This window comes from Thermobia domestica, chromosome 1, assembly GCF_964235325.1.
Source record: "Thermobia domestica chromosome 1, izTheDome1.hap1.1, whole genome shotgun sequence".
Classification (NCBI taxonomy): domain Eukaryota; kingdom Metazoa; phylum Arthropoda; class Insecta; order Zygentoma; family Lepismatidae; genus Thermobia; species Thermobia domestica.
The window spans coordinates 80,598,270-81,751,702 of NC_137454.1; the positions used below are offsets into that span (position 1 = coordinate 80,598,270).

Genomic DNA, 1,153,433 nt, shown 5'->3' on the forward strand with positions numbered 1-1,153,433 from the left:
AAGGTGGAGCATTCTCTGTACACATCGAACAATCTAGTCAGCTCATGTAGAAAGGATATTTTAAAAAAGAGTGCCCAAAGCTTAAAAGCTGTGTCACTTTGTGTGTGTGTGTGTGTGTGTGTGTGTGTGTGTGTGTGTGTGTGTGTGTGTGTGTGTGTGTGTGTGTGTGTGTGTGTGGTGGGTGCGTGGGTATGTGCGTACATTTAGTTCTATCAGCGTAGAAAAGGCAATGCACAATCAGCTACGTTAATGGAGCAAAACATTACTACCTTTTAATTTTACATGCGATCCCTAATATGTTCAATATATTTTGGGCAGTCTTTCAATTTACACTAACTTTAATTTATTTCAGGACATGTGAATACAATAGCTTTTCACGTTCGACTTTCTCCGTAACAAAATCTTGGCATTTTGTTCTTGAATGACGTACAATCGTCTTCTACTACTAATTAAAAAAAAATCTTCTAGTTTAACGTCCCACGTTTATCCTTTAGGCTAAAGGAGACGGATAATTAAGACAAATGAATGATGATAGAAGAATCGATGAGGAAATGAAAGCACTCCCGAGAAAACCCACAGGCATGATGTTGTCCACCACAAAAGTACTTGACCGGGGTTTGAACCAGGGAAACCACGTACCAGAGATATGCGCTCTATCACTGAGCTACCGTGCCCTATCAAATGAAAAATATCAGTCCCTTATTTAATGGCAGTTTATGCATGTAGCCGACAGAGCATTACGCATGCAAGATTATAGAAAATACTGAAAACTATCTTACTCCTATGTATACAACCATATATCGAGTGTTCTAAAAATGGCGCCTACGCACAACAGAGCACTACTCTACAGGTCAAAATAAACCAAAAATGCTATATGATGGTTTGCCCTCGGGGACCTCCTTCACCCGCTATAGGGAATCAAAATTTCACAATGTGGCAACGTTGCATATTAACTTGGAGCCATTAGCATTACTCTACAAATATTTCAAGCACTTAATTCGATTACCACATTAATAAGTGATGCCAGTATCAATCTATATCGACTTTTTTTGGGGGGGAAGGGGTTGGAGAAATTGCAGCATCGAAGTGCCAAGTGTGTTGACCTTCGAGGGGACTATGTTGAATAGCCTCACATTTTCATGCCTTCAGCTCAAGTCCTTCTGGGTCGGGCCGAGGACTTATCAGCCCACCCTCGTATATGCAAATCTGTCCATTAAATAGAGTTCCATGCTACATGAACAAACTTTTGTATACAAGATTGAACATGTTACCCGTTTCTATCATTCAGAAAATACATTGTTAACATTCAGCCTTAATCCTTACGCTACCAACACCGCTATCAGCATTCATACTTTGCTCACCTGATTACTTTCAAACAGATATACGTACGCACACAACAGATGACGAAAATCTCTCTAACAGGCAATGCAGATTCATAAATATTCATTATTTGTTGTCCCCTATAATGTACGGAAATTACGAGAGTATCATTTGTGAACCAGGCTCCTATTAAATACACATGTTTATAATGCCAAAGGGCATGACATGTTATCGCTGTTCATTTTCCAAATGGACAAGCGAAAAGCATGAGAAGGAATGTCATTTTTCGTCATTCAATGGCATTTTCATAATTGTAGAGTTCATAGGAAACGCATGTAATTTGTAAGAGGAACAGGATGTCGTTGAAATTTTTAACATCAACTACATACAGTATCCACATAGAGATTGGCAAAACCATCGTATGAACGCTACATATAATTAGGAGGATGCGAACTATTGGGAACTATGGGGGATTTCCCCCTGTCAATGAAATGTTGATGCCCTAAAGAAATCATTGATGCATCCCCACGGGGATATTTCCCCCTCCCAACCATGTTTAGTGATAAAAAGTTTGAGCAAATTGTCAAATTCCACTGCATTTTGCCCTTGTACGTAATTTTAATCCATTCACTATAGGCCTCTTCTAATTTGAGTTGGAAACTCTAGTGTCAGGCTCGGGCCGCGGTGGCTCAGTGGTGGAGCGTTTACCTCTGGTGCATGGGGTCCTGGGTTCGATCCGAGCTCGCGCCAAGTGAACTTTGTGATGGACAAACACCTTGTGCGTGGGTTTTCTCGGGGTTCTCCCACTTTCTTCATTCCACCATTTTATTCGTTTCTCATCACTAGCATCTCCTTCGCCCTATACAGCATAACCGTGGGACGTATAACTTAAAGATTTCATTTCTGGTGTCAGGCTGGAAACGTTTGGAGATACTCTCGTAATTCATACCCTATGACTAGAGCAGCCAAACAGCACTAAAAAAGACATGTGTTTTATGCAGTAGTCAGGCTCTCTTAGTATGACGTTAATCACACGTCAGAACGACTCTGAATACGGCCTATGGTTTTTACCTTAAGAGTCTTCTTTCCGGCGATATTAAAATACCGCTAATTTTACAGTAATTATGTGATCTCTTCAAATAGATAAAAGATAATTGAAATATGGAACAAGAGCGCCCTAGACAATATTATTTTGCGTGCGGTATCATCACCTAGTGGCTTTATGTTTTCAGCTGTTTAGAAACGCGAAAATAAATGCCGATTTTCAAAATGGCTCGAAATCGAAAGCAGATAAGTGAGTCTTGATAACGGTATCCCATGTAAAATGATATCGTCTAAGGCGCTCTTGTTCCACATTTCGATTATCTTTTATCTATTTGAAGATATCACATAATTAATGTAAAATTAGCGGTATTTTAATTTCGCCGGGATGAAGACTCTTAAGCACGATTTTAGTTGTCTAGAGGCTTTCTATTTTAAGTGTGTCCTCGGAAAATATGTGAAATATACTTCAGTCCCAGTCCCGCCATCCCCTTACGGAGGAAATAACTTTGCTTTGGGGGAGAAAAGTGAATGACCTCGGCTGTGTTGCCAATTTGTCATTTAGTCGTTTGGTCTTGGCGAGTGAAGATCGTAGGCTACTTACAATGGCTAAACAAGACTGTGCACAGCGAAGCCCGGGAAATAATTCGGAATGGCAACCCTGTCCGCATTTAACTATTGAAGGAAATCGGCCATAGTAACTTGTCCCTCCTCTTTTGAAGGAGGTACGAGAAAATACACAACGATAGCAGCGCCAACAAGGGCACACTTGAAATTAAAAAGGCTCTTACAGTCTTGATAAACTCTAATTTTAAAAACATAATATGGAAAATAAAGTATACCTTTTTGATTTTACTTTTTTGAAAATTAATTGTCTATTTAATTTGTAACCTAATTATTGTAACCTAGAATTAAAGTCAAATTTTATTTTAAGCAATAATGAAAACCTAGGCATTTCTTCAATGGATTTGTTTTAAAGAATTAAAAACCGTTTTGTTCCAAATCTATAACAAAATTTCAAAATTAGCAATTAACAAGTAGTATTGTCGCGTATACATCGCGTGAAGGAGTTTGGTTTGTATGACGGTTTGTATTTTCTCAGTATTCAAACCGGAAGTAGTAGTAAGATTCCGACCACTTCCGGTTTTAGTAAAAAGATTAAATAAGATTAGAGTGGAGATGGAATATATTCTTGAGATGCTTAATTGACTGCAGAAAATCTCTTCTCGTAATCCATTACTCTATAGCGATTAACATTAAAACTGGAAATGGTTGATTTCTACTACTTCCGGTCGATGGATTACCTCTTATCAAAGAGGTTGGTTAATAACTTTTGATCCTGTATATCCTGGGCCAAAATTGTTGGTGATTCACCAAGTAGAGATTGTTTTTCCCGGGTGAGGAGTAAATATACAGGGTGTTTCAAAATAACACTGACAATGTTTGGGAGGTGATTCCTGATACCAAGATAAGACAGAAACTATAGACCAACCTGGGTGCACAAACGCTTACTTTCGGAGTTACAGGCTGTCGAAAACAGGAAAAAATTAACTTTATAGAATACCATGGAACCTACCGTAGTCGGATCAGGACTTCACTTAGGAACTAATATGTGCGCTATCCAAAACTATTTATTTCTGAATCGTAAGGTACTCACGCAACAACTTTTATACAGGGAGTTTTGCTAATTGTAAACTGTCGCGGAAATACCTCAGGATTCTGAATCTTGGATGTTTGGATAGGGCACATATTAGTTCCTAAGTGAAGTCTTGACCCGACTACGGTAGGTCCCATAGTATTGGAGATATGGACCTTTAAAGTTCATTTTTTCATGTTTTGGGCACCCTATAACTCCCAAAGGAAGCATTTGTACATCCAGGTTGATCTATAATTTTTTGTATTATTTTGGTGTCAGGAGTCACCACCCAAAAGTTGTCGGTGTTGTTTTGACACGCCCTGTATAAAGGAGATTTGGTAAACCAAACCCCGTTAATAATAATAATGATAATAACCGTAATTCTCCGATAAACAGCACAACAATTAAAATCCCATTACGGCATGTAAAGTTTTGTTCTGGTTCATGGTCAATGCCCATCTTTTAACCAGAGCAATTTGTCACCTGTTTTGATTTAGAGAAGCTTCTTTCCTACGCTTAATTGGATTTTTGAATCATAAAAGGTCACGTCTGACAAGAAAATCTTGAGGTTCACCAAAATCTTGCAATTAATCATCTCCTGCAGATGAACAGACTGAAACTACTAGGTTATCCTCTTAGGCATTGCTTTGTTACTATTGCAGTTACCACAAAAAGTTACTCGATCGATTTTGATTTCAGTTGATTGGTATGAAAACAAACTATGATGTATAAAATATTAATAAAGGGAGAGAAAATAAGGTATTGAGAATATTATTTGTCTTCCATTACTTGTTAAACACAATTTTAAAACACACAAACAAAAGCAATGGTTAACAATAAGTTTTTTTTTTTTTTGTAAAACGACACAAGTTTGAGAAGAACAAAAAAACTATACTACACAGTATAGTTTCTCCAAAAACGTCTATTTATTTTTTAATATACCAAGTGTAGGCAAGAGCTTGGCAGGTGTAGATACCTCACAAAATGTATATCTACGCGTAGCAAACACAATATTGTCGTTAATTTCGTGTCTGACAAAATTTGACATGTGTCGTTTTACAAAAACACGATTCAATGATGGTACCATTTATTGAACATACTGGCATAAGTAACATATTCCTATGACCAACATTCGCGTATTGAATTAAAAAAAAAAAAAAGCTACTTTAAGATTATGGCTAGAATAATTCTATGACCTTGTAATCAGTAGCAGCTTTCACATTTTCGGGGCTGTGTAAAGTTAAATATCAGGGTTGTAACATAATTTTCATCTTTACCTATTATTGCTGTAGTGTGAATGGTAGGGATGGTCACAAAGTTTCGATTCCGGCGGAACCGGTTTCGTGAGAAACCGATTTTTGGAGTTCCGGTTTTCAGAACCGGTTCCAAACCTGGATCCGAAAACCCAGTTCCGGAACCAAATCTTAGGAACTGGGTTCCAGACCTGGATTCGAAAATCCGGTTCTGGAACCGGATCCGTTCAGGGCCAAAAACCGGTTCCACACCGGCCAGCCCTAGTGAATGAATACCTGTCACGTTTTTGTGAGGCCGAACTCTGGAGGAACGATGACACATGATACGTGTCCCGGCGCTGTCTAAAATCCATATAAAGTATTAAAAGGTGGACTTTTTCTTTACAAAATCGTATTTTTAAACAATCATATATTTCGAAAAGTAGTATATCCCATACTTGTCTATATTCAGCCGCAGATGGACTAAGGGGAAGTCTGGAGAAATTCTCCTACCACTGGAATCAAATCCACTCTGGCAAATGGTCATTTTAGATTATCTCCAGGGATACATACATTTGCTTCTTCTACATTATTACTATTATTAAAATATGAGGAGACTACGAACCGAAGTTAAAACATTGTCCTTTCAGTACTCATTACTTGGATACTAGTGTGTTTTTTTTTTTTTTTTTTTTTTTTTTAAATTTTTAAGCTATTGTGAGATTTATTTCGAAACATGACATTCTCAGCACCAGGAGACATTCGTAGAACTCACCTGCTGGCATTTCCTTAACAATAAATAAAGTACGAAAATTCGAACAGTGACCTTTAATTGAAGACTGACTAACACCTTACAGTTATATCCTGAACGGGAATATAGGTTTCTTCAGACAAAGATATGTAACGAGGACTTTATGTTTTGAAATAGACTTCAATTTCGCTCTTCAAAATATAGCTACATAATGAAATAAAGTACCATAAAAGCATGTATTTATACTTTTCTTTATTTTTATTTACAGTGAGAAACAGGCCAGTCCAGAAGCCTCCTCCTAGGTAACACGTACGACTTCCGCGCGGGTGGCCCAGGTTCGGAACTCATGTGAAGGAATCTAATCTCCAAGGCGGGAAAAGGGAGGAAAAGGAGAGAACAGTTTCGTAACTCTGCAGGCCTGTACGAAATACTGCTGGAAGCAGTGGAAGATCTAGAAGGTAAAAACTGAGGGGGCCAGCCAGAACCCAGTGTATGGTATGTACAGGGTCCATTATAAAAGTAATGCGCATTTTCTGGGAAAATAGATTTATTGATCGGACGTGTACAATGATTACGATTCTTCAAAATACTCTCCCCCTGCATCAATACATTTGCGGAGACATGTCTTCCACGCCTGGAAGGCACCTGAAAGTCCTCGACGGAAATGTCTCTCAGGAACGTTGTAACATGCTTTTGATTACTTTCCACGGTCTTCCAATGCTTTCCTTTCATCTCTCTCTTCAGGCGAAGAAACAAACAAACAAACAAACAAAAAAGGTCGCACAGGGACAAGTCGGGACTGTAAGGATGATGGGGTACCACCGAGGTGTTGCTCCGGGCCAGGAAGATGGTAACGATGAAAGACGTGTGGCTGGGGGCATTATCATGGTGGAGCTTGACCGTGTCTTTGATGTCAGCCCTCACGCGCGCGACCCGGCGTTTCAATCTCTTCAGCACCTCCAGGTAAAAGGCTTTACGCAAAACTTGATGGCGTATCGCTGTGCAAGCGAACGCTCCATCCCGCCGTGTTACAAAGTCGAAAAAACAAAAAAAAACACACTTCACGCAGAGGCATGTCTTTTCGCTCACACTGCTCGGAGCAAACTGGCGACCGACTGCGTTGGAAGGGCAGGCCTCCCACCACCACATTGCCCGACCGGTTTTACCGCGCTGCCATGGATAGTCGCGTCATAATAAAATCATACGCATTACTTTCATAATGGACCGTGTATATTATAAGTTTACTATAAACTTCCAAAAATATTTAAATAATAATTTAAATCATGTTTGTCAGTAAAAAAACTGGGGGTTAGCGCCCCCGGCTCCGAGTTAGATCCGCCACTGGCTGGAACTAAGCCTAGAAGAAACACTATACACGAGGATTACACGAGGAGCTGTAGCAGGGGCGTCATTTAAGGGGGCAGGGAGGGGCATTTGCCCTCCCCTGAGTTTGAGATGTATGTAGATTATATCAATAGAATAGTAGTAAATCAGTGAAAAACGCGAAATTTTACTTATATCAAGGGGTCTTGCTCCCCCCAAGCAAAATCTGAAATGACGCTCCTGAGCTGTAGGTCCACGTCTTGCATAACATCCGTGCTGAAAGGGGCGTTAAGCTCTAAACAAAACCAAATTTTAAATATATATAGTCTAGATCCGCTTTATTACTAAAGATGAACGGCCCTGTATATATGTAAATTTTCATTCTACATGGAAACTCAAAATAAATGCCCACTTTACCTATTGTAATTCTCTTTACAGTCATTAAATGAACATTATAAAGAAGAAAGAGGATCGACAACAATGCGATAACAGATCAAAATTATATATGATAATGCGGATGTTATAAAAGAACTGATACGAAAGAACGAAGTAAAAAAAAAAAAAAGTCGTATAGAGGGCACAACTAAATGTTCGCTGTTGCTGCATAGGATTAGTCAATTAGGGCCCGTTATTCTGCTGCCCATTCGATGGTCCTGTCGCTTTTTATCAGTTTGGTCTGTTAGCCAATCAAACATGCACAATATACAAAAGGAGCGAAGTAATAAAAAAAAAAGAAAGAAAGAAAAAGCTTGGTGACAGAAGGGGAGAAAGGGGGGACAGTTTGATTTTAGCTTCCTGTCTATCACACACAATTGTTGGACGTCAGAGAACGGAGAGAAACAAAGCAACAAAAAGAGCAACAATTTAAACACAGAGCGCGTTGCGCACAACCTGCGACAGATAACACATCCAAGCATTATTTTCTTCACTTTAAAATTTACCAGTGGCAGAAGGGACATACAGTAGTAGAAAAATATAATACTTAAAAAAAAAAAAAAGCGAACGTACTTTCGCCACCAATAAACATACACACCGTTTGTTTACCGATATTTACAATCAGCTTAACAAAAGTAATATCCCACAATTGGATAGATTAAGTACTACGTACCAAAGTAATCTGATTATTGGTCCTCCAATCAAAACACTAATCTGATAATTGTTGCTGATTTCTATCTCTCTCTCTCTCTCATTGCCTCCCAGCCCACTTTAGTAACTAGACACAACGCCATGTCACAACGAAATTGGACGCAATAACTAAAGAGTTTGTGTATATTCGTAGTTTCTGTGCAAATAATGCCAAATACATGTCGAAAGAGCTGAACGAAATAACCAAAGAGTTTATGTATATTCATAGTTTATATGCAAACAACGCCAAATACATGTCGAAAGCATGTGGACGCAATAACTAAAGAGTTTGTGTATATTCTTAGTTTCTGTGCAAGCAACGCCAAATACGTTACGACAAAGTTGGGCGCAATAACTAAAAAAGTGTGTATCCGTAGTTTTTGTCTAAACAACGCCAAATACACGTCGAAAGAGTTGGACTCAATAACTAAAAAGTTTGTATATATTCGTAGTTTCTGTGCAAACAACGCCAAATACATATTGAAAGACCTAGACGCAATAACTTAAGAATTTATGTAACAACGCCAAATACACATCGAAAACGTTGGACGCAACAACTAAACATTTTGTGTATATTCGTAGTTTCTGTGCAAATACCACCACCACATACATTTTATGACCGAGCTGGGCGCAATAGCTAATGAGTTTGTGTAAATTCGTAGTTTCTGTGCAAACAACGCCAAATACATGTCAAAAGAGTTGGATGCAATAACTTAAGAATTGTGTATATTCTTAGTTTCTATATAAACAACGCCAAATACATGTCGAAAGAGTTGGACGCAATAACTAAAGAGTTTGTTTATATTCGTAGTTTCTGTGCAAACAACACCACATACATGTCGAAGGAGCTAGACGCAATAACTAAATACGAGTTCATGCATATTCTTAGTTTCTGTGCAAACGATCCTAAATACATGTTACCGGTATTGCAGAGTTGGACGTCACAACTAAACAGTAGGTGCATATTCGTAGTTTCTGTGCAAACAACGCCAAACACATGTTACGAATTCGAAGCTAATTAAAGATTTTGTTCATATTCTTAATTTCTATGCAAACCAGGTGGCAGCTCACATACACCGTAAACAACAACGGATTTTCTGAAGAATTCATTCCTTCAACTAACGTAAACCAACAAATTCGGTAGTTCAAATATCCAGTCGATTCTAATGGGGCGTTTACACTTAGTCGATTTAGTCGCACGACTAAATCGACTCGCTGCATTTGCCACTAAATCGAAGTAACTAGGCCGAATCAGATTGATGGATGTGTTCAATTATTTCAACCACAGAAATTAGAACGTCTTTTGATTCAGTTGCCAGTCGATTAGTCGCCTTCGATCAACAAGCGATTAAGTTGAAGTCCCATTTACACGGTCGATTAAGTTGAAAGTGACGTCAATTCAACTGAATCGAACGCAAATCGACTAAGTGTAAACGCCCCATAACTTCATTATAATGGGTAACTTATAAATGAAGTGTGCGTTTAAAACTAATTTACTGTCGTTAATCTTTTCCCTGTCAACTCATCCAGTTATTTAAAAATAGGAATACAGGACTGTATTAAATTATAGTAATAGTACATAGCAATAATTGAAAAAAAAATACAAAATTTGATACATAATCAACGCTTGCTGTCAATCGACTCGGTGTTAACTCTGTTCTGGATGACCTTGCTGCTATTCTGTAAGTATTTAGAATGTAGTTGTGTAAGTGGAGGACGAGTGGCACAGTCGTGATAAGGTAAACACTACGTGCTTCAGTTCAAGTTTGCCGTGACACAGTCAGACTCAGATTCTACCAACACCAAGATATGGAAGTAAAGTTTACATATCAGAGACGGAAATTGCCATATATGTATATATATTTAATGACAGAGAGAATATTTACCAAAAATTGTTCAACTGCGAATATGAAATATTTGAAAGCAAAGACAAGAATGGTGAAATAAGCATTTAGAAGAAAGAAAAGGATATTTTCTCGATATATGGACAAAAATTTACGGACAAAAAAACTATACAATGCGCTGTTACCAAACCTTCAGTGATGAATCTAATCACTCATAATTGTCCACGAAATACGAACAAAATCAATTATGAATGATTAGATTAATCCCTGAAGGTTTAATAACAGCGAGCCTATTGGCTGATGCCATACGCAAATTCGGGTGACACAGAGTATAATAACATGTTTTGTGTAGTGTCTCTAAGGGTCAGAAACATGTTTTGTGTAGTGAATTTTACTCTGAAGAGGAAGAAACATGGACAATACGGAAAAGCGACAAAAAGATTGTTTGCTTTCGAAATGTGGATGTGGAAAAGAACTGAAAATATTAGCTGCGTCGGACGTAAAATAAATGATGAAGTGTTAGGAATATTGGGGGACAAAACTCCAATATTAGATATAATTGAGAAGAGAGTGAGAAAATGGTTGCGATATTAGCTGAGAAGAAACTTGATCATGAGAAACATGATAAAATGCACGAAGGAATGGAAAAGTGGAAAGAGCGAAGAAAGGACTAGAATTGATTGACAGTGTTAAAATAGCAAAGAGCAAACATGGCAATACGAAAAGATCAGCTTAAGACGATGGAACGCTGAAGCTTCACAGTTCAGGGCATGTTACTTGCCATTAATAACCGAATACCTGTAATGGTTGATGATCGTTGAAGTAGTTGATTAATTGTATATAAAAATCTGATTGCGTAAAAATGATTATATTTGTATCTTTGCCCCAAGCGTATTCAGAAATATTTTATAGAGTGCTTTCCTTTTTTTTTCAAAATAAATAGGTAAATACATGAACAAAATTGTTAGGATCACGCAACTGCGGTTTACAGGATTGTAATGTTAGTTCATACGATAACTCTTCAACGAAAGCGATATTTTAATTTAATTTTTTATTTATTTATTTATTTTGGCAATAGACAACTACAGCTAGTTTGTTAATGGAATCAATCTGCTAACATCTTAACGGATAATGGCGTGTTTAACGGTACCTGTCCATATCGAAATTTGTACTATTAAAACAAAGGTAGTAGAAGTTACACCGCGCCGTTAGGTCCTGCACCAAACATTCTCCAGTGGTTAACATTAACCGGACGAAACTGATTTTTTAAATCGTATGATTCTTTTTTACTGTCTGCTATATTTTATTTAATTTTTGTTCTTTACGTCTCACAGTCATGCTCCGCTAAGGAAAATTCGTAATACCGAAGTCCTTCTTAGAGTCATGCTCCGCTAAGGAAAATTCATAATACCGAAGTTCTTCTTAGAGTCATGTTCCGCTAAGGAAAATTCATAATACCGAAGTCCTTCTTAGAGTCATGCTCCGCTAAGGAAAATTCGCAACACCGATGTCCTTCTCATAGTCATGCTCCACTAAGGACAATTCATAACACCGAAGCCCTTCTCATAGTATGCTTCGCTAAGGACAATTCGATACCCTTCTTATAGTCATGCTCCGCTAAGGAAAATTCGTAACAGCGAAGCCCTTCTCATAGTCATACTCCGCTAAGGAAAATTCGTAACACCGAAGCCCTTCTCACAGTCATGATCTGCTAAGGAAAATTCGTTAACACCGAAGCCCTTCTCATAGTCATGCTCCGCTAAGGATAATTCGTAACACCGAAGCCCTTACGAGAATTCGAATTCACGACATTCATTTATTTTCTTTGTTAATAAAACACAAAGATTACAGAAGCGTTCATAAAGTTCATTTGTCATGTAAGTGCAATGACATCTTCCATTGTTCTTACATATGTTTCCGACCTGAATCGCGTGATGGCGTTGTTGAAGCCTCAACAAACTAAATATCTTTTATGTTGAGTAATTTGCAAGCTTGTACCACAATTTGGTTTCTTTGCATTTGCACGGCAAATCGGCGAAATAAATTTACGGTAAATTCCTTATTGTTTATAAAGATAATACAACATCAATTTTATTACATTTTTGGAGTCCTCAAACTACCTAAAATCATTCCCTACTATAAAATTTGCGTTTCAATGATGTGGTATTCAGTGTCCGGTTATGTTGAATTTTACGTGATCTCATACGTATATCCCAGCCAAGAGAATCTAATGGATCTATTTTGACATAATATGAGATATTTACCTAGGTAAATTGTACGGCTTATACAATAGGACTTTTAATTTTGGCATTTTCATCAAGATAATATGAAAAAAAAAAAAAAGAACTCATTCACCATAGTGCGCGTGTTCCTACATAATCTAGTTAATATGCTTATTGGATTCTTTTATGAAAGGTTTTAAAGAAAACTCTTACCTACTTTATAAGAAATGAGCGAAGGACTTCTCAACATTTTAGACGGAGAACGGAAAGCCGTGATATAACTCAAGTAAGCTGAAGAAGTCTTATCAAAGGTATGATGAAAAGCTGTGCGACGCAATGATTTGTTTGATATATACATATAAGAAGAAAGCAAAGGAAAAAATACCGTAGTACTCGGCACAACTTGACTTATCCTCTCTCTCAAATAAATCTACTAGACAGCTTTTCTCAAACATGCCCTTGCGGCTTTCGCATTGGAAAAAGTTAAAAAAAAAAAAAAAAATCAACATCAGCCTCCGGTGCAGCATGGCACACACATGCTGCAATATCACCGTCATCATCATCAGAATCTTCAAAAGCGGATCATCAACCACCGTACCCGCTCTCCCAAACACGAAAATCAAGCGAAACGTCAGAGTTCATCAATCGCATGATCTTGGGTTATTGGTAGTTCAAACTCACTCCGGATGTATGGATCCTTCTTTACTTACCCCTATATGCACACACCTTCATCCTACTTCTTCGTCTCTTCGTCCCTTCCTCTCTAATATACGATAGAGGGATAAGTAAAGAAAAAAAAGGTTCAAAAATAACGATAGAAGAGAAATATTTTCAACAGTCGAGGGAATTTCAATGAGATTTTCCCACTCATTCTATCAAAGAGAAGAAGAAGGGACGGGGGAGTGGATTTCCCTTTCTGCTTTTCTTCTCACGAATCAGAGTAAAATCTCATCATTCAGTTAAAGCGACTTCTCTCTCGACTTCGCTATACACTCTTCAATCCACACTTTTTTTTTTTTTTTTTTTTTGTATATACACAACTTCACCGAATATAATACACACAGATATCACTGTCAAAGAAAAAGATGAAATTTTGAACCATCTTTTCCATTACTGGTATTATTATTAGTTCGCAAAAAACCAATAACTGAAGAAGAACTTTAAAAGAGAGGAATTTTTTATCGCTTGATTCCTTTATAAAATCCATTCCCATTTATAGATATAAATAACAGAAGCAAGTGGTTGTAAATTAGAACATGTTTCTGCAATACACTACAGTATATTTGTGTTAAGGCAACCAGGTATAAGTTACCAATACAAAACAAATAACTATTTCAGGTTTCCTTTTCCCCCTGGGAGGAGGGAAGAGACGGTCGGAAATATAATTTAAAGTGCCAGAATATGCTTATGCAGCTCTGTACAAATCGTTGATAAGATGAATGGGTGTAAAGAAACACCAACAGCCAATAAACAATAACATGTTTACCTTCCCTCCTTGTTTTACGAAATGGCAATATAATTTAGTTAATTTAATGTATAGTGTTGAACATACGTTCAAAGACAAAGAAAAGAATATTGATAAAACTCTAGAAACTAACTTCTCATTATATGCATATATATGATACACAGGGTGTTAGTGAACTTAAGAGGTGATTCCTCACATCAAAATAAGAAAAAAAAAAGTTCATATCGACCTGTGGAGAAAAGTGCATATTTTCAAAACTAGGACTGTCCAAAATCGCGAAAAAGCCAAACTTCAAGAGACCCTATTTCGAATTCGAGAGACTGTGGATGGTGGGTTTTATCAGAATAAAGGAAATCACGCATATGCAATCCAAAAATGCATATTTCATTAATGTTCAATGGGTGTACAGATTATTCCCTGCAGGGAGAAATTCCCGGACATGATATCAACCGACTTTGAGATATGTTCTGATGTTATGATCGGTCTAAAGTAGGAAAACGATAATCCTTGATAAAAGTTAACACGGAATTCTTTGGCGCAATGTCAGACGTGTGAAGGATCGTCAGGAGCACGGTCTCTCGTACTCGGAAAAACGCATGCTGCGATGTTTTCTTTCACGCTTATAAGTGAAGAAAACGTGAAATATACTGTAACGAAATGCATCGCATCACAACACAAGTAAACATAGAGCTGCCGGTTACTAACACTTCCTACTTCCCTCCGAAGCATTGGATGTCCATTGTTGTCAAAGCTTAGCTCCTGGCTACTTTGAACCCTCCTTGAAATAAGGATATATCTGAAAACTCCATTAAGAGCATATCTGAGAGTTACACATTGTAGGTAATACCCTGTACACTTATTGAAAATTGATGAAATATGACTATATTTGGCTTCCTTTACGCTGATAAGGACCATCATCCACAGTTTCTGGAATTCAAAATATGGCTTGCTGAAATTTGGCTTTCTCGCGATTTTGGACAGCCCTAGCTCTGAAATCATGTGCTTTTCGCCATAGGCCCATATGAACTCCTTCTCTTATTTTGATGTGAGGAATCACCTCTTACAGTTTGTCGGTATGGTTTATTAACACTCTGTATATAAATATTCCCCCTCTCTCTGTGTGTGTGTTTGTGTAGCTCCACAAATGTGTCATCTCAGAGTTGTAACCCAACGAAAAATTGTCGAAGCAATACAAGAAAGAAGCATAACTTGAGACAGAAATGGCAAATTTCAAATCAACCAACCTAATAACAACCTTAATATTAAATTCTGACAAACAGTATTTTAAATGTTAGAGATTTTTTTTTATATAACAAATACACTATTATCATCGTACCTTTAACAATTATGGTGGTTGCAAGAAGATTAAACTTAATCTTTCATTTATAATGTACTCGTAGGTACTTTCATGTAAAAAAAAACTACAAAAAAAACATGATTTTTTAAAAAAGAGCAATTAAAATGGAGTAGCAAATTACATTATTCTAGTACGCTTTTTCTTCATTTTCAGCTAAAATTCCGATTTTTCTATAAAACCACTTTTCCCCATAATCAAATGAGTGCACTCCCATTGGAAATGAAAAAAAAGTGATAAATTTTATACAATGTAATATGGGAGGATATTACGCTACCTCTCTTTGCTTCTTTTAGGTACAATATTTTCAGCAGAATTTTTCTAAATTCTTTTTTTTGTTTGTTTGTATATGAAAAATTCTTACAGACTTAGATTTTCAGTTCTTTTTATGCATTTATATTTTAGTTACTTTTTATTAAAAAAAAATAAAAGTTTTCGTTTTTCCTTTTTTTTTTAACTCTTCCAGTTTGCACCGGAATTGCATAATATGCTTATGCGTTTTGTGTATATCCTTTTCTTCTTTATTTCAGAACTTCTGCTGGGGGAAGGGTTGGAAGTTTACTTCTTTATACGTATGTATTATATGTATATGACTTTCGTAAGGTCTCATGGGTAGCTGTGTGCTAAGGGGGAAAGTGAACGCAGAGTACTGATAAAAAGCGACGCAAAAACCTTAACGTTCCTGCAAGGGACAAAAAGAAGCTTTGAAAAAAGGAACGCATTGCTGGAAAACGTTTAGTGAGGAGGAATTTGGATGCTAACGACTCTTCTGTTCCAGTGATAACTACGCGTCTTCGTTCACTAACGCTCTGCAACAGATCCAACCAACCAAACTTATTTTTTTGTATATGTGTAAAACACACACACACACAGAGACATTGCTTTTTTTTCTATGTGGTGGATTTACTTTTTTCTTTTTTCTTTTGTTTTCTGCAATGGACAACGACACACGAGAAGCTTAGCAACTTTTCCCCATATCATCTTCAATTCTGGCAGCGTTTGTTGAAACTTCTGTCCTTTTTCGACCGCCTACTGAGTATTTTTTTTTTTTGTCTTTTTCCTTTAGTGGGATAAGATGTCACAGTTTCTGTGCAATTTTTTATAGTCTTGACAGTTTTTCCGCTATATATATATATACATATAATGTTTGCTTTTGTCGACCTGTTGGTACATCAACATTTTATGCTTTCTACTAAAACTGTTGTGTTGATTTCCTAATTACCCTATTTTTTAAAACCTTTTGTTTTTTTTTTTTTTAAAAAAAAGAAACACAGTGTTCCTGTTTTATCTTTTCTACGAATGCTAGTTTGTATTTAAAAAAACACACAAAATGATGTGTGTGTGTGTGTGTGTGTGTGTGATTTTAACTTTATACGTCAATTATGGCAGAGAACAATATTAGCGGGTTTTCTTTTTTAATCTAAAGAGAAAAAAATGTCCTCTCTGTCTTTTGTTCATTGTTCGCTTTGCTCTTAAAAAATGTTTCACATTTTAATCAAATTTAATCAAAAGGTATGACATACGTTACAATTATAAACTGTGTGTAACACGCAATACTAGGTTTTACACTTGCCAATCTGTTGGTGAAATTAGTCCACTAAGTTCTAACTAAATATTTGATAAAATCGTTAGTGGCTGAGACTAAGTAAACTGCACTAGTTTATTAAATTTTATATATATATATATGATAGATAGATAGATAGATACAGGGTGGCTCAAAAGTAGGTATACAGTCCCGTACTGATCAACCCATTGCTTTTTATATCATTTCATATTGTTATCCATTAGTTAGACTTAGTTTCTTTATTTGTTCTTAGTGTATTTTTACTTACATCTTAAGCTCGGAACAGCCGAGGCAAATAAACCTATAAACTAGAATGTTATACTTGATCAATGTAAGGGTGTATACCTACTTTTGGTCCACCCTGAATATATATTTTAATGTATGTGTTTATATATATTTATTAATTTATGATTGTTGTGCAGTTTACAAACATAAAATTTCATGCTACTTTTCCTCCAATGCTGTTATGCGAATAATGTAGATTAGGTACGCAAAACAGTATTTTATTCTTACGTATATATATATATATATATATATATATATATATATATATATATACAGGCGGGATCCAGGATTTTCTGAGGGGAGTGCACCAAATAACTGCCAGTACATTTGAATTAAATTGAGCTTTTTAAATGCCTTTAGGCATCTGTGGTGTGAATGAGGAATTGCCCTGGAAATGCTAAGTGTCTGCTGTCGATAAATCCTTTTCCTTCAACCTTCAAAAAATTCACTGAAACTACTGATTTTTGGAAAACACTGCCACCTTCTCACTTTAGGTAGTGTATATTTACAACGAAGAGGGTGCACGTGCACCTTTGCACCCCCTAAATCCGGCCATATATATATATATATATATATATATATATATATATATATATATATATATATATATTGCGGAATTAAATACTAATTGTGAGCAGTTATTTGATTTACAGTCGAATAATTGTTTCGAAGATTATTGTTCGCTGATGATCTCAAAAATTCGCCATGATAAAACCTCAAAAATTTATAATACGACTTAGTGAGTATTGCAAACTGGTATTCAGTCAATAAACTTGGAGTAAGCAATAAGTGTTACGTATTATCGCTCAGCTGAAACAAAAATTCCCTTAAATATGATTATAAACTTAGTAATACTTCTATAAGCAGACTTAACACAGTTAAAGAGCTAGGTGTTACATTTGACTCGAAAGTAATGTTCATTAAACACATCGGAAATGTTACTTATGCTATTTTTAAATTATTAGGATTCATAATTAGAAGTGGTAAGGACTTCAGTAATAATGAAACACTCTTGAAATGTATTGCTTATATGTACGCTCCAAGTTGTAATATGCTGTTGTGATTTGGAACTCCTCTCAACAAAAGTATCGCCAACAATTTGGAAAAGATTAATCAAAATTTCTTAGGTATTTGATATATAAAGTAACTGGAATTTATCCCTCACTTGAAAACCATTGTACACTGGTATACAATTTTAATATTTACTCCTTAGAACAAAGGCGTAATATTACCAAACTCATGTTCCTTCAGAAAATAGTTCAAAATGAATTCGATTTTTCAAGCTTTATATCATTATTAAACTTCAATGTTCCTTTAGTTATAATAATACAGGTATCTTCTATTGCCAAAAGTTTAGGACCAACATAATGCTGAAATTATCAGTCTGGAGAATATCCGCAGTCTACAATAAATTATGTCAAAAACATTACGCATAATGTCCTGTACGGCACTAAAAGCAACTGTTGTAAAAATATATGGCATTATTTCAACACTCTAATTGGGCACCAGTCTGTTGTGTTGAGCACCTGTCGGTGTTTATTGTGCCTGTATATAGATAAATAAATAAAGTTTAGCGTTACTTTTGATATGATCCCACAACATGCCAACTTAACATACCAGAAAGTCTATCTTATCATCTTGCGATCATTTATCCACATATTATTACAGTTTGTGCGTTCTCTGTTTATATTACTTCAGTTATCGTATTGTTAATGTGAATTCATAATGTGGAAATGTACTATCCGCGATGATTTTGGCCCCTGTATGTTATTCAGTCTTTTAACCCAAAATCATGGAAGAAAGCACTGTTTACAAGCAAAAGGAAAAGTAATTAATGTTTTTTTTTAACATTAGCACTTCCTTCTAACTTCTTGAACTAACTATGCAAGAAGAATCTTGACAGATGTCGTAACTTTAATTGACCTAAAACCTTTTGTGAGGGGAAACTGGTTAAGGAAGATAAAACCATATTAAGAAAAGCAAACGCGTAACGTGGAACTGCTTCCCAACTGTTGTTTTCATTACTGTGATGTAAATTAAGAGCGAAGGCGCAAGAGTTTTTCCCGAGAAGAGGGTGTGTGCTTGAGGAGTTTTCCTTCAGAAAAGAAATGAGTGTTTGCAGCTGACATCTTTATATACCACTTATTTTGTTTGTTAGGACGTTTCTTACCCCTTTTTATGATTTTCCTCAGATTCATGCCTTCCGTTAGTAAGTACATTACTTGTCCAGTTCCAAAAGAGTCAACAGCTTTTGAGCAAAGAAGAAAATTACTGTAAACATTTGGTAGTTCTAGAAACAACTCTCTCTCTCTTTCATTTTCTCTCTCTCTCTCTCTCTCTCTCTGGCACACGCAAACACAGAGAAATATATAAGTTTGCAGTCATCAAAGCTGTAAGCGTCAAGAGATAACAGCCTTCCATTAAAATGCAGTAAAACTGCTGTAAACGCAGAGAAAATCGCCACACAGTGTGAATGTATAAAAAGAAACCTCTAAAAATAAGGGAATGTACTTCATCATTTCTGTTATAACGACTTTTTAGCCTTTGTACGAACGTATCTCGAAAAATAACAAGAATACAAGGTCAGGAATGGACGTGTTTGTATTTGAATCTCGTCCATACGTAGTTTTTAATAGATCTTTCTTCCCTTCTTTATTGTAATGAAACGATAAAAAAACATAAGTTGATCATAAAAGAAAACACTGAAGAGCTAGCTCACTAACATAGCGCCGGGGTCATTTCTTCTCTGAGAAAAGATAACTAAGTGTCATGACCAGAATCTGCTAGTAAATGGAATAAATAACCAGAGCAGATGGCGCTGAAAGGTTAATCTCGATAAATACTACCACTAGAGGTCACCAAAGAGACACTACTACTACCATATCTTGGCTCGAAAAACGTTTTCATGCTCTTAAACCGCTGGCGGATTAGAATTTTCAGTTTTTAATTATACACTGAATATCAGCAAGTTTCATACTTTAGAAAACATAAAAAAAAAAGAAAATCCTTTACTTCAAGTACTTACCATGAAATACGAGGGCTATCCAGAAAGTAGATTACGTTTTGGAATAAGAAATCAACAAAGTATAGGAAACAAATTTTATTATATACAGATGAAAGCCACACACAAATACTACTTTTCGACATAGTCACCATTCAAATTAAGGCATTTATCGTAGCGATGTACGAGCTTGGAAATTCCTTCGTCGAAAAATTCGGCCGCCTGCGACTTCAACCACTTCGTTACCTCTTCTTGCAGCTGTTCGTCGTCATCAAAACGCTGCATAGCCAGCCACTTCTTCATTGCTGGGAATAGGTGGAAGTCGCTCGGTGCCAGGTCGGGACTGTACGGCGGATGAGGAAACAACTCCCCCTGAAAAGATTCAAGAACTTCACGCGTGACATTTGCCGTGTGGGGCCGGGCGTTGTCGTGAATCAACAAGATCTTAGAGCTCAACATTCCTCTGCGCTTGTTTTGAATTGCTCTTCTGAGGTTTTGCAGAGTTTGGCAATACCTTTGAGCGTTTATTGTAGTGCCTCTTTCCAGGAAGTCCACCAAAATCACACCTTTTCTGTCCCAAAAAACAGTCGCCATCATCTTCCTTGCCGACATTGTTTGCATGCATTTCTTGGGTTTTTGGGGAGAACCTGTGTGCCCCCACTGCATTGATTGCAATTTCGTTTCACAGTTCACGTGTTTCACCCATGTTTCGTCACCAGTAACGATGCGATCGAGTAAAGAGTCACCATCCTTATTGTAGGCGTCCAAAAAGTGCAACGCTGCAGTCATTCGCTGATTTTTGTGGTCCTCTGTCAAGATTTTTGAAATCCATCTTGCACAAAACTTGTGGTAACCAAGCTTTTCGCTGATGATTTCGTGCAACAAACTTCGCGAAATTTGTGGAAAACTCAAAGAAAGTTCCGTTATTGTGAACTTTCGATTTTCACGGACTTTAACATCGACTTTTTCGACAAGTTCGGCAGTCACTTTGCTGGGTCTCCCACTTCGATCTTCGTCGTGAACATTGGTTCGGCCATTTTTAAATCTTATGACCCACTGTCGCACTCCACCTTCAGTGATAATGTTGTCCCCATACACTTCACACAGCTGCCGATAGATTTCTATCGGTTTACAGTTTTTTGCTGTCAGAAACCTTATTACTGCACGCACCTCGCAGCTCGCGGGATTTTCAATTAACGCAGACATTTCAAACCGTCACAGTATCTTAACGGAGCACAGCACGAACCTCTCACTAGCACGGCTAGATGCCGACTGAGCTGCGCAACGCTCTGACCCCAAGATGGCCGCGCTAGCCCCGCCCCTAGCGGACACAGACGAAAACGTAATCTACTTTCTGGATAGCCCTCGTATGATGGAATTTGAGTGTGGTTGCGTTCTGAAGTTACGTATTTAAATGAAAGCTTTATAACGGTAATATGCTGTTAACTTCTTACATCAACACATTTATTTCCCAATTTGGTATTCAGAGAAAAAACTCATTACTCAAATTATACAAGGTATCATCTTTTAGTACATTGTCTTGTAGTATAATATACAGAACATTTCAAAATGATTAATAATATTTCAAACGACCTTATTATTACGATATTTATCAAACTAGTAGCGAATGTTTTCACGTGTTTCTGTGGGCAATATTTTGCGTTCTTCTTTTTTTGCTTATTTTATATAGAATTTGACTGAACTCGATGTTCCGCAAGAAATTCGAACACTGCACATAACATTCTTGGTAAACCGCCCTCAACCCTTTTGTTCAGTTCTAGTTCAGGTATCAAAACACGTATTTTTAATTGCTTTTAAATGAAACGTCTAAAAACCAAATTTCATGTCTCTAACCTTAAAAGAATTCCGAGAAATGGACATGTTATAATAATTGCAAAACTCCATTTCATCTCTTCCACATTGAATTTCCGGTCTGCTTTTGTTCTCTTTCTTGTCAAATATGAAAAAAGAGAAGAAAAACCGTTGGAACATTTTTTATTTTAAATAAATAGTCCAAATACCAAAGGAGTTCCGAGATGTGGACGTCTTATTTCAATAATTGGTACTTTCTACTTCACCCCCTTCTGCGTACCATTTCCGAAAAAAAAAAATCCTTAGTGATACCGTACCTTACATCACAAATCCTATGTATTCTTCAAGTTTCAACTTTCTAGTTTAAGCAGTTTGGCCTAAATGCTTGAACAATCAGTTAGTCAGTGCTTCTTTTATACATGGATAATTCAGAAAGTGATACCTCCAAGCCCACTACTTCGTCAATATTACTGTATATACTATGAACTATTTATCATGAATGTGCTTATATTTAAGCTATAGAATGTCACTTGTTTCATCTTCCTATCTCTTCTCGTTCCAAAGTAATGGAGCAATCCATGGCATCCGGTGGTGACATCTGGTTGAAACAGCGGGCTGTCACTGAATTTTTGACGGCGGAAGGTTCTGCGCCCAGGAACATTCATAGCCAGTGACGAGTTGTAGATACACAATTACGTCCCGGAAACGAAGCGTCAGTTGATGGAGTACCGCCACACGTCTTTTCCCTTAAAAAAAAATCGAAGTTGTCCCATCGGCTGGCAAAGTCTTGTTGACATTCTGCCTCATCCTGCCTACAGCCCGGATCTTGTGCCCTGGGACTTTTGGCTCTTCTCCAAACTTAAGGATTTCCTTAAGGGTCTATGTTACAGTTGTGACGCGGAGGTGGAAGCAACAGTTCGGCAATGTTGTCGCCAGCAGCCACCACAATTCTTCGCCGATGACATAAAAACCTTGTTTCGCGTTGGCACAAGTGTGTTGCCCGTAATTGGGACTATGTTTAAAAATGATGCCACCATTTGTAGGTGACATTGCAAGCTTTTCACTGATATCTATATCGGTGCTATCTGTCAAACACAAATAAAGGTATCACCTTGGATACATTACTTTCTGAAACAACCTCGTATATTGACATTACACATAAAATGGATACCAGCAACTTCAATAGTTCAGAAGATAATCTTTTTTAAAAAAGAAAAAAAAGAAGAAGTATCTTTACCTCCTCAAATATTTCATACGAAATACTATATGATGAAATTTGGATATGGCTGCTTACTGCGTTCTGAAGTTTGGCATTTATAATTTGTAACGTTGTAAACTTCCAACACCAAGACATTTGTCTTACAAATTTAGTGTTTTATGAGAAGAAGAATTATTAAAGTTATGAAAAGAATGACATTTGTTACATTGTTTTGTAATAATACACAGATATTTCAACGCCATTGCTCAGATATCAAAAGAGTTCATTGCTGCATTTATTAAATCCCGTATTGTATTAACATACACAATCGTACACAGTGCGGCAATTAGAAAATTTGAGGCAGATTCTCGCGCTTCAAAGTTAGCTTCAATTTCTTTAAATCCTCCGATATTATTTCATAAATAGTCTCCTTATACAACGGCGCCGACTTTCCAAAATGTATGTGGGTGCATATCAATGGCGGGATATTATGTTTTGTTGTCAGCGGAATCTCGACATTTTTTGATTGATTTCCTTTTAGTTAAAAAATCTTCTATGAACACTGTCATAAAGAACTGTGCTGTGATAAAGTAAAATATACCGGTACTATAAGAATAAGCTGGGACTGCCCTAGCTGACGGCTGACTTAAATGCAAGAGAAACGGATTCAAACCCGGGTCCACGGTTAAGATAAGTTACTGTAATAAATATTCTCAATATGTGTAATCGTAACATTAAGTGTATACTTTAAACAACTTGCATGATGCGCAATAATCGCAAGAGGCAATGATATTATCAACACGTTACTAAATGAAAATATTATACTCACACAAATTAAAATGAAAAATCTTCATAAAAGCAAATAATTTTAATGGTATTACAGAAAGAACTGTGCAAGGATCTTGTTGTGAACATAAAGTACAACGTGACTAGCTTAAGTATGTTGCTTGGTTGCCTTTGTACAAACAATTGTTTTAGAGGTCAGAAATTTTGACTTCCATCTTAATGTTTTTAATTGTTTATTATTTTTTGATAATGGCAAGTGAGAAATATTTATTTTATTTTGTTTCTATTAAAATAAAAATATTGTAGGTGCGGCGCACCCACAAGATTATTTGTGTGGGTGCTGGAGTCAAGGAGCACCCACGTAGTCGGCGCGCATGTCCTTATATTCATCCCCACGAGGCTTCATATTACCCTGGGACTTGCATTTCAGTCACTCAAAATGATATTCCGAACGTTGTTAATTATTTCATTTGTTTTGATAGACTTACTTCGACTTGCCCGCTTGCCACCTTTCACAGACTCCCCGTTAGCACTGAATCTGTTATGCCATTCAAAAACACGACAGCAAGAAAGGTAATTGTTTACATAAAACCTTTTTCAACATCTCAAAATGCTTCTGTTCGAGTTTTCCCTAAGCAGGCACAGAACTTGATATTCACGATTTCTCGCATTGTTGAAGGTGACGAGGTATTAAACTTAAACTCGGTCACGCGCCACACTGGCTACTTGAAGTTTCTGCACGTGTTTCCAATGTTGCGAGCTAAGTAAGTCAGTCTAGTTTCCTAACTGCTACTGTGTATAACAACAGGAGTAATTTCCCGCAACTAATTCTCGTCTGTAAAGCAGATAGTAAATAGTATCTACGAAAAACAAAAAGATAAAATTGGAGAAATTAAAACATTTATATATATATGGACGGGCATCAGGATCACTACGTTAAGCATAAAGATTTGTATTAGTAATATTTTCTTCCCAAAACGCCTTTGAATAGTTAATCCAATTTCGAAAGCAGAGAGCTACCCATTTGGTTGCCAAAAGGTAAAGACGCTCTAGAAATCAACCAAGCAGCCCTGTACTAATGGAGATTTTAACACGGATTTTCCATCAACGTCTACTCTTGTCTTTGAAGACAGGTGATTCATAAGGAGACAAAGAAAAGAATAAGGCAAAAGGAGCACACGAAAAGATGGCAAAGTAAACGAGCTGACAAAGACAGAGAAAGATTCAATATTAAGAAGAAGAAGAAAACGGTTATCTTACTGAACGTAGAAGAATAAGAAAGATGCGAAGTCTATAACGGTATTTCTGATGTTAATACAATCACTTAAGTCTCTTCTCTAGGTTTTCCAGTATTCGAAGTAATATATATATATAAAATTGAATAACTCAAGAGAGTAAACCATACTAAAGTTAGGCGGGAAGCAGGATACCGTCTACAAACTGCCAGTTGATGACGTCATAAATTTCGGGCATTCAAATCTCTTTACTGTGTAAAGGTCTTGACAATGTGATTCATTTAGTGTATATATATATATATATATATATATATATATATATATATATATATATATATATATATATATTAAATGTAAGTGAGATGAATTTGAAAAGATCAATTCAAAGCAAATATTTCACCCTATTTTTCATTCACCAAGGAATAATATTGTTTTATTTTGGTTACACGCTCCCGGTGAAATTATAACTAGAAAGCCTGATTATGCATCGGTATATCACGTGCAAGTGAATTTGGAGGTTCTGTAGCCATAATTACTTTTTTTTATTATTGTAGTAGTGGTATCATGCTCAAGTGAATATCTAGGTAATGTAGCCAGACTGAGTTCCCAACTGAAGAAGTGTTATCATGTAGAAGTGAATTTCTAGGCAATGAAGAAATATTATACCTTCCTATTGTATACGTGATAAGAATTTCAAGTGAATATCTAGATAATGAAATGTGCAAATAAATACCTAAATATTGTACCTAAGTAACAGTAATTGATATTCTATGTATATGGTATTATGTGCAAGTGAATATTTAGGTAATGTAGCAATAGCTACTTCCCTATCGTATATAGGTAAACTAGTGGTTCCACCGGAAACTTATGCCTCCTGTACACAATAGATTAAAATCGTGCTTAAATTTTTAATTTCTTTTTTTAAAATTTCTCTACCATCCACCCAATATAATTATACAATTGTTCAAAGACTTTGTTTGTAAGGCAAGCGGTAGAGCAGATGGGAAGATATGTTACCGTAACTGTTTATTAGTAGGATTAGCGTGATGTACAGAGTGAGATTTTAACGTTTATTATTGGACTGGTATAATGTATAAGTGAATATCTAGGAAATGTAGTCGTAAGAATTTTCCCCTCTAATCTAAATGGTATCATGCGCAAGTGAATATCTAGGAAATGTAGTCATAACTACTTCCACCTCTAATGTAAGTGGCATCATGCGCAAGTGAATATCTAGGAAATGTAGTCATAACTACTTTCACCTCTAATGTAAGTGGCATCATGCGCAAGTGAATATCTAGGAAATATAGTCATAACTACTTCCACCTCTAATGTAAATGGCATCATGCGCAAGTGAATATCTAGGAAATGTAGTCATAACTACTTTCACCTCTAATGTAAGTGGCATCATGCGCAAGTGAATATCTAGGAAATATAGTCATAACTACTTCCACCTCTAATGTAAATGGCATCATGCACAAGTGAATATCTAGGAAATGTAGTCATAACTACTTCCACCTGTAATGTAAGTGGCATCATGCACAAGTGAATATCTAAGTAATGTGGGTAAAATTATTTCGTTCTTTTGTTCCTTCATCAACTTCCTCACCAGATTCACGATTAAAAGCCTCATTTTCTTTTCTACATATATTTTTAAATCTTTATTTTAACAAATAGCTTTTACGTAGTATCATAGCTTCGGCCCTGCAAAGTACATATAATATATAAAACATAAAAACAGTTTATGAAACTTCTTGCTTAGCTCTGTGTGAAAACTATTTCTTTAACAAAAATACGAATGTAAAACGTAAGCAAGAAAAATAATTACTTTTACCTAGAACACACGTAATTCTTTAAATTATTTTTCTCAACTAACAAAGAAAGAAACAAGAGTATTTTAGAAACCAAGTTAAATGAAAATTCAATATCGAAACTTAGAAAGATGTTCCATTCGAAGAGGAAATAGAGTATGAAAAAAATAAATAAGGAGAAAGATATAGTGGATTTTAAAAGAAAATGTGAAACCATATGTAAAACGCTTTTTCCTACTCACATGCATTTTCTATTGTTTTCTGAAACCATACCCAGCATATATTTTCTAGTATTGTACCTGACGGGAAGACAAAGCTTTTATAATCCAATTATTTTGTCTCATCAAACTTTTGCTTCAGATTTCAGATTTATTTTTCGTTTTTTTTTTTTTTTTTTTTTTTTAAATAAAAACGATAGGGGAGATAAAAAGCACGAACGAAGAGTTGTCAAAACAAACTACTTTTATGCATCCAGGACAGGATAAAATGAGAGAACGTTTTTTTTATTTTAATTTTCTATCTGTTTATCTTAATGAAATTTAGTCACAAAAATTGAAAAACTAAATCACATCAAAGTTAATCATTAGGTTTATTCTTTCATCAGCTCCGCTGTCTGTTCAAGTATATTACATTGATTTACTGCAGCATTGTAATGGATTGTGTCGCGCCGCGCTTGCTTATTGTAGTGTTATACTGATAGAAAAGAAATCTCGAAAAAAAATATATAATTATTTCACTTTTTTTCTTTTCTGTTTAGCAGATTATATCACACAAAGTTAATGGTCTGTGCTGGACAAGAACTGGTGTGAGACGTTATTACGTTCTGGGGACTTGGATTCGATTCCAGTTGAGAATAAATGTGATTTGAATCTCTTATAAACTAAGAGTCAAGTATTATACCATCGCTGCTGTAAAGATCAATGAAGCCGAAAAGAAAGGAACTTAGCAACAAACATTACGATTTCTTTCTAAAGAATAAGAAAATTCGTATGTATCAGACATTATATGCCAACTTAAAAAAAAAAAAACTGATATTTTTGATATTTTACAGAAAGGCGATTTTTACAGGTTAGAAAAAGAAAAAAACTTAAACTTCTTTCGACTCCTGTAGTTAAAACAGAATTACGTAACTCTTGTGAATTCCAATGTTCCCTCTACAGCAGTGCTTTCCAATCTGAGTAACGCGTACTCTGTTGATAAGATCTGGAACATTCTGAGCTTATATTTACCCAAGAAACCTTTTATTATAAAATAAATCGATTCTTATTCAGAACGCAACAATGCTCAGTTCTAATCTGCCCTAACCTCTGTGTGTCGTGAAGTCATGAGTATTCAGTAAAACGAAAGCTTGAGAAGTACTGCTCCAAAGAAATATTTCCTTTTTAGACGAACTACTTCACACTTTCAAGTCGTGGGCTAATGATTGAGTAATCTTAATTTGAGGAATGGCGCTCTATCCGGCTGCATCAAATTTGACGAATAATTTACTGTTCAGAAACAATGTTCTAGATTATTGTGTCAGATTTGACGAACAATTTGCTGTTCAGAAACAATGTTCTAGATTATTGTGTCAGATTTGACGAATAATTTGCTGTTCAGAAACAATGTTCTAGATTATTGTGTCAGATTTGACGAATAATTTGCTGTTCAGAAACAATGCTCTAGACTATTGTGTCAGATTTGACGAATAATTTGCCGTTCAGGAACAATGCTCTAGACTATTGTCAGATTTGGTGAATAATTTGCGTTCAGAAACAATGTTCTAGACTATTCTTTCAGATTTGGTGAATAATTTGCCGTTCAGAAACAATGTTCTAGATTATTGTGTCAGATTTGACGAATAATTTGTCGTTCAGAAACAATGCTCTAGACTATTGTGTTAGATTTGACGAATAATCTCCCATTGAAAACGATGCTTTAGACCATTGGTTTCTAACTTTTTTCGACTGACGAAGCACTACTGAATGCTCATAACATCGCAATACACTTATTTTATTTTTATTATTAAATATAAATTGTAGTTCCCATGAAGCAATGACTAGTGCTGTTAATTCCTTATTCGAATATTCGGATAATGAATTCGTCGAATATTTATTATTTGAATATTGTTGCGTTGACTGGTAAAGTCTGTCCCAAAATTGATTACATGCTTCATGATTTTTAAATTCTGAATTTCGCAACATACCCTCACCACTGTGTCTCCACCACTGGAAACCACTGCTCTAGACCATTACGTTACATTTGTCAAATAATTTACCGTTGTGAATATGTGGATAGAGGCTGCACGCATATATAGAAAATTAATACCTTAAAATCAAACGCCAGAACGAAGTATTCACGGCATATATATATATATATATATATATATATATATATATATATATATATATATATATATATATATATATATATATATATATATATATACTGTACAGTAGAGGAAGACAGCTAAGCAAATCCAATGAAGAATTTTTCAAGATTTTTTCTTTCTTTCCTCGAATACCATGAACATAGAACCAAGTATCCAATCTCACAAGACAAGTTGTACTATCATCCTCATACCAATACGAAGGAACAGAATATCTTTCCTTCTCTCTCATTCTGCGTATAGCCTATGTGTATCTTCTAGAGGAATCTCGGAGTCAGATCTGTTTCGCTCGCTAACAAATCCCATTCAATCACAGTTTTTCCCGGTTCTCCCTTCTACTTGCACCGGTAGCATCTGTTTCAAAATGATCTGCGTAGGAGAGAGAGAGAGAGAGAGAGAGAAAGGATAACATATACCGACTTCACATCGCAGGGCATAACACTGAAGGAGGGAGAACGGAGTAAAAACTGAATCTACGCACACACACACACACACATACACTAACATATCGTATACAGAACACAGAGTGGGGACTCTATATATATCAGTAGGAAAGAGGTCTCAGGTTTCCTCAAATATGAAGGCAAGCTTCCTGTCAAAAATATATTGCATCGGTCGAAGACTTATTAAAGACACTTCTTCTTGCTGAAAAACATATTTTATTCATTTTTCCTTCTTTTTTCCTTTTCTTTCTATAAAGTCTGTTTATGTGAAATTTGATACCCCGCAAATAGACAGAGATAATGGGAAAATAAGTGCAAAGATAATAAAGATGAAAGCAAGAAAAGAAGGAAGCAATATAAAGGAATGAAATGCTTTAAAAAAAATCAAGTTAAATTTATAGATAATCCGATGACAAAAAGCATGGGATAATCTTATAAAAATGAATCACTAGTTTACGCTCGGGTTCTTTTCTCGATTCAAGATTATGTGGTTTCGGATCTCACGTTAAGCTTTAAGAACACGTCTCATATTACAAGTTTACTACTGAAAGATACATTTAATTATAACCAATCAACGTACAGAATAGAAAAGCGCAGTAAATTAATATTTTATTAGGAAAACGCGTCTCTTTTAGACATTCGAATAGGATGTAGGATATGGTTAGGCACCCTTTTTCCTAAATTTCGCCTAGTATGAACTGGCAGCCCTGAATTTTTAGGCCTGCGACAGACCACTCAAGAACCTAGACGTCCATTTTTCTTTCTAAACGGTTTTGTACCCCCAACTAGAGTCTCATGTTTTATTAATAAGATTTGTAACCCAACGTAGAAAGACGAAAAGGAAATAAACCACTGATTAATACAAATTCTATTAAAGGAAATACAGGGATTTTCAAAGTGGTATGAGTGGCCAGTTATGTGCCTGGTTATAGAATAGATATAAACAAGACTGTACAAACTTTCCTCTCTTTCCACAAAATTCTCTTTTTTCGTTAGACTAGTTTTCGCTATCTAAGTAATGCTACTGAACTCGGACACCTGATGATAAACTATTTAGGGTTCAGTAAATTTATATAGGAATTCCCCTGCGCTTTTGGCTACAGTTCCTGCTACAGTCATTCAAGGATATTCCCAGACGATTATCAAAACTAGTATACAAATATTGGTGCCTATGTGAACTCTCAACATTGCACTAATGATGCACCATTCCACTATGTAATGTAAAACGCGTTCCATTGAAATCAAATAGTCATATTAACTAAATATTTCTAACAGAGAGAGTTATTTTTCACCCACCCAGTGCACGTACAACACAAGTAAAACAAGATTTCTTAGATGGAGTCTTCAAATAGTAGTCCTTTCAAAATATAAGATTTCTCATAACGTCTTTTTATCAAAAAGTCTTATTCAAAGTATATTGTTAAATAGCTCTCTTTGACAGTGTATAGACAACATATGTAATTCAACTGACACACAATTAAAACAAACACCAACAAAGTGCAAACCTTCCAACAAAGAATTCTCAGTTTAAAAAAAAAAGTTAAAGAAATAATTCCATAGTTGCATTTCAGTAATGGAACACTAAATCCAGTTAATTCTTTACTTTATTTTTCAAATACAAAGAAGAGAAATGTGTCATTGCAACCATATTTGATTCATTTAAAGAAAAAATATGAATATTTGACGTAGTGAATCTACGTACAGTAACTCAACAACCTGCCAATGGACCCATTCAAGAGTAACAGGATTGGATATATGACCACATCAACACCAACGTGGTAAAAACAAGTAATACTACTGCTGTGATTGGTAGTGGGTAATGCTCTTGTAGTGAGTGAGTGATGCTTATGCTGTCAGAAAAATACCACCATCTAATATAGAACCACAAATTACGCATCGAAACAAATCCAAACATGCCTTGTGCTTATTTTAATACATGTACACGTTGCATAAAACAAAATGTGGTTCCTCTACTACAAAATTACACGACAGAATATGCACCTGCTTTGTGGGATATGATCAAGAAACAATCTAATGACCTTTGGGATTGTCTAGCAGTATGTTACACAGTGTCAATGATCTATCTCTGTGAATGGTCATATAATATTACACATTGGCTAAAAGCTAACGTTTTTGTAGGAGAGTTGTCGCCTGAGAAAATGTCTCTGTACCTCTCCCATGCATATCACATAACGGAAGACAATGTACTTAGATTCTACGAGTGGCTGACTGAGGACTTCGTACAGTGACAGGAACAACATTGAAAAAGGAGTACAGAAGTCATTCGTTACTATGCGGTAACACAATTCTTCTCCAAATGATGTTTGCAGGCGATTTCCTTCCATAATTGAAATTACTCCGATCTCGAGGATAGTGCTGACATGCTTTAAGCTTGAAAATATAATGTAACACCGTTAACGTTTGAATAATCTAATATAATGTAAATTGAGTAAAGAAAAAAAAGTTATTATTCCAGTAGTCTCGTTTCGTATAGAGTAGATATACCCTGCTAGTGGCATCGGATATGGAGCACGGTGAGCATTCTCTTGTACTCACTATTTTGTAACAGACATGGTTACAAGAGAAACTTATGCACATAAACGTGAGGGTGAATGCCGCCTACTTCCAGGAATCTTCAATGGCACCAATCTATTGGAAACAGTTCTTTCACTTGTCCGAACCCAACAACAACCAGATGTGGACAATCAAGGACAAAGCGGCTACTTCGGTTGTATCACTGACACGACAGGAAACGGGAATTCTTAATTATACTTCTCATGATATTCCTCCCCAAAATCTCCAATGTCAGACGAATGGATAGATAGATAGGGCACTGAGCCAATAGAGTAGGAGCAGGTGTAACTATCTAAATCCATTTCCTTATTCAAGACAGGTTATGTCAAACTGAAAATTAACCCCTTTCTGCATGTTTTTTTTTCTTTTAAAGAAAAAAATAATCAGTATTGAAAATCCTCATATGGGAACTTGAAAAATGAATTAAAACTTGAATATTAGATTTTTCACTTAATTCCGACGAGAAATAAGTAAGTGCCATATATGATACACTTACAACTCACAAAGAACATGTCAGATTACACCAACATCTCTTTTTCATACACGTCAATATCTCACACAGCAGACAAAACAGTTATTTGGTGCCTTTGATAAATCACACAAAAGCTAAAGTGAAAACAGGGTATGTGCCATATATGGCACGGCATGCGGTAAGGGGTTAAAAGATACAGTAGAAGAACAGCTTGAGAATCAGGATTAGGATACAAGCAGTGGTAAAAGTGATGGGGAACTCGGAGGAACTTCGTACACCCACTTCCAAAAAATATCTACGTCGTCCAACCGCTTCCTAAGAAAAATTACAATGGGTATAGATAGACACGGGGGGGGGGGGGCGACGTGACGTCATGAGTCCCTCTACCTTTTCGGACCCACTTTTACCCCTGAATACAAGAACGGTGTAATTATGAATTAGGTACACGGTATTATAAAGCATTTCTCCATTATAAAGCACTCTAACTTATTATAGTGCCAAAGAGATAGAACTTTTACAGAGGAAGGATCCACCAACTGCTACAGGTAAGAACCTAATAATCATTATTAAGACTATTTTTTAAAATTATTAATTTTATATACACTGAAAAAAGAAACCAATATTTGTCCAATTTTAGAAGTGACTTTTGGTCATTGATTAATATATCCTGAAGTTTTTACCAGCGAACAAAAATGTCTACAATACATCTTACAGTGTAATAATAATAATAATAATAATAATAATAATAATAATAATAATAATAATAATAATAATAATAATAATAATAATAAAACACCATCTATAATTCAATTGATGCAACTTGTCCCTTGTGAGAGTTGCTTTCCTCTGTTTTTTTTTCCTCCTGCACGTTGTCATAACAATCAGCCAAGAAGGATTGTTTCTATGGCAACAGAACGTTCAGCCAATTATAGTAGCTCATTTCTCTCGCGTTGCAATGCTAAATATTCCACACTTTCCGCACGTTGCTAATTTGAATATAAACAAATGCACATTCTTTTAGTCGAATGTCGACTTGAGTTGTTTACCTTCTGGTTATCGAGAGCATTCTTTTTAGTTCTCTTTTGTGTCTTTTAATTTTATAAAATTGAGATTTACTTGCAGTGAATAATTTCGTGTTTCGTGTAGTTTTAATACCCGACGCAAAAGCTGGCAACGCAGCATTGAGCACCAACGTGCGCGCAGCGAGCTGTCACAAGGGACAAGTAGTATCAATTCCAGTGTAAACACTTTTGATACAGATGTTGAGGGAGAAAATTGATGAAATAGTGTTTATAAAGTGTGATTCATGATTCCAAAATCATCAATTCTCAAAAAAAAAAAAAAAAAGTATCAAGTACGACATAATTAAAATACTTCTTCTCGGCAAACAGTTCGAAAACAAAGTGACGACATACATTTTATACATTTTGTACATACAGTACATCTGGGACATACTTGGACAACACAGTATCTACAAGGGATGAAATGTGTCATCTGAAGGTGTTCAAAGAGTTTCGGTAATGTGTACAATGTCCTACTGTGTCTAAAAGTAGTTTCTGTAAAAAAAAAAAAAAAAAAAAAAAAAATCACGTGAAAAACTGGTGAATTATTTTATTGGTAGAACTCTTCATGACATGCTTAGACATGTTAAACAATGAAAGCAAGTAATGTCTGTTAAAAAATATATATATATATATCCAAATGCAACCTAATGCGATATGGCACAAAACTTTCCAATTTTAAACTCTAAGTCTACTTTCTATTACAACGAAAGGGAAAAATGCACCGAACTAAAATTAGACAATTGACTTGTTTTCATGAAACGAAAAGAAGTCCTTTTCTAAAAATAAAAAATAAAATGCAAGAAATGATAAATGAAATTTCCTCCTTTTATTTGCTCATTTTCTACTCCATTCTTGAGTATAAACTCAAAAACGAACAATACTTTATTTTTTCTCCCTTTCCCTGAGAAATAACACAAGAGTACAACCTTCTTTCCATTGCCTTATTTTTCTCTTACAAAGCTCGGTTCCCAAGGCAACCCAATTCCTCTTTTCTCTCTCTCTCTCTCTTTCTCTTTCTCTCATTCGTTCCAATTTCTTTTCCCTTTCTATTTTATTCCTCTCTCTCTCTCTCTCTCTTTCTCCATTCCACTTCCTTTGTGATCTTAAAGACTCTCGTTATTCGGGGACATAAATCAATTTGTATCTATGGCTTATACAGTGCGTGCTAGAACTTCAATATTTGTGTCTTCCAGATCTTGCTTTTCTACTAGTTTCTCAACCCGTATCCAAACACACACACACATATATCAGAGGGGATGATTTTATTGTACTTCATCTCTCTCTCTCTCTCTCTTCACTATTAGTTAAAATAGTGACTAGTTTGCTCGATTATTAGAAGATATAAATCTCAGCTTAAAAAGGATATTTAGATGCTGCACAGGATTAGTGATGGAGCACAGTTGACTTTCGGCGCAATATCTCAGACGGCACACTTGTGACTATATATACTCGTATAAAGAAAACAATGCACAAACAAGTGATAATCATATTTGATTTATTCAAAATAATTATTTGAATATTTACCGTGTTCGGTCGGGAACTAAGCGTTGGATGAAAACGCGAATAATGATTCTACTTTAAGCGTCCGATACCCTTGTACATCATTCATTCACCAACCAATAAGAAAGTGTTTTAGAAACTGACTTTTTTATGTGAACTCGTTCATTCTTAAAGTTCAGGAACTATGATGTATAAATGTGAGAACTCTTATACGTGGTGTGTTTTTTAAGTAAGTACCGTTTTAAAATTCGGCCGCTGTAGCGCTGCGGTCGACATCCTGCGCATGTGCGCTGTGTACGTACATCTCTTGGCAAGCCTTAGACGCCACTATGGAAACAGTCCACCGTGTTTACGTTTGTGAATAATTAAGATGCCTTCGCTGATTGAAAATTTCGCCGCCAACTGTGAAATACGGGCTGTAATTCGTTTTCTTAGTGCTAAAGGAGTGAAAGCGGCTACAATTCATCGCTAGATTAATGAAGTATATGGAGAAAATATTATGAGCGATGAAGGAGATTGATCATAAATTCTTTCTTTCTCTACCACGTTCAATATGCCGCAATTTAATAAGTAAAAATACTATATTCTCGTTTGCATAAGCCATACGTTTTAGAACAAATATAAAATTAAAGGTACTCTTATACACGTAAAATACTTATGGTAAGAAATATGTACACTCATATCCAAAATTATTATCACATGTCTATAAATATGTTGTTGTAGGAATATAATTTGATAGGGAATTCGTCCGGTATTTCTTACAACGTTAGTATGTGTATAATCGGCAAAGACATGTATGTGGCAAATTTCATGTCAAAAGAGCAGTAAATAAGAACAATACAACGAAAATAAAAATTTCTTGTCCATTCAGCATCATTTTGATTTACTCATTCTAATTTTTGTATTTATAATTCTTTTCCTATGAACTTTACCACAAATATACATTTCCCGATTATACACATAGTATCAGTATTAAAAGTACCCTGCAAAATCATTATCATATTATATTTTTTACAAGAAGACAGTTATAGATATGCGACAATCATTCTGGACATGAGTGTACATCCGGCAACACAGGAACACTTAACATGTGTTGGGTTATTGTGGTTGTGGTTGGGTGGGGTTGAATTAAGTGGGAGTAATGTTGTCCTTCGAGACGAAATCAGACGAGAAATAAATTTTTTTCGTCTCATCGGGATTCTCCAGAATTTTGCTTTTGTCTTATCTTGTTCTGTAAATTTATGTCCTGACTTCTTTGGAGAATTTATCTAAAAGTTATCAGAATCCTTTTGCATCATTAAGTGGTCAACTAAGGGTGCAATATACGTGCTTTATTGGAGTGTATTGTGTAATGACTTGCCTATCTTTTAACATTGACAAATGCTCTTCATTGTGTTAGCACAACAAATTATATACTTATAGTTTTTTTAAAAATATCAATCATCTATATGTTAAAATGGTAGGTTTATATGTTTTGTGTCCAAAGAAAATTTTATGTTTGTCTTCAATCCTTTCGACAATGAGTTTTCACTTGACGATTCCAAATTTTATGTAGATTGTCCAGTTCTAATTGAATATTTAAAAAAAACGTGGCCGTTCTTTCTTTATTACATTTTTAGTGGTATACTGGATGTGTTGAAATTTTAAAAAAGTAAAGTATCATAACTATGTATTATACATTCCAACACAACACAATTGTATAAAGGAATTGCATATATCTCAGGCGTTTGTTTCATGGCCGATGGTAGTGAAAAAACGAAGAACTATTTCTCCAGTCTAGGATGAATCTTTATTGTTTGGAGTGCTTTCCCCCAATGAACACCATATATCACTGACATTATAATTAATTGTGTATGTCATTATTTGCTTATCACATACTGCATGCAAGAAGAAAGAAAATACTGATCATACATGAATTAGAAACTCCAACCGGAAGTAGGCTCGATCTTGCAAACGGTGCGAGATATTGAAAAAAAATAATCGAAAAATCTCCCCTTTATGGTACCCCTTCTCGATTTCTATCAAGACGTTTTTCACTTGTGTCTGTAAAGGGACATGTACAGATGTTGTGAGGAATGACAAGGAGATTCATGGTCATATATGAATGATGCGCTGTGTAGAGAGGGCAGGTTCAGCTAGTGTGACATTAAAACAGTTTTTTGAGGTCCAAGATTTGGATAAACTAGTGTTGTAAATGAGACTCATGAAATTTCTCGTCTCGTCTCGAACATCACGCGAAAACGAGACGAGATTTTCTTTTTTTTTTTAGTATCATGGGGAACACTAAGTTGGAGTAAATGGTACATTACTATTGGTTCTTTTAAGAATAATCTAATACCGCTAAAATAGATATCTGTGCCAATGTAGATGCAGTTATTTCATTTTCAATTGTCATCACGGTGTTAAGACTTAAAGTTACTTTTTAAGGCTAATTGCAGTCTATAAAAGCTAAAATCAGTAACAAATCGAGAGTTATTTTTAATGATGGACTATCGCAAGTCAGAAAGATTATTCAAACATAACACACGTGAAAGAAAAAAAATTATAATTGTACATAGAATATATTTTTCAATAATAGAACGAAAAAAAGGGTAGCAGTATCCTAAATACAAGTCTTTTTTTTTTTTAATCATTACGGGTAATATTTCCAACACACGAAACAATCGAGAAAAGGAAAAGAAGAAAAAAAACTTATACCAAAACCAAATACAAAAAAAGGAGCAAAAATCCTATTAAATCTACCGAAATCTACAAGTCGGGCAGAATTAAACACATTTATTACAGCAGTTAAATCGTTTTTGTTACTTGCATCGGGAACGCCCTATGGAAATGGCATCAGGAAAAGAGAGAGAGAGATGCTTTCGTAATGTTACTGGTACAACCAAAAATGAAAAAAATAATAATAAAATAATGAAAAAAAGGTAGAAAGAACATTCTGGAGATAACATAAAAGTCTCTCAAGTTTTGCAATCATTAGTTTTGTACAAACGAGAAGAGGAAAAAAAAGTTTTATTCGATTAGTGTTGAATAGAGAGGTTTTAATAGTTCTAAAAAGAGAGAGAGAGAGAGGGAGAGAAAAGAAAGAAATATCAAAAGCAAAACAAAATCAATATCAGTTGTACTTTTTTTTTTCAATTTCAATTCAGAGAATATCTCCTGCCCTCTCCTCCTTTATCCCTCAAAAAAAAAAAAAAAAAATGGATAAATTTTCCTAGAAGTTTAATGCTGTATAAAGTTAAGTCGTTTTATTGCGTATGAAATGTTTTGGTTTCTGATAAGCTTACGCTTAAAAATTGCCTGTGGTATTAAAAACTGCTTTGACCTGCCATCCCTCATGTTCGGAATGTCATATACCTCTTTTTTAACGTCCCGGGAACCACTGCACAGTTGAGAAAAGTTTTTAACAAGTTAACCACCACCAGTCACACGCACTTTCTCCCTCAAATACATACACAAAGAGACATATCGAAAAAAATCACCAAACAAACAAATAGTTGTGATTTGTTGCGTGAATGACCAATTGCAAAATTGTGTGTGTGAATATGTACGTGTATAATATGATGAAATTCAAATTCTTTATTTTTTTTACCCCACGTAATTTATTGAAGTTTAACTGTCAGAAGATATATATATATATATATATATATATATATATATATATATATATATATATATATATATATATATATACATTCTTATTATTAAATAGACATTTTGAGGTTCCAATCTATTTTCCACCTCCTTTTTTTCTAAAATACACATCAATGTCATTGACATTTTTCAATTTAACTTAGCATTATATAACACCACCACTAGGCAGAAATATAAATAGGCGGTAATTCCGATTCAGATTTACATTTATATACTTTTACGATACGCTGGAATTTAAATCAATCACTGAACTAGTTATTGTCATGATATTACATTCAAACTCGATTGATAACTAAAACGAAAATTGGGATACTATAAAGTAAAGAATTAAATAAAGGATTATGTTCGAGAATGGCGCCACACTTACTTTACTCGGTTGGCTATGGAATATTCAACATTTTTTTAACAGCATATCAAAGCTGGTAGGGCATAGTGTATCTGAATGTCTAAAGTAGCGTTTCTCAACCTCTGTGTCGCAAAGACATGTTAGAGGTGTCGTGAGATTTTTAATGTCTTCTAAAATCTTCCTTAAAGAAATTATCTCTAGAAGGAAATAAAAATTTATCACCAGACACAAAAATCGCCAGGGACAAATATTTCACTAGTTTTAAGCTTGATGTTTTCTTAAATTTCTGGTGGTACTATTTTTCTCATGTTTCTGCTTAAGAATTGTAAGTTTATTTTATGTTAATACAGTACAATTCAAGAGTCTTACGTAATTTGCTTGTGATATTTGTATCTCACAATCGTTCCATAACAGGAAAGAAAAGTATGTATTTTTATGTGTTTGCTTTTTGCATATAGATAAAAAAAAATCACATGCACGGGTATCACGAAAGTTTGAAACGTACTTTAGTATCCCGCAAAGGAAATATGTTTGAGAAACGCTGCTCTAAAGAACTTGTATTTTCACTTTTGAAAAATTAATACAAACCATGAAAATAAAATAAATAAATATTACGAAAATGTTTATGAGTTCTTAGCAACAGTCTATTGTAATTTAATATTGCAATTTATGGAACCCACTGTTAGCCGTACCTACCAACTAAGCTGCCTAGGTTCGTTCGATATGGTATTAGGATTTTTTTTTTTCGGATATACAATTTGTTTCCAAATGATTCAGGGGTACACCCAGACTTGGTAAAATAGATAGATGCCTGTGTGGGTAAAGCGTGGTAAATTGCCGTAGGTAAGAAAAATGTGAAGTCTAACTACCAAAAATCCTGTGTCCCAGCGACAGTAGAATTAGCAACTACACCGTTAACTATCTGGGTATATGATAACAGCAGCATAACAGTAAAGGAAGTGTATCTATAAATAAAGCAAAATATTTTCAATATTAGCACAAGAACTAACTATAAGCAGCACGTGTAACATTAAAAAAAAAAAAAAAAAAAAAAAAACTTAAAATAGCGACTATATACATGCTAACTCCGGTTGAACCACAAAAGTATTATGATTAGCATCAGAGAATATGTGTGGGACGTTATATTAAAAATAAAAAAGCTCTTTTCTTAACTTTTTAATGAACTACTTAATTGCAAACCGCAAAAACCAGATGATGACGCAGAGTGTACTGGAGAATTTGAACAATTTTCGTTGTAGACTTCTCTCCTTCATATATGAACAGCTCATGCTCTGCAACATATCACTACACAGAACAAGTTTAACAATGAAACAATCGGTGGTCAGAATAAAATAAATAGGAAACACAAAAGTAGAAGCAAAAACATAAGGTTATTGTGTGCGATCAGTAAACAAGCGGTTAAATTCTTGTAATACGATGAGAAAAAAAAACCCTTCATTACTTATTGCTGAGATGAAACTTTCAAACATAAATTAAAAAAAGCAATGTTATTGAAATGCGGTTTATATATTTGTACGAAATAATACTTGTTTAACAACGCATAATAATAGTAATAATAAACGAAGGGAATTTTTGCAATTTCAAGGAGTTCATTTCTTTTCAAATAAGAACTGTAACCTTGATTCTCAGTGGCTGATACTTTGAGCGTGGTAAAATACAGTAATATTTCATTATTTACATAAAAAGGCTTATGATCTGCATTATGTAACTTTAAAATTATTTAAAATTACAAAGTACACATAATTTACATATATCTTTTTTTTTTTTTTTTTTTTTTAATTTCATTAGCAGATTACACACTTCTCAGCAAGACAACAATTCAACAGATTTGCCGAGCATAACACGTAATTAGATGATTTTGAGTTTAACGTCCCGTTCAACAGCGAGGCTATATGAGACGTGGACTACTGATTAACGTGGAATCCGAACCACATGAGCTCCCGCCAGGAATCGAAAACACGTAATTAGAAACCTGTAACTCGAAATCTAGAATAAGCAATGACATCGAAACTGTTTTAAAATAAAATTTAGAACTCTCTTCATATTATGTATACGGTATCTTTAATAGACAAAAGGTTCTTCGTATATTCTAGTTTCCGTGTTGTTAGGATATGTTATATACAGTGACGTATTTAGGGGGGCTTCCGGGCTTAAGCCCTCCCCGAAATCTTACTATAGTAAAGTATATGAAATATCTTGCAGAATTTTCACATTTTCAGGCAAAGCTCCCCCCCCCCGAAAATTAGCAAGCCCTCCCGAAACAAAATCGTAAATACGCCACTGGTTACAGATAAAGTAACTGTCTTTAATTGCTATTAACCCTGCTATAGTCGCACTCAATTATTTTTCCTAAGTATTCACTGCGGACTGACATTCCGTATGCAACTAAATATTGTGTGTTCTAAAACATAAAAATAAACTGCATTGTAAAAATCAATATTTCCAACAATAATGCACGTTTCGAAGTGCAACTCTACTCTGATAAGTAGAAGCCGATTGTTGTAAGCAGGAGCGGATCCAGGACAGACTTCTGGGGGGGGCGGTAGGTTGTAATACTGCTACTTAGAGCTATTTTTAAGAGCTCAAAACTCTGAAATGGGTTTTATTTATACCCAAAATAAAAAAAGTTTCCTCTTCTGGGGGGAGAGGGGCGTTCGACTCGATCGCCCCCCTTGGATCCGCCACTGGAAGTTATGAGAAACGGAAATTATGAAGAGTGATTTGCGTGGTAGTAAATTACATTCATTGTTCACTGCAGATTGAGAGTCTGCGGTCGACCACTGGAGGATTAATAGGGTCTATTACTTTTATTGTTCACGTAAATATTAATGCATAACATTTAAAAATGTTTCAACAAATGTACAGGGTGTCCGAGAAGTCCTTCCCTGATTACAGAAATTGATAACTCAGGCTAGAAATAAGATAGAAATATGAAACTGGTGTTGAATTGTTTACAAAATTATAAAAGTTTTTGTCTGTGTTAGGTTTGTTCTGTTTTACCAAGTCTCAATTTTTTTATTTTTTTATTTTTTTTATTTTATTTTTTTTTTTAGGTTTGTAGTACGTAAGTAAGAAGCCCAAGAAGCCATGCCAACCAACCAGGAGAAGGCACAGTGTGTCCTGTGGTACCATGAGACACGATCACCAACCACGGTGCAGAGACAGTTCCAGACAACATTTGGGAGGACTCCACCTGATGTCAAGAGCATTAATGCCTGGTATGAGAAGTTCAAGAACACAGGGTCGGTTGCTGACCTTCCGAGGTCTGGTCGACCAAGAGCCTCAGCAGACACGGTGGAGGCTGTGCGTCAGTCTTTTCTGAGAAGTCATAAGAAATCGGTGCGCAGGGCCTCACGTGAATTACAGATGCCAAAAAGCTCTATCCATGACATTTTACACAAACGTTTATTGTTTCGTGCTTACAAAGTGCAACTCGTTCAGGCCTTGTTGCCCGACGACGGTACACGTCGATATGACTTTGCGGTCGAAATGCTATCACGTATTGAGGACGATAATGGTTATCTCAGACGAATTGCCTTTTCCGACGAAGCGACATTCTTTGTCAGTGGAGTAGTGAATCGCCATAATGTACGCATTTGGGGTTCAGAACCCCCCAGGGAGGTCAGGGAGTTCACCAGAGGCAGTCCAAAAGTGAATGTTTGGTGTGCGTTGTTGCACGATCGAATTATCGGGCCATTCTTCTTCGCTGAGGATACCATCACATCTGCAGTGTACCTTGATATGTTGCAGCTGTATGCTGTTCCTCAGCTGCTTCAGTATCGCCCGATGTCGTTTTTCAGCAAGACGGTGCACCACCTCATTGGGGTTTGGACGTCCGTGCCTATCTCGATAGGACATTTCCTGGGCGATGGGTTGGTCGTGATGGACCAACAGCTTGGCCTCCACGCTCTCCTGACATAACCCCATTAGACTTCTTTTTATGGGGTTATGTCAAGGATGAGGTCTACCGAACACGTGTACCAGATCTTGAAACCCTGCAGCAACGAATAACCACAGTCGTTGCATCGATCCCTCCAGTGATGTTGGCTAATGTGTGGATGGAAATTGAATATCGCCTAGATGTGCTACGTGCTACCAAGGGTGCTCATGTGGAAGTGTACTGATGTGACCAAAACTTTTATAGTTTGTAAACAATTCAACACCAGTTTCATATTTCTATCTTATTTCTAGCCTGAGTTATCAATTTCTGTAATCAGGGAAGGACTTCTCGGACACCCTGTACGATATATTGGAAGATCAAACATTCAAGTGCTACTTTAGATGAAAAATCAAAGAGAAAATGAGCTCAATTTCTGTCAAAAAGGAACTCCAAACCTTTGTTAAACACGCAAGAGAATCCCTTAGGGTGTTAAACTTTGCTCGTATTATGTTGAGCAAATTGAAGGAAAATATTGAAAAAAACAGTCATACTTACTTATGCTCGTGCATGCGCAGTTGGAAGTAGATGACTAACTTGTCAATCTTTAGGTTTTACAATACTTATTTGATTGTCCCAACAATATTAATTATGGAGTATTGCAAAAATAACAATATTGTGGGCTTCTTTCTACAATACTTGTATGACTATCCCAGCCATACTAAATCCTGAAGTATTCCAACCCAAACACAGAAGTGTTATTTCAAAATTTTGCTTGGGGCAAGACCCCCCGATGTAACTAGATTTTCTCTTTTTTTTATTAATGTATTTTGTTTCGTATTGGTTAAAAACGTAATATATAAATCTCAAATTCAGGGGAGACCACTGTCCCTTTTGGAGTCCCAAATGACGCCCCTGCTCAAAAATAACAAAACTGTGACCTACTTTCTACAATACCCATATGACTGTTCCAGTCATACTAAATCCTGAAGTAATACTGCATTCCAAAAATAAAAAAAAAAAAAAAAAAACTGTGAACTACTTTCTACATTATTATTGATTGTTCCTACAATATTAAGTTCTGGGGTATTGTAAAAATAACAAATCTGTGAATTACTTCTTACAATGCCCACATGATTGTCCTAATCAAAATCAATCCTGGAATACTGCAAAAGTAACAGAACTATAAGCTAGTTTCTGAAATACCCATATGATATCCACAATAATATTAAATCCAGAAGTATTACAAAAATAGCAAAACTATGAGCTGGTTTCTAGAATACTCATATATGACTGTCCCAGCCGTACAACATCCTGTCCTATGTTTATTCTTTCTGCAATGACGAATACAACAGGATTTAGTACGACAGGAACAAATAGATGGCCTATATTGTCATTAAAATAACAATATTATTTTCTTTTAGTATAAAACAAAGGATATCACTCTTTATTCAACTATAGTCTGTACTAATTTACTTATTTATACATGGTTACGTAAGTAGACAAGTATAAACTCGACAAAATGTAGGTTAAAAATAATAATAAATTGTATACAAATGTTAGTTCGAAAAGTACAGCATGATTGCAGAAATGTATCCATTAAATTACGCAAAAACAGACGAGCATAAATGAGTGTATAGGGATTCACCCACATTTCCATTCCACTAATACTTTTATTTTTTCATTTTTATTCACGTTCATGATTCATCCGTTTTCTTTAGCCTAAAGGGAGGATATATTAAAGATTTCTTCTTATTTTTTTTAAAACTAATTACAACAATGCTACGTTCACCCACGAGATTAAATCTGGTAGACACAAAATCATGAAATCAGCACTCAAAAACATAATTTTTCTTAACAAAGAAAAAAACAACGATAAAACAAGAAATACTCGTTTTCCTTATTCTCTACGTATACGCCCAACTCCCGTGTCTCTCTCTTCTCTTAATCCAGATCCTAATAATGGGTTCAGAAGGCAGTAGCTAAGAAACAGTCGTGATGCTGGAAGATCTATAGATTTAAGAGCACCACATGACGCAAAGAGAGAGAGAGAGAGTGAAAGTTATTTTCGTCTCTCTTTTCCACTCTCTTTCTTTCCCCTGTACTTAATTACGGAAAAGGCAGTTTGAAAACTAGTCTTTTGAATTAAATGTGAAAAATAAGAAAAACGACTACCGCCATTTTTGATCGTTAATTCAGACGAAACTACTTACGGCAAAGCCAACATCTATCAATCTTTTTTCTCTCTTGATATATATATTTGTGTGTGTGTGTGTGTGTGTGTGTTACTGTTTTTCATTAGATTGGATTCTTGAGTCGAAAGAAATGTAATAAAAAGTATATGGGAAGAGTCATACTGTCGGATGATTCAATTAACTCATCTGTCTCAGGAAGTTTGACAGACAAACCTTCATCTAAACACCGAAGTTAACAGAGAGAGAGAGACGAACAAAAGAGATAGTTATGCAATGTTATTCACTCACTTGATTTTCTTCCTTGTTTTCCTTTCTTCTTAAATTATTGTTTAAAAAAAATTAAAAATACAGATTAGCTAAACTAGGTAACATTTCCATCAGTTGCTTTTTTCTGCATTTATTTAAAAATAAATATTTATTATTATCTTTTTTTTAAAAAAAAAAGTCACGTTAAAGGATATGGTACACGACTGTGCAATAAAATTTTGCGTTAACTATTAAGTTTCTATGATTTTGGTTTATTTCAGGCTCATTTGATTATGAGCTCGGGGCTAAAGGCTAAAACATGTTTCGGACTCGGGTCGGGCCTCACATTATAAATTCATGATCTGGAATGGGACTGGGCTAAAAATTCCGGCCCATGCATATCTCTACTGTGCAGTACGATTAAATGATTCACAAAAAATGAAGAAGAAGAAGACACGTTTGCAAATCATTTATGATAGTTGGCGTTAAGGTTCGATGTTCAACCGGTCAATACCAAGAATATACTTAATTAGATCATTAACTGGTTTATACTAGCTTCGCTAACTGAAATAACTTAAATTAGAAACACAAATTACTGAATAAAGCAACTTTTTTTTTAAAAAAAATAATAATGATAAATGTGTAACAGTTTTGCCAACTAACTGAACATACTGGTTTCAGGTTACAGTGTCTGTCGAAGCCAAAATGTTCAGTTAGTTGGCGCAACTACACCCTGTTTCAAAAAGAATGTACGTATTTCGAATGCATATATTTAATAAACTTTAAGACATACGAATATGAAATTTTACACACATATTTACGAGCCTCTCAAGTTCAAATTACAATGTTCAATATGTCCTCCATCAGCGACACGAACAATTATCACATCGATACTCAAATTCCTCCCATACTCGGGCAAGCATGTCCTGCGTCACTGATGCTATGGCAGTACGGATCCAATTCTTCAACTCTTCCAGGTTCTGTGGGAGTGGTGGTACATAAACGTTGTCTTTAACGAAACCTCATGGGAAGAAGTCACAGGGGGCAAATCCGGTGACCATGGAAGTCAGCTGAGACATGCTAAGTCACCAGCTCCTTGACGACCAATCCAACGGTTCAGTAGAGTTTCATTCACATATTCACGCACTTGGCGATTCCAGTGAGGGGTGTCTTGTTGAAAAATGAAGTTGTCTTCGTGCAGCCTCGGAAACAACCAGTTTTGTAACATAGCGAGATACTGCTGACTGTTAACCGTGTTTCGATTAAAGAAGAATGGGCCGTAAACAGATGATCGGGATATCGCACAAAACATATTGACTTTGGGCGAATCCCGTACATGTTTAATGACTGTAGGCCCCAAATTCGAACATTTTGTTTGTTTACCTGACCACTAACACGGAAAGTCGCTCCATCACTGAACTCGAGAACACAAAATGATTTCTGCTGCGGAGTAGCCATTTTAAACATATCACGGTTACCAAGCAAAACAGAAGACAACTAACATCTAGCGGATATTAATATAAACTAAGAATATGTATTCGTTTCTCCAATAGCCGAGCCGAAGCGCAGAGATCGATAGTTCGGACAAAATAATTCTTCGTAATACGTATATTCTTTTTGAAACAGGGTGTATATTAGACATTTATTATTTTTTAAAAAAATAAACGTTGCTTTATTCAGTAATTTGTATTTCTAATTTAAGTTTATTTCAGATAGCAAAGCTAGTATAAACCAGTTAATGATCTTAATTAAGTATATCCTTGGTATTGACCGGGTGAACATCAAACTATCATAAATGATTTGCAAACGTGTGACGACGACACTTCAATAAATAGTATTTCTTTCAATATATCCACAAAAATGACTAAGCAATTTTAATACAAGTTGTTTACTTTTTTATTTAAAATGATATTTCCAAAAAAAAAAAAAAAATGAAAAAGTTGGAAACAAGATTAGGAATAGTGAGCACTGTTTGAACTTTTACTCTTGAAAATTGTACAAATCCAGCAAGAATATATGTTAACCAGTGCATGTAGACGGTACATCACATTTTAATTAAGTGTGGAAATTATTCCAAGCGTGAAACTGTTCTACTCGGCCGATTACCTTCATTTTCTCATCTTGCGCCGCATTTTCACAAATGCATAAGCACACACACACACACACACACACACACACACACACACACACACACACACACACACACACACACACACACACACACACACACACACACACAGCCACTATCACCCCTCCTCAAACACATATTCTCTACCTTCTTGACACATGAAAACACCGCGTGACTAAAATAGTCTATTAAGCTAATAAATAAAACACTGATCTAACTGTGTTAGTGTAAACAAAAGAGTAAATTGTTAGAAAAATATACATGAATATAGAGGAAGGTAACTCATTATATATATATATATATATATATATATTATTATTATTATTATTACTCCACAATATACGAAGAAATCACAATGAATATATCAGGAGAGAAAAACGTAATTGAAAGAGCTAGCAAAAACAGGACACGCTATTTTCTTCTACTTCAAAGAATTAATTAAATGGTTACATAAACATATTATATAAAACTTGTCGATATTTCCTAGAAATCGTACTTGTGAAGTGAAAATATGGAAGTTATTTCCCGCACATTATCCTCGTAATATTCCTCTTTGTGTTATATGTTGCACCTGAAGTGCTTCCTATACAAACTATTAATATTAAGAAACACAAGTAAATTTGTGACTGTATTGTTACATTGTACCGAGCAAAAAGAAAAATATTCCAGAAATCCGATGTAAAATAACAAAAGCAAAGCAAAATTTGGGTATGAAAAGAATCGAGAGAAATACCTGAATCCATATTGAGTGAATTATTATATTGTATCAAGCATCAGAGAAATATCATCGCTGCGCCTCGAAGCACTGCTGTTTGAAAAAAAAAACTTTTCAGGAGAAGCAAAAAACACTCCGTTCTTAAAATTTTGCAAACATACACGGAAACATTGAAAAATATAATAAAATTGGTTCTGCGTATATAAGGCACTGGATATTGTACAGCTCACAGATGACGAGAAGAACTCTAAAACAGGGGAAGCGGGGAAAGGTCAACGACACGGTCAAGTCCATTATCGGTTTTTGAGGTGTGGTCTATACTTAGATGTCGTCTGCTACTCCGGGTAGTTATCTGTGTGCTCTTCCGTGGTGTCATTTGAAACCTCCGTGCGAAAAGTGGGCGAGCCCATACCTACGTCACACTACTTCTGCTAGGGTTCTTCTCGTCATCTGTGAACTTTGTAGTAGCTTGCTTCAACAATATTATATTACCTAAGTACTATTTTTTTGTGTGTTTATGTAGCACTTTTTTGCGCCTTTATTAGCACATAGAGGATTTGTATACATTAATCAATGCGTACGTGATGAGAACGTGAAGACTTTAATTTCATCTATAATTTTTTCATTGTTTTATTGGCGAAACAATTGAATATTAGCTTATCACATTATAAGGAACGCTGCCTGACAGCTTTCTAGTTAATTTACACGACATAACTCATTTTTGACAAAACTGTCACTTAGCGATTCTTCGAGGCGCACCGACGATATCCGGGTTTTGATGTTGGAACCAAACGAGTTTTAATTTTCTGAGCATTTCTTCACATCCACCAGCTGAATGCTGCAATGATAGGTTGACAGACCAGAGAGTCCATCTAGTTGATGTATGATGTAAGAGCAGGCTTTCACGATCGCACGGGGGGCTTAGATAACAGAAGAAGCAACAGAAGGGAAATGACGATGTAGAATGAAATAACATAAGTAATGACAGTGACAGTATACGAATAGTAAACGATCTACGAACAGCGTATCGACTACCCTGTCCATATTCTTGTCTACCTGTTACCACTGTCATGTTCGATCTTATGTTCGCTAACTTGTTCTCTCTGTGTATTTTACTAAGAATGAAAGCAATGAGCGATAACGTCACAGAACATCATGTTGGAAATGATTGTTGTACCTTTCTAATCAATTTCCTTTGAAAGTGTTTTTATTTCCAAAGCAGAATTAATAAATTAGGATTTAGGATTAGAATTAGATTTCTGGCCTTACGGCATCTATGGCCATGTTAGCCCGTCACGAATAAGAGATAATGTCCCTCGGTGATCACACTATCCGAGGAAAGAAAAGGAAGAAAGGATTGGGGAAGGAAGAAAGCGGCCTGGGAACTGTATGCTAGGTACAGTCACGAACATTAATAAATGGAGGCTGAAGCCATTATTTCTTATGGCTCCAACCTTCATTTATTAACGTTCATGACTGTACCATCGCGGCATTTACCTGGTGTGAATGAGAAAAAAAACTCATTCAGGGTGGCTGGCCTTAAAAAAAAGCGTTTTACTCTTTTTCGACCGAGTGCCCCCACCGGGAATCAAACCCGGGACCGCTCGCACCAAAGGCAAGAGCGTTAGCGGTTACGCTACGCGGGGCCAGTAATTAATAAATTAATTTAAGTCCTAGCAGCACTAGAAAATAGTTCTACATTAAATGGAAATTTGTCAATGTTAGAAAGATTAGGCTAAATAAAATAATTCCATAAACTAAAAACGACGGCTCTTGTCATTTTGTTATAAGCAATATTCCTCTAAATATTAACGTCTTTTAAAATAGTTTTAATAAAATCAGAGTAAGTTTGCCTTGCTATAGCAACGTATTATTCTAGTGCGTGGAGACCCTGGAATGATCCCAGCTGCCGCCAAGTGAGCTTTCTGGTAGACAAACGCCGTGTGTGTGTGTGTGTGTGTATTTTCTTCCGTTTCCTTCCACTTTCCTCATTCCACCATTATAATCCATTTCATTATCATCATCTTCCTTAACATCGGTGCATAATCGCGGGACGTTAAACTTAAAAACAAGTAATATAATAATATTGTCGAACACAAAGATTTTACAGTGAAATTACAATGTGTAATTGATAAATATAAGATTTTATCTTTGTTAAACTATGTCTGTTAGTAATTCATTGTAATTTAGTGAAAAATGATACACTATGTTGTTCTCTATTTTTTTATGCTATTAGAATATGCATTTACTTTTATTTGAACTCAAACATGTAGGCTAACTCAATTATGTTTTTTATTGACATGCAACAAAATTTTATTAACAAATTTATTTACATAGCATGTTTCTGAAACCATTGCGCCACATACTAAAAACAAAGAAGAAGAAGAAAAAAAATTGAACTCGCATCATACCAAATTAAATCTTTTAAGCTCTTGTGAGCGGGCTCTCAACAAACACAAAACTCCAAGTGACCTCCAGTCTACTTAAAAGCCAACAGAAGGTAAGTGACACTTCCGGGAACTGTTAACACGAGCAAAATCCCTGTCGTAACAACGTTGCTGCTGAAGAGGCGTCCAGCTAGTCGAGCACCCGACAGCACCTCTGCTTTTCCAATAGAAATGGAGACCGAGCGAGCGAGCGAGAGAGAAAAATATATCTTTCCCTGGAGACTGTAGAAGCTGATTTTTCGAAAATTCTCACAGTAGGAGTATTCGAGTCTTGGGTTCTTGGAGAACTTCTATTATTCGACAATCTTCTGAAACGATACCCACAGGTGCGACTTTGTATCAATGTTTGTGTTTAAATATACGTGTGTGTGTCTGTGTGTGTGTGTGTGTGTGAGAGAGAGAGAGAGAGAGAGAGGTGATGGTAGTGGTATGAGAATTGTAGCGCATTCAAAGAGGATTTTTTCAGAGGAAAAGCGGGAATCAAGAGACGTGAACGGGATTAGGGGAGCACAGCATCAGCTATTTTACCTCCATTCTCTTGAGCCCTGCTTACCAAGAGTAAGAGAGCTACATAAAAAGTAAAGAAACTACAATTCGGTGAAAACAGAAATCTATGAACATTACTTGAACTTAAGCAAACTATGAACATTGGTTTTTGTTATTAATAACAAAAAAAATAATAATAATAAATAAAAAAATGCTGATACCAAGGATATACAACAAAACACCTCTAATGTTTTTAACTGGATCTACATAACAACAGTTATCAACCATCAGCTCTCAAAATATTTGTATGGATTCGACTTAATGAATTTTACATAGGGAAGACTACAACGGGGCTATGATGCCAGATAAGTCATTTAAATTGTAGGAGGGGTCGAGAAAATATTTTTGTAATATTTTGAACCATGTTTGTATGTATATATGCATGCATGTACTATGTATGTATGTTTCTTATATAGGGTCTACAAGATGATGATAATTAAAGCCCCACTTTCGAAATGCTGTAAAAAAAAAAAAAAAAAACACTGGTCACAATGACTTCAAATTTGACCTGAATATACTAGAAGAATGGGAAAACGGCATGGCATAAGAAAAAAGTTCCAAAGTGTATCAGTAGATCGTGCTGTAAGCGGCATAACGAAAGTGGGTTTGGCTACAAGTGACATTTTGAATTGAAATACGAAGGCTTTGGTATGAGTTACTCATTAAACCAACCGTATTGTTCAATATGCATGTTTGTTTCGGTTTAGTGACGGGAAAAAATGGCAAAACGGAACGCCCTTGTCGTAGTGGATGTGATTTCCACTAACAGTGCCACAGCTGTTGAATAATGTGCAAAATGCTGTAGAGATTATATGTACACTCATGTCCAAAATTATTGTCGCATGTCTATAAATATGTTGTTGTAGGAATATAATTTGATAAGGAATTCGCCCGGTATTTCTTACAGCGTTAGTACATGTATAATCGGCAAAGACATGTACATGTATATATGGCAAATTTCATGTCAAAAGAGCAGTAAATAAGAACAATAAAACGAAAATAAAACTTTCTTGTCCATTTGGCAACATTTTGTTTTACTCATTCTAATTTTCATATTTATAATTCTTTTCCTATGAAATTTATCATAAATATACATTTCCCGATTATACACATAGTATCAGTATTAAAAGTACTCTGCAAAATCATTATCAAATTATATTCTTACAAGAAGACAGTTATAGATATGCAACAAGCATTGTGGACATGAGTGTACATACCGAAAGCGCATATAAGGAAATATAAGTACAAATATGCAAGTAGTTAGCCCTAATCTGACATAAGCAAACCTAACATAATTGACAGAAATAAGCGAAACTTTATCATTTTTTTTTTTCGAAAATAAAGCCGCACCCTTTTAACTAAACATAGTCCATAAAATAACATCCAATGGCATGTTACAAAAAATACTCCGCATCATGTAAAGGGGCTGATTTAACTATTACCATTTTAATATGTCACTCCAAGTTGCGAAGGAGCTGAAGTAACAACAGGCTTGCATCAAAATTTAACGCAATTCGAGTAACACAAAATTGTGTTGAATTAACACTCATTTTTTACTGTGTACTCATTGGTAAATCCACTGTCTCCTTTAGCCTAGCCGGCATAATCGTGGGACATAAAACTCAAAAAGATTGGTAAATCTACATCATTCCCATTGTTAGTGCTAGATATTTTGGGTCATTCCTGATCAGATCTGGATTTAGGTTTGGTGGAGCCTTAAGCTACTGAAGATAATAGGGTCTTTTATGTGTCCAGATGAACATAGGACCCTATATACAGAATTGAAGAAATTAGTGATTTTTAGGAAGCAGGCCAGCAGACGGGGCCCATTACTTACATCATAGGGGCTTACACAAACGAAGCGCTGTTGATATATCCATATTTTACTTTTCGTTTTCCTTATATTTTGGAAATGTGCATTCATTTTTTCGATTAATTATTGGGCCCCCCAAGACCGTGGGGCCCTAAGCTATAGCTTGTTTAGCTTATACGTAAATCCGACACTATTCCTGATTGTTAAATATTTTGTTAGAGTCCCAAATTACACAATAAATACAGAAAAAAAATACGAACTTTAAAAATAAATAACTAAATAAAATAATCAGCTTTTAATTCAATTCCAGTGCAATGCAATGTACGAGCACTAATAGATCATTAACATAGGACTGCAAACCCGAAATAGCATTCCATAACATTCACTCAAGTTCACGTTACTATGCCATTCAAAGCATTCTACCATTCGAAAACTTTTTCAGCAAATGGAACGCTTTAATCAAGAGCTTGAAAGCTGTTTCACTATCCACACATCAAGTGTGGTGTGTGTGTGTGTGTGTGTGTCTTCGCCTGTGCCACCAACAACTGAAAACAAAACTACAAGTAATTTACATTAACATGTGAATTAATTGCAACAACAATTAAATGACTACAAAATAGACGAAAATGATCGTCGTTGTGTGTGTTTTTCTTCTTTCTTTTCTAAACTCCATGACAATAACCGTGAGGATATAGGATAATAATTACTTCTACTGATTAGATTAAAACTACTCTGTGCATTTGTAGTGTTTATAATCATACTCGTTCATTACACAAGAAACATTTAAAAGCAACACAAAAGGAAAGAGTCCGTTAAAACGTGCATACAACAGAAAGTACTAAATTCAATTACTGCCTAATGACTCAACACAGTAAATTACACTTCACGAGTTCTCGCTCTCTTTTTCATCACATGCCTTAGTATAGTATGTAATTTAGATCAGTGGTGCCAACCACGAAAGAAGTTTTCGTCTAGATTGCGTCCCAAGCAAATCGCCAAATTACATTATTAAAATTCTTTAAACTTTATAAAAAATGGAATTTCAGTCGTAAGGCCTACTTCGAAAACTAGTTCTCCCAGGGCAGCTTTCGTCGTTCTGTAATCCAACTCATTTGCGGCGGGGAACGGCCTTTTCTGTGTAAGTTGATTTTACATTTTGGTCCGTGCACTCGTAATCTGCACCACACTCAAGTTTCTGTCGTGATTCGGAGCCCACGTTAATAGTAAGACCTGTTCTTCATTTCTTCGAATGTAGAGTTACCATTCGTCCCGGAAAATCCGGGATTATCACGGAATCGAGATCTGTGTCCCGGCGTCCCGAAAATATTTCTCAGGACGCTTAAATGTCCCGGATTTCACAAAGAAGAAAGGAACGGAATATTGTAGGTTTTTTTCCCACAGGATTAGGTATATAATTATCATCTTCAACGTCTGAGTATAGCAATTCGAAAGTTGAAAAAATACTTGAATACATAAAACATGGATTTATTTAATTTCACGATTTAACTACTGACATTGAACGAAGTATTCGTTTCATTGGACTATGGACAAAAGGTTTTACTGCCCAATCTTACTGTTATCTTTAGCACTCCCGTTTCAATCTGTATTCTGCTTCTGAAAATAACAGAAATAAAGTAAAAATTCAACAAAAGAAGTTCTTTGCAGATAACAAACACCGCCAGAACATGTTGCCAATGTATTAACCGTCTTTTTATTTTCTTTTTCTTTTTCTTTTTTTTAAAGGATACAACACGAGCAGACAAACCGTGTGAAATAAAACATCAATCCTTGAATGAGATAAAACAGACTCTGAAAGCCACGAAACAACAGATTCTGATAAACTAAAAGAAAATGCTTCCCAGGGAGCAGGGGGTAAATCATCTGCTTACGTTTGCTTAAATAGGCAGGAGAAGCTCTAGCAAAATGACTAAAAATGTAATTACGTAATACTTGAACAACTCTATCTAATGGAAGAAAGTAAATTAGTATATAACACTTCTTTTCAATTTAAGCATTTCAATGATTCTCGTAATTTAGTAGCGTCCCGGATTTTCATTTTTGAAATATGGCTACCCTATTCGGGTGTTGAATAAGGACGTATACAATTGAAGGAGTGGATTTCAAAAGAGCCTAAGTCAATTTTTGTCAATTTTGAAATATTGGTTCTATTAAGTTTCAAATATCTAGGATCAATAGTAACAGACGAAAACCATATTCACGAAGAAATTAAATGTCGACTAAAAGCAGGGAATTCGTGTTACTATTCAGTTCAAAATCTCTTGTCGTCGCGAATTCTGTCGAAGAATTTGAAGCTTAAAATATATAAAACGATAATCATGCCTGTTGTTCTGTATGGTTGCGAAACATGGTCGCTTACTCTGAGGGAAGAACATAGACTGAAAGTATTTGAGAACAGGATCCTGAGAAGAATATTCGGATCCAAGAGGAACGAGAATGGGGAATGGCGGAAACTTCATAACGAGGAACTACATAGTTTATACGGTTTACCCAACATTGTTAGGGTCGTCAAGTCTAGGAGGCTTAGGTGGGCAGGTCATGTAGCTAGAATGGAAGAAAGTAGAAACGCTTTCAAAGTCTTGACTGGAAGACCCATAGGAAAACGACCATTAGGAAGACCTAGGCGCAGATGGGAGGATAATATTAAGATGGATCTCGCAGAGATAGGAATACAAAGTAGAAACTGGATGCAATTAGCTAAGGATAGAAGTCAGTGGAGAGCTTTTGTGAACGCGGCACTAAACCTGCGGGTTCCATAGGCCATAGAGTTAGTTAGTTAAGTTCTATTTCAGCATCTCCGTATATTGAACAGGGTTTCATGCCAAAACTCCTTAAGTCAAATTAATTGTAGGCAAAAGAATACAACGTTGTTTTCCAAAATGTCCTTAGTCAGCAGTATTCTCTGAAGTTATATTCTGATTCATGCCTAAAAACACTTATAAAACTCTTGCTATAGATGATTATTTCACAGTTATTTTACGAAAAGTAGGCAATTACAAGTTTGTTTTACGTAGATTACTTTTTTTCTTACAGAAATAGAATGATGGAAAAACACACAAAATATTCGTCTCCTGAAAAACTTACTTTTTTTTTGACTTAGACTCTTTTGGAATTGAGCTCTTCAATTTTATTTAAATAAACTCAAAAACGAGTTCTGAAATTCATCTAAGATTCATAAGAAAGCAAATACGAGTACGGGCGTAAAAGATGACAGCATTTGGGTTAAGAAAGCATTGCCCTATTATAAATATACTGAAATAAAGTCTTTAGTTTAACATCCCATGCTTATACTCTTTAGACTAAATGAGATAGATGATGAATGGAAGTGAATGATTATTGACAGAATTGGTGGAATGATAAGGTGGGAGGAAACGGAAGAATTTCGAAAAACTCATCGGTACGATATTATCCATCACAAACTCACATAACCTGTGATCGAACCATAGATACCTCACACTAAGAAGTGAGCGAGCTACCACTGAACCACTCTTAGAAAAAGTGAGACTACAACCTCAACGATTTTGGGTATTAAAAAATGAATTTTTATTAACAAAAGAGATACCAAGATATTTAGCTCATTCAAAATTGAATTTCTCCAAATGTGCTCACTTTGGAAACATTTCCCAAAATTTAGAGAAAAAAGCACGAGGTTGGCAAAACTGCACTAAGCTCATACTCAACACGGGAATGAAGGAAGGAAAAAGTAAAACAAGGCAACACACTTATCACCAGACAGTTCCATAGCTCATCCGTCTGGAGAGGATACAGAATATTTTGCATATCGTTACGTTCGAGGACGTTATTTCATTCTATTTTATCCAAGAATACTGAAATACAACTGTGCATAACAAAATTTGCCAGTCATAAACAAAGCTGTTGTTTCTTAATTTTATGTATAAAGACATCACAAAACAACACAAAGAGTTGCCAGTAATAAAAATAAACGTTAAAAAACGGATTCCTAAATTTCCGTAAATAGTTCTTATTCTCACCTACAACTAAATTGTAGGAACCATTATTCTTTTCTTTTTTTCTTTTTTTTTTTTTTTTAATTTTCTCTAACCGAAATACTGAAATATGCCAGTGTATTATCATAAGACTAAATCTTACAAAAAATGAGTGTTACAAAATAATAATAACATAATTCTCTCCTCCCACATAAGTTACATAAAATAAATATGGAAAGTAATTATTATATAGTAAACTCTCTAATCTATATTTTAGAACAATTAACCAGAATTATTTATCCCTTCCAAGATCCATTATGAAGATCTCGATACTTTCTTGAAATAGTCCCTTCAAGATAATAATTAATAGTAAGACTATTCATTTATTCTTTTGTTAAAATAATTAATACATTTACTTTTAAACTTTCTCAAAGGTTCTGCCCCCTAGTACCTGTACCTCCCTTTACTGAATGACCACATTAAAAAGAAAATGTCAGCTTAAGTTGAATGAGCGTGATATGGAAATATATTATACCAGGTTTAGTGTACGTAATGGACTGACTTTGAATGAGATTGTCAAGGTACATATAATAATAATAATAATAATAATAATAATAATAATAATAATAATAATAATAATAATAATAATAATAATAATAATAATAATAATAATAATAATAACCACTGGCGTGACGGCCTTTTCCCATTAGTTGCTCCAATGCTATTTGTCAACAACCGACGGAACTATATTCATCGTAACAATAACCATATGGTCAGCGCATTGCATCATTCTGCCTATAACATTCTGGACGTAGTGGCCGCCACGTCTTTATTCACATGACTCCCTAGTTTACCTCAGGACAACGCTCAGTGAATGCTGAAAATTAGAATCGAATCTGGGACCACGCGGATGTTTTAATCATTAAACTACGGAGCCCCACCAATATATATATATATATATATATATATATATATATATATATATATATATATATATATATATATATATATATATATATATGTGTGTGTGTGTGTGTGTGTGTTATACAAACAAAAAGAAATGTACGTTAGCAAGAGATAAATATACCCACAATAATAGTGCAGAGACCAGAAGAAATGAATGACCTTTCGAATGATTTAGCTTTCTTAATGGGAAAAAATAATGCCACGTGCCGCCTTTGTTATTTAATTACATGTATAGGCCCTATAAGTAGATATTAACTTTATATACACGTAATTAGAAAATAAAGCTTCACGTTAATCCGCCATCTAAAACAAGATTGATGATTGTATTCAATAAGGGCCTTCTCGTATTAATTATGACCTTTGTGTAGTTGAAACAACGACAAAGAGAACTGTCAAGCACGCACCGCCCTTGTTTAATCAATTGTATACGTATGAATGATCTTATCTGACAGGAAACAGGAAATCGATATGAGGAAATTTAGATAAAAAAATAAAAGAAAATACCCGAGCATTGTTATTATAACAAATGCCTTGTTTTCCCTTTCTGCTTCGTGTTATTTCTTATTTTCTACGAAAATTTGATTGAAGGGTAATCCTTGAATTCCCAAGGAATGTGTAAAGAAAATGTCCATCGTCAATAGCACTGCTAGTAAATTTTCTGAGAGACAAATCTCTCACAAATGACACAAAAATTCTTCTTTGTCAGTTAAATTTTCCTTAGTTCGTGAATGGTGAAATTTTCCTTCGTCATAAGCAGGGCCGGATCTAGGATTTCTTGAAGGGGGTGCACCAATAACTACCACTACATTTGATTTATTTTTTTTAAAGTTTTTAAATGCCTTTAGGCATCTGTATTGTGAATGAGGAATTTTACTTTGTTCAGTGAATCCTTTTCCATCAACCTTCAGAAAATCGACTTAAACTATTGCTTTTGCAAAACTAAGCTTTCTTTTAAGCCTCAAACGGACACATGACAGCAGAAAATTTCGGAGAATCTTGCTTTTTCATTGCTAGGTTCTCATTTTAGATAGTGTATATTTACAGTGAAGGGAGGTGCATGTGTTCCGGTGCTACCCCTCTAAATCCGGCCCTGGTTATAACAATAGTCTACTTCAGTGCTTCTTGAATACAAGAGAGGGGTTGAATCTGAAGAACGGAATTCCCTCCTTGAATACGAGGTACTATCATCCTTCTCCGGAAAGGCAACCGAAGAATGGAGACGTAGAGCTGGGTCATTTGACAAGACCTCAAAACAGGGAGACTCAAGAGAAATCTTTCAGTTTAACGTCCCATTGTTTCCTTTAGACTGCGGAGACGGATTATTAAGCAAGTGAATGATGATGGAAGAAGCAGTGGGATGAGAATGTGGAAGGAAACGAGAGTACCACAAGAAAACCCACGAACACGATGTTGTCCACCACAAACTTACTTGGCCAGGGGTCGAACCAGGAACCCGATGCACTAGCAGTAAGCGCTTTACCACCGTGCCCCTCCCCTTGAGACTCAAAATAAATTAGGTTTATTGACTGTTCTCAATAGAAGGTAAAGGAAGGAAAAGAGGGGCATATTCAACCCATTTCCATTGATTACAGCACTTTAACGTAAAGAAATCCATTTTTTCCTATCTTCAAAATTTTCTTATAAATGTTCCCTAGATTAAGGAGATTTCCCTCAATATACGAACACTAGCCGATAGATATCAAAATGTGTCCCTTGTCTTTCGAACATTTTTTTCCCTTTCCCCCGCCTCCAGAGCGAAAATAATTACGTTGGACGCCGGATTTATTAGACGGACTGAAATAGCACACGATCGGATCTCCTGTACTTACAAATTCTTTACACCGTAAATAAACAAATATATAAGGTAAGCAGTCTTATTTGCTATTACTTATAATTTTCCACCTAAGCATGAACGGTCCCACTCTCACCCTAGCTTGGGAAGCACAGCTCTATTGTAATAATATATGAGCTAGATTTTCGTTATTTTCTTTCTTTTTTTTTAAAAAAAAAAAAAAAATAAGACTACTTAAATGTGAAGTTACGTTTCTTCATCACTGTTATACTGGTTACTCAGATGGAGCATTTTCCAGATACTGGAAAATTTCACCGTTTTCCACAAATCAGTTATTTTTGGACTAAGAAATACATTTTACAATTATCTATGTACTCAATTATTTACCATACGTCCTGTTTTAACTGGACATATCCTCTTTTATAGAAGTAAAATAAATGTTCGGGCGGATTTTCTCCCCACAATGAAACTTTCTGGGTTTTCTACAAATTGAGTAAAAATTGAAAGTTGATTTTTTTTTCCTACAAATATTTGTTTCCCTCGGCCACAAAGGAAGAAGCGTATAACAGTCTAAGGCAGCTCGAAAAGCGGTAAATTTATACACCATCGACAGTGTGAAAACTTAATGCACCGGTAGACTTAAAGATGGTTTAAAAGAACACGTTTAAGGATATATGAAGAAGAAAATGAAAACCCATTTAAAAAATAAAAGGACATTCATACTTGTTCACATTTTGCAAATATATGATTTCCTTATATGCATTTTTTTTTTTTTTTTTTTTACTTCATAAAGTATTCAATGTATTTTCTTCTTTCTCTTAATTAACATTTCGTATTGGGAGATAAACACACAAAAAATAAAGAGTATTCATTCCCAAAAGATTCCAGAAACAATTTACTTTATATAAGAAAAAAAAATTAAAAAATAAAAATAAAAAACTTACTCAAGGTTGCGTACCTCGGTATCCTCTTCAACTGTGCAGAAAAGACATTAAGCTAGTAACACCGAAAGTGCACCAAAAATGTTTCTTACCTGAAAATGAGAAAAAAAGGAACAGAAAATCAGTCCACGTACCAAAACAACAAAGCTTTCGCACAAAAAGAAACAATTTTACATATCTTCCTCTATCCATGCAACTACGTAATAATACTAAAATACAGTAGAGCGTCGATTATCCGAAGTAATTGGGGGACATGGGTGTTCGGAAAACTGGTTTGTTCGGATAATCGAACTGCACATGTTTATTTGCCAAAAAGAAGTACTGTACAGTAAATTTATTCATAAAAAGAAGTGTGCTGATTGTTGAAACACAGCGACTGGCGGCTTGGCCTTATGAAGGCCCCATTAGAAGCAATGTTCCGCCAGCGGTGGCTCAGTGCGGCGACTACTGTGCGAAACTTGGTTTGGGAGTGAGGGGGATGATGGACGGTAGGGTGGGAGAGTAACAGATGCGAGCGAGTACACAGTTCGGTTAAGCGGTCGTTCGGTTGACCGACGTTCGGATAATTGACGCTCTACTGTACTTCCAAATCCCTACGCATACAACAAACACATCGAAAATATTGTATTTATTTGACCTATATTGTATCTTACGTATATTTATTCAAGCATAAGGTCAGTTTGATATTAGCATCGGTATGAAACAACCGATTAGGAATGTACACGCTTTATAATCCAGCAATGTTCAGAATGTCGGTTCTTGGGTGCCACAATACCTTGGACGAAAACTACAAAAATCAACGCTCTACAATTGCCACCGGTTTGATTGCTCAACACCACTCAACAACCCATAGTTACAAACAATGTTTTCTTTACCGCATTGTGCCTGACGATGAAGAGTGGTAGCTTTACGTCAATATAAAGCAGCGAACAAAATGGCCCGACAAACGAGCTATTCTGCAAGCAAAGCAAGACCTCTATCTTTGAAAGACCATGTTGTGTGTATGATGGGAACAACACCACAATGTCCGTTCTCACATCAGCAATATGACTAAAGCTGGAATTCAAGAGCTCGAGTAGAACGTACTGCGTCATCTTCCATACTCTCCAGACTTGGCGTTGTCAGATTTTAATTTCCTTCGAACGTTTAATGAAGTGTATCGTTCAATAATTATATGCAATTGAGGGCTTCGTTGGACAAATTCTTTGAATCAAGACTGGGAGATTTCTATTATTGAGACCGAAAAATTTATTGAATAATGAAAGGATATCGTAAACAACAGCAAAGAGTGTATTCATGATTAATTTGTTCCAGTTTTTTTAACTATAAAATATATTATGAATTATTCCTCAACCTAATATCCATTAGTATTTAAGATCATGGGAGTGAGCTTTAAAGTGGACAAACAACTTGCATGTGAAGTTTTTTGGGGTTCTCCTGTCTCCTCCCATTTTCTTGATTCCACTAATTCATGCATTATCATCATTACAGACTCCTTTAGCCTCGCTGCATAATCGTGAGACGTTAAACTAGATATCTAGTATTTAAATGTTAAGCGAATTCCTAGCAGTGATTATATTCAGATTATATTTCCCGGGAGGAGCTCCTCCGTGGCTAAGCGGTTAGCGTACGCGCCTTTGGCGCGGGAGACCCGGGTTCGATTCCCGGAGGGAGCTCATGTGGTCCGGATTCCACGTTAATCAGTAGGTCCACGTCTCATATAGCCGAGAAGCTCAACGGGACGTTAAACTCAAAATCAACTCAACTCAACTTATTTCCCGGGAGTAATTTCAATACTTAGGGGGTTAAGTAGTACTGAAAAAAAAACTGGTAAATCTTACTGAGAATGATCGGAGATTTACCCCGAAGGGAACTTCGCAGTTCGAGAGACGACAATTACCCCCAGGCCACCCCCTAAAATCATCACTGGTTTCTTCTATTAACGTTTAATTCTAACTTAACAACGGTGGAATGAGTCAACGTGTGCAAAGAGGTTCATTTTCATTTTACAAGAAAGTTCTGACAGTATGAAATTTTCGTTTTTTTTGTTTTTCACCTGAATCATTCAGTGAAAAATTTTCCAGCTGAAAAGGGTGATAGGGAAATAATTTTCTAGATTTAAACGGTAAAGAGAATATTCTCTATCCATTTTCTCTTTCTCATTGGAAGAAAAAAAATATGAAAATCGAAGAGTATTAGATTTGAAGAGAAAGAGCATGAATAGCAAATACTATCGAAGTCATAAAATCTTATTAAAGAAAAAGATGAATTCCAATTTTAATGAGAACCTAATTGAGAAAGGCGCATAAGAAGCGCACACCCGCACACAAACAGAGAGAAAAAAGAGAGAGAGAGTGAATGCGCGGTGCTGAATCAGAAATAAGTCACTCGTTTTTTCTTTTCTTTTGCAAACTAAATAATAAAAAAGAACTGCCTTTTCTCTCACTAGCAGTAAAAATGACTGCCTGAAGCTTTTTTTAAACACGCCATTTGCTGCCTGCTACGTTACTAATACGCAAATTTACTTAGCTCCTAAGTTTTCTCCTTTCTTTTTTTATTTCTTTTCTAAGGAACAGAAGAATAAAAAAAATATTTCTTCAAACAGCCAGCAAAAGAAGAGAAAAAAAATATAGCAAACGTGAATGTTTATACATTGTGTATCCGTAATCGTTATTTTTTCTTTGGTGTTGAAGAAATTGTTTTTAAGAACATAATTCCACGATCTTCTGATTTCTAATTCCTTCTTACCTCATTCCACCAAACTTTATCACTTATTCTATCTCTTTTCTCTCTCTCTCTCTTTTTCTCTCTCTATCCGTTTCTTCTCATCTCACTTCTGTGTAAAGCTCTCTGTAAGAGAGCTGAAGGGTTTTTCCGAAAACAGAATAAATCAAGAAAACAAAAAACAAAAGACGTACGGTGCAAGAGCAACACACACACTTTTAAGCACTGCAAGGCAGATAAAACAGAGTTAAGTCACTTGAAATGCCTTCAAGTATTTGAAGACGCGTTTTTCTTCCCTAAAGCTTCCTTTCACTCTTCGTATAATCTTTTTTGACTCGAGTAGTACTATTATTATTATGTATTAGATTTCCAGTGTTTAATCTCGTGTGTGGCAACATAGCAGCATCATAGCTTATATCTGTTTTCTGAACATATCGTATACCGTGCACGAAGTACGATAACCTTTTCTGCATCCATCATTCACATACCAAGAAACTTGCTTTTAATTTCATGTTTTTAAACTCACGCTTTAATGGAAGGGGAAGAACACATACATATAAATATATGAGGAGACGCCGAAAAAAGCAAGGCAATGGGAGATACAACACATCGGTTTAATTCGAGAGCTATCCATACATCATTTGCTGACGTACGACCAAGATACTGTAGATGGCGCAATCGCAGCGCTAGCAACAGTTCGGATGAGAAGACATTCTGTGTCCGACAGGTACAGATTTGCAACAATTAATGGTCAGCAATACTGTCAAACACTGACAAGACCGAAGAGACCTATTCCAGGAACTGGTCAGGCTTCCTGACATCTGGCGTTCTCTGTCCGGGCGGCAATGCGACTCCACACACAGCGGCGGTAACGCAAAACTATCTTGCTATTCTCGGTTGAGAGTGCTTTGTCCATCCGCCATACAGTTCACACTTCGCGCCCAGTGACTTCTTCTCTTTCTGACATTGAAGATGGTACTTTGAAACCATGACGCAGTTAAGAGAGATCTGGAGAAGTTTTCCAGGATGCAGGAACACACTCATTTTTTCTAAGATAGTTTTCAAGACCTACTAAAGTGGTATGATAAATACATCAACATCCTGTGTTCTTAAGTGGAAAAATAAGGTAAACTTTTCGTAGTATATTAGGAGGCGCTATCAAAAAGTTTCGAGCTTGTTCTGTTGACAAAAAACTACTCAGCAATACATGCTTCAGAATCCTGCGGTACTCACGCAACAATTTTTATAGAGGGAGTTTGGCTACGGGTATATAATTTGATGTACTCACCAACTACCTCTATAAAAATTGTTGCAGAAGTACCGCAGGATTCTGAAACTTGGATATGGATAGGGCACTTATTACTTCCTAAGCGAAGTCTTAATCTGACTACGATATGTACCATAGTTTTGAAGCTATGGACCTTTAAAGTTCATTTCTTTCATGTTTTCTGCAGCCTATAACTCCGAAAGGAAACATTTGTGCACCTAGGTTAGTCTATACTTTTCGTCTTATCTTCGTATCAGGAATCACCTCCCAAACGTTGTCAGTGTTGTTTTGAATCACCCTGTATACACATACAGAGAGAGAGAGAGAGAGAAAGGATTATTAACAACTAACATTAACGATATGAAGATATTACTTCAATCTCACGCCTTAATCAGTTTAACAAACTATGAAATTAATTTCATTATGTTTATTACCCACGAATTATTTGTAGATTTCCAACCTAAGATATGCATACCGTAAGAATGGAATATTTCGTGGAACGATTCAACTTATCCGTTGACAGATATCAGATGAGGGCTCCGGGACTTAAATCCCAAAATCATCTAAGCACGTTAATATAAATATCACAGTTTTTTATTTTTAAAAAATTAATGGGCAGCTACCTTAGAAATGATTTAAAATAAATACGTCATTTAGGTTCAAGGAGGCGGATGTTAAAAGAAAAAAGTAAATGATAATGAGACAATTGATGTAATCAGAGTCGACGACGAAACTCACGGACAAGATTGTTGTCCAGAACAAAATTTAATATGGTCTGGGTCCGAACCAGGTACCAGGGCTGAGCATTCTATCAATGAACCGCCATGCCCTCCTATCATATTCGTTATCTCAAACAATTCGGAGGATTTAGAATAAAAGAGAAGAATAGTTAATGAAACTACATGATTTATTTATTTATTTTTAATGGAGGAATGAGAAAAAATAAATCTTCGAGAAAACCCACAAACACGATATTGTACACCGCAAACTTCCATGACTTGGGATCAAAGTATTATCTTTGCACCAGAATGGGAAAAAAGTTCAGATCAAAGCAAATATCATACTATAGCGTTATTTTATAGCACAAAGAGTACGTACTTGGAGAGATCGACAGTTTCAAATATCTGGGAAGTATTTTGAGGAGAGACGCCTACCACACCAAAGAGATCAGGTCAAGAATTACCATAGCCAAAGAAGCATTCAATAAGAAAAGGCCACTCTTAAAAAATTACATTAATATTGGACTAAGGAAGAAATTGGTCAAGTGTTGGACTTTATAGTTCAGAGACTTGTACATCACGGAAGTTAGAGAAGAAATATTTAGAGTTTCGAAATGTGATGTTGGAGGAAAATGGGGAAGATAAAATGGACAGAAAGAGTAACAAACGAAGATATTCTAAAACGGATAAGAAAGAAAAGGACGCTTCTATTCAGCATCCTTCGTAGAAAGGCCAACTGGATTGGACACATCTTGCGAAGAAATTGCCTTCTTCATACCGCCATACAAGGGAAGATGGAAGGAAAGCGAGGAATAGGAAGAAGAAGAACACAAGTGATCGATGATTTGAAAACTAGAAAAAATGATGGGAGTTAAAAGAGGAAGCTGAAAATCGAGAAACATGGAGGAAACATTTCCAGGCCCAAATTGAAAATTAAGAAGAAAAGAAAAAAAAATACCCTTATTAGTCCCAGAACCTGCTAAAAGGCAGGATACTTAATAATGATAGCGTATTTTATATAAGCTCATTCTGGTAAATTTAACTTCTTACATATTTTCATCGCCATATTTGTACCATGACGAGCTTAGTTTTGAACAAGAGTAATACCCATTTCTACAGGTGAACCATATTTTGACTCCTTTTCCTATAGAACTTCAAAACTGACTCCTTGACGAATTACTTACTACGTAGCAATAATTACTAATTAAAACCAGCATACGTTGTTAGAAGACCACGATAACTGCATTTCTCAGATAAATTCTCTGAATGACTCATCTACTGTCGAAAATCGATGTGGAGTGGACTATTGGTTTGGTCCATTTGCTTTTTGCTAAATGGACGACACGTTAGCTCAAACAGCAGAAAGCTTCAAGCCTTGAGATATTTTAGAGTATGTACGATCATCTCCCTTTCCCTTCGCCTCGATGTCAATCAAATGACCGCCAAGGCAAACCGCTTGACGAGCAACCAAGGGTGCTCCACCTGACTGCGACACAGCCAGTGGTTCACCAACGCCCCACGTCCATCTACATCACTCACGAGTTACGGTCACATCCCATAACCCTCTAATGGACACTTGCCTTTCTTGCTCCTCTATACACGTATATGTATACCAACGCCAACTATACTATATGCCAGCACAGCATTCTTTAAAAAAGAATTAATATCAGCATGAATTACGTAGAAGTTCATTAATCCTCAGCTCGCTTTGTATTCTTTCTTTACTTTTTATATACTCGATTCGGTGAAGCTAAACCAAAACAAAAAATGAGCGTTTTTCATGTATAGGCATCTACGCGTAAGCTTAATGAATGAGGTGTCTTTTTATAGAGTCGTCATTGAAGGGAGATGAAACAGTGCGAGCGGGGAAAAAAAGACTTAAAAATTAGTAATGTCAAAATAAAGAACAGAAAGAAATGAAATAAAAAATAATACAAGGCAAAAATAAATAAATACCAACCATACCCAGTATACTTTGGTCGAAAATCTAAATACAGGGTGGCCCAAAAGTAGGTATACAGTTCCGTACTAATCGGTCATGATATTTTATAACATTTACTTATTATTGTCCATAAAGGTATTGATTTAGTTCCTTCTTTATGTAGTCTTAATTTATTTTCACTTATACCTTATGCTTGGAACAAACCAAAGCAAATAAATTCATTATATTAATAAATTAAAATGTCACACTTGATTCTTGCTGGTCGATATACCTACTTTTGGGCCACTCTGTGTAATTCAGTAATTGCGAATAATTGAAAAATGTATGAAACATAAATTAATACTCCGGTTTGTCTAGTTACTAGCATGTGCAACTTTGGTGCACGACGTTTTGAGTTCGACTCCCTGAGGGAGGACCTTGAAACGTCTCCGTTTTATGTCCCATAGTTATGCACTCTAGCTTCAAGGAGATGGGTGATGATCATGAATGGTCATGAAAAAAATGTTGCAATGAGAATGAGGAAGGAGAAGGGGAAAACTCTAAGAAACCACATGGACAATGCGGTCTAGGATCGAATTCCTCGAAGTGCTGTCCAATTGAACCAACGTGCTTCTCGTAAATACCGGTATGTAATTAGGTATTAATGACACATTCGGACCTTCCTCGGGGCTAAATGCTTAGCGTATATGCCTTTGGTGTATCAAATCCGGGTTCGACTCCTGGCGTGAGCTCATGTAGTTCGCATCCCACTTTAAGCTGTAAGTCCACCTCCCATATAGCCTCACTGCTGAAAGAGACGCTAAGCTCAAAATCACAAAATAACACTTTCGTTTACGGTGGTTCATCCTACAGACGAATATTCTTTTCATTCTTTCTGTAGGAATGCAGAACATTTATTTCAAACTAGTCATTATAGTAACGAACCAAGAAACATGCTTTGAGAAAAGCTGAAAGAGGAACCCATTGTTCATAAGGTTCACTAACTGTTAAGGAGGAATTGACAAACTGTCGGATGTCATTAGATATAACAAGATGGTTATCTTTTTACCACAGGAACTGTCCTGAGAATAAAGAAAATCTCCACATTAAAAGTAAAATTCCGATAGCCGATTTTGGTTCATATACACTACCATAGAAAGAGCTTTAGAAAATGATAATAATAAAAAAAAAAAACTTCTATCCTTGCTATTGGCTTTTCGTTCCTCCATCCTTTGATGTAGGTTGCATTTTACCCACTGAACCTCTCAGAACTATAAATAGTATAACACAGAGAGCTGTCAACTGCCAGTTGCCTCGGAGCGAAACCCTCAAGGCTTGGGTTAACAGCATTACCTTTTTAATTTACGTCACACAAGGTTGCTCAGTCGAAAGTTAGCCATAACCATATAAATATGCCGTAATTTTGTTCCATTTTCTGTTGAAGGACACGTTTCCACAGTCTTAAAGGTATGTCAATATGTGGAGAAGAAAAGATAGAAAATCATTTCTCGTTAGCTGTGTGTTTGCTTTGAGGTGGTTTATTATTCTTCATTCTCTCATTTTTTAAATATTCATTTCACCTCGTTCTGAACAAAAACATTTGAGCCTAGTGTTCCCACGAGACAGACTACGAATTTCTTTATGAGACGGAAAGAGGTCTTCCAATAGAAAAGGGCACACTTTTCGAGACTAGAAATTATTTTGACGGCACGTTTTCTGGACGAGACTGACCCAAATTGCATTTCGTGAGCAACACAAATCACGCCTGCTGAAATGTTCGTTCTTTTCACGGGGAAAGTAGTTGATGGAAAATATTTGATTATATATGGATTAAATTAACGCTGCAAGTAATATTATTGTATTGAAGTCATGGAGTTCAGGGAGACCTATGCTTATCTCTACAATACCTTCAAAAATGAAGCAATGTTCTGCAAGTAAATTATTGTATTTAATTCGTGGAGGTTAGGAAGACTAATGCTTATCTTCGCAATGCCCTCAAAAATGAAACATGCCCTCTGCAAGTAAAATTACTGTATTTAATTCATGGAGTTCAGGGAGACCTATGTCTATCTCTGCAATGCCCTCAGAAATGAAGGAATGCTGTGAAAATAAAATTATTGTATTTAATTCATGGACTTTTTAGGAAGACCTAGCATATGTCTGCAATGCCCTCAAAACTGAAGCAATCACATTTGATGCATCTATTGGAATTAATTTAAAACGCAATTCTCTGAATACAAACGCAGAGAAACATTTTCGATATGGGTTCCCATATTCTTTGAATATGTCGCGTGACAATCACCACTCGATTCAATTCAATGATAAAAAAATTGCTACTCATAATATTAACAAATAATAACGCAATTATTTTCCCCTTTCCCACGAGGATAAATCAAATACTATAGACAATTTTGCGTTTTTGCACACTAGGTGTGTTTGATATTACCACACGTATATCTGGAGTGACATGGGAGTTGGACCATGCATCACTGTTGCACTCAGTCGAGTTTCCAGGTCGTACGTATGGACCCAGATCTTCACGAATGTACCATCGAGGAATAGCGCACCGTAGACCCACATAGAAAAACTGTAAATAGTGCAAGTCATTCTGCAGTCCTGTAACACAAACTGAAACCTGCACTTTATCAAAATCGACGAAGGCTGTTGTCTAAGGAGGTGCTTATACTTCATGATAATGTCAGGCTTCGTACTGTATAGGCAACAGCAGACACTGTGCACCGGTTTGGATTTTGAGTTGCATCCCCATTCTCCGTACAGCCCTAACCTGTACCATTAAATAATCACATTTTTTGTCATTTCAAGGAGGTTCTGCTGGTCGTCGGTTCAGGTTGACCATATCAAAGTCTAGCAGGCGGTGCTGACGTGGCTTCATGAGAAACACACACACACACACACACATATATATATATATATATATATATATATTCGCGAACGGGATACAGAAGCAGACTACAAAATACTAAAAGTGCAGTGCCGTGCAGGGGGCATATGTAGTTCTTCCTCTGTAGAAATGATGTTATCTGAAAAATCGCCTTCACTTTTTGATTTACCAGCGAACATTCTAATTTATTTGTTGTAACATTAATTCAATATTTCCTTGCCATTTTTTTTTTCAACCAAGAAGGAAGAAATTATTATAACGAAGGAAAAGAAAGAAGAAAAAAGGTTACTTTTCTCTCAGATGTTTCGTCAGCCAATAGAAAAGGAACTTTGAACAAATAAGAGACAATAACTATATTTAGAATTTCATAAAAAGAAACTGGTTAATTTTATTTCTTTGAAATTGGAGTACTTTCCTACAAAAAGGGCAGGGAAGTGAAGAGTGCTGACAGGGTGCATGTTGTTTTCCTTTCATCTGAGTTTTACGTCTGAGATCAAGTTGCTCCACTTTCACAAAAGGAGCTTGTTATATATAATTTATTTTATATAGAAGCTAATGAAAGGGAATGTAATTCGTATTTTCTCTATTGAGAACTAATTTACAGATTTTCTTCACTTCGTTAGAAAAAAAAGTTTATTACTTAGAACAATAAAATATTGTCTCAATTGCAATGTCTAAGGTTAAAATTACCTTCTTTCCTTTTACGTTTTGAAGTACTACTATTTTTGGTCTATCTTTAGTTAAAGGGCTCCAGTCTTATTTTTTTTTTTATTTTTTGAAAAAATGATAAAATTTCGCTTATTTCTGTTAATATTACGTTAGTTTAGGACTAGGTTACGTTAAACTACTTGCATATTTGTATTCATATTCCCTTATGTGCGCTTCCAGTAAGTACATACGATATTCATATTCCCTCATGTGGGCTTCCGGTAAGTACATATTGTCTCTACAGCATTTTGCGTTTCTCATTTCTACAACATGTAGTATGATTCCATTCTTATATGACACAGAAATCTATTACAACTCCGTTACTCCAACTCATTTCTCCTGTAAATCTTCTATTTCTTTTTACATACGTCTGGACCCCTTCAACTAAAAATATCCCATATTTTTATTCTTCCTTTCTAATAAATAAATAAATAAATAAATAAATAAACAAAATTAGCTGTCTTTGCATCCTTAGTAGGAAGAAGCCTATCGATCGTTAGTAGGTCCTTTATATCGAGCGGTTGAAGGTGGTCGAAAGTATTTGCTTCGCAGACATACAGTCTCATCTTCGATACCGCTCACTGGTCCACTGACTAAGCGTACTTCTTTGGTAGAGGGGTCCCGAGTTCGATTCCCGTGGGAGAGCATTGAACACATTATGGGGGTTCGGATTCCACCTGTACGTTCACGTGTTATATAACCCGGATGATGAAAAGGGACAATGAAATTTAAAACGAAAGAAAATAACAATCATTTTCTCTGCCTCATCTATGAAATATTGGGATGTCCTAGGGAATTAGCGTTAGTTATAAATAAATGAATAAAACATAAATAAATCAATATCCCAACTTCGAGACTATTCTTCCCGTAATCCAACTGGATTTAGAGAAATTAGTATAGACATACAAAGCACAACGATGAAATTATCCACTTTTACTGTTGGTATAACCAGCAATTCTTTAAATTAAAGTTTACACCACGAAATGAAATCTTTGAGTTTTACGTCTCATGGTTATGCCGGCTAGCTAAAGGAAACGGTGATGGATGAGAAATGAATGCAATGGTGGAATAAATAATGTGGGAGGAAACTGGAGAACCACGAGAAAACCCACGCACACGGTGTTTGTCCAGCACAAAGTCCATTTGACGTGAGAGGGAATCGTACGAGGGACCTCACCCACCAGAGGTGAACGCTTCTACCACAGCGGTCCGCTTATGGAACGTGATGAGCATTATGGAACTAGTAACGGACAAAAATTCATGTACAAAACACAAAAATATACTTTATCTGCAAATAGTATAGATACAAATCCCTTTGAAATGGAAAAGAACTAGAAAACAATATTATTTTAAAGAGAAATATCTGGTCTGCAATATCTTCTTACTGTTTACAAAAAGAAAAAAGACCAATACTCCAAGCTAAATAATAATAAGAGTCACAGTAAGAACCTCTGCCTCCCAATTTAGCTTTCTCTTCTGTTTTAATTTTCATCCTCTGACATTAGCTTCTGTTGATAAAGCTTATACCGGTATTCCTCGTATTCTTTTCCTGCAATCTGAATTCAAACCTAACGTCTTTGACCATATAAACGCTGCTTGGCCAAAAATTAACCTACCATTTGTATGCATTGTCTGTAAGTTTGTATTTACCTCCGCGAAAGACAATACCGCACAGATAGAGAGCGCTTCGCTCGACGTGACTTTGTGTGTCGGTAGATTAAACATATGCAGAGAGCAAGGCGTAACGCTGGCTCCCGAAAACTATAAGCGTTCAAAATTAGTTTATATTTCACTCTTTCCTTTTTGTTTTTGGGTTTCCGCTTTCCATTCCTTCTTTTTTTTCAACAGTCAGTTTTTTTAAACAAGGTTGCTTTATAGATTTATCGATTTTATCCGAACCGAAGTAAAATTTTTATTAAAAGTTCAACTTTCTGTCAAAGCGTCTCTTCTTCCTTCCCGTGAAAAATACTTACGTTCAACATTGGGTTTTCGTATAACATCATTCGTAAAACAGAATTCAATTCATAATATCGGTCACTGCCAGCCCATAGGGATTTCTACGTTATATTTAAGAATTATTTAGACTCTGAGATCGATTCCTAACGGGAGTACATACGCATACAAACATTCGTAGGACGATAAATTAGATATTGCGTCTTTGTAGGTTAGGGTAGCTCAATGGAATAGTGCTCATCTCTGGTACGGAGAGACCCTGGTTCGAATCCAGGTTATATGAGTTCGTGCATGAATAAAAAATTCTTAGACGAGTGTGAAAATTGATAGCGTTATTCACTGCTAATAGTGGTTAATAGGGGTTAGGAAGAATTTAATTCATAGTCACCCTTGGACACAAAAAATGATAGTTGTTTAGCAAGCATATCAACTTCTTTCAAGTAGAGAGTTAAGATAAAGATGGAGATCAGATTATAGAAAAAAGAACTTATGTGCACTGATTAAAATCAATTATCTGGACAGTGGTTTATTTAAGAAACATGACATCTAACAATCTGCCATATGTTACATACGTACGTCAGTTATATTACGTACGTCCAATAGTATGTGGCATTCTGACCACCTTCTACACTATCTAGTTCATTTCGTCATGTGTAACGTCATCTGTAAATGGCAACAATTGTAAGCTAATTCAACTGAACCACATAGTTTAAGTTTTTCGGGCACCCTACTACTAAAAAACGGCGTGACAAACATCTTGGCATTTGAAGGCGGCGCTCCAAGTTCCCTTTAAATGCTGCTAGCAAATGAGAGACCAGCGGTATTGCCATGTTTATTTTGCACACATCCACGTCTATCCCCTGTCACCTGATCGCACTGTAGTTTGTCTGCTTACCCATAAACCCCTTTACCACTTGGCAACGTCACTTGGCAGAGCTTGCGTTTTGTTCGTTTAGCTGAAATGCCCAGATGTTTGTCACAGGCCTTAGTATTGCAGGCACCTGTGTCATATTTTTCAATTGCAGATAGTTAATTGATATCGCTTCACCTGTTATCGTGTTACAATTCACATTATGTCAAATATATGGCGTAAAGTTCCGCTCATTGCAAAATAAATAAATAACAATAATAAAAGCTAATACAAATTTTCACTGTCAGTTGCTTGATATTTAAGCAATACTTCGAAGGAGATGCCATAGTGTGAAAATAACACACTGACGGAATAGTCAAAGTGTGTTAAAATACATTTTAATATCACACTAGTTTGATGTATCCATACGAACAGTCTGTATGTTGCATACAGACAAGTTGTATACGACACAGAAAATCCGTAAAATGCAGATGTCCAGTATGCATGCTGTATCTTATCATACGTAAGAGATACCGGTATACGTAATGATCCTATCTGATGGATGAACGTAATGAACATACGTACAAGACGTATGGTACATACTTCTTGCAATTATTTTGCGCACTGATAGTCAGTACGTGTCCTCCGACTAGATGATACTTATGTACGTGATATTCGTGAAAATGGCCTCACATGAACGACGTCATTACATTTATACGGAAATTACGTATAAAACATACGTTGTCACTTATGCACGTTCGATGCAGGATGTTACATATGGATGTCCGTTATGCACAGAAACTACAGGATTTACACATGTAACATACGCTTTTCCATTTACCACGTAGGTTTATTTCTCTCAGTATATAAAGGAACAAACTGGTAATGATTGTTACTTTTTAAACTGATATTTCTCTTCGGTCAATCTTATCACACTAATGGCAGTCGAAAAATATGTGCACGCTAAGAATACAATTTTAGCGATTTATGCGCTAGAAATGCATGCGACAGGAACACGAATTGTTGTTCTGAAAATAGGGTGCTTCAGAAATTCAGGACCCTAGGATTCCTTAGTTCTCAGACTCAAAGAAATAATTACCACACTAAAACTCACTCATGAAAAGTAGAAAGAATCCCTATATCATGCTCCCAAAATATGGTATAATCTTACTATGTACCTAGTAGTGTGTAGGGGAAACTCATTTGTTAATTGGTTACAGTCCAGCACCAAGGTTGTATGAGACACAAACCTACACTTTAAGGCGCAATCCGAACAACCCATAATGTGTTTAATTTTGAAGGCTCTCTCACCATGAATTGAACACTGGAGCTCTTGCAACAAAATGCGCACTAGACCAGTGGGGAGGACTACAATAAAAAGTGATAACGTTTAGCGAAAAATCATATTTGTAACATATTAAAATGATAAAAAAAATATAGTACAACGTCAAAAAAAAAAAAAAAAAAAAAAAAAAAACAGAAAATGATCTTTGTAGCAATGACCAAGTTCCAGGATTATGTATGTATCTCACTTTCCTAGACAGCATTCATTAAATCAACAACATACGAGTATACGATTGGCAGAGAAAACTCATTCATTCGCCATTTCGTTCTTTCAATCTTTTCTTATGAAAGTCGTTGTCCCATGTTCCAAGTCTTCTCCAACAGTTCTTCATCTTCTTCTTTGCTTGGGTAAACGCATAAGAAACGAAACTACGAAAGACAAAAGAAAAGAAATAAGAAACAACAACCGATGATAGTAAGAGTAGCACACTTAAAACACTACCATAGGGGGACAGAGGTTACCAGAGAGAAAAGATATAAACAAAGAAGACAGAGAAAATAAATTGTTCCTCTCCCCCTTTTTCCTTTCCGTCAAACCTGTATTCACTATGCTTTTCTCCTTAGAATGAGGAACTGTTTCTCAGATAAGTGTTAACAATAGAAACAACACAGCGCAACGGAAAGCAGCAGCACACTCTCTACGAATTGAAATGAAAAGAGGAAGGAAGGAAAAATAAAGATAAAAAAGAAACACAAAATATACTACACTAAGAAAAGAGAAAAACAATTGACTAAAAGAAAACTCTGAATGAATACAATGAAAAAAATAAAACTTCCCTTTTCTTTAGTGGAAAGGAAAGAGAAAACAGAAAAAATAAAAAAAACAAGAATAAGTACATTCTATTGGCGAATTTCTTGTCTTCTTGACCCACCACCACCCACGAGCAAATCACCCACTCACAAGACTCAGGAAAGGGGGAGGGAGAGAAGAGAAGTGAAATACTTCAACGAAACAAAGAGATAGAAGAAAGATATCAGGAAGACAAGAGAACGGAAAACGGAGGTTACGAGTGAAGTACAAAAAGGAACTGACTTGAATTTTGTTTTCCACTTAAAGTACAGAGACAAGAAAACATACTTATGTACAACTATTTCCTTTTCTTTTTACCGATTTCGAAAAAAAGAAACAGGTTTTCTATTCAACATCATACATTTTGTCGACAATTCAAATCATTATCATATAATATATATGTGTGTCTGTGTTGTGGGTACGTTCACACATAACATCGACGAAGGTGCACCAATTTTTGTATTATTCCTTCTTTTTGTTTGAAACAACACACTTTCCCTCTGGTTTCATAACAAAAATATCAGGATGTAATTAGAGTCTTCACAGCTACTCCACGAAACACATCAATGAATATAGTGTGAATCAATTTCACATATAACTTCGACATAGGTGCACCTACTTTGGTGGTACTTTATTATTATTCACGAATAATATCGACAAAGGCACAGATGGCGTGGGTCAATGAAAACTTGACCCACGACCCACTGATCCACCACCCATCGTGACCCGACACCACTGTGACCCACTCTGACCCTCTACCCACAATGACCCACTCTGACCCACCACCCACCATGAACCACTCTTACCCACTGTGACTCACTCTGACGCATTAAAACCCATCGTCATCAACTCTGACACATAATCCACGGCCTCTTCTCTACCAAGTAAAGAGTTTACACTTGTAATAAAACCAGGCTGTGAAATTCTAACTAATCGGAATTTGAATTTCTACGATCAATAACTCAGGACCACTGTTACAATAACGATGGATCTGACCTTTACGACATAAAATGGTAAAGTGTTTGTCATGGTCCAAATTACGATAAATTTTAATTAAATTATTATGGTATAATTATTTCCTTGTTGTATCGATACTTTTCAGTGGAAAAAAGGAATTAAATTTGAAAGTCCCAAATCAAGATAAGTAGACCAACATAAAGATTAAAAAAAAGTGTAAAATTTTCCATATAATTATGCGTACAATCCAAACTTAAAATTTCCGTGTAATTAAGCTTACTGTACAAATTTTATGTTTATTTTTCTCACAACTTTATGGGTTAATTGCCCTGTGCTCTAAGCATTCCATATAATAAACATAAGCTTCAGCAATTATTTTAGTAGAAAGCAATGAATATATGAAGCGAGGCACTGCATTTTTTGTTTCTCAATTAATGGTTGTTTCTCAACTAATATCGATCGTTTTCGATTATTTTTACAAACCAACCCACTATCATTTTTCCATATATAGAAAGTGCCCCTATAAAGGGAATTTAAAAAAATGCTAGGACACGTTCTGTTTATTTTCAATAAAGAGTCAATATACTGAATTTCAGCTCCATAAGTTTAACGGCTTGCAAAATATTCGATTTTTTTTCCGCAAAAATTAAGATCCGCATTACCCTCTTAGGATATGTATTATAATGAAAGCGATATGATAACATCCCAGTTTGGCTTAAGAGTCTTCATCCCGGCGAAATTAAAATACCACTAATTTTACAGTAATTATGTGATATCTTCAAATAGATAAAAGATAATCGAAATGTGGAACAAGAGCGCCCTAGACAATGTTATTTTACATGAGAAACCGTTATCACGACTCGCTTATCTGCTTTCGATTTCGAGCCATTTTGAAAATCGGCATTTATTTTCGCGTTTCTAAACAGCTGAAAAGGGAAAGTCACTAGGTGACTTGTGATAACGGTACCTCACGCAAAATAATATTGTCTAGGGCGCTCTTGTTCCATATTTCAATTATCTTTTATCTATTTGAAGATATCACATAATTACTGTAAAATTAGCGGTATTTTAATTTCGCCGGGATGAAGACTCTTAAGGCCTAACTGTATACCAAAAATCATTTCATTTGACTTTGCAAATTGGCAGTGATAATCAGGCACACATAGTTACATTCAATTTTTTATATAATAATTTATATATTACAGTGATACAAAAATGTATTTTTTTCAGTAGTTAGCTCCTCTAAAAACTCTCAGGCTGTGCGTCTCGAAAGCCAAGTAGTAGTATAAGTCCTATTGCTATTGTTACAATTACAAGTATCAATATCCAAAAGTGTCTGAAGTTCTTTTTTCACTTAGATATACTCATCTCAGATAAGTAAACAGAAACAAATAAAAAAGAAAGGGAAATGGAAGCCTTGAAAGTAAAACGTAGACAAATTCACCAGTGTTCAGAAGATGCTGTTTACATTGCAGTGAGCAGAGTGAGTCGGTGGGTCGCAGTGGGTCACGGTGGGTGGTGGGTCGCAGTGGGTCACGGTGGGTCGTGGGTCGCAGCAGGTCACATGTTGTTGACCCACGACCCACTGACCCACTCAGAAAACTTGACCCACTGACCCACTCCATCTCTGGACAAAGGTGCACCGATTTTGATTATTCTTTTCTTTTGTTTGAAAGCACCTGCATAAAAAAAAAACATCAAAATGTAATGAGAGTCTTCAGAGCTTCTCCATGTAACACGTCAACAAGTGCAGTGTGAAACCAGCAATTAACCAACTTCACATAACTTCAACACAGGGGCACCTATTTTGATAGTGTTATTATTATTATTATTATTATTATTATTATTATTATTATTATTATTATTATTATTATTATTATTATTATTATTATTATTATTATTATTATTATTATTATACCTGCAATGAAGGTTTTTTGCCTTCGGACGGAAGAAATACTCATTTATACTCTCTTTAACAGCCTCAAATATTTTGTCAGTGCTTCGCAGATCAGAATTGGAACAGGCGAACACACGGACAGACATCCACAAATAACCTTTTTTAAACTGATTTAAGACCCCCAGATCGGAATGACCCACTTACGTATTGTGTTATTGCTAAAGCTTATATATTTGCTCTCCGGGTCGTTTTCGACCCAGTATCATAATTAGTCAATGGAGATCAGCAAAAAGAAACGACACTAAATTCACCAAGAATAGGTCGAACATTGTCTATTTTACAAAATAAATCAAAATTTAAAAAAAAAAAAACATAAGGGCGTATAAAGGTTTTAAAAAAGCATGTACGGAGTATGATATGCGTAAGTCCATTGAATTCTCGAATTCAATTATTTTCACGATTAATATATTTTCTTCTTTGATATAATCGCTAGAAAACGAAAACGGAATAAAGTTCAGTATAATAACAGGAAAAATGTGAATGTTCAGTTAATAATAGTTACTAATAGAAAGAAAGAAATTGACCAATTTATACAACAGATAGTAATCAATATAAACATATCAATTTTGCTGTTTATTTTATTAATTATAGTCTTTATTAAAACATTTTGAGTTGATACGCTGAAAAGCGAACTTTTCATTCAAATTCTCTTTGCGTTACACACACACGTATAGTACATTAAGGGGGGTAATAAAATAACTAAAGTTATCCCTAATTAAGCCATAATAACGGACCAATCAGAGAATCATTTGAATAAATTTTGATACTACTCATTCGTGTTCACCTCAGTCATTGATCATATGCAGATATTTCATTTTCTTTTTTTTCATCTCTTCTTTCTTCCCTTTATGAATGCTTTGGCAATTATGAATATGTATGCATTTATAATACCATACTGCAATGCGAAAATTAATCTGAGCTAAGCTTTAAACCACACATATATATTCAAATTGAAAAAATATATATATTCAATCAAAATTCTGCACAAAACTTGTGATATTTATCAATAAATTATTTATTTTTCCAATTTTGAATGGAAAATAAAACAAGCCATTTTATTTTCTTTTTAAAAAAACGAAACTCTGCCACTAGAAATTAGTCTGTATCAAATGAATTAATTTTAAAGCAATTTCTATTACGATACGTTTATTTGAAATACGAGCTACACTTAATTTATAAAACATGGTTTAGCAAACATTCTGTTTTATTAATTAGAAGTGCATTCACGAACTCCATAGCAAAAAACTTCCAGTAATTTCGATTCAAATCGTATAAAATATACAATGGAAAATTTTTAAATTACAATCTACAATCGCCAAGTTTGCTGCCAATTAAAGCTTTAAAATCACAGTTGCATAACACGATATTTGTATTTCTCTAAATTCGGGGATAAATTCACTATTTAGTTTTCAATCTAAGAAAATACGTTTGCATCTGGGCCTATGAGCACAGGGACGACACCTACTAAGTCAGTTGTTGCAAACGGGCACAACATCAATACCGCGGCTTCAACATATACTGTGAGATTTTATAATCCATCTAGAACGAATTATTGAGCCAATATAATACAATGTCACGAATTTTAAAGAAACACGCAAACTTCAAATTTGATTGCTAAATTTACATATAGAATTTAAAATTACTTTAAAATTCCGAAGCTATATAATTAAAGTTAAGAAATGGAATTAGAAATAAGGCATATTTGAACTTCTTCGACCTCCGAACGGTTAGATTACCTTTGTTTCGCTAACACAATTTAAGACATCAAGTCCAACATAGTTTTTGTGTTAACTCTTGATAAATCGAGCAAATGACATCCAATGAACGTACTATGTCAAATCTCCCCCCCCCCCTTACCGAAGAAATAAAAAGCCACTTTGTGATATTCTGTCTTCCAGCACAACAACCCGTGTTCCCACATCAACAGAGTAAGTCAGCGTGTTTTACACGATATACTTGTTCTACCTTGGAATGCTAGATCTCCAAATCTAAGACCTACCGAACACGTGTGAGATATGGAGAAACAATATCTGACGGCCAGCCAAGCTAAGGAACCACCAACGTTGAGTTACTCCAGCAAGGGTGCAATATTACACCCCAAACAGATATTTACGGGCTAATCTGTCCGAATATCTGTTAGTGTAACCTCTTGAGGTAGTTAAAATGCTATATTAAAAGAGTACTGTATTTTTGAACATTTTGTATGACATGTTCGGAGAGTCCAACTGAGTCTGTGCAATATTGGGATTCATGTATCAAAAAACTATATCGACAAAATATCGAAATATGATTGATATATTGAATTAGTTTCTTTCATGATTACCTGCTTCTTTTTTTCTCCTATCGTTGCTAGACAGTAAAAAAGATCCAAAAGCTAGCAAAAGTACTATTTAGTTTTACGTAGCATGACTCAGAAATTTCATTATTCGGTCTGTATAGGACAATCTAAAACACAAATATAAATTTGTATTCTATAAAATGGAAAATATAAAAATATTGCAAAATATGAAACGGTCGCAGTTTCGAAAAATGTCGATATAAGGTAAAATATCGATCGATATATCGAAACATCGCACAGTTCTATAAAATATCAATACATATATATCAGTAACATTTTCCGATATTGATATATCGATATTTCAAAAATATCGATCGACATATCGAATATCACACAGCTTTACAAATATATTTTTCGATATCGATATTTGAAAAATATCGATCGATATACCGAAATATCGGATAACTCTATGTCCAACAGGAGCCACGTTGGGATCAACTTGTGTACGTACCAACTTTGAGTCATATCCACGAATTACCACTGATTGTTATTAAATACACCTCTAACAAGATACCAGAAACTTTCATCAGAGTGTATCCTCCATGTATTAAAAGGAAACTAATCATATTACCATATAACCAATCGAAAGAGTAAACAATTCTTAATTTTAAGAGAAAGTTAAACAGGTCAAACTATTTAATAACTTATAATAAGGTTACCTTCCTTCAGAACATAATTTGGGAGATGTGGGGCGAGAACAAGCTCAAATTAAAAGGTAATTCCAAGTAAAGAGAACTCAAGTTAATTAGTTTTAAATTAACTACTTTTCAAATAATATAACTATATTTTATGTATATAGGAAACATAAATGAGACTTTCGCAAAAAAAAAAAAAAAAAAAAAAAAGACAATCTGAGGAAAAGATTTTACTCTACGAAAATAAAACAAAATCCCACAATTTCGTCTGGTTCATCAAAGTACAAATTGCATTTTTGCCTTCCTTGCGCTCACCTGATCCCAAAAGTAAACCACGCTATGTATTGGTTCTTTTACAAATACAAGTATACTTCATTTTACTGCTGGAAACTATTTGTATAACACTTCATACGAATATTGATTGCTAGAGTCACTTAGGACTTAAGTCGATAAGGCAAAAAGAGGATAAAGCTCCTGGTGGTTTTTGAAGTTTTAGAAAACTACGTGTTTTAGATTCATCACGAAAAAATAAAACTTGCCTAGTGAGTGACTGTGAATATTAATGTTATGAGATGAAGTAAAGGTCAACACTTTCTTTTAGACTTCCAAAATGTCCTATGTTTAAGTCTGAGAAGTCTTATAGGCTACGTCCGTCTGTCTGTCAATTAGCTATAAGGACAGGAACAGTAACAGGTAGTGAGAAAAAGTTTTCTTATATGGATTCACTGTTCCAAGAACATACGAACTATTTCATCTCTTATTCCTTATTCAAACAGGAAAAGGGAGAAATTAATTATTCCCAGTCTTCACGTTGATTACGTTAGAACAAAAACGGTAGTGGATAACTAGAATGTCTTTCTTGCAATGGATTCAGCGTCCTTACTATAGTGCTACCGAAATGTCTTGATCCGTGGCAAATTTGTGAACTAAAGCTCACCCCCTCGCGTTGAGCCAATAAGAGTTCAGCTGTTGCTAAGCGAGAGAGCCTTGCAGTCGTCTACGCCAAACGGAGAGGAATTCTTTCAGCCGATAGCAACGCTTGAAATGGAAGACTAGGTGTCAAGTCAATGTGGTATATCTTTAATAAGTTTCATTTTCATTCATATCCCTGTGGTAGAAATTAAAGAAAACCAATTTCAATTCTGATTGCCATGAAGAATAACGGTAATAGATAGCGAGAAAAGGCTTTTAAAATACGGATTCAGTATCATAAGAACTTGTTCTATTTCTGCCCTTATCGTTCTAATAAATGCGGAAGCTGTATAAATGTTTACAATGTCTGGTCTCAATTCTGATTCCCTTAAAGCTAAAAAGGTAACAGATACAGATTGTTGTTTTAAATATATGAATTCAGTTTCTGAACGGTAAGTTCCATCTCCAACCTTAACTCTCTGTCGTAACCGGAAGTTGTGTATTTACCAGATCCGGTTCAATATTAAATCTCATAGTTTGAGAGTAAACAATGTGGAACGCAATATATTTGTCTTTCTACATGTTTATATTAATGCCGTTCATGGCTGATATAGTATTTCCTTTGTGTCCTTTGTGTCTTGATTAGTGATCCGTGTGAACCACAGTTTCTATTCAAGCACACGAAGTACTGACCAACTGTCAACTGTCGATAGGGTAAGACAGCACGAAACGATAAGTTATATAAGCACACTGTCACAAGAAATATTCCATTATCACATTCATCTCTGTATGAAACCGGAAGTGGAGAAATCTACCGGTTTTCAAATAGATTTAGAGTCTCAAAAACAGGTTTTATCTCTGATCTTATCACTCTGTTTAAAACGAAAGTGGTAGAAATCTACCGGTTTTTTTAAATGGATTCAGTCTCAAGAACAGACACTATCTTCAATCTTATCGCTCTGTTGAAACCGGAAATGGTAGAAATCTACCGGTTTTTCAAATTGATTCAGAGTCTCAAGAACAGGCACTATCTCCGATCTTATCACTCTGTTGAAACCAGAAGTGGTAGAAATCTACCGGTTTTTCAAATGGATTCAGCGTTTCAAGAATAGGTTCTCGTTTCAAGAACAGGTTCTATCTCCGTTCTTATCACTCTGTAGGAACCGGAAGTAGATACATCACTTCTGGTTTCACACTGTGAAACGAAACTCACCTATTTGTGTACAAAGAAATGCAAGATCAAGCATGTCTACAGGATGGAAACGCTAAAGTATATTATCACGGGTAATTGCTTGTGAAGTTACCTTTGCAGATATCTCGAGCGAAAGCTATACATAAGGTTGATTATCACAATATAGACAGTAGATTTTATGAGCCCACTAGAAACTGCTTTAACCATTCCGTTTATTGACTTCAGTTAAGTTTCCAAGATAAAATTAATGCAAGAGGCTATCGATTATCCAGCCTAGTTATAAACATCTAAGGATGACCAATATTTTACTTTCCGAATTTCGGAAAGTAAAATCGAAAAAAATTCGGAATTGGGAATTCGAAAAAATTACAGAATTCGGTAAAATTCCAACTTCGGAAAATTTCCGGAATATTCTAAATTCCAGATTTTTCCGAATTTCGGAATATTTCCGAATTCCGGATTTTTTTCCGAAATCCGGTTCCGATTCCGGAAAATAAATTTTCTGGAATCCGGATTCCGTAAACTTTTTGCAATCCCTAGAAAAAACTAACTGACTCTATGGTCTATGGAACTAGGAGGTTCATAAAAAGCTTTCCATTGACTTCTGTCAGCTAACTGGATCCAGTTTCTACTTTGTATTTCTATTTCTGTGAGATTTATCTTAATATTGTCCTTCCACCTGCGCCTAGGTTTTTCTAGTGGTCTATTCCGATTATATTTCCAGTCAAAACTTCAGAAGTATTTCTACTTTCTTCCTTTCTGGCTACATGAACTGCCCACCTGAACCTCCCTGGACTTGATGACCCTAACAATGTTTGGTAAACGGAATCTTGTTAAAAAGCAACAAATAATTAAAATTATAAGATTATGATTTCTTTAAAAACAATCTATTCGACTTCAACGCCTTCACAACAACTTCGACTTTGCCGCGAAAAACCAGTAATCTATCAACAACTTAAAATATGTTTCGACACTTTTTATCTCAAGCCTACTTTTTTATACTTTTGCAATCATTTACGAATGAACAATAAATTAAGTTTAAAGCATTTTCTTTAAATAATTTAGTCCACGTCTTCGGATTAAGTGATGTATCGTCGGACCAATTTTTTGGAAATTTACCGGGAGGATTGGAGTATTTAGTTTGGTTTGCGAGGAAAAGTGAGTGAAAGTCAGGTGAGACCAAAGGTTGAAGTTAAGAAATTGCATGTTGTAGGCTTCTTTTGTTGTTGTAAGTGGCACTGAGGTGGAAGGGGCTATTTGGCAGAGAGGTGCACTTGTTATGATTTTGTGACGGAAAAAACAGTGTGGAAATGGCGCGTATATGTTAAAATTATTATGTATCGTGTTTGAGTTTTATAGAATTATACAAAAATAACGAGCGTCAAAGGTTGAAATTGTGTAAATACTGTGTACTCTTTATAAGTGAAGCATTACTAGTATAAAGCCAGCCAAAACCCACCTGTTTCGGTACCCTCGCTCAAGCGCATACTTATCGTCGCTGACGCGCCTGCACCGTTTGGACGCACCCCCGCGCAATCCACCATTTCGCCCTGCTCAGATTTGGTTAGATAGCATTCGTGTTTTTTATTTGCCACCTAACACAGATTAGTTTGTCTTTTTTGCACTTACGTCATACATCCGGACGCCGTACATATCGCAAATAGTAATTTTCTATTGCAAATTGTAAAAGTTTACACGCCTCTGTTTTGAAGGTAACTGAACCTAACCTAGCCTAATGTAACGTAACATAATGTAATCTAACCAAATGTAAGCAAATAGCATTTAGCCTAGTATATTTTGGTACTTTCGTATGGTCCGGCGATACATCACAAATGCCACGTTTTACGTTAATATGTTTTTCATTTCAAAATTGTATATATTCCTGCTATACAGTGTACTTTATTTTACGTTCTCTGAAATTAAGTTAGCCATTATAAAATTTATCCTAAAGTATGTGCAACGTTATTTATTATTCATGGACTCCGATATTCTGAAATATTTTTTTTAAACGTACATTACAGAACTTAACAAACATTTACTGTGTAATGAACTAGCCTGTATATCAGAAGGTTCAGGCATAAATTTGTTTACAAAACATTTCACTGCTTTTAGTGGAGAAAATAAGAGAAAATAAATTACATAATTATGTAAATCCAATTTAGTTTGAAGCAGAAAATCAATCTGGGAAGAACGGAGTTAATAACAGCTTTCTAACAGCCTCGGGAATAATTGCATTAAGAAACAAATCTGTCGAACTTGTTATTATTATTAAAGAGCGCAGGATCTGCCATCTGTACGTCGTCGTTTGAAACATAAATAGCCTACATAAAATTATTATACCAATGATGGCAAACTGTTAAAGTTGAAACAAGTAAAAGCACAAATTTAAAAATATAACCCAACAGATTTTTTTTGTTCTGAAAAGATATCACCTTCAAAATGAAATCATAAAATATTTATTGTTTATATTTCAGTTCTAGTTTGCTTCACATATAAACCCGGTATACCAGACATTTTGACATACTACATGTAAAGAATTTATACATGAAGAAAAAAAAACTCCTACTGGGTCATTTACATTTTGATGAACCACCTTCTTCTTCTTCAGGAAATTAAATTTTGTAATTGTCACTTGTTTCGTGGAATGAAAAACAGATACTACTCGTAAATATTGGCATTTTATTGACTTCTGTTAAGTATTTTACGACAATACAGAGAAACATATAATTTTAATACGAGAAAAAGATGTATAATGATTGGCAGAATAAACTCGAAGTTGATTTGAAGAATTTATGTACGTATATCAACAATAGAAATAATGTATCACTCACTTTGAACGATAGATGTTCTTTAAAGACACATAAAACGCGTTTACGAAGCGTTGTTTTCGCGCACTTTTTAATATTTTCCAATGCGAAAAAAACATATGTGGCATACGTATAAACGTAGGATACATGCGTAAATCCTGGAGTTTTTGGACTTAACGTATGATCTATGTAACACCCTGCAGAAACGTACAACTGAAAATGTACGTTTATATTTTACACAATGCATTTATTCCATAAGTTAGTTTTCCTCCACTTTTTTTCAGTCATGTTTCATGGAGGACGCGGTGGCTCAGGGGTGCCCTCCACGCTGGTCTAGTGGCTAGCACGTGCGCCTTTGGTGTACGAGGTCTCGGGTTCGATTCCCGGTGGGAGAGCCTTTGTGATTTTAACTGTCCTCGATGTTTCTGTGTTCGTGTCCCTGTCGTTCTAGATGATTGAAGAAGCAAGTTAAACGAGTAAAGCAAGTAAAATTAGTAATAAGTAGTTCAAGATGGTTACTGAGACACGCTCTGTGAGTCAGTTAGTTTTAAAAATAAAAGGGGGTAGAGCGTTCACTTCTGGTGTGTGGGTTCCTTGGTTCAATCCCAGCTCGCGCCAAGCGGACTTTGTGGTATACAAACACCGTGTGCGTGGGTTATCTCCGGGTTCTCGTTTCCTCCCACTTTATTCATTCCACCATTTCATTTATTTTCTCATCACCGTCTCTCTTACACTCGGTGCATAATCACGGGACGTTAAACTAAATATTTAATTTTATTTTTTCCCTCATGTTCCATAACGGAATAAATTCGAGAATATCTTTCTCCATTACGACCCTGCATGCTACATGATATTATAAGGGGATCATCAACACTTAGAGACAAATTCCATGCAGTAAACATTGATTTTTTTTTAAAAAAAAAAGTGACAGTCGAAACGTGAAAACATTTTTGTTTGAAGTGATGCGCAATAGATATACAAGATAACCCCCAAAAAACTTTGTATAACAATCACACACACAAATCATAAGTATCACCCATTCATATTTCACCTTGTCTCATCACTCTTAAGCATTTAGAAACAAGTGACAGACACGCAGATATGAATACGCACCCGTATGATTCGATCAGTTCAGTATGCGAGGATATATCTAATCAATAACGTATCAAGTGACATGTAGAGCAATTTATAGAGACGTTTAATTGCATTGCAGCATAAAATGATGTTATCTCTTCTTCTTCTTCTGTAGCCCTCTCTAAAACCTTTCAACGCATGGATGCTTTTTATGTGTGTTTAACTTACGTCTATTTTGAATACATGTGTGTGTGTGTGTGTGTAGTCCTATGTATATATACTGAGTACACGTGTGACGGCAAAGTATTCACCATTAACTTGATATAGTAAACATAGACAAGATAGAATGTAAATAAAAAACGGATTTGCAGTCTCTTGACTGACAATGTTCCAGTGTATATATAGCGTTACAGACGACATTGTAATAAGAGATGGTTGCCGTCTGTATATGAACAATAGAGATCAAAGGGACCATAAATTTTAAATTTTCTAATTGAATCTATGTACGCACACACAAACACAATTCTCCGCAGTACATACTAGGATCATAGGGATAGGGTTTAATGTGAAACTGATTCCCTATTCTAGCTTTTAACAAAAAAGGGAAAACATGAAGCATCTTATGAATAGAATCTTTGTATACGCAGCGACACTTCAAACCATGTTTCTATAATGCAGCGGCATTTTGGGGGGATTAAGAATACATTTAAGAATATATAAGATGGCATTTACAGTTCACAGTGCGATCTAAACCACTGTGTGTTTGATACTCTCTCATCAGGAATAGAACTCGGCATTTCGTACAACAATGGCATGTGAAATATTAGACTCTAGCGACTAATTAAATTACGGGCAGGAGAGTTTGAAATTGATTCTTGTACTTCTTGCTAAGTTCTACAACTAAGTTGTACCTAACTAACTCTATGGCCTATGGAACCCGGAGGTTCAATGCCGCGTTCACAAAAGCTCTCCACTAACTTCTACCCTTTGCCAGCTGGACCCAATTTCTACTTTGTATTCCTATTTCTGCGAGATCCATCTTAATATTGCCCTCCCATCTGCGTCTAGGCCTTCCTAATGGTCGTTTTCCGATTGGTCTTCCAGTTAAGACTTTGAAAGCATGCTTACCTTCTTCCATCCTAGCTACATGACCTGCCCACCTGAGCTTCCTATATTTCATGACCCTAACAATGTTTGGTAATCGTATAAATTATGTAGTTCCTCGTTATGAAGTTGTACCTAATGTTGTCAATTGTGCAATATCACCAAGAATACTAAATTTAAATTGCTTTCATTTCCTTTTATATAAATCTGCGTTAGTTAAAGCGCTACATTTTTAAAGTGTTTCCTGAAATGTTTCATTACACAGTGTACAATGAGGTTTGTAAACCTGGGGTCGCCAGAGGAATTCATGGGTTCATGAACGGAAATTAAAAAAAAAAAAAAAACGTAAATGTTAACTAGACTCTATTAGCTGAAAAAAATATGTTTAAACGTTATTTTTAATTTCTTATTTTAAGAGTCATATTCCTATATGTATACTTACTGTAAGACATAAGAAACAAAATTTTAAGCTATTAAAGAAATATTCGAAAAGCAATTGGAATAAAAAGGAAATAAAAGTGGCGAAAACCTATATGTTGAAATACACGAGAAATACAAACACAACAATAATTATAAAACGTTTTTTCAAAAATATTTTGAACGACTTCACACACACACACAACCTATTTAAAAAACTGTTACTGTATACTGTATTATGAAGATGTTCCGAAACTTTGAAGTACAATCCCTGTGTTGTTATGCCACCATAATTACGTTAAAGAACGTATGGCTGCCTACAAGCACGTTACTTTGACGTAATTGACCCAGCACCTATCGAGGTACTTCATGGTCTAGCTCCAAAAACTACCATCAGATTTTAAAGAAATTTATTTAGGACCAACGTTAAAGTATACTGTCTCAAACAAGAAAGGAATACTCAAACTCAGTCCACCTATGTTGAAGTAATACGTGAACATGCCAGAGATGAGGTGGATCAATGGGTTGTGATTCAAGATTTGTGAGTCGGTCGTGGGTCGACAGGACGTGACCCACTGCAACCAGCACCCACTGTGGCCTACTCTGACCCACCGACCCGCTCTGCTAATTTCATTGTAAACAGTATCTTCTAAACAGTGGTGACTCTGTCTACGTTTTTTACTTTCGAGGTCTCTATTTTTCTTTCTTTGCTTTTTATTTACTTATCTGACATGAGTATATCTAAGTGAAAAAAGAACTTGAGGTACTTTTGGATATTGATATTTGTAATTGTAATAAGAGCAATAGGATTTACTTAGCTGTCCAGACATAGCCTGTGCGTTTTTAAAGGAGCTGAAAAATTTTTTTAATCGCCCTTAATGTATGATTATATAAAAAAAATGAATGTAAGTATGTGTGCGTGATCATCACGGCCAAATGACAAAGTCAAATGAAATGATTTTTGGTATACAGTTAGGCCCCAATCCCAACTGGAATGTTATCATTTCGTTTTCATTATAATATATATCCTAATTATAATGAAAAATCCGGCTGAAAGGGGGTCCGAATTTTTGAAAAAAAAAAAAAAAATGAGTATCTCCGAGTCGTTCAACATAAGGAACTGGAATTCCGTATTTTTATTACAAGTGTAAACTCTTTAGGCACTGGAGAGTAGAGCATGGATCATGAATGAGGGTTGATAACGATGGATTTTGATGGGTCAGAGTGGATCACGGTGAGTAGTGGGTCATGGTTCAGAGTGGTCGCGGTGGGTAGTGTGACCGTGTGACATGATTCAAGTTTTTTTCATTGACCCACGCCATCTCTGGAACATACTCAGAATTTATATATAAACGGAAGAGCTCGTACGATTTTGGGTACTTTGAGGTTTGTTTGGGTGACTGAGAAATTATAATCTGAGCCGGGTGACCAGAACAAAAATAGTAGCGCAGTTGATCCGGTGACTCATGCATCACATTTTCGTTTATCAACCTTCTCCTTTATTTGGAAAAGGGCAAGAAGGTATGCTAAACTAATGAATTAATTTAATTTCAAATAAAATATCTAAAAATTAACATACATTTTTCTTTCTTTCTTTCTACCTTTCTTTTTTCTTTGTTAGAGAAAGAAAGACAAAATGTTCTCCACTGTTCTCATTAGTCATTCTAGTAGGGAAAATACCCAGTAATTTTATCATGGTCGTTTTTCTCTTTGTTCTTATCTCTCATCGTGTACAGGAAAAGAAAGGACGACCCTATCTTTAAAAATAAATATAGTATGCATATAAGTGCCGACGTAATGTTACATAATGAGATTAATTGTGCAAAACGAATCCAATCCATTATTATAATTAGAACTTGACTTCTCTGTCTTCCTTTATATATATATATATATATATATATATATATATATATATATATATATATATATATATATATATATATATATATAAGAAATCATAATTAAATTAGTTTCGCAATTTCCCTGTGTGTAACTAGGGACTAGAGATCACACAAGGGATATTACAATTACGCTTAATACAGTACAACGAGGTAGGAGAAATTCACGTAGCGATATTTCTTTTCGTACTAACACGTATAAAAAGATGCGAATGTATAAATATACATAAAAAGATTTAACACATAGAGAAAAGGCTAAAATATATGGTGTACCAAAAAGGACTGTACAACTTTGTAAACTCATATTGATTTATTAATTTAACTTATACAGACATGGTTTTAGTGTCATTTTGTAACAAAATACCTCAAGTTTTGACTCACGTAGTAGACTAGTTTAGAAACAAGCCACTGCAAGCGCTACCTGTTTCACGTCCGGGATTTTCTAAATGTCCACTTTCCAGGTAAACGGATCGGCCGAGGTGGGCCAATTGCATGGCCCCCCACGTTTACCGGACTTGACATCTCTTGATTTCTTTTGGGCGTTCATCATGGATACCGTGTTTGCTCTCCAACCTTACCGGCTTTTCTACCAGAGCTCAGAGCTAGAATCTACCTCGCAATTGAACAAGTCACACCTGACATGGTGCAGCAAGAAATCGACTTCAGATGGGATGTGTGCATCACCAATGGAAGACACATTAAACCTCTTTAGGTACAGTCACGAACATTAATAAATGGAGGTTGGAGCCATAAGAAATAATGGCTTCAGCCTCCATTTATTAATGTTCGTGACTGTACAAGGTAAAAAAAAAAAGTTGATGTATTTTGCTACAAAATGACACCAAAACCATATCCGTAAGCTAAATTACTAAATTAATATGAGTTTTCAAAATTGTAATACTTTTTGAAACACCCTGTATTTTTGATATATATACTTTGTGATTGCCATTGCTATTTCAAAGAACGAGAATGAGAAATGCAAGTTCTACAGACATGAGCCACTACTAGTAATAAGTAATCCATATCCTATACAGAAATGCAGGCTCTACAGAAATGAGGCCCAATCAGGTAATGACTAACTTAGAGGTGTAGCCAAGTCAAAATGATGTACTGTAATATGAGAAATGCCATTGTTATTAGTGACTTTTATCTTAATATCATTCGTTTAATTTTTAATCTGAACATATTTCGTTGAGTTAAAATCATTATAATTTGAAAACATTTCTATAGCAGTAAATTATCAGTGATGAGTTGTAACTTTACAGAAAGAATATTGAGGTGGAAATAAAATAAGGGGTAAAATGAAGTTTATGTCCTAAAAGTAACGTTTACTAAGTTTGCGTCCTAAAAGTAACGTTACGTAATAAGGAGTAAAATGAAGTTTACGTTACATTTAGAGAAGTTGATCATTCCTTGTCCTGAAATTCCATTTATAAAAAAGGTTTTATTTAAATGTGAACTCCTCTGAACAAAGCAGTTGGTAAAAACCTCCGTCTATTATTATTTTTTTTTAAAAAAAAAGGAAGGTAAAAAAATAACGAAACACAGAATTTAATGTAACTTTCAGTATTGAAAGTTTTACTACTGAATCACAATGGTTCACTAACGGACTAGATACAAGAGAACTGCTTTTTTAGTTTTAAAAAATGAAGTTTTTTAATGAAGGGCTCATTGACGATTTAATGGTTTACTAGTAGATACATGTTATATTAGAGAAAAAAGAGTTTTTAAAAATAATAAAACATTTTTTAATGAGGCACATAAAAGTTCTGAAACAATTTTCCATTTTCAAATATTCGTAGACAGAGGAACAAATAATAGTTTATGAGACAAGCTTGCGACTGCATAAACACATTATTAGTTTTTTTTAAAAAAAAGCTACAAAGAAAATATTTTTATTACACGTTAAAAAGAAACAGTCGTATGACTCTCACTAATCATGATCTGCAAAGCAAGTAGACTGAACCTTGTAGTATCTTTTTTTTAAATTAAAAAAGTTTCAAAAATGCACTTCTACTGGCTAACTAAAATCCACCTTTTCTGTTCTACGGTAATGAAATAAAACGGTATATTTACCACTACCATCATTACTGCAGCCACTGAGGAAAATCCAAAACGTATCTAACTCTCTACACACTGCTGTTTGTACTGCACATTATCATCCCGTTAATCTTATGGGGAAAAACCATCAATGGGATCCATAAATTAAACATTCCATTATCATAAAAGATTATTAACGCCTGTTAATCGTCTTTGTGTTCATGTCAATAGTATTAAACTTGCCACATACTACAACTGACACATAAACACACATACACACTCAGAGAGAAAGAGAGAGAGAGATGAGGATAAAACACATAACAGAAACACCAAACGAGAAACATATATTTTTTTGTTCGAGTTTTTAAAAGATTTTTATTTTGGAAGGAAGAAAAGCGAACTAGAGTACATCATTTAGATAATATACCAGTTAGTTGGTAATGCTGATTATGAATCCAGACACCAAACACAGACAACAAAAGTGCAATGCTAACTAATGAGGCATTTCGATACGCACCACAAATCATGGGTATGCCCTTTTCCTCTTTCTCTCTTTTTTTTTTACGCGGAAATAACAACATAGATTTAATGTACTGTGCACGTACCTGAGGGAGAGAGAGAGAGAGAGAAGGAACGAATAACGTAACAAAGAAAACCACTGTTGCAAACACGTTAAAACAAATAGTGTAATCTCCTCTCCCGCTTCTCCCTGCACTGCATCCCGAAAACAAAAACAGAGCAGGAAGTTTCTAGAAAAATGAATAGACAAAAAAGAACGTATTATGAATATAATTTCAAGGGAGGTTACGAAAGGAAGGACAAAGTATCTGTAGTATAAAACGTAAATAATAATACTAATAAAAGGTACGTTGTAAACATTTACAAGGTGTTAACGCAATTCACGTATGAATATTCACACGAAAACGCATTAACATAAGCTTTATAATATGTTCCACACTATGGTGCAAAACATTTTAACAGTAATATTTAGGTGTGGAATCCAATGCTGCATGCACAGAACAAAGTAAAAAAAAAAAAAAAAAAGTTTGTAATCTCATTTTCATATAAAGTGTTTCAGTTATTTTTTAAAAAGAATTTCAAAACTTTTATCCAAAAGTTACGTAGCGTAGAATACCTTGAGATTGTTAGTATTAGTCGTCTTAAAATTCAAACAAGCCACATTATTCTCCTAAGCTGAGAGTTTTGTAGGTATTAAAAAAGTTTGCCAATAAATCAAATATTAATTTAATAGTATGAATTACGTAGAGTTTTTAATCTTTTACATATTTACTACCAAATTAACAAAAATAGGATATTTTTCTATAGCACGATTATATTTTACTACTTAATAATTAGTTACCTGTAGAAACTCTATTTCAAATTCAAAAGTGTCATTTGTCAAGCATTTTATATTTATACACGAAATATCTATCTATTAAAATGCTACAATAGTAATTAAAAGCGCCTGAGCTCCAACCTATAACTTTGGCTTTCAAATCTTTCATTTACGGTTATGTGTGATTTCACGTTTAACAGAGACAAACATTTTGAGTATTTGTACTTTAAATAGTCTAAATTAGTTAACTATATCTTTTTCATAAAGTTTGTGATATAAAATTATTGTTCAAAGCCTTTGTATTTTAATAAGTCTTCTCTAAAATCAATGCATGTGAGTTGAGCTTCCATTTTCCGAGTTCTTTTAAACTATAAGTTGAGGATATTTATATGTTTGTGGTCAATCCTCTCGACAATGAGGTCTCGGAAACTACAGGCTCTAGAAAGATGACGTTTTCACTGATTGATTGGAAATTTTGCGTAGATTGTCCAGTTCTAATTGAATATTTAAAAAAAACATGGCCATTATTTCTTTATTACATTTTTTAGGGTACAGTGGAAGCGTTGAAATTAAAAAAAAAAAAAATACTAAAGCATCATATCCAATGAGTTATACATTCCAACGCCACAATGTTGTATATTGGGGTTGTATATGTCTCAGGCGTTTGCTCCATGGCCAAATAATAGTGAAACAGGAAGGATAACCATTTCTCGAGTCTAAGATAAATCTTTATTTTTTGAGTGTTTTGCCCAATGAACACCATATATAATTGACATTATAATTCATTGTATATGTAATGTATTTGCTTATTACATACTGCATGCAAGAAGAAAGAAAACACTGATCATACATGAATTAGAAACTCCAACCGGAAGTAGGCTCAAATCTTGAAAACGGTGCGAGATATTGAGAAAAAATAATCGAAAAATCTCCCCTTTATGATACCCCTTGCCGATTTTTTTAAAATCAAGACGTCTTTCACTTGTGTCTGTAAAGAGACATGTACATATGTTGTGAGGAATGAGAAGGAGATTTATGCTCATATGCGAATGATGCGCTGTGTAGAGAGCGCAGGTTCAGCTAGTCTACATATTAGAATCTTACGTTTACATGTTTGTCTCCAATCCTTTCGACAATGGGATCTCGAAAACCACAAGTGCTATAAACGTGCCGTTTTTGCTTGTCGATTTCAAATTTTGTATAGATTGTTCAGTTCTAATTCAATATTTAAAAAACGGCACATTTTAGTACATTTAGTATCCTTTAGTACATTTTTTAGGGGTACACTGGAAGTATGGAAATTGTTTTAAAAAAAGTAAAGTATCATATTCTAGAGATATACGTTCCAACACAACTTAGTTGTATACAGGGGTTTATATCTCTCAGGCGTTCGTTTCAAGGCCATATAATAATGAAAAACGAAGGACAATCATTTCTCCAGGCTAAGATGAATCTTTATTGTTTGCAGTATTTTGCCCAATGAATACCATATATCACTGACATTATAATTAATCGTGTGCGAAATGTATTTGTTTATTACATATTGCACGCAAGAAGAAAGAAAACATTGATCATACATGAATTAGAAACTCCAACCGAAAGTAGACTCAAATCTCTCAAATGGTGCGAAATATTGAAAAAATATCGAAAAATCTCCCCTTTATGGTATCCCTTGCCGATTTTATCAAGATATCTTTCACTTGTGCCTGTAAAGGGACATGTACAGATGTGAGGAATGACAAGAAGATTCATGCTTATATGTGAATGATGTGCTGTGTAGAGAGCGCAGGTTTAGCTAAGAATGCTTATTAAAAATTTTAATTTTAAATTAATGAATATTCAGTTATTTGTTAAATATTTCAAGGTTATTAAACAAAAATAAATATTAACACGGGATATTGTGCACTAAATTTACGTTCTGTGCCGGAATTATTGGCGTCCTTTGAGGCACCAAGAAGGAGTTTAAGATTTACATACATTTTAATCAATAGGATAATACCATATAATTGAAAAATATAAAAATCCATCTACATTGGGGCTGGGGCTTCGCGTTTCGCCTATTCATGATTTGCCTAATACCTACTAGCTATGCAAACGTTCGGAAACCGGTCACCTCCATCGAAGCTAATTTGAGAGGAATGACAAACAAAACTAAATTAGTCAATATGTATCTAACATATAGAGTTATTTCCATTTTTGGAAAGTAGAAAAATGCCAGTTTTACGGTCCAAAAATGAAACAACTCTATATGCCAGATGCATATTGATTAATTTAGTTTTGTTTGTCACTCCTCTCAAATTAGTTTCGATGGAGATGACCGGTTCTCAAACTCAACGATTCAATTAATGCACATGTCTGATTAAAACAATCTCGAACATGAACAGTTGGACTAAGTGTATGAGACTTTTACATCTGCATTACGCCAGCTTCAGAAAAGAGCTTGGTGCTGGTCCGATTCCCAATCAGTTGCTGGAATGTCTTGCTCCAACCAAATTTGCTCTTGATACATCTTCAATACGTGTCGTCTGCTCGCACTTGATCTTATGGGTAAAATTGAGAAATGAATGACTGGTGTGAAATAAGTCTTCTGTACGACAAATGTGGACAGAAAGCCAGTGTGTCACCATCATGTGACGAATAAAAGTGTAATTGGAAATGTTATCACAGTTCTACTACAGTAGTCCTTCAGAATTTGTAGTAGATTTGTTGCATATACTCACAACAGGTTGCAATTAACTCTCTATCTCTCGATTAGTTTCTAACAAGTTTTCTTCCCTATCTCTAACAGAAACAAAGTCGTGTCACTTCCTGAAAATTCATATCAAAACAGTATCACCTCATCTATTTTTCCTCCTGTATTTTCGTAAACATTTTGGCTGGTTGATTAAATCTGCCTTCTTTATGAAAGAGTTTTAAAAAAAAATCAGAAAAGAAACGGATACAGCATTTAATGACATAAGCTTACTCTATCAATGAACACAAACCTACGATAACAATGGAGACAGAATGACTAATCGATCGGAACCATGGGACTCCGAAATAAACAAGAAAGCAGGGAATCCACACTTGAATATCACAGCTCGATATCAAGCGTATACTCTATCCATTATTCATATATCGAAACTGTGCTTATACTGGTCCTTGGTGCTTTGTTTAATTTTATGATTTATGCAAACTCTCGTAGAATGTATGTTACATCATTTTACATGTTCCGTAATGCATTGCGTAACTTCATGTAACATTTTCATATCTCAATGTCAAACAAAAATAATAATATGTCGTGAAAGGCAAATCTTGAATTCAAAATTCGCCTACACTTTCTTTTGAGTTAACACTGCAAACTCCATTGCCTGAGGTTATTAGGCGAATCTTGAATAGGTGAATGTTGAAGTCACCATCGGGGAGAGGGGCTTTCTCTTTTAAGTAAAACTTCAAATAATGCTGCTGTTTTAGGCCCGTATCCACGAGGGTCTACGGGGACCGGGCCATCCTAAAATTTTCATGGTAGGCTTGCAAATGAACTATAATATGGTTGAATCGGGCCCCTCTAACTTCTACCGCCCCCCCTACATTTTTGGGCTGGCTACCGGCTTGTGCTGGGTGGAACACAATAAAAATGGCATATTTTTTTTATTTTTTCTTTAAGACTTGGCTCAAAGAGATGCTAGCAAAATGGGAAAAGGAACACTGAGCTTAAACGCAATAAAAATTCAAAATATTTTTATTTTAAGTTTTGACTCAGTGAAACGTACACTGAAGATGGAAGCAAGACAGTATATTATAGTACACCAAGTGTAAGGTTTGTGCCGAAACATAACAAAAATTGTGTTTTTATTTTAGGCGTGGGACATTGTGCACCAGAGGTGGTTCTAGAAGGTAAAAACTGGGGAAGGGGGGGGGGAAGCAACCACAACCCAGGCTATAATAGGCATATCGTAAGTTTACTATAAACTTTCAAAAATATATAGAAAATAACTTCAATTATTTTTGTCACTCAAAAAACTGGGGCACTACCCTCCGGCCCCGGGCAAGATCTGCCTCTGTTGTACACCTTTTTTCAGATTGATTTAGCATCAGTTTCAAGGTTACTACTAGAATAGGTATATTTAGGTAGTCAGCAGTAAGCTAGGACTTCGATGTACAGAGCAAGTCATTAACATTGACTTAAAGACGACACTACTTCAAACACTTCACAGAAATAAACCATTGTCTATTGCTGCATAGAAAATGCATGCTGTCACTGCATAGAAAATAAGCTAAACAAGAAATATACACATAATCCTCAATCACAGAGAGTGGCACGTGAGAGACAAAGCCATCACAACGTAACACTATTTCACGCGTTCGAGAAAATGGCGAACCCCAGTTTATCATTCACTAATGAAGTACGACTCCGACATAACAAATTCTCCAGACGGGTCGTACTTTGGAATGCTGTCATTTACGTGGAATAAGCAATTACTCAACGTCAACTATAGCTACAAGTGATAAACGGGAGCTGCGCTTTTGAACACGGATTAACAGAGGTTATACGAGTTTACAGTACAATATACACTGTGATCTGTGTTAAAGAAAGAGCACACTTGTCTCTTTCTCATTACCCGATATTGGTTTTCTATATTTTTTTTTTAACACGAGCATACCTAAATAGTTAAAGCAAAATTTAATAATGCTAATAAAGCAATTGATATAGTGATTAAATAATAAAGAAACAGTTTTATGTACAGTTTTGCTTTAAAAATGGCCACCCACTTTTCTTCAAAAGGTATTATTTCGACAATCGTACGTACTGAATTCAAAATGCTTGTTTTAAAATAAAAATTTAATTGGCTTAAGAAAATCAATATTTGTATGATTTAGTTTCAGATGTGTGTTAGATCACAGGGGTTTTCAAAGAAAGGTGGGTAGCCAGACTTTTTTTAAAAAACAAGACTGTACATTAAAAGTTAAAAAAAAAAAAGTTACAATAAATTAAAATTGAGCCTTAGTATAATGAGTAGCAGTATCATAGTATCATCACCACTCGAAAGTGTTTAGTTGAAACACTTGCACCCCTTGACATTATACTAACCCGCTAATATCAACAGCACTGCGGGGTAGTCTGTCTTTCAAGGATGAGATCCACAAGAACTCGATTCCTAACTTCTGACCTTTTATGTCTTGACCAAAAGTGGTTCTTGAGATTTTCTGTCTCCTTGGCGGACATACCGACAGAAGAAAGTAAGGGAAAATCAACCACTTATATAGCCTACAATATCTTCAATAGCTATTTGTTTTCTACATTGTAGTTTGTTATCCGTTAATTACTGTCGCACACGAGACAAGAATTAAGGCTTTTTCATCTCCTCTGTTAATGTCTCATCTCGTCTCGATTCTAGAATTCTTTCTCGATTCCATTTTCGATTCTTTTTCTCCTCGTGTCGAAAATTTCTCGTCTTGTTTTGTAAATTTATGGACAAAATTAATTGACCGATTTTTTGTTGTTTTTTTTTTTTTAATTTTATCTAGAAACTACGAGAACCATTTTGCTTTAGAACTCCATAAAGAGTGTGATATAACTTCACTTAAATCATATTTATTATTAGACTATATTGTGTAATGACTTGTATATCTTTATAAACGTTGAAAAATATTTTTCATTGTGTTCGTACAACCATTTTTATCGATTTATAAATTCCATACTCTGAGTTATGTAACACTAAAACATTGTTTTGAGATCTAAACTTCGGCGAACTAAACTCTTTCCAGCCTTAGAACAAAGTAAATGTAAACACAGCGAAATGTATTGCTCCGCGGCTCACACGTGCTTCGGCAGCGAGAGACGTGAACAACAAGATCTTCTGCTAGCTTATTGTCGTCGCATAATTTCCAAAGTGTAAGACTCTGTTGGTTGGTATATAATTAACGCAATGACACTGACTACTGTTATGTTGGAAATACATATTTTCTTAAATCGTTATATAAACGAGATTGCCTCTGTTCCTGTTGTTCTCTTTTGTGTTTTATAACACGAGAGGAAGGTGGATTATTTTAACACTTTTTCGCCATGGAACACTCTGCATTCTACAATTTCAAATCAGTGGGGTCATCGCGCGAACGCATGCGCATGCGCAGTAAATACTATATGTCCAAGAACGAGTGAGGTTGAAATAAAGCTACATCTGTTGTTAAATATTATATATATTGCGTTTATTATCATAAAATACAAGATAAATTCGGTTACTTTCATTTCAAATTATTATTTTAATAAGGATTATATTGCGGTAGGATATTAATGCAGTGAGACCAACAACCAATCACTGGTCATCGATCCACTGGTAGTCAGGTGGGTTTATTTACATCCACTTTTTTCTAAGGCTGGAAAGAGATTAGTGTCGCCCGCGAGACTCGAGAAATCTCTCGTCTCGAAAACGAGACAAGAACTGTCATGTTTTACGTCTGGTCGCGAATTAAAAATATCTATTCTCGTCTCGTGATACAGGGTGATAATAAACTAGACAGACAAACTGAAAGAGGCAATGCGTCTCATCAAAATAAGAAAAAAGGAAGGAAGTTAATATGAGCATGTGGGGACAAATGCATATTTTCGGAGTTAGGGCCATCTAAAAGTGTGGGGGAAAAAGTACATCGCAGTATGCGTTACTTCGAACACGAGAAATCGTGGAACTGGCACTCCGTAACACTTCCGACTACCCGTTGACATATTCCGTATTTTACTGCTGTCAATTCTTAATTCACTGCCTACTTTGGACCCCACCTTGAAGCTGGAACATATTTGGGAATTCCTTATGCCCTCTGAGAAATCCTCTGCTGAAATATGTATTTTTGGATGGCGTGTGTGTGATTTCCTTTACGATGATATGGCTAATTTATTTCACTTACCTTGAAATAGTGCAGATTAGAACAGGCAACAGCTCAATCGAAAAGGTACTAAAGCATATCTCTTACCTAAAAAGAGAAGAAAAGAAAAAGATTAGTTAAGTCACACCTTCTGCAATATACATCTTAATTTACAAATAATTTATATAAAACATAAAAAAAGGGGTTCACTATCTTAATTCTACTAACGATGTCATAATAATTCCCTTGTAGTTGCCACCCGCCTCCTTTATCTTATAAAATATAATCGTGGAGCTTCAAGCTAAATATATATTTTACTTTAAATCCGTAGGCTATAAGAAGTAAGAATGAGTTTCCTTAAGGCTAAATACATTGGGTTTATTACTCTCCCTTTTGTGGGAAGTTCTATTTTAGACCCCGATGAAAATATTATTAACATTAAATATAAAATAGTATCAATACGATGTTCACTGCCTCTAGTTCATGGGGTATCTCGTTCGATCCCCGCTTATACCAAGTGACTTTGTAGTGGACAAGCACCATGTGTGTGTATTTTCTCGGGTTTCTCCCGCTTCCTTCCACTTTGTTCATTTCATTCATTTCTGATCATCACCGACTCCTTTAGCCCACACGCCATAGATGTGGGACGTAACACTGAAAAGTACGTATATTCATGTTTCATGAAATCTCAGTGTTGTAAACAAATCCACACAGCACAGCATGCTCAGAGAACATCACACAAGTTCTATGCTTGTTCCGAGACTTTCAGGCTCGCAGTAGAAACTTAAGGACAATAAAAATATCGATGGGATTTCTCTTGAATTTTAATGGGACGGATGTACCTGTCACGCATATTTGGTTGTTCAAAAGTCATGCTGTGATTATACCAGAACAAGCCCAGAAATGTCTCATAAGAAATCCAGTTTCGGGACATTATGGGACAGACATTATTTGGATGTCCGAGGGACGGCTCTGTGCCATGTGCAAACGCACTCTGTAATTAAACCAGCAGAAATAACATGACCACTAATCTTCACTGTATTACACTGTACATAAAAGGAGTAAAGTCGACGAACTCATGAATGCCCAGGCCAAACTACTTTAAAGCCAAAAACGAGAAATTTGCACAGAAAACTCCTCTTGTCACAGAACCAAGAGATAAGAAAGAATTTTGTAAAATACGAATCCTAATGCGGTTAAATGGGTACAATATATACATTTTTTGATATAATACTCTACTTCTCAAGTTTATATTAGTGGTGGGGACAAAAACCGTTTATCGGTTTTCTCCAAAACCGGCTCGGTTTTTCGCCGGGTCCGGTGTCGGTTTTCTTCAAAACCGGTTCCGTTTTTTCCCCCAAAATTTGTTCTATTTCTGACCAGAATAGTGTTTCGTTGTTCTCAGAAAACCGATTCCGTTTCCACAGAAATAGTTGTGTGTGTTTTCCAAAAGTTTTCACCGAAACCAGTCGGTCGGTTTTTCGGGTTTCGTTTTTTCTAGAAACCGGTTTCCAGTTTTGCCCATCCCTAGTTTATATTCAAAAAATAAGGAATGTTAGAATTTACAGTAAAAGTTGAGTATGAAATTCGGTGCTCAAACTCTCAATTAAATTTAATGGAGTTACATGCTTCAGCGTCTTCGAAAATTCTACTCGTGAAGTGGGTAGGGGCTTTCTATAACATTCAAATTTCACTTTCTATATTCAGGAAGCCCAAATCTTAGGATCCGCTTAAGTTGGAGGTGTGAAATTCGAGTATATAGATCCTTAATTAAATATAAGGAAATACGAGTGTATCTGGGCGTTTTAGAAAATTTCGCTTCACACAGGGAAAATGGGAGCAATTTCTACAGTATTAAACGTACAGTTTTATATTGACTAAACATTACTATTGACGTGCGAATAACGGTCACTTTTCTCTTTAGTGCGGACAATATTATTATAAACAAATAAGACCAGAAAACTCGATCTTTGGATTAGGATTAGGAATTAGATTTCTGAGCTTTCAGCATGTATGACCATCATGTATGATGAAGGATGACGTCACTCGGTGATTACACCATTCGAGGAAAGGGAAGGAAGGAAGCAGCCTGGAACCTATATGTTAGGTACCATTCCGTCATTTGCCTGGTATGGATGAGAAAAAAACCAGGAAAACATCACTTAAGATGGCTAGCCTGAAAATCTTCTTACACTTTTTCAACTAAGTGCCCCCACCGAGAATCGAACCAGGGACCGCTAGCACCAAAGATGAGAGCGTTAGCAACCACGAACCGCGGGGCCTCTATTCGATCTTTGAACTAAAACGTTGTATTTATTTATTTTTCTCAATAATGCAACTAACATGTGTTCAGACAGAACAATTTTGAAATGAAAAAGGAGAAATTCATCACGAAGGTTGTCAGAACACTTACATTTATCTTAGACAGCACCAGAGATGCTCTACGAGAGACAGAGAGATAGATATATATTTTTTCACTTCTTACATCATTCCTCTCTTACTGTTATGATATTTTCACATACAAGCAGAAAGACAACCGTAAGAGAGTACAAAAAAAAAAATATTATATCTCCAGTTGTGGTAGAACCCAGAACATACGGAATGAATCAAAAAGAAAGAAAACCCAGTGAAATGCCACATGCCAACACAGAAAAGCGGCGAACGATGCATCATTGTTAATTAGTGGGGACGTCATGTCCATCTGCTTTAGCAATAGAAAGGGCAAGCATCCAGATGAGAGTGAAATGTAACCCCCCCCTCTCGATTCGACCCCAAAAACACATCACCTCCTCGTACGGGGATCGATATGGAGATATGCCAGACAGAAAACAGATACTGTCCAGATTATATAGTTCATGCTGTCCAACTCTATCTCAATCCGCTATCTCTGTCGCTTTTCCACTTCTAAAGGTATTATTGGATGTGGGTATGCGTCCACCTTCAGAAACATTAATTACAACGGTTTTCTGTTTTCAGTTTGCCTGACGTTTCATAATTCCTAGCATTCGATTAATTCTCATCACAGGACACACTGAAAATACCCTTTTACTATTTCATCTCTCGCTTTATCATTTAATGTAATAGGGTACATAAGTTTCTTACACAAAATATTCGTTTTTTTTTTTCATCTATGAAAAGCATGAAGATAGAAACAAAATGCAATTAACGTGTATACTATGTGAAAGAGTTTGGTTCGCATATCGGAAATGGTAGCAGATTTGTACAACTCCTGGTTTAAGCAGAGAGATTAGAATAGAGATAGAATATATTCTTGGGATGCATAAGTGATTGCAGAAAAAAAAAATTCTCGCTAACAATTACTGTTTTTACACTATATTGATCAATGATAAAACCGGAAGTAGTTGATTTCTGCCAATTTTAATGGAAGGTACCTATTCTTAGAACTCTAAATCGAATTGAAAAAGCAGCTTCTAGCCATTTCTTAGATTTGCTCTATCTAGATTAATATCCAAATCAGAAGTAGTGAAATTCCATCAATTTTGCTTTTAGTAGAGAATTAAGGATGTAGATGATGGTGTATTTGCAGGAAACCTCTTCTCGCTATCTATTACCGTCTTATTGTATAGTAGTCAATATTTGATTTCTACAGAGAGAAAAAAGTATATGGCGTACGTAAAAACTTAACTTACATGCGTCAATCCTGTAGTTTTTGGACTAAACATACAAATTTATGGAACATCTTGTAGTAAATGTATAACTGAAAACGTATGTTTTATACGTATTTCCCGTATAAGTGTTCCGAGCAAACGTACTTTCCGTACGAAAGAAAAAAAAAACTGTATAAAGGTGGTCAAGGGTCTCACATACAGATGGACATACATATAACATATAGCTGACGCATGTAACACACGTATATACCTATTTAATATACGGAAGACTGTTATTAGATATCATAATTACATTCTACAGTGGCATAATGTAATATCTAAGCAGGAAAATCGGAGTATGTATGTAGCATATCGATAACGTAGTAAACACAAGAATTCCGTATATTTGTATACAATATGCCGCTGTCTGGATAATGGATTTTTTTTTCAGTGTACAACTTACGGTATAAATATCATTTCCATCAATGAACTTCGACTCCTAATTTTTGGCCTATATCCTGGCCAAAATTGATGGTAATCCATCAAGTTGTCCTTGAGAGTTTCTTATCTCCCGTACGAACGAAAAGACAGGTTTCGTAAACCAAACTCCCTAATATTAATGTATTTTGTAAACGACAAGCAGTCACCAATATATACGGTAATACAGAAGAGTAATAGCATCCGAAGCATACAAGGAAAGGCCTTACTTCATATCACCTAAGCGCGCTAATGTGTCGCCTTCAACTACAGTAGAAACAAAAGTTTTACAACTGTGCCGCATGGTGTCGCAATTATCCAGGTTTAAACTTAGAAATTAAATAAAAATCTTATTCGTTTTACGTCTCACGTTTATGCTCTGTAGGCTAAAGAAGTCGGATGATTAATTAATGTGAATACAAGAATTGGTGGAATGAGAATATCGAAGGAAATGGGAGAAATAAAAGAAATACAGACACACACGGTGCTGATCATCACAAATTTACATTATCTGCGATTATACTTGTCGAACCAGACGTAAGCGCCAAACCAAGATTCCGCCTCCTGATTTACAGTTTCTGCCTACTTCCAATACAGATGCTGTTATATATCCTAAGCAGAATGGATAGTTAAGAGACCTCATCCCGGCGAAATTAAAATACCGCTAATTTTACAGTAATTATCTGATATCTTCAAATAGATAAAAGATAATCGAACTGTGGAACAAGAGCGCCTTAGACAATATCATTTTGCATGGGACACCGTTATCACGACTCACTTATCTGCTTTCGATTTCGAGCCATTTTGAAATCGGCATTTATTTTTGCGTTTCTAAACCGCTGAAAACGGAAAGCCACTAGGTGACTTGTGATAACGGTACGTATAGCAAAATAATATTGTCTAGGGCGCTCTTGTTCCGTATTTCAATTATTTTTTTTTTATCTATTTGAAGATATCACATAATTACTGTAAAATTAGCAGTATTTTAATTTCGCCGGGATGAGGCCTCTTAATATAGTGTATATTCTACAAAAAAATTAAATACACTTAAGTGTGAAGTTCTGTAAGATTAGATTACAACAAGGAAAGAGGACCAATAACCAGTAGATCAATTATTTATCCCGTATGGAACGGTTCTGAGACGAAATTATTCCAAAGCCATCCTGCAGGACGTGTATTTATTCTCTACAGGGGAGTTCTACAAAATGTAAGTATTTGAATAAATCCACTTACATGACAAATATTTGTCTGCATATTTAGGATTTGTAGTTCCTGCATTCGATGAAAATTTGTTCCTCTAGAGAACCGAGAGGGTTCCTGGTATATAATACAACCACGTACAACTCCCTGGCGTTTCAAATTCTTAGAGAGTTCTATGGCCAGCCAGGCTACTCAACTGCTGTGTGGCATGTGAGAAACATATCGGCTCCCATATAGTCCGTGTTTCGGACTGTTTACACTGAAGTTTTCTAACCCCTAATTAACTTAAGTAGCTCCCTGATTGCCTAATGCTGTGGGGTCAACACTGCACTGGGAAAAAAATTGTAGTTTAATTGCCAAATATCAATGTAAAATCCTATACCCTTCATTTTGTAAGTTCATATACATTTCCATAGATTAAATTACACAATTTGCTGTTTTTTGTTTTACAAATTTACAGTAAAATTTATAAGAATGTAATTTTACACCATTTCATATTATACACTATTTTTTACAGTAATTTTATATATATTATTTTATATATAATTTTATATAATTTTATATAATTTAATATTATACAGTAATTTTATATAATTTTATATATATATATATCTGTCGTAAGCTCGTTACGAAAAATACAGTTCGTCCTAAGAAAATAGTTACTCGTTTTAAAAGACAGAAACAACTACAGCTTCGAAAAAAGGAACAAGACTTCAAATCATAATGATGATGCTGATATTATGAAGAAGGCAACAAGAAAGCTTAAAAAAAAAGATAAGACAAAGTAGTTACTCTGAACAGTTTCCTGCTGTGCTTTCGTCATCTTTGCTTCGTTGGTTATTATAATAATGAAGAACCACCACCCACCCTTCTTAGTAAAGTTGAAGAGATTAAAAGGAACGGAGAAGAAAGAAAGATGGAGTCTTGCGTAAAACATCTGAGACGAATAAACATAAGTCGTTTCCCTTTGGGATGGTGGGGGATAATCCTAGCAGATTTTCCTGCGTTTCTTTTTAACCTTAAACAACACTAAAAGAGAATATACATAAGAGACAAATAAATAAGGAATGAATTAAAAAGAAAGCATAAAAGAGATCTTTATATATATATATATATATATATATATATATATATATATATATATATATATATATATATATATATATATAATATCCTTTCTTTGCTGTCTTTTACCTAAAGTAGTTCCTCGATGAGGAACGTTTTTTTCTGCCTTGAGCATGAGGGAGGGTCAAGATTGACGTGAGCATACTGAATCAAAACTTGACCTGTTTTCAAAGTTAAAAAAGAAAGTATGATGACATTGACTTTCTGGATACAATTATACTAATATAATGCGTATTTGATCCAAATTATTACAAGCAAACAAGAGATCGGGGAAAATATTGCAACGTTCTGCTTATGCAGGTATAGGTAGAGCTAAATTATACACGGGAACGTTTCTTCCACTACTGAATTTTATTATAAAAATCTCCTTTATATAAATGGTGTAATACAAAGTCACTCTAATATAAATAGTTCACTAATAATGGGCAAAGAGAGATACCTCAAAGCCCGAGCACACTAGGGAAGGAGCTCCACAGAGCTCCAAGCAAGCTAGGTGAAGTGGATTTAGGATCCCCAGTGCTCCAACCAAGCAAAGGGTGATTTGAAAGCCACAAAGCTCCACACAAGCTGGGTGGCAGGTTAGGAGTCCCACAGAGTTCCGAGCAAGTTAAAGACTTTGGGTTAGGTAGCTCATAGAGCTCTAAGCAAGCTAAAGGAGCAGAGATGAACAGCCAAAGACTAATCGTAGTTGCTGTGGTCCTCATGGTTTTGTAGGTGCTCCAGTGTGGTGGTGGCGCTGGTGGTCTTTTGCCGTCACATGACCAATGGTGTCGATTGTGTCCCTGTTGCCTGGCACTGTAGTAATTTGTAGAAAGATACACATGGTTGATGTTTTTAAATATGAGCACGTGTTGGTTGTTAGTAAACAGAGCCATCTGTGGGGATATTACAATATTACACGCTGCATACTAAAGGAGACGGATGATTAATGGAATTGAATGATTATAAAAAGAACTTGTGGATTGAGAACATAAGAAGAAACGAGAAAATTCACAGACATGATATTGTCCAGCACAAATTCATGAGATCTGGAATCGAACATGAGACCTCTCTCACCAGAGGTGAAAGTTCTAACTATTAAAGCACCATACTCCTCAAACAACATGGAGTATCAGTTATACAAACACCACTTTCTGCAGTACAATCACAACGTATCAATTGCAGAGAGAGAGTATCCGTAAAACTAACTGCTTTATGAGCACAAACTCACTGGATCTACGATTGGAGACAAGAGTCTTGTACGACTCTTACGCAATGACACCCAAGCTGCCCAATTAAATAAAAGTAAAATGCAAAGATTTCATTCCCCCTTGGTTTGTAGCACTTGTATTCTTTATTATTATTATTATTAGTAGTAGTAGTAGTAGTAATAGTAGTAGTAGTAGTAGTAGTAGTAATAGTAGTAGTAGTAATAGTAATAGTAGTAGTAGTAGTAGTTGTTGTTGTTGTTGTTGTTGTAGAAGTAGTAATAGCAGTAGCAGTAATAACGAAGATCAAATTACAGGTAACTTCACTAAAGATAATTCGAAAATGCTAGGAAGGTTTTTCTCCCAGATTTTAGTAAAAATGTTAGACGTTTCAAAATTACATACCATCTGAATTCGCATAAATCACCATCAGCAGCATCAAATTTCTTTTTCAAGGAAGAAACAGTGGCGGTGAGAGGAATCGAATTTTTTAGAATGGCAACACAGGAAGAAATGAAATATTTTTTTTCTGGAAAAAGTATGCGTATTCAAACTGTCCTGTTCTTAAAATCGAATATGCCCATTATATATTACTTGCTGAAATTCAACAGATATAGAAGAACAAGATTTCATTATTCTCTTTCTCCTTGTTGGAAAATACTAGGAGTAACTTTGTCTTTAGATGTAATTGAGATAAACAGTATTCACTGTTGCTAATAGTGTAAAAAGTAAGATATAAGATATAATCGTAATTTTCTCAGTGACTTATAACTGAGATAAGAAATATTCCTTCTCGTATTGGGAATTACTCGTACTATGAACTCTAGCTGCGAGTTACAACCGGTACAATCAACACCTTCCCTCATAAAAGAAATATTGGGAACTCAATAGTCATGAGTCACAAAAGAGATAAGGCAAAATCAAGAAATATAAGAAGTTAAATTATAATATTCTAAAACTAACTAACTAAGATATGCAACTAGTATTAAAAGTACAGGAGATGTGAGCCAAAATTAAGACAATAAATGGGTGGTCCCATGCCAAAACGGACTAATTACATTTGTGACATATTCTGAATTGAGAGTTTTATCATGCCAGGAGGAAGCAAGTTTGTAGCTTCTTTAGTCTGCCAAGGGATGGAGTAAGTTGTAACTTTTCAGCTCTCAATACAATTGTCACCAAGGATCTTATAAAATAGAGGATCTGCCCTTACAACAAAATCTTGAAGCCATACGTCACAGTTTTGCCACCCATATTCTGCCCACTCCGCCCAATAGGATCGCAATGTTTTGAGCCAACAATCATGGCGGAAACGAAAGCAGCCAATGAGACGATAACAGAAACGAGAGTAGCCAATCAGACGTGCCGATGCTCGGTTGTTTTCTGGCTTCATTAATTAGATACATATAGGCAGATCCTCTATTTTATAACATCCTTGACTGTCACTCTATTTCAATTTCATCAAAAATGTAGTTTGTCCGTTTTGGCATGGGACCGCCCAAATATACTGCTTTCTCAACTGGAAAATACAAGATCTAGAGAAGCAGTGAATTATAAGTTAAGATAATCAATACACTGCAGTCAATTAGATCCAAGATAATCGTTCGTTGCTGCGATACAACCCAATTTATTTCATATTGGAAAGTGATGTTACAAGTAGGGCCGTTTTCAGTCTAATACAAAAAGAAGAGAAAATTTTATCATTGATTATATGTACATATATATATATATATATATATATATATATATATATATATATATATATATATATATATATATATATATATATGACCGGACAGTGTATGAGACATACTCTCATTCATACAGGAGACGGCTAGCAGATAATTCACTTCTTTATATATATATTGCATTTACACGGAATACATGTAAGTATCGCTGGATGTTTCTCTAAGAAAACGCTCCAAAACCAATACGCCTTATTTCGATGCCTGGGCAGAAGGTCCTTCCATTCCAATTCCTTTCTTTTTCTATTTTTTAAAAGCCCTTTCGCAAGAGGAAAAGGGCGCAAAAGGGCTAGGGATAGAGAGAGGATTTGTTTCCTAAGAGCAAAGTAACAGTACGAGCAGAAGAGGGCTTTATAAAGAAAGAAAGAGAAGGAAAAAAAACTTAGAAATTGAAGCAGTTGCAAAATCTCTTCAGTTGAGGTCTTATCCTACTGTATTCTACCTAAATAACCGAGTCAAGTTACGCACACGAAATAAGTAGAAAGAAAAAAGATGAGACAGGAGTCTCATGCACCAGAATAATTCAAAAGGGATTTTCTTAACAAAACAAGGGAAAAGAAGAAATAAAAATATGTTTGGACGAAAGTATCTTCGATTCCGTTTCTTCTGACAATCATATTATATTGCGAATAAGAAATACATTTTTTTCTCCTAATGCTCATGAGCGTCTGCCTATGAGAACACAGAATAACAAAACCCTTTTTTTAAAAAAAATAACGTGAGTTCTCAACGTTGAAAAGTATGGAAAAGGTTATTTCTTATACTTGCACAGAAAGCGTAAGCATCAATTGTTATTTCACTTCGCTTTATTCACTTCTACAAACAGCACACTTCATTTTAATGATTCAATGACCCTCACACTCATTACCATTCACATCTCTGTACCAACCATGTGAAGTCAACCACAGACTATCAAATTATTATTATTATTATTATTATATTCAATGGCGGACCTAGCCCGGGGCCGGGGGACCTAGGTCCCCCAGTTTTTTGAGTGACAAAATGAAGCAATTTATTATTTATATGTTTTTAAAAAGTTTATAGAAAACTCATGATATGTCCATTATAGTCTGAGTTCTGGCTGCCCCCCTCCAGTTTTTACCTTCTAAATCCGTCATTGATTACATTATGCTGTTTTTATTATATTATTATTCATCTTCCTTTGTCTCAAGAGTCAATACATAGAGATTACAGGACAAAGCTCAATGAAGAAAACCAATCTCTGTTTTATCTTAAAAATGACGGCCAACGACAGAGAATCGGGAGTGGGCAAACGTTGCAAAACATACAAACGGACTGTCAACAAAAACCGGTTATTAAATAAACCTTTCTGCCCCCATGCAATTCTCAACTATATAAATTATAATTCAATGCTGACATTGTTTTGAAGGAAAACACACACACACACACACACACACACACACACACACAAGCTGTTTTACAACTAACTCGATCTATGCATTATGTCTTGTGGGTGCCGTGCATTTTCGCACGGTGCAATTTCACATAGTGCCCATTCGCACGGTTTTGTTTATCGGAGTAATCATTCTACAGGTGTAGTGTATTTTCACACGGTTCACTTGTCAATCACGTGATTCATTCTGAAACCGAATTATAGGACGGGTAGAACACAGAACAGATGTGAACTAAGTAAGAACAGAAAAAGAACAAACACAAGCTAAAATAAATACGAACTAGTATTAATACTAGGGAAGGAGAACTTACAAAATGTTCCATATATATATATATATATATATATATATATATATATATATATATATAAAGGAATCTGAAAATCTGGAAGCCCTATCATTTGGGTTGTGAGTTTGACAAGCTTGGTATCTGAGATTAAATACCGTGTGTGTGAGTTTTCTCGGGGTTTTCCCGTTTCCTCCCACTTTCTTCATTCCACCATTTCATTCATTTCTCATAATCACCGTCTCCTTTAGCCTAACCGGCATAACCGTGGGACGTACAACTCAAAGATTTCATTTCATTTTTCTGAGATTAAATATGAAAGTTTAAACAAAGCGTACTTCAAAATGTAAGCCGTTCCCCACTTTCGATACCTGCCTAACGAAACCATTGAATACACTAGATAAAGAGATAGTTAACTCCGAGATAATCTAACATGCTATCTAAGATTAGCAAGCAATCTCTCTCCCTTATGATATGTTACTGGAAAGCAAATTAATTACCAAAGCCCACTATATATCCACCACATCACTGCATAACCTAAAAAACGAAAAGTAAAGAAAAAATGAACAAAACTAGCGAGACCTAGCTGCTGTTGTTCTATAACAGACACAGACTCTCCAAATTGATATCTCTGACGCAGGAATTAATGAAATTAGAAAGCCATTTCATGAATAATCTATGACTATCGACTTCTCTACAAATTGCTGTTGAAACTGCAGTTTAGCAGACAGCTCTATGGCTCTATAAAGCCAAATTAATGTAAATGAGATTTGACTACATTTTCGTACATTAAAAGCAGGAATACCTGCCTCGTACGTTTTCATTTTTCCTCGTTCTGTGTGTGTGTATGTGTTTATTGTCACTGTTGCAATATTCAGAAAGCGTCCACGAATATTTATTGTGTTTCCAGCAGCAATAATTCGCTTTGTCAGAATCTCATATCCAGCAGAGATGTGAATTATTATAAAACTAACCACACAATATCATGACACAAAAAACACGTAATAAACGCGTTGAAAGGCATACTGTAAAACATAAGATATTACGAGGAAGTACCCTTTTCAATAGTTTTATAACTTACTAGATCTTATGATGACATTTGTTTTTATGTACTGTCTTGTTCTTCTTATACGAAAAGAACGTTAGGCATTTGTGTGTACCGCAAGTACAGTAATAGTAAAACTACCTAATTGTAATGCTTATGTAAGTATAAGCATAGCTATAAATATGCATGGCCTATTCAAGAATTACCTCTCATTAGTTCTTTTTCCTTCACAAAAAAAAGAAAGAAAGAAAGAAAAAAAGTGAAGTATGGGAGGTGTCAATTGGTAGAGTGGTGTAGGCCATTTCATTCGCATGTCTGATTGGCCCCCACTGCAGACAGAGATCATCAGTCTGTTAGTAAGAAAGTATAAGGAACGTCCAAAGTAATTTTCAATTGCCGCTCAACTAAATGACGATTTAAGTAGTGACACTGCATGAATTTTGCGAGAAGTTTTAATGATAGCCTTCTGAAAATTCGGCAGGCTTTTCAGACGACGATGATATCTCAAGGCCAAAACGAAGCTAGTCCTGTACATAAAAGTCAGTGTCAAGTTGATATTTCACTTTTACCCCCACGCTGTAATACATAATGACTAGGCCTACGTATCGTAAGGTCGAAACTATTATCAAAGAGATCTCTGTTGCCCTCATGTTTCTATATGGTTCAAACGACTGGGATTGTGCACAGTGAAAATTTGTCAGCTTCATCATGACGTATCGTAAGGTCGAAACTATTATCAAAGCGATCTCTGTTGCCCTCATGTTTCTATATGGTTCAAACGACTGGGATTGTGCACAGTGAAAATTTGTCAGCTTCATCATGACGTATCGTAAGGTCGAAACTATTATCAAAGCGATCTCTGTTGCCCTCATGTTTCTATATGGTTCAAACGACTGGGATTGTGCACAGTGAAAATTTGTCAGCTTCATCATGACGTATCGTAAGGTCGAAACTATTATCAAAGCGATCTCTGTTGCCCTCATGTTTCTATATGGTTCAAACGACTGGGATTGTGCACAGTGAAAATTTGTCAGCTTCATCATGACGTATCGTAAGGTCGAAACTATTATCAAAGAGATCTCTGTTGCCCTCATGTCTCTATATGGTTCAAACGACTGGGATTGTGCACAGTGAAAATTTGTCAGCTTCATCATGACAATCCACCCATCTATTCTGGACACCTGATTCAGGTTTACTTACGAAACACAACATTCCTCTACTGGGCTCCGTTCGATTTTTGGTTACTCATCATGCTGAAGATACCGCTGAAAGGATCCCCATTTAAGTCATGAGACAACAGTATGTAAACCAAAATTTTACACACTCTTCGACCCTATGATAGCAAATCAAATTTTACCAATCAAATGATTGATTAGAAATCGAGATTATTTGTTTGTTATTTTGTATTTTCTAAATGATGATTATTCCTTTCGTATTTTTTTGAAAACAAAACTTTGAGTTCAAATAATAAAATATTATTAGAATGAGCATTCTGAATAATAAAAGTGGTTTCCACTTGAAAAAAAAAAGTATAAGAAGCAGAGCTGTAATATACATTATGATATATCAAAATAAAACATACAGAACACGTGTGCGACTATGATAAAACCTGTAATGGCCGATAAGAAGAAGCCAAGGGTTTTCTGTCTACCATTTTCAAGGATTATATTCGTTAGGAAAAGATGAACAATCTTCCGTCCTTTCTTAGAAGAAAAAAAAAACTCCCTTCATATTCATGAACTGAACAGGACAGAGAGAGAGAGAGAGAAGAAAAGAATCAAAACAGAAGGTAGAAGATTATTTCTGTAAATCTAGAAGGGGAAGGGGTAGGAGAGGAAAAGAATGAGAACGTTAGCGGACAAAGAAATACGTCAAAATAAGAATTTTATTTTCTATAAATCGTCGGAAACACGTCAAAAAGGTATATATATATATATATATATATATATATATATATATATATATATATATATATATATATATATATATATATATATATATATATATATATATATATATATATATATATATAAAGGAAAAATGACGAATGACCTCCGTTAAATCCTTATATTGTCATAACGATAGGAGATCAAACAGTCAACAGCTGAGAGAAATGGTGCAGAAGTGTTAAAAAGTGAGAGAGAAAGAAAGAAAGAAATAGTAAAGTAATATTGGATTTCTAGGGCAAGCCCTTTCCCTCCCTGACTCTCTCTCGACAGCCCTTTGTTAACCTGTGCGAATTTCCACGAATCCTCTCAATTGACGTGGACGGGCTTCGGTCCCTGGAGGAGAAGAGAAGTCAGTCTTCAGTTTATTTCCTTCGTCGTTCCTTTTCCTCTTCTTCTTGCTGGGTAAAACTTCTTCGTTTTCCTCTTCGCCCCACTTTCACCACCCGCCAAACCTCCTATTTCTATTTGTTGGGTACTGGACGCGATGTTACAATGACTGCCACACACACACAGTGTTGCCAACACTTGTGATAACATCATACTACCACAAATTTTCCACTTTTCAAACTGTTTTGATCATGTCTTTCCCAATGTTCTGTCAGACAAGTTTCAAATATATTTACTTTAGATATAGTTTGTAGAATGTATCTTGACTCATTTTTGTTAGTCTGCTACACAGTTTATGCTGTAACACACGTGAATGCGCAAATTCAATATATTTCTGAGTTTGGTGTCAGTAGATGAATTGGTTGACTGTTAACCAATCAGATGAGTGTAAGTGCTCTTTGATTAAGTGTTTACTATGCTGTAGTTCGTTACAAACAATCTTAAACCTCGCCATCTAAATCAAGTAACGAGGTAACAGTATGTAACTGAAAGCTCGGTAATTTTGAGCACCAAATACATCTATTTATGTCTCGTGTACTGTAAATTAGAAGTCAGTATTACAAAAAAAGTATTAGTAGGCAGCCAAATAGGATCGATGGTGTGATTGCTCGCTTGGAGGCGAGATAATGTGGTGGAGAAGGTCTATACTGTTGATCAAACATGATGGTGTGCACGCCATCGGCCAGTTGCACCAGATTCGGGTGTGGTTCGGAGCCTGGCCATGGTCCTGTTCTTCATCAGGAAGAAAAACACAAAATCTCGAACTCAAACTAGGTGGTTAGTTTTAATACCATCTAGTTCAAAATGGTACACAAAAGAGTAAAAACTGAGAAGTTGGAGTAAACGGATATATATAGAATTAGGATTTGGAATATTATCCATATATTAAAATGTTATTGTGGTCAAGAAAAGTTTATATGTTTGTAGCCAATTTTGACAACATCTCGGAAAACACAAGCTCTAGAAAGATGCCGTTTTCACTGATCGATTGCAAATTTTGTGTAGAATATTCAGTTCTAACTGGATAGTTTTTCTAAAATGGCCGTTATTTCTTAATTGCATTTTTAGGGGTACACTGGAAGTTAGAAATTTTAAAGATCGTGTTATCCTACGAATTATACACTCCAACACCACACAAATGTATACAGAATTGGTATATCTCTCCGGCGTTTGTTTCATGCCCAAATTCTAATGAAAAACGAAGGATAACCACTTCTTCAGTCTGACATAAATCTTTGGGGTGCTTTACCCAATGAACACCATAAATCACTGACATTAAATTAATTGAGTGTGTAATGTATTTGCTTATTACATACTGAATACAAGAAGAAAGAAAACGCTGATCATACTGAATTAGTAACTCCAGCCAGAAGTAGGCTCACATCTTGCAAATGGTGCAAGATATTGAAAAATATACGAAAAAAAAATTCCCCAAGAAACCAGATACTTCACACAGAAGTGAGATAATGCTGCTAAGGATTAAACGCTACGACAATTTTTATTTTCCATCTCATTCTTGGTTGGTTTGCTTAAGTCATTCGTGAATTAAAACAAATACGTGTAAAATACTGTACTAATAAGGTATTCTGACCTCGTCTCAAAATTTTTGTAGAAGCTTCTTCTCGTCTCGTTTTGTTGTAAATGTATGTACAAAAATTTGTTATTTTCATCTAGAAGTTATTAGGATCTTTCCGTGTCACGAGAAGTCCACAAAGGGATGATATATTAACATTTAAAGTACATTTTGCATTGCAGTATATTTGTGTAATTGACTCTGTGCATTTTTAAACGCTCTTCATTGTGTTGATCAATCATTTTATCAATGTGTAGTCATTTATGCCATGGATCATGTAACACTAAACTAATGTTTGTGATCTAAAACTTGGGTAAACTAGTGTCGCACACAACACCCGTAAAATTTATTTTAAAAGGCACTTTTAGTTACGTGGCTAAAATAAATAAAGAAAAAAAAAACAGAAGAATTTCAGTCATATTGGAAAACTACTTTTTTTTCTTTCTTGTCTTATCAACTTTGATTTTCCAATTGTATCGGCATGATTCATTTTACATTTTTTTAAAATAAATTAGTAGAGAAAGTTATTTAATTTAAGGGAGAAAGACAAGAAGCATTTTAATATAAGCCCCGTTTACATGCTGATTTGCTGAGAAGACCAGATCATAGGGGTAAGGGCAAAAGGCACACAAGTAGATCCTTTTTCATGTCAGAAGCACACGTCATTGCCAACTTTTCGTTGCTATTTCCCTTCATTTCTTTGATTGGTTTCAATTGATTGATCTTTCTTGCATTTACGTTCTTCAACAGCAGCGAGGCTACATACGATGAAAACGGGTTCTGAAAGTTGAACCTGAACCATTAAGTTGCGGTCGATGTTCTCTCACTGGGAATCGAACCCACAACGTCGTGTATGAGAGACATACGCACTAGACACTAGTCCAGCGAGAAGGGAAGGCTTTGGCGGATTTCACGTGTAAATACGCTAATCAATATAGTAAAATTCATTATTTCAATGTTTTGAGAGATTAATTGTCATCTCAGTTCAACTCAAGCAGAACAAAGGGAAAAAATACATTATGTAACCATAAAATCTGTTTTATTAAATAGTACTAAAAAAAGGGGGGTTTTCATTATCTGGAAACTATCTCAACACGTCAGTTCATATTATTCTGCATAAAATTTAGAAGTACAATGATTTCGTTTGACATATATGAGTCACGTATGCACACACGTTTTCAAACATTCATTCTTAAACTCTCACACTACGCATATAATATGAGATTGTTACTTGTCATAAAAACTTTTTACATAAACTGTCTTTAATTTTGCTTTTATGGTTATGCCTAAATTAACTTGTATGTACCAAATGAAATCCATGCACTGTCCAAATAACAAGAAATACAGTACCTATAAATTTGCCAAATAAGCTGTAAGTTTTAAAAAAAATACCACACACACATACTCACAGCAGAAAAGTAAAATTACAGTGTTAAGCACAAGCAAATTCAAGGAAGGAAAAGTTAAATAAAATCTAAAAAAGGTCGGTTTCAAAGAATAGAGAAGGTTGAGTTTTTCAGAAGCATTTTCACATTCACTGGAGAGCATCATATACTTTTATATAACTACACTTTTTATCAGTCTAATAATTTGATCAAAATTGTATGTCAAAAGCTAAAAGTGCTCGGTATGAATTCACAAAAGATAAGTTTTTGCCGTTTTCATTTTTCTTTCTCAGTTCTTTTTTTTTTTTTTTTTTTTTTTACATAATTTGCATATAGCTTTTGCAATTGCTATTTTGCCCTATTTTCTCATTTCCCTATTTTCCTTTCACAATTCCGAGTCAAAACCGATTCAAAATAACTATATTACGATACATCTAAATTCTTTGTATAAAATTATTTGGAAAACAGTATTTCCTAGTAGTATTTCAAAGAAAGATCAATGCACAACCATCTTTCCTCATGTCATGGGTAATTTTGGGAAAATGAAATGAAATCTTTTGAGTTTAAAGTCCCATGATTATGCCCTTTAGGCTAAGGAATACGAATGATTAAGGCAACTAAATGATGATAAAAGAATTGGTGGAATGACAATGTGGGAAGAAACGGGAATAGCCGTGAAAACCCACGGATGCGATGTTGTCCACCATAAACTTACTTGGCCAGGGTCTTAGAAAAGGAAAGTGCGTCTCTACTCCAATGGAAAATGGGACTCTTTTTCCAAGGATATTTACAGTGGGGAAAAATTAGAATTTATCCTCAAGAATCTAATTTTGTTCAGCTCGAAGGAGCTATGGATTGCTATATATGTCTAGTCTATGAAAGTGACTAGATTTGTGATTTAATAAGTCTTGAACCACACGATCGATCTCGATCAAATTTTCAACATAAATGAATTTCGGGCCTGAAATGGATTTTATCATTTCACTTTCCTGACCTGTAACTTATGGTGTGCAGGAGATATTTTAAAATGAACGAAAATGACCGATGTTAATGTCCAATCCATAGTTTTCGAGGTCGCTTAGACGAAGAGTGACATTTTCGATACCATTTAAATCCAAATTCAGCCCTTTATACCCAAAATGAAACGTGTTCTCCATGTGCGAAGACGGAGTATTCTGTTAGTACATTTTAAATGAGAAGTTCAGAGAGAGTTAACGGTCTCTAACCTTAAGAATCTGTCAGTCAGTCAGGACTTTTTTTATACAGAGATTAAAAAAAAAAAAACTATAGACTTCAAGACTTAATCATAATTATGGGTTATATCAAATTAGCCATACCTTGTACTGGCGTCTTGTTAGCATCATAATGAAAGTCAATCGGTGTATACTTCAGTACTGGTTTCATCTTAGCTGGTGGAATTGTTACTGAACAGAATCAATTTTTATGTTTACAATAAATAAATAAATAAATAAATAAATAAATAAATAAATAAATAAATAAATAAATAAATAAAAGAACTGTTTATCTCGTTTTCCCGGAAACTATATGCACACTTGACTCTGTGTATGTCTATGAACTTCCAAATTTACTTAAAATTTTCAATGAGATGGAATCCAGTTTTGACTTGACTAAACAATGTTTTCTTCTATCATATAAGATGGCAGTGCTGTTACCAAAAGGTAGGAGACTCGACTGCGGAAAGATTCTTTTCCTTGTACCGTAGAGTCACACCAACACATACTGAGGCCTCAGGCTCGAGTATATATATATATATATATATATATATATATATATATATATATATATATATAAGATGGACAGAAAAGTAAAATCACGAAAAAAACAAAATTGGACCCGAAAACCACTCTCCACAAACCTCAACTATTTCCCCCACCGCACCCAGGAAGCCACTCTTTCTTGGCTACCAACAAGTCAGATGGACGTTCAGAGGAATTGTTTCGGGAATAGAATCCAGAGACAAAAATACGAGACAAGAAAAGAAATGAACGGAGGAATAGGTTAAAGTGAGCAATTGTGTGTGTATGTGGAGGAAGAGGGATCTTGCAATACCGCATTCGTGTCTCTATCTACTTATCTATCTACATCCCAAGACTTCTGCATCCCTTCTATCACATTCTGTTTTCAAGACAAAGACTTTTTTTTTTTTTTTTTTTTGTCTTTACTGTCATGAATTACCAAACAATGTGTACAATATTCACCAAGGACATGTGCACTGTTGGAACCATAGGAAGGCAAGAAGAGCAATCCAAATTGAAGTTTCGATAAGTCAATATCGTAGGTTAACATGAATGCTACATATATAATAAATAATTCAATCCTACGCTTCCAAAATATATAGTACAAAGGTCATTCTCCTATGGTTCTATTTGACCTTACAGAGAATAGGCAACCGCAGTGAGAATCACTGAGCAGGAAATGATAAGAATATTTTTTCTTATATTCTCACGTTCTGGCAAATAATATTGTCGCTCCTGATGGCCGGCCATACATGCTTCTGCGGACACAATATGACAAACAATAAATGAATGTGCAGCTATGTACTCAACAGATTGGTACAAATAAAGTAAAAAAATAAATATACTTATCATGCTCCTCCTTGCAATACGCCTTATAATTTTGCTCGGACGTTTATTAAATATGTATTAACCAGGGGCAAAATCCTGCAATCTTGCACGACTGGACTCAATAATTATGTACATAAAAGGGCGAGCTGTTAATGCCTGGCAGTGTCATCACCCTCGGAGGTTTGCATGTTAACTACTGAATCCAATCTTTCATGGAATATAAACCTACAAATTCTGCAGTTCAAATATACACTTATTTCTCACGTAATTAGCAGAATTACATGAAAAATTCTGAATGAAACTTTTGAACAAAACTAGTTTAACTTTATAATTCTTATTTTTTTCTTTCAACTTCCCAGTTATTAAAATACAAACACAAAATTGGAACAACGGTACCAATTACAAAATCTGATAAATAATCTTACGTTTGCTATCAATCAACAATAACTACACCACGCGTTTCGCTCTGAACGACCTTGCTGCTGCTTCGCAACTAGCTATAAAAATGTGTAGATGGCGGGAATGGCGTCGTTGCGGCAAGGTCAGAACTACGTAAATAATAATCTAATCTGTGCTTACTTGCTCCTATATTAGATAAATAATGAGTACTGAAATTTATGTGATTTTAACATTTTTTTCTTTTTCCTCACACATATGATCTGGACGCTTAGAGATGGGTGAGTTGGGTTTGATGGGTTTGAAGCTATAGCCGGCTTTTATGGTTTTTAGTTAAGCGACATCTGATAAGAACTGGGTTTCCATCGCTGATCCAATCATGAACTTTCAAGATTATACTTCATTCAAGAAGCCCCCAATGGATGAGTCACGTATGACGTACCTCCGACTGGCTTCAAGAGAAATGTGTTATAGATGAATCTTAGAATTGTTATGCTTTGTGTTGACTTATAAACATTCAACGAAAGTCAGAATTGTATTATTATTATTATTATTATTATTATTATTATTATTATTATTATTATTATTATTATTATTATTATTATTATTATTATAATCTTAAGAAAACTGACAAGTTCTTTTAACATATTATCGGGATAATTGTATTTATTGAACAGACGTATAGATTTTAATAGGTATGTATATTTTTTATAGTATATTTGTACGAGGGTTGCTATATATATTTCTGGCCTAGGCAACACTAAGTGTTGCCAGGTGCAATCTGACATTTCCATTGGAAAGTTTGACATTTTGTAGCATAAATGTACTCAGAACTTTTTGACTTACGACAATTTTTTTTCTTTTACAGGTACTTGAAGAAATCAACTTGGCAAAAAAATGGAATTAACTCGTGAACATTTTCGTGCGATCATTTTTCACAACTTTCGACGTGGATTATCACGACAAGAGTGCATCGATGAACTTAAATCTTTGTATGGCGACGAAGCACCATCCTATAGCACTGTGAAAAACTGGTACAACGAATTCAATCGTGGCCGACGCTCGCTCAAAGACGAATTCCGTGAAGGTCGTCCAAAAACAGCCGTTGTGCCAGAAAACATCGATGCCGTACGTGAACTGATAATGCAAGACCGTCATGTGACTTACCGTGAGATAGAGGCATGCCTAGGCATTTCTTCCACCAGCATACATTCGATATTGCATGAACACCTGGCCGTAAAAAAGGTTTGTTCTCGTTGGATCCCGCACAATTTGACAATCGCTCAAAAGAAAGCTCGTGTGGATTGGTGTAAAGAAATGCTGAAAAAATACGATCGCGGTGCTTCAAAAGACGTTTATAAGATCGTCACAGGTGACGAATCATGGATCTATGCGTATGAGCCCGAAACAAAACAGCAATCGACCGTGTGGGTCTTCCAAGACGAGCCAAATCCAACGAAAGTTGTTCGTGGAAGAAGCACTTCGAAGCAAATGGTCGCCTGTTTCTTCGGCATAACTGGTCATGTGGCGACTGTTCCGCTTGAGCAACGTAGGACGGTCAATTCTGAGTGGTACACCACCATTTGTTTGCCTGAAGTCTTCGGAGAAATTCGAAAAATGAACAAGAGAAGACGAATCATTGTGCACCATGACAATGCGAGCTCTCACACATCGGCTCAAACCAGCGCATTTTTGACCGGCCAAAACGTCGAAGTGATGGGTCATCCGCCGTACAGCCCTGACTTGGCACCCAATGACTTCTTTTTATTCCCACACATCAAGAAAAAAATGCGTGGTCAACGATTTTCGTCGCCAGAAAATGCTGTTGAAGCATTCAAAAACCATGTTTTGGAGGTGTCTCAATCGGAGTGGAAAAAGTGCTTCGAAAATTGGTTTGAGCGCATGCAAAAGTGTATAAATCTTGATGGAGAATATTTTGAAAAACAATAAAACCATTTTCGTTGATAAATATTCGTATTTTCATTATTAGGCCAGAAATATATATAGCAGCCCTCGTATGTTTGACGGTATCCTTGTTTTAAGGACAATTTTAAGATAACTGACTAACTATTTTAATGAAGAATGAAATAATTATGTTTGTCCAGACAGATAAAAATTCTATAATTTTAAGAAAAGTGAGAAGTTCTTTTAATATATTATCGGGATAATTGTATTTATTGAACAGACGTATAGATTTTAATAGGTATGCATATTTTTTATAGTATATTTGTATATTTGACGGTATCCTTGTTTTAAGGACAATTTTAAGATAATTGACTAGCTATTTTAATGAAGAATGAAGTAATTATGTTTGTTCAGACAAGACACAAGTCATAAAATTATGTGTACATTATAGGATAAACAATGACCTCCTATCGTCGAAACAAATGTATTATTAATATTAAAAGGAATATAAGATGTGTGTTATAACCCTTAGTTCTATGACGTGCTGTATTTTTGCTATCTGGCTGTTCATGGCACTAAAAATAAATATATTATTATTATTATTATTATTATTATTATTATTATTATTATTATTATTATTATTTTACTAAATCCGAAACGAAAAATTCGAAAAGAATAAATTGCTCACAGACAAGGACTCTAAGGAAATTATAAACAAGGTTTTTTTTTTTTTAAATCTAGGAGCCATACTATTCGGAACCGCAAAATTTTGGAACCGTGAACTTTCTTTGCCACCAGTGGATTGACGAAATTACATCATTTATCCATTACTTCATGATTTTGAGTCAATATTCAAAATCTTACCCGCTACCGCGCATTGAACCCACGGTTACGGACACTAACAATTTGGGTCACGAATACCTTATATATATATATATATAACTCATTAGCTGTACTATTTAATCATCTGAAAGGCGCCATGTATTCAAACATCTGAAAATCTGAGTCTATCGTTAGCATAATTACTTGTCACCACTACGTAAAGCAACATCTTTGGTAAATGTTGATTTAACAAGAAGTAGAGCATATATTTACAAGAAACAGGAAATAAATTTAAGCAGATGCATTGCAGCAAGAAATTAAAGCCTCTCGGCAATTAGTTCCTTTTTAACACCGGCAAAAGTTGTTACAGTGTATAAAGCATCCTTAAGGCTCACTTTGAACTTTTAGTATACTGTTAACATGCAGTACTTATTTGTCCTTTCGAACAATTCCTTTTCCTTCCCCATAGGACTTTGTTTGCAGTGTTTTCTGAGTGTGTTGGATGCATCAGACTTGTGAATTCATCGTGCCTGCAAGAGTTCTGTTACAGAATCCTCACAGTCTCAAAAGCTTTGAAGGCAACTTCGCAGACAGTCTCTCTCTTAGTTAAGTGTCAAAGGGAATACATTATCAGCTGACAAAAATTCATACAAGACTCCCAAGAACGGATGAAAATATACACTTTATACGCTTTATAGACGAATGAACTGTCTTTTAACATTTTCGTACTGAACCATGCATTTTAGATATCTGTCCGTCCGTCCGTCCGAGACAAAAACTTCTCAAAAAATACTTGATGGATCATCATCAATTTTGGCCAGAGTACAAAGGTTCTAAGGTTCGAAAGTGTTCGTTGATGGCAATGGCGTATTTAGGGAGGGGCTTCCGGGCTTAAGCCCCCCCCCGAAATCTTACTTACTATAGTAAAGTATATGAAATATCTTGCAGAATTTTCATATTTTCAGGCAAAGCCCCCCCCCCCCCGAAAGTTAGCAAAGCCCCTCCCGAAACATAATCGTAAATACGCCTTTGGTTGATGGAGATTGTATTCAAACTGAAGTACTAAAAACCAACTATTTCTGGTTTTAAACAGGGATAAAAGTGAGGGAGAACACGGGGGGGAGGCCGTCCTCTTATCTCCAAAAAATATGTACGGCGTGTCCCCTCAGTTCTTAATAAATTACAATGGGCAAAGATATGCAGGGGGGGCAGCGTGACGTCATGCCGCTACCTACCTTTTTAGATCCACTTTTACCCCTGGTTTTAACATTCTTTACTACAGAGTCAAAATAGTAACAGATAGCGAGAAGGGATTTTCTGCAAAAGATTGCGAGTCCGAAGAACATATTTAATCTCCATTCTTAACGGTCTGATAAAACCGGAAGTGATAAAAATCCATTACATTTCCGGTTTCAATATTGGTCCACATAGAACAAAAACGATAAGTGACAGCGACAAACGGTTTCCTGCAATCAATTAAGCATCGCAAGAATATATTCCATATGGGAGTAGGGTGGCTCAGTGGTAGGGCGCTCTCCGGCCAAGTAAGTTTGTGGTGGACAACATCGTGTTTGTGGATTTTCTCGAGGTACTCCCGTTTCCTCCCACTTACTGACTCCACCAATTCTTTCATCATTGTAAATTTAAGGGTTTTCATCCCGGCGAAATTAAAATACCGCTAATTTTACAGTAATTATGCGATATCTTCAAATAGATAAAAGATAATCGAAATATGGAACAAGAGCGCCCTAGACAATATTATTTTACATGAGAAACCGTTATCACGACTCACTTATCTCTTTCGATTTCGAGCCATTTTGAAAATCGGCATTTATTTTCGCGTTTCTAAACAGATGAAAACGGAAAGCCACTTGGTGACTTGTGATAACGGTACCTCACGCAAAATAATATTGTCTAGGGCGCTCTTGTTCCATATTTCAATTATCTTTTATCTATTGGAAGATATCAGATAATTACTGTAAAATTAGCGGTATTTTAATTTCGCCGGGATCATTTCCTTTAGAATAAAGTGCTTAATCGTAGGACGTTAAACTGAAAGATTTTATTTCATTTTTCATATCCACTACAATTTCTCTATTAAAACTGAAAGTGGTAGAAATTTCCTACCAGTTCCGGATTTAATATTAATAAGTCTTTCTTTTTTTATCTCACAAATTATTGAGGTAAGCAAGAGATGATTCATTTAACCAACACTGCTTGTTTAGCAGCTACCACGTATGCTTCTGGTACAGTAGGTTCCTGGTTTGATTTCCTGTGTGAGGGCATTGAACCAACTTGTCCAAATTCTTCAGCCTGGCTCACGAGCTAAATTTGCTCGAGCTCAACAACTGAGTGGCGAGAACAATGAGGTAAGAGCGACCACAACCCAATAGAAGCTTCATTGAGGATACCGAGCCCAAAGTCGAGTGTAAGTCTAAGCTAGAGTGACGTTCATTGAGAATAAGTAAGCCTCAACCCGAAGGAGCCCCGTTTTGCAACAGTGGTTCAGATTAACTTTTAAACTGTAGATTGTCCTATCATATATAGGGTGTTTCAGGAGGAAGAAGCAATATTTTGGGAAATGGTAGTATGGGTGATTCTAAGCAAAAAGGTTCATATAAACATTGACCCTACTCTCAGAAGTATTTTTGACTTTATGTTGGTATTGTTCACCCTGTAATTATTGTATAGAGGTGGTACATAGCAGATTGGATTTGAAAGGTGATGGAATGGCCTTTCCAACGGTATGCAACATGTGGCAGTGATGTCTTTGAAAACGGGTTATTGAAGGAAAAGTTAAGATTATGTAAGGGAATTGGATGGCAACACTGATTCCCAAATTTCCTTCAATAACTTCCCTTAATTGTTGCTGTCAAACAACGTGCATACAATTCAACCAGAAACATGATAATCCATATTATATACTGAATGAGGAACACTGTAACAAGCAGCAGTGTAATTGCAAGAAGGACTTTAGTATGGCGTGATATGTCCTTAGTTATTATTGAAACCGGAAGTGGTAATAGATGCCTACCACTTCCGGTTTTGGCAGAGCGATTACAGTAGAAATGGAATATATATAGTGTGCTAAAAATGACGTCCACGAACAACAGAGTACTATTATTGAGGTCAAAATGCTATATAATGGTATACTCTCCAGGGCCTCCTTCAGCCGGTGACGGGAATCAAAATTTCACTATGTGGCAATGTCGCAGGTTAACTTGGAACCATTAGCATTGTTCCTCCAATCCATCAAGCAGTTATTCTACGCTAATAAGTGATTCTACGTTAACGTGTATTGACTTTAACTGCCATCTAGAAAGAATCGATGTAACTATTTGATGGATTGGTAGATCTTCTCTGAAATTCTTTTTTATATGATGTGCAATTTTTGTCTCCAGTAGAGACCTGCACGGGCCGGGCTCAGTCCGAGGTCCAAAGCCCAGCCCGGCCCGTGGGCCGGGCTTGGGCGGGCGGACCCTGTTATTTCTTAGTGCCGGGCCGAGCTTGGGCGGGCCGGCACTGATTTCTCTTTAGGTCGGGCCGGACTGGGACCGATTAATTGCAATTCTTTAATAATTAATGACTTTGATTAAACGATAATTAGAATAAAGGCAAATGTTGAAGAAGTGTGCCCGTGGAAAATGTTACAAAATGAAACTTTTAAAATGTATCGGGCCCGGGTCGGGCTTGGGCCAAGAATTTAAAAAAAAACTTATCGGGCCGGGCCGGGCTCGGGCCGAAAATCTCCAGAACTTTTCGGGCCCGGGCTGGGCCGGGCCTAGGTACATTCGGGCTGGATTGTTCCCGTGCAGGTCTCTAGTCTCCAGACAAGGACCCGAAAGGTATATCGCCTTATTTTGACTTGTAGAATAATGCTCTGTAGTCCGTGGGCGCCATTTTTAGAACACCTGGTATTCTTGAAATGCTACGTTGATTGCTGAAAACCATTTTCCGCTATCAATTACCGTTTCTGGTCTATAGTAATCAACGTTATAGAATCGGAAATAATTGATTTCTAGCACTTTCGGTTTGGATATTATTTGCATCAACGAAAATCAATTTCTAACTTTTGACCCGCTGAATCCCGGCCAAAATTTATAGTAATCCATTAAGTGGTTCTTGAGATTATATATATATATACAGTGACGGAGCCAACGGGGGGGTCTATAGCCCTCCCTTGACGCTGAGGTTTACACTGGATAAATTGAGCTCCGATCCTGCTTTACAGTGGATAAAACGGCAAAAAGATAAAACGTCCAGTGCTTATAAATCCGAAATAGCTGAGAATAAAAAGATGAAACAAAAACTGAGATAGGAAAATGTCATAGGGCACATCACATGGTGTTGTTGTGGAGACCCCCAGGGCCCTCCTTTAAGGGGGCCCAGGGGTCAACTTCAAATTTTCAAATGGGAACACGTATTGAATCATATCTCATTCAATAGTACTTGAAAAACGAAACAACTTTTGTAGGAAACAATTTTCGATCTGGGCTACCGTTTTTAAATGGTCGCAAAAAGGAGGTCCTATATCAGATAAAACGTCCAGTGCTTATAAATCCGAAATGGCTGAGAATAAAAAGATGAAACAAAAACTGATATAGGAAAATGTCATAGGCCGCATCACATGGTGTTGTTGTGGTGACCCACAGGGCCCTTCTTCAAGTTTTTGTCAAGATTTTCCTATCTCAGTTTTTGTTTCATCTTTTTATTCTCAACCGTTTCGGATTTATAAGCACTGGACGTTTTATCTGAAACACCCTGTATATATATATATATATATATATATATATATATATATATATATATATATATATATATATATATATATATATATATATATATATATATATATATATATATATATCCCAGACGAATGGGCAAACAGGATAAGCACGTATATAAAGACTTCTTAAACATCGGTAATTGAGATATAGGCACTAGCAATCTTTTACCTTCTTATCGCAAACTGAGTAAAAACGAGCACGTTGTAGTGATTCATCAGGTGCTGAATAAAGTAATGGTTGGTAGGGTTGAAGTTTAACGTCCCTTTCAGGACAAAGGCAATATGAGACATGGACCGAGAGTTTAAGTACAAATTCGAATCACTGATCAAATTTTACATTGATCTTCCACTGAGAATCGAAGCCGTACATCAGACTTGTGCTATAGCAACTAGGCCAACGGGAACGGCTTAATACATTAATGGTAAACATAAGAATTTTAATGTTTAAATGTCTCATTACGCACATGCACATACACACAAACACGTAAAGAACATATTACATTCCATACGATCAAACTTTAAGTTTAATGGAAAGTTTGAAGTATTTTTTTTTCTACTTTTCGTAACCAAACTTCTTAATTTCATTAATTCGATTATTTGTTCCTTCTGTGCTCCAAATACGAAACAAAAGGCGTCAAATTACAAAGTACAAAATTAAATTGGCCATAGTTTAAAAAGAAATTCTTCCTTGTCTTATAATTTATAAACAAGACACAAAATTGGATAAATAATGATTATAGTAGTGTAGGTTCATTTATCTATAGACATGAACACTAACAAACTTCCCAAAACTAGTATTGAATTTTACATTTTAACCTAGATTATCTATAACGAGAAGTCACAGGTGATTTTTCATGACCTCACACAACTGAAACAAAAAAGAAAAAAAGAAAAAAAGAGAAACTATAACAAGAGTTTTGAAAGCAATTTTACAGTCTGAATACTTTTTTGGACAAGGGAGGAAAAACTTTTCACTTCGATTTTTTTTTTTTTTTTTTTTTTTTTGCTAGTTTCTTTTAGGAAAGTCTGAGATTGTGTGAGGAAGAAAGAGGGAGAGAAGAGGATTTATAACAAAGGAGAATCCTCAGAAGATTCGCCACCAAACCAAAAAACTTTCAAAATAAAATAAAAGAAAAATCACTTTAAAACAGACAACGTAATATATGAGATCAACATGACTGCTTGCGATTTTTTTTTTTTTTTTTTTTTTTTTTTTTTTGTCCCCGACAAAATGTTTTGTAACCAGAAGGAAAGCTGATCACACAGTTTTAGTTTCCAAGAAACAAAGAAAAAAATCTTGACGGATATCACCAAAATAGTACATGAAAATGTACTTTACAATATAGAAAAGTAGAATCGTACCGGTACATATATATATATATATATATATATATATATGCAATACTTGCAATACTATAGAGGTTGTAACTGGATGTCTGAAGAGCTTTCTTCTTGCAAGACTGCTCTGTGTGATAAATCTTCCAGCATCTGTTGGTACTAGTATCTAGTATCAACTTTTAGTATCTAATATAAATCTAGTATCTGTTGGTACTTATCAGAAAAGCTATTGTCTACCATAAAGTTACTTAGCCATGAAGGACAATGATCCTGGAATTAGGTGACCCCGTGCAATTCCCTCCCAATGCTTGACCACCCTAGGATCTGGATATTTTCGCATGAATATTTAACAACGATTTACACAGACATAAACTCCTCTTCACCATAAAATAATGGTTTTACAGGAATCCGCTCCGCTAACTAGAAGAATAACATTAGTTTTTTTCTTATGTTTGTGAAGAAGAGATTTGCAAAGGCTATATTACAAAAAATACAATAAATAAAAAAATAAAATGGGAAAGTTGATCACTAACTACAATAATACGTAAAAACCAAGAACATTATTAACTATTTTAATAAAGCACTTATTTAACCATAGTCCTTAAAGAAGCATGAATGTCGTGGCAACGTAACTGGCACTGTCACCTCCCCTGCAGAACTAAAAAAAACAAGCCCTATGCGAATAGTTTCATACTTGATGGGGGGAGGTCTAAAGTTAGAGAGCACCCCGCACCGCAGGATTTGGGAAGCCATTACCACCGCCACTGAATTGTACATATAATACAAACTGCAGTATTTGGCAATGCTTTAGGTAAATTACAACACAGACAAAAAATGCTGGAAAAACACACAAGTAACACACAAGAAGTACCTATATATGTGTTTGGATTTGCCAAGGCAGTGTGTCTTTCCAATTAGTAAATAAAACAAGATTTTTAGGAATGATCCCCCCTCCCCCCCAAAAAAAGGATCAAAAGATTGCGATCTTGGTCAATAATTAGTTTTTGGATAAGGGGTCACAAAACTTTTTAACGGACCCTAAATCAAGTTTTCGTATTTTCTATGGAATAAGCACATCATACGGAGTTAACTGATAGTTTGGGTTCCCCAGATATAAAGCCTACCCTACACGAAAATTTTTGATTGAAATATATTGAATCTTTTGATCCACTAATTGCTTTCTTCATCGTTTAGCCAACTTTAGATAAACTGTCTTCGAAATACTACATATAGACTGATTCGGCCTACGTTATTTTTACTATTGTTTCCTATCCTGCATCCTTATAAAGAAGACAAAAGAACAAACAAAATGATAGTTAAAAAAAAAAAACTTTCGTTATACCAATTATCTGCATCTCGCAGAAAACCCTTCTGTTTTAATACCCAAGTCGTAGTCTACTAGTATTATTACTATTAGATAGAATTGTAGATTTTCCTCCTGCCCGCCTGCAGCTGGAACCAAAAAACAACAAACGACGAAATGAACGGCTTTTTGAGAAGTTACCAGATAATGAATCTTCGTAAAGCTACCCCTCTCTCGTTCTCCTCTTGCGCGAAAATCTCCGAAGTCTATATTCGGTGGAAAAGCAATTAAGTCAAATTTAGCCTACTCTCCTAGTCGGAAGTTGGGAGCTTTCACCTATTTTCTCTACACCACATACAAAACTTCAAATCCACGAGGATTTTCGGTTCCAAAACCACAGTCTCTTCCGCATAAGAGCAAACTTGGGACGGTAGAAAATCAATTTGTCCACTCAAACAGAAGAGAACAGCACCAGAACACCAAGAGCGACTTCCGTTGTACACACAAAACGAAACTAACCATCTCGGGAGGAAAGGCTTGAAGGGGGGTTGGGAGGATGAAGTGAGTTAGGGGCATAAGACCGGATGGGGCAGTAGTCAAGCTGTACAATATAGATCTTTCATTCGCAAGGCCATTTGTTATGAGAGGTAGTGTGTGTATGTTTGTGTGTTATGGGCGAGAAAAAGATATTAAAAATGGGTGAGAAATCCAATTGGCAAAATACACTAACCTCCTCTCATTAGGGAAACAACATTAGAAACAGCTCATAAATTCATATATTCAAAGTTCTCAAATTCTGCACTATTCTTCCAAACAGCAAATCGTTGAATAAAGCCAGATAATTACATTTCGTTCGCAAGCCTTTTTTTTCTTTATATAGCAAGCACAAAAAAAAAACCGACATCAACAAACCCATGATTAAGTTTAGTTTAAAAAATGAATTACGAACAAAGAAAAAATAGAATTTACTAAAGATAAATGACTCAATTATGAACAGTATAGATACTAGAACTAGACTATGACCTAAGGTTTCTAAGTCAGGACGTTGAGAAGTCAGATTTGAAAAAATTGGGATATTTAATATAGTACTATATTAACAGTTAAAATCATGAAGATAAGATCGACTATTCAGACTACGATTATTGAAGAATGCATTTGCGATGCGTTAACCCGCACAGCGAACGCGACCTAGGTGGCTACTCGGTAAATTTACTTTCGCCAGAGTTAAAAAATCATACTGTTAGCCAGTTAGGTTTCCGGGCCTTACTGTCACACCCTTATTCTCATTCATGCGAATCACGAGAAATAAGCCTATTGTGTTACATAGATTTTTCTGAAATTAACTAATTTTTCGGAATTTCCTTGTATTTTTGTGAATTTTCTTTCGTTATACACGCACATACTTTATAATAGCAGAGTTTCAATACACTGCACAAAGCATCTTCCAAACAGCTGTTTCTTGCTAAAATCCCCTTGCCTGGCAACACGCCTTTCCTTTTTTTTCCCTTCCTTTAGACCTCTTTTACTGATTCCGAAACAGTAGGCGGTCTATTGTTCCGAAACGCACCAAATATACTCGATCCACCGTATTCTGAGCGTTGTTTTGCTTTCGCATTAGCAGTGCATTATGATTAACCATATACATTTAAATACATTGTCAGCGAATTCCAAGCGTACGCATGCGTCATAAAAACGCGTTGCGAACGCATCGAGTAGCCATACACTAAAGGATACAATACTCAGGTTTAGATTTCCTTTCTATGATCAGCATACTCCGCCATACTTTAGAACGAAATACTTTGGATAGATTATTAATTACCTGTACCTTGGGCAGAAAGTGCTCATACATGTGCACTATACTTAATAGAATGTTAATTTAATATTAACAAAAGAAGAATGTTTTTTTTAATATCTGTAAGAGATATAGATAGTGTTATGTAATTAGTTGCTATGTAATTGTTTATGGATACCTAATCATCATGTCTGTGTGCATGACAGTTTGAATGAAAATATATTAAAAAAGTGTATCAACTAATAAACCATTTAGTACCGTTCATCGACTTTATAATTTTGATAGAAAAGGTGAGAATAATAATATGTATAATTATTAAAGATATTTTTACATACAAACTATTACTACCACTCGAGATTCATATATCATCGATCGAACCAGGTTGACGACTACCCTTGGTGAGTCGTTATAAAAATTTTGGTGCCTTCACACCGGGATTAGTTAAAAATTTTGGTGCCGAAACCCGGGAACTTGCTGTAAATTCATATCCCGAAGCAAAGTAAGGGTGAATTTACTTTTGTAATAAAGTTAATGAATACAAATTTCACAAGACTGAGAAGTGGTAGAATAATTATAAGAAAAATGAACGGTGAGGCAATAGAAAATGAATCCAATGATGGTGATAACGGTGAACATAGTGTAGCACCAGGAATGACATTCGAAGAACGAATCTTGCTAACCTTACAGCGGCAAGAACAATGTCGAAAGGACGATTTTGAAGCCATGAAACAAAATTTGGTCGAATTGAAGCAGACGATAGAACAGAAGATAGAACAGAAGTCCGAAGAATCTAACAAGCAATACGAGGAGTTAAAGCAGACGATAGAACAGAAGATAGAACAGAAGTCCGAAGAATCTAACAAGCAATACGAGGAGTTAAAGCAGACGATAGAGCATAAGTCCGAAGAATCTAACAAGCAATATGAGGAATTAAGTAGACGAATGGAACAGAAGTCAGATGAAACGAAACAGTCAATTGTCCAGGCGATGAATGACATCACCTCGCAGTTCGAGGAAAAATTAAAAAGAATATCCGAGGGTTGTCAGGATAAGCACAACCACCAAATCCAAGAAATCAGTGATGTAAAAAAGGATTTAGAAGTAATAGAATCTACTGTTCAACAGCAAAAGATTCAGGTCATCAATAATTCTAACAACATACGTGCAAATACGCAATTGATAGCTACTCTACAGGAAGAAATTAGAACGCTACAGGTTAAGGACAACACATACCACAATAATATGGGTAGTGATCGCTTGGAGTTTCCCCACTCACCAGAGATGACTTCGCCTTCACCTGTGTCTGATGAGGATATTATTTTGGAAGAAATTCATCCGAAGAGGACAGATGGGCGGAAAAGGGATGGTGCAACGACACATCACGTCATGGATAGGAATTGTCACCCAATAAGTACATGGAACGATAAAAGGAAGGTAAAGTTAAGTGTTAAGATGAGTGAAATACGGGCTATGAGTAAATTCAGTGGTAAATGTAATGAAAACGCTACTTCTTTCCTGGAAAAATTTCAGGACGAATGCAATATAATGTGTATAGATAGATCACAATATATGAAATTAATCCCTCATGTATTACTCCCACCATGTTCTTTATGGTTTAAAGCAGTACGTGATCACATCAATACATATGAGGAATTTAAGGCGGCACTGATCGCCAATTATGAAAATGACTTTTTGCTTGCAAATCGAGATGCCACCATTAGAAATCAACATTTCAATCCTCGTTTGCACAAATCTGTTGTTGAATTTGTTGTAAATACATACAACGAATTAAAAGTCGTTAATCCACTGCAATCGGAATCTAGAATAATAGCATCGATTCGAAATTTGCTCCCATTTAAGTTACAACAGATCTTGTTTTCTACACAATGTATGAGTTTCAATCATTTATTAATGCTTGTCCAATGCTATGAAACTCAATACCATGCTTTGAATCAACAAGTAGGAGTGGGTAAAAATAAGAATAATTCAGATCATTTTGTACCTGTTCGGAATCTAAATATCAGAAGTGTGAACGATACGGAACACAACCTAAGCCGAGTAAATTCTAGCAATCAAAACGAACGAAATAGGCAAAGTTATGTAGGGAATCCGCCTAACCTAATTAATCGTAGCAATCCTTGTTAGACCATATAATCAAAATAGGTTTAAAAATAGACGGAATGTATGGCAAAATTCCAGGAATACAACAAACTACGTGGATAGACGTAATTGGAGAACAAGAGATGGCACTTCGCATCAAGGTCCAGGTATTGAAGTAATTCCTGTACAGAACAGTAATACGGGACATAATCATGATTGTGCAGTACAATGTACTTTATTAGAATCATATGCAAGTACGAATGTAAGCTGATTACCGTTAATGAAATTAGGTTAAACCCATATCAGTTATAGATTCTTGTGAACTTTTATTTTCAATTTTATGAGTTAATGTTGATAATGAAAACGACTCTTATGAATACTTGAAGTGCTTAAATATAGTTTTAGATAGACTGGAAAGTTAATTTTCAAATGATTTTTATTTTTTTTCTTGTTAATGTGAGGAATTATAATTCGATTCATAATTGATTAAAAGCAAAGATTATTTATATTAGATTGACTTGTGTTGAAAACTTAACTGCCAAAGATTATGTTAAGTATAAAATTCATTCTATTAAGTTAATTATTCAACGACTGTCTTAAATGAGATTCTTCTATATTTTGATGCCTTATTGATCCAATGTTTATTTTAAAATATCACCTAATATAATTATTATATAATGCGCCCTAAATAATGGTAACTCATGTTTGTTTCTTACGGTTTTGACTTCGCACCCTTCAAAGATTAAATAAATGGGCGACGACATTTTAATAATAAAATATAATAATAATGTAATGAATGATAATGAAATAAATATAATTAATGTAATAAAAGATAAGTATTAATGAAGTGAAAGATTTGTTATAAATGTATCTATATCTATGATATGTAATGAAGATACATACGAGGGGCGATCAAAATGTGATGAACATATGTAATGTAAGACCATTATTGTAAACGGACCAGTGGTTCTTGAAGATAAAAGCCAAGTTCGCTTATGACTTTTATATTCAGTCCAATTGTCGGGCGACATTTTATAGAACGAAATACTTTGGATAGATTATTAATTACCTGTACCTTGGGCAGAAAGTGCTCATACATGTGCACTATACTTAATAGAATGTTAATTTAATATTAACAAAAGAAGAATGTTTTTTTAATATCTGTAAGAGATATAGATAGTGTTATGTAATTAGTTGCTATGTAATTGTTTATGGATACCTAATCATCATGTCTGTGTGCATGACAGTTTGAATGAAAATATATTAAAAAAGTGTATCAACTAATAAACCATTTAGTACCGTTCATCGACTTTATAATTTTGATAGAAAAGGTGAGAATAATAATATGTATAATTATTAAAGATATTTTTACATACAAACTATTACTACCACTCGAGATTCATATATCATCGATCGAACCAGGTTGACGACTACCCTTGGTGAGTCGTTATAACTTTTTACGATATATTTTTACGCAAGTATCTTTCTTTACCTGATTATTTTATATCCACGTTTATTCTTTAAAATTTAAATTTGAAAATTTAAATGCAACTTACAAAATCCCTTTTCCCTGTAAATTTATAGCTCCATACAAAAGACGATTACTGCTACAATTTGCAAAATACGATAAAATAAACTAGCTACTTTGTAGTTATCTACGAAATATTCAAAAAGCTCTGAAATAATCGTTAAGAGGAATTAAAGACAGATTTTTCTTTTTCTTAACGACATAACCCCCCAAAAAAAATCCATCTTATATACTTTGTCAAGATTAAGAGTACATGAGGCAAGAACCAGTCGTGCAGGAGCTAAAATCATTCCACACAAAAGCTGAAGACATTTGATAAATGTGAAAGGCTGTCAGGAATTCAATGAAGTTTCCAATTCTCACAAAGCAAAAGAAAGTAGTAATGTTAAAAAAAAAAATGTCCGCCGCTGCGGTCCGAGCAAGTCGAGCTAAGCGCTAAACCACCACCCAGCCCAGTTCAGCCAGTCGCCATTTGGGATTCGCACCAAAAAAAAAATCTACTGGGAAAAGAATGAAAAAAGAAGATAAAGCGGAAAGAATAAAAGCTTTGAAAGAAATACTATCTTTATATATATATATATATATATATATATATATATATATATATATATATATATATATATATATATATATATATATATATATATATATATATATATATATATATCCTGCAATACCTTCTTTTTCTCTCTTTTTTTTTTATCTGCAAAAGAAAAATCCATTCGTTGGGTCCTTACGTAGACGGACATTTCCAGCGCTCACGAACCAATGACAGTTCAATAAAATCTGATGGACGACCGCTGATCTTCAACTTTCAGTATTGGAAAGTGAGAAAGAATGGAAGAAGATCCTGCTGATGAAATTTCCGGTACAAACTTGTTCTTTTCCTTTTTGTTATTGTATAAATTTTGACGCGTGAAAGATGGTTTTTATATGGTAGTCTCGTACTGTTTAATACTAAAGCCTCTAGTATTAAACATTTCCATATTTCTATCCCTCTATAAAAGTTCTGGTTCCTCGATACTACGGGAAATCAGAGGAGCACTCTGTACTGGAGGAATATTGAATAACAAGTACACGTGATTGATCGCCTATGTTACGAAGCCATAACTACACAGATCTGCATACGTGGTATATCTAATCGTAGTATTATCAAACTACCTGCCTATTCCAGACCTTAAATTTCCAGTTCACCTAACCTTTCTTGAACCACAGAAGAAAAGAATTGGCTATCCTGCCCGTATTTTGCTGGCTTAGCGGCCACGGTTACCTACGTTAGAGTTAACGTTACCTACGTTACCTGCATTTGCGAAGAGCACACATCCATCCATCCATCCATATAATATCTATTATTAGAAAACCGTTATCTCGGCTACTAAACGGCGTGACAAACATCTTGGTATTTGAAGGCGGCGCTCCAAGTTCCCTTTAAATGCTGCTAGCAAATGAGAGGCCAGCGGTATTGCCACGTTTATTTTGTACACATCCACGTCTATTTTCTGCCACCTGATCGCGCTATTGTTCATCTGCTTAGCCATAGCCACACCCCTTAGCACTCGGCAACGTCGCGTCAGAGCTTGCGTTTTATTCGTTTAGCTGAAATGCCAAGATGTTTGTCACAGGCTTTAATATTTTTTTTTCAAGCATCTTACACCCACTATCTTGAATTTTAGTGAATTACTTACAAACAATCATCATCATCATCATAGGTATTCTGCTATTATTGGTAGGTCACTTGTTGCAACTGAGATGCTTCCATGCTTCACTGCCTTCCGCTAACTTCTTCGTCTTCACGTACGATTTTTCTGTTTTGATATCGTCTATTAATTGTAGTCTGCTTCACCTTTTCCCTCTTTTTCCTGACATCATACCCCCTAACACGTCCCTCGTGATACTGTTCCTTCTTACCCAATGTCCCAAACACTTTCTCTTTTTCTCCTTAATAAAATCTAAAATTGTTTTTTGTCCCCCACTATTTCTAACACCCTCTCATTCGTTTCCAGCTCGACCAAGCTAATTCTCTCCATTCTTCTCCACACCCACATTTCGAAAACTTCCAGTCGTTTTTCATCATTTTTGCGTAATGTCCATATTTCTAACCCATACAGTACAATACTCTATACCAGCGTTTCCCAACCGGTGTGCCGCGGCACACTGGTGTGCCTTGAATGGACCGCTGGTGTGCCGCGAGAAAATCGAAACATAATTATTAATTCTATAGCAACCAAATTGGAAGACATAGGGGGAAAAATGTATAGTTTTGTATTTCACATTACTATGAATTTCTACCATGGAAAAAATTACTGTCTACATCTATTACTGTGTAGCAGACAGTATTTCGGCTCGTATACATTTCCACGGTTAGCTGCTATGTTACGTTTCAATTGAGAGTCATACTAACACCGAGAAATGGAAGCACTTGTACGGTACGCGTCAAGTGAATGTTCGTAGAACACTCATTCGCACATGAATGACAGAACAACACTTTGTTCAACAGCTGTGTTTTGACTTCGACGCATCGCAAGCTGTGTGATTGCAATAATGTGCACCGATTTTGGTTAAAACAGCAAAGTTAAAAGTACAAGACATTTGTTTGTTCGTTCGTTATTTAGTGATCTTCGTTCTTACTGAAAGGTTGGATACAGTTTTCGAAAAAGAAAGCGCATTTTTAAAAATCTGAGTCCTATATTTCATTCCAATTGTTTTCTATTTTAAAATTAAAATAAAAAATAAATATAATGAATCAGTATAGGGGAAAACCACGAAGAGAGAGCCGAATTCACTGGCAGGAGAAGCGAGTAACGCTGAAACGTCCTGAGCGAATTGTTCAGTTTGAAGATTTACACTAGGCGATGGTACACGAGACGCATCATAAGGCACTGTAAGATGAACATGACAATCTGCGGCGACGCGACGTCATTTACAGGTACACCGATGCGAGGAAATCTTGGCGATTGCGGCAGCAAGTGAATGGATTATGGGTGACCGTCAGGCCGGACAGGGGCTCAACCACAGACGGGCGGATTCGAATCAATCGGAAATCCCACGCGCGCTTCTAGCACGACTCCACCAACACCCTCAACTTGCTCGAAATCTGTGAGAAAGAGATCAGTAATCACAGAAAAAAATACCATGGTATTTTATATTTGCAAATAATAATAATAATAATAATAATAATAATAATAATAATAATAATAATAATAATAATAATAATAATAATAATAATAATAATAATAATATGTATGAGTGTGCCGCGAGAATTCAAGTTACACCCGTAGTGTGCCGCAAGTTGAAAAAGGTTGGGAAACGCTGCTCTATACGAAGCATTTTAAGACACTTTTCCTCAATTCTTTATTCAAGATTCTACAAAATAGACTTTTCTTCCTCTTAAAGGCCTCTTTCGCCATTCCTATCCTTGCTTTTATTTTACGTTCACACTTCATATCGTGACTAGTAATACTTCCTAGGTATCGAAAACTAGTCACCTGTTCTATTTTCTCCCCTCCTACTTCTATATTTGATACCGACCCGTCGTTCCAATCCCCATGCCTTTTGTCTTGCTTACATTTATTTTCTTCATTTACATACAATGAAGGATATAAAAAAATGTAAAAAGTAAAACAGATAGTATCTACAAAATTCTACAAAATAACCGTTAATAGTTTCCAAACCTTTTCGTATAGACCAGAAATTTGGGCACGTAGTTTTTGGCGTCAGAATAATTGTTGGGCACTCAAATCTATGCACTATACAAAAAGTCTTGAAAATAATTATTAGATCATGTAATAATGATTTTGTACATACCACCTGGGTGACTTATGTTCGTCAGTGCCGTTAATTTATTTCGCTAATTTTTTTTTTTTAAAGTATGGATAAGGTTAGCCAATAGCTTTAACTTCTTTTAGTTAAAGTTTCCTCTCACATTATATAGTAGTTAGACCTTACGTAAGAAATTTCTAAAATATCTACTAAAAAATATGTGTAGAAACAACTAAAGAATCCAACTCACGGAACCGAATCTTCTCATCAGGATTTTGAATCTTACGACTGAGATTGGCTTTTTGTTTTTAAATCCAAGTCCCTATCTCAGATTCAGGTGTCTGGTGTTCGATTTCTCTGCGGTTTTGGACATCAAGATCAACTGGAACTCAGGACTGGTCATTCCTTAACTATGACACGTAACAGTAATGAAGCTCGGTAAAAGAAAGAAGTCTACAGATAAATAGATTAGGAACATCACTAAACTTGGAGAACATTAAGTATCCAAAAACTCTTGAGACTTAGCAACTTCGGTCACAGAAAATCGAGTGTGTGCTTCGATCTGAGAAGAAATAACATTTTTACCCAGACTAATCAGTTCTTATGCAAAGTCAACTATTCATGAATTAGTTACCTTTAAACAACTCGATGGGCATCTTAAATAAGCATACACAGAATTATGTATTAACGCTTCTGTGACATCGATGTGCCTAGAAATCTATTTCACTTTGTGCTGATTGGTTCTGATAGCCGAGTGAGAATCCTTTGCTAGCGTGAAGCAACTTCGGAAGTTTTATATATATTTCATACTACGGAATGGGACTTTTTATTTCAAAAACCCTGAAAAATTACTAATATCATTTTAAATTTAACCTAGGCCCGTATTGAGAACACTAATATAGAAGCCTTAGATATTTTTCGGAAGACTTTCTATAACTTTCGTTCATCTTACATTTTTGACTGCTTACGTTTTGAACTTATACGATGTAAATAAACAACTGGAAAATTTAAACAGGACCAGGGCCGTGCCGTCGGGGAAGGGGGCCAGCGGGGCGACGGCCCCGGGCGCCGAAGTAAGGGGGGCGAAATTCGGGAGAAAAAAGGAATAAAGATAGGAAAAATTGCTTGGAATATATGTATGGGGCGCCGTCGTATATTCTCGCCCCGGGAGCTGATTTCCCACGGCACGGCCCTGGACAGGACTGAAGGCAGTCGCAAAGGAGGAGATTAGCGAAGAGTGGAACTGTGTTTGATAGGATTAAGGCTAACATCGATTCTGAAAATTAGAGATCGATCTTTTCCGATTAAGCGAAAAACTGCTTTTATTATGACAGCAATATTTGCTATTGATTTAAACAACACTTCCCAACAATATATTTTCATAACATTCAAACAGAAGAATGAAACAAACAACACAATGAGAAATTTAAAACCATATAGGATCAAATAATGTAAACGTCAAGCCCGACAACGATCTCTTGTAAGGGGGTTAGTATATCTCCCTAGAGTTTATTTTATTTTTTCAGTAAAACGGACTTACGGCGAAAATTGCGTGAAAAAATTGTATTCTTTTGTAATTGGGCTTACGTATTTGTACAAACTTTCCGAGATTTAGCTAATACAAAAGTACATGCGTTACAAGTTCCAAGATTTGACTCTTTACAAACAAACAGGAAAGTAACTAATAAAAGCATAGCAAAATAAAAAAAGAGAAAAAAAAGAGAGAGAGCAATCTCAGTTTCCTTCATATACTGAAGAAACATCACTTCAGCCTCATGAATTTGACAAATATCAATATTCTCGCTGGTAGATGTTTTGTCTTTTCTATTATACGGAACATCGAATCATAAAGCCAATAGAACATAAAGCTAGTGCAAATGTCCGTCTCTAACCAGAAGGAAACGCGGAACAGTATTCTTGTTTCAAAGTTATTCCAGCAGATACATCACCACGCCTAGAACGTAACGAACACGACCACCAGCGCCATATTATATCTTCCCAGTTGTCTCAAATAAGCTAATTTGCACCAACGGAAATGGTAAAATCCCACAAGGAAAGTGCGTCTAACATAGGTCTTCCATTATTTCGGTGGTTCGTTGCAGAGAAGCTCTGCGGATACGTTACGTACGCAAAGCGAATACTCTTCTTTATCTCCAAGCGAAAGCAGCCTTATACACGAAAAGCCTTATTCAACTTTTTTTTCTTCTTTCTTTTGCTTCCATTTTCAGTGCAACCACATCTGTTGAAAGGACTCTCTTTTGTACATCTAAACCCAAAGAAGGATTTCAGCAACCACAATTCTCTCTCTCAACACATACGTATGCTAGTTTCAATTTCAAGTTTGATAGCATAGATTTATACCTATAGTGATCGTAAAACTATAACTCTACTTACATTTTAAATTGCATTTCCTTGCTTTACATGCTACTTACCTTTTGTTTTTGTCGGCTGATTTGGACTTTTAGCGACTTTGGTCATATAGCACCAAAGCTATATGAGACTTGGACCTACAGTTTAATGTGGAATCGAAGCCGGAAACAAAAGTTATAAATTCTGAAACACGATCACTGAAGTTTGTAGTTGGGGTGGTAGCTGTGTGTATGTGTGTGCCGGAATCACTAATTTTAGAGCTTATAAGTTAACTCTATGTGTCGATTTTTTTTTTTTTTTTTTTTTTTTTGCAGAAAAAAATATCTATTACTGCGTCGTGAAATCCTGGATTTTTTTTTCTCTATGCACTTCACAAAAGGGTCTTTTCAATGAAGATTAATGAACCTCTTTTGCGTTTGTGTGCTTCTCAAATAGGTCCTATATTCTTTTCATAGCTGAAACGCTTCTTTCGACAGAGGTGCTGGTAGTAGGAATTAGTCAAAATTAAAGCACCTAGCTTAGTTCACTTCAGACAAGGCCACACTTAGACTTAATCCTGAACAAATTACATATTAGTAAAAGCCTCAAATACAAGTTTTCTGAAATTCAGATGACGAATAGATGCCCGGTTACTCGGTTTCAAGAATTTGTCGTAAACTCGACTGATCGCAAACCGCACAAAATCGCTTTTGCGTGAAGTCACATCGGTAAAAGTAAATTTTATCGCTTCAAACAACGGGAAGAAAACACACTTACTGTTCTCATGCTTGAATGCGATCATTAGTATATTAGGTAAACTTTATTTCTTTGGTTTGAAGCGATGAAGCTTAACTTTTACCGACCTGACTTCCCTCAAAAGCCGCCACTGACATAACTTTGTGAATCCATGTTCCATCAGTTACTCCCTATTTTGTTCCATATATTAAGAAATCATTTACCCACGTTTGATCCTGCGATTTAGCAATCTATATAATGCAATCCAAATTCTATTAACATTCAATTTTGCAATGCTTTAATTGTGTTGCTTTTTAGTTTGTTTTTTTTTCGCGCATTTCTATAACAAATAAATCTCTAAAAAATTTAGTATAAATATGTAAACCCTATGACAATACGATATTTTCCCATAAGTGTCGAGCGCCTACTGCTTACACAAGCAGAATTTGCCCAGAACTATGGCTGACTCTTGATAAGTAGGGCTCTAATGACATAAGTTCAGAAAGTTTGAGGAATTGTTCTAACTTTGTAAAATGGCGTTAGAAAATAAAATATGTAAGCTTCCAGATTGAATTAATGTATTATTTTCAAGTTAAGAGAATTAAGAGTAAAGAATTGATTACAGAATATTGAATACACTGAAAATAATAATAATATTAAAAATTATTATTATTATTATTATTATTATTATTATTATTATTATCTTGCGTCCAACGCTTACACACCATTATTGAAGCTTTCTCCTTTCTAGTGCACTTTATAAAAGCATTGGGCGAAAGCCCTCAATCTTTGAAAGAGCACCCAATGCTTTTAGTCAGTCTTTATTATTATTATTATTATTATTATTATTATTATTATTATTATTATTATTTATTTATTTATTTATTTATTTATTTTAGCCTACCATAAAAGTTGTCTCCATTTTAATGGATGTTATAAAAGAATTGGGCGCAACCCCAATCCCAAAAGGTTTTCTGTTTTTTTTTTTTTTATTATTATTTTATCATAAAGTTTTTTTCTTCCTAGTACATTTTATAAAAGCACTGGGCGCAAGTCCTCAATTTTAGGAAGAACACCCAATGGTTTTAGTCTTCGTTTTCTCATTTTACCCCTACCATAAAAATTTTCCCATTCTTATATATTTTATAGAAGCATTGGGAGCAAACCCTTAATCCTAAGAAGAGCACCCAATCCTTTTAGTTTTATTTTTTCATTTTACCTTCTCATAAAAGTTCTCTTCTTTCTAGCGCATTTTATAAATTACTAGGTGCGAGGCCTCAATCTTAAGAAGAATACCCAATGCTTTGTCTTAGGTTTTTTTTTATTATTATTATTTTAAAATATCATAAAAGTTTTCTCCTTTCTAGTGCAGTTTATAGAACATTATTTTGCAAAGTTTTTAAACCTTGATATTTTCGATATTAATCCAGACTAGAAAATAGATTTTTTAAAAAGCAACAAACAACGAACGAACCATTCGCATGTAATCTATTGTTTCTGTGTAATAATTCATTTCACCGTTATATGTGTCGGCAATTTACTTGTTAGTATTTAATGCATTTATCTCGTTTACATTTGAATTCTTTTCGTAACGACATTTATCAACCTAGTGATCCATGTACGTGTATAGTACATTTGTTTATCTAGAATCAAGACTGAAACTTCACGAGTTGCAAACACAAGAAGGCAAGAAAGAAAGAAAAAAAATGTTTTAAAGCAAATGAATAAAGAACACTCAAGCGAGTACTGATTTTAATTCTTAACCAAGTTAAATTTAAAAGACCTTTTGTAATAATACCTCAAGAAATGAACGAAGGAAACTCTGCTACCATGGAGAAAACGGGATGGGAACTAGATGGAAGGAAATCCTTTATTATGGCCTTAGTTTCCACTAGAAAAAAAAACGAGGGAAAGGGGCAGGGGGAGGAAAAGGACAACTTTTGCTGAAAAGAAATTTTCGCCACATTCAAAGAACTAAAAGTACAAAAAAAAAAAAAAAAAACTTTACCGCACAACCACTGTATAACTTAAACAGGACGAAAAGATCTTATATAAGTAATTTCTCTCTTAGTTTTTTTCCCTTAATAAACGGGGAAGTTTAAAGAGTACCTGAAGAAAGTACTGATGAATCTCTCGAGTAGAAGGAAAACAGACAAAATGTAAAAGATTTTGTGTGTGTGTGTATGAGAGAAGCAGGAAAGATAGAAGAAGAAAATGCAAAACAGTTAAGAAAAAATCAAAAATTGGAAAAGAAAGGAAAAATAAACTTTTTAAACTAGAAATCAAATTGTGTCACTTTCCTGCATATTTTCCACAACCACTACAACTACGTTTATAAGGAAGAAGATAAAACTTGGAGAAAATATGGGTGTGGAGAGGGAGGGTAAAATAAGAAAACGAAGTGAGAAAACTGAAACGACACAAAACGAAACGAAACCAAGAGAAGATGAAGAATCAAAGAAAGAACGAAAGAAAAAAAGTTGAAAAGTTTTCTCTCGTTATTTCTTGTCCCTGTTTTAACTCGCAAAAGTACAAAGGATCTTCATCTCTTCCTCAGGGTTGCCAGATTCGGCAAGGCAAATCACAGGATACTATTTTTCGGTTTTAAGAAGCAACAGGACTGAACATGGGCGCTGATTCTCGAAAGGAGGCATCCCAAAATTTGTTTGGGATTCCCCTAGGATCTGGATACATTTGCTTGGATTTTTACTAGGATATCTGAAAACGAAACACACATATCTGAATGCCTTTCCCGAAGATACTGAGAAATCGGCGTTGCTCAGTGTGCATGCAACTAGCATGGATTAAGAGCTTCACTTAACAAGGCTCACAGACGATTTTCCTTATAAAGAGTGTAGTGTGCGAACTTAAATAAGGGCACGTACCCACGCTTAACGTATGTCCAAACTTCAGCAGGTACGAACACGATGCATCAGAGATGCACTCCCATGTTTCCAGACACTTGGTGTTACTCGAATGATGTTGCAACCTCCAACCGTGTGTTCTTCCAGACCGTGAACATTCTTATAAACAACGATTAGACAAGAACATTGAGATTGCTCCAAACGTAAAATTCCTCCTCATTTCCCCCACGATGAGCGTCCTGCTATCTAGTAAGCATATTCTCGAATACCCTGTATTTAGAATGGTGAGTTATCATGTATAGGGTCTATATATTGATATAGGCTTTTTAGTTGCCTGTCCGAGAAATCACCTACTAGGATTTGGAAATAATGGGTGGCCCACGAAAAACTCGCTCGCACGCATGTTTGCAGTGAAATTCCTTATTGTCGTCGGCACCATGTCAGTATCCACGGGAGCTATTTTTACTGGCCCACTAAAATTTTTACGGTAGGCTTGCAATTAAACTGTAATATGGTGATAAACTATTATATGGTTGGATCGGGCCCCCTTAACTTCTACGGCCCCCCCAATATTTTTGGGCTGGCTACGGGCCTAGTAATTGTTGCTATTGATTGTATGTTGCGACAGTTAGGTAGAAAGCGGTCTCATTGTTGTTGTATACAGTGATACCAACCCGTGGGAAAAATCCGATTTTGTGGGATTTTTTACATTAATTATTCGGAATAGGATAAATGGATTTTTTGTAGAAATTGTCAACATATATGGAATTTTTCACTATATGAATATAATAAATTACAACTTTACTATACCCATGAAGCTTGCATCGGTATCAGATACACTAATGTATCTTGTCATTTATATTGAAACTCTGAGTCTTTAAAAAAAAATCATAGACCCGAGATATATAATATAAAAAGTTGAGGGTCCATTTCACATCCAAGCTCTAAATCCATTTCAACTCCATCTACTCTTGGTTCATCTTACGTTCATGTTATAGTTATCAGTGTAGAAGTTCTCGTAAAATTTGTGTCATATTCGGTAGTGCTGGCAACCTTGGTTCCATCTTGACGCCCCCTTACTTTCCAAGAAAGAAAGAGGAGGACTCTTACTCCTTCTTTCTTGTTTTCTTCCTTCCTTGAATTCATGACAGAATGATTTATTCAGCAAATGATAAAAAAAAAAAAAAAAAAACAGTCCCTCAAACTAAAGTGTGGCAAACAGTACAGTAGAGAAATACAGTATTACCAGAAGAAGCTGTAGTAGTGAAAAGGAATACAGAAACAAAATTTTCTTCATGAAACATGTTTGAAGATTTCAAGAATAACTAACCAGTATTCCCATTAACAAGATCCCTTCTCACCATCCGTGCTCCCTCCAAGCCCTGAAACAAAGTTAAAAAAAACAGGTAGCTTTGACGTTAACATTCTCCACCTACGAAGTAACTTCCCGGTAGATGGCAAATTTCATATAGATATCCTGTCTTTTATCATTCTACGATATTTCTGTCTTCCTGTGTACGAATATGGGAAATAAGTAAGACATTTTTATTACACTCTTTCATTCGTTTCTATATATATATGATTAATTTTCAAAAGTAAGGCACAACTTTTAACTAAGTAACTAAGGAACTTGAAACTTTGTAACAAGAATAATAATGGAGACTGTCACCCGTAACACTTTGCACACATAAATTTTGATTTCGCCTCAGCAGAACGGCTGTCTTGAATGATATTTTACAAATCTGTCAACTCTATATCAAAAACAAAATGAAAATAAAAGCATAATATTTCAAAAACAACAACAGAACAATACGTCCTCTTAGAAGAATTACCCAAGAAAACCTTTACAAAAAGCCAAAAATATAACACTTATGGTTCCATTAAAATTACTCAGTGAAGCTCACGATTTTATGAAGAATCACACCCTTTTCAATAAATGCTAAGCTTCAAAATCTTGCAGGATGCTCACTCAATTCTACAGGATGATAATAAAGTTTTCGGTCCATTTCTGTGAAAAACAGATTTCATAATAAAACTCATGATGAATGACTATGAAAAGAAAAACACGAAGAGCACTCCCATAAACAATCGCATGACTTACACATGAATTGAAGAAGAATTCAAAAATTGATAACACTTCCCATGTTTTTTTTTTTCCTTTTAGTCATGCGTAAATATTTTTATTTCAAAACTAATTTTCTTAAAAACACTTTTTTTTTTTACTTTTTTAGTATGACTTGTATTATTTTGTTAACTTTTTAAACAAAGAAAGCATGTTTTTATTTTTTGTACTTCTTACTTTTTAGTTAGATTTCTGTTATTTTGTTTCTTTTTTAAAAAAATCGTGTTTTTTAAATATATTTCTTTTTTTTTTCAAATGTGCTATGAAAAATTGTGAAAATCTGGATTTGACTGGATTTGAAAATCTGAAACTATTGATTGTTAAGGTGTATGTACTAAATAATTCCATTTACTCAAAGTAAATCTGCATACGGAAAGGCTGATATCGATCTTTAAAAATCAAATGAAAGATCTAACTCTAAATATATGTAACTATATAAAAGCAATAATGGAATACTAGATTGTCATTCGACTCATCAAAATTTCATTGCAAGAATTGAGGACACGGTTGAACCATTGCACGTTAAAGAAAAGGAAGTGAGTTAAATTAAGGTTGCAAGATTTTAGGGTGCGGTTGAACCATTGCACGTTAAAGAAAAGGAAATGAGTTAAATTAAGGTTGCCAGATTTTAGGGCACGGTTGAACCATTGTAAGTTAAAGAAAAGGAAATGAATTGTAGGTTGAACCATTGTAGGTTAGAAAAAGGAAATTATTTAAATTAAGACTGCAAGATTTGAGGGTATGGTTGAACCATTGTGAGTTAAGGAAAAGGAAATGAGTTAAATTAAACTTGCAAAATTTGAGGGTACGATTGAACCACTGTAAGTTAAAAAAAGGAAATTAATTAAATTAAGGTTGCAAAATTTGAGGGTACGGTTGAACCACTGTAAGTTAAAGAAAAGGAAATGAATTACATTAAGACTGCAAGATTTGAGAACAAAGTTGAAGCATTGTAAGTTAAAGAAAAAGCATGTAAAAAGACGTAATGGCTGAGTGGTATCGCGCTTATTTTTGAGTGTGGAGGACCTCTGATTCGATCTCAGGGTATGTATGCCAGTGTGGACCGCATCGTGCCCAAGAATTTCTAAAGTTTCTCACATATCATCCAGTATTTTCCTTTCATCAGCTTCCTTTGTTCTCATTAAAAGCAATACACATTTACGAGTATTAATAACCTCTAACCTTCAGATCATAACCGAAGGGCGTACATTGTCATATTTATAACCTTTCATAAAAAGAATTGCAAAATTCATTTTCAAGACGCAGAAAATAGCATTTACCGAAGATATTATAATAGCAATAATAGACTTAAAAGAGCATCCTTGTATTTTAATTTTGATAAAGTACCTTTCCTTGACGCGCTTCCACAATTCAACTGAATAGCAAAAAACAGAATAATTTCCGAAAAGGAAAAATTCCTAGAAAACTTTTCATGTTGTCAATTAAAAAAAAAAAAAAAAAAATCCGGCAACAGTTGGGAAAAGTCTTGGATACTACGACCGTCTCGAACAAAAGAGCACCAAAGTATAAACGGGAATAAAAAAAATATAAAAGAACAGAAAGAAAACCTCTTTCCAAGCTTTCGCTGCTTACTTCGGCTTTACAAAAAAGCGCGAAAAAATACAAAAGTGGTGTTGCAAAAAGGTAGAGAAAAAAGTAATAAAAAAAATGAATGGACCAAAAACTCCTGCATCTAACGTTCCTATCATCACCCCGTCCTCTTTCCTTGTATTTCCGTCTTTCTTTGCCAACCCGCGAACTTTTCAAACCTTGTCGGCAAATGGACTGAACTGACGACCAAATCAGGTGAAAATCGTGCCCCACTCTCTGGAGTCAAAAAAAAAAAAAAAAACGGGGGATAGACGGAGCGGGAGGTAGGGGCGGGGGGAGGACACAGATTGGACTTTGGACATGAGTTTAGTTTTCTAGTCTGCTCAGCTTCCTACTTTGTGCCGGCCGGCCGTCGTAGCATTTTGGCTTGGCTTCGTTGGATGGCTGATGTCACAGCTGGCGGTGTGTATCGCTACAGAGGAGGAAACATAAAAAAATAATAAAAAGGTTTCAGGAGAAAGGAGAAAAAAGGAGGCAAAGACAAGAAAACAGGCAGTCAAGTTGTTGAAGCCGTTAAAGGGGAAAGACAGGTATATATTCAGCAAGAATGAAAGCACGTCGATAACAAAATTATGACAATCTTATATGGTGATGAGAATATTAAAAATTAATTTGTACACCAATATAGCTGTTGCTTAAAGAAAAGAGGCACATCTGAAATTAAAAATTAATATAGTAAGAAACCTTAAAAAAACACTGAAGGAAAAAACAAGGGAATGAAAATAAATGCTTTAAAAAGGACTACTGAAACGAAGGAGATTTAATGAAAATGACATGAAATCTTTAACATCTCACGGTTACGCTCTACAGGCTAAATTAAACAAATGATTAATGATAGTAAATGACTTCAAAACGAGATAAGAAAAAGGGATGAAACGAGAAAACTCCGAAAAAAACGCACGATCACGACGATATTTACTACAAAATCACACGGCCTGCGATTGAACAAAGGGCTGCTCACATCAGAGGTCAACGCTCATGTCAATAGTCGACCGTGTCTCTTCAAGATGTGTCACCTACATTCGTATGATATGAGACAGAACAGTGACTATAAAGCATTACTAAAGATAGGTACGAACCATGAATGTGGATACCAATGTATAAGAAGGACCACAAGCATTTAACACAAAAAGCGTACATTATGGAACATTTAAACGAGAGATTAGCAACAATTTTAGGTAGCCTAATCCTGCTGTATCAAGTAGAAACACGTTCATTATAAGATCTAATGGTAACAAACCATTAGAAATCTTAAGGAAAATGAATGAACGAATAAAACAAGGTAGATAACTTTAAAAAAAAAAACAGTTCAGTGTTGGAAGAAGTGGGAGAGAAAGCAATATTAGATAATCTGTAATTGACGTGAGTAAAACAAACTAAATTAAATCAATGATCGAGTGGAAATTGTATCCTTGAAGATAAAAGGTGAAAGAAAGAAGAAAAAGTCAAATTATAAATCATATAAAGAAAATAATTTTTACCACACCAGCCCAGCCCACTTCTACTAATTTTTCCTACTATGGATCCTATGGATATTATGCTGCACATGCCAACTCCAGTGCATTTTTGGTTGCGTAACGGAAAAAGATATAATTGATAAGTAATTTCACAGTAAAATGATACGCTACAGTGAAAAATTGTTAAAATATCAAATTATCATATTGAATTTACGTATCTGTACTAAATGCCAGAGCTTTTGTTAATTTGAAAATGCATGAAATTTAAGTTACAAGATTTGACTCTAACAAATAGAACAATGAGAAAGCATTTTTTAAAAATCATATAATAAAGTGGAAAGAAATATCTAGTAGTTACGTGATAAGCCAAAAGACCAGATAAAAGAAAGCTTTAGATGTCTTGAATTTACATTGTTATTTTGTGTAAAAAAAATCATTCTGCCTTTATATTTTGTCTTTTTTTTAAAAAAAAAAAAGTTTATAGCTGCTCGTGTAATGCTCAAAGCCATGAATACATTTTCCTATGTGGTTACGAGTATTACATACTCTCTTCTTACAGGAAGAAATTGCTGGCATCCATACGCCATTGTTAGGTGGATAACCATACATAGTATTAGGTAGTATAAAGAACACACATACATGGCTCTAATACTATTCTTAGCTGTACTATAAAGATGATGAAAGGCTTCAGTTTATGTAACGTAAAGTTTGGCATACAAGTAAACGCCCTTACATGCAGAACTAACGCTGCCATTTTCTTCACATGTTAAGCAGGCATTTTCAGAGTATAAGTACACATTCGTATAATACGGGTCCATAAATTTCGATGAATGATTTTTGAAAGTGGGGGCAAATATAGTAGTAAGTTGGAAAAAAAGATTTCACCATTCTTCAAACAGTGGTGGTGAAACTAGCTTTTGTCTCCCCCTCATCACAATTAAAATCAGATCCTGTGCGAGTTTCATAACTTGAGGGGTCTCCAAAGTCCCCCACCTCATGGATTTGCGGGGTTGTTATCGTTGCCACTACCTTCAAAGCATATCTCTAAGAGTACGAGCTCCCTCGTGGCTAAGCGGTTCGTGTACGCGCCTTCGGCATGAGAGACCTGGGTTTAATTCCCAGCGGGAGATCATATACTTCAGATAACACGTAAAGCTGCAGGTTCATGTCTCGTATAGCCCTACCGCTGAAAGGGACGCTAAACTCAAAATCAGATCAAACATCTTAAGGATACGATGCAATTTTGACATAATTCGTTAAAAAAAAAACGCTTGAAGCCTTGGGTAGGGTTGTGTAATACAATATATTCTGGTGAAAGCACGATGCCTGCGATAATAAGATGAGCATTAATTGTGATTCGTATTTATCCATCTAGAAGAGATAGTGGAAAAAGACTCTAAAAATGAAGACAGTTTTTCGTAGGAGGTAGAATGATTATATGTATACGGTTGCAGACGATATGGTACTTGCTGCAAGAGTTGAAAAGAAAATCAACAAGATATTAGAAAAAATTTAGGAAGGGCTGTGAAGAATACAGGATGAAAATGAATGTTAGAAAGACAAATGCCATGGTGATTGGAACGAAACGATCAGTGCCAAATACACCTATAGAAGTAGCAGGGAGAAAAATACATGAAATGAGATGAAATCTTCCAGTCTAACGTCCTACGATTATGCCTTTTAGACTAAAGGAGACGAGTCATTAAAGCAAGTGAATGATGATGGAAGAATCAGTGAAGTGAAAAGGTAGGAGGATACGGAAGTACCCCGAGAAAACCCATGGAGATGATGTTGTACCCCCACAGACTTACTTGACCGAGGATCGAACCTGGGACCCGACACACCAGGGGTGAGCGCTCTACCACTGAGCCACTATTGTACCATAAGTCAAGTAAAATTAAAAGAGAAAAATAAAGCTCTAAATGAACTGTGTTATATCAATTATAAAAGGAATAACGAATTTGTACCTCAATTAAAGAGTGAAATTAAACTAATAGTTGCAATCTCTTATTGTCAAATATGACAATATTAAAATTTTCCCTGTCACTTTCAGAGACTTCCTAATATCATGTTACATGCAAAATAGACAGTTAAAGTTCTCTGTAGTCATACTTTACCTTAGTGTATATTTCGCTTGGTTTTGACCAAACAATGGTCTCTCTTGCGGTATTTGTAATTTCGTATGGATCTTTCCATTTCGATGCTGGATGCAGGATCCAAAATGCAGAATGCAGAATCATTTTTTACTTGCAAACTTGGTCATTTTATATGGTCTATTGTCCTTGTTTGCCTTAATTATTTTTCCTTTTTACTTTGCCAAAAGCCAATATAAAAATTTATAAAATATTAGGAAAGTCCTAATTACATTTTCTGACAGAATATTGTTGTTATCTAATGATGTAAAAATAAGTATTTTTGAACTTTAATTTACCTTCAGGTTTGCTTTCGTCTTTTTCGTGATTTTATCCGAATTGTTAATTATTACTGACAAGCATTTTTATTTGACTACAGGCGATTCTTGACTATTTTTCTTCAGTTTTCAACGATTTCTTGATTACAAATACTGTCCTTGTGATTTAAAAATAATGTTATGCACGTATCCAACAGTTAAGATATTACAAAAAAAAAAAAACTTCGTTCCATTTTCACCTACCAAATTGCAATTATAATTTTTATGAATAAAAATTATGATTTTTTTTACATTCTTAGTTCATGGTTTCATTACACTATGCCCCCACGGGGGAAAATAGAACAGCTGATAAACGTGAAGTACGGAAGTTTCTTAGTTGCTGCAAGTAGCTTGCCAATAATAATGATGATGATGATAATGATTGTGATCCTATTTTATTAAACACCATCTAAACTGAGAGGACGGATGTGGTTTAAAGCTCCACTTGTGTTTAATTTGTCATGTTGGTCATTTAGTACTCAATCATAGAGTTAAATATTCTTTTGGGGTGTCCATATTTTTTGAATTTATGAAGACTGGTAGTCGTTCGTAAAGGGTTAAAATGTCTTTTCGTTAACTTCGCTGCTGAAGAAGGACTTAGAACAAAGCCTGAAATCATATAATTACCGTAGAAAAAAAGCGTACAGAAGGGAGATGCGAATTTAGCTAAAAATAAACTATTTTTTTCATTAAATACAGCAAAACGAAAGTAAATTTATTTATTTTTTTGAGCACCTATATAACCCTGTCATATTTGAGCCATCAATTTTGCCGGCGTCGAGGAAAAAATTTTCGTTTCAAATAAGTATATTTAAAAGTATATATTATCTTTACTACATGAAAAACGTAAGCTTAAACAAAGAGAAATGAAATATCGGAACATGATCAATACGTGTTGATTAATTAGAGAACAATTGTTAAGGGACAAAAGAGGTTGCAAAAAAAAAAAAAAAAAAAGTTATCATGCTCGAGAATCTTTTGTGCATTCCTTGCTGACTAGTCACGTGAACGCACTTTTGCCCCCATAACAATGCATCTCTTTTGCATTTTTTCTTTTATTTAAATTTCTCTCTCTCTCTCTCTCTCTTTTTTTTTTTTTTTTTTTTTTTGTACTTTACTTTTAGCTTGGGGCTAGTCACGGACGCAACATCCGACGACACAAAATGACAATCGACAACACCAGGCGGAATGGTTGGGTACCAGTTGCCTGCATTGCAGCTGATGAGGATTTTACCTATATAACACACAAGTGGTGGGACATTCGGAGAAACATTGAATTAATAAAAAAGAAAAAAATCTCTCTCTATCTCTTGTTCTGATTGCAATTTTTTTGTGGGTGGAGGAGAAGGGAAGAATAATAGAATGTATAAATATCAACGCCAACAACAACAACAACAAAAACACACTAATTAAAATTAAATCAGCAATCGAATCTAAATGTTCCCTACATGTATGTATGGTGAAACAATATATCAGAAAATGGTTTACATGTATAAATAGTACACTAACAGTACAGTTGTATAATAATAATAATAATAATAATAATAATAATAACATAAGAAGAAGAAGAATTCCCTTTCATTTTGTTGTATTTCAAGAAATATAGTTACTTCTGATCACCATATGCTTCTTCTCTATTTAAATCAAATTTAATCAAAACTGAAATTGTTATCCTTTTAAACTTTCTTAGAGGACGACTTACACTGAGAATAATGGGAAAGAAAGGTAGTCATACAAAGGTTCTGCTTTTAAAAAAATACCATCCCGGCATTAACCTAACTGAATTGAGGAAAACTCGCTGGAAAAAATCTCAGTCTGGATAACTGAACACCGGGAATCTAAATTCTCGGTTGTAAGACAAGAAAGCAAACATTTTTTTCTTTCTTCTTTTTAAGTTCGCCCCAACTATTTCTCCAACTCTTTCCATTTAATAGTCTTATTTTAAGCTTTCTGTTCAACAGTCTCTTAATTTATCTCTTTGCATTCAATAGTCTCTTAATTTATCTCTTTCTATTTAATAGTTTCTTACTTTATCGCTTTCCATTTCATAGTCTCTTAATTGATCTCTTTCCATTCAATACTAGCTTAATTTATCTCTTTCCATTTAATAGTTTCTTAATTTATTTATTTCCATTTCATAGTATCTTAATATATCTTTCCATTCAATAGTCTCGTAATTTTCTCTTTCTATTTAATAGTTTCTTATTTATCTCTTTCCATTCAATAGTTTCTTAATTTATCTCTTTCCAATTAATAGACTCTTAATTTATCTCTTTCTATTTAATAGACACTTACTTTATCTATTTGCATTTAAAAGTTCCTTAATTTATTTCTGTATAATTGATGGTCTCTTAATTTACCTCTCTGCATTCAATAATCTCTTAAGTTATCTCTTTCCACTTGATAGTCTCTTAATTTATCTCTTTCCATTCGATACTCTTAATTTATCTCTTTCCTTTCAATAGACTTAATTTTTCTCCTTCTATTCAATAGTTTTTTTTTTTTTTAAATTTATCTCTTTCCATTCAACTGACTTAATTTATCTGTTTCCATTTTACGGTCTTAATTTATCTCGAGTCTAAATTCTATTTAATTTAATTCTACAGGGTCTCGAACATTCAGTGGGTTTTGCCCAGGCTTGTAATAAACCCGTTAAAACATTAATAATTAAATTAATTAGTTAAAAATTATTATTTTTAAATTTAACCAATTAATTTTTAGAAGCTGACTTTTAATTGATAAAATCATTTTTAAAAAATTCGTAATGAGTAAATAAATAATCGTTAGTTTCTTTCTCAGAAACCATGTGAAATGAATATTTCTGGTTTTTATGATATTTTAATTTTACTGTTTATCAATTATCAGTTTTATTTCAAAACAGTATCGTTTTACTAGTGTAAGATGCGTGTAAGGGATACCTCAAAGGAACGTAGTGAACTCCTATAACCCGGCAAGTAATCTTGCGGAGGTTTGAAGCATATAATTTTCAATCGAGCAGGTATGACTTTAAGTGTCATGTTCTAAACCGCACTCTCTACGTTGCGTTATTTTTGAATTACAACCCTCTGAAGTTCATTTTCCCACGCTTTCGGCATCTTATATCGCCGAAACTATCCCTCACTGACCAAAGTTCCAGAGGACTTTTCTGCTTGTTTCGGTGTCAGGAATCAGCTCCCGAAGTCTTACCATATATATATATATATATATATATATATATATATATATATATATATATATATATATACGACAGGTGTTCTAAAAATGACGCTCATGTACTACAGAACACTATTCTACAAGTCAAAATAAAATGAAAAATTTTTATACCTTTTGGGTCCTTGTCTGGAGACGCAAACTGCACTATGTGGCAACGTCGCAGATATAGAATCCTAGAGTAGATCTACCAATTCATCAAATAGTTATCTCGATTCTTTCTAGATGGGAGTTATAGTCAATAGCCGTTGACATTAGCAACATTTATTAGAGTAAAAATCAATATAACTGGCATGTATATTTCGAGGTTTATTTGCGCATGGATATATATATGATGGATTCATAAATATCAGAAGCCAAACTTTGTCTCCTTAAAACAGAAATTAAAAAAAAAAACGCTTGGTCACAGATCCTATTATTTTTATTACGAATTTATATATCAAGTTTCATCTTACTAAGCTGAGACAATCATGAGATACTCATTTTTTTTTTTTTTTTTTTTTTTGCATAAATTTTAACCCTCTCACGCTCCCTCCTTAGGATACACCTTTTGATCCAAGTAATATGGTAAGAACATGCGCTAGGCCCTGGTCCTATCATGTACCAAAAATAATCAGAATCACTTCAGCTGTCTGAAAGAAATCCGCGGGCATAACTAAATGTATTTATATATCGGGAATTCAAAAATGGCAGATATCCGATATTTATATATCGGAAATATGACAGAAACCTAAGCCAGGTAAGGATGCAGTCAGATACCAAAAAGCATCAAAATTGGTCTAGCGGTTCAAGAGGAGTTGGAAGACAAATATCGTTATACTCGTTACATAAACACAGACGGTAAGGTGGAAAGAATCAAATGAAGAATGAACATTAATCTTGTACAGCAACAATTAATTTTTTAAAAAAAATCCAATAGACAGGAAAAATAAAGAAACAAGCTTTAAAAGAGAAACAAATATAAAAAACAAACAAACAAACAGAAACAGTAAACAAATTTATAAAAAACAGGTCGGAAAGGAAATAAGGATAATATTAATGATGTTCCTAAAAGAGAACATTTTAAAACAACTTAAGTAAATTTATTTGGTCCGTTTCTCCTTTTTTCTCCTCTTCCTCGTCCATTTGGAGAAATTTCTAAACAAAGAGAAAGAGAAAGAGAGAAAATACAAAATAGTTGATAGCACAAAGACAGAAAAAGAGAGAGAAACGGAAAATTTACAGGTAGAAGAAGAGGAAGAGGAAATATAATTGAGAAAAAATAATATTTCCTTTTCTCCTCTCTCTCTCTCTCTCTCTCTCTTTCTCCTTTCGTTTTGTAATTATTTCATTGTTCACCGTTTTCGCTGGAAAAGGTTAATTGCACTTTTAGTTACCTGCTATACAAATGTTTTAATTGGTTACCTTATACGACTTCCTCTTTTTCTCGTATAGTTAACAAGACACAAAAGAGAACAAAATGAACATTTCACTCGGTGGATGTTAGAAGTAAATAACAAAAGGAAAAAAGTATTGCGCTCCCAATTTTCCGTCTCTTCTCATGCGTTTGAAAGAATTCTTGTTCTTTCCACTATGTGTATCTGAGTGTGTGTGTGCTCTTGTAACTTTTTTTTTTTAAAGGGTCGTAGATATTGAGCTTAAATTTAATTTAAGTGGATGGAAGGAACACTACGGTAATTCTAAAGAGGAAGTAAAAAATTTACTATCAACTTCTTTCTGTCTGTTGTTGGAGGGTCTTTAAAATCACTTGAAAAACAGTATTTCTCGTTGAATACGTAACTTTAAAACAAGATTGATGAAGAAAAACAAACGTGTGTTACTTAATACGAGATTTTTCAAATTCTTTTGTTACGTGATCTAGTGACCAGTAAAAGTCATTTTCATTGTTTTGGGAAGTAAGAAAATGGTAACAAACAACTAACTAATTCTGTTGCCCAAGAAGACTTAAAGGTTCACCTCCCCCCCCCCAAAAAAAAGAAAAAGAAAAGAAAAAAGAAAAAACGCCGTTAGACCTAATCCTGTGTCAAGTCATTCCAGTATCAAGATTAGATTAACGATTCTTTTAATAATCAACATGACACTGTGGTAATTTAGTGGTAGAGCGGTCACTTCTGATACATGGGGTCCTTGGTTCAATCGCAGATCGCGCCAAGGGGACTTTGTGATAGATGAACACTGCGTGTGTGGGTTTACTTGGGAGTTCTCCCGTTTCTTTTCCACTTTCTCCATTCCATTATTTTGTTCATTATCAACATCACCGTCTCCTTTAGCCTCGGAGCATAATGTGGGATGTTCAACTAAAGAATACATTATCATCATAGACAATGGAGGCTCTTCAGGGAGATCCCATTGGTAAAATTTTAAGTGAGGGAAACTTACCAAATGTACTAATGCTTCTATACAGTTTCGTGAAGCCGAATGAACCTTTAATCCCTTACTAAAAAGCGAAAAAATTGAGTTTTTCCAGATAAAACTTCCCTCAAAAGCTGCCACTGATTACAAGTAATCTGTAATTCCTGGCAAGTCACTTCTATACACAATGTAAAAACATAGTCTAAGTAACTTAACTACCTAGTTAATATATTCACAATGTAATCCACTAACGTTCAATGTTTATTTTTAAAAATGGCAGTCAGATATTGTATTTAAAAAGTAACTAACGAAATACTGACAAAAATAGTGTCAAAATGCCAGTTTATAGTACAATTAATTGTAACACAACGGATGTGATTAATACAAAGCATTACTAACCATTATTTTCACATCGCAACTGTAAATTCTTCATCGTGCTCTTAACTGAAACTTTACAATGACATAATGGCTGTAGATTTGCTAGTTATTCATTGTATTAGATAAAAATTTAATCTTGGGTAATTTGCTACTTAGAAATAAATAAATATCCCGTCACAAAATACAACGAAACTCCAATTACCCGGATCAACAAGTTCTGGACCAAATCCGGACATGCCAAAATCCGTACAATTGAGAAATCATTAAAAAAAAAAAAAAAAAGATTATGTTTTAAATAAGAAAAATCTAATATCACTTTGTTTAATAAAAAAAAGTGTATGTATGTTGAAAATAAGACTACGTTTTGGATCAAAAGATCAAATATATTTCAATCAAAAATTTTCTTGTACGCCTTATATCTGGAGAACTACATATAGTGTAGCCAAACCCAAAATATCAATTAATCAGTGTCATCCGATTATTCCGTAGAATATACAAAAGCTCGATTTAGGGGGCGTTAAAAAATTTTGTGGGTCCTGATCCAATTGTCCCAAAAGATCCAATATACGTATTTCAACAAAAAAATTCTTGTAGGCCTTATATATGGAGACCTACACACAGTGTAGCTAAACCCAAACTATCAGTTAACTTAGTTATTCCCTAGAATATTTGTTTATTCTATAGAATACACGAAAGCTCGATTTAGGAGCCGTTCACAAATTTTGTGGCCCCTGATCCGAAAACTAATTATTGGCCAAGATCGCAATCTTTTGATCCATTTCTAGTTTTCCTAAAATTCTTGTTACAACAAACATTAAAATATAGAAAAATTTGCAATATTATATACAAACTTTGACATTAGTTAAATAAGAATTTCAAGGAAGTAATATTTTACGAATTAATGAGTTTGGATTTCATTATTATTATTATTATTATTATTATTATTATTATTATTATTATTATTATTATTATTATTATTATTATTATTATTATTATTACTGAAAACATAATTTTTCATTTTACGATATAAATCCGGATGACTGGAGTTCGAATAAGTTTTATAGTATATTTAATTTTACGAATGCATTAACCTATAAAGTAACACATGCACAGAACTAGAAAGAATCCCATTACTATAGCTACAAGCTCATTTATCATTTCGTTGTGAAAGGAAAAGCACCAGGCCACACGCTCTCTATGCTCACACTCACTGTATTTGTATCTGTGACTTTTTTTTATTCCCAAGAGAAATTTTTCAGTCGTTGTCCCACTCTCCTGAGAGTCCGTCCCGCGAAAATTAGACCTCTGTCCTGAGTTAAAATTTATGTACAATTAAATCAACAGATATTCCTCATTACATGATTGTCTCATCCAGCTAAATCCAGCCAACTTTGTGCTACATCGCTTACGCCACATAAAATTAAAAAAAAAAAAATCCTGCACACTCTTAACCCCCTCCGTTTCCCGAAATAAGAATTTATTTAAATTCAGACAGGCCTTATCGGTCTTTTTTTCTCCCCTTCTGTTGTTCCAACACTGGGACATTTTCTAGATTTTGTCTCTATCTGTAGAACAAGCACTCTGTACACGCCCTCTCTTTTATCTACACTCACAAAATTTAAAACTGTAACTTTTACTTTTTAAAGAACAGGATTTTGTAAACTACTTTTATAACTACTAACTGTAGCATCCTGAAGCCATACGGCTGGTTAATTAATCATCAAAATCATCATCATCATCATCATAGGTATTCCAGTATTATTGGCATATCACTTGTCGCAAAAAAAAAAAAAAGTTTCCATGCACCACTGTTTTCAGCTAACCTTTTCGTCTTTACGTACGAATTTTCTGTTTTAGTATCACCCATCAACTATATCCTCTTTCCTCCCTCTCTCTATTTCTTTTGCCTCCCATCATACAATTTTTGCACAGTCTCATGATACAATTCCATCTCAGCCAATGTCTCAAAAATTTTATTTTCTTCCTTATAATTACATTAAAAAATTATTCAACCCTTTCGACTCAGTTTCATTTTTCCTCACACTCATATTTCAAAAGCCTCCATTCTCTCTCTCTCTTTTTTTTTTCTTTTTTAAATCTTTCAACTCCAAACAGCACAATATTCCAAACGGAAACGTTATTTTCAGTCTTTTTCTTACCCTGTATTCAAGATCGATAAAATATACTTTTCTTCTTCCTAAATATTTCTTCCACCATTCCTATCCCTTCATTTATTTCACGTTGGCACTTCATGCCCTCACTAATAGAACAAAACTGGAAATGTATTCCAATATTACTATACTAACTTGACTTACAAGACAAATTCGTTCCTGAAAGTTAGTCATGTGACTAATATCTGACAGAGTTTTCCTATACACATTAATGAGGCATTCGATTAATTCATTTCACCTCCCCCCCCAAAAAAAAGTTATTAACAAGGTAATTCTTGCAGAACAACAACGATAAATATAGTTCAATAGTTGATTAGAGCTTTTTCGAAAAGGTAAATTTATGACACACACACACACACAAAAAAAAAAAACAATTTAACTTTCTCCATTCACTAAAATACGAAGAAATTGTGTACACAGTATGTATTATTATGACTGGAAGTATTGGCATGTGCTAATAAAGAAAAAAAGAGGAGAAAGAAAGATACTAAGAGAAAAACTAGTCACTGTTGTGAAGGATGATAATCGACGTTTGAAATAAAACTGATCATTGTTGTTAGGAAAAGATTTTGAATAAAACTAGTCATTGTTGTGAAGAAAGGATAATACACCTTCAAAAGTAAAATCAAATATTATTGTGACGAATGATAATGTAAGTCTGAAATAAACTAGTAACTATTGAGAGGAAAGAACATGCAAGTTTAGAATACGACTAGTTAATTGTTGTGATAAGAGATAATGCATGCTGAAAAGTGAAATTTGTCACTGTTGTCGGAAAATATATTTAGCGTTTGAAAGTAAAACTAGTCATTGACGTGAGAAAAGATAATGCACGTTTGAACAAAACTAGTCACTGTTGTGAGAAAAAGATAATGCAAATTCAAAAGTAAAAACAGTTATTGTTGTGACGAAAAGATAAGCATAACAAAATTAGTTACTGTTGTGAGAAAATGCAAATTCAAAAGTAAAACCAGTTATTGTTGTGAGGGAGGATAATGCGCGTTTGAACAAAACTAGCCACTGTTGTGGGAAAAAGATAATTCAAATTTAAAAATAAAACCAGTTGTTGTTGTGAGGAAAGATAATGGACACGTTTGACATACAAACAGTCACTGTTCTGAGGAAAGATAATGCAAGTTTGAATAATAAAACTAGTTATTGTTGTGAGGAAAAGATAATGCACGTTTGAACAAAACTAGCCTCTATTGTGAGAAAAAGTTAATGCAAATTCAAAAGTAAAACCAGTTGTTGTTAGGAAAGATTTTCAAACGTTTGAAATACAGTCACTCTTCAGAGGAAAGATAATGCAAGTTTGAATAATAAAACTAGTTATTGTTGTGAAGAAAAGATAATGCACGTTTGAATAAAACTAGCCACTTTGTGGAAAAAAGGTAATGTAAATTAAAAAGTAAAACCAGTTATTGTTGTGAGAAAAGGGTAATGCAGACGTTTGAAATACAAAAAGTCACTGTTCTGAGGAAAGATAATGCAAGTTTGAATAATAAAACTAGTTATTGTTGTGAGAAAAAGATAATGTATGTTTGAATAAAACTAGTTATGCACGTTTGATGTGTCAAATGTTCCGAATCTGATTTTAATTCTCCTACAAAAAGTTTTGTAATATATATTGTTGGCTTACTTAATTTACGTGTGGGCGGAGAATGTGGTAATGCTTTTCATTCCTACATGAAATGGAACAGATGTAATCAAATTAAAACACATATACACACACAATAAATCTCATCTAATAACTTTTTAATATGATTGATGTAATAGTTTTGTATAAAAACAGCTTTTACGTCTATTCATGTTTTTAGAATTGAATAGTAACTGAACATTATACTAATTACAACAAATGTAAACTTAATAAATATGAAAAGATAGAAAATATATATTAATGCCTGCATTATCTTAATACTGAAGTAGCACTCAGAAGCAGGTAGTGTTACTTCACTCCACGTGCGCGCAAATATATCTTTGATATTGCAACCGTTCTTTCACAGACTAAAGATTGCTACTGATGTTAGTTATTATACAAAAGGAAGTATTCTTTCTTTTAGTGCGGGTGAAATTTTCACACGTAACATTATTTTTTTTTCTTTCCACGTGGCAAAAGAGAGATCAACACTACGAGGAAATCCACAAACACGTCATTTTTTTCTCTGTATTTGTTCCGTTTTAAAAAACCTTTTGTATTGTTCGAGAAAGGTTACCACATCATTACTTATCTTTCGAAATACATCACAGGGCCAAAAAAAGAAAAAGAGAAAAGGTAATGATCGTTTACAATTACTATTTGCACACATTTCATTATTAAGAACTCTTCCATCAAGAAGAACACTATATATATAATAGAGGTAGAGTTCACGCTATTTATTTTTATTAAATTGCTCTTTTCTCACTTTCTATTCACGGCTTTTAACGCTTACTCTTTGATTCTTGAATGAACATTTACCAGTAAATTATCTGCACTTTCCGGTTCAGCTACATTAGGTCGCTCTTACAGTACAGAAAAAAATATTTTTCTAGAAAGAAAAAAAAGATATTAATATTTTTTCACATGCAATTACGTATACAGTAAAAACCGTCTATTACGGAAGATGGCGTCTTTCTTTCCGTCATTGATTTTTTTTGAAGATCTCTTTTCATAAAGGTGGCCCCGCGTAAAGTAGTCGCTAACGCCCTCGCCTTTGGTGCTAGTGATCTTGGGTTCAATTCCCAGTGGGGACACTCGGTCGGAAAGGTATAACAATTTTTTTTTTTTTTAGGCCAGCCATCCTGGGTGAGTTTTTTCCTGGGCTTTTCTCATACCAGATCAATGCCGGAATGGTACCCAACATAACAGTCCCGGACTGCTTCATTCTCTCCCTATTTCTTTCTTCCTTTCCAATTTCCAGATCGCCGACGGACGTCATTCCTCATATGTGTGACGGGCTATAGACGCTGAACGCCCAGAAACCTAATTCCTAATCCTAATCTCCTTTCTAAAGGCAGTCTGTACTAATGTAATTTGACGAAAATGCAATAGGAAATTGAGGTATTCTGCCATTATTGGCACGTCATTTGCTACAATTGAGAAGCTTCCATGCTCCACGATCTTTGCTAACCTCTTTATCTTCATGTGTGATTCCTCTGTTTTGGTATCGTCTATTAATTGTAGTCTCCGCCCCTTCCCTTTCTTTCCTGCTACCATACCCTCTAGCAAGTCCCTCACGATACAGTTCCTTCCTATCCAATGTCCCAACCAGTTTGTCTTCCTTTTCTTAATAATATCTAAAATTATTATTTTCTCGCCCACCATTTCTAACACCCTCTCATTCGTTTTCCGTTCGACCCAGCTTATTATTTCCATTCTTCTCCACACCCACATTTCGAAAGCTTCCTGTCGTTTTTCATCACTTTTGCGTAATGTCCATGTTTCTGCCTCATACAATACAATACTCCACATGAAGCATTTTATAAATCTTTTTCTAAAATTTTTATTCAAGGTCCTACAAAATGAGTCTTTTCTTTCTCCTAAAGTCTTCCTTTGCCATTCCTATCCTTGCTTTTATTCCACGTTCACACTTCATATCATCACTAATAATACTACCCAGGTATCAAAAAGTAGCCACCTGTTCTATTTTATCCCATCGTACTGCTATATTTGACATCTACGGCTTCATTCCAGTTACTACGGCTTTTTGTCTTTCTAACATTTATTTTTATCCCATAGTCTTCACAGCCCTTCCTCACGTTTTCTAAATTCACAAGACCCAATAAGAGTAAGAAAATGTTTTCATATGTTGATAATATTATTCACGATATTGACAATAAAATTTTATTCATTGTGATCCGAATGATCGACAGATTAGTATTTTTAAGGAGCGGGAGAGAAGCGAAAGAAGAACAGATAGAAAAGAGATCAAAAGGGAATAACTAATTATTCGAGTTTACAAAGCATATCTACATTACTAAAAAAAAAAAAAAAAAAAAAAATGTCCACGCTCATGTTCATTACTCTGGTGAACTCTCCAATTAGGTCTTAGTTATACTGTACAGATGAACTCACGTACCAATGTCAATATTGTAAAATAAATATTTTCCTTTCATTTATCCAGCTTTTTTCACTCGAAGAATTGGCCATCAATGTGATTCATATATTCCATCTATGATTTTAATTTTAGCATTTTGAGTTGATCAAAAAATCATAGATACAATTTAAAAAAACAGCAAACATGTCTATCCTTTTAATTAAAGCAAATCAATAAAAGTTTATCTTTCGAACTCGCTAAAAAATAAAATAAAATAAAAATTTAAAATAGACACACACGCACAAACAGAGACAGAAAGAGGGGGGGGGAGAAAGAGCTAGACTTTACATATGCACACTATTGATTGATTTTGATTTGCTTAACATTACTAACATTAATTAACATAAACCATTCATATAATTATTAAATCCCTTTGATTTCAAAATACGATGTTCATAGGTAGCAAATTACTAATAAATGCTTATTCTCTTTCCACAGGTATAGACTATACAATCTTGTATATTTAACTTCAAACAATCTGGATGCTTCACTGCACCTATGATTTTTTTTCCTAATACACGTAAAAATTGAATCACATTATACTACAAAAAAAAAAAAAAAAACTTAGTGCATGAATATACAGGGCGTGTCAAAGGGACACGTTAGGCCAAAGAGGGACAGTGTCTTTATGGTGCGTGTCAGGTGAACGGCCGCCATCTTGCTGTTCGCCATTTTAAATCTCGCTCAAAAACTTTAAATCGGAAGAGTGTCATGTGAAATGTGACATAGGGCTAGAATTTTAAGAGAAACTCAGTTATGTAAGCATATTTAACATAAATGCAATAACTTTGAAGTTCTAAGGATATGAAACTCAAATTTCTTATTTCCAGGTGCTAAACCATGCCGTTAGCCAAAGCCGACCACATCGAGATTACCAAAATGTGGAATGGCAGAGATGCCTGTGCTGTAACTCGTGATTTCTATGAAGTGCATTCTCAACATGTTCGAGTTTCGCACGTTGCAGTGGCACAGTTACTGACCAAGTTCGAAGAAGCAGGCACAGTCGAGGAGAGGCCACGGTCAGGTAGGCCCAGAATTGCAATTGATGAAGTGACAGCTACGGCAACGATCGCGTACTTTGTGAAGATTCCACAGCAAAGCATACATCGATTATTACTGGAATGCCCCCACATCAGCCAAACCTTCATTTGCAGGGTGTTACAGACGCAAAAGTGGTATCCTTACAAGCTACAGCTGCAGCAACATCTTTCTGATTATGCCCCAGATCGGAGAGTACAATTTTGTGATCGGGGAGTGGAACAATTGCGGAAGGACCGCTGCAAATTTTACACACCGATGAAGCAAATTTTTATGTTACAGCGGAGGGAAACAAACAAAATCTAAGCTACTGGTCTTTAGAAAACCTCAAGTAGACAGATCCGTGTAAAATGAGATTATGGTGTGCAGAGAAGATTATGGTGTGTGCAGAGATGTGGGGGACACGTATCATTGGCCCATTTGTTACCACTGACACCTTAACTGCAGAGCGTTATGTGGACATGTTAGAACAACTCATTCTTTCTTCAGTGTCTGCCCAGATGGCAGCTTTCTCGTATTTTGCCAAGATGATGGGGCGCCATCTCATTTGGATTATACGTTCGTCAGAATCTGGATGAGAAATTTCCTGGTGGATGGATTGGTCGACGTGGACCAGTAGAATGGCCTGCCATATCTATGGCGTCATTTAATGTCAATAGAATATGGCGAGAAGATTACAGATCTGCATCATTTGGAGCAATAGATATAGATGTATGTGCACAAATCCCACACCCACACCTGCGACATTGTTCCGCGTTCATACAGAGTGGGAGACACGTCTGCAAACATGCAAAGCGCAACACGAACACCATATTGAACACATTTTGTAAGAGATAATCTGACTTTCATGTGCTTATAATTTCAAAGTTATTACAGTTATGTGAAATCTTATTACACCACTGAGTTTCTCTTAAAATTCTAGCCCTGATTCATATATATATATATATATATATATATATATATATATATATATATATATATATGATATGACTCCCCTTCCTATTTAAACTTTGTAAGTGAGATGCAACATGACAGTCATTTAACTGACACGCACTATAAGGGTTTCTCCTCAGCCCAACGTGTCCCTACAATTACCAATTCCGGCTATCTACGCCCGCTCTTATTTTATAAGAGGTAATAAGGAACATTTGACTCACCCTGTAGAACTACCTTTAGCTTGTATTTCGTAATGTAATCGAAAACGGGGCGTTCAAAGTACAAGTATAAGATTTATTTACAATATCTGGATATGAATCTTTTCTCTCTGAAAGGACTTTCCGACAAAGATCTCTTAAGGTTAAAATACGTCCAAAATGACAAAAAGTGGACTTAATTCCCTTGGCCACTGAACGCGCCAATTTATCCTATCAGTCCAGATCACTAATTTACAATTTTACATACGCATATACAATATATTTATGATCATAAATTTGTGGCTTGGAATGAAACGATAAATTGACGATTACGTTACAATTGAGGATGCGTGTCTATAAATCATGCAGGAAAGTAACTTGTAATCCCAATCAATTTTTAGGTACTATTTAATTACATTACATAAACGGGTATTATTCTATCTGCGGATACAACAACCACTAAGACCAATATCCACATCAAAGCAAACAGGAACGCGACCTATCTACCAAAGAAGAAAACACAGAGCCACATAACGCACACATCGCGAATAGTTTACGAGAACACGCAAAATTAGTAGGGGAAGATGAACTAATTGCGCAAGTCTGGTTACCTACCCAATTCGCTAGGAACAATGGGTATCAAGAGTTGAAATCGAGTGTTAAAAAAGTTTAACCCAGTTCGATTCCCGGTTTGAGCTCACGTTATTCAGATTCCACATTAAGCTGTACAGTAGGTTCTCGTTCCATACAGCAATGCTGCTGAAAGGGATGCTAAGCTCCAAACCAACCAAGTATATCCGTAAGTTCGCATTCCGCACCAAAGGTGAGCATCCTAACCACTTGGCTACATGATAATATACGTATTTTCAGATTCTATATGGATATTCTCACATGACATATTTTGAACAAATGAACTGCCCCTTTTCGACCTAACTGGACACAAGAAAATAACAGGAATTATATAATGGATAGAAAATGTAACAAAATTACGGCAATGATAAAACTTTAGTTGTCTCTGTAGAGTTTGTGTTTTCGAATATTGTGGCGTTCTAATATAAGATACATGCACCAGACTAAATACATAATGACAATTCCAAACAGTAGGTAAATAGATACTAGATTAACTCACCTCAGCCAGCTTGGGAGACTAAAATACATATCGTGGTTACAAATGAACTCACCTGAAAAGAAGAAAATAGTACAATTAGAACCAATCAATACAGAATTTTAAAAAAATCTAATTACCAACATACGCAGATACTGCACAACGAAGGAAATTTGCATTATTTTCTAATACTCAATTATAACTGACTAATCAACCGAATCTACATCTTAAATGTAAGCATAACAAAAACATAAGGTAATTTTCTGGCTGGATTTTTCGTACGATTTTCTCCAATTCTACAAGGCAAGTGTCGAAACTATATGTAAATGTATACAGAACAAGCAGTTTAAATGTAACAAAAATGAAATTGGCACTGATAGTAAATTTCCGCCGTTTCCGGTTTTAGTAGAGAGATAGAGGCGGAGATATAACATATTCTTTAGATACTGAATCTATATTTTAAACAACGCTACTCAATATCTATTACCGTTTTTCTCTATGACGATCGATCATAGATTTCGACAATTTCCGGTTTCAATACACATACAAGAGTTTGAACTTTTACTTGGGATGGAGAATCCAGAATATAGAGCCATTTTGCGTTATCTTCTATAGTTTTTTTCTCTCTATGGAGATCAATATTGACATCGGAAAAGGTATTAATCTTTTAATACTTTCGGTTTTAATATAGAAATAAGATTGGAGATAAAACTTATTTTTGGTATTCTGAATGCATTTTTTTTAAAAACAAAAAAAAAAAAAACGTTTCCCACAAGTTCTTATATTATTTTGTTCTAATACCTGTCAACAGGGAAGCTAGCGGACAAAACCGTTCTATGAGACCCCCAATACTTATACATATCACAGCTTGGGAGACTTTGAAACTAGTAATGATATTAGATAAGTGTTATACTCCAATATTGTAATTCACTAATGGAGTTGGCAACAAGCATTACGTAAAATGCCCCTAAGCACAGTTCGTAAAGCTCAACTATTCTGATTTGCTTTGTTTCAAAAGCAAAACAACTGATAGTAAAGGGTATATTCTAGTCGTCTAAAATATACATGTACATCTCTTCCCCATGCGGTATTCTCGTATTCCCTCCAAACCTTGGATCCTCAAAGAAAGAAGAAGAAGAAGAAGAAGCATCTGGTCAGAAGAGATAGGGAGACCTCACCCGCACACAAATGTACATGACTTCCACCTAAATCAGGTAGTCCAGTGCACCAAATGACCCTTAAAACCCCTTAGACTCAAGTACTAGATATAACGGAAACAGATGCACATATACCGTGCTATACAAACACGCTGCTGCATAAATTGTTTGCTTGTGGTCGTCTACGGAATTAGACCTTCGTTTACTCCTATATAGAATAAGAGATTTGCCCAGAAGGATCGAGTAATTAGCACAAGTGAAAATTAAAAACAAGTTTGTTTACATTTTTTGTTTCTAATGAACAAAAGTGGAAACCCATAAATAAAGTTCAGAATTTTATCGATTTGTAAAGCTTGAATACGTTTAGTTTGTAGCTATTTGTTCTTCCTCTATAAAAGATCAAAATGTTTTTTCACCAGCAAAAACGCGTTTACAAAAACACACACATATACACGCCTACTATACAACATATATATCGAAAATATACAGAAAAACTAATTTGTATGCCTATTTTTATGTGCCAAAATTTAACCTCACAGATGGGTCATCTGTCACCTTTGAGAGAATTTTAGTCTAAATTCACCACAGACAGAAATTTCACGGCATGATTCGGAACTATAGTGCAATTGTTAGTCATTAAATAGTCATTAGTCACAGTAGTTAGTCACAGTCATAGTAGTTAGTCATTAGTCACAGTGAATGGTGTCTTAGTTGAAACACGAAAACATATTAATGAAGAAAACAACAATCATATAGTGCAGTGATTTTCAATTACTTCAGAGTTGTGGATCCCTTTTTTTATTTTTTTTTTTTTTTACGGATCCCATACCTTTAAATTTTGGTTATCTGCATAATTATAATAGTTGAGAAGTAGGTAGGCATATTAAAAACAATTAAATGACAAACATTTATTTATGTTATTATCATATAACGTACAGTACACTCATACAGAGGGTCCATGACATTACTTGTATTTGTATCTTATGAGAAGAAAATAGTGCTACATACCTCTTAAATTTCCACCAATTGTGAAAGACTGGTGTATTGCATCAAGTAAAATACATTGAAAATAAGCTACCGTTGCACGTAGATAATTTTTCGCACATTATATAGTTGTAAATACAAGTCAATGAAAGTTAGTAGTGATAAGTTTCTTGAATATTCGTATCTTATAACATGTTAACGTGACAATAATAATGATAGATTACAATTAGATTATTCGTGCCAATGAGCGTGCTTTCTATGTGCATGAGCCTAATACTTGGTGGGGAAAATCAGTCCCGGATAGAAACCCGAATACTGGTTCGGATACTCCATGCAATATGTATCCTCAGTGCTGGAAAGAGACGTTAACCTACAATCAATGAGCTATCATAAGTTCATATGTGGGAGAACGTGCGGTTAGCACGAATGCACCTTTACACGAGGCTATAGGTTCGATTTTTTTTGTGTGTGTGTGTTTACCCAGTACTTTGAAGCGGTCAGGAATCTAAGTCTACGTAAATTAAGAAACAATAAATTAAGAATTAAGGCCACTCATTGTATCATTTTATTTTCCACAAATTTCATAGTTTATAAATATGTTACAATACTAGACTAATCTATTCATATTAGCATATAAAATAGCTTCTTTAACATCGATTAATTATACTGCTCTTCTTATTGAACCTTCTACTATAAGTTTTCTCAAATCATCTCATTTTTCCTATTTTGAAATTTATTTCCACTATTTTTCCTCTATACGGGGTATGGTGGCTCAGTGGTATAGCGCTCACCTTTGGCACTACACTGAAAAAAATCCGTTATCCGGACTGCGGTACATTTTACAAATATACGGTATCTATATGTTTACTACGGAAATCTGTACTGAGCATACGTTATCCATATGCTACATACCTACTGCCTCTTCCATGCTTAGTGGATAGCAATGTGCCCGTGTGTTTTATCGGGATTCTCCTATTTCCTCCCACATTCTCATTTTAATAATTCTTCCCTCCATAAATATTGATTTCATTAATCATTAGTCTCCATTATCTTAAGGGGTATATCCGTGGGACATTATATTAGAAACTTCAATTCAGTCCAGCCTCTATTCCTCTATTCTTCGAAAATCAAGAAAGACGTAAACAATGACTGGAAATTAATATGGGTGACCACACATATCACTCTGTTCAACACGTGTCATCTTGTTGGACATAGAACTTCTTGGGTTACACAATCACTTTTTACTGCTACCGTTGATATGTAAAACTGTAACTCAGAGTAATTTTGTTTTCATCCCACACATTTTTAAAAAAAACTGAACAAATAACGCCCTTTATTTAAGAAATAAAAGATAACAACAGTAATAATACAAAATAATAAAAGGACCAATCTTAATAAGAGAAAAAGTTCATATGAAACGAAAGAAAACATAAAGACATACGAAAAAGGAGGACTGGGTAATAAAAGTCATGTTTTTTTTAGAATGAATGAGGATGTTAATCTTAGTCCTGTCTTAATTGGGACAGTCCGCAAAACAGAAGAGAAGAAAAGGAACAAAAAACAGATTATGTTTTCGCCTATTTTTAAGATTAATGTTAAAAGATGTTCCAGACACAGGAGAATACAGAGAAAAATATATCGTCTTCAAGAACAAGGACAAGAGGCGTACATGTGTGGGAAGTCTTTTACGAAGAAATGCCGAAGAGAATAAAAGAATATTTTTACGAAAACTTGGAACGTGCAACACTTCAATAAAGCAACAACAGTAACAAGTAAGAAACTGGCAAGAAATATAACACAATAAGCCGTGCTTTGAATGAAACAGGAACCTACCATATTACATATGTTTCCGTCAACGCACGTTAAACTACACTGTTTAAAATGTAATGAAACCGTAAAGTATTTATACTAAAGATGAGTTGCTGCTGTGTATGAGATGTGCATCGTGAAGATCCAGTGTGTGTTCACACTTGGATACAGACAATGCGTCTGGCATATTGGTATGGGGGCAACAGGCCACAATACCCACCTAACCTCTGATATTCATTGAGAAAAGTATAACTAAAGCCTGTGACAAACATCTTGGTATTTCAGCTAAACGAATAAAACGCAAGCTCTGACGCGATGTTGCCGAATGCTAAGGGGTGCGGTTATGGCTAAGCAGACGAACTACAGCGCAATCAGGTGATAAAGGATAGACGTAGATGTGTACAAAATAAACATGGCAATACCACTGGCCTCTCATTTGCTAGCAGCGTTTAAAGGGAACTTGGAGCGCCGCCTTCAAATGCCAAGATGTTTGTCACGCCGTTTAGTATGTCGTTAATTCGTGACGTAATCATTGCTGCCCTCCAAACCAACTCAGACACTTTACGAGAACTCGTTTCCAACAGGATAACGTGTGTCGTCATATCTTAGGGCAATCCACTCTAGGGTACACTTTCTACCGTGCCTGTTAGGTCTACAGATCTAGGTCTTATCGCGCATATGTAGAGCGTGGTGGAAAACCGTCTGATCTCTCGGAACGATCATTGCCCAGCTTCGATAGTATTTACGGGGAATGAGGAACACCATGAGAAAAACGGAAGTCAGTGTATATATAACTGGCCGCCTGCCAGAACACCAGCTTGTGTGGCCTTGTAGGGAAGGGGTAACTCTGCTATTAAGACGAGTACCAATGTTTTGAAATGCCCTGTATAACATTTTCGAGATGTTCTAACGGCACCATCACTTTGGGACCAAAATCACATACCATCACCCTCTTCTTGTGTATCATTTTCCATTTCTGAAGATTTTCTAGAGGTTCTCTCGCTTCCTCTCAAATTTTCGTTCTAACAGTTCTTTCACAACCATCCATGTACATAAATCATCCGCCTTCTTTAGCCTATAGCGGATAAATGTAGAATGTACTTTTCCTGGATACATCAAGTTGTGGGTCAGGAATTCTCACTAGGCGATTTTTGATGCGCTTTCACTAGTGTATATCGCAACTTAACATTATAAAAAGTTCCATGATTAGTAAAAGAATGTAATACTGTACATTATAAAAAGCAGAAACAGTTCACAATTTGTTAAGGGTATTTGTACATAGTATAAAATTTGTAATATGTTATAAAAGACTGTTATAGTACATGGGAGAATGTTATAGTTCGTAAAGATCTGTTGTAGTTCGTAAGAGATTGTTTCGTTCATAAAATACTTTTTTTTTTATTAAGTACTTCTCTGGTGCGTAAAACCTTGCAGCACTTCGTAAAAGGAGTTACATACTTCATGAAAGACTATAACATTTTTACAGTACTATTACGACACTTCGATCCCTCTAACTTTGGACTTAAGTGTTACTTGATAGCGGGGGTCATTTTTAAAATGTAATGTCTTAAAAATTCTAAGACAATTTTTCGCATGCTATTCCTTATGCAAAGTTTATTTCATGATTCCTTTTGACTGTAGTTTAAATTCTATATTCGTTCATTGGTGGTTGAAAATTGTAGGCCCCTCCGATTTTCAAACAGGGCAAATTGTGAATATGCGAATAGCTGGACCAAGTATATTTAAGACTACATTGTATTAAGTGTATCAACACTAACACTATCCAAAGTGATGACGGCATACAGAGTTGTGAGTGAAACACCTCTAGAAAAGAAAAAGAGCTAACTAACACCATGGCCTCTGGAACCCAATGATTCAATGCCGTATTCACCAAAACTTTTTACTGGTTTCTGCCCGTAGCCAACTGGATTCAGATTTTCTACTTTGTATTCCCATTTTTGCGAGATTCATTAATGTCGTCCGCCCACCTGCGCCAAGATCTTCCTAATGGTATTTTTTTTCGATTAAGTTTCCAGTTAAAATTTTCAAATCTTTCCAAGTTTCTTCCGTACTATCAACATGACCTGCCCACCTTAGCCACCTACTTTATAGGCCTTATGCAGGATCGTTCTGAAGCGTGATTACAGCCATACTAAAGTATTCGATTAGCATATGTTTCCCGCAGTATTGAGACCTTTAGTATGATGCTAATCATATTTCAAACCGAATCTGCATAAGGCGGAATGACTCTAATAATGTTAGGTAAACGGTACAAAATGTACAATTCCTCATTCTGAAGTTTCCGCCATTTCCCATTCCCGTCTCTCTTGGGTTTTTAATATTCGCGTCTGGATTTTTATTTTCAAACACTTTTCAGTTTGTGCTCTCCTCTCAAAGAAGCGATCAGAGAAAAAGAACAATAGTGGATGAAAACCACATGTAGCAAGCACTGAAAGGGAGTGCCACACAGAATCAATACAGATAACGCCATATAACTGACTACAGAAATCAATCAGCATCTGGAACAGTCTGTTTCTACAATCACAATACGAAGAAAGTTACACAACCTCATCATCCGGGGTCAGGTTGCAGTTTCAAAACCTCTAATCACCACCTCCAGCAAGATAGCGCGAAAGAGACTGTGCCGAGAAATACGACATGGTCCACTAGTGTTTGGAAAAGAAATATATTTTCCAATGAATTATCTTTCTTCTTGTTCATTTTCGATAAACACTGAGTGAATGCTTTTGTCTTTCTTTGTCTCTAAGTTACGACGATCACAACTTCAGAAAATGTAAGAATACTTTAAGACGGAGTCCAAGTAATTAAGACTCCTCCATTTTTTAAATGACAAAGCAGACAAGGACATTAACGATAAAATGAAAAGTGGTCATTCGGAAGACCGCCCATCGTTTGAACACTAAGAAAATATAAAAATGATTTTTCAAATATAGTCATAACCCCAGGAAGACGACCCTGAGAAAAGAAGACCCTGTGAAAAACGATTATCCAATTAAAAAGTTAAAAGAGCTACTCCAGCAAAAACGAAGAATTACCACCAACGAAAGGATACCTACAAACATAATTAAAGAATTACGTAGATCAAGAAGGTGAAAGAAGTGATAGATATTGTAAAAATAGTAGCTTAAAGTGAAATGATATTGCACGAATAAATAATAATCGATGGAGTAAAACAATCCTTGACTGGATACCATAAGACAAAAAGAAACCTAGTTCTCATATCAGATGATGTGACGAAATAGCAATAATAATAATAATAATAATAATAATAATAATAATAATAATAATAACGAGATTGGTCAGTAATGTAAAAGATCAGTCCAAGATAGTTGGTAATAAGAAACAAGTGAAGAGTCCTTCATTAACCAATGCATTATCAACGGATTTTCTTTGTTTTAATATATATATATATATATATATATATATATATATATATATATATATATATATATATAAAGGGTCGGATCCAGGATTTTCTATGGTGCACCAATCACATGGAAACTCTTCAAAATGACATGCGACAATATTCTTTATTCCCGACAACGCTGATACATAGAACAGAGGATGGGGGAGTATTTTAAAGAGGGTCGCAAGTGATTGCAGGAAAAAATGTTTTTCTCTCCTCCTCGCTTCTGTTTTCTAACCTACTTAACAAATGTTATATTGTTTTGCTTGGTGAATCCTTTTCCTTCAATCTTCACAAAATTGACTTAAACTATTGCTTTTGTAAAGCCCTACTTTATCTTAAACCCTAAACGAAAACAAAAGCCAAAAAAATTCGGAAAGTATTGCTATTTTCACTGCTAGCTTCTCATTTTAGATAGTGTATATTTACAACGAAGGAGGTGCACGTGCACCAGTGCACCCCCTCAATTCGGCCCTGTATCTATCTATCTATCTTTATGTCTATATCTATATCTATATATATGACTATATCTATATCTATGTCTAAATCTATATCTATATCTATATCTATACCTATACCTATACCTATACCTATATCTATATCTATCTATACGAAAATAATGAACGAGTAGTGGTTCAGCGGTAGAACACTCAATCTAGTGTGAACGGTGCTGATTCGATTTAAGCATATGAGTTTCTTATGGATTTTCTCACAGTCACCCCCATTTCCTTCCATCATCTTCATTCCACCTATCATTTAACTATCCTTCCATTTCGTTAATCATCCGTCATTTCTTTGTGGCCTAAGTACATAACGACGGAATGTTACATCAAACATATCATTTCATTTCAGTTAGTTCAAAACTAGTCTTTGTTTTAAAGGGAAAAAAATATTTGAACTCAAAACAAGAAAAGTAATTTAAAATACGAATGTCTCGAATATAGAAAAAAAATAATGAAATTAATCCATATTGTTTCGTTTCAAGCATACTCATGCTTAGGGCTAAAAACACAAAAGTTTCTCTTAACAGTAGTTTCTTATTACATTTTCACGGAAAATGGAACGATATTTTTTTAAAAAAATAAATAAGTTACATTTTCAAGTACAACTTTATAAATAAGTATAAAGAGCACCAGGATATATGATGTAACAGAACAAAAGCTTTTCCATGAAAAACAGAAGCAATATACTTCCACACGGAAGAAACATCTAAAGAACAGAAGCCTTCAGATGATAATAGAATATTTGTTTAGTTGTCTGCTACAATACATGTTCAAACTTATTTGATTTTTAACGTTTCAATCTAAAATATTAAGCCCTTTCTGCTGATATAGTGACCAGTGCGTTTGCCGTTTGCACACGGAGTCCCAGGTTCGATTCCCATTGGGGGAAACTTGAAATTTGAATGCACTACGCTGATTTGGATTTCACCTTAAAATGTTGGTCTGTATCTCTACAGTGTCGGTGCTCAAAATGGACGTTAAACTCCAACTAACCAACACATCTAGAGCATTAAGGCAGCAATTCTTGGTTGTTTAATTAACCTATTAACTCTATGGCCTATGAAACCCGAAGGTTCAATGCCACATTTACAAAAGCTCTCCACAGATTTCTGTCCTTAGTCAACTGGATCTAGTTTCTACTTTACATTCTTATTTCTGTTAAATCCATCTTAACATTGTCCTTCTATCTCCGTCTAGGTCTCCCTAATGGTCATTTTTTCCAATTGGATTTCCAGTTAAAACTGAAAGAGTTCCTCCTTTCTTCCACTCTGGCTATATGACCTGTCCACTTGAGTCTTGGTCTTTTTAGCTGTAAATTGTATCTTCAAACAAGCTCATTCATGAAAAGGTACGAATTTACATGTTTCAGAGTGTCAGAAATTATATTAAGATAGCTTGCGACTTCGGGAAAACTTATTTAAGAAAGTGTTAGAATTTGACGAACCTACCATTTTTTTTTTTTTTAGGGGTGTAAAAAAGCAATTTAGATAAGTGTCGATTTTGGGAAAAGAAAAACTTATTTAGAAGGAAAAGTAAATTATATTCAAGATCTGAAACTGAAACTTCCTAACTCAACATATATTTGTAGATTTTCTCAATAAAACTATACTTGTTTAACAGGAAAATGATTGAAGTAGCGCGAAAATTTATGTACACTTCATACCCTTTCTCTTATAAAAAAAAAAAACAATCCAGTTTTATCATTTTTTCCTCTGAAAATAAAAGTGGAAGTATTTTACAATTACTTATCGCCTTTTCAGATGCAGAATAATACTAGTTCAATGCTACATAGACGTAGTACTGGACTTCCTTTCTCCAAGTTTGGACTCCTCCGAACAAAAGGATTTGGGTGACTATAGTCAAAGAGAAGTAATAATCTAAAATTTATTATTAACTCTGTATTTCTTGTAATGGTTAACCAACTTTACTTTCTTTAATTTTTTTTATCATTACTTAAATTGTTCTCATTCAGCCTGTACAAAGAAAATGGAACACGAAAATAAAATTATGAACTTACTGACTTAAACGATCTACTTTCTTGAAACGTTTAATAGCAAGCATTTGTGTTTTAACACATTAGTATTCCAGGTCAGGATCGAAATGTCAAAAGAGGGCAATGGGAGAAATGAAGATTTGTATTCCACCGTTTCAAGTAAATGTACTTTTCTATATATATCGTACATTTTTTTTCACTAAAGCAAGTCAGCCCATTATTTGTGTCTATTTCCTGAACAAGTTCCATGTTTCCGTTCTTCTCCGTTACCTTTGAGAGGTAGCACTAAATTTTATCCCGTAAGTCTGAAGATCATTGTGGGCACAGATTGCTATAAATTTATCTCAGGGTAAGATAAATGAAGCTCAAGAGAGAAAAAGAAAAGATATAAGAAAAATAAAAAAAAAACAATAGAGAAAACTAAGTTAGTACTTCGACAAACTGCTGTAAAGAGACAGATACAATAAAAGGTAAATGTTTCACGTCACCAAACTGACTTTGCAGCACAAAATGGCTGCCGGTTTAAAATGAACCTATGCTCAGGAGTAAAAATAAGGGGGAACGCAAGGTGACGCCATTCCCCCGCTTTCAGAAAATATCTGTGGTCCCCCTCCCCGCTTTCTAAAAAAAAATACAATGGGCAAAGATAGGAAACGGGGACGGCTTGACGTCAGGCGTCCCCCTACCTTTTCAGATTCACTTTTACCCCCTGCCTATACTCAAAAGATTTTCCGTATCCTTGATGGCTTTTAGAAAAAAATAAACAATCCTCCTTGATTTTTCTGAATGAAACAGTAATTAAACAATGTTAAGGTCATTACTGACACATTGTACAGAGTGGCCGATAATTGTGTATACGATGTTTCAAAGACTGCGGTAAAGAAACTAGCAACATAACTTGAAAGAAATTAGCAACATAAAATCATTACTTTCACACTTGTCCTTACAAGAATTTTAATCTGTGTTCTCCATGGCGTGGTCTACCAATGCAACACCCAAATCGACACATGCCTAGAGACGAAAAGTTACGTTGTCATAAGCAGCTTGACAAACCCATACTGGCATCCTGTGGAACTCTTCTGTTATGGTTTTACGTAGTTCGGCCACATTGTGTATGTAATGTTGATACAATTTGTCTATCTCAGGAAAAAGTCACGGGGTTCAAATCGGGAGATCGAGTTGGGCACTCCACCAGTCGGCCTATGTTCCGACACGGAGGATATTTCAAGCCGGACATCAATTATACAAGAAAAGCTTTCAGCTCAACTTAAGAGATCACGTAAGAAATTCATTTTCAATAATGAGTCAGATGGACTGAATTAAAGGGCTCAGTGGGCCGGCAGCGGCCCGAGGGCCGGCTATTGCACATGTTATAATGCATATGAAATCGTGAAAACTAATATAACAATTTCTGAATCAGTTTCTCTAGTACGGGAGCAACACTCCCAGTCCTGTACCTCCAATGACTTGTATTTCAAATTTCCTTGTTCTCGCAAGAACAATGACACTTTCTAAAATCTGAATAAGCTATGCTATAGCAGTTGAACCTAGAATTTCATTTTTAAAATAAAAGACTGAATAAATAATGATATTGCTTTTATAAACGCATAAATATTACTTCTTATAACAGTTTTGCTTTTTTTTTTTTTAGAAGAGTGGGGAGGGAGAAATCGAGAATTTACTGCACTAATGAAGGTAGGATGTTTTGCGTCAGCTGTGCATATTAATCTTAATACAGTTACGACCAGATTAATTACGGAAGTACCCTCCTCCTCTCCCTTCAAGATAGCGCCTCGCTTCTTCTAACTCCTCAAATTTCAGAGAACACGGGTACGATATTGTTTCGGTTAAAGCCACAGCATTACTCACTGTCTATACCCATAAGTCTTAATAGAATAAGGGCGTTATATATATGAAGGGTGTCTTCATTGGCGAAACTATTCCCAAAGTCTTGGAAAGAACTTTACAACGCGAGGGCAACATCTGCTTAGAAATTTCTTGTTCCGCGGAGAAATATTTTGAGCAACATGATACAGGTTACTTCTCTAACTACAATTCTGTGGTTTCTATAAGATTCTCCTTTTATGATCTATCACTCCTGGGTTTCCTTCTGCTTAGGTACTTTCTCCCGTAGCAACTATGAAGGAAGTGTTCACTTAAATAAATACTGTATCAGAGGAAGGTCTGCATTTGTGAAAGTACTTTCTTAAAACCGAATCCCTACTCGTATTCGTTATAATTTATTATTTTACGAGTGTTATAAATAACGGAATGCAAATAATTACGATTTTAAAGTAAATTAGCGCAAGTCAGAGATATGTAAAATCGTGAGCGCGACTCTCAAGCTACGAAAGGTAAGTACCGTTTTGAAAAAAAAAAAATACTAAAACAAGTTTGTTCAAGCCAATTTTATTTATACATGAATCAGCACAGCTTAAACTATTTTTCGACGTAGTTTCCAGCAATGTTCAAATACTTGTCAGAGCGTATAACCAATTTGTCCAAACCTTCCTTAAAGAAACATCACACCAGTGAACATAACCATAACTCCACAGTGTCTTTTGCATCATCGTCACTTTCAAAGCGCTTACCGCTGAGCTCGCACTATTGCCTCACCCGCTTTCGCACCATTCTCTCTCTCTCATTGCATTCTCACTGTAAGTCTCTACAATTTGACGATGAATTTCGACCAGCTTAACTTTCATTGCATTCAAGAACCAGATAAGTCAGCGGAATCAGCAATTGTTTTAAACATTGTAAACTATCATAGGACACAGTACACTCGCGACAACTCAACCGCATTGGCGTCAGTAGAGAATCAATGAATCAGTGAAACTAAACGGCGTGACAAACATCTTGGCATTTGAAGGCGGCGCTCCAAGTTCCCTTTAAATGCTGCTAGCAAATGAGAGGCCAGCGGTATTGCCACGTTTATTTTCTACACATCCACGTTTATCCCCCACATCCACGTCACCTGATCGCGCTGTAGTTTGTCTGCTTAGCCATAGTCACAGCCCTTTACCACTTGGCAATGTCGCGCCAGAGCTTGCGTTTTATTCGTTTAGCTGAAATGCCAAGATGTTTGTCACAGGCTTTAGTGCACATGCGCGGAGCGCCGATACTAGCGCTGCGGTGGCGTTCAAACGAAACTTTGCGTACTTGCCAGACACTGGCGGATGTTTCGTTGAGCAAGTTCTGGAGAAATTGGCCACCAGCTCTGACAAGTGTTTTGCACATTTGTGGAAACTATGTCCGAAAATAATTTAAGATGTGTTCTTTCTGTAAAAATACATTTTACTTGAACAAACTTCTTTTAGTATTTTTTTTAAATGGTACTTACTTTCCGAACACACTTCGTAAATAAGTGCAAAAGCTCGTGTATTATTGTATCCAAGCCTTGGTGAGGATAACGAGCCTGATCCATTAGTGAACGCTGAACAATAAGAATGAGATCGAGTTGGCGCGAGTCACATTGAGAAAAGGAGCCTGAACTCGAGCAAGTGCAAGTCTGAGCTAGATTGAGATAACTGAGTCTGAGCGTGGGCAAGCATCGTTTGAGCACAATTTACAAAACAGTCATCTCTGACACAAAGAGGAAAATGTACTGGGTAATGCATTTGCTAATGCTGAATATTGAATCGCATTCTCTGATACGTATGACAGTAATTTAACAAGAGTGCAAAAGACAATTTAATTGTCAATAACTCGCTGCAATTCTACAGATTTATTATAGTTACAAAAGATACTTTTCTTACTACGTTGGCAAATCGCTTTAAAATAAGTTTGTTAGTACATTTGAGATGTTATTGATCATTAGTATTATTACGGTTGTCTTATAGCTCCATGTACAGAGTGTTGATTTTTAGTGTGAACGCTAACACGTTCAATTCCTACTGGGGGCACAATGCTTCGGATACTACCCCGACTGTGGATCATGTTGTCGGATACATTGCAAATAGAAGTTACACTTGAGGCAATTCACAAAGTCAATTGTCACTAAATTATGACTAGAGATTATTTTAAATAAAGAAATTTAGAGCTTCCTCACGGCTATTTGGATAGCGCACTCGTCTTAGGACCACAAGATTCTGGTTCTATTCCCAGTGAGTGTTTATATGATTCGGATCTCTTGTTCAGCTGTAGGTCCATGCTTCATATAGCCTCGGCGCTCAAAGTAACGCTAAATTCCAATGCAACCAACGAAATAAATCAATTTAGAGGCAAAAAAAATTAATGAATAAAAATGAGAAAGAATTTTAAAGAAGAAGATGGCTACGCAGTATATTCGCGTTTGGATATCTAACTGGTGATACTGACGAAAACCGAAGACAAAATTTAATTTGTGGATGCTGGTTGCAGTATTCGAAGCTGAGGCACACCGCTTGTAAAACAAGAGCGTAAATCGTTACTGCCATCTACAAATATACGAAATAATAGAAAATTATTGCTAATAATATTCAAGTCATTATTTTATCATTTCTTTCTTGTCTCCTCGCTCCCCTTGTCCCTCGTCCATTTACGGAACTGGCACACTTCCACGGTCCGTTCTGTGGGTCTTTAGCTACAGCTGAGCAAACATCAAAACATTTCAGCCTCTAGAGAATTTAAAGTGTTTTGTTTGTATTATGTCAATTGACAGGGTTACCTATGTCAATATCTGCAGTGTTGATCATAGAAGCATTGCGGTTCACACACACGCAGAGAGAAAGAGGCGACAACCCCCTCTCAAGCTCAAGACAATAACAGCCAGCAGTCAAATGTCAATACAGGTTATAAACAACCATCGATTCCCACTTGAAACAAGATGTATGATATGTATAACAATAACAACCACATTTTTCTAGAAGAAATATGAGAAAAATTACACAAATATATATATGTCTGAATAATAGAAATAGTAAGTGACCTTTAAAGAAAAAAGTCCATCTGAGATTCGCCATCATTCTTACGTAATATTTTTTTTTTCACAATCACTTAGGATTCCTTTAACTCTCCACAGCATAATGATGAGCTTAAGACTGCCTTCCTGCTGATCTAATCGCTTGGGCGCAAGATTATAGTGCACGCGGTGCCGGCTTCGATTCTCAGTGAGAGAGAGCCTTGAAATTTGAACGCATTGCAGTGGTTCGGATTCGGATCCTTAAACTGTAGGATCAAGTCTCATATACCTTTGGTACTGAAAAGGAATTTTAAACTTCATCTCTCCAACCAACCAAAGCATCAATTGTAGTGTAATTTGCAAGAAAATGTTTCACATCCAAATTTTTCATATCCACCCGAGGTTTCAAGACTTTTTACCTACGGTAAAGTGTACGCTGGGTTCGATTTCAAGAGTGAATGCATTGAATAATCAATTTTCATCGTCTCTTTTAGCTTAAACAGGAAAATTTGTATTTTGCTCCTCCCCCCTTGTTTTGGCCTCTTTCAAAGGAGGCTCCCACAGGTAGAAACCATTGGCATACACGCAAAAACATATGTTGTACTTAAACAAAGATTAAGGTACGACTCAACTGCTTTTACAAATATTAGATATTAATTTTTGTATGTAAACTATCTCAAAGACAAGTAAAAGGTTAAAACTACTATTTTCTTTTCAACAAGTCACCCCCGTTAACCCACGAAATAATTCGCATAAATCTTCTATATGAACTGTTTTGCAATCTTAATTTTCTGTAAATTGCAAAGGATTTGTAAAGGTTTATAATATTTAATGTGGTTTCCTCTGAGGAGAGATCTAACATACAGAGAAGGTGTACATTACTTGTTTCCTTGTCTAGGAAAATTGGAAATCCCAATCTGCGTAACACACTTAGAAGCACTCTCCATAATGGACTCATTAGTAAGCTGATCCGGAATGAACTTCAATGCGTCTACAGTTAATATTCCTCTTCTCTTACAAGGCTGTTCACTCCTCCGTCACTCCGAATAATAGTTATTAACTCAGATGCTACAGTATCTGTTACTTCACTACAAACGCAAATTCATTAAACTAACTTTACAATCGTAAAGGTTCATCGTCGTAGAAAAATCCAAGCCAATCTCTCTTAGGGTTAATATTACTCATTTTGAAAAAAAAAAAGTCCTGTTTTACATTATCTTCCCATTTTCTGTAGGCCTTACCAAAGGCACATATCCACATAGACTTTCCATAGACTCCATCGTATGAAATTATCATGTAAATGAGGTTACAGACTTTTTTCCCGAAAAGATGTTGCATCATGATTTATTTTTAGGGAATGTCTTATTTTTTCATGCGCAACAATCTACAGATTTATTCATTTATTTCCATTACTAACTTGCTCTCAGACTGTTGCGAGAAACGCGAACAATACGTTTAATTGAGAGCTTATCGGGATAATGAATTATCAGTTTGCCATATTTAAAATGTAACCAGTAGTAACCTAAAAATAAAAAGAAATGTAACCTACGTAGTAGTCACGCATAAAAAAAATACCATAAAGTAACCCGCTTCGATCATTGCAACTACTTGGATGTTTTGGGGGTAGGTCTTATTCTTGGCGTAGGGTTTTTTTTTTTTTTTTACATTACGAGCAATCTTAAAAATTACGCTAGGGGTTTTTATTTTTATTTTTGTTAGGTCTTCTTTTCATAGGAACACGGCATACACTCAGCATCATGTATGCAACCCACCTACCTCCGTGGATAGTGGGGTTGCATAACATTCTGTAACTACAAGACCGTTTCTTGCCAAACAACTGATTTCTCATGTTCGTTAATATTGAGTGGTTCTTCACTTCGTTTACTTCCTCGATAGTTTAACACAAAAGTAACTCAACTTAACTTCAATGAAATAAATGGTTTGCCACCGGTGTTCGAGCGCAGAACCTTCAAATATTACAATGAGCAAGTTAGTTCCTTTCCATTATTCTGAAAAGAAAAAGCTTAAACTTTTCTTTTTCAGGAGGTGGGAGCTTCGTTCACTGCCATATATAACATGAATACAAAGCTTCTAAGACGAAATCCAAGCATTGTCTTAGGAGATAAATCGTCTTGTTTCCCATTGGAACTGCAGAAGAAAATCTTGTCCATTTTATCGAATCTCTGCAAAGGAGAAGGACATCCACAAGACACAAGAAAGACGGATGAATTGTCGTGTTTTGTTTGTCAGACAGGATACAGCTTGTTTGCAATGTTGCGTTCTAATACGCTTTAACACGGAGGCAAGAACCAGCAGGCAGTTTTCCAATGCGAATGCTCGAAAGAAATCGACCTCAACAACAGAACAAAAGCGCCTTGCCATCCCACAGTTTATCGCGTAGCACAAGAAAAATAGCAAGGAGAAAATAATAGCGGGATAGGGAAAGAAGGAGAAAATAATTCAAGCCAAAGCCTGCTTTCACCCTTCCACAATCCCACCACAAAACACTTGTGGTCCCAGAACGTTTTTCGGCAGTGATACCAATTCATGGAATCATTTAGTAACTAAACGAAGTATTATATTGTCTATTATCAGGTCATTTTGCTTCAAGATTGAAGTAGAAAATACTTGAACCGCTCACTATTAGACTTCCTAATTGTTTTATGTGTAAGTATAGGAAATCTTACAGAGCAGCAATGTTCGTTCGTCTACAGGTATCAAACCCAAAACGGTAACCGGACAGCAAGAAATAGTAATACGAAATGGATTCAGGTTTCAAGAATAGGTAACATCTCTGTACTTATCCATCTAACTGAACCGGAAGTGGTAGACATCTACCATTTTCCATTTCAACGTAAATCGCACATATGTGGATTCAGCTTTCCAAGAACAGTGATTCTTACCTTATCAAGAACAGTGATATAAGAGGAACATAAATATGAAACAAAACAAACCATATAAAACAACCCGCTAAAAAAAAAATAGAGTGATAAGCACCTTTAAATTTATTCGTGGAACATATATTTTTAAGATGGGGAACATTTTATTTTGATTGTTTGCCGTTTTTTACCCAACGCAACAGATACGACTTGAAAATCTTACAGAAAATACACGCCATATTTCATCAGTAGTGAAGAATTTTTCAGAAACTTGTCGTAGAAAATTTCTGTCATTACATTATATTATATGAGTAAATTTTGATGTTGAGATTGGATTTAACCTCTATTATTCTTGACCTATTTGAATGGCAAAGCATTATTCCCATTAGAGAGAAGCTTCAAAGAAAGAATTGGATCCGGTTTGCTTTCAAGTTGGAATAAATTCTAGGGATGTTATTGTGGAATAGACAGACAGACAAAAATGCATGTCGTGTTCAAAGGCAGAAGTTCGCTTCATTAACTCGTTTTCGTCGTCGGAGCTGTGACGCAGAATGAATTTAAAGCAAATAAAACACTGACGATAGACCAAAATAGGATCTCAATCATTACAAACTAACCCACTTGTTTGATAGTATCTTTTTAATGCTACAATATCGATAAAAACTTTAAAAAGAAAGAAAATAAAAGCTATAACTGAACTTCGTATCATTACAGTCCATGAGACGGTAAAAATCAAATGGACTTCTAGATGGGTAACATGTCATCGGCATATATTCTTTTCTTATTGTCAGCTGCATATTTCTAGACCGTAAATCATCATCTCTTACTTTAAGCAGTTTTCCTATTTCTTCACGATGTTGAGTCAACCCTACTGAAAATTCTAGAATTCGAACAACAAGGCAGACTTAGCAAACACACGCTCCTTAGTGATTCTGTTATACGAGGATACTAGTATTTTTCCGATACAAGTACTTTGTTTCTATTAGCTTTTTCGTTCTTTCATTAAGTGTGCAAAATAATGATGATAATAATAACCCGAGATTTTATTAACAAAAGAATTTGAGTGATCATGATAGTAGGGGGATGATGAATGAATTGGTGGGATGAAGATAGAAGAGGCACGGGAAAATCCTCCTACAAAAAAAAAAAAAAAAAACATGGACATATTCTTTACCACAAGCTCATATGAACTAGGATCTATCTAAGAACCCTTCAAACTAGAGGTAAGAACTTTACTTCTGAGCCATTGGAAATTCACGGTGACCTCCTCTAACTTTTAAACTGTTCAACGAAATTGCTAGAAAATGCCGGAACCGACCGGCTATTTTAGCAAAAATGTATAAGGTTTGACAAATATTTTTATATCTCGACTTCTAACACAATCACACGAAAGGGAAAAAAACGCACTATTCTGCTCTTTGATTATTTATGGATCACGCCTATGATCCATGAACAGATTAAAGGTTAATCTTCGTCGAACAACAACCACTAACAGCCAAAACCCTTCAACAGGAAATAATTCTAACGGAAAATATGTCCGCAAAACAGCAAGCTTTAGGACACTATTCTTAAAACCTAAACATTAGAGAGTAATACGCATCTATAGAGAAGAAACTGACCACATAGTCAATAAAAAAAAAAAAAAAAAAAAAAAAAAAACTGAATTCCAAGCAATGTACAAAGAGGATAATCATCTGGGTCATTTAATGCTTTTGTAATAAGCTATTCAAAATACCATTGATTACGTATGATTAAACAACTTTCCAACAAGGGCTTTTCTCATATCCTGAACGATTATTCTGACTAAATTCACTGACCACATTCTTTGTTATTTTATGCCTATTTCTATTGAATTCGATAATCCGATTTCATTGTTAGTGAAACCGCGATTTCAAACTTAATCGGATAATTTTGGTGTGTTCCTGTTTAGAACTTAAACATCGCTTATATGCAAAAGAATACGGTTGTCCGGCCAGAACTCTTGCTAGTATCGTACTATCATAGTATGATATGTGAATCTACTAAATTGTATGTTAAATGGTCATTGAAGAAACAGACTTTTATGGGCTTAGGTCAGGTGTACACATGTGTTCAGTAAGAGCTATAAGTGGTTGAATGTGATGAAAGAAAGTACTGTTTTCGTTATTTAGTGCAGAAAGTGTTAATTGTTCATTAAAAGAAGCTCAATATTCACAATGTTTACACTAATAAAGGAATTTAAACCTTCCCACACGCAATATCAAACCCAAAACACGACTCATCGAAAAAAAATTTAATCGTAAGTCTATATAAGACCTCACAAAATGCATTTCCATATTCAGTAACTGAACGAGTATTTCCAATTGTTGTTACAAGACGTATATATCTGAGCTCCTTCGTGGTAAAGAGATTAGCGCACGCACCTTTGGCGTGGGAGACCCGGGTTCGATTCCCGACGAAATCTCATGTGGTTCGGATTCCGCATTAGTTGTTGAGTTGATTTTGAGTTTAACGTCCCGTTCAGCAGCGAGGCTATATGATACGTGGACCTACTGATTAACGTGGAATCCGAACCACATGAGCTCCTGCCGAAAGTCCAACCAGGGTCTCCCACGCCAAAGGCGCGTACGCTAACCGCTTAGCCACGGAGGAGCTCGGATTCCACATTAATCATCAGGTCCAAGTCTCATATAGCCCCGCTGCTGAAAGGGACGCGAAACTCAAAATCAACTCAACTGAAGACGTATATTTACACGAAATGCTACTACTCTGAAATGTAAACATGAATACAACAAAACTTCAATACCATGATTTTTTACAACGCAGAAATATCCTATGGTTACCTTTTATTGTAACCGCACATTTATAACAATGTTGTCAATAAGTTTATCGGTAACAGCATTATTACGGTAACCTATTCAACTCAAAATATTTTGTTTCGCTTCTATTAACACTAAGTCCGTACTAAAGTGGAAATATGCAGGGCCACAACCATCAGAAAGTCTCAAGCTTGGATTGGGTAAAAACGTCTACCCATTCTCTTATCTTTCTACTACCATATTGACTAACTAAAGTGAAAAATATCCCGACGATTTTCTTTCTAAAGTTAGGAATATGTGGTCAGCACTCCGTGAGTTGTGTCGCAGCTGTTGTGATTTTCATCGACTGAAATATGCCATTTCTTCCTACTACATTGGAAGTTAGTAACTGTAAAAATAGTTGGAAAATACATTGGTCCCATGTAGTTTGAAGCGAGAATTGTCCAACTAACAATCAGCCAAAGTTTATCCAATAATTTTGATCCCATATTCCCAATTGCAATGTTTTCGACCATAAAATACGTACGTTGGCGCAGCATAGATGAAAGGTTGAAAATTCAAGTTACAAGAAATGTTTATTGCATCTACGTTGACAAATTAGCTGCTTGGCTAATGTTTAACAAACTGGTCCATTAGAACATAGGGCTAACGTTGGCACGTGGCTAGTCTTAAACTTTTCCTAAGGTTAGCACTATTCTCTAAATTGTTTAGAGTTAGACCAGCAGAACTACAGAGTTGGGTTTATGACTTTGATTAACACCGATGTTGGTAATAATTTTTTTTTTTAAAGTTTATATGAAAGAACTTGAGCGAACGATATACGAGGAATTAAAAGAAAATATAAAAGCACGAAAATATGGTCTTTTAAGAAATGTTCGAGGTAGGAGGCAGATATCTAAAGCAATATTAATTTTAGAAGGGGGAGGCTGCATACCGAGTATTCTCTAACACATAATCCACCTGCGAAAAACAATCGCAGAGCTCAGTACGGATATAAGAAGTCTTCTATAGCATTACTAAAGTGGAAAAAATAAAGTGAAATTTCTAATTTTTTAAGTTTAACGATTATGTCCTGTAGACTAGAGAAGACGGGTGATTAGTGAAAGTGAATAATTATGAAATGAGTAGTGGCGTGGTAATGTGAGAAGAAACGGGAAAACCACGAGAAAACACACAATGTTTTAAAAATGAAATATTTCAGTTTAACGTCGCATGATTGTGCCCTCTAGGCTAAGAGAAACGATGATTAAGACAAGTGAATGATGATGGAAGAATCGGTGGAATAAGCAAGTGGGAGGAAACAGGGGTACTCCGAGAAAAACGCACGGACACGATATTGTCCACCACAAACTTACTTGATCGGGGATCGAACCAGGGACCCCACGCATCAGAGGTAAGCGCTCTGCTACTGAGCCACCGAAACACGATGTTGTGAACCATAAAGTCACTTGGCTTGGGGTCGAACTAGTGATCTCCTCGCACCAGAGGAGATGGTCGCTCTATTACGGAGTCACCGTGCCTCTTTCCTTCCCCCCAACCACTAAAATGGAAGTCAATGAATTAATTCAACATATATTCGTTTCTCTTCCCATGGAAATTAAAAACTGCATTAAATCTTTCTTCATATTAAAAAAAAAAAGAAATTCCGTAAGCTTTTCTTCCCAGAGGTTCTTAACTTTCGTCGTGTGAGAGAAAAGCCGATAAATAAAATATCACAAATATATAAATCAAAACACAGACGGGATTAGAAAAACGACAAGCATTCAATCATTTTATGTAAGAATATTTGTACTGGATACTTATATATATATATGTGTGGGGGGGGGGTGTCTGTGTGTGTGTGTGTGTTTGAGTATGTATGTTGCTATTTAAACTTAAAATATGAACCAAAAAAGAAGAAATAAGAAAAAAGAGAAGACAACTTGGTTTGAAGTGACAATCATGAAAAACGACTATATGGAATGAGGATTGGATAAGAGAAAAAAGTACCCAAAGAAAGGAACAAGAATGAAGAAGAGGATCTGAGCTTTAACGGAAGCTAACCCATGATTTACTTTCGCCCAGTCGACAAAGCGTGAGATTTACAGCAAAGAGCCAGAAATAAGGGGAATTTTCTGTTCTTCTTTTTATATCCTTTCTGCAGAAGCTAAGGCTTTCCTTTCGGTCTTTTCTTATCTTTAGCTTTTAAACACAGAACAAAAAGAGGTAAGAAAAATCACTACTCTTGGCAAATTTCACATTGAAAACTCCTTTGGTAGATTCAGATTTAAACGACGGAGATTTCTTTCTGAAATTAAAGACGATCTATTCTTACTTTCTATTATTCCGGAAGATTTATCGTACTTTTTCTTTAACTATTTCGTATCCTTAAGTGTATAGGATATTTTCAAACCTAGTGAGCCATTTGTAATGCAGAACACTTCTACGATGAATTCTGCAAAATTATAGCTGTGTTACTGTATTCTATCGTATATTCGTACTACCATCAGGTTCAAAGTATTGAATATAGCGAATTTCAAAACCTTTTACCGAAGTAGCACAAGGTGTGCAACCCAAACATCTATATTGTCATGTGGGTTGCATAACATCCTGCTTTTATTGCCACTGATTCATACTCGTCTACTGTTATAACACCTTACTGTTCGATCTCTCTCTCACTGGTACTGTGATATTATTATGCTCGCCTACTGTATAATGCCTTACTGTTAGATGTCTCACTAATTGGAACTGTGATATCTTGCTTGCCTACTGTATAATACCTTAGATGCCTCGTTCGTTTATAAAACTTCTTCATAAATTAGTTACGACTTTAAATGGATATTTGGCGTACTCCTTACAATGAAAAACTTTTACATTATAACAATTTGTAAACAATTACAAGTTACAAATTTTCATATTGTTTTTATTTTGCTTCTTTAGTTTTTCAACCAACTTCGAGATAAGTCTACAAGATCAATTTACGCAGTAATAATAATAATAATAATAATAATAATAATAATAATAATAATACAATGAATAGCAATGTATTTAATATAGTTAATTAGGGGAGTCAGAGAGAACTTGCAAGATACCATCCGACCTTTCCCAGTGCAGCACAGGATTTTTAATGTTGATTCAGCATCGTTAGATTAATGAAATGAACATGAAATGAAGTGAAATTTTTAGTTCAACGTCCAACGATTATGACTTTTAAACCAAAGGAGACCAATGATCAGTGACAGTGAATTATTTTGAAATTACATTTTTTGTTCTCTTCCACCGGGAATCGAACCCGGGACCATGTGCACCAAAGTCACACGCAATAGCCATTAAACCAGAGGAAAGGCCGTCAGATAATCGAGGAATATCTATATGAAGAAGTAATGTCCATTAAAGCTGACCACACATCATTTGCTAAAACATAAACATAACCTTATATGTTTATTATTATTATTATTATTATTATTATTATTATTATTATTATTATTACAGTAGTACTAGTAGTAGTAACAAAGACAAATCATATTGTTGTGCGTCCTTATCTTGAAGGTAAAATTATTGATAGATTATATTAGGTTTTGGCCTCAAAGGATGAATAAATGTATTTTACTTTATAAATTGTTTAAAAATTTTTTTTAAGAAAACGATCAAAAGCTTTTAAAAGGTTAAAATATCAACGAACGTTATCTTGAGCGTTTTGCGCAAATATCTTTTTAAGATATAAAAATGATCTTCTCGAAGAGTATTCGAGAGGGAATTTTCAGCTTTATTCTTTTTTCTTCTTTCTTTCTTAAAGACCCGTCTTTTGTCTCCCTTTATGCAACAGTTTCTGGAAGACAAGACAAGCAGCTCTCCTCATATCCTTGAGCGAACTTTCCATAACATTGTCTCTTTTTTTTTTAAAAAAAAAAAGAAAGAAAAAATATCTCCAGCTTACTATGTGTCTTCTTTCACTTGCTTTTATTTCCTTTTTCTGTTTTCTTCCTTTTTCTTGTTATCAACAACCAGATCCAGTTATGTCTCAAAGATTACGAAGTTAAATTTGAACTCGATGGCTATATAAAAAGAACATTATAACAAAAGAGAAGATTTTGCTTCCAGCCAAATATAACCGTTTAATTCTCAATACGTAAGGTTTAACAGAAAAAAGCTGGGCTTATTGATGAAAGCTGGTATTTTATCTCTTTTTAACGATGAAAGTTGATATTTTATGTTTATCTATAATTATTATTGGGGCTGCGGTGGCTCAATGGTAGAGCGTTCATCTCTGGTGCGTGAGGTCCTGGTTCGACCTCAGCTCGCGTCCAGTGGACTTTGTGGTGGACAAACACCGTGTAGGTAGGTTTTCTTAGGGTTCTCCCGTTTCCTACCACTTATTTCATTCCATTGTTGCATTCATTTCTCATCATCACCGCCTCTTTTAGCGTAGCCGACATAACTGTGGGACGTAAAACTTTTCTCTCTTCACTTAACAGTATTCTTTACCTAACTGTGTTTGCTGCGTAAAAGGCGCTAAGTCCAAAAATCATAAATCGTAGTCATTTGACAATGATTGGGATTGATAATTTTCTGTTTGTGTAAAGTCTTTAAAAAAAACAAAAAAAAAAAACAAAGTTTACTAATCGCTTTACACTGCTGGTGAAGTGTTGAGTGTTTTAAATCTCTGCATAAATTGTTTCCCACAAAGTATGATAAAAATGTTTTTAAGTTCAAACGTTTTTGAACATTTTGGACTTAACACCTTTTAAGCAGCAAACACAGATATAATAATGAGAACGTCATGATGGTTCGTTTGACAAAATTATAATTATGATATATTTGTTATTTTAGCAGTTTATTAATAATGGTTTCAGATAACTGTATTCAAAGCAAAGAACTTCGTAAATGACAAATATTTGAGAGCCAATACTCTACTGTATCAAAATTGACAATGAACAACTCTCCTTATTTATATTCAGTTCCTGCTTAAGAATACTTAGACTATAGTATTTCATTTCAAAAGAGCTTACGTTTACAAATGAGCGTTAAAAAAGAAAGAAAGTGATTTATCTTTCAAGTCTACGATTTTGAGTGAAATAAGGAAGCGCTCCCACACAATAATGGTTATTACTATAACAGATGCCTAGTAGCTTAAAAAAAAAAAAAAAAAACCACATCTCACACTGTAGACTCGAGATATTCTCGTAAGACCATCGGTGTTTCTTTCAGAAAAAAATGTTCCAAGGGGCACAGTTAGTATTCGGAGGGACACATACTATTTTTACACGGTACTATTCTATTTATTATTATATTATACATGTATTCATTTGGTCTTCTCCGGGGGAGGAGGGGTAGTGCTCACAAAAATATATCTGGAAGAAACGCTGACGACTACTATCAGCTTATAAGTAATGTCAATTTTTCGATGACCGCTGCAATGATGCCATCTAACGAGCGAATATTGAAGTAGACAGTACGTGCCATAGCTGTGTTGTGTAGGGCACTTCATTGTGCAGCAGTATGTATAAGAAGAACGGTCTACTACATATAGTGGCTTGTATTTGACCATGGTAGCGTCAGAGAACCGCACATGGTGAGTAATGTTAGATGAATTTCATCATGAACATTCAGCCAGCATAGTGGCGCGAAACATCAATGCCGTCTATAGCCAGGGTGCTCTGGATGTGCGGAAATGCCAGAAGTGGTTCCAGAGGTTTCGATTTGAGGACAATAGCCTCACTGATAAGTCACGAGAAGGGAGAGATACCTGTGTAGCTGGACAATGATGTCCTGTGAGTAGCGATGGAGACAACTATAATGCAAACTTTTGAAAATCTGGTCACTGAACTCCCATCCACTCATTCGACCGTTAATCCTTACCTGCAGGACCTTGAATAAATAAAATATCATGCGTTAACACCAACAGAAGCAGCAGCGAGTGGAAATCTGCAGTTTCCTGTTCGAACGTCACAGACGTGAACCATTTCTGGACCGAATAGTGGCAGGGGATCAAAAGTGGTCCTCTACTATAACGTTATATGCAAATGTCAGTGTGTACCTAAACGAGGGACACAGGAACTGAGCAAAAACAGCATTTCCACCCCTCCAAAGTGCCATACAATCAACACAATTGTCTACGGCAGTAATTTGAACGCCTATAGACTATATTGTTGAAGAAAAATCCTACTTTGGTTCATCGCAATAGTGTGCTCATCCACGGTGATAATACGCGCCCACATACGACAAGAAGGATTTGTGCTAAAGTTGAGGAATGTGACTGAGTAAAAATACCCCATGTGGTGTTTTCACCGATATCTTGCAGTAACAGACTACTGTCTTTTTCGTAGCCTACGAAACCACCTTTTTAGGAAGGGGGAAGGGAACAATGCAAGATTAGGATGACGTGCGACAAAGTGACCCAGTTCTTTGTCTCCAAAACCGGTGACTCCTTTCAGCGAGGGAATTCAACAACTGGTTGACAGGTAGGAGAGTGCTGAGGACTCGGAGGAAGACTATTTCCTGACTAACGGTAGTGTTCCAGGTAAGTCTTTGTTCGTTTCCTCATGGTGCCAAAATACGACATTACTTATGCGATGACATGGTAGAATGCTAGTATATGTCTAGATAGTAGACGTTTCTACACGAAATTCATGGCATCCGGAAATTTATACAAGATTTTTAAACACATCTCTGATTTCGTCATTGCACTAACAATATCCTCGTTAGTCTAGTGACTAGGCACGAGATACCTCGGTCGATTCCAGGTAAGAATGGTTGGCAACAAGACAGGACGAGACAGAAGTTTCATGACGAGATGTGAGAAAAGGCAGCGCTTCCAACAGAGATAGGTAACACTTTCCGGTAGGAGACACCCTAAACTCTTGTCATACATATAACTCTGCAGGTGAGAAAGGATCGAATGCGTTACAGGGTTCAGGTTCCAGTTTAAGCTGTAGGTCTCGTCTAGTCCTATATAACCTCGGTGCTGACAAAGTATGTGATACAAGTCAATCCATCATAAATTCTGCTAGAGACAGGAAAGAGGCTGATTACATGCGGTTTGCCACAAATTGTATACACGACTCCAAAAGTGCATTACCACCTGCAATTCTCGTTTTCCTGCAATAGCAGGCAACCCAAAAAGCTCGGAAGTTCGGTTGGTTCCGAATTCGAAAGGCGCTGGACCAAACCTCAATTCTGTAATAAATATATCAGTGTGGCAAACTGCAAATAAAGGAATAAAACAAATTGTTAAAAATGACCATAATATTATCGTGACGGAGATGGATGACATCAAAAGTTACAAAATGATCTTACTTAAGCAGTTCAAACAAGATGAATGGCAAGAAACATATATAAGAGGAAAGCATTTCTCTCCTCACCTCCCAAAAAAAAATCTCATAAAAAAGAAAAAGTTACATAAAGTTACGTAAGTTTTAATATAAAAGTCCCACTCTATATTGTGAAAGTTGACACCCAAAACGCAAGAACAACTGAACCAAAGTCAATGAAATTGTGCACAGATATTGTAGACGTAAAAGGAGGGAATATGAGTTTCGTATTTTCCTGGAAAAAACGGCTGGGTGGGGCACGGACCCCTCCAAACCTTTGATCACGAAATATCATAACTGCTAGTAACAGTATGTCAGAAGTGTGTAAAAGACCTGAAGAATTGCAACGGAACTTTTTGTATTGAAAATACGCAAAAACTAAAGGAATACGGGCTTTTTAAATTTTCTGCGGAAAAACGGATTTAGGGGCAAAAGGTCCCACCCAAAATTTTGAAACTTAACGTCCGAAAGGCAACAAGAAGTGAACCGAAGTGAACGAAATTAAGGCAGATGTTGCAAACGTAACATGAGGATACGAGTTTTGTATTTTTCTCGAAAAAACGGTTGGGTGGGGCGCGGACCCCTCCCAACCTTTGATCACGGAAAATCAAATGTGCTGGTAACAGCATGTCAGATGTGTGTAAAGGACATGAATAATTTAATCAAACTGCGTCTATGGACAATACGCAAAAAATAAAAGAAAACATTTATTTAAATTTTCTGTGAAAAAAACGGTTTTAAGGAGAAAAAGCTCAAACCCAAAATTTTGAAAGTTGACGCCCGAAATGCAAAAGGAAGTGAACCGAAGTGAATGAAATTGTGCACAGATATTGTAGACAAAACGGGGAATCCGCGTTTCGTATTTTCCTGGAAAGAACGGTTGAGTGGGGCGCCGATCCCTCCAAATATTTGATCACGAAAAGTGAAAAGGCTAGTAACAGTATGTCAGTCAGACGTATGTAAAAAACATGAAATATTGAAACGAAACTTCTTGTATGGATAATACACAAAAAATAAAGGAACACAGGATTTTCTATGTTCTTCGCAAAGACGGTTTTAGGGGGCAACCTCAAAATTTTGAAATTTGACGCCCGAAAGGTAAGAAGAAGTGAACTGAAGTGAAAGAATTTTTTCTCAGGTGTTGTAGATATAAAATGTAGGAATACGGGTTTAGTATTTTCCTGGAAGAAACGATTAGGTGGGGCACTAACCCCTCCAAACCTTTGATCACGAAATATTAAAAGTGCTAGTAACCGTATCTGAGATGTGTGCAAAGGACATGAAGAATTGCAACGAAACTTTATGTATGGACAAAAAAATAAATGAATATTGTTTTTTATTTCCCGCGGAAAAACGGTTTTAGAAAGAAAAAGCTCCCACCCAAAATTTTGGAAGTTGACGCCCGAAAGGCAGAAGAAAAAAATGAAATCTTTGAGTTTTACGTCCCACGGTTATGCCGGTTAGAATAAAGGAGACGGTGATGATGAGTAATGAATGAAATGGTGGAATGAAGAAAGTGGGAGGAAACGGAGAACCCCGAGAAAACCCACGCACACGGTGTTTGTTCACCACAAGGTTCACTTGGCGGGGGCTTGGATCGAACCCGGGACCCCAAGCACCAGAGGTGAACTCTACCACTGAGCCACCACGGCCCCTGAAAGGCAGAAGTAAACCGAAGTGAATAAAAATTTTCACAGATATTGCATACGTAAAATGAGGATACGAGTTTCGTATTTCCTTGGAAAAAACGGCCGCGTGGGGCACGGACCCCTCCAAACATTTGACCACGAAAAAAAATTCTAGCAACAATATGTCAAATGTGTGTAAAGGACATGAAGAATTGCAACGAAACTTTGTGTATGAACAATACGCAAAAAATAACAGAATACGTTTTTTAATGTTCTGCAGGAAAACGGTTTTAGGGGACAAAAGAACCCACCCCAAAAGTTTGAAATTTGACGCCGGGAAAGCAAGAAGAAATGAACCGAAGTGAATGAAATTTTGCACACATATTGTGAAAATAAAATGTGGGAATACTAGTTCCGTATTTCCTGAAAAAAAACTGTTAGGTGGGGCACGGACCCCTCCAAACATTTGCTCAGGAAATATCAAAAGTGCTAGTAACAGTATATCAGATTTGTGTAAAGGACATGAAGAATTCCAATGAAACTTTATGTACGGGCAATACGCAAAAAATGTAGAAGGGTTTTTTCTGCGGCAAAACGGTTTTAGGGGCAAAAGCTCTGACACAAAATTATGAAAGTTGGCGCCGGAAAGGCAAAAAGAAGTGAACCGAAGTGAATCAAATTGTGCACGGACGTTGTAGACATAAAATGAGGGAATATGAGTTTGCTATTTTCCTGGAGAAAAGGGGTGGGTGGGGCCAGGGCCGGCCATTTTGGCACCCCTAGGCCCAATAATTTTTTCCGCCCCCTAGTCTGGTTAAAGTTACTTTCTTAAAAACCTTCATTTAAAAATATATCAGGCCTATATGTTAATTGCTTAAACACCACTCCACGATGCAATTTTATCTTTAACTTTACCAACAATTATTTGTTCCAATGAACTTCAAATTCAGAATGCTTTATTAGCCTGATTTTTTTTAATCAATTCAAAAAATATGTTAAGTTATGGCTATTTATTTTTATTTCTAGATATTTTTTTAATTTTTTTCTCTCGGCCGTGCGCCCCCTGGGAGCTTGCGCCCATAGGCCCGGGCATACCGGGCCTATTGGGAAATCCGGCCCTGGGTGGGGCACGGACCCTCCCTAACGTTTGATCACAAAATATCAAAAGTGCTAGTATGTCAGATGTGTGTCAAAGACATGAAGAATTTCAACATAAGTTTGTGTATGGACAATACGCAAAAAGTAAACGAATACAGGTTTTTCTAAGTTCTGCGGGAAAACGGTTTTAGGGGCAAAAGCTCCCACCCTAAAGTTTGAAAGTTGAGCTCGAAAGGCAAAAAGAAGTGAACCGAAGTGAGTGCAAATGTGCACATATATTGTAGACATAAAATGAGGATACGAGTTTTATATTTTCCTGGAGAAAATGGACGTGTGGGGCACGGACCCTTCCTAACCTTTGATAACAAAAAATTAAAATGCTAATAACAGTATGTAGAAAATGTATAAAGGACATGAAGAATTGCAATGAAATTTATGTATGGATAATACGCCAGAAATAAAGCAAAACGGGTTCTTTTATGTTCTGCTGAAAAATGGTATTAGAGGGCAAATGCTCCCACACAAAATTTTGAAAATTGACGTCCGAAAAGCAAAAAGAAATGAACCGAAGTGAATGAATTTCTACGTAAAATGAGGAAATACGGTTTCCTATTTTCCTGGAAAAAAGGGTTGGATGCTGCATGGACAACTCAAAACCTGTGATCACGAAATATTAAAAGTGCTACCAACAGTGTGTCAGATGTGTGCAAACAACATGAAGAATTCTAACATAACTTTGTGTATTAACAATACACAAAAAAAGAATACTTTTTTTTTGTTCTGCGGAAAAACGGCTTCAGGGGCAAAAGCCACCACCCGAAATTTTGAAAGTTGACGTCCGAAAGGCAAGAAGAAGTGAGCCGAAGTGAATGAAATTGTGTACAGATATTGCAGACGTGAAATGAGAATACGAGTTTTGTACTTTCCTGGGGGAAAAAGTAGGATGGTGCACAGACCCCTCCAGACCTTTTATCACGAAAAATCAAAAGTAATAGTAACAGTATGTCAGATGTATGTAAAGGAAATGAAGAATTGCAACCTAACTTTGTGTATGGATAATACGCAGAAAGTAAATGAATACGGTTTTTTTAATGTTCTGCGGGAAAACGGTTTTTGGGGGGCAAAACCTCCCAAACAAAATTTTGAATGTTGACTCCCGAAAGGCAAAAAGAAGCGAACCGAAGGGAGTGAAATTGTGCACAGATATTGTAGACATAAAGTGAGTGAATACGGGTTTCGTATTTTCCTGGAGAAATCGGTTAGCTGGGGCACCTACCCCTCCAAACCTTTGATCACAAAAAATGAAAAATGCTAGTAACAATATGTCAGATGTGTGTAAAAGACATGAAGAATTGCAACAAAACTTTTTGTATGTACAAAAAATAAAGGAATATGTTTTTTCTTTTTTGCGGAAAGACGGTTTTAGGGGCAAAAGAACCCAAAACCAAAATTTTGAAAGTTGACGCGCGAAAGGTAATAAGAAGTGAACTGAAGTGAATGAAATTTATACAGATATTGTAGACACAAAATTAGGGAATATGGTTTTCGTATTTTCCTGGAAAAAACGGTTAGGTGGGGCACGGACCCCTCCAAACCCTTCATCACTGAATATCAAAATATCTAGTAATAGTATATTAGATCTGTGTAACGGACAGAGGAATTGCATCAAACTGCGTGTGTGGACAATACGCAAAAAATAAACGAATACATTTTGAAATTTTGGTTAAAAACGGTTTTGGTTGGCAAAAGCCCCCGTCTACAATTTTGGAATTTGACCCCAAAAGACAAGAAGGAGTGGACCGAAGTGAATGAAATGTGCATTAATATTGTAGAGGTAAGGTGAGGGAATACGTGTTTCGTATTTTCCTGAAAGAAAAAAAAATGTGAGTGAACCGAGGCGTTGATTTGCGGGAGAAGCGAAAGCAATTGTATGTAGATATTGGATATGTAAAATATGGCCTTCCGTGTTTCACAAGTGTCGTGTCTCCATCCGATTTTTTCAAATTTGGCAGATCAAGTAACAGCAAACACAAACAGTAAAGCGTCTTTTATAGTATTTCAGGAGGCACCTTTAATCCTTGCAATGTTTTTTCAGCATAAAGAAAAACACGTGTCGATTTATTTTCAGTTCGCTATTGATATGCCAAATTTGAAGCAAAACGGATAGGAACACTTGAGAAACACGAGAGCCCTTATTTTACATATAATATCTACACACAATTTGATTTGCTTGGGTCCACTCCTTTCTGAGCTATTACGGTAATATTTTCTTTTCTTTCGGATGGGACCTAGGCCCCAACACTGTTTTTCCGCAAAAATTAATACATGTATCATATACTGTTTTGCAAATAGTCCCTTTACGAAGTTTCGTTGCAATTCTCCATATTCTTTAGGAACTTTTGCGTATGCTTATTTGCACTTTTGATATTCCGTAATCAACGGTTAGAAGGACCGTGCTCACTCAACCGCTTTTCCCAAGAAAATACGAAACCCAATTATCTCATTTTTCGTCTACAATATCTGCGCACAATTTCATTTAATTCGGTGCACTCCTTCTTGCATTTTGGGCCTCAAATTTCAAAATTTGGGGTGGGGGCTTTTGCCCCCTAAAACCGTTTTTTCCGCAGAAAATAAAAGGAAAACCGTATTCGTTTATTTTTCGCGTATTGTACACAATGTGTCGTTCCAATTCGTCATGTCCTTCAAACACTTCTGTTATTAGCAGTTTTGATTTTTCACGATCAAAGTTCTGGAGGTGTGTGTGTCCCACCTAAATGGTTTTCTTTTTTTCTGGAAAATAAGAAAAACGTATTCCCTCATTTTATGTCTACAATATCTGTGCACAATTCCATTCACTTCTGTTCACTTCCTCTGGCCTTCGGGCCTTAACTTTCAAAATTTTGGGTGATAGCTTTTGCCCCCTGAAACCGTTTTCGAGCACAAAATAAAAAACCCGTGTTCCTTTATTTTTTGGTGTTCTTCATACACAAAGTTTCGTTGCATTTCTTTGTGTCCTTTACACACGTTTGTCATATTGTTATTATCACTTTCAATATTTCGTGATGAAAGTTTTGGAGGTGTCCAATCCCCACCTAACCGTTTTTTCCAGGAAAATACGAAACACGTGTTCCCTCATTTTATGTCTGCAATATGTGCGTAAAATTTCGTTTACTTCGGTTTCCTTGGTTTTTGCCTTTGGGGCGTCAACTTTCAAAATTGTGGGTGGGGTCTTTTGCGACTTAAAACCGTTTTTCCGCAGAAAATAAGAAACACGTATTCGTTTATTTCATGTGTAGTATCTACCTTCCAAATTTTATCAAAATCGGAGTGTTACATTTCAGAAGTGTTGCTTGTTAATAATAATATTTCTTTAAAATTGTATGAACAAATAGAGGGAATTAAAGCGAAAAATTGGGATCAATTGAAACTTTCGGCTCTTACCAACATTGAAAGAAATGACAGCACAAGTATTTGGATGCAAGGTAGACATGAAAATTAAAACAGAGATTTAACTATATTTCTGTCATGATTTTAATGCACACTGCGAAGTTTTTAAATGCTAATTTACTAAGGATTTCACATCCAAATTAAGTTGGAACATAATAATTTTTGTTAGAAAACCCGAGTCGGCAATGCGAATTTAAGATTAGCCAATACTTCAGATAGCATGGGAAAAAGGTGAAGACTTTAACGAACCTAAGTGTGCGGCCAAGTGGGTTGCGAGGCGATTTAATAAATTGGATGTCTTCTACTCGGCAGAGTCCACCTCAACCGTTTCATTTTGTTTTAAAACGAAACATTTTTGTCATGAGTTACATTTAGGGATGTGCACGAGACGAATCGAGACAGGATTTTCCTGACAAAATTCGAGTCGAGACACGGCACTTCCAATAGAGAAATATACATTTTTCGAGTCGAGACATCACTTTTACAGCACATTTTCGAGACGAGACAGCCACAAATCTTGTCTCGTGCGCATCCCTAGTTACATTAGCACACACTACATGAGTGACAATTTATGTTATGATAGAATATACTATGAGCTTTAATAGAAAAAGTGTAGACACTCGATAATTATTTTACATAGTAAGATTTCAATAGATTCAGTGCTTGATTGTGCCGTGTATGAAGTTATGAAATATGAATTGGTTTCAACAGGCGCGGATCCAAGAGGAATTTTATAAGGTCTACAGCCCCCCCCCCATGACGCTCAGGTATACACTGGATAGAGTGGGTTTCAATCCTACTTTATTTACACTGGGTAAAGTTGGAAACTATGGTTTAGTCCATCCCTTGATCATATCCTGGTTCTGCGGTGTTAATATCTGGTCAGAACTTGCTGTTCTAGAAGCCTCAAGTTCATACGCGATAAAATAGTATTTCTGCATTATGCACCTTCTTAAACTATTTTCAATATTTGTATGTATCTTCAGACAAACCCTCCTCGAAAAGTTTGATTTATTGGATACTGTATTTCTGACAATGCTTCCATTATCAAATAATGTATGTAGTTTTATTTAACATAGAATTGCATACGCCAAAACAGTAGAAAACATTCTCATTGTTATAACTTTTCTTGAGTTGATTTTAAGCTTAACGTCCCTTTCAGCAGCGAAGCTATATGAAACGTGGACCTACTAATTAACGTCGAATCCGAATCACATGAACTCCCACCGGGAATCGAACCTAGGTCTTCCATGTGTTAACTTTATTGAATTTGGACTCGAGCGCTCTCAAGCGGATTTGAAAAAAATGGAAAAATGAAATGAAATCTTTGAGTTTTACGTCCCACGGTTATGCCGGTTAGGCTAAAGGAGACGGTAATGATGAGTAATGAATGAAATGGTGGAATGAAGAAAGTTTTTTTTTTTCAATCGCTCAGCCGCGTTACTGTCAGCCGGTGCCTTGAGCATTCAAAACCGGCGAAGTATCATCATTGCGAATGATTTCTCTTTTGGGTTTATTTATTTCATAATTTTGAAGAAGAAAAGGGAAGGGGAAAAGGACGTGAAACCAAAACAAGGGATTGGACAAAAAGACAAAGATAAAACGAACAAAAAAAATAACTAAACTTAATATTTGCTTAACTCTACTCCTGGAGAAAAGACCCCTGGAATGAAGAAAGTGGGAGGAAACGGGAGAACCCCGAGAAAACCGACGCACACGGTGTTTGCCCACCACAAAGTTCACTTGGCGGGGGCTGAGATCGAACCCGGGACCCCGAGCACCAGAGGTGAACGCTCTACCACTGAGCCGCCGCGGCCCCTCAAGCGGATTTGAGACGGTGGACTTGCCACCTCTGAGTTTTTCAATGAATGTATTTCTTAGTAATTATTTTAATTTTACTTTTGAAAAGGTGTAAGCATTTTGCTTTTTTTTTTAAAAAAAAATCCTTGAATTATACGTAGTCAGTGTTGAATACAGGTTTCATTTTTGTACGTGGCAATAGTAACTTCCATGGTCCCCTCTCTTCTACCTCTAGACACAGAAATATTGTTTTTAATAACCTCCAAATTACGATTTTTATCAATAAAGAGTAGCTGTCCTACTAACTCTTGTATCGATTTCCTGCTAAGCAAAGATAAAATGAATCTGAAAAGGTAGGGGAACGGTAGGTAGCGGCATGACGTCACGCCGTCCCCCATGCCTATCTTTGCCCATTGTAATTTCTTAGGAACTAGGGGGACGCCGTACACATTTTTTGGAGGTGGGGGACAGCGTCCCCTGCATTCCCAAGCACTTTTACCTCTGCTGCTAAGTATTAATTGCTGTAAGGACTAACGAAAAATATTATGTGGTAATACTACTACTACTACTACTACTACTACTACTACTACTACTACTACTACTAATAATAATAATAATAATAATAATAATAATAATAATAATAATAATAAAGGATCTGAATGATAAATATATTTTTTTAACTTTCTAATACAATCCCTGTGGGCTTTCGCGAATCTGGATGTATTGTTTTTATGAGGAATAAACAGGCTTCAAACAACAACGATTTGTATAAAAGTCTTATTAGGTGTTTTAGAAAGAAGTAAGGTACTCACAACTGACCTTCTGTCTGTTTTTTTTTTTTTAGCACAATGTTACAAGGCACAGAAGCCTGCGGGCATTTTGCTTTTTTTTGCCTGAGTGTACTAAAATCAAGACTTTTGTTCTGTCGTTGGCACGTGTCGAATCAGCTTGTTTGCTGTACGATGTTTTGCCTTCAGGCGATCGACTAGAGGAGTCAGGAAAGAAATAAACAAACAAAGCGATATGCTTGTTTCATGGAGATATGCTTGCTTCTTGGCATTAAGTGTTTGAAAACCAAAACTGTTCTGACTATCCATTTTGTTATTTCCATAATAAGTATAAAGGGAAATGTTAATTCTCATATATAGTAGGGGCAGGCACGTAGCCAGGATTTCGTAACGGGGGGGAGGGGTCCGTGACATGAAATACTGTGGTCATCACAAAAGGGGCTCGATCACTCTAAACTATTTTACTGGAACATATATTGGTTCGTTTAGCCAGGATTTCGTAACGGGGGGGAGGGGGAGTGGCATGAAATTCTGAAGGCCCAGGAGCTCGATCAATCTAAACTACTTTACTATCAACATATATTGTTTTGTTAGGACAATAAAATGAGGATATGTTGGCAAGTATTTTAATAACAAACTATGAAGAAATTTCGAGCAAAATAATAATAATAAAAAAAAGGATTGAAAAAGATTTTGCAATATTTACGACCTTCTCCTGTTTATTCAAATTTAACAATTTTCCTTTCGTTATGACCTCAATTAGTATAAAAAGTACACACTGAATACTGTCTTGTAAACTATCTTCTAATATAAATAAAATAAAGAGTTTGTTTGTGTGTTTGTCTGTCTGTCTGTCTGTGTTCGACCTGGGGACCAGGCGAGTGGACCGAGAGTTACCAAATTTTGGTCAGGGGTACCTTGGCCCAGGCCCCAGATCAAGACGAAGCGTTTTTTTTTAATTTCGAAACAGTGGGGTATCAGGGGGAGCGTTTACCGGAACCGGCTTGGGAACCAGACAAATTGTCCGAGAGTTACCAAATTTTAGTCACGAATACCTTGGTCCAGGCTCCAGACCAGAGTTAAACGTTTTTGTCCAAATTCAAACCAGGGGGTCTCAGGGGGACGTTTACCGGGACATGTAAAAGTAGTAGAAAATGACCGATATTTATCTATTTATTTATTTATTTAACAATCACCAGATACAGCTCAGAGGCCATTTTACATTGAATATCCAACAACAATCACAATGGAAAGGATTTGGGAAGGTATCGACCAGGGCCTGTTAAGTAGGTGCCATCCCGGCATTTGCCTGGTAGGACTGAGGGAAACTCTGGAAAACCTGTCAGGATGGTAGGCAGAGGGATTCGAAGCCACGACCTCCCGAATGCGAAGCCAACGCTCTACCACTTGAGCTATTAGTGTCGAATTCATATTTTCGCGGTCGCTGAAATCAATGGTGAAACTCCAGTCGCATTAACTTCTAAATTGCGTGAATATGCGGCTCCGGGCGGGGGTCACCGGAGGGGGGTGAGATACCAAGACATGTAAAAGTAATCCAAAATGACCGATATTAGTGTCAAATCTATAGTTTTCGCGGTCGCTGAAATCAATGATGACACTTCCATTAGCAATGACTTGCAAGTATGCGGGCCGGGAGTCAGCGGGGGGTGGATACCGACACATGTAAAGAAATAGCCCAAAATGACCGATATTAGTATCAAATACATAGTTTTCGCGGTCGCTGAGATCAGTGGTGATACTCCCACAGGCGTTGACTTCCAAATACAGCCCCTGTGCGAAGCATGTGTATATTCAACTAGTTTTTCAATATATGCGTTCCTTTCTCTGTTTAATCAAATGCTAACAAAACTTTCTTTCAACATATTTTTTGTTTTTATTATTCCGTCAACTACTGTCGGTTCCAAATGACAGGTTAAAGGATCAACAGAAAATTGTCCTTGAAATAACATGTTTGATACTGCAAGGATGCGATGACGAAAAGTTATGATTTAAAATGTCCACGCTGTTACACAACGGCACTTATGCTTTCGAAAGCTTGAATTCTCCCTGACTAGTAGCAGGAATTCTGAGAATTCTATAACTTTTCTTGAAATTTCAAATTCCCTGACTCCTCCAGAATACCTCGCTTACCTCGCCACCATATTGCAAGTAATACAAAGGTCCTCATAAGAAAGAGTAAGCAAAACATTCCTGTAGTTTTCTTTTTAATTTTTAACGCTGATCCTTCTTTTTGTCATTTCATTTTGTTTTATCCTTCCTTAATTTTTTCATTTCTGGTCTCGAAGGGGGGAAAGTCCGGACCCCCCGGACGCCCCCCCCTTGGCTACGTGCCTGGTAGGGGTAAAACTGAGGGGGAACGCGAGGGGAACATTATATATATAATAACATAGCATATTTCTTTCCAAAATTTTATATAAACTACGTAAACATCTCCGCGAATAATTACCTGTACAAGAATATTGCAGCTAACAAGGTACGACAGTTTCAGAAAATCTGTCTATGTTGTTTTCAAGTGAGAGAAGTATATTCATCTTATAAAATGAGTTTCGAACTGTAGAGCGTAGAGCAAACTCGCTTATTTGTTGCATCAACTGACAAAAGTTTACATACAGATCAAAGAGAAGTCTTAGGAAAAACGGACGACATACTAAATGCTGGTACTTACTGTCTGTTAGGTATATTTATATCAAAATTGTCTAATAAATCTAGAAATGAGTAAAAATAAAGAACGGTCCGTACGGTTCTTTTACTATATATATTTTATTTACATATCTGCGTTTTGAATGACATCGAGAACCCAATTCTTTTCCTTTTTTAAAAATCAAACTTGAGACTACAGGGGCCTACGTCTCAAAACTACTAGTCTTGTAATGCTAGTGAAACTTCTCAAAATCAAATATTTTACACTTGTATATACTATAAAAAAGCGGCAAATTAAAATTGTCAGCAATAGTACTTAGAAATGAATTTTACTATTATTCTAGTATTTCTGTGTCATGATATTTGATGGATTCTCAAAAAAACATTACAAGACGAGTAGTTTTGAGAAATAGACCGCTGCTGTGTTAGACACACACACAACTGGGGAGTAAATTTAAATGCATTAATTAATATTTATTTTAGAAAACGAAATGTCAAATGGAGCCGAAAGGCCATTTTATGCCGAAACATTAATAACGAAGGCAAAGAAATATGGAAATCAGGCAGAGCATATGTGCGGAGTACATCATCCTGGGGGCCGCGGTGGCTCAGTGGTCTACCCTCCCTGCTGGTCTAGTGGCTAGCACGTGCGCCTTTGGTGTACGGGGTCCCGGGTTCGATTCCCGGTGGGAGAGCCTTTGTGATTTTAACTGTCCTCGATATTTGTGTGTTCGTGTCCCTGTCGCTTTGGTAAATGGAAAAAGCAAGTTAAAAATGAGTAACGCAAGTAAAAATAGATATAAGTAGTTAAGTAAGTTACTGGAACACGTTCGGTGAGTCAGTTGACTTTAAAAAAAAAAGTGGTAGAGCGTTCACCTCTGGTGCTTGGGGTCCCGGGTTCGATCCCAGCCCCCGCCAAGTGAACTTTGTGGTGGACAAACACCGTGTGCGTGGGTTTTCTCGGGGTTTTCCCGTTTCCTCCCACTTTCTTCATTTCACCATTTCATTCATTACTCATCATCACCGTCTCCTTTAGCCTAATCGGCATATCCGTGGGACGTAAAACTCAAAGATTTCATTTACATCATCCTGGTGATATTCGCCTGGTGGGACAGAAGAAAATTGTGGGTGAACTTTAATAATAATAAAAAAAATTGCTTCTTGATATCACTTATTGATTTTGCTTTATGGATCTATGGATCTATGGATCTATGGATTTGATTTTAGTTTGATTTCAGCTTCGAGTACCGTTCAGCAGGGAGGCTATATAAAACATGGACCTCCAGCGAGGGAATACGAACCCACCGGAAATCGAACCCGGGTTTCCCGCGCCAAAGACGCGTATGCTACCCACATAGACCTGAGGGAGCTCAATGGAGCTATAGGGATCAATATTGAAACTGGAAGAGTAAAATTGTTTTACGATTTCCGGTTTCAGTAGAGAGTAATAGGTGAAGATGGTATTTTTCTTGAGATGCTCAATCGATTTTCGAAAACTGTCGCTATCTACTACCAATTTATTTTTATGGCGATCAATGTTAAGAACGAAAACGGTTTATTCCTACCACTTCTGATTTCAATGCAGGATTAACGGAAGAAAGAAAGCTTATTCTTGAGACGTTGTTTGAATTCCCGAACACTTCTCGGCCTCTCTGACAGTTTTTACTCTATGAAACTGAATATTGAGACCGGAAATAGTAGTAAATTCCTACCACTTCCGGTTTTAATAATGAGATACGGTATAGATGGTAAATTTTCTTGACGTTTGATCGATTTCCGAAATTCTCTCGTCCCTAGTTATTTCCGTCTTTGATTTATGGCCATTAAAGTTGAAACCGGTTGTGTTCGATTTTTACCACTTACGGTTTAAATATAAGGTTGTTGGAGGAGACGGTCACGGAACCTATTCTTGGGGTGCTGAATGGATTCCAGAAAACTGCTTCTCGATATATCTTATCGTCTTTGCTCTATGAAAATCAATATTGAAACTGGAAGTAGTAGTAAATTTCTACCAGTTCCGGTTTTGATAGAAAGATAGGGGTAGAAATGGCACATTTTTGAAGGACATTGAATCAATTCCCTAAACTTGCTTGTCGCTAGCTACTATGACCCGCAAGTAGTCGATCTCTATAACTTCCGATTTATATAGAAAATTGACGGAGGAGATAGAACCTATTCTTATGACGCTAAATCTATTCCGGAAAATCCTTCTCAATATTTTTTTACCGCTTTTGGTCTGATACCTGTCAACAGGCAGAGCCGTTCTATTAGACTTCCAATACTTATGCATAACATCGTTTGGAAACATAATAAACACAGAAAGAAGAAATATTATTCATTAAATCTATTTTCGTGCAGATTAAGGATATGGGAACTTCAAGAATTCTTTTTGCATCAGTTATTATGCCCTGAATAATAACGGGGACCATAGTGGCTCAGTGGTAGAGTGCTCACCTCTGGTGTATGAGGCTCCAGGTTCGATTTCAGCTCGCGCCAAGTAAGATTTGTGGTGGACAAACGCCATGTGTGTGGGTTTCCTTGGGGTCCTCACGTTTCTCTCACTTTCTTCATTACAGCATTTCGTGTTCATTCTCATCATCAGAGTCTCCTTTAGTGTATCCGGTATAAGAGTGGGATGTAAAACTAAAAGACTTCATTTCATTTCTAAATAATAACCTAATGCATTCTACAGCGTTCTATTCTTGGCTAATAACCAATAATAGCGTACAGATTGATTATATGCTTGGAAATTGATATGCCATAAAATCGACTATTCATGCAAAAAAATGCACCAACATCTCTCAGCTAGTCACTACAAGCGAGAATGATATCTGCTTCGTTCAGATAATGTTCCTCATGAGACGAGACGAGAAGTAAGGTTTTCTCGTCTCGTCTCCTATGTTTAATAGGCCTAGACTAGTCTCGATCATTGAAGACTTTTTTCGCTCTTGTCTCGAAATTTTATTGCTGAGTTTTGTTAATTTATGTTTAAAAAATTTATGTCTTATTTTTTCTTAATTTCAATTAGGAGTTTTCACAACCGTTCCGCGTCACGATTGTTCCACGAATAGTGTGATATAAGAACATTTAAACCACATTTATTATTGGAGTAAATTGTGTAATGACTAGGATATTTTAAACGTAGGTAAATGCTCTTCATATTGCTTTTATATCATCATTTGTGTTGTACGTATGATGCGAAAACGTAATAATGAAATTATTTCTGTGGGTATTAGCCCAATAGCCCCTAAATACGCCACTGATCAAAAGATTTTTTCATAATTTTTAGTCCATAAATACAAGTTACACTTCATAATTTTACTAAATACGTATGTTCATTGCATTGTTCATATAGAACAATATCATGGTGATGGAACAAACTTTCTAGTGCTGTATCTCAGTTACATGAGTTACAAGTTATCCGCCTACATAAATAAGTTCTTCGTTTTTGAGTTGACGGGTTTTATCCGTAAATTTTCCAAAACAAGTGGCCACCGAATTCTTGTTTTGTCTCTCTATTTAATTAAATTATTTGGTGAGCGTGAAATGTAAAGATCTATTTTTGACGCAAGTGTTAATAAACCGGGAAGTAACTACTTATCTATCTTTCTTTTCCTCTTTTAAAAATTAATAAAATCACTTATGTTCTGTCTTGTAGTTTATTTATAATAATTATTATTATTTTCAAAGTGTACAGTGAATATTTTAAATATATATTTTAAACATTCTATACAGAAGAAATCACTACTGCAAGTTTTGGTCCCGCGAGAGTTTAGATGGCTAAGTTTTATCCCTCGAGGATCTAGCTAGGCTAGATTTCGTCTGGCAAGATTTTCTTTATGTGAGATTTTCGCCAGGCGAGATTCTGGGCCGTGAGATTTTGGTTGCGATCTTTCATTCGCAAATCATCAACAAATTTGGGTGGATATACGGACCAATATAGCTTTCTGTGGATATATTTTTATTGATTTCATGCAATTTGTGATCATTCCTCTGCGACAAGGCCATTACTTTTCACGTGTCGGCCAAATGTGATTGAGAGTTTGATAAGATTCCTCATCGGAAAATAATAATTCCAGTTCGCGACCAACCGATAATTGGTTCTTTTTGTAAATCAGCAGAGTAGAAGTGATACACATTACAGGTATTTTTCTCTAAAATTATGAAGTGTTATGAACTACATAGGGAAAACAAGAATAAACGTCTCTTTGTTCAAAAGTGACGCAATTGTAGATTCCTAAGAAGTAACGTAACGTTTATCAGAAAACTGAGTCAAAATACTATAACACACACACACACACACACACACACACACACACACACACACATATATATATATATATATATATATATATATATACAGGCCATACTGTTCCATAATTCGTGTAATTTTCTACAGCACTGGGAGAGGATGAAGTTTTCACACCATTAATATAAAATTTGGCACTCTTATTCAGAAATATCTGAATTTTTCGAATTTTTAAAGGGAATAGGAGAAAATTGCTGTTTAGCCCTCCTTTTGGGGGTGTAAACACAAAAGTTCATTTTTCCTTATGGGAGATGCAATGTTAAATTTTGGAAGCAGTTTTCTCCAATAATTATTCGTAAAGATTTTGGGGCAAATGAGTTGTATTTGTTACGAAATGCAAAAACACTCATTCACAAAGCTAGTGAAGCCGTCTCAAACATTATTTCGGAAGCCCCCCTTTCGGAGGGCAAGGGGCGTAAAAAGATGGTGGGTGATGTGTTACCAAAATCCCAAAATTTATTTTCGGTGTGCCAGTAAACGTCAGATTAATCACGAATGTCACAGAATCAATGCTCCAATGCTCCTTACATGTAAGAGTGACTGATAATGGGGCTACAGCCCCCTTTCAAAAGTAAGAAAATCAACATAAAAATCCTTAGTAGAGACATAAGGGAAGAAGTTATTTTTTGTTAATTAATGTGAAATTTGGCGTCATTGTAGCAAAAGAGTATGCATTTTTGAAATCTGGAATGCTATTTTGGTAACGCACCGCCTTAGGGGGCTCAGGGGACGAAGCATTAGACGATGTATCTTTATAAAAATTCAAAATTTTGTTCCGGAAATGCCAGTGAGCGTCAGATTTTTCACAAATGTCACAGAATTAATATTCTAATGCTCCTTGCATGTGCCAGTAACTTATGTGGGGCTATAACCCCCTTTCAAAAATAAAAAAAATCACCATTTATATCCCTAGTAGAGACATATGAGAAGAATGATTTTTCTCAATTAATGTGAAACTCGGCGTCGGGTTAACAAAGAGTTATGTATTTATCAAATCTGTAATATTTGTTTTGGTAATGTACCGCCTTAGGTGGCACAGGAGGTGAAACATAAGTTATTGGATCTTTTTAAAGTTTCAAATTTTATTTTGGAAAATCCAATGTGTGTCAGATTGATCACAAATAATACAAAATTAATATTCCGATGCTCGTTGCATGTGCCAGTGACTGATATTGGGCTACAGCCACCCTTCCAAAAATCACATAATTTACGGTAAATATCCTTAGTAGGAACGTACGGGAAGGAGGTAAATATGCTTTACAATTAATGTGCAATTTGTCATTATTGTAGAAAAATGTTTTAATTTCTTTTTAAATTTCGAATCTAGTGTTAATGAATATCGTCTGTCAGTAACAATAACAGATTGCATCTCCCAGATTGTAACAGATTGAGGATATAGCTTCGTTTTTTTGGCATCACTGGAATATAATCAAAGAATTTTGCATTTTTAAAAACTAAATTGGTCTCTTCTTATAGCATAAAATCATACATAAAGTTACCAGCACATTTTTTGCACACTTAAGCAAACCAGCTCGAAATAGAACACAAAATGACAATGGAAAATGCCGCAGGTACCACGAACGAAAAGAGAAGTAATATTTTAAAAATTAAAATATTGTTTTCTTTATTCATAGAAAAAGCGTATCTTTTCCCTACTTCTACAATAACTTTATGATCCCACTTTCCACGTACTAGCCTACTCGTATACTTCACATGTAAGCACGTCAGGAAATCGTATACTATGGGCACATGGTTATAGTAAAAACAAATGTCTCGCGATTGATAAGGATTAGGTTGAGTCAGGCTATACCATAAATCCAAGAAAACATATTGTCCCTTTCTAAAAACAACACTTTTCTTTGGCTCCGTTGTCATTAACTAAATTGCTTAAATATTTCATTAATCTAAGTGTAAGACAGATAAAATGAACTTACTTTATTCGGCATGCTCTCTTAAACGAGCAAGACATGAATGAATTAATGCGATTTACTAGAGCCACTGTGAACACCTTCTCCAACATATCTGGATGACTACGCTCTGGACAATTCTTTGTTTTATGTTGCCCAATAAGGAGGAATGGACGTAATAAAATTCCAGACACAAGCACCATCATAGATACAAGCGAAAGAGTGGTATTGTATTTTCTAACTAAAAATGCAAATTTACCCATGTCACACTCCCATTAGGCAAAAGAAATTCTGAGTCCACGCCCCTAAAAGAAATCCACATATGGGTATTATCTTATTGTTACAAACGTTTATTTTCTAAAAATAATGCCAAATTTCACAGTGCAAAAAAAAAATGCTTCTGCCAGTAGGTCTTTGCGTAAGAATAATCATATTGAATTTATGATGCTTTTCAAAGATAGCTGTAGTAACATATTAGTCACTGGCACATAAAAGCACTACGGAGTATTAATTCTGCGCATCTTGCAACTAATTTGACACTCATGAGCACTCCCAAAATAAAATTTGGAATTTCTATCAGCCCCCTTCCTATGATCCCCAAAAGTACCAAATTACCCTCCGTGCCCTGTGCCTCCTATTCCCAAAATAATATTCCAGATTTTTACTAGCACAACGCCTAATTTCACATTAATTGACAAAATATAGCTTCATCCGTATGTTCCTGCTAAGGATATTTATTATAAATTTTTAATGTAATTGTTGAAAGGGGGCTGTAGCTCAATATCAGTCACTGGCACATGCAAAGAGCATCGGAATATTAATTTTGCATTATTTACGATCAATCTGACACACATTGGATTTTCCAAAATAAAATTTGAAACTTTAAAAAGATCCAATAGCTTATGCTTTACCCCCTGTGCCCCCTAAGCCGGTACATTACCAAAATAATATTCCAGATTTGGTAAACGCATAACTTTTTGCTAATTCGACGCCGAGTTGCACATTAATTGAGAAAAAATCATTCTTCCCGTATGTCAATACTAAGGACATTTATGATTGTTTTTTTTATTTTTGAAAGGGGCTATAGCTCCATAAAAGTCACTGGCACATGCAAGAAGCATTAGAATATTAATTCTGTGATATTTGTGAAAAATCTGACGCTCACTGGCATTTCCGGAACAAAATTTTGAATTTTTATAAAGATTAATCATCAGATGCTTCGTCCCCTGTGCCCCCTAAGGCGGTGCGTTACCAAAATAGCATTCCAGATTTCAAAAATGCATACCCTTTTGCTACAATAACGCCAAATTTCACATTAATTAACAAAAAATAACTTCTCGTATGTCCCTACTAAGGATATTTATGGTGATTTTCTTACTTTTGAAAGGGGGCTGTAGCCCCATTATCAGTCACTCTTACATGTAAGGAGCATTGGAGCATTGATTCTGTGACATTCGTGATTAATCTGACGTTTACTGGCACTCCGAAAATAAATTTTGGGATTTTGGTAACACATCACCCACCATCTTTTTACGCCCCTTGCCCCCCGAAAGGGAGGCTTCCCAAAATATGTTTGAGACGGCTTTACTAGCTTTGTGAATGAGTGTTTTTGCATTTCGTAACAAATACAAGTCATTTGCCCCAAAATCTTTACGAATAATTATTGGAGAAAACTGCTTCCAAAATTTAACATTGAATCTCCCATAAGGAAAATGAACTTCTGTGTTTACACTCCCAAAAGGGGGGCTAAACAGCAATTTTCTCTTATTTCCTTTAAAAATTCGAAAAATTCAGATATTTCTGAATAAGAGTGCCAAATTTTATATTAATGGTGTGAAAACTTCATCTTCTCCCAGTGCTGTAGAAAATTACACGAATTATGGAACAGTCTATATATATATATATATATATATATATATATATATAATTCAAAATCACGTTTTCAGTCAAAAGTAAAAAAAACATTTTATTTGTTTACCTTTGGAATACCAATATATAATCTAAATGATCTAGATCCTCAAAAGTATTGTAATATTTATTTATTTATTTTGTATATTACTGTTACGCACACGCCTAAAATGCCATGATTTGTTTTTTTCATTTTAGAAGACATTTCTTTTAAAGTTATGTCTTTTTAAGAAACATTTCGTATTTTGGAATGCAAAATATTGATGATAATGCTTTTACAATAATGTTGTTTTCCTTCTGTCGTATCTTCCTTTTTCACCACGCAAAAGTCGATGTATGGTCAAAAATGGTTGGAAAATGAAAATAGGGATATTTCACCCTGTTTGAAACGTGTTGTTATAAAATACTGAACTTAGAAGGTAAATTCTGTACCACCAGACATGTCAACTCTGACGCGAAATCGTAGCAGTTATAGTAGTATTAACTGTGGTCGTAGTAGTAATAATAGAAGTAGTAGTAATAGAAGTAGTAATATTAGTAGTATTAAAGTACTTTGCAGTCTTGAATAAAGAGTCAGTTTCCCAAACACACTACGATTAACATAGACTGACAGTAAGACCGTACGAACACGGCAAAGGCAGGGGTAGTGGAGGACATTTAAGGAAAAAAATGACAACATTAGTTTCCAACCCGTCTTTGTATGCCCGGGCCGGCGTGGCTCGGCCCGGAAATACATGCACCCGGTTCGGCCCTATAGCATTTGTGTCCGGGCCGAACAGGACACGCCCAGCCCGTGCAGGTCTCTGATTCATATCCACTGCAAACGCTGTTTTTGTTCCATTTTGACTTTTATTTTAGTACTCAGGCGAGAATTGTGTTCTATGTCTTAATTTTCTGCATTCTTTCACATATGGAAATATTCGTTTACGTATCTAAATGTTTCATTACGTATGGAGAGCTAAATGACAAACAAGCATGTGCTGATATTAATACAAAGTTTCGAAATATTGTATTATTAAGTATTTCAATCAATGTTGCTTTTTTATACAATTAATAACAAGTCTTATTATATTTAAAAGAAGAAAAACACATCTGCAAAATTTCTCCCGATTACAAAGATTGACTTCGAGGTTCGAACCTGGTTTACTTTTCTCCGAAGCTACCCGAAGCTGGACTTTGAAAATTTTTGCCTCAAAATAGCAATAAAGAATGCCCTCGACCTTTGAGACAACATGTACCTTTCGGGAGTCAACTTCCAAAAATTTGGGGTGGGTTCTTTTGCCCCATAAAACCGTCTTTCCGCAGAAAAGAAGAAAAAGTATTCCTTTATTTTTTGTGTATTTGTCCATACAAAAAGTTTCGTTGGAATTCGTCGTGGCCTTTACACACATATGACATACTGTTACCAGCATTTTTTATGTTTCGTGATCAAAGATTTGGAGGGGTCCGTGCCCCCTAACCGTTTTTCTCAGGAAAATACGAAAACCGTATGCCCTCAATTTAAACCTACAATATCTGTGCAATATTTGATTCACTTCGGTTCACTTCTTCTTACCTTTCGGGCGTCAACTTTCAAAACTTTGGTGTGGGTTCTTTTGCCCCCTAAAACTGGTTTTCTGCAGAAAATAAAAAAGTATTCCTTTATTTTTTTTTGCGTATTTGTCCATACAAAAAGTTTCATTGGAATTCTTCGTGGTCTTTATACACATATGACATACTGTTACCAGCATTTTTTATATTTCGTGATCAAAGGTTTGGAGGGGTCCCTGCCCCTAACCGTTTTTCTCAGGAAAATACGAAACCCGTATGCCCTCAATTTAAACCTACAATATCTGTGCAATATTTGATTCAATTTGGTTCACTTCTTGCCGTCTTTCGGGCGTCAACTTTTAAAATTTTGGGTGGGTCTCTTGCCGCCTAAAACCGTTTTCCCGCAGACCATAAAAAACCCGTATTCCTTTATTTTTTGCGTATTGTCCATACAAAAAGTTGTGTTGCAATTCTTCATGTCCTTTACACACATCTGACATACTAGCACTTTTCATATTTCGTGATCAAAGGTTTGGAGGGGTCGGCGCCCCACGCTTCCGTTTTCCCCAGGAAAATACGAAACTCGTATTCCCTCATTTTATGTCTACAATATCTGTGCACAATTTAATTCACTTCGGCAAACTTCTTCTTGCCTTTCGGGCATCAACTTTCAAAACTTTAGGTGGGCTCTTTTGCCCCCTACAACTGTTTCTCCGCAGAAAATAAAAAAAACGTATTCCTTTATTTTTGCGTATTGTCCATACAGAAAGTTTCTTTGGAATTCTTGTTGGTCTTCACACACACCTGACAATCTGTTAATAGCACTCTTGATATTTCGTGATCAAAGGTTCAGAAGAGTCCGGGCCCCAACTAACCGGTTTTTTAAAGGTAAATACGAAACTCGTATTGCCTCGTTTTATGTCTACAATATTTGTGCAAAATTTCATTCACTTCCGTTTACTTTTTCTTACTTTTTGGCGTCAAATTTCAAAATTTTGGGATGGGGTCTTTTGCCCCATAAAACCGTTTTTCCGCAAAAATAAAAAACCCGTATTCCTTTGTTTTCAGTGCATTGTCCATACAAAAGTTTCGGTGCAGTTCTTCATGTCCTATACACACATCTGACATACTGTTAGTAGCACTTTTGATTTTTCGTTATCAAACGTTTGGAGGGGTCGGCACCTCACCCGACTGTTTTCTCTAGGAAAATACGAAACGCGTATCCTCATTTTACGTCTGCAATATCTGTGCAAATTTAATTCACTTCGGCTCATTTCTTCTTTTCTTTTTCGGGTGTCAACTTCAAAATTTTGGGTGGGAGATTTTGACCCCTAAAACAGTTTTCCGCAGAAAATAAGAAACCAGTATTCATTTATTTTTTGGTTATTTTCCATACACAATGTTTCGTTGCAATTCTTCATGTTCTTTACACACATCTGACATACTGTTACTAGCGCTTTTGATATTTCGTGATCAAAGGTTTGGAGGGGTCGGCGCCTCACCCGACCTTTTTCTTCAGAAAAATACGAAACTCATATCCTCATTTTACGTCTGTAATATCTGTGCAGAATTTCATTCACTTCGGCTAATGTCTTTTTACCTTTCGGGCGTCAGCTTTCAAAATTTTGGATAGGGTCTTTTGTCCCCTAAAACCGTTTTTTCGCATAACATTAGAAACTCATATTCCTTTATTTTTTGCGTATTGTCCATACAAAAAGTTATGTTGCAATTCTACGTGTCCTTTACATACATCTCAAATACTGTTACTAGTACTTTTGATATTTCGTGATCAAAATGTTTGAAGGAGTCCGTGCCTCACCCAAGCCATTTTTCCAGGAAAATACGTAACCCGTATTCCCTCGTTTTAAGCCTTCAATATCTGTGCAATATTTCACTCACTTCGGTTCACTTGTTCTGACCTTTCCAGCTTCAAATTTAAAATTTTGGGGTGGGTTCTTTTGCCCCATAAAACAGTCTTTCCGCAGAAAACAAAAAAACCCGTATTCCTTTATTTTTTGCGTATTGTCCATACAAAAAGATATGTTGCAATTCTTCATGTCCTTTACACACATCTCAGATACTGTTACTTGCACTTTTGATATTTGGTGATCAAAGGTTTGGAGGGGTCGGCGCCTCACGCTTCCGTTTTCTCAAGGAAAATACGAAACCCGTACTCCCTCATTTTATGTCTACAGTATATGTGCACAATTTCGTTCACTTCGGCTCAATTCTTCTTACCTTTCGGGCGCCAACTTTCCAAATTTTGGGGTGGGTTCTTTTGCCCGCAAAATAATTTTTCCGCATAAAATGAGAAACAAGTATTCATTTTCTTTTTGCGTATTCTCCATACACTATGTTTCATTGCAATTCTTCATGTCCTTTACAGACATCTGACATAATGTTACTAGCGCTTATGAAATTTCGTGATCAAAGATTCGGAGGAGTCCGTGCCACACTTAACCGTTTTTTTAGGTAAATGCGAAACCCATATACCCTCATTTTATGTCTACAATATTTGCGCAAAATTTTATTCACTTCGGTTCACTTTTTCTTCTCTTTTGGCGCCAAATTTCAAAATTTTGGGATGGGGTCTTTTGCCCTATAAAACCGTTTTTCCGTAAAAGTGAAAAACCCGTATTTTTTGTTTTCAGCGCAATTTCCATTAAAAATTTCGTTGAAAGTCTTCATTTCCTTTACACAATCTCACATACTATTAATAGTATTTTTGATTTTTCGTTATCAAACGTTTGGGAGGGTCGGCGCCCTACCCAACTGTTTTCTCTAGGAAAATACGAATTCCTTATCCTCATTTTACGTCTGCAGTACTTATGCAAATTTCATTCACTTCGGCTCATTTCTTCTTGTGTTTCGGGTGTCAACTTTCAAAATTTTGGGTGGGAGCTTTTGACCCCTAAAACAGTTTTTCCGCAGGAAATAAGAAACTCGTATTGATTTATTTTATGGTTATTTTCCATACAAAACGTTTCGTTGCAATTCTTCATTCCCTTTACACACACACCTCACATACTGTTATTAGTACTTTTGATATTTCGTGATCAAAACTTTAGAGGGGTCCGTGCCCTTTCCAACAGTTTTTTTTTTCAGGAAAATACGAAAGCCGTATTCACTCATTTTACGCCTACAATATGTGTGCACAAGTTCATTCATTTCGATTCACTTGACTTTGCTTTTCGTTCGTCAACTTTCAAAATTTTGGGTGGGTGCTATTCCCCGTAAAACCATTTTTACGCAGAAAATAAAAAAACAGTATTCGTATGTCTTTTGCATATTATCCATACACTAAGTTTTGTTGCAATTCTTCATGTTCTTTACACACATCTCACATACTGTTACTAGCATTTTGATATTTCGTGATCAAATGTTTGGAGGGGTCCGTGCCCTACCCAGCCGTTTTTAAAGGAAAATAAGAAACCCGTATTCCCTCATTTTTTGTTTATAATATCTGTGCAGAATTTCATTCAGTTCGGTTCACTTCTTCTTACCTTTAGGGCGTTAAAGTTCAAAATTTTTCGTGGGGGCTTTTGCCCCCTAAAACTGTTTTCCGCAGAACATTAAAAACTCGTATTCCTTTATTTTTTGCGAGTTGTCCAAGAAAAAGTTTCGTTACAATTCTTCATGTTCTTTACACACATCTCACATACTGTTACTAGCATTTTTTATATCTCGTGATCAAGGGTTTGGAGGAGTCCGTGCCCCACCCTACCGTTTTTTTAAAGGAAAATATGAAGCCTGTATTCCCACATTTTACGTCTGCAATATCTGTGCACAATTTTATTCACTTCGGTTCAGTTATTCTTGCCTTTCGAGTGTCAATTTTCAAAATTTTGGGTGAGGCTTTTATATTAAACCTTTACTTTATGTAACTTTTTCTTTTTTAAAATTCTTTTTTTGGGGGAGAAGGAGAGAAATGTTTTTTCTGATATGTGTCTTTTGCCATTCATCTTTTTTGAGGTGCTTAAGTAAGATCATTTTGTAACTTTTTATGTCATCCAACTCCGTCACGATAATAAAATTGTCATTCTTAACAATTTATTTTATTTCTTTATTTTTCAGTTTGCCACACTGATATATTTTTAACAGAATTGAGGTTTGGTCCAACGCCTTTCGAATTCGGAACCAACCCAACCGCCGAGCTTTTTGGGTTGCCTGCTATTGCAGGAAAACGAGAATTGCAGGTGGTAATGCACTTTTGGAGTTGTGTATACATGCGATTACATGCGATTTTGGAATTGTTTGCAACGGGTATTGGTATTGTTGCCTTATATTATTTCGTAATCGTGAAGATTAACACAAAATCGACAAATAAGCTAAGGATTGCCAGATTACTATATTATAACAATTACATTCATTGTATTTATAGACTATTTTCTAACACTCAAGTTCATTGTATTTATAAACGGAATTCACACAAACGGCGCCAAGCATGTTATCGGGTTACTGCACTATCGACTGTTAACGCCACAGTTAAGTTTGTTCAATTGAGTTTAAACACTCCAGGTATTCATTTGTGTGCGTAGAAGCCCAACAAATACATTTCCAAATTAATATGACATACGGTTTGTGTGTGTTTGAATATGAAGACACGCTGCAAATAGGCATATCATCAGGGCCACCCATAAGGGCGGACAAATGCCGGGAACCCAAACCTTCGAGAAGGAGGCACGACCAAAATTGTTTTCTTTTAATTTTTCATAACTTTTCTAGAGATTAAATGAAACAAGATTAGGTTTAAATATATGGATTTGAAACACACCCTGATCAAAAATAATAAAATTTAGTTTATTGATGATACAAGAATTTAATGACTTTATGACTTTACCTAGGTAATGACTAAGTTTTGCAGTCAACACTGAGTGTAATTATAGTGAATTTCAGATCAGCGTGGCGATATACTAATTATACATAATACAAATCGACCTAAAGACAAGAATGGCAAACTGGTTTTAAAAAAAGTGTTCTTTGCTCCAGGACGGTTTTCTCGATACAACTTGCAATGTGCCTTACAGAGACCATTGTTGGTCAGTGTATGTATACTTGACTTGCTTTTTCATGTTAAATGTTTCTCCGAGTAATTTTCTTTCCGCACACAAAATGGCAGTCTGTATTCTCTGGAGGCAATCACCGTTTACTCCACCACCGAAATGTGCTAACCCTTCCTTTTCTTTTCTGTTGCTTCTCTATCTCTCTCGTACATCTAGTTTCTGTTAACATCTCTGACAACAAACACTTCCCATTTACCTACCCGTGCTTCTTTCAAGCCGTTTAAGAGATCCAGCCACTTTAGAGAAAAAGTTTCTTCTTTCTTTCCTTTTTGTAATGTCAACAGCAGGCGAAAAAAAATTAGGGAGGGCGTAAAAGTTTTTTACACGTATTTTTAAGAATCCTTCTCATCCTTTGTATTTTCCATCAAGGAAAAGTGGACGGAAGCACTTGAACTGAAATCTACGCTGATTAATTTTCAGAAAAGTGAAACCTAAAGCCACTTGTTTAAGCATTTTAAAGGCCTAGTTTAGGACATTACAAAGTGTGGCCTACTACAGGCCGATAGACACCGAAAAAAATGTTATTATAATTAATATAAACGTATTCTTATTGTATTAAGATCAGCGGTAGGTAGCCTGGGTTCGTTACCCGATGGAGACTGGATGTTTCTCGTGCCAATGCCTATCTGAGGTACACCCACCCTCTTTAAATGCCTACTAGGAGCAACCAAGGAAAGTACAGGAGTCGAAGCGAAATGTTGACTACTTCACTTCCATGAGTGCTGAAGTCAAGAAAGTGTGAAGCCTTTACTTTCTTATGCCACCCTTGAGCCTTAATGAGCTGTCCCTAAAGAGAGTGCCTTTATTTACATTAAATTATAGTGAGTTGACAACGTTATTGCTTTAAAACGACAGAGTCTGAATTCGAATCTGTTAATCAGCGATCCAAAGTTTTCTAGATTGTTTTCTCAGTCCCACACAGCAAAAAATAAAACAAAGTTTGAACACATTTTAGACGTTTTTCAGAAGCAACATTTGAACAGTGTTTATCGTGTTAAAAAGTGTGCTGAAGTGTTCTATTAATGACCAAAAAGTCTCCAATATGTTTTAACAGTGTTTAACAGAAAGTGCTATAAAAAGTGTTTAAAATGTATCCAAACAGTATACGTTTAGAACGACTTTTAGACACAGTTAGGACACTTTACACATTACCGACACTTATTGTACACCCTGGATTACACATATCACCCCTTTTAGATACTGTTTTTTTTTTTTTTTTTAATATGTCCCAACTGTGCCATAACTTTGTTTCCAAAGCATTTGCTGAGAAGTTTGTCACACGAGACACTTTTTTTTAGTTAACGCTTTATGGACATACGAAGCCCACTTTTTAAACATTGTTTGAGCAAACTGCTCCTCAAAATCTGTTCTAAAAGTGTTTAAATAGTATTTTATTTGTACAGTTCAGTAGGGCAACTATTGAAATTGTGTTTCTAAATTTCACAAATTACTCCTTATATTCTACTTTATTAATACTTCCGATGGAAAATTATCTACTGGCTGTTTTTTTTACATAAATATAATTTTTTACTGTTTGACAAGGTTATTGAAAGACAATACTGTAGAAGATAGGCGAATCTATTTATAATCAACTCTTTTTTTAATTAAAGCGGGAATCTACTTCCCTCTTGGGTGAGGTAAAATAAAAGAGGCATTGATGCTAAACCGTATTTTGGAGTTAGGAGTGTTTACCATAAGCATCAATTCCATAAATTCTTCTTCCGAACTCCAGTCCTCTTGAATTATTAAACTAGATTCCTTTATATAATCAGCCAAACAACATGCGTTCAAATAAATGGTACGTCGTCGTCACCGAATGGGCTCAACACCACTATTATATCTTTCTACACCAGGAAACGATACATCTTCATTCAAATTGATCCCCAACTACCTCAGCGTCAAATTTGTGTCTTCTAAGCAGGCTCTTCTACGGGATTGGAGGTACCGTGACTACATTTAGCACCCTAAAATTTTCATTTGTTCGTTGGTCTGAATGTATGAATGTAACATGGACTCCAATCAACTCCCTCAAAAAAATCTCGGACCCCGTATCGTAGTGTTCTGGTCATAGGCCTACGCCAAAAGGATGAGAATCATGGACCTCCTGCACCAAGGACACTCAAGTTAATCACTCGGACGCATGGAAACAATTACACGGTGCCATTACACTTCTTAACTCAGTGTCAATTTAAGAGGAGTGTTAAGTGTTTTGTAGACCCTGGATCAACCCCAGAATGTATAAGGGATCAATCTGAATCGGAAATTAAATTGTTTATTCTAACACAATGTTACAATGCTACAGCTCAGGAAGGCTCTATCTGGTTGTTAACTGCCGAATAATTGAGTACGTGCGGTGAGTACATTCGTTTCATTGACAATATTGCTATCTCTTAACACAAATATGGATTAAATTATTTTCAGAAACAACGAAAATTTTTACAAGCACGATATAATCGTATGTGCTGGCAATTCGATTAAGCGCAAGTACATTTAAATATTATTATTATTTATTTTTGTTTCTGTTCAAGTCACGGTGGCGCTTAAAAAAAATGAATGAAATGAAATGAAATCTTTGAGTTTTACGTCCCACGGTTATGCCGGTTAGGCTAAAGGAGACGGTGATGATGAGTAATGAATGAAATGGTGGAATGAAGAAAGTGGGAGGAAACGGGAGAACCCCGAGAAAACCCACGCACACGGTGTTTGTCCACCACAAAGTTCACTTGGCGGGGGCTGGGATCGAACCCGGGACCCCAAGCACCAGAGGTGAACGCTCTACCACTGAGCCACCGCGGCCCTACAGGCGCTTAAAAAGAAGCATATCCATATTATATATATATATATATATATATATATATATATATATATATATATATATATATATATATATATATATATATATATATATATATATATATATATATATATTCATTCTTCAACTTTATGTTGATTTAGATATTACTATTCTTGTAGGATATAGAGAAACCAGCCTCACACACGAGGAACACAGATATTCCTTCGTACGTGGGCATGTCTTTGTTATGACCCAGTTATCCCTATAGTCCATGGACATCCCTCTCCAATTTTGCTTCTAAGGAAGTTTGAATTATTCTCCACAACACACATACATTGGTGAGAACTCTTTTCGAATCTATGAATAAAATTATGGTAAGCAAAGAGACGACAAACCAATTTCTCTAAGTTCGTCCAAGTTTAATTGTTTATGCATTTAATAATGACATTTTGATCGTAAATAGGTTTTCCTGACACCATTTCTAATACCGGTTACTAGTTATCAAGAAGTTCCTGAAAGACTATGCTAATAATATGTAGATTTTAAGATGGTGATATACTGTATTTCTCAGAACAAAAAAAAAAGAAAAAAAAACTGTAGTGCTGAACTGCATGAAATTCACGCAAACTTGTACGCATGCATCCAACAATGGTCAGTAGATATGCTATAATGTTCTAGTGTAGCACAATAGTGCTCGCCCATATGACGCACAAAGCATGGTGCAGGATTTCCATGAGTTGCAGTATGGAACCTGAACTCATCCAACGTATTCTTCGATATTTCCTTCACTGATTATCACTTCTGGTATTTTAATTACTTCTTGGAAGGGAAGATCTTTTCTGATGAACGGACGGTGCAACGTGCGGTCGGGGACTTCGGACTGCAGACTTGGATCGCGACGGTATCCAAACGTTGACCGAACAGAGGCGACAGTGTGTGGTTACAGATGGTAACTATTTTTGATTAACCAGGAATTGAAGTTTCACTTTCTTTTCTTTATGCCTCTAGAAATAACGCATCTGAGGCGAACATTTCCTTTGAATCAACCTAATAGACAGACTATGCAAATCTCTTGTTTAGTTGATATGACACTTGTAGGTGTTTGCACAAATTGAAAGTTATAACCTTACAATCTGCTAGTATTAGTAGTCAATTTATCGAACTGCAGACTTTCATTTCAAGTGAACCTTGAAACGAGGTTCTTTCTATCAGCTTACTATTTATTAATACAATACTTACATGAGTTATTATTATTATTATTATTATTATTATTATTATTATTATTATTATTATTATTATTATTATTATTATTATTATTATTATTTCTCTACATATACATGATGTAGACGGACGGACTCATTACGGTAATTTTGCACTACCGTTTGAATATGACACAAGAAGATAACCATTAAGACAGTATAAAATATATATGCATCATATGCTTTTTACACTGATATCAGTACGTGACGTGAGTTATACTAAAGAAACTGAGACCATACAACTGAAAAGTGCAGCAACTAATTAATCTGCACGTCTTTTTTTCGCTTTCACTTACTTTCATTAATATTCCCTGCTTTCTTCTTCTGTATCTCTTGAAACAGCTAAACTTCGTAGGATGAAGAAGGTATTTCTTTAAAAAAAAAAAAAAATAACTGAAAGTGTTTCTGAAAGTTACGAATAATTTGTGCCTCTTTTCTTCTTTCGTTTTAATGATGCTCCAGCAAAAGGTATATGTATAGAGAAAAGCATGCACAGGCGACGTCTGTCGTTGAAGACATATTTGCATTTCTGACTAAGATGTGCGGTACTATATAAAGTTCCTTTTCTCCCCCTTTCAATCTTTTGCATATTAAACATTCTCACTTGAAAAACCATGGCAGTGAGATGGAAGAGAAAAGGGCTAACAGTGGCCAAGCATCTGAGATGAAAGAAACACACACACACACACACACACACACATTTACAGTTACAAAATGATTTATTAAAGAAACTTTAGAATATTTAAGCAAAGAATAATAGATGCAAGTCTCGGAACAAGGACAGATATACCCTATTGGAAATATACAACAAAAACTTTCACTCTCGGTAGAACTACATGAAAATAGGTTTCCTTGTATCTTTTTTTCAGTTTCACGTATCTTCAACGAATTTTAAAAGTTCGTTACTGAGTTCTCTATGTATGTGTGTGTGTGTGTGTGTGTGAATGTCTGTCTGTCTGTTATTTGCGATTTTTTTGTCGGATCCTTCATTTGATAAAACATCAAAACCTATCTGAGAAAGTGATGGAATTTTTCGCATCACCCTTACCGTTCCCGAGATATTGGCCAAAAAGTGGTCGATTTCAGGAGATTTAAGGAGCCATATCGGAAACCATAAGTTATAGAGAGATTATATTGGTGTTGACCAATACCTAAGAGGATGGTGAATATTTTGGTACCAAATAGTAATCGGTGAACACTGTTCAACTGGTCACTGGTTTGGCCACCGACCACCAGTTAATATTGGTACCAAAATGTTTACCATCCTCTTAGGTATTGATTAACACCAATATCATCTCTCTATGACTTGCCCTTTCCGAGACATTGGCGAAAAAATTGTTCCGATTTTGGGAGATTTAAGGAGCCATATCCCGAGAACCGTAGAGATAATATTGGTGTTGAAAATGGTGAACATTTTAGTATCAAATAGTAACGGGAGACCACTGGCCAACTGGCCAACGTTCCCCTAATATTGGCCAAAAAAGTTCAAATTTCGGGGGAGTTAAAGAGCCATATCTCGGGGGAGTTAAAGAGCCGTAAGTCATAGAGAGATGATACTCAGCGAACTTTCGCCAGAAACAGAAGAAAGTGCGGATAAAAAGATTTACTTTTACATGTAGGAACAATCACAGTTATCCTTCCCACTCCATCTCTCCATTATTTTTAAGTTCGCACTGGCAATACTCTTGGATCATTCTCAATTGGTTGCTTTTTGATTTAGAAAAGTAAAAACAAAATGTACGCCAGAAGACCATTTCATGTTGAATTATGTAACAAGTGCGATAGGGGGGGGGGCGTGTAATATTCATGTAGTCGAACCATTAGAAAGATTGAATTTTGGTAAACGTGATCAAATCTCGAGTCCCACAAAGACATAATTTTCGATATTGGCCGAGCATCGTGAGACAACTGCATAGATATACTTCATTTTAAAACCCAAAAATACTTTTGTTTTTTGAGTTATTTTTTAGGGCAGAGAAGATTTATGTCCATATGCAACATTGAAGAGAAGCGCATCTACTTTTAATATGAGCTCCGAATTATGTATGGAGATTGAATCTGGTACAGATGGCGGGCGGACAGAGCAGAATGCTAGATCAATTCTGCATGGGCCGTTTCCCACCTCTCTATCTCACCGCCAAGAGAACTGTTCTATAGAATCAAGGTATCGATTCCGACAGCCTTGTATGTAGGGGAGACCAAGGTGGCGATGCGAAGGTAAAACTCTTTCATTTTCTTGATTTCGTCACGTACAGAGAGAAGACCATGGTACGAGACCAATTTTACAGAGGATGGCAAATCCCTGAACCATTTGGGAGCGATGATAAAACGGAAAATTAAAACACGCCATCACCGGGAATCAACCGCATTCTGTCCAGTCAGTAGGTTGATGCACTACCAACTACATACCAGAGAATCGTTAGAACTTGATTTATACGAAGATTTAAATGCAAAGGCTTAAGGCAGTGGCTCTGGGAAGTTACTGTGCAGAGTCTATACACAATCAAACTAACGAGGATCTGGATGGCTAGATTGCTTTGAGTTATAGTTCGTAAACATACATAAGAGACATATACGATAGCTATCAACAAAGAAAAGAATATTAACTGCAGAAGAAGAAATGAGAAAAGATCGATTATTCAGGTATAAAAAATAGCTATAAACAAAGAAAAGAATATTAGTTGCAGAAGAAGAAAAATGAGAGAAGATAGATTATCCAGATACAAACAATAGTTATAAACAAAGAAAAGAATATTAGTTGCAGAAGAAAAATGAGAGAAGATAGATTATCCAGATACAAACAATAGTTATAAACAAAGAAAAGAATATTAGTTGCAGAAGAAGAGGAATGAGAAAAGATAAACGGTACAGATATAAACAATAGCTATAAACAAAGAAAAGAATATTAGTTGCAAAAAAACAAAAAACAAATAAGAGAAGATGGATTATCCAGATATAAACAAAGCTATGAACAAAAAATATTAGTTGCAGAAGAAGAAAAATGAGAGAAGATAGATTATCCAGATACAAACAATAGTTATAAACAAAGAAAAGAATATTAGTTGCAGAAGAAAAATGAGAGAAAATAGATTATCCAGATACAAACAATAGTTATAAACAAAGAAAAGAATATTAGTTGCAGAAGAAGAGGAATGAGAAAAGATAAACGGTCCAGATATAAACAATAGCTATAAACAAAGAAAAGAATATTAGTTGCAAAAAAACAAAAAATAAATAAATAAGAGAAGATGGATTATCCAGATATAAACAAAGCTATGAACAAAAAATATTAGTTGCAGAAGAAGAAAAATGAGAGAAGATAGATTATCCAGATATAAACAATAGTTATAAACAAAGAAAAGAATACTAGTTGCAGAAGAAAGATGAGAGAAGATAGATTATCCACATATAAACAATAGTTATAAATAAGGAAAAGAATATTAGTTGCAGAAAAACAAAAAATAAATAAGAGAAGATGGATTATCCAGATATAAACAAAGCTATAAACAAAGAAAAAATATTAGTTCAAGAAGAAGAAAAATAGGAGAAGGTAGATTATCCAGATATAAACAAACAAGAACAACAAGGGGGAGTCAGCATACTGCTTTAAGATACTCCAGAAACTAAGATTATAAATGTAAATGCAAAATCAGAAATATGAAGGGAAGAATAACCATCCAGGTGTGCGAGAGGTAAATGAAGGTTTATGCAGATTCAAGTGAATATTTATTGTGTCAAAAGCTTTAGATATATTGAAGCGAATTACATCAAGTTTCATAATCGTGCGAAATTGATTGAATGTTGCAAGTATATAATGTTGGTTAGTTTTAACTTTAGCGTCTTTTTAACAACAAGGCTATTCAAGACGTAAACCTACAGCTTAACAGGGAATCCGAACCAAATGAGCTCCAGAAATCGTACCCGAGTCTCTCGTGTCAAAAGTGTGTATAAGTATATACTGAATATTCCTTACTGCACATTAACATCGCATGATCAATACATATAATACTCGTACTTGTTACTCCCTGATATTCAATGGATAGACTTATGGGAAAATGATTGCCCTTGACAACTTCGCCTTCCTGTCTCTTGATATATGAAGGAGTATCTACTTCATAACCAAATCTCCAAATCACTATAAAACCTATTCTTAAATAACATTTTGAAAATTCAAATTCACTATCAACTTTCTGCCGTACAGTAAGGTTTACGTTTTCTGGCACTTTCAGCTTAAAGTGGAGAAACATCAACCAACAGCTAAAATCGCTACAACTTGGAAAATTTCTCTGGAGAAACATCCACCAACAGTTAAAATTGCTATAACTTAGAAAATCCCTAAAGTTATCATTGCCATTATTTAAAAATCAATTAGAAAAATGTCTTGGAATCAGTCGTAGATAGAAGGTGGAGGGGAAAATAAGTAAAAGAATTTGCTATTTGCTGTTGAAAAGAACGTTCCGCTGGATGCAAAGTATTTTTTTTAAAAAGTAAAAAAAAAAAAATCACTCAGAATCTATTACCAAAGAAATTTTCAGACCATTAACACTTTCTACCTCCCTTGGCTCTTTTTCTCTTATTGCTTTGTCCATATTCCTTCTTTCTTTCTCTTTACGTCTGAAAGGATTTCTTCTTATATTTTTCTTTCGTTCTTCTAGAAACGTCGCCTGCACCAAGAAAATAAGAAAGAGAAACCAGTCTGGCTATAAGTGCTTCAAGATGAAAGTGCAAAAGAGATTCAAATTATATAGTGTCGTACTAAAAAAAAAAAAAAAAAAAATCCTCATTCTAAATCACTTCATAGAAAAAAACTATATTTTGATGCCTTCAATCTTCATGTTTTCTTTCCAGACTAGGTGTAGAAAAGGTCTAACAAGGAACCCTAGGTATCTATCAGAGCCCGATTTTCATGAAACTTTGTATATAGAGAAACTTTGTATATAGAAAGTCGCACAGCCAAAATTGTAGCTGCAGAGTCCAAGACGTTGGGACACTAGGGCCCGAGAAAGATCAAAAGTGGAACGTCAGTACATTAAGGACATGATGAGAAAATGCACGTTTTTCTTTAAAACTAATCATTGTAGCGACACGAAATGAGCATACATGGATATGAGATGGTCGATATGGTCAGCTAAAAGTTATGAAAAGAGTATCCGTCATCTTGAAAGAGGCCATGTTGAAACTGGTGCGATTGGTGTAAATGAGAATAGGGTCATTCGATGCATTAATTTGAACGTAAATAGCAACAAAAAGCTGTTGGTGAAGTCTGTTGTGGGATTACATTATTCATGTGCTTGTGTTAGATGGTTTAGGTACAAGATGAGTAAAGTGTATCTCATGACACTCGAGCAGATACAGAGTATGGATCGCTATAGGTGGATCAATATGACGTTCTGATTTCTGTTCGAATTAATTTAAGTCTAATAAAAAGTTAAAAGTTAATGTCAACCATGACATTATTATGAAGATTGAACCCATTATATCAGCATACCCACAACAATTACATGTTGACTGTGACACAAATGTTGTAGTGCTAAAATTATATTTCGCTCGGTTTTCTAGTTCCACTGATCCCACTCATAGCGCTCCATAATCTGCATCTGCTCGAGTGTCATGAGATACACTTTGCTCATCTTGTATAGTTTTCTTGCTTTTATGTGTGTGTTTTTATGACAAATAGTGTGAGGGTAAGTCAGGGGAGGGGGTATGTAAGGGAGCATATTCGTGTGTAGGGATATTTATGTGTGTATGTACTATGTACATATGCATTAATGTAGCAATTGTAATTTTTATTTATTTGACGTCAATGGTAGTACGTATATCTTGTATACATTTGAGTTGGTTGAGTGTAAGAAAAGGCAAACATAGCCTTAACTCTGCCGTTAAATAAATAAATAAATAAATAAACCACTCTACCAGAAGCACAGGAATAATGTAATTCCACAACAGACTTCACCAACAGCTTTTTGTGGCTATTTAGTTCAAATTAATGCATCGCATGAACCTCTTCTCATTTACACCAATCGCACCAGTTTCAACATGGCCTCTTTCAAGATGGCGGATATTCTTTTCGTAACTTTCAACTGACCATATCAACCTGTCGTATTTATGTATGATCATTTCGTGTCGCTACAATGATTAGTTTTAAAGAAAAACGTGCATTTTCTCACCATGTCCTTAATGTACTGTCGTTCCACTTTTGATCTTTCTCGGGCCCTAGTGTCCCAACGTCTTGGACTCTGCAGCTACAATTTTGGCTGTGCTAATTTCCCGAGGTACTCTCTCTATATACAAAGTTTCGTGAAAATCGGGCTCTGATAGATACCTAGGGTTCCTTGTAAGTTAAATTTACGAGGCGACCACTGTATTATGCCTCACGTGGGTTTTTCTTGCTTTTTCAGAGTAAACAAACATGACGGCATTACTCAATAATAATAATAATAATAATAATAATAATAATAATAATAATAATAATAATAATAATAATAATAATAATAATAATAATAATAATAATAGTAACTGAGTATATGTATGTATACATTTTAGTATGTTAGTATAATTTTTCTCATTAGAAAGATAACGGGATCCAATCCCGCGACCGACTACCGTGACTGAAGCTTTTTCCAGTACCATGCGGAGAATATTTGAATTATATTTTCCGTACACAAGCCCTACGGGCAACATTTTTCTCTTGCTTCATTATTAATTGCTGTTATCAGTGAAAAATTGATTCGCTTCGCTAATAAATAAATAAACATTATTATTACTATATTACTATCTGCTTTGCGTTTGTTCAAAAACGCCAATCAAATATCGATTCGATTTCTTTCTCGCAAATTATTTCAGGAGTAACGGGAAGTGACTTCTTAATTCCGAACAAAATGGATAGGTTTTGGGGGGTTAAAATTTGTAATTTAAATATTTTTTGCAATTTTAATGCAAAACATTTACATATTTATAACTGTTCCATCATCTGTAAAATTTGTTGGAATAGTCCATTGAAATAGGGCTTGACGAAAATAAAATTTCCTAATTTACTTAATCTTTGAATTTTAGACTTTACGTCCGCAGGTTTCCATTAGGTTTCAGTCAAAGTAGTAGCCTTGTCATGGACACCGATCTTGAGGAGTTTCAGGAAGCCTCGAAGTTTCTTGAGCTCGCAGGATGTGCAGGCCCGCAACCAGAGGGGGGCTAGGGGGCCTGTCCCCCCAAAACTTTTCGTGGCCCCTGCAGATCTCAATACAAAATGCTATTATTAATACAAAAAACAATTTGTAGAAGTTTTAATGACTTGGACCCCTTAATATATTCATGCCCCCCCAAACCTCTGAGGCTGGTTGCGGGCCTCAGAATGTGAATATTTTTGCTTATATATCAGACAACGATAAATACACACTTGAAGACCCTTACCAAAGTATGCAAAAACCGGCACTGCTGGCTTTAAATTCAACACCATAAAATTAATACACACGTTATACGCACATCGTCTGATGATCATAAAGTGAATTACGTTCCAAAATGGGTTCACTTCATTCACTTAAGACGATTATATGTTTCCCAGATAATGTATCTAGCCTGAAAGTCTGACTTTAAAGTACACAGATGAAATGGATTCGGATTCCCTCAGCATAATGGTAGGGGTATCGGTTGTCTGCTGTCTAGGTGAGAAGGAAGTTCAATCTTCAGTACTGAATCGGCTCTTCATCTTGGAGATTACACACATATATAGAGAAAAAGCGTATGTGGCGTAGTAAAAACGTACGTTATATGCGGACATCTTGTAGTTTTTGGACGTAATGTAGGACTATATCTAACATCCTGCAGCAAACGTATAACTAAAAACGTATATTTTACAATACTTTCCGTATAAGTGTTCCATCTATACATACTTCCCATATGAAACATAGAAATGTATATAGGCGTTCACGATCTCACATACAAATGGACGTATGTAACATATAGATGACATATAACATACGTATATGTATATAATACACGGAAAACTGTTAGATGTCAGATATTCAGCAGTGTCATGATGTAATATCTAAGCGGGAAAAAGACAATGCGTATCTAGCACATGGATAACGTATGTTCCGTACAGATTTCCATAGTAAACTAATGGATTCTGTATATTTGTACAATATATCGCTGTCCGGATAACATATTTTTCTCAGTGTACTCTACTCTGAAGTTGAAACAATGGATATTATGTGTTGAAGTTATCGGTGTTACAAGCTTCCAAAACACAATTAACGTAATTTCTATTAACACTAAGATTTCATTCTCGAGTTCTTATGTAGTTGGAATTAGAATAATGGCGAATAATGAGCTGACGACACCCAAAGCAATAAGACGTTAGTCTTATAAGGTGTTCATGGAATACGTTAGCGTAATGGATAATGCGGTAAATTCTGCCCTTCAGAATACAAGGGATCAGTTAATTAACACATTTTATAACCGTGGGACGTTAAACTTAAAGATTTCATTTCATTTTTAACACATTTTGGTTTATATTTTATTTTTGAATACAATAAGAAATGAGTAACAAAAAATATATACATGCTTGTCTGATCGTGTTGTCTTACGTCTAATGAATATTTCTCTCCTTCTCTTAGTCTGCTCATGTCTGACTTATTTTATTGAGGAAATGCTTATTTCTACATTACTATTGTTATTAGTCACAGCCAAAAACTGCTAATTAGTTAGAAAATAAATTTTATCATTAATTCTTCGTCTTGAACCTTTTCTGCGTAATTTCTTTACTGTCTAAGAATCTCAGAAACATTTTCTGATTTAATTATGAATAGAACTTGAATATTATGCATATGAAAAATACAAAACAACACGGAAAATATTAAGCAGTGCTTTAAAAGGAAGAAACAAAAACAAAGAAGAACCTAGCGACAGACAGCGACTGGAGGCTACACAACAACAAAATTATTTACAGAAACGTACCTCAGATATCCCGTAATTTTCCTCAAGGCAATACTAAATAGAGAAGCATCATAGATAGAAAGGGAGACACAGAGAGAGAGAGAGAGGAGAAGAGAACTAGCGAATGAGCCGAAAGAAGAAGACCCTTAATGGTTTCTTATTTGTTGCTGCACCACACAGATAGTTTCTTCAGGGAAAAAAACGAAAGAGGGGGAAAGATAAATTAAAATTGAAAAATATTCCATCTTCTTTGAGCATTTTCTCGTACTAACATCTATCTCTATGCATCCAGCTCTGACTTTGTTATTTCCCTTCCTCTCAGCCAAAAAAGGAACTTACACTTTTCTCTTTCTCCCACATTTGAAACGTAGGAAAACGCAAATTGATAACTAATGAGGACTGAAAACTTTCTCTTTTTCGGGTAATTTAAATTTTCATAAAAGAAAAAAGATATTTATAAAAGAAAGAGTGAAAAAAAAGCATGGATACAGCAAGTCTTTAAGACTCTTCAACTTGTTCAAAAGAAATTTCCTTCCCAGAAAAGAGGGGTTTATTTCTAAATAAGCATACTCAAAGCAATATATATATATATATATATATATATATATATATATATATAAAGAGAGAGGAGGTAGAGGTCTACTTAATGATGGAAAAGAGGAAGATTGATTAATAGTGATTTTGGTTATTAATCAATTACCCATTAGTAGTATAGACAAATACCGAGTACTTGCTCGTAAATAACTTGTTTTGTTGGACGGGTACTTAGTTTGGGGTATTAATGTCTTTTCTCAGCACTGAAGCTATATGAGACATGGATCTACAACTTAAACGTGGAATTCTGAGCCTATGACTTTGCACCGGTATTCAACTCAGCTTTCTTCTCAGCACAGACGTGAATGCTAACTGTATAATAACAGGAAGCTTAGTTCGATCGTTTGGACTAAGATATTCATGATGATGAAGACATTCATTTACGCTTATTTAAATTAGTATAGTTAAATTCAATACCAGAATATGATTGTATACACTGACGGTGCTACAGTACAATAACGATATACAAAACCACACAGAAACTGTCAAGGGCGCCCATCAGGGGGGGCAAGGTGGGTTGCTCGCCCCCCTAAGAGGAAATCGTACTTGGGAATATCGAAAGTCCAATAGAATTTTTACATTAGTTATAGCAAAATTTGAAACTATATTTGAAACCTCGCTTATATTTGCCCCCCCCCCCCTTGGAAACCACAACATGGGCGCTCTTGGAAACTGTCGCATATGATTGAATACATTGGCGATAGTACAGTACAACAATGATACACAAAATCTCAAAGACATTGTCATATATCATTGTGAATACATTGGCGGTAATACAGTACAATAACGACATAGAAAATCTCGTATTACGCTATGATGATAAGCAGGCCCGCAACCAGCCACAGAGATTTCGGGGGAGGCATGAATATGATAGGGGGGGCCAAGTCATCAAAAATTATTTTACAAATATCTAAATTGTGTTTTTTCAATTAATGATAGAATTTTGTATTGAGGTCTGGAGGTCCCACGAAAAGTTTAGGGGGCCAGCCCCCCTTTGGTTGCAGGCCTGATGATAAGTGCTTTAATGATATGCTCAAAAGCAGAATAAGGTGTATCATTTCTTAATCATAAAGCATTTGTTACTTGAGTTGCACACCAATTGTTCCTTTTTATATGGATGGCCCTCGTATTAGCTTCAAAAGAAAAGAAAAAAGTTCTCCCGGCTCCCACATCCCTTACCGCCCACAGTATGTTTTTTATCGTTTATTTTTAAATAACTAGCGCGTAAAGTCAAAACCAGAAACTTTAAGTAAGTAACAAAGTTTAGTTTATACACTTTCAATCTGCAACAGGAAAAGGCTAAGCTACATAGGCTACTGATTCCGAGAAAGATACTCCACTAACGAGCTCCATTACTCTTAGAAACCAATACCAACACCGGCATCTGCTGTAGAAGCCTCTCAAAAAGAAAACAAGTTACCTGACTTTGTTAACTACAGTAATAAAGTCAATTATATGGGTAGCAACCTTACTAATACACTTTTGCGACCACACGATAGATGAAGTAAGTAATATTTTCCACTTCTATGTCCCCAGAGTACAATAACCACATACAAGTCACCGAAAACAACAGCCAGAATTTAAAAGAGAAGGAAAAAACAGTTTTCCAACCTAAAGCTAGAGTGCAAATGGCTACCAAAACCATTTCTACAAAGAAGGACCATGCGCTAGGAGGTTAATGTTCAGCGTGACCTCATCTGCTGGTACACATAGACAGTGGTTAAGTTAAGCGATGTTCATTATGAAAACGACCACGCACATGGTAATCTTTGTGCAGCCAATTAACGCTAAATACGTGACACAAAGAAAGAAGAAAGCTAATTTTGTACGAAAGCCAGATTTTCCCTTTTGCTCGTTTCTCACAAATAAAAATGGTGGTTAAAACCAATTTCAGAGTGTTGACAAATAACAATAACAATAATAGTAATATGCACACGTATTTACATGTGTTGCAGTACAGAATGTATTTGCCTTAAAAAAAAACACACACACAGACACAGTAAAACAGAGAGAAAGACTAAAGCTGATGGATAAAATGTACTCGAAGCAACGTTTGCTTTGTGGTAGACAAAAGTTATGAAAGACAGGTTTGTTCTTATCTATTAATTAATTAAAGTTAATAATTGATTTAATAGTAATTTTTTTTTACTTGGGGCCGCGGTGGCTCATTGGTAGAGCGATCACCTCTGGTGCATGGGATTCCGGGTTCAAACCCTGTTCCCGCGAAGTGAACTTTGTGGTGGACAAACACCGTGTGCGTGGGTTTCCTAAGGGTTTTCCCGTTTCGTTCCACTTTCTTCATTTCATTCATTTCTCATCTTCACCGTCTCCTTTAGCCTTGCCGGCATAACCGTGGGACGTAAACTCAAAAATTTCATTTTTTATATATAATTGATCGTAATTACGGAAACTATATCTATAGAAACGTTTCTACATAATATGATATAGTTTCTACAATTATGATCAATTATAAAATCGGCTATTAACTTTAATTAATTAATAAGTAAGAAGAGACCTGCCTTTCATAACTTTTGTCTAACACAAAGCAAACACCGCTACGAGTACATAAACAAGCAAAATAACGTTCAATGTTACAAAATTGTGTGAAATTATTCGCGAATTTAGCAAACCGAACACAATTAAAATGAAATCTTAGGGCCTTATGCAGAGTTGTTCTGACGCGTGATTAGAGCCATACTAAAGAGTTTGACTAACATGTTTCCTTCAGTAGTGAGGCCTTTAATATCACGCTAATCATACGTCAAAATGACTCTGCATAAGGCCCTTAGAGTTTTATGTTCCGCAATTATGCCGCGTAGACTAAAGGAGATGGTGGTAATGAGAATGAATGAAATGGTAAAATAAGTGAGAGAGAAGGGAAGAAAACTCATGTACATGATGTTTGTCCACTACAAAGCCCCAGCACCAGAGATAAACGCTCTACCACTGAGGCATGGTACCCCTATTTCACAATCTAAATTTCGTCGTTTTCTTTTTCTTTCTTTTATCTAGCTCATTCTTTTAGCGAAATTTACTTCTCGAAAGTGACTTGAGTTTAGAGCCTCAAGACGAGACAGAGGTTTGAGGCTCTAAACATTATTTACAATATAATACAATGAAACTACCCCTGTAAAAATGACATGAATGGATGATTCAAATATTTTTTTTTTTTTTTAAATCTAAATACAAGGTTCCAAAAGTCATATTTTCGGTTCCAAACAATACGTTTGCCAGGAAAGCACGGGTATAGTTTACTTTATTTTCGTATAAATATACTGCATTTTTTATCTTTGATCCCTTGCTCTAACACGTTTAGCGCCGCGATGAATTTTGTGTTCTCTCTCGTGGAGCTGCTATAATGATTTTGTGATGAAAAAAAATAAAAATGCAATATTACTGGACCGTTACCACAAAACCATTCGAAAGGGACCATGTCAATCTCTTATCCAAATTCAGATCACGGCCTCCTAAGAAAGAAACGAAACAGAGAGTAGACAGACATGTAGGCTCCATGGGGCATACGCAGTCCGTTAATAAAGGTAAAGGACAAATAGGGCTTGCGCAAAGCTAAACGTGCTTCTTTCTTTCGGAAATTTGAACGAAAATTGCAAATCTCTCTTACATTATAATAAATAATGCTAAACATAACCACTGTACGTTTCATATGTAGCTCATGTCTTTAGTGCCCAACGGAAACCAATCGACCGCTTGTATGCCAAGAGGTATAACTCCAAAATTGAAAATTTTCAGGCGAAAACTTTGAAATTCCATATCTCATGTCGTTTATGATTACAACCAAAAACATAATTATGAAGTTTATTTTCTAATGCTGATAGTGAATAACATTCTCTTCATGCAATTTACATGAGATTTTGAAGTTTCTTTTGTAATGCAGATAATAAATAACATTCTCTTCATGCAATTTACATGAGATTTTGAAGTTTCTTTTCTAATGTTGAAGTTTATCCCCTTAGAAAACTTCAATTTTGGAGTTACTCTATCTGACATCCAAACTATCCAAATTTGATGTCAAAAGTGGTGGCGAATACACGCTATGCTTGATCCATCCATTGTTTCACTTGAATTTAAAAACCTCTCCACTACAATAAAATACAAATTATTACATATTACCCGTTCGATCTCTATCAATATATCTATATCTATCTAACTATAGCTTAACAAAGAAACCACATGTATTCCCACTGAGAATCGAACCCGGGACTCCACACTAAAGATAAGAACACTATTTAACAAACTCTAGTAATAAAGTCATAACAAAACATTAAAGTTTCATTATCTTGTGTGCATGGATAACTTATGTTTTATAAATATGAGTATAAAGTCAAACAGAAATTAATCTCATTCTAAACTAAAATAGGGAACGAAAATCATAATTAAACTCAAATTATAAGTGACACTGACATTATACATGAAAGCTAAAATTAGAGTTGAGTTGTTGAGTTGATTTTAGTTTAGCGTCCCATTCAGCAGCGAGGCTATATGAGACGTGGACCTACTGATTAACGTGGAATCCGAACCACATGAGCTCCCGCCGGGAATCGAACCCGGGTCTCCCAGCTAAAATTAGAGATACAAGTACAGTATATACAGTAGTGCCCGAATGTTCTGCATAAATCATTGTTATAAACTTTGCTCTTAAGTAGTGAATAATAGAATACAGAACCAAACACACACACACACAATATATATATATATATATATATATATATATATATATATATATATATATATATATATATATATATATATATATATATATATATATATATATATTACACATACATGTATAATTACGATCTTCCTTAGTATACACAAGTTATGAGATGTAGTATACAGTAAATGTACGGAATAACATTGTGCGTAAACAACATGATGCACATTTCCGTTACTGGGGAATGTTTCACGGTTAAGAAAACAGAAAGCGCTACTTACAGTCAAAACGAGAAAATCATGTAAACGAAAGTGCTCTAAAAGTTTAGAGAAAGTTAGGTTAGGTTCAAAAAGAAAAAAGAAACTTCTATTTTTAACCTTTTCGTTAATGAAAACTGACACGAAAGAACTGAAAGAAAAATAAACGTCTAAAAAATTATTTTTACTGAAGACCAACCAAATAGCAAAACGTACCTTTTTCTTTGCCGCATTCATTCAGCAAGAAAGCATACCTGGACGTGTTTTGCTAGCAGAAGCAACATAAAAACGCATAGTGTTCGTAACAGAAACAAGGCAAGCATTGTGGTTTCTAACCATCTTCTTTACGTGAAGCCATTTTAATTTTCTCCTCTCTCTCTCGTACGTATTAACAAAATAAAAACACTTTACCCTACTACCTCTAGCTCATTTACGAGCTAACCATAGAGTTTTGGATATGACTCCCTTTTACCTGTAAAAGCTTAAAAGGAAACTCAACCTTTAAGCTCTTGCTGTAATGACTCATTGTTGCCAAATCATACAAGTAGAAAGTTACTGCGTATGTATGATCATGTGACGATAAAAACTAATCCGAAAACAGTGTGTAAATGTGAATGAAAATGGTAATATGAAAAAAAACGACGACTCGTGCCAATGGTAATTAAAAGTCCCACGCTTGGATGAATTTCTAATTGCGCATTTTATGCTAAGTTTAGGGCGCTGAATCCAATAGAAGTATTTTTCAGATATATCCGTCCATGGGGTCACGAGAAAAATGACCACATGGATGGACATGTTTACAAATCGTTCTATTAGATTCAGTACTGACGTTAGTATTTTTTTTTTTAAAAAAAAAAAGGATTAGTATAAATTTATCCAAGCGTAGTCACTTTTATCTTTGGTACGAGAGGTAATTCAAATAACCCAGATTCTTGGGGTTATTTTTATCTCGTAGTTATATCGAGGGATACGTTTTTTTTTTTTTTTTTAATAGTACCATTGCATTCAACTTGTTTTTAAAAAGTGCAGTTTCATTCCCATCCAAAGATGGGGGCCGCGGGAAGTAATGCCTTCTCGGCACCATGAACATCAATTTACTTGTAGGTCTATTTGGAGATGGATATCAGGATTTTATTTATTTATTGCATTTTTATTTACGCATACACAAAAAGGTTTTTAGCATGATATGTAATGTACATGATGACGTGAAGTGCAGGTAACAAAACACAAGGACGTAGGATGTTAGTTACGAAAAGGGTGTTAATCTTCTGCTCTGGGGCTACTCAGAGCGGTTTTAGACACTTGGAAGTCCTGTTAGCTAACGACAAATGGGTGCATTGACGAAGTTACATGCAATGGATGAAGGGATGGCGACAATAAATGCGACGATAAGGGGGGGGGGGGTTATAAAGAACAGCAATCTGATCACGTTTGTGGATACAAAGAAAATGATCTATTGGTGATTAAGCATAACATGGTAAAGCTGGTGTCTGGTCTAAGATTTTATGAAGAATCGGATGAGAATCTGATATGCGATTTGAACGTAGCGAGAGCGGAGGCTGTATAGATGTGTTGCCCGAAGATAGATCTCGGAGTGCGTGGCGGCAATGAATAAGCAAGGCGTAAGGCAATAGATTCAACGTCTTTCTCAAGAACCTACTGCTTATGCTACTGGAAATAAAAAGTGGCAACGTTTGGATAAATTTCTAATTTGCTTTTATACTCATTTGTGGATTCCCGGGTTCGATCCCAGCCCCCGCCAAGTGAACTTTGTGGTGGACAAACATCGTGCTCGTGGGTTTTCTCGGGGTTCTCCCGTTTCCTCCCACTTTCTTCATTCCACCATTTCACTCATCTCTCATCATCATCGTCTCCTTTAGCCTAACCGGCATAACCGTGGGACGTAAAACTTAAAGATTTCATTTCATTTCATTTTCATTTGTGGATTCAACGTTCTCAAATTAGTATAAAAGCAAATTAGAAATTTATCCAAGCGTGGGTACTTTTTTTTATTATTACCAATGGCATAAGTGGTAGGTTCTTGAGTATAACGTCTCACTGTTGTACGATTTAGCGTAAAGAAGAGGGATGATAAATCTATTAAAATTGATTTGTTGATTGATTGATTGGAATACAATATTCCTATCCTGCATAACGAGACTTATATTGAATGAAATATGATTTGAACCACTATTTGGTTTTTTATTCACATTGGGGACTAACAACTCCAGATGAGGTCCAACCTGAGAGTGCACAAAAATAAAACTATCACAACTGGGGCATCAATGGCGATAGAGGAATTTAGGGTTTATGATTTAGGAATTAGGTTTCTGGGTTTTCGGCATCTATTAGCTGGTCACATATGAGGGATGACGTCCCTCGGCGATCATATTTTCCGAGGAAAGGAAAAGAAGAAAGGGTTGGGGAAAGAAGGAAGCGGTTTGGGATATATACGTTAGGTACCATCCCGGTATTTGTCTGGTGTGAATGAGAAAAACCTCACTCACTCAGAATGGCTGGAATGAAAAAGCTTTTACACTTGTTTTCGACCGAGTATCCCCAGATAGAGTAAACTGTAGAATGAGAAAGTTAAGAGTCAGACACAAATTCACTTAGGCAAACTCAGAAAAATAGAACTTCTTGCTACAAAAATAGCATTCAATACAAGGTGTCATTTGCGAAGGCCATGGGAAATATTGCCCATCTGAGTTTAAGTAATACATAATGGTATATCAATACACTAATAAAAAAAGTTTAAGTCTTATGTCAGAGGAGAACCTTCTCTCTCCCATTCCCAAGCAAATTCTGCAATAATGCTGCTTACTCAATACATACCAACCCTACCCACTATGTACTATACGGATAATTACACTCTTCAACATTTTCTTTGTAGAGAGCCGCTCACTTCACACCATTATTCATAAAACTTAATACAACCTTCTGTCAAATAGTCTTTAACGTAAAACAACAATTAGACAGCTGCAGAACTTTGAACTAACTGTAAGACAAGTTGATTTCTACAATTTGTAAAGGCTCCTGAAGCCCTAACTCCCAATTGGATTCTACAAAATCGATGCCACTACGTACAACTTTACCAGGATAATAAAGAAAAGGCATCCAAACCAGAATTGGAAACTAACTGAGGAACAAAATTCTTCATTTATATCACGAAAGAGTGGCAGAAAATTTTTGAATATTCAAAATGATTGTTCTTGTTGTCCTGGCATAGAAAAAAGGTTAACATCAACTTAACTGTAGTTGACAGTTTCACACTGAAAAGGCACTCGACAACTGGCAAAAGAGACCAGAGACGTCATTAACAATAAGTTGGTTGGGGTACAGAAGAGGCTCTTTCCGCCGTACTGCATTGGCCTCTTGTGGCTTTGAGGTACCAAAAAGGCTCCCTTAGGCCCGTCCAAGTTTTGACGAAAAGTAACCAAACCTCCAGCTGTTAGCACAACTTTGTACAGCAGCACTACACACACAGCAAGTATGCTTTACAATTTAAGCGTTCTTGTTTCCTCCTGCCTTTTGCTCGCAATTTTGTCTGCTCTTTGGACATGAATACATGAGAGAGAGTGTGTGTGTGTGAATGTGTGTACACACTTAGAGAATGCTAATGAAGTTTGTTCATTGACGCGCGGGCGCGGCCTTTCCATTTGTTAAGATGGTTTCTATCTTTTTTTTGGGAAGGGGGTGATATTTTCTTTTTGTTTTCCCTTTGTTCTTGCAGAAATGCTGGTGTTTTTCCAGCTATGTGGTCATGATGGAAGAACTTCTCTCTTCTCTAGCGGTTCGCCAAGAGATCTGGGTATGAATCCCAAACAGGATATAAAAAGTTTTGCTTTTCTTCTTCTTCTTCGTCTTCTTCTTTTCCCTTCTGCTTAATGAGCTGCTTTCATTGTTTTGTTGGTCTACCTTTGAAACATAGACCCAAAATATTTATAATTAAAAGTGGGTCAACCAAATAGATATTTCATACTTTTCTCTCCCTTTCCCCTTCTTTCACCTGGGCACTGAGAAAAAAAAAACAGTATGTCGCGTACGAAAAAACGTAGGTTCCATGCATAAATCCTGTAGATTTCGACTTAGCGTAGCAAACGTATAACTGAAAACGTATGTTTTATATGTACCTTTCGTATAAGCGTTCTGAATAAACGTACTTTCCATACAAAACAAAGAAATGTATATAGGTGGTCAGAATCTCACATACAGGTAAACGTATACAACTGTTAGATGTCAGACATCGTGCAATTGCATAATGTAACGTTTATGTGTGGGAAAAAAACAGTACGTATGTAGCATATGGATAACGCATGCTCTGTATAGATTTCCATAGTAAACATAAGGATTCCGTACAATATATCGCTATCGGATAACCCATTTTTCTCAGTGTGTTAGTAGCAGTCTGTATTCCACAGTACCGTAGGTAAGGAATTGGCAGGGAAGCTGACCAGCCTCGTAACTTGGAAAGTTTAATGGGGGCGAAATGGGAAAGCAGTATTATTTGAGCCTCCTAGAAAAATATGAAATCTCTTCTCCTGAAATTTAAAACCTGTTTTCTTACGTCTAGAGAGCCCCAATTATTCTTCTACTGAAGCAGACTCTAGATTACATTTATGCTTTATATTGGGGAGACATGTTTTGCTCAGATATTAGAGTTAGCAGCAGCGCCTAAAAATTATTTTTAGTTCTTTTGTAAATGGAACATTGATTGATTCATCAATTCATCAATTGAACGTGAGCTTTTTGGGGGGGATAATACTATTATACATAGATTTCTTCATTTCAGACGCAATGTGGATATCGATCTTGTCACAAGTCTTCTACCGGGATGTCAACGAATGGTCTTTTGCGGTTTAATAATGTTGTAAACTGTTCTCAAGACTCTCTCAATTGTTAAAAATTGTACTTTGTATATACTTTCAACAGGGGATATACAAGTATATACAAAGTATATACAAAACCCTTCTTGTTTTACAGCATTTTCTTTTTATAATTTCAAACACTTTGAGATGAACTTCACTTTTTCTATGCTCATATTTTTTCAAGAAAAAATTCGGGTGTTGACTCTTTTTATTTGTCTCATCAGGAGTCACGATTTTTTTCTGTCCTTGTTTTAGTTAATCTGAGGTTTTTGTCACTGTGTACCCCTAAATCCTTACATTACCAATACACAGAGCAGCCGAAGGACTTTTTTCTGTACTACCACCCACCCATTATTCTTTCTAAAACTGTCACACTGATCTTGCGTTCAGTAATCTGAAAAGATTTGATATGAGTTTAGCGTCCCGTTCAGTACAGCGAGGTATTAAAAAAATCAGTTTATACATATTGTAGGTTTCTTCATGGAATATTTACTTATGAAATATTAATAAAATTAACTGAAAAAATTTTGAGAAAATCATCCCGCAAAAACTCACCCCTAAGACTACAATAGCCTTCTTGATTTTTCCCAGAGAAACGACTTATACAATAATATTGTAAAATTCTGCTAAAGAAGGTAGAAGGTAGAGTAAAAGGGGAATTGTTTTCTCCCACAACCAGTTTTATTTTTTTAAAAATCCTGATATAAAACCGTATAATACAGTTCCAGTATTTAAGTACAAGTTCATTAATAATTAGGGTAAATAGGTGTCCCAAGGCCCAAGCAGCTAAGGGAAGGACTCCTCACAAAGCTGCAAGCTGCAAGTGAGGTGGGATAGGATTCTCAATGCTCCACTGCAATCAAAGTGATGTTAGAGTCCCGCAGAGCTCCACAACAAATTAGGTAGGAAAGGAGAACCCGAAGCTCCGCAGCAAACTGGCTGGTTTATGGCAAGGAATTTCTCAATGGTTCACTGCAAGCTAAGGGGCTTAGTTTAGGTTAAGGTTCTCTCAGAGCTCCACTGCAAGCTAAGAGACTTAAGTTAGGTTAAGGTTCTCTCAGAGCTCCACTGCAAGCTAAGAGACTTAGGTTAGGTTAAGGTTGTCTCAGAGATCCACTGCAAACTAAGAGGCTTAGGTTAGATTAAGGTTCTCTCAGAGATCCACTGCAAGCTAAGAGGCTTAGGTTAGATTAAGGTTCTCTTAGAGCTCCACTGCAAGCTAAGAGACATAGGTTAGATTAAGATTCTCTCAGAGATCCACTGCAAGCTAAGAGACATAGGTTAGGTTAAGGTTCTCTCAGAGCTCCACTGCAAGCTAAGAGGCTTAGGTTAGGTTAAGGTTGTCTCAGAGATCCACTGCAAACTAAGAGGCTTAGGTTAGATTAAGGTTCTCTCAGAGATCCACTGCAAGCTAAGAGGCTTAGGTTAGATTAAGGTTCTCTCAGAGCTCCACTGCAAGCTAAGAGGCTTAGGTTAGATTAAGGTTTTCTCAGAGATCCACTGCAAGCTAAGAGACATAGGTTAGGTTAAGGTTCTCTCAGAGATCCACTGCAAGCTAAAAGACTTAGGTTAGGTTAAGGTTCTCTCAGATATCCACTGCAAGCTAAGAGGCTTAGGTTAGATGAAGGTTCTCTCAGAGATCCACTGCAAGCTAAGAGGCTTAGGTTAGATTAAGGTTCTCTCAGAGATCCACTGCAAGCTAAGAGACTTAGGTTAGGTTAAGGTTCTCTCAGAGATCCACTGCAAACTAAGAGGCTTAGGTTAGATTAAGGTTCTCTCAGAGATCCACTGCAAGCTAAGAGACATAGGTTAGGTTAAGGTTCTCTCAGATATCCACTGCAAGCTAAGAGGCTTAGGTTAGATGAAGGTTCTCTAAGAGATCCACTGCAAGCTAAGAGGCTTAGGTTAGGTTAAGGTTCTCTCAGAGCTCCACTGCAAGCTAAGAGGCTTAGGTTAGGTTAAGGTTGTCTCAGAGATCCACTGCAAACTAAGAGGCTTAGGTTAGATTAAGGTTCTCTCAGAGATCCACTGCAAGCTAAGAGGCTTAGGTTAGATTAAGGTTCTCTCAGAGCTCCACTGCAAGCTAAGAGGCTTAGGTTAGATTAAGGTTTTCTCAGAGATCCACTGCAAGCTAAGAGACATAGGTTAGGTTAAGGTTCTCTCAGAGATCCACTGCAAGCTAAGAGACATAGGTTAGGTTAAGGTTCTCTCAGATATCCACTGCAAGCTAAGAGGCTTAGGTTAGATGAAGGTTCTCTCAGAGATCCACTGCAAGCTAAGAGGCTTAGGTTAGATTAAGGTTCTCTCAGAGATCCACTGCAAGCTAAGAGACTTAGGTTAGGTTAAGGTTCTCTCAGAGATCCACTGCAAACTAAGAGGCTTAGGTTAGATTAAGGTTCTCTCAGAGATCCACTGCAAGCTAAGAGACATAGGTTAGGTTAAGGTTCTCTCAGATATCCACTGCAAGCTAAGAGGCTTAGGTTAGATGAAGGTTCTCTCAGAGATCCACTGCAAGCTAAGAGGCTTAGGTTAGGTTAAGGTTCTCTCAGAGCTCCACTGCAAGCTAAGAGGCTTAGATTAGGTTAAGGTTCTCTCAGAGATCCACTGCAAGCTAAGAGACTTAGGTTAGGTTAAGGTTCTCTCAGAGATCCACTGCAAGCTAAGAGGCTTAGGTTAGATTAAGGTTCTCTCAGAGATCCACTGCAAGCTAAGAGACTTAGGTTAGATTAAGGTTCTCTCAGAGCTCCACTGCAAGCTAAGAGACTTAGGTTAGGTTAAGGTTGTCTCAGAGATCTACTGCAAACTAAGAGGCTTAGGTTAGATTAAGGTTCTCTCAGAGATCCACTGCAAGCTAAGAGACATAGGTTAGGTTAAGGTTCTCTCAGAGATCCACTGCAAGCTAAAAGACTTAGGTTAGATTAAGGTTCTCTCAGATATCCACTGCAAGCTAAGAGGCTTAGGTTAGATGAAGGTTCTCTCAGAGATCCACTGCAAGCTAAGAGGCTTAGGTTAGATTAAGGTTCTCTCAGAGATCCACTGCAAGCTAAGAGACTTAGGTTAGATTAAGGTTCTCTCAGAGATCCACTGCAAGCTAAGAGACTTAGGTTAGGTTAAGGTTCTCTCAGAGCTCCACTGCAAGCTAAGAGGCTTAGATTAGGTTAAGGTTCTCTCAGAGATCCACTGCAAGCTAAGAGACTTAGGTTAGATTAAGGTTCTCTCAGAGATCCACTGCAAGCTAAGAGGCTTAGGTTAGATTAAGGTTCTCTTAGAGATCCACTGCAAGCTAAGAGACTTAGGTTAGATTAAGGTTCTCTCAGAGCTCCACTGCAAGCTAAGAGACTTAGGTTAGGTTAAGGTTGTCTCAGAGATCCACTGCAAACTAAGAGGCTTAGGTTAGATTAAGGTTCTCTCAGAGATCCACTGCAAGCTAAGAGACATAGGTTAGATTAAGGTTCTCTCAGAGATCCACTGCAAGCTAAGAGGCTTAGGTTAGATTAAGGTTCTCTCAGAGATCCAATGCAAGCTAAGAGGCTTAGGTTAGGTTAAGGTTGTCTCAGAGATCCACTGCAAACTAAGAGGCTTAGGTTAGGTTAAGGTTCTCTCAGAGCTCCACTGCAAACTAAGAGGCTTATGTTAGGTTAAGGTTCTCTCAGAGCTCCAATGCAAGATAAGAGAGAGAGAGGTGTTGACCAGCTGAAACCGATACCAGTTAAGGTGATGCTCGAACTTTTATAGCTGCGCCTGTGTAGCGTTGGCGCTGCTGTTCCTTTTCCATTACATGATGAATGGTGGTGCTGGTTCATGTTGTCTTCTCATAGTAATTTGTAGTTGTTATGCAGTCGCGTTGATTTATAAATAGAAGTACTAGAACCATGTACGGGATCTTACAGTATAGAGTTATTAATTAAATATTGATTTTCGGAATATGAACAAAATCGTTAAGAACCGATTTCGAGAAAATCACATTCTCTTATTTTTTCCCTTCAGTAAACTATCGTTATTTTTGGAAGTAGGAAGAGAATTCGACCCTTCCTCAGGAGAAACGTATAACAACTTTTAAGTTGGCCTCGATATATTGGACGGTATGGCCTCTAGATGAATGTACAAAGCATGAACGGACGAACAGACATCGAAAAATAAGTTCTTCTGTATGTAAAGACTATGAAATGTGTAAATCCGCTGAAATCTCGAATTCGGCTTGTTTTTCACGATCACTATATTTTCTTACTAGTTCCTATTTAGAACAAGAATGAGGTGGATCTTCATGGAACAAACCTATTGAACATTAAGCAAATACATCCTAATGTCTAACTATAATAAATATAGTAGAAACACGAAATAGTGCTGTTCCTAATATCACGGATCTGGATGTAACACTGGGAAAAGTATGTACCTCAATTAAAAAATACTGCCGTTTCCTTAAATATTTATTTCTATTTTTGAAAACTGACAAGTAAACCTTACGTTTGGGTGAATCGAGTTGCTGACGGAGACACATATGAGAAAGTAGTACTAAATGTGGTCAGTATTTCAGTGAAGTTATAGGTGCGAAGCTCCAGGGGTTTAGGAGATATAGCTACCAGAACATTACATGGAAGTACAGAATAGTCTTCATACAGTTGGAGGTAAAAGCTCTATAAGACCTCTTGTAACGACAAAAGATGAATAACAAATATATAGGTACATATTAGGACTAGAGAGAAGTCATATAGTAAGGGTATACCTGACGGCGGCCATCTTGAAATCCGCCATTTTGAATTAAGGTTAAGTTTTTAAAATAGGAATAGGGTCATGTGATACATGATTTAAGACTCGAATTTAATCAGAAGAACAATGGTGACGTTAATTTTGATTTACGCGCAATTGGTAAAAAGTTACAAGAAAATTAAATATTGTTGCAGCATATGTATTAGTCCTTTACCCCACCTTGTAAATTTTGTGTTAATGATAATAATTAAATAAAAAGCAGGTGGATAAATATTAGGTCTATGGTAAGAGTTGCCTTGATGGCGGCCATGTTCAAATCCGCCATTTTGAATCAGACAAAAGTTTTAAACAAAACGCATAACAGTGACACCTTATTAATAGCAAATTTGCCATAAATCCAACGGTATAACCATTTTTGCTTTATCATTATCCAGCACAAAATTAAATGGGAATAGAGTAATGGAATAGATGACTTCGGGCTAGAAGTTAATCAAAAATAGAATGGTGGCGTTACAATGTTAGTTCTTTGATGCTGTACTTGCACGCCATTTCGTTGTTTTCTTTGTATCCTGTTCACATCTATTTCTCGTTCGCTATTTAAAACTTTGTCTGATTCAAAATGGCGGATTTGAACATGGCCGCCATCAAGGCAACTCTACCATAGACCTAATATTTATCCACCTGCTTTTTATTTAATTATTATCATTAACACAAAATTTACAAGTGGGGTAAAGGACTAATACATATGCTGCAACAATATTTACTTTTCCTATAACTTTTTACCAATTGCCCGTAAATCAAAATTAACGTCACCATTGTTCTTCTGATTAAATTTGCGCCTTAAATCATGTATCACATGACCCTATTCTTATTTTAAAAACTTAACCTTACTTCAAAATGGTGGATTTCAAGATGGCCGCCGTCAGATATACCCTTACTATATGACTTTCCCCTAGTCCTAATATGTATCCATATATTTACTATTCACCTTTTGTCGCTACAAGAGGTCTTATAGAGCTTTTACCTCCAACTGTATGAAGACTATTCTGTACTTCCATGTGATGTTCTGGTAGCTGTATCTTCTAAACCCCTGGAGCTTCGCACCTATAACTTCACTGAAATACTGACCACATTTAGTACTACTTTCTCATATGTGTCTCCGTCAGCAACTCGATTCACCCAAACGTAAGGTTTACTTGTGAGTTAAAACTCTAAAACAATTCTGTAAAGAATGGCTCTGCAGTACGATTTTACCGTCATTACACCCGCTAGTTGACATTTGCCACTGCATTCCAAAGGATTTCGCAGAGGCAACGGGACATGGAAACCATTTAAAAACAGCGCAAAAGAGGTTAGAGTGTAATGTTAATTGAAATCAGTTTATAGAACTGTAATTATGCGATATTAACGAACAATATTGTTGCACGAATGTTTTTTTCTCCACCTCCGGAGGGTCTTTTTTTCTTTTTTTTTTTTTTTTGGTCACTTCTATGGTCACATTTCAACATACCGCGTAAAGGTTATAGCGCGGGGAGTAAAGAATGTTCACTCAGCAACTGCGTTATAACATGTTTTATTGTATTTGCTAAAGTCAATGAAGGATAAAAATCCTTTTTATTTTTTCGCAATCAGGAAATTTATCACTAGTTGGATATCTAAACTCGAGTTTGCTACTACTAGTTATTACACAGCTTTTCGTATTCTACCATATTACCTTCGTGGTTCAGTGTGCGGTAGTGCTTCCAATTACGAATCAAATAGTTGCGAGTTTGATTTCTAGGGACGAAGAATGCTCAGATTTATCTAGTGTTTTCATCATCCCTTGGGCAGATCTCAAAATTAATTTCATCTTGAGCTAAAATCAATATTTAGAGGGAAACCTTATAATAGCATATTAAGATCATTTTCAAAGGTTATTTTAAAAACAATCAATTTCTCATAACCGCTCTCCATATTAAAGATTTTAAGATAGATGTCAAAAACATTGTATATACAAATATTCGAAGCTGTATTATACCTGAAAAATCAGACAACACTTAAGGCAATTATACACTATATACTTTTTCACTTTAAACTGCATATAATATAGACATCCATAGATACTACTCAATACAAATAATTCGCACAACCAGATGGATCAAGATAGTACATGCACTGAGTTGCGTTAATGTCCTTAAGCAATACCGCGGTTATGATAGACAGGAACTACTATTAGTGGGAGGCTATGAACCAAGAATGGATCTTCAATCTAGTGAGTTGGAAGAGTCAAGGACTACACTGATAAAAATCCGTTATCCGGACAGCGGCATATTATACAAATATACGGAATGTATAAGTTTACTATGAAAATCTGTACGGACCATAAGTTATCCGTATGCTACATACGTACTGCAGTTTTCCCGATTAGATGTTACATCATGCCGCTGCAGGATGTCGGACATCTAACAGTCTTCCGTATATTACATACGTCAGTTACATGTTATATACGTCCATCTGTATGTAAGATCCTGATTTCTTGTATACATTTCTTTGTTTCAGAAGGAAAGTATGTATTGATGGAACAATTATACGGAAAGTATTATAAAACATATGTTTTCAGTTGTACGTTTTCTGCAGGATACCTATAGTCGTACGTTAAGTCCAAAAACTACAGGTCTTACGCATGTAACTCACGTTTTTACGTACGCTATATACGTTTAGTTTTCTCTGTGTATCATGCAAAAACAATCTTCACAATATCGGTAGTTCCTCACCACACTATTTTACCTCCAAAGCAGTTCGATCACAGGACCACGCTACTGATTCCAGCTTGGAACAGCAAAGGATAATATTGGGACAGATCACATAGTGTATAACGGTTTGGGTTCTGTTTTCAACATGTACATTAATTTTTGACTTAACGTGTTTAACACATTTTGGGCCTTATTTAGAGTCCTTTTTAGTGTTGTATTAAGAGCTTGACTAAGACGTGATTACTAACTTTCGTATTTAGTAACACGTAAGTGAAGTTAGCAACGATTTATATCAAACAAGGTCAACTACAACTTTTCTGCAAGGTTGTCCAAATATTGTAGGAGAAATCAATACAAGAGAGAATAGGAATCACTTAACTCAATTTCTCCTAAAGTATTTGGACAACCCCGTGGAAAAGTCGAGGTTGATCTTTTTCGGTATAAATGGTTGTTAACTTTTCACTTACGTGTTACTAAACACGGAAGTTAGCATCACGAGTTAATCAAGCTCTTAATACAGTAAGATGTCGATAATCTGAACGTCAAAAATCCAAACGCGGTCCCTAGAAGCGTTTTACATTTTGTCTTAATATAACGCTAACGATAAACAAACAATAGGATTGTATCTGAGCATTGTGTGAAGTCAGTGCTTTTACAATAGCTCATTCATATGTAATTGGTTGTCATACATATTTTTTATTTTTATTTTCCCTTAGGCCTATAAAAGTTAAGTTTTAAGTATGAGTTACAAGAACATTGTAATTTAGTGTATGAGCAGGTTCTTCCGAAACATTAAATGTAAGTAGCCTTGTACAGTATTGTAATTACTGTATGTACTGTATAACCACTGTATCGATAAAAGAGCATACCGTACAGTATATTTAAGCCTAAATGGCATTTTATTGGTCATTTTCGAAAATCCAAACTATCTGTGGATTCGGAATTTTCGGATTTTTAGTTCGGATTTTTGACTTCCTACTGTATAACGCTAAAAACGACTCTACATAAGGCTCTTTATTTCTTCTCTCTCTCTCTCTCTCTCTCTCTCTCTTTTTACCTCATATACAGTTAAATGCTACCGATTACGATTTCATTTGTTCCGAATTAATCCGGATATGCGAAGATCCTGATTTTAATTGGATAAATAATAATTAAAAAGGTTATGTTGTAGTATTAAAAAATCTCTAAAATCACTTTTACTGTAGTTAATAAAAAAATAGGGCTAAAGCAGACCCGTATCCAAGGAGGGTCTAGGGGGCCGGGCCCCCCTAAATTTTTGCAGGCCCCCTAAAATGTTCACGATAGGCTTGCAAACGAACTCTAATACGGTGATGAACTATAATATAGTTGGATCGCCTCCCCCTAACTTCTACCTGGACCCCCCTACATTTTTGGGCTGGATACCGGCCTGGGCTAAAGTAAATCGGAAATTAGATTACTTTCTTCAGAAACAATCAAAAAGTACAGAAAATTCAAATTAAATATAAAATTTTAACTTTGGTTTAAATAGGATTTTTTTTTTTAAAAAAAAAAATCATATTTTACAAACAAATACATACAGTTGGAATTTCAATAAGGTTTTTCTTTCTTTAATTTCTGGATAGTTGGAATTACACTGTATAAAATTTAGGATACATAATAGATCTGAAATATCTTTGGCAATACTCATCTATGTTTACTTTCATTATTTATCACGATTATCGCTGATTCAATTGTTGCAGTATTTTTTCGTCACAACAATAACCACAGTATTCCTAGTAATTAACGTATTCCTGTTCTTGTAACCAAATTCAGCCCTTTTTGTCATTCATCGTCCCGTTGGTACCACGCTAGCATTTTCAGCCCCTTTTGTGAAAAAGTTGGTACAATTCTATCCAATTCAGCACCATTTATTAATAATGTGTTGTGATATTTTTTAGGATATCGGTTTTACATTTTTTACGAATATCAGTTTGCTTACCTTATAATCTTCTTACAGTTTATTATCCTCCGTCGGTCGTGAAATAAGCGAGAATAAGGTGCAATAATTTATATTTTTACATTTTATTATAACGTACTGTTTACACACGAACTCGGAGATGATTGATTTGTTCCTCGTCGTGTATATATTTTGTCATATATGGCCATAATACTGTTTTGGTTTATTGGTCACTTTGAAATAGAGGCGCGTTTGGTTTCCTTACAATATATACCGAAGATATTTTTTTTTTAAATTTAATTTTGTGGCCTATGTTATACTTCCTACATGCGAGAAAAGTTTCATCTACTTCCACGGTTGTTCAGAGTTCTCCTATTTGGATGTTTTAAAAAGAGCACTTTCTTGATTTGGACTCTTGGAAGAGGGGGGGTGTTCTAGAACTTTACCTCTTTCAGTTTCGTGTTATAGAGCTGGTATATGTATTACACTGGTATAAAATAATGAATTCAGCCCTTTTTGTTTCAATTTGGTACTATTTTTCAGCCCACTCCAGAGCTGGAATTGTGGCAACATTGCTTGTAACTAAAATTTCTTTATTTGGTGCGAGGCAACATGGCGTCGGTATAACTTCGCCAAGGTCGGACATTTCTAATCCTACTAATATTCATGTCTCCAATAATTTTAGTTGTATATGTAACAAATAGTTAAACATGGGCGATTTCGGGCAATATGCCTGCGCCATTTTGGTTTACAACTTCGGTTGTGATCATGACAATTATAGTTTGTATCAATTCTGTTTAATACAATTTCATACTTTTTATCAATATATAGTGCAACGGTCGACATGGCTAATAGCTGCGGCACTTAATTTATATATATTTGTGATTCTAGAACAAGAACCAAAATGTTTGGAAAATTCTAAGTACGCAATTCTTAAATTTCTATCCAATCTTTAGAAACTTGATTTACATAATTTATTTAGAAACCTTGTCACATTCAAAAAATTAAGATCACTGCACTCAAAATGAAGAGCTACTACTTACTAAATGTTATTAGGTTGTGCTTCTCCTCTTACGTAACCCTATCAAGACATATTGTTTCGTAATTTTTTTCCTAACTACAGCGAACTTAGGAGTTATATAATGTTGCTATTGCGTACAAGAAGAAAAAATAAATTCAATTAATGAATTTGTGTTATACAATCAGGTGGGAAAATGAACCTAATTTTTGACCATTTTGTTTCACGTTTCGTATCTACGCGTTTGTAGTGGTTTGATGGTGAGAGAAAAAAAGACAGAAGAAAAAAAGTTGTAATAAGAAAAGGGTGTCTGACGAAGAGGAGAGAGGTAAAGGCAGAAACACAAGGCTTTCTGGAAACTTCTCAAACTTTCAGAACACGTCGCCAGTGGATTGGAATGAGGCCACCACGTTGGGTCGTAATTAGTGCTGCTTGGTCGAGTTCTTCACATTCTCCTTACTTGGAACCCGGCTTTTCCTCTCACCAACCAGCAAGCCTTAGGGTAACCTTCTCGTGCCCCCGTTTTCTCTTCTTCAACATCCTTTCTTTAGTTCATTTCCAGCGTCCATCTCACACGGTTCCAAAATCCAAAAGGCCAGCAAAATTCATCCAATCCCAACACGCTCCAAAAGATTTCGCATCCTTGGCTCCGGTCTTTTAGAAAACTTTAGATGTATACCAGAAAGAAAGAAAATAAGTCCCCATTGTAGCAGCCAAAACTTCTTTCTCTTTTATATATATATTCTTTTTTTTACTTCCCTTTATTGCTCTTTAAGTTTCTTCCTTTTCTTTCTTTACATATGCGCACCACTACATATATATGACTTACCCTACGGCCGTCCAATGTCTTGGTTTCTTTTGTATTGCGTATCGTATGTGACTTTTGTGTAGCCCTCCAGAAAATGGAAAGTTCATAACAGAAAGTAAAAGTTTGTTTTCCGAACTACACACCACTCTTTCTCTCTCTCTCTCTCTAGTAGTAGCAGTAAAGATTGTTGTTATACCAAAAGTACAAGAACTTCAACCATCTCAAAATGAAAACTGGAACTAACGAAAGGTTTCTATAAAAGAAGAAAACTTAAAGAACATCTAAAGAAACGTAATATCGATATGTAGCTATATTTCTCAATCAGATATCGTCAATGGAAACCAGGTGAATGTTCGTAACATGTTATTCACAAATAGTGGGATTAATGTGTGAATTGAACTTCGGATTTAACCCCCCCCTCTTGGCAGAAGTTTATCCCTCCCTGGAGAAGAAAATTTTCATCCCTGGCAGGGATAACTCTTACCCCTCCCACCATTTTTTTGAATGGTCATGAAAATAGAAAATAGGGAAATGCCAAACTAAAAAAGGCACATTTGTTTAGACAGTTTCGAAGAAGTTTTAGAAAAAGTTTCATTAAGAAAAAATGTTTATACATTTTTTGAGGTAAAGTTTACATACAAACAAGCAAGAATTGCTCGTATATTAGAGTATTAGTGGGTTTGTGATTAGGTACTTATATGGATGAAATTCATTTCCCGCCTGGGAAAAGTTATTCCATTCGCATACATTGTGTGTGTTACTGTTAAAGGGAATCAAACAGCTACAAACTACAGAAACAAGCTGATACTTAACAGCATATTTTTTTTCAAATACAATACAAAAATAACTTTATAACATAAATATTCGTTTCCCTCGATTTTCTCGTAAACTACGCATCAGAATTTATCCTCAAACATGAGATCTAGCGATTTATGTATGTTTTGTCTTTAGACTCTTTTCTTTTTAACGCTAATAACATTGTGATCACTCTTATTCTGAGGTATGCATAGGCGAGTGTCCTGCCCAAAGCCAGATTGTAACCCAATTACTTTACATAGCTAGACGGGGTGACCATCAGGCCGGTAACCAGCCCAAAAATGTAGGGGGGGTAGAATTTACGGGGACCCCGATCATTATAGTTCATCACCATATTATAGTTCACTTGCAAGCCTACCGTGAAAATATTAAGGTGGGCCAGCAAAAATTTAGGAGGGGGCCCGGCCCCCTAGACTCCGGTGAATACGAGCCTGATGACCACGGTACGCAAAAACTGAGTAAGTGTATCTGTGCGCCTATTAAAAAAAAAACTGCTGTTTTAACAAAGCTATATAGATTTTTTTTTTTAAAAAATAGCTGTTGTTATATGGAAATTAACGTCACATTTCTTTTACTCCAAATTTTGACGATCACGCACAGCTGTTTAATTTACGACTAGGATTTTTTTAATCAACACACACACACACAACTAGAAGATATAGAGCTTCCATCTGGATACCTTGTTGGTGAAGAAATGAGTTTTCTATATATTTAATCTACCTTTCATCAAATTATTCGTCCAGATAAGTGTGTCACCTAAAAGGACAAAGTAACGGAGGTATCCCGTCTTGTCTCGACTGTTTAATTTTGGAATTAGAAATATTTGCAACATTTGCAGGAAACGTTCTTACCTATGCAGACCTTTGGTTTTCCAGTGATTGGGACATCAAAATTAGGATTTAGACTTAGACCATTTTGCACAAAATATTTCATTAATCAGACGCGCACCTAGAAATTTTTGTCAAGAGGAGTCCAAGTTATTTTGGGGGGCGGAGGGGAATAAATACAAGCCACTACGCTTATGTAGTATTGAACGGGTATTATTCTGCACCCGAAAAGGTGATAAGTAATTGTAAAATACTTCCACCTATATTTTCAGGAAAAAATAATGATAGAACTAGATTGTTTTTATAAGATAAAGAGTACAGACGAAGTGAAAGAACAAATTTTCATGCTTCCATCAGTCATCCCCCTGTTAAACAAATATAGTTTTACTAAGAAAGTGGACAAATATAGGCCTATGTCGAGTTCCGAAGTTTTTTTTTTTTTTTTTTTTGAGGAGATCCGGATCCGGTGTACCCCGCCGCGGATGCGCCCTTGTCATTAATTGCTAATTAGAACAAGAATAAAGGATAAATGCACGAAAGAAACCTGTTAAACGTTTTGAAAAAAGCAGTATGTAATTATTATTATTATTATTATTATTATTATTATTATTATTATTATTATTATTATTATTATTATTATTATTATTATTATTATTATTATTATTATTATTATTATGCTTTTGAAGAAAATATTTGTACTTCAAATCTTAGGACTTCTATTTGAAACAGAATATGGTTAGATACTTTACGTAAATATATCGGAAACTAATTTTTTTTCTATGGTTATACCAAAAGAAATCATTCGTGTTTACCTTAACCTTATATAATCAGTTTTGCTTTTTTGAATTCCTGTGGTTTCAAACACTGTTTGGAACTTCCTTGACGATCGAATGTTAAAAATTCATCTTTTGGAAGTTGTTTAGTTTAATTTATGTCTTATGACCATTTCGTTGACATGAATATCCCTACCTTCAGGGATAACGTTATCATAAAAACAATAAATAAATGATTTGGTAGATCAATGTTATGCAGAAATAACATTGTTAATTCTAAAATGATACAAAGTTATCCTGAGCTGTCAGAATGTTCTATACACGCGAGGGAAGTTTTGTAATGCCTGAAACAATTTTGGGGGATTTTACTCGAAGAGTGTGCTCTTAGGAGACACAAAACCAAGTCCATAAGAAAAATAGAGAATCAATGGTTAACAAAATTGAAGCAATCAGAGGCTTGAAACTTGTTTTACTTAACAAAGGAATGTGAGAAACATTTCGTAGTGGTGAACATGAACCGTAAAACATATGTCTAAAAGCGACAGAAATCACAGTTGAACACTGGGAGAGCACCACAGATTCTCTCTCATTGATTTCAACCGCAAATGATCGGTCAGGCTAAAACCACCGCAACCGAGTGAGTGAGATTCATGGATTTGTCCTGATGGTTGTTGTAATGGGACATGCTGAAAGGTTTTTGCCTATACTCCATTCCTGTCTGTATAACTAATGTTACCATTATTATGGATTTGCCGTGTCTCTCTTTAGTGTATAATGTGATGAAGTTATATCACAATTGGCGGTTACAGGTCCAGCCCACTTCTAGTACGATACAGTGCTCGCGGGCTGTGTATAGCATGAGTTTATTACCTTATATGTTCGTCAGAATGATTTGACATGACACATCTATTATTCTCGCACAAAAGGACTGTATTACCTATACGAGTTAACTATGAGTTACTACAGAGTTACGTAATGCGTTACAGATAATAATGTACTATAGTTTGTAGCTCTGCTGTCAGTAATTGTCATCATTTTTTTTAAAAAAAGAATGATTACTTCTGAAAATATATGTTATTATTCTCAGAGGATGGTTTTGACAACGCCAAATAAAGTCTATGTAACAGCCTGGCCGGAATTTTTGTTTAGGACGAGTTAGCCATAAGATAAGTGATATGAACTCTGAAAGTATGAACTGTTTTGTAGCTAGCGAAGTAATATTGGTAATAATGAAGGTCCAATATATTGCGGAACGGGAAATAAAAGCGCAAGGATAGTACAGTAATGGTTAGGGCTCAGATTTCTATGACGTATCATATTTTTTTTTATCCTGGTATGTTTTGACGTATCTACTAAAACATAAACACATTTTTGAATTTTTGTGAATACGGTTATTATTGGTCATAGAAATGCACATTTAAACCATATTTTAGCTCGTATCTGGGCGCGAAGTGATATAAAAGTATGCCATATTTTAGGCGAGTTTCACTTATTGCTCCAGAATATATTTGCCAGTATTGGCATGGAGGGAGTTACCTTTCTTAGCAATATTTGGCTCAGTGTAACGAGATTTGAAGGAATATTGTACAATATGTGAGGGGGGTAACTCTTCTTGATCTTGTATAGCATCAACCACTTAAAAAAAAAAAGAAAAGAAATCACCATCTCAAACTTTTTCTCTGTCTCCTCCACTGCAGTAACACCTGAAGTCCAGTTTCTTTGCTACATATAAGTGGGAAATCAAACGAAAGTGTGGTTCATTCTGAAGACAATGACGAACGAAAAATTAATCTAAGGTAATTGCTTGGTTAGTTTATTTGGAACTTAACATCCCGTTCAGCAGCGAGGATATATAGCTGAGTGTTGGATCCGAACCACATAAGCATCCACTGACAATAGAACGTGGTCTCCCTGCGTCAAAGGCGCGCACGCTAACCATATAGCCATGAGGGAGTTTCTAGGGTAATTAAGAATAGAAGAAAAAGATTTTTTTTAAAAAAAATAGAAAGAAAGTATACAATTCTTTTTTTCGCTTTTCTTTCGAACTTGATTTTAAAAGAGTTAAAGAAGAAATGAGCTATTGTCATCACTTTGTTGATTTACCAGCAGCCATATGTTTGTGGATGAAATATTTGATCTGTGTGGCTAAACCTATAATAAAAGAAATTTTCTTTCCAGAGTTTAAAGGAAAAACAAGAAAGTAACGTATCATCTTCTGGAGTTGGAAGAATAGCTCCCTGGAGGTCTTCCTGCTTTCCTTGTTACGGGTAAACGGAGTGAAGAATATGCCCTCCTTTGTCCTGCTTTAGATTAATCTTTCTCGTTTTGATAAATGGTTCGTATCTGTTTTTAAGACCCTGTAGGGGGTTGAGGGTGGGGAAATATGGCCAGTAACCGTGCTGGAATCTTGGCTTATGACCCCCTACGTTATCTTGAGCTTAACTCTCCCTGCCTCGCCGTGGGAAGTGAGGTAAAAGTGCGTGCCTTCAGGAGGAAACCGAGGGCTTTACCAGAGATTCCACCGAGTTCTGTGATGGATGCTCATGGAGTCAAGTTATTGCTCAGTAGGAAGTTTAGTTCAGAGGTCACTAGGCAATAGAAAAGATGGATGCTGTCGGGAAGCAGCTTACCCAAAGTATGTATACTGTGTTTGTTCTCTCCTTGGTATATTATAAGTCTATTGATTTCAAGTGATAGTAATAAAAAGTGTTGCTTCTAATTCAATCTATCATTACCGTCATTTGCAAAATCTATTTGAGTTTGTATATTCAACCCTTAAATTGAATTATAGTGTACGCGTATTTGTAATAAAAATTTCCTAAAATAAATGAAGGACTTTTTTTTCCTCAATCGAAAATGAAACGAAATGAAATCTGTAAGTTTTACGTCCCATGTTTATGCCGGCAAGGCTAAAGGAGATGGTGATGATGAGAAATGAATGAAATGATGGAATGAAGAAAGTGGGAGGATAACGGGAGAACCCCGAGAAAACCCATGCATACGGTGTTTGTCCACCACAAAGTTCACTTGGCGCAAGCTGGGAATTTTCCTCAATCGAGAAACTAAATACAATATTTCAAAAAATGATACAGAACTACACAAGATAGTGATAGTGTTTAGGTACAGACTCTTTGAAAACCCATACACATATACTTGCTACTACACGACCTTATGTTAAAAGCACCCCAGATAGCACGAATACTTGCGGCAAATTTTTGCTTGGTTTAGTGGAGCAAACAATCTGAAAGTTTGCGAAGGCAAAATTTCTTAATATTTATTAAAAACTTTCATTATGATCTGCAAATTTTCGCTGATTTATAAAAATAAATTCACCACTGCAATTAATTTGCATCTTTTTTGAAAATATAGCGTCGAAAGTTTGCCGTCGCAAACAGTTTGCAACTCTGTAAAAAACTTGTTTCGAAAAACGTGCTGAAAGCAAATATGTGATGATATTACCGAGTGCGCGCGCATGGTACTCAGAATTCACTGCGCTACATCAACTGTGACAAAACAAGCGGGAAGTGAAAATCGAGAAAAACCAATACATCAGAGGACTCCAGAATAAATTCACTGGTCTCTTATCAAATGTTTTTATTGACCCAGGCAGCCTGACGTTATTTTGTGAATGTGTGTGAGAGTAAGTACAGGGATATGATCGTTGAGTAAGTAGATAAATTGCGATATCCTTTGTCTGTGCGTTTATCGTTCGCAAGTTTCTTATCTTTGGCAAGTAGCTAAAGATGTTTAATGCTTGCCACTAAGAAAAGACGGATCCACATTATAAAAATGTTGATGTTTCATAAAGTTAGGTTTCACTTTATAAATTTGCAGCAAACATTACCAGATACATTTGCAGCAAACATGATCTTGTGATCGTGAAAACACTTTCTGTAATGTTGCTGCAAACCTTTTAATATTTTCACCAAATTCATCAGCTCATTTTCGGAAATTTTGTCAAAGAAAATTTGCACAAGATATTTGCAGCACAGTCCTGGTAAACTTTCTTGCTGTGCAGTCGCAAACATTTCGTTTGTATTGGCAGATGTTTTCATTTTCTGAGGCAACTCTGCTGCAAACTCAGCCAGCGTCAACTTCGTTATTTGCATTGAACTTTCGGCAAATTTTCTCATTTGAAAAGGCAAGTTTTTTGCAAACATTTTAGTTTGCCTTTGCAAATTTTTAAACATTTTGAAAAAGTTTTCTGTGCTATCTGGGACTGCTTCTCAGTTTCCGTAAAATATCTTTTGAAGTACAAGAGCAAACGGAATCTTCTTTAAATACATTCTTCATATGCTCCCTTACATTACGAACGCTTTATTTGCCGTAAGTAGTATTTTTTTTAATGGTGTCCCTCAAGGATTAGCATTTAGGCCACAAACAATATAAATGAAGAATATATTCACAAAAACGAACAGAAAGCAAGTGAAGTATAGTTTTATACGCGGTCTTTTATGAAAGGCCATTTTAATTTAACTTCATTTATTTGTTTTTAATAATTCTTGTACAATTTATGAAGAACATTCGTTCACGTTACTGTACATCACCAATACAAGCTACAAGCTCGTATTACATTACCTTCATGCCGCCTACCTGGCAGTCGTTAAGGGAGGGACTGAAGTTCTTAACAACCTCCCACTTGAAAAAAAAACCTCTTATCGCTGCCGTTAAGTTGCACATTTCCTTGTTTTATCACTCACAATTTGTAGCCCGTACTCACCAACTAACAACCGTTGCTCTGCTGTACACTTAACAAAAATATGCGTATCTCGCCATATTCCGACAACAAAAGCTCATGTCTCCAGATGATATCTGCCATTGTACTGGCCAGATTACACATTTAGAGCTTCATATTTCACGTCGTTGCTAGCAATGCTTTTTCTTTTTCATTTCGCTCACTGTTTCGTATCACGTCATAGAAATTCCAACAGAAACAAGAATAATACAACCAAAAACGGAAAAACACAGATAAACAATGAATGTCAACTTTCTTAGATACAAATACAGAATACACATACAGATTGTCAATAAAATTTGTGGGAAAGAGGAAAGACATTTTCAACAAAACAGTTCAAACAAGGAAAAGAAACGAAGATCGAAGTCATTTCCGATACTTAAATATTATTTTATGAAGACGTTTTTTTTTTTTCCTAAATCTCAAGCATAGCAAGAGCAGAACTTCCATTTCAGAGCATCCTACAAGATTTCTTTTAAGATGGTTTGTACAACTTCTTTCCTCTCCCTCTTTGATACCCCCCCTTCCTCAGCAGCCTGTAAGACTTAAATTACTTTTTTCATGTTACATTAAACTGATCTTAATCACAGGTCGTTACACATTTAGTTTGCTATGCGAAAAAAAAAATAAGTGATATGAATTTTAGTTGTTACCCACTTTTTTCTTTGTACAAGAAAAAAAAAAGACAGTTATCTTTAATAGGGATAATTTATGTTTAACCAGTATAACTTTAGGATAATGTTCTATATTAATGTAAACTCCATACGATATTCTTCGCATAAAAATAAATAAATTTTCAAAATAAAGTAAAATTATACACGACTTCCAACCTCAGTAGCACTCAACCCGTACTTTGTCTCTACGTTAATGTGCTTCGTGATATCCGACTTTGAACATCGAAACATATCACAATATCGAAAATGTTTTTATATCGATGTTCCAATATTTGCAAATATCGATCAGTCTTAGTCGTAATATTGAAAATGCCAATTTAAAATAAGGGTTCATATTCCACCACTTGTTGCTAGCTCTTCTCATTCTCGAAATATCGGTTATTTTGATATGTATTTCGAAATAATATTACATTGAAATATTCAGACATGGTGATGAACAGAGAATGACAGCCTAAAAGAGGCGCATCTTTCCTTATGGAGGCACAAGAAAAAAAACTGTAGTAAAATCCTACTTGATTCAGAAACATCTACAAGTGCAATAAAGTCTAAGAAAGGAAGACTACTAAGTTTTAATAAACTCTTTCCAAACCTGATTGACTCCTTCATTCTAAAATTTTGGCCTCGATACGAGTCAGCTACTATTACTCTCCAGAAACTGTAAGTTTCCAATACTTTGACTAACAAAAGCTTTTATCTTATACTGCTAATTCGATTCTGGGATCTCGCCTCTTCAGGCTCTAATCACGATTTTTATATCCCTGTGGATTTCCTCCCGCGGTTGCAAGGGGTACATCACTGATGCACAACTGCTTTTCATAGGAATTTGTTGCATGATTAGGAAATTACTTTTAATTTATTAATTTTACTTTTAGCCGTCATTTTTTTCCTATTCGTGTTGAAGATATAGATTTTGAAAATGTAGATTTATTTTGTGTTTAACTGTATATATATATATATATATATATATATATATATATATATATATATATATATATATATATATATATATATATATATATATATATATATATCCTGAATGAAATCCCTTTTAATGTATTCTGGTTTGCTTATTTGCTTACATTCGGCTAAGCTAAAGTTGGAACGAAATACACAACTTTAACAGAGATTGACTGCAACACACACATACATACATACACAGACGGAGAGAGAGAGAGAGAGAGAGAGAGAGAGAGAGAGAGGAAACAACATGATAACTCGATTATTGGAAAACCTTTGACCGATCTTTACAAGAACACTTTAGTTTCATTTATTGTTGCCGACATTTTTATTAATACCCTATATAAGCAATAATTTCAATCTCTTCTTTCTTTTTATACATCAGATTTAAAAAAGCCAGAAAGAGAGAGAGAGAGAGAGAGAGAGACCAAAGTGTATACATAATTGACCAAGGTATCACACACCTATCTCAGTGATCTGAGGTTTTCGAACGTCATCGTGTCGCTATCAAAGCTCTGAAAAGAACGATAGGAAGAGAAAAGAAAGAGGATTATATGATTAAGAGAAGAGACCGTTAAACCGTCTGTTTGTCATCTTTACTCATTCGCATCAACTAGCCTCTTTCCCTTTCTTTTTTCTTTGAAATATTTTATTAGTGCATTACAAATTAACACACCGTGGCTTAAAAGCCCTGAAGATTCATTGCCGCAGAAACACTATCCACCACTTCAACATGTCATGACAATATACTGTAATCTGATAAGAATTGCTATTAGTTACACGTTATCATTTTCTTTTCTCTGTCCCACTGTAGATCCGCGAGGGTCATCTGAAAATAAAAACTACGCACCACCTACATGTTTCCCATACAAGTGACATGTCTTCCCCATCTTACACCTCAAGTTTTAAGTATCGACAATATCTTTGGTGATATTTACCTACTTGTTGCACAGTTCTATGTTACGAAACGATCTCTATTCAACTGTTGTAACTCATCTCTTACTACTCTTGATATCTTTCCCTTTTTTCCCGTCAAAACTGTATCCGTATTTTCACAAAAGCAACACAAATTTCCCCGTAGTTGGTGTATTTAATTCCGCCTAACATCTTTTATTTATTTATTTATTTTTTACCACTATGCCTTAGTATTTAAATATTTTTCTTTCCTCTAACTAGCTAACTTTATAGTAAGGGTTGCCCACAGACGAAACAGAGCTTTTCCATAGAAACAGATACATTTTTTGAGACGAGATATCACTTACACGATATCTTTTCGAAACGAGAAAGCACAGTATCTATGGTTTAAATTCGAATGTTTGTCGCATCAGAAAAAAAAAAACTATTTTCCTGTGTCAACTCAATCCATTCTAGATTAATACCCACCTCCTCTTTATATTATCCTGGCTGTCTTTCCAAGAATCTCTTTCGCCAAGGCTTCCTCATCAGGTTCAATGCATTGGTACTTGCTATCCATGTTAAGGATGTTTATCCCAACCATCTTAAACGTCTAGACTTTATTATATGTGTATTACCAGTGGTGTATTTACGATTTTATTTTTGGGGGGCTTTGCTAACTTTCGGGGGGGCTTCGCCTGAAAATGTGAAAATTCTGCAAGATATTTCATATACTTTACTATAGTAAGTACTTAAGTACTAAGTACTTAAGCCCGGAAACCCCCTCCTAAATACGCCACTGTGTAATACTGAGTATACTTCATGCAAAACAATTACTCACGCATATTGCATACGTTTATCAACTAAAGTAAATATCTATTAAATATAAATTAAACATATATTAAATAATGTAGTGCAGTGATTGGTAATTTTTTTTAGGAAGAGGCCAAAGAAAAAGACTTTAGACGGGCCAATATAATTTTTAAAAAGCAATAATGATACATATTTGATAATTCTTTTAACTATGCCCTATTAATGATGGAAGTTGGGGTGCACTGATGATCAGTGCATTAAATGATCATCTGTCAGTTCATTTTCTAATACCTCTCTTTCGAAGCAACATTCTTTTTTTTTTTTTTTTTTTTTTTCATTCGTCAGATTAGGGCTGATGTCGCGGGCCAGATAGAACCTTTCAACAGGCCACATTTGGCCCACGGATCTTAGTTTGTCCATTAATTACTAATGTAGTGTGTAAGTAATTAAATCCGCTTTAACATGTATTTTGAAGAACTTCGCAAACCCAGGTTGAGGGAGAGGGACAATATTACTCTGCGGGGCGACTATGAATTCTGGCATTATTTTGTGGAGTAAGCTGTCCTAATATTTCATCAATCAAATTTAGGGATGGCCAATACAGGAATTTTTACTTCACGGAATCCGGAAAGTAAAAACGGAAAATTCCGGAATTCGGAAAATTTCCGTAATTTAGAAAATTCCCGATTTCAGAATATATCCGGATTTTTCTGAATTCCGGAACTTTTCCAAGTTCCGGATTGTTTCAAATTCTGGATTTTTTTTTTTTTTTTGCGAAATCCGGAAAGTGAAATATCCGATCCCTCAAAATAAATTTCCCTTATTCCGAAAAATTTGAGCCATTTCTGGTCAAGTTGGTAAATTCTAAAAAGATGTTCTGTGATAAATATTATTTGGCTAAATAACCTTGAAACCTATAATTTATACATACGTACAGTATATGAAGTTGACGAAAGTACTTTCAATTCGTTTAAAAGATATTACATACCACTAATAAGAAATGTAATATGAAATACGAATTTTATGTACTTATCTCTTAAAAAAGGAAAAAAAAAAGTTCTTATAAAGAGAAGAACACGAAACCAGGCAAATATATATTATAATTTTCCTCTGTACTTACTTTTAAAAAAAATTGTCTCTCTTTTTTTTTTACAGTAAAAAAAAAACGTAAGGAAAAGTACATTTTAAAGAGATTTATTTTCCTTGTTTCCACTTGGTATAAATTTGTACGTAGTTAGCATGCCTCTATTTCCCCGTTTCGTTAACAAGAGGAAATTAGAAATCCCCCCTATTTATATCTAAAAACAAGGAAGTTCCTACATTCACACACACACACACCACAGAGTCTTTCGGAAATAAAAGAGCTCATTTTTCTCCTTTGTGCTTTGTTCTGGTTCGAAGGTGCTTCAGGGATAAACACTCTTGTGTTACATTTTCATTATTATGGAGCAACATGGAGGAAATCTTTTCTGTTGTGAAACTCTGTTTCGGCAGCTTATAATCCTGTCGAGGTTTCCGTTATTCTTGCTGAACAAAAAAAAAAAAAAAAAAAAAAAAAACCCTTTCTTTTCTTCTCTTCTATCCACCTCCCACCTACCCCCACAATCTATGATCGTTCACATAATATATCGCTTGAGGAAAGAAGAAAAAAAAAGAATTACAAAGTAGGCAATTACAATGTTTTATAACAATTAAATTGAAGCTATTAAGATAATTTGTTACCAGTATGACAGCGTGGTGACGTTTGGTGGTCTTTTTGCTTATTTTTCCAAACAGAAGTACTTAAGGAAACTTGAGCTTTAACGAAATTCTACTCTATTTATTTTATTAACCTGCTGCAGCTATGCTTAAAGAAGACGAATGGTGCTTATGATGTGTATGTAAGTATGTCTTTCTTTTTGTAAATTTCTTTCCTATTACGGAGAAATCTAAACGACTTACCTTTATCTCGCGAGAATAAACCAGATTTTTAAAAAAAAATCACAAAAAAATTAAGGATGTGGCATACATATGGGTATGATAAATACGAGGTGTGTTTAAAAAGTATCGAACCTCTGGTTGGCAAAAAATACCGTTATTGATTTGAAAATCCGAAACAAATCCCCTTCAAAATAGTCTCCTTGGTAATGCAAACACTTCTCAAAGCCCTCCTGCAATTATTGGAAAGACTTCTGGAATGGTGAGCAACCGTGCTCTCGAATACCGTATGATTTCTCTTGACTCAAATCGAGTTCCTTTTAATGGCATTTTCAGCTTGTGAAATAATCAAAAGTCACACGGAGCCATGTTGGGTGAGTAGGAAGCCTGAAGACACAGAAGAATGTTATGTTTGGCGATAAAAGCCTCAATCAAGTTTCGCGGTCACTCTCCTCATGCCCATGTCTCGTTCAAAATTGATGTACCGATCCGATTGAATGGTTTTCCCTTGAGTATCTCCAAGCTTTTAGCAAAATTTCATGCAATATCGCTGCTCAAGTTTTTCTGTCATTTTACAAAAAAAAAAAAAAAAAAAAAAAAAAAAAACTGAAATCCGACGACCGCTCACTACACATCTTCATGCTTTGGCCGACTGCCAGCGACTGACTCCTTCTATGGGCGGAAAAAATTCACGCCTGTGCACGAATTTCTCCTCTACATTTACATTGTTGAAAGTCTCCTGCGCTTCATTGGTTTACGCGGGAAAAAAATATGGTTTGATACTTTTGGAACCCACTTCGTATATATTTGGTCTAGGAATTAATTCGTGCGGGTGGACAAGAGATGGCGCAACGAACGGAGCGCCCCACAGTTCCGTGTATCCACACATGTGTTGCAAACCCCTGTCATCGCGTATCGTTCGTAGTATAGGGCAGTGGATTAAAGCGTCAACAACACCAGTTTGTAGTTAAGTGAATATGGCGCAATTTGTGCCTGATAAAGTGTTTTTGCGGGGTGTCCTGCTGCATTAACATGCAGAAAAGTGCGACTGAAAGTCATCGTATTTTGGTGGAAGTGTATGGTGACCATGCTCTAGCTGAGTGAACGTGTCAGAAGTGGTTTGCACGGTTTAGAAGTGGTGATTTCGGCTTGGCAGACCAAGAGCGAGCTGGACAGCCAAAAAAATTTCAAGACGAAGAATTGACAGCATTGCTCGAGCAGGATTCGTGTCAAACGCAGGAACAACTTGCAGCAGCATTAGGCGTTGATCAAACAACAGTCTCCAAACGCTTGAAAGCCATGGGAATGATTCAAAAGATGTCACATTGGGTTCCACATGAATTGGAAGACAGAGACGTTGAAAGACGAAAAACCATTTGCGAATTGCTGCTTCAACGACAGAGCAGAAAGGGGTTTCTGCATCGAATTATTACGGGTGATGAGAAGTGGATCCATTACGAGAACCCTAAACGAAAAAAGGCCTGGGTGAAACCAGGTGAACCAGGTCCATCACAACCAAAACGAGATATTCACTGTGCAAAGGTTATGCTGTTCATATGGTGGGATATGAAAGGTGTGGTGTACTATGAGCTGCTGCAACCGGGTGAAACTATGAATGGAGAACGTTATCGACGACAATTAATGCGTTTGAAGCAAGCTCTGGCCAGAACACGACCAGAATGGGAGAACAGACATGATAAACTTATTGTTCAACATGATAACGCTCGCCCACATGTCGCAAAACCAGTCAAAACCTATTTAGAAAATGTCGGATGGGAAGTTTTACCCCACCCGCCGTATTCACCAGACGTTGCTCCTTCGGACTACTACTTGTTCGATTGCATGAACAACGATTTGATTGGACAGCGGTTTACTTCTTCAGAAGATATCGAAACATGGGTCTCTGACTGGATCGCTTCCAAGGATGAGGACTTCTTTCGCCACGGAATCCGTACATTGCCTGACAGATGGGCGAAAGTGGTGGCTAGCGATGGACAATATTTTTCTTAAGGTATTTATGTATTTTGTGTTTGTACTACAGCTTCAATGTGTGCGTACCAACCGCACGAATTAATTCCTAGACCAAATATATATAGAACATACAGTAGTAAAGTGGTTCCCAACCTTTTTTTGACTGATGTCACACTTTACTGTGTACGCCTACGACATCGGACACACTTGTTTGATTTTTTGTTAAAATAATATAAATTCTAATAGTAGTGGCGTACGCAGACTTTAACCATGGAAGTTCAAATACTCAACATCATATAATTTCCGGACACAAAATTTGTGTATATCACTTAAGAGTTAAAATCAGGAAACTCACCTTGTATTCGCCACTGATAATAGTGTAAGAATATAACTTTCTATAAAGTTATGACTCTATATAGTATTGGGCATTGCTGCCAAGGGCGCCCATCAAGGGGCAAGGTGGGGCGCTCGCCCCCCCCTAGAGGAAATTGTACACCGGAATATCGAAAACCCAATAGAATTTTTAGAATAGTTACAGCAAAGTTTGAAACTATATTTGAAATGTCGCTTTTCTTGCCCCCCCCCTTGGAAACCACAACATGGGCGCCCTTGATTGCTGCTACCGTTGGAGACGTTGACTGGTATAGTCTGTCTGTAAATTGATTCTAATTGGCTAAAATGTCGCAATACATCGGACAACGGGGGAAAATATTTTGGTTCACGACTAGCATTACGAAACAAGTTAAGTTCGTGACCCGAGGGATCTCTGTACTTCACACAACACAGCAGCACTTATTCCGTAAATATGAATCATCGTGTGTACTTGAAGTATGAATCATCGTAGCTGAATGAACATTGCTTGTCATTCAATCAGAGTGAGTATAGTTAGTACGACTGTTGATATTTTTAAGGAGAACTATTGATTAATAAAAATGGTTAATTAAATATCTAGAGTTAGGTTTGGCAGATGATTTCAGAAACCGTATCCCACGCTGTCTCATTAGAGCATGAGGGGCAGGTTCTAATCTCTTCTTAATAGAAGTAAAGTAAAAGAACCCTAATTTACCTCAAGATGCTTAGTTACAATTTTATTTACGCCATGTACATAATGCGATTATTTGCACAAGCACAATATCTAAGTTACAAGTTACTAATATGATTTTCGCTAGGAAACCAACTACCATGGCTCAGATTGTCTTTTTCAGCTTTTTTTTTTTTTTTTTTTTTTTAACTAGAGGAGGTAGTTAAACTTACAGGTAAATGTGGAAACCTCTCACTCAAAGTCCGTGGTTTCTTCCTTTCCACATGGCTAACTCAAAATCACTCTTGACGTCTCGGCTACCTCCGTGATTTTTTCCTTTCTCCCCCTCTGTCAGCCTGAATCCCATTATATTGCCCAATTTTATCAGTCTTTTAACTTCACATTAAAGACTTGATGATTTTTTTTTTTTTTTTTTTTTTTTTTTTTTTTTTTTTTTGCAATTAAAAAGTCTTCATTACCTTCTATAGCCATTGTCCCTTAGGACAAGTCGTTTAGTTTCTACACAGCTATTTAATACTCATAAGTATATATATAAAATTAATAAATGTGAATATTTGATAACTTGTGAATTACGCAGTATAGGCGAAAATGGTATACATCTCACAGGTGTAACCAGGGGTAAAAGTACGGGGAACGTGGGAGCGGCGTCCCCCAGTTTTTAAAAAATTTCAATGAGCAAAGATAGGCAGGAGGGACGGCTTGACGTCATACCGCTACCTACCGTCCCCCTACCTTTTCAGATCCACTTTTACCCCTGGGTGAAACGAATATAGGAGTTGAGCAGAAATAGTACAAACGCCAATTTGTATACTTCACACAATCACGTACAACAAGGAAAATACGTAATTTACATGTCTCGTATGCTTCAGTATCCGTATATGTATAAATGGCCCCGCGTAGCGTAGTCGGTGCGAGCGGTCCCAGGTTTGATCCACGGTGGCGATACTCGGTCGAAAAATGTAACAGTTTTTTCAGGCTAACCATGCTGAGTGAGGTTTTCCTCATTCACACCAAGCAATTGCCAGGTCGTTTCTTAACATATAGATTCCAGGTCGCTTCTTTCCTTCTCTTTCTTCGGATAATGTGATCGCCGAGAGACGTCATCACTCATACGTGACGGACTAAAATGGCCATAGATGCCGAAAGCCCAGAAATCTAATTCCGAATCTTAATCCTGTACATATATAATATCAGTAAATTGACTTTCACAAATATCTTGAATCTCGTTCCTTATAGATGGAAAACGAAATGAAATTACGAAAAGACGAAAAAGCGAGAAAGACCGTTAGTTTGAAAATAGATTAGTTAAATGCTAGGATGTGGAACAAAATGCACTTCTAAAACTTATTTCTGTGCCCTCAAAACTTTCTTTTTTCATCGATTTGCTTCAGTGAGCACGCACAAAGAAAAATCACTTTCCCAAAAGTTTCTAAGAAGAAAAAGATCCAGTTATTGTAAAGAAAACTTTGTGTATTTGTATATGTGTGTGTGTGTGTGTGTGTGTGTGTACTAATTAGCCCAAAGTGAAGTTAAGTTTCTTTTGGTGAACGAGAGAATGATTTCCACCACCACCATCACCACAGTCAACGCATAAAGTCTTGGTTTTAGTCTGATAATCGCTTTGAGAAGGCAGAAGTATGATTTATTATGAGAGAGGTACAGCGTACAAGCAGTGGTTGCTGTATGTAAAAGGACAAAATTCTTGTACGTTGTAAATTCTTGCATTGTCTTGCAAATTAGAATAACACAAATAATTAATTTTGACGGCACACTGAGTGAGTTAATTAGCTGGAGTTCCCCCATCTCCTTCTACTACTCCTTTCATTCTTATCGTTGAAATTTCATGTCATGAATTTAAACAAAAATTAAAAGTCTAAAGATTTTGTTCCTCTTTCTCAAGGGCTTCTTTCACAGCTACTGTCTGTATACAGTAAAAATAATCCAGTATACCGTACTACGACAATAAGTATAATATTTTTGGCTAAACTGGTCTCTTAATGCATTAAAAGACTTGTTCTGTCAGTAGTCTTTGCATTTTGCTAGTTATGTTTGTACGATATTTATTTCGTAACCCACTGCCCTAACAGCACAAGATGTGCTAGGCATGTGCCATTTAGGAGTCCGAGCTACTTTTTAGGTATCCGACACTTGGCACATATGATATTCATGTGCTTAGTATGTACTTCAGCTACCTACAGTTTTAGGTACTTGTTACACCTAATTCATATTTGCAACTATGTACTAGCATTTATATACCTGGCTCAATTTCGCACTCTAACAGTCATTTGTTTTTTATGTCGTCACTTGGGACATATATCTGTCATGTTCTAGGTACGTCCTATAGGTACATACTGTTTCAGATACCCTAACAGCACAAGATGTACTAGGCATGCGCCAATTAGGTGTTCTAAATTCATATCTCACATTTGATGCATTTGTTGTTTCTGTTTCTAAGCGATTTTGTACTAGAAGCAATAAACGCATCAACTTTATTAGATGGCAACTGTCGCCGATAATTTGAAAGTGAATATGGAAGAACCATGAAATAAAGTAAAAAGACACTCGTCAATTTGTTATAAAATTACATGGCGAGCAGATTTTATCTGATCCCAAATGGTTGTAGTCGAATATATGCGATTTAATATATTTTGGGGGAGTAATTTTATGGTTCATTGACGCTTACGGTATGGGGAACATACTAGGCACGTTCCCCAAGCATGTGGTTAGGGGCGGACATAGAGAGAACATGATAGGCTATGTAATTGTGCTGTTAAGGTGGGACAACTAAAGCTCCGAGAAAGTGAAAGAAGGAAAAAAATACGAGTTGAGGCGCTGATGGCTTTCAAAGGGTGCTATTTAAATTCACTGAGTCTTACGTAAGTGGAAACAGCGTATGCAGTGCTTTTATTATTTTATTAGATGATTGTATGGCAGTTACGTTATTTTTGTAAGCATAAGTTATTATTTGCTAACTTGAACCAACCGCCGCAGAAAAGATAAAGGTGTCTGGTCTAATATGAACTGTACTCATGTCATTATTGTTATTATGAAGTGAGTTACTAACGATTGATGTTCTGACCAATCTCAGCAGTACGCCGTTTATTTGTTAATCTTTGGAACCATTAACGTATGCATCGGCACATTAGTCAGCAAATGATCTAATTTGAAATTACAGCAACTTAGCATTGGGACTTCCCACCAAACGACAATGGTCTAATTTGAATGCACAGGAACTAAACATTGAAACTTCTCCACCAAATACACAGCAACTAGACATTGAAATTTTAAGCAAAAATAATAATGTCCTAATTTCACTGCACAGAAACTAAGTATTGAAACTTCCACTATCCCTGGTTCGATTCCGGCTCGTGTCTATCACGTTTGTGATAGATAGACAAACACAGTATGCGTGGCTTTTTTCGGGGTTCTAATGTGTCCTCCCACTTTTTATTCTGTCATTTCCTTTATTATCATTTCCTTATTTTTTTTATTATTATTATTGGGATTCAGCGCCCCTTAACACCTCGGAACATAAACGTTAAGCTTAAAAAAAAAAAAACTCCAAATGATAATGGCCCAGTTTCATGCCGCAAGCAAGTAAGTGTTGGTCTTCGCACGAAACTTTAATGATATAAATTGACCGCACGAGCACTAAGCACTGAAACTTTTCATCAAATGACAATGGTCTAATTTGAATACGTCAATCGACCATTGGAACTTCAGCATTTAACAATTAAAAAAGCATGTCAACTAAGGACTGGATTTCCTGCTAAACAACAAGGGGCTAATTTGAAAGCAAGGTAAATAATACTGAAACTTTCTACCAAATGACAACGGCCTAGTCTCAACATATAGCCATTAAACACTGTACCAATGTCCTAATCTGAACGCACCCAACCAAGTATTTGAACTTCCCTTCAAACGACAATAGTATAATTTTAGTACGCGCCAATTAAGCATTGAAACTCCCTACCAAATAACGATGCTTGATTGTATTTTTTGCTGTTAACTTAATACGAATAATGCTTTCTGATATGTAAATCCAATGAACATCCTCAATGAAATTACGGCACTTCAACCAGATACTTACTCAATGTCCTGGCCTATAGTTAAGAAAATGAAATATTCCTTATTAATATTCTTCTTGAAAAAATTACTTTCTCGTTATAAAAGGCACACTTCATTCTAATTGCTCTCGCTTTTTTGTCTATATAAAAGAACGTGTATGCGTATGTGTCATCAAAAAGTATAGAATATCTCACCCCTCAAGTTACACAACCTTACTACTCTACGATGTTGCAGGCTGTATACGTTCCGCCCTTGCGAAGAGATGCACTTCTGCTATAATAGTTTATCAATATTTTTTATGGCTCTAATACAAATTCTTTAATTATTATTTTTTAAATTAAAAATTCTATAATTCTGCATATTTAAATATTAAAAGTTATCGTTCTGAACACGCTATACAATTGTATTCATATAGCTAAAATAGTACTGTCAAATTTTATAGACATTATTATATTTATCTGTCAAAACTTATTCAAACTTGATTTTATAGTTGTTGAAACTTGATGGAGTTCTTATTGTCAATTTAATATAAATTAAAATTTCTTTTTAAGTGCAATTTCATTCCCCTCCGAAGATAGGCGGGCCGCAGAAGATAATGCCATGGAGTCATGGAGCTTGAATTCTCTGGAGCCATGAGCATTCATTAATTGGTAGTTTCATTGGGGGATGGGTATCAGGATTTATTTATTTATTTATATATATATTTATCTGATTAGGCATATGGGAGAAGGTGACCTGAGCATGGTGTCAGGGCCGTAACTTGTAGGGGGCAGGGGGCAACTACCCCCCAGGGAAGCTCCCCCGCCGTTCGAGGGGGCTCATTTTAAGATAAAATTTTCTTACACCGTATACGATACGAACATGATATTAAAAATGAAGCATCAAACAGGTTCACTACACTACATAAACAAAACTGCAAACAAAAGGTAAATAAAACAAAAATGAGTCGTAGGCCCATTTCAGTAAAAAATGTCTACTATTTTTATTGATCCTGACCCTAGAAATAATATTTATTCGTATGGCTTTGAGATTTGTCAATATTGTCCCCTTAATTAATTTGTCATGCATGGAACGGGTCCAGGAGCGTAACTAATGGCTCCGCAGACATGCCGCGCGGTAGGGCCCACAGGGTCCGGGGGGCTCATAAAGAATAAGAAAAAGATGGAAAGAGGGGGACCAAGAATTAGAAAAACAACTTTTGGGGGAGAAAATACACGTGTTCTGTCCCCCAGAAAAAATCTAAGTTACGGCGCTGCATAGTATGTACTATACAGTATATGATGAAATGAAGTGCAGGTAAAACACAAGGATGTATGATGTTAGTTGCGACGATGGCGTTTATCTTCTCCTCTGGGGCTACTCAGAGCGGGTTTAAACACTTGGAGGCCTTGCAAAAAAAAAAAAAGTGTATTCATGAAATTATGTGCAATAGATGAAAGACTGCGACAATATATACAACGACAGGAGTTACAGTGAGTGGTAGCCTAATCATGTTCATGGATAGCAAGAAGGTTATCTAACGGTGAATATGTGCAATGTTTCTTTCAGAAACAATGTTCCGGGGGGGCACACTTAGTATTCCGGGGGACACTGCTTGTACTATTCAATTTAGTATTATATTATAGGCGTATTGTTTTGGTCTTCTCCGGAGGGCACTCTCAGAGCTCCGGGGGAGCAGTGCCTCCCAAAAAAAACATGTCTGGAAGAAACACTGAATATGCGTAACGTGGTAGAGTTGGAGTCAGGTCTAAGAGTTCATGCAGAATCGGGTGAGTGTCCGCTACACGGTATCATATTGAATGTAACGAGAGCGAAGACTGTACTAGAGAGTTGGTATAGATGTGCAACGGTAAACTTATTGTGTTGGCGTTCATGGTGGTAAGGAATAAGTAATGCGTAAGACACGGCGTTCCAGGACTTATAGTTTATCATAAAACTTCTGTGAAGCCGATAACCAAGCATGTCCATGCGTAAGAGTAGAAAGAACAAAAACTGTATATGTTATAAAGAATTAAATTTGGTGTTAAGACCCCAGTTAGTGCCTTTCAAACTGCGTAACAAGTTGATCCGACGTCGAATATTAGCTTGTAAATTGGAGAAGTGGGATGTGGAGCAGCCTAAAAATAAATTCAAATATTTTTACATGCATCGTTAGAAGAAAAAAGTTAAGTTCTGATTTGTCAAAGAATGTCAAAATAAAATAGAAGGAATTGTGCAGTTTTATATTGTACAGTTTTCATCTTTAAGTTTTACAAATACAATTCTTCAATAAAAAGAGAATTCAGATATTCAACAGTCGTAAGCAAACGTTACTACACAACAATACCCAGTGAGAAATCTATTGGATGTCTATATAAACGCCTGTTTTAACTCAACTTATAATATTACCGAATCGATTTGGCAAGAATTGAATCTCGCCAATTCTAGTAAATGCTAATTTTGTGAAAAGGAATATATAGGCCTATACGCGTATATATATATATATAATTATATTCTAAAGCCATATACATATACAGTTTCAAAGACATATACAGTATAAAATGATATTTTTGTTTATTATTGTGTGACTGGGATTATGGCAAAATCTAAGTATAGAGGACTGAAACACTTATTAATCATCATGTGTTATCCTTCGTTTCTACAATTGTCGGTTTATATAGTACCAAAATTATGTTTAATTTTTACTGTTTGCTGTTTTAAATATGTTAATTTTGATGTTTCTCTAAATGTATTAGTACTTTTGTATATACTATTTTTTTACATGTATTAACAATGTAATTATATGATATTGTTACATATTAAAAATTCTAAAGTCTACAAGACAATGATTTATATATACTGTTCATCTAATTTTAATACACCTAATAGCTCTTTTAATTCCTTTGTCTCTTTCTAGAAAGACAAATAGATTCTTCATATAGCTTTTAAATTGAAGTAAACTTAATTTACTCGTAGACTTTGAAAGAAAGAAAAAAAATATCAATTTTTCAGAAAGACAATATTGAAAGAGAAATACTATCGTAAATTAAACAAAATTCTTTTTTTAAAAGAATCTAATGCGAACAGGCAATACTTCAAAATTACTTTCTCTTTATAAAAGACACACAATCCATTTCTTTAAAATAAAAAAAGAGACTTTATTTCAATTGTTTTCGTTTTCTTTCTTATTGTTCCACTCAACTAGACAAAATGAAAGAAAGAACCTTGATGAAAAGTAAAGAAGAAATTTGCAAAAGAACGAAGAAAGGAAGATAAAACGAAGAGACAATTCTGAAAAATGTAATCTCGATAATTGTACAAAACGCATAAAAGGAAAAAGATTAAGAGAATATTATATATATATATATATATACAAAGAAAGTAGGTCTGTTTTTAATTTCTTTCTATTTGTTCTAAAAAAAAGGTAATGTAAAGAGAAAAATATTAATGATCGTTTGAAAATATGAATATACAAACATATAATTTAACTAAATCTTGGCTTAAAGAAACCGGAGATCCAACATCGAGGAAGCATACTTCGCTAGTGGATGCTATTGTCTATCCTTTGCCCTAGCTCTCAGGACTGCCCTATAGTAATACACTACGGCACAGAAATAGCTTATTTTATAGACTTACATTAATAGATAAATAATTATTTGAGTATGGAATTATCACATCGAAAAACTGCGATCTGCTGTATAGAAAACAAAACTATTGCAACAATTTTGAAAATATGCTCCAAGCTGGAATATGCTGTTGTAATTTGGAACCCTTCGCAACAAAACTATCGTCAACAAAATTGAAAATAGTTCAATAAAATTTCTTAGGTATTTGATATACAACGTAACTGGAATTTATTCCTAATTTGAAAGCACTGGTAGACAATTTTAATATTTACTCATTAGAACAATGCCCGGTCTGGTATTCCTCAAAAAAAAAAAAAAAAAAAAAAAGTTCAAAATGAATTCGATTGCTCAAACTTTATATCTTCATTATACTTCCGTGTTCCTTCAGTTAGAAATAGAACCAATAATACAGGTCTCTTCTATTGCAAAAAGGCTAGGACCAACATAATGCTCACCAATCTAGAGAATATATATTGTCTATAAAAAATTGTCAAAACATGATAAAATTGATCTATGGTACAGCGGGGGACACTTCTAAATGGTACACCTTAGCCGTAAATCTCCATATGGCTGTACCATTTAGAAGTGTCCCCCGCTGTACAATGTTCTGTAAGGCACTACAAAAAACTTGTGAAAAATTTATCATAATATTTCAACACTCTAACTGGGCAGCTGTCTATTGTGTTGAGTAATAAATAAATAAGTAAATACATAAAAATAACTTAACCGACTTCACATGCAGTCACTTGTTTAAAATATTACAAACAGAGACAGTATAGTGTATAATGGAAGTATTTTGAAATTTTGCAGTGAAACTCATGTGCTGGTATGCAACCACAATCACGTTAACGAATGAATGGTTGCCTATAATCATGTTACTTTGCCGTAATTAACCCAGCATGCATTGAGGCACTTCATATTCTAGCTCCAAAAGATTACCATTAGATTCTAAAGAAATTTTGTATGGAACCATCCGTAAAGTATACTCTTTCAAACAAGAAAGGAATAATCAAAATCGGTGCACCTATGATGAAATTATGTGTAAACATATCCAAAACATATATATAAACGCGTTTGAATTGAGAAGTCGGTTCTTCCTTCTCCTTTCTTCTTTTGAAGTTGTTAAAAAAAAAAGTACTATTTGTTTTATGACATACAAATATACAAGGACTCATGACATACGTACAAATAAAATAAATAATATAAGGACGTGCTGTATACGTCAAAAATATAAGACAATCCATGTTTGAGTCACAGATTTCATTGTATAGCATTCGACATGAGATTTACGACAAAACTTATGATTTCGTTGAGAAAGACATGTAACTCAATTCTCGTTGGAGAATAAAACATGATTGATTTTGATTTTTAAAAAATTTTAAAAAATCTTCTTTAATAATAAGTGTGATCCTTCAGCATGCCAATTTTGTTTCTCGCAGTAATATTACACATGGTCTTTCCGACAAAATAATTAGTTTTGCGGCAAAACTCATGATAATTGAAGTACAGCGAAATATTTGATTCAAACATGAGTGGTCTTACATTTTTGGCCACTACGGTATGATATACGAGTAAACTTTCCCCGTGTTGTTTTTCGTATCGTAGGATACAGATAATGCAAACTAAAGCAGGTTTTATATATAAACAGAGTAATAAAGTTAATACATAGTTATTTTACTTATGTATATTTTATTAAATATTTTTTAAAGTAAAAAGTTCTAGAGTCGACGAAAACTCCTCTCACAGTATTTATATCATTGATATTAAAGCTATAATTGTGTTATTGCTGTGTTTTATTTTTGTACCATTATGATAACATATTTTTAAAAAAATCTTACATAAATTAAGTAGTCGAAACCTATGTTGCTCATATTTTTCTGTAAATTCAAAAATTTTATTTTACAAGCTGTAGGAACTGAATGCAATAAATTTTAAAGACTTGCTGTGTGAACCTTCTTTCGACAAAGCTATACGTCAACATATTTCGAGCAACAAACTTTTACTCATCTTCATGACAAGAAAGCCCCCCCCCCCAAAAAAAAAAAAATACACAGAAGCACATAAAAATTAAGTCCTGAGCCTGTCATTTCACAACATGCCACACCATCACTTGGGTAATGTATCTTCAATGTTCTTTCCCGGTAAATCTATTCTTTTTAATTTCCTTGGTGTTTTTGTTTCCCTTGTACCTACTTTTATTTTCCATGAACAAGACTCCAGAGGAGAGCCTGGATAAAGCTTGGAAACGCAAGAAATTTTCAAGAACCGAAATTTGCAACGAGATTACAAGGTTTGGTTGTGTTGTCTTGGAAAGGTTAAAATCGAAGCCTCCAATTTAAATGTATTTTATATGAATTCCAATTTCAATGTATTCAACTGTACTTCAACAATGTTATTTACACTGACAGTGATGATTTTCAAAGATTTTCTCCTGGGGGCGACTTCCATATCTGGTGGTAAAAAACAGTATTGCAAAACTACTGCGGGACTCCATTTGAGCACGGGGGCCGCGGTGGCTTAATTGTTCGCCTCTGGTGCGTGAAGTCCTTGATTCGATCCCCCGCTTACGCCCTGTAAATAAGCTTTGTGGCGGACAAACACTGCATGCTGGGTTTTCTTGGAGTTCTCCCGTTTCCTTCCACCATTTCATTCATTTTTTATCATCACTGTCCCCTTAAGTCTACATGGCATAAGCGTAGGACGTAAAACTGAAATATTTCATTTCCTTTTTTTTTTCATTTGAGCACGATAGTATATATGGTTTCGGGGGGGGGGGAAGAATATCGTGAATTCAAAGAGAGAAAATCCCCCGACCCACTTCCTAAAATAATCATTGTGTAGGGGTGTGGTGATTTTCTGTAATTCCTTAGGTTATACGGTTATTTTCTCATAGAAGAAGGAAAATTTTCCCCTTTCAGTCAGATATTTTATATCAATACGAGTATATCGTCCCTCTCCTGTACTCTTTTAAAAACACGTAACTCAATAATTAAATTGATTAATTAAATATATAAAATAAATAAATAAATAAATAAATAAATAAGATGCGTAATTTATATGGATCCTATAAACTCTAAATGTTCTTATTCCACAGTCAGAAAATAACAATTAGGAATGTGTATTATCATAGTACTTTTGAAACATAATCTATCTTCTGAGCTAATTAGTGTACAAATACACACGAACAAGGAATGAAAATCAATTTAATAAATCAAATCAAAGAGAGAGAGAGACGAATAGAAAGAGGGTGAAAATTCAAGGAAATAATAATAATAATAAAAAAATATCCTGTAATGAGCAATCTAAGCAGAGAGAATGTCTCGCTTGTCTGGTAATAGAATTTATTATATTAACATAGAACGAGTATGGCTTCTTTTACATGGTAGATTGAAATTTGATAATTGGCGAACACAGTGGAAAAAAAATAGCATAGTTATCTCAAAATTCTGGAAATCTAATTTTTAGTACCAACTGCTAATCTCAACTATCAATGTGCATATTCTTCTTTTTTAAAGATATATCTGCATTTTTCTGTATCTGAGGAGCGTATACAGGACTTTCCTTTTGTATCGAAAGTGATATTTTGAAGGGGAAAATAATAGATACCCCCGTCCAAAAAAGGAAACTTTTTCAGCAGCGACTTAATATTAGTAAGTAACAGCAGTAAGTGAAACTTAAGGATTTATTATTATTATTAATAATAATAATAATAATAATAATAATAATAATAATAATAATAATAATAATAATAATAATAATAATAATAATAATAATAATAATAAGTATTCTGCCTTTGGCAGGTCCTGGGACTAATGAGGTATTTTTTTTTCTTTTTTTTTTCTTCCTTAATTTTCAGTTTGGGCCTAGAAATGTATCTTCTATGTTTCTCGATTTTCAGTTTTCTCTTTTAACTCCCAATGTTTTCTTCTATTTTTCAAATAATCGATCACTTGTATTCTTCTTCTTGTTCCTCTCTTTCCTTCCATCTTTCCTTCTATGACGATATGAAGAAGACAATTTCTTCGCAAAATGTGTCCAATCCAATCGGCCTTTCTACGAAGGATGCTGGCTAGAAACCTCCTCTTCTCTCCTATCCTTTTAAACATCTTCATTTGTTACTCTTTCTGTCCATTTTATCTTCTCCATCTTCCTCCAATATCATATTTCGAACCTCTCTAAATATTTCTTCTCTAACTTCCGTAATGTCCAAGTCCCTGAACCATAATGTCCAATATAGCACTGGACCAATTTCTTCCTTAGTCCAATATTAAGGCTGCTAGTTAAGAGTGACCTTTTCTTGTTGAACGCTTCTTTGGCTATGGCAATTCTCGACCTGATCTCTTTGGTACAATACGCGTCTTTCGTCAAAATATTTCCCAGATATTTGAAACGATCGACCTCTTCAAGTACTCTGACCCGTAAGGGCGCATTACCACAGGATATTTTCATGACTTTCGATTTTTCGATCTTGATTTCCATTCCATATGGTTTCCCAGTGTCAACTATTTTGTCAATTGGGGGGCGCGGTGGCTCAGTGGTAAAGCGTTCACCTCCGGTGTATGGGGCCCCTGGTTTGATCCCAGCTCGCGCCGTGTGGACTTTGTGGTTTACAAACACCGTGCTCGTAGGTTTTCTCGGGGTTCTCCCATTTTCTCCCACTTTCTCATTCATTTCTCATCATCACCGCCTACCCGGCATAAACGTGGGACGTAAAACTCAAAGATTTAATTTCATTTCAAATATTATTTACTTCGTTATCTCAAATTTTATACATTGGTATTTATTGATGCTGAAAGAGGAACTTCTTTTATGGCCAAGGAACTGCAAAAATTTTAAATAAAGCCCTGGTGCCATCACAAATTATGCCTTCCCCTTGTAATCAATAATATGAATACTATTATATATATGGCAAATTTTAGTCTTATATCCACGATCACATTTGACAGCAACTGGAAACACAACAAGAAATTGCCTAAATAAATGATGTGATTTAGAACTAAATCTTGAGGTAATCCAATCAATTATTCTCAATGATATCCACAGAAAATGTACCAATTTCATTTTCTGACACTTGACCAGCCGATACTTACGTACGTAGTGGCTATTAAGTGTATAAATTCCACGATGAATCACTTTAATTTCGCTTTGATATCCAAGACATTTCTCACAACCCTTCTGCCAATGCGCCTCAAATATAGATGTAAAAGGACTACAGAGAGAGAGAGAGAGAGAAAAGAGGGAGAGAAAGAAAGAGAGAGAAAGAGAAAAGAAATAGAAATCGTTAACTTGGTGCTGGAAGCAGATTGAACGGAGGGAGAGAGAAGACAAAAAAAAAGGAAATATTCGAAAAGAGTGAAGCACAGAGAAGAAACTAGGAAAAAACGTGAGGAATAATGCAGACCCTGTACTAATGACCATTCGGGCCTGGATTCTGTTTCTAGAAGCCGGGATTTGATACACTGCCTTCGTCCACTAAAACCGACAGAGAAAAACGGTCGCGTTACTTCAACACGACAGCGCATCGGAAAGTGGTAGCTGGAAGAAAAGAAGAAAGAAAAAGAAAGGAAAAGAAAGAGGCTTGATGCGAGGGACGGAAAAATTGAGTGCGAGGTTTGATTTGATGTCCTTATTTGCAGCATATGGTCGAATGCCTTCTTTAAAAAAAAACTTCCTTCGACTCTTTGACCCCAAGTCGTACGTTTTTTTTGTTCTTTTCGTTCAAATTCTCATTGCACACGTCACAAACATACACACACACAGAGAGTGAGAGAGACAAACAAATAAGAAAACGAAATTATGGTGTTCCCTACTGCTGCTGGTGCTACGAAAAAAAAAGAATCACGATTGTCAGAAGCTATTTGATTTGTGCTTTGTCTATTTTTGACTGCTTTCGTTTTTAGAGGTGGACATTTTTTTTTTTTTTTTTTTACATCTATCATGCAGTATAGAAATGGTGAGCAAAAGATAGGAAGAAAATTTAAATATATATATGTCAAATTTGTAATAAAATATACATAAAACATAATGGCGTAACTGACTAACAAAAAATGAGATTCGATCAAAGCAAATACTTAAAAAATCTCTGTTACAAACCATGTTTAAGTTGCTAGCTCGAAGTATACAATTAGAGTGCACACTAGATAGTGAACAAATTCGTCAAATTAACTTTAGATCCGCAGTTCTTTCTAGCACCGCATGGTGGTAGAACATGAAACACTGGTAACAATTAAAGAGAGGAGAATTTCGCGTGCTGAATAATAATAATAATAATAACCATGCTGATTTTTCCTTCAGATGAATTTTCCGGTTATATTAAAGATAAAAATATCGTACGGTACAGATTGATAATATGGGGTAACCATAAAATTATATGAAGTTGTGTTCGGCCGCCGTACCTGTAATTATATATCATTCCAGATCTCTCACGCGCAAATTAACAACAACGGAGCGTAAAGGTAATGAATATAAATATATGTTGTTATGCACACATAAACTTGTAATAGCATTTTTAAAAAACTTTTGGCGATGTTCTATTTTATTAGGCATACTTGAATAAAAGAATATTTCTCAATTCAGTGTAAGCGAAGGCAGGCAACTAGCAAGAGCACTATTTACTGAACGAAGGTATTCACTGGAATGCTATTTACAGTAAATGTGACACAAAACTTGCACTTTGGGAAATGCATAATGTGTCAGGTCTTAAAGAGTTTATATTGTGTACAACTGTTGCCTGTAAGGTGGATTACACAACAGTGACACCGTAATTTTGCTATTTCTACCGTATTTGTTTAGACGTAGGCATACTGATTGAGCTATTTCTACCATATTGCGCTTTGTGAATCTATAAATTTTATCCGTAAATTTCGAAATAGTATCTCCATATTTTTAATCTGCACCAAACAAAGGTGAAAAGGAAAAGAAGAGGTGCAGTTGATTAATAAGAGATCAAGTTACTATATCACAATGAAATACTAATGTATAAGGATCAGATAAATGTAGGCTGAATCACCTTAATTAAAGTAATATGGTAAAAATAACAAAATAATGTAACATTACTATCCTACAAACTTCCTTAAATGTAATCTTGTATATTGTATACACCAGGGCGCAAAATTTCAAAGTAAGACGCACTCGCCAATCCAAAAATGATGTTCGCCAGTGTATCTCACGTACAAATTATGAGATGCCTCCCCCCCCCCCCAACGCTGTGGGTTTGACAAAGAAAGATATTACATCAGGGCATAAAATTTCAAAACCAGATAATTAGATTCAAGATAATCAATTTTGAATTGGACAGTTCATATACATGTTAAAAAATATCTTACCTTAAGACTTCATGTATGTGTAACGCTCTCTCTCTCTGCATTGAAGTATCAGTTGTCGATTGTAGTTTTCGGATCAAAGTTCTTAAGTGAAGGGCCATTGATGGAAATTGTCACAAAATCATTCAGTGTGTCAGTCTTCAGTGAATTCCTATAGGCACTCTTAACTCTGTTGAGGCTGCTGAAGCTTCTCTCACATAAAGCAGTGCTCACAGGTAAAACTGCACAAAATGTGACAATTGGAAGCAAATTTGGGAATCTCGTATTGAAGGAGGGCTAATTACAACTCTGTGAAGACTTCACTTTCCACGTTCGTTGTAAAAACTTCATACTCCCTGTTTTTCTCTCATTCAGTGACAATTACTTTCGTGCTAAACAGAAAATGCGCAGCCCTGTGAGTTTAGGCAGAAACGATTCCACTGAACACTGGTCGCCAGCTCTAAATTTATAGTCGCCAATGGCGACCTGGCGACCGGAAATTTTGCGCCCTGGTATACACACTCTAATACTTCATCTTTCTTTTTTTTTCTTAAACACTATTATCAGTAATTAAAAGGGGGTAGGGTACCGAAGGAGGGATATTTCAGTCAACAGATAAGTTACCTTCTTCATCAGGAGAAAATTTTTCAATATGGATTACTACATACAATGACCTTATCGTAAAAAATTGAAGACTATAAATATGTAATTGCTCCTTGTAATGCACTTCCCTACAATATTCTGAGCCCCAACAAGTGAAACTACGCTTTCGGCGTCCTACACCTGTCTTCTCTACCCCATGCTCCCCACTCTGAAAAAGGTTACCCAGTTACGAAACAAATCCGCTCGTCCAAGTATAATCATAACCAGAAATTTCTAATATAATAAGAATTTTACGAAAATTAAGAAACGATTTTATGAAAAAAGAAAATGCTGTATGTATGTTATATAACGGCTGTTATTATTCAACTACACAAAAGGAGTTACTTGTTCATAGTCGGTGCTATAATATGATTATATTAATTAGGAATTTGTGATAGATTTGATAAATATATAGAAAAAAATGCTTGATCTGTATTGCACTCTTGATTAGCCGACAAAAATGCAAAATGTACGGTAATTGGCATATTACGGTCCCTTACACAGACCAAGCGCAAGGAAATATGGTAGCCTTTAACCCATTAATGCCGAAACAATAAAAGTTGATGTTTTGTAAAAATTTACTATAAACCCTATTCCTTTGATTTTATGCTACCTGATTATATTAAAAGCAATTTTGACATTATAGCGTGTCTAAAATACACTGAACACGTGCTCAGGTGTTTATGATGAAGTAGCATACTTAAAATCGTGGTTTTTAAGATTTGTTCTTTCCGGAGAAGGGAAAATAATGCCACTGCACGGGGCGTAAAATTGCCTAGGGCCGACCCTGACTGCAAGAAAACAACATTTATTTGGACTTCCGGGACCAGAAGCTAAAATATTTTCTGTCCTGTTACCATTAACAACCCTGGGTAACACCCATGGGCGCCCCTCTCCTCAAGGGCTTGGGCGTAACCTTCGCAAATATACCATTCTTCCACCCAAAATTTCACTTTCTGCCCCCAAAAGTATCTTTCTCGAACCTCTACCAAATTTACCATTGTATAGTTTGCTTGTGCCATTTTTAATCAAAAATTATCCACTAATAATTTGATAGGCGCAACTTGTGCCCTAAAACCCGCCTGTGGACACCCCAGATAACACCGACGGAGGAAATACTATGACTAATACGTATTCGTATAGAAAGTAAAGCTACAATATCTGGTAACAGAAAGTACACGAGAATAACGTACACGAGGCAAATTTACAATATCAGGAAACAGAAAGAGGACAAAAGAGGAAAGAGCCACTGGAATGTTAAATTAAAGTATGCTATCGTAAATTATACATTTTTGGTAGAGAATCGGAGATATATGAAAATATCAAGGCGGTGTAGTTTCACATTAGGATAACAAGACGAAAAGAACTTGGTGGGCACATATAGTAGATTAAAGTATACGTTTGTAACAAAAGGTGGCCAAAGAAACAAAAAGAGCTAAGGGAAATTATGTGCAGTTTTAAATAAAGCACAGACTAGTCCCTGCCTTTTTTTTTTTTTTTTTATCATATTCAGAAAGCTTTCTCTCAGATGTACAGAGAACACACACACACACACAGACAAACAGCTGCAATGAACCCACCTCTTCTACCCCAGCAATTCAAACGTTAACTTCCTCTTTTCCAAAAGGCGCCAAAGTTGCTGACAGAGGCCACAATTTATGAAGCCCAAAAGTGTTCATGCAGAAATTTCTTTCGCCCGCAAATATTACAAGAGGGAGAGAGAAGCCTCCGCCCCAGAACACAGGAACTGAGACGAAGAGGTTTTGCAGGCAAAACCCAGCGACATGAACATCATCAACCAACACAACTTAACCTAACTAATACTACACAAAAGATGAAGTAGGGGTGAAGGGTTAACGTAAAGAGTGGATGGATTCATTTCCCCGTTTTATATATATATCTATATACTTTTTCTTTCTTCTCATTCTTTCACCACAATTTCCACTTTTGTCACTTGGCGCAACAGTGTTGCCAGATAAAAAGTTCATTTAAATAATTAAATAAATCTCTGTTCTTTTTTCTAGTAAAAATAGTTTTTAAAGAATTAATATTCATTACTGTAAGTACTATACGTGTGGTTCTAACGACTCTAAATTATTTATAATGTATAATAAAATTTATCACATGTCTCCCGCTAATGTCAGCAAAGCAATGTCCGTCTGTAAGTTTGGATAATGACGAAGAGTAGAAGAAACATGTTTTTGTAAAATTTACAGGTGAAATGTGTAATCTTATTGTAAAAGAGTAGCAACATACTTATAAGTAGGTTGATAAAAGCTGCACCGATGAAAAGAATTTAAATCTTATCGCTAAGCTGTATACAAAATTTAGCTAAGCTGTATACAAAATTTAGTAGCATACATTAGGTATGCTTTCTTCCCTTAGCCAAGAAAAGAAATTGTATACAAAATTTAGTACATTAAGTATGATTTCTTCCCTTAGCTAAGGGAAGAAAGTTGTATACAAAATATATAGTACATTAGGTATGTTTTCTTCTTTTAGCTAAGTGAAGAAAGTTGCATACAAAATTTAGTACATTAGATATGTTTTCTTCCCTTAGCTAAGGGAAGAAAGTTGTATACAAATATAGTACATTAGATATGTTTTCTTCCCTTAGCTAAGGGAAGAAAGTTGTATACAAATATAGTACATTAGGTATGTTTTCTTCCCTTAGCTAAGGAAAGAAAGATGTATACAAAATTTAGTACATTAGATATGTTTTCTTCCCTTAGCTAAGGGAAGAGAGCATTAGATATGATATCTTTGCTTAGCTAAGGAAAGAAAGATGTATACAAAATTTAATACAAGAGATACATTTTCTTCCATTAGCTCAGGGAAGGAAGTTGTATACAAAATTTAGAGCATTAGATATGATTTCTTTGCTTAGCTAAGGGAAGAAAGTTGTATACAAAATTTAGTACATTAGGTGTGTTTTCTACCGTTAGCGTGTAGTGATAAAAAAAAATCTTATCGATCTCACGTCCTTCAAAAGTTACCATTGCCTATGAGGTAAATAATACTGAAGAAATAACACTACAAAATAAAATCGAGTAGAATGGGATTCTCCATAAGGATACCATTGTGCAGTGTAAGGGATGAAGATGTTTTACTTCTTTTTGTTCGGAAATACTGTTTGTCTTCAGGTTTACAAAGTGTAAATCAATACTAAAACCCTGAAAGAACACGTGCGTTTCACTGTAAATACATGTGTACAGTTGTGATCAGAAATTACAAAATGTAGTAGACAACACAACCTTCAAACCCTGTAAAAATTGCAGAATTGATTTTTTCATTCTTTTCTTTTCTTTCTTGCAACACGAAGTAACAGGAAGAAGAGTTTAGGATCTTCCGCTACGACACCTTACGTAGCATAAAACGCAGGCATGCGGAAATCTTAAAAAGAAGCAGAATTTTTATGCGCGAGTGAACAATTCCTGCGCGAGACAGCTACACTGTAAAGTATTTTTGCTATAATCCCTGGCTGACGTTGATGATAACGCCTCGAAACGAAGAAAGAAAGAAAGAACGAAAGAAAGAAAGTAAGAAAGTAAGGATGCCATAACTGGCACAACAAATACTTCGGATTTCTTCTCTCTCTCTCTCTCTCTCTCTCTCTCTTTTCCCTCTATTCTTCTTCCTTCTGAGACACTAAGACAAAAAAAAAAGTACAATTATGTTTAATTTTAATTACACTTTAACAATGGGTCCGCCTGAATGTCAGATTAAAGTCACAACTGAAGTATCGAATGAATTAGGGAAACAAAATAACAGCCAGCAAAATACACTATTGTTCCATCTTCAGAGAGTAACAGGAATTTCGTTCTTAAAATAAGAAAGAGAGTTTACGGGAACGAATCAAAATATTATTCTTTTATATAATTATCATAAATACAGATAATGACCTAAAATGTATCCACTTCTCAACGAACTTACAAGGATCGTTACTGAATTCACTATGTCTATGTGTCTGTTGTGAGTATGTGTGCCTGTTATTTGCGATTTTTTTAATTTTGAGCTCTCCATTCAACAGAGCATCTAAACTTAACTTAGGAAGTGATGGAATTTTTCGTGTCACTCTTAACGTTCCCGAGATATTGGTCAAAAAAAAAAAAAAAAAAAAAAAAAAAAAGTTCCGATTTCGGGAGATCTAAGGAGCCATATCTCGGGAACCGTAAGTCATCAATTAGTCAATCACATTGGTGTTGATCAATACATAAGAGGATGGTGAACATTTTGGTACCAAATAGGAACCGGTGGCCATTGGCCAACTGGCCACCGTTCCCCAGATATTGGCCAAAAATTTCAAATTTCAGGAGATATACGGAGTCATATCTCGTTAATCGTGTCATAAAGAGACGATATTTTGCGAATTTTTCAATTTTGAGTCCTCCATTTTGAGCATGTGTCTTGATAAAACATCATAAGGTAGAACATTTTAAGAAACCTTTAAACAAAACACGTGGAAAAAAAAGTAGTACTCAAGGCCTAAAAGACCTGTATAAATGGACAGATACAGTATATTGCAAGAATTGCTCAATGAATATAGTAATAAAGTACGTAGAATAATTAGTTATAAAGCCTGTAGAAGTTAATAAGTAAAATTAACTCTTTTTAAGTTTATTATTATTATTATTATTATTATTATTATTATTATTATTATTATTATTATTATTATTATTATTATTATTATTATTATATAAAAGCTGCCTACCAGCTAGGGTTGCCAGTTTTTCCTGAGAGCAAAAGGGGAAGATTTTACAATTTTTAGGGAAAAAACAGTGAATATGTAATATTGAGAATTTACATACAACGAACATACAAGTATATAATTTCCCAAGTAACGCAGAATAATTTTGATTGGAAATTAGGAGTTTCACTTAAAACAATTGCAACACAAAAAGTATATTACAATTCTCGGTGGGCGATCATGCGACTCGATTTCCACGTTAAGCTGTTAAGTCCTCGTCTCATACAACCACGGTGCTGAAAGATACGCCACATTCAAATGCAACATACCAAACATATTTCTCAAATCTTTATTGTGTTTCAACTGTATTTAATGACAATTGCATCTCTTGATAGTCCCACATTCTTTGTTATACGTTCAAAAATACTTGCAGGACACATTGAAATTCACAAGCACTTGGGATTTCTGTTTTTATTAGCTCACAGAAGTTTCTGTTCCTGATATCAGTATACTACGATTTATCGAGACGATATTGACCGACGAGGACTAAGATGCTAAAAAAGCAAGATTGATCGAGACGATGTTGACTGACAAGGGCTAAGATATCAAAAGCAAGACTGATCGAGACGATGCTGACCGACGAAGGCTAAGATGCTAAAAGCAAGAGTGATCGAAACGATGTTGACTGACGAGGGCTAAGATGTCAAAAGCAAGACTGATCGAGACGATGCTGACCGACGAAGGCTAAGATGCTAAAAGCAAGATTGATCGTAACGATGTTGACTGACAAGGGCTAAGATGTCATAAGCATGACTGATCGAGACGATGCTGACCGACGAAGGCTAAGATGCTTAAAAAGAAAATATATATTTTTAATCATAAGGTTGGGATACCAGCTAGATAGGAGGAAAAAACACAATCTGTTGCATTTTCTCTCTGAATACTAAGTTTCGGCGTTGGGCTACGTTGTTAACAGTGTGTGAAAAATCAGTTTCTCTAATTTAAAAAAATCGCACTAACAAAATCGTATAAATAATTTTAAGATGTCCAGGACTATGATTTCTTTTATTTATTAAAAAACGGAATAAATCGTTTTACGAAAGAAAACGTACAACGTAAAACGTGCCAGAAAACCAGAAAACTTGAGGGAAAACTTGAGATTTGATAACTCTACATTAGCCGCATACTTGTTACACCCTGTATAGGTTAATGGTTGGTTTGGATGGGGATTGGTAATTGAAGAACTTAACAAAAAACAGTCACCTGTACACCACGTGAAAGAGTTTGGCGTAACATTTTCTCAATTGATATTGAAACCACGAGTGAAAATAGATTTCTACCATTTCCGCTTTCAGTAGAGGGATTATAGTGGACATGGATATTTTCTTGAGGTGCTTCATTGATTGCAGAGTACCAAATCTCAATATTTATTGCCGTTTTTACTTTATAGCGATGAACGATAAAACCGGGAGCTGCCGATTTCTTGCCGCTTCTAGTTTGAATAGAGAGTTAAGACAGATATTCTTAGAACGCAAAATTGATTTCGAAAAAAACTGCATCTCGCCTATCTGTTATTGTTATTGCTCTATGTAGACCGGAAGTTGTAATAGACTTTTACCACTTCCGGTTTTAGCAGAGAGAGTGGAGATCGAATATAATATTGGGACATCTTAAATTTATTGCAAGAAACCACTTCTCGCTATCTATTACAGGGTGTCTACTAAAATTCCAAAATGAAATTTCGTGACTTTTTTTTACCCAATCATAAAATTTCCTAAAATTTTCAAGAGCGAATTTGGGTGGGAAATTTCGTAGGAAAATTAAACAAAAAGGGAAAAGGGGAATTTTTCGATAAAACGTGAAAAATCCAAAAAAAATTCTAGCTCTGATTGCTTGACCAACACAAATGCTTAAAATTTTCTTTGTTCTTCAGAAATAAACAACACAATAGGAATAGTCTGTGTGCGTGTTTTCAAAGTAGCATAATTTGGCTAGCAGGTTGTATTTGTATGTATTTTTAAAAAAGTGAATGAAAAAGTAGAAGCAAAAAGCAAATGAAGGAAAATATGGTTGGCACTTCCTTTATAGCTAAATTAATCTTATCACATAACTTCTGTCACAGGAATTGGGTACTCAAGAAACTAGGGAAAATTTGATAAGAAAAGGGAAAATTTTGTGACAGTCGAGGGAAATTATCTTACGGAAATCTACGAACACTGCTTACTCGTTGAAATATTGCACTTGATTATCGTTCATTTCCTTTTACATCTGTAATCCTGAAATCACAAGAAGATATTTTTTTAAAGTAAACTTTCATTTCGTTCTTTATCCATCACGTTAGGATTCCTTTTTAATAAAGATTAAAAAAAAGTGAGAACGAAAAATGCAAAGAAAAGACGTGACAGATCAAAATCAAATGCAGACAGGTCACACAGAAGATCCGATAAACTTGTCAAATTTCTCCCTCTTTCATTTTCTCTCTCTCTCTCTCTCTCACTCTCTTGCAGTCACAGAGGAAGAAAACGTGCACATACAGAACGGGGAAATATAGAGATTAAAAAAAAAAAAACGAAGAGACGAGAGAAAGTATATTCCACAGTGAACGTTGGGCAGAAGAGCGGAAAGGAAAGCATGGAAGTGCAAACTTTCACTGGTAGCTCCCGTGTTTACGTCAGCATCAGACATGCAACGATGCGATGTAAATTTACTCGGTGGTAGGTACCCAAAAGTAATAAGCGATAGAATAGTAGCAACAGCAGCAGTAACCTAGTCAACCCTTTTGAAACAGTAATCAACTTAATTTCAGAGGAGTTAATGAATTTCTACCTCACAGAATGAAAAAAAAAAAAATACAAGAGATAAAAAGGGGCATTAAGAGGTTTAATCACTGCGAAATTAAAATACCGCTAATTTTATAGTAATTATGTGATATATTCAAATATATAAAAGCAAATCGATATGGGGAACAAGAGCGGGCTAGACTTTGCATGAGATAACGTTATCACGAGTCACCTAGTAGCTTTCCATTTGCAGGTATTTAAAAACGCGAAAATAAATGCCGATTTTCTAAACTGCTAGAAATAGAAAGCAGATAAGTGAGTCGCGATAACGGTATTTCATGTAAAATAACATTGTCTAGTGAACTTTTGTTTCAATTTTCGATTATATTTTATCTATTTGAAGATATCACATAATTACTGTAAAATTAGCGGTATTTTAATTTCGCTGTGATGGGGCCTCTTAAGATGTTAATTTCAGTTTAGCGTCCCTTTCAGCAGCGAGGCTATATGAGACGTGGACCTACTGATTAATGTGGAATCCGAACCACATGAACTCCCGCAGGGAATCAAACCCGGGTCTCCCGCGCCAAAGGCACGTATGCTAACCGCTTAGCCAGGGAGGAACTCCCTCTTAAGATGTAATGATTCCTTACATTAAACGATTTCTTTTTAAAATTCAGTATCTACGAATGAGCCATGCACTCCATATTTTCAATATATTGTTAAAAATGGCAGTTACGCCTGTATTTTCTTTACATTCCCGTATAACAAAGAAAAGATATTCAAAGATAAGACATACACAGCCAAAAATAACAATCGATAGACCTCACTAAGCCGAACAAAATAATATAGGGTAAGAGTAAATATTTTGCGTAGTTTTCGAAAAAAAAACTATTTTTTGTAAACCTAAAAATTGATCCAAAAAAGTAGTAAATAAGGCGTCTGCCATTATCATACGCTTGCAGTTTTTTTTTTTTTTTTAATTTACTGTTTCTATTGTTCTTTAATTTTAAGGGTTGAACATAAAATATATCAACAAAAGAGAAAGAATATACAGTGTCAAGTGAAAAATAGAAAAGGAAAACTCTCTACCTATCGTTAAGTTTATGTTTAACACAAGAGTAAAGGTAGTGAGGAAGGTTCGAAACAATATTATCGTGTACTGGAAGAATGTTATAGGAGACGACACAGCAAGAATATTGTTCTGTCGTTTGAAAGAAGGCAATTTAGTTTATTTTAATGATTATCCATTTAGTAATTTATGATATATATATATATATATATAATGCGATACGTGCGTATTGTTTTAAAACACTCATATAACATCTATTACTGCTGGATTTTTTAAAATCTTCAGTCATACATACATTGTGAAACAGGTCATATGTGTTTTGAGAAGGAGCTCGTCAAGTTGGTGGGAGTCACGAGGTCATCTGTTTGATGTTCAAGAGCACAACGCAAAAGGCTTACTTTGTTCTTTCGCTAATACTGTCTAAAAGGTATTATGGAATCCAAGAACACATATATATGTCATCGACATGACCATCAGACAAAGTACACGTCATATGGTTTCTTTTCTCCTTCTTCTCTCTCCCCCCTCCACAATTTTCTTATCGTTGTTTACTTCGTGAGAGTCAGTCCAGATGGGCCTAAACTTTTCAAAAAGGGATTTTTCAGAAAAAAAAAATCACTATTTTTCTCGAATCCCCCTTTTCAATTATACGGTATTGACATTCGAATAGTACCATTCGAAAGGTTGCTTTATTATGAAGAGAATAAGGCACGAACCAAAATCCTAGGATAAATAGTGACATGTTAGGAAATTTTTACATTGCATTTTAGTTTTTGGAGACTACTGGGTTATTTTTTTGGGGATATTCATCTCATATTGATAAATATTTTTGTCCTCCTTAGTTTTCAATATATCAGATTTTCAATATATATCGTACATCGTACATCATTTACTATATTTCAAATGGTTTTGAAATCTGTATGTTAACACATAGCCGGTCCAGAGGGCCGGTCATAAACTTTTAAAAAGGGGAATTGGGACTTTTTTTCAGAAAATATTCCCCGAATTCCGCTTTTCGACACCAGTGAACAACGCCGTGACCACAGATTTTCTCGGGATTGTCTTGTTTTCTCTCACTTTCTCATTTTACCGATTATTTCATAACAATTCACTTTCATTAATCACCTGTGTACTTTAGCATAAATATTTGTGGAACGTAAAGCTGAAAGTTTTATTTATTTATTTATTTATTTATTTTTTTTTTTTTTAAAGTTTCATTTACGTTAACACTAGAGTAATATAAAGACGAGCAGAGGAGATAAACAAATTCGTAATGTAATAAAATTCACAAATTACAAAATGTAATATTTGATCTTTCTGAATTGGCAGGACTGTTTTCCTTATTATTATACAAAAGATAGTTCATAAATCAACCATATTTACTGCAACGACATGTTTCATGTTCGTCCTGGAAAGGAAGTGCTAGAACCAGTCAAAACGTTCAAAACATTTCGTAATAACTCTTAGCGAGAAAAACAACCCTTATCAAGAAAGAAAGAAGGAAAAAAAAACACGTGAAGCGAAAGAGAAACCTTGTTATAGGCCAATTTCGAAACAGAGAAATTGGAAACCAAGGAGTATTTCCGCTTTTTCTTTCCTTCTTTATTTATTTATTTTTTTATTTTCTTTCTTTTTATTCCGGTTTTCGAATATAGTATAGACACATATATGCAGCCACATACACTGTTATATAAAAAAAAAAAAGTAAAGAAAAAGGCTGAAGAAAAAAAGAACATCGACCATACCAGGAAAATAGATCCTCCCCCAGATGATCTAAGAACTCGCGTCAGTATCTGGGTTGAGTTTTATTTTTGAAACAAAGCACAAAAAAGCCGCTCAATAACGTAATAAAAAAAAAGGAATATGTACGGCTCTCGATAGACCAATATTCTACCTTTCTACAGATAGAAGACCGCTAAAGCATTTTTTTTTTCTATTTCCAAACTATACAACACGAAGAACAAAAATCCATAAGGGTTATTTTAACCATCTTCTTTAGTTACATTTACTATATAAGGTCGTATATATATATATATATATATATATATATATATATATATATATATATATATAAGATGGTTTACAGTATGCTTTTTTGCTCAAAAATTCACGGAAATAACTCCAATTCCTGAAATTCCTTATAAAAATTATGGATCAAGAAGATTTTTCACCATTATTTTGTGATAAAAATTCATAATATATATATATATATATATATTGTGGTATTTACAACGAGATACTTTGCATCGGTTAATAATTACCTGTATCTTGGGCAGAAAGTGCTTCTACACAAGCACTATACCTGATATAATGTTACTTAAAAAAATAACAAAAGAAGAATGTTTTTAAGATATAAGAAATATACATTATTGTATAGTTGGTTGCTATGTAGTTGTTTATAGATACATAATTAACGTGTATGATTGCAAGACAGTTTGTGTGAATATACGTTAAAAGATAATCAACGAATAAATTATCTAATACTTATCATGGACTTGTAATTTCAGTAGAAAAGGTGATAATACTAGTGGATATAATTACGGAAGATATTTTAAGGTGTAAACGATTACTGTCACTAAAAGATATACTTATATTATTAGCCGAACCAGGGTTGACGACTACCTTTGGTGAGTCGTTGTAAAATTTTTGGTTTACCTCACCCGGGATTCTTGTAAATTCATATCCCGAAGTCTAAAGTAAGGGTGAATTTACCTCTGTAAGAAGGTTCATGAATACGAACTCAACTATTCTCAGAAGTGGCAGAGTAATCACAAGAAAAATTATGATCGGTGAGATAGTAGAGAATGAAACTGTTGACAGTGTTAACAACGAGCAAAATATAGCTCCCATTACACCCGAAATGTTGACATTAGAAGACAAAATTTTAATGGCATTACAGCGACAGGAACAAAGCCGAAAAGACGATTTAGAAGCCATGAAGCAAAATTTGGCTCAGATGTCCAACGAATTAAAACAGACGGTACAGCAGAAATCCGAGGAATCAAGTAGACAATATGAAGAATTAAGTAGACGATTGGAGCAAATAGATCAAAAATCAGAAGAGACGAAACAATCTGTTATCCAGGCTGTGAGAGACATCACGTTACAGTTTGATGAAAAGCTAAAAAGATTATCTGAAGATTGCCAGGATAATTACAACCATGTAATCCAAGAAGTCAATTGTGTAAAAAAGGATTTGGAAGTAATAGAATCTTCTGTTCGTCAGCAAAAGATTCAGGTCACAGATAATTCTAACCAAATACGTGCAAATACTCAATTGATATCTACCTTACAAGAGGAAATTAGGACGTTACAGATTAAGGACAATGCATACCACAACAACATGGTTAATGATCGTTTGGAGTTCCCTTGTTCACAAGAGATGACCTCGCATTCACCCGCAGCAGATCAACGTGGACCTTACGTTATCTCTTCTTCAAGTAATCCATCCGATGAGGACATTATTTTGGAAAGAATTCATCCAAGGAATACAGATGGGCGGAAAAGAGATGGTGGAACCACGCATAACGCAGTAGGTAGAAATTGTCACTCAACGCGAACACGAAATGGTGAAAGGAATGTAAAGTTAAGTGTAAAGATGAGCGAAATACGTGCTATGAGTAAGTTTAGTGGTAAATGTAATGAAAATGCTACTTCTTTCCTAGAAAAATTTCAGGATGAATGTAGTATAATGTGTATAGATAAATCTCAATATATGAAACTAATCCCTCATTTATTACTCCCACCATGTTCTTTATGGTTTAAAGCAGTACGGGATCATGTCAATACATATGAGGAATTCAAAGCCGCGCTGATTGCAAATTACGAAAACGACTTTTTACTTGCAAACAGAGATGCCACGATTAGAAACCAACCTTTTAATCCTCGCTTGCACAAATCTGTTGTTGATTTTGTTGTAAATACGTATAACGAATTAAAAGTCGTAAATCCACTGCAATCGGAATCTAGAGTGATTGCATCTATTCGAAATCTACTACCGTTTAAATTACAACAAATCCTGTTTTCTACGCAATGCATGAGTTTTAATCACCTATTAATGCTTGTCCAATGTTATGAAACTCAATACCAGGCACTGAATCATCAAGCGGGAATAGGTAAAATTAAAAACAATTCAGATCACCTTGTACCTGTTCGGAATCTAAATATCCGTAATGTGAACAATACGGAACATAACCTAAATCGAGCAAATTTAAAGAATCAGAACGATCAAAATAGGCAAAGATATGATGGGAATCCACCTAACCTAACCAATCGTGACAATAATTATGTCAGATCACTTAATCGAAGTAGACTCAAAAACAGTCGAAATACATGGCGAAATTCCAGAAATACAGTAAACTACATGGATAGACGTAATCGTAATTCAAGAGATAGCACTTCGTATCAAAATCAAAACAATGACGCAATTCATGTACAAAATAATGCGGAACATAATCACGATTGTGCAGTACAATGTACTTTATTAGAATCATATGCAAGTACTAATTTAAACTGACTGCAGTTGATGTAGTGAGGGTTAAACCCATATCAGTTATAGATTCTTATGAACATTTATCTTCAAATTTATGTGTTAATGTCAATAATGAAAACAACCCTTATGACTTTGAAGTACAACACATTAAAGGAGTAGGTAATGGACCCGTAGATACTTTATTACTTCTGTTTCAATAAATGATAATTTTCAAATGATTTTAATTCTTTCTTGTTAATGTGAAGAATTATAGTTCGATTCATAATTGATTAAAAGCAAAGGTTATTTATATTATATTGATTTGTGTTGAAACTTAATTGTCAAAGATTATGTTAAGTATAAGGTTCATTCTATTAAGCTAATTATCAGACGACTGTCTACATGCGCCACCTTATATGTTACTCGAATAAGATTCTTCTATATTCTGACGCCTCATTGATACGATGTATACATTAAAAATATCATCTAACGTAGTTGTTATATAATGCGCCCTGGAAAGATCAAACAATTTTTTTTAACATCACCGTTTTTAATAATGATTGAAACTGTTGATCATTGTAATGTGTTTTAAAATGTAATTATCTCTTACATTTTTTTGATTTCGCACCCTTCGTTGATTATATTAGTAAGCGACGACGTTTTTATAATAAAAGATAAATATTAATGAAATAAAAGACTTATTATAAATGTATTTATATGAAGGAAACTTAATGAAGTTATACACGAGGGACGATCAAAATGTAAAGGACACAATTAATAGAATACCATTATTATAAACGGACCAGTGGTTCTTAAATATAAAAGCCAAGCTCGCTTGTAACTTTTATATCTAGTCCCATCATCGGGCGACATTTTATACAACGAGATACTTTGCATCGGTTAATAATTACCTGTATCTTGGGCAGAAAGTGCTTCTACACAAGCACTATACCTGATATAATGTTACTTAAAAAAATAACAAAAGAAGAATGTTTTTAAGATATAAGAAATATACATTATTGTATAGTTGGTTGCTATGTAGTTGTTTATAGATACATAATTAACATGTATGATTGCAAGACAGTTTGTGTGAATATACGTTAAAAGATAATCAACGAATAAATTATCTAATACTTATCATGGACTTGTAATTTCAGTAGAAAAGGTGATAATACTAGTGGATATAATTACGGAAGATATTTTAAGGTGTAAACGATTACTGTCACTAAAAGATATACTTATATTATTAGCCGAACCAGGGTTGACGACTACCTTTGGTGAGTCGTTGTATATTCCATTATTATAGGTGGCACATAACCAGTTTCTATAAAGCTTCCCATCGTGTCTTGTTTTGATATGCATTTTATTCTGACAAATATTTAGACCCTGCATATTATTTTACTCTAATTTCATTCGTCTTTCTATCCAACTTATACTCTTATCATTATCTATACTCAGGGCTGGATTAACACATCTGGAGGTCCGGGTCAAAAAAAAAAAAAAAGTGGCCCTTGGTATCTTCACCTAATACATTTCTGTCAAAGTACAGTAGGATAGTTAAGGTAATAAGTTTCATACAGACGTGTTCAAATTATTAGAGACACGCTCGAAAAATTCAAAATTGATGTAGGAGTCCTAATTTCAGAGTTCTAGAACATTTAATTTAATGGTTAATCCATCAATACAGGTTCCTACATTTGTTTACTGTACAGAGTTGCAGTGGTGATATCACTGTTGAACAGCAGGCTGTATTAGTGAGAGGGGGAGGGGGTAATAAGTGATGTTTCAGTTGTATAGCAATTGTGGTTACTATCAACAAGTTAAAGTCTGAAGTGTTATGGTTGCTGTCGTAAGAAGTTAACGACTGCGTTCAACACTTCGAATGGGCCAGTTTAAAATGATCGTGACGTGTTTCGTGTATCAATCTTTCATTCTGTGTAGTCCTGTAATTGCAGCATAATGAGAGAAGCAAAAGATCTTTCTCCGCGTAAAATGAAACTTAACAAAATACTTCTGGTGGAAATAAGATATATATATATACACGGCAATACATTGCTAGGAGAGTTGAGATAGAACAAAAGTCTGTGAGTAGAATCTCTGTTGAAATGCACAAGAGCCAAAATACGGTTGGGAAGTGTGGGCGAAAACCAAAACTATCGCTAAGAGGTATCAAAAAACTAAAAAGATTGGATCCCGTGGCCAGGCACTAGTCCTGATATGAACCCGATTGAAATTTTTTGGAGCTTCATGAAAGAAAAGCTAGAGAAGAAGCACATTAGAACCAAACTTCAATTGATAAAGGAGATCAACAATTTGTGGTTTCAGGATGCTGAATTGAAGGCAAAATGTGCTAAACTCGTACATAGGATACCACAAAGGATAAAAGACATAATAAAGAATAAGGAATTTCATAAGAAATATTATTCTTTGTGTGAGAGATAATTTTCTTGTAATTATTCCATTCCATTTTTATTTCCAATTTGGATATACACACTTTATAGTAATTATATTTGAATGTTACGTATGCATTTGTTTTATTGATATTGAAAAGCATACGCCACACCCACTAGAAATTAGGACAGAGTTACAAAGCAGCAATTTGGACTAAGTTCGAACGTATTTTCTCATGCAATATTGTAAGAACAGTAAAATATTCAGAAACTGAATGTTGAGTCTAATAAGTTGAACACGTCTGTATTTTTGGTCATATTTTACTTTATGATGATTGTATCTTCATGATTCTTTTTTGATACCCAGTTGAGATCTTGATCAGAGTGGAAGCCCTTGTCCACCTGCAGGCCCGGGGTTATAGCTGCCCTAAGCCCCCTTATTCCGGCCCTGTCTATACCCTGATACACTTGTTTCATCCTCGTCTTCAGCTATATCTGTTTTTATGCTAATGTTTATATTTCTATCTTACTTTAATGTTCATTAACCTTCATCCTCAAATTCTCACACTGCTTTAGGATCTTATCTCCCGCCTAAATCCACACAGATACTGGTATTTTTCTCATATTTCAATACACGTTGTTAGTAATATTACACGTGTATCTGGCATGCATTCACCTATTTTATTTATTTTATTTTTCTTCCTCTCATCGTTACTTATCGTGACTCACACAGTTTTAGGCCTTATTCTTGTTGTTACGAATCCCTTCACTCCCAAATTTTTACCATTACTAACCTCACAACCAGATTTCTTTGGAATTTCATTATTTCATACGTCTTCACCTTCAGATTCTGATTTTGCCTTCACTTTATATTCACCCTTAGATTTCAGTTTTGCTCTCTACCTCAGATATTACACTTACACGTTTCTTTTTCTCCCCTTTTTTTAAGACACTACAATCACAAGCAATCATTACTTTGATGGCATATTTTTTTTATCATTCCCAATATTTTTGCCACTTCTTTACCTTCAGATTCTTTGTCACCCTCACAATCAAACTTCTTTTGACTTTATTCTGTAAGACGCCTTTGCCTTTAGATTATTATTTCGCTTTCTTCATTCTCAGAATCTTGTTCTTTATTTACCTAGATGTTAGCATTATTCTCATTCTCAGATATTATTCTTACAAATTTTCTTTTCTCTCTTTTTTTTTTTTAGACCATTTTTGTTTCTGTTATTTACAGATAGAAACGTCAATTGATCTCTCGAGATAGATATACGGGATTCAGTTCGCTACTTTCTTTTCGTGTCAGGGATGCGGTGGCTCAGTGCTAGAGTGTTCGCCTCTGATATGTGGGGTCCCTGGTTCGAACCCCGCTCGCGCCAAGTGAGCTTTGTGGTGGAATAACACCGTATGCGTGGGTTTTCTCGGGGTTCTCCCGTTGCCTCTCACCTTCTTCATTCCATCATTTTTATTCATTTCGCATCATTACCGTCTCCTAGCCGCCATAACCGTGGGAGTAAAACTCGAAGATTTCAATTCATTTTTTTTCCCCCTTTCGTGTATTCAAAGTGACAAGAACTTGATTTAAGTTGAATTTATTTCTGTTTAACTGATACCGAAGTCTCGATATGCCTAAGGATGATTATCCTATTTCGTATAAGATGTAATATATTAAAAGTATTCGAAGCCAGAAAGGAATCTACATTTTACTAATAGCAACATACTACAGAATTATGTTAATACTTATACTCACGAGTCGAGTTCAGGGCAGCAAATTTCCAGGGGCCACATATTGTAAGACACTGAGATTGAATTATGCTATGCGGAAAAATGAGGTCGTCCACTAGAGAGAAATTTAAGTCATCTAGACTAAGAACTATGTTGCTACTATGTAGCGTGTTTTATCGTTATGACGTTACTGGTTCTAAAAGTCTATTGCTTAGTCCGTGCAAGAGGAGAAGAGATAGGCTCAAAATTATTTTAAACCCAGGAGCGCAAAATGCCTAAATACTGACCTGCTTATGTTCCTTCTTTCGATTATAGTGATACTTTTTCATTATTTCTTCCTGATAGAACATGTTAACGATTGCTTGTAATTGAAGAGGACAAACACCCGAGTAACAGTGTCGACTTTGTGAGATATTGACTCAAATATTTCTGCGTTCGATAAATATTTGATTTTTTGTCTACGCTTATCTCAAAGACGAAAATTAAACGGAGATTTTCACTCTGAAATTTCTACACCTTCTTTGTGTTTCTTTGTGCGATGTTTTCAGAGTCAACAAAAGAAAGTAAATAAAAGTTTTTTTTCTTCTTCTTTTACCTGTTGCTGAAGACTGTTATTGTCTTTCAGGTCCGAATCACAAAGCAATTTTCCTAGTCTTGATTTAAGTTCATCAATGTTGCCAGCTCCAATGTATGATATATACAGAAAATTAACCAAATCAATCATTTTACATTCTACACTTTAAAATATGATATTTGAACATACAGAAGGCTCAAAAATGCATGTACATTTAAAATGAAACGCACACAAAAAAGAAAAAACGTAGCTGAATGAATAACAGCGTCAACTTACTATTTTTTTCAATCTTTTGAATGATTGAAGAGGCCCATTGCTAGGGGCTGGCCACAGTTGGCTCAGTTGTTTAGGAACGTTCAGCTGTTTGATGAAACGTATGAATAAATGTAATATGAAGTTACCCTCCCCAAAATGATTTCAGACCCTGTTTCAGTGTTCTGACTACGGGCTTGTAACAGAGGCAAGAATAAACGATGATGCCATTATTGTATTTGAACAAATGCAAGACAATTCTGAAACAATTAATGTAGAAAAAGATACGAAGACAGCAGCGACTTAATAATAATAATAAAGTGTGTGTGCATTCATGCTACCTTGAATTACTCGAACGACAAACATAAATTCGTTTTTGAAATGAAAATGAAATGAAATCTTTGAGTTTTACGTCCCACGGTTATGCCGGTTAGGCTAAAGGAGACGGTGATGATGAGTAATGAATGAAATGGTGGAATGAAGAAAGTGGGAGGAAACGGGAGTACCCCGAGAAAAACCCACGCACACGGTGTTTGTCCACCACAAAGTTCACTTGGCGGGGGCTGGGATCGAACCCGGGACCCCTAGGAAATTCGTTTTTGTCTGACTGTTTTGAAAATCTGCTGGTTCTGGCATTCGTATAATTAGCACCATTTTTTGAGATATTTAAATTGTGTATTACTTCCATAACGTGTCTATACATATTTTGATCCTTCTGCATATAAAATAACCAGTGTTTCTTTCAGAAACAATATACGAGGTGCGGGGCACTGCTGATACTATTCTATTTATTGTTATATTATTTTGGTCTGCTCCGAGGGGGGCACTCTCAGAGCTCCGAGGATGCAGTGCCCCCCCCCCCCGAAAAAATAGGTCTGGAAGAAACACTGAAAAATAAAACATTAGTACTTACCTGAATTGGGTTTCCCATCACCATTGGGCCGCGCTGATGGAGCACCATCTCGAGCTTCGACTTCCAAAGCGTATGCACCTTGCTTCTCTCGATCGAAAACCACTTTCGTGAATACTTCACCCGTTTGTTGATTTATCTCGAAATAGTCCTTCCCCTCATTTCTAGGTGAATCCACAATGTAATAATACACCTATAATAAAGAAAAAATGAAGGTAAGTTACATTTGTTACATATACATGAATAAATTATTAAAAACATTCTTTACATCATGTGTAATAAATTAGTGAAATTTTAAATATATTCCTAATTTTGAAACCGAAGTGACTACAGCGGCATCTCCTATCCGAGTTTCCAGTTATCCGATGTAGCATCGGTCTACATCATACAGCGGGCTACTTCACGGTTAAATGGTTAGCTATCTCGCCTTTGGCTCTGCATGACCTAGATTCCATGTTTAGTTGCAGGCTAATTTCTTATATTGGCCCGATTTGACTTCACATGATTGAACAAATAACGTAAATAGTTGACAGAAACAACCAAACATTCTGATAAATGTGTGCATAGCTAAAGAACATGTTCCCTCAATCTTGGAATAGGGGGATTGTCCCCCAGTAATCCGATTTGAAATGTATTTTTGGGGGAGAAATGTGATGGTTTGTTTCCGACTGCCACAAAGGAAGTGACATGAAATTGATGCCCCCCCCACCCCCGAGAATAAGCCACAAATCTGCCCACCTCTCAATGTTGAAGACAACTCTGCTCCCCTGATCCTTCACAGTATTGATTTTCAACTTAATAAATATTTTGAACAGCGCTTAAAAAAAATGGCCGGAACCGTCTTACCCGTCCCCCCAATATTGAAGACAGATTTGCGCCTATGACAGTGATTCAACTTTGAGGAAAAAAAAAAAAAAAAGATTCTAACCTGACGATCGTTATCTTAAAAGCAATGTTATTTTTGTAACAACATATAAGGAGATATAGATTAACGAACACCACTTTGTTTTCTGCAGATATAACATTGACAGTGGCGTCAATAACGCCTATACAACGTGGGAAACCTCGAGTTTGTATCCTCCTCAAGTGATTGGTTTCATACTATGCTTATTAGCTTATTAACATCCCGAAAGTCAGGGAAAATCCTGCAACGGGGGTGGGAGAAGAGCCAATTTCATCGCCAATGAACACTACGATCCGGTTTTCTGTGCCTCACCTATTTATTTAGCCACGAGCCGCCTCTGTAATTACCATGTGTATAAATTACGTGCTCTTCAAACCAAAATGTATTGCTTTAAAAGTAAATTTAGTAATAAATTTTTGTATCAGTTACTTCAGAAAGATTAACGTTTTACCACAAATATACGAGTGATTATTAAGTATATATTGTGTATAATAGTGGTCTACGAAATTAACACACGAACTTGTTTACCATTTAAACATTAAAATTTTGTCAGTATAGGAAATTTTGTTCCACCTTTTTTTCGGGGAGAAGGGAGGAAGGGGTGTAAATTACGTAGAGTACTAACTAACACAATCTTTTCAAATACAATTAAAAGGCTCGAGGACACAGAAGGGTAAAAAAGCACTAACGCCAAAGGCTGTACAAACTTCCAGTACTATTTTCTTTTTTCTAAAACAGCAGGGACAATAGTGCATAGCTATGTGTGTGTGTGTGTGTGTGTGTGGAGACTCGAGAGAGAGAGCTGAATATACCCAAAAGCATCAAACGAATGGTACACGACCATCAACATACCACAGACCTCCGAGCTAACAGTTCATTCATTTTAAACCGCGAACGAAAACCACTCGTTCCAACATCACTATTATATTCCCTTCTGAAACATATTTCGTAATATTACATTAACATTATGAAGAAGTGCCATAAATAAATAAATAAATAAATTATGTCTGAAATATTTGCACAATATTTTTAGCATATTACTTAATGTCCATAGATGAGACATACACCAATCAATACATTTTACTGAACTGAACAAAATTTATATGAGTGAGTGTAAATCCTCAAGCACAGTTTTCGAGAAAATCGAGAACAAAATTCGTTGTGAACCTAAAAGTTGACTATACAATAAAAACGCCACCTATTAAGATACTAAAGTATATTCTGATACTTTAAAGTACACCCTGTTTAAACTTTCCATTATGACGCTAGCGAAACGACAGACAGTACTCAGTATGATTAATGATATATAGCAGCACAAAGTTGTGATTAACTTATATAAAACTAGCAGACTACCCGTCCTTCACACGGGAGAATACATTTTATTTGGGACATAAAGGACTGAATTTGGACGTTAAATGGCATCGGAAGTGTCACTGTTCATCACAGAAACCCCGAAAACTATGGATTCAACACTAATATAGGTCATTTTTGATCATTTTATATATCTTCAACTCCCCCTCCCTCAAGTTACGGGCCTGAATTTGGATTTAAGCGGCATCAGAAGTGTCACTGTTCATCACAGCGACCCCGAAAACTATGGATTCAACTAATATCGGTCATTTTTGATCATTTTTTACATCTTCCCCTCCCTTTCCCTCAAGATACGGGACTGAATTTGGATTTAAACGGCATCGGAAGTGACACTGTTCACCACAGCGACACCAGAAACTACGGATTCGACACTAATATCGGTCATTTTTGATCATATTTATATATACAGGCTGTTTTAAAACGACGCCGACAACGTTTGAGAGGTGATTCTTGACCCAAGATAAGACAAAAAGTATAGACCAACCTGGGTGCACAAATGCTTCCTTTCGGAGTTATAGGCTGTCGAAAACATGAAAAAAAAATGAATTTTGAAGGTCCACAGCTCCGAAACAACGGGACCTACCATAGTCGGGTCGAATAGGAACTAGTATGTGCCCTATCCAAATATTCATGTTTCAGAATCCTGTGGTACTTCCACAACAATTTTTATAGAGGTAGTTGGAAAGTACTTCAAATTATATGCCCGTAGCCAAACCTCCTCTATAAGAACGTTGCATGAAACATCCTATATATATCCTCACCTCTAAGTTGTGGGGCTGGATTTGGATTATTTAAACGGCATCGGAAGTGTCATTGTTGATCTCAGCAACCCCGAAAACTATAGATTCGATCGGTCATTTTCGAAACATCCCCACCCCTAAGCTGCACCGTCAAAGTGAAATGATAAAAACCATCCCAGTTCCAATTCGAAAATCAAATCGAGTCAACTACATAAACTTACAAAACGAGACGAGACGAGAATGAATTCTTCGAGAAGCGAGACGAGACGAGATGAGAAATCTTGTCTCGTTTCGTGGGTAATACTAACGTATTCACGCCAAAGAAAGGCAAAGAAGTTAAACTAACACAGAACTTCATATCTCTTTTAGCATGAAAAATGTTACTTCAACATTCTTTACATATAGCGTTAGTAAACATTGCATAGATATAATTTTCGGAGAGAAATGTCATAAACGCCAGACTGTATGCTTAACGTAAAATAAATAATTTACATTTCATCACTGCATCGTTAAAGACAGTCAATTTTAACCTAATGACTATTACATTGAAATTAGCTATTAAATAAGGATGTGATAAAAGCACTTTTTCATTTGCTCGAATCACCGAGATTTTGAATTGTTATTCGCGATATACCAACAAAAAATTTTGGCTAACAGAAAAAGAGCAAATTTCTAGATAATACTTTAAGGAAGAGGGAATGAAGGCAATAAATCTATTTTATTTATTCCGGATGTAGAAACACATAAAATTAATGGCGTGTACAGCGAACGGCTCAAAAAACACGCCAAAAGTGCGCATGCGAATAACAATGATTTACAATTTCGCTTCTTTCTTGTTTTTTTTTCACCCTATCAAAGTTTCTAGTAATTTTTTGTACGAAAAAAAAAAACTAGAATGATATAGCATAAGTTCCACCATTTTCGTAAAGGATTCTTGCCAAAAGTACGAATAGAACATTAGGAATGGCAGAGGAGAACAGAACATTTTTTTTTTTTTTTTTTTGGTGGTGGTAATTGTAATTTTAACCCATCAAATAACATTGTAAAAAAAGAGCCAATATTTTATAAATAAAAGAGAATTTGCATTAGGAAAAGTAAGGAGAAAAAACTTGCCGAAGCATTTTAACTTCGTCAGCGAAAATACTGTTGGGTATCGAAGAAAGAGACATAGATCCATTACTGAATCAAATTAAGGTTTTGTGGTATAATCGCCAGCAGAAGTAAATGCCCGTCTATTGTTGGATATTCAAGAAAAGGAAACTGATCCACTACTAAATTAAATTAAGGTTTGACAGTATAGTTGCCAGCAAAAGTAAACGCCTATCTATTGTTAGGTACTCAAGAAAACGAGGCAGAATATTACTAAATTAAATTGATACTTGACAGTATATTTTGCCAGCAAAAGTGAACGCCTGTCTATTGTTAGGTACTCAAGAAAATGAGGTAGATTACTAAATCAAATTGAGGCTTTATAGTAAAATAGCCAGTAAAAGTAAATGCCTGTGTATTATTAGGTATTCCAGAAAAAGAGGTAGATCCACTACTAAATCAAAATGAGGCTTTGTAGTGTAATTGCAACCAAAGGAAATGCTTACCTATTGTTAGGTATTAAAGAAAAGGAAACAGATTCAATACTAAATCAAATTGAGGCTTAAGAGGTGGTCACCAGCAGAAGTAAACGCCTGCCTATTGTCAAGTATTCAAGAAAAGCAGATAGATCCACTACTAAATGAAATTGAGGTTTTGTAGCGCTTGCCAGCAACAGTAAATGCCTGCCTACTATTAGCCATTCAAGGAAAGGAGACAGATCCAGTACTAATCAAACCATGGCTTTGTAGTATAATTCCCAGCAAAAGTAAACGCCTGTCATTTGTTGGGTATTCAAGGAAGGGAGATAGATCCATTACTACAGTAAATCAAATAGAGGTTCTTTGTAACATAATTGTCAGCAAAGCGAATGTCGGCTATTGCTGAGTGTTCAAGAAAGAAAGATAGATTCACTACTAAATCAAACTGAAATTCTATAGTACAGTCATCAGCAAAAGTAAATATCTTCATATTGTTAGGTATTCAAGCAAAGGAGATAGATACACTACTAAATCAAACTGTGACTTCGTACCATAGTCGCCAGATTAAGTAAATGACTGTCTATTGTTGGGTATTCCAAAATGGAAGGTAGCTAACTCCACTACTAAATCAAAGGCCACTGAATCTATCATAGCTACTAGTGAAATAGTACCTTTTTCAAGATTACTAATAAAACTTCAACTGACCAAAGCAGTATATATATATTTTAAAATTATATATTTGTGTTACAGTTTTGCCTATGTAACATAGCCTTCCTCAGACACATTATCTTGAAAAAGGTAATGTGTCTGAGGAAGGCACATTCCTCAGACACATAATATGTCTAAGGAAGGCTATGTTGCATAGACGAAACTGTAACACAAATATATAATTTTAAAATATATATACTGCTTTGGTCAGTTGGAATTTTATTAGTAATCTTGAATTTTCCAAAGCTACAATGAATAATTTACAAGTACCTTTTTCAATATCACAGCTTGAGTAAAACTGTCAAGTAATTAGACCAAAATCATTAAGTCTAACAAAAGGACCGAAGTAAATACAACTCCCTTCATGGTAGACCACAAATAATCAACTACACATCAATTCTTATATAGTTACAACATATAACTGATCACAGAAGATCAGTACCTCCAACTACAAATTAATATAACATACATTCACAAACTTCAATAATTATTTTTTCACGATATAAGACAATAATTAATCATATCAACTGGAGTATTATTATTGGGTTTTCCCATGTCATATTTATAATAGCATCCCAACGCCTATTTAAATGGTAAACCATTATTTGTTGTTGAAATACTTACATAAACATTTTGTTCTTTATTTAAGCAGTAAACAATTATTTGTTGTTCAAATAATTATTGAAAAACTTATTTTCAACGAACTTAAAAAGTTCGTTACTGAATTCTCTATGTCTGTGTATCTGCCTGTCCGTCTGTCTGTTATTTGTGATTTTTCTCATTTTTGAGCTCTGCATTCAATAGTGCATCAAAAACTATCAGATAAAGTCATTAAATTTTTCGCGTCACTCTTACTGTTCCCGAGATATTGGTCAAAAAATGACCGACTTCCAAAGATTTAAGGAGCTATATCTCGGGAACCGTAAGTCATAGAGAGGTCATATTATTGTTGATCAATATTTAAAAGGATGGTAAATATTTTTGTATCAAATAGTAACCGGTGGCCACTGGCCACTGTTTTGGCCAATGGCCAGTGGTCACCAATTAATATCGGTACCAAAATGTTTACCATCCTCTTAGGTATTGATTAACTCCAATATCTCTCTACGACTTACCGTTCCCGTGATATTGGCCAAAAAATGGCCAATTTCTAGATATTTAAGAAGGCATAGCTAGGAAACTACAAGTTGTAGGGAGATGATATTGATGTTGATCAATACCTAAGAGGGTGGTAAATATTTTGGTACCAAATAGTAAACGGTGGCCCTGATTAACTGTCTACTGGCCAACTGGCCACCGTTCCCCAGATATTGACCAAAAAAGTTCGAATTTCTAGATATTTAAGCAGCCATATCTCGAGAACTGTAAGTCATAGAGAGATGATATTTTGCTAATTTTTGCGAGAAAGAGAAGAAGGTGCGGATAAAAAGATTTACTTTTACATCTAGGAACAATGACAATTATTCTTCCTGCTTCATCTCTTCATTCTTTTTGAGTTCGTTTTGGCAATGCTCTTGGAGCATTTTCAACTGGTTTTATTTAAATAGTAAGCAATTATTTGTACCGGTAAAGTTACTCAACACTGATTCTTTGTTAGGATAATAATTCTTACAACCATTCGTTATTTCAAAGGCAAACAGTTATTGTTGTTAGATCAATTAAAGAGATATAGGATACACCAGTTTCATGAAAACTAAAGTACTCATAGAGTATATATACAGAGCTAAAATTGGGAAACTTAAAAAAGAATCGAATGGGCCAAGCCCACGGTAGGATATAAACACTGATCTAAGGGAAATGAGTGACAATTCCTATTGGATTAAATTTACATTTTTATACCTTTTTTCTTTAACTTCTGCATTGAATATTCCAGTTTCTTCAGTTAGGTATTGTTAATGATGCGTGTTACTCTAAGACCTGAAGATTACAGTGAAGGGAGAATCCTCAGATAGAAAACAAAGGTTACAAAACTGCTGTTAAAAAAAAAAATCCATTTCGAAATCGGGAAGTCAGTATATTCGAAGACATCATCTTGAAATAATCAGAAAAATTAAATAACATGTAGCCTTAAAGAAAGAAAAAAAAATGTGCATTGACAATGAAAGAAACGAATTTTTAAGTACTGCTATTGAGTTTTACTGTCCTTTCTCCAGCTATGTGTTTTTCAATCTTTTTTCATTTTTTGGCACACTATGGAATTTAACATCGTATAACATATCTTTATAAATGTAGCTAATACCAGGTTACGTTATGTTTTTGATTATTAAAAAAAAACATTACAGTGTGTATGTACAAAAGAAATGCAATTCAAAACAGAAAATGTTATTTAAAAAAAAAAATGAATGAATGATTACTCCTTAATGGGGATCTGTATCATTAATTAGTATCAATATCCTAACTTTCTCCTAGCACATCAGTAGTTCCATCGCGGCCCACTAGTGTGTTGGGACACACTGTTTGAAAATAGTTGCTTTAGCTTATCATATTCACAAATATGTCAGTCTTATCCTGTAGTTAAAGATCACCATTCATTCACCATCCATTCATCACGATTCATTTTCCTGTATTCACTGGCAACCTTGATTCCAGTAGAACATGCCGCACATATATTCTCTTTCTTACACACACACACACACACACACACACATATATATATATATATATATATATATATATATATATATATATATAACCATAGAGAAAGGAGGCCAATCTCTATCTTCTCTCCTCTTCCTGGGTGAATTTCGTTAAGAGCTTTTACTAGCGGAATAAAGTGTGTCTTGGGGAGAAAAGGGATTAAAACACATGACTAAAAAGAGCGGCGCCAATCATCACTATAATTATGTCTCCTTTCCCATGAGATGAAGATAAAGAGAGAGAAGGCGTCGAGAAACGTTTTGTGCTTAGCTAATGAACCATGTGATTCTATTATGCCTGTTTTATCTACTCAACTGAACTTTCAAGTGACACTCCGTATTCTGATATCGGCACACAATGAGCTACAGTATTAAAGCAAGAAGGGAGATTGGGATTTTAGACACATAAAGTTCTCAACGTAGTTATGTGTATGTGTGTGTAGTTCTGAAGATATGGCATGATTATTCACTTTACCCAGTTTAGCTCCTTTGTTCATCTCGTTCTTTTATCATTTAAACACATCTTCTAAAGTCAATACATTTCCTTTGTTACTACCAAGATCTAACAAAATTTGAACTTTACTGAACAATTTAAGGGTTTCACTTTCCCATTTTGCACTGCAAGATATGCAAATAAAATGGCGGCTTTTGTCTTCATTAAATAGAATGGGCAGCTGAAATCGGATTTGGAGCCAAGAAAATTTCTTTCTTGTGTGAAACTATTCTGAAGTGTATTTCACTCAGTAGAAGTGAACTTAAATCCTGAAGATATGACAATTTATGTTTAAAATCTCATCTTTCTGGAGCTCATAACTATTACAGTGAGCGAAAACTAATCCAATGTTGAACTTCGGCAAATCCTAGGACTCTTCCTAGAGTTGATAACCCGATCTGAGAAAATGAGAGTCAATATGCTTTTCACAGATTCTTCCAGTTCAACTCGTATTACTACATTAAAGATTTAAAGTTCAAAAGATAATTCGATGGATGATGCTCAAACATCATACAATTTTGGTGAGTACTTCATATAACAATATATTATCTATCAATATCATATAGAACAACCATGGTCCCGGCCCACTGAACCCTTTCATTCGGTCCGCCTGACCTCTAATTGAAAATATACTTCTTACATAATCATAAACCGAACTGAAAACATTTCCTGGATAACTGATGTCCACCTTGGAAAATATCATCCACGTTAGAACATCCACGGAATATTGAGAGCCTAGTTCAAAACGTGAAGAATCAAATTTCCCACTAAAATGATAAATAAATATTTTTTCTGCCTTTCTTTAGTAAATAAATATTTTGGTACATTTATAACAGTTTGTTATGTTAGTGTACTTTGAATAAGTTTCTCCATTATATATGGCCATTCGATTCTTATGAAAATGTTATACATTGTCTCGTACGGCCCTCAACGCCAGTAAATCCTCTGTGATTGGCCCACCCCCTGTTCCAACTTGCACATACCTGTTATAAAATATTAGATGGAAGTAGTTCAGGTATTATATAATCTCGTATCTTGTATGTGTTTGAAATAATAATAGCGTATATACGTATATTTACATAATGCAAATTACTGGATGGATAGAGTTCAGGTATAACCAACACAATATCATCAACTTAATACTCAAGATTCCATACACACACGACGCATGGCGGCAGATTTGTACTTTCTTCACAAAATTATGAATAGAAAAATTGACTCCGAAGTTTGGGTTTCAGCTCTCTTCTCACCTTACACGTACTCATTCGTTAATAACATATGCTTCGCCTAAGCTTTCAATTGTACATTCTTTGTATTTAAAGTTGTGCAATAATTTACCGTCGAATATTGTTATTTCTGATTTTGAGAAACATCTGTTGCGTGGTTTCAGTATAAAATGGACTAAGATTTGTGTTTGAAATATTTGTAAACAAATATAATCTTGTATCTTGTATGTATTTTATATAACTCATGTTGTAACTATTAACATCATACGAACCATTGAATTGATGACTTTTAGATATTCAATTATTAAATGGAGCACCACTCAAATTTTCAAAAATCCTCTGTCCTGTTCTAATTTTCAAATCAAAAAATTAACACTTTTGCTTGAGGCACCAAAGGTTCATCGTCACAGAAATAAAACTTGTCCATTAGATTCTACTGGTAAGCCTATCCACTACGAATTGTGATTAGCCACACTCTTAAGATCTTCTTTATCCCGAAGATTACTCTCTCACCTACTCAGTTTGTCCACAGATCTCCTTCTCTTATGCTACCCTATTAGAAATCTACGCATCCCGCAAGTATTACCCATACAGGCGATGGGTCCTACCCATTTTAGACATCTGGACCTCATTATCCACACGATATTCGGTGATCTGTAGCTAATGTGAAGTTCAACGTCGTGTAGTATTCTAAATTACCCCGTTTGTTAAAAAAATCCCTGACTGTTCTTCTCTGCATCTCAGCGACCAATTTTTACATTCATATAGTACGACGAGCAGAATTACGGTTATATATAATAAATTATCTCAAGCAAAAATATATAAAAACACACACTCACGGAGAGCTTATCTAGATTTAAAAACCCTGAATAATAGTAATAATAATAATAATAATAATAATAATAATAATAATAATAATAATAATAATAATAATAATAATAATAATAATAATACAAAATATTTCAAAGCGGAAGGCTAATCTCTGTGAAACATACACGAACTTCTAGAGCAACCACAACCAACTAAGTACCTAAACTAAGCAATGAACATGGCACTTAAAACTGGCTCTCGTAAGATACTACAGCGATCGATCAATAGAAATTCAAGCACTGCTTAATATCGGATTAGCAAAGTAACATATTATAAGTTACTACGTAACTCCGTACATATCTGCAATTCATTTGAAGCAACCATAAACAATACGAAATCTCTAACGTTACAGTTAAACAGGTCTGTGTAAACAGAACCAATTTATCTTGCATTCAAGGCAATTTGCTCTTAATGCACCACCTACACAGATTATTTACATAATAATGCGTTCTATTCTCTTGGACAACATTTTAAAAAAAATAATGCATTTTCTCTGTTATTATTGGTACTGTTCAGAATAGACGACTTCATATATACATATGTGGTTTGGGATTGCCAGCATAGGATGGAAATGAAGTCAGTTTCAAACGCTCGAATCGTGCACAAGCAAGCAAACTCGTCCCCCCCTCACCCTGACCCGAAAAGGCAGAGCAACCCGGAAGGTCGAAATTGAGAGGATGATGGGAAAAGGGTGTGAAGAGAATTTTGGGTAGGGGATCGGTTGCGACCGAAAAGCTGGTGTAAAAAATGGAAGGATGGTATGGGAGATGTTCCGGAGTCAAGTGTTCCAAAAGAGAGGGAAGGAAGGAAATGACCCAGTCCTTTTTACCATCAGGGCTCCCAGTATTATCCAATATCTAAGTTTCCCCCTCCCACCTACGCGAGAGTCAACGCTGTACTATAGAAATAGCAGGAAAACTGTGTCACATATATATCGTTCCTCTAAAGTAGCTAATGGTACTGCTCTCTGGAGAGAAAATATGGAAACAGTATTCAAGGAGAATTTCAGAAATACTACAATTTCCTCCATCCACCGTATCTACCTTCTTCTTCTTATCTTTTTTTAACTTCCTTTTTAACGCATATTTCGTTTCAGATGCGATATACGAAAAAATACTCATAAAAAAGATTAACAACGTAACACAGTCCCAACGATTTTTTTTTTTTTTTTTTTTTTTAAGTTTCTGAACCTAATTTCTTTGCAGTTAGGCTTTTCAAGTTACAACAAAACGAGAGAAAATATTTTTGGTGAAAAAATAAGTTATATTATATACATAGTACAGAAATATGCAACAAGATATTACATGTCCCAAGAGATAAGTAAAAATGTGTTTCTTAGCTCCTTATATTTGAATTCAATAATAAGCACCCCAGACAAAAATAAGTCACCCCCCTTGTTACTTACGTTAATACCGTGTAGCGCCGCCCCTGGCCTGGAAAACTACCTGGATGTGGTCGGGAAGGGAGTCCACAAGTGTCTGCAAGTCCGCCACATCCAGTTGAACCTACTCACGGAGGATAAGATCACGTAATTCCACCAAACGTCGGGGATGCTGATGTCGACGATTCACCCGCTGTTTCAACTGGTCCCACAGATGATCAATTGGGTTTAGATCCGGCGATTCTGTGGGCCATTCGAGGTGTGGTAGGGTACCTGAGTGTTCCTCAAACCAGTCCTATATGGGTCCAGCTCTGTAAACCCTGCTGTTGTCGTCTTGAAAAATGGGCATGTCTATAGCAAAGTCATCGCGAAGAAAGTGACTGAAGGACAACACCTACTCGTCCAGGAGGTTCATATTCGTGGACACCTAAATGAGTGAGCCCACCCCATAGTAGGAAAAACACCCCCTGAACATGACAGACCCACCCCCGGCCTGCACCTGACCTTCCATACACTGCGAGTGAAATGCTTCATGTGGCCGTCGGTGGACACGACGCCGGGTGTCATTCGAATACAGGCAAAATCGTGATTCGTCAGACCATATGACACGGCGCCAGTCTGCTACTGTCCATGTTTGATGATTATTGGGCCACAGCAGACGAGCAACTTTATGTGCATGTGTGAGGAGTGGCCTTTTGCGAGGTACCCGACTCCATATGTTCATTGCATTCAGTTCCCGTAGACATGTTGTACAGTCCGCCGCGACACACCAACAAATCCGGCAACTTCCATCACTGTGTAGCCATGGGCATGGCCAAATACGATTGCCCCTTTTTGCCACTCCGTCACGTCCGCGCTCTTCCCCATCTTGCCGCACACATACCGCTTCGATCGGTTCTGTGTCACTCCACAGTAATGTCCTCTAATCGCCTCGAGGCAGTGTATGCACGTTTGGACATGTGATTCGACCAATATGCCATCTGTACCTGTTTGCCGACGCATCCTTGCTCTCGCCCGGGGGTGACTAATTTTTTGTCCGGGGTGCTTATCATATGAATTATTTTCTTCTTTTTTCTCTTTTTAACAAACTATTTCCTCACCATTATTTTCTTTCTAAATTTTTGTTTTACATTTCCTTCAATCTCTTGCTTTATTTAAGTCGTTTAGCCTTCTCATGGGTTAAACGGTTCATGCTGACGTAGGAAATTTTCGCCCCATCTCCAACGGAAGTAATATGTTTCGGATTTCATGATTAAACTAAGTACGTCCATGTTTGGTATAATTTTGGTGCTAAAAATGACCGTTTTAAACTATACATAATTAAACAAACATACGTCGTTTTCTTATCACTCCGCATCTGGAATCTCCGTTTAGTCGAAGATTGTTAGCACATGTGACTTTCGTGGTAGGGTAAATATCTGGTATAGACAAACGTTCTGATACAACTTTACTCTTCCGTTGTTGGTATGTGTTGCTATCATGATAACTACAAGTAATGTGGTTGTATTACGCGTGATGACATGTTAATACCACAATGTGCACAGTATCACTTAAACATGGTGCTGCAAGGTGCGGCATGGGAACATGTTCTTGTATTTACTGCACAGGATAAATGAAGGACTGGTGACTGAATACACGGGCGTCATTTAGGGGGGAAGGAGGGGGCAATTGCCCCCGCCCCCAAAAGTTTGAGGAATACATATACTTTAATCGATTGTCTACTAATATACTAGTACAAAACGTGAAAGTCCTATGTCGGTGGTGCTCTTGCCCCCTCAAGTAAAGTCTGAAATGACGCCCCTGACCGAATACTGTTCATTCTAGCTTTGGAACTGTGTATAACTTGAATAAAATCAAAATATCACCAAAGCAAACACTTACTATTACTAATTTCTGTTACAGTTTCGGCATCATATCATTGCCTTCGTCAGACACAAGATAATATTGCCGAAACTGTAATACGGATCAGTTTCGGCATTATTATCTTGCTGAGACTAATCTGTGTTTGCTTTGGCCACATTTTATTTGTATTTATGGTAGTCCCAAACCCAATCTCCTGGATTACACTGTGGTCCAAATTGAAGGTCGAAGTCTATTGTAAGTATACATGCTTCTGTGGAACATCTTTTGGAGTACCAAGCGACAGAGCTTTTGCTTGATGATGTGTGCATTCCATTAACAAGTGACCACAGCACTTGCAGACCTGTGTGATTTTACAAACGTTTATTTATTTGCTTCTTGTGTAATATACCAAGTTTAATAAATGTTAACTCTTTTTCTTGTTTCTGATACCTACCAAAAATCATTAGTTTCAAAATTTTTTTTATGCCATGTAATTTTGACCGCTGAGTTAGCAATGTGACGTATTCGGGCTGCTCCTACAATTTTGTGGTAGAAGACATCAGTCTAGAAAGCTAGATAATAGTGCTGTGAATATACTATGTATCCAGTCAGTCTCTTCGTGAGCTGGAACGCTAGGAATTTTCGCTACAAATTATTATCAATAACAATGCATTATAACAAAAATGCAGAAACACAGATGGACACGATTTTGCAAATCTCGCGATTTTTCAGTTCTTCTCAATCTCTCATACTGGTTTTGAGGATAGAACGTTAAGAGCCAATATCATGAAAGAGCTCAACTCTGCGCATAGAACAGCTTATATGCAGGAGCATGAATAAAACATTTGAACCAAACGTGATTATTAAAAAAACGGCGTAGATAAACGGTGAGCGCTCTTACCTTATTAATACAGGAACACGATGTGTTAATTTCTCAACCCAACTCTGAACTCAAACATAGCTCCGAAAACATATTTCAGAGTCTATTGCATACAGACGCATGCCCGGCTGGGCTGGAAGCAACAATCTCAATCGCCTAGATTATGATTCATGTTCTAAGCTGGAACAATACTATAACATTGCCGACTGAAACAAGTCCTGAACCAGAAGTTACAGAGTTTTATTATTATTATTATTATTATTATTATTATTATTATTATTATTATTATTATTATTATTATTATTATTATTATTATTATTATTATTATTATTATGGCGCCGACTGAGGACACGTGTGGATTGTGTCTCAAGCCATTTTTTGGTAAGCAGCTAATATTAGAATGCTGTTTATGTAAAAATAGATTTCACGTAAAGAATTGTTTAAAATTTGGACGCACTGAATATGAAATGTACTTGGTGAATGGTACATCAACGTATAAGTGCCAAAATTGCATAAGGCACCGTGATGACAACATAGCCATTACTCCCACAGTGACGAAGCATATTCGATCTCGGAAAAGAGACCAAACTGTGAATTCTGATGCTGAGTTAAGTGAAAATGAAGACTTAGACAAATCAGGTTCTTTCTCAAGCAATAATGGACAGAATTGCTCTACATGCTGTGAGGAAGTGAAAAATAAACTTTGTCAGGTGTTAATTATGTTGAGTGATATCAGTGAAAAATATGATGCACTGAAGGCAGAAGTGATATCTGTTAAACAAGAAAATGTTAAATTGAATGAACTACTATCAACTAACAACAAACCGAAAACATTTGCTGAAGTGATCAACAGCTCAACACCCGATGTTCAAAACAAGGTACAAGGCGATTCTGAAAACATGAATGTCAAGGTCAGAGAAGTGCCTTCTTTCACATTACAGCAGGAAACAAGTGGTAGTGAGTGGAAGTTAGTAACCAAACGCCCAAGGCGAAATAACGCTGAAGTACAGACAGGAGTGAAACAAACGAATGAATCAGGCTTCGTTTCCAGAAACCGTAATACTCTTATGCAAGGGAAGAACATCACGGACAAACTAAAGGTAAACAAAAAAGCCCCTCGTACAGCAGCACTGTTTGTAACGAGACTTGACCCTTGTGTTTCTTGTGAGGATCTTATTGCATTTGTGAAGGACAGTGTTAATATTAGTGTTAAAAAATGTGTTCAATTAAGAGCTAAACATAGCAGTTACTCTTCGTTTTATGTTAGTGTAGAAGAAAGTGAGTTTAATGCTATTTGTAACCCAAATGTATGGCCTGATGGAGTGCTATTTACTAGATTTATTGGACGATTGAAAGACGAAATTGTATGTCATGAGGCTGAAACTGACCCGGCTGGAAAGAATAATTCAGGTAAATAAACTAGAATAAATTAGTACACAACAAAAATGGCGTACTTACAGCTATTCTATCAAAATGTGAACGGTTTAAATACAAAAGAAAAGTTATTTATAGATGAAATAAACTGCTCTAACTATGATTTTTATTGCATAACTGAAACGTGGTTAAAAGAAACAAACCAACATTTTGTACAGCTCTCAAAAAATTATAATGTCGTACGAAAAGATAGAAACTTGACATTAGCAAATAAAACAAAGGGTGGAGGCTGTATGATCATAATAAGAAACGAATACTCGTATGAAGTAATAAATCCTCCAGATGAAATACTTGATGTTATTATAATTAAAGTTTTAATCCCTGGAAATAAACCATTATTGTTGTGCTTGCACTACTTCCCACCAGATTTACCGTTGACGAATTTTACTAATTATTGTGACTGGCTGTGTACGTTTTTACTCACAAAAAACTATAATTTTATAATTTTAGGTGATTTTAACGTAGGTGGTATAGATAGGGTTACCGGAAATATAAATATAAGTAATTATTATATTAAGAAAAAAAGCTGAAAAAATACTTGAACTATGTAATGTTCTCCAGTTAAATCAATTGAATAGATCATATGACCCATTTAAGAAGGATAAAGTATTAGACCTACTGTTAACCAATATAGAAAATAATTCAATAATATTTGAAATTCCACCGTTAACAAAAATTGATCATTTCCATCCACCTTTTCTATTTGAATGGAAAATAACAAAAAATGATAGTAATGTCTTTGGGAACACCTCAAATCAAGCCAGAATTTATGATTTTAAAAATGCTGATTTTCTAGGTGTATATAATGGAATTAAGGAAATGGACCGGATAGATACAAAGAGTAGTAATATTAATGAATTGACCAATATATTGTATAACAATATATATGATGTGCTAGATAATTGTGTACCTAAGAAAACAATTAGCAGTAGGCCTAAATACAAAGACCCTTGGATGAACAAAGAGCTGAAATCATTAATTAATAAGAAAACCAAATATTTTGTTAAAGCAAGACAAACAAATAGTAATACATGGTATCAAAGATACTCAGATTTACGGAAAATTGTCAAAAAGAAATACTTAGAGGCGAGAAAATCATATTACATGAGTTTGGAAAATAGTGTTGTCAATAACAATATGTTTTTCTGGAAAATATTTAAAAGTTCTGATGGCAAGCATATACCAACTGAAATGAAACATAATGACAAATCAGTTACAGAATTAAATGATGTTGTGGAATTATTTAAAGATGTTTTTAGTGAAAATTTTAATTTAGAATTAGGACATTACCCAGATAGGTAGGTTATGAATTCTCCTTCGCTCATTAGCAACTATGACGTCATAGATATACCTAATATCACTGAGTCTGATGTAATTCATGCAGTCAAAGTTATTAAGGCGAGCACAGCGCCTGGTCCTGACAATATCCCCTATTATATAATTAAAGCCTGTAGTACCGAATTGTCAACTGTTTTAACAAATATATTTAATGCATCCCTGAGAAATGGTGAATTTCCTTCAATGTGGAAACAAGTATACATTGTACCAGTACACAAAGCAGGTAATCGTAGAATTATAAAAAAATTATAGACCAATAACACTAGTCAATGCATTTTGCAAGATTTTTGAAATTATAATACACAAACATTTATATTTTAATGTAAAAAACAAATTAAGTGAATTTCAGCATAGATTTTATAAAGGGAAATCGATTGTAACAAATCTTGTGCATTTTACTGATTTTACACATTTAGGACTTAAGAATAGATTACAAGTAGACACTATATATATAGATATGTCAAAAGCTTTTGATTCCATAGAGCATGAACTTCTTATTGATAAATTAAGAAACATAGGTCTATCTCCATTGTACATTCGATGGTTTGTAAGCTATCTAGCAAACAGAACGTTTAAAGTAAAAATTGGTCAAATAACCTCTAGTTACGGTTATATAAAGAATGGCATACCTCAGGGATCTCCTCTGAGACCCCTTCTTATTTCAATATTTATTAATGATTTGCCTGAGAAAATTAAATATTCAAATATTTTGTTGTATGCCGATGATTTAAAATTATTTAGAATAGAAAATAGTGAGTATGATAACTACTTACTACAGGAAGATCTAGATACTGTTAGTACATGGTGTAAAAGTAACTTATTGAAAATAAATTGTGACAAAACTAAATACATATCATATACTAACAAAACCCAATACTACGTGAGCAAATATGTAATTAATGGAGTAACATTGCATAAAGCCGAACAGATTAAAGATTTGGGTATAGTGTTTGACAGAAACATGAAATTTACCTATCATATAAATGATACAATCCAAGGGACTAGAAGAATAATAGGGTTTATTTTCAAACAATGGCCTGAGTTTAGAAATGCCAGCTCATATGTATATTTATACAAGATGCTAGCAAGATCAAAATTAGAGTTCGGTGTAGTTATTTGGAATAGTATAGGTATAACGTTGGCAAACAAAATTGAATCAGTACAAAAATGTTTTATTAGGTTACTCTGCTATAAAATGAATAGAGATTACTACTCACGTAGTTATGAATACTGGTGTCAATTTTGGGGATTGCAGGCATTGAGCGACAGGAGAAAAGTTATTGAAAGAGATTTTATTAAGAAATTACTAGACAATAGCTATCATAGTGAATATTGCTCGCATAATATAGGTATAGGGGTACCAATGTATAATACAAGAAATATATCAACATTAGTTCCGTTGAATCCGAAATCTGTAATTTTAAGAAGACTGACCAATTCTTTTAATTTAGTTTAATTTATTTTTATCAGTATAAAAGCATGAATTTTAGAACTTGACAAATATTATTTTTACTATTTATGACGACTATTTTGATACTAAAAAAAATGGTGTTAATTTGACAAGGAATTATTAATCCGATATTATTTTACTTTATTTTATCATTATGTTTTATTGTTTCAGTATACAGCTTACATTGTATGTATAATGTGTTTATATTGTCTGATAAAGTGCTGTATTTTTGCCGTTAGGCTATTCATGGCACAGAAATAAACATTATTATTATTATTATTATTATTATTATTATTATTATTATTATTATTATTATTATTATTATATTAGCGTTGCCCGCGAGGCAGGAGTTAAAGATCTATCGTCTCGAAAAGGTGTCGTTGAAAGTTATGTCTCGTAAGCGACCCTACTTGTGATATGCGTGTTGTCATTGATATAAAAGGCCCATATGGCTCCACAAGACTGACATTTTAAATAAATACTGAGACTAGTATAGAATATTGAATACACTAGTCTAGACTGAGCATTCTCTTTCCTTATCTTACTTCTGAGAACCACCAATTAACTACGGGTGTCTACAACACAGGTCATTATAAAAGTATGTTGCTAAAATGTTAGGGGATCGAGAAGTAATTGCTTGAGACAACTGAGCTAGTCTCAACCAATTAAAATATTTGGTAAAATAGTGTAAAATTTGTACAAGATTATATAATTTATGCTAAATCAAAATTGAAAACAAGGAGAGAGGTCAGAACAATTAAACAACTTTGAAAGTTGTATTGCTTTTCTTGGAACTGCGTCAGAAAAAAAAAATTATGAGAAGAAGAGATACCTCTGATAATTATTTGTATCAGAATTTTTGTTTGTACTAGGAACATAACAAATAAATATGTAAAGTACTACCCAAAATTTTTGAGAATTGTAGTATTACGCCCAAAACCAGTAGCAGTACAAACTCCTACGTTACTTCTTAGTGTGTTTATTCAACTGGCAGTCTACCGAGTGGCATTGTTATAAGTGCACTCATTTCTTAGAATTTGCTGGTTTTGTTACTCCATGTTCTTTTGCATATGGATTTCCAAGTGGCTGGCCACAAGAAACAACGGATCTGCATTAAGTTTCTCTCAAAACCGCACTGAAATTCACCGAAGATTGAAGGATTTTTTCGGTGAGGAAGGTTTAAGGCAAGTAAAAACATTTCAATACTTTAAGCGTTTCAAATATATTCAGCAGTCAATGGAAGATGACAAACATTGAGTCCGGAAACGATCGTGAAAGTGAATGAAGTGACCCTTGAGGACAGACAATCCATGATGTTAGTAATAGAGTTGGACTTAAAACATGTCAACTGAATTAACTGAAAGTGAGACGAGTTGAAGCGAAATGTTTTTCCCTTGACATTTGATTCGATTTGATTTTGAGTTTAACGTCCCTTTCAGCAGCGAGGTTATACGAAACGTGGACCTACTGATTAACGTTTTTAGATTGAGAATCAACAAGATCATCAGTTTCAGGTTTAAAAAAAAAATGTTCCTCACCCATCCTACTCGCCCAACATAACCTCTTCCAATTTTCTCCTCTACCCTAAAATTCGTGTTAAAAGAACGGAGTTTTAATGCCATCGAAGATATCCAAGCAGAATTGAAACAGTTCGTGAACACGTCACAGCCAGCGGATCTTCAACAACAGAAAAATCGCTGGAATCATTGCATATTAGCCCGAGGTATAGTGTTGCCAGATGTTCTGTATATACAAAATTGTCTTATATTTGACAAACTATTTTCCTATCCTATATGGAGATCGTAGAGGACACATATTTTTTTCTTATTTACTTACTAGTACCGACAGTTAAAATTTTTTAGGGTATTTAGTAACTCAAGTATTGCATGTAAGCTTAGAAATTTGCTTCCAGGTTTTTTTTTTTTTTTTTTTTTTTTTTTTTTTTTTTTTTTAAGTTTAACATATCACGAATACGTACCGAGGAAAAAGGGAATTGTGATAATGAGATGAATCACAATGGTAGAATGAAGTAAGTGGAAGGAAACGAATAATCCTTAGAAAACCCACGCTAGAAATCAGTGTTTGTCCACCACAAAGCTTACTTGATGGAAGCTCGAACCACGGATACCATGCATCAGAGATTATGTTACCGCTGACCCATCGCGACCTAATTTCCCTTTTATATTCTTTATGTCCTGCACTATGGTGAAGAAACATAGCAACTCTCTTTTGAGATGGCCACTTTCAACATGAGAGTGAAAATTAGGATTTAAGGGAAGTTTTCTGATTTTTAAGGGATATACTTGGAAAGTTTGGATAGTATATTCATGTATAATATTGATATTGAAAAACGCATCCGTCACGCACAAATAATTTCAAAAAGATTCTCCTGATAAGTACTATCATTCAATTTATATTTCGCACGACTTCTAATTTGTTCCTTATCTACTCCGATCACTAGACAGTGGCTTTTCGTTTACACTAAATACAACATGAAAATTCTGTACCACAAACTCGTGTTCAATGGTGGATTATTCAGTGGTCTAATTAAAGAAAATGAGAAGCGGTTTTCCCACTGGAAAACATCCAATTAACGCTTATCTCATTTCCAACAGCAAAGTGCCTAAACCAATATCCCACCCAGACTTCGGGGAAAATCAGATTTATACATAGTTTGTCCCTCCCCCTCTTATAACCCCTACTTCGATACGAAACCAAATCAACAGAACAAATCACTCGCTTTTTTTAAGCTTCCACCATTCATTTAGTATCCATATGTGCAAATGTAGCATGTCAACAAAAACAGTTAAATCTGTAAGCCTTGTTGTTTCCGCAACAACTATCATTATCTAGTTGTTGACACACAAACACAAACAACACAGTTGAATCTTAACACTTTTCTCTCTTTAAGTCCTCATCCCACCCACATATAAACTTTATTTATTTATTTTCAAATGTTCAGTTGTTTTTGGTTTGCTACATATGATATTAACAACTGAAATGTAAAGTTCGAGTTTACTGTTAACTTTTTGTTTGTTTGTTTGTTTTGTTTTGTTTATATACATATTTGGTCACTACGTATAAATGAAGTTAAAAATAAACTAAATTGGCCTTCCCCAATATTTATTATTTGTTCATTAGCTTGTAAATGTAAGCACCTACCTGACTCTGCATTTTTGATTAAGTATTGACTATACATATAAACATGTAATTTGCTGCGTCAGTAGTACAATTCAATATTAAATGAGGTATAACATACACGCAACGCAAGCGCGTATCTTTATAGGTAGTGGACAACTGAGACATTTTCTTTGAGTTTTGATATACAGGGTATTCAAAAAGAAAGAATGATAACTTTCGTAAATGCATAACACAATTATATGCACAAAGAAATGAAAGAGGGATATCTAATAAGCAAATTACTACCTATAATTTCCTTCACATTTGCAATCGTACTTATTTATGGACGTACAAATATAGTAACTATTAAAAATAACTATTGCAAGCGACTTATAAAGTCGTATTCGAGTAGCAATATGCCATTCTTTAGCTTAGCACAGCCGCAAATTAAGCAGTGGTGCCCCCCCCCCCTTATGTCCATGACGCACTTTTCCCCCAATTGTCTATCCGTAGGTGTTCTTCCATGAAAAAAAAAATCTTTTCGATTAATTTTTACACCCCCTCAAACAAATTTATATAGATTTTTAACCCCCCGAAATATTTCGATGACGCAGTTTGCGTCATAGCCCCCCTTTGTGGGCACCCCTGAATTAAGTGTAAGCATGGGAAAGAAAAATCACTATAAAAGTACCATTATTCGACAAGTATTAACAGCTAGGTTAACCAGTCACACTTAACTTGAGAGAGATGCTTATCTAAACTATACTTATCAAATACAGACTAGCCTAACCGAACCGAAGTTCCTGAAACTAAGCTGACCTAAGCCGATCTTAACTCGACATATTCAGGAAGCAGATTTAGTAACGTTGTGGTTAGCGCACCGACACTGTAAGTCGCAGACTCAGAATCTATTCTCAGTCCAGTAGCGGAATTTTTTACTCTTTGAATATCCTTGAATTCGCATCTACAGAGGAAGTAATGTAATAGAAAATCGGTTATTTCCACTATTTATTATATACAATCAATAGAAAATCGGTTATTTCCTCCATTTATCGTATATATATATCATAAGAAATCGGTCATTTCCTTTATTTATCGTATATATCATTAGTAGAAGATCGATTATTTTTTCACATTTATATATAATTAACAACCTAAGTGAAAATTAACTAACCAAAGTTAACCTGAACTAAACTATACTGAGATAAAATTAGTTGAAATTTTTAAACCATTGAGAGGAAGTTAGAAATATTGAGTAAGCTTAAAAATAAATATTGTTTTTCTTTGAGAGAAGAGAGCTCGTCAGAAAAAAAACAAGAGAGAGAGAGAGAGGATGAGTTTCTCGACATATTCAATAAGGAACATTAAATTACACATTCTTCCATCTACTATTAAAACTTCGGTTCTGATTGTCCAAAATAAAGAACAAACTGAATCAAGCTATATAATTCAATAAAATTGTGACTTGAAAACTTTATAGATTAATTAACACACGACGCGACGGTCATTATATAAGCTATACCTTTCACTTCTACAAAATGGCAATTAAATTTTGAACACGAGAGGTTGTATTGAATGTTCATGTGTTCTATGTAGAAAAGGGTTATTGCAGAAACGCAGCGGGGGAACATTATTCACTTAAAAAAAAAAAAAAAAAAAAAAAAGTACAATACAACATAGCTTGATTTCCGCAACGAGAAACGAGAAAACGAGTAGAGGTTTTAAATAGGTAATTCATCAAAACAAGAGACAGTGTCTCCGCCTTCTTTATTTTTCAACAAATTGAATCGGTACGAAATTCAGTTCCCGATAATAGTTTAGTGGTGTTATAATGAAACACAAAGAGAATAGTTTAATTATAAACAACGTAGTTTGCAGTCACACATGCCATCTGTATAGGAGTGAAACGAACTACACACTTAATTACAATGAAGCACGTTATTGATCACGGTAAGGTTCAATAGACATACAAAGCAAATGTGTTAGAATTCGCTTCACTGCCACTTGAATTTTGCCTTTTCTGCTCTACAAGATTTAACAGCTATGAAGCGTTATTTGGTCCCCTCTTTCTTGCTTGCTCTCTCTTACTCTCTCTCTCTCTCTCTCTCTCTCTCTCTATTCAAAACTAGGTAAAAAAAATGAAGAAGAAAGTTCTAAATAGAGTAAGTGTACACAGAATTTGTAATCCGATACCAACTTACACACCGGTACCAATCTCTATCCAGAAAGTTCAGTGAATGTGTCTACATTTTGAATGGATTATTGTCTCACCTGAAACAGTAGTTACTGTCCTTCGAAGTAATCCCCGTTGATGGTAATGCACTTCTGGGAACGGCTATACACTTTAGGGATGACCTGGGTGTTCGAAATATCCGGAAACGTCTGGCCTTTCAGAGCTGATTTCAATTTGAGGAGCAGGAAAAAGTCTGGAGAAGACAAGTCTGGGGACTAGGGTGGGTGATTGAGTGACATTACTGCTGCACCAGGAAGGCAGTGTGGCCGGGCATTGTCGTGGAGCAAGGTCCAGTCGCCTTGCTTGGCGTATTGGGGGACAAACCCGCTTGATCTGTTGAAGCAGACGTTTGGGCATTTCCATGTACATAGCAGCTTTTATCGTGGTATCCTCAGGAAGGAATTCTTTAAGAAGAGACCCTGAACATACGTGCATTGTCTTGATGCGGGATCTCTCACTTCACACCTTCTTGCTTTTCAGCGACCCTGGTCCCCGACACTCCATACTTTGACGCTTAGCTTCGGGGTTGTACCTTAGGCATTAAGTCTCGTTGCCCGTTGTAAGGATATTTGGGTCTCGATCCGCCAAGTCAATGAGGTGTCCATAGGCGTAAAGTCGAATTTGCATTTGTTCCGACGTCAAAGTGTGGGCCACGAGTCAGGAGTAAAGCTTGCGTGTATCCAAATCCTGGGTCATGATCAATCTCCTCTTCCTCCGCTATTATTCGCACTGCCACACGACAATTCTGAGCCAAAAAGTTCCTTCACTTTCTGTATGTTGTCCGAATGCGCGCAGTTCCAGGCCGATCAGTTCGGGGGGCGTCTTCCACGATGTCCCGCCCTTCTCGGAAACGTTTAAATCGCTGACAAACACACTTTAAGGTCAGCAGTTCATGTGTCTCTTTTGCTGATTTTCCAAGTTTGAAAGAGAATAGTATATTCGTTCTTTGCTTCATTTTGGTATCCATTTTTGGTTTCGACTGCATGCACTCACTTTCACTCTACAATGTGCTGTTTACATTCGATAAACACACTCGCAGCGCCGCCGCTCGGGAACTTGTTCAGACGTGTCCGGTACGACCGTGAGCAGTGTGACGTCATTCACCGAATTTTCTGGACAGACAATGTAACATAAAACAGGAGCATACGTCTAGTATTTCAAGAGATTGATCTATGTACCCTTTCACATTGTTACTTTTCATAAAAATTATGTATACCCCGTATACAGGATTTGAAACTGATCCCATACAGCCACACACAACGCCAGCATGTGAGATTGACACTTCATATATTTAAGATGACTTCTTTGAATTAAGAGGTACCGATTTCCGATCTGAAAAGCCAGATTTAGCGTTGATAGTGGCCGATCTTCTAATTGAACGTCACTCAACTAAATGTCATCTGGCCGACTATAGTCATTTATAAGCTCTAATACAAGAGAGATTTTTAAAAATCCCTACATCAAGTGAGACACATCTTTAGTAGCAGGCGGAAAGCGCAGTTGCTCAATGATAAAATGTTCCCCTCTTCAGCGAGAGGTTCCTCGTTCTATCCCAGTGTATGTGAGCTAGTAGTAAACAATATCTTGTTTATGGATTTTTTCACGGTTTCATGTTTCCTTTCACATTCTGATTTTATTAATTCTTCTAAAAATAATTAATCTTGTTAGTGGTATTTATGATTTATTTATTTTGTATTTATTGGGTTTGGAGCCTATCTTAAATGTCTCTGATAGTATTTTCCTCATTAATCAGAGTTTGTACAATTAAAATTAAAATATTGTAATTCAATACACTTTTAGTATTACATTACATTTTATATATAATGTAATGTAGGCAGTGGCATATACAGAATTTAATTAAAGATTCAGTAACTAACTTGTTAATATCAGCTTTGCTATCCTAAATAACTTAAACTAGATATACAAATCAACTAGAACAAATCAACGTTTATTTTAAAATAAATAAATAACTATGGAACAGTTTCGCCAACTAATTGATCATATTAGCTTCATCAGATACTGCAAAAACAACAGGGAGATTACTCTAAATATAACAGGATCCTAGAAAATGGTTCTGAACGTTGATTGGGGAACTCGGCCAATCATAATTAAATTTGATGAAAGTGAAGTAAAACAACATAAAGCATCCCTTTTTCTCCCTGGTCCGGTAGAAAACTAAGCTATAAATTAAAGTCTTTCCAAGTATTTTAAGTCCTGTATTCCCATTCATAACACAGTTTTTCTCCTTTTCAATGAATCTGCCCTCCTTCCACTTTCTTATTAACGTCCTTTCTCCCAGTCATAACACTTCAACGTCACACCAATTAATATTAAATCCTGTGCAGGGGCGTCATTTCAGACTTCGCTGGAGGGGGGGCAAGAGCACCACCGACATAAAACTTTCACGTTTTGTACTTGTATATTAGTAGACAATCTATTAAAGTATATTTATTTCTCAAACTCTTGAGGGGGGGGCAATTACCGCCTCCTGACCCCCCTAAATGACGCCCCTGGACCTGTGTCTCTCATGTGCTTAAAAATGGTATTTCTTTCTCATTCTAATCTTACGTCATCTTTGTGTTATTTTAACCGTTCTTTTAGTTCTTCCCCCGTTTCACCAATACACCATCTGCTACATTCACTACATCTTATCTTGTAAACTACTCCTCTTCTTCCCATCAGCTCCTCTCGTCTTTCCTCCTTCTCCTCTTTCTTCTTCTTCCTACTGCGTAAAATATCCATTAGTCTCTTCCTCCCTTTCCTGTACGTTGAAACGCTCCCTACATTATTTAGTGCTCTCATAACTCCGTAATTCTCCGTATTTATACTGTATACACTATAAAATAGGGATAGACGTCAGAGTATCTTATTAGTGATTACAGTTTTACAGATTCGAATCCTGAAGTAAACTACTGACGTTATTCTTAGTTTTGCCAGTAAAGTTATTTGATAGAACTTCGAATACTGAAGAACGCGTTTTGTCTCATAACGCACTGTCTTCAGACTATTTTTAAATCGCTAATATTTTCAAAACTGATGCCTTATAGTAAGTAGAGAAAATTATAAATAAAAAATTGAGTCCATATGTATATTTGTATATATGGGACGAAAATAAATGTGAAAAAGACAAAAGTCATGGTGATTGAAACGAAGCGGTCAAATATAGAAGTAGGAGAGGAGAAAATAGAACAGGTGACAAGTTTTCGATAACTGAGCAGTATTATTAGTGATGATATTAAGTGTGTATTGAAATAAAAGCAACAGTAGGAATGGCGAGAGAAGCCTTTGGGAGAAAGAAAATATTATTTTGTGGGACCTCGAATAAAGAGTTGAGAAAATACTCACAAAATGCTTCGTGTGGAGTATTGTTCTGTATGGGTCAGAAACATGGACATGACGCAAAAACAATGAAAAACGACAGGAAGCTTTCGAAATGTGAGTGTGGAGAAGAATTGAAAGAATTAACTGGGTCGAACAGAAAACGAATCAGAGGGTCTTAGAAATGGACGAGCAGAAAAGAACAATTTTACATATAATTAAGAATAGGAAGAGAAACTGGTTGGGACATTGGCTAAAAAGGAAATGTATCATGAGGGACGTGCTAGAGAGTATGGTGGCAGGAAAGAGAGGGAGTGGGCGAAGTAGACTACAATTAATGGGTAATATCAAAACAGAAAAATCATACGTGAATATGAAAATGTTAGCGGAAGACAGTGGAGCATGGAAGCTTCTCAGCTATGGCAAGTAACCTGCCAGTAATGGCAGAATAGGGTGATGTTTTCAATCCAGAACTGTAAGTATCATAATCGGAGCAGATAATGTTTACGCTTGTAAAAACCATTATCAAATGAAGAAGAGAGTAAGTTGCAAAAAATATACATCTTTTATCAGGTAGCAATGATTACACAGACCAGAGTGGAAGAAAAAAAAAGTTTTAAGGTGAAAGAAAAATAAAAGATTTTTTTTTTGTTTGTTTGTTTTCTAATATTGCGTTTTTGGACCCTTGTTCATAAATTTAAGGGGAACCATATTTATTTAATACGTAATGCTTCTGCAGTATATAGTAATGCCAAAACCACTTCTATTTCGACCTAACCACTTCCAACACACCAGAAGAAGCAAAAATATAAGATATGATACGAAGAAGAAGCAAGCTAGCTCAAAGAGCACGCTGCCTTAAGCTATTAAGATACAATTTATGCTTCTGTGTGTATTAGGAGGGGGAAGGTACAAAGTGCCTTTCTTCGTCTGTAATTCTTCTTCATTTTTTTTTCCTTTTTGCGCTTTTATTGCTGTTTTTGTAGAGATGCTATTTTGTCACCAAGTTTTATTTAAACATCGCTTTTTTTCTTTTTTTTCTTACCCTTTTAAAAAAGGAAGACACTGTAGTATGTTTTCCACACAAAAAGTTTTTTTTTTTTTTTTTCTTTCAGAAACGACCACATTTCACGTTAAATTCCCTTAGTTACCTCTTTTAAGAGAGTGTACCTCTCAGAAGTATGTGAAAAGCAGTGGCCTTTTCTCCTTATTCTTCTTTATATAATATTTTTGTGGTATATTGCTTTCTTTTTATCTTCTTTCACATATATAGTTTATTATACTTTTCGTTTCTCTTTCTATCTTTCTTCATCCGTAAATCCACGTGGGATCATTACAGTTCTTTCTTTCCCTTAGTTTTATTCTTTCTTTCACAGTTTTTTCCCTTATTTTCCTCAAAGATAGCAATTTTCCGTGTATTTATTTCTGGGAAGTAATATATACATATATTGAGTTCCATTTGTGCTTGTCCTCTTTCTTTACAACGTACCAATAAAACAGTTGAAATTCGTTTAGGAGTTCAAGAAGGAGCGTTTTTTTTTTTTTTTTTACATCTTTTTCTCATTCTTAAAACTAAATAGATATGTGAAAAGAAAAATAGAAACAACAACAAAGGATACCATTCTTTTTTTTTAAGGGAGGGAGGAAGGTAATGTTTCTTTCCCTACTTATCGTTTCTTCTTCCGAAAACTAGGCAGTCTAATGGTTTACAATTTAATTTGTCTTAAGATTTGTTTCAGGAGAGAATTGCTTCTACTTATCTTTGTAGCCAGAGTTTTTGCTTCTATTTTTTTTACGTGTCTTTCTAAAGAGAACACAAAAAGAAAATAAAGTGTATTAAAGAAGCTTGAATTAGAATTGTTTGACCTTTGTTTGTTTTTGCTCCTTCAGAAGAACTTTCGTATATAATATAGACAAATTTGAACATTTGACTCAGTAAATTTATCGTTTTCTTTCTTTCTCTTCGTTTGTGGAACAATTTTTCGTCAGTAATTTTGGTTTTCACGTAATGATTTCTTTTTTGTTAGTATAATTCTTCAAGTTGGTCATTTAGCTCGTAACACATTACTAGACTAAATTTACTTCCATTAAAAACGTTTTTACTGTTGAGAAAAGTCATTTTGAATCGTGCTTAATGCTGACAATAGTGCGACCGTTTCGAGAGTGAAGTAATCAGACTACAGAACTCGAATGTGAGGGTCTTTGAAGTCGAAAAAAATCTATCTTTCAAGACAAATTATTGCTTATAGTAGTTTATAGAGAAGTATTGGGTGTGTTCAGACCACGCTTATTTTTTTCTTTCTTTCTTCGCGTTCGTAATCTAAAAGTGACTTTGCTATGAATGATATAGGCGCTATCTCCATAAAAATAGAGAACAGATTAAAAAGAATAGAATTACGTGACTCTCATTTTAGCATTGCAGACGAAATCAACAGATTATTTATTAAGATATAAGTTGAACTGTAAAATCGGTAAATATTCAAGTACTATTATTATATGAAAAGTAAGTATTGTGTAGAATTAATTAATCTGAACACTTAATCAATCAAAAACTGTGATTAAAAACTTTTATAGCATAGTTGGTAAAATTTAATTGTAGATAAAACCATGGTCATTTGGAACTTCAGGGGAAAATTGCCCTCCGCTTGAGTTTAGGATATACATACAGATTTCGTCAATATTACGTATAATAATATTGAAATAAGTAAAATAATTCCACCTATCTCGGAGAATCTTTCTCTCCTCCTCCCTCCTGAGTTTTTGATACACATAATAAACTTTAATTAATATTATAATAATATTGTAATGGGGAGAGTACTTCCCCCCCCTCTACTCCCAGAGTATGGTATGCATATGACGTAGAATAAAATGGCACTATTCTCCGGACGAAATGTATTCTTTATACTGACAGAAATACTGTACTTTTGATATTAGTAAAATTTTTAACATAACAAAGTAGCTAGATATTAAACTGGTACTTTGTCAATTGGAAAATCTTTTCTCTCTCTCTCTCTCTCTCTCTCTTTGATGAATGTAATAGTTAAGCTCCCATTTTATCATTATGTCGGATTCATTGATGTGGTTGTCATGAAAATGAAACGAAATTTCTAAAAATGGAATCTTTCAGTTAAATCCCCGATTATGCCCTTTTTAGGCTAAGGGAGAGGAATGATTAAGGCAAGTGAATGATTATGAAAGAATTGGAACAATAACGTGGAGGAAAACGGAAAAAAAAACCGAGAAAATCAATGGGCACATTGTTAATTGTTGCCTGGTATGTTAAAAGTAACCAAACGTGAATGTTAATGGCCTTCACAATGCTTGTCACTTTTTTTAAAAAAATCTAGTGATCAGCCTAAAAAACTATAGAGAATATTTTTTTTTAGAAAAAAAGAGTAAAAGAGTGTATTTACAAAATGCTTACTGAAAGATGATTTCAGATCTTCTCTTATAATCAGGAAATCGTGCATAGTTTGTTAGGTCACAATTATGGAATACTATATGAATTTCCCGCGCCATATGAAGAGTTTTTGAAAAACAGTTATCAGTTCGTTTAGTAACATTTCACACGAGTTAAATGGCCTAATTCACAAAATTGTCACATTAATTGCTCTTAATAATTTAATAATAATAATAATAATAATAATAATAGAGCGTACTGATGAGCCTCAACTTCATTAACTATTCAGAACAAACTACAGAACTGTGTAGTTCTACACTCATGATATAATTTATTACATAATTAAAGGACTTAATGAAAATCAGAAAATGAATTACGAAATTTATCGTAAAACGGATATGTTGGATTGGACAAGCTAGGCGTAGCAGGTAACGCCAAACGATTAGGTTGTACCGAAGAAGAAAAATTGCTGTTTGTATTACAGGGGACTCTCAATTCAGCCTTTCCGCTTTAATTTTTCCCAGGATACTTTGCGGTCTGTGACGTCACGTGAAGGTATCGCCAAGAATGATGTAAAATAGAGGATCTTCCCATACTACAACATCTTGAAGCTACACGTCACAGCCATACGTGTCCTGTGATTTGTGATTTTCTTACCTGTGAAAGGTTATACCAGATAATTTCTTCTCAACCCTATTTGTACACCTATACGTGCAACATGTAACCATTGTATAATATAAATCTCAAGAAACGACTTAAATAAAAATAAACGACAGACACACTACATGTCTACATATGAAGATTGTAATGTTTTGAGCCAACACATATGACGGTCATTCAGTTACCCAATAGGATTAAGATACTTATGAACAGATCTTCTATTTTATCATATCCTTGGGTATCGCGAGGTATCGTTCAAGAGAACAAATGAAATACTGCATACGAAATTACGCTAATTGGTATACTGTCTCAAGATGGGCAAAAATCCCTCCAAATAATGTCACGGACAGGGAGCCAATCAGAACGCTAAATGCGAATTGGGGCTACCTGTTATTTTATATACCTTGTTTGTATTATGTTGAACATAGAAAATGTTCTAGAAAATCCCGTACAGGTAATCAGAGGAATCATTTATGAATAATACCTTGTACAGTTAAAAGACGTCGAGAGGACAAAATAATAATTCGTTGAAATCATATAAAAAATGATTCAGTGATATGTATTGAGGAATAAGCAGTTGTAAGTAGATGAATAAACACGTGATATGCGGAAGGCGTAACTAAGTGGTCTAAGTTAGTATACCCGGCTATTTGAGGCGATCGCAAAGCGTATTTATTGCTCACGCGTACTCTTGGAATACGCTGACCAGGTATTTAAATGTAGATGGCTAATCATAAACGCGAAAGCAATAAAATCGCTGAGAAAACGTCAGCTCGAGCGTATTTGGTGCGGGTCGGAACAATAGACCGCCTGCTCTTTAAAACATTTCAAAAGGAAGGAAAAGAAGGAAAGACGTGTTGCCAGGCAAAGGGATTGTAGCAAGAAACAGCTGTTTGGAAGATGGTTTGTGCAGAGTATTGGAACTCTGCTATTACACACCTGGACCTGGCGAAAAGACCTGGAAACCCTGACTGGCTCACAATATGATTTACACATCTAGTGAAAGTAAAATTACTGAATAGCCACTCTGGCCGCATTCGCTACAGGGGGTAACGCTTTCTCAAATAGCCTAAGACTTAGTCTTAACGTTAAATAATATCACAGAAATAATAATGAAGTCCGACAGGGCCTATTTTATTCAAAGAGACCCAACAAGTATTCAACGGACGGAACTGTCTTTAAAAAATCAGAATTACCAGTCTCAGGATTTGAAACTGGTATGTTTGTCACGAAATTGAAAGGCTACTTATATTAAGAGGCAAGAATTCAAGCCTAGAAAACCAAGAAACTTCAACGATGGAAGCCGATGTGCTGCATACTCACATATTCAACTAAAAACTTAATAACATTGGTTATAAAAGTCGTTATACTGATATATTTCTCAGCTAAAAGTAATCTAGCAAGCCAGCATCCTTCTTGTGCAGTAAACACAAGCGGGTAATGCTTTTCTTTTTCTTCTTCTTTTTTATACTGTTGAAATATGGCTAAATACATAAAGTTGGTAACACTGCAAAACACGGAAAAACAGGAGATGACTTTCTGGAGCAAAGTTAAGAGGAGTACAGTTTTGAAACGGAAGGAAACCAAGCAGAAATTTGTGTTGGAATAGACAAAAGAAGATATACACTGTTTTATTTTCATCAAACATATGAACACAGATGTGAGAAGCGTTTATATATATATGCACTGTAGTGCATATACGTATGTATGTACGTGGTATGAAGATATGCCAAGCTTAGCCAACAAATGGTATGTCTGTTATTTATAACGTCATGGCTGGGGAGGAAGTAATATCCTACTTCTACACACATACACACACACATACAGTTCTCCACTCTCTCTTTCTCTCCGTTAGACGCCCCCTGGCACCAACCAATACTTTAACTTCTCGCGTCAGCATGGCTGGCGCTGAATTCAAGCTACTTAGCTTTTCCCCACCTCGCAATAAGTTGTGGCTCGAGTTAAACGGTGTATAAGTAGAAATTGAATAACGAGCTTTCTCTTCCAAGAAGATCCATAGAACAAAAAAAGGAATTTCATTTTATACTCTACACAAAAACCTCAAGTGGCCTCTATATCAGAAAGAAATTAAAAGGTTGAAAGGGAACGTTATATTTTAACCGTACAAGTATTTGAAAACGTATTGATTTAATTCTAAGCTTACTGGACCTTAGGTACCAGTAACGTGGCCAAAATTTTGTTCTAATCAAACTAATTGTTGCATCCAAGCCTGCTGCCCCTATAGGTTAAATCGTCCTTAATTATAGGTTCTAATTTTTTACTTGTCCTAATAATATACAGAAAAGCACATTTGTATTCAGTATCATCATTATCCATTTTTAAATAATCAAATTGAAACAATAAAGTTACAATTAAATAGTCAAAATATGTAGAAATACACAAATATTAATGCTCAAATTTAAATACGATAACAGTTCTTGTCTTTAAACACTAAAGCACGTTTATATTTATCATCATCATCATCGCTTTCAATTAGAATTACACAATGATTGTTTATTTGGAAAGGAAGAATAGTGTTTCCTAGAAGGTTGAGAGCGTTCTATATGGCAAAATTGCACAAGGATCATCTGGGAGAGTATGCTACTGTGAAATTAGCGAATAACGAAGTATGGTGGCCTGACATGATTAATGAATTACGTGGTTATTTAAAGAGTTGTGAAGTTTGTTCAGCTACAGCTAATAATTCACCTTAAAATTATTATTGTCCTTGGCCTAATTCAGAAAAACCTTTTGGTAGGACATACATAGACCATTGTCAGTTGTTTGGTTTCCTTTCTATGCTCATGGTGGATACATATTCCCATTGGATTAAAGTGTGGAAAGTGGATTCGACGAACACTTCTGCAACTTTGACTTGTTTAGAAGAGTTATTTGAATTGGTGGGGTTGTTACAGATAATGGTCCTCCTTTTAGAAGTAAGGAGTTTCAAGAGTATTACAGGAAGAGAAGTATCAAATTGGTTTCTACACCACCGTATTCCCCTGAAAGTAATGGTACCGCTGAGAGGGCGGTACAGACTTTTAAAAAATAATGAAGAAAAGATATGTTCAGAATGGGTATCGAATTAACCGTCAGTGTGTAGTTAATTGGTTAAAGGAGATTAATTATGCGCTTTTACATACTCCATTGAAAGTTATCCATACTGCTCCAGCTTCATTGGTGTTTGTGTTCAAACCATGTACATGGTTTAATATTACTCCAGTGTCGTTCAATAATCAAACTAAAGCACCCGAGTGTCCAAAACGCAGAGAGGTAAATTGGAAAGAAGGAACGACTATATGGGTACGGAATTATAGGGAAGACTTACCTAAGTTTATTAAAGGGCGTTTTGTTCGATACCGGTACTTAGGTAATAATCTTTTAGAAGTGTTGGTTAATGGTATTGTCCGTAAGTGTCACAGACATGAAGTCAGAATAAATTATCTGAATTCTTGTGAAAATAAGAAAGTAATAAACTCAGAGGATAAGAGGATGTTTAGACTAAGAAGTCCAGAGTATAAAGTTACTGGACAGATAGGAGTAGACCGGCGTTTGGACGATAGTTATTTGAATGAGACCAATCAAGTAAACGTATCAAAGGGCTGTACACAGCAAACAGGGTCTAATAGTACAGATTGTCGGAGATCACAAAGAAGTCGTAGACCACCTGATAGATGGGGGTACGAACTATAGTTAAAGGGGAGGAGGATGTTGAAGGCTGAAACTGCTATGGTTCAATACACATGCCTTCGAGAAAAAGTAGAAAGAGAAGTCATGTTGTTTCGGGATGTTTTTGGACATATATCTTGCTTTGGGTAGATTATAATTGAAAAGGTTTTTTGTTAGTAAGTTGTAAATAAGCAAGGAAAAAGTTAAATACATAGATATTATTCTACGGTAAGCTGACTTTATATTTTAATAACAAAAATGTGGTAAATAGAAAGATAAACATTAACAATCATCATCGCTATTCATTTCCAAATCATTAAATTGAAACAATAAAGTTTAAGTTACAATTAAATCGTTAAAATAGGTAGAAATGCACAATGGTCAAATCTAAATATGGTAACAGCCTTTGGCCTAGTTTGAAATAATTAAAATGAAACAATCCAGTTTTTTTAAGTTGCAATTAATTCGTTAAATAGTTTTAAATCTGTAATTTGCATGCACGCTAGCGGCATCTACTGGCAGACAAATAGCGAGATCTATTAGCTTCACTGTGTACTATTAGGAATTTGCATCACTCGCAGACGGACATGTTTTTGTATTATAAATATGATTAATTGATGCAGATATAAGGGAATTTCCTCAAATATATCATGCATCATTCCGTGTTACTAAGTCACATTCTGTGCTATGAATTTAATTCAAGTTCTCCATTTCTGATTACGAAACAATCCTTGGTCCTCTTGAGCCCTTTCCGTTAATCTAGTGCCTAGTGCGTGAACCTTTGGAGAAAAGTAGTGCTAGAGTTCGATTCCAGGTGAGAGCAATGAACGCATTGCGGTGGTTCCGAAATGAAATGAAATATTTTAGTTTTACGTCCCACGATTATGCCGGCTAGGCTAAAACAGACGGTACGGTGGTTCAGATTCTATCTTAGACTGTAGGTCCACATCCTTTATAGCTACGATGTTGAAAAGGTCGCTAAACTTTATCAAACCAAGAATTTATCATTTCCTCCTCTTCTGGTTCTTAAGGCCATTGTCGATATTTTTTTTAAATGTATATACATAATAATTGAAATACAGATTATTATATTTAAAAAATATATAGTATTTAAAATTTAAAATGAATATGATAATATACGCGTATTTGCTGTTGAGAAAGGGATAATTCCTCTTGGTCCACCTACGTGGATAACGCAGTGAGCTGGTAATATTATTTCCGCCATTCTCTCCTTGTTTGTACTTGCATATGTGAGATCAATGATATTTAATTGGATTCTTTCAGTGGCAAAAAAAAAAAAAAAAAAAAAAGTAAGATTTTATCATGCTAGCAACAATGGCATAAATATGTAGTTTAAACTTGTAAACAATTTCCTAGAATTAAAAAAAAAAAAGTGGTAGAGAGGTCATCTGTGCGAGAGACAGGCCCGCAACAGCCACAAAGGTTTGGAGTGGCCATGAATATGTTAGGGCGTAGGGGCAAGTCATTAAAAATTCTCTTACAAATAGCTAAATTCTGTTTTTTTGTATTAGTAATAGCATTTTGTTTTAAGGTCTGGAGGGGTCACGAAAAGTTTAGGGGGCCTGTCCCCCCTATTTCCCCTCTGCTTGCGGGCCTGGCGAGAGATCCTTGGTCATGTGAGATTGTGGTGGACATCATGCCCATGGATATTCTCGAAGTTCTTCTCTTTCCTCCCACACTCTCATATTATCGATTCTTTTATAATTATTCACTTTTAAGAATCACCCGCCTCTTTTAGTATGTAGGGCATAACTTTATTTTCATTTTTACATTCTTCTCTATAACCATTTTTTTTTTTTTTTTTTTTTAAGGGAGAAGGTAGGATCTTCATAATGTCCACTTTTCTGTTCCGTAGGATGCTATGCTTCACATTACACAGATCATTTGATATTATACTTAACAATACGCTTAATATTTGATAAATGTTAATACGGTACTAAAAAATTTAATAATGTTTTCCAGTTTGACAAAACTTCATCGCGTGGCGAAACAAAAACTTGCGCTTACAAAATAATTAAATCATAAAAGAAAATTACTGTATATGAAGTTAGTTGAGACGTTATACAGAGACATTTTTACTTTAAAATTATTACCCCCTAAAATATACATTTACTGTATATTATAATAAAATGTATGCTTTAGATGCTGTCTCACTCGACGTATTTTCTCTCACTTTTTTCGTTCTTCTAGTACATATGTGACGCTCAGTGTTAAAAAATGTAAAAATGCAACATGACCACACACACACTACACGGAATACTCGTACAGCCAAACCGGCTGTTCCAGATATAGCAACACTGGGATGTTATATGCATCAATAAAGAACTGGGGTGTCCCTGTTTCTGTCACCCGCTGGATTAAAAGCAGTGTAACATGCACCAACCCTTGTAGAGGCAACATCATTTGTATGCAGCACAAAACCCTTCGCGAAAATCCAATATCATTGCGTTGACCAGCCTGACGAAAAATGAGAGAAGTTACGATTATGTTCTGAAAACTGACTGTAAATTACCAAAACTGTGGAAACATTCCATTTCTGAAACGACATTCTACATCAGTACCATACTCAACTGAGTCCATATAAAAATTATGCCAGTACATATGGGGATACACTGATGTTTTTTTTCATTACAAAAACATTTCATGTAGAGCGCGTGTTTTTCATTATAGACGCAAAACACACGTTCGACTACATGTTTATTTTTTTTTCTTTCTTCCTTTCATGGAAACAAGAAAATATGACGAAACATATTCTCTGCTTCAACAGTTTCACACACCACAGTATATGAAATTTTGAATTCCAAATACTGAACTTATTTCCCTATTCAGTCTACTAATGACAAACGCAGAATTTTTTTTTTTTTAGTGTTTATGACAGTCATTAAAAATGGGGGGAGGGGGGATGAATTATTGAATATCCGTGTTTTGACTCATTAAGGAAGACCATTTCTCAAATTAGAGACAAGCTGCTTTTTTTTTCTTTCTTTACCGAAATCCATAGGATGAACTTCAGTTTTCAGCTATGAAATACATTATATGCAATGCAATTCATTGTGTATATACGTATATTTTCCCTTCTGTAGAATGTAATGAAAAAAAAAAAACTCACTGTTTTCCATTTAATCAAGTTTGCAATACTCAATCCGTGCACGCGAATGGGATTATTCACTAAAAGTTTGTCTATAAGCACTCGGTGACATAGAAACACCATATATATATATATATATATATATATATATATATATATATATATATATATATATATATATATATATATATATATATATATATATATATATTATATATATATATATGTTAGTTGTAGTATTTTTTAAAATGCATTATTAAACGCACGAGGGACGTCGAATAAGTTATCTACCCAGATAGGAAGGAATGCAGATAGGCTTACCTGGTTACCACTGTTTTTCGATGTAATCTCTACGGAGGTCTATGCACCGTTGCTACTTTGTGGGCAAAGAAGAAATCCCACAGAAAAAATAAAGTCTTTGTCATGGCCTGCAAACCACTAGGAAACAGCCTATTAAACCTCGTTGTATGCGGAACTTTTTTCGGGAGCGAGGAATCGTGGTATTTCCATTGAATGGACTCCTGCTTGCTCTCAGGATTCCAATGGTGAATCCAGGTTTCGTCCCCTGTCACCAACTGCAAATCCATTGTTTGCGGCTTCACACAAATATTCGCAACGCGCCGTATCACAAACATTCTACTCACAGCTACTGCGTTGCTCCAACTGACCTCAAGTTGCGCAGCGGTTTCCCCTTAATAGCCTTGGCGTGCGTGTCAGATGTCATTATGCTCCACCCCGCCCTTCCTGTCTAGGTAGATAACTTATTGGTCGTCCCTCGTATAAGACCTGTATTACAGTTGCTTAGAGATGAAGTGAATATGTAAATAGTTATTCAAGTAAAAAGGGAATACATATTCAACAGATCACCAAGATTTTTTTAAAAATAACCTATGTTTATGTCCTTTAGGCTAAAGAATGATTAACGATGGTGAATGATTGTTAAATTAAATTTTTGTACTCTCCCACTGGGAATCGAACCCGGGACTAAGTACACCAAAGTCAAATCCGTTAGCTACAAGATCAGCGGGGAGGGCTACTATGTTTATTCAGTAATACTTTTTTGTACATACGGTTCATACTCGTTTTATAATGGTGCCGAAAATCGTAAAAAGTACAAGAAAAGGGAACTTTAAATTTTTGGCAAAGGAAAACAGCACCCTCAAATTATATATCAGAAATTAACCTCAGAACCGAACTCTCGAACTTAAGTTATTCCGCTTTTAACCCTTAACGGTTCACTAACTTTTCTGCCTGCACCCAGCACTGCTTGCAAAACAACGTATGCACATGCTACTTTTAGCGTAAAATTCACCAGAACTGTCTCCAGAGGGCAATAGCTGCTTTGTCATCGCGGAAAGTATGTACACAAATAACCACAACGAACAATACCTGAAAATAATACTCTTCAAACGCAATAGGCAAGATCAAAAAATGTGTAGCCAAATGGTAACGAAAACTCGTTACTCTGAGACTTCCTACTAAATTACAAGAGCCGAAGGAAGAATAGTGGCTACTAGTAATGCTTTAATGCTACTAGTGCTGCTAGTAATACTTTTTTTTTTTTTTTTTTTTTTTAGTAATGCTTTTATAACGAACATAATCAATATTTCAGCAAGATAGCAGGTTTTCCACAGAAATTATTTATACGACTTTATCTGTATAATGAATATGATCTACACAAGAAGCTTAATTAATTAAAACTTTCGTATGGACGAATACGACGTTCAAGTCGAGTTTTAAATTAAAATTCAGCCGAATTTATTTAAAATTTATCCTAAATTAAGATTAAATATGTATAGATATTCATATTGAATTTTATCATATACCATGTTTAAAAAGAATCGTGATCATTTTCATGTTAAAATTTCGAACACTTTCTACGTCGCACGGATATTATAACTTGTATTCTATACTACAGATGTGTTGTCAGATACAGTTCTCAAACAGAATTCATTATGAACTGACCATAGAATCTTGAAAGCAAGCATAAAAATAATTATCGGAAAACTGAAAATATTGTTCCATGTTCACATAAACAAGGAAGTAGTAGTCAGAAGGCCTTCATCCCAGGTAAGATGGAGGATAGGATGGAAATGGATAACGATAATCGTGTATACTCCAAAATACATTTTTTCTACTGAAAGTCATTTGAGTTATTCCAAATAGTAAAACTTCGAAATTTTCACATTAAAAAACGAACTCTCTAAAATTCATTGTAAAAGTAACATTGCTCATTTGAAAGTAAAATATGACAGAGATAAGGCCATTTATATAAATAAATAATAAAAACTAAATAAGTAATGAGGTCCTTAAACATAACACATTCTCTCCTTTCCTACTATTTATTTTACGCCATCTTACTAACCGCTTTGAAATATGTCATCATTGTTCTTTTGCAGAATACAAGTAATTTTAAGAGTTCTCTTGGGGCCACGGTTGCTCAATGATAGAGCGTTCACCTCTGGTGCATAGGGTCCTTGGTTCGATCCCAGTTCGCACCAAGTGAGCCTTGTGGTGGACAAACACCATGTGCGTGAATTTTCTCGGGGTTCTCCCGTTTCCTCCCATTTTCTTCATTCCACCATTTCATTCATTTCTCATCATCATCGTTTCCGTTAGCCTAGCCGGCATATCGTGAGACGTAAAACTTAAATATTTCATTTCATTTTTTGGGTTCTCTTCTGGCTATGCGGATGGTGTACGTGCCTTTGGTGCCCTAGACCCGAGTTCGAGTTCCAGTTCAGGTAGTTCAGATCCTTCATGTGGTGTTAAACTGCAGGTTCACGTCTCATATAGCCTCAGTGCACAACAAAAAATGAGGTGCTGAAATAACACAAAATGACTACCACTTTAGGGTGTTACTTATGTGTCAATTCAACACCAGCCACATCGCCTTCAGAGCATATCCGAAATACCTCGTTACTGGCTATAAGTATTTGCATTGTTTTTTATTGTTTGGTATGAGCAAAGATTTGCGAAACATATTTCGCATTTATGGTAAACTATTAACATTCTATGTTTTCTGTAATCGGTCACAATAATATTGTTGTAAACCTGTGAATCATCTGACAACAATTACACAGATAGCAGTACTTCCATCTATTTTCTTTATCTGTTATTCTTGTGTCTTAGCATATATGAACATAAGATGGCAGAACTGTTGTCAGACGATTCATGGGTTTACAACAATATTATTGTGACCGATTACAGAAAACAGAACATTATTCGTTACTTGGCACAAGTGCCAAAGATATTTCGCAAAGCTTTGCTCGTATTAAACGATAAATACCAATGCAAGTTATCTCAGGTAGTACCTAGTTATTTCTGATATGCTCGGAAGGCGATGTCTTGGTGCTGAATTAACACACAAGTAACACGCTAAAGTGGTAGTCATTTTGTGTTGTTTCAGCACCTCATTTTTTACAGTGTGAGAAAGTGACATTTTACTCCAAACAAGCCAACTATGCAGTCGAAATAATTTTAACAAAGCAACCAAGCGCGCCCTTGTGGATAAGAAATTTACTACTACCACGTTTAGCAGTAGTAGTTCTGGTTCAAGGTTCGATTCACGGCCGGTGCTTCCCGCAATTTTCGGCGTCTACCCAGCGTTGTGAGGCAAACTGGGGAGTCATGTGAATGAAAGATCTAAAGAAAACCGGTTAGTGACTGGGCGTCATAGTGCGCTAACCACGTGCTCGCCGCTAGATTAGACGAAGTTAAGCCAATCGCTAACAGATGGCGTTCGAGCGGTTCAGGCCCTCAAATGGCGTGTTACACCAAGTGGGTGGGTTTGGTTTTAGCTCTGGTTGGTGTTGGACTATAAATGAATGTTCCATGCAGTTTTAAATTTGGAGAAGGAGCATTCAATTCGGAACAATCAAAAGAGCGTACCTCAGAGCGTAAAGTTTTCAGAAATTATCTCAGTTAATTCGTGCAGTGGGTAATGTAGGTGTGAATAATCGAAAGTATACTGTACATAGAAAATTCTATTGCGATTAAGTACAATCGGTCAATAAAACCACTTAAAACTGCACGAAAAATCAACTTCTCCATGTTTAAAATAAATAACTGAGTTACCACATGATAGGATTTGTGCTGAATTAACAAGTTCTTTTCTCCAATATAAATCAACGGCTTTAAATTTATTGAAAAATAACACGACAGATTCTCCACCACCTTTCCCAATAGCTTCTCTTTATTTAAAAAAAAATCGTATTAAAATAACAACAAACAGTAAATTGTTGGCTAAAGACATTTAGACACAATTTATTAGCACCAACCCTCGACTACAGAACTGTACGGGTGTAAACTAGCGATTTATATACACTTGGGTCAGTGCCAAGGATTTAAAAAAATACATTTTTTTTATTTTTTACCCACAAGTGCTATACATAAAGATGTTCTCTTTAAAAGAAAATATTATCTTTGCCAAGAGAACTTTTTTATTTGTGTAGAATGTTACTACTACTACTACTATTATGTATTCTTCCATTGAATACCACTACAAACAATACACAACAACAACAATAATAACGAAGGTTTGTTGCTACGAAATAAATCTACAAAAACATACGTACAACAACACTCTTTGTAGCTGCCTAACGTCTGTGTTTGCTTGGCAGAAACACGCTATAAATATTTTCGTAACAGTCATAATTCAAAATCATGTAAATTAAGTTAACTTTCTTCAAATATTTAACGTTCGAAGTTAACGTAATAAATTCGATTACCTAAAGATCTACATAAATGATTCTTTAAATATCAATAATGTAACATTTAAGGTAGATTTAAATTTGCTACTGAAGAAGCTAAAATAAACAAATAAATAAAACTGTTGATAGTTTCTATACAGTGAAGTACTTTCTCATATTATGTTTTTATGTTATTTTCTTACGGGTCGCTGATTATATTTATTAATTAACTACATACATTATATTATTATGTTCTTACAAGTTGCTGGATGTTTATTGTTATTAACTTACATTATCGTCTTCTTGTTTACTGTCTTGTGTACTGTTTACAGTCTTATTTGATTGATTACAGTGCTGCCAGATCAGATAAGCAAATTCCTTATATTGTTTTCTAATAGGAATTATTTGAAAATAAAATGAACTGAAACTTATTAGTTGAATGGAAAGAAATTACGTACTCAGTATTAAAACGTCTCTCTATCTATTTCTCTTTCTCTCTCTCTCTCTCTCTCTCTCTCTCTCTCTCTCTCTCTCTCTCTCTCTCTCTCTCTCTCTATATATATATATATATATATATATATATATATATATATATATATATATATATATATATATATATATATATATATAAACTAAATACCGGTACTCAGTCAAAAATTTCCAACTATTAATAGAAACTGCTTCGTTTTCTTTCCTTGGAACTATTGGCAGCAATAGATTGACTGATTTGTATTTACATCCTTTTGTGTCCTCGCAACTATTTGTACCAATAGACTGTTAATTTGTATTGATCATCCTTTGTCAATAGAGAGGATACCAACAACAAAACGTACAGCGGGATCTCTTAAAATGAATCTGAACCATTGTAGTGCACTCGATGTTCTTTCATCGGGAATCGAAACCAGAATTTCGTGTACCAAAGGCACGCGCGCTAGCCACTAAATCAGCACGGGAAGCTTGTCAACAGAATTATCTTATTGCTTTATTGTACTATCGGTTCTTCCTGCGAACAGAGTTCAGCAAATGACTATCGGTACCTGTATGTATGGTAGACGTAGAATATCATAATTTCAATGAATTTAGGAACTTTCAAACTATATACAGTAAATTTTCGTGTTTCCTATTATTATTATTATTATTATTATTATTATTATTATTATTATTATTATTATTATTATTATTATTATTACTCTTTCATTCATTACCTGAACTTCCTTGTGGATGTATAGTTAGCGTACGCGTCTTCGGCGCTAGAAACTATGGTTCGATTCTCGACAGAAGCGCATGTGGTTCGGATCCCACATTCGCAGGGCTGGATTAACCCATCTGGAGGCCCGGGACTAGAAAAAAATATGTGGGCCCTGCTCACTTGCCTAATACATTCTGTGAAAATACAATAGGAAACTTAAGGAAATATGTTTCATATTTTTTGTCATATTTTAACTTATGATGATGATTGTATCTTGTATGATTCTTTTTAGACAGCCAGTTGAGATTTGGATCAAAGTGGAGGCTCGGGGCTACAGCCCCCTCCCTTAATCCGGCCCTGCACATACGGCTGTAGATCCATGTCTCATATAACATTGGTGCTCAATACTCAATTAAACAGAACGCTATCCAATCCAAATCCTTCCTTCATTGAAGCAAACAAATTCTACTATTCCACTTACAAAAAGCACAAACAAATAAAATCGCACATCACTCGAAACCAGAAGGAGAACTCGGCGAATGAATGAAAATCTTCCTAACAATCCTGATTTGTGAAAGGTTCCAATAGATCAGGTGATTATCGTTTATTGGCAACAGCTTACAACAGAAAATATTGTACTAAGAAAAATCAAGAGTTAAGGTATCAAGCTTAGATTTTCAAGTAGGCAAGAATTCATAGTTCTACAAGAACGTAAAATTACTACTATTATTATTATATTACATGGCTTGTTAACAAACTACGAAAAAAAGACAATACAAATCATAGACTATATCTTTAAATATTTTAATAATATAGCATTAGTATAACCAATGAAGTAAGAAACATCAATGGTTTTTACGAAATTGTAAGAAAGTAAACTTTTTTTTTTTAAATATGTATCCTTCATGTTCTTGAAGTTGTATTCATTTATCAATCTCAAACAGTGCTACATTTGGCTTATCGCTGTTCCTAGCAGTATAAATATACTATTATTATTATTATTATTATTATTATGTTCGACTTAGTCCCTCCTTGCACATACTCGTAGAAACAAACTACAATATGAATGAGTGCTTTAGTCACCAAATAGAAAGACTTCCTCTTTAGTCCTCAGACACTTACAAAGGCAAATATACTCGGCATATTTTGAAAGTGATCACTCAGTCGTAACTATCGTAATGTGACTGTAGTACATAATATGAATGTAAATCTGTTGTCGCGGCCACGAACGGTCTCAAGGGGAAGCTTAGACCTTCGTGGTGGACTGGTAGGATTCTCAGTGTTAGAAAGTTGTAGAACACCGATTCTATCATTTGCATTTAAAGAACAACGAATAGTTTGTTCACGCTCCCAAGTAAGCTCAGGTAGAATTCAAAATATAGGTTTTATATACACGAGCGCTTAACTAATTTATGGGCGTACTGACAGGGTGTGAAGACACCGATATAGAGAACGATAGCCAAGAACAACAAGTATTTATATACCGCCAGAGGATAATTATATCACAACAAGATTAATTCATTTCAGGGCCACTATTTATGTGGGCCAGGGTTCGAGTCTCAATGTAGCCACCAACTTAAGTCAGCGGGTACATATCCCAACGATTCGGTTATCAAATTATGTGCGTGACGCGAGGTATCGCATGTCACAGGCCGACAACAATTATGTTGCGCGTCACATTCCACCAATCTGTCACCAAAGTATGTCTTGGTGGAGGAGGTTGTTATTAGTACAATAATAATGAACAATAGCAAGAGGTAGCCTTGAAAAAGGCTGTTTATATTGATAGCAAGAGGTAGTCTTGAAAAAGGCTGTTTATATTGATAGCAAGAGGTAGCCTTGAAAAAGGCTGTTTATATTGGGACTTCAAATTAGTCCGTGTCAAAGAGGAGCTATGCAGCTCGGATGATAGATGGTTAAATGACATACAATTTCAATAACAACCGAGTGAGGGCGCAAAGGCGAAGATGTCCATCTCAAGCAAATAGGCTATCGAATGACCACTCGTCAAGGGGGACAGCTTTAGGGTCCCGTAACAATACAAATAACAAAAGCAAGGCGGTTTTAGTCACAATGAGGACGAGGGTGGTCGGTACACAAGAGAACGAATGATTACGAGTATTAAGATATCAGCGAGAAGGCGTCAGCGAGTTGGAATACCACTGCTATCAGCCAGTTCAGAATACTTGGCAAAGTAGCATATCAAAGACATATTATATCATTATAATTAGACACGAGATTGCTGCTCGAATTAATAGAGATCTAGGAAATCAAAAGTAATTAGCAATTCACACAAACGATATTTAAGCAACAAAAGGTTTCAAAGTAATTTTGAAACTACTTGGGAGGTGATCCCCTTTACAGTTAAGCGACTTTATGAAAAGAGAATGCAAATGACAGTTACATGAAAACATTAAATAAACAGCGATAACCCACCTGAGGTCCGTGGTCCTACCTCCAGGCACTCTAAGTCGAGATGGGAAGACTCCGGGGCTATCTTCGACGCTGCTGTAGCCGTTTCGTACGCACCAGGTAGCACAATCACTTAAAAGCACTAAGAACACTATTACGAGAAACTTACTTGTACTTCGAGCGGCTGAAATACAAGAACAGGATAGACGGACGATGATCAGGACTTCATGTAAGACGATGTCGTCACTGAGCTTCGTACGGGATTAGAAGTCTTCGGAATATTTGGGACTTCGCACAGGCTGGTCTTCTCCTGGATGGATGATGGAATAGAGGTGAGACGAATGGTGAATGCAGTTCCCAGTTTCGAACTACGTCCAACAGGATTTCATTCCACAGGTCATCTGCCTTCTCCAGTAGACTACAACATGGGCACGTCGATACGAGGCGTTAATATAGATATTGAGAAAGAATTATGAAACGTTCACCAAAAGGGAAGTATTGAGAATGTTTTTGGAATGACGTAAACAATGCAAGTTCGAGTTAGGAAGAATTTTATTAGCTGGCTCGAATAAGTCCGTAGACTGAATACATTACAGGGAGACTTTCCTACATGAGGTCTTCTACGTAACTCAGCGTTAGCACAGGTTAACGAATATTGTTTTAGGAAGCATTTAGGTACACAAAAGTTGAATTAATGAGAGATCTTAAAGAGATCCTTGTAGAGCTAAAGTTCAGATTAGGTAAGCAGAATTTGAGTAGTAATAACTAAGTTTGTAGGTTGACTGTATACTCACAGTGAGAACAGAGGTACTGTCCAGTTGAGCACTTAAGGTGGAATTAGTGATAACACACACTGCTCGTCTCCAATGATGGATCTTTATGAAATATCCGTGGTGGAAGGAATACCGTCCTTACGCCGTATGATGGAAGTTAACAGTCACTGCTGACACAATAGCACAAGTCGGTGAGGGATGTAACAAAGTTTCTCCCGACCGAAGAACGGGCTATATCAAGAGTGTCAACGTTCCGGCGTAGTTCCAAGTTAGACTGTGGACGATAAGTCCATGTCTTGGAGTTTGATGGAACTTTACCCGAAGGAAGCAACAAGCTGGAGCTTGTGCCACTCCTAAAGGTGATCGGAATTCCCCCGAAGGGGGCAACGGGCGGAGGCCCGCGCCTCTTCGAAAAACTATGGAATAATCCCCGAATTGACGAATTGAATCCTCAAGAGAGATGTTCTCACTTTTTGTTTGACCTTATCATTTTCACACGGCACTAGGTTAGGGACGTGTGAAGGCAGGGGTAAGTCAGGGTTTTACCTGATTGGATTTCTAATTATTTATGAAACGAATTTAAGTTTCTGCGACTGCGTAAGCAGGCGGAGGGCGTATCCTAAAAGCTTCCTTTACATGGGAAAATTTCTTGATACAAAAACCCTGATAACCTGAGAAGGTTAACATTTGACCTCATGTGTACAAAGAGTCAATTTTGGTTACAGATAGTACAATTTACTAAGACAATTTTAAGTACACCGTGACTCTCCAGACACATTATATTTTCAATAAAATTTCAAGAGTTCAAAAGTTCAAACTTTGCAAGTGTGCTTTAAAAATTAACGACTTAGGTCTGTGACAATTTATATTACTAAAACGTCCAAAAACATAGTGAATAATCAAATTTATAATCGAACACTTGTGGTCGTATTACGGGAAGATGAGACTCTGTGTCATAGTTATTGAATATATGGTTGACTAACAAAATAACCTTTTTAACCTTTAAGTTAACTAAACGAATTTCAGATTAATTCTGTCGTTTCTATTTATTTAAGATTTTGATAACCAAAAAGTAGGAATCTATTACTTTCCTGTAGGAGAAAATATTATCTTCTCTAGACGAGAAAGGTTATAGTTTAACTGATTCTTGAGCAGACAGTCAGCTGGCTGGGAGGGATGAAGCAGACATAATATTTCATCCAACAAAAAAAAAATAAAGACAGCTGGAAGGAACTTGAATGCGCGAAGAGAATGACTAACATTTCCCTGTTCTCTCGTTCTTCCTTGTTTTAAGATTTAAGAAAAAAATAAACTTGTCTACGCAATTAGAAAAATAATTGTCGTTAATTGTTTGAGTAATTGTGGAGTGTGGCAAAAATTTTGGCGCCAATTGAGATGGCGCGTGTGGCACACTACAGTCGACGCCCCTTAAGAAAAAAAAATTTTAGTTTGCTCCGACAAATCTAAACATTTTTTTTTTAACTTAGGGCTAATGGCAAATTAAATTTCAGAGTTGGCAACACTTTCATGTTAAATGAGTTTTACTTTGGGTTGGCAACATTGACTTAACCTATGGTAGGTTGCAACACTGTTGTATGTTCGAGCAATACTACATACTAAGGTTAATTAAAATTGAAATAGAACAAACCCTAACTCAATATAAGAGAACTCATATAGTATATAGTGACAATTTCATAATAAGTACATAAAACTAAGAAATGACACGATTAGTGAACTTTAAACTACATGATTGAATCATAAACTCAAGGATACTAATCAATACGCTATACCTATAGACATTTACAAAGTATGTATATGAGCTTATACTAAATGCATTAATTCTTTAAAACTTTATAGCATTTCTACATATGTGCCTTAAAATTTTACATGTAAATTTAAATGATTTTATTTTTAATAATAATTTCCAAAATTATTAAGATTTTCTGACAAATGTGCTTATAGAATCAAAATAATATAAGACCAAATAATTCGTATGCGATAGCAATATCGAATTGTATTTGCAAGGATACAAAAACAAAAGGAAACAGGATTACCAAATTCTTGTTTATCTACGGAAACATAATAAGGAAGTAGACACATAGTTGACCTTACTGAACCCAAACAAACCATTAAGGGATAAGAGATGAACTTGACCTACTTTCAGACTTAACGGTACGTTTTTTTTTTTAACTTTTTCTTTTTCTTTTAAAAAGAAACTACCCTAAACCATTAACACATTCAGCTTGGCCTCGAGCTGAAATAGGATATTTTCTACAGAGGGGTAAAACCACAGAAGATGAAAGAATTCAAGAATCTGTATATAGACGTATATAGATATTCTTCAGCTACACAACTAACCTTTGAGATTTTTTTTTTTTAACTGTTTCTTGTCCCTACGTTGACGGAACCATTCTATGGAAACAGATGTTTCGAGATTGTCCTTTCTACACATATGACTAATATATTGTAAGCGTAAATTACAGCTACCTTTTAGATGTACGTTTAACAAATTAATGATGCAAATTATAATTTCCTTGGATTAGACAGAATACTATTGTCACACTTTTATTCTTATACAATTAATATAACGTACGAGGTATTATAGACCTCCTAATTTAAAACGCTATCGTTTTCAATACGATTATTATTAGCAACGATGTTATGACGGCTATTTCTTATGCATATTGTTACTTTAATTATTTCGAATTTATAGCTACAAGCATTAGTTTTATCAGTTTGTATCAATTGTTATAAAATATTATAATGAACCCTTCGTAGTTGATTTACAAAATGGCAAAGCTTACGAAATAACATGAAAATTAATTCTCTCACAAAAAGAGTCTTAGAGTACAGGTAAAAGACCTTTTGTACATTTATATGGGAAATATAAAATCATTATGCCACCATGATATTATGATACAGAGCAAGAAATTACTGATATGAAAAATATAAGCTATTTATGCGTTATGATCTTATGAATCCGTTAACTAATGCATAAATAAGTTAAGTTAATTGTTACTTTAATGATATTAACTTACGAGTAATTGAAGGAGATTTCTGAACAACAAACAATAGATAGCTCTAAAATTAATTAACATACTGACTTCTAGTATGGTTGAAATAATTATATTCTTTGCGCGTGGGACGCAAGTTGCACAATTTTTGTTTAAATAGAGTATTCTAGAAAGGGATGATGATGCCTTTCGTACTAATGACTCAACATAAATAAATCCACGAAAGTTTCATGATTAGGCAATTCATAGACACTTCTCGCTTGAAATAGTAATATTCGAGTTATAATTGAACATTTACAATTAGCGATAAAATACTAATGTTTTTAATTCACGAATAGCTAATTAATGAGAGCTCGTCCACGCTACTGGACTAGATGAGCGGTTAGAAGACATTTAAACTATCATAATATTTCTATATGTATTGCCTATAATTAAGTATACATATTACTTTAAAAGCTTTTTCAACACATTATAACTACATGGTAAACAAGCATAGACGATTATTTGAATCAATATGAGGTTTTCAATTAATCGGCATCAGATATGGGTACTTAATCATACTAAATTCATACATTTTTCATCCTTGTTTAAGGGCACAAATTATACACAATTATCGCTACACTTGAATTTCTTACTAAATTCGCATTACAATTAACCTCTAGATTAAATGATTTTCATTTACATATGGCGAGAGCTCGAGAATCCTTAAGTCACTGCTGTAGATCAAACAATTGATCTTCAAATAACAAATTAACGATAATTAAACTTCGGATGAGAGAGTTTTACATTAAGATTTTCCTTTTTGAGAGGGGCGGCTTGGCTTTTTGAATGAGATTGGATGACTGGTTACGATTAGTAATGATTGCATGAATTTTATTAGCAATTTTGAGGCGTCTGATTTCAACGCAGAAAAAGATAATAATGGCTTAATTTAGTAGAACATTTAGACAAATACACAATTAACTCGGCCGTGGGCAACTTTACTAGGCTTTCTGGTGCGGACAACCTTTTACTTAAGGAAGAATGAATGGAACTGGTCATTGGTGCTCCTAAGATAACTAATACGTAATGAAATAACACATAAAACTAACTTCAATATGTCTGAAAGATTTTCTCGCTTGACACTAACCTTGGAGCGGATGGCGCTCGGAAACACTTTCATACAACAGAAAACTTACTCAGTATAGCAGGCCTGTTCAGAAGGGCCGCTAATTCGCACTTTTACCACATTTACATATTTCTGCAAAGGAAACAAGACACTTGGCCTCCTTTTCCTTGCTTCTATTCGCCCTTTTAATCGCATTTTTGCCTTCTGGGAGAAGACAGAGGGGCTGCAAGAAAATGCGCCCAGGTCGGTAAATTTACGGACCTATTGAATCAACATAAGCATGGCTGGACCTAGACTGACGCAAAAAGGTGTGGTCACTCCGAAAAGATGACGACAGCTGTTTTACGCGTGTAGGCAGCAATTCGCAATCGCTATTTCGAGGACAGTTTGAAGGCACTGTCGATAGCAATTTAGCACAACAGGGAGATATGTATTCTACATATCAAATGCAATCTATAAGAATTTCAACAAGATGCGAGGGGAGTACTACTTAACCCAAAACACTACAATTGAAAATGAGCGAGATTAAAAATTGAGCGGAAGCACCTGAGTTTGATGATTACGTCACATGGGCTGACGACATTTTTACGTCCGACATAGTTGCAATTAGATTTTCAAATTGATACTTTCCACATTACTTTGATATTATACGGCCATTGCAATACAAAGATATTTAACTAGAGCAGTATACAACATTTTCATTAATTAATAGGTTTCAATATTCCTGAACAAACATACATGAATGCACGCAATTTCTCATTTCATGTCTAATAATACTCATAAATGGATACATTTTCCTTGAAAAGTTCTACGTTTGCCGTGAGGTTTAGATAACTTCTGTTTTTGGAAACGATTAAAAACGCTAAATCGTTGTACAACTTCAAAGATTTCAAAGGGTCATCCGTTTTGACACATTTAACTAAACGCAAATCAATAAGAGTTGATTCTAGGTGTTTGACAACAAGATTTTTGTCGACTAGCGGTAATAAAGCAACAATTTGTATTCTCGGATTCGGACCAGAGAATGCGAAAAGAACTGAAGGTCGTAACTCTTCATGATACTCAATTAAATTGGAGAGATAATGTAAAGACATGGTTTTGATGCCGTGAAATATAATTTTTGAACTATTCGCTAGGCTAGTCTGGAAATGTAATTCATACCATTTTCGGAATCTTAAGCCGCTTAGATTTTGAACAATTTCCTCTTGTTCTGTTAATCCGTAAGTGGGATTAAACAATTCAAATTTAGGCAAAACTGAACGTTGCGCAAGTAGGTACTTAAATGAAGAATCTTGCATGAGGACTTCGTCTTCTTTATAGACAGGGTAATACAATTTATGATGTCCAAACATTTTGACAACTAATTTTCCTTCCTCTCTCTCTACTAAACTACTGAAATACGAACGAGTGACGAATAAATGAACGAACGAGTGGATATCGTCACATACATAAAACAAATGGACTTTCTCTCTATGATCAATGACTTAAGTAATTAAGTTTTACATGAATCAAATAACTGCAATTAACTTGATGAGTTAAGAATTCTCACGCCTCCGTTTTTCTTTACTACTACTATTATACCTTCTTATTAATGTTACTAGGAAGAAGAAAGAAACTTCACCAGTTGAAAGAAAACAGATCGTTCTTCGAAAGGTTGCGGAGGGAAACAAGTATTTCGTTCCGCTATTTTCGCTTCTTTTTTTTTTTACAGCCGTGGGTTGACGGCGAGCGCAAAAGGAGAGGCTTTCTGTCCAAAAGATTGAAAACTTCCTGTCGCGGTCAATTTTCTATCCTATTTTCTTTCTAGGTGTGAACCTTCTTTGATCTTGTTTTTTTTTTTTTCTTTATTTACAACTACCACGGGGGGGGGGGGTTGGAGAATAAACGAACAAGATGTTTCTGTGAGTGTTATCTTAGCTTAAAAAGATTGGAACAATAAGTTCTGCAATGAAACTATACCTAACTCTCTTTTTAAATTTGTAAAAGAATGTAAGATTACGTTTACGTCAACAAAGCAAAATGAGAGATTTGTTGTGTCTCTACCATACAACTATCTTGTGATTTCCAAATGAACAAAATCTTTTGAATGAGGTGTGCAAACTATTCAAAAACACACAACTTAACTTGATTTACTTTGAAACACACTTTCCTTAAATTTTAACTAAAATTACAAGATTAAATCAACACAGTATAACAAGTATCAAGATAGATTAAATTTTTCGCTATCACAAGCTGTTACCAAAATTTACCAAAATTAACAGAATTTACTCTTGTGAAGCAGGTTCGCATGTCACGCGCTGCCACCATTTCTGTCGCAGCGGTGACATATCCCACCGCTGCCACCATTTCTGTCGCGGCCACGAACGGTCTCAAGGGGAAGCTTAGACCTTCGTGGTGGACTGGTAGGATTCTCAGTGTTAGAAAGTTGTAGAACACCGATTCTATCATTTGCATTTAAAGAACAACGAATAGTTTGTTCACGCTCCCAAGTAAGCTCAGGTAGAATTCAAAATATAGGTTTTATATACACGAGCGCTTAACTAATTTATGGGCGTACTGACAGGGTGTGAAGACACCGATATAGAGAACGATAGCCAAGAACAACAAGTATTTATATACCGCCAGAGGATAATTATATCACAACAAGATTAATTCATTTCAGGGCCACTATTTATGTGGGCCAGGGTTCGAGTCTCAATGTAGCCACCAACTTAAGTCAGCGGGTACATATCCCAACGATTCGGTTATCAAATTATGTGCGTGACGCGAGGTATCGCATGTCACAGGCCGACAACAATTATGTTGCGCGTCACATTCCACCAATCTGTCACCAAAGTATGTCTTGGTGGAGGAGGTTGTTATTAGTACAATAATAATGAACAATAGCAAGAGGTAGCCTTGAAAAAGGCTGTTTATATTGATAGCAAGAGGTAGTCTTGAAAAAGGCTGTTTATATTGATAGCAAGAGGTAGCCTTGAAAAAGGCTGTTTATATTGGGACTTCAAATTAGTCCGTGTCAAAGAGGAGCTATGCAGCTCGGATGATAGATGGTTAAATGACATACAATTTCAATAACAACCGAGTGAGGGCGCAAAGGCGAAGATGTCCATCTCAAGCAAATAGGCTATCGAATGACCACTCGTCAAGGGGGACAGCTTTAGGGTCCCGTAACAATACAAATAACAAAAGCAAGGCGGTTTTAGTCACAATGAGGACGAGGGTGGTCGGTACACAAGAGAACGAATGATTACGAGTATTAAGATATCAGCGAGAAGGCGTCAGCGAGTTGGAATACCACTGCTATCAGCCAGTTCAGAATACTTGGCAAAGTAGCATATCAAAGACATATTATATCATTATAATTAGACACGAGATTGCTGCTCGAATTAATAGAGATCTAGGAAATCAAAAGTAATTAGCAATTCACACAAACGATATTTAAGCAACAAAAGGTTTCAAAGTAATTTTGAAACTACTTGGGAGGTGATCCCCTTTACAGTTAAGCGACTTTATGAAAAGAGAATGCAAATGACAGTTACATGAAAACATTAAATAAACAGTGATAACCCACCTGAGGTCCGTGGTCCTACCTCCAGGCACTCTAAGTCGAGATGGGAAGACTCCGGGGCTATCTTCGACGCTGCTGTAGCCGTTTCGTACGCACCAGGTAGCACAATCACTTAAAAGCACTAAGAACACTATTACGAGAAACTTACTTGTACTTCGAGCGGCTGAAATACAAGAACAGGATAGACGGACGATGATCAGGACTTCATGTAAGACGATGTCGTCACTGAGCTTCGTACGGGATTAGAAGTCTTCGGAATATTTGGGACTTCGCACAGGCTGGTCTTCTCCTGGATGGATGATGGAATAGAGGTGAGACGAATGGTGAATGCAGTTCCCAGTTTCGAACTACGTCCAACAGGATTTCATTCCACAGGTCATCTGCCTTCTCCAGTAGACTACAACATGGGCACGTCGATACGAGGCGTTAATATAGATATTGAGAAAGAATTATGAAACGTTCACCAAAAGGGAAGTATTGAGAATGTTTTTGGAATGACGTAAACAATGCAAGTTCGAGTTAGGAAGAATTTTATTAGCTGGCTCGAATAAGTCCGTAGACTGAATACATTACAGGGAGACTTTCCTACATGAGGTCTTCTACGTAACTCAGCGTTAGCACAGGTTAACGAATATTGTTTTAGGAAGCATTTAGGTACACAAAAGTTGAATTAATGAGAGATCTTAAAGAGATCCTTGTAGAGCTAAAGTTCAGATTAGGTAAGCAGAATTTGAGTAGTAATAACTAAGTTTGTAGGTTGACTGTATACTCACAGTGAGAACAGAGGTACTGTCCAGTTGAGCACTTAAGGTGGAATTAGTGATAACACACACTGCTCGTCTCCAATGATGGATCTTTATGAAATATCCGTGGTGGAAGGAATACCGTCCTTACGCCGTATGATGGAAGTTAACAGTCACTGCTGACACAATAGCACAAGTCGGTGAGGGATGTAACAAAGTTTCTCCCGACCGAAGAACGGGCTATATCAAGAGTGTCAACGTTCCGGCGTAGTTCCAAGTTAGACTGTGGACGATAAGTCCATGTCTTGGAGTTTGATGGAACTTTACCCGAAGGAAGCAACAAGCTGGAGCTTGTGCCACTCCTAAAGGTGATCGGAATTCCCCCGAAGGGGGCAACGGGCGGAGGCCCGCGCCTCTTCGAAAAACTATGGAATAATCCCCGAATTGACGAATTGAATCCTCAAGAGAGATGTTCTCACTTTTTGTTTGACCTTATCATTTTCACACGGCACTAGGTTAGGGACGTGTGAAGGCAGGGGTAAGTCAGGGTTTTACCTGATTGGATTTCTAATTATTTATGAAACGAATTTAAGTTTCTGCGACTGCGTAAGCAGGCGGAGGGCGTATCCTAAAAGCTTCCTTTACATGGGAAAATTTCTTGATACAAAAACCCTGATAACCTGAGAAGGTTAACATTTGACCTCATGTGTACAAAGAGTCAATTTTGGTTACAGATAGTACAATTTACTAAGACAATTTTAAGTACACCGTGACTCTCCAGACACATTATATTTTCAATAAAATTTCAAGAGTTCAAAAGTTCAAACTTTGCAAGTGTGCTTTAAAAATTAACGACTTAGGTCTGTGACAATTTATATTACTAAAACGTCCAAAAACATAGTGAATAATCAAATTTATAATCGAACACTTGTGGTCGTATTACGGGAAGATGAGACTCTGTGTCATAGTTATTGAATATATGGTTGACTAACAAAATAACCTTTTTAACCTTTAAGTTAACTAAACGAATTTCAGATTAATTCTGTCGTTTCTATTTATTTAAGATTTTGATAACCAAAAAGTAGGAATCTATTACTTTCCTGTAGGAGAAAATATTATCTTCTCTAGACGAGAAAGGTTATAGTTTAACTGATTCTTGAGCAGACAGTCAGCTGGCTGGGAGGGATGAAGCAGACATAATATTTCATCCAACAAAAAAAAAATAAAGACAGCTGGAAGGAACTTGAATGCGCGAAGAGAATGACTAACATTTCCCTGTTCTCTCGTTCTTCCTTGTTTTAAGATTTAAGAAAAAAATAAACTTGTCTACGCAATTAGAAAAATAATTGTCGTTAATTGTTTGAGTAATTGTGGAGTGTGGCAAAAATTTTGGCGCCAATTGAGATGGCGCGTGTGGCACACTACACTGTACTTACCAATGCGCGATGTTTCTTTTTATTATAATGGAAATTATTACATACTATCTTGTATCTTCATCAATCCTGAGTGTGCTAATTCTTAACACTTTTCGAACAAGCTACGGGCAATGCCCGTCATGGAACTACGATAAACGAGAGGCATAAGCCCGCCCTTTGCTATATATTCTTATTGTGAATGAACTACAGGCTATATTCGCAGTCTTGTTTCCTGTGCAAACTTATTGGCACCACTTTGTTCAAATTTGAGCTGCTACATAACATGGATACATTCTTTTTCTCACAGGAGAAACTTAGCTAAACACGTGTCGTGTTCACGTTTATATTGTTGAGAATAGAATCAAACAATTTGGATACCGATTAGATTTTGGAACTTCTTCACGAGGATTCCAGTTCTGATAACTTTCTAATAAACAGTGGAAGATACATTCATTTTTTAAAGATATTTTCCATAAATTATTTCTATATTATTTATTGTCTAGTATAATGTTATTATTTTTCTTTCCCAAAAAGTATTAACGAGAAAAGAAAATTAGAACAATTATTGTAAATATAACACGTTTATACATCTTTTGAAAGAGAAAAATTTAGTTACTGCCTAAATCTGACTGAGCGGTATCTTATTTGCTTCTTATTTGGCAGGTTCCGGAATCGAGCCTGAAAGCCAGCCACTCTTCCTAACAATTCTCATTTTGATTTAATGTCAGTAAAACTAAACGAACAGCGGATTGGAGTGCCGAATTAACTCTAGTACTACTTTTTTAAACGTTGAATGAAGACAGATGGTGTATCCATTCGCCTAAATAAGAAGTTAGTTTGAAAATGTTTAACATAACATTTATAAATATCAATTTTAGATAAACCACGATAGGTACATACGCGAAATAAAATACCAAAATCAGTATAAAAATGCAAAAGAGAATACTTGAGGTTTGGATGAGATTTAAATATCTATTCAGTCTCTACGACAAAGATGTTGTTCCCAGTAATACCTGAAGCACAGCTATTAGGAATTCCTATTCCAATAGTTTCCAGAGTTTTTCATCAGCAAAGAGAAATGTCACATGCACGTTACCCAAACACTCGGCTTCCAATCAAGCGTAGGAGGAATGGAAAATGAAAGAAAGAAAGGAAATCTTTGAAGAATAAAAGTACGTACTTTGTCCCAGATTGGGAACGAATTTAGTACAATAGATTCAAACTGTTCAAGATTGTCAAGTTGTCAGTATCAGCTCTTTGCTCTTTAACCTTACCTTATCTTTCTAGTCTGCGAGAAAAAAGACAACCATTTTAAAAATATTTGTACAAAAGAGCAAAAGATGTTCACTTCAAGTCGTGGCTGGAGGATATTCAACAAAGATAAAATTTCCAGCAGAAGAATCACAGCAACGGACAGCAAACACAAATAATATATATATATATATATATATTACACTGAAACGTTTTAACATTTTGATAACATAACAATTGAATAACAATTGGAGCTCAAGATGATACAGCACAACAGAAACATTACAAAAATAGCTTATTTATAGAGGATCTCAAAGTATACTCATTTGAAAAAAACGTCTACAGTTTCTGGTAACTGATTAAAAGTACTGACAATTCAGTTTAGAAGAGACCTATGGACAATATCTACCCTTGCCTCTCGAGTGTAAAAGAGATCACTAGACCGTGTTGTTCTAGCAGGTATGCGAAAATTGATCTGATAACTGTTCACATGACATATGGCCATTTACAATTTTATGCAGAAATATTAGGTCAGGAATTTTGTTTCTCAACAGGGGAGGTTTGATATTGAGGGAATTTAGAACGCCATTTTGTGGAATTGTTCGCAGGTGAGGTACTCGGTAGAGTTTTATATAGGCCTATATATATATATATATATATATATATATATATATATATATATATATATATATATATATATATATATAAACAGTGCCGGATCTATAAACCACAAGACCCGCGGTGCGGGGGGCCCGGACCCTAAGGAGCCCAAGGGCTTTCGAAAGTTCCCCTGCACCTTGCCTGCAGTAGCTTAATCAATTACATAGTATCACAAATAAAGGATGATGAAAAAGGCTGAACAAAAATAAAATGCGACGATGATAGCAAGTTTCGGTTAAAGTCTTCAGATGCCGAAACTGAAGAACCGGATCTAAGCATTAAAAAAGAAGTAGTATAATTACTTGAACCAATTAATGAGCTATCAGAACTGACAACCAAGCAAGAGATGTCTCTTATTTACAGTAATCAGTCTACCTAAAGGCCAGATTAATCATCTCAGCCATGATGTTCAAAATCAAATCATCCATTGCCTGCCTTCAAACTTAAGCTAATTTGTTGAATGAAATTTAAAAAAAAAAAAAAAAAAAAAAAGTGCCATTTTTCTCATTAATCATTGATAAAACTCAAGATTTATCAAAGGAAGATCAAACGAGTTTTATTAATAGCTATACAAATTTTACAGAAGTAAACGAAGCTTAGAAAACGAAGTTTCTAGACAGGTCGAGATTAAAGAAGTGTTTTTAGGATTTTTACATGTAGGAAATCCAACTGCATCCAGACTTGCAACTCTAGTGTTAAGTCATTTGGAGAAATTGGGATTGTCTGTAAAACAAGGCAAGGATATGATGGCGCTGCTGTGATGAGTTGTGCTTACTCAGGTGTTCAGAAGAGACTTTAAGAAATTGAGGAACGAGCTATGTATATTCACTGCGCAGTACATAACCTAAGCTTTGTCATTAATGATGCCGTCAAAGGTGTAAAAGAAGTTGCCAGTTACTTCACAACACTCCAGGAATTGTATATATTTTTTGCTCAAAGTATAAATATGTGAGATATTCTGTCATGATTAACAGGAGAATCAGATGTCACTTTAAAAAAGTTCTATCCAATCAGATGTACCTCACGGTATCAGTCCATTGTATAGGCTGAAGTACGCTGATATAATGAACTCTCCGAAAACTTCCACTCACAAGTAAGAAGGTTAACGAGGTATTAGAAGCAGAGAGATTTGCGAAAGTCAAGGGGTTCCTTCGATTTTATTTTCCTTACTGTGGTATTGTCAAAAATATTTTCCAACTGAACATCGAATCGCAACTTTTCCAAACTAAACAAATTTACGCACTCTTGAAGAAAGCAGAGAGGAATTCAAGAAAATGAGAGAAGAATACCATCAACTAGAACAAGAGGCCACAGCTGTTGCTGCGAAGTGAAAAGTCAACCCTGTGTTCTTAGAAAAAAAGGGAACCCAAAGTGAATAAACTCTTCGATGAACTGGAAGATCATCGGTTTTCGGACACAGAGGCTTACTTAAGGGTTAATGTTTACAATAAACTTCTAGATATCGCGTACAATGAAATAGAGAATCGTTTCTATCATATTCCCTATGGTACGTACTTGAAAACCTCTCAGACTATGAAATTTTAGTTAAGGCTCAAAAACTACAAAAGAAGTACCAGCAAAACATTGGCCCGTTGCTACCATTGGAACTAATTTCCCTTCGCACTAGACTTAAAAACCATATTTCCAAGATCACACTGTTCTTGAATTAGCGGTATTACTATAAGTCGATTTAATACTATTGCCCCAAGTTATCCTGAAGTTGCTTTATTCCTGACTTTACTCGTGACTAGCTTCCGCTGAAAGGTCATTCTCAATCTTAAAGAGGATCAAGAGCTATTTAAGGTGTTCAGTAACACAGGAGAGAATGAGTGACTTAGGAATGTTGGCAACCAACCATAGAGGCTTCGACCATCGAAATGAGAGGTCTTATGCGGGAGTTTGCAGAGATGAAGTCGAGGGGGAAGGATTTCTTGTAAAACATAAGTATTTGAATTTCTGTTCCTTAGCAAATAAAACACTAGGAATAATTCATGGAAATGTGCTATTAAAAAATGTATTGAATATAGAGGGGGTATTTTCAAATATTCTTGCGGGGGGGACGAAGTTTCTAGATCCGGTACTGAACGTAAACAATAATATTTTCCAGTAACTATATGTTTTATTTCAAAGTACTATTTTCCAGACTTTGCCACATAAAAACATATAGTACATATAAATATTATTGGGATTAAGTCTAGGAGATTCACTGTCAGAAGCAGATCTTGTAGCCAGCTGTACGGGCGTTTTCAATATTTTAACTGGTAACATAATTGGAAAAAGACAATTAGAAAGACCTAAGCGTAGACGGGAGGACAATATGGTATTAAGATGGATCTCGCAGAAATAGGAATACAAAGTAGAAACTGGATCCAGTTGTCTAAGGACAGAAGTCATGGAGAGCTTTTGTGAATGTGGGATTGAATCTTCGTGTTCCATAGGCCATAAACTATAGTGCAAATTACTGAGATCTCGTGCTAAGCACTTTCTCAAGGCTTTCAAATGAAGCGTAATTAATTTCAAATATACTTTTATATTCAAAATGATGAAAATACACCATTTTTATTTCAGTGATTATTTTATGTATATCAGGGGGGCGCGGTGGCTCAGTGGTAGAGCGTTCACCTCCGGTGCTTGGGGTCCCTGGTTCGATCCCAGCTCGCGCCGTGTGGACTTTGTGGTGGACAAACAGCGTGCTCGTGGGTTTTCTCGGGGTTCTCCCGTTTCCTCCCACTTTCTTCATTCCACCATTTCACTCATTTCTCATTATCACCGTCTCCTTTAGCCTAACCGGCATAACCGTGGGACGTTAAACTTAACGATTTCATTTCATATTTATTTTATGTATATTAATTCTACGCAATTAAATCTATGCCATAGGAAATCTGGACATTTATCGCTGCAGAATCAAAAATCTCCCTACGGGTATTAAACTGTATCAATCCAATCAAGATTGGCATTATCTACATGCTTTAGCATTATAAGTATTTTGCCATTTCTCTTGGGTCCTTGCCGTAAATGAAAAAGCTGCGATGCACTACGATTTTCAGCTAATCTTTTCGTCTTGACGTAGGAGTCTCTCAGCTCCTGTTTAAGACTATCCTCCTATTTTCTTCTCGATTTACCAAAAGGTATTTTCCCTCGAAACTATCCAATCAACATTATATGAATCTCACGCAAACTTTTCATTTGACTGGTGTACATGATCCGTCTCAGGCATCATGATTTAAGCGATTATTCGCACTATATTTAGTAAAGAGTTCACATTATAGAGTTCAGCGTTCATACTGTAAATACTTTCTCAAATACAGGATGACCTCGGTTGGTAGGATTGGAGCTTAGCGCCCTTTTCAGTACTACGACTATTCGAGACATAAGCTTAAAGTGAAATCTTTATCATTGTAATTTGTACAAAATTTTCAGGTTTTCCCACCAATAATTGAACCCAGATCCCCTGCACCAAAGGCACGAGTGTTAGCTACTAGACCATGTAACTGCTCCGAATTTTTGCTTGATATATTTTTCGCTTAAACGCAAATTCTGCGTTAGTGCATTTTGTGACGTTCATCTGAATTCCTACATTTTGTGTGGTGTATGCTTTCCGTTGATTGTGCTGCCGCCTGGTGGTGCTAAAAGAAAGAGAGTAGAAGAAAAGGAAAAGGAAAGTAAAGAGAACTTCAGACGCATAAAGCTGGATTTTGGTGTGTAAGTGTGTGTGTACTAAGAATGACTCGACAAAAATTCTAAAACGAAGTTGAGTCTTAACTCCAGACGTACTTTTAAAAATATATAAATTGTGCTATACTGTGGAAAAGTTATCAATATACCCAAAAGTTTATAAATGATCAGTAAAAATAGTACTGCTAATATGAGTGTTTTAGTAGATATTTCGTAAGCTTTTACTAAACTAAAGCTGTCCCACGAAATGTTTTATAACAAGAAAGGATTGTGAACGAGACTGTAAGTCAAACAAAGGACTTGGCAAGAGGTACCTGAAGGTAATGGACATCTAATTACCGACTGACACGAAAGATTTTTGATTAAGCCATTTTCTTCGACTGAAATTGCGTTATAATGTAGTCATCACGTTCGCCAGCTTAGTAAATCCTGTAAATTGATAGAATGGACAATTATTGCAAGAAGATTCGTCAGATTCATGATGTGAGGACTTCGGAAATGTGATCACAAACGATAGCGCGCCATCATGGACTAAGACTGTATTTGTGAGTAATTTTAAAGCATATCTACGAACTAACCACGTAATTGGGGCAAAGTAAAATGTAAAATATTTACTATGTTACAGGTACGTCCAACTATTTATAATAAACGGCACTGAAAATATTTAGTTTTGTTTGTTCTCATTTTTCAGATTGCATGACAAGGTGAGAACGTGGTTGTTAAATTACTTGTGATCAATCTATGAAAGTAGGTGATGCTCTCATCTATTTTCTTTAACACGCCTTAGGTCTCCTCTCAGGTGATTCCGTCCGAATCTGAACCATTGAACCTTAGACGATTGTCGAAGGGACGAGCTTGCTGAACCCACAAGTAATATAGTGCAAGGCTATATTACTTGGGGGCAAAGAGTAGTGAGTTCTCTACGGTAACCGTCTAATGATGGTGCGTACCGGGCCGCGCGAGGCTGTACCGTAATAACCAGAGGGAGAATAGGGGGAACCTCGGGTCATAACAATCTTGTCCTATGACGTTTCAAATTTACAACGCTCATTTCCATAAGATTTTTAAAAATTGAGACATGAGTGCTTTGACTCACGCTGTTAGTATCGTACTTAACGGACTAGGTGGGAAAACTAGTTTGATTGCGGTTGCAGGATTATGGCAGTATCGGGTTCAATTCTCGTTGGTTCCCGTTCGGGAGAAGCCGTTTATAACAGTAGTTTGGTCCCTGTGAAGGGCTTAGCCATATTTATGACAGTATCAGGGTTCGAGTCTTAAACGTCTCTGGTCGAAAAGCCATATTATGACAGTAACGGGTTCGAACCTTATTGGTTCCTATTCGGGAAAGCCATATCTGACGGTATCAGGGTTCGTTTCCTGGTACGTTCCCGTGAGAAAACCATGTAGTGCAGTCCTGGGTTCGATTCTCGTCTATCCCTGTCTGTTTTTCATATGTAACAGTACTGGGTTCGATCCAGGTACGTCTCACTCCCTATCGGGATAAACCCTTTTGTTACTGTACGTGGTTCGTGTCCTACGGTCCCAAAGTGGGCTTACGCTTTTACTACGGTCTGGGGTTCGACTCTCACCGCTCGAATGTCTTCTTTAGCATTATCTAGTGGGTTTAATCGACCATTGCAACTGACCATATAGCCGTCGGACAACAGGTTCAGAGTTCGGTCAGAACGTTACGGGAAACCGGCACAAAGTCAACTCTAATTGTATTCTATAGCGCTAATGCAACTTATTAATGTATGTATTATTAAGTTGCATAGGCGCTAATCACTCGTGCTGTAAGGAAAGAATTAATTAGATTGTTCCTTAAAATTAACGCATGTAAATTTAGATTATTGTTATTAATTTCAAAGGATACTCAATTCTTGGATTTTTACTTTTAATTCACAACACTAAAGCTTTACGAACATATAATACATAAACGATGGCACTTCACTTTTAACAACCAATAATATAAGCCCATTTAATACGAAAGACGCGGATGTCGCGGTAGACACGAATTATTGTTAAGTTTCGTCACATTGCTAATTATTTCACTTTCACAGACACTGTTCACTTACTTCGGCACTAGAAGGGGACTGTATTGGATATCCGGGGTGATGTCCTGTAGGTTGCGGGTTGCTCTCCTGTCCTCTTCCTTGCGGCGAATGGAATGGCATGCCGTTCTCCAGCTCCTTGCCGGAAGAACTTTGGTTTTCACTTCTAAACAAACGTTTCAAAACATTTCAAATCTTCATGACAACAACGTTAGTTTGATATTATTACATTTTGAACTTATTACGTTTCATACTTGACAAAATTCAACGTCGTTTAAGTTATTTCTTCATTTTGTTGCGCGCACCGTGCTCAACGTGGTTGCTTCCCCGTAAGTGTAAGTCAGACTACTGCACCTTTTCTTTTCATCTCGACCTGTTGCTAGGCAAAAGAATCGGTTTGCTACGCAGTTTGGTGATGTCAAGAGCTAAAAATAGCCATGACAGCCCATAGACAGGAATGTTTTGAGACGACTATTGTTCTTTGTGCTGAATTTTAGTTCCTTATATGGGAAGGAGAGAGGAAGTCTGCGATCTCCGTTGGAGTCGAGACGTACATACATATATGCACATTCGTTTGTTGGCTGGGAGAAAAATTCTTGGAAACACTTTTATGCGAGGTTCATTTAAAAATTTCTTCTTAAAAATTGACTGAGCCAAACCGTATAGTTACATTGGCGCTCGGCAGGACATTTGTTTTGAGGGAGAGAGAAAAACAAATAGAACCCTGCAACACTGATCACTTCACTAGTGTCATCAAATTTCATCCATTGGTCTTCAAAGGGTTAACATCACTTAACTCTTCTCGTGACGATATAACGAAAAATTTTCAAAGTCCTTTCGGAAGTACGGTAACGAACACGTGGGCCATACGAAACGAATTTCGGATTACGGTTGGGCTATAATTTCAATAAAGTTTATCAATGTCTTTCATTTTATTATTATTTGTTATTTCAAAATATTTAAGTGCCACAATTTCCAACACAATAAAATATGAACAAAATTATTGTTATTTTCTTTCGAAATATCACATTTAATAATTGAACAACTAATTACTGGCATTGTTTACCATTAAACATAAAGACATTACAAGTATATTAAGTAATAATTGTAACCTAAAATGTTTACTAATGTAGTGCCTTGTACTTTTAATTGTAACATGAATTAATTTTCTTACTGTTATCGAAAACATTCATTTTCAATATTTACTTTCATTGAAAACCACTTCTAATATTCTTAAAAACTAACACAATAACTGTATATCAGTTTTCATTTATTGTTATTATTAGTAGTAGTAGTAGTATTTCAATTATCATTACTACTATAAACCAAATATATAGCACACAAATTAAATTCAAGTACGAGCACACATAAATATTTTCAAAATATTGGTTACGGTATGAAGATTATAACTTAAATCTACGATAATACTAATTTATCATGATATTTTACAATTATTACATTCCGGTTAGAAATTAACCAAGAATGGACTGAGCAGTGGATGGTTTGTCAAACCATTACACTTTTCAAAGTGTCTGCCCTCCTAAATTTTGAAGATACCTACCCACATTAAAATATCATTTATTTCCATCCCCGAAGCAAAGTGAAAAGATAGAATATTTGGTTAAAATTTAAAAATAATATAGAAGGGGACTAATAAGAAAATTGCCTACTCCGGACATTACATAATATGAATAACCCATAGTTGGAGGGACCTTTGCTTCCATGTCTTCGAGTTAAGACTTAAAATGTTTTCGTATTCGACGAAAAGATTAATACAAAGTGAATGCAACAATAGTTGCTAATAATTATCACATACACAACTTACTTGTTACTCATTCATAATAAGATGTCTCATTATATATTCTTTTCAACTCAATGATGCGCCATAAAGGTGGGTGCAGGTAACTAACATAACCTACCACACCAAACTTCAAGTATCCTCAGCTGATTACTAATCCCAGAGGCATACTGATTGGTTAAAACAAATAACTTAACATAACACATCGTAAGTGTAGGTTACTATTAATTGACGCATAGTTGTTATTTAAAATTTGAGAGATTTAATTCAGTAATTTGAAATATGATCATTCAGATGTATTACCGAATGGTTTTTCACCAAAATATTTAAATTTGTGATTCGAAACATTTTTAATTTTGTAAAATTGCAACACTGTGATGAAAGATTTTATATAGATTTCCACATTTTCACAATTTAGATTTATTTCCTTTCACTATATTTGAAAATTTTCGCTGCGCAAATGCACTCTTGCACTTCGAAAAGAAACACTATATTTCTATAATTTGAAAACTAAGATTTCATCGTGAATGCATTAACGAAAAAATATGCGATTACAAGTGATTTCATATTATGTATATCTCAAATATCAAAATTTTAAAAATGGTATCTCTAATACAACTTTTTTTTTTTTTTTTTTTTTTGTTAAAATATCAAAGCCATTGCAAGTGTCGGTTTCATGCAGTACAAGCAGTCCGGCTTAACAAAGTTTCGTTTATCCTACACCTACTCGAGGCTTTTTTAACACAAAAACAATTTTCAAAGGTTTCATTTGCCAATAAACAAATAGCGTGAATGGTTTCTCAACATGTATGACTGCTGCATAGCACAAGAAATTGACTAATTTATCATTGCTTGAGTTGCAATTACTTTTCTTTTGTGATAATTTTCGATGTGCACCAATTTTACTATATTTAGGTTGAACACTAGATTGCTTTTTTCTTTTCACTAGGTTTTTCCTTTTACCTGTATGCTTAGCTTTTGTTATGACGTCACGATCAGCTGATAGCACATCGCTGACAACAATTGGCGATCGACATTTAATTTTCCTATTACGTTCACTTTCAAATCGCTTGTGCGTAAAAGATTTATTCACCCGATTACCACATTCTTCCTGAAAAGGTTCGTGATTTTTATCTGCAGGTGATGAGTGGTCAGCACCTGACCCCTTTACTACGCCATGAATCGCTAAGTTACTAATGTAATTCAATTTTAAATTTCGGTCACTTGTCTGAGCATTGGTGCGACTGTTACATTTATTTCTGGAAGAACATTTACGAACATACTTGGAAAATTTTGAAAAACAATACAGCATACGTTTAACTCTTTTTAGTTTTCGTCTGACTTTACGTACTTTCTTTTTATATTGCCGGTGCTTTTTGCCACATTGAACCTGTAAACTATATTTTCTTGCCCTTTGACAAATGACATTTCGTAATTTACTAAAATATTCTTGACAGGTTTTTAATTTCTTTTCCCACGTTACTGAGTTACATTCATTACCATTAGGCCTACCTGGCATAAAGCCGTTTGTACTATCTTCTAAATACATAACTTGAGTGCAGGTAACGATACAAAAGATGATATAATTCATTTGTTCTATCTGTATATTTGTAACTTTCAACTCGCAGCTTAAAGAATTACTCTTCACTTTACAAATCTCTACAACCCTAACATACGCAAAAAATAAACAAGTTTTGTGAAACGGAACGCATTCTAATTTACTGGTTAGCAAGGTGCCATAGAGGCAATTTTCCTCTACTAAACATAATACACTACAAGACTGCGTGGACAGGCCGCTTTTGCCTTCATTCTCAACGCAATTTATTACCACTCTAGTAAACCTTTCTGTAGTGAAGCACGCATTGCACCCATGAATGCATTTTTTTGTTCCCTTACAAAACAAACAAACAACATCTGGAACAGCTGACCGCTGATTCACACACGGAGTTACACTAGACGTGACTAACTCGATGTTTGGTGCGGGTTGCAACAAGACAGCTGGGTTGTTATTCTTTTTTCTTCCTGTTTCTTTTCTTTCTAGACTGCTATTCGAGAGAGACAAAACAAATTCTTTGGCTTGGCCTAACTCAATGTTAACGTGATTGACAACAGGAATGATTTGTTTTTCTACCTTTAATTCACTTTCAGACATTTCTTCAAGCTGTTCAAATTCATCGTCAAAAAATTCAATATTGGCTTGATTTACTACAATAGGTGGTGACTGAGACCTAACACATGGCAAAATTGTACAAGTTTCAACACACTCATTTTTCACTGTTCGTGCGTATGCTTTCTGAGCTACGGGGGCAAAGTCCCACAAAATACCTTCAAACTCACGTTCAACAAATTCTAAATTACTTTCAGCAAGTTCTATTTTTAATGGTATTGTTTTACTTTTACTATTCTCATGATCTTGAAAATTTTTTAACTCATTAATTTTCACAGAAGGATGCGCAAAAGTTGCAGTTTCGAGAGGATCAGCAAACCTAACCCGTTTTGGTGGTACAACTTGACAATTTATTTTCTGATTATCACTGGAATCCCTGTTACAACTAACATTGTATTGCTTTGAATATCTTTTATATATTCTTTCAGCTAACCTTTCTTTTGCAGTACGTACAATGTCTGAATTTTCATAGTGAACTTTCAATTTACATTTAATGTCTGACAAGGAAATAAATTCTGATTCAAGAACACATTCATCTTTGACCTTTCGATAAAAATCAGATTTGCGTATTTCATGCATTTTAGCAACAATTTTATCTTCAATTTCGGCCCTATATTCTATGTTCCTTTTCAAAAGAGATTTTGCAATTTCTTGTTTAGCTCTTTTACGAATTTCACAAACTTCCTGTTCTACTTTTAAAGCATTTTCGACTTCTAACAATGTAAAAGGTTCTTTTCTATATCTGAACTGACTTTCTACTATCAAGTACTCTGTTTCTTTCCATATTTTTCGCATTTCATGCAAGACAGGAATTATTTCTCTATTTACGGACATGATGATTAATTTACTAATGCCAGAACAACAAAATTAAATAGCACTAATAAGGCACTACAATTTACCTTAATCGAGAAAATACAATTAACGTCGCCTTTATGCGGTTTTACCGAACGTTCCTGTGCTATCGGGCGCCATATTTATGACAGTATTAGGTTCAATTCTCGTTGGTTCCCGTTCGGGAGAAGCCGTTTATAACAGTAGTTTGGTCCCTGTGAAGGGCTTAGCCATATTTATGACAGTATCAGGGTTCGAGTCTTAAACGTCTCTGGTCGAAAAGCCATATTATGACAGTAACGGGTTCGAACCTTATTGGTTCCTATTCGGGAAAGCCATATCTGACGGTATCAGGGTTCGTTTCCTGGTACGTTCCCGTGAGAAAACCATGTAGTGCAGTCCTGGGTTCGATTCTCGTCTATCCCTGTCTGTTTTTCATATGTAACAGTACTGGGTTCGATCCAGGTACGTCTCACTCCCTATCGGGATAAACCCTTTTGTTACTGTACGTGGTTCGTGTCCTACGGTCCCAAAGTGGGCTTACGCTTTTACTACGGTCTGGGGTTCGACTCTCACCGCTCGAATGTCTTCTTTAGCATTATCTAGTGGGTTTAATCGACCATTGCAACTGACCATATAGCCGTCGGACAACAGGTTCAGAGTTCGGTCAGAACGTTACGGGAAACCGGCACAAAGTCAACTCTAATTGTATTCTATAGCGCTAATGCAACTTATTAATGTATGTATTATTAAGTTGCATAGGCGCTAATCACTCGTGCTGTAAGGAAAGAATTAATTAGATTGTTCCTTAAAATTAACGCATGTAAATTTAGATTATTGTTATTAATTTCAAAGGATACTCAATTCTTGGATTTTTACTTTTAATTCACAACACTAAAGCTTTACGAACATATAATACATAAACGATGGCACTTCACTTTTAACAACCAATAATATAAGCCCATTTAATACGAAAGACGCGGATGTCGCGGTAGACACGAATTATTGTTAAGTTTCGTCACATTGCTAATTATTTCACTTTCACAGACACTGTTCACTTACTTCGGCACTAGAAGGGGACTGTATTGGATATCCGGGGTGATGTCCTGTAGGTTGCGGGTTGCTCTCCTGTCCTCTTCCTTGCGGCGAATGGAATGGCATGCCGTTCTCCAGCTCCTTGCCGGAAGAACTTTGGTTTTCACTTCTAAACAAACGTTTCAAAACATTTCAAATCTTCATGACAACAACGTTAGTTTGATATTATTACATTTTGAACTTATTACGTTTCATACTTGACAAAATTCAACGTCGTTTAAGTTATTTCTTCATTTTGTTGCGCGCACCGTGCTCAACGTGGTTGCTTCCCCGTAAGTGTAAGTCAGACTACTGCACCTTTTCTTTTCATCTCGACCTGTTGCTAGGCAAAAGAATCGGTTTGCTACGCAGTTTGGTGATGTCAAGAGCTAAAAATAGCCATGACAGCCCATAGACAGGAATGTTTTGAGACGACTATTGTTCTTTGTGCTGAATTTTAGTTCCTTATATGGGAAGGAGAGAGGAAGTCTGCGATCTCCGTTGGAGTCGAGACGTACATACATATATGCACATTCGTTTGTTGGCTGGGAGAAAAATTCTTGGAAACACTTTTATGCGAGGTTCATTTAAAAATTTCTTCTTAAAAATTGACTGAGCCAAACCGTATAGTTACAGGATGACCAGCCACTGTATGTTGGATCAGGTTTGGTCCCTTTACTGCAGATTCTGCAGCCATTTTTCAACAAGATACTGCGCGACCACAAGTAATACACTTCCTGATGGACACGATATCTCACTGCTTCTTTGGCACGGCCTTCACTTAATCTCTCACCAACTGAACACGTCTGGTCCATAACGCACTACGCCTCGCATACCAGTGATCATTGCTTGATATATCCTAGGACTTTCTACTAGGCTCTTGTAGTACTATCGCACATTGCACAAAGCAGTAATAGTATTCACTTCATACTTGTATCTTGCGGTACTGACCTCTGGCCTTTCTGTTAGGCTCTTTAAGCGCTGTCACATATTGCAGAAAGTGGTAACTGTAGTCATCTATACTTTCATGTTGCGCTACTAATCTCTAACCTTTCTGCTAGGCTCTTTAAGCGCTGTCACATATTGCAGAAAGTGGTAACTGTAGTCATCTATACTTTCATGTTGCGCTACTAATCTCTAACCTTTCTGCTAGGCTCTTTAAGTGCTGTCACATATTGCACTAAGCGGTAAAACTGTAATCATACTTGTACTTTGAGCTACTGATTTCTGGAATATCAGTTAGGCTCCTGTAACACTATCACACATTGCACAGAGCGGTAACTGTCATCCTTTCATATTTGTACTTTGAGTCATCTGCCACATTTTGGGCTACCCTTTTTCGTATTTAATTTTTAATGTCCAGGATTGTACATCAGTATTATTAATTACAATAAATTTCCATTGGTATCATGAAGACCATTTCTACTTATCAATCTGCATTTCGACTTTTCAACATTCATTTACTTCACCGATTTCTTTATAAGCAGTGTGTATTCGCATTTTCTTGCATTGACTTGGTATCATTTCTTATTAACATCCCCATACATAAACGCGAATGTGAGTCTGTGTGTGATCAAATCACGCTATAACTACGGAACCAATTAAATGATACTTGGCATGCTTGTCAGCCTTAGGCCTCCTAATGATGTTATGCGTAATATTACATTGACAGTTTTCGGCATGTAAAGTGAGAGGCTTGGATGAGAAGTGGTAACATACAAAAATAATCGCTATTAGTGACCAACCCATAGTTTTCGGGTACGCTGAGATGCCGTTTACTTCCAAGTCAACCCCCCCATCGGCTTGGGCAGTGAGAAGGGTGGGAATGGGATAGAGGTAACATTACGAATTTTCTTGTCATTACCCTTTCATTGAAATGTGCATCCTAAGAACGGGTTCTAATCCTTTCCATAAATGCGGGTTCAAATACTTTCCATAAATGCGGATTCAAATACTCTTCATAAATGTAAGTTCAAATATTTCCCATAAATTCAGGTTCAAATACTCTCCATAAATGCGGGTTCAAGTACTTTCCATAAATGCAGGTTCAAATACTCTCCATAAACGCGGGTTCAAATACTTTCCATAAATGCGGATTCAAATACTCTCCATAAATGCGGGTTCAAGTACTTTCCATAAATGCAGGTTCAAATACTCTCCATAAACGCGGGTTCAAATACTTTCCTTAAATGCGGATTCAAATACTCTTCATAAATGTGAGTTCAAATATTTCCCATAAATTCAGGTTCAAATACTCTCCATAAATGCGGGTTCAAGTACTTTCCATAAATGCAGGTTCAAATACTCTCCATAAACGCGGGTTCAAATACTTTCCATAAATGCCGGTTCAAATACTTTCTATAAATGTGGGTTCAAATACTGTCCATAAATGCAGGTTTAAATACTTTCCATAAATGCGAGTTCAAATATTTTCCATAAATGTAGGTTCAAATATTTGACATAAACCTATTCTCCTCGTACAAAGAAGAGGCATTTCAGATAGCATATACGAGAATTGATAATCCTCTGTTTGAAATCTTCTTAATCGCGTATTCTAAAGTAAAAGTACTAAATAATGCAGATTAAATTGTTCCATCTTAATTATGAAAAATTAGAAACTATGTTCGAAACATCCCTAAGTATAAAAGCTTTTCCAAGATTGAAATAAAGCGAAACTGAAAAGCTTACTAAAACTACCTCACTCTAGGATTGTAGATGGTGTATCTATCTACAAAATAAACAGCACGTGTTGTTCTTTTAGCATCCATAATATACGATGATTGTGGTATCGTAATAAACTTTTCAGACTTTGCCTTTCTCTCACAAAAAAAAAAAAACTAACATAGAGATTAGGAAGAACTTGAGTTTATATTACATTTTCAGTATTATTATTATTATTATTATTATTATTATTGTATAAACTTTCAAGCAATTTTACTACACATATAATTTATATTATTTTCTTTAGTAATATGAAGACAACCTCTACTTGACAAAAATACTCCAGAAAACAAGGGAGTACTTAAATTTCCAACCCAAGAGAAAGAAAGGGTGATTTATAAAGTGAATGGGAGGGAGTGAAAAGAGAGTATATGATAAAACAAAAATCAATAGCTTTAGTCTGCAGGCCACTACGTGTAGAAAATTTGTAACAAGAAGGCAGGGACTATAAAATAAGAAGCACACACAAAGAGAGGAAGCAGAGACACATATAAAACATAACCCAACCTCATAATTCACAAGATATTGTGAGGTAATATTTCATTCGTTTCTCAATACTTCCTTCATTGTTCCAGTTATTTTACTGCCGCTCAGAAGAGCTATCAAAAAGGAAAGAAAGGGGGGAAAAAAAGAAAGAAAGAGATGCAACATCCATAAAAATGTAAGATGTATACCAAATGCCATGAAAGAAACGTCATTTTATATATATGGAGAATGTCTGGTAAAAGCCAGCATGAGGTCAACATTCGATCAAAGGTCAGGGAAAAAAATAAAGAAAAAAAAGACTTTCTTGTTTTATAAAGAATATGAAAAAAAAAACTGTGGAGCTAGCTAGGATTTTTGAAACTGAAGAAGTCTACGCCAATCTTAAGTGCCCATATTATTCTCGTTCCATGGTTCTTGGTCCATTGCAGAGCGAAGAAACATACATCTCTTAAGTATGGTCCGTTTCTTCTTTTCAGATTCTTTCGCTCATTTCTTTAACCATTCCATTCTCCCATTTTGCTTCTGAATGGTCATTCTTCTTCCTACAGCAGTTTCCAGTTCCCTACATACGATATCTTTGCGCTTCATTCGCTGAATTTTATCTTATTCTCTTTACTGAAATTTTGGTTAGATATTTAATCTTTTATCTGTATGTTTTTCAATCCTAGCATATATCTTATAGTCCTGTATTGGGTATTTGCTGTATCTATTCAAAATCTTAAACATTCACTTGAATAAAGTTTCAGTAAATGTATTTTTCCATATTGGAGAATCTTAAACCTGACGTAATGAATGAATCAACTAATTTTGTTACTTCTGCTGGCAACAAAAGTGTAAAATTTCGAAAGTTGCATTTTCTCTTCCAAAAAGCATGGCTGGCATGAAAAGCGCTAGCCAAAATTAAACCTATGTCTTGACAAAAGTAGGATTATATCATTTATTTTAAGACCAATCTGCAAATTAGTAAACTACCCTTTGGATTATGCTAATTTATGTTCGTGTTTAATAAGCTTTACCTATCAAGAAATTTTGGTAGTTGGTAACAATGAAATAACAGGAGAGATGGCATGGAACAATTTTGAAAAGAGAGAAGTTACAAATAAAATAAAATATTTAAGCAGATTAAAGTTTACAGAAAAGTCAAGAGATTAGCAAAAATAGTAAACGAAGCTACAAGATATACGAGGAAAGGGGAAAATACAAAGTGATTCAGAAGAGTAAGAAGACTGGAATTAAATATAATCAAGCCTCCCATTGGAATAAAGAAGAGAACTACCAAGAATGGGAAACAACAGAATATCTAATTAAAGAAAAAGCATAAAATGGTCCGAAGAAGCAGTAAGCAAGTGAAGTCTAAAAGGAATATATACCAATAAAAGGTATTATATAAATAACGATATATATATATGACAGTTTACTATTCACAGCCAGGTTAGAGAGTCTTGCAACAGGTGTAAGATTTAAAATAATAATAATAATAATAATAATAATAATAATAATAATAAAGATATAAATGAGAAAGTCAATTAAATTCAAATGAAAAAGTATCAATAGATTTGATCCTAGAATGTAAGGAAACAAAGCTCAAGAAGACATGGATCTGTCAACAAAATATAGAAGAGACTAAAACTAGCATGGAGGTTAGGCTTTAAAATAAACGGGAAGGAACTTAACGCAATTGAATAGAGAAAACGAAAGACTTATTCTTCACAAGAGTTTTTGTGGAGAGCAAAACTGGAAAATAACGTCTAAATTTACACTTATTTCATAACTCCACGATAAATAACACTTCCGAAGAAAAGAAGAAAAATACCTTAATCCTTGATTCAAATTAGATGTGCATCTTCTATATTCGTTCGTAGTGGCGTACGAGTATTACTCTTCACAGAGATTTGTTTTATCAACAAAATCTTATTTTATATAAATTCAGAACTAAAACGTAGTATTCGCACTTACCTGTATACGGGAAAAAGAAGAAGAAGAAAAGAAAACTTGAATGTAGAAAATTTGACCATAAGAAATCCATTTCTCTGAAGAAGCTAATAGCAGCACATGTGAGCGACATACATATAAGGCAGATAATAAAACGACAACTTACGACAAACGAAAACCTTTATTTATTTGACAATAATTGTTACTATAATAAGCAAATAATATATTTTGGATTTCAAAGTAAAAAAAAAAAAAAAGCTTATTATCTCTATTGGAAGGCTCAAATTGTAGAAATTGATGTGTGCAAATGAATAGCTGTGAAATAAAGCAGGCTTATAGGCAGCCCAATTTCTTAGAGGAGGCAGAAATTAACACTGGCGGGGGATGGGGTATGACAGACATCCAGGAACACCAAATAACTTTATTTATTTACTTATTATTCATGGAAATCTCTAACAGAGTTGTAGATCCTTTTCACCTTGCATTCTTGACTGCTTATTCTTTTTTTTTAACATAAACAACGAAAAGTTTCAAAGGAACTGAAGGCGAACCCAAGGACCCTCTGACCACTCCCTAGGTATGGACCTATTCTTTTTATTTGTGTTCACTCAACATTGGGTACCTCGATGCAGCTATTCTATCGGAGTGCACCTGGTTCCATGCCTTTGATGTTTGTCATGGTGCAAAAGGTACTTGGGTTTGAAATTCTTAAAATGAGAAAAGATCAAAGCCAGATGTTCGATGAATCTACCTTTTTATTAGATTCCTTTTTAATACCTTATTATAAATAGGTATTAAAATACCTTATTATAAATAGGTATTATCTAATATAATATATTAGATTATATTTTTACCTTTTTAATAATCTAAAGTTATTTGGCAAGACGCATATTATCTTAAGAGACTGCTCCAGGATGATAACTGATGGAGGAATAAAGTAGCTGAAGAGGCCTTCTAAATATTCTCAACTCGAAATATTATGGTAATGATGATTATCAATTTGAATAAAATTGGAAGAATAGTTTAGACGTTGCACCAATATTTTCAAAAATTCCATTAGATGACACTCTACAAGAAATAAAGATGATATTTTCTATAAAGAATAATAGTTAATTTTCAAATTGTGTTGTAATCAACTTATTTTCTTTTATATCGGGTATAATTTGGCCTCTTAACCCGACTACGTAATCCACATAAATATAAATAATAAATTAATATAAATAATAATATTCAGGGGTCGTTTTTCAATTCTTACAAGTTCACAAGTATTTTCTACCAGTTGTAGAATATTATGGAGCAGAAACACTAGAGCAATCAATTGAAAGTACTAGTGCCATTAGCTCTAATTTGTCATAAACAGTTCCAATTTTTTATGTGATTGTTTACATTAATATTATACTTTCATCACTGAATTGTGTTACTCGATAATGGAGGATATCTGCGCCAGACTAGCTGTTCTAAAATTGATCACATATTGTGCATTCAGTGCATAAAGGAATTAAGTCTATTTTTTTGATCATCTGACATATTTCATCTTTCATATCTCTGTTTGAGGCTCCATTCAAATCTTAAAAGATTCAAGCTCAGATATTGTACATAACTCTTAGAATGCAGAAAACAGTGTTAACTTTCCATGTATTTAAGCGTACCATACAAACTTTTATCTCTTTTTCCCATAATTTTGGTAGTTGAACTTTATTATCTTGTGTTCTGAACGCTCAATATATACAATAACGTACAGTTTTTTTTTATGCCACTAACCTGTCTTTGTAAAGCCTTTTAATTACTCACAGTTGAAATTAATTCAAACAAATATGCATCTTCTTTGTCCAATTGAGATCTTTATTTACAGCTAAAATATTGGAATTTTCTACGTACTGTTTGTCAGAATGACATTTAAAGCAAAAGGGTGGCCAACATTTTTAGAACAAAACTATACATGTCAAGGTATCTAAATGGTCAGGGAAAGGGATGGCATTTAGTATCTCCCCCACATCCATCGACGACTCCGGAGTCGATACTGTGACTTATAGCGAGCTATGTAAACGACCTCGTTTATGCTCCACCGTCGCTGGCGTGCCTGCTCCCAATGGACGCATTTTCTCGATCCGGCTCGGGCCCCCTACTGCACTCCTACTCTGACTCGGTTAGATAGCAATCGTGCTTTTTAGTGGCCACCTAACACAAGTTGGTTCGTGCTTTATGCACTATAGTTTTTATGCCATATATCCACGCTGTATTTATACTCATCACAGTTACAAATAACGAACTATAATCACTCTCAAATGAGCCAGAATCACTACCAAGTGATTTGGGACAGAAACTAAATAATACCCAGGGAAAGTGTTACAGTTCATCCTGATGTTCCTCAAACCACACCTGAAACGACCTGGTTGTATATATTGGTGCTTTGTCATTCTAGGAGACTGCTTCTTTGTTAGAAACCATTTCTATTACAGGATGCACCTGGTCACCTAAAATATCCACATAATCGAACGCAGTGCTTCGCACTTACAGAGCAATAACGGGACCACGACGGAGTACCATAAACTTGTGGCCTATACCAGCACAAAAACGCCGCCATGATTAAGGTGAGTATAAAAGCTCGACTATCTCCAAAAGATGGCAGCACGCTTGCCAAATCTTTCCAGTGCATTTTCTAAGGAACGACAATAATTGAATCAGATTCAAGAAATCAGCATTCAAATTTAAACCCAAAATCAAATTTGAATCATTAATCAAAGAATAATCCGTGCACTTTTCAATTATTTTATTTTACTCATTGTAAAGTGCACTTAATATCACTTTCAGAAGCATGCTTCCAATAATGCACTTCGAAAGTCCCTCAACAAAGAAAGGAAACAAATTATCATCAAAAAAGTGCACGGATTATTGTTTCAAAATGATTCAGTTTGTTTTGGGACAAAATTTGAACATTGATTTCTTGAACTTGATTGAATTATTTTGAATTTTTTTCTCTCAATACAAAATACACAAGAAAAATAGGAAAAATGAGCTGCCATCTACTGGCCATTAGTGCTCCTTTAAATTCACTTTAATGGTAGGAAGTGGGCAGTCGGGAGCATATAGCTCTGAACGTCCGCCATATGTAAACTAATCTGTTCATGAAAACAAGGACAAAGATACTTATTACACTATATTATTCTCTTCCAATCATTGGTGGTCTGTACTTTATGTTCTGTGCACCATCTGGCGGTAACGATCGGAGGTCCCGATATTCCAATTCGATCGCAACTGTGAAAAGTTACGAAGCTTTCGTCGCACTGTGATTATAGAAACAGGTCGTTCCAGATGCTGATTGAGTTCTGCCACATTAGCTATTTAGTAGTTTGTGACAATTATCTTCAATGTTTGCCAATCCTTCTCTCCTAGCTTTGCTTCCTGCCCATTATTTATCTTGCTTGATGATTTCTTGCCCTGAGTTCTGTATGCCGTCATGCACCTGGACACTCATTGGCAGTGTTGGATATACTTGCTCCGTCTAATCATGGCTCCACAATTTACCCTTCCTTTAAAAAGTAAAGAGTTTTTTTTTTTTTTTTTTTTTAAGTTTGTACTACTAATGGATTTCTTACTGCACACCGATTGCGTATTGCGGTGACTCATGTACTACGCACACCGCTCCTATCTCCTCGTATTGTCGTCAGGTGATAGCAGCAAACCTACTTACGAATTCCTTCTTTCAGCAGAGCTTGATTTAACCATCTTCTACAATTTTGATGCAAATGGCGGAAGGCATGTATACCAACAAATTTAAACAAAGAGGAGAATAAATTAAATCTTACCTTGCACCACAAATCGGTAAGGCTTCCCTTCAAGTACAGTTTCTTGATAACGTTTTGTGAAAAAGGGAAATCTTCGTCGTTCACATCTCCCAACATAATGTACACTGTGGTGCAAGGTTAAGATTTAGTTTAAGAAAATGCATCCTACAGCATGCCTGCGAACTTGTGTTGTTCTTTATGCTGCTAAAAATGAAGAACCGAATAGCACTTCGTTATATTTCGAGCACTCGACTCCCTGTTCCCTGAAGGCAGATATTTGTAAGTAATTATCTAGTATATTTCAAACACTAATCAGTCTTCTTCTTCTGGAAACAACAAGGGTTGCGATATTTTTTTTTACATGTTCGTATCTTGCTTGCATGTTTTAACTCGTCCAAAATCCTTAGACGTGTTTTTTTTTTTTTTTTTTTTTTTTCAACGGACGCAACTTATTCATGAAAAAGGAAGAAGATCAATTAGTCTTTGAAATATACCAGATAATTATTACAAGTATCTGTCATTACGGAACATGGTGGTTAGTGTTAAAAATATAAATAAATGTTCCATACGTTCCTTAAGTAATTATAGTGCTATTTCATTACAACTGCGTGTGGAAACGTAGCAGTGCTTTTCTTTTTAATAGGGTAAATTAAAAGGAATATACATTGTAGTCAAAATATAGATCATACTTTACAGCATGTGTTACTTTTCGTTTAACTAACGTTTAACAATACAGGTGTAGATTTGTATTTTAAAAAAAAAATCTATAGTTACATTGAGAGGTAATTATTAAGTATGTTTGACAGCAAACAGTAAAAGGACATTACATCAAAGGTAGAGGAAGAAGCTACTTTCCCGGCGGTATTTTCCAAAACATTTGAGTAACACTCAGGAACAGAAATCACGACAGAAAGTTTCACGTGTCTTCGTCACTGTAACCGCTACTTGCACAGAATGCCAGTTGATACTGCATTATACGAACATCTTTCTTGTAAAAATCACACAAATCATGAAAGAATAACGGGTATAAAATGGGAGCACTTACCTGATTGTTGGGGAAGGTTCCGTCCTTGTCGATGGCGTTTACTTGTGTCACTTTGGTACCAATAGGCTCCCCTTCAAGGACTGTTTCTTGTTCACGTTCTGTGAAGAGGGGGATCTCATCGTTCACATCCTCTAACATAATGTACACTGTGGCCTCAGATGCTAGCTGTTGGGCGCCATTATTCTATTGTAAAAGATAGTACACAAGAATGTTTACTACAAGTGAAGGGTCTCTTATATTATATTTTACCGCTTAAAAAAAAAAAAAATCTCACGCATTTTGCCATAGACTATACACATAAAATACATTACAACACAGCACAAGTAAAATATACGTATGCCATTCAAATATTATGTACGAACTACTAAAGTTCTCACCGCACAATTAGTTTATTTATTTATTTAACTTATTTAATTATCACCTAGAAAAACACTGTACTTACCATTCAAGAATTTGCAGCAAGTTATGACTTTCGAATTAATTCGAAACTCATTCTCGAGCATGCAAAGAAACGAACAAAAAGTTAAAATAACAGATTCAAATATGACTTAGTTTCACGTTGTGAACACTCCTTAAGAAAACACAGATGTTGCTACACGTTGGCCGAGGTCAGCAAGCTCCACAGTTATCGGATCATCACGTATCAAAAAGGAAGTGCCTGCATGACTTTCATATTTCGAAAAAATTATCGGAATCCAATTTTTAAAGAAACGTCAACTGTCGAAATTCAAATGTGAATTCTTGGATCGAATGTAAAACAACTTTGTAATGTCCTTTCAGTAATAATTTTACTGTCTTTAATAACGCGGCATTTATAGTACTTCAAATCTTGTGAGAGTTCCAAAGTTTGATGTTCATTTTTCACACTTAATTGATATATATCGTACGTCATCAGATCTTGACAAAACTCGGCATGGAAGCAAACCTTGACTTGCTTAGTAGGCATGTTAAACAGTTTGCTATATAAACCTTTGGTTTCTGAGTTATTGGCCATCAAAATTGGGGTTAAGACTTAAGTTTTCGTAAGAAAGAAAGAAAAAAAAATTAATTTCTATTTAGATTGATTAAAACGTTAATGTGTTAAACGTTGCGTCGATTAATGAATGAGTCAATGAAGAAAGAACGAATGAACGAATCAATGAAGAAAGATTAATGAACGAATCAATGAAGAAAGAATGTTTAATGAACGAATCAATGAAGAAAGATTCCTTAATAATCGGAAAACTCATTACTAGTTTCATTCTACACCGTATATAGCTGGTACGTCCCTTGGTGATACGGAATTTCAAAAAAAAAAAAAAAAAATATATATATATATATCCCTTTGTTTCTCATTTCTTTTTCAAAGTATAACAACGAGATGGCTTTACAGAGAAAAAAATCCGAATGTTACCTACATTTTCAGGTCATATAATGTCGTGTATATATACAAAATATGACGTTAGTCTTTCGTAAAACATTTTGTTTATAAATTTATAATTTTTATGTTAAATTTATAAATATAAAATAAATAAACTCACTGATTTTCTTCTTTATCAAAGGTAACTCTAATTTTATAATATTACTAAAGGAACTGTTTATGAAAGAGAATTTAGCTTTACTTTGATAACGAAAGAGAATATCGTCCAAGTATCTGCAACATCCCCAAAACATCAACGATATAATCTTTCAAGAGCACCTATTGCCTTAAAGCGGAGATGAAAGGATTTACCTACTGCTAAAATATTCTGTTGGTAGAAAAACTCTGTCTTCAAACTTAAAGCAATTACATTTCATTGGAGGCAATTATAATACCTCGAGTACCAATACCTTGTGTGTAATTTTAGACACACTGACTAATAAATCCAAAGGTATTTAGGAGTGCATTTCTACAACACTTAGTGGAACGATTTTACAACCATTAGAACTGACCAGGAAGCAGATTTTACTTTTGACTGACAAACTTTTCTTTACTAACAACTTTATACCCCCTTCATTTTGTTAAACAATAACTCCTAAGCCACTTAGCCAAAAGGCAAATTAAATATTATTTTCCCGGAATTATTCCTTTCACAGCTTTCGTGTTTGTAACTCATAGAAAACCGGAAGACCAGTGTTCGTTTCCTTACATGCCCGAGGTTGAGTCTTATACATATTCGAAACGCAGTATAATTTGAACCGAATCTTTTGAATGATATGTACAGAATTTCCTTGCTTAGTGATTGTAACCGGTTATTTGTGTGTAGTGTTCCAAATATTGTTAAATTATATTGGATATCTCACCAAAACTGGCTTTCTAAGTGTATCTGGCATATGTAAGAACAAATACTTATAAATAAACAAAATATAATAATCACAAAAAACTTAACATCCATTTAAGTTAAAACCTGTTGACACATGACACGACATTGATTAGGAAAACACACAGTTTATAAGTCAAGAGTGTAAGATAACAGCTACACAACAGCAGATGAATGAAAAGTACCAGTACCATTACTTGAAATGCCATCCAAACATCTCTACATTATAACCCTGATTTTACGTTTCCGCTTTTAACGAAAGATTTGTTTGGTCCCCCAAAAGTAACAACATATACATAAGCCATTTAAAAACGCATTTAAGGAAATACAAAAGAAAAATTAGTAAATAGATAGTACTGATATAAAATGCTCACGTTACGCCATATGTTTACTAGGATCGACAAGTTCACTTGTATATGGGTATTTCGATAAACATCGACAAAAACCAATGACAATATTTTCATACTATTGACAGACAATAGGACCAACATTATTCTTCTGAGCTCAAAAATGTTAATGTTAACAACTCTTTTTCACCAAATTTTTGTTAATTTTTACTTTGAAATAATTTTCGCTCTCTATTTTTCAGTCTTTTGATAGCAAACATATTTCTAAAAAACAATACGTTGGATTCAATGAATTCTTTTGTTATTTAACAATTTGATCGAATATTTATCTCTCTCTCTCTCTCTCTCTCTCTCTCTCTCTCTCTATATATATATATATATATATATATATATATATATATATGTGTGTGTGTGTGTGTGTGTATGTGTGTGTGTTAATATTTAATATTTTTAAATGAATAATCTTCAAAAGCATTCAGATCTACTGGTTTAAAAGCACAAAATGTTAAAAAGTTAAAATCACACATACTAAATCTTAACAAGAAAATTTTCTATGATCTACACCTCTTTTATACCAAATGCCTATATAGTGAAAAATCTCATTTAAGGTGGAAAATCTACAACAGTACATTGTATATTTGTATTTTTGGGCCATAAGATATTCCAAATATGTACTAGGCTGTTACTATCTGAAGAAGAGAAAGAAATGTTTTTAAATAATATGATTGTCAATATATATAAAGATACTCAAATGTTCTAAAATAATAAGGTTTTGCATAGCAGGTTGTCAGGGGCAACCAGAGAAAACAAGATATAAATAAATGGAAGGGATTGCATAGAAGTTGTCGTCATTTTTAATGGCTCAAGTTAATAATTAAAAAGGAACCAGTTTATCGTTGTATATGGTGCCGTTGTATCGTTTTGAAACCGGGAAACAGTTGTATCGTTTTGAAGAAGAGTAGAAGCGAACAACATTGAGCCATGAATTCTTCAGACAACATAATGGACTTATTGAAAGAATTGTCCCGACAAATCAAGGAACAGGCTCAGGACCAAGCACGACGTACCGATGAACAGTTTGCAAAGGTAAACCAGCAACTGGAAAAGTTGGACCAAAAGCTAGATCAATTGCAGCAATGCGATGATGAAAAGCTAGAGCAACTTCAGCAGTGCAATGATGGTAAGCGGGACCAAATGCAGGAACTTTGGATAGGATTAGCTGAATGTTCGTATAAGCATACTGCTGTATTGGTTAGATCGGATTATCCCGAATTCTCTCTTCGTTCAAATATTTTTAATTGTCATACTGATGTGGTGTATAACGAAGATTCTGGTAGGTATCAGTATGCGAAAAGTTATAATCATCCTCATCTTGAGAACGTTATTGACTATCTGCGTTCCCCGTATATCCAACATGATATTAATCATGTGGTTCATGTAGCAGGAGATAACCTGATCCCAATATTTGTGAAATGCAGAAAGAAGACGTGTGTTTCCAACAGTGTTTGTATTGAGTGGCCGATTGAGTTGAATCTGTTGAACTGTGCATTTAATGATAAGACCAGAATGATGTTAGTTAACACTCCGATGATGCTTTCACATAATGTGATGAAGTGCGTTAATTTCAGTCATCCAAGTGTGATATTGCAAAGTTTTGAAAATCCATCAATGATGCAATACATTGCTAGTTTAAATCAGACTAACATTAATCGAGACCAACTTCGATGTATTCATGTGCGATTGAAGTGTGATCCCTATGTGCCGGAAGATGTTAAATTCATGTGTACCGGTGATACAACTGGACCTAATCACAGGAGAAACAAAACCCGTGGTAGGACAAAGTACCGTGAGCATTGTGGAAAGAATAGATACAGACATGTTAAGAGACACGATATCTCGACATCAGTAAAACGAAAGAGAACCAAACTTAATTTTACCGGTGATGCAAATGAACCTAATCATAGTAGTAACAGTGATAGTGATTGTGCATCCGAACCTAATTTTATCGGTAACATGATGCTGTCTAATCACAGCCGAAATAATATGATTTGTCAGAAATGCTATTCAGATGGCAGGAATTACGGAAAAAATTCTCAAACTAAGAAACTAAGAACTGTAGAAGCAAAGAAAGCGTAAAACCGTATTCCGATTTATGATTCTCAATGCGATTTGAAGGAATTTATTGGTCATGTGACTTAACCTAATGTAGGGGCGTCTGAAAAGACATATCTAATTGATTCTTAATATGGCCACATATTTCTTAATGTTATGTATATTACTTAACATTTGTGTTTCATACTATTTATGTGTTTTCCTGTGATTGCCAAAATGAAATATCAATCACATTATTCATGTTATGATGCTGATAAGACGTTAATTATTATGCTATGTTCTGATTATCATCGATATTTCAATCTTAATCTATATTTTGTTTAAATATATCTTATATTTGATCATTTTCGTGTTCAAAGAACAACTATATGAATATCACATACATCTTTCTCAAAACCTTCTTCATAATGCCCAAATAAATAATTATTATCTTATAACAAGCATTTAATGGACCCGAAAAAGGACTTAAAAGTCAAACAACTTGTAAATCAAATTTCGAATGTGCGTTATCGTCGTTGAAATGTATAAATAAATAAAAATGATGATAGAGTTTAAAATAAGTATGATGATAAATATGATAATAATATTGTTATAAAATTAAATATAAGATATATGTATATATATATGTGAATTGTAATTTTCAAGTGTACGAGGTGCATTCGAAAATTCAAATGATGAATATATAAAAGTAAACGGTCCAGAATTCTTTTTCCTTTTTATGAAGTTAATGAATAAAAAGAAAAGTCCGTCGGGCGCCATAATATACAACAATACATTGTACATTGTATATTTGTATTTTGGGGCCATAAGATATTCCAAATATGTACTAGGCTGTTACTATCTGAAGAAGAGAAAGAAATGTTTTTAAATAATATGATTGTCAATATATATAAAGATACTCAAATGTTCTAAAATAATAAGGTTTTGGATAGCAGGTTGTCAGGGGAAACCAGAGAAAACAAGATATAAATAAATGGAAGGGATTGCATAGAAGTTGTTGTCATTTTTAATGGCTCAAGTTAATAACTAAAAAGGAACCAGTTTATCGTTGTAAATCCCCAGCAATTTCTTAACTCTTGTATACTACCTTGGGGTCCTTTTGGGATCCCAGAGATATTTAATGTAGTATATCTGTTCAAATGAATATGAGTATTTCAAAACCTGTTCTTGTATTTTCTTCCCAGTGTATGCTTAATACATTGAACACAAAATTTGGTTTGCTGTTGTTTTGATGTTATGTAAAACGTGATTTTTTTTACTCCTGGAGTTGTTAAAGGACCGTAAGGTAATACTCATATAAGTAATCAATTATTTCTTTCTTTTTTTTTTCTTATCAAACGAGCGAAATAAGTAGCATTCATAATGCTCAATAGACGACAGAAATTACTAATATATTGTTCCCGAAAATTATTTCATTATTGACATAACAAAGTAAGTTGGGAACGTAGTATGAAAAAAGTTAACTTGCATTACACTAAATTGTTTATTGGCTTGTCTCTTTCTTTCTCAAGTTACAGTTTGAAACAATAGATATCTTGAAACCTGCTTATATTTTTGAACAGCTTGTGAACAAGAAAGTGGCTAATTTCAAAGGGCTAAATCCTCTTACTTCCGGCAACAATCCCGAGAATATGACATAACTTGACTATTCTGGGTTATAGTTGTGCCTGATATCTCGTGACGCGCTTGTCAAGTATTTCTTTTCTATTTTGGATGCCAATGATATCAGTGATGTCGAAGATGACAGTCTGAGTTAGAGAGCAATGCAATAAAGTATTATTTTGAAATATACCTGTACAAAATTTCTCTACGGAACACCAATAATTACTTGATTTTAATTGGGGTCTCAAAGAGACCCCAGGGTATCTCCTATGCTATATATTTCACGGTAATACACAAGGTTTAAATCGGGGTTATACTTATATTTTGGAAAAGTACATCTGTGTGCTCTTTCTAACATTAAATATGAACATCAAAATATGAATATTGCTCTGCCTAAGAAAATGCTGTTTCCATAAGATATAAAAAGGAAAAATGTATTGGTTTTGAAGCTGGATCTCATATGAACTAAAAAATCGACATATTTTTTTATAAGGCTTTGGAAAAGTTATGATAAATATGGGAGAGAAACAAATGTTTAAAATACTAAATCAATGATGAGAAATGGAAAGAAAAAACAAATCATTAGCAAAATGGTATCAATAGTAAGGTATAAAGAACGAATGAGTTCTAAAAACAGGGATATGGGTGGTAAAAGAAATCTTTCAGAAAAAAAGTGTATTTCATGACTCCATGACTACGTTGTGTGTGTTTCACAGACTCTACTCTTTTCTGTGTATTTATTTTCCACCTATCTATTCTTTTCTTAATGTCTTGAGAAAATAGGCGAAAGTTTAGTCAACTTTCGTTAAACTGTGTTGTTAATTTTCTCCTATTTTATGATGAGTTATGTTGTGTCTGTATGTATATATGTATGCATAAACAATTACAGAAGGGTCGATAAAAATCATTGCTTCCATGAGATTTTATAAATATACTTTACTACAGTATGTTAATAAAGCCTTAAGCAAAATGAAGAATGGGAAAGCTATTGGGGCAGATGGGATCCAACCTTCCTCATTGGTCTAATGGCTAGTGTCTGTCTCTAGTGCGTGTGGTCCCGAGTTCGATTCTCGGTTGAGGAGCACAAAAAGTTAATTTCACACTCATCCACTATCATTAATCATCCGTCTCCTTTAGCCATATCTGTGGGACGTTATACTAAAAACATTCATTTCAATTTCAGATGGAATCCATCGGAAGCATGGAAAGCTTTTGGTACATGGTTCTGAAGTAGTATGGAACATGAGGAAAATGTATAAAGAGGAAAAGATACAGGTAAATGAAGAAGTACAATTATGCCCAATTACAAAGGAAAACAAGATGATCCCGATTGTAAGAATTCATGCATATTCAGTAAATAATTTCGCTCACTATTAAGGTTTGGAGAGAATTATAGAAAAGGGCTCAGAAATAAGGACACGGTAACAAAAGACAGTTTGGTTTTATGACGCGTAAAATAACGACGAAACCTATCTTTAAATTGAGCCAAACATAAATAAAAATAAAATTTGTCCAAAGCACATGCTTATTATTACTAATCTGGGTTATAGTTTCGCATATATATAAATACCATTATCAGATATGTTATGAAAGTTCAGGCTGCGGCTTAAATATTTCAGAAAATGAAAGGAGGTCATTTCTAACAATAAATTGGATTTTCTCTTTCACTTTTACAGTTCTAAATTTTTAATTAGGCATAGTTCTCAACTGCCTTATTAGGCAGACAACTTATCCACGTTATCCTACCCTCATATCCCACGTTACACTGCACGCTTTGTCCCTTTGTCCTCTTTCTCCTTTATTCTATCTATCTCCTTGTTTCAGAAAATCATGTACATTTAGTCCACTAGTCAAATTTATTAATATCTTTCTTCTTATCCATTCTGGTTGTTTCCACTTCCTTATAATGTTTCTTCTTTGCCTTTGTAGTCCTTATAAGGGAGCGGAAAGAAGCACAATGGATAAGAAGAGCAGAAGTGTGTGTGCCTAATCACAAGTTGAGTTTTAGAAAGTGAAAGTTTAAACCTAATTGAAAGTTGAGATTTGTACCCAATTAAAACTTTAGAAATATAAAAAAAAAGTTGAAGGAAACATCTTATCGGTTGTTGAAAATGACCTCTCATTTTCTCAAATATATAAGCTGTACTTTCATAATGCGTCTGATGAAGATACTGATATATTGCCGAAACTACAACACGAATTATTATTAATAATAAATGTTTTCTTGGGTCAGGTTTTATTTTTAATTAATTTACGAAGCGTCTTGAAAATAAGACGAAGAGTATGTATATAGATCCAAGCCTAGAATAACCAGTATCGAGTGAAAACGTTAGACGAGATTTTCATTGAGATTCAGATGAATAGAAAAATAGAAGGAAAAGCAGAGGGAACTACTCTCATGTTCATGAACCTGGGAAAAGATGTATCCTAGAGTTCCAAGTTAACTATGAAAAAGATTCCAAGAAAAGAATGCACAGAGAAATCCATAGGGTTAATAAAAAGAAGAAAAAAATGCACATAAAGGTTAGAGTAAATGTGAGAAACAATGTCGGAAAGTCAACGATTTTGAAGTAGATTTACCGCAAGTCTCAGCTCTGAACTATTTATTATTATTATTATTATTATTATTATTATTATTATTATTATTATTATTATTATTATTATTATTATTATTATTATTATTATTGGAGCGAAACTCCTCTCTAATCGACTTTCGGTTTGCTTATTCGGATACTCCCCTGAGATGCCTGAACCGTTTTAACTAAACTGACATGATTCGAGAGCGGGCGCTGAGAGTTGTAAAATGTTGCATTTATCGATCGGACATAATACTGAGGAACAATCACCGAACAACGGCATACCCATAGACTTAACCTTGGAAAAACATTTCGGGGTGAATTTTCATTGTAAACAATGGAAAATACAATTTTCAACATTAGAAATAGGGCGAAACCCTTTTAGTTTTGTGCTGCGAACACAAGTTTTCAAAACCATTATGATTTTCGTTGATATGCAAAATTCAACTACGTATTTGCATGCCGTGTTCGTTCAAGAAACCAATTGATGAACTAAAAAATTCTATGAATAACCAATAAAGATCGATCGCTTAGCTTCAGATTTGCAATTAATGCATGCCTAGTTATTATTATTATTCACTGTGGTGATGTTCCAATAACAGTAGGAGTAGGAGACGAAGCGCTATGGTGTATGCTAGTCATTTCCAGTCGGCCGATGTATGACGTAGGAGCACGGTTTTCTGATTGAAGAAAGGACTGTGAAGAATAGGTGGAGCAAAGTAAGGGTAGAGTAAAGGTAGGGGAAAGGAATAAAAACAAGTTTTGGCAGTGTTTTAGTAATCATGAATCCATAAGTAGCATAACTGCAAAACCATCGACTACGTTATCGATGCCGTTACTGGTTGTCACTACTGCAGTTTTCAACGCCACATTTGATGCCCGTTATTTCAAGTTTGTACTTGGTATACTGAGTGTAGGGACTTCAAACTGTGACGTCACAGAGTGTCCAACTGGACATCGTCGGTGTATTGCTATGTAGATTATGCTGTTCTGTGTTCTGAGCCAAGTGTATGAGAACAGAAGAAAATTAGAACAGTTGAATAAAAGTTCAAGAGAAAATATAATTAAAACTAAGACGAAATGTACGTACTATGCTACGGGAGGAAACGATTCATCTGACCTGATTCTAGATGGAGAAAACATTAAGAAAGTAGATAGTTCGGACCAATTGCAGATGAAGGTGGAAATATTGATAGAGAAATCAGTAACGAAGTACAAATAGGATGGAAAAACTGAAGGGAAATAACAAGTTTTTTATGCAAATAACAAGTTCCCAGTTGAAGAAAACAGAAAGAAAAAGTACGTAATTAGACCAGCAAAGATGTATGACTAGAAGCACCACCTTTAAATGAAACAAACCCGAAAAGAATGGGGGCAATGAAAATGAAAATGTTATGGCAGATGTGCGGAGTAACCAGGGATAGAATTAGATATGATTTGATAAAGGGTATAGTTGTATGATTGATGGAAAAAAACACAATTGAAATGGCATGGTTATGTTAGAAGAAGTAACAAGAACTATCCTGGAAAAGAAAAGTGATGATGATAGAAATCAAGAGAAACGTTGCGGAAGACTTGATTGACGATAATAAAGGAAGAGAATCTGGCTGAGAAGAAGGTAAAAATAAGAATATTTCGGTGAAAGCTCATAAAAAGCAGTAACCTCCATATAAAAAATGAAAAAATCTGATAGGGAAGAAGAAGAAGATTCGCAAGACATGAAATGCAATATGTCAAGAAGAAGATTAGCAAATTATGAAACGTGAGTTGTCACTCATAAAGTTTGTGATACTTTAACTAGAACAAACCTACTGAAATCGAGACTGATTCTTTTTCTCAACATGTGGTGCAGCTACGAAAGTGAGCTATGATGCAAACAAAAGAAAAATGTTTCATGAATAACTGATACCAAGTGCATTCATAGAGAAGTCAGTAACGAAATACAAACAGGATGGAAAAATTGACTGACAGTTACATGTGTGGGCGTGGTGAGTGTAAACAGATGTGGCTAAGCTGCATCGTAGCTCCAACATGGAACACGAAGTCGAACAATGGAGGGCAAACATCAAGTTTTATAAGTGTCTGGGTAAGACTGCTACAGAAATTTATCAGATTCGCAACAAGTGTATGGAGTCACTTGTTTATTCCGTACACGTGCATTTGCATGGCACAGTCGTTTCAGGGACGGTCGGAGTCAATTGAAGACGACGAACATCTGGGTGCAGCAAGGACAGTGGGAACACAGGAATTGATGGAGAAAGTAAGGACACTGATCACGGAAGACCAAAATGCGACACTGTGAATCTCGTCTGAGGAATTGCACATGAATAAAGATGCTGTGCAGTTAATAATAACCCATGACCTCAACAACAAGAGGAAGGTCTGTGCCCGTTTCGTGTCTCATTCCTTAACAAATGACCAACAAAGGAATAGGGTTGATCAGTGCAGATAACTGATTACTTCTGCCATTAGGAACCCTAACTTCCTTCTGAATATCATTACTGAGGATGAGACATGAGTTTTTCAATATGACTTATCAGAGTGCAGAGTGAAAGTCTCCTAACTTTCCTAAAGTCAAAAAACTGCGCCAGTCAAAATCCAAAATCAAGTTTTTGCTCATTGTTTTTTACGGTGAAAGATATTCTTGAGGTACAAAATCCATACCAAACAAACTGCTTTTCACTATTTATTTCCATTTTATCCCTTATGCCGGAAATCGTAAATTTTCACCCTTTTCGACTTAAATAGGTAAGTAAAATAGAGACAAAGTAATTCTGGTTAGGTACAGGAAATTCTCAAAAATTTTAACAAAGAGAGGTATTTTGGTTCGAAAAAAAACTATTGCTGTCATCAAAGAATATTATTTAAAAAATAAAGAGACGTGCTACTGATTATATTAGAAATTGTACAGATTGTAAGTTTAAAAAAGCAGAAACTTCCCCTCCCACGTTTTTTTTTTTTTTTTTTTTTTTTTTTTAAATATCTTTGATGGCAAATTTTCATTAGTTCTCATCCCTAAGTTCTTTATTTTGATTGGTCATCTTGTCCTAATCCACTCTTGACTTCTTAAGACTGTTAGAAATTTTACCCCTTCCACCAAGAGGGAGCTAGCAATTGGTCAAGCCATAAGGACAAGTTGGACAACAGTTTCAGGCAGGCAGTCTTTATAGTCTTTCCCATATGGTTTCGTTGGAACAACCGTACTCTACAACCTCGTCCCGCAAGACGGATCTATGGCGTATTGGATTATTCCTCACGCTATCCTGGGGAACGTCTCATCTAACCAAGTACCTGTATGTTTCAAGGACGCAGAAAGTTGTAGCAGGGAGGTTAAGTTCCTCTGGCTACTACTAGCTACAAATCTGAAAATAAGACATTGAATGTTCCAAAACACTTATATAATTTTTTTTATATCTTTCTTTCAATATGTCAAACAACAGATAGTGAAGACATTGTGCATAAAGAATTTGTGCCTACAGGAGAGACAGTTAATGTCTCATTTTACCTTGAGGTATTGAAGCGGTTACTGCAAGGTATCACACGTGTGAGGCCCGAGTATTGGGGTGATGTTTAGTGGCATCCGCTCCATGACAATCCCCCAAGTCACAAGGCAGTGATTGTGCAAGATTTCTTACCCCAAAAGGGTATTTGTGTGTTGTTCCATCCTCTCCTGGCCCTATGATTATTTTCCATTTCCTAAACTCAAGTCCTAAAGGTTCGTAGTTTGATGACGTAACGGACATCAAGAGGACTACGACAAGGGTTTCCAACAGCATTCCACAAAAGAACTTCTAGCAATCCTTTCATGCATTGATGGCCAGGGCGCAACCATGTACGGATGCAGGAGGGTCTTACTTTGAATGGTCCAAGGTAAGAAACTCTATGTTCACTCTCTTTTACTATAGCTTCAGACTTGACTTCAAATTGCCGCACTGTGTATATGCCCTGGGAATCCTAAATGAATTGTTATATTACTAGCATGATTTCAGCAATCAATGCTAAACTGCTAACACTAAGTTTGAAGAGCTCCAGTTTTACAAATATTCTTTTTCTTTTTGTTCAACTTAGTCTTATTTTCCACATTAAACGATGACTAAGTTGAATAAAATGCTTTTAAAAAATGTGAAGTCGAAACTCTTTATTAGTGCCTAGCTGTCGTAAGCAACAAGATTGGTTGTTAAAATCATATTAGGAATTAACAGTCCTTTTAGAATTCCCAAAGTACATAATAGTTGAGTGGCAACTACTCTTAACAAAATATATCACATGGTATATGTGGTAAACTTTCCGATAGTTCACCTTATCCTAGATTTTGCACTAACAAACTAGTAATTTATAAAAGAGGGAACAATGTTTTATATTGCCCTAGTATGAGATGGTAAATTATTACTTCAAACCTTAAATTTTCAGTATTCTCCTCTTCCGAAAACAATTCTAAGGAAGTCCAGGTACCGCATCCTTGAATGTATAAACTGCTCCTATAATTTTTGCCTATATAGTATTCAAAATTACAAAGTTTTAAGTCTTAAGTATGTGAAAAGGGAGCTACGTACTCTAGAGGTTAGAGCATTGGACTCACGCCCGCATAGTCTCGGATTCGACTTTCGACCAATGGACTCCAATTTCTGTCGTCGTGATGCAAACTGGGGAGCCACATGAATAAAAAGACGTGACAGCCACTAGGTCCAGAAAATTCCTGATATGCATGTTAGAGGCAGCAAGGAGTTCAAAAGTCGATAATAGATAACGTTGGAGCGGCTCAAGCCTGCAAAGGGCTCTTACGCCAGTTGTTAATATATTATTACGTACATGAAAAGAGCTGAAAATGAAAATACTACTTGTACATTTGCCTAAAACTTTTATTTTTAGTACAAAGTAAGGCCCTCAATCGTCATTGGCATACAGATCGCAATCAACAGCAATGACATGCTGTAGTTTTGATGCCCGTTTTCTTAAACAAATCGTGTAACTTACAAGCAGTTTAAAATGGTCATTGTAGCTAATTCTTTTCCTTGACATTCTTCTTTAAAAGGATCAATGACTGTACTATTAACTCCCAATTAATTGGATGACAGACAACGTCGATCAAACAATAAGGATGACTCATACTTCAGGTACATTTATACCAAGTGCTGTTGTGTTGCTGGATCTACATATTTCTTATATTTCTTGTACATAAACTGTTCCCTTACTTTTGATAATAATTTTGAAAAATGTTACTTTTATACAGTATATCGTATGCGACAATACGGTATATACAAAGGTATATATGACGAATTACTTACCTGAATTACTTATAACATTTCTATGTGTGGTTGTGAGTACGTGTTGAAAGTATATTACCTTAAGAGTCTTCATCCCAGGATAATTAAAATACCGCTAATTTTACAGTAATTATGTGATATCTTCGAATAGATAAAAGATAATTGAAATATGGAACAAGAGCGCCCTAGACAATATTATTTTGCGTGAGCTACCGTTATCACAAGTCATCTAGTGGCTTTCCGTTTTCAGCTGTTTAGAAACGCGAAAATAAATGCCGATTTTCAAAATGGCTCGAAATCGAAAGCAGATAAGTGAGTCGTGATAACGGTTTCTCATGTAAAATAATATTGTCTAGGGCGCTCTTGTTCCACATTTCGATTATCTTTTATCTATTTGAAGATATCACATAATTTCTGTAAAATTAGCGGTATTTTAATTTCGCCGGGATGAGGACTCTTAATACATGACACTGAAGTTTATAAATTAAATCGTATTCTATATAGTGAGTATAAAACAATTGAAAAAGACAGGAAAAAAATGTGTGAGCAAAATTTAAACATCACTAGAAGTCCATACCTCAACTCGAATAGTTAAATTATATTCCTTAATCGTTTCATAATCCAGCGGATGGTTTACTTTTATATCTGCCCATGTATCCCCATTTTCTGGCCGTTGTTGTAAGTAGAACGTATTAAATTTATTTGTCTGCGCTGTAGAACCTGGCATTAGTCGATAGTACACTGTAGGATTTCCTTCAATTCCAGAGCTAAGAAGACACAAAAATAAATTTAGTACAGATTCAGAAAAAAACAACATGGAACATTTCGTCTGTTCGCACACATCGTGTCGCTGAAACGGAACAGATGGATCCGTCATATCAAGATTGGAGTAATCTTTCGTATACATCTTACTAGATTGAACAATTAACCAAGGGCTGACATCGAATTAGATAAATTAGCTGAGAGATTGTTTTCTTATAAAAATAATAGTCAATTCTAATATCTCAGTTTTATGCTCAGCAATCTTAATGAAAAATTTATTGCTTTAACGACATTACTAGAGCAAATGTGTCAAAATTTTCAAAAATACATCTGTGTGTGTATATATATTAAAACATTTACAAATCTTTACTATATGTAAATTCTCTTTCAAAAAACAATTAGATCAAAAAATTAAAGTTTTCCTTTTTTGCAAAATTATCAAATAATTTCCGTTCAGTTTACAAATATCCTCATGATCAGCAAATATGCATAATAGTCGTTAAATTCAAAATGAGGGATATATATATATATATATATACGAAAAAAAAAAAGAAAAATCTAGCACAAACTACATGCTTGCTCTCAAAACTGCCTCACAGCTTAGATACTCAAAATGTCTAAAATTCAATACAAAACACTTCTTTGGAGTATTACTGTTGTCTATACAGCACAGGCACAAATGAATACTAAACATTGCCGCTTTACATATTTCTCACACAAATTACAAATGCATCCATGCAGCGTTATTTAAAATCAAAAGAGCGATTTTCGACTTGTTTTTTAAAAAATAAAATTTTCTATGTATTTCGTTTTTTTTTAAAGATATGGATATAGATATATATATATAGTTTATCCTTCAGCATCCACAAATTTTTAACTAACAAAGTCCAACTACAAAACTACTAATAAAAACATGCTACAAAATCACAAAAATTAGGTTTGTTGTTCACAAAAATATATATGTATATTATAATTTGCTGATGCTGTAAAAAAAAAATAGTTACCTTCGATGTAATCCTCAGAGCGAAGCACTGATAGTACGATTATGAAAACAAAAGTATCATTTTCGATTGTGAGCCCACACACCAAAATACCATTCCATCCAAAGCGACTTGTTACACATACTGTGCATGCGATTTTTCTTATCTTTATATATTATCAAAAAAAGCCCATCACTCCATTAGGTTATGCATATATATATTAGGTTAATATGTCTAATGCATAATAAATAATACTTTCCTTTTAAAATATTAACGAAGAACTAAAATTTCCAAATGTTATGCTTTATGCTTTACTATTATTATTTTGGAAATAACTGATCCTGGTTATATATATATCTAGGTATTATTAAAAAAAAAAAAATCACAGTAAAATACTACAGTGAATGTTGTCGATTATAGGTTAAGTTTAATGAACAGAACCTCAAGAGCCCAGTTAGAAGAGCTAAGCAATCACTCAGAATTAATAACAAACCAGTGCTTTGTACTGAAGTAGTTGATAACTAACCAGATGAAGTTGTGATTTTTGTGCACATATTGCAAGAATATATATATATTGATAATGGTAACAACAGGAAGAGAAAAATAACATGTGTGTGGTTAATGACAACATTCAATGCAGATTAGTTTCCTTTTTATTTATGTTTTTAACATACCAAGAGAGCAAAAGCTGAATTCATACTTCAGATAAATAAATAAACTGGAAAACGGTTTGGCTGCAACAATATAATCCTAAAACAAAATAAATACCTCATTTTGTCACACACTGTTTTCTAAACGGTCTCGTTTCCTCTTTACTTGTAGTGGTTGGTACCCCTGGAGCAGGCGCCAGAGAAATATGTTATACTTCTCACACGCCACACCAAAAATTAGATTATATATATAGATATATATTACTAGCTAAGCTAGTCTATTTCCAAAAAACAGGAGGCAAACCTTTTACACATTACAGTACAGGGTAAATGACAGCCACACACCAAGAACTGGACGTGCATGAGTGTGGGTAGTTTAGCGTGCATAATACAACTCCCACAGTGCCGTGCAAGGGATTGTCAGGCGTGCTGCACGGAATTTCAACCAACACTGAATCTGATGACAGACCTGGCTTTAATTGATACAACTTTTGTCCCAACTGGCATGTTTTCTTTAATGTAGATTGGTCCATAGATCACATGGTCCCATACTGGTGGGTTATTCGCACGATCCACAACATCGATTTGAACTTCCACTGTTCGCGATAAGGAAGGAAATCCTTTGTCTTGCGCTGTCGCTTCCAGCTTGTAAGTTTCTCGCTATTAAAAATGTACAACAAAAAAAGAAAAATGTCGTTGTTAGTATTGTTAGTACTCATTCTAACTGAAAAAAGGGGGGAGTGTCAGTTATTTTCTGCGGGAAGTAGTAGTAGTAGTAGTGGTAGTGGTGGTAGTAATGGTTGTAGTCGTTCTTTTGGGCAAAAAAATTTTGTTATATATATATATATGAAAAAAACTAATCCAGGGTTTCGTGGATGGTCGATCTTCCATTCCAGCTCTTCTCCGGCGCCTTGCTTGGTTAAAAAAGACAAAAAAGTGTTACTGAACGTCTGGGTCCGAGGCGGAGGGTTATCGATGGGGTTGGTCTGGCTGCTATCCTTACGGGAACGGTGTTCATGATGTGTACTTTCTTTTTCTTTTTTTATTATTAGTTGAGTTGGGTTATTAGGTAGGAATACCTCACGGCATTGCCCAAGAACCTTAACTCTTCATTCACTTTTGAGTTCTCTATAACATTACTTATTGACTATAAGACATAATACAAACCTGGCTCTTATTGAAGTCACTACTGTACCAACTGTGACATTTTCTTTGATGTGAATGGGGCCGTAAACACTCACGTCCCACACGGGAGGCTTATTGTTCCTGTCTACAACATCGAGCTCAACATCCACATCCGCATAGGAGGGAGGGCTGCCCCTGTCCGAGGCACGGACACGCAGGCGGTACCTTTCTCGCTATAGTGGCATGAAAAGACGTGCCATCAGGTCAATAGGGATCACAAGCACAAACGATCATTATAATAATAATAAGAATAAGAAAACAAACAAATAAACAAACACAAACTCAAGTATATATATATATTTATTTTAGTATATAGTAAAATATACTTTGATTATCTATCTTTAAAAGAACAAACTAAAGATAAGCAACTAGTAAAATACGAAATGGTTTAATCTTTTATTTTTTTAAAAAGGAATTATTATAAAATATTCACTATCGTTCTCGATTCTAAAATGCAAGAATCTAAATGTGAAATTTGATTACGAAACAACTGCTAAAATTATAACGAAATCAAAGATACTTAGCAATATATATAGTTATTTGTTTCTCTTTCTTTTTGCAAACTTACTTATTTAAATGTTTATAATAAATTAGATATTATATACTCATTCCAAAAAAAAGTTAGGATAAACCAAATATTTACAAGAAAACTCTAGGAAAACCTTTTGATTATACTATTAGCATTACTACTATGTATATATATATCTTTTTGCAAAATGAATTAATACATAAAATCACTTTTTTCTTTTGTTCTCTCTCTTTTTTATGTTTTTTTTTCTTTTTTTTTTAAAGGAAATGCAATCACCTACTTACTGGAAAACATCCCTTGAAGTGGATCGTTTCCGGAGAACAGAAAAAGGTGCAATTAAACAAAAACAAGAGTTTTCTTTTATAAAAATTATAAACAACACCATGAGCAAGCAAAAAATGACATGCTGTATAAACATGATGCAATTTCAAACGTGAACAAGGAAAATAAAAAAAAATAAATAAAACAAAATAAAAAACACCAACAACACAAAAAAGTAAAAAATCAGAAAAAGAACAGAAAAACACGCTGCCCCATACACAGAATGAAAAATGTCACAAATCGCCTTCTTTCTTTTTCTAATCTTTCTTCAAACTTTTTTCCTGACAAATAGATATCAGAGACTTGAATGCAAGTACAAAAAACAAACTCTGATACCTTTCGTCAGAGCAAAATACAACCATCTGGTTATAAACACTATATATATGTTGAATGGAAAAGCAAATCTACACCTCTATAAAAAAAATATTTATATAGAGGTATATTCAAAAAAGGAAAGAAACACATTATTACAAAAAAAATTGTATTATGATCATACATCATCTGAAGTTTCTTTGTGTGTCAAAATAGGCTGTCTGGGTCCTCAAAAAATGTTTGGGTATCTCTGAAATGTAGTTATACAAAATTAGCATCAATGTTCCCGAAACAAATCCTTACAAACTACAAAAAAATGGCAACAATTAAAAGTCCAATTCATAAAGACAGTGGGATGCATCTTCAAAGACTGAAAAATCTAAAAAAATATGGTCAATTATTTTTTTTCCTATATATCTTCTGCGTCGATATGAAAATAGTTTTTTTCAAACACTAAAAAAAATTGTAGCAAATGTTTTGCACCCAGGCAAATCCTAGAACAAACAAAATAGATTTTATAAATAATCTATAAAACAGTGCTTGCTTGTCCTTTTTTTCTTTTTTTCACAAATAACTGATACATATATATATAATAAATTTGTAGTTAGAAAATGATGAGCAAAAAGTAACAAGTGATGAAAAAGGATGTAAAATGTAAATTAAAATGAAAAAGTATATATAAAGGTGAGTACTAAAAGTTTGGTGCAATAAAGAACAGAAAATTTATATATATATAATATTTTTTTCAATAATAAGAAAAATATACATAAATATACGAAGACTTTTTAAAGTGATGCAAAACAAAGAAACATGTGATGGAAGAAGATAAAATATAAACAATGGAACCAACAGAGAAGCAAATATAAGGATATGGACTTAGTGGAACAGAAGGTGATTATTTTTAAAAAATTATTTTTCTTTGTCCTTTTCCTAAAAAAAATTTGGATTGATACGATATTTTTTTCTTATTTGCACACAACAAACGCACAAATCGCACACACACGCATCAGCAGCAGCAGTATACACACACGCACACACACGTTAAAATCACGTTCTATGCCAAAAAATCACACGCACATACAAAAAAGTATATAGCAAAAACTTTTTATATATAAATTTTTATAACAAATTGTTTAAAATATCACCTTTTATACAAATGCTGTTGGCATATCGTCCATTTTTGATGATGGTTTAGAGAAAGACTTATTCCAACTTAAAGCTACGATTAAAAACTTGTTTGGAAGAAAAGGAAAAATGGAGCAAAAAGGACTAATTTGAAAAAAAAATAATAATAAACACACAAACTCCTTTAGTGCGTTTCATGTCTCACTTTACTAATTCTTTTTTTCTTATATATAATTTTTCAAGGTAAAAGAAACAATAAAAGACATTGAAAAACGGACACAAAGATTGTTGGATAAAAACAGCAGCAAATAAAATATAATATATAGCGAGAAACATCGCTACTTACATCCAAAGGTTTTCGCAGAACAATCCAACCAGACTCCGGCTGGATCTCGAAATATTCAAGATCCGTTGGGTCGTTGGAAGCGCTCAGACTGTAGACAATAGCGCCATTATTGTCGGCATCTTCGTCGGATGCTGACACCCTCAAGATATTGGTACCAATGCTAGCATCTTGTTTCACATTCTCGACGTATTTCTGCAAAGGACATTTTTTTACACATGTAAATTTCAAAATCACATACTATTTGATACATAAATGATGTACCAATAAAACGATACTTATTGCATATTTACATTGGCGTTAAGTATATCGTTAGCGTTAGGGCAGAAGTCACTAACTCCAACAACATACAAATGGAGTTAGGTGCTTCTTCCAGTGCGATAATGATACACAGGCTAGATGTAGCAGGCGAAATTGTGATGCTAAGCATGGTTATCCTTAGCATAACAATGCCATCTGCTACATCTAGCCTCATAACATCGTATATTTCATCTTGTGTATCGTTATCGTACTGGAAGAAGTACCTAACTGCATTCATTTGTTTTGGAGTTAGTGACTTCTGCCTGAAGGCCGACGGTATATTCACAATGATTCGATATTTTCACATAAAAATAATGTCAAGAAAAGATACTATGTCTCTTCAAGATTAAATTGAACACTCGAAATACCTTTATGAGCTGCAAACATCAAATCATATTGCAAGTGTAAATTATACATATAAGTTTGAATTACTTTAAATTTTACACCTCAAAAATTTAAAACCGTCTAGTTGAGAAATTCTAGCAAATCTTTCGAAAAAGAAAAAGAAAATCATGTTTGCATCTCCAGGCGAATCCATCTGAGTCTTATACGGTCAAAATAAGAATTTAAAATGGATAAACTGTCAAAGCAAAATTCTAAAATGCACACAGAAGCTAAGTGCAAATAATGAGGAGAAAGTGTAATCAAAGTTATGAAGAAAGAACAAATCAAACTTGTTTAGAAAGTACACATTGAGATCAGACAGAAATTGCACGGGAAGTTTCTAAAAAAAAGGGTAATTAGAACTCATATACACGGTATGAATCAATCTTGCTTGAGAAGCAAACAAGGTATAAGGGTAATCTATGTTTATAAACAAATGGATTGTGTAAGTATTTAACAAAATATGCACATAATGAAGTTCGGATACAAATAAAAATTAAACATTCATGGACAGCATGGAAAACTTGCACAGAAACTGCAAAGGAAACTTGCAAAGAAAGTTCAAGTTATATTTCCTAATTAAAAATAAATATTGCGATGTAAAGTATATAAAAAAAAAAATTGAAAATAAGAATGAACGTTATACAGAAAAAGTAACAGAAGTTCGCATATAAGATACCTAAAAAAATATGACTAAAGTTTACACAGAAAGGATGCGCGATATTCGCAAGTAAAATTAACTGCAGGGGGGCTCGGTTGCTCAGTGGTAGAGCGCTTACTTCTGATGTGTAGGGTCCCTGGTTCGACCCCCGGCCAAGTAAGTTTGTGGTTAACATCGTGTTCGTGGGCGTTCCTCCCACATTCTCAGTCCACTAATTCTTTCATCACCGTTCACTTGCCTTAATTATCGTCTCTCTTAGACTAAAGGACATAAACGTGGGACGTTAAACTAAAACATTTCATTTTATTTCAAAATTAATTGTAACTTACGAAGTCAATAAAATGTTTCATATGCATTATAATCAGTTAGCTAATATTTTGTTAATTTCATTATTAATATGAATGATGTGAGTACTATCTCAATGAAATACACAAACTAAGGTTTGTACAGATACTGTTAGCTTTCTTGCCACAATTTTATAAAAGTATTGTAAATGGAAGGTATTAAGTATTATAAGGTATATTTTTCCATTAGATTTTTAATACTTTGTAACAATTTTAAATTATTTCTATTTTCACTTGTTTGAACCTAGATTTCTAAGCATATACTCATTTCCAGTTTACCAAAAAGTTCTTTTAAAACTGTATTTTTCCAGTCAGCAATATATTGGAGAAAATTACTATAGGACCATGTTATAAAATACAGGATCTGCCTATACAACAAAATCGTAAAGCCATACGTCACAGTTTCGCCACCTCTACTCTGCCCGCTCTGCCTACTAAGATCGCAGTATTTTGAGCCAACATTCATGGCGGAAACGAGAGTACCCAATCAGACGTTCCGATGTTCGGTTGTTGTTTCTTGGCTTCATAGAGTTAATAAATAGGATAAAGATACATATGGGCAGATTCTCTATTTTATAACATCCTTATATAGGACAAAATCAATTTTTAAATCTTTCTTAACATTTTTTATTGACAATAGTGATGATTTTCTTAAAATCTATATTTAAATCTCAAAATTTCTGCAAAGAGTTTTGCAGCGAACAAATAAGTTATCTATTTTTACTAATAAAGTGTGTGAGTTTTATGCTAATCTTTCATAAACCTGCTCTTACATAACAAAACTCTTAAATATATATGAAGTGCGGAATTGCTAGTCTCGGTTTCATCAAATTCTTTCTAAATAGGTGAACATTAACGAAAATCTTCTGCGATATAGGGCTTCATTTTCTCTGTGCTAACGAAGGAATGTGAATTGAGACTTCTACATAAATTCACTCCTAATCGTCGAATAGCTTTCATACTTGGAATATATAACGGTCTTCTTATGATTAGTCCACTGGTGTAAGACACACCCTCTAGGGACTATAATATTTACTATCATCAACCATACAAATAGCCTATCCAAATAAGAGCTGAAATACACACAAAAATTGTTAAAGTGGTTTTAATATTTGATAACTTATATTGTTTATTCATAAAAGAGGGTTTTTTACTCAATCAACGTTTAATATCACCTTTGTTTTAAAAAAGATTGGAGATTCCTCTAAATCACAAAATTACTCTACATGAAGTCGACTGCGAAATCCGAACAAATCATAATCTTCACTCAATTAATGCCATGTCTATTGAAACCTTTGGAAAATTTCAGTACTTTTTTTTTCTCCCCAGACCATCTATATATTTAGGTTTCTGTGAATTTAGTGTGCTTAACAAACCCCAACACGAAGAAATCAAGAGGTGTTTGATGAATACAATTTGGGCGACAATATCAGTTATTTCGGCAAACACCGCTACAAAGAAAGGAGAAGCCTCCCTTGCCTCATGAAAGGAGCATCATCTAACCGAAACACGTTTAAAAAAGAAACTAACCTACAAACACACTGTAATACTGTAAGACAGTGATTTACTGTTTCGGCAAACCATCATCATCATCTTCAGTCATAAATTGAAAGAAAAAAAATCTAAATAATTTATGTTATGATATTTCTTCTAATTTACAGATGATGGAAAACTATAGTATATACAAGTAGATTGGAAGAGTCCTTGAACTCTTATATACAGGTGAAATGATTGCATTCTGGATGAACGGACCATGATGAAATTTCGATCCAAACTCAACAGAAAAGTCAGCGAAAATGCGAAGAATCAATACTTTACATGACAACAAAAATAAGCCACAAGTACAGTATATAACAATACTTTCTTATGTTAAGAAACAGATGTATTTTGGTATGAAAAATCACACTTCCATGATCAATAGTATTGATGAAATCAATGCTATATTCTTTAAATTGAAAGCCAAGTGTGGAAGTTTGAAAAAACATATTTTACATACACGATATGAAATTTTGAGAATAACTTTATAGGCATCATAATTTCTAGATCCTAGTCCTACAAGAAATCAAAATGTCTTCCTGCCTCCTCATTGGGACAGATGGTAGATTAATAAAACAATGGTTTCTTTAAAATAGTACTAGTATGCTGGTATAGGTTTAATGAGATTGCTTTCAAACCTATGCGAAGCCATAGATACAGGACCGACTCTTGGAAATGACTTGGTATGAAAATAGACCTAAGATCTGGTACAATTAACATCTTACCTATCACAAGGAGAGTAGAAGAATCGATAAATGACATGAAAGAAAGAAGCATAAATATATTTAGACTTTGAGAAACAAAAATAAAAGAGCAAAATTTAGAGGATCTATGAGGAGGTAGAAAAGTCATTCTGGGACGGAAGCAATGTTATTTGAACAACTATTAGTAGATTACAGCAAAGAGGAAACATAAAACATCTGAAATGGGACAAGAACATACCAAAGAGAGTTAAATACTCCTCTATAACAAATACTACACACCCATAATAATCTACGAAGCGTTGATTCTCCTAACTTAGCGGATATACCTATTCAAAAAGTGGCTCTGCGTAGCACAGTCGCTAACACTTTCACGTTTGATACGAGCGGTCCCGCGTTCGATTCCTGGCACTCAGACGAAAAAGTGTAAAAGCTTTTCAGGTCAGCTATCTTAAGAGAGGTTTTGCTCATTCATGTTAGATAAATGCCGGGATGATACCTCGCATGATGGTCCCAGGCCTCTTTCTTCCTTCCTGATTCTCTCATACGTGACAGACAAATATGGTTATAGATGCCAAAAACCCAGAAATCTAATTACTAAACTTAATCCTATTCCCGACAGTGTCCTGTCCACCAAAGTTATGCTCGATATGGTCGCCACGAGCCTTGACTGTCGATATACGATGTAATTTCCACTGTAGAAGTACCTGACGCAGCTGATGAATAAAATTGCAGACCACACTGATTGACAGGATTCCCAAAGGCTCACTAGGGTGGTGGGACTGTTTCGTGAGAATTCTCGTTTCAGCAAGCCAAAGACACGGAAGTTCATTTGGGGGCATCTGGGGACTTCAAAGGGATGGATGGAAAAGGAACGACAGACACACCAACTTCATTTTTCATTCATTTGTAGTACACAACTGAACTCTCAATAGTGTGACTAGTTACTTTGTTTATGTGGATCCACATCTTTATAAAGTATCAATACCATACAATTGCAAGATGTGAGTGGTATACAAGGATGCATGAATTCCGTCTGGATATACGCTGCATTTACCTTTGGACTTGGAATGGACAAGATGGATTTGCAACTGCTCGTGGGCGCAGAAACCTCTCACGACAATATAGCGCTTTGAAAAAGTTCTCGACATTTCCGGACGAACTCGAAGTAGCCAGTTACGGAGTAAAAAATGGTCCTGGAAATATTGGTGTCGTCGAGGTACACCCAAACTTTATCGAGAGTAACAACCAATTGTCATTTCATATCTGTTCGCATAGTTTTAGAACGTCCGTAAATCTCCCCTGAACATGCCTAGGTGCTAGCTTATCACTCTTCACCTTGTGAGGTTGGGCTCAAATCTTGTGTGCTAATATTACTAATTGCTCTGTGATACACTGCATGTTCTGGCAAGGTAAGGTGATTTCTAGCACAATATGCTCGTTGTCGTGTATATTTCACGCCTTCTTTTTAATATCTGGAGCCGGTGTTTTTACTGTGTGGTGACCCTTTTCTCCCTACACCTGCTAATATTGCCACAACTTGCAGCATCCATTTTTTCAATCACCGCCGCACTGTTCTTTCCATCGTAACGCAAAAAAGTTTTACTTTAACCAACCTATCTGCAGTTCACACCAACCATTTCCACATAACATTTCACATATGTCACTACGACATTCGACATTTAATTTTTTACACAGTATACTCATGAGAACTGACAAGCCTTGACCATCAAAAGTGAATTAACCCTCTGCACGTTGCTGAAACTTCGACAACGACGAAGAAGAGTAAAGAAGACCATAAACAATGAAGATAAAATTCCTAAAAAACATTCTTTGAAAAAACAAGAAAACGATCGAGTAAAAAACAAAGCCATAAAGAATACTCTCAATCAAAAGAAGTCCACGAGGAAGACCAACGAACAGATGACAGGACGAAGTGCAAAACGATGTGGAAAGAAGGTGAATAAGACAAAGAGAGAGCCAGAATGACGAATGGTAACGAGAAAAAAGTCAGGAAAACCTCGTACATACCCAGTCTGTTGGGACGCGGGCTGGAATCGGGAATCTAGAAAGATGATTATGATGATGCTGTCAAAGTAAACATCTAGATAATATAACCATAATTACTGAGTTCTTGCCGTCATTGTATTTCTGATCCTAACCCTCAATCTATTTTAATTTCACTCCACCGCCCTAATTTCCAGTTTTCCATTACCTTTTTGAATTACAGAGGAAAGAATCGGACCTTTCTACTGCATGACTGGTTTAGTCCAACCTGGATTATCTAGCTCTTCCTTTCATTATTCAAGCTTTCTCTGGTATTTTTCTGAGTCTTGACAATTTCCAGGTAGGTAAAGTCTCTTGCCTAAAATATAACCTTCTTTAGCAAAATTTCCATGCATGCTTTAATAACACAATTGAAAGGCCTATCCCACGTTTCCACAGGAATTGTTTTTTTTATGCATTACGTGAAAGCTGATGCCATCTTTTACCTATGGTTTGAACTTCTCTGCTGTGGAATATGCCAACCATTTCTAATTTGCTATCTAAAATTGTAGAATCATACATTGTTAACTGTCTTGAGAGTTATAATGGCTTTTGTCTCACAAAGTTGTAAATGTAGGATACACCCTTCTTCCATCAAGCATAGCCGGCTCGTGAGGCAAGTCACACTGGTGAAATTTATTTTTTTTTGTTAAAACTAAAAAGAAAAAAACTTTCTTAATCTACTAATTGTTATATACATCAATTAATACATTAGATAACTTTTATTCCGCTTGTTCCAAGAGATGAAACTTCAATGTTTGTACCAGTGTGACTTCCCTCACACTACCTCTGCAAGGCCCTTCAACTACACTCACAACTCTAAGATTTTCAGAGTCGTCATAATGAAGAGGGGGAGGGGATGTGGCGTGTAGTTTACGATAGCAATCTCATAGAAGAATTTCAAAACCTGGCCAACCGCAAACTTACCTGTCGGTCGAACAGTGGAGGGTTATCGTTCACATCAGTAATCTCCACTGTAAAAGAACAGACGCCTTCTAACGAAGGTTCACCTTGATCAGTGGCTTTCACTGTTACAGAAACAAACTTTCCATCGTCGCCTTCTCTATCGAACACCTAGAAAGAAAAGTGCAAATAAGTCATATTGTAAAGAACAGTGTGGAGAAAGAGGTTCTGATAAAGCTCGTAGTAAAGGAAAATAGTCTAAATATTACATTTGAAAAAACTATCACTAATTAAATACATAAAAAAAACTGTTCCTTTTTTTTAACAATAAAATCATTGAACATTTCTTATCCTCTTTAAAATAAACATATTCCTTACGAAAGGCGAAAATAATAAAAATAAACTTTTCTTGCTCAATCATTTATAGATGTATATATATATACAGTATATTTATATATTTTTATTGGTAGTAAGATAAATTGGAAAAAAATTCTGGAATAATTCTTTTGTTCTTAAGAGGCTAAGAACATCACATCATAAGCTATTACGCAAAATTTCTACCATTCATGATTTATGCAAATATCTTCTAGGTATGTTTCGTTGAATATGCTCTTCGTTTAATAAAAAAAAAAAAAAAAAAAAAAAAAAAAAAAAAAAAAAAAAAAAAAAAAAAAACTGATATCAACACTCATACTGTTTTTCTCTCTCTTTCTTGATTACCTATCTGTAAATTATCCGTTTTATTCTGGGTACGATACACCTGTTTAATGAAAATAAAGAGCACTGAAACCGACAGATACTTAAATTGCATGATATTTATTCTTTTTTTTTTTCTTTCTTAAATAAGCGAATATATAAATCGTACAATAATTTACAACAACCTACCTGACACTTAACACTACAGCTTTTAAAAAGAAAAGGATATATTTAAGTCATATTTAAAAGGTCAAAATATATAAGGAAAGGCAAACCCAGTATATTAATACTAAACATTACTATTGAGCTGAAAGCTTTCAGTCATTGTCTGTTCATGTTAAGAGTACAATTTAAAAAACATAATATTAAAGAACTACTTTGTTATCCAATATATACAAATTATTAAAATATTTGTCAGTGAAAGTAGCTACCTAAGTTAGTAGCACTACTTTTGTATCACTGACTCCATTTTTTCCAAAAAATATTGAAAAACAACTTTTCAGTTTTTTTTTCTCTGCAACTTTCTTAAAGTTCGTTCGCCTAAATGTTTTATTTTTCGATTAAAAAAATAAATAAAAAATTACGAGTAACTTGTCACATACAATAGACTACCGACTACTCAATCTAATGTGCCGGAAGGGCAGACCGGATAAATAAATAAATAAATAAATAACCAAAACTCGCTGTTACTTATATTTTTTGACCTATTAGTAGAGGCTAGCACTTTCTACACATAGATTTTATATATATATATATATATATATATATATATATATATATATATATATATATATATATATATATATATATATATATATATATATATATATATATATATATATATATATATATTGACTACTAACTTAATTGCAGGAAACAAAATGGTATACATTGTACAGTATAAAAATACGGAATTCTAAAATAAACAAAATACTTAAAACGTAAATTCGTAGGCCTAGTTATTAAAAAAATAATAAACTTATTCTACTGTTCATGTTTAAAAGATTACAGAAATGTTAAAAGGTAGGCCAAAGATAAAAGGGTCAAAACATATAGATTTTAGTTTTTCAGAAAGTCCTTGATCGATGATTGCTTCTCCTTGGCAAAGACATGTTTTTATTAAAGTTTCAAAGTCAAGTAGCCTAGTTTTTTTTTTTTTTTTTTTTTTGGTCCTACTTATTGCTAATTGTAATATTCTTAATTAGCAATTATATATATATGGAAGTTTTATATATATATATATATATATATATATATATATATATATATATATATATATATATATATATATATGGAAGTTTTTATTGTAAAATTTATGTATGCAAGTTCTGATTTGGCTATTAGTAAAGAAATGTATATTTTAACAAATAAACATACATATAAAGAATATATATATATTTGTTCCCGCAGATTAGTGTGGATATAAACTCTTCACCCTTGAATACAAAATTCACATGATGTTACACAAGCAGGTTATATAGCCATTTATTTTATACATCGGTCACACTTGTTTAATTTACTTTAAGGTGACTTTAAAGGAGCAATAATAATGAATAGATGGCAGCACGTGTTCCTATCTTTTCAATGTATTTTCTAGAGGACAACAATATTCAAAATAACGCAATCAAACTGAAGAAATGAATATTCAAACTTTATTCAAAGTCAAGTTGAATCAATGAGAATAATTCGTGCAGTTATAGATATAGATATATATATATATACATCCCTTAACGGACACCTTTCAATAACGGACAAGAGAACCCTTCCTTTCATGGGCACTCTCCGATACTTACACGGGCAGTCTTTTTACCCTCCAACGTTTTAGTACCCTCTACATAACGGACAACAATTATTCTTAACAAATATTTATTTAGTACACAAAATACTTTCCACATTCTGAAAAGAAATCTTCAATGACCCTTTCAACTGATCCAACAATTACAAGTAAAATTACGATCAGTATCTACTGTCCGCAGGATTATACGGCAGACAACTTATAACTTGGTTACTTTTGGTTTTAATACATTTAGTAAGCGAATTAAGGTACAGTATAAATGATATGAATTATACTAAGAAGATTATTAAGAAGAAAATAACCACCCAAAAATTTTGCAGCAAGTCAATACAAACTTTACAGGGGGGTTCTCCCTCATTCCGTCAGTAATTCGTGAAATGCGAACAATATTTCGATATTAGCCTATATATATTTATCAGTAATGTATTTACTCTATACTGTATACAATTACCACATGAATTTTGAGTAATCTAAATTTGTGTGAGCTCTCTGTAAAGGGCACCACTCATTTACGCATAAATAATCATGTTCCATCGATGTCCGTTATCGAGAAATTTAAATATATATATATATATATTGTTCTTTTTTTATTTCTTTGTTGAGAGAGGTTTATTATTATGAGCATGTTTCTGAAGAGTAAAATTAAGTGCTCTTAACAATGAAAGAATCAAAGTATATATATAAAACCTGCACAGAATATTCTCTGATTATTTCTTCAGTTTGCCTTTGGACAAAGTTTGAATATGCATGCCTTGAACTTGATTCAATTATATTCAATATTATTACACCCTACAAAATACATTCGAAAGATAGGGGGGGGACATGGGGTATTATCCGTTGATGATAGTCGATCTTTATATTTACCTTAAGTAAACGAATTATAAGTAAAAAGTACGCTAAATACAGCACACCATATATGAATATTTGCTATAAAAGGTAAAATGTTTCGTTAAAAAATTGTATTATAGTAACATATAGCACTCAAATGTGAATTGTATAGCAATATTACGAAAATTTACAGGAAACCATATACTGTATGAATAATTCATATAAAGGTAGAATTTTTTGCTGAAAATTTCTAGTTTTATGTGTTATATCAACAATCAACAGCGAGGAATAAAGAGATAAGGATACATTTTATATTACGAAACTTGCAGTCATATTAAAACCAAATTGCCATATTTATTCCAGTAAAGTGTTATTACGATCTTTATGTCATTGAAGAGGGAAATTTTTAAAAAATACATAAAAAACATCTAAAATAGTATTAATTTATTATCTTTTTCTAAAAATAATTGTTAAGTATTTCTATATTTGATGTTATGTAAATATTAACATAACTAGTCAATTATAATGCTGTTTTTGTTAGACCTTTGACGCTATGAAGATCTTTTTTTCCTATATCAACTTAATATAACGACTAAATGGCATGCAAAGCATTTAAATACGTACCTTATTTGTAGACACAGCACCCGTTTCATCATCTACCGTGAACTTTGTTCCTTTCTGGTTGGGTTGTTGTACGATGGAATATTTCACCTGGCCATTTACGCCTTTATCTTCATCCGTTGCATGAACCTAATGTGGAAAGCAAATAATATATCCAATATTTTCAGACATTTAATAGTATATTCCTTTAACTTGAATAAATTCATTGTTTTGTTCTTAGGACAGATAAGTAATGGAATATTTGTTTAGTCTTAATTGACTAAACTAATGAACTTGCTCCTGTGCGTTACTCACATGTAAATTCCACTGAAGGAACCATCATATCATATATATACAATATATGTTACAACTCAATAAAGTTTGTTGTTTAAAATTGTAAATCTTTCTTTCGTTTGACATATGTTTAGAACACGTTAAAATTTTAGAAAATTAAATTTTCAAAGAAACAAAATATTAGAAAGGCTTAAATAAATGAAAACAAAATAGGTTTTTCACTACAATAAAATCACAAGAACTTAAATTAAATTCAACTGTCAGAACAGAATTTATATTAAATTTGCACAGAAAAATATTGTATGTAAACATAAATAGTATAACAAAATATTTTATTCACTGTACTGTCAGCAACTGAATTGTATTCAGTTCTTACTCACTTACACGTACAAACAAAAGAACACTACTTCATTCAATACATAACATTCGCTTCTTCGCGGTTTAAGATATCTTTCAGAATCACACAATTACATAAGACGCAAACCCATTGTTTAACCTGAAAAATCCGAGCAACGCAAAACCACTCGTTCTCGTGCCGATGTTGGGAGTGTTAACATAGCATTTCTGTTGAGTTGATTTTTTGTGTTTTACGTCTTCATGGAACACCAAGGTTATAAAGGACAGAGCTTACTATCAAAGTGAGCTCCAATCCTCGACCAGAACTTCGATTCCGACGCAAAGAAAAGAAAAGAAAGAAAGAAAAGAAATAAGAAAAAAACAAAAATGGATCAAGAGATTATGATCTTAGCCAATAATTAATTTTTGAATCAAGGGCTACAAAATTCTTGAAAGGCTCATAAATCGAGTTTTCGTATTTTCTACGGAATAAGCACATCATACCGAGGTAACTGATAGTTTGGATTTGGCTACACTATATGTGGTTCCCCAAATATAAGTCTACAAGAAAATGTTTCATTGAAATATATTGGAACTTTTGATTTAAAAAAAAAAAAAAAAAAAAAACGCAGATAAGCTTTCTTTGATTTAAAATTCAAAAATAACACATTTATCGCCCATTCCATATTAAACACTACTCTTAAATTCGACATTATACTAAAGTGAAGACCAAGTAATAATGACTTGGGGAATTTTTTTTTAAAAAAGTACCAAAGATAAGCAAATAAAATTATTGGCTGCTTGAATTAATTCCCGCTGTTTCTTTATACCAATGATAAACTGTCATTCCATAAGAACAGAACAATATCTTCCACTGAAAGTACTGTCCCTCGGCAGCTACAACTTTTTCCCACTTTTCGGGTAACAAATGTATTCCATGATAGAAAAATGCGGGTTCCTGTGAGGCAATTCACCCATCGAGCTAGTTTTGGATATCTTCGACAATTCTGAAGTGTTGGTCAGAAAGATAATCGGAATGGTAATCGGAAGTGGCGACGTCTGGTGAATATGGCGGGTGAGGTAAGACATCTCATCACAACCTCCCTAAGGTCTGTTTCACTACGTTTGCAACATGTGGTCTGGCATTGTCATGAAGCCGAATCACTTTGTCGTGTCTCTGGGCGTACTCCGGTCGTTTTTCTTGAAGTGTTTGATTCAGATGCAGTAATAGAATTTGGTAATGATCAGCATTCATTATTTGACCCGCTGGATGCAACTCATAATAAACCACACCGACTTGATCCCACCAAATGCACAGCATGATTTTCTTTCCATGAATGTCCGGTTTTGGCATTGATGTTGATGGTTATCCCAGCCTCACCCATTATTTTCTGCGCTTGGGATTGTCGTAACGAATCCATTTTTCATATTCGGTTACAATGCGATGCAAAAATGACTTCCGTTTATGTCTTTGAAGCAGCACTTCACAAATGGTTAAACGTTTCGCAATATCTCTTTCCGTCAATTCATGTGGCACTCAGTTTCCCACTTTCTGGATCATTCCGATGTATTTTAAACGCTTACTGACAGTTGATTCATCAACATAAAGAGTTTAAGACAACTGTTTAAGCGTCTGAGGTAAATCTTCTTCCAGTAGTACCTCTAAGTCCTCATGTTCAAACTTTCTCGACTGACCAGGGCGCACTTTGTTGCTCAAAATCATTGTTTTTGAATCCGCGAAACCACTCTCTACACGTTGTTTCCGATAGAGGATGCTTTCCATACGCCTCCACTAGCAAACGATAGGTTTCTGCAACAGAAGAGTAGCGCTTCCCGCAAATGTTGTTTCTGAGGAACAAAGCCCGCCATTTTTAAGACACTGAAAACAAATGTTCTTTTCACTTCATTCGAAGGTCAAATAATGCTCTGATAGCCCAAGGATAGCACTTCCAAATATGTATCCTGTTACAGTCCGCTGTGCTGCAATAGCACAACTACTGCCCTCTGTTCATCAACAGCGAAAATTAATTCAAGCACCCAATACAAGAAAATAACAATATAAAACGAAATATATATAAACACTTCGCTTTAGCCCTGATTCGTTTTACGTATCTTTAAATTATCATGTTATTATAATAAACATATCAGCTACTAATTACTAACCATAAACATGAATTGCGTCCAGAAATCGTCGATTTATTCTTCTGTTTTATACGTACATTAAATATCAACAGCAACCATATCATTCGTATACGTATCCTCTAATTTCGTGTGTAAAACTCAGTAATGAGCTTTCCCATAGCAACTAATAATCTCGACAATAACAACATGTCCTATCAATAATAAACTAATAATCTTACTCATGACAACATGTCCTGTCAATAACAGCGTTCTTTCTTTTAATTATATCTAAGCTATATGCTTAATTATTGCGCCTCTGATCAATGTTGATAATATAGGTACAGATTAATTATAATAGGGATAATCGCTGTAAATGTCGCCCAGAACGGGAATTCCGTAACAGTATTACAGTGAAGGAAAGAACCCTGTGTATTTTCAAAACATTCACTTTTTGAATAGCCCTCGTACTAATTATTATTACATCAATCCTCGTATTAATTATTATTATTACATCAATATAAATATTTTTATTTTCTCTTCTTTCTCCATATATATATATATATATCAATTCATTTATACAACATTTTTCTTTTATTACTAATTACATATCATAAAACGTCGATTCACTATAAATATCATTTATGGGTCTATTCAAAATTATAACTAATTGATGACTTACGCAGAGTTACTAGTTGATTGTTCCTCTTTTACATTGAGCGATAACTTCCATATACAAACAACATTATTTATAATTAAGATCGTCATCTTATCAAAACAACAACAAGATCAGAAGGCAATAATTACGTTTAAAAGCTTCAATTTAAGTTCACTGTCATGGATTTCAAGTTAATACAATCGAATCTCTTTTTAAACACATAAGATGAAATAAAGATGAACAAAACAATAGGTATATCATAAGAGAAAGACTTAATAAGGCACATAATATTAAGACATATGCTAACATAAATTCAGCAACCGCGATCATAAACATGAACTCAACAAGATTAAATAACATAAAACAAAATATACATAATATATCGGCATAAAAATATTTTGTTTTCCCCTTCTGAACAAAATGTTATTATTCGAACAAAGTACTGATAATAGACAAAATCATAACGTTATTTAAAGTAAAATTACTTAAATACAACCTTTTCAAACTCCGTAACTCTAATCTAAGTTACATGTCCAAAAGATCTAATCAAACTAAACAAGGAGTCACAAACGAGAATATAGCCATCTTCAATTGTCTGATTCAACGTATCTATGCCAAGAATTTGAGCACATTTCTTAGCAAGAATAAATCCAATTCCTCCAGTGGCACAACACACATCTATGAAGGAAGTTTCTTCGTCAACTTCAACCACTTTCGTGATGGAAGTATAAAGCTGCTCGGCTATCAAAGCATTCACTTGAAAATAATAATCTGTAGATACTCGGAAATTCACGTCACATACAGTTTCTTTCACATATTCTTTCCCGAACAACAGCTGCAGTGGTGGAGGTTTCTCACCTTCTTCCTTTTCAGTGGAGATCAGGAAATAGAACGATGTCACATTCAAACAGTTACCTTCTCTGTTTTGGAAATAATCTTTCAAATCATGCGTAATTTTTCTTATAGGCGGATGCTTCAGAAAGTCTGCAAGTCCTTCATTCTTCTCTTTTCTTTCTTCTGTCCAATCTGCTAAATCCAAATTCCTTCTCGGCAACAAATCCATCAGTCGCGTGAGTGAAGATTTTATTTTTTCATTATTCTTCTTCAACTGTTCTCCATAAGTAACATCCCACAAAGGTATTGTTGCCTGTTTTATTCTATCTCCTACAGGTAGCCCAACTTTCGCCTTTTTAGAATCCTTATCAACAGAGTTTTCCAATTTTCGTTTACGATGGTCAGCTTCGGCAACTTCGGCTGAAAGAACTCGCTTCTTCCAACTGTATCCATTCAAGGTCTTCACTGCCATCTGTTGGTCTTCTTCAGTTTTAAAGATCAAATAAATCCAAGAACTCACTCTTTTCGGTGACCAAATAGTATGGCTTCCCAACTTCAAATCGTTTGTCAACAATTTCTTCAATTTCTCTAACCTGTATAATCTCGGTAGACCTTTCACTTCAATTTTGAATACGCCTGTAGTAGTAGTGGAGGTTTCCTTGGCCGGAGATGACGGTTCTTCTTCAATTGTAGCATCACCATTCGTCACAGGTTCAATTGTTTCATTTCCATCCTGTTCTTCAATATTTTCATTTCGTTCATCGACTTTCTTCTGATCTTCTTCCGGTTCTACTTTCTTATTCACATCAGTACCGTTCACCCTTTTAATCAATACGTGCAAATCCTCTTTCAAATTATGTTGTAGCCGATCGAAACTTTCTTGTACACCTTGTACTTTATCTGCAAGAGATTTTTGCTGCGCTAGTATCTGTTCTAGCTTTTTTTGTTGTTGGTCGAATTTCTGTTCTAGCTTTTCATTTAGCTTTTTATCTAGCTTTTCATCGTATAATTTTTGTTGTTGATCAAATTTCTGGTCTAGTAGTTGACTAAACATATCAATAAGTTTAGAATAAGAATGTTCAGACAGAGTTACGGCATTTCCAGATATGGTTTCATTTGAAATACTGGGTACTTCTTCAATCTCGGAATCCTGCATATTAGCAATTCTTTGTATTCTCTTCCCACTTCTCAAAGTAGTGAAACTCATAAAATACGTATACACATAAACTCAGCTCTTACTATTCTTCGGAACTAAATAGTATAGTATAGTCCCGGGTTTCGGCACCAGATAAAACGAAATATATATAAACACTTCGCTTTAGCCCTGATTCGTTTTACGTATCTTTAAATTATCATGTTATTATAATAAACATATCAGCTACTAATTACTAACCATAAACATGAATTGCGTCCAGAAATCGTCGATTTATTCTTCTGTTTTATACGTACATTAAATATCAACAGCAACCATATCATTCGTATACGTATCCTCTAATTTCGTGTGTAAAACTCAGTAATGAGCTTTCCCATAGCAACTAATAATCTCGACAATAACAACATGTCCTATCAATAATAAACTAATAATCTTACTCATGACAACATGTCCTGTCAATAACAGCGTTCTTTCTTTTAATTATATCTAAGCTATATGCTTAATTATTGCGCCTCTGATCAATGTTGATAATATAGGTACAGATTAATTATAATAGGGATAATCGCTGTAAATACAGTAGAACCTTTTAAGTATTAGAATTCAAAAGCTACTGTGGATGACAGAATGAGAGAAGCAATTACTAGGACACGTCAAGGAAGAAGATTTCGACAAATCGTGAAATATCTGATAAGGCAATACCTAAGAAAGCTAAAATACTACTATACAATACGTACTTCGTGCTCATAGTAACATACGATACACAAACATGGATAACGACGAAAAAAGAATAGAGCAATATCCCAGCAATGGAGATTAAACTTCTTCGAAAAGACTCAACAAAGAATGACAATCATTAGGAACACGCTCAACCTGAATCATTAGGAGCCCAGAAAGAGTACAAAGGTTTAGGTTACACTAATATGGACATGTAGAAATAATGAAAGAGGAATGGTTATCTAAGGAATTTCTACTGTTGAAAATGTCACAAAAAAAAGTCACAAAGAAGACTACGGAAAAGATGGTGAGACGAAGTACGAAAGGATGTAGAAAGAAAGGGAATAAAATTCAGGATGAAGTATATGATGGAGTGAAAGAAGTTGTTGGGGAGGTCCCCAACACAGATTCATAGAATCTGAAATTTATGATGATTGCTAAAATAAAGATGTATATATAACTACATCAAGTCTTAGTTTCTCAATCAGTTAAATAGATTGTAGGCAAGGTTGCAGATCCAGGTTAAATTTTTTGCAGGTTCCAGTTGTTACTGACTGGAACAAGAAGACAAGTGTCCTAATTCCACCAATGGATTGCTGGAAATCCTTGCTAGGGTTTAGCTGGACTAGTAATAAATGCTAGCAGAACTTGTTAGCCTGAACTGAATAAGTGCAAAGGATTTATTTATTTATGTATACGGGTCCTTCGCATGAAACCTAGGTTCACGTGCAGTGTTGTTTATCAAACAGATGGACAGAAAAAATTTTAGTCTCTTTTAACGTGATGTTAAGTTCTGGCTGTAACATTCGGAACATCAGTATGAATCGTGTTGAATGAATCTCTGCTTAGCACCTCTCTTGTGATATATAACAACCTGCACATTAGTACAGCAGATCATCAATTTACGACAAGTATCATTGACAATATTGAAATACTATCAGTCTCATCAGGCGAGCCTACGTTTCATTTTTGCCCTTACATTTTGTTTACTGTAAGAAATCTTGTAGTATATTCATAAAAGAAATGAAAACCTGTTTGGAGTAGGTAGCTTGGAAACCCTTCTCCTGTTGGTATTGCAACAACCTTGCCATACGGGTACTTAAATGTTTAAACCTGGCTCTGTACTATAACATCAAGTTCGAGTACTGAAGGGACATTGAGATTCAAAGGTAAATCTTGTATTTTTAAAGACTGAAGGAATCCATGTTCAGTGTATCGCGTAAACAAAGTGAATGATTTGTTTACAACGAAAATGATGGGAAAATATTCAAAGCATTTCTTTCAGCAGAAGGAATAAATAAAACTCTTCGTTTCGGGACAAGAGCGTGGAAGAATATTTGAAATTATCTATACAACTGGAAAATTTTAACAAAATCATATTCATAGAGTTCATTCCTAACAAGATTTTTGGGGCATGGCTATGTTCGGACACCATATATACATCTTCGGGGTAAGATCTAAGTAACGATGCTCTTGCCTGTAGAGCAGTTCTCACAATGAATACGGGTCTACTGGAAAGGTCTAAGTGTATTTGTTGCCAGTAACAACCAAACCCTGTGGAATATTGAAGAAGAAAAATAGCATTTCTAAGCACTAAAAAACAAGAGTAAAGCATCAATCTTTCCCAAGAACACCCTGAATTATCCCAATCTATAGAGAAGAAATCTCATAATCAATCCGTGTGGCCGTAGTGGGAACAGCAGAAGGGAAAATGCTCAAAGGAAAGCTGAGATTGAAATATACAGACTAAATAATACAAGATGTAGGGAAGATAAACTAGAAAAAGAATAAAAACTCCAAGTTTGAATAGAAAGTACATAAAACGATAATCATGCCTGTTGTTCTGTAAGGTTGCGAAACATGGTCGCTTACTCTGAGGGAAGAAAATAGACTGAAAGTATTTGAGAACAAGATCCTGAGACAAATATTCGGACCCAAGAGGAATGAGAATGGGGAATGGCGGAAACTTCATAACAAGGAACTACATAATTTATACGGTTTACCAAACATTGTTAGGATCATTAAGTCTAGGAGGCCCAGGCGGGCATGTCATATAGCCAGGATGGAAGAAAGTAGGAACGCTTTCAAAGTCTTAACAGAAAGACCAATCGGAAAATGAGTATTAGGGTGCATTAGGGAAACGAGGACAATATTAGGATGAATCTCGCAGAAATAGGAATACAAAGTAGAAACTGGATCCAGTTGGCTAAGGATAGTGGAGAGCTTTTGTGAACGTGACATTGAATCTTCGGGTTCCATAGGCCATAGAGTTAGTTAGTTAATTTTGAATGGAAAGTTATACCAAACCAACTGAGAGATCGCTAACCCAAGAAGAAAACTAGATGATTATTTCCAAGAAAGTGAAACGTATTGCTGCAAATCATTGTGAGGTTGTAGCTTTGTTGAATGATCAGAAAACTCGAAAAATAACTACGAATAATTTGCAGTTAATAGGTTCACATTTATGCTGTTGCCTATTAGCAATGGTAACTGCGTTTTTTTTTATTATTATTATTATTATCATTATTAATGAACATCTGGTCGTGAGTAACAAATAAACTACCAGAAAATACGATGCTGTAGGAACCTGCAACATGCTGTATTTGCCCTTAATATAAAATGAATTTCTGTAAGTAGCGACGCCGTGGGCACACGGTACAACAGGAAATAAATATATAGAGATACTTTAAAAAATAAAACTGAAAAGATCATCTTAAAAATCCTACTTTGAAGGTATGTGAGACGCAGAAATACAGTATTGAGTTGGTTTATATTAATCAACTTGCTTATTTGGTTGTGAGATATTTTATGAGATAATGATATTACTACTATATGGACATGAGCATAAAATATTAATAGGCTTAGTACAAACTGCGAAATTTATTGCTTCAAGAGAGATCACAAAAGGCAAAAATTAGGAACAGTAAACGTGAAATTTGTCAGATCATAAATCGGAAAACACGTGAAGGAGCTTCCAATTGATTTCCTCATAAATCCAACGACCAACATTAAGGATGGAACGAGCAAGATTAACGGACAGTTAATCTGCTGAAGTGTGTGGAATATACTCTCAACCTGCATTCAAGCCTACAATAATTTGCAATAATAATGGAGGGTAACAATGTTGATTCCCAGATGCATTGTCATCTCGATCACTTCCTGTTCCAGGCAAAATTCATTGATAAAAGACAGATCCATTTCTTCTTCACATTATCACAATATGTGACATTTTACTGTGATTCAAAGTGTGAGAAATAAATAAATAAATAAATAAAAGATTTGCCAGTGCGATGTCAAAAGTACGTGGTTTCGGAGGAACACTTCTTTCAATGGCCAGGTTTTCCCTTTTCAACACTGAAAGACATAATCAGTTACACTAACACAAATTCGCAATAATAGCATTCTGCCATCTATAACTCCAGTAATTATCTATCTTCTCCTCTTGATACTTTAAAAAGACATTGGGTATATTACGTAAGAGAAATATTGGTTGAAAAGAAAGAGAATATTAACCCTTTGCGCTCAAGTGTCGGCTGTGAGCCGACATTGCGATTTACAATCGTTTGCATTCGGATGTCTTATTTGGGCTGAATTGTTTTTACTCTACTTGTAGTCTTTTGACAACAACTGACAGGAGTGCCTGCAATTGGTCGCACTTGGCACATTTTATAGTCGAAATTCCCAAGAAGAAAAGTAATAATGGTTGAAATTCTTTTTGTGGCATAAAAATGGAATACAACAGATTAATGTAATGGGACTGTAATTACTCCGTAAACCTATTTATAATTTTCAGTTTGTATTTTGACTATAGGTCCTAAATTTCCAATTTTCCTAAAAATTTGTTGATTTTGAAAATTTCCAATTTTCCTAAAAATTTGTTGGATTTGAAAATCCATTTATCACGCGGAAAGATGTGCCCTTATAGAATCACTATAGAAAACCCACACGCAACTACAAAACCAAACGGCTCATTACTAGCTGCAAAACTACAGACTTGTGACAAAGTCTATGTACAATAGTTGTAAAAATAAAATACTAAATTAAAAGAAGACAGTAACAATGAAACTACCTTAAGGAAAAACAATTAAAAATCATCTATCGGTAGTTTTACCATCTGTCTCAAAGGCGATTATGCGCGCCCGTCATGAATTTTAACTGTACATTTTGAGGAAAAAGAGGGGAGCATTCATATAGGTATTTTTTGAGAACCTTAGCCATCCTATTCCTGCTGCACCATAGAGTGAGTATTAGGCTCTAGGACCTGTTAAATATTCTATGGCTCTAATGATTGACTTAGTGGCTTCACCTAGAACAGCCAAACTCTTCACGTTTAACATGAATATAGCAAAAATTTCAAGAGGTGAAGAATATTTACTCCATAAATACAAAAAGTAAGAAGAAAAACACAACTGAGTGATAATTTGGAAAATGGAAGAAAATATCGGGAGTTAACAAGAGCGAGTAACGTGAAACAAACATTTCCAGGTCCGAACCTAAGGAAAAAAAATCATTAGTCCTAGGACCTACTTAATAACAATAATAATAAATCCAAATAACACGTTAATTATGTATGGTCTACCTTGACTAACGTTGTAACTGACTTTAGTAGACTAAACAAAGCAGAATACGAACCTTAATGACAGGACTACCATTAGGAGCTCCTTCTTCTACTTTTGGATAGTAAGTGGCACAGTCCTTGAAGACGGGTTTGTTGTCATTAACATCAGTGATAAAGACAACGACGACAGCAGTGCTCGTGTGGATTTTGCTAGCTCCATTCTCACAGCATGAACCGTCATCCATAGCAGTAACATTAAGCTCGTACTTATCTCTGTCCAAGCTGATTGCTTTGTTATGCAACCGAATTACTCCAGTGATTTCTTCGATTACAAATTGTCCGGAATGTGTTTCACCTCCAACAAATCCGAATCGGACATTATCTCCGTCCTTATCTGAGGCTACGACAGTCGTTACCAGCGTATTCGGACCTGCATTTTCATCTACATTCGGCGTATATACCTGTTGAGAAAATTTGGGCTCTTCATCGTTTTTATTTCTCGTGTATATTCGAACAGTGGCAGTGCCTGTCTTGGAGGGCTCACCTGTTACAAACATAAAAACTCCATTAGAATCATTAGAAAGTATATATAATAATAATAATAAAAACTAACTCTAACATTCTATAGATAAAGAAGCAATTATGCTAACTATAAAATCGTTATATTATCCTTTACTTACAAATTTTCTATAATAGGCAAATAATCATAGTTACGGGGTAAAATTAAAATTTTGTAATAGTACCTCTGTTACACGTATTATGCAGGAAATTATATCATTAATAGCATAACTAGAGTACTGCCCCTTTTTAATACATGTTTATGGGCCAAAAGGAAAATTGTGTAAACCAGGAGAAAGTGTAAACTTTGAGAAATGAGGAGGAGCTACAAAATGTACTGTCAGTCTTACCCAGAATATGTTCTAAACTTATGCATGGGAAATTGTTGAATAGGACGACACACAATATTGCCGAAACAACATAATTTGTTTTGCACTGTAATGATTGTACCTCCTCTTCTTCATATAGTTGTTCAGCATGAATTGTTGCCATTATCATTATAATGATACTCAGCTACTCACCAGGGACAGGTTTACATAGTGTAACCATATAAAATGAAGATCTCATTTAAGTTTAGTAATTTTATTTATTTATTTATTTATTATTTTCATAAAATCAAACAGACAAAATGAGCAGCTTGGGGGAAGACATTTTCTAACTTTCGAGTACACTGGAAAAGAAAGTTCAACTTTCTTACGCAATGCAATGCGATGGCACATGCCAAACAAGCCTCCCTTGCCATCTGTAGGTACATTTACGAAATAAAACTGCCTACCTACTATTCTGTGGTTCGATCGCAACTCATTCCATCTAACAACTCAATTTTATCGGAAGTGGCATTTACCATTGTCTTCCCTTGAAGAGTTCAATGTTTTTATATCTATAAATGTAGGAATTAGGTAAAGGTATTTACTAAATTATGACAGTAATTGTTGTTTCTATTATACTTGGTTTATATAATGCCATGAGTATGCGCTTCCTCGTTTCAGAATGAAAATTGTGACATGAAGCTAAATTATATGCACTTTTAAAATACATTAATGTCTCAGTGGTACAACACAGACAGACAGAAGAGTTAGACAAATCAGTTAGAAAAAAATTTAAAAGATTGAGCAATACCTGTGTTACCATATTCCAATATGATAGGTCAATTTCCCGTTCAGACGAAAAAGTTATAATAAATTAATTTCAAACTCAAATTCGTACAACAATAAAAGCTAAATTAAAAAAAAATCTAAACCTAAAAGTGTACTTGAAAACACACTTCTCCTGAGTTTCATGTCTTTCTTGATCTCCCTTTTCACAAATTTGCAAAAGAAAGTAGCAACAGAATAACTGAGCTGGAAAGCAAGCAAGCTTTTCAAGTGCTAGTACTGAAATGCGATAGGTTGCGCACAGATCACGAGCGTCACTACACATCACCTTAGCGTTAAGCAAGAACCCATGGTTGATTACGCTGTCATGAAATGTTTTATTATATATATCTATTTGATGCCATCATGCTTTTGCCCTAGAGATCAACACGGCGTAGCATAAAACAGCGGGAGATAAATATTTCATAAACGTATAAACAAGGACTTTGTGAATAAAAGAAAACTGAAGGAACCTTTGCAAAATGTAAAATGCAGAAATGTCAAAGTGGGGCAATATTGTCGTCTAGGGCCATATTTAAAATTTTTGCCGCTTTGGGCCATCAAAAAAGAATGTTGCTCTCTCAATATGCAACATTAGATGCTTTTAGATGCTCAGGTTAGATGCTTTTAGCAGCCATGCTTCTAGATCATGGTATTTCTGGCTCACAGAAGAAATTGCATTTTGATTTTATCTTACATTCAGGATTGTCCAGAATGTCCAAGATGCATCACTGTTTCCTCTGACAAAAAATGATAGATTTGTGTGAAAGTTTTATGCAGAGACAGACAGACAGAGAAAGAGATCAGTCTATAACACTGTGTCATATATACGAGTGTGTATGATAAATTTCTGAAACTTCCAAAACTGAAGTATGAAAAAGAAAAACAACCCGAAAAAGTTTCCACCCTCCAAAACTTGCCGCCTCGGGCCGTGACCCATGTTGGCTCATGTGTAAATATTGTCACCAATAAAAATTATACTTACTCTACATAAGTATATAATTTTAACTAAGTCTAAAACTCTATACATCAAGAAGCAACTAAGCTATATAGAATCATTACATTATGCTTTACCTATAGACGAACTAAGTGATATTTATCAGGTCAAAATAAAATATTGTAAAAGTACCACTGACATATGTATTGAGTAAGAAATTATACTCTTTATAGCATAATTATTTGTACAGTCATCAGGGAAATCTATTCGCATCCTACATTTATTTTCTTATCCTTTATATCGTAAAAAATGGACAAATGTGAGTACGTTATCCGGTAAGTTACAGAAGAATTACTTTCCATTTACGTCAAAGAATTTTTTCAAAAGAAAAAAATTTATTTATTTCACACTTTATTATCGAAAGAGAAGTAAGTATGAGTATGCATTTTTCTCTCTCTCTCGCGCGCGGATGTATATATTAACTCTGATGTATTTAGCCTACTTTACAAGCTCACATGTTTAAGGACTTTCCGTATGAAGAATATTTTTCTACTACCGGTACCTATAAAGTACTTAACATTAGTTCATATAAAAATGAGATTTAGTAGAAAATTACGTACACTTATTTGTTTCTCTCTAATACTTTTATGGGAAATTTGCTTAGATTAAGATATAATACGAACGTACTAGCCTTTAGCAAGTCTACAAATTCCCACTGTAAACATTTAGCCAGTCAAAATTATTTAAGATGTCGATGGATTACTGGAGTAAACATTTTTTTTTCAGTCTCTCTATTTATACGTATTTCTTACTCTTACGGCTCTGTAACCACAAGCGTTATCCACGATATCGTGTATGTCGTCCTTATGAGAAAGTAGGATATATTTCTTCGAAGCTATAATCAGATATACTTTTCTATATTTTAAACGTGCTTTCAAGGTTTCTTTCCAAAGTGAGTTAGGAATACTTACTAATATTAAATCTCAATTTGCAAAGAATTTGATAATGTGCAATTTTATATCTATTATATTAATATTTGCAGTTAGTTGAATGTTCTGTTTCTCTTAATAGATGACTGAACAGAATTAGCAAAAGTGCAATGCTAATTCATTTCTGGGATTACTCTGATGTTCAGGTGAATTTCTCGTGGATACATGTTGGCATGGAAGGATATACAAGTTGTAGAGGAAAATGGATACATGATGTTGCTGAAATTTGAAAACACCACGTGAACCTTCCTTAGTCCTTATTACAATCTCAAAGAAATAAATAAAGTTTCAAAAGGAATCTCTTGAACTTTACACTGTTGTATTTTCAGAGTTTCTAAATATGTAGCAAACCTATAACATTTAATATATAAAATGTTAAATAGAATTATGTATTGTTCTATTCTCAAGGTTATACTAATTCAAATGGACCAGTGGTAGCTCTTGAGCGAAACCAGATTGGTAAAAAATTAAAATGTTATCGCTACAAGCTACGGAAAGAAAATTTATCTAATGTATTAATTCTTCTTTGCAGCTTTCTTCCCTTAGTTTGTAGGAATAACATTCCTTTCTTTTTTTATATATCGATATGATTTCCCTGAAGAGCCGCCACTGAAATGGACACACAAATGTCACAAAGGGTTATTTGTACACATATTATCGTTTGTCCTTATACTGGTAATTTCTGAGTTACAAGATACCCCTATATCTGTTACCTTTGTCCTTGGCAGTGACAACAAATTCGTAGTAGGCATTATTATTGTCAGCATCTAACTGTTTATTATTCGTAATGACACCATTCGAATCCACGCTGAAATGGTTGTCGGAGATCAAGTATTCGATTTCAGCATTCACTCCAGAGTCAGCATCGGTGGCCTTTACTTTCAAGATGGAGGTTCCAATGGGGATGTCTTCGTCTACGTTGTGGGCTTGGTAATCGGGAAGTTCGAATTTCGGAGCGTTATCATTTACATCAGTTACACGAATTGTAAGCTGGAATAAGAAAGAATAGTATAAATAAATATCCAGAAAAGAATCGAAATAAATAAATATTAGCTATTTAAATGTTAGGCAGATCAGACTGTTTTAGTTTAAATTTTCATAAGGTCTTGTTGTAAAATAATAGGGACCTGAACTTTACCCCATCAATTCAATTAACAATAAAAAGAACAAAACATCAAATTAATTTACCAGCATTTTTCTTATAAACACAGCTACATTTCAAGGATCTTGTATAATTAGAGTAGTAATGAAGTATGAAATAAATTTTATTTTTAACAATGAATTGATATCATAACAAATGAAAATAAATAAATAAAATTGCTTATGAAACAACCATACAGCTTTATCCAGTAGCAAAGCAAAATTTCTCATTAATTGGGAGTGTTTACAACCATTTTCCAACACGACATGGATCTACAGTTTAACATGGAACCACGTGAACTTCTATCGATCGGAGATCCTGGATCTCCCACCTAAAAAGACGCGTACGCTGAACATATAGATAAGAACAAGGAAATCAGAAAATTTTCAGTTCTGTTATGAATAACGAATACGATTTCGGCTTGAGACAGTGAAGTGATTTCAATAGTTAAGGAAACCTTAGATCAGAAATCTTAACACACAGAGAGCTGGAAATATCATGCAGAAAATACGGTTGCCAGATCTGTGGACACGGTCCGTAGTCTCTGAGTTCAAAATATGTTCTAAGGCTTTATGATCCAACGAACTAATTCTACAGGCTTAAACATTAAATTACCTATAACTAACTATTTATATTATTTATGCCTTAAAATATATGCAGAATTGAGATGTTAGTAATTTACAACAATTGGATTTTTATTGAAACAAAGCTAGATTTAATTTTTTTCATTGTTATCGCGCGGCAACAACACCGTTTTCATTTAACAATTTGACAAAGGTGTTGATGAAACTTAAAATCAGTCACCGTTTTGAATACGAAAATGAGTTCTCCGTTTTGAACTCTATAATATCAATTCTTAAAAGAAAGAATAATATGATAAAAATTGTAAGTTATGAAGTGCGTTTTTGCATGAAAGCAGATAAACTAAGTTTTTTCAAAATAATGCAGTGTACTCTCACTATACGAGTCAGTAATACCTATGTCGAACTAGTGTTTACTATAATGAAAGCTTTATGATCATATGATAAAAACAGAATGCCAACAGAACGTGTGTTGCCCAATACTTGCGTTCAGATGAACTTGGAAAAATGATCTGTCAAATAGAATTCTTCTAAAAGAGCGAGGACCTCCAAAAAAGTATTAATAATAAGGTAGGTGTCTTTAATTTCTAATGTTTTGTGTTATATTCATTTAGTTCGGTACAGTATATGCTTGGTTAATAGTAATGGTAGTGTTAGTAATAGTGGTTATGTCTTACAAGTAAAGGCGTTAATAATATACAGAAACCTTCAGTCTCAAATTTGTGTCTTCACTTTAGAACTAATAGGTCTTTTATGTTTTTCTGGCACATTTTACTGTGTAAAACTATACATGAATATCAGATATCGGTAAAAATCGTCGTTTTCTTTTTATGAAAAGTCTGCAACTTTACATCAATTACATAACATCAGTTTCGGCATTTCGGCAATGTTTTTTGTGTTTTTATTTTTTATTTTCTTCTTCTTCTTCTTCTTCTTCTTATTATTATTATTATTATTATTATTATTATTATTATTATTATTATTTTGCTTTATACCACTTTTTTGCTTAAAATAGATCGTAAAGAAAACACACATGGAATGTAACTCTTAATATTTGACTAATTCATTTGCAGTTTGCTTAATTTTAAGCAATTCAGCATTGTTAATAATGATTGTGAAGACCAAATATGGGAAATATTTATGCTGCAAATGATGAATGAATGCACTTAGACAATAAAACTGATGGATGAGTGAAATAGTAAATTTTTATAAGATACAGCAAAGAATTATTGTGCTACTTGGCAGTCCTACAAACTACTGTGTCCACTTTTCCGTTAATATATTGACATCGGATTTTTATGCAAATGCATATTTTGTTTGCTTATCTCTCTTAAATTAAGTAGGAGCTTCTAACAACAATAATACAGCTCGAATTTGAAGCTTCATAGTGCATATAAATGCATATTTTAAAGGTTAGAGCATATATTAGTGCTGACGAGCGTATGCAGCATATTCTATAAGTTTTTTATTTCAGATGTATGCTTATAGCATGGCATAAATCCGGTTTTAGTTTGTATTTTCAATACATTTACATGTCTAGGAAACAATGACTTTTTGCATCGGAGGATGGAGGAATCCTTAGTTTATGGAGAACTAGTAATGTTAGAAACCGATACGCTTACAATTGTCAAGATGTTAAGAGAAATTTGATAATGATAAAGATATTGTAATATCGTGTTGACATTAATTCAGAAACAAGAGACGGGAGAAATACTGCTCAGTGAATTCTTAGCTCTAATTGATGAAGTTCGGCACGAACTCAAATTAGTTCCTAGTAAATTCGAGCACTCTGTGGAAAAGAAAATAACGGATGTTATTGTCAGAAATTCTGACTACAAAACAGTTGAAGCCATGGGAAAATCCTTCAAGAGTTAAATTTTTATTTGCCAGAAAATATAGATACTAAACTTGGTCCTCTCTATAAATATTATCCAATAACACCTATTGATGTTAACTTGTCATTTTCTGGTTACAAATGTCACAAACTGTCATAAATAAATTAATTTTAAAAGAGTATTAAAAAAAAAGTATCTTGTGATATACTGTAATTCTAATTATAGGAACGAGTAAATCCTTAAAAACGAAAAACTTTATGTTATATTTCACGTGCAAAATTTTGTCACAACTTGGCTGCATGTTTGAAAATGCTCTCTTTTATTTCATTATTAGTGCATATTTTAACACATTCAACAGCATAGCTACACGCGTATTTCATGAATTTTAAGTACATTAAAATCCGATGTCTATTAATAATAATATAAAAGTAAAAAATTTTCACAAAATATTACACAAGCAAGTGTACACTTTCAATATGTCTATCGGATGATGATGCAATTAATCAGTTTTCTCGAAATATGAAAGAAATTTATTAAACTTACGGAATAAAAGATTTTACTCAAAATATATTTAATATATTTTTTAATCGAGTAAATAATTAAAATAAACAAGTTATTTATGTCATCATCTGGAGGCCAAACAGAATAAATGTCGCTAAAGAAATTATTTCTAAACCATTCTTTGTCTTATTGTTACCTACAAACTGCATTTTAACCCACGCTAAATGTTTTCGTTTTCCTATCGTAATAATTCTCCTCAATAATTCTTTTCAAGACATTTATGGCTTTTAAATGTTACATATACTCATTTTCGGTCTTTGAAAAAATAATTGAATTGAAGATTGAATAATTTTGTCTTGGGAAATGAGATATAAATAAGATACAACACGATTGATCCGTAAAGATACTGGATATATTAATATTATGTTTCTTTGCTCAAACAATAAAATTAAGTCATTACTGTGGCTATAGTGGTACTAAGTAATACTAACAAATAAAAGCAAAATACATGATACATTATGAACCTGAAAACTTGGTTTATGTCTTACACAAATATGTTAACTATTACTTATTTATGCTTAATAGAATCTAATTGACCCTAATATATCTATGAACGAAATTATATATACATCAAGATTTAAAGTAAATAAAAATCTACCCCAATTTATCTACTCCAGGACCCAATTTATACACTTCAGGAAAAACGAGTACTTGTTTCATTAAAGGTAATAAATATACCACCAATATTCAAATTATAATTCTGACAGCAAATTGATTCTTTTACACTATTGCAACATTTGTTTTATTAAGTATGCAACATACACATCTGATTCAAATTATCTGAATCTGCTTCAAGTTGCTAAAACAAGTACATGGCGTATGTTATTCTACCAAACAAACACGTGAAAGGAAACATGAATGACATACAAATTACACTCCAGAATTTCATGTTTAAAAATCCATCTAGATTAAATATAACATCATTTGTTCATATATTTAATTAACCTTCACTTCAACACCAAAAACTTCATAAATCTGCCAAGTTCTAACTTAACTCCACTTCTAAACGTCTACAACATCAACTAAAAATAATTAATATAATCCATTTGCATTCACTTTTTAATTGTTACAACAAATTCGAACACAATATTTTACAACCGTTATGTTTAAAATAATTAGTTGCACTAAAAGTACTTAATATTTAATAATTAAATTTATATTTGTCACTATGCTTTAGCGTTACCTCTTATAAAATTCTATAAGTAATTAATCTAAAAATTAAACAATTTAAAAACCAATAACTGAAGTTCAATTCTCAATTAAAGCTTTAATATCTTGTAATTATCTCATTTTTCCCAGCGTACCATTATAGTATTATCGAATGTTTTCTTTCCTGTAGCCTAATGATTAACGCTGCATGCTTTTAGTGTATAGGCACACAAATTTTAGTGTTGACCTTGCATCACGATGCAATTGATGAGCTACTAGAATCAACATGTGTAGAAATATGCCAAAGTAATGGGGCGTTTACACTTGGTCGATTTAGTCGCACTACTAAATCGATTTAGTCGCACGACTAAACCGACTCGCTGCATTTGCCACTAAATCGAAGTAACTAGGCCGAATCAGATCGATGGATGTGTTCAATTATTTCAACCACAGAAAATAGAACGTCTTTCAATTCAGTTGCCAGTCGATTAGTCGCTTTCGATCAACAAGCGATTAAGTTGAATTCCCGTTTACACGGTCGGTTAAGTTGAAAGTGACGTCAATTCAACTGAATCGAACGCAAATCGACTAAGTGTAAACGCCCCATAACAGAGATTTAAAAAAAATCAATGTACTGACCACTCGTCAGCCACTTAAAACTCATCAGGTCCTCCATTATTTTTTTGCAGGCTGTAACGCTACAAAGTTTGCTTTAAATATTATTAAAATACACTTTGTAATTAGTTCTTTACTATAAACTATCACGCTACTTAGATTAATAAAAATCATAATAGCTCTAGGAAAACAAATTCATACGGGATGATTCATACGGCACTAGGATAGATCATTTTACATTATTATTATTGATATCGCATGTCATGTAAAATACTAGCAGATTGTAAGAACAATTTCTTATTTTACTAAATAATAATAAGAATGCATTCTGGTCTTTTCAGACTATTAAAGGCTATGACTAGCGCACGTTCAACTGGAATTATACGTGTAAAAAGGTGTATTGAACTCAGTGTTAAATTCAGGCATGTTCAAGAGGGGGTTGAGCCCCCCCCCTAGAATATATATCCACCTCCCCTAGAATATCTGTACATATGCATTGAATTTGTGTGTGTGTGTGTGATTAATTTTTGTTTCGGAAATAAGTCTTAAAATCAATTTTTTTTTTAAAAAAAGAAAATTAGTTTCTTCTTTTGCCCAACCTAATTGTTCTAATTAACAAAAAGCGTTCTCTTATCAAGTCGAAGTTAAATAAAAACTTGGAAATTAGATACAGACGCACACAAACGTTTTACAACGTTAGTTAAGATAAAATGCTTTAAAAAAAAATAAATAAATACGAAGAGAGGAAGAAGAGCTAGGATTAGCATGAAATGTTGGTTGAAGGTTGGAGGTGGAGCATTATAGTAAGGACCTAGCAAACAAAATAAAACAGCCCCGAACAAGGTTCAAATTAGTCTTCATCCTCCTGACTCATTCTTCTTGCTTAGATTTTCGAGGCGTGCTGTTTTAGAAGCCTTCTTGCACTGTTGCGAGCAAGAGAGGAAGGCAACAAGTCGAAAAAGAGAGTCTCTCACATAAAGGTGTAGTGTGAGGGTTTTTCACACTAGTTTTTAGAGAAAAGTTTCTGTGTTTTATACTTTTATGAATTCCGGCGTTCGCCTGGTGGGACTAAGAAAATTATTTTTGGGAAAAATTGAGTTAGAATTGCCTTGTCGGACCAAATCCTGAAGTTTTTTTCTTTTCTTAATGTATCCCATAAATTTTTATTGTTCCCCCTTGTAGAAAAGTCTGAATTTAAACACTGGTTGAACTCCTGTGTCATTTTTATTTTCAGCTAATTGATCTATACAGGAAAATATATTTCTCTTCTCTTTGAAATGATCTGAAATTTTAATGGTTTGATTTATTTATTTCTATTCAAATGTATTTAAATATCCATTACTTCGGAGAAAAATAAAGTTTATTATACGTATATAATTTTAATATTTAATATATCAAATTTAATGTAATATTAAATTTATCGATAATGCAAAATTTACTTTTGAAAAAAGAAAGGTACATATATTTAACCAAACGAAGGCAGTAAAACATATTACTAAAATTCCAGTTAATTTGAAAGAAAACAGAAAAATAACCCCTACCTAAAAATAAACATGGCTTAGATAATAACACTGTTAAGTATTAATAAGAAAAATCAGTATAAAAACAGAATAATAGTAATCTATAATCTAATAGAAAACTATACATGAAAGCATGTAAAGAAAATATAAAAAGGGTTTCATATGCAATACGAATTAAGACAGCAAAAGGAATAATAAAGATTAATAAATAGCAATAAGTGAGCGGAAGTTGTCATGGGTTTATCATTGACTTGGAATCTTAGAAGAGCAAAGATGCCAGAACTCATGAGGTCGACGCTCATGAGTTCGGAACTCACGCTCAATAGAGCTCACCCTCAGGAGGTGAGCGTGAAGTTAAGTGAGCGCGAGTTTCAAATCATGAAGTGAGCGTAAGGTCGCAATGATGTTTTGAGCGTGATGTCAGGTTGACGATGTGAGCGTGATGTTGAAATGATATTGTGAGCGTAAGGTTGAGTGAATGTGTTGTCAAAATGATGTGAGCGTGAGGTCACAATAATGTTGAAAGCATGAGTTTGAGTGAGGTTAGTAAAAAATGGGCACCTTTGTAGAAGCAACCTGATGCTTTTAAGGATGTTGGACTAATCCATTTACAATAATAACAACGATTATCTACAAGTGTGATTTTGCTGAGATTTTAAAAAATTGAGTTTCAATTAACCTCGCTTGAAAAGGTGACGTTTCTTTCTTTCTCTTACAATCATGAATATATATATATATATATATATATATATATATATATATATATATATCACAAGAAAATAAATATATTACCTCTACTGATGTTGAAAATCCTCCCGAGTCTTCAGTCGCTGTTACGGTCATGGAATAAACGTGTGGTTGCCTCAGATCTTCAAAGTCCAATTCCTTCGCCAGCTTTACAATACCAGACGTTGAACCAATATTAAATGTTCCAGCGCCTTGGCCTTCAGCCTTCAGAGTGTATCGAATGCCACGGTCAGCAAAAGATTTCGCTTTTACTGAGATGATACTGTAAAAAGGAGAAAATAAAATAATAATAATAATAATATGATATACAATATCTTCTGATTAATATATTTAATTGAAGAAACCAAATTGATATTGAAGATCGAAAAGTAAAAATTGAAGTAGAAACATTTATGTCACAAAATAATACGGAAAGTTTGGTTCAAATTACTTTAAAAAGGACTACGCAACTTGAGGTAAAATCTTTATATTTATTTGTGCTCTTGAGAGAAGCCACATCGGTACAAATTGAACTTCTATTGCTTCACACTAAGGAAAGAATTTTTACCAGATGTTCTAATTCTTGTACACAATAATTAGTACTACTTAAATTTTCTTCCCCATAAAAGTTCAATTTTTAACGATGTGACTTCCCCACTGATTTCTGTATAATATAGTTGCGTAAACACATGAAATTTGTAATATATTATACGAATCAGTTATATACAAAAGTAACCTTATAAAAATACGAAAAATCTCAGGAAAAAAGGAATTGCTGTTTTTTGAAAAGAATCATGTAATTTCAGGTAAAATCTTGTACATCTTATCTACTTATACACCTTGTAAATCTTATTTGTACCTAAAAGTACTTATCAAATATATTCAATTTGATTTACTGAGTATATATATATATATATATATATATATATATATATATATATATATATATATATATATATATATATATATATATATATATATATATATACAGTGAAACCTCCCTTAACGGACACCCCTCAATAACAGACATCTCTATAATACGGACAGATTTTTTTGTCCCGGCAAAAATATATGTTCTCTTATGGAACAAAACCCTCCCTTTTACGGACAATCTCAAATACGAACGCGGACAGCCCTCCCCCCCCCAAACGTTTTAATAACCTCTTCGTAACGGACAGGAATTATTCTCGGTTCTGTGATATATTACAGTAAACAGAAAAATCTTTCCCCACAAGTATATCTATCGTGAGTTTAGACCTGGTGAACCATCACACAGAACAGTTTCTAGCTGAACTTATGAAATTCTTCTTTTTCTCTGCCCGCAATAAACTGCTTTTTGGCAGATATCCTAGAAAACCTTCAATAAGCAATAACACTCATGCAGTGTCAGTCGTATGGCCAAGAATTCTATACGAAAGATTCCTTTTCCTAACAAATTTAGTCCTTTTCCCTCTAAGCCTTGCATCTTTCCCAACAATCTCATAAATAACAAAACAAACATTGTTTGTTTTGCAATAAAATTTTTCAACGAGCACTGTTTCTTCTTTTACTTTTTTTTTTTTTTTTTTTTGAAAAGCAACATTTTTCTTTTGTACAAATTGGCGTGTCAAACAGTTGAACAATTAAAAGAGATTTGCCATTAATCTCGGTGACACAGAAGCTCTCCAATTGATCAGTTACAAGCAAATTTCGAACAGAAACTAGTGTCCGTAGGATGTACACAGTAGACAACTATTGCAGACTATTTCCCAAAAAATTCATAGTCAGTGAGTTTTGTTCTCCACATTTTCAGTATTTAATAATAATATTGTATGCTCTTATTAAGCTATTTTTACTTTTAGTATAGGCGATATGTAAATTAATGGATTTTTTTAAAGGGTAATGACATTTACTTAAGAAAATTACCATACACGCATTATCTTTTGCAGTATACAAATATATTAACTCATTTCCAGGAATTTCTCCTTCATCTCTCCCAATGAATTTATCCTTCACCCCCCCCCAGTAATTCAAATATGTACTAAATAGAGTATTTGAATATTTAATTTTACGTATTTACGCTCATACATAATGTATTTACTATATGTTACATACATGCAATTACCCTTGTGAAAAATTAAATTTGTGTAACCTCTCAGTAACAGACACAAATTCCCATTCCACTGATGTCCGTTATTCAGAGGTTTCACTATATATATATATATATATATATATATATATATATATATATATATATATATATATATATATATAGTGGCAGATCCAGGATATGATTAAGGAAGGGGCTAAATCATAGTTTGCAGTTTTATCCAGTGTAAAGTAGGATTGAAGCCCATTTTATCCAGTGTATACTTGAGCGTCAAGGGGGTGGGGTTATAGCCCCTTTAGCCCCCTAGCCCCTCTGTGTGTATATATATATATATATATTCAATACAAAGTTGTTAAAAATGCAAAATAAAATAAAAATAAAATACATAAAGTTACAATAGTACATTGAACCCTCAAATGTGCAAAATAAGAAAGGATTGTACACAATTCAAAGAGTATAAACAATTTTAAGAGAGATGAAGTTTTGATCTTGAATACCTCTCCTGAGTACAGCTCTGGAGCGGACACAAGAAATGTAAAAATCCAATAAGTTAATCACTAAATAAATCCAATCAACAGTTAACTTTTCATGATGTGCCTAGCCGTTATGACGTAAAACAATAAAATTTCCAGACTTTTTTTGTTTAACACTCAATCTGAGAATTTTGTAAAGTGAGTGGCAACATGCACGTGAAACGCAAAACCTAGCATGCTATTCGTGCAAATATTTCTATTAATAGTCACAGAGAGACAATTTCTAGCTACAATATTTATAATTTTTATTTTTCTTATATTTAAAACAAATATACTGATTCAATTTCCTTGAATATCGTGCACAAAAAAATTGAAATTTGATTCATCATGTATTATGAATTCTTTATTCTTACCGAATATAGACACTATTGTGAATTTTCTATTAATAATCAAATGGAATATTTTTGGAGCTTGCAGGATTTTGTTTTCTAGAGAATGCAACTTTATTTTAAAAAGAAAATAAGTAAATATTAATGCAAAATTATTGCATGCTATGCACGTTATACGACTACACGGATGGTTCCCATCCTTTTATTTATGCATATCTACCAATGCTTTAAGAAATCCATGAGCTGGATTGCTGCACTCTTTCCGAACATCCATGACTGTAAGGAAGACTGAGGTGTTAAAAAGAGTGAAACTATAATACACGAGAGCATTGTTTAAGAGGGACCTTGGGATCAATCCTTGCCCTTCAGACATTAGTATGTGAAAAATGAAATGAAGTATTCTTAAAAACACTGAAATTCAAATGAATGATATCCGACTATAATAGACACTTTGACTGACCCTAACTTATACGGTCAATTGCTTTGTAGGTTCCATAATTTACAGGAGGGAAGGACACGTGGAGTATATTTATGTATTTATATATTTATACAGATTTCTGACATCCGTGAGCTTAAGCCCGTCGTGTTTGAAGGATGATGTCCCTCGGCGAGTACACTATCCAGAGAAGTGGGAAAGGAACTAAAGAAGGGGAAGAAAGACAGTGGCCTGAGAACTTTATGCTTGGTACAATCCCAGCATTTTCCTGGTGTGAATGAGGAAAACCTCACTCAGATGACTAGTCTGCAAAAACTTTTACATTTTTTGGACAGAGTGTCCTCTAGGAATCGAACCAGGAACCCCTCGCACACGCGGAGAGTAGAAGATCAATGGTTCGATACTTCATATACTATATTTATTTGTTACATAAAATTTTCCGTGTCAATGGGTATTTTAGATCAGTAGGTATTTTCGCCATTTCACCAATTGTTACAAGACCATATCCAGGAATGGCGGTGGAGGAAGAGAATATTGAAGTTTACAACTACTGAGAAAATTCTAAAGCAAGTAATGATTTATTTAATTATTTACTTTTAAGAAACAACCTAGGTGAAATAATGTGGGGGCACTCCTGTTTACACCAGTACATTAAGAAAAAAGTCAAGACTTCTCTAGTCTGTTCAAGTTCTAAAGTATTTCTGCAAGCAATATAAATCAAGAAATGGCGTCTATTGCAATATGACCAACCAGTCTTTATCAGTGGCCGTATTAAAGTTTCTAAAGAGTTTTTCAGTTCTTCATTTGGTCTATCTATTATAAGGTCTTTTGGTCTAATCAAATTGAAGAGTACATAACATACACGTCCTCATAAATACTAACACATTATTGTATCATATGAGAATCTTGTTTAATTTGTCATGGAATAGGTTTTTAATTCAACTCAAGGAATTATGGACAGTTAAATTTCTCTTTCTACACTCTCCAAAATGTTAGACTATCGAGCCTTTGCTGGCCGCAGAAGATATGTTGCTGGACAGCAAATTGAACATCTCTGGTCGGCTGATTATGAAACAGTAATATTTTCAGCTACAGAGAGAATTTTCAAGGTTTTAGATCTCTAAATTTATAAAATAAAATAAAATAAAACTGGAGATTAAACCCAAGACACACTCATTAAAGTAAATGTGTTAATCACTTGTCTACTTGGGAACGTCAATTTTTATATTGTATCATCCTATACAAGTCCTACGTTACAAAAGAATAATAATAATAAAAAAAAAAGTTATGCTCCTCCGTTGACTCGTTTACCTGTAACTTCTGATGTAAAACTGGTTGCAGATAAACAAGGGGTTCTGATGAAATGGAACTGCTTATCTTACCTTTCACTCTTGCGTAAATGATTTACTGTCCTTCTCTGAAGGAAAAATATATATGGAATCGAGACCTTGCAGCTACTTTTCCAGGAATCAGCTTCGAGGAAATGGTATTGTAATTTTTATTTTATTTATATATTTATTTTTACCAGAAAATTATTTCATAAAAAATGCTGTTGGATACAACGCAACAAACTCTATCGAATAAAAGTTTCAAGTTTACGGCAAAGGGAAAAGAAGTAATAAAAACAATTGACACTGTTAAAGGTGTGCACATATATTAACATGAAAAACAGACGACAGAAAGGGATTTTGGAAAGTATATACGAGATTGGAATTATCAGCACGGTATTCTTCTATCGAAACTCAGGAAGGCTTCTACATAAAATAAAAGGGAAATGAAATTTTTCAGTTTTACGTCCCACGATTATGTCCTACAGGCTCAGGAGGATAATGATTAGATCAAGTGAATGATGATGGAAAAATTAGTGGAATGAGAAAGTAGGAGAAAACGGGACTGCCCCGAGAAAACACGCGGGCACGATACTTATTTGGCCGGGGATCGAACCAGAAGCCACATGCACCACAAATAAGCACTCTATCAATGAGCCACTCTGCCCCCCCCTAGGTTCTATACATATAACAAGAATGGCTAACCCTTGGATTTTAACGTTAGACCTTCCTATTCCTAACAGAAAGAGCGCTAAACATTTTCAAAGTATGCCAGTTCGGCAAAATAATTTGATAACGGGTTCTGGGTTGCTTCTGGAAAATATTTCTTATAAAAGATTACATTTCCTTTCGGAAATAAGTTTCAAAAGCTTACAACTAAATTACTTACTCGGAGTCCTTCTTCTGATTTTCGGGAATTTCAGCTTCATACGAGGGCATGTAAAACTGTGGAGCTCTTTTCCCACCAACAATTGACAGTCTCTCTTCTGAGGTAGACTGGAATCGTCGTTCGTCAATCCTGCCATTCTGATCTTCTGCTTTCACATACAACACGTACTCCATGTCAAGTTGGAACAGATCGTTGCCTCGAGTACGAACGACACCAGATCTTTCGTCCACTTCGAATCGTCCACCGGCTGTAAAAATGGGGAGAATATGTATAAGCTAATTTCAATACAATGAACGTGAGTAATGATGTGAAACAAGGAAAACGATCATTAACATAAAGAAAGAACATGATGGATCTATTCTATTCTTGAGATGATGATGAAGAAAGAAATACGTCCACATTGTGACAAATCCATTAGCCTAATGTTTGAAGTCTTCATTAAACACCATAATCAATCAATCAAATTGGCCTAATGTTGATAGTCTATTTGTATACCTAATGTTGTTCTGTCACTATTGATCAAAGAAATAAGCTACGGGAGTCATTCCGGGAGCAGGAAGACCGGTAGCCAAGACACTAAGAGAGGGGAGGCCTGAAAGGGTGCTACTGGAGTAAACCTTAAGAGTCTTCATCCCGGCGAAATTAAAATACCGCCAATTTTACAGTAATTATGTGATATCTTCAAATAGATAAAAGATAATCGAAATGTGGAACAAGAGCGCCCTAAACAATATTATTTTACATGAGAAACCGTTATCACGACTCACTTACCTGCTTTCGATTTCGAGCCATTTTGAAAATCGGCATTTATTTTCGCGTTTCTAAACAGCTGAAAACGGAAAGCCACTAGGTGACTTGTGATAACGGTACCTCACGCCAAATTATATTGTCTAGGGCGCTCTTGTTCCATATTTCAATTATCTTTTATCTATTTGAAGATGTCACATAATTATTGTAAAATTAGCGGTATTTTAATTTCGCCGGGATGAAGACTCTTAAGGTTCATTCTTTCAATATTAGCAATATAGACTATCAGAAGCATATATATAGAACTTTAAATCTAAGAAATTAAATATGAACTTATAACATAAAAATTATAGAGGATATCTCACATAAAGTTATAATAGACACACAAAATAACTCAAAATGGATTAGGTATCGCAAACTTGAATAATATTCAACAAAACATTTAACTATTTGTATATTATATTCTGCAAAATTGCTAAAAACCAGTTGTATTCCACATGAATGCATTTTATCGAACCAAGACTGCAGCCAGGAGGTATGAAGGAGTCAAAAGCCCTAAGCCCTAACTTTCCAAAATTACACTGGGCAAACTAGCATGTTTGGTAATTCTCAATTTTCTTTAATAGGCTCTAGTTTCTTTTATTTCTCTCTATTTAATTTTTTATTTTTTTAAAATTTCTTTTTAAAAGACTAACACTTCCTCCCTCTAAATTTTCTTTTGAATTCGGCCTTAATTCAGACACTGTCCTCAGACAGAAACCATTTGAAATACATTTGTGCCGATGGTAAGATTTATCAAAGCCCATATTTCTTTATTACCTAAGTATATACTCAATATAACTATAAATATAAAGGTAAGCAAGAAAGTTCTGTCGCTTTTTCACCCATCACCTTCGAACATCGATATGTCGTCTAACACGTGCCTGGAAGATCAAAAATAGTCCTCATCAGTATCGACAACCTTCTGCCAACGTTCTGGAAGGCCATGGATTCCATCGCGATAGAACTTAGTGGGCCGTGAAGCGAAGAAGGTATCATGTACATTTTGCACTTCTACTAGAGTTTTGAACTGGCGTCTTCTAAGGTGATTGTCCAAGGAATAGAACAGGTGAGAATCGGACGGTGCAATGTTCGGGGAGTGTGATGGATGCAATAGTGTTTCCCATCCAAGGCGCAGAATGGTGTCCCGGGTCATCCTAGGCACGTGGTTCTTAATGTTGTTCTGTAACAGGAGGACCCCTTTACGATTTAGAAGTGCTGGCTCCAGAGTTTTGAGTTTTTCTTGAGCACCGCTCAACTGCTAACAGTACACAGTTGCATTGATGCTCTGACCAGCTGAAAGCAGTTCCCGATGCACGATGCCGCGAGTAGTTCACCAAACACACAGAAGGATCTTCTGGTGCAGTGCTGGTATCGGCTGTTTGGAACCGGTTCATGGGATGCTAAACAATGATGACAGCACCGTGGAGCTTCGTACAGGACGCACTTCTTCTCACATGTCAACACCCTGTTCAAAAATGGCTCCTTCCTCAGACGAGATAGCAAAGAAACACAAGTGTCTGCCCGCGTTGCCTTCTGGTCCGAAGTCAAATTATGTGGGACCCATCGACCCAACATGTAGTGCTTCTCAAGTTGATGGAGGTACTGCCGAATGATTTCTCCACTCGCACTGAATTGTAGTCCCAGTTCCTCACATGTCTGGCCACTGTTCACCTCAATTGCTGCCTGAAGATCTTCATTTTGTACATGTGTTGGTCTTCCGGCACGTGGTGCGTCTTAGAGTGTTTCGTCACCGTCCTTAAACTTAAAATACCGCTGCGTAGTCACGACACGCTCACCAAAGGCTTGCATATCTTCGACTCGCTGCAACGGTGTTTGACCCCAGTTTGAACACGTACAGCATACACGCCCTTATGAGGCTCTGTGGAAGTTCCATGTTCACTGTGTCCTTACACAAGTTCCCAGTGTAACTGAACTGCCACAACCAGGTAGTATGTTGGATATATCCCCAGCAACAACTGACCTTCGCCTTATCTCCATTTACATTCAACTCACGGTGTGAGGGCCAATGGAATACAGACCTCCACAAAAAGCGACAGAACTTTCTCTGTTGTCTTTATAAATGCGGCAGTCTTTCACTTGGCTGTGTAAACTACTCTCAAAACTTTATTATTATTATTTTATTTTATTTATGTATTTATTTAATTTTCATAGTATCTTTCCTCGAGATCACAAATATTAGTCGCTGTGGGGTAGGAACTAATGTTAACCAAGACATAGACATAGTGCCGTAACTGCAATTTTGTTCTATTGGTTATTTATCAATAACATACTCTAAGCACACACTTAGCGCATCCATGAAAACCTGCCTTTGCTCGAGTGTACACTTCAAGCAACAACATATTACAATTAGATAGTAATACAAGTAAATAACTTTGGCTTATAACATCATCAAATTTAATAGTTATGGAGTCTTTAAAATGAAATCAAATTTATTTATGTATTTAATATTATTCTTATTACTACTAATATTGCATTATGTTATACTATCTTAGTTTTGTTAGTTATTCTATTGTAAACTGGTATTCATCTATGCCTGGAATTGCGTTTGTAAATAAAATAGATAAAATGGGTATTCATTCTTACTCCTATGTCTTGATCATATGTTTAGTTATAAAAATACACAAATGAATGAATTAATTTACAAATTACCCTTTGTTCCATATCATAATATTCCATCGGATGGATAAATTACCTCAATGGATATATATTTCTAAAATCCAAGCTTCGTAACCACATGTTGAAGTTGAAATCAGTTTAAAAAAAAAAAAAAAAAGTGTTGGTAAAAGCAACAGGTTGTTACAATTGGTACTTACTTCTATCACGAACAATGAAGTAGTGGATGTTGTGATCCGTATCGGGATCTCTGGCTTGCAGTGTATAGACTGGAGTGTTTGGTTGTGCGTTGAGCTGTACAACTGCCTGCATGGGAAGCGGTCGATTGATGAAGTACGGTGGCTCATCGTTCACGTCCTTCACGTGGATGATTACACGTTGATTGTCGGTATCTGGAGAAAGAGAAAGAGGAAATAAATTTTAAAAAATACAGATATTTTTATTCTATCAGTTACAAAATGAATGCAGTTTGGACAGTAATCAATGGAAAAATAAAATTGACTACATTAACAATATAGATTATCTCTTGCAAGATTATATGTATTTTAATTCAAATTACATTTTATATTAAATTCCTAAGACATTAATGGAAATAGTTCTTGTTGATTGAAATTTCTATGACTGACACTATACAGCTGGTATATCTCAGCAAAAGTGTAACCCAGACAACAGCACTTGGATTTTAAACTTCTATTAGAAAACATGTTCACGGCAAATTTTCAGAATACGCCTGCATTACTTGGTATGCTATTTTTCAAAGACATTAACTGAACACCCAACGGATTTTGCTACTTGGATGCCCAGTAGAATACTACTGCCTTCAAGGGAGCCGCTTTCTCTGTAATTCTTTTTTTTTTGGGGGGGGGGGGGGGGCATTCAGATGCAGAAGGCATATACATGAAGATTTTAAGACAAATTGCACTCAAATTATGCCAAATATTGTACACTCATAAATACAATAGGGGCCCCACATGAGCTTTGGGGGGACCGGGTCCCCTCGTCCCCCTCAGGATCGGCGCCCTTGACTGCCTTTCCAATTGTATTCCACTTAACGTGAAAAAATAGTCGTCATTTTTTTCATATTTTAATGCAATACTACACCCTAGCTCTGGCTTGTGTAACACTAAAACAGTGTTTGAGAAATAGACTTAGGTGAACTAGTGTAAAAGTATCCGAAACTTGTAAAAATTTCTAGTCTCGTCTCGAAAACGCGTCGAGAACTGTCATGTTCCTTGTCTCGTCTCAATTTTAAAAAGAATTCGAGACAAGAAATTTCTCGTCTAGTTTCAAACGCCGGAGCTCCAATAATATATATATATATATATATACATATATATATATATATATATATATATATATATATATATATATATATATATATATATATATATATATATATATATATATATATATATATATATGTATTAAATGAAAGTGACTATGATTGTAACTTAATAACTCTTGAACCAGTCGACCAATCTGTTTTCGTGACTTAATAACTTAGGGGAGGAGGAAACATTTAAAAATGATCAAAAATGACCGATATTAGTGTTGAATCTATAGTTTTCGGGATCGCTGAGAAGAACAGTGACACTTCCGATGCTGTTTAAATCCAAATTCAGCTCTGCAACTTGAAAAGGGGGAATTATATTAAAATGGTCGAAAATAACCTATATTAGTGCCGAATCCATAATTTTCGGGGTCGCTGAGATGGACAATGACACTTCCGATACCGTTTAAATCGAATTCAGCTTGCATTAGTACTTCTAAGGGGGGAGGGATGGTCACAGGTAAAAATAATTGAAAATGACCGACATTAGCGCCGAATTCATAGTTTCTAGGGTCAATAAAGTTCATTGGTGACAGTTTTGATGTCCTGTATGTCCAAAATGAAACACTAGTGCTATCCTAAACGTGAAAATACAGTTAAAATACACTGATTAAGCTCCATCACAGTAAACGTAATGTGAATGGTTTGGAACCTCAAAGAATTCCAACAGGTAAAATTATTAGTTGAAAACAAAAATAAATGCTCTAAAGGCAATCTGAATCACTCAACGTTTTGATAAACACAGGAAACAAAAGAGTTTTTCAAAAGCGATTGTAAATTCTATAAAATATTGGTCTTTTATAAAGAAGAAGGATTTTTGTCTTTTGCTTTTGCATCATGGAATAGCACACTAGAGTCATTCTCATTATAGGCTGCTAACAACAAAGAAAAGTTCCAGAACTTCTTAATTTCTTCTCATCATAACAAAAGAACCATTCTCACGATCGGAACAAAAAGCTTAAATATAGATGGAGCTTTTTTTTTTAACTCAAAGAAGAACGAGGAAATAAATGTCAAAAATTCCCGTTTGAATCTTCCTCCTTTTTCATGCTAAACCCCTCTTCTCAACGGCTTCACTTTTGGAATGACTTCCAGACACTTTTGTACGTACGTATGGCATCTTTTCTCTCCCCTCCCCCCTCCTCTCACATATATATAATCACACAGATTCAGCCTCTTTCATAGGAATTGGAATACGGAATAATAAGGCTGTTGAATTTTGGCTTCCATTTCGGTCTCCTGGATTCGATCCAAAGCACTATTAAAACTGACAATTTTATTTCCCTCACTGATGCTCAGACCGCTTGGTGTCCCAGTTAGATACAGAAGTTTCTGATTAAGCAATGTAACTGTAGAAATATTTTTTTGGGGGGGAGAAGAGGTCCTTGTTTAACATGACTTTTTTCTCACCCTCTACTTGCTTTGTAATAAGATTCTTAATGTCACATACAGATACAGCAGACATGACGCCACATTCAAATGGTACTAAGCAAGAAGTATGTAAAAGTTGCAAGATATGTATGACCATATATTTTGCAGAAATTGTTCTAAGTCCAAATGTGAACAATAAGTTAACCTCATTATATATAACTATTACTGTACTATACTAACTTTAGTTTTAGACGTAGATTATTTGTTTAATCAAGTTTGTGTTTAGCGTGAACATCGAGACTATATGAGAAGGATAAATGCTTAATATGGGATCCGAATCACCTTGAGTTTTACGTCCCACAATTATCCCGTGTGGGCTAAAGGAGACGGCGATGAGGAGAAATGAATTTAATGGTGGAATGAGGAAAATGGGAGGAAATGGAAGACCTCGAAAAAAATCCACGCACACAGTGTTTGTCTACCACGAAGTCCATTTGGCGCGAGCTGGGATCGAATCAGGGACCCCACACACCAGAGGTAAACGCTCTACCACTGAGCCACCGCGGCCCCTCCGAATAACCTAAGTTTTCATCAAAGTAGAATTTCTTGCTTCCAAAGAAATTACACTAACATTTTTAGCCATAAATATTTTTCTGCGTTTACTTTGAGTTTGGTTGTTTTTAGTGAAAGCAATGACAAACGGCGGCCCACGAATAGAAATGAAAAATGTATGGTTTGTTCCATATATATTAATTCCATGTGTATTAAGGAAGAATGTAACTGGCCATCATAATGTACAATATTGTTTTTTTTTTTAAAAAAAAAAACCTGGCCATCCATCTCTCTTTCAAAAGTACTGTATTCTTATACACTGATTGAATTACATTTTTAAAAAATTCGATCTTCTTTAGCCAGTTGAGGTCTTTATTTTAACCTAAATTATTAAATTTTCCTACACGCGGTTGGGATAATATAGCAGTTTTAAAAAAAGAAATAGCTGGCCAGTTTTTTTCTTCTTCTTCAATGAGACTACCTGAATCGAGACTTGACTTTTAACTGTGAAAATATTTCCTTTACACTACCCATATTACTATTTCGAAGAAAAACAAATCGATACACCCTAATGTGCACGCTCCCGTGTTACTTTTGTGTACGCTTCACGTTCCGTTCGAATAGTCACCGCCGGCTACGATCCCTTAGGCTGTTTTTAGATGGAAACATTTATCGTAGCAGATGTGCTACCAAAAATCTCGTATAATATTCTGTCATCACAAGTGTATGGTGCTTTTACATGGTAGCATTTTGTCGTAACGCAGCAAACAAATCACTGGAGAAGAGCGCAATTATGGCTCCGAAAGTAAAAACAGAGATTTTAGTCGCTATTTCTTCTAAAGCCCTTAGTCGCATATGCTTATTATGATACAAAAGACTTTCAACTTTGCACAAACAAAGATACTCCTCATATTTTTCAATCAGCATAATAATAATAGTATCTCTACTCCAACTCATTTTTCTTTACTACATTTCAATTTCCCACACAAAACAAAGAGCATGGATATTTGCCACAAAATGTTTCCCTTCCTTTTAACACACACCGCGCTGCAATCGGACCAGAAATGCCGGGGGGGGGGGGGTGATACGAAATAGGGCAGGTTCTATCGACAATAAATGCCACAGGATATGTCATGGCATGGGAAATGCTATAGCATTTGTTACTTTACACGGTAGCATATCGATGATTCGATTTTTGCTACGAGAAATGCTACGATAAATGCTTCCTTAGCTAAAACTAGAAAGGCTTCTAACACTTCAGGCCCAAAATTGAAAAAAAAAAAAAAAACAAAACAAAAACAAAAAATTCACTATGGGGGGGGATTTTTTCCCCCTCAGGTGTACGATACGGATATGCAAGTTATACTGTTCGAAAGGCCGATTCATGCTGAAGAGAACGAGGTACGATTCATGATTTTAGGATAAATAGTGATAATACTGTAGATACTTTACTAAACTAATTGACTAAAAATGTGTAAATAAAGCAAGAATTCAAACATTGGAAAATTTCCTAGCACATTTCTATTTACTCTAGGATCATGATTTGTATCTCGCTTTGTTCTAAATAAGAGTAGGTTTCCAACGGTACCACTTCTAATATGTCTATATGTCCCTGAGGGGAGAAATTTAGAAAAAAAGGGAAATTCAATCCTGAATTTTTTTTTCGATTTGGGCGGGATTTTCCCGCTTCTGGTACATAATAGGGAAATTTGAGTGCTACATTTGGAAACTCTGCTTTATAACGAAACCAACGAGGTACAAACTATGTTTCTAAGATTAATAGGGATGCGTCACGATTTTTTTTTAAAAAAAAAGGTCTAAAATTTACCCTTTTTTAAAAGCCGTCTTCGTTGTTTGTGATGTCACTGCCCCCAGGCATCGCACACGTGACTGCAATATACCCATAAAACATGTTCTTTGATGCTTCCATACTTGAGTAAATGCAAAAAAAAAAAAAAAAAAAAAACGGTATTAAAAGCTTTACTAGAGATTTATAAAGCAAATTCCGAAGGTCGAGGCCATGGCCTGTACAGGCCAAAAAATTTAAAAGGGTTAAGGATCGTAGCCGGTGATGGAACAGCCTAGCGAGATGAAAACGTCACGAGAAGCAGTCAAAAAATTCTTTGAATGTTGTAGTTTTGACATTTGAGATACAATCCCAATGAATCTGGTACAATACTGCCATTACGTTGCCTAATTATGAATTTGACTTTATAACAGACAGTGTACGAGTAGTGTAGCTGAACGTATGAGTGTGCGCAATCAGTTAGCGCAATTTCACAGATCGACCAACGCGCAAATATCAAGTTCATGTGCAAATTGGAGAAAATATGCTTCAGAGATTTTGACAATCTTAAAAACGGTTTAACACCATCGGATCTTTTACTCTTCCCAAAGCTAAAAATAGGCCTCAAATTATACCCCTTTTGCCACCATAGGAGAGATCAAACCAAACGCAACGGTTGAACTTCGGAATATACCAGAAGAGGACTTTCGTCGGTGTTTCCAACAATTGTAAAAGCGGTGGAGAAAGTTTGTGTGTGAATCCGACGGTGCCTAATTTGAAGGTGATCATGTAAACGTGTGCTTATATTAAGGTAATAAAGAGCTACAATGAAATTCCGGGGAGTTTTTGATTGCTTTTCGTATTAGGGCGCCTTACTTCGTAGAGCCCAAACGGCTGGAGCAACTGCAAAAATTCCATAATTTTAGATTGAAAACCACCTATTTCTAACAACTTTCCTTTCTTTCCATTTTTTTATCGTATCTTTATTCATAATGGAATTGGCCTATGGCCTCCTACCAGGAAACCCTGGATCAGGGGCGTATCCAAGGGGATCCACTGGGTTCGACTACTCCCAAAATTTAACTCGATACATTTGTATACTTTCTCAATAAAACAATACTTGTTTAAGACAGAAATGAATGATGTAACAAGAAAATTTCATCTTGCACTTCACCTGTATTCTTTCTCTTTAGGTTCTATCAATTTAGATAAAAACAATTTAGGTTCTATCATTCTTTTCGTGTGCAGAATAATACGGATTCAATACTACATAGCCGTAGTGGTTTATAGTATTGGGGCCCCCACCCCCACAGTTTGGACCTCTCCCAACAAAAATTTCTGGGTGCGAGTCTGCCCTGTTAACACCCGGTACTCGGTACTATAAAGCGACATTAAATTCAAAACAAAGTAGTACCGTTTTGTAGAAAAGTAGATAACGTGGGTGGTTTTAAGAAGTATTCATTTGTATTTAACGTTGGTGAAGAGATACGGAATGTTAATATTTCTCTCTCTCTCTCTCTCTCTCTCTCTCTCTCTCTCTATATATATATATATATATATATATATATATATATATATATATATATATATATATATATATATATATATATATATATATATATATAATCAATTTAATACAAACGAACTTCCCGTTAAATTACCCATTCTATACACCTATATTGCATTCGTATATGATGCATAAATATACATCAGATCTTTGTTGAACGTGTTTTTATTATGACCTGTGTGTACACTATTCTAAAGAAATGTCAAACATTTTGCTACTCTATTCCTACAAGAAGTGGAGGAAATGACCCGCAAAGGCGGGGTTTGAGAGGAGGCGAGAGGAAGGAATTTGGAAACTGCAAAAAATATGCAAGAGAACCTCGTCACACCAATGGTACAGATCAGAAACTAATATATTTGTTAAATTTATTTAGCGCTCAGATCCATTAATGAAATTTAGAGAGGAAAACGAGAAGTGTTTAGCGGAGGCGGATGCTAATTTTAAGCGTTTTTTTCTTTCTTCCTATAAAGAAATGTACCACACTTTTGCCAACAAAATTCGCGTGGTTCAATGTTTATTCATTAGTTTCAAAAAAGGAGCGTCCATTAACGTCCATTATTCGTTCAACCGGGTATTTACTATCCATTTGCGATCTCGTTACGCGGTTAATGAAAACCCACTACGCAACTAAACAGCTATATATATAAGTGTAGAAAAACATTTACAGATATCTGTTTTTCCTACGTAACCCCCCACTAAATGTTCCTCTCTGCCAAGTAACTTAAGCTTCTTTCGTTAATGTATACACTTCCTTATAAATTCCTTACAATTTGCGTCATTCCTTTAAGACAGAAAAATATTTTTTCATAGTATGATTCGTGTGATTTTTTTTTAAATTTTGGTTCTAAACACTTCAAGACACTCTCTCATCACAACCTTTTATTGCCAAGATTCACGATTTATTTGTTCTGTAAATTTTAGGGTACTTAATGCTTCCCGGATGCTGCTTCTCTTCTCTCTATTATAAATTGTTTATTAAGGTAGAGATGAGCACAAAATGATTCATATCGATGAATCGATTCGTTCATTATGATTCACAAGATCTTTTGATTGGCTCGTAGGAATTATTTTCGAGTTCTTCGCTTATCTTATAAAGACATTATTTTTTTGACCATACGAATTGACTAAAAAATAATTTGATCATAAGAATCGTTTCACCTATGGTGTTTATTTTGAATGTCTGTGTTAAAGAACCGTTTGTCACAAAGAGTGATTGAATCTCTACCAAAACTACTTTCAACGTTCTTAATTTATATATATAGGGAGAGAGAGAGAGAGACCTAATGTTTACTTTCTCTACTCCCAAGTGTTATGCAATCATATATTTAGATGTAAATTTAACATTAACTGTTTATCTTACACAAGCACGATATCATAATAGTCGATTCACTGATTCATTTACCAAAAGAATCGATTCATTTTTGGAACGTTCTACGTGTCACATCACGATATAAATAAATACAACACGAAAAACCTCTTCTTACGTCGATGCACTTTTATTATATCCACCCAGGGGCGTCAATAAAGGGGGCTCGTGATATGAAGACTCATTCAAAACCAGTAATCAAGTATAAAATTACATACAAATTGTGTAAAATTTACACAAGAACTTCAATTTTAATCAAGGTTATACCACGAGATGGGGAGGGGAAAGCGATTATTAGAAATCAGAATCATTTTGGGTTTAACGTTCCTTTTCAGCAGTGAGCTATATGAGACAGAGTCTACAGTTTAATGTGAGATCTAAAACATTACTCAGGTTATAGATATGCTACATTGACTTAACACCTAGTCTTCCGTACCTAGCGCTGCTATCGCTGCTAGCGCCTATGGCAGAAGGAATTCCACTCTCTTTCGCTAAGACTGTCACTTAGCAACAGCTGAATCGTTATCGGTTCAACGCGTGAGTGTGGGAGGGTGTGAGCTTTAGTTCGCATTTTTGCCACGGCTTAAGACATTTTGGCAGCACTATAGTATACGAGAGAAGTTAGCCCACTGGAAATTGAACGTTGGATCACGCGTGTTACTCATTCGTCCCCACGAAGAAACATCATCAAAACCACTAAAAGATTTTCAAGTAGATATTTGTTCTGTGAGGACATGTGTGTATCAGAAGAGTTTAGGAAAATGCGTCAAAAGCCTTGGTTGCATAGAAACCCTCACATTCATCTGTAACCAGGTATTTCGAAAAACTGCGAAATATCTATTGCAGCATAAGAGGAAGGAGCAGACATAAACTGATATATAAATTTTAAAATTATGTAGAAGTAAAATCATGTACTTCCATACCAGAATCGAATCCAAAAGAAGGAAAGGGGCATAGCTGTCTGCAGGTTGGGATAAGGGAGGGCAATTGCCCTCCCCTGGGATTTTTCTTTGAAATACATGTCAAAATATATTAGATTAGCTTTACTCACACACTACAGTATTTAATGTATTTACTACAGTTACCGGTAATGAAATTATGCAATGCGGAATTTTTTTCTTTCATGAAATATTATGTCCATCAAAGTGTATGTGTATTCGCGACTCCACTAGTTTGTCAATCTTTTTCTCCCCTCCCCCCTGAAAAAATCAAGAAGGAGTTTCTGGAAGGGGGAGTCACCTGGATTGTACATGGATAAGTGTTCTCCGCTCTCCATGATGACTGGAAGCAAGGGCGCCGATTTCTCTTTAACTTTGGTGGGGCCCATTCAGATGCAGAAGGCATACGTATATGAGAATTTTAAATAAATTGAATTCAAATTATGCCAAGTATTATAGTATATTCTTAATTACAATGCAGGGACCCACATTAGCTTTGGGGGGGCGGGCCTCCCAGAATCGGCACCCTTGACTGGAAGTATTTGAATCATGCATTTGCTACATGTTTTTCCTTAAAACTGAAGTGAGAATCAACGTTTATACGTATAAGCATCAATCAATATTACTAACGATACCGATATTGATATATTGTTGTTAACGATAACTTCTTTATTTTATCTAGTTTCTCGCTCTTTTGATTGAAATTTTACATTATAATTAACTATCAATCATGCTTTCAAAAGGCTAAAGTTTGAGCTAACTTTGTTTAAAAGAGATTTCCTGTATTCGCTGTGAAAGGGCTTCTTTGAATGCAGTCAATTCCTGCAAGCGCTGACTATGGATTGATATAGCCTACTAATGTTCTAAAGTTGTTCGGTATTCCGAGAAAACAGCAAACGTTGCGGAAGCTCCTGTTAAAATCTTATTCCTAAAAGTTATAAAACACTAACGAACATATATGCATAACTTGCTGCATAAGTTTTAGGCGTCGTTTTGTTCACCTTTATCAACATCACTCTCGCTAACGACTGTCATTGAATTCATAATATTTAAATTGATTTTATATGACATTACACATTTACTTTCGAGTAACAACAGGAGAGAGTAAAAAATGTATGGTGATCGTAAAAAAATCGATTTCGTGATTTCAACGGATTTACAAGTTTTAATGTTTGTGCATTCATGTCCAAAATGATTGTCGCATATCTATAACTGTCTTGTTGTAAGAATATAATTTTATAATGATTTTCTAGAGTACTTTTAATACTGATACTATATGCATAATCGGGAAATATATATTTGTGGTAAATTTCATAGGAAAAAAATATAAATACGAAAATTATAATGAGTAAAACAAAATGTTGCTAAATGAACAAGAAAGATTTACTTTCGTTTTATTGTTCTTATTTACTGCTCTTTTGACATGAAATTTGCCACATACATGTCTTTGCCGATTATGCACATACTAACATTATAAGAAATACCGGGCGAATTCGTTATCAAATTATATTCTTACAACATACTTATAGACATGCTACAATAATTTTGGACATGAGTGTACATGTTGAAAAAGCAATTTTTACATTTCTGTCCATCTGTTCTGTTTGTTCCGATGTATTTCAAGTCATCTGGAGCCCATACCATTTCACGTAACAGGAACAAATATTGAACTTAAGGCCCTATTAAGATTCTCCGAGAAGGACGGAGGGATTCGAATTTTCTTCCTGCTCCCTAAACTAATTGCGAAAACGGCTCCAAAAATCAATATTTCATTAACAAGTTTATAACATACCATAATCATTTTTTTTTTCTGGGGAGCATTCTGAAGGAGTAAATCCATTTCAGATGATTTTCCTCAAAAATAACGCACATGCATTTTTTTTTTTCATATTTCATAAGTAAATAAGATCTTAACACTTTCATCATATGTCATGCCTCACGAAGAAATTCACAAGAGATAGTTCACTCTTGGTGGCGAATTATTTCGGACGATTTTCTTCAAAACGACTTAAAAAGATTTTGTTCACATTTCTAGTTCTCACAAGCAAGAAATGTGCTTAACTACAGCTAACAGAAGTTACGCTGACTTACTTCCTGCCAAAGCACTTGACTGTTAACTTGTTTATATAGTGACCGTGACGACTCCTGAAGCCTGAGCTCCACCCAAATCATAGAATTGCTTTTCCTCACACGTGATGCATCGGAAGAATTCGGTACGATTCGTGGAGCTGCCTTCCGAACGCACACTTGAGAACAAGTGAAACAGTAGAAGTGCACCAACAACGGTGCCAAACTTAGAGGATATGGCAAACGAGTGGGGACAAAAAAAAAAAAAAAAAACATAAGTTAAAACAGTAACACGAACAATAACAATTAGTCGAATTAAACGATAACAATAATAATAGCAAAAATATAAAACAACGAGAACAACAAAACGAAACTTAGCGGCAATCCGACAATACTGCATCTTCAGGAGATGTTCTTCCTATAGCGCGAGAGACGATACTAGCAAATTTTAATGGGTGGGGGCAGACCCGTATTCCCGGGGGGTAGGGTGGGCCGCTCCCTTCCCTAAATTTTCACTGCCCTCCTAAAATTTTTACGGTAGGCTTCCAAATGAACTATAATATGGTGATGAACTATAATATGTTTGGGTCGCCCCCCGTAACTTCTACCGGGCCCCCCTACATTTTTGGGCTGGCTACGGGCCTGGATGGAAGTTGACGACCGAAACACACCCTCGCGTTCTATTTGATGGTGAAATCGGTAGATCTAGGTCAAGCTTCACGACGCCTTGCAATTACTATACTCAGCCTGTTCTATACTCCCCTTTCCTACTTGCATATTTGATGCCCCATAAATAGGTCTCACCTATACCAATGATAATAATAATAGGACCTAATAATAATAAGAAGAAAACTTATGAAAGTCATGATACATCTGTGTATATGTATTTCACGACCTTTTTTTTTTTTTTTTTTTTTTTTTTTTTTTTTTTTTTTTTTTTTGTAAATTTGCTTCATCTGCCCCCAATACCCAATAATTATAAAACTTTTATTTTCCAACAAGTCTTAATCGACTTCAAGAGAGGCATTTCATGGTTATCACTCCACAAAGATACCACCAGTTGTTAAAGAAACTTGTAGGGAACCACGGGGAAAGTACACTCTTTCACACACACACGCACACAAAAAATAAATAAAATACCCTAAATTAGTGCACATATGTCGAAGTTATGCGTGAACATACATATAAATAAATAAACGTTGAATTTCAAATCTTTTTTTTTTTCTTTTATCGGATAAAATTGGAACTCAAAATCTTATTAGACCTACCAATTGATACTTTTGGATTTTACGTTATTATGCTTGCAATACTTACACTGACAACAAATTTTAGCACTTTTTATTATCTTTTTTAAATAACAATACGTGTTCTCACGCAATCAGAAGTACCATTCACCCTTGTCAATCAGTCAATTGTTTGTTGTTAAACAATTTATTGCTGGAACAGCTTCTGTATCGGATGATCCCAACCTCAACCCTTGTCTATAACCTCAGTCCGTTTCATAATTAACCAATCATTTACCCAATAGAAATACTTGGCAACTTTCAAACGTAATTACATCACTACATTAGATTTGACGCGTGATTATATATATATATATATATATATATATATATATATATATATATATATATATATATATACATATATATATATATATATAAAATCAAAAGATTGTTTCGTTAATAGAATCATATTATGTATTTCCTGTCTACCTAAACTGAACAGTAAACGATGAAAATAGCGTTTGATTTTGACCCCCTGTATAAACCCCGCTGAAGACGATGAACCAAATCGAAGTATTCATTTTCCGCTTCACCTGTCCGTGTAACAATCTAGCGCTAGTGTGCTCAACAGTGCGTACGAGAAATTAAACTAATTTGTATTTGCAATTATTTAGACCACTTTTTTTTTATCCTTTTTTTTAATTTTCGAGGATTTCTTTTTTTAACTTCTTTTTTATTTTTTGTAATCTGCTTCAAACAACAGTTTATTCAATCAGATTTGTTAATTAAAAACAATAAAATAACAACACATTTGTATTTCAATCACAAATTGATGTAATTGATCTCTACTTGTAAATCTCTCTTTTTTAAGAAAATTAACATTATTTAAAATGATGAAGAAAACAGGAACACTGAAATATACATGTTCGTTATTTGGGGCATAATAAATAAATTACTGAGGCCGCGGTGGCTCATTGGTAGAGCGTTCATCTCTGGTGCATGGGGTCCCGGGTTTAAACCCTGCTCCTGCCAAGTGAACTTCGTGGTGGACAAACACCGTGTGCGTGGGTTTTCTCGGGGTTCTCCCGTTTCCTCCCACTTTCTTCATTCCACCATTTCATTCATTTCTCATAATCACCGTCTCCTTTAGCCTAACTGGCATAAGCGTGCGACGTAAAACTCAAAGATTTCATTTCATTTTAAATAAATTACTGACTGAAATAAAAAATAAAACTTAGTTTCTAACATTCCGTGTTATGAGAAAGCTAAAGTACAAAAATAAATAATCCGCGATGGTCTACTGGCTAGCGTGCGTGCCTTCTGTGCACGCGGTCTTCGATTCGATTCCCGGTAGGCGAATATTGAGCGCATCACAATGGTTCAGATTACACCTTAAATTGTAGGCTTACATCTCATATAGCCTCGGTGCTGGAAAGTGACGCTAACTTAAACAAACAAATAAACAACAGGAATAAAGCAGGGATTGTGGAATAAAGATAATGGGAAATAACGGGGAAACGGGAAAAAATCCGGGCAATATAACGCTTATTTTATTTATCTATTTGCAAACTTTCACATTTTACCTGCCAGAAGATTTAAGCACATTGGCCAACAACAACGCTGGGATACAAAATGGAATTCGGACAAATATAGAGCACTGTATGACTCTAAGACAAGCACGTGTATTGGTAAAGGATAGGATTAGAATTTAGATTTCTAGGCTTTCGGCATCTAAAGCCATTTAGCCCGTTACGTACGTAAGGGATGACGTCACTCGGCTAGCACACTAACCGATGAAAGGGAAAGAAGAAAGGATTTGTGAAGGAAGGAAGTGGCCTAGGACCTACATGTTAGGTACCATCCCGGATTTGCTTGGTGTGAATGAGAGAAGCCCAGGGAAACCACATTCAGGATGGCTTACCTAAAAAAGCTTTTTCGACCGACTGTCCCCACCGGGAATCGAACCTGAGACCGCTCGCAGCGAAGGCGAGAGCCATGTTTTCGTAAAATTATCCAACGCAAAATTTCATTTTCCCACGATTTCGAAGGCCTGTAGCTCATACATTACCTATACCCAAATCATGAGTTAGATATACGTATGTTAAGTCGTGTGTGAATCAAAATTTTGAATCAAAATTGTGTGAATCAAAATCTTTTTTTCTCTTTGATAATAAATTTTTGCTACAATTATTTCCTGAACATCGTTAACTATTAGTGTAAACATAAATCAGATAAATGCATTTTATACGTAAAACTTTGAAAGTGTAGTTACAAATAGTAGTCCAACACTAACGAAGTCTTTTTATTATTATTATTATTATTATTGAAATAGATTTGAATGGTTCGCCATAAAAGTTAAAACACAAACGTGCAAACTATTTTACTAGCACTGCCAGCAAGATACTAATCATTATTGAAACAGTAACCGGGAATTCCCTTCATTTAAGCAACGTCTCCATCTTTAAATCGATTGGCCTACATTCACAACTGAGGGACAAAGAAAAGAATAAAACAAAAGGCGTCCTCTACTCTTTGTCTTACACAAAGTCACAAAAGAGTTTATTAAAAAAAAAAGAAAAGGAAAATGGATTATGCTTTTGTTAACCTCCAATTCAATGCAACAATAGACATCGAAGACCGTTTCAGCTGCTACTCTAGCAACGAAAACAACGTCCGATACGGGCTAACAATACATAAGGCATCTCTTCTCTTTATCTAATAGATGGCTGGATGTCCAATCATTTCACGTTGATTCCTTGAGTAAACAATCAGCACTGTTTCCTTTGTAATATCTAAGTAACTTTCTCAATAGAAGGTGCGGATGGATAGAACGTCAACACAATCCCACGTAGTCAATTAAGGTCATTGCGTCGAATATGCGCCCCCTAAGGATAAAATGAGCTCTCAGTCACAGATGGAAAAAGGGAACCCAAAAATCAGATGTAGTTCCTAAGTTTAATAAATCCGTATGTAATAACAATAGCAAGCATTAAAAAAAAAAAAGTTTTCAGAAGGGCATCATACACCAAAATATGCCAAAGGGTGATAAGGGCGCATATTTCCCGATGCTGGGGTAATATGCGCACCGTGTGTAATTACGTTTTCAAACCAAAATGTAAAACTACTGACAAGCAATACATCAAATATCTGACACCGTAATATAGAACCACGTTACGAAATCATACGACGAAGCAATACTATAAACTTACGTTATAAAAATACCAACAAATTATGAAGAAACTTTCACGAAAGGAAACGCAAATTTATTTTTTTTCTCTTTGTAATACAAAAACAAACTTCTGTTACTACTGAATTATTTTTCCTGTATTAATAAATCATAAACCTCAAAATCTTTCTTTCAAGTATTATAACTTCTAACATACGGTGTAGGAGTGGTGCATCAGAACTCTCTACAAACTCTTATGTTGGTATAACATGAATTGGACAGTTACAAAAAGAACACTATCACAAGAAGTAACACTATCTTACTTGTGGCACTGATCACAGACGAAGAAGATCATGTCTTGGGCAGATCGCACGAAAAATGATACCACAGTGCGCATCTGACATACTGTATCCATTCTTATCCATTTTCTTCTGCGTAAAATTGTCCATTACAGACACCACAATAATTACTTTTCTTACGAATTGCTGACGATGAATGGTCCTGTCCTGCAATATTTTTGCATGTTTGTGACTTTCCTATTTTTCCTTGCAGTAGCCTTACTAGAAGTTTTTATCAGACGTAGCAAGTCATATAGTGATCAGATATAAGAACAGTAGCACTTTGACGTTTTCTTGCCGTAGTAGAGGGAGATGATGTGTCACTGTGTGGCAATGGATACAATGACGCAAATGGTGTGGTTGGCGATGGTCATTGAGATGTGGAGCTGTTGTCATCGGACATACATGAAACATTGCTGCATAACACATGGAGTTCAGTTTGATGCAACGATGCATCCTCATTATACACATTCCGTACAAGCTGGCTCTCTTGATGACATTGGCGATTGTCTTCTTCTGTTGGAGATCGTAAACCCACAGATGGACTGTAAGTATATGCAAGAACAGCATCTATGTTTAACGGAAAGCGCTGAGTGCCGTACCAACAGTTGCAGATTTAGCCCCGTAACTATACGTATAAGAAAATAAACAAATCTCTTTCGGCCAAGCCTACAGGTTGAGGTACACCCCGACATTTGTATACTAAAAAAAATATATATTATAGATTTGAGCGCCACTCACGTTATGCAACCCGTTTTGAGGTCTAGGTTCCACGAAACGAAAAGTTACGTAGAATTTTTTTTTCTTTCGGAAATCGTAACATGCTAACGACTGTAATAGGTAGTATTTCTTTCAAAATACCTAAAAAGACATTAGTGGATTTTAGAAGGTTAATTCCCCTTCCTGTACTGCTTACAAATGTAGCTGTCAAGCAGTTCCACAGAGAAATATCTTCACCTTATTGTTCTGCAGGGTGCGCGTTTTCCCCCAAAGTAGCAGCGCACATATTTCCCAATCACAATACACACATATATATGTCGCCCTTCAGCTCGATTTGCATGTTGCTCCGAAAATTGTCAACTCCCTATATAAGCCATTAATTGCTTTCACGACGGTTACCAGAGTCGCATTCCTCTTTGTTTTTATTTTCCTCCTAAAGTACAATACACAAACACCCAATATTATATCAAGCACTTTTTTGATGCCACACATACACATTCATATACTAAATTGTACTGTAGTTGTGAGTGAAATTACCTTTTTTGTGCAACAATACGTAGCAGAGGTACGAACGTCCTCCTATCTGTTGAGAACAACAACTCAACATAGCAACTTCTGCCACATATTGTCCGTTTTCTTACGGGCGCATATTCGACGCAATGACCTTTATCTTTATTTTTAGCTGCTGATTTGGCAAAAAGAAACAAAAAATGACGGTTATAGTCAAAATTCATAGACGGTGAAGGTTCGGAAGAAATGAAATAACACCTAAATGTATAAGGCAAACGTTTCTTCTACCAAACAAGAAGGAAGATTAGTACCCCCAGCCCCCCCGAAAAAAAAATTTAATTTCCTGATAAGCAGAGCGCCCCACTTTATGTTTTATTTTGATAATTATGATATATGTTCTTGCAAATAACGGTATTTTAAACAGCAGATTGCCGGCGAGAATACGTTTCATTTTGAACATAAATAGCAATAGGGGTTGAATTTGGATTTAAAAGGCATCGGAAGTGTCACTCCGAAAACTATGAATTCGACACTAATATCGGTCATTTTCGATCATTTACATCCTCTCCCCAACTTTGGGACTGAATTTAGACAGTATTGGTTGGAAGTGTCACTGTTCATTTCAGCGACTCCGAAAACTATAGACTCAATATTATTATCAGTCAATTTCGGTCATTTTTATGTATCTCCTCTCCCCTGAGTTGCACCGTCAAAGTAAATTTATAAAAAAACCATCCCAGGCCCGAACCTCATCTATGTTGAAAATTTGCTCGAGATCGGTCGGGTGGTTCAAGAGCTATGAAATCACAAATTTATTCAGTTCCATTTATATATATGTTCAACAAATCTCTCTCTCTCTCTCTCTCTATATATATATATATATATATATATATATATATATATATATATATATATATATATATATATATATATATATATATATATATATATATATATATATATATATACAGGGTGTTAATGAACTATACCGACAAACTGTAAGAGGTGATTTCTCACATCAAAATAAGAGAAAAAGTTCATATGCACCTATGGCGAAAAGTGCATAGTTTCAGAGCTAGGGCTGTCCAAAATCGCAAAAAAAAAAAAAAAAAAAATCAAGAGATCCTATTTCGAATTCCAGATACTGTGGATGGCGGTCCTTATCAGCGTGAAGGAAGTCACGCATACACAATTCAAAAACGCATATTTCATTAATGTTAAATGGGTGTACAGAGTATTCCACACAGGGTGAAATTCCCAGACATGCCATCTACCGAATTTTGAGATATGCTCTGACTTTATGATAGATCCGAAGTAGGGAAACGATAAGCCTTGATACCAGTGAATATGGAATCCTTTGGCACGATGTCGGAAGTGTTAAGGACCGTCAGCAGCATGGTTTCTCGTACTCAGGAGAACGCATTCTGCAATGTTTTCTTTCATGCTTACAAGTGAAGAAAACGTGAAATATACCATCACGAAATACATTGCATCACACGTTAGTCAGAACACAAAAAGACATGAAGCCGCCGGTTCCTAACACTTTTGACTTTCATCTGAAGCATTGGATGTCCATATATGTGAAGGCTTACCTCCTGCCTACTCTGAGCCCTCGTTGAAATCAGGGTATATCTGAAAACTCTATTGCGAGCACATGTGAGAATTAAACCTTGTAGGGAATGCCCTGTACACTTATTGAAAATTGACGAAATATGCACTTCCGGATTGTGTAGGCTATGCGTGGCTTCCTTTACGCTGCTAAGGACCACCATCCACAGTATCTGGAATTCGAAAAGGACCTCTTTAAATTTGGCTTTTTCGCGATTTTGGACTTTTCAGAGTTCATAGGTCTATATGAACTTTTTCTCTTATTTTGATGTGAAAAATATTGATCATAAAAAAGCAATGCTTAAGAATAGCAATCTATGTATCTATGTTGCTCCTGCAGGAGGAGTTGGTTAATTTCAGGTTTATTGTGAACCTGGAGATTTTCTTCTGACAGACATGATCTTTCAGAATTAAAAATCAAATTGAGCCCAGAAAAGCTCTTCTTAACTGCACCAGATGATGAAACTCTTTGATTCAAAGTGTTTACACAAACCACGAAACCGTTAAACTTTACATACTGTAATGATGTTTTAATTCTTGTCCAGTTCCTCACAAAACTGCAATTATACTTTGAAATCGACTTCAAAAAAACGAAGAGCTTCTCAATTCAATCCTTAAAATCCCTGTATATTTTCTGGGTATCTCTGCACAAGATAGGTGCCCATTTTTTAAAAAAAGATTATATTTTCCTGCTGGTCCCATATAGATTTCTTTAGGATCTGATGGTAATATTTGGAGCTAGAATATAAAACACCTTTATGGGTGCTGAATTAATTACGGCAAAGTAACGTGTACTTATAGACAACCATACATTCTTTACCGTGATTATGGTTGCATAACAATACAGGGGTTGTATTGCAAAGTTTCGAAACACTGTACCATTAAAAAAAATGGTTTCGTGTGTAAATTTGATCGATTTTTCTTCAAGTTTTATAATAATTATTAAATTTTTAAGTTTTAGATTTCAGAATATGTACGAAAAAAATACACATTTTTTACTCGTTAAAATATCCAATGTTGAAAATGAAATCTTGGTTACAATAATTAGGCTAACAATTAATCAGCTACTGTTTTTCCAAGAAAAATGCTTTATTTGACAAATTATGCTTTTATGGTTTATGTTTTTCGAATGATCGTTAGGTAACAAAAATCATGCTCAAGGTAGCTACTAGCGTTATTATGCTTTTCTTTGCTTTTGAGTTCGCTTCCCAGCATCCACTTAGTCCATATAAAAATCAAGCATTACAAAAAACTTCCCATTACCGAATTGTGCAATTGTAGACTAGAGCCTGCTTAGTGACGTTTAATTATTGTTACTACCTCACTTAGTCGGTGGAAAAAGATGCACTGTGTTGTGTCACATTTTACCTTTAAATCAATCAGGTCATTCAAGGATTTGCTCAGAGCGAAGCAAGGGTTGCAGTTCATTTATAATTTCTGAATCTAAGATGTTAGTAGTCACCTTCCTGAACATAGCCTAATTACTGATACGTCCAAAATGCCTCTTGTGCTAATTAGATATTTAGGATAAAAGGGGTGGAGATAAACCTCCCACTAAAATGTCAAAGATTGGAAGATTTATCTCCCGTTAAAGTGTCCCAGTTTAGAATAGAACAATTATGATAACAAATTAATCACAAAAACTGTGAGCCACAAAAACACAAGAGGGAACTGTTGTAAGTCATGAATGTAATGTGTGTTCATTTTGTTACGCTTTTTAATTTACAATTAATACCATTATTCAGGGCCGAACTTTCGCCGATTGTTCTCAATTGGGTCCCATTGTAGAGTGCAATCTACTCGCGACTTATCAAGATCATACAACAATATTGCAATATCCAGTAACACAACATTTCATGTTTTACAGAGAACAGCACAACACAACGCAACGCGTTCTTTTTAAGACTGTACCTCAAGCAAATAAGAATTATTATTAGTGCTAAAACTGTAGGGAAATATACATTTAAATTTACCCTATTTCGGCTGCTACTATGTTGTGCGAGTGAAATGTCCGAATTGACGTCTGGTGAGAAGAAAGCCCACACCAATACAACACTGGATGAACTAAGGTGACAAACTCTGTACAAATACAGCAAACAGATTGGAGTATTCAGACATTAAGAAGGCAGTACGTTCTTCAACTATAGAGAGCACACAATTGCAAGTTATTTTTCTTCGCGAATTCGAATTACCTTTTTGCACAAAAGTCCCAAGGAAACATTAACAGTGTATTTGGGCACAAATGGCGAATGAATGAACTATTCGGCGTTGGTATATCAAAATTCGTTCTGGTAATACAGCATTACAAAATGAACCCAATAGCCACCGAGCAACATCATGTTCAGATTATCTTCTCAGGAACACCCTGGAAGAGGACCCTCGTGAAAATGTTTGTGACATTTCGGACAACTTAGGCACACACACCATACCAGTGCCGCTCTGCAGTTTCATGCAATTAGTGAGGTGAAAAAGTAAAACTAAGCTACCTTAAAAGTTTAAATCACCGGACAATAAGAATCACTGACTGGAGGTGTGCAATTTTTTTAATGTAGGAAAGGTTCCTGCATCGATTATTACTTGAGATTAAAAAAGAGGGATTTGCTATAAGAACCGTAAATACGCAGGACAATGGTTGGATCGTGATTAACGTCCACGACGCTCTCCAAAACCTTCAATAAACGAGGCTAAGGAGATTAATGAAGGATTCATTTCATTGTTTCCATTGTCTTACAAAAAGAAAAATGTACTAACAAATAATTGCAAATAATACTTGGTATTTTTCCTATTACAAATTCTTTAGGAAGGAGGAGAGAGGCCATTTAGCAAACATGGCTTACGTATCTTATTCAACAGGCACTAGTATACTGCAATATGCTGTACGTATAGTCTTTAATACATATAAATATCTTCGTACTATAAATTACATTCCATATTTTCTCCCACACATCATGTCTACCTTCCCTTCCATTATCTAGTTTTCAGTGCGTAGGTATTCACCATACACACGTGCCACGTAACAAAGCAGCTGAGCGTATCGCGAGAAACCGAGGGAGACATATCATGTTTCACACTCGAGACTTATACATTAATTATATTTGTAATTAAAGACAACTCCAGGGCTGCCAGTCCCGTTCCCATCTTTCTCATTATATTCATACAGCTTCCCACACGTTTTATCTTTCTCTCTGTTTTTATTCCACATAAGTTCATATTCCCGTTGATTCATTTTCATTACTCACTCTACACACTTGATTTTAATATTTTGAGTTGAGATATTGTCCCATATTTATTACTAATGTCTCTCTGATTTTATTACAATTTAGGTGGATGTACTCTGCTCATCTTATAGGCCTGTAACCGGGAGGTACAGTAGAGTCCCGATTATCCGAGCTAATGTGGACCGGATCTACCTCGGATGACCAAAAACTCGTTTAACACGGATGGAAACATAAATAATTTTGCAAGTATTTATTATTTTATTGGACATACAGTACAGTACGCATAATTATACATACACACACACCTATAAGAAATTAGCTGTAATACAGTAAATAAAAAATTCACTCTGATATTGACAGGTACACAATACAAATAAGATACCGTTTAGCATGCATACACTTTTAAAAAAAAGTCTTTCATAGTCCTCTGCTCCATTACGCTAGCTCGTTTTTGGCCGCTATATTGCGTAGACGTCGCAACATCCTAATATCAGCTGGTGCCGTGTCGTCTTGCTGTTCCATATAGAACCGTGCTCTCAAACTGAAACTCAAGACGCGCAACAATTAAAGCTCGCTCGCTTAAGTGTGAACACGTCGAGTGGGGTTGTTATCTTTAGGCGAGCTTTACTTTTGCTTATTTGCTGAAACAAATGCCTGCAGACTGCTTGTCGTTGTAACTAGACTAGTGTTTAAATTTTTGTTTGTTTGTTTGGATTAAGCTCGAATAACACAGAACCTCGGTTAATCGAAACTGGGATAATCGGAACTCCACTGTACTTGCTTTTTTTCATTACGACAAAACATTGTAGACTTTTTTCTTTTAAATTAAAGCAAAACTAGATATGAAATTCTTGCAACTTTATTTATTACATTACATTCAACTTAGGGTATTTCATTCATTTCTGCGTAAATTGGTATTTACATTCCTACACGCACCAAACAACTCCCATTTGTCTTTTGTCATCCTAAAAATTTCAAACTCCAGTATCCTATTATTACACTATGGCAAGCGGTCACCTTCAGCCGTCACTCTAAAGCTTTCAGTTGTACGTTTAGATAAATATATGTAATAATAATAATAAAAAAAAAAGCAGTCGAAGGTAAAAAGCAGCTACATCTCTGTTACAAATTCCGTAAGAAATGCAGATTGTGGTGTTCATTGATGTCTGTCATTGCCTCTTAGTGTTAACTTCTGTACCGTCTAAGAAATCGGGCTAGTTATTTGATCTGCCATCCAATGACCCTATATCGCGCAAAAGTTTGGAGATCGGGAATGAAACCTCGTTGAGATGAAAATAAATAAACTCGGCTGCGGTGGAAAGTGAATACTCCTATACTATCTAGGATCCTACACAGTCATGGAATAAAACCTCCAAAAATCAACAAATACCTATCGAAGAAATTATGAGTTGAGTTGATTTTGAGTTTAACGTCCCGTTCAGCAGCGAGGCTATATAAGACGTGGACCTACTGATTAACGTGGAATCCGAACCACATGAGCTCCCATCGGGAATCGAAACGGGGTCTCTCTGGTTTACGTATCTGCATAAAATTTCAGAAGTCTAATTAGCATGGAAGTTCATAAAATTTAAGTTGCAAGATTTTACCTAAAACAAATAAACAAACACAAAAATTAATCTAATAAATGTACAGAATATCTTGTAATATTGTAGTTACTTGCCTTAAGGTAGACAATCGATCAAAATTTTATTAATATTCAATTTTTTCAAATTACAACATACTTTTATATATTTTTTTCACTGAAAATGAAAATATTGTAACGAAAAAAGTGAACATAATTAGAGATAGCGTATGAGAAATCTCTTATTGTGATTTTCTCTTGAATTCAATTCAAGCAAACTCAAGGCTTTCTTTGTGAAAGAATGAATGATTAAAGTTTAATGGCAGCAAACCCTCCACGTTGGTCTAGGGGCTGGTGTCAGGCCCGTAGCCAGTCCAAAAATGTAGGGAAGGTCGGCTGAAGGTAGGGGGACCCGATCCAACCATATTATAGTTCATCACCATATTATAGTTCATTTGCAAGCCTACCGTGAAAATTTTACGGGGGCCAGCAAAAATTTAGGGGGAGGCCTAGACCCCCCTGGATACGGGCCTGGCTAGCGTGTATACCTTTGGTAGACGTCGTCTCGTGTTCGATTCCCGAGTGAGACAGCACAAAAATCTTAATTTCACAATCATTCACTTTCCGTCTTCTTTGGCTTAAAGGAGATAAGCATGGGACCTTAAACATCTTAGCTAGGCTATTTGTGTAGCCTAGGAGTAAATTAAACGTGGCTGTGTATGCTACCATAGTTCAATATTGAGTCACTGCATATTAAACCAAATCATATAAACTAAGCTCTCTGGCATCACAACCTAGGAAGGGCTATGGGCAGCTGTTGAACGGTTTTTAGATTGAGTGATAATGTGTTTAGCATATCGACTTCCAGTTCCAATTATTCCTGGCTTTCTATATGGCATTCAAACAGCTTCCAAAATAGCCTCAGAGACAGAGTTAAGATTGAATATTCTGCACCCCCACTAAGAGTTGAACTCCAGACCAAATGTGCGTGCGTCCGCTAATAATCGTCTACAAGAGAATATGCCATATTCAATTTATGAACACGCTCTCGCCTTCGATGCGAGTGGTCCCGGGTTCGATTCGCGGTGGGGTCACTCGGTCGAAAAAGTGTACAACGCTTTTTCAGGCCAGCCACCCTGAATGAGGTTTTACTGGGTTTTCCTCATTCACACCGGGCAAATGCCGGGGTGGTACCTAACTTATAGATCCCAGGCTGCTTCCTTCCTTCCCTTTCCCCGGATTGTGTTCTCGCTGTGGAACGTCATCCCTCAAATCGCGAAGGGGTACATGGCCTTAGATACCGAAAGCCCAGAAATCTAAATCCTAAATCAATTTATGAACAATGACTTTTCAATATACAGTAGTACGTTTTGACGTTCTAGCACTTATGTCCAACAGTGGTCAATTAAAAACCACCTGTATGTCACACAAAAATCTTCAAATTCCTTTTTACAAATAGAGCAATGCTTTATCAATGTATATACAGATGTTATTGCTTAATTGATTGCTTGATAAAACCACAATATTTACGTGCAAGACTCTTACTATTGATGTGCACAGATAGGTGCAAGAAAATCCGAAAATAAGTGCATGTTGATGTGTATATATCCTATACATACAGTATATACACTGAAGGCCAAAACTTTGGAAACAAAAACAAATCCGCAGATCCTTTGTGAATTTCGTGGGAAACAGTGATTGTAGGTTCCTTTTCAGTAACAAATAAATTTATTAGGTACATCAACTTGTCATTATGACCAGAAGGATGAGGCAAGTTTAAAAAACAAAACATAATTACAGTCATTAGCACAATGATGCTGTTTCTTAGTGATTTACGTAAAATTCAGAGGAAATAGGTTACCAATACTTTCTGACATTTCTTGTAATTTCATGGTGCTCTTTGTGTTTTATATTAACTATTGTTATGACAACACTGCTGGTAAGTAAAATAGTTAAAAGAAATTATTGATAATGCACACGCAAAGAAAATAGAAAGAGTGATATCTAATTTTACTTCTTTGTTTATATATATATATATATATATATATATATATATATATATATATATATATATATATATATACAGGGTAGCCCAAAAGTAGGTATACAGTACCGTACTAATCAAGTCATTGCAATTTATATCATTTCTTATTGTTATCCATCAGGTAGACTTAGTTTCTTTATTACTTATTCTTAATGTGTTTTTACTTATATCTTACGCTCGGAAGAGCCGGAGCAAATCAGCCCATAAACTAGAATGTTACTCTTGATGCATGCAGGGGTGTATACCTACTTTTGGGTCACCCTGTATGTATACTTCCCTTCCCTTAGATTGTAACGATAAAACTTAAAATTTATGATTTCACTCAAAAGTCGCCACTGGTCGTGACTTTCAAGAGCTGCGTGTAAACATTAAATTCTGTCAATGTTTGGGGAAAATGACTTCGAAGACTATTACATTACTGAGGAGGTGACTTTACAATAGATTATAAGTGTTGGACTAGCATCGGCGTTTTACAGAAGGCTGAGAATTCATCGTCGATCAGCTGTGATCGACCTGCGAGTGCAAGAACGGAGGGAAATATTAATGGTGTGTCTCAAAGTGTTCGTGATTTGAACGAAATTTCCCTAATCTAGGGAAATTTCGTAGGTAAATTTAGCAAAAAGGGAAAAAGGGATTTTTCCATAAAACGTGAAAATACAAAGAAATTTTTGCGCTCATTGATTGACCAATATATATAATTAAAATTTCCTTTGTTCCGAAAAAAACTAATACAATATTACTTTTCATTTACCTACTGCTAGAACAAATACGCTATACATGTCACCTATTAGGAGAATGTGTTATATTTTTAACTCCTATGCTGAAAATAACCCTGAACTTGATATATTTACCATAAATGACCGTTGTCTAAGAACTATTGTGCAATCCTATTGAAGATTCATTAATTAAAATGGCCATATCTATAAATGTGTATTTGTAATTATGTATGTGAATTCATGCATGCTGTAACTATATACAAACTGACTAGGTCACTATCATTAGGTAATATACCTGTTGTGATCTATATGTAACCATAAATAAATAAATAAATAAAAAGAATGTGTGTATATTGATGTTTTTTTTTCTTTTAAAAAAGGAAGGACAAAGTAAAAATAGAAGAAAAAGCAAATGAACAAAGCGAATGTGATTGACACTTTCTTTAAAATAGCTAATTAATCTTATCACATGACTTCTGTCATAGGAATTGGACACTCAACAAACTAAGGAAAATTTTATGTCAGTCGAGGGAATTCTTAGGGAAACCTATGAGCAGTGGTGACATAGTGTGTTGGTAACGCTAACAATCGTCGTCGAACAGGTGAGAACATTGTTAAATAAAACTGCCTGCGCTCAGTTACTGGTGTCCACGTTCAGATGGACAAACAAACGAAGATCCCCAGAGATTTGATTGAAAAATCTAATGAAAACCAGATCTTTTTTCAGAGAAGATAGTGACAGGTGATGCAACTTAGTGCTACTTGTTTTAAATTCAATCCAAGCTTTCTTCTTCAATACGAAAGTCACTGTCTTCACCGAGAACGAGCAAAATCCGGCAGCATCGCAGCACAGGGAAAGTCATATCATGCTTGAGATTTTCTTTGATTCTGAAGGAATTGCCTGTATAAAATTTATTCCTGAGACAGAAAAATAAACAAGGTGCTGAAAGTGAAAATTTAACGGAAGATAAATAGACTTTCGCGCGAGTACATTCTTCGTAAGCGGCCTGAGATGTGAGAAACTGGACACTAGTACCTTCCACGACAATTCGCTTGCCCATTGGTCTTTATTCGTCGCTGTTTCTCGCTAAATATGAACCGTCTGTTTCAACACTCCGCCTATTCACCCAACTTAGCACCTTCAATGTTTAACCTCAGCCGAAAGAACATCTGAAGAAATGTCATTTTGCTTCAGAAACTGAGATGCAAGCACCATACAAGATATTCCGTTAGTTTTTTAAAAAAATAAATAGCTTTATTAACTGTGCAAGTGTATCGTCACCCAAGGAGATTAATTGTGCATTGGTATTTCGTAAGAAACTGCAAGCCGAATCTCTGAACTTTTGAATGACACCTTGGGTAAAAGAAATGTAATGCCAGGTTTAACATTTCACGATGATTTCTGAAAGCTAAAGGAAACGAATAAAAAGTTCAAGTGCCTGTTGCTGGAAGAATGTTATAAAGCTAATGGTAGAAAGGACAAAAATCGGGGGAAAAAAATGGATGATGTCCATCATAAACTAACATAGCTTGGAATCCAACAAGGAATCCCTCTAACAAGCGGTGAGTAGTTCCCTACTTATCCGCTGCATTTCGCTATAAACTCTTGTCGCTTGGGCCTTAATAGCAAATTAAAACTCAGGACCGCATATATCAAACGCACGCGTGATTATCATTAAGCTATAGGTGAAGAGTGCAGTAACAAGCCTGTTTTCGGTAACAAACTTTAAACATGGTAAGGACTGGTTAATTCCTTTTCAGCTCCGACTTTATTACGAAAACAAATTTTAACGTGAAACTTGAAGTACATAAGTAGTATAACCGGAAATCGAACCTAGTTCTCCCGCACCGAACTGGCGTATGCGAACCATATAACCACGTATGAAGCGAAAGAATCATAACATTCTGTTTATGTTATATGAACCAACTGTATCTCCCTTCACAAAACTACATTGTGGCAATATACTTAGCGTACCTATTTACCAAGGGTGCCGATCCTGGGGGGCAGGGGGCCGGACCCCCCAAAGCCAAGGTGACCAGAACTTTTACTTTCAAAAACGGGACGCATACGAGTCTGCGAGGGGAGGGGGGGCTTCCACATTGCATTTTGGGACAGCAGTGTTTTCAATTTACAAAATGCACAAGTAAGAATGATAGCACAGCGTTTTTAACTTAAGTACTAGACCTACCCAACAATACTTTTAACTACTTGAACACTCAGAATTCCCACTTGAACCACAAAACACTCCATTCTCATTTGAATATTCAGAAATTCTAGGCACGCCTGAACCTAACCATTGAGTGTTGGTACGGGAGAGTAGAATTTGCATTGACCATTTATATTTTGAATAATAATTACGGGATATCTGGGTCATTTTTGCTTAAAAACGGGACATTTAGGCGTCCCGTTTGAGAATCAGAAAAAAACGGGACAACAGTTGAAAATAAGGGACTGTCCCGGCTAAAACGGGACGTCTGGTCACCTTGTCCAAAGCTCATGTGGACCCCCTCATTCTATTTGTGAATATTTAATATTTAGCATAATTTGAATGCAATTTGTCTTAAAATCCTCATGTATATGCCGTTTGCATATGAATGGGTCCCCCCAAATTTACAGAAAAATCGGCGCCCTTTCTACTTACCTTAGACGCTAGAGACCCGAATTCGAGTGCGGGAGGGAATTCATGTGGTTTGGATTCCACGTTAAGCTATAGATTGACGTCTCATACAGCCTCGGTGCTGAACAGAACGCTAAATTACAAATAAACCAATATCCCTCCACAGTCGCTCTGAACCAAGGTTCAACATAATTTACGGGACTAAAATTTAGAAGAACGCTTTTCCCTTACCTCTATACTCCACTGACTGGGTTTGCTCTGATGCATTGAATCAAATATTATTATTAAATCAAATATTATTCAATTAAAAATAAAGAAAAAACAAATTAATATAAAAAGAGTAGAACCACATAATGGATAAGAGTAATTTGAAATTCATTCCAAACATTAAAAAATATTCAGCTATTCGTTTGTTTTAACCTTTGCTCAGTAGACAGCGCAGAAATATTGTTCAAAAACATGTTTAATACAAAAGCTTTTTTTATATGTTTCAAGCTAAAAATATATATGCCAAATATTTATAAGTTTCAATGCATAACATAAGTGACTATATATACTATACAGTATAAATACCAACTGGCATATAAATATTTTCCACAATAACAAACACTAAACTATTTACACGCACAATAATATATGCTTTTCTTCGTGTCGTGGATAAAATATTCAATAAATTAACAATTGGTGATTAAATAAAAGATGAAAAAAAGGCTTATTTACAAATCTATTTACAATTCCAACACAAATAAACGAACAAGCCACAAAAGAGGTAAGTTAAATAATAATTTAAAAGTTAGATAATAGGATCCATTTTGAAAATGTAATACATTCGTTTGACAAAGGGGTTCCTTCTTTTTATTTTTTTTTAAATGAAAATTCGGAACCTTTTTTATTTTTTTAAAAATATGAAAAAATTAAGAAAATAGTTGGTATATAAATTTGAATCAATTTTACCAAATTGCCTCCATCCGACAGCGCAGGTAGTGGCATCTATTAGCGATAACGCAGGTAGTGACTGGCTGGCAAGCAATATTATTAAGATTAGCGTAACTCACAGATTGAGACATATTTTGTCGCTTTCTTATTGGGATACCAGTGTTAAATTAAATATCGAGGGGGTTGGAAGCACCGAATTTGTATATTTGTGACTTGAGTCGGCTTAAATGTCAGTTAAATAAATAAAACATGGACGGAATTCTAAAATGTTTACGCATTTAATTACAGATATATAAGTGAAAATTGAATGGAATATAACAATAATGAATATTTTCTAAAAACAAGTATGCATATTTGATACATCCTGCTATATACCAAATGATACCGTAACTAATTCATTATTTCACATTGTTTTCTTCGAATTTTCGACGAAATTTAGTTAAAATCTAGTAAGAATTTATTCAAAAGATTTACAATATTTGAAGTAAATAATATGAATATATAGATAAATTGTGCTACCATCTAAAAGTCACATGTTAAAAACCACGTTCTAAATGTTATTAAATACGATGTAGAGTAAGAATATGTTTATTTGTCTTTTTTTTTTCATTTATACATAAAATCTGTTAACCCACAAAAGGGAAATTAATATGTAATAAATTTATCGTAGGCAGAGAACATATAAGTCATCTGTGAATACAGAAACAAGGATTTATTATTATTATTTTTTTAATGTGATTCATTATTATCCTATTTTATTGCAAAGGGCTAGTTTACAATGACCACCTACCACAGGTTAGTGAATGTTTTTCACACTTGTCTCTTTACGTTCATACTCATAGTCTTAACGCACTTGCTCCTATCAATGCAGTTCCGCGATTGCCTTCCAGCCTCACCCTGCCCTGAATCAGAGTAGATTCAAAATGAGCTTGTAGTGACTACCTATCACAGATTGGTGCATGTTTTGCACACATCGTTTTCATGGCACATATGCTTGTAGGTATAATATAAATTAGTACGCAGTCAGTATCGTGCCGTGAGGGGGGCGGGCGGGGCTATGGCACCGGGCGCCGAAGTAAGGTGGGTGCAAAATTCCGGAAGAAAATAAAGGAAAGAAGGAAAGAAAAGAGAGGGAAATTACGTACTGCTTCGCCACCGTATACTCTTACCCCGGGGGATGATTTTCCACGGCATGGCACTGTACGCAGTCGATGGACATACGCCAAGAAAATAAACATGCAGAAATTATTTAGAAGATAATTAGTGATTACCCCTCTACTTTGCCTGTGCAAAGTGAAGTATGGGGGTAAGTGCCAATAGAAAAGATAATAGGAGGCATTATGATAATATTTCTACAATGAAATCTGAGCTTAAATGTCGTTAACAATTTCACATCATATTCTTAATCTGTACGTTAAATAATTTAACTCTGCGTGAAAAATTTACCCTTTCCTATTGCAAATCTTTCCGAAGTATTATTGGTTCCTTGTATTAAAAGGAAATTAAATAATGAAATAATACTTCATAAATGAATGACATACATTTTCAAAATGGCGTTGTCCCTTATTTACATATTTAGTAGATTTTACTTCATTTTACTGAATAAACGTTCATCTCATTACAAACTAGATAGGAGTATGTTTACACTTCCTATATCACATATATTTACAACACCAACACGCAAACTCATTACAAACATTAATACTATTTGTTAACACTAAACATACTATGACAGTTACACTCACTCTACCGGTCTCTGTTAGTTTTACCTGTTCTCATGCATAGGCGCCATAAAAGGCTAGAAAATAAAATGTACAAAATAAATAAATAAATAAATAAACCAGAATTAGCTATCGAAGAAGCGCAAGCTAATGGAAGTCCATATTCAATGCTTTAACGGAATTTACTTACATCTTAATGACGCTGTGAGATTGCATGAAAGAGAAAAAAAAGAAAATATATAATTTAAATGACAATATAATAAAATTTAATTAATAATTGTAATTCTAAATTCTTAATGGCTAATCGATTATCTTATATTTAACAATTATTATTAAATAATAATTTTCTTACAAATAATACTTAAAAATATGGTGTTTTTTTTTTTTTTTTTAATTAAGAAAGATGCTGCGGTACGCTAATATTCACACTCTGATAGAGGAAGCAATTAAATACGAACTACGGTACTTTTTTTCATAACACAGAGTCCGCCAGAAAAATGTATACACTCTTTGTCAACCTGTATTACGATCCTGGCATTGACAATTGTTCTGAAATTTAAATATATTGTAGTACAGTTTTTCGTCCAACAGATGGCATTATCAATTGTTTTCAGTTAAAATTATGTTGTACGGTTTTTCGCTCAACAGATGTTAGTACTGTCAGCACGGTTAGTGAGATAAGAAAATGGCAGGTGCACGCTTGACATTCGATTGTTAGGTAGTTCGGTGGTTCCGTACCAAACTCCCCTCTCCACTGACGCTGCACTTCGATGGCATTCCCAAACCTGACAAAACACTTCAAAACGTTACTCACGCTAGTCGAACGTCAAGCGTGCATCTGCCATTTTCATATCTTACTAACCATGCTGACAGTACCGACATTTGTTGAGCGAAAAACCGTACCACAACATAATTTTAACTGAAAATAATTGATAATGCTGACACGTGTTGGCGAAAAACCACACTACAACATACTTAAATTTCACAACAATTATCAATACCAGTATCCTGACACAAGATGACAAAGAGTGTATACATTTTTCTGGCGGACTCTGTATATTAGTTTTCGATGTATTTATTACCAATATCGTCAATTTATTACTTCTTCAGAAAAGCACTTAATGTTTTTTTTTTTTTAAGAAATATTTTGTAAATTAAAGATAAGCATCAGATGGGTTATAGAGATAAGTATCTCCAAAGTTGTAAAAGAATAAAGTTATTAGATATTTGGCTACTCAGTAAGCCAATATTAACCCACATCAATGTGTATATAGAGTGGTATCTGATATCGTCAGTGGTTGGGAAGGGGATCTTGACTGTTTGAAATAACTGGTGTCCAATCATAAAGAACGTAACTTTTGAAATGTCCGCCATGTCTGTTCTAGTAAGTTGGGAGCACTGAATGTTACATGAGTTTCATCTGCTGCCTTTGTGGTTAGTAGTTACGGAGCGCTGAATAACGAATGATCGTCATCTAATTTTTGTATGGGTAGGAATGAATCGCTCACCTTATTTGTAATAAGTTTTCATTATGGAAACTGGAGTGCACTATTCCTATCCGTACCCAAAAAAAAAAAAAAAAAAAAAAAAAGACAATCATGCACTATTCGGCGCTCTATGACTACTAACTACAAAGACAACAGATGAATATAGTGTAACGTTCAGTGTTGCCAACTTATTAGAACAGAAGTGACGGGCATTTCAACAAAAGTTGTCTTCCTTATGGAATACCTTTTATTTCAGCTAACGTACACAGAATTTCAAGAGGAGGATTCAAGCTCCAAAGTCCATATTGCTTCACGATTCTTGTATACATATGTTAATATGGTAACTGCTTATTAAGATCAGACAGTGAGACATAATATTGTGTACTTACTAACTCCGTCCGTCCGCTACTCTGCACAATAATTCTTCAACAGACGCGTTTTTTTTTTTTTAATTATGTTTCTGCAGTAGAGAGCAAGAGTTATTTTCTCGGGGTGTTCGTTAATGGAGGAAGTTCGTTAGAAGATTAACGGATAACGGCGACTTTAACAGTGGCCATCTATAGCCCAAATCCCATTATTGTAATCGAATTATTATTTTTTTTCTATTTGCAACAGACACTCGTTAATTGAGTAAATCCGTTAATCTTATCGGATAACGGCGATTTTAAGAGTGCGTATCTATAGACCACGGGTCCATACATCTAAGCGATTAATTTTTCTTTTTTTCTTTTCTTTCTTTCTTTCTTTCTTTTTTTTTTTTTTTTTTTTTTTTTTGCAATTGGTAGCTAGAGCAATTACTTTGATTAAATTCGAAAATGGTGTAAATCCGTTATTATCGTAACGGGTAACTGTAATTTTAACGGTGGCTTTTTAAAGCCCATAGCCCATTGTTTAAATAGCAATTTTGATTTTCTCTGCAATAGATAGCTATAGTGCGATTATCTCAGCCGTGTTTGTTAGTGAAGTCAATCCATTAACATATTAACGAATAATGGAAACTTTAATATGAGCTACCTATAGCCTATATCCCATACTTGCAAGCAAAGTTTTGAATTATGTTCTTTGCAACTTGGACGACCTCATTAACGGAGACAATCCGTTAATGCATTAACGGATAATGGCGATTTTAACGGTGGGTATCTATTGCCCTATCCCATACATGTAAGCGAATTTTTTAAGTCAGTTTTTTTTTTCAAGATAGCTAGAGCAATTCCCTCAACCAAGTTCATTAAATAGGGTTAATCCGTAAACGTGTTAAGGGATAACTGTGACTTTTAACAGTTGGTATCCATGTCCCGTAGTAATAATATTTCACGTAATTCTCTGTACTGTCTTCACCAGACTTTTATTTTTCATAATATGTAGCTCAAGTGGGGTTAAAACCCGGAAATTTCGTTTAGATATGCTTCTTCATCTTTGTTGCCCACGATACTAATGAAATTTCTCTATTTTATTTATTTTTTCGTCTCGTCTCGAAACCAAGACTCAAGTCGAGACGAGAAATTCATTTTTTTCAAATTCGCTTTCGTTGAAAAGTGGGATAACGGACGTACTAATATTATAATTTTATAAATTCCACTTTGACTGATCCTACGAGAATAAAGTGTAGAAGATTGCTTAGAAATAATTGCTATGACACGAGAAAATTTCAACAGTTACTGTTGTACAGTGAAACCTCTGACACCAATGGGCCATGAATTTTTGTCCGTTACAGAGAGGCTACAGAAATTTAATTTCTCACAACGGTAATTGTATGCAGTAATATACAGTAAATACATTATGTATGAGCGTAAATATGTAAAATTCAATATGAAAATACTCTATTTAGTATATATTTGAAATACTCGGAGGGATGAAGGAGAAATTCATTTCTGTTAAATGATATTATTGTTGGGGGATGTTGATGGCGGAATGGATGAAAAGGCAACTTATTTATATGTTTATTGATCCAGCCCCAATCACAAAGAATATCCTCTTAGAGAAAGTGAAAATGGAAGCCGGAAAACCAGTATAATAAGTAAAAAAAAAAAAGAAAAAAAGAAAAAGAAAGAAAAGAAAGAAAGAAAGGAAAGAAAGAAACTAAGAGAGAAAACATTTCTCGCTGAAAATGTAATTGTAAAACAATTTTTGTTTTGTTATCTATGAAATTGTCGGAAAAGATGCAAGGCCCAGAGGAAAAAGGACTAAATTTGTTCGAGAAGCAAAGATCTTTCGCATAGAATTCTTGGCCATACGGCTGACCCTAAAGTCCTATCTGTCTACTGTAATGTGTCGCAACAACAAGAATAATTTTTGTCCGCTATAAAGAGGTTATTAAAACGTTTGGGGGGAAAATCACTGTCCGCGTCCGTATCTGAGAGTGTCCGTAAAAGGGAGGGTTTCGTTTCGAAAGAGAACATATACTTTTCCCGAGACAAAAAAATCTGTCCGTATTATAGAGGTTTCCGTTAAGGGAGGTTTCACTGTACTATGTAAATATCAATCTACACAGAAGGTTTAAAAAAAAAAAAAAAAAAAAGTACACTCTATCTTACATCTTTGATACTTTTTACGTATGGTTCAAATAAAGGAACCGGATAAAACGAGGAAAAAGAAAAAAGTATACGATATGACTTGTTATTCATTTGAAAAATGATGAGAACAAAATTGGCCAACAAGAAAATTTCAGATGACAGCGAGAGAGAAACATCAGTGGTTTCTAACCAGGAAGGAAATGAACAGAGTGACAAGTAAAGAAAAGCTGTAGGGTGTCCAGGGATTTCTATTCTGTTCTATCTCTCTCTACATTTCTGCCAGAGAAAAACAGCTACTTTTCGTCGCTGCTCTTCTTCGTTTCATCTTTCCTTCTTCCATTGTTTCTTCTTATATATATTTTTTCCCGCTCTCTTTCTTTCTCTGCTGTCTCTGTCATCAGGAACAGATTCTTCTAATTCTCTTCCTCTTCTTCCTTCTTCTTTTTGTTTATCTCAATCCTGTCATTGAAGAGGGAAAAAATGCAGAGACGAAGAAGAAACAGTACGAACGAAACGTCAACAAAAACAGCAAAATATGGAAGAAAAGAAGATACGCTCCAGGGAACTTGGTATGTTGCCATTAAGAGAAAAAGATTTTAACACTCTTCTATGAATCTCTTATATCTACCAACGTGCGTATACAATATAAACCAGTGTTTTTTTTTTTTCTATGGGAGCAGTACCGGCCTTCTTGTTTTCATGTTTTTAACAAGAATTTTCGGAATGATCCAAAAATATTGGATCAGAAGATTGCGATCGTGGTCAATAATTTTAGGAATGATTTTAAAAAAAATGGATCAAAAGATTGTGATCTTGGACAATAATTAATTTTTGGATCAGGGGCTATAAAATTTTTGAACGGCTCCTAAATCGAGTTTTCGTATTTTCTATGGAATAAGGACATTATACTGAGTTAAGTGATAGTTTGGTTTTGGCTACACTATATGTAGTTCTCCAGATATAAGGCCTACAAAAAAGTTTGATTGAAATATATTGGATCTTTTCATTCAAAAATGTGATTTCGCTACTCATTTTTCTACCTAGGTATTTACGAAATTATTATTATTTTTTTTTTCAATTTAAATCGATTTGAAAACTGGAACATCAGTTTTGTTACATACATACATTTGAAAGATAATGCGATCAATAGTTTGCATTACCTGATGATTTCTTCCATTTGTTTACATTTTAACGCTTGCCTTTGCAGCCGTTAAAATTTCTTAAGGTAACTGTAACCGGTAAACTATCATGGGCAAATAGCACCATGTTTCCCCTATATTTCCAATGCATTTATTTTGAGGCCCCCATCTTTCCAAATTAAAAAGTCGGGACGCTTCATATAGGTTGTCACTTCCCTAAACAAAATGTAGGAATATTTCATACAGCTACTCGGGAACGAGTGTTTCTCTTCCCGTAATGTCGGGAGGCGGGACATTTTCTCGAAATTCAGAACTGCCTCTACAAAATCGAGACAGGTAGCAACCTTAAATCAACTTCAAGAGATGAACGTTCAAACTTTGTACAAAGATAAATTGAATCAATAATTAGAAGATAATCCGTTCACTTTTTGAATATCTTGTATAATTCTCTGTACAGATTACTTAATTTTACCCTTCGAAAGTATGCTCACAACAATACAACTCCCAACAATCAAAGAAAAAAAATATTTTTTTAAAGAAAATGTGCGGGTTATTCCCTAATTATTGATTCAATTTGTTCTTATACAAAGTTTGAATATTCATCTCTTGAATTTGATTGAATAATTATGAACATTGTGCAGATTATTCTCTAACTATTGATTCAATTTGTTTTTATACAAAGTTTGAGTATTCATATCTTGAATTTGATTGAATCATTATGAGCATTGTCCGGATTATTCTCTAACTATTGATTCAATTTGTTTTTTGTACAAAGTTCCAATAATCATCTCTCAAATTTGACTGAATTATTGTGAACATTGTGCGGATTACTCTCTAATTATTGATTCAATGTGTTTTTGTAGAAAAATTTGAATATTCGTCTCTTGAATTTGATTGAATTATTGTGAATATTGTCACTTCCTACAAAGTACATTGGAAAGACAGAGGAAACGTGGTGCCATCTGTTGGTGAGCGTTCCTTTAAACTCACTTTAAATGAAAGAGAAACAGTTTGTGATTTCCACATCTTTAGGAGAATAAAGTCCCGATCATGCTATTCCTTCTAAATCACGCTTTGGCCGTAACTGCAATTATCTTCCAGTGAATATGAAAGGGCAATTCTCTTAGATAACTCATACTGTAACTTCATCTAGGTTTTCTCTGCTTCTACAGTACAAATGCTTCACTGCTGTTCATTGGGACTACTCCTCACAGAGTTTAACCCCAGCAAATACGTGCACTCATGCCTGCTTCTATGTCATCATTCTGCGGTAGATACCAAAAGCAAGAAAAGAGCTAAGAGACGAGGAGAGAATCTCACAGAATATGTTCAAAATGTAGATATTGCTATAATAACACATGCATATGAGTATTGGTATCTTTACTTCCAGGACAGTACAACAACTATCATTGAATTGTAAGAGCAAGCGTTAATTACATTTAATTGTCTTAACAAATTTCTATTCACGTTTCAAAATAATCTAGATATAAAGAGGAATTTAAAAGTAAGAACTGAAATGGTGTAAGAAGACCTTTAGGAAGATTTTTTTTTTTAAAGCATACTATGAGGCGTTGCTGAGCTGCGAAGAAAAAACCTTATCAAATGTCAATCACTTTCTTGGTTCAATTCGAGTTTAGCGTCAATTTCAGCACTGAGGCTACATAAGACTGAAAGCTACAGCTTAACACGGGATCCGAACATGAGCTCGTACCGGATAATTGAGTACTGTTTTAGGGGAAGCAAGTATGTTCACATTACAGAAGTCAACTAGGAGTCATGAGAATGAATGTGCTGAAAATTAGATAGCGGGAAAACGAAGAAATGTGATTATCTGTAAATGTGATCTTTTAGCTGTTCAAAAATATGGTTGTCTAATGATACATCACTCCTAATCTCGCATGGAGAGGAGAAAATTTAGTAATACTTGTCGTGCGGATTGTAACAGAAGAAGCATGACACACATATACAGCTGAATGGGCGCCATATTCACTGCGCACGCTTAGGTGTAATACCAAGGTTGTCTAAAAATTATTGAGGCTCTGAAGGTAAAGATTGAGAATACCTTTATTGTGTTTTGAAATAGCATTATGAAACCATATATGCAGTATTTTTTTCAATGACCTACGATTTTACCGGCAACACCACAATCCTGTTACTGTAGAACTTCTTTGATTTGTGCACAAGAACAACAACAACAATAACAAAAGTTGCATGTTATTTGCACAGACTTCTTTTGAAACTAACTTACAACCATTCAGGGAGATCTGTAGAGACAGAAACAAATGACAGTCGGACAGTTCCAGTTCCGGCCATATGATGGTTGTCCTAAAGCTCCCCAGTCAAGTTCTCGCAATTTCTGACAACCTTTAAAGATGTATGAGGTCTGGGATTGTCAACATTCCTCTTGTCCAGTTCCGGCTCTTTTTTTTTTTTAATTTTTCGATGTACTCGTGCTAATTGTCGCCAATACTGGCCCGAGTCCAACATTCTGTGCGGCGGCAGAAGCTTGTGATGCACGAAGTCCTTTCAATCCCACCAAACGCATAGTATAACCTTCCTGGGCGTCAGTATAGACTTTGCCACAAACTGTGTTGCTTCTCCTCGCTTCAACCATAATATTTTTCGCACATTGTTGTCGCAGGTAATCCACTTTCCATTACTTATGATCAACTACTCAGAAATGACTAGAATTCGTTAAGTTTCAGCAGAGGGTCACAGACAGAAATTCGATCGAGTAAGTGTTTTTGAGCCAGATCATGTGGCATCCAAACGTGCAGTTTCTTTTTGCAGCAAGCTTTCTCGAAATTGTTTAATAATGTTTAATGATGGTTTTCCACTTTTGCTGTGATTGGTTGCCCACTGCGAGAAGCATCTTGGACATTGAAATTTCCAGAATGAAAACGACTGAATCATCTTTAACCTGTTGTTTTCGATAACGTATCTTCCCCATACACAGTACAAATTTCTTCACGGGCCTCCGCAGCGTCTGCGCCATTATGGAAATAAAAGTGTAAGACGTAGTGCAGTTTTGTGGAAATTTCACTCATCTGTACGGCGCAACACCTTACTCATGTCTGGATTATAAGTATTCCAACAATTTTTGTACATCTATTAGCTTCAATTGTCAGCTGTCAAAGACGAAGACGTTATGTTTGTCCCGTTGTAACTCACATACCCTGAGCTGTGGGACACCAGGGGCGGATCCAGGACCGACTTCTGGGGGGAAGGGGCGGTGGGTTGTCATACTGCTACTTTTAAGGGTTCCAAGCTTTGGGATGGGTTTTATTTATATATATAAAATAAGAAAGTTTCCTCTTCGGGGGGGGGGGGCAATCGCCCCGATCGCCCCCCCTGGATCCGCCCCTGTGGGACACTGACGCCACCTCGCGCGCACAAGGCTCAATACTTTTTGACAACCTAATATTTTTATTATTTTTATTAAGCGTGCTCGATTGCAATATTATTAGATAATCTGTATTATATTTTTGTCATTTATAATAATCCCATAATTTTGTATAATTCTTTCAGAATAAAATAAATAAATAAAAGCTGTAAACTACGTAGCGGAGGAGACTGCGGTGGCTCAGTGTTATGGTGTACGGGGTCCCGGGTTCGATTCCCGGTGGGAGAGCCTTTGGAATTTTAACTGTCCTCAATGTTTCTATGTTCGTATCCCTGACGTTCTAGGCTACTGGTAAAGCAAGTTAAACAAGTAAAAAAAAAAGTGAGTAAAATTAAGTAGAAACCTAGTATTAAGTAGTTACGCAAGTTAATGAGGCACGTTCGGTGAATCAGTTAACTTTAAAAAAAGTGGTAGAGCGTTCACCTCTGGTGTTTGGGGTCCTTGGTTCGATCCTAGCTGGCGCCAAGTGAACTCTGTGGTGGACAAACACTGTGTGCGTGGGTTGTCCCGTTTTCCCTCACTTTCTTCATTTCATTCATTTCTCATTATCACCGTCTTCTTTAGCCTAGCCGGCATAATCGTGGGACGTAAAACTTAAAGATTTTATTTTATTCTGCGGAGAGCTACAATTGCCGCTACAAGCAATTAGCGTATATTTCAGTTTAGAGGCGAGGCGGGACAGATAATAAGTATAAAGTAAAAAAGAACAATATTGGAAAGAAATTCATTAACACCAAGCTAGTATAAACATAATTTGAGAAGAAATAGTACTATTCAATTTACTTAATTTTATTCCAAATTTATGTGTATATCCAGTTCTTACTGTGATAGCAATTGTAGTATATGAATACGTGTACGAAACGACAACCGTGAAGCCGGAATCAACAGCAGCCACAGTTTTATTTAAAAGGAACACCTAAGTACAAAGAATCTAATAATTTGTCACTTATCAGTGCTGTAGATTCAAGATGCCCGAATTTATAATCTACTCGTTACACTAGTACTAATCTGTTTCCGAATAATCTGTAACTTTCGAAATAACATGGTAAAGGACATACACTATCTCACACTAACAGACTGTGAATAACTGACCTTCGGCTCGACTTGTTGGCTGATAAAATTGGCAGCAAATACTCATGAGTGACTCAACAATTGCAAAACGGAGTCTTGTTAGAGAGGAAACGGCTCAACGCCATGATATTATAAATCTTGAAAGTGACCTCAGATCTCTTCCTGTTTGGTTTCAAATTATTATTTTTCCTGGGCCAAGAAACTAAACTCTCAAGAATTATATTGTCAGGGCACTACACTTTGGGATTCCTTTTACCTTCCGCGATATGAAGCGTGTTGTTGGATTTCACTATTCTTTTACTTGCACCGATATGACTTTGGAGCTGACATGGCCCATTCTTATTTTATAGTAGGGTTACAGTAGGGTTGCCATATGTCCGAATTTTGTACGGACTATTTGTATTTTTGGGTCCGTGTCCGTATCGTACAAAGCATGAAATAGAAAAAATGTCCGTATTTGAGAGGTTTTGGAGCTGTCTGGAAATTTCCGAGTCGGGAATCGCTAAAATCTCGGGCGGAAAAAAAAAAAGTGTTTTCATCATTAATAGAGTAGGTTATGTTTTTAAAATGTGTCTCATTTTTCCATTCCGGGGTTCTTTTGGTTAGATTTAATATACGTAATTTAATTGGATGATTTATTATATTTGTGTTAATGAAAAAATGAAACATGTTAGTTTCTAATACTGTTTTCAGTATTACAGTAAATAATTGTATGATAACATAAAAAGTGACTTTTATGTAAGAAATTTCAAAATATTTATTATGTATGTGGGCACTGTATCTTTGATGGGTAGTCATTTTTAAGGCTTGTCCGTATTTTGGATTTAAAAAAATATATACGGCAGCCCTATTTATAGGAGGCGTGAGTCGCACAAAATTTTAATGAAAGGCTCAAATATTAATGTATGCAGATTACCGCCGTGACTTCACAAGAATTTAGTTGTACACGTTTTCCACATTTTTCTCTTCCTTCTGATCTCCTTTCTTTATTAAAATTTTCATTTGGCCCCCTTTTGATTTGGCCCCTGTCTGGGCGGCGATCGCTACCTAGCCACCTGGGCCAGTTCGGGCCTGTCACGATGAGTTTAAAGTTTTTTTTTTTTTTTTTTTAACCAAATAGTCCATTCAATGCACAAATCACTCACATTCAACACAACTCAGAAAACGTTCACAATGCATTAATATTCATGTCCAAATCCTGCCGCTGAAGGGTGATATGTAACTAATTACTGCAGCATAGTCTTTCTAATCACTGTCTATGCTCTTAGGATATTCACACACTACACAACTCACTTCAATGAAACTTGTAACTGTCTTAAAATAATAAGAATGAACACATTCCCTTTATATGTATGTTGATCGTTTAGCGTATCTCTGGATTCTCTTCTCTGCTTAATCTCTTTTGCGTTTTTCAGAAACATTTACAAATTTTTGAACGCAAGCCCACCCTCGTTTCCCATTGGTTGGCAAAAAACTATTTAACATTTTAAACTGAACTGAAACAAACAGGGAACTTCGTTGACTGTCCGAGTCGACTTGAAACATTATCGGTTGGTCAGTGAATGAAGGAAAGAAAGCGAAAAACATGCCAGAAGGTTAAGAAAATGATAACAGAATTGGGATGTGGACTCTCTCTCTCTCTTTCTTCTTTTTTTTAACGTTGTGGAGGGTGACTGGACACAACTGCTGAGAAAATGGTTTGGATGGAAGAGCGTCTGAAATAAAATGGCCACGTGAAATTACAGCAATAAATAAATACTGAATAAAGATTGATAATATGTACACTGGCACAATTTCTGTATAACTTTGGGGAGGGAGGAGGCATTAGGTATTTATTTCCTTGTCACATTTCCAAGCAAAGAAACATTTGAAAATATCCAATATTTTTTTCTCGAACGGGGAGGATCGACATACAAGCGTATCTGTCAATATATGCTTACACACCTTAATACACGCGTGTACATAATACTTCCTGTAAAAATGCATATTGCATACCTTAATTAACTACAATAAACAGGGGTGGACTGGCCATAATCAAGTACCGGCCCGATGGCCGCTCCGCCCTCCTTACATCAGTGCCTTTACGCCCTCCTCGGGAGGGGCTAAGATCCGTCTTAGCCTCGGGAAGGCGCAGTTTCCTCTCTGAACACATTAAAAAAAAAAAAAAGCTATATACATAATTCGCTAGCTTTTGGCCAGCTAGGGCTCCACCCCAGACCCCGGTATTTGCTCGGCCTGCGGCCTCGCTCTTTCTGTTTTCGGCGTGGGAATGCTATTAATGATATTAGATTTACCCCTAAATATATAGATTTGACTCTAATATCGGTCATTTTCGACGATTTTTACATATCACCCTTACCGACCTCACGCTCCGCCCGAAATCCCAGTATTTGTTCGGCCTGCGGCCTCGCTCTTTCTGTTTTTGGCTTTAGGAATGTCGTTATAATGATCATAGGGACCCTGAAATTTATAGATTTGACTCTAATATCGGTCATTTTAGATTATTTTTATACATCAACCTTCCCACCCCCACTGCTCCGCCCCCAGATCCAGTCTTTACTCGGCCTACGGCCTTGCCCTCTGGCCGAGTTTGGGTGTTTATATATATATATAAAATTCTTTGGGCTTCTCCAGGAAATTCAGATATTTTTGAAAGAATCCCAGAAACGACTTGAGGCGTACTTGGAACAAAACCCAAGCGTCCGTCTTGAGGCTATTGGGATAAATTGATGGAGAAGTAAAAGCAACGCTGCTGTAAAAATATTTGGACACTTTCATTACTGAGCGCCCGACTCAAAGGATGCCAGATCAAGAAAATCAAAACCAGTATATGTGGAACTCGTAGCAGCTTTAAGTGTGATTGGCAACTCGCAAGAATTCAGTTCCAAAGTCAGACATGATGCAATGTCTCTCATTCAAAAGTTGTGCTCTTTTGAGACTATCGTTGTGGCTATGATGTTTTTTATTGATTTTTCAGCATACCACACCTTTATCAGACTACTTGCAAACAAAAAACTTAAACTATGTCCAAGCATGGCGCCTGATATCCTCAACTCAACTTGAAAGAAGCTAGGGACCAGTTTGACAAAGTCTACAAAGCAGCAGAACACTGTACAACAGAAATGTCAAATAGTATAGAAGGACTCATTACAGATGTTCCTAGTCTAGAATAAGTTATCATAGAAACAGAATTGCCTGAGGTAAGATGTAGAAAAAGAAAGAAAATGGCAAGGGAATCAGTTTTTTGATGAAGTAATTGAAGACAGTAAATACAAATTTGAAGTAACCGTTTTCAACTGTGTTCTAGATCAAATTTCTAACAGCATGCAGGAACGATCTGCTGAAAATCAAAGCTTATACTTAGATTTAGAGTGTTTTGATCCTAAGAAGTTCAAGAGTTTAAGTCTGGCTTCGTTGTCACTGTAAAGAATCACTGAATTAATTCCTGATTGTGAAGAGGGAAAACTTAAAGAAGAGCTTCTTTCGTTTTCATCGATGTGGGAAGAGTTTTCAAAATCCCCTTATGAGAACCAAGAAAAGATCAAGAAGCTGTTGATGTTCGTATGATTGAAGATTTGATTGAAGAGGACAAGTTTTCTGAAGATTTCATGGAGGATGAGGAGGAATATTTGGGGCCGACTGACGATATTGTGGATTTAATGTCTATAAAATGTGATGGAGTGAAGTACATTTCTTGCTTTAAGTGCATCTTCGATGTGATTCTGCAGTACAATATGTACTCAAGACTCTACACAGAATTATTCAAAGTTTATAAGTATCTCCTTACATTACCGGCAACACAAGTGTCCTGTGAGCGAGCATTTTCAAAGCTCAGATACATAAAAACAAGACTCCGTTCAAGACTTACAGATGAACATCTGGAATCACTGTTCTTGATGAACTCAGAAAGAGACATTCTAACCAAAATAGACAACAATCTAATTATTGACAAAATGTGTGAGAAAAGCAGGGAGATTCGAAGGCTCCTTCAAGCATAAAGCAGTGACTTTACTTTCATTTTCCAGTTTTATTTTTGAATTTCTTTTTTCGCTAGGTAGATACATAATTCTAAATTTACTTTTGTTAATTTGTAGTAAATGTTTCATGTATACTTTTTATCAACGGTTTTAAAAATAGATGAAAAATAAATTAATGTTATGATGAACACAGCTTTAAAAGGACAGAAGTATGAAAAATAGCATAAGCCCCAAACTTAGCTAAAATCTTCAGTTATAATTAGGCTGTTAACAAATATAGCCGAAGAATTTAAACAACTGGTGTGATTTTTGTAGTCTCAGTTAAAGTGTGCAGATTTATATAGGCCTAATATATTTAGCACTCAAAGTATCTTTGTTTATGAAAATATTGAATTTGTATAATTCTATCGTGATTAACTGCAATAGCTACTTAATCTTTTGTTGTTTTTTGTGTACTAATTTTCCGGGAGAAGCCCCCCGGCACTTCCTTTTAATAGGAGGGGGTATTCGATACAAGCGAAAGTCTCTGATGGATGGCGCCCTCCCAGAGTATGTGACCGCGCCCTTTTTACATAGCCAGTCCACCCCTGACAATAAATGAAGGCCAAAGCAATTGCCTCCTCTTTACCCCCTGCGCGGACGGCTATGTTAAACTAACTAACTCTATGGCCTATGGAACCCGGAGGTTCAATGTCGCATTCACAAAAACTCTCCACTAACTTCTATCCTTAACTGCATTCAGTTTCTACTTTGTATTCCAATCTCTGCGAGATCCATCTTAATATTGTCCTCCCATCTGCACCTAGGTCTTCCTAATGGTCGTTTTCCGATTGGTCTTCCAGTCAAGACTTTGAAAGCGTTTCTACTTTCTTCCATTCTAGCTACATGACCCGCCCACCTAAGCCTCCTACACTTGACGACCCTAACAATGTTGGGTAAACCGTATAAATTATGTAGTTCCTCGTTATGAAGTTTCCGCCATTCCCCATTCCCGTTCCTCTTGGGTTCGAATATTAGTCTCAGGATCTTGTTCTCAAATACTTTTAGTCTATGTTCTTCGGCTATGTTAACAGCAGCTAATTTGATATTATGCAACTCAATATTAAGCTTCAGTGAAAGTTGATGGGCATAATGTCCAACATTTTTTTCATTCTTAACCAAGTATGCCTATTAGGCCTATCCATGAATATGAATTTTCCTATATTATCCAAATATGAGATATTTCAACATTTCATAATTACAAAAATCTAACAAAAAAAGAGGAAAAAGAAAATCTTTCTTCTCTATCATGTGGGAGAACCTCTATTTAAGAAAAATATATATTCTTATCTATATTGTTTCTTATACCATCATTCACTCTAATGCAAGACATCATTTCGAGCTCTTTTCCTTGTCCTTTTTTTATAATTCTTCTTTTGTATAGTTTTTCGCATGAAGAAATGGAAAGAAAAAGGAAATAGGGGAAAAGAAACCTACAACCGCCATGTTTTGAAACTTAATCTCGCTCTGACGAACCCTAATTAAGGCTTCTTGCTCAGGATTCAAATCAGGAGAACTAGAAGGAAAGGGGGAGGACGTAAAGAATGTTCACATTGCTCCCTTTTCTCCCCGTCCTACTTTTCTTTACCTCTTCCTACTGAATATTCAAGCAATAATGGAGAGACAACGGACAAAGATAAAAAGAAAAAAAACAAGCATTTGTCGGTTTTTTGTTGAACCACCCACCCACTATACTCCTCTTCATCCCCCACGCCCCCGCAGTTTTAAGCGAAATGTGCCCGCTGTGTCTTCCTTCCTTTTTTTCATAGATATATATATTTTTTTCTCTCTTTTTTTTTTTACCAAATTTCTTCCCTCCAATTTTCCATTCTCTAGGAAAAGGAAGCAAAAACAGAGGTTAAAAAAAAAAAAACCTCTCCAGATGAGAGAGATGGAAAATCCTTCTACATCACTTGCTCGATTCAACTCAGTTCTTTGTTAACAAAAATTATTTCGATTTTTTTAAAAACAAATATATATTTTGAAATAACAGCAAGACATTACCTTTAAATTGTTTCTCAAGAAATATATATAGTTTTTTGAACGAATAATATTGAAAAAGAAATTTCATTTTAAACTTTTTTTTAACGGCAAATTTTGCTTACAATCTGTTTGGTTTGCCAAAACGTTAAAAGATAATTTTTTCATTGACAGTAATAATACTATTTTCAGAGAATTTATTCGATCCTAAACCTAATCTATTTTATTTTATTTTTTCTTTTAAAAATAATTAACTCAATTTTTAAAGAATCTCGTAACCTTTTGTGTAATGCAATACATTGCTTCAGTCTTAAGACTAAAATCTCACAACCCAAAGATACTTTGAGGAAATCATTGTTACGGTGGCTAAATGTAATGCCTAATCTATTCTATTTTTCTTTTAAAAATAATTTAACTCAATTTTAAAAGAATGTCATAATCTTTTGTATATAATACCTTGCTTCCATCTTACGTTAAAATGTCACAAGCCAACGGAAGGGTCCAGGGGGTACTAACCCCCCCTTTGAAACCAGAAATGAAAAAAATAAGAAAGAATAAAACAAAAAAAATAGAGAAAGAAGAATCAGCGTTAACAATAAAAACCTACAACAAGCTTTTGGTTACTCTTATGAGAAGATTTGTATTACTTGCAATACATAGTGGCGAATAAGCGGGATATCCTGGAAAAGTCAGGGAATTTGAAATTTCTAGAAAAGTTATGGAATTTTCAGAAGTTCTGCTACTAGCTTTCGACAACATAGTGCCGTTCTGTAACAGTGTGGATATTTTTTAATCAATATTTTCTCCCCTCATCGCTTCTCTGCAGTATCAAACATGTTATTTCAGAAACAATTTTCTACTGCTCCTTTAACCTGTCATTTGGAGCAGACAGTAGTTGACGAAATAATGAAAAAAAAAAAAAAAAACGTTAACTATCTCTATATGTCCGTCTCGGTGAAAAAACGTTTTTTTAATTTTCAAAAACGGGTTTCGGCTTTATTAAAAACCGAAAGTCGAAAAACCGGTTTTTGTGTCCACTTGAACATAATTTCAATTTAGTAGTTGTCATGGTTACCGCGCAGTAACAATATTCAGGATTAAAAAAAAAAAGTTTTTTTCGATTCACCTATATTATTTTGTTCATTTTAATGCCGTTTATTGATCAGTATATATATCTCCCATATTTCGATATATATAAAATCGAATACAGTAGACTACCGATTATCCAGTCTAATGTGGCGAAAGGGCAGGCCAGATAACAACAGAAAAAAAAGAAGCTGGAGACGTCAGAATTTTATAATTACTAACTTTACTTGTCCTACCCATACCACGTATATATCAAGGATAAAAATATGACCACGAATAAAACATTTGTGGCATACATTTTGTGGCAAATTTCATAATGTCTCATTTATTTGCAGGAAATACAAAATGATACACACTATATATACACGCAATTTTAAAATAAACAAAACGTTAACGTAACAAAATAGGCCTAATTCTTGAATATTATTTTTAACTTGATTATTTTCAGTTCATTCATAAATGATTATACAGTACAAGTGTGAATCAATAGGCCTAAAAGAGCAAACATTTATTTTTAGAAAAGTTCTCGATAGATAAATTGCTCTTTTCCTTGGCAAGTTGTAATCAACATATAGTCTATAGGCTATGTACCTTTAATACGCTAATCAGTATCAATATATAGTCTAAATGTATCTTTTATACGCTAATAAGCAGCGCACGCAAAATTTCATCAACAACGGGGGCGAATGCGTCAAACTCTTAAGTTCATATCCTTTCAAGAATTTTTATATATATGTTAATATAGTAAATGGCTGTAAAGCAAGATATATATAATATCTTGTTAAGGAGCAAAAGTGGATCTGGAAAGGCAGGAGGATGCATGACGTCACGCCGTCTCCCGCCCCAATATTTGCCCATTGTAATATTTTAGGAAGTGGAGGGACGTCATAGATATTTTTTGGAAGTGGGGAGACGATGTTCTCTCCCGTTTCTCCTCACTTTTACTCCTGTTTAAGGGGAAAATTAAAACCCGGACCTCCCGTCCCGTAAGCTACTGACGCTAATAATATCGTAGAATTTCGTACAAAGTTAAGTTCTCTTAAGGTTAGTTTCTACTAAAGTTTCTAGCAAATCAAACATGAAACACTTGAAAAATCAAATACAATTTTATATTCTTTAAGTGACTACAGTATATTTTATACGTCAATCAACAAATTATCATTACTTCAATCTAATACAGCACCATGTTGCAAAACAAATTATACCTTTTTGTTACAGAAGTCAATAAAATGAACTTCAAGTAACTTCAATTTTAAAAAACTAGGATGTAATTTTGCTCGTCAAATGTAAATTACACAACACACACACACACACACACACACGCTATATATATATGAGAGAGAGAGATTTAAAATAAAAGTATATGAATATGGAAATATGGAGAAGGGATGAGAAGGCAGTAAACCTATTTTATATTCATTAACTTTAGTAATTCACGGGAAAATTAACATTTGATGGACAAGCGTCCCTCACGTTAAAATGGTACAAGAGTGTGAGTGTCAAGAGTCTGTTTTGTGTATTGATTTTACAATTACGGTTTCCCTAATTATAGTCAATTCATACCAGGCCACACAAAACATATCTCACAATTTTTATTCTTTCTTTCTTTTTGAATGTCATATGGGTAAAATTACAGCAATGATTTGGTAAAGAATATGGAGATGCATACGCATGAACATATAGAGTGCCACGAATCCCTAAATAACTACCATATACAATGTGTGTACGTGGGACAAAATATCTAAGTGAAGCTAAACAAAATTGAATATTTAAGCTTACCAAAATGGAATAGAAATTAATATTTTCAAGAAATTCTCATCACATAATGGATTGATTACACTATTATACGCCGACCAAAATATGAATGTCGTTCTTGGCTGGGGACATCAGTGTTATGATGATCTTAGACTCTTGGCGACCGTGCCGGGACACGGAAGCAGTTGATTGTTTGCGCTGGACGTCGTCTAAACTAATACATAAAATAACTATGTCTATATGTCTGTCTCAAACAGAAAGGAGTCACTTAAACCCACCAAATCCTGTACACAAAGATCTTCACCAAATCTAATCGCGTATGAAGCTGTACTTTTTTTTATTTTTGACACAAGGGTAGATTGAGGAGGGTCAAAATTTATGCAAAAAATAAACAGGTGACCCACAGTGCCTGTGAGGCAAGCAACCCGTTTTCTTTTCTGTTTGACCGGGTTGCATATCTTTCAGGTTTTTGAATTCATTTGCATTCACCTTATTCTTTCTGGGCAAATGGCGAATGTATTGCTCATCGTTATATATTTCACACAATTATTTCCTTTCGAAGATTTTGCATAAACATTATTCTTTACCTCCGAAGAACAGACACTTCTATTCAGTTGTCATTCTTATGTAGTTGTCATTCAATATAACAATGATTTGTCGAGGAGCAAAGATTATGTATCGTTGGTAACTATGTATAGGTGAAATTAATCCATGTGTAAAACTGTATAGCACAAGAAGGCTCCTCGAGGCTAAATGGTTAGCACACGTAACTTTTTGGCGCGGGAGGTACGAATTCGACTCTAGGTTCGAGCCGTCTTAATATAGTTCTGATTTTATTGTTACGTGACAGAATTCTCAATTTCAACTGCCCGCCGATATAAATACTGTGTCGTTTTGTAATCTGCGTTTATATTAAACAGACATTTTTAAGGTACCTTCAGAGTTATCAGAGAAAGGATTTCGTGTTTCTTTTTAATTATTCAAAACTTTTATCTGATTGGACTTCGTTAGTTGTTCATAGTACCCTCTAGGACCACATCAACAAGAAACAAAGAAAGCAAAGAATGTAGTTTATGAAGAAAATATCCAAAATCGATTTCTGCATGCAATTTTTATTGAAATATTTCTCATTCTACAAGTTTTGCTTTTAACAGGCATAAATCTGACAAACTATTAGCTAAGCAAAACAATACGTTTATTATTTTAAAAAATATATATTAACATGTAACAGTTTATGATTAAGTCAAGTGGATAGTTGATGAAACTGTTACACATTAATATTTTCTTTTTTTACATTAAACGCATTGTTTTGCTCAGCGAGTAGCTTAAATCAGATTTAAACTTTTATTGAGTTTATAAGATTTTAATTTTTTGTTGTACGTTTCCAATTTGGTTCTATTTAAAACAATTTTGCGCTCTTCTTAATTTTGGCAAAAAAAAGATAAAATGTCTGATTTCAAAGTGCTTCCTAAAGCTCTGAATGGAAAAAAGGAAAATGGAAGACAATTATAATATATACATATATAATTAATTATATATAAACATTATTAACCGAGAACAAGCAAACTATCATAATTCTAGAAACAATGTGTACTACGAGATCATGTCCTACTGCCACCTAGGACCTTCTCTGAGATTCCCTCAAGGTCAGCGCGCGAATGCCAAAATCATACACTAGATGCTAAGCTTACCTCAATTCCTACGTATATATATACGCCATATATATATACGCCAATGAAAGTGATCTTGTGTGAAGGACCAGGAAACCATCAGGTTGAAGGATTGTTTGGTCCAATCAAAAGGGAACAATGACAGCAATAACATCGCTTAGTTTTATTATAATGATTCAGCTATGTAATCAGTGCAAACTTTCTATTTAACTATCTAACTAACTCTATGGCCTATGGAACTCGGAGGTTCAATGCCGCGTTCACAAAAGCTCTCCACTGACTTCTATCCTTAGCCAATTGGATCCAGTTACTACTTTGTATTCCTATTTCTGCGAGATCCATTTTAATATTGTCTTCCCATCTGAGCTTTGGTCTTTTTTCCTAATGGTCGTTTTCCGGTTGGGCTTAAAGTTAAGGCTTTGAAAGCGTTCCTACTTTCTTCCATTCTGGCTACATGGCCTGCACACCTAAGCCTCCTAGACTTGATGACCCTAACAATGTTTGGTAAACCGTATAAATATTGTAGTTCCTCGTTATGAAGTTTCCGCCATTCCCCATTCCCGTTCCTCTTGAGTCCGAATATTCGTCTCAGTATCTTGTTCTCAAATACTTTGTCTATGTTCTTCCCTCAGACTAAGCGACCATGTTTTGCATCCATACAGAACAACAGGCATGATTTTCGTTTTATATATTTTAAGCTTCAAATTCCTCGACAGAATTTGCGACGACAAAAGATTTTGAACTGAATAATAACACGAATTCCCTGCTTTTAGTCGACATTTAATTTCTTCGTGAATATGGTTTTCGTCTGTTACCATTGATCCTAGATATTTGATCAATGGTATATTATCGCATCCATAATAAGGCCTCTGATTTCTTTCTATTGTTCTCCTATCATCCCCTATTGAATTTACATTATTAGCATACACCATAACCTGGTAAACACCGTTCAGCTCTAGGCTCTGGTTACTATCTTTGATTTTCCTTATAGCGTATTCCAGGACAAAGTTCAATAATGGCAACAATGCACGCTTTCTATTTAACAACGGCACAAATATCAACTGTTCAGTGAAATAATTCGCCATTATTGTACACTTTACACATTCAATCGTTTGTTGACCTAAAACATTTCGCACAAACTGTGTTAGGACATACACACATAAATGAATCCTAGAATACTAAAAACAACTTCATATACTGAAAAAAATCGAGTGAATTGAATGCAAACTTGACATAAAAGTACAAACTTCGTTCAATGAGAACATTGCATCTCTTTACATATATATAAGCTTTACAGCATACAAATAGTAGCTACTGTAGTAGATACACCAAAAGGCGTGCAATATTGAAAATGAAACAATGGGCAGTGCACGCTGTTTCCAGGAAGTTCACTCAGTATTCATGAACCATCCAGGTTGCTTTGCGTGTGCTACAAGGTTAGAAACTGGGTCAAACTGTACCGAGAATTTTTTCTCCTCTTTTTCCCAATACTTTTCATGTGAAGAAAAGGAGAAATATATCGACCATTAGACAGAAGCAGGTCTTATAGATAAGTCTATTATAGAGACTACATTTAAAAATGACCAGGGTTATCTCGTTGAAGGTCTATGCGTTTCTCTCATTCAATTCTATTTGTCATTCTTTTGATTTATGTACGGCAATTATAGAGTAGCTGATATTCTGACTTTTAGATCGAAATCCCCGAGGAGAAATGCCACGGAATATGATTATGGTCAGCCGTTCCATTAACTAATAACAAATTTACAAACGACCTACAGGGACAGGTAAAACAAATAGTGTGGTTTTGTGATTCGAGTACGACGAAACAACTACGACAAACGAAACCAATTGAAACGCAAACAGCATTAAAGAATGTAATTTCAACATTGAATACACACACAAAATGGCGTGTAGTAACGGTATACTCTCATTGTTGGTCTATTGCTGTACGAGTGTGTGATTCTATGTTTAATTTTAGACGAGGATAAATTAATAATTATTTCTTATCTTCCAGTCAACAGCCAGATTTATTCTTACAGCCCTTTCATGCTCCCCAGAGAGCTCATTTGTAGATGGTCAAGTTTCCAAGGTTGTCCCTCATTTTAATTTGCCCTCAGCCTCCTTCTGAAAAGTGAGGTCAAGCACCACCTTGGAGTTGCAGAGTTGAACAATGGAGGGCAAGGGTCAGTTTGGAATTGGGAAGGTGAAGGTGAACGAAATACGTGGGTCGATCAGAGTTGGACAGTGAGAAAGGGCTAAGGGTGAGTGAATCTCAAAGATGAAAGACGAAGGAATTTGGAACCGGGAAGTGATAGTGAGAATGAGCACCAATTCTAAGGTGGAGAATCAGAGGTGAATGAATAGCGAAGACTAATTGAAATTGGAAGACGAGTTTAAGTAGAGGGTAAGACCCAATCAAAATTCGATGCTAAGAACAAGCAAATAGTGGGGGGACAGCTCGGAGATGAAAGATGAGTAAACGGCGAAGGCCAATCGGAGCTGAAAAGTGAGAGTGAGAACCAGTTAGAAGATGGAGAGTGAGGATGAATGGAGAGCGAGGGCCAATCGGAGTTGGAGCGTGAGGGTGAATAGAGGGCGAGGGCTAACAAGTATTGCCAGGATGAGGACAAGTAGAGTGCAAGTGTAGGAAAGGCTTGAAGAGTGAAGGAAGTCAGGCTAAAATACATATTTATGTAAAGATTGGGAAAAATTGCTAAATAAGTATTTGTAATCATTGTTGAGCAAATGGTCTGCTCAACGTACTGTATGCTCTGAAGTATATTGATTTAACCATATGCAGTACATTCTATATATACATATAAAACAGCATAATCTCCCTCTTTTCCGAGAGTATATAACGTCAGTCTCGTGTACCACAAACGACTTACTGTCAATTTTGATCTGTGCTAACTACTAAATCGAAGGGGTCTTTCCGCTTAAACAATTTGTAGGAGTGAATGATTTGGATCTATACTTGTTTTGGATAAAAAACTTGACAAGGAAGTTAAAATTAAAATCAAATCTACTACCATCTTTGCATTTTTTTTTCTTTTTTTTTTAAGGCCAGAACTACTTATTTCATTATCATGGTACTTCTCATTTGTTCCAACCAGCAACCTCAAACGGGACCACGCGTACCAAAACTTCTCACATGTTATTCATTCCAATAAATTTATTTTGTACTATTACTACTACTACTAACAATTATAAAAGTAATAATATACATGGTCTCTTTAAGTTACTATATTATTATTAGTAGGAGGAGGAGGGGGAGGAGGGGAAAGAGCGCTTCCTTGCAGCCGAATAGTTAGAACTCTTACTTTTGATGTTTGTGGTGATGGGTTTGATTCCCAGTGAGAATGCAAAGTTTTCTTGTTAACTAGTATTATGTGGCAAATCCGAATTACTTGAAAAATAAAGATATAACGAATTGCAGCCTAGAAAGCCAGCTATGGGGATCGATGTGATAACCACACTTGATTCCTTAAAAAAAAAGTGCAAAATCAGGGAGTTTTATTATTATTATTATTATTATTATTATTATTATTATTATTATTATTATTATTATTATTATTATTATTATTATTATTATTATTATTACTGAAGAATGCTTAGTTTATTCGAGACTGCAGTTAAGGACTGGCCAAACAGTTGATAGCCGCTAAGTATCCAGTAGATTCATATTGCAAAACTCCTTGCGAAAATAAAATGTACAGCAATCACCTTTTTTCTAAAATGTGCATTTCAATTGAAGAAAATTATTTCGGACGAAAGACCAAAACATATAACATTTCGATAGAAACACAATTCCTTCTTTGTTACGTCAATGGATAAATGCGTATGTTTGTTATGCAATGCTGATGTTGCTGTTTGACCAGTGATTATTTCAGACGATTTACCTCACATGGGAGTTTCAATACACAGGGGCTAAAATGCAATACTGCAATAATACTGGTAACCCCTGTTGAGCACGATAAAAGATTTGTCTTCGAAAATTTCATATCTCCGGGCGGAGGAATTTACCCCCTCCGCGCCACCCTCTGAAATTATTACTGGCTGTGACATGGAAAGTTATTTTGGAAAGACATTACTCAATTTTGCAATATACGAGTGTATATAAATGAAAGTGCAGTACCAGTAATAACTGCACATAGGTAGATCACTGAATCAAAAAGTTTGGCCACAGCTGCTGCGGTACACATGGGCACACCCACCGGATCTTGCCCCTTCCCAAAATTTCCTAACTCGACATACCTGTGTACACTTTCTCAATATAACTATACTTGTTTAACAAGAAAATGATCGATGTGGTATGAAAATTTGATCTTACACTTCATTTGTACTCTTTCTCTTATGGAAATAATCTAGTTTTATCATTTTCTTCTCCAAATGTAAAAAAAATAATTTTACAATTACTTATCGTCTTTAAGTAATAGAATAGTACCCGTTCAATACTATACAGATGTAGTGGCTTGTACTATTGGACCTCTCCCCTAAAAAAAAAAAAAAAACTTGGACCTCTCCCAACAAATAAAAAAAAAATCTGGGTACGCGCCTGGTAGTACTACATATGCATTTGCATAAGCAAAAGTGAATGCTTGACATTTTAAAAACAAATATAAAATTTATTTAAGTACAATAAAACGTCATATATAATTTCAAGAAATAATATTTCTATTTTATTATCCAGAATCTCCATTAATTTAGTTTTCCTTTCAAACAGCTTTCTATGAATCGGCTTGATGCTATTTCTGGCATATTTCCTTTTTGCACGCTATCGATTGATTTTTCATTCTGGCCAATAGCTCACTTGGATCACGCAAAAAAACTCTCTCTTCTCTATCTCAACCAGCTTTCCGCCTCTGCATGCCTTTGTGACCACCTTACTACCACCATCGCCTACATCTTTTCCGCTTAAACCCTCTTTCCCACCCTACGCAGTAGCCTCTCTATCTCAACTCCTTAACCTCATTTGGTTTCGCTCAGTAGCCGCCTTCTCCTAACCAATGTACAGTACATTGTATTGTATATTTTATGTTATAATAAGTGACATTATATATTTATGAAAAATTGATTGATTAATTTATTGACTTAGGTATTTAATGGAGACGTCAGTAACAAGGTTGTTTTGCATTCCCAGAACAAGCCTGCCGTAAGTCGAAATACGTTTCAAATTATTATCTATTTTTAAAGTATAATGATTGTATGTACTATTGAAATAATGTTAAGATTCTCAAAAAGCAACAAATAAATAAATTTCCTTTAAATGCGACCATTATTTCTATTATTTGCTTCATGTAAAATTAATATTTTAGAGTGACTATACCCTTATTCTTGGAATACGATTTGTCCCCGTATGGAAAAGACTAAAAAAAATGTTTACTGTGAAATATTGTTTGCTGAAGTCTCGCTTTGTTTGTTTGTTTGTTTGTAGTTTTATTTGTTTGCTGAAGTTTCGCTTTGTCTTGTTTGTTGAAGTTTAGCGTCCCTTTTCAGCACATACGCTCTATGAAATATGGATCTGCAGCTTAAGGTATGATAGAATCCGAATTGCTGTGATGTGTTCAATTCTCTCCCAACGGGAACTGAATCTAGGACATTGTGTATCAAAGGCACACACACTACTCACTAGGCGAATGAACAGATTAAAAATACACTGTTTCATATCCTTCAATTTCTAATAAAGTAATGCTCTGACCAATTTCCTTTCCTCATTAATAACAATTTATGATAAAATTAATATTCTGATCATATTATTTTTCTCGTTAATTTAAGCAATTGCAAATAAAGTAATGTACTGACCATTTTCTTTTCCTTGTTAATTTAAACAATCTATTTATATAAAAATGAAAGTCACTATGTTTGTGGTTTAACTCTTGAACCACCCGATCGATCTCGATCAAATTTTCAACATAGATGAGGTTTGGGCCTGGGATGGTCTTTATCATTTCATTTCACTTTATCATTTCCCGTGCAACTTACGGGACGGAGAGAGATATATGTATATTATATCAATGATCGAAAATGACCGATATTAGTGCTCCTATTTTTCGGCATAAATTTTGAATCCCCTCTTACTCCTTGTAGCCTAATGGATAATGATCGTGCTTCTAGTGTGTGTTGTTCCGGGTTTTGGTTGCTGGTAATGGTAACAATTCAATAAGTTCAGCTTTCGTGAAGTAATAAGCATCGTGAAGTAATTATAAAACAGTTCACATGATCTTTTTATAAAAAGCTAGAAGTAACACTGATGAGGATCGAAGTGTTAACCACCGAAGTGCTTAGTATGAAGAAAGCACATTTACAACGGTAATGTATATTTTTGCATATTCTTTCCAAGTATTGTTTATATTTTCGGGGAAAAGTGCTATTTTAAAGGCACAAGCACTTAAGAAGAAGAAAAATAGAAATAAATAATTTAAATATTTGTATTCTATCGAGAGATTTTCTTAATTTGGTTGCTATGACGACTTGTTTATCTGTTTAATGTTTTGTTATGGTAACCGAAAAAGATAGATGTATCGAAGAACCATCTTGTGTACACTGAATGTATAATATTTTAATGTGACAAGTGATAAATATGTTGAAAGATAATAATATATATTTGAAAGTGTATAACTGTGTTGTTTATTCTAGATAATCTTGTGAACTGTATAAACATTTAGAATCAGGGAATGTAACATAGTTGACGAAAGAATTAACGTTGCATATTTTTATGGTGCCGAAACCATGGAACCTTGAGATTAATCAGAAGTTTAGTAAACGATTTCAGCAACACGGAGTACATTTTACTACGTAATAAAAGAAAAATATATCGAAGAGATAAAAGGAATACCAGTACCGGAGTTGAAGACATTAATATTCCAACAACTGAGAATTCATCGGACGTGATTGATTTTTTACGACAGCTAGAACAGCAGATAAATTCCATGACACAAAATTTGGATTCCAGACTGGAACAAGTAACCCAACAGATGGGCTCTAGATTGGATCAAGTATAACAAAATTTGGATTCCAGACTGGAACAAGTAACACAACAGATGGATACCAAATTGGAACGAGTGACACAAAACTTTGATACCAGATTGGAATAAGTTGCTCAGCAAATAGGACAACAAATGGATTCCAAATTGGACCCCAGATTGGAACAAGTGACACAACAAATACGACACCGGTTGGATTCCAGATTGGAACAGATAAATGACAAATTGGAAATAACTGACACTAGGATGGAACAAATCATTCATAGCTTTGCATTGGTGAGAAGTACTGTTGACGTAGTCGAAACACAAGTCAATGAACATGCCAATCAAATTCGAAGACTGCAAGAAGAGATTCATACTATTAAGGAGAAAATCACTACGGCCAACTGTAATCCTGATCCTGCCCTCAACGTTGTGTATGATGAACATAGGATACCTGAGTCAAGACACTGCGAAGAAGACAACAACTCATCCGAAATCTATTCTGACAGGGAGGACACCATCTCAAATACTGAGAATGAAGAAAGATCACGTCACAGGAATCACACGCAGGTAAAACGACATCTAAGGTATTTTAGTAATAATAATACTCGCGTGAAATTAACTGAAATAAGGTGATTAACTAAATTCAGTGGCAGATCAGAAGACATCTCAGCGAGTACGTTTCTAGAGAAATTTGAGGAAGAATACGAGTTAATTGGCATAGATAAGGCCAATTTCCTTAAAATCTTACCGCATATTTTGTTACCACCTTGTTCTGTATGGTACAAAGCAATTAAAGGTAGTTTGCGTTACTAAGAACTTAAGAAGAAGCAAAATAGAAAGAAATAATTTAAATATTTGTATTCTATCGAGAGTTTCTTAATGTGGTTCCTATGACGACTTGTTTATCTGTGTAATGTCGTTGTTAGGTAACTGAAAAAGATAGATGTAACGAAGAACATTCTTGTGTACACTGAATGTATAATATTTTAATGTGACAAATGAGATTTATGTTGAAAGATAGTCATATATATTTGAAAGTGTATAACTGTGTTGTGTTATTCTAGATAATCTTGTGAACTGTATAAACATTTAGAAATGTAACGTAGTTGACGAAAGAATTAACATTACACATTAGCCAGTCAGTAAGCTCGGAAAAACCACCTACACACATGATTAATAATAAAATTATATCAATCATGTATTATTAAAAATTCGATTAAACAGAAGAAAAAAATATGCTTGAATAATAAAACTGAATCATATAGAAAGGGATGGAAGATTATCGAATAGCCAGGGTACAAAAAGTCACTAGGGATTGAAAAAGGGGAAATCAGGATCATTGCTTGGAACTACAATATTCGAATATACCTTCCCACTCACTCGAGGGAAGAAAAAAAACAGCGAGGTCTAACGGTAATAATACCACGAACTGACGAGAATCCAATTCCCCTACCTTATTTATTTAGTTTTTTTCTTCTTCCAAATCATGTAATAAAATTCAAAATGTCATTTGCCATAGACGGGAAATAATAGGAGGGTCACAGGCACAAAGAGGGAAATAATGATTTATTTTTCATACATCAAACAAAAAGGAAAAGAATTGTAGGGAGACCAGACTGGTGCAATTTTGATTGCTTGTCATATTTACCAAAGGGACGAGTGTACGACAGCCTGGTCATTCCTGTGTAGGTATATATACAGGATGTTTCAAAACAACTCCAACGTTTGGAAGGTGATTCTTGACATTAAGATAAGACAAAAAATATATACCAACTTGGGTTGCGAAAATCAGTCATTTCGGAGTTATAGGCTGCCGAAAGCATGAAAAAAAATGAACTTTAAAGATCCATAACTCAAATACTATGGGACCTACCGTAGTCGGGTCAAAATTTCACTTAGGAACTAGTATGCGCCCTATCCAAATATCCAAGTTTCAGAATCCTGTGGCACCTCCGCAACTATTTTTATAGAGATAGTCGGTAAGTACTTCAAATTGTATGCATTGTATGCTGATAGCCAAACTACCTCTATAACAACTGTTGCGTACTTCAAATTGTATGCATTGTATGCTGATAGCCAAACTACCTCTATAACAACTGTTGCGTAAGTATCGCGGGATTCTGAAACATGTATTTTTGAATAGCGCACATATTAATTCCTAAGTAAAGCCTTGATTCGACTACGGTAGGTCCCATAGTTCTGGAGCTATGGACCTTTAAAGTTCATTTTCTTCATGTTTTCGGCAGCCTATAACTCTGAAAGGAAGCATTTGTGAAACCCACGTTGGTCTACACTCTTTGTATATATATATATATATATATATATATATATATATATATATATATATATATATATATATATATATATATATATATATATATGTGTGTGTGTGTGTGTGTGTGTTTAACTATATACCTAGTGTAGAAAAACTTTTACAGTCTGAATTCTAAATCGTTGTTGTAATATAAACTTTTCTATGGAACCAAATTCTGAAATATGATTAGCATTGAAAGGAAAAGAATGTGTTCAAAAATTAGACATAAGCCAATCCTTAGACCTCATTGAGCTGAACATGATATCGTTGAATATAAATCCTCAGTCATAACTGATATAGTCATAACTCAGTCATGATTGGTTTTCATAGCAAAATTCGGATATCAAGTAGTTATTTTTTTTTAAAAAATCGATTTTCAATAAACGTGAGTAATATTAGCCTGATCTCAAATGTAGAACTTTCAACCGACATAAAATTATCTTCGAAAAATATTCAAAAGAGAAGTCCGTGGAATCAAACCTTTTAGCTCATAGTAATCATCAGCTGAATAAAGTATTACAAAACTCAAAAAATTCCTAAATTTGAGTTGTTTAACGTCCTGGCCCCTTCGAGACTATATGAGACTAGACCTACTGATTAACGTGGAATCCGAACCACAATGCTCTCGCCGAGAATCGAACCCAAGTCTCCCACACCACAGGCGCGTACGCTAACTACTTAGCCAAGAAGGAACTCAATAAAATAAATTTGAATATTTGGCAATGTTCTAACTATACAAGAGGACGAGATGGACCACCCAAACTTTGAGAGGTATAAACCCTGATCATCAGTTTCATATATGTGGCGGCCATCTTGGAATATGGCCGTCATCTTGGTTTTGGACCACTTGCCAGTATGTCGAAATAATTCCATTCCATCATCAGTGCATCTAACGTAACACATATCATTATAGAGAACAGTTCCGGTAAAATTTTGCTAATGAAATACGAGCCAGATCCCTGTCTAAGAGTGTATATTATACAACGTAATTAATGTAAATTTCTCTTTTGTTTAACTCAAATAAAGGAAACTTGACTCCACTGATAAATGGAACTCGTGTCTTGAATATTTAAATAAAGTTTTAATTAGCTAAATTTCCTTCAATTGCAATAATCTTTTAATTAAAATCTATTAAAACTTGTTTCAGGTAGACTATTTTTATCAAAAGAGGCATTAGAAAACATAAACATACATGCATCCAAGTGTGTGTGTATTTGTAATGAAAATCTCCTACAAAAGCACAAATGTACGAATCTTGTTTTATGTTAATTTTCTTGCTTTTACATTTTCATCTCTTTGATTTCTTTCTCTCTCTCTCTCTCTCTCTCAAAACAACCCAATAATATGACGTAGTGTATTAACTGTTTGTTGTGTTCTTGAAAACCTTTGAAATGTTTTCCGAATACAGACGTCCTAAATAAATGTATTTCAGTCTTCTAAAGTAAGTAGTGTTTCCAATTTACGAAAATAATCCCTTTTATGGGGAAATTTCTTCTAAAGCGGTGAAAAATACAGTTAGCAGTAGCGACATTTTGAAAATCATGCTGTACGCTGTATCTTGGCTTGTATGGTTGGGAACAGAAGGAAAATAGTGCATTGTTTTACATATATGTAGAGGTCTGTACGGATGCGGATATCCACATCAAAATGGGTATCTGCGGATACATATATATTTCTTTTCTGTACGGATAGCGGATAAAGTTGGGATATGGTTTCCTACTTTTTTTCCCTATCTAAAAAAAACCGCAATGAAAGTTGGTGATGGTGAGAAGAGCAGTAAGAAACGTTTGTTTTGAATTAAAAGTTTTAAAACCGGTTGAAAAATAACTAAAATCAAAATAAGTATGTTTGAAGCTTGTGGCAGCAAAAGGACAAGAAATGATACGAAAGCGTTGTTCTTTTATTGCTCTTTTCAATAGCAATTTAAAATGTGTTTAAAAATATTTTCAAAATCATGACTATTATATTTATAGAATATTAAGTTGTATATATTTGCTATCTCATCATCTGCGGATGCGGGTGCGGATAGAGATGTTGCGGATGCGGGTGCGATACGGATGTGGATGCAATATATCCGCGCAAACCTCTACATATATGTATACAGTTTTTATGTGAATTGATTCTTTTCATGATGTACTGTATGTACAGAACAAAACAGAAGTAGTTAAGTTATATCTTTATTTCGTTTTTGACGGAATGAGTAGTACGTGAGTCTCATAAATATATTATATTCTAATTCATTCAATCCACTCAAACTCAGATTAAAAAAAAAAATAATATTGTAGTCTACCATATGCTGATATAATCTAACTGGCAAAAATGTTTTATTCAGTCAAATAACGTATTACAGGACCATTTATGTAATGCTTCTTAGACAAATTAATAATGCCACATTGTAATGTGTCTAATGATACATATTTCCCAGATAAATCAATAATATATTGTGGAGTATGTAACGGCATATTTCCTAGACAAAACCACTAACCACAAATTATAAGGTACTTAAGAGGCACCATCATGCCGAAATTAAAATGCCGCTAATTTTACAGTAATTATGTGATAGCTTCGAATAGATAAAAGATAATTCAAAAGTGGAACAAGAGCTCCCTAGACAATATTATTTTACCTGAAATATCGTTATCGTGACTCACTTATCTGCTTTCAATTTCCAGCAATTTTAAAAAAATCGGTATTTATTTTCGCGTTTCTAAATGCCTGCAAATGGAAAGCTACTAGGTGATTCGTGATAACGGTACCTCATGTAAAATAATATTGTCTAGGGCGATCTTGTTCCACATTTTGATTATCTTTTATCTATTTGAAGATGTAACATAATTACTATAAAGTTAGCGGTATTTTAATTTGGCAGTGATATGGCCTCTTAATGGTGTGTATACTATAGGGCAAAACAAAATACTATACGATCATTAATGGTATTGTATGTTCTAGATAAACAAATAATGACATACAGTAGGGTCATGAATGGCGTATGTCCTAAATAAAAATATCATATAACGGCATAATTTATCATATATGGTGAAGTGATTAATTACGTATGTCCCAGGTAACTTCATAACTACATGTTTTGGAAAACGATGGCTCCGTGCTACAGGCACGCCCTGTGCAATCACATCATTTTTCGCCCTCCAACTCCAGAAAGACCAAATATGAAAAGCCAAGATTTTAAGTATGCTACTCCATCATGAACAACGAAGGGAAGGAAAGTGCACTCGCACTCAGAATTCCTAAAAACTACAAATAAAATCTATTGTCTGTTTTTTATCTTTAAATAATAATCTATTATGTTAGTGAAAGATAAAGCAAACACATCTGCAGAATAAAGATGGTAATCCTTTTTATAGAATCAAATATCGAATCTCAATATATCAGTTTGCAATTCCAGTGCAACTAGCTCTTTTATCTTTATTTCTTGACTTTTATTTCTTTTATCTTTATTTCTTTATTGCGATATCGCAAATTTTTGCATAGAAATTCATGTTATCAATTATGTGCAAATTCTCATTGACTATCATTAATTAACCTAAAACACACCTGTTGGAGTAATTTTACGATAACAGTGTTGCCAGGGGCCGCGTTTCTGTAAAAAAAAACACACATTTTACGGCATTAAATGGCCTTTTAATATGTCAACACTGCATCAACCTTGTCACATTTTTACACCAATGGATAAATGTTGATGCATACTGTACATATACACAGGAGTTCACCCACAGGAAATCAGTTTTTTGCAACTGAATATTGATTTTCTTCATTTTGCACATTTTTTATTTTACAATCACGGTAATTTCTTTCGTTACTACATGGAAACGTTACAAGTTCCAGCATCGGTCATGATCTCGAAAACATTTACATAGAACACGCTTACATTTGTTTCAAGTCTCAGGTCTTTATCGTTCTTAGATCAAAAGATATACACAATCAAACTTTGAGTTGCGCAACTTTACCGGCACACTGTAGTACTGTTCGAGAATTGAGTTCTTGTATTTCACAATAATCAAGCAATTCAAGCTGGGATTTGTTTAACCATTTGCTTTAGCACTGTCCATCTGACCTTACACTGACGCAAACTAAACATGATTTACGAATGTAGTATTCAAATAGAAGGTCAGCTTAGTAAATTTAACTACCATCATGATGAAGTATGTTTCCAACAAGGAATATTTATTTTTAAATAATATAGTTATGACAGATTTTTGCCACCTCGTGCAAATGCACGTGTTGCACATATGGTAGAGCCGGTCCTGGCTACAGAGCTCACTTCCGGTGTGAGGAACCCTTGGGTCGATCCCAGATCATATGAATGTGGTAAACCAGATAAGATCTTTGGGTTTTCTCGGGATTCTCTCGCTGTTTCCTCCCACATTATCATACCTCCATTTGTTTCATAACTATTTACTTTCATTAATAACTTTTTCCTTTCGCATAAAGGGCAAGAGCGTGTAACGGTAAAAGATTTTATTTAATTTCATTCACAATGATACATTGATGACTTTATGGATATATTATTTTATGAATACGAACAGGATTCACATGTTTCTGCAAGTATTGAAATTGTTAGATTTGTTAATCAAATCTTTCCCTTATTTGATAGGCTTGGGGGAAATATAATACAGTCATCCTTCTTCAGGAATAATCTTTTTAAAAATAAATAAACGATAAAATGAAAAAGTATTTTTGGTTCTGATGAACTGAACAATATCTTCTGCATATACGGACTGACGAGCATCAAATATTTGCGTTGCATAAAAAATGTTGCGATATGAATCATCGTTTAAATCTGGCAAAATATAGATTTGTTTTTTCTGTAGCTGTAAGACTTAAAAAAAAAAAAACACTTTTATGATCCATTCAAAATAAAAATTCATAACTTTTTCGAATGTCTATTCCTTCTAGAAGTACGTCTGCTGTAAAAACTATCAATAAAATATACTAAATGCTTTTTTTCTTTCCTTTTCTACTTTTAACCTTTTGCATATCTTATAAAGAAAGGTAATTTGATAATGGCAAGTGGGAATATTTTTATCTTTGTAAAGGGAATTTAAGCATACAGGTTCTGGCAACACTGAGAAAGAGAGTAGGAGATCTACAGAATGAGAAAGGCAGAGAAAGATGCATTGTTTAATCTAGAGCAAAGACAAGATGCCACGATGATGGCGGCTTCTTTTTACAAAGCCTTATAAATATATAGTTAAGGCAACAACAAACAATAAACGGGGGTGTACAACTTCAAAGAGAAACGCAAAAGATAAGGGAAGATTGAAGAAGAGACAAAAGAAAATAATGAAAAGAAGAATGACAAGTCTTTTCCTTTTATGTGAGAGCAAATAATGAAAAACGAATATTAAGATTCTAAAAATGATTTTATGTATATGACAGAGGGAGAGAAAGATAAAATATATGAAACTAACAGAAGCCACGTCATATGTCACGGCACTCTTCAAAGACACATTAATTTCTTCATGCATTTAAGTTTTGCACTGGTCTTTTAATGTAAAAAGAGACGATACGAAATGAATTATGATAATGGACTGAATGGTGAAAGGACAATATAATATAATTCTTAAGTCCTGGGCGAGATTCGAACCCATGCGAGGTAGTTCTGGGTCTTATTATGACTAGCCTAATGCCTTAGGCCACTCGAGCATACCAGGCGATAAGAAACATCAAAATTAAAATATTGTACAGCACAGTTGTCAAAAAGTATGACACAAATTTTTCGTATGCTCTGGATGTGAATATATAGTACGGGGAATGACGACCTTTGGCGGTCAAACCGTCTCGGATCGGACGAGGAGTGAACTGATACAGGTCCTGAATTATGATTTTGTGGGACATTGTACCACTCTTCCTGCAAAACAGTTTCTCCAGAGATTATGCTGGAGAAAATTGAGACCGCACACGGTTTTCTACCCAGTGGGGGTATGGAAGTTACTAGTTACCCTTCGTAAATCATGCCGTGACTATCATAACCGTATAACAGGAAGCCAAATTGTATGGATAGATATTGTCTACAGCAGAAAACACTGTTTGGGCTATGAGAAAGACGTGGACCCCTTAAAATTTCTCATAGGTTTGGACAGTCATCGTTTCACGCAAGGGTACAAAAAGTACTGAAAAAACACACACACACACAAACACAATATCTCTCCTCAAACTGTCACAGAACTACGCATATCCTTCACGGTTGTTAAGGATGCGCACGAGACGAGACGAGACAGGATTTTCCTGACAAAATTCGAGTCGAGACACGGCTCTTCCAATAGAGAAATATACATTTTTCGAGTCGAGACATCACTTTTCCAGCACATCTTCGAGACGAGACAGCCACAAATCTTGTCTCGTGCGCATTCCTAACGGCTGTCACAAGACAGTTCGTAGCGTATGCTTCAGAAAGTGTTCGTCAATTGTACACACGTCCTGTTGTGAGGAACAACTTGAATATCGAATCATCGGACCACACTGAGAAAAAAAAACACGTGTGTTGCGTAGGTAAAAACGTAGGTTACATGTATAAATCCTGTAAGTTTTGGACTTACTTTACAGCAAACATATAACTGAAAAGTGTATTTTAACGTACTTTCCATATAAGTGATTCGAATAAACATATTTTCCGTACGATGATCCGTACTGATTTCCGTAGTAAACATAAGAATTCCGTATATTTGTACTATATACCGCTGTCCGGATAACGGATTTCTCTCAGTGCACGGACCTACTTTCATTCGTCTTTAGATCTTGTAATTTGGCCCTTGCACTACCAGAATAGATTGGTCGTGGAAATCTAGTTTTCGATGGCGACTGACATTTAGTAGTAGTTTTCTTCTTATTTCTTGCCTCAATTCATTTTAATGTCTTTCTGTCAATAACTGACATTGTTGTCTTACGACCACTGTTATGTTTCAAATAACTGTCAATGCGCTCATGATATTAGAGATAGTGGCTCTCGCTATCTAGACAACAGTTCCCACTTTCGTCAGAGACGCACCCACTAACAGGGCAGCAATAATCTGCCCTCGTTGAGAATTTTAGAGCATTTCTATTTCAACTGTGCCACTCCTGGTGCTGATGTCGATTTGTGTTTTCCCGTACCTCCCTCGGAAGAGGTGGGACAGATTGCTGTGGCTGAGATTTTTCAATTGAATGCGGAAGCGTTGCCACAATGAATTTATTCCACGGATTTCGCTGTGCTCTGTCTTGATAGCCATTCTAAGTAGCCTACGATCTTCACTCGTCAAGACTAAATGACTGGATGACAAAAAGCAACACAACTGAGGTCATTCAGTTCTTTCCCTAAACAAAGGAAGGGTTTCATCCGTCAGAGGTTGGCGGGGTTGGAACCGAAGTATATTTCACAAATTTTCCGAGGGCACACCTAAAATAGACAGGCTCTAGATATGTCATTTGAATACACCACTGTAACACCAGCAACGCTCACGGATGAACTGAATGCTGGTGACATGTGAGCATGCACATGGAAAACAAAACACAATATATTGTACTTTTCTGTACATGTGATTTCTGACTGCTGTTCACATTATTCTGTCCAACCCCTGTATATGTTTATATGGAAAATTGTACAATATTATTAGTGTTTAACGAAAAAAAAAAATGTCCAAAAATCAGACGTATTTCAATCCATAGATATCAGAGAGTAGAACAATATGATATGTCAGTGTAAAAGTTCGTGTGTAGTTTTCGAGAAAAATGAATTATTTTGTAAACCTAAAAAATTGGTGTTGAACGAGAACCACTCCCTCATTTCAGGTGATACTGATACTGAAGTATACCCCCATAAGGTGTAACTGATAGTAAAATATACCAACATAAGGTGTAACTTATAGTGAAGTACACCAACATAAGGAGTTACTGATACTGAAGTATACCGACATAAGGTGTAACTGATAGTAAAATATACCAACATAAGGTGTAACTGATAGTGAAGTACACCAACATAAGGAGTTACTGATACTGAAGTATACCAACATAAGGTGTAACTGATACTGAAATATACCCACATAAGGAGTTACTGATACTGAAGTATACCAACATAAGGTGTAACTGATAGTAAAATATACCAACATAAGGTGTAACTGATACTGAAGTATACCAACATAAGGTGTAACTGATACTGAAATATACCGACATAAGGAGTAACTGATACTGAAGTATACCAACATAAGGTGTTACTGGTACTGAAATATTCTCATATAAGGAGTTACTGATACTGAAGTATACCGACATAAGGTGTAACTGATAGTAAAATATACCAACATAAGGTGTAACTGATAGTGAAGTATACCAACATAAGGTGTAACTGATAGTGAAGTACACCAACATAAGGAGTTACTGATACTGAAGTATACCAACATAAGGTGTAACTGATACTGAAATATACGCACATAAGGAGTTACTGATACTGAAGTATACCAACATAAGGTGTAACTGATAGTAAAATATACCAACATAAGGTGTAACTGATACTGAAGTATACCAACATAAGGTGTAACTGATACTGAAATATACCGACATAAGGAGTAACTGATACTGAAGTATACCAACATAAGGTGTTACTGGTACTGAAATATTCTCACATAAGGAGTTACTGATACTGAAGTATACCAACATAAGGTGTAACTGATACTGAAATATACCCACATAAGGAGTTACTGATACTGAAGTATACCAACATAAGGTGTAACTGATAGTAAAATATACCAACATAAGGTGTAACTGATACTGAAGTATACCAACATAAGGAGTAACTGATATTGAAGTATACCAACATAAGGTGTAACTGATAGTAAAATATACCAACATAAGGTGTAACTGATAGTGAAGTATACCAACATAAGGAGTAACTGATATTGAAGTATACCAACATAAGGTGTAACTGGTAGTAAAATATACCAACATAAGGAGTTACTGATATTGAAGTATACCAACATAAGGAGTTACTGATGTTAAGTATACCCATATAAATGAAACTGATGCTGAAATATACCCTTATAAAGCTCTTCATTATGACGTTAGCAAGATGACAGTCCATAATACGGTTCATGGGATAGCTATAGCTCAAAATTATAATTTTAACTATTGAACTTTAATTTCTATTTCACTAAAGTATCGTCCAAAGATAAGTAATATATAAGTTGATAGACCGCATAGAGCTTAATAAAATGACATGCTTAACGATAAATTCTGATGCGTAGTTTCCGAAAAAATACACAAAAACGAACTTTTGTGTCGCTAAAATATGCGTCTGTCGTTTATGCCCAATAATAATTGACAGTTTAACTGGAACAGATTGTTAATAGTAATATTTATGTACTGTATATATAGAGTTCAGTTGAGTTGATTTTAGTTCAGCGTCCCTTTCAGCAGCGAGGCTATGTGAGACGTGGACCTACTGATTAACGTGGAGTCCGAACCACATGAGCTCCCGCCGGGAATCGAACCCGGGTCTCCCACGCCAAAGACGCGAACGCTAACCGCTTAGCCATGAGGGAGCTCACTGTGTATATATAGAATACAACGCTGCTAACTATCAGATTGTGTCTTCTAGCAGTGATATAGACACTCCTAGCAGTGACACACAGACTTCTAACCAGACCCGTTCCCACGGGGGACTAGGGGGCCGCTTCCCTAAATTTTTACTGGCCTCCCTAAAATTTTCATAGCAGAATTGTAAATGAACTATAATATGGTGATGAACTATAATATAGTTAGATCTGCCCCCCCCCTAACTTCAGCCGGCTCCCCCTACATTTTGGGGCTGGCTACCGGCCTGATAACAACATAAATGCATAAACAGTCTATCTCGGAGAGGTAAAGTTTCAACATTTAAGGAGCAATTGTGAGGATGAAATCGTATACGCTGATACTGCAACGTTATGTTATAGAATTTTGCTTTATAGAAAGATTAAAATATTCACATTCACATTCATATTATGACACAATTCCATTACATAAAGTTGCAATATCAGCATCTACGTAATATCTCATCCACACACGTAAATGTTGAAATTTTACATGGTGTATTTCTATTATGCAAAAAAATATTAAATTGAAAATAATAAGATTTAAGCATTCCAGTACATATTCATCAATTCTAAAATTGACACACAAATAGTGGTTACAGATGTTATTCAATTAACATTTGTTTCAAATAACATGAATATTGTAGTTCATTACAATTTCTAATTACTATTTTAATTAAAACTAATTAATGCTAATTAAATTACAATTACATGTTCTTTTTTTTATGACTTTTTTTCCTATCCGAATGGTCAACCTGTCTTCTTTAGTCTACAGAATAAAATCATGAGATAATATACGAGGAGCGGTCAAAATGTTCCCGGAATATTGTAGTTCTGACATTTGTGTTGCAATTACAATGGATCTTTTACAGTACAGTCCTCAGGTTTCCTAATTATAAATATGTCAAGTGTGAACAGATCATTAACAGTCAGTTTACGAGTAGTGTAAGTAAACGGAAGAGTATGTGGTGATCAGTTGCTGCATTCTCACAGTTCAAGCAACGCGCAAACATATACTGTGTGCACAAGGAAAGGTGGGTTGTGACTAGTGATGGGCACAAAAACAGGTTTTTCGGTTTTCGGTTTTTAGAAAAATCGAAACGGTTTTTCAAAACATTCAAAAAAACCGGTTTCGGTTTTCTTCAAAAACCGGTTCAGTTTTCTCCGAAACCGGTTATCGGTTTTCTCCAAAACCGATTCCGTTTTTTTTAATTTGTTCTATTTCTGACCAGAATGGTGTTGCGTTGTTCTCCGGAAACCGAATTCATTTCCACAGAAATAGTCCTATGTGTTTTCGAAAAGTTTTCACCGAACCGGTTTTGGAGAAAACCGAAATGTTGGTTTTTCGGGTTTCGGTTTTTATAGAAACCGGTTTTCGGTTTTTATAAAAACCGGTTTTGCCCATCCCTAGTTGTGACAGTTGGGTAGAGCACGTGGAGCATTGGAGGCGCTGTTACCAGAGGCTCAACAACAGAGACAGCAGCTCTGGCGACAAACTTAAGACGTTTAACAAGTCATCTCAAATATCGGCAACAGCGCGGTCAGTGATCTTCGTTGCCTAGAAACAGCGTGGAAGAATAGTGCTGTGATTGGCGAACAATCCTCCCTCTCGTTTTGTTTACAACATGTGTACAGCTATCTATCAGAGGCCACCTTTCAGTAACTCGATAATACTTTTGGTGCAAATTGGGGAAGTCTGCTTGAGATACCTATTTTGATAGCCTTAAAGTCAGTTTACGGTGACAATGCTTTAAGGAAAACAGCACTGGTACTCTTGTTTCGGCAGTGAAAGTGATTAAGTAATTAAGTAAACGTGTACTTATATTGTGGTAATAAAGAGCTACAATAAAATTCCGGCAACTTTGTGACTGATCCTCGAATTTCAAATTTCATCTTATTAATCGTAGTGAACTAATTAAAGAATTGCATTATCTACGCACTCTTTCCTTAATATACTGATATTCTACGTACTTACAACTACCCAACTGTTTAGTGTTTAAGGCTGTAGTTTATTATATGCCCACCTGGAAAGAGAAGAAAGAAATATATATTTAGTATTAATCATATATAAACTTACATATATTTAACGTAATTACATAATTTACATTATAAATACAATCATAATATGTACATGTAATTGAATTTCAATATATTTCAATCAAGGAACATTTTGAAACGATGGTAATAAAATATAATAAGCAAGAATGAGATCTTAGTAACACAATGGGGGGGAAAAAATAAGTAAAAATGACAAACTTAGTAGTGAGTTTAAGATAAATGTAAACAAAAATTGAGACTTATGAACTGAGTTTAAAGGAAATGTAAGAAAACAAAAAGACTTGGCAATGGAACTCTCAAAATGTAAGTAAAACAAAAATTCAGGCTTGATAACGGAGATAAGGAAAATGTTAATAAAAATTTCAAATTTGGAAATGAAGATAAGGAAAATGTAAGTAAAAATTTCAGACTTGGGAATAGCGATAAGGAAAATGTAAGTAAAAATTTCAGAGTTGGGAATGAAGATAAGGAAAATGTAAGTATATATTTCAAACTTGAGAATGGAGATAAGGAAATTGTAAGTAGAAATTCCATATTTGGGAATGAAAATAAGGAAAATGTAAATAAAAATTTCAGGTTTGCTAATGAAGATCAGGAAAATGTAAGTAAAAATTTCAGACTTGGGAATAGAGATAAGGAAAATGTAAATAAAAAGTTTAGACTTAAGAATGAGAATAAGGAAAATATACGTAAAAAGTGACGCACTTGATAAAACACCAAACCTAAACATAGCTACAAAAAATGAGAAGGTAATATGGATCTGTAGAAAACGTAAGAAAAAAGAATCAATTGGTTATGAATGAGTCTTTGGAAAATGTAGCCAAAAAAAAAAAGAGAGAGAGAGAGAGAGAGAAACTTCATAATAAATCTCTAAAAAGCAAAATTAGTACGTGGGAAGAGAAACGTAAGAAAAATGTATGACTTGAAAATTATGTAGAAAATAAAGACTTGATATTGAAGCTAAAGGAAAATAAAAGCAACAAATGAAACTTAAAAGTAAAGCTAAGCACACAAAAAAAGAAAACTACAGAAGAACTGCAGGGATGAAATAAAAGTTTGTCAGTATCATAAACAGGCTCAAGCTGTATAAATGTTTAAAATCTAAAATAATGTAAACATTTTGCAATACCATGTTATCCAGGATTAAGTTAAAAAAAAAAAAAAGTTTTTAATTGCAGAGCAGATATAAACTGTCATTGAAAATCTAATGACAACAAACATATACTTGAACATCAGGAGTTTATATTAGAATATTTTAATGAGAACTTTGCATTACAATTCTTCTTTTTTTAAAAATTATTGTTATTATTATTATTATTAAAGTTTGCGCAAAAATAAGAGATGTCTAATATATGAGAATATATTGCATCATAAACGATAATGGATGATTAAGCCCAGCAGATAATTATAATTAAATTAATTTTTAAAGTTTAAGTGCCGGATTAGGATTTATGAAAATCTTTCTAATTTCGAAAGATGTGTTAGCAAAACTATAATACTACTTCCGATAACCCCACTTTTTTCACATGAATAAACAACAAATTAATACAAATACCCTATGAGTCCTAAAATAAGTATCATTGAAGAAGTCAAAACAATACTAGTTTTTTTTTACAGTATTTGAGGCTTTGTTTTTCATCAGGAATTGAGAGGCTGTAGAAAAGATTGGCGTTTAACCAAGGATGGATCTTAGTAATTTCTAGAATCATTGGATAATAGAGATATGATACACACAATATCAGGTTATTTATAAAATTGTATTACATTAAGAGTCTTCATCCCGGCGAAATTAAAATACCGCTAATTTTACAGTAATTATGTGATATCTTCAAATAAATAAAAGATAATTGAAATATGGAACAAGAGCGCCCTAGACATTACATGAGAGAGTTATTTTACATGAGAGTACGTTATCACGACTCACTTATCTGCTTTCGATTTCGAGCCATTTTGAAAATCGGCATTTATTTTTCTTTTCTAAACAGCTGGAAACGGAAAGCCACTAGGTGACTTGTGATAACGGTACCTCACGCAAAATAATATTGTCTAGGGCGCTCTTGTTCCACATTTCGATTATCATTTATCTATTTGAAGATATCACATAATTACTGTAAAATTAACGGTATTTTAATTTCGCCGGGATGAAGACTTTTAACTGGAGGGACAGTGGCTCAGTGGTAGAGCGCTTACCTCTCTGCGTAGGATCCTTGATTCGATCCTCGGTCAAGTTAGTTAGTAATGAATAACATCGTGTCCGTGGGTTTTCTCGGGATATTCCCATTACCTCCCACATTTCCATTCCACCAATTCTTCTATTATCATTCACTTGCCTTACTCATCCGTCTCCTTTAACCTAACAGCCATAATCGTGGGACGTTAAACTGAAAGATTTCATTTCATTTCCGTTACACTAGCTACTGTATTTCACTTTGTCAATAAATACATGCGTTATCTTTATTTTGTCAGCAGAAGTGCAAAGAAGAAACGAATGTGATATGATAAGGAAGGTGAATACGTACGTATATGGCAAGACAATACAATGTTTTGTTATCAGATAACAAAAGAGGTATGAACTAAAATACACTTGCTACTATTTGTTCGAAAATGGAACAAGTTATTTCTTGCTCCAGCTCTACCTACTTGTAACGGCATTCATAGGCATGGGTATAAATAAAATACAATCATAATACTTTTTTTTTTTTTTTTTTTTTTTTTTTACCAGCATCAAATCCACACAACATCCTAGGAAAGACCTGGTACAACATGTTTCCTCTTAATGCAACCTCTACAATCTCCTGGGACCATTATCATCCAATGGATGATACGATACCAAGCAAGGTTGCCAGTGTCTTTAAAATTTTACCAACATCCTATCTTAAAAATAATTTATGATACGATAACAAAATTTTCAACATCGTATACAGGCTAAATGGCTAATATGCGTGGACACAGGTTCAATGCCGAATTTTTCGTGTTCGTCCAGTAACAGGTATTGAACTTCGGTCTACGACCATATTCAAGTGTCAGTTGTAAATATAATAAGGCGTAGGTAGATTTAACGTCAAGAAAAGTGAATTTGGCACATTATTATTATTATTATTATTATTATTATTATTATTATTATTATTATTATTATTATTATTATTATTATTATTATTATTATTATTGATTCCAGTCATGGGTGCCCACAGCGGAAAGCAATTGCCCCCTCTGGGAAACAGGTTCGATTTTTCGAAATAGATTATGTCAAGACATATTAGATTTGCTTACACACTACAGTACTTACGAGTAATACACACCCAGACCCTTCAATTTTGCAAGATCTATGGCCTCACACACCTCGTATTTCAGCCTTTGTTTCCGTTATTTATCCTTCTGTTACAAATAGTGAGATGATTTTCAGTTGTCTCTCTAACTCTGTTGGCCTCACACATTACGTTCAGACTCCCAAGAGTTAACTTCTATTCCCTCCTCTCAAAGCTAGGGCTACCTCCTTTTCCGGGATTCTTAACTCCTTTTCTACGTATTACGTAGTGCTTGATTCCTTCTTAGGAAATTCCGCTGTGGCTCGGTGGCAAAGTGTTCACCTCTGATGAATGAGGTCCTTGGTTCGACCACAGCTCGCGCCAAGAGAATTTTGTGATGGACAAATACCGTGTGGGTGAGTTTTCTCGGGGTTTTCCCGTCTCCTCCCACTTTTTTCATCGAAGCATTTCATTCATTTCTCATCATCACCGTCTTCTTTAGCCTAGCCAGCGTAATCGTGGGACGTAAAACTTAAAGATTTCATTTCATTTTTTTTCTTATGGAACTCTTACGTTGCATTTTCGAGTATCCCTTTCGTATACTTGTGGCGTGATGTCTACGTTTCTATTTTATTTCCTAAAACAAAGCAATTTGTTTATAGCTTGACTCACTGTATATTGTCAAAATAAATTATGAAAGAACAACATTCGATTTATTTTGGACACTTTATACTATAGTCATTTTTTGAACACACTGTATATTTTTAAAAAAAGAGTTTGGATACAATTTATCTAAGTTAGCAACCTTTGGTGTGAAGATTGTTTCCATCGATATCTGGGTAAAAGTGCAGTCAGATCACTCTTCGACAATAAATTACCCTCTAAACGCATGCAGGGACTCTCCAAAGTTCTTCTTCCCTCCCAAAACCCTCCTCCTTATTTCTCCAACTTCTCCAACCCCCACGAAAGAACTTTGTGATTTGTTTCATGGAGAAGAGGGAAGGAGGAGGACTTAAGAAGATCAAACAAGAAGATGCAAGGAAGAGATAGGATGCAATGGCGGTAGGAAGAATAGCGATGCCAGAGAGATTATTGAACTTTTTTTTTTTTTTTTTCGTTTCCGACCTTTCGGAAGAACATTCACCCTCTCCTCTCACGTCGTACATTACCTATCATGTGCAAGGCAAAATAATCGAACTTCTAGATAGAAGAGTGCATGCATAACTTCTACTAACGCCTTTGTCTTATGGAAATATATACTTTCTTTGAACTCAAATATTGGGAGATAAGCACACGAAAAAAACGTAACAGAAAGGAAGAAAAAATACGAGCAGAAAAGAACGTACGTGAAGAGAACGCTTCACCATTGTGAAGTATCTGAATTTGTATCTACAAAGAGCGTCAACACACTTCTTGACTAGTTCAGAAAGTTAACTAACTTTGACTTGAAGGGCCGGCGGGACTCTTCTTTCATTTATGGATTATTTTTCCAGATCGGCTGTTCTAATAAACTTCTTCCCATTAATAAAAAAATATAATTATTCTAAGAAATTGTGTAACCATCTAATGGTAATAAGGCAATAACTCAATAATAATAATAATAATAATAATAATAATAATAATAATAATAATAATAATAATAATAATAATAATAATAATAATAATAATAATGAGAAGAAGAAATAAGAGAAACTTTGAGTATATTTCTGAATTATGAGGTAGCGAACTCAGAACTATAGAGCCAGAAATAGTAATGTTGGACGCCGATGATCAGGCCAAGCATTACCCAATGAATGTGCGCCATCTGAAAGCCCATAGCCCTACATAGGCTCTAACGTTATAAAATTTATTCTAAAATAACAATCACGAACAACGAATGGTTACACTCTTTAAAATGCTGCACCATTCTAATATCACCTTAATGATATAAAAAAAAAGAAAAAAGATACGGAAATATAGTAGTACCGCGAAATATCTTAAGACTGGGCAATATAAAACTGTCTATTCCACCGTATATTTATATAGCTACTTACATGTATGGCTAGGTGTGGGCCCCGATAAAGCTTCCGTACACAAGACCCCTTACATTACAGACAAGAAACTTCCCACTAAAATATCGGCCTTTAGTGACAGGAATGAACTGAGTTGAAAATCGAATTCCTAATAAGTATTTTCTCCTGTTTTCTCTTTTATGTTAATTTCTATCTGGAGCGATGGGATAGCGAAGAACAATATTCTCAGGACATTTTTTTTTTTTCTAGTTTAGGGACGAGGTATAGTGTCTACAGTAGTATGATGAAACCGTAGATCATTGAGTTAAGTTATCAATTCAGCTACAATAGGATACATATACTGTATACCAGTAAGTCAGTAATTAAAAATAAGGATAATTTGTTTATGCCTTTATAAGTAAAATGCAGACGGATTCATGCAGTATAAAGTATGAAAAAAATTTAGTTCACACGTGTAACAAAGAAATATGAGATTTTAATTGTAATTTATACATAGGATAACGAGGATTCGAATCACCTTGGTAACGAAAAGAAGTAAGGCTTAATTTACACCAGGATCAGAAGTGGCTCATGGGGAGTAGTCACACCGATAAATATTAAAGTTTTTTTCTTCGTTTCAAATGCTAAAGTTTAATTTTAATCAGTGTGATTCTTGTTACGACCCGCCTCTGCATATGGCAAAAAAGATTCGTCTTCTTTAGTTTCTTTATGTTTAAAAGAATATTCTTTATATTATTTACTTTATAAAAATATTTATATTTTTTCCATTTTGAAACCTGATTATTGTCTTAATTTTTTGTGGCGAACGTATTCAATTTAAGTGCATCGTAATAGACCTTGAACAACGTGGTTTTCGATCACGAATGCCATCTAGAGAAGGTACGGGGAGAGTTATTTCTTCCCCCTGAGTTTGAGAAACTTGTTTTATCTCGGTTAGGTAATCTTCTTCCCCCCTGGCAAATTCTAAAATGACGCTGCTGTTTTACATAGTACGGACATTTCTGGGAACTAATGTTGTCCACGAGACGAGACATTACGATTTTCTTCTCTCATCTCGATTCTCGAAAAATTCTTTTTTTGCTCGTCTCTATTCTCGAAGAATTCTTTTTCGTCTTGTCGTCTCTATTCTCGAAGAATTCTGTTTCTTCTCGTCTCGATTCTCGAAGAATTCTGTTTCTTCTCGTCTCGATTCTCGAGATTTTTTTCGTCTTGTCTCGTTTCTGGAGGAATTCTTTTTCGTTTCGTCTCAATTCTCGAAGAATTGTTTTCCGCCTCATGTCGATTCTCGAAGAATTATTTTTCGTCTCGCCTCGACACTCGAAGAAGTCTTTTTTCGTCTCGTCTCGTCTCTATTCTCGAAGAATTGTTTTCCGTCTCGTCTCAATTCTCGGGAAATTCTTTTCCGTCTCGTCTCGATTCTCGGAAATCTTTTCTTTCCGCATCTCATCTGGTTTAGTAAATTTATATACAACGTTTATGCACTGTTTTATTTAAAAAAATCATTTAGAAATTAACAAAACACTTCTGCGCCATGAGAAACGTGCACGCAAGGTGTGATATAACAATATTTAAACCACATATATTATTGGAGTATATTATGTAGGCCTATAGTCTATCGTTAAACGTTGTTCGTGTAATCATTTTTTCAAATTATAGTCTTTATACTATAAATAATGTAACATTAAAAACAATGTTTGTTATCTAGGATTTGGGTCAACTACTGTTGCCCACGACGCTCAAGAAATTTTTCGTCTCGTCTCAAAAACGAGAGAATTTACTGTCTCGATTCTTGTCTCGTCTCGAAAACGAGATAATTTACGTATCTCAATTCTCGTCTCGTCTCGATTTTGAAAATATGCTTCTCGTCTCGTAAACACTTTGAAGCCAATTATCCGCGTTTTGCAAGGTATTGCTGTAATTACAATTGTCATTTTGTTTATTTATTTTTACACACATCCAGGCTTTAGCGGTATCTATCTTATTAAGTCCCTCACGTATGGGAGTGACGTCCCTCGGCGAGCACACTTAGCGAGGAAGGGGGAACAAAGAAAGGAAGTGGCTGAGAACTATATGTTAGGTACTATCCCGGTATTTTGCCTAGTGTGAATGACGAAAGCCCAGGAAAACCTTCACGGAAGACGGCTGACAAAAAAAAAAAAAAAATACCTGTTACGCCTTTTCGGGCAACAGGAATCAAACCCGGGATCGATCGCATCAAAGGCGACTACGCTACACAGTCCTACTACAACTATCACAAATGTGTTCTGTTTGTAGATCTAGCTACTTTGAGATTAATTGTTGAACCTTTGTAAATACTGATTACGCCTCAAAGTACCATTTGCCTTAACGTACACTGTGTGTACAATGAAAATTTCGTGCTTAAAAATTAGCACATCTAAAATACTATTAAAAGGAAAAAAAAACATCAAGGTAAGTAATACACGAAAAATAAGTATACATATAAACACAAACGCACGCACCTACAAATCGCATAGAGTATATTCATACATCAAATCAGAGAGAGATAAACACGCATACAATCTTACACATGCCAAACAGCTGATGATGTAGATACACGCACAGTCTGAAATGAGAAAGGAGGCAATAAAAACAACACACACACACACACAGAACGGCTAATTCATAGATCTAGTCAATCTCCATTAGTACTGGGAAGGGTAACACTTCGCATTTATTTCAGAAACAAACAAGACTCTATACAAGAGATTGATTTTTCAATGTCACGCACATACGAACAAACTAATAAGGATAAAAAGGCCACCGGTTAGCATGTTTCAAGTGTCTCTTTGTGGACAAATATTGTTTCGTAGTGTATAGGAATTGAAGACAGGAACAAACGCTCAAATACTAGAAATCATATTACCAGAAGCAAATGACATGGTTGAATATAATCTATTTATTCGTTTTACTTAGTTTTCTTTTATGAGTGTTCAGTACTTCCGCTATGTTTGATTTGAGCTCATTGATTTATATGGGGAATATTGGTATTAAAATAATTTTCTCTTATGAATGTTCAGTACTTCCGCTATCTTTGATTTGAGCTCATTGATTTATATGGGGAATATTGGTATCCATATAATTTTCTCTTATGAATGTTCAGTACTTCCGCTATCTTTGATTTGAGCTCATTGATTTATATGGGGAATATTGGTATTCATATAATTTTCTCTTATGAATGTTTAGTACTTCCGCTATGTTTGATTTGAGCTCATTGATTTATATGGGGAATATTGGTATTCATATAATTTTCTCTTATGAATGTTCAGTACTTCCGCTATCTTTGATTTGAGCTCATTGATTTATATGGGGAATATTGGTATTCATATAATTTTCTCTTATGAATGTTTAGTACTTCCGCTATCTTTGATTTGAGCTCATTGATTTATATGGGGAATATTGGTATTAAAATAATTTTCTCTTATGAATGTTCAGTACTTCCGCTATGTTTGATTTGAGCTCATTGATTTATATGGGGAATATTGGTATCCATATAATTTTCTCTTATGAATGTTCAGTACTTCCGCTATCTTTGATTTGAGCTCATTGATTTATATGGGGAATATTGGTATTCATATAATTTTCTCTTATGAGTGTTCAGTACTTCCGTTATCTTTGATTTGAGCTCATTGATTTATATGGTATTCTTATCTTTTCTTTGAAATTAACCGGAATTTTAATGATTTGATTTTACGACTTCTTTTCTTCAGATCAATTTAGACGTCCTTTACTTTATGAAAATTACATTTTGTGATCTATAATTTTTAAAATTTATAAATCAAATTTAATGTAAGCTATATTAAATTTATATATAATACAAGTTCATTTATATAATACAAAAGCAGCAAATATTTAATTAAAGTTGAAGAAATCAGTAAAATCAAACTGTTAAAAGTTCCAGTTCATATCTAGATATGAAATACGAACGAATACTCCCCCGTATAAATCACGGGATTAATTGAAAATCAAAGGTGGTGCAAATATTCAACACTATTAAATGCGTACCAACATGCAATATTGATCCAGCAAATATTCAAAGAACTATGCACAAATTTAATGATAATTCCAAAAATAAGATATCCAAAGAGCTGGGAATGCAAGGAAATTGTTTGTGGGACTGTTGTCTTCGATGTTTCCTCCACTCCTAAACAAGCCTGCGCGCACATAGCTGGGACGTTCAGTTCAGATCAGGGGCAGATCCAGGACGGACTTCTGGGGGAGCGGTGGGTTGTAATACTGCTACTTAGAACTACTTTTAAGAGCTCTAAACTCTGGGATGGGTTTTTATTTATATATAAATAAGAAAGTTTCTTCTTCTGGGAGGGGGGGGGGGCGATTGCCCCGATCGCAACCCCTGGATCCGCCACTACTGGTTCAGACTTGACTTTGTACCCGTTTGTAATGAAGCTTCCTCTTGGTACTACTGCCAAGTGCAAAGTTCGCGCAGTTATTTAGTTTTCGAGCGCAAAAGGTGTTACATTGATTGAAATTCATCGCCAATTGACGCAAGTGTATGGCAGGTCATGCATGGATGTGAAAAACGTCCGCAAGTGTTGTAGAGAGTTTGTAGCTGGTCGAACTGAAATTCACGGCGAAGAAAGGAGCGGTAAAACTACCATAATGACTACAAAAACACATGAACCAACACGATTATTATGTCGAGAAACAGATAAATGTACAAGATTTAAAATTATGTAAACATTGTTGAAAATAAAAGTTTCTCTGTATTTCTAAAAAGTAGGAGACCTTACCTTGGGGAGCACCCTAACAAAAATATCATTTTTGCACTATCATATGTTTTTCTCTTTTTTATGACGAAAATGATGCCATCGGTGAAACAGATAGATTTTATTTCAAGATCATTTAAGTAGAGTTGGAAACGAATGCACTACAGTTTTATAGTAAATAAAAGTACGTAAAATAAAAGTAATCTTCAACAACTTCGAAAGAAAGTCAAAGATAGAAATTTATATAGAAGACGCAGAGTTAGAAGAACTGAATAATACCAACGTCTTCCTAAATGTCTAAATCGATTTCTCATGACTGTATTTTATCAAGTGTCTATTGTATCTATTGAAGCTTTCCTAGCGACGTGTTGTGAACAGGTCTTCTCAGGCTAGCAGCCAGGTAAATACTATTATACCTTGCGACGTTTTGAGGGTTGACATCGTCCTCATCTTCAGGCGAATATGATGGTGCAATGGTGTATTTTATCAGTTTTCACATAATGGGTCGGAGACATAGCAGGGGCGGATCCAGGAGGGAGGGGTGATCGGGCCAGAAGAGGAAATTTTCTTATTTCATATATAAATGAAATCCATCCCAGAGTTTGGAGTTCTTAAAAGTAGCTCTAAGTAGCAGTATTACACCCCACCCCTTCCGGAAGTCCGTCCTTAATCCGCCCCTGGGACGTAGATATTAACAAAATCAGACTAAATTCACCTCAAAGATAGCTGAAGACCACACAGATCGGAAACATAACAGAAGTAACGAATATTTTGTGAAAATAAAGGTTTTTATCGAAGTACACCTGTTTCCTCCCATATTATCATTCCACTAATTATTCCATCAACATTCACTTGTGTAAATCATCATTTCCCTTAAGGGGCCCATAGACGATCCATGGTTTGTGCAAACATCATGTTTGTGCAAACAGTCGGCCATACACGGTTCAACTGTTTGCACAAACTTTAGTTCAATTTGATTTAGGGATTTAGGATTTAGATTTCTGGGTTTTCGACATCTAAGGCCATTTAGCTCGTCATGTTTCAGGGATGACGTCCCTCGGCAAGCACACTATCCGTGGAAAGGGAAGGAAGGAAGCGGCCTGGGATCTATAAATTAGGTACCACCCTGGCATTTACCTGGTGTGAATGAGAAAAATCCAGGAAAACTTCATTCAGGATGGCGGCCTGAAAAAGCGTTGTACACTTTTTCAACCAAGTGCCCCCACCGCAGTTCAATTTTGAGTTTGATCGCATAAACATATCCATTGAAGCAGCTTGTTTAGCGCTAGTAATTGCTTGTGCTTTGGAAGGGAAAAGACCCGCGAAACCAAAAAGGAAGAAGAGGGTGTGGATGAAAGAGTGGTTCAAGAAACGGTCTAGTTTAGCCGAGTTTGAGATAAGTTCGACTGTGGACTTATTTACGAATGGATTCAACTATATTTGGTGAAATACTGGAAATGGTTACACCTCTTATTCGAAAACAGGATACAAATGTGAGATATGCGATATCTTCCGAGCAGACGTTATTTGTCACTTTGCGTTATCTTGTGTGCCGAAACACGTACGAGGACATAAATTTGAAAGAGCCATTGCACCCCAGACGCTTGGACAAATTATTATAGAAAATGTGAAGCCGCATTTTTAAGATTCCTGTTTCTATAATCTTCACTCTTTACCTTCCACAGTTCAGGTAAATTTCTATAAAGTTCAATAAATTTTCGCCAGAATTCTTTAATCCTATTCATTGACGCCACAGCGCAAGAACTAAGCGTTTGTACACTAGACCTCCTACTTGGAAATAAACCTCGTGTTTGCACAAACATACCCATACACGATCCACATGACTGCGCAAACATCTTGTTCGTGTAAACAATTTTCGAACGAGTTCAATGTGAAAAATGTTTGCACAAACGTTTGCGCAAACAGTTCATACAGCACCATACATAGTCAAACTGTTTTCACAAACAGCCTTGTTTGCACAAACCGTGGACCGTATATGGGCCATATTAGCCTAAAGGGCATAATTGTGGGACGTTAGACTGAAAATTTTCATTTCATTTTTTTATGAGTCCAGGGATTACTCTACGGAGAACAAGGAAGAGTCTAGTGAGCTGAAGTCCCAAAAAAGACCTCAGCTATACCTAGTTTATTACCAACACTTCGAGTTAAAACTTTTACAAACGTAAGATAGTATTTTATACTATTAAATTAACTCATCTAAACCTTGGTTCAACAAATTCTAAACCTCTTAGTTTGGTGCCATCAGCTATACACACACAACGAAGCAGCAGGCGCATTCTCAATCTAGGCCCTACAGTATATTGAAAAGATAGGACTTATCATGTGTAATTGTATGTCTACTATAAAGCGGTCTATTTTTGGAAAATGTAAACAAAATAGGAAGAATTTCTTTCCCTCTACGTTGTTTCCACATTGAAAGGAACAGAGAAATCGCAGTCGCCACCCTTCCTATTAGGAAGTGCGGGAAAAAACCACCCCATTTAGATTCTAATGTGCATGTTTGTTTCTCTGAGAAACATGCAGACACAAATAAATCTGCGTGTTTGACACAGAGGGCAGGGCTTGTATGTTTTGAAGTATCATGAAAGTATAGCATTGTATGCTCGGGTTTCCCCTCTAGACATAACAAAAAAAAAAAAAAAAAAAAAAAAGGTAATAGTGTATGGGGGATGAACGTAAGAGTTGAAAAGAGAGTCTAAAAAGGACCACATTAGTTGAAGATGTTGGAATTCGGAAATTGTGTTTTCTCTTCAATTTATTTAGAACTGTTTGCGGTACTATCTAGTGCTACGTGTTGAAATGCAATTTCGTTCTTCCTACTTATCCGCACTGTACTCTTAATGTGGTAATTGTGGTTTTGAGAGTGGCGTATACACGTATATTTTTAGCAGAAAATCACGCAGTTTACTTGAAAATAACACGAACATGGTGTACTTTTTATCCTCCCTTTAAAAGAATGGCTTTTACAACACCTCAAGTATTTACATGTAAAGTGTAAAAACAAATTACACAAAATATAAGTAACTACATTGGCAAAGCGTACTCTTAACAGTGACGAGAATGTTAAACTTTTTATCAGATTTGAGCTCCTTTGTGGCTAAACGATTAGAGTACGTGCCTTTGGCGTGGGAGACCCGCGTTCGATTCCCGGCGGGAGCTCGTGTTGTTCGTATTCCACGTTAATCAATAAGTCCCATCTAATATAGCCTCGCTGCTGAAAGAGGCGTTAAACTCAAAATCAACAGTTTTACCAGATTTGTAATTTTATTATTATTATTATTATTATTATTATTATTATTATTATTATTATTATTATTATTATTATTATTATTATTAATTTTAAGTTTTCTGTCAGGCCCTCGGACTAATGAGGGTTACTTTTTCTTTCTTTTCTTCTTCTAAATTTTCAGTTTGGCCCTGGAAATGTTTATTCCATGTTTTTCGATTTTTCTCTTCCTCTTTTAATTCCCAATATTTTCTTCTAGTTTTCAAATCATCGATCACATGTGTTCTTCTTCCTATTCCTCGCTTTCCTTCCATCTTTCTTTCTATGGCGGTATGAAGAAGAATATTTCTTCACAAGATGTGTCCAATCCAATTGGCTTTTGTACGAAGGATGATGGCTAGAAGCGTCCTCTTTTCTCTTATCTGTTTCAAAACATCTTCGTTTGTTACTCTTTCTGTCCATTTTATATATTGTAAAATATAATCATGTGAACTGACGCTGTATCAGTGTACATTTAGGACTCAAGAGACGTTATGCCCCCCCTCCCTGAATATGCATGTAGGGATGCGCACGAGACAAGATTTGTGGCTGTCTCGTCTCGAAAATGTGTTGTAAAAGTGATGTCTCGACTCGAAAACTGTATATTGCTCTATTGAAAGAGCCGTGTCTCGACTCGAATTTTGTCAGAAAAATCCTGTCTCGACTCGAATTTTGTCAGGAAAATCCTGTCTCGACTCGTCTCGTGCGCATCTCTATATGTATGTATGCAGGGCCTGATTTAGGGGGGTACACCGGTGCACGTGCACCTTCCCTTTGTTGTAAATATACACTACTTAAAATGAGAAGCTAGCACTGAAAATAGCAACACTTTACGAAACTTTCTGCCGTCATGTTTCCGTTTGGGGCTGAAAAGAAAGAGGGGTTTTGCAAAATCAATAGTTTAAAGTCGATTTTCTGAAGGTTGAGGCAAAAGGATTCACCAACCAAAGCAATATAACATTTGTCAAGTAAGGAAGAAAACAGAAGTCAGAAAGAGAGAACAATTTTTCCTGCATATCACTTGCGACCCTCTTTAAAATACCCCCCCCCCGTTCTATGTATGTATCAGGTGTAAAGAATATTGCCACATGTCACTTTAAAGAGTTTCAATGAAACTGGTTATTTTGGTAGTTATGGTGCACCCCCCTCAGAAAATCCTGGATCCGGCCCTCCATGTATGTATTATATATTACATATGTTACATCTTTATCCGATCCTGTTTAGCGAATAACTGTGAAAGAGTGTTTTTTTTTTTTTTTTTTTTTTTTGTCAGTTGCATGTGCTAAACTGGGAAGCTTTACAATTGTTAGCTGTCTGAAGATATTTTTAAAGATTTCCAAAACTTCCAATTTAGCTACAATATGTATTCACAGCTTTGAAATCCTTTTTATGTATTTGCAAATCTTATATAAAGAAAAAAAAATGTTGAGACAGCTAACAATCGTAAAACAACTCAGTATTGCACATACAATCGACAAAGAAAGAAAAAAAAAGGGAGGACTCTTTCACAGTTATTCGCTAAATGGGATAAAGGTGTAGTAACATAATACGTAAACAAGGACAGAGTAGTATTAGATACGTGTAAAACAGAGAATAACAAGAATCAGCCATAAACACAGAGAAGAGAAATGTACCGGTAGAGACGTGGAGTGGAGACTACAGTATCTGAAAACCCCAGACGACGGGGATTATTATATTCTCATGTTATTGCCTCTTGCAAATGTAAAATTCTCATGCTCCATCCTTTATCTTTCATCCACCAGCAGTTGAATATACTTCTTTTTTTCCTCTCCTAATATTATATTCTTTTAAAAGTAAGTAAAAAAAAAGAAAGAAATCCAGCGCTGAGTGTGTCTTGCCGATAAAAGAGGGTGAAGACGTTTAAGATGACTGAAAATGGCAGAATTGCGTTTCAAGTTTTCTTTTATTATTTTTCTCTTTGACAAATTAGTATAATTCAAAATGGTGACAGCAGAGATCCATACAAGACGACATTATTCAGAGCCGTACTGCTGACTGTGGTCATTAATAACTAATTAACAAGAAAGCCTAATTAAGAATATTTCTACTTATTATACATCATTCTGCTTTGTTGTAATTCTTGTTGAATTTTTTGCTGAGTCAAATATCCAAAGAAATGGCATCAGTAAGGTAAATCTATCTTGTGTTTATATTATTATTATTATTATTATTATTATTATTATTATTATTATTATTATTATTATTATTATTATTATTATTATTATTATTATTATTATTGCTGTCACTTTCAGATTTTCAGCGACAATATCTAAATAAGGCATTTAGCAGAGTGGAGTGTAGAAACGTCACAACAATGGGATTTCTCATATACATCATAGTGCCCCTTCTTGGCCAAGTGCTAACACTCCTAGTCCGGGATAGTATCCTGGTGAGGGTATTTGAAACAAATGGAGCCATAACTACTTAATTACTTTTATGTGTTATTTTCTCACCCTAGTTCTCTATGTATTCACCTATCGTGGCCAAATCTGGCTAATACGAGCACGTAAGTGTGCTTTCAATATTCGTTGTACCGGGTTCGACTCCCTGTGAATGATGATAACTTCACGTCACGGTTCTGAGTACGTCCAATATTATAGAGCCTCGGCACTGAAAAGATTTGGTATACAGCAATCAATCAATTTTCACTTTTCCCACCTAATTTCGAGTTCATCATACTCGTTAGAAACGCGACTGACTTTGTTCACATTCTACTGGCACTACTGACACGTATAAGTTATTAGATATTCGAACTAATCAGTACTTGGGCAGGGCCGTCTAAACACATGGTCTCGATACCGGTAAGCACTTGCCCGGGGATGCCACGAACATAGGAGCCATATGCTAACTTGTGTATATGAAGTGACATGCCATAAATAAATCTTCCTTATTAAACAGTAGTCTAGACTATACTAAGCTATAAAATAATATTTGCTGCAACGTCCTTGTGTTAGAAATGAATATTGTGATTTGTCTATGTATCCGTAGATTAGTATTGCAGTCACATTTGCCGTAGTGCCATCTTACATGCATGTCGGCCGATTTACATTTTATTCCTGTGAGTGGTTATTATAGGAGTCCCACCACACTGGTCCGTCCAGGAGCGCATAATGTTGTTAAGATAACACTGTATTATCGTTTGTATCCGAAGCAAATACTCTTATCGAGGATTGAACCCAGAACCACGAGCGTTAGCCACTTTGCCAGAAGGACATATAGCGTACACGATTTTTTTTTTTAAAGTAAAATTTACATAACATTTCTGTCAGAAGTTAATGATGCGTTATATCTACAAACAAAGCTAATGAAAACACTCAAAATGAAAATGCCAATCTTTCCTTCTTGTGCTGCATCACGGATCACTCTGCCCAGAACTGAATTATGCTCACTTGGGGAGAGGAGATTTCAAAGCCATAGTTCTTGTCTTCTTTCCAGGATCTAGACATTTGAGTATCCAGTATCCTGGATCTAAATATTTGAGTATCCTATAACCTGAATCGAGGATCTAGACATCGAAGTATCCAGTATTCAGGATCTAAACATTTCAGTATCCAGTGTGATTCGTAACTGGGATAGTTTGCAAAGGGAAGTGTACTGTACATGTTGTGAGAGTTGCAGAACCATTGAAATATCTCTAATTATTATGATAAAAAGGCCTTGTGTCCATCTTAAACACAAATTAAATACAACTTTCTTACAAGGCTGTCTATATTCTTTATTATAAATTAACGAGAAATGTTACAGTTTCGGAAGTATATCACTTCCTTCTTCAGACTACTACTCCAACTGAAATCACAAATAATATTACATCATTTGTTATCTCTACCCTTATAGTCTTAAAGATTATAGACAGCCTTGTAAGAAAGTTGTATTTAGTTTGTGATCTCTAATTAATAGTAAAAACAACATAAAATAGTTCTAGTGACTGTCTGCTCCCGTTTGTTAAGCTGTGTATCCTCTTTTACAAAAAATGTTATCAAAATTTGGACCTGATTCACGTTCCAAGCCTTCATGGCCAAGAAAATGCTATTAGCTACATCTTAGCGGCTACCGAGAGCGTGGATGCTTACTTTTAATATTTTTAAAGATATTTTTGTCTTTTTATTAAGTATTTTGACAGTATATTCTTTTTTAAAATATTCTAATGAATATTACATGTAATCATTATCTGAAATTGAGTTCACCCTCTAAAAGGGACATTTCTAGGCTTATATCTAGGCACCAGAAGCCATGTGTCATGATTTCTTTTCAGCTTCTTAAGAGCGAGAATGAAGACACGCATTTTACACAGGGCACACACACACACACACACACACACACACACTTAAACAAATAGAATGAGAAAGAGAGCAAGACTCCCATGTCTCATTTACCGTAACAGCCGGCACGTGCTGCATATGCTCACTTTGTATGCAAATGTAATTGTTGGAAGAAGCAGGGGTATAATCTCTCCATACGAAAAGGTGTCAAACGAAAAAAAAAAAAAAAACTCTATATCTAACTTACTTTTCTTTCTTCACAAAGCCAAATAACCCTTTGAACTCGAAATGTATCAAATGGAAAATGTATGAAGTATTTACAGTGATACTTCGGTATACGTCCTGTTTGGACACGAAAAATTTTGCTTGATACTACCTTTGAAATACCACTCGGGCGCAAGAACTTATAGGGATGGAAATAAATCACAACATCGCGCTCTACCTTTGTTTACCTCTCTCGAGACAAAACCACGACCATCCAAACCAAGCCCAAACAAGCCGTTATAGCGTTGCATGGAATGACAAGACAGGGGCGCGGTGGCTCAGTGGTAGAGCCTTCACCTCCGGTCTTTGGGGTCCCTGGTTCGATCCCAGCTCGCGCCGTGTGGACTTTATGGTGGGCAAACACCGTGTTCGTGGGTTTTCTCGGGGTTCTCCCGTTTCCTCCCACTTTCTTTATTCCACCATTTCATTCAATTCTCATCGTGACCGTCTCCTTTAGCCTAAATGGCGTAACCGTGGGACGTAAAACTTAAAAAGAAAGAATGACAAGACAGTATCACGTTTCCGAAGAGTACTGAGGAGAAGGCAGAAGTGAAGTTCTTTTGACGGCTTTTTAGTAAAAATCAAACCTGGTGAGCCTCAACCAGGTCCAAGTAGGGAAAAGAGAAAGATAAAAAAAATACCAGAATTTCAGATTTCTGAAGTTTTATTGGAAGCAGACTGTTCTTCCAAACAATAACACATACTCCTCCTCTTTTCACAGCATCATCCCAGTAGGCACTTGACTCTTCTCAGCAAGATGAAGTGAGGTTAAATTTTCATTTTTTTTTTTATCTAATTACTTTTGTCTTATGTATTTTAGTATTAAGTTGTGTTTAAATGTATTTTCTATAACCCATCAATTTATAATATGCCAATAACAACAGAATTTAATTTTTTTCGTGGAAACTGATCAAGCACTGAAATAGGCGTTTATCAGTACAAATTTATTTTTTAAAATTATTATTATTATTATTATTATTATTATTATTATTATTATTATTATTATTAATAATAATAATAATAATAATAATATAGGCGACTAGGTTTCCATATCTGGGTAGTATTTATTAGTCAGGACGCTCCTTCGTGGAGTATGAACGCTCCTTCGTGGCTAAGCGGTTAGCTTACGTGCCTTTGGTGTGAGAGACCCGGGTTCGATTCCCGGCGGGAGCTCATGATTTGGATTCCACGTTAATCAGTAAGTCCACGTCTCATATAGCGTCGCTGCTGAAAGAGATGTTGAACTCAAAATCAACTCAACGGAGTATGAACGTGAAATGAAAGTGAGAATAGAGATGGCGAAAGAAATATTTAGAAAAAAAAGTCTATTATTTAATGGGTGTAGAGTATTATATTCTATGAGGAGAAACGTGGACATAACGCAAAAGCGATGAAAAAAGACTGGAGGTTTACGAAATTTTAGTATGGAGAAGAATGGAGAAAATTAGCTGGGTCTAATGAAAAGCGACTCAGGAAGTGTTGGAAATAGTTGAGGAGGAAAGAAAATATGAGATTTAACTGAAAAGAGGAAGAAAAATTGGTTAGAATATTAGCTGAGAGAAAACTGCATAATGAGGGAGCGTGCTCGAAGACATAGTGGCAGGAAAAAGAGGGAGGGACGAATATAGTTTAACGACTCAAATTACGCCCCTAGGTTGTGGAGAGACGCTCATAATGAAATGGATGGTAATGATGGAATAAAGAACTTTGGAGAAAACCCATGCACACATTTGTCCAACACAAAGCCTACTTGGTGGGAGCTGAGATCGAACTAGGAATCTCATCTACCAGAGGTGAGTGTTCGATACTGAGCCACCGCAAACCCTATGAGAAAACTGAAACAGCAGGGGATCAGTAATTAACATAGAGTTCTACTACTACTACTACTACTACTACTACTACTACTACTACTACTACTACTACTACTACTTATTATTATTATTATTATTATTATTATTATTATTATTATTATTATTATTATTATTATTATTATTATTATTATTATTATTATTATTATTATTAAAACAATGACTTCTCGGTGAACCTTAACAGCATATCAAACTCGGTGAAAATTGCTCAAAGGTCTAGTAGAAGTTTTCGGTATTATAAACGCACAAATCAGTCCTACAGACCTTTGCTCGCTCAGCACAATAGAGAACAAACTAAATTTTGCTCGCATTCATAAAACAATAAAACTTTCTAAGAAATTCTTCAGAAAATCACAGGAAGAGGGCACGCACAATTCTCCTTTTCTACAAAACTCCTGCATATAAAAGTCATATGAAATATAAGGCTCACATCTCATATCTTCTCTTTACCCCTTTCACTACAATGAACATACATGGCTCTCCAACGACTTCTAAAGTTAGCCTCTATATAGTATAAAGAGAAGAAGTAAGTGCCTCCTTAGGAAGTCTTTCGAATATCTCTTGTTGTTTACGCGCATTTGCCTCCTTTATTTACGCGCACATAATTTTGACATAAAGAACTTTTTAAACTTTTCGTCGCTAGACTGAGCTGAAGCGATACACCCACAGGTTTTTTTTTTTTTTTCGTAAACGTTTTGCCTCTCTCAAAGATCAAATAAGAGTTGCCATCCATCTGTTCAATATATTCCCCAACACTTTTCTATATAACGTCTGGGTTAATTGAAATGAATGAGAAAGTATTTGGGATAATGGTAGGCGGAGAAAAGAACAATTTCTGCTGGAAACAAGAAAAAGTTAAAAAAAAAAAAAAGGTTGGGATATTGAGTGAAAGAAGCTGTATCATGAGTAAAGACCCGCAATTGTGGCAAAATACCTTAGTTCGTCATTTTTATTTTCAAGAAATCGCTGAATAAAAGCCATTAATTCATTGTGATGACCAAATTTGCCAATTTTTATTACTTATTAATGTTTTGTTCATCTTTCTACCAGAAATATAAGTCCACTCTCTGCCGATATCGTGGAAATGTAGCTTACGTGTGAGATGTGGAATTTAACGCTCCTCATAGGGGAGATATACTATAATTTTTGACAAACCAAAGGAGATGAAAAGCTGCGTTGATGTTGCTATGAATTTCAACGTTATGACATGATTCAAATATGATCCTGTCACATTGGTAGATGTTGAACAATCATTTTCAGGCCTCAAACGCATCGTAAAGGACAATCGAGATAATTTGTGTGTGGAGAATCTAAAGAAATCGTTATCATGTTTTGCAGTCAAAAGGGGATTATGTGTTATATGACATCGCTGCTTTATCAACTGCAAACCTAATATGAACTTGAGTTCTATTATTATTATTATTATTATTATTATTATTATTATTATTATTATTATTATTATTATTATTATTATTATTATTATTATTATTATTATTGTCACTATTAATTAGCGAAATTTCTCTGCAGTTTCAAGCTCAGGATACCAATATTTGAGGGCTGTGGTGGATCAGTGGTACAGCGTTTACCTCTAGTGCATGGGGTTCTTGGTTCGATCCAAGTTAAATGTGCTGTGGACAAACAATGTGTGTGTGGGTTTTCTCGGGGTTCTTCCGTTTCTTTCCAATTACTTCATTCGTTATCAATCACCGTCTCCTTTAGCCTAGTCGGCATAATAGTGGGACGCAAAACTTAGAAGATTTCATTTCATTTCATTTTAATAGGGCTTACCGATATTTCTATGACTTGTAATTTTCTTCTTTCTTCATTTTAATATGTTCTGATTAACACATTCAAAGTCATATTAATTAATGCTACTTACAATGCTTTTTGTAGATTAACGCATTTAATGTGGATTTTTGGCAATGACAAAAATACAATGAACAGATTCATTTTCGCAATATAAGATACTATCTTTTAATGCTTTTTTTTTTAAAAAAAAATGATTTTGCCTGTGATTTTGGTGTTCTATTTTGCGAAACTATCACTCTTTAATCATGCATGAAAGAATTGTTACGCCAAGACAAATAGGGTAGCTGAGAAAAATGAAGCATGGAAGCTTTTCTCAGATTGCAGCAACTGATTTGTCATTGATGACACAATACCTACTATTTAGTTAGTTAGTTATTTAACATATTTTTAAAAAATAAAACCGGAAGCGATAGAAATCTATTAGACAACTTCCGGTTTTAATACTGACCTCCCTTAGAGTACAAACTGTAAGAGGAAGCGAAAAATTATTTTTGAGACGGAATGAACGTCTCAAAATAACAGGTTCCATCTTTGACCTTTCCTCTTTATTAAAACCGGAAATGATTACTGTACAACTTCCGGTTTCTGATTGAATCCCCCTTAGCTTAAAGAATGCCAAACAAAACTCATTTGTGCAAAAAAAAAAAAAAAACTATGGGTGTAATACTACATTCTAGCACTCTTGAATGTCTATACTATGAGGATTGATCTTACATGATGGTCCCACAGACCCGTTAAACTGAACCAGATTTAAGCCCTAGCCGTGATTTGGAGCACATGTTAATAGTAAGTCCTGTCCTTCATAACCTCGGTATAGGCACAAAGAAAGTAAAACACAAAATCCCAAACATACTTTCTTTTATTTTAATATCCTTATTCCTTCTCTTATGCTGGATTATAATTTAACAAAGAAGTAACGACAAGTTAATTGACAGTGATTCATTATAATTTTACGAAAAATCCTGTACTCAGAAAATTTTAATTAAGCTTTTATGTTTAACAGTTATTTTGGAACAAAAACAAACTGGTAGGAAATGAAATTTACGCCGAATGACGTCACGAGAAACTAGAAGTTTTAAGCATTGCAGATTAACTTGAACTTCGTTTGTCTGTATATAAAGGGAATAAAAGAGCAAGGAATGGCTGTTGGGAAATAAGTAGGGAGTAACAATATAAACACATACATGCAACACAAAAAAATAAATAAAAAGCACGAGAACGGACACAGAAATTACGATCCTTCCCATCTCCCTTGAGCGATTCATGTGCCGTTTCTATTGTAAATTCTGGAGACAACAAGATGGTCCAAACGTGAGATGAATGGATGCCTATTTTTATGTGCGTATAAAAAGAAACTCTTGTACCACTTTACGAGTTGGAATGTACGTACGTGTAAGCCTGCGTCTCCGTTTGCGTGTATGCGCTATGTATCACAGCGGGATATCCCACAAAAGTCTCATTGCTAATTCTATCATATAAACTTTTACAGATCACTTAATCACATACAGCTTTGCTCGCCTGCCTGGGAATAAATGTGCTCATATAAAACAAAGATTTTTTCTTATATTTAATAAAAGACTTAGTCAAAGTTTTTTTTATTGCAGTTTTTAATCCTTTCCGTTTTGCTGAAAACATTTGGAAAGCAGGACCATTTTCCCTCAATCTGTACAGAAACTTTATAATTTTATGTAATCGTGTTCAATGAAACAGTAAATTAGTTAAAAATTTAAACCTTTTTAACATAAAATTCATTATATTTTATCCATTTATTAGGCTGGATTGCAAATATATACTCAATGCGTCGCGTCAATCGTTTGAATAGGACACATTCGTAGGTGTAACGTAGACCAATGGGGTAGTGTGGATTGGGGATAATGCCTTCCCCTTCTTATAAGAGAAAAGGAAAAATAAATTCAGCAAAATAAAAAAAATATATTCGAGAAGTCCTTCCAACGTTTCAATTCACTATAATTTTTCAACGAAGAGATATATATTTTACTTATATAAAGTTTTATCTGGCAACACTGCACCCTGAGAGGTTCACATGTCTGCGACCGATCACGAGGTTCCCAAAATGGCATCAATTGAAAAGAAGGTGCAGTGCGTTGAACTAAAATTGTGCGTTGGTGTGTCGAAAGTTCACTGGTTATCTACAACAACGTGCACTTCCAGCAAGACTGGGACCCTCCTCATTTCGCTCTTGTGGTCAAAAATTTTTCGGGACAGAAATTTAGAAGCAGGTAGAAATATTGTTGTTAAAATAATGTGACGACTGTACATAATAATCTAATTATTTTCTTTCATATTCGTATTGTTCCACGTTCACTCTTTATTTCGCGAAATACATCGTTTTTTCTTGCTGGCTGATATGATTGAACTATCTAAGGATTAGATTGGCGACTGCAAGATTGTGTGTTGCGAGTTCGAATCCCGTTCAGAGCAAGAATAATTATGTACTGACTCTTCACCATTCCTTTCCTTATCATCAATTTATTACTTATCGTCATCTTTAGCCTAAAAAGCAGAATTGTGGAAGGTGAAAATAAAATAATCGTCGGTTTTCTTCTTCCTTCTTTCTTGTGTATTCTTGAAGCGTAAGAGGAGTTCCTGAATCGATCCCAGCTTATGCACGTTTGTGGTGGTCAATATTGAAATCTTTAAGGTTTAATTACCACGGTGATGCTGGCTAGGCTAAAGGAGACGGTGGTGATGAGAAATGAATGAAATGGTGGAATGAAGAAAGTGGGAGGAAACAGGAGAACTCCGGGAAAACCCACGCGTACCGTCTTTGTCCACCACAAAGCTTACTTGACGCGATCTGGAATCGAACCAACGACCCCATGCACCAGAGATGAACGCTCTACCACTGAGCCATCGCAGTCCCGGTGGTCAATACTGTGTCTGCGGGTTTTCTTTCGTTTTTCCTTCACCAATTCTGACCGTGGGACGTAAAAATTAGACAGATTTCATTTCATTTTGAATCGAGAGAAGTACAAAATACTGAGAGCTGAAGAAGATTTGGAAGAACAGAGAACCACTGATAGAAATAGTATTTAGTGGCATTGAGATTTAGTCTGAATGTGTGCTCAGTTTTACGTTTCGTCTGAATTTAATCGTAAATGGCTGCGAAAAATGCTTGCAGCAGAAATACATTTCTTATATAAGTATAGCTCTTTGCTGTGTTAACAGGAGACGCCATGATCTGAAGAATGCTTTAGGTGCTCGGTGTCCCGGATTAATTCCCCGTGAATACAAGCACTTTCGGGTTAACAGTGCTGGGTCTACGTCATTCTTTGAGTTTTTAGCTCATTAACTTAAATGAGGAATTGTCTTACGGGATTTTACTGATTTCTTCCCCAATTCGTGTCAAATGTTCCTTCATTTTACAAAATGAATTTGCATAAGTATTACTTAGACTTAAATTGGTTATTAACTACGTATTAAATTTAAATATATGCGATAAAACTTAATTTTCACAGAAGATAACACTAAAATCAAAGATTTTTTTTTAAAAATGGTTAATTTCCACATCTCGAAGAAAGCAGAAAATTAGTTCTTAAAATCGCATGCTGAAAAACAAAGATGATGCAGGTGTCCAACATTCAGTGCCGCGCTGAATTTTGTGCTTTTTCTTTTTCATGAAGTCGCTTTAATAATTTTATAAATAAATAAAAAAATAAAATAAAATGCATCATTATTGGACCGTCAGCACAAAACCTTTCGAAGGGAGCCACATCGATCCGTTCTAAGGGGTAAGTCTCACCAAAATCGGATGAACGGCCTCCAAAGAAAAATAACGAAACAGAGTAGTCATGTAGATCCCATGGGGCTAACGCGGAGCTAAAAGTGCTAATAAAAAACAGCATGAGACAATTTGGAAGCTGATTGGATTAAGAGTTATAGAACTCAGATCTAGAAAACCAGACATATTAGAGATCAATGCGCTGGTCACGAATCACTCAGCTGAGCGTTAAACTGTAACTAGAGATGTGCACGACACCAGGGTTAAGGTTGTCCCGACTCGAAAATATGACGTGGAAGTGGTGTCTCGTCTCGAAGATATGACGTGGAAGTGATGTCTTGTCTCGAAAATGTGACGTGCAAGTGATGTCTTGTCTCGAAAATGTGACGTGCAAGTGATGTCACGTGTCGGAAAATGTATATGTTTCTATTGGAAGTGTTCCGTCTCGCCTTCACTGAGAAAAAATGTAGGTGGCGTACTTAAAAAGGTAGGTTATACGCATAATTCCTGTAGTTTTTCGACTTAACGTACAGCAGACGTATAACTGAAAACGCATGTTTTATAATACTTTCCGTATAAGTGTTCCATCTACACGTATTTTCCGTATGAAACAATACAGGCGGTCAGGATCTCGCACACAAATAGGCGTATACAACATATAACTGAGTAATGTAACATAAGTAGGCCTAAGCATATGATATTCGGAAAACAGTTAGATGTCAGACATCCTGTAACGGCATGATGTAACATCTAAGGGCAATGCCTATGTAGCATACGGATAACGTATGCTCCGTACTGATTTCTGTAGTAAGCAAGAGGGTGCCGTATAATTGTAGAATATATGCCGCTGTCCGGAGAACGGATTTTTCTCAGTGTTGTCTCCTGTGCATCCGTGATGGTACGAGTAACGTCTTTTTTTTTACTAGTTATATGGTTAATTACAGGAACCACTGGTATTCCAAGAGGAAAAATTTGTAGAAACTATTAGCACAACATCTTAAATAACTTTAACAGAAGTTTAACAAGAATAAAACATAACAGAGAACTAGTGACCTATCCTGTCTATAATATGTGGAAGATTTTCTTCCATTATAATCAAGAAGAAGTTTGTGGTTAATAGAATGAGAGTCGAGCGCGGCTGTTCCCAGAAATGGTTTTATCATGAAGGTCGAATGAAACATCGAATGGACGAAGAGCATATAGAACACAGACATATTTACTGTTTTATTTTCATCTTTTATCTCCTTCCATTAACATTATTACCATAATTTTCTATACCTGCTTCCATCTGAAAACGATTTGGTTAAAACAAGGCTTCTTACCCTCACCTCTGCTCATCACAAAAGAATTGGGAATGGGCAGAAAGAAAAGAAAAGAAAAGAAAAAGGAAAAGCCAATGAGAAGTCTTCAATAAAGGCTTCCTTAGTTCAATTCAACAGGATAATTAGCACATTTCGGAAACACGAGTCACGATTTTTGTGGAAGGGCTAGTGCTTGATTACTGACGATTCTTCCCCTTTTTCCTCCCCCTACAAAACCCTTTCGTCCTTTTATTTGTCTGCCGTTCTTATTTATTTCTTTCTTTTCCTTTTTTTAACGTAATATTTCGTTTCGTTTTGCTTCCTTATCCTCATCCTCCATGTTCTATTGCTTTTACTGCGCGCTTCTATTTATTTTCCAGTTGATTTATCCGACACATTCTATTGGCTTTTATTCTTTCAAAACTATGTACAAAACTATGTTCAGTTCTCCCCGCTGATCTACAACAGTGTAATGTAATGCAGCGGTGTGAAACGTTAGGTTGATGATCGTGAGTCAAAATTCATTGCAAGTTCGATTGGTTGTAGTTCAGCGTCCCATCCATTACCGAGGCTAAGTTACACGAGATCTACAATTTAAGGTGCAATCCGAACAACTGTAATACATTTCCAAACTCTCCCACAGGGAATCGAACAAAGGACTTCATGCACTAAAGAAGCACGCACTAGCCACTGACCAGCGGGGAGGGAAATTCGGGTTTGAGTTTCTCAGAAGAGCATGGTCGAACTGTCCTTCTATGTTTTCTGTGTTCGTGTTCCTCTTGAGTCTACTAGTTATGAAAAGTTTGTAATGTATAGGACAGCGAAATAAAGAGTTGGAAACTTTTTTTTTTTTTTTTAAGAAAAAAGTAAGTAGCGTGCGCTGCTTTGGTGCACGGGATCCCGGATTCGATTTCCGATGGACGAGCCTTGAAATTTAAACACATTATGGTACTTCGAGTTCCACCTCATACAGCTTCGATGTTGAAAGGGAGGCTAAACTCCTCTTCAACCTACCAAAAGTTAGAACTGTCTATTTTACTTGGTTTTCTTCAGTGCACACAGCAACGCTCTTAATTCACTTATGATCAATGCAATACTGTACTTTTTCTCAAGGGTTTCTGAACAGGGCACTTACTTAAAGCTGTTGGTCAAATATGGGAATTACAATTCGTTCCAGAATTGTATCATATTGTAACTCTATACCGCTTTAGCACAAATATAGTGTGTTGGTGGTGTTGGTGTAAAAAAATAAAGAAGTACATGATACCTTATTGAAATTTAGTACTCCTTTCAGCACAAACGCTGTATAAGACATCTACAATCCACGTGAAATCCAAATACTGTAATGTGTTGAATACCTCCCCAAGAATTGAACGCGGGAGCACGTGAACAAAAGGCATGTGAGCCAACCACTAAACCAGTGGATAGGACTGAAGTAATATTTTAGTAACACAAAAATAACAAAGAAAAACAAAATAAAGAGCATTTTAAGGTGGATCACCACCCGGAAGTCAGTACATATTTAAGCTCATTCCATTAACTACTGCGCAATGAAACGTTACATATTATAAATATTGTACTATAAGATAGACTTATGTTTCAGCTACAACACAAGACACTGATTCATTTTATTGGGTCTTCTGGTATCGAAAATGGTAACAAATAAAATAAAATATTTGATTCGTTTTACAAGAAGCACATACGATGGTACTTTCTATTAGATCTTACTAGAAGTGCTTAGTTTTATGAAATGTTTATTTGTATGTGTAAAGTATTTTAAAGTAACGATAGATAATTTATTTGACAGTTTTTCGAGTTATGTTTCACATTTTATTTAAAAATTTAATTTACATTTAAGGAAATAGATTTTGAGAAGAAATTTGCGCAGAATGAGTTGTTGACAAATTTGTACATTTACTGTGGTAGTCACAATAAGAAAATTTCTGGATTCTAGCGTTGCAGTTCGAGAAGCGGGACTTAGCTGTGAATTGCGATTTAGGTCGAAAACTAATTTCTCCATTAAGTATCCAAGCAGAATTCCATGAATACTTCCTTTATTCTCTGGCATCAGTAAACACTTGACAACGCTGCACTATTCACGCAGCGTTTAGCATAGCACCGAGAACACCTAGTGATCCACCTTAATGTAGGCCTTTGATTAATTATAGTTTAAATGCCCCTTTTCGAGTCCGGGGCTACACCGTATATGAGACAGAATGGCTTAAAGTAGGATGCAAACTACTACTCGAATAGTTGCCGCTGGTATTATCGAAGGTCTAAACATGAGGATAGCCATGCAAGACAAGTCTGTTGCAGGTTCAAATCACACTTAGGGCATAATAGTAACTAAAGTTGGCTACATGGATTCATTTCTGTATTGACAATTCCTGTTAACATTTTATCCTCGTGTAACAGAACTTAATTGAGAGACGGAGATGCCTGGTCTAGAAAGCCAGAAATAATATTCTAGGCATATCTTGATATACTATGATTGTGTTTACAAGTGGAAGCCTATGCGCTGACTGCACATCATTCATCTAAGAAGCCGTCCGTCCGACTAAAGCTTTCGTTTATATACAGTATATAACTTCCGTCATAATTTTAAGTTTAACGACAATCTAAAAAATACATACTGGAAGATATAGTGTATTCTTCCAATCGTGTGATCTCTCATAGGTAGTTAAGTTCCCTACATTTGTATGCTACGAGTGTATCTTTGTACAATTTCTTTTTGTTAAAATAATCATCATGCATGGTTATTGTACACCAATTTCCCCTGTAACTAAAGTTACATAATAATCTGCGTTACCGACTGAAGGTGTAATCTTTGTGTCAAGTGCAACTACATTGGTGTGTGTGGTATACCTCATCTTCACATATAACACCACCATATACCTCCCACAAACTATATTACCAAGAGAAAATAAAAAGAAAACTCTTCTGGCATCTTAAAAAAAAAGGAATAAGGTATTATTAATAATAACCGGTTTCTTTCCTTTGTCAGATCCGCAACTCATAAAAAAATATTAACAAGGTGAAGACCGTAGTATGTTATATAGTAGGTCCACCCAGATATTTTATTATCATTATTCTTTTTTTTTAACCTTTAAGCATATGTCAAGCATGACACGGATACCAAATATGTGAAAGTGGGTGTTGGTGTTGTTGTATGATGTGGTATACCAGTTCTGTACCTCTTTCCTCTTAAATTCTTCAATATTTCCTCTTGGCATTCTTTTACGGTTTGTTGTATTTATATTCTTAACCAACGCAAGACTCAATTCAACCATCTCTTTAAGGTTTAGTTACTGTATTAAAAGTCTAATTTTAAATTTAAGTGGCTTCATACACATAGATAACTTTTGGTAGTTCACGGTTAACTTAATATTCCTTCTGGGCAAGAGTGTTAGATATATTATATACACCGTAAATCATGTAAATGCACAAAATACAATGTGAATAAACCAATACACACAACACACACACACACACACACACACACACATATATATATATATATATATATATATATATATATATATATATATATATATATATATATATATATATATATATATATATATATATATATATATATATATGTGGTTTAGGGCTAGCGTACGCGCCTTTGGTGGGCGTGATCTGAGGTTCAATTTCCGGTGGAGAGCATTAAAAAAGCATGTTCATGTCTAATAAAGCCTTCGTGCTGAAAAAGAACGCCACACTTCGATAGACAAACAAAATTTTATATATGATGTAATACTTCTACTCTAGAGAAAAGTTAAATTTTTGTATAATAGAATAATAATAATGACATAAAGAATGTGAAGTATGTGCATTTCAAATAAGTAAAGGAAGCTAAAATTTTACTTGCATGAATACAATTAAAAACAAACAAAAAATGAACCAGAAAATGATAAAATTTTAAAAGGATACATTATCTACTGAAACGAAAGATAAATTTTCCTGTAAATACAAAATTTTATTATTTAATGATAAGTACGAAGAACATATACTGCATCAATTAAGATTATACTGCAAGTTTGCATCAATTAAGATTGCATTATAAGTTTCCATCAATTAATATTGCATTGCAAGTTTGCATAAATTAAGATTGCATTGGAAGTTTCCATCAATTAATATTGCATTGCAAGTTTGCATCAACAAAGATTGCATTAGAAGTTTGCATCAGTTAAGGTTGCATTTTAAGTTTACATCAACTAAGATGCATTAGAAGTTTGCCTCAATTAAGGTTGCATTGGAAGTTGCATCAATTAAGATTGTATTGGAAGTTTGCATCAATTAAGATTGTATTGGAAGTTTGCATCAATTAATATTGCATTGGAAGTTTGCATCAATTAATATTGCATTGCAAGTTTGCATCAATTAAGGTTGCATTACAAGTTTGCATCAATTAAAAGAATTATATTATTGTTGTATATACAGCGTATAAGTAAGAACAACAATGAGATAAATTGCCTGCTAATACACCTAATACATAAGAAAACAATTTTCTATGAAGTGTAGAACAAAAATAAAGGACCAAAATTGTCACTACAAGTAAGGATAATGTAAGCTCCATATGCTGTCCTATATTTTATAATTATAGTTAATGAGAAAAAGAATAAGGAAATCATACAAAACTTTTAAAAGGATATATAATAAATAAAAAGATGCTGTACTATAAATACAAAATTTGTCATTTAATGATATAAATAAGAACGAGAATTACATATATTTCGGTTGTATTAACTAAAACAAGATAATATTGCTGTAAATACAAAGAATGTGTAAGAAGATAAAGTAGATAAAATAAGATGTCAATAAATACAATTAATACACAAAAAGAAGATAATATTTTCCCACAAATATAGAATTAATAAGCAAAAGAACAAGATATAAAGCCGCCCATTACAAAAAGGAAAGTAGAAAATATAATTTAATACAATGTAAGAGTAGAGACGTTTAAGATAACAACGGTACATATATATATCTAAACAACTTAATTAGCAAGAAGTTGACAGGCACTCTGTATAAAGTACAGTGCAATTATCTTCTAAAATAATACATTATTCACTACATTATCGAGAATAATGTGCTCATGTATTTAGATATAATTCATAATACGTTGATCACATTAACATGATTCAAGTACCACACACACAGACACATACTCACACAAAGAGAGACAGAGACAAAAGACGCATCTATATTCCAACAAAGCATGCCCGGAACAAGATATATACAGGGAAAGACAACAGGGATGAAGTGGTTATAGAGGGCGCCAAATCGTGACCAGAAAGCGTTAATGCATGACTGTGATTGAAGATGAATCAAGCCGCCCTTGAATGCTAATGCGAATACAAAGATTGATTGGTTTGTGTATGTGGGTGTCACACGCATTTGCATCTCACAGCCCTGGTCATCTAAAGTAACCACTTTAAAATCTCAAACAGCAGTCGGGATGGACCGCGGAGTAGGGAGGGAGGGAAGAGGACAAAGACAAAAGAGGAACCCTCTTTTCTCAAATACCACACAAACAGATTCCTTTTTTTTTCTTTCCTTAATGTGATTCTTTTTAATGATGATGTTGAACAGCTATAAAAATGACCCATAAGGAGAGACAGACGAAAAGAAAACAACATTATTATATTTCATCTCGACTCTGAAGCATTAACCAATAACCATCTACACGTTAGGAATAATTCATGAGATCGAAATGAGATGGTCATATATCAAGAAAGGACACGGAAAATAAAGCTCTTCTATATGTCATATCAACAACTATTACCTTTATGAATGGAATTATAAGGAGGAACAACATTATTGCTTTTTTTTCTTTAATCCTCATTCACTTCTCACGTAAATTCCCTTTTTTAAAACGTTAAAAATTTTCAAATAAAAAACGACAGGTAAAGAAGAGAATAACATCATTTCATAGTGAAAATGTAAAATGTTTCTCTTATGTACACAATATTTCTACAACATTAGAAGCATTTACTAAGCTCTTACAACCCACTTGAATCTGAGATTGAAGAGATAGTGGCTCGTTAATCAGTCACGATGCACAGTCGTACTTATGCAAGCGCACGTGCTCTTGTGCTTATTGTATAGCTATTATTGCTATTAGCACACTTAATGAAAGTTATAGCAATTTTCTTTATTTTAACATTGCTAGAGTACAGAATTTTTTGTTTAGAACATGTATTATTTAAAAAATGCTTATCTGTTTTGTTTCCAATTTTTCTAAACATATTAGAGAAATCAAACAATAATAATATAATAGGCCTACTATTTGACTTTTTTTTTTTTTTTTTTTTTTTTTTTTAGTGGATAGCCAAGCCAGTCCCAACTTGATGCTCTCTGACGTCACAAACTGATGCTTTACAGTAATTCTCAGTAAATTACGCTGAAGATAAGGGGAAGCAAACAAAGAAATTGGCGCGTTGAGAGACGGTGGCGACAGACAAACAACAGTTGAATTAAGTTGATTTTGAGTTTAATGTCCTCTTCATAAGCGAGGTTATATGAGACGGGGTCTACTGATTAACGTGGAATCCGAACCATATGAGCTTCTGCCGGGAATAGAACCCGGCTCTTCCACGCCAAAGACGCGTACGCTAACCGCTTAGCCAAGAAGGAGCACTAGGCAAACAAGAACAACGAAGGCTTTAGTCAATGGTTATGACTACGCGCACACTGCGGACGTTTGTTTACTCCATTCTCCTATCTCAATCTCTTGCCCTTCTTTGCTCTATCCGTTTCTTCCTGTCATTTCTCCAACCAAAAATGTGTTCCTACGTCACACACCGACTAGTTGAAAGTGATTCGTGTTGCCCAGGAGACAAAAACAAGACACTTGGCCATTCTTACCTTTTTTTTGCGAGACGGGACGAGAAATTTCAGGAGTTTCGTGAGCAACACTACTGCACCCAGTCCTAGATCTCGCACACGCTTTTAGTGTTACATCATTCATAATACGAAAAACTATAAATTGGTAAAGTGACTATAGAAACACAATGAACAATTATCTGAGTTAAAAGATATGCAAATCATCACACAATATACTCTAATAATAAATTGGGTTTAAATATTGTTGCATCATATCCTTCCTAATCCTCTCGTGATGGAGAATAATTATGGTAAATTCTAGATGAAATTAAGAAAGAAAAAAGCAGGGAATGAACTTTGTACGTTAAGAGTCTTCATCCCGGCGAAATTAAAATACCGCTAATTTTACAGTAATTATGTGATATCTTCAAATAGATAAAAGATAATCGAAATATGGAACAAGAGCGCCCTAGACAATATTATTTTACATAAGAAACCGTTATCACGACTCACTTATCTGCTTTCGATTTCGAGCCATTTTGAAAATCGGCATTTATTTTCGCGTTTCCAAACAGCTGAAAACGGAAAGCCACTAGGTGACTTGTGATAACGGTACCTCACGCAAAATAATATTGTCTAGGACGCTCTTGTTCCATATTTGAATTATCATTTATCTATTTGAAGATATCACATAATTACTGTAAAATTAGCGGTATTTTAATTTCGCCGGGATGAAGACTCTTAATTCACAAAATGAGATGATAAAATTTCCGAGACGAGACGAGCAAACCCTGATTTACGTGCTGAAGAATATGCTCTACACAACAAGAGTGACATATAATCGCAACCTAATTTATTATAGCTCCGAGGTGCAGTTAGCCAAATTCCGGAAGGGCAACTGCCCGGAAAGCAGGCCCATATCCAAGGGGGGTCTAGGGCGGGCCGGCACCCCTAAATTTTTACTGACCCCCTAAAATTTTTACGGTAGGCTTGCAAAGGAACTATAATATAGTCAGTGGCGTATTTAGGGGACTTCCGGGCTTAAGCTCCCCCGAAATCTTACTATAGTCAAGTATATGAAATATCTTGCAGAATTTTCACATTTTCAGGCAACCCCCCCGAAAGTTAGCAAAGCCCCTCCCGAAACAAAATCGTAAATACGCCACTGAATATAGTGATGGTTAGATCGGGCCCTCTCTAACTTCTACCGGCCCCCCCTACATTTTTGGACTCATACCGGCCTGCCGGAAAGTATGTCTGGAAGGAACACTGTTATCCCCTTGTTAAAAATAAATAAAAGGTATATCCATATTAAATTATTAGCATTTAAATTAAAAGTATTTTGAACATTAGTAGGATATATTACCCGACGTCGACCTAATTTATTTATTTATTTTTGGACAAAAAAAAGGAAGACAGACAGAAAGAAGAACATTCTCTTACAGTTCTAATAACTGTGTAACTTCTGATCTTCCAAGTACGAAAAGAAAATAAAAAAAGAGGTGAAAATTAATTGTTTGATTAATTTTTCAGAGGGAGAAAACGTTCACACCGAATCAAGTTGAAAGTCATAAAATTTATGCCTGAAATTGCAATTTACAAGAAGAAAAAATATTCTTTACAAGCCTTTTTCGTTTTGGATGTTCATTTAAAAAAAAAAACTTTCTTTTCTTCTTCTTTCTAGGTAAAAATCCATGAATAACAAATGAACACTAGTTATATGATGAGGAGCAAATACATACATATATTACAAAAATAACTTCGAAGCAAACTTGGAAGAATTTAAAATTAGGCCCTCCTTTTTTTAATTTTCTTTCTTTTTTCTCCACCTTCAATGTAGTAACGTACTAAACACACACACCTTTTTGCCTCCAAAAAAAACTATCACACACTTTGGCAACATCGCCGAATTCTGAAAAGTTCAAGCGAGACAGAGAGGGATACTGTTCACGAGAAAGGGACAGAGAAAGTGAACAGATGATGATGAGGAGGACGAAAGAGAAAGATGAGGAAACCTCCAGAGGCTGTAATCAACCGGAGGAAAAAAGGGGGAGGAGAAGGAGGAGAGAAGAACGAATAAGATGGGATGAGTCAGTGGCGTTAGTCACTGGCATGAATCTACATGGAAAAGAAAATGACGAAAGTCGTCTCTGCTTGTTCGTTGGTGCTTTATTGGAACAACAAGGCATTCAACACAATGAGAGAAGTCAAGTATTGTACGTTATATTATTATTATTATTATTATTATTATTATTAAAAAAAAAAAGACTGCGTGCATTTTGTGGATGGATCCCATGACAATGATATAGGTACGAACACAGTCATGTTTCCGTCACGGAGGATTCATTGCGACTATCAGTGTTGCTAACTACAGGGATACTTTAGAAATCCACTTGGTGTATAAAAACATTTTATTTATTTAAAAAATTTGTTGAAATTTAACGTAGTAGCGAGGCCATATGACATATGGACTTACAGTTTAAGTTGAAATCTGAAACACTACAATGAGTTCAATGATTTCTCACCAAGAATCAAACCCGGAACCATTCGTATCAAAGGTACCCGCACCGCACTAGCCACTATGTCAGCTATAAGGGCTTTCAGTTAAAAATGAACGGTTAACAATCTTGTTTAATTATCGTGAGGATAGCGGTCGACTATTCTGACGTAGATTTTTTTCTCACACAGTTCCACCAATCGAATGCTGAAACCTCCTTCCGAAATGTGCTATCAGTTCACACACACGTTTCTCATTAATTCTAATATAAAATGACGGACATATTAAGTGTTCTAGAAACACTTTCCGAAGATCAAAAATCCGACATTATGCTGAAATATGGGAACGTTTTACAACCATATTTTAAGGGGAAACTCGACTCAGCTTTACAACTTCGGGACTTTATCCAGCAAGGTCGTTACGTAAATGTATTTAGTGTGACGCTTTCCATATGAGTAATGTTATAGTTTGGATGTTCATACGGAGAAAAAAAATCTTCCTTATTTTAGATCTCAAAAATATTACGTTAGGCTAGGAATGAGATAACTGGGCGTTTGGCATCTATGGCTACGTTTGTCCGTCACGTATAAGGGATGATGTCCCACGGTGGCCATGAGAGAATTGGAAGAAAGGAACGGGAGAGGAAGAAAGCGTCCGGAGACCATTATGATTAAGTATCATCCTAGCATATGTCTGGTGTAAATTAGGAAAAACTTCAATCATGATGGCTAGCCTGAAAAAGCTGATATATTTTTCCGTACCAAGTTTCTCCACCGAAATGTCAAAAATATGAGAAGATAAGTGGCAAAATATAAATGAAAAGATTCTATGCACTAAATTTATTTCAAAGAAGGTTATCATTCTCACATGCATCATTGGACACTATCTGAATTGTTGACTTAACACGAATTCAACACGTAGCTCGATTCTGTGGTCTCCAAGAGGGGTAAAGGAGGGGAAAGATCAACATACAAGTGAAGTCATGAATACACTCAGCCTTGATGCACATAATTTTTCACGTAAAGCAGTTTTAATTGACGCACATTGGATAAATTTATAAAACAGTATACATAATAAGTAAATACTACGATTTGACATTATTTCGAAAACGGAACCCCTGCGGGTGCCTATGTTCTGAAGCCTAACATCTGTGAAAGATTTAAAATGAACACTGAACTATAAGCTCGGAGCTGAATTAAAAATCTGCTTCGTGACAAATATAAATTACTACAATCACAGAATACACGAGTAGAACAACGCCAATTTTACGTGAATGTTATAATGTCCTAAAAGATGGTCCAAAGAGTGAAATACAACCCGTAAAAACATAATACAACCAACTGACAGCAATAGGTTGGTCACACTTTATCAAACCAGATAATTTTTTGCTGTGTAGTTGGCAATTCTGCCGATAAAAAATAGAGGAAATTTAACCATGGAAGATGAACCAGCCGATGGCAGAGACTTCCTCCCCGCCCCTTTTACCACCCATCGGGGGAATTATTGCTACGCCATCGATCGCTAAGCAAAGATACCATGATGCTCTCGGGGACACGAACAAAGCTATCTATACAGAGAAAGACATAAAACTAATGTCGCTTCTCGCACCAATTCCTGTCGTCATTGATTGAATATCCCCAAACAATGCATAGGTATATAATATAAGTAATGGCATCAGTAGGGTAGGATGGGGTACAGTTAGACTACAGAGAAACAGATGAACAATTGAATATCATACTTCTTTTTCATCTTTGTGTTCCTACACTTCTATCGGATGATGAAAAATAAAAAATATGGATCGCTAATCGCTTAAAGAGTTTGAATAGAATTAGGACACATCATTTTGTGCTCATTCTTTTCTTTTGCTGTGAATGTTAGTTTCCTTTATATTAGGTTCATGAATAGGCTTTCACAACAGACTGAATACGGAATAAAGCCTGGAAAAAACTGTTGTTCCCCGTTTCCTTCATACATCTACGAAAATAGTCATTAAAAGTATTTACATAAAAGCACAGCCATTAAATTTATATATATACACATTTCATCAATAGCCAGCTTTGATATTGATAAAATGTATATATACAGGGTGGCCACAAAGTGTGTGTATCCCTGGTTTTCCGTCTGAGACTATGCATAAGAATGTTGTTAACTTGCTTTTTATACAGCTATGTTAATGGACCCTCCTGCCAGGACACACTTAGTAAATGGTTGGTGCAACGATTGGAACAAGTTGGTATCCTAAACACTGGGATCTTTCAACATGACGAAGCTACGACACACTTCGCTTTGCAAGTGAGTCGTAACCTGAATCTGACGTTTCCACAACGGTGAATTGATAGAGAATCTGAGGGTCTCCTTTACCCTGGCCGCCACGAAGTTCTAATCTTGTAACACCCGATGATGTTCTCTGGGGTTTCATTACGGGGCGAGTTCGAAAGCATCGCTATGATACAATAAATTCGTTGCGAGAATATACCTTCCAGGATGTGACACCGGGTTATCTCTGGAAACCGTCTGCCACCACATGGTGCAGAGTTGAGTTGTGCTATGATCATGATGGTCTCCATACCATATGTCTTGGACAAGTGAACTATCAGGCACATGATTATTTCGCTATAAGGGTACACCCACTTTATGGCCACCCTGTATATATTTAATAATAACATAGTACTACTCTTTAAGAACCAAGCGTATTTTGAAGTGAATTGCGGATGAAAAATCTTTTCTCTATCATTTCTTCTTTCCCTTCCTCACAGTTAGGGGACGCGGTGACAGAGTGATAGAACGTTCACCTCTGGTGCATGGAGTCCCTGGTTCGACCCCAGCTCACGTCAAGTGCTCTTTGTGGTGGACAAACATCGTGTTCGTGGGTTTTCTCGGGGTTCTCCTCCCACTTTATTCATTCCACCATTGCATTCTTCTCATCATGACCGTCTCTTTTAGCCTAGCCGACATAACCATGGGACGTAAAAATGAAATAATTCATTTGATTTAATTTTTATTTCTTCTTCACAGTTATCCCGTCTCTTTCGCAGATATCTTTTTATATCCTGTATTTTACATGATATTTTTAGATGTTCTATAGAATATTATACTTGCTTTGTTTGGAAATGGCTACACTAGTGATGGGCTGTGCGTTTCTTCTTTCTGGAAAACAAGTGCCGTCACTCATCATGAATATGTTATTCTGCGGTTCTGACTGGCTGGGAAGCCAAACGTGAAAATCTAAACAAGTGGAAGAAGTTAGCAGGTGCTGCCATCTATGTATTAAATTACCTTTCAAACGCATGTAAAATACTCTTGTTCCGGCCTTAAAATCGATTTAAATTGAAAAAAAAAAAAATGTGATTTCCTAAATACAAAAATACAAGAAACTAGATACATCGTATTTTTTATTTTTAAAAAATCAGAAACTGGCATTGCTTACCCAGGCCGTAGCCAGCCCAAAAGTGTTGAGGGGCCGGTAGAAGTTAGGGGGCCGATCCAACTATATTATAGTTAATTTGCAAGTCTACCCGCACCGTGAAAATTTTGGGGGGACAGTAAAAAAATTAGGGGGTCCGGCCCCCTAGACCCCCCGTGGATATGAATCTATGTTTACCGTTGAATAGCGGCACGAAAAAGAACTGGTAATGGAAAAGATAAGGGAGAAAGTGATGGATTCTCGGGGTCCGGACCCCTCTTCCCGAAATCGCGACTTTTCTGTAAAATTCACATTGTTAATATTAGTGCTTATATTATGTGATTCATAGTATGAAAACTATAAATTGATAAAGTGACTATACGAACATAATGAAGGAACACTTATCAACGTTTAAAGATACGCAAGTCATTACACATATTCCAATAGTAAATACGGTTTCAATGTTGTTATATCACATTCTATCTGTGGTGCAGAAACGTTATGACCACTTCTAAATGAAATTAAGGAAAATTAATCAGGGTATATTTTTTTTTGCACATAAATTTACAAAACAAGATCAGAAATGTTCTGAGAATCGAGAACAGACTTTTTTCTTTGAGAATCGAGACGAGACCTCTATTAAATTGACCTGACGAAACAGGAAAACCTTGTCTCGTCTTGACAACACAAATGGTTAGTTAGGTCACGAAAAAAAAAGTAATGGAAAGAAGTTGGAAGTGGTGTGTCTGTCTTTAATGAATTCCGAAAGGTGGAAATATCACGATCAGGTGAACGGAATGGCCATGAACGTGAACTTTTTATTTCGCGGTCATCCAGCACTGTGAACAAACTCAACTGAGGAAGATCATGCACGCAGCTGTAAAACTGTGAGCAAAGTAATTCTAGGTCCGAATCAGCGCCTACGCTGAGTAGTTTGAAGCCTGGAGCGACATATTTCCCTCCATCTCCTTCGCATTACATATTTCAGATTGTTATTATTATTTTGTACTAGCAATTTTCCATGTGGGAGTTTCCGCATTACAGATTGTAATAGTCCTGTAGTCTCTTCATCCATTTCATTTTTAAACTTCTAATATTCTATAACTAAAGACTGAAGTGTAAAAGCTCTATCAAAATATAAAAAATGTCTTCATGTAATTAAATAGAAACTTACATGAATTCCTTCAACATACCTTCAAATTCGGTAAAGCACAAATATATTTGAAGTTACTTTTTGAGATGGGGAGCAAAGGGTGGTTCTAGAAGTATATACTAGGTCACTACAGCATGTTAATTCGTGTGGTTTTTAAGGAAATCCGAACTGTCAATAAAGGATGTCTAACTTGCACAATTGCTCTACGTATTGATTCAGTTAACCGCATCTTTCACGTAATATACGCCCTTTAAATATAGCCATTTGAGAATTTTAACTTGAAGAAAACCTATGACAAAGGCGTTAAGTAATTTGCCAAAGAAAATAAAAGTTCACAGAGAACAGAAAACAAGTGAAAAGGAAACAAATTTCAGTGTGCACAAATACAAGAGGAGGTAACGTACAACTTTACACTATGCAGTTTTTTTTTTTTTTTTTTTTTTTTTTTTTTTTTTAAGGAAATAATTAGATTAGTGGATTAGTGGTACTCCAAACAGCATGGCTAACAGCCATTCGTCTTGAGCGTGGTTTCCTGCCATGACAAATAGAAGATTTTAAAGCGATAACAAACAAAACCCATTCATTCAGCAATAACCTTACTGCAAAGCATATTACCTCATCTCACTAACCTACAGAAAATTTCGTTAAGGCGCCGTTTACGTCATAAAGCACGAGAATTACACCGACCATAATATAAGCTTTATTACTTTCTTTCTTCCTACATGCAAAATACATGCTAGAATGTAGTCAATCTATATTTTTGTAGAATTATTAACGCCATAACATTCTCTGAAATATTCGAGGATATGCTGGGAAATCTTAACATTTTTATTAAAAGAATAATTCTTTAGCTTTATGGGTTAAGAGGGCCGAAGGTTTATCGTCGCAGAACAAACCTTCTTATCATGTGCCACAGCAATGTACAGTATTAAATATTGTACTTATTCAGCTTTCAAAGAATCTGCTTGGTATTATTTTCTAACCTTTTTTCTTGGTCTGTCCAACACTCTGATGAATCCAGAGGATAGGTTGAGGAAACATCCATCCATCCATTGAACTTCCTATCTCCAACAGAATATTACATTGGCGTACTCAGAAGTTAATCACGGGGGAGGGATCAAGCTCCCGAATTCATATAATTTTAGGTGATTGTATTCAGTATGTCCGAAAAGTCCGTATACCCCTACACGTTACTAATTTCTTATTAGAATACTTCAGTAATGAGCTTAAGGCTGCAGACTACTAAATATTTTTGAAAAACTAATAATTTTTCTTTTGCCCGTTTTTCGTAAGTGGAAAGAGGTAATAAAATTAAACTTACCACAATAATAGATAATATTATTCTACACCCGAAAATACGAATCGGAAGAATTTTCAGTGTTGCCATCCATAGAATTACAGTGTGACCAGAATTTGAATTACTCAAAAATCTAGGTAAAGGCAGCGACTAGAAAAATGAACTCAACGGTAATTGGTGACTTATCATGCTGTCTATGTTTCTTGTTTACTACTTTTTTAAATAATGTTTCTATTTATTTTGTAATAACTTATTTATTTTATAATAATTTATGTACGGTTTATAAAATAAATAGAAATATTATTTAAAAAGTAGTAAACAAGAAACATAGACAGCAAAATAAGTCATCAATTACCGTTGAGTTCATTTTTCTAGTCGCTGCCTTTACCTAGATTTTTGAGTAATTCAAATTCTGGTCACACTGTAATTTCTATGGATGGCAACACTGAAAATTCTTCCGATTCGTATTTTCGGGTGTAGAATAATATTATCTATTATTGTGGTGAGTTACATTTTATTACCTCTTTCCACTTACGAAAAACGGGCAAAAGAAAAATTATTAATTTTTCAAAAATATTTAGTAGTCTTCCCCCTTAAGGTCAATTGTCTAAGTTATCAGAAACGGTCTAGGTCAATAAAAACCTGACCCATGACCCACCGTGACCCACTCTGACTCACCACCCACTAAAATCCATTGTCGTCAACTCTGATCCATTATCCAAGCTAATGGTTATGGAAGAATTGGTGGAATGAGATGTGGGAAGGAATGCAATGTGGGAAAAAATCCACGGACACGATGTTCACCACAAATTTACTTGCGCCGGGGACCGAATAAGGGACCCCACTCACCAGAGATAAGCACTCTTCCAATGAGTCACAGTGATCCCTTGTGAATAATCGAACTCGAGTAATGGACATCATTTATCCCTCTATAACAGGAATTCTCAACCTCTGGTACACTTACTACCGGTGGTATGTGAGCCGCATTTGGTGGTAAGTACGTGCGGCTTATAATGGGTGGTTCGTCAGTGGAAAAGGTTGAGAACCCCTGCACTGTAATATTCTGCTATTATTATTATTATTATTATTATTATTATTATTATTATTATTATTATTATTATTATTATTATTATTATTATTATTATTATTATTGAATATTCTGTCTGTCGGCAGGTCATGCGAGTAATTATTTTCTTTCTTTCTTAGGTTCAGGTCTGGAAGTGTTTCTTCCACGTTTCTCGAACTTTAGCTTCCTCTTTTTAACTCACAATATTTTCTTTAATTTATCAAATCATCGATCAGTTGAGTTCTTGTTCTTCCTACTCTTCGCTTTCCTTTCATCCTTCCCCTCTATAGCGTTATGAAGAAGACAATGTCTTCTTGAGATGTGTCCAATCTAATTGGGCGTCCTACAAGGAATGCTAGAAAAAAAAGCGTTTTTTTCTTTCCTCTTTGCAATAATGCTGTCGATCTCATATGATTTTGGCTGTTTCCAGGCGAGTCACCCGGCTTGAGAAGTGAGACTCAGACCTGCGTGACCCGGACAAAAAACCGTGACCCAATCGGCCCAGATCAGGCCGGTAGCCAGCCCAAAAATGTTCGGGGGGCCGGTAGAAGTTTAGGGGGGACCGATCCAACCATATTGTAGTTTATCACCATACTATAGTTCATTTGCAAGCCTATCGTGAAAATTTTAGGGGGGCAGCAAAAATTTAGGGCGGCCCTTCTTAGACCCCCGTGGATACGGGCCTGGCTCAGATAGTGACCTGTGCTCAGACACATGTCTCCCTCTCCACGTTCGTAAAGAACTCATCAACATTGGATTGCCCGGATCAGCGCAAGATTTGACCATAAAGACTTTACTCTATTATATCAACTTGAAATATATAGGGAATAGGTCGGAAATATATATCTCCACCACGACCAGCTGTCAAAGTTTGATTTAAAAATGACGAATCCACTCAAGACTTTTCCTAAGAAGAAAAGACTTGATCAACAACAAAACAATTACTACAGTACAATAAAACTTTTTTATTAACTTCTCTTTTTTCTTACACGAAAGCATGATTTGCATTTTATATATGTCGATCTTTCAAAGTAAAATGTAAGTATCCCGAACACTTCAAGGTAGTTCTCGGAATTTTCTCGCCTTCCTAACACAGTTTACCATGTCACGCAAGTCATATGTGAAAACCTCTCAAGGAACCTTGCAATTAGAAACACACACTTATTACTCACATCAATATTATTAATATTATTTCATAGCTGTATTTTTTATTTTTAAAAATCGCGTGATAATTCACCTTTCTATGGTTTCTATTCATATATGGTTTCTATAAACATATATGAATAACCCATATACTACTTAGAATGTTTTTCACACAGCATAAAAAGAAAACTCTTCCCTAAATTCATCATTAAAAACAGAAAGTTCTTTGGCATTCGTAAGCATTGTAAATGAAAACATAAAACTAAATATCTTTCATTCAATGTTTAATGAAAGTTACTGGTATATAACGTTATCTATGGTAAAATTATCACATGAATAAAATACCTTTCGCTCCGTATGCCATACTTCTTCTATGGGGAATAAAAGAGATTGGTTTTCACATCGTATAAAAATTCATATTTTAGACCGCTAATACTGTAGGTAAATAATTCGAATAGAAACGCAGCAGATAATATATTCCATTTGCAGCATGCAGCAGAAATATTTCTATTGATAAGAATAGAATAACGACCATTTTGCACAAATTGTTGCAAGAGAGATATCTCGTATCTATCAAGGAATGTTGTAACCACTCTGTTCTCTCTTACTTTCAAGCGACAGTAAACAAAATTATTTGCATGCTTCCGCTATTCTAAAATCTGATTGGCTAGTGATTGCTCACTCTTACGCTTACAGAGGACAGCAGAGAACAGCAGAGGCAAAATATGCACGTTGTTCTCGATAAATGTGGTACCTGTAGTAAACACGCATTAGGAAACGCAATGCCTTCCTTTCTTTTATGTAAGTTCGTGAGGAACTAAGTATTAAATTGATCAATACAAGTAGCACAAGTGCGTTCCATTAGTAGAGCCGCGATAGTGTAGTCGGTAAGACGTCTACCAACCAACCAACCAGACGGCCTGGTATCAATCCCCGGTGAGAGTAGGAAATTTTTCTCGTCCTACCCACGTTCCAATGCGGCTAAAAATGAGTAGGGCAATCTGAGTGAGCAAATGTCACCGGAGCGTGGTGCGATGTACCGAAGTTAAGAAAGTGTGGAGGAACCTCCACATCAGCTTCAGCCCTTGGGCTTTCTAGGTTTGTTCCGAAAGAGAACTGGACAACCTCTACATTACTTCTCTTTTTCATTAGTACGTAAAGGAATCCTTTATTTCATCACAGCACTCCTGCAACCAGGAGACCTCACCCATGTCCAAACTTAAAAAAAAAAAAAAAAAAAAAAAACTCCTACAAAGTTGAAATGGAGCCACAAGGAAGTCAATCACGACGCATGCTTACATGCAGGCTTTTTTCCTAGAAAATTTAGTCCGGGGATGCAAAATCAAAATATGAGAGGGTTACACTGGGCCACTATTTCCTAAGAACGTGCCCTGCACAAATGATGTAACATATATTCTAATCACAATTTATCTTAGCACCCAGAAAAGAGACAATTATCCAGCTCCGGGGAATATACATCGTCCCCTGCACGCAAGAATTTTAAACAGTAGCTGTCCTGTTCTGTAGGAAAGTCATGCTAACGCTGTTTTGGGATGTAAAAGGGTCGAACTTGGAGGAGTTCCATCCACATGGTGAAACAGAATAGTGTGGTTCTGGAAAAAAAATTGAAACATTTTCAATCCGTCATGAGCAACAAGGACTGTAGTCTAAGGAGTGCTTATACTCAACGACAGTGCCAGGCCCCATTAAGAAAGGACAACAGTAGACACTATGCACCGGCTTGGCATGAGTTCCCCATCCTCCGTACAGCCCTGATCTGGCGCCATCGAATTACCACATCTTCGGAACTTAGTTCAGATGAAGAGTTGCAGTAGGTGGAGCAGACGTGGCTTCGTGACGAAGCAAAAGTGCATTGCAGTGCAGGTGGTATATGTGAAAGTGATATGTGCAATTCATTTCGGATGTGGAAATAAAAATGTTATGTGAAAACTGCCTTTGCTTTTTATTTATCCTCGTATTAGTCTATTTTTAACGCCTCAAAACATTTGTTTAACATAATCTAGAATCGAGTTCATTTTTAAAATTCTGTTACCGTATGCAACATTTCGCACATTCGATTATACTGTTCTAGACACGTACTGAATAAAATACGAAACTGCATCAAAAAGTAGCATTATTTACTTGTTCTCAATGTTTACTTAAGCTCTCTTTAGGCTTAGTATAGAGGTAAATATTACGAACATTGTCTCATTTTGCTTGTGATTTTTTTCGAATATTGCTTTGCATACACGTGCGCAGACTTCCAAATTTATAAGAAAGTTTTTTAAAAATCCTTATTACCAAGCAATGTTCAAAATGTTGAATACGTTTACAACATAGCGCAACGTTCAATAAGATTCTCATTTGATGCAAAAATCATTAGTGGAGTCCCTTTTCCCTTTTTTACCCGTGCAATAGCGTACCCTAGTTTCTCAAGATCTCTTTTGAGAAAAAGGCTTTCGAAGGATTGTTTTCCTTAGCTAGTCAGAAAAAAAAGTATTATATAAAACTAACACCGCATTTTATTTCTGCTTTTTACAATATTTTGTATGCAACGCTGGCATGGACTAACTTAATTTGCATTTTCCAACTACACTCACTAAACCGTACTACGCCGATCATTTTTTTTTTTTTATCTTTGCATGAGATAGCACAAGATGGAATGGATTTCTTTGTCTTCCACGAAAGGGAAAGTATATGCATGTAAAATACAACGTAAAATTTTGCTCTCCGCTGCGTCATCCATACTAATTTCATACATATATGCAAGCAAAGCACACAAAAATACACTGTGTGAAAGAAAAGCACTAAAATTCATCTATTAAACAAAAGGTGATCCAAATTGAGTTTTGATTCTTTGTGTTTTTACCACGTTCTTATGCAACGCCGAGGTTATGAAGACTTACTATTAATGTGGGCTCCAAATCCGGTGCAGTTGATGGATGCACCAACGATCAGTCCTCATAGTATACGCCGTTTCCCACGAGTCTATCTATCCGCCAAGAGAGAGATGGATTACAGAACCACCCCGTCACTGGTCCCGCGGCTGAGCTTCAAATTGGTTTGATTCTCTAGATAAGACTGTATTCAGCAAATTCTCTGTGATTCAATTACAATGGATTGAATCCGTTAAGAGAAGGAGTGGCCCACATCCAAATTAACTGCAAGAAAATCTACTTTCATTAGGAGCGATATTTTTTTCTTCAAATTCTCATCCTTTAAGGATATTCCTTTTCACATTAAACAACTGATTACATCTAAGCAAATTATTTATTATTCGGTCCTTATCAACTACTTCAAGCTTTGTGGCCAAAAGCAAGTAGAGGAACAAGATTAGGGTTATCAGATGTCGTCTTTTTTTGGGGGGGGGGGCTAAAATGGTCCAGATGGTGTTTTAGGAAATTGTGAAATGTGTGTGTGGGAGGGGGAGAAAATTGCTTCAACAAGCATTCGTATTTCATATGGTTTGTCCTGAAAGTATTACGACTGATTTTTCTACAATTTATTCACAATTTTGACACATCGACTTAGTAGTTTTCAAAATAAGCCTCTTCTGCATCAACACAGCGTTTTCAGAGACTCCACCGATCACTGGAGGCTCCCTCTTGAATAATCTGGATCGAGCCGTAATGCAGACCTTTCATGACCCTTTTAGTCGGAAAAAAGAAAGAAGTCTGAGGAAGTGACATCTTGGCTGTGGGGTGACTGAGAAAGCTGTATGAAGCCATGTTTGGTAAGAAGTCCATGACAGCAAAGGCGGTGAGGCTTGGCGCATTGTCGTGGTGAAGCTTCATGATCCAGCGATTGCTGGACAGACGCGGGCGACTCGTTTTCTGAGTCTTTCAAGTGCGTTCATTTAGAATGCAGCATTTACAGTCTGACCAGGCGGTATAAACTCTCTGTGAACCATTCCTTTGGAGTCAAAAAAGATACCATCAATTTCATTTTCGACTTGCTCATGCGGGCTTTTCTTCGGGCTACCCATGGCATCACTCCCATAAGCAGTCTTGACGATGTCATGGGGCTCACTCTCAGTTTTACATAGTTTGACACAAAACTTCACCGCGTAACTCTGCTACAACAAACGATTCATTGTAGATATGACAAAGGGTTCACCTTAAACTCGATCTACACTCCGTGAATTCTTGGAGACGACTGGCGACTGGTGCGCTGGTTAAGACCCCCTTCCCCCGGACAAACCATATATAGCGTGTCCAAAATGGTAGTATGGATAATTCTAAGCAAAAAAAAAAATCATATGATCATATATATCCTTTTCTCGGGGGTTTGAGAGCTAAAGGTTGTGAATAATTTAGATCTTGTATTGCTTATTGTTTAACCTTGTAGTTATTCAATAGAGCTGATACGTAGGGCATTGAATGGAATATATAGCAGACATTTATATATGCCATTCAATGCCCTACGTATTATAATATTGCTTCTTTTTCAACTCAGTTCTGAAAAGTTTAGGTGTTTCAGCCAACTTGTAGTTTTTCACAATGTTATCTTACGGAATTTTACCTGCAGATCTAGAATATGGGTGAGACTATGTACTTCATTTCCACATTTAAAAATATGGAAATCTGAACCTATTTTATTCAAACAAATATGAAACTGCAGAAACAAACAAAATTCTAACATGCAGTGACGCTGTAGCGGGTTGCTACACAGTCATAGTAATAATAATGATAATAATATTAGCTGTAGTTTCCAGCGTAATTCTGTTCTCGTTGATATTCTTTGAGAATGTCAAATTGCTATTATTATATATGATTTGATACTTTCGACGGAGGTAAAAAAAATATATATATATAACTCTTGTCTTATCGAAGGTTCCCCGTTGGCTATATCAGCTCATTATGGGAGTGTTCGAGGAAGTGATGGCATCTCATTGCAGGCCATTTTGGAGAGAAAATGGCGTGACATAAGGTTATATCACAGAGCATGCATCCTTAACAACCCCTTCCCCCAAATGTTCATTTTTTTTCTCCTTGAACCCTTACTGCGTACCGCAGCATTTGCGTGATTTTAATCATTGCTTAACGGGGAGACAATATCATTATTTAAAAAAAAAACAAAAAAAAAAAACTATAATTTCTTTTAACAAATTTATCACCATAGGTTCTTTCCGGGAAACTTTCGGAAGATAATGAAGTTTCGTTAGATGGATTTATATACTTCCTTATTTTTTAAAAAAGCCCCTAGCTTCTCAAGCTGTTAACATACAGGGTGTCTCAAAAGTCCTTTGACATAGGGTAACTCTGGTATTATCACAGTTACAACAAACTGTAAGAGGAAAAACCGTCTTCAAATATGATGTTTTCAATCTAAACTGAGCATTTTTTTTTAAATCGAACGAACCGTTTGTGCTGTACAGACTTTATGCGCTCAATGTTAAATGAAAATGCAACGTTGTCATTTACCTGGATTCACAACATAAAGTGAATGAGGGCATTTTTGAAATGGGGCTGGCCATCGACACGTTAGCGTAGAATACAGTAACTTCAATTACTTATGTTATGGGTCCAGGTATTGCATTTTCATTTAATATTGGGTGCACAAAGAGTGTACAGTCCCAATGGCTCGTCCATTTTAGAAAATTCTTTACTTTAGATTAAAAACATCATATTTGGAGACGGTTTTTCCTCTTACATTTTGTTGTAACTCTGATAATAATAGAGTTAACCTATGTCAGGAGCTTTTGAGACACCCTGTATATATCTTTCTATGTGGAAGGTCCGTGTTCAATGACAGATAGGATACTTGTTCGTCTCTTCTTCTAAATTTTGTAAAAGTCTCATCTCGTCTCATTTAGAATATTTTCTGGTCTAGTTTTTGTAAATTTACATACAAAATTTAAGTCCTGATTTTCAACGAAATTAAAAAGTTCGTTATTGAATTCCCTATATATATGTGTGTGTGTGTTATTTGTGATTTTTTCAATTTTGAGCCCTCCATTTGATAAAGCATCAAAAAATATCTCAAAGAAGTAATGGAATTTTTCGCGTTACTCTTACCGTTCCCGAGGTGGAGCCATATCTTGGGAACCGTAAGTCATAAGGAGATGATATTTTCCGAATTTTCCAATTTTCAGCCTTCTATTTTGAAAATGTGTCTTCGTAAAAACAGCAAATTGCAGAACGTTTTAAAAGAACTCTTATAAACAAAATATATTGAAAAACATTAGTACTCAAGGAAATTATAAATGGATAGATATATTACAAGAATTGTTTAATGAGTATAATAATAAAGTGCATAGAACAATTGGTATAACGCCTGCAGAAGTTAATAAGGAAAATTAGTTCTTTTTTAAGTTCGCTTTGGCAATGTTCTCAAGTGTTTTTTCTTAGTTTAACCTGTAAGTGATCAGAATCCTTCCGCGTCGACAATCATTTTACCAATTTATAGTTTTTTATTTGTTGTGAATCACATAACACTAAATAAAAACAGAGTTTAAGATCTAAAACTTCAGTGAACTAGAGTTGCGTATTACGATACTCGTGAAATTTCTTGTCTTGCCTTAAAACGAGAGGAAAATTGTAATTTTTCTCGTCTCGTCTCGTCTCGAATAGAGAAAGCCACTTCTCGTCTCGTGAGCAACAATAGTTGGATTGTTATACAGGGTGTTTATAAAAGAACTCCGGGGTTTTAAAAAATTCATATCTTATTAACGATAAAAGAGAGCAAAATTTAGTTAATTTCTCTGAAACGACTAGCTCAAAAAGTTTTAGTCATACTAATTGGAAATGTTTTTATCAACAGGTGGCAGCACTGCGGAGCGTTGACCTTGAGACGACGTAGCGGCTGCGGTAGTCAGTGAATCAGTGCCGTGCCGTGTGGATTGTTGCGCTTCGCGCTATGGTGACGCCACAACAAAAGGCTCAATGCGTTATTTGGCTCATAGAAACTAAGTCTGTCGTGTGCCCTGACACTCACGGGGCTCATATTGAACTTTATTAAATTGTTAAAAACAAAACTTGAAAATGTATGCTTTCCAATCATGTCTAACACATGTATGTACTTTTTTTTTTTTTTTTTTTTTTTTTTTTTTTACTTATTTTGCCTCAAAACCCCGGCGGAGCTCATATTGAACTTTATTAAATTGTTAAAAACAAAACTTGAAAATGTAAGCTTTCCAATCATGTATAACACATGTATGTACGTTTTTTACTTAATTAAAATATTTTGCCTCAAAACCCCGGAGTTCTTTTATAGACACACTGTATAAAAATATATTCCTGTAGATCTTTAAACACACGGGTAGTTTATATTTAAACTACCTTAATCCTGCTACTAAAAAAAAAAAAAAAAAATGTAAATAGGTACCTGTAATTGAAGTGCCTGGTAGAAGGAGGACCTATCTCCCATTTACAATTTTGTGAGGAAAAGGGACAGTTAAAGTTTTAAAGATAGTTTTCTGCCGTAGAAAAAATGAAATGAAATCTTTGAGTTTTACGTCCCACGGTTATGCCGGTTAGGCTAAAGGAGACGGTGATGATGAGTAATGAATGAAATGGAGAAAGTGGGAGGAAACGGGAGAACCCCGAGAAAACCCACGCACACGGTGTTTGCCCACCACAAAGTTCACTTGGCGGGGGCTAGGATCGAACCCGGGACCCCTAGCACCAGAGGTGAACGCTCTACCACTGAGCCACCGCGGCCCCTCTGCTGTAGATGCATGATCCTACAAATTTTAAATGGTTAATTAGACAAGGCTGGCCATACCCAACAACAAAGAAGTTCAAACTACAGATGAAAGATGGCACCACTTTTAAATAATGCAAGAAAGCCATTTTTTGTGGAAGAGTGAGAGGTCCGTATTCCATCATACTTATCAATTGTTGATTTTGGTTTATGCTCTCACTCAACATCAAAGTCAGAAGAGCATACCTACGATTTACGTGGCTACGAGCTATATAACGGGATTTAAACCCGGTGAAATTAGCAAGTTTACAGACAATCTTAACAAGATCATCCCACATAGAACAGGTCCTTCCCCACCTCCCTTAAGGAACCTGAGTTACAGGACCACAATTTTTACACAATATCAAAACTATACAACAGCACATAACAACAATATCCAAAAACAGTAACTCAAAATACATAGCCATTGCTCAAACATACAGTTATCGATGTTACATTGTGAAACCCAAAACCAAGTCACCGGTCCCTGGTAAAAGGAATTTATTTCCAGTGTCAATATCTCTGATTCCCAAAGAATAAGCATAGTTAATGAGTTAAGGAAAATCATCATAGGTTGTAGAACAATAGGTTCTATTTCATCTATCAAACAGAAAGAAATGTGACGTGCTTACGATGTATCGAATAGGGATGGCCACAAAGTTCCGGTTCCGGCGGAACCGGTTCTTGGACATCCGGTTTTCAGAACCGGTTCCAGACCTGGATCCGAAAACCCGGTTCCAGAACCGGATCTTAGGAACCGGTTCCAGATCTGGATCCGAAAGCTCCCAAAGACCCGTAAAGGAGGCATAAAGTTCATCTTCAAAAATAATGCAAAGAGGACCATGCGCTTGTGCCTTCCTCGCCCAGACCCGCTTGTGCCCCCAGAAAAAAATTTTGGTCCACCAGTGGGTGTTTAGCCAAATGAGTTGGCCAGTTTGCCTGTTTAACCAATGAGTTTGCCAGTTACCCAGTTTATTTAGCCAAATGAGACAAGCTGCCGCCGCCTGGGCGCCTGCCTGTCGCTTCCACCATTTCATCTAGCATACTGTTCACAGCTTGCCAGCAGTTCGGGTTTAGCGTAGGGATGGTCACAAAGTTTCGGTTCTAGCGTACCGGTTCCAGACCTGGATCCGAAGAACCGGTTCTAGACCAGGATCCGAAAAACCGGTTCCAGACCTGGATCCGAAGAACCGGTTCCAGACCTGGATCCGAAAAACCGGTTCCAGACCTGGATCCGAAAAACCGGATCTTCTAGAACCGGATCCGTTCAGACCCGAAAACCGGTTCCACTAGGAACCGGTTCTGGCCATCCCTAGTATCGAACTGTTCGATAATTCTCCCTGTTTAAGGTCCAAAGATTAAACTTAGTGAAATTGCTTCAATAAAAGTGGGTTTGTTTGTTTGGAGCGCAGTATCTTTTTCCACACTGCACACAGTGTTTGAACATTTTTTAGAAACGACTATTGTTCAATATATCCAAAAGTGTCTTGAAGTGTTCCATCAGTGAACAAAAGAATAGGCCCTATCTAGAATGCCTCGCACAAGTGGTTGTGTTCAAAATTTATCTGAACTTCTGACGTGTCCAATCACGCACAGAAACGGCTTTTAAACAGTGTTAGGATACTTTACACATTCATACCTGTTGAATGAATATTATGGAATTGAAAGTCCTGTATAATGTAGACTATTGTATATGTAAGCGGCTTTGTTCGTTTGAAGTGCAGTATGTTCTTCCACACTGTGCACACAGTGTTTGAACATTTTTCTTTAAAACGGTCATTGTTCAATATGTCCAAAAGTGTCTTCCAGTGTTCTATCAGTGAACAAAAGAATGTGTAGAATGCCTTCCAAAAGTGGTTGATGGGAACTTCCCTAAGAGTGATCAAAACATACTTGAACTTCTGACGTGTCCAATAAGTATACGGGCACAGAAACGACTTTTAAAAAGTGTTAGGACACTTTGCACATAACTATTAATACCTGCTGAATGAATATTATGGAATTGAATGTTCTATGTAATAATGTAGATTGTTGTATATTCCTTCCTTTAATGAAACATTTTTACCTCTTCAAAAAATTGAAAAGATGTGTAAACTGATACTACTTTCCGTAACGTTAGCTGCATTTAAGACCTAGTTTTCCATGTCTCAAATAGGACACTTAATGGTTAGTTGCTATGTTCCACTTACAGTTTGCACTAACCAAATGTAATGTTATACTGACACTGTAAACAGATCCCAAAATTATTTTTTTTTTCTTTCGCGAACCCACTGTAATTTGAAAACTCCGAGCTTAAAAAGCTTGGCCACAGCAATCTTTTTACGTTGTATTTTTTGTTCCTTTACTCTCGCAGGAGCTTGGTCGGGAAAAAACACGCGGAGAGAGTTTGTATCATAGGGGGAAACGCTGTGAGAGCTTTAAATCAAGAGAAAGAACTCCCCCTCCGCTCTCTCACACAACATGCAAACATAAGAACACCTGATGAGAATACGAATTAACAGCCGCCCCACTGAATCCCAGATAACTAAATACATAGCTTACAGGGGAACAAGAGTCTTATAAGCGGCTGTAAGCAGACATTATGCCTAACCAATTCCTTTGTTCTTATATTAACGCTAATCTCTCGCTTGATTTATTTCATTTATTAATTTGACTTTTAGCGATGGTTCTTGTCTAATGTTCTTAAAAGTTGGAATGATTATATATTTAATTCAATATTGAAAAAAAATAGTAATTAAAAAAAGGTATTCGAATAATTATCATTAGTGTGTAATTAATGTACACTTTATCTTCAAGCATACTTTGTTACGTTATCAAAATCAATGATGACCAAATGATGGCCCGTGGGCCACATCCGGATCTTGATTATATACAGGGTGGCCCAAAAGTAGGTATACACCCCTGCATTGATCAAGTATAACATTCTAGCTTATGGTTTTATTTGCTTCGGCTGTTCCGGGCTTAAGATATAAGTAAAAAGGCTTTAAGAACAAATAATAAAGAAACTAAGTCTACTTGATGGATAACAATAAGAATTTATATAAAATACAGTGAGCTGATCAGTGCGGGACTGTATACCTACTTTTGGGGCACCTTGTTTAAAAGAGAGAATATATCGATCATCCTAATATGCCTGAATTGAGACTCAACTTTTAATTGTAAATACATTTCCACTATTTATTTATTTATTTATTTTATTTATTTATTGTTGTTAGCGAGCCCGTTCTGCAAGGTAAGGGGCCGTTTGTGTAGCGAAAAATGCAGATTTCATTTTGTCCTAGCTCAAGTCCTAATTGGTATGGACATATGAAACAAGAAGCCGCATACACCAAAAATGAAAAAAAAAAAAAAAAAGATACAGAAAATGTTTGACGACTTAAGCACATTCAGTGAACCGGCGTTTCGGAGAGGAAAGGAAGGGTGTTTGCCCCTTCCTCCCCCAAAGTTTGGTTCTTATTTTGTCTTGGACCACAGTTCATTGTTAATAGACGCATCTGAAAACTTTAGCTACCTTGTATTTCATTACAATCTCCTTATGCCTGCTTTGAAAATAAATTTTACAACCAAACTTAGAAATATTCAAATAAATCTTCCCCGTGTATAGAATAAAATTACGGGATAGTGAGTTGAAGTAGCGTGCTTTTGCGCGCAAAACAACAATATTCAACTTTTAACAAAGTATGGAGAATATGGGAGCGGCAACTTCAAGGCCTTCGTCATCAAGTACCCACTTTGCTTCTTCTTCTTTCATCCTTCATTCGCTTCATTTGTCTTCTTTCCTCAAGTGTTCATGTTGGCCGACCATCCATTCTCCCACGCACAAGTCAGATAGACATAGAGAACAGCTAAGGAGGAAAAAAAATGTTTTTTTTAAAAAAGTCCTCCTCGGAAATGCATTGCATTGGCAAAGACAGGAAAGGGAAAGGCCACGGCAAGTATTTCACCTGGCCTCCTCTTCATCACACACTCAGAAAGGAAAAAAGAAAACGAAGAAGAAGGAAAAGAAGAAGGGATGATAGTATACATTCCTCTACGAATACACACACACAAAACCATAGAAGAAAACTGCCAAAAAATTCCTTTTGCGTGACTCCAAATATCATCCCTAGGATTGAGGCTACGATATAAATCAGAAAATATTTTTAAGGTATAAAATTAAAATATGAAGTAAGGAGAGAGCATACGTAAAAATATAGTTTGACACGGAGCAGGAATCGTATATTTCACTAACTTCTTTTCATATATATATTCATGTAGATATATATTCTTCATATATCTACATGAATATTTGTATGTGTACATGCTCATGCGTGTATATGGGTGAACAGATTATAGTCCTTTTTTCATATATGGAAGTGATTACGGAATTAAGCTTACAGAAAATAAGATTGGAATATAACAGCGGGGTATAATGAAAAGCCAATGGGCAAGAAATGTTAGCAAAAATTAAAAGGTAAAGCAAGAAAAGTTAGTAAAAATTGAAAGATAAAGTATTAAAAGCGTTTTAAAGAAAGTTAAAGCAAGAGGTGCTTTCAAAAGTCAAAGATAAAGCAAGAAGTGCTAGCAAAAGTTAAAAGATAAAGCAAAAACTGTTAACAAAATTCTTTTTTACAGATAAATCAAGTGTTAAAAAGAGTTAAAAGGGTAAAACAAGAAATGTTAGCTAAAAGTTCTACAGATAAAGCAAAGATTGTTAGTAAAAATTTACAAAAATAAACTAAAAGTGTTAGCAAAAGTTAAAATTAACAAGGCAAGAAATGTTAGCAAAGGTTAAAAGATAACTAGGAACATGGTTAGGGCATTATCTGAGAAGAAAATATCTTACGAGGAATATGGTAGAATGCGCAACTGGAAGGAGGAGATGACGCAATTGTTAAATAACATAAATGGTTATATGCTAAAAACGCACAGATAACCCAGCCGTTTCTAACTCAAAGGTAGGGATGTCACAGTTTACTGCTCCACTTTTGAGTAAACCACATAGAGAGGAGAAGGAGTTGACAGGTAAGATGACGTTCATAAAAGGTAGTGGTAACAGCCAAATAAAAACCGTAGGTTGAAAAAACATAGTGGTAACAGTCTATTAAAACCCATAGATTAATAAAAGACAGTGATAACCAAATAAACAGCTGTGCTTAACACCGTAGCTGATGGTTTCGCAGACATAAAACTCGTGATTACATGATTACGGATACACTACCAACACCTCATTATTCTATCTCTCATATTTCAACACATTTCCTTTTCTCATTATGTTTCTTCTTTGTGTCAAATATAAAAGTAGGAGGGGAGAAAATAGAACAAGTGAATAGTTTTCGATACCTGGGTAGTGTTCTTAGTAATGACATGAAATGCGAACGTGAAATAAAAGCAAGGATAGGAATGGTGAAAGAAGCCTTTAAAAGAAAGAAAAGTCTGTTTTGTGGGACCTTGAACAAAGAGTTGAGGAAAAGACTCATAAAATGCTTCGTGTGGAGTGTTGTACTGTATGGGGCGGAGACATGGACATTACGTAAAGGTGACCAAATTCGACTGGAAGCCTTCGAAATGTGGGTGTGGAGAAGAATGGAAAGAATTAGTTGGGTCGAGCGGAAAACGAATGAGAGAGTGTTAGAAATGGTGGGTGAGAAAAGAACACTTTTAGATATTATTAGGAAGAGGAAGAGAAACTGGTTGGTACATTGCCTAAGAAGAGATTGGATCATGAGGGACGTCCTAGAGGGTATGGTGGCTGGAAAGAGAGGGAGGGGGCGAAGGAGACTACAATTAATGGATGATATTAAAACAGAAAGATCATACGCGAAGACGAAAAGGTTAGCGGAGGACCGTGGAGCATGGAAGCTTCTCAGCTGCGGCAAGTGACCTGCCAATAAAGGCAGAATACCTATGATGATGATGATTTTCTCAGATTGTAATATGCGTTTTTACGTCACACATGTCGGCCAGCTAGATATGACTGAGAGAAGTAGATGAGGGGCTACTTCCCAATTTACAATACGAGTTCTGCCAATGAAGACAGAATATCATGTGGTGACGATACTGAAACCGCTGCACCGCTCAATATTCCTCCTACCCCTCCCTCCTCAACATTACTAAACAACAATACTCTTTTCTTTGGGCACGATCATCAAGTTCCCCGAAACAACTTACAAGATAGTCAAACGAATGGACGGATTATTTCTGGAACATATACGAAAAGTCTACAGCTGATCCTTCCACTTTATTGCAATCCATTACAAAATGACTCTTGTGAATATATGAATCATCCTAGGTATTGGTAATATATTCTATTTATTGACGTTAGATTTTAATACGAGTATTTATCTTATAGTTCTACAAATTAATTCACTCCAGATATACATTCTACAGGGATGCTGTTTTACCCCAAATTAAAAGAAGGCAGTATGGTAGGAGTTCCCTCCCCTGGAAAACTGTGTACGGTGCCTTCCATTTCAATTCAGGCAGAGCATGTACCATCACCATCTCAGATATTGTTGAAACTTTTTTTTATAGCAACTAGACATGTTTTTAAGAGACCCATATTTTTTTTTGTCGAAAAAAATTTTCCCGCTAAGTAATGGGCCATCAAAGACGGGGAGTACAATTTGTGAATTGTAGAAGACATGGAAAATGGTCAACTTCGGAGCCTCACCATTCGGCTATGGAGACACGTAGAGTTATAATTCTTATTGTGGTATGTACATAGGGATATAAATAAACTATATTTTATTATAGTTTGGTTTGCGCATGCGTATCTTTTTGTACATAAATTAACAAATGAACGTCAATTTATCTGAAAAGTCGAAGTTTGCGAATTTTTTTTCGAGCACTTCCGGTTCGAATTTTAAAATTATGTTTTCACAGTTGGTAAGACCTGGTTACGCGCTTTCCGAAAAAATTTTTGTATCGCTTCTGTGTGCAACCGTTTTGTCGCAAAAAATTCGAGAAATTGTAAAATTTTCAAAAATCGCCATTTTTGGGCGCCATTTTCTCGAAAACACCATCTTTTAAAATTCTGAAATTTTGTCGGATGGTTCAACTTTACATGAATAATAAACACACCAAATATCATTCTCGACCAATGCTTCATGAATTAACTGCAGCCTTTTAAAGTTAGCGAAGTTTCGTGAACTTTGATGTCACAGTTAGCAACACTGGGAACAATAAAGGTGCAATGATTTGATGATGTTTGTGGTTCACATTCATTAAATGAAGAATAAAAGGTTTTCTTGACTGTTTTTTTTTTATTATTTTGATCAAGAAGGCTCTCTGAAATAGTAAAATGGGCATCCTCCTACTCCTCCGTTTTTTCTTAAACCGAAATAATCTGAGGTGGAAATTACGATTACGAAACACACAAATTTTAAGTTTACTTGCAATGGCCATACAATAAATTCTGATGATCTACAAAAAGCCTGAACTATTACCTCAATGATGATTTGGAATGCTCCAGACAAAGTCTCAATTAAGTGCGATGTCATTACAGTGATCGAAAAAGAACAAAAAGTTTTAAAAAATCGAAACGTTTTCGCACGCGTTCCAAAGAAATTTACTTACTTTTTAAACAGAACAATCCCAACATAAGAATGGGTCACTCGGAATTTTACAGTAATCGACTAAAGTGGGCCAGTCCGCAACCTGCGAGGGAAATATGTATTTGTGTATTGTGCAAATTTTAAGTTAGCTGCTACTGTGTTGCTACAAATCAAAGGTGCAGCCTGTATTGAAGCTGTCATGAGTGACCTATTTCCTTTAGTAGTATGATCCGTATAAAATGACCACTGTCTTCTTCAAGAATGTGGTGAATGTCCTGGAGTCGAAGGAATAAGCGTGGAGTCTTCAATTATTGATCCTGATGAAAATGAAAGTGTTACGTATGCCATATGGGAAAACAATAATCTCGTTAAAAAACTGTGCCGCTTTCTGTTTTCGTATCGTACATTGCTTATTTAACTCTAAGAATTGTAATTCATGACTACATCAAGAAAATCCAAAGAGAATTAATTGCTACCGAAAAGCACCGTATAAAATTTCAAGATACAAATTCTATTTTACTTCATGTGGACTTCGCTGAAAACTGGACTGTTATTCTGCGAAGTGAAATTCAGAGTTATCACCGGAATATGAAACAATTGACAGTTTTGTTGTACCGGTAATGACCGACGATAAAACACACGATTCGGCTCATGTACTCATAGCCATAGACAAAATTCTAAAAATACTCGAAGAAAAGCGAAAATATACTTTATAGAAAAAGGTTTGAATACGAGAAAATAAGTGTCTACAATTTCCCAAACAGTGTCAGTGATTTCTGATGGTGCTGCATCTCACTTTAAAAATCGCTTTCAGATGTTCGAGATGCAGACAGGTCCGATAAAGCAGTGGTTTTGCAGTGAAACCGGCCATGCAAGGGTCTCTGCGACGGTATTGAGGGAGGGGGGGGGGGTGTAAAGAATGTGGCAACGCGGCATACCCTTAGGCAGATACAGATACACAGTATTAAAACCGCAGTAGAAAAAAATGAAATGAAATCTTTAAGTTTTACGTCCCACGATTATGCCGGTTAGGCTAAAGACGACGGTGATTATGAGAAATGAATGAAATGAAGAAAGCGGGACGAAACGGGATAACCCCGAGAAAACCCACGAGCACGGTGTTTGTCCACCAAAGCTCACACGGCGCGATATGGGATCGAACCAGGAACCCCAATCACCGGAGATAAACGCTCTACCACTGAGCCACCGCGCCCCCACTAAAACCGCAGAAGAATTCGTGAGTATAGTGCAAGTACAAACTCCGGGTATTACTCTCGTTTTGTTGCCTGGAACTGAATTCGACGACTTCCGGAAGAAAAAAAGGGAAAGTATGCGACCGGTAACTGGTATTCAACGAAGTCATCTTCGGCTTTCGGAAAATGGCGAAGTTTTTATGGCAGTAACGGGTCACCATGAACTAACTTCATGTTTCCCCCAAAATCAAACTTCTGCAATTCAAAGTGTAGATTTAAGAAATATGGAAAAAAGGAGCATTTGTTACATACATATATGTATGATAACCAGTGGTGCGTAGCAGAAATATTATGAATAAATCATGAATTACGTGAAGTTGAAGTGCTCTTTATGCTTCCACATGGACCTTCAACATTTGTGACTATCGACAATATGCTACGCAGGGGCGGATCCAGGACGGACTTCTGGAGGGGGGGGGGGTAATACTGCTACTTAGAGCTACGCGCTTCAGACTCTGAAATCGGTTTTATTTATATATAAAATAAAAAAGTTTCTTCCCCCTAGATCCACTCCTGGACGACTTGTGAGTGAGCCAACACCTATTGGAGCACCTGAACGGTTATATGCTATTAGCGAAGACGACACCAATCAAGCAAGTGATTGGTCCATGTAAAAAATAAAAAAAAAATAAATAAAAGAAATCAGTGAAATTTTGTTTCCGAAGACCATTTTAAGTAAGTGAACTGGAAATTTCTGCGTTTCGTAATCGTAATTTCCACCTCAGATTATTTCGGTTTAAGAAAAAACGGAGGAGTAGGGGGAGGCCCATTTTACTATTTCAGAGAGCCTTCTTGATCAAAATAATAAAAAAAAACAGTCAAGAAAACCTTTTATTCTTCATTTAATGAATGTGAACCACAAACATCATCAAATCATTGCACCTTTATTGTTCCCAGTGTTGCTAACTGTGACATCAAAGTTCACGAAACTTCGCTAACTTTAAAAGGCTGCAGTTAATTCATGAAGCATTGGTCGAGAATGATATTTGGTGTGTTTATTATTCATGTAAAGTTGAACCATCCGACAAAATTTCAGAATTTTAAAAGATGGTGTTTTCGAGAAAATGGCGCCCAAAAATGGCGATTTTTGAAAATTTTACAATTTCTCGAATTTTTTGCGACAAAACGGTTGCACACAGAAGCGATACAAAAATTTTTTCGGAAAGCGCGTAATCAGGTCTTACCAACTGTGAAAACATAATTTTAAAATTCGAACCGGAAGTACTCGAAAAAAATTCGCAAACTTCGACTTTTCAGATAAATTGACGTTCATTTGTTAATTTATGTACAAAAAGATACGCATGCGCAAACCAAACTATAATAAAATATAGTTTATTTATATCCCTATGTACATACCACAACAAGAATCATAACTCTACGTGTCTCCATAGCCGAATGGTGAGGCTCCGAAGTTGACCATTTTCCATGTCTTCTACAATTCATAAATTGTACTCCCCGTCTTTGATGGCCCATTACTTGGCGGGAAAATTTTTTTCGACAAAACAAAAAAATATGGGTCTCTTAAAAACATGTCTAGTTGCTATAAAAAAAAGTTTCAACAATATCTGAGGTGGTGATGGTACAATTTTATATTTTTTGCCTGAGTTGAAATGGAAGGCACCGTACATGCATTGTAGTACACACTTATCTGCAACTGTACTTTTGTATCATGATGGACTACGATTAAAAAGAAAAAAAAATGAAAGTGAAATATATATTGAGACATTGACCTTCCAGCGTCACACCAGCTCCATCTCGTGCATAGAAGAAGAGCATCTGACCACCACTGCGGAACAGAATGAAGGCAAGAGCAGATTATCCAGCTGTTGTTTTATGCACGGGAGAGTTACCATGCGGAGTGGCAGGGACGGGGAAACAGGGAAATCACTTGAATCAAAAGAAGACAGAACGTTTATCAAAGGTTAGAAAGGAAGAGGGAGATGGTAGACGAGGAAAAACGTGATTTCACGCCTTCATTCCATTTGTTTACATACATTTTGCAACAAACACAGTATTGCCATCTAACGTCAACAAGATCTTCTTCAATAGATGAGTCAGTCTTCTGAAAAAACTAAACGAAAATCTACAATCAGAGTATTACTCTATGGGTGTTTCCGATCATACTAATCCTGCAAATACAGATTATATTTTGCAGGTTACACAAACTACATTCTGGAGTGCACTAGTCCTGGTTTCGATTCGTGGCAGAACATTGAAATCCAAATGCGTTACGGTAGTTGGGATTCCACCTTAAACTGTAGAGGTCTTATATACTCTCGGTACTTAAAGTGACACTGAACTCTCATCCAACCAAGTACACACTGAGGTTTGTCAGGTCCTGGGGTACTTGGATGATTTTATGGAACATTTTGAAAGTAATTAATAAAACATACATTTGGGTTTGGCAGATCCTACAGAACCTAATTATTTTACGTAACATTTTGAAAGTAATTAATCAGACACACACGTTTGGCAGATCCTGGAGTACTTTGATGATTTTACGTAACACTTTGAAAGTAATTAATACAGCACATACTTAGGGTTAGACAGATCCTAGGTACTTGGATGATTTTACGTAACATTTTGAAAGTAATTAATGAAATACGTACTGGGATTTGGCAGATCTTGGGGTACTTCGATGATTTTTACCTAACATTTTGGAAGTAACTATAAAACACACAGTGGAGTTCAGCAGATCCTATGATACTTAAATGATTTTATGAAACATTTTGAAAGTAATTAATAAAACATACTGGGATTTGGCAGATCCTGGGAAATTTGGATGATTTTTACGTAACCATTGAAAGTAATTAATAAAACATACATTCTTGTTCAAGATCCTAGAGAACTTGAATGATTTTACTTAACATTTTGAAAGTAATTAATCAAACACGCACTGGGGGTGGCTGATCTAGGAGAACTTTGATGATTTTACGTAACATTTTGAAAGTAACTAATGAACACATAGTGGAGTTCAACAGACCCTGGGGTACTTGAATGATTTCGTGGAAAATTTTGAAAATAATTAATAAATCCGTATAACTGGAATTTGTCTTAAGTAAGGAGACTAGTAGACAAATGTTTTTCTAGAACAGTCATATGAATTTCTATTGTAAACAATTGCAAAATAGGCCTATTAGTAGCACTCGATTCCAAATACACAAAACTATACTGTAGAAGACATATGTTAGCAGTCACGCAGCTGGGCAATATTACAGCATAGATTTGAAACGCTTTAGAACACAAATACAGAAATTGCGAATGTTTTCGGAAGCTGCATATTGCATAAGTTTATCTCCCACAGAAAGTAATACCGTAATACGACAATTTAAATACATCAAATACTATTCACATATAACATGTGAGTGAGTAAATCTAATGTATCTTGACATGAATTTTGAAGAGCTGAACTTCCTTCTAAAATACAGGGATGGGCACTTGCTCTCCCGTTTCTTGCACCATTCTGCAGGCGATAGGCATATAACTAAAACACTAAGACGAGGAGGGCAGATCATTTTGAGAACTGACTTTAGTTCACTTTACATTCATAGGTACACTCATGTCCAAAATTATCGTCACATGTCCATAAATATGTTGTAGGAATATAATTTGAAAACGAGTTCGCCCGGTATTTCTTACAGTGTTAGTATGTGTATAATCGGCAAAGACATGTATGTGGCAAATTTCATGTCAAAAGAACAATAAATAAGAACAATAAAACGAAAATAAAACTTTCTGGTTCATTTAGCAACATTTTGTTTTACTTATTCTAATTTTCGTATTTATAATTCTTTTCCAATTACATTTACTATAAATATACATTTCCCGATTATACACATAATATCAGTATTAAAAGTACGCTGCAAAATTCATTATCAAATTATATACTTACAAGAAGACAGTTATAGATATGCGACAATCATTTTGGACATGAGCGTACATACATACAAACAAACAAATGAAAGTTTGGGACTAAAGGTGGATACAGTGGGGTAAGGGAGTTAACCTCTTTTTCCGGCAATCCTCTAGTTACAGGCCTGAAAAAACAATTAATATTGGCCAGTGTAAACTTAGAGCGGTTAAGTGGAATTCCTAACACTTTGTGCCAATAGCACAAAGAGGTTTATTTAAAAAAAAATGTGTACTTACAGAATGATTTTTTGGTAAGTCTTGAATAGCAAAGGATTCTTACCTGCAAAGAAAGACACAAATAATTAGTTATTTCGCTACATTTATTGATAAATAAGCAAAATATTAAACAACATACTAATCAATAACCTTTTGCCATTTATTGATTGATAACAAGTGTGTGCAGATCTACGGAGTAAATGTGAGAGATGAAAATGTACGAAGTCTGTTTTCAAACCGAAAATGTACAAAGACTGTTTTGAAACAATACCTCCTTACCATGTATGGGATAAATAAGAATGATCATTTGGCAGGAACAAACCTTTGAGACTAGTAACCATTCAACTCAGTTTTATTTTTATAGAATACAAAAATGTTTCGAAACATTATTGTCTCATCCTTTACAAAAATTAAGGGGAAAACTGCTTATGTGTTAGTTAAAATAGTGTTGAAACTCTGGCATTCTCTGCCCTTTCGAAATGCTTCAAGTGCTTTCGGTTCGGAATTCTTTGATGAAATTATGTACGATCTAAACCCTTTCATGGACTACTTTTTCTACAAGTAATAGGACAATGTCTTCTTGATTTTACATTTATGAGTTGTCTAGGCTCTTGGATTTTAGGTTAGTTTACGGTAACCACAAGTTTTCCCCATGGGTTCATGGTGTGAGACGTACACTTCCCATTGGACTATTTAAGGCTATCTACAAATCTACGGTATTGAAGATAAAAGTGTATATATGCATATGTGTATATTTCATCATAACTCTGGAACGTTTGGAACAATTTCCACAAATTTCGTACACATATTACTTACAATCTGGAAACAAATACTGTGGGCGTAAGACACTCATAGGATTGGAGGGCTAGGAGAGAGGGTAGGATTTTTTTTTCGAATTCCGAAACTTTTCCGACAGGAATTTTTCCGAAATCTGGAATTTTTCCGACATCGGAATTTTTCCAAAATCCAGAAATTTTTCGATATCGGAATTTTTCGAATTCTGAATTTTTTCCGATTTTACTTTCCTGATTCTGGAAAGTAAAAATTCCGGAATTGGCCATCCTAGTTCAAACATGTTAACTGATGGGATACTTTATTCGGTGTTAGTAGCCCACGTTTAATTACAATTACTGTATGAAGGCATCGACGAAGCAGTGACATCATTAAGAACAGGGAATAGTCATTTACAACATTTGCAATTCTACTAGTGGGGATCTCGAGCAAATGATAACTGGGTTCATGCGTCAAGACAGCATCGCCACCATGTCGACTTCGGTAAAAATACAGTCTTTATCAAGTCTTTATCAGTCAACAAAATCTGCATTAGTTGAAAGATTGGATTCTTTACAAAACAGTTTGCATTAGAGATCTTGGTACGCACAGTTAGACGATTTGTCACCATTCTTTGTTCTAACGTCTCCACACTACATAGAGTTTGCTGTAGTTCCACATACATGACAGGTGAAAAGGATCGCTGGTTTTATTTCAGATTAACAATATGTTAAATAACTGCTTCTTCTAATCTCCTTTATACTGTATGACAATACCTTACAGTAGCCTGTATTCGTCTTTGTTAGTCTTTCCCGACCCTATATGATTTGTAAAATCCGAGTTCTAACATTAAACAACATTAATCACAATATATATTCCAGAAAATGACTTTAATTTGAGAATTACACTAAAAGATTTGTTCGACCTGAAATTTATACATTCAGGTTCTATACATACATATATATATCTAAACTGCTAGAATTTCCGAAGTATGGTAGTAACTTTGCACCATGGATTCAAGAAGGTGACTTTTAGTAGAAATTATGATGACAAACTAAATACCGTTTTTTCACTTTCTTTTCTTTTTATTTCTTTAGACTTTTCTCTACTATATTACTATATATACTTTCTTCTCGCGCGTTATCATTTTCTTTGTAGCTTCAGGTTCGCCTAAATCTTGAAACAGACACCATTATCACGTTTCCGGGACATTTTGTTAAGAAATAAATGAGCGCGGAGCTATATAAGTTGGATCACGGGTTTAAAAAAAGGGGATGAAAGAGAAAAGGAAAGGAAGAAAAAATACAAGACAGTAAATGGGTCGGAGGTTTTACAGAGGGAAGGGAAAGAGGGAGAAGAGAAACGAGGTTAAACTAAAGGAAAACGAAAGCTGTGGAATCCATTTCTCTTACAAACGATTTCCAATATGAGTCTACGACTGAGCCAAATAAGCAAGATAGAATTATATGGGAGAGAGTTAGAACCCAAAACTGCCCTCTTCCTGTGGTCATAACAGTGGTCTTTTGGTTCGTAGCTATTTTATAGCAAAATAGAAAATAAAAAAAATGTACGAAAGAAATATATTCAAAAATAAATTTAAAAAAAGAAACATCAGATACCAAAAAGGAAACATCTTTTTTGTTGCTTCGATTGATTTCTATATCTATCCTTCCTTCTCTCTCCAATTCGGGAAGAAGAAAAAAGAAGTTCGATTTAAGGGTGTATCTTTCCAATACTCTATCTACCAACGACTCCACTAACGAATCGATAAACGACTTGACCATACAATTAGGTTTATCTTCAGTCGCCATTTTTGGTTTAGTTCTTTCTCTTTCTCTTCTTTTCTCTCTCTCCCTCTCTCTTAGTTTCACCTTTCTTCTAAATTAAATATATAAAGAACATTGCATTAATGTTAACATATCCCAACTTCACTAAGGCTACAATTTATTGCTAAAGGGCGTATTCTCATAGCAACACAGGGGCCGTGGTAGCTCAGTGGCAAAGCGTTCACCTCTGGTGCATGGGTCCCTGGTTTGATCCCAGCTCGCACCAAGTGAGTTTTGTGGTGGACCAATCCAGTGTGTGTGGGTTTTCCTTGGGTTCTCCCGTTTCCTCCCACTTTCTTCATTCCACCATTTCATTAATTTCTCATCATCACCGTCATATTTAGCCTAGCCGGCATAACTGAGGGACGTAAAACTTAAAGATTTAATTTCTCATACCCACGCATATAACAACTTAGTGTTATCAAAACTTAAAAATTACAAACCATGATTCAAAGTCATTTATCTTATCCATACAAACACTATAATAAACACTTTCACTTAAATTCTTCCAGCTGTATCGAAGGCGAGATTGTGTGATGCGAAAGAACCTACACTATGAGGATTGATCTTGCATGATAATATGAGCACCCATTTACAAGCCCTGATGATGCCTGGGAGCCCAATTTAATAGTAACCCCGTCCTTCATAACCACGATAATGTATAATGGCACAAAACACGAAATCTCAAACTCAGACTTAAATGATTATTAGAGATCTTTAAATGATTATTGAATGGACATCTTCGGAATGATTTAGTGGTTTACTACACAATTTTCTTCAGTGACGTCACCTGCCATCTCTGTAGTAACGTTGCGTGGGTTTTCTCGGGGTTCTCCCGTTTCCTCCCACTTTCTTCATTCCACCATTTCATTCATTACTCATCTTCACCGTCTCCTTTAGCCTAACCGGCATAACCGTGGGACATAAAACTCAAAAAATTCATTTCATTTTTTCTGTAGTAACGTTTTCGGTGTGCTTTTCTTTATATTTGGATGGTCCACGTGAGGTTTATAACGCACTACAATATTGCGGTGGAATGGGTTTACACACACACACACACATATATATATATATATATATATATATATATATATATATATATATATATATATATATATATATATATATATATATATATATATATAGGCACTCATATGAGAGTTTAGTAACCAGCCAAAGAACTGAAAACTGAACATCAAAAAGTTTCTGTAGAATCGTAAATTGCAATTAGAACGGCAAAATCACAATCAGGAACAAGAACTCAACTATTTCCAATCTAAATCTTAGTTTTATAGAGTATCATTGCCCTCGGCCAACACTATACTTGAAGTAGATGAAAACTCGATATCCTGGTAAAGACCCGATCATAACCAACCAAAGTGGATTTTAAGTAGAAAATTAAAAAAAAAAAAATGAAATTTCTTGTAGTATGCCTGTTGTTCATTTGTCTCAGGGACAATACAGATTCTGTAAGCAGGGTGGATGAACTGTATGAAAAAAAGACTACGATGAATGTATGGAAAGACAACTTATCTGAAAATAAACGAGCTTCTGAACGTTCTGAACGAGAATGAACGAGCTGAACGAGAAAATGAACGAGCTGAACGAGAAAATGAACGAGCTTCACGAGAAAGTTCACTAAACATAAACAAAACAAACTTCCTACTGAATGAGGGGATTGAACCGGTACAGATACTTGGGATAGATCTCTTACGTACCACAGATAGCACATTGACATAATGTTAGCTTATTCCTGTCAGCAGGAAGTCACTACGTAGCTAAGCACTCTTTATAAGTTCGTCGCTACCTAGATTTTACTCGAACTCACCAGGGATGAGGGTAAGAATACCAAAGTGCTGTTCAAATGGGAGTCACGCAGTATGACGCAGCTAGTCACTCTTTATAGGGTTGCTCAAATCTAGACTTAACCAGTAGCTATATTCGTTCAACAAGTGACTCCAGTAGAAGTTATGGCGTAAGCAGACATTTTATAGGGTTCTTCCAACATAGATGCTACAATTTCCAAGATGACGCTCTGTGAGTACCGTATTGCCCTCTTTATAGTTTCCTCAACCTGGATTCTTTCGCTTACATGTTCGAAAATAAATTAACAATGTGCCAAAATCTGAACGGGAAGAACGAATCGAAAGTTAACTAGACAAGCAGTTTTTCGGTCGAGCCCGGGCTGAGCAGACTGCCAAGTTTCGAGGCAGGCAAACTTGAACCGTCAGTTTCCTAAGTGTATTAGCAGTTTCTGAGGTGAACCCAGGCTGAAGCCAAACTTTCAGAAACCAATAATCAAGAACGCCACAAAGATTATATTAGCACGACTTCAAGCAGAAGTCGGGCAGAGTAACTGGTAAGGAATTACCTGATACTTGGCTCATGGTTAAAGTCACAGAGTTTAGCACAAGGCCACTAGGTTCAAGAACGACTCTGACAAGGAGGGTGTCCGAAGTGTAAATTTCAGATTTCAAAAATGTTTGTGCAGATCGTTAGAGGGGCTCATAGAATAAAGATCGGCACAACAAATTTCGGCGGAACCCCATTTTTGGGTGGGGCAGTGCCCCTTTTCGATTTTCGGCTTTGGTAGTAAAAATCGGCCTTTTGATTTGAAAATTGACTTATTGTTGTCGACAATCGTTATCATTCGTCTTCATTTACGTAAATATACTACAATTCTGGGTCAGGGATCCCTATGTGTGTGTGGAGGGGGGGTCCGTCTCACAAATGCGATACATGTTGCCGCTTCATTTTGACGAGCTGAATTCAAATATGTCATTAAAAGTTCTTTATGGAACCCATATGCGGCACAGGTCTCTACCTAGTTTCTGGGATGCTGAATCAGAAGTTGAAAGAGAACTGAAGGGATTGAAATAGAAGTTTAGCAGAATCAGTGCTTACTGTATGGATTGAAGCCAAGAGAGATTTCATGCCTGTACATGACATGGATGTTCGGAAATGGGCAACTGAAAAAGTGAAAGAAATTAATCTTGAAAACTTTAAGGGTCCCACATTTGATGCACACGTTTTAAACGGAAACATAATATTGTGTAACGAGAAATAACAAAATTCGTATCGCGAACAGACGTTGACACTTCAGAACAAATAGAAACTTCGGCCATATCTTTCCAGCTAGAAGTCAAGGATAAGTTACCGGAATTCGATATGGACAATACTTACAACTCCGATCAAAGTGTTTTTGCAATGGAACTGCATTATAATCGTATGTTAGACATAGAAGGTCAGAAAAAAATAGAAGCTTCTACACAATCCAAAAATGCCTTATCTCATAGCTATACAATAATACCCCTTATGTCTGCCAATGGAAATTTTGTTGGGCCATTATAGATTGTATTCCCAGAACCGACAGGAAAATTTGGAGCACAGGTCAAGAAAACTATTCCAGCCCCCAAATTTTAAGGCTTCTGCATCAAAATCTGGAAAGATGGGTAAGCTGCATTTGGAGGAGTGGATCCGTGACGTTTTAGTTCTTAACATCGGGGACAAAAGTGTCTTGCCCGTAGATTCATGATCATCTTTTAACGAGAAAGAGACGCAGCAACACATTCCGGACGAAAAAACGTTATGTAAACAGATTCCACTGGGAGCAGCTTGGGCTGTACAACCACTGGATATTTCGGGCTTTAGAATATGGAAGAATGTTGTACGGAAAATGAAAGATTTCGTAATTTTTCATCAAATTGATATACAACTTCACAACGTAACAACATTATAAAATTGCAATCGCTAGTTTATGAACAACTATCATCGCCAAGGTACCATGATGTTTTCAAATATAGTCGGTATAAATCCGGATATGTAGATGCGAGGCCACCAGAATTTGTTAATCCTGTGAGTTTCTCATTTTTCTTAAACGACACTATCATATGTGATGAGTGCGAAGATATAACACTCCTGAAATGTAGTTGGTGCTGCAAAAGTATTTCCGCGGAACACTTTTTCGAGCAGTTCCATTTCTGTAATTTCAAGCCTTCAGTTGTCGTTCAACTTTTGATTCGGTATCCCAGAAACTAGGTAGAGTCCTGTGCCGCACATGTGCTCCTCAAAAAACTTTTAATGACATATTTGAATTCAGCTCGTCAAAATGAAGGAGCAACATATATCACACTTGTGAGGGGGGGAGGGGGGGCAAGTGGCGGATCTAGCCCGGCGCCGGGGGGTCGCCCCCAGTTTTTTAGTGACAAAAATAATTGAAGCTATTATTTATATCTTCTTGAAAGTTTATAGTAAACTCATGATATAGTATCATAGCCTGGGGTAGGCCTCCCCCAGTTTTTACCTTCTAAATCCGCCACTGGGGAATCCTCCCACACACAGGGATCCTCGACCAACAATTGAAGTATCTTTACGCAAATGAAGACGAATGATAACGATTGTCGATAACAATAAGTCAATTTTCAAATGAAAAGGCCGATTTTTACTACGAAAGCCGAAAATCGAAAAGGGGCACTGCCCCACCCAAAAATGGGGTTCCGCCGAAATTTGTTGTACCGATCTTTATTCCATGAACCTCCCTAACGATCTGCACAAACATTTTTGAAATCTGAGATTCACACTTCGGACACCCTCCTTGTGAGACTAATCTTAAAAGCAACGAAATCACTCGAAAAATGAGTTTATAAAGGGCTCGATTGGTCTCAGGCGTAAAGGGACTCACGACACAAATTTACTATACGGGTGAAAAAAAAAAAAAACAGCGCAGAGCTTCGTGTGGTACGAAAATTCAGAGGTCGAACCTGCATAGTAAGCACAGTATTCCCTTCTTGTGCAATAAAGAAGGTGTGATTATCTCTGAAAGAATGGGGATGGTTTGAGCACGGCACTAAAGTCAAGACATGCGTAAGTAGTAAAAATCCTTTCATGTGTATCAGGGAAAGCGTTACATTATTGTAGTTGTATGTCTGTGTAGCGTGTTCACTCATACTCGGAACAGTAATATACAATGTTATAGCAGTTATGGATAATAATTATACAATTATGACACAGGGACTAAAATATATGACTATTATTTAACATGTGTCACACTTAAAATAAGAATACGCTGTAAAATATACATGTTATATAGATTATATGAAAAGACCCACGAGAACCGATACTCCAGTGCGGCTAGGGTGTTAGCAACATGAATTCCTAATTCAATTTATTTCGGGCATATGACTATTTATCGGAGCAATTTCATTTTTTTTATTCAGTTCTGTAGGATATTGTAATATTCTAATTTTACATTTTAAATAATATTTTAAAAAGCTTTTTCAGGCCAGCCACCCTGAATGAGGTTTTCCTGAGTTTTTCTCATTCACACCAGGCAAATGCCGGGGTGGTGCCTAACTTATAGGTCCCAAACCGCTTTCTTCCTTCCCTTTCCCCGGATCGTGTGCTCACCGAGGGACGTCATCCCCCATACGTGACGGGCTAAATGGCCATAGATGCCGAAAGCTCAGAAATCTTAATTCCTAAACGATGTGTTAATACAAAAAATAGATCAAAATAAACGCATCTTATTTAGTGATAAACAAAACCTAATCATTACAACTTTCTGCAAAAATTAAAAAACAAAATCACTGAATAGTAGATTCGATTATTGCTGATCAAAAAGGAGACTTAGATCTACGCATTCAAGGATAGAAGATGCGCTCGTCTCCTAAGGTCTCCCTGCCCTTTTATAGTTTATCGAGCCGTAACCCAAAAAATTACAATGTCTCTCCTCAATTTCTTATTTTTTCCCCCTCACCTTAACAAAATTAAATCTTTCAGTTTGATGTCTCACGTTTATGCTTTATAGGGTAAAAGAGACCAATGACTAACGAAAATTTAGGAATATGAAGAATCTGTGGGATGAAAATGTGGAAGGAAACGGGAGAATGCGAAGAAAATCAACAGGCACAATGCAGCCCTCCACAGACTCACATGGACTGTGATCGAAGAAAGGACCACTCGCACCAGAGATGGGCGCTCTACCGTTGAGTCAGTATGCTCCCTTGTGCATAATAGTTGCTACTGAATACAGATAAGAAACATTTTTAGTAAAAAAAAAAAAAAAAAAATCTACTGTGGACGTTTATAACAATCATTCGTAATCATATGTAATTTTCACAGATTAAAAAAAAATCAATTTCGATTATTATAATCATTCTGGTCCCTTGTATTTAATTAAAAAAAAACAATATCAAGCTCAAAAAAGTTACACAGAAATAAAATATAGAAGATAAGACAATATCTTCATACAATTCTGCAAGGCCACACAATTCTAGCAAATATACTAACGAGGAAAAAAAAAAGTTTTATATAATGATATAAGAATATTTCCTCTCACTAACCCCAAAGTAAAGACATGAAAATTACAAGTCAAGCGCCACGAAGAATGAGAGAGAGAGAGAGATGAAGAGAGGGCGAAAGAAGAGAAATTTCCTCGTAGTCTGAATATTAACGTTCCAATTTCTTCCGGAAGAATGCTCCGTATAATCCTCCTTTCCTTCCCCCAAACCCAATTTCACAGCAACTTTTGCCTTATATTTCGGTTCCTTCGTTGTTCTCTTTTCTCGCATATATATAATATGAACACTACATACAGTTAACTAACCACGTATTTTGGGGCAGCAGTGCCTCGTTCGAGGAAAATTTCCCTTTTCCTTTTGCAAGGGAATTTCTAAAAGAGAAAAAAAATATTTAGTATTATGTAAAATAACGAAATTCCATGAAATTTAGTCCATATCAATTCTGTATAATAACTCCAACATGCTGATAGTGTTATATAATAGGACATTACTAACATAACTTTTTTTCCCTTATTCATTTCGTAAGTCTCGTATAGCGCTAATTACACGCTGAACTTAGGAATGGGCAACGTAATATAAAAATATCAATTTGAATCGCCACTCAAGGTCCACCTTAACGACACTACCGTAATTTCCCATTTTTCTTACGATGTTGGATTCACACTGAAAATTCTTTAGGGCCAGGGTGGCACAGTGGTAGAGCGTTCATCTCTGGTGCTTGGGGTTCTGGGTTTAAACCCTGCTCCCGCCAAGTGAACATTGTGGTGGACAAACACCGTGTGCGTGGGTTTCCTCGGGGTTCTCCCGTTTCCTCCCACTTTTTTCATTCCACCATTTCATTCATTAGTCATCATTACCGTCTCCTTTAGCCTAGCCGGCATAACCGTGGGACGTAAAACTCAAAGATTTCATGTTCATTTTTGAAAATTCTTTACTCCTTCCCGGAGTTGTCCACAAGATACCTGGAACACCCTGGCTACCCTGAAGCATTAAGTCTTACGTACTTATTTTAGGCGTCCAAACTACGCAAGTATGAAAAAGAACAGCTATCCCCGTCTGTCGACAATCAGAATAAGAACGGTAATAGATACCAAGAAGCAGTTTTGTGCAATCGATTCAACGTTCCACGAATAAGCGTCATCTCCTCCACTATCCGGAAGTGATAGAAATAAACTATTTCCGGTTTTAGTATTGATATGCATTGGTAAAAGATAGCAAGAAGTAGCTTTTTGACATGGATACACTGACCCAAGAATAAGTCCCGCGTCAGTTTTTATTATATTACTGAAACCGGAAGTAGTAAAACTTGCAATTTCAATATTGGTTGCTATCAGGGTCGGATCCAGATTTTTCTGGGGGAGGGGGGTGCACCATAATTACCAAAACAACCAGTTTCACTGAAACTCTTCAAAGTGACCTCTGACAATATTCTTTACACCTGACAACGCTGATACATAGAACAGGTAGGGAGGAATATTTTAAAGACCGTCGCAAGTAATATGCAGGAATAATTGTTCTTCTCTCTTCCTGGCTTCTTTTTTCTCTACTTGAAAGAAAAAAAAAATGTTATATTGCTTTACTTGGTGAATCCGTTTCTTCAACCTTCAGAAACTCGATCAAAACTATAGCTTTTGTAAAACAACTCTTTCTTTTGAGCTCCAAACGGAAACATGACAGCAGAAAGTTTCGGAAAGGGTTGCTATTTTCACTGCTAGTGTATATTTAAAACGAAGGGGGTGCACGTGCACCCCCTAAATCCGGCCCTGCTTCCTATAGTAATAATAATTAAAAGATAGAAAATATTTTTTTGGCCTAATCTCTCTATGCATCCGGAATTTCCACTTCTGGTATTAATTTCGGATAATTTGGAAGTCTAAGGTTTATTAAAAAAAAAAAAAAAAGCATCAAAAAGTATTACATTAACACGGTTCTTCTCGTATAAACTGATAGTTTTGCGTCAATGTTTCATCTAAATAAAAGCAAGTTCTAGCCCACGTATCTTAACATATTAGAGTGGAGTCACTAAGACAGTAGAGCAGGGATAGGACCATTCTCCTTCCTCTGTGGTACAAAAAAGGTATACAAGAAAACTGGAACAAGAGAAAGCACTAGTGGATACTATCCTGAGAAAATGGTGGACAACATCGTGTCAGTGTTTTTTTTTCGAGATACTCCTGTTTCCTTCCACATTCTCAGTCCACCGATTCTTCCATTATCGTTCACTTGCCTTAATCATTGTCTCCTTTAGCCTAAAGGACAAAATCATGGGACGTTAAACTAAAAGGTTTCTCTCTTCTTCTTTTTTTTTTTTCATTTTACCCTGAGAAAAAAATCCAAATTTACGTGGAATTTTTGGACAACATACTTTCGGGTGGAAACACCATGCCAAGACTGGTTTCGGCGTTCTCGGACGGTGAGATCAGTGGTACTATGGGTGAATCCGGAAGTTGACAATTTTTGAATGTCAACTTGTATGTAATTAGAAAATCGAATTAACATGGAAAGAAAAAGAGAAACCCATGAATAAATTGCATCAGAAATTTCACTGAAATCTTAAGCAGTATGTTCCATAGATAAGCCATCTACACTATGAGAAAGATATATATTTTTTTAAATCTCAACCTAGTTCTGATCATTGTTTAAGGTATACTCATTTCATAAACGTTTGCAATAGTAACGCCGCGCCGCTAAAAATCTTCAAAATGTTTCAGTACCTATTAAGTTTCCCTTATATTCATAAAATTCGACACACCCCAAGCCTATATATATTCATTACAACATTGGATATATTCTACATGTATAAATAAAACACACACTGACCAAATTATTGACTTAATTATTAATAATACTTGTGTCACAGTTTCGGCGTTTTTCATAAGCTTCATCAGATATATTGATTTATTAACACAATCCAAGCTGGAGAAAAATTCAAGATAATAGGGAAATTTCAAAGCAATTGTGAGGGAAATTTTTGGTGTACAAAGTACGTATCTAGTACCACTGCTCAAAACTAAATGTGAGAACACAGCAAAATGGATCTTCTTCCACCGCAACGGAATCGAGGGTAATCTTCAATCTCATTTCATTTCACTCTAAGGCTAAAATCCCACTTTCGTTTCCTCCTGCCTGACCTCCCGAACCCCGCTCTTTCCCTCTCTAAGCATGCGTCTATCTCGGTTCGTCAAATTCAAGCAAAAACCCATTATATAGCCTCAAAGTGTTCCTCAAGTTGAAAATTCTCCCTCCAACCATCTTCTCCGTTCTAATTGTACCATAAATACAGTATGACATTTAAAAATGCATTCTTGCTCTTTCACCATATTTGCTTTGGCATACTAACAACAATAATGTTAATAGAATAAGTAACATGTGTGTGTGTGTGTGTGTGTGTGTGTGTGTGTGTGCCAACAAACTTAACTAATCCGCTTGGATCTCCTAAGTCTTAAACATATACATAAAACATACGGACAGATACACTTCAAATAACACTCCCATTGAAGGAAGCTGACCATTTTTATTTTCCAAATTCAATTCGCCCAATGGCAAACCGCAACGTCATCAGCTAAAATCATCATCAGCAAATTAATTAAGTGTTTGGAAAGGGAAGAGAATAACTTCATTCACTTCAAATGAGATACTCTTGCTTTCAAAGATATTTTCGGGAGATAATTTTAAGAGAGAGAGAGAGAGAGACAGAGCAAATGAAACTGGTTGAGGTTTTCAGTGATGAAAGTTTTGTCCAATGAAAATTCCGAACAGCTAGCATGCTTACTCAGCATTGTGTACGCAAATTAAGGCAAAGTGATGATCAATTGTTTGTTAAGACTAATTAACTGCTAGTACCCTATATAAATTCTACAGTACATGACTAACATGTTTTAAAGCCAAGAATATATTTAATCGTAGGTTATATTTCACTTCATTTATGTTTTTTTCTTCTTTCCTTTATTATATTCTAAATGGACACAAGCTGATTTTGCATTAAAAAAAAAAAAAACTTTTCTTGAAAAGCAGACAATGGCAGATCTAGAAGGTTAAAACGGGGGCAACCAGAACCCAGACTATGGTAGATATATCATGAATTTACTACAAAGTTTCAAAAAATATATAAATAATAGCTTAAATTATTTTCGTCACTCAAAAATCTGTGGTCCTAGGTCCCCTGGCCTTGGACTAGATCCGTCACTGAAAGCAGATTCCAAAAAAGTTACAAAAAATTGTTTTGTACAGGCGTTGTTTGGTCAGATACGGGTAATATGTCCACGAGCTGGACGCGTACTTTAGATATCTAACCACGTACCTCAACCAAGCAACGGAATTATGAATTTTAGGTCATCTCCTTAGAATTAAGTCACCACTTCACAAAGCAGGCAATCTTCCACAAAACAGCAAATGTACTGAGATTGTTACGTCAGTAAAGATAAATCATTTATCTTCCAAACTCACCAGCAGAAACATGTTGAAACAGAACTAACAATGTTAACTCACACAATTTGTATTTAATGAGGTGATGAAAATTTTCCAATATGAACGGAAAACCGTTTATGGGCTGTAAAATCTGAGAATTCGATTTTAGATTTTCAGAATAAATCAAGTGTCTTTTGTTTTAAACTGGCTTCAAAACGATCAAGAGGATCTCAATTCAACTCGAATGAGTATTAGCTGTATATTGTGGGTATATTCACAATATACAGGCAACGTTGCAATGATTTTTTAAAAGTATGTTTTCCTGGTGATCCCATGTAAAAATCATCAAGATCTGATGACAGTCTTTTATTAAGTATGTTTGCCAGTGTCCCATGCAAAAATCATCAACATCTGATGACAGTCTTTGTTTGTCTGTTCCCCCGGTAGTCTCAAATAAAAATCATCAAGATCTGAACAGTAAAAATAATCAAGATCTGATGACAGTAAAAATCACCAAGATCTCATGACAGTCATTTTTGTTTGTTTTCCCAGTAGTCCCATGTAAAAATCATGAAGATCTGATGACAGTCTTTTTTCTTGTTTGTTTTCCCAGTAATTCCATGTAAAAATCATCAAGATCTGATTACAGTCTTTTTTTCTTAAGTATGTTTTCCCGGTGCTCCCATGTAAAAACCATCAAAATCTGATGATAGTCGTTTTTCAATTATGTTTTCCCGGTGGTCTCATGTAAAATATCAAGATCTGATGACAATAAAAATCATCAAGATCTGATGACAGTAAAAATCACTAAGATCCCATGACAGTAATTTTTTTTCAGTAGTCCCATGTACAAATCATCAAGATCTGATGACAGTATTTTTCTTCTTTGTTTTCCCAGTAGTCCCATGTACAAATCATCAAGATCTGATGACAGTCTTTTTCTTGTTTGTTTTCCCAGTAATTCCATGTAAAAATCATCAAGATCTGATTACAGTCTTTTTTTTCTTAAGTATGTTTTCCCGGTGCTCCCATGTAAAAACCATCAAAATCTGATGATAGTCGTTTTTTAATGTTTTCCCGGTGGTCTCATGTAAAATATCAAGATCTGATGACAGTAAAAATCATCAAGATCTGATGACAGTAAAAATCACCAAGATCTCATGACAGTCATTTTTTTTCCCCAGTAGTCCCATGTACAAATCATCAAGATCTGATGACAGTATTTTTCTTCTTTGTTTTCCCAGTAGTCCCATGTACAAATCATCAAGATCTGATGACAGTCTTTTTCTTGTTTGTTTTCCCAGTAATTCCATGTAAAAATCATCAAGATCTGATTACAGTCTTTTTTTCTTAAGTATGTTTTCCCGGTGCTCCCATGTAGAAACCATCAAAATCTGATGATAGTCGTTTTTTAATTAGGTTTTCCCGGTAGTCTCAAGTAAAAATCATTAAGATCTGAACAGTAAAAATAATCAAGATCTGATGACAGTAAAAATCACCAAGATCTCATGACAGTCATTTTTGTTTGTTTTACCAGTAGTCCCATGTACAAATCATCAAGATCTGATGACAGTAAAAATCACTAAGATCTCATGACAGTCATTTTTTTCCCAGTAGTCCCATGTACAAATCATCAAGATCTGATGACAGTCTTTTTCTTGTTTGTTTTCCCAGTAATTCCATGTAAAAATCATCAAGATCTGATGACAGTATTTTTTTCTTAAGTATGTTTTCCCGGTGCTTCCATGTAAAAACCATCAAAATCTGATGATAGTCGTTTTTTAATTATGTTTTTCCGGTGGTCTCATGTAAAATATCAAGATCTAATGACAGTAAAAATCATCAAGATCTGATGACAGTAAAAATCACCAAGATCTCATGACAGTCATTTTGTTCAGTAGTCCCATGTACAAATCATCAAGATCTGATGACAGTCTTTTTCTTGTTTGTTTTCCCAGTAATTCCATGTAAAAATCATCAAGATCTGATTACAGTCTTTTTTTCTTAAGTATGTTTTCCCGGTGCTCCCATGTAAAAACCATCAAAATCTGATGATAGTCGTTTTTTAATGTTTTCCCGGTGGTCTCATGTAAAATATCAAGATCTGATGACAGTAAAAATCATCAAGATCTGATGACAGTAAAAATCACCAAGATCTCATGACAGTCATTTTTTTCCCAGTAGTCCCATGTACAAATCATCAAGATCTGATGACAGTATTTTTCTTCTTTGTTTTCCCAGTAGTCCCATGTACAAATCATCAAGATCTGATGACAGTCTCTTTTTCTTAGGTATGTTTTCCCGGTGCTTCCATGGAAAAACCATCAAAATCTGATGATAGTCGTTTTTTAATTATGTTTTCCCGGTGGTCTCATGTAAAATATCAAGATCTGATGACAGCAAAAATCATCAAGATCTGATGACAGTAAAAATCACCAAGACCTCATGACAGTCATTTTTGTTTGTTTTCCCAATAGTCCCATGTACAAATCATCAAGATCTGTTGACAGTGTTTTTCTTGTTTTTTTTTTCAGTAGTCCCATGTATATACAAATCATCAAGGTCTGACGACAGTCTTCTGGGCTAACACCATGAAACTCCTCAATAGTTGACAGTGTTAATACCGTAATTGTGTATATGTTCATGCATGTTTCGTAATCCAACTCATTTTATGGGAAGTTAGCGACCTACCTTTAGTTTAGGTACATACGTAAATACTATATAATATGACAGGTATTCAAGTCAGTAAGTTCATAAAATAATTCCTTTAGAATATGTTAAATTAAATCAAACAACACTATTGGCATATAACGAAAAAACAATGTCCAAAGATGACCAATCGATAAATGTTCTTGAGCTGAGCAAATGGGTATGTTTTGAGGATAAATTCCAGTGAGCAGCTTTGGGGAAAATTGTGGAAAAACTTATTTTTGTGGCGGTAAACAATGTGTCATTAGTTGCCAATCTAATGCAGTTGATAAGTTTTATTCTGTTGGAATTTATTTATTTGTGTACTACAGGTAGCAGATAATATCTGTTGTTGTTTGATTTGTCTTAACAGTGACATACTCCTAACAGTGATACACGGAGCTTTAACAATGACACACAGAACCCTAACAATTATACTCAAAGTCCTAACAGTGCCACATGTACCCCTAAAAGTGAAGCACATAGTAATAACAGTGACACACGGAGCCCCACCAATAACACACGGAACTCTAACAACGACATACATAGTCTTAACAGTGACACACTTAGCCCTAACAATGACGCACATAGTGCTAACAGTGACACACATAACTCTAACAGTAACACACGTAGCCCTTATAATGACACACAAGGTCCTAACAATGACATAAGTAACACTAACAACGACATACATAGTCTTAACAGTAACGCACAGTCCTAATAGTGACACACGTAGCCCTAACAATGACGCACATAGTCCTAACAATTACACACGTAGCTCTAATAGTGACCTGCATAGTCCTAACAGTGACACACGTATCTCTAACAATGACTCACAGTCCTAACAGCGACACACGGAGGTCTAACAATGACACATAGTCCTAAACACTGGTATATAACCCTAAAAGTGACACTTTAGACCTAATAAGGACGCACATAGTCATAACAGTTACACACAAGCCCTATGAGTGATATGTATAGTCCTAACAGTGATGCACATTGTCTTAACAGTGACGCATGTAACTCTAACAGACACACACGTAGCCCTAACAATGACGCAGATAGTCTTAACAGTGCAACACGTAACCCTAACAGTAACGCGCATAGTCCTAACAGAGATGCACATAGTCTTACCAGTGACGTACATAGTGTTAACAGTGACATATGTAACCCTAACAGTGACATATGTAGCCCTAACAATAGCACATCGTCGCAACAGTGACATGTAGCTCTAATAATGACGTACATCGTCCTAACATTGACACGTAGAACAATGATGTGCATAGTCCTAACAGTGATGCACAGTCTTAACAGTGACGCACATAGTCAAAATGACACATGTAACTCTAACAGTGACACATATAACTCTAACAATGACGCACATTGTCCTTACAGTGACACAGGTAGCCCTAAAAGTGACACACACAGTGACGTACATAGTCCTAACGGTGACGCACATAATCATAAGAGTGATGCACATACTACCTAGGTACTTGTAACATGGTCATCATATTAGTATAGGTGATTATTTTTCTACTTCTCAGCGCATTATTATTGTTTTCTACTTTTTGGCGTTTTTTCATTATTTTCTGCTTTTTAGAGCTCTTTTTTTAATATAAAAAAAAGCTGTTTAATATTTTCTCATACCAATGACAGTTACTATAATACGCCAATGCTTGCGATGTGTTCTTCATACAAATGTAAGCTGTAGTGATGAGTAACGACAGTGAAAGAAAGAAAGAGAAAGTAAATAAGGTGTAGGTATTTGGCTGCTCTTCCAAACACAAGAGATAAGCAGAAAAAAAGAAAGAGAGAAAAGACCTCAAAACTTTATTTCACGCGAGTGTCATGGCTACCATCAACTTCACTACGGTCATTGCGCTTGAGTACCGTTCGCTATTCGTTCATCTTCTTTTTCATTATTTTATTTATTTTTTTTTATTCTTTCTTTTCTTCCAAATCTTTCTAAACTCAGCATATTGCTCTGACGGCTATCTGCCAGTTGGATTGACGCCAGACGATCTCTTGTCTTTCATGGTTTCTACAGAAGTTTCCCCCCAAACCTCCCTAAGTTTTTCCCTCTTAGTATATATATTTTCTTCTCACTAGTATACATATACGTACAGTTATTTTCCATCTACTAACTGCATGAATCCACGATCCATATTTACAATCTCAACACTGGGACAAAACATTTTTAGTTATTATACACATACGAAGAAATTATTTCCTTTTGTTTTCTCTACCCTTTCTCTGTTCCTAAAATACAACCAAAAATACTTTTTTGTTAATGCTTTTCTTATGGTTGTTTTGTACGGTACTGCTTGGTGTTATTTCTTTCGTGTGTGTGTTTTGTTGTTTTAACTTTTTAAACTTTTTATGCTACTTCATATCTTAACATTCTTTCATTTATTTATTTCTTGTCTTACTTCAATTTTTTTCAAACGAAAAAAAAAAAAGAGTAGACAGATTTCAGTCATTGAATATCCTAAGAGAATAGTTTCAGGTTTCAACGCACATTGCCTTCAGTTCGATTTCCACATTGCATGACAATGAAACCAAGTATGACTTGCCTTGTTCGAGCATCCTACCTACCTACTGTGAGGAAAAAAAAAAATCTCTTTGGCACCGTATAGTTAAATGTTTCATGTACTACAACACATTAACTATTCTGAAGGAGAAATTGACAGCTCACCTTTCATGTGATAAAGCGTGTTATCTACATATATACTGCGGGAGAAATTTGACAGCTCACCTTTCATATGGTAAAAGGTGTTCTATACTGCGGGATATATTTTTTATATATATATACTAAAAGCTTGCCTTTCATGTGATAAAGCAAGTTTTATTCTAGGAAGAAATTTCTTCGATACTGACCTTTCATTTGGTAAAAGGTGTTAACTATAATATTGAAGAAGAAATTTGACAGTCACTTTTCATGTTCTATATTGCAGGAGATTCTTTTGGTATTAGGAGCTTATCTTTCATGTGGTAAAGCGGTTAACTATACTGCAGGAGGATTTGTTTATGTATTGAAATTTTACTTTTCATTCGGTGAAATCTTAACTAGTTTCAAAACAAAGCTTCCGCTATATCACTATATGAACCGCTTGGATGCCAAATGGAAACTGTGTGTACTCCAAAATGGAAACTGTTCAGGAGAAAACTTTGAAGTTCAATATCTCATTAAAAAAAAAAGAAAGAAAAAGAAAAAGAAAGAAAGAAAGAAAGAAAGAAAATCATATTTCTTTTATGGTTACAAGCAAAAACATATTTTGCGAAGTTTATTTTCTAATGCTGATAGTGAATAGCATTCTCCTTATGAGATTTACACGAGATGTTGAAGTTTGAACATCAGCTTTCCGAAATCCAGAAAATTTTGGCCATCCCTAGTCGCTAGCGTACAGGCAATTTGCAGATGACACGAAGGCTTGGAGGAACGATTATTGTTAAAGTGATAATTCACTATTATTTACAAAATATTATTACTTACAAAATAAATGAAAATAGCTATTTATACGTTGTTTCTATTCTTCATAAGAAATCTATAGATCTCGCAGAGATGTCGGGTATAATATTTTGTTAAAAAAAAAAAAAAAAACTATTCTTAACAAACGCAACAAAATCACTCACTACTCATTTCAGCTTCAATTCACGTTAAATCTAACTCACAATTTGAGTTTTCTGTTTTTTCCTTTCAAGCTTGGCTACTGAATCGTTTACTGAGTATTTATCTGACTCACTATTCTGCCCTGTAATTTTGTATCAGAAATTACAGGGACCGTGTTAATTCTAGGTTCTTTTCTGCTTCCATTCAGATGGAAAACCTGTCTTCCCATTCTAACCAACACTTGTACGTTAGATACTTTCATTCGTTTTTCTCTCCATCAAAATGTAGATGGTTTTACATCATGTTCTTAAGAGAAAATTAAGGAACAACCAGAACTAGAGAAAATCTTTCTTCTTCTTTTTTTTTTCGTTTCCGTTATAAGCTTCACATAAATGGGGAAACAAAGCAAATTACAAATGTTTGAATGCAGCAAATATACGGGCAGTACTAGAAATTGCTGATCAGGTCTAGGGTGACTATAATAATCAAAAGCTAAAAGTTAGACACACACACACACTCATATACGTACATAATAATGCAGTACGTTACCATGCACAATGAGCAATTAATTATATTACAATAAATCTTAATGCGTTTTGTGGTGACAAAAATGTGTGTCAAAATACTGTTATTAGCTCATTAATTATTGAAAGTGACTTACTTACGTTGATTATTCCAATCATATTTGCTTGAAATTCCTATTGCATTCAGTAAGTCAGGTTAACTCTGACTATGAAAATCACTTAAACTATACTTCCTAAAATTGAAACAGGGGAGCAAAGCATACTTAATGTTGCTAGAAGCGAACTTGGTTCTCTCATTTACCAACAATGAAGACTTAAGACTAAAACTCTCTATATCGGCATTATGCTCCTGTAGAGGCGCTAGAGGTCTGCACGGACCGGAAAATTTAGCCCGGGCCGTGAATTTATAAGTGAGGCCCGATCCGAGTTCGAAATATGTTTTTAGCCTTTAGGCCCGAGCCTGGCCCAAGCCAGTGTGATAATCAAATGAGCCCGAATTACAGAAACTTAATAATAACGCAAAATTTTGTTTTTTTATTTACAGCAATCAGAGGTTTTAATTTTGCAGTTATGTTTTAAAAGTTCTCCAGAAAGAACGGTTGGATAAATATTAGATTTACAAAGTTAGACCCGAAAAGTCCCGAGAAATATGATTGTGTATTTAAAAATTTACGGCCCGAACCCAAAGTGATATATGCTTTGTAGGCCCGAGTTCAGCCCGAACCAGTGCAGACCTCTACGGAATGCTACTGTTTCGAGCTGAAATGTTCTTTTATGATCAGTCTAAACTAATCATTGTGCTGAAGTAAACTGTAAATTTTAAACTTCGTACATGCTCAATAAAAAAATCGGGACAGTATTTTCTTTTCTCAAAGCGGGATAACCCCGATTAATCCGCACGTATAGTCACCCTAGGTAGACCAAAGCCTTCAAATATGGTTTATAACTGTATAGCCGAACCACTTGCAAATTGTTGGACTAAAGAGAAGTGACAAATTCACTCAATATTCATAAGACAAAAGTCGAATCAATAATCCAGTACTGGTCATAAATGCAAGTGAGTACAAAGCTTTAAAACCGGATCAATTTTCTCTCAAAAGTTTTTTTTTCTTTTTCGTCAATTTGTTCAGAAATAAGTACTACAAAAAAAAAAAAAAAAAAAGATTCCGGCTTCGGCGAAAATCACACTGATTTCAGTAAAAACACAAATTCATTGAAGAAAATTGAAAACGATTTCGACAATTAAAAAAAAAAAAAAAAAAAACGGTTTAGGTGAAAACTGAACCAGTTTCGGAGAAAACAGAAATGTATCCCTTCTTTGAAAACCGGTTTCGTCAGTTTCGGATAAAAGCGAAATGTTTTCTGATTTATAGAAACCGGTATTTTTTTATGGAGAAAAGAAATTACAACAAAAACTTCAGAACTGTATTAAAAACTATATAGTTTACACACGAAAACCATCGTTTATTTATAAAATAATAAATGTATGACAGTTTCGCCAACTGACTGAACATATTGGCTTCATCATACACTTGTGAAAACAAATCTCTCTTGTTTCCATAAGTGTCTGATGAAGCCAATATGTTCAGTCAGTTGGCGAAACTGTCACACATTTATTATTTGTAACATAAAAGCGATTTATATTTTTAGTGTAAGTTATTCAAGAAAGCAAAGCTAGTATGAGTCAGTTAGTTACGAAAACCATGTTTTCAATCAGTACAGGAGGGAGATAATGATAGTCAAAACAGTATATTTTGAGCATGTGACAGGAAGGTACGGGTTCCTCTTAAATTTACTACAATTAATGCAGTTTAGTTAAATTTGCATAAAAATGTAACAATTGCTGAATCGAAACGGGCTATAAATAAAAGGGGTTGATCTTGTTAATGCACTGAAAAAAAAAATCCGTTATCCGGACAACGGTGTATTGTATAAATATACGGAAATCTTATGTTTATTACAGAAATCAAGGAGCACACATTATCCATATGCTACATACGTACTGTTTTCTCCCGCTTAGATGTTACACCATGCGGCTGCAGAATGTTTAACATTTAACAGTCTTCTGTATATTACATACGTCATCTATATGTTATATACGTTCATCTGTATGTGAGATCCTTACCGCCTGTATGCAGTTCTTTCATACAGGAAGTGCGTATAGATGGAATACTTATACGGAAAGTATTATAAAGCACGTTTTCAGTTATATGTTTGCTGTAGGATGTTAGATATAGTCGAACGTTAAGTCCGAAAACTACATGATTTACGTATGTATCCTACGTTTTGACGTACGCCACATACTTTTTTCTCTGTGTAGGATTCTGCTGGCTTATAACCTTTATTTAGTGGAATTTTTGTGGGACTAAATCTTTGTAATGAGATTCTAGTGGATTTTAATCTTAACCTACTGAGATCCTAGAGCTTTTAGTGATAGTCTGGCGGGTTTTTTAATCTTTATCTACTGGAATTCTGATGAATTTTCATCTTTATATGGAGGGACTTTGGAGGGCTTTAGTGTTGTGATTCCAGCGGGCTTTAATTTTTTATCTAGTGGGATATCGGCGGATTTTGACTCGTGATCCAGAGAAAAGCTTTTATGATCAGTTGGCAACATTGGTTAACTAAGTTCCAATGAAGACACAGTTCATTACGTTAACAGATGTAATTCAACATGAAAATAAATGTTAATCAGGCCTTTACGTTAAATATGTTCCTATTCAGCAGTTAGTTAGTGATTCAATTAGTTAGATGTTATCAAGAATGCAGCGAATCATAATGTCTTACTAATAAAGTTTGGTAATTTTTTGTTGTGTATAATATACATACTTAAGTTTTTCTTTCTTTTTAATTTTGTTGCCTTCAACCTCCCCCAGGGAACACCCATCCCACGCAGCTAATGATCCTACCTAGTCTTCTGATATTTATATTTCCTTGGCTATAAAATGGGCGTAACTTTTTAAAGTGTAAGGTCTATCTGTTTTTGGGAAATTGTCTCGTGTCTAATGGTATACGGCGATTCACGATTAAAGCTAGTGTGATTTAAATTCCATGTTAAACTATAGATTCACATAGGGACGTCATTTGGGGAGAGCAGACGATGCAATTGCCCTCTAAATTTTAAAAATATACGCTTTTTACCGTAAATAAAATGTATACTGTTATGCTGGTAGGACAATCTAGTACCCCCCATCCCTGGCAAAATCTACGATGACGCTACTGGATCCACATCCCATACAAAGCCGTGGTACTGAAAGATTCGATCTCATTGATCTGCTTTCGAGTTTAGCGTCTCGTTTAGCAGCGAGGCTATATGATACGTGAACCTACAATTTAATATGGGATCCGAACTACAGGAGCTCCCGCAGGGAATTGAACCCGGGTCTCTCAAAGGCCGCTTAGCCACGCTGAAAGATTCGATAAACAATATTAACAATATTTTTACAGATGGGAGGGAAGGGTGAACGTCATTCGAAAATAAAGATAAAGAATCTCTTCTTATATATTCTGAATATGATATATATTTCGTATTTTCGTATTCTTAAAATTCGTACAATTCCGAATTTTTAAAATCTGCTTCCATCTTAGCGAAAGTACACAGCTCTAAAAGCCGAGGATTCGAACTTGAGGAACAGAAAGAACATGAGTAAAGTTTATGGAAGTGGAAGCTAATTTAGTTAACGAAACGGGATAAAACTGTTTTGGAAGTTCGGAAACTTATAATTAGTGTGATAGCGTTTAGCGTAAATGAAGACAAATGCTTATTACCCAAGTGTGACTACGGTGGTGTGAAACATGCATAAAACTAAAGTAAGAAAGAAAGAAAGAGAGAGAAGGGATATCACAATAATTATAGGAAGTAAGTGTGGTGTACATTTCCTCTACATTAGAATTAGGCTTGGTCTACTACCTAGGAATCAATGGAGCAACGACGCCCATACCCTCCTCCCATTCTTTCTCAAAGAAAAGTTGTGTTTATTATATCCGGGTCAAAGTTTGCTATTTTAATAGTAATTCTTGAATTACAATTACGTGTGGTGGTCTGCACAAGAGTAACGAGAGAAGTTTTATTTATATATTTATTTTTAAGTTCGGGATTTCCCTAATTTCAGGCAACAAAAGTAATTCTCAACATTAAAAAAAAAAAAAAAAAAACAAAGTTTATCTTCGAACATGTATATAAACACTACAGTCCGTTTAATCGAATTCTTTTATGAGCTCCCTTGTGGTTAAGCGGTTAGCGTACGCGCCTTTTTCGTCGGAGACCCGGGTTCGATTCCCGGCAGAGCTCATATGATTCGAATTCCACGTTAAGATGTAAGTCTACGTATCATAGATATAGCCTTACTGTTGAAAGGAATGCTAAACTTCTTTCAACCGTAGCACCATCGGTCTCATCAAATTCGGTTATACGAAACTCTACTGTAGTTTCATCCTTTCATACTTCAACATATGTATATATGAACACTGAAAGTGACTCCTCCTTGTAACTTCTAAACTAACTGACATAGAAAGCTGGAATTTTGTAGCAAACCAATAGGCCTATCAAGAAGGAAAATGCAGTCTGGCCATAGAATTATAAAATAACCACTAGAGGCACAATTGGCACTGCAAACGCATTGCCCTTTCAACCACAACGGTGTATGACAAAAGTGTGCTTGCAGTACATTGTGTGTTATGAATAATGTTTGTTAGGAGGAAGAAAATCTTAAATTTTTGTGAACTTTATCTTTGTATAGAGAAATTTAAGAGAAAAAATATACACTGTTTAACATTTAAGCTACACATATCTTTAGATATGGAAAAATTATTTATCTGCAAAACTATTTTAATGTGTAAAATTAAGGCTATTTTTTGTGGTCCATTTACTGGTTCCTTGAATTGCTCAATTATCTTAAAAGCTAAACTTTGTATAATTTTAATCATATGTGAGGGGAGGTTTATAATTCTATAGAAAGCATTAAAGCAATTGATAACTTTTCTACTGAAAATTGGTGACAGTCAGGGACGTACGCAAAGGGTGGATCCTGGGGTCTGGACCCACCGAAATCCCGACTTTTCTATAAATTTAGTCTAATTTCAGGTGTAATTTTACAAATATTAATATAATTTATCCTTATATTGATTTTAGACTCTCCGAGAAGCTTGTAACCTCCCGAAATTAATTCCTTTATACATTCCTGATGACAGTAGCCATATTAAGCTAGCAGTAAGTGTCGGAAAGACCACAAGTTGAATGTAAGGTTTATTTAAAGGAATAAATATGTTCAATACAGCGATCTAGATAAAACCAAGAAGTAACATAAGGTTTTATAAAAGTGTTATATATAAGTTCTATCCTATCTAACGTAATATAAACTTGCGCTGGACAGCACCGGCTATGTAGATTTTAATGAGGAAATTTCGATTTATTCCTCTTTTTTTCATTCCATAGATTTCTACTATTTTCGGTTTGAATACAAGGATAACGTTGAAGATGGAACACTAAATCAATGAACAGCTCCTTCGTAAATAAGCAGTTAGCGTACATGCCTTTGTTCTGGCAGACCCGAGTTCGATTCCCGGCGCTAGCTCATGTACTTCGGATTCCACGTTAATCAGTACACCCACGTCTCATATAGCTCGCTGCTGAAAGGCACGCTAACTCAAACTTAACTAAATTAATATAACTCGCCATTTCCTACTTTTTTTTTTTTTTTGGTTCTGATACATGTCGACAGACAGACAGACGGAGGAAAATTTGTTCTGTAAAATTTACCATAGCATAGTTCAGAAGTCTAAAAATAAAATATTTTAGTTTTAAGTAGCAAATTTTGATACCCTCCTCCGCATTTCTCGTTTTGTTGGAAAACAAACTAGCGTTATGTTATAAACATTAATATCTACCAATTCTAGGGAAATAGTCCGGTTGCATGTTTAATTCCTTTCGCAACATTCGATCGATTGCAGTCAGGAAATTGCAGTGGAAGCAGGAAGCTCGAGCGAAGTTGATATTCACGGAGAGGGACAGAAGGGAGACAGGTAACAAATAACCTACATCATTATCTGATTAAGAAAAAAAGTTGTCAACCACCCACACCTGACACCCCTCTCCCTACGCACCCCATCAATTCTCTTTACGTTTATACTACTACTCCATCAAGAATGATTTATGATCAAGCAATCATGCGAAAATTGAAACATCTAAATTCTGAGAACACACAGAAAATTAATACAGAAATACTGAACAAAACATTCGCAGATACGACGAGCGATAAACTGTGAATAAGGTATCTAAAGGTAATGAGAAACGAGTGACTGCCAGGGGATAAGAGAGGGAAATGTAGTCAGGAAACGTACGGAAAAGTAATTTTAAAAAAAGAAAGGAAAAAATATAACGTTTTTTCTGAGAAAAGGGAAAAAATTGGTTTTCTACTTTTCTTTCGCTTTTGCTTTTATTATCATTCTTTATGAACACCGGAAAGGGGAGGAAGGAAAGTAGAGGAAAGAAACAGAACTCACGCTAAATCAGCCTCTAGGAAACGCAACTGAATTGCAAAGGAAAGAGAGAAAATAAACACCACTTTGTCTTACATCGCTAGAAAGCATGATTTAAAAAAAAAATGGAAAACAAAGAAAAATAATTATGTATTGAGTAACTTGCTGTCACATGTCCCGTCCTCTCATTTTGTTCCTCAGGGTATACCTCATGATGCTACATTCTATATACAAACCCACGTGTTATTTAGAAAAAAAACAGACTTCTTAAATCTTATTTTTAAGCAATAATCGCTTCATTGTTATTGCTTTTACTCATTTATTTATTCACTGTGCTTCCCATAAGCCAAATATTTAGCAACCGTGGCCTCGTATTCGATTTCTGTTGAAGTCACAAGTTTTTTATGTTGACCAGTGGCGTATTTACGATTTTCTTTCGGGGGGGCTTTGCTAACTTTCGGGGAGGGCTTTGCCTGAAAATGTGAAAATTCTGCAAGATATTTCATATACTTTACTATAGTAAGTAAGATTTCGGGGGGGGCTTAAGCCCGGAAGCCCCCCCCCTAAATACGCCACTGATGTTGACCAAGCATCATTGAGACAATTTAAGGTGCTTCTGCATAATAATGGCGGTGGACCCTGATCAGATTTGTAGCCAGAACATTACGACCAGGCAGTGACGTAACTACGAGGAGCAAACGGGGCTTGTGCCCCAGGTGCCGGATTGGGAGGTGCGAAACTGGGCAAATATTTATTTTCATTATAAGGCAAGAAAGGAATTTTAACAAACAAATCATCATAAAAAATTACCTTAACAGTTTAACACACAAATGAAAACATGAAAACACAAATTAACTCAAAAAACTTAACACAACAAAATCGACTCACCAACTTTAGTGTCATTTTCAAAGCATAAGTTAGCTTGAAAGCTATCTTTTGAGGACATTGTAAAAACCTCTGCAGCTAAAAGAGCCCTCAAAGTTAAATTTTTGTTCAAGCTTTCTGTGTTTTCATTTAACTTACATCAATTTACAAATGTCCTAGTATAATACTCGAAGCAATAGCTTGACTGTTTGTCATAAATACATATTCTATTCTAAAGCAACAGACTGTTAATTCATTCTACACACATTCACATCCCGATATCATTCCAAAAACATTGTGATTTGGAGTTATTATGATAAAGACTATAAGAATATGTCAAGATTACTTGGCAATCCAATACTAATTAGTTCGGTGTTTTATCTTGTACTAAAAATTAATATTATGTACTGCAATTTTGAAATCAAGCTTTATCATTTGAAGAAAAATGCAATAGGAGAATGTCAATATCAAGTGTAGTCGGGGAGCGTTTCGGTTTGGTTAGTCAGGGATGGGGCCACTAACCGTCTTCTTGTCCCGAGCGACAACTAGCCTCGTTGCGTCACTGCGACCAGGAAGAGCCAATATAATATTGGGAAAGCTAACTTGAGTTAATTCTTCAGTCTTGATCAAACTTGAACTTACTTGAACATTGCGAAATTAAAGAACTCGAGAAAACCCCCCCACACGGTTAGGGATGCATTCGAGTCGAGTCGAGTCGAGATTTAAGCCTGTCTCGACTCGTCTCGAGAAAATGTTGTCTCGACTCGTGTCTCGACTCGAAAATATGTTTCTGTCTCGACTCGTGTCTCGACTCGACAGTCTCTGTCTCGACTCGACTCGAATTCGAGTCGAGACGTCTCGAAATTCGAGTCGAGACAAAATATACAAGTTAAAATATACGCACACATCAGCCAGACCATCATGACTACCTACCTAATTGTCAGTATGTCGACTTTTGGCATAGATAAAAACGGAGACACGTCTTGGCATACACGCAATGATCCTTGATAGGTCGCTGGAGAGAGCTGGCACCACATGTGCTCACTCAGGTCACCTAATTCCCGTAAATTCCGGGAAGGGGGGCGATGTGTTCTGACGTCACGTTCAATCACATCCCACAAGGGACATCACTCAAATGTCCGGCTCCAATTTCAATGAAACTTTTTTTGCTGATAGAAGGCATGTATGCATCATTACTTGTGATGACAAATTTTTGCCATGGTGCATGTTTTCTATTTTTTTAAAATAACTTTTAAGAGTTGTGATGTGGTTATTAGAGATTACTACAGAAGTCCCTTGCTACCCTTTGTAAACGGAGCGTTAATGAAGAAAAGTGAAGAAAAACCATGTGGATACATATAAGTCCTGGGGGGAAGTCGTATGGTAGATATGACCTTGATGGCAGCCATCTTGAAATCCGCCATTTTGAATTAAGGTCAAGTTTTCAAAATGGGAATAGGGTAATATGATACATAATTTCGGGCTAGAATTTAATTAGAAAAATAATGGTGAGGTTAGTTTTAAGATACACCCATTTGGGGGAAAGTTACAGGCATATTAATTGTTTTTACTTACTGTGTGCGTAAGCCCCTTCTTACTTTCGTCTCAAGACCTGTAAATCGATCGCAACGGCAGAGCCCGGTTTCGCACTAGTGTTTAGAAATCTTTAAACTCACTTGAGGCAATATTTGTGGATTATTGTATTGTATTTTGCCTTTAATTAAATTTGAACCCACTTCATGATCTTATGTAAAGTATCACTAAAAGAGAATTTCTGTTTTTATGGAGAACGTAAGCATAGCAATTATAAAAGGTGAGTAAGGTGCGTATGTATTTATAAGAAAGTTTATTTTACGAGTCTTTTGTGGTTCCGCCAACCTATTCTTTAGTTTTTTTTTTTTTCAAAATAGTCATATCTCATAAATAAAAGAGCTATTATAAAATCTCTTACCACTATTCTTTAATACTTATAAAATTTTATTTATTGTAAAAGCACTGGCGAGATATTTCTTATCGCCTACTAAAATTATGGTGGAGCTCCTTCGTGGCTAACGGTTAGCATACTTGCCTTTGGCATGGGAAACCTGGGCTTGATTCCCGGTGGGAGTTCACGTGGTTCGGATTCCACGTTAATCAGTAGGTCCACGTCACACATAGCCTCGCTGCTGAACGGGACGTTAAACTCAGAATCAATTCAACTCAAAATTATGATTTTGACTTTATTATGATGTCATTAGTTTAAACGCCCAACTGCCCAGTAATTATAAACATTGACTACATTATAAAATTGTAATTTGTGGCGACTAAAATATCAGAAAATAAAAAAGATTATTCTTTGGGTTTTGGAACATTTTGAAAAACGTAAAAAACTGGTACTGCACCGATACAACACACCTTTTGGATTTGTCATTGTGTAAAGTGATACAAACTAAAGAAGAATTACAACTTTATGAAATTGTATTAGGACTTATTATTTAGAAATAAACACCAAATAAGTGTAATAGTTCATATCCGTATCAAATACCAAGTTTATGATGGATCAACTACACAAAGTAGGATCCAAAAACGCTCATTGCGATTTGTTCCATCCTTCAGTCGAACCAGGAACTGAAACATAAAGAGTGATATTTTCTTTTTAAAGATACTTTGTCCAGCTAAGTATTGTGAAGGTTTATGTCAGTAGAAGGAATTGCATTCCATTATACAAGCGCAATTTCACAACTTTATGTACACATTACTAAATATCGAACACCCTTGTCCATATGATTAGCGTACGCGTCTTTGGTGCGGGAGACCTAGGTTCGATTTCCGATGAGAACTCCTGTGGTTCTGAACCCACGTTAATTTGTAAGTTCACGTCTCATATAGCCTTGATGCTGAAAGGGACACTAAACTCTAATCTAATACTAAATACAAATATTTAAAGAAAAATGATGACGCACCAAGATGACGTGAATTTGGCTATCAAATCCATTTTGTGTTTTCAGTTATTTTCTAGTAGTATTTTTTCTAGGCATCCTTTCAAAAGACAGTGATGCAAATTTCGTAACTGCGAATTCCTGTTAGAAGCCATGAAATTATCCGATTAGATGCAAAATTTCCCGTTCACTAAAATAGATACCGTAAATTTACAATATCTAACAATAAATAATTTTGAAAGATATCGCTTTCGAGGGAAAAAATGAAGTGAAATCTTTGAGTTTTACGTCCCACGGTTATGCCGGTTAGGCTAAAGGAGAGGGGTGATGATGAGAAATTAGTGATATCGTGGGATGAAGAAAGTGAGAGGAACGGAAGAACCCCGAGGAAACCCACGCACACGGTGTTTGTCCACCACAAAGTTCACTTGGTGCGAGCTGGGATCGAACCAGGGTCCCCAAGCACCAGAGGTGAACGATCTACCACTGAGCCATCGCGGCCCCGCTTTAGAGGGGCCATGACGTATAGTTGAACTAATTCTCGTAGTATGAAAGGCATTATTTATAATTATGCATGATAGGATCACAAACAAAATTTAAAAATATTATGTGCACTTTCTTTTAACAAACATTATATTGTCTTTTATGGTGTGGAAGGGAATGTTATGTTCGAAAAAAAAAGTCCTTAACACGATTCTTGTTGCTACACACTGCATGTTCCTAGCCACAGAAAAGATGCAGCGATAGGTAGGCTATTTTTCAATTGCTTTATATTAGCTTGATGTTTCAAGTCTTTTGTGTGTTTCTGAAGTTCACTTTTACCACAAAAGAGCTCAATATTAACATGTCTTACATAACTTTGGTTCGATTCCCAACACGGACTGCAACTACCCGTTAAATTGTGCATACGAAAGGCACTCTTTGTTAAACCTCGCTTATCACCGCTCATCTTAATAATATATATATAACTTCACCGCGAAGCAAATGTTGCATTTCTCTCTTTCATCCTAACACAAAACAAAACTAACCACAGCTGTGACACGAAGGAGCTATTTCGAAAAGAAACAAGCTGTGCTTCATAGAGATGTGTACCAAATGATAGAAGTATAAAGTATTGTTTTCTTTCCTGTTTATTGATATCAGTTGGTGTTCTTAATGAGTTTACTCATTAGTTTAGAAAGAGTATATATGGAATTTGGACATATGTTGTACGTATTCTCCTGAGAAATTGATGAGACCAGAAAAATTATAAGGACAGATGGAATAGGTTTAAGCGCATCTACGTGACTTTATCAAATATTTATTCTCCATAATGGTACCACGCGGAAAACATGGTATAGGCCTACTTTTATCTTTGCCTCCCTCTGTTAGCTGTTTTGTATCATATATATCGGATGGTTTTGATATTTCTTCTGATCATTAAAACAACAATGGTACCTGTGTGCGTGCAGAAATGCAAAAGCACAAGATAACGTAACTTCCTATTTGTTTTGGAAACAACAAACCCATTTCACGTGTGCGAGAGAAATTGAGCACAGTGAGATCGGGTGTTTACTCACGGTCAGTTCGCAGCAGGAGTCCATGGTAAAAGATTTGGCTATCTCGAAAACACTCGCAAAACCTTACAAATACAAAAGACTGCGCTTCAAAGAAAGTTTAGACACAGATGTTTCATTTTTCTTTTAGCATCTTTCTTCAGCAAAAGAGTCGGTTCATTGTATTCGAAAAAGGGAAGGGAGAAAGGGTGAATTTATATTTTATGTGGGGGGTAACGTTGTAAGTAGTATAAATAATACATACCGCATCCTGACCCTCATCCCACCTCAAGTTGTAAAGTAGAAAGGGACAGAAGTATTCAACATGACTGCGCACTTGAGTTTCAGTTCACAATACTAAAACCAGTGAGCAAGTAAACAGTCTTTTGTAGGATCGTGTTTTACTTCTTGAATTTATTTTTGAACATTTCTGTGAATTCAACAACAGAACGCAGTAGAAATACGGACTAGTTTTTACTTTAACCATTACTTTCGCTCCAACCCAGGGATGCCACATTTATGATTTCCTACTAGATTTAGTGATTTTACTATTGAACTAGTGATCTAGTACGTACTTTGGGTAAATAGGCACATTCTAGTGATTTTTTTGCATTTTTTTTCTGATGCAGACAAATGAGAAGGAAATGGTTCTTCAAATAAAAGGAAGAAGTGTATTGCAGTTCAAAACAAATGTAGAAACCTTAAATTATTTTTTCTTTTCCGTCTGACTGAATGAAACCCCTGCTGTGTAATGACCTTAGGTAAACAACGGCTATCTTTGGTCCGCTACCTCCTTTTGTTAGCCGACATGAGATGGGTTACTTTTTTTTTTTTTTTTGAAGAAAGTGAAGAAATAATTATCCAGTACATTTACGTTTTGTCAGGCACACAGGCGCAGTCTGTACTTGTTTCCTAACGAATTTTAGCAACATAACATAAATGAAACATATGTACCAGAAAATAGAGGCAGTACAAACGGAAATTTTCATCTGTGACACATTTGATGAGAAATATAGTTAGATGTCACGTGCAAGCACTCTAAACATGTCCTATCCTGTAATTCTATTCGTATGTTTATGTAGGTGAGACTGAGAAATCAAGAAACAATAATAACTGGTTTTCTTCCAGGGGAAAAATCTAAATGTGAAGGGGTGTTACACTGGGACTTTAATTGCGTCCTTTGTACAAGATTAACAAGTAATAGCAATTTTTTTAAAATTTATTTTAGTTCTTGGGGAGAGGAAGATGGAAGCGAACCCTCGTAAGGACCTCTGCAAGGAAACATGAATACTATCCGCCACTGTTTGTTACATTACACAAAATAGTTTTATATATATTTATATAGTTTATATATATATATATATATATATATATATATATATATATATATATATATATATTGAGTTTTAGTCAGGGTTTTCATTCTGCAGGAGAGGGGGGATAGTAATACCTGACGAACATTTTCTATTCTCAGAGTGTTGCAATGATAGCATTTCCTCCATTATAACTTGGCCAAGCTAGTTGCATTATATGTAAGGATTAAGTTAGCCTATAAAGCTTAAATTTCTATGGCTGTTTTACTCTGTACCCATGTTTCTCATTTTCGGTCTACGGGACTCTGTGTCCGGAAATTTTCGATGGCTTCCAAGTCGGAAAATAAGTGTATCAAAGGCATATATATTATATCTATGGTTATATGAGATATGGATATACAGTTTAAAGTGGGATACCGGTAACAACTTCATGAGCTTCCATCGTAAATCAAACCAGAGTCTCCCGCGATCAAGGCGTATGTGTTAACCATACAGCCACAAGGAAATTCACATAAGCACACACACATATATATTGTTGAGTTGATTTTGACTTTACCGTCTCTTTCAGCAGCGAGGATATATGAAATGTAGACCTACTGATTAACGTGGAATCCGAACTACATAAGCTCGCGCCAGGAATTGAACCCGAGTCTTCCACGGCAAAGACGCATACACTAGCCGCGGAGTTCACACACACACACAGAATCAGAGTCCTCACACACCAAGGGTGAGAGCTGTGCCACTGAGTCACAGCGGCCACGGGGCTAGGTCGAGTCCACTTTACATACATAGTTTCTTAGTACATAAATGTTACGATTATGAAATAGATTTTCCTTAATGAGCTGCATAAAAACAAAAGCTTTCGAAATGCATTAAACAATTAGCTCGATTTGAGTGTGAACTTAAAGTTATATCAGAGTGTAAATACGGATACGCACCAAAGCTCGAAAACTTAATACACTATTTCTCCTATATAGTCAGCATGCATCAAGCAATCGTTCAGCTTTCATTTGAGTGGATGGAAATCGAAGGCCCCTGAACAACTATGTTACTAATGTGCGGAATGTATTTATCTTACAGTGAACTGCTTTGATGCCAAGTGGCCTAACTCCAAAATTGAAATTTTCCAGGAGTGAAAGTTGAAGTTCAATATCTCATGAACAATCCATATTTCTTTTATGTTGGGAACCATTACAAAAATCCTTTTAAAAAATACCTATTCATAGAAGTGAATGGTACTTATCTGTACTAGTTCTTGGCATTCAAGCAGTCCATTTATTGTAATACTAGCTTAATATACCCATTCTTCGCATGGGGGCTGTATTTGGAAGTCAACACCTGTGGAAGTATCACCATTCAGTTCAGTGACCGCGAAAACTATGGATTTGATACTGGTATCAATCAATATGGGCTATTTATACATGTCTCGCTATTCCTCACCCGCTGACACCCGGTCCACATACAGTAGTAGCTGAATTTGCAAATCATCGCTGATGGAAGTGTCACCATTGATCTCAGCGACCGTGAAAACTATGGATTTGACACTAATGTCGATCAATTTGGATTACTTTTACTACATGTCTCGCTAAACACCCCCCTGAGACCCCCTGGTTCCAATTTTGACAAAAACGCTTCGCCTTAGACTGGGACCTGGACCAAGGTATCCGTGACCAAAATTTGGTAACTCTCGGTCAACTTGTCTGGTCCCCAGGTCGGTCCCAGTAAACGTCCCCCCCGAGACCCCCCTGGTTCGAAATTTAAAAAAAAAACGCTTCGTCTTGATCTGGGGCCTGGACTAAGGTACCCGTGACCAAATTTTGGGAACTCTCGGTCCACTCATCTGGTCTCCAGGTCGCACAGACAGACAGACAAACACACAAACAAACTCTTTATTTTATTTATATTAGATAAGATATACTATGTAAAATAGTCTCGTATCATAATATGTGATGTACAACAAATGTTACATTATATATTATCCGTAGCTCGTGATATGCTGCAACACATTAAAGCCTCAGAATAGTTGGGCAAGCGAATAATCCAGAAGTTACGTAACCCTATTGCGTTCATGGGAACGAAAACACAATAATTATAACTATGCTAAATTACTATAGACTACCAACAGCTCATTCAGAGAATTTATGAAGTTCACTTTATCGCAATAGTTTTATACAAACTAGATTTAGACTACGGATAATAGTTTTATACAAACTAGATAATCAATTATTATTATTATTATCATTATATTTGCAGTACAACCAAATACAACGACATTAACTATTAGTTCTAATTAACTGAATTGAGCTGAAAATTAAATCTTGATCTTTAAAGATTTAACTATTAATTTTATGCGTTCTGTACCTTTCTGAAGGAATAAAAGCTGGAATTGGTTTCAAGGCTGTTTCTGAGTGAATACTTTCTTCAAAATAATATTAAAAATTATAGAAAAAATTTCGAGACATTCGAGTCGAGTCGAGATTTTTAAGAGCCGTCTCGACTCGACTCGTGTCTCGACTCGAAAATTCGAGTCGAGAAATACGTTTGTCTCGACTCGTCTCGAATTTTACAAAGTGTGTCTCGACTCGAATCTCGACTCGAATTCGAGTCGAGTCGAGTCGAGATTCGAGACATGTCTCGACTCGAGCGCATCCCTACACACGGTGTTTGTCCACCACAAAGCTCACTTGGCCCAAGCCGGGAAAATAAGGTAGAAAAATGGGCAGCATTACAAGTATTAAAATAAGAGTCCGTAACTTGTAATCTCTTAAGATTAGAGACACAAAAATTGTCTTTAAAAATTGTTAAGCATGTGTTTAAGCGAGTTTAGATGTTTGACCTAGAAGGGAAAAAAATACTATGAGTATTTTATTATAAAAAATATTATAATACAAGTATTATAATAAGATAACTATGAATGATAATTTCCAAATTCCTTAATGCTAGAGATATTATAGTATATTATCAATATACTATAAGAATTGGTATTTAAACTTTTAATTTAAAATAACTTAATAGGTGTTTTAACGTTTTCTGATATATGTCGTATGAGGGAAGAAAATATGTGGGAAGCAAGAAAGATGGAAGTTGCAATTATTATAATAAGATGTACACATCTCGGAATCCCTTACGATTAGACACATACAATTTGATGTTTCGACTTTTTATCTAAGACAATTAAAACCCGCGTTATCCGTTAATACTAAAACCGTTAATAATAATAATAATAATAATAATAATAATAATAATAATAATAATAATAATAATAATAATAATAATAATAATAATAATAATAATAATCAGAAATTCGCTTTCATTCAAGAGTTATCGTGTGGAGTAACGGACTGACTGATATACTAACATTACAATTTTAGACTAACTAACGTGATCTTAATAATCATAATAATAGAAGCTTGACCTAGAGTGGAAGAAAAGGGGGTGCGGGTACTTCCCTAAGATGTTCATACAAAAGACGTTGAAATTTTATGCGAGGCATGGTTCAGACGAATTTTATATCAAAGATGTGTAAGGAAGAACCAAGAATATAGCCAACAGGAACATGTGTGGGCATTAGCTAGTAACAGTAATAAAAATAAAGTTGCAATCCCATAGTAAACGCAAGAAAATTTAATAATAATAATAATAATAATAATAATAATAATAATAATAATAATAATAATAATAATAATAATAATAATAATAATAATAATAATAATAATAACTAGCATTCGTATTAGCTCATTGGTGTTCTTAATCTCTTCACTAGTATAATTAGCTCATTTTCTTTTGTTATCTCCTATTTCCTCACTAGTTGCAATTAACAAAAGAAACCAACGTTATTAACAAGAAACGCCAAGCTCTGTTAATTGCAAGCAACGACGTCAGATGGCAGCTGCACAAGTCACTCCTCGAAGGCAGCCAACAACATCTTAGAAGAAATAAAAGCAAAAAAATAAAAAGAGCCACGAGAGATCAAAAAAGAAAGACTGCCAAAATGTGGAAGCGAGCATCGTGTGTAGAGACGCTGTGTGACAGAGTAGAGTAATTTGGTTCTGCGATTCCCAAGGGTAGAGAGAGAGAATCGTTATCTGCGTTACTTAGCAACCAAAAGAACCACCCACCTTTCCTACATTTTTCTTTTGTTTTCGTATCTTGTGATAGCAATTCAGAGTGATGTACGTACACTTTTCATATATATATATAAGAGAAGACAAATACACATAATGGACAACTGACAAACACGCGTAACATACGGTATAAATGTACACATCGTTACTAGCAGAAGTAAAAGTGCCTAAGTGGATCTGAAAAAGTAGGGGGACGCACGCCTATGTTTGCCTATTCTTAATTCTTTTGGAAGTGGAGGGACACCATAGATAACTTTTGGAAGTGAGAGAACGGTGTCCTGTCGCGTTCCCCGTCACTTTTACCCCTGCTTACTAGATTATTATATATATATATATAAGGGCGGATCCAAGGAGGGCTAAGTGGCTATAGCCCCTCCTTGACGCTCAGGTTTACACTGGATAAAATGGCTTTCAATTGTGCTTTACACAGGATAAAACGGCAAATTATGGTTTAGCCCCTCCCTTGATCATATCCTGGATCCGCCACTGTATATACATACATACATATATAGGGTTATGGCACTATATATCGAACACTTAAGGACATTCCTATGAATATTTAATCATTATTTTCTACCAGTGAGGAACAGGGCACTGTTTTAGCGATAAAACTGTAAAGGTGTTATTTATGGGTTGAAACCAACCCTTTATGACAATTATAATTAACAATTTTGAAATTTGAAGAACATTTAAATAACAAAGTTGTATTACTTTATGTATTGAACGGGTTGTGTTATATATCGATCAACGAGGTTTTAATTATCGAACAAGCTGTTTTATATATTGAAGAGCGGGATTTAAATATAGAAACAGAATGTTTTATTTTTAAACAAGTTCACTTTAAGGATAATATGGATGTAATTTCATTGTAAACACATTGCAATAACTCTAAAATATAAACTAAGATAGCAGACGCATAGAGGAATACATATTAAAATATTCTAAGCTACAAAATGTTGGTTTCATATCGTCACTATTCGGTACAGAGAGGAGCATCTTACGTTAATCTTTCTGGTTGCCTTTCTTCTTATTCGGTTCTTTCCGGCATTCCTCGCAAGATATTGCATACACTTTCTTTAGCCTAAATTGTTGGGGTTTCTCCGTGGCTTCAGGAAGTTTGAGAAACCCTTTTAAAAATCGTCACTACTACTTGAGAAAGGCGAGCATAATAATTCCGAAGCAATCTCATCTTGATGCAATATTTTGACTTGTGAACTTTTACTGCAGTTTTCGAAATGATGGCATCTAGAAGATCCTTCTTGGGTGAATGTGCGTACACATTTAAGCGTTCATTATGCCATGTGTATTCACGATTATCACTTTCTTACTCTTCGTTTTCTTCTTCTGAGCTTCAATCATTTGTTCTTTAGTTTTTATCAGCTAATTTAGTTTCATGTATCACACTATACCGGGTTTTAACACTTTTCCAATAAGCATCCAAATCTGAATCACCATACTCTGTTCCTCTTCGTTACGTCTTAGTTTGTCACGGAACATATTGAGAACACGAGGAGGCATGAATTCTTCCAGATCATCAAGCACGAACTTCAATTTTTGATGAGGAGTAGGGAACTTCTGTTGAGAAGATGAAGGGGTACTCTAGTCACTCTCTTGCTGTGGTTTTCCCACTGGGATCTTCCGAATATCGTCAACACACTTGGTATAGTCCACAGCAGCAGGACTCAATGGATAAAGACCACACTTACGAAATGCGCTTTTCACAATTTCTAGTTTGACGACATCATTACAAACTTTCTTCAATTGGGGTGCAAAATTTACCTTCGTTACCAAGAGTTTTGATTTTCTAGTTCTAAAGAGTATTCATCAATGCTCGTTTCAAGGGTGAAAATACGCCTACATCTGCTGGTTACAGAAGATGAGTGGCATTGGGGAATAGACAATACACCAGTATTCGATGATCGTGACAATATCCACTGACTTGAAGTGATAGATGATTCCTGTGCCCATCAAGAAAGAGAATAACAGGAAGTGTGATTTTCTCAGTGTCTAGCCACATACTAAATCGTTGGAGGTAAGTAAAAAATGTTGTAGTCTTCATTCAGCCAGTTTCTGTTTTCTCATAGATCCATAGTTCAGGTACATTCTTCTTCATAATTTGCTTAAGTCATATGTAGCTGTAAATAATCATGGTTTGGGCACAACACCCGTCAGCACAGAAATTGCCAAGTACTGTTATGCCCTGTTGCTGTAATTTGACGCTGTGCTTCTCTCACACCAAGGTACTTTCCTGAAACCATGTGGAACAGAAAGTTTGTTTTGTCTGCGTTGAAGATACTTCTTGGGTCTTCATAATTGCACTTAATCCCTCACATTCAAGATGGCTCTAAAGTTCAGCAAACCAGCCGTGCATTCTCTCTTCCAAAACCACAGCCCTGCCCTTGCTAGTAGTTTCAACCTTCTTCTGAGATAGACAAGGATGTCTTCCCATAAAACACCTGAATCAAATTTTTCCTGGTCTTCCATGCTTGAACGATGTGCTTCTTCCTAAAGACCGTACAATTTCCTGAACAGTGTCCAGTAAATTACTTTTCTTAAACGGAAATCCTTTCTTTCCCATGTTCATTACCCATTCAAAAATTCCCTCTTCTTCTTGTGGGCTCAGGAACGGCTTCCGGCCAAGAGCAATCTCAGTCTTCTGACGCCCAGATAATTTATTGTTTGACGTTGTGGTAGGAACCTGGAAGGTTCTCGATGCCTGCCTTTGGGACATCATACCGGACCTCGCCTGCTGAACAGCTTGTCAAGGTAGGGTTTCATTTCCTGACAGATTTGGTTCTGATTTTGGGGACACCTTCCTTGTTGGGTTTCTTAATTTTGCCCATTGTCAAATCCTGAACAGTAGTTAAGGATACTCAACAAAAATGTAAACAATTATTTATGATTAACTTCAACTGTGTTTACTAGTCTACACATTGAGGAGAAGAGCCCGGGTCAAAAGTCTGAAATAATGCGATGAACACGACGTAAGACCTCGATTAGATAGACTCTCTATGACGAAACATTACTAAAAATATATTTTTGTAACGGTCTGAACCCAAGAACTATCAGATACAAGATGGATGGTTTACAATTCAGTGTAAAACTCGGTGTTCAGTGTAAAAGATATCAACAACTTAGTTAAATTAATATTTAAATCACCAATAGCCCTTCCAATCACAATAATGTTCGATACAAAAGAACACTTTTCCTTAAAGAAACCTCTTTTATCGAACGGCATTTCGATATTACGAAATGGGTCTCGAATATCGAACATTATTTTCTTTTCCCTTCAAATAAGATGATAGCTGAAAAGTAACATTATAACAAATAAATATACATATATTGATATTAACACATCATATTATTAAAAGGATACCTTATAATGACACCATCACACATAGGAAAAAAGATTATTACTGCGGTGCTGCACCCTACAAAAAAATATAGCGATTTCTCCAATCTCCCACCGAAACCACAGACTAGGAAACTTTCCCGCGTTCGCTAATATCGAAACGTATCGACCTATTGATTTTTATAAGGCCAGGTTTGGAAGGGTGTGTTCACAAATTTCAGATAGTACGCAACGTTTTTGGTTTTCTTATTTCTTAACGAAATGACCAAGGTGTTCGATATTTACTGCCATTACCCTATATATATATATATATATATATATATATATATATATATATATATATATATATATATATATATATATATATATGTTTTACTTTGAATTCAGAGTAGATTTTATTCGTTCTTCAAAATCATCATGTGTACCGGTAGTTTTCGAGAATACCGAGAAAAAAATATTTCGATAAATTAAAAAATGCTGCTGTATAATTACCCCGCCACCTACTGACAAAATTGATACTAAATTACACAATGATCAATCTTTTTCCCTTTGACACGGGACAGTCGGCCAATTTCAAAACGGTTAATGATAATCAGATATAACCCAAAATTATAGTTAACGGTATTTTTTTTTAACTTTAATGTTGTGCGAATATAGGACTTAAATGAACTGATAGATCATATGGAGCTGAACAAAGTGACATGCTTCAGAATAATTCTAATGCGTAGTTTTCGAGTCAATCGAAACAAAGCATTTTATGTAGTATGTAGTTCCTTGGTAGATTGCATATCGTCGGTGCGCCTTGAAGAACCACAAAATTTTCAGGAGAAGCAAAATATATTCCGAACTCTTAAAATTTTGCCAAATACACGGAAACACTTGAAAAATATAATAAAATTGGTTTTGCGCATATTACGCGCTGGACATAGTTGTAGTTTACTTCAACAGTGTTATATTAGGCCTACTACTTTTGTGTTTGCGTAGCACCTTTTGTGCCTTTATAAGCACATAGAGGAGTTGTATACATTAATCAATGCGTACGTGATGATAGCCAGAAGCCTTTAATTTCAATCTATAATTTTTCATTGTTGTGCCGAAACAATTGAATATTAACTTATGACATTATAAGGGACACTGCCTGACAGCTTTCTGGTTAATTTCACGACATAACTCATTTTCGACAATAATTTCACATAGCGGTTCTTCGAGGCGCAGCGACGATATATTGTTTCCCTCCTGGTAACAGTGACACACATCCTTCTAACAGCGACATTACGTTTAACTTAGCAATAAACACTAAATTTAGATCAAAATAATAACACATTAGTCCCTTTAATCGCCCTATTATAGTCCCTATTGGTCCTTTTATAGCACTAGTAAAGTTGACATGACAGAAGTTACTTCAACTTGATTAATAATAATAATAATAATAATAATAATAATAATAATAATAATAATAATAATAATAATAATAATAATAATAATAATAATAATAATAATAATAATAATAAAACTTTTGACATCTCACTACGAACTTAGCTATTGTATGATGCACGAAGTTACTCTAAGCTGAAATTCGACAGTGGATGTTTTTCTCTTCCTTTTAAGCAATCGGAAAAGTTTTAACTTCTATAGCTACTGTCTGGTACTGGATAATCTGCACTATCTATATCAGTGATGCAAATAACAACTCGCCCGGGGCGAGTGGTTTATCAGTGCGGGCGAGTAATTAATATCATATCGAAGGTTAGTAAATGATTTCTATTATGGAATGTGGGCTAGTAGCTTTCTTTCTTCGGCTAGTAAAATGTTGTTGCTTATTTGCATTCCTGAATCAGAAGTGCTAATATTATTACTACATCATTGCATTTACTATGATGAATTTATAGTTCCGTGTTAGCAGCCTACTACTACCTGGAGCTACAATCAAACCAAAATTTACACATATTTCTTCCCTCCAAAGTTGTGTATAACGTAGGATGGAAAATACTATACGGAATAATCTGAAACTATCTGCATGTAAGTAATAACCAAGTACAGTAGAGCGTCGATTATCCGAAGTAATTGAGGGACATGGGTGTTCGGAAAACTGGTTTGTTCGGATAATCGAACTGTACTGTACTGCACTGTACTGGACTGTACTTCTACAGCCAGTGCCAAACCGACAGAAGTGTGCTGATTATTGAAACACAGCCACTGGCGGCTTGGCCGGTCAGCAGCGCCTTATGAAGGCCCCATTAGAAGCAATGTTCCGCCAGCGGTGGCTCAGTGCGGCGACTACTGTGGGAAACTTGGTTTGGGAGTGAAGGGGATGATGGACGGTAGGGTGGGAGAGTAACAGGTGTGAGCGAGTACACAGTTCGGTTAAGCGGTCCTTCGGTTGACCGACGTTCGGATAATCGACGCTCTACTGTATTGTTTTCTAGGTTGAACAGGTCAGCCTTGTCACAAGAACCACGTAAAGAAGTATTAACATCAGAAGCAGATGTGCTTCTGATACAAATTTATACAGATCACTCGTAGTCGACAACTAAGATACTAACATAAGATGAAATTTTACCATGTCATGCTACAGTCGTTAATTTATTTAATCGAATCCCTTTCATTCAGCCATCTATCTGCCAACTGCTAGGTCAAACGAACGAAAACTAATTTCAGTAATAAAAAAGAAACTAATCTAATTTGATAATAGTGAAAAAATTCTTATGTGTCAACAAATGAAAGAAAGCTTCAAGTAACATCCACCTAGTAACTATTATAATAATTAAAGAAAACTTTTTATATCACAAAATGAATACATAAGTATACAATCGTTACCTCGTTTTCTTTAACAGTCGGCCTAATTCTTGTCAAATCAAAAGTTCTCACGACAGCTGACGATGATGCTCTGTTTAATTTATCCATTTCGTTGAAATGAGGTTTGAATGTTTAGGGTGGGTGAGAATGCATGGTGAAAACAAAACGTGCGTCCTTGACTCGCGTGCAACAGTGGGCCTCAAACGAACGTTATCATCTTATTTTCTTTGCTAGTTTTAATTACTTTTCTGAAAAGTGTTAACTTGGGCATTCCCCACTTGAAAGTGCTTCATGTCACTGTCTATGGAAAAGATGTTCTTTCCACGGAATTTCTCCGAAATCCAGAATTTTTTTCCGATTTTACGTTCTGGATTCCAGAAAGTGAAAATTTCGATATTGGCCATCTCTAGTTTAAATGTTGTTGTACCCAAGGGCGCCCATCAGGGAAGGCAAGGTAGGGCGCTCGCCCCCTAGAGAAAATTGTACTTCAGAATATCGAAAATCCAATAGAATTTTTACATTAGTTACAGCAAAGTTTGAAACTATTTTTGAAACGTCGCTTATACTTGCCCCCTCCCCCTGGAAACCACAACATGGGCGCCCTTGGTTGTACCATATCCTTCGTGAACTTCTCGTAACACGGAGGAATTCTGACAACTTCTAGGTAAAATTAAGAAAAAAAACAATCAGGGAATAACTTTTGTACATAAATTTACAACAGAAAAAATTTCGAGTAAAGACAAGCAAATCTTATTTCTCATCTCGTGACCAAAAGTACTTGCAGACCGATTTTGTATTACTAAATACTTTACATAAAAATAAATATACTGTATTTTAACAAATGAAGGTCCTTAAACAATTACACAAAATAAATACTATTACATTTAGCGGGAAGGAAAAAAGCACCATACGATGTGTTAAAATTATGCACGAAAATTTACATCACAAGTGTTACAATTATATAATGCAATAGTTCTACTATAATAATTTGTGGTCAAACGTGACAATATGCATTTTGCACATGCCAGCTGTTCCTACATATTCGAAATAAAAGAAAGGCACAACTCAGACTCTCTTTCTCCTGCTTTGGGGCTTCAAATTCTTCACATATGGCGTTCACATATACACACTAACATATGCACTCACATCCAGTTAAAATGACCAAGGGGAAAAGTCTAGGTGCATATGATGCATGTTTGGCAGGCAGATGGCAGTTGGGCAAACACGAGACAACCGCTTCTCATGCGTGTGCCTCCATTTTCGCCTTCTTTTAAAGCAAAAATTAGCAACATGTGACCGTCCAGTGACCGCTCCCCAGATAACTTAAATTAGGGTAACTTCATGTAAAATGAATCCACTGGTAACTACAATTCCGTTAATTTTAGTCATGTTCGACAGATGGTACTACTGTATGTCGTTTTACGAAAAATCCTCAAAAGAAAAGTATTTAAAAAAAAACTTTTAAATAGAACAAAATAAGAGTTATCTTTGGGAGTAATTTTCTTCGCTGGATTACTACTTCGAAATGCTACTAGTACCCTTAGAAAGCGGTACTGTGATCGATTCCCAGTGGGGGGGACACTGTCGAAAAATTGTAAAATCTTTTTCGGCCAGCTATCCTGAGTGAAGTTTTGCTGGATTTTCCTCAGTTTACATCAGGCAAATGCTGGGATGGTGCCTAACATATAGATTATAGGTCGCTTCCATCCTTCTCCAATCCTTTTTTTTTCTTTCCCTTCCTAAATAGTGTAATCGCCAAGGGACGTAACCCCTCATACGTAACGGACTATCATAGCCATAGATGCCGAAAGCCCAGAAATCCTACGAAATTCCTAATCCTGAACCTACGTAACTACTCCGCTAGGAATCCAAAACTGGGAAAAGCGTTCTTTATTTTGGTTACATTAAAATTGTTGGTGTAATTAAAGGAAATTTTTAATTTATTAAACGTTTAGCAGTGTTCATGTTATGTATGTTTAAGTTTCTTTAAAGACTTTTCAAAGCTACAATCAGCCAAACAACCCCCCTCCCCCCCCAAAAAAGCATCGAAAGCCATAATACAGAATCAAGGATTATCGTAGCTTCACGAGAAAAAAAAAGGGGGGGAGAAAAAATTGGGCGCCAAAGTCTCTGAAGAAAATTATTTGTTAGTTTTATTAACTATAACAACTTCCGTAGTCAAATAGAAACTTAATGACATTAAAAGACAGGTTATAACAGCAACGACCGGTGTCTTGCCTACCCTTAATTGTCAATTCTCGTTTCTGAAAGCAAGATGGCGATTGAAAGGAGGAAAGGAAAGGAGGGGGAGGAAAAGAAGCAAAGGTGTTTCAGGAGTTGAAAATACCATCTTCATCTTCTTTACTCTTTTTCTTTTCCACGCCTCGAAGGGTTTTGATCCCGTGACCTTTGCGTATAAAAATGCTGCAGCAAGCACTTTTTTTTTTTTTTTTTTTTTTTTTACTCAAAATGGCACGCAAGTCCTTTCAACTTTTCTTCGTAGGGGGAAGGAGTAATTTGTCCTTCAGTATTAACAATGATAAGGGAACAAGGCTTCGAAAGAAAAAAAAATCTTTATAAAAATTCACAACAACGGTTATCAAGGTTTATATCCATACAACTGTCAGAAAGTTACTTACCCAACAATTTTGCTAATGACCTAAGTGCCTGTTTTATCCTACCTACTCAACTCCTCCCCGACTTTTGTTGTGTGTACCAAGAAGAAACAATACAGAGTGTCACTTATTTTTATTGCTTCTCTTATATTTTAATGTACTTACGACATGACACTTTTTTTTTGACGTCTTTTATACATTTTGTATCTCTTTTATACATTTGCTGCTATATATAATTCTTTGTTTAAATTCCTAGTGCAACAGCCCTCAGGGACCAGATTGTAGCATTAGTACATTTGGGATTATATGTGGTCAGCGCATCGGCTCCCCTTGTCGGTAATATTGGCTTTCTAGATCAGAGTTTACTACTTCTTTCCTTCAGGTAGCTCCCCAATTATCCTCACGACGCTAGATGAATGCCGCAATGTCAACACTATCTGGCGAGTACGAACGATCATCCATCTTTCCTCTGACCAAACCCGCCACTGCTTGAATTCACTGATCGCACAAGAAGAGATATTCCAGTGTTGCCAGGGCGCCGTCACCAATTACGTAAAATGCTGTTTCTTAAAATAACTATTACTATTATTATTATTATTATTATTATTATTATTATTATTATTATTATTATTATTATTATTATTAATCTATCGTCACATATGATATAGATGTTTACGGTGCTACCTTATTATTTGCTTTGCATCGCCTTCAACAATAACAACAACAGAAGTTAAATATATCATCATGAAACACACTCTTTATCTTTAACCTTCTTCTTGATGACCCTAAGGAATTATCATACTGATCCAGTACCGGAATTCCCCTTTCTTTGAGTAAAAAGAAACAAAAAAAAAAAAAAAGATAAAAAGAAAAGCACTCATAAACACACACACACACACGCACCTTTTGAAATAATCAATCATCCTATTCCGCTCGTGTGCGACGACATATTTTCTTATCTCTCCCTCGTTTTCTTTCTTTGCGTTCCTCCTACGTTTCACCCCCTCTTCAAAAATGTATTTACCTTTAAGCTATATACACATAAAAACACCTATACATTTACACATTAACATACCTATATATATATATATATATATATATATATATCAAATGATTGATTTCTGCTCCTAATACGAAAGAGGGTTTTAAAAAAACTTTGAATATACTAACGTTTGCACGCGATGCAGTTGTAGGACACGCGACGCCCATAAGTATATGAGGAAGGGGGAACATGAAACTCAAAAGGGGAAGAGAGATTATGAAATGCCACCACTTACTCCTTGTAAGTGCCTGCACAGTAAACACAGCCGCAAGCACTCTTACTTATTATATCAAGTAGGAAGAAAGACGGGATTTTTTCCCAGAAGATTCCTTACACTTAAGACAACGTAAGGATTTGGATTTCTGGGCTTTCGGCATCTATGACCATGTTAGCCCGTCACGTTTGAGGGATGATGTCCCTCGGCGATCACACTATCCGGGGAAAGGGAAGGAAGGAAGCGGCCTCGGACCTATATGTTAGGTACCACCCCGGTATTTGCCTGGTGTGAGTGTGGGAAGCCTCATTCAGGATGGATGGTCTGAAAAAGCTTTTTATACTTTTTCGACCTAGTGCCCCCACCGGGAGTCGAACTCGGGACCGCTCGACAACGTAAACAGCAGATTCACATTCAAACTTAACACAAATTTCAAATTTCCAACAGCAAACGAAATCAAAATCTTCGAAATCTTAGCCTCGGAGTGCTTTAGTAATTATAAAATATATGATCTTGAAGCTTTGCTGGCGTCTACTATTAATCACAGCAACACTCACTCTGGCAGCAATCCCGAGAACATTGGATTAATTATAAAATATGTTTTGTCAATAAAGGTGGGTCTCCTACGTAAATGAAATGTTGTTAACTACTTTAAGATAAAGATGTGTGATATTTCGATATATAGATAGACTAATTAATATATTCGAAATTTATATAAAATATTCAAATATCGACATCAAAAAAGTATTATTGTTAGATATTTGGATATGGCAGTATTTCAATATTGATATTTTTGGATATTCGAAAAAAAAAGACTAGAAAATGATGATAAACCTAATTTTAGCATTTGAACCACCAATAATTGTGGACAGTATATTTACAGTAAGTGATCTGTTAGACATAGCAGAATGCTCATGATGGTGGGATCGAAAGGAAGAAAGAAATCGAACAGAAATCTGATCTGGCAAACAAGGTGGCCAGAGGAGAAAACAGATAGTTTCATCTTCAACATGAACAGAATGTCCTCGGCTGACCTTTCATTTTAGCAGCTGTGGCTCCGCCGACTTGCGCTGAATACAAATAATACTGCCAGTAACATACTTCAAAATCAGATAGATTATCTTCTTAATGATATAATTATTTCTTGCATTGCTCTTTTAGGAATGTCCTATATTATGAAAAAGGCAAAATAGCATTTAAAAAGTACTGGTATATTACTAAGTTATCAGCTTATTAAAACTTTCTGAAGGATTCACAAAATTAAGAAAACGGAAATTACGTATCAAATTATTTTATACATTGTACGTCAGCGCTAACTTAGACCGTCCACGTTTTCCAAATATATACCGTATTATTCTTTGCCCTCATGATATTCTGAAAAGTAATAAAAATAAATCAACTAAATCTAGTGTGACGTCCTCTCAAGAACAGAAACTTCAAACTACACTCGCTGATTACGATTGTGGGAGATACTTTTCACACGTTACACGTTAATTCAAACAAGTGTGTCAACAATCATGTGTCAAAATTTTCAGAGACCTTTGAGACCGGAACTCGAAATAAAATTTCATATTATTTTGTACTTACAGTACTAAAATAAGTAGACCTTGCTGTATTTCTTGTTGCGAAACAGAATCTTACCTACAAAGAGAAAAACAAAGAAACTATTAGATATTTCATTTATCCATTTCGAGTAAATGAAAAACATAGTAAATACTTTATTATCAGATAAATCCAGAAGTGCGGCTGTAATAAATTTACTGACTCCTGAAAACAAACCTGCTATACTCAAAACTCGATAATAATACTTAACACACCCCTTGAGATTCATTACAGTATAGTACTGTTGCAATTAGGCCAATTACATATACAAATGATCAGGAGGCGCCGCGGTGGCTCAGTGGTAGAATGTTCACCGCTGGTGCATGGGGTCCTTGGTTCGATTCCAGCTCGCGCCAAGAGAAACTTTGTGGTGGACAAACACCGTATGCGTAGGTTTTTTCGGGGTTCACCACTTTCCTCCCACTTCCTTCATTCCACCATTATCATTCATTTGTCATCATCGTCGTCTCCTTTAGCCTAACCTGCATAACACGTGGGACGTAAAACTTAAATATTTCATTTTCATTTCAAATAATCAGGAAAATAAACTTCTTGGAGTGTTCAAATGATTGTACATACGTACAAGTCTCTCTTTGAATATATATATATATATATATATATTGATACAAAGAGTGAACAAGTATTTGAATTATTAAAATAAATAATAATGTAACCAAAACTATTGGGATAACTAACTATTGTTGGAATAATTATTAGAATAAAGAATGAATAAAGAACAATTGGTATAATAATTATTGGAGTAACGAATAATTATTTAAATAGCTATAGGAACAACAGATAATTGTTCAAACAATTATTAGAATAAAAATGATTTGTTCGAGTAGCTATTGCAATAACGAATAACTGTTCGAATAATTATTAAAATAAAGAACAATTGTTCGAATAACTATTGGACGAAAGATAATTGTTCGAAGAGTTATTAGAACAACGAATAATTATTAGAATAAAGAATAATTGTTCGGATAACTATCGGAATAACGAATAACTGTTCAAATAATTATTAGAATAAAGATAATTATTCGTTGTAATAACGAATAATTGTTCGAATAATTATTGGAATAACAAATATTCTTTTCGAATAACTATTAGAACAACGAATAACCGTTCGAATAAATATCGGAATAATGAATAATTATTAGAATAGAGAATGATTGCTCGAGTACTAATAATTGTTCAAATAACTATCAAAGTAACGAATAATTGTTCGAATAATTATCAGACTAAAGAATAATTGTTCGAAAAATTATTGGAATAATGAATAATCACTGAAGCAAAGAACGATTCTTCGAATACCTATTGGAATAGAGAATAACTGTTCGGATAATTATTGAAATACGAAAAACTATTCAAATTATTATTGGAATAAAGAGTAATTATTCATTGGAATAACGAATAATTATTAGAATAAAGAATAATTGTTCGAATACGGTAACTATTGAAATACGAAAAACTATTCAAATAATTATTAGAATAAAGAATAATTATTCATTGGAATAACGAATAACTGTTCGATAATTATTGGAATAACGAATATTTGTCGAATAACTATTAGAATAACGAATAATTATTAAAATAAAGAATAATTGCTCAAGTACTAATAACTGTTCAAATAACTATCAAAGTAAAGAACAATTGTTCGAATAATTATTTGAATAAAGAAAAAATTATTCGATGAATTATTGGAATAATGAGTAATTACTAGAGTAAAGAATGATTTTTCGAATAGCTATTGGAATAAAGAATAATTGTTCGAAGAGCTATCGGAATAATGAACAATTGTTTCAGTGATTATTGGAATAACAATCTTTGAAGAATAATTGAAATAACGAATAACTGTTCTAATAATTATTGCAATTATTAGAATAATAACTCAATATTGCTGGAATGACTACTGAAATAAGGGATGATTATACGGATAATTATTAGAATCATGAAAAATTGTTCGAATAATTATTAAAATAACGAAAAATTGTTCGAACAACTATTGAAATAACAACGAATTGTTCGAGTAACTATTGGATTAACTTATAATTGTCCGAATAATTATTAGAATAACAATTAATTGTTTCATTAATTATTAGAATAACGAATACCTTTTAATTGTTTGAATATTTAGTGGAATACAAATAATTGTTCGAATACTTATTACAATAACGAAATTATTCGAATACCTACTGAAATAACGAAAAATTGAGGTTAATTATTTTTGTTCTAATAAATTAGTTGCTGTTGCTTCTATATTCTACATTCTTCTATGTTCATTGCCAATATAAAATATTCGAGTGCACTATTGAAGGAAGAAAAGCAAGAAAAGTTGGAAAACCCAAGAACTATTCACACACTTACATAGTAGATGTTCAAAACAAGTACAGTGTTCAAATACAATTACATTTCCCGTAATGACAAAGACTCGTATATACATACTGGGAATAACACTTCCTAGTACACTGTAAAAATTATACGGTCACATTTTCTGACCGATTACTGTCAATTCTGGCAGCCAACTGATTACTCTAAAAATTTACGGTATTGTTGTGAAATTATTGGGTTATAGACCATTAAAAAGCCGTATTTATGCCCTATTACCATAACTTTAACACTAATACCGTAAATTTTCGGGTAATCGGGCAGTTGGCAGCAAGAATTGGCGGTAATCGGTCAGTAAACGTGACCGTGATTGTTTACAGTGTGGTGCAAATAAGAGCATATATAATATTCTTTAGTGAGAAGAATCCTTCCCACCTTCCACGACAAGGGTTAATTTATCTCTATCCTAGTGTAGTTTGCAACACTTTATCCTTACCAACAAGACGAAGAAAAATTCAAGTTAAACCCGGAAAAAGAAAAAAGAAAAAAATGTATAAGGAATAAAATCGATAAGAAACGTCAGCTTTCAACAATCATAACCATTCCTCATGCTCTCTTTTTCTCGTATCTCAAGCAAAACAAGGCAGCAAGGGTTTTCGGCGGACAAGAAATTCGAAAGAAACACAGAAGGAACTAAAACCCAAAAGACAAGAATAATCCTGACTATGAGGACTGTAAGAAGATATAATAGTGTCCTTGTACGAAAGGAAAAGGAATGTAAAAAAAAAAAAAAAAAAAAGGAAAAGGAAAAAAAGTTTGTTGACAACAAAATAAATAAAGTTTTCTCTTTTAAAAAAATAACCAACTAACTTCATATATTTTTATTTTGTTTATTGTTGCTACAATATTTTGTAAAATCCCAATAGGATGTGCGAATCAAATAAAATCGGTATTTTTATAACTATTTTCAGTATGTCTTATTCACAATTATTCTCCATCTCTTTTATCCCCCCCCCCCCTGGAACATTAAATTACAAATTTCACTTCATGTTTTATCCTGAAATTCTTTCCTAAAATATGAGTTTACACTTGGCCAATACACTTAATAGTAGCGTACAGTGGCAGATCTAGAACGGGGCCGGGGGTTTCTAGCCCCACGAGTTTTTTTTTTTTTTTTTTAGTAGCAATTTAAGCTATTATTTCCATAAAATAAACTCATGATATACTTGCCATGATCTACGTTCTGGTTGGCCCCCTCCCAATTTTTACCTTCTAGATCCGTCCCCGGTAGCATACGTGAAATTTCATTCAAGAATGCTGGTACAAGCTCCCAGATGTACAGTGTATCTTCATTTTTCCACATTTCGTTTGGAAACCACCCTCCGTGTACGCCACTGCTTAACAGTAGATATGAAGATTTCAAACTCTAACAATAAACTCATCGTAACACTAACATTGTTTAATAGGTTGCGTGACTTTTGACCCGCGTGAAATTAAAGACCATATTCTAGAAATTTCTATTTCTATTTCACAAAGATGCTACTTAATTATTTTACTAACAATATTCTATGAAAATCCAAACGATCCGTATATGGCGGTCGGATATATTGTATTACATAACAAATAACAGTGTCACGTCACGTGTACACCACGTTAAAGAGATTGGTTTCTACGGTACGATATTTTCTCAATTAGTATTGAAACCAGAAGTAGTACTAGATTTCTACTACTTCCGGTTTAGTAGGGTGATCCGAATAGGAATGGTATATATTCTTGGGACACTTAATTGATTCCAGAAAACCGCTTCTTGCTATATATGATCGTTTCTACTCTATAATGATCAAAATTTTTAAAAAAAACCGGAAGTGATTGATTTCTGCCACTTCCGGTTTGAAGAGTGGGTTAAGAGAGAATATCGTACCTATTCTTAGGACAGTAAATCTATATATAAAAAAAATTCTTCTCACTATCACATCATTTTCCTCTACTTAGATCAATATTGAAACTGGAAGTTACACTGGATTCCTCGCATCATTTCTGATTTTAATAGAGAGTTAAGGATGGAGATCAAATGTATTCTTGGGGTGCCTAATTGGCTACAGAAAACCGCTTCTCGTTATATATGACCTCTTTTTGCTTTATACTGATCAACGTTAAAACTTTTTTTTTTTTTTTTTTTTGCCGTTTTCGGTGTATGGATCACCTTCATCAGTAAATTTGACTTCTGACTTTTGACATTCTACTCCCAGCCAAAATTAATGGTGATTTATCAAATAGAGCTTTTGACATTTTTCTTTTCTCTGTTGGACAGACATTTATTTGTTTCCCAGATGTTCGGACAGATGGACAGACAGAGTAAATATGTAAAAAAGCTTTGGTTAGTAACTCCACTCCTTAAAAATTCAATTTGAAAAAAAAAAAGAAAAAGAGGAAAAATAGTATTCAAGTAGACCAAGCGTTGAAGAGGACGGTGGGATAAAACAGAAATTAGAATTTATTGTGGTATTTGTACCAGTCGATTTCTCTTGACAGATAATCAATTCCAGACCGTTGAAAATGTTCAACACAGGATTGCAATAATTCTATACGTATAGTATATATATATATTTTAAAAAAAAAGCTAGAACAAAATGGAGAAAATAAGATGGAGTGGTTTGAAATATACAGTTGATAGAATACACCCTCTCTTGTCGCCTCCCTCCCTTTTTCACTTCCCTCTGTGCTTTCTCATTCTCACTTTCTCTCTTTCTCTCTCTCGTTCTGTCTCTTTTTGTTCGCTGTCTCTCTTTCTCTAACTGTTTTACCGAGCATGTACTTTTTTTCTCTCTCTGTGCATTTGACTTAACAAGCTTTGCGCATTATTTAAAATGGAATTTATGATTCAGACGGGATTTATTCCATAACACTGAACACAGAATCGTCATCGTACGCTTGGACGAATTTTCTCTCTCTCTCTCTCTCTTACTTTATTTCTTTCTTTTTCTAGTTTTTTTAAAAATATTTCTCCTATTTTTTCTGGTATTTTTTTAAATACTGATGACCATTTCCTGTGGTTGACGTTTTGAAAATTATACAGTATAAATAAGAGTGTATATATATATATATATATATATATATATATATATATATATATATATATATATATATATATATATATATATATATATATATATATATATATATATATATATATATATATATATATATATATGTACTATGATGAAGTGTTTTTCTATTGGTTACACTAATAAAAACTTGTTCACCTGACAGACATGCGCATGACAACGTAAGTTTCTGCTGTTTCACATTTTCATTTGGCCCGGTTGTATCGAAAATAAAATGATTTTTTCTTCTGACTATCATCCTGCGTTTCAGTCCTATAGATCAGCATTTCTCAAAATTTCTTTCAAGTGCGGACCATTTTTATTAGTCAGAATGATCAGACCCGTTCTTATATATTGTGCGCCCCTGTGCTCTAAATAATTTGCCGCCATCCGCACAAAATCCCCCCCCCCGCCGGAAACGACCAATATTAGAGTTGAATTCGTAGTTTTTGGGGTCGCTGAGATGAATAGTGACAGTTTTAATCCAATTCAAATTCAAGGTCTTACTCCACTCCCCTGGGAGAGGCGATATTTTAAAATTAATCGAAAATGACAGATAGTTTTGAATTCATAGTTTTCGAGGTCATTGAGTTTAATGGTATTAGTTTTCATGATGTTCAAGTTCATCCTCACCCCTCGGATGAAATTCCACCCTTAAATTTTGCCACCCTTAAATTCTGCCGCCCTGTGCTCGAGCACAGAATAGCACCTATCTAAATACGGGCCTGAGAATGGTCTACGGATTACCCAACTCTAGTCTCCTTCGGAAACTTTTATCATATATACGAGGTATATATATTTTTTAATGTATTACCATATCCCGGTATATTTATATTTTAAAAGTAGTATTATTTCTTAAAATTTTATATTGAATCTAAATGGAAAAAAAACTAAATATTAGAGTATTATTTATTTATATTTTTTTTAGAAATTGAAATTTACATTTTTTTTTTACAAATTGAATATATGTATATAAGAGATTAGAATTTGTATAATATTAATTGATTAAATGCCATAATATGTACCTTCTATATTACTATTGGAATCTGTATACCCTTTATTTTATTCCATTGTATAATCTATTATTTATAATATGTATCGAGTTGAAATTCTCTACTACAGTGTATGATACACAACTTCTTCTTACTAATTTTCAATCTAAGAGAACCACAAATCCATACTTCAAGTACTACTTACGATGCACGAACCACAGTATGAAAAACACTAGAGACAAAACGAAACGGATAATTAATATATAGACCTACATAATACTGACAAACATTCTCATGCACATGTTTATTAGCATATCTATGCGAAAAGTTGATAAGAAACATAAAAATGAATTACTCGAATATCTCGATTATCGATTTATCGCGGTTTATAATTTGATACTAAAATTCTAATTATTCTGGAGGGCCGCAGTGGCTCAATAGTAGAGCGTTTACTTCAGTGTGTGCTGTCCCTACTTCAATCCCACCTAGCGAGGACCGCAGTGGCTCAGTGGTAGAGCGTTCACTTCTGCTGCATAGAGTCCCTGGTTCGATCCCAGCTCGCGCGAAGTGAACTCTGTGATGGACAAACACAGTGTGCGTAGGTTTTTTTTTCGAGGTACTCTAGTTTCCTCCCATTTTCTTAATTTCACCTTCATTTCTCATCATCACATCTCTTTTAGCTTAACCGGCATAACCGTGGGGCGTAAAACTTGAAAATTTCATTTTTCGATCCCAGCTCGCGCAAAGACGCTTTGTGGTGAACAAACACCATGTGCGAGTGTTTTCTCGAGGTTCTCCCGTTTCCCCCACTTTTCCATTCCACCATTTTACTGATTTTCATCATCATCGTCAGCATTAGCCTCTAATGTGGGACGTAAATCTGAATTTTTTTTTATTATTGCAGACAAGTTAAATTATCACGACCGCGAGAATTAGCCTACTACATATGCAACCAGAATTACTTTTAATTCAAGTCTCCACTCTCAAGGCACTGTCCTTTATAACCTCGGTCTTGTATGTAAAGAATGTAAAAAGACAGAAACTCGAACTCAAAACTGTAAAATTATTTCTAAACCAAGTGGGATCTGTAAATTCAAAACAATTTTGAACTTGAATTTTTCAGGGTCATACTATGAAGGGCGAAAAAAATGTCTAAAGGTTTGAGTACAAAGTATGAATGGCGCAATATTAGCGTTTATTTCCAGATCTACATGTGTCCGTTATCGAAATAGTCAGGCCAGAGTAGAGGTAATAATGGTCCCTCTTTCTTGGAATTTAAATGTTATTGTTAGTACTTTTTAGTACAAATACAGCTTTGCTACCGCAGTGAAATAACCGGAGAGAAAATCGACAAATATTTTTGTTTAAAAAAAAAAAAAAAGTTCTTTCCATTTCGTTCCAGGATATGTTCCGGGAGCGCGGTACGGAGATCACTGAACTCCAGGAGGTCGCAAAACTCCGCAGCAAAAGCACCCTGCGCGCGCGAGGAACTTAAAAAAAAATCATTTTGGCAACATGCCCGGAAATCCATGTCGGCACTTGAGCCTAGTGACGAAAAATCGAAAATCGCTTCGTTTGACGCTCCTCCCCTCTCTTCTCCTGCCTCTCAATTCTTCCCCCTAAGCCCCTTGTAGTACGCGCTACAGCAGCAGAATCTCTCTATAAACCCCTTTTCTGCCCCCTCCCTTCCAGATTTCCCGTTGTTTCTTCTCTCGTTCAGCATCCACGCTTTACTTCCAACGTCATCACTGCAATTTCCCCAAGTTGCACAAAAGAACGAAAAATAAACTTTTTTTAAATTTTTGTTATTGCATGGATCTCCTTACTTTTTACTGTTTATCGAACAAGCATGTGTTTCAATTTTCATTTTTTTTTTTTTTATCTATCCTAGAATGGTCATCTGACACGTATTAGAATCAGTGGCGTCTCTTGAGGGAAGTCACGTGGGTAAAAAAATAGGAAAACTTCAACTGCTTGAAACTAAGGGAAGAAAACATCTTTAATGTTGTAATTCTTGTGTGCAAATATTAGTACATTATAAAGTTTTCTTCCCTAAGTTGGAAGCGATAAAAGTTTATTATTACAGTATTATTATTATTTACTTTATTTTTTTTTTTTTTAAAGCAATGCGACTTCCTCAAGAATCGCCACCCATTAGATTTATTATTGTTATTATCGGACCATTTTTTAAAAGTTGGTAAAAGCGATGCGCTCAGTTGTTTTGGAAAACTTGGGGTCATACTGTATCTGCAATATATATCTAGGAGTAAAGCAGTTTCTCTCAATCTAAAAGAAACGAAATTGCAATACGTAAAAAGATTTTTCAGTAATAAAACGTGGAAGAAATCACTACCGAATGTGTTGTTGTGACACCTTTATCAGTGGCGAAACATGCTGCTGGAAATTTAAGCCACAACTTCAATACCGTTAATCCGCTATTGAAATTAAAGAGTTGCACAGCGAAAGAAACCGGGACAGGGTTATCACAAGTAGAGAGAGAATCAATACTGTGCGTAATACATATTTACAATGTAAGTCAAGAAACAAGTCGAATAATTCAAATAAACTTTTCAAAAAAAAAAAAAAAATCGCCTAAACGAGATTAATTTATATAAGAACAACATTTTGTTCAAGAGGACACCCAGATGGAAGAGACATCCGTGATCAGAAGTTCTTGGTCTGTCATCTTGCTTTGGGGAGTGGAAAGGCATGTAAGTTATTTATTATTATTATTATTATTATTATTATTATTATTATTATTATTATTATTATTATTATTATTGGGTTGATTTGAATTTAGAGTTTCTTTTCAGTACTCTGCCCTGAAATTTACCATTCTTCCGTCCCAAATTTACCGATTTTCTCTTCTAAATTAACAAATCTTCCTTCCTAAATTTATCATTCTTCCCTCCTAAATTTACCATTCTTCCCTCCCAAATTTACCGTTCTTCCCTCCTAAATTTACCATTCTTCTCTCCTAAATTCGCCATTCTTCCCTCCTAAATTTATCATTCTTCCCTTCTAAATTTACCGTTCTTCCTTCCTAAATTTACCATCCTTCCCTCCCAAATTTATCGTTCTTCCCTCCTGAATTTATCATTCTTCCCTCCTAAATTTATTTCTCTCCTTCTAAATTAACCATTCTCTAGTTTGATTGTATCGTTTTCACTGAAAAATTATGTCTCCCCCAGTATTCCCATGGGTGCATTCTGTGCCTAAAATTCAGGCTATAAGCATCCCTGCTTTGAGGAGATGGGCATAACCGCATTCTACGCAACACTGATATACAGAAAAGCACTTTATTACTCTCAAAAAAATGTGTTAAAATACATAAATTAGACTAATAACCTTATCATATTAAAATTAACAATTAAGCTATAAAAGCGTGTTAAAAATAAACATAAAACATTTTAACATAGACATACTAAAACTTCAACAACAAGAATTTAAAAAATCCTCATTATGATATTTTTAAAATGAATATTGTAATATCCTATGTGATGTCGTAAACAAGCAGTTCCACGCTTCAATGTTTACAAACAACACCACATGGTTCCAGAGGGACCTGCTATCACCTGCAGACGACGTTTAGCCCCTCCTACGGAGCAGAAGACGAAATCGAAGCAGAAGCGCCACCGCCACCCAAGGGACGCTATAAATTGGGCAGAAGAATCCAGCTCAGTACCAGTTTTCTGGTGACCCTCCTACTGTCTGCTTCGGGACTTTAGGAGTAACCTATCCCAGGGCCTCTAGTCTGCTACGGGACTACGCCTATCCTTTCTCCTGGCTTTGCCTGCTTCGGGGCTCTGTCTGGGAATCCAAACCTCAGCCACTTTGCCTGCTTCGGGGCTCTGTTGGCCATCTAACCTACCCACTGCTTGCTTCGGAGCTTTGGGAACCTAATTCCACTCCACTTTGCCTGCTTCGGGGCTCTGTTGGAGATCCTGTCTGCGACCTTACGGTCAAAGACTACCTTTCACCTACCCTTTTAAAGTAGAGAACAAATTGTGTAGTATTTTTGTACAAATACTCTTATAGTGGATTTTTATAATAAAACTGGTAGTGGGAGTCGATTCCGGACACTCTTTTTATTAATTGCTCTACCTCTTCCTTATATGAGACTAAATTACACAAAGTTTTACAATATTAAGCTGATAACTTGCACGTTATATGCATTTAAATGAGGCAAAAAAAAAAAACTTCTTTTAAACATATTCTCCCCTTCCCCTACCCAGAATTCCTTGTTTATTTCTTGTCTCTATAAAGGAAAAAAAAGTTTTGATTTGATGGTAAACGCGTTGTTTCCTACACGTATACAGTCAGTCGGCAGAATAGCGATGAAGGAAGATCTTTTTCGCTACCCAATTCCAATTCAATTGCCAAAACCCAGAGAGTTCGGGAGTCAAAAATGGATCCCTCTCTGTGGTTGTGAGAAACCTTTTATAGCCTTGTTGTAAGTCAACTTTTTTTTAAAAAGTGGTTTATTACGCATAAAATTCCCATTTCAACATGAGCAATAGCCCCTCTCGTACCCACATTTGTTTCTTTTGTTGAAAAGGTTTGAGAGATGAAGAGAGCGGAATGAAGGGATCAGATATATATATATATTTTTTTAAAAAAAGCTAATAATTCTTATTGTTGTTGCTTCTTTTTAAAAAAAAATAAGAAAAAAAAAACACTTTTTTCTTTATAAATTTCATAATAATAACAAAACACCACCGGAACAAAAATAACCATCTTCATACATCATTTAATAACCCCCTTTCCTGGCCTATTTACTGCTACATTACACTAGTACAAACATTTCACGCCAAAATGAATCAACAAAAAAGAAACAAGGAAAAGAAAATGAAACCAGTGAATGAATGAATGAATAATGTGGCGTCAGTGATTCAAACGAAAGAACGGAATAGTAACATATCCTGGCGTAATTTCTTTTGTTTGTGACGAGGTTTGGATTAGGAGCAACGTTGTTTTATGTTTGTGTAGGAGATTTGTAAATTTACATCCTCCATCAACTCGTTCTATTAAATAAAAACGTATCTACAACTTCCTTATTATATAATGAAGACGCCTTAGTATATCTGTCACGCTAACTCCTGCAATGTGATGCAAACTTCAAAACGTTTAAGAGGCCTTATCCCGGCGAAATTAATATACCGCTAATTTTACAGTAATTAAGTGATATCTCCCAATAGATAAAAGATAATCGAAATGTGGAACAAGAGCGCCCTAGACAATATCATTTTACATGAGATACCGTTATCACGACTCACTTATCTGCTTTCGATTTCGAGCCATTTTGAAAATCGACATTTATTTTCGCGTTTCTAAACGGCTGAAAACAGAAAGTCACTAGGTGACTTGTGATAACGGTATCTCAGGTAAAATGATATTGTCTAGGGCGCTCTTGTTCCACATTTCGATTATCTTTTATCTATTGGGTGATATCACTTAATTATGTAAAATTAGCGATATTTTAATTTCGCCGGGATGAGGCCTCTTAAGCATTATTATAAAAACAAGACGCATCAGTCTGTCAGTCAGGCTTAAGTTGTCAGTAGCTGCGCTGCCTCCTATCTGATGCCAAGAGATGTCGCTAGCGTGCAGACAAGTTGTAGACACGCCGAAGACGTAGGGCCAGAACAACTAACATTTGTAAAGTTATAAAGAAAAGAACCTTTTCCCATTAGGGACAATCAATGAAATCACATAGAGAAGGTAACTACTATATTCCTTTCATTTTATGCCTTCAGCCAGGGATGCAAATAACAACTCGCCCGGGGCTAGTGGTTCATCGGTACGGGCGAGTACTTAATATCATACTGAAGGTGAGTAAATGATTTCTATTCTGGAATGTGGGCTAGTAGCTTTTTTCTTGGGCTAGTAAAGTTTTGTTGCTTATTTGCATCTCTTTGCCTTCAGCTAACTCAACGTCCCCACTTTTCACAGAGGCTCAGTGAAACACTGAGTCGTGCTAAAAAGAGAAATAAATCTCACTTTCACCAAATATACGATAGAACCCAATTTCTACGGTCACTAGATAGAAACCTTGCAGATTACGCCACTGTGGCACTATAACACACTTGTAGGCTTACACTATTTAAAAATATTCCCAGATATGTAAACATATAAATTTTATATTGTTTCTTCAACTGAATTTTAGTCTATATCAGATTTTCGGGATCCATTTTCCTAATATTGGACAACTGTATTAAACTCTGTGGCACAATAGCAAATACAGGGCAATATCTACCAGCCACCCTTCGGATTCTTGTCTTGCGTATAATATATAGTTAGCTCATCACCTATTTCTCACACTGGCGTCTCTGGCATGTAAAATTTGGGGGGCGGGAGACATCAAAGAAAGTTATTTTAATGATACTACCTAGTCCAACCTGTTTACTAACTTAGATTCTATTTGTTACCTTTCTGCTTACCTTCACGGACCCCCTAAGGTATATCAAGAACTCGATTACAACAGTAAGGGCCGCGGTGGCTCAGTGGTAGAGCGTTCACCTATGGTGCTTGGGGTCCCGGGTACGATACCAGCCCCCGCCAAGTGAACTTTTGGTGGACAAACACCGTGTGCGTGGGTTTTCTCTGGGTTCTCCCGCTTCCTCCCATTTTCTTCATTCCACCATTTCATTCATTACTCATCACCGTCTTCTTTAGCCTCACCGGCACAACCGTAGGACGTAAAACTCAAAGCTTTCATTTCATTTCATTTTTAGATTACAATCGTTTCACAGCCTGAATATTATATTCCAAATAAACATAATTATTATTATATATATGATATTCTGCCGTTAGTAAATAAATTAAATTAGAATAAAATATTGAATAATAATAATAATAATAATAATAATAATAATAATAATAATAATAATAATAATAATAATAATAATATAATATAAACTTTTCAATTCCATGACTAAGTTCAAAAGTATTCTTCGGTACATGTGATCCCATTTTCTATTCCGATAAGAACTTACCCTCTACAAAATAGCTGTAAAAGTCAGCAACCAATAAAATTGACAAAGAATACTTTGTCTGAATACAATGCTTAAGCATATATCTACCATGATCTCTAAATACTTCTTCAAACATTCAGTTATGTTTTTTGGTGAACTCCCTTCAACATGTGGGAATCCAGATTATTTTTTTGCATTGGTTACCCTTTCAAAAAATATCCAAATCTCAGATTTCCACAATGTATATACACATCAGATTTGAAAAATTTCATACCACAAAATGGATGGAGTGAGGTCGCAAAACTGTAGTGCCCATTCAAGATATATTATTCTTCCAATCCACTCCCTGGGAAACACGTCATTCAACCAGTCATGTGCAACTTTTGCATAATGACGTACCACAGCATTAATTTCAAATTTTACCCACACCGTGTAATAGATTATCAAGATTTTACAGTAAAATTACAATGAACAATTGACAAATATTTCAATTGACAAAACGAAGTTGCAGCACTAATCTGTATGAGGGTATTTTATGCTGAAGAAAGTAACTATAGTGTTGCCAAAATGTCTTGATCCGTGGCAAAAATGCGAACTAAAGCTCACACCCTGGACACATCCACGCGTTGAGCCAATAAAGGTTCAACTATTGCTAAGCGAGAGAACCGTAACGAAAGGGAGTGGAATTCCTTCGGCCGACAGCAGCGCTCGGAACAGAAGACTAGGTGTCAAGCCAATGTGGTATATATATAGCAACAATGGAAGGTAGTCAGTCAGTATAAAGCCCTTAGTACACATTGTCTCGGGTAAGACTTCAGAACATAAATTCAATAGTAGACTATATAATAAATAACTATGGAAATTGATTTGAATTGATTTTCAGTTTAGCGTCGCTTTCAGCATCAAGGCTATATGAGTCGTGGACCTACAGCTTAACGTGGGTTTCGAACCACGTGAGTTCCTGCCGGCTATCGAACCCAGGTCTCTCACGCTAAAGGTACGTATGCTAACCGCTTAGCCACGAAGGTGCTCAAGTATCGGAACTAAGTATATTAGAGGTTCTTTCGATATTCGATTGCTAGTATACTTGCTAGTTTATATATAAAGAAACAAACACATAAAAACTGAGTGGAACCAGGATACTAACCTGAACCTTTCTGATTACAATACAAATCTATTTCTATTGGAAGATCTCATAACGAAAATCCTGTTTCATCTGATCTCGTGGACATTTCTATTGCCTCCCGTAGTAAATTGGTCTCCAGTATGAGTTCAGACGAGAAATTCGCTCGTGTATACTAAAACTATGGGAAATGACTATATTAAAAAGCACCATCTCGACATTCGGTTGAAGAGGAGATCAACAAAAATAAAAAAAAAATGGAAAAAATGGTTCTACTCGAGGTACTGACCGGAGTCCTGATTACGATAAGAAAGCATTAAACATAGTCTAACGGCACCCACTTGTTAGTGTTTGCGATGAAAACGTTTCGCAAACGCATTCACTTAAATATGCATAACCAAATTGTTTTGAAAAATCAGTTTGAATAGTGCGAATTTATTAAATTTTATGTCATTTTAAATTAGTACATGAATTATATCGTGTTGTTACAGATCTTGTGATTTTCTTCGGTATAACTTTTCTTTACATTCTAAATGTAACTAGGACACTACTTGTATTGTCATCTGGCCGTTACTTATCTTGGGAAAGAACTATTTAACGACTTCAGCACCTGGAACTTTAACGTATCTATGTATATAGTGATCTGTATACACTATACGCGCCTTTGGCGTGGGAGGCCCGGGTTCGATTCCCGGCGGGAGCTCATGTGGTTTGGATTCCACGTTAATCAGTAGGTTCACGTCTTATATAGCCTCGCTGCTGAACGGGACGTTAAACTCAAAATCAAATCAACTCAACTCAACACTAAGTATGCAGAACTACTAAAAATTCTTTGCTTAGAACGTGCACAACAGAGAGCTTAAAGAATAAATGTGATTCTACTCCTCTTGCATCGTGCCACTGAGTTTGCGGAACATTCTTGTATAATATCTGGAATATTGAGACCTCACAAAACGTTTAGGACTGATTCATAATATTAATCAGTTTTGGAGGATATTCCCGTTTATCGTAACCGTCTTCTTCCATTTATTCGCTGGATTGGAATAGTTAACGTTCTATGAGGCTTTTAGCTTTTGCGTGTTTATTATTATTATTCCTTTTCTTGTTCTCTTATTAGTTTTTCTTGTTATATGTTTTCTGTTTTATTTAATCCTTTTTTGCATTTTGCGACCCATTTATTTTCTTTTAAATAGGCCTATATAGACTTCGTTGTGTCTATAATTTCATTGAGCTTATATTGAGTTTACGCTGCTAACAGAAGAATTTTTATTTTCGATTATTATTATTATTTATTTATTTATTTTATGAGAAGGATACGTCAAACATTTGCATTTTCCTGACGGAAAGCAAATAGCCTCGGAACTAATGTCCCCATTAATGTATCTATAAATCAATCAAATTACTGCTCGTTTGAAAATAATCAGTTAATTCGTTTTTCTATCCGCTTACATTATGTTCATTCTGATATTTTCAAGAAGTTCTGTATTATTAAAGGATCTAAACGAGTCACATGATTCTGAACCGACTCGAGTTACAACCAATTATTCAAATATGGAACGAGTGTGTATTTTAGCATGCCCTGGCACATTTTGCATTATTTAAAAGTATTCGTCGACTGACTTCACTTGTTACACCTGAGACAGGTTGAAGCTTGACAAGGCAAGTTAGCCTAGAATTAGAAATAAACATTTCTAAACTGCTTTAAGAACATAGATCGATATATATGTATATATACACACACGAGTTTCGGTAATCGATGTGTATTAGGAAAAGAAAAAGAAGAACCGACGCATTTCAAATCTACCATCAATGGACGTTAGTTATGCATGTCATACCGTAATTTTAAAATGTTCCCTTCTTCTTAACGGGTACAGTTTAGCCCTCAAAATTTATAAGACATCTGCTTGCCTTTGTGTTATATTAAAGTTTTAATGCGAATGTTTGATTAAAAGAATTAATTCCTACAAACAATAAAAAGAAAATGTTGTTACGATATGATGTTTGAAGGCTATTCGCAGATAAGACCGAGGCAAAGCAATACAAGAGGCTGCTCCAAAATTAATACGGTGTGGGTCAATAATATTAAGCGTGTTTCATTAACACAAGGCAAGTTTCTCAAACAGTGTGAAAATGACATGAAATCTTTTGCGACGATAAATTTTTCGTACTCCGTGGGCAGCACTACCCTTTAGGCTAAAGGAGACGGATCATTCAAGAAATTGAATGATATTATGAAAATGTTCGTGAAATAATAATGTGGGACAAAATGGAACAACTTCGAGAAAACCCATGGACACGATGTTCTTTACCACAAACTCATCTGGCCTGGGATTGATTCACGGACCCCTTGCACCAGAGGTGAGACCACTTTGTCCTCCTCAATCAGAATAGTAGTGTAATACTTTGTTATGCACACACTGTGATGATACATTGTTTTCAAATTAAATACACTGTTTTTATAGTCGTATTATACCGGTAGTTTCCGATCTGTGGGAAGGGGAGATGCGAAGAGAAAGAGAGAGCAAAAGCGGCGCAAGATATTGACAGAAATACATTGCGAAATTATGAATACAGCACGACTTCTAGTAACCATTTACAACTTAGCTGTAGCAATCTTCGCAGTTGCTACATGTTTGACATTTTATCTTCCCTATTCATATTCAAAATGCCTACCCTATTGGAAATTAAGTTCACCTCCGGTACTTGGGGATCCCTGGTTCGATCCCAGCTCGCGCCGTGTGGACTTTTGTGGTGGACAAACACCGTGCTCGTGGGTTTTCTCGGGGTTCTCCCGTTTCCTCCCACTTTTTTCATTCCACCATTTCATTCATTTCTCATCATCACCGTCTCCTTTAGCCTAACCGGCATAATCGTGGGACGTAAAACTTAAATATTTCATTTCGTTTTCCGATTGAAAATGAAATAATTCTTCCTCTGAAATCGCAGAAGCAGTCATACAAAAGTACGTACAGTAAACTATATCGATTATCTCCAAAATTCCTTGCCTGTTTACTTCTTTTCTGTACGATAATGTATCACTTTGTGGCAAAATATTCTTTTAAAAAACTCAATCACAGAGAAAAGGTAATTTTAACTGGAAAAAAGCAAAAAAAAAAAAAAAAAAAAAAAAAACAGTTAAAAGATTTTCGCTTTGAAAGTCGAAAAAGTACAGCAACAAACTTGTAAGTACAGAAAAACTACTTTTATGTCATAACTGTATGTGAGGACCCCTACCGTAAAAAATATATATAATCAAAAGGATTTCGTATTAATTTGTGTCTTTTTTTTTGCCATATGCGGACAATCCGTAGCTAACACGCCTCCTACTTCTGCGGATAATTGGGAATTTACTATATGACCAATTAGAGGGGAGAAGGGGGTCATGAAGTATGTAGGGTTTCAGAAGAGTGGTCACAGCTAAACAAGGTTAGCAACCTCTGTACTATGCTGTATTTGTAATTCGAATATAATATTTACTGTCTGCATAATCCGAAAAACGTAATTAAAAAACAAAAACAAACAAAAAAAAAATACTAGCATGTTCCAGGCACATGTTATACATTTGGACTGGATTTAAATGAATTAGTTGAACACATAAAAATTTCAGAGATAAAGAGAGAAAAAATAAATGTTGTGTATGGATTTTCGCTTTAAAAGGTTAGAACTACAATTTCGTACAAAGAAAGGGGAGGCGGGGAATGCAAGGTACAATCTTTGAATAATCTGAAATATAGAATAATCATTTAATCCCACAGTGTCACGTACAAAAGTATAATTCTCTCACAATACGAACCAAAATTTCAGCCTTTCTTTTCCCTGAGTCCTTTTTATTACATTTCAAAAAAAGGAAAAGAGTGAACCCGTCATAAAACCCTAAAAGCTTTAACTCAATGAACAAGACAGTAATTCGAACTTTGCTTTTTTTTTTTTTTTTGAACGATAATATAAAAGTAGGAAAAGGTTTTTTTTTTTTTGTTTCCTTTTCGCTGAATCCTACTTTATTCGTGCCATTCAGGGTTATTTTGGGAGAACGTGAGTGTGTTCTATTTTCCTCAATCAACCCTGATGCATAGAGAGAACAAGAGAGAAAGAGAGAGAAGGCGAAGCTGAAGAAGACGAACATTGATGGAAGAAGTCGAGGCAACCAGAAGTGTATTGTAGAGCCTCATTTGGATCCCATCTTGCCATTCGACCGTTGTCGTTATTTGGACGTTCCGGTAGAGTGCGCTGGGTAGTTCCACCACCTGTGACCAAAAAAAGCCTTTATCTCTCTCTCTTACTGCCCCCCCCCCCATTGACACTATCCCCGCCATCACCAATCTCCCGCCACCTAAAATCTCTCCTTCACTACTTTCGTTCCATATACCTGTACCACTACTGTTACTACTATTACTACTAGTAACAGCAGTAGCAATTCACTGATCGATCTACTTGGTCTGCTTAGAACCTTCGTTCTCCCCCAAACCCTTCTTCTCCTCCCCCCAACCCGTTTGGACTTGACTATTTCCCCAAATTACTCATTCTCGTCTACTCTACCAGGGTTGCCAGACACATTTTGCAATAACACTTTTCCAAAGGTTATCTCCAAGTTTGTATCCAATATTGAGGGTCACTGAGAATACTTAAGCCAGAAAAACATCCAAAATGCTTATTCAGCAATTCTTGTAAGCTTACGATATTACTTTGAGGATCCTGCTCAGGGAAATTCTACTACTCTATAAATGCAATTCAGGAAAAGAAAACGAAATCTTCCATTTAATACAGGGTGTTCTGTAAGTTTCAGTGGACCTAAAGAAACACCACTAGGAAATGCTCTACATACAAATTTTTTTGTTTGTTTCTTAAATGACCTCTTAGGTCGCACAAACATGTCTGCATACTCTCTGCACCTTAGTTGGTGAAAATCTTTCTTAGGATATGAAAATTGTTTTAAAGATCACACATTTCTTAGATAGAAGCATGATAGTACACAGAAACTTCACAGACATCCTGTATACTATACTTAAACAAACTAACATCAAGGAAAAGGATCATAAGTATACGTGAATGAAAGCAGAATTGATGAAATAAAGATTACAGAACGAAATGGAAGAACACAAACAACGGAGTATGATGTAATACGACACCAACTCACGGAGTCCTGCTGCAATCGAACAATTTGCTAAACAAGTCGTCTACTTTGTAGTCCAATTATAAACGACGAAATACTACCACATTCATTATTATAATTATGCTCTGTGGATTCGGGAGACTCGGAGGCAATCAGAACTGTGACACGGACAGATCGGTCTTGACCAGGAGACAGTAGCGTCAGTTCAGATTTTGCAAAGGGAGGAGGAGGCAAGATTGTCCATTAACATAGGAGTATCACGACTTATTAGTATATACGATTTATTAAAAAGCATATGTTTCCCAAACTCAGGGGTGTATTAATCCACCCTGCCCTCCCTAAATGACACAATTGTCAGGGGACGATGAAACTTCCCCGTACACAAGGAGAGTATGTATGAGTTTGCTAATATAATTCCAACAAGTATAATTCTATCCTCTCTCTTTCCTTACTACATCTATCATTTTCTTTCTTTCTTGCTTTGTGCGAGTGTGCATGTGTGTGTGTCTAAGTACTACACTGAAAGATAAGAGCAAGGTATGTATATCAGAGTATAAACAAGTTCGAATTACAAAAATGAAAAGCTACTTTAAAAAAAAAAAAAAAAGAGTTTGATTTATCAATTAAAACATCTTTTCACACATTGCTTGTCCGTGTGTCCTTCCGTCCAGGAGACAAAACCATAGTCTGTCCGTTTGTCTCTGGGAGAGAGAAAAAAAATCGAAACTACTTGATGGTTCATCATCAATTTTGCCTAAAATATAGAGGGTCAAAAACTAGGAATGAAGTTTGGTAATGGAGGTCGGAACTAGAAGTCGCAGAAATCAATAGATTTCCGGTTTTAACGTTGATCAATTCATCTCTATCATTAACTCTTTACTAAGGCCGGAAGTGATAAAATATCTACTACAATTTCCGGTTTCAATATTGATTTACTCTATAGAGCAAAAACGATAAGAGATAACGAAAAGCGGACCACATTTTTTCTTAAACCCCTATTCAAACCGGAAGTGGCAGAAATCAGCCACTTCCGGTTTGAACGTTGATCACCATAGAGTAAAACCGATAATAGACAGCAGAATACTGTTTTCTGCAATCAATTAAGTGTTCCAAGAATATATTCCATCTCCATCTCTAATCTACCACTACTTCCGATTTCAATATTAAACCAGAAAATATCACGGCATAGAAACCAAACTCTTTCACGTGATATACACATATCACTGTTACTGTTATTTTCTTTCTTATGAGGGAGTCTAATAAGCGAACCTGTAAAATTTATCGTGTAGAGTATAAGAGATATCGCTTAGCTCAAACAGTGTTATGTTAAATCTTTTTGTATAGACTGTGTTCAAAAATCTTTCAGTGTAAGGAGACATGGTATCTTGATTAAGAAGGTGGCTCAGTGGTAGAGCGTTCACCTCTAGTGCGTAGGGTCCTTTGTTCGAGCCCAGCTCGCGCCAAGTGGGCTTTGCGGTGGACAAATACCGTATTCGTGGATTGTCACGGGGTTCTCCCGTTTTCTCCCACTTTATTCGTTCCACCATTGCTTCAGTTCTCATCATCATCGTCTCCTTTAGCCTAGCCGGCATAACCGTGGGACGCAAAACTTAACATTTTTTTCTTGATTAAGAAATATTATAATGGGAATCAAGTGAATATTCGAGCGCGAATGGTGGACTTATTTAATTCATAGTATTAGACCTAGACATTGACGACTCTCTTTAAAAGTGGTACCTTTGCAATCAACGAAACAAGTGCTGAAGTATTTTTAATGAAGATTCCAGGTTTTGTTTCTCGAACTTCAAAAGTTCGTGATCTTTGGCAAAATGATTTGAGACCTCCTTGGGACAAACATTTTAAAGAGCATTTTCTTATTCGTAAACTACTTTCGTAACAAAAATGAAGTTTCTGTCCAAATTTCATATTTGTAGCTACAGTAGGTGTGGTGTATGTCTCGGCATTGATGACTAAGCCATTCTTAGATTAACCATAGTATTACTTCAATCTAATATGAATAATAATAATAAAAAAATATTTTACAATGCAGCTGGAAACCCTGCCTTTCTACCTCTACACCCACTAAGCCAGAAACACACATATATAGAGACTAGAATAGAGTAGGGAGTCTGTGGAAATGTTACTTTTGTATCCCAGGATAACGTTCGCGATGGGCAGACAGAAGTAATTTACCACTTCGCTTCCTCCACTATTCTCTTAGCCACCATGTTTCAACGCTGCAAGCCTGGCCAAAAAGAAATTGATTGATGAAGTTACGACCAGAAGAACAAAAGTTAGCGAAAAAAGGGAAAGAATGAGAGAAAGCATGGAAAACATCCCAGAAATAAATTATTCTTAGGTAAAGATAGAAAACCAGAATTACGAAATATAAAAAAGACGTTTCCTGCAGATTAATTTCTGGTTCCAATGAGTAATATTTAACCAAAGAAACAGTTGTGAAACTTGCTTTATTAGAACAAGTAAAAATATATTCCTCACAACTTTACATTTCTATTATCTTTTGGTATTATTATTATTATTATTATTATTATTATTATTATTATTATTATTATTATTATTATTATTATTATTATTATTATTATTATTCAGAATGCCCTTTCCCAATCTCTTTTGACTGGCGAAAACTACCTAAGGCCAACGATATCGCAACATAGGTTAGATAAAGTAAGAATTGAGCACTGTTGCTGCTTTTGCAAGCGTTTACTGATATACAGTCTAAATCAAAATTGATTCTTACTTTTTATTAAATGGTCATGGTAAAAAAAAAATGTGCTCTATAAAGACCTTCTGGAGTCATATTTTTTTTACCCAGTAAGCAAGCACATCTATGATAAATGTGAATTTGCCCTTAATTTCGTTTATTGAAAGACATATCCTTAAGGATTCTCTCTATGTATGGCTTTGTCAAATGTAAATTTGAAGCCATGTTTCGCGTCCAGCTAGCCTTGAAGTCAGTGGCGTATTTACGATTTTGTCTCAGGGGGCTTTGCTAACTTTCGAGGGGGGGACTTCGCCTGAAAATATGAAAATTCTGCAAGATATTTCATATATTTACTATAGTAAGTAAGATTTCGTGGGGGTTTAAGCCCGGAAGCCCCCTCTAAATACGCCACTGCCTGAAGTATAAACCAGTATATGCTCAGAACAGATGTAAGAATGAAGGCTGCGCAAAAATGCATGCGTGCTACACTTATGCTTAGAGATTCTCTGTATGTATGGATTTGCCAAGTGTAAATTTTAAGTGCTTGATAGGTGTGTCAATTTAAAGGAATTTTAAGATCAACCTTATGTTAGGTTAACCTTACGTTACATTATTATCGGCAAGTCTGACTCAAGCTTGTAATCAAGGAGCTAGCAAGTTTGCTATAGCCTTGGTTAGGTCTGCAGTCGTGTAAATGCAAGTTTGTGTAAGACTTACAGACTTAGACTTGAAGGCTTGAGTAAGGCTATTAAACGTTACGAATGCTATTAGGGTAGATTTCTAAATTCTGCGATACATAGCGCTGTAGGAAAGTCTGTCCCAGTATGTGGACATACTAAGTGAATTCTTTTAATGTAACTGTTAACCAATATTACGTAAAATTCGCTATAAGCATAATGGTACGAAAATAGTTATTCTCTTTTCAATTTCAGATTACGCACCACATACAGTCATTTTTATTTATTTATTTAGGGATGTGCACGAGTCGAGTCAAGTCGAGATTTAAGCCTGTCTCGAGAATATGTTGTCTCGACTCGGCTCGAATTCGAGACTAGACGTCTCGATATTCGAGTTGGGACAAAATATACAAGTTAAAATATACGCACACATCAGCCAAAACATTATGACTACCTCCTTGTTGTCAGTATGTCCACCTTTGGCACGGATAACAATGGCGACGCGTCTTGGCATGGACGCAGTGATCCTTGGTAGGTCGCGGGAAAGAGTTGGAACCATATGTGCACACACAGGTTGCTTAATTCCCGTAAATTCCGGGAGGGGTGCGATGGGCTCTGACGTCACATTCAATCACATCCCAGATGTGTTTGATTGGGTTCAGATCCGGCGAGTTGGGAAGCCAGCATATCACTTGGAACTCGCCCCTGTGTTCCTCGAACCACTCCATCACACTCCTGGCCTTGTGCTATGGTGCGTTATCTTGTCGAAAAATGCCACTACCGTTGGAAAACATGATCGTCATGAAGGGCTGTACGTAGTCTGCAAGTAATGTGTGATACGTCTCGACTGTCATGGTGCATTGCTCAAGCTCCACTAGACACATGGGTGCTCACGTGAATGTTCCCCAGAGCATAATTAAGCCGCCGTCAGCTTGTCTCCGTCCCGCAGTACAGGTGTCAAGGAGCTGTTCCCTTGGAACACGACTGATTCGCACCCTCCCATCGTCACGAAGAAGAAGGTATCGGGATTCATCAGAAAATCAGACAGCCCAAGGTCCAATGGCGATGGTCATGTGTTCATTTCAGTCGTGGTTGACGATGCCGTGGTGTTAACATTCGCACATCGGTGGGTCGTCGGCTTGCGAAGTCCATCGTTAGGAGTGTTCGGTGCACTGTGTGTTCAGACACACTTGTACTTCGCCCAACATTAAAGTCTGATGTTAATTCCGCCAAAGTTCGCTGTCTCTCCTGTTTTATCAGTCTGTCCAGCCTACGACGTCCGACATTTGTAATGAGGTTGGGGCGCCTAAGTCCTCGACGTTTGGATGTCGATTTCCCTTGGTTTCGGTTCCCTTGCTGCAATCGCGCTCAATTATTTTTCGTAAGTAGTCGACGCGGACTGACATTACGCATGAAAATAAGTATTATTCTACCTAGGTAAAACATTAAAGTAAGTTGCATTGTAAAAATCAATATTTCCAACGTAGAGCAACGATTTCTACTGTAATGAACATATTTTAAAAGTTTTATTATTATTATTATTATTATTATTATTATTATTATTATTATTATTATTATTATTATTGTATATTAAAACATAGTTTTTATGCTGAAATATGTTCTTCCTTGTTTGCATCTCATTTTTAGTCCTTTTCGGGTTATCCGCGATGCCTTTACCACGTAACTCCGCAAGTAATCGGTACTTTACTTTGTATCATGTCGACGTATAAGGTTTACTCTTCTTTTCTGTTTATTTTATATTGTTAATGTAACTCCCCCTCGACACCAAGGCCTTGGTTCTGCTATCATCGCCTATACTTCGTTGTATTGGTAATAAACCAAATGATTCCTTTAGAGTTCTGTGTACGATTCTATCAAAACAAATTACATTCTTACTTAAATAATAATAATAAAAATAATAATATAAAATTAACTTACCAGATGGTTGATAACTTAGTATTTTAAGAGATCAATCAAGGTGAAGCCATGAGGAGAGAACAACTTTAAAATAAAATTAAAAGGGAAAAGAAACAGACAAAGAAAGGATGGAAGATAACGAGTCTGACAAGATAAATGAACTGAAAAAAAAGAGAAGAGAGAAAGAAAAGAAAACGACGAGTGATGGGGTCTACCTGGACAAAAGATAAACGGAAGCCGGTATTTAGCTACTGTATGTCAGGTAGAAGTTGATTCAAAAGCACGTCTACCACGTAGGGGGCTCGTTGGTGATTTATTTACAACATACAATAAGTATATACATATATACACACATTCATATATGTGCATGTATAAATCTGGAAGTTGATAACATTGAATTATTCAATAGCAAGCTACAATTTATTTTTATATCGTTATGGAAGATGTATTCAGTATAGGACACAAAAACTATCATCACCCAAAAACGAAAGAAAGAAGTAGAAGAACAAGGTACTTAAAACGTTCTTGATCAAGATACGTACGGATGGACAGATATTTTATACCTAACATTTACACACAGAAGGCAACTTCTTTGAAACAACACCCGTTGGTGTTAAACGGTCAAATTGAAAAATTAATGACCTGTTTGTTTTAATTTACAGGATATCTCTACATACAACAGACGGTGATTATAAGGTGAGTTTATCATATGAATACACGCGCTATATATGGAAGAGAACTTTAAGAGACCTAATCACTACGAAATTAAAATACCGCTAATTTTACAGAAATTAAGTGATATTTTCAAATAGATAAAATATAATCAAAATGTGGAACAAGAGCGCCCTAGACATTATTATTTTGCATGAGGTACCGTTATCATGAGTCACCTAGTAGCCTTCCGTTTGCAGCCATTTAGAAAAGCGAAAATAAAACGCCGATTTTCTAAATGGCTGAAAATCGAAAGCAGATAAGTGAGTCGTGATAACGTACTCTCATGTAAAATAACATCGTCTAGGGTGCTCTTGTTCCACTTTTAGATTATCTTTTACCTATTTGAAAGTATCACATTATTACTGTAAAATTAGATGGTATTTTAATTTTGCCGTGACGGGGCCTCTTAAGACGCGACAACTCAGTAATATAGTGCTCGGCTCTGTTTGTGAAGAGTTTCTGGTTCAGTCTCAGGCTACGTAAGTGTGTAGTAGGCAAAACAGTGAGTTATGTTCCATGCTTTATCTTACACCGATATAATCACGGCCCGGGCATGAACGAGACTTACTAAGAATGGATTCCGACTTCTCACCGTAGTAGTTTGAAACCAAGGAGTTGTCCTTTCCCATGTCAATGCGACCATGCGCTCCGAAAAGGAACGTCCCAAACAGGAGGCTACAGGAAATCTACACATAGTATCATATTTCTGTGTATTTGGGGTTTTATTTTCTCATTTTACCATCTTCATTCGAGTAGAAGAGTACGAGCGGTCCAGGCTTCGATTCCCGGTAGGAACATTCGGTCGAAAAAGTGTAAAAGCTTTTTCAGATCACTCGTTTTGAGTGAGATTTTCCTCATTTACACCAGGCAAATGACGAGATGGTACCTAGCATGCAAGTCCCAGGCCATTTTCTTCCTTTCCCAGTTCTTTCTTTCCGTTCTTCGGACAGTGCGAGTGTCGAGGAGGTCATCCCTCATATGTGACGAGCTAACAGGGCATTAGATACCAAAAGCCCACAAATCTAATTCCTAATTCTAATCTTAAACAAACAAACAAAAAAAAATCCCTGTATTAAGACATTATCTGAGGACCATGGTGCATGGAGGTTTCTCATTTTGCGATAACTGATCTGCTTGTAATGATAAAATACCTTACCATTAAAATGGCCTATGTGCTGTTGCTTGTTGTTCATGAAAAAAAAAAAAAAAAATCCGGTGAATTGTGCCTTCTTGTTCACTGTGTAATTATCAGTGCTAGTAATTATCTTCGTTATTTTTCTTTTTTTTTTTCAAAATGCTGCCATATTGGAAATCGAAGATTCAATTTCTCGCAATTAGTGTAGTGTGGTCGGTTAAGCAACAGGAGGAAAAACGGACGTTTACAATATTGTGTACAAATTGATGATCGATACGTGAAGCTCCTCTGCGAAACCTTCTTTTCAATCGATGCTTTAACTGAAAAAAAAAAAAAAAAAAAAAAAGAATTCTTCCTCGGCTGAATATCTACAACGGTTCTTCCATTTTGTCTCTATGTACAGTATGTCTAAAATATATATATAAAAAAAAATTACAGTTTTGGTTTGCTTAGTTAAATATAATTCAATTTTTATAAGATTTTAACGAAAAAAATCAACGATAAGGCATATACCAATCAATAAATCTCAATGAACTGGAAAAAAAAGACAAAAAGGTGAATGTTTAGTTTTCGAGAAAGTTAACAAAACCGGACTTTTATGGCGCTTAAGAGTACGTACAGTTAGCGACAAAAGTTATTTCCGTTTCACGAAATTAATTTCGTAAATAACTTCTGAATGGAAGGACAATTTGAGTACAGTTTTCAGTAGATTAAGAAGAATGCAGTTTTCTGTATGTTCAGCCATACCATCGTTGTATATACATTCGAGAAATACGTCCATTATTCCCAAAATAATGTTTACCAAACGGAAATAATTTTTTTTTTTGTCGCTGACTGTACAAAGTTGTTCGTTGCCTATAACAGCTGATAAAGTTTATATTCAGCTGAAACAGATGGTTTGTTGGATCAAAAGATCAAATATATTTAAATCTTTTTTTTTTTTAATTCCGGCCTTATATCTGCAGAATTACATACAGTGTAGACAAACCTCGAACTATAACTTAACTCAGTATGACGTGCTTATTCCGTGCTTAGAAAATACGAAAACTCGATTCAGGGGATGTTCAAAAATTTTGTGGCTCCTGATCCAAAAATTAATTATTGGCCAAGAACACAATTTTTTGATGCAGTTTTTTCATCATTCATAAAATTTTTGTTTATATTATTTTCTTCACATAGGCTAGAACCAGGCCCACAACCAGAGGGGGGCTAGGGGGCCTGGCCCCCCTAAACTTTTCGTGGCTCCTACAGAGCTCAACACAAAAACACACAATTTAGATATTTATAAGAGAATTTTTGATGACTTGCTCCCCCCCCCCAACATATTCATGCCCCCACAAATCTCTGTGGCTGGTTTCAGGCCTGGCTAGAACAGCAGCTAGTTAAAAGTACCTTCTGCTCACTAAAGATGACATGTTATCGTTGTAATTGATAAATTGGAATTCTATATCACTTTTTCAGTTCCAATACCATATAAGACGAAGTTTTTTTTGTTTGTTTGTTTGTTTTGTTTAAGTAAGATATGAAGAAAATCCAGTAACCATAGGAATCGGACACGGATAAAGCCACACCAAAAGCGAGAATGCTGATTATATACTAACCTTTTAGCCACGAGAAGGACACTACGTGCAATGAAAATAAGCTTAATTCTATAATATTGTTAGTGTTTAACGAAAAAAAAAATATCCAAAGATTAGATACACACCAACCAATAGATCTTTTTTATGGCTGAATAAGATTATATAGCTGAATGTACGAGTAGTTTTCGAAGAAATCGCAAAAAAAAAAAAAAAATTGATTTTCTGTAAACCTAAAAATCGATGCTGTAGGATAGTCACACCACCTATTAAATGATACTGGTATAGTGCTGCCAAAATGTCTTGATCCGTGACAAAAATGCGAACTAAAGCTCACACCCTCACATACCAACGCGTTGAGCCAATAAGCGTTCAGCTGTTGCTAAGCGAGAGAAAGGGAATGGAATTCCTTCAGCCGATAGCAGCACGGAAAACAGATGTTAAGTCAATGTGGTATAGATCTATCTTTACTAAAGTATACACCAATTAAGTTTTACATTATGACACTCACAAGACGTCAGTATATAGTAGGGATGGCCAACGGATTTCAAGAAAATTCCGAAATCGGGAATTTTTCTGAATTTTCTAAATTCCGAAATTTTTCCAAATTCCGGTTTTCTCGAAATCCAGATTTTGCCGAATTCCAGAATTTCCTAAATTCCGAATTTCGAAAATTTTCCGATTTTACTATCGGATTCCAGAAAGTAAAAATTCCAGGATTGGTCATCCTTAGTAGTCTATACAGTATGCTTGATGAATTATTACCCAAAATTATATTATAAATTTCAACTTTTGCTCAACTATAATATTGTTCAAGAGAAACTCAATAGCTTTATCACATTGAGCTGGACAAAATGGATGTTTTAGGGTAAATTTTCATGCGTAGTTTTCGAAAAAAAGAATTATGACGTTAAAAAATATGTCGTTATTTATTTATTTATTTACGTACTGTACGTGTATATAAAAATATCCACTGTTAAGTATCAGGTTGTACTATTATTCTTTGGTTTCCTCTAATAGTGACATTCTTGTAAGCAGGGGTAAAAGTGAGGGGGAACGCGCGTGGACGTCGTTCCCCCACTTCTAAAAATATTTATGGCAATCCCTTACTTCCTAAAAAAATTACAATGTGCAAAGGTGGGCAAGGAAGATGACGTGACGTCATGCATCCCCCTACCTTTTCATATTCACTTTTACCCCTGCTTGTAAGTATAGTCTACAATTTGAACAGAATATTATGCTGGAAATTTTAAGGCTCATTTCGAAATTATTATTATTATTATTATTATTATTATTATTATTATTATTATTATTATTATTATTATTATTATTATTATTATTTGTTGCAATGTTCTTTAAAAGTTACTAAATTAGTATATTCTGTAAAAAAAAGTCACAGAGGAATTAGTTTTAGAATTAATGTAGTCTAAGTTAAAAGGGCAAACGTTTGAGACAAAACGAAATAAAACCAATTTTTAGGAGATGTCATTGCTTCGTTTCATAAAGACAATAAAAAGAAGAAAAAATACAAGCAAAGAAGAAAGAAACATTACGGTATATTCCATTTCGTATCGTGAAACTTGCCAACAAACTTTGTTGTTCGGTTCTCGCGTGTTTTTTTTTTTTTAATTTTGTTTCTTTATTTTCTTCTTTCTTTCTCGCTATTTTATTATTATTATTATTATTTATTTAGTTATTTCTCTCTCTTTGCTTCTCATTTTTAGAACGTAATTTCCATTAGATCAATACCTTTTTTGACGCAAACAAAGCTAGTAATAAAAAGAAAGAACTAATAAGAAAAAATATATGAATAGAAGATAATAAAAACAAAAAGCTATAGAGGCAAACTTGTTTTTTAAAAAAAGAAAATACAGAAAAGAAACAACACCTGATACACAGAACATAAAAGCGCATCTTCAAAATTGTTATTTTTTTTCTTCCATTGATTACTATTATCTTCTGGAATTTTTGATTCGAAGCAGCGTAGGGAGAGAATGGAATATAGTAATAACGCTTATTACTTGAATGCTACTCATTGTAGCTTCAGAACTGTGTACAAATTAGGTATTTAAAATAAAATAAAATCTTACCAATAGGGAACACCTATATTTTAATAACCTGAGTTACAGTTCCGGTAATGTATATATAATTTTCTTCACCACTGTCATAAAAAAAACTTTCAAACACAAAGATATAAATAATTGGTGAAGAAACTAGAGAAAGAAGCTCTTATGGAATTTACTTAGGGGACAAGAAGAGAGAAGTTCACGATGGTGAAAGAGTGTCATAAAAGATAAAAGAAGTTGAAGATAAACTATTAGTGTCTTTGAGAGATTTACTTTCCTTTTTTCGTTTATTATTATTATTATTATTATTATTATTATTATTATTATTATTATTATTATTATTATTATTAGTTTAGTGTCGCAAAATTATCCTCCGAGGCTAAGGGAGACGGTGATACAGATAATGAAAAGAGAAAGGCTGAAAATAGGAGGAAACTAGAGAACCAATGAAAACCCATGAACACGGGCTCACCAGAGGGTTGATACAGCATGAGCTGGGACCGAACCAGGGATTTCCACGCACTAGAGATGAGCGCTCTGCCAGTGAGCCACCGCGCCCACCTCCCCTGAGAAAATAAATTTTAAGAAATTTGAATGAATGGGAAAAACTGTTTGAGAAGACGAATAAACCGAGGTTAAACACAAACAGTTAAAGCTAGGATAAGAAGAAGAAAAGAAAAGAAAAATAAAGTAGTGATGATAGGAAACGTGGAGCTAAAGGGAAAGGAAGAAAAATGTCTCATTTTAGATTATAAGTTCAAGATAATGAGTCTATGAAAGTATGTGACTGTAACACATGTTATTAAAATGCAAATGTTCCATATCCACACAAATAATTTCTATTTAATTTAAACGTTTATTAATTATATACCTAGGTATATTCCCTCATTGTTTCATATCCTGCTACATATTAACAAATATTATGCAAAACAAGATGTTTTCTACTATCGAAATGTTTTAGGAGAAACACAATATTTCTCTTTTATTTGGAAAATTTAAATAATTTACAACACACGACACAAATATTACTTTCTTTTTTATTTCTTATATTTGTCTGTGCCATCTATATTTTATTTATTGATTTATATCGGGAATTATTTTTTCTTCTATTTTCTTTAAAATGAATGAGAACTGTAGGCCTGAATTGCAGAACATCTCAAGTCCACCGGAGTACTTTTGTGATTTTAGAAGAAAGACAAGAAGATTATACTTGGCATAAGGGGCCCTATCACGGCGAAATTAAAATACCGCTAATTTTACAGTAATTCTATGCTATCTTCAAATAGATAAAATATAATCAAAAAGTGGAACAAGACCCCCCTAGACAATATTATTTTACATGAGACACCGTTATCACCACTCACTTATCTATTTTCAAGTTCAAGCCATTTAGAAACCCGGCATTTATTTTCGCGTTTCTAAATGGCTGCAAACGGAAAGCTACTAGGTGACTCGTGATAACGGTACCTCATGCAAAATAATATTGTCTAGGGCGCTCTTGTTCCACATTTCGGTTATCTTTTATCTATTTGAACATATCACAGAATTACTGTAAAATTAGCGGTATTTTAATTTCGCAGTGATAAAGCCTCTTAAAGGTTTTAATTTGGATTTACGTATTATGCAAGTGAATAGCCCTTAAACACAGTGAATAGATGCTAGCATAAACAACAAAAAACGCAAAGTACGAAGAGAAAGAGTGGACTTGCGATGTTATGCAATTCAGGTCTTCAATATTTAGTTATATGTAATTTTACTGATTTCTTCTTAAGGTCTAGTTAAAATTATCTTTCGAAAATGAATTTAAATTAAATATATAGATTTAATATCACTTGAACTAACTTTGATTATTAAACATTAAAATTATATAATTATTAACAAAATTTGATTTTCTTGAAGTCAGAGATGAGAAAATACGGTTAGATTTTAAATAAAATATTTCCGTTTAACGTCCCATGATTATGTCATTTCGACTAAGGGAGACGAATGATTAAAATGAGCGAATGATCATGGAATCATTGGTAGAATAAGAATGTGGAAGGAAACGAGACTACTCTGAGAAAACCTACGAACACGATGTTATTCATCGCAAACTTATTTGGCCGGGGGTTCGAACCCGACACTAGACGTAAGTGTTCAACCACTGTGTCCCCATGCGTGGACCCTACGATTAGATTTGAAGAGAAAGACATCAGTGAAACCAAAAACCATTAAAATTTCATTTCATTTCAAAGAAAAAAAACAAACATAATTCCCAATATAAACCAATAATTTAAACAGAAAGGTTGCACAAGATCCTTAACAATACTAATAAACTGATATGACGCCTCTTGTTACGCAACAAACAAACAAACAAACGCCATCGCAAGTCCTGCCCTGAGTGAATCACTGTTCGTAATGTAAGGGAAATTTCCCTAATCTAGGGAAATTTAGTAGGTAAATTTAGCAAAAAGGGAAAAAGAGAATTTTTTGATAAAACTTGAAAATTCAGGGAAACTTGACCCTGTTGAGTTGATTTTGAGTTTAACGTCCCTTTCAGCAGCGAGGCTATACGATACGGGACCTACTGATTAACGTGGAATCCGAACCACATGAGCTCCCGCGGGGAATCGAACCAGGATCTCCCACGCCAAAGGTGTGTACGGAAACTTGCCCAAATTTAAATACTTAATTGTTTTCTTTCTTCTTCAGATATAAGCCAATACAACAGCAATAGTTTCTCTGTGTGTGCTGTTCAAAGTAGCATAATTTGCACCGTTTGCAGGCTGGGTGTATTTGCATTTTTTGTGTAAAAAAAAAAAAAATGAAGAAAAAGACAGAAAAATTAAAGCAAGAAGCAAATGAATAAGACAAATGTGGTTGTCACTTCTTTTAATATAATTAAATTAATCTTATTACATACCTTCTATCACAGAAATTTGGACTTTCAACAAATTACGGAAAATTTGGTAAGAAAGGGAAAATTTTGAGTCAGTTGAGGGAAATTTTCTTAAAGAAACCTACTAACACTGGATGAGCAAATGGGGAAAAACGGTTTGAAAAGAAAGAGAAACCCGAGGTTACAAGGCAAAGAGATAAGACAAGGACCAGAGCAATGATCCGAACACTTGTAAAACAGAATCGAACCGATGTATTTAGCTGTTACAAGTAGAATATGGTAGTAAAGGAGCAAGCGTGTCATCGTTAGGAAAAGAAAAAAACAACACTAGATAGAAATATGCTAGTTAACAGTGAATTTTGCTATGTACAGTACATAGTCTAAATAAATAATGCATATTCTTATTAATAGTATAATAAATAAATAATACGTAGTCTTATTAGTAATATAATAAATAAATAATACATAGTCTTATTAATAGTATAATAAATAAATAATACACAGTTTTATTAATAGCACAATAAATAAATAATACAGTCTTATTAATAGTATAAGGTAAATAATGCATAATGATAATAGTACATAGTCTTTCAACAAAATGAAAGCTTTTAATTATTATTGCAATGAACGTACACTTTTTAGTTCTTCTTTTGTTTATTTTCTGGCAAAGTATGTATGATAATTTACTCACAATCATCCTATTTTCTTTAGTTCCATGTGATCCATTGATAGATGTCTTTATGTTTGTACAATATTTATATTAGTTAAAAAATAAATTACGATTTAAGAGCCTGACATACTAAAAAAATACAAAATTTACCATTTTTCTTTTGCTTATTTTTCATAAGTGAAATGAAATAATGAAATGCAACTCACCACAATCATAGATAGTATTATTCTACAACAGAAAATATGAACCTGGATAATTTTCAGTATTGCCATCCATAGAAATTACAGTGTTGCCAGAATAACATTTTCCCCAAAATCTACTTTAAGGCAGCGACTAAAGAAACAAACTCAACTGTATTTGATTTCATATCATGCTGTCTTGGTATCCTGTGAAGTACTTTTTAAATAACATTCTTATTAAATATTAATAGCTGTATGTTAAAACTATTTTGTTTATTCCACACTAAATATAACTATTATTTAAAAAGTAGTTCACAGGATTCCAAGACAACATGATACGTAATTAAATGTAGTTGAGTTTGTTCCTCTAGTAGCTGCCTTAAATTAGATTTTAGTGGAATTGTTATTCTGGCAACAATGAAAATTCTTCAGGTTCAGATTTTCTGCTGTAAAATAACATTATCTGTGATTGTGGTAAGTTGCATTTCATTATCTCCTTTCACTTATGAAAAGCAAGCAAAAGAAAAATGGTAAATTTTGTATTATTTTTAATATGCCAGGCTCTTAAGAATTAGCCTAGTCATAACTTTAGGGCCAGGGATGCAAAGAACCACTTGCGCACTCGCCCGGGGCGAGTGGTTCATCGATGCGGGCGAGTATCATACCGAAGGTAAGTAAATTGTTTCTCTTGTGGGATATGGGCTAGTAAAATTTTGTTGCTGATTTGCATTCCTGCTTTAGGCTATATTCCATTAACCATACACAATGTATTTGCCACCTTGCTAGTATCATAATATGAGAGTATATTACATCATCAATCTCATCTCAATAAGTGGCATGACTCTTGTACAGCATTTTTTTTTATTTTACGTTTACAAAGAAATTCGATTTCCTCAATTTCCTCAAGACTACGCATGAGGATTTACTCCGCAAAGCATTTTGTTCAGCTTAATTGTAATTATCAATTAGTATATGTCTCATATTTTGGACAATGTTTTTTTTTTTTTAACACAATTACTATTATAATAGAATAAAACCTGTTTTGCTATTTATAAATTTTTACAGGGGCTGATGCCGTTCATTTCAAAATAATAAAGATCTTATTAATAATACTAGGGGGTCTAGTAGTATGTTCTTTAAAATGTAAATTACGTTTCTGGAGTGGCGTGACGATCAATTGTATTTTAACAAGATCATGTTAACATACAAATGTGTTATAATGGTTGTTATCAAGCTAGGCCAGTATTCAATATAAAACAGTCTGTAACAAAATTAAAAAAAAAAAAAAAAAAAAGACGTTAGACACATTGTTTTAATACTATTAATGCAAATTCATACCAACAAGTAAACATTCATTTTGTCATCCCTTCGATATTCGTACTTCCCTCCCTCTTCCTCCTCTATTACTTTTTTTTAAAAAAAGGCATTTTTCACCTGAACTTGAAAACCGGAAGTTCTGCATGGCGGATATTAGAACAATGAAACATCCGGCATCGTCACCGGCTCTGTACTGAGCTTCGAAATGTAGTCTCCTCCCCCCGCGTTCCTCATCGCAAGTGCTTCCTGGAGAAGTGCATTTCAGAGACCGGGGAAGTCAAGCGATGTTCCGTTTGGTACAGAAACCTCGTTTACTGAATAAACACAAGCGCTCCAAGAGAGAGAGAGAAAGAAAGAGTGAGGGTAGGGGACGAAAAGGAGAAGGTAAATATAAGAGGAAAAAAAGGTTAAAAATAATAGAGAAGAAACACGAGAAAATAACACAATAAAATCCATTTTCCCGCAAGACACGTGCAGTATGCAAATTGGATTGATTAACTAGTTCGATGTCCTCTTCTTTCCCGAGGCCTCATGAGCTGGTTAGTAGAAGTTTAGCGTTCCTTTTCAGAACCGAGGCTATACGACACGTGGACCTCAGTGTGAGATGGAATTCAAACTAACGTAATGCGTTCAAATTCCAAGGCTCTCCTACCGGGAATCGAACTCAGAACTCCGTGCACCAAAGAAACACAGTAGCAACTAGACCAATGCGAAGCGTGCGGCTCCACGACACATCTACATACAGATTTATGTGGAATTTAACATTGGAATCGAATTAGGTCTCCCGGAGTAATTAACCCCAATTAATGTACTGGCTTCGCAATCCGGTGGTGCTTGGTTCAGATTCCGCAGCCGACCATTCTGACAGAATTTCGAAGCTTTTTCTCTCAGCTCACTCAGACGAATGCTGGAACAGTATGTAGCCAACTTTCTTATAAAATACATTGTTTCATTTTTAGTTGAATGTTAGGATAAATTTGACATTTTTTTCAGAAGATTTTATTTCGAAGAGCTGATTAGATAATTATTGCATCCATCCACACTCTCATTTTACGAATTCTTTCATAATAATTAACCTTCATTATTTAATCCGCCTCCATTAGCTATATACAGGGTATTCCAAAACAATATCGACAACGTTTGTGAGGTGATTTCTGACACTAAGATAAGCTAAACAGTATTGACCAACCTGGGTGCAGAAATCCGTCATTTCGGAGTTATAGCCTGCTGAAAACATGAAAAAATGAACTTTAAAGGTCCATAGCTTACCGTAGTCGGATCAAGACTTCGCTTAGGAAATAGTATGTGCCCTACCCAAATATCCATGTTTCAGAATCCCGTTGTACTTCCGCAACATTTTTTTTTTAGAAGTAGTTGTTGAGTACTTCAAATTACATACCCGTAGCCAAACTCGCTCCATAAAAATTGTTGTGTGAGTACCGCAGGATTCTCAAACTTGTATTTTTGTATACCTCACATTAGTTTCTCAGTTAAGTCTTGACCCGACCACGGTAGGTCCCATGGTATTGGAGCTATGGACCTTTAAATTTTTTTTCATGTTTTCGGCAGCCTATAACTCCGAAAGGAAGCATTTGTACACCCTGGTTGGTCTATAATTTTTGTCTTATTTTGGTGTCAGGAATCACCTCCCAAACGATGTCGGTGTCGTTTTGAAACACCCTGTATATTATGGCACAATTATTCTAGAAAGCTTCCCTTGTTTATACATAGCATTGTATGGAAGTCAAATAAAACTAGAAAATACATAAATACATATATCTGTTACAACATACAAGTAATAAAGACTCGTTCGTAAGCACGTTAACGCAAAGATAAAGGGGAGAAAATATTTATTTTCTAGAGCAGGCGTTTAATTTGGCACCATAAAAAATGACTAATAATAAACCAAACAACCAATTACTCGAAGACAAAAAGACATATATGAAGAGATGGGAAGAAAAGAGAATATATTGATATTTAAAGCATTGAAGAAGTATGCTCACAGCTGTTCAATAAAAATTTGTCAAACTTCTTTATTAGTCTTTCCTCTCTCCTTTTCTTTCTCTTTCTTCTTTTTTTAAAATTCTAACGTTTCACTGTTAGCTTAGATACTCACCCTCCCAAAACCACCTCATTAAAGAGAAAGAAAAAGTTATACACGTGGTAATAATGTTCACATCCTGCTTCAAACTACCTTCGTTTATATCCTTCTAGCATCCCAAGCGTCGCTACACACACACACACACATACATACAAACACAGTATACGAAGCACATCATAGTATACGCGAGGAACAAACTCACACATAAAAACTACCTTAATCGTGAAGAAAACGTACTTATTTTTAGCTTTCTTTACTCCAAAAGAAAGAAATTTCAGAGGCTGCAACTGTTGTACTGTTTAGCCGCTGGTGCCGAAATTAAAAATAACGGCTTTCTTTTATCGGGAAAACGTGGTGTGTTCTCTTTCATAATTCATTCATTCACTGCCAAACTTCTTTCTTTCTTTCTTTCTTTCTTTCTTTCTTTCTTTCTTTCTTGTTTTTACTCTTTTTTCCTCTCTTCTTAAAGATGCCATTCATTGTCTGAACAGTTGTTACTTCCTTCTCTGATATCTTACAGCTTCTCTTTCGGTTATTCTCTAGTCAGGGATGCCCATTTCCCCATGGTTCATAATGTCTATCCTCCAAAAAATTCTTCTCATATATCCTCCCCTCCCCTCGCAAAAAAGGGGTAACGCTCCACGATATGTTTTGAAATTAAGGAGACGACATAATGAACAAAAAGTTGGTATGAAGAAAGCGAGAGGAATCGGTAGAACCCCGAGAAAACGTCATCTCTCCACACGGCGTTTGTTCACCACAAAGGCCACCTGTGGAAGGGCTAAGATCGAACCAAGGATTTACCACGTAGCCACCTGGTTCCTGAATCTCACTAAAATTTAGACGAAGCATCACAAGTAGGTCTGTGTGATATCCAAAAATCATCATCGATAAAATATCGAAACTTGACAGATGTGTCGAAATATCATAAACTATCATAATACACGCAATATCGAAAAATTTCGATAACCGTAATATCGGAGAATGTCAATATGTCGAGCAGTCGATATCGATATTTTGATATTGGGAAGTAGTTGATCAAATTGATCAATAAATCGAAATATAGCACAATGTTTATGATAATCTTCGTTGTGAGTAATCGTCATTAGAACGTTATATTAATACGCATGTATATTACCAGATTTAAAGATTACGATACGGTATTACCTTTAGACAAAATTCTTTGAAAGAGGGGTGATTGGTTTTTAGCTTAGGCTTTTCTTTGTTTTCTTTTTAGGTTCCTGTCTTGCAGATTTATGGCCAATAGGCTAATGGGAATCAATTGACAATATTGATACCCATACAATAGGAATAGTAAGAAATGGCCAGAAAAAGCTTTTTAGTGTGAATTCAGCATAGAGACCTGGCATTTCCAGTTTCAATATTGATTCCCAAACAAAAGGAATAGTAAGGGATGGCAAGAAATTGCTTTTTGGTGTGAATTCATTATAGAGATCTGCCATTTTGTTTCAATATTGGATCCCCATACGACAAAACGATAGGATGTGACAAGAAATGGCTTTTTGGTGTGAATTCAGCATAGACACCTGCCATTCTCAGTTTCAATATTGGATCCCCATAATACAAGAACGATAAGATATAGCAAGAATATTTTTTATTATTATTATTTGAATGAAACGTCCCAAAATTAGGTTCAATTTCCCCCATTATCCTTATATTGAAACCGGAAGTGGGAGACATAGAAGACTTCTGGTTTTAATATTACCCAACATGAAACAAAAACGATATGATATATCGAGAAATGTTTATATAGATCTAACTACTTCCAGTTTTAATATTGGGTCCCTATAGAGTTAGGAATTTTATTTTAATTTTACAATGAGAAACGAAATCATTTTGTTTTTGCTATGAACTCATTAAAAATTCCAAGAATACATACTGGTACAGAGAGTTCTCAGAATTCTTGAAATTACGGAAATATATATTTAAAAATGAAAAAAAAAAAAAAACTGCCATAGAGGGTTGAACATTGAAAGCCCAAAGGTCATATAAGTAACGCAGTTTTTACCCTCCTATTATTAAAAAAGAAAAAAAAAATTCCAAACGCTCTTTCCAAATTTATAGCCACGGGGGACACAGAAAAAGGGATGAACTAAAGTGCAGTGCAACAGTCCGTGATAAAGGGGGAGGATTTTTTCTCTTTTTTTTGAAAAAAAATAGTATGAGCGCACGTGTACCAATTCTCGTTCTTTCTATCCCCAACTTCCTCTTTCTTTCTTCCTCTACACAGAAATCTGGAAGTTCGAACTAACGATCCTTGACAAGTCATCCTTTGTCCACAATTCATGATTTTTACTCCACCATTTTTACTCATTTACCAGAGTTTTTCACCCTTCTGCTCGTAAAGCTATAAGAAAATCCCTGGCTTTCTCATTCTAAAATATTATTGTCTTTCAAAGATTTTTTTTTTCTTCAGAAAGTAGTATGTTCTATGTAGTATATAGTCCCCCGAGTTTGGGTTTTACGTCCTCATGCAATACAAGGTTACGACGGAGAGGAACTACTATTAACATAAAGCTTTGAATTGCCACGACCGCACGCCTTGAATCCGAAACAGTTGATGGATGCGCATAACATCATGGAAGATCAACCCTTACAGTATAGTTCCCTCACCACATTATCCCGTCTCACGGTTGGACCTCGATAATTCAAACCTTGAAAACTCGAACCTTGAAAACACGAATTCCTTGATTACTCGATTTTTTTACATTCTCTTAAACTCTCCGTAACACTCAATGTTAAAGTAACCTCTATAAGTCGAATATTTAAAAATTACGACCTCGATAAGTCGAATTTTGAGGGTTTCATAATCATATTTCAAAACCCTCGGTAACTCGAACTTTCGTTATACGCGAATCTCTACAAGTCAAAGTTTACCTCTATCATTTGAATTTTTCTTGATGTGATCACGATAAACTCCAAGCTATAGCTTTATCCTTTTACGTAATTGCCATTGTTGCTAATGTGTACTGTAATTATATTTCATGTGTGTAGACACGAAATTCCCCCTCCAGAACAATAAATGTATAGTATTTTATTTTTACTCGTCATCTTATTTAAGAGTCTTCATCCCGGCGAAATTAAAATACCGCTAATTTTACAGCAATTATGTGATATCTTCAAATAGATAAAAGATAATCGAAATGTGGAACAAGAGCGCCCTAGACAATAATAATTTACATGAGAAACCGTTATCACGACTCACTTATCTGCTTTCGATTTCGAGCCATTTTGAAAATCGGCATTTATTTTCGCGTTTCTAAACAGCTGAAAACGGAAAGCCACTAGGTGACTTGTGATAACGGTGCCTCACGCAAAATAGTATTGTCTAGGGCGCTCTTGTTCCACATTTCGATTATCTTTTACGTATTGGAAGATATCACATAATTACTGTAAAATTAGCGGTATTTTAATTTCGCCGGGATGAGGCCTCTTATAATAATTTACGGAACTTTCACAACTTCGAGTTCTCCAGATTGAACGAATAAAACTTCGAATTATTGAGGTTATATAATCATTTTTAATGAGGAACACGTAACTTCGGTATCTCGAATTTTTGCCTATTCTCTTCAATTTCAAGTTATCGAGGTCCCATGTATATAATATATTACATTTATGAAATAGCAGCGAAGCATTACTTTCTACATTAAAAGTTAAGATGATAATTTGAAAAAGCTGTGGCACTAAAACTCGTTAAGGGATCTCTTGGCTAGCCACACTGGTGTATTTAGGGGGGTGGCTATCGAGCTCAAGCCCCCTTTCGAAATAAATTTCGTATATGCACAATTTCTTTAAAATTTATCGGCATCCAAAAGGAAAAATGTATGTGCTTTTTCACGTGTTGTGCATAGCTCCCCCTCCCGAAACAAAATCCTAAATACGCCACTGGCTAGTCATATGGAATACTTCAAATGAATGATACGAGTTGAGCACATTGATACTCTTCAATATATTTATCTCCTCAGTTGACCTCACGACACTAAGTAAACACAGAAAACTTATACTACTCCTACCAGACAAAGAACATCGCAACACTAGAGTTTAAATTAACAGAAGTATTTGCAAATTAAAAGTAGCATATAAAATTTATTTGAATGATGTCCAATGGACATGTTGTGTGCTATGTGGGACCTTTAAGTAAGAAAATTTAGTGAATTACGTTAGAAATTAAAACGCTTGTCCATTAAAAATTTACTTGCTAATAATGATTGCATTCTCAAGAATTATCCACAAGGCTATTTTCATTTTATTCATTGTTCTATGGACATTTTCTTCATAACTAAAACATCACGATTTGAGGTATTAATGGCGCGTCTCTTAGACAATAAATTAACAAGAAAACTAAAAGATGACACTTTTTTTTTTTTAAAGTTACTTCTATGCTCTTATCAAAGGAAAAAGCATGAACGAAGAATCTTTCGACAATTATTTTCCCGTAAAACATCCTGGCCTATTGTTAAAGAAGACATTCAAACCTAAGTAACAAGTCATTGTAGCAACGTTATCACATTCTGCACATAGCGTAAATGTAAGAAAGTATGGCGGCTATGTAACGTAAAAGCAAATAATAAAAGAAAAAAACATATATATACAGCATTCTTCTATAAAGCGTTCATATATGGGATGCATCTTACAACAGACTTGCAAATAAATTCATAAATAACAAATGCTTCTTCTTTCTTTATAGCGCATTGACTTCTTGAATCATAAATTTTAATGCATTTTCAGAGTCGAAAATGGCGACATTGGTATGTGAATATTATGGGAAGTTGTCAAAGAAATGTTTTGAAAATAAGACACTCTAAAAGGAAGAGTGGTTGGATTTATACATTAATGTTACTTGAATCTTTCTGCATATTGTTGAAGTTTACAAAATCTACTATGCTTAGTTTCAGCAAATGATGCACACATTATATCGAGAACTGCAATTAAATCTATCAACAAAGCCAAATTTATTAATGTTTTTATTTATTCCGTCTATTACTGTATTTATTTATATTTAATTTTCAATTAGAATGTTATGAAAATCAGACAGATGCAAAATATGAAAATATACGCAGTAAAAAAAAAAAAATCAATATCGAAGAAAAAATATAACTGTTTGCGGAAGATTAAAGAAAATAACACAAACTTTTTAGGGGAAAAAATGACTTCAAAAAAGCGCTAAAAAGCAGTGCCAGATCTGGCCCTGAGTTGGCGGCCTAGCCCCTCCTCAGTTTTATGAGTGTCAAAAATAATTGAAGCTATTTATATATTTTTGACAGTTTATAGTAAACTTATGATGTACTTCTCATAATTTGGGTTCTGGATGCCCCCTCCAAGTTTTTACTTTCTAGATCCGCCACTGCTAAAAAAGTAGAAAATCTTTTTTTTAAAAGAAAGTAAAACATTATTTTACTATCATATTATTAATAGAAGTTCTTGAAGTCTTTGGCAAGCCAAAAGAATTACTACCTAATAAAAATGTCATCAAAACTATAATTTTGTATTAGACATTCGAAGATATTTATTTCGGTTGGAACAGGCTTCAAAAATTGTTGTTGATAACAGTAATATTTTTGGGACTTTCTAACAATTATTTTATGCTTGTTAGAGCTTAAAAATTGTTCTATTTAAGTACTTTCTCGTTACCCGGTAGTTTTGATAAGTACGTAAACTAAAAGTAGAACTCTAAAGTACTACGAAATGTTTAGTTTAGGTGCATCAAATCAGTGTACGAGTTACGGAATTATAAGTGAAGAAACATTTAATTACAATATTAACATTGTCACCTGTGGACATCTACCTCCGTAGATTATTATTATTAGATTCTGATATCCTGAAACCTACGTGGGACCAAAGGAGATGCATACTCTTCCCCAAAACTACTTTTTTTCTAAGTAAATAATAGAATAAAAATCGAGGTATTGTGTGAACATATCCACAATAAATAAATTCATATATGTACGAGTTGAATTGAGAACTTCTTTACTTCGTTTATTATATATATATATATAAATCAAGTTCAAGTGTATGATTACATAAAAATATTTTTTTAAAAACTGTATTATCATTCGTCATGTATTATCATTCGTATTATCAGAATAACGAACTACTTTTAAAAATTCTAAATCTACAATACTATTGAATCATTTTTTCAAAATATCATTTTATTTTAATCTATGTCGTTCCTCTCTCTCGCACCAGCAAAATTACAATCGTATTTATGGTGAACTTTTGACCTTTAAAGCTAGCTATCTCACGTAATTCCACTTCACTTGGCTTGAAACCTCTTCTGTAGCAAATTCTTCCCCCAACTCCGCGGTTCTTATTTCAATTCCAGTCCCAAGTTGTTTTATGCAAATGACAAGAAAGAAATTTTTAATTTATAAACCATTTTGCTCATATTCCGTTTCCTTCTTCTTCTTCTTTTGATGAAAACACTAACTAATCTTGAGTTAAAGCAAATTTTCTCATTTCTTCTCTTTCTCACTCCAAATATATAGCGTTCAAATTTAAGTTTCTTTTTGGTTGTATATACCATCACTTGGAATTTCTCCGTTCATTATGCAAATTCTAGTACGTCTTGCTTGTTTTTTCTTAAAAAAAAAATCCCAAACGCAATTAGAATACCATATTTTAAATGTCGGTTTACAAAGCGGATTTGTAAGCAAAGAGGGCGGACGTATGTTTTTTTTTTTTTTTTTTTTTTTTTTTTTTTTTTAATATATGCGTGTAATCGAATTAGCTGTTGATCAACATTTCTCCACCGTTGTTTTCTTTTAAAAGAAGCAAATGAAATTTATATTGACAGAAGTACCCTTAAAGAGGGGTAAGAGAATTGCGACGCAATATGTGTCATCCAAATTTTAGCGCAGAAATGAAAATGAGATCTCTGAAACAATTAGAAAGTAAAGATTTTGCATAAAATGTGTAACATTTACACAAAGAGAAACCCCTTTTAAAGTCAAGACTGAACCATGACTTATGTGAGGGTGTAATGAATTCCTTATCCAAATCAGCGTAGATGAGAGAAATTAAGAAAGTTTACATGTTGCTTTTGTGATGACAATGACACGATAATGTATGTGTTCGTGTGTGTGAGTAGGGAAGGCCACTCTCTGCTGAAGGAAACTGGGTTTACGCCAAATTCACTAAATCACTAAAAACTAACATTTCTCGGACTGACCTAAAAATGTTATTTTCATTTGATCTTTATATATACACTATCTGCGCGGATATATATTAAAAACATCACAAATATAATATACATCATACGCTATATACTATATGTATCTATCTGTATGCAGTGGCAGCAAAAAACCAGGATACATATTAGAAGTAGTTAAATAAGATACATTTCAAATCACACACCATTTTTGAAATTTCCGCCGTCGATTTTTCATTCAAATCAACAGTTATGCAAAGCAACAGAATTGATGTTTGACCTTGAACGCTGTTCTCACGTTACCCAATCCGCTTATAGTGAAAATGCCAACACTATGATGTAGGATCAGAATCGATCGATATGTTGCATGTTCTTAAGTGAGATAAACAGTGTATATAAGTCTCTATCTGCGCGGATATCGGATTTCATTATGATACATGGCATACATTATAAAATAGACCTAGTAAAATCAATATTCAATAAATTCTGCTAAAGATAGTGAAGAATGTTTGTTGCCATCTAACGGTGTGATTTGTTAATTTCTAGCATTCTACGATTACCTTCAAAATCACCTTTACCCATGAACATACCTGACCGAGATAGTTGCTCTAGCTTTCTCCTGTGATAAACATAATTTAAAAATTTGTTCTTTGTTTCAAAAGTTATCATGTGGAGTGACAGACGAACAAATGTGTTAATATTACAATCTCATAAGGCCCATTTGCATTATTCTAAAAAGTACCGTCTGCCTGCCCCATATATATATATATAAACTGGTAATTTTTTGATTTGATTTTACTGGTGCCACCTCCAAATCTATTTAAATGTTAGCTTACTTTTTTTGAATTTAAATTTTGTTACAGATAATTTTAATATTTAAGATCAAATTTACGTAGGGTAATGGATTTTGAAAAAGCCAGAGACATTTTAACATTTAAAATTTGAATTGAGGAATCAATTTGTAAAAAATCACATAATTAAAATTTAAATTCATCCAAAGAAAACGGAAAACTAATTCCCGATATATATATATATATATATATATATATATATATATATATATATATATATATATATATATATATATATATAAATGGACTAAAGGATTTGAGCGTATACAGGGTGTTACAAAAATGTGTCACGATGTTTTGGGAACAGATTCCTCACATCAAAATAAAAGAAGAAAGTTCATATGCAGGGCCGTGCCGTGAAAAATCAGCGCCCAGGACGAGAGTATACGACGGCACCCCCATACATATATTCCAAGCATTTTTTCCTATCTTTTTCCTTTTTTCTCCCGAATTTTTCGCCCCCTTCCTTCGGCGCCCGGGGCCTTCTCCCCGCTGCCCCCCCCACGGTACGGCCCTGTTCATATGGACCTGTGCTCAAAAGTGAATAGTTTCGAAGTTATAGGGTACCGAAAACGTGAAACCAGTGAACTTTAAAAGTTCATAGCTCCACTATTAAGGGACCTATCGTAGTCGGGTCCCAGGAACCGGTATGTGAACTATACAAATATCCATGTTCAAGAATACTCCAGTATTTGGACACCAATTTTTAGAAAGGTAGGTGGAGAGTGATCAAGTACTCCCAAAGAGCCTCTCTAAAAATGATTGTGCAAGTACCGGAGATGAATGTTTGGATAGTTCACATACTAATTCCTCAGTTATGTCTTGACCCGACTACGATAGGTCCCATAATAATGGGGGGAAGCTATGAACTTTTCAAGTTCACTGGTTTCACGTTTTCGGTACCCTATAACTAAGAAATTATACACTTACGACCACAGGTCCCTATGAACTTTTTTCTTATTCCCAAAATATTGACGTAACACCTTGTACACGTACTCCACAACATTACGTTAACCAGCTGACAGTCAAATGGTCGGAAATGCAAACCCACTGACTGTAAACAAGACTCATCTTCACGAACTCAGACAGGTGAGCAAGGAGAACGTACTCATCCCTAGCTGCGGAATCTGTCTCCCCAGTAGTGATGCCTGATCCCTGACTATTTCCCCAGATATATTGTATCGTAATGTAGGTAAAGTAATATATATCCTTTTCGTTATTAAAACAAAATCTCCCCTAAAAAATTCACTGCTTCTCTGCTTGCCCTCTCCCCCCTCGGTAAGAAATTTTAGCTAAAGTTGTCACTCATCTGAATCCCGTATAGCATGAAATTTTATTATTTATTTAACACTTTACACTTTATTCCATTGTCATTTTACTTTTCATTGCCTTCTTTTACCTATATAACACAATTCAGGAACGTTCATCATCATCATCATAGTATTTTCTACTATTATTGGCAGATCACTTGCCGCAGCTGAGAAGCTTCCATGCTCCAAACTCTTTTGCTAACCTCTCTGTTTTCACGTATATTTTTTTTCTGTTTTGATATCATCCATTAATTGTAGTCTCCTTCACCCCCTCCCTCTCTTTCCTGCCACCATACCTTCTAGCACATTCCTCATGATACAGTTCTTTCATAGCCAACGTCCCAACCAGTTTATCTTCTGCTTCTTAATAATATATAAAACTGTTCTTTTCTCTCCCACCATTTCTAACACCCTCTCATTCATTTTCCGCTCAACCTACCTAATTCTCTCCATTCTTCTCCACACCCACATTTCGAAAGCTTTCAGTCATTTTTCATAACTTTTGCATAATGTACATGTTTGTGACTCATACAGTAGCTACAATACTCTACACAAAGCATTTTACGACTCATTCAGGAACGTTAAAAAAACATTATTTTTCTTAAAATGCTTCAGTTATATTAGATTTTTCTCAAATATTTTATGCGTTTAGTTTAACGTATTCTTTTTTTTTAATGACTCAATTATGAAAACGGAAAACAAAAAAACATATGTTCTGTAAAGTGAACAAACTGAAAGCAAATATTAATTGCTATTTGCTGAGTTCATAACTGGAATACAATTGAAAATATAATTGACTTCAATACGTAGAACTAAAATATGTAATAATACGTACTAAAAAATGGACACGATCTCAATTGTTTTTGTGCATTAAACGATCTTTCTACAGAAACGAATTTCACAGTAAATACTGCATATCCCTCACAGGTACAGCTTTATATTCAAAAGCAAATTTGGAGAAGGGGCGGAGAACTGAACATATATACACATATATTGCAATTCTAATATAAAGTCATTTAGGTTTCGAGAGAGAGAGACACACACCGTCTGACTTCACTAACTAAACTGCCGACAGGGTTTTATCGATTAGTCAATAGCAGAACGCTGCCTTAGAGTTGAAGTGAGTATATCGATTTTTTTAATTGAGGTTTTTTCTTCGAGTTTGCCTTCCTGTGTGTGTGTGTGTGTGTATTTTCAGTTTCACAGTTAATGTTTGCTGTAGCCGACAGCAAGACGTCAGTTAGTTTTTATATTTATCGTGGACGTTACTGGGAAAGTGATTTTTTTTTTTTTTTTTTTTTTGCTCGAAACATCTAAGGAAAAATAGATTCTTTTTGTGAAAAAAGAAAGCAAAATAACGTTATTTATTTAATATAACATTGCTCATTGGTTCGAGTTAAATCTAGTTTAATATTTGTATATACTGTACTGTATTTGATTGACTACGAAAAAAAAAATGATATGAGGGGGAAACCAAAAATAAAGTGACTCACTTAGTAAAGAACTTTTTTTTTTTTTTTTTTTTTTTTTTTTTTACTGATGTGACAGCATGTTCTTTGTACACTGTTAGCATCATCATAACAGGGCCGGTATACCGAAAAGAGTATGTAAGTAGTTTAATTTCAGAAACGTACTTGAGCATGGCAGGGAAAGCTTGTTTGGTATGTGTCATTGCATTGAATTTTACGGGAATAAACATTCTTTTCCAGTATATTCGAAAAATCGATATTACGACAATTGTACATATCTTCTTGAACTTACATGAGACAACAGTATATACGTTCAAACTGTACATTGTGAGTGATTCTAAGCTGTGATTTAGAGCAGTGGTTCTGAACCTTTTTTGACTGATAGATAATAGATTTTACTGAATACCTAGTATATCGTGATACACTTATTTGATATTAGTATTATTATTATAAATAATAATGATAATATCTATTATAATACTAAAACCAATTAGTTTTAATAATAACTCTACATAGCACTGAGCATCATTGCTACCGCTGGAGTAGAAGTCTGCACGGGCCGGAATTTTTAGCCCGGGACCGGCCCAGCCCGTGGAATTATAATGTGAGGACCGCTCCGAGTCCAAAATATGTTTTAGCCTTCAGGCCTGAGCCTGGCCCGAACTCGTGTAATAATCAAATAAACCCGAAAAAAAGCCCGAATTACAGAAACTTAATAATTAAAGCAAAATTGTATTTTTATTATACAGCAATTAGAGGTTTAATTTTGCAGTTGTGCTTTAAAAGTTCTTCAGGAATAACGATTAGATAAATATCTTGTACAGTATATTTACAAAGTTAAGCCCGAAAAGGCCCGAGAAATATGGTTGTATATTTAAAAAATTTACGGCCGACCCGGGCCCGAAGTAATATATGCTTTGTAGACCCGAGTCCAACCCGTGGGTCAGGCCGGACTTAAGCTCGCGGGCTCGACCCAAGCCCATGAAGACCTTTACGCTGGAGGTATTGACTGGAAAGTCTACAGTCTATCTCGATTTTAACTAATTACTATTAAATTCTTCATGATTTTTCAATTCTAAAATTTCACAACACACCTTAGGGGACTGCATGACACACCAGTGTGTCGCGATACATCGGTTGAGAGCCACTGATTTAGAGAATATGTTTCTTTCCTTTTCTTTCTTTCTTTTTCTTTTTTTTAACGTTGATACTTCTAAATGCCCTAAATTATGATTTTGAGTAAATGCTGTATTTGACTGATAGCTACTTTTAGTATTAGAAGTACAGTATATTATGATTTTTAGGAACGCATCACAAAAGACAAGATTTTGCTTTTGGATTGTAAATTTTAATAGAATATCAAGAGAGAGAGAGAGAGAGAGAGAGAGAGAGAGAGAGAGAGAGAAAGGAAAATATATTCATCTACTTAAAAGAATTAGAAACTCTACTCTACCAAAGTATTATATATACAAGTTTACAATACGTACTATACAAGTTCTTACTTGTTTAAGGATTAACACTTTCAGAAACCAGAATCTCAAGAACTATATTGAAAATACACTTCTAGATAACTGCACCAAAAGGGAAATAAATCAAACACTGAAATTGTCGTTTTTGTAAGATAAACAATGTTTAACCTGTAAACATGTGAAATGCAATTAATTATTTAGTCGGATTTCTAAGGTTAATCTTCTTAAGAGAATAGCTTAACATAGACTTCAGAGAACAAAGAAAACTCACAAGGAGAAGACAGACTTTGGTAAGTGAACTTCGGGGCCAGTTTTTGCGAGGTGGTAGTGCACATTTAAAATTACAAATTGGGAGGACGCAATGGCCAAAAATAACCGAGTAAAACGTCTAAAAATTTTCTGCTCACCGAATATATCGTAAGACGCGCAAGCTTATTACGGGACGGCGTGGCAGAGTGAGAAGAATCTAAGACTCAAGTGCAAAGGGTCCCAGGTTCGATTCTCATTCAAGTCAAACTTTTATTTTCGTTTTTTGCTTTAACCAATAAAGTAGCCATTTGTAACTGTAAGTAAAATATTAAGTCACCACATGTTTATAATGTATTAAAAGAATATAAATTTTCAATCACTTGTAAAATCTTTCAATGTTCCATGTTAACTAGGAAACAAAATTTAATCTCTTCCGTTAATATTATTGTTACCGCAGTCGTTGTGTAAAAAATGTTCTGGAAACTTCGTGTCTACATCTGTTGACAGTGTGCAAATTACAAGGGGAATGAGGGGGGAAATCTTTGGTTATAGCAACATCCAGTATTAGCAAAAGGGATTTCTCCCTCAACTCCTTAGTAATTCGCACACTGACAACAGATGTAGACAAGAAGCGTCAAGAACATTTATTACATAACGACTGTCGTAACCATAATACAACTCATGATATCAGTATATTTACGGAATAGATTAAATTTTCATGCTAGTTCACATGGAACATTGAAAGATTTTTACAAGTGACTAGCAGCGTTCACCCCGCTTCGCTGGGGTCACCCCGGAACGCAATAAACTTTGTTACTTAGATAATTTTTACTTTTTCGCTTTCAAGTGATATGATAAAAACCATAGAAGATTGAAGTAAATGTTAACATTATATCGCCTGTCATTTATGTTAACCCGCCGAGTGACACGGTCATGTGGGTTGCATATAAATACGGTTAGATTTAGCTATGATGAGCTAACAAAGGATTTGTACGTTATGGACACTTGAATGGTCAATTATCTCAAGACACTGGTAATTGAAAATTAAAGTGATATGATAAAAACCATCTAGGGTCCAAATCTTAATAACCCCCCAAAAATGAAAGAAATTGGTTCAGCCGTATTAGCGTGATGAGCTAACAAAGGATTTGTACGTTCTCTTTTATATATATAGATTGAAAATTTCTATTGTTATAATACATTATAAACATATGGTGAATTAATATTTTACTTATAGTTACAAATGGCTACTTTATTGGTTGAAGCAGAAAACGAAAATAAAAATTTTGCTCGACCGGGAATCGAACCCGGTTGGAAATATGTAGGTTGGAAATATCAATGCTCAGCGGTATTGTCAGACACTGGCAAGATTGAAGTACGCTATTTGCAGAAAGCGGATTGGCCTTCTATTGGACGACAACGCGAGACCACATACGGCCGGGGCTACGCAAAACCGTCTTGTCACTCTTAGTCCCCGGCTATTTGTAGCGTTTGCAAAGCGATTTTATTGCTCCTGCGTATGCTTGAAATACGCTGACCATGTATTTAAATCTGAGCGGCTAAACATGAACGCGAAAGCAATAAAATCGCTGAAAAAACGCCGGCTCGAGCGTATTTGGTGCAGGTCGGAACAATAGACCGCCTGCTGTTTAAAAGATTTCAAAAGGAAGGACAAAAAGGAAAGACGTGTTGCCAGGCAAGGGGATTGTAACAAGAAACAGCTGCTTGGAAGACGCTTTGTGCAGAGATTGGAACTCTGCTGTTATAAAGTATGTATGTGTATAACAAAAGAAAATTCACAAAAATAGAAGGAAATTCCGAAAAATTAGCTAATTACAGAAAAATCTATGTAACACAATAGGGTGATTTCTCGTGATACACTTGATTGACAGTTAGCTGATGCCATGGTAATCTATAAGCAAAATATTTGGCTTTAGGCAAAAGATGAAACAACGAAATAACTTGAATTTGAGCCCCTATCTCCGAAGCTCGAACTCCACCCCCAAACAGATAACCACAAGTGTAATCACAAAGAGAAATTTTCAGTTGTGTTTGAAAACGTGTCCTGTGTACATATCCAGTCATGGTTAGTGTGTTTAACACAGAGGCGTTTATAATCGAAATACAAAATAGGCCATGCCTATATGATTTAAGAGATCCGAACTACATGAATCGCGACTTAAAAATAAAAATGTGGAGAGAAGTGACTGCGATATTTGTTCCAGACTGGAAGGGAATGGAACGGAATTCTCAGAATGAAGAAGGTAAGAATATTCTTATTTTATGATTTCATTTAATACTGTTAAGTAGAGCTACATCGAGCCAAATTGATGTTCACTATGAATAATAATAATAATAATAATAAATACTTTGTTAAAGTTGTGCCAACTTCCAATATACCTAATATATACCAAACCTTCAGGCGCAACAGTCCGAAAGGGCCAGGGTCGCCTATGCGTCATTTTATGGGGTAGATCATGGAACAATTGCCCTTAGATGGTCTAAGCCATAGATGTGTGCACAGTAGAAAGGCGGAAAATGCCACCTCTAATAGTTTGGTACTTAGGTATATCGAAAATGTTTTAAACAGCAAAGACCATAATTTTAAATTGGGATTCAATACATCTTATTCTCTTTCCAGTCTTTGAAATGACCGAAAAACTACGTTGCCAAATTATTTCGAAACTTAGTTTTGTAAAACAAACACATAATGTTTCAGTTTCCAGACATTTCTTTCCATGCAGCTTAGAAATATTCCTGAAAAAGATATGTTTATTTTATTTTATTTATTTATTTTAACTGTAACTGCTCGTGTTTTATTAACTTTGTTCTGAAACTGAAAATAAGGTGCTAAAATTGGAAGAGAGTAGGAATTTCAGAATTAGCCAAAATCATGAGAGGAAAAAAATTAAAAGATTAAACCAGAGAATTGGTTAAAAATATCATGATGTAAATTTTATACTTGGTGGTTTGGAATTTAGCGGTCCTTTCAGCACCGAAGCTATACAAGATGTGAACTTACAGTTTAAGGTGGAATCTAAACTACCTTTATGCGCTGAAACTTTTCAATGATCTTCCACAGGATTCGAATCCGGAACCCCATTCTCCAAAGGCACGTGCATAGCTAGTAAAGTATAAAGTAGTGTAAATGTTGGACGTTATTGATTGGGGTCTAATATTTGTTTTCGATACAGAGGATATCTTTAAGAAAATGCCTCTTGTTTCGTCTCTTTCGACTATATCAGCGAGGCTACATCAGACGTGAACTACAGCTCAACGTGGGACCCTAACCACATAACCTTCTGCCTAGAATCGAATCCAGGTCTACCACTTCTGGCGCGGGAAATGAAAAGAAAAGACCTGGAAACCCTGACTGGCTCATAGTATGATTTACAACTTTGGTGAAACTAAAATTACCGTGTAGCCACTTAGACCGCGTTCACTGTGGGGGGTAACGCTTTGTCGACTAGCCTAGTCCTTACAGAGTGGCTATTTGAGAAAGCGTTTTTGATGCGTTACCCCCTGTAGCGAACGCGGCCAAGGTGGCTGTTCAGTAATTTTACTTTTATCAGAGTTGTAAATCATACTTTGAGCCAGTCAGGGTTTCCGGGTCTTTTTGCCAGGTCCAGGTCTATACTAGCAGAGTTCCAATACTCTGCACAAACAATTTTCCAAGCAACTGTTTCTTGCTACAATCCCCTTGCCTGGCAACACGTCTTTCCTTTTTTGTCCTTCCTTTTGAAATCTTTTAAACAGCAGGCGGTCTATTGTTCCGAAACGCACCAAACACGCTCTAGCTGACGTTTTCTCCGCGTTTTTATTGCTTTCGCGTTTGAGATTAGCCACCTACATTTAAATACATGGTCAGCGTATTGCAAGCGTACGCATGAGCAATAAATAAGCTTTGTGATCGCCTCAAAAGGCCGGGTACTTAGTTGGTAGCGCCTTGTCCATCTGCCGTACAGTTCTGACCTCGCGCTCAAAGACTTTAACGTCCTTCGTTATGTGGTAAAATAAAATAAGCTTCGTTCTTTATTATTACAGTATATTTTTATCTTGTATAAACATCTCTATCCATAGTCGCCAGAGGAAACTTATTTTATGGCTTACTCAGTATTAGGCAGTTGTATTATTCTGCTTTTGCGTTGAAAATGTAACTTTTTGTTGAAAAAATCCTGATTTCTACCGCCTCTTTATCAGAATACTTAGACAAGAAATGTCAAGTGAAAAATAAAACTACTCTGCATAAAGAAAGTGTTACGGAATAAATACGAAAGTGTTCACGGAATAAATACATTACAAGATGTTTTTTCATGCTTATATTGTATTTATACATACATTCATATATTCTACTTATATAATGCACAATGAATAATAGGGGAAAATCTAAAATGATGACATGCATATTGGGTGACAAGATTAATGTAAAATTCCTTACAATGTGCCACATTGTTTGCCAACCACGTAATATCCGTTCACAAAAGAACTGACGAACACAAACAAACAAGAAGGCAGCCCACACAAAATCCGAAGCTCTGAAAAACAAACTAGCATTCAGCAGAACACTTTTCATTTAACATGCTTTATTTCAGAATTGGAACATTTCTTTTAAAAAAAAAAAAAGAAAAAGAAAAAGAAAAAGAAAGAAAGAAAAACGTACTATAGCTACGTTAAAGAATCAATATGATAAAGAACGTAACGTTAATTGTTAAAGTATAACGAATGGGCGAATATCATGTTCTAAAATATTCAATTTTCAACCGCCAAGTTCCCATACCATAACGTCTTAGTGTTCAATGTTGCCAACTGAACACGAAAAAAAATATATAAATACGGTTTACAATTACATTGGTACTCTTGTCTTCATAGCTATGCACAGTGGCGTATTTAGGGGGGTGGCTTCCGGGCTTAAACCCCTCCCGAAATCTTACTTACTATAGTAAAGTATATGAAATATCTTGAAGAATTTTCACATTTTCAGGCAAAGCCCCCCCCCGAAACTTAGTAAAGCCCTCCCCGAAACAAAATCGTAAATACGCCACTGGCTATGCAACTTAGTTCTGAAAAACAACTAACCTTTTGAAATACGGATACAGGAAAAAGTACAAAAATACAACAGATTAATTGGATGAAGCGAAAGGGTAATGAAAACTGATGTGAAGAATGACATTGGGCAATGAAATAGAAGAAACTAAACTATACCGGTATTGTTTGAGAAATTATATTTTGAATATATGCAGGAAGAAAAAGAGTTTTTTGAATGGTATTACAGAGGTTAATTTTCACCTGAAGTCGAATACGTTAACAAGAGACCGTAACGCACGAAGTTGTCTCAATTAAGAACTTGTTAGTGAAGGTAATGGCAACTAAAAGCTTCACATCTACGACGGTTCGGACATTTCAATACACAAGAGGGGAGGATACCCCTCTCCCCCCAAAAAAAGTGAGGCAGACTAGTCCAGAAGGGAAGAAAACACAAAAATTCGCATAATATCATCTATCTATGAGTTACGGTTCCCGAGATATGGCTCCTTAAATCTCCTGAAATTCAAACTTTTTTGACCAATATATGGGGAACGGTGGCCAGTTAGCCAGAGCTACCGGTTACTATTTGGTACCAAAATATTCACCATCCTCTTAGGTATTGATCGACACCAATATGATCTCTGTATGACTTACGGTTCCCGAGATATGGTTCATTAAATCTCCTGAAATCGGAACTATTTTTTTGGCCAATATGTTGGGAACGGTAAGTCGTAGAGAGATGATGATGGTGTTGGTCAATATCGAAGATAATGGTAAACATTTTGGTACCGATATTAACAGGTGGCCAATGGCCACCAGTTACTATTTAGTACCAAAATGTTCACCTCCTTCTTAGGTATTGATCAACATCAATATCATCTCTCTATGACTTATGGTTCCCGAGATATGGTTCCTTAAATCTCCCGAAATCGGAACTATTTTTTGGCCAACATCTCAGGAACGGTAAGGGTGACGCAAAAAATTCCATCACTTTCTCAAGTAGTTTTTGATGCTCTATCGAATGGAGGATTCAAAATAAATAATAAAAAAAAAAGATAATAATAATCGCAAATAACAGACAGATAGACAAACACACACATACACAGACATGGAGAATTCAGTAACGAACTTACAAAGTTCGTTGAAAATCCTGTATAAACAAATCATATAGCGATACACACACACACACACACACACACACACACACACAGGGGGGCGCGGTGGCTCAGTGGTAGAGCGTTCACCTCTGGTGCTTGGGGTCCCGGGTTCGATCCCAGCCCCCGCGAAGTGAACTTTGTGGTGGACAAACACCGTGCTCGTGGGTTTTCTCGGGGTACTCCCGTTTCCTCCCACTTTCTTCATTCCACCATTTCACTCATCTCTCATTATCAACGTCTCCTTTAGCCTAACCGGCATAACCATGGGACGTAAAACTCAAAGATTTCATTTCATTTTTTCACACACAGACACACGCATATATATATATATATATATATATATATATATATATATATATATATATATATATATATATATATATATACAACGGAAGGAATAGAAGTAATATGTTGTGCAGAATAATACCAAAGTTAGCAACCCTGTCCTATCTTTAAACCGCACGCACACGTATACATTCCAGTGGGCCCAACAAAGAAAAAGCAGCATTCAAGCGAGAAATGCACCAACACAAAACAATAAAGGAACGATGGAACCTGACTTTTATATAATCTTGATTCATCTTGACCCAAGCTGTGATTGATGAATACAACCAATTTACAGAGTAAAAAGGGTCAAACATTGAAAAGAAAACGTACGCACGAAGAAAGAGAGAGAAAATAGAAACAAGTTTCAATGTTTAATAAAAAGAAAGAAAGAAAAAAAGAAAAAAAAGACGACTGCACTGGAAAATAAAACAAGTCCGGTTATCCTTGCATCTCTTCTTTACTTTTATTTCAATTTCCCTTTCGTTGTATGCATATACGTAGTTCTCCCCCTCTCACTCCACGCCGTTCTTGACTCATCCTCTCATAAGGACTTCTTTTTTTAAAATTATTATTACGTCATATTCAAATGACTTCGCATTGTATTTCCTCTCGTATAAGAAAAAAAAAAAAGATTGTTTCGCTCATGCATTCTCGTTCCCTATTACTGTTGTATTAAGAGTTTTATAACACACATTCATACACATTCCCTGCTAACGATACGAAAGGGGGAAAAAAGACTCGACAAGTAGGGTGAGGTAAAGTGAGGTAGCAGCGAAATTGCGGTTCTGTACGTACAAGAGTTAACATCAAAAGTACGTTAGTCGCGTGTCCAGTTCTGAAGATGAACAACTAACGGGGCGGGGGGAGGAGGGGAGGGGAGAAAAGAAAGAAAGACGTAAAACAGGCTACTGATTACACATGAACAGGAACATATACTGTATAAGGACACGAGGAAGCATATAATACAATAATAATAATAATAACAATAATAAAAATAAGGGGAAGAAAATTGCAGAAGCAACAAGTGCAATCACTCGAGGTTCTCTTTTAAACCGAGAATCTGGAGAAGGAAAAGAGACTATAAAGACGACAACAAATAAGGTATAAGGTTTGTTTTAGTGCCGTTACATTAATATATATATATATATATATATATATATATATATATATATATATATATATATATATATATATATAGTGGCGGATCCAAGGGGAGGGCTATAGGGGCTACAGCCCCCCCCCTTGAAGCTCAGATATACACTGGATAAAATGGGCTTCAATCCTGCTTTACACTGGATAAAACGGCAAAATATGGTTTTGCCCCTCCCTTGATCATATCCTGTATCCGCCCCTGTATATATATATATATATATATATATATATATTATTCGATTCATGAATAACAGCAGTTTTTCGAATATTAGTTATTTTAATAACGAATTCTGCGAATATTGGTTATTCGAATAATGAATTCTTCGAATATTCACTATTTGAATAATGAATTCTCTGAATATTCATTATTCGAATAATGAATTCTTCGAATGTTTGTTATTCGAATAATAGGTTCTTCGAATCAGCAACGACGCCAGCTTTCATTTCTTTGGGGAGCAGCTGGTTTTTGTACACAGAAAATAACACTTTTAAGTTACTTGGTCTACATTACAACATCTCTGGGGGAACAGGTTTGGGGCTGCCCCTTCTAGTGTCATCATCACTGCTTCGAATATTCGTTATTAGAATAATCGATTATTCGAATGTTCAGTACACTGACAAAAAAATGTAGGTGACGTACTTAAAAAGGTAGGTTACATGTGTAATTCCTCTAGTTTTTGGACTTAACGTACAGCAGACGTATAACTGAAAACGCATGTTTTATAATACTTTCCGTATAAGCATTCCATTTATACGTAGTTTCCATATGAAACAATGTAGACGGTCAGGATCTCACATACAAATGGACGTATAAAACATATAGCTGACGAAGGTAGCATACATATATGTATGTAACATACGGTAAACTGTTAGATGTCAGACATCCTGCAATGGTATGATGTAACATCTAAGGGCAGAGGAGCGTATGTAGCATATGCATAACGTATGCTTCGTACTGATTTGTAGTAAGCAAGAGGATTCCGTATATTTGTACAATATACCGCTGTCGAGAACGGATTTTTCTCAGTGTACTTAAAAAAAAAAAACATTCTTCGAATATTTTTGTGGAATAATTGATTCTTCGAATATTTGTTATTAGAATAGTGAGTTTTTCGAATATCTTATATTCGAATAATGGATTCTTGGGACATTCATTACTGGAGTATTTTCGTTGTTAAAAATGGATTAATCAAATATTCGTTACTCAAATAACAAATAATCATTCGAATAAAAAATAATTACGGTATTCCAAGAATTGTTAGAATATGATTTTAACAGAATTAGTTCCTCCCACTTCGAATATTATTACTCTAACATTGACAATGAATTTAGATATTTGAATAACAGCACAAAGAATAATCGAATTTCAACAGCACTAGCTTCTGCTCTTTCCTCATTTTTCTATAGAAAATGCTACTTTTACGCCGAATGCACCACACAGAAACATATATACACTGACTATCAATTCCAACACGAAAATCTGACTGAACTTGTACATTATATATATACATTATATACATTATATATATATATATATATATATATATATATATATATATATATATATATATAGGGTGGTGAAGCTTTTAAGTTTCATTGATATCGCACAGTCTTGCTTATTGGTCTTCCCAAATATTTACATTCAACGACTATATAGGACCTATAAATATATTGTAGTTACACTTGGAACACCAACACGAATGGACTGGCTACATAAAAGGGATGTTTTTTTACCGATGTTGGGAGACCATACGAATTGGTAAGAGGAAGGATTATGTCATTTGTTCCCATAGAGATATAATAATACAAAACCATCTCAGTCTGTGAGTAACGCTAATATGTAAATTGCAAAACATTTAAGAGTGACGGGTTGCATAAACATCCATGTGGAAATATTTGCATATTATTAGTCCTTACTATAGGCATAAGACGTCTCAGTTTGTCAGTTTCGCTAATTCCTAATAGTACATAGTCATATAAATAATTGTCGGTCGCTACTCTGCCTCCTGCCCAGGGGCACCCGAAGAAAATTTTCTAGGTCAGGCATCTTTATGGTTGCTATATTGCGTCTGGTATTTAATATACCGGTACGTGGTTTGCTATATTACGTAGGCCTATACATTTTCGTGAGCCAGGGGCAGGCACCCTGCCCTCCTTCAGGCGCCCTTGCTCCTGCCTGACACCGAAAGACGTCGCGGGGAAGCCGAAGTCTAAGTGGAAAAACTAATAACTTTAACTACAAAGACATGTTCTTGATATACATTTCATACAGTACTAAAGTATTATTGTAGTTTGATTACAGAAGCCAGACACGGCGCTCCGCCAATATAAGTGTAACTTTAGGTTAGCCGACCAATTACACGCGCCTTGGGAAAAGTTATATTAAGGATAAAGATTCACAAGATATGCGAATTGTTTTGTATATTTCACGGGCATTTATCCATAATATTTTCGTTATTAAATAATATTTTTGACGGGGGAGGCGGAAGAATTATCCAAGGGAGAAGGTAATGGGCGTTTAGCCGGTTGCAATGCGGGCCAGTCCATCCCTAAACACCGATCAGTTCAGGAAATAGCTAACTTCTACTAGTATATTCAGTGACCTCTATTTTAAACTTTTTTCTTTTTTCAGGATAAAAACAAGACTGTGAGGCTCCACGCTGTCTCAGCTAGACTTCTACTGGTACCGTTTATCTTCTACCAAATGTTGTGAAGTTAGATTAAAACTTATAGCGAGTACGAAAGCTCCTTGCTTGCGTGTTAAGCTAAAAGTCCAAAAAACTTCTTTCTGCCTCTGCCAGTCGATTTCATGGAACATTTCTTCTTTCTATTAGGCTCCATTCCCATCTCACCCTTCCCCTCCCCTTTTCTTTTAACACATACACACACACACACACACACACGCACAAACATACTTCTCTTCTTATTTTGTTTTTCTCAGTGCTGCCAAATCCTACGTTAGCTTTCCATACTATCTAATATAAATAAAATAAAGAGTTTGTGTGTGTGTGTGCGGCCTGGGGACCAGACGAGTGGACCTAGAGTAACCAAATTTGGGTCACGGGTACCTTGGTCCAGACCCCAGACCAAGGCGAAGCGCTTTTTCAAATTTCGAACCAGGGGGGTCTCAGGGGGGCGTTTACCGGGACCGGCCTGGGAATCAGACAAGTTGACCGAGAGTTACTAAATTTTGGTCATGGATACCTTGGTCCAGGTCCCAGACCAAGGCGAAGCGTTTTTTTTTAATTCGAACCAGGGGGGTCTCAGGGGGGCGTTAACCTTGACATGTAAAAGTAGTAGAAAATGACCGATATTAGTGTCGAATTCATAGTTTTCGTGATCGCTGACATCAATGGTGAAACTCTGATCGCATTAACTTCCAAATAAAACCATATTCCGCTGCGGACCAGGGTCGCCGGGGGGGGGGGGGGAAATTATACCGAGACATGTAAAAATAGCCTAAAATGACCGATATTAGTGTCAAACCCATAGTTTTCGCGATCGCTGAAATGAATAGTGATATTCCCACCGGCGTTGACTTTCAAATACAGCCCCCATGCGAAGAATGGGTATATTCAGCTAGTTCTATAGAAAAATAACCTCTTATGTAGTCTATTACGAATGGAGTAAATTGTAGATTTTTTAAAAAGAGTTTGACGTTTCGTTTCTTCATTGCAGGGGCACCATTTGGGGAGGACAGGGGACAATTGGCCCCCTAAGTTCGAGAAACACAATTATTTTCTTAAACTGTATACTGATACTTAAAAAAAAAAGAAAAAAAAAGTGAAACGCTTATTTCGGTGGATAAACTTGTCCCACCTTGGTAAAATCTGAAATGATTATTGCCAATAGGTGTATCTCAGATATTGCAATTTTGAGTTAACAACACCCGTACCTTATTGATATTACGAGATTTACGGATCGCTATAAGAAACACTGACGGCAAAGACTTCATCCTGAGATACCGAATTCATGAAAAGACGGATTTCAAGGCGAACCCGTGGTGTACCGCGACAATAGTAATAACATTAACAATTAGAGGGAGATCAGTATATTAACAATTAAGTGAGCAGATGGTGCGAGCTGCAGTACATTGCCCACTTGAAGCTTTTTATTTTTTCTTCTTAAAATGCTAAACACAAAACGGAGTGAAATCAGGTATTATGCAATTAGACCTAAGTACTTGTTTTTTAACATCCACAATGAGAAGTGGTAAATTTAGTTCATATTAAAGAAATAAGAGGGCTTGAAGACTGTATACATTTTCTGAATACGCAATTTCGTATTATTCCCATTTCGTCACCACACATAGTTAAAATTCTTCACTATAGTGAGATTAAACTACCGCTAATTTTAGGGTTTTCTGTAATATCTTCAAAACAAATAAAAAATATTCGAAAAACAGAAACGTAGTGAACTAGACAATACAATTTTGCATGTGATACCTTTACCACAATTCACCTATCTACTTTTGGTATGCCGCTATTTACAGAACCCGCAAAAAATGCTAAGTTATCTACAGTTGCAAATTAAAAGCAGATAGATAAGTTGTGATAACGGTATCACATGTAAAATCGTATTGTCTAGTTCATTACGTTTCTGCTTTTCGAATATTTGTTATTTATTTTGAAGAAATTACAGAAAAGCTCTAAAATTAGCGGTAGTTTAATTTCGCTGTAATGAAGAACCTTAATGTACGCTCTTTGATCTTGTCGTGTATTGGGCTAATTGAAACGATAAAGAAAGAATAGTTATGAAATAATGGTCAGAATGATAAAATGGGAGGTACGATACAGAAAATTCATGCTGTCGCTTAGTGCGTCTTTATTGTGAACACGCGACGAACGTCCGTGCTTTCTGTGAAATGTCGTTCAAGGTTCGATCCTAGTTAATTAATTGTCAATGGATTGGATGTTTGAGTCGTGCTCTTTAGACTAAAAGAGATTAGAAATTAATGATGATATTATAGTAAAAAAGACAACACATAATATCCATGTTCTCAGTGGAACTCGAACTCGCAAAGAGACAGGGACCTTGCGATTGACAACTTAATGCTAGCCGTATAACTAATCTAAGCCTCAAATACAAATTCACGTTTCATACAGCTTCAGAAGACGCTAAACTATAATTAATGAATCAATCAAAGAACATTTAAATCTGAATTTCTTGAGTCCTTTTATACAACACTGTGGTCATGAAGAACAAGACCCACTATTAACGTGGACTTAAAATCCGGTGCACTTGGCGGATGCAAAGATTATCACATACGAGATCAACTCTCACAATACAAATCGTTCCCCACCATGACATTTGCCTCCAAAGATTACAAGACCATTCCACCGACCGGCCCCGACTAATCAAATACTACTACTACTACTACTACTACTACTACTACTACTACTACTACTACTACTACTACTACTACTACTACTACTACTACTACTACTAATAATAATAATAATAATAATAATAATAATAATAATAATAATAATATGCCTATATGATACAAAGAGACCAAGTTCAAATCAAAGATGCAAAGAACTAAAAACTAAAATACTTAGTTTGATAGGGGTTTTTGTTGTTGTAATTCAGTACCAAAATTACATGGGACGTGGACCTACAATTTGCAGGCAATTTACTATGATTCCCGTTGCCACAGCGTTCAATTATTATTAACATCAACAATTCTATAACAAAAGATATCAGTTCTTTTTAAACAAGCCACTTAATACGTACTTATAGGAAACAGTATTTGTTTTCAAGGGGTTTTCACATAGAGGAGAAATTTGAAATGAAGTGAAATCTTTGAGTTTAACGTCCCACAAATATGTCCTTTAGGCTAAGGGGGACGATGATTAAAGCAAGTGAACGATGATGGAAGAAATGGTGGAATGAAGAAGTGGGAGGAAACGGGAGTACCCTGAGAAAACTCACGGCCAGATGTTGCTCATCACAAACTTACTTAGCCTGGGATCAAACCAGAAACCCGATACACCAGCTCTACCACTGAGCCATCGTTATACTCAGAGCAGAAATTTGAGTACCCGATAATTATGATGCCAGAATCTGTAGACTACGGTATTCTTCTAGACTTCTTTTGACACTTTTCTAATCTCAGAGTCTAACCACAACTCTACCCAATACTGGTATATTTGAATTCTGTATTTTCACTATACAAACAGCCCAGGCCTGTATAGCCAGCAAAAAAATATAGGGGGAGCCGGCTGAAGTTAGGGGGGGACCCGATGGAACCATATTATAGTTCATCACCATTTTATAGTTCATTTGCCAATCAACCGTGAAAATTTTAGGGGACAAGCCAAAATTTAGCGGGGGTGGCCCCCTAGATCCCCCTGGATACGGGCCTGAAACAGCCTATTTCTCAGGGCTCTAATACCTTCCTTGTTCAAACGTACAACTTTGCATCTGTTACTACATATTTCTAAATATTATGTATAGTACTCACATGCTTCTTCCTTAGATTATTAATATAATGAAGTTTGGTATGCTCACACTCACCTGTAAAAGAAAGAGAAGTTAAAAATTTAGTAAAACAATTCATATATATATACAGTCATCACAAACAAATTGCGTATATTATGTCTTAAGTACAGAGAAAACCAAAGTAGAAATGATCAATTACGATAGAGTGTTCCTCCCTTAAGATGGCATTTAATTATTCTCTTTTGTGTGTGTGTATGTAAATGTGTGAAGGTGTATGTCGAAAGTTATGAATAGAAAGATAGTTGTATGATTTTTCCTGAATTGCATAACAGACAAAAAAAAAAAAAAAAAAAAAAAAAAAAAAAAAAAAAAAAGGAGGGGACTCCGGGACGTACGCAGTGGGTAGGTTCTGGGACCCGGACTCCCCCCCCCCCGAAATTTCGACAATTGTGTAAATTTAGCCTAATTTATGGGCAATTTTAGGAATTTTAATACAAAATATCTTCCTATTGAGTTTGGACCCTCTCGAAATAAAATCCTGCGTACGCTACTGGGGGAACTCCTCATTCGCATTTAATGGTAATTGGGGGGAAAATGGAAGATTAACATTTCCCTCTAACTGTAAGACGTTAAGCAACATAACACAAATACAGAGAACATTAGGCAACACAGCAATAATACAGTGAATGTTAGACAACAAAGCACTAATATAAAAAATGAAATGAAATATTTAAGTTTTACGTCGTACAATTACGCCAGCTAGGCTAAAGGAGACGGTGATGATGAGAAATGAAGGAAATGGTGGAATGAAAATGTGTGAGGAAACGGGAGAACCCCAAGGAAACACACACACACGATGTTTGTCTACCACAAAGTTCACTTGGCGCGAGCTGGAATCGAACCAAGGAACCTATGCACCAGAGGTGACACTCTACCACTAAGCCACCGCGGCCCAATGGCACTAATAGCGTTAACCTTAGGTTACTCAACACTAGGCAACATAACACTAATACATTGAGCGTTAGCCAACATAGTACTGATACAGTGAATTTTAGGCAAAATACCACTAACACAGGGAACGTTAAGCAACAAAGCACTAATAATAAACGATCTGAAGCAGTTCCTCGTTTATGGTGGAAATTTCAACTTCCTACGACATCACGGGTCTATATGAAATGATTAAAGTAAAATAAAGCGCTAATAATGGTATTTTTTATAGAGAGTTTATTTGCTGTGAATGTACACAAAACAAAATACGTAAAGAATGCGAGACAATACTTAACGAAAATATAGAAATCAATTAATAATAATATTGTAGAGAATAGGAGGTGACTTAAGTTAATGAATGAGAAGAAAACCTGTTAAGAAATTGAAACATAAAGTTAGTGTCAGAAATTATAGCACGGTAAGCTACTACTCCGAAGAATCCTTATCGTACCGATTAGTATCGAAGAAATTAGCGGCAATTTCACAAAACAAGCTCCAAGTTGTATGTTTTTTTTTTTTTTTAATGACATGAAATTTTCAATTTAACGCCTCGTAATTATGACCTTTAGGCTAAAGGAGACGGATGATTAATGAAAGTGAACATTATGAAATTATTTTTTTGGTGGTCTCCCACCGAGAATCAAAGCCGGAACCGCGTGCACCAAAGGCACATACACATCTGCTGGAAGGGTAAATACAAGTGTAAAACAACTTTATATATATATATATATATATATATATATATATCAGGCCTATAATACGAAGAGTGATCAGAAAGTAAGGTTACAAATTCTGCATACAGCCAACATATAGTACATGCATTAGGTTATTTTTCGACATAGTTGTCTCCATATCAGTTTACGCACTTATCGCATCGTGGGATGAGTTTGAAGATTCCCTCCTGGTAAAAATCGTCTCCGTGCCTGTTCAGCCACGTTGTCACTAAGTGTTTCACCCCCTCGTCTGCAGAATGTCGTGCACAATGTGACGAACGCTTCCGAACAATATTCTTAATTCAAACAGGCGTGCGCAACGTGGGTGCCATGGGTGCCTTGGCACCCCCATTAGACAAACTTTTTTCATGTAGAATTATTACAAACTGAGAAGAGATTACGTGTAAATTATTTCCCGTCTGCATGTGTGCAGTGCGTCGCCGACGCAGCGTCGGGTACAATGACGCTATCTTTTCTTAGGGGAAATGGGAGAGAGGACGACATTTCATATGGTGGTACTTTAGATCTGGCACCCACATTCCCAATGTCCTGCGGACGCTAGTGTTAATTCTGTCATCAGATGTCGTAACGTGATCCTCCTGTTGTCCTGAACCAGTTTATGCACGCGAGCTATATTCCAATCTGTTGATACCGTGCTAGGTCGGCCACCGTGCTTCCCCGTTCATGACATTTTCTCTACCAATCGCAAACTTCCGACACCATTCTGTGACATGTTGACGAGATATTACAAACTCTCTCTAAACCTGTACCAGCTGCCAGTAAATTTCAGCCGTGGTTACATGTTTCGCCCACACAAATCGAATAACTGAGCTTACTTCCGAACGAGTCGCCATTCGTGTTTACCTACAACTAGCTCCATAGGCGGCGGCAGGCCCGTATCCACGGGGGGCAAGAGGGGGCCCGCCCCCCCCTAAATTTTGGCTGGCCCCCATAAAATTTCACGGTAGGTTTGCAAATGAACTATAATATGGTGATGAAGTATAATATGATTGGGTCGGCCCCCCCTAACTTCTACCGGGCCCCCCTTTAATTTTTGGGCTGGCTACGGGCCTGGGTGGCTGAAACTGTGCACAGTTGCCAACTCCATGTATTACAATTACCGCACACTCCTCATTCCTCTATAACAGACGAAATTCCAGATATATCGGCCTTGTAACCTTAGTTTTTGATCCTCCTTCGTAGTGTTGCTAGACCACCATCTTCAGCGAAATAGGCCCGAAATCAACAGTGTAATGGAGCTCAATATAGTGAAGTTCATCATAACAGTGGTTGAAATTTCGAGGCGATTCTAAGCCTCTGTTGGTAGATAATACAATCCATTTCAATAACGAATCACTGTCCCTGAATACGTTTTCACAGATTGCACTACACTTGGACTTCACAGTATACTTTTCTTTTCTTTTTCCTTTTAGTTTAAAATTTAAATGGAAATCTTGTCATTTCTTGCCTTTTTATTTTCTCTTTTCGTTTTCCTAGGCAGGCAGCAGTTGAGTAAATTCAATAGAAATAGGTTGAGTTCAGAATGGAAAGACATGTTCATGAATTCTTTATACCGTCTTTTAACCTTTCGAGCTGCGTTAGCAAGGCTTACTTGCATTATGCATTTCCCCACTAGTGCTCCCATACTCTCTCATGCTCTACGTATATTAACTAAAGCTACATCAATTGTGCATTACAAATACAGCTAGCAGACGGATATTTTAGATGCACTGCATAGTTTGACATGCAGCGATATGAGAAAGGAAGTAGTGAAGACTTCGATATTCGTTTGAAATATACACTATTTTTCACTTCGATAGAACTCATTGCAATAATGCAAGTAAATGCACGTAACTGAATGTACATCTGAAGCTTATTGTACTTATATTTTTTGTAACAAGTTTTAAAAAAAAGAAATAAAATAAAAATACAGAACGTAGTTAATTTTTATGGTGGCGTTACTGGTATGGCGTCTACCTATAATCCGGAAAGCCCAAATTGGATTTGCTCGTAACATTTCTGAAAGAGGCAACACAAATTCTAATAATTTTTAATGCTAAATCTTTATTTTATAAAACCAAGGCGCCTCGCGCTCCCAACACTTCACAGTTAGCATAAGAATTATCGCTAGTTGCGCTGTCTCCTACCTGACGCCAAGAGATGTCGCTAACGTGAAGTCAATTTAACAGACGAGCCAATGTTCGTAGGCTTCCTTAAGAAAATTTCCCTCGACTGACAAAATGTTCCCTTTTTTAAATCAAATTTTCCCTAGTTTGTTGAGTGTCCTGTTCCTATGAGTGAAGTCACGTGATGGGATTAGTTATATTAAAGGAAGTGACAACTACATTTGTTTTATTCATTTCCTTCTCTTTTTTTCAAACTTTTTCCTCCATTTTTTCCAAAAATTATACCCTAATACATCTAGTCAACAATGGGTGCAAATTATGCTCAGGGGCGTCATTTAGGGGGAAGCAGGAAGGGGCAACTGCCCCCTTTGAGTTTGAGATTTCTATAGATTTTATAAATCAGTGAAAAACGCAAAATTTTACTTATATCAAGGGATCTTGCCCCACGCAAGCAAAATCTGAAATGACGCTCCTGATTATGTTATTTTGAACACAGGGAACACGCACACAAACTATTGTTTCTGAAGAACAATAAATAAATAAATAAATAAATAAATAAAATAAATAAATAAATAAAATAAAATAAATAAGCATTTACATTGACCAATCAGTCAGCGCGAGAATATCCCTGAATCTTCGAGTTTTATCGCAAATTTCCTTTAAAGTACGAACACTTAAGTTCTTGTAATTTCAGATTTCCAACACAGCCCATAACATCCTCATAATAATAACCTCAATAACTCTTCCCGGTTCACCATACTCACACGTGCAAGGTGATCATAGTTACGTACAGACGATAGTATCAGAAGATACATTTTGTTTTAAGAAGCTGAGTTCCAGTAACAAATATAGAACGCTTATTATAGCATTTTTAAGGAAAAAAATGTGTACATACAAGCGTATGTCATTACGCAAGAAATGCATTATATTACTAGTTACATTTTTAATTCTTACTAAAACGACATCTTTGTTCTTTACATGAAACTATTAACATAAAAACGATGTATCCTGCGTGTACAAACACAGTATTTCGTCAGATATAATAAGTAACAAGAAAGGAACATAAAAAGATGAGAGAAAGACGTAGAAAGAAAAGATTCGAGTGGTACATAATTCAGTAGAAGTAGTATAAGAAACGCCATGACAGATACATTCGCATCACAACTCACACATTGTCATTTCACAGTTGCATTTTAGCATAAAAGCACTATGCATGAGCACTAAAAGAATAATGTATTTGAGTCTTTCAGAGATGCAGTGTTATTATATATACTTCGAAAAGACACATAAAAAAATATTCTTTTTAAAAACAAATTCACAGAATTTACATTACAGGTGTATAAGAATAGGATTGTTTCATGGCCTGAAACTGTGGCTGTGTTGTAAGAGCTGAATCTGTGCGAGAAAAAGCCATTCAATATATTATGTAAGACACTCGGGGGGTAGAAAAAATGAATGACCTTACTGCAATTCATAAAATAAAATACTGGAAGAACCCATATAATTATATATTGTCTATTTGTTCTATTCCAATGGTCTGTTTTCTTTTAAACCTAAATACTGTGCAAATTCTTTCTGTTAGCACTACTTCTGTGCAGTTAAATGGCTGTAAATAGGGAAGGCAGTGGCGGCTCTTGCGGGAAGCCACATTAGTGAAAATTGGAATTTTATCGCTGCACACCGGTGGAGGAGGACTCGTCAAATATACAAGAATTAGGACATTTGGGTGTGTTTTCTTGCCTTAGCTTTCTGGGGGCATTGTAACTTGGAAATTTTCCTGGGAGACAATCATTGATATTTGGGCCCCCCAGTAGAAAAATATGAAGTTAGACCCCATATTAAAATATGAAATTTGTTTTCCCCCTGAGAATTTAAAACAATAAATATTTATTAGACCAAATAATAAAAAAAAAGCCATAATCAATTGTATTTTCAAATTTTGCATTTGGTACTGGGAGAGTTTAAATTCAGGGTAGCATCATAAATGGAATTAAATTTCAAGATGAACTTTAAATCTACGCTATGTGCTAGCTTTATTGCTTTTAAAAAAGAAGCCACAATCAATTGAATTTTCAATATAATAAAAACATTGTTTCCACTACATTAATTTATAATCTCAGACTAGTATTTTGGATAGGTAGAGCACTCAATTCGTTCAAAAGGAACTCCGATTTGTTACCAGGATAAATAAAGTTTGTAGTAGACAAAATCGTAATCATAGATCTCTCTACGGATTATCGCGTCTTCTCTCACATTCCTTTTCATTACACAAATTTCTATACATTTTAATTAATCATCTGCCTCCTTCAGCTTACAGAAGATATTTGTGGATCATTAAACAAAATATTTAATACATTATGTACTACAAATCCATCAAAAATAATATTTTAACATTGAGATTGATACAGGATAAATTTTCCCTAATCTGTGTCCTGGTATAGAAGATAATTATGATAAAAATGTCGTAATGTAGTATCTTTTAGCAAATAACTGAATACTTTTTTCCCCTTTCTTTTGTCATGCGTTTGTGTGATTTTTTCTGAACACCGTCTCTGGTCTATTTTATCAGCTAAGAATGATCACAAAGCCAATGTAAATGAGGATTGGGGTCGCCAGTTTTATTTATTCCCCCTTTAGGTCCAAAAATGATAGGAAAGATTGAGGATTAGGAAATTGGAGTAATATAAAGGATATATTGAAAATTTACGTTGAGGACAATACTATATACGGAAGAACAAAGTAGTTCTGGCTTAAATGCATATACCTTATGTTCATTTGTTTATTAATATTTTCCCTAATAGAAGGAAGGTTAATTAATGTTGTGAACAAGTCAGATTTTCGACAGTTTAATACTTATGTTGTGTCTGAAAAACATAGGAATGTTTCAAACCTAAACTATTTATACAATATATAATCCAAAATTAATTTTCCCGGAAATTACAATTTACAAAATAACACAGGCACGTAGCCAAACTTTCGCAGGAGGGGGGAGGGGTCCGTGGCATGATATACTGTGGTCATCACACGAGCGGTTCGATCATCCTAAACTATTTTACTAGAACATATATTGGTTCGTTTTGCCAAGATTTCGTAATGGGCAAGGGGGAGGGGGCGTGACGTGAAGTACTGAATGCCCAGGAGCTCGATCAATCTAAACTACAAATACTTCCCTTGCAACATATATTGGTTTGTTAGGACAATACAATGAGGACATGCTAGTAAGTATTTTAATAACAAACTTTTAAGAAATGTCGAGTAAAAGAAAATACTGTAATAAAAAAAAAGTATTGAAAAGGATTTTCTAATATCTACGTTCCTTCCTCTGTTCTTTCAAAGATAACAATTTTCCTTTCATTATGGCCTCAACTACTTGACTTTTCTACAAATTTCAAATTCAATGTCTTTCCCAGGATATTCCACTTATTCGCCACTATGTATTGCAAATAATACAAATCTCCTCATACAAAAGAGTAACAAAAGTTTGTTGTAGCTTTTTATTTTTAACACTGAGTTTTCTTTTTTTCGTTTTTTTCATCCTTCGTTAATTTTTTTTTCATTTCTGATTTCGAAGGGGGGAGTGTCCGGACCCCCCGGACCCTCCCTTGGCTACGTGCCTGCATAACCCTAGATCACCGTGTTGTGATTCTTGCAGTATATGAAACATTCATCCGTCTAAATATTGTTTATTTTAAGCCAGGACTGCTGGTCACACTTTTAGACACAAACTATTTACATTAAAACATATCCAAACAAATAGTCCCTGATTTGAAGTTGCTATACAATCAAAACATATTAGAATATGTCGAAGAGCACATTACCTTAAAACATTTATTTCGTGTTTATTTGCAGAATCTTGGTACCACTACAGAACAGTAAAATAAACTTCATGATGGCATTCACCCGATAGCAATGCAGATGGTGTGTGTTAGAATTAAATTCAACAAAACGAATCGTGTGTCATCGTGTTCGTGCACCATGCTTTCCAGGGCAAATTTAATGTGAACTCACCTACAAACAAGTCAACGTTGAAGTGATACAACAATTTTATTGAAAAGGGACGCTCCTAGTCTTCAATCAAAATGTTGATACGTCTGGCAAAACCTTTCTTTTCTTTCTTTCTTTCTTTCTTTCTTTTTCTTTTTTTCTTTTTTTTTTTTTTTTTTTAATCGATGTTTACCAGGTAACACTTGGGGTACAGGTTGAGTGTCTGTAATGAACTAATACCACATGAAACTTGATGAGACTGTATGTTCAAAAGTACGAGAATATTTTAATAAATTTTGATTTTAGAGTCACTTCAAATCAAGAAATGATTTTGTGAATACGCTAATATGATTTTACACAATGACAACACAAAATGCATCCAATTTCCACCAATGACTCACTCCAGTAACCTCCCCTCATCTTCCTTCACTTCCAGTTCCTCTCCTGCTAAATATTATACAATCTCACGCGTGGTTGCAGCCCCATATCGTATAATTCACACACACACACATACACACGCGTATTTTAGATGAGACCGCTATATACATATATATAATGCAAATGTTCGTAATTTACTTCGCTTCCTTTTCTATGGTTGGGGTGGAGCTGGAAATACGCTTCTGCTCTGCACCTTCACAGAAGTTAGTGTCCCGCGTCCGTTACGCTATCTGTTTGTTTCTAAGTTGAAACATGCGACGCACCAGAAGGTTTTTATTTTATTTTCCGCGGATGGGTATGCTTTCTTTCGCAGTGAATCTTTTTAATATTGTGGTTTTGCTATGTCACTAGGAAAAATGGACGTATAAACCTTTTTTTTTTTTTTTTTTTTTTTTTTTTTTTTTTTTTACAAATACAAATTATTACAGAAAGCTAGTTAATTGATTTGAAGATCTGCATCCTGCTAAGCACCGCAGCTATATAAGACATAGATCTATATCTTAACATGGGATCTGAACCGCTAGAGCTCCTACCAGAAATTGAAGCTTAAAATCCTTATTAGGCAAGAGTTGAGGCTAACTCGAAAATGTGTCGTGAAAATGGTATCTCGTCTCGAAAAATGTATCTGTTTATATTGGAAGTAACCATAATCCCCATTTAATTTATGGGGGTTAGGGATGCGCACGAGACAAGATTTGAGTCTCGTCTCGAAAATGTGCTAAAAAAAAGTAATGTCTCGTCTCGTCTCGTGCTCATCTCTAATGGGGGTGCAGGTATACTTTTGGCGCACCACATTTTGGAAGATTTACCGATAAAATTCAATGCTTTACATGAAAAGACATGTTTATAAGAAACAAATTTCTGCAGGCGACAATTAAATACAAAGTAATACAGCTTTATTTTAGGTTTACAAGTGTAGCGTTACTAATGCAAAATCATTAGAAGTGCTTTATGAAGGATAAAATAAGTAATTGCGTATGAAAGTTGATTCTATTAGATGCTGTTTTCTACCGACGACATTTCTGCACAGTGTACAGAATCTGTATTTTATAATTACAAGTGGGGCGTGACTAGCATGAAACAATGCAAAGTGCTATTGATACTCGTATCATCGCACAAACGCACTTCTTTCCACTACCCTCGCTTACGCGTATACCCATCATTGTGACGCGTCTGCTCCTTTCGGGGGCGCACCCCAGGGGTTACATGCGTAGGATCGACACTGCGTAGCATCGACACTGCGTACGATCGAAACTGCGTAGCGTCGAAACTGCGTACGATCGAAACTGCGTAGCGTCGAAACTGCGTACGATCGAAACTAAAACCGGCGTAGGATCGAAAACAGATAAGGTCATATGATCGAACAATAAAAAAGCAATTATTTTATAATCACAGAATATTAAGTAATAGTATTTTATTGAAGTTATATAGGGAAAAACCGGAGTAGGATCAAAACTGTATACGACCGAAACTGCGTAGCGTCGAAACTGCGTAGGATCGTAACTGCGTACGATCGAAACTGCGTACGGTCGAAACTGCGTACGATCGAAACTGCATAGAAACGAAACTGACAAATAAAATAGTGACAAATATAATTAAATAATCATACAGGGGTGTACCCAGGAAGTTTTTCTTGGGGGACTATGACTTATTGAGGAGGACCAAAAAAGCTAAGTCTTGTCTCAGCAGGGAGAAAGGAGAAGCCTCCCCCCAAAAGCCACTACTTCTGATCAAGTTGGCAAATTCCTTGTTCAGAAGATTGCCGTTAAGTTCAATTGACTTAGCTTAACATTTTCTTAGTTACCTAGTTGCTGTGAATTGTCACTTCTTTTATAGACTTTGCAGGTGGCACAATCGAAGGTTCATGTAATTAGTTCAAGTTTTTGCTAGTTTGGGCTTCGTCCCAAATTTACTAACTTCTAGGATTGTTCTGTTTAAAACAAAATATTTAAAACAAATGATTAAAACTTTTTTTAATTGTAATTTAATGTTAATTGTAATTGTTTGTGAAAAATTTGGGAAATTTATCCTTTCCCCCCTATTATTTCAGTGTCCTTGGCTATATTCAAACCAACGTACAACTGTCTGGAATCATTCTTGGCCTACAAAACGCACCATAGAGAAGCACGATTGGATAATTAGGGAAGCCGGTGAACCACCATGTATGCTGATTTTTGCTTCTGACGCGTAAGAAGTGCCAAAATTTCATGTGTATTATGAGAGAGTTTTTTTCTTTCTCTCTTTGTATGGCAGCCAGCGACTTCAGGTTTTTACTGTACCTTGTCAACATACCAGAAAATTCTTTTTAGGTGACTTGAACCCATGTGGCTTCGGTGTTGCCAGCTAGAAAAAATCATGAAATTCGACTAGGGATTTTAAAAAAAAATTTCACTCCTACATTTTTTCAATAGTCCCTCCCGTTAGCAACACTGCAATCTAACTTACACCAAAAAATAGCCATGTCCCTCTTCTAAAATACAAGACGAAAACGATATCAATCGGGCTAACAGTGTTTGGGCAATAAATCTTTAACTGAAAGTCTACGAAAACCCCAAAATCGATTTTGTCCCGAAAGGGTTAATGAGATATGCGCGCCAAAGATTTCGGGCTCTAATTTAACGTGAGCCCTCCCCCCCTTCAAGTTTCTGGGCTGGTCCATAGAATGAATGGCCTACATAGTACTGTCTACGGGCTGGATGGGCTACCAAATTTCAGCTTTCGTTCTCCCATAGTTAATGAGATATAGGCGCCGAAAATTTGGAGGCTAACTTCACCAGAGCCTCCCAACTTTCTGGGCTAGTCGAAATAAAGATCGACGGGCTAACAAATTTCATCTTTTGGGCCAATATAGTTAATAAGGTGTGAAAACCAAAGTTTTGGGGCGTTAACTTAACGTGAGCCCTTAACTTTTTGGGCAAGTTGAGATAATGGGTGTACCAGGTACTAAACTTCATGGGCCTTCCAACCCATTATTATTTAGCATTTGGGGCACTCAAGGAACACAGATACAGGGTCTCCAAATGTGAAAATGAAAATGCAATCTTTAAGTTTTATGTCCGACTGTCATCCTGGGTAGACTAAAGGAGACGCAGATGATGAGAATAAATGGAATGGTGAAATGAATTTATTTGGGAGGGAAGCAAAGTATAATACATATCAGTCATTACACATGCAAATAGATATTTTATGGTAATTGTTTTTTGCTGAAATATAACTTCGGTATCTTTTATACGTGTTTAGGAGCTGAGATTATTATCTAATAATTATAAGGAAGATACAAGTTTTTTTTTTTTTTTTTTTTTTTTTAAGGAAGATACAAGTTTTTCACCTTCGTACAACAATTCATGTTTAATAGGCGTATAGAAGGGGCTCATGCCCAAAACATTGGGACTCCATTTCTGGGACCCCATGGTGGGGACTCGATTCCTGACCACCACTGTGCTGAGGGGAATCGGATCTTTCCAACGTCACCATCTGTATGCAACAACTCCATGCTTAAACGAGAAATAGAGTGGACTCAAGCCCAACATTTCGGAACCACATTTTCTGGAGCTTCGAGGCCAGGGCCCAATTTCTGACATTACCGCTTTCGTTAATCGACCCCGACCTTTCAAACGCTAACACTATAGTACAACACCATGTTAAATAGGCAAATAAAAGAGACCTGAACCCAAACTTTTGGGATCTCATTTCTGGAGTCTCAGGTCCCGGAGCTTTCCAACACCACAATATGTATCCAATAACTCCATGCTTAAAAGAAAAATATAATGAAGCCAAGCTCAAAATTTCCGGACACCATTTTTGGACCTTTGAGACAAGGGCCCAATTTCTGACGTTAACACTGTGCTCAGACGACCCGAACATTTCCAACTTCACCACCCACATACAATTCCATGTTTAATAGGCGTATAGAAAGAACCCGCGCCCAAAACTTCGGGACCCCATTTTTCTGGAGCCTCATGGCTGGGGCCCGGTTTCTGATATCACCACTGTGCTCGGGAGACCCGGACTTTTCCAATGCCACCATCTGCATCCACTAACTCCATGTCTAACACGGCTTCCCCATTGTAGGAGGATTTTGATGAATTTTCTTCAGGTTCTTTACAACTATTTACAACGTTTCAAACTATTCATAAGAAATGAAATTTCAATACATTAGAAACTATGTTCTTTTAAAATGTTCAAAATGGATGACAGCATTGATTTCCAGTAATAATTGTAAACTTTCGTAATTTTATTCTCTATTTGAATAGTAGTTTAATTCCGAATCTTTTACGGTTAAAAATATTTTTGTGAAATGTAACGGAATACATTGAAATGCTCCTACTCCCACGGATACGTGTTCCAATTATAAATCGATTTGAGATTCAGTGTACAAATGAGAAACTCCCAAAGCGAAGTACAATATTGTAACGTTGTTGACATACATATGAATAACTGGTGATTAGGTCGTTAAGCTGTACATAAAATCATATAAATTTTCATTCATATTACGCAGACAAGTACACACAGAACAGCATATGAATTTTTATCTGACTTTTGTTTCTCTAACTTTCTGACAGCCTTTACGAAATAATAGAGATGCAAGGGCTCGGAAAAAAACCGGCGTTTTTGAAAAAAAAAACTCGGTTTTTTCTGCTTCGCTTTTTTCCTTGGGAAATTTTGGGCTTTTTTGAAAATTCTGCTTTAAATTGATAAACCAGATTTTGTTTCTCTTCTCTACAACAGAAAAAGTCATTTAATTAGTGCTTGATGCCGATAATAATATAAAACCTCGAAAATAAACCATGAATTTCGAAAAGATATTTCGAACAGTTTTACTTTTCAACATATTTACATTATGAATTCCAAAGGATTAACCAATGTATATAATAAGATTTTTTTTAACCTCCTACATACAAAAGTAAACAGGGTTGGTAAGAGCCATGGTTGTTTTTGAAAATGCCAAAAACCCGTTTTTTGGGGGGAGTTTAAACTAGGCTTTTTTGGTTTAAACCAGGTTTTTTGGAGTTTAGATATTTTGCTTTATGTATTTATATTACATATTGACAGAAATAAGTTTGTTTCGCCTTGGTGTTATTATGCAACAACGGGGTTATGCTGGAAGAGGTCACACAAGCTTAAAGAAGTCCGGTCAGTAAATTTCTTAAATTGAGAAACTCCCGCCCTAGCCATCGGGAAAATCCCGTCATTAATCTAAATGTAAAACAATAACGGAAAACATCCTGTTATTGCTTTGCATGTAAAATTTAAAGGTCAACGTAACATAATCAGTACGCTAAAACTGAGGTATTAAATTACAAATTTAGTGCGTACATATCATTGAAAGTAAAATCCAAGCTAATGTTGGAAGCTACGTAGGCAATCGATAAATTTTGTCAATTTATATCAGTATATTTAAGCAACCTTGGCTTCTTTATAAAACAACAGGCATTCAGGCAAGCAGAAATATACAATTTAGTTTCGTTTCGTATGTTCAGGCTTAACATCCTTATGTAATACCGAGGTTATCAAGGAGAAGACTTTCGCTTAAAGTGACATCCGAACCGCTACTTTGTTTACGCATGAAAGAAGGGTTGTGTTTCGACCGAGAATTGAACATGGGACACCTTGATTAAAAGGTGAAAAGGAAATAAAACTAATGCAGATGGTTTGATGTATGGAAACGTCACCATGAAGTTTACACAATTCGCATTTTTCGTACCTTTTATTTTTTTCGGTTTAAACCAGTTGTTTATTTTAAAAAAAGAAGAAAAACAGCTGGTGTAAACCAGCCAACCCTAAAAGTAAATACTTCTTTTAAAAAAATACTCAAATAAGTAGCAAAATTCTATGTAGTATTTTTACTTCAAAATATTCCATACCCTCTTTTTGGAACAAAATAAAATTAAAATAAAACATAAGAAAAATACTTAGATTTATATGATACACTTAAAGGCTGCACACCTAGAGCTTTTGGTTTTGTATATTCTTGAAATTCTACAGTTTTATATAAGCACCATCACGGTTTATTCAGTCTTCAAGTTTTCTGTATTTTTAACAAGAGGGATTGAACATGAAGGGTATGAGATAAGAACATGGTAACCCACAATTTTACTATTTTAAGAAATTAGAAATTTTCTGCTGCACAATCCATTTTGAAAGTCGGAAAGCTTATTTTTCACATAAGTCTATACTTGAGGGATTAAACGAAGCGGTATGCGTTGCTGCCTATCTGATGCTGCGTAACTCAGCAATTGAAAATTTGTTAGTTACCATGTTCTTGGCTCACACCCTTCATATCATTATGGAACTCTCCCCACCCCACCAACACACACAAAAAAAAGGGACTACGGAATATATTTAAGTTAAGATAAATACAACTGCATAACAAACATGATTGACTGGAGCTTTTGCGTTTCTATCGAGAAGTCCGGAATTCAACTCAGCATTCGACCATTCTGACAAAACTTTTCTTCATTCCATCTATGAAGTAGAAATAGTGCGCGTACTGTGAGTTGGCTGACTTTATTTCTTATTGTTTATAAATCGTTATTATTACTAATTACCAGCAGTGACGGTTTTGCGAGGGTTAGGGGTGGTGGTCTTTCGGACTGAAGCCTGTTCCCCAAAATTACGGAATGTCTAAAACAAACGAAATATCTATTAGTTATGCCTTTACTCATAAACTTTAAGCTGCCGTCAAATAAAAATTACGAATGTTTAGAAAAACTAAACATTAGTAAGAAAAAAACCCTTCCCAAAATACTTTTCTAAATCCGCCACTGATTCTCAGTATAAAATGATCTCCAAGGTTGTATCCGGAAGATTATCGCTAAATATATAAACGAAACGAAATACAGTATTAGTTATGCCTGTACTCATAAACTTCAAGCTCCTCCCAAATAAAATTAGGAGATTTTAGAAAATGAAACAATCAGAGAAACCCGTCCCAAAGTACGTTTCTAAATCCGCTACTGATTATTTGTGTAAATTAGTATTCAAGGTTGTATCCGGAAAATTATTGCTAAATCGTTGCACAGCTACAGTATAACAGAAATGTGGAAGTACGGTTAGACGGATATATTGAAAAACGTACGCTTTGACGGATATATAGAAAAACGTATGTTTAACTTCTGCGTTAGAAGCTAGAGTACTAAGCTCTTAGAAATGAAACAGACGACAAACTGAAATGATATCGAGAAGAAAAAATATCGATAACTCAAAAGTTAAAATAAAGTTAAATAGCCACTAAAATTGCCCTCAAATACTACATTCTTCATGTTAGCTTTAATTCGTAAAACATGTGCTCTATCCATCTTGATGGTGAATTTTAGAGCAAAATATGGCATTTAGGTCATGGAATTCTTATCTAAGTATAGAATATACTATAAGAAAGCTATTTAGATAGAAAAATCATAAAAATGAAAAAAGCCAAAATTTCCAAAATTCTCGTTTTTTTCCAAAAAAGCCGGCCTTTTATGTGAAAAAAACCATCGATTCAAAAAAGCCGGCTTTTTTGCATCTCTACGAAATAATATCTTTACAATCGAAATATTCGTTAAACATTATTATTATTCTTATCCTTCAATATTCATCATACATCATATTCTTCATTACTTTAAATTCTTCATATTACATAACTATTTTACATTATATTCCGTCGAAGCTGTTTCAAAGTTAGTATTACACTTCTGACATAGTTATCATTACAAATCATAATTGATTCTCAATCCATACGCCTGTAACTTCTCCATCCTACCTGCAGTGTGGATCCTACGCAGTTTCGATTCTACGCAGTTTCGACAGTACGCAGTTTCGATCGTACGCAGTTTCGACGCTACGCAGTTTAGGTCGTGTGGAGTCCATGAATATAATCCTAATTTATAGCTGCACAGGTTAAACAAATTAAAGAGAGAGAAAAAAATATATATTTTTTGAGCGCATGATTAAAACTTAAATTATTTCAGGGCAACTGCGTAGGATCGAAACTGCGTACGGTCGAAATTGCGTAGCGTCGAAACTGCGTAGGATCGAAACTGCGTACGATCGAAACTGCGTAGGATCGAAACAGGTTTTGAGCTGAATTTGTCGATCGTACGCAGTTTCGATGCTACGCAGTGTCGATCCTACGCCGCATTCCCCACCCCAGCGCGGGCCCACCAGCTTTGCCCTACGCTGACTCGCTTAGTATTCGAGCTTTTTAGTGGCCGTCTAGCACACATTGGTTTGCGTTTTTTGCACTGTAGTTTTTATGCTACACATTCGGAAACCGTATTTATACGCAAAATCGTAAAAGAATTGTAATTTTATTAACACGGTGATCTAGGGTTATGTTGTAGTTTTCGGGAAAACCAATTCTGAATTATATACTGCATACATAGTTTGTTTGAAAAAAATCCTATGGTTTTCAGACACAACAAAAGTATAAACTGATCGAAAATCTGACTTCTTCACAACAATAACTAAACTTCCCCCTATTAGGAAAATATTAATAAACAAGTGAACATATATGCAGTTAAGCCAGGGCTACTTAGTTCTTCCATACTCGGTATTGTCTTCAACTTACATTTTTAATATATACTTTACTCCAATTTCCTAATCCACAATCTTTCCTGGATCTAAAGGGGAAATATATATAACTGGCGATCACAATTCTCACTTACATTGGCTTTGTGATCATTCTTAGCTGGATAAAATAGACCAGAAACGGTGTTCAGAAAAATTACACAAACGTATGACAAAAGAAAGGGGAAAAAAGTATTCAGTTATTTGCTAAAAGATACTACATTACGACATTTTTATCATAATTACCGGTATTTTCTATACCAGGACACAGATTAAGGAAAATTTATACTGTATCAGTCTCAATGTTAAAATATTATTATTTTGTGATGGGCTTGTAGTACATAAAGTATTAAATATTTTGTTTAATTGTCCACAAATATCTTCTGTAAGCTGAAGGAGGCAGATGATTAATTAAAATGTATAGAAATATGTGTAATGAGAGGGAATGTAAGAGAAGACGCGATAATCCCTAGAGAAACCTATGGCTACAACTTTGTCCACTACAAACTTACTTATCCTAGTAACAAATCGGAGTTCCTTTTGAACGAATTGAGTGTTCTACCTATTCAAAATACTAATTTGAGATTATAAATTAATCTAGTGGAAACAAAGCTTTTATTATATTGATAATACAATTGATTCTGGTTGATTTTTTTTTTTTTTTTTTTTTTTTTTTGTAATTACCAAAACTACCACAAAGCATAGACGTAAAGCTCATTTTGAAATTAATTTCATCTCAGAATTTAAACCCTCCGGGTCTTCCAGTACCAAATGCGAAATTGTGAACCACAAATAGTTTACAAATACGCCATCAGCATATGATTGACGACGCCCACTGTAAATGGATAAATCTTAAGTCACGTGATTTTATGATAGTCAAGTGAGGTAACTTAATACCTATTAGTAAATTTTACAGTTTTGTTTGTATTTGTTTGTTTGTTCCTTCACATCTTCTGTAACCAAAAGCAATGCTGGTAAATTTACAGAGCTTATTGTAATTTATTTCGTAAATTTATTTTCATTACAAATTTTCTTTATTTGAATTCCTTTATAGAATACAATGTGGCGACTAGTTCTTTTATTTTTTAAGCATTGCTTCAGATAAGATATTCTTTCTTTGTTTTCTTTCTTTTAAAAAGTGTGTTTATTCACCCTTAATTTGGCTCATAAAGTTCATATTTCTATTTCGTTTAGTGCATTTACATCTTTAATAAAATTCTGTTAGAACTAAGAGGCATTATATCTTAGATTATCTTTATTAATAGTTTTCGTTTAGATTCAAGAGGCGTTTTATCGATTTTACCCCATTCCACTTCTAAATTTTTCTTAAGAACCTAAGTTTTTACCTTCTATTGGTATTCAAAAATAATCCTTAACATTCCATTTGCTATTAGGTCTAAATCATTGGTTGGCATAGCAATTAATCTACGTATACTTCAATTCGTCAGAAAAGAGCTTGCCCCTGAGAATAAACACACTTTCTGCATTTTTCCCAGTGAAATGACTCATACCATATCGTACCATGTTAATGAAAATAAACAAAATCGTTGAAGGCAGTTTTCGAGAATGGAGAGATTCACTTCCTCCAGCAAACTACCGCTAGTTTTGAAGCTAAGACGAAAATTCGAGAGAGACAGAGAACAAATCTGGAGGATCTTTGAAAATTCGGTTCGGTTACGTTAAATGCCTTTAAACAAGTGTTACATCAGAATGAACAAGAAAGATTGATACACATCCAAAAATCAGTTTTTTAAAAGCATGGACAGGAAATATGAAACCTGTAAATCCGTTAAAATTTCAAAATTTTTGTTCTATTTCTCGATTACCGTACTTCCTTTTCTTCTATCGTCACTCAAAAACATAAAAAAACAAATATGCATAATTATTCATTTTATTTGTTATTAAGAATGGAGTAACATACAGCGGAAATTTAAGAATAGATTTCAGTACATGGAGAAAATTGGGAAAGGAAGATCATACACACAGACTGTAGACCAAGTAAAAACCAACCTCTGATAGAGAGAAGCAGAAAAATATCTAAAGTACCTGAAACAGCTATCACATATGCCTGTAGGTGATGCTCTTTCTTTATCCTCGAATATTATAAAATTAAATTTTAATATCAACTAAACATTTGTGAATGATCTTTTTGCAAAACTAACATATACTTGATATAATTCATACTACTTTTGACTTGGTAAAACATATATGAATCATTTACAGTATTATTATTCATGTCTGGAACATTAATATGATTTAAAAAAGAGAAAAAAAAAACACATTGTCGAGACACTCATATTTGCCGAAATGAGAAGAGTAAAGAAGCTCTATTATGTGTCATGCGCGTCTCAAGTCTAAATGAAAAAGGGAATGATATAATGGAGGTTCCTAAGTAACGGTTCCTGATGAGAAAAGCGCGTGAAATCTCAAAACGCATCACATCACATTTCGGGCTACTTTCACCTTTTCAGAAGAATTTTCACTGAGAAAATCTTCTTCAACCCCTCTTTCTCTACTGTACGAGGCTTCCTTCTGCTGTTTTTCTTTCTTTCTTTCTTTCTTTTATTCCTTCTTTTCTCCCCTTTTATATCTTATTATTGATTTTTCTTTGCTTCCCCTCTTCATGCACAAAGGCCTGAGTTCTCCACGCGCCACGCCCGAACCAAGACGTCACAAGCAGAAAGAAGAACATGGTGACGGTTCCTACTCATGCTATTACTATGACGACGCACTAACAGACGGTCGCTGAAGTAAGAATGAAAAAAAAAAACTTTCGTTCCTTCTCTAGTTAGGAAAGACACGTCTAAAATGGGAGGAAAAACGAAGAAGCTTCCATTTGAAACTGAGAACGAAATGTTATGTTATAGAAGACACCATTATGTTATATCATCGTTCTTCGTTCCTTATTTCTTCTCTTTGAGCTTTAGACATAACGGTGTCTTGTTTGTGTGTGTGTGTGTGTGTGTCATTTTGCTGAAAACATATATATTTTATCCTTGTCCCAAACAATACAAGTTGTTTTGGTGTATTACTAAGAACATAACAGGACAGGATAAAAAGGTTTGACGTTTTTCTACAATGTTATGCAACCAGACATGCTCAAGTGTATTGTTGGCTGCCTACTATCGGTATAAACATTATTTAAGGGTGCTCTTTAACACAAGAGTTCTCTTTCGTTTTTGCTAGTTCCGAAAGACGACAGGAGAGAAAGTCTTGTGATTGATAAAAGAAAGATAAAACAAAAATAGAAATGAAAATGAAATGAAATCTTTAAGTTTTACGTAAAACGATTTTGCCGGTAGGCTAAAGGAGACGGTGATGATGAGAAATGAATGAAATGGTGGAATGAAGAAAGCGGGAGGAAACGGGAGAACCGCGAGAGAACCCACGCACACGGTGTTTGTCCACTACAAAGTCAATATATTTCGAGCTGGGATCGGACCAGGGACCCATGCACCAGGGGCGAACGCTCTACCACTGAGTCACCGCGTCCTCTAAAACAAAAATAGAGTTACATGACTCCTACATGTTGGAAAAATGAATCTTTTGATGTTCGTTCGTACCTTTGTCTCCACCTAGACGCCACAATGTTCAACGTATTTATACCATTCAAATTTTAAACTTAGCATTTTTATATGATTCTCTTGAGTAGAGGGCTCGGATTTTCTCCCTATCTCAATCTCTCTCTCTCTCTCTCTCTCTCTCTCTCTATATATATATATATATATATATATATATATATATATATATATATATATATATATATATATATATATATATATACAGTGGCGTATTTAGGGGGGCTTCCGGGCTTAAGCCCCCCCGAAATCTTACTTACTATAGTAAAGTATATGAAATATCTGCAGAATTTTTAAACTTTCAGACAAAGCCCCCCGAAACAAAATCATAAATACGCCACTATATATATTACTGAAGGATGAAAATACAAAATTTTTACAAATAAATATTTAACAACCATTATTATGAATGTTTAATTAATATTTAAAATCCATAATAAGGGATACCTAATTCTTGGAGATGAGATTTTGGGATACATATATATTATATTTGAGTTTTACATGCTAATATTTGTACTGTATTTAAAGATAAACGGAAACATATTTCAGTTTTTATTTTTCTCGTTCTTTTTTTTTTTTTTTTTTTTACAGCGTTTTCTCATTTAAAATGTACTATGTAAAAGAAAACACTCATTATAATGCTGTTTTTGGACGCTCTTTTATTTATAACAGAAATAAGCCCGGAAATGACTGGAACTCTTGAATTCAACATCTGAAATATTCTGATTTTTTTAAAAAATATAACTTTCTTAAATCAATTATTCGTAACTATTATTGCTGTTGTGTTACTTGGCGGCTTATCACGATAAGCGAGAGATAGAGAGAGAGGAAGTTACTTTTGTTACGAGGTGTTTGCTACAACCACGACGTTAATATTTTGATACTTGTTGCATATCAATCATTAAAAGCAAAGTAAATAAAGGGGATCGCTCCTGTTTCGGGGAAGGGTGTGAAAGCCCAAGGGTTGTGTGTGGAAGTAAGGGTTCTATACTTCCTTGACTTTGGTGCTCATGAAGATGATGTAGTAAGCACTACACTCCAGTCCCTAGGTCGCCCCAGGTACCCATTTTACACACGTTGAGTGAATCGCAGCGCCTCATTGAATTGAAAAATCTCCTGTCCCAATCGGAGATCGAACTGAGACTAACTACGTCACTACAACTCTACAAATATCAATCATTAATATTACTCATATAGTTTTGTGCTGGCTGTAAGTTATCAATGATACTACGACAGTTAACTTGTCAGGACACTTTGTAACTTTACTAAAACAAATGCATTGTAAATTCACTACCAACATCTTGTAAGAAGAATATATATATATGACATGAAACGAAATGAAATCTTACAGTTTAACGTCCCGTGATTATGCCCTTTGGGCTAAAGGAGACCTTGATTAAGGCAAGTGAATGATGATGGAAGAATTAGTAGAATGGAAATGTGAGAGGAAACGGCAGTACCCCGAGAAAACCCACGGACACGATGTTGTTCACCACAAACTTACTGGGCCGGGGATCGAACCAGGGATTCCACACACAAGAGGTAAGCACTCTACCACTGAGCCACCGTCCCTTCATATATATATATATATACTAAAGTCCCTCTCCCTTCCCCCCATACAAAAATGTAACTCGCCACTAGGTATCGGTCCTATTTGCATTTTTAGTCTTTTACGCGATTCCTTTCTACAGAATTCTTTAATTTTCATCTTTCATAAGAGTACTCTAATGCAGTGGTATTCAACTTGTTTTCCGCGTACTCCTAAGGGTACTTTTTCATTTAAGCGAGTACCCTAAGACTTAAGGTATCCTTAATTCAAATTAAAGATAAGCATATGAAAAATAAATTACAAAATATTACTTATTAATTAAATAATCTAATTTTATTAAACAGGTGAATCATGCTATAAATTTAATACAACTATGTCATAGATTATTATTATTTTAAATTTTACATAACCCTAAAACGTCATCGCGGACTCCTGGGTGTGCTCGTGCCCCAGATTAAATATCACTGTTCTAATGTGTCAGTAGCACTTGAAACAATATACACATTAAATCATATCATGCATAGCTAAATATACTGGGAAAGAAGACTCTGATAAATAGTCCAGGCTTCGAATCACGCACTTGCTTCTCCTTCATTTAACATCTTGCTTACCACAACTAGCAATAACAACATTACCGACCAAAGTGTGTAGCCTTGAAAAGTACATTACGCTTATCACACAATCACCTTTCTTACATGAGTTTAAGATAAGACAGTTTTGCAGCACAAAAGAGCATTTTCTATTTATGCGTGCAAATTTACTGTACAAATCATTCTGAGATGCACGCAACCCATTGTTTCTACTTAAGAATGAATAGAAACGAATTTTTAAACGTCCATTCGTAAAAGAAAAAAAAAATCTTGTTTCGGGATCAAACATGCACAAAGTGCGTCCACTTACTATCTTAGATTATTACTATCTTACTTAGTCCTCTGCTAGATGGAAATGTAAAAGAAACGGTAATAACTTCAGTTTTATACTTTAATTTCGCACGCCAAAATGTCGTTTGAATAATGTTATTTTTAGAAATATTTTTTGAATTACGTATATACATAAATGTATGTGTTTCTACTATGAACATTTCTAAGAAATTTTGGTTTCATTTGATTTGATTTTCAGTTTGACTTTCAGCAGCGAGGTTATATGACACGTGAACCTACAGCTTATGAGATCTAAACAGCATGTGCTCCCGCCGGAAATCGAACCCGGGTCTCCCACGTCAAAGGCGTGTACGCTAACCACAGCCACCAGAAAGCTCAGGAAACCCTGGTACATACGATTTCCAAGCAACGGAAGTTTGCCAATTGGAACATACTATGCAACGTGTCTTGATAGAGACATAATACTGTTTCTCAGTTTTCTCGGGGTTCTCCCGTTTCCTCCCACTTTATTCATTTTTCATCACCCTCCCCTTTAGCCTAGGCGGCATAATCCTGGGACGTAAAACTGACAAATTTCATTTCCTTTTTTCTGTGATTTAAGTGGTAATTTAATTCTCTGCTAATTTTCAAAACATGAGAAATATTAAACTAAAACAATAACAATACTAATAATAAAGTCAAATCGAAATTTGAAAAAAATGTGTATATACTCAAAGCCGTCCCATTTAAGAAAGAAAAAGTGGGAGAAGAATACGTCTGTTAAAAAAAAAAACAGACTTGAACAGCGACAATTTTGTCCACTGTAAATTGAAATCTTTAGTAGAGGTTTCTACATCACCATACCTTTCCCCGGAAATAGTCTTATATGTATATATTGTTAGCGACAAAACACTTTCCTGCTAAATTAAAAATAGATTACAACTTGCCTTTAATTTGATATTACGCTAAAATCTTTATTAATGATATTAGATCCCTAATAGCAGAGACAACTTGCAAACCGCTTAATGTAAGCTTGAATTGCAAGTCGGTCAAGCTTGCATCCAGCTTGATTGGAAAACGTGCAAGCATGCCGCAAGCTTTATTCCAGTAACGAAGTTACATGCGGACAACCTTGCATTCAGTATTCCATTCAAGCTTGACGCAGGCGTTTTACAAGTGAAGTGAAATTAATAGCCAATGAACGGCCAGTGAGGTGGTATGACGCTCTGCGAAGGATCTAAAACATCGCTTGCAAGTACAACAAAAGGCAGATTGTATGAAAGCATGCGTTTCAAGTGCAAGCGTAGAAAGCCAAAAGACAAGCACGCGCCAACTGGCTATTAGGGATAGTATAAAGTCTATTTACAAAGTAGAAACTGAATCCAGTTGGCTAACGTCAGCGGCCAATTGAGAGGTTTTTTCAACCCGGTATTAAACCACCGGGTTCCATGAGCCATAGACTTAGTTAGTTAGTTATAGGGTCTACTCAAAGAATATACAAAATAATATTTTCCCTTTCATAATAAATAAAACAAGGGAGGTATTTTCTGAGAGGTAAAAGAAGAGCATCTTTATACGAAACAGTAATATTCTTCACCTGCGAAGAGAATACTGTGATCTGTGAGTACAGTAAATCCCGTCGCAGTATACAAGGTGTAAAGTTTGAAATTACTTGTAGAATATACAATTCCTCACAAGAAATAGAGTTTCTGGTCTACAACACTTTGGGGGAAGATAAGGAAAATCACTCGTCCGTTGGATTTTCATTTGAAGCGGCGAAACGATATGATGGCTTGACCAGTTTGTTACATTGTATCAAATTTGCCGACAACTTGGTAATAACAACAAAGCAGAAGCCATGTTGAAATAGTTCTTAAAGTAGAAACATGCATCATTTCTCAAGAGAAGAAAGAAAAAAATATGTGAGCACCGAAGACAGATTTATATTGACCGTTTTTTTCTTACATGGGATGGTTCAGCACAACTATGTGCTATTAGGCCAAAACATTGTGAAAGAATATTATCTGAGATCCTTTGTTGCCTGCACGGTAGCAGACGAGTGCACCTGTAAACAATCAAAAATGTGGTGGTTTCATCATCTCAAAGCAACTGCCCGATTCTTCGCTCCAGATTCAATCAAACTTTCTTGTTTAAGCACATTCCCCTGGATCACTACACTTCATATTCCCCCGATATGATTCCCGAATTTTGAATTGTTTCTCGCGCTGAAAATGAAACTGAAAAGAACCCAATTTTGTCATGAGAAAATATTTTAGGAAGTGCTATGGTTCAACTGTACTGCAGTCATAAAAGGGGCCTTACAGAAGTACTCATAACTAGGAGTTGATTCGAGCAAAACTTGAGCTAATTTTTGTCTCGAAAAGATGTCATGAAAGTGACGTTTCGTCTCGTATCTGGTCACGAAAATTCTGTCGGATTTCATCTTATGGTAAACCCTACTTTCAACAACAAGGAGATCTATGAAAGAAATGTGTACAGTAGACTTGGAGACCTCCAGTTAAGTTCGTTAAACCTTTCCAAGCGAAAGGGAATATTCATTGTGCTTTTCTCGCCACTAACTAACTAACTAACTAACTAACTCTATGGCCTATGGAACCCGGAGGTTCAATGCCGCGTTCACAAAAGCTCTCCACTGACTTCTATCCTTAGCTAACTGCATCCAGTTTCTACTTTGTATTCCAATCTCTGCTAGATCCATCTTAATATTGTCCTCCCATCTGCACCTAGGTCTTCCTAATGGTCGTTTTCCGATTGGTCTTCCAGTCAAGACTTTGAAAGCGTTTCTACTTTCTTCCATTCTAGCTACATGACCCGCCCACCTAAGCCTCCTAGACTTGACGACCCTAACAATGTTGGGTAAACCATATAACTTATGTAGTTCCTCGTTACAAAGTTTCCGCCATTCCCCATTCCCGTTCCTCTTGGGTCAGAATATTCGTCTCAGGATCTTTTTCTCAAATACTTTCAGTCTATGTTCTTCCCTCAGAGTAAGTGACCATGTTTCGCAACCATACAGAACAACAGGTATGATTATCGTTTTGTATAGTTTAGGCTTCAAATTCCTCGACAGAATTCGCGACGACAAGAGATTTTGAACCGAATAATAACACGAATTCCCTTCTTCTAGTCGGCATTTAATTTCTTAGTGAATATGATTTTCCTCTGTTAATATTGATCCTAGATATTTGAAACTATCCACTTTATCAAAAGTATTAGTTAATATTTTAACGCATCCATAATTTGCTGTATTACAGTCGCGACGCACTTCCATGTATTTAGTTTTCTCTGCATTTATTTCTCGCCACTAGTAAAATAAATTAAATGAATTAAGTAAGTATTAATGAAATATCCGTGTGTTTTCTTAGAGGTTTTCCACTTTCTCCCACTGCTTTCATCATCATCCGCTTCCATTTCTTTTATCCATCTTTTAACCTATAAGGCATGTTCTTAAATCGTTAAATTAAATGCGTATTTCATTTCATTTTATGGAATGCAAACCTTGTTATCTGCGTTTAAACTCTGTATATATTAACAGTTCGAATTCAGTGCCCAGTACAATATTTATTCCGTCCAACTGTTAAATAACAACAGTTCCATTTAAAACTGTTATAGGACTATTGTTTAAAGATGAGTTCGCTGTCAAGGCTTTGCTTGATGTCAAATTTTACCAAAGCGTGGGACACAATGAAAGGAAGATTGTGACGCGACGTTGCGATGCACTAAGGAGATGCGGATAAGGAGAGGATTGTGATTGGTGGTTGGCTTCTTTCGGTAATAAACTGATGAGTACAAAGATGTGGCAACATCGCAGCCCTCACTTTTGCTAAAGATAACTTCGACCGCTGCCTTCAAAAGCTATCCCTTAGCACAAGATCAACTATACTTAATTAGTACTTTTCCATGCTCCGATAATACTAGGAGACAACAGTTGAATCTTTTTTCTATTGGAAGATTGCCTCACATCTCGTCATCAAAATTCTGTTTCGTCTCGTTTCGTGGGCAGCCCTAATAATACACATTGTGAATCTGTCTTGAATTTGTGTACCATACGAAATAACACATTGATTTATACTAGTTTTGAACTCGTGTCTTTGGAGCCATCTTGACTTTAAGGAGATTATGCCTCACTGGAGTCAAACACGTGTTCTTTGTAATGGAGTAATAAAACTGCTACATATACTGTAGCAGCTACTGAAACCAGATATACCTTAGCTAGAAGTGTGTGTGTAAGAACAAGCAAGCTAAGTCAGAGCAATTCTATACTGCGGTCATTCGCATCCATCGTGTGAGTACATTGTTTGGTATACTTCCTAAACAACTCCACAATGAACGCCGAATATTTTTAACACAACAAAAGGGATACGGCCCTCCATCCTTTCTCCTTTCTCAAATAATCATTAAAGAATGTCGGTTTGTGTGTCCCCATGTACTGCTCAACAATACAAGAGTTCCATATGGTAAAACAGCGCCTCCCTATTCAATTAACTGTTGAATTAACCCCGAGATCTCCTCTCTCACACACAAAAACTCTCTCTCTCTCGCATTCTCTATTTCTTTATTTCCCCTATGACGTCATAAGTACACGGACCGACACCCTCTTCCCTATCTTTTGTGGTAGATATACAGCACAACATCCGCCTGGGACCACACTACGAATGAGGACCCTTAAAAATAATTGCTTCATTACGGTCAGAAAGCATAGGGGGAGGAAGTTGACACTCGACTTGTGTGTCTCTGTTCATGTGCGTGTACGTATTTGTGATGTGTGCGTTTGAATGTACGTAGTGGATAACAAGCGACCAATATATATATATAACAACACATTGTCCTCAGTGTATAATACAGAACTAAAATACAACAACAGTACTAAATGGCAGACAGGCAGTTAAATGCGTACGAATCTCTTCAAGCAATTAACAGTTTCGGCCTCTACTTAATCACTATTATCAATCATTTTGTGAGTGTATGTGCACACGCGTTATTTCAGTGACAAAGCTACGGTATATAAATTGCCTGCGTAGAAATCACTAAAACAATTATACCAGAACAGAACAACTGCTACTATTACATGTAATAAGAAGGGACATCGTGGATATTGCTCTGAGTAAACCCTACCACACTTTTGATTCCGTGGAACCAGGAGGGTAAAAGTGAGAAGGAACGCGGGCGATGTCGTTCCCCACTTTCAAAAATATCGAAGGCATCCTTCCACTTCCTAAGAATTACAATGGGCTAAGATAGACATGGGGCACGAAGTGACGTCATGCGTCCCCTTAACTTTTCAGATCCACCTTTATTCCTGCGTGAAACTAGACATAAAAAAGAGGATAGCAGCGTCTTTTCGGTTAGAAGTTTCATGTTCAAGGTTTCTCCTATAAGCGACAATATTCGTTTGGTTTTTGTTTAATTTTAACGTCTGTTTGAGCAGCGAGTCTATTTGAGACGTGGACCTACAACTTAACGTGGGATCCGAATCACACGAGCTCCTACCGGGAAAGAAACCGGCTCTCCTGCGACAATGTTCGTATTTTTTATTTTTATTTTTATTTATTTATTTTTCTATCTCCTTTCCATCTAAGAAATGTTGAGGTCATATAAAATTAATCCAAAATATAAGTTTTTCCTAAATTATTCCACCTTTTGCAAGAGATTGAAATCCGGAATAGGCCTTTTAAGATGCTAGCATAAAATGTGCACACATATAAGGAAGCAAAGTATACTATTAAAATTTATGGACGACGAGAAATAATTAATTTAAATGTTTAAACAAATTAGGAACTAAAAATTTATACAAAAGTTTTGAACGATACGTGAAAAATTCATTTTTAAACATAGTAGTATCGCAGATAAGAAATAATGACCAAATATAGTATTGCTTTCATGGGAAGAATATATCAGGAAAAAATTTCCGGACGGGAACTATGGAGGCAGGGACGTACGCAGGGGTGGGTTCTGGGGGGTCTGGATCCCCTGAAATTTCGACTTTTGTGTAAATTTAGCCTAATTTTAGGGTCAATTTTAGAAATTTTAATATAAAATACCCTCCTATTGAGTTTGAACCCCCCCCCCCCGAAATAAATTCGTGCGTACGCTACTGTATGGAGAATGGAAACCATTATCTCCTTCGCGATAAATTTCTCGCAGAGTTTCATTTGTTCCTTTTCAATTTTGCTCATTAGAGAATTTACTTTATTTGACATTTTGTACTCATGATAAATGAATAACGATATATTGTAGGCTTATTAATGCCATATTAAATTTTAACATAACCAACTCTCTCTACCAACTAAAGTCATTTTCGAGAATGTTTCTTTCCTCAGCAATGCAAATAAAACGAAAAACTCCGAAAATTCTAAGTTTAAAAATTGGTTCCGGTTCGTTAGTCTCTCATGAAAAAAAAAAAAAAAGAAAAAAAAGACAAACATAAAAGGCTCGCTTTTCCGATATAAAGAAATCGTGACGGCAAAACTCCTCTCTAAACTCTATTATTATTATTATTATTATTATTATTATTATTATTATTATTATTATTATTATTATTATTATTATTATTATTATTATTATTATTATTATTATTATTCAAATACATTATATTACTGTTTCCCCGTGTCTCTTCTTTTCCTTTGGGGTTTGCAGGAAATTTCTTACTTTTCTGCGTAATTAATTATGTACACTCTTCAATATCATCTTTATATCTTATATACTTATTCGATCTGATTGTATGAAACGTCTTTATCAACGTCCTTTAGACTGCTGAGGTATCTGATATTGATATTATATGTTGTTTTTTTTTTTTTCATTTTTGTTTTGACTATTATTATTAAATTAACAAACAGCAAATGTTCGAAAGTAGGGATGCGCACGAGACAAGATTTGAGACTGTTTCGTCTTAAAAATGTGCTGTAAAAAGGATGCCTCGACTCGAAAAATGTGTATTTCTCTATTGGAAGAGCTGTGTCTCGACTCGAATTGTGTCAAGAAAATTCTGTCTCGTCTCATCTCGTGCGCATACCTATTCAAAAGTTAATGATTCGAACTTGAATTAGTTTTGAGGGTACAGTGAAACACTGGAAGAGCGATCTGGTGCGAGTGTAAGCGAATCCAGGGAGGCAAAGGGTCGTTTTCTCCACCCCACCCCCACATACCAATGGCATGGTTACCAGTGCTGCAAATACCTAGTGCGAGAGAGAGAAAAAAACTGATAATATTTACGGTCCCCTACCGTACCTCCAGGATTCCGTCCTGGATCCGCCTCTGAGTACGAGGGGTCTCTGGTTTGATCCTGACCAACGTTAAGGTGGACAACATCATGTCCGTGAGTTTTCTCGAGTTTCTCCCGTTTCATCTCAGATTCTCATTTCACCATTTCTTCCATAATCATTCATTCACTTCCTTTAATCTCTAGGGCATAAGTAAAACTGGGCATTTCATTTAATTTATTTTCTTCGAGAAAACATGTCTTTCTGGGCCTCTGTAGAGGGATTAATTTGTCTCAATATATATCTGTGCATTTATGATGGCAAAGCTTAGTGTTACCCTCAAAATTTATGTTCTTCCTCTTTTCAAACACCTTAAGTAATCATCAGAATAACGTAATTAAATCTTTTATTTGATCAAGAAATATCAAAGAGACAGACAGAGAAAAAAATATCAGACATCTTCTACAGGAACCTTTTACTTCTAAAACCTCCATGCTCAAAGGAAAGGTTTCGTAAGAGTACTACAGAGTCTTCTTTGAGTATAAATAAATAAGTATTATGCCCATTTCCTTGTGTTTTGCTCATCCTCAAGGCCAGACCCAACCAGCTATGAACCAAGGAATAAGAGTGTCTTATCGATTAAACTATTCTCGTCTTTCGGATGTCTTCTTCGGTTGGTTCGGAAGTACTTTACGAAAAATAAAAGGCGGGTAAGAGGATACAAAAAAAAACTGCTTCCTTCTCAAAACTCCCTAAAGCTTTATTCCCAAAAGGACTATAAAAAAAATGGGGGAAGGATAAAATAAAGGGGGATGAAGAGAAAAAGCATGGGTTTTCTACGTAACATTTGGCAACACGAAGAATGACGATGAGCTAAAAAAAAAAAAAAAAAAAAATTACTTTCGAATAATTTATCTTGATTATTTTCACAAGGAAGAGAAAAAAATATTGCGCTAAACTGCTGGTAGGGATTACTTCATTTGAACAGACAGCACTATGGAAAACACCAAAATAATAATAAAAATCGTATTTTAATGTATACGTCTAATGATGAACTATTTATTTTATATCAAACGTTTAAAACAGTGCTGTTGGAATTATTTAAATATTCGTTAGTTGAATAATTATTCATTATCCGAGTAATTATTCGTCATCTGAGGAGTTCTTCATTATCCGAGTAATTATTTGTTATCTGAGAAGTTGTTCAATAACTGAGTAATTATTCGTTATCTGAGGAGTTGTTCAATATCCGAGTAATTATTCGTTATCTGAGGAGCTGTTCATTATTCGAGTAATTATTTGTTATCTGAGGAGCGGTTCTATATCTGAGTAATTATTCGTTATCTGAGGAGTTGTTCATTATTCGAGTAATTATTCGTTATCTGAGTAGCTGTTCAATATCCGAGTAATTATTCGTTATCTGAGGAACTGTTCATTATTCGAGTAATTATTCGTTATCTGAGGAGTTGTTCATTATCCGAGTAATTATTCGTTATCTGAGGAGTTGTTCAATATCCGAGTAATTATTCGTTATCTGAGGAGTTGTTCAATATCCGAGTAATTATTCGTTATCTAAAAAGTTGTTCAATGAGTAACTATTCGTTATCTGAGGAGTTGTTCATTATCTGAGTAATTATTCGTTATCTGAGGAGTTGTTCATTATTCGAATAATTATTCGTTATCTGAGAAGCTGTTCAATCCCCGAGTAATTATTCGTTATCTGAGGAGTTGTTCATTATTCGATTAATTATTCGTTATCTGAGGAGCTGTTCAATATTTAAGTAATTATTCGTTAACTGAGGAGTTGTTCATTATTCGAGTAATTATTAGTTATCTGAGGAGCTGTTCAATATCCGAGTAATTATTCGTTATCTGAGGAGCTGTTCAATATCCGAGTAATTATTCGTTATCTGAGGAGTTGTTCATTATTCGAGTTTCATCCGTGGAAATTTTGAAATGAATGGTTGAAATTGACTTAAGAATATTAATTAGGCCTAATTTCTTCCATCTGATTAATCCACAGAAGACAGACTAATTAATCTAGAAGATTAATTAGTCTTAAACTAATAACTAACAAGTCTATGTGTGATCATTTTATTTCTGATATACAGACCACATTTCTGTTTGTAAATAGTAACTTTATAAAAAAAATAGTTTATTAACTTTATACCAGTGTAATGTATTAGGAGTCCATACAATGTACAGTAGTCCTATGTAATGCTTGATTCCTCAAACATGACAATGCACTACTGCTTTAATTTGCTACATGTGCCAGCAATGAAAAATTCATACATGACCTTCGTTTCCCTCTTCGAAAAAATAAATCAAGTTATGGCAGTCAGGCACCTACACAGGAATTTATTTCGTAGGGGGGGGGACAAAGCTTTTCTGGGATTTAAATTCAATATAAGAATAAATTATATTAAAATTTGTAAAATTACCCGCAAAATCGGACTAAATTTACAGAAAAGTCAGGATTTAGGAAGGGATCCGGACCCCAAGGACCCACCCTTGCATGCATCCTTGATGGCAGTCACTTTTCATTACTATCAGTTATCATAGAGTACCCTATTTATGTTTCTGATTTATATAAACGTGGCTTTTAAAAATAAATCTCGTAATTTGAATAACCCCTTCGGGAAAGATTTCTACTTACGCCACTTCCTCGTATCAGTTTCTTGTTTTGTATTCCTAGTATGTATGGCCAGGAACGTATGCAGGGGTCCTGGGGGGTCCGGACCCCTCCCCGAAAGCCGGACTTTTTTGTAAATTTAGTCTAATTTTAGGGGCAATTTTACAATTTTTAATATAATTGAGCTTGAAATTGTGTTTGGACCCCCCCGAAAAGCTTTGGACCCCCTCCCGAAATAAATTCATGTGTACGGCTTCTCTCTCTCTCTCTCTCTCTCTCTCTCTCTCTCTCTCGGTACTTCGTTGCTCTTTTGAGTATGTTTTGGCCCTAAGAAATCCTCACTTATAAAACAAGTGTAAGCAAAACTCTAAACACTTTTGTAGTCTTTAAAACATATAATTTGAAACAAACATGATCAAGTGAGAAACAGAGATGTCACTCCAAAACTATTATTAAACGGGAAGAAAGATTTTTTTTTTTTAATGAGCTGTTATATTTCATTTATGGTATTTACGGAACTTCATACCAGCTGGGGACCTTTAATCATCAACCCATTCATTAGAGTTTAGAAGTCTTTTGTCTAGCTGTGATTTACAGCTCCTGTATCCATTCGTTTGAACTCTAAACCTATATATATACAGATATTCTCTTGTTTCAATGGAGAATGAAAAAAAAAAAACAAAGAATAGTAGAGATAGTTTTTGAGAAATGAAAACAAAAGGAAAAGAAAGAAATGTAAACGGATGTGAATGTGATGGAATAAAAGCCAAAGAGACAGCACAGGCTAACGGCCTGCAATGTTTTCACTTTTGGAAACCTTCTTCTTCTTTTTTTTTTAACTTTCCCGAATGGCAGAGGAGGCCGCCACATGTATATCTCAGTATTACTGTCTGGGTGTGTGTGTGTTCGATGAAGCCTTGGGAGTAAAGCGGAGCGCGCGCTCGCCTCGCCGCGCCGCGCCGGCCGGATCAATACGAGAGAACGGAAAGGTGAGGGACCCCTTCCGACCACATGACCTCGGACGCACTTCGGAAAATAGCCCGCATATTCAGTCAAAATCGATAGGCCAACACAGTTTAGTAGAACACACGGTCTCTATACCAAAAACGAGGAATAAGAACACTTGTTATGTACAGAGTTATGCAAGAAAATGCCTTGAGAAAGGAAATTGAACCTACACAACAAACTAGCCGTAGACTAGAACTAGGGAGCTTTATCCGCGTGAGTTCTACAGTAGATGAATGATACACCAAGTACACCACACTAAGGAGACCATAAATGTTAAAGGAAATGTTCTTACGCTAGGTTTCTTGTCATTTTTTATCAATAATATACAGTAAAGTATTGATAATTCGAGTAAGATAGACCCAACGATAACTTGAAATATTGAACAACCGAATTAAGTACGTACAATCGAATTCTAGCATACGTAAGCTACAGTACTTTCAATTTTACAGTAAATCAATTTCTAATTTGTTAAAAACAGCATTACTTTACTGCTTTTGACCAACAAAAATGAATTATAGAAAAAAAAAGCTACAGTAAAACTTATTTTTGGTCACATAGTGAGATGAAATGAAATCTTTTAGTGTAACGTCCCGCGATTCTATCCTTTAGGCTAAGGGACATGATGACTAAAGCAAATGAATGATGATGGGGAGAATGGTGGAGTAAGGATGTGGAAGGAAACAGAAGTACCCCGAGAAAACCCACGGATAGGGCCATGCCGGGGGGTGAGCGGGGCGACGGCCTCGGGCGCCGAAATAAGGGGCGCGAAAATTGGAAGAAATAAGGAAAACTTACTTGGAGTATATGTATGGGAGCGCCGTCGTATACTCTCGCCCCGGGCGCTGATTTTCCACGGCACGGCACTGCCCACGGACACGATGTTGTCCACCATATTGTTACATTATGATGGCAGTCTGCTACGGTAATTTCATCCCATACTACATTTATGGTTTTACCGCTATCTAGCTATCCTCGGTATGGTATAGTATTTAGCATTGTTTAAGTAAGAGCTTTCTTCGTGGCTAAGGCGTCTTTGGCGTCGGAGACCCGGGTGCAATTCCCGGCGGAAGCTCATGTGATTCGGAATTCACGTTAATCAGTAGGTCCCCTCTCATATAGTCTCGCTGCTGAAAGGGACGTTAAACTCAAAATCAACTCAATTCATTATTTGAGTAAGAAAAGACTTTATTTACTACTTACTCTTTCAGTCACACTCTCGGACTATAAAATTTCTAATGAGTGAGTTTGGAAATTTAATAGTGGCAAGTATTTATTTGCAGCTAATACAATAGAGATACTTCTTTAAAACGTTTATTATCCTTAGCCGTTGTACGTATAACTCATTGTCAGAAACGAGCTCCCTCGTGGCTAAGCGGTTAGCGTACGCGCCTTTGGCGTGGGAGACCCGGGTTCAATTCCCGGCGGGAGCTCATGTGGTTCGGATTCCACGTTAATCAGTAGGTCCACGTCTCATATAGCCTCGCTGCTGAACGGGACGCTAAACTAAAATCACCTCACCTCATTGTCAGAAACGTGGAAGTCGAATATACCTGTAATGGCGCCTGTTCTGTTTATGGTTCGATTGGAGTGTTCTGTCGCCCGAAGAATTCTTTGGAATTGTTAGGGAAAGAATGCCATAAAGTGATTCCTTCAACTTAAGAATCATTTCATAGTCAATACTGGCGTAAATCTGGGAGTATGGTGGGTGATAGAACGCTATCAAACTCCACAGAGTGAACAAATCAGCTAAAGCTTGTGCTGCATGCACTCAAGCATCATTTGCGAAATGATGGGAAGAGTTTTTTAAATTATGTCCGTTTCTTTCACAATATTGGTGTCAAGTTATGTTCCAGGAATAAACAGTACTACTGCGTATTGGTGACCTATTTTTCACGTATCGTATGCGTTGGGAAAATGCTATTTACAGTTGCACACGAAAATCATCACAATCTTTACACGACTCGGGTTCTAACGAATTTCAGATGTTCGTAGTAACCCGTAATGACACTAATGCGCTCGATCGATGTTTCAGTTTCAACTTGCACATTCTGGCCAATTTTTCATCGACGTAATGATACGATGCAAAACAGTCTCTCATCTGCAATCAGAATGAGTTTGAGCAGCATCGTACCGTAGTCATTTCTGCATTTGCGTCATATATTGCGAAACGCATCGCGATATATATTCAGTGGCGGATCCAGGACCAGGATATGATCAAGGGATGGGCTGAACCATAGTTTGCAGCTTTATCCAGTGTAAAACAGGATTGAAGCCCATTTTATCCAGTGTAAAACTGAGCGTCAATGGGGGCGGGCTATAGCCATATATATTATCATGCTCAGGCGATCCTTAGTAGTCTTGTCTAGGATTGTACACCACAATAGATTTTATTGCCCCCTTAATTGCTTTTATGACAGTGTACATTTGATGTCAATATGGCCGTGTTGGCCTTGGGGAAGTTTAGGGGGAGGTGGTTTTATTACCCTGTTTGTTAGGTGGTTAGACGGGTTCCTGGAAAAGGTTGAGTGTTAGGAGGGATGGAGTAGTTTCTAGAAAAGAGGTTGAAGGACATGATTTTGATAGGGTTGTTTCTAACAGCTATGCTATGATCAAATTAATTATTCTTTTATTTTATAGGAAACTTATTCTTATTTGTATTTTCTAATAAATTACTCGGAGCAAATTGTATTGGATCGCGTGCTGAGCAATCTCCTTATTTATTGGATCTTTTTCATTCTTTCGCTTCATTAGAAGCTCATTCTTATTTGCATTCTCTTAATAAATTAATTGGAGCATCTTATTTTACGGATTGCTTGCTCTGCAAGCTCCTTATTATTTTTCCCAAATCGTATGCTAAAGCATACACGTTGTTAAATTTGATTATATTAATTAATTTGACCATTTGCATAGCAACTTGTATTTTTTTGTTCTTTCGTATTATTTATAATAATACTCGTTGTTATAAATTGGAGGGAATAATCTTTATTCATGCGGGACTTCTTAATTTGACGGATTGAATCTTTATTTTCTCGAACACTGTGTGAGCATACTAGAAATTTCGTGTATAGAATATGTATACTGCGGTATGATAGGCATTGCTGGTACATATACAGAGCGTGGTGCTTGTATGTCTTTCGCTGGTGAACTTAAGACACGAACTGAACTTTTCGCGCGCTTTTTGGAAACTCGTTGGGCAAGAGGGAAAGATGGCGTTGTTGGGTAACAGGTGCGTGTTAAAACATGAAGACAAATACAAAGGAAAACCGACGACACGTTTAGTATACATCACAGAGTGCCGACAGCGTAATAAAAACAAGTTTGGCGCCAGGGTAGTTGAACACAAGACATTGTCGGCGAAGAATACAAAGAAGATTGAGGTTGTGGCAGGTAAACATGTTGAATCATGCCTCTATGCTAATTGGTGATAAAAAGAAGTTTTGCGCGGCGAATGATGAACACGTGATTACCTTGTGGCTATGAAAATACTTTAAATACGGGCTATAGCGGAAAATATATATAGAGACACCATGCATCTCTTTGAGAAAGAAGAACGCTACGAGGTTAACACTGAAGCAATATCCGATGCTGAAACAGAAATATACGAATCATCGTCAGATGAAGAATATGATTTTGATGCAATAGATTCACCAGTGCTAACAACAGTTTCACCAACGCCACCGTCATCACCAGCAGTATTATCAAGAACATCACGATTTTGGGGTTTAGATTGCTGTTGTAATAGTCAAAAGGTGGACCGTGAATGTATAAAGAAGGCTATTGAAAAATGGGATTTCAACGATACATTAATATGCGATGGATGTAGAGAAGGATCCCCTCATGATTTTGCGCATGATTGTATGAATGTACACCCAGAGTCATTGGAAACCCGTGCATGGAGTATTATTGCAAGTCCTAGTGTTGAAGAAGATGTGTTTTACTTGTATGCAAACACCCATATTATTGGAATATTAACAAGAGAAAAATTCTATGAAACGTATGTGGAATTATTAAGTGATACAGACTATCTTCCGGAATTACTGGACATTTTCATAAGAAAAGACAAACGGAAAGCGAATATTTCAGATTGAAAAAATGTATTCGAATAGAGTTAGTGTTTCATGTGTGTTATGCAGTGATGAAAACATTAATGTGAACTGTGTATTAAAAACTATAAAAGTATACTTACGTAACACCAATCCAATTGAATGCATGGAATGCAAGTTAAATCTTCCTCATGATTGTACTCATCTTCATAATACTGGAACATTTGCAACGAAGTACTTATCTCTTGATAAAACTCTTAGTGAACTTTTTGAAGTTTTTGAACAAGAACATAGTGAAATCTCATTTATATGGTTTATGCGTAAAATTTGTGATCTTTTAAAAAATACAGAATTTGTTGGACAGATTATTCCGTTTTTCATTTATCACACAAATGAAATTTCACCATGTGTAAATCAATATATTATCGATATTCAAGGTTTTAAAATGTCTGATAATGAATTTATCATTCGTGAGTTTTGTTTAACTGCATGCAATGATACAGTAAATTTCCATTGCTTGGTAAAATCACCAATAGATTATAATTTATTATCATTAGGATGTCAAAAACAAATTGATTGGTTAACTTTAAATTTACATGGTTTGAAATGGAATAGCAAAACTGGATATACTGTATCATGCATACGAAACCTTGTATATCAATTATGTTCAAAGAATTCATCCTTTTATTGTAAAGGTTTAGAGAAATCTCTTTGGATTAAAAGAATATTTGCATTAGATAATGTCATTGATTTAGAAACAAAACATTGTCCACCATTAAGTGAATTATGTGCAAACACATTTAATGATTATTGTAATTTTCACACAAATATTGTAAAGAAATCAGGATGTGCATATCGTAATACACAACAGTTGAATTATTGGTGGAAATATGAAAGATCAACAGCATTAACTAATGCATTATCAAGATTGTAATGTTTTTCTTAGGAATTGTAAATAAAATGCAGGGATGTAAGTTTAAAAAAAAATTTATTGAAAATTTAAGAAAAAAAAATTGTATATATGATAAAAAAATAAAAAAAATTGTAAACATATAATAAGAAAAAATAAAAAAATAAAAAAAATTATTTCTGTTTTCTTTTTTTAAAAAATTTGTTCACATGTTTATAAACGATATCATCATTCTTTTTCAAATTTTTCTTGTTAAACATTTTTAAACACTTTTGAAATGATTGAGTGCGGATAATATGATGCAAAAAGAACAACACAAAATACCCGCACAACACAGAATTATCATGTTGATATTGATGATTATTCGTAAAGTACATTTTAGTATTTTTCGACAAAAAGTTTTTTATTTCTTTGGGAATGTCCATAGCAAGACTGTCAAAGTAGTACCCATGTTTTTTCTTATTGATGTACACTGCGACCCAGTGGGAACCAGCAGAATCAGATGTATCAAGATTAATCACAAGTGCAGCAGGAGGTTCTACCGTTACAGGTAGTCTGTCAATAGGGTAAATTCCAGTAACACTTGCACCAGTCACTTTATCACTTAGTAACACTTTTAACAATTCGTCACTATACATGATGAAGATTATTATTTTTAATTGTAGTAGGTATGTAACTATCACTGTTATTCACATGTAAGACATAGTCATACACTTTTACATATTCACTATACAGTAATGCTTCATGAACACTGCACCTATATTGTCCGAAACGATGGTTATTATGTGCACACCGATGAACGTGAAAACTTAATGCAGTATACTTTGGACAGTTTATTTCTTCTAAATTTGTAACTTCTCTTTGAAGAATTTCTTGAAGAAAACACTTTCTATTTATTCCGTAGGTGTATATTGTTGTAGTATTTGAACAATATGATTGAAGTATTTCCTTAAGATGGGAATATTCTACATCGCCTTCGTGCCAGGTAATGCCATACACATTCTCACCTAGATATTTGTTTGTACTTACGATCGGCTCAGCTAACTTATTTAAAGGAAATGGTGGTTTAAAAATCCAATTTTGGAAAAAGGGAACGTCAGGATTTACAATGGCTAATTCTTTTACAATAAAGTCATCTTCGTTATCATGATACGCCGAGAAGTGTACAACAACCCTCATCCTACTCAACTGAATAAATTAGAAGGTGTTATCAGTATAAATATTTCTATCTTTGTCTACTTGTGCTAAAGAATCGAATTGTGCGTACACAATGCATGTAACAGGTTCAGTTAAAGTTTCTGAAAATGATACTTTTAAATTTACAGGGGAATCGCGTACCACATCCCACGTGTTGTCGTCTAAAGTTCCTGTTGGAGATAGAATAAAAGCATACAGAGCATATCCGTTTGGATACTCATCAAGAGTAACAGTATGTGAATAATTTTGATAATATATACCAGTACCTGAAATCAAAGTATAGTAACTTAGAAGGTATAAATTGTTATTAAAATCAGGAGTGAGGGGGTTGGGAGGAAATGATTTTGACCCGACTTGTAATTCAGTTTGTTAACGTTAAAGTTTTGAAATTCAAAGGGATTAAGATGTGATTTCCCATTGAAGGCTGTGTTGGAGATGAAACCAATAACCAGGCCTTTAGGAACATTACCCAGGAAAAGATTATCAATGTTGTAAGACTTTACTTGTGCAGGTATAGTATAAGATCTTGTCTCCACTCTCGTCAGAGGTAACTTGGCCGTTTCCGAACCCATTCGTGTATTTAATTGCATAGCTAAATCTGCAGCTACATCAATACGTCGTACATGAAGAATAACTTCCTCAAGTGCAACTTTATAACTTGTATTTTCAGGAGACATTAAGCAAAAATTATCTTTACTACGATGTAGTTTTACACGTAAACTTACTTTGTTAGGAAGCATACGATCTAAACTTACAATATCAGTATGAAGACGTCCATACATTTCAAAAGATTTACTATTTTTCACCTTATTAGCACGTTTTTGAAAACCAGCATTTGTATTATCTAATTTATTAAAATTTTTTGCAGTATCTTTATGCCACAACCCACATGCTAAATGTGTTTGAGAAGCATCATAAGAATAATTTAATAATGTTTCAATGTATGCACGATAAGGATAAGATCCTGATGAGGAACTAATTAATTTATCATTTAACGAAATATCAATTTGACTAAATAAAGAATGTAAGAAATTATTTACTGGTGCAACAGTATCATCATTAGCTAAAGTTGTACCATCAGCTTTAGTAATTTTACAACGTACATAAAGATATAGATATGCAGGATGAATAAATTCCCCTGTTTCTCCTGGAATAACAAATTCAATAGGTCCTTCTGAGGTTAATGTGGAAATAGGACGATATTCAGCATTTGTAGTTGCTTCAATAGCTGTTTGTGTCATTGGTATAGAAAAGAAATCAAATTCATTGGTACAACATTCAAAACTACTTGAATTTAGGAGCGCCATTATGAAAAGATGTCGTGTATATGTTTACGTTTTGTTGGTGGTCCAAACTTTACAATTGCAGGAGCTTTCCTCTTGCGTGACCGTCTCTTGCCGTTACCAGTTAGCAACTGCCCAACTTTATTAATTGCTTTTGTCTTTAAACTATTACCAGCTTCTTTTACACGCGCACGAACAGATTCTTTAAATGGTCGATTTTCTAATACATCACCCGCAACTTGCATACCGAGTTGTAATGCTTGACGTCCTACAGTTTTTGCACCTTGTTTAAGAAATGGTAAAGCAAAACGAAATAATCCTTTAAAGAAACTACCTATACCATGTCCCCTTTGATATACAGGTCCTGAAAAATATGGTATTCCGCGCCCACGGTGATAAGTAACACGTCTTGCTCTCATCTTTTTTTTTCTATAATTATTATTTAGCAGATGCAGGAGAGCGTTTAAAATGTAGTGTTACGGTCAGTGTCCCAGAACGAAATGGCAAATTTCGCCCTGCATGATCTTTTAATAGTATTTCAATTGTGTTAAAACAAAATTTTGCAAGTGGCATATAATGAATATCTTCAAATGTAATTGTTTGAACTTTTCCATATTTAATATCAGAGATTGTTGCAATACGTAATAATGGTGCTTTTGTATCACCTAAAAATTGATATTGTATAATATCTGTATATATAAAAATTTGATGTGGATATCCGATATCTACATATGGTTGTTTGAATCCACGAGATTCTTTAACAAGATCTGATTTTTCAGAAAAACCTAATTGTAAAGCTAATGTAGGCGACAATGTAACTGATTCTACACGTTCATCACATTCAACATGCACAACATTTGAAAAACTAAATTTTATAAAACTTGATATTGCGTTTAATTCCTCTAGTAAATGATGAATGGATGGATAATATCCAACAAGAATTTTACTTTTCATAGGTTCTGCATTTTTAAATTTGTACCATATAACATTTTCACCTTCAGTAACATTATAACATGTTAATGGAATATGTACTTCACTTAATCCTACATACCAATCGGATTCTGATAAACGAATATTATTTTTTAATTGATTAATAAAATGTGTTGGACTATTTGTAGGATATACCTCTGCACTAGCATTTGAAACTAGTGTAATGTAAAAACTATCATCAATACTTTCAGAAATCATTTTCGTTTAAAGTGAAGTGTTAGGTTTGAAGTTCCAAAACGAAATGGTAATTTTAACCCGTGTTCATCTTTTAAGTTTACTTCTATCGTATCAAAATATTTCTTTTCAACTTTAACATAATGTGGTGAGTGAAACACAATAGATTTTACATGACCGTGTTGTACATTATATACACTAAGTTTTCGAACTAATGGTCCTATATTTTGTTGTTGTTTTACAATATCAATGCAAACATTAATTGTATTGGGAATATTATAATCTAAATCACATGGAAATTTTCCACGTGCTAATATTAAATCAACATTTCTAACTTTTGTGTATATAACTTTTTTAACATCATGCGTATTTTCATTAATAAATCCAAAAATGTGTTGTAATCCTGGTGTAACACCAATCATACATTGATCTTCTAATTTCAAAGAATGTTTAATAACAATTTGATTTTTATTTTTTAAATAGTGTAACATACGAGCATTTTCAGGAATTAATTGTAGAATAGATTCAATTGATGAATAATATCCAGGTGTAATTGGAACATGGTGGCGTTCAACTTTACCATCGATAACACTAGTAATTATAATTTCTTCATTTTCACCAACATTGTAAAAACTCCACGGAATATTAATTTGTGTTAATGCAACACCCCATTCCCCATCACGTAAATCAATAGGTTGTGCCAATTTAACTCGAAATGATGATGTTGTATTATTATCAAAAAGATTGCTACTTGCATTTGAAGGAAGAGTAACGTAAAAGTCGTGTGTAAAGTTCGAATTCATTTTGCAGACTGAATAGAATCTGATCTAATCCACGAATTCATACTTGATGGATATCCTAACCATTTTACATACATCCACCCATTTTTACGTTTCAATACTTTTTCAATAAGATATGTTTTCTTTGAATTTATAATTACTTTTTGTAATTCTTCTGCATAAAATATTCCTTTAATTTCTTCACCGTTCCAATCTTTTAATTTGTAAGTGACAGGATCTGACTTTATACATTTGTCAACAATAAATATTTCTTGTGACCATTTAGGTAAATATCCTTTTTCTAATTTATGTTTATACTTACTAACACGAACATAATCACCCGAACTAAATTTACAAGTTATATTTTTCTTATTCTTTTTATTTCCGTATAATGTTTCCCACACTTGATTCACATTGGAATCATTTACTTGTGCAGGTGCCATTTTAATACTTGAATGGTATGAATGATTATAATTTTTTACAATTTGATCTAATATATTAATATAACGATAAGTATTCTTTGCAGTAAAATAACGATACAATCTTTCTTTTAATGTACGTATAAAGCGTTCTGCTAACGCACACTTAATTTCGGAATGAACACTATAATGATTAATTTCATATTCTTTAAACAATTGTTTTACATGTCGATTATAAAATTCACCACCTAAATCTGTTTGTACGTTAAACACAGGTAACTTGAAATTTTTAAAAATTTTTGTTATTGCTTTTACCATTTCAGGACCTTTCTTTGTTTTTAACGGAACACAATATGCATAACGTGAAAAAATGTCAATACAACATAATATATATTTATAATTATTATTATACTTTGCAATATTTTGCATATCTGCTAAATCCATTTGTAATGTTTCATTTGGTGCACTAACATAATACTTTTTACGTTCAAAAACTTTACGAGCTGGTGCATGTAATGTATAAGCATCTTGAGAAGCTAACCATTTTTTAATTTTCTTTTTAGATAACTTTGTTTTGCGTTGTAATGTTTGTATACTTGATAAAGAATCAGGATTTGAATAATCATAATATATTTTGGATAATTTTGTCATTTTACATACTATATTCTTTCCAATGTTTAAATAAATTAGCTACTACTGCAGGACTAGGAGATTTTCTTACTTTACGAATACGTTGTCGTCTACTACTACTACTACTACTACTACTTTTCACTTTTGATGCTGGCGTGCTAATAGGTGTACCAATAAATTCTTTAGGAACATTAAGATCTTCTAATAAATTTTTAAATTCATGAATACCTATAGGATTTCTTGAATATTTTCTTGTACGAACAACATCATTTACTAAATCTATAATATTTGAACCTGGTATTGTTTTTTCATGAATACGTACTGTACCAGACTTATCCCACTGAATTTTATTACAACTTGTCAACTGTTTTAATAATAGATCTGTTTTCCTACGAAGTGTTTTCGGTACTGATTGTAAAATGTCTGATACAAATGGTAAAATAGAAGTATTGCTATCTTGTTTGGAAGTTGATGATGATGATTTTTCTTCTTCTTCTTGAATGATAGGTAAAGTAATAGGTTTATGTGAAGAAGATGTATACTGTAAATAACGATGCAAAGCTTGTTGATATAATTTCCACTTTTGTTGTACACTAAGATCACGACGTTTTAAGATGTTATTCATTTCTTCATCTAAACGTGATTGATGTGAATCTATGGATTTAAGATTCGATTGAATTTCATGTACAACATTTTCAGGAACTAAAATCATTTTACGTAATTCTGACATATTTAACGACTAAAAATACTGCTTCCCACTGCTGCAAGAAGTGGTCCCAAGATTAACGGTAAAAGAGCACCACCTTTCTGTAGTAACAACTTTTTCTTTTTATTCAATGCAGTACGTTGCTGAGATAGAGCACGTAAGATCTTTTTATGTCTACGTAAACGTTGCTTCTGACGAGAATTTAAAGGGATGTTTCCTTTTATTGTGTTCTTAGCTACTTGAGATATTGTTCTTATTAAATCCCCTGAAGCATTTTGTAAAATTTGTTTTCGTTTGGTATTCTTGCATTTGCACAGTGCACGGAGCGTGCTGTAGTGTTGTTTCACCTTCAACATCTTGATGCAGACTAAACAAAAATTTCTGTATGCATGTCTTTTACGTTAGCGTACACATACATGATTTCATTCGGAAAAATATTTGTACGTATTCGCAATGCATCGTTTGTTTTTTGTGTCAAGTCAAATAATAAATAAGTGTGAGGTTCTCGTGTTACTTCTTCGAACACACTCACGACTTCTTTACTATACCGAGGCATAATTTGCCTTGCTAAATATTGTATATGTAATTTATCACGTGGATTTTTAAATACTATAATATAATGTGCATTTAAACTAATATCACGTGCATGTTTTCCTTTTGGAAATAAATTTTGAATAATAAATATTACAGTTAACTTTTTGTGATGTGCATACTTTGTAAATAAATTAGCAACATCACCATTAGTTTCTGACATTAAATCATCAAGTATTAATAATGAATTTTCTTTGATTTCAAAATTATTCATGTCAGGTATTCCCTCTACAAAACGTATTTTTGCATTTGCATCTAATTTTGGTATTACTGCACCATAACACCAAACAATATCATTAAACTTTATACTAAACATTTGATCATGTTCATTAAGTAAACGATTTACAAAACAAGTTTTACCAGCCCTTGAAGGACCAGCGATTAAAATAGTAGAGGGATGTTGAAACTTTAACATCTTGTAATCAAATGAATGCATACAATAGAGACTCTGCTTTATATACACACTCACACTCACACATTGAATTTTAATATTTTCACAATCATTGATTGTTCGGAGTATACATAGTAATGAAATGGATAAAAAAATCACTGGGATATAAGATAAAAGCTGAAGTGACTAGTTTATACATTGTTTGCACAGCAAACGAAAATATAAAAAAGAATAAAATAAATTAAGAATAAATTAAATAAATTAAGAATAAATTAAATAAATTAAGAATAAATTAAATAAATTAGGAATAAATTAAGAATAAATATTTTCACATATGATGATGGTTCGGGGTTTTATTACATGAAAGAGACATTCATACAAGTCACATTCACTCATTCGTGGGCCTATAACCGTAAGGTACACTTGCACGTTTTCGTATTGGTTCATCGTCGGTTATGTCAGGTTCGTCAATCCGTTTTCGTTTTTTGTTGACCTCACGGTGTGTCTTTGTCTCTCTACAGCTAAAGATACGGAACCCCGGTCTACGAACGATGCTATTTGGGTTTTCTATTACTGTGGACTCTAATTGTCCAGACACTAATTTATAGAAACTCTCAAAGTTAATTTTCTGAGAGGTCCTATCATTTAGTGTTATCCCCCTAATTTTGTATATATGCCGAACATCCCCTTGGGCATTTGTTAGCCGCATTGCATAATTTTTACAGCCAAGACCAATAAAGGTTGTAAACTCCCAACCTTCAGGAATTTCATTCGTTAGATCACCCAAATAGTTTCCGAGCGGTAACAAGGGTTCCTCATCTTTTTTCTGTAAGTACATGATACTGTCAGTGTCACAGTAGATTACTCTGTCAGGTCCTACAGTCGTCAGTAGTTCGTAAAGTCTAAGTCTAGCCCACGAAGTAATAAATGCGGCTAGTATCACATTGGAAAACTCCAACGGAACGTTTTCATTTTCAATGTCTCTGTACGTGAGAATGAGATGGTCATCAATTGGCACCACACTTTGAATTTCATACCTTGCCGTAGTTAAATACCTAAGAAAGGTAACCTCATCACTAACGATTATACTCTGCGACATGTCTGTGCGTTGCCCCCACTTACCATACAATGAATTGAGGTATAGCTTTGCACATTGCCTCAATCCCGGGTTCATCCTTATATTGTCATAATTTAATCGTATGCCTTCATGGGCATAATATTCATCGATATATTTTTGTTTGTCTTCTTCAGTGGTACAGTAAGCAGGAAAACCAGAGGCTTCCTGCTTCATCTGAAGGAAGGAATTCACGTAGGTCCCGAACAGCCCTCCTGAATTCCCCTCCTCAGGATCTAAAAGTTCAAATTCCCATATCTCATGTATATCGATTATTTTGTAACCTTTTTTAAGAGCAAGGTGTAACTCTGGTGTACAAAATGTTCCTGTGAGAGCACACTCAGCATCGCTATGGGTACATTCGTTAGTGTTTTCTTCTTCCATGCATGTGCGGCAAAGGCCGAAAAGTAATCGACCTCCCGCAACGTATGGTAAGATCGGAAAGTAGAGGTCCTTTGCAGGGACGATTGTGCATTTGACTACACCGTGAATACTTTCCACATCTGGAAAGTCCGGTCCCGTGTGAATCTTAGGTGATTTAACCGGCATAGGTTTACGTGCCATCACCCAAGGGTATAACGATGTTACATCGGCGTAGGAAATTCGCTCATCACTCGCACAATTGACGTAGGAACGAAAGACCTCCGTGCGACCACCGTTGTAACAGTTCTTAGGAATAAGAAAATCAGGTAGATTAGTACAACGTTCTTGAACAAACTTTTGCACTTCCTTATCCGTCTTTACCTTATTGTCCCAAGAACATTCCCATATTTCGTATAGGTTTACACCTATACTTTTCAGGTACCTACGGCGGCGCATGGTTTGCTCATATCGTTTCTCCATCGTATTGTACGAGTCCTGGGCATCGTGCAAAACCGCGTCACGGTTAAAGGGGAAGCAAAGGCGGCAGGCATGGAAATAACATCCATAAAAGTCGAAGGCAGCGTTGAGTCCTTCGTGCCATCCATCGACCTTGTACCTACCAATATACTTTTCCCCACCTCTCCTAGCATGCTGGATTTCTATCCCTAATTGGTCTTCCATATACATAAGCCATTGCATAGCTTTTGTACTATACTTGGTCTTATGATGAAATCCCAACGCGAGAATGATAGGAATAGTATTCTCCGGTAAGTGCAAGGTACGATATGTCCGCATTGCAAGACTTGCAATGGTAGATGATGTTATGAAACATTGCAAACCCTCCGTTTTCTCTTCGATGATAGCGCTAAACTTAATGACCGCTTCTGTTAGAATTCTAACATCATTCTCACAATAAGCCAGCATATCCCTCTGCAGGTTAAACTCCTCGCCACTTTCCGCACGTTCTTGGTGCCAGGCTTCCAGTTGTTTTCTTTCTTCTGTGCTTCGCCCTTCAGGGTCATAGTACTCAATCGGAGGGTAGGGACCAACATAATTTTGATTTTCTTCAGTATTGAATAAATATGGGAAATCTCCCTTCTTTAAATTTTGACTAAGGCCTAACGTTTTTGGTAATTTGGATAATTTGACGCCAATATAAAGGTAAGAGTCGCGGAAAAAGATACGGTTACCTATACTGATATTAAAAATCTTTTGACCCTGAATAAGGGCACTGGGTACAATATGCTGGTCTTCTATTAGAGTTCTAAGACAGAAGAGACCATCGTAGCGACTACCATTATGGGCGATTGCCACGATCTTCTGAAAGACAGGACGCTCTACTAACACATGGTTAATAAAAGCCGTCATTGTCTTAAAAGAAAACGAACGATTTCCAACATTGTCACCGCACGTTTTACAAGGCTCATCGATACCTTTTCTTATACAGACGTGACAAACATGACGACAGCACACCAGTACAACTTCGTGTTCCCTTTCACCGCGATCATTCGGTGCCTTCAACATCGTCTCTACATCATAGGTGATGTACATAAACCTTTTCGTATGAACAGGTCGCTGTCTCTGAACAAAACATGTATGGTTTGTATCAACATAGGCTCGGCACGTTGAACAAAAATGTTCACCACACATGTGATCAGATTTTCGACTTCTCTTATCAAAGATGACGCCACAATTGATGCAGAGCTTTACATTATCACATACAGACCTAGCCGCTTTATTAGGTGTCAGATGATTATTAAAGCATTCACCTTCAGCAAACTCTCTATTGCATGCATTGCATTTAATTTTGTTTGCAGTATAGTCCCGTTCGTGAGTATGTTCGCAATAAGTACAACGAGTTTTACACTTGTGTGCACGTGACCTTTCATCATAAGCTTCCAAACAATAATAACAATACTTTCGTGCCTTGAGGAAAGTTCTAATGTTACGAATAGGTTCGAAATGACCAATAGTGTTACCTCTTCGATAAAGGATAAAAATCTTATTTTCTGCCGGTTCTCCCGGGTAACGTACTATATATTCCCGGTTATTCTTTTCATGCTCCTCATAAACTACGATTTGATATTCCCCTTTCAAATATGTTTGAAAGAGGTCCAGATCGGAAAAGTCACAACCTTGCTTACTTTCAACGTTAACACCTGCCATCTCGCAGAGAACTTCTGCTTTAAGAAGCCATGTATCATAGTCTTTTGTTCTTAAATTACACAAACTCTGCCTGCTTGATGTATGCTTGGTTATCCAGTATACAATGGCCATAGGGAGGCAGTAAATATTTCTATTTTCAATACGAATTAATCGTTTTTCTAAGTAATCTTGATATTTTGCATATTTGTCAACGGCACTCGTTGCATTTCTTCCCTGGCCGTGCATACTCTCAGCGATATGGAATCGAAACAATAGTTCTTGCCCCAAAAGGAACACTTCATTCGAATTTAATACACGTTCGATTGAAGTGAGGACTGTCCTAGCAGAGAAATTGCCCTTTCTTCTAAACGGAACGTACACTGGTTTGTTGTTGGTACTATTACTACTCTCTATGTATAAGCCAATGTAGTCCGAGGGGCGTGCATTGGAGATCACATGTTCCAACGCAAAATTAACTAAGCTTTCGATATAAGCCTCTGGGTTATTAATGTTCCTTTCATCACCCACAGGTCTGACGGCAATTTCATGTCCCGTAAGATGGAACTTACGAAACCTTTGTCTGCTTTCTCTTATAACTTCGAAATTACTATTTCTTTGATTATCCCCGCCATTATTATTATTATCACTACCACTACCACCTGTACTACCACTATTAGGACTACTAATAGTACCAGTTGTACTATTGTTGTTGTTTATGTTGCCATGTCCAACCATTGGTGGAACATTGGCATATGACGGGTTAGGCTGAGGAGTAAAAATCATTTGGTCCCCATAGTCATGATTATCCTGTACACAGTATTCAGGCGGATTGTATACAGGATTTTCTCCCTGGACTTGTTGCGTGGGTATAACCACAGCATTGTCCTCGTTTTGAACCAAACTCCTCATTTCTTCAGCTGGTATTTCATCGGAATTTTGAGTGCCAATCCCATTTACTTCATCCAAGAAAGCTAAATCTTCATTTGTTAATTGATATAGATTATTAGGACTCAAGTTATGATTTTCTTGAGGGGGCATGACTATGGCATTATTTGTGGATGGGATTAAGCACGGTTCCGAAACAAAGCGCGTGCCAAAATCAAAAAAGTCCGATAACTCTGTATCTTTTATCCTATCCACCTGACCTTCCCCACATGATAATAAATAAAAGAGTTTTGACTGCGCCGATTCGTAAGTATCACATGTACGGAAAAATCCATACAAAAATAAGTCTATTATATCAGCACTGCTTACGCAGTGCTGGAGAAGTAATGTATCATTACCTTCGAAGCCACGAAGGGCGCGTAGGAGTGCATCGCATCTCCCCGAGCCCCGATATCCCAGCCTGTTCAATTCCATGATGGCTTTCCAGGTACTGAAGACCCTCGGGTACTCGTTGAAACCGCGCACCAATTCCTGGAGATAAATTTCATCAACCATATTCAATTCTTCGGATGGGCAGAAGAAATCCATCTGAAAGAAATAAGACAAAGAAAAAACTATTTTGAGTTATCAAGTTGACGTTAATATATCACTTGAATATAAAAGAGAGAGAGCACATTCAATTACTTTCAACCTATAGTTATATTTTAATGATATGTAAATAAAAAAAGCATTCACTTATTTTCAATCTATAGTCAAATAATGATATGTAAATAAAAAGCATTCACTTATTTTCAATCTATAGTCAAATAATGATATGTAAATAGAAAACAATTTGTTCAATTTATGAAAAAAAAAATCAGTAAAATATATTCACTTATATTCAGATGTAATCTATTCTTTTAAAATATCCAGACACAATAAGTCTCTCTCTGTTCATTAATATTGGTTAAATACAGCTCAAATATGTATAATTTCTTTCTTTTTTTAAAAACAATAAGTGAAGAAATACACACCTTTCAAGCCTTAGTTGTTCGTTCACAACACCAGAAAAAGAAGAAAAAATGTCGACTCTGTGTCGCTGTAAGGCTAAACAAAAATGTTTGGGTGTTCTATTTGTGCTGCTACCACCACTCAAGGTTCGGCAAAGCTTCAATGTCTGGAATACAATAGGCTTGAATCAATTTCTTTATACTTTATTTAATAGTATTAAAACTATATAGTTAATTAATTAAGATGCGCTAAAGCTTGTCCTTGATCTTACACGTACGCTGCCGTGAAAGGAAATGATACCCCCACACGCCAAATTCAAGTTATATCATGTCCTATCATGTATTGCACAATCACTACTACTAGTGACACCTATCGGCAAAAGTCATAATTAAAGATTAGTTGTGCGTTGAAAGTTCCGCAGTGCTGACGCGTGTGCGACAAAGTTCCGTATATTTCTCAGGTGAGTATAGTATATATGTTTTCAATGTGTAATAAACCATAGCATATGCTTGTATATTCTGTTGGTCTTAATATTCTATCAAAGTATTGAAGATCAAGCAAGTATAAGTAAAACTATTGGGTTAAATAAGGAATATAAACCCATGTCTTTCAGTGACAGAGCAAATATTTACTTAAGTGGTGCGGTACCACATCATTTCTGGGATATGAACCCCAGTCTTTCAGGGGGATAACCCCCTCTACTAGTACTGCTGCATACATTTACATTGAAATCCTAGTGCCAAAAAAAAAAAAGACGGGATAAAACCGAGATCTCTCACTCCAAATCCATATATAAAACAAGTAACGTTCAGTAATGGGAGGCATTACTCTTAAGGACGGGTATACCCCCTTTTCTCTACGCAAAAAAGAATGCATTCAGTAATTAAAAGTTGTGAGGGGGAATTCAGTCCGGGCATAGTGTCCCCTCTTCTCCACGCAACAGAGCGCGTTCACTATTTGGAAAAAGTTATGAGGGGAAATTCACTCCGGGTATAGCCCCCCTTTTCCTCCACGCAAAAGAGCGCGTTCACACTGCATTGGATTCTCTTTCTGCATCCCTAACAAAATATTTCGTATTTCATTTCATTTTTACAAAGCCAATATTTATTTTTTCTCACTCATTACCTTGCTTAATATAGAGTTTGTATGTACAAAAACCATGTGACTACCATATGATTAAGATTCTGAATACTGCATCACATGTTTAAATACGCAAGTTCATTTTTCAAATATATTCCCAACACTTCTCACTCAATTATATTCGTTTATTCCTCATGTCTTGGAAAAAGATCCATTTGAGTATTCACTACGTTTCGTGATAGCCAAGCTATTCTAACACGAATTCAAAGGGAGAAGTCCACTGCTATGATCCAAAATGAATCAATGAACCTAGTTCTTTTCTTTGGAGTCTAACTGTGGGAAAGAAAAGTCTACACATTTACGTAAAATTGCAATATTCGCATGTATCTTGGAAAATTGCATCCACTACAATTGAGAACTCTTTATATAAGTACATTTTTCAGTATGAAAACACATTAAAACACTTTTTCGTGGTTCTGAACACTTTTTGCTCACTTCTGAACACTTTGTGAATACATCTGTGCACTTAATACTGACTGATTTTCTAAAATATTAGGGATACAAGCAAACAAATGTCTATCTTTTCTGTTAAACTTAATTATTTTACACTAAACAATATATTTTGAACATTATCTGTAGTAAATATTAAATATGTATCTGTTCTAAAGTGTTCTTTATGTGTAAACTGCTTATTTTCCGAAAAGACAATCCAATATGAATACAGATTCATGACAAATCAATCAGACACAATGTATTTATATAAAATCTACCATCAAAAATATTGGACAGTACGCAATTCTGTTTAATCACAATTTCAGTTATAAAGATTCAAAGAAATTGCACACTTGATTTTTGCCGTAAAGTCCGTCAGTGGCGGGTCTTAAGGTAGATTGTCAAACATTTCTAAAATACCAACTATTATGTAAAGTATCTCATTGACAGTTCTTAAGGGACGTCACCACGCATTTCTAAAACTATAAGTCCAACCGTCATTGGCGGTTCTTAAGGGTTGTCACCACGCATTTCTAAAATACCAACTAATATGTAAAGTATCTCATTGGCGGTTCTTAAGGGTTGTCACCATGCATTTCTAAAACTATAAAGTATCTCATTGACGGTTCTTAAGGGATGTCACCACGCATTTCTAAAACTATAAGTCCATCTGTCATTGCCGGTTCTTAAGGAACGTCACCACGCATTTCTAAAACTATAAGTCCATCTGTCATTGGCGATTCTTAAGGGATGTCACCAGGTATTTTTTCTCTAAAAAGATTAACACTGCCAAGATATTTTTCGTGTCCCCACATATTCTTAACTATAATAATAATGCTAGTTCCATTCTTCACTCTTTCCTGTGGTTAACTTGTCCAAAAACACAACCGAAACGGAATCAAAACTCAAACATAGTATTCAAACAATTTAAAAAAAATATATATTTCGTTCCTTCGTGCTGACCGTTCAGGAAGCTAGCTTTTCCGGTGTTGGTAAACCCACTGTTTGGCAAACACGGAAGGCAATATAAGTCGGACGCAATTCCCTCAGGTTTGGGGGGCTATGCCCCCATGTATGGTTTCCCCCTGTTTGGCAAACACAGAAGCTGTTATAAGTCAGACGCGAATCCCTAAGGTTTGGGGGGCTATGCACCCATGTATGCTTCCCCTCGGTTTTCGGTAAACACAAAAGCTGTTATAAGTCACACGCGGTTCCCTCAGGTTTGGGGGGGGGGCTATGCCCCCATGTATGGTTTCCCCTGTTTGGCAAACACAAAAGCTGTTATAAGTCAAACGCGGTTCCCTCAGGTTTGGGGGGACTATCCCTCATGCACAGCTCCCCCGATTTTCGGTAAACACGTAAGGGAATGTAAGTCAGACGCGAATCCCTAAGGTTCGGGGCGTTATGCTCCCCACAAGTTGAAACATATTGGCAAACTCATAGCTCGTTTCTACACCGTGTTAATTATTTTCATAAGAAAAACAATATGTGTTAATTTTCTAGGAGGAGTCCCACCATTCGATACTTATGCAAATATATCTAATCAATTATAATGATATAAAACTTACTTGAATATATTATCTTCTTTGAACAAAACACAGAAAAAATCCAGAAAAAACACTTTAAAGAAGCAAGGCAGAAGCAAGGTAGAAAACTTCACGAGCAAAATTGTTAATACAGGAAATGTGTACTCCATTTATATAATATATTTTTTATTTATTCATTAACATAAGGGGAATGGAATAGGGGGAGAAAAAAAATAAAGTAAATGAATTTGCCTTGTAATACAGCATTGCTTTGCTCTGCAAAGAATCAAAAAGAATTCCTTTGTCGGTCTCTTGCCGAATCGAAGGAAATATTTCTTTTCTATAGAGGTAATACCAAGGAATTTTCACACAATGCCTAAAGTTTGAAAACATCGCCAGCATGTCTCAATTCATACCTTAAAGACGCCAAATTGTCGTATTTTTCACAGCAAATAGTTGTTTACCAAGCAATAAAATTCGTTAGTTGGGTTCAGGCAACAATGTTCCTAAATTTTAAAATTCCGGCTTTATTCAGTAAGCTATATAGCTATCATTTCAACAACTGTTTCAATAACTTGTATTTTGCCGAAAAGAACAGCATAATTATTGTATGTGGGAATACACAAAACCATTCTACAGGTTCTTTTTTGTGTGTGTGTTGTTTTGCAAAATCAAAATGAAGGACAACCATTTATTCATCAGGTTATTGGGAATGAGTACAAGGACATCCTACTTGTTTGTCCAACAGGTTAGTGGGCGGGGAAGAGGCTGTTGTCCGCAAACCATCCACCAGAACTGGTTTGAAAAAACACCCTTTGTGAGGAAAAATGTGTCAGTTATCGCCGTTGGGGGGAGAAAAGGTATAAGCATGTTCACACAGGATGCAACCAAAGAGTGGCAGTGAGGGGTGGGGAAAAAATGTGTGTCACTTGTCGCAGGGTAGAAACCTGATCACACAGAATGCGGTCAAGAGATGCGGGGGAAGGGTGGGGAGCGGGTAGAAACTTGTTCACACAAGACATTGATGATGGAAAGAGAGGTTGGGGGGAAGGGTTGGTTCTCCCGTTCACTCAAACTAAAGGTATCTATCTCCCATGGTTAAACATTGGAGGTGGAGCAAACTGGTTTTTTCCTGGCCAATCATATCGCAAGGTTGTTTGCATAGGGTGTGAGAAACTGAACTTCAATCTTCACCCTCAGTATTGCAATGGCGCTTGGAGAGAACACAGAACCTTGCGTATCTGCGAATTTCGTACTGAGCAACGCTGAAAAATAGCAAAGTTAAGTCTGTCATTTAAGAACCATACAAGCTAAACGAAAGAAGTGCAGTTCGCAACAAGAAAAAATAGATGAAAATAAATAAATATTTCTTCCTATCCTTCCTTTTTCCCGCCCATCTTAATACTTTACGCCGTAAAACAAAGCACCATTAAAAATCGTTGCTAAACATTGGAGCTTAAAGGGTGTAATCATATTCATTATTCATAATTTTCTAGTTCAAATAAGAGTGTTCAATTAGTTACGAGCTTTACAACTCAGATCATAATTAAATTAATGGGGAAAAACCTTGTGGGAGCTAAGGACCGCGTTTTAAGCCATATACTGAAGTTCTAATTATCTAAATCGTAGTTTTAATTCTAATTTGATTATAATTTCGATTCAAAAAACGTATTAAATCATGTTTAAAGCTAGGAACAGCATTCAAAGCCGTATCCTCAATCAAAAACCGTGTTGGATCGCGTTTGAAGCTAGGGATTGCGTTCAATGACGTATACCATTGCTCTAATTATCTAAATCGTAGTTTTAATTCTAATTTGAATATAATTTCGATTCAAGAAACGTATTAAATCATGTTTAAAGCTAGGAACAACGTTCAAAGCCGTATCCTCAATCAAAAATCGTGTTGGATCACTTTCAAAGCCGTATACCAATGCTCTAATTATCTAAATCATAGTTTTAATTCTAATTTGATTATAATTTCGATTCAAGAATCGTATAGGAGCGTGTTTCAACAAGAAAGGAGGTCATTCCACTTTTCCAAACAACCTCTATTGCACAAGTAATAAAACCACTTCCCCCAGAAACTTCCCCCAAGCCCGGGGCCGGTCTCCCCAAGGCCGACACGGCCATATTGACATCAAATGTACACTGTCATAAAAGCAATTAAGGGGGCAATAAAATCTATTGTGGTGTACAATCCTAGACAAGACTACTATCCTTTAGAATATGATGCTCAATTTTTTGCAATAATCCTGTCTTGGACTAACTAAGAATCATCTGGCGTCAATCCGTCTCCAGCAACGCGCCAACAGCCTTCACGGTTCAGGAAAATCTTTAATGTCAATGTTGTGTTGTATGGACCTGGGCACATTCAGTATATCCAGTTTCGCTATTCCTGCTTCAAGAATATCATAGCTACACAGCTTTAGACCACTAAGTTACACGAGACTCTTCCTCTCGTCACACCACATGCGGCATAGCGTTGTAAACTAGTACAGTTTTATGAGGTTCCCGTAGGTTAGGAATCGAAGTGATGTTAAACGAGAACCACTCGTTATGTTACATGACGTATATGTGTCAACTTTGCCACTATTAAACTTCTAACCCTCGTGTAAAACAGAAGTCACCTTGAAGTATTACAAACAACCAGAGCTCGATTTGAAAAATCATACGGAATGAAGAGTGTTAAAATTATCTTTGATTTGACTTTTTTTTTCATACACATCTAATTGAAGTTCTGCCGTTGTTAGGGAAAGAATGACAAAATTAATATATACATCATTCCAAGAGAAACAATGGAAACGTTTCTGGGACATTACTTTCTCATCTGGGTATCTCCATCTTAATCTTCATGGTGCTTGTGTTCTGGAGTTTTAACAAAGTGTAGGACTAATACAAGCCACGGAATACATCCAAAGATATAAGATATAACGTATCGCAATGCATCTGTATTATTATTATTATTATTATTATTATTATTATTATTATTATTATTATTATTTTGCTAGAATGTATCGCTATTCTCTGCAATCACATACTCACAAATCTAATTTCCATACTTTATGCTTCTGATCTCGTGTTGGTTTTGAAGAAATAGAAACTGTTTATTTCACAGTTATGCACACCGTATTAACCATTTTGATATATTTTACTAATCTTCATATTTTGTTAATTGTTTTTTATTGAATATTTTACAATCCACGCTCTCATGCCCATTCAGAAAAAAAAAATTGGCCAGCGCTTGCACCCATCAGAATTCCTCAAAATTTTGTCTTCAAATAGGTGAAAAGTCGGCATAACCGTTGTAGTTATTGTAGGATTCGGAGACGATACAGGTCTCGAATTTTCTAGCATTTCTCAAATGGTAAATTCCATGAGATTGAAGTCAGGTGACCACGAGGCCCATTCCAGATTTCTATCTAGAGTATGAGAAACACGTCATTTAACCACTGCGTAGGAGGAACACCAGAATTGATACCAGACTCTTATCATATCATATTGAATACATACAGCGGCAACTTCAAATGCAGATACCAATGTACCACCATCTATTGTATCTTTCAATGGAACTCTCTCGGAATGAAGGCAAGGTTCGCACAACACTTGTTAAGAATCGTAAATATAGTGTTCAAGAATGGTATGTGTCGTGTTGCTATAATAATAATAATAATAATAATAATAATAATAATAATAATAATAATAATAATAATAATAATAATAATAATAATAATAATACAACGAAGGAAGGCAGATTTTGAACACTTTGATGATTATTTTAAGATAACGATACTTATGACCATATATATGAATAAATTTATCCCACATCCACAATAGATATACCACATTGACTTGACATCTAATCTTCCGTTCCAAGTGCTGCTATCGCAATAGCGTAGACGACTGCAAGGCTCTCTCGCTTAGCAACTGCTGAACCCTTATTGGCTCAACGCGTGGGTGTGTCGAGGGTATGAGCTTTACTTCGCATTTTTGCCATGGATCAAGACATTTTGGCAGCACTATAACAGTATAAAAGATATTTACGACAATGTTTCTATTGCTCAACGAGCACATGTTTCACTATGTTCAAATAGTACATACTTCCTCTTAACAGCAGTGTTTCAATTCGTAGAGCAATTAGACCTAAGAAATTTAATGAGAATGGATCGCAACATAGGCATAGTGCTCAAAAGCCTAAGCTTGAGAACATGGAAAATAAAATGACATCCTACAGTCATGTCCTGTAGGTTAAACATTAAATAAAATTAAATCTTTCAGTTTTACGAAAGGAAACGAAAAGCTCAAGAGATGAACGCACTTCAACTTAACTATATGTGTAATATGTAATGACATTACAAATAATCTGTCATTATTCTTTTACAATATAACTCAATACACTTTCAACATATGAAAATAATCATGAAATTTAAACGTCTTCTACTGTACGTACATAAAACCACTACGTCGGCTATAAAAACAATGTATGAACTACAAAAACACAATAGGATCGAGAAAACAAATCTCGATTTGTAGTGCATTATATCACGTCAAAATAATGCACCAATTTAAAGCAGTTTCGTGCAGCAGAATTGTGAATGTCTGAAAAGCATGCAAACAGTATTAATATCATAAGTAAATTTACGTGCAGTCATTTTGAAATCCTTACTCTACACGAGATGTTGAATTCATTCACAAAATAATGTATCAATAATTCTGATCTCTAACAATGATGTATGTAAACAAAAAGAAAAGAAAGAAAAGAAAAAGAAAGAAAAGGAAAAACATAAAAGGAAAAGTTTCGGAACAAATACTCTTAACAGAGAAAAAAGAATGGCATTATAGACATGCATGTATGGGATTCTGTATGACAGCAGGTTCTAGCCCATTACGTGGTTCTGGTATGGTCAGTTTTCTTTATCTTGTGGTTTAACACGTTGGCTACCAACGTCCCATATATGAGACACAGAGGATTTTACGAGGGACCGATTCATAGACATAAACCGCCACCATTGACCGGTCATAAGAAAATTACCCACAGACCAAAATTTACTTCCGTGTTTTCTTATTAATTTAAAGCTAAAATCATCAGAAAAGTCAATCAAGCTTAAGAGAAACACATTATTCAATCTCTTTTTTTATTTTATTTTGTGTCACATATGTGAGACGTCGGTCTATAACAAATTTTCATTGTGGAAAATTATAAGTTTTACACTGTAGACCGAACGTCTCAAATATGAGACGAGTTTAAAAACGTACAGAGATAGAAGGAAAACTTCAAAATCACATAGTCTCTTCAAGTCTGATTACAATTTGCGCCATGCAGAGAAATATGGGACTGCACAGAGTCCACTTTCCTTTTCTTCTCGGTCTTGGAACACTGACGACATCTTATCCTTGGGCTTACCTTTGTCAATGAGTGTTCGCCAGCACTCTTCAAGCGTATGAATGAAGGTGTCACACGTAGGAGCTGAAGGTAATGGGAGATGATAATGTCCCTGTAGTCCAAGTATTTGAAAAGTTGACGATTTGGTCACCCTACCGTAGAATCACTGTCATATGAGCTTGGCATGTATTCACTTTCCCCTCCAGAACTAAATAGTGAGTTAAGTTCATCAGAATCCGCTAACGCGTCCTCAATACCATTGTTTGTACATTTAAACGGTTTGCTTTTCTTCTTCGGAGGCTCCATCGCATCGACAAAACTCAGAAGCACGTAAACACATCGCTAGATAAGATGACCGAACATCAGAGACTTCGTCGCTAGAAATACTTTGCATAGAATAGTGTAGCCAGCTTTAAGCTCTGTGAAAAAGGTAATAAGACCCCCTCACAGAGACCAAGCGTCTCACACGTGAGACAAATATTTTTGTAGCCCAATATACAAGATCTAAGTGATTCTGATGGACTAATATGATGTCAGAAGCGTTTATTTCTTACAGTAAATGCAGCCCACTGGTGAGACGTCGGTCTGCTAGAACGAGCCCGAGCGTATCACATATGGGACGCTGGTCCTTGGTGAAAACCAATGCGTCCCAAATATGAGACGTTCGTACATTTTGGAAGTATAATTTTTTATGTCGGTAGCGAACGTGTTAAAAGTGTTAAAAACTGAAAATGTTCCAGCAGCGCTGAAGATCACTGAAGTCAAGCAGTGTTGGGTTTGGTCTCTATTTGGTTAAGTGACTGTTGGGGGAAAAAAGATGGTGTTAGCAATGGGTCCGTTAGCCCAGTATCGTGAGAACAATTGAGGATCAGCTTGAATAAAATAGAGGGCTCTAGTGTTGACTATGGGACGAAAAATTCGTGACACGTAATGGGAAGTGGACACGTGACACGTAATGGAACATCTCCTATTCTATACTTTTCCACTATCTATGTTTAGTATACTATTATTGTAATAAGACTTTATTAATTTATTATATGTTGAAACACTTAAACTGTCCAATGGCATTTCCTACCTGGGTCTCCAATGGCATTGGTGAAGAAGATTAAGAATTGGGAGAAAGTACCTTTTTAAATTCGGGACGAAATAAGAAAGATGTAATTTTCGTCTCGTTTTCGAAAAGAAATAGGACATGTTACAAATCTCGTGGGCAATGCTATTAGTTCGTCGAAGTTTTAGATCTCCAACACTGTTCTTGATACTTGATTCATAGTATAAAATATATAAATTAATAAAATGATTTATGAACACAATGACGTGCGTCTATCAATGTTTAAATATACACAAGCATTTAGACAATATGCTCCAATAATAATAAATATGGCTTAAATGTTATTACATCACTTTCTTCCTGGACCTATCGCCACGTGGAAAGATTTTGATAAGTTCCCGATGCAATTAGGAAAAAATTCAAGGGATAAATGTTGTACATAAATTAACAAAATAAGAAGAGGCATAGACAATTTACTTTTTTATATATATAAGGGCAAGGGATTAAGTTTGCTTAGTTATTTCATCATACTTGGAGTCATATCAAAATCATCTAACCCCAGCCGTTAAAGGGTTACGCCCTCTCTTTGGCGAAGGTTTCAATACATTTTGGTAGTGTCAATACAGATACAATAAGTTATACAAGTGCAATACAAAACCAACAACAAGAAATTGGGAGGGAAATACGTAAAAATTAGTCTTGAGAAACAAAACAATAAAGAATGCAACGCAAGATAGCATATTAATGGTGCAAATATACATTTATAATTAAAGGATAAATTTAATTAGGTATATAATATATAATCAGGTTTGATAATGATATGAAGCGCATTGACGTCACAATCACATTAGGGACATTAATTGAGACACATGACGATTAGATCTGTCTCGGGGCGACTAAAATATCTATGTTATACAAAGAACAAGGTGTTTTATTAAAGAACCTGAGGGATCAGTTATTGTAAGTCAGAACCATTCGAAACTAGATAGTTATTTATTCATTTTAATGGAAAATTACAGTGTTGCGTATAATTATGATTAATATATGAAGTCCAATAGCAGAAAAAATATAAACACTTATTTTTACATGCAGTGTTATTGTGTTTACTGGTCTCCATTCATCGCTGCATACACTTCTAAAAACATTTTCCTGAATTCAAATATATCAATATTTCCAGCTACTGGTTCTATATTATTGTAGGAAGTACTCATTTGGCATATAGGGGATTTACGTAGCATGCCAGTGCGTGCCTTCATATAGTAAATTCTATTGTTATTCTTATTCTAGTTTTGGATGTTGGAACATGCCATGCTATATTTCATTTTAACTTAATAGAACCGATATTATTTGTTTACAATTTTAAGAAGAGATACTAAGTCCAGGAGATTTCTTCTTTGTTTCAACGATAAAATATTGAAATTGATTGTTATTTCTGCATGCAGGATTTATTCTGTGTTCCTGTACATTAATAGTTTCAGAAACACACTAAAAACCTTCTATCGTTTAATAATATTTTTCAGTATTCGTGTTCCAAACAACAAACATGTTCTAGTTGATAAGTTCAAAAATGTCAATTAATTATGACATTACTCACTAAAACGATAAATGAAGCCATGATTTTTGTACGTATTATTTGTGATTTTTCGATATAATGAGTGAATCATAGCTTTGAGTCAAATATCACTCCTAAATCTTTAACCGTTTGAAGTTTATTCCATCAATAGAGTAGTCATATATTTTCTAGTAAACGACAGGGTTTTACATTTCAGTGAACTTAACGTAAATTTACTAATGTCACACCATGCCTTTACACTTTGTAAATACATTTGCAGATTCCAGTTTTATGCAGTCATCAACTAATTTTAGCATATAATTTCAGATCATCTGCAAATAATAACGTTTGAGAATTTTCAATATATTCAGGTATATCATTAATAGTTCTATGGAATAGCAAAGGTCCAAGGTTGAAGCCTTGTAGAACGCCTTCTACTGTATCAAATGTTTCAGGAATAAAGCCTTTGTAATTGTTTACGGTTACGTAAACAGGAAGCCAAAACTGTTAAAGATTTTTGAGATATTTTTTTTTTAAAGTTAGTTTCTTCAGCAAAATATCGTGATCAACTAAGTCAAAAGCTTTTCCCATTTGCTGAGGACATACAGAAAAAATTAAGTGGGTGTATCATGGATATTGGATGGAATATGCACACCTATGGGAAACATTAAAACATCAAATATTAGGGTCTAATTTAGTTTTTTTAAAGTCTTTTTTTGGAAAATGAAGTGATATTCTTACATAGCACGCTCAGTGCAAAAGGAAATTAAGTCCATTGAAAAAAATCTGGTGAAAAAGGTCTCCAAATAGGTTCTATACTTTGACAACAAATAACAACAGCATATTCTCATATCAGTAATCAATGTTCAAAAGTTCCGAGTTGACCGAGAGATCAGTTTCGCATACAAGCTCATGATTCTTACCAAAGTACTTTTTACCATAAGTATTCATTAACTTTCCTTCACCAGGAATTATTTGGTGGTACCCGATAGCCTCAAGTCACTAGTGTCATTTCAGATTTTGTCCACCGACATAAAAGTTTCACGTTTTCTATCAGCATACATTTTTTTTTTATTAAAAAGCATGTGTTTTTCAAACTTAGTCGAGAAGATGGAGGGTGAAGAGGCAAATGACGTCAGTTCCTCGACTGAGCTTTAATTTCTTGAAATTTGAAATATTCATACGAAGATTTTTCTTGGATATACTGTAGTTTGCGTAGCGAATTACAAAATGCTAATCTGTTCATGCGAAACGAAAAACTCCAATTAAAATTGAAAAAAATAAAATGCAGAAATCACGAATAGTTCTCATTTCCATTTATTTACCTGGGAAGGTTATTGACACAACACACATACAATGCACAGTCTCTCACGCCATCTTTTATGTAACCTTTTGTTTCCTATTCTGTGAGAAGAAAAAAACGTCTTTATAGAGAGGATCAATGTTAAACCTTTCCTTTCCAACATACAATAAATATCCATCTTCATCTGCTAACTGTAGTTGTTATGATGGGAATTCAAGTGTAACCCTTTTCCAGGAGACTTCATGCAATAAATCTCTATTCACGAGAAGCCCATCCCAAGTTTTTAAGTTTTGGAATCGACGGTCGGAAAGGAAAGGAAGAAGCGGTGGGGGTTGGGTAAGCTTCTTTTCTGTGTAACATGCCTTGTGTGTCCCGGATGTGTGCATCTCGCTACAGTCGATTTCATGCTTTTAAAAAATATATATATCAATCGTTTATTTTTCTCTTTCTTTTTTATTTACTTAAAAAATAAAGTTTTCTTTTTATGTTTCTAACGTTGACGCTTTGTTTAGATTCGAAAGAAAAAAAAAGACAAAACTAAGAACAACAATAGAAGATAAAAAAAATAATGGTAATTTAACAATGTGTTTAGATGTTGACAGACTATATCAACACGCACATATGCTGAGTTCTAAATATACACATCTCTGTCACCTCCCTTCTCTACAAGGAATATTTCTGTGCCCTTATACAGATCAACAATTTAAATACCAGCGGCGAAAACTTCTTATAACACTGAACACATAACTAACAATTTAATATAATTATATTTGGAGACTGTATCTAAGTAATTTTGGTTGATTGGGTTGGAGTTTAACCTCCCTTTCAGCGCCAAGGCTGTATGAGATGTGGACGTATAATTTGAGGTGTAATCCGAACTTTAATAATGCGTTCAAATTTAAAGTCTTTCTCACTGGGAATCGAAGCTGGTGCACCAAGGGTGTGCACGCTAGCCACTAGACCAGCAGAGCTGGTTGATATCTCCAAATGTTCACTGTGAAACAATAAGTGTCAGTGTGAAAGTAATAGAGTGCATGCGAAATAGCTTTTGTGTTTTGGAATATCCAAGGTGTTCACCTTACATTGCAGTAGTGTAGTGTGCATTCGGAGGATTACACACACACACACACAAAGAGAGAGAGATAAGAGTTAATTGTCTGAATGTGCGAGTGAGAGACCCACAATCTACTCAAACAAATATGCAGCTTGAGAGGGATTTGCCTAAACTCCTAACTTCACGCACAAACCATGTTGTATGGGTCTTTTTCCTTATTGAAAATTTGTGACGGGAATGATTACCTGAATATGTTTCCCTTGCGGTTGCTTCCACAGCTGTATGCTAAATCTACAAAGTTTATTTTTCAACAAAAGGCGACACACACACACACACACACACACACACACACACACACACACATATATATATATATATATATATATATATATATATATATATATATATATATATATATATATATATATACCAGTCGAATAACTAAGTTTGTCTCCACCTAAAGAATGACTTTCGCATCGCTGAATTGCGCCTGGATGACCTAGCTCTTTCGCATGGTCATCCAGGTGTCCTGATCTAACGGCTTGTGACATTTTTCTTTGAAAGTATGTTAACCCTAGGAATCCCAACGTGGGAGAGGCTCCCCGAATCCACAAGGTAGTTTTCGCTGAAAATATCCAACAAAATATTATCAATCAGTTGTTCTAGTTAGTTGTTTGTTAGTTACGGTTACTTAGACAATTTGACATCATCATCATATGTATTGTGCCATTATTGGCAGGTCACGTGCCGCAACTGAGAAGTTTCCATGCTCTACGATCTTCCGCTAACCTCTTCACGTATGACTTTTCTGTTTTGATATCGTCCATTAATTGTAGTCTCCTTTGCCCTCTCCTCTCTTTCCTGCCACCATATCATCTAGCACGTCCCTTATGCCACAAGTTCCTTCTTAGCCAATGTCCCAACCAGTTTCTCTTCCTCTTCTTAATAATATCCAAAATTGTTCTTTTCTCCCCCGTCATTTCTAATAGTGATATGAGAAAATAGTTCATAAAGTGCTTAGAATATAGAGTGCTAGGTCCGAGGATTTCCCTTCCCCCCTCCTTGGGATTACCTGGAATCATTTCATTTGAAAACCATAACGAGTGTAATTAAGTACAAGACTATTATCTGACCAGAAGATTAACGACAATTATGTCTCCCAGGACTGGACAACCAGGCAACAGTTTTGTACTATTGGACAGCTAAGTCTGTTTTTATGGGACATTGTAGTTAACAAGGAATATTGTAGCTTCCTATTTAGACAACGAAATAAGCCTTATGGTTTTATATACGAGAGTACATGAAAGCATATGGGCTAAGAAAATTTGAAATAACTGATTTACTTTAATTATATAAAATATTTCTCGCTCTTCCCTTTTTTTTTTTAATGGATGCCCTGCAACATAAAATAACTAAGGGTTCCTACGTTTAGGGATCGTCTTTAGGAATCCATTATCAACTAACAATGGCACAGGTCAGGAACGAATCACTACTACTCATGACTACTGCTATTACATTGCTGGAGCAACCTCATGGCTATATGGTTAGCATATGGAACGGGAAATCCAAGTACGATTCATATGTGAGAGCTCATGTGGTTCGGTTCTGAAGTTGTAGATTCACGTATGAGAAATCCTCGGTTCCGAAATGGGACGTCAAACCCTAGTCTATTCAACGACACTGCCGTCAATGAGCACTGAACCCGGAACGACTCCGTGAACTAAAACAAACGAACTAACTACAAACGTACAGTGAACCTAAATTTTCACTCTGGATCTCAAGTTAATGCTGGTAATGATGAGGATGATTATGTCACATATATGCATGGGAATAAGGGGACCAGAACTGTATATCCGCGACATGTCTTTTCCCAACCGTCCGATACTGAAACTTCGCAGGATGAGTTCAAAGAACTTTAACATTCCCGTTTGGCCTTCAATAACTTCTATATAAAGTACAGTACACTCCTGTTGTCTATTTCTTTCTCTTTCTTTCATTGTATGTGAGAGACGGGGGGAGAGACATGGTAACAATATATGTGTAATACTCCCGCAGAAGCCTTTCCTGCCAGCTACTGTTACTACTAGTATTATGACATCCCAGCACTCGCCATCTCTCTTGCTGTCCCTCCATATCACACACACGAACACATAAAGTCACATGCACAACGTGGAGAACTACCGTGAGTTACTATGGCAACCGGAGAAGAGATCGAGCGAATGTAACCTGCTCCCTGCAACATCCCACCTCACCCTCCTTCTTTTTCTCCCTCTTTCTCTCTCATCCCGTCTCGTCCTCAGAATCCCCGCACCACAACCCCAGCCGAACCCCCAACATCCATAACCCACACCCCGAATGCGGTGTTGCCAATTCTACTATACTCCATTCCATGCTGCTTTTAGTGCAAAAACCGGAAACTTGGAGGTTTTACCATATTTCTTGTTTGTAATTGGCGGTGGAAAAGTCTGGTGTATTTAGTGGAATTGGAAAATTTTAAAAGAAAATTTTAAACAAGAAAATCAATGATATTGATAAATGTGTGGGTCTTTCTTTTCTACCTTAAAGTTCAGTTATGTTTTCTTCCCTTTTTTATGCTATTGTTACCGTAAACAATGATAATAAAAATTAATTTCCAGGCTGTGAGAGAAAGGACAGAAGACATTAGAGTAAGTATGGCAACGTTGTTTTTCTCACTTGGGCTAAAATGAGAAGAGTACGGTATACACTTACTTACCCACCCACAAAAATCCCCCCTTCATTTTCAGCCACCCGTCACCACCTCAAAAACCATCCCAACGAGCGAAACGTAGGAAGAGAGAAAACCAAGCCGAGCGACCTATAACTCACGCTTCCCTCGTGAGAGGGCGTTAGCGTCTTAGCACGACACCAAGAGATTGGAAAAGAGACTGACTATTTTGACAGAAGATCTAAAATGTGTGAGGATAACATAAAAGGGAAAAAAGATAAAAAGAACATAAAGAAGAAGAAGAAGAATCTAGTATCGTCATGTCGTTCTTGTTCGTGATGAAAACAACAGAGAGGAAGAGAAAGAAAACAATGATTAGATTTTTTTTTTTTTTTTTTACTTCATTTCATTTCAGACCAGAAACAACCATAATATAGACGAGCAGATGCAAGAGAGAAAGGGAACCGAGAGTTAAGCGAAAGTAAATGTGAACGACAAGCAACAACGACAAAACAAAAGGAAATAACTAATTTTGGATTTTTCTTTCCTGTAGATTAGCTCTTTGAAGGCTTTTGCCTGAAATAGGATCATCTGCGAATCATGTTGTTTCCTCCCATCCTAACGTTTATTGAAATACTTGCAGAAATTAAACAATAAAATTACTTAATGTGTAATAGGAAAGAGTTGATAGAGATCACCCCCAGTGTTTCTTCCAGACGTTTTTGGGGGGCACTGCCTTCCCCCCTGAGCTCTGACAGTGCCTCCCGGAGGGGACCAAAATAATACGCCTATAATATAGTAATAAATAGAATAGTACCAACAGTGCCCCCCCCGGAACTGAAAGAACGACTGATCGCCCCTCACAAAAAAGAATTGCAATCTTTCAGTTTTACGTAACATGGTTATGCCGGCTAGGATAAAGGAGACGGTGATGATGAAAAATGAATGAATTGATGGAATGAAGAAAGTGGAACGAAACGGAAGAATCCCAAGAAAACCCATGCACACGGATGTTTGTTCACCACAAAATTCACTTGGTGAGAGCTCGGATCGAACCAAGGACCTCATTGACCCACCACAGTCCCTCGTCCCTCACAAACTTCCTTTGTTCGCCAATAAGAATAGGTAAAGAGCGCCCCTTTTTCTCCCCCCACCCCATTCATGACAGGTTATAATGAGGCCTAAAGGCTGACGGAAGGTACGTGCGCATCCACAAATTTTTGTTGGGGGCGGTTTCAAAATGAAATGAAATCTTTCAGTTTTACGTCCAACGTTATTCCCTTTAGGCTATAAGTGAGACGATGATTAAAGCAAGTGAATGATGGATAATGAAAGAGTTGGTGGAATGAGAAAGAGGAAGGAAACGGAAGCACTCTAAGAAAACCCACGGACTCGTTGCTGACCACCACAAACTTGGCAGAGGATCGACCCAGGTATCCCACGCACCAGAGGTAAGCGCTCTACCACTTAGCCATCGTGCCCCCTTTGGGGGGGTCTAATTCGAAAGATTGGAGGGGCCCGAATCTGATGAACTCCTATGAGTGGGCCCCTCATTTTGACAAAACTTAAGTATATTATTTAAAATGGATTACGAAGGTTGAGGGCGAGGCCGGACCCAGTGGAATGACCTCTGTTAGCGCGCCCCTGTAGAAGTATGCTCCGTCCGCCTTAAGCCTCCAAGTGATGATTTCAGGGGGTGCCCTGGAAGAAATTCCCTGGAGGTACGAAATATACCCCTCCACACGGCGCTTTCGCCGTACTACTTTTCACCCCCCCCCCCTGTACTGAAAGTCTCCCGAGGAAATCATCAATGCCGCAGGAACTCAGTTTGCAGAGACTAGGCAAACTCGTAAGTCGCATTGAAACGAGGGTAGAACAAGAAAAACTTCACGTCCCAAGCGGGAATCGAAGTCAGGTCGCCCATCTGGGAAATACGCGTCTTACTGACTATGCCACGGCGACTCGACTCTATGATGATAACACTACTACCTGACGTACTGAAGGGGAAAAAAACGGCCCGCTCCCAAGAATTGACTGTCTGAACAGTTTCCATGTATAGGTATTACGTAGATGAGTACTTTGAAATAACAAACAAACAAACAAACAAAATAAATATCAGAAGAATAGTGACATGGTGCAAATGATTACCTGTATAATCCATAATATACAATGGAGTATTAATTACTTACTGCTTGTACACGTGGTATCATTAACTCTCACTCTTAACCACGATTCTTTGTAGTTAAGTGGTACCGCATCTGTTTTCTACGCGGGTGGTTCCTAGTCCGATTCCCGGAGGGAATGCAAAGCCTGAGATAAAAGTCTGAGTAGTAATACTGACTTAACTTTAAGCCGCAGATTTTGTTTCATACGGACTCGGTAAATAAATAAATAAACTTCAATCGATGAACCTCTCATTTTCATTCTCTCGCTCCATTCCCTCAGCTTCCGGTCTTCAAAACCTTTAAAACAATGAAAAAGGAACTGGCCGACCTACCTCTGCTTTAATAGATTTAATGACTCGATATAGGTAGATTAAGTAAAACAATCTTAAAATTGACTTTAATCAAGAACATACAAAATAATCTACCAGGGCAAATCAAAAGTTTAGAAAACAGTTTTCCCATCTCTACGTTTACTAGCACAGGTCTTGCCATTGAGATTAGTATTATACATACAGTGTGTTCGGAAACAACACCAACAAACTTTAATTTAAGGAAATGGTTCCTTTAACGAAAATAAAGGGAGATCATAAACTAACTTGAGAACACATATGCAACATTTCGGAGCTATAGCCAACCGGAAATTCGTGAGAGCGATAAAATAAAGTGTCCAGAACAAGCGGCTGGGCAAAAAGACTTAAGTGATTATTTGAACCGTAGATTAGATTCTACCAATTCACCAGCGAATGTGGAGCAGATGAAAGAACAGAATAAATTCGAAGCATAGCAGGAATTTTGTGAAATCTACAAACGAGCAATGATAAATCAGGAAGTATACGATGGAACATTAATGAAATTTGAGGCTCACAATAATCAGTAAGTCCTTTTTCCCAATTTTCATCCGAAATTTCGTTTTCGAGTTATGGCCCTCTTGTATCGTTCGGACAATTTTTTTGGCGAGCTATAGCTTCAAAATGATGTATTTATGCAGCACCCAAATTGGTCTGCAATTTTTGTCACGTTTTCTTGTGAGATATCATTTACTAGTAGGCCTACCCTGTGGATATATGAATGAATATTAACCATAACGGTATTTGTAACATTTTGGTCAAAACTGACCACACCTCCCTCGTGGCTATATAGTTACCGCACGGGTCTTTGGCACCGGAGAGCCACGTTCAGTTCCCGGCGGGAACTCATGTAGATTGGATGCCACCTTAACAATGTTGAATTCAGGCATGTTTAAGGGAGGGCTGATCCCCCCTACAATATATATGCGCCCCCCATAGAATATCTATACATATACATTGAAATACTTGCTTTTTCTGTTTGTTTGTTTTTTCGGGAATAAAAGAGAATTAAAAGCAAAGATTTTTTTTGCCCAACCTAATTGTTCTAATCAACAAAACGCGTTCTTGTGTAAAGTCGAAATAAATTTTTTTTAAAAAAACTTGGAAATTAGATACAGACGCACACAAACGTTTTACAACATTAGTTAGGGAAAAATCGCAATATGTTAATTATTGCAACCGACCAGACAATAACAAGTTGCGAGTTTTGTTGCGACAGATTTCTGCTGCTCTATTGCAATCTAGAACAAAGCCCCCCCCCCTTAAATTTTTATTGCCCTCCTTTGTACAAAAGTCTGAATTCAACACTGCACCTTGGGGCTGCGGTAGCTCAGTGGTAGAGCGTTCACCTCTGGTGCTTGGGGTCTTGCGTTCGATCCCAGCCCCCGCCATGTGAACTCTGTGGTGGACAAACACCGTGTGCGTGGGTTTCATTCATTCATTACTCATAATCACCGTCTCCTTTAGCCTAACCGGCATATCCGTGGGACGTAAAACTCAAAGATTTCATTTCATTTTTTTTTCAACAATGCACCTTACGTTGTAGATCCACGTCTCATGTAGTCTCGCTTCTGAAACAGACGCTTAACTCTAATCGAACCAACCAAACTACACACCAGAAACTTCGAATGGAAAAAAGATCCAAGCAGAGAATAAGGTTATTTGCTACAATAATATAATTGTTTATAAATACACTCTTCTTAAGAAATTTATGGAATCAGTCAACTTTAAACGAATTTTTGTAGCAAGCAACATTTATGCACTTATAATATACCGTTATGGTTTTCACCCATTCATATATATAGTTAGTTAGTAGGTTAGGTTTAATTTTCTTTTTGTCTATACAAATTTATTTCCAAGTAAAAACCTAACGCTCGCTGAGGTTCTTGAATATATTCACACTTTAAAGCACTATCCTGGTTCCATTGGTATTTGAAAGCCTCCACAATTTAGGTGTTGACACAATGCAGTTTGGAGCAGATGGGAATAGCACTTGACTCAGGAAATGGAGAAGCTGAGTCTAGGAAAGCCAGAAGAGAAGCGTTGATGGGATTCGAAGTGCTGACCATGCATAATCCAACTAAAAGCTACCTGAAAGCTCTTGGTTCTTTAACAGCCTTCGTGCCAACGAGGACAATTTTCATATGACGCGACGGCTCAAGCTCTAATTTATTTTCAAAAGTTACATTAAATTGTCGTAAAGCTTAAACGTGGAGGATAAACACACACACACACACCTCCGATCAATACTTACGTAGTTGTACTAAAACAGAGATGGTCTACTTGTAGCGTGACTTGGTGGCGCCCTGGGAGTTCTTTTTGTTGACTATTACTGTTTATTTATTTTTAAGGAATTTGACATTTACGCATGAGCTTGTGTATATCATTAACCATGGGAAATCGAAGGGAAATTTCGGAAGACAAGGGAAAAAGGTCCGTGTTTAAAAGTGTCACGTCAAAATTAACCTGGTGAACCGAAGGAAAATTATGTTAACAATGTCATTATCGCCAAATCCAAGTCCCTGTGCCAGGGATGACAATACAAACCATTTAGCCACAAGAAAAACTCTACAGTCCTTCCCGCTGTTCTAGTTGCTAGTGCCCTCTTTTGGTCCTGGGTTCGATTCAATAAGAGAACCTTAAAACCTGAACGCATTACGCTGGTTCAGATTCTGCCTGAAACTGAAGGCCCACGTCTTGTATAGCCTCGGTGCTGAAAAAGGGACGTTAAATTACAAACTAACCAATCTATAATAGAGTACTATATAAGCTCTTAGAATCGCAAACAGAAAGACTAATTTAGTTTCACGAAAATAAAATTAAACTTTTTGCAGCATTGTCCCTTCTAATAGTCCATATTATTCTCGCTCTAAATTTTCCTTACCTGACTTAGCCCCCTTCTCCCCCCCCCTAATACACACGAACGCAATACCTACTTCAAAACTTACACCTTTTTCTTTTTCTTAAATGTTGTATTATCCCCCAAGTACAGCATTGGTTTTAAAAGTATTGTTCTTACATAGATTTTTCTACACATAAATAAAGTGAAACTAAATAAAATATTTCAGTTTAACGTCCCACAATTATGCCTGTTAGGCTAAGGGAGACGATGAATAAGGCAAGTGAATGATAGTAGAGGAATTTGCGGAGTGAGAAAGTGGAAGAAAACGGGGGTACTCCAATCAAAACCCACGGACACAATATTGTCCACCACAAGCTTACTTGTACGGGGATCGAACCACGGACCCCATGCACAGGAGTAGCGCTCTACCCCTGAGCGCCAGCGTGCCCCCCACTCTATAAATAGTTTCCACCTATGTGTAGATAAAATGTAGCAACTTTTTTTTTTTTTTTCAATCGACTCCATAAATATTTCATGGTACACTTTCCGTCATGGTACACTTTCCCCAATTAGACACAGTAATACTTCTCTGTTAGTGGAAAAATAAATAAGATTCATTGTCTCCGACATCACTAACAGAATTCAGGATACAACGAACAATTATCTACCAAATTAATAGATTTTCCTAAAGGATTAGTAAAGTATACCGTACAAGGTGTTTTTCGCTGATTGATTACTGCTGTAACATCTAATTAATTAATGGATTCTGTTGATTACAAACGGAACTGCTTTGTAGGTGATTTGTACCGTAAATAAGCTGATTAACTCGATCAAAAATAAACGTAACTGAGTAAAATGCATGATATCGTAACATTCTCCAATCAAAAGAGACGAAAGCATCTAACGCTATAAAAATATTGTTGTAATAAAAATTTTGCCTGCTCTTTGTGTCCTAGATAAACCTAAATAATTATATTTTATTAAGAAAATACTACGAGTGAAGGATAGACAGTATTTCAATCAATTATTCTGCAAAGAATTTAAAGTTGACAATTAAACATTGTGTGCTTTATTTCCTTATAGCTGAGTGATTAACGAGCATCGGCCCGGATTCGATTCTTGTTTTTTTTCCTTTGGATACAAACCAGAGTAGTTACTCTGATCCCACTTTAAACATTAGCTACTGTCTCATATAGCATCAGTGCTCAAAAGGGACAGTAAACTTAAATCAAATCCAATAAAACATTTTTAAATAAGACTATCTACTCATTCTACAGAAGTAAGATTTCTTCTCTTAGCTTCTATGCAAGAATTAAGAGATAAGTTTTCTTCCCTTAGTTTCTGTACAAGAATTAGAATATTAGGTAAGATTTCTTCCCTTAGCTTCTATGCAAGAATTAAGAGATAAATCTTCTTCTCTTAACTTCTGTACAAGAATTAGAATATTAGGTAAGATTTCTTCTCTTAGCTTCTATGCAAGAATTAAGTTTTCTTCCCTCAGCTTGTGTACAAGAATTACAACATTAGGTATATTTTCTTCCCGCAGTTTCTGATACGAATAATATTTACCGATATGATTTCTCTCAAAAGCTGCTGCTGTTGTTGATTTTGTTGTACTGTACAAAAAGCTTCATAATTGAAAAATGATTGTTAAATTCATGCTAAAGATTCATTTATCAACTTTTTTCCCCTTTTTTAAAATAAAAAGATAGACAAGTTAATAATAGTTGTGGTGCGAAACAGTACAACGGTGCTATGTTCAGCTATCCGTGCCGAGAAAAGGAAAGCAAAAAGTAACAAAAAATAGCTAACATGTTAATAGTGGGGCAATCCTTTATAACCTCCGTGTCGCATAAAGACGCTAAACACAGAAACTTAATCTCAAACAAGCCAATCAATATTAAACTTAACATGATACATATACTCATTGCGTCAACACTTTATTCGTCAAACTTTGTAAAAATATATCGTTAAGTTCTACAGTGGTAATTTGCGTTTTAACAATATATGGATTACGATCCGCCATATTGAATTTTAAGTTAGACAGTACACTCTGCAATAAATCTACCTAGTATTCACTTATCTATTGTGAACTCTTACTGACTATATAATTATTGTATTCACCTTCCGAGGTGAAGAAGAACCGAGTTCGATTCCAAATGTTAACTAATATGGTTTGGATCCATGTTTAGCAGTACGTCCAGTAGCCTCGGTGCTGAAAGGGCCAATACAAATTCCAAATCAACAAATTATTCTTCTATTTGTGTCATGTCATTTAGGTTCTATGTGGGAACAGAGAAACAAACCTACCTGGCGCATCGACAATGCAATATTGTAACAAAGTATTAAGAGTTTTAACTGAAAACTGTACTTTTAGTTGGTTTCTAATGTGTTTAAGATTTTAGATAACTTACTTACAGGGTTTTGTGGAAGAGACAGGAAATGTAAAGAAGAGACTGCAATTTTAATTATTAAATTTGAACATAGTTTTAATGTAACTCTTTTTAACCGATTTTTTTTAAAGGTTCTTATTGTTAGACTTGTCGAAGCTTATTTATGGCTGTACGCAATTAGCCTATATCAAGAATGGTTGGTCACATTTCGATACAGTTTTCACTAATTGAATGTACTCAAGGTTCGATTCGTGGCATAAGCTCATGTGGTTCGGATCCTATGTTAAGCTGTATGTCCATGTCTCATATAACCTCGCTGCTGAACGGGACGCTAAACTCAAATCTAATCAAATCACAAATCGAATAAGCAACTTGACAAGGAATGTTTATACGTATAAAATGTTTGAAAGAAAATAATTATTTAAAAAAAATAGATAATTCCTGCAACGGCTATGAGAAAGACTTATCCTACAATATGCTGCAACAAGAAATTCAACAACGATGGGTTGCATACAAACAAGGGGTAATAACATTTTCCCCCCCCTTAAAAGCCAGCTTTCTCGAAATGATTTAATACTGGTGATGGATGGTAGGTCATTGGCGATGTTATGACTATTTTTATTCCGGTCTTGCTCATATATAATCCATTTTTCTGTGATTTGTTGTCCACTGCGAGAAGCATCTTGGACCTAGAAATTTCCAGAAAGAAAACTACTGGTTTACTGATTTTTGTGTATGCTTCCTGTTTAAAGTGTCAATATTCACAGCCTATTAACAACGAACCTACAGAGTCATGATAGCCCATTGATAAAATGCTCACATCTGATTTCAAGAGTCAGAGGTTTGATCCCAGGCTATGTGAGTTCGTGATGGGTGACATTCAGAGAGAGAGAGAGAGAGATTCAAATATGGAGACAGAGAGGGATATATTCACATATGCAAGGTTAGAATTGAACAAACAAATGATCAGATGACATCCATATTCTAAAGAAAATTATGATTTTGTGAAGCTAAGAACAAAAGTTTGAGCCGTGCCGTGTCGCGCCAAGCCAGACATATCAATCAGTAATAAAATTACCATCGAAATAATTTTATACTAGGCATTAATTTGTTCGGCTTGGGAGAACTTCAAAAAATTTTTTTATAGATAATATTATTAAATTATTTTCTGCTTTTATGAGGTTTATTATCATTACTGTCTGCTTTTTAGCGCTTTTATTATTAACACAATGGTTGTGTGATAGTTAAATATTTGGAGTTGGTATTCGAAACAACTTACACAATATAGTTTTTTATAGTTTATTTTATAGGTAGAGAAAAGCAAGACTTCGGAACACTGCAAATAGTGATAACTTTATTTATTTATTACGCTTTTGTAGTTGAAGTAGATTGTGTTGATCAAGTATACAAATAAATGTGGTTAGGGTTAACCCAGATAGAATTGTATAAATATTATGTGTAAATTGTAATGATGTCTGAAAACCTCAAAAAGGGTTCAGTAATTGTGAGACTATATTCAATGTAGGTATAGTCTTCTGTCCTTGACTTCTATAAGTGAGTTCCTGCCTGTGACAACAACTTTTACAATTCGCTAGAAAAATCAACAAAACTAAATCATCGCTAAGCAGTATACCGTTAATATGAATGCAAAACAAGCCGCTAATTATAAACTCATTATGTCATCACTGTTAATACTTTATTTACGCTCACCCTAGATTAACACATTTCATATTATTCTGATATTAAACTAAGCCCTCTGGCTACAGTACAACCATCAATATACCCATAATTATTGAACAATCAACTCAACCATGTCGACAGATACTTTCTATTTATCTTAGCATCCGAATATCAAATATACGATTGGACCTCTACAAATTCTTTGTAATTATGTATACCCTAACTTCAACATATCTGGCCAAAATCATAATTACAATAATATTTATTTTCAAAAAAATGTGGAATTTTGGATTTTTATTTTTTAAAATTTTTGTCTGAGAATTTTATATATTTGTTTCGTACAATAAAATAAATTTTAGGTTAGGTTTTAACAATTTGAATTTGATTTTGGGTAACAATTTGGCTAAGTTTATTTAATTTAGACGGTTGGAATTTCTTTTACTTAACCTAGACTTATTTTTATAAAAAAATGTACAAGGTAAAACTTGAATATTTACATATTTCAATAATTTTCATATACGTACAATATCCTTCTTCAAGCTTTCCAACAATCAGACTAAAAACATGTGATATTCTGTATATTTTACATTATATTAATGCAATTTCTAACTTCCAACGACAGCACAAACGGATTAAATAACTCAATACTTATACATTTAAATGCATACGTAATTAATTATTTCTGTAATTTACAGTAATAGAACTACGATTTTGCTGTAGGGGAGGCGAGGAAGATGATTGAAATTATATTCTATAATCACGCATAAGTCATTTAATGAACAAAGATTGAAATAAACATTTTTTTTTCTTTTTACATGTCGAATACACATTAATACTATTAACATACCCAATAAACAAAGATTGTACCGGATCTTCTTATCAAGTAAATCGTGTGTGTAATGAAAATATAATTTTGTTAATACATTGCTTTAGAGAGGAAGGGACCGATTCCATGGATACATTACTGCAAATATAATTAACTAAATGATACGGATTAGCTTTTGTAAGCTCCCATAGATAAGTAACACAATTTGTCTTTGATATTTACCACTAGATATTTGTTTATTATTCAGTATAGAATGCAAAGGGTTATAGTACCTAACAGAAGGTTAAATACATTATTACAATACATAACTATTAATTAAATATCTAACTCGCAACCAACTTCATGACATTTAAAGGCATTTGTACGTTAAGCTATAGCCACGAGAGAGTTCTAGCTGTATGGTTATTTAGTACTAAACACATGATTATCTATTGTTGGTAAAGCAAATCAAATATATTCGCTGTATCTTAACTGTTTCTGCTCTATAGAGATTAATTAACATTAATACCGGAAAGGTTAACTGATATCTATTACTTATGGCTGCAATAGACGAATAAAATTAAGAGTTGAATCATATTCTTGCGGTAAGGAATCCGTATCAAAAAAACTGTTTGTCGCTATCTATTTCTGTGTTATCAATTGTGCGAGGATTGTACCCGGAAATCAAATATTTTCGACATTTCTGGTTTGAAGATTTAGATAAAATTCGAGACAGAACGTATTCTTGGGACGCAGAATCTATGTCACGAAAACCGCTTTCCTATATATATTTTTACCTTTTTTGATTGCTCTATGAAAGTAAGTATTGAAGCCAGAAGTAATACAACTTCCACGATTGGTAGACTGTTGCGGGTGGTGGTAATATGCTGTCTTAAGAAGCTGAATCGACTCCAGAAAACCCTTGTCGCTGTTTTTGTTTTAGGGCGATAATCATTGGAACCAGATTTGGCTGATTTCTACGACTTTCGATTGGAACAGAGGGTTAACGGAAAAGAAGGTGCCTACTCTTGGGATAGTGAATCGATTACAAAAAAGAATATATATATATATATATATATATATATATATATATATATATATATATATATATATATATATATATACATATTACCGTTTCTGCTCTATGGCTAGAAACATTGAAACCGGAAATGGTTTACTTCTACCATTTCCGGTTTCAATAGAAGGTTCACCGAGGAGATTAAGCTTATTCTTGTGATGCTGAATCGATTACAAGAAACTGCTTCTCGATATATTTTACCATTCTTGCTCTATTGAAATCAGTACTACTGAAACCGAAAGTAACAGTAAATTTGAATTACTTTCAATTTTGGTAGAGTGTTGTGGGTAATTATGGTATATTGCCTTGAGACGCTGAATCATTTGAAAAAAAAAAAAAAAAAAAACTCGCTATCTGTTGAGGTTTTCGTTCTACGGCGAAAAATGCTGAAACCGGAAATGGCTAATTTCAACTACTTCTGGTTTGAATAGACAGTTAATTTACGAGACGGGACTTACTTTTGGAATGCTGAATCGATTGCAGAAATCACTGTTCGATATCTCTCGATTTTTGATGATATCTGTCGACACAGACGTTCTATGATTTCTGACACTTTTGCATAGCATAGTTAGGAAGTCTATAAAAACGTATCTTCCGCAGGTTATTTTTGAAAATAACGTGTACCAGTAGTGGTAAAATACAAAAATCTATCAGAGCGTTCGTGGCGTTTCTGAAAGGATATCTTCCTGCTCTTGGCAGGCTTCCTTCTTTCTTGTCTTCCACGGACTTCACTTCTTTTCAGTGGTTTGTTTTCCTTTCTTTCACCCACGCTACGCACCTGTTCCCGCCGTCAGGATACCAAGATCTTCCCAACGAGAAGAAGAGAAAGAAGGAAATACCTTCCTGTATGTTTTTATTTCAAGAATATGTGTGCAGTTAGCAGTGTTGCCAATATCCGAAAACAAGATTACCCTACATGTGGGGCTAAACGTATGTTTTACACACAAAATCTCCTTTCCATAAAGAAATTTGAAAATAGTGTTCTATAGAGGAAAAGTATGTTCAAAAATGTTAAAATATGTTTGTCATAGAGTATAAAGGTAGATTGGTTTAACTATTACAGAAGTAGGGTAACGTCCTTAACTATCCATTTTGCGCCCTTCTTTCTAGAAGCTGTCATGTGGACCAGTTCTTCGCTACGATTCAGTTCATCTCCGTCAAAAACAACTGTGTTCAAATCAATCAATTCGTATGTAAGCTGTTTTCAAAAATTTTTGTTGACAATTGTAACATTATTTAGCTGGCTTTCCTACGTTGTAGCTACAAAGTTTGGTTAATAAAATCGCTAATCTTCGCAGATCTCCTAATCTGTGAAAAGCAATCATCAATTCAATGTCGTCAGTTGAGAAATTTTCTTTTCTCGCTAGTTACAGTCTATCAGAAGCCTATTATATACTAAATTACAACACAGATATATATGAACTGTACTAAGCAATACCATTTAAGGGAAGTGGCTTAAACTCAAGGGTCTTCACTACAGCGGCATTAAATTACCGCTAATTTTAGAATTTTTCTGTAATATCTTCACAACAAATAAAACTACTCGAAAGGCAGAAACGTAGTTAACTAGACAATACGATTTTGCGTATGATACCTTTACCACAATTCACCTATCTGCTTTTGGTATGACGCTATTTACAGAACCCGCAAAAAATGCTAAATCTACCTACAGTTGCAAATTGAAAGCAGGGAGGTGAATCGTGGTAAAGATATCACATGCAAAATCGTATTGTCTAGTTCACTGCGATTCTGCTTTTCGAATATTTTTGTTTGTTTTGAAGATATTACAGAAAAACTCTAAAATTAGCGGTAGTTAAATTTCGTGGTAGTGAAGACCCTTCCTTAAAATTAGAGCGCAATATGATCACGCGGCAAAGAATATGTGGCTAACCATAAGCTGTTTTTTTTTCTTTCTTTCAATTTTACTTGTATTCACGTGACAACCGTTTTGCCCGGGGTGATTTGTATTGATGCATTGACATTCCAAGGAAATTGGAGTATAAAAACAAAGTCAGTTGCTACTATACATACTTTTCATATTGTTTATAACTGCAAAAAAGGAGAATGCTAATTTTAATCTAGTTTTCTTTCATGTAAATTGAATACAATTATCAGTAAAATAACGGAAAGAAGTTAACAAAAAGAATAGTTAACAAAATGAATGACAATATTCATTTTTACTTCTGTTGTTATGACTATATGTGTCTAATCTAAATTGATGTTATAGCAGAAATCGAAGATCTCAGAAATCTAGGATCTCACGACAATTTCATCATTATTCGGTGGCGGCTTATGAGGGAGGTCACTTCTGTTAAAAAAAACGAAATTTCATCGCAATAAGCTACGAGTAGAAAACTTACATAAGGAATTACGGCATTAGATAAAGTTTTCTTCCCTTAGCTTGTATATAAGAATTAAGAGATATTTTCTTCCCTTAGTTTGTATACAAGAATTAAGAGATAAGTTTCTTCCCTTAGTTTGTATACAAGAATTATGAGATAAATTTCTTCCATTAGCTTGTATACAAGAATTAAGAGGTAAATTTCTTCCCATAGCTTGTATACAAGAATTAAAAGATAAGTTTTCTTCCCATACTTTGAATACAAGAATTAAGAGATAGGTTTTCTTCCCTTAGCTTGTAGTGATAGAATTGTGACCTCCATCACGACCCGCCCTTGTCATTATTCAGTCTTTCAAGTACTGTTTCAATGAATTTTCCAGTGAAAAGGGAAATTCATATGAAATTAGCAACACTGACACATAAAGGGAGAAGGCATAGTGGTAAAGACTATTTTTTCCCTCTGTTATTCCTCAGCACTGAAAAAGTAAAAGAAAAAGAAAGATCTTACACTACCTGGTCAAGATGTTGACGCTTACCTTTTGTTTTGACTAGATCGTTATAAACCTCTTCTTTCCCCTCTCTCATTTTTTTTTTACCTCTCTCCCTTTCTCAGTGATTTTGTTGCGCTGAAATTTGGGGTACGTATTCTTTAACGCAGGTAATTACTGCCATAAGAGAATGAAAAATGACTGCGTTACATTTGCGCATCTGGTGCCTGAAATTGAAGTTTTCCTAAACCTCTTCACGGATCGTTTTAGACATTAGTATTGTTCAAATATAATTTTACCTTTTTTTCTAACTCTCTCTCAAGCAGAAAGGGAGAGGCATTTGATTAGGTTGTGGGAAAAACAAAAGAACAATCATTAAAGACAAGCTATAAATTTCTATGTTAGTTTCTTCTATCACAGTTTTATTTTTTCTGTTCTTGGTACTTCTACTTTTTGTTAATTTTTTCTTTCCTTTTCTCGGCACGGATAGCTGAACACAGCACTGTTGTACTGTTTCGTACTACAGTACAACTATTATTAACTTGTCTATCTTTTTATTTCTAAAAAGGGGGGAAAAAGTTGATAAATGAATCTTTAGCATGAATTTAACAATCATTTTTCAATTATGAAGCTTTTTGTACTGTATAACAAAATCAACAACAGCAGCAGCTTTTGAGAGAAGTCACATCGGTAAATATTATTCGTATTAGAAACTGCGGGAAAAAATATACCTAATGTTGTAATTCTTGTACAGAAGCTGAGGGAAGGAAACTTAATTCTTGCATAGAAGCTAAGAGAAGAAATCTTACCTAATTTTCTAATTCTTGTATACAAACTAAGGGAAGAAACTTATCTCTTAATTCTTGCATACAAGCTAAGGGAAGAAAACTTACCTGATATCCTTGTTTTTATATGCAAAGGGAAGAAAACTTACCTAATGTTCTAATTCTTGTACAGAAGTTAAGGGAAGAAGATTTATCTCTTAATTCTTGCATACAAGCTAAGGGAAGAAATCTTACCTAATATTCTAATTCTTGTACAGAAACTAAAGGAAGAAAACTTATCTCTTAATTCTTGCATACAAGCTAAGGGAAGAAAACTTACCTGATATCCTTGTTATTATATGCAAAGGGAAGAAAACTTACCTAATGTTCTAATTCTTGTATAGAAGCTAAGGGAAGATAACTTACCTAATGTCCTAATTCTTGTATAGGATTTGTTTTCTATTTAACAGAGAGACCAAACAAAACTTTAATGTTCAACATGGTCTGACCGGTTCTCTTGTCCTATTTTCAAACATTTTGATTTACAAGTGACAGGATTTCAATGAGCAAGATGGCGTAAAATGATCAAGCAAACTCATCACGGCAGACAGTGGTGAATTTTTGTGATATTTTTATTTTAAACCTAGCCTTCATAACCACTATTACATTATTATTTGGCCTATTATTATTATTATTATTATTATTATTATTGAACATTATGAAATATGATGGGGCCTAAGAATGTGTTGATTCAGACTTGTATATATCAATCAAGTAAAGTTACGGAAATATATATATATATAAAGAGAAAATAGGTTAATTAGATCACATACCAGACAAATCAAGTGATTTGAAGAAGAAAAATGAAATGTTGATCACTAATCTGAACTGGAGCAAACAGTTCTACTCGAAAGAAACAAAGGTTGAGACCACTAAGGAAAAAAAGGGAAGTAATTTCCTTTCAGAAAGCTGAAGAACTACTCTTTTTTTATTCATACTTGTCCATCCGCTTCTTTAAACACTAATCGTGATTATTTTTTTGCTAATATATCTGAATATTAGGTAGCACGTGATAGTATTAAACATCATGTTACGGTTGAGTCGTATAGTGCCAAAGGCGCGCGCGAACCGAACAACACATACCATGCACTAGGAATTAAAAAAATAAAATAAAATAAAAAAACAATAAGACATAAAGGAAAAGATACAGGATATATAAATATAGCCCTACTAAACGGGCCATCTGCCATACAATGTAAAGAACGTAACCAATGTACGGAAAGAAACAAGGAAAAATTGAATGCGTTACATGCATGCTCAGTCTGGAATATCCCTATTTTTCCCCATAACACACAACGCACTCTCTCACACATACATACAATGCACCATCTCATCAGTATTCAACAAAGCACCTGGATTCCTCAAACAGAAATCAAACGGGTAAGAGAAAAAAAAAAAGGCAATAAGGGTTCCTATCTCTTTCGCAATAGGGCTTTCTTACATAGCAGATGGTATTATAACCCCCTTCAGACAGACATATGCATTGACGTCTAGACCTAACAGACATAATAAAACGTACAAGGGTGGAAAAAAGTGCATTGTTTATCTCTGTTCTTGTCAATAACAATGGTTCCATTTTAAGTGTATTATGTTAAACCACGAACTAAGAGAAAATTCATTATAATGCATCATTTAATTGTGAAACGGGAGAAATCAGATATTTTCATTTCGGGACGGATAAGATTTTTTTTCCCCTGTAAGTATTCTTGCTGCTGCATTCAATTCAATTATTCATTTTTTTTCTTCAGGGAATCAATTTCCCTTAGGGCTCCAACTAAATTCACCCTTGTTACTGGAAATGGTCAAAAATATCTACATGGTCATTGTACGGTCTAGTCAACGTAAAGCACACCTGACCTCCCCACCGAGAATAAATTCATTCGTACAAGTACAGTGAGTAAGAATAGTCAGCTTCACAACGGCATTCTCACCTGATGACTACACTGACCACTTAATGTCCATATCATGACCACAAGATGTTAAAGAACAGGCCTATGCCAATTTCATCAGATATGGATCTTTTCTAGAATCTGATTGGTTTCCTATTTAGATATCCTGAATGTCAAGTTCTACAAATCAAAATGCAAGGACAAACTAAATATGTGTTTTATAATTATTGACATCTTTGAACTTCTACTGCGTCATTTGGGCTTTGGCGCTTAGACAATATTTCTTATACGAGTTGTTTTGGCTCAACGTGCAAAAAGTGGCCCCGCGTAGCATAGTCTCTCACGCTCTCGCCTTCGGTGCGAGCGGTCCTGGGTTCGACTCCCGGTGGGGAAGCATTCGGTCGAAAAAGTGTAAAAAAGCCATCCTGAATAAGGTTTTCTTGGGTTTTCCTCATTCACATAAGGTAAATGCCGGAGTGGTATCTTACACATATGTTCCACCCCACTTACTTCCTTTCCTTTCATTGGATAGTGTGCTCGCCGAGGGACGTCATTCCTCAAACGTGGCGGGCTAACATGGTCATAGATGCTAAAGGCCCAGAAATCTAAATCCTAAACTCTAAATCAAGGTACGAAAACAAATAAATGAATGTGTTGTACACTAAAACTGTCTTATAAATGTGAAAGCAACAGTTTTACAATATAATAAGAACCTTTATTTAAAAAAAAAAGAAAAAAAAGTATAGGATTTATTATTTTTATATGTAAAGATTAACTATTTTTGTGTGAAAGAGTGACTAATAGCACCTAAAATTTCATCTTGTCAGTTACATGTTCACGTCAGCTGCGAGTCGGAGAAAAAAAACTACAGATTGCGTGAATAACAACCCTGTTCATGAAATATATATATATATATATATATATATATATATATATATATATATATATATATATATATATATATATATATATTACCGTAAGCCAAAAATCAAGTAAGATGTATACAGAAGAAAACTTCGAAGAAGGTCATTCAAGTAACATGCTAAATATGCAAAAGTTTATAGCTTATAACGCTTACATTTTAAAGGTTTATTTTTTATATTAATACTAGTCCTGCATGTTTCACAACTAAAGTTGTACCCAGATACAAACCAATGTATGTAAGTGTTCAAACTACAAAATTTTCATAAAGTGATTTTATTTTATTTATTTACCTGAGTGTTTCTCATTCATCATTGAGGAATGCTAGATTTGAACAAAGTAATCCTTCAAACATTTTTAAAGTAGCTTTATTTCTGGATGAACTACTGTGTTTAAAAGGAATCCACAAACTTCAGTACGATTTTGAGTAAGTGACCAAAAATTTTGTATAAAGAAACAGGATATTCAAACCCATAAATGGAGCTAATTTCTCGTTATATGGTTAGTGTACGAAAACCTGAGTTTAACTCCCGATGGGAGTTCATGTAGTTTGGATCCCATGTTAAACTGTACGTTTTCTATAAAATCAATGCTGAAAGGAATGATAAATTCCAAATTCATGAAGTTATTGAAACAAAAAGTCCACACCCCTTAGGCGACTTTCACTCATATTTTGATATTTTTTTTAAAAATAAAATTATTACCCAAATGTATTTTTAGTCCAAGAAATACAAATTTATCCTATATACGACGTATCTCAATGTTTAATTAATATTCCAATGTTACTGCAAAGGACAAATAGAATTATTATAGCAATACTGTGCTAGAAACGTTTGAAAGACATTTTATAGTCAGGTATATATTTATAGGGGCATGGGGTGACACTGAAATCACACATTAAATATTTTGAAAATCAATGGGCGAAAAAAAGACAAGATACATGTTTTTATGTAGTAGCAAATTTCTAAATCACCGCCATATTCGAAAGGGTGGGGTGCTGACTGCCACGGGTGCTGACTGCCACAGCCAATTATTGGTGCTGATTGCCACGACTGGCGCTAATTGCCAATATCAAGGTGCTGACTGCCATGATGGCGTGCTGACTGCCACGAGCCTGAGAGGAAGTTGCTAGGCGTAACATTACCGGACGCCAAGAAGCATGAAAGAAACTAGATCCTTAGGATCGTGTTGTTCAGACCAACACCTAACAAAGGTAAACAAGTCTCTGTATGTACACTCATGTCCAAAATTATTGTCACACGATTATAAATATGTTGTTCTAGTAATATAATTTGATAACGAATTCGCCCGGTATTTCTTATAATGTTAGTATGTGTATAATCAGCAAAGACATGTATGTGGTAAATTTCATGTCAAAAGAGCAGTAAATAAGAACAATAAAACGAAAATAAAATTTTCTTGTCCATTTACTTACATTTTATTTTACTCATTATGATTTTCGTATTTATAATTCTTTTCCTATGAAATTTATCACAAATATAAATTTCCTGATTATACACATAATATAAGTTTTAAAAGTACTCTGCAAAATTATCAAATTATATTCTTACAAGAAGATAGTTATAGATATGCGACAACAATTTTGGACATGAGTGTACTTTCAGTTTTGTCAGGTAGCGGTGCGTACAAAATTGGTGCGATTTATGTATTCTCACTTGAACTCCCTATGTCAGAATAAACTGTGTACAGCTGCGCAAATTGTTTCGAGCAGCTCTTGAAAGTTCTATCAAAAAAGCACTGCTGGCTGTACCTCACAAGGGAAGTTCAGGAGAAAGCACTCGCCTGCAGAGAAACTAAGCATGCCATTTGAAGTCCCAATTTATGCTGATTATAACAATCTAATAAAATTTCTGTACGGTTGAGAACGGTTCGAGATATTCAACTTGGAAGTTTATATGAGAAAATGAGGATATGCGCATTTATACGCGTTAAGTACAACATAATTAGTAACGAATATTGACATACGAATTGAAAGCTATCGGAAGTAACAGAAAAAAAGTGTTTCGCAATAACTATCGGGTTTGTTAGATACAATTAGTCATTACATTGTTCACAATAATCATAGGTTAGAGATGAAAATTGATCACTGTTGTTCTTCTGTTTTATGAAGAAATGACGCAGGCAAAATACTCCCTTGCACCATGAACATTTTATATGTGCAATTGTGTTGCATCCGGCAAGAGAACAGTTCGCAGAACTAAAGCAAAAAGCAAATTCGACAAGTGATTCAAAAGTTATAGGCCTATAATTTGTTCATAACCTGCCTTGCAGAACGCAAACTGAAACAATCCTATGTATCGCGGTGATCGGAAGTGATTCGTATGGACACGAACTTTATTTGATTGTTTCGTTGGTACATTATAACGTCCAGATGAAGAAGATTCATATTATGTACAAATCTCCTGCTATAATCTTTGATTGATCGGAATCAAAACACATCAAATGGTTGCACAAATCGTGTGCAATTCTTTGGTATCTTCTCAACCATTAGGTCTTTGCCATCCGTCATGCAACTTGTAATGGACAATTTGTCTGTGAATGGACCCCAGTGATCAAGCAATAGCAATTTCAAACCATCAGGCTTCGCCATGGGTGAGAATACTTAACGTATTGAAACGTGCATCCACTCATTTTCTCATATAGATTTCCAAGCTGAATATCTCGAACAGTTCTCAACGTACAGGAGTTTTATTACCTGTTGTAATCAGCATGAATTGGTCCTTCAAATGACATGCCTATTTCTCTGCAGGCGAGTGCTCCTCCCAAACTTCCCTTGTCAGCTGGCTTCAGACCATCATATCCATTAAATAATACAATAAAACAATTAATATAAACAATGAAATGTGCAAATTGTACATATAACAGAAAAGACAATCCCTTTATAAACATCCAAGTGTATGTCGTTCCACTTAGTGAGCAACTTTGTAACTTATAGGATGCCACATAGATTTGCTGTGGTGATTACTAAACTAATCCCTACTAAATTAATTAATAATCATAAATTTAGTATGAGGGATTAATTCCTCTCTTTCCAAATACAGTTCCTCCCAGGCTCGTGGCAGTCAGCACGCCATCGTGGCAGTCAGCACCTTCATATCTGCAATCAGCGACAGTCGTGGCAGTCAGCACCAATAATTGGCTGTGGCAGTCAGCACCCGTGGCAGTCAGCACCTATCCTTCGAAAGTTACCTTCGTTAAGGTAACTCTTCTTTATCAAATATGGAACTTTAATTCTAAAGTACAATAATTTTATTCACCTACGGATCATATCCATAGAGAAGGATATCCGTGCTGTTTACTGTTCAGTTTAAAAGAAAGTCACTCAAACATGACACGCACAATTTATTTTTTCATCTGCACAATAAATATTAATTTTTGGACATTCGATCTACACCTACGTATATCCAGGAAGGACTCCAGAAGAACTACTGTTCAGAACAACTTCGTTTGAGAAGAAGAAAGTTAATTTACCTTAAGTTGCAGGGCATACAAATGGGTGGGTCCTGAGGGTCCGGATCTCCCTCCCAAAATCGCGAATTTTTTGTAAATTTACTTGTTCTGGTGGTTATTTTACAAATTTTGATATAATTTATTCTTATATTGAATTTAGACCTCCCAAATAAATTCCTGCGTACGTACCTGGTAAATTATATCTTTAATAATAATAAAATAAAGTGTGTGTGTGTGTCAGCAGCTTTTCGCATAGAAAAGAGTACCAAATTTAGTACCCGGACAGAACTTCACCGGATCTATTCCTGTACGAAGCCCCTTTTCTCAATTTTTGGCTTGAGGGTTCCGAATTTGGGGCGTGAAAATGTATGCGAAAACGTACGCACGTTTCTAATAGTTTCTAAAAACGCATTGCGGGTATGCAGCTCCTTGCATTATGGTTTTGCACGCTTATATAACATCAGAGGATAAATACCATGGAATGGAGGTTCTTTTTTTCCTTTCTTTTAATCGATGTTTTAAATTAAGAGTCGACAGCAACGGGTCCTTACTCTTTTTATCCAGGATCTGAATTAAGCCTCGATAAAGACAGGTGCTTACAGTTAGTTATTTATATAACTTGCTTCTTCTAACATCTTAATATATTCTACTTGTCCTTACTCTGAGGGAAGAACTTAGACTGAAAGTATTTGAGAACAAGATCCTGAGACGAATATTCGGACCTAAGAGGAACAGGAATGGGGTATGGCGTAAACTTCATAGCGAAAAACTACATAATTTATACCGTTTACCAAACATTGTTAGGGTCATCAAATATAGGAGACTCAGGTAGGCAAGTCATGTAGACAGAATGGAAGAAAGTAGGAAAGCTTTCAAAGTCTTAGCTGGAAGTCCAATCGGAAAACGACCATTAGGAAGACCTAGGCGCAGATGGACGGACAATATTAAGATGAATCTCGCAGAAATAGGATTACAAAGTAAAAACTGGATCCAGTTGGCTAAGATAGAAGTCAGTGGAGAGCTTTTGTGAACGCGGCATTGAACCTCCAGGTACCATTAGGCCATAGAGTTAGTTAGTTTGTTATTCTATAGTTGTTTTATATTTACTGTAATTTGGGAGTTACTTTTCTTTAAAAGACACAGCTACTGTGATCATTATTTTATTATAATTCACTGATGTGCATTTCTTACACTGTATTCATATCTAATATTTTAAACTATATTCTATCCCAGCGTTTCCCAACCGGTGTGCCGCGGCACACTGGTGTGCCGTGAAAGGGCCGCTGGTGTGCCGCGAGGAATCGAAACAAAATTATTAATTTTATAGCAATCAAATTGCAAAACGTAGGGAAAAATGTATATTTGTATTTCACATTACTATGAACCTCTACTATGAATCTACAATTTTAAGTTTCATACCGTGTTACTGTTCTGTACATTTCTAATGTTGAAAAAAAATGGTTATCACTGTTATGACCATTACTGCTTTTTTATTGTTGCAGACTATTTTGTAACTTTAAAATTTAAAATATCATTCAATCCTTTGGACAAATTACGTACACTTGTGTTTTAAAAGTAAGAGAGATTTGTTTGTTCCTTCGTCATTTAGTGATCTTCCTTCTTAGTAAAGGGTTGGATACAGTTTTTAAAAAGAAAGCGTAATTTTAAAAACCTGAGTCCAATATTATATTGCAATTGCTTTCTATTTTTAAATTAGAATTAAAAATAAGCATAATGATCTACCACGGAGAAAGCCAGTGATTGAACTTTCTTCTTTGTGAAAAGGAGATCAATAATCGCAGAAAAAATACCACTGTGTTTTATATTTACAAATAATAATAATAATATATAAGTGTGCCGCGAGAATCCAAGTAACACCCGTAGTGTGCCGCAAGTTGAAAAAGGTTGGGAAACGCTGTTCTATCCAGTTGCGTACGCATCGGGGTTTCCTCGTTTCAGCTAAACCTTCCATAAAATATTATGGGAAAATGTATCATATGAAGCTATGAATACATAAATCGCGCGTATCGTCCAACGTTATCAACTTAGATGCTTCAAGTCACCCATCCTTGGTGAAATTTTATGAATACCACTGCTTCTATCTATATTTTTTAGTGTACTCGATAGAGAAAATTTCTATACCAGTGGCTACATTGGTACAGAAATGTTAAACACGTTCTTTTATTTACAGCTTTTAAATGAAAATCACATATTTATTGACATGTAAAATCATGTAATTAAAACAAATTAAATTAACTGAAATAAAATACAATACATTACTAAATGTGTTAATTGAAAGCCACAAAATTATTTCACAGAATTAATTAACAGTTTTACGTAACTATTATTGCTATATCACTTTTATATAATTGTGTAATTTTATATCTTTTTTTTAAGCAACTAAATGTTCGGATATTCATATGAGCTGAAACATATTTTATCGTTAAAGTACATAATAATGAGAAAAAGCAATCTTCCATAACTCTATATGTATTTGATTTGTGATTTATTACATTTATATTGTCAGGAAAGTTATCACATTACTCATTGTATAAAAAGAAAAAAAAAATAATGTTCTCAATTTCAATGGTATACAATAATAATAGTAAATGTGAAAGATATTACCTACTAAATAAATATAGAATACTTCTTTATTCCAACTATGATTCTCAAAGAAAAAAAAAAGTTATTCCGTTCTATACAATAAAATTCATCGTATCGTATGAAGCATATTGGTATATAAAATTTATCGTCTGATACACTTATAGGATCGTGTTGTTTTGAGTGTATGTGAAAGGGGATAGTATATAAGTCTATATAGTAGCTAAAATATTCATTAAAGCATACATGAGGAAACATAGGCACGTAAACTGCTGTAAATTATAAGTACTGGATAATAAAGACTATAAGAAACTTTGTAGAGTTTCTCTATTTTACAATCACTTTATTAATTACTACTGAGATCAACTGTTGTTTTACATATTTATTTATTGTGTTGTTGATAATAGAGTACACAATAAAATAATCGCATGTTGCTTCGTACTATAGCCGATTCCCGTTTTCCCAGTCACCCACATTTGATACATCGTTGCTCGCGTGTATAGCAAAACACAATGACCCAGCAGGAAATCGTCCCTCTGTCCTCCCTGCCCCAGCAACCCTTCTCTCTAGTCTCTTAGCACTGTCTGTTTCCCTGACCACCGACATTCTAAGTTGGTTCTATATTCTCTAGTGCAGTACCTATCTCCATACGCGCACACACACAAACACACACAGAACCAACCACACTTAACAATCCACACAAATCATTCCATTGCCTCCCCTACTTTTCTCTTTACCTTCCATACCTGATTGTTATTGTTGAATGCCTCGCCAGGTGGTACTCAATGACCCCACGCCGCCATTTTTCTTGCAGGTATTAAGAAAAAAAAAAAAAAACTAGTGAGAGACTCACTCAACATTGACACCCAAGCCCTACAACTACCTATGGCAAGACCCATGCATTATCTCCGCCTACACTGTGAAGAGTCTTTCTGTATAACGTTTCTCTGTGTGTGTTTATATGGATAGAAACGTTTCTTCGAAAAGCCTTTCTGAAATGAAGAAGACGCAAAGAATAGAAGAACGTTAAAAAAAGAAAGGAAAAAAAAAATACTATTTTGTACCTGCATACATCACAAATTTTAAACATACCAACTTTTTACGAACAACACAGAATGAGATCGTATGTTTAAATGAAGGCCTTCTCAGATATTGGTCTATTGAAACATGAACTTCACGTTTTTGCCTTTCTTTCATTTTAGAGGGAAAATCTTTGGACTCCCCTCTACTTCATTTCAGAAAGGTTGATAATAGCTATAATTTTTTGGCGGGTTTATTTTAACACAAAACCTGATAGTTTTCAAGAGGCTCTTCAATGAAAATAGCTCAAATTCTTTGACCACCTTCATACCTGCCTTGGCGTCCTCAGACTTCTTTAGAAGGGACTTAACGATGTCGAATAAAAAAACGATGTTAAAAAAAATGAACTGCAATTTTAATGGTTTGATTGTACTGATTCCTTCTTTAAAACTATTTAAATGTATCTCAATCAGTGAAAATAAACTTTTGTTGTATAATATATAATTTTCGTATTTCACTAAATGAACTTGCGCTGTCTACGCAGCATAATAATCTAATACAAGCATCAATCTTCTTCCCACTTCCTCACTATATCTGCACATGTCCCTTTGCATACAGAAGATAAGGACGAAAGGGCTCACAATGGGAATGAATTGTTTTGGACAAACATATAATACATGATGAGATTAGGAATTGATTTTTCTAACGCTAATGTCCTCAAAGCACTATACACTGTTTATGTAAGGTCTAAGGTGGAATATGCAGCGATAATAGTAAGAAATATATAAACAAAATCGAAAATAAATTTGTGCGCTTTCTAAGGTATGAATAAAGAGGGATATATTCGAAATTTGAGAATGACAAGTACGAAAATCTTCGAAGCAAATATTCACTACAATCATTTAAAAGCATGAGAACTTGTTACATTTTATCTTTCTTGCATAAAATAATCCATAGTGCAATAGATTCAGAATATTTGTCAGAAATCGAACTTCATGTCCCACATAGAGCAACGAGACCCCACAATGGTATATTCCATCTCTCAGCGCAAAGGACTAATGCGTTGGATATATCGCCTGTCAGAAAAATGTGTTTATTGCATAACGAGATATCACAAAGGCACCCAGAGATTGACATATTTAGTTATATAGTATTTTAAAGTGTTGAGTTGAGTTGATTTTGAGTTTAACGTCCTTTTCAGCAGCTAGGCTATATGAGACGTGAACCTACTAATTAACGTGGAATCCAAACCACATGAGCTCACGCCGGGAATCAAACCCGGGTCTCCCACGCCAAAGGCGCGTACACTATATTTTAAAGTGTAAAACATGTATTTTGTTATCGTGTTCTTATGTGTGTATTTTAAAGTGCATTATCACACAATGATGGAAAATTGTAGCTAATTAGGCATTTCCTGCTGTTTCCCAAAATAAATAAATATAGGCCTATTATTTAATATATTGACATTGGGGTGAGTCTGTGGCAAACTTGGAAAAGTGATAAATTATGTCAAACAAACTTTTTTGCCGTATAAATTTATATTTGAAGGCGCTTTATTGCGGCTCTATATGTCTCTGAAATTGGAACAGGTTTGCTATTCAGACTAAAGGAAAGCGCCTGCAATGTCTATCAACCCGCTACACATAGCTCTTTTACTGGTTGCTATAGAAGTCAACTTTCAGGCGACAGTATTAATCTTATGGGCTTTGCTATGACTCCACCACCACAAACAGTCTATAGCTCTGCCACTCCCTGACCGTTGCCAATCCAGATATCTGATAAATCTAATTTTATTCCCAACAAAATTGATAAATATCTATCTATCTATCTATATCTATATCTATATCTATCTATCTATCTATATCTATATCTATCTATCTCTAACTTTTTGATTATTTAAGCACGTAGTACAATATACATTGTATATAGATATCATTTATATTGCAGTTTCAATTGTCCTCTGGATTTTTTGAGTATCTATATTCGCCGTTTAAAGTATGCTATAAATAATGCTTATAAAGAAGCTGTATCTCAAAATAATATTGTAGCCTTCGCAAATATATGAACATACAATTATGTTCTTTGTACCTTCAACGAGCAATAACTTGTGTATAATATATAATATGCACTTATATGTTGAATATAAATACGAAAATTTAAATTTGTAGAACAGTGTACAGTCTAGTTTATAAAATATTGATGGTAGAATTACCGATGTAACCTCATTGAATGGAAATTTAAAAAAAAATCTATCTATCTATCTATCTATCTATCTATCTATATATATATATATATATATATATATATATATATATATATATATATATATATATATATATATATATATAGTACGTAAGTATGAGAAGCAAGAGTTCAAAATGGAAGATCAGCCTAATTTTAAACAGTACAATAAGATGAAATGAAATATAAAAACTTTTGTAAGATCGCGAATTTAAGTACTTACCTTCTCATAATTTAAATTCGAATAAAAGTGCGAATTTATTTTGGAATATTTCATTTTCAACAACACAAAATAAAAAAGAAGAGTTAAAGCTCTTATGTACGGCAACACATGTTATTACGTTGAAAGAATATTTACGGGTAAAATATTATTTTTAGTCAATTTTAAATATACCTACTAAAATGCCAAGAAGAATATACAACAGGAAAAAAATGTTATGGATAAAGAAAAATCAGTATACCGTTATTCAGTGGCGGATCCATGATATGATCAAGGGAGGTGCTAAACCATAGTTTGCCGCTGTATCCAGTGTAAAACAGGGTTGAAGTCCATTTTATCCAGTGTATGCCTGAGGGTCAAGGGGGGCTATAGCCCCCCTTGGATCCGCCCTTGCCGTTATTATTAGCATATTATACATATTTCGGATATTGTAAGTTCAAAAATAATAGCCTTTTTGGAATTACTGGTTGACAATAGTGCATTTCTACTTCTCGTGGTTATCTTAATAAGGCTGAATTCAAATGGATGTCACAAATATTGTCAGCGATTTTAAAGAAAATGTAATGTAAATCTTTCCTAAAGAGATGTTAAGTATAAAAACAGTGGGAAAATGAACTTCATATATATATTTTTGGTTGTACAAACTCTGCATTTTGCACGGTTGGAAGAGTATCCTCCGTTTTTTTTTTTTTTTTTTTTTTTTAACTTTCTCATCTTACTCTTCAATGATCTGAACCAGAACCAACTCTTTCGTTCTCTCTCTCTCTCACTCACCCTCTTTCTCTCGGTGAGTTTTTCTCTTTACATATACCAGAGCTATTATAATTCTGTACTTTGTTTTTCTAACTTTTTGTATATTTTTTCAGATGTTTGGTGGACGGTTATCCGAATCTTAAAGATCCACTTTTTCTTTCTTCTTCTATCTTTTTTCATTCTATCGATCGATCCCATGAAACATCTCCTGTAGCTAGAAGTAGCTTTTGTAGACTGTCATCTCGTTTTCTCTCTAATATATGACAGGTCTTAGCAAAGCTGAAGCGACGTTTCGAGCCTGCTGATGTAGTAGGATCTCAATTCGTGCCTCAATCCCAAGAGATTGGTTGACACCTTCACACAGTTATCCTATGAGAATGCAAGACCGCTGAAGTAGCTGTTGACATACGAATGTCCCAACAGAAATAGCATCCACTTTCTTACTACCAAGGAAATAAACATATTATTATTATTATTATTATTATTATTATTATTATTATTATTATTATTATTATTATTATTATTATTATTATTGGTACTACAATAGTGTAATAGGGAAAGACCTATACTAAACAGAAAGGAGTGATTTTGCAAAAATGGTCTGGACTCAAAATGTTGTAGGGGGGACACGGTTGCTCAGTGATAGAGCGCTTATCTCTGGTGGCTGGAGTCTTTGGCTTGATTCCCGGCCAATACAGTTTCTGGTTGACTACATCGTACCCATGAGTTTTCTCGGGGTACTTCCGTTTCCTCCCACTTTCTCATTCCGCCAATTCTTTCATCATCATTCACTTATTTTAATCATTATCTCCTTTAGCCTAAAGGGCATAATCGTGGGATGTTGAACTGGAAAATTTAATTTCATTTTGAAATGTTGTAAAGAACGCGGAGGTGTAGTAGTTCAGTGATAAAGACGTCATTTTTGTTAATTTTGTTTGGAGTTTTAACATCCATTTTGAACATCAAGCCTATACATTAGCCTATATTTTTTTTCAACGTGCAGCATAAACTACACTAGAGTTCGAATTCGGGCCTCTTCACCAAAACACGAAAATGTTAATAATTTATTAATTAATGGACCTCGTTAATCATCCATTAATGAATTCAAATGTTAATTGAAGCAGTTTTTGTAAGGGGGAATCAAATAAAAAGTTCAGAAGGGATGATGTACTATATATATATGTAGGATTAGAAATTAGATTTTTGAGCTGTTGGCATCTAACCCCATTTAGCAAGCAAGTCACGTACGTGAGGGATGACGTCCCTCGGCGAGCACACTATCCCATGAAAGGGAAGGAAGAAAGGAAGCGACCTGGGACAATTATATTAGGTACCATCCCCACATTTACCTGCTGTGAAAATAAAGGAGACCCAGGAAAAACCTCACTAAGATAGCTGGCCTGAAAAAGTTATTACACTTTTTTCGACCGAGTGTCTCCACCGGAAATCGAACCCAGGACCACTTGCACCAAAGGCGAGAGCGTTAGTGACTACGCCACGCGGGGTCACGTCAGGTGTGGATCCAGGGAGAGCGATCGGGGCGATTGCTCCCCCCCCCCCAGAGGAGGAAACTTTCTTATTTTATATATAAATGAAACCCATCCCAGAGTTTGGATCTCTTAAAAGTAGTTCTAACTAGCAGTATTACAAGCCACCACCCCTCCCCAGAAATCCGTCCTGGATCCGCTCCTGGGTCACGTAATATATATTTATAAGATTTATATTATTATAACAATAAAACAAAGTAATAAATAACCTAATTTTTTTATTTTTAAAAAAGAACAAATTATTTCTGGAATTCGATTAAGGAAGTATGAGTTTTACACAATTTATTCTCTCTCTTGAATACAAATAATAAGCTAACATTGAAACATATTAATATGAGTATACGTGAACTGTTTTAGTTTAAATATACCATTTAAAAAAAATAAAACAATAAAATCGATATTAAAGCAACCAATAAATACAAAATGTCTTTCCTACACAGGAAAATTTAATATAAGTGATCGTTATTTGAAGCTCACCGCCTACGGTTTACAATTTCAAACTACTGAAATATAAAAGCAGGATGAAAAAAGAAAAGAAAAAAGTAAATAAAAAAGACAATATCGGCAAATTTAATGAGTATTTACCTAAGTATTATATAACGATACAAAAAGCGTGGGCAATTTTGCATTCTAAAACTGGAAACACAAAAATAAACATCCGTTCACTGAAAAGTAATTTACTTCAATTGCAGTAACACAGACAAAGGGTTGGTTAGTGTTTTTTACTTTAAAGGGGAAAAAAGTTAATGTGAAAAGTAACCAATTACTTATGCTCCTAATAGCTAATAACTAATTTCAATATACGCCTTTTGTATATCGGTAGTTCACTTGACTCTGTGAATATTAATCTAATTCAAGTTCACGCGATGAACAAGTGTGTGTAAGACCGGTTTCCTATGCTACTACTCCCTCCCTCCCTCTCTCTCTCTCTCCCTTTTCACACGCTTCTCACAGATAACATAACACAAAAAGTGTTGCTAACTAAGACAGGAAACTATAATCTTATTTTTTTTTTAGTATATAGATAGATGTCTTTCCTTGTCACGTTCGTATTCTGGTACTATATAGCATACTGAGAATTATAACAGTGCAAATTATACACACATATACTCGTATCGTTCATTAATTACGTGTTATGAAGAAGACTTTCCGATCTAACTTCACTATAACGTATAATTAATGGTAATATTAATTACTGCCTGTGGTTAAGACGTGAATGTCTATCTCAGTAGCAGATGCTGTAATTTCTTTCATTTAACAGAATGCCAAAACTATTTATTAGAAAAGGATAATCTATTCAATCTCTATCAGCTTTATTCACACACCTATTACAACCTCCTGACTTTTATTTATCAAAATGGGTGATTTTTGATCGTCAAATATCTATTTTTTAAAACGGAAGAAAACAAAACATCAAAATTGTCCTCACATCAAGAACTACAGGGCTGTGGTGGCTCAGTGGTAGAGCGTTCACCTGTGGTTCGTTCCCAGCTCTCACCAAGGGACAAACATCGTGTGCGTGGGTTCTCATGTTTCCTCCCACTTTCTTCATTCCACCATTTCATTCATTTCTCATCATCACCGTTTCCTTTAGTCTACAGGGCATAACTGTGGGACGTAAAACTGAAAGATATCAAGAACTACATAGTGGGAAAGGCTATACACAGTGGGAGCGCAAGTGGTTGGAATCCCAAGTCTCATAGAAGCTCAGTGCTGAACGTACGGTACATTTCAAAGCAATCAAGTTTTCTTTCATACCATGAAAGAAATGAGAGGAAACTTCATAACAGAAAATAACTGCAAATATAGCATTTATCCATTAGTTGAAGATACACAGGCTTGAAGATAAATGATTCATATATGTATATGAAGCGCCACTCCCGGTGAAATTGAGTTATTAGGTGGAACTGGATTACAGAACAGTATGTAGGTACTTTGCTTTCGGAAATGTATAGTCATGTCCAAAATAATTGTCGCATATCTATAACTGTCTTCTTGTAAGAATATAATTTGATAATGATTTTGCAGGGTACTTTTAATACTGATACAATGTGTATAATCGGGAAATGTATATTTGTGGTAATTTCATATGAAAAGAATTATAAATACGAGAATTATAATGGGCAAAACAAACTGTTGCTAAATGGACAAGAAAATTTTGATTTCGTTTTATTGTTCTTATTTACTGCTCTCTGGACATGAAATTTGCCACATACATGTCTTTGCCGATTATACACGTACTAACATTATAAGAAATAACGGGCGAATTCGTTATCAAATTATATTCCTACAACAACATATTTATAGACATGCGACAATAATTTTGGACATGAGTGTACTTGCAAACGACAGGGGAAGCTTGTTTCGTATGTGTCATTGGATTGCATTACACGGGAATGTTGAACTTCCTTTTCCGGTTTATTCGAAACTTGGAAAATTTGAAATATCATTGTCTTAACCCGTGCCACTCATTGATACAGTATATACTGTATTCTCTCACTGTCATTATCCCTGAGTTGTTTTTTTTTTTTTTTTTTTTTTGTTCCGAACAAATTTATTTATTTATTTATTTAACAATCAGATACAGCTCAGGGGCCATTTTACACTGGATATCTAACAATAACAATGGAAAGGATTTGGGAAGGTATCAGCCAGGGCCTGTTTAGAAGGTACCATCCCGGCTTTTGCCTGGTAGGACTGTAGGACTGAGGGAAACCCTGGAAAACCTCAGTCAGGATGATCGGCAGTGGGATTCGAACCCACGACCTTCCGAATGCGAAGCCAACGCTCTACCACTTGAGCTACTTCACTCGGTCAAATTGTCATATATATATATATATGGCCTGTAATAGTAGAGCTCCATATTAACAAGACTTTTAAAGACTGGACTTGATTGGGATTAGAAATTAATTTATGGGTTTTCGGTCTTGATAGCCATGTTAGCCTGTCACATATGAGAAATGATGTTACTCGGTGATCACAGTATCTGAGGAATGGCGAAGGAAGGAAGCGACCTGGAACTTATGTTAAGTGCTATCAAGGCATTTGCTAGTGCAAATGAGGAAACCCAGGAAAATTCCCCTCAAGACAGGTGGCTTCGAATGAGTGTCCTTCCTTACCGATAATCCAAGCCGGGACCGCTTGCACCAAAGGCGTGAACGTCAGCGGCTACGTTATGCGTGGTCTCGAAAGACTGAACTTGAATCATGAATTAAATACAAAGTAGAAGCATGACCCAGACAGTGATAGTAAACACTGTATTTGAAAAGAAAAACAAGTTTTTATTTTTTGCTAAAATATGATAGAATCGAATAACAGGATTTGTCAGCGTTATAATTCACAAATTGTTTTTTTTGTATCAGACTATAGGAAATAGTGCATGACTAAACACTGATTACATCTTTGCTAATAATTTACAAGAGCATACTTGCAAAACAAAACAAAAAGAATGGACTCTTGTGAACAACAAAAGTTATGCGGGCTACTGAATGCACCTGATGTATGCTCTACACTAAAAAATAAAAATAAATAAAATAAAATAAAATAAAAAAGATAACAAATAACAACGCAGTACGACCACAGTAACACGAAAAAAGAAAAACTCTCAGTTCTCTTTCACATGTTATACAGTGTGGTAGGTAACTCCACCGACAAAGTCTGGGAGGCGATTCCTTATACGAAATGAAAGAAAAAAGTTCTAATAAACATGGGCCGAAAAATGCCTCCTTTCAGAGTTATGATCCATTGAAAATTCGAAAAATCATTTTTCAAAACTCCCGAACTAAGAAACTATAGGACTTATCCCAAGCGGTTTAAGGAATTACACAGGAACTAGTATGTTCTCTATCTAAATATCCATGTTTTACCATCCTCCGTTATCGGTGAAAGGAACTGTGAAAAGGAAGTTGAAGTATAGGGATACTCCTTTAAGTACTAATGGTGCGTTCGTTTCACTGGTACCGGTGAATTCTGAAACATGGATGTTTAGATAGAGCGTATACCAGTTCCTGTGTAATTCCTTAAGCCGCTTGGGATAGGCTCTATAGTTTCTAAGTCAGGCTGTTTTGAAACGTGATATTTCGAATTTTCGGTAGTTCATAACTCTGAAAGGAGATGTTTTTCGACCCATGTTTATTAGAACTTTTTTCTTTCATTTCGTATAAGGAACCGCCTCCAAAAGTTTGTCGGTGGAGTTTCCTACCATCCTGTATATGCTATACCTTTTTCAGTGAATAGGATTACACTAGGATGTCCTGAAACGAACTTACGTGAACTGTCAGAATTCGGGAAGTTCTGTGCTTAAATCCCGAGGACAGCAGTCTTTATATTACCTTTTCAACTTCTTGGCCTACACACACGTCTTTTCCTCACATTATTTCTGACGAGATGTCATGTGCTCAGCGTTAAATCTGAGATAACGGCAAATCTATCGACAATTAATTCACCAAATTTTATTAAGTTGCTTAGTTTAGTCTATATGCATCGGTTGAAGTTTGGATATACGACTACAGGGTGGCACAAAAGTAGGTATACACCCCTGCATTGATCAAGTATAACATTCTAGTTAATGGATTTATTTGCTTCGACTGTTCCGGCGTTAAGTTATAAGTAAAAAAAGACGATAAGAACAAATAACAAAGAAACTAGGTTTACCTGTTTGATAATAATAAGAAATGATATAAAATACAGGAGGGGACTGTATACCTACTTTTGGGCCACCCTGTGTAAATAATAAACAGAATAATTTATAATTTGTTAGTAGGCAACACTGTTAAAGAATCTCGCACAGCAGAACAACACAATAACAACTCCATTGAGTTTTGCAATGGAGATGAAGGAGACAAGTCAACACTGTTGTACTATACTCTTTTTATTCACTATGTTTGAAGGAAGATGCAGTTCAGGTGGGAGCAGGTTGAACTGGAACAACCACATCTCTTGTAACACTAGGCCACAGGAACTACAATGAAAGGAAAGAGAAGAAGAACGAAAAGAAAGAAAGAAAAAAAGGAATTTGCAACCCATGTATCAATGCCTGTGACAAGACTTTAGAACATTCAACAGATTTCTTTCGCGTCTTTTCTCTCTAGTTCTTTGGTATTATATGAAAGCTGACCGATCCTTTTCTGCGCCTTTATGTTTAGGAATAAAGAAGTTCACACATGGTGTTGAATAAAATTGCATTCCTCACTTTGAAGATACTTTATAGCTTGACGCACTGTTGTTTGAGATATATAAGGAAATGATGTACAAATATCAGGAAAAAAAAGTATTACATTAGTAAGAAGCTATTTTTCAGAAAACACTATATTTTTCACTTCAGTGACAAGTTGAAATGTTTTAACATTAACAATATTTGCACTACATAAAAGCTGTCTTTATATACTTATCCAGCATAAAGGCGTATCCCTTTATTTACTTCCATTTATTTATTTATTTATTTATTTTCAATGAACTTAAAAAGTTCGTTACTGAATTCTCTATGTCTGTGTGTATCTGTCCGTCTGTCATTTGCAATATTTTCAATTTTGAACCCCGTATTCCATAGAACATTAAAAAAAAAAAAAAAAAAAAAAAATGAGAAAGTGACTGGCCATTGGCCACCAATTAATATCGGTACCAAAATGTTTACCATCCTCTTAGGTATTGATTAACACCAATATCATCTCTCTATGACTTGCCGTTCCCGAGATATTGGCCAAAAAATAGTTCCGATTTCAGGAGATTTAAGGAACCATATCTCGGGAACCATAAATCAGAGAGAGATCATATTGGTGTTGATCAATACCTAAGAGGATGGTGAACATTTTGGTACCAAATAGTAACCGGTGACCACTGGCTAACTGGACACCGTCCCCCAGATATTGGTAAAAAAAAAAAAAAAAAGTTCGAATTTCGCGAGATTTAAGTAGCCATATCTCGGGAACTGTAAGTCATAGAGAGATTATATTTTGCGAATTTTTGTGAGAAATAGAACGAGGTGCGGATAAAAAAGATTTACTTTTGCATGTAGGAACCATCACAGTTATCCATCCCGCTCCATCTCTCCATTCTTTTAAAGTTCGTTCTGGCGATGCTCCTGGAGCATTCTCAATTGGTTTAATATTGGGGAGAAAGTTTACAAGCTAACTTGCTGTATCGCAAGTTAAAGATGATATGTGAAAACCATTATGTTTCCGAAACTAAATTACAAAATTATTCGGTAACTTCTATGAGTTAAATGAAATCTTGTAAGTTTTACGTCGGTGATGATGAGAAATGAAGGGAATGGTGGAATGAAGAAAGTGGGAGGAAACTGGAGAATTTCGAGAAAACCCATGCACACGATGTTTGTCAACCACAAAGTTAACTTTTTAATGGGTTAAAGTATACTTCGAGCTGCTGTTTTACTAGCACTATATAAAACTAGCACTAATATTCATAAAAAAAAGGCCTAATGGGTGTATATTTATCATCAGTTTCACCTAAATATGTGACATGTTTTTGATGTTGCTTTCGTTGGCTAGGAATGACGTATTTTTTTAAGTTATGTGAATTTGCAGCACAGTTTGCGAGAAAATCGACAAAACTCGAATTTTTAAAGTGCTAATAATATGTAATTTTGTGACCAATAGAACAGGCTAGAAACATTGTGACTTTTGCCTCATTAACAATATGGCGTCTCGCTTCCGCCATGTTCAATTTTATGTGACGCCTTATACTCAAGTGAAGTGCTGTTCCTGAGATTACGACAAATGTATCGATACTTCTTTCACCCACATTCTACCATGGCATTTTGCCTCTATTTGAGAATAAGGAAATTTTAAATTTTCTCAAAACATACAGTATATGAACATGATTAACAGTACTCTCCTTTCCACAACAATCGCAAAAGCTCCGTAAAGATAAAACTGGTACGTCAGGTCACATACTCTGCATCAGTAGCGAATGCAGTATTTTTTCAAGGGAGGGTGTTAAGTCTAAACTCCATATACTTTCAGGTCAAGTATGATTTTTGTGTATACATCCATGCATCCACCCATCCTTATGTATATGCTCAAGAAGGGGGGTACTAAACCTTCAAATACCCCTTTGAGTACGCCACTACTCTGGACGACCAAACGATATCACCATTGATTGCCTTGCATGACAGAATCCTACCCTTGAGATTCGGTGATGCTACCTGTCAGCAAAGAGTATGTGCTTAAACGCTCCTGGATTGTTTCCTATGAGATTATCTTAACCTGGGGAAGTAAAGTTCATGTTACCATACCACAAACGACCAATCAAGGGCGAAAGAAGGGATTTCACGCGCTACTGAGATGACACAACAATATTGTAAGCAAATGTAATCCGCAATCTCGGGGAGAAAGCTAGCATTCGTGTCAACAGAGTTGCAGTGATCATTTGGCCGGTACGCTATACAAGTAATTTTATTATTTTTATTTAGAAGAAGAAGAAGAAAAGTATACAGGAATATTTACAAATGAACTACATTGGATTTCCAATGTATGATATTAATACAATCGAATGTTTATATTGTGGATTAGATATATCAACGTAATAAAATTGCATTAATATAACAAATATATTTCAAATATAATGAAGAAATTACACTTAGTAAGGGAAAATAAGTGTAATACAGAAAAATCTTATGTATTGCGTATATACAAGTATGACAACTCTTCTTTTAGCCTACAGGGAACATGCTCTTCGGCACTCCAGAGAAAAGATTTGCTTTTGTGTTTAACGTCCCGTTCAGCAGCGAGGTTATATGAGACGTGGACCTACTGATTAACGTGGAATCCGAACCACATGAGCTCCCGCTGGGAATCGAACCCGAGTCTCCCACCCAGCAGTTCAGGATACCATGCCTCCTAACAATTACTATATTAGTATAATTGAACCGTTTTCGTAAGGTTAAAAATAAAGACAAGGAAAGATCTTGGAAGAAAAGACGAAAAGAAATAGTAAAGAGAGAGAAAACACTATATCTTTAGTAGTATTGCCCAAGAGATGAAATGACTATTCTCGTCTCGTTATCGAAATGAGACAATTCTCGCGTCTCGTGTGAAAAACTAGTTCACCGAAGTGTTAGATCTCAAATATTGTTTTAGTGTTACACGACTGATAGTATAAAAGCTGTGAAGTGATGAAGTGATTGTACGAACACGATGAAGAGTAACTTATTAACATTTAAATATTTACGCAAGTCATTACGACTATACCATAGAATATACTCCAATAACAAATATGGTTTAAGAGTTGCTATTACACAATTTGTGAACTTCTCGTGATGCGGAAGGATTCTGATAACTTTAAAATGAAAATCAGGGCATAAATTTTGTAGGTTACAAAACGGGAACAATATTTCGAGACGAGACGAGAAAGAATTCTTTAAGGTCCGAGACGAGACGAAAATTGGATAAAATTTTACAAGACGAGACTAGAAAACCTTATTTCTCGTTTTGGTAGCACTAATCTTTAGTGACATTAATGATAAATTCCTTGTGTTAACTATTCGAAACTTTAGTTCACAAGAAACCTTAATGATAAACTCTATACTTATTATTAATTATTAATTACTAACCGTTTCCCTGAAAACAACTATTATATTATTCCAGCAACATGATTAGATGTATCACGGTGTATATATATGAATTATTTCCTTGACTACTCAGAAATGTGTTATGGATGAAGCTTACATTAATATTAATGCACTTCCGCCTTTTCGCGCTTCAAGCAACAAAGGACTATCATTAACGAGTGCAATTTGTTATGTTATCTGTTGCTGCACTATTTGACTGCATGAAAGAACTAGGGGAAGCTATCTCACGATGAATGACCCCGATATGCAAATGTTTCTTTTATGCAAATAATTAAACGATCTTGATGTTCTTTTTCTTGTTTATAGTAAGTCAGGTATAAATGTCGTACAAAAAGTAAACTAATTCCTAATATAAAATGTACAGGAGAGGATTTCTCAATAATGGTGTTTAATGAAAGTTACAACACTTTGCGTTCGTTAGATTCAAATTTACAGCTCATAAGGAACACAAACTGCATCACAAGAAAATCTGAAGCACTACTGTACACCATGGGCGCCACGCTTGGTATTTTTTATTTGTATTAAGAAACTCTTAAGAAATTTAATACATTTTCGTGAGTCAGAGGGGGGCCCGGGGCCCACATTGCCCCACATTGCGCCCATGCTGTACACCACATGATTACTTTAATATGCAAATAATAATAATAATAATAATAATAATAATAATAATAATAATAATAATAATAATAAAAAGTTTGCTTTAATTTGAGTAACATAACTAAAATATTTTAGGACAGTTGTATGCAACAAATGGATGTGTCATTCACACACGAACTCATCACTGCAGTTTGAAACAGCTGGGAAAAGATAGATATGCAGAAAAGGAGAAACTGGAAAAGTCCAGTCTGGTTTCCTAGTGATCTACTTTCCAAATAAGAAAACTGGACTCTTGCATCTCGGAGGAAGTGTGGGACCATTGAGTCTCTTCTTTCAACATGCAATACAGACAAAATGTCAACTCTTGTGGCCTCATAAATAGTCAATCTTCTCCATTAAGAGATGTCCAAACTCGCAAAAATCGGGTTTATTAATTAATCGCGTGCCCTTTAAGGTGAGGGTAAAAGCTCGACATTGCCAATCCATGGAATCACGTTTTCCCTCTTTCCAAAATACCTTATTTTGTATGAGGTGACAATATTCATAAGAATGCAATCAAATTCAAAATAATAATAACAATAATAATAATAAAATGAAATCTCTTAGTTTTACGTTTCATGATTATGCCGGCTAGGCTAAAGAAGATGGTAATGATGAGAAATGAATGGAATGAATAAAGTGAGAGGAAACGGGAGAACCCCGAGAAAACTCACGCACACGGTCTTTGTCCACCACAAAGTTCACTTGGAGCGAGCTGGGATCGAACCAGGGACTTCATGCACTAGAGGTAAACGCTCTACAACTGGGCTACCGCGGCCCCGCAATCGAATTCAAGAGACTCAAATTTCGTCTGAAGACAGATTGACTACATATTCAGAGGATAGTTCATGTAATTTTTTAGTTATTTTGTTTTATTCATTGTGAAAAGTATTTTAATTTTACTCTTCAGAAATATGCTCCTAAATAATACTGAAACTTACCCAACAATGAAAGAAATAAGATATCGAAAACTGTAAGGACAAATTAATATTATTGTTTCAATTTGTTTATATAAGGACAGGTTTTGAAATAAATCTCTTGATTTTGGCTGAGTTGATGTGAATATAGTTGCTCTCAACCAAAATACATTGGTAAAATTTAGAGGTAACGTGCTGCCATCTATTGTGTTAAGTGTTTCTTTAAACTCACCTTAAATGGATAGTGCGTCACAGTTCGAGTGAACGCGAGCTCCAATGAGGCTAGTAAGCGTAAATATGAGCGGGAAGCTCATCTCATTATGTACAGTGAGTTCGAACCCAATAAGGTTAGTGAGAAGAAGATTGAGCGAGCTTCATTGATAAGAACGAACCCGATCTTGAGCAAATTGCGAGTCTTTGATAGTGTGAGCGTCATTGAAATTAGTGAACGCGAGCTTAGATGATGGCGAGCCAGAACTTGAGCAAATTACAAGCATTAGATAGCATGAGCGTCACTGAATATTAATGTGCGTGAGTCTCATTAAAATTAATGAGCGTGAGCTTTATAGATGATGGCAAGCCGACCTTGAGCAAATTACGAACATAATATAGCGTGAGCGTTACTGAAATTAATAAACGTGAGTCTCACTGATGATGGCGAGCAAGACTTTGAACAAATTGTAAGCATTAGTCTACATACCGTATTCTACATATTGATAAGAACGAACCCGATCTTGAGCAAATTGCGAGTCTTTGATAGTGTGAGCGTCATTGAAATTAGTGAACGCGAGCTTAGATGATGGCGAGCCAGAACTTGAGCAAATTACAAGCATTAGATAGCATGAGCGTCACTGAATATTAATGTGCGTGAGTCTCATTAAAATTAATGAGCGTGAGCTTTATAGATGATGGCAAGCCGACCTTGAGCAAATTACGAACATAATATAGCGTGAGCGTTACTGAAATTAATAAACGTGAGTCTCACTGATGATGGCGAGCAAGACTTTGAACAAATTGTAAGCATTAGTCTACATACCGTGAGTGCCATTAAAACTAGGTTTAGTGAGCGTGAGCACGAGCGGATGTGAATCCCATTAAGGATAGTGAGACCACGCTATTAGTGAATGGGGATCCAATGACATTATTGAATCGAAGATTGAGTGAGCCTCATCAAGCCAAACCTTGAGCAAAACTGCGAGCTTTAGACAGCGTGAGCGTTAATGAAATTAATGAGCGCAAGGCTAACTGAGGATAGTTAGTGAGCTTGAGCCCCGATTGCACAATAGTCATCTCTGGTTCTACATTGAGGTGCTATGCAATTAGTTCGAAGAGTACTTGGCTCATGTTGTTGAGAATTTGAACGATAAAGAGAGAAGCACTGGATTTTGGAAAAGGAATTTCACGCTCAACTGTTAACTGTCACTCCATTAAACAGTTTTGCAATGTCTACACTGTTTTTTGGTCACGAAAGTTTCAATTCAATGACGAATCGTAATGTGAGATACAAATTGCTGCATCCAAGCCTTCGTCCCGGCTACACTGTAGGTTAAAATAATGCTTAATTAAAAGTCTCACTGTTTAAATTTAATGAATTTATTTATTTTCGGAATTTGACATCCCAAACACAATACCACATTTTTTAATGGAATTATTCAAGGACTTGTCACACACGACATTCTTGCTGATAGCGACATGTATTAGCGTCAGGCAGGCACGTGATAGTGCATATAGCGACATCTTTAGCGTGATTGTTTAGTATTAGAAATTAGCGTAACGCACTGAGTGAAAAGTTTGCCGTTTTTAAAATTAGAATTCTCTCCCTGTACCCCTTGTCTTTTTACAACCAACAGTGCATATCTCTTAAGTAAGGTTGCATAATATACCAGGATATCATGACGCACAAACTACTATATTTCCTTTTTGTCAAATAGCATTCTGCGATCAAATCTATCATTGAGATCGTACTTCTATGATTTAGTGTAACACACTGCGAGTGATAGCGCATATGTATGTACAGTCTTGTCCAAAATATCTTGGCCACCTAACTTGCTTTAAAGCTCATATTCTGGCAACCATATGTTGACAATTCAAATAATTTCGTTCTAAACAGAAGTCTAAATTAGCCTTAGAAAATCAATGTATGTTTAATTTCAAATTAGGTGTAAAGTACAAGGCTTTTCAAAGAGAGATAGGGAGAAAGTTTTTAACGTTTTTTTTAACAAGACTGTACGTTTACGCATGGAGCCTATAATGCTTCGCAAATACTTCGCAGTGCATATCAAATTCATGCAAAATCGAAAGAAGACACGTTGACTAGATATAATGCAGTGAATTTCGACCTTTTATCGTTTACGGATGCTCTTCTAGTGAACTCCGGCCAGCAGTACAGTAGCACCTAAAGCGCTTAATTTCAACTTACTCCGATTTTATTTGTACCAATAACGCAGAAAATGTTGAAAGTTTCGCGACACACCTATAGCAAATTTCCTGTCACGCGGCATATCCGTCGAAAACCATTGACCTAGTGTTTCTTAATTATCAAGATTGCCAATTCAATTTTTGCTCCCAATTGACGGGAAAATATGTTCACATGGGAACGTAATCTTTAATCTAAAATGAAGCATACGCAAATAATGAAATCTACATAATAAAACGGTATTGAATAAAAAAAATGGAATGGCATGACTATTTTAATTTACATGTGTGACTGTAGTGGATACATTTCTTGTCATGAAAAATGTCATTCTATATCATCTACATGTCCGGAACTCAAGTTCAAGAACAGTTCCTGTAAAGAAAGAAGGAAAGAGATGGAAGGAAAGAATGCGTACAAGTTCCCATTGCATGCATTGTTCTTACATGAAGTGTAAATGAAAGAAAATCGAATGCATGGGAAATACTACAGTACTTCTTTCTGTGAATCTTATATTGCGCTCTCAGGAGATAATTTCAAGGCACAATTTTATGATTTCATATATTGCTAATGTCAATTCACAACATTTAAGAAAGGAAGAACAGAGAATGTGTTCCGGATTCCATTCTGGTTTTACTCCCTTTCCTGACATGTAAAAAAAAAAAAAGTTGCCGAGAAAAAAGAAAATCATAACCAACGAGTTCATGAAGTACAAATATCATTATCATCATCATAGGTATTCTGCCCTTATTGGCAGGTCACTTGCCACAACTGAGAAGCTTCCATGCTCCATGGTCTTCCGCTAGCCTCTTCGTCTTCACGTATGATCTTTCTGCTTTTATATCGTCCATTAATTGTAGCCTCCTTTGCCCCTCCCTCTCTTTCCTGCCACCATCTCCTCTAGCACGTCCCTCATAATACAGTTCCTTCTTAGCAAATGTCCCAACCAGTTTTCTTCTTCTCAATAATATCTAAAAGTTCTTTTCTACAACACCATTTCTAACACCCTCGTTTTCGTTTTCCGCTCATCCCAACTAATTCTTTCCATTCTTCTCCACACTCTCATTTTGAAGGCTTCCAGTCGTTTTTCATCACTTTTATGCAATGCTCATGTTTTCGCCCCATACAATACAACACTCCACACGAAGCATTTTACGAGTCTTTTCCTCAACTCTTTATTCAAGGTCACACAAAACAAATGTTTCTTCCTCCTACAGTTTTTTTTTTTTTTTGCCATTCCTATCCTTGCTTTTATTTCACATTCGCACTTCATGTCATTACTAAGAATACTACGCAGATATCGAAAACTAGTCACTTATTCTATTTTCACCCGTTCCACTTTTATATTTGACACAGACTGCTTTTGTCTTTCCAACATTCATTTTCATCCCATATTCTTCAAAACCCTTCCTCAAATTTTCTAACAAATATATTACTAAATTATTAAAATGCACACGTGTGTTTAGCATACGAAAACTATAACCCTATCCATTACGACTCTGAAACTTATTCCATGATTACAATACTATTTTGCCCAGAATATTTCTTAAAACTGAAGTAATGTGTAACAGCTTCAACAACTTCAACCAATTGAGTGTCTGAGGAAGACAACGTTACGTCGTTGAAATTGTCACACATTACTTCAGTTTTAAGAAAATAAATGTATTACTCTGGTGAGATTTTTTTTTTTTTAATCAACGAAGACTAGAGGGTCGTGATTTGGTTTATTTGCAATTATTTTTCTGAACACTCTAATTTCTGAAACGCTACCCCAAGTTCCCTCGTGACTATATGATCGCTGTACTCGTCTTTAGGTCGGATATCCTGGTTCGATTCCCGGTGGAAGCTCATGGGGTTCAGATGCAACGTTAGGCTGTAGGTATAGCTTCATTGCTGAAAGGGACGTGAAACTCCTACCCAACCAACCAAACATCATTCTAATCGAAAGACTTTTTAAAAAAAGTTGAAAATAGAAGCAACTGGTTTTTTATATCTTATATATAAAAGAGAACGCACAAATCCTTTGTTCCCTCATCACGCTAATACGGCTGAACCAATTTCTTTCATTTTTGGGGGGTTATTAGGATTTGGACCCTAGATGGTTTTTATCATATCACTTTAATTTTTAATTACCAGTGTCTTGAGATAATTGACCATTCAAGTGTCCATAACGTACAAATCCTTTGTTAGTTCATCATAGGTAAAAATAAACGTATTTATATGCAACCCGCATGACCGTGTCACTCGGCGGGTTAACATAAATGACAGGCGATATAATGTTAACATTTACTGCAATCTACTATGGTTTTTATCATATCACTTGAAAGCGAAAAAGTAAAAATTATCTAATTAACAAGGTTTATTGCGTTCCGGGGTGACCCCAGCGAAGCGGGGTGAACGCTGCTAGTCTTATATATAAAAGAGAACGTACAAATCCTTTGTTCCCTCATCACGCTAATACGGCTGAACCAATTTCTTTCATTTTTGGGGGGTTATTAGGATTTGGACCCTAGATGGATTTTATCATATCACTTTAATTTTCAATTACCATTGTCTTGAGATAATTGACCATTCAAGTGTCCATAACGTACAAATCCTTTGTTAGTTCATCATAGGTAAAAATAAACGTATTTATATGCAACCCGCATGATCGTGTCACTCGGCGGGTTAACATAAATGACAGGCGATATAATGTTAACATTAGTGCAATCTACTATGGTTCTTATCATATCACTTGAAAGCGAAAAAGTAAAAATTATCTAAGTAACAAAGTTTATTGCGTTCCGGGGTGACCGCAGCGAAGCGGGGCGGGTTAACATAAATGACAGGCGATATAATGTTAACATTTACTGCAATCTTCTATGGTTTTTATCATATCACTTGAAAGCGAAAAAGTAAAAATTATCTAAGTAACAAAGTTTATTGCGTTCCGGGGTGACCGCAGCGAAGCGGGGTGAACGCTGCTAGTATTTAATAAATCGAATTATATTGACGAAAACGATGCATAAGAAGCAAAAATGAATCAAAGGAAAATCGACTGAAGAAACTATCTTATATATGTTATGGCCTAGGAACTCGGAGGTTCAATGCCGCGCTCACTGACTTCTATCGTTAGCCAACTGGATCCAGTTTCTATTTTGTATTCCTATTTCTGCTGGATCCGTCTTAATATTGCCCTCCCATCTGCGCCTACGTCTTCCTAATGGTCGTTTTCTGATTGGATTTTCAGTTAAATCTTTGAAAGCGTTCCTACCTTCTTCCCTTCTGGCTACCTACCCATCTGAGCCTACTAGACCTGATAACTCTAACAATGTTTGGTAAACGGTATAAACTATGCAGTTCCTCGTTATGAAGTTTCCGCCATTCTCCACTTCTGTTCCTCTTGGGTCCGGACATTCGTCTCAGGATCTTGTTCTCAAATACTTTCAGTCTACGTTCTTCCCTCAGAGTAAGCGACCATGTTTGACAACCTTACAGGATAACAGGCATGATGATCGTTTTATATATTTTAAGCTTCAAATTCCTCGACAGAATTCGCGGTGACAAGATATTTTGAACAGAATAATAACACGAATTCCCTGCTTAAGTGTTTAGTCGACACTTAAGTTCTTCGTAAATATAGTTTTGGTCTGTTAATATTGATCTTAGATATCTGAAAGCATCCACTTTGTCGATACTTTAACACATCCATAATTTGCAGTATTATGATCCCGACAATGTTTAAACGCTTAAACTATTTTGTTCTTCTTATCTCTTCCTTTTTGTCATGAGAATAATTCTTACGGAAGTCAAACAAGTTAGAAGAGGATATGGTGATGGTAGGTATAGGGCTAATAATAATAATAATAATAATAATAATAATAATAATAATAATAATAATAATAATAATAATAATAATAATAATAATAATAATAATAATAATAATAAATTAATTATTGATAAAAGTGATATCGTAGCCTAAGTTTTGAATTGGTAACAATAGTAAACTAGCTAAGAATGCTCGAAAAGCATTGCCAGAACGAACTTTAAAAGAATTAATTTATTTGAATAAATTAACTAATGACACAATAATTATTGAATCAATAACTGGCAGGTAGGTTGGGGGAGGGACTGAATCAATATTGGTATTGGTCAACACTAATATTATCTCTCTATGACTTACAGTTCTCGAGATAAGGTTCCCGTAATCGGATTTTTTTTTTGGGGGGGGGGCTAATATCTCGGGAACGATAAGAGTGACGCGAAAAATTCCATTACTTCTTTGAGATAGTTTTTTTTATGCTCTACCGAATGGAGGGCTCTAAATTGAATCATCAACACCAATATCATCTCTCTATGATTTACGGTTTCCGAGATAGTGGCTTCTTAAATCTCCCGAAATCGGAACTTTTTTTGGCCAAAATCTCGGGAACGGTACGAGTGACGAGAAAAATTTTCGCCACTTCCTTCAGATAGTTTTTGATGCTCCATCGGATGGAAAGCTCTAAATTGTAAAATTCGCAAATAGCACACACACAGAGAAACAGATATAGAGAACTCAGTAACGAACTTTTTAAGATCGTTGAAAAAAAAACGATACATGAATAAACAAGTCATGAAAAGTATATTACACAAAATTTAAAAAACATACAAGAAGCAACGTAAAGCCATGATGAAGCTTAGGATATTGTTTCAGAAATTAGACTGTGTTCTGAGTAATAGTAATGATTCTTAGTATTACTATAATGATGTTCTCGAGTACTTCAATATTCAGCACTTTTTTTTTTCTTCTAAAGAACGAGATTATTAGCGTCTCACATAAATCAGAGAAAAAGACAAATGAACTGCACTGAACGCAATTTGCTGTGGTGGAGTGAAATGAAAAATAGAGCATCCGATGATAACCGTACCAGAACATGATAGTTAACAATCCACCCACGGCACGGCCATAAAAATACAGAACATGGGCATTACACAAAATAATTACATAGGAATGTCCCAGTAGGAGTGGGAAAAAAACACATATCATTATATGTCAAGTGACAAAAATTATATCCTAGTTAGAAAACATAGACATATTGAATTAAAATTTATCATGGTTGGTGGGAAGAACGAAAATGGTCGTTCATTCGTTGTAATGTCTCTATATAAAAAAGAAGGTTAGCTAGTATTTTATGAACCGAGTGACATATGATGAGATGGAGTTATAAGTCTTGTTCAGGTTGCAAAGACCGTTAGACTTTCCCACGGTCAAAGGCATGATGAAGGTGTCATGCCCTCAAGAGCTCCGGCAGGCACACGCTATATAATAATGGTCTTATACAGTACATCATTAACTCAAAATGTAGATCGTGTTCCAGCCATAGGATAACATCTCAGCCAACCTCTTCGCAATTCACTTTCTGTCCAATACTCTCTCTCTCTCCTCTCTGCTCCTCTAAAGGAAGCACACAAATTTACTATTGCCCAAACTGTAAGAATCGTATCGTGAATTGTAAAGTGAAAGAAAATACATATTATAACACGAATATTGGGGGAATTACTCCGTAAAGGATGATTCTATGATAAATCTGCCAAAATTTAAACAAAATATCAACATAGAGTTGTGTCCAAGACCAATATCCTGTAGTGTGGATACAAGGTAGCTCAGTGGTAGAGCGTTTACCTCTGGTGCTTGGGGTCCCTGATTCGATTTCAGCTCGCGCCAAGTAAACTTTGTGATAGACAAACACTATGTTCATGTGTTTTTTGGAGTTCTCCCGTTTCTCCCACCACTTTCTTCATTCCGTCATTGCATTTATTTCTCATCATCACCGTCTCCTTTAGTCTAGCCAGCATAATCGTGGGACAAAACTGAAAGATATAATATCCTGTAGTTTTATGTAGGTATTTCGGCTGATTCATCATAAGATCATACCCTTCTTCACTGAGTAACTAATATTGTAAACAGGAGCGTCATTTGATACTAGACAGGAGTGAGGGCAATTCAGTTGAGTTTGAAATAGTCTATACATACAGCCGCGGATCCAGGATATTATCAAGGGAGGGGCTAAACTATAGTTTGCCGCTTTATCCAGTGAAAAGAAAGTAGGATTGAAGTCTATTTTATCCAATGTATGCCTGAGCTCACAGGGGGCTATAGCCTCTATACCTATCCACTTGGATCCGCGCCTGTATATGTGGATATTTTATTCAGCAGTATAGTAATATACCAATTTAAAACGTGAAGCTGTTATCTGTGGAGAATCTTGTCGTTCCTCCTCCCCAACCTAAAATGACGGCACTGGTTATAACAAGAAATTTAGCCCTTGCTCCTACTCTACTGACAGGACTATATGCCTTTAGTGTCCGAGCAGCCGCCTTCGATTCCCGATAGGAGACCACTGAACAATACTGCAACGGTTAAAATCCCACTCTAAACTAGGTCTCGTCCTATATAACGTACCTGCTGACAGAGGGTGTACGTACAAATCAATCAAAGAAAGAATTTATATAACAGACAAGTAACAATATAATAGTGTACACCAGGTAAGAGAATTTGGTTTGTTCATAGTGTACATAACGTGAAAACTGAAGTTTGAATTTTTGCACTTTCCCTTATCTTCCATTTCCATTAGTAAGATAAATAATTATTTAAAATATTTAAGTCTTTAAATATGTCGAGTAGAAAGTCCATTTTAGCTCCACTTAAGCGTTCTATTCCACGGACAGTTTAGTATTTTTGCATCCTGAGCATTATACTGACCCGCTAATCTCAACAACACTGTGGTTAGTCTATCAAGAAAGGATGATGCCCTTAATTACTCCAATTTGTCTATATACTGGGGTCAACTGGATGGATCACGCCCATCAACGAATTCGACTCCTAAATTTTGACCCTCTGCATCAGTGCTATTCAACCTCTTTTTCTCGCGTACTCCTAGACACAGTTTGCCATCAAATTGTGTACCCCTGACACTGTTTAAAAGAAATTAAATCAAAATGGACTTATTAAACTTAATACATATGTTCTGTCGATTAAAAAGAGGGACAAACAGAGACTAAACAAAATAACTATCAAAAGACTATTTACAGGGGGGATAAAGTGCACACCCGAAGAAATTAACATGGGAAATTTCAAAACATATGAGAGACGTCCAGTTCTACTGAGGGGATTTTTCCCTTATCTTCCCTGATAATTCTTACGCTGAGGACAATGTTAAAAATTCAAAAAAAACTAAAATTAACTTTGGAGCTAACCAATGTTAATGAGATGATTGATTCCGGGACGCCAACTCGTCGATTCTTGGTCGAATTTTCGAGAGTGCGGGAATCAGAGCTGATTCTGGATTCAAGCAATTTCTGTGCTTCGTTTTTCGTTGATGTTAATGCAGAGATACCATTGGAAAGAAAAAAAAATCTCCAACTATGATAATTCAATAAATATTGGAAATATGCTTAATTTAGGATTAAGTACCCTCAAAAACATCTTCGCGTACCCCCAGGGATACGCGTACCCCCGGTTAAATAGCACTGCTCTACATGATGGCCACAATTGATCCATCAAATAGTTATTGAGATTCTGAGTCTCTCGAACGGACACGCGGACAGAGTAAATATATAAAGCAACTTTCCGTAAGCCAAACTTCTTAGAAGTTACCCAATTTAGATTCATCAAAGGCGAAATTAACATGTTACAATATAACAACCCCATACCATACAAAGTTCTTCCACAAAGTGTTTTACTACAATTCAACACTTTTTTTTTTTTTTAACTATACCCGCTAAGAAACACGAAACACAAGTATTGTACTCCTATAGGTACTACGCTTAAGTTGTTAATTCCAAGTCTCATTAAATGAAAACAGACGTGTGTGATTTAAAAGACGCAATTCGAAGTCTCAGCTTTTGAGCGAGTATGTAACTCGGATGGTTACTTAATGTGTGAACACAACTAAAATACATATGTGACCTGGTAAGCAGCTAGCCTATACCAAGCAGTTCAATGTAAAGTAACATGACGTCGCAAGTAACATGAGGATATTGAAAAAAAAAAAGAAAAAAAGAAAAAAGAAAATGAAAATTCGACTTTTGCCGTAGATTTATTTCCTCTTCAGCTTAAAAATACTTCCAAACTTTGCCGTTCGACTGTGAGTAATTTGGGTTAACGAAAGGCCCAGATCAGGGAAAATGTTGTAACATGTGCGTATGGATTTCCAGCTACGGTTAGGACGATCACCCGCTCCAAAGAAAACACTTTTGAGTTGAGAACAGAAATTATTTTCTACTGACAATGTTAAGGATAAATCATGAAGTGCCAGACCATCGACAAGAGAAGAGCAATGCAGGCAAGTCGCGGCGTCAATTGAAAGATCAAAAATGAAGTCAACTCGCAAACGGTCTGAGAAACTTGGTATACCCCACTCAACTCTAACCAGACACATGAAACATGACTTAAATATACATCCATATTGACCAAAATTTATTCAAGAATTATCTGATAATGATTTAAACCGAAGGAAGGAGCCAGTGACACACTTCTGGCTTGACACCAATCTGAAACGTGGAAAAGTTATTTTTAATTATATATCTGCCACATACCGAAGCTTCCGAGCAAGAAATGTCGTCTTCTGGTAAAAGAAAAACCCTTTTCATGAGGAGGTCGAGAATAACCCTCACTATATCATGATATGGACTATTGTGGACAGCAAACAAATTTACAGGCCATAATTTTTTGATGGTCCTGTTAACCAACATCGATATCTTGATATGCCAAAAAAGGGGTTCATTCCCCTTTTGGAAGCCCGAGGTATCAAGGGAACATGTTGGTTTCAGTAAGATGGAACACTTCCTCATCTTGCCATTTTGGACTGGCGGTGAAAATATTTCTGTGAGGTGGCCGCGGATCGCCTTCATTCTCCGCTCCACTTGCCTGACAGCCTCGAAGCCCGGACTTAACCATCTGTGACAATTTGCTCTACAGATTCATCAAGAATATTGTTGCAGCGCAACGTTATGCTACGATTGATGAGTTGAAAGAAGATATGAGACTTACTTGCTATCAGTCGGATTACTACAGCAATGCTGAGAAGAATATTCCACAGAATTTGGTGACGTATTACGAGTATTTTGTGTTCGGAGTATGGAGCTCTTCTGACATACGTATTGGACATTCAGACAGGAAAGCAAAGGTGTCCATTACACACAAAACTCAATCAATATTGTGTACATTTATAGTTATAATTAAATTAGTATCGTTTGAATATTTAGTACTTCAAGGGGAAGTGACGACACTTTGTGCCCTCCCTGTAGAAAAAAAAAAAAGAATAAAATAGAGGATGTGTGATATGCATCGTTAGAACGAGACGCGGAATCGGAATTTAACATGAATTCATGAACAGTACATCATACTATACGTTACATACGTTAAGATCTTCCTTGTTCTTTTCATGCAAGAAAAATTTCTGTGTACATTTATACAAAACAGCTTTAATAATTAAAAAAAAAAAAGGTTTTATCTTTCATCATGTGAAACTCCTTGCTGGTTTATAACGGAGCATATTTAATCCAAACAATAGCATGGATGTTACTTAACAATAGAGAACATGCTTCTTTTTTTTTTTTTTTTAACTTCATGACTACAAATCATGTCATATGCGTAGCTTTTAATTAATAATAACGGGATTAATATTTCTTCTTAGTATTAAGTTCAGCCTTGATATGTGTTTAAGACAATATCTCACATGTTCGTAAGCTCTCACAATCATCAATGCGTTTTAAGATTCATTCTACTTAATGCGTACTGTACGTGCATAACATACAGCGTTATCTTCTCCTATTCTACACTATATATATATATATATATATATATATATATATATATATATATATATATATATATAGAGAGAGAGAGAGAGAGAGAGAGAGAGCAAATTATACAGTATGCTGTTTTAATTAAATATGTTTTGTGGATAAGAAGTTATATTGTATCTCTTTAATAAGTAGCATTTCTTACCTTGCAAATCAAATAGTAAATTACGGGTATCAAGTCCTACCATTATCCACTAGCTACAGGAGACAAACAAATTATGAGAATGAATGATTCGTAGACGTCTATATGGGAAGGAAAGCCAGGACTAAGTGATCTTTTCCCCTTTGCGCACTAAAACATTTTACTTCGAAAAAACAGGAAGAAAAGCACATAAGTAAAATACATAGCTATTTGTTTTATTACTGTTTATAATTATGTAAGAAGAGTAAAAAAGGGTGTCTGTTACGCTGTATAGTTACGAAACATGGGCCACTTATTTAGAGGGAAGAATGTCTACTGAAAGTATTTGAGAATAAAATCCCGATGCGAATATTCGAAGCCAATACGGCCGGAAATGAGGAATGGCGGAAACTTCATAACAAGGAACTGCATAATTTATACTGTTTATAAATATTATTAGGATCACTAAGTCTAGGAGCTGGACCAGTAATGTAGCCAGAATGAAATAGCGTACAAACGAATCCAAAATTGTAACTGGAAACCGAATCGGAAAAAGACCATTAGGAAGACTTCGGCAGAGGCACAGATAGGAGGACAATATTGAGATGGATCTCGCAGAAATATGAATACAAAGCAGAAACTGGATCCATTCGGGTAAGGACAGCTATTGTGAATCTGGCATTGAACCTCTTAGAGGATCCTATAGGCCATAGAGTTAGCTAGTTTATACGTGAAAAATGTAAGTTCTAACAGTAAGTTTCATTGTACCTACTCCACAACAACTCGCAATTTTTGGGCGCAACAAATTCATATTTAAGTGTTTACTTATTTATTGAGTTAAACTGTAATAAAAATGCTACTTCTGTGCAATAGTATAGTATTCTATTTGATTCTAGGGAGAGGGTGATTTTTTTTCTGTACCCAATCTAACAAAAGAAATTCTATAAAATAAAGTCCCAGCAAAACTCGTTCTCATAATCAACAAAATGGACGCCTATGAAATGACTATGAAAAATTTGCTAAAATGAGAATGTAGGAGGAAACGGAAGAGCCTCATAAATACCTACAGACACACGATATTGTCTGCCACAAAATTACATGGTCTGAGATCGAAGCGAAATCTTACATTTGCATTATAGTTCATATTTTGAAGGCGTTTTACTGTAAAACACGTGATCAACATTTAACAATTCTCGTAATGACAGTATTTCACAAGCGGTCAGATCAGACCGTACTAATATCTCCAAAACATTAACTAATCACCTTGTTCCACACTGTCATTAATTTCTAAGCGCTACTACCGCTATATACAGGGTGTTTCAGATAAAACGTCCAGTGCTTATAAATCCGAAACGGCTGAGAATAAAAAGATGAAACAAAAACTGAGATAGGAAAATGTCATAGCGCGCATCACATAGTGTTGTTGTGGTGACACCCAGGGCCCTCCTTCAAGGGGGCCCAGGGGCCAACTTCAAATTTTCAAATAGGAACATGTATTGAATCATACCTCATTCAATAGTACTTGAAAAACGAAACAACTTTTGTAGGAAACAATTTTCGATTTGGGCCACCGTTTTTAAATGACCGCAAAAAGTGGGTCCTATATCAGATAAAACGTCCAGTGCTTATAAATCCGAAATGGCTGAGAATAAGAAGATGAAACAAAAACTGAGATAGAAAAATGTCATAGGGCACATCACATGGTGCTGTCGTGGTGAACCACAGGGCCCTCCTTCAAGGGGGCCCAGGGGCCAACTTCAAATTTTCAAATGGGAACATGTATTGAATCATACCTCATTCAATAGTCCTTGAAATAAGAAACAACTTTTGTAGGAAACAATTTTCGATTTGGGGCACCGTTTTCAAAATGGCCGCAAAAAGTCCTGTATCAGTTTGAAGTTCGCACCTGGGCCCCCTACACGGAGTTTCCTGAGGGTCACCACAACAACACCACTTGATATGCTTTATCATCGTTTCTATCTCAGTTTTTGTTTCATCTCTCTATTCTCAGCCGTTTCTGATTTAGGCCTATAAGCACTGGACGTTTTATCTGATACAGACCCACTTTTTGCGGCCATTTTGAAAACGGTAGCCCAAATCGAAAATTGTTTCCTACAAAAGTTGTTTCGTTTTTCAAGTACTATTGAACGAAGTATGATTCAATACGTGTTCCCATTTGAAAATTTGAAGTTGGCCCCTGGGCCCCCTTGAAAGAGGGCCCTGGGGGTGTCCGCAACAACACCATGTGATGTGCCCTATGACATTTTCCTATCTCAGTTTTTGTTTCATCTTTTTATTCTCAGCCGTTTCGGATTTATAAGCACTGGACGTTTTATCTGATATAGGACCCACTTTTTGCGGCCATTTAAAAACGGTGGCCCAAATCGAAAATTGTTTCCTACAAAAGTTGTTTCGTTTTCCAAGTACTATTGAATGAGGTATGATTCAATACGTGTTCCTATTTGAAAATTTGAAGTTGGCCCCTGGGCCCCCTTGAAGGAGGGCCCTGAGGGTCACCACAACAACACTATGTGATGCGCCCTATGGCATTTTCCTATCTCAGTTTTTGTTTCATCTTTTTATTCTCAGTCGTCTCGGATTTATAAGCACTGGACGTTTTATCTGAAACACCCTGTATATATATATATATATATATATATAAACTTTTCCTTTTCCATTATTTCAAAAATTTATGATTTTATAACTCAATGATTTCAAATGCAATCGTAACACGAATGTTGGCCAATGTTATTTTGAAGGTCGCACAAGCATCACAAATTATTCCTTTGTGTTGCTTGTATACGAAAACGTCTGCTGCATTTCTATTGGATACATCTGTTCATCAATAACTATATATATATTACAGCTTAGTTATCGATGAACAAGTGTATCCAATAGAAATGCAGTAAACGTTTTCGTACAAACAACACCCAAAAATAATTTGTGATTCTTGTGTATGTTTGAATGTATTTTATTTGCCTAATATCTTGGCTCTCCTGAAGCATGTTGAAAACGTTCAGTTGCCTCTATCTCCATCTATCCTCTCATTCACACGCACACACACACAAAAAAAAGCGTTAGGCGAATTCCTTTTCCATTGCCACGATGACCGATTACTGAACCTTTAATAATGGTGGTTGGGTGGTTGCATGAGGATAATTATCAACATTCAAACGTGGTCTGCGTTCTTCTCTTCTGCTCTGCGTGCCGGACTCCATGGATGGCTGAATTCGATACGTCAGTGACCACAGACTGGCTTGTATATGAGCACATAGCCTATAGTATGTGTGTATTAGTGTCGCTGTTTTAGTATTTAATCAGTTTTAAAAAATTAAAATACTTTATGACATAAAATTTTCACACAATATTATGTAAAAGATATTAACTATCACAGAATAATCGTTAAAATTAGATGTACGCAAGTGACTATGCGTAATGAATTAGAATTAAATAATTCTTAGATAAATAGCTTCCTCTAGTTCTGATTCTCAATCTATTTCTCTACTCCAGATCTTAATTTTCAGTTTGCGATATATATATATATATATATATATATATATATATATATATATATATATATATATATATATATATATATATATATATATATATATATATATATATACAGTGGCGGATCCAGGATATGATCAAGGGAGGGGCTAAACCATAATTTGCCGTTTTATCCAGTGTAAAGCTGAATTGAAGCCCATTTTATCCAGTGTAAACCTGAGCGTCAAGGGGGGGGCTATAGCCCCGTAGCCCCCCCTTAGATCCGCCCTTGTATATATATATATATATATATATATATATATATATATATATAATTAGTTTTGAATTACACCATATCACTGCTCCATTGGTTCAGTGGCCCGACGTAGAGGGCCACTGAGGGTAAATCTGCTGGGACTTTTCATTGAGCTGAACAGTACAGATGCTACTCATAAATCTTTCTGAAATATTATCTAGATTATTATTATTATTATTATTATTATTATTATTATTATTATTATTATTATTATTAGTAGTAGTAGTAGTAGTAGTAGTAGTAGTAGTAGTAATAATAATAATAGTAGTAGTAATAGTGAAGTCCGTTCTCAATACTTCCCGAAGAGTATGCAACTTCTATTCTGAAGAGGTTTGTTTATAGTAGACTGATACGGGCAGAAAAACTTCTACTCTGAAGAAGTTTCTTTATAATAGACTAATAAGGGCAGAGAAACTTCTATTCTGAAGAGGTTTGTTTATAGTAGACTGATACGGGCAGAAAAACTTCTACTCTGAAGAGGTTTGTTTATAGTAGACTAATAAGGGCAGAGAAACTTCTATTCTGAACAGATTTGTTTATAGTAGACTGATAAGGACAGAGAAACTTATATTCTAAAGAGATGTTTATATTAGACTGATAATAGCAGAGAAACTTCTATTCTGAAGAGGTTTGTTTATAGTAGACTGATACGGGCAGAAAAACTACTCTGAAGAGGTTTGTTTACAGTAGACTAATAAGGGCAAAGAGACTTCTATTCTAAAGAGGTTTGTTTATATTAGACTGATATGGCCAGAGAGAAACTACTATTCTGAACAGATTTGTTTATAGTAGACTGATAAGGACAGAGAAACTTTTATTCTAAAGAGATGTTTATATTAGACTGATAAGGGCAGATAAACTTCTATTCTGAACAGGTTTGTTTATAGTAGACTTATAAGGACAGAGAAACTTCTATTCTGAACAGGTTTGTTTATAGTAGACTGATAAGGGCAGAGAAACTTCTATTCTGAACAGGTTTGTTTATAGTAGACTGATAAGGGCAGAGAAACTTCTATTCTGAAGAAGTTTGTTTATATTAGACTGATATGGCCAGAGAGAAACTACTATTCTGAAGAGGCTGGTTTATAGTAGAATCATAAGGATAGAGAAAACTTCTGTTCTGAAGAGGCTGAATCCATATTAAAAAAAAAAAAAGTTGTTCTTTACATTTTAGCGATTTTGTTGTACTTCAATTAACATTAAAATCGGAAATGGTACATTTCAAGAACTTCCGGTTAGAATAAAGAGATAAGGGCTACGATAAAACCTATTCTGGGTTCGCTGAATCCAGATCACAAAATCGTTTCTTGCTATATTAAGTGTTTCCGCTCTGATATTTGTTGATAGACAGAAGAACGGGCATAACCGTTCTATTAAGACTTCCAATACATATACATAGCATAGTTAGAACGTTTAATAATATGCGAATAAAAAAAATATAAAAAAACTCGAAAACCAATTTAAGAAGGATGGAATTTTAATATTTCGAAACGGAAGCAAAAAAGAAAACGGAAACTAAATGACACGATGAAAAAGATGTACAGCAATTTGTGTTCCTATTGTTCCATATATGAACTTTTAAAAACATCGTATTAAATTGTGCTGCGCACTCTTTCCCAAGTTTTTTTTTTCTTTTCTATTTAACATCACAACAGAAAAGCACGACATAACTGCATTCTCTTCATCTATACGTAACTGCAGCATTCAATTGTTTTCATGGAGCAAACAGAAGAATGAGAACAAAAGAATGAAAGAGAGAAGCTTAGCCAAGAAGCTAAAAACTCATAACCCAACATCAAGGTCATTGGCTGAACAATCACAAGACGAAAGAGCTCATTTACTGTGCTTTGGTTCTAAGCGTCTTTAAAAACACTACTCTGTCAGATATATATTTTTTTTTTCATGGGAAGATACAAAACACACAGCGCGACAAAGTTTCGTGATCCTAAATGATGCCGCCATACTCATAACGTCAGGCCAATTATTTTAAAATTACACACTCAAATGATGGAAATACTTAAAAGTATATTGACTACTCCATCTGCACCCCACTTTATTTTTTATTTTATTTTATTTTATTTTATTTTTTATTTTGAGAAATAATTCCAAAACAACGAATAATATGAACATTTTAGAAGACAAAATATTAATTTCTTATAACTTTTACGTCCCACGTATGTGCCTTATACGGTAAGGAAGACGGATACTTAACGTTAAGTGAATGATTGATAGAATTAGTGGAATAAGAGCGTGGGAGGACACGAGAAAGAACTCCGAGGACACGATGTCGTCCGCCGCAAATTCACATGGTTTGGGATCGAAAGAAAGCCTCCTCACACCAGAGGTAAGGCCTCTACCACTAAGCCCCGTGCTCAATCAACCCCCCCCCCGTCAAAATCTCAAAATAACGTTTAGTACATTAGACTAAGTCAAGTCCAAACCCCAGATCTGATAGTCAATAACTCGGAAACCAAAAATCTGTAAAGCAAAATATTTCGAACGCCTACCAAGCAAGTCAAAGACTATCTCGATGCCAAATTTGATCAAGACAGAGTAAGTTCTGTAGATCCAGTAAGAGATACAACATTACCATATCTCAGCGTTTATGTGGGCATGTCCGTATCTTGAGAGTGAAAAAAAAATTTAAAAAAAAAAACGTTCGCATAAATTATCCAAAAACACCTTACACTTATCAGCAATTTCTAGGATCAAGTGTTTTGTCAATTCAATTCAATTGCAGATATTTCACACGAAAAGATGTTTGGCTATTTGTATGCGAAGAAAAAATTGTCAAAAAAAAAAAATAAATAAATAAATAAATAAATAAAAATAAAAATAAAAATCAGACCTACTGCAAAATATGAATAGGGTTCATATCGTCGATAGCACATACCACATAACATGATTGGAATAACCAATAGGCGTATTTTAGATTTTTTTTTTTTTTTTTTTTTACATCAACTGATCGCTGTAAGAATCTATAACAATCATAGGCGATGGAGGCTTCCTTCCCGAGATATCGAGCTAATCAGAAGGCGGAGCGATCAGTACATTTCGTAAAATCATATAAGGTACCGGTAATAACTCAAAATAGCAAATTTTGAGATACGCGCACTGGTTATTCCAGGAACGATGTAATAATCTTTCTCTAAGTCGAATCGCAAATTTTGAAATACGCCTATTGGTTATTTCAACGACGGTATAATAGCCTTTCACTAAGTCGAACAGCAAATTTTGAAATACGCCTATTGGTTATTCCAGCGACGATATAATAGCATTTCACTAAGTCGAACCGCAAATTTGATGGCCAATAGGAACCAAAGACCCGAACACCAAGAATATTTCATATGTGTACTAAGCTCGTGAAGTTCTTCACATGTGTACAAAACTCGTGGAGTTCTATCACCACCCGAATTTTGGTCAACATCGGATGAATTCCATCGATCGCATACGATATATATTATCCTTGTTACTGATTTTTTTTTTTTTTTAATTTTAGGGAAGTCGAATGAACAACGAAAAAAATACAAGAAGGTGCAGCGTTACGCAAGACTGGTGCATATAATCATAGTCTATAAGCCATAGTGATAAGGAGAAAGTAATTTAAATGACTTTTCCCCCCTGTCTTTCTTTTCCAAAAGGGCGGCAGGAGAAACTATATATAATCAATCAACGAATAACATATTAAAAGATGGAGGCAAAGAGCACCATCATCAATAGGTCAGCACAAAGAAGGTCATAGAAAATGTACCTCCGAGAGAGCTGCTAAAGTTCAAAGAAAAGTGTACGAACAGAAGAAAATGGACGTTTTTAAAATGCAGAAGAGAATGAAGCACAAAGCACAGGAAACTGATCATTCTTTCTCTCTTATCAGGTTATACAATACGTATTGGATAAGAGAGCTGATGTTACTACTATACACTAGCGCGTGCCACACTCATATTACGGAACAGCAGATATTTCTTTTCTTTCTTTCTTTTTAATTATCATCACGCGTGTTATGCTAGAGAGGATGGGGTGGTGTTTATCTTTTGAAACGTTAAGTTGGTGCTACTGCAACACATTAGCTCTCACATATCAAGCTTTTAAAAGTTAAATTAGTCAACTCCTTTTCGTTTTTCTCTCTCTCCATTCGTCGGTTATAAGAAGTGCATAAAAATTCGAACTCATTTACTTTGGAAATATGATACAGATTAGTTTATTCTAGGAACCAGTTTGACCCTTAAGAATGTTGAGTATCTGCGGTATGACTTAATATGAGAAATTACTTTCTGAAAGAAAGAAAGGCAGTTCACTTGCGTATAGGGATGCACACGAGTCGAGACATGTCTCGAATCTCGACTCGACTCGATTCGAATTCGAGTCGAGACATACTTTGTAAAATTCGAGACGAGTCGAGACAAACGTATTTCTCGACTCGAATGTCTATCTTGACTCGAAAATCTTTCTATAATTTTTAATATTATTTTGAAGAAAGTATTCACTCAGAAACAGCCTTGAAACGAATTACAGAGTTTGTTACTTTAGAAAGGTACAGAACGCATAAACTTAATAGTTAATCTTTGGAGATTAAGATTTAATTTTTAGCTCAATTCAGTTAATTAAAACTAGTAATTAATGGCGTGATATTTGATTATACTTCAAATATAATAACAAAAATAATAATGATTGATTATCTAGTTTGTATAAAACTATTATCCGTAGCCTATATCTAGTTTGTATCAAACTATCTGCGATAAAGTGAACTTCATAAATTCTCTGAATGAGCAATTGGCAGCCTAGGCTCTATAGTAATTTAACATAGTAATAATTATTGTGTTTTCGTTCCCATGAACGCAATAGGGTTACGTAACTACTGGATTATTCGCTTCCCCAACTTTGAGATTATTTTGAGATTTTAATGTGTTGCAGCATATGACGAGTTACGGATAATATATAATGTAACATTAGTTGTACATCACATATTATGATACGAGACTATTTTACATAGTATATTATAATAAATGGACTGCTTGGATGCCAAGAACTAGTACAGATAGGTACCTTTCACTTCTGTAGATAGATATTTTTAAAGGGATTTTTGTAAACATTGCATTACAAAACAATAAACTACATACAGTAGTTAAGGTTTTGTTCCCAACATAAAATAAGTAAGGATTGTTCATGAGATATTGAACTCCAACTTTTACTCCTGGCTGACATATGCGTATTTTCTAACTCGTATATTTTGTCTCGACTCGAATTTCAAAACGTCTCGTCTCGAATTCGAGTCGAGTCGAGACAGAAACATATTTTCGAGTCGAGACAGGCTTCTTCTTCTTCTTCTTCTTCTTCTTCTTATTATTATTATTATTATTATTATTATTATTATTATTATTATTATTATTATTATTATTAACTTTTAGTCACAGTTTAAAAGTTACTGAATGCGAATGGCATTAATATATTAATTTTTATATATCTGCTGCAAATCACAAAAATAATGCAAAATCTTACACTTCCTCTTTCTAACTCTTTGTCGCTCATGTTCGCCGAAGTTTCACGAAATGCTACCCTTAGTAGCATCGTATGTCTTCGTTGTGTGGTGTATTGCATCTTCGAATTGGTGTATTGCACTCAACAGTTTTTTTCTGCTGGGAACGATGACGAAGAGATCGTGTCACGGTCCATCCTTACACGATAAAAAACAGTCTACGAAAGGATATGCTTCAGAGGTATTCTTAGATAGCCTACACTTGGAAGCTACTATTTGCTTGCCTCACGTTTATACGGATCATTATAATATAAATCATACATTAATAAAATACGATGTATTAACGATTAGGTGCATTATTTTGAGCTTGCCCTGTAAATATTTGGATAGGCCTTCTAGTCTTATCGCACCTTAATAGGTATAGATCTATCTCTAGAGCCTGTAACATTTTGTAGAAAAAAGTCCTTGTAACAGGCGCTGAAACAAAATGTTCTGAATTCCTCAAAAGTATTTGAAACTCTATTAGCTTTATCCGTGCTTTCATGCAACGCCAACACAAAGAGAACTCTTCTAATGACAAGAGAATTCTTGAATTCCCCGATCTTCCCTCCTCCTTTTATTTCGAAATTCCTGCTTGTAACACTTATAAAGGGCGATACATAATTCGGGAATTCTTGCATTATAGTATCAAAACACCTGAAATTACACAGAAAATAAACAACAACGGAATTCGCTTTTCACAATTGTCTCATACTAGGAACATTGTTACGATGCCAACACACACACATTTATATAGATCTGCACAGAAATTAATCATTTAGCATTCAGTCAACATTCACTGCTACAAGACGTAACACATACTACAGACGTGACTATTGTGAATCGTTTCTTGTTTTCATTACGTATCCTTTAGATCTTCTATTTGCTTTTGTACCCTCGAGTTGTTTGCTAAAACAACACATAATACAGCAGATATAATCATTAATTCATACACTCCTATTTTTGTCTTTTTCCTAATGACTTCTAATTCTTCTTAGATTATATGAGGTTAAATTTACTGTATATGGCTGCAAACCCTGGTTACTCAGAACTACAATGGCTTAATAACTAGTTAACATCTCAGAAAGATTTGGAGCAGACATGCGTCAATTTTTAACATGAGTTGAACTTTATTATTATTATTATTATTATTATTATTATTATTTGAAAATAATAGAAGTTTTTTTTTAAATGTTACGAAAGCGTTATAGTTAATATCAAATTTTAGAAATGTTTACAATAATTCTTATAGCATTTTAACAATTATTTTTTTTAAAATCTTAAGAAAACAAATAAAATAGTGAAATAATTATATAATTACCTCTTGAAGGTTCTGGCTTCTAAGTCAGAGTCCTTTATGTCGAAATAATATTAATTAACTAATATCTCTGTAATAAAGCCACGATTAATTACACAGTTCTTGTGTAAGTGATACTCCTACCCCTAATTACCAACGTATTCATCTAGTCCAGTTCTTAATTTCCAGTCTGACATAACCCTCTTTGAACTACATGTGAACGGGACTGACCACTCTACCCCTGCTCTACTGGCTTAATAGGTCCATCTAGCTATGTTAGGATAAGTGAGCTAGAACCTGTCAAGAACACTCATATACAAATATGTCATCCGTTGACAGGAAAAGCCGCTACTGTCCGAAAATATTGCTTCTTCTTAAAAGTCAAGTGTATCCACTTTGTAAGAAAGAAACTGTGATTTGATTTCCCCAAAATCCACTGATTCACTTTGGAACAATTTCTTGAGGCCGGCTAGTTGAGTAAATGAAACTATTTAGCTGAAGAATGCACAATATTCAAGAATGTGTAGGAAAAGTATGACTTACCTGTTGTTGCTGCGTTGGTTATGGTAACCCAGAAGTCAATGGTCTTCTCTGGTCCAAGTTCTTCGTAGTCCCACTTCTTCTTGACGCGAACCGCTCCATTGGGCTCGACAGTAACCCAAGGATTTTCATCACGAATCTTGAATGTCTCGCGTTCCGTTTCTTTTTCCAACTGAAACACTACACGTCCTTCGGTACCACCTTCCGCTTCTGTGAATTCCATCCTTTTGGTTGGACGCACGGCTCGAGTTACGCGTCTCTTAGCGATACGATGCGGTTTTAACGAGTCAATCGCGTTGTTCTCATCATCAATCCCGGAAGCCGCTGCCAAATTAGTTAATTCGTCAAGATCTGATGTCGAATCACCGAATTCGACCCAAATTTTGGCAGGTTGTTCTGCAAATCGTGTTGGTGACCGAATATCATGTGCTTCTACTTCCACTTCGTACGATTTCTCTTGAGGATCTCCAGCAAGCAGTATATCACCTGTTTGAGGAACAATAACCAAGAGGTTTGAAGGTGTTGCCAGCTTGTACGCTACTTTATCACCGTCAGCATCTTTAGCAAACACTGTACCAATGCAACTGAACCGCGTGGTATTTAACGGGACCACAAATCTATACACACTTTTTGAGAACACTGGACTGTTATCATTTTCATCCAATATTTCCACGTTGACCTGTGTTTGGGCTTTGTCTATACCCTTTTCATCAGACGCTTCCACTTTTAGCAAGTACACTGATTTGGTCTCTCTGTCTAGCGGTTTTGACGTAACCACTTGAACGCTTTCCGTTGTAATATTTGATGGAAACACGAGTTTGAAAGAACCGTCATCATTGCCTGATATGATATCATAACGAACAATCCTTCTCGCGTTCGCATTGGCTGATAAATCGGGAATTCCTTTCACTATTGCGCCAGCCGGAGCATTTTCCTTCACTTGACCCTCGTATAAATCTTTCTTGAAATGTAACATTTGATGACTGTTGAGAATGTACAATTGTAAAGTATGTGTTGCCGTGTGATTTGGCGCTTCTTCTAAGACCACCAGATTCACCGGTTGGTTTACTAATGGAGTAAGGTCTGCTGTTGTCATTACTAAACCATCGTCAAGAACTGTGAAAAACTCGGAGTAACCTGTTTCAAGGAGTTTGAAGCTTTGTCCCAGAGAATCAAATTTCTTGATGCTGTATCCCGGATATATGTCGTGAGGAACTGTAACAATACTTCGAATGGCCAATCCATCAACGTAATAATTCGACGAATGAGCAGCCAGTAACAAGAATAGCGCGGTCAAAGGATAAAACCTACAAATCATTCGCGATGTCTCCATCTTTAACAGTCTTCCAGTCATTTTTTTTACGTCTTCTTCTCCTTCCCTATTAGCTACAAAAAGACGAAAACCTCCAAAAAAAATATTTTTGGAGGTTTCTAAAGTACCTTACTCCCTATCAAATCGTCCCACCGGAAAAAGTACGCACACACTTCTGTTCAACACATTTGGATAGTTTATTTCATCATCTGTTCAGATTCACACAAACCAAGGGCAATCTGAAAAGACAAAAAAGAAAATGTACAATTAGCTTCAACGTTCTGCACATAGAACAACTCAAAATAACAAGTATATAAAGATAAACATTTAATTAGGCAGCTTTCGAAAACATTTATATTCCCTAAATATTTTGCACTTTGGATTGAACTAGCGTGGTGGTGACAAATAAGAGACTAATTAAATAAAGAAATAATCGGCTGTAAGAATGAAGTCACAAGTAAATAGTATTCGGAATAGATGCTTTGAGTATCCACCAGATCCCAGTTGAACGTGCTTCTGCTGTAAGGTTGAAGGTTCTTTGCTGTTTGTATGTTAGAAGATGAAGTTTATTTGCTATTTCATTTCTCGCACTGCCACAGCGAAAAGAGTTACGTCGGCACTGTTAACAGAATTTGTCGTTAATATAATGTCTAATTTAGTGTTAATATTTCCATACACACGGATGGTAACAATATGTCATGTTGTTCGAGGACACGGAGAAGAATGAAATAATTTTTAATTATTTTGCTGAATTTCACGATCTTCCATTAAATAAGTTAGAAGTATGACGTCATAAAACTACAGGAAATTTGCTAATGCAAGTCGATCCTGAAAGTTGAAACTAGAACTGTTAAAATTCAAATAATTTAGTACTCTAAAAAAATGGATTCTTTGAACATTCGAATTATTCGAATGATTGTTCAAATATTGGAAACAAATATTCAGATTTTTAACAGCAGAAAATATTTCGAATAATTATTTTAATAATTTTAACATCAGTACTTAAAACCTGCATTCAACTACTGTGCGAGTATACCCCTAAGACAGGCAAAAATATGTTCCTATGGATGCATATGATAGTATATACTGTACCAGGGTAGTGGTTTGTGGGGGGAGGGGACAGGAGGGACAACTACTCTCCATTTACGCTTCCTGGCTTTAGAGAGAACCCACTTCAAAGTAAATCTTTTTTACTCCATATGATACTATACGAACATGAACATATACGTGGGTCATTCTCTATACAGGGTGTTTCAAAACAACACCGACAATGTTTGGGAGATAATTAGTGACACCAAGATAAGGCAAAAAGTATAGACCAACCTGTGTGCACAAATGCTTCCTTTCGGAGTTATAGGCTGCCGAAAACATGAAAAAATGAACTTTAAAGGTCCATAGCTCCAATACTATGGGACTTATCCCAGTCGGGTCAAGACTTTACTTAAGAATTTGTATGTGCCCTATCCAAATATTCATGTTTCAGAATTCTGTGGTACTTCTGCAACAGATTTTACAGAGGTAGTTGGTGAGTACTTCAAATTATATGCCCTTAGTCAAACTTTCTATATAAAAATTGTTGCGTGAGTACCGCAAGATTCTGAAACTTGGATATTTGGTTAGGACACATAGTACTAGTTCCTAAGTGAAGTCTTGACCCGACTACGGTAGGTCCCATAGTTTTGGAGCTATGCTCCTTTAAAGTTCATTTTTTTCATGTTTTCGGCAGCCTATAACTACAAAAGGAAGCACTTGTGCACCCCGGTTGGTCTATACTTCTTGTGTTATCTTGCTGTCAGGAATTACCTCCCAAACGTTGTCAATATTGTTTTGAAACACCCTGTATAAGTTTCCCTAAGCTGTAGAAAAAAAAGTGTTTTTAAGGTACATATAGGTGGGTCCTTCCTCACCTCTCTACATAATCCCCATATATATAACAGTTTAGGGAAACTTACATACTAAACGACCCACGTAAATGAAGTATGAAATGGGTTCACCACATTTAAAAACTACACAATTTTTTTTAGAAATGAAGCAAAAATGTGATGTGGGTTCATTTCAGTAAAATATCTACTATTAAGGCATCCAGAAATAATATATACTTCCCTCAGGCTTTAAGTTGTGTTAGATATTGTCCCCTCAATGTAACTTGTAAATAATAGAATGCGACCACCATATTATTTGCGAAAAATTGAAAATAATTTAAAATGCTGATGCTGTCCCATCATCTGAATAAAATAAATTTCCCTAAGATGAAGCATAAATGTAAACAGAGCCCTAGTTCAGCAAAACATCAACTGGAGTTCCTAGAAATAATAAAATTTTTATTATGGTTTTAAATTCTCGGAGGGTCTAATTTCATATTTTAATAGGGTCTGAACTTCATATTTTCTACGGGAGTCCATGCATATCAATGCTTGTCCCTCTCAGGGGAAGTTTCAAGATATGAGGATGTTCCGTACCCTTAAAAATAATTTAGTTCGATCCCATAAGCCTTCCCGTTCCCTGTTCGTCTAGTGGACCCGGTGAGGTGTATATTACAGCCGACAAGCCTGAGATGTTAGGCTGACGATCCTGAGGTTAATCCATTAGGGGGTTCGAGTCCACTTTAAAAGCATGAGCTCTTCGTGGAAGCTTAGCTGTCGTCGAAGTTTCTGTGTTCACGTCCCTGTCGTACTGGATTAAGTAGGAAACGTAAATATTTCTGTTTAACGTCTTACGATTGTACCCTTTAGGCTAAAGAAGACGATAATCAAAGTAAGTGAATGATTATGGAAAGAATTCGTGGAGTGAGAATGTGGGAGGAAAGGAGAGTAACCGAGAAAACTCACTGACACGATGTTATCCACCACAAACTTACTTTGCCGGGGATCGAACTACGAACCATACACAACCACTGGTAACCGCTCCACCACTGAACGACCGTGCTCCTCTCTGAATTAAATAGGAAAGTGACTAATATTAAGAAGACGACAATCGAGGCAAATGTCTTGGTTGTGATGAATTAAAGGTCTTCACTACAGCGAAATTAAACTACCGCTAATTTTAGTTTTTCTGTAATATCTTCAAAACAAATAAAAATACTCGAAAAGCGAAAACGTAGTGAACTAGACAATACGATTTTGCATGTTATACCGCTATCACAACTCATCTATCTGCTCTCGATATGCAACTGTGGATAGGAGCATTTTTTGCGGGTTCTTGAAATAGCGTGATACCAAAAGCGGATAGGTGAATTGTGGTAAAAGTATCACATGTAAAATCGTATTGTCTAGTTCACTACCTTTCTGCTTTTCGAATATTTTTTATTTGATTTGAAGATATTACAGAAAAACTAAAATATTAGCGGTAGTTTAATTTCGCTGTAGTGAAGACCCTTAAATACACAAATGAAAAAAAGTGGCTAGCACGCGTACGCTTTTGGTTTGTTGAGTACTTGTTTTGCGCTAAGTTCAATAGCAAGGCTATGTGAGACATGAACGTGGACCTACAGGTTAACGTGGGATCTAAACTACATTAACTCACACCAGGTATCGTACCAGGGTCTCTAGCGTCGACGACGCGTACGCTAACCATATAGGCACAAGAAGGGAGCTCGCGTGCACGCCTTTGGTGCAACTGGTCCCGGGTTCGATAACTTGGTAGACGAGAATAAAATAATTTGAACGCATTCCGGTGATTCGAATTCCACCTTAAACTGTAGGTCCACGTCTTATAGGACCTCAATGCAATTTCAACAAACAAACAAACAAGATGGCGGCGATAGAAGTTCATGTGCTTTGGATACCACGTTAAGCTGTAGGTCCATATCACGTAATTTCTTTGCTGAAAAGAGATGTTAAACCCAAAATCAACCAACAAACAAAGAAACAAAAAGGGAAACGTACTTTAAATAGATCAAATATCTTTATTTTTCAATGGAATTTAGTCGATTCATTGTCTAGACAAAAACCCTGATCAGTACGATATTTGATACAAAGTTCAGCAAAGAAACCAAACCTTGTTATGAACAAAGATACCAACAAAATATACGAGTAGTAATCAAATGTAGTGGAACCGCAAATTCGCCATTTCTTTTTGCGAATAAATATTCTTTTTTTTTTTCATTTTTAAAACCTGCAACAGAATTCGTATTCATTTACTTCTTTAAAAATACAAATTCGTGTTGAGTGTTCTTTTTTTTCCCTAGCTGGAAACCAGACATTCTGTCTGCCTTCACGAGTTCCCCCTGTCTGACCTGTAGGTCAACAGCAGTTAAGATAAACATTCTCCCCTTCTGGTTCGATACAGAAGCTTGGTTCTTTTTCTATATTGATGTAGTCTTTTAACAAGTTAGATTATTATTATTATTATTATTATTATTAGTGGTAGAATACTGTTAAGGAAACCCATATAGATTGTGTATCTTTTTAAATGTCATTTTTGCTTCTAAAAGGAAGATTCTTTTTCGTTCTTCGAAGCATTAAATATATATGTATGTCTTTGGTCTAAAACAAGTAAGATAAACTGTCGAAGGGTCTTGAGTTCATTATGTATAAAACCTTTCAAGTTTATTACTTGAAATCTTTTATGTTTTAATATATGTTTATAGTATAAGATACTATTTGTACAATTCTCTGTAATATCTCGATGTAACCTCATTCTTCCAGAGAAAGGGGCTCACACACATAAATTCAAGGACTACACATCACATGCACACGCATGCGCACACACACAATCTTATCTTTTGCCTGGCTCCGCCCAAGGCACCTTGTTCTAGCCAATCTAGATGTTAATGGCATGGCTCGTTCCAATAGCTAGCGTCTCCGCCCCTCAGAGTGGAACTCTTCCGAGCTCCTTGTGCACCCGAACCGTGTGCAAAGCCAATAATCTTTCTTTTCAGGATACGGATCCCCTTCGGGCTCCGCCCTAGGTACTTTTTAGATCTCCACGCATGCTCAACCTCTGACCTTACGGTCCTAGTGCAACGTTTGCTCACGTTACTATTTTGCACACAGACCGTAAATTGGTGCCGCTTGCACCTCCGACCGAGGCCCTTAAAAACGCGTGTTTTGGCCTCTCTCGTGGGACAACGTCCCTCTCCTGAACCCCTCAGAGACGTGCAGACTACGAGGAGTACGCAATTCGTTAGGCACGTTTCAGTTCAGGAACTTATCACGAAGAAGTCTCTAGTTGTCCATCCCTCTGCCTTCAAACCTCTCTGCCTCTACGGAGGCCTGCCTACTCAATCTCTTGGTTACCTACCTCACTACCTTGGTTTACCCAGTACTTGGCAATCTGTTTCCGAAAGCTCGATGGCTCAGCCAGGGTTCTCCCATAATTGCTGGTCGGCTTAGGAAACTGACGGTCAAAGTACTACCCTACCTAATCCTCACGGTAACTTGGCAATCTGTTTCTGAAAGCAAGACGGTTCAGCCAGGGTTCTCCCATAATTGCTGGTCTGCTTAGGAAACTGACGGCTAAAGTTACCTCCTTCCGAACTTGGCAATCTACTTCCGAAAGCTTCGCTTCAGCCCGGACTCGCTCCAGAAACTGCTGGCAAGCTTAGGAAAGTTGACGGCTAAAGTTCTGTCGCACCCCTATTTGATGTGTGTTTTGACAGACTCTAAGTTTATTGCTTAGCTGGCCTAAAACGCACCGGTAGATCAAATAGTTACTCCCTGTTTGATGTCTGTTCGCAGACCGGTAGATCAAACGGTAAACCCTTACACCTTCCTTGTTTGATGTCTGTTCGCAGACCGGTAGATCAAACGGTAACCTTAATTCCTTCTGGTAACCAACTTTGTTCAGACGGTAACCTTTACACCTACCCTGTTTGATGTCTGTTCGCAGACCGGTAGATCAAACGGTAACCTGTTCCTAACCTCTGGTAGCCTACCCTATTTGATGTCTGTTCGCAGACCGGTAGATCAAATAGTATACCTCTTACCTACCTACCCACTAGGACTGATTCGTGCCCTCCCAGTTTAGTGCAGTTTTGTTTTATTTTGTGAAAAGTGCTACAGTCAAGTTTGTTTTTATCAGTGACATTTAGTGAGTTATATTTACTACCTATTGGAACGTCGCCACGTAAGTTAAAACTCTTTTATATAAATAGACACAGTACTTACACTATCGCCCTGGCTCTGGTTCTTGTAATTTGTTTAGAGCCAATAAACTGCAGGCTTACTGCAAGGAACACATTTCTCGAGTTTTGTTTCAAGAGATATCCCAAAGGATTGTTGGTTATCAAACCTTAATCAGGATAACGATTCCATTGTTTCCATTAGAAGATAAGTCTTGGCCACGGCCAACGCTACCGTGTAATACTAAGATTCTTCAGACTGTTTTGTTAGCTGAGTTCCTGTTTCCAGTATAACTTTGCCGCTCGAGTTATAGTTGGTGTTTTGCAGAAACTTTGGTTGACTAATTAGAAGTATTTTGGTAAATTACAAAACTCTCTTGTGTGGGTGCCGGTCTACGCAAACGCATACCGCCGGCCCGCCACATAATTTGGTGTCAGCTTTGTGGGATATCTTGAACAACCTAGGATATCTTGAACAATCTAGGATATCTTGAACAACTTAGGATATCTTGAACAACCTAGGATATCGTGAACTTTTTGCACAGCCTTAGGATATCAGGAATAATTGTGACATCGTAAACTTTGATACCAGTTTAAGTTATTTAAGTGAACTGTGTTTTGTGCATGTGCATTTTGCATGTGTGGTATTTATTGTGTGCTGAAAGTTTTTTTCCATCTGTTTAACTTTCATTCCATCCTCCTTGGCGGAAGCGAAAAAGGGAAAAGGACGCTTTTGTTGTTTGACTGGCCATCAATCAGCAAAACATCCTGCTCACTATATCGTGACGCCAAACGCACATTAGTGATTTCAGTTCATTAGTGTTTAAAATAAGTGCAGTGCATTTTAGTGTTGAAATTAGGCATTTTAAAGCCCCATACAGGTGAATAAACTCATCGTGAATTTAAATTTAGTTAGGTTAAGTAAGAAATTCCTCTCAGAAACCATTAATTGCTCAAACCTTCGAGTTTTCGCAAATCTAAGAGGTTCATTCATTAATTTAATTTGTTGTTTCTACGTTGAAACGTAATTTGAATTTTTAATCATGGCAGAAGCTGACGGAAGTAACATACAGCCAGAATATGTTAAAGTTTCTCAGGCAATTCAGGTTATTGCAGAACCATTTACAGGAGATCGTTCTAAGTTGAGGCAATTTATTGATAGTTGTGAAATTGCTCAAGGGTTAGTTAATCCCCGTGATAAACCTGTATTATTGAAGTTTATTAAGTCGAAAATTTTAGGAGAACCTAGAAATCGTATTTTAGTTAGATTGAACGTAGATACTTGGGAAGCAGTTAAGACAATATTAGAAGAGAATTATGCTACACATAGATCTATTGATTATTATGCTTGTTTATTGTTTTCTGCCAGGCAAGGCAAAAATGAGGGTATTAGCTCATGGGCTAGCAAGTTAGATACAATTCGAGCTGAACTGAAAGCTGCTGCTTCGAAAATATGTAGTGAAACTGAAAGAGCTGGTGCTCATTCACTTATTGATCATTTGACAAAAGCATCTTTTGTCCAGGGAATTAGCGATCCCCGCATTCAAACAGTAATTCGTGGTAAAAGTACAGAAGATGATAGTTTCGCTCAATTAGTAGATTTCGCTCTAGTTGAAGAATCGCACATATTGTCTCAGAGACGAAAGCCATTAGATTCCAAGAATGAAGATAGGGCAAATTCTTCAAATCATAACCATAAGTCAGAGAAGAAAGGAAATAGGAAATTTTCCCAGAAAAAGCATTCTGAAAGTAAATCTAGAGATTCTCATAACTCTTCTCATTCCCGTAAGGATAGTAGAAATTTTAAGAAAAAGGTTCATTGTTTAGAAGATTGCGATCATTCAGTAGACTCGCATGAAGAACCGCATGATAAACATTGTAGTGAAAATAGTGACAAATTTGAGGATTCCAATTCTTGTTGTGTTTTACGTTGTACACACTCCTATCATTGTCGTGCAAAGCGTAACCATACTTGTGCGAAGAAGCGTATCCATGTTTGTACCCGGCAGAACCGTAGTTCTCCGCATCGCCGAACGCGAAGTCGCTCCCCGCGCTGTTCTCATCACCGTCAAACGCGCAGTCCTTCTCCGCGTAGTTCTCGTTGCCGCAAAACGCGAAGCCGTTCTCCGCGTCGCATTCAGCGTCGCCCAGCGCGAGATCCTTCTCCGCGCCGTTCTCAGTGTCATCGCCCAGCGTGTACTCATTCTCCGCGTCGCACTCAGCGTCGCCGATCGCATAGTCATTCTCCGCGTCGCACTCAGCATCGCCCAGCGCGTAGTCCTCCGCGTCGCCCAGTGTATGTGTGTCCCCAGCGCCGTACACCGCGCAAACTTTCTCCGCGACCAAAACCGAATAATGTCTCACCGCGTCGTCATCCCGTCGTTGACACGCATGATTGTGAATTGAAAGAGAAATGCCGTGCTGACCACAGCACCAAGCCAAAATCTTGTAGCAAGAATAAGTCTTTATGTTGTTTATCGAAACACAACTCCTCAAAAGTTAAATTAGAGAAACGTGTTGATAGTAATAGAAATCAGAATGATAATGTTAAGAAGATTTTCCTTTGTTCCACTGAACAAACGAGTAATAATTGTACGAAGGTGTCCCCACCTCAGAAACCTGATCGAAATTCTGTTAAGTCTGATACAATTGGACGTTACGCCCAATTATGCGAATGTTCCACTAAGAGTATAATCGATGAAAAAGGTAAAATTAAAGTTCGAATGATGGATTTAAATAAGAATCACGAAATGTTATTAGATTCAGGCTCAGATCTATCGCTTATCAAGTATAGCCATTTACGTGAGTCAATGTTGAGAAAGATACATAGATGTGACTCCACTCCAGTGCATGGATTCAATAATTTTCATGCCCATACTTTAGGTACATTAGATCTTAAATTAGAAATAGGCAAGAATAGAGTGACTCATACTTTTCATGTAATGCGTAGTGATTTATTACCTCCTAATGTAGCAGGTATAATAGGCAGAGATTTTCTTCTTGAACATCACTGTGTAATTTCGTATGACGGACAAGCTGAATTGAAAATTGATGTAGGAACTAAAGTAAAGATCCCAGCACGTACCGAAAAGCTAATTGAAGTTAAGACTGAAGATAATGGGATAGGATTTTTGTCCAAACGTACTTTGGCAGACGGTGTATTCCTGCCAGACGCTATAGTTAAAGCATCCGATAACAAATGTGTAACTAGCATTTTGAATTTGACTGAAAATGAGGTAGACGTACAAATTCCTCCAATCTCTTTAGATTTTGAACCACTTCTTGATATGACAAAATCTCATAGTGTTTATGCATTGAGCAAATCTGACAATGCAAGTCAAACTAAAGGATTAAAATCGCGTTTAGAATTACTTAGGCAGAACTTGCGATTAGACCATTTGAATCCAGAAGAGCAAGCGTTAATACTGTCGCATTGTGAAGAATATCATGATTTATTTTATTTAGAGGGAGACAAACTCTCCTATACTGATGTGATCGAACATAGCATCCCCATTCATCCCGACAAACGAGGTACAGTCGTGACTCAGAAACCGTACCGTATTCCCGAGGTACATAAGGCAGAAGTACAAAATCAAATCGATAAGATGTTAGATGAAGGTATAATTTCCCCAAGCAAGAGTCCTTGGAATTTTCCGATATTAATAGTGCCGAAAAAGATGGATGCATCAGGCAAACCTAAGATTCGTATATGTTTAGATTTTCGTAGGCTTAATCAGATTACTATTGGAGATAGCTTTCCTTTACCGAATATTACAGAAATACTAGATCAGTTAGGGCAATCGAAATACTTTACGACCTTGGATTTAGCCAGTTCGTACCAACAGATTCGAATTAAACCTGAAGACCGTAGTAAGACCGCCTTCAGTACACCATATGGTCATTACGAGTATAATCGCATGAGCTTTGGATTATGCGGTGCCCCCGCAACATTTCAGAGAATGATGAATATTGTTCTATCCGGATTGCAAGGATTAAAGTGTTTTTCGTATTTAGACGATTGTTGTATCTATAGTAGAGACTTAAAGGAACATATGTCAAGATTGAAACTTGTATTTGATAGGTTTCGAACCTACAACCTCAAACTTCAGCCTGATAAGTGTGAATTTCTTAGAAAAGAAGTAACATATTTAGGACATCAAATAACAGATCAAGGTCTGAAGCCAGACCCTCGCTTAATTGAGAAAGTGTTACATTTTCCGCATCCGAAAAATGTCAAGCAATTGCGTGGATTTTTAGGATTAAGTTCTTATTACCGTAGATTTATTGAAGGCTATAGCAACATAGCCAAACCTCTCACTCTTTTGTTAAAGAAAGATGTTTCATTCAAGTGGGAAACTAAACAAGAACTAGCGTTCCAAACTTTGAAGGAAAAATTGACAACACCACCTCTCCTTCAATATCCTGACATGAGCCGTCCCTTTATTATTACCTGTGACGCCTCAGAAGTCGCAATTGGAGCTATCTTGTCTCAGGGCCAAATTGGCCAAGACAAACCAATCGCTTACGCTAGTCGTACACTTAATAATGCTGAAAGAAATTACTCCACAACCGAACGTGAATTACTTGCGATAGTTTGGGCTGCCAAACTATTCCGCCCATACATCTTTGGAAAGGAAACCACCTTTGTGACTGACCATAAACCTTTGCTTTGGGTGTTTAGTGTAAAAGATCCTAGTAGTAGACTTTTAAGATGGAGAATTAAGCTAGAAGAATACAATTATAAGATTGTTTATAAAGCAGGTGTCCGTAATACCAATGCTGATGCATTGAGTCGTATTGCATATTTAGACCCCGATCCAGAAGGTCAACCTTCTACCCTTGACGAAGAAACAAAGAGTAGGATTCTGAAAGAGTTTCACAACCTTCCTACCGGTGGACACCAAGGTATTCATCGAACTATAGCTAAAATCAAAGCGTACTTAGAGTTGAACAATATCGATCCGAAATCTTGGAAAAGACTAAACACCGATGTCGAAGAATACATAAAGAAATGTGAGTCGTGTCAAAAGAACAAACTCACCCAACCTAATGTCAAACTTCCCATGGTTTTGACCACCACTCCTGATGTAGTATTTGAGAAATGTGCTTTAGATCTTGTAGGGCCGTTTCCTGAGAGTTCTCTCGGAAACAAATACATCTTAACATGCCAAGATGAATTATCGAAATATTTAGTGACCATTCCCCTACAGCAACAAGATGCAGAAACCGTAGCTGAAGCATTTGTGACGAAATTTGTTTGTGTTTTCGGTATACCTCAAACCATTTTAACCGATCAAGGAACTAATTTTATGAGCGATACCTTTAAGAAAATGTGTCGCATGTTCCAGATTAGGAAACTACATACTAGTGCATTCCACCCTCAGACTAACTTCGTTGAAAGAGTTCATAGATCTCTTGCTGAGTATCTGAGGCATTATGTGTCTGAAAATCAACTGGACTGGGACGTCTGGTTGCCATACGCTGCTTTTGCTTACAATACAACTCCGCATTCAGTAACTAACTATACTCCACACGAGTTGATGTTTGGCCGGATGGCTAACATCCCTGGTATATTACAGAAACAATCTACCGACATTAATTACGCGTATGATGATTACATCAAAACTCTAAAGCAGAAGCTTCAGAACAGTTACGAGTTAGCTAGATCAAAACTGAAACAAGCTAAGGTTAAAAACAAAGAACAATATGATAAGACCGCCTCTCATAAAGAACAATTGTTTAAAGCAGGCGATCAAGTGTTACTTAAAGATGAATCTGTTAGAAGAGGACGATCCAAGAAATTGGATTCACAGTGGATCGGTCCATACAAAGTAGTTAAAGTTAAAGGTGTTAATTGTACTATTGCTAATCGAAGAAAAACATTTGTAGTTCATGCTAATAGGTTAAAGTTATATTATTAGTAGATACTATTAGTAGGTAATGTAGTTTCCATTTTTGTTCGCAGCCATCATGAGACATCCTCTCTCGTTGCTTGCTTGCTTGGCGGTAATTCTTCCGATTATCCAGACAGCAAATGTCACTAGCTCTCAAATTCAGACAATAACAAATACTGTTGGTATATATTATGACTTCTTAGGAGAAGCAGTTTTATATAACAGACAATGGAAGCTTGTGACCTTTGTTAATCTGTCCGATTATGAACAAACTTTGCACCGTGTCTCCACCTACTTGGGAACAGCAAACGAACTATACAAATCAAGAGTTATCTATTCCGATCGTTCTCGTCGAGAACCTCGATTAGACGTACTTATCCGAAAACTACACAAGGTTGAGCAAACTAATTCAGTCATAAATCAAATTGTCAAAACCAAGGTGAAAACCAAAAGAGGAATATTTAATTTTGTTGGTGAAATATCGAAAATTTTGTTTGGTACTTTAGATTCTCAAGATGCTACTTACTATACAGAACAAATTAGTAAATTAGAAAATGAACAGTCAAACTTTTTGAAATTAACTAAAGAATCAATGACTATTGTAAAAGCCACTTTGAAAACTATTAATAATACTGTGTTGTCTATTGAACATAATGAACAAGTTTTACAAAAAGGTTTAGAAGATGTTAAAAGAGAAATTAATGCTCGTAGTCAAACATTTATGCATTCGATAAACGAACTTGAAGTGAAGGTCGAATGGGATAATTATCTGCATTCTATTTCACTTATGTTAGAAGAATTAGATGTCGCATTTGAAATTTTGTTACAATCCATTCTAAATGCTCAATCTGGTATTTTATCTCCTCATGTAATTACTCCTAAAGAGATATTAGAACATTTTAAATTAAGCGCCTCTGTGATTCCACAAGGCATGTCATTACCCATTCCACCTGGCTCTTCAATAGGTTATGCATTATTAAAAATTGTAGATTTAGATGTTTTCATCAATCAGAAAATTCTTGGTTATGTTATTAGTTTACCTTTGACTGATGGTTTAAGATTTAATATGTATAAATTAATTCCATTTCCAACTGAGCTTAAAGACAATAAGTATTTCTTTATACAGCCTCAAAATCCGTATTTGATTATTGAAGTATCGAAACAATATTATGGTAAAATTGATGAACATATGTTTAATACTTGTAAAGAATTAACTTCATTTTCAAGGGTTTGTAAACAAACATTTCCGCTAAAACCTACACACAGCAATGAAGACTGTGAAGTAAAACTTATTGATTTTGTTAAATCAATTCCAGCAGATTGTAACAAACGTATAGTAGAATTGAGAAATATTTTATGGATTTCATTAGATAATAATGAATGGCTATTTGCTTCGCCATTCCCAGAAAAATTAACAATAGTTTGTGGAAATGATGTGTCGAAAACTGTTTTGATTCATAAAACTGGAAAATTAACTTTAGATAAAAACTGTAAAGCTTATGGTCCAAATTCCTTAATCAGTTCTCAGGAAATATATGTAAGTAACAGTACAAGTAAAGATTTGCCTCCACTACTAAATGATAGCATTGATTGTTGTATATTCTCAGACTCAAAGATTAATATTAAGAATATGGAATTTACTTTGCCGTTAAATCATATCATACACAAAGTTACAGATTTACAATATGCCAGCCATCGTGTTGAGGATGTTGAAAAATTAATTAATGAACAAGAATGGCAGATAAGACAAAGTAACCATGTATTTTCTTATTCTATTTTGACTTATATAATCATGTTTACTATTTTGATATTTCTTTGTGTGTATTGTAGTTTTAAGTTTAATTGTTGTAGACACAGAAATAAATGGTGTAATTCAGACTGTATCAGAACCATATGTTTTAAGCCAACAATCATTGCAGGTGTACAATCAAATAGTCCAGCTCTTAATGCTACTTATCGAGCTGCTTCTGGTGAAATAACTTTTAACGAGGAATCACAAGATGATGATTCACCTCATCTCAATCAGAGAGTTACTAGGTCTAGGAACTATCGTTAAAATTTAATTTTGGAATTTTTTTTTTCCAAATTTTGATTGTAGTTAGTACGAAAAATTTTTGCCTTACAGTTAAAACTTAAATTTTTGCCTTCCAGTTAAAATTTTTCTTTCCCTAGGAGGAAGGACTGTAGTGGAACCGCAAATTCGCCATTTCTTTTTGCGAATAAATATTCTTTTTTTTTTTCATTTTTAAAACCTGCAACAGAATTCGTATTCATTTACTTCTTTAAAAATACAAATTCGTGTTGAGTGTTCTTTTTTTTCCCTAGCTGGAAACCAGACATTCTGTCTGCCTTCACGAGTTCCCCCTGTCTGACCTGTAGGTCAACAGCAGTTAAGATAAACATTCTCCCCTTCTGGTTCGATACAGAAGCTTGGTTCTTTTTCTATATTGATGTAGTCTTTTAACAAGTTAGATTATTATTATTATTATTATTATTATTAGTGGTAGAATACTGTTAAGGAAACCCATATAGATTGTGTATCTTTTTAAATGTCATTTTTGCTTCTAAAAGGAAGATTCTTTTTCGTTCTTCGAAGCATTAAATATATATGTATGTCTTTGGTCTAAAACAAGTAAGATAAACTGTCGAAGGGTCTTGAGTTCATTATGTATAAAACCTTTCAAGTTTATTACTTGAAATCTTTTATGTTTTAATATATGTTTATAGTATAAGATACTATTTGTACAATTCTCTGTAATATCTCGATGTAACCTCATTCTTCCAGAGAAAGGGGCTCACACACATAAATTCAAGGACTACACATCACATGCACACGCATGCGCACACACACAATCTTATCTTTTGCCTGGCTCCGCCCAAGGCACCTTGTTCTAGCCAATCTAGATGTTAATGGCATGGCTCGTTCCAATAGCTAGCGTCTCCGCCCCTCAGAGTGGAACTCTTCCGAGCTCCTTGTGCACCCGAACCGTGTGCAAAGCCAATAATCTTTCTTTTCAGGATACGGATCCCCTTCGGGCTCCGCCCTAGGTACTTTTTAGATCTCCACGCATGCTCAACCTCTGACCTTACGGTCCTAGTGCAACGTTTGCTCACGTTACTATTTTGCACACAGACCGTAAATTGGTGCCGCTTGCACCTCCGACCGAGGCCCTTAAAAACGCGTGTTTTGGCCTCTCTCGTGGGACAACGTCCCTCTCCTGAACCCCTCAGAGACGTGCAGACTACGAGGAGTACGCAATTCGTTAGGCACGTTTCAGTTCAGGAACTTATCACGAAGAAGTCTCTAGTTGTCCATCCCTCTGCCTTCAAACCTCTCTGCCTCTACGGAGGCCTGCCTACTCAATCTCTTGGTTACCTACCTCACTACCTTGGTTTACCCAGTACTTGGCAATCTGTTTCCGAAAGCTCGATGGCTCAGCCAGGGTTCTCCCATAATTGCTGGTCGGCTTAGGAAACTGACGGTCAAAGTACTACCCTACCTAATCCTCACGGTAACTTGGCAATCTGTTTCTGAAAGCAAGACGGTTCAGCCAGGGTTCTCCCATAATTGCTGGTCTGCTTAGGAAACTGACGGCTAAAGTTACCTCCTTCCGAACTTGGCAATCTACTTCCGAAAGCTTCGCTTCAGCCCGGACTCGCTCCAGAAACTGCTGGCAAGCTTAGGAAAGTTGACGGCTAAAGTTCTGTCGCACCCCTATTTGATGTGTGTTTTGACAGACTCTAAGTTTATTGCTTAGCTGGCCTAAAACGCACCGGTAGATCAAATAGTTACTCCCTGTTTGATGTCTGTTCGCAGACCGGTAGATCAAACGGTAAACCCTTACACCTTCCTTGTTTGATGTCTGTTCGCAGACCGGTAGATCAAACGGTAACCTTAATTCCTTCTGGTAACCAACTTTGTTCAGACGGTAACCTTTACACCTACCCTGTTTGATGTCTGTTCGCAGACCGGTAGATCAAACGGTAACCTGTTCCTAACCTCTGGTAGCCTACCCTATTTGATGTCTGTTCGCAGACCGGTAGATCAAATAGTATACCTCTTACCTACCTACCCACTAGGACTGATTCGTGCCCTCCCAGTTTAGTGCAGTTTTGTTTTATTTTGTGAAAAGTGCTACAGTCAAGTTTGTTTTTATCAGTGACATTTAGTGAGTTATATTTACTACCTATTGGAACGTCGCCACGTAAGTTAAAACTCTTTTATATAAATAGACACAGTACTTACACTATCGCCCTGGCTCTGGTTCTTGTAATTTGTTTAGAGCCAATAAACTGCAGGCTTACTGCAAGGAACACATTTCTCGAGTTTTGTTTCAAGAGATATCCCAAAGGATTGTTGGTTATCAAACCTTAATCAGGATAACGATTCCATTGTTTCCATTAGAAGATAAGTCTTGGCCACGGCCAACGCTACCGTGTAATACTAAGATTCTTCAGACTGTTTTGTTAGCTGAGTTCCTGTTTCCAGTATAACTTTGCCGCTCGAGTTATAGTTGGTGTTTTGCAGAAACTTTGGTTGACTAATTAGAAGTATTTTGGTAAATTACAAAACTCTCTTGTGTGGGTGCCGGTCTACGCAAACGCATACCGCCGGCCCGCCACACAAAAATTTCCGGAATTTTGTTGCTGCTCTTTATTACCACAATATAAATACACATTTACTTAATTGCCTTCAAAGCAGACGAGCTCCTTCGTAGCTAAGCGGTTAGCGTACGCGTGGGAGGTCCGGGTTCGATTCCCGGCGGGAGCTCATGGTGGTTCGAATTCCACGTTAATCAGTAGGTCCACGTCTCATATAGCCTCGCTGCTGAACGGGACGTTAAACTCAAAGTCAACTCAACTCAACCTTCAAAGCAGACACCTTTATAACAAACACACTTCCTTCACTGCCCCTGCCATTGTTGAAAACACTGACGAAAGTCCTTTTTTTGGTATTTTCCGAAGTTCGGTTGTCACGTTTGTTTTGATTACTGCTGTCGAAATCGGTTTTTGAAAGAGCCGAAAACCGGTTTTTGAAAAAAGTGAAATTTCATAAAACCGAAATGTCGGTTTTGAAAACCGCTTTTGCGGTTTCGGTTTTCAAAACCGCTTTTGCAGTTTCGGTTTTGAAAACCGCATTTACGGTTTTCAGAAAACCGGTTTTCTCAAAAACCGAAAACCGCAAATGTCACAAAAATTCAACAGCACTAGTTTTGATGTTTTCTACGGTGGCGAAACGGGTATCTGTGCTGTTTTCATTAAAACACTGATACAATAAACTGATTTTAAGGCTATCAAAGTAAGTATCTGAAACAGATTCCCCCAATTCGCAGATGAACTTGATGTTTGTGCATAGTTTGAACCGCTCACATTGCACCACCTGATCACCACATACTCCTCTGTTTAGCTATACTACTCGTAAACTGACTGTTATGAGGTGTTCACATGCCATATTCATAACTAGACAACTTAACGATTGCACTGGACAAGATTCACTGTGATTGCGTCACAAATGCCAGAAAACTAGAACAACATTCCGGGAACATTTTGACTGCTCCTCGTATATTAAAAAAAAAAAAAAAGACATTCGTTTGAAATTTTAGGAAGAAAATCAAGTTTCTGTAACAATAAACGACATCCAATCGAAGGAAATTTATACACGAAATACTAGTTTTTTTAACTTTTCTTCTCGTTTTTTAAAAAGTAAAATACAAGTTTTTAAAGAAAATACGGAAACGGAAGAGAATTATAGATAGTTGTTATACAAGCAGCAAATCAAAACTACATTTTTTTTTTTTTAGGGGAAAAGAAGACGCACAACAAATACCTATATGTATGTATGTATGACTTTTGATTTGAACTCTTACGACACGCAATCTATAAACATCAAAGGGGAAGTGAAAATTAAATAAATCCTAAAACACATGATATACCAAATAACAACACAGAATTAAAGGAAGAAAAATGTGACAAAAAACACGAATAACTCGATTACTTGTTTCCGAACAAATAAGACACGAAAACGATTCATGAAATTTTTAACGTCCCACGTTTAAGATCTTTATGAAGGAGATATATGATTAAGGAAAGTAAGTGACAATAGAATTGAGAACCGCGGTAGCTCAGTGATAGAGTGTTCCCCTCTGGTGCATGGGGTTCTTGGTTCTATCCCAACTCGCGCTAAGTGAGCTTTGTGGCGGATAAACGGGTTCCCTCGGGGTTCTCCCGTTTCCTCCCACTTTCCTCATTCCACCATTTCATTCATTCCTCATCATCACCGTCTCCTTTAGCCTAGCCAGCATAACCGTGGAATGTAAAACTTAAAAAGAAAGAAGAGACAAATAGAATGAAAATGTGGAAAGAATCAATTTCTCCTCAAGAATACCCACATACAACGATTCTAGCCATCAAAACATAGCCCAGAATTGAACCAGGGATTTCTTTCAACAGAAGCGAACACTCTTTTGTTGAGCTATCATTTCTTAATTCATTTATTCGGAACTACGAGTCGTTCTATAGTACACAGATTTGCTAGAGCTACACGGGTGACTATGCAGTCATTTTTTTTTAATGATGTAAAATAAGGACAAATATTACAATTTGAACTGAACAGCGATCTAGGACTTACCAGTACTATCAAAAGATATGGTCAGTGACTTTTGAAGTACAGTTCATCACGGTGTAATTAGATCAGCCGTCCACTATATAACGTCTCTGAATTACGCTGATATACAATATTTAATATGCCGATCATGGTTTCGTAATACTTTGTACTATATTGCCACGAACCCCAGTTAATTCTGTTCTTCATATAGTATAAAAATTATCGGGGAGGGTAGAAGCAGACGAGCTCACAGGAATCTGAACCAGGTATGCTTCCACAGGGTATCAAAATTGGGTTTCTTTTACTAAAGATTTATTCGATTTTTCCGAAAAACTACTCACGAAGATTTAGATTTATTCAATACCTATTTGATTCACCTAAATCACTTTATTGATATATAGCATATATACAGAGGCCGGATCCAATATTTTCTGACGAGGGTGCACCAATAACTATTAGTACATTTGAATTAAATTTGATTTTTAAAAAATGCCTTTAGACATTTGTATTTTGAATAAGAAATTGCTCTGGAAATGCTCGGTGTCTGCTCTCAAGAATCGAACCCACAATTTCCCAATGCAACTCTTCAAAATGACATGTAACAATTCTTTATCCCTGACAATGCTGATGCATAGAACAGAGAAGGGAGGGAGGACTGATATATATATATATATATATATATATATATATATATATATATATATATATATATATATAGAGAGAGAGAGAGAGAGAGAGAGAGAGAGAGATTTTATCTGTGGACAATTTATATTTGTTGCATGCTCATGATATTATAGAAGTTTCAACTCCTGAACAATCGACAATCCAGTTTCAAGATAAAATCCTGGCTCAGTGTCTCTAATACTGTCTGTCTGGCGATACTTCCTAATTGGATTACTTTTACGACGCCTGGCAGACAGTATTGGCAACACAATCAAGCAGATAAAAAAAAAAACTTTTTTCTTTTTGGGGGTGGGGGAGGGAAGAAAGGAGAAATATAACTTAAACAAACCTTCTCCTTCCCCGTAATTTCTCTCCCATCAACACGTCAAATAATCTATAATATACTAAGTTTCCATTTCCGCGTGAACGCTATTGGCGCATAACATAATTCTGTATTTTTTCCCACCATCTTCATTATAGCTTGTTATATGATTGCTATAAACAGCCCGCCCATCCTGTACCTCACAGCACCACCCAAGTAATTCCCACCGGGTGCCATAAAGGTGTATATAATGGCTTCCCGTTATCACGAATATATAAGAGAGAGAGAGACAGAGGGAGTTTCAGTGCTCCATAACTAGTAGGCGGCATCAGAGCTTTCACGATATAATAGTAACAATAAACTAAGTAACAAATCTTTTGTGGCGTCAAATATTGCCAAATTATTGTAGTGTTTTTATTATTTTTTCAAATTGATGGTTATAAAGTTGCTATCACTTCATTACTCATTCCACCCTTTTAAAGCATAATGCATAAAATACAATATTACTAGTGTATGTAGAGAAGAAAATATCCGAAGATGAGAAATACACTAAATCCTCATGTGTAGTTTACGAGAAAATAAAAAATAAAAATTAAGTAAATCTAAAATTAATACTGTATGATCATTGCACCAATGAAGATGAAACTCATACCTATGTATACTCTCATAAAACTTCTCATTATGACATTATAAGGATGAGCTCTCCCCGCTGGTCTTGTGGCTAGCGCGAATGCCTTTAGTGCTCTTAGTCCTAGGCAGCTACGTACGCAGGAATTTATTTCGGGAGAAGGGATCCATGACTTTTCGGTGGGGGTCAACATTCAATGTGAGGAATGGGGCCGCAGTGGCTCAGTGGTCGAGCGTTCACCTGGGTTGCGTGAGGTTTCTGGTTCGATCCCAACTCGCGCCAAGTGGACTTTGTGGTGGACAAACACCATGTTCGTGAGTTCTCAAGGGGTTCTCTTGTTTCCTCCCATTTTACTCATTCCACCATTGTACTCATTTCTCATCATCACCGTCTCCTTTAGCCTGGGACGTAAAACTGAATGTTTTTATTAAAAAAAAGAGCCGAAATTAGGTTACGAGTTTCCCTCTGGGGGTCGGGGAAAAACGGTCCGGATCCCCAGGGACACACTCTGTGCGTTGCGTACGCCCAAGTTCCATTCCCAATAGGAAAGCAATTTTAAAAAAAATACTTTCTTCGATCATTCACACCCAATAATTATCATCCTTCCGTCCTTTAGCTTAAAGGACATAACCGTGGAACGGTCAAACTAGAAAATTCCATTTCATTTAATAATAATAATAATAATAATAATAATAATAATAATAATAATAATAATAATAATAATAATAATAATAATAATAATAATAATAATAATAATAAGCGCTGAAAAGCATTTCGTTCGTTCCCAACAATAACTGATAGCTGTTTTTCTTCTGGAACGGTGACCTTATTTACGAGGAGTGTCCAATAAGTTATCTACCTAGACAAGAAGAGAGCGGTGGAGCATAATGACACCTAACACACACGCCAAAGCCACTGTGGGGAACCATGCTGCGCGATTTGAGGTTAATCGGAGCAACGTAATGGCCGCAAGCAGTGATTGTGTTAAGCAGCCCATACACGTAAACACATGCCTGAAGAAACAGCCCGACTTGTATGAAAAATGATAAAACCACAGGCAAGTTGATCGTGTATGGCCTCGTTCATTCATGTTGAAAGTTTTCAAAATCTTCTGAAAACATGTTTGATGTTTTTGCCGTTCTGCGTGCATGTTTACCGTGTATGGGCTCGTTCATGCAAGGTGGCTGTTTTATATTTAGGTCCGCCAATCACGACAGTGGAAGAAATCACGTGACTCTCTCCTCCGTCGCATGCCAAGGTCGTGCAGTTGCAGAAAGAAAAAGCACGCGTTTCCTCGTCCTCCACATTTCTCAAACTACTTTCAGTTGTTGGACAGCACGTTGGTACGTGTGTGGGCAAAAAATTCTTTCAAGATGCATTATGAAAGAAACCTTTCATACATGTTGATAATGCAAGTGCGTGCGTCTATGGCGCGCTTTACGCCGACGACAACGCGCCAGTTCACACGGCCCAGAAGATTCTCACTGCCATTGCTGATTGTGATTTCCATGTGTTGAATCATCCTCCTTACAGTCCAGACATGGCCCCTAGTGACTATTTCCTCTTCCGACACCTGAAAAAAACACTTGCGGGGACAACGTTTTCCATCGGACGAGGTCCAACAGGCTGTTTACCTGTTGTTTGCAAGCCATGACAGACTTCTTTCGGGATTTCTTCGCTGCCCACAAATTAGCGACGGTGCATAGATCACCATGGGAACTACATCGATAAACAGTGACGATCAGGTGAGTCTATCTGCATTCCTTCCTGTCTAGGTAGATAACTTATTGGACGCCCCTCGTATGTACAGTATACGTAAAGAAAAAGTTACGCGGCAGGCTGTATATATTGTTATTTTTCTCCTAACGGTAACACTAATTCTAACAGTGACACACACAGCACTTCTTAGCCTTAAAAATAGACTCTATGATATGAAAAACAGAAACAACCTATAATATAAATTCAAACAGCTGTCAGCATCATCAAAGACTAAACCACCAAGTGTATATGAGACTTCGTAAGCAATACTAATTTTTTTAAAAGATCTAATATTGAGCTTCCATATTAGTCGACTGATTAAAACACTCCTCTTTTTCATGCTTATCATCACCCGTTAGATTCTCGTTGGATCAAATCAGTTTTTTGGTGTTCAATACCAGTAATAAATTATTAAAAAATATATATATGTTTGAACTACGGAAAAATACACTACTGATTAGAAAGATAAGAACAGTGGTGACAGGATACAGGTGCTGACCATACATTGCAAAATTAACAGGTTGTTTATAACCCTTCATAGGTTACGGCATTATGATTTAGTTTTAAAAGAAGCAAATATAACAGAGAAACTCTTTAATCCGGCCTGTCCAGTAATTCGCCGTTTTCTGGTGGGCTATTTGACTTTGACGATGTCGGCAATCCGGCACAATCTGGTCTAATACTTGCCGGATTATTGAGAATCTACTTGTGTAATTCGCAAGTAGATATAACTGTAATCCGGCACTCTGAGTAGATTATGTTATTTCAATGTATTTTAGACAACTTTCCTGTAATCCAGATCAACCTAGTCTAATATCTACCGGATTCGTGAGAATCTACGTCGATTGAGTTATTTAAATACATTTTTAGACAATTTTCCTTTAATCAGGCATAACCTAGTCTAATACCTGATAGATTAATGAGAATCTACGCCATTTCTGATATTTTAATCCATTTTTACATAATCTTGCTGTAATCAAGTATCACTTAGTCTGATATTTACCGAATTAGTGAGAATTTAGGTAGTTTATGTTATTTAAATACTTTTTTTTTTTTTTAGGCAACGTTCCTGCAACTTTGCATAACCTGCCGAATTCGGACGGGCTACAAGTTCAGCTCTTCGTACTTAACGCAAAATATTTCCAGATGTAAGTATAATAAGTTATATAGAAAATACAGGTATATATTGAGAGAGAGAGCAAGTTTTATAATGTTCGGCAATGCTTTTAAATTAACAAATTCAACGATTTTTTTCTAGGATTTTTTAAATAACACCAGAAAACTTCGTTTGCTATTCTGGAAATTCTGGAACTCAGATTCAGAGTTAAAAACAACCTTCTTGTAGCCTGTAAAACAACCTGTTTGCCGCAATGTCCTGTCCCAAACAGTGGCGTTGGCGAGAGTATTTTCATCTCTATATCTTTGAACAAAGTATATACAATATAGCACAATACAGTATATACAATATTTGATACACATATGGTTTGTCTATAATTTGTTGTTAGTGTACAGATTCCTCTTTCACCTTATTTATGCATGTCAAGACTTCCAAAGGAGCTTATGCTCCGGATTGTCTCCTGTGATTACGCTCATAACGTTTTATTCTCATGGATTATGTGGATATGTTAGCAGATTACGTTTATCTTATGGTGTAGAAGTTGTTTCCAGCTAATGACATAATTTTCCAAGGCGACAATGTGCCAATTTACACCGATGGAGGTGCTGAGACATTGTTCCTTGAACATCAGGAAGAACTAAACTTCCTCTATCCGCCAGTCCCCAGACATTAAGATTAACACCTATGGTCAGTTCTGGAACTCAGATTCAGAGGATATCCTTCTTCATCCTCGCTGACGGAACTGATTGCTGCCTTACATAATAAATGATAATATTCCTTTTGAAACCATTCTTGACCCACATGCCTCTCTTTCAGGATCAATCAGAGTTGTTCTGCATGCTAACGATGGCCCCACGCAATTTTAATAAAAAAATTCTTCAGCTGTTTCCATTATTTTGATAACTATCTGTAAGTTTTTTAACGATCCGGCTGAGTAGTGGTAGTCCTTGAACCTGGTTTGGTTCCTGGTGATGGCACATAACTTTTGTTGCTCACCTAACATCGTAGGGTGATTCGAGAATTGCTTTCATTTAATAAGTTGAGAGCCAATGGGTTGACCACACATCACCAAACTAAATGTGCACCATCTGGTCGGCCAAAGCCCCTTTTTGGATCCTAATATTGTGGAGTCTTATTTTCGATTTTTGATTTGCAGTCTTTCGTATTACTGAAATAGTGAATAACCGAGACTATAAATTCATTACATGCAAAGTGTTGCATAGTGGGGGCTTATAATGTTTCCGGTCCGCGACCTTTGATAGTAGTGTATATTAGCCGCGCCCATAACGTTTCCAGTTGGCAAGCCTCAATAGTAGTGCACAGTAAGTACACTAATAGAGCTTTCAGTCGGCGAGCTTTAATAGCAATGTATAGTAGCCGCGCTCAAAGGTTTGTAATCTCAGCTTTAATAGTAGTGTATAGCAACCGCGCTTATAACACTTTCAGTCTGTGAGCGTTGTTAGTACTTCAAAATAAATAAATAAATAAATAAATAATAGGCGAAGAATATTTACTACTGCACGTACCCTAACGTAAGAGTGAAGGTTAACATGAGGGTTCCGAGAATAAGAAAGAACAAATAGCGCGCTCGAAATTTCAAATAATTCACTGACTAGAACAGCACTCCTTGTAAAAACATTTGAATAAAGTTTTCAAATACTCTTAGTAGAGTTTGAAACGAGACCATTCGCACCAACAGAGAGTAGTGTTCAGTCTTGAAGCTGCGAGATGGTTTGATATTAATTTATCCAATATTATATGCTTCGAACAGTGCACCACGCCAAAGATGGCCATTTAGTATCCCACCAAATATGTCTATTTTGCTATTGAAGTTCAATCTGTCTTCTATGGTCTCAAGCTATCCTCAATTGGGCACGCGATTGCTAATTTCAATGAGATTCAATGTTAGTTTAAACATGCACTCTTTCGAGCTCGGGGATGCAATTCTTAATGACACTCACGATCATTAATCTCAATGGTTGATACTCGCTAAGAGCCTTGGGCTCGCTATTTTCAGTAGAGGTCGCAATCAATTGTGGTCGAGTTCTCTAAATTCAATTGGGCTCGTGCTAGCTTGGAATTGGGCTGTGATTCTTTATCCAGTTAGTTGGGTTCGTGCTTAATATTTAAGGTCGAAGCCGATTCAACTTGAGAGCGGAAGTTATGAGTTTGAACACGCGCGGCCACTACATGGGGATATCAAGTTACTTGTTGGATTTGGCTTTGGTTTGAGTTTTAACTACAATTTTCAGCACTAAGACTATATGGGACGTGGGCCTACAGTTTAACGTGTGATCCGAACCTTGGACTCCCACAACAAGTTTATTAAGGCGAGTCTAAAGGCTCGCCAATTGCCAACAGATGGCAGCATGTGTCTTCTATCTTTCCAATATATTTTGTAAGGAGCGACAATATTCATAAAAATTTAATCAAATGCAAGAGATGAAATTTTGTCTAAAGATATGTCGAATATATATCCAGAGGAATAATAATTCATGTCATTTTTAATTATTTTGTTTTGTTTATTGTGGAGACTATTTAACTGCATTTAATTTTATTCTTAGAGGACATTATCACAACAATGAAACATTCCCAACAACGAGTTAAACAAGAAGACTGCGCACACAATTCTCTAATTGTTGATTCAATTTGTTGGTGGGTTACAAAGTTTCAAAACCCACCTCTTGATTTTGACTAAATTGTTGAGAATATTGTCGTTCCCCACCAAAATACATTGGAAAGATAGGGAAAATGTGCTGCCATAGTGCCATATATTGGTGATTAACACTCTTTTAAATTCATCTTAAATTAGGTGTTACAAAAAAGTTCAGACAGGACTTAATTATTACTGGAAACACGAGAGGAGACAAAAATGGTAAACACTGCTCATTCAGCTTTGAATTACGTATGCTTAAAAAAAAAAAAAAAAAAAAAAAAAGTAAAATCCGACCAAAGCAAATAGTTGTACTAATAACTGTGTTATAATTTGGGTAATATATCACTGCTTTCATCAGATACATTATCTGATGAATGCAGTCTGATTAAGGCAACGATATAATGCCGAAAGTATAACACAAATTATTTTATTAATGTAAATATTTGCATTGGTCAGATTTTATCTTTTTATTTCAGAAAGTGATGTAATCATAAAAATATATTTTAAAAAAGAAACTCTGTTTATAACCACGAACTTATATTGTGACAAAGCAGCAGTCTTTGTTGAAAGGACGAAAAGTGTTTCATTTTATGCAGTCACTGATACAAACAAACTTTTCCCTTTATATTAAACGTAGAAGCAGGGAACTACGGTGGCTCAGTGATAAGAGTGCTCCCTCTCTGGTATAAGCAGGCCCGTATTTAGGTAAGTGCTATTCTGTGCTCGAGCACAGGCGGCAAAATTTAAGGGGCGGCAAAATTTTGGATTTCTTTTAAAGATTCACAATAAAGTAATATTTAAAACTAGATACCCGCAGAGTCCCGCGCAAGCGCTAGAAAATATGTGTTTAATTCCCTCAGTGGCGTATTTAGGGGGGGGGGCTTCTGGGCTTAAGCCCCCGAAATCTTACTTACTATAGTAAAGTAATTAAATATCTTGCAGAATTTTCACATTTTCAGGCCAAGCCCCCCCCCCCCCCGAAACAAAATCGTAAATACGCCACTGAATTCCCTCTAATTACAGTACTTACTAATTAGCTAGAATATCTGATTATTTTTTAAAATGCCATCCTCTCCCACCCCCACACCACAAAGGGTGAGGATGAACTTGAACATAATGAAAATTGATACCAAAATTGATACCGTTAAACTCAGCGACTTCCAAAAGTATGAAATCAACACTAATATCTGTCGTTTTCGATTACTTTTAAAATCTCGTCCCTTCCCTGGGGAGTGAAGTATGACGTTGAAGTTAAATTGGATTAAAACTGTCACTATTCATCTCAGCAACCCCCAAAACTGAATTCAATTCTAATATAGATCGTCTTCTTGGGGCGGGAAATTTTGTGCGAGGGACGGTAAATTATTTGGAGCACAGGGGTGCACAATTTATAAATACGGGCCTGGGTATAAGGGGTCAATAATTCGATACCAGGGCATCTAAATTTGTGGTGGACAACATCGTATCCGTGGATTTTTTCTCTGGATCCTCCTGGTTCCTCCCACATGATCATTTCGCTAATTCTTTTATATTCATTCACCTTCACTAATCTTCATCTCCTTTAGCCTATAGTGGATAACCATGGAATGTAAAAAAATCTGGACAATTCATTTCATATTATAGAAGCCTTAAAGTATTGGTTGAGCTAATCCTTTCTTCGAAACATGGAGATTTACTGTCACTGGCGCAAATCCCGGGGGATGAGGGGGACATGTCCTCTCCAATCTTGGAACTGGGGGGACTGTCCCCCCAATAATACGATTTGAAATGTGTTTTTTGAAAAAAAAAAATGCGATAATTTGTGTCTAATTGCCACAAAGGAAAGTGAGATGAAATTGATGTCCCCCAGAATAAGCCTCAAATCTGCCCCCTCCCAATGTTGAAGACAACTCTGCTCCCTGATCCTCCACAGGATTGTTTTTCTTCACAATTATTTTGAGCATCGCTTAACAAAAAAGAAAGAAAGAAAGAAAGAAAAGAAAAGAAAAGAAAAGAAAAGAAAGAAAGAGAAAAAGAAACGGTCTTACTCATCCCCTTCCCCCGCAATGTTGAAGACAGATTTGCGCCGCTGTTTACTGTAATACTCTTCAGAAACTAACAGTTTCTCGTCTCTTTGTTTGCTGATAAAGCACGACATGAATAATCAACAACTACTACCCCAACTATATTTGCTTAAATGTATTCAAATACCATAAATTCATGTTCTGTTTGACAGTATTAATTTAATATAATGTCACTGTTAGTTTAATAATGATGTTTATGTATAAACATACAATACATTAAACAAACTCTGACATTACTATGTATCATTTCTAATGGAAACAAATGCACGTATCTGGAATATGTCTGGCTGAGAGGATAGTAGTAAAGAACTGTATATTCGCTTAAGGCAAGAGCGTAATAGATCACAATACTCCTGGACAGTTTAAGCGTCAAGATTAAGGGTGTCCACAAAAGGGGGTTCTGATGCAGATCGGGTCATATATTTTTTTTGGGGGGGTGGACAAGAAAACTGAAATATGCAAGCCAGATAGTTGTGAAAAAAACACGCAGAATCGTGAAAAAAATCTTCACCTTTAATTGATTTCTATTCTACGTATAACTTAGGGACCAAACGTTGCACACCGTAAGATTTCACAAACCTTGTATAGCAGGTCAAGACCTATGACTATACCAAGTTTGATCCAGATCGGATGAGTTGTTTTTGAACTCGTACAATATACATAGTGTCTTTGTTAATGCTTTTTCAGAGAAAAATAAAATAAAGAACAAAAACTTATGTATAATCTATAGAGGAACGACGCTTTAGCTAGGCAATTTTATCGCTACTAACTAAAGGCAGAAAACGTACAGCGATATAGAAATGTAACTTTTAACAACGTGACTCACCTCAAGTGACGCCACTGATTTAACCGAACGTTTGAAACAAGAAATCTTATTTAAGACAATATATATCGCTATCGCTACTCTTTTCTTTTCCAAACGTGCGAATTGAACAGAAATGAGAACTATGTCAAATTAAGTGTCAATCATATTCACACCAGGTTCTTTATTTATTTCAAACGAGGATTCTGCAATGAGACAGTTGTGACATTGAATTCACATGTCCTAACAGATAACACGACACGTGAAAAAACTACAGAGAGAGAGAGAGAGAGAGAGAGAGAGAGAGAAGAACATAAAAGAGGACGTGTGAAAAACAAAAGTGTTCACCATTTAGCTTTAGACCGGAAAAAGCCTGCCACACGCATGCAGTCAGTATTATTGTACACGCCTCTATATGCATCTTCCTTCGCCTTTGCTTACTTGCACGCATGTTAAATATTACGATTCCAGGCACGGGGCATGCTAAACTCCTTCATTTGAACAATCACACATGACACGTAACACACGTGATCACCCTTAGAAATTAGAGATGTTATTAAAGATTTTAAAAAACGATGAAAAAAAAAAACTTCTTACAAACACTTTACAATAAAGGAAGTGAGGGGAGAAAGCAAATTACATACACATACACACAGTATAGTCATTTAATTGCTTCCTTTATAAGTGTTAAAACATTCTCTGTTACTTAGGAAGTAAGAAAATGGACACGGTAATTTATTCATTCCTAAGCTTAAGACACACACGTATATAAGGAAAATGTCTACAAGAACATGAACAACCTGCAACATACACATACAGGATAATATAACAAGATGTATACGTATTACATCTTAAAACTATTAAGGAAATTTTAATACTCTGTTTCATAAACAAAATAAGTTTCCGAAAGTCTAGCGCGTGTGGTCTTAGGTTTTCAATATAGAAGCACAATATTAGTGAAGTTTTTCACGTAATTTTTAATTGTTCGCTCTCAGTGTGACGTGTCGGTGGAATAACAAACAGGTATATCTCAGATTTCTTTACTTCTCTAATTTCAACGTAGGCTATGTCTATATATATATATATATATATATATATATATATATCAGATTTCGTTACTTCTATAATCTCAACGTAGGCTATATCGTCGCTAGAATAAGCAACAGGTATATGTCAGATTTCATTACTTCTATAATCTCAACGTAGGCTAATATCGTCGCTAGAATAACCAATAGGTATATCTCAGATTTCATTACTTCTATAATCTCAACGTAGGCTATATCGTTGCTGGAATAACCAACAGGTATATGTCAGATTTCATTACTTCTATAATCTCAACGTAGGCTAATATCGTCGCTAGAATAACCAACAGGTATATCTCAGATTTCATTACTTCTATAATCTCAACGTAGGCTATATCGTCGCTGGAATAACCAACAGGTATATCTCAGATTTCATTACTTCTATAATCTCAACGTAGGCTAATATCGTCGCTAGAATAACCAACATGTATATCTCAGATTTCATTACTTCTATAATCTCAACGTAGGCTATATCGTCGCTAGAATAACCAACAGCTATATCTCAGTTTTCATTACTTCTATAATCTCAGCTTACGCCTTTTGGTGACGTGTCAAATCTGTTTTCGCCTTGAGATACGCTTTCTCTCATCAACTCGATATCTCAGGAATGAAGAAGCATCTGTTGCCTATGATTGTTACAGCAATCGACAGATCTCGTAAAATCATATATAAGGCACTGGTATTAACTCAAAACTGCAATACGTTACGGGGACAAATAACTATGATGCTGACGTCCCCATTAAATCTGAATCAATCAATCAATCAATCAATCAAAATTGCAATTTTTGAAATACCCCTATTGGTTATTCCAGTGCCACACACTACTGCATTGGAATTTCTTTTAGGACCTCATTTTTCCGTCGTTCAATAAGGTCCCTGAGGAAAGTTTTGTTCATCTTCTACTAAAGATTGCCTAAAGGACTGAATTACGAGGGTGGATTGGAAAGTCCTGACTACGAAGGAGACAATTATTTTATGTCTGTATACATAAGCTGCGTAGCTATATCCGTTGGTAGTCACTGTGTAAAATATCATTTCTCTACTGTTTCAGGTGAGGAGTTTATAAGGCACTAAGTCGGCGGAACTGGACGGAAATTTGTGACATGGAGAAAATCACCAGGACAATGACACACGTTCACACGTCTCTTGCATCCATGGCAAAAATTCATTCCTGTGGGTTCAAACTGTTGCCACCATCCGGCCTATTCGCCTGATGTGGCCCCTTGGACCTTCACTTGTTTAGAAACCTGAAAATAATTTTTGGAGAGGTACAGAGATTTTCTTCGGATGCAAAGATGAAAAGTGCTGTACTGGAATATTTTGCAGGGCTCGAAGAATCATTGTTTAAAAAAAAAAAAGTGGTATAGAAGCGTTACCGGAGAGGTGGCGTAAATGTATCTCGGTCTAGGGGTATTATGCAGAAAAATAAAAACACGACTTATCCAAATATTTTATAATTTTATAGGTCAGGCTACGAACTTTTCAATCCATCCTCGTATCTATTAAGTACGTATTTACATTTTTTTTTTTTTTGTTTGTTTCAGAAATTTAGAAAGAAATGGAAGCGGGAGATCAAAGAGTAGCGGAGAGTGGGTGAAGAAGGTCAGAAATGATGGTGCTGGAAACCAATATATTAACCACGTATTCATTCAGTTGAATAAGCGCCACCTGGCCGGTAAGAGGCCTTCGTAGCTATACTGAAAACAATATACACTAGTTTATTAAGTTCATTATTTACTCCAACGGGCATGTTGAACTTACTATTTTATGAGCTTTTAATATTTTATTATTTTTTTTTTTTTAATTTAGCTTTATATACACATTCACTTTTTCTACCGCATTTTACATATTGTTTTTCTTTGTTATTGTTGTTTTATGCTCGGGCTACTGGAAAAACATAATATATTACACAGGAATAAAAGCAAAATAAATCTAACCAATATCTCATAAACGCAAATTATGCAAACTAAACATGCATTTTACATAAACAAGAACAAGAGGTAGTCGATTTACAATTTTAAAATATAGACAAAAGAACACTTTTTTTAAAAATGGGGGGATTGAATTTAAAAGGAATCTATATGTGCAGTAGATATAATAATAATAATAATAATAATAATAATAATAATAATAATAATAATAATAATAATAATAATAATAATAATAATAATAATAATCGAACTGATAAAGTTAATCTCTAAATTCTAATATTTTCCTATTTTGTTCGCACTGCGGAGACGTACCTATCGCACTGCCATAGAAAATGGCTATATTCGATGTTTTATCAACACAGGAAAAAAAATACTGTACCATACGATTTAAAAAAAAAAAAATAAAGCATGTTATTTTATATGCTAGCCAGTGCCTATAATGGTACAATATAAGTAGTATTTACATTGCTTCTATCACATATAGTAAATGTGTAGTACATATTTTATTTTGAATTTTCAAAGTGCGTTTTTTTTACATGTTACCATTAAAAGCGCCAAAAAGAACACTATATATATATATATATATATATATATATATATATATATATATATATATATATATATATATATGTGTGTGTGTGTGTGTGTGTGTGTGTATGTGTGTGTGTATGAGTGTGTTAAGCAGACGGTGACCGAGTAAAAGTCAGCGACCGCTTTGTATGCTGGAGATAGAATACACAATTACAATGAAAATCGATAGGAGCCATCGCATATACGTACGTACTAGACAGAATTCTAGGTACGTTGATGGCGTAAAAAAAAAAAAGTGTCATAAGTGAACATTTATTTCGTTACTGTATCATTTTTATTTTATTTTATTATTTTTTTTTAAATTTTAACAGCTGAACCTTATCGGAACCTTTCATTTCGATTCTGACACACATACACACACACACATACATACATACACTGTAGTGTGTAACAGTTAAAAAAAAAATAAAAAAACTCAATTAAACTATCCGGTTAATGTTTCAAACGTCAAAGTCGTCATCAAACTAGCAGGCGAAGAATATTAATAGATATATAGGCCTATTAATAGACGAAGAATATATAGGCCTATATTAAGCCAATTAACAATCGAGATGTTTGTGTCTGCTACTCATACCTATCTGTGTGAAAAGTAATATTATATCTCCTCTTTGTTTTTCTTTTCCCACGTGATAATGGCCCCAACGATAGAAAACTTCAGAACTTCCCACTTTCAATTTATTACCTTTATCGATTTATGTTTGTTTCTCTCTTTTCCTCTTGATTAACAAGATGTATATTTTAATTTGTTTTGTACTAAGCATTCACTACGCTTTATACAATTTATTTTTCTCATTCAAATGACTAATGTAAGATAATTTTCTTGACTTTTTTTTTTCATTTTAGGCAATTGTTCAAAAACATAAAATGTTAAATTTAGCAAACCAATAGTACCTTATTTGAGAATAGCACGTGAACACTCTAGTAATTGAGTTAGTTTTTAATTTATAATACAAACTGACCGATGAATCTGTCTGAAAAGATACAGAGATATACGAAGATAACAGTATAGTGAGGTATCACATAGTCCGTTGATGATGTTAGTTTTTCCTCCTTGTACTGTACTAATAAATGCCAGAAGATATCTGGAAATGTTGCAAGATAGTATGTGGTCACTATTTTCTTGGTAGAACAACATTGCATAACTTTTCCTATGCAGGATAGTGTGTATCATAGAAGTTACTCGGCGAGTGACTGCATTATCAGTTTTTCTGGTCGATGCATTGACGAACGTGGCATAACCACAGCCTATTATACCTGACTTCCTGCTAGTTTTCCTTCAGAGATGGTCGCAGAAGGAGTAGCAGAAAAAAACATAAAACATTAACGAATTGGACATATAATGTGCTTAACAATGTTCCTCTCAACACGCTGCACTTCGGCAATTTCCAACGTACCCTTCGTTTAAGAAAATGCCTTAACAATGCTATCAATCACTGGAAATTTAACTAATATGAAACAAAACTTGAAGGAATAGTGTATACAATGCCTTACTTTCAACAAAATCAGTTGGCAAATCAGTAGCGTACGAGAAGGGGTGTTCGGATTTTTAACTTCCCTTGAGTAAAATGATATGGAAAGATAAACATCTACTATATGAAGATCACGCTTGTCCTAGAATAATATGAAAGTGCTTCAAACTCCTCTTGGTGAAATTCTGTGTACGCCACTTTGTCAAATAAAGAGTTAAAATAATTTCAAATTAGAGAATGACTTACAAGATACCATGTAGATTTGGGATTGTACTAGTGCTGTCGAAATTGAAGATAAATTTAAAGCTCTAAAGAGTTAGAAAGTTGTAGGCCAAGCTGTAAATCAAAGATTAATTCAAAGCTGTAGTTAAGTAAGTTGTCGGTCAAGCTGTAAATCAAAGATTAATTCAAAGCTGTAGTTAAGTAAGTTGTAGGTTAAGCTGTAGTTAAGCTAGTAAGTTGTATGTCAAGCTGTAAATTGAAGACTAATCAAAGTTGTAGTTAAGTAAGTTGTAGGTCAAGCTGTAAATTGAAGATTAATTCAAAGCTGTAGTTAAGTAAGCAAGTTTCAGGTCAAGCTGTATAGGGTCTATGTAATATGTGCATCACTATTAGGAGTATGTGTCACCGATAGAAGAGAAGAAACAACAATATATATATATATATATATATATATATATATATATATATATATATATATATATATATATATATAATCTTCTACTTAACAGTGTATTCTTTGGGGAAATACAGTACATAAAATAAATAAACAACTTGTTTCAGTAAGAATAAAAAATACAAATTATTAGAAGCAATGAACGACATGCTTTTCAGCGTTACAAAAAATAGTCTCTTTCTCGTTTTTCTCGAAAACTACGCATAAGAATCTACTCTTAAGAATACCATTTTGTTTAGCTTGATATGATTTATCGTCTGATATATGTCTTATCTTTGGACAGTAATGTAGTTAAACAATCGTTAAATTTTGAGATCTCATTAACCATACAGTGCTATATTAAAAACTTTGACAAGAGTATACTTCAGTACCATTTTAATTAGGTGCGTGACGATTCATACAGCATCAATTTTTAGTTCACAAAAAGTTCGTTTCTCTTTACTTTGTCGAAAGCTATGCATAAGGATTTACGCTCACCTAGATCATTGTGTTTCTTAAAGAAATTTATCAGTTGGTATATCCGTGTTTCATCTTTGGGACTACTTTTCCATTAACCACTAAAAATATTGTTGGGTTTATTATTAATTATCAATTGGATTGGATACATCTTACGAAGAAATTGTCTCCTTTATACCGCCATAGAAGGAAAGATGGAAGGAAACCGAGGAATAGGAAGAAGAAGCACACAACTAATAGATTATTTGAAAAAAATTAGAAGAAAATATTGGGTTAAAAAAAGACGCTGAAGATCGAGAAACGTGGAAGAAACATTTCCAAGCTCAAATCTAAAATTTAAGAAAAGAATAAAAAATAAAAATAAATAATAAAACAACAGTCCTAGGAACTGGCAAAAGGCATAATAATAATAATAATAATAATAATAATAATAATAATAATAATAATAATAATAATAATAATAATAATAGTTTGATTGGGTGGTTTTTTAAATGCCCCTTTCAGCACTAAGGCTACATAAAACGTGATCCTACAGCTGTACGTGAATTCCAAATCGTATGAGCTCCGACCGGGAACTGAACTCAGCCTATTATTATTATTATTATTATTATTATTATTATTATTATTATTATTATTATTATTATTATTATTATTATTATTATTTCCATAACGTTTTATCTTTTTCTTTCCTTTATACCTTATGTACCCTGCCGTCTTTTTTTTTGTTTTTGTTTAAAAACGTTTATTGTCTCTACTCCAGAAACATGTTGGCCGTTATCGATTACTATATATATATTTTAGGAAAGTTTTATTGCCTCGATGGATGGGGGTAGAAAAGGAAAGGAGCCAAATTTCGCCCTGGGGAGCATTTAAGAAGTTGTAGATATTTTTGCTAACTGGGAGGAAAAGAAGTTAGGGAAACCACAATAGACAAAGATAGAAAATGAAAGTGGTAGTATATCTTAACTATCTGTCTCTCCTTACGTTTTTTTTCGTATATAACGTACACACTGGTACTGGTGTCTGATATTTTTGATAGATCTTAATCTTGTTCTTTGTTATATCTTCACAGTATAAAAGCGTTATTCATAAAAGGAAAATTACTATAGACCCCTATATATGTAGTTACATAAACATGTATGAAGCCCCCTCTCATTATTCAGGAAGGACCCCACCCCTTTGGTCTTTGGTACAAACCATTAATATCGCTCATGGGACGAGTCTCGTTCTCGTAAATTTTGTAGCAGTCTCGTCTCGTCTCGATTTTCGAAGAACACTTTCTCTTTTCCCGATTCTCGAAGGACATTTTCTTCCAAATTCTCGGAAAAGCTTTTCTCGTCTTGTATCGAAAATTCTCTTGTCTCGTTTTGCAAATTTAGGTATGTTCTGCCCTGCTTCTTTTTTCTTATTTTCATCTCTAAGTTAAGAGTCTTCATCCCGGCGAAATTAAAATACCGCTAATTTTACAGTAATTATGTGATATCTTCAAATAGATAAAAGATAATCGAAATGTGGAACAAGAGCGCCCTAGACAATATTATTTTACATGAGAAACCGCTATCACGACTCACTTATCTGCTTTCGATTTCGAGCCATTTTGAAATCGGCATTTATTTTCGCGTTTCTAAACAGCTGAAAACGGAATGCCACTAGGTGATTTGTGATAACGGTACCTCACGCAAAATAATATTGTCTAGGGCGCTCTTGTTCCATATTTCAATTATCTTTTATCTATTTGAAGATATAACATAATTACTGTAAAATTAGCGGTATTTTAATTTCGCCGGGATGAAGACTCTTAACAGAATTCTCATACATCATAAGAAGCCCACGAAAGGTGTGATATAACAACATTTAAAGCCGTATTTACTTTTGAAATATGCTTTGTACTGACTTACGTGATCTTTAAACGTTAATAATTGCTCTCTACATTATGTTTGTATGATCATTTTATCAATTTAGAGGTTTCTAAATACAACGAATCAGGTAACACTAAAACAATGATTGAGATCTAAGACTTGAGCGATGTAATGTTGCCCACGAGATTCGACAAATTTCTTTTCTTCTATCCTGGGCGTCCTCTATTCTCCACCCCCTCTCCCTCAAATCACCTTGTACATTATCCTTCCATCTCATCTTGGGTATTCTTTTTCATTTTTCTTGTTACCTCCAGCTTTCCATTCCTCTTTCCCACATAGTCATCGTTTCTTCGTTCTACATGTCCCAGCCACCTCAACGTCTATTCTTGAAACTTTTTACTCAAAGGTCCCACCTGAACAGTGACTCTTATATAGTCGTTCCTTATTCAATTCTTCCTCGTCATAAGCCTACTACACACATCCATCTTAACATTCTCATCTCCGCCACTTCCATCTTCTTTTTCTGGATCCTTGTGAGTGCTCACGTTTCATTACTGTACATCATTGCTGATCTTACTATCGTTTTTTTTTTATGGAAGTTATAATCCATTTAGCATATACTAAATTAATAAGAATATTCTAAGCGTGAAAATAGATATCAAAATATGAAGCCAGATAAAATTTATTGGAAGAAGAAACCCATTTTGAGAACGTTCTACCGCTACTACAACCTATTTATATACAATTTTTATACCACTACCGCACCTAATTACATAATAGATCAATATGAGGTCATTTAGATAAATAGAAAAGTGTTCCAGAATTTTGATGTGTACCCGATTTTTCCTTTAAAATTTTTAATTACGTATTATCCTTACGATATACACAACTTGTATTACTTCACTGTTTCCCGGGTTGCATAATGCTTGTTCTTTAGACAATTTAAATCTATCTCATTCTTTACTGATCAAAAAAAATTCTGACCAAGGATCGAGAAATTTAACAAAAAGAACATGTGCCTCTCACACGAAGAAAGCACTTCCTCAAAGTTTACAAGAGAATTATGACGCAATCATTTCATTAGCATCGAGGTTACATGAGACCTGAGACCTGCAGCTTAACGAATGATCCAAATCAAGTAAGCCTCCAGCATGAATCAAACACGACCCGTATCAATTTGAAGAGATGGTAACACGGTAATATCTTAAAACGTCATACTGAAATTTGATCATTGGTTTCTCTTACGAACAGACAAAATCTCCCTATTCATTTACTACGTAGCTAACTAATAGTTCTGACTAGCAGAATAGTTTGCTAGTTGTGTGATGTATGCGAATGAACAGTGCATCAAGTTCTATTGCAGTCACTGTATTTGTTAGCTTTCTTCACTGGATTGCTTAATCCTTTTAAGTGATCAGAATTAAATCATTGCAGGTCAACATCGAAAATTGATGTCCATACAGGAAATAGAATTCATAACAATCTAATATATAAAGTTGAAAGTCACTATGTTTGTGACTTCAGATCTCTTGAATCACCGAACGATCTCGATCAAATTTTTAACATTGATGAGGTTCGGACCTGGGATGGTTTTTATCATATCACTTTGACGGTGCAGCTTAGAGGAGGAGGAGGGGGAGGGGAGATATTTAAAAATGATCGAAAATAACCGACATTAGTGTCGAACCCATAGTTTTCAGGGTCTCTGAGAAGAACAGTGACACTCTCGATGTTGCTTAAATTCAAACTCATCTTCCATTGCCCTTTATGTTCAAAATGAAACGTATTCTCTCCGTGCGAAGAACGTGTAGCTATTCTGCTAGTACGCACTAAAATCAGTAATTAGCGTAACAATTTGCTACTTAATACGTATTTAATTATAGCATATTAAACCATAAATAGCAACAATTATTTTTATTACTATTTTGGGTTACGCATTCGAAGAAGTTTGTTAAATACACCTACGAGGCCATTTTACATTAGAAATACTAACACAGGAAGTAGGAAGTCTGAGCCTATACTAGGTATTTAAATATATCATCCTAACATGACTACCTATTCATACTGAGAAATATAAAATTGCATCTATACTTTTACGTTCCATGAAAAATTAAAAAAACAAAAACAAAAAAACAGCATGCTTGGCCATCTTATTTGGCACTCTGATTCGATCACCGTGATAGAGGGAATGACAGAAGGAAAACCAGGAAGAGGAAGACCAAGAATAGAATATTTAGATGCACTTACGAAGAAGAGACCTTATCAAAGTATAAAACAGCTCTCCCAAGGAAGAGAGAGGTTTTAAAATTTCCATGTTGCCCACCAACCAATGATTGAGGAGAACAAGAGAAAAAAGGTTATGTCCTGTAGGTAAAGAGCACGGATAGTTGATAAAGATGAATGATTATTATAAAACATTTGATGGAATGAGAATGTGTGAGGAAACGAACGCCTCGCACCAGAGATAAGCGCTCTATCACTGAGCCACCGTATCTTCCTCTGTGGTGACACTGAAGAAAAACTCTGTTAAATCTTCATCAGGATGACCACTCACTTGATTCGAACACAGGCTCTCCTGTCTGATTGTAAAGAAAATACACTAGCAACCCATTTGTTCGTCTATTACTATTATTCTTATTATCATCACCTCGTTGGGGTTTCTGTACATAAGGAATAAAAGCACATTTAGGGCAACATCTTAACAGTAATTTGAAACCAACACTTGACTTTCATCATCAAGGGCACTTAAGTAATGTATATGCCACTTGACGATGCACTCGGCTAAATTCTCAATTTATAAACGATTCGTTTACAGAAATAAATAAAAAAAAAAAACGCATACTTGAGTGATCAATAAACAATGAGAATACAGGGCCTACGATGAAGTTAATTTATTAGGAAGATCCAAGTATAACAATTGCTATTAATCATGATAAATAAGTACGTACCTATTTTATACATAGCAAACATTTTTAAGTAGATGTATGGCTTATGTGTCATCAGTACTATTAGGACGATGTAACGTATACTAGCACCACAACATAGCTGTTGGTGTCTTTAATGATCAATACGTATCAAAGCAACACAATGTTATTTAAACTTTTATATTTGATGGGTTTCTTGATTTGGATTCCAAGCACGTCCTCTTCACGACTCTGATTCGATAAAATCTAACAAGAAAAACGTCATTATATTACAAAGAGAACAAGGAAAAGATTGAACTCAAGACCAGAAATGACAATCCAACATCTAAAAGACAATATAGAGCTTCGACAATACGAAAATACGGTACATAACACGTAGAACGAAATTTAACAGCAATCTCGCTAGAAGAACAAATGAAGACAATACTGACCTTAAGAGGGCGAAGCAGAGTATGAGCAGGTCACACTCTGAAAGTGGATGCTACAACCATTAAAACGAACGAGATCAATAGTTCTGTAGCAAGTAATATTCACTCGGTGAGCCAGACGCGAAAGAAAGTAAAAGTACGAAAACAGAGCTATCTCCCGTGCTGTGAGCAAAGGTTGCAAACGCTATTAGAAACATGAAACGAAGTAAAGCAACAGGAGAAAATGGGAGTTTCATTAGACACAGCAGCTGGTAAAGGAGCAGAAAAGATCCTACCACAGCTTTACAGCTTAAGTCTACGAAAAGACAATGTTCTCGACGGAAGCTATGATGATATTGCTGTACAGAAAAGATACCGGTACACGAAAAGTTACGCAAAAGTTATCCTAAGAGCCTTCTCTGTGCAATTTACAAAGTATTTAGGAAAACTACTGGATCACGGACAAGAATACCTTAGATTTAGGAGTGGATACGACACAAACACACAAAATTGATCATACACAGGTGGTGAAAGAACTAATAAAAACGTCAAAGAATATGAGTTGACAACCAGACAGCATTTGATTCGTCCAAAATATCGACAATTATCAAGATTCTTAAATTCAGCTTTATTGAAAGCATCTCTGAATGACATTCGAGATCCAACTGTTTGATTAAACAAAGAATAGAACACGGTATACGATAAGGTGGTATTATCTCTCTTACTATTTTACGAACGTATCTGAAAATGTGTTTAGGTTTCTGAACCGGGAGAACAGAGGGATATCAATACTAATGAGGAACATCTATAATCCATCTTCGCTTCGCTAATGATTACTCTCGCTGTCAACGACATCACGAAACTGAGAGATGCGACTGAAAAATGTTAATTTAAATGTCAAGCAAGCTCGGTTGAAGACAAATGCGATGTTTAGCAACTTTGCAAGAAAACCAGCGACTGAAGAAGTAAATTGTAAGACGTGGGGACGAGATATCTATGGTTGACAGAACTACCATACTGTATTACAATAGACTGCGATACACTCAACAAAAAGAGATTCATATTAACAAGTAAGCTTCGTTTCACATATTCGAAACTATTTGGGTTGAATACTGAAACTGAAAAAAAGTACGGCACACCCGTAACTTCTGGTTGTGGTTCCAGGGCCGTAACTTGTAGGAGGGCACGGGAGGCAACTGCCCTCTTCCCCCAGGGAAGCTCCTTGCCGTTTGAGAGGGGTCCCACTTTAAGACAAAATTTTCTTATTCCACATACGATACGAACATGAAATTATAAAATATGAAACATCAAACAGGTTCACTATTACATAAACAAAACAACACACAAAAGATAAATAAAACAAAAATGAGTCGTGGGCCCATTTCAGTAAAAAAATGTCTATTAGGGGCCCTAGAAATAATATTTATTCGTATGGCTTTGAAATTTGGAACGGCTTTGTATGGAACGGGGCCCAGGGGCGTAACTAACGGCCCCGCAGACCTTTCCGTGCGGGAGAGCCCACAGGCTCTGGGGGGCTCCATAAAGAGTAAGAGAAAGATGGAAAGAGGGGGCCAAGAATTAGAAAAACAACTTTACCTAGGGGGACCAAATACGCGTATTAATGCTTGCTCCCCCCAAAAAAATCTAAGTTACGGCGCTGTGTGGTTCCCAAGGTGAGGGGCGTCAAAAGTGAGCAAAGGGGGCACAAGATACTGATAGAAATAAACTATAGATATTATCAATGTTGTAACAAAGAGACGTTAAATTCAATACTGAGGAAACACAAAATAACTATGGAATAAGAACTATGGTTGCATTAAGAAACAAAGCTGCTAAAAATAATACTGCATTACAATGATATGCAGAAGTTTTGCTGCAAATATTTATATATTGATCAGATTATTATTATTATTATTATTATTGAAGGTTTCAGGATTAAAAATCAGCATCTGAAACCGCAAAAGGGGACAGAACAACAAACGACAACGAGGAGGCGTGAAATATGCACAGTTCAAAAAAAAAAAAAAAAAAAAAGGCACGAGGTAAATAACGTTGGAAACCACTGCAATAGATGGAAAAGATCAAAGATAGAGTTTGTTCTTCAAGCACTGAATCCATCTCAAAAAGCCACTGCTCTCAATCTCTTAGTATTTTTGCTCTATGAAGATCAGTACTGAAACCGGACGAAGAAGAAAATTTCTACCACTTCCGCTTTTAGTAGAGAGATGTGGGTGAAGATAGTATCTTAACTTAAAGCAGTAAATCAATTGCAAAATATTACTTGTCACTATCTATTGTCTGTTTAATCGATGACGATCAACGCTGAAACCGGAAATTGTTAATTTTTATCGATTCCGGTTTCAAGAAGGATGACGGAGGAATTGGAAGCTATTATCAGAACGCAAAATAGGTCCCAAAGGACTACTTCTAGCTAGCTCTTATATATATATATATATATATATATATATATATATATATATATATATATATATATTTGGTCTAGGAATTAATTCGTGCGGTTGGTACGCACACATTGAAGCTGTAGTACAAACACAAAATACATAAATACCTTAAGAAAAATATTGTCCATCGCTAGCCACCACTTTCGCCCATCTGTCAGGCAATGTACGGATTCCGTGGCGAAAGAAGTCCTCATCCTTGGAAGCGATCCAGTCAGAGACCCATGTTTCGATATCTTCTGAAGAAGTAAATCGCTGTCCAATCAAATCGTTGTTCATGCAATCGAACAAGTAGTAGTCCGAAGGAGCAACGTCTGGTGAATACGGCGGGTGGGGTAAAACTTCCCATCCGACATTTTCTAAATAGGTTTTGACCGGTTTTGCGACATGTGGGCGAGCGTTATCATGTTGAACAATAAGCTTATCATGTCTGTTCTCCCATTCTGGTCGTGTTCTGGCCAGAGCTTGCTTCAAACGTATTAATTGTCATCGATAACGTTCTCCATTCATAGTTTCACCCGGTTGCAGCAGCTCATAGTACACCACGCCTTTCATATCCCACCATATGCACAGCATAACCTTTGCACAGTGAATATCTCGTTTTGGTTGTGATGGACCTGGTTCACCTGGTTTCACCCAGGCCTTTTTTCGTTTAGGGATCTCGTAATGGATCCACTTCTCATCACCCGTAATAATTCGATGCAGAAACCCCTTTCTGCTCTGTCGTTGAAGCAGCAATTCGCAAATGGTTTTTCGTCTTTCAACGTCTCTGTCTTTCAATTCATGTGGAACCCAATGTGACATCTTTTGAATCATTCCCATGGCTTTCAAGCGTTTGGAGACTGTTGTTTGATCAACGCCTAATGCTGCTGCAAGTTGTTAGTGCGTTTGACACGAATCCTGCTCGAGCAATGCTGTCAATTCTTCGTCTTGAAATTTTTTGGCTGTCCAGCTCGCTCTTGGTCTGCCAAGCCGAAATCACCACTTCTAAACCGTGCAAACCACTTCTGACACGTTCGCTCAGCTAGAGCATGGTCACCATACACTTCCACCAAAATACGATGACTTTCAGTCGCACTTTTCTGCATGTTAAAGTAATGCAGCAGGACACCCAGCAAAAACACTTTATCAGGCACAAATTGCGCCATGTTCACTTAACTACAAACTGGTGTTGTTGACGCTTTAATCCACTGCCCTATACTACGAACGATACGCGATGACAGGGGTTTGCAACACATGTGTGGATACACGGAACTGTGGGACGCTCCGTTCGTTGCGCCATCTCTTGTCCACCCGCACGAATTAATTCCTAGACCAAATATATATATATTTCTTTTTTTTTTTTTTGCATGACGATAAACGTTGAAACCGGGAATGGTTAATTTATACCACTTCTGGTTTGAATTGAGAGCTAATAGAATAGATTGAACCTATTGGTGGAAGCCTGAATCAATTCCCCTCAAAACGTGATATTTCTTACCGTTTTTGCTTAATAAAAACCAACATTGAAACCGGAAGTAGTACTAATTATCTATCACTTCCGGTTTTAGTAGAAATGCGAGATGAGGGTGAAGAAGCTATCATTTCTTCAGACGTTAAATCCATTACAAAATATCTGCTTGTGTTTATCATTTGCGATCACGTTGAAACCGGAAATTGTTAACTTCTACCACTTCCGGTTTGAATAGAGGATCAATGGATGAGATGGAACCTATTCTTGGGATACTGAACCGATTTAAAAGAAACTGGTTCTTCATCCGTTATTGCTCTGTTACGTGATGAAAGATAACATAGTCGTTCTACGTTTAGAACTTCCGATACTTATGCACAGCATAATTTGGAAGATAAACGAGCAAAAATGTTGCTGTGTCTGAAGAATAGATAGGTGTGTGCTTGGAATTACCCATACAGATAGATCGAGAATTACATGGATTTGAAAAAGTAAGAGAAAGACAGGTATCATCGTGTAAATAAAGATCATGAAGTGGAAATAGGATGGATATCAGGAAGAAGAAATTATGATTAACGGATAAAAGTTCTCCTTGTCTAGATAAATAAGAGAAAGAGTCCATCTACGAAACGTCCTTATACAAGATATATGTAACAAAATTTTGAAAAAGAAAAGAATTTATCTAAATGGTTGTGTAAAAAGAGCTGGAGAAACATTAACCCAGAAGTGGGTTGACAATGGTAGATTAAATGCTATGATTTCATTCAAAAATTAACTTTAAAAAAGAGGTAAAATTCGATAGGTAAAATTCAAAATTAAAACGTCAAAAGATAAAATTTTCTTGTAGAATAAAATTGTTGGTTATAGAATCATAGAGAGCCCATAAATCAATTAACTTACTGAACTAATTGCATCTAACTTAAGAAACACAACAAAACGTAGGGCATGGTTTTATGATCAACAGGTCAACAACATTAAGAAACACAAGAAAAAAAAACTGTCTGACCGAATAAGACGCTAAGAACTAAACACGGAAACTAAGTCTAAAAGACTAAACATGGATTTGGAGCCCCAATATGCACTATGTGAGATATCGTGGCGAAAAACTTCGAACACTGGAAAGAAAAAAGGAATAGGCAGGAATCAAATGCAATACTGAAAACAACAGAATTTTTTTCTAATGGATAAGTGCCGTCTACGCACAGTGACGACAAAGGGAGCATTTAGGAAGCTGATTTAGAAACAATCTGTTAGTAATGTTATTAACTTCCGTTCCGCAATCTATATTTGTCTCGCTTTGTATCATACCAGGTTCCACCATCAACCAACTTCAGTTTTCCTCTAAGCTAACCTAAACTTGCCTTAAACTAATCCTATCATAAGCAAAGCCCTAACCTAAATTAAGTTAACTAAAGCTTTCCCGAGCTACTTTTCTCTTCGGCACGGTATTACAACAGTGTTTCGATCTTGATTGGCCAACAGTCTGCATTTACACAATTGTTTTTTTTTTTTTTTTTTTTATGAGCGAGACAGATGTAGGCCTAAAGTCACAACAAAATAATAACAATAATATGTTTTATTAATAATGCTAGGAAGCATATATTATTATTATTATTATTATTATTATTATTATTATTATTATTATTATTATTAATAATAATAATAATAATAATAATAATAATAATAATAATAATAATAATAATAATAATAATAATAATAATAATAGGCTATTAGTGATGTAGTGGACTTCAAGTTCATAAAGCATAACACATGAAACATAACACATAAAATATGTCATTAGAGCTCAAGACAATATCAACATTATTCTTCTCGTGATATTTAATTTGGATTTTGGAGTTGGTTTGGAAAGTCATTTAACAACAGAAGACAGTCTGTGCAAGTAAATTTTTTAAAATCCATAAGTACATTGGCAAAGTCAAAGAAGAATATCTTCTCTCTTCTATACAGAAACGACCTAAGCTAAGAAAGAAGTTTGGATACAATTAAGAGACTTCACAAAACTCTTTCTGGCATTCAAAATAACAATGAACCCCCGAATACATTAAGAAACATGTACTTTTAACTGTTACATGACCCTGATTGTCCCATTTTACAGATTGATTATTTTTCTTCGATATTCTTGAAAACGTTTGTGGGAGCACAGAAAAAAATGTTTCACCAGCACAATGGCATAGGAAAAGGGTGTCAAGTCATTCTATAAGGCTATAAATAATAATCATCAGTAGGGGGCGCAACGGGAATTTCCGGGTTTTAACCCGTTCCTTGAGCAAGATATGACGTAAAAAGAAACATTTACCATGTTAACAAAGTTATACAAACACCTAAAATGATATGAACTTAGTAGCCTGAACTCACCCCAGTCCCTTGAAATTCTGCGTACGCTACTGATAGGGATGAAACTATTAACAATAATAATAATAATAATAATAATAATAATAATAATAATAATAATAATAATAATAATAATAATAATAATAATAATAATAATAATAATAATTATTATTATTATTATTATTATTATTATTATTATTATTATTATTATTATTATTATTATTATTATTATATGTTTTAGTGCATGAGCATTAGTGAAAATTCCCTACTGCTCTCTCTTTCAAGACTAATTTAAATTCCTTCCAACTATATTTATAGAAATGAATGCAATTTTGTTTGTGATCGAACGATAACCGAATCGCTCAATCGATTGATATGAATTTTTGAACTATCTCGAACTTTGTTTCTTTTTATCGTCAGATTAAATAAAATGTTATAGTAAGGGGATTAGTGCGACTTCAAAATTTTACTCTAGAACAATGAATTCATTATTTATTTTATAAAGGTAACCACAAAAGTTCTGTCGCTTTTTATGGAGGTCTGTGTTACATTAGCCCTCACGCCGTGAGTTGAATCCGAATGGAGATAAAGCGAAGGTCAGATGTTGGTATGGCTATATCCAACATATTACCTCGTTGTGGCCGTTCAGTTACACCGTGAACTTGCAAAGGACAGAGTGAATATGAGACCTCCACACAGCGTCATAAGGGCGTGTACGCTGTACGAGTTCAAACTGGGATCAAACGCCGCTGCAGCGGGGAGGAAGATATGCCAGGTCTTTGGTAAGGGTGTTGTGACTACATCGACAGTGCAGCGGTGGTTTAACAAGTTTAAGGACGGTGGCGAAACACTCTAAGACGCACTACGTGCCGGAAGACCAACACCTGTACAGAATGAAGATCTTCAGGTAGCAATTGATGCAAACAGTAGCCAGACATGTGAAGAACTGGGACTACAATTCTGTGTGAGTGAAGAAACCATTTGGCAATACCTTTATCAATTTGGGAAGCACTACAAGTTGGGTCGATGGATCCTACTTGATTTTACTTCGGGACAAAAAGTAACGAGATCAGACGCCTGTGTTTCTTTGCTGTCTAATCTGAGGAAGGAACCATTTCTGGACAGTGTGTTGACATGTAATGAGAAATGGGTCCTGTACGAAGCTCTGCGGCGCTGTCATCATTGGTTAGCATCCCATGAACCGGTTCCAAAACAGCCGAAACCAGTACTGCATCAGAAGAAGGCCTCCTGTGTGTTTGGTAGACTGCCCGTGACATCATGCATAGGGAACACCTACCAGCTGGTCAGAGCATGAATGTAACTGTGCACTGTCAGCAGTTGAGCGGTGTTCAAGAAAGACTCAAAACTCTGGAGCCATCACTTCTGAATCGCAAAGGGGTCCTCCTGTTACAGGACAACGCAAAGCCTTACGTGGCTAGGATGACCCGCGACACCATTCTACGCCTTGGATGGAAAACACTATTGCATCCGCTACACTTTCTGGACATTGGACGGTCCGATTTTCACCTGTTCCATTCCTTCTACAATCACCTTAGAGGAGACTAGTTCAAATCCTAGTAGAGGTGCAGAAAGCACTTGATACCGTCTTCGCTTCCCAACCCACCAAGTTCTACCGCGATGGAATCCATTGCCTTCCAGAACGTTGGCAGAAAGTCATCGGTGCTAATGGGAACAATTTTTGATCTTCCAGGTATGTCTTAGGTGACATATCGATGTTCGAAGGTGGTGGGTGAAAAAGCGACAGTACTTTATTGGTTACCTTATACATTTAAATATTATGAGTTTTTCATTGTAAGACGTCATAAAACCTTTTACATTATTTCTAACGTAAGCTTTCAACTTAAAATCACACAATACCAGCGAGGAAACGAACATAGTAAGGAAAACGAAGCATGCTAAGTCGAACAACATACTTAGAACAACGGAGGAAGAGGGAATCATATGGAAGAAGTTTGAAAGGGAGGGAAACAATAGGTCGAGCTGGATTCTCGCCCTTTCAAATATTTTCCATAAACCTACTACCCCTGAGATGAACAGACGTTCAACTAGTTTTCCGCAGTACTCGAATATAATCGGTTATTGATTTGAATTAAAATTGAATTTCTCAATATCAGTTTGTATAAACATATAGTTTATACGAATATATATCATAATACGAAATTACATATTCATAGTGTATGAAATATGGAATTAAGATATATATAGGGCTAAACAATTTTAACTCTTGCAGATATTTAGCTGAAACCCCAACGCTAGATAGAGTATTCTTTCTTGCCCGACAAAGGTCAGCTCCCTTACGAGAGTTTCACCCTTTTCAGGGATGACGCTTTCAGTCATGTTTGGTTTCTAGATATTGTTGGGCATTACGTACAAGAATCATACCCCCAGAGCAAGTATAAGTTTAAGTTTAAAGTATTGATTTAAATTTAAGTATAATAACTTAATAAATTTTTCTCCTTGTACTTTGATTACAATTTAGTATTAGCTAATTGCTATATTTGATTTTTTTTAAAAAAAAAAAAACAATTTTTATTGTCTAAAATCAGAAAATTCATACGTAACAGAATATTTTTTGTTCATTAAAATAGTACAACATGGCTGACGTCTGTAATATTACCGGTAGTAACTTCATAAACTTTAGGTTTATTTCAAAGCACTATTTCCAATTTCTATAATAATATAATTAATTAACCCAGGACTCCCGGATAGATCCTGGATTTTTTTTCAATTATTATTACCATATTACTACTGGCCTAGTTACTGACATTTCATAACACTTTCTTGTTATATTATAACAAATTTTTATTTCACTAAATCACGTGGTAGCTTTGCTAATTTATAGCATTTATGGCATATATATATAAATTATATTTATACTTACATATATGTGATATAAAGTTTACAGCAAATATATATAAAATTTTCAAAATCTAAAATTATAACTGCTTTTTCAGAATACTACTATTTGAGACGCATAGTTACTTTCATACTAATCTCCCATCTATTCGTCAACTTTGTAAAATACTTTAGAATGGCACCTCATTCTTCAAATAACACTAATATGCGTATGTGCTATTGAGTCTTCTGCCGGGTCTACATACACGCAACAAGTGTAGTTTAAGGGGACAGGGGTTAAAGTAGCTCTCTGGGTTTTATATATATATCAATATATATATCTTAAACTAAAACAATTCCCGGTAAAACAGTTCTTAGGAACCCTGGCATATCTGAAAGGTTCGGATGATATCAGTGGGTGATCCGCGGGGGAAGGGGAATTCCGCGGGACAAATCTTCGATCGTGCTCAACGTGAGGTACCAATATTTTCAATGTCCACTTTCACTTACTTGGAAGTTCTCTCGGAGAAAAAGCTAGTGAAATCATCGCTGAGCATGCCTTTGGAGTAATGTGTGGTCAGCACATCGCCCCCCTTAGCCGTTAATGCTTACTTTCTATAACAGAGTTCGCTACTTCATTCTTTCAAGCAGCTCTTCAATTGTCCTGAGTGGATGCCGAAATGTCATTTCTATCTGCTGAGTACAAATGGACACCCATCTTTCCTCTGACCAGACGCGGCACTGCTTGACTTTCTTGATCTCATAAAAGAGGTATTCAAAGGCGGCTAGAGTGTTGACATTAATATAATATATTGATATATTTATAAATGTCAATATACTAGATGTAGACTAGTCGATAACGCACCTCCCTGCCAAGAGGCGACTCGTATTCGATTATGGGTGGTGCCGGGAATTTTTTCCCGTTATACCCTCATTCCAACTTGGTCCTAAAGTTCACCATGCCTCTTTCAAATAGTTACCTGGGAAAACCACAAAGTAAAGAAAATGTGGAGTCTTTACCTCATCGCACAGCCTTTGGGCCTTCAAGGCCTATCCCAAGTGGGTGATCTTATTTCGTTTATGGAAAATATACTTATAAATATAGAGAACTGCCCCACCTCCAAGCAAAATGTTGTTCCCTGGCCTTGGCTCAATTGCACAAGTGACAATTTCGGGGGGAGGGGGAAGTTAAGGTAGAGAAATCGTCAAACAGCCATCTTTGATATGAATAATTCGACCCCAAATTATGTGACCTATTCGTAGACAATTTCTTCGTGTCCATGAATTTTGTCGCTGTTTCTCTCGTTCCTATCTTTAATTCTTTCCGACAACATTTACTTATATCGACTGTACATATACCTATCGATATAAGCTCTCAGCGCATAACTTCGGGAATTTAAACTTAAAAATTTTATTTCATTATCACTAAAGACGTTAATATACACAAAATCAATAATTTGTAAACTGAAAAATATATCCTGTCCGTCCAAGTCATCTACATGAGGGATAGGGTGGCGGCGAAATGGATCGATCACTCTGCTGGTACTTCAGATTTTTTTTTTTTACTTAAAAAAGAACTGAAAGAAAAGTACGCGCGAGTACGTAAGTAAAATAACTAGCTATTAACTTTATTACTCTAATTTATAGGTGAAAACCTGCATTAGTTTGAGCTGTCTCTATCCCAGTGTGTATGAAAAATAACACACGTAAACCAATTGCTGTACGTTTCTTGTTATTTATATTTCATGTATCCTTATATGTTTATGTCATAGGAAGGAATTTTACTTTACTTATTCCATAAATGTTCACAATTTCTTGGATGTAATAATTCTACCTTCAAGTGTTTATGCATGCATTTTTTAAATAAAAGTTTGTAAACTAGCTATTTCTGCGTCGCAGTGTGTAAAATGAAATTTCTAGGAGAAGGACGAATAATGCAAGTGGATGATTATGAAATAAAATTGTACAATGGAGAATGTAGGAGGAATCGGAAGAACTCCGAAAAACCAACGATGCTATCTATCACAAACTTACATGATCAAGGATCGAACCAGAGACCCCTAGCATCAGAGGTGAATGCTCTGAGATACCGTTGCCTCCACCGTCGTATAATATTATATTTCATTCCAAGAGGAGACTGACGTGAAAAGTTCTATAAAATAAGGTATCCTCAAAAATCAACCATATAGGCGTCCATGCTCCTCAGACAAATAAATATGTATTAAAATATCAGTGACAAAATGCAATGAAACATGCTTAGTACTTCAGTTTTCTTTAGATTATTCGGATTAGAAGCATCATTATTGTTAAAACTTTAAAAGAAGGATCATATAACACAACAACGAGAGTAACAGTAGTGTAATCGGGGCAAGAAACCTGCCCACCAACCTAACTGCCCGGGTTCGATCTCCTAGAGGTGGGATTTATTCTGTGACCCCTGTCCAAATGAGGCTCAGAGGTTCTCCAGCTTTTGTGGCGGCTAATAGAACGTGTTGCTTACCACACTAAGAAGTCATGGAACAGGTGCGTCATTTGGGAAGGGCAGGAGGGGGCAATTGACCCCCCTTTGAGTTTGAGTAATGTATATACTTTAATCAATTGGATACTAATAAAAAAAAACGTGAATCTCTTTATGTCGGTGGTGAACCTTGTAGGGCCTACCTCCCCCCAAAGCATAATCTCAAATGGGGCTGTTGTTATGTAGGTGTGTGGAGGTTTACTTTCACAGCGACCGTGGGCTACATCCTTGGCTCTAATGGGGGAGGGGAAAGGATGTAACTAGACAAAGTATAGTATATGGTCAAGATTTAAGCTGCGCTGGTATTTAAACAAATCATTTTACAGCTACAAACTGTAGGGCCTGTTATATAAACCTTCTTAAGTCCACACTGAGAAATTTGAGAGTAAAGAAAATCTAATACACATACCATTATGCATATATAATACATACTCTTATAACACATTTATCGATATTATTGTTGTTTAAGAATAGTAATTTGTCCTCAGAAAATTTGTTTTTCTCCTTTATAAATTTTCAAGTGGATTTAACGGGGTTTAGAATAATAAGGTTCAATTAGCACAAAGTATGTACGTACAGTGGTGTTTAAAAAAATCCTGAACCCCCATCTCTCTTTGAAAAGTCCCTGTATCTTTACCTATAAAGATGAAACTGAATCAAACGAGAGTGAGGCTTATTTCGCTAATTGGGATATTTATTTCATGCTAATATTTAAAGCATTACAATGTTTTACGTACGATTGCTACAATATGGCCTTTAAAAGAGATGGATGTCCAGATATTTCTGAACAAGATTGTGCATAATCGGCAAATCTCATAGTAATTATCCTACCTTGATTAAATATTTTTTGGCTCTTAAGGTCTTTAGTGGCCAAGTGGTTTCTGTATGCGTCGTCCTGAGTTCGATCCCAGGTAGACATGCTTGTCTCGAGTAAGTGACATGGCTCTAATCCCACTAAAACAATAGATATCGTCTCATATATAACCTCGGTCCTGAAAATATATATGCTAATCCCCAGTCAGTTACGGACCGTCTTATTTCACTGGGATTCATATTGATATTTATGAAATTGGCGAGCATTTATTTCGAGGCTTCAGAATCATACCTAATCTTTGCTGCTGAAATCATTTCGAACCTACTGGGATTTATTCACTACTCTCCCCGATAAATAAATAAATAACAAAACAACTGTGACACTTTTCTCCGAAAAGTTTCCGATTTTCATGAATTACTAGCTGAACCTATGCTATTTACACAGCGCATAGTTCTAATATGAGCGTGAATCTTCTTCCCACTTCTCATTATATCTGTGCAAGTTCCTTTACGAACAAAAGGACAGGAAGATTCTCCAAGGGAATGAACTGCTATAGACAAACATGTAAATGTAGTATTTTAATATATATAATGTTGGGGGAGTTTATGGCAAACTTGGACAAGTAATAGATGATACCAAACGCAAATATTTTTTCTTGTAATTCCATATCCGAGAATGCCTCACTGTGGGCCCACAAGCCTTCGAAGTTGCCAGCTTGCAATAGGTTTTGTTATTCAGATTTAAGCAAAGCGCCTGAAATGTCCATCAACCCGCTATACATAGCTCCTCTACTGGTTGCCTTTCGCAAGGGTCAAGAGGGCCAAAACGACACCTAAAATGTGGAACAGAAAAATAGACAAGTTTTTTGCAAATTTGAATAAGAACTAGCAAATCTACATAAAATTTGGAATCGACCAGGGAAAACTGCACGTTTCTAGCACTTGTGATTTTCGAGATCTCATTGTTGAAGTGATTGGCCACAAACATAAAATTTTCTAGTATTTTCATATAAAGAAGATTAATATATATATAAACATATACCCTAGTTTTCTTTGAGGGTTAAAAATTCTTTCTAGTCCTTGCGAACAAAATTGATCAGGTATAAGAGGGCAAGTTAACTTTTAAAATAATAATAATAATAATAATAATAATAATAATAATAATAATAATAATAATAATAATAATAATAATAATAATAAATCTGGCCTTTACTAAGCACTGCCCCAGTAGCAGCAACAGGAAATTATATTAATATGTTTCCAGATGTTAACATATATTTCCCCCTATTTGTCGCAACAAATGCTAAACATCAAATCTTATCTCCCTCGTCCCCCCTCCCACATTATGACATCAAGTTTCCATTAAATTCATTTTGTATTCTTTGTGTAGTGAGCCGGTCAGCAGATTCCATTTATTTCCTTGTCGCTTATAGTCTAACTCACTTTCCTCCATTCATGCATCCACATAAACTTTGAGAGGAAAACGGCTTCACTGACATATAGTATCAATGATAATGCGCAATTTTCATTAAAATTATATATTCTGTGATAATTGCAAATTAAGAACAACGTGTTACGACTCACTCATACATGCACATGTTAATACGCTGCATTAGAGTAGCACAAAATTTTCTTTCGGAACTGGTTTACATATGTTTAGCTTGTAAGCTACTGTGAATGAAATCAAATTCACGAGCAGCTGCCTTCTGTCAATGTAAAATATGAAGACGGTAACTTTATCTCAAGTCTTCTTTCATTTAATTTAGAAATTTAATTCAAATGTATTAGGCAGAAAATTTAAACCGACACCATCTTCCAATGGCGGAAAAGTCAATGAACGGATGCGCGCACATGCAATTCGCTATATAGCATTCCCGCTATGTTAGTTGTTTGTTATTTGTAGAACTTGCTACATATGCTTCTGCAAGTTATTATGAATGAACATGCAGTTAACAGTAGTACGGAGAAAAACGGGTCATTTAAAAGTATTCATTTACTTTATGGCAGTACAAAAGCGATCAAAGCTTGCTTTATTTCGTATTTAAAAAATTGTAAATATTTTACGGAATTGGTGTTGAACTTGAATAGTAGAGGGAATGTATAAAAAAATATTGTTGCATCAGAATCATAAGGTTTTCTTATTCGATCCTGAAATCGATTTTTTTAAAATGTTTTCACTGTAGTCAAATGTGTCAAATAAAATGCATATTTAGTAGTAATTTGAATAATAGCAACAAAATACACTAAAACGAATTCTTGTGAAATAAAAATGAATTAAAATGCATATGAAAATTCTAATGTATCAAGTTATGTTCTAGAATGATTTGATTGGAGTTCGTGCAATACATGGTAAAACAGAGATGCCGAAGGCTATTCATAAATGCATTTGCATCTTTCAATTTAGGCACATATGAGTACCTTTTTTATTGATATTAGCCAGGGGTGAAAGTAAGGGGGAACGCGAGGGGACGTCATTTTTAATCGTAACGGAGCAAACAATCAGGCTGATTTCGTCAGAAATATTTTCCCAATCAATAAATCACGAAAGATTTTTTTTAAAACCTATTTGACATACAAAGATATGTCATATGACGCGTATTGATGCATCAAAACTTTATTTCATGCAAATTAATGTGTTGGTGATTAAGCAGAAAATAATGTAATTATATGGGGATTTTTAGATGTAAACAGTACCTCATTATTTAAATGTAATATTCTCATAGTGCTTCTTTAGTGAAAGCGATATGTGTATATTAAATGTTATTTTGTGGATAGTTTTTAAGTTGCAATTTAATAAATAGGTAGCCGGCTTGTTTATCTGGTGGTGCCAAATTTAAAAAATCTTGAGTCTACGAGAAATGGATGCCGGCCGGTTCTATTGCTTCAAATATTGATGATGCTGATGTTTTATCCCAGCAAAGAACACATCCCCTGTTCTACGCACACGCACTACAACTCACGCACAGTGAGTTTCGAGGAAGGGATTCTTCGCTCCGTAAAATCAATAACGTAGCATGCTCAACACAGCCTTATTCCCTCAACTTGCTCACCATTGTGGATAAAATTTTTCGTCTCTCTCTTTTCATGGAAAACATCAATAAGTCATAAGCCATGTCTATGTCAAGAAAATTAAAAATATTTTACAAAAACATATATAAAAAACTACACAGAAAACTCACATAACTTAGCCGTTGAAAAATCATCTTGTGAGGGTTTCAAAAATAAGAAAATACAAAATACTCTCACCAATGAATGCCGATGACAGGTCAGTCAGAGGTAGAATAAACAGAAAAGATTTCCGGCTAGTGCTGGTTTCGATTCTGGTCCCTTGGCGTCCGTTTTTGGTCGAAGAGGAAGGCTTATTCTTGACAGAAAACCTCCGGTCTCGTGAGCACTACATTCACAACAAAACACTCAAAAAGGCACAAAACACTATAAACACATCACTTATTAATACAATTTGATCGGTATAAATGCACTCTTTTCAATTTATTTACTTACTTGCCACAATTTTAGAAGTGAGGAAGAAAAAAATCAATCTATTTCCAAAACTGTAACCCCCTTTTCCTTGTATTTTTATGTTAACACCAGCCCTCCGTACACTAAATACTCCCTGCCGTCTCGAACCAGTCGGCAAAGCGTATACAGCGAGACTGCTGCTAACGACCCCTGGCTGTTCCGTTCACCAAGCCGTGCCCCCAACGTCACAGCAACTTCAATGTGATTTACAACTCTCCTACATTTGCCAAAGTTCTGAATCACAAACATCCCATATCGCATTCACACATGTAGAGTGCATATCTGAGAGTACAGTTATTCAGCTATGCACATTGTGTACGCTTGAAATGCATCCGTGTTCAACATAGAAGCAGAAGATGAAATAGGGGGTAGAGATAAGTGCTATAACAGCCTCGCCGGCATTGTCAAGATGCGTGCGTAAAAGACCAAGAGAGCGCGAGGGGGAAATTGCTTTAGCTTTTTTTCTCTCTCTTCAAAGTTTTGCCGAATCCTCCGTTTGCGCGGTATTTTTCAATTTGTAAAAACTGAAAACGGATTTACTCCTTTCTTCGAAATGCAGTGCAAAAACAAATAAATTAATACTGAATCATTTGTTTGATATCCAATTAACGAATAGCCGACTACAATAATACGCTTGTCTTTGGTGATCTATTGCGGGTTCGATTCTCCGTGGACAACAGCATAGCCAGTTTTTTTCTTTGGGATGGAGGGGGTGTAGAATGATAACCAGTCAAGTAATGTTAGAATTTTTGGCAGATATATGCTATCCCATTTTCAATACCCAACCACATAGAATCTCGTTTTTTCGTGAAGTTAAGGTAGGGTTGCCAGGCGTGCCGGTTTTCAATGAAAGAATTAACTGTCTCGAAAAAGGCTTTCGGGATGCCAGTTTGTCCCGGTTTTCTTTCTTCAGATTGAAAAAATTCAACCTGCAAGAACTAGTATGTCTCACATAAAAATGGAAGGTAGTATTTCTGACTCAAATGATGATGCGAAAAAGAGAAAAGTATCTCTTCAATCATAAATGGGGGAGTGTGTCGTAATTGGCGCAATATTTAGGGCCTGTTAAACACAAAAAATCGGAATCTTCTGTTACCTTTTCATATTCTTTATACATACTTTGTGGGCTTCATTTGTGTTGACTGTATATAGAATGAACTGGAAAATTATGAGTACTAACCTGGAAAAGACAGGTAATTAATTGATTCTGACTAACTAAGTACGAACCTTTATCTTATACATAACCTGAGATTGGTGTCCAAGTTTTTCGCTTACAAAATATAGCAACCTTAACTTAAGGTGACTATACCGCTGAGCTATAAAATATATTGAAATAAACGCAAGGATAGGAATGGCGAAAGAAGCCTTTAGGAGAAAGAAAACACTATTTTGTGGGGCCTTAAATAAAGAGTTGAGAAAAAGACTCATAAAATGCTTCGTGTGGAATATTGAACTGTATGGGTCAGAAATATGAACATTACGCAAAAATGATGAAAAACGGCTGAAGCAAAGTGTGAATGTGGAAAAGAATGGAGAGAATTGGCTGGCCGAGCGGAAAACGAATTAGATAGTGTTAGAAATGGTGTGGAAACACAATTTTGAATATTATTAAGAAGAGGAAGAGAAACTGGTTGGGACTTTGGCTAAGAAGGAACTGTATCATGAGGAACATGATAGAGAGTATGGTGGCAGGAAAGAGAGGGAGGGGCGAAGAAGACTACAATTAATGGACCATATCAAAACAGAAAAATCGTACGTGAAGACGAAGAGATTAGCGGAAGACCATGGAGTATGGATGCTTCTCAGTTGCAAGTGACCTGCCAATAATAGCAGAATGCCTATGATAATGATAAAAATCCGCCTGTAGGTTACACCGTATACATCCCATTACATACCTGATGATAACGAGAACGACTTGTAAGGCATTGCTATTCCTTAGTAATACTGAAGTATCAAGTCACTTCCCACAGAGGCAGTGATTTGTCTACAATTCACTCCCTCAACATTTTGCAATTAACCATCGGAAACACCTCCGTGTGAAGGAATGTATACTCGGCATATGTAATTTTATAGCCCTTCAAAACTTTGGATAAATTATAAATTACGATAAATTTATAATCGAAGATCGTAGAACTAAAAGAAAGAACAATTAAAAGTAGAGGCTATATTTTAAAATAATAAAATCCTTTTGTTTTTAGGCCGGTAACGAAAGTAGAATTTAGTAGTGTTTGCAGTAGAGTCTACTAAAGGCAATAAATTCGTGTTATTATTTAGTTCAAAATCTTTTGTCGTTGCGAATTCTGTCGAGGAACTTGAAGCTTAAAATATATAAAACGATAATTATACCTGTCGTTCTGTATGGTTGCGAAACATAGTCACTTACTCTGAGGGAAGAACGTAGACCGAAAGTGTTTAGGAATAAAATCCTGAGACGAATATTTGAACATAACTGGAACGGGAGCTGGGAATGATGGAAACTTCATAACGAGCAACTACATAATTTATACGGCTTACCAAACATTATTATGGTCATAAAATCTAGGAGGCTCAGGTGGGCAGGTCATGTAGCCAGAATGGAAGAAAGTAGAAACACTTTCAAAGTCTTGACTGGAAGACTAATCGGAAAACGACCATTAGGGAGACCTATACGCAGATGGGAGAACAATATTAAGATGTATCTCGCAGAAATAGGAATACAAAGTAGAAACTGAATCCAGTAGGTTAAGGAAAGAATTCAATGGAGGGCTTTTGCGAACGTGACATTGAACTTCCGCGTTCCATAGGTTATAGAGTAAGTTAGTTTGCTGTAGAGTTCTTGATTAAACATATCTTTTCGTGTAATTGACGTGTGAATTGGAGAGAAGAAAACAATGAGAAATACACAATATACTCTGACCAAGCACGCGTAAGAGGAAGCGTAATAATTCTACAAGAGCTTGTATCTATGAGAGACCCGTAATGGAAATGTTAGACAGTGATGGATTTTTCTCGGGGTATTCCTACATTCTCCTTCCTTCAATGTTTCCATAATAATTCATTTACATATATAATCCATCTCCTTTGGGATGATTTTAATAAATACATACTATTATACCAGTGAATTAATGATGTCAACCGGCTCGGCTCGAGCCCTGAACCATCGGCTGAGCTCGAAATTCCGGCTTGATTCGGCTCGGTTTATCTGAGCCAACAGCTCGAACCGGCTAGATTAGAATGAGCCATTGGCTCGGTTCAGGTGAGCCATCGACTCGAGTCGTGTCGGTTGGAATGAGACAACGGCTCGAGCCGGCTCGGTGGTGACTGAGCTATGAGCCAAGCCCCTCGAGCCGTTGACAACACTACAGTGATTCTTAACAGATGTGTCGCTCAGTCTCATGTAATGTGTCGTGAAATTTTAAAATTTGAAATATTTCAGTTTAACGTCCCGCGATTATGCCTGTTAGGCTACGGGAGAATTTTAGAATATAAAAATTAATTTTGAGCATACAGGTCTATAGAATTAGACTGTATACAACACTTTTCTTTATCATAATATCATGTGGTAATAAGTCATATCTAATTTTAATCTATTACTCTATATTATGTTATAGTAAAATACCTAATTTAAGTGTGTCGTGATGTTCTAGACGTTCAGTAAAGTATTTTACCAGTCAAGAATGTTGGGAATCATTTGGCCCAACGTTGGGAAAACGGTGGCGATGCGACATACCAACGGTGGCCCAACGTCAGGCATCTACCATCACCCACCGTTTTGACCAAATCCCACTCAATCCCCAACGGTGGGCCAATCAACCTTGCTACTAGGGAATATTCTATAGTATCTTAAAATGGAAATTTACCTTTTATTTCCCTCTTTCCCGGTGGTTTATTTACACACGTTATGTATTAAACTTTGCAAATTATTTACTTAATAACAATGTCCCAATTACAGTCTTAAGATCTACTTACACTAGAAGGGTTAACAAATAAACTTTTGGAAGGATTTGTCGGTTAGAGCTTATATTAAAAGATACATTACTGACATTCAGTTGGTGAATAAAGAAAAAAAACTTTAGGCTGATTAGGCATTAGGATTTCAACCTGGAATTTTCTGATTATTGAACTATTGTTTTATCAAAACATGTTAGAGGAGAAAATTTTCCTTCCCCTTACAGATCAAGAATTCCACTCTCAAAATATTTGAAGATTAGCATGTAGGGGATGAATATGGATTTCGTCACTGGAGTTTAGATTTCCCGCGAAACAGAGGAGACTGGACTAAATACTGGTTGAACGAGAATGCTAACAATTTGTCTACTACTTATTACTATACACTAGTACTTTCGTTTAACAGCAATTTTCAACTAAAATTCATTACTTTCTCTATCTATCTATCTATCTATCTGTCTATCTATCTATCTATCTATCTATCTATCTATCTATCTATATATATATATATATATATATATATATATATATATATATATATATATATATATATATATATATATAAACAACAACTTGGCTTAACAGCCCTTTGTGGGCTTGATCCTCTGCAACGCCATCTATTATCGACGAGTTGAACTACTTCCAGCATAGTTACTAACACGCTGCATCACTCTGTCTCTAACAGGCGTACTAGGGGCTTTCTAGACCTACATTACTTTCTATCCTATCTTGAAATACAAATAGTAACTCTTAAAACGAGAATAAATATTTAAAAATAAGACAACAGCGCATTATACAGTATTACTTAGAAAGCACAATATTATTACAAGAGAAATACGCATAAATTATCAAAAATTGTTCTTGATTTGATTTTTTTTTCTGTCCAAGCCTAACCTTTAATTGCTATTTAAGCAGTATTTATTACGTTTGTATTATCCCCACTGAATTGATTGAGACCATTACTTTTCATACCATTGTATAGCAACTTAATGTCTACCACAATGCCAAATTTAATCCATATTGGTTAAGTCTGGTTGACTTTTTTTTTCTTCGAAAATGTGACAAAACACACTGCAGATAACTGCGAATCAAAAGCTTATATAATATGTAGAATATTTCACACTCTTATATAGCTAGTAAAGTTCTACCACCAAGCAATGTTTAACTCATATCGGTTGTTCATATTTATTTTGTTCGAAAATGTGACTCAAACTTTGACAGCGGATAATTCGGTAACTAAAAGTCTGCACAACATAATATATCACATTTTTATATAGCACGTAAAGGACTGCCATTTTCCCAAAATGGTCGAGATCAGATAAGTTCCGTTGTTGTTTTCCCTTCTTTCTTTCTTTCTTTCTTTCTTTCTTCGAAAATGTGACACAAAATTTGACCACACATAATTCACGAACTAATAGTGTGCGCAACACATTATTTTAGGCTCTAAACAGGTGAAGGTCTACCACCATGTCACGATTGATGCCGATCAAATGCAATCAGTTGAACTGGTACGATATATAACGTGTTTGAATAAGGAAAAAATATCAAATAAAGAACGAAAAATAAAATACTAAACAGGTTATATTACCACTTGGATATTTAAAAATGTTAAAACCTCTTGATATACTTATATGCACTTGCATAATTAATTTCTGAGGTTTCCTGAGTATTGAAAAACAGGAGCGAGAAAATTCTCCAAATGAAAATCGAAACGGGACGAGAAATTTCTCGAGTCTTGTGGGCAACACTAGTTTACCCAACATTTACATCTGAAACCAAGGGCTGATCCAGGGGGGGTGATCGGGGCAATTGCCCCCGGGCCCCACATGAGGACATTTTCTTATTTTATATATAAATAAAACCAATACCAGAGTTTGGAGCTCTTAAAAGTACCGGTATCATAGCTCTAAGTAGCAGTATTACAACCCCCCCCCCAGAAGTCCGTCCTGAATCCGTCCCTGTCTAAAACACTGATTTAGTGTTGGGGTATGAGGACACAACTTTATGTATTTGATTCATATTAGCTTTGTTTTACTTTAGTAACTTGACAAAAGATATAAAAATCTCTGAACAAAGCAAGTTTTGAATTAAAAATAATAATTATGTAACAGTTTCGCTAAACTAACTAAACCTCTTGGCTTCATCAGACACAGGTACCTTTTAAGTATTAATTGAGTACAAATTCTTTTAGCCGTTAGCGGAGGGTTCTGAAACAGGAATATTTAGAGAGATCACGTGCTAATTCCTGGGTATTTCCTTGAACCGCTTCCGATATATCCCATAGTTTTCAAAGCAGGGCAGTTTCAAACTTAATATTTCACAATTTATAAATCTGAAAAGAGGCATTCTCAGACCCATGATTATTAGCACAACAGCGCATTATACAGTAATAATTTCATATAAAGGAATGATATGGTGTTATTTTTACCGCAGCTTGTATCTGCATTGTGTTGAACAATGACCACTTACAACAGTACGTTGTATATTTTTACTACTTGTAAATCCTTATTTTATTGTAATTTTGGGGCGTAAGATATTTTAAAATATGTACTAGGCTGATTATGTAATTCGAAGGAGAAAAAGAAAAATAAATATCTTAATTATATTATCGATATAAGAAGATATTCATATGTTTTGTATATTTTAAATAATATAATTTTGGGATCTTAGTTGTCAGGACAACAGAGATAAAACAAATGAAATTATTCAACGGAGTTTGAGTTTTAATGGCTCAATAATTAATTATTATAAAAAGGGACCGGATTGAGTATAGCCCGCTCCCCCCAGTGATTTTAAACGAATCATAGTGATTCTAACGGTTCAAATTAGTTCATAATGAATCGGAATCACATGTTATAAATATTTAAGATGTAAATTTTGTGGTAAGGAGGCTTTAGTATAAGTAGTAGTAGCGGTAGTAGTAGTAGTAGTAGTGGTAGTAGTAGTAGCAGTAGAAGTAGTAGTGGTGGTAGTTAGTAGCAATACTAGTAGTAGTAGGAGCGGGTTAGAAGCCCCGCAGGGGTTGGTTGGGTTCTGTTCTCGATATAAATAGTAGTAGTAGTCAGAGTAGTAGTAATAGTAGTAGCAGTAGTAGTAGTAGTAGTAGTAGTAGTAGTAGTAGTAGCAGCAGCAGCAATAGTAGTAGTAGTAGTAGTAATAGCAGTAGTAGTAGTAGTAGTGACTCTTCCAGTTCCGGTGACAAAGAACTGGGGGAGCGGGCTATACACAAGCCAAGGGACCGTTATACACTGCAATGACGTTCAGTGAACATTTGCAGAGTCTTGCAGAAAAACAACACCCACCATCACATTCAGAGGCAGTATTGGCAGATTGGGCTACAAGCAGCGGATTGGGCGGTTTTCTAATTGGCCTTGCTACCAACCAAAATTTCGAATTGGGCGACACATTACTTTTGGGCTACTCTTAATTATCTGTAGGCTATAAGTCTTAAGAATGCTCTACTTTCTTATTTTCATACATGAATTATTCGTTTTAGATAAATATAATAAAAGCTTTGTTTGCTGAATATTATATTCACAATAAACAATAGTTTGAGTAAAACTAACAAGTTCTACGCTAGTTTAGTTCTTTTTAATCTCTAGATCTGACAACACTAGACTTTTGTTCAGTTTGTACGATTGCAATATCTCTTTCCGTGCCGATGTCTCACTTAATGCCTAACCCTAATACTTGTACGGGGCTGTGTACAAGTGAATATCGCAAATTTAATTGTGTTATTATATTATTCATATTAGCATAATGAATAAGCGGAGTTAGAATAAAAAACTTTCAAAATTCAGGGCTCCCAGATAAAGAATTTAGTAAATGTATTAAAGAAGTGAAGAATAACAGTGAAAAAACATACTATAAAGTATATTTGAAAAGTATATTTAAGAACTGCAAAACTAACTTAAACAAACATGTCTCCTTGAAAATCAGAAAGATCGCCCATTATATACTATTTCTGTCTACCTAGTTCATTCCACTTTGCAGTTTTAATGCTTGTGATGTAGATGGACTATGCCCTAACACACCACCGTCAATAGTCCGAAACTACAGTCGCCGCCTGACCGTTGCTCTCCAAGTGTGTCCAAATGTGTCCATATATACGATTAGTAAAAGTATATAGCTGCAAAATAATTTACTTTTATGTTTGGGTTTCAAATAGTTCAAATCCGCAACTTTTAGCGCACAACCTTTCTATTTTTTGACCTTCGGATCTGGCAATACTGTTCAGAGGTACAATGGTCCCATAAACAAAATTTCATAAATATATGTTTGTTAGAACCAAAGTACTTACCTTGTAAGATGAGGATCTATTACATCATAATAATCACACGAATGAGTACGTACGTCTAATTTCTTGCATAAAACATGGGTACTACGGTGTACCACCCTTCTGAAATTTGGAGCAGTACACTAACACATTCCTTAAATTATGGAAATAGCGGAAACTAAGAATTAGTAATTGTTCTCTAGGATTGGATAATGAAGTCCAATTTACTTTCTTCTATGGGTAAGAAATTGCCAAAAATTGATAAATGGGTCATTCCATGTCAAATCACCTAATTTTAATACATAACCGTACTTCAATGTCTCAGATTCTCTTCAATTTTTTTTTATACATAAATACCAATGAAATCATGCTAAATTAATTTTTTTCCGATTCTTTGGATGAGAAATTGGCCGGAGAGAGAAATTTTTGAAACGTGAATTTTGCTTCAATTTCACTTTCCGGTACTCAGCATCATGGAACTAAAATTAGCATAACTTCCTTATTTTTGAAGTTATTGGGCTCATCCAGATGTCAAATGAAAGCTTAACTTTTGCTCTTTCAGTAGATCTTAAGTAACCTTGGAAAAGGTTACACTGTCAAACATTAATGGGCATACAATGCAAATTTTATTTATTTATTTAATAATAATAATAATAATAATAATAATAATAATAATAATAATAATAATAATAATAATAATAATAATAATAATAATAATAATAATAATAATAATAATTATTATTATTATTATTATTATTATTATTATTATTATTATTATTATTATTATTATTATTATTATTACAAATTGTGCCGTTGCTCAAAAGTTACAACTATGAAACTTTTGAAACTTTTTTGTACATTCATCTTAACATGTACATTGTATGGTTACAAAATAAAGAGGGTGTTTTTTGTATTTTTGTATTTATTATTTTTTATGTACGGAAATATAGTTTTAAGTTTTGTTACAAATTGTGTCATTACTCGTACGTTACAACTATGAAACTTTTGAAACATTTTTCATAGAATCATTTTAGCATATACATGATATGGTTAAAAAATAAAAAAGGGTGTTTTTGGTATTTTTGTAATTATTATTTTTTTGGTATTTTACATATATGGAAATACACAGTTCTAAGTTTTGTTACAAATTGTGTCATTGCTCGTAAGTTACAACCAGTGTTTCTTCCGGACCTGTTTTTGGAGGGCACTGCTTCCCCGGAGCTCTGAGAGTGCCCCCCGGAGCAGCCCAAAATAATACATTTATATAATAATAAATAGAATAGTATCAGCAGTGCCCCCCAGAATACTGTGTGCCCCCCGGAACATTATTTCTGAAAGAACCACTGGTTACAATTATGAAACTTTTGAAACTTTTTAAATAGAATTATCTTAGCACATAAATGATATGGTTATATAAATAAAAAGGACGCTTTTGGTATTTTTGCAATAATAATAATAATAATTTATTTATTTATTTATTATGAGAAATTGCGACCACAGCCAAAGCCATAATGGTCATATATAAAATTATATACAATGGAATATTACAAAAAAATACAACAAAACAAAGAAATTAAAATACATGAAATCATGACAATCAAGAAGAGCAAAAAAAAAAAAAAACATTAACACAAGTTTAATTCAAACTAAATTACAAAATAAAATTACAAACATATCCTCAATTCAATAAAGATTCAATCAAGTAGGATGTATTACTAAAAATTTACATAAGTAGATCATAAAATAAACAAATTTAAAAAAAATTAGTAATAAAACACATGAACAAATATACACCATATGGGTAAAAAAAAGAAAAGAAAATTCAATAGAAAATATACACAAAAAAGGGTTAAATTAGGTATTTTAATTAAATATAACAATCCAAAAACTGTTTTCTAAGCGCCAAAAAATTCGAATCGAAAAAATCAATTTTGAGTGACTTTTTGTTTATATTGTCAACACAAATAAATAATGGCGAACCAACTAAATTACTATTACACATTATAGGACGGTAAAGCCTAGATTTATACAAGGGAACTTTAATAAACAAATATTCAATTAAGTTCAGTTTCGCATATATTATATCATGAATAAATTTAATTTGCCTTAAATTACGTCGAACTTCGAGAGCAAGTAAATCCAATCTAGCGAGAATCTCCCTATTGGGCAGATCGTATAGTTTAAATTTATATTTTAACCAGGCCAGGAAGGAAATCTGGACTGAATCCAAAACTTGAGTAATACTAATGAGGTTACGGTTCCAAATCAAGCAAGCAAATTCCAAGTGGGAACGTACATATGCACAATATAAAATTTTGCAAGTTGTAATATCCTTAAAATCTCTAGCAGCCCATTTGATGAGTCCCAGATTCCTTCTAGCCTTGGAAACCATGGTTGAAACATGATGGTCAAAACGTAATTTAGAATCAATCATAACACCTAAATCTTTGTTAATTGAAACAGGTTGTATTCTATACTGATTTATTGAGTAAGAAAAATACGATATATTCGTTTTCCTGGAGAACGCTATACTTTTTGTTTTATTCATGTTCAATGGAAGTGAATTTTGTACAGACCATTGGTAAACTGAGGTAATATCAGCTTGCAATTTAAGGTGATCCTGATTACAAGTTATTTCAGAAAATATCTTGAGATCATCAGCGTACAGTAAAAAAGGACATTTCAAATAATTACCAATATCATTCACATATATTAAAAATAATAAAGGACCCAAATTGGATTCTTGAGAAACACCCGAAAAAATCTTGTAAACAGATGACTTAGAACCCATATATCTAACTACGAATTTACGATCAAACAAGTAAGAATCGAACCAGTGAATCAAGGATTTGGAGATTTCAAAGAAATGAAGTTTATTAAGAAGCTTATGATGGGATATTTTATCGAAGGCTTTAGCAAAATCAAAATAAATAGTATCAACTTGACTACGATTATATACAACAGGAGAAACCAAGGTCAGAAATTTATTCAAATTGAGTTCAGTTGATTTACCCTTCAAAAAGCCATACTGTTCAGGTATAATAGAATGTTCAACGGAACTATAAAGATAATTGTAAATAAGCTGATCAAAAATTTTTGGTATTACATCAAGAATAGAAATAGGTCTATAATCAGTTACCGACCTACCATCAGTTTTCGGAATTGGAGTTACAACAACAGTTTTCCATACACTAGGATAGAAACAAGATGCTAAACTCCAATTAAACAATGATGTCAAAATTGGTGCAATTATATCGGATATACCTTTTATTATAAAAATCGAAATTAGATCAAGACCTACAGAAGCTTTAACATTTAAAGATTTAATAACATCTATTACCTGTTTGGTAGAAAAGAATATTTGATCACTACAAAATTGACTGGCCATAAAAGTAACATTATTATCATTCACATTAATATCATCTTTATGATAAACAGCTGCAAAATGTTTGGCCATGGCTTCAGATATCAATTGAGGGTCGGAAAAAAAATTCGTCATCGACTAATATTGCCTTATGTCCATCTTTACCATTTATTTTATTACTTGTATACTTCCAAAATCTTTTGGGATTATTTTTTAAACTATTCTCAATCTTATTATAATATTTAGTTTTATCAATTATAAGTTGCTTCTTAAAATCAGAACGAAGTTTAGAGAAAATATTATAATCTTGAAGAGATTGGGTTCTTTTATACTTTTTATGAGCATTATTTTTTTTAAGCAAGTAAATTAAATTACGAGAATACCATCTCGGATACTTAGAAATTGATTTGGTTACTAGAGGAACATTGTTTCTAATTGCATTCAATATAACATCATTAATATTTTGAGCGACAAGATCAATATCTGTACTCAACAAAATATTGGCCCAGGGAAACCCTTCGATTTCTTTATATAAAGAAAGATAATCACCCTTTTGATATAACATAAAGCTATCTCTAGGTATCTCACGTATAAGAGATAATAATTTAACAGTAATCTCAATCGGATCATGATACCGATCGGGCGGAACCAGAGATACTACTGAATTATTAGATTGAACATAAGTGTTGTACAAAATTAAATCAAGAACAGATGTCTCTGAAACAACGTTCAAATTTATATCATCTAAAAAATTAAATAGGATTTTCGCCTTGGTTTTAGAATAATAGTTTATATCGTTTGATAGATTTCTATTCCTCCAGTCAACTTTAGATATATTAAAGTCACCAATAATCACTACTTCATAGTTCAAAAGTTCACTTTGGAAACAATATAATTAAGATAATTCGTAAAACTTGTAACAGGATAAGTTGGATGAAAATAACAGCATGCAACTAATAATTTTTTCCCATTGGACGTATCAATCTCAATCCAAACACACTCAATTTCAGATTCCAAATCAAATCTCCTTTGACAATTTATATTTGTTTTAACAGCTAGCAAAACACCACCACCTCTACTACACTGATCAATAGTATAATTGCTATCAGAGCGAAAACATTTGTAAGTTTCAGGAAAATAATCATCAGTACGTTGTTTATAATTAAACCATGACTCAGTTACAGCAATAATATCAAAAGAACAATCAGCAACAGAAGAAAAAAATATATTACTTTTAGTTCTAAGTCCTCGAACATTTTGATACAAAATATGTACTTCCATATTGAACTAGTTATTGTTATTAACATTATTAATTAGATTTTCAGAATTAGTTGTTAAAAGTTTGCCATAAAATGGACCAATTAATATGCCACTGGGCCAAATCTTGGGATCATTAATAATCCCAAAGTCAGATTCAAACATTTCAACATGAAAAGAAGCATAAGTATCATACTTAGTTTTTAATCTAGTACATTTGACATAGGTTACATTTCTATCACTCACAATAGACTCAACATCACTTTCTTTTACTGATGGATCAAATCTAGTAACAAATAATGCCCTTTTTCTACTTTTAGCAACCAAATCAATTTTATCAGAACCACTACCAGAAGTCAACTTACGTTGATTTTTATGTAAGCCAGTACTCAAATTTCCTCTATTATCTGTCTCTCTTGGTCTTTTATTCTCTAATCTCCTTTTATTACGTGAAATAACTTGAATCCATTGATCTTTGTTCGCATCAAACTCAACTTCTTCCTGATTAGAGTCTACAAATTGTATATTCTCATATCTAGTTAATTCAGGAAAATGGTCAGGATCGCTTATATCTACAACCTTAGGATTCTTTCGAGAAGGTTCAACAGATACCTTCCTCAAACAATTACAGGATTTGTTCACAAGTAATTCGTTAAGTTTTTCATTTTGAGACCTTAATTGCACTATTTCCTCTTTCAAACTTTCAAATTCCCTTAGAAATATTTTCTTCAAATCATTCAGTTTATTTTCAAAAATTTTCTCCAAAGAATCTTCCAAATTTGACTTTCCAAAATCTCCAAAATTACCCTCATTATGAGATATTTCAGATACACTTTCACCCTGTATACAATTATTACACAAAAATTCAGACAGCTGAATGGAACTACTGTCCATTTTCGAATATGATTCAACGCATGCAAAATGGCACTTTATTAAACAAGTATTACATTTGGTGGACTTTTGTCTACCATAAATGGGCTGACTACAAAAAGGACAATTCTCGCCAGTAGGAGCCATAATATATTGTCTATTGAATAGATTAAATAGTTACAAACAAATATACAAGACAATTCTACACATTCCTGGCCCAAATGTGAGAACTAAAATTAAACAAATTAAACAAAATGAACAAAATTGCACAACATTACACAATATTCACAAAAAATCGCTTCTCAACCTGCATTAGGATCTAAAAAGAAGACCACACGACCCAGCCTACCAAGTGAGGTAAATATAGAGAAAAGATAGTAGTTCCCTTTTAGCCACTGGGAGCCCATCTGCGACACACTTCCCACCATAAAGGTTGGAAGGCCGACTTACTGCCCGCAGTGTTACCAGCCCAACCACGAGGAGGCAGGGACAGTCACTCATAGATGGAAATTGGCCAGAAAGAAAAGGAAAACCTTAAAGAAAATGAGTGACCACGGGGCCAAAGGCCGAGAAGCGAGAATTTATTATTATTATTATTATTATTATTATTATTATTATTATTATTATTATTATTATTATTATTATTATTATTATTATTATTATTATTATTATTATTTCTGTTTTAAATGTACAGAAATATACAGATTTACTGTTGTTAAGAGATTATGTCTTTCCTCTGAAGTAGTGATGACCAATTCCGGAATTTTTACTATCGGAAAAATTTCGGAATTCGGAAAAATCTGGAAATTTCCGATTTCGGAAAATTTTGGCCATCCCTACTCTGAAGTGATAACTGTCACACTTTAGTACTTTCTCAAATAATCATCTTAGTAAATATTAAATATGCTTAAAAATAGAACTGGTGTAATGTGTAGTTTTGGTATTACCATAATATTATATTTTTGTACTTTAACTATGACTTTCCACTTTTTTCTCAATTGTATCATCGCTTCCAGCTATCAAACTTTTGTAACTTGTTTTAGGATTAGTTTGAATTTACTAGGTATGATTAAATAACAAAAAAGGATACTTTTTTGGTAATAATCTTGCGGTTTGTGAATGGAAAATATAGGCCTAGCAATGTAACAGGGGTTGACTATTTATTAGAAAACCTATCAACAGAAATAAGAAGTAATAGACTAATATACATAGATGAAAACAATAAACATACATACCAGTAATACTTCTTAGAATTACATAGATTTACATAAAAAATATTGTGTCCTATATCTCCCAGCTCATTCTTTTCATTGATGATATGATGTCTTCTTTTAATTTTGCTTTCAGTTGCGTAAGTCCGGGCTGATTGGCTTGTAAGAAATGGAACAGAAACTTCCCAGGTGATATTTTCAAAAGGTATCCAACAAAAGTCTTCATTTTCTGGCCAGTAGAATATAGAAGGCCCAGAACAATTCATGAATTGCACTCTGACGTACAAAAATAATAATTACAAAAATACCAAAAGCACACTTTTTATTTTTTAACCATATCATATACAGTATATGCTAAAATGATCCTATAAAAAGGTTTCAAGAGTTTCATAGTTATAATTTACGAGCAATGACACAATTTGTAACAAAACTTAAAACTGTATATTTCCGTACACGTAGAATACCAAAAAAATGATAATTACAAAAATACCAAAAGCACCATTTTAATTTTTTAACCATATCCTGTATGTGCTAAGATGGTTCTGTTTAAAAAGTTTCAAAAGTTTCATAGTTGTAACTTACGAGCAATGACACAATTTGTAACACAACTTAAAATTGTATATTTCCATATATGTAATAATAATAATAATGATAATAATAATAATAATAACAAAAATACCTAAAGCACTCTTTTTATTTTTTAATCATATCATATATGTGCTAAGATGATTCTATGAAAAATGTTTCAAAAGTTTCATAGTTGTAACTTACGAGCAATGACACAATTTGTAATAAAACTTGAAACTGTATATTTAAGTACATAAAAAATAATAATTACAAAAATACAAAAAAACACCCTCTTTATTTTTTAACCATACCATGTACATGTTAAGATGAATGTAAAAAAGAAGCTTCAAAAGTTTCATAGTTGTAACTTTTGAGCAATGGCACAATTTGTAAAAACCCTAAAATTTGCTTTGTATGCCCATTAATGTTTGACAATGCAACTTTTTGTAAGGTTACTTAAGATCTACTGAAAGAGCAAAAGTTAAGCTTTCATTTGACACCTGGATGAGCCCAATAACTTCAAAAATAAGGAAGTTATGGTAATTTAGTTCCATGATGCTGATTGCCAAAATGTGAAATTGAAGCAAAATTTCTCCCCGGCCCATTTCTCATCCAAAAATCGGAAAAAAAAAATTTACGAAAAGCATAATTTCATTGGTATTTATGTATGAAAAAGTTTTGAAGAGAATCTGAGACATTGAAGCACAGTGCTCTAGGTGATTTGACATGGAATGACCCAAATGGCAGGTTTTGACCTAATTTATTCTCTAAGTTATGACTTAATACATCATATGATCACAAGTATGTATGGATACAGGGTACCATTCTCTTTCATTGGAAACGGGTATCTTAATGGATCCCTCTTAAATTTCAGCAGAGAACATTGGTCCAGCCGTTAAATTTGGGAAATGTTAATAAATAAAAATAATTGTTCTCTAGGACTAAGGTATATACTTCTGTAAATTTGGATAGTCCATTGTCACCTTCCATGGATAAAAATTGTAAAAAAATATATAAAAGTCATACTTTTTATCAGATGGATTTTTTTTTAATCTTAATTTAGCCACTACGATGAGATTCGATTACAAAATATGGTAATATGATTGAAGATAAGGGTTCATTCTCTTTCATGAGACAGTGGTACTATTGTACACCTCTTGAATTTTCGGTAGGGGCACACTGGTCCACCCTTAAATTTTGGAATTGCTAAAATAATAAAGCATTTCTTCAAGTAAAACAATTAAAACAAAAATTACGCGGAAAAACTAAAAAAATATTTTCTATAACCCCTCAAAAAAGTCAGTTTAAATTTCAGTTTAAATTCCAAACTAAAAATTTTTTAAAAAATAATGTATAATGTAAATAATGCTTAGAAAATTTTCCAATGGATTTTTTTTTCCTACAAATACTTTTCAGTTTAAAATATCAACTAAATTTTTAGCAAAACAAAAATTGTCAAACAGAAATAATGTGATAAGGAGAAGGTTCCACGGTTAACAATTAAAATTTATACGGTTTTCAACTAACAAAATAACAAAATAAACTGTTTAAACTATTCGACTAAGAAAGATAAAATAACTTAAAAATTGTTCCATGGCTAACGGTTTTGAAACTTGCGTTTTAACATTCGTTGGAATGATAATAGTTGATAAAAAAAATTAATTTCTAGAATTTCTATAGGTACACCTCTTCGAAAATAAAAGAGGAGTTCATATAGGTACCCACGTATCCATCCATAGAACCATGTGGTGCACTAAAGGCTCGAGTTACAGAATAAATTAGGTCAAAAATATTCCAAGTTTGATTTCTTGGCAATTTTTTACCCATAGAAGGGAACGAAATGAAACATCCAAATTTGCGAGGTATACACTATGGCTCTAAGTAATCTTTAAAATTTTTAGTTTTGGCAATTTCTAAAATTTAAGAAGTAGTCCCATGTACCCGTCCCGAAAATTGAGAGAGTGGACGAACGTACCTGTAGCAAAAGTTAGAAGGGGTGTTATGTGTACCTCTGGACTATGAATCCTGGGCCAAGGACCGACTAAACTTTTTGACGACGAAGCGAGCGAATTGCAGAGAATAACGTATTGTACGTACAATCGTGGTTTGAGGAATATCAGGTTGAACTTCAAGACCTCCTTGGCCAGCTCAATTTATTTATTTGTTTGTTTCATGAGGACAACACAGGAAGCTTAATGTTCTGTTAGTGATGTGTACATAACTATCAATCATACCTATACGTTAGTTTGAGTTTGAAAAAGATTTTGTTTCACATTTATTCTGAACCTATTTATCTTCAGACATACGATACCGAATACTACTATCTACTACATGAAATTTAACTATTTTGTTGTATGAAGGACACATACTTCACAAAGGAAAGATAATGAAATATGTTAGCTCTCACTTTCTCATGTTAAAATATTCCCGTGTTTGCTATTGTGCGAGAGACATCTCAAAAGTCTTGCACACAGCGCATTGCGACCATTTCAATGGTGTGATCAAGTTCAATTTTATGTCAGTTGAGAGTCAGAGTTTGGGCTTGACAGTTGTATCTATGTTTGCTGGTTCGCGAGACTGTGTTGTGAGAAATTCAGTGTTAAAATGGAAGGTGAACCCAACTCTGGTCGGTTAAACATAGATACCAGCGTTCCTATATCAAAATCGAAACTCTACGTAGAAAGAATCCAACTGAATTTTACAATGCTTTGTGAGAGGTTTGTGGAAATAGTGTAGTGGATCGTAACACTGTATTACGGAGTCAGCTCGTTTCCGTGAAGGTCGTATAAGCACTGTGGACAATCCAAGAAGTGGAAGACCATCAACTGCAACAGACTGCACCTCTGAGATTATTATGAATGACATTTTGAGAGAAGATCGACGAAAAAATGTGAGGAAATTGCATATGAGACCAGAATGTCTGTCACTTCAGTTTGCAGAATCATTACTGAAAAGTTAAAGATGAGAAAAATCGCTGTCATATGATTTCGCATTATCTGAATGCAGAGCAGAAAGGCATGGATGGGAAATACTCGACAAGTATGGATGAGGAATACTTCCCCATCCACCATTCAGTGCTGATTTGAACCCACCAGACTTTGATTTGTTTCCCAAATTGAAGGAACCACTCTGTGGAAAACGTTTCAATACGATTGACGAAGCTTTCAGAGGAGTGACCCGAATGATCAGACAGTTCAAAAATGAAGGTGTCGTATCCGGAAAGCAGAATTTATCAAAACGTTGGGAAGATGTCATAAGCAAGAATGGAGATTATTTTAAAGACCTGTAAAGGTATTTTGTGCAATAAATTATTTATTTCCGTAATATCTGTCAGTTTCCAGAATGTTTGAAATAATAATGATAAAGTTTCCAGAACTTTCAATATGCTGGTACTCGCAAAAAGCAATTCTAGACCGTATGATTCAACAATATGATTAGCATTTAACCTTAAAAAACTGTCGAAATGTTATGAGGACTATAACATTTTATCAGTTTCATTGGGCTAAGCAAAGTGATACTAGTAAGTATAAAAGCTTATATGTAGTTTTTCGAGAAAAATAAATTTCTTTGTAATTCTAAAAATTGATTTTGTACGAGAACCAATGTCACTTATTGAAATGAAACTAATACCGAAATGTACTCACATATTAGACTCTACATCACGACACTAGCGGAGCTGATTAGAGCGTTGGATTCATGTTCATGTAGTCCCGGATTCCATTCCCGGCGGTGCTTCCCCAACCATTCGGCGTCCACCCAGTGTCGTGAAGCAAACTGGAGAGTCACGTGAATAAAAGACGTGACGGCTACTAAGTCTAGGAAGTTCCAGATACGTCGGTTAGTGCCAGGGCGGCGTAGCATACTGAACACATGTTTCTCGCTAGGCTGGACGTAGTTCCACCTGCCGCTAACAGATGGCGTTTGTAGCGGCTCAGGCCCACAAACCGGGCCGTTACTCAAAGTGGTTTGGTTTGATTTATCATAACACTAGCAAGAAACCAGTTATAGAGATGCAAGGGCTCGGAAAAAAACCGGCTTTTTTGGAAAAAAACTCGGTTTTTTCTGCTTTGCTTTTTTGCTTCGGAAATTTTGGGCTTTTTTCAAAATACTGCTTTAAATTGATAAAACAGACTTTGTATCGCTTCTCTATAACACAAAAAATCATTTAATTAGTGGTTGATGCTGATAATAATATAAAACATCGAAAATAAACTATGAATTTCGAAAAAATATTTCAAACAATTTTTCTTCAACATATTTACATTATGAATTCCACAGGATTAACCAATGTATATAATAAGAATTTTTTAACCTCCTATATACAAAAGTAAGCAGAGTTGGCAAGAACCGTGGTTGTTTTTGAAAATGCCAAAAACCCCTTTTTTGGGGGATGTTTAAACCAGGCTTTTTTGGTTTAAACCAGGCTTTTTTGACTTAAATTTTTTGCTTTATGTATTTATATTACATATTCACAGAAATAGCCTAAGTTTGTTTCGCCTTGATGTTATTATGCAACAGCGGGGTTATGCCGGAAGAATTCCCATAAGCTTAAAGAAGTGCGGTCAGTAAATTTCTTAAGTTGAGAATCTCCCGCCCTAGCCATTGGGAAAATCCCGTCATTACTTGAAATGTAAGACAATAACGGGAAAATCATGTTATTGCTTTGCATGTAAAATTTAAAGGTCAACGTACCATAATCAGTACGCTAAAACTGAGGTATTAAATTACAAATTTAGTACCGGTACGTAGATATCATTGAAAGTCCAATCCAAGCTAATGTTGGAAGCTACGTAGGCAATCGATAAATTTGCCAATTTCTATCAATATATTTAAGCAATATTGGCTTCTTTATAAAACAACACGCATTTAGGCATGTAGAAATATACAATTTGGCTTGTTTCGTATATTTAGGCTTAACATCCTTACGAAACCGAGGTTATCAAGGAGAAGACTTTCGCTTAAACTGACATCCGAACCGCTACTTGGGTTACGCATGAAAGAAGGATTGTGGTTCGACCGAGAATTGAACATGGGACACCTTGATTAAAAGGTGAAAGGGAAATAAAACTATTGCAGGTAGTTTGATATCTGGAAACGTTACCATGAAGTTCACACGATTCGCATTTTTCATTCTTTTTATTTTTGTGGTTTAAACCAGTTATTAAAAAAAAAAAAAGTTGGTTAAATCAGCCAACCCTAAAAGTAAACACTTCTTTTTAAAGAATACACAAATAACTAGCAAAATAGTATGTAGTATTTTTACTTCAAAATATTCCATACCCTCTTTTTGAAACAAAATAAAATTAAAATAAAACATAAGAGAAATACTTAGATTTATATGATACACTTAAAGGCTGCACATCTAGAGCTTTTGGTTCTGTATATTCTTGAAATTCTACAGTTAAGTTTTATAGAACCACCATCACAGTTTACCCAATCCTCAAGTTTTCTGAATTTTTAACAAGAGGGATTCAACATATCATTACGGAACTCCCCCCCCCCCCCAAAAAAAAAAAGACTACGGAATATATTTAAGTTAAGCTAAATACAACTGCACAACAAACATGACTGAGTGATTAGCTTTTGCGCTTCTATCGGGACGTCCGGGATTCAACCAGCATTCGACCATTCTGACAAAGCTTTTCTTCATTCCATCTGTGAATGTAGAAATAGTGCGTGTACTGGGAGTTGGGCGACTTCCTTTTTTTATTGTTTTTAAATCGTTATTATTACTAATTACCAGCAGTGACGGTTTTGCGAAGGTTAGAGGGGCGGTCTTTCGGACTGAAGCCCGTTCCCCAAAGTTACGGAATGTCTGCAACAAACGAAATATCTATTATTTATGCCTTTACTCATAAACTTTAAGCTCCCGTCAAATAAAAATTACGAATGTTTGAAAAAACTAAACATTAGTAAGAAACTCTTCCCAAAATACTTTTCTAAATCCGCCACTGATTCTCAGTATAAAATGATTTTTAAAGTTGTATCCGGAAGATTATCGCTAAACATATAAACGAAAAGAAATATTAGTTATGCCTGTACTCATAAACTTCAAGCACTTCCCAAATAAAATTAGGACTTTTTAGGAAACGAAACAATCAGAAAAAACCCTCCTAAAGTACTTTTCTAAATCCGCTACTGATTATTTGTATAAATTGGTATTCAAGGTTGTGTCCGGAAAATTATTGCTAAATCACTTCACAGCTACAGTATAACAGAAATGTGGAAGTACGGTTTGACGGATATATTGAAAAACGTACGCTTTGACGGATAAATAGAAAAACGGGCAAGTTTAACTTTTGCGCTAGAAGCTAGAGTACTAAAAGCTCTTAGAAATGAAACACGGATGACAAACTAGAGAAGAAAAAAGATGTCGATAACTCAAAAGTTAAAATAAAGTTAAATAGCCTCTAAAATTACCCTCAAATACTACATTCTTCATGTTAGCTTTAATTCGTAAAACATGTGCTCCATCCATCTTGATGGTGAATTTCAGAGCGAAATATCACATTCAGGTCATGGAATTTTTATCTAACTATAGAATATACTATAAGAAAGCTATTTAGATAGAAAAATCATGAAGTTGAAAAAAGCCAAAATTTCCAAAATTCTCGTTTTTTTCCCAAAAAAGCCGGCTTTTTATGTGAAAAAAACCATCGATTCAAAAAAGCCGGCTTTTTTGCATCTCTAAACCAGTACATTATAGAGTTACTGAGATACACGCAAAATTATGATTAACTCTTAAACTTTATTTATTTATTATTTATTTATATTATTGTGCTGAAACGAAACACATATGAATCGAGACGGCATTGAGATGAAGAAACTGAGATGATTGAGGATAAATTGTTTGGTCCATATTTTCTACACATTAAACTTTTGAAAAAAAAAAAGTGTACGGTCGGAAAATGTAATTAAATGAAATTTGCAGGTTTACTTCCCACTGACATATCCTGTAATTATAAAGATTGGTGATCAAAGTAGGAGATGCAGCACAGGACCGAAACAGCATAAGACCGAAAATTCAGCTCAGAAACCTGTCTAGGTCATACGTCATTTCGGCCTTATGCCGTTTCGGTCCTATGACGGTTTTCTCCTATATATCTTCAAGAAAATAATTGTTATATAATATTGCGTGTTGATAAGATAATGTATTTTTTTTTTACTACTTCGATCGTATGCAAGTATCTGCTTTCGATCCTGTGTCGTTTCGGTCGTATGTCCTTTCGGTCCTACACCGTGTCGGTCCTGTGCAAGTAACCCTGAAAGTAGGGACGGTATGGAGGTGAGACGAAACTTCATACAGTCTTGGTCTTGTGTACCGATTGACAAATAGCGGTCACGATCTCGGTCTCATCTCGAGTCTAAAGTCGCCGTCTATTTTTAAAACAACATACAAATGGTGTGTAAAAATAGAGTTACCCACAAGACGAGAGTACATTTTTAAATTCGAGCCGAGACGAGTAACGTGACAATTCGAGAAGAGACGAGACGTGACAATTCGAGACGAGACGAGACGTGACATTTCATTCATAATTAGTATAAAAATTGTAAGTTGATGTAGTTGTTGTACAAAGACAATGAACAGCATTTATCAACATTTAGTGATCGCCAAGTCATTCCACAATATACTTCGATAATAAATATGCAGGGTGGTTGTAAAGTCAGTACCTATTTGTAACAATGAATATTTCAAAAGTAAACAACCTATCACACTTTTATTTCCATTGAATACATTATTAAGGTGTACCATTTGGTAATTAAGTTACATTTCAACGTATGCACCCGCATTTTCCAGACACTTCTGGAATCTTTTAGGAACAGAATTCACGGGTCTTCTTACCATCTTAGCTAGAATATTTGCAAACACTTCAAGGATATTTTGTTCAAGACTGTCCCTTGGTTTTAACTTGTACAGTTGTTCCTTAGTCCAACCCCAAAGGAAGAAGTCCACTATCTCCTACACCATTGTCTTCACCATCTCTGCACTTGCACCACTGATCTCCAAATTTAATACCTGGCGGCAATTTGAGCTCTGTTTTATACGCTGTATACAGGGGTCTACCAGAGATCAACTTCTACACTGGATCAACTTCTACAATCATAAATAGTAAACCTTATATTACTAAACAGTATTACATGCCAACTAGAACTAATGCTAGTTTGTAGGATAATCTAAATTAAAAATAGGTATAGAATTTACAATCACCCTGTAGTTTAAATGTTACAACACATCTTTCAGGAACTTCTCGTAACGTGGAAGAGTTTCGTTTACTTGTAGATGAATCAAAGAACAAACTCAGGTAATAAATTACAAGGGGACGAGAAAAGTTTTCCCAGAATTGAGACGAGATAAAACTTGTATAAAAATTTATGAGACGAGTCGAGAAAAAAAAAACTTTATTTTACGTTTCTTCTCGTCTCTAAGGCAACACTGCGTAGGAGTTCCATATACGCTTTTTGATTAATTTGGTGGTTGCAATACTGAGTTAATTAAACGTGAATAGTTATTTATAATTTTCTGTTTGTTTTTATTTATTTGTAATTTCTTTTATATTTTCGTTATGATGTATTTTTTAAAATTTTTAATTAATTCTGTTGTCTGGTAGCCCTATATTTTTAATTGGTAGTGGAATTGGTTATTTTTTCTTTAGATTTAATGTTTAATTTCATTTTTGTCCACTTTAAATACTATCTCTCTGAATGACATGATCGTTTTGCGTTCCATGAAACGGGGTTATTTTTGACCTATGCATATTTCTCGTAAGGCTATTTATTGTTGCAGGTATTCCTACTGGCCATAGAAACGAGGACACAGAAATACAATGAGGAAAGAAGGGGAGGGATGACGTTGGAGAGCAGATGTTGGCAGTGTACGTGTAGTCATGTATCCACAGAGAAATACAATGAGGAAAGAAGGGGAGAGAAGATGTTGGAGAACAGGTGTTGGTAGTGTACGTGTAGTCATGTATCCAGAGAGAAATACAATGAGGAAAGAAGGGGAGAGATGACGTTGGAGAACAGGTGTTGGCAGTGTACGTATAGTTATGTATCCACAGAGAAATATAACGAGGAGAGAAGGGAGGGGAATGACGTTGGAGAGCAGGTGTTGGTAGTGTACGTGTAGTCATGCATCCACAGAGTAATACAACGAGGAGAGAAGAGAGAGGGATGACGTTTGAGAACAGGTGTTGGCAGTGACCGTGTAGTCATCAATCCACAGGTAGTAAACCTTGAAAAATGTCGAGGTTAGATGTTCTTCTTTGTATTCTGCCCCTGCCTGCTGTTTTCTCTCCGTGTAGTCTACTGAGAAAGGAAGTAGAAAACTGATGTCGCTGAGCATTGAGTTCAAAGTGACTGTACTGTACAATGTGGTTCACAAGTGTGAAAACAAGCTAATACATGATAAAATCTTCAATGTAAATTAATCAAATTATCAATATAAGCGAGGAACAAATATCGAGTAAAATGTTTGAGCATACATCACAATGACGTTCACCATCTTCAATTCTGATATCTTACACAGTATGTGTTGTGTTATTTTAATTACACATTTTCGTAGAAATTGAACCACACTACTATTTTTGCTTCAGCGATAGACATTACGAAGTTATAACTATTTAATTTTTGTGTCCCCAAGAAAAGATATTAGTCATACGGCAAGGACCACGCACTGTTACGGGACGTGTTCAATGTGTTTCCTATTCCGGTCGATTGTTCGTGCATTCTGAGTTCAAAGTCACATAAAAGCTTGAGCAAATTGTCGAATGTAATATTGAAACGTGCGTCCATAATTCGTTCCTTGAGACGCTAAACATCTCTAATTTTCATTGCACACACAACAGACTTCACGTGTCCCCATAGTGTAGTACAGGGAAATTTCATCGGTCAATCCACGCATTAGGAGACAGCTGATCTAGATATAAAGGTTACCAAGAAATTTTTATCGCTTTTTGTGGTGGTCTGTGTTCCATTGGCTCTCACATCGTGACTTGAATATGAATGGAGATAAGGCGAAGGTCAGTTTTTGGTGTGGGTATATCCAACATACTACCTCGTTGTGGCACTTCAGTTTTACTGTGAACGTGCGTAAGGACAAAGTGAACACAAGACCTCCATAGAGCATCATAAGAGCGTGCATGCTGTACGAGTTCAAACAGGGGTCAAACGTCGCTGCAGCGGGGCGGAAGATATGCCAGGCCTTGGGTGAGGGTGTCGTGTCGTAACTAAGCAGATAGTTCAGCGGTGGTTTAACAAGTTTAAGGACTGTGACGGAACATTCGAAGATGCACCACATACTGGAAGAGCAACACATGTACAAAATGAAGATCTTCAGGCAGCAATTGGCGGGAACAGTAGCCAGACATTTGAGGAACTGGGACTACAATTCAGTATGAGTGAAGAAACCATTCGGCAGCAGCTCCATCAATTTGGGAAGCACTACAAGTTGGGTCGATGGGTCCATCATGATTTGACTCCAGGCCAGAAGGCAACGCGAGAAGACACCTGTGTTTCTTTGCTGTTTCGTCTGAGGAAGGAACCTTGGATGCGAAACACTATTGCATCCGTCATACTCCCTGGACATTGCACTGTCTGATTATCATCTGTTCCATTCCTTGGACAATCACCTTAGAGGACGCCAGTTCAAATGCACTTGATACCTTCTTCGTTTCACAGCCGACCAAGTTCTATCGCAATGGAATCCATGGCCTTCCAGAACGTTGTCAGAAGGTCGTCGATGCTGATGGGGTCTATTTTTGATCTTCCAGGTACGTCTTAGGTGACATGTCGATGTTCGAAGATGGTGGGTGCAAAAGCGACAGAACTTTTTTGGTTACCTTTATACTTAGGAATACAGGTAGCTTAACGGGGTAGGGTACCATCGTGTTGAAAAACTTAGGGAACGACCCATCCTCCGGCTGTTTTTTTCTTCCAGCATTTTGAACACAGCAATGATGGCACGATGTCGTCTTCTAACATGCCCGGATAACCTATCGCCGTTAGAGACCCGTTGATCAAAATGGACCCATAACGCGAGTTCCAGACATGCCATACAACACAATCATCTTGGTGGGAACGTCTGCGGATGCATCAGTTCAATGCAGATTTGTATTCGACCACTGCCGCAAGTTCTGCTTGTTAACTTCGCCCGACACGTAAGAGTTTGCGTCATCAGTAAACAATATGACAGAAGAGAATGTGGGGTTTGGTCGCAGCTGTACTATAACCCATTGAACAAATTCCAGACTACGATCTGGATTATATTCTATAAGGCGTTGGTGAAGTTGCAGCTTATAAGGGTACCACTTATTCATTGACATATAATTTGCATGATTGAGATGCTACTAACACTACTTTCACGGTTCCACTAGGTGTGCTTCTCTTGGGACTTTACTGAACGATGTCAAAACTATCGTAGCGGTTATCTTGTCTGTCACAGTTCGTAGTCTACCAATATTGGATCGATCTGGCACAGATCCGTTTTTTTTTTCTTCCAGCATTTTGAACACAGTTCCATTGCTGATGGGAGTCCTTTCCGAATGACAGAGGTTAAAATCAATTTGGTCCTTTGTTCTTCAGATATCAGCACGATCTTAATGCGGTTCGCATGCGTCAACGCCATTTTCTGCTGGTAAGTACCTGCTATGATACAATCAACCAGTGATAACTTTGTAATGATTAGTACTAGAGTAACGATAGTAGTGTCATTCAATTTCTACAAAAAATTGCCATTAAAATGACATATCAACGCTATGGTTTCCATTTAAGACTATTTCGTAAAATTTAAGCTCGTGCTTTTCGGCATGGCAGACGTTATTGTGATGTGTCTTCAAACATTTCCCTCATCCCTATTTCCCATCTACATTGTTATTTTGGTTATATCTTGCAGCGTTTGCCATTTATTAGGGTGTCTACAAAATTTTGGACCACCCTGTAGAATCGAATAAGTACTGCCATTGTAGCCACTGAAGTGTTATTTTATCGCAACGGTCACAAGAAACAGCACAATTCTGCCTTCTACAGACCTATATAGACCCTAATAACTAATTGCGAAGCAGTAGGAAGTCCAGCACGATGGTGTACTGTAGCTATCGTCGATTTTATTTATCGCAATCAAGATTTTATTTGTTACATTTTCTAATTGCTACTAGTGTTGCAACTTCGAATTTATGTTTATGTGACTGGGTGAGCTGAATAGTGACGGATCTAGCCCGGGGCCGGGGAGCCTAGGACCCGTCAGTTTTTCAGTAACAAAAATAATTTAAGCTATTATTTACATATTTTTGAAAATTTATAGTAAACTCATGATACACCTATCATAGTCTGATTCCTAGCTGCCCCCCAGTTTTACCTTCTAAATCCGCCACTGGAGCTGAATGAAAAAGATTCATAACATTAAAATACTTTTAAACATCATTCAGGAGTGACCTACTATAATTATATAAGAATTAAATGAATATTTGAATTGCGACATTTGTAGCTTTTCATTTGTCGAAAGATTGGATTCTTTTTTTAAAAGAAAACCTATAGTTATTAATGTGAGTCACCGTCCGGCACCAGAGGCTTGCTACTTTGTGCATGTGGTAACTTATGCTAGCTATTGAAGGTACAAGGGCTTGCCCCTGGTTTTTCAGAACAGAAGCAACATACCAAATATCATTATCATACTTACTTCAACTGACTTGTCACATGCTATTTATTTAATTGATAACTGCAATTAGTCTCATTTAAAAACTGTAAAGCGCGACTCACCATAATAAAACAAGTTTTTGTATTTCCTTACGGAATACTTATTTTCAGAAGAGAAGAAACTGACTTTGGGACCAACCTAGGGGAAGCTCACAAGTTATTCCATTCCCTTAGCACCGCTGAATATAAGGGCATTGGCGTAGCTAGGATATTTTGCTGGGGGGCATGACCCCCCGCTTCTGATAATTGAAATCCTTACCTGTTGTCCAACGGTATTCTAGGAACTCAACATTTCTCTAGGAGGTCAGGTCCCTCTTTAGTTACATCTATGGCTACAGGGTCATTCCTTATTTTATTATTATTTTCTTCTAAACATAAAGGACATGGACAAAGGACATAAGTTGCTGTGTGTAGTGGAGCTTAAGAATCGGTTGTCTGGTGAATTTGTCAAAATTTGAAAAATTACACGAAATCTCATGATTTCTTTAAAATCGACTCAACGGTCTCAACCTCAATCATATTTCAATTTCCAAAGTAACAAATGCACGTTCCAACTTCTTCTGTTTTTTTCCCTCGAAGACTAATGGTCAGGTACACTCATGTACAAAATTATTGTCGTATATCTATAAATTTGTTGTTGTAGGGATATAATTTGATAACGAATTCGCCCGGTATTTCTTATAATGTTAGTATGTGTATAATCGGCAAAGACATATATGTGGTAAATTTCATGTCAAAAGAGCAGTAAATAAGAACAATAAAACAAAAATAAAACATTCTCATTCATTTAGCAACATTTTGTTTTATTAATTCTAATTTTCGTATTTATAATTTTTTCCTATGAAATTTACCACAAATATACATTTCCCGATTATACACATAGTATCAGTATTAAAACTACCCTGCAAAATCATTATCAAATTATATTCTTACAAGAAGACAGTTATAGATATGCAACAATCATTTTGGACATGAGTGTACATGAAGCTCAGTGGTAAAATGCAAGGAGTCACTAGTTCGATCTGAGGCCATGTAAGTTTCTGGTAGAAGATATCACGTCTATGGGTTTTCTCGAGGATTTCCAGTTTCTTCCCGCATTCTCATTTCACCAGTACGGTAACGACCATACGCGTGGGTCGTTAAGAGTCTTCATCCCGGGTGAAATTAAAATACCGCTAATTTTACAGTAATTAGGTGATATCTTCAAACCGATAAAAGATAATTGAAATATGGAACAAGAGCGCCCTAAACAATATTATTTTGCGTGAGGTACCGTTATCACAAGTCACCTAGTGGCTTTCCGTTTTCAGCGGTTTAGAAACGCGAAAATAAATGCCGATTTTCAAAATGTCACGAAATCGAAAGCAGATAAGTGAGTCATGACAACGGTTTCTCATGTAAAATAATATTGTCTAGCGCGCTCTTGTTCCACATTTCGATTATCTTTTATCGATTTGAAGATATCACATAATTACTGTAAAATTAACGGTATTTTAATTTCGCCGGGATGAAGACTCTTAACGACCCACGCGTTGAAGCTTCATTTCATTTCGAAATTTCAGGTGTGTGGGCAATAGTGGCCTTTTTCGCTCGATCTTGTTGTTACAGCTGGTATTCAATTCTGCCAGTGAAGGGTTTGAATCCTTTCTTTGGCAGAATTACTACGGTGAAAGAATTATTAAATATATAACGAATACATGTAGATAGACTGAGTTAATATAAATTGTATTGAGAATTTTTCAGAAGGAATTTCTTTCCTCGTCTAAAATGGAAGTACTAAAGATGTTTGCCTTCTTTCTTGTCATGACCTCGTGGTTAGATGGTTAATGTAAACCTCCTTTAGAGCGGGAGAATCAGCTTCGATTTCTGGTGGGAGCTCGTATGGTTTACGTTAAGGTGCAGGTCCATGTTTCATATTGCCTCGGTGCTGAACGGAACACTAAATTCTAAGTCAACCAACCAACAAATGTTATCAGCGAGTGTGGGTATCAACAGATTTTCAAAGGGTTATTGTAAGTCCATAATGCAGCTGACAATATCTTTTTTTGTTTTGCGCACGGGTTGTATTAAGGGATGACGCCCATCATAATCAAAGTCAACAATCGTCATCCCATTGCTGGATGAAGAGCTCTCCAAATCTTCTCCATAGCCATTTTGCACGTGACTCCCCAATGCTTCTGGATTTCGTCACATCACTTTGTATGAGATGAAGTTACATAGGTGTCTTCTTATCTTTTGGACCATTGCTTTTTCCTATAGATCGTAGTTTCTTCTTTTAATATATCAAGATCCCGCTACTCAAATGCCTTTAGTTTCATGATAATGCCACTCATTCCTGTCATCTTTCAGATCTGTGTGACTCTTTTCTTACATTATGTGATTGTGGGTGATTCATAAGATGTGCACCTCTCCATCCTTCGTTGTGCAATCTGCAGACATTGAATGTTTGATTTTATTAGTGTCCACGTCTCCAATCTGTATGTGAAAACAAGTTAATACTAGTATAGTATAATCGTCATCCCGTTCAAAAATTTTTCGCTGAAAAATATTCACATATTATTTTTCAATATGAAGCTGTTCTCCAACCCAACCAATAGTACAATAATACGAAGATGCACCACAAAGCTTTGACTGTTGTCATGATAGAGATGACCTAGGGATCTGCAATTTAATCCACATACGCACTTATGGGTCATTAACCAGTGTTCTCTTGGACTCTCACCATATCAACAATACAAACATGTTAGGAAAGGGTTTGCGAAACGCTCTAGGACAGCCTGCTGAACTGAAAAAGTTGCTTTCTCAATTAATATAGGCCGCCTTACCAATGGGGAGTCCAAACAGCTGGTGTGAGTGGATAAATCTCACCATTTTGAATTAAAGACCACGTATTTCTAACAACATTCCTCTCTCTCTCTCTCTTTTTTTTTTTTTTTTTTTTTTGGTACTTTACTCATAAAAGAGTTGGCATATTGTCCTGGACTTTTGGTACACCCGGTATATTTAATATGTTTAAATTAACTATCACACTTGGTGGAATGGTCACTGTCAGACAGGCCCGTATCCACGAGGGTCTAGGGGGCGGGTACCCCTAAATTTTTACTGCTCGCCAAAATTTTCACAGTAGGCTTGCAAATGAACTTACAATATGGTGATGAACCATAATATGGTTGGATCCCCCCCCCCCACTAATTTCTACCGGCCCTCCCTACATTTTTGGGCTGGCTACTGGACTGTGTCAGAACAAAATCTTAGGAAGCTCATTTGCGTCATCTTCCTAGCCACTCAATGACCTCCCTCATATGAGTAATACGAAGGAAAGGTATATTGACATAAATTATCCAGATAAATATTTGTTTGGACGGCGACGTTCACTGTTCAGGCTACAAATAGTTTATAGAATTGTCACGTAGGTGGTACTAAGTAAAGGCAAAAAAATAACATCCATTAGTTTTAGTTATGAACTAATATACTTATTTCTACTTAAAGATTTAATTGTCCCAATATTTTTGAAAGCGTATTTATGAAATCTAAAATTGTAACAGTTACTATTGGTATAAAATTGTGAACAGTATTTAGAAAAACACAGTTTGACAATTTTTATTTTTTATTTATATACCATCTGTGCAACTGTGACGAACAAAGTCTTCCTAAATAAAATTGCTGGTTCAAAAACGAAGATTATTGATCAAACTTTGTGTAACTGAGTTTTGTGTGATTTCTTTTGAAATTGAACTATGTATCAATTTCATGTCAAGTCCATGTACTTTAGAACTCAGAGGCGTGATGTTGAACAAAAGCTTTACTTCAGTGTTGTCCATACCAGGGCCGTAGCTTGTGGGGGACAGGAGGCCAACTACCCCTCCAGGAAAGCTCCCCGCTGTTCGAGGGGGCCCACTTTAAGGCAAAATTTTGAAATTATAAATGAAGCGTCAAACAGGTTCACTACATTACATAAACAAAACAGCACACGAAAGGTAAATAAAACAAAAATGAGTCATGGGCCCATTTCAGTAAAAAATGTCTACTATTAGGGGCCCTGGAAATGATATTTATTCGTATGGCGTTGAGATTTTCCAATATTGTCCCCTTAATTAATTTGTCATGTATGGAACGGGCCATGGGGAGTAACTAACGGCCTCGCAGACCTTGTTGTGAGGGAGGGCCCACAGGCCCCGGGGAGTCATAAAGAGTAAGAGAAAGATGGAAAGAGGGGGTCTAAGGATTAGAAAGAAACTTTTTCTAGGGGGCCTAAATACACGTATTAATGCTTGTCCCCCCAGAAAAAATCTAAGTTACGGAGCTGGTCCATACCTAAATAAATCCAGTTTCTACCTTGTATTCCTATTTCTGCGAGATTCATCCTAATGTTGGCCTCCCATCTGCATTTAGGTCTTCCTAATGGTCTTTTTCCGATTGTATTTTCCGTTAAAACTTTGAAAACGTTCCTACTTTCTTCTATCCTGGCTACACGTGCTCCCACCTGAGCTTCCAAGACTTAATGATTCTAACAATATTTGTAAATACTATAAATTATATACAGTTCCTCGTTATTAAATTTCTCCCATTCCTCATTTCCCTCCGTCTTGGGTCCGAACATTCGCCTCCGGATTTTATTCTCAAATACTTTTAGTAGGTTTAGTGATGAGCGCAAGAGTCTTGGTCTTGCAGTTTTTGCAAGAGTCTTGCATGCAAGACCAAGACCAAGACCAAGACCAGGAATAACAATGCAAGACCAAGACCAAGACCATACCTACAAGACCAAGACTCTTGCGCAAGAGTCTTGCACAAGTACGGGCACTACTTGATTTTTTATATAATATAAAAAAGAAGGAGACAGATTTCTTGGCTTCAGCAAAAATGCTGCTGGAGTGAATGTGTTCCCAGTAGTTTATGCAATCCGTGTGAGTCGATCTGCCCTTGTAGCTTATAGCAACAGTATGTCGTTTTCTGAATTGGTTGTTCGCGTTTTCTGTAGATATTACTCCTACAGAATAATACTCCTACAGATATTACTCCTGGAGCGGTTTTCAAGCCACACAGGTGTCATCTCGCACCATGTGACCTTTTTTGGTGGACAAACACCGTGTGCGTGGGTTTTCTCGGTATTTTTTCGTTTCCTCCATTTCAGTCATTTCTCATCTTCATTCCACCATTTCAGTCATTTTTCATCATCACTGTATCCCTTAGCCTTGGTGCATAATCATGGAACGTTAAACTAGATACTTCATTTCATTTCAAAGCATATTAGTGGTGTTCTTCCAAAACTAAAGAGAAATGTAGATCGAACATCAGTAATACCGTACACCATAGGTGTCGACTACATGGGTATGGCCATGGCTCCGAGACTCAAGCATCCGTTGCAAATTTTCAATGTGTGCTCTTAAAACTAATATCGAAATAACATTTTCATGACATTGACAAAAACTTAGTGCATGTGACCGCAAGCTTGATTTCATGGGCGGATGCTTATTTATACATTAAATAATTGTTTATTAATATAACTTTTAGCCTCCTTAGCTATACGGCACATCGAGGATTGAACGATATAACATTAAACTACAACAATAAATTTATATTATAAAATTGAAAGTGACTGTTTTTGAGAATCCTAATCTCTTGAACCAACCGACCGATCTCGTTTAAATTTTCAACATAGATTAACGTTGCGTGTTACTTGCCACGGTGTTACTTGCCACTATTGGAATTTCGTGTTACTTGCCACGGTTACCTTATCGCATATTTATCTATCTATGACAGCGTGTCCGTTGCCACGCATCTGCATCTAGATTTGACCTTGAGGGGGTGGGAGTAATTTAACTGTGTTGTTTTATCTTTGCTGGAAAGCTCATTCTAGTTTCTCATAACAACGAAACACACTTCCTTCCACAATTTCTTTATATATATTTCTTCTTTAATGCTGGGCGTTTCTCTATTTCCTCAATTAATTTTTCATAATCTTTATCACTAATTAAAGACATGCTAGTCACTAATCAAATAATGTATTAGTTTCCATTGCGAACACTTCTTTTCACGCGCTACACACGGAACGAACTGTTACGTGAAAAAAACTTTTAGAAAACATTTATTTTTTACCTTTCTACTTGGAGATACCTCGGCAAATTTTCTGTTGCCGCCGCCTCAGTGAGCGGATTCCATTAAGATTCAATGCATTTTTAGATGTTGCGCAACTGTTCCGTCGCCGAGCTGTTGACCTGCTTTCATCCTGCTTAGCAACACCTCCGCAACTTAACTGTCGCCGTCGTCTCAGTGAGCGGACTCCCATAAGACTCAATGCATTTAGCCAGAGCAACAAGATAACTATGTTGCCAGTGAGCGGTAGGCCTAAGGCAACAGCTTGGCGACGAAACAGTTGGGCAACATTTAAAAATGCATTAAGTCTTATGGGAGTCCGCTCACTGCGGCGACGGCGACAGAAAAGTTGCCGAGGTACATCCAAGCAGAGATAAAAAATAGATGTTTTCTACAAGTTTTTTCACATAACAGTTCGCTCTGTGTGTAGAGTATGAAAAGAAGTGTTCGCAATGGAAGCTAATACATGTATGTTTTTAATTAGTGGTAAAGACAATGAAAAATTGAGGAAATAGAGAAACACCCAGCGTTATATAAAAAGAAGAGTTTGTAAGAATATTCAGATATAAATTGAGAGAAGAAATTGTGGGAGAAAGAGTATTTCGCTACTGTAAGAAACTGGAATGAGCTTCCCAGCCAATAAAAAAATAACACAGGTATTTACACTGGAGTTTATTACATTTTGAAATGAAAATGAAATGAAAGCTTGGAGTTTTGTTCCACGGTTATGCCCGGTAGGCTAAAGGAGACGGCGATGATGAGAATGAATGAAATGGCAAGATGAAGAAAGTGGGAGGAAATGGGAAAACCCATCTACACGGTGCTTGTCCACCACAAACCCCACTTATAATCATTATGAAGTGCGACGCGCAGGTGACAAGGTTTCTATTGGAACCACCTAGGAGTATGGATCGAATGTGATTAATATATAAATCATTGCGTTTCTTTCATGCTTTCAGGCGGCAAAATGAGCGCTCGAATTACTGAAGAACTTCAATTGTTTGTGTAGATTTGCAAGAATACTCCTTTCATCAGAATCTTGTTTTGTTTCTTGTATTTCGTGCGAGTTTTGTGAGTTTTGTGACACGCATAAATGTAACAAGGCAGGGGCGTCATTTAGGGAAAGCAGGGAGGGGCATTTGCCCCCCTGAGTTTGAGATTTATATAGATTTTATCAACGGAATAGTAGCAAATCAGTAAAAACGCAAAATTTTCCTTATTTCAAGGGATCTTACCCCCCCAAGCAAAATTTGAAATGACGCTTCTGTAACAAGGTTCCTATTTCTTAAATCAGAAATTTGCTTTGTTTCTTGCGTTTCAGGTGATTGCCTTTCTTTGAAAATTGCTTGGGAAATTACTCCCAACTCTCAAGGCCAAATCTAGATGCAGATGCGTGGCAACGGACACGCTGTCATAGACAGATAAATATGCGATAAGGTAACCGTGGCAAATGACACGAAATTCCAATAGTGGCAAGTAACACCGTGGCAAGTAACACGCAAACTAGATTAAGTTTGGGCCTGGGAGTGTTTTCATGATTTCACTTTGACGGTAAAACGTAGGGGAGGGGAAGGGGAGTTATAAAATAATAAATAAAACTTAATAACTCTTGAAACAAACGAACAATCTCGATCATACTTTTAACATAGTTGAGGTTCAATCGTAGAATGTTATCTGTCAGTTCACTCTGAGGAGCAATGTAGTGGAGGAGGAGAAGGGAGAGATGTACAAAAATCAATATAAATAAAAATAAAAATGACTTAGTTTGTGACAATAACTCTTGAACCGATCTCAATCAAATTTTAACATTATGAGGTTCGGTCCTGAAAAGGTTTTTAGTTTGTCTCACTTTGATGGTAGAACCTAGAGGAGGAGGAAGGGAGGGATATATATATATATATATATATATATATATATATATATATATATATATATATATATATATACATTAATAACTTTTGAAACACCCGACCAATCTTGATCAAATTTTCAACATAGATGAAGTGCAGGCCTGGAGCGATTTTTATCATTTCACTTTGACGGTGCAACGTAGGGGACGGGAGGGGATATATATATATATATATATATATATATGTAAAAATTTAAAAATGTAAATGCTGTCTTTGTGACTTCATCACTCTTGAACCAGCCAATCGATCTCAATCAAATTTTCGACATAGATGACGATCGGACCTGAGGTGGTTTCTGTCACATCACTTTGACGGTGCAGATTAGGGGAGGAGGAATGAAAGATATTTAAAAATGATCGAAAATGACCGATATTAAAATGGAATCTATAGTTTTTGGGGTTGCTGAGATAAACAGTAACACTTCCGATGCTATTTAAATCCAAATTCAGCCCCGTAGCTTGGTGGAGGGAAGAGACTATATATAAAAACGATTGAAAATGACAAATATTATTGTTGAATCCATAGTTTTGCAGTTCGCTGAGATGAATACTGACACTTCTGATACCGTTTACGACCAAATTCAGCCTCATAACTTGGGGAGAGGGAGATACATAATAATCATCAAAAATGAACAAATATTAGTGTCGAATCCATAGTTTTCGGCGTCGCTAAGGTGAACAGTGATACTTCCGATCCCGTTTAAATGCAAATTCAGCACCGCAACTTGGGAGAGGAACAAGATATATAAAATTATCAAAAATTACCAATATCAATGTCGAACTAATGGTTTTCGAGGTCATTGAGATGAACAATGACGCTTCCGATGCCGTACCTCGCAACATGGGGGTGAAGGAGATTTATAAGTTTATTGAAAATGACCGATATTAGTGCCGAATCCTTAGTTTTTGGGGTCTCTGAGACAAACAGTGACACTTCTGATGCCGTTTAAATTCAAATTCAGCCAAGCAACTTGGGGAGGAGGAGGGGAGAGAAATATAAAAATAATCGAAAATGGCTGATATCAGAGAGCGCTTTACTAAATAGTAAAAGTGACTGACTAACGTCATATATTATTCTTATTCTTATTATTATTATTATTAAGTTTAACCCAACGAAGTGGGTAATTGATGCTAGCAATCCATATTCACAAGTGAGACTTCAAATAACTTGGCGTTTGATGCCGTTATTTTGTATTTCCAATACAGGTCAAAAGTATTTATATAGATTGAATTTACACAAAAGACAGACATTGAATCGTTTTCAGTTTTCACTCAAATTATTCTAAAATATTAAGAGGTTTGATTATAATAATTATTATTTTAATTTTCTCTCTCCCTTTTTTAGTCAATATTGCTAAATATATAATCATCTTCATAATAGCTATTCTGTCAATATTGACAGGTTTTGCTGCAACTGAAAAGGTTCGACGTTCGGTGGTCCTCAGCTAGTCTCTACGTCTTGACGTAACAATTTTCTGTTTTAATACCTTCCTTCAACTAGTCTCCTTCACTCCCTCAGTCTCTTTCCTTCCACAATACCCTCCAGCACGTTCCTCATAATACAGTTCCTCCTCAGCCAATATCCTAACCTGTTCCTCTTCCTCCTCTTAACAACATCTAAAATTATTCTTTTTTCCCTACTGCTATTTTTTTTAACACCTTCTCATTCGTTGCCCGTTCAACATAGCTAATTCTCTCCTTTTTTCTTCATCGAAAGCCTGCAATTTTTTTTATCACTTTTGCGTAATGTCAATGTTCCTGCCCCATAGAGTACATATTGGAAAGAGTAAAACAAAATCTCAATATTTAATTGCTATTTGATTAATACAAGAATTAGCTAATCGTGGTTGAAAAGAAAAATATGACGCCTTTAGAGTGTAAAAATAATTTTGCAATTCATGGTATTTCAATAATCTGTGCCGTCTTGATTTTCTTTCATGCGTCTCAGGGGTAGTCTCTCCAGTTTGGGAACCAGTGGAGTGTTAGATCTGTTAAAAAATATAAACAGATTACGAAACGTTGTGATTTAGGCATATCTTACAAGTAGTGAAGCGTGGGTACCCATTAAAAAAGGAAAGGTCATCACCTATGTTGTACACTATCATAATACACAAAAGTTAAACTATATTACATTTAGAAACATGCATTGTATTTCCGTTACTATTGGCGCATTGTAGAGTTTATTATCACTTATATCCATAGTAAAATTTACCTTTGAAAAGCTTGAGATTTCTTAAATGCAAGACTTGCAAGACTCTTGCATGCAAGACCAAGACCAAGACCAAGACTGGGTGTACAAGACCAAGACCAAGGGTTCTAGTGCAAGACCAAGACCAAGACTGGATGTGCAAGACCAAGACCAAGACCACCCCAAAGTAAGCTGCCAAGTTTCTCAACAATACAGCACAACCAATAATATAATTTTATCTACTGTTAGCATCAAATTCTTCGACAGCAGACGCGGAGACAATAAAATTTGGACTCAATAAAAATACTAATACAAATCCTCTGTTTTCAGTCGACATTTAATCTCTTCGTGGATACGGTTTTGGTCTGTCAATGTTAATCCTAAATATTTGAAAGTATTCACTTTGTAGAAAGTATTATTTGATATTTTAACTATCCATAATTTGCAGTATTATGGCCAATTTCCGTGTATTTAGTTTTCTTTGCATTTACTTCTAAACTCATATCCTTACAGGCGTTTAGTAAGACCTCTCCGTTTCTTTCTATTGTTCTTATATCATTTGCTGTCAGATTTACCTCATCAACATACACCATAATCTGGTAAGTACTATTCAGCTCCAGGCCTTGATTTTCGTATCGCTGTTTTTGGTTTTCTGTATACCGTATTCCAGAAAAAAATTGAAAAATAATGGCGGCAATGCAGGCCTCATTGTTTCATGCCATTCTCGACGTGACAGTTCGTGGATAAATACTTTTTTCCTACGCAGACTTTACTTTGGAATTCATTTAAACACATCTTACTTAATCTAACTAACTTTCTTGCTATACCAAATTCTGTAAGAATGTTGTACAATGCTTTCCTCCTACCCGAGTCGTAGACCTTGCTGAAACCAAAAAAAAAAAAAAAAAAAAAAAAAAAATAGTGTATCGGGGTATTAAATTTCCAATTCTTTGACGAATGGTAATATCTGATCGGTTGTTGATCAATTTCACCTAAATGTGCACTGATAATCTCCAATAGTTTCATCTGCGTATGAAGTCAATTTTGCTAATAGAATGTTTCATAGGATTTTATGTTAAGAAAATAGAAATGATTATAAATAATAGTCAGTTCCGTAGTCATTCTTGTGAAGTGGAACAGCGATTGAACCTTTCCAATCTTGTGACAATTCCTTCTTGTTCCAGATAAGGAGAATGAGTTTGTGAATATCGTTCCATCATTTTCCAGCTAAAATTAAGTAAGCAGGAATTTCGTTTACACAAGAGATTTGTGTTTCTTTCATTTCTTTATAGCAATTTCTATATCTGTTGGGTTAGGTTCTGGAATATGCGGTTCTACTATATGGATTTCACTTCTTCCGTATTACTTTTTGGCTGCATGTTAACCAATTGTCAAAGAATTCTTTCTATTTACTATCCGTATCCGTGAGAATTGTTCCCCTTTCTTTAATACATAAGTTTGAAGTTGATAGTCTTTCTGAAATTCGTTGATGCTTTAAACATGTCTCGAATGCGTTTGTTTTTAATATTACCTACGAGTTCAACAATTTTAGCTTTCTTAAAAATATATATATATATATATATATATATATATATATATATATATATATGTCTCTTTGTTCTACACTGAGAAAAAATGTATGTGGCGTACGTAAAATCGCATGTTACATTTGTAAATCCTGTAGTTTTTGCACTTAACGTACAACAAACGTAAAACTGAAAACGCATGTTTTATAATACTTTCTGTATGTGTTCCATCTGCACGTACTTTCCGTATGAAACAATATAGGCAGTCAGGATCTCACATACAAATGGACGTATATAATATATAGCTGACGAAGGTAACATACATATATGTATGTAATATAAGGAAGACTCTTAGATAGCAAACATCCTGCAACGGCATGATGTAACATCTAAGGGCAGTGCCTATGTAGCATACGGACACTGGCGCAAATCCCGGTGGATGAGGGGGACATGTCCCTCTCAATGCTGGAACTGGGGGAACTGTCCCCCCCAATAATCCGATTTGAAATGTGTTTTTTGGGTAGAAATGTGATGATTTGTGTCTGACGGCCACTTCATCTACATCCCCTGATATATAATATACAACAGATTTACCTCAGAAATCAGATTCATCTACCATATGAGTCTCACTTTCACCCTTTCCCAGAACAAGCCTCAACTCTGCCCGCTTCCCAATGTTGAAGACAACTCTGATCCTCAACTTCATAAAATTTTAAACATCGCTAAAAAAATAAAGAAAATAAAGAAAAGAAAAAAGGTACGGTCTTACCCGTCTCCCCAAACGTTGAAGACAGATTTGTGCCGCTGCATACGGATAACGTATGCTCCGTACTAATTTCTCCGTAAGCAAGAGGATTCCGTGCATTTGTACAATATACCGCTGTCCAGAGAACGGATTTTTTACAGTGTAATATTTTGGAAATTTGATAGTCAAGAAATTTTGTGCAGTTCTATCGTTTGGATATTGTAGCCAAACCAGTTTTGCCTGCCTTCCCTTCTCTGCCAGTTCAGTGCATTTCTGGTAGAACCCTGGCTTATTGCTAGGTGTTTCCGTGTGCCTTATTTTCTCTTTTGCGAAATTTTAATGCTAACCCTAATTTTAGCCTAAGTATCTTCGATTTTACTAAATTACTATAGCTGCATTTGCGCCATTTACACAGCGCACACTTCTAATATGAGCGTTTTCCTACTTCTCAGAATATCTGCGCAAGTCCCTTTACGGACACAAGTAAAGGACAGGAAGACTCTCAAAGAGAGTGAATTGTTATAAAATGAAATGAAATCTTTGAGTTTTACGTCCCACGGTTATGCCGGTTAGGCTAAAGGAGACGGTGATGATGAGTAATGAATGAAATGGTGGAATGAAGAAAGTGGGATGAAACGGGAGAACCCCGAGAAAACCCACGCACACGGTGTTTGTCCATCACAAAGTTCACTTGGCAGGGCTGGGATCGAACCAGGGACCCCAAGTACCAGAGGTGAACGATCTACCACTGAGCCACCGCGGCCCATGAATTGTTATAGGCAAACATACAAATGTAGTATTTTAGTATAAGGAATGTTAGGGTGAGTTTGTTTCAAACTTGGACAAGTGATAGATGATACCAAATGCAAATACTTTTTCTTATAATTCCTTATCTGAGTACGCCTCATTGTGGATCCACAAGCCTTCGAAGTTGCCAGCTTGCAATAGATTTTGTCAAGCGCCTGAAATGTCCATCAACCCGCTACACGTTGCTCCTCTACTGGTTGTCTTTCACAAGGGTATCAACGTTAACGTCCTAGTGGCAATATTAAACTAATAGGGTCAAAACGACGCCTAATATATGGAATAGAAAGATAAAGAAAATTTGAATGAGAACTGGTAAATCTACACAAAGTTTGAAATCCACCAGTGAAAACGGCACGTTCTAGCACTTGTGGTTTTCGAGATCTCATTGTCGAAAGGATTGGACACAAACATATAAACTTCTCTTGACCACGAACATAGTGATAAAACCGAAAATTTATTCGACAGTTTAATCTGGTATTCCCCTCTCGCCAGATCCTTCTGTAATTTCTTTAAATTGAACTCTTCCGTTTTCAAATGCTGAATATTTTCTTTTTTAAATGACGATCTCTCTCTCTCTCTCTCTCTCTCTCTTATAAACGTTGCTACTTGGTAGCGGTTAGTCACAGTCAGCTCCTTTGAACGACTTAGTATCAATTATGCTAGTCTGACTTCTATCTACTAAAACGCTACCGATTTGATTGTTTTTCTATCTGGTGAAGTCCAAGTATATTTATGAATGTTGTAATGCGGGAATTTCGTATTCTTCACGGTAAGATTTTTGGATGCTGCACATTTCACAAGTCTCACACCGTAATCATTATTTTCCTTATGCTGATTTACGTTCTGTATAATTGGTTTGAAAATATCCCCTCGTTCTGCATTTGCATTGAAATCCCCTAATAGAATTTTGGCATGGTGGAGGTTGGTCAAATACTTTATATCATCATCTTTATTTTGTGTTGTGGCATGTAAGTACATTTAGAAGAACAATGTCGCACCATTTACCATTAAGAGTAATAAAAGAAAGTCTATCATTAACAAATTCAACATGTTTAATTGCTGATATTATTCGTTTTGTGAAAGATAAATCCTGTTCTTAATTGGTGATCTTTATTTCCTTCCCCATAATAAAAAGTAAAATTTCCAGTCTGTACCGCTCTTTTTCCTTCCCATCTACCTTTCTGAACTCCTACCAGGTTCATCCTATATTTTTCTAACTCACTCGTTACGGACTCCATTATGAAGACTTCCTATAATCCAAGTTCGAAATCTCATGTCCATTTTACTTTGTTGAGGGTCATGCCAAGTTATCAGTCCTGGTCCGAGGCTTCTGTGAATATTTCTGAACTTTTTTTTTTTTTTCAGGATGAAGTTACATCCGTTTTTATATATAAGGAGGAGGCCTCACGTCAAACCCTCAAGCTGGAGGGCCTTCTCTTGTCTGTCTGCGACTGCTTATTATTCAAGATATTCGCAGCTAACCTCTACGTTTATTTTTTAAAAGGCCTTCTGCTCGATCCGCAACCTGAGGACGTGCTGGTAAAATTGGCATTTTTTTTTTTTTTTGTGGGAGTTTATTAACTAATTCAATATGGAAACTAAATATCAACTTATGCTCGAACATATGGACAACATGGTTATAGTTAACCTACCCTTAAAAAAAAAAAAAAAAAAAAAAAAAAAAAAAAAAAAAAAAAAAAAAAAAAAACTTTACGAAATTGCTTACTAAAACGTGTGTTTGTCAGAATTGAATGAACTTTTCAATTTAATTACCTTGTTTGTAACGAGTAATTTATTAGAATCACGCAAGCGTGACTTATATTAATTGTAATGCTAGAATATCCACACGATAACACTTAAACGGAAGCAAATTTTTGAATTCTATTTTTTTTTTTTGCAATAGATAGCTAGAGTATTTATCTCGACCGAATTCATTAACGAAGTCAATCCGTTAACATATTAACGGGTAACGGTGACTTTAAGGGTGTCTACCCATACCCCATTATCTAATATTAAAACCAAGTAGTAGTAGAAGTTACAAATCTCGCCGTTAGATGGCAGTAAACATCCTCCAGTGTTTGACATCAATGGACAAAATTAAAATTTATAGTGCGTGATGTTTTTCACTATTCACCAAATTTTATTAGTACTTAATTTATTTGATTAGTACTTAATTCATTTTATAAGTACTTAGTTTATTTTTTTTATTAGTACTTAATCTATTTTATTAGTACTTAATTCATTTTATTAGTGCTTAATGCTTCACAAAGAAAATCTACAACATACAAATAAATTTACATGATCTCCTGAATTACAAAGACCTCGTTTGATGCTACATATGGATGAACCATCTTGTTTTCGAGACCTCTTCCGTTGTAAGACAATACACGCCAAACAGTTCTCTATTAGTAAAATGTATTCAGCAATGGTGTGTAATACGAAAACAGACAGTTCAGCTTCTGTTATCAGAAAATAAAAAGATGGGTATGCTATTTGGAATTCTAACCTAATTTAACTAATCCGCAATTTACTAGGGGGCAATCAGAAAATAAATTTCCTTTCTTTTCGAGAAATCGTAATGGTCGATTCACATTTACCAAAACTGAGAGAGAAGTGCTTAGCAACACCTTTCTCCCCTCCCCCTTCTTCGTTGAAGAGTAACTCATTGCTACATGTGGACTTGGAATTTCACTGTTGCAGAGCTCTTCGCAATACGAAGCAAAAACTGTTAAAACCTTTTCCAGGATACAGTATTTACTTTGGACACAGTAAAATTATTGCATTCACTATTATGCTTTGCTAATGGATATGAATATAGTATGGGATGGCCTGATTTCAATGACAGATCTAGAAGATAGAAACTGGGGGGTCAGTCAGAACTCAGACTATGATAGGCAGGCATGTAGCCAGAATTTTGTACAGGGGGGTCCGTGACATGAAATACTGTGGTTTCATACCAGGAGCTCGATCAATCTAAACTATTTTACTGGCATCGTATATTGGTTCGTTAGGACAATAAAATGAGAATATGTTAGTAAGTATTTTAATAACAAACTATGAAGAAATCTCGAGTAAAAGAATAAAAAAGAAGTATTGAAAAAGATTTTACAATATCTATGTTCCTCCCTCTGCTCATTCAAATATAACAATATTTCCTTTCATTATGATCTCAACTATTATAAAAAGTACATATCCACTATTATAAAAAGTACATATTCAATAATGTTTTGTAAAATATTTTACAATATCTGCGTTCCTTTCTCTGTTGAATCAAATATTAACATAACTTTCTTTCCACATAACTTTTTGTTTTCATTATTCCGTCAATTACTGTCTATTCCAAATGACAAGTTAAAGGGGCAGTAGAAAACTGTTTCTGAAATAACACTGCAGAGAAGCGATGACGAAAAATTATGATTAAAAAAAATGTCCACACCGTTACTGAAATGCTTTGGGCACTATGCTTTCGAAAGTTTGAAATTTCCCTGACTAGTAGCAGAAATTCTGAGAATTCCATAACTTTTCTAGAAATTTTAAATTCCCTGACTTTTCCAGGATATCCCGATCATTCGCCACCATGTATTGCAAGTAATACAAATCTCCTCATAAGTAAGAGTAGGACAAAACCAAAAGCTTGATGTAGCTTTCAATTTTTAACGCTGATTCTTCTTTTTCTCGTTTTTTTTGTTTCACCCTTCCTTAATTTTTCATTTCTGGTTTCGAAGGGGGTACGGACCCCTCGGACCTCCTTGGCTCACTAGCGGATCCAAAAGGATCGTTTGGAGGGGGCGATTCGCTTCCTGCAAGATGAGTGTAGCTTCAAGGTGATCAGAATTTTACTTTGCAAAACTGGGACGCATATGAATCCGGGGCTGGAGTGAGGGGTGTAAACCTGATTCTCAGATTTCATTTTGGGACCCGAATTTGTAAGTTTTTTTAAAAATGAAAGTATATTCTTTCTTACAGCTTAATGAACCCGAAGGTTCATCGTTGCAGTGACGAAAGAACGCAAGTGCATCCTACCTTGCGCTGTATCAGTTAAGAAATTATTTTCATAATTTATTTGCATAAGATCACTCTTTATATTCTTATCCTCAGTCTACTTAAAGATCCATCCGAAGTTCTATAAAGCGTTTCCTTTTTTGTTTCGCATCGTAAATATTCTTTTACAAAAAAATAACAGAGATAGATAGATAGATAGATAGATAGATAGATAGAGAGAGAGAGAGAGAGAGAGATGTTGAAGTATCGTATCACAAGACAGGGACCTACGCTAGGAAATGGATCCAAGGAGTTCGGACCCCTTCCCCAAATTCTCGATATTTCTGTAAATTTAATCTAATTTTGGTGATGATTTTACAAATTTTGATGTAATTTATTCTCATTTTAAATTTCCCGGGATCCCCTCTCGAAAAAGTCCTACGTACGTGCCTGTCACAAGGTATAAGAAAATAACATGTATAACGTACTATACTTTCTTCATTCGCGGGGTTTCTGGTTAGCGTTGAAAAGACTAACAATAGCACTGGCAAAAAGCGCCCTCGCTTGGACAAATTTCTGATTTTTTGAACGCTAAATTTGGATTTTTTAAGCAAATTCGTTCATGGGGTCATTAGCCAAATAACCTCAAAACTGGAATTTTTGAACTTCCATTTATGCCAATGGTAAAAGTTCGATGATTGAATATTTTTCGAATTGCTCTCTTTTTATAATAGTTTGAGGAAGCCAAGGCCAATGGGAGGATGTTTAAACATATTGGTGCATGAAGTGACGAGAAAAATGACCTCAAAGTTTGAGATATTTATATTTATTTATATTCACACTCTGAGGTAGTGGTTCTCGTGACTCCATGGTCAGATATGCTTTAAAATAGTTCAATTTGTTTTAGGATTCTCAAATTAGTATAAATAGAGCAATTAGAATTTTTACTAGAGTGGGATTATCGTTTATCCTCTGAGTACATTACAGTGATTCGGATTCCACCTAAAACTGTTGATGCACATGTCATATAGAATTGGTGCTACAGCTTTTTTCTTCATATTTTGTTGATATTGGGGGGGGGGGGGTCACGGTGGATCAGTGGTACAAGCCTATAAAGTACTCACTTCTTACGATTTGATTAGAATCCATTTTTTAAAGCCAAAGCATGACAAGTAAAGTATGTATTTCGAAAGAATTGAAAGGTCCTCATACATCCTGTTTGGATGTGCCAATATTCTCCGAATTGTATGAATTTCTCATCGCTGCATTTTCACATGTTTGTACTGTTTCCTTATGTCTCGGTCGCTTCACTAAAAATGACTCCCGTTCTTCAGTTTCTTGCTCATCTTCGACACATACACACACATACTAACAGAACCATAATATATAACGAGTTGAATTTGAAATATGTCAAAATTACAGTCCACGCAAAAAATAAATAAATAAATAAATAAATTAAAAAATACCTCTGTCAATAACAGAGTAACTGAGTCGAGTTACACGGCTAAACGTTATCTTGTCATCTGTTATCTGCCACTAAGCCTCTCCCATTTCTTCTCTGTATAGATAAATATAGTTTCCCTTTATTGCACTAAGGTGATCGCAAGAAAACACGAAGCTTGAGCTAAATCTATCGATTTCACTATCCAATAGGATGCAAAGGTCGTCGACCCCTATCGATATTTTTCAGTTTCCTCTCTGAGAGGGATAAAATCTTTGAACTATGGTGCTATGCGAAGAACATTTCCTGAATGCAAAATGTTGTTCGATTTCGTTACGTTTCGTTTTGTGAAACTCAATATTTCATCATGACATCAGTTTGTCAACATTGTTGACATTTTCATAATTGTGCGTTCTGATTGCAGTACCAAAATCTTCTGATGTATCAAAGGTGAAGAAAACATTTCTATGATTGGTATAGAACCCAGGATTTACGAGTCGTTGGAAGTCACTCATAAACCTTAACGTTATGTCTCCATTGAATTGTTCATTTCTTTTAAAAAAAAAAAAAATCCCAACTGTATTCAATTGATACATTTAAAAACAAATGTATCAGGAATTCAATTGCTGGAACATTCAAGAATTTTTCACTAAACAGGAGAGAGCGAGAAGACAAATATAGGACACTGTTACGAAAGTGTATGCATAGGGTATTTTGGTTCGTTGCTTGAGCTTAAAGTTCCATAGTAATGTCATGGCGGATAAAGGAGACATGCACTTACTGATTATAGTGGAATCCGAACCACTTTTTTTTTTAGGTTCAAATGTACCTCCACCGGGAATTGACCTTAGGACTATGAGCACCGTCTAAGGTATTTTGTCCGAATGCACCGCTTTTGCAGTCGTATAATTGAGTATGTAAAGATAAAAGCATTAGACCAGACTAGGAACAGGAGGGTGGAAATTGGCTCCATTAGGTAATTTCTTAAGTACAGCTTTTAGAAACATAGTTCAATTACAATTATGCTCACAACAACAACAAAATTATATTATCCTAGAGTTCACCTAGGTAGGGCCTCGCCCCCGACCGCCAATTTGCTCGGCAATGGCCTCGCACAATACAGCAAATGCTCCTACGTGCTACTGTGGCACAATATTTCGCGTTCTTTCTTCTTTCTCTTTCATATAGAATTGGATTGAGGTAAAACTCTGTCACGAAATTCCAACAACTCGTGAGGCAAATGAGGCATTTTAGTGAAACACCCTCACTTCTTTTCCTTCCCTTCTATATTAAGTGACAAAGAAAAAAAATGCTCAAATACATGCTTAATAAATTAAATATAAAACCAAACTATCAACTTTTATCTCTCTAACCGTAAGGGATTCCGAGATATGGGCATCTTATAATAATGATAATAATAATTCCCACCTCTTTTCTTCCCTTCTAGGTAAAACATCAAAAACGCAGAAATACGTGTTGAATTATTTTAAGTGAGAATTCCATTTACCACATTCCATGTTGCTAACCTTCAAAGATTCTTAGCTATTGATATCTTATTATAATCATTGGAATCCACTCATCTTTCAACTCAGGATTTCCAACTCCTTTTCCCACATATTACTTAAGTATCAAAAGCGTTGAAACGCGCGTCAAATTATTTTAAATGAGAAATCCAAATACCAAATTTCAAGTCTCTAATCTTGAGGGATTCGGAAAGATGGCCATCTTATTAAAATAATTTCCACCCCATTCCCCTTCCGTTCTTTGAATTTGCACAAAAAAAATCCTTCCTTAGTGGCATCTTACGTCACAAATCTTATCTACTGTCCGAATTTTAAGTATCTAGCTTAAGCAGTTTGGCGTGTGCGAAGATCGATTATTCACTCAGGACTTCGTCTTTTATATAGCTATAAATTACAATAACAGCTTCTGTTATTTCCCAAGGATAGATGATATGCCATTAAAAGTCACACTAAATCTCTGGTCCCTTCCTAATGTTTCCATGTTAACCACAAAAGCCACGGCTCTTTTCGTTGGTCTAGTAGCTGAAGAACGTATCTTTGATCTTTGATGCATGAGGTTCTGTGGTTTGATTCCCGGTGAGTGAGCATCGAACGCACTACGGTGGTTAAGATCCAACTTTAAACTGTAGTTCTCCTTTGACAAACGACGTAAATACATTCAATCTATCAACCAACCGAAAGTCTCATCTCAGATTCAGAGTGCTTTCCGGTAAGGAGCGCTGAAGATTTTATATTTCTCTTTATTTAAGGTAAAGATAATTGAAGTTTCGGGATCCGAATTCCATTTCCACATCCTTTTTCTGGGACACAATTTTAAAATATACGTTTTTAGTTCAAAGAGTGAGTCGTCTACCTACAGCTGTTCGTCCAACGATTGAATCATATTCTCGCTCCTTTGCAGCTTATGGTGACCGCCCCAAGGAACTAGGGACAGAAGTATTTACAATTCGAATATGTCTGTATTAAGTACTATTAAGTACCACACGTTTTGATTAGACTCTGCTAGGGTTGTCAGGCCACACAGGTTGAATCGATCGGGAAATCACCATATTTGTATTTCCCAACAATAAATGCTGGAAGTAAAAAAAAAAAAAAAAAAAAAAAAAGGGGGGGTTGCCCCTCCCCCTCCGTGGATCCGCCAGTGCCTTGGCTACATGTCTGTGATAGGTATATCATGAGTTTGCTATAAACTTTCAAAAATATATAAATAATAGCTTAAATTAATTTTGTCATTCAAAATACTGGGGGAAGCCTAGGTCTGACGACCTCCCATTTCTAATGGGATTGTCCCTTTCTTCAGAAAATTATCTGATGCCCTATGAAAAATCCAATGTGATGCAAAATGTCCCATTTTAAAAAAGCGTCCCGTTTTTCTTGGCTCGTTGTTACGTGGTGCAGTAGAATTTTTACATCTTCTTAAATGTCTTCGTTTGGAAAGGTTTTATAAAATAGTTTCGCATGTTTTAAGCAGATGGCTCTACAGTGAACTTCATAATTCAACGTTTGATAACCTTTTGTGGGTAGATAATGTACTTCTTCCTCAGTGACATGAATAACTCATAACTATATCTAGGTGCATAAAAATTTTTTTCACTTTGCCAAATATCTCCCTACCTTCTTTTATTTTCTAAATTTTGTCCACGCTAGTGTACCAAATGTATTCCAAATTCACTTGAAGCATTTTTAGAATTAAGTGAATCTTTTATTCGAAGGATACAAAAAAAAAAAAAAAAAAAAAAACTGGCCATATATATTCCCTTAGTATAAGAACGTTGGTTTTGTATCTAAATTTAATAGGAATATTTGTTATTATTCTTTGTTCCGTGAAACTCGAGTGGGCTCTGACGTGGGCAGAGACCCTGGGTGGCCGAGGTGACTCGACTCCCTTCAGTTTACTTGGGTTCCCCAAAGTTTGCTTGGATATATTTGTTCCGATCTTTACGTGAATATATGACAACTAAACACACTTATTTGAATGCACCCCCTCCCCCCCTTCGTCTTCAAAGTTATACAGAAATCGGCACCAATGATCTCAAGCTGGAAAAGTTGAAAAATGCTGTTATATATTTGGTTGTTGTGAAATTAATGTAGAATTTGGAACTATAAGCTACCGTAAACTGCTTGAAGGTGAATGGAATTAAATGCCAAGAAGTATAATCAGCACAAGCGTGTCTAATATAGAATAGAACTGCAGCAACATAAGAATCTGCTGTCCTGGACTGATAAAGTCTTTGAAGGTATCACAACCACAGTGTTGATTGTCGAAGACTTGTCTCTACGAGCACATTTCCTGACGATGGAAAAGATGGAAGCCAGTGGGCTAGGTCTGACGAGTGGTGGATAGACCAGTATTTCGTATCGAAGTACACGTTGTTGTTAGGCCTTTATTATTCACCACTGTTTCACATAGACTTTGTATTTTTTGGTACAATTTCCTGAATCACTGAATTTGCCTGGAATGAGTAATATGTACTAGGTTACTGCAGCTACGAAGCACCTCACTAACACTATGCATATATACTTCTTCGAATGCAACATCGGCGCTTAGGAACAGAAGCCCGATCTAACAATGGATAGAATGTTTCGGTTTCCAAACAATATTAAGTTTTTCTAGCGCATGCGAATGTATGGGAAATAGATTGCTTTTATATCGCATAATTCAAAACGCTGATTTCTTTGTGGTCGTTCAATTTATCGATAATTTCAATTGTTTTAGTTTCTCCAACTCGTCGAATGATCAATGCTGAGTTACTCTGTAACCTCTCGTGTTATTTAAGCGAATCTGCTTCGGTAAATCACCTTCAATTTGTAGTCTCCAACTAGAGAACAAGGTCTGTGGGCCTTTCTTCTCTAACAAGAATGACATTTGATTTCACTAAAGAATTTTTCGGAACGACTTGCATTATATATTCGCTGACACCTTAATTTACTCTTTGAATTCGTTAATTTTTCGAACTTTTTGGGTTCTTCTGCGACCGAGTTTAAATACGTTGAAGTAGGTTTTTTTTCGAAAAGTCTTGTTTTGACATTCTATTGTCTGAGGCCCAAAAATAGATAAAAGCACAGAGATATTTCTTGGTGATCACACTGTCCAGGGAATTCGGGAGGAAGAAAGGAATGAGGGGAGAAGGAAGCGGTCTGGGACCATTATATGAAGGAAGCGGCCTGGGAACGCTCTCAACATTTACCTGGTGTGAATGAAGAAAAAATCATTTAGGATGGCTACCCTGAAAAAGCTTTTACACTTTTCCGACGGAGTGATATTTCCTATATTGTGCTACAACATGCAGAACAAAAAATTTCTAATGATATTAATAAGATATAAAGATAACATGTGTTTAGATGACCACGGTTATGTGTACAAGCGGAAATACTCGAATTATTGTATTTAACCTTTTCGCCCCTTGCTTTCTGCGTACTCACCGATTTTAATTTTAATTTTGCACAATTACTTCTTTTTAACTTAACAAATGAAATACAATTTTGTTTGCAAGTGTCATATTTAGAGAATTCTGGGACCTACATATTTGTGTATGTTAGGATTGGATTAGATTGGATTGAATTTTTGAATTTAGCGTCCCGTTCAGCACCAAGACTACATGAGAGTGCACTTACTGCTTAACGTGGGATTCGAATCACATGAGCTCCCGCCAGGAATCGAACCCAGGCTTTCCATGTCCTTGTGTACACTAGTGTTGAAACACGCATGTAAAATATTAGGGATGCGCACGAGACAAGATTTGAGGCTGTTTCGTCTCGAAAATATACTGTAAAAGTGATATCTCCTTCTTGGGTTTCCTTCATTCACACCAGGCGAAGGCTGGGATGGTACCTAACAGAATGGTCCCAAGCCGCTTCCTTCCTTCTCTTTCATCGGACAGTGTACTCGCCGAGGGACGTCATCCCTCATATACGTGACAGGCTAAATGCCTATAGATGCCGACAGCTCAGAAATCTAATTACTAATTCCTAGTTTCTTGCTCCATTCATAGTTCAGTTTTTCTTAACCCAGCTTTTAGTATAGTTGGACTGCGCAGTAGAAAACTGGAAGTGTATGGGCCCCTTAAGAAAGTATATCCTTGTGTGCAATACTGTACTAACCCGGACCTGGTCCCAGTAGCTGTTTTGGGTAAATAGACTAGAGACTGACTTCAAGCAGAACACTCAGAAGAATTATGCCATCGATATAATTAATCTCGAACTTTTGTCTACTAAGTTTAGTTGTACCTTAGCAACACTGTTGAAACGGTAGCTGTTTCTTCTCTTGTCAGATCCAAATCTGTCTATCATCAACAATCTTCAACAGACTAACTTACTAACCATTTCTGTTCAGTTTTTATGACTGGCCCTTAGGGTAAAATCGAAAAATAAAAGAAACAGATAAAAAAGCATAGAAATTTGTTTTTAAAAAGTGTAAAATAAATATATAAATAAAACGATTATCTTCTATTTATTTCCCTACTTAAGAGTCTTCATCCCAGCGAAATTAAAATACCGCAAATTTTACAGTAGTTATGTGATATCTTCAAATAGATAAAAGATAATCGAAATGTGGAACAAGAGAGCCCTAGACAATATTATTTTACATGAGAAACGGTTATCACGACTCATTATCTGCTTTCGATTTCGAGCCATTTTGAAAATCGGCATTTATTTTCGCGTTTCTAAACAGCTGAAAACGGAAAGCCACTAGGTGACTTGTAATAACGGTATCTCACGCAAAATAATATTGTCTAGGGCGCTCTTGTTCCATATTTCAATTATCTTTTATCTATTTGAAGATATCACATAATTACTGTAAAATTAGCGGTATTTTAATTTCGGCGGGATGATTGACGATAATCTAATATGAAGTTTAAAATTCTGATTGTACATTCAAGACTATTATCTAAAAAAATCACTGTGATCTAACGCAAGTTTTTAAGTTCTAATCGTTCATTCAAGATAATCAAATATGAATTCGTTTACAATATTCACTACGAAAAACACATTTACGCAGTTTATAGGAGAATCACTATACCCAAAATGTAGAAGTTTTGGCATTCAGAATTTAATTGCTAAAACTGTCAGCCTCTTTGGTTTATACAGTCAACTATAGTAGTGGCATTCAACTTTGTTTGTTTGTTTGCTTTTGCGTGCCCTCTTAATGATACTTTTTCACTCAAGCGTTTATCCGCAGACATAAGGTATTCTCAATTCAAAATATAGGACTAAATTAAAAATAAATTTATTCTATAGAATTTATTACTTATTATCTAAATAACACAGTAGCTCATTTTACGTTTTCCTTTGGCGAAGCAAAACTCTCCGTCATAAGTAGTTTCTCATTAGTATATTATTATACATGATGTCCCTTAATATAAGTAAATAGATAGGGGGTCTATCTGCAAAGGCAATACGATTTTGTGGAAGTACTGAACGGCCAATGAATATGATATTACAAGCTTCAAATAGCTGACACAATTTTTAACAATTTCTCAGTAGTATAGTTAGTTTCACACTAGTGACATCTGTAGGGCGAGTGTATGAAACACATGGAAACTGCTCATTACTGTGCAAATAACGTTGTGCATCTGAATTATTCCGAGGTCTTGGAGTTACGGAGTTTTACTTTCACCAAATAGAGTTGTCCCGAATTACCTTTGACTTCTCTTCTTCTTACTCGGATTGCTTTAAGATGAAAGTTGAAAATCGAAAATATTTTGTTCTATCATTATACATTGAAAATCTATAAATTTTAATGATGCATGAAATTGGCCCCCACCTACAGTCTGTGATACGCAATTTACTTCAAGTTTTTACTGTTTTCTTTGAACAAGTATTACCACATGAACAGACTAAGTAGACCACATGTTAAGATTTCGAGGACTATATTTGTGCTGTGAACCACAATTTGAGAAACGCTGTACTAAATACTTGTACACAGAACCCTTTGACCTGGAAGGTGCGTAATCTTTATTTTACTACACAGAGAGAGAAAAAAACATACGTGGCGCACTTAAAAATGCAAGTAAATCCTGTAGTTTTTGGACTTGAAGTACGAATCATCCTGCAGCAAACATATAACTGAAAACGTATGTTTTATAATACTGTCCGTATAAGTGTTCCATCTATACGTACTTTCCGTATGACTGTATTTAGGAGGTAAGGATCTCATATACAGATGGACTAATATAACATACAGGTGACGTATATAACATACGCATACGTATGTAATATACGGAAGATTGTTAGATGCCATACATCCTGTAGCGACATATGTAACATCTAAGTAGGAAAAAGGTAGTATATAGCATATGGGTATCATATGCTCCGTACAGATTTCCGTAGTAAACATATGTATTCCCTATATTTTGTACAATATTCCGCTGTCTGGATAACGGATTTTACTCAGTGTAATCAATAAATTTTTACTCTTTGTTTGTTCGTTGGAATTTAGAGTCCCTTTTCAGACTAAGGCTACGTAACAGTAGACCTTCATTTTAGCCTTCGTAATATGTTCAATATTCTTCAGCTGAGAATCAAAGCTGGGACTACATGCACGAAATGCGTGCACGCTAACAACTAGACCAGCATGAAAGCTTAATCCTTGGTGGTCTATTAAAGAAATTCCAAATGATCATTTCAATACTAATGCTGGTACATGCAAAAACTTATACAAATTATTACACTTATAGTAGTTACCTAGTAAGCAAAGTGCACTTATACGAGTAGAATATTTACAAATTCATTTACCTTAGTCCTCTAATGAATAGTAATGTATAATTGTCTCTCTAGATTAATTTCTATTATACTGCTCGGTCAGTTAAAACGTGGACTGAGAATATCGCTCAGGGTCATCTCTGGAACACTCTACATACATATGATGTGTACTGACGCTATGCATATACAAAGTCATTATCGGCAGATAATACACGAGAGAATGTCTTCGTTTATAATACATAAACGATCTCGTTATACAAACAATACCAGTATTGTACAGAATGTCATGTACGTATGTATCTTTTTCGTATGTTTTCTTTATTCAGCTCGAATAAATATTCCCATCTTATTTTCACATGAAATATCTATGCTCAATTTGATATTTTTCTTTTTGTCTTTCCGAGTGGACATGACGCAATGGGAGGGTTGAACAGTTAAATTTGCCCTTCCTTTCCGCTGTATATTTACTCAAATCTCAAGTGTAAATAGAAAGATTGAGCGACCAAGAGAAGGAGAAACAGAAAAGAGAGAGAGAGGAAGAGGATACAGAAACAGATGAAAAAAGAACAAAAAGGTCAAAAAGGAAAAGAAGAAAAACAGAGAGCAACGAGATGTTACAATTGTACGAGATTAAACCCGAGAGCAGTTTAAGAGACACACGTGTTGTCGAGTACGATTGATCATTGGAGAAAATATTCACATATCAGAAAGAACTGTAGCTCATAACAATAATAAAAGTGCCCGCGCTTAGACCTTATTATACTAATTTGAGAGTGCTGAATCCAATAGAACTACGCCTATTTACACAAAATGATATTATTAATACAAAACTGACGCAACTGCTACCTCAAGGATTTAAACCTCAATACCTCAGCTTCTAATAAAGCTAGGAAGATAATTTTGGTATCAGTGTATATTCCTGAAGGACGAAGCTTTTCGCTGATATGGATTTTATGTATGTGGCCAAGGGCGCCCATGTTGTGGTTTCCAAGGGGGGGCAAGTATAAGCAACGTTTTAAATATAGTTTAAAAATTTGCTGTAACTATTGTAAAAATTCTATCGGGTTTTCTATATTCCCAAGTACAATTTCCTCTTAGAAGGGCGAGCGCCCCACCTTGCCCCCCTGATGGGCGCCCTTGTATGTGGGGTCTACCACAGCAGAGAAGGTCAGGGTAAGTTTCGTGCTTTTTACGCATCAGTTTTTTGGGGTCATTTCCCCTTGAGGGTACACTCATAAAAATTAGTATCTGAAGCAATGAAGTAATCCACTAGGGGCAATACCCTGTATGTATACTAGTTGCTAATACGGGGGAAGGAGGGGGCAAAGTTGGCCAATTTTTTGTCTGTTTCTATTTTTTCACATTTTAAAAACTTTTTGCTTCTTCTTCTTCTTTTATGAAGAAGACGGGAATTGCACAAATATTACCTCGTTGAAATCTGTGTTCCATAAACTTTTCAACGATGTATCAATAATGACTTTGTGATAATTATTGGGATCACCAGGGCCCCAACATGAGATTCTACGATTTCGTTCAAATCCCCTGGCGGGCATAGAAAGGTTAAAACGTATCTAACCTTAGGGTCACGAGAAAAATGACTCAAGGTTGGGATATAAATAAGTATTCTAAAAATCCCAACACTGAGATAATTTTTCAGGTAGACCTTATCATCATCATAGGTATTCTCCCATTATTGCCACAATTGAGATCCTTCCATTCTCCACGGTCTTCCGCTAACCTATTCGTCTTCACGTACGTTTTCTCGGGTTTGATACCGTCCATTAACTGTATCCTCTTTCGCTCCTTCCTTCTCTGTTCCTGCCACCATTTCTTCTAGCATGTCCCTCATGCAGTGGCGGCGATTGGACGTTAAAAGTGGGGGGGGGGGGGGAAAGATATGATCTGAATATTTGTATATCAATGTTAGTTTTCCTGGTTGTTTGTAACACTTTGTTTGACGAAAGGTTGTATAACTAATAGGATACTATATTTTTCAGTTAAAATACCGTATATCGTGTTTCATATTTAATTAAGTAAATTGACAGGAGCAACGCACATTAGGTACTAACCCTTGATTCCTTGCCCGTGAACATCTTAAAATTCTGTCTGGAAAATTGTGTGATCAGATTATTTAATAACATATTTGCAAAACAAATAAATAGAAAGGATATTATTAATCATACTAATGAATAATGAGGCTTGTTTTGTACAAGTTATATTGAAACTGGGGATTAATGAACAACTTACATTGTTAATTCCACACTTGCCATTAAATGTATATCATTACTCTTAGAAAATGAAAGACAGTAAATACTACAAGCATATGCTACGACGCAATTGTAATATTAATTCCTTTGAATTGCAATTCCTGTAGCTGTCTTAACTCCATGAGAGGACAAATAATCAATACCCACTTACGCAACGACAAATATTATAAGCTAAAATTTTTTCTATGAACCAGTAATATATGCAAAAAATTTACATTTCCAAATGAAACTATATACATTAACCATTTTGAATTATGTCTTTTTATAGATAAATTATTGAATTTCAGTCAATCAACTACAGCATCATTCCTATTTATCCTAGGATCATGGTTAGTACCTCATTCTCTTCAGAATAGAACAAACTTTCAAACGATTCCATTTACGTTTTCCTATCATGTCCCTAAGGCGGGAAATTTTGAGGGAAATCTGGATTTTTTCTGATTTTTTGAAACTTTGATCCCCTCTGGACCCCCTATGTTAACGTACAGATCTCAAAATCAACTGAAAAATATGAAGGGGTGTAATAAATGTGTATATAAAAAAATCAAGCTTCTATCTTGAAAACTAAGTGCGGGAAAATGTTTACGAATGAGCTAAGAACATTCTCAATGCCCCAGATGTCCCAGATGTAATATAAAATTTTCCTGAGACATCCCTATTTATCCTATGACCATTGTTCGTACATCATTCCCTTTAGAATAGAACATACTTTGAAACGATACCACTCACATGTCTCCATCCTGTACCTGAGGTGAGAAAATCATGAAAAAATATTTGTTTAACAAATATTCCTTCTTTGTACTTTTTTGCCTCTCTGTACACCCTTGTTTTAACGCAGAGATCTGAAACAAATCTGAAAAATACTAAAGGTGTACTAAATGTGTGTGCAAAATTTCAATCTTCTATGTGCAAAAGTAAGCCCTCCAAAAATAATATCTCTACAATACTCCAGATTCCCGTATAAAAAAGGATCTCAGGTAAAACTTCCCTGAGACATCCCTATTTATACTAGGATTATGGTTCGTACATGATTCTATTTAGAACAGAACAGCCTTTCAAACGGTAGCATTCACATGTCTCCATCGTGTATTTGAGGAGGGAAAATCGCGAAAAAAGGGATCTTTGCTAAAAAAGATATCTTTTTTTTTTTTTTTTTACCTTTTTGCCCCTCTGGACCTCCCCGTTTTATCGCAGAAATCGGAAAAGAATTTGGAAAATATTAAGGGGTGCACTGAATGTGTGTGCAAAATTTCAATCTTCTAGGTGCAAAAGTAAGCCCTGCAAAAAGTAATAAAAAAGTCATATCAAAAAATGTTTTTTTAGTTATGACGTCATCACACTCTACGTCTCGACTCAGAAAGGCGCGAAAGCATATGTAACGTGTTCTACAATGCCTTCCAGGCTTGAGAAGAAAACAGAAGCAAAAAGCTTTTTTTGGTACTTTTTAAAATTGAATAATGAAGATTCTAGCCTATCACCGAAAAATAGATGATATAATTTGAAAGAGTTACGTGCTCACTTCAAAAAAGTGGGGGGAAACTGCCCCCTCTTGCCCTCCCTAATCGCCGCCCATGCTCTCATGATACAGTTCCTTCTTAGCCAGTGTCCCAACGAGTTTCTCTTCCTCTTCTTAACAATATCTAAAATTGTTCTTTTCTCCTCTAAGATTTCTAACGCCTTCTCATTCGTTTTCAGCTTGACAAAGCTTTCCATTCTTTTCCACACCCACATTTCGAAAGCTTCCAGTCGTTTTCCATCCTTTTTGCGCAATGTCCATGTTTCTCCCTATATTTGGTTGCCTGACTCGGCCAGGTACAGACTCGAGTCGTCTTCTATATGGTACTTTATTTCTCGGTAACTACCGGCCAGATCTGAACCAAATTTGGGGGCAAATATCCCATTGTCTGGAAACTAAAAATCACTATATTTGGTAGGCCGTCTTGACCAGGAAGAAGCTCGGCTCGACAACAGAGGCTGTGTTCCGCAGGTTTACATGACGGGAGCTTCCGACTTCGGCTCACCTCGCCTTATTATTATTATTATTATTATTATTATTATTATTATTATTATTATTATTATTATTATTATTATTATTATTATTATTATTATTATTATTATTATTAAAAATGTATACTTATTTCCAGTTAAACTTATGTACCTACTGTAGTGAAGCATTTTTTTTTTACCAACTTTGTTCTCAATGGAATCACAATTCTTACTCAATAGTTTTGTTTTTATGCGGTATTTATTATAACACCTCCTTTGTCACAACATTCGTAATATTTGCAAGTAGCTGAAACGCCCGTTCTTTGTGCAGAAAAAAAAAAAATTTATGGAGAATATTTGAATCCCTACTCCCTGTTTAGATATCTATTTCAATGAAAGTTTAATAATAATTAAAACCCATAAAATACTCTACTTTAGAGATACATTTGAAACCCCTTTATTCTCTTACGGTAATTGAAGTGTCATGATAAAAAGAAACGGGGAAAAAAACTTGAAGTGGGTACTAATTATGTATATTCCAAAAATACATTTCAAAACTGTTGAGACATTTTCCTGTGATGCGATCACAAACAACATGGAACGTCGCTTTCAATGTTAAGAACGAAATTATATAAAATATCCTCTTAAAACTAGAATTTTCAAAAACGCTAAAACACTGTTTCATCTTCTTTACTTGACTCCCTCATTATTCAATTTTTTGCATAGATTGTGACCTCGTGTCTTGATGGCTGTAGTCCTAAAATTTTCAGAGGGTATACGCTGTTTTGTGTTAATCTATTATCATCATATGAGACATTGAAGGCATTTTTTAATGAACAATGTAGATAGTATGTACCGGGTATTAATTAATTCAATTAAAATATAAAGAATATATTATTGTTTACAGTCTAAAAGCATTTCATGCTATTTTCTTGATGGCACTCCTTGCTTAAATCACACCATTAATAACATAAATGGGTGTAGGTGTAAAGAAGGAACCAACTGACTCCGAGAAGGAACAGAAAAAAATCACACCGGATTTTTTTTTCATGACGTAGCCTATATTTGAACACTTGCTAAGAACATAAGAAATACAAGGCGATAGGGCCTATAGTCAGTTTATCATTGGAGTCATGGCCCGATTAAATAAATAAATAAATATAAATGAAACAAAAGTAGAAAATACTAAACATTTTGAAGCAGAAGGTACACCCTAATCATTAACCTTAAGCAGAGGGTATACTGCGTGTACCGCCGTGTACCCTCGACTACAGCCCTGCCTGTCTTCCCCTTAAAGAAATGCATTTTAATTCAAGTAATATATTAAAAACTAATAGTTTGAGGTAGTTGATAGCTACAATAGACTCTTTGTTAACCGACCACCACATGACCGGACCCTGGTCGGATAACGAAAAAAATCGATTAAAAACGAAAATCACCATAGCAACTTTATAAAAGTCTTACATATTATAATTTTCAATATATTTAACTTATCAAAATCCGCAGTGATGACTACAATCTACTTCAGTTACATTCAGTTGGACGAAATACTGTATACTGAATAAAGAACACTAAACTAGTACACAAACAACACACTTATTTACAGTGTATGTACACTCATGTCCAAAATGATTGTCGCATATCTATAACTGTCTTCTTGTAAGAATATAATTTGATAATGATTTTGTAGCGTACTTTTAATACTGATACTATGTATATAATCGGGAAATGTATATTTGTAGTAAATTTCATGGAAAAGAATTATAAATACGAAAACTAGAATGAGTAAACTAAAAATGTTGCTAAATGGACACGTAAGTTTTATTTTCGTTTTATTGTTCGTATTTACTGTTCTTTTGACATGAAATTTGCCACATACATGCCTTTTCCGATTATACACATACTAACATTATAAGAAATACCGAGCGAATTCGTTAGCAAATTATATTTCTAGAAGTACATATATATAGACATGCGGCGATAATTTTGGACATGAGTGTACATTGATGGAAGAATACAAAACAGAAAAAAAAAGATTGATCCTACAATACTGAAAGAAGTACAGTACTGTAGGTACACATTTACTTAACGAAGAAAAACACATATTTGGGCTTAAAAATATAAAAACCTACTTTAAAAATGTGTATTTTGTGGAGTACTGACGTACCTGATAACGAAAATGACATAATTCTTGGAAGATGGGCAGGTAAACCGACTGACGGGCAGTTAAAAAATAGTTGGCTAAAAGAGAGAGATATATATAATCATTTCAAACAGTTCGAATTCCCCCTCCCCCCTGATTCGACCAGTCATAAGATTCCTTTTATTTCGGTGACACAGTTAACGAGTGTAGTTTATTTCTGTCAATAGCTGTGCCCCCTTGCTTTCTTTTTAAGCATCCCAAGTTGAGAGCCACTGTTGTACATAATTAAGTGAAGATAACAAAGGTAGTTTTCTCTTGACAGATTCGACAATAATACTCGATACACATTGCGAGTCCTATCACTTGTATTACTGTTTTCTTGAATAGGTTGTCTCAGGTTGGAAACCACTGGATTAATTCAAGGATGACAAGGTTAGTGAGAAATGAAATTCAGGATGGACCTACACTCTACACTAGTTCTCATTAACTTACATTTATTCATATTCTATAATTCACGTTTTAAAAGAAAGGGGGAAGAGAGGAGAATAAACTTGGGGAAAATCCATAAGAATTTACTTTGTTCCTTAACGAAGACCATACATATGGACTATAGCAATTAATCTACTTTTTGTAGCATTTTTTTTTAATGGCGTCTTAACGAAAACTTACTCCGTAAGATCCATACCTGATGAAGCAAAATATAATTTCCAACAGAAGATGGTCCTAAAGACACCTGCAGAAAAGGGGATAGTGAGAGAGTAGGAGAGAGAGCCGTCGCTCAACTGCTCAGTCCACCAATGAGGAAAGAACTGTGGTGAAGTGGGGTCCAAGGTCGTCGTCTGTTAGGTCACAGGTCAAAATCGTGTACTGGCTGGAGAGATTGAAGGTTATGGTCCAGTAAGCATAATACAACATAGATATATTGTATGTCTGTCTGTGAATAAGTTAACTTTGAATGCGTGTGTGTATATTTGGATAAAATATTTGAGTCTCATGTTGCCAATTTATAAATTTTATGTCTAAATATTGCTATCATTATGACTTTTAAAATATAAGGTATAATCATATGTAAAAAAATACGTGCCCGAAGGGTAGCGTTTATTATCCATAAAAGTTCCCTCCTAGGTAAGTTGCCAGCGTTCGCTCTTTCGACTCCGAAGAGGTTTTATTTGTGGTTCGGATTCTATGTCTAGCTGTCTAACATAAACTGAAAAAAAAAAAAAAAAGACATTTTACTCAAAACGAACTTCCAATCACATTAACTCAGAGAACAGATGACACAATTTCAACTGGGTGGTGCGTGGTCTCTGACTTTTTTTTCTTACTTTCTTGAAACAAACTTCTTTACTTCTTAATTCCAGTAGCCACTAACTGCCTGATTATTCTGAGTCAAGATAGAAACCATAAATGTCCCTACTGGGCTCTGGACCTGGGACAATGCATAGAAAAGGCATTAAAACAATTTAATACAGTTAACCCTATGCATTCTCTCTGATAATCAAATATCAGTACAGTGAAACCTTTACTAACGGACACCTCTATAAAGCGGGCACCTCCTGTAACGGATATATTTTGTAATCCCTAAACACTGTAATACGAAAAAAAAAAAAAAAAAAAACATATTGGCAAATCCTTCTAAAGTGGATACTCTCTAATACGGACACGGACAGTCTTTTCTGTCTTTCATAGGTATTATTTACCAGTGTTGGGTAAGTTACTTGTAAAAATGTAACGCGTTACAAGTTACTTTACTCTCTCTTAAAATGTAACGCGTTACTAACGCGTTACTTACTTCAAAAAAGTAACTGTTACATTACTTCGAAAGTAACGCGCTACTTTTAGGTCCGAAACTTTGAATATGTGAAAAAATATTATTTCAGTTTTCCGTACTACTATTACTACCGTTATTATTATTATTATTATTATTATTATTATTATTATTATTATTATTATTATTATTATTATTATTATTATTATTATTATCATTGTTATTGCACGTTCTGAATCGATTTAAGTAAATGCAAGGACAAATTTTTACTTCACAGCTATATGAACATTTTAATGTAATGTAACATTGACTAAAATGCCATACTGCGTTACTCGCAGGGATGGGCACGAGTGAATTCGAGCAAGTTTTCTTTGAAACTCGATTCGACTAGAAACAGACATCTTTGAGCTCGACTCAAGAACTCGGCTTGAAAAATTTTCTCCAATTCGACACGAATTCGAGTCGAGTTTCGGGTCGAGTCGAGCCAAATCTGGTGTATAGTTTCGACTACTCTCTTCAAGTATCTTATATAGACAATATAATTATAATGAATGGTACTACTACTACAACTACAACTTCTTCTTCTTCTTCTTCTTCTTCTTCTTATTATTATTATTATTATTATTATTATTATTATTATTATTATTATTATTATTATTATTATTATTATTATTATTATTATTATTATTATTATAACAACACTGTGTATAAACATGAAAGATAGGCGGTTTATATCTGAATACTAAAAACGTAGTTGATTGCCAACCTCGGTAGTCGTGAAGTCTAGGAGTCAAGGACATTGTTCATGAGCTTCTGAATTTCGGTTGAGGGTCTAGGTTTAGTATTTGGGTTCGAGCCAAATATTGTTAAAAGTTATAGGGCACTGGCCAAATATCTTCAAAACTGCTCGGCCCGGGTTTAGAATTGTCAACGACTCGAGCGGATCAGCTCACAGCTCATTCACTATCGACCCAAACCGAGAAGTGAGCCGAGCCAACAGCTCACCCAACCGAGTTGTCTAGAGCCCTTCGCTCAGTTGAATCGAACCGAGCAGATGGCTCATCCCAACCAAGCCAGCTCGAGCCGATGGTTCACCCCCAAGCGAGCCGGCTCAAGCCATCGGCTAAGTTAAGCCAAGCCGAGCTAAGTTTGTTATAAAAAATCTCTTGTAGTCTCGCTATCGAGACGAGACGAGATGCAAGCAGTGTCCCCTCTCGTGAGCAACACTAAAAGTATTCCATATTTCTACTTAGCTTACATTACTCATGGCTTTCGCTTTCCAGTGTAATGAGGTCATGCTTTCAAAACGAGTTAAAACGAGCGAGCCATTTATTAAACTCGACTCGACTCGAAACTCGACGCCAAAAACAGTGAATCGTCTCGGAACTCGACTCGAGAATATTACTTTTGACTCGACTCGAAATTCGATTTGGATTGACATTGGACATAGTGCCTTTCGATAACCCCACGATGTTCGCCACTGTTGCCACTGAAGCTCCAACCAGACGGGCACCAACGATCATGTCTCTTTGAAAGTCTGTCAGGTCGCCCATTTTATCGCACCACTTTCACACCACGACACTCACAGGTGAACTGATTACTGCTGACGAAAGAGAAAGGTCCACATGACGCATTGAAAACAAAAAACGATCGGCAACCGCAACACGTGTTGTACAGTGGAGGGCCAAACTTACGTGTCTTGTATGAAGTGTTTTTTTAGATTTTTATATCCAGTGTTAGGATATATATATATATATATATATATATATATATATATATATATATATATATATATATATATATATATATATATATCCTAACAGCACAAGATGTGCTTGGCATGCGCCATTTAGGTGTCCTAAATTTTTCTCCCACATTTGATGAATTTGTTGCTTCTTTTTCTAAGCGTTTGTGTACTAGAAGCAACAAACGCATCAATTTTATTAGATGATAACTGTCGCCAATCATTTGAAAGTGAATATGGAAGAACCATGAAATAAAGTAAATAGACACTCGTCATTTTGTTATAAAATTACATGGCGAGCAGATTTTATCTGATTCCAAACGGTTATCGCCGAAAATACGCGGTTAAAGGAGTGTATATTTACTTTATTTCATGGTTCTTCCATATTCACTTTCAAATGATTGTCGATAGTTGCCTTGCCATCTAATAAAGTTGATGCGTTTGTTGCATATAGTACACAGTCGCTTAGAAAAAGAAGCAACAAATGCATCAAAAGTGAGAGAAGAATTTGGAACACCTAAATGGCGCATGCGTAGCATATCTTGTGCTGTTAGGGTATCTGAAACAGTATGTATCTAAAGGACATAACTATAACATGACAGATATATGTCCCAAGTGACGACATAAAAACAAATGACTGTTAGAGTGCGAAATTGAGTCAGGTATATAAATGCTATATTTGTGGTAGATAGTTGCAAATATCAATTAGGTGTAATAAGTACCTAAAATTGTAGGTAGCTGAAGTACATACTTAGCACATGAATATCATATGTGCCAAGTGTCGGGTACTTAAAAAGTAGCTGGGACACCTAAATGGCACATGCTTAGCACATCTTGTGCTGTTAGGGTATCTCTTCCACTAACTACCACCTCTTCCGATATCTAAGTCACTTCTTGTGAGGGCAAATATTCCATGAGTATTGGCTATTCCAACGTGTGGTTGAGGGATTCTTCGCATTGGAGACTCCAGCATTCTTCATCCAAGAAATCCAATCGATGACTGACCATTCACCGCATTGCAGACTCCAGACTTCTTTATCCACGGAATCCAATCATTGGCTGAGCAGTGCTAAAATGGGGGGTTCAAGACGGTGATTATCTTCGTCAAGAAGACATTGTAGTTTACATTTTTTTTAACCTTTGGAAATAACGCATCTCGAGCTGACATTCCATTCGCGCGAATCTAAAATAAAGAGTATTCGTTTATTGTAAACACCCAAGTACTAAACACGTTTAATAAACACATAAGACTTAGGGGAGCAGCAAATCGTTTGGAAGTCGAGTTCCAGTTTAAACTCCACCTTTCCCCCGCGGCTACACCCCTGTTGCTTCTGCATAAACTTCAGTTAACCTAACAACAGAAATTATTTTCCAGAAACCGCAAACTACTTGAAGGAGTTTAAATAGATTTATGTAAATGTGCAAACAAATACATTTTAAATTATTTAGTTTTCAATAGTTAGAATTATGGTTTTATAAGCTTAGTAGTTAGAAAGGAAAAGAAAGTGGATTCGCAGCAGTGATGTCTGCAGTTTCCTTCTGATTGATCCAGTATCACTAGTACGTGTATTAGTTGAAAACAGATTCAATTATTTTATTTATTTTAATATTTTTTCTTAACGAAACATTGTGACGCATAACAATGTATTAACTTCTAGTAATTATTGAAAAAGAAATAAGACATTTAAAGCATACTTAGGCATTAAAACAAATTATGCAGTAATATGTTCGTAATACATCCACATATCAAAGAATGTATTGAGATACTCGCAACAATTAGAAAGAAACGCTATTACGTTGTACACTTTATTCATTGCATTTTTCTTAGTTTACCCATTTCTGGCGAATTGACATTTACTTGCGAGCGAGCCTTTCAGTCATGTTTAACAATTGCGCAACTAGGATATTTTGCTACGAGTCGCTACAACCCCTTACTTCTGAAATTTAAAAGAACTTGCCAACGAGTTCAACGATATTCTAGTGTAGCCTGAGTCCGTGACCCCTCTCCAGTTACATCTATGACATTCGAGGTGATGCAGGAGGTAAAGCCTTTTAGGTATAAGTCATAGCAACAGTTCTAGGGGTCATATCCAATCGTCCTCAATATGAACTCCTAGTTTTTCATAATATTACTTTTCTCACCCTCCCCCGAGTGAAATTTCCCGAAATCATCACTGCAGAGCAGTGTTGTTAAAATGTGTGCGTTTGTGTGTATTCGTGACTGCGCTCGTATGCGGTATCCCCCCCTTCCCCGGTAATAGTACAACGAGCTCCAGTGGTTAGAAATACAATTAGTTTAATCTTTTCAAGTTCCCTATAATTACTGCTTAACGTATGTGTCCTGTAGCTATATGATCCTATGCTTAATTCCGAGTGGGAGCACATTCTGAGGTGTAAGCAGGCCCGTATCCACGGGGAAGCATGGGGGCCGCCCCCCAAAATTTTTTACATCAGCCCCAAAATTTTGTACGGCAGGCTTGCTAATGAACTATAATATGTTGATCGAGTACAATATATTTGGATCGCCCCACTCCTAATTTCCAGTAGCGGCTCGTAGTCTGTACAAGCACCGGTTGCAATGTTGCAATATCAAAGGTATGTAGGTACGCGCAAGTGTTTCCCTCCCCCAGCATTCTTGAGTCCTATCCAAGAAATATTCAGGGAATATGAAGAGGAAAGTCTTTTAAGCTCTATTTGTATATTATTGACTAGCAGCGTTCACCCCGCTTCGCTGCGGTCACCCCGGAACGCAATAAACTTTGTTACTTAGATAATTTTTACTTTTTCGCTTTCAAATTGCAGTAAATGTTAACATTATAGCGCCTGTCATTTATGTTAACCCGCCGAGTGACCCGCTTCGCTGCGGTCACCCCGGAACGCAATAAACTTTGTTACTTAGATAATTTTTACTTTTTCGCTTTCAAATTGCAGTAAATGTTAACATTAAAACGCCTGTCATTTATGTTAACCCGCCGAGTGACACGGTCATGCGGGTTGCATATAAATACGTTTATTTTTATACCTATGATGAACTAATAACAAAGGATTTGTACGTATGGACACTTGAATGGTCAATTATCTCAAGACACTGGTAATTAAAAATTAAAGTGATATGATAAAAACCATCTAGGGTCCAAATCCTAATAACCCCCCAAAAATAAAAGAAATTGGTTCAGCCGTATTAGCGTGATGAGGGAACAAAGGTTTTGTACGTTCTCTTTTATAATATAGATTAAATTATTTCTCGAATATTAATTTAATATATAAGCTATTTCCTTTTTTTTCAAACAACCACTATCAATGTACGTTTATACACTATTTATATACAAAACCTCTACACTCATGTTATTGGACACGAGATAAATCGAATATATAGTATATGCTGTAAGCCATGAATGATGGCGTTAATCCGAAAAGAAGAAAAAAAAGCAAGAAAATTGCATGCACGCAGTTAAACAAAATTATTTAATTATATAAACTATACATTATTTTAGAATGGAAGGTTTTTCTTCGATCTTTCGGGCTTCAAATTTTTCTATGACTTTATTGAAATCTGAAATGCTGCTCGCCAAGTTTCTCTGAATAGAAAGCATCGCTACCGCAAATATTTTCCGTTTTATTTTCTTTGGGGTCCAGAAACACCTCTCTCCCCGACAATACGCATTTTGTTAGCATTTCTTTGTATAAATATACGGAACAAAAAGTCCATTTTCAGGAACCACGTATTTTTTTGTCTGTAAAGAAGCATGAAATCTAAGATGTTTTCCTTTGAAAATTAAAAAAAAAAAAAAATAGTTTAACATTCCAGCAAATTAGGCTAAAGAAGACAGATGAGTATTGGAAGTGAATGATTTGATTTTAATTTATGCTCTCCGCCGGATATCGAACACGGAATCATGTGACGAAGGACACAGAGCTAGGAATTAGACCCGTAGTAAGACTCGATTGACGCCCCTTCCCCCCAAGAATAGGATTTTTTTAAAAAAAATAAATCTTATCCCAAGAATTTTCACCTTTGTATTATAAATGTTAAATAAAATCTATTGACTTCGAACGACCGCCCCCCAAACTTTCAGCCTGGATCCGTCCCTGCTACCACCAGACTTATGTTCTTTGCGAGTTTATGTTTTGTGAATAACTTCTTTCTTCCACGCGTCTGTATTTTCCTCACCCTATCAACTGAGTCAAGCGCTGCTAAGCGGAGGAATTCGTAACTATTACAGAAGCTGACCAGTTGCGGAAAAAATGCAACCGTAAGGGACCAATACGGGAAGATAGGAGCGTTGCAAGAATAAATCCACTTCCCCATGTTAAGAGATAGGAGCTCGCTGCCATATGCTCAATGTTACTGCTTCCAGTGGCGACGTTCGCTGCTACTGGAAAGGTAAATCTCTCTCTTTCTTTCCGTGTTTTAATTGACTTTTTTCAGAAATGCATCAATACTGTTTTGCGCTCAAGAGCAAAGGTTTATTTTTTACTGATACACTACTTTAACACTTAAAAATATTTTTAGTATTTAAAAAATATCCGGTTGCACAACCATGCAACATATAGTACCAGCCGCCACTGCTAATTTCTACTGTCCCTCCTACATTTTTGGGCTGGCTACGGGCCTGGTTGTAGGTACAATCTTTAACCTGAATACTGTAGAAGCCAAAAACTCCAAGTAAACAAATACAAATTAAAATTTATAGTATCGGCTGGCAACAGTGCTTTTTGTATATATTTGTTGGCAACAGTGATGTAGCCCTCCTGTCGAACACTAACCACTCTATCCTGCTGTGTCAAGAGAAACGAAAAAAAAAAAAAAAAGCATACGAAGTACCTGAATCATTACGAAAAGATAAAAAAAGTATATGTAAAAAAGAATAGTGACCTTTTGGAAACAAAACAGCAAGAATGGATTAAAAAAGAAATATGTGGAAAGATGATAAATAGTGTTCAATACAAGCACAGCACCCTCCTCCAATAACACGAGGACAATGAAGGCTGGAAGTGAATATAAACTAGGAAAAAAGTGGCCATAATTTGTTAACAAACAGTTCATAAGGTGAGGCAGTCTATCGTTATTCTTGGAGTTTTCAAATTTTTTTTTTTTTTTTTTTTTGGTGAAAAGTTCTGGTAATGATTACCTCTTACGTATTCAACCACGATAATTGATTTTTTTACTTTCAAAGATTATGGAAAGTAGAGGTAAAACAGGTAAAACTTCTTAAACATAAATTATCATCATAATTACTGACTCTAACAGTAATAAGCAAATTTATACACATATATCCCTTGTAAATAATTGATTCCTATTAGTGTTTTGAAATTGAATATGATAAACACGTATTTTGATAATTTTCACCCAAAAACCAGCCCAAACACGTCGTTTTCCATATTTATTTGTTTATTTCGATAGAGTATGTTAATTATATAAGGAAATGCATGTTTTTACTCCACTCAGTGGCGTACGTGAAGGAGAGTTTTAGAGTTCAACCCTCTCCTTTCCCTGACCAAGACGTTGTGCAAAAATAAACATGTACAATTAAAAATGTAACTGGCTACAATAACGCCACCATTCTTAGTTTTTCGAGGATTTGACATTTAATATTTGACGAAAAAATACATGTTGCATTGTTTAGTAGCTTGGTGTTCAGCGATTACAACACAGTGCAAAGAACCTGTGAAAAAAAATATGTAGTACAAGTAATACACAAAAATGTCGCACAAAAAGTAAAATGGCGTTATTGCATACACTATGGATTCAATAGCGCCAGGTTTTCCCGGCAGGATCTCATGTGGTTTGGATTTTACGTTAATCAGTAGGTCCACGTCTCATGTAGCCTCGCTGCTCAAAGAGACGCTAAACTAAAATCAACTCAATAGCGCTAGGTTATCATTATTCATATTATCATGAAACCGATGAACTGAGATACGCTGGAACAAGTACAATTAGTTGGAACAAGAAGAGCAGTGTCCAGTAAGAGGCTATATGTCATCACAAGTTTCGTGATACCACTCCCTACAGGCTCCACATTGCAACAATTAATAGTTTTACCAGTATTGTCGTAATAGTACCCTTTGCAAGTAACGAAATAGTAGAAGCTATCTTTGCGACGACGTGTTTTTAACTTTTACCTTCGCCATTGTTTTCATAAGTTTCCTCTTTCTTTCTTCTACCTGCTTGCAAACTTGACCTTTATCCTTCCTGTTAGGACGTTTGTTAAACAGACTTCTAGTCACTACTAGTGCTTGTACGTTTTTAGTCTGTTCCTTCCAGGAAGAGATAAGTTAATTTTTGGAGTTGAAATAATTTCAGTGAAATAGCTGTCACTGGAGGATGTAGAGTGAGAAGACTGAGGCGAAGCATTAGCTATAGGTTCACGGATACATAGAAATGATGTTAACGGCTGGGGACTGTTGATATCTTCAGGGGATGGCTGGTTATTGTTATTCAATGCAGTTCCAGTAGGAGATTGTGTCGGAAACAGCAAAGATTGTTTCTGGGAGTACTAAAGGATTTAATGGGTATATGCCAGTAGCTTAAAAAGCAGATATTGCATTCTGAGGTGTGGCGGCGTAACCCAGACAGTAACGACATTGCATCCATCGTGTTCGGCGTTATTGTAGCCACACAACACAATGAACATACCGTCGTTCCACTGGTCTCGACTAACACATTAACTCATATAAACACAGTTGATACACTCGTTATTGATCATTGCGTTTTATAAAAAGAGTACCGTTTGCATTCCTACGCATTATGCGCTTAGACTTCAAAAACTTTACTTACGTTTTTTGTTTTCGATTTTCTGTTCTCAATTGATAACACTAAAATTGCACATCACACACATTATACGACAGGAAATCAACTCACGCGCGAAAACAACAGATGTGCCTCCAATGCATTGGCACATTGCAGACTGTTGCCACGTGTTTAGTTTTTGTGGTGTAAACAGTTGAAAATCAAACGGCGTTATTGCATCTCTGGCGTTATTGTAGCCAGTTACCTTGTAATAACCATTCATGACGATTCTAGAACTCATTCGATGATTAAAAAAATTTTCTGACCAGAGCAATACATTTATTTAATTATTAAAGTATCTACACACGCCTGAAATTATATTACAAGAACTTGAAATAAAACCTTTGTAATACATTCTACGCTTATGTCGGATCGGCTAAAGGAGAAAATGATTGAAACGGTAGAATGAAGAAAGTGGGAGAGCCTCGAGAAACTCACGTACACGGTGTTTGTCCACCACAAATCTCACTTGCCGCGAGCTGGGATCAAACCAAGGACTCCATGTACCAGAGGTGAACGCTCTACCACTGAACCACTGCGGCCCTATATGAACTTGGAAGCTTGAATCCTCGTTGATGGAATTCTGCGTACTCTACTGACTCAATTAATAAGAAATTCACGCAGCTCATACAGGGAACGACAAAGACTGTAGATTTTCCAGAAAAAAGCTTAGAAAAAAATATGGTTCGGAAACAGACAAATACATTTATAAACTTGGAAAGGGCTCAATATTTGCGGCCATGTAGGAAAATCTTTAAGTGCGGTAGATAGAGTTACCGATTTTGTTGGAACCTGGAACAGTGTTGATTTTGAAGAAAATGTTTCATATTTCAACGTGGTTCTGTCAGGTCAGGCCGATTTCTATATTTACTGATGAAATATGTATTATTATTATTATTATTATTATTATTATTATTATTATTATTATTATTATTATTATTATTATTATTATTATTATTATTATTATTATTATTATTATTGGAATTTTCAACATTATAATACAAATTCTTCAAAATAGGAGGAAATCTCCCAACAGCAGCAGGCAGGTAGCAATTTTCCTGGCAACAAAAAATCTAAGCTTACTTTATAATTGGTACAGCAACAAGTAACCAGGTAATTTAAATATGAACAGCAGAAGAAGAACTGGGAATGGCAGCAGCTGAAGCAATAAAAACAACAAACGATACTGTTCCTACAACAACAACAACAACAACAACAAAAAGGGATGGTTAACTATTTCAGTTTTTTACTTTGCTTGTATAAATCATTTAGGCTTATACATAAGTTACGTACTATTCAAGTTGGGTATATTTTCATTCTCTATATTATTTAAATTCTCACTTTCCTTTTATCAATTACAAATACATGATTCTCTCTTCGCTATTGAAAGACGCTGCTACAGCCTCCTCCCGTTCCCCAAGTAGCTGCATGAAGTGTCCCTACACTTTACTTGGCTTAAAAACATGAAGCGTCCAGACATTTTGCTTTGGAAAGATGTAACCGTAGCGGTAGATGCGGATATTGTTGGGATTCTTTTCTTTTTGTTTCTTATTCCTTGTAATAAGGGTGTACAATGCTACTTTTTCAGTAGTATTAAGTATAGCTAGTTAGATATGCGCTTAAACAGAACAAGATTGCACATATCAATACGTAAACCATTAGGGGGCTTGAGAAATTTTCGAGATAGTATTTACCTGGCGTTGGTTCTTACCTGACTACATGGCTATATGGATAGTGTTCGTGCCTCTGGGGTGGGAGACTTGGTTCGGTTCCCGACGGGAGCTAATGTGGTTCGGATTTCACGTTAAGCTGTAGAGCTATGTCTCATACAGCCTTCGTGTTGAAAGAAACCTACTGTAACTCCAAATCAACTAACCAACTAACTTATGATTTCGTACAGCTCCAATGCCCCATACCAGTGTTCTTGCCTACCAGGCGGAATAAAATAAGTATGTCAAATAAAATATAAATTGACAATTGGTTATCAGGAAGGAGATTGACATTTTGTAATTGAAGATTGGATTTTTTGATCCATTCTTCTCTTGCCTCCCTAACACACATTCAAGTTCCAATTCAGCTATGGGCGCCCGAAGAAAATTTTCTAGAGGGGGTGATCTCCCTGGTTGCTATATTACGTTAGCTTTTTTTTTTTTTATTTGTACTAAGAAAATCTTAAGAAATTTAATACATTTTCGTGAGCCAGGGAGTGGGCAGGCCCCACTCTGTCCTCCCCTTCGGGCGCCAATGAATTCAGCCCACCTCTTTAGAATACAGGCGTTCTTGAAAACGGGCAAATTAACAAAACGATACGTTAATAATAGTAATCATTGGGGAAAACAATACGGAGCTGCTGCGAAACGGACAGTAAGAAGAGATGGCGTATTCTCCCTCACAACGGAGATCGCTACAAGTAGTTCTTTCTTTTTCCATAACGCTCACTGGCGGCGCTAGTGATCAGGTGACTCAACTACAAAAACTTTCACCTTGAAGTCTAAATGAATTTGATTGGTTGGCAGTTTGTAACTAGTTATCATGTTGTAGTTACCACCCACAGCGTGGTATAAACGTGATTGAATAATTACAATGAACGCCGTAAATAGCAAAAGTAACATGGTTTCTAATTAGCTAATAAAAGGTCTTAAAGCAAATTATCTTTTCTGGGGGATTATTTAGCTTTCCTTGTTTTTTTTTGTTTGTTTTGTTGTTGTTTGTTTTATCTTTCTTGAAAACTATGTTAGGAACTACAGAATTACGTTGCAACATTTTAATTCCATATTAGAATGACATGAATATTGACGAGTATAATGATGCGGATTAACTAAAACATAAGAAAATAGCGTGTTCAAGTGGAATCTAATCAGTGGCGTATTTACGATTTTGTTTAGGGGAGGGGTTTGCTAAATTTCGGGGGGGGGGGCTTTGCCTAAAAATGTGAAAATTCAGCAAGGTATTTCATATACTTTACTATAGTAATTAAGATTAAGATTTCGGGGGAGGGATTAAGCCCGGAAGCCCCCCCCCCTAAATACACCACTGAATCTAATACATATATAGAAGCATGCAGTGCCGAATTTACATTTGATGGGACTCTAAGCTATTGAAAGGGTGCTCTCTATACTTCAAGCTTCACAGGGGCCCGTTATATGTCAAGCTTTGTCTTTCAGCGAAAATGTCGCCTTTTTTTTAGGTTTGAATATATGCTATATGCTAATTTATGGACCTAGTGGATATCTAAATTTAAATAAAGATTCATTACAAGCAGGGCTGAAGAACGGGGTCTCCATTATAAGCGGGGCTGAATAATAGGGGCCTCATTACAAGTGGGGCTGAGAAATAGAGCCAGTGGGGCTGGTGGATTGTGGTTTCGGGTGTTGCAGAAGAGACAGAAGATCGGAGATAGAAGATATAATAAACTGGATTCATTGACGAATCAGCATAACTTTAGATGCAAATGCTATGTGACATGTGAAATTAAATAAAATTCTGTTCTAAAAAATAAATAAAAAAAAAAAATGCAGAACATTTTATCAGGTTAGTCACATTATTTAATTAATCCGGTTCCTTCCTGTTCTGCCTAATTCCTGTTTTGCCTAATGACTCTCCAGCACTTTATAACGCATTTTTGATCTAATCTTATCTTTAGGCAGAACAGGAATTCCTGTTGTACCTAATTTCTGTTCTGCCTAATTCACGCAAAAGGGATATTTACATTTGAGGGAAATTTATTAGTACCTATTTCCCCTTGATTTTCAAATGTCATTCCAGAATTCTTTAAATAAAATTTTAATGTACGAGTTAGGGTTAGTTAAGTTATATTGAACACGCGAGTGGAACGAATTGTTTCATGTGACCAAATACCCCTAAAAATCATTTTTAGTATAACAAATGTAGTGAGTGTTCAGTATAATGTAAAAAGCAAAACACTACAATTACGTTCAGTAAAATGATTACACAATTTATTACAGATAAATACTTCCAAATATCTACAAAGGAAACTTTAGAAGAACAGTTTGCTCTACAATAACAAATTAAAATATCGGAAAGGAAATACAGTTTATATCCACATATATGTCTTGTCAATTTGAAAGAACAAAACTACGAAACTTTAAAAAATCATACTTATTATAAGCACATACTAAACCCACACACAACCTTCATTGTTATAAATCTAAACGGCAAGCTACAGCGTCTATATAGTAGGAAAAATATTAATACGGTATAAATGCCCTTCCTAACATAACATTTTTCCATCATACTTTCAATTCACAAGTACTGCCATTCTGACTTTACACTAGGGATGGGCACGAGCGAGTTCGAGCGAGTTTTCATTGAAACTCGACTCGACTCAAAACAGACATCTTTGAACTCGACTCGAGAACTCGGCTCGAAAAATTCCCTCCAACTTGACTCGAAACTCGATTCGAAATTGACTCGAGTTTCGAGTCGAGTCGAGCCAAAACAAGCCAAATGCTGTGTGTAGTTTTAAACACTTTCTTCAAGTATCCTACATAGACAATATATTTATTATCAATGATACTTTCTACTACTAGAACTTTATTATTTTTAATATTATTATTATTATTATTATTATTATTATTATTATTATTATTATTATTATTATTATTATTATTATTATTATTATTATTATTATAACACCCCCGTGTATTAGAGGTCTGCAGGGGCTCAAGCCCGACCCGGCCCGCGGGACGGAAAAAAAGAAATCTTTAAGTTTTACGTCCGACGCTTATGCTGGCTAGGCTAAAGGAGACTGTGATCATGAGAAATGAATGAAATGTTGTATTGAAGAAAGTGGGAGGAAAGGGAGAATCCAGAGGAAATCCACGCACAAGGTATTTGTCCACCACAAAGTTGACTTGGCGAGAGCTAGGATCAAACCAAGGACCTCAAAGCAACAGAGGTGAACGCTCTACCACTCTCTACCGCGGGCTGGACTCGGGGCCGGGATATATCACTTCGGGCCCGGGCCTAATTTTAATTTTAATTTAATTTTAAAATATAAACCATATTTCTCGGGCCTTCTCGGGCCTAATTTTGTAAATATATTGTACAAGGATATTTATTGGACCGTTCTTTCTGGAGAAATTTTAAAACAACTTCAAAATCAAACTTCTAATTGCTGTAAATAGAAATGTAATTTTGCATTCATTATTAAGTTTCTGTATCTAATTCAGGCTTATTTCGGGTACATCACACGAGCTCGGGCTGTCAAATGTTAAAACATATTTCGAACTAACATTATAAATTCACGGGCCGGGCCCAGGCTGAAAATTCCGGCCCGTACAGACCTCTATCACAAACATGATGTATAAACATGAAAGATAGGCGATTTGTATCTGAATACTAAAAACTAGTTGACTGCTGACCTCGGTAATCGTGAAGTCTAGGAGGCAAGGACATTGTTCAAGAGGTTCTGGATTTGAGTTCCGGAGGAGCAAATATCCAGGCTCGAACCAAAAATAGTTAAAAGTTAGAGGGCGCCGGCGAAACACGTTCGAAACTGCTCGGTCCGGGTTTAGAATTCTCAACGGCTCGAGCGGCTTGGCTCACAGCTCATTTACTATCGAGCCAACAGCTTACGTAACCGATCCGAAATAAACCGAGATGATGGCTCACCCCAACCTAGCCGGCTCGAGCTGATTGCTCACCTGAGCCGAGTCGGTGCCTCATGTCAACCGAGCCGGCTCGAGCTGGTAGCTCAGTTGAACCGAGCTGAGACGCTTAACATCACTACCCGGGTTAGGTTTTTGCTTTGGCTCAAAACTTCTACCGTGCAGGTCTCAGTCTTGGTGGTAAGAACTACAGTATATACTTATATTGGTGTTCACGACATTTGAGACTGTCCCGTTATAAAAATCAATTGTCATCTTGTTAATCGAGACGAGACGAGATGCAAGCAGTGTCCCATCCCGTGAGCAACACTAAAAATATTGCACATTACTGCATACATTTCTGGTAGCTTTCGCTTTCCAGTCTAATCAGGCCATGATTTCTAAACGAGTTAAAACGAGCTAAACAAGCGAGAAAGTTACCTAACTCGACTCGACTCGAAACTCGACCTCAAAACAGTGACTCGGCTCGGAACTCAACTCGACAAAATTACCTTTGACTCGACTCGAATTCTCTTCGAGTTTCGAGTCGAATCGAGGTTTAGCTCGACTCTTGCACATCTCTACTTTACACTGTCGACACTAATATTAAAGTAGTACACCCTCAGAACTTTGATTGAATTTTAAACTTGCACCCTGACTTCACACTTAAAACATAATTTCATTTTAAACTGTGAGTCATAGAAATTCCACTTTTTTCCATTGGTAAGATCACTTTCCAAAAAAGTAAGCAAATGGTGGTCTGTGATTGGCTGGAAGCGCTGCCTCTCCTCCAATTAGAGTTTTTTAAAAAGTACATTAGACAGAAATACAAATAGATGGATGTGTCATTATTGAACCGCGTGTTCATGATTGAGGAAAGAAACTTCATATAGACAAGACGTACAGACGAGAGCTAAAAAATTCGTATTACCTGCGGCAGATAGAAGATTTCAGTGACAGAGAAGATATCACCGGCCGAATGAAGTTTCAGCAGCAGCAGTGGCAGAATGAAGAGAATGTGTCACACTAGTAAACCTTGGTGCTGTGAAAAGCACACACAAACAAAGGAATCAGTGTTTTGAGTTAGGTTTCCTTAATAATAAAGAGAACTTCAAAAACGACGATATCTTACACACACAAGAATAACCGGGAAAAATAGTATTACATTGCGTCGGCCTGTCCCCCTATTGTGGACCAAGAACCGCACTGGTGATATAGGTTGTACCGGTTTTACCGACAGTCGACTGACGTGGGTGCAATACATTTCTCTTGGAATGCTGTAGAGGCAAAAACACAGAAAATTAGAGGAAACGCTGCCCTTTTTAGGACCAAAACCCTACTTTAGTACTTCGGCCCTTTTTAGAGCAAAACACTCAACAAAAGACAGAAATCCGTTCAAGATGTCGAAACAGAAGAAACCAACCAAGAAGAAGGGGGGAGAAGAAGAACCCTATCATGGAGAAGGAACTCACAAGCCAAGATCAGCAGTATCCAGAAGCAGATAAATGCCTCGCTACTGACCCAGAAACAGAGCAGAATGAACTCCAACCGCTACCTGTAGTGATGTATCGTGTCGGCTCTAGATTTCGAACGGGTAAGGAAATGGAAGTTATACATATCAGAAAACGAATATACATGATAACTTTCCCAACTCAAGTAGCTCGAGAAATATTTCTACATATCTTCGAGGAGGAAGAGTTTGGTCTATGCATGACGTTCAGTAACCAAAAAGACGTCGAAAGCTCCGAAGGAGAAGAAGAAACTGGCTCAGTTCAGAGCCAGCAAGCTAGTCTCACACAGGAAGAAACCTCACAGGTGAGAAACCACAACGCACACACACAGAGAAACCAAGCACAGGTGAAAAACCAGAACCCGGAAAAAGACGACGACCAGCAGAAGAAGAAACTGACCGAGATCATCATACTATATCCCACTAACCAAACTTTCCCACCAAACTACGAACATATAACAAATTAAACTCACACCCAGCTTTTTAAATTAGAAAAATTACAGACAGTGAAGTATGCTTTTTTACATGGTTTTTCCCATCCCTTCTTTGTGTTGTTTACCATATAAATAACTTGAGCATGTGCATGACCGATAAAGCGGGTTTCCCTGGACTCCAAGTGTTTCTGGGGGTTTTCGTCCTACTACGCAAGCCAATGGTGAAGTGAAAAATTCTTCACGCGTTTTCCCATCTTCTATCTTACTCTTCTTTCCTTCTCTAATACACGCTGTCCGGTAAATATCATGAACAGGCGTTCCACCAATCAGGGATAAACATTAGTTTACGTTTTCTAATTTTGACCAATCACAAACAAGCATTTGTTTACATTTTTCAGATGGATAATTCTTTTTACCATTGATAAATTCATTGATAAAACACTTAAATTCCACACAACTGAAGAGTTTTTATATACATCACCTTACTGTACCTATAGTAATAATTGCTATTTAGGCTACCGACAGAGATCGGTAATTTAACCATACAGTAAAAGAATGGTTGTCCATAATTGATTATATAATATGCAACCTAATCTGTTAGGTCTTATTATCAATTTACATATTTATGTTACTATTATTCTTAATATTTCAGCTTCTGCACGAGGAAATGTTGACTGAATTATCTTATCAAAAGTCACATTTTTAAAAATAAAAATTTTCCTATTATTATTTTAAAGAATTTTCTATGGCATAAGAATCCACGTTATCGCAGAGGAGTTATTATGGCTTTATCTATGTTACTGTTCAGTTAGCTGCACGCACGCTGACCACGTCCAGATCTCCTCGCTGAAGTTGTAGACGTCCAACAGATACGAGTATCCCGTAGATATACTCGTCGTAAAATAATGGTGATCTATGATTGCTAATTTAATTTCAGAGAAGCTGAAACGATATAAGAAAATCAAGAGGTCCTGAAAGCAACTGGAATTGTCGGGAAAATAGTAAGTATTAAATTTCCCTTAAATCTAAATATCCCTTTTTGCGTGAATTAGGCAGAACAGGAATTAGGCATAACAGGAATTCCTGTTCTGCTTAAAGATAAGGTTAGATCAAAAATGCGTTACAAAGTGCTGGAGGGTCATTAGGCATAACAGGAAGACACCATTAGTCCATTCTCCTCTCTTTGTTTGGAGTAAGTTTGTCTAAAGTTCATTCAACGAACCTTCTGATCCTGATGTAAACATTGCAGAATTGTATTACTCCGCCAGTCATCGGATGATTGGCTATCGGTCAGCGCTTCTTTCGAGAAGCACGTGCTTGTACCCTGTCGATGTTTTACTTATTCCCCGCATGTGACCATATTGTTAACTGTAATTCGCGCTAAAGTTGGGTCAAAACTATTTTCAATGCATGCGTATTCTCTTTTATTGCATTAATTCAATTTAGTTCTTAGATAAAGTGTTGTTTCTGTTGTCTAATTCTAAGAAATTCTGGTAATGAGCCTTATAAGCAAGGACTATTTTCTTCTGCCGCATGGGTGTTCTAAGGCTCTGTAACCAATAAAATCAAACAATCACCACGTGTATTTGTTTACATGTTCCTTGAACGTTCCTTGAATAAACTTTAATAATACATGCTGGTTGAACTCTGGTATTCCCATTATCACGTCTTTTTCGTTGAAAAACATAACCAATAGTGATAACCTTTCTTGGAACATTCAACTCCTTGAAAGTGTCAATTCTTTTCGATGTGCGGAGCGCGGTGGCTCAGTGGTACAGCGTTCACCTACGGTGCTTGGGGTCCTTTGTTCGATCCCAGCTCACGGCGTGTGAAATTTGTGGTGGATAAACATCATGTGCGTGGGTTTCCTCTGGGTTCTCCCGTTTGCTCCCACTTTCTTCATTCTACCATTTCATTCCTTTCTCATCATCACCGCCTCCTTTAGCCCAGCCGGAATAAACGTGGGACGTAAAACTCAAATATTTAATTTCCTTTCTTTTATTTTCGATGTGGAAAAACGCCTGTGTTCTTTTGCTAACGTCATAAGTACAGTAAATATTAATTTCAGAACCTTTGTAGATCCACTAAATATTTTTTCGAGATTATTGCGAACAATTCATTCTAGCAAATCCAGTCCCTAACAGTGATCCAAATTCTTCTGCAGCATAGACTGAAGACAGTTCGTGACAGAGATTAGCGTTATAAAAAATTACATTGAATACACTTTATTAACATGTTATCTAGGAAAATTTAAAACAAATTGTGGAAATATATCTAAGGCAAACAACATTGCTGCAATAAAATGTCCTGTGAATTTAAGGCGGATTTTTTCGAACACTCTTCTGAATTGCCCTTTGCTTGTTTTCTCTAAGCCTTAATTGCTAGTTTTTCCTCAGTGGAGAGCTGGACAAATTTCTTTTAAGTTATTTACAGAAGTCATGGTATAGAATTTATTCAGAATTTGTAGGTTATTTACAGAATTAGAGCACAAAACTCAAGTAAATCCAATAACTAAAAACCAAAACCGCTGATATAAAAGAGGTATAAGAATCATGAATGTCACCTATACACCAATCCACACACGTGCTTAAAAGGAAAACTATATTCCAAATTATCCGTCTTGGTTGTAAGTAATGCACGATGAACATAATTTACTTCCACGCGAGAGGAAACAATGCTTATCAATGTGACACGTCCTGGAAAGCAAACTTTGAAACCTGCCAGATGTAGGATCAGAATGTAACAGAAGCCAAAAGTCAAAGAACGTCAAAACAAACAGCATTGCCAGTTCTACACCCAGAAATGTTTGCTGGGAGGGGTCCAAGTATTTGAGGGCATCCGATACGTCTCTGTAATATTGAACCTGTCTTAGTCTGCACCCAATGAGAATATAAGTAATTAATTACTGTCACCTATATTTAAAAAAAAATGATAGAACGATTATTTTTATAAGAAAAGAAAGAGTATAGATGAAGTGTAAAATAAAATATTTAGCCTAAATCAATCATTTTTCTGTTAAATAAGTACACTTCTGTTAAGAAAGTCTACTAATGTTAGTCGAGTTAGGAAATTTTTGAAAGATTCGGACCCGGTGGACTCCCCTCGTGGCTGCGCTGCTGAGCATTGCTAACTAGTCTCAAATTCAATGTGGCGTTTCCCATCATACAGTTTTATGTGGAAAGTTATCAAGAGTATAAAATACATTTGTTTTATAAAACAAATACGTATATACTAAAATACTATTCACACAGGGAGGGTATATATATTGACTTATTAATATTTGGTTCACAAACTACTGTACAAGAAGCTTTCATTATCGATATAAGCTAACAACTAACTTGCAAATGCATGTTTTATTTTCATTTGTTTTCTACTCTATTACATATTTTCTTATTTTGTATATCTGAGATCACTTTTTTTATCATTATGTTGGTTTCCTTCAGTATAGTCTCGTAATTTAAAAATATGAATGCATAAAAATAAATGCCATTTGTTAATTGATAGTGAAATAAAATTTAGAAACCTTATTTAGCGCGAAAAAACTTCTCGTTCACTGAGAACCGTGCCGTGTTGTTGCGGAAGCATTGTAACGACCAGAGCCTTTAACTTCTGAGGCAGGGGAAAGGAGACTTAACATTCGCTCCAATTACCGCGCTGTAGAAATCTGGTCGTTGTATGCTCGCTGCAACGCAATGTAAATTTAAGGCTCTATGACGAATTGTTTTTCACTTTTTAAAACGGATTAATGGATTTTACAGTTGTAAAAGTAAAAACTATGTTATTTAAAGTATATTGCAGTATTAGAAAATGTTTTCTCCCTATTCTTTACTGTTACTGCAAATAATATTTTTTCTTTTGAAATACTTTGGTCGTTGCGCAACGCTGCAACACTAACAATAGCCGCCACTGAATAGAGCCCTATTATTTGTTTCATAAAAGCGTAGTACATAACAATACAAAACATCATTGTTCTATGTGCATTTTATCTTATTTGCTTTTTCTTGTTATTTGGAAATTACATTACAATAAGTTTTTTCTTTAATATTTTGGACACCCAACCAAGTGGGGCCCTAAGCCAGTGTCGTGTCGTGGAAAATCAGCGTCCGGATCTAGATTATACGACGGCGCCCCCATGCATATATTCCAAGTAATTTTCCCTCTTTTTTCCTTTTTTCTCTCCCGAATTTTGCGCCCCTTACCTCGGCGCCTGGGGCCCTCGTCACGCTCGCCCCCTCACAGCATGGTACTGCCCTAAGCTATAGCTTGTTTAGCTTATACGAAATCCGACACTGGAAGCATGCGAGGAAGTATTAATGTATTCGTGTTTATTATCTAATTTGGTGACGAAAGAGCAGCCATTCCCTAAAATTCGGAAAGCAATTACAGGATATACTATCTTAAAAAATGAAGGATGAAAGAGAAATATAAAATTATGAACTCCTCTCAATGTTATGTGATTCAATTAACTCTTTCGCTGCCACCTTGATTTCAGTATCCCAACCCAATGTGCCACCTACACTTTTGCAACATTTAGCCTTTTGCAAAAAACTAGCCACATCTAGCGAAAACCAAGCACACTACAGAAAATGACCAGGCCAACACTGTGTGCCATCAGAGTATAAAAGCTCTATATCTGCTAGAGGTCTGCACGGGCCGGAATTTTTAGCCCGGCCCAGCCCGGCTCGTGAATTTATAATCTTAGGCCCGACCCGAGTCCGAAATATGTTTTTTGCATTTAGGACCAAGCCCGGCATGAGCTCGTGTGATAATCAAATGAGCCCGAAATAAGCCCGAATTACAGAAACATAATCATTAACGCAAAATTATATTTTTATTTACAGCAATTACAGGTTTAATTTTGCAGTTGTGCTTTGAAAGTTCTCCAGAAAGAACGGTTCAATAAATATCGTTGTACAGCATATTCACAAAGTTAGGCCCGAAAAGCCCTGAGAAATATGGTTGTATATTTAAAAATTTAATGCCCGAACCCGGCCCAGGCTCGAAGAGGTGATATATGCTTTGTAGGCCCGAGGGCTCGAACCCAGCCCGTGCAGACCTCTAATACCTGTGTGTCATTTTTACAGAAGATGTCTGGAATGAGAACTACCTCTTGACGCCAAATAGCGTCAATGGCACACAGTAATAGGTATGAATGACGTCATATGGCGTCAAGTGGCAGCGAACGAGATAAATTATTGGAATTTATTATATACAAACAAATTCTAATCATATCAAAAGTTCTATAGAGATTAATTACCATAGTTCTATGCCAGGTTGGTCTACATGAACTAATTTATCAATATTTGTTATATATATATATATATATATATATATATATATATATATATATATATATATATATATATATATATATATATATATATATATATATATATATATATTGCGTAATCAGCAAGAATAAAATATTGGATGAGGTAAATGCTGATTTTACTAAAGCATTTGATATAAACAATAAAACATTGTCATCAAAATTACAATATATGAATTATCTATTGATTTTTAAAATTAATAGCGTCGTATCTTGGTGTAACATTATTAGATAGCATTTTTTAAAGATACATATTAATATTATTGTAAATAAAGGATATAGGAAATTCGGATTTGTAATACAGTATGTAACACCAAGGAATTTAATGATACAAAATCAATGAAGTTGCTATTCAATGTCTTTGTGAAATCCAGACTGGAATATATACTAATGATTAGGAATGCTGTTCATAAGGTACATTAATTAAGTTCAAAGAAAATATGTAAACAAAGAAATTTTCTGGAATATTTTTATGAGAAATTTCATATATCATTCATTCCGTAAATATTTCGTATATACTCCTAAAATTTGCCTTATTAAAATTATTTACTATTGTGCTGCCAAAATGTCTTGAGCCGTGGCAAAAATGCGAACTAAAGCTCATAACCTCACACACCCACGCGTTGAGCCAATAAAGGATCGGCTGTTGCTAAGCGAGAGAAAGCAAGTGGAATTCCTTCAACCGATAGCAGCGCTTGCAACGGAAGACTAGGGATCAAGTCAATCTGGTATATCTTTAATAGTTCGTGATGTAAACGGTTTCCATGTCCTCTTGAGCAAGGATGTTATAAAACAGAGGATCTACCTATACAACAAAATCGTGAAGCCATATGTCATAGTTTCGCCACACCCACTTTGCCAAGATTGTGAAAGACATGAAATGATAAATTCCCCATGAAAATTTACACACACAATATTGTTTACCAGAAATTCATATGGTTATCACAAGAGGAATCTTTCACACCAAAGACATGCACTTTATCGCCAAGTAGTTTCTATTAGAAGGTTATGACTAGGGCCCGGATTTTTATGTGCTAAAAAACTGTAAGATATTTATTTTTTATGTGCTAAAAATGAAAAATATTTGCTAAAAATTGAAAAAAATATTTAACAAAAAATGATAAGGAAAAGTATGAGAAAACGGCCACATAAAAAAATAAATACTGGTACTCACTAATAGCTTCCATTCATCAGACGTCGAAATTCTATGTAAATTGCAGTGAATAACTAACGTCTTTTCCAAATTGTCTATCGTAAAGCCATGCCCGTTGGCTCGGAATAAAGCCTTATATTGAGAAAAGGAACGTTCTATATAACATGATGTTAACCTAGCGTATTTGAAAAGGGGCATATCACGAATATCCACACCATCAACTTCATTTGTGTTTTGGCCTTCCTATACTTCAGATATTATACACAGCGTTTTATGGCCAATATTTTTTCAAACAAATCCTTAAATTCTTTTTCTTACGACTTCACCTTTCGAAGCAGAAAGAACATTCAGCTTTCTTTCAACGCACTCTAGTTCTTTACCCGAAGTACTCAATATATCCCCCATAGTTTCTAATTTCTTTATAGAGTAAGTCAAGAAACCGAAATTGGGAGATATGAAAGCCAAGTCACATTTGAAGCTACTGTTACTTACTAAAAGGATGAACCATCATCTGGGTTTAGTTTAACACTAGAAGGACCGGATGGGTCAAAATGACCCATCACCATATTTTAATATTCCACTGTAAACGTACTTGAAATACTAAGTGAATAATATTTTATGAATTTGTTAATGCTATTGGCCTTAACAAATTCATAAAATATTATTCACTTAGTATTTCAAGTACGTTTACAGTGGAATATTAAAATATGGTGATGAGTCAGTTTGACCCATCCGGTCCTTCTAGTGTTAAATATTACAGATTTAAATGCTTGAAAATGATCCACATAATATAGTACTGCATTAAGCCAGTTATTCCACTGCGTGATTACGGGTGTTGGAGGAAGTGAAAGATCGGAATTTGTCTCTTTGAAAAAGCTCAATTCTAATTTGCAATTTTACAAAAACGTTTTTCCATTTGACACTAACTTGTCCACTTTAGGATAAAGGATTCGGATTTTTTCACACAATCGATATAGTGCGTATACTACTCATGTCACGTGAATGATGTTAGGGCACCATACGCAGGCAAGTAGCCAAGGGGGAGTCCGGACTCCCCCCCCCCGCTTCGAGACCAGAAATGAAAAAAAAAATTAAGGAAGGATGAAACAAAAAGAAATGAGAAAAAGAAGAATCAGCGTTAAAAATAAAAAAAAAGTATGAGCAAGCCTTTGGTTACTCTTTCTTATGAGGAGATTTGTATTACTAGCAATATATGGTGGCGAATGAGCGGGATATCCTGAAAAAGTCAGGGAATTTCAAATTTCTAGAAAAGTTGCGGAATTTTCAGAATTTCTGCTACTACTCAGGGAAATTTCAAGCTTTCGAAAGCATAGTGCCATTCAGTAACAGTGTAGACATTTTTTAATCATAATTTTTCGTCATTGATTCTCTACAGTATCAAACATGTCATTTCAGAAACAGTTTTCTACTGCTCCTTTGACCTGTCATTTGCAGCAGGCAGACAGTTGTTGACGGAATAATGAAAACAAAAATGTTATGTGGAAAGAAAGTTCTGTTAACATTTGATTCGGCAAAGAAGGGAACGCAGATATTGTAAAATAGTTTGCAAGACATTGAATATGTGCTTTTTATTATAGTTGAAATAATGAAAGGAAAATTGTTATATTTGAATGAACAGAGGAAGGAACGTAAATATTGTAAAATCTTTTCCAATACTTTTTTTTTATTCCTTTTTACTCGAGATTTCTTCAGTTTGTTATTAAAATACTTACTAAGATATGCTCATTTTATTGTCCTAACAAACCGATATGTTCCCAGTAAAGTAGTTTCGATTGGTGGAGCTCCTGGTATTTTAGTATTTCATGTTACCCCCCTTCTTCCCACATTATGAAATCCTGGCTAAACGAACCAATATGTGTTCCAGTAAAATAGTTTAGAATAATCGAACCCCCGGTGTGATGACTACAGTACTTCATGTCACGGACCCCCCTCCCCTTTACGAAATCCTGGCTACGTGCATGCCATACGGAAAGAACTTTACCAGCTTTCCTCATATAAGGAGCACCATCAATCAGAAAAAGCAAAACATTGTCGTATTTCACATCATTCGACCACAAAATGTGCAAAGATTCATCGAACAGCCTGGCGATTATCACGTGATTCGTAACTGAAAGACCTTTAAAGGCTAGCAGCGCTGTGTCTACGATTTCTTCCTGTTCACCTACGGTCACTTGTCCTCCCCTTAGGCTTCAAAGTACAAAGCGCTCCTTTAGAAGCTCTTTGTTTGGCACAAGTTACCCCAGCGCTGATGAGCAGAATTCATGACGACGCTGTTTCTACAGGTGGGAAATTACTTGTAAATACGATGGATAGATTTATGAAACCTGTTCTTTTCCCTATGTTAGTTAATTTCTTTCAAGCGAAAGAAAAATTCGTGAAATTTAGAATAAAATAGCGGAAAATGATTAAAAATTTGTATTTATAACAAAAATGCCCAAAATATTTATTTACATAACTTTTTTTTTCAGAAAATATGTATTTTTATGTGAAATAAAATTTGTAATTTACACTCGCAGACTCTTAATTGAGATAATAAACTTTGTTTTGGGCGAAAATATGTTTTTACTTAAAAATCCGTGCCTTAGTTATGACACAATTGATCAAAATTTACTTGCTTGTTTTTAAAAGATTATAGTTTTCCTTTTCTTAGAGCCTTCGTTTCGAAAATACGAAAGAATAATTCATATCAGAAATGCATCAGTTGTCATTAAAATAGGCATAATATAAGTAGAATAGTAGGTATTACCGATTCGTTCCTTGTTAGAAAAAAAAACACACTTCAAATCGATATCATAGGCGCGAATGACAAAGTGAACAAGAACGAATACCCCCCCCCCCTCAAAAAATTACTTTGAAGAATTTTATGCTTGCTAGAAATTTTCATTAGAGAAATTTTAGTACATTAAGAAACTACCAATATTGGCAAAGGTTGTTTTATTTTAGGGTAAACGAGACAATAGTAGAGGCTATCTTGTCTCGAAAAGGTGTTTTGAAAGAGATAAATTGTCTCGGAAATTGTACCTACTTCTCTGGGAATAACTTTGTCTCGTCTCGTGGGAAACCCTGGCAAACTTAAAGACAGATGGCCAAGTTACAATTTATGAAAGGACTTTTAAAACAAGTATTTTTTTTTTTTCGAGAGAGAATATCATTTGAGGGTTTATTTCATGTTTTGTCACAACTCAAAATGAACACCAGCATTTTCAAAACGTTTTCTTAAACAAATTGGAGTATCCACCCTGTCACTTGCAAAATGTTTTCTGGAACATTGTTGGCCATGTCAGCTGTTGTTGGTTCATCCAAATTGCACGGTTTAATTCTTTTAAATCTCCTCCTTGGCCCAGTTCCACAGGGAAATAAATCGTAGGGGTGTTAAATCTTAGCTGCGAGCCGGCCATTCATGTGCACCATGGCTCCTACTTAATGACCTGGAAATTTATGATGCAACTATTTGCAACTCCAATGTCACAATGTGCGGGCGCACCATTATACAAAAATAGAAGTTGTGATTTGTGCCTTGTTTCGCATAAAGAAAGGGCCAACAAGTGCAGGATGACGTCAAATTCAAATCAGATCCCAACGGTACCTTGGGATGCGCTTGTGTTTTTTCAACACAAATGTTTACATTATCATGCTCCCAGAAATGAATGTTGTGTTTGTTTACAATTCCAGCAACTTGAAACCTGACTCATCACTGCACAAAATGATGTCAAATAGTTTGGGCTAGTCATCATATCAATTCAAGAAAATTTTTGCAAACTCCATGCGTCTGTCACAGTCATCAAGAAACAATTGCTGTATATGTAATGTGTTTTCTTAATGGCTTAAAAGAAATATCTTTCTTGAGAATGGTTGTAACTGTATAACGTGTGAGTCGATTTTTACTAACTTCTTGACACATTGATTTCTTTGAGTCTCTCACAAACATGTCATTAACTCTGTCGTTCCCGAACTGGATGGTGTCCCTGAACATCTTGCATCAGTGGTATTGTCTGTTGTTAATTTTTGATTGTAATTTTAAATTGTTTTTGCATCCACTATTGCGTGGATTCCTCGTTCAGCCCTCCACCAACTTTGCATTCGAACAATATATCACTAGACCTCATATTATGCTAATACTCTGGTTCACTCTTCCATCTTTAACGCAGGCGGCATTTCAACTCAAGCTGTAAAGGAAAGATATTAAACAAAACCTCAAATAGTGTTCTTGTTAACTGCATAGTTCCATAAACATCCATTCATAAATAAGGAAATTACACTGATTTAAAAATAGTGAGTGACTTATTAGACATCCTGTAGATAGTAATCCAAGTTCTTCTAGTGCAATAGTAATTATTATCTAATCTACTTATTAGTTTTTATTCCTAAGTGTGTATTATCAGAATGTGAGGGGGGCTAGAAGCAAAACTGAATCCTTCTATTGTAGTGTGCTGTCAACGAACTACGATTTCTTGGCAATAACAGAGACGTGGTTGCATGAGGGTATCTTTGACTCAGAACTCTTTGATGCCAGATATTCACTAATCCGTAGTGACAGAAAAACCGGCAAGAGTAGGGGGGGAGGGGTAATGCTTGCAATACTAAGAAATAAATATAAAGTGTGCTTGATATATAATGATGGCCTAAATAATGGCGTAGACTGTCTTTTGGTGAAAGTAAGTGGGGAGAGGGTAACAATGTATATATGTGTGGTGTATTTTCCACCAAATTCTGTCATTTGTAAATATGATGAAATATTTCAGTACATTGAATCGAAGTGTCAACCAGGCTGCACCCTTCTTGTACTTGGTGACTTTAATTTACCAGACATTAAAGGTACGGGTTTCGATTTCATGAGCGCCCCGGGGCAGTACAAATTTGTACATAACTTCATGTCATTATACGACTTGAAATCATTCAATGATGTTCAGAATAGTTTAGGTAGAACACTAGATTTGGTATTAACAAATTTAGATAATGTAGTGGTTGAGAGAGAAGAACCCCCCGTACTTAAAGAGGACAAACACCACCCTGCGCTATTAATTAAAATCAAACAGAACAATAAGGTAAAGATAAAAAGTCAAATTAAAGTAATGGGTTATAATTTCAGTAAGGCAAACTACAATCAACTATATCACGAATTGGAAAAGGTAGAGTGGGAGGTACTGGGTGACCATACTGACGTTGATTGCGCTGTTGAAAAGTTTTATTCCACCTTATATAATATATTTGACAAATGCATTCCGAAAAAGAAACAGAGCACGGGAAACTATCCTAGCTGGTTCACGCTAGACATAATAAATAAAATTAAAATGAAAGCACGTCACCGCAAAGCGATAAGACTCGGAAAGTCAAATATAGATTTACATAAACGCGAATTTAATAAACTTCGAAAAATGATTAAGAAAGATATACAAGTCGCATATACAAACTTCGTTAAGGGAGCGGAATATTTAATACAAGAGGACCCATCTACGTTTTGGAACTTTATTAAGAGTAAAACAAAGCATTTAAATGGTAATGTATTGTGTTATGAGGGTAAAGAGTTAGCATGTGATAAAGATATAGTAAACGCATTTGCAACCTACTTTAAATCAGTGTATACAGATGGAGCACCACTGCTAGTTGAAAGAGATGATTCGACATTAGTTGAAATGTATGAAAAAATTGATATGTTGCAAATAGCGGTAATAGAAGTGGACGAGATTCGAATGGCAATCAGAAAACTAAAATCAAAGTGTTCGATAGGTATCGATGATGTACCATCATATGTAATAAAAGGTTGTGAAGAGAGTTTCTTATTACCTTTACACATGCTATTTAACCTAATACTCCAAACCAGCACGTTTCCAGCAAAATGGAAACTTACCAAAGTTTGCCCTATTCCTAAAAGTAATGACAGTAAAGAAATTCAAAATTATAGGCCGGTTTGTATTCCAAACTCATTTGCAAAGATATTTGTAAGCATAATTTATAAGCGCATTGAAAATCACATTAAACCAGTAATATCGGATTATCAGCATGGATTCGTTCCTGGCAGATCCACCGTAACAAATCTCGCTGTCTTCACTGACCATCTAGTTGAAACATTGGAGAGAAATAATCAAATAGATGTAGTTTATACAGATATTGCGAAAGCATTTGATAAGGTAAACCACACGTTGTTAGTGAATAAACTTAAATTTCTCAACTTTTCTGATCAGTTAATTGCTCTTATGAAGTCATATTTGATGAACAGAAAACAATATGTGGTTTATAAATCCTGTAGATCATTTGAATATATTCAATTTTCTGGAGTCCCACAAGGATCTAATTTAGGGCCGTTACTTTTTATAATATTCATTAATGACCTTCCTAATTGTATTAAAACATCACATAAACTACTCTATGCAGACGATCTAAAATTATATAGGAGAATTACAACAGCACAGGACTGTGTCAGTTTGCAGGAGGATCTAGACAGAGTAAAAGAATGGTGCAAGAGCAACTTGTTAAACATAAATTCAGATAAATGCAAAACCGTGTCCTTCACTAAGAAACGGAATGTTGTTAAATTTCAATATAAGATAGATGGTAAAGAGTTAAAGGGGGAACAAACTATCAAAGATTTGGGTGTAATATATGATAACAAACTATCGTTTGAGCATCATATAAATCAAATTGTAAATGACGCAAACAAAAATCTTGGATTCATTTTGAGAATGGGAAGGGAATTTAATAAGTCGAATGTTTTACTGAAATTATATTTTTCATTTGTTAGATCAAAATTAGAATATGCGTCTATTATATGGAACCCCCACACGAAGAAACACTCTATTAGAATAGAAAGAGTTCAAAATAAATTTCTGCGGTTTCTGGTGTACAAGAGAACAGGCATCTTCCCCACATATGAAAATAGTACTTCTCTTAATGAAAATTTTAACACAATGTCTCTCAATCACAGAAGAGTGTTAAATGACATGATATTCTTGTACAAAATATTAAATAACAAATTAAATAGTAAGGATTTGGTCTCTGCCTTTCATCTCAGGGTACCCAATGGAAACATACGTGTGGGCAATGGAAATTTCTTTTATTGTAAGAAATCTCGAACAAATGCAACAAAACAGTCACCAACGTGGAGGATGGGTGCAGTCTACAACAAACTGAGTAAATGTAAAAATGTTCTGGATATACATAGTATGGGTCAGAATAGATTTCGCAAATATATTATAGATATTCTATGTAACACTGGTATGAACACTGTAATTGGGTAGAATAACCTGTTGTGTTCTTCTTCTTAAATAAATAAATAAATAAATAAATAAATAAATAAATAAATAAACAATACACTGATCACCAGTTGAATTAGAGACACCTACATAACACTGTGCAACATCAGCTTTCGCTCTGATAACGGTAGCTACCCGTCGCAGTATGGACACCATGAGGCATCTGAAGAGTTGTTTTGGCATCTCAATCCATATCTGCTGCAAAGTCACCCACAGAGCCCGCAGGTTTGTCAGAAGAAGGTTCACAGCTCACAGCCCCGTTCCATGGCATCCCAGATGTGTTCGATGGGATTGAGGTCAGGTGACCGTGATGGCCAGAGAAGTGTTGCCAGATCACAGGAGTGCACATCAAACCAGCCTGTTGCCATCCTGGAGCGGTGGGCCGATACATTGTCCTGCTGAAAGATGAGGTTACCATCCGGATGTTCAACCGAGTGAATGACAGGACATGGTCGTCCAGAAGATCGTGATAGCATTCATTTGTGATGGACCTTTTCACACGTGTTACAGTACCCATTTCAGTCCGAGTAAATATGCCCCAGATGAGAATACCACCACCACCGGCCTGCACAGTCCTTTGATGGCACGATGGATCCATTTCTTAGTGCGGTTGACGACGCACCCGGACCTGTCCATCAGCATGTACCAATGTGAAACATGACTCATCTATCCAGGAAGCTTTTTTCCATATATCCATAGTCCAGTGGCTGTGTTCCTTTGCCCATGCCAGACGTTGTTTCCTGTGTTGTGTGGTTAGAAAGTCTACTCGCGTGAGCCACCTCGTGACGAGTAGGTTATGGATTGTGTGGTTGCTAACACGGCGTTGTTGTCTTGCATTGAACCTCTCCGGGATTTGACGCACTGTGGCCCATCCATCGGCTGTTACGATGCGGACCAATTAGCGCCTACCCCTAACCACGTCATCGACACACCCCTAATCACGGCAGTTTGCCTGCGCGGGTGCGATTTTACCGGAAGCCAAGTACTCACGATACACCATTGTCACAGTTGCCTTTGAAAATCCGAGTGCCGCAGCCACTTCTGAAATCGAGCCATCCAGTCGTCTGGCCACTTCAATTTGACCACGATCAGATGCACTCATCTCCTTCATCTTGCCCATCATACACTGCACTGACATTGATACCGAGACAGGAAACACACGACAGCAGTACACGCTCGATGCGCTTCATTCATATGCACAGGTGGAGCCTCTGCAAGGTGGTTTCTGCAATTGTCCTGCTTTCCCTAATTCAACTGATGATGAGTGTATACTGTATGGTTAAAATATTGTAATATAGGCCTACTGTAATACATATGAATCTTAGTTTGACATTCGCACGGTATAATTTCAATGTTGAAATTTCAGTTACCTATAACATGATACTTTATTCTTTCCTGTCTTCCACCTGTAACAACAGATGCAGAAAAGATAGTCAGTTCTAACAAAAAAAAAAAAAAAAAAAAAACATCCATACTGTTCCATTTCTCTAGGTAGTAAAAGATCTAAAACGACCCTGTTGTGTATTTAGAGACAACTATCTCACCTCCTAATTGATGTTGACCAGCAAGCAGAGGGGCAAAAAAGACTTATTCTGTTATATGCTTTTCTTAATCTTCTATTACGTTTTACAAGGTGAATCTGAGCTCACTCGCTGTAAATTTCTTGCAAGTTTTCCAGAAGGAAAAGGATTCCACCACATGACGAAAACAGAGGATACCCATGACTAAATGAATCCATCTGGGCTGAATGCAATGTTGAAATATCAAGGGAATCTGTTCATATACTCGTCGACCATACACATTGAAAGCAATACACACAACCAACACCTTATTAGATTTAGTGGAGAGGTTACTTTCAGTGACAAGCTTAACTGTTTATTGGTTTTAAGCATTATTGAATTCCCAGCAGAACGTCTTTTATTGCTGTGTGTTTAGCTTGGTTGTCACCTGACAAGAATGTTGTAGCTGTCATTTACAAAAAGAAATCTTAAAATCCTATCATATTTCTCCATGTAAACATGGTCTTGAAAAGGACATATAATATATATATATATATATATATATATATATATATATATATATATATATATATATATATATATATATATATATATATATATATTTTTTTTTTTTTCCATTTCGCAGGAGTAAAACCATGTGCAACTTTCTGGGTCGTCTTGCTTGCTACCTGCTATCACCCTCCCGCTGACATAAAGCAAAAAACAGTTTCGCCGCTTCCGAAACAACGGATTCTTTTGGACGGGGAGAGAAAGTGCGCCAAAATATACGTTTTTAATGAGGAGGTTAACTATTTTTCCACTATAGTGCAGTGCTACAGGTGGAGATATCCTTCTTGTTTTCAGAAAGTTTAGTTGTAATGTGTAAACAGTATATAGAAAGATTGGATTACAATATTTTTTAATGATAGCTATAAGATTCTTGTGAAATGACAACCCATCTTTTAGAAAAAAAAAAAAATAACGCCTAAAACCAATAAACGGGTAAGCTTGTCAAACCTATTTGTTGTCTATTGTTGTTAATATTACAATAAAGTGTGCATAGCCTCGCTGCTGAAACGGGATGCTAAATGAAAATCAAATGTAAATACTACATGAATTATTATTATTATTATTATTATTATTATTATTATTATTATTATTATTATTATTATTATTATTATTATTATTATTATTATTATTATTATTATTATTATTATATTTGCTCAGCCGAGTAACTCTCAGCCGGTGCCTTGGGCATACAAAACCGGCGAGGTATCATCATTGGGATGTTTATTTTTTTTATATTTTCGTATCCTTTATTTCATAAATAAATGAAAAAGGGAGAAAAGAAGGAAAGGGAAGGGAAGGTCAGGGACAACCACAGATAAGAGATTGATAAGCAAAAACAAAACCAAACAAATGAAAAACGAAACAATTAAGACTTAACGATATTTTGACTCTAGTTTTGGTTACACAACATGAATACGCACAATATGCCAAGGAAACAACTTGACATATTTCTTCCTCGTTGGCAGCAACAAGGTCGCATTACTAGGTGAAAGTCAGATGATGCGAGGGTGTTTCCTCTCGACGTTTCTCCCATTGTGCGCTTGTTTCAATGGAGGCACATCCAACCCCTGTTTCCATGTCAAATTTTGCAGATGACCCCCGTTGAAGATATTCACGATACGCCACTGGTGTTGCTACTATTTTTATTGCATTCTACACATACGATTTGGTAGTTCAATCGTTTGTTTGACGACTCTATGTGCATTATTAGCTGAGATAAAGGCCTGCTACGGGTAGTCAGATACAAGTCTGCAACAACGCTTCTAGCGGCTAAATGGGAAAGTATATGACAAAGTTTGTCCTCTAAAAGTTGTATGACATTTAATGTCCTTTCGAACGATTCCAACAGTTATACCACTTTCTATTTCAAATTTTGAAGTTGCCCCCCGCTGGAGGCATTCACGAGACGCCACTTGTCTCGCTACTATTTTTATTGCATTCTACACATACGATTTGGTAATGCAATTTTTTGTTTGAAGGCTATACGTGTAGTATTAGCTGCGAAATAGGCTTGGCACGTTCTTATTGAATCACCCGGTATATAGGGGTATTCAAAATATTTATGAAGGTGAAAAACAATGCTGTGGAGGATCAGGGGAGCAGAGTTGTCTTCAACATTGGGAGGCGGGCAGATTAGAGGCTCAATCTGGGAAGGGGAGATAAGGCACATATTACGGTAGATGCATCTGATTTCTGAAGTGAGCCTGTTGTATATTATATGTCAGGCGATGTAGATGAAGTAGTGTGAATGAAGGGGGAATGAATATGTTGAAGAGGGAATGAAGGGCAATTTCTTTAATATTTCAAATTTTGCGATTCTTTGTTTAGAAGAAGATCAAATATAAGGATTTGCTTATGTTGGAGATGTGTAATTCCGTACTTGAACTCCTAATTAAAAAATTAGGAATATCTGAAAGCCATATAAACGTGAAGAAAATAGACTTCATTCAGGTCATTCAGGTAAAACCATCTGTCATCCAGGCAGAACCCTGTAATGAGGAGGTTCACTATTTGTCCACTAGAGTGCAGTGCTGCATGGATGAAAATATCTTTTTTGCTTTCAGAAAGTTGTAATGTCTAAAGAGTAAATAGAAAGATCGGGTTGCAAGATTTTCTTTCTTTTTTCTTTCTTTCTTTCTTTCTTTCTTTTTTTTTTAAATGACAGCTACGAGTTCTTGTAAAATGGAAACCTCGCTTAAGAAATGAAGATCATGTAAGTGTCCAAGCAGCTGGAATTGCCTGTGAGACCAAGACCTGAAGATGTTTTAAAATTCATCGAAAAAGCCTCGGGAAGTGTATAATTGTTTCTATTGGAAGGGTCTACGGTTCCGACTTCGATTCCCGGTGGAGGCACTCGGTCGAACAGCCATCCTGAATGAGGTTTTCCTCATTCCCACCAGGAAAATACACGGGGTCGTACCTAACAGTAGTGTAGCGTGGTATTCCGAAATGGGGATGGCAAAGTTATTCACTTTTGCGATACAATATTACTGCAACCAGCAATACATAGCTATTCTGAGGGGAAATATAGGGTTATAAAAAAAATTAGGAGGGCCAGACCCCTAATTGCGGGCCTAGTGGGGCATACGCGTACAGAAGGAAATGCGTGGATTACGTTAGAAGCCAATAAGCAACTTTCTTAGCTCCTTCTTGTACCACCTTCGTTGTAACAAGAAAATTCGGCTCCACTGTTGTATGAACATTGTTTTCAGTGTAGTTACCTTCATTTCTCTCTTGTGGGCAGCTTCTTTCTCTGCACACCATACATTAATCTTGTCCCTTTTTAAAGAAACCTAGAAATTTGACATCTTGGGTCCAGAGCTTAGATGCCCGTTCGTGAATATGGACCTGAGAGTATATATCATTTGAAGATGCAAATAGAAAGCACTTAAAACAACTCTGGGGCCTGTTTCTGTGTGTATATTTCACTGTCAGATATCCAGATACTGAAGGGCCCAATCAATCTTTGCGAGGGGCGGAGGGTGCTGGCTCTACCAGGCCTACCAGGTCGATGATCATGATTCCACAGAATGCTTTATATTTACGTCGTATGCTTGTGTATGTGACCCCTTAAAAAAGTTTCTGGCTCTGCCACTGGGCTTACTATGTATTTATGATGAAGATTAATAGTTTACCTTTAATTACGATTACAATTACGATGCATTCAGTTACGACTAAAGCATAACTATTTTTATACTATCATTTACATAAGCGACATGCTTCAAAAAGGCGCGGTTGAACAAAACATTTCTTTTTTGTCCTATTTCTTTGACGTTAGCGCTCGTACGTTCTGTACAGGAAATATAACTTAGTTCGAAATAAATAGAGTTGGTAATACTTGCGAATACACCAGCTTATATCTAAAGTAAATGTAGGGTTGAAAGAGATGAGGAGGAGTAAGAAACAAGTGGTTGGGCTTGCTCATTCGACAGAAAAGTAGAGGAAAACCCCGATGCTTGCAGTAGGCCTGGAAACCCAAAGAACATAGCATACGACAAGAGGAAAGACATAAAATGTGCATCTGTGTGACGTGCATGTGTAACCATTTACAAGGTTACTTAAGATCTACTGAAAGAGTAAAAATTAAGCTTTCATTTGACACCTGGATGAGTCCAATAACTTCAAAAATAAGGAAGTTATGGTGATTTAGTTCCATGATTTTGAGTGCCGAAAAGTGAAATTGAAGAAAAATTCACATTTTTCAAAAAAAATTCTCCCCGGCCCATGTCTCATACAAAATTCGGAAAAAATTAATTAAGCATAATTTCATTGGTATTTATATATGAAAAATTTTTGAAGAGAATCTGAGACATTGAAGCACGGTGCTCTAGGTGATTTGACGTGGAATGACCCATATAATGAAATACATATTTTTTCTTATTAACAGGGGATGCCGGGCATACCGGCTTTCCCTTATGCTACGCCACTGGTACCTAACATATAAATTCCAGGCCGTTTCTTTCCTTCCCCAATCCTTTCTTCCTTCCCTTTCCCCGGATTGTGTGCTCGCCGAGGGACGTCATCCCTCATACGTGACGGGTTAACATGCCCATAGATGCCCAGAAATCTAAATTTTAAATTCTAAATCCTGAAAGGGTCTCGCATTTCGTTAAAAAAAAAAAAAAAGCTGCATCTTCTCTCCTTATGGGCAATTCATTATGAGTCTTCATCCCGGCGAAATTAAAATACCGCTAACTTTACAGTAATTATGTGATATCTTCAAGTAGATAAAAGATTATCGAAATGTGGAACAAGAGCGCCCTAGACAATATTACTTTACATGAGAAACCGTTATCACGACTCACTTATCTGCTTTCGATTTCGAGCCATTTTGAAAATCGGCATTTATTTTCGCGTTTCTAAACAGCTAAAAACGGCGGAAAGCCACAAGGTGACTTGTGATAACGGTACCTCACGCAAAATAATATTGTCTAGGACGCTTTTGTTCCATATTTCAATTATCTTTTTATCTATTTGAAGATATCACATAATTACTGTAAAATTAGCGGTATTTTAATTTGGCCGGGATGAAGACTCTTAAGAGTATATGGATAATGTTACTCTAATGTGGACAAAATCCAAGGTAGGTGTTTACATGATAATGTAGGTTGTACAAAATGAACCCTAGCTAGGCAGATGGTAATTTAGAGAAGTGGCAAAGTCGACATGTTTTTACTCTATCAATCTTTTATGTAGAATATATATTAAATGGAAACCAGTCTAATGAGCGTCTTCTCATTGATTTTCTTATTTCAAAATACATTTCATTGATACTCATACATCTAGGAATGGCTATATATATATATCTATATCTATATCTATCTATCTATCTATCTATCTATCTATCTATCTATCTATCTATCTATATATATATATATATATATATATATATATATATATATATATATATATATATATATATATATATATATATATATGTATATATATATAGTTTTTTTAAAATTTTTATTTTGATGAAGTATAGTCTCATAATTAAAACGACTTTTCTAATAACCCTTTGAGATCGTTAGGAAAAGTGTATTTATTAATTAGCAATGGGAACTTGTTCTACAGTATACGTGATACTTTATTGGTGTGTCCCTTTTGGGAACACACACACACAAACACACTGACGGAGAAGGAAGTTCTTTACCAACCGAGACTAAAAAGGTGAGCACACGAGAGAAGAGAGAAACATTTTCGCAAAAACCAATTATGTGTACTCGGAAGGAAGATATTAAAGTTAAAGCTTTCGCAATTAGGTGCAGACGTGACGAGGTTTGGACAACAGCGGATAAAAGACAGACTGGAAGGGAAGGGAACACTAGCAGAGCGTAAGTTGAGTTCTTCTTTTCCTAAAAAAGTCTTCTTTCTCTTCTTTCTCTTGATCTCTCTCTCCTTTTTCGTATCCTCTAATTCACTGTCTCTATGTCTGGGCGTCTCATTCTTGTAGTAGCTTTGAGAGAAAGAAGCTTGATCAGGCGAGGCAATAGCTTTCAATAAGTACTACTATATTTCGATCAAGTTACTTAGTTTCTTCCGCACAAAGCCAGAAAGGATCTATTCTATATTACGTGGGTGATTCAGGAAGTAATGTCTCCAAGCCCACTATTTGGCCAATAGTACTACAAACATTCTGAACTGTTTCTCATTAATGCATCCATGTTTAAAATATAAAGTAATACTTGTTTTACTTTTCTATCTCTTCTCGTTCCAGAGTAATAGAACAATCCATGGCATCCGCTGGTGACGTCCGGTTGAAACAGCGGGTTGTCATTGAGTTTCTGACTGCGGAAGGTTGTGCCCCCAGGAACATTCATCGCCGGTGACGAGTCGTGAATACACCATCACGATCCGGAAACGAAGCGTCAGTGGATGGAGTACCACCACACGTTTTCCGACAAAAAAAAAAAAAAAAAAAAAAAAGAAAATTTAAAGTTGTCCCATCTGCTGACAGTGTTGTTGACATTCTGCCTCATCCTGCCTATAGTCCGGACTTTGTGTCCGGACTGTGACTTTTGGCTCTTTCCCAAACTTAAGGATCACTTTAAGAGTCCCCATCACTGCGAAATTAAAATACCGCCAATTTTACAGTAATTATGTGATATCTTCAAATAGATAAAAGATAATTGAAATGTGGAACAAGAGCGCCCTAGACAATATTATTTTACATGAGAAACCGTTACCACGACTCACTTATCTGCTTTCGATTTCGAGCCATTTTGAAAATCGGCATTTATTTTCGCGTTTCTAAACAGCTGAAAACGGAAAGCCACTAGGTGACTTGTGATAACGGTACCTCACGCAAAATAATATTGTCTTGGGCGCTCTTGTTCCATATTTCAATTATCTTTTATATATTTGAAGATATCACATACTTACTGTAAAATTAGCGGTATTTTAATTTCGCAGTGATAGGGACTCTTAAGGTCCAAAGCTGCAGTTGTGACGCGGAAGTGGAAGCAGTTGTTCTGCAATGGTGTCTCTAGCGGCCAACACAATTCTTCGCTGACGGCATGAAAAACCTTGTTTTGTGTCATGCCCGTAATGGAGACTATGTTAAAAAATAAAATGATACCACCACTTGTAGCTGACATTGCAGGCTTTCCACTGTTATCTGTATCGGTGCTATGTCAAACACAAATACAGATATCACCTTGGAGGCATTACTTTCTGAATCCCCCTCATAATGTTAGCATTTAACGGGAAAGATTGAAATATTCGATACACCTTATAAGCTGAACAAAATGACGTGGTTGAGTGTAATTCCTCAGGAGTAATTTTGGAGAAAATAGAGAAAAAACTAGTTTCTTTTGTTTATAAAAAAAAATCTAGGCTCTATGATAGCCATGCTATTTCTTAAGGGTCTTCACTACAGCGAAATTAAACTACCGCTAATTTTAGGGCTTTTCTGTAATATATTCAAAACAAATAAAACAATTTCGAAAAGCAGAAACGTAGTGAAGTAGACAATACGATTTTGCATGTGATACCTTTATCACAATTCACCTATCTGCTTTTGGTATGCCGCTATTTACAGAACCCGCAAAAAATGATAAATCTATCTGCAGTTGCAAATAGAAAGCAGATAAACTGGTTCTGATAACGGTATCACATGCAAAATTGTATTGTCTAGGTCACTACGTTTCTGCTTTGGTAGAAGGACATTTGCGGTACTGGACATTTGCGATACAATGAGAAAACCAGTTTTTCTGGGACATTTGCGGTACTGTTCATAACTTTCCCTTAGACAGTGCGACATTTGCGGTACACACCATGGAACCTGTGCATATTCTGAAGATAGATGATGAAACAAATTTTCTGCTTACATATGATACCACAAAGGAAGGAAGAATATTAATATTTTGCTCTGCGAAGGGAAGACAGTGTGCAACTGAGCACACTACCTTATTTTATGGATGGAACATTATAACGACTCACCAAGGGTAGTCGTCAACCTGGTTCGTCTAAGTAAGATATACAAATATTGAGTGGTAGTATTTGTTTGCATGTAAAAATTATCTTTAATAATTATATAGCATTATTCTCACCTTTTCTATTAGAATGATAACGTCGATGAACGTTGCTAAAATGGTTTATTAGCTGATATACTTTATAATATATTTTCCTTCAAACTGTCAAGCACACAAACTTGCTGACTAGGTATCCATAAACATGTACATAGCAACAACTATCCCATAATAATAATTTACATATCTTAAAACATTCTTCTTTTGTTATTATTAAATTAACATTCTATTAAGTATAGTGCACATGTATGAGCACTTTCTGCCCAAGGTACAGGTAATTATTAACCTATCCAAAGTATTTTGTTATATGAAATGTCGCCCGACAAATGGACTGAATATAAAAGTCATAAGCGAGTTTGGCTTTTATGTTCAAGAACCACTGGTCCGTTTACAATAGTGTTCTTAAATTACATATGTTCTTCATATTTTGATCACACCTCGTATACATCTTCATTACATTTCATATATATATATAGATACATTTATAACAAATCTTATGCTTCATTAATACTTATCTTTTATTACATTAATTATATTTATTTCATTATTATCAAAAACATCGTCGCTTATTAATATAATTAACGAGGGTGAAACACAAATTACTATGATTAATAGTTTGGATCATTATTAAAACGGTGATGTTACAAATAATGTTTGATCTTTCAGGGCGCATTAAATAACAAATAAGTTAGATGTTGTATTTTAATGTATACATCGTGGCACTAAGATGTCATAATAAAGAAGAATCTTGTTCGGATAATATACAGGATAGCTCATAAAAACAGTCGTCGAATAATTAGTTTTATAGAATAGATCTTCTTCTTAACATAATCTTTGACAGTTAAGTTTTCAACACAAATCAATCTAATATAAATAACCTTTGCTTTTAATCATTTATGAATCGAATTATAATTCTTACATATATTAAAAACATTTGAGAATTATCATTGATTAATGAGAATTAAAGAAAATTAAATTGAATAAAAATAAAATAAATGTTCATGAAAATCTATAACTGATATGAATTTAACTTAATTTCATTAACGGTAATCAGGTTACATTCATACTTGCATATGAATTTAATAAAGTACATCGTACTGCACAATCATTATTATGTCCCGTATTATTGTTCTGTACAGGAATTACTTCAATACCTGGATCCGGATGTGAAGTGCCATCTCTTGATCTCCAATTATGTCTATCCGCGTAGTTTGCTGTATTCTTGGAATTTCGCCATACATTCGGTCTATTTTTAAACCTATTTTGATTATATGGTCTAACATATGAATTGCTACGATTAATTAGGTTAGGCGGATTCCCTACATAACTTTGTCTATTTTGCTCGTTTTGACTGCTAGAGTATACTCGGCTTAGGTTATGTTCCGTATTATTCACACTTCGGATATTTAAATTCCGAACAGGCACCAAATGATCTGAATTATTCTTATTTTTACCCATTCCTGCTTGTTGATTCATGGCATGGTATTGAGTTTCATAGCATTGGACAAGCATTAATAAATGGTTGAAACTCATACACTCTGTGGAAAATAAGATCTGTTGTAATTTAAATGGAAGCAAACTTCGAATCGATGCTATTATTCTCGATTCCGATTGCAATGGATTAACGACCTTTAATTCGTTGTATGTATTTACAACAAACTCTACAACAGATTTATGCAATCGAGGATTGAAGTGTTGATTTCTAATGGTGGCATCTCTATTCGCAAGCAAAAAGTCATTTTCATAATTGGCGATTAGTGCCGCTTTGAATTCCTCATATGTACTGATGTGATCACGTACTGCTTTAAACCATAATGAACAAGGTGGGAGTAGTACATGAGGGATTAATTTCATATATTGTGATCTATCTATACACATAATATTGCACTCGTCCTGGAATTTTTCTAAGAAAGAAGTAGCATTCTCGTTACACTTACCACTGAATTTGCTCATAGCTCGTATTTCACTCATCTTAACACTTAATTTTACCTTCCTTTTATCATTCCATGTACCCATTGGGTGACAGTTCCTATTCATGACGTGATGTGTCGTTACACCATCTATGTTTCGCCCATCTGTACTCTTCGGATGTATTTCTTCCAGTATAATATCTTCATCAGACACCGGCGAAGGCGAGTTCATCTCTGGTGAGTGGGGAAACTCCATGCGATCACTACACATGTTATTACGGTATGTGTTGTCCTTAACCTGTAGCATTCTAATTTCTTCCTGTAACGTAGCTATCAATTGCGTATTTGCACGTATATTGTTAGAATTATTGATGACCTGGATCTTTTGTTGTTGAACAGAAGATTCGGTTACTTCTAAATCCTTTTTTATATCGCTGATTTCTTGGCTCAGGTGGTTGTGATTATCCTGGCATTCCTCCGATATTCCTTTTAACTTTTCCTCGAACTGCGAGGTGATATCGCTCATCGTCTGGATAATTAATTGTTTCGTTTCATCCGACTTCTGTTCCATCTTCTGTTCTATCATCTGCTTCAATTCTTCGTATTGCTTGTTAGATTCATCAGACTTCTGTTCTATTCGTCTACTTAATTCTTCGTATTGCTTGTTGGATTTTTCGGAGTTCTGTTCTATCGTCTGCTTTAACTCGGTAGACGTCTGCTTCAATTCTTCATATTGCTTGTTGGATTCTTCAGAGTGATGCTTCATCGTCTGCTTTAACTCGGTAGACATCTGCATCAATTGCCGCTGTAAGACTAGCAAGATTCGATCTTCCGATGTCAATCCTGATGTTACACTAGGTTCACCGTTGTCACTATTAGTGGATTCATTCTCCATTATTTCAGTGTCCATTTTCCTTACAATTATTCTACCACTTCTCAGTATGGTCAAATTTGTATTCATTAACTTAATTGTAAAAGTAAATTCACCCTTACTTTACTTCGGGGTAAGAATTTATGAAAAATCCCGGGTGAGGTAAACCAAAATTTTTAGCTATTCCCGGTATGAAGGCACCAAAATTTTTAACGAACGATTCACTCAAGGTAATCTGGTTCGATCGATGTAAGATATACAAATATTGAGTGGTAGTATTTGTTTGCATGTAAAAATTATCTTTAATAATTATATAGCATTATTCTCACCTTTTCTATTAGAATGATAACGTCGATGAACGTTGCTAAAATGGTTTATTAGCTGATATACTTTATAATATATTTTCCTTCAAACTGTCAAGCACACAAACTTGCTGACTAGGTATCCATAAACATGTACATAGCAACAACTATCCCATAATAATAATTTACATATCTTAAAACATTCTTCTTTTGTTATTATTAAATTAACATTCTATTAAGTATAGTGCACATGTATGAGCACTTTCTGCCTAAGGTACAGGTAATTATTAACCTATCCAAAGTATTTTGTTATAACATTTAAGTGTTGTAGGCAGCAGTTTACCCAAGTATATTCAACACACGCAGATATCCGAAGTAACTTGGAGGAAACAACCTAAGTCCCATTGATCCTTGGTTTCTTACCGGAAAAATACAGTAAGACGTATCAGAGGTTTTTTTCTGTTTGGTGAAGTCTAATATTAATGATTGGAATCCGAAATTAGTGAAATTGGATTTCAAGCAAGCTGCAATAACATCTCTAAGAACACTGTTCCCGGAAACGTACATTAGTGGGTGTAATTTCCATTTTAATCAGTGCTTGTGGAGGAAGGATCAGGAAGTAGGATTCACAAATGATTATAAATCAATTCCAGATGCGAGGCTCTCCACAGAGTGTGTTTTTCTCTAGCATTTCCTGTAGATGATGTCGATGGATGGTTTTCCATTATGGAAGATGCACCACATCACCAACGACTTGAGAGATGTTTAGATTATTTTCTAGAACTGTGGTTGAACAATCCCGTTATTCACATCTCCATGTGGAACTCCAGAAGAATTATGCTGTTAAAGGATGAAACTATAGACTCAAATCATTAACCCGTAAGTAAACTCCTAATCTATACTGTTTGATGAAGTATTTAAAAAGTGAGGCTGTATACCATGACTACCTATATGAAAGAAGAACATTGAAGGGAAACGTAGATGACATCAGTACATAAGATTGAGCAGAAGAATAGAAAACGTGTTAACTGAATATGTAGCCTTAAGAGATGTTAAGAAATTCTTGAGGAAAATGTACACATTCAAAAGTTGGAGTAATTTTAGTTTGTTCCGGAAGAGAAGCTATTTACTAATGTATTAATTGAACTCTATTATACATCAGGAAAATATTACTAATTCATTGAACATGAAATTTAATTTGCTTCTTATACTTATTCCAAGATAGATCTGACCAAAAACCCTGAATATGCTAATAACAATGGGTAAATATGTCCCAAATGAGTGACTTTTACAAATCACTCTGCTAGCAAGTTGCTCTTTGGCTAATTCCGTAATACTTATGCGTAATTACAAATATCTCAATGTGTTAAAAAAGAAGAAAGAAGAATGTTAAATTTCAACTCTGAGTAACCATTGGCAAATCGTTATTGGAAAACTGTTAAGGAAAACTATAAAAAAATATAAATATTTCTAGAAGTTTCCGTTAAATATCATGGTCAGGCGTTCAGACGTTCAGGTGCCACGAGAAAGGTTTGTATGTATGTATGGTAAATTAATGGGTTCATATTTTGAAAGGATTTTAGTCAGCTTTTAGTATGCAAAAAGCCCGGGTCCCCCCTGAAGAAAGTTATATATTTTCCGCTAGAAGAACTTGCTGGCTACACCAATGTGGTACAACTTGGTCTTTGTGTAGCGGTTGATACTCTGTGTCTATCCTTTAATTTAACACTCGAAAATATCCTCTCTCAGCTTGGAGACTAAGAAGTTATTTTGAATAGTACCGCAAAAGTCCCAGTACCACGAACATAGATACTCAAAGTTCCGCAAATGTCGCAATACCGCAAATGTCGCAATACCGCAAATGTCGATATCGCAAATGTCGATACCGCAAGTGTTGCGCTTTCTTCTGCTTTTCGAATATTTTTATTTGTTTTGAAGATATTACAGAAAACTCTAAAATTAGCGGTAGTTTAATTTCGTTTTAGTGAAGACCCTTATGATTAAACTGATAGTGAAGAATACACTAAACAATACTTTTATTTTGACACTAATATAATTGCAATTAATGAGATATAATCTTAAAAGTCATGATTAAATCTTAAACTTTATTTTTTTTGTTTAACTATAAAATTTTCAAAAACAAGATATATATCAATCGATAGATCACATCGACGTGAACAAAATGAAATGCTTGAGGGTAAATTCTTATGCGTAATTTTTGAGAAAAATAGACAAAAAACGAATTTTGTGGAGTTAGAAAACCATATAAATATGTTCTTCGTTACTAGTATAGCCCATGAAACGGAGAAGCTAGTCTCGTAAATTTTTGTAGAAGCCTCGTCTCGTCTCAATTCTAGGAAAAAAAACTTTTCTTGTCTTGTCAAAAATTTTTGTTATCTTGTCTTGTGAATTTAGAAAATTTATCCCCTGATTTTTATCTTAATTTTATCTAAAAGTTATCAGAATTCTTCGTCAGGAAAAGTTCACGAAGAGTGTGATATAACATTTAAATTATATTGTGTAATGATAAATATTCTTCAGTACAATCACGTTACCAATTCAATAGTTTTTTTACACTATGAATTATGTAACACTAAAGCAGTCTAGTTTGAGATTTAAGAGTTGGATGAATTATTGTTACCTAAGAGATTCGAGAAATTTGTCGGTCGAGATGAGAATTGTCATGTATCTTTTCTCGTTTTAAATTTAAAAATGTAGTACTTCTCGTCGCGTGGGCAACACTATTTGTTGCTAATCTTTACAATTTTTATTTTGCTGAAATAGATTATTATTCATACATTTATTTATTTATTTATTTATTTATTTATTTATTTATGTGCTATTATACAGGGCGTTTCCAAACAACACCGACAACATTTGGGAGGTGATTCCTGACACCAAGATAAGACTAAAAGTATAGACCAACCTGTATGCACAAATGCTTCCATGCGGAGTTATAAGCTGCCGAAAACATGAAAAAAATAAACTTCAAAGGTTCATAGCTATAAAACTATGGGACCTACCGTAGTCGGATCAAGACATCACTTAGGAGCTAATATGTGAGCTGTCCGAAAATACATGTTTCAGAATCCTGCGGTAATCCTGTCCCACGCAACAATTTTTGTAGAGTGAGTTTGGCTACTGGCAAATATTTTGAACTAGTCACCAACTACGTGTATAAAAATTGTTGCGGAAGTACCGCAGGATTGTGAAATATGGATATTTGGATAGGGCACATACTAGTTCCTAAGTGAAGTCTCGAACTGAGTATGGTAGGTCTCATAGCTTTGGAGCTATGGACCTTTAAAGTTCATTTTTTCATATTTTCGGCAGCCTATAACTCGGAAAGGAAGCATTTGTGCACTCAGGTCTTATCTTGGTGTCAGGAATCACCTTCTAACGTTGTCGATGTTCTTTTGAAACACCCTGTATATGTAAAGAATACAAACTGTTAAGTGTCGGAATGTATTTGGTTCCTCCCTAAGTGTGACGCACATGTCCCTAACATTGACGCCACTGTAAAAGAGAATAATGGAACAAAGAAATAGGTTTTACTGTGCTAAAACGAATAAGAGAAAGAGTCTTTATCTCCAAATATGTTCAAACAAAACAAAAGAAAACAAATTCGCCACATGTTTTTACAACTCGTATCTTTATCCCCACACAGAATTGCATGTAATATAATAATAATATACGAGATAATATACAGAATTTTTGGGTCAGTGTTCATCATTTGTCAATTGATTGTAATTTATCATTACAACAAATATTGCTCTTGTGAGTTAATGTGCCAAGTCAATTATCAGTATTTTTTCATGGATTACTGTCTAATTTACAAGGTTTATGCTGTATTGTGTTGCTTGTCCTTGTGGGGATGTGTTATCTGCCACTATAAAAAATGCATGATTTTCGAAAAATGCATGAAAAATTATGTACTTGATTGGAGATTCATCCTTAAATTCTTGACAGTCTTTTCCCCATGCAGTGGGCTGATTGGCAAGCCTAAAAGAAAGTATACCCCATATTGCATCAAAATCGAATCATTGTTGTAAAGTTAAATGTATTATTTAAAGAATGAAACTTGGAAGTTTTGAGAACTTACATCTTTTACCAACTTATTGTTGATCGATTTCAACCGCAACCATTCGGGATGATTGGAATACCTTAAGGAGAGTATGCACTAAGTTTTAACAAGTTCAAATCGTGTTTACATAGTTCCTATCAGAAAATTATTTTTCTATATGTGAAAAGTTACAGCATGGGTAGAATTTTATCCCCTTTTACTCCATTATTGTTGATAGATTTTTGTAACATCAAACAATAAGGTTATTTTCAAAGATTTGAGGAAGGTATATGCCAGTTTTCATTAAAATCGAACAAACTTTACGAGAGTTATAGTGAAACAAATAGACAGACGGACAGAGGCACAAGTGTTGGTGGACACTTGCTGTTTTCATTTCAATTACGTGTATATTTAGTTTTGGAAGTAAATTTACTTGTATATTTTCTTAATGGAATAAAAAATTAGAACACCCTTACTTTTGATCGAGAATCTTCGTATAACTTATACTATAACATTAGAAAAACATAAAAAAAAGTTTAACAGAATAAAACCATATCTGAAACTCTAATTCTACATTAAATACTTATTTTTTTTTCGATGAAAAGAAAAAATAGAATGTGTACTTCATGAAGATTTGAACATGGATCAGCTGGTTGGTGGGTAGCAATGTTACCTACAATGCTTATACCCTAATGCTTCATTTCTGTTATAAACTTTAAACATGTTTCTGTGAATTTTATGTTTCTGTTTGTGATACTTATCATATAAAAGTTTTTCTTTCTTCCATGCTTATTACACTATCTGTGTTAGTATGTATTGTGTAAACTACAATTGCAAATGTAATATATTTTGTTATTTTACAAAAGTCCACAACCTTAAAAGTTTTAATAAGGTCAGTTATATAATTAAGTGAATTGATTTTCTCATATCTTCTATTGTTTCAAGGAGCACAAGATACAATCCGCGAAAAACATATTTTCTTTTGTGACAGATAATGCATTTGGATTACGAAGAATGGATATCCGAAAATAACACCACGTATGCACAAAATTTTGCGAAAAACTCAGTGAAATATACCACTTTTAAAATTTTCGATCCCCTCCTCCTGCTAGGACTCAATGAAAACGGGCCCTGTGGGATGTATGTTCATATAAACATTTGTTGTAAATAAATAGTTTGGAGCGAAATGCTGATGCTGATGATAATGGGGGGGAAGCGACTTTAGAGCTTCCTTCGATAAGCAGGCTAAAGGAGACGGTGATGATGAGAAATGAGTATTCGGGCTCGACGTTAACAGTGTTAAAAGGTATAGGGCGCTGGCAATATATGTTCAAAACTGCTCGGCCCGGGTTTAGAATTGTCAACGACTGAAACACCTTGGCTCACAGCTCATTCACTATCAAACCAAACCGAGAAGTGAGCCGAGCCCACACTTCACCCAACCGAACCGGCTAGAGCCCTCGGCTCAGTTGAGCCGAACCGAGCACATGGCTTATCCCAACGAAGCCGTCTCGAGCCGATGCTTCACCACAAGCAAGCCGGCTTGAATCATCGTCTCAATTGACCCGAGGCGAATTGAGCTCATTATAAAAATCTCTTGTGGTCTCGTTACCGAGACGAGACGAGGCGAGATGCGAGCACTATCCCCTCTCGTGAGCAACACTAATAGGCCTAGTATTTCATATTACTGCTTACATTTCACATCGCTTTCGCTTTCCAGTGTAATCAGGCTATGATTTTAAAACGAGTTAAAATGAGCTGAACGAGCGAGCCATTTATCAAACTCAACTCGACTCTTAAATAGACATCAAAAACAGTGAATCGGCTCGGAACTCGACTCGAGAAAATTACCTTTGACTCGAGTCGAAACTCAACTTCATTCGAGTCGAGTTTGAGTTTTAGCTCGACTCCTGCCCATCGATATACATTAGAAGAAATGGCTGCTTATTATTATTATTAAACTAATTATATAATAATAAAAATGTTATGTAAAATTAAAAATACGGAGTATAGAGAAGCATTACACTACAATAATAATAATTGATTCACAAAATTCAATATATTTCATACAATCAAACATTTCTTGTACCCTCCATATTTTGAGAACTACATATAGTGCAGCCAAACCAAACCTAACAATTTACTCAGCATGATGTGCTCATTCACCAAAAAAAAAAAAAAAAAAAAAAAACGAAAACTCGATTTAGGGAACGTTCAAAAATATTGTGGCCCTTAAGCTAAACAATTCAATATATTTCATTCAAGCAAACATATTCTGGTAGGCCTCATATCTCGAAAACTACATATAACCAGTGTTGGGTAAGTTACTTGTAAAAATGTAACGCGTTACAAGTTACTTTACTTTCTCTTAAAATGTAACGCGTTAGTAACGCGTTACTTGCCCCCAAAAAGTAACTGTTACTTTACTTCGAAAGTAACGCGTTACTAACGCGTTACTTTTAGGTCCGAAACTTAAAAAATGTGAAAAAAATTATGACTTCAATTTTCCGTACTACTATTACTACCGCTATTATTATTATTATTATTATTATTATTATTATTATTATTATTATTATTATTATTATTATTATTATTATTATTATTATTATTATTATTATTATTATTGCACGTTCTGAATCGCTTTATGTAAAGGCAAGAACAAATTTTTACTTGATATATGAACATTTTTATATAATGTAACATTGATAAAATGCCATATTGCGTTACTCGTAGGGATAGACACGAGTGAGTTCGAGCGAGTTTTCTTTGACACTCGATTCGACTAGAAACAGACATCTTTGAGCTCGACCTGAGAACTCGGAAAATTTCCTCGATTTCAATTCGAGTTGAGGTCGAGTTTCGAGTCGACTCGAGCCAAATCCGGTGTGTAGTTTCGAGTACATTCTTAGGGTATATTACATAGACAGTATAATTATTATCAATGACACTACTACTACTACAACTTATATTATTATTATTATTATTATTATTATTATTATTATTATTATTATTATTATTATTATTATTATTATTAATTATAACAACACTGTATATAAAAATGAAAGATGGGCGGTTTGTATTTGAATACTAAAAAACTAGTTGATTGCCATCCTCGGTAGTCGTGAAGTCTAGGACATTGTTCACGAACTTCTGAATTTGGGCTGAGGGTCTAGGTTGGTAATTCGGGCTCGAGCCAAACAATGTTAAAAGTTATAGGTCACTGGCCAAATATCTTCAAAACTGCTCGGCCCGGGTTTAGAATTGTCAACGACTCGAGCAGCTTGGCTCACAGCTCATTCACTATCGACCCGAACCGAGAAGTGAGCCGAGCCAACAGCTCACCCAACCGACTCGACTACAGCCCTCGGCTCGGTTGAGCCGAACCGAGCAGATGGCTCATCCCTACCAAGCCAGCTCGAGCCGATGGTTCACCCCAAGTGAGACGGCTCGAGTCATCTTCTTAGTTGAGCCGAGCTGAGCTGAGCTTGTTATAAAAAATCTCTTGTGGTCTCGCTATCAAGACGAGACGAGATGCGAGCAGTGTCCCTTCTCGTGAGCAATACTAAAAGTATTCCATATTACTGTTTAGCTTCCATTTCTCATGGCTTTCGTTTTCCAGTGTAATCAGGCCATGATTTCAAGACAACTTAAAACGAACGAGCCATTTATCAAACTCGACTGGCCTCAAAACTCGACGCGAAAAACTGAATCGGCTCGGAACTCGACTCGAGGATATTACCCCTGACTTGACTCGAAACTCGACTTGAATTCGAGTCGAGTCGAGTTTTAGCTTGACTCGTGCTCATCTCTATACGTTAGAAAAAATGGTTGCTTATTAATATTTCTGCTAAACTAATTATATAATAATAACAATGTTGTTATGTAAAATTAAAAATAAAGAATATAGAGAAACATTACACTACTCTTGAATCAACTGGACTGTAGGATAAGCAAACTGATCTGAAAGAACTCCAATATTACATACCATCAGCAAACTATTTTCTAGTAATAAAGTAGGCCTGCTCATCAGAACACAGTTTATTCATATTAACCCCTTATTGTAAATCGTTAATTAAGGCATCTTAGTTGTTGATAAATATTTTCTGCCGGGACACTTCAGACACTTTAGTTTTAAATTCTGTCCACCATCATCCTCAGCTCTTAAGAAAAAAGTATTCTTTCAAATGTCGAACGGTAAAATATTTTCGTTCTCCATCTTTATAAAAACAACACCAATCAAAGTAAAATAGACTACCGGTATCATTTCACTCCAAGTTCACTCACTGAATCTATTAATTTGGAGCTGTCAAAATCTACAACAAAATCTTCCAGGTGCTTGCAATCAGTACACGTGATTTCCCTAAGGCTGTCCTCATCTTCAAAAAACAGCAAGTGGCACTACGAACTTATCTGCTTCTCTGTGTGTCTGTGACTGTCGGTCACTGACATAGGTAGTTCATGCTCGATTGTTTCATTCTGAGAAATTCACTTACAGGAAAGAAATATTTGTTTCCGAAAAAAAATATACATATATTATAGTTACTCATCCGAAATGTAACGCGAAAAAAGTAACGCAAACCAGGTACGTTACTTAAAAATTTGTAACGCGTTACCGTTACAGTTACTTTGGAAAAAATGTAACGCGTTACTAGGAAACGTTACTTAAAAAGTAACGCGTTACAAGTAACGCGTTACTTGCGTTACGTTACTTCCCAACACTGCATATAACGTAGGCAAACCAAAACTATCACTCAAATCAGTATGATGTGCTTATTCCGCAAAAAATACAAAAATTCGATTTACGAGCCGTTCAGTAATTTTGTGACCCCTGATCCAAACAATTCAATATATTTCATACAATCAAACGTTTACTTGTACGCCCCATATTTTGAAATGAAATGAAATCTTTAGTTTTACGTTGCCCCATATTTTGAGAACTGCATATAGTGTAGACAAACCAAAACTAACAATTTACTCCGTATGATGTGCTTATTCCGTAAAAAATATGAAAACTTAATTTAGGGGCAGTTCAAAAATGTTGTCGCCAATGATCCAAAAAATTCAATATATTTCATTGAATAATTTTTTTGTACGCTACTATCTTGATAACTACATATAATGTAGTCAAACCCAAACTATCACTTAACTCAGTATGATGTGCTTATTCCGTAAAAGATACGAAAACTCGATTTACGTACTATTAAAAAATTTTGTGGCCCCTGAGATACAAAATTTAATACATTTCATACAATCAATCATTTTCTTGTATGGCCCGTAGTTTGAGAACTACATATAGTGTAGCCAAACCATAACTAACAATTTACTCAGTATTATGTGCTTATTCCGTAAAAAAATATGAAAACTCGATTTAGAGGCTATTTAAAAGTGTTGTGGCCCCTCATCCAAAAAATCAATGTTTTTTTTTTTTCATTCAATAATTTTCCTGTACGCCTAATATCTCGGTAACTACATATAGTGTAGCCAAACCCAAACTATCACTTAACTCAGTATGATGCGCTTATTCCGTAAAAAATACGAAAACTCGATTTAGGGGCTGTTCCAAACTTTTGTGGTCTGTGATCCAAAACTAGTTATTGGCTAAGATCGCAATCTTTGGATGCATTTTCTAGATCGTTCCTAAAATTCTTGTTTCCTGACCTTAACTGTATCCAGGGTGAATCACTGAAAACGCCAAAGGAAATATGAGCTATGTTGCTACAAAACCAAATATATATAGATATATACTTAATTGGAGATTCACCCTTAAATTCTTGACAGTTTTTTCCCCATGCAGTGGGTGATTGGCAAGCCTAAAAGAAAGTATACGGTACCTTATATTGCATCAAAATCTAATCCATGTTGTAAAGTTATCAAAGAAAATTATTTTCTTAATAATATATTAAAAAATGAAACTTGTAAATTTTGAGAACTTACATCTTTTACCAACTTATTGTTGATCAATTTCAACCGCAACTATTCGGGATGATTGAAATACCTTAAGGAGAGTATGCACTAAGTTTTAACAACTTCAAACCGTGTTTACATAGTTCCTATCAGAAAATTATTTTTCTATATGTGAAAAGTTACAACATGGGTAGAATTTTATCTCCTTTTACTCCATTATTGTTGATAGATTTTTATAACATCAAACAATAAGGTTATTTTCAAAGATTTGAGGAAGGTATATGCCAGTGTTCATTAAAATCGAACAAACTTTACGAGAGTTATAGTGAAGCAGACAGACGGACGGACAGACACAAGTGTTGGTGGACACTTGCTGTTTTCATTTCAATTACGTGTATATTTAGTTTTGGAGGTAAATTTACTTCTACATTTTTTTAACGCAAATAAATTTAGAACACCCTTACTTTGATCTAGAATCTTGGAATAACTTATAGCCCTACTATAACATTAGAAAAAATAAGAAAAAGTTCAACAGAATAAAACCATATCTGAAACTCTAATTCTGCATTCGGGTTCGATCCCAGAACCGCCAAGTGAACTTTGTTGTGGACAAACACCGTGTGCGTGGGTTTTCCCGGGGTTCTCCCGTTTCCTCCCACTTTCTTCATTCTAGCATTTCATTCATTACTCATCATCACCGTCTCCTTTAGCCTAACCGGCATAAGCGTAGGACGTTTCTAATTCTACATTAAATACTTCTTTTTCGATGAAAAGAAAAAATAGAATGTGTACTTCATGAAGATTTGAACATGGATCAGCTGGTTCGTTGGTAGCAATGTTACCTACAACGCCTATACCCTAATGCTTCATTTCTGTTATAAACTTTAAACATGTTTCTGTGAATTTTGTGCCTCTGTTTGTGATACTTATCATATAAAAGTTTTTCTTTCTTCCATGCTTATTACACTATCTGTGTTAGTATGTATTGTGTAAACTACAATTGCAAATGTAATATATTTTGTTATTTTACAAAAGTCCACATCCTTAAAAGTTTTAATAAGGTCAGTTATATAATTAAGTAAATTGATTTTCTCATATCTTCTATTGTTTCAAGGAGCACAAGATACAATCCGATAAAAACATGTATTTTCTTTTGTGATAGACAATGCATTTCTATTACGAAGAATGAATATCCGAAAATAAGACCACATATGCACCAAATTTTGCGAAAATCTCAGTAAAAATGCCGCTTTTAAAATTTTCGGTCCCCTCTTCCCGCTAGGACTCAATGAAAACGGGCCCTGTGGGATGTATGTTCATATAAACATTTGTTGTAATTAAATAGTTTAGAGCGAAATGCTGTTGAAAATGAGGGGAAGCAGCTTTAGAGCTTTCTTCGACAAGCAATCAACGTAGTCTTGCAGGTGGAAGAATTGTTCACAAAAAGCAACCCTGTTAAATCCAAAACCCGCAGATGGTAAACGCGCCCAGCGACTGTGCATGCAAGAGATTCCTCAAAGGACGCGAGGGATTCCCCAATCGTCTCTGAAATAAGGAGGATTGAAATAAGCAGAGGAGGAATTGTACATAATTTGGAAATAGGAATTCATTATCGGCAAGTCAATATTGCTATCGGATGCAACATAGGGAAATGTTTAAATGTTATGTGTGCATGCATAGACACAGCTTATATGCAGACACACAATGAATCTTGCAGAGGGAGAGCAATTGTATATTTTTCTTTTTTCCTCCTTTTTGATTTTAGAATTAGGAATAGGAATTAAATTTCTGGGCTGTCGGCATCTATGGCCATTTAACCCGTCACAAAAAGCATCTGTGAGGGATGACGTCCTTCGGCGAGCACACTATCCGATGGAATGGAAGGAAGCAACCGGCCTGGGAGCATTATGTTACGTACCATCTCGCCATTTGCCTGGTATGAATGAGGGGAAGCTCAGCATAAACCTCACTTAAGATAGCTGGCCTGAAAAAGTTGTTACAGTTTTTTTTAGACCAAGTGTCCCTACCGGGAATCGAACCCAGGATCGCTCGCACCAAAGACGAGAGCGTTAGCGACTACGCCACGCGGGGCCACCTTTTTAAATTTTATGCTGTGACGTATCCCTGTCATGAGGCGGAGGTATTACATCCCTGGGCTTGTGAGCGAAAATGGCGTGAGTGAAGCACCTTAATGAATGTAATAACATCTTCTGGGACTGTTGTGACTTTTAGAGAATCACTAGCACAGTCATTGTGTACGTTTACCGTCTGCAGTTCTGGACAAATAAAGACTGCTACGTGTATGTTAATTACTTATCGAAGAAATACCATTCTATAGTTGCCTTTCTTCCTATTTCGGAATATTCTCGCTCATAAACTGTACAGTTTACGGCATACATTTAAGATGATTTTTTTTTTTTGTATTTTGGTGAGTGGAATTGTCTCCCTAATTTATATATTCATATTTATATATTTATTATTTATATATATTTATTTATTCATTAACACTCTGTATATGTATAATTTAATCCCATGTAGAAACTACATAGACAGATAATAAATGGACTGATAGCGAACAAAGAAAAAAAATACAGTTGTTTAGATTTGAAAAGATTAATACCTCTGTTTAATTTTTCAATGTTTATCAATTTTTTTTTTCTTTGCTTCTTGTTTCTAAATCTCTTTTTGCTGTTTATTAACGGTTTACTCGATAGCTACTAACAGCTGTCTGTATGTGTGTATATGTTGTTTTTGTTTCGTAAATTTTTTTGTCTCTCTTCATGTTATAAAAACAGATTTATAGGCGTTTGGGGACTCATTATGTTTACTAATTCAAAGTGTCAAGGGACCAATCTGTTAATGTGGAAGGAAAAGCCGAAAAACCAGCCCAAAACAAAATGATGAAAATATTGAACGTGAAGTTTTCAAAAGTATTTTTTTTTCTTTTTTTTGTATGAAAGTTTTTATTTGTTGTTTGTTTTCCTTTGAAAGATCATATTACTTATTTACTGATTTTTTCTTTCTACTTTTTGTGTATCTTAGTAAAGAAGCTTATTACGAGTATATCAGACTACATATTAACTCTCGCGTACGACACAGTCACGATGAAACCCTCCGTAATTCTGTCTTCTATTTCAGGAGTCATGTATATACGGGGTGGCGTACAAAATGTCATACCATTTGTTTGGTTCATAACACATGTATTTATCATCGAAATATTACAAAATTAGTGCAGAATTAATTGTATAAGCATGGAAATTTAGTTTAATGTAGTATCTGTTCAATGTGATCCCCATTTTGTTTCACAACCTCTTTCAAGCGAACGTTTACACCTGTCACAACCTTGCTGCACAAGTCTTCCGAAATTAGACGGTACAATTGCATGATGAGAATCCTGAATTGAGCTGCACTTGAAGGCTTCTTTGTGAAGGCATTAATCTTTCAAGTAGCCCCACAAGAAGAAATCACATGGATTGCTGTCAGGGCTATGCGGGGGATCACTCTCTCCCATCTTGGTGACGCTCAGGAAACCGATGCGACATTATTTGCCCATCAAACACGTCAGACAGGTAATCAAGAACAACGTTTGTAGAGTATGGGCGGGCTCCGTCTTACATCAACCATGGGAGATCGGTTTCTAATGGGAGATCTATTGCCAAGAGTTCTGGATTTAAACATTTCTTATATCGATCTTTGTTTACTGTCTCATCAAAGAAAAATGGTCCGATGATTCCATGGGATGAAATTGCTGTCCATACACTGACCTTTTCTAAATAATTTTTCCTTTCGTGCAGAAGGTGAGGATGTTCAGTTGCCCAGAAACGAACATTTTACTTATTTATTACATCATTTAAATGAAAATGCGCCTCGTCAGTAAACCATGTGTTGTGTAGAAAGTAATACTCTTGCACTAACCATGAAGCGAACTGATGTCTTCGTTGCTTCTCCTCTGCTGTTAATTTATGGACAACTGTTATCTTGTAAGGGAGCATGTGAAGATCAGAATACAGAATCCTTTGTATGAACCAATAAGATATTCCTAACTCAGCAACCGTCCTCTTTGTTGATTTGCTAGAATTTCTTGTCAAAGCAACGCGAATTGCTTCCATGTTTTTAGGGGTGCAGACACTTGGTTCGCGCCGTCAATTCTCCACCACAGAGCCAGTTGTTTCAAATTGACGATATAAGCTCTAATAATCTGTTTACATGGAGTCCATTTCGTACCGGTGTGCACGAAACGTCTTTGTGTCGCTACAAAACTTCTCGTTTCTGTAAGAAAAGAAAGTACAACTTTCACTTTCTGTTCAGCATTCAAGCTGCTCTTAAGCGCCATCTTGAAAACTGCTGTTTGGCGCCAAGTAAATATTCAATACTAACTTCTCGTAACATCTGCCGGATTTTCCATAGGAACCAAAGTATACGAATACGAGTTTTCAACATACCATCTATAATATTACATGTATAATAAACAAAACAAATGGTATGACATTTCGTGCGGCACTTTGTACATTTTATACTGTTGTGAAGGCTCAGCTACACAATTAAAACACTCTTCTTCATATGAACTTCTTGTGGCTATATTGTCTGCATATGAACCTTCAGTTCCATTCCCGCTGGGAATTCATATGGTTCGGTTCTCACATCTCATATAGTTTCAGTGCTGAATGAACACTAAATTCTCAATCAAATAACTAACCAAGCAATTTCTTCTTTATCTATATGAAATCTCCATTACAAGCTTTTAAATCACATACTTTTCTCTCCAGTCTAAACTAAAGCCTGCTAGCGTGGCCTCAATGTAATTTATTTTACCTAAAATGGCAAAAGAAAATACATGTTTCATGGTAATATGTAACATGATTCATGGTTTCATGGTAACATGATTCTTTACTAAATATTTTAGCTATATATATATATATATACAATTAGATAAAAATATCAGAACTACATATCATTTTAGTTTTAGCTCAAATTCAAACTAAATACTCAGAATAAAGATGCACCTTACTTTTGTAAACTAGGATCTAAATTCTGCAAAAATATATAATAATTTACAAAATTGGAGTACATATTGGCACACATGGACCTATTTGTTTGCATAGTTGAAGAATGGTAATCTGGAGACAAGGGCGTCACTTGGGAAGAGTATTGAATTTGAGAAACACATGCTTTTTAATAAATTATACACGATGATCAAAAAGTCCTTTTACACCTGTACTTATTTCATCCCTACATTAGTAATACTTGCAGTTACTTGTCCAAAACGTCCGTACGTGCACCTCTATTATCTCTGCACCGGTTGATACGCCTTCATATCCTCCTACTTATCCGCTTTACCAGCTACGGGGTCACAAACTGGAAGGTTTCAAGCACACTTGAGCGCAGAGCATCGATGTCTATGTACCGCTTTTTCCTGAGGTGTGATTGGATAATACGCCACAAAGCATTGTCTGATGTCGTAAAATCGAGGCTTCAATGTAGCTAAGGATAAGGGACTTGTGAATTTGGAAACCCACGTCCTATCAACCGGCCAGGAACAAGGGCGTTCAGGAACAGAAAGTGAGAAGTAGACGGGAGCTTCATCGTGTTGGCAAATAACCGTGTTGTTGATGTTCAGATTCTGAAGCTGTGGAAGAAGACAGTCATTTAATATCTCATGATACGTAACGTTAAATCACGGATCTCCCAAAGAGATACGTTCCGAAGATATGTTGTTTAATCATTCCCGCCCAAAAATTAGGATTTAGATTTCTGGGCTTTCGGCATCTTGGGCTATTTAGTCCTTCACATTTTTGAGGGATGATGTTCCTCGGCGAGCACACAGTCCGGGGAAAGGGAAGAAAGAAAGGTGTGGGTAAGAAAGGAAGCGACCTGGGACCTATAAGGTATGTACCACCCCAGCATTTCCCTAGTGTGAATGAAGAAAACCCAGGAAAACCTCATTCAGGATGACGTGCACAGGATTGTTTTCAGTTTCTTGATAAAAATAGAGGTTTTTCTTTGCCTATATTAGGACTCTCCTCTAATGAGGAGCACTCTTGCCAATCAATGATCAGGATCACTGTTTGCTTGTGGCATTCTTTATACTTTCGACACAACTTATCCATGTGGAAAAACATTCTCCAAAATGATATATATAGATATACTAATTGAAGTCAATTGAGGAGCATTTGCAGTCACTGCTGATAATTTCCACTAATAGACTTGATCCACAACTGCAAACAATTGTCAGTGGAAAGTTACAGTTACATAAATCTCATTAATCATAATTATAATGTTTAATTTCATTCTGTGAATTATCTATGTATATCACTTATTGTAAGTTTTTAAGATAAATCTCATTACTTTAATTCAAATTAAAATGCTCAAATTCATTATATATAACAAACAAGCTTACAATGCCCTCCAAAATAAAACTAAATGTATTCTCTTCTGTGGTTCGATATCATCTCATTTCACCTAATAATTCAATGATCACCGTCTCATTTCACCGGAATTGGCGCTTGCTATTATGTTTACTTGAGCCGCTCAGTAATATGTTAAAAAAAAAAGGAACTACTTACATTACATTTCAACAAATTCTTGTTTGCCGGCAAGTATATATTATACACACTATGTTCATACTATTGCCAGAGTCATTTAATTATTGCTTTCAATTATTGTGTATTATTTACGAACTATGAACATACCAGAGCAGTCAAAAAGTTCCCGGAATTTTTTAATTGCAGCTCTTTATTGTCACAGTATAAGTACACATGTACTTAAACGCCTTCAAAGTAGGCTTCTCCGTAATACACACTTGCTTAACTGTTCCTGCCGTTGCTGGAAACAGACGAAAGTCCTGTTTTAGGTATCGTCCGCAGTTCAGCCATCACGTTGGTTTTGATTGTCTTCTATGGTAGTAGTGAAACGGACACCTTTGAGGTCATTTTTTCCTTAAATCATTGTTACCGTAAACTGTTTTAAGGTTAACAAAGTCTCTGAAGCAGATTTCCCCAATTTACACATGAACTTGATGTTTGCGCGATGCTTGAATTGTGACATTGTGCCAGCAAGCACTACTCCGCAAGGGCGCCGATCCTGGGGTGGTCGAGGGGGGCCGGCCTCCCCAAAGCTCACGTGGGTCCCCTCATTGTATTTATAGATTTACAATATTTGGCATAATTTGAATGCAATTTGTCTTAAAATCCTCATATATGCTTTCTACATTTGAATGCCCCCCCCTTCAAATTTACAGAGAAATGCGCGCCCTTGCTACTCTGTCCAGCTACACTACTCGTATATTGCCTGTTATGACCTGTTCACATTTGTCAAATTCATAAGTAGACAACCTATGGATAGTACTGTACAAGAGCATTGCGATTACATCACATGTCTGAAGATAGGCTACGCGATCAATACTTTCCGATGCTACTCACAACCATGAACTTGAATTATGCAACGATTCTTTTTTCTTTTTTTTACCGTTTTTATACTTGTTACAGGGAGTAATCTAACAGAAAAAGAAAAGGAAATCCAAATTACCATGATATTATTATTATTTTCTACTCTTGTGGTACCCACCTGATCAAAAAGTCGCCTTTCCGTCATCTCTTATATTGGAAATGAAAAATGAAATGAAATCTTTAAGTTTTACGTCCCGCGGTTATGCCGGTTAGGCTAAAGGAGACGGTAATGATGAGAAATGAATGAAACGGTGGAATTTAGAAAGTGGGAGGAAACGGGAGAACTCCGAGAAAACCGTGTTGGTTTTGAAGGTTAAAACTAGTGGTGGGCACAAAAACCGGTTTTTCGGTTTTTGAAAATTTTCAAAAAACCGGTTTCGGTTTTTCACCGAAACCGGTTTCGGTTTTCTTCAAAACCGGTTCGGTTTTCTTCAAAACCGGTTATCGGTTTTCTCGAAAACCGGTTCGGTTTTTCACCAGATATGGTTTCGATTTTCTTCAAAACAGATTCCGGTTTTTTTTTTCAAAATTTGTTCTATTTCTGACCAGAATGGTGTTTCGTTGTTCTCCGGAAACCGAATCCATTTCCACAGAAATAGTCTTGTGTGTTTTCGAAAAGTTTTCACCGAGACCAGTTTCGGTGAAAACCGAACCGGTTTTGGAGAAAACTGAAACCGGTTTCGGTGAAAAACCGAACCGTTTTTGGAGAAAACCGAACCGGTTTTGAAGAAAACCGAAACCGGTTTCGGTGAAAAACCGAACCGGTTTTGGAGAGAACAGAAATGTCGGTTTTTATAGAAACCGGTTTTCGGTTTTTATAAAAACCGGTTTTGTCCATCCCTAGTTAAAACATACACGTAATTTGTTGTTTCGTTATATAGCTATACAAATTGAATTTATAAAAGTATTTTAAAAGAAGTATTATGGGAATGCCGAAAGCTTCATTTGCAGTATTTTGATGTTGCCCTGTTTTAACGGAGGTTGATAAAATATAGTAATAAAAACTTTGATCTATATGGGTGTATAGCAGACAAATATGTAGTATAAATGCAGTTCAATTGCAGAGAAAAGAAAGAAAACCGAACCATGATACAGACAACAGCTGTAGCATATGAAATAGTATAATTTTGACACGAGGTCAAACTCTCTTTTCCCTAAAGTCCCGTAGGAACGTGGTTTTATTTTATTTATTTTATTTTCTCCTCCCTTAGTCTCTTCACATCTGTTGGTCAGTTCTCTTAAATCACTTAATCATGCCCTACAAAACACAACCCTCTCTCTCTTGTACTCTCCTAAATATAGCCACTGGCTTTGATAGATCCAACACATACCGTACACGCCCGCGAGTGGGTTGTTAGGAAAAGGTTTTTCATTTCTTTCTTTTTGTTTTTCTTTTTTCTTTAAAAAAAAAAGGTTTAAATGGCAGTGGGCAATATTGAGCACAGAGGATACCGACTGGTGCACAGTTAGAAAAAAAAAGTAGAAGAAAACTAACTGTGTGGGTTTGTGGCTTCAAAATCTGACATTCGAACTTTTTTTTTCTAATGAAAGAAAGACGAGAAACAGTCCTGAGAGTCAGAAAAATAAATTTTAAAAAAAGCTACGAAATACAGCACATTCAGCATATTTTTTTTAAAAAATAAAAGAAGTAGCATTATTATTTTATTTGAACTATTTTTTTTTTAAAATTGATTGCTTTACCATTTAGTGTAAGTGTTCTACAGATTTTCTTTCTCATGCACGGATCTACGTAGTGACATTATACTTCAGGAATTGATTAAGAAGATCTTAAATTAAGAGGCCTCGTCCCGGCAAAATTAAAATACCGCTAATTTTACAGTAATTATGTGATATCTTCAACTAGATAAAAGATATTGAAATGTGGAATAAGAGCGACCTAGACAATATTATTTTGCGTGAGATATCGTTATCACAAGTCACCTAATAGCTTTTCGTTTTCAGCTGTTTAGAAACGCGAAAATAAATGCCGATTTTCAAAATGGCTCGAAATCGAAAGCAGATAAGTGAGTCGTGATAACGGTTTCTTATGTAAAATAATATTGTCTAGGGCGCTCTTGTTCCACACTTCGATTATCTTTTATCGATTTGAAGATATCACATAATTGTAAAATTAGCGGTATTTTAATTTTGCCGGGATGAGGCCTCTTAATCTGTTTTCTGTTTACATTTTTATTATGTTGCGATATATAGAATGACTTATTTCACAGATTAAATGCAAATGATCCTTATAAACCACACTCACTCACTCTCTTTATTTTTATGTACTACACTCGTCCTCAACAGAATGATCGGGGGCACGGTGGCTCAGTGGTAGATAGTTCACCTCTGGTGTTTGGGGTCTCTGGTTCGATCGCAGCTCGCGCCGTGTTGACTTTGTGGTGGACAAACACATTGGCTCGTGGTTCTCCCGTTTCTTCCCACATTCTTCATTCCACCATTTCATTCATTTCTCATCATCACAATTTCCTTTTAGCTTAACCGGCATAACCGTGGGACGTAAAACTGAGATATTTCAACAGAATGATCGGCCGTGTTTTTAAATGCCACTCCCGTCTCTAGGAAGAATAGAAAGAATATATTGGACCATAGGTACATGTCCAGGTTGTGCAAACTCTTTTAAGAGAACTGTGTTATCTTGTGGTTTTGTCATGTGAGGCCGTCCACTAACAGTATCAAGGGAACAATATGTCAAGGTCGTAAAAATGGAGACTCGTCGGTACCAAAGAACCTGAAAGACGTTCATAAATAGTAGAAAATGATGGCATGCCTGGCCTATCTGGCACAGTACGCTGAATAAGAACATGGTTTCTGGAAAGTGTCATTGTAGGTGACAACTTCTAAGCGTATTACTACACACCTTAAACAAAGCAGGTATCCATAGAATGGGAACATACTGACTGCCAACCAAGGAAATTTAAGATGATTCAATCTGCGAAAAAAGTGCTACTGTTTTCTGCAAAATGAATGGTGTTCCACTAGTGAATTTTCTATCACATGGGGCCACTGCGAATGCTGTATCGTATGAAACAACGTTAGCAAAAGTTGTGATGTGCACTTTGCGACAAACGCCCTAGCATTAATACTGGAAATGTCAAATTCCTCATTGGGAATGTACGCTCCCATGTTGCTGTTTCTGTTGATGGGAAATTCGAGATGTTTTTGTGAGAGGTGCTCGAGCACGCTCCATACAGTCCTGATCTGGGACCTTCTGATTATCATATTTTCAGTGACTAAGAAATCCTTTGCTGGTGCAAAGCAATTCCGATGACAAATCAATTCGGTTGTGCGAAGATTGTTATACTTCTAAAAGATGGACTTCTTTGACCAAAGTATTTTGAAATTTGAGCAATGAATGTGATTGCGAGAGGTTGTAGCGGAGGAATGCAATAACCATTTGGAAAAATTTTCACAAATGCTTCATTTAAAGCACTATAGTAATCATATTTTTTCGTATCTTCGACATGGTTTGAGATTTCAAATTACTGTAAATGACATTATGTTCTTTACGTCTATTGAATATGATACTTATCTAAGCAGTTTTATGAGATAAAACCTTTATTAAAAAAGTCAAATTTTCAATCCCATGTAACTTTGTCCCTATTTGTTATACATTTCGTCAAATAATGATCACAGTAATCAAAACTAAAATATTTTTGGAGTGTGTTGTCATGTACAGTTTATTTGATTTACTACTGCTGTAGAAGTCTCCAAAATTTTGATGCTTGGGGTACTGAAGCGTCCTTAGTTTGTAACACTGTAATAAAAGCGTAATATTACGTGTTCGTTTAACATGAAGATTCGAAATGTGTAATAATCTGGTGAAGTGCCATTTGAAATATCTAATAATATCACATAGTGCCATTTGAAAAATGATACAACTTCATGTTAGGTTGGTAATATTGTTAATCTGGCTATTGGATTTGAAGTGCTCCTATGTGAGTTGTGGATCTAATACGGCTCAAAGATCTACGAACTACATCAGATCTGTCAGGAATCGAATTCGGATCTTCCGTGCCAAAGACGCATACGTTAACCTTATAAACTCGAGGGTACTCGTTCATCTCATGGTGTTTATTTATTTATTTATTTATTGTGTTACAGAGTATATCAAACGATTTCACCCCCGTCGATATTTACATCACACAAAATTTGAGCATTTTTTATGTATTAGTTTAAAGATTACAAGGTCATTTCATGATAAATTGGCCATCCTTTGTATATGAGTATACGATATTAATATATGTGTTATTATACTACACACATACAATATTAGGTAATTCAAATGAAACTTCTGATTGTGTAAAAAGATATAAATGTTCTCTTTAATCATTTTAGCTCCAATGACACGAGGTATATCGGTTTACCTTGCCAATTTTACTCTTTCTACAAAATGTCTTACATCATTGGTTTGGAGACGGTGGCTTTCTAAGGTCTGTCCTTTGTTCTGAAGGAAAAATAATATTTTATTTATATAGTATTAGTGATTATAAACACAAATTTAATATCTATGTTATATCAGTTTTCTTTCTCACACAACTCTCCTACATTTATTTCACGTTTTCCAACTTGTGTTATTTTCATTTCCAATTCAAATTACGAAGATATATTAAAAAAAATGAAGTTCGGAACAGCGAATAAAATTGAATATAATGGTCGTTAATCACAAAGAATGTTGCAGTCATGTAACCCTTTCTCTCTTTCCAACAACCCCGCAAAAAAAGAGGTTTAAAAAAGTGAAAGGAGCAGGTTGTACGAGTGTCAGCAATATTTCACGCCGCACTCCCTTGTTCTCTCTCTCTCTCTCTCAAATTGTATAAAGGCATCTGTAATGCGGGAGAGTTTCGTTCGAACTTTGAAATATGAGACCCGTAGATTATATAGACGCTTAAAACTGCGATTAATTTGTCATCGATTTTTACGCAAACAAAGTTGCCTCACTGTAACGTTCAATATACATTATACCTAGGTGTATATATATATATATATATATATATATATATATATATATATATATATATATATATATATATATATATATATATATATATATATATATATATGCTAGCTAAAATGCCCATTCTTAACAGGGTAATAGGTTTATAGATAAATGTCCTCCTTCCCTCTAAGGATACAGATTTGAATCAAAGTGTAATAATAAAAATGCGTAAGATACTTTAACATAATACATAATGTTCAAACAACAATACAATATTTTGACATAGATTCTAAAACATCCTATCCTCCTAGAATATGTCCTTTAATCAAAGTGACACTAAATCCAGCTTGAGATGGATATTAACTATGTTCGAAAAGTAAAGCGGTCAGCCCATTTTCAAACCCTGAAAATTATAAATTCGAAACCAATCTCGGCCATTTTGACATTTTATTTTTCACCCCCTTCTCAACTCACATGCTGAGAAAGACTGAACTTGCTGTTAAACATTGGAAGTGTCAACATTCATCTCAATGACTCCGAAAATCATCGATCCGATACTCATATCATCCGTTTTCAATTATTTTTAAATTCCACCCTTTCCCACTCTATCCTTAGGGATGCTATGATTGTCTTACACCCATTGCGGGCTGAACTTGAGAACCTAAACGACATCAGAAGTGGTACTATTCATTTTATCGACTATATGGATTCGACACTAATATCGATCGTTCTCCATCATCTTCCCACCTCACCCCTCCTCACCCCCTTTGGATGCTAATAGGGACTGCACTTTGATTTAAACAACACCGAGAAGTGTCAGTGTTTCTCTCAGCGGGCCCCAGACCTATTGAATAGACATTAATAATGATTGTTTTCAATCATTTTATGTCACTCTCCTGCCACTTCTCTAGAAATGCTACTGATATTTTAGCCCAATATTATATTTTACAGGCTGCAAGTCATATAGTACTTAGTTTGGTTAAAATTGTTTCAGTTGTTCCAGGGTTATGATGGAACATACATACACAAATTTATATATACTGGACTACCGTATATATGTATGTATAACGTTTCGATGTTACTATCTGGAATGTTTGCAGTAATAATGACTAGTTTCTCGTAAATACAGTTTGAATTGAACATTGCTCATAAAGTGCTCATAATGATTAAGCCTCCTAAAGTACACTTGCGTCAAGGAATATAACATCGCTTATCAAATATCATTTTTGAAAGTTATAGGAGTGTCTTTTGTCTAAAAGGCGGGATATATGTAATTATTTTGTATTGGTGCACCTATTCTTAATCGGGGGCACGGTGGCTCAGCCTGGTGGCGGTGCGCTCACCTCTGGTGCGTGGGGTCCCTGGTTTGATTCTCGTTCAAGTAAGTTTTTGGTGAACAACATGGTGTCTGTGGGTTTTCTCGAGGTAGTCCCGTTTCCTCCCACTTTCTCATTCCATCAATTCTTCAATCATCATTCACTTGCCTTAATTATCGTCTCCCTTAGCCTAAAGGACATTATGAGACATCAAATTGAAATATTTAATTTCATTTAACCTTCCATTTTACATTTTACGTGTGCGAACCTTTCTGAGTGAGGTTTTTTCTGTTTTTTTTCTCATTCACACGAGCCAAATGCCGGGATAGTATCTAACATAATGGTCCCAGGCAGGTTCTTCCTTCCATATTGCTATCTTCCTTCCCAAATTTGCAGGGCAGTGCGATCGCCGATGGACGTCATCTCTCAAACGTGACGGTCTAAATGGCATAGATGCCGAAAGCGTAGGAATCTAACGCCTAATCCTAATTAACAATGCTTTTTCACAGGAAGAACAATTTCAGTTTTTAGCACTATGTGCTGCATCAATTCAAATGCTTGATCGAGGGCAGCAAGGTCTACCTAGAAACATGTTAAATATCTTTCATAGGATCATAATAAATCTCCTCAACATTAGTATAGTTCTGTACTTGAACCCCCTTCTTTTTGTGGGAAACGCAAAAATAGCGACTACACAAAAAATAAACTAGGTACGCAAATACAAAATTAACGAAATAGAAAGGCCCAAGGGCGCCCATGTTGTGGTATCCAAGGGGGGCAAGTATAAGCAACATTTCAAATATAGTTTCAAATTTTGCTGTAACTAATGTAAAAATTCTATTGGGTTTTCGATATTCTGAAGTATAATTTCCTCTTAGGGAAAGGGGCGAGCGCCAGACCTTGCCTCCCCCCCTGATGGGCGCCCTTGGAAAGGCCGTTTGCATCCCTTTAAAATACTCAGAAGTCTCATTAAAATATAATTATTATTATTATTTGCAATGATAATATAATTTAACCCTTTTAGTAGGCACGCCGCTTCTTGTTTTCTCATTGAATTATCCAGTTCAAATCCTAAGACTGTATACGGACCAGATCAAACAAACCTAACTCTTTTGAAACTACTCCACGTACTATGTTATTATAAAGCAATAACATACTTAAATTGAAACAGAAGAATTATATGATTCTTCCACTGGACTAAACCAATTGCTTGTAAGTATTAGCTTGTATTTTTGATATTTTTCTTCCTAGAGTCTTGATAAAATTTCCATACGCGAAATGATCTTCAACGAGAATTATTTGCAAAAATATCCTGGAATATCTATTAAATAACATTTCAAATAGATTATAGGAAATGAGAGTGTGTACAATCGTAGCCTATCATACACGAATGGCATACTTTATCCATTGATGCACCGACACGTGATGTCAAAGCAACTGAACACAAAAGGCATAAGTACATTCTAGAGCGCCATTACTCTGGGACAGGTTATCTGTTTTCAGAAAACTCATTTTAACCCTACGCAGTCATCTAGTTTATTTCTCTGTACGATTTACAAGCGTGAGAAATATCATGATGGTATCACTGCTGGTGGTGTAGCCATGCAAGCTTTTTTCCTTCGCCCGATCACCATCTATTCATTATACGATATTCCTCGTGCTGAAGGGTTTTCGGCAGCAGATTTGATTCAGCTATATAATCAACTTTACCCATCTATGCTGATTGTGGAAGCTCTGAATGTGTACTATCGCCTATGGGGCTCCAGCCGTACTGATGATTGTGACTACAAGGTGACGGAATTCCTCGATGAGAGTATGATGTCTTTAATGGTAGTAGTCATACTCACTTTCTTTCTCTCTCTTTTTTTTTTATTTTTTTAATTTTTTTTTTTTTTTTTACTGAATCTGGTACAAACTCGTACATTGACCTCTCCCTATTTTGTGTTTCTCTTGCGACTTTCCTCACACAGAGAAAGAGCATCCAGATCTCTGTGTTAGTGACAATTTCACAGTCTGCCTATTAAAAGTTCATAACATCTTCCACTATTGAAATTAAAGTGTCCAAATTGGCCAACGTTCAGTGAGCTCACTGAGTTTCATCCCCCATATAATTTTCCTATATTTGCTGCTGTTCATCTACTTAAGAAGATTGCTATCGAAGATGTGTTGCTGCTTATGGTTCTATTCCACAATTCATAGGAGACAGTTCACGACGGTGAGTTACGTAGTAGTCTGTAGAAATCCGTGAAGCTATCCTGGCTCGCAGGCGTGTTTTTGCATCCTTTAATCGGATTGAACTGCTGATAATCTTCACCAACTTTACATTTTTCGTCCTCGTGTTAGATATTTGATTAAATTTTCGAAGTGTCGAAATTGGAAAGATTACGTAGTCTGTCAGTAGTCGAACTCCTATCACTAGTGATGTGAGATTCGGGCTATAAGTGGCCACTTTTCCAGTATTAAGTCCCTACTCTATTAGCAAATGGTGTCCTCGTGGTGACTAATGCTGCAGAGATAGTCGTATGAATGGCAAATGGAACTGTCATGATGCGGATAAGGACAACAAAGGTACTTAGAACCTGCACTCTTTTTTGTAGCCACTTTTCTGAACTATCTTTTTGTAACTGCTCTGACTAACTGTCATGTATCAAAGTTTTTCTATTACTTCATAGATATTTTGTATTTTTGAGAATAAATGTAATCCGAGATAAGCCAATGCATGTTTATCTGCTGAGACATTATTATATTTGAAACTACACCAATAGCTTATGCATACAAATCAGTTTAGTGGTATAATTTCCATTCCGAAAGTCGAAGTTAAAATATTTCAGTGTAAAATGGCCTAGTGCTGTATCTGAAACCTATTATAAATAAATAAATAAATAAATTTTAAAATTAAATAATTAAATCTATATGAGTAAAATTAATATAACGATTTTGAAAATTTACATCCTCCTAGACCGCTAGACTGATTCAGGTTTATTTTTGGTACAAGAATAGACTACGTTCTAGGTTTTTAGGACATTTTTGGCAAGGGGATGAAATGTAAAAATAATCGAAAACAACCGATCTTAGTGTCCAATCCATAATTTTTGGGGCGCTAAGATGAATAGTGACACTGCCAATGTCATTTAAGTCCAAATTCATCCGCCACACGTATCCTAAGGAAATAAAGAGGTTCAAATACTTTTCATAAACTTATTCTCCTCCAATGAAGGACGGACATTTCATCTGATAAATAAATAAATAAAATTATTAAAGAAAAATGAATATGATTCCCGTCTCATATGGTGACAATATACATACCCTTGCTTTAATTGATTAATTAACGTGCCATATCAACATAAATGCTATATGATGGAGGATCAACTGATTAAAGTGGAATCCGAAACAATGCTCGTGTTTGTATACAAAGCAAGCATCTGCTCTGAGGATCAAACCTGGAATCACACATAGATAAGGCATTAATCATTTGATAATAAGCACCAAACACTTGCATAGATTTTGCTTTGAGTCTTCGGACTTGGAAATAATGTTATGTCAAGAAATGACAAAGTATATTTCAGCACCGTCTATGTAGTGAATGTTATGTAATATAGTATAAACAGTAGCAATCTGTATTATGTTTATAAGGATGTCGTTAAATTAGATAACTGCATAGTCTCTAATGCAAGAGATAGAACGTTCTACAATGCGTGTTGGTATTAGTCACTCATGTTGAATACGGTAAGTGATTGGATAGTTTATGTTGCTCTGGGGTGATGTAAAAACTAATTACTTGTACAGGGTGCGGCACCTAAAACCGGCCCCTCGTAATATTCTGGTATATTGTGTTTTTGGCAACACTTAAATAATCTACCTTCCTACCAAGAGATGGTTTGCGTGTTACTTGCCACGGTGTTACTTGCCACTATTGGAATTTCGTGTTACTTGCCACGGTTACCTTATCGCATATTTATCTATCTATGACAGCGTGTCAGTTGCCACGCACCTGCATCTAGATTTGACCTTGAGGGGGTGGGAGTAATTTCCCAAGCAATTTTCAAAGCAAGGCAATCACCTGAAACACAAGAAACAAACCAAATTTCTGATTCAAGAAATAGGAACCTTGCTACATTTATGCGTGTCACAAAACTCACACGAAATACAAGGAACAAAACAAGATTCTGAAGAATGGAGTATTCTTGCAAATCTACACAAACAATTGATGTTCTTCAGTGATTCGAGCGCTCATTTTGCCGCCTGAAAGCATGGAAGAAACGCAATGATTTATATATTACATCACAATCGATCCATACTCCTAGGCGGTTCCAATAGGAACCTTGTCACTTGTATTCCGTGCACGTCGCACGTCATAATAATTATGATTGTGTCACAAAACTCACACGAAATACAAGAAACAAAACAAGACTCTTAAGATTCTGATGAAAGTAGTATTCTTGCAAATCTATGCAAACAATTGAAGTTCTGTAATTCGAGCGCTCATTTTGCCGCCTGAAAGCATGGAAGAAACGCAATGATTTATATATTACATCGCAATCGATCCATACTCCTAGGCGGTTCCAATAGGAACCTTGTCACTTGTATTCCGTGCACGTCGCACGTCATAATAATTATGATTGTGTCACAAAACTCACACGAAATACAAGAAACAAAACAAGACTCTAAGATTCTGATGAAAGTAGTATTCTTGCAAATCTATGCAAACAATTGAAGTTCTGTAATTCGAGCGCTCATTTTGCCGCCTGAAAGCATGGAAGAAACGCAATGATTTATATATTACATCGCAATCGATCCATACTCCTAGGCGGTTCCAATAGGAACCTTGTCACTTGTATTCCGTGCGCGTCGCACGTCATAATAATTATAAGCATTAATTATTTACAAAATCCAACAGCACGTCGCCTTTCTTCTTAATCAACTATTCCAATTTTTGTATGTAACTCAAACTTCTGATACATTTTTTTAAATCACAGCCTCTTCTCAGATTCTCGAGAATTCGTTGTATTCTCTCGTCAATCCTTATAGAAGATACTTTCCTTCTCTTTTGCGGTATACCTTGCACTTGGTGTCTCGTAAAGGCATGAAAACTAAATTTAGCGTCTTCCTTCAGCACCTTTACCAAAGTAAGTATGTGCGGCGAACGTTTAGATATTGTAGCGTTCAATTTGTGGTTCCATCCTTCCACTACGTTGTTGGTTCTGTGTCTCTCAGCACTGCAATTCCAAGTACTTCTTTTAATGGCAGGATTTTCTAGCCACTGTCCGACAAAATAATCATTAAAGGCTTCAACCTTGGTTCCAGGTGGGCAGTCCTCCATAATAAGTAGCCAGCTATCATCAATATACTCTAGGGGTATTAGGGCCAATGCAGCACACATCCGGATATGTCGACGCACCTCCTCGTTATTAGTGTAGTCTTCTACAAGGCCAAGACTTTGCACTTTTCTCCATATGCTCTGGGCGAAGTGAAAGTTACAACCTGATATTTCAGCGTGTGGAAATGTAGCGTGAAGTGCATTCATTGCTGCAGTTTCAAAATCTAATTTGCACACTTTTGGGTACTTCTCTCCAACCCAAACTTTAAGAAAAGAGAACAGGTGATTGTAGGTGACCTCCATTTTATCTGGTAGCAAAGCATACATAACAGGTACAACTGACGTAGTCTCATGTACGCTCCCGATGTCTGCATGTACCGTGTACAGCTGTGCAAAGTGTTTGGGGCAACTCTTAAAAGTTCCATCGAAAAACCACTGTTCACTGTTCCCCAGTGCGTCCCTGAGACCCTCGTATGCAAAACAAAGAATTCGTTGCCCGTCTTCCAACTTGTCATATTGCAAAAACGAAGTGCCATCTTCAAACAGGAGAAAATCATCTGGAAAACATATATTGCTTGGTGTAGGTGTGCCCTGATTGATACCCAAAGATTCCCTTCTCGTTTTGTTGAGATTACCTTTCCTATTGCTGTACAAAGGAATTGCAGTGACCAGATCCAATCCCTGATTTATCGGTACAGCCATTTCCTCTTGGAAGATCATACACACAGGCGTTAGGATTTCTTCCCGTGCCCTCTTCTTGCAATTTGCGAGGCGCTTTCGTATCTCGCAAGCCGCCACGTCCGGAATGCATGTGTGGTCATGCTGCACTGTAGCAATTTCACCTACTGTCGTAACTGAACCCGGACACGTAGATTTCTTTCTGTTCACACACAGCTGAAAAATGAGACCACAATAAGAAACACCGACCTTTAAAAACATTTAAATTTACATTTAAACATAACATTTAAAAGCAATAACAGTAGAAAGAGTCTACGGAGGTTGCATACGAATAATAAAGGCACAACTCGCAACTGGAATTACATTGTTCATTTGCAGATTTTTGTGTGCGTTGTGTACTAATTTTTATTAATAATTAGACTTCGGATCGATGTGCACTAAAAAACGGCAAAATATGCATGCTAATATGCGTTAAAAATAACGAAAATATGCACTGAAAATATGCAAATATGCACTAAAAAGGATAATTATGCATCAATCAAAATCTAATGTTAGCGAGAAATTTTATTATATTTAGAGAAAAAGATTTTTTTTTATTTGATTTCAGTTTAGCGTTCCGTTCAGCAGCGAGGCTATATTAGACGTGGAATCCGAACCACATGAGCTCCCGCCGGGAATCGAACCTAGGTCTCTAGAGAAAAAGAGTTGTATTACTTGAACTACATATACTTGGTGTACAACTATGATGCATTCATGCTACAAAAGACAACTATATAGTTTTCGGTATATTCTGGCAAAGCTTGCATTTGTCAGTCAAAGTATTATTGTACATTGAAAATGTTCCTTCCGTGTCACGGGTCGTTAAGAGACAGTATTTCAAAGAAGCAATGTTACTTGCCGATAAATCTGTAATTCGTGTATCATTGTTCCCAGGAACACTTTATTTGCATTAGACAAGAATTTTATGTCAGGTTTTTTCGCGTCTATTGACTGTGCTTTTCGAAAATATGTTTGTCCGATTGGTCTTGGCGGAGTCTGTTTCGTTATTGAATCAAACAGCTCAAGTGCACTACATAGTCCTAATCATCGCTCTTCTCATCTCGTTATGATCTTTGAAATTAAACTGAAATGAGTATTGATAAACGCAAGTTCGCTTTTAATGTTTTCAATATCTATGGCTTCTTGAATACATTTGGTTTCTTCGGGTTCAAACAGCTCAGTATGTGAAATTGAAATACATCTCCCCCCCCCCCATACACATAAAACTTCCAGTGAACAAAAAAGTCTACATACATTTTCCAAGGCCAAGACAAAAAGTAGATGCTATGTCATTCTTCAACGCTCCTCCATGTACTTTTGGCACCCTTTGATCTATTGTGTATATTATGTTCATTGTTCTATGTTTCTAGACCAGCTAGAAAATAGTTATTGGTTTGGAAATTACTATATAAATTGCACTTCGTTCAAAAAGTTGCACGGCATCTAGGGCCTTATATGGCGCTAGACTATAGGTTAAATGCGTAGAGTAACCAGTAAACGAAGACTTTTACAGACAACGTAGTTCATATACCTAACCTCTCACAGAATGTCTAAAATTTTTCTAAACGTTGCATTCCGGAACTTGAAAATTTCCGTTAAAAAGTATATTTTAACATCCGTTGTTCGCAACACAGGTTCCGACTAATTAAAAAAAAAATGTTTTTTTACCTTTAAATTCATGGGACCGTGAAATATTTCCGTTTAGTAAGGGGCCTTTTTACTGTACTAAAAGCCTGCATTCAAAACTTTATATTCTTGTTTAAAAGAAAATAAATCCACTTCAAATTACTTTTTGTATCCAATTATGTGTTAATCCTAGAATATTTTCTTCTAGCGTAACATTGTCCGTTAAAAACAGTAAGAATTTACAATGTATGATATTGATACTTTAAATGGAATAAACTGATTTGAGCGAGACGTGGAGCACGAATGGGAAGAAGGTAAAGTTATCGAAAATATAACAGAAGACTTAGTAGGAAAGTTACGTTTCGAGAGACTGAGGTGCATATCAAAGCAACAGAAACTTATATTTAAATAATGTCATAAACTCCTTAAAGGAAAACTCGGTAACTTATCTCAAAAAGTAACTACTGCGACAAGTTTTAGATTTTGAAAGCAAATATTAATTAATTGTAGAGCATATTTTCAAAAGGGTTGTTCGTTTCTTCCCGAAAAAAAAAATTAAATGATTTCTTTGGAATGATCTCTGCCGAGTATACAAAAAAAAAAAAAAAAAAAAAGCCACAACTGGGTTGTTTCATACTTGTAGAACTCCTTACCAGACTTGAAGCTGTTATGGAAATATAAGAAGCCCAAAAAATAGGGCTCTGCTGAAGTATAAGCTTTTGCTATCGAACAATATGGAAATGTCCTCTTCTGAAAACAAGCATACTTAGTTTGAAAATATTACTTGTTTAACACACACTTTGCAAAATATGTTTTCTCCTTGAATTGTTAACGTCTCTCGACCTCAATCCATTGTTTCGGAGGGTCCATTAATTGTACACCTCACGAGGGAGGTATAATATATTACACCTTCAAATTTCAATTTTAACTAGCTCTCAGAATTTTGTCCATCCAAGAAAAAAATTTGTACCATTTAAATAAACGACGGAAGGCCATTTCAAAATTTGGGCCACTTCGATCACCTGTCGTACGACATCTCCAAATTCGCATTTTAAATTGTTCAGAATTTTGACCGGTTTTTGTACATTGGTGAACCACGAAGGATTATTTTTACAATTGATTTAATACGAGAGAGGGCCATTTGAAATTTTGGCCACATCGATCACCTGTAGTGCGACATCTTCAAATTCAAATTTTACAAGCTTAGAATTTTGTCCAATTTTTTACATTCTTGAATCACCAACAAAAAGATATATACCATCCAAATGAACGAGGGAGATTCATGTCAAAATTTGGCCACTTCGATCACCTGTAGTGAGACATATTCAAACTCGAATTTTAATCAGGGGACGTGGTGGCTCAGTGGTAGAGCGTTCACCTCTGGTGCTTGGGGTTCCGGGTTCAATCCCAGCCCCCGCCAAGTGAACTTTGTGGTGGACAAACACCGTGTGCGTGGGTTTCCTCGGGGTTAGGGATGCGCACGAGACGAGTCAAGACAGAATTTTTTCTGACAAAATTCAAGTCGAGACACAGCTTTTCCAATAGAGAAATATACATTTTTCGAGTCGAGACATCGCTTTTACAGCACATTTTCGAGACGAGGCAGCCTCAAATCTTGTCTCGTGCTCATCCCTATTCGGGGTTCTCCCGTTTCCTCCCACTTTCTTCATTCCACCATTTTCATTCATTACTCATCATCACCGCCTCCTTTAGCCTACCCGGCATAACCGTGAGACTTAAAACTCAAAGATTTCATTTCACTTTTTCGAGTCTTAATTAGCTTAGAATTTTATTGAATATTTGAAAATATTTTTACCACCAGGAAAAAAATTCGGATAATTCAAATAAACCAGGGACGGACATTTAAAAATTTGGCCACTTCGTTCACCTGTAGTAAAACATTTCAAATTTGAATTTTAACTAGCTTGATGGTAAAAACTCTACAAGAAACAGTGAAAATTCTAAGCTAGTTAGAATTAGAATTTAAAGATGTTACACTACTGGTGAACGAAGTGGCCAAAATTTTGAAATGACTCTCCTTTGTTAATTTGAGCGTACAAAATTTTTTCTTGATAGTACAAAAATGTACAAAAAATGATAAAATCTTGAGCTAATCAAAATTCGAAATGAAAATGAAATGAAATCTTTAAGTTTTACGTCCCACGGTTATGCAGGTTAGATTAAAGGAGACGGTGAAGATGAGAAATGAATGAAATGGTGGAATGAAGAAAGTGGGAGGAAACGGGAGAACCCCTAGAAAACCCACGAGTACGTTTTTTGTCCACCACAAAGTCCACACTAATTAAAATTGGAATTTGGAAATGTCACACTACAGGTGATCGAAGTAGCCAAACTTTGAAATGACCTTCCTCGTTTATTTGGATGGTACAAAATGTTTTGTTTGTGGTACAAGGATTGGAAAAAAAATCTAAGCTTGTTAAAACGTGAATTTGAGTATGTCACACTGATCGATGTGGCCATAATTTCAAATGGCCCTCCCTCGTTTATTTCAATTTTACATAATTTTTCTTGGTGGTACAAAAATGTACTAAAATCGGACAAAATTATGAGCTATTTAATATTCAGACTTTGAACATGTCGCACTACAGGTGATTGAAGTGGCCAAATCTTGAAGTAGACCTCCCTCGTTTATTTGAATGGTACAACAAATTTTCTTGGGTGAACAAAAATGGACGAAAACTGGACAAAATTGTGAACTAGTTAAATTTCAAATTTAAAGATCTCTCAACACAGGTGAACGAAGTGGCCTAATTTTGAAATGGCCCCCCCTCTATTAATAATATATTTCACTTCTGTTTACAGTGGCGTAGTGAGCCCCCTTCCCCCCGCAAAGTAAAGAGAAGGGACTCTGGTTGTAAAGTCTATGGTTATGGCGACAATGATAAAAATACCTTTTGGCCAGGGACGTACCGGGGGGTGGGTCCTGAGGGTCCGGACACCCACCCACCCCGGACTTTTGTGTAAATTTAGCCAAATTTTAGGGGCAATTTTAGGAATTTTAATATAAAATACCATCATATTGAGTTTGGACCCCTCCCGAAATAAATTCCTGCGTACGCTACTGCTTTCTTCCAAGCCTACAGGCGGATTTAATCAAGTGTATCAAAGTATCAAATACATTTAGTGACGATCAATAAGAAGTTCAAACAATCAAAAAAGCAACTCAATAGGCACTGCCATAATTAAAAAAAAAAAAAAAAAAAAACGACAATTAATATCAAGCTCTTCTGCTACTAAATTTGAACTTGTTTAAAATAGCCGAGAAAATACGAACAATACTAAAACAGCCAATTTAATTGTCTAAAATAATCGAAGTATTCGGCAACAATAAGTGCGATTCACAGAGCATGTATATAAAATACAACATGACAAACTGACGTCCAGGAGTCGAAAAAGGCCGGCATGCAAGAACTGAAAGACGGTGAACTGTACAAAGAGAAAACACACTAAAATATTATATATACATACCCATGTTGTCGATTTAATGTTCTTTCTCTGCAAGTGGTACTGAAATCCTTCGTGCAGTAAAAGAGGTTTGCCCTTTGACGTAGTTGAAAACTCCATTACGCTCACAAGAAATTAATCCACATAAGATAATCACAAAACTAATGTTACATTTCAGCACAAACCTTAGCTTTTATAGTCTTTCTGAAGATCAAGTTCAGATGTTCAAGTTGTTTGTGTCCTCGTTTCCTCACCCCCTCCCCTCTCAAAAGCAGGTGCAGGTGCTCAGGTAATTAGGGAATTACTCACACCCCTTCAACGTCAAATCACATGCAGGTGCGTGGCAACTGACACGCTGTCATAGATAGATAAATATGCGATAAGGTAACCGTGGCAAGTAACACGAAATTCCAATAGTGGCAAGTAACACCGTGGCAAGTAACACGCAACGAAGAGATGGCGTGTCGAGGTCGGGTCGACTTACGTGACCTGCAGCAATCACGTGCAGCCGCAGCCAGTGAAACTTGTCGAAACCAGTTGAGAAAAAGGCCTCGTTGTGTTAAGCAGGGTGAGTGTCAGTGTGTGATAATGTCGTATTCGATACCCGAGCGTGTTGCCATTGTTGAAGGGTTCGTTCTCACTGGATCTTTTGTGAAAACAAAGAATTTGTTTCGGGAGAAAATTCCAGGACGTTCTGTGCCAGCAAAAAGCACCATTCAGGAATTGATTGAAAAATTTCGGCGTACAGGATCGGTTCAAAATGCTCCCAGGAACAGACGACCATCTGTCTGCACACCTGAATTAAAGATGCAGGTGGAGGAGATAATGACAAGAAGACCTCGAAAGTCAACCAGGAGATTGAGTCAACAGGTTCATGCGAGTGAGAGAAGTTGCAGACGTGTTTTAAGGGGACTGAAGTTAAAACCGTACCGGATAAGTGTTGTGCAAGAACTGAAGGAGCCTGACCTGAAGAAGAGGGTGCATTTCTGTTCATGGCTGTTGAGCAATGTTGCCAGTGGTTTCTTGGATCCACTAATGCTCATCATGAGTGACAAGGCGTTGTTCCACCTGTCTGGGTACGTAAATTCCCAAAACAACCGGTATTGGTCGACAGAAAATCCACAGGCAATCTACCAGGTACCCTTGCATGATGAGAAGATTGGTGTTTGGTGTGCCATTTTCGCCACACGCGTTATTGGGCCCATATTCTTTGAGACGACAGTGAACAGTGACGTGTATATGGGAATCCTGGAGGAGTTTTATACACGCTTGACCGAAGAGGAGCGTCAGGTATGTTACTTTCAGCAGGACGGTGCAACATGCCACATATCAGCTGCATCATTGTCCCTTGTGAATGAGATGTTTACACCAGAGAGGACAATCAGCAAAGTCTTGTGGCCTCCTCGGTCACCAGACTTGCACACGTGTGACTTTTACTTATGGGGACTGTTAAAGGGAAGAGTATACGAAACAAATCCACACACAATTGAAGAACTCAAGACCAGGATCCAGGATGTCACCAATAGCATTACAACACAAGAACTGACAAGGGTATATATGAATCTCCTCAATCGTGCTCACATGTGTGTTGAAGTGGGCGGAGGACACTTTCAGCATCTGCTGTGAAGGTGAGTAGTCATATTCAATACATTACATTTCATTTATGTGTTGTAGTTAATCATATTCAATACATTACCTTTCCTTTTTATGTGTTCACTTTACGGGCCGGTTTTACGTGCCGCACCCTGTATTAATGGGTTTCAATTCAGACACTTACTTGTTGTTACCTTGCCATGCTTATTTTGGAATGGTTATTTCGAGTACACTATTCACTAACGTTTTATCGGGACCGATTAATTAGGATGAACAAAATAAACAGAATATAATATCAGTATCCTATTTAAATTTCTCCTGTCCATGAGTTCTTGCATTAAGAGTGCTCCAAAGCTCCAGAAATTAGAAGTTACTTAATAGTTTCATGGAGAATAAAATCAATCTAAGTTGTACGTACCTCGACCATGATCTTTAGGCTAAAGAAGACAGGTGATTATGCCAAGTCAATGATGAAGAAATAATTGGTGGAATGAGAATGTAGAAAAATGATCACTAATCCTGAGAAAATCCACGGTCACAATGTTGTTCTCTACAAAGTAATGTGGCTTGGGATCGAACAAGGGACCATCTCCTATCACAAGTGAGCTTTCTAATATTGAGTTACTGTGTCACACTTTATCATGGAGAAGAGAGGTAAATTAAAACATCGTATTCAGTCTTTGAATAAAAATTAAAAAAAAAAAGACTTATGGCATTTTGTGTAGAATATTGTTCTTCGCAGTGTAGAAATATATGTAGGCATTATGGTAAGACAATAGAAAACCGGTAGATAAAGCTGATGTATATGAACAGGTTAAAGTTACAATGATGTAAGCCACATTTAATTCGCTTTCCAGAAATTAACGCTGCAACAGACAAAACAGCTGTTTCCTTCATCATTAGATCTTCCAGTGCCATCTATTGGCAGCTGAATAAAGCTCTGACGTATATTTCTTGTTAATAGATTGCCTTATCTAAATAAAGCCTGTGTCAAACATCTTGGCATTTTAGCTAAACGAATAAAACGCAAGCTCTGACGCGACGTTGCCAAGTGGCAAAGGGGTGTGGGCTATGGCTTAAGCTAAGCAGACGAACTACAGCGCGATCAGGTGGCAGGAGATAGACTCAAGTGAATTGTACAAAATAAACGTGGCAATAACGCAGGCCTCTCATTTGCTAGCAGCATTTAAAGGCAACTTGGAGCGCCGCGGGCCGCCTTCAAATGCCAAGATGTTTGTCACGCCGTTTTAGATCCAGTTTCTGTGTCTAAGCGTTTCTTTTTCTTTTTTTGAAGAAGTAACTTACTCCATTGTGACTTTAATCTATCCGTATTGAGTGTGGAGAAGAAAGGAGGAATTAAGTTGGATCGGAAGCAAAATCAATGTGGGTGCTAGGCAAATACTATTGGCGGTAATTATAGAAAGGAAAATATACCAGTAATCACTTTATTTGAAAAGCATTATATTGTAAGATATGTAAAATTATGTGAGATAATAACTTTTTAGTCTTACGAGAAAGATATATGCTGTTTACATTGTATTGCTTGTTTTTTTGGAGGAAGAAAAGTTAATTTTGTATTATTATCTTGAATAAAGAATTGAGAAAAAAACTCACAAAATGTTCCATGTGGGTTATTATACTATGTAGGGCAGAAATAAGGACATTACACAGAAGTGATGTAAAACGACTGGAAACTTTCGAAATGTGGGTGCAGAGAAGAATGGAGAGAATTAGCTGGGCCGAGCGGAAAACGAATGAGTTGGTGTTAGAAACTGTGCGGGAAGGAAGAATAATTTTAGATATTATTAAGAAGAGGAACAGAAACTGATTGGGACATTGGCTAATTAAGAACTGTATCATGAGGGACGTGCTAGAGGTCATTAGAATATGGCAGGAAAAAGAGGAAGGTCGAAGAAGGATACAATTTATGGATAGTATCAAAACAGTAAGATCGTACCTGTAGACGAGAGAGTGGTAGTCTATATGTCATATTTACATTTTCCTTTACTTTATTGTAAGAACGAGATTTATGTCAAGTTTGAAGTTTCCACGTGTAGAGAAAATGCACTCTTGTTCTTGATGAGTAAGTAAATCAAACCGGAACAAGATTTGAGTTTTTCTGGAGTCTACACCTCTTCACTTCTTGAAATAAAATCTTCAATTTTCACTACGCGATAACATTCAGGAGCTTCAAAATATCTCCATTTTTTTAAAAATTTTACTAGCTTTAAAGGGCGAGAAGTTATGGAGGTGCCAAATAGATCTTGAGTTGAAAGGATATATCCGCATATACTGTCTCCTTGCTTTCGTCTCGAGAATCCTCCGCTTGGTACACCTGATGTGCTCTTAGATGAAAAACGAGCTAACTTAAATGTAGGAAATCCCTCAAAACTAGCACCGATTTGTTCCACAGAAAATTTGCGAAAATATATGGTTGAATCGATAGTGAAGCAGATGATTTAGGGACACCTATTGTCATTGGAAAACGGGGATATATGACACGATGAATGTGATAAGTGAAATAAAGTCTTTAGAGGCTAATGTTAAGCAGTTACTCCCTGTACTGTGTATTTCCGTGTATATATTCTGTTATGTTAATTGAACCAAGCATTTGAAAGCTAGTGAACTCTCCCTAAAGGTGGTAAACTGAAAATAGAATATGTTAATCTGTACTAGATCCTGGTCCAAAAAAATTGTTATGCTTAATTCTCTAAACGTTTTGGATGTCGAGGTTCCAGAAATTAACCCGTTTCTGCATTGTAAAAAATGAACCCACTTACTCATTCCAAGACCATACACTTCCTGGAAACTAGAAATTTGGCATACATCTTGGTTTTAGGCCAGAAGATGAGGTATAAGTATAGAAAGAAGAATATTGTAATATTCTTCTTACCAGGGGTCAGTCGAGTCAAAGTACGAGCGATCTTTGGTTTTAGTGTGGGTAGAATGATAATGTAGGGAGAAACGGGAAAGGGGGTTGCCTATCAGTAAAGAACTTGTAGTCTATGATTGAACCAGAGACCCCTCCATCAAAGGTAAAGTAGCACTGTACGTAATGATGATATTTTTCTTTACAACTCTACCCGGTTTTTACAATAACAAATCAAATTAAATCGGCATGACGTAGTGGAGGATTCACTAGTAACATTTTGTTTGCGGCTATTTTGATTTGCTTAATTTATATATTTATTTATTTAGGCTACAAACAGTTAGTTCTTACACCATTTCCCTTCAATCACCCGTCCGTTCATACATGCTAAGTTTATTTTTGTGGTGGTTGTGCTACAAATTCACTTGAGCGTAACCCCCAGTGATTTATAAACAGCATCATCATCAATACTGTGATAATATATGCGTTTATATGTGTGTGTGTGACAGAGAGTGTGACGTCTCTCTCTCCCTCTCTCTCTCTCTCTGTGTGTGTGCGAGTAAAGCACGTACGTGCTTACACTGCTAACACAATTCCAATTCACAGACGAGATGACAGTTTATTTGCTGTCCTTTGTCCCCCCCTCTTCTCCCAATCTACCGGTTGGGAATTTTGCGAAGGCTAGAGAATTGATGCTGGAGACCGAAGATATTATGAGCTGGCTTCATGCCCATAACCATTCGGAAATGACATCCAAACTCCCCAGAGGCATTCGAATGGTAGAGCTGCTGGGATGTAATCGAGGAACGTGTTAGAGCGAAATCGCGCAACGCACAAATATCACCGTACTTGTTTGCAAAAAAACACAGTATTCCGTTTGGAAAATCCGACTATAAAGGGAGAAGGGAATTTTACACTTTCACTTCCAAAATACTGTAATCAACACTTCGATTTCTAAGGATTTACATGAACGCATGCATGAACAACAGTAGTGGTGCATTACCTGTAAAAGCAGCGGTTGCAATACTAAAGATATGTGTACATTCTGGGGCAACCTTCCTACTGGTGAGTGTCACTTCAATATTTAGAAAATACGAACAGGAACCTTCTCTGGGGTCCCTGGTTCGATACCTAGCCAGATACGTTTGTTGTGGAGAACATCGTGATCGTGAGTTTTCTCGGGTACTCCCATTTCCTCCCATATTTTCATTCTACCAATTCTTCCATCATCATTCTCTTGCCTTTGTCATCCGTCTCCCTTAGCCTAAAGGACATAATCCTGGGATAGGACCTTAAATTGAAAAAAAAATAAGAAAGAAAAGAAAGCATCTTCTTCCTTATTGTAATATTTATTAGTTTTTAAATTCGATATTATTAGTATTAAGTTAATATTCACTTTGAAACATAATGAACAATTATTGTTCAAGAGTCCCTCATGGATATATGATTAACGTACGCGTCTTCGGGAAGAAAGACCTGGTTGGATCCCAACGGGAGCTTACGTGGTACGGATCCCACATTAAGCTGTAGGTCCATATCTCATATAGCTTCGGTGCTGAAAGGAACGCTAAACTCAAATTTAACCAACCAATTACTATTCGATGTAAGTTTAACAGTTCTAAACGTAACTTCTATGTCGGCCTTATTGAACACAAGTTAAAAGAAGTATAGCATATGCTATAATTCTGGCGTATATTTTAATACTCACGTATGTTCCGTTATGATACGCAAACATCGAACTCATAAATAAATATAAATTTGCAGAGCAGTTAATAAATTTTGTATCGCAGTTTCGGCGTCGAAGAAAAATACAATTAGTTTATTATTATTATTATTTTTAATGCTATCAAGAAACGGTGAATTGGAACTAGGCAGGGAACTTGCATTTTTATGACAAAACAGTTTTTTTTTTTTTTACTAATCATACAATAGCTTAATTTTTGCAGAAGTGGTTTTCGTAATTCATGTTATAGATAAGTTCTATACCAGAACAAATTAGTTTTTAAGTTTTTCAAACGTTATAAACCGTACTGTTATTCTTTCTCTATTCAAATGAAAAATAATAATAATTATAAGGGAAATGAACATTTCTGGTTGAGTACTATGAATAACTACAAAAGCTTGAAACAGAACTGGAGAGTTAGAAGGGTAGCAATGCTGTTGTCAGGTACTTTTACTCATGAACTAGCTTCCAAAACCAAGTTACTTAGTCTCATCTCGAAGGTTCACTGAGGCGCACTTTATTTCCAAATGGAATAAAATGTCAATGTACGGCTACGTGTTTTTTTTTCTTAAAGACAATTTTGCAGCTTGTATCTAGTAATACTCGAATGATGTGTGGTCGTCCTTAGTGGATTCGTTTTTTGTTATTAAAAACTTAAAAAAAACACCTCTTTTGAGGGACATTTGTCTCTGAACGTTAACTAGAAGATGTCTATATCCATGAGGCAGAAAGAGAACCATTTTGTCACGAAGGAAAGACAATTTTATATATATTGCATCGCATTTCTATGATTTTGTGTAGCAAACTGCGATGCAATACTGCTTAACGAAAAACATTAAAGACGCTACGGCTAACCAAAAACTTAACAATATGGGAAACCTCTTAGATAAATTTTGGATCAAAGCATTAATCTACGAATCCGCTAGGTAGTTAAATAGATTTTTTTCCCAAGTGACAGTTAAAGCTAGTAGACGTTGACATTATTGTCTATCTATTAGCATTGGCACTACAAATTATGTATGTGATTATAAATAATAATAATAATAATAATAATAATAATAATAATAATAATAATAATAATAATAATAATAATAATAATAATAATAAAAACAGTTTATTTGCTAACATAGGAGCTAGCAAATATATAAGTAGGGTTCGATGCTCAAAGGATTCAAATCCAATTTTGGTAATTTTGGACATACAGTAGAGCGTCGATTATCCGAAGTAATTGGGGGACATGGGTGTTCGGAAAACTGGTTTGTTCGGATAATCGAACTGTACTGTACTGTACTGTACTGTACTGTACTGTACTGCACTGTACTGGACTGGACTTCTACAGCCAGTGCCAAACCAACAGAAGTGTGCTGATTGTTGAAACACAGCGACTGGCGGCTTGGCCGGTCAGCAGCGCCTTATGAAGGCCCCATTAGAAGCAATGTTCCGCCAGCGGTGGCTCAGTGCGGCGACTACTGTGGGAAACTTGGTTTGGGAGTGAAGGGGATGATGGACGGTAGGGTGGGAGAGTAACAGGTGCGAGCGAGTACACAGTTCGGTTAAGCGGTCGTTCGGTTGACCGACGTTCGGATAATCAACACTCTACTGTATTTCATATTTAAGATCTCTATTTGAAGCTCTTTTCAGTGCTTAAAAGACTCATGCACAGATACTGTAAATGACTATATATGATAGTAATATATATACAGAGGGTGTTAATGAACTATACCGACAAGCTGAAAGAGGCGATTCCTTACATCAAACTAAGATAAAAAGTTCATATCGATCTATGGGGAAAAGTGCAAGTTTCAGAGCTAGGGCTGTCCAAAATCTCGAAAAAGCTAAAGTTTAACAAGCCCTATTTCGAATTACCAGAAACTATGGATGGTGATAGTTATCAGCGTAAAAGGAGTCACGCATATGTAATCCAAAAATGCATATTTCATTAATGTTCAATGGGTGTACAGTGTATCAATGGGTGTGCAGTATATAATTCCAGACATGCCGTCAACCGAATTTTCAGATGTGGTCTAACTTTATGTTTGGTCCAAAGTAGGCAAACGATAAGCTTTGACAGCAGTGAACACCGAATCCTTTGCTGGGATGTTGAAAGTGTTAAGAAGTGTCTGCAGCATAGTCTCTTATATTCGGGAAAAGGCATGCTGTAATGTTTTCTTTCTCGTTTATAAGTACAAGAAACGTGAAATATACCGTGACGAATTACATCGCAGCACACTTTATTCCGAACACAAAAGAACGTAGAACTGCCAGTTAATAAAACTTCCGACTTCCCTCCGAAGCATTGGGTGTCCATTGTTATCAGGTCTTTCATCTTGCCTACTTATATCCAGGGCATATCTGAAAACACTGTTGAGAGCATCTGAGAATAGCACCCTGTAGAGAATACCCTGCACACCCATTGAACATTGATGAAATATGTATTTTTGGATTGCGTATGCATGGCTTCCCTTACGCTGATAAGGACCACCATTCACGGTTTCTCGAATTCGAAATGGGGCCTGTTAAAAATTCAGCGTTTTCGTAATTTTGGACAGCCCTAGCTCTGAAACTCTGCACTTCTCCTCATAGGTCCATATGAACTTTTCCTCCTATTTTGATGTAAAGAATCAACTCTTACAGTTTGTCGGTATAGTTCGTTAACACACACATATATAAGAAAACAGTTTTCACGTTTACATTGATTTAAGAGCGTACAAACTATTGTTATTTTTTTTCTCACAACTTTGGTGACTGGACTCCAATCCCTTGTGCTCTGAATACCCAATATACTGTAGAAGTGATTTTTCTTAGAGTATGATATGGCTTGTATCGATGTTAAGGATTCGCCAAACAATGCTAATTGTTCAAAGTTTATCTGCGACGTTGCCATATATTCAAATTTTTGGTTTGCCCTAGTGCCTGAAGGAGATCCCGGCGGATACACCATTACAGAGAATTTTCTTTTCATTTTGAAGTGTACAAAAGTTGATTCATTTATATTGAGCTGAAATCAATGCGCAACAGTATCTCGTTAGTCATGAAGTAGAGCAGTGTGGTCAAACGTAGTCTGATGCCGCCGAAACTGATCGGATTCTGGGAGGGATTTATTGTAGACCTTTCAGACTCTAAGTTCTTGGCATCTAGTAGGGTAAAATTAGAAGCTGACCCGGAACTAAATACTATTGAAATGTTCTTTGGGGTTTGAAATCAGGTAGCTATGGATAAATTAGCCAGAGAATGCTAAAACCTGGAAATTTGCTAAATTCGAGATATTCCGGGTTGAAGTTGTGCCTCAAAATTGCGTTTTGAAACAAATGCTGCTATTGAAGTAATACCAGTTAGTACACATGAAAGCTATTTTATTCATGCAGTACAATATAGATTTCGTCCGTAATAAGACAATGGCAATTTATAGTCAAAATGTGTTGAAATTTCAATACTGGTACAGATGGTTACACACAGGGTGACTCAAAAATCCGGCACGATAAGACAAGGTAAACATGGATGAGAATAAAAGTTCAATATTTTCAAACGTAGTTTACAATTTTGTAAAAAGAATGTTTCCAAGTGCTTTCATAATATTGCCCCTGAGTCAACTTAAAAAAATCGAATTGTTGTTTTCTGATTCATTACTGCAAAAAAGGATCAATTAAAATATATCTGTATGAATTCCCATTTCAGTGTAGTGTGGTGTTTGCTCGCGCTCAACGAGCGTAGTAATTCGACAGGAGAGAAAGTTGAAATAGCGAATGCTATTATCAATGCGAACTCCTTTGCCTACATGCTGTAATGTTTTTGCTTGATCAGTCTTCTTCAATCTAACGGCATTCCAAGATTTGCCATCGAACTTGTGATGTATTCCATTACTAACAACACCTGCATCATCACAGTTCACTTTGCCATCAACTCCTGCTATAACGCCAGTGGCTACGTTGCGCAACGACGAGTCGTATACTGAAAAAAGTTTATGCTTATTCAACCATTGTATCATAAGTCTTAGATCACTCCGGTCCCTCTTCATACGTGATGGATATAGCTCACAATGTTGTGCACTCTGTTGGGTTCAGCTCCAGTTAAAGATGTCATAGCAGAATGCAGCTCTACAACTATATATATATATATATACACATTGAAACCATGTGTCGCACGTACTTTGTGTCATTTCACGACCGTGGATTAAACCTCCTCTACTCTTGATAACACGCATTATACTCTGTTCAGTTGCAAGGTCCGAGGAAATTCCTTTCCAGTTTTTTGATGTTCGACGGATGACATGATTTCCATGTTTTTGGAACTGATCGTATAGCCACGGATGTGTAAATTGTAACTGCAACATCATCTGAAGGTATATCCGTCCACACTTAGCATACATATTGTGCCCTGTCGCAGCAAATATAGGTAGCATGCATACCACAGCAGCAAGATACAGATTCTAATTTCCTTCTCGCTTGCCTCTTATAAACATCTGAACAGAGTTGATGCATTCTATGTATTGTACCCATAACTTTGCGATTCGAGATTGCGCAGACAATTCTTGCTTCAGCTCGTTGACACGTTGTTCCACGTTTGATAGTATATCACCCAGCGCTTGATTTGTTGTAGTTTCTTCATCAGCTTTTAGAGTATTACTGCATATATTTTTCAGATCTGTAAACTAATCAACTGTGATAGTGGGAGGTTAGAATCAATTACATAATCATGTTCTTCATGGGAGGATATAGGGGACAAGACTGATGATAGTAAAATAGAAATCAGCGCGCTCTGTGCAAGAACTTTTTTTTCGTTAAGCATATGAACAACCTGTTTTCTCTGTACATTGTTCCAAGTAATTCTGATAAGCCAGATCCACAAATTTTTGATCCTATGCTTCCTAGAAAACTCATTAGTATGTGAAAGGGACCTAAGCGACAAACAACGCTGATGAGGCCAGTACTATTGACAATTTGAATGACTTTTATCCAAAGTTGTTGGTCCAGAGTAACGGATGGAGTGGGTACTTCAGACTTTTTGATTTGTTCTTCAATATAGCAGAGCGTACTGAGATATGGATTTCATAATTTGGATTTAGGTTCACAAGCGGAAGTAATGTGATATAAAATAGAGAAGAGGCTTCAGATGTAGAATATGCCTACATAAACCCACTCCAGCTGAATTGGTTATTTTCAGTGTCGTATAATGTAGAATGGATGTGCCACAGGAGATCAAAATTGAGTGATTGGGGTAGAGTGTGTGGTGTTAGCAGGTGCAACATTGGAACTCAAGTTGTTGAGGGGAGGAAGACTTCGGATGGGAATTGCACAGTTTTTAACCAATGACGCAACACTTTTAACTTTTGTCCCTCGCTAGATGACTGCATCCTGCGGAAAAGTATTGGTATAGACACCTGCTCTCATGATCCCTATAAAATGAAATGTCCCCTTCCGTCAGCAGGACAATGCGCCGTCCCAGCGCTCTAGGATGCAGCAGACTGTTTGAGGAGCACTCCTCTGATCTGGCAACCTTCCCTGGTCATCATGGTCACCGAATGTCAATCCCATCGAACACATCTGGGAAGCCATGGAACGACGCCTTCGGGCTGCGGAGTCTCTTCCGACCAACCTGCGGGCTCTGTAAGAAACTTTGCAGCAGATATGGATTGAGATGCCACAACAACAGTTCAGGCGCCTCTTGGAGGTTATACCATCTAATTTACTTGTTAGTAACTCCTGTGTTTTTTCAATTCTACTTGTTTTTCGTTTACGTCAGAACCAAATGAGTGGAAGTTCGCAAAAAAGAGAACAGAAATCACAAACGAGTACAACATCAAGTTCTTTTGGGGTCTCTTTTACGATTCTACATGTTCACAACTCAACAGCGCTGTACTCTGTCTTTGTATGTTTTGCTTTTTTTTTTTTTTTTTGTTTTCAAACTCAGAGTAAAACTTTGTTGAAAAGTTAGCAGGAAAACACATTTGTTTTTTTCCCTACTGTCTCTTTCTTGCTCTCTATTTTTCTATCGCTCTCCGTCTTAGTTTCTTTCTTCTATTGTTTATTTTCCTACTTAGCTTTTTGTTTTTGAGAAAGGAAAAGAAATGTAAGAAATCAAACATACAAAAAATTCATGAGTCGATCTAACGTTTTTTTAGAAGTTTATTTTGTGCCTCTTGATATCTGGGAAGCAAATCAAAGTATCTTAAAGAATATAGATCGTTTATAGCTTCTTTTCAACACTTTTTTTTTTTTTTTTTAATAAAACTTTGGCATGGGCTTTTCATACTTTGTTGCTGCATAAAGTCACAAGGTGATAAGGCTTTGTTGTGCCATGGAAGGAAAAAAAAAAGTTCTTATTGATAGAAAACATACTCATTCTGTTAGAAAATACCTCCGGAAGAACTTCAAAGAAAGGAAAGAGTATATGAGACATATAAACTACCTCCGCATATTCAATTTATGTCCGCTTGTTTTTGCAGGTGTTGTGCCTAAGGGTTTGTTTTAGCATCGATACGAGATTGGTTTTATATGTTTTTTTTAAAAAAAACAAGAAAAGATGATTCAAATTGAAATACAAAGATCATATAAGTTTTTACAATATTGTAGCTTTTATTTGGACATATTCTAGTGTAGACTATATGATAATACCTTATTATTTTTTTTACAATAACTTTGGAAAATTGTTATTTGGTTCCTTCTTTAATGTACAAAAATTAAATTTAAAGACACCACATATTGGAACATTTTTAGATAACTTTGAAAACACGTATCAAAGGTCGTATTTATGAGGAACAAATTTTTGCAGGCGACTTAAATATAGATTGAATAAAAAAAATATGTGAACTTATGTGAAATCTTCTTCGAGATAAGTCATCCTTCCATAACTTGTGGAGCATGAGAATTTCATATCGGGACATTATTTATGATGAAATCAAGCGTAGAAGTGGAAACAAGTACAAAAAGATGGAACGATTATTGGAGAAAAGGTAAAAGATGCGAAACAGATTTGAGCATTTTGGACAGTATAATTTGAGATATTACGAGTACAAGATTCACGGAAATTGAATAGGGCACAAATGAAATGAATTATTTAAGTGATGCCATATTTAAAGTTGCTCAAAATGATGAGGAGCTAGGACTGGTACCAAAATGCAACCAGTGACGTAAGGTAGAAACATAAGTTTGGCGTAGATAATGAACACAAAGTCAATTTTTGACAAATTTACATTTAAAGTTTATTAATTGACGAAGAAAGGGTAATATTGAAGGAACTTATTTGTGTAGGCTCCAAACATGTATAAGTCATTGTGTACATAGAATAGCTTTAAAAGTATGGTTCATGACTATGCAAATTGTAATGCAAAGTTAGCTTGTAGTGACAAAAGGTTTTTCGCACCTGTTTGTAGAAAAAAAAAAAACGACATTTTGGTCTTACAGTGAAACCGCTTTTTGATAGATAACCGAAACCAGTTTAATAGGAAACCAAAATCTGTTTTGATTTAAAAAAAATGAAAATCAATTTTAAAATCGAAACCGATTTCTGATAGAAACCCAAACCAGTTGTTAATACAAAACCGAAGCATTTTTTAAAATGTTTCAGGAAAATTTTCAGAAACCGGTTTCGATTTTTCTAAAACCGGATTTTGTGGCCATCACTAGTTGATGTATCAATTTAATAACACGTAAATCTTGTCAGATATGCCATTTTTGGTATAAATTTCGACCATTTATCACTCATAGGATACGTATGATTATCAGTGACATGACAAAAATTAAGTTCTAGCCAAGTGTTATGTTAAAAAATATAGTTTCAAATGTCTCATCCGTTCTCCCTAATGACGTGACAGACAACGTCGATTTCATTGTAATTTATATAATTACTAATTAACAGCGATGAAAGCGCTTTTGCCAAAAATCCCCTCAAAAATCGTTCTGTGTGTCCTAGAAATAATTATCTTTTTAATACAAATTCTTTATTAAATTTGGAACATGACAGCAAGGAGTATTGTTATATTTTAAATCAGAAAAGAAAATAATTTAGAAATTAAAACGAAGAACTTGGAAACATTGCACGAATTCATGTTGTAGTGGAAAGGAAGTACGTGTTGAAATCTTTCTGGAAGTTAGTTACTAACAACATTGTTACATAAAGTTCGCCTGGTTTCCTAAGGCAACATTCGTCTCTTAAGATCCTAACCAATAATGAACTCTAATTGATGTATGACTGCAGCCCCGAGAATGGGTAGAAACATTAGTATCTACTGTAGGGAGGTTGGGGGCAGAAGAAAACGGCAAGTACATTAGAGAGAAAACTAATGTCGACAAAATGCCGGAAGCTAAGGTTGGGGTTTGCGTAAGAAACTGTCTCCTCTGAGGATAATGGGGATACAACTGTTTGCATTTACATCATACTGCTAATTAATGCAACTTCGGAAAGTTATTCTCGTTTCTTTCATCTAAAACATTTTAGCTTCCTGCCCTGTAATCTGAGTTATTCACGGCATCAAAAGGCACTTCCTTCTACTTGTAGTCTTACCAAGGCTCAATGTTGGATGCAAAGTGGTTACGTTTTGATTTCTGGTACGAATATAGCTGTTGCTTGTAGGATTAAAATGGAAAATAAACGTCTTTCAACTGTAAGCTACAAATAGGCTATTATTGTTGGGGTACTACATACATTACAGCAAGTGACAATCAAATAAAATACAGCAAGTGGGACACTAGAATTTGGAATCAAGGCTGGCAAATAGTCACTGATTAGATGGTGTCATGTAATTAAAAGTATTGAAAAGGAAGGAGTTACAGTGTAACTTCAATTATAAGAACTCTAGTCATCCGGATCGCCAAATATCCGGATCTATATATTAAAATAAAGAATTATATTAGAAAGAAATTTACTTAAATACGAACTGTATGTAGCCTATTCATTCGTGAAGATGGAAATTTCATTTATTCCTATATTAGTCAACTTTAAAACTTAACGGGAATTTTCTGTATTTTTAAAAATTGTTTGTAGTAAAAGTGATCTTGCTATCGACTTACTCATACGTACTTTAGATTAGGCGTACCTTTTTATTAAAAAAAATCATTTTAGAGAGTTCTTTTACCCCACAATGTACGATTTCCCCAATTATCCGGATTTCTGCATGTACCGATTACACACAAAACTCATAAATCTAGATAATTGGAGGTTCATTGATGTTTATTCACATGTGAATGTATTCTGAAGATTTCAAGATTACAATATGGCGTGAAAGGTCGTGTGGGAGTTGTGTGTGTATGTGTATATGTGTTAGTATTTTTCCCGGCTTGGGTACAAACTCTCGCGGACTACAAACTCGCCAGGCCCAAACCTAGCCGGCCAAAATCTCGCAGAGAGAAATCTCACCTAAGACAAAACCTGGGAGGATGAAATTCCACCATAGCTATTTCTTCAGTGTAGAATGTTTAAGATATCACTGTATGTATTAAAAATGTAGCATATACAGTAAAACCTTCATAATTTAGACACATTTTCATCCCGGCAAAAATATATGTATTATTACGGAACAGAAGAGTCCTCTGTTTTACGGACACTGTCAGATACGGACACGGACAATCTTCTTCCCTCCCTTAGTGCCCACCTCATAACGGACAGGAACTGTTCTGAACTCAAACTTATTAGCACAGAAAATACTTTCTGTAATTTGAAACTACATCTGAGTGTGATAGACAGAAATTTCGTTTTAAACAGTTCAGATATTTTCCGTGATGATGAGATAGACAATATAGATTTGAATGTGGAGGGAAAAGATATAAAAATGGCCCCTTTTTTCCTTTTAATAGCAATGTTCTCGTAAGCACTAGAATTCATGTTCACGAGTTTATTACGGAGTTTAATTTTCTTAACGTAAGGGATTCGTGAGGTACTAGATCTTCGGCATATATATATACTTTGAACTTTCATTAGGATTCGTAGTTCATTCTCACTAAACAATAGATTCGATCAGGGGCGTCATTTGGGGCTTCGGGGGACAATTACCCCCTAAGTTTAGGTTATATATATATATAAGGAAATTCTAGTTGTATTGAAGAAACTTATGCTTCCTCCCCAAGAAAAGCCTGTTGTTGGATTTGTTGTATAAGATTTTTCCTAATTTGAGTTTATTTTATTGTTGTATATCCATTTATTTTCGACTTATCAATTTTTTAATCTTCTAGTGTCTAAAGTAAGTATTCCTGGCTACACATTATTAAGTATTCTTTCGTTATTATTAGTTTGACACCAGAGACACTTACACACACACACACACACACACATATATATATATATATATATATATATATATATATATATATATATATATAGATATAGATATAGATATAGATAGATAGATAGATAGATAGATAGATAGATAGATAGATATATGCATGGCTTAAGTTTTGGGCCGCGGGCTATCGATCCCACGGGGTTTCGGCTATGCTAGATTTTGTCCGTATACACTGAGAAAAATCCATTATCCGGACAGCGGTATATTGTACAAATACAAGGATTCGTTATGTTTACTAAGGAAATCTGTACGGAGCGTACTTTATCCATATACTACAGAGGTACTGCCTTTTACCCGCTTAGAAGTTACATCATGTCGCTGCAGGATGTCTGACATCTAACAATTTTCCGTATTTTACATACGTATACGTATGTTAAATACTTCAGCTATACGTTATATACGTCCATCTGTGTGTAAGATCCAGACCGCCTATAGACACTCTTTCTTTCGCCATGGATGACGTCATTGAACTACCGTCTTTTGCTTGCGAAACGAGGTTGTTTACAAACGGAACAGAAGAGAGGAAGGAAACAAAAGCCTGGGTAAGTACAATAGTTAACTATTACTTTAGTTAAATATTCCATTAATTATATATTCTTTTAGTGTAACTTGCTTTAATATAGTACTAAGTAAGTAATGTAGTTTATGACTACAATTCTTACTATTGTAACTCGTAAATGATTGAGGAGAATGGAATGGGTGAATCTGAATTTTGAAAAAACTTTGAATATTAATGTTTTGAAACATATTATGTTTCAAGGTAGCAAAATGAATGTTATGTGTTTATTCATTCCATTTTATATGTGACGATTTATTACTTGGTGCAGATTTACTACAGGACTGCTTAACATAATTGCTAATAAACCGTTTTCAGCGCGGAAATTTCCTTGTGTAGTGAAGATTTAGGATTTAGATTTCTGGGCTTTCGGCATCAATGGCCTTGTTACCCCATATGAGGGATAACTTTCCTCGGCGAGTACACTATCCGGGGAAAGGAAGGGAAGAAAGGATTGGGGAAGGAAAAAAACGGCCTGGGACCTATATGTCTGGTACCACTCCGGCATTTGCCTGCTGTGAATGAGGAAAACCCAAGGAAACCTCATTCAGGATGGCTGGACTTAAAATCTTTTGATACTTTTTCGACCGAGTTCTCCCCCGGGATCGAACCCGGAACCGTTCGCACCGAAGGCGAGAGCGCTAGCGACTACCCTACGCGGGGCCACTTGTGTAGTCTAGAAAACTCATTTTTACTAGGATATTTGCAATTTTTTTTTTTTTTTTTTTGCTTTTAGTTTAACGCCCCATGATTGTACCTCAATGTAAGAGAGAAGGTGACAATGAGATACATGATAATGGTGGAATGAAGAAAATGTAAGGAAACTGGAAAGTCTTAAGAATAACCACACCTACAGTGTTCACCAAAAGGCTATTTGTCGGGAGCAGGAATCGAACCAGGGACCTAACGCGTCAGAGGTAAGCGCTCTACTACAAAGCTTTCTTTTGTTTAAAGAACTTGTTTACATTGAAATATATATATTTTACGAAGATACTGACATATTTTACAGCCTCACTGAAATTTTTAAAAAAAAAAAAGTAGTCAGGGAGAGTTTACTTGTCAGATTTTTATTTTTTAATTTAATTTATTTTTATTTTTATTTATTTTTGCTTTGTTATGTTCCCTAGTTAATTAATGTTTGGGTTACTGAAAATTAAAACCTTTTTAGTATTATTGTTATGTCATCACTTTGGAACCAAAAAAGTTAGATTTTTTTTCTTGTGTTTTCATATAGGAAGTTGGTAAGTTTGTGCCTTAGCATTGGTTTGGTTTCTAGAACGTAATTGAAGGTCATGTTGAGTTGAGTCTTGGCGGGTTTAGAGTTCGTGAAGTGTCAGGCACTGCTTGTGCCCCTGTCTTCTGTCTGTGATGTTTCCTGGCTTTGGGCTGTGAGGTATTTATGTTGAGGAGTACCAACGCAGGCCGCGTGATATACAGGTAGCTACAACACAGCTTCAACAGCTACGAGTGCCAGGTGTTCATCTTTCGTTACGGCGTGACTAATGCAGTATAGTACTAGGTTCAAATTCTATGGGTGGTAGAAATGGTCGTGGTGTGGTAAGAAATACAACGTAATTGTTATTAGTTTATTAGTGTTTCTTCATAGTATAGTTTCACTATTTCTAGAAGGAATTAAGTATTAACGAAGTAATAAATAAGCAAAAGCACACTTTGATTGGCGTTAACTATTTCTCATACTCCATTGAGAATGTTTTGATCCTCAGTTGCGCAAACATCCAGTGTGCGTTTTTTTGTTTGCTTACACTGCCTTATAGATGAGCTCCCTCGTGGCTAAGTGGTTAGTGAACACGCCTTTGGCGTGGGACACCCGGGTTCGATTCCCGGCCGGGGGCCGCGGTGGCTCAGTGGTAGAAGGTTCACCTCTGGTGCTTGGGGTCCCGGGTTCGATCCCAGCCCCGCCAAGTGAACCTTGTGGTGGACAAACACCGTGTGCGTGGGTTTTCTCGGGGTTCTCCCGTTTCCTCCCACTTTCTTCATTCCACTATTTAATTCATTACTCATCACCGTCTCCATTAGCCTAACCGGCATAACCGTAGGACATAAAACTCAAAGATTTCATTTCATTTTTTCGATTCCCGGCCGGAGCTTATGTGGTTCGGATTCCACGTTAATCTGTAGGTCCACGTCTCATACAGCCTTGCTGCTGAAAGGAACGTTAAAATCAAATCAGCACTGTTTTACAGATGGAATTGTTCGATTCCGAGTTCGAATGAAGCTTTTTACGGGCAGGGGGCGACTTTTATATATACAATCCAAGGATTTTAGTTATTAGTCAGTGATGCAATATATAGACCTATATATATTACAAAATTGAAAGTGACTATGTTTGTGACTCTTAATCTCTTAAGAGCTGCGGTGGCTCAGTGGTAGAGCGTTCACCTCCGGTACTTGGGGTCCCGGGTTCGATCCCAGCCCCCGTCAAATGAACTTTGTGATGGACAAACACCTTGTGCGTGGGTTTCCTCGGGGTTCTCCCGTTTCCTTCCACTTTCTTCATTCCACCATTTCATTCATTGCTTATCATCAGCGTCTCCTTTAGCCTAACCGGCATAACTGTGGGACGTAAAACTCAAAGGTTTCATTTCATTTTTTCTTAATCTCTTTGGAATCTTGTACTTAGGTTCACAGCGGAAGCGACGAAATAACTCGACTCATCCATTGTAGCTCTCTTCGCAACCAGTTTCCAAAATGTTGGCAATAAGTTTGCGAAACGGGATATGACGACTCCAATTTTGGGTGAAAAGTCGCTATAAAAAATAATAGAGAAATTCATTGTCTATAAGCATTGTTTTAAAGTTGTAGATGTAAACTAAACAATATGTTCTACTCACTGGCGCAAATCCGTGGGGGGGGGGATGACGGATACATGTCCCCTCCAATCTTGGAACTGAGGGGGACTTCTCCCCAATAATCCGATTTGAAATGTGTTTTTTGGGAGAAATTTGATTATTTTTGTCCGATTGCTACAAAGGAACGTGAGATAAAATAATGTCCCCCAGAATAAGCCTCAAATCTGCAGCCTCCCAACGCTGAAGACAACTCTGATCCTCCACAACATTGTTTTTCAACTTCATAAGTATTTTGGACATCGCCAAAAAAAGTATGGTAACGGTCTTACCCCCCCCCCCCCAATGTTGAAGACAGATTTGCGCCGCTGGTTCTACTCACATCTTTGTAAATAGGGCGCAACCAATCCTTTAATTCAGGGATCATTTCAGGTTGTTTCGGGTACTTTTGTTCATATTGTGGTCAAAATAGTTCCGAAATAATTAACACTACAGTACTTACGTTAAGCAATTTTTTTGTAAAAGAAAAAGTGCAGAATAATTAAAAGACCCCAAAGGACAAATATAACAAACATCTTCTTCGCCTTTATTCACGCAATCTATAGCTAATCTTGTTGCTATCGGTAATGATGTATTACGTGTGTTTCTCAACGGAAACTCTGCGAACTAAAGGACATCAAGTTTGTAGTTGTTCTTCGTTAGAGGGCAAGGGTAACATAACAATGCAGGATTGTGGGGCAGTGAGTATGCTGTATTTCCAAACTCTTCATCAGTTGCGCTGATTAAAACAAACAAACAGAAAAAAAGAACGTAAAAACTGTTTTGAACTAATAATGCTTCTCTACAGATGAACATTTTGTTTGGAGCAAAAAGTCGCTAAATGTGTAAGTAGGTAAATCGTCATTTAAAAATCACCCAAAAAAGTCTCCAATCGGAAAAAAATATTTTTTGTCGCTATCGTAGGGCGACCATACGTCCCGTTTTGACCGGGACAGTCCCGTTTTAGTGGCGTGTCCCGGCCGTCCCGTCAGTAGATGGAAAAAGTAGTATTCGTCCCGTTCTATGTAAATGAAAGAAGTAAATAACAAACCCAGTATCTTTACTCCTTTTAAAAGTATTAATAATTAATAATAACAAAGAGGCAAAAATTGAACTGAAATTCCCTATATTAAACATACTCTATAGTTCGCAGTACTGCTCGAAAGGCAGCAGAGGTTTTAGCAGTTGGTTGTGTGTTGAACAAATTTCAACGTGTCTTTCCTTTTTCATAAGTACCCGCTCTGTAACAAAGAGAGAGAGGAGGAAATCTGATATCAAGGCACTGATAAGAACAAAGGTAGATCTAAAAGTCTAGGGTTGCAAGAACCTGTCCCGTTTTTAACTGAAAATTTTATGGTCAACCTACGCTATCGTTGAGGTCGAATTCCCCTTATTTAGCGACTTTACCCAAAATTGGCAACATTGACCCCCACCGAACAACCAGGGTTGAATTCAGGGGGTAGCCCGGGGGGGAATCTCCCCCCCGAAGAAAATTCATTCCCCCCGGAGAAACTCCCAAAATTTCAGTCACAAAATGTAGAAATTACTTCACCCAATTATTTGCTTTTCTTTCCGTGTACGTGCAGACGAAATCCGATCTCTCAATATACATATAAATGACGCAGACCCATTCTATATAAATGTTAACATGTAACATCTAAGATAGAATACCAAATAGTGAATAAAACTTGTATTTCTTAACGCTATGACTGAGTTTGGCAGAACATGAAATTGTTAACTGTTGAAGAAAGGTTTGTATTTTAGTAGGTACTATACTCTCGCCCTATATTATATATTAGTAGGTAGCACTAGCACAGGTTGAGATACGAAAGGAAAGATAGGGAAGATCTTTCGATCATTCCATATAATCTCTCATGTCAGCAGACTTCAGTTCTTGAAAATATACAGTTCCTACATTATTTGAAATAGGGCGCCTAAATCCCATTTCTCGCATCGGAAGTAACAGACGTAAATGTGTTTTACGATTGTTAAAGTAAACACATCTTTCTTTAATTAAAAATAATTCAGTTAAAGGGTGAGATTCAGTGGGCGTCATTTAGAGGGATCAGGGAGGAACAGTTATCCCTCCTTGATTAGAGACTTATATAGAATTTATCAATATGATAATAGTATATAAGTGAAAGATTGCTATTGAAGGTGGCCAAGATCCTGCTCAGTGCCGTTCCATGGGGGAGGGGCAAGCGGGGCGACGGCCCCGGGCGCCGAAGTAAGGGGTGAAAAATTCGGGAGGGAAAAAGAAAAGAAAAGAAGGAAAGAAAAACAGAGGAATGAAATACATGTGGACATATATAAAATGAAAGGAAAAAAGTAATGAAAAGTGCTCAAAATCAAGGAAAAGCAGGGTTTACTTTTTAAAATTTTCCCACCTTTGGCGGCTGGTCTGTCGACCTCACTCATATATACGGGGATGCCGTCGTATACTCTCGCGCCAAGCGCTGATTTTCCACGACACGGCACTAATCCTACTGAAGATTTCGTCAACTAAACTATTGATGTATATGCAGTGAAGAAACCAAGGCTAATATGTTTGATTTAGAATCAGAAGTGTGAGAAAGAATGATAACTTTTTATTAAGATATTCCTAAGTATGTTTGTTTTAGGAGAAAAAATATTTCAGTTAATTTAAATCTTTTTAAAAATTTTTACATTAGTAACAAACAGTAATTACTGAATATAGGAAATAATAAAAATAGTTACTGTAAATAGCAGTTAAAGTTTAGTGTAAACTATTTTTGCCAGTCTTTATTTAATGTTTTAGATGAAATCAAACGATTGTTTTCTTAAAATTATAATCTCATTGAATATTTATCAGCAATTAGTCTCAATATTAGGTAAGATGTGTATGTGAATGGAATTGTTAAATATGCTGCTTTCTTGAAAAAAATACAGAAAAATAACCCTCCCCCGAGCAGTTGACATTCCCCCCCGGGTGTAAATGTCTGAATTCAACACTGCGAACAACACCCCGTTATCTTTAGCCTAGCCAGCATAATAGTGGGACGTAAAACTTAAAGATTTCATTTCGAACAACACTCCCAGAAACCTATTGTTATACCATTCCCAAAACATCCTTTTGTACAGTTCTCCCTATTCGAAAAAAAATTGTAAATAGCAGTGTTCATACATAAATATGGAACTCAATTTCCCTGAATTTTCCAGGTTTTCCAGGTATTAATTTTTCAATTTCCAGGTCTAGTGGAAGAAACTAATAGTACGAGAACACATAAATTTTAAGAATACTATATTTATATATTTGAGAATGGCCACCCTTCTCCCCAATGAACGATTGCAATTAAATATTGAGTCACAAGAAAATAAATAATTAAAATAAATAAAATTTAAGTTGAAAAATATGAAGTTGAGAAACCTACTAAGGGAATTATATAATACTTTTGTTCCATACTTGAATACATTCAAAATATACAAAAATATTGGCTTGGGGAAGAAAAAAGGGCCCGCGAGATTTTAACTGATTCTTATAGTACTCGACAACAGAAATAAATTACTGAAAGAATTTTCAAAATCGGCGCAGGTAAACATGCAGAAAATCGCATTTTCATGTACCGGTTCAAAATGGGGAAGAAAAGACGACCGCGAGATTTTAATTGATTCTTGTACACGACGAGAGAAATCGATTAGTGAAGGAATTTTCAAAATCGGCGCAGGCAAACATGGAGAAAATGGCATTTTCATGTACTGGTTCAAAATGGAGAAGGAAAAAGGTTCCGCGAGATTTTAACTGATTCTTGTAGTACTCGTCGAGAGAAATCGATTAGTGAAGGAATTTTCAAAATCGGCGCAGGCAAACATAGAGAAAATCGCATTTTCATGTACCAGTTCAAAATGGGGAATGAAAAAGAACCGCGAGATTTTAACTGATTCTTGTAGTACTCGACGAGAGAAATCGACTAGTGAAGAATTGTCAAAATCGGCGCAGGCAAGCATGAAGAAAATCGCATTTTCATGTATCAGTTCAAAATGGGGAAGAAAAAAGGGCCCGCGAGATTTTAACTGTTTCTTGTAGTACTCGACGAGAGAAATCGATTAGTGAAGGAATTTTCAAAATCGGCGCAGGCAAACATGGAGAAAATGGCATTTTCATGTACCGGTTCAAAATGGGGAAGGAAAAAGGTTCCGCGAGTTTGAACCGCTACGATGTATGTTCACGAATGTCCCCGTCTTCTCAAATTTAGTTAATTACTGTGACACTGAAACATGTGACACAGAGTCACATTGTGGATGACTGCAATCGGCAACCACTGCACATATACTCCTCCCGCCCCACAGTTTGATTATTTCGATCCATTCCTCACGTGCTAACGGCATGGTTCAACATCTGCAAGAAAGAGGTAAATGTAACGTTCAATTGGCAATAGCTTTTCACCAAATTAAGCTGCATGAAATCTGATTGCATATTTGACATACTGAGAAAATTCTAGTCCGTGGCCATATGTATCACATATCCCATCAATTCATAAAAATTTTGAACACAAAATTACGGTCGTCCGTGTGACGTACTCCCAAAAGGCCTAATGTGTATCACCCACCTCACATTCAATGAAACCACATCCGTGTAGAATTTAGAAAGGAACTTCTTATGATGTATACAGGATGTCCCAAACGTTCCCTGACATAGGATAACTCTGTTATTATCAGAGTTACAACAAAATGTAAGAGGAAAAACATCTCGAAATATGACGTTTTCAATCTAAAGTGAACACTTTTTAAAAAAAAATCGGACGAGATGTTTGTGCTGTATACTCTTTATGCACCCAATTTTAAATGAAAATGCAACGTTGTCATTTACCTGGACCCACAACATAAGTGAATGAAGTTACTGTTTGAAACGGGGGCTGGCCATCGACATGTTAGCGTAAAAGACAGTAACTTCACTCACTTACGTTGTGGGTCCAGGTAAATGGCAATGTTGCATTTTCATTTCACATTGGACGCATAGCGAGTGTACAGCGCAAACGGGTCATCCGATTTTAAAAATTCCTTCACTTTAGAATGAAAACATTATATTTGGAGACGCTTTCCAAAGTAGTATAATTTAGTTTGTTTAAATTTACAATTTAATACAAGTAGATTCGGATTTATATGCGTAGGATTTTGTATGCATCTAACTAATGAATTCTTTATTTTCATGCTTAACTTAGTGACTTGGCTTTGGACTGCAACTGATTATTGTAACCCATTATTGCTTGAGAAGAAACAAGATATCCGAATCTTCATTTGGAGAAATCAAACGTCTATTGGAAAGCTGGGGATTACAATCATTAATTTCTACATTTCAAGGTGCGTAAATTATATATTCTGTGTTTGTTGTTAAATTACTATTACTATTATTGGGTTTAGAATCAATCAAGCACTTCATGATATTTTATGGGGATCAAGATGGGTGCCGGATAGATAAGTATTTGAGCGTCAGGCTCTTATTTCTTTTCAATTTAATATTTAATCAATGATTATTTTTCTCCCTCATTATTCCACCAAATCGTATTCCAAGATCATATATCCATTTTTGATCGATATATCCATATTTTTGATCTCTTTCATATTTCTATATTTTCGATTTTTGATATTGTTTATATTTCGATATTGCTGTATTTTTCGATATTTCGAACAAGTTTCGATAGTTTGTCAATATCGATTATCTATATCTAAATTCGGATATCCCAAAGCCCTATCGAACCCCCTCCGAAATGAAGTTTTTGGCTATGGACCTGATTAGGGATGCGCACGAGACAAGACGAGACAGAATTTTTGTTACGAAATTCGAGACGAGATAGATCTCTTCCAATAGAAACGGATCCAGTTTTCGAGACGAGACATAACTTTCGCGGCACCTTTTCGAGAGGAGACAATCTCAAATCTTTTCTCTTGCGCATCCCTACACTTGATCATGAGGTATCAAAAAAAAAAAAAAAGTTAATGAGAAATACCGGTAACATGTAAATACAATATAGGTAGCTAAAACATTTTTGTTTTCATTCTTCAATAATGCATTATTATTAATCTCAGGGGGGCGCGGTGGCTCAGTGGTAGAGTGTTAACCTCCGGTGTTTGGGGTCCCTGGTTCGATCCCAACTCGCGCCGTGTGGACTTTGTAGTGGACAAACACCGTGCTCGTGGGTTTTCTCGGGGTTCTCCCGTTTCCTCCCACTTTCTTCATTCCACCATTTCACTCATTTCTCATTATCTCCGTCTCCTGTAGCCTAACCGGCATAATCGTGGGACGTTAAACTTAAAGATTTCATTTTTTATTAATCTCTGTATTTTATAGTGTATTCTCAAGCTTAAGGTGATGTATAATTAAATTTTGAATTCAGTTAACTTATTTTGTTTCTCAGATTGTTTTTAAAATGTATGTACAAACGTTTATTTTCATTCTTGAGAGTTTAAAGTGACGTATAGTTATTAAACATAGTATTTAATATTGTACTCTTAACGTGGAAGTGATATACAGTTAACTTTTGAATTCAGTTAACATTTTTCTCTCTTAAATTGCTTTAAAAAGTATGTAAAAACGTTTTTATTTTATTTCTTGAGTGCTAAAAGTGATGCAAAGTTATTAAGCTTACTACTTTATAATGTATTCTTAACCCTAAACTGATACACAGTGCGTTTTTGAATAAATTATGTCAAGTTATTTGAGTGACGAACACTGGTAGAAAATCCTGACTACTACTGAAACATTTTGATTTTAAGGTGACGACTACTGGTGCAAGGATTTTAAAATATTGTTTTTCCTCCAACGGCTACTCCTTTTTTAATTCTAACTACATGGTCATTATAGGAAGGATCAGTGAGTCTTTCCAACTATGGTACAGCTCCGACAGATTCACGATGCTCAGAGAAGAGACAAAATAGTATGTTTTCAACCTTAAAGTGAGAACCACTGGCGTTTTTACCCTGCTATGCAAAAGTAAGTGAGTACTCCAATGGAGTTCTAATGCGGTACTTAATTTCTGCGTTTTAGATATATGGAAATACATGTCTCTAAAATGTAAAGAACTGATTTTTTTTTTTTTTTACTGAAAACTGCAACTCGGTAAGCCTTATGGATACCGAGGTATGGGAAAATAAACTATAGGTACGTGGGGCTTGCATACTTGACGCTACAATTCGGAAATTGAATTAAAATATGACTAACGGCTATCAAGATGTTGTCAAATAAAGGGAGGACCAACACAGTTAAGGGGTTTTCGTGTTAGATGCTAAAATTTCCGAAATCGGTCATGGAAAGTTAATAAACACCAGTAGTAATTTCATCTTAAAGTAATTAGATATCCTCATGGAGTGTTAGAACATCATGGGGTCTACCAAAATTAAATTTTAAAAGCTTTTGAAAATATAATCTGACATTTGTAAACAGTATTTGAAATATGTGTTTACCCAAAACTTCCAGCTAGTACATCTAACATCTGGAGAAACACTGTGAAATAAAAGCGTACGAGATCTTGAAATTTCGGAAACAATTATTGGTGGCAACAAAATTAAATAAGATGGTACTTCTATGGGTTAAATGAGTACCTCAGTACAATTTCGATCGAAAGAAGTTCAGTCCTAGGTTTTCTTCAGGCAATTCCAAGGGTTCATCGAGCTGTGCAAAAGAATGAAAATTCGCTGTCAATATCTAAGATAGTAACCAAGATATAAGGAACTATATATTTTATGACGTAAAAATAGAGATCTTTACGGATTTGTACTTTTGGCTCTTTCCTATAAGAAAAAAAATTCAGAAAACTACTGTATATACCTTAATAGACAATTCAGTGGGCGGGGACACAGTAGCTTAGTGGTAGGGTATTTAACTAATCTTTTTTTGCAAAAACTATTGGAGTATTCACTTAACCTGTAGAGATACGATCATACTTAACTCCCTATTTAATTTTAAAATTAAATAAAAGGAAATATTTCAGTGTAGCGACCCACGATTATGCATTTTAGTCTCAGGGAGATTATGATTAAAGCAAGTGAATGTTGTTGACAGAATTGATGGAATGCAAAGGTGGGAGGAAAGAGAGTACCCCGAGAAAACCCACGAATACGATGTGCACTACAAACTGACTTGACCGTGGATCGAACCAAGAACCCAATACACTAGAGGTAAGCACTCTACCCCTAAGCCATCGTGCCCTCGCCCATTTAATTGTCTATTAAGGTATATACGGTTGTTTTCTGAAATTTCTTCTTCTTACAGCAAATACTCAAAAGTACAAATCCATGTGGGTCTCTATTTTTACGACGTCATAAAATGCATAATTCCTTATATCTCGCTTGCTATATTAGATATTGACAAAAAATGTTCACTTTATTTCAGAGCCCGATGAACGCTTGGAATTGTCTAAAGAAAATTTAGTGCTGAATTAATCTTTCGATCGAAATTGTACTGACGAGTCTGAGGTACTCACTCAATCCATATAAGTACCATCTTATTTAACTTTTGTTAGGATCAATAATTGTTTTCTGAAATTTCAAGATCTAATACGCTTTTATTGTATGGTGTCTCTCTAGCTGCTAGATGTACTAGCTGGAACTTTTAGGTAAATACATATTTCTAATACTCTTTACAAATGTCAAAATATATTTTACAAAACTTTTAAAATTTAATCTTGGTAGACCCCATGATGTTCTTAAACTCCATGGAAATACCTAATTATTTTAAGATGAAATTGCTACTGATGCTTATTAACTTTACATGACCGGTTTCGGAAATTTTACCACCTAACACGAAAACCCCATAACTATATGGATCCTCCCTTTATTTGACAATATCTTGATAGTCATATTTTAATTAATTTTCTAAATTGTACTGTCTAATATGCAAGCTCCACGTACCTATGGTGTCGCTTTTTATTTCACCATATTTCGGTAACTGTTAGGCGTACCGACTTGCGGTTTCGGTAAACACACACCTCTAACGTTCTTTAAAACGTTATTAAGACATATTTTAGAATATTTAGAAATGAGAGTTCTGGGAATATCATGGTACCCGAAAACCCCTATCAGGGCGTGTGTGTAGTGTATTTAATTGAAACTACTTTTGAGGTTGTTGTAAGCCCTCGTAATTACGTTTCCGAAACTGCACCATCTAGTACGCAAACTCCACAGTTCTGTAGTGTCGCTCTTTATTTTCCCATATCTCGATATCCATAAGGCTTACCGAGTTGAGGTTTTCGGTAAACAGATGTCAGTTCCTTACATTTTAGAGACATATATTTTCATATATCTAAAAAATACAGACATTAGGTACCCCATGGTAGCCCGAACACCATTGAGGTACCCACTTACTTTTGAATGGTAATACATTTTGAGTTGTTGTTCAGCATCAATAAACACTTCATAGTTTTTCTACGTGCAACCCAAAAGTCCATACCTGACCGAACAGATTTTGTCCATTTAATCTCAAAAATGTTAAGATACTTTGTATTGTTAAGTACAACCAAATTAAGCACACTGAATATAACATTTTAAATATTTTCTGATTTTTGTTGCAGGTATTTCGTGCATCAAACCAGGATTCTGCTTGAAAGACAGTCAAAAGAAGCAGTGTAGGTTGTGGCTAAAAGTACGCCCTTTCTGAAGACAGACTCAGTTGTACTTACATTATTTTGTACGAATATATAACCCTAATAAAGATACTGTACTACAAATTATTTCTTTCTTCCATAAATTATAATAAAATATTATCTCTGTTTAAAGAAAATGATTGTTAATGTTAAGTCATTTTAATTCTTTTTCTCTGTAATAAGAACATTATCCCTAGCAATATTTTTTATCTTTGTGCTATTGCGATTTGATGAAGTAAAATTCTATACGAAGCACTATTATTTCAGACATGCATTAATAACTAATGTATTGTTCTGTATGTAAGACAATGTGTATACTGAACATGTCTAGCGAAGGTGTTGTTTTAATACAGAATCTATAACTCAGCTTTTCAGTAGTCAACTTTATTGGGAATCCGAAGAAAGAAGTTAAAAAAAAAAAAAAAAAAATGTTGGACTTACCAGCGTGTGTGTGTTCGAATTCTGGACTAATCCAAATTATCCAGAGAAATCATTATATATTTCTTTGTTGCTATTTCAGATGTATCCTTTATCCAAGTCGTATGAAACGGAGACTTCATACATCGCTATACTTTGTATGAACTATGTTCCGTATTTACTTAATCACTTTGTAACTTTCTCTAGTGTTGACAAGGCCGCAGGTGTCAATCGAATAGTTTAGTGTTTCACTCATGTCACCTTGTGACTAAGGTACGTCCTGTCGGTATATATATGGTACTGGGTTCAATTAGCGATAAAATACATTTTTAGCGTTAAACAAATGCAAAAATCTACGCGAAATGAGATACCGTGATCTCTGACTTACGGATAACACCAAGCAACTAATGGTACTGAGTGTGATTGAGTTTACTAATTACTATTTGGCTAAAATCAGTGTTCCTTTATCTATAGTTCTTTTCGTGCTTTGAATTGCAAAGTTTGAAATAACCGTTTTAAATTATTGTGTATATATATCTTCCGAGTAATTCTGAGAATCATTGCTCTTTCTTTAAGCAATGTATGAGACTGTTAAATTGCTCTTTCCTTAAAATGTTGCACTAAGAAGGATGCATCCAGGAAAGTCCAAATTTGCAGAATGTCTATAGCAGGGAAGAATAAATATGTTTAGTCGATGGCTGCACAACGCCTCCGCTGTCACACAGCGAATACAGCGGACGTTTAAGAGTATTCTGCACTTATTATTAGGTATCGGCCTGGGAACTTTGGCGCATCTACCCAGTCTCCTTTTTGGTGTTGCATTTTTAATGGTGAGTACTGAGTAGGAATCATATTGTAAGCGAATACGTTTCCGGCTGACACCACACTTTTAATTATTGCGACATTTAAAAAAAAAAAAAGACATACCTGTTAATTAAAATGTACAGAGAAGTTATTTCTGGAAAATTCTATTCAGGCCTCTTGTGGTAACAACTGCACTTTAGTAGAAGATACTATTAAGGAAAAGAATGAGGTAAAATAATCTTTATATCGTACAAGCAATGGATGATAACAGCTTAATAAATGATTGTACGTAAATCTTGTTTGAGTTTGAATATAGGATTGTATAAGGCTGTGCATTTTGCATTATTATTGAAGTGCTGCAACTAACTAACTGCAAACCATATGATAAATTCTTACAGTAATATATCACATATTGATTTACTCTGTATGGAAACGAAAATAGTTTAATATATGGTTAACCTCCTTTGTGCCAGGGGCGGATCCAGAGGGGGGCGATCGGGGCGATCGCCCCCCCCACAAGAGGAAACTTTCTTATTTTATATATAAATAAACCCATCCATAACAAGTTTGGAGCTCTTAAAAGTAGCAGTATTACCGCCGACCGCCCCCCCAGAAGTCCGTCCTGGATCCGCCCCTGCTTTGTGCCCATAATTTTAAAATTAACGCTTGTGTCACTTTTCAACACTTGACTTTGCAGTAGCTTTCCAACGAATTAGCAGGAAGCCCAAACTTATAGGACACCCTGCAGGTAAATACATTTCTTTGGACAGTTTCACTGCTCCAAACTAAGATTTGAAAAGTGTAGTATTGTTAATTTTATTATTATTGGCACAAAGGAGATCAACCATATTTTAAGCTATTTTTGTTTTCATACAGAGTAAAACAATATTTGACAACATTACAGTAAGAATGTATCATGCACTTTGCAGTATGTTGCAGCACTTTAATAATGGTGCACTATACGTACACTCTAGATCCTGCATATGTCCGATCCATACATTACAAGAAGGCAATACGTATTCGATACAGGTAAAATCTGTATATTTCATATGGACAACCTATTAGCTATATACATCCAATCTATACATTACATATGGCCAACCTGTACGCGACATACGTATAATCTATATGCTGCATGCAGACAGTCTGTAAGCTACATATATGCACTCTGTATGGTGCATACGGATATTCTGTATGCTGTATCTGGACAAGCTGTGTGCGACATAAGGAAAATCTGTATAATACATACGTACAATACGTATACTGTATCTAGTCGTACGTATGGGGCACAAGTACAATATAGATGCTGTCTCGGGGTTGAACGCAAGAAACATACGTACAGAGCGTATATTGCATACTTCTTGAAATCATGCTCCGTCCTGATAGTCAGTGTATGTCGTCATTATTAACCCACATGCTACATACGACCCTGACGTCACAAAGCTAGATATTACCTCCGTATATACTTGTTACTGCAGATAACGTCACACGAATGACGTCATTGCACTTGTGCAGACAGTACGTATAATACATACTTTTTCAGCTATACGTTTGCTGAAGGATGTTATATACGGTTGTACGTTAAGTCCAGAAACTACAGGAATTACGAATGTAACCTACGTTTTTAAGTATGCCACCTACATTTTTTTTTCTCAGTGTACCACTTTTCCCAGGTTTTTAATAACTTTCCATTCATTTTTATTACAAATAACTTCATCAACAATTATTATTTATATACTAACCTTGAAAAACATAACCAAACGTTGCCCAATATAAATTGGAAACAATGGATCTCTGCTATGAAGCAATAGGAAGTTACAGGAATACCAAAGAACAAGTTTAAAATATGCAAAAGCAAGACTATGGAGAACTTTTCAATTGCATATCATGTTCTACTCTTAATAATTATAAGAGTAACATAAACAAGTAATGAACTTTTAACGAATAAATATTAAATCTTTATATACTATAACCATTAAAAATGTTGAAAAATACGAATACTCTCTACAAATGTTAGCCAGCTGAGTCACTAATTTATTCTAAGTATATTTTGATCTATTGCGAAAATATTAATTGGATACAATCAATCTGGGACATAGTCTATATAAACAGTCGTATAGTAAGGACCATACCTCCCGCCAAAAAATCAATATAATTTAATATTACAAACCACTTAAGCAGAGGATTTAGAACTATTTCCGCTTATATATATATATATATATATATATATATATATATATATATATATATATATATATATATATATATATATATATATATATATATATATAAACACACACACCTCACTATGATCTACGGATTCTAAAATACAAGGTAGTTAAAATACGACATGGTAAACTAGGTATATTATGATAAGATTAATATCGGTAGTTTATGTTGTAAATATACTAAAAGAGAATGTGATAAATATAACAAAGTTGTGATTATATGTAATGAATATTAGAGTACGAATTAGTAACTATGATAGGAAATAAAAAAGAGGATTTGTACATGGTAAAAATAATGAATACTGTTAGTAACCGATATTGAACCGATTCTGTACATAGTACTTGGTTTCCTTCTTGAAAATAGAATTTTATTAACATGATAACTGAAAAATAACTTTATATCTAACAACGTTAGGTGGTTTTGCCTTGCTGTCAGTAATTATCATCAACAGGTGATGAAAAACGCAGAATGGTGTTTGAAACAACTCTGGAGTAGTGATTGAAAGAGAAGACAATGCGAGTGGAATTTGTTGGGCGATAAGGATTTTAATTAGGGTAGGCGAAAGGCTGAGTGAGGTCTAACATGGGAGGCGCTATATTGTGGCTTTCTCTAATATTACAAAGAGATTATTTACTTTGAGTTTTTGAAGAGGTACAAAACGAAGCCTCTTGACATAATTTTAGATGTTCTTAGTTATAGGTTGTTCTTGGTTAATCATAAAGAATAACTTCGTTGCTGAGGAACGCCAGCGCAAAGCTATGCATAAGAAACATGAAAGTAGCGGGAAATAGATGGTAGAAAACTAAGATTATTTAATATTTAGTATTAATTCGAAAAGGTGTGGGTTTCGTGTAAAATAAGTAAAACTCTTGGTAGAGACTTAAAAAAAAAAAACTTTTTAAGTTGTTTATTATTATTAATTATAGCTCTCTGGAGATCACTTCAAGTAAATTTGAAAGCATTTATGTACCGCAATTCTCTTATTTCTTCTCGACGTCACCTTTAATTCCATCTTTATTATATAGTCGTCTTCGCTCCCTCCAAGATTTTTCTTCCATCATATTCCACAAAGTACTTTTTTCCCCTCAAACAGATTTAATTTCCTCATATTAATTGTCCTGTTGGGTAGTCCAAGAGTCTGGAACAAACGCTGTAAAGAGGATACTGTATTTTAATGTTGACTGGACAAACATAAAAATGGCCACCGTGGATGAGGTTTTTTTTTTTTTTTTTTTTGCTACATGACCAAGAATTTCTCTATTTTGGAAGTGCCCCAAATTGAACCAAGACATTTAAAAAAAAAAATGGGATACCTATGGAAACAAGCAAGAATATAGAAATTCGATGGTAGCACCACCAGATCTTATCTGAAGACAACGGTGTGATAATAATTGAAGTTCCATGCAGAGACATATAGAAATAACGAGTCTTACATGACAGGCTCAAAAGTGTTTACCTTCATGCGTCAATGCGAGTGCTATGCACGTTTTACAGTCAGTATATATCCGAAGAAGATCGAACGTCAGGTCGATTGCTTTCATGTATCGCAGTAGGTAACGAACCTAGCAGGTTTTTCAGCATAAACATTTGTCTTCAAATGATCCCACATGTAACTGTTCAATGGTGTGATTTCCGAGGAAACATGGTGTTCACTCAATTGGTACTCGGCGATCTATCCACGTTCCAGTAAACTGCACATATAAGTACTCACGCACTGTTGCGTAGTGGGGCGTAGCGCTATTCTGCTGGAAGAATTGGAAAATTATCAGTTGGGTGAATGAAATGCTGACGTAAAGGAGGGTCCTGCACTACTATACCAAGAGTTATTTCTTCCTATGGCCATTTGACTGTTCAGCGCACTGGAAATTCGTGTCCGATCAGTTGCATAAGTTTTTATTCTTTTCCTCAACACATGCATAAAAATTAAGTTTCTTCGAAGACACAGATTTTCATAGTAGATCGGCGTTATGCTGAAGCATGATAATATTGTGTTTTGTAAACTGCATTCGATGATCAGGATCACCCTCCGTGAGAACTTGATATATCTGTAAGTTGTAGGGGTGCTAATTGTTTTCAGACAACTTCCTCACGATTAATATTTGATAGCAACGAGTTTTGGCCGTCCTCCGACTGTGCTGAGTTGTGCCCTCACGCACACCGATACCGGAACGGCTACCGTCGTTCCCTCATCCTTTGACGTTCCTGGACGATGCGCTCATTTCACGAAGTTTTTTGGATTTAAACGATTTCTTTCCAGTTGTCATGCATATATGTTCCAACTTTCCCACTTATATATGTCCCAGTTGTTTTTGTACCTTATCTGCATAGACGCAGCAAACTAATTGGTTCTTGTGTATATTGATTCCTTCAGTTCTTTTTATCTCCGTCCACATAAATGTCATAGTATAGATGGTGTAAGTGACAATAGCAATGTTTAACAGCAGTTTTTGATTGACGTCCTCGAGAATTTTAATGTCAACTTGTGAAATAAATAATTATTGTGTAAATTTGTTTGTATTTGTTAATTGGTTATTTAAATTTTAGATTTGATATTATATGAATGTTTTTACAATAGAAGAATTTGAAGTAACTCTTTTGTAAAAGTTACAAAATAACTAAAACAACGAAAAGACCTAACGTAGGCCTACATAATAATAAGTTTACTTATTTATATATTGGGATTTGTCTATTGCAGAACAGTAATGTTTCAGACATATATAGCCAACTATAAACTATAATATGTTACGGGCAACCTAACAAACATAAAAAGTAATATAATTGAAAAAGAAAAATACTTATTGCGATTCGAAAAGTTACGCAGTTGAGTTCAAAGTTCGAATTTCTGATCTAGTCTACAGTACTATCACGAACAATAGAATTATACAAATATTGCAGTTATTACGTGTAAGTATTCGGGTGTTAATTCTTGAAGCTGATTGATTGAAAAGATTTGCGTGTAGATGGATAAAGGTAAGATTTCCTGCTAGGTTGATGAAGGTGCATATTCTTTCCTGTGAACGAGGCCAGTTGATTTGTGATTTGAGTATCCTCTCGAAAAAGTCAAATAGGTTTTTGTTCTTTTGCTATAGGTCTAATAGTTTTTTTTAAAAAAATTGTACACTCCACATGAAAAAAATTGCGACAGCTAACGCCGTGCAGCTAGGCCACCCAATATACACCCTCTTATCCCATAATCATATCTGGTAAAGAGACCCCCTCTCTCTCCTCCTTTCTCCTCTCCCATACTAAAATTAGCTAACAACATGAACGCAGTTCTAATTTCAAACTACACATGTATCAGTATCGATAAAATGAAATAACAAAACCGAAACGAAACAAGATTCATAGTTGATCTAGAGAAAAACTGAAACACACAATGAAAAATTGAAACCAAGGTATGTCTGTTACACAGAGGTTCAGAAAAGAGGCAGAGAGAGAGAGAGAGAGAGAGAGAGAGAGAGAGAGAAAGAGAGAGAGAGAAGGCGAGAGAAGAAGAAAAAGAAAAGAGAGAACAGATAAAAATGTGGAATTTTAAACTTAGTAAGAAAAAAACCTAACATTATAAAGTTCCGTTACCAGAAATCCAACAGTAATATGGAAATAACGTTTGTTTATATATATTTATAAAAGGCTATTCGAATATATAGAGGATGCTTGAAACATTCATTAAGTCACTTTCAAAAAGAATAGCATACTCAATTTCCAGTAGAACTGAAGATCTCACAGACACATCTAACATAATGTCAACAGTTTAACACATGCTTTGTTTCCGCGTGGTTCGGTTGTAAATGCGGTAGTGTTCATTGGACGTACTGAAGCAAACCACATTCTAATAAACCCAGTAGCTAGCGTAGATCATATCTTCCATTCCAGACTACTAATGCAGAGTGAACAAAAAAAAGAAGAAGAAGAAAGAAACGAAAAGAAAAAAGAAAGAAAGAAAGAAAGATAAAATTCAATTAGTGCTATTTTATTGGTAAATTTTTTATCAGAAATATCCTATATTAAAAGTCCAAACCGTATCATAATGAAAAGTTACAAATGTTCAAATGGAAAATTGGATGTTCCTTATAGATGTAGCAGACCTTGCATGTTTCAAATTTCATCGTGAATAAATCACATTGAATTATAGGATGGAAATAAATTTGTGTCGAACTAGTATAAATAAAATATTGTTTTCAAATAACCAAAGAGATTGTCATTTTCTAGTCTTTTCCGAAGATTTATCTGTTCCGAACATCCAGCATCACTTTCATCTCTTGCGGATATAACGTTGTAATTTGCACAGATAAAATAAACACGCTAGAACTCATAGTATTAGTCGGATGATGTTGGTTAGCTTATGGACCACCACTTGGACGATGATTCAAACCCGTAGTGACCCGATAATTCGACTGAGACTTGGTAAAACAGATGATAAAAATATATTTTTTGCTTATTCCGTTGCGTTTAAAAAGCATTTCTTTGAGAGAGGACCAGGATTGGAGATGCTATCCCCAGAGCCAAAAATATCGACACTGAAGTTGCCAATTAATTACATTCTCCAGAGCAGGTCTATCGGTCTCTTTCTCCGTTTTAACTTTGGAATACGCACACGCAGATGAAGTGCGTGTGTACGTGAGAGAGGGGGCGGAAGAAGTGAAAGATGCAACGACAGGACAGGGAAACGTCAAGAAAGAAAGAAGGAAAGAGAGAGAGAGAGAGAGAGAGAGAGAGAGAGAGAGACTAATATAAATGTGAAGCGTACTTATCATTACAGTGTATGATGAAGAATGCACACACTGTTTATTCGAATTCTCGCCAGAGATGCTTTGTAAGTTCTCCAACAGAAGATAAATCTTTGTTTGCAGCCATTATTTTATGCGAAAAATTTATACTACCTGATGGGGAATGGAACCCAGATTTTCCGCTTTGAAGTTTGGTACTTTACCACTACACCATCTTTTTTATATATCAATAACTTTATTGCCATCGAAATACAGAGAAATTTACAAGAATATTTACTATTCACAGCCTCACTGAAAGTGTACAACATTATTCAAGGTAAAACATTATTCAAGAAAAAAAAACTCACTGGTTCAGTTCATTTTTGTTTGTTGGTTACATCATAAGAAAGTGTGGGGGCTATTGCAGATAAGTAGTTGGCAAAATACTTTCGTGTACATACAGGAGAGAGCTTCATAGTCTGGTATGTTAAATACATTTCATACATTTCAAGACACAATGGTCGTGCTGTTACAAGAATAAACATGATAGTTTGTACAGTAAATAAGATCACAGCATTATGTTTATAGCTAGGAGAGTAATGAAAATCTGGAAATAATATTACATTATGTACGCTAAAAACAGTTTGTGAGGTACGACATATTCTACTAAGTATAGTGCTAAAACCCTGCCAAATGTATGGTATGTCAAATCAGTTATGGAATCGATGTTCAAGAGTGTCTATCTGATTACAATAATAGCATACATTTGTAGAGGTGATTCCCAGATTAAAGAGCCTAGCAGACGTTTCATATACGTTATTAACAATAAAATATCGATTGGCGCTTGTGTCTCCCCCAGGCCCTACCCTCTTTACTTGTCAAAACATCTATTGTTTTGCTGATAATCTGATTATCACAGGGGTCGACGTGGTTGCTCTTCAGGGTGTCTTTCCTGTTCTCAAGCGCTTCTCGAGCTGCTCTGGCCTTCAGTTTAATGAAAAGAAAACTCAAGTGTTACAATTTCACGGATTTCAGTTACCCACTCCTACCCCAGGTACGCAGCCTATAGAGCATGTTACATCCTTAACTATTTTAGGCATTCCATTCACGTCACTTCCCACTACCCATTATGAAGAAGTTTGGCAACCTATCCTCAAGCAAATTCGTGGGTTATTCTTCTCCCTCCGTTTTCGTAGACTTCATTTACGGCATCGCATTGAATTTATCAATATATATGTGGCATCTAAGTTGTGGTATAGGGCTCAGGTATTTCCCCTCCCTGAGATTTACGCAAAAAGATTTGAACCCCTGTTCTTTGGCATATATGGCGGGGTTACTATTTTCGCATTCCTAGAAATGATATTTACCTCCCACGTTCCCGAGGTGGTCTAGATTTAGTTCATATCCGTCTCAAATGTCAAACTCTCTTCATGGCAGATTCCTTCGTGGGTCTTTCATCCGTCGACACTATTACGAACCATTGGTTTAGTTGTTTTTGGCCGGAGTACGATCACCCTGTCAATCCCCCTTTTATTCAATTTGCCGATCAGTGTCCGAAATATGTCTTGCTCTTTATTCGTTATTGGACCTTATGCAGGGGTGACTTTGGTCCCTCAGCAGCACAATGCTCGCTCATTATATTCTGTTCTCTTCACATTGTCCTCTCAGCCGACTCAGTTACGAGTAGTACAACAGTTTCCACATATAGAGTGGCAGCAAGTGTGGGTTAACATTTGGAACCCAATCTTACCTTCTTATATGCAAGTGTTATGGTTTCAAGTAGTCCATCAACTTATCCCGACACGTGCACGTCTTTATGCAATACAACGAGCACCAGATGACTTGTGTACTATATGTCGTTCTGAGGACACTTTGGCTCACCGGTTTACAACATGTGAGGGAGCGCCAGTGATATGGAACACCTTACAGGTGATGGTGGGTCGTATCACTCGTCGTCCGAGTGCACAAATTCAAATTGATCATATGTTCCTGCCGGACTTTCATTTCTTTCCCTTCACTAAGCATCGTTCAGTGCTTTTCCTTCTAGCAAGCACTTTCCTATATTTCCAGCGGCATATCACGTTATTGGATGCACGCACTTATTTTGATTTTCTTCAACGTACACGCCAGAAATGTTATTCTCCGGAGCAGGAAATAATTTCTTTTAGTAGGGTTTTAGAAGTGATTTTGTCATGAAATAAAGTTCTTCTCTCGTGTTTTTTATATGCATTTATATATTTCTAGTTCTATGCATTTATAGTTGTAGACCCACTATTGGTAATTTTTATTTTATGTCTAGTGATTTTCTTGTATAGACTCAGCTAGTTGAGTCCATTGTGTATTTACCAAGAATGTAATAATAAAACTGATAGTGTAGCGGTTATGTAATGGATTTACGATTAATAAAGCTGTCAGCCATAGGTTCAAATCCTGTTAACGACAAAGTAGCATTTTATACAAAGTGATAGTTAAGAATCATTTCTCATATTAGACGTGCAATGCTTAAGAATGTGGAAGTAGACACCTTTATCATGATAGAGACGATTTACGAATGTTGGTTGGGAAAGGCCAAGAGATTTACAAGGACATTCGAAACATTACATTGATCCGCAGTAAACACTTTTCGTGTTATCGTCCTCAAAAAGAAATATTACAGCATTTGTTGTACTAAGTTTGGGTGAAGCAATCGGTGGTGTAGTGGTAAAGTACCAAACTTCAAAGCGGAAAATCTGGGTTCGATTCCCCGCCAGGTAGTATAACTTTTTCGCATAAAATAATGGCTGCAAACAGAGATTTATCTTCTGTTGGAGAACTTACAAAGCATCTCTGGCGAGAATTCGAATAAACAGTGTCTGCGTTCTTCATCATATCCTGTAACGATAAGTATGTTTCATATTTATATTCGTTTCTCTGTCTCTTTCTTTCTTTCTTGATGTTTCCCTATCCTGTCTTTGCATCTTTCACTTCTCCTCCTCTCTCTCTCACACACGCACACTTCATGAGCGTGTGCGTTTTCCAAAGTTAAAACGGAGCAAGAGACGAATAGACCTGGTCTGGAGAATGTAATTAACTGGCAACTTCAGCGTCGAGTTTTTGTGCTCAGGGGATAACATTTCCAATCCTAGTCATCTTTGAAAGAAATATTGTTTAAATGCAAGGGAATAAGCAAAATAACTTTTTATCATCTGGGTTACCGAGTCTCAGTCCAATTACCAGGTCACTACGGTTTTGAATCCTCGACCAAGTGGTGGTCCATAAGATAATCAACATCATCCGACTAATACTATGAGTTCTACCATGTTCATTATATCTGTGCAAATTACAACGTTATATCCGCAAGAGATGAAAGTGATGCTGGATGTTCGGAACAGATAAATCTTCGGAAAAGACTAGAAAATGACAATCTCTTTGGTTATTTGAAAACAATATTTTATTTATACTAGTTCGACACAAATTTATTTCCATCCTATAATTCAATGTGATTTATTCACGATGAAATTTGAAACATGCAAGGTCTGCCACATCTATAAGGAATATCAATTTTCCATTTGAACATTTTTAAATTTTCATTATGATATGGTTTGGACTTTTCATATAGGATATTTCTGATAAAAATTTACCAGTAAAATAGCACTAATTGAATTTTATCTTTCTTTCTTTCTTTCTTTCTTTCTTTCTTTCTTTCTTTTTTCTTTTCGTTTCTTTCTTCTTCTTCTTTTTTTTGTTCACTCTGCATTAGTAGTCTGGAATGGAAGATATGATCTACGCTAGCTACTGGGTTTGTTAGAATGTGGTTTGCGTCAGTACGTCCAATGAACACTACCGCATTTACAACCGAACCACGCGGAAACAAAGCATGTGTTAAACTGTTGACATTATGTTAGAGGTGTCTGTGAGATCTTCAGTTCTACTGGAAATTGAGTATGCTATCCTTTTTGCAAGTGACTTAATGAATGTTTCAAGCATCCTCTATATATTCGAATAGTCCTGAAAAAAATATATATATAAACAAACGTTATTTCTATATTACTGTTGGATTTCTGGTAACGGAACTTTATAATGTTAGGTTCTTTTCTTACTAAGTTAGAATTCCATATTTTTATCTGTTCTCTCTTTTCTTTTTCTTCTTCTCTTGCCTTCTCTAATTCTCTCTCTCTCTGCCTCTTTTCTGAACCTCTGTGTAACAGACATCCATCGGTTTCAATTTTTCATTGTGTGTTTCAGTTTTTCTCTAAATCAACTTATGAATCTTGTTTCTTTTCGGTTTTGTTATTTCATTTTATCGATACTAATATATGTGTAGTTTGAAATGAAAATTGCGTTCATGTTGTTAGCTAATTTTAGTATGGGAGAGGAGAAAGGGGGAGAGAGAGATTACCAGACACGATTATGAGATAAGAGGGTGTATATTGGGTGGCCTAGCTGCACGGCGTTAGCTGTGGCAATTTTGTTAATGCGGAGTGTATCATATACTTGAATTCAGTAATTTATAAATACTTACATACTTAGTTCTATGTTTACAAGTTTAAAAATCCTAGTTAATCCGATTATAGTTCTACAAATAACCCATCTGCAGGACACCACAGTACCGTTATAAAAATATATCCAATTTCCCGGCCATCAGCGTCGGATTTCCGACTAGGCAAACATACCAAACTGCCTACGACTGTAGAGCTCAGAGGAGCTGCAAAAGAAAAAAAGAATTATTTGAAACAATTTCATCAGTGGGCAGCTTAGCAGGGACTGGTATAATGGCGTTCAAGGGGCTTCCCGCCATAAATTGAATAGGGGCGTAAGATTCCTAAATCCGCTACTGAACTCCATCTACGTATGTATTCAGTGTATTAGTGACTGCCGTTGCCCTTCAATTTATCCTGTAGTATCCTTGGAGGTAGATGGATAGGATTGTAATATTCAAATCGTATTTTCTGATTAGTCTTGCGCATGCGACTCCTTTGTGCAAAGGTACAGCGACGTAAAACTAAAACAATAAATATATTTTCCAATACAAGCTGAAGTTGTTTAGGTGTAAAGGCAATTAAGGGGGAAAGAATGACATCAAAGTTTGCTGAAAATTATTTTATCATAAGCTATTGAAATCAATTCAGTGACTTGCAGTAATAGCAAGAACAGTTTCTTTAAATGGGCTGTTAACAAAATTTCGAAACAGCTCTCCCAGCTGATACTGTGATTAAGCTTGTACACCTTTCATGCACGTGGTCCCGGGTTCTATTCCATACGGAACTGTGGTGGTTCCAAATGCACCGTAATCTATAGCTCCACGTATCATATAGCCTCGTTCTTGAAAAGGAATGCTAACTTCAAAGAAATTTTCGAAGCATTTTACATAGCGATTTTATAATACAGGCAGAATCGACTGCAATATTTTTTTCAAAGGGGGCAAGAGACTGACACATACTTTTAATCGCTTACGTACACATTCTGATGCACATAATACTTCATGTGAAACAATTATTATTTTTCCCTCAATATTCGCCACTGCTTCTCTATTTATTAACTACTATTAAGAATCGTACCTATAAAAACCAATAGCCTGATTTCAATATTTGTTGATTTTTGTCAGCTTGCACTATGAATATGAAAGAGTGAATTCTAAAATATAAATAAAATTATCACAATTGGCTTCGAGAAAATCAAATTTCGATTTTTATTTTACGGTATGTTACCCTTATTCTTGGAAAAAGAGCTAAAAGTCGAAAAAAAAAAAACTCTGTAGAATCTTATGAAGGCCTTATAAGTTGGCATCTAAGTATGTTTACGTACAAATGGATGAACGGGAAAATAGACGACTGACGAACATAAATACATACATACATCAAAAATAACTTTCTTAAGTGTATACGATCCATGACACTGTAAATCGGTCGAAATATCGAATTCGGTTTTGTTCATTTTGAATTACTGTATCTCTCCTGTGCTTATTCAGAAGGAACATACAGAAAATTTGCAATATTTTCTATGCTGTTCGAGATTTAACAAGTCTTGAAAGTTATAATGGAGGCAATGGAAAAACCGTTCGACAATGTTTCTTTCTTTCTTTCTTTTCTTTTTTTTTTTGTCTGTTATAATTGACCAATTCTGTGCCAATTTTGGGTATTTTAAATGAAATGTTTGTTTTACAACTAGTGATGCGGTGCATTGTAGAAGGAAGCGATAATTGTTATATTATTATTATTACTATTAATAATGGGATTTTCATCAATTTACTCCACCAATTTTACTATATTTCATAAAAATCGGAGAATTTTAATGAGAATTTCGCGGAATATATATTATTTTTTAACTATAAAGAAGGGGAGATAAATTCGCTCTTTCATTGTTTACTGATGTTAACTCCAAAAAGTGAGAGTTGTGCGAAAATGTCTTGGGGCCGTCCACATATTACGTAACGCTATTTTTGACCAATTTTTACCCCCTTCCTAACCCCTTATCACACTTCCTAACGCAAGGCCGAACCCCTCCCTCCTTCGTTACGTAACACTTTTTGATTTTTGTTTTTTCCCCACCAATTTTCCTTATTTTGGAGGTGTTACAATAAAAAGTCAATTTTTAATGGTAGAACTTCTTATTAGAAAATGCTTGTATTCTGAATATATTGTAGTGTTTTTCGCCAATAAATCAAAGTACGCATTAGAAAATGGTAGAACTGTAATAGTATTTTAACCCCATAGGTTGCTTAATAAACCCGTCCTAATTTTTCAAAACTACTCCAAACGAGATCGCACCGATCCTTTTAGATCACCGAGGATGACAAGGAGTAAAATAGTGCCGGAAGATGCAGGTGAAACAGGATCTAAAGAACTAACATTGATCTCTCTTCCAGAGAAATAGGATGCTTCGTGTATTTGAAGTTCCCGAGTGTAGACGATGCAGTTCTCTTCCTCGTTGACCACAGATTCAAAGTGGCTGCACACGTGAAGGAGCAGGGACATCTCGTTTGTAAGCAAGCTTTCGAGCATATTATTTGGACTTTGGACTTCAGTTTACCTCTTAAAAATTCTTCTTGTCCTAAATCAGTGCGAAAATGCGAATATAATCGATTTCTTCAGAAATATTCAAATCAAAATATCCATAAATTTAATACAAGATGAATATCCAACGAATTAAAAATCTATTTATTTTGATCTGTAAATCGTGGATCGTTCCGTCGTGGAAAATATTATTTCACGAAAAAGAATTATTTCTATTTCACATGCAAAACCCCTTAGAAGAAATGAGTAATAATGATTCAAATCAAAGGTTTAGATAGGAGTGGGAACACGAGGGCATTGTCAAGTGGTGGTTACGAACCCCAACAACTAACTATACAAAAGCGTGTTCCTTACATGCAATGCTCCGATAGCCATAAAAAGGAGTTTTATTGTATTGTAATATACGCAGGGTTCGTCACCAGTCATCCTGGTGTCTTCGAGGTGGTGTCACTGAGTGTGTCTTCGAAACTCTTTTGTATGATTCAATTTATATAGACTATATTTTCCACTTTTCGAAAACAATATAAATATTTATTTATCTATATGTATACAAATGAAAGTGATTATGTTTGTAACTTAATAACTCTTAACAAACTCATCCGATCTCGATCAAATTTTCAACATAGATGTTCTGGCCTAGGATTTTTTTTGTTTATAATTTCACTTTGAAGGTGCAACTTGCGGGAAACGGGATTATATAAAAATGATCAAAAATGACTGATGTTAGTGTCAAATCCATAGTTTGGGGATCGCTGAGATAAACAATGACACTTCCGATGCAGTTTAAATCCAAATTCAGTACCCATTAGTGCTCCTAAGGGGATGGTGACATGTAAAAATAATTGAAACGGTCATAAAGAGAGCGGGACGTAGTGGTGTGTCAGGAACTTCACGGTAGTTTGGAAAATGTACTTTACTAGATCGTGATTACTGCCGATGGAAGATTGAACGTGACAGTTTACGAATGGTTGTAATGTAGAGGAGACACTGACTGGGTCAGGTGTTGTATTTGGGGAAGGCCTCTTGGTAAAGTGTATGGTCAGCATTTGTGTGGAGCATAAGAAATTGATGGAAGTTCCGCTGTTGCGCAAGAGTGCGACTGGATAGATTGAGATCAGTCATAATAATATAATGACGAGACGAGGTGTCCGTGTATTGGAAGAACGTCAAGGTAATTTGAACATTAGGTCTAACATATAAAGTAGCAAAGGCAATAGTACGTGAAGGAAAATTGATAAGGGTGATGTTATGCTCCGGGATAGGGTCCTGAAAATGATGTGCAATCGTGCGTTGAGGTAGTCTGCTTCGTATTCCTATAAGAGTTCCGCCATTTGCTCGATCTCCAGGTGGACGATCGCAACGAGAAATAGTATATCCTCCTGGAACCCAGCGTACTGCATGCAATACAAAAACATAATTTTATATAAATCGATACCACAACTCATTCGTTTCGTAGAATTTGGTAATTTTTGTTGCAGCATGCCACGAGATACCGTTTTGTATCTGGCAACTGTTGTTTGTGTAAATGACGAACTTCCTGCTTTTTCCCGCTTGCCTGCATGTATGTGTTGCCTGCATTACTTTGGGACTTCTCGCACTTGTATCGTAAGCATGTTTGTATTATCTGCATTACTTTCAGACTTCTCCACGTTGTATTGCATGCTAATTTTAATGCTAGAAGTACTTTGATAATTGTAGTTTAGGTAATAAGTTTTCGATTATACTAACTTATTTGTTTAAAAAATCTAATTTATATAAAGAAAAATCATTCTCCTGGAGTCATACTACATGTTGCTTTTTTGTTCTTAAAACATTCAATGTACATTCATTGATTTCATATCATTGTTGAACTTATACTCTGTCTTCTGTTTTACAGGGCATCCTCGACGCTGCGCACGACGGCCTCTTTCTGCTGACGAAATACCCAGTGTGCTTTCCTTGAATTAGACAATTCAGTTATTGGCTTAAGCAGCGGAAGCGACGATGAATACGATCCAAATTTAGATGCCTCTTCTGACAAATCACGATTTTTTGACACAGAGGAATTCAGAGGCAATAAGCTGTCTTTTCGGTTCCGGTAGCTACATCGAAGTGGAGTGCCAACACAAGGTAATAAATAATCTTTTGGTTGTACTTTCTAGGGGAAAATATACCTCTAGACATTCTTGAAAAATAACTAATATTCCGATAAGATATCTTAAACTCGGAGACTCCACAGTTTCACAAGAATATTGGCAATAATTTTACCAGAGTACTTGGTAAATTTTCTTAGACGCAATTCAGCCAAGTGTTTCGCAGAAGCTGAGATTGCGGAAGGTGTTTTCATTTGCTATGAATATACTTTCTGCAAATAATATCTCTCGTAGTATTTACAATAATTAAAGGATATAGTGTTTAATAATTCATCAAACTGATTTACGAGTGATTCAAAAGAAACAGTAAACAATATTTTTTTTTTAAATATTATTTGGGTATAATTTAATACACATTCAGTAACAACTTCAAACGGCTAAAAGAACATTTCCCAAAAGTTGGATACACTGTTCCAAATTTCTGAAATCCTATCTGAAATACCCGTGCTGGTAAAGAACTTGTTGACGCATGAGTATATTTTTGCTAAACCATCTCAATTTTTAAATATGTTATGTATAGTAACATTAATTCATTTAACCGATATTTTTTTCTTTTCATTTTCAGGTTTACTCCAAACCTTTCATAGAGCCCAACGTATCCATCATCGGAGATTGACAGTATATGTGATTTGAAAGACACATTCAAAATGTATGTGACAATATATGTGATTTGAAAGACACATTCAAAATGTATGAGGAATAATTTCCAGATTCATTGTATGAAACCATTGCTTTCTGTACAAACCAGAGATGCGTTTTGGATTATGGAAAGTCCCCAAATTTTACGGAGGAGGAAATAAAAGCCAAATGTAGTTCGTAAATACAATATTAACATGGGAGTAATTGATCTAGGTGACAGAATGATCAGCTTTTTCCCTTCCAAAGCTCATACTAAAAAAATGGACAATCAGAACAATACTTCACATGGTGGACTTAACATGCTCTAATGTTTGGATCCAATATAAGGAAACGGCAGAGACATTAAACCTTCAAGCAAAGAATGTTCAGTTGTTGGATGTCAAATTATACTTGGGTAGAAAGCTAATCCGTTGCTCTGAAGACAAAGAGAAACTGGACAACAGCAGCCATGAAGAAGAGACCCCAGCGAAAATAATAAAAACACTTCCTCTCCAAGCCCAGAGATCATAACAAGAAAGTGCTCCATATGCCCGAAGGTGTCAAATTCGAAAGAAGTAAAGCTATTCCACGATGTAGAAACGTTGGTTGCCCTTACCACTCGCGATTCCGATGCACAATCTGCAGTGTCTTCTTATGTATTTCTTACAAAATCCTAAAATGCATTTTAATCTATTTTTTGAAATCAAAAATACGGGTAAATATAGATTTTTAAAAGAATAAACAGGTATTTTTATTATTAAATATAGTATTTGTATTGCATACAATACATGATACTATAAGCCCAATGTATTGCATGCAGTACGTCCCACCTTTGTGTTTTGCCGACGACGGAGCGGAAAAATGGCGACTGATTATTGTTTTGAGGCACTAATGAATGAAAGGTGATATGAGTTGCACATTTTTTTCCCCTACCATAACTGCTTGGATCTCAGGAGGATATGGCTGATAATGCACATGTTGGTGCGGCAAAAGATATGTTTCGTTCAATGCAAAGGCGTGAACATTTTATTCCAGTAATAGAGTGTGGAGTAGTCCCTTGCGAGTGTTGAAGGAACGAATGTTTAAAAACAGAACTGATAAATCCATGATTATATGTATACTTTTAGACAGATGTTGAAACAGGATAGAGTTGAAAGTGAACATGTTGACCAGAATACATAGCATAAAATTGAATGTTATAGTTGCTTAACTGCAAACACGACTTGGTTAAGAATATGAGTACGCAGAAAGGGATGAATGTTCTGGGTAGTAACTGTGAAAAAACGAATCATATCTTCAATCGTAACAGGATGAGTTAGTGAGTTACTTGGTGGCGTTGAACGGTCAGACGTTCTGATTGGTACAGTAAGTTCTGGTTGAGTAGGATCAACTGAGGGTCTGGCCTTACATTTACAACTGTAAGTAGGATGCTGAGCAGAGCATGTGTTACATTTGGGATCGGTTTTTCCATTAGGATAATCCCGAGTAGCGTGGTCTTGGGTACAGTAACCACAGTCAAAGAATGTTTTAAAAGTTTGGTCACATGCTGATTGTATGCTTGCACCGTTCACGAGTATAGGTTGTGGTGCTGGAGTTTTTGAAGGTTCAAACTTGTGTCTCTGTCTGTAAATGTATGCTCCTGTAAGAAGTAGGTGATCGACTATAGATTGTTCAGGAGTTAATACACGGTAGCTGGGTGCACGGTCATTCGGATTCGAATACTTTATGTACTTGAGCTTATTTTGCTTTGAGTTCTTTCTCGATTTCAGTGTCTGCATACTCAGGGTTGACGCACTTGATGACTACTGATAACATAGGAGGCTTTCGAAGAGGCGGAGGTAGTTTGTTTTTCTGGGTTGGAATTGCGTTATATTGGCATTTTTAACAAAAATTTCAAAAGTTACTCTGTTCCGTACATGGCGATGGAAATCCTGGTTAAAGGATGTCAAACTAACTCCATTATTTCGGAAGATAATCTCACTGATTTCGACACGGGGAACATATTTTGTAAGTTGCTGGGAGATGTGGGTTGGAGTCTTGAATTTAGTGTCGAAATTAGTAGAAAGTTGTGAGTAGTTGGATGTTGGTTACAATTTTCAGGATAGAGAGAGGCAGATGAAGTAGCAGAAGTTTCTGTTGAAGTGTAATCCATCGATGAGTCATGAAGATTAGTTTCAGATGGAATCCGTACTGGCGAGCGTGAGCAAGAACGTGCAGGTTTGGGTGTATCAGTCACTGTTGTACTAGTTGTTCGAAATCGTTTTGGTGAGCGAGAACGAGATGGAGATGAAGAGACATTTTTAGAAGATTTGGTAGAACTGGATGAACGTTGTGATGCTGTACGAGGAAGTCCATTATGCATCGCCTAAATCGTATGTGAAGTTCGAAACACAAAGAAGCAACCTATGTTGCAAAGCGACAAAAGAGTTGGTCAGAGTATGAATAGAAACAGTACCTTCAAAATCGTAAGAAGAAACCCTCCAGAAGATGAAGACTTTCTGTCAGACTCGTTAGTAGAGTATCTGTACTGATCTCACAAGTACATTTGCTATATTTGATCACCTAATAGTACAATAACTGACTACAAGAGGAGTTAGGTTTGAAAAAGATCAAACGATGAATTTTAATCTTCAGAAACATGTTTCTAATAGTGAAGCTCTCTCAACAAAGAAATGAAACAATATATTCCCCACCCCATCAAATAAAAATCAATGATAATTCTTTGATTAATGATTCAACTTGTCTTTGGATAAATTTTGAATTTTCGTCTGTTGTGTTTGATTGAATTATTTTTTAGTATTGTTGCCAATGGCGGATCTAGAAAGTAATAACTGGGAGGAGCCAGAACCCAGACTATGCTAGGAATATCTTGAGTTTACTATGAACTTTCAAAAATATATAAATAATAGCTTAAATTATTTTTATCATTTAAAAACCTGGGTGGTCTAGAACCACCGGCCCCGGGATAAATCCACCACTGGTTGTTGCTCCCTACAGTATACATTGGAAACAGCCTAACAATATGCCATTTATTGGTAATAATTGAACCTTTACATTTACCCTAACGTCCTTAGTTCTATTCTTCCTATGTTCTATTAGTTTTCATATGTTAGTATTGTGACTAAATTCATAAAATTATATACTAATACTTTTTTTTCTTTTTGTGTCTCTCTCTGTGTGTAAATATGTCTGGCTCAGCAAAGTCTCATGGGGAAAAAGTGTAAAGTGTTTTTGTATGTTTTGCGCACACTTTTTTCTTTCTTTATATACTAAAAGTAGTAGCAACAACAGTAATTACAGAGTTATGTACTGTTGCACAGTAGATGAAAATGGAAAATGTTTCATACAGAGGTTAATTGCATGAAAATGGCATTTCACACTCTAAAAGTTTTGTATATTCCAGCTGAAACATACTACAACCATAAAAAAGTTTTATTTTTTATCTTTTTTTCTCACTTAAAATTTTATATATACTGTTCGTTCACCATGTATTATTCTGTTGAATGTTTTAGAAAGTAATACCGTTCCAGCATGAGAAATAGATACATTTCCTGCTTGTTTTACAGAAGGTTAAAGTGTGTGTGTGTGTGAGTATATTGATTAACAATATTGCCTTAAACATAACATATTCTGAATAATACTTGAGTACTTGTTAGTTTATATAACATATTTTGCTTCTGTTCCAAACATAACTTTTCTTCTCTTCAAGCGTAGAGAAAACAAATAAAACAAATGACAATTTTTAGTTTCTTTTATCGGTTTCTCTAAAAAGATTTCGAGATACAAAAATTTCACTTTTGTTGTAAGGCAGTCTAAAATTTATTGAAAAGAATGAACCGTCAGCAGTAAAATTAACATATTGGCATTTATAAGTGACTAGAAATCCACAGATCATATATACGAGGGCTATTTTAAAAAAAATATATAATTGTTAATCCATGTGAAGAGAGTAAAGGAAGAAGCTATTAATTGGAGGTTGTGCACTAGACAGATTCGTGCTTTCAATCATTGTAGAGTAGCGAGGTTGAAAACATCCCGAGTACAATTGAAACACCTGAGAAGTATGAACTACATGGTGAAATTCGATTGCTCCAGGCGGAAGGGCATAATACAACCACAATTCATCGTCGAATTAGTTGGAAATGTGGCGAGAACTTTAAAAGTGTTGGCTTTACACGATTGTTGCAGAGAGTTTAAAGAGAGCTTTAGAAGTCATGGTCGTGTGCACGAGTACTGCAGGGAGTATAAAGAAGGGACTGTTATAAGTGGTGACTAGTAATGCTTTAATTGAGTTGAGTTGATTTTGGGTATAACGTCCCGTTCAGCAGCGAGGCTATATGAGACGTGCACCTATTGATTAACGTTTAATCCGAACCACATGAGCTCCAGCCGGGAATCGAACGCCAAAGGCGCGTACGCTAACCGCTTAGCCACGGAGGATTACAAATTACTAATACAAATCTTAATTAGATAGATGCATCAAAAATGCAAGGTGCAGGTAAGGTAATGGTGTGGTGTGGGTTATGGAGAGAAAAACTTATTGGACCTCTTTTCTTTGATGGGACCTCGGATGCTGCACAATAGGAAGATATGCTTGAAAACACTGTTATGCCACTTTTGTTGAACGAGAAAGGGTGATTTCATCAATATTGGCAACAAAATGGGGCACCCTGGCATTATGGTCGTAATGTAATCGATGGCTCAATGAACATTTTCTTGGTTGTCGGCGTGGATAAGTTCAATGGGCAGTAAGGTCCCTCGACCTAACTCCGTTGGATTTCTATCTTTGGGGGCACTTTAAAGCTATTGTCTACCAGTGGAAAATAAATGACATTGGCTACCTGTAAAGGAGAATCATTACGGCCTGTGAACAAGTATTAGCAACTATGCTTCATAGAATGCACAATCACTGGGTCTCACGGTTAAGGACGTGCATAGAACAGAAAGGTTGGACATGTTGAACATGTCATGTGATTTTATTTGTCTTATGTGTGTTAGCTCTCTCTTTTCCTGGTTATTAAAGAATACGTAATGTGAGATGCTACAAAGCTTGTTTTTTACTTTATGATTCAATTCGAAACTTCGCACAGCACATTTCACAGCATTTCACACGTAACATATCCTAAATCTATTCACAACCTTAAAACTGTTGCAGTTTTGGAAAAATAACCTTATCGTTGGATTTCTCTTCGAACGAGGATATTGTTTAATATTGCACACGACCATGTTGCCATTTAAGATAAACAAGTTGATTCCAAGATGGCTACTAAGATGGCGGACTACAACCTTAAATACGCCATAATGTTTCCCCCCCCCTCGCAACAGCATTGATTCCAATTGACTTCGACCGACTGCATTTACAGTTTCTCAAATATTTAGCCCGGTCTAGATTTTGTATTTCACTTAATAAAATATCATCTTTTTATTACTTCCGACATTTGGATATTTTCCAATATGGCGAGCGAAGAAATTGTGGAATTTTAGTATGTCATTTAAATAATCTTTACCAACATCTACTTCAAATTTTAAGTTGTTAATAATTACTTCCTAGGTTCAATAAAATTTTAAATGTTTGACGGTAGTTTTCGGAATGTTAGAATTTAGAGCTAAATATTTCTAAAAGTATGCTTTTTATGAAAAATTGTTTCTCTATTAAAAATATTGTGTTATCTATGTTCTATGAAACGACACTAAGTTTATCTCTTTATGTTTAACAACAGCGACTATTTTTGTCTGGTTATTGTTCATTTGACACTTCCAGCGACCATTTTCCAATATGGCGCCGAAGGTCAAGAGAAATTTCAGGGGACTTTTAGTGTGTCGTTTAGAACGTCATTCCCAACATCTTTACTAAATTTCAGCTTGTTACTAATTTGTTCTTTACTTTTTTTTTTTTTTTTTTTTTTTGGTAATTTGAGTGCACTATATGTGCAAGACTGCTGCAGAGTTCAAAGAATGGAACTTTATAATTGAGACTGTGTACACGACTGGTGCAAAGAATTTACCGAAGTACAGGAGATGGCAGCGGCAGACGGCCTTGCTGTACTAGAGTATCATGTGGTTCGTGAAAGGCTTAGATTACAATATCTGTACTGTCTATTCAGTACTCTGAAATTTCGAGACGTTCAATTCAAGCACTGATCCATGAAAATATGAAAATATTTTGAATAGCCTGTTAGAAGAGAAAAAAAATAAATAGAATTTAGTCCAATCTACAATAGTTTTGCACACTTGTAGATCTTAAAGGCAGAAAGGAAGTCATTTTTAATTTCTGGGTGTACAGTATTATTGACACTTTCATTGAATGTATTTTCATTGGTTTAAAATATAAAATAGTGATTTTGTTGAGTGAAATATCTCCTATTTGTTTAAACGCGAAGAAAAACACTGCTATCATGTATGAAATTACTTTACTTTTAAATTTTTAAAACTCATCAAATGTAAAGATGTATGGTGATCATTCATATAATTTCTAACAATATTTTCACCTTATCTCAGAAAAGTTTGATAAGGTCTTACCTTGAGACAGAATGAATGGATTGAAGACTGAGAAGAAGCTTAAACCAACAGGTAAGAGCAAGAAAAGAGAAGAAATAGAGAAAAATTTGATGGAAGATGAGTTCGGCGGGGATGTTAGTTCTCTCCAATATTCTTTATTCACCATTTTTACCACCTATGTAGGAGTGACATTTTTGAAGAATCTTCATAAATCTCTATTCCAGATTTCTTGTTAGATCTTTCTCCCTACAGTCATTCTTAGCCATAGCCATCTATTTTATCTTGGTTTTCCTCTACCTCTCTTCCCATCCACTTTCATTGCCATCATTCTCCTGGCCACATAGTCGCTTGTTATTCTCGACAGATGACCATACTACTGCAATCTTCTTCTTTAGATCATACATATCTGTACAATATTGGCTATTTCCTTTACTCTCTAAATTCGTCCCTCTGTCTCTTCCTGTTATCACACACATTCATCGCAGCAGCATTCTCAGTTCTCTAATATTCAATATTTGCCAGTGCGTTATTTGTTGGCCATGTTTCTGTTTGTATATGACTTCTGACCTCACCATTGTTTTGTAAGCCATCCCTTTATTAATTACCATGATTTTGTAGTCATGCAGAACGCCAAATAATTCTTCCAATATTATTGGATTCTGTGTGTTATTTCCACGTCCAAAATACCATTCTTGGCAACTTTTCACTTCATTCAACCGTTCATCTCGTAACCGTAATTCACCAGTTCTTCCTCGGTTGGAAAGTTAAAATTGGTTATATAGAACATTCCCTATGCGGAGCTCAAATGTCCAGATGACACAATTTCTTTTTAGAAGGCAGAGAACAAATCCAGGCGAAAGCGATAAATCCAAAATCAAACTGATGGTCAGTTTTTTTATATTCGGGGGTTCCTCCACGAGGAATTTGTGCCACCAAAAAAAAAACTGTCAGTCAAACATTCATCAAGAAGTTTTTGAAATACTCAGGAAAAGTATGGCGTGTGTACAACCAGGAATTGCACATACTTAGATGGTGCACCATAATAACGTACTATGTCAAATGGCAATTTCCATTCATGTAGTTTCTCAGCCCCTCTACTCGACGAATCTCAGGTCCTGTGACTTCTTTTTATTCACTTTGCTCAAAACCCACTCGAAGAGGCACCATTTCAATACGTTGGATAATGTCCAGAAGAGCGTAACCGACGAGGTGAAATGTATTTCAGCAGAAGCCTTCCAGCACTACTGAAAAAAAATGTGAACAATGCGTCCATTGCTGTGTAGCTGGCAATGGGACTATTGTAAAGTGTATAACCTTAATTTGTAAAAATAGCAAACTTCTTCGTTACAAGAAAATTTCAAATTAAGCTTTTGTAACACATCTTTTTCTTGACTGCAGAGTTTTTCTGGTGAAGAAAGGGAAATATTCTGCAACCCGCAGTACATTGCTGTTAGAAGGGTTGCATTACTGCACTATTATACGCGTCTACATTAATAGAATGTTGCATTTCACAATCTAACTACGATATCTTAATTTTACAGTAAACTGATAAGCTAGGGCGGAAATTACATGAAAATATCGTACACATTGTCATCGGGTTTACGCATCTGTGTAAAGCTTCAGAGCGCACTAGTTAGTATGGAAGTGCGCGAAATTTGAGTTGTAAAGTTTGACTACAATAGAACAATAATTGTAAACAACAAGAAAAGTAACCTAATAATAAAATAAAATAATTAAAATAATATATTTAAGAAATTGATTTTCTTAAAAGCAATTAAGGGATCAGACTACTAAAAATGATACAGAAGCTAACCATTTTTCTTTTGCCCGTTTTCGTAAGTGAAAAGAGATAATGAAATATCTTACCACAATAATAGATAAGGTTATTCTACATCCGAAAATACGAATCAAAAGAATTTTCAGTGTTCCCATCCATAGAAATTACAGTGTGACCAGAATATGAATTACCCAAAAATCTGGGCTAAAGCAGCGACTAGAAAAATGAACTCAACGGTAATTGATGATTTATCATGCAATCTCGGTTCCTTGTTAACTACTTTTTAAATAATATTTGTATTTATTTTGTAATAAACAGTAAAATATAAATAATTTTGTAATAAAAAGTACAAAATAAGTCATCAATTACCGTTGAGTTCATTTTTCTAGTCGCTGCCTTAATCTAGATTTTTGGGTAATTCATATTCTGGCCACACTGTAATTTCTATGGATGGCAACACTGAAAATTCTTCCGATTCATTTTTTTAGGTGTAGAATAACATGATCTATTGTTGCAGTAAGTTATATTTCATTATCTCTTTTTACTTACGAAAACTGGGCAAAAGAAAAATGGTTAGCTTTTGTATCATTTTTAGTAATCTTCCCCCTTTACTAACAAAATAAATAACTTGTATTGAAAATTTAACAAATCTATCTATTTAAAAAATTCTTTTAAACAATTCTGTTTATACATGATTAAAAAGAAAAACCATGAGAAGTGTTGTCATGCGCAATCATCTTAACACTTATATGGTAGCTTGATAATATATAAGTTAACGCTCCCCATATTTTTTTAAGCCACGCATTAATAGAAGCCTTTAAAAAACAATTTTCTTTAAAGCAGAATCATTCCTTACTTTTAGTATGATTTTTTAATGAAAAAGATTTATACTTATTGTGAAATAAAGCAAGTTTTAATTTTTTAAAAAAATTCTTTTATCTTTTACTGTTTAGTTACAATTAACTATATATTCTATCGTTGTAGAATTTTGTTTCTTTTCCTTCCTACATGACTGCCGAAACTCGGTCGGTGACTGTGGACTTTATAGTCTAACTGAAGAAGAAAGTCAAAAATTACCCAAAAAGCTTTTTTGGGTGGTAGTAGTGGTAGAAAATGAAGAAATGGTACCGGTACTAATTTTCAACAAGCATTAGGTGCTTAAATTAGTTTTCCATAATCCATTATACTTAATCGCGCCCAATAATTTTACAGTTTTCGACATTTCTTCATATTTTCCCAAGAGAATCTCTTTTCTATGTATTTTATAAAAAAATAATTATAATCTTCTTCTACGCTTTTTCTTTATATTTTACTTTTTGTTAAAAGATGTTTTCACATTCAATCAGTTTGAAATCTATCGTACTATCCTAACTATATATAAAACTACATGAACTGACATAACAGGTACCTTCCAGTTGACATAGAAAGTTACAATTTGGCATGATTGAAGCTTTCCGGGACTAACATACAGAAAAATTGCCAAAAGTGAAGAATTTTAATTTTTAGGGGGTCTAAAGAAGCGATGAAGAAATTCCCCAGGGTTTTTTAAATGGGCATTTTTTGGACCTATAATATCATATTTTAGGTACTTAGAATTGGAATAAAAACTTGAAATTCGGTATGCTTGTACATTTTCGTTAGCGTTACCTAAGCAAATCACCAAAAATAACAATTTCCAATTTTAGAGTGGTTGTATGGGCAACTGAAAAATCTTTCCCATATTATTTATTTGGGACATCTTCTACATTCCAAAATGTTTAGGCACTTCCATCAGGATTAGAATGATGAAATTTGACATGATTGTAGCCTTCAGTTACTAAGCCACAGGAAAATTTCCAAAACTCAATATTTTTAGTTTTTAAGCGGTCAAAAGGGGGAATGAAGAAATTCCTATGTTATTTAAATGGGTGTTTTTTTGGGATACAAAAGTTTATTTTTTTAGGTAGTTGAAATATGAAAAGAAACTTCAAATTTGGTCAAAAAAATGTAGGTTTAAGACGTGCGAGGCCGTAGGCCGAGTAAACGTGGGGTCACGGGGCGAAGGCCTCAGCTAGTCCAACTTCAGGAAATGTTAAGAGAAAATGCATGAAATTCACTCTTGATGCAAAGATTGATACATGAGAGGTGAGGACGTAGGTCGAGCAAACTCAAGGGTCTAGGGTAGAGCTCCCAACTAGCCAAAGGCTAGTCACTATCTAAAACGTAATTTACGAGTGACGTAACGCAATTTTGTCCTATAGAACCACCGATGTTCTTTGATTTTTTTACTTTTTTTTAAAAAAATCCTTTTCAGAATGTAGTAATTAAATGTTTTTTGGTATTATAATGGGAAACCCAAGAGGTACGTACTATTATCACTCTACTAATCTTGAAATATTTTAGAAAAAACAAAAAAGCTGTTTTATAAATCGATAAAGCCTGTTTCTTTTCCGAGCCCTTGCATCTTTCGCCATACGACTTACGTCACTTTACAAAAGTGCATCTTTGTAATAACATAGAAAAATGAGTAAATGTATTTTTGCAAGTCTTGAGGCCACGATTGAACCAATATAATTTATGTGTACAAGAAGACAATGTAAAATCATTGTACTAAAGAAAAGTGAAAGAAGGTTAAGGTATGATTTGAGTAGAATTTGTCCTTTTAGAGGTAAGATCAAACTGCTAGTGATGACAGAATATGTGTGATGATTATAAAGCAGTCGTCTTCAATTGAGTGATCTGTATTGTCATAGTTTGCTGCTCACCTTCTCGAACAATCACACAGAGAGGGCAAGTATCAGGCAGGTAACTTGAAGTTGATAAACGAGAAAGTTAACAGTGAACCAAGAGCATCAGTTGCATAGTGAATGGTTCTTGCAGGCACACAATTAATGGATCCTTGATTACACGTATACCGCAAACACTTGCTTATTCCATGTCCCCTCCTCTTCTTTCTTAAAATTGCGTTTGTCACTCTTTTCTTAGATTGTAAAAGCTACTTCTACGTCACACGTCGGTCCATAGGCACCGACTACATGGGTGCACCAGGGCTCAAGCACCCATTGCAGACTTTTAATATGTGCTGAGAACCCATTGCATTATTGTGTTGGAATTAATTTCGAAATGACAGTTTCGTGCCATCGTGTTTCCCATCGAAGGCGTAGAATGGTGTTCCGGGTTATCCTAGCCACGTGGGGCTTAGCGTTGTCCTGTAACAGGAGGACCCCTTTGCGATTCAGAAGTGCTGGCTCCACAGTTTTGAATTTATCTTGAACGCGGCTCAACTGCTGATAGTACACAGTTGCATTGATGCTCTGACCAGTTAGTAGCAGTTCCCGTGCACAATACCGCGAACAGCCCACCAAACACACAGGAGGACCTTCTTTTGGAGCAGTGCTGGTTTCGACTGTTTTGGAACCGGTTCACGGGTTGTCAACCAATGATGACGGCGCCTTGGAGCTTCGTACAGGATCCACTGCTCATCACATGTCAACACTCTGTCCAGAAATGACTCCTTTCTCAGACGAGACAGCAAAGAAACATAGGTGTCTACTCGCATTGACTTCTGGTCCGGAGTCAAATCATGTGCGACTCATCGACCGAACATGTAGTGCATCCCAAGTTGATGGAGGAGTTGCCGAATGGTTTCTCCACTCACATTGACTTGTAGTCGCAGTTGCAGTTCCTCACATGTCTGGCTATTGTTCGCCTCAATTGCTGCCCATAGATCTTCATTTTGTACATGTGTTGGTCTTCCGGCACGTGGTGCGCCTTCGAATGTTTCGTCACCGTCCTTAAACTTGTAAACCATCGATGAAATGTCCGTATAGTCACGACACCCTCACCAAAGATCTAGCATATCCTGCGCCCCGCTGGAGTGGCGTTTTACCCTTGTTTGAACACGTACAGTATACACGCCCTTATGACGCTCTGTGGAGGTCCCATGTTCACTCTGTCCTTACGCAAGTTCACGGTGTAACTGAACTGCCACAACCAGGTAGTATGTTGGATATACCCACACCAACAACTGACCTTCAGCTTATCTCCATTGGCATTCAACGCACAGTGTGATGACCAATGGAGCACAGACCTCCACAAAAATCGAGAGAACTTTCTTGGCTACCTTTATATTTAAGATTTGTTATTGACGTGATATTTTCTCAATGAATATTGAAACCGAAAGTGGTGGTAGGTCTCTACCACTTTCGGTCTTAATAGGTAGGTTAGAGTGGAAATGTTATATATTCTTGAGATGCTTAATTGATTGCAGAAAATGGCTATTTATTACAATTTTACTCTTCAGTGATCAGCGTTAAACCTGGAAATTATTGATTTGTGCTACTTTCGGATTACATAGAGTGTTAAATTATAAGAGAGAAAATGGGACGTTGTCTTAGAACGCTAAATCGATTAAAAAAAAAACAACTAAAGGCTGCTTTTCGCTATCTGTTATCATTTTTACTCTATGTACAGGTGGATCAAATGAAACAGTTAGGTACAGCAGATTACTATCAATTGCAGTTTTAGTGGAGTTATAGATCGAGATGAAAAGTATTCTTGGGAAGCTTAATCGATTTGCAGAAGACCGTTTCTCGCTGTCTATTACCATTTTCGTTCTATAGACTTCAATGTTTAAGCCGGAAGTGGTTGATTCCCACTACTTCCGAAGGATGTGTCACCAACTTCATCACCAACCCAATTCCTAACTTTTGACCCTCTTGGCCGCCCAAAGGTAAAGGCCATTTTCGTGTTTTTGTACTACAAGTATTATTTTAAGCTTGTACATGTCCTGGTTATGTCATTGTTTCCCTATTGTGTCTATCAGAAATGTAATAGAAAAGAAAACGAAGTCTTTAACATCAACGTAAATGATCAAACATTAATTTTTTTGTTTTTCTAAAAACAAGCAAAATCTAGATACTTCGTTTTACTTTGGGTGGCCGCCCTATATCCTGGCCTAAATTAATGGTGATCCTTCAGATGGTTCTTGAGATTTTTTATCTCTGAACGCAGGGGCGGATTCATTATGGACTTCTGGGGGGGAGGAGTGGGTTGTAATACTGCTACTTAGAGCAAATTTTAAGAGCTCCATACTCTAGGATGGGTTTTATTTATATACAAAATAAGAGTTTCCTCTTCTGGGGGGAGGGTGGTCGTCCCGATCGCTCCTCTGGATCTGCCCCTGCTTTAACGGACACACGGACAAAGGGATTAAAAATAAAAAGAAGTTTTTGGTAAATCAGACTCCTTATTAAGCTTATGAACTTTCCTTTATCGCTGTTAGAGTGGGTCCAAGGTACAGTACAATACATGAATATTTTTGTATACACACATGTTGACGATGAGTATGTCAACTTTCTGTTAATGTTCACAAACATTTTGAGTGTTTGTAAACATGTTTATGTATGTGTCAACCTTGAAAGTGACACATGTTTGTTAAACACAGTTGATGAACTGAAAACATTTCAACATATTAATTAACTTGTTTAGAAATGAGGGCTGCGTATGAGTGATACTTTCGATTTCCACAAAATATGTACAGCTACATGTTTAATCGAGAAGCACAAAATAATTTTCACCTACAAATTTCAATAATTCATTCCTGGAAACCTGTTCGGTACAAAGGAACTTTGCATTTCTGTATTCGAGTATGATTATTGTGTCAACTACAAATTATGTTTGATATTGGAGTACATCATTAACATTTTATGAGTGCACTGACATACTATTGTGATATGGAATGTGTTCACTTAGGGGTGGGGAAACATACAGTATTTAGTTCTCATAATTAGAGCGGAACAAAAAAGTAATAATTGGTTTCATTGAATGTTTTGAGAATTAATGAATGTTACAGAATTCTACTTTAAATGATTATATTAAAGATGATGATTTATTTATATTGAGTTGAAGTCAAAGTGGAAATACACATTGCGCATGCGCAACTCATCACTGTGAGATTGTCATGAGGCAAACAATAGTAATCTCGTTAGTCAGACAGGAGAGGACAAGGGCACCGATTTCTCTGTAAATTTGAGGGGGAGGGGGCATTTCGATGCAGAAAGCATATAAGAGGAATTTAAGACAAATTGCATTCAAATTATGCCAATTATTGTAAATTTACCTAATACAATGAGGGGGCCACATGAGCTTTGGGGGGCCCGGGCTCCCTCGGTCTCCCCAGGATTGGCGCCGTTGGTAGAGCAGTGTCGTCGAGCGTAGTCTGGTTCCCCCGCAACTGAATATATGTCTGCGAGGGATTCATTGTAGTCCTTTCCGATGGCGTGGGACATTGTAGAAAGGTGTCAAGTGCATAATTTTCGTGTAGATTATACACTACTCCAAACAAAGGTTTCCATATAATTGCATAATTTGAGCGCAAACAAAGAAACGGGAATTATGACATTATAGTTAATATTTGTAGAAGTAAATTAACCAGAGTACCGTCAATTACAACTGGAAATACGAAACAATAAAAGTGCTGAGCATAATATAATTAAGAAGAAAGCATTGAGCCCTAGAACATTGCCGAAAACATTCACTGATCCCTATTATACCCGTCTCCCTAATACTAAAACAAAACACTTATGCAAAAAGTAGTGACTACTATAAAAAAAAAAAAAAAAAACGTACCACCGTATGCCATACCTGTTAAATGGAAAGAAAGCTATTCCGAACTATAAAGCTATCACCGAAATCCCTCCGACGTAACTTGGAGGGCAGTTAGTAATGTAATATACACTAACCAAATATCACTAAACCGTTCAATCCGAAAGCCGAGAGTACACACTAGCCATTTAAACATCTACTCTACAGGTAGAATCCCGAACAGGAATTCGCTAAATGCAGTCTTACAAAATGCAGCATTGCCCTGTCATCTATGGAGTTTTCTTTATTTTTTAAATAGAAGCTTTAAAAATATTACTAATAGAGCATTATTTAAATACTACAAGTAGGGTAGGGATGTCGGCTTGATTTGGTACCTGTACTAATAGTGATGAAAATAAAATAGAAGGTAAAGTGACGTACCTTGAATAGCTTAACCTACGGACTGTATTCTTGAATTTGACTTATTTGGGTAAAGCTTCTGTAATAATTTTCGTAACACAAATCTACATCGTATTGTAGTATAATCCAACACCATTAGTCAGTGTTAGTAAATTTAAATATTTGTCATAGGAAAAGCTTCTGAAAGTAGATTTTTTTTTTTTTTTTTTGCAGACCAGATCTATTGGGTAAATTTAAAACCAGGTAATGTTTATTGAAGGGGTACTGAACACACTGAACATACCTTCATACAGAACAAAAGTGTTCAGTGGAACTTATTAGTTTTGAACTTAAAAGAAACGGACATGAACGTGTCATCCGGACATCCGAATCAAACCTAATTTATTTGATAAACATAACAGAGGTGTGTCCATGCAATAAACATTAGGTGCCATGGATGACGGAGTAAATCCCTGGGGCCCATTAACCCTGTTAGTGCAAAGAAAATCATAGACTCGCAGTGAAATAGCTATTGCCAAGGGCGCCGATTTCTCTGTAACTTTGGGGGGGGGCATTCATAAAAATATATATATAACAAAACATATAACAATAAAAAATACATATAAAAATATATATTCATAAAAATATATGGGGGCCTACATGAGCTTTGGGGGGGGGATAGGCCCGTCAGCATCGGCGCCCTTGCCTATTGCATCCACACTGTTCATTAGAAAGTCATGGTTTATAGTTCATTCTCTTCAGCATGAAACACGCTTTCCAGAGGTGTTATGTACTGGCGCCGATAACGTTTCTGAACGGCGAAAATCTGGATAATATCGAGAAAAGTTCCTCCAAAATTACCTCACATTAACTTTGGCCTCCCTCTGGAGTGGCCCCAGGTAAAAGCACATAATGCAAATGTATCTTGAAAAATACTATAGAGGAAATGGATGTACAAAATTTATTTTTGATGGATGGGATAGGTATAAGGGGAAAGGTTGTATACCAATACGCTCTGACAACCGAACCTATGACCTGACCTATAAAGATAACATAATTTATTATCTTATAGCAGCACTATTTATCCTGATATCAAGATTTGTACCAAATTCTCTGTGGAATGAAGCAAGCGTTTTAAATAACAACTGTGCTACAGTTGTATTGGAATAAACCCACGTTACCCACCAACACCCCCACCCAGGCCATATCTTCTCCCTTGTTTCAAGAATATATCTCCTATCCGTATATCTCATAATATTTTTCAATATATATTTTAATTATGTACCCTTACAAGTGTGCGACTTACCACGGAGAATGAAGGTGAAATCCCCCTCTGAAAAATTGGACGTCACCCATAAATTTTGAACTTCTCCATGCTAAAATTATCGGATATGAATTTTATCCCCTTTGTAAAATGTCCTGTAACTCGCACACTAACTACTACTGGCTTTGGTGTCGTTTTGAAGGACGCACAACTTCACAATAGAGCTATTTTGGAAGACAATTTTGCGATTTATCCCCAAATTCCCTCTCTACATGTCACGGAACAATAGCACTACTTTTATATTTTTTATATTATGTTCTCTTTATAGGTCAGGTCATAGGTTTGGTTTCGTACGTACAGACTGTACTGATATACAACAATTCCCTTGATACCTATTCCGTCTATTAAAACGAAACTTGGTACACTCATTTTTTAAGCCCTTATAGTATTTTTCGAGATACATTTGAATTGTGTGCTTTTATCCGGGGCCACTCCAGAGAAAGACAAACTTGATAGTAGGGATTTTTAGAGAGAATTTTCCCAACATTACCCCAATTTTCCCTGTTCAACCACGTTATGTGGGCCAATACATAGCACGTCTGGAAAGCTTGTTTCATGCTGAGGAGAATGAACATGACTTTCCAATGAACAGTGTTGATGAAATAGCTATTTCACTGCGAGTCTACGATTTTCTTTATACTAACAGGGTCAATGGGCCCCAGGGACTTACTCCGTTGTCCTTGGCGCCTAATTTTTTTTGTGCATGAACATATCTTTGTTATGTTTATCGAATGGACTAGGTTTGATTCGGATGTCCGGATGACACGTTCCTGTCCGTTCCTTGTTGCAAAGATGTTTAACACTATTTCAGAACTCATATCTAAAGAAAGTGTGTGATCGGTCGAGTTTATACACAGCTGTCTGTATATTTAGCACAATCATTATAATTACAATAAATATACATTTTAAAACGAGATTGTATATCTAATCTGTGAGTTACTTTCATTTTCTTGTAGTTATTTTGGGAAACGGCGCTTAAAAGTACACAATTTGTTAATGATAATAATAATAATAAGAAGAAGAAAATGTAGAATATATGTGTTGATTTTATATAGATAATGATGTAATATCAGTTGTTGAAAAGAAGATAGGTATTTGTCTGTTGTTGCTATGGCAACATAATAATTATACATAAGATAAGAAGAATAAATATCAGAACCATTAAAGGGTTGAATCGTATTTACCAATTTTTGTGATTCGAACTGTGGGCTATAAATGTAACAAGTTGAAATATAAACTTTAACAAGTACTTAAAAAAAAAAAAAAAAAAACTTTATGTTTCTTTCTCTCACATCTCTGACAATTGGATTTGATTCTCTTGTGCTCTGAACGCCCCATTTTACATGAAGTAAGTTTTTTAAATATAAACTTTTGTTGAAAAAAAAGGAAGAAAATGTTTGTGTAAATTAATGTGTTTGATACTAATTAAAGTGATTTTCAATTCATGTTTATTAGAGCATGTCCTTTCAATGACCTTCATAAGTTTAATTATGTTGTTTGTCAACACCATGTGTACACATCCTTATTTCTTCTCAAAGCGGGGACAATTATGCACCTCGCAGGAAATCTTAATAACATCAACTGCACGTGTATGCATTTTCAAAGTGGGAATGTTTAGTCAAGTTCCGAATTTAAATGAAACTCTAATTAAATTCTGCTCATAATATCATTGTCCAATGCTCTCCACTTTCAACAGAGTGGCATTTACTGTTGCTTAGGTAATTTGAAGGTCTGATATATGGTTATTCAATTATCAAGTACGAGAATAAGTTAGATGACGTTGATTTTTCTGTTGTACAGTGAGACTGGAACAATATTGTTAAGAGAGTACTTACCACATATACAGGGTGAACCATTTACCTTGAAACTCCATGGAACTTTAAGAACAGTAGAATAGTAGATAGCTAACAAAAAGTTACGTTTTTTAAATAGCACGACGTCAACTTATTACATGTTTCAAATCTATATGTTAAAAGAAATAAAAATTTCAGATATTTGAATATTCAATAGTTTAGATTAAGGACAGTACAGTATCACGGACATTCGTAGACACCCAAATTTCAGAGACTTCTAGAACAGTAAGAGCGTAAGTGAGAAGGCTGTATCAATATACATCGGGGAATTACCTTAGTGTCAAATACTATAACCGTGAGTGGCCCCGCGTAGCGTAGTCGCTAATGCTCTTGTCTTTGGTGTGAGTGGTAACGGGTTCGATTCCCGGTGTAAACAATCGGTCGATAAATTGTAAAAGCTCTTTCAGGCCAGCCATCCTGAGTAATGCCGGGTAAATGCCGGGATGGTACCTAACATATAGGTCCCAGGCCGCTTCTTTCCTTCTCCAATAGTTTCTTCCTTCCCTTTCTTCGGATAACGTCATCGCCGAGAGACGTCATCCCTCATACGTAAAGGGCTAACATGACCATAGATGCCGAAAGCCCATAATTCTAATCCTAAATCCTAAATTATGATCATGATACCACTTATTCCTAATAAGCAAAAAACAAAGTTATAAAAGATTTAATATTTGACTTTCTTAAAAAGGTTTTACTTGACAAAATGCTTAGATAAATATGCCATCCAATCACAGAAATGGTTTTCACTAGATGTGAAGGTCATAATGCAGTCTACAGAAATTTGATACCTTAACCCCTTCCGCCAGCAATCGCCATCAAACTGCATCTGCCATCCAGCACGAGTTCCACATTGCATCGGGCACATCAGTTTCACTGAACATTGTCAGGACAGAACTGCATGCACTTGGTTTCCATGGTAGAGTAGTTATCCATAAGCCACACATCACTCCAACGAACAAAGCCAGGAGGTTGACATGGTGTAAGGTTTATCGAAATTGGATCCTAGACCAATGGAAACATGTGTTATGGAGTGATGAATCACGCTATCTACTATCCCCATGTTACTATCAGGATGATAATGCCCCTTGCCATAGAGCTGTCAATGTTTTGTCGTGTTATGACGAGAACAATGTGCAACGACTCCAGTGGCCTGCTCAATCTCCTGAATTGAACCTCATGGAATATTTGTGGGATGAATTGGAGTGGCGTTTAAGGTCCAGACCAACTTGTCTAAATTCACCTGTCGCACTTGGAACCGTCTAGCAGGAGTAGTAGACTGGAGGATACATGCTGTGATCCAGGCCAAAGGAGGCCCTACCCGATATTAGGTATGTCATGGTTTGCTTCATTCCGAAAGTTGTGGGGTGACCGGTGACTTTTTGGTAGATAGTGTAATTTAATGAGTACACATTAAAAATTTCCAACGGATGCTCGAGCCTCGGAGCCAAAGCCATGCCCATGTAGTCGGCACCTATGGTGTACGGACTTACCGATGTTCAATACTACATTTCTATTTAGTCTTGGAAGAAGAACACCACTAATATCTTTTGAAGCTAAATGAAATATCTGATCTAACGTCCCACGATTATGCACCGATGATAAGGGAGACGGTGATGATAAGAAATGAATGAAAGGGTGGAATGAAAAAAGTAGGAGGAAACGGGAAATTCCCGAGGAAACCTACGCACATGGTGTTTGTCCAATAAAAAGCTCACAGGGCGCAAGCTAAGATCAAAGCATAACATGTTTCAATTTACTTTTCTTTTATCCGCTTCTTATGGACACAACTATTCTTCGAATGAATTTCCAAAATCCAATCATGGGCTGTCGTAAATGAATCAAATAATGACCAAAGTAAATCAGATACTGAAGTTCTTATACCATGTAACAATTTATAGAATTATGCTCTTGATCGTCTTCTGAACACCGTTCCAAAGAATAGTGTTTGATTTCCAGATAAGTAATCCTCATTGTTTAAAAACACAGGAATACATCGTAATCCAGCACCAATAACACATTTCTTTGTGTGAAACAAGCCTTGATTAGAATTAATTGAAAACGGCTCGGTTTGAAAACGAATAATAACTACAGAAAACGTGAATAATCGATTCAGAAAATGTCATACTATAGCTTTATGCTACAGCGGCAGATCGACTCACACGGATTGCATAAACTACTAGCGGCATTTTTACTGAAGTCAAGATATTGAAGTGAAAGGTGTAATGATTCTTCTCCTTCCTGTTTACATTCTATAAAAAATTCAAGTAGCACCGGATCTTGTGCAAGACTCTTGGTCTTGGTCTTGCAGGAATGGTATTGGTCTTGGTCTTGCATGCAAGATTCAAGACTTGCGTTCATCACTAGTTGTGGTGCTGAATTTGGATTTAATCGGAATCGGAAGTGTCACTACTCATCTTAGCGACTCCGAAAACTATGGATTCGACACTCCCCGAAAACTATAGATTCGATACTAATATCAGTCATTTTCGATCATTTTCAAATATCTCCCCCTTTCCTAAGTTGCACCGTCAAAGTGATATTATAAAAACCATCCCTTTTCTGAAACTCACTTATGCTGAAAATTTGATCGAGATCGGTCGGGTAGTTCAAGAGATTAAGAGTACAAACATAGCGTCTTTTAATTACACACACACACACACACACACACACATATATATATATATATATATATATATATATATATATATATATATATATATATATATATATATATATATATATATATATATATATATATATATATATATATATAAAGAGAACAGTTTGGCATTTGCGGTGGGGAAATAAAACATAAGTGCTAACTCATGCAATGGTGTTAGGGCCTTTTGGAGCTTTAAAAAAATGGCTATTTGCGTTTCCCAAAAACATCTAGAAGAGGTTAAAGGACGGGAGTCAAAGTTTTAAAATAAGAAAAAAAAATTGAGCTAGCTCCAAATCAAAAATGTTGAAATGTTGAAATCGGAAGAGGACTGGATATCGGTGACCCTAAGGTGGTGTCCACTATGAATTGATAAAGAACAAGAAGTAATTCCTCCCTATTTATTTATTATATTTATTTTTAACGTTTTATATTTATTGTATTTATTTATCTTTAAGAGTGCAACGTGATAGGTTTTTGCCATACTAGGCACTGCACTGTTTATCCAGCTGTTCCAACTTCAATTATACCGCAACAAATGTTGTACAGTAGTAACAAGGAAACTCATGAAGGTAACAAATGCCTCATACATAGATTAAATGAAAAAAGTAACAAGAATAGTAAGGGAAGTTACCCTTCTGTTAATATATTCATCCCTATGTTCAGGTGGTTTCTTGATAGGAATGTATGTGCAGTACATTACCCCGATAGCGTCGGGAAATGTATGTTTTTTTTTTTTTTTTTTTTTTTTTTACGCCATACAGTTCTTGCATCCTGAAGCGCTGCAGCGGTTGAGAATATTAACCATTGTTCAGCTTTTCATTGAATGTTTGCCACAACTTCCCATTTAGTTCTTGATACTGTGGGCTGATGAAGCTAACATGTTCTGCAACGCCAGTTTAAAACCCAGGGTTCCCAACATAACGTAAGAAAGCTCTTCTCATTATTCAGAGCCCCACCTCTGGTTTCCAGTAAATCTCAAGCAAATGCTGTGCCATCCGTTGTAGATTTTGGTTTTGAAATCTATATAGACGTTTATAGTCATAGACATCAGTCTCTCTCAGAACTTGGTGTATTTTTCTTCTTGGCTCCACATAGATAAATTCAACCATTTTGATCCACACTCACTGAGACAAGTGAGACTGGTACTGAAATGGTTCACGAAATTTGTAGATTAATCTCAGCTAGTTGAAATTATACTCAACTTTATGCATACGAAAAATGAGAAATCACAGTTTGATTCATAAATTCCGAGGCGCCTGAGATTAAACTTAAATGACGTCACGTTGTCTCGCTTTTTATGCATACAACTTTGAGATTAATTCAAAATCTTGAGCAAAGAGTAAGATCTCATTTTTATGCATATCACCCACTGTTAACAACCCTTTCTCAGATTTTCTAACATGTTATTGATTTTGTTTTCCACAACAAGCGCCAAATCATCTGCAAACCGTATATACCTAATATTGTACCTCATACTGAAATGGCGTCTTTATTATGTAGGCTCTTTTTCACTATTTCTTCTATTATTTTAAAAAATGTTAGTTATTTAAAAAATGTTAACAAGAGACAGCATCAATGTCGAACTTTCCTTCCAATTGAACTCTTCTCTTTGTATGTAGACATCTATCAGATTTGGCTCGACATCAACAGAGTCGCCACCCTCTCACGTAAGGCTTGGGAACTTCAGAAGGTATTCAGATTCAATGGCGGATCCAGGATATGATCAAGGGAGGGGCTAAACCATAGTTTGCCGCTTTATCCAGTCTAAAACAGGATTGAAGTCAATTTTATCCAGTGTATACCTGAGGGTCAAGGGGAGGGCGCCACGAACTTGTAAGTCGTTTTCAGCCAGGTGTCCCGATACTTTTGATCACATAATATATATATATATATATATATATATATATATATATATATATATATATATATATATATATATATATATATATATATAAAATTTTGATTCCAAGAAAAACTAACATAAAATACACATGCAGTTTTATCGTCAACTGCAAAAAGTATATGACATTATATAATGACAATAACAATTAGTCAACATGCAGAGTTAGAATGATTATGTAATCCATACCTTTGGTTTATTGATTGGATAACTTGCTTGATCGTATATTACTCCAACGTTTCCATAGCATCGCGATAGTTATACATTTCTGCTCATCAGTACTTATTATTATTATTATTATTATTATTATTATTATTATTATTATTATAGCGCTGAATTATTACTTATCTCCGCCACTTGACAAATAATATTCTTCCTCTCGTAGCAAAATATTCATAATCATCATAAACAGTCATCATATTTTTATTTTCTTAATTATATATATATATATAATTTATTCCTTATATTGTATATATTATAACCATATTTCATTTATATTTTCTTCTTTTTTAAATATTCAAATAGCATAGATAATATTTGGAGGATTTATGTATTCTATAAAAACTAATAATAGTAATAGTTCTGTATTGAAATAAATATACTATAATGATGTTATTTCAAGTGATAAGCTCATTTGTTATCATATATGGAACATTGTAAGTATTACGTTAGTGTGCACAATTAGATTAGAAATTTCATCAATAGAAACCAAATAATGAAACTAGATACATGAAATTTAGAAAACTTATTTAACTTTGAATAATTTTTAATTTGATTAATCCATTTATTGACAGTGGCAGCACGTTTATAGAGAAAAGGGAGAGGGAAGTCTCTCCCGACCTAAACTTTAAATTAGCGATGAATTTTGATTTTAATTACTCTTCTTAACAAAATTAAACTTTTCTTTATTTATTAAGATTACCTGGAGTATTAGTTCCCTTTTCCAGCATTTCTCAGCGGATTTTTCGACATATATATAGATCCTTTTAATCACTCTTCAAGTGCAAATTCTTAATTCATTTAAAAGATGTTCTAGTTTATTATCTTGCCTCTTCACCATTAACGGTATTTTAATTAATAGGTGCAGCAGCCTTTTTGGCCAAGTATGCTATGAATGTGTATAACTTGAATTACTTATACAAAATCAAATTACTTGTATTAGAAATTGTAAAAAAGTTTACAAATGGCGGCTGACGCCATTTGCATTTTTTGGCCGACTTTCGAGTCGAATTGCCTGTTTAATGAGAATATATTAGAATAAAAATTGGATTGTGCCAAGATCAGGAATCAGGAATAGTTTGTCATAGTCAGTTAAAGAAACGTATACTCACAATAGGGCAGCGTTTCCCAACCGGTGTGCCGCGGCAGACTGGTATGCCGTGAATGGGCCGCTGGTGTGCCGCGAGGAATCGAAACGAAATTAGTAATTTTATAGCAATCAGATTGCAAAACATAGGGAAAAATGTATATTTGTACTTCACATTACTATGAACCTCTACTATGAATATACAATTTTAAGTTTCATACCGGGTTACTGTTCTGTGCATTTCTAATGTTGAAAAAAGTATTTGTTATCATTGTTATGACTATTATTGCTTCTTTATTGTTGCTGACTATTTCGTAACTTGAAAATTTAAAATATCGTTAAATCCTTTTCACAAATTACCTACATTTGTGTTTTGAAAGTAAAAGAGATTTGTTTGTTTGTTCGTTATTTAGTGATCTTCCTTCTTAGTAAAAGGTTGGATACAGTTTTTAAAAAGAAAGCGTATTTTTAAAAACCTGTGTCCAATATTTTATTGCAATTGTTTTTTATTTTTAAATTAGAATGAAAAATAAGCATAATGATTTACCTCGAAAAAAAAAACAGTGAAAGAGCTTTCTTCCCTGTAAGAAGGAGCTCAATAATCACAGAAAAAAAATACCACTGTGTTTTATATTTACAAATAATAATATCTATAAGTGTGCCGCGAGAATTCAAGTAACACCCGTAGTGTGCCGCAAGTTGAAAAAGGTTGGGAAACGCTGCAATAGGGTGTAATAATAGTCGAAATCGTGAAGGAGTTCCAACGGGTAGAACAAGGCCAGTTATCCAGTTAGTCAGGGTGTAAAAGTTGGAAAAAGTTAAAAATAAATGAAATGAAGACGTGTAACGTGGTTGTAGATGGATGTAACTGTTTTCATGAGTATTTGTAAAAGTTTATAAAAATTGTATGATGAGAACTGTTCCCTTTAACCACTTCTTCTGCACCTCACTTTAAGAGATGTTAACACTATGACACACACCGCGGAACTTTCTAGATTATTATATTTAATTTAATTTATTTTCAAATAGATAAATTTAAATTAAGAATTACATCTTCTGATACTGGCCGATGTCCACAATGCCACATACAATTTAAAAAATCTGTAGGTGCTGAAGCACAGTAGCAGGACATTACAGTTTTCTTATGAGTCTTCTATTTTTCCATTCCAATCCATCCTTTTTAAGAATTCCAACAACAATTTCCAATCCACGTGGTTAAAAACCTTTTCTATATCAAGAAATGTAACTTACACCTTTTTCTCTGAAACCTATTTATATATATATATAAGAGGCTGAGAGAAATTTAAGGGAGATCTATACTGAAAACAACCACAGGGTGACCAAGTTTTCTCGTTACCACACTATCAGCGCTAGAAGTTGAAACTATTGTTTTTTGGCTGGCAGCATAATCCGTGCGCTTGGTTATGTACGCAAAACCGAATGCAAAAAATAAGGGTATAGTTATACCTAAATTTTCCTATTTCATCCTTCCATTTTCCTCCTGCAATGGGATGGAAAAAGCAAGGCAAACGCATTGTTTTAAGTGAAACTGGTGATACTGCATGATGTATTAAATTTTATGTCTTTCTTTTCAAGAAGCAAACGTGTTTGTTTTTGCAGTGGACGATCAAGCGAGCAGGCTAATTGGTCACACACACACACACACACACACACACACACACAGGTCAGCGTACACCGACTTGCGGGCCAAGTGCCTGTACACACACCTCTCACACAACTGCGAAATGACTTGCGGGGACCATCTGAAAAGCAAACGTTTTAACTAAACTGGAGGGTTAACAGTAGAGTCAAATCCTTAGATAGTACATTTATGAGTTAAGCTACGTCATTCTTGAAGTGTAAAGTACCTATAATGATAAGAAATCACTTAACACACGAAAAGTCCCCGAAAGTAGGTGGCCCGTAAGTCAAATAGCAGATACTGTATGTATTTACCGACTTACGGGCCGACCTCATAAGTGATTGTTTTTTCATATTTAAAGTGTGTGTTTAAATAAGCTCCTCCCACATTTGTGACGTGGTAACTCTTCGGCCCTCCCATTGCTTGTTTTGCTTTCTGAAAGGTTCTGAGAGGATTTTTCCCATATTAGATTCGGCGGTGCGGTTAATCGATGTCCTGCCGAGTGGAATTCTATTTTTCTTTATAGTTTTCCTATCTTTTCTGTGGAAATTGACAATAGATCGGTATACATATCATGGTCATAAATATAATTTTAGTGAATATGAAGAATGTATTAATATATTATGGCTAAAGATAGCGTCTTGCAAGAAATAACCTTCAATTGTCTTCAGACCTTGTATGTTGTACTTCCTAAACACTTCTTTTTTCTTAAATTATACATTACCTGATTGATTGCTTGAATTAGAGTTTAGCGTTCCTTTCAACACCGAGGTTATATAAGACCTGGAACTAAAGCTTAATATGAAATCTAAACCACATGAGATCCCACCGTTCTGTAGTAAATATAGAACTTGAGCATAACTTTATGGTTATAAACATAAGTAACTATCAATTTTGCAAATTTCGATTGTTAATATTCTAAAATCTTGTTCCTTATTAGATTGGTTGATTTTTGTCTATGCGCTTTTTTTCAGCAGCGAGTCTATTTAGAATAGGACCTACAGTTTAAAGTAGAATATGAACTACTGGATTGCGTTTGACTCTCTCTCACTGAAAATCAAACCGCACTTTAAGCAAACAATGACACGCATTAGCTACACAAGGAGCACCGCTTATTTCGGAACAGTTCTTCCGGAGAGGGCTGAATTACAAGTGCATGGGGATGAAAGCAGTTACGTAAAAAAAAAAAAAAAAAAAAGTAACCCTCGCTAAGCATTGTCGGAAATATGGTCCGAGGGAAAGAATTTCTTAGCTCCGGAGGAATGTTTTCCTTCGGGCCACTCCCTGAAATCTCACTGGGGAGGAAGGTTTGTACTTTTATTCCTTAGCAGGGCCGTACTGCAACCCAGGGGCCCACCGGGAAAGTACTTTCTAGGGGGCCCAAATACATGTACGTACTGCTCCTTCCCCCGACAATAAAAGAAGTCCGGGAATGTCACTCGGATCAAGTACACTGAAAAGTCTCAAAATGCAGATTAAACATTTTTAAGGCAGTAATTTCTCCCCTGACACTGATGTAATGCCCAATCCTCCATTCTTCTCTTGCAACTGTACAATCATCTGCACAGGCTCGATTACTTCATATCTCCCCCTAAAATAACAATGCCGCACTTGTGCCATAAACTTTTTATAGGCGCCCGTGGTGCATATACAAATACATATATGAAACATCAGACGTAATTTATACTTTATACAAATGCGATACTTCTCCATTATCCTGTACTAACAGCAGAATCGTAGCTAGGGGGTGGGCGAGCGAAGCCGTAACCCCGGGCCCTGATAGCAAGAGGGTGCCGAACGAACAAGAAGAAAGAAAAATTGTTGGAAATGAAAAAGTATTGACGCCCTATTAACTCAATATTGTGGGATTGCAAAGGATAGATTTTTTTTTTTTAATCTTCTTCGCTTTTCTCGCAACGCAAACGTTTCAAGAAGTCGCAACAAACTTTTATTTATTACTTAAAGAAAGTTACTATATATAATTTGTAATTGACGATGTGATATAGGCGGCCGGAAGCTGCTGTTTGTGCGAGAATATTAGGAAAGAAGGTAAACAAGGGGGGGGGGGGATAATAACATTTTCGAACTTGAAGCAACTATAGAATAGGGGCTTATGGAGTCAGAACTTAACCCAACGCATTCCGTTTTTTTTCAAAGACTGGTCACTACCGGTGATCTTTTTTTATTCCATTAGCATGAAATGCTTCCAATTTGAAGGAATCTATTGGGATGATTTCAACATGAACTGCTTGTATCGCCATCTACATTATTACTGGAAATTAATGCTGTCCCCCATTTCGAATATTTTAAAAGCACATAGTTCCTAATGCATTGAAATTTCATTTATTATCGATAGTATGAAACGTTGTAAATAATTGTAAATTTCTATAGCTGTGCTCCAGTTGGATTTGCATACAACAAAAAGTAGTTTTTTTCGAGTTTAACGAAACTAATATAAGCCTCTTTAAAAAAGAAACTCTTATTTGTAAAAGAACACTAATGATCGCTTTTGGCTGTTGTAATGGTCTGTCCGAGCAGCTTGATAAACATTTATCGCAGCATAACGACAAAAGTTGCTTCTCTCTTATATATATATATATATATATATATAAAGCTTGGTGAGGTGAGTGTAGGGGAGGAGAGCGCCGAATTCTACTTCGTCTCAGGCGAAGAAATCTCTAGCTACGGCTCTGATTGTCAGCGATTCAAGTTATGGCATTATTTGAGATTTCAATTTAGCTTAATACTTCAATATTAGCAAAAGTATCTAGCAGAGTGAGAAATCAGGAATCTTTCAAGTTTTGAATTACGAAAAATGTGAAAGCTGTTTCCGCAACCTCATGGGCTGGAACGCTTGTCTCGGATTAGCTTACTGTATTGCCGGTACTCGACGTGTGCCTTTTTGTTCATATACCGCTAATTACAGTACGAGGCGGAGGGCCCACTAAAATATTCACCGTCCAGGACCCACAAGAAAATTTTCCGGTTTCCCTCCTCGTAGGCCATGCTCCTTAGACTACAGAAAACAGATTAATCCATGAAACTGAATGGATATTAACTAATTGTTAAATCAGAATGTGGGAGGAAAGGGGAGAACCCCGAGAAAACCACGGACACAATGTTGTCCAGCACAAACATGCGTGGCTGGGGATCAAACAGGGCCCCTCGCACTAGATGTGAGCATTCTGCCTCTGAGCCAACGTGCCCTCTCTTTATTATATTAGAGAATTTATAATTGCCGAAGGAATTGCTTTGACAGCCCTAAGAATTTTGAAACTGGTTCAGAAGTACAGAGTTGGTTCAGAAGTAGAGTGAAACCTCTCTAAAGCGGACAGCCGAGGGGAATAAAAAATTGTCCACTATAGAGATGTGTCCGCCTTAAATAGGTTTCAATATTTTCATACTTCAATTAGTAAACAAGGTAATATGCAATTAGAAAAAAATATTTTTGCATGAATCATGCATTTACGAATATTACAGAAATGGTACTGTACCTGCATTATTCTCCGTCATCCAATACTCAATGTTCGAGGCACAACATGGTAATAAGATGTCATAGTTCTCTGCACTTTACACTTATCACTACTTCCTACGTTTTCAGTATGTCGCTTTAATTTGTGGGTTAATTGCAGTCCAGAAGTGTTCCTTTTGAGACAATATGCATACCTCCGGGCAAAAAGCACTAAACTTTTATTCTGGTTGGTTAGAGATTCCAGCGTGACACTAGCATAACGTCTCATCCAATATCGGGCAACTGTGAATCACTTTTCTGTCTAAAACAGCTTGAGTAGGAGAGGATGCAAGCAAAGGACATAAGAGTGTTGTTAAACAGAGACGCTTGGTCTGGGTTGCTGAACAGACAGTTGAAGGAGCAAAGTGTTGTCTCAATGCTTCCTTGGTGACACATGTATGAAATACTAAAAATATATTTTTAGTACACTTTTCAACTTGCTTCTAGAGAAAGTGTCCGTAATACGGAGGTAAATAATACCTATAAAAGACAGAAAAGACTGTCCGTGTCCGTACTAGAGAGTGTCCGCTTTGAAGAGGTTTGCCAATATGTTTTTTTCCTATTACAATGTTTGGGGATTACAAAATATGTCCGTTACGGGAGGTGTCCGCTTTATAGAGGTATCTGTTAATAGAGGTTCCACTGTATAAACTACTATTTCCATTCATTGTCAGCTTTTAGCAATCCTTGATGAGGTTACACACTATGCAGTTGTCCCATTCTGTTCTCGCAAAAATGGTTTTATTAGCAATTAGAAAATTTTCTTTTGAAGTAATTCAATTCTGCCAGTAAAACTTCATTCTTTTTTGACCTGAATATTTACAACCTGTATTCTAATTACCTTATAAGGTTTACCATATCCACCTAGATCCTACTCCGGTATCTAGTAAATATAACCCTTATCCGACATAACGTAAACTACTACATATGATATTAATGATTTTAGTTGAACGTCCGACGGTTATGCTCTTTATGCTAAATGATACGGATAATTCATTAAAGTGAAAAATGTGAAATTACTATTTTGTGTTCTCCCACCGGGAATCGAACCTGGGACCACATACACGTAAATATTACGTTCTTCCTTCTTGATAAGATCATAAATTGTATCATCCGTACAATAGTTCACTTTAGAAAAACGAGATGGTAGATGAAAAAATAAACAAAGTGCACCATTCTCCTTTAATCGCATGTAATTATCACGTATTCGTATATATTCAATGAAAAACTGGCAAAATGTAAGTTATAACAATCAAACTTTTATTTTCCATTAGAAGTACGATGGTATTTATATAAGAGTTTGAGGATAATGTTCGTTCCATACAATTATTCCAACAAAGTTAACCTAAACTCTTTCATCATTGGTTTATTCAGAGTAAATATATGTTCTCATTTATGGAAAATTTATGAAAGCACTTACTCTAATACTATTTTCGCAGAGCAAACTTTCGAGTGAGAATTACTATATATAATAACATTGTATACCATGAGAAAATGATCACAAATGAAAATATTGTAACAATATAGTTATTAAATTAGATAAGAAAATGAAAGTAGTCTCCCTTATAAATTTGGTTTACTCACTACTATAACAATTGGATATTAACAATTTTTTCGAAAAAAAAAAAGTTATTGACTAATGCAAGAATGAGCCATACAGGCATGTCGTCACATAAAATTTACAAGTAGACCAATTTTGTAATACAATTAGTCGCAAGTCAGTTTCAATGTATGTATACTGAAACTCAAATTTACTTTTCCAATAAATAAAAAATGTAACACATTTTAAACTCTGCATACGAGAGGAAGTTTAATTTTATTATATTTGTTTCACTTACTATCAATTCAGTGTTAGGTAGGCCCGTAGCCAGAACAATAATACAGGGGGACTCATTCGTGGCTAAGCGGTTAGCGTACGCGCCTTTAGCGTGGAAGACTTGAGTTCGATTCCCGGTGATAGCTCATGTGGTTCGGATTCCACGTTAATCATTAGGTTCATGTCTCATATAGTCTCATTGCTGAACGGGACCTTAAACTCAAAATCAACTCAACTCAATAAGACAAAGGAAGGAGATAATTGGGTGAGGGTAATTGGGTTATAATATAATATAGCCTATGTCTCATAGACGTTGAAAAATAGTTGGTCTATGAAATAAACTTGCATAATTTAATGGAGTAGCAAAGTTCATCCAGGATGGGTTTAAGCTCGCAAGTTCACGTAACTCCAGGTGTTTGTATATATAATTTAATGTATGGTCAAAGCCCCTTTACGTACGCCACTACCACAATTATATAATCAAATAACACGAAAATAAACAAGTGAAATATTACTTTATTACTATAAAAAATTGTTCTTTTTGTTCTTAAATCTTATTATTCTTAGAAGTTCGAGGGATCTTTTGCTGAATAAGCATTACCAGAATCGTTGAACGTTACATGAAAATTGATTTTGTAGAATTTTAGTTATCGAAACTCACGATGCCCGAAGCTCGTGAGTCTGAGACTGACGCTTATAAGAGTTCCAGCTCCATGTTTGAGCGCGAGGTCAAGCGAACATAAGCCCCATTGTAGTTGACAAGTCAGAGCCCGAAGCTTAAACGCCGTTGAAAGTAGAAAGAAAGCACGAGCCTTATTAACCGTTGCTAGCGCGAACAACTATGATGCAAACTAACGCATCCACATGTCTTTCTAGTTTCATTATCGGTCTCTCTCTTCTTCTCCTTCTTCTTCTTCTTCTTTTTTTTGCATAAATTCTGTTATTTGAGATCGATTTTCAGCAAACAAGAACCAGTATGTTGCAAGGATTTAGTGTGACATCTTCCCTTAATGAACTATCGGGGGTAGAGCCACTCCTCTAGTGCATAAGGTCCTTGCTTCGATCCCAGCTCGCGCCAAGTAAACTTAGTAGTGGATAAACACCGTGTGCATGAGTTTTCTCGGAGGTTCTCCCGTTTCCTCTCAGTTTCTTTCTTCCACCATTTCATTCATTTCTCACCATCACTGTCTCCTTTAGACGTAAAACTTAAAGATTTCATTTCATTTCATTTAACGAATTGTTAACTCTTTATATCAACTGATGTGTAAAACTTAAGGATGAAAGTAAGTGTCGCATGCTCCGTCACTTTCAAGTGGCGTATGTCTGTGAAACTTGAACCATGCATAGGAAGTATACATCAATAAATTTATTTAATCAAATTAAAATTTTAAAAATTGAGGATTTTAATCTAAATTAAAAAAAAAAACATATTAGAGATTTCTACTGAATTACTCGTCTCATGACTCCAACATGTCTCCTTCCCGCCCCCCAAAAAAAGGTGTTTTCGATGTGTGACCATCTGTTTGTTCATTTGTTCGAGGCAGAAGCTTATAGATCACACTATTTAATGCACCGAAACCAAACTTCGAACTTCTGGATAATTCTTCAGTCCCTGGGTTTGTATTTTTTTAATACACCCTAAGATTAGGAATATTTACTGGTGACAATATTATTCGTATTACTTAAGTGAATGTTTTCTTAAAGAGCATTAAGATTGAGAGATTTTATGAATAGGTTTTACATATAGGAATTAGTTTGTATTTTAGCTGGTTGTATAGAAATTTAGCGTTCTTTGCAAAATGAAGAGTACATGAGGCGTGAACCAACAATTTAATGAGGGATTTGAACTATATGATGTCCACGAAGAACGCGACCTGTGTTCCTCTATATAAAATGGTAACGCTTAAGTGCAACAGAAATCGTGCTACAATTGAGTTATATTCCTTAATTGAGTGTTATACTTTCATTTTAAAATTTAGTAAATCACTGGAACTTTCTTTAAATTCACTACCTACGCAAACGACAGGCAAAAGTTAAAATTTCGAAATGAATTCGTTCAGTTTTACCTCCCACTTTTATGTCGTGTGGGGGTGTGGTGGTGATGAGAACGAATAAATTGGTGGAATAAATGAAGTGGTTCGAAACAGGAAAAACCCTGAGAAAACACACATACATAGTGTTTGTCCATCATGGCGCGAGGTTGGATCGAACCAGAGACCCGACGCACCAGAGGTGAACGCTCTATTACTGCACCGTAGTACCTTAACATTTTGAGTCATTGCTTTAAGAAGTGTTGCAATAGGATGACTTGATTCTAATATTTCGCTTAGTTAGTTTAAGAATTGTCCTTCTACGAGTCCAAGAAAGAGAAATGGTCAACAAAAGTAGAGAGCACGAGACTCAATGAGAATACTGAGATCGAGAGTGTACAAATTATATTAAGGATAGCAAGCATGAGTCCAAAGAGTCCGGCAAATATTTCCATTTCTCATTCCAAAAGTATTATTATTATTAATAGTAATAAAATTTAATTTCCGGAAATTGTCATATTATGGGATTTCGCATACTTCCTTAGTTACATGATTGCAATTTTTATCTTAAAAGAAATTAATGATTTTCATGATTTGGTGAGAGTTCCTTTGGACACACACACAAAAAAAGTGATTTAACTACTTGACACAAGGAGGGGGAAAAAGCTGAAGGTTCTTTGTTATAAATTCAAAATATCTCTAGAGCTCCCCCCTCCCACGTGGCTAAACTTTTAGTGTACAAGCCTTTGGAGTGGGAGACCGGGTTTGATTGCCGACGAGATTCCATGTTGTTCAGATCTCACGTTATGCTGTATAGTCTAGGAGCCATACTACTGACGACTGTTGCACGGAGGTGTATAGAGAATTTCTCTTCAAAACTTGTTCCCTATGTGCCTAAGGATAGATTTTAGCTTGGGTACGCGTTTCTGGTATGGGGAAGTTTCTCCCAAAATGCCCGCCGATATGGCGGCCAGCTAATGTTTAATGTTGCTGAAAAATAAGCCATATGTCCGAAGCTATTGCTTTTAGCTCAAGATTCCAAAAGACTAAAATTAATCAGTACATATTTTTGGATAATGTGCAGTTTTAAAAGAAAAAAAATAGTTTTAAAGATTATGAAAGGCTTTATTAATGAAAACACTGCATTCTTTGCAACATTACTAAGATAAAATATACATTTTGATAACTTACACAATCTTAAGCATAGGAATGATTATAATTAGGCCTATTAAAAACTAGAAGCAGTAAATGGTTATTAATGAGGTCTAATCTCTATATATAATATAACATAGACTAACTCCAATCATTGTGGCAATTTGAAAGTTCACAAGTACAGAATCTGGAACACGCTATTACATTCTTCTGACAAGTAGAAATGTGAGGGAAGTCAGGAGGAAGGTGTTGTGTGGTAATTTGAGAAATACATACTATTTCAAATTCCGCATATCCGTATTCAATAAGATTATGTATATCGTGTAGATCTGTTAACAGACTGTACCATGTCCATCAGTTAGCTTGTAAATATGCCCTTTGTGAAGTAGATATACAGTTTACAATCGATGGTATTTTATGACTGTTAAGCCATCCATTTTCCTAAAGTCTTTAAACAACACCCTTGTCAAAAACTTTTTGTAGCATTTTCAGTTATTGAGCTTGGTAGTTCATCTTTTCCGAAGTCTTTAATCAAGTATGAGTAGTCTTCTGCCAGCTTTAAAGCTGTTTGTTTTGTAGCAAAATTTGCTGGTAGTATCACATCCACTCAGAGAACGCATCAGGCCTGTATCCACGGGTAGGGGGGCAGGCCCGCCCCCTAAATTTTTGCTTGCCCCTTAAACTTTTCATAGTAGGCTTACAAATGAACTATAATATAGTGATGAACTATAATATGGTTGGGTCACCCCCCCCCTAACTTCTACCAGCCTCCCCCTACATTTTTGGGCTGGCTACCTGCCTGGAACGAATCGCAAGAAGTACTTCAATAACTTGTATTGAAACAGTTTGACTTAAATCGTATACTGGGATACTTTGTAAATTGTCCTCTCCCAGAAAAGGTCCGAAATGCATTTACCCCATTCGGTTGAAACTCTTTATGAAAGTAATAAACAGCACAAACAAACACATCTCGATGGTTGAGCGCCAAAAGGGCGTAACTGTCGAATTTTCATATTTTGAGTTAATGCTATGAGGACATGTATAATGGATTGAATTTTCTTGTGCCAAGACGCCTTAATGAAAATCTCTATCCTTGGAACGTTATTCGAAAATGATATAAAGGTATAACTGAGTTATTAGCATTTGGTTCTGTGCCAGAGAGGCACATATCACTTAAGCCTCTAAACTAATAAAATTGCAGTTACGCCTTTTTGGCGCTCAACCATTGCTATTAACACACTCTTAACCAATGCTGTAGTCCTAAAATTTTCATAGGGTATACGCTGTTTTGTGATCATCTATGATTGTCGTAAAGGTGATAGAAGTCACTTTTAATAAACAATGTACAACCCATGAATTAATTAATTGAATTTAAATAAAAAGGATATTTACTATTATATAATCTAAAAGCATTTCGTACTGTTTACTTGATGGCATTCTTTACTTAAATCACACCATTAATGACATAAAAGCGTGTAGGTATGGAGAAGGAAACAACTCACTTAAAGAAGGAACAGAAAAATTGAGCCCGATGTGCCAGAAGTAAGCAAATTTTCCCCAAATTTAACTCTATAAAATCATTGTCATTTTATCTTCAAATAATAGGTTCTGTATTGCTCAAAGTTACGTATTAACATTAGCATGATATTGAAAATATTCATACCTTAGTTTTAAAATATCAAACAAGTTTGGTTCCCTTTAGCAGAGAACAAGGTTTTAAGCAATGGAAATATCAGAACCATCGACCTTCAAAACGCTAGGATATCGACTCAGAAAAAAAAAAAATACTCCACTTTGCATCGATCTATCCCCATAGCCTAAAACTTACAATTTTGTGCTTTGGTCTGGTAATATAGTCACTTTATCATTGGAATAATGGCCTGATTAAGTAAATAAAATTAAATGAAACAAAAGTAGAAAGTATTATATGCTTTGAAACAGAATGTAAACTCTAATGACTAAGATTAAGCAGAGAGTATACGGCGTGTACCGTAATGTACCCTCAACTACAGCCCTGCTCTCAACGATACCTGCAATATGATTTATGTGTATCGGCTTCTAGAAGGGTACTACACTGAAATGTTCTTCTATCGCATTGTTTTCTTCTAATTTGTGAGCTCTCCATTCATACCACTAAAATAAACTGTCTGTCCTTTTATTGAATAAAATATTCTACAGAACTGTTGAAATTGTGTTTTGGTTTGAATTGAAGCACAAAATGCATTCATGTCTTCAGGCAAAGCTATAACACTGCTTGAAATTGTTATGTTAATTGGGTCCTTTTTAATTCGTCTCAATCTTTTTGCAGCCTTTATACTATCATTTTTGTAAATACAAAATACAATATCATCCCTTTTGGATGATTTTAGAGGTAAATTATCCTCTTTAGCATACTCTCAGAGAAATTGCCAAAGCTTTTCATGGAATTTTCAGCAGTAGCAGCTATGCAGCGAGCATGAACCATAAAATCAAATACTATGCAGGATGTGTTTGGATGACATTGGAATGTGGTTTTTATTTTTATTTCAAGCTCTTTTACTAAGTTTAATTCTGATTTGTTTAATTTTATCAGATTGCCATTTTTGGCCATGAAGAATGACGCTTGTGTTAGCTCAAATGTTAAAAGTTTATTAATTGAGAGCCACGATATCTTGAAATATTTTTTCTCAGCATTAGATGTTTTCACTTTCATATCAATAATTTTTGACTTTTCTTTACTTTGGCTGGTCGATCATATTAAAAGAAACCTCCCCATACCAGAAATGCGTACCCAAGCTAAAAACTATTCTTAGGCAGATAGGAAACAAGTTTTGAAGAGAAGTTCTCTATACACTTCCGTGCAACAGTCGTCAGTAGTATGGCTCCTGCACTAGTAGGTAAACGTCTCATACAGATTTATTACTTCAAGGGACGTTAAACTCAACATCAAATCAAATGAAAATCAAAATATCTATCGATTTTCATGAAATTTGAAGAATACTCTTTTTACGGGTATAATAAAATGATTAGTAGATTTCAGTTGTGAGAAAAAATCGAGAGAGCATCAAATGCATCTTGGAACACTAACTGTTTTCATGAAGTTAAATGAAATTCCATATTCAGTACTACCTCAACACGGAAAACCCACGTTCTTTCCCTGTTCGAGTTCATGTCGTTCGAATTCCAAGTTGAACTCTAGTTCCACATCTCATATAATCTCGATGCTCAAAATAGATTTAAACTCAATCCAAACCGAAAATCGAAGTCAACTTCGTATTCACTAATTCCTGAAAATGTTAAACCTTGCATACTTCGTTCCTGTAGTGTCCCCAGGAAACGGTATATTGAAGCAGCACTAAAAACGTGATCCAAAATCCTATACTCGTTGATAAGTTGCCATGATTATTTGGTTTCTATTTTTATTCAAAACGAAGACAAGTATTTTACAACAGTTCACAATGGAAGCAAGTGTCGAAATGAAAATTAAATACTTAAGTTTTACATCCTACGTTTATGCAGATTAGACTAAAGGAGACAGTGATAATAAAAAATGAATAAAAATGGTGAAATGAAGAAAGTGGGAGTTAACAGGTGAACCCCGAGAAACCCCCGCCCATACTCACTGTGTTTGTTCACCACAAAGTTCACTTGGCACGAGCTGGGATCGAGCCACCAACCCCATGCACCACAGGTGAAGGCTCTACCACCGAGCCATCGCGGCTCTTACGTCGAAATTGAAAAAGTGAAATGAAATCTTTGAGTTTTACGTCCCAGGATTATGCCGGTTAGACTAAAGGAGACGGTAATTATGAGAAATGAGTGAAATGGTGGAATGAAGAAAGTGGGAGGAAATGGGAGAACCCCGAGAAAACCCACGAGCACGGTGTTTGTCCACCACAAAGTCCACACGGCGTGAGCTGGGGTGTCGAAATTGAGAAAACATTTTAATATTGATGTTATTTTCCACTACCGGATTCCTGAAGAATTTGTGTAATTATTTAGATTCCCTGCAACACTTCTGCGAAACTCTAATAGAGTTTTATTATGCTTGGTGAGTCCATATACCTTAATAAAGTTGTTTGGACTAAGCACTTTCTGGAATATTTTGCGTTGTAAAAATCAAACAACAATTAGCTTTCCAACTATTTATCTCCATACTAATAGTCTTCCCATTTATTATTAATTTTGTTCATGTTAAAACATTTTGTTTGATGAAAAGAAACAATTATGGTTTAAACAACAACAACAACAACAAAAAGAAAAAAGAAAGAAAGAAAGAAAGGAAAGAAGAAACAAACAAACCTGGGAGATAATTACTACATATTCTCCCAATTCTGTTTTCCAGATACAAATAGTTCGTCATATCGCCTGGTTCAAATTGCTAGTTTTGAATTATTCTTAAAGTAGCCTTCGGCTAGCTGGTGACTTCAGACGAAGACCCTTATATTTACTCGGACCATGATCTCGCACCTCTAATATCACTACCATGTCTATAATTTTAAGGAATTTCGAGAAGTGGGAATTTTATTATAACAGTTGCAGCCTCCACCCTTTTCTCTTCCCTTTTAAGAGAAACATCAAAAAACACGCCTGAAACACACATTTCATTATCTTAAATTAAAACCTGAAACACCAATTTTTATGTCTAAAAAATTAAGGGATTTCGAGATATGGTCATTTTATTTTAACAATTACAACCCCACTCTCTTTCTCTACCCACCATTTTCCCCCTTGTAAGTATGGGAAACAACATAAAACAGGTATTTAATTATTTTAAGTGAAAAGTCTACATGCAAAATTTCATCAGTGGTTGAGCGCTTACCTCTGGTGCGAGGAGTATTCAGTTCAATCCGAAGTATATGAGTTTGTGGTGGACAGCATCGAGTTCGTGGGTTCTCTCGCGATTCTGACGTCTTCTCCCACATGATCATTCCATCAATTCATTTATAATCATTCACTTTTATTAATCATCCATCTACCTTAGTCTACAAGGTATATTCATGGGACATCAAACTAAAAATTTCATTCAATAATTAGTCAATTGCACATGTGTCATATATGTTACCATATCTGTATATTTCTTGGTTTAAGTGTTAATTCATGTGTTCAAAACACTTCAGTCGATATGTAAATATTCATATGGACTAATACGCGTATAAACAATTTATCACTATGTTCCATTAGTTAAAGAAAACGATGGTAAGCACGAAGATATTATGGTGAAATAACATTGTTAATCTGTAAAGCAGTTCGGTAATAGCACTGGAAAATTCTCAGAAAGTTCATGGATATGATTATCATCTTAAGTTTGTGCGTCCTACTGTTGAACTAAATAAAGAATTTAGATTATTTTTGCTTTGAAAAATGTTTTCTAGTGAGTAAATATCCTCGGGCTCTCCCTGAATGCTTAACTGTCGAATCCACGACGAACTTGCATACCAGAAAATAGTGCTCTACTATCAAATCATTTCGAAATGCGCTTCATAATCATTTCGAAATAAGGTTGGTTGGTTACCCAAACACGAGTACATTAATTAGTTTATTAACTCAGGCTGCAAATAATGTCAACTTCCGTAAATGTAATAAATAAAATTACTATCACAACTGCCTTCGTGTACTTACGCGTGTAGCTTACATTAAAGCTTTTAGTAGAATTACAATACTTGAATGCGTATGTACGTTCATAAGCACTGATTATGTTGCGTTGCTAAGGAAAGTAACACCAGTTACATATTTAAGTGTTTTACGAAATTCAATGCATGGAATTCACTACTGAGTAATGATATATGCTAGATATTTCATCGTATAATATTGCAAAAGTATATTCAAATAATTTGTAATAAATAAAAAGATAAATAATTTAGTTTTTAAAGAAGCCATAAGTTATTATCATTTATTTACTCTTTGTTTTATTTGCAACGTCTTACACGCGTGAAAAAAATTCATCTTATTATCTCTTCTGAGCGACGGGACAGTTTCTCCTGAACCGACGAACAAACATGGCAGTCATTGTTTTAAATGCGTTGTTTTAACAGACCGAAATTCGATCGAAAACTTCAACTAGTTAATATTAACGCATGAGTGAAAGGAAGTCCTTCTCGTAACCATCTGGCTCTGAAGTATTTATAGAAAAAAAAAGTGGAAATGTCTATTATATGAGGTGTTCATAAATTACTTTACTAGTAATAGGAGCAAATTCAGGATTGTCTCTTGGGAGGTGCTTGATGGAGGGGTGGTGAAATGTTTTCAGTTTTCTTTCTCAACCAGATTTTTCACCGCTGTCGCCTGTCCTCATAGGAGGTGAATGACCTTTGGTCCCTCTGGATCCGCTTATGACTATATGCTCCTTTACCATAAGAACCGCAATGTTATTGTTTCCTGCAGTTAAAAGAAAGTTAGTCTAAATGTTTATCTTTTCTTTTTATGTATATTTCAACAAACTTCAACACGCATAACAGATTCCCTATAGAAAATGCCTGTTACACTACTGTGACGAGGACTTTTAACAAAATCAAAAATTCACCATCTGCCGATTCACAAGAAATTGTATGTTGAAAACCATTCGCAAATATAGGAAAAGAGTCACTTGTTCACAAGTATGAGAGGAATTGCGGATATTGTCACGAAAATAAAGGTATTGAAGTGGCAGTTGGTCGGATATATTGCAAGTAGAAGTGATGATATTTTTGATTGCTTGTCAAGAGACAAGGAGTAGAGGAAAATCTCATACAAGGCTGCAACTAAACAAAGAAATACTGCACAATAACTTTAATAAGAATTGCGAATAATGGGATTGTGGAGAAGAGTAGGAGACAGGCCCGTATCCAGGGGGTCTAGGGGGCCAGGTCCCCCTAAATTTTTGCTGCCCCCTAAAATTTCCACGGCAGGCTTGCAAATGAACTATAATGTGGTTGGATCAGCCCCCCTAACTTCAGCCTCCCCCCCCCTACATTTTTGGGCTGCTACCGGCCTGGTAGGAGAGATTAACCAAGTAGAATATGGATAATATTTGACTGTTATATACAATTTGATTTTTAGAATATAATGAGATGTTTTGAGTCGCTGTATTTTTCGATTCATCTATGATAAAGTAAGTCTTTTCGGAATTTGTTTAGGTATATCTTTACTGTTCTCATATGTAAGAGTAAATGTATTTGTCAGTTGGTTTGAAGTTTAACGTCTCTTTCAATACCGACACTACATGAAACGTAGACCTAATGCTTAGTGTGGGACCCAAATCACATAAGCTCCTGCAGGAATCGAACTCGAATATCCCGTTCTAATCATATAGCCACGAGCGTACTCTGGTAGATGTAATAGGACGTTGACGTTCACGATTGCGGACGTGCAGAGCAGGGATATATATGCAAACACCTGAAATTTGAACTTGAACACCCGTTGACGAACTTCTACATACGGAAAATCAAAAATGATTATGGCAATAACAGTTAATATGACATGTTATGCTAATATCCCTTCCCTAGCAAACGAAATTTTAACTAGCGATTTTGTCTTTCGTTTGCCAGCCAACACCAAAGACAGCTTAACTAAGTAGGTTGAACTTTATGTTCAGGACAACTTTTTTTTTTTTTTTTTTTAATTTCTTCCGATAGAAAAAGTTGCTTCGTGCTCATGATTTGCGGTTCTTTCTTCAAGAATTTATGCACAAGCCGAACTAAGAATTTATGCACAAGTCGAACTAAGAATTATCATGTATATTGTTATAACTTCAATTATTATATACCTAAAAATCGACAAATCTGCCTGTAAATTTCTTGAAACTATAAAATTTGATTCCACGTGGCTATATCCACTCAACTGCTTTCGGCGCGGAAGACCCAGAGTTCAATTGCCGGAGGGAGCTCATGTGAATCAGACCCACATTAAGCTGCATGTCCACAACTCATAGGCCTGCAGCCTCGGTGCTGAACGGACACTAAATTCCAAATCCTTCAGTCAACTATACATATAATATTAGAGGTCTCTTCGACCTTGTGGTCAACTTTTTTTTAGAAATGTTATGTGAAATTTTAACATTTGTTTTAACATTATAACTCCAATAAACGAATCATAGTTGTTGATACATAGGAAGACACCAAGGATGCTCATCTCCTCCGCAATTCAGACGAATACGTATAACTTCTCCTAAAGTGTACGCTTCGTCGTGGACGGTACCGTTCACATTTTCTGCGTGTGCGGTTTTGGGTTCAAAATTCGATGTGGTAGTAGTCTGGGATACAAACTCAAGTAGCGGCGGTGCGGGATCCAACTTTGAACAGGTCCCACCTTTTACAGCCTTTGTTCCGCAGAGGGAGGATAAACTGAAATCAATATTGGCACTTCCTCCCTAACACTCGAAAGAAACGTGTGCTTTTAATTACATAGTATGGTAAGGACCGATCTTAAGCTATTTGCTGCCCGGTGCAATGGTGGCGTATTGTTTGCCGTGGTGTAGTTTGCCACGGCTTGATTTTCGTGTTGCTTGCCACGATTTTGCCACACTATTTGCATTTCGATCTTATCATATCTCATTATCGTGAAAATTCACACACACCTGGAGTAAAAGCAGGAGTTGTCAGGCACCTCTGTTTTTGATCCTCTGGAAGAAGTGCTAAATGTTCTCGGCTTTCAGACGAGAGATGCCTCATTAGACTCGTTGCTGAAAGAGAACATTAAGCTCCAAATAAATAAATACAAATCACCATTAATATCACAATAGCATAGTAAATTGATAGCCCTATAACTGCATTTGCTCTTTGAACGGAGTTTTAATATAATCTCCTCTGTTATGTAATGTTCTGTTTTCCGTTATGCCACGCGACTAAGGAACTGGGTTTTATATACTAAAAAATAAAAATGAAATATTTAAATTTTACGTCACACGATTACGCCATGTAAGCTAAAGGAAATGGTAATGATGAGAATGAATGAAAAATAGTGTAATAAAGAAAGTGGGAGGAAACAGAAGAACACTCACGCACACGGTGTTTGTCCACCACAAAACCCACTTCGCGCGAGGAAATTTTGAGTGCCTTGTAAAGTTCAGGAAACACAAATATGACTTCAATTTATAAATTTCATTGTGAAAATCCGAGACTGTAGCTGCACTTTATACTTGTTACTCTTTGAAAAAATTAGAACTAAAGTCATCAGAATAGATTGTAATTAATTTCTTGATTGCGTCACTGTCATCCAAAGTGTTACTCTGAGACTTACTTAAAAAGTTAAGCAAATATTTTCATTTATGCACACACAGAATCCACCTGAGATACAATCTTGTGTACGATTACATAAAAAAGCCAATATTTTAAATTGTTCTTCTTTTGTTTCTTCTGGGAGTGGTTCAGTATCAAATGAGTTATCTTTCTATTGCGGGATTCAACTTCTTACATTTAAATGGTCTAAATTTTACCTTCAAACGTCCGAGAGAATTAATGGTTCTAACTTAGAGAAGTGTAATCTGCTCGTTTACTTCTGCCATAGGTTTTATTGTCTCAAATCGTACACAGAGCTCCTTTGTGGCTATGTGAATAGCGTACGCGCCTTTGGTGTGAGAGACCCGGGTTTGATTACCGGCGGAAACTCATATGGATCGGAAACCATGTTAAGCTGTAGGCCCAGGCCTCATAATCTACTGCTGAATTGAATGCTTAACTCAAATTCACTCCAGAGCTCCGTCGTGTCTAAGCGGTTAGCGAACGCGCCTCTGGCGTAGGAGATCCGGGTTCGATTCTCGGCGGGAAATCATGTGGTTCGATTCTCGGCGGGAAATCACGTGGTTCGATTCTCGGCGGGAAATCATGTGGTTCGATTCTCGGCGGGAAATCATGTGGTTTTGATTCCACGTTAACCAGTAGGTCCACGTCTCATATAGCCTCGCTGCTAAACGGGACATTAAACTCAAAATCACCTCACCTCACCTCAAGTTCACTCCAATTCGTGCACATCTTGTTTCAGAAAGGCTATGGAAGGATTGCCGCCCCTTGTATTTTAATAATCTTTGTGGGATTGATTGATTTGCAATTTTAGCGTCTCGTTCAGTATCGAGGCTATATGAAATGTGGACTTAAAGTTTAACATGGAATCCGAAGAACATGAGCTCCTTTCGAGAATCGAACCCTGGTCTCCCATGCGAAAGGAGCCACTAGGAGGTTCTTTGTGTGGACTTGAAAATAACCAAGTAACAATACAAAAGTCTCTAAATTTTTGTATTACCAATAGACTAAACTCCCCTCACCAAAGGTATTTAAAAGATCGGTAAATACATGTTTTTAAATGTAATTTTGTTTAATTTGTTCTGTACAAAGGTTATGAAATAATATATATATATATATATATATATATATATATATATATATATATATATATATATATATATATATATATATATATATATATATATCGCGGCTCCTCCAGGAGGTTCGGGTCCCCATTTGTTGGGATTGCTACCCCGCTTATAGGTAGTCCTGATGATAGCCTAGATTTAATATTGGCTACACAATCGAACACAAACAAATTGTACTTCATATCAATTTTGAAAATGCATTTGGAGAGTTTCTAAGCAAATTATTATATCGAGTGCTTGAACTCACCTTATAAATTTAACTGTGGCCTTAACAGCCAATAGCGCAGTAACTCAATAACGTGCTTGCGACAGTTTGTATTGTATGTATTTTGTTTATAAATATAATAGATTTGATTGTTATGATCATTTGGTAACCCATAGCTTATGAGTGGATTTTGTATAAATCTTCACGATTGTGATATAAGATAACACCGTGGTAAACAACACGTAATCGATGCAATAGCAATATTTGACACCCCTACCTCCACCTCTAGAAGTAATACATCTTAAGAGACTCGAATTTAAGTACTTTACTTCTTATAATTATTGTAGCTTTAGTAAAAACAAGATTTAAAAATTATTATTATTATTATTATTATTATTATTATTATTATTATTATTATTATTATTATTAATAATAATAATAATAATAATAATAATAATAATAATAATAATAATAATAAACCGTTAATAAGAACAGTTGTTGATCAGTGAAAAGGTACAAAGTTACAGTGCGTTCGACAGGAATTAACTTTGAGCTATAAATATTCATTTTAATTAATACATTTTTCATACATTTCGGTTTTGTAAACTTGATACTAGTTTCTTGTCCCTCAAATTCTTGCCCGCTTCGTGAAGTGGCACGTGTTACACATACATTAGAGCCAACCGTAAGTAAGGTTCCAGCTAATAATACCTACTGTTGCAAGATAACTGTTAATTTAATTACACAAAATTTTGATTAATTTTTATTCAGTTCATTAAAACCATTAGCGAGTACATTTCAATCAATAGTCATTAATATCTCGTTACGGAGTTTAAACAAAAAATGAGCTTTTCTCACACAGTATGTACTACAGATGATTTGAGACCCTGGTAACAGGGTCAAACCATGTAAACAGTTCACTGTCAGTGACAGTAATTTCAAGAAGGTAACTTAATTGTGCCGCCTTCCTAGCTAGGTATATACTCGTCAAGAGAGGAGAGACATAGCAAAACTACCAGTGGCGGCTGGTACTATATGTTGCATGGTTGTGCAACCGGATATTTTTTTTAATACTAAAAATATTTTTAAGTGTTAAAGTAGTGTATCAGTAAAAAATAAACCTTTGCTCTTGAGCGCAAAACAGTATTGATGCATTTCTGAAAAAAGTCAATTAAAAAAACGGAAAGAAAGAGAGAGATTTACCTTTCCGGTGGCAGCGAACGTTGCCACTGGAAGCAGTAATATTGAGCATATGGCAGCGAGCTCCTATCTCTTAACATGGGGAAGTGGATTTATTCTTGCAACGCTCCTATCTTCCCGTATTGGTCCCTTGCGGTTGCAATTTCTGCCACAACTGGTCAGCTTCTGTAATAGTTACGAATTCCTCCGCTTAGCAGCGCTTGACTCAATTGATAGGGTGAGGAAGATACAGATGTGTGGAAGAAAGAAGTTATTCACAAAATATAAACTCGCAAAGAACAAATATAAGTCTGGTGGTAGCAGGGACGGATCCAGGCTGAAAGTTTGGGGGGGGGACGGTCGTTCGAAGTCAATAGATTTTATTTAACATTGTGAAAATTCTTGGGATAAGATTTATTTTTTAAAAAATCCTATTCTGGGGGGGGGGACGTCAATCGAGTCTTCAAGAAGAAAATGTCTTACTACTGGTCTAACTCCTAGCTCTGTGTCTTTCGTGCACATGATTCCGTGTTCGACTTCCGGCGGAGAGCATAAATTAATATCAAATCATTCACTTCCAATACTCATCTGTCTTCTTTAGCATAATTTGCTGGAATGTTAAACTATTTTTTTTTTTTTTTTAATTTTCAAAGGAAAACATCTTAGATTTCATGCTTCTTTACAGACAAAAAATACGTGGTTCCTTAAAATGGACTTTTTGTTCCGTATATTTATACAAAGAAATGTTAACAAAATGCATATTGTCGGAGGAGAGAGGTGTTTCTGGACCCTAAAGAAAATAAAGCGGAAAATATTTGCGGTAGCGATGCTTTCTATTCAGAGAAACTTGGCGAGCAGCATTTCAGATTTCAATAAGGTAATAGAAAAATTTGAAGCCCGAAAGATCGAAGAAAGACCTTCCATTCTAAAATAATGCATAGTTTATATCATTAAATAATTTTGTTTAACTGCGTGCATGCAATTTTCTTGCTTTTTTGTTCTTTTCACCATCATTCATGGCTCAGCACATACTATGTATTCGATTTATCTCGTGTTCAATAACATGAGTGTAGAGGTTTTGTATATAAATAGTGTATAAACATGCATTGATAGTGGTTGTTTGAAAAAAAGGAAATAGCTTATATATTAAATTAATATTAGAGAAATAATTTAATCAATAATATACAAATAGAGCTTAAAAGACTTTCCTCTTCATATTTCCTGAATATTTCTTGGATAAGACTGGGGGATGCGAACACTTGCGCGTACCTACATACCTTTGATATTACAACATTGCAACCGGTGCTTGTACATACTACGAGCCGCTACTGAAAACTACTATTCTGTAGTAAAGGTCACATGGCGCGTGACTATATCAAAGACTTCAAATGGGGGCGGAGGACTTTGCCCTCATCTACAGATTTTTTTCTTCAATCTTTGCAATGAAGCAGTCATGTTTCTGTGAGAAGCCCTTTTGGGTTCTAGTGAAGAGCAGCCTAGTTTAGGAATGGCAAAATGGGAAGTCATTGATACGTTTTAAAGAACAGGGAAAACAGAAGAAAGATACTGGAGACTTGAATTTACCTCGAGGGGTCGCCTCTTTTTCTACCTGGGCTCCTTTTCTCTTAATTCTAAGAAGAATATAAAGGTTGAATAAGAATATAGTAACGATACTTCCTGTGCGATGGAACAGGGTGACCAAGGACATCCCTTGGGAGGACAGGGAGTAATTGCCCTCACGTGAGTTTGAGAAATGCATGCCTGGAAATCTAATATCGTTGAATAAACTTGCTCCTATGGTAAAACCTGAAATGTCATTGATTCTAACTCAGATTGTAAACATATAGTATATTTACTTTAAAACCAACGTAATACATAGAATTTTTAGATAATATCATAGTTTCTTTTTCTAGCTGTGTATTATTTCTAGTCTTCCAATCCAAACTATGCTAAGTATTGTCCAAATATCTTAATTATTATAATGTATAACGGCTATGTTTGTTTGTCAAGTATAAGAGCGAAAAAAAGAAGATAGCGAGCGATGATATTTTGATATGGATCCAGAATACCAGGAATATGTGATATCTCCGTCCTTTGGCTCTTTTCCAGCCGTAAACAGCAGAACAGTTTCAGTTTTAGTAGCCATAGAAGAAAAGTTTGGAATTAATTGTATTTTTTCTTTAATGCATTCATCATTTGCAGCATTTTATCACTCCATTAAACCAGAAGTAACTGAAATCCATTACAACTTCCGGTTTCAACATTACCTCCCTTCAGTGATTTATTTGTGGATTTTGTAGAAGGGGGGGATATTTATGCAAGATAGTGTTCCATATAACAAAGGAACTTTAAAGTGGGGTTTGGACAACGTTATTTTTAAATCTACCTACTTTGAAATTATGGTACTAGTTTGATAGGAGACCCCCAAGTTCATTTTTTAAACTTTTTTATAAACAATTTTATAGTAAATACGGATAGATACGTTAGATAAAATATGGTTAGGTAGATTATATTGCATGCGTTAGTTACCGTACTACTCTTTGTCCTACTTCTAAGGACAAGTGTAGAGCACTCAGTAAAAGCCCTATAGTTGCATTGCAATCTGCACACCTTGTCATAACAAGTGTCACACTCCTACATAAAACGGTTTTGCTATGACAAGTAATTCTTTAGTCTGTTCTAATTTGGTCCTTAAAGACCAAATTCCCCGCCCGAACAATAAATACAACAAAAGGTAAGAGTTTACTTTGGGCAGAACAGTGATAGGTGCACATATACATGAGCCTAATATTATTAAATAGAAGGGGAAAGACGCTACTAAATGTCATTGCTCATTATCATAAATAGGTTTTAGTACTATTTTGCTCCTTGTACTTAATAAAATTAGATTCAGGGGTGTGTGCACCTATCAATGTTCTGCTGAAAGTAAACTTTTGGCCAACAAAACATACTGGCATTAAAATGAATCTAGAATTGAACAAAGAAAGGGTTAAGCTGAAGCATGATTTACGGCATGTTATCTAACACTGTCTTTAGAAATTAACAATACTTTCACACCGTACATCACTTTAGAATAGTGTAGCAATACGAGGTTGTTTTACATCGGATACTGTCTTTTCCGCAGTTGGTTTGTTGGTAGTAGCATAATGTCCTGATGTCCATTTTTTATCCAGCTGATGGCATACTTTTCTGCATTGAAGGAGGTAATATCTGGTCCATTAACGTTTATGAAAAGAATAAATTCGAGGGTTTTTACAAATAAATGACTTCTAGCATCAGTATGCTGGAAGTTTAAGCTGGAAAAGCCTATCTCACCCTCTGCAGAAGAAACTGGAAGAACACTGACTTCCATGTTAAGATTTTGTAGGTTTAGGCCAATATTAGGTTTCCCCTTATGCTCTAGAAATTCCTGCAGAATTTTGGCTGAATCATCAGAGGAAAATTTTAATTCTTTTATTTTTTATTTTTATTTTTTATTTTATTTTTGAAATTTGCATTACTTCTTTGTCGCCGTTTAACATTTTTGCAGACAATTCTTCTCGCCAATTGGATTGTAGAAAAACCTCGGCCCCACTGAACGTTTCGAGCGTATCTTATCTGCCAGACCCTTGCAATCTTATTTTCGGGTACTTCTCAAGATAATTCTCTAAGGTTTTTGCCCGTGAGACTCCACAAAACTGACCAGTTACTTCAAATTTTCTTTCAACGCTTCCAGAACATTTACAGTTTTTCAATTTTGCTTATTACCTGAAAAAGGGATGCAGACCTTTCTTGTAGAAACAGGCTAAGGGCATCTAGAGGTTCCAGCGCATCTCGGATCATGGACATTTCATAAACAAAATTCCACTTAGTGAGTTTTACGTACAGATCTGAAAATATTGCACGCTGCTGAAAGCTTCTCTGCAAATTTGTAGAAGCTTCTCGAAAGTGTTCCACTAGCGCAGGGTAGGACTTCCGCAATGCTTCTACTGAACGGTATGAAGAGCCTAACCACCGTACATCAAAACGTTTAGTAATATTATAGAAGTGAATACTTAATTCTCCTAATATTAATTCGATTTTTCCCCTGTTCTTCGGGGACATTGAGTAAACACTGTGCAATCGCTCTACAAGGCTTTGAAATTGAACCATATCTGAAATCGTATTTACAACGTTGTGAACAGCCAGTTCCAGCTTATGACTCATGCAGTGAAACACAAATAAATTGGTGTTTAATTCTCGCTGGAGTAAAGAAACAGCACCATTTATTCCGCCTTGCATGTTATTTGCGCCATTAATACAAACTGCTATAAGTCTTTCCCGTAATATAATTTGGGAAAGATTCATACTTTCACATAGGCCTATTTTAACTATGGAATCACAAACCTCTCTGCCTGTAGTTACCTATAACTCAAATAAACCTAAAAATATATTGCTATACACCTGATTAATTACAGTACGGATATACACAATGAGTACAGATTTATGAGACACAGTAGAGGATTCGCCCATCATTAGCGCGAAGGGTTCATCGGAATTCGCAAGATACTGGATCATTTTTTGTTCATTTCTGTAGCTACAAAGCCAATAATATTTGAACACGTAACATTAGAGTAGAGAACTTGTTCGAGGTTCATTCCATTTATTTCTTACTATTTAATAAGATGCACGGTAAACGACAGACGATTTTGGGCAATAACATAGGCAGTTCTAAACATCACAGTTGTCTTTTTAACACGAATTTCATTCACAATTAACACGAAAGCCTCTTACTTTGTGTACCGGAATTACTTGCCTTTTAATCGTCAGGAGCTTTTCCTTTATTAAAATATAGTCTAATATCCATTTCCTTATGTTCTTTTTAAGGTGCTTGTCAACGAAGAAACTACCAATTCACAACTGCAGTGACTGCTCACTGATAACTGAAAATGTTTTATTATTATTATTACTGTGCTACTCAGATGAAGTATGATAATCAGTGGTATCAGCTGCAAGATTTTTCTTCGGGAAAAAATTCTATAAACAAGACCAGCATAGCTCGCGACAATAAACATACTAAAAAAGTAAAGGATTGTTACTAAAATATGGAGTTGAATTATTGTACTTTAAAACAGATTGTATAGCCTAGGAAAGGTAGAAAATATCTTCCCAGGCTGGGAAGATTGAATTAAACCTAGAGACAGGGAAACCAAAACTTAGAAGGGGGGAATTTCCCAGGCTTCCCTGGCTACAAATAAATCCCTGCCTCCCTTAGACCAAAAAAATGTAACAGATACAAAGACCTTATACGGGGCTCCAAAGGCCAATTCCCTGAGTTTCATATATATAATTATATGTCAATAACACAATACCGGGTGTATAAAAACTTTTGGGGGGCGGCAAGGGCAATAGGCAAACTATTCTGAATCAAGGTACGGAAAAATGGAAAGAGAGGAAAGTTACTGGAAATAGGTGGTTTTCAATCTAAAATCGTGGGAATCGTATCAACCATTTAGGTTTTACACTGGTAAGGTGCCCTATGTTAGACGAAAAAGCAACCTGCCATTTTGGGAGACTGCTGCTTTGGGCTTAATACCATAATATTCTAGATTCCTTCACATAACAATTTGCACGTTTTTCGTGGATTACTTTTGTGTGCCGTTGCGTTCCATTTTACAGCCTGCTAACTGAGAACGTTTCATTTTCATTTAACATGGGGCGTTTTCCCGTGTAGAGTTCATACGGTTGGTGCTATTAGAAAAAAGTCCAATATTTTAAATTAAAAGCTACCTACTTCCAACAACTTCTCCTCTTTTCATGTTTTCGTATCTTCACTTTTAACAGAGTTTCCCTATATCCCCCAGAATTTTGATACACCTGGTAGGGCCTATATCAAATTTCAATAACCTACTAAGAAAAAACATGGAACTTCAATTATATAGGAGAATCTTGCCTCTCCCTCTTCCAGGCAAAATATTAAATAAGGCTACTGAATAAATTCCGAGAAACCGTTTGATATGAATTTGTGTACATTCATAGTTCAAACATATGCTCTAATTCTTCTATTGTAGCCGGAAGAGCTAGAAGTCTACCATTTCCGACTTCAATCTTAATCGCCATAGAGAAAGAACAGTAAGAAAAACCTCTATTCAACGTTTGGACAAAACTACGTGTACTATCGTGACGGGAGTTTGTCACAACTTGATTTTGGTGTTGTCTGTCACGGTATTGTTCTTGCTGATTTATTGTGTATCATAATCGTGATGAGTTACACCAAATCGACTCATAAACTAAGAGTTTCTACGTGACTATATTATAACAATCAAACCAATTAAATTTATAAACAAAATATATTCAAGTGATTCAAATCACGTTATTGGATTACTGAGCAATCGATTGTTAAAGGAATACTTAAATTTATTCAAGTTAAGTTTAAGCACTCGAGGTGTGCCCAACATTCAGTCTAGGCATATCATCAGGATCGTCAAAATGGGATGGTAATTGGACCCGGGCCGGAAACGTTGGGGACCCGGACCTTCAAGAAGCGCGAGATAAAATGATATTTTCTTTCAATTTTTTACAACTTTCCTAGAAATTAAACTAAACAAAATTGGATTTAATTATATGAATTTAATGATCCTTTTTAAATATATTTCATAACAAAAATTAAATTTAGTTCATTGCTTGGTAAAGAATTTAGTGCCGTTTGTACTGCTACTTGGCTGTTTTCACAAATATTTAAATGCTTTGATGGGCTATCTCTTTTCTTCATAACCCTTCAGAAACAAGAAGTGCTGTGCACAAATTGAAACAATAAAATCAATAACAGAAAAACTACCAAAAGTAGAGAAAATTGTACAAAATACTGAAAACCAATGCAATTTGTACCGTGATTTTATAGCAGAAGTATACGGACTGATTATGCTTCTCCCAATTTGAACCTCTCTTGAATGTTTGAATGGAAATTTTAGATCACGCAAATATAAGAAGATGAACCCTGCAGTCAAAAGATAACTCATTTGACACTGAAATAAACAATTAAAGCTTTTAAGGTTACCATACATAGGGATGTAAGAGATATAAGGTCTGAATCAATAGTGCCATTTCAGATTTTGCAACGGGGAGAGAGAGGGACAGAAACATTGTCCACAGACATGAGTTTCGGTGGAGGATTTGAAACACTTCTAGAAGAAATTGTAGAAAACCAATTATATATATATATATATATATATATATATATATATAAAGGTACACAAGATGATATTTCGTTTTCTCGGTGTGCGGAAATGATAAATATTTATGCAACTTTTGAAACCATTCTGAGAAGAAACACTTTGGTTGGCAGTGATGCAATCAAGAAATTAATTAACAACCTATTTTGATGATCTAAGTGATAATCTTGTCAAAGAGAAACAAATTAAGAAGTCAGAGTAGCAGCTACTTTCTTGGATCTGACTAAGTCACGGAAAATAAACGGCTTACAGTTCTTCTCCTCAATGAAATTTGTTACTTGAAGTTACAATAATTGTGTTTCCTGAAGTTAGCATTGCATTCAAAATCTTCATTACCCTGCTCGGTAGGTCCACATCTCATATAGCCTCGATGCTGAACGGGAAACTAAAACTGAAAATCAAATCAAATCAATCCGACAAATATTATTAAAATACACGTGTCGGCATTCCTTCTACAGAATTTCTGAAACAAGATGGAATGTGCACGAATTAGAGTGGATTTGAGTTCAACGTCCCATTCAGCAGCAAACTATGAGACCTAGGCCTACAGATTAACATGGAATCCGATCCACATGAATTTCCGGCAGTAATGGAACCCGGATCTCCCACACCAAAGGCGCGTATGTTATCCACATATCCACAAGGGTGCTCTGTGTACGATTTGAGACAATGAAACCTATGGCAGAAGTAAATGCGCAGATTACATTTTTCTAAGTTTGAACCATTAATTCTCTCGGACGTTTGAAGGTAAAATTTAGATTTAGACTATATCAATGTAGGAAGTTGAATCCCGCAATCGAAAGATAACTTATTTGGTACTGAAACACTTCCAGAAGAAACTAAAGAAGAATTTAAAATATTTTTTTTATGTAATCGTTCACAAGATCGTATCTCAGGTGGATTTTATGTGTGCAGAAATTAGAAATATTTGTTTATCTTTTCAGGTAATTTTCAGAGTAAATACTTTGGATTACAGTGACGCAATCAAGAAATTAATTACAATCTTTTCTGATGATATTAGTTGTAATTTGTCAAAAAGAAACAAGTGAATTATTCGAATTAAATCGTAACAATAATAACAATAAAAATATAATACAACGATTAAAAAAAAAAAGCCCCAAAAAGTACGAAACGAAACTTAGCGGCATTTCGACAACACTGAACCTCTGAAGATGTTCTCCATATAGGACGAGAGACGACACTGGTAAAATTTCATAGATAGTGGTCGACAACCAGTACACACCCTCGCGTTCTATTCGGTGGTGAAATCGATAGATCTAGGTCAAGTTTCAACAACACTGAAATTGTGCTGTTTGCAGGAATCGAATCCAAGACACACTTCTAGAATTTAATAATGCTTCAGGCTCGTAGTTAGAGGGTGATCAGAGGGGTCAGCCCGCTGAAGCAAATTTCATCCTCCTCTGAAACTTGCAGGTCGTTGTTCTTACGTATATAGGCCTACATGCATAAAAATTAGTGGAAACAACGTTTCTTCTCTATTGTCTTGTATATTTTCCACCTGAATCAACCAAATCTCTTTATTGTTTGTATATATTTTCGCAACCGGAAAGTAAGATCCTTTTAGTGGGCGATTAAAGTTGCTCTGCGTAGCGTAGTCGCAAACGTTTTTGTCTTTGGAGCAAGCGGTCCCGGATTCGATTTAATTCCCGAACACTCGGTCAAAAAAGTGTAACAACTTATCCAGGCCAGCCATCCTGTGAGGTTAACCCATACACAACCGGAGTTGATTTTTATTTTCTTAGTTCTACAAAATACTTGAAAGGAGTTATATAGCTTTATGAAGTAAGAAAATTTTAGGACGCTAAACAATATTTACAAAGAACGGGAGATGTGCTTCTTGGAAATATCAATGACATTGAAGAAGGATCGGAACTAAATTGTTGGTATCTGAAGAGGTTCATCACCCTGCTTCAGCTATTGATTTTCGCTATAATAAGAGAATCCGTACTAAGAGTCAGCATATTAAAGAAGACTATAACTTCCATAAAGATATCATTTAAAGAAATTATGGTTGCAACGAAAGGGGCAGTTTCAAGTGTTTATGATAGATACATAAATGATTACGAATCCTGTGTTCTTGTAAAGCCCAAACATTTTTGACTTTAAGAAAGCAATTCCGATAACAATACTCTAAATTGTGAAGAACGTCAAATAAATACCAATGCTTGGGGAACCTGTTTCGATCCCAGCTCGCGCCGTGTGAACTTTGTGGTGGACAAACACCGTGCTCGTGGATTTTCTCGGGGTTCTCCCGTTTCCTCCCACTTTCTTCATTACACCATTTCACTTATCTCTCATTATCATCGTCTCCTTTAGCCTAACCGGCATAATCGTGGGACGTAAAGCATAAAGATTTCATTTCATTTTTTTTTTTCAAATAAATACCAAAATACCTAGAGGTTGCTAACGTATTTATTCAACATTTTCAGGTCTCACGTAACAAATCTGAGTATGATCTTGAGTTTTTGTCACATCGTGTTAACTCTGATTTGTTTAAGTAGTTCAAATCTATTCGTGTTCATTGGAATGTTCAAGTGGAAGAAGTTATAGATGTTTTCAAAAGGCTTAGAACTCATATCTCTCTAGAATATAGGAAAAAAATGAAATGAAATCTTTGAGTTTTACGTCCCACGTTTATGCCGAATAGCTAAGGGAGACGGTGATAATGAGAAATGAATGAAATAGTGGAATGAAGAAAGTGGGAGGAAACGGGAGAATCCCGAGGAAACCCACGCACACGGTATTTGTCCACCTATAATATAGGAATCATATATCATCAAGGTATAACTATTCACTAAAATATCTATTATAGGCGATGTTTAATAAGTCATTAGCCAGTTCTCGCTTTTCAAATAGAAGTAAAGTTTCTGGTATTTGTTTTATTTCCAACGCTAAGGGAAATAAGATTGATATAAAAAAAGTTACAGACCAATAGCATTAATCTCTGTTCTGTCAAGGTATTTGAAGTTATTATTCACAAAACAATATATTTTCCCGTTTATCCAATCAATTTAAAAAGCTAACATAATTTTTCTTTTTTACCCAGGAAATCAACAATAACTAATCTTGTAGAGCTCACTCACTAGCAACATAAATTGATAATGGAAATCAAATGTACAATTTATACAGACTATAGTAAAACATTTGGTATCATACATCATGATATTCTTCTTATGAAGCTTGTCATTATTAATTTTTCACATTAAATTTATATATTGCCATATCTCCACGAGCGCAGTCATCGTGTAGTTATAAAAATGTCCTGACTTCTGAATTTGTAATTCATTCAGGTATTGCGCAGGTTCAAACTTAGGATCTTTGCTGTTTTTGTTATATATTAATGGTTTACCTGATGTAATAAAATCACAGAAGTGTTATATGCAGTTAAACATTAGGGAAGAAGTTGATCATATAAGAAATTCTATTCTATATATTGAAACGAGAATTAAACATAAGTGACAAAACATTGAAGTGGCACACGCAAGGGGAATTTCTGGGTTTTAATACTCTCTTGAGCAAGACATTATGAAAAAATAAACCTTTAGCATATTAAGATTTGTATACAAACGCATGAAATTCTATGAACTTTTTAGGTTAATACCCCTTGACGAACTTCTGCATCCGCCACTGAGCAAGTACATTGAATATAGTTCGCTACCGTTCATTGCTACTGAGAACCAGGAAATGGTCAATGTTTGTCTAATGTGGGAGAGATTTCGCTGCACATTGTTAAACAGAGCAAATCAGCAGGTAGAGAGAGACAAGAAAACTACCTGTAAGCAGGTAGAAAGGAAAGAGGAGGAGCACCGATGAGTTTTCAATAGAGAGTTGGACCCCTGCGTTGAAAAGGGAACGTCCGGAAAATGGTCTTCCTAGCGGTTCTTATATTCTTGAGAAGCAGAAAACTAATTTTCACAATCCTATCGTAAATTCCATTTTAGTTTCTTGTTTCTTCATAGAAAACTTCTATGGAAATTATTCACCCGGAGAGGTTGCTTCACTAGAAATAAAGCTCATCCTTTGCTGCATTCATTCTGTTTCTTCGGAATTGAAACTTAGGTAAAGAAGTGTAATGGTTAGCCGGTTAGTGGTTTGAATTCGAATGCAATCGCGATAATTCAAGTAAGATGGGACCAAGGTTGACTCGAATTAAACAGAAAATCAATTAGTTTTATTTCTTAAATGTTCTATTCTGTACAAGTCAATACGCAGGATGGTCCAAAACTGTGTAAACACGTTAATAAGTGATAAACGCTGCAAAAATATAAGTAACGATGTAGTCAAGAAACAGGGATGAGGAAAATGTTTGAGGACACTCACAATGACATCTGCCATTTTGTATTTTACGCAATTGTCTTAAATGGAAATCATGATATATGTTATGCCATTTTAATAGCATTTTTTGTACAAATTGAATGACAGTGTTATTTGTGCTGTAGCGCTAACCGTTACGAAGTTAAGACTATGTTATTGTTGTTGTTGTGTCCCCAACAAAAGCGGTTAGTCATACGGCAAGAGCCACTCACTGTTAAAGGATATGCTAAATATGAAGTTCTGAGTCATGTAAACTTTTTGCAAAGTGACGGGCGTAATGTTGGAATGTGCGTCTACAATTCGTTCTTTGAGATGGTGAACATCACTAATTTTCACCGCATACACAGCAGACTTCTCATGGTTCCACTGGTAATACTATAGTCGGTCACGTCAGGGAAACGAGCTGGCCGTTACATAGCACCTCACCACCAATCCACGCATCAGGAAACTGTTGGTGGAGGTACTCGCGGAGACAGCTACCGCAGTGGGGTGGGTCGTCGCCGTGTTGAAAAAACTTGGGAAATAACCCTGCCTGCGACAACAGTGATGATAAGATGTGATCCGCCGATGTCGATGAAGGCTGGGCTCACAATGCGAGTCCCCTATATATCACATCACACAACATCTTACCAGGAAAACCTGCGATGCTTCAAACCAACGTGGATTACTATCACACCAGTATCACACGTTATGTTTGTTAACCTCGCCCGATACGTTAAATTTTGCCTAATCCGTAAACAATACGGTAGAGGCAAATACGTTATTTGTAGTTGTTGCAGTAGCTCTATGGCCCATTGAGCAAACTCTAGACTACTATTTTATGTAAGGTGTTGGCAAAGTTGAAGCTTATAAGGGTGTTCACTGACACAACACGCATGATTGATATGCGATTAACACCACCTTCATAGACTTTACTATGCGTACTTATCGTGGGACTTTTACTGAATGATGGCAACATTGCCACAGTTATTGCCTCGTCTGTCGCTCTGTGTGGTCTACTTATCTTGGCTGGGTCGATCAACCACAAATCTTATTTCTTGAATTTCTTCAATACTTTGAACACAGTATTATTGCCGATACGAGTACTTTGCAAATGAGAACGATTAAAATCGTCTATAGTCAGTCTGGTGTTTCGTTCTCCAGAGATGAGCACGATGTAGATGAGCTCTATATGCATCAAGGCCATCTTCTGCTAGTAAATCACCTACAACGATATGAAGAAAGAAAGTCATAGCTTCGTAAAAAAAAAAAAAAAAGAAAAAAAAGAAAAAGCCCTTTAAATTTCTGCCAGATTTTGCTATTAAAATGATGTATCCCATGCTATAGTTTCCATTTAAGACAATTGTAAACGTTCAAGATGGCGGTAATCATCATAATGAGCCTTTAAACATTTTCCTCACTTATTGTTACTTTGATTAGGTTTAGCAACATTCATAACCTATTGAAGTATTCTACACTTTTGGACCATGATCTAGTATGGATAAACTAACTATAAATCGTGTATTTCAATATCATCTCATTATTTAAGTGCTAAAAACAAGTACTGTATATTATGGACTATCTTAAGGTTGTACTATTTTAGATTTCAAAACTATGCTATGAACAAGTATCGGAATTTTTACAGAACGGCTATACTCATCTGTCTTCGATATGTATAACTAGTGATGAGCAAATTCCCGGGAAGATATTTTTCGGGAATATTCCCCAAAATGGCAATTTTCCGGTAATTTATCTACTATCATAAATAAAATTGCATTATATTACTATATTATGATTTCAAAGTTAAATTTGTTTTTTTATATCATAGTATATTACTATTGCTGTCTCCAGAGGATTCATTAAAATGTATGTTCTGAACGGTATTATGATATTTTATTATATTTAGGGGTACTCATAAATGTATATTAACTTAAATATGTTCTATGCAAGTAAATATGTGAAAAAGGGTATAGTAAGTCCACATACTTTTAGATCGGTAAACAGTTTTAATTTATTTGTAAGTAGATTTTCTAAATTTGATCCTATTACTAACATTATAAACATATTAGATTTTACTAGCTGAACCTGCGTCCTCTACACAGCGCATCATTCACATATGGGCATGAATCTCCTTGTCATTCCTCACAACATCTGTACATGTTCTTTTACAGACACAAGTAAAAGACGTCTTGATAAAAATCGGCAAGGAGTACCATAAAGGGGACATTTTATCGATTATTTTATCAATATCTCGCACCGTTTGCAAGATTGAGCCTAGTTCCGGTGGGAGCTTCTAATTCATGTATGATCAGTGTTTTCTTTCTTTTTGCATGCAGTATGTAATAAGCAAATACATCACATACACAAGTAATTATAATGCCAGTGATGTAGGTGTTCATTGGGCAAAATACTCCAAACAATAAAGATTCATCTTAGAGTGGAGAAATGTTTATCCTTCGTTTTTCATTATCATTAACTGTGAATGAAACGCTTGAGAGATATACAACCCCTATATACAACTATGTTCTGTTGGAACGTATAACTGATAGGATATGACTTTAAAAAAATCATTTCTTGTGTACCCCTAGAAAATGTAATAAAGAAATAACAGCCAGGTTTTCAAAATATTGAATTAGAACTATAATACCTACACAAACTTTGGAATCGACCAGCGAAAAGGGCATGTTTCTAGGACTTCTGGTTTTCGAAATCTCAGTGTCGGAAGGATTGGAGAGAAACATATAAACTTTTCTTTGGAGACAAACATATACATCTAGCATTTTAATATATAGATAAACAAATTAGGCTGGGTAACTGCCAGAAGACATATGTCTCACCATTTTATCAACATTTGCGCATACATATTTTTGTTCACAATATTTGGAAGATACTCACATATCTTTAGAATTTTGCACGTAATACTGCCTAAGGGTGGGCACGAGCCGAGCTAAAACTCGAAGCGAATTCGAGTCGAGTTCTGAGCCGAGTCACTATTTTGAGGTAGAGTTTTGAGTTGAGTCGAGTTTGAAAATCGCTCGCTCGTTTAGCACGTTTTAACTCGTTTTGAAATCATTACCTGATTAGACTGGAAAACGAAAGCTATGAGAAATGTAAACATAAATGTGGAACATTTTTAGTGTTGCTCACGAAGTGAGACACTGCCCGCATCTCCCCTCGTCTCTATTAATAAGACGACAATGGATTTTTATAACGAGACATCATTTAAATGTTGTGAGCACTAACATAAGTATATACTGTAGTTCTCACCACCAAGGCTGAGACCTGCAAGGTGAAAGTTTTGAGCCGAAGTGAAAGCCCAACCCGTGTAGGGATGTTAACCGGCTTAGCTCGGTTCAACAGAGCGAACAGCTCTAGCCGGCTTGATTGAGATGAGGCAGCGACTCGGCTTAGGTGAGCCACAGTCTCGAGCCGGCTCGGTTGGAGTGAGCCATCAGCTCGGTTTGTTTCGGCTCGTGTTGGTTTCTGTGGGTGAGTTGTTGGCTCAGCTTGATAGGGAATGAGCTGTGAGCCAAGCCGCTCGAACCGTTGGGAACGCTAAACCCGGACCAAGCAGTTTTGAACATGTGTGGCCGGCGCCCTTTAACTTTTAACGATTTTTGGTTCGAGCCCGGATACTTGCTCCTCCGGAACTGAAACCCAGAATCTCGTGAACGATGTCCTTGCCTCCTAGTCTTCACGACTACCGAGGTCAGCAGTCAAAAAAATTTTTAGTATTCACATACAAACCACCTATCTTTCATGTTTATACATAGTGTTATAATAATAATAATAATAATAATAATAATAATAATAATAATAATAATAATAATAATAATAATAATAATAATAATAATAATAATAATAATAATAATAAGTTAATAATAATAATGTTATAATAGTACAAGTATCATTGATAATAATTATTTTGTCTATGTAGGATATTTGAAGAAAGTACTTGAAACTCAACACATCATTTGGCTCAATTTCGCTCGTTTTCGCTCGACTCGACTCGAAACTCGAGTCAAATTCGAGTCGAGTTGGAGGAAATTTTTCGAGAAGAGTTCTCGAGTCGAGTTCAAAGATGTCTGTTTCGAGTTGATTCGAGTTTCAGTGAAGACTCGCTCGAACTCGCTCATGCTCATCCCTAATATTGTCAATACGACCTTTCTTCCTACCTATTTCTCAAAATTTCATGCGTTATTTCACATGAAGAGAAATCCGAGTACCTCTTCAGAAATTCAAGTCAGAGACAGGAGACAGGAGACAGACCGACGTCTATTACTAACGGTGATTCGGAGTGTATTAATAGTACAGTACTTCATCTCTATTCCTACATAATTTATACATTACTTTACGAACTGGTTCCTTTTCATCATTTGTAAATTAGTATTTTGCTACTTTTTAGTGCAAATGGAAATGGAAGTTAAAAAGTCATATTATTAGTTATATAAAGTACAATCAACGAATTTTTTTTTACCCTCTAAGTTATTTAAAACCTTGAAGTAAATCATAATAAATGGAAATAAAGTAATTAGTCTTATGGTTCTTATAATTTTGAAGAGTAAGTAAAGAAATGGAAATAAATTCCTTCCTAGGAATTTATATGCCAGGGAGAAAAAACCGGGAATATTCCCATTTTTTATTTTCCTTCCCACCGGGAATATTCCCACTGCCCATCACTAGGTATGACAGCAAAATGTTTATAATAAAAGAGAGATGTTTTCTTGTATGGATTCAACCTCCAAAGAATATGTGATATCTCCGTTCTTATTCCTCTATTCTAACAAACCGGAAATAGCAGGATGGTCAGAGAGAGAGAAAAAAAATCTTGTTTCTTAATATGGATTCAGCGTACCAAGAACGTAACACTTGTCCAACAATATCGCTCTTCTAAAATCAGAAGTGATTGAAATCCGTTGCAACATCCGATTTGCTGTAGTTGACATCAATACAACATTACAGTAGTAGGTAACGAGAAACTTTTTCTATAGTGTACTAATAATGGGTTCAATATCGGAGTAACCTCGAGATGTCTGATTAGTTATATTGCAATTTTTATGATACTTCCTTCAGTCCGTCAGGTTCTGATTTTCTTCCATGATAGCATTATATGGTTTTATCATACTCTGCGCAGGTTATAGTAATGGCAAATACCCTTAAGAGTTTTATGACAAAAGAACTGCAAATTATTAACATCCACGAAGAGTATAATTTCTTTCCTATATTAAATCCTGTTTTGAAGTGTGAATCACAATATATATGTAACAGATTCTGATGTAAACTGCAGAGTATATCTAATACTTCAACATGATTTTATTTGACTTGATTTTCAATTTAATGTCCTTTTTAGCAGGGAGACTATCAGACGCGAGACGTGGAACTACAGCCTAACGTAGGATCCGAAACACGTGAATTCCGCCGGGAATCGAACCTGGGTCTCCCACGCCAAAGGCGCGTATGCTTACCGCATAACCACGAGGATACTCTCTTAACATGAGTAAAATAATTTGCTAATTTGCCAGGACTGTGACGAAATTTGTGCTGTTTATACACAATACACATTATTAAAACCAACAGCTCAAAGATGTTCAGTTGCTTTCGGTTTGGAAATTTGAATACCCAAAATGTTTCTCGTAGTGGGAGATCAACCACACCAAAAGTGGATAATGTTCTGACAAAAGTCAAGCAAGACCGGAGTGTAAGCTGTCATAGTATTGCTTATTACCGAAACATTAATGGTGTTAAACCATTTCGAGAAAACTGGCTATAAAACCAGGTTGACATTTTGTTGATACATGAACTGACTCAAGCACATTTACTCGAACGAATTTTCATCTGTGAATATTTACTAAAACGAAACAAACTAGAGTTATTTCTTTGATTTGATTTGATTTTGAGTTTAACGTCCATTCCAGCAGAGAGACTATATATGACGTTGACCTACATCTTAATGTCGGATTCGAACTACATGAGCTCCCGCCGGGAATCGAACCCGGTCTCCGACGCGAAAGACATGTACACTAACCACTCAGCCATCTCTGGATCTCTGGTATCATTTCCAAATTAGTTTGCCACGAGTGATGAAAAGTAAATAACCTAATGAAATGAAATGAAATCTTTACGTTTTACGTCCCACGGTTATGCCGGTCAGGCTAAAGGAGACGGTGATGATGAGAGATGAGTGAAATGGTGGAATGAAGAAAGTGGGAGGAAACGGGAGAACCCCGAGAAAACCCACGAGCACGGTGTTTGTCCACCACAAAGTCCACACTGTGCAAGCTGGGATCGAACCAGGGACCCCAAGCACCGGAGGTGAACGCTCTACCACTGAGCCATCGCGCCCCCTGTAAATAACCTAATGGTATGCGAAGAACGATCCTGGTAGGAAGTCTGTTGCAAAGCCTACACTCACTTCTAGGAAGGATATTCTTTGAGTTTGATGGAACTATTAGGGTATTGTGAATCACGAGCTGCTTTCACCGAGCAGAACGAAAGACTCCATCATGGACTGTCAACAATTAACATACACCTAACAATTCGAACGGAACAGCCTGAAGTCAACACAAAGGGTGTCATACACCACGTTAACAACACGAGATCGCATTTACATTTAACGACCCGTCAGAAATTTAAAAAAAAAAAAAAACGACTGCTATTTATCATTGCGTCCAGCTTATATCGTGGGGCTGGCATTACCGGACTACCTTTTGTTCGAGTCACTACAGAACTTCCGAAATAGTGATAAGTTAGTTAGTTTCAAAGAAACATGTGAAAATCACATGAACAATTTTTTGACCAGATATAGCAGACCGGATTATAGTGACGGAATTATAGTGTTCCCGATAAAATGGAAGGAGTTCATCAACAAAGTAGTGCATGCGCAGTTTTATACTGTTATTTTCAAATAACAACAATTTATTCTCAAGTTTTACCTCCAAAAGCCCAATACTTTTTTGACAACCTGATATTTTCCGCTTCTAAAAATCAATATCTCTAAAATTCTCTTATTCGTTTTCCGCTCGACCCAGCTAATTCCCTCCATTCTTGTTCACATCCACATTTCGGGCGTTTTTTTAAAGTATTGTTGCGCAATGTCCATGTCTCTCACCTATACAGAACAATATTTCGCACGAAATATTTTATGAGTCTTTTTCTCAACTTTATATTCAAGGTCCCACAAACAGCATTTTCTTCCTACTAAAGTTTTTTTCGCCATTCCTATCCTTCCTTTTATTTCACGTTCATACTTCATATCATTCCTAATAATACTATCCACGTATTGCTAACTAGTCACCTGCTTTATTTTCCCCCTTCTACTTATATATTTGACACACACCCCTTTGTTCAAATCATTATGGCTTTTGTCTTTCTAACATTTATTTTCATCCATAGTTTTCTAATATCTTTTTTTTTTTTCAGATTTTGCAACGAGCCCCATATCATCTGCAACCCATATAAACCTAATCATTCTACCTCCTACTGAAATCTCATCTTTATTATGTATGATCTTTTTCACCATCTCTTCTAGATATATACTAAATAATGTAGGCAAAAGACAGCATCCTTGTTGAATTCTCCTTCCAATTGCGCTCTCTCTGTCATTTCCTCCCTTATTCTAACACATACTTATTGTTTTGCATATAAGTTTCTGATGAGTCTTCGATCTTTCCATTTCAACCCAACTTTCTCTAGAACTTCCAACACCAATCCCCAATCCACGCGGTCAAAAGCATTTTCTAAATCATTAAATACCACATACCTTAATAATCTATAAATTCTTTCCTTTTCCTATAAATCTTTCACCGATCACCCTTAGTAATCCAATTTCATCTCTTGTACCCTTACCTCTCCTGAACCCGAACTGTTCTTCCTCAACGTTTTCATTTGTTCTTAGATACAACCTTCTGTTCAGAATTCGAAGATTTTTTTTAGCTGTATGAGATTTGAAATGAAATGAAATGACATCTTTGAGTTTTACGTCCCACGGTTATGCCGGTTAGGCTAAAGGAGATGGTGATTATGAGAAATGAATGAAATGGTGGAATGAAGAAAGTGGGAGGAAACGGGAGAACCCCGAGAAAACCCACGCGCACGGTGTTTGTCTACCACAAAGTTCAGTTGGCGGGAACAGGGTTCGAACCCGGGACCCCATGCACCAGAGGTGAACGCTCTACCACTGAGCCACCGCGGCCCCACTGTATGAGATTTGAGACTAATAGTTCTATAACCCTCACATCTTTTTTTTTGTTCGATTTCTTAGCCATCGGCATCATCTTAGGTTTCGTCAGGAAGTATTTTGGACACTCTTCTATTTGATATATTTCGTCGCAGAGTCGAAACAGTTCTTTCTTGCCCTTGTCTCCTATGTTCTTAACGGATTCGATTCTTATATTATCTATCCGGGTTGACTTTCCATTCGTATGAGTCCTCAACATATGCTTTTCCATCTTCCTAAGGCTTCACTTCTTTCGCTGACTACCATTTCATTCTTATTTTCTACTGCCATCATATTAGCCATCGTAATAGCCCATTGTTTCTTCTGCAGTTCCATAGATTTCACCTCCTTGTACATTCCTTCATATTTCCGAACTCTAATTCTTCTACGTCCTCGCATTTTCTTTTGTACAATTTCCCGTGCTCTATTTGTTTCCCCTTGTAACTCATTGTTTAACTTCCTGTACATTTTTCTGCTCTTTTCAGTATCAACCTGTTTTCACGTCTTTCTTTCCTTCATTTTTTGCAACATCTGTTATGTAACCCTGGATTCTTAACCATTTTATGTTCGTGGTAACATACTACTTGTTCTGCAGTCTCCTGTGTACTAAGTTTGACATGGGTCCACCGTCTATTACTACCTGCACCTATCGTTTCCTCATTTGAATATTTTTCTTCGAATTTCTCAACGAAAAGATTTCTTATTTTCTCGTTTCTCAATTTTTCATAATTTAACATCTTGTTGCCTACTTTCTTCCTGCTTACATTTTTCAGTTGCATGTCTACTTCGGCCAGCACAAGGTTACGCCGAGAAAATGTCAGCCCGGGAAGGGTCTTCGCGTTCTTCAAGCTATTTTGACATCTGTCCTGAATCATAACATAGTCTAACTGATATCTTCCACCATCTATTGGGGATTTCCATGTATATCTTCTTCTCTTGTGCTGATTGAACCACGTGTTCCCAATTACTAGTGAATTCTGTATACAGAAATTAACCAGTCTTTCTCATCTTCCATTTCTTTCGCCTAAACAATATTTGTGTATGACATCATTTTCCTGTTTTTCTCCCAAACTGCATTCAAATCTCCCATTACAATTACACATGCTTCCCTCTTCTCTCTGTCTGCAATTGCTTCTATTTTCTCATAATTTTCCTCTACTTGTTCAAATGAAAACAAATTCAACTATAACATATCTGAAGGATTCGTAGAATAAAATTACTTTGACACTAATAATCACGTTTGAATTCATTCTTACTTATTATTGTACTTTAACACATATACAATTGAACGTACTAATTTATAAATTTAAATTAAGTAATCAACAACAAGAAATGCATTAGATTATGGAATATTATAAAAGATAAGATATACGTTAAATTATGTGAATAATTTGAAATGGACTCGATAATTAGTGTAAAAATTTCAATAAACGGTGTAGCAAGCACTTATATAGAAACAAACAAAATGAGTTAGGAAACAGAAGAAAACAAAACTATCTAGTTTCATGCACGCTAACTAGTTACTTAGTAGCTAAATAAGTTATTTAGTCAATAATAATTTAAAAATATATTTCGAAAGGAAATTCACACGCAGAGTAGAGTGAAACTCATCGCACAATAATAATAATAACATAACGTGCCACTGAAAATACTTCAATGAGTAAAATTTATTAAAATAATTTATAGTTATGTTTCGAAAAATTCCTTTTCGGGAAATAATATATCATTCCAGATCACCGACAGGATCACGAAGTAGAATCATTTAAAAAATGTATATTGGAAAGCCTACTTAATTATATATAGAATTAAAGAAAAAAGTGGAGAGACAAAAACAAGAAAATATTAAAACTATCTTATATTTTTAGTCTATATTCAGATAACGGAGATTCTTAAAATTTTATTGTGATTAAGTGCAACCATTCTTATAGGAGTGTTTGTGATATTTTTGAAATTAGTAATCATTACACTATACTTGTTTCGGAAAGAAAAGCAGCACATCATAACACATTAAATCAAATAGAACAGACTTCAATAAGAAATACCTATATCACATGGATATGCCCAGCAAAATTTTCTTCGGGGGATCCCATAATCTTTCATGAGTCCAGATTTTTACATACTAAAAGCGAATCGAGAGTCTTGTTTCAGGATGCGGAAGCGTTAATTAACTCACTCTGCATCAGGAGTGAAAGCATTAATAACTTAGAAACTATATATTATTATTATTTGGAGTTGAAACATTGATTTGACACTGTACAAACTTAGTTACAAGTAGTAGGAAATGTGCCAATAAACTATTCATAAGAAAAGAAAAAAAAATAGGAAGTTCATTTGTTGAACTTCCCGTATGTATGAGTTGTAAAAAATTGAAAAATACGACGATAAAATAAGATCAGAATCAGAACCTCATCTGCAATAGTCTAATAATAAACTCGCAACTTGTACATGGAGTGTGGTTAATGAGAGTAACAAAGTAGATGATTAATCAATCAGTGGCGTAGACAGGAGTTTGACTCGCCACTCTGTCTTCAACCCCACACGATTACAGCAGATTAGTTATATACTGTATTCTTAATATTTTTCAACTGTTTTCGCTACCATAGGTATCAAAATGTGTCACATGCGAGTGCGAGTAGTGATTACAAAGCGAATGTTCAAAGTTATTACTATTATTATTATTTGTCTGTTTAACCAAATTGTCAGCGTGCGCGACCTCTGTGTGCATGATCCCTATTCTATTCTCGGTGAGAGCACTAAAGTTTTCCAGTATTGATCTATCATCATGAGGTAATTCGGGTGCTGCCTGAATTAAGAGGTAACAAGATCCACTCCAGAAAGCTGGAAATAGTGGCGCTGGGAACCGATGTGCTACCCATGTAGCTCTCAGTTGAACGTGAGCCAACTGGGAACAAACCCTGGACTCCATGAAGTTATATTTTTATACTATTTGCAAAAATCATCTGTATTTTAAATCTGTATAACTGAAGAATACAAAAGTAATCTATTTCCTATCTGCTTCTCCTGCAATTTTCCCTACTTCTGCCTATTGAAAGAAAAAAATACTGAAGTTCGTGTTACAGCAGTCGAAGAAGTTTTAACCGACCTATGGCTCACATTTCAGCCGATGACTCCAGATAATGGTTGGGGTATATGTGTGTGTTCAAGTTTTCATCTTCGTAAGGCAATTATAACCGCTCTATGATGCTTTTTTGGTTATGTCATTAATCAGTATTGCCTTAATTATATTATTGTACTTGAAAAGTTCCTACTTATTATCATATGTTGTTATCATATTAGAATTTTTCTTCCCTATCTATACTATTATCTGAAAGAGTAAAAGTGACTCACTTATCAACATAAAGATCATATTATCCGAAACACCAGTCGAAGTTTTTCGAAGAAAAAGGGGGGAACAAAATACCGGCACAAACAAAGTAAACACCTAAGCAAATCTAATGTGCTGTGACATGTATCTCGAAGAACCGAATACCTGTAAAAAATCTAGCAGAGTAGTTTACCCCTTAGCGATCTCATCCAGCGTGAGCTCACATGCGTACAACTATAGCTGGAAAAAACAATTTGGGCAGAAAAATCTTTTTATTATCGAAAAAAGGATAAAAAAGTTTTTCAATACATATCTTAAGAGAGTTCAAAGGGAGTTCAAATATCTTTTCCTGAAAATAAACTATCTCACGTGAAGAGGATGAAACTCCGCATATGAGCTTCCCAATAAAAATAGAAGTAACTCAATATGTGTTAAACATTTTTTAAAAAATCCATTCTTAAATATGGGAAAGTAAGCAATTTCTATATTACGATTTTCGAATCTTTATTGTGAAACCGTCGAGTGTGATGACTTACTCAAGCTAGATATGTAAAATTCGTTATTTAAACTCTTAATTAAAAAGAAGAGAATGTATGTTTCGACGTTTTAAAAAAATCCAATTTTTTACACACGAAAATTAAATATCAGCATTCTCTTAAATTTGAGGGATTAAATTCCGTATATAAACTCCTAATTGAAACAATACGAAAATATATTTCAGCGTTTTTAAGAATTCGGCTCCATAAGAGACGATTTCTAGTGTTAAAAAATTTGATTTTTTATCAGAAAGTGACTAGTGTGAGGATTTGCTTGAGTTGGAGGTATAAAATTCGGTGTATATATACTTACAATTAACAATAGGTAATCATGTATTGCAGGATTTCGACATTCTGCTTGAAAAGTGAAAATAGAGGCACTTTCTCCAATATTCGAACTTTCTCCAATATTTATTAAACTTTTTTCTTCCTGTGCGAAGAACCGACACTTCAAATTGTTTTGTTATATACGTTATGCATTTGCTAGAGTAAACATGTTTAAATAAACACTTAGCAGACAAATTCTATTTTGGGGGCCAGGAAGTGGTTTGGAGGGCCGGACTTCCATTATCTCCCCCATGATTATACTTCTATTGTATCACTCTACAAACTTAACTGGAACAGATGATCATACACTTTTGTACTGAAATGTATAACAAAAGATCGCACAAACGCTAAAAATGTCTCAATATTCAAAGGAACATTATTGAAATGGAACATTAAATGCAACAGAACAAAAGTAGAAAATTTAAGTTGTGACCACGGCAGCGAATTTAACTTGCCGTTAGGTGTAAGGACCAAGTTATTCTTCCGCCCAGATCAACGATCACGTTTATTTGGTTGAGTTTAAGCTTAGCATCTCTTTCAGGACAGAGATAATATGAGAAGTAGATATAGAATTTAACGTGGAATCCGAAATATGAGTAGTGATGTCAACCCGTGAAAAAATCCCATTTTGTGGGATTTTTTATCATTAATTTCTTGAAAAGGATAAAGGGAATTTTGGTCGCAAGGGATTTTTCATTGAGAACAAGTAAAGTTTTTATGGGTGGGAAATAGGCCAATGAATCATCAATAATCTTGAAATCTTATTTTTTTTAATTACTATAACGTGGGAAATTCAAAAACAAAATGGGAATTTTTGCCTCTAGAGATGGAATTTTAGAATGTTTGAGCTTGGCATCGCTGAACATGGGCATTCCCATTGGGAAGAGAATTCTGTTCTCCCACACCGAAGGTGATTACAGAAACCATACAGTCACGATTAAATTTAACGGTGGAATTTGCATTTTCTACATGCAAACTTTCTAGCAATCGGTTAAATTTTTAAGGCCCTCCGCTCACCTTTGCCAAGGTTTTCCTTAACGACTAAAGATAGACCAGAATTGTTTGACAGAACATAAATATATATATCTTTGGCAAAGGTCTAAAAGGACCAATGTAATTTTTTGGGCAAAAAATGAGACGTTCATCAAATTTTAACGCCTACAAATGGATATTTTCTGTGCAAGAAAAGTATGAATGGTATATATTACAAACTATTTCTTGTTGACATTTGCTCTTCTTGCACAAGAAAACATCCATTTATAGACGTTAAAATTCAAGAGTATCTTATTTTTGTCAAAAAGTAACATTGACTCTTTTAGACCCAAGCCACAGATATATATATACGAAAAGTACGAGGCTGACCCGAAGACCTGTATTTGCTCAGCCTACTTCCATAGGTTCTCATATCCCTAACATATCGCTAGTCTTAAGAGATTTCGAGTTATGGCCTGCCATCGCATGCTAATACATACTCTGATGCTCCTGCATTTTACCTTGTATAACAGGATCTCTCGCTCAGCATACCTAGGATAGATGACAAGTTGAACTTCTAGTTGAGAATTTTAGTTTCGTTCACTTTAAAACATTCCATTTGCAACACCTATGATGATAGTTTTATTAATCTACATTCGTTAGGAAAATGAACGTTGTGTATTATGAAAATAAAAGTAGGTGAAAGGGAGCTAGTGTTTCCCACGAGACGAAAATTTTTAGCCTCGTCTGTATTATTGGCTCGAAGACGAGAATTATAATTTGTATTTGGGTCCAGACGAGAAATATGACAATTCTCTCGGGGCGAGTCTAGAAGGTGAAAACTGGGGGGGGGGGGGCAGACAGAAAGAGACTATGATAGGTGTATCATGGGTTTAGTATAGACTTTCAAAAATATACAAATAATAGCTTAAATAATTTTTGTGATTCAAAAACCTGGGGGATCCAAATACCCCAGTAATAAACTTGGGTTATAAGCTATTACAACAATCTTCTTTAAGCTTCTAGCCACTCGAGAAAATGTCATAACTTCTAGAAAAAATAAAGTAGAAAAATCAATGCGCAAAGTTTTTACAATGCATACATTTACAAAACAACACGAGAAATTTTCAAAAGTTAATCAATACGAGACGAGATGGAATTCTTTGAGATTCAAGATGAGACGATACATCTTCTCTGAAGTGTTTGAAACTAGGTGATAAACCCTTATATCCTGTCTCTCTTATGTGAGCAACACTAGAAAATATCACAAAAATTACATAAGAATTACGATAAATCTCTTGTGTGCTGAAAATAAAAAGAAGTTATTATTTTTATGAAATACCCTTTAAATTATTTTAAACTAGCTGTTATGCACGCTCTTCACACGGGTGAGATAAAATATCGATGGAAACAAACTGAACAACGAAAGAGCAATTAAGAAACATTTCTGAAATTGGATCTAGTTTGTATGAAAGCATATCCTACAACGTAGATGTGTTTTCATTGGAACGATTTTAATAGTGAACATGGTTTATACCTAATACAACAATTAACTAACCTGTTTTAATCACAATAAAATCATCTACGGTACTACTAAACAGAAGGAACCAACATAAATTTACATAAAACTATGAATTTCACACTAATATCGGCCATTTTCGATTACTTTTACATGTCGCTTACCCCCCAGTAGGAGACCCTCAACCCGCATACAATTTTAGTTGAAATGAAATGAAATGAAATGAAATCTTTGAGTTTTACGTCCCACAGTTATGCCGGTTAGGCTAAAGGAGACGGTGATAATGAGAGATGAGTGAAATGGTGGAATGAAGAAAGTGGGAGGAAACGGGAGTACCCCGAGAAAACCCACGAGCACGGTGTTTGTCTACTACAAAGTTCACTTGGCGGGGGCTGGGATCAAACCCGGGACCCCAAGCACCAGAGGTGAACGCTCTACCACTGAGCCACCGTGCCCCCCACAATTTTAGTTGAATTTGAAACTCACCGCTAATGGAAGTGTCACTATTGATCTCAGCGACTACAAAAACTATGGATTTGACACTAATATCGGTCATTTTCGATTATTTTTACATGTCTCGGTAACATTTTTATTATGGACCCGGTTCCTTAACTAATAGTGGCTAAATTTGAAAGTAAACGCAATGTTACCTGCGACCCCGAAAGCTCTGCGACCCCGAAAAATATGGATTCATACTAATATCATTCATTTTCGATTATTGTTACATGTCTTGGTACCCCCACCCCCCCCCGGAGGTGCACCAAATGGTAGCTGAATTTGAACGTTATCGCTAATGGAAGTGTCACTATTGATCCAAGTGACCGCGAAAACTATATATTTCACATTAATATCGGTCATTTTGGATTATTTTTACATGCTCTGTATCCCCCTAACCCAGGCGCACAGCCGAATGGGGTGATTTTGGAAGTTAATGGGATCGGATTTTCGCCATTGATCTCAGCGACCGAGAAAACTATGAATTTGACACTAATATCCGTCATTTTCTACTACTTTTACAAGTTCCGGTAAACGACCCCCTGAGACGCCTGGTTCGAGTTTTGAAAAAGCTCTTCGTCTTGGTCTTGGGCCTGGACCAAGGTACGGTGACGAAAATTTGGTAACTCTCGGCCCATTCGTCCGGTCCCCAGGCCGCACGCAGGCAGACAGACAGACATAAACACAGGCAAACAAACTCTTTAATTTATTTATATTGTATACTAGGGGAACTGGTTAAGAATGTGTGATCATAATATAAATTTTGTAGTCATTACAATTGTGCATCATATTACAAATCTGAGCAAAGCTAATCAGAGGAAATGTGCATGCGTCAACGAAGTGAACATCATATTTGACAATACATAATTTTTTTCATAATTTTCTTTCTGCCTACATATAGTAATTCTGAACAATGTTTTTTTCCGATAAGGAAAGCCACATTTACTAATTCCTTCATTTAAAAAGAAACAACTGAAGGTATTACACTAATTTTTATTGATTTGTACGTACAATTTAACTCAATCCACGTGTTACGTTGACAATGATTGACAAGAGGAAGACAGGCAGTGGGAGGAGCCATGGTCTGACAAAGTCTACTCATAGTATGACTGACATGGAGTGGGCGGGGCAACTGAGGCAAATGTGTGTGTAATTTTGTTTAAGTATATAAAGCATACTGAAGTAGAATTTCTGTTAGAATTTAAAAGAATACATTTCAAGTTATCAATACGTCCATTTACGCAATTTAAACACTCCTAAATAATTTTAATTTCGTAAAAAAAACAAACGACCCCGAAAGTAGCCAAACTACAAAAATAGCTGTACACAAGTGATTTTCGTAGGGTTCTAAATGGTAAACTTTTAAATACATAAAAACTATTGAACTTTGCTGCAAAGTATACCAATTAGGAAGTATAAATTTCAAATTTTATTATTCAAAATACAGATTATTCAAATAAACATGCAAAATACAGGAAAACTAATAAGAAAAAACTATGACCGACTTTCGGGACGCAATTTTTCGTCCCCGAAAGTTTTCTGACCCCGGAAGTAACTGCTTTTACACAAAACTCGACCCCGCAAGTCGAATCCGCGCTCACACACACACACACACACACACACACACACACACACACACACACACACACAGAACCACATACGCCCTAACTCATACAGACAGCAGTTCTGCTTGCTCAGAGACGTTTAAAATAGGGTTGCAAGTGTTTTCTTTACTACAAATAGTTGTTGTCACCTGAGTAGGAGAGATTTCTTTGTATGTTTTAGGTACCAACCCTGATTGAGGAAAATTGATCCCTAAACTTGGCATATACACATTATTCTACTCTATGAAGAATGAATGGTGATTCGAGATAGGAAAATTGAAAATAAATGGATAAAATAGGAAACTCTAGACGGAACCATACCCTAACGGAAGAATGGTTGCAAAATCTTCATGTGCCAGGGGCGTAAAATACTCTAATTACAGGTTTGTATAATATTCTTATTCTTCTCCTCCACTCCCAAAGAGACATTTTCCAATTTGTAAATTTTGGCAGAAGCAATATAACCTCAAGATTATAATGTTATTTTGTGTTTGTTCTAGTGAAAATATAACCAGACTCACCTTCATGGTGTTTGATTATATTCTTGTGTTTTGTTTGAGTTTCTGTGTTTTGTATCTTTGTCCAACGCCGATGTTATGGATATCAGAACCTACTAATTACACGAGCTCCGAGCTTTGTTGAGGGGTTTCAATCCGGTAGAGTTGACGGATCCA

General features: G+C 35.5%; 1 protein-coding gene across 3 annotated transcripts; it reads right to left on the reverse strand.

The window, feature by feature from the left end:
• Positions 1–308,803: 308,803 nt before the first annotated feature.
• On the reverse strand, positions 308,804–890,335 carry LOC145686533 (neural-cadherin-like). Of its 3 annotated transcripts, none has more exons than XM_081759972.1 (15): positions 890,177–890,335; positions 832,956–834,503; positions 483,745–483,756; positions 452,375–452,566; positions 448,752–448,998; positions 443,214–443,430; positions 435,733–436,009; positions 431,477–431,946; positions 420,762–420,887; positions 416,843–416,989; positions 409,947–410,138; positions 406,598–406,788; positions 404,314–404,503; positions 389,557–389,739; positions 308,804–309,010 (listed from the first exon to the last, which is right to left on the reverse strand). In XM_081759972.1, the coding sequence occupies exons 2-15, from the start codon at positions 834,304–834,306 to the stop codon at positions 308,810–308,812; spliced, it is 3,996 nt and encodes a 1,331-aa protein (XP_081616098.1). In that variant the 5' UTR covers positions 834,307–834,503; positions 890,177–890,335; the 3' UTR covers positions 308,804–308,809. The 3 variants fall into 3 exon arrangements, with proteins under 3 accessions (XP_081616098.1, XP_081616104.1, XP_081616111.1); XM_081759978.1 differs by lacking the exon at positions 406,598–406,788 and adding an exon at positions 407,296–407,486; XM_081759985.1 differs by lacking the exon at positions 483,745–483,756.
• Between the last annotated feature and the right edge of the window lie 263,098 nt (positions 890,336–1,153,433).

Coding starts and splice junctions, on each gene's coding strand:
- LOC145686533 (XM_081759972.1), bottom strand. CDS start 834,306: ATGACTGGAAGACTGTTAAAGATGGAGACATCGCGAATGATTTGTAGG. Junction 420,888..431,476: donor ATGGTAGTCCTGTCATTAAG/GTTCGTATTCTG, acceptor TTTCCACATTAG/GTTCATGCAACGGATGAAGA. Junction 410,139..416,842: donor CTCCACTGTTCGACCGACAG/GTAAGTTTGCGG, acceptor TGTCCTTTGCAG/AAATACGTCGAGAATGTGAA.